We start from the raw sequence: 1,153,433 nt of genomic DNA, 5'->3' as shown, positions 1-1,153,433 counted from the left end.
ACACTGTCTGGTGTCTCTCAGTCCCTGTCTGTCAGGGAGATATCAGTACACTGTGTGGTGTCTCTCAGTCCCTCTCTCTCAGGGAGATATCTGTACACTGACTGGTGTCTCTCAGTCCCTGTCTCTCAGTGAGCTTTATGTACACTGAGTGGTGTCTCTCAGGGAGATATCTGTACTCTGACTGGTGTCTCTCAGTCCCTGTCTCTCAGGGAGATATCAGTACACTGTGTGGTGTCTCACAGCCCCTGTCTCTCAGGGAGATATCTGTACACTGTCTGGTGTCTCTCAGTCCCTGTCTGTCAGGGAGATATCTATACACTGAGTGGTGTCTCTCAGTCCCTCTCTCTCAGGGAGATATCTGTACACTGACTGGTGTCTCTCAGTCCCTGTCTCTCAGGGAGTTATATGGACACTGACTGGTGTCTCTCAGGGAGATATCTGTACACTGACTGGTGTCTCTCAGTCCCTGTCTCTGAGGGAGCTTTATGTACACTGAGTGGTGTCTCACAGTCCCTCTCTCTCAGGGAGATATCTGTACACTGACTGGTGTCTCTCAGTCCCTGTCTCACAGGGAGATATCTGTACACTGAGTGGTGTCTCTCAGTCCCTCTCTCTCAGGGAGATATCTGTACACTGAGTGGTGTCTCTCAGTCCCTCTGTCTCAGGGAGATATCTGTACACTGACTGGTGTCTCTCAGTCCTTGTCTCTCAGGGAGATATCTGTACACTGAGTGGTGTCTTTCAGTCCCTCTCTCTCAGGGAGATATCTGTACACTGAGTGGTGTCTCGCAGTTCCTGTCTCTCAGGGAGATATCTGTACACTGAATGGTGTCTCTCAGTCCCTCTCTCTCAGGGAGATATCTGTACTCTGACTGGTGTCTCTCAGTCCCTGTCTCTCAGGGAGATATCTGTGCACTGAGTGGTGTCTCTCAGTCCCTCTCTCTCAGGGAGATATCTGTACACTGAGTGGTGTCTCTCAGTCCCTCTCTCTCAGGGAGATATCTGTACACTGACTGGTGTCTCTTAGTCCCTCTCTCTCAGGGAGATATCTGTACACTGACTGGTGTCTCTCAGTCCCTGTCTCTCAGGGAGATATCTGTACACTGAGTGGTGTCTCTCAGTCCCTCTCTCTCAGGGAGATATCAGTACACTGACAGGTGTCTCTCAGTCCCTGTCTCTCAGGGAGATATCTGTACACTGAGTGGTGTCTCACAGTCCCTCTCTCTCAGGGAGATATCTGTACACTGACTGGTGTCTCTCAGTCCCTCTCTCTCAGGGAGATATCTGTACACTGAGTGGTGTCTCTCAGTCCCTCTCTCTCAGGGAGATATATGTACACTGACTGGTGTCTCTCAGTCCCTCTCTCTCAGGGAGGTATCTGTACACTGAGTGGTGTCTCTCAGTCCCTGTCTCTCAGGGAGATATATGTACACTGACGGGTGTCTCTCAGTCCCTGTCTCTCAGGGAGATATCTGTACACTGAGTGGTGTCTCTCAGTCCCTCTCTCTCAGGGAGATATCTGTACACTGACTGGTGTCTCTCAGTCCCTCTCTCTCAGGGAGATATCTGTACACTGAGTGGTGTCTCTCAGTCCCTCTCTCTCAGGGAGATATATGTACACTGACTGGTGTCTCTCAGTCCCTCTCTCTCAGGGAGGTATCTGTACACTGAGTGGTGTCTCTCAGTCCCTGTCTCTCAGGGAGATATATGTACACTGACTGGTGTCTCTCAGTCCCTGTCTCTCAGGGAGATATCTGTACACTGAGTGGTGTCTCTCAGTCCCTGTCTCTCAGGGAGATATCTGTACAATGAGTGGTGTCTCTCAGTCCCTGTCTCTCAGGGAGATATCTGTACAGTGAGTGGTGTCTCTCAGTCCCTCTCTCTCAGGGAGATATCTGTACTCTGACTGGTGTCTCTCAGTCCCTGTCTCTCAGGGAGATATCAGTACACTGTGTGGTGTCTCTCAGTCCCTCTCTCTCAGGGAGATATCTGTACACTGACTGGTGTCTCTCAGTCCCTGTCTCTCAGTGAGCTTTATGTACACTGAGTGGTGTCTCTCAGGGAGATATCTGTACTCTGACTGGTGTCTCTCAGTCCCTGTCTCTCAGGGAGATATCAGTACACTGTGTGGTGTCTCACAGCCCCTGTCTCTCAGGGAGATATCTGTACACTGTCTGGTGTCTCTCAGTCCCTGTCTGTCAGGGAGATATCAGTACACTGTGTGGTGTCTCTCAGTCCCTCTCTCTCAGGGAGATATCTGTACACTGACTGGTGTCTCTCAGTCCCTGTCTCTCAGTGAGCTTTATGTACACTGAGTGGTGTCTCTCAGGGAGATATCTGTACTCTGACTGGTGTCTCTCAGTCCCTGTCTCTCAGGGAGATATCAGTACACTGTGTGGTGTCTCACAGCCCCTGTCTCTCAGGGAGATATCTGTACACTGTCTGGTGTCTCTCAGTCCCTGTCTGTCAGGGAGATATCTATACACTGAGTGGTGTCTCTCAGTCCCTCTCTCTCAGGGAGATATCTGTACACTGACTGGTGTCTCACAGTCCCTCTCTCTCAGGGAGATATCTGTACACTGAGTGGTGTCTCTCAGTCCCTCTCTCTCAGGGAGATATATGTACACTGACTGGTGTCTCTCAGTCCCTCTCTCTCAGGGAGATATCTGTACACTGAGTGGTGTCTCACAGCCCCTGTCTCTCAGGGAGATATCTGTACACTGACTGGTGTCTCTCAGTCCCTGTCTCTCAGGGAGAAATCTGTACACTGAGTGGTGTCTCTCAGTCCCTCTCTCTCAGGCAGATATCTGTACACTGACTGGTGTCTCTCAGTCCCTGTCTCTCAGGGAGATATCTGTACACTGAGTGGTGTCTCACAGTCCCTCTCTCTCAGGGAGATATCTGTACACTGACTGGTGTCTCTTAGTCCCTCTCTCTCAGGGAGATATCTGTACACTGACTGGTGTCTCTCAGTCCCTGTCTCTCAGGGAGATATCTGTACACTGAGTGGTGTCTCTCAGTCCCTCTCTCTCAGGGAGATATCAGTACACTGACTGGTGTCTCTCAGTCCCTGTCTCTCAGGGAGATATCTGTACACTGAGTGGTGTCTCACAGTCCCTCTCTCTCAGGGAGATATCTGTACACTGACTGGTGTCTCTCAGTCCCTCTCTCTCAGGGAGATATCTGTACACTGAGTGGTGTCTCTCAGTCCCTCTCTCTCAGGGAGATATATGTACACTGACTGGTGTCTCTCAGTCCCTCTCTCTCAGGGAGGTATCTGTACACTGAGTGGTGTCTCTCAGTCCCTGTCTCTCAGGGAGATATATGTACACTGACGGGTGTCTCTCAGTCCCTGTCTCTCAGGGAGATATCTGTACACTGAGTGGTGTCTCTCAGTCCCTCTCTCTCAGGGAGATATCTGTACAATGAGTGGTGTCTCTCAGTCCCTGTCTCTCAGGGAGATATCTGTACAGTGAGTGGTGTCTCTCAGTCCCTCTCTCTCAGGGAGATATCTGTACTCTGACTGGTGTCTCTCAGTCCCTGTCTCTCAGGGAGATTTATGTACACTGAGTGGTGTCTCTCAGGGAGATATCTGTACACTGAGTGGTGTCTCTCAGCCCCTCTCTCTCAGGGAGATATCTGTGCACTGAGTGGTGTCTCTCAGTCCCTCTCTCTCAGGGAGATATCTGTACACTGAGTGGTGTCTCACAGCCCCTGTCTCTCAGGGAGATATCTGTACACTGTCTGGTGTCTCTCAGTCCCTGACTGTCGGGGAGATATCTATACACTGAGTGGTGTCTCTCAGTCCCTCTCTCTCAGGGAGATGTCTGTACACTGACTGGTGTCTCACAGTCCCTCTCTCTCAGGGAGATATCTGTACACTGACTGGTGTCTCTCAGTCCCTGTCTCTCAGGGAGTTATATGTACACTGACTGGTGTCTCTCAGGGAGATATCTGTACACTGACTGGTGTCTCTCAGTCCCTGTCTCTGAGGGAGCTTTATGTACACTGAGTGGTGTCTCACAGTCCCTCTCTCTCAGGGAGATATCTGTACACTGACTGGTGTCTCTCAGTCCCTGTCTCTCAGTGAGCTTTATGTACACTGAGTGGTGTCTCTCAGGGAGATATCTGTACACTGAGTGGTGTCTCTCAGCCCCTCTCTCTCAGGGAGATATCTGTGCACTGAGTGGTGTCTCTCAGTCCCTCTCTCTCAGGGAGATATCTGTACACTGAGTGGTGTCTCACAGCCCCTGTCTCTCAGGGAGATATCTGTACACTGTCTGGTGTCTCTCAGTCCCTGTCTGTCGGGGAGATATCTATACACTGACTGGTGTCTCTCAGTCCCTCTCTCTCAGGGAGATATCTGTACACTGACTGGTGTCTCACAGTCCCTCTCTCTCAGGGAGATATCTGTACACTGACTGGTGTCTCTCAGTCCCTGTCTCTCAGGGAGTTATCTGTACACTGACTGGTGTCTCTCAGGGAGATATCTGTACACTGACTGGTGTCTCTCAGTCCCTGTCTCTGAGGGAGCTTTATGTACACTGAGTGGTGTCTCACAGTCCCTCTCTCTCAGGGAGATATCTGTACACTGACTGGTGTCTCTCAGTCCCTGTCTCTCAGGGAGATATCTGTACACTGAGTGGTGTCTCACAGTCCCTCTCTCTCAGGGAGATATCTGTACACTGACTGGTGTCTCTTAGTCCCTCTCTCTCAGGGAGATATCTGTACACTGACTGGTGTCTCTCAGTCCCTGTCTCTCAGGGAGATATCTGTACACTGAATGGTGTCTCTCAGTCCCTCTCTCTCAGGGAGATATCTGTACACTGACTGGTGTCTCTCAGTCCCTGTCTCTCAGGGAGATATCTGTACACTGAGTGGTGTCTCACAGTCCCTCTCTCTCAGGGAGATATCTGTACACTGACTGGTGTCTCTCAGTCCCTCTCTCTCAGGGAGATATCTGTACACTGAGTGGTGTCTCTCAGTCCCTGTCTCTCAGGGACATATATGTACACTGAGTGGTGTCTCACAGCCCCTGTCTCTCAGGGAGATATCTGTACACTGACTGGTGTCTCTCAGTCCCTGTCTCTCAGGGAGAAATCTGTACACTGAGTGGTGTCTCTCAGTCCCTCTCTCTCAGGGAGATATCTGTACACTGACTGGTGTCTCTCAGTACCTGTCTCTCAGGGAGATATCTGTACACTGAGTGGTGTCTCACAGTCCCTCTCTCTCAGGGAGATATCTGTACACTGACTGGTGTCTCTTAGTCCCTCTCTCTCAGGGAGATATCTGTACACTGACTGGTGTCTCTCAGTCCCTGTCTCTCAGGGAGATATCTGTACACTGAGTGGTGTCTCTCAGTCCCTCTCTCTCAGGGAGATATCAGTACACTGACTGGTGTCTCTCAGTCCCTGTCTCTCAGGGAGATATCTGTACACTGAGTGGTGTCTCACAGTCCCTCTCTCTCAGGGAGATATCTGTACACTGACTGGTGTCTCTCAGTCCCTCTCTCTCAGGGAGATATCTGTACACTGAGTGGTGTCTCTCAGTCCCTCTCTCTCAGGGAGATATATGTACACTGACTGGTGTCTCTCAGTCCCTCTCTCTCAGGGAGGTATCTGTACACTGAGTGGTGTCTCTCAGTCCCTGTCTCTCAGGGAGATATATGTACACTGACGGGTGTCTCTCAGTCCCTGTCTCTCAGGGAGATATCTGTACACTGAGTGGTGTCTCTCAGTCCCTCTCTCTCAGGGAGATATCTGTAGTCTGACTGGTGTCTCGCAGTCCCTGTCTCTCAGGGAGATATCAGTACACTGTGTGGTGTCTCTCAGTCCCTCTCTCTCAGGGAGATATCTGTACACTGACTGGTGTCTCTCAGTCCCTGTCTCTCAGTGAGCTTTATGTACACTGAGTGGTGTCTCTCAGGGAGATATCTGTACACTGAGTGGTGTCTCTCAGCCCCTCTCTCTCAGGGAGATATCTGTGCACTGAGTGGTGTCTCTCAGTCCCTCTCTCTCAGGGAGATATCTGTACACTGAGTGGTGTCTCACAGCCCCTGTCTCTCAGGGAGATATCTGTACACTGTCTGGTGTCTCTCAGTCCCTGTCTGTCGGGGAGATATCTATACACTGACTGGTGTCTCTCAGTCCCTCTCTCTCAGGGAGATATCTGTACACTGACTGGTGTCTCACAGTCCCTCTCTCTCAGGGAGATATCTGTACACTGACTGGTGTCTCTCAGTCCCTGTCTCTCAGGGAGTTATCTGTACACTGACTGGTGTCTCTCAGGGAGATATCTGTACACTGACTGGTGTCTCTCAGTCCCTGTCTCTGAGGCAGCTTTATGTACACTGAGTGGTGTCTCACAGTCCCTCTCTCTCAGGGAGATATCTGTACACTGACTGGTGTCTCTCAGTCCCTGTCTCTCAGGGAGATATCTGTACACTGAGTGGTGTCTCTCAGTCCCTCTCTCTCAGGGAGATATCTGTACACTGAGTGGTGTCTCTCAGTCCCTCTGTCTCAGGGAGATATCTGTACACTGACTGGTGTCTCTCAGTCCCTGAATCTCAGGGAGATATATGTACACTGACTGGTGTCTCTCAGTCCCTCTCTCAGGGAGGTATCTGTACACTGAGTGGTGTCTCTCAGTCCCTGTCTGTCAGGGAGATATCTATACACTGAGTGGTGTCTCTCAGTCCCTCTCTCTCAGGGAGATATCTGTACACTGACTGGTGTCTCACAGTCCCTCTCTCTCAGGGAGATATCTGTACACTGACTGGTGTCTCTCAGTCCCTGTCTCTCAGGGAGTTATATGTACACTGACTGGTGTCTCTCAGGGAGATATCTGTACACTGACTGGTGTCTCTCAGTCCCTGTCTCTGAGGGAGCTTTATGTACACTGAGTGGTGTCTCACAGTCCCTTTCTCTGAGGGAGCTTTATGTACACTGAGTGGTGTCTCACAGTCCCTCTCTCTCAGGGAGATATATGTACACTGACTGGTGTCTCTCAGTCCCTCTCTCAGGGAGGTATCTGTACACTGACTGGTGTCTCTCAGTCCTTGTCTCTCAGGGAGATATCTGTACACTGAGTGGTGTCTTTCAGTCCCTCTCTCTCAGGGAGATATCTGTACACTGAGTGGTGTCTCTCAGTTCCTGTCTCTCAGGGAGATATCTGTACACTGAATGGTGTCTCTCAGTCCCTCTCTCTCAGGGAGATATCTGTACTCTGACTGGTGTCTCTCAGTCCCTGTCTCTCAGGGAGATATCTGTGCACTGAGTGGTGTCTCTCAGTCCCTCTCTCTCAGGGAGATATCTGTACACTGACTGGTGTCTCTCAGTCCCTCTCTCTCAGGGAGGTATCTGTACACTGACTGGTGTCTCTCAGTCCCTGTCTCTCAGGGACATATATGTACACTGACTGGTGTCTCTCAGTCCCTCTGTCTCAGGGAGATATCTGTACACTGACTGGTGTCTCTCAGTCCCTCTCTCTCAGGGAGATATCTGCACACTGAGTGGTGTCTCACAGCCCCTGTCTCTCAGGGAGATATCTGTACACTGACTGGTGTCTCTCAGTCCCTGTCTCTCAGGGAGAAATCTGTACACTGAGTGGTGTCTCTCAGTCCCTCTCTCTCAGGGAGATATCTGTACACTGACTGGTGTCTCTCAGTCCCTGTCTCTCAGGGAGATATCTGTACACTGAGTGGTGTCTCACAGTCCCTCTCTCTCAGGGAGATATCTGTACACTGACTGGTGTCTCTTAGTCCCTCTCTCTCAGGGAGATATCTGTACACTGACTGGTGTCTCTCAGTCCCTGTCTCTCAGGGAGATATCTTTACACTGAATGGTGTCTCTCAGTCCCTCTCTCTCAGGGAGATATCTGTACACTGACTGGTGTCTCTCAGTCCCTGCCTCTCAGGGAGATATCTGTACACTGAGTGGTGTCTCACAGTCCCTCTCTCTCAGGGAGATATCTGTACACTGACTGGTGTCTCTCAGTCCCTCTCTCTCAGGGAGATATCTGTACACTGAGTGGTGTCTCTCAGTCCCTGTCTCTCAGGGACATATATGTACACTGAGTGGTGTCTCACAGCCCCTGTCTCTCAGGGAGATATCTGTACACTGACTGGTGTCTCTCAGTCCCTGTCTCTCAGGGAGAAATCTGTACACTGAGTGGTGTCTCTCAGTCCCTCTCTCTCAGGGAGATATCTGTACACTGACTGGTGTCTCTCAGTCCCTGTCTCTCAGGGAGATATCTGTACACTGAGTGGTGTCTCACAGTCCCTCTCTCTCAGGGAGATATCTGTACACTGACTGGTGTCTCTTAGTCCCTCTCTCTCAGGGAGATATCTGTACACTGACTGGTGTCTCTCAGTCCCTGTCTCTCAGGGAGATATCTGTACACTGAGTGGTGTCTCTCAGTCCCTCTCTCTCAGGGAGATATCAGTACACTGACTGGTGTCTCTCAGTCCCTGTCTCTCAGGGAGATATCTGTACACTGAGTGGTGTCTCACAGTCCCTCTCTCTCAGGGAGATATCTGTACACTGACTGGTGTCTCTCAGTCCCTCTCTCTCAGGGAGATATCTGTACACTGAGTGGTGTCTCTCAGTCCCTCTCTCTCAGGGAGATATATGTACACTGACTGGTGTCCCTCAGTCCCTCTCTCTCAGGGAGGTATCTGTACACTGAGTGGTGTCTCTCAGTCCCTGTCTCTCAGGGAGATATATGTACACTGACGGGTGTCTCTCAGTCCCTGTCTCTCAGGGAGATATCTGTACACTGAGTGGTGTCTCTCAGTCCCTCTCTCTCAGGGAGATATCTGTAGTCTGACTGGTGTCTCTCAGTCCCTGTCTCTCAGGGAGATATCAGTACACTGTGTGGTGTCTCTCAGTCCCTCTCTCTCAGGGAGATATCTGTACACTGACTGGTGTCTCTCAGTCCCTGTCTCTCAGTGAGCTTTATGTACACTGAGTGGTGTCTCTCAGGGAGATATCTGTACACTGAGTGGTGTCTCTCAGCCCCTCTCTCTCAGGGAGATATCTGTGCACTGAGTGGTGTCTCTCAGTCCCTCTCTCTCAGGGAGATATCTGTACACTGAGTGGTGTCTCACAGCCCCTGTCTCTCAGGGAGATATCTGTACACTGTCTGGTGTCTCTCAGTCCCTGTCTGTCGGGGAGATATCTATACACTGACTGGTGTCTCTCAGTCCCTCTCTCTCAGGGAGATATCTGTACACTGACTGGTGTCTCACAGTCCCTCTCTCTCAGGGAGATATCTGTACACTGACTGGTGTCTCTCAGTCCCTCTGTCTCAGGGAGATATCTGTACACTGACTGGTGTCTCTCAGTCCCTGACTCTCAGGGAGATATATGTACACTGACTGGTGTCTCTCAGTCCCTCTGTCTCAGGGAGATATCTGTACACTGACTGGTGTCTCTCAGTCCCTGACTCTCAGGGAGATATATGTACACTGACTGGTGTCTCTCAGTCCCTCTCTCAGGGAGGTATCTGTACACTGAGTGGTGTCTCTCAGTCCCTGTCTGTCAGGGAGATATCTATACACTGAGTGGTGTCTCTCAGTCCCTCTCTCTCAGGGAGATATCTGTACACTGACTGGTGTCTCACAGTCCCTCTCTCTCAGGGAGATATCTGTACACTGAGTGGTGTCTCTCAGTCCCTGTCTCTCAGGGAGATATATGTGCACTGACTGGTGTCTCTCAGTCCTTGTCTCTCAGGGAGATATCTGTACACTGAGTGGTGTCTTTCAGTCCCTCTCTCTCAGGGAGATATCTGTACACTGAGTGGTGTCTCTCAGTTCCTGTCTCTCAGGGAGATATCTGTACACTGAATGGTGTCTCTCAGTCCCTCTCTCTCAGGGAGATATCTGTACTCTGACTGGTGTCTCTCAGTCCCTGTCTCTCAGGGAGATATCTGTGCACTGAGTGGTGTCTCTCAGTCCCTCTCTCTCAGGGAGATATCTGTACACTGACTGGTGTCTCTCAGTCCCTCTCTCTCAGGGAGGTATCTGTACACTGAGTGGTGTCTCTCAGTCCCTGTCTCTCAGGGACATATATGTACACTGACTGGTGTCTCTCAGTCCCTCTGTCTCAGGGAGATATCTGTACACTGACTGGTGTCTCTCAGTCCCTCTCTCTCAGGGAGATATCTGTACACTGAGTGGTGTCTCACAGCCCCTGTCTCTCAGGGAGATATCTGTACACTGACTGGTGTCTCTCAGTCCCTGTCTCTCAGGGAGAAATCTGTACACTGAGTGGTGTCTCTCAGTCCCTCTCTCTCAGGGAGATATCTGTACACTGACTGGTGTCTCTTAGTCCCTGTCTCTCAGGGAGATATCTGTACACTGAGTGGTGTCTCACAGTCCCTCTCTCTCAGGGAGATATCTGTACACTGACTGGTGTCTCTTAGTCCCTCTCTCTCAGGGAGATATCTGTACACTGACTGGTGTCTCTCAGTCCCTGTCTCTCAGGGAGATATCTGTACACTGAGTGGTGTCTCTCAGTCCCTCTCTCTCAGGGAGATATCTGTACACTGACTGGTGTCTCTCAGTCCCTGTCTCTCAGGGAGATATCTGTACACTGAGTGGTGTCTCACAGTCCCTCTCTCTCAGGGAGATATCTGTACACTGACTGGTGTCTCTCAGTCCCTCTCTCTCAGGGAGATATCTGTACACTGAGTGGTGTCTCTCAGTCCCTCTCTCTCAGGGAGATATATGTACACTGAATGGTGTCTCTCAGTCCCTCTCTCTCAGGGAGGTATCTGTACACTGAGTGGTGTCTCTCAGTCCCTGTCTCTCAGGGAGATATATGTACACTGACTGGTGTCTCTCAGTCCCTGTCTCTCAGGGAGATATCTGTACACTGAGTGGTGTCTCTCAGTCCCTCTCTCTCAGGGAGATATCTGTACAATGAGTGGTGTCTCTCAGTCCCTGTCTCTCAGGGAGATATCTGTACAGTGAGTGGTGTCTCTCAGTCCCTCTCTCTCAGGGAGATATCTGTACTCTGACTGGTGTCTCTCAGTCCCTGTCTCTCAGGGAGATATCAGTACACTGTGTGGTGTCTCTCAGTCCCTCTCTCTCAGGGAGATATCTGTACACTGACCGGTGTCTCTCAGTCCCTGTCTCTCAGTGAGCTTTATGTACACTGAGTGGTGTCTCTCAGGGAGATATCTGTACACTGAGTGGTGTCTCTCAGCCCCTCTCTCTCAGGGAGATATCTGTGCACTGAGTGGTGTCTCTCAGTCCCTCTCTCTCAGGGAGATATCTGTACACTGAGTGGTGTCTCACAGCCCCTGTCTCTCAGGGAGATATCTGTACACTGTCTGGTGTCTCTCAGTCCCTAGTCTGTCAGGGAGATATCTATACACTGAGTGGTGTCTCTCAGTCTCTCTCTCTCAGGGAGATATCTGTACACTGACTGGTGTCTCACAGTCCCTCTCTCTCAGGGAGATATCTGTACACTGACTGGTGTCTCTCAGTCCCTGTCTCTCAGGGAGTTATATGTACACTGACTGGTGTCTCTCAGGGAGATATCTGTACACTGACTGGTGTCTCTCAGTCCCTGTCTCTGAGGGAGCTTTATGTACACTGAGTGGTGTCTCACAGTCCCTTCTCTCAGGGAGATATCTGTACACTGACTGGTGTCTCTCAGTCCCTGTCTCTCAGGGAGATATCTGTACACTGAGTGGTGTCTCTCAGTCCCTCTCTCTCAGGGAGATATCTGTACACTGAGTGGTGTCTCTCAGTCCCTCTGTCTCAGGGAGATATCTGTACACTGACTGGTGTCTCTCAGTCCCTGTCTCTCAGGGAGATATATGTACACTGACTGGTGTCTCTCAGTCCCTCTCTCAGGGAGGTATCTGTACACTGAGTGGTGTCTCTCAGTCCCTGTCTCTCAGGGAGATATATGTGCACTGACTGGTGTCTCTCAGTCCTTGTCTCTCAGGGAGATATCTGTACACTGAGTGGTGTCTTTCAGTCCCTCTCTCTCAGGGAGATATCTGTACACTGAGTGGTGTCTCTCAGTTCCTGTCTCTCAGGGAGATATCTGTGCACTGAATGGTGTCTCTCAGTCCCTCTCTCTCAGGGAGATATCTGTACTCTGACTGGTGTCTCTCAGTCCCTGTCTCTCAGGGAGATATCGGTGCACTGAGTGGTGTCTCTCAGTCCCTCTCTCTCAGGGAGATATCTGTACACTGACTGGTGTCTCTCAGTCCCTCTCTCTCAGGGAGATATCTGTACACTGAGTGGTGTCTCACAGCCCCTGTCTCTCAGGGAGATATCTGTACACTGACTGGTGTCTCTCAGTCCCTGTCTCTCAGGGAGAAATCTGTACACTGAGTGGTGTCTCTCAGTCCCTCTCTCTCAGGGAGATATCTGTACACTGACTGGTGTCTCTCAGTCCCTGTCTCTCAGGGAGATATCTGTACACTGAGTGGTGTCTCACAGTCCCTCTCTCTCAGGGAGATATCTGTACACTGACTGGTGTCTCTTAGTCCCTCTCTCTCAGGGAGATATCTGTACACTGACTGGTGTCTCTCAGTCCCTGTCTCTCAGGGAGATATCTGTACACTGAATGGTGTCTCTCAGTCCCTCTCTCTCAGGGAGATATCTGTACACTGACTGGTGTCTCTCAGTCCCTGTCTCTCAGGGAGATATCTGTACACTGAGTGGTGTCTCACAGTCCCTCTCTCTCAGGGAGATATCTGTACACTGACTGGTGTCTCTCAGTCCCTGTCTCTCAGGGAGATATCTGTACACTGACTGGTGTCTCTCAGTCCCTCTCTCTCAGGGAGATATCTGTACACTGAGTGGTGTCTCTCAGTCCCTGTCTCTCAGGGACATATATGTACACTGAGTGGTGTCTCACAGCCCCTGTCTCTCAGGGAGATACCTGTACACTGACTGGTGTCTCTCAGTCCCTGTCTCTCAGGGAGATATCTGTACACTGAGAGGTGTCTCACAGTCCCTCTCTCTCAGGGAGATATCTGTACACTGACTGGTGTCTCTCAGTCCCTCTCTCTCAGGGAGATATCTGTACACTGAGTGGTGTCTCTCAGTCCCTCTCTCTCAGGGAGATATATGTACACTGACTGGTGTCTCTCAGTCCCTCTCTCTCAGGGAGGTATCTGTACACTGAGTGGTGTCTCTCAGTCCCTGTCTCTCAGGGAGATATATGTACACTGACGGGTGTCTCTCAGTCCCTGTCTCTCAGGGAGATATCTGTACACTGAGTGGTGTCTCTCAGTCCCTCTCTCTCAGGGAGATATCTGTACAATGAGTGGTGTCTCTCAGTCCCTGTCTCTCAGGGAGATATCTGTACAGTGAGTGGTGTCTCTCAGTCCCTGTCTCTCAGGGAGATATCTGTAGTCTGACTGGTGTCTCTCAGTCCCTGTCTCTCAGGGAGATATCAGTACACTGTGTGGTGTCTCTCAGTCCCTCTCTCTCAGGGAGATATCTGTACACGGACTGGTGTCTCTCAGTCCCTGTCTCTCAGTGAGCTTTATGTACACTGAGTGGTGTCTCTCAGGGAGATATCTGTACACTGAGTGGTGTCTCTCAGCCCCTCTCTCTCAGGGAGATATCTGTGCACTGAGTGGTGTCTCTCAGTCCCTCTCTCTCAGGGAGATATCTGTACACTGAGTGGTGTCTCACAGCCCCTGTCTCTCAGGGAGATATCTGTACACTGTCTGGTGTCTCTCAGTCCCTGTCTGTCGGGGAGATATCTATACACTGAGTGGTGTCTCTCAGTCCCTCTCTCTCAGGGAGATATATGTACACTGACTGGTGTCTCTCAGTCCCTGTCTCTGAGGGAGCTTTATGTACACTGAGTGGTGTCTCACAGTCCCTCTCTCTCAGGGAGATATCTGTACACTGAGTGGTGTCTCTCAGTCCCTCTGTCTCAGGGAGATATCTGTACACTGAGTGGTGTCTCTCAGTCCCTCTCTCTCAGGGAGATATATGTACACTGACTGGTGTCTCTCAGTCCCTGTCTCTGAGGGAGCTTTATGTACACTGAGTGGTGTCTCACAGTCCCTCTCTCTCAGGGAGATATCTGTACACTGACTGGTGTCTCTCAGTCCCTGTCTCTCAGGGAGATATCTGTACACTGAGTGCTGTCTCTCAGTCCCTCTCTCTCAGGGAGATATCTGTACACTGAGTGGTGTCTCTCAGTCCCTCTGTCTCAGGGAGATATCTGTACACTGACTGGTGTCTCTCAGTCCCTGTCTCTCAGGGAGATATATGTACACTGACTGGTGTCTCTCAGTCCCTCTCTCAGGGAGGTATCTGTACACTGAGTGGTGTCTCTCAGTCCCTGTCTCTCAGGGAGAAATCTGTACACTGAGTGGTGTCTCACAGTCCCTCTCTCTCAGGGAGATATCTGTACACTGACTGGTGTCTCTTAGTCCCTCTCTCTCAGGGAGATATCTGTACACTGACTGGTGTCTCTCAGTCCCTGTCTCTCAGGGAGATATCTTTACACTGAATGGTGTCTCTCAGTCCCTCTCTCTCAGGGAGATATCTGTACACTGACTGGTGTCTCTCAGTCCCTGCCTCTCAGGGAGATATCTGTACACTGAGTGGTGTCTCACAGTCCCTCTCTCTCAGGGAGATATCTGTACACTGACTGGTGTCTCTCAGTCCCTCTCTCTCAGGGAGATATCTGTACACTGAGTGGTGTCTCTCAGTCCCTGTCTCTCAGGGACATATATGTACACTGAGTGGTGTCTCACAGCCCCTGTCTCTCAGGGAGATATCTGTACACTGACTGGTGTCTCTCAGTCCCTGTCTCTCAGGGAGAAATCTGTACACTGAGTGGTGTCTCTCAGTCCCTCTCTCTCAGGGAGATATCTGTACACTGACTGGTGTCTCTCAGTCCCTGTCTCTCAGGGAGATATCTGTACACTGAGTGGTGTCTCACAGTCCCTCTCTCTCAGGGAGATATCTGTACACTGACTGGTGTCTCTTAGTCCCTCTCTCTCAGGGAGATATCTGTACACTGACTGGTGTCTCTCAGTCCCTGTCTCTCAGGGAGATATCTGTACACTGAGTGGTGTCTCTCAGTCCCTCTCTCTCAGGGAGATATCAGTACACTGACTGGTGTCTCTCAGTCCCTGTCTCTCAGGGAGATATCTGTACACTGAGTGGTGTCTCACAGTCCCTCTCTCTCAGGGAGATATCTGTACACTGACTGGTGTCTCTCAGTCCCTCTCTCTCAGGGAGATATCTGTACACTGAGTGGTGTCTCTCAGTCCCTCTCTCTCAGGGAGATATATGTACACTGACTGGTGTCTCTCAGTCCCTCTCTCTCAGGGAGGTATCTGTACACTGAGTGGTGTCTCTCAGTCCCTGTCTCTCAGGGAGATATATGTACACTGACGGGTGTCTCTCAGTCCCTGTCTCTCAGGGAGATATCTGTACACTGAGTGGTGTCTCTCAGTCCCTCTCTCTCAGGGAGATATCTGTAGTCTGACTGGTGTCTCTCAGTCCCTGTCTCTCAGGGAGATATCAGTACACTGTGTGGTGTCTCTCAGTCCCTCTCTCTCAGGGAGATATCTGTACACTGACTGGTGTCTCTCAGTCCCTGTCTCTCAGTGAGCTTTATGTACACTGAGTGGTGTCTCTCAGGGAGATATCTGTACACTGAGTGGTGTCTCTCAGCCCCTCTCTCTCAGGGAGATATCTGTGCACTGAGTGGTGTCTCTCAGTCCCTCTCTCTCAGGGAGATATCTGTACACTGAGTGGTGTCTCACAGCCCCTGTCTCTCAGGGAGATATCTGTACACTGTCTGGTGTCTCTCAGTCCCTGTCTGTCGGGGAGATATCTATACACTGACTGGTGTCTCTCAGTCCCTCTCTCTCAGGGAGATATCTGTACACTGACTGGTGTCTCACAGTCCCTCTCTCTCAGGGAGATATCTGTACACTGACTGGTGTCTCTCAGTCCCTCTGTCTCAGGGAGATATCTGTACACTGACTGGTGTCTCTCAGTCCCTGACTCTCAGGGAGATATATGTACACTGACTGGTGTCTCTCAGTCCCTCTGTCTCAGGGAGATATCTGTACACTGACTGGTGTCTCTCAGTCCCTGACTCTCAGGGAGATATATGTACACTGACTGGTGTCTCTCAGTCCCTCTCTCAGGGAGGTATCTGTACACTGAGTGGTGTCTCTCAGTCCCTGTCTGTCAGGGAGATATCTATACACTGAGTGGTGTCTCTCAGTCCCTCTCTCTCAGGGAGATATCTGTACACTGACTGGTGTCTCACAGTCCCTCTCTCTCAGGGAGATATCTGTACACTGAGTGGTGTCTCTCAGTCCCTGTCTCTCAGGGAGATATATGTGCACTGACTGGTGTCTCTCAGTCCTTGTCTCTCAGGGAGATATCTGTACACTGAGTGGTGTCTTTCAGTCCCTCTCTCTCAGGGAGATATCTGTACACTGAGTGGTGTCTCTCAGTTCCTGTCTCTCAGGGAGATATCTGTACTCTGACTGGTGTCTCTCAGTCCCTGTCTCTCAGGGAGATATCTGTGCACTGAGTGGTGTCTCTCAGTCCCTCTCTCTCAGGGAGATATCTGTACACTGACTGGTGTCTCTCAGTCCCTCTCTCTCAGGGAGGTATCTGTACACTGAGTGGTGTCTCTCAGTCCCTGTCTCTCAGGGACATATATGTACACTGACTGGTGTCTCTCAGTCCCTCTGTCTCAGGGAGATATCTGTACACTGACTGGTGTCTCTCAGTCCCTCTCTCTCAGGGAGATATCTGTACACTGAGTGGTGTCTCACAGCCCCTGTCTCTCAGGGAGATATCTGTACACTGACTGGTGTCTCTCAGTCCCTGTCTCTCAGGGAGAAATCTGTACACTGAGTGGTGTCTCTCAGTCCCTCTCTCTCAGGGAGATATCTGTACACTGACTGGTGTCTCTTAGTCCCTGTCTCTCAGGGAGATATCTGTACACTGAGTGGTGTCTCACAGTCCCTCTCTCTCAGGGAGATATCTGTACACTGACTGGTGTCTCTTAGTCCCTCTCTCTCAGGGAGATATCTGTACACTGACTGGTGTCTCTCAGTCCCTGTCTCTCAGGGAGATATCTGTACACTGAGTGGTGTCTCTCAGTCCCTCTCTCTCAGGGAGATATCTGTACACTGACTGGTGTCTCTCAGTCCCTGTCTCTCAGGGAGATATCTGTACACTGAGTGGTGTCTCACAGTCCCTCTCTCTCAGGGAGATATCTGTACACTGACTGGTGTCTCTCAGTCCCTCTCTCTCAGGGAGATATCTGTACACTGAGTGGTGTCTCTCAGTCCCTCTCTCTCAGGGAGATATATGTACACTGAATGGTGTCTCTCAGTCCCTCTCTCTCAGGGAGGTATCTGTACACTGAGTGGTGTCTCTCAGTCCCTGTCTCTCAGGGAGATATATGTACACTGACTGGTGTCTCTCAGTCCCTGTCTCTCAGGGAGATATCTGTACACTGAGTGGTGTCTCTCAGTCCCTCTCTCTCAGGGAGATATCTGTACAATGAGTGGTGTCTCTCAGTCCCTGTCTCTCAGGGAGATATCTGTACAGTGAGTGGTGTCTCTCAGTCCCTCTCTCTCAGGGAGATATCTGTACTCTGACTGGTGTCTCTCAGTCCCTGTCTCTCAGGGAGATATCAGTACACTGTGTGGTGTCTCTCAGTCCCTCTCTCTCAGGGAGATATCTGTACACTGACCGGTGTCTCTCAGTCCCTGTCTCTCAGTGAGCTTTATGTACACTGAGTGGTGTCTCTCAGGGAGATATCTGTACACTGAGTGGTGTCTCTCAGCCCCTCTCTCTCAGGGAGATATCTGTGCACTGAGTGGTGTCTCTCAGTCCCTCTCTCTCAGGGAGATATCTGTACACTGAGTGGTGTCTCACAGCCCCTGTCTCTCAGGGAGATATCTGTACACTGTCTGGTGTCTCTCAGTCCCTAGTCTGTCAGGGAGATATCTATACACTGAGTGGTGTCTCTCAGTCTCTCTCTCTCAGGGAGATATCTGTACACTGACTGGTGTCTCACAGTCCCTCTCTCTCAGGGAGATATCTGTACACTGACTGGTGTCTCTCAGTCCCTGTCTCTCAGGGAGTTATATGTACACTGACTGGTGTCTCTCAGGGAGATATCTGTACACTGACTGGTGTCTCTCAGTCCCTGTCTCTGAGGGAGCTTTATGTACACTGAGTGGTGTCTCACAGTCCCTTCTCTCAGGGAGATATCTGTACACTGACTGGTGTCTCTCAGTCCCTGTCTCTCAGGGAGATATCTGTACACTGAGTGGTGTCTCTCAGTCCCTCTCTCTCAGGGAGATATCTGTACACTGAGTGGTGTCTCTCAGTCCCTCTGTCTCAGGGAGATATCTGTACACTGACTGGTATCTCTCAGTCCCTGTCTCTCAGGGAGATATATGTACACTGACTGGTGTCTCTCAGTCCCTCTCTCAGGGAGGTATCTGTACACTGAGTGGTGTCTCTCAGTCCCTGTCTCTCAGGGAGATATATGTGCACTGACTGGTGTCTCTCAGTCCTTGTCTCTCAGGGAGATATCTGTACACTGAGTGGTGTCTTTCAGTCCCTCTCTCTCAGGGAGATATCTGTACACTGAGTGGTGTCTCTCAGTTCCTGTCTCTCAGGGAGATATCTGTGCACTGAATGGTGTCTCTCAGTCCCTCTCTCTCAGGGAGATATCTGTACTCTGACTGGTGTCTCTCAGTCCCTGTCTCTCAGGGAGATATCGGTGCACTGAGTGGTGTCTCTCAGTCCCTCTCTCTCAGGGAGATATCTGTACACTGACTGGTGTCTCTCAGTCCCTCTCTCTCAGGGAGATATCTGTACACTGAGTGGTGTCTCACAGCCCCTGTCTCTCAGGGAGATATCTGTACACTGACTGGTGTCTCTCAGTCCCTGTCTCTCAGGGAGAAATCTGTACACTGAGTGGTGTCTCTCAGTCCCTCTCTCTCAGGGAGATATCTGTACACTGACTGGTGTCTCTCAGTCCCTGTCTCTCAGGGAGATATCTGTACACTGAGTGGTGTCTCACAGTCCCTCTCTCTCAGGGAGATATCTGTACACTGACTGGTGTCTCTTAGTCCCTCTCTCTCAGGGAGATATCTGTACACTGACTGGTGTCTCTCAGTCCCTGTCTCTCAGGGAGATATCTGTACACTGAATGGTGTCTCTCAGTCCCTCTCTCTCAGGGAGATATCTGTACACTGACTGGTGTCTCTCAGTCCCTGTCTCTCAGGGAGATATCTGTACACTGAGTGGTGTCTCACAGTCCCTCTCTCTCAGGGAGATATCTGTACACTGACTGGTGTCTCTCAGTCCCTGTCTCTCAGGGAGATATCTGTACACTGACTGGTGTCTCTCAGTCCCTCTCTCTCAGGGAGATATCTGTACACTGAGTGGTGTCTCTCAGTCCCTGTCTCTCAGGGACATATATGTACACTGAGTGGTGTCTCACAGCCCCTGTCTCTCAGGGAGATACCTGTACACTGACTGGTGTCTCTCAGTCCCTGTCTCTCAGGGAGATATCTGTACACTGAGAGGTGTCTCACAGTCCCTCTCTCTCAGGGAGATATCTGTACACTGACTGGTGTCTCTCAGTCCCTCTCTCTCAGGGAGATATCTGTACACTGAGTGGTGTCTCTCAGTCCCTCTCTCTCAGGGAGATATATGTACACTGACTGGTGTCTCTCAGTCCCTCTCTCTCAGGGAGGTATCTGTACACTGAGTGGTGTCTCTCAGTCCCTGTCTCTCAGGGAGATATATGTACACTGACGGGTGTCTCTCAGTCCCTGTCTCTCAGGGAGATATCTGTACACTGAGTGGTGTCTCTCAGTCCCTCTCTCTCAGGGAGATATCTGTACAATGAGTGGTGTCTCTCAGTCCCTGTCTCTCAGGGAGATATCTGTACAGTGAGTGGTGTCTCTCAGTCCCTGTCTCTCAGGGAGATATCTGTAGTCTGACTGGTGTCTCTCAGTCCCTGTCTCTCAGGGAGATATCAGTACACTGTGTGGTGTCTCTCAGTCCCTCTCTCTCAGGGAGATATCTGTACACTGACTGGTGTCTCTCAGTCCCTGTCTCTCAGTGAGCTTTATGTACACTGAGTGGTGTCTCTCAGGGAGATATCTGTACACTGAGTGGTGTCTCTCAGCCCCTCTCTCTCAGGGAGATATCTGTGCACTGAGTGGTGTCTCTCAGTCCCTCTCTCTCAGGGAGATATCTGTACACTGAGTGGTGTCTCACAGCCCCTGTCTCTCAGGGAGATATCTGTACACTGTCTGGTGTCTCTCAGTCCCTGTCTGTCGGGGAGATATCTATACACTGAGTGGTGTCTCTCAGTCCCTCTCTCTCAGGGAGATATCTGTACACTGACTGGTGTCTCACAGTCCCTCTCTCTCAGGGAGATATCTGTACACTGAGTGGTGTCTCTCAGTCCCTCTCTCTCAGGGAGATATATGTACACTGACTGGTGTCTCTCAGTCCCTGTCTCTGAGGGAGCTTTATGTACACTGAGTGGTGTCTCACAGTCCCTCTCTCTCAGGGAGATATCTGTACACTGACTGGTGTCTCTCAGTCCCTGTCTCTCAGGGAGATATCTGTACACTGAGTGCTGTCTCTCAGTCCCTCTCTCTCAGGGAGATATCTGTACACTGAGTGGTGTCTCTCAGTCCCTCTGTCTCAGGGAGATATCTGAACACTGACTGGTGTCTCTCAGTCCCTGTCTCTCAGGGAGATATATGTACACTGACTGGTGTCTCTCAGTCCCTCTCTCAGGGAGGTATCTGTACACTGAGTGGTGTCTCTCAGTCCCTGTCTGTCAGGGAGATATCTATACACTGAGTGGTGTCTCTCAGTCCCTCTCTCTCAGGGAGATATCTGTACACTGACTGGTGTCTCACAGTCCCTCTCTCTCAGGGAGATATCTGTACACTGACTGGTGTCTCTCAGTCCCTGTCTCTCAGGGAGTAATATGTACACTGACTGGTGTCTCTCAGGGAGATATCTGTACACTGACTGGTGTCTCTCAGTCCCTGTCTCTGAGGGAGCTTTATGTACACTGAGTGGTGTCTCACAGTGCCTCTCTCTCAGGGAGATATCTGTACACTGACTGGTGTCTCTCAGTCCCTGTCTCTCAGGGAGATATCTGTACACTGAGTGGTGTCTCTCAGTCCCTCTCTCTCAGGGAGATATCTGGACACTGAGTGGTGTCTCTCAGTCCCTCTGTCTCAGGGAGATATCTGTACACTGACTGGTGTCTCTCAGTCCCTGTCTCTCAGGGAGGTATCTGTACACTGAGTGGTGTCTCTCAGTCCCTGTCTCTCAGGGAGATATATGTGCACTGACTGGTGTCTCTCAGTCCTTGTCTCTCAGGGAGATATCTGTACACTGAGTGGTGTCTTTCAGTCCCTCTCTCTCAGGGAGATATCTGTACACTGAGTGGTGTCTCTCAGTTCCTGTCTCTCAGGGAGATATCTGTACACTGAATGGTGTCTCTCAGTCCCTCTCTCTCAGGGAGATATCTGTACTCTGACTGGTGTCTCTCAGTCCCTGTCTCTCAGGGAGATATCTGTGCACTGAGTGGTGTCTCTCAGTCCCTCTCTCTCAGGGAGATATCTGTACACTGACTGGTGTCTCTCAGTCCCTCTCTCTCAGGGAGGTATCTGTACACTGAGTGGTGTCTCTCAGTCCCTGTCTCTCAGGGACATATATGTACACTGACTGGTGTCTCTCAGTCCCTCTGTCTCAGGGAGATATCTGTACACTGACTGGTGTCTCTCAGTCCCTCTCTCTCAGGGAGATATCTGTACACTGAGTGGTGTCTCACAGCCCCTGTCTCTCAGGGAGATATCTGTACACTGACTGGTGTCTCTCAGTCCCTGTCTCTCAGGGAGAAATCTGTACACTGAGTGGTGTCTCTCAGTCCCTCTCTCTCAGGGAGATATCTGTACACTGACTGGTGTCTCTTAGTCCCTGTCTCTCAGGGAGATATCTGTACATTGAGTGGTGTCTCACAGTCCCTCTCTCTCAGGGAGATATCTGTACACTGACTGGTGTCTCTTAGTCCCTCTCTCTCAGGGAGATATCTGTACACTGACTGGTGTCTCTCAGTCCCTGTCTCTCAGGGAGATATCTGTACACTGAGTGGTGTCTCTCAGTCCCTCTCTCTCAGGGAGATATCTGTACACTGACTGGTGTCTCTCAGTCCCTGTCTCTCAGGGAGATATCTGTACACTGAGTGGTGTCTCACAGTCCCTCTCTCTCAGGGAGATATCTGTACACTGACTGGTGTCTCTCAGTCCCTCTCTCTCAGGGAGATATCTGTACACTGAGTGGTGTCTCTCAGTCCCTCTCTCTCAGGGAGATATATGTACACTGACTGGTGTCTCTCAGTCCCTCTCTCTCAGGGAGGTATCTGTACACTGAGTGGTGTCTCTCAGTCCCTGTCTCTCAGGGAGATATATGTACACTGACTGGTGTCTCTCAGTCCCTGTCTCTCAGGGAGATATCTGTACACTGAGTGGTGTCTCTCAGTCCCTCTCTCTCAGGGAGATATCTGTACAATGAGTGGTATCTCTCAGTCCCTGTCTCTCAGGGAGATATCTGTACAGTGAGTGGTGTCTCTCAGTCCCTGTCTCTCAGGGAGATATCAGTACACTGTGTGGTGTCTCTCAGTCCCTCTCTCTCAGGGAGATATCTGTGCACTGAGTGGTGTCTCTCAGTCCCTCTCTCTCAGGGAGATATCTGTACACTGAGTGGTGTCTCACAGCCCCTGTCTCTCAGGGAGATATCTGTACACTGTCTGGTGTCTCTCAGTCCCTGTCTGTCAGGGAGATATCTATACACTGAGTGGTGTCTCTCAGTCCCTCTCTCTCAGGGAGATATCTGTATACTGACTGGTGTCTCACAGTCCCTCTCTCTCAGGGAGATATCTGTACACTGACTGGTGTCTCTCTGTCCCTGTCTCTCAGGGAGTTATATGTACACTGACTGGTGTCTCTCAGGGAGATATCTGTACACTGACTGGTGTCTGTCAGTCCCTGTCTCTGAGGGAGCTTTATGTACACTGAGTGGTGTCTCACAGTCCCTCTCTCTCAGGGAGATATCTGTACACTGACTGGTGTCTCTCAGTCCCTGTCTCTCAGGGAGATATCTGTGCACTGAGTGGTGTCTCTCAGTCCCTCTCTCTCAGGGAGATATCTGTACACTGAGTGGTGTCTCTCAGTCCCTGTCTCTCAGGGAGATATCTGTACACTGAGTGGTGTCTCACAGTCCCTCTCTCTCAGGGAGATATCTGTACACTGACTGGTGTCTCTCAGTCCCTCTCTCTCAGGGAGATATCTGTACACTGAGTGGTGTCTCTCAGTCCCTCTCTCTCAGGGAGATATATGTACACTGACTGGTGTCTCTCAGTCCCTCTCTCTCAGGGAGGTATCTGTACACTGAGTGGTGTCTCTCAGTCCCTGTCTCTCAGGGAGATATATGTACACTGACGGGTGTCTCTCAGTCCCTGTCTCTCAGGGAGATATCTGTACACTGAGTGGTGTCTCTCAGTCCCTCTCTCTCAGGGAGATATCTGTACAATGTGTGGTGTCTCTCAGTCCCTGTCTCTCAGGGAGATATCTGTACAGTGAGTGGTGTCTCTCAGTCCCTCTCTCTCAGGGAGATATCTGTAGTCTGACTGGTGTCTCTCAGTCCCTGTCTCTCAGGGAGATATCAGTACACTGTGTGGTGTCTCTCAGTCCCTCTCTCTCAGGGAGATATCTGTACACTGACTGGTGTCTCTCAGTCCCTGTCTCTCAGTGAGCTTTATGTACACTGAGTGGTGTCTCTCAGGGAGATATCTGTACACTGAGTGGTGTCTCTCAGCCCCTCTCTCTCAGGGAGATATCTGTGCACTGAGTGGTGTCTCTCAGTCCCTCTCTCTCAGGGAGATATCTGTACACTGAGTGGTGTCTCACAGCCCCTGTCTCTCAGGGAGATATCTGTACACTGTCTGGTGTCTCTCAGTCCCTGTCTGTCGGGGAGATATCTATACACTGAGTGGTGTCTCTCAGTCCCTCTCTCTCAGGGAGATATCTGTACACTGACTGGTGTCTCACAGACCCTCTCTCTCAGGGAGATATCTGTACACTGACTGGTGTCTCTCAGTCCCTGTCTCTCAGGGAGTTATATGTACACTGACTGGTGTCTCTCAGGGAGATATCTGTACACTGACTGGTGTCTCTCAGTCCCTGTCTCTGAGGGAGCTTTATGTACACTGAGTGGTGTCTCACAGTCCCTCTCTCTCAGGGAGATATCTGTACACTGACTGGTGTCTCTCAGTCCCTGTCTCTCAGGGAGATATCTGTACACTGAGTGGTGTCTCTCAGTCCCTCTCTCTCAGGGAGATATCTGTACACTGAGTGGTGTCTCTCAGTCCCTCTGTCTCAGGGAGATATCTGTACACTGACTGGTGTCTCTCAGTCCCTGTCTCTCAGGGAGATATATGTACACTGACTGGTGTCTCTCAGTCCCTCTCTCAGGGAGGTATCTGTACACTGAGTGGTGTCTCTCAGTCCCTGTCTGTCAGGGAGATATCTATACACCGAGTGGTGTCTCTCAGTCCCTCTCTCTCAGGGAGATATCTGTACACTGACTGGTGTCTCACAGTCCCTCTCTCTCAGGGAGATATCTGTACACTGACTGGTGTCTCTCAGTCCCTGTCTCTCAGGGAGTTATATGTACACTGACTGGTGTCTCTCAGGGAGATATCTGTACACTGACTGGTGTCTCTCAGTCCCTGTCTCTGAGGGAGCTTTATGTACACTGAGTGGTGTCTCACAGTCCCTCTCTCTCAGGGAGATATCTGTACACTGACTGGTGTCTCTCAGTCCCTGTCTCTCAGGGAGATATCTGTACACTGAGTGGTGTCTCTCAGTCCCTCTCTCTCAGGGAGATATCTGGACACTGAGTGGTGTCTCTCAGTCCCTCTGTCTCAGGGAGATATCTGTACACTGACTGGTGTCTCTCAGTCCCTGTCTCTCAGGGAGGTATCTGTACACTGAGTGGTGTCTCTCAGTCCCTGTCTCTCAGGGAGATATATGTGCACTGACTGGTGTCTCTCAGTCCTTGTCTCTCAGGGAGATATCTGTACACTGAGTGGTGTCTTTCAGTCCCTCTCTCTCAGGGAGATATCTGTACACTGAGTGGTGTCTCTCAGTTCCTGTCTCTCAGGGAGATATCTGTACACTGAATGGTGTCTCTCAGTCCCTCTCTCTCAGGGAGATATCTGTACTCTGACTGGTGTCTCTCAGTCCCTGTCTCTCAGTGAGATATCTGTGCACTGAGTGGTGTCTCTCAGTCCCTCTCTCTCAGGGAGATATCTGTACACTGACTGGTGTCTCTCAGTCCCTCTCTCTCAGGGACATATATGTACACTGACTGGTGTCTCTCAGTCCCTCTGTCTCAGGGAGATATCTGTACACTGACTGGTGTCTCTCAGTCCCTCTCTCTCAGGGAGATATCTGTACACTGAGTGGTGTCTCACAGCCCCTGTCTCTCAGGGAGATATCTGTACACTGACTGGTGTCTCTCAGTCCCTGTCTCTCAGGGAGAAATCTGTACACTGAGTGGTGTCTCTCAGTCCCTCTCTCTCAGGGAGATATCAGTACACTGAGTGGTGTCTCTTAGTCCCTGTCTCTCAGGGAGATATCTGTACACTGACCGGTGTCTCTCAGTCCCTGTCTCTCAGGGAGAAATCTGTACACTGAGTGGTGTCTCTCAGTCCCTCTCTCTCAGGGAGATATCTGTACACTGACTGGTGTCTCTTAGTCCCTGTCTCTCAGGGAGATATCTGTACACTGAGTGGTGTCTCACAGTCCCTCTCTCTCAGGGAGATATCTGTACACTGACTGGTGTCTCTTAGTCCCTCTCTCTCAGGGAGATATCTGTACACTGACTGGTGTCTCTCAGTCCCTGTCTCTCAGGGAGATATCTGTACACTGAGTGGTGTCTCTCAGTCCCTCTCTCTCAGGGAGATATCTGTACACTGAGTGGTGTCTCTCAGTCCCTCTCTCTCAGGGAGATATATGTACACTGACTGGTGTCTCTCAGTCCCTCTCACTCAGGGAGGTATCTGTACACTGAGTGGTGTCTCTCAGTCCCTGTCTCTCAGGGAGATATCTGTACACTGAGTGGTGTCTCTCAGTCCCTCTCTCTCAGGGAGATATCTGTACAATGAGTGGTGTCTCTCAGTCCCTGTCTCTCAGGGAGATATATGTACACTGACTGGTGTCTCTCAGTCCCTGTCTCTCAGGGAGATATCTGTACACTGAGTGGTGTCTCTCAGTCCCTCTCTCTCAGGGAGATATCTGTACAATGAGTGGTGTCTCTCAGTCCCTGTCTCTCAGGGAGATATCTGTACAGTGAGTGGTGTCTCTCAGTCCCTCTCTCTCAGGGAGATATCTGTACTCTGACTGGTGTCTCTCAGTCCCTGTCTCTCAGGGAGATATCAGTACACTGTGTGGTGTCTCGCAGTCCCTCTCTCTCAGGGAGATATCTGTACACTGACCGGTGTCTCTCAGTCCCTGTCTCTCAGTGAGCTTTATGTACACTGAGTGGTGTCTCTCAGGGAGATATCTGTACACTGAGTGGTGTCTCTCAGCCCCTCTCTCTCAGGGAGATATCTGTGCACTGAGTGGTGTCTCTCAGTCCCTCTCTCTCAGGGAGATATCTGTACACTGAGTGGTGTCTCACAGCCCCTGTCTCTCAGGGAGATATCTGTACACTGTCTGGTGTCTCTCAGTCCCTGTCTGTCAGGGAGATATCTATACACTGAGTGGTGTCTCTCAGTCTCTCTCTCTCAGGGAGATATCTGTACACTGACTGGTGTCTCACAGTCCCTCTCTCTCAGGGAGATATCTGTACACTGACTGGTGTCTCTCAGTCCCTGTCTCTCAGGGAGTTATATGTACACTGACTGGTGTCTCTCAGGGAGATATCTGTACACTGACTGGTGTCTCTCAGTCCCTGTCTCTGAGGGAGCTTTATGTACACTGAGTGGTGTCTCACAGTCCCTCTCTCTCAGGGAGATATCTGTACACTGACTGGTGTCTCTCAGTCCCTGTCTCTCAGGGAGATATCTGTACACTGAGTGGTGTCTCTCAGTCCCTCTCTCTCAGGGAGATATCTGTACACTGAGTGGTGTCTCTCAGTCCCTCTGTCTCAGGGAGATATCTGTACACTGACTGGTGTCTCTCAGTCCCTGTCTCTCAGGGAGATATATGTACACTGACTGGTGTCTCTCAGTCCCTCTCTCAGGGAGGTATCTGTACACTGAGTGGTGTCTCTCAGTCCCTGTCTCTCAGGGAGATATATGTGCACTGACTGGTGTCTCTCAGTCCTTGTCTCTCAGGGAGATATCTGTACACTGAGTGGTGTCTTTCAGTCCCTCTCTCTCAGGGAGATATCTGTACACTGAGTGGTGTCTCTCAGTTCCTGTCTCTCAGGGAGATATCTGTACACTGACTGGTGTCTCTCAGTCCCTGTCTCTCAGGGAGATATCTGTACACTGAGTGGTGTCTCACAGCCCCTGTCTCTCAGGGAGATATCTGTACACTGTCTGGTGTCTCTCAGTCCCTGTCTGTCAGGGAGATATCTATACACTGAGTGGTGTCTCTCAGTCCCTCTCTCTCAGGGAGATATCTGTACACTGACTGGTGTCTCACAGTCCCTCTCTCTCAGGGAGATATCTGTACACTGACTGGTGTCTCTCAGTCCCTGTCTCTCAGGGAGTTATATGTCCACTGACTGGTGTCTCTCAGGGAGATATCTGTACACTGACTGGTGTCTCTCAGTCCCTGTCTCTGAGGGAGCTTTATGTACACTGAGTGGTGTCTCACAGTCCCTCTCTCTCAGGGAGATATCTGTACACTGACTGGTGTCTCTCAGTCCCTGTCTCTCAGGGAGATATCTGTACACTGAGTGGGGTCTCTCAGTCCCTCTCTCTCAGGGAGATATCTGTACACTGAGTGGTGTCTCTCAGTCCCTCTGTCTCAGGGAGATATCTGTACACTGACTGGTGTCTCTCAGTCCCTCTCTCTCAGGGAGGTATCTGTACACTGAGTGGTGTCTCTCAGTCCCTGTCTCTCAGGGACATATATGTACACTGACTGGTGTCTCTCAGTCCCTCTCTCTCAGGGAGATATCTGTACACTGACTGGTGTCTCTCAGTCCCTCTCTGTCAGGGAGATATCTGTACACTGAGTGGTGTCTCACAGCCCCTGTCTCTCAGGGAGATATCTGTACACTGACTGGTGTCTCTCAGTCCCTGTCTCTCAGGGAGAAATCTGTACACTGAGTGGTGTCTCTCAGTCCCTCTCTCTCAGGGAGATATCTGTACACTGACTGGTGTCTCTCAGTCCCTGTCTCTCAGGGAGATATCTGTACACTGAGTGGTGTCTCACAGTCCCTCTCTCTCAGGGAGATATCTGTACACTGACTGGTGTCTCTCAGTCCCTATCTCTCAGGGAGATATCTGTACACTGAGTGGTGTCTCACAGTCCCTCTCTCTCAGGGAGATATCTGTACACTGACTGGTGTCTCTCAGTCCCTCTCTCTCAGGGAGATATCTGTACACTGAGTGGTGTCTCTCAGTCCCTCTCTCTCAGGGAGATATATGTACACTGACTGGTGTCTCTCAGTCCCTCTCTCTCAGGGAGGTATCTGTACACTGAGTGGTGTCTCTCAGTCCCTGTCTCTCAGGGATATATATGTACACTGACTGGTGTCTCTCAGTCCCTGTCTCTCAGGGAGATATCTGTACACTGAGTGGTGTCTCTCAGTCCCTCTCTCTCAGGGAGATATCTGTACAATGAGTGGTGTCTCTCAGTCCCTGTCTCTCAGGGAGATATCTGTACAGTGAGTGGTGTCTCTCAGTCCCTCTCTCTCAGGGAGATATCAGTACACTGTGTGGTGTCTCTCAGTCCCTCTCTCTCAGGGAGATATCTGTACACTGACCGGTGTCTCTCAGTCCCTGTCTCTCAGTGAGCTTTATGTACACTGAGTGGTGTCTCTCAGGGAGATATCTGTACACTGAGTGGTGTCTCTCAGCCCCTCTCTCTCAGGGAGATATCTGTGCACTGAGTGGTGTCTCTCAGTCCCTCTCTCTCAGGGAGATATCTGTACACTGAGTGGTGTCTCACAGCCCCTGTCTCTCAGGGAGATATCTGTACACTGTCTGGTGTCTCTCAGTCCCTGTCTGTCAGGGAGATATCTATACACTGAGTGGTGTCTCTCAGTCCCTGTCTCTCAGGGAGATAACTGTACACTGACTGGTGTCTCACAGTCCCTCTCTCTCAGGGAGTTATATGTACACTGACTGGTGTCTCTCAGGGAGATATCTGTACACTGACTGGTGTCTCTCAGTCCCTGTCTCTGAGGGAGCTTTATGTGCACTGAGTGGTGTCTCACAGTCCCTCTCTCTCAGGGAGATATCTGTACACTGACTGGTGTCTCTCAGTCCCTGTCTCTCAGGGAGATATCTGTACACTGAGTGGTGTCTCTCAGTCCCTCTCTCTCAGGGAGATATCTGTACACTGAGTGGTGTCTCTCAGTCCCTCTGTCTCAGGGAGATATCTGTACACTGACTGGTGTCTCTCAGTCCCTGTCTCTCAGGGAGATATATGTACACTGACTGGTGTCTCTCAGTCCCTCTCTCAGGGAGGTATCTGTACACTGAGTGGTGTCTCTCAGTCCCTGTCTCTCAGGGAGATACATGTGCACTGACTCGTGTCTCTCAGTCCTTGTCTCTCAGGGAGATATCTGTACACTGAGTGGTGTCTTTCAGTCCCTCTCTCTCAGGGAGATATCTGTACACTGAGTGGTGTCTCTCAGTTCCTGTCTCTCAGGGAGATATCTGTACACTGAATGGTGTCTCTCAGTCCCTCTCTCTCAGGGAGATATCTGTACTCTGACTGGTGTCTCTCAGTCCCTGTCTCTCAGGGAGATATCTGTGCACTGAGTGGTGTCTCTCAGTCCCTCTCTATCAGGGAGATATCTGTACACTGACTGGTGTCTCTCAGTCCCTCTCTCTCAGGGAGGTATCTGTACACTGAGTGGTGTCTCTCAGTCCCTGTCTCTCAGGGACATATATGTACACTGACTGGTGTCTCTCAGTCCCTCTCTCTCAGGGAGATATCTGTACACTGACTGGTGTCTCTCAGTCCCTCTCTGTCAGGGAGATATCTGTACACTGAGTGGTGTCTCACAGCCCCTGTCTCTCAGGGAGATATCTGTACACTGACTGGTGTCTCTCAGTCCCTGTCTCTCAGGGAGAAATCTGTACACTGAGTGGTGTCTCTCAGTCCCTCTCTCTCAGGGAGATATCTGTACACTGACTGGTGTCTCTCAGTCCCTGTCTCTCAGGGAGATATCTGTACACTGAGTGGTGTCTCACAGTCCCTCTCTCTCAAAAAGATATCTGTACACTGACTGGTGTCTCTTAGTCCCTCTCTCTCAGGGAGATATCTGTACACTGACTGGTGTCTCTCAGTCCCTGTCTCTCAGGGAGATATCTGTACACTGAGTGGTGTCTCTCAGTCCCTCTCTCTCAGGGAGATATCTGTACACTGACTGGTGTCTCTCAGTCCCTGTCTCTCAGGGAGATATCTGTACACTGAGTGGTGTCTCACAGTCCCTCTCTCTCAGGGAGATATCTGTACACTGACTGGTGTCTCTCAGTCCCTCTCTCTCAGGGAGGTATCTGTACACTGAGTGGTGTCTCTCAGTCACTGTCTCTCAGGGAGATATATGTACACTGACTGGTGTCTCTCAGTCCCTGTCTCTCAGGGAGATATCTGTACACTGAGTGGTGTCTCTCAGTCCCTCTCTCTCAGGGAGATATCTGTACAATGAGTGGTGTCTCTCAGTCCCTGTCTCTCAGGGAGATATCTGTACAGTGAGTGGTGTCTCTCAGTCCCTCTCTCTCAGGGAGATATCTGTACTCTGACTGGTGTCTCTCAGTCCCTGTCTCTCAGGGAGATATCAGTACACTGTGTGGTGTCTCTCAGTCCCTCTCTCTCAGGGAGATATCTGTACACTGACCGGTGTCTCTCAGTCCCTGTCTCTCAGTGAGCTTTATGTACACTGAGTGGTGTCTCTCAGGGAGATATCTGTACACTGAGTGGTGTCTCTCAGCCCCTCTCTCTCAGGGAGATATCTGTACACTGAGTGGTGTCTCTCAGTCCCTGTCTCTCAGGGAGATATCTGTACACTGAGTGGTGTCTCACAGCCCCTGTCTCTCAGGGAGATATCTGTACACTGTCTGGTGTCTCTCAGTCCCTCTCTCTCAGGGAGATATCTGTACACTGACTGGTGTCTCTCAGTCCCTGTCTCTCAGGGAGTTATATGTACACTGACTGGTGTCTCTCAGGGAGATATCTGTACACTGACTGGTGTCTCTCAGTCCCTGTCTCTGAGGGAGCTTTATGTACACTGAGTGGTGTCTCACAGTCCCTCTCTCTCAGGGAGATATCTGTACACTGACTGGTGTCTCTCAGTCCCTGTCTCTCAGGGAGATATCTGTACACTGAGTGGTGTCTCTCAGTCCCTCTCTCTCAGGGAGATATCTGTACACTGAGTGGTGTCTCTCAGTCCCTCTGTCTCAGGGAGATATCTGTACACTGACTGGTGTCTCTCAGTCCCTGTCTCTCAGGGAGATATATGTACACTGACTGGTGTCTCTCAGTCCCTCTCTCAGGGAGGTATCTGTACACTGAGTGGTGTCTCTCAGTCCCTGTCTCTCAGGGAGATATATGTGCACTGACTCGTGTCTCTCAGTCCTTGTCTCTCAGGGAGATATCTGTACACTGAGTGGTGTCTTTCAGTCCCTCTCTCTCAGGGAGATATCTGTACACTGAGTGGTGTCTCTCAGTTCCTGTCTCTCAGGGAGATATCTGTACACTGAATGGTGTCTCTCAGTCCCTCTCTCTCAGGGAGATATCTGTACTCTGACTGGTGTCTCTCAGTCCCTGTCTCTCAGGGAGATATCTGTGCACTGAGTGGTGTCTCTCAGTCCCTCTCTCTCAGGGAGATATCTGTACACTGACTGGTGTCTCTCAGTCCCTCTCTCTCAGGGAGGTATCTGTACACTGAGTGGTGTCTCTCAGTCCCTGTCTCTCAGGGACATATATGTACACTGGCTGGTGTCTCTCAGTCCCTCTCTCTCAGGGAGATATCTGTACACTGACTGGTGTCTCTCAGTCCCTCTCTGTCAGGGAGATATCTGTACACTGAGTGGTGTCTCACAGCCCCTGTCTCTCAGGGAGATATCTGTACACTGACTGGTGTCTCTCAGTCCCTGTCTCTCAGGGAGAAATCTGTACACTGAGTGGTGTCTCTCAGTCCCTCTCTCTCAGGGAGATATCTGTACACTGACTGGTGTCTCTCAGTCCCTGTCTCTCAGGGAGATATCTGCACACTGAGTGGTGTCACACAGTCCCTCTCTCTCAGGGAGATATCTGTACACTGACTGGTGTCTCTTAGTCCCTCTCTCTCAGGGAGATATCTGTACACTGACTGGTGTCTCTCAGTCCCTGTCTCTCAGGGAGATATCTGTATACTGAGTGGTGTCTCTCAGTCCCTCTCTCTCAGGGAGATATCTGTACACTGACTGGTGTCTCTCAGTCCCTGTCTCTCAGGGAGATATCTGTACACTGAGTGGTGTCTCACAGTCCCTCTCTCTCAGGGAGATATCTGTACACTGACTGGTGTCTCTCAGTCCCTCTCTCTCAGGGAGATATCTGTACACTGAGTGGTGTCTCTCAGTCCCTCTCTCTCAGGGAGATATATGTACACTGACTGGTGTCTCTCAGTCCCTCTCTCTCAGGGAGGTATCTGTACACTGAGTGGTGTCTCTCAGTCCCTGTCTCTCAGGGAGATATATGTACACTGACTGGTGTCTCTCAGTCCCTGTCTCTCAGGGAGATATCTGTACAATGAGTGGTGTCTCTCAGTCCCTGTCTCTCAGGGAGATATCTGTACAGTGAGTGGTGTCTCTCAGTCCCTCTCTCTCAGGGATATATCTGTACTCTGACTGGTGTCTCTCAGTCCCTGTCTCTCAGGGAGATATCAGTACACTGTGTGGTGTCTCTCAGTCCCTCTCTCTCAGGGAGATATCTGTACACTGACTGGTGTCTCTCAGTCCCTCTCTCTCAGGGTGGTATCTGTACACTGAGTGGTGTCTCTCAGGGAGATATCTGTACACTGACTGGTGTCTCTCAGTCCCTGTCTCTCAGGGAGCTTTATGTACACTGAGTGGTGTCTCTCAGGGAGATATCTGTACACTGAGTGTTGTCTCTCAGTCCCTCTCTCTCAGGGAGATATCTGTACACTGACTGGTGTCTCTCAGCCCCTCTCTCTCAGGGAGATATCTGTGCACTGAGTGGTGTCTCACAGTCCCTCTCTCTCAGGGAGATATCTGTACACTGACTGGTGTCTCTCAGTCCCTGTCTCTCAGGGAGATATCTGTACACTGAGTGGTGTCTCTCAGTCCCTCTCTCTCAGGGAGATATCTGTACTCTGACTGGTGTCTCTCAGTCCCTGTCTCTCAGGGAGATATCAGTACACTGTGTGGTGTCTCTCAGTCCCTCTCTCTCAGGGAGATATCTGTACACTGACCGGTGTCTCTCAGTCCCTGTCTCTCAGTGAGCTTTATGTACACTGAGTGGTGTCTCTCAGGGAGATATCTGTACACTGAGTGGTGTCTCTCAGTCCCTCTCTCTCAGGGAGATATCTGTACACTGAGTGGTGTCTCACAGCCCCTGTCTCTCAGGGAGATATCTGTACACTGTCTGGTGTCTCTCAGTCCCTGTCTGTCAGGGAGATATCTATACACTGAGTGGTGTCTCTCAGTCCCTGTCTCTCAGGGAGATATCTGTACACTGACTGGTGTCTCACAGTCCCTCTCTCTCAGGGAGATATCTGTACACTGACTGGTGTCTCTCAGTCCCTGTCTCTCAGGGAGTTATATGTACACTGACTGGTGTCTCTCAGGGAGATATCTGTACACTGACTGGTGTCTCTCAGTCCCTGTCTCTGAGGGAGCTTTATGTACACTGAGTGGTGTCTCACAGTCCCTCTCTCTCAGGGAGATATCTGTACACTGACTGGTGTCTCTCAGTCCCTGTCTCTCAGGGAGATATATGTGCACTGACTGGTGTCTCTCAGTCCTTGTCTCTCAGGGAGATATCTGTACACTGAGTGGTCTCTTTCAGTCCCTCTCTCTCAGGGAGATATCTGTACACTGAGTGGTGTCTCTCAGTTCCTGTCTCTCAGGGAGATATCTGTACACTGAATGGTATCTCTCAGTCCCTCTCTCTCAGGGAGATATCTGTACTCTGACTGGTGTCTCTCAGTCCCTGTCTCTCAGGGAGATATCTGTGCACTGAGTGGTGTCTCTCAGTCCCTCTCTCTCAGGGAGATATCTGTACACTGACTGGTGTCTCTCAGTCCCTCTCTCTCAGGGAGGTATCTGTACACTGACTGGTGTCTCTCAGTCCCTGTCTCTCAGGGACATATATGTACACTGACTGGTGTCTCTCAGTCCCTCTCTCTCAGGGAGATATCTGTACACTGACTGGTGTCTCTCAGTCCCTCTCTCTCAGGGAGATATCTGTACACTGAGTGGTGTCTCACAGCCCCTGTCTCTCAGGGAGATATCTGTACACTGAGTGGTGTCTCTCAGTCCCTCTCTCTCAGGGAGATATCTGTACACTGACTGGTGTCTCTCAGTCCCTGTCTCTCAGGGAGATATCTGTACACTGAGTGGTGTCTCTCAGTCCCTCTCTCTCAGGGAGATATCTGTACAATGAGTGGTGTCTCTCAGTCCCTGTCTCTCAGGGAGATATCTGTACAGTGAGTGGTGTCTCTCAGTCCCTCTCTCTCAGGGAGATATCTGTACTCTGACTGGTGTCTCTCAGTCCCTGTCTCTCAGGGAGATATCAGTACACTGTGTGGTGTCTCTCAGTCCCTCTCTCTCAGGGAGATATCTGTACACTGACTGGTGTCTCTCAGTCCCTCTCTCTCAGGGAGATATCTGTACACTGACTGGTGTCTCTCAGTCCCTGTCTCTCAGGGAGCTTTATGTACACTGAGTGGTGTCTCTCAGGGAGATATCTGTACACTGAGTGTTGTCTCTCAGTCCCTCTCTCTCAGGGAGATATCTGTACACTGACTGGTGTCTCTCAGCCCCTCTCTCTCAGGGAGATATTTGTGCACTGAGTGGTGTCTCACAGTCCCTCTCTCTCAGGGAGATATCTGTACACTGACTGGTGTCTCTCAGTCCCTGTCTCTCAGGGAGATATCTGTACACTGAGTGGTGTCTCTCAGTCCCTCTCTCTCAGGGAGATACCTGTACTCTGACTGGTGTCTCTCAGTCCGTGTCTCTGAGGGAGATATCTGTACACTGAGTGGTGTCTCTCAGTCCCTCTCTCTCAGGGAGATATCTGCACACTGAGTGGTGTCTCTCAGTCCCTGTCTCTCAGGGAGATATATGTACACTGACTGGTGTCTCTCAGTCCCTCTCTCTCAGGGAGATATCTGTACACTGACTGGTGTCTCTCAGTCCCTCTCTCTCAGGGAGATATCTGTACACTGAGTGGTGTCTCACAGCCCCTGTCTCTCAGGGAGATATCTGTACACTGTCTGGTGTCTCTCAGTCCCTGTCTGTCAGGGAGATATCTATACACTGAGTGGTGTCTCTCAGTCCCTGTCTCTCAGGGAGCTTTATGTACACTGAGTGGTGTCTCTCAGGGAGATATCTGTACACTGACTGGTGTCTCTCAGTCCCTGTCTCTCAGGGAGCTTTATGTACACTGAGTGGTGTCTCACAGTCCCTCTCTCTCAGGGAGATATCTGTACACTGACAGGTGTCTCTCAGTCCCTGTCTCTCAGGGAGATATCTACACACTAAGTGGTGTCTCTCAGTCCCTCTCTCTCAGGGAGATATCTGTACACTGAGTGGTGTCTCTCAGTCCCTGTCTCTCAGGGAGATATCTGTACACTGAGTGGTGTCTCACAGTCCCTCTCTCTCAGGGAGATATCTGTACACTGACTGGTGTCTCTCAGTCCCTCTCTCTCAGGGAGATATCTGTACACTGAGTGGTGTCTCTCAGTCCCTCTCTCTCAGGGAGATATATGTACACTGACTGGTGTCTCTCAGTCCCTCTCTCTCAGGGAGGTATCTGTACACTGAGTGGTGTCTCTCAGTCCCTGTCTCTCAGGGAGATATATGTACACTGACTGGTGTCTCTCAGTCCCTGTCTCTCAGGGAGATATCTGTACACTGAGTGGTGTCTCTCAGTCCCTCTCTCTCAGGGAGATATCTGTACAATGAGTGGTGTCTCTCAGTCCCTGTCTCTCAGGGAGATATCTGTACAGTGAGTGGTGTCTCTCAGTCCCTCTCTCTCAGGGAGATATCTGTACTCTGACTGGTGTCTCTCAGTCCCTGTCTCTCAGGGAGATATCAGTACACTGTGTGGTGTCTCTCAGTCCCTCTCTCTCAGGGAGATATCTGTACACTGACTGGTGTCTCTCAGTCCCTCTCTCTCAGGGTGGTATCTGTACACTGAGTGGTGTCTCTCAGTCCCTGTCTCTCAGGGAGCTTTATGTACACTGAGTGGTGTCTCTCAGGGAGCTTTATGTACACTGAGTGTTGTCTCTCAGTCCCTCTCTCTCAGGGAGATATCTGTACACTGACTGGTGTCTCTCAGCCCCTCTCTCTCAGGGAGCTATCTGTGCACTGAGTGGTGTCTCACAGTCCCTCTCTCTCAGGGAGATATCTGTACACTGACTGGTGTCTCTCAGTCCCTGTCTCTCAGGGAGATATCTGTACACTGAGTGGTGTCTCTCAGTCCCTCTCTCTCAGGGAGATATCTGTACACTGAGTGGTGTCTCTCAGTCCCTCTCTCTCAGGGAGATATCTGTGCACTGACTGGTGTCTCACAGTCCCTCTCTCTCAGGGAGATATCTGTACACTGACAGGTGTCTCTCAGTCCCTGTCTCTCAGGGAGTTATATGTACACTGACTGGTGTCTCTCAGGGAGATATCTGTACACTGACTGGTGTCTCTCAGTCCCTGTCTCTGAGGGAGCTTTATGTACACTGAGTGGTGTCTCACAGTCCCTCTCTCTCAGGGAGATATCTGTACACTGACTGGTGTCTCTCAGTCCCTGTCTCTCAGGGAGATATCTGTACACTGAGTGGTGTCTCTCAGTCCCTCTCTCTCAGGGAGATATCTGTACACTGAGTGGTGTCTCTCAGTCCCTCTGTCTCAGGGAGATATCTGTACACTGACTGGTGTCTCTCAGTCCCTGTCTCTCAGGGAGATATATGTACACTGACTGGTGTCTCTCAGTCCCTCTCTCAGGGAGGTATCTGTACACTGAGTGGTGTCTCTCAGTCCCTGTCTCTCAGGGAGATATATGTGCACTGACTGGTGTCTCTCAGTCCTTGTCTCTCAGGGAGATATCTGTACACTGAGTGGTGTCTTTCAGTCCCTCTTTCTCAGGGAGATATCTGTACACTGAGTGGTGTCTCTCAGTTCCTGTCTCTCAGGGAGATATCTGTACACTGAGTGGTGTCTCTCAGTCCCTCTCTCTCAGGGAGATATCTGTACTCTGACTGGTGTCTCTCAGTCCCTGTCTCTCAGGGAGATATCTGTGCACTGAGTGGTGTCTCTCAGTCCCTCTCTCTCAGGGAGATATCTGTACACTGACTGGTGTCTCTCAGTCCCTCTCTCTCAGGGAGGTATCTGTACACTGAGTGGTGTCTCTCAGTCCCTGTCTCTCAGGGACATATATGTACACTGACTGGTGTCTCTCAGTCCCTCTCTCTCAGGGAGATATCTGTACACTGACTGGTGTCTCTCAGTCCCTCTCTCTCAGGGAGATATCTGTACACTGAGTGGTGTCTCACAGCCCCTGTCTCTCAGGGAGATATCTGTACACTGACTGGTGTCTCTCAGTCCCTGTCTCTCAGGGAGAAATCTGTACACTGAGTGGTGTCTCTCAGTCCCTCTCTCTCAGGGAGATATCTGTACACTGACTGGTGTCTCTCAGTCCCTGTCTCTCAGGGAGATATCTGTACACTGAGTGGTGTCTCACAGTCCCTCTCTCTCAGGGAGATATCTGTACACTGACTGGTGTCTCTTAGTCCCTCTCTCTCAGGGAGATATCTGTATACTGACTGGTGTCTCTCACTCCCTGTCTCTCAGGGAGATATCTGTGCACTGACTGGTGTCTCTCAGTCCCTCTCTCTCAGGGAGATATCTGTACACTGAGTGGTGTCTCTCAGTCCCTCTCTCTCAGGGAGATATCTGTACAATGAGTGGTGTCTCTCAGTCCCTGTCTCTCAGGGAGATATCTGTACAGTGAGTGGTGTCTCTCAGTCCCTCTCTCTCAGGGAGATATCTGTACTCTGACTGGTGTCTCTCAGTCCCTGTCTCTCAGGGAGATATCTGTACACTGTGTGGTGTCTCTCAGTCCCTCTCTCTCAGGGAGATATCTGTACACTGACTGGTGTCTCTCAGCCCCTCTCTCTCAGGGAGATATCTGTGCACTGAGTGGTGTCTCACAGTCCCTCTCTCTCAGGGAGATATCTGTACACTGACTGGTGTCTCTCAGTCCCTGTCTCTCAGGGAGATATCTGTACACTGAGTGGTGTCTCTCAGTCCCTCTCTCTCAGGGAGATACCTGTACTCTGACTGGTGTCTCTCAGTCCCTGTCTCTGAGGGAGATATCTGTACACTGAGTGGTGTCTCTCAGTCCCTCTCTCTCAGGGAGATATCAGCACACTGACTGGTGTCTCTCAGTCCCTCTCTCTCAGGGAGATATCTGTACACTGAGTGGTGTCTCTCAGTCCCTCTCTCTCAGGGAGATATCTGTACACTGAGTGGTGTCTCTCAGTCCCTGTCTCTCAGGGAGATATATGTACACTGACTGGTGTCTCTCAGTCCCTCTCTCTCAGGGAGATATCTGTACACTGACTGGTGTCTCTCAGTCCCTCTCTCTCAGGGAGATATCTGTACACTAAGTGGTGTCTCACAGCCCCTGTCTCTCAGGGAGATATCTGTACACTGTCTGGTGTCTCTCAGTCCCTGTCTGTCAGGGAGATATCTACACACTGAGTGGTGTCTCTCTGTCCCTGTCTCTCAGGGAGCTTTATGTACACTGAGTGGTGTCTCTCAGGGAGATATCTGTACACTGACTGGTGTCTCTCAGTCCCTGTCTCTCAGGGAGCTTTATGTACACTGAGTGGTGTCTCACAGTCCCTCTCTCTCAGGGAGATATCTGTACACTGACTGGTGTCTCTCAGTCCCTGTCTCTCAGGGAGATATCTACACACTAAGTGGTGTCTCTCAGTCCCTCTCTCTCAGGGAGATATCTGTACACTGAGTGGTGTCTCTCAGTCCCTGTCTCTCAGGGAGATATCTGTACACTGAGTGGTGTCTCACAGTCCCTCTCTCTCAGGGAGATATCTGTACACTGACTGGTGTCTCTCAGTCCCTCTCTCTCAGGGAGATATCTGTACACTGAGTGGTGTCTCTCAGTCCCTCTCTCTCAGGGAGATATATGTACACTGACGGGTGTCTCTCAGTCCCTCTCTCTCAGGGAGGTATCTGTACACTGAGTGGTGTCTCTCAGTCCCTGTCTCTCAGGGAGATATATGTACACTGACTGGTGTCTCTCAGTCCCTGTCTCTCAGGGAGATATCTGTACACTGAATGGTGTCTCTCAGTCCCTGTCTCTCAGGGAGATATCTGTACACTGAGTGGTGTCTCTCAGTCCCTCTCTCTCAGGGAGATATCTGTACAATGAGTGGTGTCTGTCAGTCCCTGTCTCTCAGGGAGATATCTGTACAGTGAGTGGTGTCTCTCAGTCCCTCTCTCTCAGGGAGATATCTGTACTCTGACTGGTGTCTCTCAGTCCCTGTCTCTCAGGGAGATATCAGTACACTGTGTGGTGTCTCTCAGTCCCTCTCTCTCAGGGAGATATCTGTACACTGACTGGTGTCTCTCAGTCCCTCTCTCTCAGGGTGGTATCTGTACACTGAGTGGTGTCTCTCAGTCCCTGTCTCTCAGGGAGATATCTGTACACTGACTGGTGTCTCTCAGTCCCTGTCTCTCAGGGAGATATCTGTACACTGAGTGGTGTCTCTCAGTCCCTCTCTCTCAGGGAGATACCTGTACTCTGACTGGTGTCTCTCAGTCCCTGTCTCTGAGGGAGATATCTGTACACTGAGTGGTGTCTCTCAGTCCCTCTCTCTCAGGGAGATATCAGCACACTGACTGGTGTCTCTCAGTCCCTCTCTCTCAGGGAGATATCTGTACACTGAGTGGTGTCTCTCAGTCCCTCTCTCTCAGGGAGATATCTGTACACTGAGTGGTGTCTCTCAGTCCCTGTCTCTCAGGGAGATATATGTACACTGACTGGTGTCTCTCAGTCCCTCTCTCTCAGGGAGATATCTGTACACTGACTGGTGTCTCTCAGTCCCTCTCTCTCAGGGAGATATCTGTACACTAAGTGGTGTCTCACAGCCCCTGTCTCTCAGGGAGATATCTGTACACTGTCTGGTGTCTCTCAGTCCCTGTCTGTCAGGGAGATATCTACACACTGAGTGGTGTCTCTCTGTCCCTGTCTCTCAGGGAGCTTTATGTACACTGAGTGGTGTCTCTCAGGGAGATATCTGTACACTGACTGGTGTCTCTCAGTCCCTGTCTCTCAGGGAGCTTTATGTACACTGAGTGGTGTCTCACAGTCCCTCTCTCTCAGGGAGATATCTGTACACTGACTGGTGTCTCTCAGTCCCTGTCTCTCAGGGAGATATCTACACACTAAGTGGTGTCTCTCAGTCCCTCTCTCTCAGGGAGATATCTGTACACTGAGTGGTGTCTCTCAGTCCCTGTCTCTCAGGGAGATATCTGTACACTGAGTGGTGTCTCACAGTCCCTCTCTCTCAGGGAGATATCTGTACACTGACTGGTGTCTCTCAGTCCCTCTCTCTCAGGGAGATATCTGTACACTGAGTGGTGTCTCTCAGTCCCTCTCTCTCAGGGAGATATATGTACACTGACGGGTGTCTCTCAGTCCCTCTCTCTCAGGGAGGTATCTGTACACTGAGTGGTGTCTCTCAGTCCCTGTCTCTCAGGGAGATATATGTACACTGACTGGTGTCTCTCAGTCCCTGTCTCTCAGGGAGATATCTGTACACTGAATGGTGTCTCTCAGTCCCTGTCTCTCAGGGAGATATCTGTACACTGAGTGGTGTCTCTCAGTCCCTCTCTCTCAGGGAGATATCTGTACAATGAGTGGTGTCTGTCAGTCCCTGTCTCTCAGGGAGATATCTGTACAGTGAGTGGTGTCTCTCAGTCCCTCTCTCTCAGGGAGATATCTGTACTCTGACTGGTGTCTCTCAGTCCCTGTCTCTCAGGGAGATATCAGTACACTGTGTGGTGTCTCTCAGTCCCTCTCTCTCAGGGAGATATCTGTACACTGACTGGTGTCTCTCAGTCCCTGTCTCTCAGGGAGATATCTGTACACTGACTGGTGTCTCTCAGTCCCTGTCTCTCAGGGAGCTTTATGTACACTGAGTGGTGTCTCTCAGGGAGCTTTATGTACACTGAGTGTTGTCTCTCAGTCCCTCTCTCTCAGGGAGATATCTGTACACTGACTGGTGTCTCTCAGCCCCTCTCTCTCAGGGAGATATCTGTGCACTGAGTGGTGTCTCACAGTCCCTCTCTCTCAGGGAGATATCTGTACACTGACTGGTGTCTCACAGCCCCTGTCTCTCAGGGAGATATCTGTACACTGACTGGTGTCTCACAGCCCCTGTCTCTCAGGGAGATATCTGTACACTGTCTGGTGTCTCTCAGTCCCTGTCTGTCAGGGAGATATCTATACACTGAGTGGTGTCTCTCAGTCCCTCTCTCTCAGGGAGATATCTGTGCACTGACTGGTGTCTCACAGTCCCTCTCTCTCAGGGAGATATCTGTACACTGACTGGTGTCTCTCAGTCCCTGTCTCTCAGGGAGTTATATGTACACTGACTGGTGTCTCTCAATGAGATATCTGTACACTGACTGGTGTCTCTCAGTCCCTGTCTCTGAGGGAGCTTTATGTACACTGAGTGGTGTCTCACAGTCCCTCTCTCTCAGGGAGATATCTGTACACTGACTGGTGTCTCTCAGTCCCTGTCTCTCAGGGAGATATCTGTACACTGAGTGGTGTCTCTCAGTCCCTCTGTCTCAGGGAGATATCTGTACACTGACTGGTGTCTCTCAGTCCCTGTCTCTCAGGGAGATATATGTACACTGACTGGTGTCTCTCAGTCCCTCTCTCAGGGAGGTATCTGTACACTGAGTGGTGTCTCTCAGTCCCTGTCTCTCAGGGAGATATATGTGCACTGACTGGTGTCTCTCAGTCCTTGTCTCTCAGGGAGATATCTGTACACTGAGTGGTGTCTTTCAGTCCCTCTCTCTCAGGGAGATATCTGTACACTGAGTGGTGTCTCTCAGTTCCTGTCTCTCAGGGAGATATCTGTACACTGAGTGGTGTCTCTCAGTCCCTCTCTCTCAGGGAGATATCTGTACTCTGACTGGTGTCTCTCAGTCCCTGTCTCTCAGGGAGATATCTGTGCACTGAGTGGTGTCTCTCAGTCCCTCTCTCTCAGGGAGATATCTGTACACTGACTGGTGTCTCTCAGTCCCTCTCTCTCAGGGAGGTATCTGTACACTGAGTGGTGTCTCTCAGTCCCTGTCTCTCAGGGACATATATGTACACTGACTGGTGTCTCTCAGTCCCTCTCTCTCAGGGAGATATCTGTACACTGACTGGTGTCTCTCAGTCCCTCTCTCTCAGGGAGATATCTGTACACTGAGTGGTGTCTCACAGCCCCTGTCTCTCAGGGAGATATCTGTACACTGACTGGTGTCTCTCAGTCCCTGTCTCTCAGGGAGAAATCTGTACACTGAGTGGTGTCTCTCAGTCCCTCTCTCTCAGGGAGATATCTGTACACTGACTGGTGTCTCTCAGTCCCTGTCTCTCAGGGAGATATCTGTACACTGAGTGGTGTCTCACAGTCCCTCTCTCTCAGGGAGATATCTGTACACTGACTGGTGTCTCTTAGTCCCTCTCTCTCAGGGAGATATCTGTATACTGACTGGTGTCTCTCAGTCCCTGTCTCTCAGGGAGATATCTGTACACTGAGTGGTGTCTCTCAGTCCCTCTCTCTCAGGGAGATATCTGTGCACTGACTGCTGTCTCTCAGTCCCTGTCTCTCAGGGAGATATCTGTACACTGAGTGTTGTCTCACAGTCCCTCTCTCTCAGGGAGATATCTGTACACTGACTGGTGTCTCTCAGTCCCTCTCTCTCAGGGAGATATCTGTACACTGAGTGGTGTCTCTCAGTCCCTCTCTCTCAGGGAGATATATGTTCACTGACTGGTGTCTCTCAGTCCCTCTCTCTCAGGGAGGTATCTGTACACTGAGTGGTGTCTCTCAGTCCCTGCCTCTCAGGGAGATATATGTACACTGACTGGTGTCTCTCAGTCCCTGTCTCTCAGGGAGATATCTGTACACTGAGTGGTGTCACTCAGTCCCTCTCTCTCAGGGAGATATCTGTACAATGAGTGGTGTCTCTCAGTCCCTGTCTCTCAGGGAGATATCTGTACAGTGAGTGGTGTCTCTCAGTCCCTCTCTCTCAGGGAGATATCTGTACTCTGACTGGTGTCTCTCAGTCCCTGTCTCTCAGGGAGATATCAGTACACTGTGTGGTGTCTCTCAGTCCCTCTCTCTCAGGGAGATATCTGTACACTGACTGGTGTCTCTCAGCCCCTCTCTCTCAGGGAGATATCTGTGCACTGAGTGGTGTCTCACAGTCCCTCTCTCTCAGGGAGATATCTGTACACTGACTGGTGTCTCTCAGTCCCTGTCTCTCAGGGAGATATCTGTACACTGAGTGGTGTCTCTCAGTCCCTCTCTCTCAGGGAGATACCTGTACTCTGACTGGTGTCTCTCAGTCCCTGTCTCTGAGGGAGATATCTGTACACTGAGTGGTGTCTCTCAGTCCCTCTCTCTCAGGGAGATATCTGCACACTGACTGGTGTCTCTCAGTCCCTCTCTCTCAGGGAGATATCTGTACACTGAGTGGTGTCTCTCAGTCCCTCTCTCTCAGGGAGATATCTGTACACTGAGTGGTGTCTCTCAGTCCCTGTCTCTCAGGGAGATATATGTACACTGACTGGTGTCTCTCAGTCCCTCTCTCTCAGGGAGATATCTGTACACTGACTGGTGTCTCTCAGTCCCTCTCTCTCAGGGAGATATCTGTACACTGAGTGGTGTCTCACAGCCCCTGTCTCTCAGGGAGATATCTGTACACTGTCTGGTGTCTCTCAGTCCCTGTCTGTCAGGGAGATATCTACACACTGAGTGGTGTCTCTCAGTCCCTGTCTCTCAGGGAGCTTTATGTACACTGAGTGGTGTCTCTCAGGGAGATATCTGTACACTGACTGGTGTCTCTCAGTCCCTGTCTCTCAGGGAGCTTTATGTACACTGAGTGGTGTCTCACAGTCCCTCTCTCTCAGGGAGATATCTGTACACTGACTGGTGTCTCTCAGTCCCTGTCTCTCAGGGAGATATCTACACACTAAGTGGTGTCTCTCAGTCCCTCTCTCTCAGGGAGATATCTGTACACTGAGTGGTGTCTCTCAGTCCCTGTCTCTCAGGGAGATATCTGTACACTGAGTGGTGTCTCACAGTCCCTCTCTCTCAGGGAGATATCTGTACACTGACTGGTGTCTCTCAGTCCCTCTCTCTCAGGGAGATATCTGTACACTGAGTGGTGTCTCTCAGTCCCTCTCTCTCAGGGAGATATATGTACACTGACTGGTGTCTCTCAGTCCCTGTCTCTCAGGGAGATATCTGTACACTGAGTGGTGTCTCTCAGTCCCTCTCTCTCAGGGAGATATCTGTACAATGAGTGGTGTCTCTCAGTCCCTGTCTCTCAGGGAGATATCTGTACAGTGAGTGGTGTCTCCCAGTCCCTCTCTCTCAGGGAGATATCTGTACTCTGACTGGTGTCTCTCAGTCCCTGTCTCTCAGGGAGATATCAGTACACTGTGTGGTGTCTCTCAGTCCCTCTCTCTCAGGGAGATATCTGTACACTGACTGGTGTCTCTCAGTCCCTCTCTCTCAGGGTGGTATCTGTACACTGAGTGGTGTCTCTCAGTCCCTGTCTCTCAGGGAGATATCTGTACACTGACTGGTGTCTCTCAGTCCCTGTCTCTCAGGGAGCTTTATGTACACTGAGTGGTGTCTCTCAGGGAGCTTTATGTACACTGAGTGTTGTCTCTCAGTCCCTCTCTCTCAGGGAGATATCTGTACACTGACTGGTGTCTCTCAGCCCCTCTCTCTCAGGGAGATATCTGTGCACTGAGCGGTGTCTCACAGTCCCTCTCTCTCAGGGAGATATCTGTACACTGACTGGTGTCTCACAGCCCCTGTCTCTCAGGGAGATATCTGTACACTGTCTGGTGTCTCTCAGTCCCTGTCTGTCAGGGAGATATCTATACACTGAGTGGTGTCTCTCAGTCCCTCTCTCTCAGGGAGATATCTGTGCACTGACTGGTGTCTCACAGTCCCTCTCTCTCAGGGAGATATCTGTACACTGACTGGTGTCTCTCAGTCCCTGTCTCTCAGGGAGTTATATGGACACTGACTGGTGTCTCTCAATGAGATATCTGTACACTGACTGGTGTCTCTCAGTCCCTGTCTCTGAGGGAGCATTATGTACACTGAGTGGTGTCTCACAGTCCCTCTCTCTCAGGGAGATATCTGTACACTGACTGGTGTCTCTCAGTCCCTGTCTCTCAGGGAGATATCTGTACACTGAGTGGTGTCTCACAGTCCCTCTGTCTCAGGGAGATATCTGTACACTGACTGGTGTCTCTCAGTCCCTGTCTCTCAGGGAGATATCTGTACACTGAGTGGTGTCTTTCAGTCCCTCTCTCTCAGGGAGATATCTGTACACTGAGTGGTGTCTCTCAGTTCCTGTCTCTCAGGGAGATATCTGTACACTGAGTGGTGTCTCTCAGACCCTCTCTCTCAGGGAGATATCTGTACTCTGACTGGTGTCTCTCAGTCCCTGTCTCTCAGGGAGATATCTGTGCACTGAGTGGTGTCTCTCAGTCCCTCTCTCTCAGGGAGATATCTGTACACTGACTGGTGTCTCTCAGTCCCTCTCTCTCAGGGAGGTATCTGTACACTGAGTGGTGTCTCTCAGTCCCTGTCTCTCAGGGACATATATGTACACTGACTGGTGTCTCTCAGTCCCTCTCTCTCAGGGAGATATCTGTACACTGACTGGTGTCTCTCAGTCCCTCTCTCTCAGTGAGATATCTGTACACTGAGTGGTGTCTCACAGCCCCTGTCTCTCAGGGAGATATCTGTACACTGACTGGTGTCTCTCAGTCCCTGTCTCTCAGGGAGAAATCTGTACACTGAGTGGTGTCTCTCAGTCCCTCTCTCTCAGGGAGATATCTGTACACTGACTGGTGTCTCTCAGTCCCTGTCTCTCAGGGAGATATCTGTACACTGAGTGGTGTCTCACAGTCCCTCTCTCTCAGGGAGATATCTGTACACTGAGTGGTGTCTCTCAGTCCCTCTCTCTCAGGGAGATATCTGTACAATGAGTGGTGTCTCTCAGTCCCTGTCTCTCAGGGAGATATCTGTACAGTGAGTGGTGTCTCTCAGTCCCTCTCTCTCAGGGAGATATCTGCACTCTGACTGGTGTCTCTCAGTCCCTGTCTCTCAGGGAGATATCAGTACACTGTGTGGTGTCTCTCAGTCCCTCTCTCTCAGGGAGATATCTGTACACTGACTGGTGTCTCTCAGTCCCTCTCTCTCAGGGTGGTATCTGTACACTGAGTGGTGTCTCTCAGTCCCTGTCTCTCAGGGAGATATCTGTACACTGACTGGTGTCTCTCAGTCCCTGTCTCTCAGGGAGCTTTATGTACACTGAGTGGTGTCTCTCAGGGAGCTTTATGTACACTGAGTGTTGTCTCTCAGTCCCTGTCTGTCAGGGAGATATCTATACACTGAGTGGTGTCTCTCAGTCCCTCTCTCTCAGGGAGATATCTGTGCACTGACTGGTGTCTCACAGTCCCTCTCTCTCAGGGAGATATCTGTACACTGACTGGTGTCTCTCAGTCCCTGTCTCTCAGGGAGTTATATGTACACTGACTGGTGTCTCTCAATGAGATATCTGTACACTGACTGGTGTCTCTCAGTCCCTGTCTCTGAGGGAGCTTTATGTACACTGAGTGGTGTCTCACAGTCCCTCTCTCTCAGGGAGATATCTGTACACTGACTGGTGTCTCTCAGTCCCTGTCTCTCAGGGAGATATCTGTACACTGAGTGGTGTCTCTCAGTCCCTCTGTCTCAGGGAGATATCTGTACACTGACTGGTGTCTCTCAGTCCCTGTCTCTCAGGGAGATATATGTACACTGACTGGTGTCTCTCAGTCCCTCTCTCAGGGAGGTATCTGTACACTGAGTGGTGTCTCTCAGTCCCTGTCTCTCAGGGAGATATATGTGCACTGACTGGTGTCTCTCAGTCCTTGTCTCTCAGGGAGATATCTGTACACTGAGTGGTGTCTTTCAGTCCCTCTCTCTCAGGGAGATATCTGTACACTGAGTGGTGTCTCTCAGTTCCTGTCTCTCAGGGAGATATCTGTACACTGAGTGGTGTCTCTCAGTCCCTCTCTCTCAGGGAGATATCTGTACTCTGACTGGTGTCTCTCAGTCCCTGTCTCTCAGGGAGATATCTGTGCACTGAGTGGTGTCTCTCAGTCCCTCTCTCTCAGGGAGATATCTGTACACTGACTGGTGTCTCTCAGTCCCTCTCTCTCAGGGAGGTATCTGTACACTGAGTGGTGTCTCTCAGTCCCTGTCTCTCAGGGACATATATGTACACTGACTGGTGTCTCTCAGTCCCTCTCTCTCAGGGAGATATCTGTACACTGACTGGTGTCTCTCAGTCCCTCTCTCTCAGGGAGATATCTGTACACTGAGTGGTGTCTCACAGCCCCTGTCTCTCAGGGAGATATCTGTACACTGACTGGTGTCTCTCAGTCCCTGTCTCTCAGGGAGAAATCTGTACACTGAGTGGTGTCTCTCAGTCCCTCTCTCTCAGGGAGATATCTGTACACTGACTGGTGTCTCTCAGTCCCTGTCTCTCAGGGAGATATCTGTACACTGAGTGGTGTCTCACAGTCCCTCTCTCTCAGGGAGATATCTGTACACTGACTGGTGTCTCTTAGTCCCTCTCTCTCAGGGAGATATCTGTATACTGACTGGTGTCTCTCAGTCCATGTCTCTCAGGGAGATATCTGTACACTGAGTGGTGTCTCTCAGTCCCTCTCTCTCAGGGAGATATCTGTGCACTGACTGCTGTCTCTCAGTCCCTGTCTCTCAGGGAGATATCTGTACACTGAGTGGTGTCTCACAGTCCCTCTCTCTCAGGGAGATATATGTACACTGACTGGTGTCTCTCAGTCCCTCTCTCTCAGGGAGATATCTGTACACTGAGTGGTGTCTCTCAGTCCCTCTCTCTCAGGGAGATATATGTTCACTGACTGGTGTCTCTCAGTCCCTCTCTCTCAGGGAGGTATCTGTACACTGAGTGGTGTCTCTCAGTCCCTGCCTCTCAGGGAGATATATGTACACTGACTGGTGTCTCTCAGTCCCTGTCTCTCAGGGAGATATCTGTACACTGAGTGGTGTCACTCAGTCCCTCTCTCTCAGGGAGATATCTGTACAATGAGTGGTGTCTCTCAGTCCCTGTCTCTCAGGGAGATATCTGTACAGTGAGTGGTGTCTCTCAGTCCCTCTCTCTCAGGGAGATATCTGTACTCTGACTGGTGTCTCTCAGTCCCTGTCTCTCAGGGAGATATCAGTACACTGTGTGGTGTCTCTCAGTCCCTCTCTCTCAGGGAGATATCTGTACACTGACTGGTGTCTCTCAGTCCCTGTTTCTCAGTGAGCTTTATGTACACTGAGTGGTGTCTCTCAGGGAGATATCTGTACACTGAGTGGTGTCTCTCAGCCCCTGTCTCTCAGGGAGATATCTGTACACTGTCTGGTGTCTCTCAGTCCCTGTCTGTCAGGGAGATATCTAAACACTGAGTGGTGTCTCTCAGTCCCTCTCTCTCAGGGAGATATCTGTACACTGACTGGTGTCTCACAGTCCCTCTCTCTCAGGGAGATATCTGTACACTGACTGGTGTCTCTCAGGGAGATATCTGCACACTGAATGGTGTCTCTCAGTCCCTGTCTCTGAGGGAGCTTTATGTACACTGAGTGGTGTCTCACAGTCCCTCTCTCTCAGGGAGATATCTGTACACTGACTGGTGTCTCTCAGTCCCTGTCTCTCAGGGAGATATCTGTACTCTGACTGGTGTCTCTCAGTCCCTGTCTCTCAGGGAGATATCTGTGCACTGAGTGGTGTCTCTCAGTCCCTCTCTCTCAGGGAGATATCTGTACACTGACTGGTGTCTCTCAGTCCCTGTCTCTCAGGGAGATATATGTACACTGACTGGTGTCTCTCAGTCCCTCTCTCAGGGAGGTATCTGAACACTGAGTGGTGTCTCTCAGTCCCTGTCTCTCAGGGAGATATATGTGCACTGACTGGTGTCTCTCAGTCCTTGTCTCTCAGGGAGAAATCTGTACACTGAGTGGTGTCTCTCAGTCCCTCTCTCTCAGGGAGATATCTGTACACTGACTGGTGTCTCTCAGTCCCTCTCTCTCAGGGAGATATCTATACACTGACTGGTGTCTCTCAGTCCCTGCCTCTCAGGGAGATATATGTACACTGACTGGTGTCTCTCAGTCCCTGTCTCTCAGGGAGATATCTGTACACTGAGTGGTGTCTCTCAGTCCCTCTCTCTCAGGGAGATATCTGTACAATGAGTGGTGTCTCACAGTCCCTCTCTCTCAGGGAGATATCTGTACACTGAGTGGTGTCTCTCAGTCCCTCTCTCTCAGGGAGATATCTGTACACTGAGTGGTGTCTCTCAGTCCCTCTCTCTCAGGGAGGTATCTGTACACTGAGTGGTGTCTCTCAGTCCCTGTCTCTCAGGGAGATATATGTACACTGACTGGTGTCTCTCAGTCCCTGTCTCTCAGGGAGATATCTGTACACTGAGTGGTGTCTCTCAGTCCCTCTCTCTCAGGGAGATATCTGTACAATGAGTGGTGTCTCTCAGTCCCTGTCTCTCAGGGAGATATCTGTACAGTGAGTGGTGTCTCTCAGTCCCTCACTCTCAGGGAGATATCTGTACTCTGACTGGTGTCTCTCAGTCCCTGTCTCTCAGGGAGATATCAGTACACTGTGTGGTGTCTCTCAGTCCCTCTCTCTCAGGGAGATATGTGTACACTGACTGGTGTCTCTCAGTCCCTCTCTCTCAGGGTAGTATCTGTACACTGAGTGGTGTCTCTCAGTCCCTGTCTCTCAGGGAGATATCTGTACACTGACTGGTGTCTCTCAGTCCCTGTCTCTCAGGGAGCTTTATGTACACTGAGTGGTGTCTCTCAGGGAGATATCTGTACACTGAGTGTTGTCTCTCAGTCCCTCTCTCTCAGGGAGATATCTGTACACTGACTGGTGTCTCTCAGCCCCTCTCTCTCAGGGAGATATCTGTACACTGAGTGGTGTCTCTCAGTCCCTCTCTCTCAGGGAGATATCTGTACAATGAGTGGTGTCTCTCAGTCCCTGTCTCTCAGGGAGATATCTGTACAGTGAGTGGTGTCTCTCAGTCCCTCTCTCTCAGGGAGATATCTGTACTCTGACTGGTGTCTCTCAGTCCCTGTCTCTCAGGGAGATATCAGTACACTGTGTGGTGTCTCTCAGTCCCTCTCTCTCAGGGAGATATCTGTACACTGACTGGTGTCTCTCAGTCCCTGTCTCTCAGTGAGCTTTATGTACACTGAGTGGTGTCTCTCAGGGAGATATCTGTACACTGAGTGGTGTCTCTCAGCCCCTCTCTCTCAGGGAGATATCTGTGCACTGAGTGGTGTCTCTCAGTCCCTCTCTCTCAGGGAGATATCTGTACACTGTCTGGTGTCTCTCAGTCCCCGTCTGTCAGGGAGATATCTAAACACTGACTGGTGTCTCTCAGTCCCTCTCTCTCAGGGAGATATCTGTACACTGACTGGTGTCTCACAGTCCCTCTCTCTCAGGGAGATATCTGTACACTGACTGGTGTCTCTGAGTCCCTGTCTCTCAGGGAGTTATATGTACACTGACTGGTGTCTCTCAGGGAGATATCTGTGCACTGAGTGGTGTCTCTCAGTCCCTCTCTCTCAGGGAGATATCTGTGCACTGACTGGTGTCTCTCAGTCCCTCTCTCTCAGGGAGGTATCTGTACACTGAGTGGTGTCTCTCAGTCCCTGTCTCTCAGGGACATATATGGACACTGACTGGTGTCTCTCAGTCCCTCTCTCTCAGGGAGATATCTGTACACTGACTGGTGTCTCTCAGTCCCTCTCTCTCAGGGAGATATCTGTACACTGAGTGGTGTCTCACAGCCCCTGTCTCTCAGGGAGATATCTGTACACTGACTGGTGTCTCCCAGTCCCTGTCTCTCAGGGAGAAATCTGTACACTGAGTGGTGTCTCTCAGTCCCTCTCTCTCAGGGAGATATCTGTACACTGACTGGTGTCTCTCAGTCCCTGTCTCTCAGGGAGATATCTGTACACTGAGTGGTGTCTCACAGTCCCTCTCTCTCAGGGAGATATCTGTACACTGACTGGTGTCTCTTAGTCCCTCTCTCTCAGGGAGATATCTGTACACTGACTGGTGTCTCTCAGTCCCTGTCTCTCAGGGAGATATCTGTACACTGAGTGGTGTCTCTCAGTCCCTCTCTCTCAGGGAGATATCTGTACACTGACTGGTGTCTCTCAGTCCCTGTCTCTCAGGGAGATATCTGTACACTGAGTGGTGTCTCACAGTCCCTCTCTCTCAGGGAGATATCTGTACACTGACTGGTGTCTCTCAGTCCCTCTCTCTCAGGGAGATATCTGTACACTGAGTGGTGTCTCTCAGTCCCTCTCTCTCAGGGAGATATATGTACACTGACTGGTGTCTCTCAGTCCCTCTCTCTCAGGGAGGTATCTGTACACTGAGTGGTGTCTCTCAGTCCCTGTCTCTCAGGGAGATATATGTACACTGACTGGTGTCTCTCAGTCCCTGTCTCTCAGGGAGATATCTGTACACTGAGTGGTGTCTCTCAGTCCCTCTCTCTCAGGGAGATATCTGTACAATGAGTGGTGTCTCTCAGTCCCTGTCTCTCAGGGAGATATCTGTACAGTGAGTGGTGTCTCTCAGTCCCTCACTCTCAGGGAGATATCTGTACTCTGACTGGTGTCTCTCAGTCCCTGTCTCTCAGGGAGATATCAGTACACTGTGTGGTGTCTCTCAGTCCCTCTCTCTCAGGGAGATATATGTACACTGACTGGTGTCTCTCAGTCCCTCTCTCTCAGGGTAGTATCTGTACACTGAGTGGTGTCTCTCAGTCCCTGTCTCTCAGGGAGATATCTGTACACTGACTGGTGTCTCTCAGTCCCTGTCTCTCAGGGAGCTTTATGTACACTGAGTGGTGTCTCTCAGGGAGATATCTGTACACTGAGTGTTGTCTCTCAGTCCCTCTCTCTCAGGGAGATATCTGTACACTGACTGGTGTCTCTCAGCCCCTCTCTCTCAGGGAGAGATCTGTGCACTGAGTGGTGTCTCACAGTCCCTCTCTCTCAGGGAGATATCTGTACACTGACTGGTGTCTCTCAGTCCCTGTCTCTCAGGGAGATATCTGTACACTGAGTGGTGTCTCTCAGTCCCTCTCTCTCAGGGAGATATCTGTACTCTGACTGGTGTCTCTCAGTCCCTGTCTCTGAGGGAGATATCTGTACACTGAGTGGTGTATCTCAGTCCCTCTCTCTCAGGGAGATATCTGTACACTGACTGGTGTCTCTCAGTCCCTCTCTCTCAGGGAGATATCTGTGCACTGAGTGGTGTCTCTCAGTCCCTCTCTCTCAGGGAGATATCTGTACACTGAGTGGTGTCTCTCAGTCCCTGTCTCTCAGGGAGATATATGTACACTGACTGGTGTCTCTCAGTCCCTCTCTCTCTGGGAGATATCTGTACACTGAGTGGTGTCTCTCAGTCCCTCTCTCTCAGGGAGATATCTGTACACTGAGTGGTGTCTCTCAGTCCCTCTGTCTCAGGGAGATATCTGTACACTGACTGGTGTCTCTCAGTCCCTGTCTCTCAGGGAGATATCTGTACACTGAGTGGTGTCTCTCAGTCCCTCTCTCTCAGGGAGATATCTGTACTCTGACTGGTGTCTCTCAGTCCCTGTCTCTGAGGGAGATATCTGTACACTGAGTGGTGTATCTCAGTCCCTCTCTCTCAGGGAGATATATGTACACTGACTGGTGTCTCTCAGTCCCTCTCTCTCAGGGTAGTATCTGTACACTGAGTGGTGTCTCTCAGTCCCTGTCTCTCAGGGAGATATCTGTACACTGACTGGTGTCTCTCAGTCCCTGTCTCTCAGGGAGCTTTATGTACACTGAGTGGTGTCTCTCAGGGAGATATCTGTACACTGAGTGTTGTCTCTCAGTCCCTCTCTCTCAGGGAGATATCTGTACACTGACTGGTGTCTCTCAGCCCCTCTCTCTCAGGGAGAGATCTGTGCACTGAGTGGTGTCTCACAGTCCCTCTCTCTCAGGGAGATATCTGTACACTGACTGGTGTCTCTCAGTCCCTGTCTCTCAGGGAGATATCCGTACACTGAGTGGTGTCTCTCAGTCCCTCTCTCTCAGGGAGATATCTGTACTCTGACTGGTGTCTCTCAGTCCCTGTCTCTGAGGGAGATATCTGTACACTGAGTGGTGTATCTCAGTCCCTCTCTCTCAGGGAGATATCTGTACACTGACTGGTGTCTCTCAGTCCCTCTCTCTCAGGGAGATATCTGTGCACTGAGTGGTGTCTCTCAGTCCCTCTCTCTCAGGGAGATATCTGTACACTGAGTGGTGTCTCTCAGTCCCTGTCTCTCAGGGAGATATATGTACACTGACTGGTGTCTCTCAGTCCCTCTCTCTCTGGGAGATATCTGTACACTGAGTGGTGTCTCTCAGTCCCTCTCTCTCAGGGAGATATCTGTACACTGAGTGGTGTCTCTCAGTCCCTCTGTCTCAGGGAGATATCTGTACACTGACTGGTGTCTCTCAGTCCCTGTCTCTCAGGGAGATATATGTACACTGACTGGTGTCTCTCAGTCCCTCTCTCAGGGAGGTATCTGTACACTGAGTGGTGTCTCTCAGTCCCTGTCTCTCAGGGAGATATATGTGCACTGACTGGTGTCTCTCAGTCCTTGTCTCTCAGGGAGATATCTGTACACTGAGTGGTGTCTCTCAGTCCCTCTCTCTCAGGGAGATATCTGTACACTGAGTGGTGTCTCTCAGTTCCTGTCTCTCAGGGAGATATCTGTACACTGAATGGTGTCTCTCAGTCCCTCTCTCTCAGGGAGATATCTGTACTCTGACTGGTGTCTCTCAGTCCCTGTCTCTCAGGGAGATATCTGTGCACTGAGTGGTGTCTCTCAGTCCCTCTCTCTCAGGGAGATATCTGTACACTGACTGGTGCCTCTCAGTCCCTGTCTCTCAGGGAGATATATGTACACTGACTGGTGTCTCTCAGTCCCTCTCTCAGGGAGGTATCTGTACACTGAGTGGTGTCTCTCAGTCCCTGTCTCTCAGGGAGATATATGTGCACTGACTGGTGTCTCTCAGTCCTTGTCTCTCAGGGAGAAATCTGTACACTGAGTGGTGTCTCTCAGTCCCTCTCTCTCAGGGAGATATCTGTACACTGAGTGGTGTCTCTCAGTTCCTGTCTCTCAGGGAGATATCTGTACACTGAATGGTGTCTCTCAGTCCCTCTGTCTCAGGGAGATATCTGTACTCTGACTGGTGTCTCTCAGTCCCTGTCTCTCAGGGAGATATATGTGCACTGAGTGGTGTCTCTCAGTCCCTCTCTCTCAGGGAGATATCTGTACACTGACTGGTGTCTCTCAGTCCCTCTCTCTCAGGGAAATATCTGTACACTGAGTGGTGTCTCTCAGTCCCTCTCTCTCAGGGAGATATATGTACACTGACTGGTGTCTCTCAGTCCCTCTCTCTCAGGGAGGTATCTGTACACTGACTGGTGTCTCTCAGTCCCTCTCTCAGGGAGGTATCTGTACACTGAGTGGTGTCTCTCAGTCCCTGTCTCTCAGGGAGATATATGTGCACTGACTGGTGTCTCTCAGTCCTTGTCTCTCAGGGAGAAATCTGTACACTGAGTGGTGTCTCTCAGTCCCTCTCTCTCAGGGAGATATCTGTACACTGAGTGGTGTCTCTCAGTTCCTGTCTCTCAGGGAGATATCTGTACACTGAATGGTGTCTCTCAGTCCCTCTGTCTCAGGGAGATATCTGTACTCTGACTGGTGTCTCTCAGTCCCTGTCTCTCAGGGAGATATCTGTGCACTGAGTGGTGTCTCTCAGTCCCTCTCTCTCAGGGAGATATCTGTACACTGACTGGTGTCTCTCAGTCCCTCTCTCTCAGGGAAATATCTGTACACTGAGTGGTGTCTCTCAGTCCCTCTCTCTCAGGGAGATATATGTACACTGACTGGTGTCTCTCAGTCCCTCTCTCTCAGGGAGGTATCTGTACACTGAGTGGTGTCTCTCAGTCCCTGCCTCTCAGGGAGATATATGTACACTGACTGGTGTCTCTCAGTCCCTGTCTCTCAGGGAGATATCTGTACACTGAGTGGTGTCTCTCAGTCCCTCTCTCTCAGGGAGATATCTGTACAATGAGTGGTGTCTCTCAGTCCCTGTCTCTCAGGGAGATATCTGTACAGTGAGTGGTGTCTCTCAGTCCCTCTCTCTCAGGGAGATATCTGTACTCTGACTGGTGTCTCTCAGTCCCTGTCTCTCAGGGAGATATCAGTACACTGTGTGGTGTCTCTCAGTCCCTCTCTCTCAGGGAGATATCTGTACACTGACTGGTGTCTCTCAGTCCCTGTCTCTCAGTGAGCTTTATGTACACTGAGTGGTGTCTCTCAGGGAGATATCTGTACACTGAGTGGTGTCTCTCAGCCCCTCTCTCTCAGGGAGATATCTGTGCACTGAGTGGTGTCTCTCAGTCCCTCTCTCGCAGGGAGATATCTGTACACTGTCTGGTGTCTCTCAGTCCCCGTCTGTCAGGGAGATATCTAAACACTGACTGGTGTCTCTCAGTCCCTCTCTCTCAGGGAGATATCTGTACACTGACTGGTGTCTCACAGTCCCTCTCTCTCAGGGAGATATCTGTACACTGACTGGTGTCTCTGAGTCCCTGTCTCTCAGGGAGTTATATGTACACTGACTGGTGTCTCTCAGGGAGATATCTGTGCACTGAGTGGTGTCTCTCAGTCCCTCTCTCTCAGGGAGATATCTGTGCACTGACTGGTGTCTCTCAGTCCCTCTCTCTCAGGGAGGTATCTGTACACTGAGTGGTGTCTCTCAGTCCCTGTCTCTCAGGGACATATATGTACACTGACTGGTGTCTCTCAGTCCCTCTCTCTCAGGGAGATATCTGTACACTGACTGGTGTCTCTCAGTCCCTCTCTCTGAGGGAGATATCTCTACACTGAGTGGTGTCTCACAGCCCCTGTCTCTCAGGGAGATACCTGTACACTGACTGGTGTCTCTCAGTCCCTGTCTCTCAGGGAGAAATCTGTACACTGAGTGGTGTCTCTCAGTCCCTCTCTCTCAGGGAGATATCTGTACACTGACTGGTGTCTCTCAGTCCCTCTCTCTCAGGGAAATATCTGTACACTGAGTGGTGTCTCTCAGTCCCTCTCTCTCAGGGAGATATATGTACACTGACTGGTGTCTCTCAGTCCCTCTCTCTCAGGGAGGTATCTGTACACTGAGTGGTGTCTCTCAGTCCCTGCCTCTCAGGGAGATATATGTACACTGACTGGTGTCTCTCAGTCCCTGTCTCTCAGGGAGATATCTGTACACTGAGTGGTGTCTCTCAGTCCCTCTCTCTCAGGGAGATATCTGTACAATGAGTGGTGTCTCTCAGTCCCTGTCTCTCAGGGAGATATCTGTACAGTGAGTGGTGTCTCTCAGTCCCTCTCTCTCAGGGAGATATCTGTACTCTGACTGGTGTCTCTCAGTCCCTGTCTCTCAGGGAGATATCAGTACACTGTGTGGTGTCTCTCAGTCCCTCTCTCTCAGGGAGATATCTGTACACTGACTGGTGTCTCTCAGTCCCTGTCTCTCAGTGAGCTTTATGTACACTGAGTGGTGTCTCTCAGGGAGATATCTGTACACTGAGTGGTGTCTCTCAGCCCCTCTCTCTCAGGGAGATATCTGTGCACTGAGTGGTGTCTCTCAGTCCCTCTCTCGCAGGGAGATATCTGTACACTGTCTGGTGTCTCTCAGTCCCCGTCTGTCAGGGAGATATCTAAACACTGACTGGTGTCTCTCAGTCCCTCTCTCTCAGGGAGATATCTGTACACTGACTGGTGTCTCACAGTCCCTCTCTCTCAGGGAGATATCTGTACACTGACTGGTGTCTCTGAGTCCCTGTCTCTCAGGGAGTTATATGTACACTGACTGGTGTCTCTCAGGGAGATATCCGTGCACTGAGTGGTGTCTCTCAGTCCCTCTCTCTCAGGGAGATATCTGTGCACTGACTGGTGTCTCTCAGTCCATCTCTCTCAGGGAGGTATCTGTACACTGAGTGGTGTCTCTCAGTCCCTGTCTCTCAGGGACATATATGTACACTGACTGGTGTCTCTCAGTCCCTCTCTCTCAGGGAGATATCTGTACACTGACTGGTGTCTCTCAGTCCCTCTCTCTCAGGGAGATATCTGTACACTGAGTGGTGTCTCACAGCCCCTGTCTCTCAGGGAGATACCTGTACACTGACTGGTGTCTCTCAGTCCCTGTCTCTCAGGGAGACATCTGTACACTGAGTGGTGTCTCTCAGTCCCTCTCTCTCAGGGAGATATCTGTACACTGACTGGTGTCTCTCAGTCCCTGTCTCTCAGGGAGATATCTGTACACTGAGTGGTGTCTCACAGTCCCTCTCTCTCAGGGAGATATCTGTACACTGACTGGTGTCTCTTAGACCCTCTCTCTCAGGGAGATATCTGTACACTGACTGGTGTCTCTCAGTCCCTGTCTCTCAGGGAGATATCTGTACACTGAGTGGTGTCTCTCAGTCCCTCTCTCTCAGGGAGATATCTGTACACTGACTGGTGTCTCTCAGTCCCTGTCTCTCAGGGAGACATCTGTACACTGAGTGGTGTCTCTCAGTCCCTCTCTCTCAGGGAGATATCTGTACACTGACTGGTGTCTCTCAGACCCTCTCTCTCAGGGAGATATCTGTACAATGAGTGGTGTCTCTCAGTCCCTCTCTCTCAGGGAGATATCTGTACAGTGAGTGGTGTCTCTCAGTCCCTCTCTCTCAGGGAGATATCTGTACTCTGACTGGTGTCTCTCAGTCCCTGTCTCTCAGGGAGATATCAGTACACTGTGTGGTGTCTCTCAGTCCCTCTCTCTCAGGGAGATATATGTACACTGACTGGTGTCTCTCAGTCCCTCTCTCTCAGGGTAGTATCTGTACACTGACTGGTGTCTCTCAGTCCCTGTCTCTCAGGGAGCTTTATGTACACTGAGTGGTGTCTCTCAGGGAGATATCTGTACACTGAGTGTTGTCTCTCAGTCCCTCTCTCTCAGGGAGATATCTGTACACTGACTGGTGTCTCTCAGCCCCTCTCTCTCAGGGAGAGATCTGTGCACTGAGTGGTGTCTCACAGTCCCTCTCTCTCAGGGAGATATCTGTACACTGACTGGTGTCTCTCAGTCCCTGTCTCTCAGGGAGATATCTGTACACTGAGTGGTGTCTCTCAGTCCCTCTCTCTCAGGGAGATATCTGTACTCTGACTGGTGTCTCTCAGTCCCTGTCTCTGAGGGAGATATCTGTACACTGAGTGGTGTCTCTCAGTCCCTCTCTCTCAGGGAGATATCTGTACACTGACTGGTGTCTCTCAGTCCCTCTCTCTCAGGGAGATATCTGTGCACTGAGTGTTGTCTCTCAGTCCCTCTCTCTCAGGGAGATATCTGTACACTGAGTGGTGTCTCTCAGTCCCTGTCTCTCAGGGAGATATATGTACACTGACTGGTGTCTCTCAGTCCCTCTCTCTCTGGGAGATATCTGTACACTGACTGGTGTCTCTCAGTCCCTCTCTCTCAGGGAGATATCTGTACACTGTCTGGTGTCTCTCAGTCCCTGTCTGTCAGGGAGATATCTGCACACTGAGTGGTGTCTCTCAGTCCCTGTCTCTCAGGGAGCTTTATGTACACTGAGTGGTGTCTCTCAGGGAGATATCTGTACACTGACTGGTGTCTCTCAGTCCCTGTCTCTCAGGGAGCTTTATGTACACTGAGTGGTGTCTCACAGTCGCTCTCTCTCAGGGAGATATCTGTACACTGACTGGTGTCTCTCAGTCCCTGTCTCTCAGGGAGATATCTACACACTGAGTGGTGTCTCTCAGTCCCTCTCTCTCAGGGAGATATCTGTACACTGAGTGGTGTCTCTCAGTCCCTCTGTCTCAGGGAGATATCTGTACACTGACTGGTGTCTCTCAGTCCCTCTCTCTCAGGGAGGTATCTGTACACTGAGTGGTGTCTCTCAGTCCCTGTCTCTCAGGGAGATATATGTACACTGACTGGTGTCTATCAGTCCCTGTCTCTCAGGGAGATATCTGTACACTGAGTGGTGTCTCTCAGTCCCTCTCTCTCAGGGAGATATCTGTACAATGAGTGGTGTCCCTCAGTCCCTCTCTCTCAGGGAGATATCTGTACATAGAACATAGAACATAGAACATACAGCACAGAACAGGCCCTTCGGCCCACAATGTTGTGCCGATCCTTTGTCCTCTGTCAAGGACAATTTAATCTATACCCCATCATTCTCCTTTATCCATATACCTATCCAAAAGCCTTTTGAAAGTCCCTAAAGTTTCTGACTCAACAACTTCCCCGGGCAAGGCATTCCATGCCTCGACCACTCTCTGGGTAAAGAACCTTCCCCTGACATCCCCCTTATATCTCCCACCCTTCACCTTAAATTTATGACCCCTTGTAACGCTTTGCTCCACCCGGGGAAAAAGTTTCTGACTGTCTACCCTATCTATTCCCCTGATCATCTTATAAACCTCTATCATGTCACCCCTCATCCTTCTCCGTTCTAATGAGAAGAGGCCTAGAATGTTCAGCCTTTCCTCGTAAGACTTATTCTCCATTCCAGGCAACATCCTGGTAAATCTCCTCTGCACCCTCTCCAAGGCTTCCACATCCTGACTGGTGTCTCTCAGTCCCTCTCTCTCAGGGTGGTATCTGTACACTGAGTGGTGTCTCTCAGTCCCTGTCTCTCAGGGAGATATCTGTACACTGACTGGTGTCTCTCAGTCCCTGTCTCTCAGGGAGCTTTATGTACACTGAGTGGTGTCTCTCAGGGAGATATCTGTACACTGAGTGTTGTCTCTCAGTCCCTCTCTCTCAGGGAGATATCTGTACACTGAGTGGTGTCTCTCAGTCCCTCTGTCTCAGGGAGATATCTGTACACTGACTGGTGTCTCTCAGTCCCTCTCTCTCAGGGAGATATCTGTACAATGAGTGGTGTCTCTCAGTCCCTGTCTCTCAGGGAGATATCAGTACACTGTGTGGTGTCTCTCAGTCCCTCTCTCTCAGGGAGATATCTGTACACTGACTGGTGTCTCTCAGTCCCTCTCTCTCAGGGTGGTATCTGTACACTGAGTGGTGTCTCTCAGTCCCTGTCTCTCAGGGAGATATCTGTACACTGACTGGTGTCTCTCAGTCCCTGTCTCTCAGGGAGCTTTATGTACACTGAGTGGTGTCTCTCAGGGAGATATCTGTACACTGACTGGTGTCTCTCAGTCCCTCTCTCTCAGGGAGATATCTGTACAATGAGTGGTGTCTCTCAGTCCCTGTCTCTCAAGGAGATATCAGTACACTGTGTGGTGTCTCTCAGTCCCTCTCTCTCAGGGAGAGATCTGTGCACTGAGTGGTGTCTCACAGTCCCTCTCTCTCAGGGAGATATCTGTACATTGACTGGTGTCTCTCAGTCCCTGTCTCTCAGGGAGATATCTGTACACTGAGTGGTGTCTCTCAGTCCCTCTCTCTCAGGGAGATATCTGTACTCTGACTGGTGTCTCTCAGTCCCTGTCTCTGAGGGAGATATCTGTACACTGAGTGGTGTCTCTCAGTCCCTCTCTCTCAGGGAGATATCTGTACACTGTCTGGTGTCTCTCAGTCCCTCTCTCTCAGGGAGATATCTGTGCACTGAGTGGTGTCTCTCAGTCCCTCTCTCTCAGGGAGATATCTGTACACTGACTGGTGTCTCTCAGTCCCTCTGTCTCAGGGAGATATCTGTACACTGACTGGTGTCTCTCAGTCCCTGTCTCTCAGGGAGATATATGTACACTGACTGGTGTCTCTCAGTCCCTCTCTCAGGGAGGTATCTGTACACTGAGTGGTGTCTCTCAGTCCCTGTCTCTCAGGGAGATATATGTGCACTGACTGGTGTCTCTCAGTCCCTCTCTCTCAGGGAGATATCTGTACTCTGACTGGTGTCTCTCAGTCCCTGTCTCTCAGGGAGATATCTGTACACTGACTGGTGTCTCTCAGTCCCTCTCTCTCAGGGAGATATCTGTGCACTGACTGGTGTCTCTCAGTCCCTCTCTCTCAGGGAGGTATCTGTACACTGAGTGGTGTCTCTCAGTCCCTGTCTCTCAGGGACATATATGTACACTGACTGGTGTCTCTCAGTCCCTCTCTCTCAGGGAGATATCTGTACACTGACTGGTGTCTCTCAGTCCCTCTCTCTCAGGGAGATATCAGTACACTGAGTGGTGTCTCACAGCCCCTGTCTCTCAGGGAGATATCTGTACACTGACTGGTGTCTCTCAGTCCCTGTCTCTCAGGGTGAAATCTGTACACTGAGTGGTGTCTCTCAGTCCCTCTCTCTCAGGGAGATATCTGTACACTGACTGGTGTCTCTCAGTCCCTGTCTCTCAGGGAGATATCTGTACACTGAGTGGTGTCTCACAGTCCCTCTCTCTCAGGGAGATATCTGTACACTGACTGGTGTCTCTTAGTCCCTCTCTCTCAGGGAGATATCTGTACACTGACTGGTGTCTCTTAGACCCTCTCTCTCAGGGAGATATCTGTACACTGACTGGTGTCTCTCAGTCCCTGTCTCTCAGGGAGATATCTGTACACTGAGTGGTGTCTCTCAGTCCCTCTCTCTCATTGAGATATCTGTACACTGACTGGTGTCTCTCAGTCCCTGTCTCTCAGGGAGATATCTGTACACTGAGTGGTGTCTCACAGTCCCTCTCTCTCAGGGAGATATCTGTACACTGACTGGTGTCTCTCAGTCCCTCTCTCTCAGGGAGATATCTGTACACTGAGTGGTGTCTCTCAGTCCCTCTCTCTCAGGGAGGTATCTGTACACTGAGTGGTGTCTCTCAGTCCCTGTCTCTCAGGGAGATATATGTACACTGACTGGTGTCTCTCAGTCCCTGTCTCTCAGGGAGATATCTGTACACTGAGTGGTGTCTCTCAGACCCTCTCTCTCAGGGAGATATCTGTACAATGAGTGGTGTCTCTCAGTCCCTGTCTCTCAGGGAGATATCTGTACAGTGAGTGGTGTCTCTCAGTCCCTCTCTCTCAGGGAGATATCTGTACTCTGACTGGTGTCTCTCAGTCCCTGTCTCTCAGGGAGATATCAGTACACTGTGTGGTGTCTCTCAGTCCCTCTCTCTCAGGGAGATATATGTACACTGACTGGTGTCTCTCAGTCCCTCTCTCTCAGGGTAGTATCTGTACACTGACTGGTGTCTCTCAGTCCCTGTCTCTCAGGGAGCTTTATGTACACTGAGTGGTGTCTCTCAGGGAGATATCTGTACACTGAGTGTTGTCTCTCAGTCCCTCTCTCTCAGGGAGATATCTGTACACTGACTGGTGTCTCTCAGCCCCTCTCTCTCAGGGAGAGATCTGTGCACTGAGTGGTGTCTCACAGTCCCTCTCTCTCAGGGAGATATCTGTACACTGACTGGTGTCTCTCAGTCCCTGTCTCTCAGGGAGATATCTGTACACTGAGTGGTGTCTCTCAGTCCCTCTCTCTCAGGGAGATATCTGTACTCTGACTGGTGTCTCTCAGTCCCTGTCTCTGAGGGAGATATCTGTACACTGAGTGGTGTCTCTCAGTCCCTCTCTCTCAGGGAGATATCTGTACACTGACTGGTGTCTCTCAGTCCCTCTCTCTCAGGGAGATATCTGTGCACTGAGTGTTGTCTCTCAGTCCCTCTCTCTCAGGGAGATATCTGTACACTGAGTGGTGTCTCTCAGTCCCTGTCTCTCAGGGAGATATATGTACACTGACTGGTGTCTCTCAGTCCCTCTCTCTCTGGGAGATATCTGTACACTGACTGGTGTCTCTCAGTCCCTCTCTCTCAGGGAGATATCTGTACACTGTCTGGTGTCTCTCAGTCCCTGTCTGTCAGGGAGATATCTGCACACTGAGTGGTGTCTCTCAGTCCCTGTCTCTCAGGGAGCTTTATGTACACTGAGTGGTGTCTCTCAGGGAGATATCTGTACACTGACTGGTGTCTCTCAGTCCCTGTCTCTCAGGGAGCTTTATGTACACTGAGTGGTGTCTCACAGTCGCTCTCTCTCAGGGAGATATCTGTACACTGACTGGTGTCTCTCAGTCCCTGTCTCTCAGGGAGATATCTACACACTGAGTGGTGTCTCTCAGTCCCTCTCTCTCAGGGAGATATCTGTACACTGAGTGGTGTCTCTCAGTCCCTCTGTCTCAGGGAGATATCTGTACACTGACTGGTGTCTCTCAGTCCCTCTCTCTCAGGGAGGTATCTGTACACTGAGTGGTGTCTCTCAGTCCCTGTCTCTCAGGGAGATATATGTACACTGACTGGTGTCTCTCAGTCCCTGTCTCTCAGGGAGATATCTGTACACTGAGTGGTGTCTCTCAGTCCCTCTCTCTCAGGGAGATATCTGTACAATGAGTGGTGTCCCTCAGTCCCTCTCTCTCAGGGAGATATCTGTACATAGAACATAGAACATAGAACATACAGCACAGAACAGGCCCTTCGGCCCACAATGTTGTGCCGATCCTTTGTCCTCTGTCAAGGACAATTTAATCTATACCCCATCATTCTCCTTTATCCATATACCTATCCAAAAGCCTTTTGAAAGTCCCTAAAGTTTCTGACTCAACAACTTCCCCGGGCAAGGCATTCCATGCCTCGACCACTCTCTGGGTAAAGAACCTTCCCCTGACATCCCCCTTATATCTCCCACCCTTCACCTTAAATTTATGACCCCTTGTAACGCTTTGCTCCACCCGGGGAAAAAGTTTCTGACTGTCTACCCTATCTATTCCCCTGATCATCTTATAAACCTCTATCATGTCACCCCTCATCCTTCTCCGTTCTAATGAGAAGAGGCCTAGAATGTTCAGCCTTTCCTCGTAAGACTTATTCTCCATTCCAGGCAACATCCTGGTAAATCTCCTCTGCACCCTCTCCAAGGCTTCCACATCCTGACTGGTGTCTCTCAGTCCCTCTCTCTCAGGGTGGTATCTGTACACTGAGTGGTGTCTCTCAGTCCCTGTCTCTCAGGGAGATATCTGTACACTGACTGGTGTCTCTCAGTCCCTGTCTCTCAGGGAGCTTTATGTACACTGAGTGGTGTCTCTCAGGGAGATATCTGTACACTGAGTGTTGTCTCTCAGTCCCTCTCTCTCAGGGAGATATCTGTACACTGAGTGGTGTCTCTCAGTCCCTCTGTCTCAGGGAGATATCTGTACACTGACTGGTGTCTCTCAGTCCCTCTCTCTCAGGGAGATATCTGTACAATGAGTGGTGTCTCTCAGTCCCTGTCTCTCAGGGAGATATCAGTACACTGTGTGGTGTCTCTCAGTCCCTCTCTCTCAGGGAGATATCTGTACACTGACTGGTGTCTCTCAGTCCCTCTCTCTCAGGGTGGTATCTGTACACTGAGTGGTGTCTCTCAGTCCCTGTCTCTCAGGGAGATATCTGTACACTGACTGGTGTCTCTCAGTCCCTGTCTCTCAGGGAGCTTTATGTACACTGAGTGGTGTCTCTCAGGGAGATATCTGTACACTGACTGGTGTCTCTCAGTCCCTCTCTCTCAGGGAGATATCTGTACAATGAGTGGTGTCTCTCAGTCCCTGTCTCTCAAGGAGATATCAGTACACTGTGTGGTGTCTCTCAGTCCCTCTCTCTCAGGGAGAGATCTGTGCACTGAGTGGTGTCTCACAGTCCCTCTCTCTCAGGGAGATATCTGTACATTGACTGGTGTCTCTCAGTCCCTGTCTCTCAGGGAGATATCTGTACACTGAGTGGTGTCTCTCAGTCCCTCTCTCTCAGGGAGATATCTGTACTCTGACTGGTGTCTCTCAGTCCCTGTCTCTGAGGGAGATATCTGTACACTGAGTGGTGTCTCTCAGTCCCTCTCTCTCAGGGAGATATCTGTACACTGTCTGGTGTCTCTCAGTCCCTCTCTCTCAGGGAGATATCTGTGCACTGAGTGGTGTCTCTCAGTCCCTCTCTCTCAGGGAGATATCTGTACACTGACTGGTGTCTCTCAGTCCCTCTGTCTCAGGGAGATATCTGTACACTGACTGGTGTCTCTCAGTCCCTGTCTCTCAGGGAGATATATGTACACTGACTGGTGTCTCTCAGTCCCTCTCTCAGGGAGGTATCTGTACACTGAGTGGTGTCTCTCAGTCCCTGTCTCTCAGGGAGATATATGTGCACTGACTGGTGTCTCTCAGTCCCTCTCTCTCAGGGAGATATCTGTACTCTGACTGGTGTCTCTCAGTCCCTGTCTCTCAGGGAGATATCTGTACACTGACTGGTGTCTCTCAGTCCCTCTCTCTCAGGGAGATATCTGTGCACTGACTGGTGTCTCTCAGTCCCTCTCTCTCAGGGAGGTATCTGTACACTGAGTGGTGTCTCTCAGTCCCTGTCTCTCAGGGACATATATGTACACTGACTGGTGTCTCTCAGTCCCTCTCTCTCAGGGAGATATCTGTACACTGACTGGTGTCTCTCAGTCCCTCTCTCTCAGGGAGATATCAGTACACTGAGTGGTGTCTCACAGCCCCTGTCTCTCAGGGAGATATCTGTACACTGACTGGTGTCTCTCAGTCCCTGTCTCTCAGGGTGAAATCTGTACACTGAGTGGTGTCTCTCAGTCCCTCTCTCTCAGGGAGATATCTGTACACTGACTGGTGTCTCTCAGTCCCTGTCTCTCAGGGAGATATCTGTACACTGAGTGGTGTCTCACAGTCCCTCTCTCTCAGGGAGATATCTGTACACTGACTGGTGTCTCTTAGTCCCTCTCTCTCAGGGAGATATCTGTACACTGACTGGTGTCTCTCAGTCCCTGTCTCTCAGGGAGATATCTGTACACTGAGTGGTGTCTCTCAGTCCCTCTCTCTCAGGGAGATATCTGTACACTGACTGGTGTCTCTCAGTCCCTGTCTCTCAGGGAGATATCTGTACACTGAGTGGTGTCTCACAGTCCCTCTCTCTCAGGCAGATATCTGTACACTGACTGGTGTCTCTCAGTCCCTCTCTCTCAGGGAGATATCTGTACACTGAGTGGTGTCTCTCAGTCCCTCTCTCTCAGGGAGAGATATGTACACTGACTGGTGTCTCTCAGTCCCTCTCTCTCAGGGAGATATCTGTACACTGAGTGTTGTCTCTCAGTCCCTCTCTCTCAGGGAGATATCTGTACACTGACTGGTGTCTCTCAGCCCCTCTCTCTCAGGGAGAGATCTGTGCACTGAGTGGTGTCTCACAGTCCCTCTCTCTCAGGGAGATATCTGTACACTGACTGGTGTCTCTCAGTCCCTGTCTCTCAGGGAGATATCTGTACACTGAGTGGTGTCTCTCAGTCCCTCTCTCTCAGGGAGATATCTGTACTCTGACTGGTGTCTCTCAGTCCCTCTCTCTCAGGGAGATATCTGTACTCTGACTGGTGTCTCTCAGTCCCTCTCTCTCAGGGAGATATCTGTGCACTGAGTGGTGTCTCACAGCCCCTGTCTCTCAGGGAGATATCTGTGCACTGTCTGGTGTCTCTCAGGCCCTCTCTGTCAGGGAGATATCTGCACACTGAGTGGTGTCTCTCAGTCCCTGTCTCTAAGGGAGCTTTATGTACACTGAGTGGTGTCTCACAGACCCTCTCTCTCAGGGAGATATCTGTACACTGACTGGTGTCTCTCAGTCCCTGTCTCTCAGGGAGATATCTACACACTGAGTGGTGTCTCTCAGTCCCTCTCTCTCAGGGAGATATCTGTACACTGACTGGTGTCTCTCAGTCCCTCTCTCTCAGGGAGGTATCTGTACACTGAGTGGTGTCTCTCAGTCCCTGTCTCTCAGGGAGATATATGTACACTGACTGGTGTCTCTCAGTCCCTGTCTCTCAGGGAGATATCTGTACACTGAGTGGTGTCTCTCAGTCCCTCTCTCTCAGGGAGATATCTGTACAATGAGTGGTGTCTCTCAGTCCCTGTCTTTCAGGGAGATATCTGTACAGTGAGTGGTGTCTCTCAGTCCCTCTCTCTCAGGGAGATATCTGTACACTGACTGGTTTCTCTCAGTCCCTCTCTCTCAGGGAGATATCTGTACAATGAGTGGTGTCTCTCATTCCCTGTCTCTCAGGGAGATATCAGTACACTGTGTGGTGTCTCTCAGTCCCTCTCTCTCAGGGAGATATCTGTACACTGACTGGTGTCTCTCAGTCCCTCTCTCTCAGGGTGGTATCTGTACACTGAGTGGTGTCTCTCAGTCCCTGTCTCTCAGGGAGATATCTGTACACTGACTGGTGTCTCTCAGTCCCTGTCTCCCAGGGAGCTTTATGTACACTGAGTGGTGTCTCTCAGGGAGATATCTGTACACTGAGTGTTGTCTCTCAGTCCCTCTCTCTCAGGGAGATATCTGTACACTGAGTGGTGTCTCTCAGTCCCTCTGTCTCAGGGAGATATCTGTACACTGACTGGTGTCTCTCAGTCCCTCTCTCTCAGGGAGATATCTGTACAATGAGTGGTGTCTCTCAGTCCCTGTCTCTCAGGGAGATATCAGTACACTGTGTGGTGTCTCTCAGTCCCTCTCTCTCAGGGAGATATCTGTACACTGACTGGTGTCTCTCAGTCCCTCTCTCTCAGGGTGGTATCTGTACACTGAGTGGTGTCTCACAGCCCCTGTCTCTCAGGGAGATATCTGTACACTGTCTGGTGTCTCTCAGTCCCTGTCTGTCAGGGAGATATCTGCAAACTGAGTGGTGTCTCTCAGTCCCTGTCTCTCAGGGAGCTTTATGTACACTGAGTGGTGTCTCTCAGGGAGATATCTGTACACTGACTGGTGTCTCGCAGTCCCTGTCTCTCAGGGAGATATCTGTACAATGAGTGGTGTCTCTCAGTCCCTGTCTTTCAGGGAGATATCTGTACAGTGAGTGGTGTCTCTCAGTCCCTGTCTCTCAGGGAGATATCTGTACAATGAGTGGTGTCTCTCAGTCCCTGTCTTTCAGGGAGATATCTGTACAGTGAGTGGTGTCTCTCAGTCCCTCTCTCTCAGGGAGATATCTGTACTCTGACTGGTGTCTCTCAGTCCCTGTCTCTCAGGGAGATATCAGTACACTGTGTGGTGTCTCTCAGTCCCTCTCTCTCAGGGAGATATCTGTACACTGACTGGTGTCTCTCAGTCCCTCTCTCTCAGGGTGGTATCTGTACACTGAGTGGTGTCTCTCAGTCCCTGTTTCTCAGGGAGATATCTGTACACTGACTGGTGTCTCTCAGTCCCTGTCTCTCAGGGAGCTTTATGTACGCTGAGTGGTGTCTCTCAGGGAGATATCTGTACACTGAGTGTTGTCTCTCAGTCCCTGTTTCTCAGGGAGATATCTGTACACTGAGTGGTGTCTCTCAGTCCCTGTTTCTCAGGGAGATATCTGTACACTGACTGGTGTCTCTCTGTCCCTGTCTCTCAGGGAGCTTTATGTACGCTGAGTGGTGTCTCTCAGGGAGATATCTGTACACTGAGTGTTGTCTCTCAGTCCCTCTCTCTCAGGGAGATATCTGTACACTGAGTGGTGTCTCTCAGTCCCTCTGTATCAGGGAGATATCTGTACACTGACTGGTGTCTCTCAGTCCCTCTCTCTCAGGGAGATATCTGTACAATGAGTGGTGTCTCTCAGTCCCTGTCTCTCAGGGAGATATCAGTACACTGTGTGGTGTCTCTCAGTCCCTCTCTCTCAGGGAGATATCTGTACACTGACTGGTGTCTCTCAGTCCCTCTCTCTCAGGGTGGTATCTGTACACTGAATGGTGTCTCTCAGTCCCTGTCTCTCAGGGAGATATCTGTACACTGACTGGTGTCTCTCAGTCCCTGTCTCTCAGGGAGCTTTATGTACACTGAGTGGTGTCTCTCAGGGAGATATCTGTACACTGACTGGTGTCTCTCAGTCCCTGTCTCTCAGGGAGATATCTGTACAATGAGTGGTGTCTCTCAGTCCCTGTCTCTCAGGGAGATATCAGTACACTGTGTGGTGTCTCTCAGTCCCTCTCTCTCAGGGAGAGATCTGTGCACTGAGTGGTGTCTCACAGTCCCTCTCTCTCAGGGAGATATCTGTACACTGACTGGTGTCTCTCAGTCCCTGTCTCTCAGGGAGATATCTGTACACTGAGTGGTGTCTCTCAGTCCCTCTCTCTCAGGGAGATATCTGTACTCTGACTGGTGTCTCTCAGTCCCTGTCTCTGAGGGAGATATCTGTACACTGAGTGGTGTCTCTCAGTCCCTCTCTCTCAGGGAGATATCTGTACACTGACTGGTGTCTCTCAGTCCCTCTCTCTCAGGGAGATATCTGTGCACTGAGTGGTGTCTCTCAGTCCCTCTCTCTCAGGGAGATATCTGTACACTGACTGGTGTCTCTCAGTCCCTCTGTCTCAGGGAGATATCTGTACACTGACTGGTGTCTCTCAGTCCCTGTCTCTCAGGGAGATATATGTACACTGACTGGTGTCTCTCAGTCCCTCTCTCAGGGAGGTATCTGTACACTGAGTGGTGTCTCTCAGTCCCTGTCTCTCAGGGAGATATATGTGCACTGACTGGTGTCTCTCAGTCCCTCTCTCTCAGGGAGATATCTGTACTCTGACTGGTGTCTCTCAGTCCCTGTCTCTCAGGGAGATATCTGTACACTGACTGGTGTCTCTCAGTCCCTCTCTCTCAGGGAGATATCTGTGCACTGACTGGTGTCTCTCAGTCCCTCTCTCTCAGGGAGGTATCTGTACACTGAGTGGTGTCTCTCAGTCCCTGTCTCTCAGGGACATATATGTACACTGACTGGTGTCTCTCAGTCCCTCTCTCTCAGGGAGATATCTGTACACTGACTGGTGTCTCTCAGTCCCTCTCTCTCAGGGAGATATCTGTACACTGAGTGGTGTCTCACAGCCCCTGTCTCTCAGGGAGATATCTGTACACTGACTGGTGTCTCTCAGTCCCTGTCTCTCAGGGTGAAATCTGTACACTGAGTGGTGTCTCTCAGTCCCTCTCTCTCAGGGAGATATCTGTACACTGACCGGTGTCTCTCAGTCCCTGTCTCTCAGGGAGATATCTGTACACTGAGTGGTGTCTCACAGTCCCTCTCTCTCAGGGAGATATCTGTACACTGACTGGTGTCTCTCAGTCCCTCTCTCTCAGGGAGATATATGTACACTGACTGGTGTCTCTCAGTCCCTCTCTCTCAGGGAGGTATCTGTACACTGAGTGGTGTCTCTCAGTCCCTGTCTCTCAGGGAGATATATGTACACTGACTGGTGTCTCTCAGTCCCTGTCTCTCAGGGAGATATCTGTACACTGAGTGGTGTCTCTCAGGGAGATATCTGTACACTGAGTGTTGTCTCTCAGTCCCTCTCTCTCAGGGAGATATCTGTACACTGACTGGTGTCTCTCAGCCCCTCTCTCTCAGGGAGAGATCTGTGCACTGAGTGGTGTCTCACAGTCCCTCTCTCTCAGGGAGATATCTGTACACTGACTGGTGTCTCTCAGTCCCTGTCTCTCAGGGAGATATCTGTACACTGAGTGGTGTCTCTCAGTCCCTCTCTCTCAGGGAGATATCTGTACTCTGACTGGTGTCTCTCAGTCCCTGTCTCTGAGGGAGATATCTGTACACTGAGTGGTGTCTCTCAGTCCCTCTCTCTCAGGGAGATATCTGTACACTGACTGGTGTCTCTCAGTCCCTCTCTCTCAGGGAGATATCTGTACACTGAGTGGTGTCTCTCAGTCCCTGTCTCTCAGGGAGATATATGTACACTGACTGGTGTCACTCAGTCCCTCTCTCTCAGGGAGATATCTGTACACTGACTGGTGTCTCTCAGTCCCTCTCTCTCAGGGAGATATCTGTACACTGAGTGGTGTCTCACAGCCCCTGTCTCTCAGGGAGATATCTGTACACTGTCTGGTGTCTCTCAGTCCCTGTCTGTCAGGGAGATATCTGCACACTGAGTGGTGTCTCTCAGTCCCTGTCTCTCAGGGAGCTTTATGTACACTGAGTGGTGTCTCTCAGGGAGATATCTGTACACTGACTGGTGTCTCTCAGTCCCTGTCTCTCAGGGAGCTTTATGTACACTGAGTGGTGTCTCACAGTCCCTCTCTCTCAGGGAGATATCTGTACACTGACTGGTGTCTCTCAGTCCCTGTCTCTCAGGGAGATATCTACACACTGAGTGGTGTCTCTCAGTCCCTCTCTCTCAGGGAGATATCTGTACACTGAGTGGTGTCTCTCAGTCCCTCTCTCTCAGGGAGATATCTGTGCACTGACTGGTGTCTCTCAGTCCCTCTCTCTCAGGGAGGTATCTGTACACTGAGTGGTGTCTCTCAGTCCCTGTCTCTCAGGGAGATATATGTACACTGACTGGTGTCTCTCAGTCCCTGTCTCTCAGGGAGATATCTGTACACTGAGTGGTGTCTCTCAGTCCCTCTCTCTCAGGGAGATATCTGTACAATGAGTGGTGTCTCTCAGTCCCTGTCTTTCAGGGAGATATCTGTACAGTGAGTGGTGTCTCTCAGTCCCTCTCTCTCAGGGAGATATCTGTACACTGACTGGTGTCTCTCAGTCCCTCTCTCTCAGGGAGATATCTGTACAATGAGTGGTGTCTCTCAGTCCCTGTCTCTCAGGGAGATATCAGTACACTGTGTGGTGTCTCTCAGTCCCTCTCTCTCAGGGAGATATCTGTACACTGACTGGTGTCTCTCAGTCCCTCTCTCTCAGGGTGGTATCTGTACACTGAGTGGTGTCTCTCAGTCCCTGTCTGTCAGGGAGATATCTGCACACTGACTGGTGTCTCTCAGTCCCTGTCTCTCAGGGAGCTTTATGTACACTGAGTGGTGTCTCTCAGGGAGATATCTGTACACTGAGTGTTGTCTCTCAGTCCCTCTCTCTCAGGGAGATATCTGTACACTGAGTGGTGTCTCTCAGTCCCTCTGTCTCAGGGAGATATCTGTACACTGACTGGTGTCTCTCAGTCCCTCTCTCTCAGGGAGATATCTGTACAATGAGTGGTGTCTCTCAGTCCCTGTCTCTCAGGGAGATATCAGTACACTGTGTGGTGTCTCTCAGTCCCTCTCTCTCAGGGAGATATCTGTACACTGACTGGTGTCTCTCAGTCCCCCTCTCTCAGGGTGGTATCTGTACACTGAGTGGTGTCTCACAGCCTCTGTCTCTCAGGGAGATATCTGTACACTGTCTGGTGTCTCTCAGTCCCTGTCTGTCAGGGAGATATCTGCACACTGAGTGGTGTCTCTCAGTCCCTGTCTCTCAGGGAGCTTTATGTACACTGAGTGGTGTCTCTCAGGGAGATATCTGTACACTGACTGGTGTCTCTCAGTCCCTCTCTCTCAGGGAGATATCTGTACACTGAGTGGTGTCTCTCAGTCCCTGTCTCTCAGGGAGATATATGTACACTGACTGGTGTCACTCAGTCCCTCTCTCTCAGGGAGATATCTGTACACTGACTGGTGTCTCTCAGTCCCTCTCTCTCAGGGAGATATCTGTACACTGAGTGGTGTCTCACAGCCCCTGTCTCTCAGGGAGATATCTGTACACTGTCTGGTGTCTCTCAGTCCCTGTCTGTCAGGGAGATATCTGCACACTGAGTGGTGTCTCTCAGTCCCTGTCTCTCAGGGAGCTTTATGTACACTGAGTGGTGTCTCACAGTCCCTCTCTCTCAGGGAGACATCTGTACACTGACTGGTGTCTCTCAGTCCCTGTCTCTCAGGGAGATATCTACACACTGAGTGGTGTCTCTCAGTCCCTCTCTCTCAGGGAGATATCTGTACACTGAGTGGTGTCTCTCAGTCCCTCTCTCTCAGGGAGATATCTGTACACTGACTGGTGTCTCTCAGTCCCTGTCTCTCAGGGAGCTTTATGTACACTGAGTGGTGTCTCACAGTCCCTCTCTCTCAGGGAGACATCTGTACACTGACTGGTGTCTCTCAGTCCCTGTCTCTCAGGGAGATATCTACACACTGAGTGGTGTCTCTCAGTCCCTCTCTCTCAGGGAGATATCTGTACACTGAGTGGTGTCTCTCAGTCCCTCTCTCTCAGGGAGATATCTGTACACTGACTGGTGTCTCTCAGTCCCTCTCTCTCAGGGAGGTATCTGTACACTGAGTGGTGTCTCTCAGTCCCTGTCTCTCAGGGAGATATATGTACACTGACTGGTGTCTCTCAGTCCCTGTCTCTCAGGGAGATATCTGTACACTGAGTGGTGTCTCTCAGTCCCTCTCTCTCAGGGAGATATCTGTACAATGAATGGTGTCTCTCAGTCCCTGTCTTTCAGGGAGATATCTGTACAGTGAGTGGTGTCTCTCAGTCCCTCTCTCTCAGGGAGATATCTGTACACTGACTGGTGTCTCTCAGTCCCTCTCTCTCAGGGAGATATCTGTACAATGAGTGGTGTCTCTCAGTCCCTGTCTCTCAGGGAGATATCAGTACACTGTGTGGTGTCTCTCAGTCCCTCTCTCTCAGGGAGATATCTGTACACTGACTGGTGTCTCTCAGTCCCTCTCTCTCAGGGTGGTATCTGTACACTGAGTGGTGTCTCTCAGTCCCTGTCTCTCAGGGAGATATCTGTACACTGACTGGTGTCTCTCAGTCCCTGTCTCTCAGGGAGCTTTATGTACACTGAGTGGTGTCTCTCAGGGAGATATCTGTACACTGAGTGTTGTCTCTCAGTCCCTCTCTCTCAGGGAGATATCTGTACACTGAGTGGTGTCTCTCAGTCCCTCTGTCTCAGGGAGATATCTGTACACTGACTGGTGTCTCTCAGTCCCTCTCTCTCAGGGAGATATCTGTACAATGAGTGGTGTCTCTCAGTCCCTGTCTCTCAGGGAGATATCAGTACACTGTGTGGTGTCTCTCAGTCCCTCTCTCTCAGGGAGATATCTGTACACTGACTGGTGTCTCTCAGTCCCTCTCTCTCAGGGTGGTATCTGTACACTGAGTGGTGTCTCACAGCCCCTGTCTCTCAGGGAGATATCTGTACACTGTCTGGTGTCTCTCAGTCCCTGTCTGTCAGGGAGATATCTGCACACTGAGTGGTGTCTCTCAGTCCCTGTCTCTCAGGAAGCTTTATGTACACTGAGTGGTGTCTCTCAGGGAGATATCTGTACACTGACTGGTGTCTCTCAGTCCCTGTCTCTCAGGGAGATATCTGTACAATGAGTGGTGTCTCTCAGTCCCTGTCTTTCAGGGAGATATCTGTACAGTGAGTGGTGTCTCTCAGTCCCTCTCTCTCAGGGAGATATCTGTACACTGTATGGTGTCTCTCAGTCCCTCTCTCTCAGGGAGATATCTGTACAATGAGTGGTGTCTCTCAGTCCCTGTCTCTCAGGGAGATATCAGTACACTGTGTGGTGTCTCTCAGTCCCTCTCTCTCAGGGAGATATCTGTACACTGACTGGGGACTCTCAGTCCCTCTCTCTCAGGGTGGTATCTGTACACTGAGTGGTGTCTCTCAGTCCCTGTCTCTCAGGGAGATATCTGTACACTGACTGGTGTCTCTCAGTCCCTGTCTGTCAGGGAGATATCTGCACACTGAGTGGTGTCTCTCAGTCCCTGTCTCTCAGGAAGCTTTATGTACACTGAGTGGTGTCTCTCAGGGAGATATCTGTACACTGACTGGTGTCTCTCAGTCCCTGTCTCTCAGGGAGATATCTGTACAATGAGTGGTGTCTCTCAGTCCCTGTCTTTCAGGGAGATATCTGTACAGTGAGTGGTGTCTCTCAGTCCCTCTCTCTCAGGGAGATATCTGTACACTGTATGGTGTCTCTCAGTCCCTCTCTCTCAGGGAGATATCTGTACAATGAGTGGTGTCTCTCAGTCCCTGTCTCTCAGGGAGATATCAGTACACTGTGTGGTGTCTCTCAGTCCCTCTCTCTCAGGGAGATATCTGTACACTGACTGGGGACTCTCAGTCCCTCTCTCTCAGGGTGGTATCTGTACACTGAGTGGTGTCTCTCAGTCCCTGTCTCTCAGGGAGATATCTGTACACTGACTGGTGTCTCTCAGTCCCTGTCTCTCAGGGAGCTTTATGTACGCTGAGTGGTGTCTCTCAGGGAGATATCTGTACACTGAGTGTTGTCTCTCAGTCCCTCTCTCTCAGGGAGATATCTGTACACTGAGTGGTGTCTCTCAGTCCCTCTGTCTCAGGGAGATATCTGTACACTGACTGGTGTCTCTCAGTCCCTCTCTCTCAGGGAGATATCTGTACAATGAGTGGTGTCTCTCAGTCCCTGTCTCTCAGGGAGATATCAGTACACTGTGTGGTGTCTCTCAGTCCCTCTCTCTCAGGGAGATATCTGTACACTGACTGGTGTCTCTCAGTCCCTCTCTCTCAGGGTGGTATCTGTACACTGAGTGGTGTCTCTCAGTCCCTGTCTCTCAGGGAGATATCTGTACACTGACTGGTGTCTCTCAGTCCATGTCTCTCAGGGAGCTTTATGTACACTGAGTGGTGTCTCTCAGGGAGATATCTGTACACTGACTGGTGTCTCTCAGTCCCTCTCTCTCAGGGAGATATCTGTACAATGAGTGGTGTCTCTCAGTCCCTGTCTCTCAGGGAGATATCAGTACACTGTGTGGTGTCTCTCAGTCCCTCTCTCTCAGGGAGAGATCTGTGCACTGAGTGGTGTCTCACAGTCCCTCTCTCTCAGGGAGATATCTGTACACTGACTGGTGTCTCTCAGTCCCTGTCTCTCAGGGAGATATCTGTACACTGAGTGGTGTCTCTCAGTCCCTCTCTCTCAGGGAGATATCTGTACTCTGACTGGTGTCTCTCAGTCCCTGTCTCTGAGGGAGATATCTGTACACTGAGTGGTGTCTCTCAGTCCCTCTCTCTCAGGGAGATATCTACACACTGACTGGTGTCTCTCAGTCCCTCTCTCTCAGGGAGATATCTGTACACTGAGTGGTGTCTCTCAGTCCCTCTCTCTCAGGGAGATATCTGTACACTGACTGGTGTCTCTCAGTCCCTCTCTCTCAGGGAGGTATCTGTACACTGAGTGGTGTCTCTCAGTCCCTGTCTCTCAGGGAGATATATGTACACTGACTGGTGTCTCTCAGTCCCTGTCTCTCAGGGAGATATCTGTACACTGACCGGTGTCTCTCAGTCCCTGTCTCTCAGGGAGATATCTGTACACTGAGTGGTGTCTCACAGTCCCTCTCTCTCAGGGAGATATCTGTACACTGACTGGTGTCTCTTAGTCCCTCTCTCTCAGGGAGATATCTGTACACTGACTGGTGTCTCTCAGTCCCTGTCTCTCAGGGAGATATCTGTACACTGAGTGGTGTCTCTCAGTCCCTCTCTCTCAGGGAGATATCTGTACACTGACTGGTGTCTCTCAGTCCCTGTCTCTCAGGGAGATATCTGTACACTGAGTGGTGTCTCACAGTCCCTCTCTCTCAGGCAGATATCTGTACACTGACTGGTGTCTCTCAGTCCCTCTCTCTCAGGGAGATATCTGTACACTGAGTGGTGTCTCTCAGTCCCTCTCTCTCAGGGAGATATATGTACACTGACTGGTGTCTCTCAGTCCCTCTCTCTCAGGGAGGTATCTGTACACTGAGTGGTGTCTCTCAGTCCCTGTCTCTCAGGGAGATATATGTACACTGACTGGTATCTCTCAGTCCCTGTCTCTCAGGGAGATATCTGTACACTGAGTGGTGTCTCTCAGGGAGATATCTGTACACTGAGTGTTGTCTCTCAGTCCCTCTCTCTCAGGGAGATATCTGTACACTGACTGGTGTCTCTCAGCCCCTCTCTCTCAGGGAGAGATCTGTGCACTGAGTGGTGTCTCACAGTCCCTCTCTCTCAGGGAGATATCTGTACACTGACTGGTGTCTCTCAGTCCCTGTCTCTCAGGGAGATATCTGTACACTGAGTGGTGTCTCTCAGTCCCTCTCTCTCAGGGAGATATCTGTACTCTGACTGGTGTCTCTCAGTCCCTGTCTCTGAGGGAGATATCTGTACACTGAGTGGTGTCTCTCAGTCCCTCTCTCTCAGGGAGATATCTGTACACTGAGTGGTGTCTCTCAGTCCCTGTCTCTCAGGGAGATATATGTACACTGACTGGTGTCACTCAGTCCCTCTCTCTCAGGGAGATATCTGTACACTGACTGGTGTCTCTCAGTCCCTCTCTCTCAGGGAGATATCTGTACACTGAGTGGTGTCTCACAGCCCCTGTCTCTCAGGGAGATATCTGTACACTGTCTGGTGTCTCTCAGTCCCTGTCTGTCAGGGAGCTTTATGTACACTGAGTGGTGTCTCTCAGGGAGATATCTGTACACTGACTGGTGTCTCTCAGTCCCTGTCTCTCAGGGAGCTTTATGTACACTGAGTGGTGTCTCACAGTCCCTCTCTCTCAGGGAGATATCTGTACACTGTCTGGTGTCTCTCAGTCCCTGTCTCTCAGGGAGATATCTACACACTGAGTGGTGTCTCTCAGTCCCTCTCTCTCAGGGAGATATCTGTACACTGAGTGGTGTCTCTCAGTCCCTCTCTCTCAGGGAGATATCTGTGCACTGACTGGTGTCTCTCAGTCCCTCTCTCTCAGGGAGGTATCTGTACACTGAGTGGTGTCTCTCAGTCCCTGTCTCTCAGGGAGATATATGTACACTGACTGGTGTCTCTCAGTCCCTGTCTCTCAGGGAGATATCTGTACACTGAGTGGTGTCTCTCAGTCCCTCTCTCTCAGGGAGATATCTGTACAATGAGTGGTGTCTCTCAGTCCCTGTCTTTCAGGGAGATATCTGTACAGTGAGTGGTGTCTCTCAGTCCCTCTCTCTCAGGGAGATATCTGTACACTGACTGGTGTCTCTCAGTCCCTCTCTCTCAGGGAGATATCTGTACAATGAGTGGTGTCTCTCAGTCCCTGTCTCTCAGGGAGATATCAGTACACTGTGTGGTGTCTCTCAGTCCCTCTCTCTCAGGGAGATATCTGTACACTGACTGGTGTCTCTCAGTCCCTCTCTCTCAGGGTGGTATCTGTACACTGAGTGGTGTCTCTCAGTCCCTGTCTGTCAGGGAGATATCTGCACACTGACTGGTGTCTCTCAGTCCCTGTCTCTCAGGGAGCTTTATGTACACTGAGTGGTGTCTCTCAGGGAGATATCTGTACACTGAGTGTTGTCTCTCAGTCCCTCTCTCTCAGGGAGATATCTGTACACTGAGTGGTGTCTCTCAGTCCCTCTGTCTCAGGGAGATATCTGTACACTGACTGGTGTCTGTCAGTCCCTCTCTCTCAGGGAGATATCTGTACAATGAGTGGTGTCTCTCAGTCCCTGTCTCTCAGGGAGATATCAGTACACTGTGTGGTGTCTCTCAGTCCCTCTCTCTCAGGGAGATATCTGTACACTGACTGGTGTCTCTCAGTCCCTCTCTCTCAGGGTGGTATCTGTACACTGAGTGGTGTCTCACAGCCCCTGTCTCTCAGGGAGATATCTGTACACTGTCTGGTGTCTCTCAGTCCCTGTCTGTCAGGGAGATATCTGCACACTGAGTGGTGTCTCTCAGTCCCTGTCTCTCAGGGAGCTTTATGTACACTGAGTGGTGTCTCTCAGGGAGATATCTGTACACTGACTGGTGTCTCTCAGTCCCTCTCTCTCAGGGAGATATCTGTACACTGAGTGGTGTCTCTCAGTCCCTGTCTCTCAGGGAGATATATGTACACTGACTGGTGTCACTCAGTCCCTCTCTCTCAGGGAGATATCTGTACACTGACTGGTGTCTCTCAGTCCCTCTCTCTCAGGGAGATATCTGTACACTGAGTGGTGTCTCACAGCCCCTGTCTCTCAGGGAGATATCTGTACACTGTCTGGTGTCTCTCAGTCCCTGTCTGTCAGGGAGATATCTGCACACTGAGTGGTGTCTCTCAGTCCCTGTCTCTCAGGGAGCTTTATGTACACTGAGTGGTGTCTCACAGTCCCTCTCTCTCAGGGAGACATCTGTACACTGACTGGTGTCTCTCAGTCCCTGTCTCTCAGGGAGATATCTACACACTGAGTGGTGTCTCTCAGTCCCTCTCTCTCAGGGAGATATCTGTACACTGAGTGGTGTCTCTCAGTCCCTCTCTCTCAGGGAGATATCTGTACACTGACTGGTGTCTCTCAGTCCCTGTCTCTCAGGGAGCTTTATGTACACTGAGTGGTGTCTCACAGTCCCTCTCTCTCAGGGAGACATCTGTACACTGACTGGTGTCTCTCAGTCCCTGTCTCTCAGGGAGATATCTACACACTGAGTGGTGTCTCTCAGTCCCTCTCTCTCAGGGAGATATCTGTACACTGAGTGGTGTCTCTCAGTCCCTCTCTCTCAGGGAGATATCTGTACACTGACTGGTGTCTCTCAGTCCCTCTCTCTCAGGGAGGTATCTGTACACTGAGTGGTGTCTCTCAGTCCCTGTCTCTCAGGGAGATATATGTACACTGACTGGTGTCTCTCAGTCCCTGTCTCTCAGGGAGATATCTGTACACTGAGTGGTGTCTCTCAGTCCCTCTCTCTCAGGGAGATATCTGTACAATGAATGGTGTCTCTCAGTCCCTGTCTTTCAGGGAGATATCTGTACAGTGAGTGGTGTCTCTCAGTCCCTCTCTCTCAGGGAGATATCTGTACACTGACTGGTGTCTCTCAGTCCCTCTCTCTCAGGGAGATATCTGTACAATGAGTGGTGTCTCTCAGTCCCTGTCTCTCAGGGAGATATCAGTACACTGTGTGGTGTCTCTCAGTCCCTCTCTCTCAGGGAGATATCTGTACACTGACTGGTGTCTCTCAGTCCCTCTCTCTCAGGGTGGTATCTGTACACTGAGTGGTGTCTCTCAGTCCCTGTCTCTCAGGGAGATATCTGTACACTGACTGGTGTCTCTCAGTCCCTGTCTCTCAGGGAGCTTTATGTACACTGAGTGGTGTCTCTCAGTCCCTGTCTCTCAGGGAGATATCTGTACAATGAGTGGTGTCTCTCAGTCCCTGTCTTTCAGGGAGATATCTGTACAGTGAGTGGTGTCTCTCAGTCCCTCTCTCTCAGGGAGATATCTGTACACTGACTGGTGTCTCTCAGTCCCTCTCTCTCAGGGAGATATCTGTACAATGAGTGGTGTCTCTCAGTCCCTGTCTCTCAGGGAGATATCTACACACTGAGTGGTGTCTCTCAGTCCCTCTCTCTCAGGGAGATATCTGTACACTGAGTGGTGTCTCTCAGTCCCTCTCTCTCAGGGAGATATCTGTGCACTGACTGGTGTCTCTCAGTCCCTCTCTCTCAGGGAGGTATCTGTACACTGAGTGGTGTCTCTCAGTCCCTGTCTCTCAGGGAGATATATGTACACTGACTGGTGTCTCTCAGTCCCTGTCTCTCAGGGAGATATCTGTACACTGAGTGGTGTCTCTCAGTCCCTCTCTCTCAGGGAGATATCTGTACAATGAGTGGTGTCTCTCAGTCCCTGTCTTTCAGGGAGATATCTGTACAGTGAGTGGTGTCTCTCAGTCCCTCTCTCTCAGGGAGATATCTGTACACTGACTGGTGTCTCTCAGTCCCTCTCTCTCAGGGAGATATCTGTACAATGAGTGGTGTCTCTCAGTCCCTGTCTCTCAGGGAGATATCAGTACACTGTGTGGTGTCTCTCAGTCCCTCTCTCTCAGGGAGATATCTGTACACTGACTGGTGTCTCTCAGTCCCTCTCTCTCAGGGTGGTATCTGTACACTGAGTGGTGTCTCTCAGTCCCTGTCTGTCAGGGAGATATCTGCACACTGACTGGTGTCTCTCAGTCCCTGTCTCTCAGGGAGCTTTATGCACACTGAGTGGTGTCTCTCAGGGAGATATCTGTACACTGAGTGTTGTCTCTCAGTCCCTCTCTCTCAGGGAGATATCTGTACACTGAGTGGTGTCTCTCAGTCCCTCTGTCTCAGGGAGATATCTGTACACTGACTGGTGTCTCTCAGTCCCTCTCTCTCAGGGAGATATCTGTACAATGAGTGGTGTCTCTCAGTCCCTGTCTCTCAGGGAGATATCAGTACACTGTGTGGTGTCTCTCAGTCCCTCTCTCTCAGGGAGATATCTGTACACTGACTGGTGTCTCTCAGTCCCTCTCTCTCAGGGTGGTATCTGTACACTGAGTGGTGTCTCACAGCCCCTGTCTCTCAGGGAGATATCTGTACACTGTCTGGTGTCTCTCAGTCCCTGTCTGTCAGGGAGATATCTGCACAGTGAGTGGTGTCTCTCAGTCCCTGTCTCTCAGGGAGCTTTATGTACACTGAGTGGTGTCTCTCAGGGAGATATCTGTACACTGACTGGTGTCTCTCAGTCCCTCTCTCTCAGGGAGATATCTGTACACTGAGTGGTGTCTCTCAGTCCCTGTCTCTCAGGGAGATATATGTACACTGACTGGTGTCACTCAGTCCCTCTCTCTCAGGGAGATATCTGTACACTGACTGGTGTCTCTCAGTCCCTCTCTCTCAGGGAGATATCTGTACACTGAGTGGTGTCTCTCAGTCCCTCTCTCTCAGGGAGATATCTGTACAATGAATGGTGTCTCTCAGTCCCTGTCTTTCAGGGAGATATCTGTACAGTGAGTGGTGTCTCTCAGTCCCTCTCTCTCAGGGAGATATCTGTACACTGACTGGTGTCTCTCAGTCCCTCTCTCTCAGGGAGATATCTGTACAATGAGTGGTGTCTCTCAGTCCCTGTCTCTCAGGGAGATATCAGTACACTGTGTGGTGTCTCTCAGTCCCTCTCTCTCAGGGAGATATCTGTACACTGACTGGTGTCTCTCAGTCCCTCTCTCTCAGGGTGGTATCTGTACACTGAGTGGTGTCTCTCAGTCCCTGTCTCTCAGGGAGATATCTGTACACTGACTGGTGTCTCTCAGTCCCTGTCTCTCAGGGAGCTTTATGTACACTGAGTGGTGTCTCTCAGTCCCTGTCTCTCAGGGAGATATCTGTACAATGAGTGGTGTCTCTCAGTCACTGTCTTTCAGGGAGATATCTGTACAGTGAGTGGTGTCTCTCAGTCCCTCTCTCTCAGGGAGATATCTGTACACTGACTGGTGTCTCTCAGTCCCTCTCTCTCAGGGAGATATCTGTACAATGAGTGGTGTCTCTCAGTCCCTGTCTCTCAGGGAGATATCTACACACTGAGTGGTGTCTCTCAGTCCCTCTCTCTCAGGGAGATATCTGTACACTGAGTGGTGTCTCTCAGTCCCTCTCTCTCAGGGAGATATCTGTGCACTGACTGGTGTCTCTCAGTCCCTCTCTCTCAGGGAGGTATCTGTACACTGAGTGGTGTCTCTCAGTCCCTGTCTCTCAGGGAGATATATGTACACTGACTGGTGTCTCTCAGTCCCTGTCTCTCAGGGAGATATCTGTACACTGAGTGGTGTCTCTCAGTCCCTCTCTCTCAGGGAGATATCTGTACAATGAGTGGTGTCTCTCAGTCCCTGTCTTTCAGGGAGATATCTGTACAGTGAGTGGTGTCTCTCAGTCCCTCTCTCTCAGGGAGATATCTGTACACTGACTGGTGTCTCTCAGTCCCTCTCTCTCAGGGAGATATCTGTACAATGAGTGGTGTCTCTCAGTCCCTGTCTCTCAGGGAGATATCAGTACACTGTGTGGTGTCTCTCAGTCCCTCTCTCTCAGGGAGATATCTGTACACTGACTGGTGTCTCTCAGTCCCTCTCTCTCAGGGTGGTATCTGTACACTGAGTGGTGTCTCTCAGTCCCTGTCTGTCAGGGAGATATCTGCACACTGACTGGTGTCTCTCAGTCCCTGTCTCTCAGGGAGCTTTATGCACACTGAGTGGTGTCTCTCAGGGAGATATCTGTACACTGAGTGTTGTCTCTCAGTCCCTCTCTCTCAGGGAGATATCTGTACACTGAGTGGTGTCTCTCAGTCCCTCTGTCTCAGGGAGATATCTGTACACTGACTGGTGTCTCTCAGTCCCTCTCTCTCAGGGAGATATCTGTACAATGAGTGGTGTCTCTCAGTCCCTGTCTCTCAGGGAGATATCAGTACACTGTGTGGTGTCTCTCAGTCCCTCTCTCTCAGGGAGATATCTGTACACTGACTGGTGTCTCTCAGTCCCTCTCTCTCAGGGTGGTATCTGTACACTGAGTGGTGTCTCACAGCCCCTGTCTCTCAGGGAGATATCTGTACACTGTCTGGTGTCTCTCAGTCCCTGTCTGTCAGGGAGATATCTGCACACTGAGTGGTGTCTCTCAGTCCCTGTCTCTCAGGGAGCTTTATGTACACTGAGTGGTGTCTCTCAGGGAGATATCTGTACACTGACTGGTGTCTCTCAGTCCCTCTCTCTCAGGGAGATATCTGTACACTGAGTGGTGTCTCTCAGTCCCTGTCTCTCAGGGAGATATATGTACACTGACTGGTGTCACTCAGTCCCTCTCTCTCAGGGAGATATCTGTACACTGACTGGTGTCTCTCAGTCCCTCTCTCTCAGGGAGATATCTGTACACTGAGTGGTGTCTCACAGCCCCTGTCTCTCAGGGAGATATCTGTACACTGTCTGGTGTCTCTCAGTCCCTGTCTGTCAGGGAGATATCTGCACACTGAGTGGTGTCTCTCAGTCCCTGTCTCTCAGGGAGCTTTATGTACACTGAGTGGTGTCTCACAGTCCCTCTCTCTCAGGGAGACATCTGTACACTGACTGGTGTCTCTCAGTCCCTGTCTCTCAGGGAGATATCTACACACTGAGTGGTGTCTCTCAGTCCCTCTCTCTCAGGGAGATATCTGTACACTGAGTGGTGTCTCTCAGTCCCTCTCTCTCAGGGAGATATCTGTACACTGACTGGTGTCTCTCAGTCCCTGTCTCTCAGGGAGCTTTATGTACACTGAGTGGTGTCTCACAGTCCCTCTCTCTCAGGGAGATATCTGTACACTGACTGGTGTCTCTCAGTCCCTCTCTCTCAGGGTGGTATCTGTACACTGAGTGGTGTCTCTCAGTCCCTGTCTCTCAGGGAGATATCTGTACACTGACTGGTGTCTCTCAGTCCCTCTCTCTCAGGGAGATATCTGTACAATGAGTGGTGTCTCTCAGTCCCTGTCTCTCAGGGAGATATCAGTACACTGTGTGGTGTCTCTCAGTCCCTCTCTCTCAGGGAGAGATCTGTGCACTGAGTGGTGTCTCACAGTCCCTCTCTCTCAGGGAGATATCTGTACACTGACTGGTGTCTCTCAGTCCCTGTCTCTCAGGGAGATATCTGTACACTGAGTGGTGTCTCTCAGTCCCTCTCTCTCAGGGAGATATCTGTACTCTGACTGGTGTCTCTCAGTCCCTGTCTCTGAGGGAGATATCTGTACACTGAGTGGTGTCTCTCAGTCCCTCTCTCTCAGGGAGATATCTACACACTGACTGGTGTCTCTCAGTCCCTCTCTCTCAGGGAGATATCTGTACACTGAGTGGTGTCTCTCAGTCCCTCTCTCTCAGGGAGATATCTGTACACTGACTGGTGTCTCTCAGTCCCTCTCTCTCAGGGAGGTATCTGTACACTGAGTGGTGTCTCTCAGTCCCTGTCTCTCAGGGAGATATATGTACACTGACTGGTGTCTCTCAGTCCCTGTCTCTCAGGGAGATATCTGTACACTGAGTGGTGTCTCACAGTCCCTCTCTCTCAGGGAGATATCTGTACTCTGACTGGTGTCTCTCAGTCCCTGTCTCTGAGGGAGATATCTGTACACTGAGTGGTGTCTCTCAGTCCCTGTCTCTCAGGGAGATATCTACACACTGAGTGGTGTCTCTCAGTCCCTCTCTCTCAGGGAGATATCTGTACACTGAGTGGTGTCTCTCAGTCCCTCTGTCTCAGGGAGATATCTGTACACTGACTGGTGTCTCTCAGTCCCTCTCTCTCAGGGAGGTATCTGTACACTGAGTGGTGTCTCTCAGTCCCTGTCTCTCAGGGAGATATATGTACACTGACTGGTGTCTCTCAGTCCCTTTCTCTCAGGGAGATATCTGTACAATGAGTGGTGTCTCTCACTCCCTGTCTCTCAGGGAGATATCTGTACACTGTGTGGTGTCTCTCAGTCCCTCTCTCTCAGGGAGATATCTGTACACTGACTGGTGTCTCTCAGTCCCTCTCTCTCAGGGTGGTATCTGTACACTGACTGGTGTCTCTCAGTCCCTGTCTCTCAGGGAGCTTTATGTACACTGAGTGGTGTCTCTCAGGGAGATATCTGTACACTGACAGGTGTCTCTCAGTCCCTCTCTCTCAGGGAGATATCTGTACAATGAGTGGTGTCTCTCAGTCCCTGTCTCTCAGGGAGATATCAGTACACTGTGTGGTGTCTCTCAGTCCCTCTCTCTCAGGGAGAGATCTGTGCACTGAGTGGTGTCTCACAGTCCCTCTCTCTCAGGGAGATATCTGTACACTGACTGGTGTCTCGCAGTCCCTGTCTCTCAGGGAGATATCTGTACACTGAGTGGTGTCTCTCAGTCCCTCTCTCTCAGGGAGATATCTGTACTCTGACTGGTGTCTCTCAGTCCCTGTCTCTGAGGGAGATATCTGTACACTGACTGGTGTCTCTCAGTCCCTGTCTCTCAGGGAGATATATGTACACTGACTGGTGTCTCTCAGTCCCTCTCTCTCAGGTAGATATCTGTGCACTGAGTGGTGTCTCTCAGTCCCTCTCTCTCAGGGAGATATCTGTACACTGACTGGTGTCTCTCAGTCCCTCTGTCTCAGGGAGATATCTGTACACTGACTGGTGTCTCTCAGTCCCTGTCTCTCAGGGAGATATATGTACACTGACTGGTGTCTCTCAGTCCCTCTCTCAGGGAGGTATCTGTACACTGAGTGGTGTCTCTCAGTCCCTGTCTCTCAGGGAGATATATGTGCACTGACTGGTGTCTCTCAGTCCCTCTCTCTCAGGGAGATATCTGTACTCTGACTGGTGTCTCTCAGTCCCTGTCTCTCAGGGAGATATCTGTACACTGACTGGTGTCTCTCAGTCCCTCTCTCTCAGGGAGATATCTGTGCACTGACTGGTGTCTCTCAGTCCCTCTCTCTCAGGGAGGTATCTGTACACTGAGTGGTGTCTCTCAGTCCCTGTCTCTCAGGGACATATATGTACACTGACTGGTGTCTCTCAGTCCCTCTCTCTCAGGGAGATATCTGTACACTGACTGGTGTCTCTCAGTCCCTCTCTCTCAGGGAGATATCTGTACACTGAGTGGTGTCTCACAGCCCCTGTCTCTCAGGGAGATATCTGTACACTGACTGGTGTCTCTCAGTCCCTGTCTCTCAGGGTGAAATCTGTACACTGAGTGGTGTCTCTCAGTCCCTCTCTCTCAGGGAGATATCTGTACACTGACTGGTGTCTCTCAGTCCCTGTCTCTCAGGGAGATATCTGTACACTGAGTGGTGTCTCACAGTCCCTCTCTCTCAGGGAGATATCTGTACACTGACTGGTGTCTCTTAGTCCCTCTCTTTCAGGGAGATATCTGTACACTGACTGGTGTCTCTCAGTCCCTGTCTCTATGGGAGATATCTGTACACTGAGTGGTGTCTCTCAGTCCCTCTCTCTCAGGGAGATATCTGTACACTGACTGGTGTCTCTCAGTCCCTGTCTCTCAGGGAGATATCTGTACACTGAGTGGTGTCTCACAGTCCCTCTCTCTCAGGGAGATATCTGTACACTGACTGGTGTCTCTCAGTCCCTCTCTCTCAGGGAGATATCTGTACACTGAGTGGTGTCTCTCAGTCCCTCTCTCTCAGGGAGATATATGTACACTGACTGGTGTCTCTCAGTCCCTCTCTCTCAGGGAGGTATCTGTACACTGAGTGGTGTCTCTCAGTCCCTGTCTCTCAGGGAGATATATGTACACTGACTGGTGTCTCTCAGTCCCTGTCTCTCAGGGAGATATCTGTACACTGAGTGGTGTCTCTCAGGGAGATATCTGTACACTGAGTGTTGTCTCTCAGTCCCTCTCTCTCAGGGAGATATCTGTACACTGACTGGTGTCTCTCAGTCCCTCTCTCTCAGGGAGGTATCTGTACACTGAGTGGTGTCTCTCAGTCCCTGTCTCTCAGGGACATATATGTACACTGACTGGTGTCTCTCAGTCCCTCTCTCTCAGGGAGATATCTGTACACTGACTGGTGTCTCTCAGTCCCTCTCTCTCAGGGAGATATCTGTACACTGAGTGGTGTCTCACAGCCCCTGTCTCTCAGGGAGATATCTGTACACTGACTGGTGTCTCTCAGTCCCTGTCTCTCAGGGTGAAATCTGTACACTGAGTGGTGTCTCTCAGTCCCTCTCTCTCAGGGAGATATCTGTACACTGACTGGTGTCTCTCAGTCCCTGTCTCTCAGGGAGATATCTGTACACTGAGTGGTGTCTCACAGTCCCTCTCTCTCAGGGAGATATCTGTACACTGACTGGTGTCTCTTAGTCCCTCTCTTTCAGGGAGATATCTGTACACTGACTGGTGTCTCTCAGTCCCTGTCTCTATGGGAGATATCTGTACACTGAGTGGTGTCTCTCAGTCCCTCTCTCTCAGGGAGATATCTGTACACTGACTGGTGTCTCTCAGTCCCTGTCTCTCAGGGAGATATCTGTACACTGAGTGGTGTCTCACAGTCCCTCTCTCTCAGGGAGATATCTGTACACTGACTGGTGTCTCTCAGTCCCTCTCTCTCAGGGAGATATCTGTACACTGAGTGGTGTCTCTCAGTCCCTCTCTCTCAGGGAGATATATGTACACTGACTGGTGTCTCTCAGTCCCTCTCTCTCAGGGAGGTATCTGTACACTGAGTGGTGTCTCTCAGTCCCTGTCTCTCAGGGAGATATATGTACACTGACTGGTGTCTCTCAGTCCCTGTCTCTCAGGGAGATATCTGTACACTGAGTGGTGTCTCTCAGGGAGATATCTGTACACTGAGTGTTGTCTCTCAGTCCCTCTCTCTCAGGGAGATATCTGTACACTGACTGGTGTCTCTCAGCCCCTCTCTCTCAGGGAGAGATCTGTGCACTGAGTGGTGTCTCACAGTCCCTCTCTCTCAGGGAGATATCTGTACACTGAGTGGTGTCTCTCAGTCCCTCTCTCTCAGGGAGATATCTGTACTCTGACTGGTGTCTCTCAGTCCCTGTCTCTGAGGGAGATATCTGTACACTGAGTGGTGTCTCTCAGTCCCTCTCTCTCAGGGAGATATCTGTACACTGACTGGTGTCTCTCAGTCCCTCTCTCTCAGGGAGATATCTGTGCACTGAGTGGTGTCTCTCAGTCCCTCTCTCTCAGGGAGATATCTGTACACTGAGTGGTGTCTCTCAGTCCCTGTCTCTCAGGGAGATATATGTAGACTGACTGGTGTCACTCAGTCCCTCTCTCTCAGGGAGATATCTGTACACTGACTGGTGTCTCTCAGTCCCTCTCTCTCAGGGAGATATCTGTACACTGAGTGGTGTCTCACAGCCCCTGTCTCTCAGGGAGATATCTGTACACTGTCTGGTGTCTCTCAGTCCCTGTCTGTCAGGGAGATATCTGCACACTGAGTGGTGTCTCTCAGTCTCTGTCTCTCAGGGAGCTTTATGTACACTGAGTGGTGTCTCTCAGGGAGATATCTGTACACTGACTGGTGTCTCTCAGTCCCTGTCTCTCAGGGAGCTTTATGTACACTGAGTGGTGTCTCACAGTCCCTCTCTCTCAGGGAGATATCTGTACACTGACTGGTGTCTCTCAGTCCCTGTCTCTCAGGGAGATATCTACACACTGAGTGGTGTCTCTCAGTCCCTCTCTCTCAGGGAGATATCTGTACACTGAGTGGTGTCTCTCAGTCCCTCTCTCTCAGGGAGATATCTGTACTCTGCCTGGTGTCTCTCAGTCCCTGTCTCTCAGGGAGATATCTGTACACTGACTGGTGTCTCTCAGTCCCTCTCTCTCAGGGAGATATCTGTGCACTGACTGGTGTCTCTCAGTCCCTCTCTCTCAGGGAGGTATCTGTACACTGAGTGGTGTCTCTCAGTCCCTGTCTCTCAGGGACATATATGTACACTGACTGGTGTCTCTCAGTCCCTCTCTCTCAGGGAGATATCTGTACACTGACTGGTGTCTCTCAGTCCCTCTCTCTCAGGGAGATATCTGTACACTGAGTGGTGTCTCACAGCCCCTGTCTCTCAGGGAGATATCTGTACACTGACTGGTGTCTCTCAGTCCCTGTCTCTCAGGGTGAAATCCGTACACTGAGTGGTGTCTCTCAGTCCCTCTCTCTCAGGGAGATATCTGTACACTGACTGGTGTCTCTCAGTCCCTGTCTCTCAGGGAGATATCTGTACACTGAGTGGTGTCTCACAGTCCCTCTCTCTCAGGGAGATATCTGTACACTGACTGGTGTCTCTTAGTCCCTCTCTCTCAGGGAGATATCTGTACACTGACTGGTGTCTCTCAGTCCCTGTCTCTCAGGGAGATATCTGTACACTGAGTGGTGTCTCTCAGTCCCTCTCTCTCAGGGAGATATCTGTACACTGACTGGTGTCTCTCAGTCCCTGTCTCTCAGGGAGATATCTGTACACTGAGTGGTGTCTCACAGTCCCTCTCTCTCAGGGAGATATCTGTACACTGACTGGTGTCTCTCAGTCCCTCTCTCTCAGGGAGATATCTGTACACTGAGTGGTGTCTCTCAGTCCCTCTCTCTCATGGAGATATATGTACACTGACTGGTGTCTCTCAGTCCCTCTCTCTCAGGGAGGTATCTGTACACTGAGTGGTGTCTCTCAGTCCCTGTCTCTCAGGGAGATATATGTACACTGACTGGTGTCTCTCAGTCCCTGTCTCTCAGGGAGATATCTGTACACTGAGTGGTGTCTCTCAGGGAGATATCTGTACACTGAGTGTTGTCTCTCAGTCCCTCTCTCTCAGGGAGATATCTGTACACTGACTGGTGTCTCTCAGCCCCTCTCTCTCAGGGAGAGATCTGTGCACTGAGTGGTGTCTCACAGTCCCTGTCTCTCAGGGAGATATCTGTACACTGAGTGGTGTCTCTCAGTCCCTCTCTCTCAGGGAGATATCTGTACTCTGACTGGTGTCTCTCAGTCCCTGTCTCTGAGGGAGATATCTGTACACTGAGTGGTGTCTCTCAGTCCCTCTCTCTCAGGGAGATATCTGTACACTGACTGGTGTCTCTCAGTCCCTCTCTCTCAGGGAGATATCTGTGCACTGAGTGGTGTCTCTCAGTCCCTCTCTCTCAGGGAGATATCTGTACACTGAGTGGTGTCTCTCAGTCCCTGTCTCTCAGGGAGATATATGTACACTGACTGGTGTCACTCAGTCCCTCTCTCTCAGGGAGATATCTGTACACTGACTGGTGTCTCTCAGTCCCTCTCTCTCAGGGAGATATCTGTACACTGAGTGGTGTCTCACAGCCCCTTTCTCTCAGGGAGATATCTGTACACTGTCTGGTGTCTCACAGTCCCTCTCTCTCAGGGAGATATCTGTACACTGACTGGTGTCTCTCAGTCCCTGTCTCTCAGGGAGATATCTACACACTGAGTGGTGTCTCTCAGTCCCTCTCTCTCAGGGAGATATCTGTACACTGAGTGGTGTCTCTCAGTCCCTCTCTCTCAGGGAGATATCTGTACTCTGACTGGTGTCTCTCAGTCCCTGTCTCTCAGGGAGATATCTGTACACTGACTGGTGTCTCTCAGTCCCTCTCTCTCAGGGAGATATCTGTGCACTGACTGGTGTCTCTCAGTCCCTCTCTCTCAGGGAGGTATCTGTACACTGAGTGGTGTCTCTCAGTCCCTGTCTCTCAGGGACATATATGTACACTGACTGGTGTCTCTCAGTCCCTCGCTCTCAGGGAGATATCTGTACACTGACTGGTGTCTCTCAGTCCCTCTCTCTCAGGGAGATATCTGTACACTGAGTGGTGTCTCACAGCCCCTGTCTCTCAGGGAGATATCTGTACACTGACTGGTGTCTCTCAGTCCCTGTCTCTCAGGGTGAAATCCGTACACTGAGTGGTGTCTCTCAGTCCCTCTCTCTCAGGGAGATATCTGTACACTGACTGGTGTCTCTCAGTCCCTGTCTCTCAGGGAGATATCTGTACACTGAGTGGTGTCTCACAGTCCCTCTCTCTCAGGGAGATATCTGTACACTGACTGGTGTCTCTTAGTCCCTCTCTCTCAGGGAGATATCTGTACACTGACTGGTGTCTCTCAGTCCCTGTCTCTCAGGGAGATATCTGTACACCGAGTGGTGTCTCTCAGTCCCTCTCTCTCAGGGAGATATCTGTACACTGACTGGTGTCTCTCAGTCCCTGTCTCTCAGGGAGATATCTGTACACTGAGTGGTGTCTCACAGTCCCTCTCTCTCAGGGAGATATCTGTACACTGACTGGTGTCTCTCAGTCCCTCTCTCTCAGGGAGATATCTGTACACTGAGTGGTGTCTCTCAGTCCCTCTCTCTCATGGAGATATATGTACACTGACTGGTGTCTCTCAGTCCCTCTCTCTCAGGGAGGTATCTGTACACTGAGTGGTGTCTCTCAGTCCCTGTCTCTCAGGGAGATATATGTACACTGACTGGTGTCTCTCAGTCCCTGTCTCTCAGGGAGATATCTGTACACTGAGTGGTGTCTCTCAGGGAGATATCTGTACACTGAGTGTTGTCTCTCAGTCCCTCTCTCTCAGGGAGATATCTGTACACTGACTGGTGTCTCTCAGCCCCTCTCTCTCAGGGAGAGATCTGTGCACTGAGTGGTGTCTCACAGTCCCTCTCTCTCAGGGAGATATCTGTACACTGACTGGTGTCTCTCAGTCCCTGTCTCTCAGGGAGATATCTGTACACTGAGTGGTGTCTCTCAGTCCCTCTCTCTCAGGGAGATATCTGTACTCTGACTGGTGTCTCTCAGTCCCTGTCTCTGAGGGAGATATCTGTACACTGAGTGGTGTCTCTCAGTCCCTCTCTCTCAGGGAGATATCTGTACACTGACTGGTGTCTCTCAGTCCCTCTCTCTCAGGGAGATATCTGTGCACTGAGTGGTGTCTCTCAGTCCCTCTATCTCAGGGAGATATCTGTACACTGAGTGGTGTCTCTCAGTCCCTGTCTCTCAGGGAGATATATGTACACTGACTGGTGTCACTCAGTCCCTCTCTCTCAGGGAGATATCTGTACACTGACTGGTGTCTCTCAGTCCCTCTCTCTCAGGGAGATATCTGTACACTGAGTGGTGTCTCACAGCCCCTTTCTCTCAGGGAGATATCTGTACACTGTCTGGTGTCTCTCAGTCCCTGTCTGTCAGGGAGATAGCTGCACACTGAGTGGTGTCTCTCAGTCCCTGTCTCTCAGGGAGCTTTATGTACACTGAGTGGTGTCTCTCAGGGAGATATCTGTACACTGACTGGTGTCTCTCAGTCCCTGTCTCTCAGGGAGCTTTATGTACACTGAGTTGTGTCTCACAGTCCCTCTCTCTCAGGGAGATATCTGTACACTGACTGGTGTCTCTCAGTCCCTGTCTCTCACGGAGATATCTACACACTGAGTGGTGTCTCTCAGTCCCTCTCTCTCAGGGAGATATCTGTACACTGAGTGGTGTCTCTCAGTCCCTCTCTCTCAGGGAGATATCTGTACACTGACTGGTGTCTCTCAGTCCCTCTCTCTCAGGGAGGTATCTGTACACTGAGTGGTGTCTCTCAGTCCCTGTCTCTCAGGGAGATATATGTACACTGAGTGGTGTCTCTCAGTCCCTGTCTCTCAGGGAGATATCTGTACACTGAGTGGTGTCTCTCAGTCCCTCTCTCTCAGGGAGATATCTGTACAATGAGTGGTGTCTCTCAGTCCCTGTCTTTCAGGGAGATATCTGTACAGTGAGTGGTGTCTCTCAGTCCCTCTCTCTCAGGGAGATATCTGTACACTGACTGGTGTCTCTCAGTCCCTCTCTCTCAGGGAGATATCTGTACAATGAGTGGTGTCTCTCAGTCCCTGTCTCTCAGGGAGATATCAGTACACTGTGTGGTGTCTCTCAGTCCATCTCTCTCAGGGAGATATCTGTACACTGACTGGTGTCTCTCAGTCCCTCTCTCTCAGGGTGGTATCTGTACACTGAGTGGTGTCTCTCAGTCCCTGTCTCTCAGGGAGATATCTGTACACTGACTGGTGTCTCTCAGTCCCTGTCTCTCAGGGAGCTTTATGTACACTGAGTGGTGTCTCTCAGGGAGATATCTGTACACTGAGTGTTGTCTCTCAGTCCCTCTCTCTCAGGGAGATATCTGTACACTGAGTGGTGTCTCTCAGTCCCTCTGTCTCAGGGAGATATCTGTACACTGACTGGTGTCTCTCAGTCCCTCTCTCTCAGGGAGATATCTGTACAATGAGTGGTGTCTCTCAGTCCCTGTCTCTCAGGGAGATATCAGTACACTGTGTGGTGTCTCTCAGTCCCTCTCTCTCAGGGAGATATCTGTACACTGACTGGTGTCTCTCAGTCCCTCTCTCTCAGGGTGGTATCTGTACACTGAGTGGTGTCTCTCAGTCCCTGTCTCTCAGGGAGATATCTGTACACTGACTGGTGTCTCTCAGTCCCTGTCTCTCAGGGAGCTTTATGTACACTGAGTGGTGTCTCTCAGGGAGATATCTGTACACTGACTGGTGTCTCTCAGTCCCTCTCTCTCAGGGAGATATCTGTACAATGAGTGGTGTCTCTCAGTCCCTGTCTCTCAGGGAGATATCAGTACACTGTGTGGTGTCTCTCAGTCCCTCTCTCTCAGGGAGAGATCTGTGCACTGAGTGGTGTCTCACAGTCCCTCTCTCTCAGGGAGATATCTGTACACTGACTGGTGTCTCTCAGTCCCTGTCTCTCAGGGAGATATCTGTACACTGAGTGGTGTCTCTCAGTCCCTCTCTCTCAGGGAGATATCTGTACTCTGACTGGTGTCTCTCAGTCCCTGTCTCTGAGGGAGATATCTGTACACTGAGTGGTGTCTCTCAGTCCCTCTCTCTCAGGGAGATATCTGTGCACTGAGTGGTGTCTCTCAGTCCCTCTCTCTCAGGGAGATATCTGTACACTGACTGGTGTCTCTCAGTCCCTCTGTCTCAGGGAGATATCTGTACACTGACTGGTGTCTCTCAGTCCCTGTCTCTCAGGGAGATATATGTACACTGACTGGTGTCTCTCAGTCCCTCTCTCAGGGAGGTATCTGTACACTGAGTGGTGTCTCTCAGTCCCTGTCTCTCAGGGAGATATATGTGCACTGACTGGTGTCTCTCAGTCCTTGTCTCTCAGGGAGATATCTGTACACTGAGTGGTGTCTCTCAGTCCCTCTCTCTCAGGGAGATATCTGTTCACTGAGTGGTGTCTCTCAGTTCCTGTCTCTCAGGGAGATATCTGTACACTGAATGGTGTCTCTCAGTCCCTCTCTCTCAGGGAGATATCTGTACTCTGACTGGTGTCTCTCAGTCCCTGTCTCTCAGGGAGATATCTGTGCACTGAGTGGTGTCTCTCAGTCCCTCTCTCTCAGGGAGATATCTGTGCACTGACTGGTGTCTCTCAGTCCCTGTCTCTCAGGGAGATATCTGTACACTGAGTGGTGTCTCTCAGGGAGATATCTGTACACTGAGTGTTGTCTCTCAGTCCCTCTCTCTCAGGGAGATATCTGTACACTGACTGGTGTCTCTCAGCCCCTCTCTCTCAGGGAGAGATCTGTGCACTGAGTGGTGTCTCACAGTCCCTCTCTCTCAGGGAGATATCTGTACACTGACTGGTGTCTCTCAGTCCCTGTCTCTCAGGGAGATATCTGTACACTGAGTGGTGTCTCTCAGTCCCTCTCTCTCAGGGAGATATCTGTACTCTGACTGGTGTCTCTCAGTCCCTGCCTCTGAGGGAGATATCTGTACACTGAGTGGTGTCTCTCAGTCCCTCTCTCTCAGGGAGATATCTGTACACTGACTGGTGTCTCTCAGTCACTCTCTCTCAGGGAGATATCTGTGCACTGAGTGGTGTCTCTCAGTCCCTCTCTCTCAGGGAGATATCTGTACACTGAGTGGTGTCTCTCAGTCCCTGTCTCTCAGGGAGATATATGTACACTGACTGGTGTCACTCAGTCCCTCTCTCTCAGGGAGATATCTGTACACTGACTGGTGTCTCTCAGTCCCTGTCTCTCAGGGAGATATCTGTACACTGAGTGGTGTCTCACAGCCCCTGTCTCTCAGGGAGATATCTGTACACTGTCTGGTGTCTCTCAGTCCCTGTCTGTCAGGGAGATATCTGCACACTGAGTGGTGTCTCTCAGTCCCTGTCTCTCAGGGAGCTTTATGTACACTGACTGGTGTCTCTCAGGGAGATATCTGTACACTGACTGGTGTCTCTCAGTCCCTGTCTCTCAGGGAGCTTTATGTACACTGAGTGGTGTCTCACAGTCCCTCTCTCTCAGGGAGATATCTGTACACTGACTGGTGTCTCTCAGTCCCTGTCTCTCAGGGAGATATCTACACACTGAGTGGTGTCTCTCAGTCCCTCTCTCTCAGGGAGATATATGTACACTGACTGGTGTCTCTCAGTCCCTCTCTCTCAGGGAGGTATCTGTACACTGAGTGGTGTCTCTCAGTCCCTGTCTCTCAGGGAGATATATGTACACTGACTGGTGTCTCTCAGTCCCTGTCTCTCAGGGAGATATCTGTACACTGAGTGGTGTCTCTCAGTCCCTCTCTCTCAGGGAGATATCTGTACAATGAGTGGTGTCTCTCAGTCCCTGTCTTTCAGGGAGATATCTGTACAGTGAGTGGTGTCTCTCAGTCCCTCTCTCTCAGGGAGATATCTGTACACTGACTGGTGTCTCTCAGTCCCTCTCTCTCAGGGAGATATCTGTACAATGAGTGGTGTCTCTCAGTCCCTGTCTCTCAGGGAGATATCAGTACACTGTGTGGTGTCTCTCAGTCCCTCTCTCTCAGGGAGATATCTGTACACTGACTGGTGTCTCTCAGTCCCTCTCTCTCAGGGTGGTATCTGTACACTGAGTGGTGTCTCTCAGTCCCTGTCTCTCAGGGAGATATCTGTACGCTGACTGGTGTCTCTCAGTCCCTGTCTCTCAGGGAGCTTTATGTACACTGAGTGGTGTCTCTCAGGGAGATATCTGTACACTGAGTGTTGTCTCTCAGTCCCTCTCTCTCAGGGAGATATCTGTACACTGAGTGGTGTCTCTCAGTCCCTCTGTCTCAGGGAGATATCTGTACACTGACTGGTGTCTCTCAGTCCCTCTCTCTCAGGGAGATATCTGTACAATGAGTGGTGTCTCTCAGTCCCTGTCTCTCAGGGAGATATCAGTACACTGTGTGGTGTCTCTCAGTCCCTCTCTCTCAGGGAGTGATCTGTGCACTGAGTGGTGTCTCACAGTCCCTCTCTCTCAGGGAGATATCTGTACACTGACTGGTGTCTCTCAGTCCCTGTCTCTCAGGGAGATATCTGTACACTGAGTGGTGTCTCTCAGTCCCTTCTCTCTCAGGGAGATATCTGTACTCTGACTGGTGTCTCTCAGTCCCTGTCTCTGAGGGAGATATCTGTACACTGAGTGGTGTCTCTCAGTCCCTCTCTCTCAGGGAGATATCTGTGCACTGAGTGGTGTCTCTCAGTCCCTCTCTCTCAGGGAGATATCTGTACACTGACTGGTGTCTCTCAGTCCCTCTGTCTCAGGGAGATATCTGTACACTGACTGGTGTCTCTCAGTCCCTGTCTCTCAGGGAGATATATGTACACTGACTGGTGTCTCTCAGTCCCTCTCTCAGGGAGGTATCTGTACACTGAGTGGTGTCTCTCAGTCCCTGTCTCTCAGGGAGATATATGTGCACTGACTGGTGTCTCTCAGTCCCTCTCTCTCAGGGAGATATCTGTACTCTGACTGGTGTCTCTCAGTCCCTGTCTCTCAGGGAGATATCTGTACACTGACTGGTGTCTCTCAGTCCCTCTCTCTCAGGGAGATATCTGTGCACTGACTGGTGTCTCTCAGTCCCTCTCTCTCAGGGAGGTATCTGTACACTGAGTGGTGTCTCTCAGTCCCTGTCTCTCAGGGACATATATGTACACTGACTGGTGTCTCTCAGTCCCTCTCTCTCAGGGAGATATCTGTACACTGACTGGTGTCTCTCAGTCCCTCTCTCTCAGGGAGATATCTGTACACTGAGTGGTGTCTCACAGCCCCTGTCTCTCAGGGAGATATCTGTACACTGACTGGTGTCTCTCAGTCCCTGTCTCTCAGGGTGAAATCTGTACACTGAGTGGTGTCTCTCAGTCCCTCTCTCTCAGGGAGATATCTGTACACTGACTGGTGTCTCTCAGTCCCTGTCTCTCAGGGAGATATCTGTACACTGAGTGGTGTCTCACAGTCCCTCTCTCTCAGGGAGATATCTGTACACTGACTGGTGTCTCTTAGTCCCTCTCTCTCAGGGAGATATCTGTACACTGACTGGTGTCTCTCAGTCCCTGTCTCTCAGGGAGATATCTGTACACTGAGTGGTGTCTCTCAGTCCCTCTCTCTCAGGGAGATATCTGTACACTGACTGGTGTCTCTCAGTCCCACTCTCTCAGGGAGATATCTGTACACTGAGTGGTGTCTCACAGTCCCTCTCTCTCAGGGAGATATCTGTACACTGACTGGTGTCTCTCAGTCCCTCTCTCTCAGGGAGATATCTGTACACTGAGTGGTGTCTCTCAGTCCCTCTCTCTCAGGGAGATATATGTACACTGACTGGTGTCTCTCAGTCCCTCTCTCTCAGGGAGGTATCTGTACACTGAGTGGTGTCTCTCAGTCCCTGTCTCTCAGGGAGATATATGTACACTGACTGGTGTCTCTCAGTCCCTGTCTCTCAGGGAGATATCTGTACACTGAGTGGTGTCTCTCAGGGAGATATCTGTACACTGAGTGTTGTCTCTCAGTCCCTCTCTCTCAGGGAGATATCTGTACACTGACTGGTGTCTCTCAGCCCCTCTCTCTCAGGGAGAGATCTGTGCACTGAGTGGTGTCTCAGAGTCCCTCTCTCTCAGGGAGATATCTGTACACTGACTGGTGTCTCTCAGTCCCTGTCTCTCAGGGAGATATCTGTACACTGAGTGGTGTCTCTCAGTTCCTCTCTCTCACGGAGATATCTGTACTCTGACTGGTGTCTCTCAGTCCCTGTCTCTGAGGGAGATATCTGTACACTGAGTGGTGTCTCTCAGTCCCTCTCTCTCAGGGAGATATCTGTACACTGACTGGTGTCTCTCAGTCCCTCTCTCTCAGGGAGATATCTGTGCACTGAGTGGTGTCTCTCAGTCCCTCTCTCTCAGGGAGATATCTGTACACTGAGTGGTGTCTCTCAGTCCCCGTCTCTCAGGGAGATATATGTACACTGACTGGTGTCACTCAGTCCCTCTCTCTCAGGGAGATATCTGTACACTGACTGGTGTCTCTCAGTCCCTCTCTCTCAGGGAGATATCTGTACACTGAGTGGTGTCTCACAGCCCCTGTCTCTCAGGGAGATATCTGTACACTGTCTGGTGTCTCTCAGTCCCTGTCTGTCAGGGAGATATCTGCACACTGAGTGGTGTCTCTCAGTCCCTGTCTCTCAGGGAGCTTTATGTACACTGAGTGGTGTCTCTCAGGGAGATATCTGTACACTGACTGGTGTCTCTCAGTCCCTGTCTCTCAGGGAGCTTTATGTACACTGAGTGGTGTCTCACAGTCCCTCTCTCTCAGGGAGATATCTGTACACTGACTGGTGTCTCTCAGTCCCTGACTCTCAGGGAGATATCTACACACTGAGTGGTGTCTCTCAGTCCCTCTCTCTCAGGGAGATATCTGTACACTGAGTGGTGTCTCTCAGTCCCTCTCTCTCAGGGAGATATCTGTACACTGACTGGTGTCTCTCAGTCCCTCTCTCTCAGGGAGGTATCTGTACACTGAGTGGTGTCTCTCAGTCCCTGTCTCTCAGGGAGATATATGTACACTGACTGGTGTCTCTCAGTCCCTGTCTCTCAGGGAGATATCTGTACACTGAGTGGTGTCTCTCAGTCCCTCTCTCTCAGGGAGATATCTGTACAATGAGTGGTGTCTCTCAGTCCCTGTCTTTCAGGGAGATATCTGTACAGTGAGTGGTGTCTCTCAGTCCCTCTCTCTCAGGGAGATATCTGTACACTGACTGGTGTCTCTCAGTCCCTCTCTCTCAGGGAAATATCTGTACAATGAGTGGTGTCTCTCAGTCCCTGTCTCTCAGGGAGATATCAGTACACTGTGTGGTGTCTCTCAGTCCCTCTCTCTCAGGGAGATATCTGTACACTGACTGGTGTCTCTCAGTCCCTCTCTCTCAGGGTGGTATCTGTACACTGAGTGGTGTCTCTCAGTCCCTGTCTCTCAGGGAGATATCTGTACACTGACTGGTGTCTCTCAGTCCCTGTCTCTCAGGGAGCTTTATGTACACTGAGTGGTGTCTCTCAGGGAGATATCTGTACACTGAGTGTTGTCTCTCAGTCCCTCTCTCTCAGGGAGATATCTGTACACTGAGTGGTGTCTCTCAGTCCCTCTGTCTCAGGGAGATATCTGTACACTGACTGGTGTCTCTCAGTCCCTCTCTCTCAGGGAGATATCTGTACAATGAGTGGTGTCTCTCAGTCCCTGTCTCTCAGGGAGATATCAGTACACTGTGTGGTGTCTCTCAGTCCCTCTCTCTCAGGGAGATATCTGTACACTGACTGGTGTCTCTCAGTCCCTCTCTCTCAGGGTGGTATCTGTACACTGAGTGGTGTCTCACAGCCCCTGTCTCTCAGGGAGATATCTGTACACTGTCTGGTGTCTCTCAGTCCCTGTCTGTCAGGGAGATATCTGCACACTGAGTGGTGTCTCTCAGTCCCTGTCTCTCAGGGAGCTTTATGTACACTGAGTGGTGTCTCTCAGGGAGATATCTGTACACTGACTGGTGTCTCTCAGTCCCTGTCTCTCAGGGAGATATCTGTACAATGAGTGGTGTCTCTCAGTCCCTGTCTTTCAGGGAGATATCTGTACAGTGAGTGGTGTCTCTCAGTCCCTCTCTCTCAGGGAGATATCTGTACACTGACTGGTGTCTCTCAGTCCCTCTCTCTCAGGGAGATATCTGTACAATGAGTGGTGTCTCTCAGTCCCTGTCTCTCAGGGAGATATCAGTACACTGTGTGGTGTCTCTCAGTCCCTCTCTCTCAGGGAGATATCTGTACACTGACTGGTGTCTCTCAGTCCCTCTCTCTCAGGGAGATATCAGTACACTGTGTGGTGTCTCTCAGTCCCTCTCTCTCAGGGAGATATCTGTACACTGACTGGTGTCTCTCAGTCCCTCTCTCTCAGGGTGGTATCTGTACACTGAGTGGTGTCTCTCAGTCCCTGTCTCTCAAGGAGATATCTGTACACTGACTGGTGTCTCTCAGTCCCTGTCTCTCAGGGAGCTTTATGTACACTGAGTGGTGTCTCTCAGGGAGATATCTGTACATTGACTGGTGTCTCTCAGTCCCTCTCTCTCAGGGAGATATCTGTACAATGAGTGGTGTCTCTCAGTCCCTGTCTCTCAGGGAGAGATCTGTGCACTGAGTGGTGTCTCACAGTCCCTCTCTCTCAGGGAGATATCTGTACACTGACTGGTGTCTCTCAGTCCCTGTCTCTCAGGGAGATATCTGTACACTGAGTGGTGTCTCTCAGTCCGTCTCTCTCAGGGAGATATCTGTACTCTGACTGGTGTCTCTCAGTCCCTGTCTCTGAGGGAGATATCTGTACACTGAGTGGTGTCTCTCAGTCCCTCTCTCTCGGGGAGATATCTGTGCACTGAGTGGTGTCTCTCAGTCCCTCTCTCTCAGGGAGATATCTGTACACTGACTGGTGTCTCTCAGTCCCTCTGTCTCAGGGAGATATCTGTACACTGACTGGTGTCTCTCAGTCCCTGTCTCTCAGGGAGATATATGTACACTGACTGGTGTCTCTCAGTCCCTCTCTCAGGGAGGTATCTGTACACTGAGTGGTGTCTCTCAGTCCCTGTCTCTCAGGGAGATATATGTGCACTGACTGGTGTCTCTCAGTCCTTGTCTCTCAGGGAGATATCTGTACACTGAGTGGTGTCTCTCAGTCCCTCTCTCTCAGGGAGATATCTGTTCACTGAGTGGTGTCTCTCAGTTCCTGTCTCTCAGGGAGATATCTGTACACTGAATGGTGTCTCTCAGTCCCTCTCTCTCAGGGAGATATCTGTACTCTGACTGGTGTCTCTCAGTCCCTGTCTCTCAGGGAGATATCTGTGCACTGAGTGGTGTCTCTCAGTCCCTCTCTCTCAGGGAGATATCTGTGCACTGACTGGTGTCTCTCAGTCCCTGTCTCTCAGGGAGATATCTGTACACTGAGTGGTGTCTCTCAGGGAGATATCTGTACACTGAGTGTTGTCTCTCAGTCCCTCTCTCTCAGGGAGATATCTGTACACTGACTGGTGTCTCTCAGCCCCTCTCTCTCAGGGAGAGATCTGTGCACTGAGTGGTGTCTCACAGTCCCTCTCTCTCAGGGAGATATCTGTACACTGACTGGTGTCTCTCAGTCCCTGTCTCTCAGGGAGATATCTGTACACTGAGTGGTGTCTCTCAGTCCCTCTCTCTCAGGGAGATATCTGTACTCTGACTGGTGTCTCTCAGTCCCTGTCTCTCAGGGTGAAATCTGTACACTGAGTGGTGTCTCTCAGTCCCTCTCTCTCAGGGAGATATCTGTACACTGACTGGTGTCTCTCAGTCCCTGTCTCTCAGGGAGATATCTGTACACTGAGTGGTGTCTCACAGTCCCTCTCTCTCAGGGAGATATCTGTACACTGACTGGTGTCTCTTAGTCCCTCTCTCTCAGGGAGATATCTGTACACTGACTGGTGTCTCTCAGTCCCTGTCTCTCAGGGAGATATCTGTACACTGAGTGGTGTCTCTCAGTCCCTCTCTCTCAGGGAGATATCTGTACACTGAGTGGTGTCTCACAGTCCCTCTCTCTCAGGGAGATATCTGTACACTGACTGGTGTCTCTCAGTCCCTCTCTCTCAGGGAGATATCTGTACACTGAGTGGTGTCTCTCAGTCCCTCTCTCTCAGGGAGATATATGTACACTGACTGGTGTCTCTCAGTCCCTCTCTCTCAGGGAGGTATCTGTACACTGAGTGGTGTCTCTCAGTCCCTGTCTCTCAGGGAGATATATGTACACTGACTGGTGTCTCTCAGTCCCTGTCTCTCAGGGAGATATCTGTACACTGAGTGGTGTCTCTCAGGGAGATATCTGTACACTGAGTGTTGTCTCTCAGTCCCTCTCTCTCAGGGAGATATCTGTACACTGACTGGTGTCTCTCAGCCCCTCTCTCTCAGGGACAGATCTGTACACTGACTGGTGTCTCTCAGTCCCTCTCTCTCAGGGAGATATCTGTGCACTGAGTGGTGTCTCTCAGTCCCTCTCTCTCAGGGAGATATCTGTACACTGAGTGGTGTCTCTCAGTCCCTGTCTCTCAGGGAGATATATGTACACTGACTGGTGTCACTCAGTCCCTCTCTCTCAGGGAGATATCTGTACACTGACTGGTGTCTCTCAGTCCCTCTCTCTCAGGGAGATATCTGTACACTGAGTGGTGTCTCACAGCCCCTGTCTCTCAGGGAGATATCTGTACACTGTCTGGTGTCTCTCAGTCCCTGTCTGTCAGGGAGATATCTGCACACTGAGTGGTGTCTCTCAGTCCCTGTCTCTCAGGGAGCTTTATGTACACTGAGTGGTGTCTCTCAGGGAGATATCTGTACACTGACTGGTGTCTCTCAGTCCCTGTCTCTCAGGGAGCTTTATGTACACTGAGTGGTGTCTCACAGTCCCTCTCTCTCAGGGAGATATCTGTACACTGACTGGTGTCTCTCAGTCCCTGACTCTCAGGGAGATATCTACACACTGAGTGGTGTCTCTCAGTCCCTCTCTCTCAGGGAGATATCTGTACACTGAGTGGTGTCTCTCAGTCCCTCTCTCTCAGGGAGATATCTGTACACTGACTGGTGTCTCTCAGTCCCTCTCTCTCAGGGAGGTATCTGTACACTGAGTGGTGTCTCTCAGTCCCTGTCTCTCAGGGAGATATATGTACACTGACTGGTGTCTCTCAGTCCCTGTCTCTCAGGGAGATATCTGTACACTGAGTGGTGTCTCTCAGTCCCTCTCTCTCAGGGAGATATCTGTACAATGAGTGGTGTCTCTCAGTCCCTGTCTTTCAGGGAGATATCTGTACAGTGAGTGGTGTCTCTCAGTCCCTCTCTCTCAGGGAGATATCTGTACACTGACTGGTGTCTCTCAGTCCCTCTCTCTCAGGGAAATATCTGTACAATGAGTGGTGCCTCTCAGTCCCTGTCTCTCAGGGAGATATCAGTACACTGTGTGGTGTCTCTCAGTCCCTCTCTCTCAGGGAGATATCTGTACACTGACTGGTGTCTCTCAGTCCCTCTCTCTCAGGGTGGTATCTGTACACTGAGTGGTGTCTCTCAGTCCCTGTCTCTCAGGGAGATATCTGTACACTGACTGGTGTCTCTCAGTCCCTGTCTCTCAGGGAGCTTTATGTACACTGAGTGGTGTCTCTCAGGGAGATATCTGTACACTGAGTGTTGTCTCTCAGTCCCTCTCTCTCAGGGAGATATCTGTACACTGAGTGGTGTCTCTCAGTCCCTCTGTCTCAGGGAGATATCTGTACACTGACTGGTGTCTCTCAGTCCCTCTCTCTCAGGGAGATATCTGTACAATGAGTGGTGTCTCTCAGTCCCTGTCTCTCAGGGAGATATCAGTACACTGTGTGGTGTCTCTCAGTCCCTCTCTCTCAGGGAGATATCTGTACACTGACTGGTGTCTCTCAGTCCCTCTCTCTCAGGGTGGTATCTGTACACTGAGTGGTGTCTCACAGCCCCTGTCTCTCAGGGAGATATCTGTACACTGTCTGGTGTCTCTCAGTCCCTGTCTGTCAGGGAGATATCTGCACACTGAGTGGTGTCTCTCAGTCCCTGTCTCTCAGGGAGCTTTATGTACACTGAGTGGTGTCTCTCAGGGAGATATCTGTACACTGACTGGTGTCTCTCAGTCCTTGTCTCTCAGGGAGATATCTGTACAATGAGTGGTGTCTCTCAGTCCCTGTCTTTCAGGGAGATATCTGTACAGTGAGTGGTGTCTCTCAGTCCCTCTCTCTCAGGGAGATATCTGTACACTGACTGGTGTCTCTCAGTCCGTCTCTCTCAGGGAGATATCTGTACAATGAGTGGTGTCTCTCAGTCCCTGTCTCTCAGGGAGATATCAGTACACTGTGTGGTGTCTCTCAGTCCCTCTCTCTCAGGGAGATATCTGTACACTGACTGGTGTCTCTCAGTCCCTCTCTCTCAGGGTGGTATCTGTACACTGAGTGGTGTCTCTCAGTCCCTGTCTCTCAGGGAGATATCTGTACACTGACTGGTGTCTCTCAGTCCCTGTCTCTCAGGGAGCTTTATGTACACTGAGTGGTGTCTCTCAGGGAGATATCTGTACACTGAGTGTTGTCTCTCAGTCCCTCTCTCTCAGGGAGATATCTGTACACTGAGTGGTGTCTCTCAGTCCCTCTGTCTCAGGGAGATATCTGTACACTGACTGGTGTCTCTCAGTCCCTCTCTCTCAGGGAGATATCTGTACAATGAGTGGTGTCTCTCAGTCCCTGTCTCTCAGGGAGATATCAGTACACTGTGTGGTGTCTCTCAGTCCCTCTCTCTCAGGGAGATATCTGTACACTGACTGGTGTCTCTCAGTCCCTCTCTCTCAGGGTGGTATCTGTACACTGAGTGGTGTCTCTCAGTCCCTGTCTCTCAAGGAGATATCTGTACACTGACTGGTGTCTCTCAGTCCCTGTCTCTCAGGGAGCTTTATGTACACTGAGTGGTGTCTCTCAGGGAGATATCTGTACATTGACTGGTGTCTCTCAGTCCCTCTCTCTCAGGGAGATATCTGTACAATGAGTGGTGTCTCTCAGTCCCTGTCTCTCAGGGAGAGATCTGTGCACTGAGTGGTGTCTCACAGTCCCTCTCTCTCAGGGAGATATCTGTACACTGACTGGTGTCTCTCAGTCCCTGTCTCTCAGGGAGATATCTGTACACTGAGTGGTGTCTCTCAGTCCCTCTCTCTCAGGGAGATATCTGTACTCTGACTGGTGTCTCTCAGTCCCTGTCTCTGAGGGAGATATCTGTACACTGAGTGGTGTCTCTCAGTCCCTCTCTCTCAGGGAGATATCTGTGCACTGAGTGGTGTCTCTCAGTCCCTCTCTCTCAGGGAGATATCTGTACACTGACTGGTGTCTCTCAGTCCCTCTGTCTCAGGGAGATATCTGTACACTGACTGGTGTCTCTCAGTCCCTGTCTCTCAGGGAGATATATGTACACTGACTGGTGTCTCTCAGTCCCTCTCTCAGGGAGGTATCTGTACACTGAGTGGTGTCTCTCAGTCCCTGTCTCTCAGGGAGATATATGTGCACTGACTGGTGTCTCTCAGTCCTTGTCTCTCAGGGAGATATCTGTACACTGAGTGGTGTCTCTCAGTCCCTCTCTCTCAGGGAGATATCTGTTCACTGAGTGGTGTCTCTCAGTTCCTGTCTCTCAGGGAGATATCTGTACACTGAATGGTGTCTCTCAGTCCCTCTCTCTCAGGGAGATATCTGTACTCTGAATGGTGTCTCTCAGTCCCTGTCTCTCAGGGAGATATCTGTGCACTGAGTGGTGTCTCTCAGTCCCTCTCTCTCAGGGAGATATCTGTGCACTGACTGGTGTCTCTCAGTCCCTGTCTCTCAGGGAGATATCTGTACACTGAGTGGTGTCTCTCAGGGAGATATCTGTACACTGAGTGTTGTCTCTCAGTCCCTCTCTCTCAGGGAGATATCTGTACACTGACTGGTGTCTCTCAGCCCCTCTCTCTCAGGGAGAGATCTGTGCACTGAGTGGTGTCTCACAGTCCCTCTCTCTCAGGGAGATATCTGTACACTGACTGGTGTCTCTCAGTCCCTGTCTCTCAGGGAGATATCTGTACACTGAGTGGTGTCTCTCAGTCCCTCTCTCTCAGGGAGATATCTGTACTCTGACTGGTGTCTCTCAGTCCCTGTCTCTGAGGGAGATATCTGTACACTGAGTGGTGTCTCTCAGTCCCTCTCTCTCAGGGAGATATCTGTACACTGACTGGTGTCTCTCAGTCCCTCTCTCTCAGGGAGATATCTGTGCACTGAGTGGTGTCTCTCAGTCCCTCTCTCTCAGGGAGATATCTGTACACTGAGTGGTGTCTGTCAGTCCCTGTCTCTCAGGGAGATATATGTACACTGACTGGTGTCACTCAGTCCCTCTCTCTCAGGGAGATATCTGTACACTGACTGGTGTCTCTCAGTCCCTCTCTCTCAGGGAGATATCTGTACACTGAGTGGTGTCTCACAGCCCCTGTCTCTCAGGGAGATATCTGTACACTGTCTGGTGTCTCTCAGTCCCTGTCTGTCAGGGAGATATCTGCACACTGAGTGGTGTCTCTCAGTCCCTGTCTCTCAGGGAGCTTTATGTACACTGAGTGGTGTCTCTCAGGGAGATATCTGTACACTGAGTGGTGTCTCTCAGTCCCTGTCTCTCAGGGAGCTTTATGTACACTGAGTGGTGTCTCACAGTCCCTCTCTCTCAGGGAGATATCTGTACACTGACTGGTGTCTCTCAGTCCCTGTCTCTCAGGGAGATATCTACACACTGAGTGGTGTCTCTCAGTCCCTCTCTCTCAGGGAGATATCTGTACACTGAGTGGTGTCTCTCAGTCCCTCTCTCTCAGGGAGATATCTGTACACTGACTGGTGTCTCTCAGTCCCTCTCTCTCAGGGAGATATCTGTACACTGAGTGGTGTCTCACAGCCCCTGTCTCTCAGGGAGATATCTGTACACTGTCTGGTGTCTCTCAGTCCCTGTCTGTCAGGGAGATATCTGCACACTGAGTGGTGTCTCTCAGTCCCTGTCTCTCAGGGAGCTTTATGTACACTGAGTGGTGTCTCTCAGGGAGATATCTGTACACTGAGTGGTGTCTCTCAGTCCCTGTCTCTCAGGGAGCTTTATGTACACTGAGTGGTGTCTCACAGTCCCTCTCTCTCAGGGAGATATCTGTACACTGACTGGTGTCTCTCAGTCCCTGTCTCTCAGGGAGATATCTACACACTGAGTGGTGTCTCTCAGTCCCTCTCTCTCAGGGAGATATCTGTACACTGAGTGGTGTCTCTCAGTCCCTCTCTCTCAGGGAGATATCTGTACACTGACTGGTGTCTCTCAGTCCCTCTCTCTCAGCGAGGTATCTGTACACTGAGTGGTGTCTCTCAGTCCCTGTCTCTCAGGGAGATATATGTACACTGACTGGTGTCTCTCAGTCCCTCTCTCTCAGGGAGATATCTGTACACTGAGTGGTGTCTCTCAGTCCCTCTCTCTCAGGGAGATATCTGTACAATGAGTGGTGTCTCTCAGTCCCTGTCTTTCAGGGAGATATCTGTACAGTGAGTGGTGTCTCTCAGTCCCTCTCTCTCAGGGAGATATCTGTACACTGACTGGTGTCTCTCAGTCCCTCTCTCTCAGGGAGATATCTGTACAATGAGTGGTGTCTCTCAGTCCCTGTCTCTCAGGGAGATATCAGTACACTGTGTGGTGTCTCTCAGTCCCTCTCTCTCAGGGAGATATCTGTACACTGACTGGTGTCTCTCAGTCCCTCTCTCTCAGGGAGATATCAGTACACTGTGTGGTGTCTCTCAGTCCCTCTCTCTCAGGGAGATATCTGTACACTGACTGGTGTCTCTCAGTCCCTCTCTCTCAGGGTGGTATCTGTACACTGAGTGGTGTCTCACAGCCCCTGTCTCTCAGGGAGATATCTGTACACTGTCTGGTGTCTCTCAGTCCCTGTCTGTCAGGGAGATATCTGCACACTGAGTGGTGTCTCTCAGTCCCTGTCTCTCAGGGAGCTTTATGTACACTGAGTGGTGTCTCTCAGGGAGATATCTGTACACTGACTGGTGTCTCTCAGTCCCTGTCTCTCAGGGAGATATCTGTACAATGAGTGGTGTCTCTCAGTCCCTGTCTTTCAGGGAGATATCTGTACAGTGAGTGGTGTCTCTCAGTCCCTCTCTCTCAGGGAGATATCTGTACACTGACTGGTGTCTCTCAGTCCCTCTCTCTCAGGGAGATATCTGTACAATGAGTGGTGTCTCTCAGTCCCTGTCTCTCAGGGAGATATCAGTACACTGTGTGGTGTCTCTCAGTCCCTCTCTCTCAGGGAGATATCTGTACACTGACTGGTGTCTCTCAGTCCCTCTCTCTCAGGGTGGTATCTGTACACTGAGTGGTGTCTCTCAGTCCCTGTCTCTCAGGGAGATATCTGTACACTGACTGGTGTCTCTCAGTCCCTGTCTCTCAGGGAGCTTTATGTACACTGAGTGGTGTCTCTCAGGGAGATATCTGTACACTGAGTGTTGTCTCTCAGTCCCTCTCTCTCAGGGAGATATCTGTACACTGAGTGGTGTCTCTCAGTCCCTCTGTCTCAGGGAGATATCTGTACACTGACTGGTGTCTCTCAGTCCCTCTCTCTCAGGGAGATATCTGTACAATGAGTGGTGTCTCTCAGTCCCTGTCTCTCAGGGAGATATCAGTACACTGTGTGGTGTCTCTCAGTCCCTCTCTCTCAGGGAAATATCTGTACACTGACAGGTGTCTCTCAGTCCCTCTCTCTCAGGGTGGTATCTGTACACTGAGTGGTGTCTCTCAGTCCCTGTCTCTCAGGGAGATATCTGTACACTGACTGGTGTCTCTCAGTCCCTGTCTCTCAGGGAGCTTTATGTACACTGAGTGGTGTCTCTCAGGGAGATATCTGTACACTGACTGGTGTCTCTCAGTCCCTCTCTCTCAGGGAGATATCTGTACAATGAGTGGTGTCTCTCAGTCCCTGTCTCTCAGGGAGATATCAGTACACTGTGTGGTGTCTCTCAGTCCCTCTCTCTCAGGGAGAGATCTGTGCACTGAGTGGTGTCTCACAGTCCCTCTCTCTCAGGGAGATATCTGTACACTGACTGGTGTCTCTCAGTCCCTGTCTCTCAGGGAGATATCTGTACACTGAGTGGTGTCTCTCAGTCCCACTCTCTCAGGGAGATATCTGTACTCTGACTGGTGTCTCTCAGTCCCTGTCTCTGAGGGAGATATCTGTACACTGAGTGGTGTCTCTCAGTCCCTCTCTCTCAGGGAGATATCTGTGCACTGAGTGGTGTCTCTCAGTCCCTCTCTCTCAGGGAGATATCTGTACACTGACTGGTGTCTCTCAGTCCCTCTGTCTCAGGGAGATATCTGTACACTGACTGGTGTCTCTCAGTCCCTGTCTCTCAGGGAGATATATGTACACTGACTGGTGTCTCTCAGTCCCTCTCTCAGGGAGGTATGTGTACACTGAGTGGTGTCTCTCAGTCCCTGTCTCTCAGGGAGATATATGTGCACTGACTGGTGTCTCTCAGTCCTTGTCTCTCAGGGAGATATCTGTACACTGAGTGGTGTCTCTCAGTCCCTCTCTCTCAGGGAGATATCTGTACACTGAGTGGTGTCTCTCAGTTCCTGTCTCTCAGGGAGATATCTGTACACTGAATGGTGTCTCTCAGTCCCTCTCTCTCAGGGAGATATCTGTACTCTGACTGGTGTCTCTCAATCCCTGTCTCTCAGGGAGATATCTGTGCACTGAGTGGTGTCTCTCAGTCCCTCTCTCTCAGGGAGATATCTGTGCACTGACTGGTGTCTCTCAGTCCCTCTCTCTCAGGGAGGTATCTGTACACTGAGTGGTGTCTCTCAGTCCCTGTCTCTCAGGGACATATATGTACACTGACTGGTGTCTCTCAGTCCCTCTCTCTCAGGGAGATATCTGTACACTGACTGGTGTCTCTCAGTCCCTCTCTCTCAGGGAGATATCTGTACACTGAGTGGTGTCTCACAGCCCCTGTCTCTCAGGGAGATATCTGTACACTGACTGGTGTCTCTCAGTCCCTGTCTCTCAGGGAGAAATCTGTACACTGAGTGGTGTCTCTCAGTCCCTCTCTCTCAGGGAGATATCTGTACACTGACTGGTGTCTCTCAGTCCCTGTCTCTCAGGGAGATATCTGTACACTGAGTGGTGTCTCACAGTCCCTCTCTCTCAGGGAGATATCTGTACACTGACTGGTGTCTCTTAGTCCCTCTCTCTCAGGGAGATATCTGTACACTGACTGGTGTCTCTCAGTCCCTGTCTCTCAGGGAGATATCTGTACACTGAGTGGTGTCTCTCAGTCCCTCTCTCTCAGGGAGATATCTGTACACTGACTGGTGTCTCTCAGTCCCTGTCTCTCAGGGAGATATCTGTACACTGAGTGGTGTCTCACAGTCCCTCTCTCTCAGGGAGATATCTGTACACTGACTGGTGTCTCTCAGTCCCTCTCTCTCAGGGAGATATCTGTACACTGAGTGGTGTCTCTCAGTCCCTCTCTCTCAGGGAGATATATGTACACTGACTGGTGTCTCTCAGTCCCTCTCTCTCAGGGAGGTATCTGTACACTGAGTGGTGTCTCTCAGTCCCTGTCTCTCAGGGAGATATATGTACACTGACTGGTGTCTCTCAGTCCCTGTCTCTCAGGGAGCTATCTGTACACTGAGTGGTGTCTCTCAGTCCCTCTCTCTCAGGGAGATATCTGTACAATGAGTGGTGTCTCTCAGTCCCTGTCTCTCAGGGAGATATCTGTACAGTGAGTGGTGTCTCTCAGTCCCTCTCTCTCAGGGAGATATCTGTACTCTGACTGGTGTCTCTCAGTCCCTGTCTCTCAGGGAGATATCAGTACACTGTGTGGTGTCTCTCAGTCCCTCTCTCTCAGGGAGATATATGTACACTGACTGGTGTCTCTCAGTCCCTCTCTCTCAGGGTGGTATCTGTACACTGAGTGGTGTCTCTCAGTCCCTGTCTCTCAGGGAGATATCTGTACACTGAATGGTGTCTCTCAGTCCCTGTCTCTCAGGGAGCTTTATGTACACTGAGTGGTGTCTCTCAGGGAGATATCTGTACACTGAGTGTTGTCTCTCAGTCCCTCTCTCTCAGGGAGATATCTGTACACTGACTGGTGTCTCTCAGCCCCTCTCTCTCAGGGAGAGATCTGTGCACTGAGTGGTGTCTCACAGTCCCTCTCTCTCAGGGAGATATCTGTACACTGACTGGTGTCTCTCAGTCCCTGTCTCTCAGGGAGATATCTGTACACTGAGTGGTGTCTCTCAGTCCCTCTCTCTCAGGGAGATATCTGTACTCTGACTGGTGTCTCTCAGTCCCTGTCTCTGAGGGAGATATCTGTACACTGAGTGGTGTCTCTCAGTCCCTCTCTCTCAGGGAGATATCTGTAGACTGACTGGTGTCTATCAGTCCCTCTCTCTCAGGGAGATATCTGTGCACTGAGTGGTGTCTCTCAGTCCCTCTCTCTCAGGGAGATATCTGTACACTGAGTGGTGTCTCTCAGTCCCTGTCTCTCAGGGAGATATATGTACACTGACTGGTGTCTCTCAGTCCCTCTCTCTCAGGGAGATATCTGTACACTGACTGGTGTCTCTCAGTCCCTCTCTCTCAGGGAGATATCTGTACACTGAGTGGTGTCTCACAGCCCCTGTCTCTCAGGGAGATATCTGTACACTGTCTGGTGTCTCTCAGTCCCTGTCTGTCAGGGAGATATCTGCACACTGAGTGGTGTCTCTCAGTCCCTGTCTCTCAGGGAGCTTTATGTACACTGAGTGGTGTCTCTCAGGGAGATATCTGTACACTGACTGGTGTCTCTCAGTCCCTGTCTCTCAGGGTTCTTTATGTACACTGAGTGGTGTCTCTCAGTCCCTCTCTCTCAGGGAGATATCTGTACACTGACTGGTGTCTCTCAGTGCCTCTCTCTCAGGGAGATATCTGTACACTGAGTGGTGTCTCACAGTCCCTCTCTCTCAGGGAGATATCTGTACACTGACTGGTGTCTCTCAGTCCCTGTCTCTCAGGGAGATATCTACACACTGAGTGGTGTCTCTCAGTCCCTCTCTCTCAGGGAGATATCTGTACAGTGAGTGGTGTCTCTCAGTCCCTCTCTCTCAGGGAGATATCTGTACACTGACTGGTGTCTCTCAGTCCCTCTCTCTCAGGGAGGTATCTGTACACTGAGTGGTGTCTCTCAGTCCCTGTCTCTCAGGGAGATATATGTACACTGACTGGTGTCTCTCAGTCCCTGTCTCTCAGGGAGATATCTGTACACTGAGTGGTGTCTCTCAGTCCCTCTGTCTCAGGGAGATATCTGTACACTGACTGGTGTCTCTCAGTCCCTCTCTCTCAGGGAGATATCTGTACAATGAGTGGTGTCTCTCAGTCCCTGTCTCTCAGGGAGATATCAGTACACTGTGTGGTGTCTCTCAGTCCCTCTCTCTCAGGGAAATATCTGTACACTGACAGGTGTCTCTCAGTCCCTCTCTCTCAGGGTGGTATCTGTACACTGAGTGGTGTCTCTCAGTCCCTGTCTCTCAGGGAGATATCTGTACACTGACTGGTGTCTCTCAGTCCCTGTCTCTCAGGGAGCTTTATGTACACTGAGTGGTGTCTCTCAGGGAGATATCTGTACACTGACTGGTGTCTCTCAGTCCCTCTCTCTCAGGGAGGTATCTGTACACTGAGTGGTGTCTCTCAGTCCCTGTCTCTCAGGGACATATATGTACACTGACTGGTGTCTCTCAGTCCCTCTCTCTCAGGGAAATATCTGTGCACTGAGTGGTGTCTCACAGTCCCTGTCTCTGAGGGAGATATCTGTACACTGAGTGGTGTCTCTCAGTCCCTGTCTCTGAGGGAGATATCTGTACACTGAGTGGTGTCTCTCAGTCCCTCTCTCTCAGGGAGATATCTGTGCACTGAGTGGTGTCTCTCAGTCCCTCTCTCTCAGGGAGATATCTGTACACTGACTGGTGTCTCTCAGTCCCTCTCTCAGGGAGGTATCTGTACACTGAGTGGTGTCTCTCAGTCCCTGTCTCTCAGGGAGATATATGTGCACTGACTGGTGTCTCTCAGTCCTTGTCTCTCAGGGAGATATCTGTACACTGAGTGGTGTCTCTCAGTCCCTCTCTCTCAGGGAGATATCTGTACACTGAGTGGTGTCTCTCAGTTCCTGTCTCTCAGGGAGATATCTGTACACTGAATGGTGTCTCTCAGTCCCTCTCTCTCAGGGAGATATCTGTACTCTGACTGGTGTCTCTCAATCCCTGTCTCTCAGGGAGATATCTGTGCACTAAGTGGTGTCTCTCAGTCCCTCTCTCTCAGGGAGATATCTGTACACTGACTGGTGTCTCTCAGTCCCTGTCTCTCAGGGAGATATCTGTACACTGACTGGTGTCTCTCAGTCCCTCTCTCTCAGGGAGGTATCTGTACACTGAGTGGTGTCTCTCAGTCCCTGTCTCTCAGGGACATATATGTACACTGACTGGTGTCTCTCAGTCCCTCTCTCTCAGGGAAATATCTGTGCACTGAGTGGTGTCTCACAGTCCCTCTCTCTCAGGGAGATATCTGTACACTGACTGGTGTCTCTCAGTCCCTGTCTCTCAGGGAGATATCTGTACACTGACTGGTGTCTCTCAGTCCCTCTCTCTCAGGGAGGTATCTGTACACTGAGTGGTGTCTCTCAGTCCCTGTCTCTCAGGGACATATATGTACACTGACTGGTGTCTCTCAGTCCCTCTCTCTCAGGGAGATATCTGTACACTGACTGGTGTCTCTCAGTCCCTCTCTCTCAGGGAGATATCTGTACACTGAGTGGTGTCTCACAGCCCCTGTCTCTCAGGGAGATATCTGTACACTGACTGGTGTCTCTCAGTCCCTGTCTCTCAGGGAGAAATCTGTACACTGAGTGGTGTCTCTCAGTCCCTCTCTCTCAGGGAGATATCTGTACACTGACTGGTGTCTCTCAGTCCCTGTCTCTCAGGGAGATATCTGTACACTGAGTGGTGTCTCACAGTCCCTCTCTCTCAGGGAGATATCTGTACACTGACTGGTGTCTCTTAGTCCCTCTCTCTCAGGGAGATATCTGTACACTGACTGATGTCTCTCAGTCCCTGTCTCTCAGGGAGATATCTGTACACTGAGTGGTGTCTCTCAGTCCCTCTCTCTCAGGGAGATATCTGTACACTGACTGGTGTCTCTCAGTCCCTGTCTCTCAGGGAGATATCTGTACACTGAGTGGTGTCTCACAGTCCCTCTCTCTCAGGGAGATATCTGTACACTGACTGGTGTCTCTCAGTCCCTCTCTCTCAGGGAGATATCTGTACACTGAGTGGTGTCTCTCAGTCCCTCTCTCTCAGGGAGATATATGTACACTGACTGGTGTATCTCAGCCCCTCTCTCTCAGGGAGAGATCAGTGCACTGAGTGGTGTCTCACAGTCCCTCTCTCTCAGGGAGATATCTGTACACTGACTGGTGTCTCTCAGTCCCTGTCTCTCAGGGAGATATCTGTACACTGAGTGGTGTCTCTCAGTCCCTCTCTCTCAGGGAGATATCTGTACTCTGACTGGTGTCTCTCAGTCCCTGTCTCTGAGGGAGATATCTGTACACTGAGTGGTGTCTCTCAGTCCCTCTCTCTCAGGGAGATATCTGTAGACTGAGTGGTGTCTCTCAGTCCCTGTCTCTCAGGGAGATATATGTACACTGACTGGTGTCTCTCAGTCCCTCTCTCTCAGGGAGATATCTGTACACTGACTGGTGTCTCTCAGTCCCTCTCTCTCAGGGAGATATCTGTACACTGAGTGGTGTCTCACAGCCCCTGTCTCTCAGGGAGATATCTGTACACTGTCTGGTGTCTCTCAGTCCCTGTCTGTCAGGGAGATATCTGCACACTGAGTGGTGTCTCTCAGTCCCTGTCTCTCAGGGAGCTTTATGTACACTGAGTGGTGTCTCCCAGGGAGATATCTGTACACTGACTGGTGTCTCTCAGTCCCTGTCTCTCAGGGAGCTTTATGTACACTGAGTGGTGTCTCTCAGTCCCTCTCTCTCAGGGAGATATCTGTACACTGACTGGTGTCTCTCAGTCCCTCTCTCTCAGGGAGATATCTGTACACTGAGTGGTGTCTCACAGTCCCTCTCTCTCAGGGAGATATCTGTACACTGACTGGTGTCTCTCAGTCCCTGTCTCTCAGGGAGATATCTACACACTGAGTGGTGTCTCTCAGTCCCTCTCTCTCAGGGAGATATCTGTACAGTGAGTGGTGTCTCTCAGTCCCTCTCTCTCAGGGAGATATCTGTACACTGACTGGTGTCTCTCAGTCCCTCTCTCTCAGGGAGGTATCTGTACACTGAGTGGTGTCTCTCAGTCCCTGTCTCTCAGGGAGATATATGTACACTGACTGGTGTCTCTCAGTCCCTGTCTCTCAGGGAGATATCTGTACACTGAGTGGTGTCTCTCAGTCCCTCTGTCTCAGGGAGATATCTGTACACTGACTGGTGTCTCTCAGTCCCTCTCTCTCAGGCAGATATCTGTACAATGAGTGGTGTCTCTCAGTCCCTGTCTCTCAGGGAGATATCAGTACACTGTGTGGTGTCTCTCAGTCCCTCTCTCTCAGGGAAATATCTGTACACTGACAGGTGTCTCTCAGTCCCTCTCTCTCAGGGTGGTATCTGTACACTGAGTGGTGTCTCTCAGTCCCTGTCTCTCAGGGAGATATCTGTACACTGACTGGTGTCTCTCAGTCCCTGTCTCTCAGGGAGCTTTATGTACACTGAGTGGTGTCTCTCAGGGAGATATCTGTACACTGACTGGTGTCTCTCAGTCCCTCTCTCTCAGGGAGATATCTGTACAATGAGTGGTGTCTCTCAGTCCCTGTCTCTCAGGGAGATATCAGTACACTGTGTGGTGTCTCTCAGTCCCTCTCTCTCAGGGAGAGATCTGTGCACTGAGTGGTGTCTCACAGTCCCTCTCTCTCAGGGAGATATCTGTACACTGACTGGTGTCTCTCAGTCCCTGTCTCTCAGGGAGATATCTGTACACTGAGTGGTGTCTCTCAGTCCCTCTCTCTCAGGGAGATATCTGTACTCTGACTGGTGTCTCTCAGTCCCTGTCTCTGAGGGAGATATCTGTACACTGAGTGGTGTCTCTCAGTCCCTCTCTCTCAGGGAGATATCTGTGCACTGAGTGGTGTCTCTCAGTCCCTCTCTCTCAGGGAGATATCTGTACACTGACTGGTGTCTCTCAGTCCCTCTCTCAGGGAGGTATCTGTACACTGAGTGGTGTCTCTCAGTCCCTGTCTCTCAGGGAGATATATGTGCACTGACTGGTGTCTCTCAGTCCTTGTCTCTCAGGGAGATATCTGTACACTGAGTGGTGTCTCTCAGTCCCTCTCTCTCAGGGAGATATCTGTACACTGAGTGGTGTCTCTCAGTTCCTGTCTCTCAGGGAGATATCTGTACACTGAATGGTGTCTCTCAGTCCCTCTCTCTCAGGGAGATATCTGTACTCTGACTGGTGTCTCTCAATCCCTGTCTCTCAGGGAGATATCTGTGCACTAAGTGGTGTCTCTCAGTCCCTCTCTCTCAGGGAGATATCTGTACACTGACTGGTGTCTCTCAGTCACTGTCTCTCAGGGAGATATCTGTACACTGACTGGTGTCTCTCAGTCCCTCTCTCTCAGGGAGGTATCTGTACACTGAGTGGTGTCTCTCAGTACCTGTCTCTCAGGGACATATATGTACACTGACTGGTGTCTCTCAGTCCCTCTCTCTCAGGGAAATATCTGTGCACTGAGTGGTGTCTCACAGTCCCTGTCTCTGAGGGAGATATCTGTACACTGAGTGGTGTCTCTCAGTCCCTGTCTCTGAGGGAGATATCTGTACACTGAGTGGTGTCTCTCAGTCCCTCTCTCTCAGGGAGATATCTGTGCACTGAGTGGTGTCTCTCAGTCCCTCTCTCTCAGGGAGATATCTGTACACTGACTGGTGTCTCTCAGTCCCTCTCTCTCAGGGAGATATCTGTACACTGAGTGCTTTCTCTCAGTTCCTGTCTCTCAGGGAGATATCTGTACACTGAATGGTGTCTCTCAGTCCCTCTCTCTCAGGGAGATATCTGTACTCTGACTGGTGTCTCTCAATCCCTGTCTCTCAGGGAGATATCTGTGCACTAAGTGGTGTCTCTCAGTCCCTCTCTCTCAGGGAGATATCTGTACACTGACTGGTGTCTCTCAGTCCCTGTCTCTCAGGGAGATATCTGTACACTGACTGGTGTCTCTCAGTCCCTCTCTCTCAGGGAGGTATCTGTACACTGAGTGGTGTCTCTCAGTCCCTGTCTCTCAGGGACATATATGTACACTGACTGGTGTCTCTCAGTCCCTCTCTCTCAGGGAAATATCTGTGCACTGAGTGGTGTCTCACAGTCCCTCTCTCTCAGGGAGATATCTGTACACTGAGTGGTGTCTCTCAGTCCCTGTCTCTCAGGGAGATATCTGTACACTGACTGGTGTCTCTCAGTCCCTCTCTCTCAGGGAGGTATCTGTACACTGAGTGGTGTCTCTCAGTCCCTGTCTCTCAGGGACATATATGTACACTGACTGGTGTCTCTCAGTCCCTCTCTCTCAGGGAGATATCTGTACACTGACTGGTGTCTCTCAGTCCCTCTCTCTCAGGGAGATATCTGTACACTGAGTGGTGTCTCACAGCCCCTGTCTCTCAGGGAGATATCTGTACACTGACTGGTGTCTCTCAGTCCCTGTCTCTCAGGGAGAAATCTGTACACTGAGTGGTGTCTCTCAGTCCCTCTCTCTCAGGGAGATATCTGTACACTGACTGGTGTCTCTCAGTCCCTGTCTCTCAGGGAGATATCTGTACACTGAGTGGTGTCTCACAGTCCCTCTCTCTCAGGGAGATATCTGTACACTGACTGGTGTCTCTTAGTCCCTCTCTCTCAGGGAGATATCTGTACACTGACTGATGTCTCTCAGTCCCTGTCTCTCAGGGAGATATCTGTACACTGAGTGGTGTCTCTCAGTCCCTCTCTCTCAGGGAGATATCTGTACACTGACTGGTGTCTCTCAGTCCCTGTCTCTCAGGGAGATATCTGTACACTGAGTGGTGTCTCACAGTCCCTCTCTCTCAGGGAGATATCTGTACACTGACTGGTGTCTCTCAGTCCCTCTCTCTCAGGGAGATATCTGTACACTGAGTGGTGTCTCTCAGTCCCTCTCTCTCAGGGAGATATATGTACACTGACTGGTGTCTCTCAGCCCCTCTCTCTCAGGGAGAGATCTGTGCACTGAGTGGTGTCTCACAGTCCCTCTCTCTCAGGGAGATATCTGTACACTGACTGGTGTCTCTCAGTCCCTGTCTCTCAGGGAGATATCTGTACACTGAGTGGTGTCTCTCAGTCCCTCTCTCTCAGGGAGATATCTGTACTCTGACTGGTGTCTCTCAGTCCCTGTCTCTGAGGGAGATATCTGTACACTGAGTGGTGTCTCTCAGTCCCTCTCTCTCAGGGAGATATCTGTAGACTGACTGGTGTCTATCAGTCCCTCTCTCTCAGGGAGATATCTGTGCACTGAGTGGTGTCTCTCAGTCCCTCTCTCTCAGGGAGATATCTGTACACTGAGTGGTGTCTCTCAGTCCCTGTCTCTCAGGGAGATATATGTACACTGACTGGTGTCTCTCAGTCCCTCTCTCTCAGGGAGATATCTGTACACTGACTGGTGTCTCTCAGTCCCTCTCTCTCAGGGAGATATCTGTACACTGAGTGGTGTCTCACAGCCCCTGTCTCTCAGGGAGATATCTGTACACTGTCTGGTGTCTCTCAGTCCCTGTCTGTCAGGGAGATATCTGCACACTGAGTGGTGTCTCTCAGTCCCTGTCTCTCAGGGAGCTTTATGTACACTGAGTGGTGTCTCTCAGGGAGATATCTGTACACTGACTGGTGTCTCTCAGTCCCTGTCTCTCAGGGAGATATCTGTGCACTGAGTGGTGTCTCTCAGTCCCTCTCTCTCAGGGAGATATCTGTACACTGAGTGGTGTCTCTCAGTCCCTGTCTCTCAGGGAGATATATGTACACTGACTGGTGTCTCTCAGTCCCTCTCTCTCAGGGAGATATCTGTACACTGACTGGTGTCTCTCAGTCCCTCTCTCTCAGGGAGATATCTGTACACTGAGTGGTGTCTCTCAGTCCCTCTGTCTCAGGGAGATATCTGTACACTGACTGGTGTCTCTCAGTCCCTCTCTCTCAGGCAGATATCTGTACAATGAGTGGTGTCTCTCAGTCCCTGTCTCTCAGGGAGATATCAGTACACTGTGTGGTGTCTCTCAGTCCCTCTCTCTCAGGGAAATATCTGTACACTGACAGGTGTCTCTCAGTCCCTCTCTCTCAGGGTGGTATCTGTACACTGAGTGGTGTCTCTCAGTCCCTGTCTCTCAGGGAGATATCTGTACACTGACTGGTGTCTCTCAGTCCCTGTCTCTCAGGGAGCTTTATGTACACTGAGTGGTGTCTCTCAGGGAGATATCTGTACACTGACTGGTGTCTCTCAGTCCCTCTCTCTCAGGGAGATATCTGTACAATGAGTGGTGTCTCTCAGTCCCTGTCTCTCAGGGAGATATCAGTACACTGTGTGGTGTCTCTCAGTCCCTCTCTCTCAGGGAGAGATCTGTGCACTGAGTGGTGTCTCACAGTCCCTCTCTCTCAGGGAGATATCTGTACACTGACTGGTGTCTCTCAGTCCCTGTCTCTCAGGGAGATATCTGTACACTGAGTGGTGTCTCTCAGTCCCTCTCTCTCAGGGAGATATCTGTACTCTGACTGGTGTCTCTCAGTCCCTGTCTCTGAGGGAGATATCTGAACACTGAGTGGTGTCTCTCAGTCCCTCTCTCTCAGGGAGATATCTGTGCACTGAGTGGTGTCTCTCAGTCCCTCTCTCTCAGGGAGATATCTGTACACTGACTGGTGTCTCTCAGTCCCTCTCTCAGGGAGGTATCTGTACACTGAGTGGTGTCTCTCAGTCCCTGTCTCTCAGGGAGATATATGTGCACTGACTGGTGTCTCTCAGTCCTTGTCTCTCAGGGAGATATCTGTACACTGAGTGGTGTCTCTCAGTCCCTCTCTCTCAGGGAGATATCTGTACACTGAGTGGTGTCTCTCAGTTCCTGTCTCTCAGGGAGATATCTGTACACTGAATGGTGTCTCTCAGTCCCTCTCTCTCAGGGAGATATCTGTACTCTGACTGGTGTCTCTCAATCCCTGTCTCTCAGGGAGATATCTGTGCACTAAGTGGTGTCTCTCAGTCCCTCTCTCTCAGGGAGATATCTGTACACTGACTGGTGTCTCTCAGTCACTGTCTCTCAGGGAGATATCTGTACACTGACTGGTGTCTCTCAGTCCCTCTCTCTCAGGGAGGTATCTGTACACTGAGTGGTGTCTCTCAGTACCTGTCTCTCAGGGACATATATGTACACTGACTGGTGTCTCTCAGTCCCTCTCTCTCAGGGAAATATCTGTGCACTGAGTGGTGTCTCACAGTCCCTGTCTCTGAGGGAGATATCTGTACACTGAGTGGTGTCTCTCAGTCCCTGTCTCTGAGGGAGATATCTGTACACTGAGTGGTGTCTCTCAGTCCCTCTCTCTCAGGGAGATATCTGTGCACTGAGTGGTGTCTCTCAGTCCCTCTCTCTCAGGGAGATATCTGTACACTGACTGGTGTCTCTCAGTCCCTCTCTCAGGGAGGTATCTGTACACTGAGTGGTGTCTCTCAGTCCCTGTCTCTCAGGGAGATATATGTGCACTGACTGGTGTCTCTCAGTCCTTGTCTCTCAGGGAGATATCTGTACACTGAGTGGTGTCTCTCAGTCCCTCTCTCTCAGGGAGATATCTGTACACTGAGTGGTGTCTCTCAGTTCCTGTCTCTCAGGGAGATATCTGTACACTGAATGGTGTCTCTCAGTCCCTCTCTCTCAGGGAGATATCTGTACTCTGACTGGTGTCTCTCAATCCCTGTCTCTCAGGGAGATATCTGTGCACTAAGTGGTGTCTCTCAGTCCCTCTCTCTCAGGGAGATATCTGTACACTGACTGGTGTCTCTCAGTCCCTGTCTCTCAGGGAGATATCTGTACACTGACTGGTGTCTCTCAGTCCCTCTCTCTCAGGGAGGTATCTGTACACTGAGTGGTGTCTCTCAGTCCCTGTCTCTCAGGGACATATCTGTACACTGACTGGTGTCTCTCAGTCCCTGTCTCTCAGGGAGATATCTGTACACTGAGTGGTGTCTCACAGTCCCTCTCTCTCAGGGAGATATCTGTACACTGACTGGTGTCTCTCAGTCCCTCTCTCTCAGGGAGATATCTGTACACTGAGTGGTGTCTCTCAGTCCCTCTCTCTCAGGGAGATATATGTACACTGACTGGTGTCTCTCAGTCCCTCTCTCTCAGTGAGGTATCTGTACACTGAGTGGTGTCTCTCAGTCCCTGTCTCTCAGGGAGATATATGTACACTGACTGGTGTCTCTCAGTCCCTGTCTCTCAGGGAGCTATCTGTACACTGAGTGGTGTCTCTCAGTCCCTCTCTCTCAGGGAGATATCTGTACAATGAGTGGTGTCTCTCAGTCCCTGTCTCTCAGGGAGATATCTGTACAGTGAGTGGTGTCTCTCAGTCCCTCTCTCTCAGGGAGATATCTGTACTCTGACTGGTGTCTCTCAGTCCCTGTCTCTCAGGGAGATATCAGTACACTGTGTGGTGTCTCTCAGTCCCTCTCTCTCAGGGAGATATATGTACACTGACTGGTGTCTCTCAGTCCCTCTCTCTCAGGGTGGTATCTGTACACTGAGTGGTGTCTCACAGCCCCTGTCTCTCAGGGAGATATCTGTACACTGAGTGGTGTCTCTCAGTCCCTGTCTCTCAGGGAGATATCTGTACACTGAGTGGTGTCTCTCAGTCCCTGTCTCTCAGGGAGATATATGTACACTGACTGGTGTCTCTCAGTCCCTGTCTCTCAGGGAGATATCTGTACACTGAGTGGTGTCTCTCAGTCCCTCTCTCTCAGGGAGATATCTGTTCAATGAGTGGTGTCTCTCAGTCCCTGTCTTTCAGGGAGCTTTATGTACACTGAGTGGTGTCTCTCCGGGAGATATCTGTACACTGAGTGTTGTCTCTCAGTCCCTCTCTCTCAGGGAGATATCTGTACACTGACTGGTGTCTCTCAGCCCCTCTCTCTCAGGGAGATATCTGTGCACTGAGTGGTGTCTCACAGTCCCTCTCTCTCAGTGAGATATCTGTACACTGACTGGTGTCTCTCAGTCCCTGTCTCTCAGGGAGATATCTGTACACTGAGTGGTGTCTCTCAGTCCCTCTCTCTGAGGGAGATATCTGTACTCTGACTGGTGTCTCTCAGTCCCTGTCTCTGAGGGAGATATCTGTACACTGAGTGGTGTCTCTCAGTCCCTGTCTCTCAGGGAGATATCTGTACACTGACTGGTGTCTCTCAGTCCCTCTCTCTCAGGGAGATATCTGTACACTGAGTGGTGTCTCTCAGTCCCTCTCTCTCAGAGAGATATCTGTACACTGAGTGGTGTCTCTCAGTCCCTGTCTCTCAGGGAGATATATGTACACTGACTGGTGTCTCTCAGTCCCTCTCTCTCAGGGAGATATCTGTACACTGACTGGTGTCTCTCAGTCCCTCTCTCTCAGGGAGATATCTGTACACTGAGTGGTGTCTCTCAGTCCCTCTCTCTCAGGGAGATATCTGTACACTGACTGGTGTCTCTCAGTCCCTCTCTCTCAGGGAGATATCTGTACACTGACTGGTGTCTCTCAGTCCCTCTCTCTCAGGGAGATATCTGTACACTGAGTGGTGTCTCACAGCCCCTGTCTCTCAGGGAGATATCTGTACACTGACTGGTGTCTCTCAGTCCCTGTCTGTCAGGGAGATATCTTTTCACTGAGTGGTGTCTCTCAGTCCCTCTCTCTCAGGGAGATATCTGTACACTGACTGGTGTCTCTCAGTCCCTCTCTCTCCGGGAGATATATGTACACTGACTGGTGTCTCTCAGTCCCTCTCTCTCAGGGAGGTATCTGTACACTGAGTGGTGTCTCTCAGTCCCTGTCTCTCAGGGAGATATATGTACACTGACTGGTGTCTCTCAGTCCCTGTCTCTCAGGGAGATATCTGTACACTGAGTGGTGTCTCTCAGTCCCTCTCTTTCAGGGAGATATCTGTACAATGAGTGGTGTCTCTCAGTCCCTGTCTCTCAGGGAGATATCTGTACACTGAGTGGTGTCTCTCAGTCCCTCTCTTTCAGGGAGATATCTGTACAGTGAGTGGTGTCTCTCAGTCCCTCTCTCTCAGGGAGATATCTGTACTCTGACTGGTGACTCTCAGTCCCTGTCTCTCAGGGAGATATCTGTACACTGAGTGGTGTCTCTCAGTCCCTCTCTCTCAGGGAGATATCTGTACACTGAATGGTGTCTCTCAGTCCCTCTCTCTCAGGGAGATATCTGTACACTGAGTGGTGTCTCTCAGTCCCGCTCTCTCAGGGAGATATCTGTACACTGAGTGGTGTCTCTCAGTCCCTGTCTCTCAGGGAGATATATGTACACTGACTGGTGTCTCTCAGTCCCTCTCTCTCAGGGAGATATATGTACACTGACTGGTGTCTCTCAGTCCCTCTCTCTCAGGGAGATATCTGTACACTGAGTGGTGTCGCACAGCCCCTGTCTCTCAGGGAGATATCTGTACACTGTCTGGTGTCTCTCAGTCCCTGTCTGTCAGGGAGATATCTATACACTGAGTGGTGTCTCTCAGTCCCTCTCTCTCAGGGAGATATCTGTACACTGACTGGTGTCTCACAGTCCCTCTCTCTCAGGGAGATATCTGGACACTGACTGGTGTCTCTCAGTCCCTGTCTCTCAGGGAGCTTTATGTACACTGAGTGGTGTCTCTCAGGGAGATATCTGTACACTGACTGGTGTCTCTCAGTCCCTGTCTCTCAGGGAGCTTTATGTACACTGAGTGGTGTCTCACAGTCCCTCTCTCTCAGGGAGATATCTGTACACTGACTGGTGTCTCTCAGTCCCTGTCTCTCAGGGAGATATCTGTACACTGAGTGGTGTCTCTCAGTCCCTCTCTCTCAGGGAGATATCTGTACACTGAGTGGTGTCTCTCAGTCCCTCTGTCTCCGGGAGATATCTGTACACTGACTGGTGTCTCTCAGTCCCTGTCTCTCAGGGAGATAAATGTACACTGACTGGTGTCTCTCAGTCCCTCTCTCTCAGGGAGATATCTGTACACTGACTGGTGTCTCTCAGTCCCTCTCTCTCAGGGAGATATCTGTACACTGAGTGGTGTCTCTCAGTCCCTCTCTCTCAGGGAGATATCTGTACACTGACTGCTGTCTCTCAGTCCCTCTCTCTCAGGGAGATATCTGTACACTGAGTGGTGTCTCACAGCCCCTGTCTCTCAGGGAGATATCTGTACACTGTCTGGTGTCTCTCAGTCCCTGTCTGTCAGGGAGATATCTACACACTGAGTGGTGTCTCTCAGTCCCTGTCTCTCAGGGAGCTTTATGTACACTGAGTGGTGTCTCTCAGTCCCTCTCTCTCAGGGAGATATTTGTACACTGACTGGTGTCTCTCAGTCCCTCTCTCTCAGGGAGATATCTGTACACTGACTGGTGTCTCTCAGTCCCTCTCTCTCAGGGAGATATCTGTACACTGACTGGTGTCTCTCAGTCCCTCTCTCTCAGGGAGAAATCTGTACACTGAGTGGTGTCTCTCAGTCCCTGTCTCTCAGGGAGATATCTGTACACTGACTGGTGTCTCTCAGTCCCTGTCTGTCAGGGAGATATCTTTTCACTGAGTGGTGTCTCTCAGTCCCTGTCTCTCAGGGAGCTTTATGTACACTGAGTGGTGTCTCTCAGTCCCTCTCTCTCAGGGAAATATCTGTACACTGACTGGTGTCTCTCAGTCCCTGTCTCTCAGGGAGATATCTGTACACTGACTGGTGTCTCTCAATCCCTCTCTCTCCGGGAGATATAAGTACACTGACTGGTGTCTCTCAGTCCCTCTCTCTCAGGGAGGTATCTGTACACTGAGTGGTGTCTCTCAGTCCCTGTCTCTCAGGGAGATATATGTACACTGACTGGTGTCTCTCAGTCCCTGTCTCTCAGGGAGATATCTGTACACTGAGTGGTGTCTCTCAGTCCCTCTCTTTCAGGGAGATATCTGTACAATGAGTGGTGTCTCTCAGTCCCTGTCTCTCAGGGAGATATCTGTACAGTGAGTGGTGTCTCTCAGTCCCTCTCTCTCAGGGAGATATCTGTACTCTGACTGGTGTCTCTCAGTCCCTGTCTCTCAGGGAGATATCTGTACACTGAGTGGTGTCTCTCAGTCCCTCTCTCTCAAGGAGATATCTGTACACTGACTGGTGTCTCTCAGTCCCTCTCTCTCAGGGAGGTATCTGTACACTGAGTGGTGTCTCTCAGTCCCTGTCACTCAGGGAGATATCTGTACACTGAGTGGCGTCTCTCAGTCCCTGTCTCTCAGTGAGCTTTATGTACACTGAGTGGTGTCTCTCAGGGAGATATCTGTACACTGAGTGGTGTCTCTCAGTCCCTCTCTCTCAGAGAGATATCTGTACACTGACTGGTGTCTCTCAGCCCCTCTCTCTCAGGGAGATATCTGTGCACTGAGTGGTGTCTCACAGTCCCTCTCTCTCAGGGAGATATCTGTACACTGACTGGTGTCTCTCAGTCCCTCTCTCTCAGGGTGGTATCTGTACACTGAGTGGTGTCTCACAGCCCCTGTCTCTCAGGGAGATATCTGTACACTGAGTGGTGTCTCTCAGTCCCTGTCTCTCAGGGAGATATCTGTACACTGAGTGGTGTCTCTCAGTCCCTGTCTCTCAGGGAGATATATGTACACTGACTGGTGTCTCTCAGTCCCTGTCTCTCAGGGAGATATCTGTACACTGAGTGGTGTCTCTCAGTCCCTCTCTCTCAGGGAGATATCTGTTCAATGAGTGGTGTCTCTCAGTCCCTGTCTTTCAGGGAGCTTTATGTACACTGAGTGGTGTCTCTCCGGGAGATATCTGTACACTGAGTGTTGTCTCTCAGTCCCTCTCTCTCAGGGAGATATCTGTACACTGACTGGTGTCTCTCAGCCCCTCTCTCTCAGGGAGATATCTGTGCACTGAGTGGTGTCTCACAGTCCCTCTCTCTCAGTGAGATATCTGTACACTGACTGGTGTCTCTCAGTCCCTGTCTCTCAGGGAGATATCTGTACACTGAGTGGTGTCTCTCAGTCCCTCTCTCTGAGGGAGATATCTGTACTCTGACTGGTGTCTCTCAGTCCCTGTCTCTGAGGGAGATATCTGTACACTGAGTGGTGTCTCTCAGTCCCTGTCTCTCAGGGAGATATCTGTACACTGACTGGTGTCTCTCAGTCCCTCTCTCTCAGGGAGATATCTGTACACTGAGTGGTGTCTCTCAGTCCCTCTCTCTCAGAGAGATATCTGTACACTGAGTGGTGTCTCTCAGTCCCTGTCTCTCAGGGAGATATCTGTACACTGACTGGTGTCTCTCAGTCCCTGTCTGTCAGGGAGATATCTTTTCACAGAGTGGTGTCTCTCAGTCCCTGTCTCTCAGGGAGCTTTATGTACACTGAGTGGTGTCTCTCAGTCCCTGTCTCTCAGGGAGATATCTGTACACTGAGTGGTGTCTCTCAGTCCCTCTCTTTCAGGGAGATATCTGTACAATGAGTGGTGTCTCTCAGTCCCTGTCTCTCAGGGAGATATCTGTACAGTGAGTGGTGTCTCTCAGTCCCTCTCTCTCAGGGAGATATCTGTACTCTGACTGGTGTCTCTCAGTCCCTGTCTCTCAGGGAGATATCTGTACACTGAGTGGTGTCTCTCAGTCCCTCTCTCTCAAGGAGATATCTGTACACTGACTGGTGTCTCTCAGTCCCTCTCTCTCAGGGAGGTATCTGTACACTGAGTGGTGTCTCTCAGTCCCTGTCACTCAGGGAGATATCTGTACACTGAGTGGCGTCTCTCAGTCCCTGTCTCTCAGTGAGCTTTATGTACACTGAGTGGTGTCTCTCAGGGAGATATCTGTACACTGAGTGGTGTCTCTCAGTCCCTCTCTCTCAGAGAGATATCTGTACACTGACTGGTGTCTCTCAGCCCCTCTCTCTCAGGGAGATATCTGTGCACTGAGTGGTGTCTCACAGTCCCTCTCTCTCAGGGAGATATCTGTACACTGACTGGTGTCTCTCAGTCCCTGTCTCTCAGGGAGATATCTGTACACTGAGTGGTGTCTCTCAGTCCCTCTCTCTCAGGGAGATATCTGTACTCTGACTGGTGTCTCTCAGTCCCTGTCTCTGAGGGAGATATCTGTACACTGAGTGGTGTCTCTCAGTCCCAGTCTCTCAGGGAGATATCTGTACACTGACTGGTGTCTCTCAGTCCCTCTCTCTCAGGGAGATATCTGTACACTGAGTGGTGTCTCTCAGTCCCTCTCTCTCAGGGAGATATCTGTACACTGAGTGGTGTCTCTCAGTCCCTGTCTCTCAGGGAGATATATGTACACTGACTGGTGTCTCTCAGTCCCTCTCTCTCAGGGAGATATCTGTACACTGACTGGTGTCTCTCAGTCCCTCTCTCTCAGGGAGATATCTGTACACTGAGTGGTGTCTCACAGCCCCTGTCTCTCAGGGAGATATCTGTACACTGTCTGGTGTCTCTCAGTCCCTGTCTGTCAGGGAGATATCTATACACTGAGTGGTGTCTCTCAGTCCCTCTCTCTCAGGGAGATATCTGTACACTGACTGGTGTCTCACAGTCCCTCTCTCTCAGGGAGATATCTGTACACTGACTGGTGTCTCTCAGTCCCTGTCTCTCAGGGAGATATCTGTACACTGACTGGTGTCTCTCAGTCCCTGTCTGTCAGGGAGATATCTTTTCACTGAGTGGTGTCTCTCAGTCCCTGTCTCTCAGGGAGCTTTATGTACACTGAGTGGTGTCTCTCAGTCCCTCTCTCTCAGGGAAATATCTGTACACTGACTGGTGTCTCTCAGTCCCTGTCTCTCAGGGAGATATCTGTACACTGACTGGTGTCTCTCAATCCCTCTCTCTCCGGGAGATATATGTACACTGACTGGTGTCTCTCAGTCCCTCTCTCTCAGGGAGGTATCTGTACACTGAGTGGTGTCTCTCAGTCCCTGTCTCTCAGGGAGATATATGTACACTGACTGGTGTCTCTCAGTCCCTGTCTCTCAGGGAGATATCTGTACACTGAGTGGTGTCTCTCAGTCCCTCTCTTTCAGGGAGATATCTGTACAATGAGTGGTGTCTCTCAGTCCCTGTCTCTCAGGGAGATATCTGTACAGTGAGTGGTGTCTCTCAGTCCCTCTCTCTCAGGGAGATATCTGTACTCTGACTGGTGTCTCTCAGTCCCTGTCTCTCAGGGAGATATCTGTACACTGAGTGGTGTCTCTCAGTCCCTCTCTCTCAAGGAGATATCTGTACACTGACTGGTGTCTCTCAGTCCCTCTCTCTCAGGGAGGTATCTGTACACTGAGTGGTGTCTCTCAGTCCCTGTCACTCAGGGAGATATCTGTACACTGAGTGGCGTCTCTCAGTCCCTGTCTCTCAGTGAGCTTTATGTACACTGAGTGGTGTCTCTCAGGGAGATATCTGTACACTGAGTGGTGTCTCTCAGTCCCTCTCTCTCAGAGAGATATCTGTACACTGACTGGTGTCTCTCAGCCCCTCTCTCTCAGGGAGATATCTGTGCACTGAGTGGTGTCTCACAGTCCCTCTCTCTCAGGGAGATATCTGTACACTGACTGGTGTCTCTCAGTCCCTGTCTCTCAGGGAGATATCTGTACACTGAGTGGTGTCTCTCAGTCCCTCTCTCTCAGGGAGATATCTGTACTCTGACTGGTGTCTCTCAGTCCCTGTCTCTGAGGGAGATATCTGTACACTGAGTGGTGTCTCTCAGTCCCAGTCTCTCAGGGAGATATCTGTACACTGACTGGTGTCTCTCAGTCCCTCTCTCTCAGGGAGATATCTGTACACTGAGTGGTGTCTCTCAGTCCCTCTCTCTCAGGGAGATATCTGTACACTGAGTGGTGTCTCTCAGTCCCTGTCTCTCAGGGAGATATATGTACACTGACTGGTGTCTCTCAGTCCCTCTCTCTCAGGGAGATATCTGTACACTGACTGGTGTCTCTCAGTCCCTCTCTCTCAGGGAGATATCTGTACACTGAGTGGTGTCTCACAGCCCCTGTCTCTCAGGGAGATATCTGTACACTGTCTGGTGTCTCTCAGTCCCTGTCTGTCAGGGAGATATCTATACACTGAGTGGTGTCTCTCAGTCCCTCTCTCTCAGGGAGATATCTGTACACTGACTGGTGTCTCACAGTCCCTCTCTCTCAGGGAGATATCTGTACACGGACTGGTGTGTCTCAGTCCCTGTCTCTCAGGGAGCTTTATGTACACTGAGTGGTGTCTCTCAGGGAGATATCTGTACACTGACTGGTGTCTCTCAGTCCCTGTCTCTCAGGGAGCTTTATGTACACTGAGTGGTGTCTCACAGTCCCTCTCTCTCAGGGATATATCTGTACACTGACTGGTGTCTCTCAGTCCCTGTCTCTCAGGGAGATATCTGTACACTGACTGGTGTCTCTCAGTCCCTCTCTCTCAGGGAGATATCTGTACACTGACTGGTGTCTCTCAGTCCCTCTCTCTCAGGGAGATATCTGTACACTGAGTGGTGTCTCTCAGTCCCTCTCTCTCAGGGAGATATCTCTACACTGACTGGTGTCTCTCAGTCCCTGTCTCTCAGGGAGCTTTATGTACACTGAGTGGTGTCTCTCAGGGAGATATCTGTACACTGACTGGTGTCTCTCAGTCCTTGTCTCTCAGGGAGCTTTATGTACACTGAGTGGTGTCTCTCAGTCCCTCTGTCTCAGGGAGATATCTGTACACTGACTGGTGTCTCTCAGTCCCTGTCTCTCAGGGAGATATATGTACACTGACTGGTGTCTCTCAGTCCCTCTCTCAGGGAGGTATCTGTACACTGACTGGTGTCTCTCAGTCCCTCTCTCTCAGGGAGATATCTGTACACTGAGTGGTGTCTCTCAGTCCCTCTCTCTCAGGGAGATATCTGTACTCTGACTGGTGTCTCTCAGTCCCTGTCTCTGAGGGAGATATCTGTACACTGACTGGTGTCTCTCAGTCCCTCTCTCTCAGGGAGATATCTGTACACTGACTGGTGTCTCTCAGTCCCTCTCTCTCAGGGAGATATCTGGACACTGAGTGGTGTCTCACAGCCCCTGTCTCTCAGGGAGATATCTGTACACTGTCTGGTGTCTCTCAGTCCCTGTCTCTCAGGGAGCTTTATGTACACTGAATGGTGTCTCTCAGGGAGATATCTGTACACTGACTGGTGTCTCTCAGTCCCTGTTTCTCAGGCAGCTTTATGTACACTGTGTGGTGTCTCTCAGTCCCTCTCTCTCAGGGAGATATTTGTGCACTGACTGGTGTCTCTCAGTCCCTCTCTCTCAGGGAGATATCTGTACACTGACTGGTGTCTCTCAGTCCCTCTCTCTCAGGGAGATATCTGTACACTGACTGGTGTCTCTCAGTCCCTCTCTCTCAGGGAGATATCTGTACACTGAGTGGTGTCTCACAGCCCCTGTCTCTCAGGGAGATATCTGTACACTGACTGGTGTCTCTCAGTCCCTGTCCGTCAGGGAGATATCTTTTCACTGAGTGGTGTCTCTCAGTCCCTGTCTCTCAGGGAGCTTTATGTACACTGAGTGGTGTCTCTCAGTCCCTCTCTCTCAGGGAGATATCTGTACACTGACTGGTGTCTCTCAGTCCCTCTCTCTCAGGGAGATATCTGTACACTGACTGGTGTCTCTCAGTCCCTCTCTCTCCGGGAGATATATGTACACTGACTGGTGTCTCTCAGTCCCTCTCTCTCAGGGAGGTATCTGTACACTGAGTGGTGTCTCTCAGTCCCTGTCTCTCAGGGAGATATATGTACACTGACTGGTGTCTCTCAGTCCCTGTCTCTCAGGGAGATATCTGTACACTGAGTGGTGCCTCTCAGTCTCTCTCTTTCAGGGAGATATCTGTACAATGAGTGGTGTCTCTCAGTCCCTGTCTCTCAGGGAGATATCTGTACAGTGAGTGGTGTCTCTCAGTCCCTCTCTCTCAGGGAGATATCTGTACTCTGACTGGTGTCTCTCAGTCCCTGTCTCTCAGGGAGATATCTGTACACTGAGTGGTGTCTCTCAGTCCCTCTCTCTCAAGGAGATATCTGTACACTGACTGGTGTCTCTCAGTCCCTCTCTCTCAGGGAGGTATCTGTACACTGAGTGGTGTCTCTCAGTCCCTGTCACTCAGGGAGATATCTGTACACTGACTGGTGTCTCTCAGTCCCTGTCTCTCAGTGAGCTTTATGTACACTGAGTGGTGTCTCTCAGGGAGATATCTGTACACTGAGTGGTGTCTCTCAGTCCCTCTCTCTCAGGGAGATATCTGTACACTGACTGGTGTCTCTCAGCCCCTCTCTCTCAGGGAGATATCTGTACACTGACTGGTGTCTCTCAGCCCCTCTCTCTCAGGGAGATATCTGTGCACTGAGTGGTGTCTCACAGTCCCTCTCTCTCAGGGAGATATCTGTACACTGACTGGTGTCTCTCAGTCCCTGTCTCTCAGGGAGATATCTGTACACTGAGTGGTGTCTCTCAGTCCCTCTCTCTCAGGGAGATATCTGTACTCTGACTGGTGTCTCTCAGTCCCTGTCTCTGAGGGAGATATCTGTACACTGAGTGGTGTCTCTCAGTCCCTCTCTCTCAGGGAGATATCTGTACACTGACTGGTGTCTCTCAGTCCCTCTCTCTCAGGGAGATATCTGTACACTGAGTGGTGTCTCTCAGTCCCTCTCTCTCAGGGAGATATCTGTACACTGAGTGGTGTCTCTCAGTCCCTGTCTCTCAGGGAGATATATGTACACTGACTGGTGTCTCTCAGTCCCTCTCTCTCAGGGAGATATCTGTACACTGACTGGTGTCTCTCAGTCCCTCTCTCTCAGGGAGATATCTGTACACTGAGTGGTGTCTCACAGCCCCTGTCTCTCAGGGAGATATCTGTACACTGTCTGGTGTCTCTCAGTCCCTGTCTGTCAGGGAGATATCTATACACTGAGTGGTGTCTCTCAGTCCCTCTCTCTCAGGGAGATATCTGTACACTGACTGGTGTCTCATAGTCCCTCTCTCTCAGGGAGATATCTGTACACTGACTGGTGTCTCTCAGTCCCTGTCTCTCAGGGAGCTTTATGTACACTGAGTGGTGTCTCTCAGGGAGATATCTGTACACTGAGTGGTGTCTCTCAGTCCCTCTCTCTCAGAGAGATATCTGTACACTGACTGGTGTCTCTCAGCCCCTCTCTCTCAGGGAGATATCTGTGCACTGAGTGGTGTCTCACAGTCCCTCTCTCTCAGGGAGATATCTGTACACTGACTGGTGTCTCTCAGTCCCTGTCTCTCAGGGAGATATCTGTACACTGAGTGGTGTCTCTCAGTCCCTCTCTCTCAGGGAGATATCTGTACTCTGACTGGTGTCTCTCAGTCCCTGTCTCTGAGGGAGATATCTGTACACTGAGTGGTGTCTCTCAGTCCCACTCTCTCAGGGAGATATCTGTACACTGACTGGTGTCTCTCAGTCCCTCTCTCTCAGGGAGATATCTGTACACTGAGTGGTGTCTCTCAGTCCCTCTCTCTCAGGGAGATATCTGTACACTGAGTGGTGTCTCTCAGTCCCTGTCTCTCAGGGAGATATATGTACACTGACTGGTGTCTCTCAGTCCCTCTCTCTCAGGGAGATATCTGTACACTGACTGGTGTCTCTCAGTCCCTCTCTCTCAGGGAGATATCTGTACACTGAGAGGTGTCTCACAGCCCCTGTCTCTCAGGGAGATATCTGTACACTGTCTGGTGTCTCTCAGTCCCTGTCTGTCAGGGAGATATCTATACACTGAGTGGTGTCTCTCAGTCCCTCTCTCTCAGGGAGATATCTGTACACTGACTGGTGTCTCACAGTCCCTCTCTCTCAGGGAGATATCTGTACACTGACTGGTGTCTCTCAGTCCCTGTCTCTCAGGGAGCTTTATGTACACTGAGTGGTGTCTCTCAGGGAGATATCTGTACACTGACTGGTGTCTCTCAGTCCCTGTCTCTCAGGGAGCTTTATGTACACTGAGTGGTGTCTCACAGTCCCTCTCTCTCAGGGATATATCTGTACACTGACTGGTGTCTCTCAGTCCCTGTCTCTCAGGGAGATATCTGTACACTGAGTGGTGTCTCTCAGTCCCTCTCTCTCAGGGAGATATCTGTACACTGAGTGGTGTCTCTCAGTCCCTGTCTCTCAGGGAGATATATGTACACTGACTGGTGTCTCTCAGTCCCTCTCTCTCAGGGAGATATCCGTACACTGACTGGTGTCTCTCAGTCCCTCTCTCTCAGGGAGGTATCTGTACACTGAGTGGTGTCTCTCAGTCCCTGTCTCTCAGGGAGATATATGTACACTGACTGGTGTCTCTCAGTCCCTCTCTCTCCGGGAGATATATGTACACTGACTGGTGTCTCTCAGTCCCTCTCTCTCAGGGAGGTATCTGTACACTGAGTGGTGTCTCTCAGTCCCTGTCTCTCAGGGAGATATATGTACACTGACTGGTGTCTCTCAGTCCCTGTCTCTCAGGGAGATATCTGTACACTGAGTGGTGCCTCTCAGTCTCTCTCTTTCAGGGAGATATCTGTACAATGAGTGGTGTCTCTCAGTCCCTGTCTCTCAGGGAGATATCTGTACAGTGAGTGGTGTCTCTCAGTCCCTCTCTCTCAGGGAGATATCTGTACTCTGACTGGTGTCTCTCAGTCCCTGTCTCTCAGGGAGATATCTGTACACTGAGTGGTGTCTCTCAGTCCCTCTCTCTCAAGGAGATATCTGTACACTGACTGGTGTCTCTCAGTCCCTCTCTCTCAGGGAGGTATCTGTACACTGAGTGGTGTCTCTCAGTCCCTGTCACTCAGGGAGATATCTGTACACTGACTGGTGTCTCTCAGTCCCTGTCTCTCAGTGAGCTTTATGTACACTGAGTGGTGTCTCTCAGGGAGATATCTGTACACTGAGTGGTGTCTCTCAGTCCCTCTCTCTCAGGGAGATATCTGTACACTGACTGGTGTCTCTCAGCCCCTCTCTCTCAGGGAGATATCTGTACACTGACTGGTGTCTCTCAGCCCCTCTCTCTCAGGGAGATATCTGTGCACTGAGTGGTGTCTCACAGTCCCTCTCTCTCAGGGAGATATCTGTACACTGACTGGTGTCTCTCAGTCCCTGTCTCTCAGGGAGATATCTGTACACTGAGTGGTGTCTCTCAGTCCCTCTCTCTCAGGGAGATATCTGTACTCTGACTGGTGTCTCTCAGTCCCTGTCTCTGAGGGAGATATCTGTACACTGAGTGGTGTCTCTCAGTCCCTCTCTCTCAGGGAGATATCTGTACACTGACTGGTGTCTCTCAGTCCCTCTCTCTCAGGGAGATATCTGTACACTGAGTGGTGTCTCTCAGTCCCTCTCTCTCAGGGAGATATCTGTACACTGAGTGGTGTCTCTCAGTCCCTGTCTCTCAGGGAGATATATGTACACTGACTGGTGTCTCTCAGTCCCTCTCTCTCAGGGAGATATCTGTACACTGACTGGTGTCTCTCAGTCCCTCTCTCTCAGGGAGATATCTGTACACTGAGTGGTGTCTCACAGCCCCTGTCTCTCAGGGAGATATCTGTACACTGTCTGGTGTCTCTCAGTCCCTGTCTGTCAGGGAGATATCTATACACTGAGTGGTGTCTCTCAGTCCCTCTCTCTCAGGGAGATATCTGTACACTGACTGGTGTCTCATAGTCCCTCTCTCTCAGGGAGATATCTGTACACTGACTGGTGTCTCTCAGTCCCTGTCTCTCAGGGAGCTTTATGTACACTGAGTGGTGTCTCTCAGGGAGATATCTGTACACTGAGTGGTGTCTCTCAGTCCCTCTCTCTCAGAGAGATATCTGTACACTGACTGGTGTCTCTCAGCCCCTCTCTCTCAGGGAGATATCTGTGCACTGAGTGGTGTCTCACAGTCCCTCTCTCTCAGGGAGATATCTGTACACTGACTGGTGTCTCTCAGTCCCTGTCTCTCAGGGAGATATCTGTACACTGAGTGGTGTCTCTCAGTCCCTCTCTCTCAGGGAGATATCTGTACTCTGACTGGTGTCTCTCAGTCCCTGTCTCTGAGGGAGATATCTGTACACTGAGTGGTGTCTCTCAGTCCCACTCTCTCAGGGAGATATCTGTACACTGACTGGTGTCTCTCAGTCCCTCTCTCTCAGGGAGATATCTGTACACTGAGTGGTGTCTCTCAGTCCCTCTCTCTCAGGGAGATATCTGTACACTGAGTGGTGTCTCTCAGTCCCTGTCTCTCAGGGAGATATATGTACACTGACTGGTGTCTCTCAGTCCCTCTCTCTCAGGGAGATATCTGTACACTGACTGGTGTCTCTCAGTCCCTCTCTCTCAGGGAGATATCTGTACACTGAGAGGTGTCTCACAGCCCCTGTCTCTCAGGGAGATATCTGTACACTGTCTGGTGTCTCTCAGTCCCTGTCTGTCAGGGAGATATCTATACACTGAGTGGTGTCTCTCAGTCCCTCTCTCTCAGGGAGATATCTGTACACTGACTGGTGTCTCACAGTCCCTCTCTCTCAGGGAGATATCTGTACACTGACTGGTGTCTCTCAGTCCCTGTCTCTCAGGGAGCTTTATGTACACTGAGTGGTGTCTCTCAGGGAGATATCTGTACACTGACTGGTGTCTCTCAGTCCCTGTCTCTCAGGGAGCTTTATGTACACTGAGTGGTGTCTCACAGTCCCTCTCTCTCAGGGATATATCTGTACACTGACTGGTGTCTCTCAGTCCCTGTCTCTCAGGGAGATATCTGTACACTGAGTGGTGTCTCTCAGTCCCTCTCTCTCAGGGAGATATCTGTACACTGAGTGGTGTCTCTCAGTCCCTGTCTCTCAGGGAGATATATGTACACTGACTGGTGTCTCTCAGTCCCTCTCTCTCAGGGAGATATCCGTACACTGACTGGTGTCTCTCAGTCCCTGTCTCTCAGGGAGATATCTGTACACTGAGTGGTGTCTCTCAGTCCCTCTCTCTCAGGGAGATATCTGTACACTGACTGGTGTCTCTCAGTCCCTGTCTCTCAGGGAGCTTTATGTACACTGAGTGGTGTCTCTCAGGGAGATATCTGTACACTGACTGGTGTCTCTCAGTCCCTGTCTCTCAGGGAGCTTTATGTACACTGAGTGGTGTCTCTCAGTCCCTCTGTCTCAGGGAGATATCTGTACACTGACTGGTGTCTCTCAGTCCCTGTCTCTCAGGGAGATATATGTACACTGACTGGTGTCTCTCAGTCCCTCTCTCAGGGAGGTATCTGTACACTGACTGGTGTCTCTCAGTCCCTGTCTCTCAGGGAGATATCTGTACACTGAGTGGTGTCTCTCAGTCCCTCTCTCTCAGGGAGATATCTGTACTCTGACTGGTGTCTCTCAGTCCCTGTCTCTCAGGGAGCTTTATGTACACTGAATGGTGTCTCTCAGGGAGATATCTGTACACTGACTGGTGTCTCTCAGTCCCTGTTTCTCAGGCAGCTTTATGTACACTGAGTGGTGTCTCTCAGTCCCTCTCTCTCAGGGAGATATTTGTGCGCTGACTGGTGTCTCTCAGTCCCTCTCTCTCAGGGAGATATCTGTACACTGACTGGTGTCTCTCAGTCCCTCTCTCTCAGGGAGATATCTGTACACTGAGTGGTGTCTCTCAGTCCCTGTCTCTCAGGGAGCTTTATGTACACTGACTGGTGTCTCTCAGTCCCTGTCCGTCAGGGAGATATCTTTTCACTGAGTGGTGTCTCTCAGTCCCTGTCTCTCAGGGAGCTTTATGTGCACTGAGTGGTGTCTCTCAGTCCCTCTCTCTCAGGGAGATATCTGTACACTGACTGGTGTCTCTCAGTCCCTCTCTCTCAGGGAGATATCTGTACACTGACTGGTGTCTCTCAGTCCCTCTCTCTCCGGGAGATATATGTACACTGACTGGTGTCTCTCAGTCCCTCTCTCTCAGGGAGGTATCTGTACACTGAGTGGTGTCTCTCAGTCCCTGTCTCTCAGGGAGATATATGTACACTGACTGGTGTCTCTCAGTCCCTGTCTCTCAGGGAGATATCTGTACACTGAGTGGTGCCTCTCAGTCCCTCTCTTTCAGGGAGATATCTGTACAATGAGTGGTGTCTCTCAGTCCCTGTCTCTCAGGGAGATATCTGTACAGTGAGTGGTGTCTCTCAGTCCCTCTCTCTCAGGGAGATATCTGTACTCTGACTGGTGTCTCTCAGTCCCTGTCTCTCAGGGAGATATCTGTACACTGAGTGGTGTCTCTCAGTCCCTCTCTCTCAAAGAGATATCTGTACACTGACTGGTGTCTCTCAGTCCCTCTCTCTCAGGGAGGTATCTGTACACTGAGTGGTGTCTCTCAGTCCCTGTCACTCAGGGAGATATCTGTACACTGACTGGTGTCTCTCAGTCCCTGTCTCTCAGTGAGCTTTATGTACACTGAGTGGTGTCTCTCAGGGAGATATCTGTACACTGAGTGGTGTCTCTCAGTCCCTCTCTCTCAGGGAGATATCTGTACACTGACTGGTGTCTCTCAGTCCCTGTCTCTCAGGGAGCTTTATGTACACTGAGTGGTGTCTCTCAGGGAGATATCTGTACACTGACTGGTGTCTCTCAGTCCCTGTCTCTCAGAGAGCTTTATGTACACTGAGAGGTGTCTCTCAGTCCCTCTGTCTCAGGGAGATATCTGTACACTGACTGGTGTCTCTCAGTCCCTGTCTCTCAGGGAGATATATGTACACTGACTGGTGTCTCTCAGTCCCTCTCTCAGGGAGGTATCTGTTCACTGACTGGTGTCTCTCAGTCCCTGTCTCTCAGGGAGATATCTGTACACTGAGTGGTGTCTCTCAGTCCCTCTCTCTCAGGGAGATATCTGTACTCTGACTGGTGTCTCTCAGTCCCTGTCTCTGAGGGAGATATCTGTACACTGAGTGGTGTCTCTCAGTCCCTCTCTCAGGGAGGTATCTGTACACTGACTGGTGTCTCTCAGTCCCTGTCTCTCAGGGAGATATCTGTACACTGAGTGGTGTCTCTCAGTCCCTCTCTCTCAGGGAGATATCTGTACACTGAGTGGCGTCTCTCAGTCCCTGTCTCTCAGTGAGCTTTATGTACACTGAGTGGTGTCTCTCAGGGAGATATCTGTACACTGAGTGGTGTCTCTCAGTCCCTCTCTCTCAGAGAGATATCTGTACACTGACTGGTGTCTCTCAGCCCCTCTCTCTCAGGGAGATATCTGTGCACTGAGTGGTGTCTCACAGTCCCTCTCTCTCAGGGAGATATCTGTACACTGACTGGTGTCTCTCAGTCCCTGTCTCTCAGGGAGATATCTGTACACTGAGTGGTGTCTCTCAGTCCCTCTCTCTCAGGGAGATATCTGTACTCTGACTGGTGTCTCTCAGTCCCTGTCTCTGAGGGAGATATCTGTACACTGAGTGGTGTCTCTCAGTCCCAGTCTCTCAGGGAGATATCTGTACACTGACTGGTGTCTCTCAGTCCCTCTCTCTCAGGGAGATATCTGTACACTGAGTGGTGTCTCTCAGTCCCTGTCTCTCAGGGAGATATATGTACACTGACTGGTGTCTCTCAGTCCCTCTCTCTCAGGGAGATATCTGTACACTGACTGGTGTCTCTCAGTCCCTCTCTCTCAGGGAGATATCTGTACACTGAGTGGTGTCTCACAGCCCCTGTCTCTCAGGGAGATATCTGTACACTGTCTGGTGTCTCTCAGTCCCTGTCTGTCAGGGAGATATCTATACACTGAGTGGTGTCTCTCAGTCCCTCTCTCTCAGGGAGATATCTGTACACTGACTGGTGTCTCACAGTCCCTCTCTCTCAGGGAGATATCTGTACACTGACTGGTGTCTCTCAGTCCCTGTCTCTCAGGGAGCTTTATGTACACTGAGTGGTGTCTCTCAGGGAGATATCTGTACACTGACTGGTGTCTCTCAGTCCCTGTCTCTCAGGGAGCTTTATGTACACTGAGTGGTGTCTCACAGTCCCTCTCTCTCAGGGATATATCTGTACACTGACTGGTGTCTCTCAGTCCCTCTCTCTCAGGGAGATATCTGTACACTGACTGGTGTCTCTCAGTCCCTCTCTCTCAGGGAGATATCTGTACACTGAGTGGTGTCTCTCAGTCCCTCTCTCTCAGGGAGATATCTCTACACTGACTGGTGTCTCTCAGTCCCTGTCTCTCAGGGAGCTTTATGTACACTGAGTGGTGTCTCTCAGGGAGATATCTGTACACTGACTGGTGTCTCTCAGTCCCTGTCTCGCAGGGAGCTTTATGTACACTGAGTGGTGTCTCTCAGTCCCTCTGTCTCAGGGAGATATCTGTACACTGACTGGTGTCTCTCAGTCCCTGTCTCTCAGGGAGATATATGTACACTGACTGGTGTCTCTCAGTCCCTCTCTCAGGGAGGTATCTGTACACTGACTGGTGTCTCTCAGTCCCTGTCTCTCAGGGAGATATCTGTACACTGAGTGGTGTCTCTCAGTCCCTCTCTCTCAGGGAGATATCTGTACTCTGACTGGTGTCTCTCAGTCCCTGTCTCTGAGGGAGATATCTGTACACTGACTGGTGTCTCTCAGTCCCTCTCTCTCAGGGAGATATCTGTACACTGACTGGTGTCTCTCAGTCCCTCTCTCTCAGGGAGATATCTGGACACTGAGTGGTGTCTCACAGCCCCTGTCTCTCAGGGAGATATCTGTACACTGTCTGGTGTCTCTCAGTCCCTGTCTCTCAGGGAGCTTTATGTACACTGAATGGTGTCTCTCAGGGAGATATCTGTACACTGACTGGTGTCTCTCAGTCCCTGTTTCTCAGGCAGCTTTATGTACACTGTGTGGTGTCTCTCAGTCCCTCTCTCTCAGGGAGATATTTGTGCACTGACTGGTGTCTCTCAGTCCCTCTCTCTCAGGGAGATATCTGTACACTGACTGGTGTCTCTCAGTCCCTCTCTCTCAGGGAGATATCTGTACACTGACTGGTGTCTCTCAGTCCCTCTCTCTCAGGGAGATATCTGTACACTGAGTGGTGTCTCACAGCCCCTGTCTCTCAGGGAGATATCTGTACACTGACTGGTGTCTCTCAGTCCCTGTCTCTCAGGGAGATATCTGTACACTGAGTGGTGTCTCTCAGTCCCTCTCTCTCAGGGAGATATCTGTACACTGACTGGTGTCTCATAGTCCCTCTCTCTCAGGGAGATATCTGTACACTGACTGGTGTCTCTCAGTCCCTGTCTCTCAGGGAGCTTTATGTACACTGAGTGGTGTCTCTCAGGGAGATATCTGTACACTGAGTGGTGTCTCTCAGTCCCTCTCTCTCAGAGAGATATCTGTACACTGACTGGTGTCTCTCAGCCCCTCTCTCTCAGGGAGATATCTGTGCACTGAGTGGTGTCTCACAGTCCCTCTCTCTCAGGGAGATATCTGTACACTGACTGGTGTCTCTCAGTCCCTGTCTCTCAGGGAGATATCTGTACACTGAGTGGTGTCTCTCAGTCCCTCTCTCTCAGGGAGATATCTGTACTCTGACTGGTGTCTCTCAGTCCCTGTCTCTGAGGGAGATATCTGTACACTGAGTGGTGTCTCTCAGTCCCACTCTCTCAGGGAGATATCTGTACACTGACTGGTGTCTCTCAGTCCCTCTCTCTCAGGGAGATATCTGTACACTGAGTGGTGTCTCTCAGTCCCTCTCTCTCAGGGAGATATCTGTACACTGAGTGGTGTCTCTCAGTCCCTGTCTCTCAGGGAGATATATGTACACTGACTGGTGTCTCTCAGTCCCTCTCTCTCAGGGAGATATCTGTACACTGACTGGTGTCTCTCAGTCCCTCTCTCTCAGGGAGATATCTGTACACTGAGAGGTGTCTCACAGCCCCTGTCTCTCAGGGAGATATCTGTACACTGTCTGGTGTCTCTCAGTCCCTGTCTGTCAGGGAGATATCTATACACTGAGTGGTGTCTCTCAGTCCCTCTCTCTCAGGGAGATATCTGTACACTGACTGGTGTCTCACAGTCCCTCTCTCTCAGGGAGATATCTGTACACTGACTGGTGTCTCTCAGTCCCTGTCTCTCAGGGAGCTTTATGTACACTGAGTGGTGTCTCTCAGGGAGATATCTGTACACTGACTGGTGTCTCTCAGTCCCTGTCTCTCAGGGAGCTTTATGTACACTGAGTGGTGTCTCTCAGTCCCTCTCTCTCAGGGATATATCTGTACACTGACTGGTGTCTCTCAGTCCCTGTCTCTCAGGGAGATATCTGTACACTGAGTGGTGTCTCTCAGTCCCTCTCTCTCAGGGAGATATCTGTACACTGAGTGGTGTCTCTCAGTCCCTGTCTCTCAGGGAGATATATGTACACTGACTGGTGTCTCTCAGTCCCTCTCTCTCAGGGAGATATCCGTACACTGACTGGTGTCTCTCAGTCCCTCTCTCTCAGGGAGGTATCTGTACACTGAGTGGTGTCTCTCAGTCCCTGTCTCTCAGGGAGATATATGTACACTGACTGGTGTCTCTCAGTCCCTCTCTCTCCGGGAGATATATGTACACTGACTGGTGTCTCTCAGTCCCTCTCTCTCAGGGAGGTATCTGTACACTGAGTGGTGTCTCTCAGTCCCTGTCTCTCAGGGAGATATATGTACACTGACTGGTGTCTCTCAGTCCCTGTCTCTCAGGGAGATATCTGTACACTGAGTGGTGCCTCTCAGTCTCTCTCTTTCAGGGAGATATCTGTACAATGAGTGGTGTCTCTCAGTCCCTGTCTCTCAGGGAGATATCTGTACAGTGAGTGGTGTCTCTCAGTCCCTCTCTCTCAGGGAGATATCTGTACTCTGACTGGTGTCTCTCAGTCCCTGTCTCTCAGGGAGATATCTGTACACTGAGTGGTGTCTCTCAGTCCCTCTCTCTCAAGGAGATATCTGTACACTGACTGGTGTCTCTCAGTCCCTCTCTCTCAGGGAGGTATCTGTACACTGAGTGGTGTCTCTCAGTCCCTGTCACTCAGGGAGATATCTGTACACTGACTGGTGTCTCTCAGTCCCTGTCTCTCAGGGAGATATCTGTACAGTGAGTGGTGTCTCTCAGTCCCTCTCTCTCAGGGAGATATCTGTACTCTGACTGGTGTCTCTCAGTCCCTGTCTCTCAGGGAGATATCTGTACACTGACTGGTGTCTCTCAGCCCCTCTCTCTCAGGGAGATATCTGTGCACTGAGTGGTGTCTCACAGTCCCTCTCTCTCAGGGAGATATCTGTACACTGACTGGTGTCTCTCAGTCCCTGTCTCTCAGGGAGATATCTGTACACTGAGTGGTGTCTCTCAGTCCCTCTCTCTCAGGGAGATATCTGTACTCTGACTGGTGTCTCTCAGTCCCTGTCTCTGAGGGAGATATCTGTACACTGAGTGGTGTCTCTCAGTCCCACTCTCTCAGGGAGATATCTGTACACTGACTGGTGTCTCTCAGTCCCTCTCTCTCAGGGAGATATCTGTACACTGAGTGGTGTCTCTCAGTCCCTCTCTCTCAGGGAGATATCTGTACACTGAGTGGTGTCTCTCAGTCCCTGTCTCTCAGGGAGATATATGTACACTGACTGGTGTCTCTCAGTCCCTCTCTCTCAGGGAGATATCTGTACACTGACTGGTGTCTCTCAGTCCCTCTCTCTCAGGGAGATATCTGTACACTGAGAGGTGTCTCACAGCCCCTGTCTCTCAGGGAGATATCTGTACACTGTCTGGTGTCTCTCAGTCCCTGTCTGTCAGGGAGATATCTATACACTGAGTGGTGTCTCTCAGTCCCTCTCTCTCAGGGAGATATCTGTACACTGACTGGTGTCTCACAGTCCCTCTCTCTCAGGGAGATATCTGTACACTGACTGGTGTCTCTCAGTCCCTGTCTCTCAGGGAGCTTTATGTACACTGAGTGGTGTCTCTCAGGGAGATATCTGTACACTGACTGGTGTCTCTCAGTCCCTGTCTCTCAGGGAGCTTTATGTACACTGAGTGGTGTCTCTCAGTCCCTCTCTCTCAGGGATATATCTGTACACTGACTGGTGTCTCTCAGTCCCTGTCTCTCAGGGAGATATCTGTACACTGAGTGGTGTCTCTCAGTCCCTCTCTCTCAGGGAGATATCTGTACACTGAGTGGTGTCTCTCAGTCCCTGTCTCTCAGGGAGATATATGTACACTGACTGGTGTCTCTCAGTCCCTCTCTCTCAGGGAGATATCCGTACACTGACTGGTGTCTCTCAGTCCCTCTCTCTCAGGGAGGTATCTGTACACTGAGTGGTGTCTCTCAGTCCCTGTCTCTCAGGGAGATATATGTACACTGACTGGTGTCTCTCAGTCCCTCTCTCTCCGGGAGATATATGTACACTGACTGGTGTCTCTCAGTCCCTCTCTCTCAGGGAGGTATCTGTACACTGAGTGGTGTCTCTCAGTCCCTGTCTCTCAGGGAGATATATGTACACTGACTGGTGTCTCTCAGTCCCTGTCTCTCAGGGAGATATCTGTACACTGAGTGGTGCCTCTCAGTCTCTCTCTTTCAGGGAGATATCTGTACAATGAGTGGTGTCTCTCAGTCCCTGTCTCTCAGGGAGATATCTGTACAGTGAGTGGTGTCTCTCAGTCCCTCTCTCTCAGGGAGATATCTGTACTCTGACTGGTGTCTCTCAGTCCCTGTCTCTCAGGGAGATATCTGTACACTGAGTGGTGTCTCTCAGTCCCTCTCTCTCAAGGAGATATCTGTACACTGACTGGTGTCTCTCAGTCCCTCTCTCTCAGGGAGGTATCTGTACACTGAGTGGTGTCTCTCAGTCCCTGTCACTCAGGGAGATATCTGTACACTGACTGGTGTCTCTCAGTCCCTGTCTCTCAGTGAGCTTTATGTACACTGAGTGGTGTCTCTCAGGGAGATATCTGTACACTGAGTGGTGTCTCTCAGTCCCTCTCTCTCAGGGAGATATCTGTACACTGACTGGTGTCTCTCAGCCCCTCTCTCTCAGGGAGATATCTGTACACTGACTGGTGTCTCTCAGCCCCTCTCTCTCAGGGAGATATCTGTGCACTGAGTGGTGTCTCACAGTCCCTCTCTCTCAGGGAGATATCTGTACACTGACTGGTGTCTCTCAGTCCCTGTCTCTCAGGGAGATATCTGTACACTGAGTGGTGTCTCTCAGTCCCTCTCTCTCAGGGAGATATCTGTACTCTGACTGGTGTCTCTCAGTCCCTGTCTCTGAGGGAGATATCTGTACACTGAGTGGTGTCTCTCAGTCCCTCTCTCTCAGGGAGATATCTGTACACTGACTGGTGTCTCTCAGTCCCTCTCTCTCAGGGAGATATCTGTACACTGAGTGGTGTCTCTCAGTCCCTCTCTCTCAGGGAGATATCTGTACACTGAGTGGTGTCTCTCAGTCCCTGTCTCTCAGGGAGATATATGTACACTGACTGGTGTCTCTCAGTCCCTCTCTCTCAGGGAGATATCTGTACACTGACTGGTGTCTCTCAGTCCCTCTCTCTCAGGGAGATATCTGTACACTGAGTGGTGTCTCACAGCCCCTGTCTCTCAGGGAGATATCTGTACACTGTCTGGAGTCTCTCAGTCCCTGTCTGTCAGGGAGATATCTATACACTGAGTGGTGTCTCTCAGTCCCTCTCTCTCAGGGAGATATCTGTACACTGACTGGTGTCTCATAGTCCCTCTCTCTCAGGGAGATATCTGTACACTGACTGGTGTCTCTCAGTCCCTGTCTCTCAGGGAGCTTTATGTACACTGAGTGGTGTCTCTCAGGGAGATATCTGTACACTGAGTGGTGTCTCTCAGTCCCTCTCTCTCAGAGAGATATCTGTACACTGACTGGTGTCTCTCAGCCCCTCTCTCTCAGGGAGATATCTGTGCACTGAGTGGTGTCTCACAGTCCCTCTATCTCAGGGAGATATCTGTACACTGACTGGTGTCTCTCAGTCCCTGTCTCTCAGGGAGATATCTGTACACTGAGTGGTGTCTCTCAGTCCCTCTCTCTCAGGGAGATATCTGTACTCTGACTGGTGTCTCTCAGTCCCTGTCTCTGAGGGAGATATCTGTACACTGAGTGGTGTCTCTCAGTCCCACTCTCTCAGGGAGATATCTGTACACTGACTGGTGTCTCTCAGTCCCTCTCTCTCAGGGAGATATCTGTACACTGAGTGGTGTCTCTCAGTCCCTCTCTCTCAGGGAGATATCTGTACACTGAGTGGTGTCTCTCAGTCCCTGTCTCTCAGGGAGATATATGTACACTGACTGGTGTCTCTCAGTCCCTCTCTCTCAGGGAGATATCTGTACACTGACTGGTGTCTCTCAGTCCCTCTCTCTCAGGGAGATATCTGTACACTGAGAGGTGTCTCACAGCCCCTGTCTCTCAGGGAGATATCTGTACACTGTCTGGTGTCTCTCAGTCCCTGTCTGTCAGGGAGATATCTATACACTGAGTGGTGTCTCTCAGTCCCTCTCTCTCAGGGAGATATCTGTACACTGACTGGTGTCTCACAGTCCCTCTCTCTCAGGGAGATATCTGTACACTGACTGGTGTCTCTCAGTCCCTGTCTCTCAGGGAGCTTTATGTACACTGAGTGGTGTCTCTCAGGGAGATATCTGTACACTGACTGGTGTCTCTCAGTCCCTGTCTCTCAGGGAGCTTTATGTACACTGAGTGGTGTCTCACAGTCCCTCTCTCTCAGGGATATATCTGTACACTGACTGGTGTCTCTCAGTCCCTGTCTCTCAGGGAGATATCTGTACACTGAGTGGTGTCTCTCAGTCCCTCTCTCTCAGGGAGATATCTGTACACTGAGTGGTGTCTCTCAGTCCCTGTCTCTCAGGGAGATATATGTACACTGACTGGTGTCTCTCAGTCCCTCTCTCTCAGGGAGATATCCGTACACTGACTGGTGTCTCTCAGTCCCTGTCTCTCAGGGAGATATCTGTACACTGAGTGGTGTCTCTCAGTCCCTCTCTCTCAGGGAGATATCTGTACACTGACTGGTGTCTCTCAGTCCCTGTCTCTCAGGGAGCTTTATGTACACTGAGTGGTGTCTCTCAGGGAGATATCTGTACACTGACTGGTGTCTCTCAGTCCCTGTCTCTCAGGGAGCTTTATGTACACTGAGTGGTGTCTCTCAGTCCCTCTGTCTCAGGGAGATATCTGTACACTGACTGGTGTCTCTCAGTCCCTGTCTCTCAGGGAGATATATGTACACTGACTGGTGTCTCTCAGTCCCTCTCTCAGGGAGGTATCTGTACACTGACTGGTGTCTCTCAGTCCCTGTCTCTCAGGGAGATATCTGTACACTGAGTGGTGTCTCTCAGTCCCTCTCTCTCAGGGAGATATCTGTACTCTGACTGGTGTCTCTCAGTCCCTGTCTCTCAGGGAGCTTTATGTACACTGAATGGTGTCTCTCAGGGAGATATCTGTACACTGACTGGTGTCTCTCAGTCCCTGTTTCTCAGGCAGCTTTATGTACACTGAGTGGTGTCTCTCAGTCCCTCTCTCTCAGGGAGATATTTGTGCACTGACTGGTGTCTCTCAGTCCCTCTCTCTCAGGGAGATATCTGTACACTGACTGGTGTCTCTCAGTCCCTCTCTCTCAGGGAGATATCTGTACACTGACTGGTGTCTCTCAGTCCCTCTCTCTCAGGGAGATATCTGTACACTGAGTGGTGTCTCACAGCCCCTGTCTCTCAGGGAGATATCTGTACACTGACTGGTGTCTCTCAGTCCCTGTCCGTCAGGGAGATATCTTTTCACTGAGTGGTGTCTCTCAGTCCCTGTCTCTCAGGGAGCTTTATGTGCACTGAGTGGTGTCTCTCAGTCCCTCTCTCTCAGGGAGATATCTGTACACTGACTGGTGTCTCTCAGTCCCTCTCTCTCAGGGAGATATCTGTACACTGACTGGTGTCTCTCAGTCCCTCTCTCTCCGGGAGATATATGTACACTGACTGGTGTCTCTCAGTCCCTCTCTCTCAGGGAGGTATCTGTACACTGAGTGGTGTCTCTCAGTCCCTGTCTCTCAGGGAGATATATGTACACTGACTGGTGTCTCTCAGTCCCTGTCTCTCAGGGAGATATCTGTACACTGAGTGGTGCCTCTCAGTCCCTCTCTTTCAGGGAGATATCTGTACAATGAGTGGTGTCTCTCAGTCCCTGTCTCTCAGGGAGATATCTGTACAGTGAGTGGTGTCTCTCAGTCCCTCTCTCTCAGGGAGATATCTGTACTCTGACTGGTGTCTCTCAGTCCCTGTCTCTCAGGGAGATATCTGTACACTGAGTGGTGTCTCTCAGTCCCTCTCTCTCAAAGAGATATCTGTACACTGACTGGTGTCTCTCAGTCCCTCTCTCTCAGGGAGGTATCTGTACACTGAGTGGTGTCTCTCAGTCCCTGTCACTCAGGGAGATATCTGTACACTGACTGGTGTCTCTCAGTCCCTGTCTCTCAGTGAGCTTTATGTACACTGAGTGGTGTCTCTCAGGGAGATATCTGTACACTGAGTGGTGTCTCTCAGTCCCTCTCTCTCAGGGAGATATCTGTACACTGACTGGTGTCTCTCAGTCCCTGTCTCTCAGGGAGCTTTATGTACACTGAGTGGTGTCTCTCAGGGAGATATCTGTACACTGACTGGTGTCTCTCAGTCCCTGTCTCTCAGAGAGCTTTATGTACACTGAGAGGTGTCTCTCAGTCCCTCTGTCTCAGGGAGATATCTGTACACTGACTGGTGTCTCTCAGTCCCTGTCTCTCAGGGAGATATATGTACACTGACTGGTGTCTCTCAGTCCCTCTCTCAGGGAGGTATCTGTTCACTGACTGGTGTCTCTCAGTCCCTGTCTCTCAGGGAGATATCTGTACACTGAGTGGTGTCTCTCAGTCCCTCTCTCTCAGGGAGATATCTGTACTCTGACTGGTGTCTCTCAGTCCCTGTCTCTGAGGGAGATATCTGTACACTGAGTGGTGTCTCTCAGTCCCTCTCTCAGGGAGGTATCTGTACACTGACTGGTGTCTCTCAGTCCCTGTCTCTCAGGGAGATATCTGTACACTGAGTGGTGTCTCTCAGTCCCTCTCTCTCAGGGAGATATCTGGACACTGAGTGGCGTCTCTCAGTCCCTGTCTCTCAGTGAGCTTTATGTACACTGAGTGGTGTCTCTCAGGGAGATATCTGTACACTGAGTGGTGTCTCTCAGTCCCTCTCTCTCAGAGAGATATCTGTACACTGACTGGTGTCTCTCAGCCCCTCTCTCTCAGGGAGATATCTGTGCACTGAGTGGTGTCTCACAGTCCCTCTCTCTCAGGGAGATATCTGTACACTGACTGGTGTCTCTCAGTCCCTGTCTCTCAGGGAGATATCTGTACACTGAGTGGTGTCTCTCAGTCCCTCTCTCTCAGGGAGATATCTGTACTCTGACTGGTGTCTCTCAGTCCCTGTCTCTGAGGGAGATATCTGTACACTGAGTGGTGTCTCTCAGTCCCAGTCTCTCAGGGAGATATCTGTACACTGACTGGTGTCTCTCAGTCCCTCTCTCTCAGGGAGATATCTGTACACTGAGTGGTGTCTCTCAGTCCCTGTCTCTCAGGGAGATATATGTACACTGACTGGTGTCTCTCAGTCCCTCTCTCTCAGGGAGATATCTGTACACTGACTGGTGTCTCTCAGTCCCTCTCTCTCAGGGAGATATCTGTACACTGAGTGGTGTCTCACAGCCCCTGTCTCTCAGGGAGATATCTGTACACTGTCTGGTGTCTCTCAGTCCCTGTCTGTCAGGGAGATATCTATACACTGAGTGGTGTCTCTCAGTCCCTCTCTCTCAGGGAGATATCTGTACACTGACTGGTGTCTCACAGTCCCTCTCTCTCAGGGAGATATCTGTACACTGACTGGTGTCTCTCAGTCCCTGTCTCTCAGGGAGCTTTATGTACACTGAGTGGTGTCTCTCAGGGAGATATCTGTACACTGACTGGTGTCTCTCAGTCCCTGTCTCTCAGGGAGCTTTATGTACACTGAGTGGTGTCTCACAGTCCCTCTCTCTCAGGGATATATCTGTACACTGACTGGTGTCTCTCAGTCCCTCTCTCTCAGGGAGATATCTGTACACTGACTGGTGTCTCTCAGTCCCTCTCTCTCAGGGAGATATCTGTACACTGAGTGGTGTCTCTCAGTCCCTCTCTCTCAGGGAGATATCTCTACACTGACTGGTGTCTCTCAGTCCCTGTCTCTCAGGGAGCTTTATGTACACTGAGTGGTGTCTCTCAGGGAGATATCTGTACACTGACTGGTGTCTCTCAGTCCCTGTCTCTCAGGGAGCTTTATGTACACTGAGTGGTGTCTCTCAGTCCCTCTGTCTCAGGGAGATATCTGTACACTGACTGGTGTCTCTCAGTCCCTGTCTCTCAGGGAGATATATGTACACTGACTGGTGTCTCTCAGTCCCTCTCTCAGGGAGGTATCTGTACACTGACTGGTGTCTCTCAGTCCCTGTCTCTCAGGGAGATATCTGTACACTGAGTGGTGTCTCTCAGTCCCTCTCTCTCAGGGAGATATCTGTACTCTGACTGGTGTCTCTCAGTCCCTGTCTCTGAGGGAGATATCTGTACACTGACTGGTGTCTCTCAGTCCCTCTCTCTCAGGGAGATATCTGTACACTGACTGGTGTCTCTCAGTCCCTCTCTCTCAGGGAGATATCTGGACACTGAGTGGTGTCTCACAGCCCCTGTCTCTCAGGGAGATATCTGTACACTGTCTGGTGTCTCTCAGTCCCTGTCTCTCAGGGAGCTTTATGTACACTGAATGGTGTCTCTCAGGGAGATATCTGTACACTGACTGGTGTCTCTCAGTCCCTGTTTCTCAGGCAGCTTTATGTACACTGTGTGGTGTCTCTCAGTCCCTCTCTCTCAGGGAGATATTTGTGCACTGACTGGTGTCTCTCAGTCCCTCTCTCTCAGGGAGATATCTGTACACTGACTGGTGTCTCTCAGTCCCTCTCTCTCAGGGAGATATCTGTACACTGACTGGTGTCTCTCAGTCCCTCTCTCTCAGGGAGATATCTGTACACTGAGTGGTGTCTCACAGCCCCTGTCTCTCAGGGAGATATCTGTACACTGACTGGTGTCTCTCAGTCCCTGTCCGTCAGGGAGATATCTTTTCACTGAGTGGTGTCTCTCAGTCCCTGTCTCTCAGGGAGCTTTATGTACACTGAGTGGTGTCTCTCAGTCCCTCTCTCTCAGGGAGATATCTGTACACTGACTGGTGTCTCTCAGTCCCTCTCTCTCAGGGAGATATCTGTACACTGACTGGTGTCTCTCAGTCCCTCTCTCTCCGGGAGATATATGTACACTGACTGGTGTCTCTCAGTCCCTCTCTCTCAGGGAGGTATCTGTACACTGAGTGGTGTCTCTCAGTCCCTGTCTCTCAGGGAGATATATGTACACTGACTGGTGTCTCTCAGTCCCTGTCTCTCAGGGAGATATCTGTACACTGAGTGGTGCCTCTCAGTCTCTCTCTTTCAGGGAGATATCTGTACAATGAGTGGTGTCTCTCAGTCCCTGTCTCTCAGGGAGATATCTGTACAGTGAGTGGTGTCTCTCAGTCCCTCTCTCTCAGGGAGATATCTGTACTCTGACTGGTGTCTCTCAGTCCCTGTCTCTCAGGGAGATATCTGTACACTGAGTGGTGTCTCTCAGTCCCTCTCTCTCAAGGAGATATCTGTACACTGACTGGTGTCTCTCAGTCCCTCTCTCTCAGGGAGGTATCTGTACACTGAGTGGTGTCTCTCAGTCCCTGTCACTCAGGGAGATATCTGTACACTGACTGGTGTCTCTCAGTCCCTGTCTCTCAGTGAGCTTTATGTACACTGAGTGGTGTCTCTCAGGGAGATATCTGTACACTGAGTGGTGTCTCTCAGTCCCTCTCTCTCAGGGAGATATCTGTACACTGACTGGTGTCTCTCAGCCCCTCTCTCTCAGGGAGATATCTGTACACTGACTGGTGTCTCTCAGCCCCTCTCTCAGGGAGATATCTGTGCACTGAGTGGTGTCTCACAGTCCCTCTCTCTCAGGGAGATATCTGTACACTGACTGGTGTCTCTCAGTCCCTGTCTCTCAGGGAGATATCTGTACACTGAGTGGTGTCTCTCAGTCCCTCTCTCTCAGGGAGATATCTGTACTCTGACTGGTGTCTCTCAGTCCCTGTCTCTGAGGGAGATATCTGTACACTGAGTGGTGTCTCTCAGTCCCTCTCTCTCAGGGAGATATCTGTACACTGACTGGTGTCTCTCAGTCCCTCTCTCTCAGGGAGATATCTGTACACTGAGTGGTGTCTCTCAGTCCCTCTCTCTCAGGGAGATATCTGTACACTGACTGGTGTCTCTCAGTCCCTGTCTCTCAGGGAGCTTTATGTACACTGAGTGGTGTCTCTCAGGGAGATATCTGTACACTGACTGGTGTCTCTCAGTCCCTGTCTCTCAGAGAGCTTTATGTACACTGAGAGGTGTCTCTCAGTCCCTCTGTCTCAGGGAGATATCTGTACACTGACTGGTGTCTCTCAGTCCCTGTCTCTCAGGGAGATATATGTACACTGACTGGTGTCTCTCAGTCCCTCTCTCAGGGAGGTATCTGTTCACTGACTGGTGTCTCTCAGTCCCTGTCTCTCAGGGAGATATCTGTACAGTGAGTGGTGTCTCTCAGTCCCTCTCTCTCAGGGAGATATCTGTACTCTGACTGGTGTCTCTCAGTCCCTGTCTCTGAGGGAGATATCTGTACACTGAGTGGTGTCTCTCAGTCCCTCTCTCAGGGAGGTATCTGTACACTGACTGGTGTCTCTCAGTCCCTGTCTCTCAGGGAGATATCTGTACACTGAGTGGTGTCTCTCAGTCCCTCTCTCTCAGGGAGATATCTGTACACTGAGTGGCGTCTCTCAGTCCCTGTCTCTCAGTGAGCTTTATGTACACTGAGTGGTGTCTCTCAGGGAGATATCTGTACACTGAGTGGTGTCTCTCAGTCCCTCTCTCTCAGAGAGATATCTGTACACTGACTGGTGTCTCTCAGCCCCTCTCTCTCAGGGAGATATCTGTGCACTGAGTGGTGTCTCACAGTCCCTCTCTCTCAGGGAGATATCTGTACACTGACTGGTGTCTCTCAGTCCCTGTCTCTCAGGGAGATATCTGTACACTGAGTGGTGTCTCTCAGTCCCTCTCTCTCAGGGAGATATCTGTACTCTGACTGGTGTCTCTCAGTCCCTGTCTCTGAGGGAGATATCTGTACACTGAGTGGTGTCTCTCAGTCCCAGTCTCTCAGGGAGATATCTGTACACTGACTGGTGTCTCTCAGTCCCTCTCTCTCAGGGAGATATCTGTACACTGAGTGGTGTCTCTCAGTCCCTGTCTCTCAGGGAGATATATGTACACTGACTGGTGTCTCTCAGTCCCTCTCTCTCAGGGAGATATCTGTACACTGACTGGTGTCTCTCAGTCCCTCTCTCTCAGGGAGATATCTGTACACTGAGTGGTGTCTCACAGCCCCTGTCTCTCAGGGAGATATCTGTACACTGTCTGGTGTCTCTCAGTCCCTGTCTGTCAGGGAGATATCTATACACTGAGTGGTGTCTCTCAGTCCCTCTCTCTCAGGGAGATATCTGTACACTGACTGGTGTCTCACAGTCCCTCTCTCTCAGGGAGATATCTGTACACTGACTGGTGTCTCTCAGTCCCTGTCTCTCAGGGAGCTTTATGTACACTGAGTGGTGTCTCTCAGGGAGATATCTGTACACTGACTGGTGTCTCTCAGTCCCTGTCTCTCAGGGAGCTTTATGTACACTGAGTGGTGTCTCACAGTCCCTCTCTCTCAGGGATATATCTGTACACTGACTGGTGTCTCTCAGTCCCTCTCTCTCAGGGAGATATCTGTACACTGACTGGTGTCTCTCAGTCCCTCTCTCTCAGGGAGATATCTGTACACTGAGTGGTGTCTCTCAGTCCCTCTCTCTCAGGGAGATATCTCTACACTGACTGGTGTCTCTCAGTCCCTGTCTCTCAGGGAGCTTTATGTACACTGAGTGGTGTCTCTCAGGGAGATATCTGTACACTGACTGGTGTCTCTCAGTCCCTGTCTCTCAGGGAGCTTTATGTACACTGAGTGGTGTCTCTCAGTCCCTCTGTCTCAGGGAGATATCTGTACACTGACTGGTGTCTCTCAGTCCCTGTCTCTCAGGGAGATATATGTACACTGACTGGTGTCTCTCAGTCCCTCTCTCAGGGAGGTATCTGTACACTGACTGGTGTCTCTCAGTCCCTGTCTCTCAGGGAGATATCTGTACACTGAGTGGTGTCTCTCAGTCCCTCTCTCTCAGGGAGATATCTGTACTCTGACTGGTGTCTCTCAGTCCCTGTCTCTGAGGGAGATATCTGTACACTGACTGGTGTCTCTCAGTCCCTCTCTCTCAGGGAGATATCTGTACACTGACTGGTGTCTCTCAGTCCCTCTCCCTCAGGGAGATATCTGGACACTGAGTGGTGTCTCACAGCCCCTGTCTCTCAGGGAGATATCTGTACACTGTCTGGTGCCTCTCAGTCCCTGTCTCTCAGGGAGCTTTATGTACACTGAATGGTGTCTCTCAGGGAGATATCTGTACACTGACTGGTGTCTCTCAGTCCCTGTTTCTCAGGCAGCTTTATGTACACTGTGTGGTGTCTCTCAGTCCCTCTCTCTCAGGGAGATATTTGTGCACTGACTGGTGTCTCTCAGTCCCTCTCTCTCAGGGAGATATCTGTACACTGACTGGTGTCTCTCAGTCCCTCTCTCTCAGGGAGATATCTGTACACTGACTGGTGTCTCTCAGTCCCTCTCTCTCAGGGAGATATCTGTACACTGAGTGGTGTCTCACAGCCCCTGTTTCTCAGGGAGATATCTGTACACTGACTGGTGTCTCTCAGTCCCTGTCCGTCAGGGAGATATCTTTTCACTGAGTGGTGTCTCTCAGTCCCTGTCTCTCAGGGAGCTTTATGTACACTTAGTGGTGTCTCTCAGTCCCTCTCTCTCAGGGAGATATCTGTACACTGACTGGTGTCTCTCAGTCCCTCTCTCTCAGGGAGATATCTGTACACTGACTGGTGTCTCTCAGTCCCTCTCTCTCCGGGAGATATATGTACACTGACTGGTGTCTCTCAGTCCCTCTCTCTCAGGGAGGTATCTGTACACTGAGTGGTGTCTCTCAGTCCCTGTCTCTCAGGGAGATATATGTACACTGACTGGTGTCTCTCAGTCCCTGTCTCTCAGGGAGATATCTGTACACTGAGTGGTGCCTCTCAGTCTCTCTCTTTCAGGGAGATATCTGTACAATGAGTGGTGTCTCTCAGTCCCTGTCTCTCAGGGAGATATCTGTACAGTGAGTGGTGTCTCTCAGTCCCTCTCTCTCAGGGAGATATCTGTACTCTGACTGGTGTCTCTCAGTCCCTGTCTCTCAGGGAGATATCTGTACACTGAGTGGTGTCTCTCAGTCCCTCTCTCTCAAGGAGATATCTGTACACTGACTGGTGTCTCTCAGTCCCTCTCTCTCAGGGAGGTATCTGTACACTGAGTGGTGTCTCTCAGTCCCTGTCACTCAGGGAGATATCTGTACACTGACTGGTGTCTCTCAGTCCCTGTCTCTCAGTGAGCTTTATGTACACTGAGTGGTGTCTCTCAGGGAGATATCTGTACACTGAGTGGTGTCTCTCAGTCCCTCTCTCTCAGGGAGATATCTGTACTCTGACTGGTGTCTCTCAGTCCCTGTCTCTGAGGGAGATATCTGTACACTGAGTGGTGTCTCTCAGTCCCTCTCTCTCAGGGAGATATCTGTACACTGACTGGTGTCTCTCAGTCCCTCTCTCTCAGGGAGATATCTGTACACTGAGTGGTGTCTCTCAGTCCCTCTCTCTCAGGGAGATATCTGTACACTGAGTGGTGTCTCTCAGTCCCTGTCTCTCAGGGAGATATATGTACACTGACTGGTGTCTCTCAGTCCCTCTCTCTCAGGGAGATATCTGTACACTGACTGGTGTCTCTCAGTCCCTCTCTCTCAGGGAGATATCTGTACACTGAGTGGTGTCTCACAGCCCCTGTCTCTCAGGGAGATATCTGTACACTGTCTGGTGTCTCTCAGTCCCTGTCTGTCAGGGAGATATCTATACACTGAGTGGTGTCTCTCAGTCCCTCTCTCTCAGGGAGATATCTGTACACTGACTGGTGTCTCACAGTCCCTCTCTCTCAGGGAGATATCTGTACACTGACTGGTGTCTCTCAGTCCCTGTCTCTCAGGGAGCTTTATGTACACTGAGTGGTGTCTCTCAGGGAGATATCTGTACACTGAGTGGTGTCTCTCAGTCCCTCTCTCTCAGAGAGATATCTGTACACTGACTGGTGTCTCTCAGCCCCTCTCTCTCAGGGAGATATCTGTGCACTGAGTGGTGTCTCACAGTCCCTCTCTCTGAGGGAGATATCTGTACACTGACTGGTGTCTCTCAGTCCCTGTCTCTCAGGGAGATATCTGTACACTGAGTGGTGTCTCTCAGTCCCTGTCTCTCAGGGAGATATATGTACACTGACTGGTGTCTCTCAGTCCCTCTCTCTCAGGGAGATATCCGTACACTGACTGGTGTCTCTCAGTCCCTGTCTCTCAGGGAGATATCTGTACACTGAGTGGTGTCTCTCATTCCCTCTCTCTCAGGGAGATATCTGTACACTGACTGGTGTCTCTCAGTCCCTGTCTCTCAGGGAGCTTTATGTACACTGAGTGGTGTCTCTCAGGGAGATATCTGTACACTGACTGGTGTCTCTCAGTCCCTGTCTCTCAGGGAGCTTTATGTACACTGAGTGGTGTCTCTCAGTCCCTCTGTCTCAGGGAGATATCTGTACACTGACTGGTGTCTCTCAGTCCCTGTCTCTCAGGGAGATATATGTACACTGACTGGTGTCTCTCAGTCCCTCTCTCAGGGAGGTATCTGTACACTGACTGGTGTCTCTCAGTCCCTGTCTCTCAGGGAGATATCTGTACACTGAGTGGTGTCTCTCAGTCCCTCTCTCTCAGGGAGATATCTGTACTCTGACTGGTGTCTCTCAGTCCCTGTCTCTCAGGGAGCTTTATGTACACTGAATGGTGTCTCTCAGGGAGATATCTGTACACTGACTGGTGTCTCTCAGTCCCTGTTTCTCAGGCAGCTTTATGTACACTGAGTGGTGTCTCTCAGTCCCTCTCTCTCAGGGAGATATTTGTGCACTGACTGGTGTCTCTCAGTCCCTCTCTCTCAGGGAGATATCTGTACACTGACTGGTGTCTCTCAGTCCCTCTCTCTCAGGGAGATATCTGTACACTGACTGGTGTCTCTCAGTCCCTCTCTCTCAGGGAGATATCTGTACACTGAGTGGTGACTCACAGCCCCTGTCTCTCAGGGAGATATCTGTACACTGACTGGTGTCTCTCAGTCCCTGTCCGTCAGGGAGATATCTTTTCACTGAGTGGTGTCTCTCAGTCCCTGTCTCTCAGGGAGATATCTGTACAGTGAGTGGTGTCTCTCAGTCCCTCTCTCTCAGGGAGATATCTGTACTCTGACTGGTGTCTCTCAGTCCCTGTCTCTCAGGGAGGTATCTGTACACTGAGTGGTGTCTCTCAGTCCCTGTCACTCAGGGAGATATCTGTACACTGACTGGTGTCTCTCAGTCCCTGTCTCTCAGTGAGCTTTATGTACACTGACTGGTGTATCTCAGGGAGATATCTGTACACTGAGTGGTGTCTCTCAGTCCCTCTCTCTCAGGGAGATATCTGTACACTGACTGGTGTCTCTCAGCCCCTCTCTCTCAGGGAGATATCTGTGCACTGAGTGGTGTCTCACAGTCCCTCTCTCTCAGGGAGATATCTGTACACTGACTGGTGTCTCTCAGTCCCTGTCTCTCAGGGAGATATCTGTACACTGACTGGTGTCTCTCAGTCCCTCTCTCTCAGGGAGATATCTGTACTCTGACTGGTGTCTCTCAGTCCCTGTCTCTCAGGGAGATATCTGTACACTGAGTGGTGTCTCTCAGTCCCTCTCTCTCAGGGAGATATCTGTACACTGACTGGTGTCTCTCAGTCCCTCTCTCTCAGGGAGATATCTGTACACTGAGTGGTGTCTCTCAGTCCCTCTCTCTCAGGGAGATATCTGTACACTGAGTGGTGTCTCTCAGTCCCTGTCTCTCAGGGAGATATATGTACACTGACTGGTGTCTCTCAGTCCCTCTCTCTCAGGGAGATATCTGTACACTGACTGGTGTCTCTCAGCCCCTCTCTCTCAGGGAGATATCTGTACACTGAGTGTTGTCTCACAGCCCCTGTCTCTCAGGGAGATATCTGTACACTGTCTGGTGTCTCTCAGTCCCTGTCTGTCAGGGAGATATCTATACACTGAGTGGTGTCTCTCAGTCCCTCTCTCTCAGGGAGATATCTGTACACTGACTGGTGTCTCACAGTCCCTCTCTCTCAGGGAGATATCTGTACACTGACTGGTGTCTCTCAGTCCCTGTCTCTCAGGGAGCTTTATGTACACTGAGTGGTGTCTCTCAGGGAGATATCTGTACACTGACTGGTGTCTCTCAGTCCCTGTCTCTCAGAGAGCTTTATGTACACTGAGAGGTGTCTCTCAGTCCCTCTGTCTCAGGGAGATATCTGTACACTGACTGGTGTCTCTCAGTCCCTGTCTCTCAGGGAGATATATGTACACTGACTGGTGTCTCTCAGTCCCACTCTCAGGGAGGTATCTGTTCACTGACTGGTGTCTCTCAGTCCCTGTCTCTCAGGGAGATATCTGTACACTGAGTGGTGTCTCTCAGTCCCTCTCTCTCAGGGAGATATCTGTACTCTGACTGGTGTCTCTCAGTCCCTGTCTCTGAGGGAGATATCTGTACACTGAGTGGTGTCTCTCAGTCCCTCTCTCTCAGGGAGATATCTGTACACTGACTGGTGTCTCTCAGTCCCTCTCTCTCAGGGAGATATCTGTACACTGAGTGGTGTCTCTCAGTCCCTCTCTCTCAGGGAGATATCTGTACACTGAGTGGTGTCTCTCAGTCCCTGTCTCTCAGGGAGATATATGTACACTGACTGGTGTCTCTCAGTCCCTCTCTCTCAGGGAGATATCTGTACACTGACTGGTGTCTCTCAGTCCCTCTCTCTCAGGGAGATATCTGTACACTGAGTGGTGTCTCACAGCCCCTGTCTCTCAGGGAGATATCTGTACACTGTCTGGTGTCTCTCAGTCCCTGTCTGTCAGGGAGATATCTATACACTGAGTGGTGTCTCTCAGTCCCTCTCTCTCAGGGTGATATCTGTACACTGACTGGTGTCTCTCAGTCCCTGTTTCTCAGGCAGCTTTATGTACACTGAGTGGTGTCTCTCAGTCCCTCTCTCTCAGGGAGATATTTGTGCACTGACTGGTGTCTCTCAGTCCCTCTCTCTCAGGGAGATATCTGTACACTGACTGGTGTCTCTCAGTCCCTCTCTCTCAGGGAGATATCTGTACACTGACTGGTGTCTCTCAGTCCCTCTCTCTCAGGGAGATATCTGTACACTGAGTGGTGTCTCACAGCCCCTGTCTCTCAGGGAGATATCTGTACACTGACTGGTGTCTCTCAGTCCCTGTCCGTCAGGGAGATATCTTTTCACTGAGTGGTGTCTCTCAGTCCCTGTCTCTCAGGGAGCTTTATGTACACTGAGTGGTGTCTCTCAGTCCCTCTCTCTCAGGGAGATATCTGTACACTGACTGGTGTCTCTCAGTCCCTCTCTCTCAGGGAGATATCTGTACACTGACTGGTGTCTCTCAGTCCCTCTCTCTCCGGGAGATATATGTACACTGACTGGTGTCTCTCAGTCCCTCTCTCTCAGGGAGGTATCTGTACACTGAGTGGTGTCTCTCAGTCCCTGTCTCTCAGGGAGATATATGTACACTGACTGGTGTCGCTCAGTCCCTGTCTCTCAGGGAGATATCTGTACACTGACTGGTGTCTCTCAGGGAGATATCTGTACACTGAGTGGTGTCTCTCAGTCCCTCTCTCTCAGGGAGATATCTGTACACTGACTGGTGTCTCTCAGCCCCTCTCTCTCAGGGAGATATCTGTGCACTGAGTGGTGTCTCACAGTCCCTCTCTCTCAGCGAGATATCTGTACACTGACTGGTGTCTCTCAGTCCCTGTCTCTCAGGGAGATATCTGTACACTGAGTGGTGTCTCTCAGTCCCTCTCTCTCAGGGAGATATCTGTACTCTGACTGGTGTCTCTCAGTCCCTGTCTCTGAGGGAGATATCTGTACACTGAGTGGTGTCTCTCAGTCCCTCTCTCACAGGGAGATATCTGAACACTGACTGGTGTCTCTCAGCCCCTCTCTCTCAGGGAGATATCTGTACACTGAGTGGTGTCTCTCAGTCCCTCTCTCTCAGGGAGATATCTGTACACTGAGTGGTGTCTCTCAGTCCCTGTCTCTCAGGGAGATATATGTACACTGACTGGTGTCTCTCAGTCCCTCTCTCTCAGGGAGATATCTGTACACTGACTGGTGTCTCTCAGTCCCTGTCCGTCAGGGAGATATCTTTTCACTGAGTGGTGTCTCTCAGTCCCTGTCTCTCAGGGAGCTTTATGTACACTGAGTGGTGTCTCTCAGTCCCTCTCTCTCAGGGAGATATCTGTACACTGACTGGTGTCTCTCAGTCCCTCTCTCTCAGGGAGATATCTGTACACTGACTGGTGTCTCTCAGTCCCTCTCTCTCCGGGAGATATATGTACACTGACTGGTGTCTCTCAGTCCCTCTCTCTCAGGGAGGTATCTGTACACTGAGTGGTGTCTGTCAGTCCCTGTCTCTCAGGGAGATATATGTACACTGACTGGTGTCTCTCAGTCCCTGTCTCTCAGGGAGATATCTGTACACTGAGTGGTGTCTCTCAGTCCCTCTCTTTCAGGGAGATATCTGTACAATGAGTGGTGTCTCTCAGTCCCTCTCTCTCAGGGAGATATCTGTACACTGACTGGTGTCTCTCAGTCCCTCTCTCTCCGGGAGATATATGTACACTGACTGGTGTCTCTCAGTCCCTCTCTCTCAGGGAGGTATCTGTACACTGAGTGGTGTCTGTCAGTCCCTGTCTCTCAGGGAGATATATGTACACTGACTGGTGTCTCTCAGTCCCTGTCTCTCAGGGAGATATCTGTACACTGAGTGGTGTCTCTCAGTCCCTCTCTTTCAGGGAGATATCTGTACAATGAGTGGTGTCTCTCAGTCCCTGTCTCTCAGGGAGATATCTGTACAGTGAGTGGTGTCTCTCAGTCCCTCTCTCTCAGGGAGATATCTGTACTCTGACTGGTGTCTCTCAGTCCCTGTCTCTCAGGGAGATATCTGTACACTGAGTGGTGTCTCTCAGTCCCTCTCTCTCAGGGAGATATCTGTACACTGACTGGTGTCTCTCAGTCCCTCTCTCTCAGGGAGGTATCTGTACACTGAGTGGTGTCTCTCAGTCCCTGTCACTCAGGGAGATATCTGTACACTGACTGGTGTCTCTCAGTCCCTGTCTCTCAGTGAGCTTTATTTACACTGAGTGGTGTCTCTCAGGGAGATATCTGTACACTGAGTGGTGTCTCTCAGTCCCTCTCTCTCAGGGAGATATCTGTACACTGACTGGTGTCTCTCAGCCCCTCTCTCTCAGGGAGATATCTGTGCACTGAGTGGTGTCTCACAGTCCCTCTCTCTCAGGGAGATATCTGTACACTGACTGGTGTCTCTCAGTCCCTGTCTCTCAGGGAGATATCTGTACACTGACTGGTGTCTCTCAGTCCCTCTCTCTCAGGGAGATATCTGTACTCTGACTGGTGTCTCTCAGTCCCTGTCTCTGAGGGAGATATCTGTACACTGAGTGGTGTCTCTCAGTCCCTCTCTCTCAGGGAGATATCTGAACACTGACTGGTGTCTCTCAGTCCCTCTCTCTCAGGGAGATATCTGTACACTGAGTGGTGTCTCTCAGTCCCTCTCTCTCAGGGAGATATCTGTACACTGAGTGGTGTCTCTCAGTCCCTGTCTCTCAGGGAGATATATGTACACTGACTGGTGTCTCTCAGTCCCTCTCTCTCAGGGAGATATCTGTACACTGACTGGTGTCTCTCAGTCCCTCTCTCTCAGGGAGATATCTGTACACTGAGTGGTGTCTCACAGCCCCTGTCTCTCAGGGAGATATCTGTACACTGTCTGGTGTCTCTCAGTCCCTGTCTGTCAGGGAGATATCTGTACACTGAGTGGTGTCTCTCAGTCCCTCACTCTCAGGGAGATATCTGTACACTGACTGGTGTCTCACAGTCCCTCTCTCTCAGGGAAATATCTGTACACTGACTGGTGTCTCTCAGTCCCTGTCTCTCAGGGAGCTTTATGTACACTGAGTGGTGTCTCTCAGGGAGATATCTGTACACTGACTGGTGTCTCTCAGTCCCTGTCTCTCAGGGAGCTTTATGTACACTGAGTGGTGTCTCACAGTCCCTCTCTCTCAGGGAGATATCTGTACACTGACTGGTGTCTCTCAGTCCCTGTCTCTCAGGGAGATATCTGTACACTGAGTGGTGTCTCTCAGTCCCTCTCTCTCAGGGTGATATCTGTACACTGAGTGGTGTCTCTCAGTCCCTCTGTCTCAGGGAGATATCTGTACACTGACTGGTGTCTCTCAGTCCCTGTCTCTCAGGGAGATATCTGTACACTGAGTGGTGTCTCACAGTCCCTCTCTCTCAGGGAGATATCTGTACACTGACTGGTGTCTCTCAGTCCCTCTCTCTCAGGGAGATATCTGTACACTGAGTGGTGTCTCTCAGTCCCTCTCTCTCAGGGAGATATATGTACACTGACTGGTGTCTCTCAGTCCCTCTCTCTCAGGGAGGTATCTGTACACTGAGTGGTGTCTCTCAGTCCCTGTCTCTCATGGAGATATATGTACACTGACTGGTGTCTCTCAGTCCCTGTCTCTCAGGGAGATATCTGTACACTGAGTGGTGTCTCTCAGTCCCTCTCTCTCAGGGAGATATCTGTACAATGAGTGGTGTCTCTCAGTCCCTGTCTCTCAGGGAGATATCTGTACAGTGAGTGGTGTCTCTCAGTCCCTCTCTCTCAGGGAGATATCTGTACTCTGACTGGTGTCTCTCAGTCCCTGTCTCTCAGGGAGATATCAGTACACTGAGTGGTGTCTCTCAATCCCTCTCTTTCAGGGAGATATCTGTACACTGACTGGTGTCTCTCAGTCCCTCTCTCTCAGGGTGGTATCTGTACACTGAGTGGTGTCTCTCAGTCCCTGTCTCTCAGGGAGATATCTGTACACTGACTGGTGTCTCTCAGTCCCTGTCTCTCAGGGAGCTTTATGTACACTGAGTGGTGTCTCTCAGGGAGATATCTGTACACTGAGTGTTGTCTCTCAGTCCCTCTCTCTCAGGGAGATATCTGTACACAGACTGGTGTCTCTCAGCCCCTCTCTCTCAGGGAGATATCTGTGCACTGAGTGGTGTCTCACAGTCCCTCTCTCTCAGGGAGATATCTGTACACTGACTGGTGTCTCTCAGTCCCTGTCTCTCAGGGAGATATCTGTACACTGACTGGTGTCTCTCAGTCCCTCTCTCTCAGGGAGATATCTGTACACTGAGTGGTGTCTCTCAGTCCCTCTCTCTCAGGGAGATATCTGTACACTGAGTGGTGTCTCTCAGTCCCTGTCTCTCAGGGAGATATATGTACACTGACTGGTGTCTCTCAGTCCCTCTCTCTCAGGGAGATATCTGTACACTGACTGGTGTCTCTCAGTCCCTCTCTCTCAGGGAGATATCTGTACACTGAGTGGTGTCTCTCAGTCCCTCTCTCTCAGGGAGATATATGTACACTGACTGGTGTCTCTCAGTCCCTCTCTCTCAGGGAGGTATCTGTACACTGAGTGGTGTCTCTCAGTCCCTGTCTCTCATGGAGATATATGTACACTGACTGGTGTCTCTCAGTCCCTGTCTCTCAGGGAGATATCTGTACACTGAGTGGTGTCTCTCAGTCCCTCTCTCTCAGGGAGATATCTGTACAATGAGTGGTGTCTCTCAGTCCCTGTCTCTCAGGGAGATATCTGTACAGTGAGTGGTGTCTCTCAGTCCCTCTCTCTCAGGGAGATATCTGTACTCTGACTGGTGTCTCTCAGTCCCTGTCTCTCAGGGAGATATCAGTACACTGAGTGGTGTCTCTCAATCCCTCTCTTTCAGGGAGATATCTGTACACTGACTGGTGTCTCTCAGTCCCTCTCTCTCAGGGTGGTATCTGTACACTGAGTGGTGTCTCTCAGTCCCTGTCTCTCAGGGAGATATCTGTACACTGACTGGTGTCTCTCAGTCCCTGTCTCTCAGGGAGCTTTATGTACACTGAGTGGTGTCTCTCAGGGAGATATCTGTACACTGAGTGTTGTCTCTCAGTCCCTCTCTCTCAGGGAGATATCTGTACACAGACTGGTGTCTCTCAGCCCCTCTCTCTCAGGGAGATATCTGTGCACTGAGTGGTGTCTCACAGTCCCTCTCTGTCAGGGAGATATCTGTACACTGACTGGTGTCTCTCAGTCCCTGTCTCTCAGGGAGATATCTGTACACTGACTGGTGTCTCTCAGTCCCTCTCTCTCAGGGAGATATCTGTACACTGAGTGGTGTCTCTCAGTCCCTCTCTCTCAGGGAGATATCTGTACACTGAGTGGTGTCTCTCAGTCCCTGTCTCTCAGGGAGATATATGTACACTGACTGGTGTCTCTCAGTCCCTCTCTCTCAGGGAGATATCTGTACACTGACTGGTGTCTCTCAGTCCCTCTCTCTCATGGAGATATCTGTACACTGAGTGGTGTCTCACAGCCCCTGTCTCTCAGGGAGATATCTGTACACTGTCTGGTGTCTCTCAGTCCCTGTCTGTCAGGGAGATATCTACACACTGAGTGGTGTCTCTCAGTCCCTGTCTCTCAGGGAGCTTTATGTACACTGAGTGGTGTCTCTCAGGGAGATATCTGTACACTGACTGGTGTCTCTCAGTCCCTGTCTCTCAGGGAGCTTTATGTACACTGAGTGGTGTCTCTCAGTCCCTCTCTCTCAGGGAGATATTTGTACACTGACTGGTGTCTCTCAGTCCCTGTCTCTCAGGGAGATATCTGCACACTGACTGGTGTCTCTCAGTCCCTGCCTCTCAGGGAGATATCTGTACACTGAGTGGTGTCTCTCAGTCCCTGTCTCTCAGGGAGATATCTGTACACTGAGTGGTGTCTCTCAGTCCCTGTCTCTCAGGGAGATATCTGTACACTGAGTGGTGTCTCTCAGTACCTCTCTCTCACGGAGATATCTGTACACTGACCGGTGTCTCTCAGTCCCTGTCTCTCAGGGAGATATCTGTACACTGATTGGTGTCTCTCAGTCCCTCTCTCTCAGGGAGATATCTGTACACTGAGTGGTGTCTCTCAGTCCCTCTCTCTCAGGGAGATATCTGTACACTGAGTGGTGTCTCTCAGTCCCTGTCTCTCAGGGAGATATCTGTACACTGAGTGGTGTCTCTTAGTCCCTCTCTCTCAGGGAGATATCTGTACACTGACTGGTGTCTCTCAGTCCCTGTCTCTCAGGGAGATATCTGTACACTGAGTGGTGTCTCTCAGTCCCTCTCTCTCAGGGAGATATCTGTACACTGACTGGTGTCTCTCAGTCCCTGTCTCTCAGGGAGATATCTGTACACTGAGTGGTGTCTCACAGTCCCTCTCTCTCAGGGAGATATCTGTACACTGACTGGTGTCTCTCAGTCCCTCTCTCTCAGGGAGATATCAGTACACTGAGTGGTGTCTCTCAGTCCCTCTCTCTCAGGGAGATATATGTACACTGACTGGTGTCTCTCAGTCCCTCTCTCTCAGGGAGGTATCTGTACACTGAGTGGTGTCTCTCAGTCCCTGTCTCTCATGGAGATATATGTACACTGACCGGTGTCTCTCAGTCCCTGTCTCTCAGGGAGATATCTGTACACTGAGTGGTGTCTCTCAGTCCCTCTCTCTCAGGGAGATATCTGTACAATGAGTGGTGTCTCTCAGTCCCTGTCTCTCAGGGAGATATCTGTACAGTGAGTGGTGTCTCTCAGTCCCTCTCTCTCAGGGAGATATCTGTACTCTGACTGGTGTCTCTCAGTCCCTGTCTCTCAGGGAGATATCAGTACACTGAGTGGTGTCTCTCAGTCCCTCTCTCTCAGGGAGATATCTGTACACTGACTGGTGTCTCTCAGTCCCTCTCTCTCAGGGTGGTATCTGTACACTGAGTGGTGTCTCTCAGTCCCTGTCTCTCAGGGAGATATCTGTACACTGACTGGTGTCTCTCAGTCCCTCTCTCTCAGGGAGATATCTGTACACTGACTGGTGTCTCTCAGTCCCTCTCTCTCAGGGAGATATCTGTACACTGAGTGGTGTCTCTCAGTCCCTCTCTCTCAGGGAGATATCTGTACACTGACTGGTGTCTCTCAGTCCCTGTCTCTCAGGAAGATATCTGTACACTGAGTGTTGTCTCTCAGTCCCTCTCTCTCAGGGAGATATCTGTACACTGACTGGTGTCTCTCAGTCCCTCTCTCTCAGGGAGGTATCTGTACACTGAGTGGTGTCTCTCAGTCCCTGTCACTCAGGGAGATATCTGTACACTGACTGGTGTCTCTCAGTCCCTGTCTCTCAGTGAGCTTTATTTACACTGAGTGGTGTCTCTCAGGGAGATATCTGTACACTGAGTGGTGTCTCTCAGTCCCTCTCTCTCAGGGAGATATCTGTACACTGACTGGTGTCTCTCAGCCCCTCTCTCTCAGGGAGATATCTGTGCACTGAGTGGTGTCTCACAGTCCCTCTCTCTCAGGGAGATATCTGTACACTGACTGGTGTCTCTCAGTCCCTGTCTCTCAGGGAGATATCTGTACACTGACTGGTGTCTCTCAGTCCCTCTCTCTCAGGGAGATATCTGTACTCTGACTGGTGTCTCTCAGTCCCTGTCTCTGAGGGAGATATCTGTACACTGAGTGGTGTCTCTCAGTCCCTCTCTCTCAGGGAGATATCTGAACACTGACTGGTGTCTCTCAGTCCCTCTCTCTCAGGGAGATATCTGTACACTGAGTGGTGTCTCTCAGTCCCTGTCTCTCAGGGAGATATCTGTACACTGAGTGGTGTCTCTCAGTCCCTGTCTCTCAGGGAGATATATGTACACTGACTGGTGTCTCTCAGTCCCTCTCTCTCAGGGAGATATCTGTACACTGACTGGTGTCTCTCAGTCCCTCTCTCTCAGGGAGATATCTGTACACTGAGTGGTGTCTCACAGCCCCTGTCTCTCAGGGAGATATCTGTACACTGTCTGGTGTCTCTCAGTCCCTGTCTGTCAGGGAGATATCTGTACACTGAGTGGTGTCTCTCAGTCCCTCACTCTCAGGGAGATATCTGTACACTGACTGGTGTCTCACAGTCCCTCTCTCAGGGAAATATCTGTACACTGACTGGTGTCTCTCAGTCCCTGTCTCTCAGGGAGCTTTATGTACACTGAGTGGTGTCTCTCAGGGAGATATCTGTACACTGACTGGTGTCTCTCAGTCCCTGTCTCTCAGGGAGCTTTATGTACACTGAGTGGTGTCTCACAGTCCCTCTCTCTCAGGGAGATATCTGTACACTGACTGGTGTCTCTCAGTCCCTGTCTCTCAGGGAGATATCTGTACACTGAGTGGTGTCTCTCAGTCCCTCTCTCTCAGGGAGATATCTGTACACTGAGTGGTGTCTCTCAGTCCCTCTGTCTCAGGGAGATATCTGTACACTGACTGGTGTCTCTCAGTCCCTGTCTCTCAGGGAGATATCTGTACACTGAGTGGTGTCTCACAGTCCCTCTCTCTCAGGGAGATATCTGTACACTGACTGGTGTCTCTCAGTCCCTCTCTCTCAGGGAGATATCTGTACACTGAGTGGTGTCTCTCAGTCCCTCTCTCTCAGGGAGATATATGTACACTGACTGGTGTCTCTCAGTCCCTCTCTCTCAGGGAGGTATCTGTACACTGAGTGGTGTCTCTCAGTCCCTGTCTCTCATGGAGATATATGTACACTGACTGGTGTCTCTCAGTCCCTGTCTCTCAGGGAGATATCTGTACACTGAGTGGTGTCTCTCAGTCCCTCTCTCTCAGGGAGATATCTGTACAATGAGTGGTGTCTCTCAGTCCCTGTCTCTCAGGGAGATATCTGTACAGTGAGTGGTGTCTCTCAGTCCCTCTCTCTCAGGGAGATATCTGTACTCTGACTGGTGTCTCTCAGTCCCTGTCTCTCAGGGAGATATCAGTACACTGAGTGGTGTCTCTCAATCCCTCTCTTTCAGGGAGATATCTGTACACTGACTGGTGTCTCTCAGTCCCTCTCTCTCAGGGTGGTATCTGTACACTGAGTGGTGTCTCTCAGTCCCTGTCTCTCAGGGAGATATCTGTACACTGACTGGTGTCTCTCAGTCCCTGTCTCTCAGGGAGCTTTATGTACACTGAGTGGTGTCTCTCAGGGAGATATCTGTACACTGAGTGTTGTCTCTCAGTCCCTCTCTCTCAGGGAGATATCTGTACACAGACTGGTGTCTCTCAGCCCCTCTCTCTCAGGGAGATATCTGTGCACTGAGTGGTGTCTCACAGTCCCTCTCTCTCAGGGAGATATCTGTACACTGACTGGTGTCTCTCAGTCCCTGTCTCTCAGGGAGATATCTGTACACTGACTGGTGTCTCTCAGTCCCTCTCTCTCAGGGAGATATCTGTACACTGAGTGGTGTCTCTCAGTCCCTCTCTCTCAGGGAGATATCTGTACACTGAGTGGTGTCTCTCAGTCCCTGTCTCTCAGGGAGATATATGTACACTGACTGGTGTCTCTCAGTCCCTCTCTCTCAGGGAGATATCTGTACACTGACTGGTGTCTCTCAGTCCCTCTCTCTCATGGAGATATCTGTACACTGAGTGGTGTCTCACAGCCCCTGTCTCTCAGGGAGATATCTGTACACTGTCTGGTGTCTCTCAGTCCCTGTCTGTCAGGGAGATATCTACACACTGAGTGGTGTCTCTCAGTCCCTGTCTCTCAGGGAGCTTTATGTACACTGAGTGGTGTCTCTCAAGGAGATATCTGTACACTGACTGGTGTCTCTCAGTCCCTGTCTCTCAGGGAGCTTTATGTACACTGAGTGGTGTCTCTCAGTCCCTCTCTCTCAGGGAGATATTTGTACACTGACTGGTGTCTCTCAGTCCCTGTCTCTCAGGGAGATATCTGCACACTGACTGGTGTCTCTCAGTCCCTGCCTCTCAGGGAGATATCTGTACACTGAGTGGTGTCTCTCAGTCCCTGTCTCTCAGGGAGATATCTGTACACTGAGTGGTGTCTCTCAGTCCCTGTCTCTCAGGGAGATATCTGTACACTGAGTGGTGTCTCTCAGTACCTCTCTCTCACGGAGATATCTGTACACTGACCGGTGTCTCTCAGTCCCTGTCTCTCAGGGAGATATCTGTACACTGATTGGTGTCTCTCAGTCCCTCTCTCTCAGGGAGATATCTGTACACTGAGTGGTGTCTCTCAGTCCCTCTCTCTCAGGGAGATATCTGTACACTGAGTGGTGTCTCTCAGTCCCTGTCTCTCAGGGAGATATCTGTACACTGAGTGGTGTCTCTTAGTCCCTCTCTCTCAGGGAGATATCTGTACACTGACTGGTGTCTCTCAGTCCCTGTCTCTCAGGGAGATATCTGTACACTGAGTGGTGTCTCTCAGTCCCTCTCTCTCAGGGAGATATCTGTACACTGACTGGTGTCTCTCAGTCCCTGTCTCTCAGGGAGATATCTGTACACTGAGTGGTGTCTCACAGTCCCTCTCTCTCAGGGAGATATCTGTACACTGACTGGTGTCTCTCAGTCCCTCTCTCTCAGGGAGATATCAGTACACTGAGTGGTGTCTCTCAGTCCCTCTCTCTCAGGGAGATATATGTACACTGACTGGTGTCTCTCAGTCCCTCTCTCTCAGGGAGGTATCTGTACACTGAGTGGTGTCTCTCAGTCCCTGTCTCTCATGGAGATATATGTACACTGACCGGTGTCTCTCAGTCCCTGTCTCTCAGGGAGATATCTGTACACTGAGTGGTGTCTCTCAGTCCCTCTCTCTCAGGGAGATATCAGTACAATGAGTGGTGTCTCTCAGTCCCTGTCTCTCAGGGAGATATCTGTACAGTGAGTGGTGTCTCTCAGTCCCTCTCTCTCAGGGAGATATCTGTACTCTGACTGGTGTCTCTCAGTCCCTGTCTCTCAGGGAGATATCAGTACACTGAGTGGTGTCTCTCAGTCCCTCTCTCTCAGGGAGATATCTGTACACTGACTGGTGTCTCTCAGTCCCTCTCTCTCAGGGTGGTATCTGTACACTGAGTGGTGTCTCTCAGTCCCTGTCTCTCAGGGAGATATCTGTACACTGACTGGTGTCTCTCAGTCCCTCTCTCTCAGGGAGATATCTGTACACTGACTGGTGTCTCTCAGTCCCTCTCTCTCAGGGAGATATCTGTACACTGAGTGGTGTCTCTCAGTCCCTCTCTCTCAGGGAGATATCTGTACACTGACTGGTGTCTCTCAGTCCCTGTCTCTCAGGAAGATATCTGTACACTGAGTGTTGTCTCTCAGTCCCTCTCTCTCAGGGAGATATCTGTACACTGACTGGTGTCTCTCAGTACATCTCTCTCACGGAGATATCTGTACACTGACTGGTGTCTCTCAGTCCCTGTCTCTCAGGGAGATATCTGTACACTGACTGGTGTCTCTCAGTCCCTCTCTCTCAGGGAGCTTTATGTACACTGAGTGGTGTCTCTCAGTCCCTCTCTCTCAGGGAGATATTTGTACACTGAGTGGTGTCTCTCAGTCCCTGTCTCTCAGGGAGATATCTGTACACTGAGTGGTGTCTCTCAGTACCTCTCTCTCACGGAGATATCTGTACACTGACTGGTGTCTCTCAGTCCCTGTCTCTCAGGGAGATATCTGTACACTGATTGGTGTCTCTCAGTCCCTCTCTCTCAGGGAGATATCTGTACACTGAGTGGTGTCTCTCAGTCCCTCTCTCTCAGGGAGATATCTGTACACTGAGTGGTGTCTCTCAGTCCCTGTCTCTCAGGGAGATATCTGTACACTGAGTGGTGTCTCTTAGTCCCTCTCTCTCAGGGAGATATCTGTACACTGACTGGTGTCTCTCAGTCCCTGTCTCTCAGGGAGATATCTGTACACTGAGTGGTGTCTCTCAGTCCCTCTCTCTCAGGGAGATATCTGTACACTGACTGGTGTCTCTCAGTCCCTGTCTCTCAGGGAGATATCTGTACACTGAGTGGTGTCTCACAGTCCCTCTCTCTCAGGGAGATATCTGTACACTGACTGGTGTCTCTCAGTCCCTCTCTCTCAGGGAGATATCTGTACACTGAGTGGTGTCTCTCAGTCCCTCTCTCTCAGGGAGATATATGTACACTGACTGGTGTCTCTCAGTCCCTCTCTCTCAGGGAGGTATCTGTACACTGAGTGGTGTCTCTCAGTCCCTGTCTCTCATGGAGATATATGTACACTGACTGGTGTCTCTCAGTCCCTGTCTCTCAGGGAGATATCTGTACACTGAGTGGTGTCTCTCAGTCCCTCTCTCTCAGGGAGATATCTGTACAATGAGTGGTGTCTCTCAGTCCCTGTCTCTCAGGGAGATATCTGTACAGTGAGTGTTGTCTCTCAGTCCCTCTCTCTCAGGGAGATATCTGTACTCTGACTGGTGTCTCTCAGTCCCTGTCTCTCAGGGAGATATCAGTACACTGAGTGGTGTCTCTCAGTCCCTCTCTCTCAGGGAGATATCTGTACACTGACTGGTGTCTCTCAGTCCCTCTCTCTCAGGGTGGTATCTGTACACTGAGTGGTGTCTCTCAGTCCCTGTCTCTCAGGGAGATATCTGTACACTGACTGGTGTCTCTCAGTCCCTGTCTCTCAGGGAGCTTTATGTACACTGAGTGGTGTCTCTCAGGGAGATATCTGTACACTGACTGGTGTCTCTCAGTCCCTGTCTCTCAGGGAGCTTTATGTACACTGAGTGGTGTCTCTCAGTCCCTGTCTCTCAGGGAGCTTTATGTACACTGAGTGGTGTCTCTCAGGGAGATATCTGTACACTGACTGGTGTCTCTCAGTCCCTGTCTCTCAGGGAGCTTTATGTACACTGAGTGGTGTCTCTCAGTCCCTCTCTCTCAGGGAGATATTTGTACACTGAGTGGTGTCTCTCAGTCCCTGTCTCTCAGGGAGATATCTGTACACTGAGTGGTGTCTCTCAGTACCTCTCTCTCACGGAGATATCTGTACACTGACTGGTGTCTCTCAGTCCCTGTCTCTCAGGGAGATATCTGTACAGTGAGTGGTGTCTCTCAGTCCCTCTCTCTCAGGGAGATATCTGTACTCTGACTGGTGTCTCTCAGTCCCTGTCTCTCAGGGAGATATCTGTACACTGAGTGGTGTCTCACAGTCCCTCTCTCTCAGGGAGATATCTGTACACTGACTGGTGTCTCTCAGTCCCTCTCTCTCAGGGAGATATCTGTACACTGAGTGGTGTCTCTCAGTCCCTCTCTCTCAGGGAGATATATGTACACTGACTGGTGTCTCTCAGTCCCTCTCTCTCAGGGAGGTATCTGTACACTGAGTGGTGTCTCTCAGTCCCTGTCTCTCATGGAGATATATGTACACTGACCGGTGTCTCTCAGTCCCTGTCTCTCAGGGAGATATCTGTACACTGAGGGTAGATATGATGCTGTCAGGCAGGAACTGAGGAGCATAAGTTGGGAGCATATGCTGGCAGGGAAGGGCACGGTCGAAATGTGGAACTTTTTCAAGGAGCAGATAGTAGGGGCCATTGATAAGCATGTCCCTGTCAGACAGGGAAGGGATGGTCATGTGAGGGAACCGTGGTTGACAAGAGAGGTTGAGAGTCTTGTTAGGAAGAAGAAGGATGCGTATATAAAGTTGAGGAAAAAGGGCACAGGCATAGCTCTGGAGGGATACAAGATGGCCAGGAAGGATCTGAAGAAAGGGATTAGGAGAGCTAAGAGAGGGCATGAAAAATGCTTGGCGGGTAGGATAAAAGAAAACCCCAAGGCCTTTTACGCGTATGTCAGAAATATGAGGATGACCAGGGGGACCATAGGTCCGGTCAAGGACAATAGCGGGAGACTGTGTGTTGAGCCGGAAGAGATAAGTGAGGTTTTGAATGAGTACTTCTCTTCGGTATTTACGAATGAGAAGGGGTGTATTACTGAAGAGGACGGTGCGAAACAGACTGGTAAGCTCGAGGAAGTGCTCGTTAGGAGGGAAGATGTGTTGGGGTTTTTGAATAACTTGAAGATAGACAAGTCTCCCGGGCCTGACGGGGTATATCCAAGGATGTTATGGGAAGCAAGGGATGAAATTGCAGAGCCGCTGGCAATGATCTTTTCATCTTCTCTGCTGACGGGGGTGGTACCAGGTGATTGGAGGGTGGCAAATGTTGTGCCCCTGTTCAAGAAAGGGAATAGGAACAACCCTGGGAATTACAGGCCAGTTAGTCTTACTTCGGTGGTAGGCAAGTTGATGGAAAAGGTGCTGAGGGATAGGATTTCTGAGCATCTGGAAAGACACTGCTTGATTCGGGACAGTCAGCACGGTTTTGTGAGGGGTAGGTCTTGCCTCACAAGCCTGATTGAATTCTTTGAGCAGGTGACCAAGCAAGTGGATGAGGGTAAACCAGTGGATGTGGTGTACATGGATTTTAGTAAGGCATTTGATAAGGTCCCCCATGGTAGACTTATGGAGAAAGTCAGGAGGCATGGGATAGTGGGGAATGTGGCCAGTTGGATTAAGAATTGGCTAACTGATAGAAGGCAGAGAGTGGTCTTAGATGGTAAATACTCAGCCTGGAGCCCAGTTACCAGTGGCGTGCCGCAGGGATCAGTTCTGGGTCCTCTCCTGTTTGTGATTTTTATTAACGACTTGGATGAGGAAGTCGAAGGGTGGGTCAGTAAATTTGCAGATGATACAAAGGTTGGTGGAGTTGTGGATACCGAGGAGGGCTATTGTCGTCTGCAAAGGGACTTGGATAGGTTGCAGTGCTGGGCTGAAAAGTGGCAGATGGAGTTTAACCCTGAAAAGTGTGAGGTCGTCCATTTTGGAAGGACAAACATGAATGCAAAATACTGGGTTAACGGTAGGGTTCTTGGGCATGTGGAGGAGCAGAGAGACCTTGGGGTCTATGTGCATAGATCATTGAAAGTTGCAACTCAAGTGGATAGGGCTGTGAAGAAGGCATATGGGGTGTTAGCGTTCATTAGCAGAGGGATTGAATTTAAGAGCCGTGAGGTGATGATGCAGCTGTACAGGACCTTGGTAAGGCCTCATTTGGAGTACTGTGTGCAGTTCTGGTCGCCTCATTTTAGGAAGGATGTGGAAGCCTTGGAGAGGGTGCAGAGGAGATTTACCAGGATGTTGCCTGGAATGGAGAATAAGTCTTACGAGGAAAGGCTGAACATTCTAGGCCTCTTCTCATTAGAAAGGAGAAGGATGAGGGGTGACATGATAGAGGTTTATAAGATGATCAGGGGAATAGATAGGGTAGACAGTCAGAAACTTTTTCCCCGGGTGGAGCAAAGCGTTACAAGGGGTCATAAATTTAAGGTGAAGGGTGGGAGATATAAGGGGGATGTCAGGGGAAGGTTCTTTACCCAGAGAGTGGTCGAGGCATGGAATGCCTTGCCCGGGGAAGTTGTTGAGTCAGAAACTTTAGGGACTTTCAAAAGGCTTTTGGATAGGTATATGGATAAAGGAGAATGATGGGGTATAGATTAAATTGTCCTTGACAGAGGACAAAGGATCGGCACAACATTGTGGGCCGAAGGGCCTGTTCTGTGCTGTATGTTCTATGTTCTATGTTCTATGTACACTGATTGGTGTCTCTCAGTCCCTCTCTCTCAGGGAGATATCTGTACACTGAGTGGTGTCTCTCAGTCCCTCTCTCTCAGGGAGATATCTGTACACTGAGTGGTGTCTCTCAGTCCCTCTCTCTCAGGGAGATATCTGTACACTGACTGGTGTCTCTCAGTCCCTGTCTCTCAGGGAGATATCTGTACACTGTCTGGTGTCTCTCAGTCCCTGTCTGTCAGGGAGCTTTATGTACACTGAGTGGTGTCTCTCAGGGAGATATCTGTACACTGACTGGTGTCTCTCAGTCCCTGTCTCTCAGGGAGCTTTATGTACACTGAGTGGTGTCTCTCAGTACCTCTCTCTCAGGGAGATATCTGTACACTGAGTGGTGTCTCACAGTCCCTCTCTCTCCGGGAGATATCTGTACACTGACTGGTGTCTCTCAGTCCCTGTCTCTCAGGGAGATATCTGTACACTGATTGGTGTCTCTCAGTCCCTCTCTCTCAGGGAGATATCTGTACACTGAGTGGTGTCTCTCAGTCCCTCTCTCTCAGGGAGATATCTGTACACTGAGTGGTGTCTCTCAGTCCCTCTCTCTCAGGGAGATATCTGTACACTGAGTGGTGTCTCTCAGTCCCTCTCTCTCAGGGAGATATCTGTACACTGACTGGTGTCTCTCAGTACCTCTCTCTCACGGAGATATCTGTACACTGACTGGTGTCTCTCAGTCCCTGTCTCTCAGGGAGATATCTGTACACTGACTGGTGTCTCTCAGTCCCTCTCTCTCAGGGAGCTTTATGTACACTGAGTGGTGTCTCTCAGTCCCTCTCTCTCAGGGAGATATTTGTACACTGAGTGGTGTCTCTCAGTCCCTGTCTCTCAGGGAGATATCTGTACACTGAGTGGTGTCTCTCAGTACCTCTCTCTCACGGAGATATCTGTACACTGACTGGTGTCTCTCAGTCCCTGTCTCTCAGGGAGATATCTGTACACTGATTGGTGTCTCTCAGTCCCTCTCTCTCAGGGAGATATCTGTACACTGAGTGGTGTCTCTCAGTCCCTCTCTCTCAGGGAGATATCTGTACACTGAGTGGTGTCTCTCAGTCCCTGTCTCTCAGGGAGATATCTGTACACTGAGTGGTGTCTCTTAGTCCCTCTCTCTCAGGGAGATATCTGTACACTGACTGGTGTCTCTCAGTCCCTGTCTCTCAGGGAGATATCTGTACACTGAGTGGTGTCTCTCAGTCCCTCTCTCTCAGGGAGATATCTGTACACTGACTGGTGTCTCTCAGTCCCTGTCTCTCAGGGAGATATCTGTACACTGAGTGGTGTCTCACAGTCCCTTTCTCTCAGGGAGATATCTGTACACTGACTGGTGTCTCTCAGTCCCTCTCTCTCAGGGAGATATCTGTACACTGAGTGGTGTCTCTCAGTCCCTCTCTCTCAGGGAGATATATGTACACTGACTGGTGTCTCTCAGTCCCTCTCTCTCAGGGAGGTATCTGTACACTGAGTGGTGTCTCTCAGTCCCTGTCTCTCATGGAGATATATGTACACTGACTGGTGTCTCTCAGTCCCTGTCTCTCAGGGAGATATCTGTACACTGAGTGGTGTCTCTCAGTCCCTCTCTCTCAGGGAGATATCTGTACAATGAGTGGTGTCTCTCAGTCCCTGTCTCTCAGGGAGATATCTGTACAGTGAGTGGTGTCTCTCAGTCCCTCTCTCTCAGGGAGATATCTGTACTCTGACTGGTGTCTCTCAGTCCCTGACTCTCAGGGAGATATCAGTACACTGAGTGGTGTCTCTCAGTCCCTCTCTCTCAGGGAGATATCTGTACACTGACTGGTGTCTCTCAGTCCCTCTCTCTCAGGGTGGTATCTGTACACTGAGTGGTGTCTCTCAGTCCCTGTCTCTCAGGGAGATATCTGTACACTGACTGGTGTCTCTCAGTCCCTGTCTCTCAGGGAGCTTTATGTACACTGAGTGGTGTCTCTCAGGGAGATATCTGTACACTGAGTGTTGTCTCTCAGTCCCTCTCTCTCAGGGAGATATCTGTACACTGACTGGTGTCTCTCAGCCCCTCTCTCTCAGGGAGATATCTGTGCACTGAGTGGTGTCTCACATTCCCTCTCTCTCAGGGAGATATCTGTACACTGACTGGTGTCTCTCAGTCCCTCTCTCTCAGGGAGGTATCTGTACACTGACTGGTGTCTCTCAGTCCCTCTCTCTCAGGGAGATATCTGTACACTGAGTGGTGTCTCTCAGTCCCTCTCTCTCAGGGAGATATCTGTACACTGAGTGGTGTCTCTCAGTCCCTGTCTCTCAGGGAGATATATGTACACTGACTGGTGTCTCTCAGTCCCTCTCTCTCAGGGAGATATCTGTACACTGACTGGTGTCTCTCAGTCCCTCTCTCTCAGGGAGATATCTGTACACTGAGTGGTGTCTCACAGCCCCTGTCTCTCAGGGAGATATCTGTACACTGTCTGGTGTCTCTCAGTCCCTGTCTGTCAGGGAGATATCTACACACTGAGTGGTGTAGCTCAGTCCCTGTCTCTCAGGGAGCTTTATGTACACTGAGTGGTGTCTCTCAGGGAGATATCTGTACACTGACTGGTGTCTCTCAGTCCCTGTCTCTCAGGGAGCTTTATGTACACTGAGTGGTGTCTCTCAGTCCCTCTCTCTCAGGGAGATATTTGTACACTGACTGGTGTCTCTCAGTCCCTGTCTCTCAGGGAGATATCTGTACACTGAGTGGTGTCTCTCAGTCCCTGTCTCTCAGGGAGATATCTGTACACTGAGTGGTGTCTCTCAGTCCCTGTCTCTCAGGGAGATATCTGTACACTGACTGGTGTCTCTCAGTCCCTGTCTCTCAGGGAGCTTTATGTACACTGAGTGGTGTCTCTCAGGGAGATATCTGTACACTGAGTGTTGTCTCTCAGTCCCTCTCTCTCAGGGAGATATCTGTACACTGACTGGTGTCTCTCAGCCCCTCTCTCTCAGGGAGATATCTGTGCACTGAGTGGTGTCTCACATTCCCTCTCTCTCAGGGAGATATCTGTACACTGACTGGTGTCTCTCAGTCCCGCTCTCTCAGGGAGGTATCTGTACACTGACTGGTGTCTCTCAGTCCCTCTCTCTCAGGGAGATATCTGTACACTGAGTGGTGTCTCTCAGTCCCTCTCTCTCAGGGAGATATCTGTACACTGAGTGGTGTCTCTCAGTCCCTGTCTCTCAGGGAGATATATGTACACTGACTGGTGTCTCTCAGTCCCTCTCTCTCAGGGAGATATCTGTACACTGACTGGTGTCTCTCAGTCCCTCTCTCTCAGGGAGATATCTGTACACTGAGTGGTGTCTCACAGCCCCTGTCTCTCAGGGAGATATCTGTACACTGTCTGGTGTCTCTCAGTCCCTGTCTGTCAGGGAGATATCTACACACTGAGTGGTGTCTCTCAGTCCCTGTCTCTCAGGGAGCTTTATGTACACTGAGTGGTGTCTCTCAGGGAGATATCTGTACACTGACTGGTGTCTCTCAGTCCCTGTCTCTCAGGGAGCTTTATGTACACTGAGTGGTGTCTCTCAGTCCCTCTCTCTCAGGGAGATATTTGTACACTGACTGGTGTCTCTCAGTCCCTGTCTCTCAGGGAGATATCTGCACACTGACTGGTGTCTCTCAGTCCCTGTCTCTCAGGGAGATATCTGTACACTGAGTGGTGTCTCTCAGTCCCTGTCTCTCAGGGAGATATCTGTACACTGAGTGGTGTCTCTCAGTCCCTGTCTCTCAGGGAGATATCTGTACACTGAGTGGTGTCTCTCAGTCCCTCTCTCTCAGGGTGGTATCTGTACACTGAGTGGTGTCTCTCAGTCCCTGTCTCTCAGGGAGATATCTGTACACTGACTGGTGTCTCTCAGTCCCTGTCTCTCAGGGAGCTTTATGTACACTGAGTGGTGTCTCTCAGGGAGATATCTGTACACTGAGTGTTGTCTCTCAGTCCCTGTCTCTCAGGGAGATATCTGTACACTGACTGGGTCTCTCAGCCCCTCTCTCTCAGGGAGATATCTGTGCACTGAGTGGTGTCTCACATTCCCTCTCTCTCAGGGAGATATCTGTACACTGACTGGTGTCTCTCAGTCCCTCTCTCTCAGGGAGGTATCTGTACACTGACTGGTGTCTCTCAGTCCCTCTCTCTCAGGGAGATATCTGTACACTGAGTGGTGTCTCTCAGTCCCTCTCTCTCAGGGAGATATCTGTACACTGAGTGGTGTCTCTCAGTCCCTGTCTCTCAGGGAGATATATGTACACTGACTGGTGTCTCTCAGTCCCTCTCTCTCAGGGAGATATCTGTACACTGACTGGTGTCTCTCAGTCCCTCTCTCTCAGGGAGATATCTGTACACTGAGTGGTGTCTCACAGCCCCTGTCTCTCAGGGAGATATCTGTACACTCTCTGGTGTCTCTCAGTCCCTGTCTGTCAGGGAGCTTTATGTACACTGAGTGGTGTCTCTCAGGGAGATATCTGTACACTGACTGGTGTCTCTCAGTCCCTGTCTCTCAGGGAGCTTTATGTACACTGAGTGGTGTCTCTCAGTCCCTCTATCTCAGGGAGATATTTGTACACTGAGTGGTGTCTCTCAGTCCCTGTCTCTCAGGGAGATATCTGTGCACTGAGTGGTGTCTCTCAGTACCTCTCTCTCACGGAGATATCTGTACACTGACTGGTGTCTCTCAGTCCCTGTCTCTCAGGGAGATATCTGTACAGTGAGTGGTGTCTCTCAGTCCCTCTCTCTCAGGGAGATATCTGTACTCTGACTGGTGTCTCTCAGTCCCTGTCTCTCAGGGAGATATCTGTACACTGAGTGGTGTCTCACAGTCCCTCTCTCTCAGGGAGATATCTGTACACTGACTGGTGTCTCTCAGTCCCTCTCTCTCAGGGAGATATCTGTACACTGAGTGGTGTCTCTCAGTCCCTCTCTCTCAGGGAGATATATGTACACTGACTGGTGTCTCTCAGTCCCTCTCTCTCAGGGAGGTATCTGTACACTGAGTGGTGTCTCTCAGTCCCTGTCTCTCATGGAGATATATGTACACTGACCGGTGTCTCTCAGTCCCTGTCTCTCAGGGAGATATCTGTACACTGAGGGTAGATATGATGCTGTCAGGCAGGAACTGAGGAGCATAAGTTGGGAGCATATGCTGGCAGGGAAGGGCACGGTCGAAATGTGGAACTTTTTCAAGGAGCAGATAGTAGGGGCCATTGATAAGCATGTCCCTGTCAGACAGGGAAGGGATGGTCATGTGAGGGAACCGTGGTTGACAAGAGAGGTTGAGAGTCTTGTTAGGAAGAAGAAGGATGCGTATATAAAGTTGAGGAAAAAGGGTACAGGCATAGCTCTGGAGGGATACAAGATGGCCAGGAAGGATCTGAAGAAAGGGATTAGGAGAGCTAAGAGAGGGCATGAAAAATGCTTGGCGGGTAGGATAAAAGAAAACCCCAAGGCCTTTTACGCGTATGTCAGAAATATGAGGATGACCAGGGGGACCATAGGTCCGGTCAAGGACAATAGCGGGAGACAGTGTGTTGAGCCGGAAGAGATAAGTGAGGTTTTGAATGAGTACTTCTCTTCGGTATTTACGAATGAGAAGGGGTGTATTACTGAAGAGGACGGTGCGAAACAGACTGGTAAGCTCGAGGAAGTGCTCGTTAGGAGGGAAGATGTGTTGGGGTTTTTGAATAACTTGAAGATAGACAAGTCTCCCGGGCCTGACGGGGTATATCCAAGGATGTTATGGGAAGCAAGGGATGAAATTGCAGAGCCGCTGGCAATGATCTTTTCATCTTCTCTGCTGACGGGGGTGGTACCAGGTGATTGGAGGGTGGCAAATGTTGTGCCCCTGTTCAAGAAAGGGAATAGGAACAACCCTGGGAATTACAGGCCAGTTAGTCTTACTTCGGTGGTAGGCAAGTTGATGGAAAAGGTGCTGAGGGATAGGATTTCTGAGCATCTGGAAAGACACTGCTTGATTCGGGACAGTCAGCACGGTTTTGTGAGGGGTAGGTCTTGCCTCACAAGCCTGATTGAATTCTTTGAGCAGGTGACCAAGCAAGTGGATGAGGGTAAACCAGTGGATGTGGTGTACATGGATTTTAGTAAGGCATTTGATAAGGTCCCCCATGGTAGACTTATGGAGAAAGTCAGGAGGCATGGGATAGTGGGGAATGTGGCCAGTTGGATTAAGAATTGGCTAACTGATAGAAGGCAGAGAGTGGTCTTAGATGGTAAATACTCAGCCTGGAGCACAGTTACCAGTGGCGTGCCGCAGGGATCAGTTCTGGGTCCTCTCCTGTTTGTGATTTTTATTAACGACTTGGATGAGGAAGTCGAAGGGTGGGTCAGTAAATTTGCAGATGATACAAAGGTTGGTGGAGTTGTGGATACCGAGGAGGGCTATTGTCGTCTGCAAAGGGACTTGGATAGGTTGCAGTGCTGGGCTGAAAAGTGGCAGATGGAGTTTAACCCTGAAAAGTGTGAGGTCGTCCATTTTGGAAGGACAAACAGGAATGCAAAATACTGGGTTAACGGTAGGGTTCTTGGGCATGTGGAGGAGCAGAGAGACCTTGGGGTCTATGTGCATAGATCATTGAAAGTTGCAACTCAAGTGGATAGGGCTGTGAAGAAGGCATATGGGGTGTTAGCGTTCATTAGCAGAGGGATTGAATTTAAGAGCCGTGAGGTGATGATGCAGCTGTACAGGACCTTGGTAAGGCCTCATTTGGAGTACTGTGTGCAGTTCTGGTCGCCTCATTTTAGGAAGGATGTGGAAGCCTTGGAGAGGGTGCAGAGGAGATTTACCAGGATGTTGCCTGGAATGGAGAATAAGTCTTACGAGGAAAGGCTGAACATTCTAGGCCTCTTCTCATTAGAAAGGAGAAGGATGAGGGGTGACATGATAGAGGTTTATAAGATGATCAGGGGAATAGATAGGGTAGACAGTCAGAAACTTTTTCCCCGGGTGGAGCAAAGCGTTACAAGGGGTCATAAATTTAAGGTGAAGGGTGGGAGATATAAGGGGGATGTCAGGGGAAGGTTCTTTACCCAGAGAGTGGTCGAGGCATGGAATGCCTTGCCCGGGGAAGTTGTTGAGTCAGAAACTTTAGGGACTTTCAAAAGGCTTTTGGATAGGTATATGGATAAAGGAGAATGATGGGGTATAGATTAAATTGTCCTTGACAGAGGACAAAGGATCGGCACAACATTGTGGGCCGAAGGGCCTGTTCTGTGCTGTATGTTCTATGTTCTATGTTCTATGTACACTGATTGGTGTCTCTCAGTCCCTCTCTCTCAGGGAGATATCTGTACACTGAGTGGTGTCTCTCAGTCCCTCTCTCTCAGGGAGATATCTGTACACTGAGTGGTGTCTCTCAGTCCCTGTCTCTCAGGGAGATATCTGTACACTGAGTGGTGTCTCTTAGTCCCTCTCTCTCAGGGAGATATCTGTACACTGACTGGTGTCTCTCAGTCCCTGTCTCTCAGGGAGATATCTGTACACTGTCTGGTGTCTCTCAGTCCCTGTCTGTCAGGGAGCTTTATGTACACTGAGTGGTGTCTCTCAGGGAGATATCTGTACACTGACTGGTGTCTCTCAGTCCCTGTCTCTCAGGGAGCTTTATGTACACTGAGTGGTGTCTCTCAGTACCTCTCTCTCAGGGAGATATCTGTACACTGAGTGGTGTCTCACAGTCCCTCTCTCTCCGGGAGATATCTGTACACTGACTGGTGTCTCTCAGTCCCTGTCTCTCAGGGAGATATCTGTACACTGATTGGTGTCTCTCAGTCCCTCTCTCTCAGGGAGATATCTGTACACTGAGTGGTGTCTCTCAGTCCCTCTCTCTCAGGGAGATATCTGTACACTGAGTGGTGTCTCTCAGTCCCTCTCTCTCAGGGAGATATCTGTACACTGAGTGGTGTCTCTCAGTCCCTCTCTCTCAGGGAGATATCTGTACACTGACTGGTGTCTCTCAGTACCTCTCTCTCACGGAGATATCTGTACACTGACTGGTGTCTCTCAGTCCCTGTCTCTCAGGGAGATATCTGTACACTGACTGGTGTCTCTCAGTCCCTCTCTCTCAGGGAGCTTTATGTACACTGAGTGGTGTCTCTCAGTCCCTCTCTCTCAGGGAGATATTTGTACACTGAGTGGTGTCTCTCAGTCCCTGTCTCTCAGGGAGATATCTGTACACTGAGTGGTGTCTCTCAGTACCTCTCTCTCACGGAGATATCTGTACACTGACTGGTGTCTCTCAGTCCCTGTCTCTCAGGGAGATATCTGTACACTGATTGGTGTCTCTCAGTCCCTCTCTCTCAGGGAGATATCTGTACACTGAGTGGTGTCTCTCAGTCCCTCTCTCTCAGGGAGATATCTGTACACTGAGTGGTGTCTCTCAGTCCCTGTCTCTCAGGGAGATATCTGTACACTGAGTGGTGTCTCTTAGTCCCTCTCTCTCAGGGAGATATCTGTACACTGACTGGTGTCTCTCAGTCCCTGTCTCTCAGGGAGATATCTGTACACTGAGTGGTGTCTCTCAGTCCCTCTCTCTCAGGGAGATATCTGTACACTGACTGGTGTCTCTCAGTCCCTGTCTCTCAGGGAGATATCTGTACACTGAGTGGTGTCTCACAGTCCCTCTCTCTCAGGGAGATATCTGTACACTGACTGGTGTCTCTCAGTCCCTCTCTCTCAGGGAGATATCTGTACACTGAGTGGTGTCTCTCAGTCCCTCTCTCTCAGGGAGATATATGTACACTGACTGGTGTCTCTCAGTCCCTCTCTCTCAGGGAGGTATCTGTACACTGAGTGGTGTCTCTCAGTCCCTGTCTCTCATGGAGATATATGTACACTGACTGGTGTCTCTCAGTCCCTGTCTCTCAGGGAGATATCTGTACACTGAGTGGTGTCTCTCAGTCCCTCTCTCTCAGGGAGATATCTGTACAATGAGTGGTGTCTCTCAGTCCCTGTCTCTCAGGGAGATATCTGTACAGTGAGTGGTGTCTCTCAGTCCCTCTCTCTCAGGGAGATATCTGTACTCTGACTGGTGTCTCTCAGTCCCTGACTCTCAGGGAGATATCAGTACACTGAGTGGTGTCTCTCAGTCCCTCTCTCTCAGGGAGATATCTGTACACTGACTGGTGTCTCTCAGTCCCTCTCTCTCAGGGTGGTATCTGTACACTGAGTGGTGTCTCTCAGTCCCTGTCTCTCAGGGAGATATCTGTACACTGACTGGTGTCTCTCAGCCCCTCTCTCTCAGGGAGATATCTGTGCACTGAGTGGTGTCTCACATTCCCTCTCTCTCAGGGAGATATCTGTACACTGACTGGTGTCTCTCAGTCCCTGTCTCTCAGGGAGCTTTATGTACACTGAGTGGTGTCTCTCAGGGAGATATCTGTACACTGAGTGTTGTCTCTCAGTCCCTCTCTCTCAGGGAGATATCTGTACACTGACTGGTGTCTCTCAGCCCCTCTCTCTCAGGGAGATATCTGTGCACTGAGTGGTGTCTCTCAGCCCCTCTCTCTCAGGGAGATATCTGTGCACTGAGTGGTGTCTCACATTCCCTCTCTCTCAGGGAGATATCTGTACACTGACTGGTGTCTCTCAGTCCCTGTCTCTCAGGGAGCTTTATGTACACTGAGTGGTGTCTCTCAGGGAGATATCTGTACACTGAGTGTTGTCTCTCAGTCCCACTCTCTCAGGGAGATATCTGTACACTGACTGGTGTCTCTCAGCCCCTCTCTCTCAGGGAGATATCTGTGCACTGAGTGGTGTCTCACATTCCCTCTCTCTCAGGGAGATATCTGTACACTGACTGGTGTCTCTCAGTCCCTCTCTCTCAGGGAGGTATCTGTACACTGACTGGTGTCTCTCAGTCCCTCTCTCTCAGGGAGATATCTGTACACTGAGTGGTGTCTCTCAGTCCCTCTCTCTCAGGGAGATATCTGTACACTGAGTGGTGTCTCTCAGTCCCTGTCTCTCAGGGAGATATATGTACACTGACTGGTGTCTCTCAGTCCCTCTCTCTCAGGGAGATATCTGTACACTGACTGGTGTCTCTCAGTCCCTCTCTCTCAGGGAGATATCTGTACACTGAGTGGTGTCTCACAGCCCCTGTCTCTCAGGGAGATATCTGAACACTGAGTGGTGTCTCTCAGTCCCTGTGTCTCAGGGAGATATCTGTACACTGTCTGGTGTCTCTCAGTCCCTGTCTGTCAGGGAGATATCTACACACTGAGTGGTGTCTCTCAGTCCCTGTCTCTCAGGGAGCTTTATGTACACTGAGTGGTGTCTCTCAGGGAGATATCTGTACACTGACTGGTGTCTCTCAGTCCCTGTCTCTCAGGGAGCTTTATGTACACTGAGTGGTGTCTCTCAGTCCCTCTCTCTCAGGGAGATATTTGTACACTGACTGGTGTCTCTCAGTCCCTGTCTCTCAGGGAGATATCTGCACACTGACTGGTGTCTCTCAGTCCCTGTCTCTCAGGGAGATATCTGTACACTGAGTGGTGTCTCTCAGTCCCTCTCTCTCAGGGAGATATCTGTACACTGAGTGGTGTCTCTCAGTCCCTCTCTCTCAGGGAGATATCTGAACACTGAGTGGTGTCTCTCAGTCCCTGTGTCTCAGGGAGATATCTGTACACTGACTGGTGTCTATCAGTCCCTGTCTCTCAGGGAGATATATGTACACTGACTGGTGTCTCTCAGTCCCTCTCTCTCAGGGAGGTATCTGTACACTGAGTGGTGTCTCTCAGTCCCTGTCTCTCAGGGAGATATATGTACACTGACTGGTGTCTCTCAGTCCCTCTCTCTCAGCGAGGTATCTGTACACTGAGTGGTGTCTCTCAGTCCCTGTCTTCAGGGAGATATATGTACACTGACTGGTGTCTCTCAGTCCCTCTCTCTCAGGGAGATATCTGTACACTGAGTGGTGTCTCTCAGTCCCTCTCTCTCAGGGAGATATCTGTACACTGAGTGGTGTCTCTCAGTCCCTGTCTCTCAGGGAGATATCTGTACACTGAGTGGTGTCTCTCAGTCCCTGTCTCTCAGGGAGATATCTGTACACTGAGTGGTGTTCTCTCAGTACCTCTCTCTCACGGAGATATCTGTACACTGACTGGTGTCTCTCAGTCCCTGTCTCTCAGGGGGATATCTGTACACTGACTGGTGTCTCTCAGTCCCTCTCTCTCAGGGAGATATCTGTACACTGACTGGTGTCTCACAGTCCCTCTCTCTCAGAGAGATATCTGTACACTGACTGGTGTCTCTCAGTCCCTCTCTCTCAGGGAGATATCTGTACACTGAGTGGTGTCTCTCAGTCCCTCTCTCTCAGGGAGATATCTGTACACTGAGTGGTGTCTCTCAGTCCCTGTCTCTCAGGGAGATATATGTACACTGACTGGTGTCTCTCAGTCCCTCTCTCTCAGGGAGGTATCTGTACACTGACTGGTGTCTCTCAGTCCCTGTCTCTCAGGGAGATATCTGTACACTGACTGGTGTCTCTCAGTCCCTCTCTCTCAGGGAGATAACTGTACCCTGAGTGGTGTCTCTCAGTCCCTGTCTCTCAGGGAGATATCAGTACACTGAGTGGTGTCTCTCAGTCCCTCTCTCTCAGGGAGATATCTGTACACTGACTGGTGTCTCTCAGTCCCTCTCTCTCAGGGTGGTATCTGTACACTGAGTGGTGTCTCTCAGTCCCTGTCTCTCAGGGAGATATCTGTACACTGACTGGTGTCTCTCAGTCCCTGTCTCTCAGGGAGCTTTATGTACACTGAGTGGTGTCTCTCAGGGAGATATCTGTACACTGAGTGTTGTCTCTCAGTCCCTCTCTCTCAGGGAGATATCTGTACACTGAGTGGTGTCTCTCAGCCCCTCTCTCTCAGGGAGATATCTGTGCACTGAGTGGTGTCTCACATTCCCTCTCTCTCAGGGAGATATCTGTACACTGACTGGTGTCTCTCAGTCCCTCTCTCTCAGGGAGGTATCTGTACACTGACTGGTGTCTCTCAGTCCCTCTCTCTCAGGGAGATATCTGTACACTGAGTGGTGTCTCTCAGTCCCTCTCTCTCAGGGAGATATCTGTACACTGAGTGGTGTCTCTCAGTCCCTCTCTCTCAGGGAGATATCTGTACACTGACTGGTGTCTCTCAGTCCCTCTCTCTCAGGGAGATATCTGTACACTGAGTGGTGTCTCACAGCCCCTGTCTCTCAGGGAGATATCTACACACTGAGTGGTGTCTCTCAGTCCCTGTCTCTCAGGGAGCTTTATGTACACTGAGTGGTGTCTCTCAGGGAGATATCTGTACACTGACTGGTGTCTCTCAGTCCCTGTCTCTCAGGGAGCTTTATGTACACTGACTGGTGTCTCTCAGTCCCTGTCTCTCAGGGAGATATCTGTACACTGAGTGGTGTCTCTCAGTCCCTGTCTCTCAGGGAGATATCTGTACACTGAGTGGTGTCTCTCAGTCCCTGTCTCTCAGGGAGATATCTGTACACTGAGTGGTGTCTCTCAGTACCTCTCTCTCACGGAGATATCTGTACACTGACTGGTGTCTCTCAGTCCCTGTCTCTCAGGGAGATATCTGTACACTGATTGGTGTCTCTCAGTCCCTCTCTCTCAGGGAGATATCTGTACACTGAGTGGTGTCTCTCAGTTCCTCTCTCTCAGGGAGATATCTGTACACTGAGTGGTGTCTCTCAGTCCCTGTCTCTCAGGGAGATATCTGTACACTGAGTGGTGACTCTCAGTCCCTCTCTCTCAGGGAGATATCTGAACACTGAGTGGTGTCTCTCAGTCCCTGTGTCTCAGGGAGATATCTGTACACTGACTGGTGTCTATCAGTCCCTGTCTCTCAGGGAGATATATGTACACTGACTGGTGTCTCTCAGTCCCTCTCTCTCAGGGAGGTATCTGTACACTGAGTGGTGTCTCTCAGTCCCTGTCTCTCAGGGAGATATATGTACACTGACTGGTGTCTCTCAGTCCCTCTCTCTCAGCGAGGTATCTGTACACTGAGTGGTGTCTCTCAGTCCCTGTCTCTCAGGGAGATATATGTACACTGACTGGTGTCTCTCAGTCCCTCTCTCTCAGGGAGATATCTGTACACTGAGTGGTGTCTCTCAGTCCCTCTCTCTCAGGGAGATATCTGTACACTGAGTGGTGTCTCTCAGTCCCTGTCTCTCAGGGAGATATCTGTACACTGAGTGGTGTCTCTCAGTCCCTGTCTCTCAGGGAGATATCTGTACACTGAGTGGTGTCTCTCAGTACCTCTCTCTCACGGAGATATCTGTACACTGACTGGTGTCTCTCAGTCCCTGTCTCTCAGGGAGATATCTGTACACTGAGTGGTGTCTCTCAGTCCCTCTCTCTCAGGGAGATATCTGTACACTGACTGGTGTCTCACAGTCCCTCTCTCTCAGAGAGATATCTGTACACTGACTGGTGTCTCTCAGTCCCTCTCTCTCAGGGAGATATCTGTACACTGAGTGGTGTCTCTCAGTCCCTCTCTCTCAGGGAGATATCTGTACACTGAGTGGTGTCTCTCAGTCCCTGTCTCTCAGGGAGATATCTGTACACTGACTGGTGTCTCTCAGTCCCTCTCTCTCAGGGAGATATCTGTACACTGACTGGTGTCTCTCAGTCCCTGTCTCTCAGGGAGATATCTGTACACTGAGTGGTGTCTCACAGTCCCTCTCTCTCAGGGAGATATCTGTACACTGACTGGTGTCTCTCAGTCCCTCTCTCTCAGGGAGATATCTGTACACTGAGTGGTGTCTCTCAGTCCCTCTCTCTCAGGGAGATATATGTACACTGACTGGTGTCTCTCAGTCCCTCTCTCTCAGGGAGGTATCTGTACACTGAGTGGTGTCTCTCAGTCCCTGTCTCTCATAGAGATATATGTACACTGACTGGTGTCTCTCAGTCCCTGTCTCTCAGGGAGATATCTGTACACTGAGTGGTGTCTCTCAGTCCCTCTCTCTCAGGGATATATCTGTACAATGAGTGGTGTCTCTCAGTCCCTGTCTCTCAGGGAGATATCTGTACAGTGAGTGGTGTCTCTCAGTCCCTCTCTCTCAGGGAGATATCTGTACTCTGACTGGTGTCTCTCAGTCCCTGTCTCTCAGGGAGATATCAGTACACTGAGTGGTGTCTCTCAGTCCCTCTCTCTCAGGGAGATATCTGTACACTGACTGGTGTCTCTCAGTCCCTCTCTCTCAGGGTGGTATCTGTACACTGAGTGGTGTCTCTCAGTCCCTGTCTCTCAGGGAGATATCTGTACACTGACTGGTGTCTCTCAGTCCCTGTCTCTCAGGGAGCTTTATGTACACTGAGTGGTGTCTCTCAGGGAGATATCTGTACACTGAGTGTTGTCTCTCAGTCCCTCTCTCTCAGGGAGATATCTGTACACTGACTGGTGTCTCTCAGCCCCTCTCTCTCAGGGAGATATCTGTGCACTGAGTGGTGTCTCACATTCCCTCTCTCTCAGGGAGATATCTGTACACTGACTGGTGTCTCTCAGTCCCTCTCTCTCAGGGAGGTATCTGTACACTGACTGGTGTCTCTCAGTCCCTCTCTCTCAGGGAGATATCTGTACACTGAGTGGTGTCTCTCAGTCCCTCTCTCTCAGGGAGATATCTGTACACTGAGTGGTGTCTCTCAGTCCCTGTCTCTCAGGGAGATATATGTACACTGACTGGTGTCTCTCAGTCCCTCTCTCTCAGGGAGATATCTGTACACTGACTGGTGTCTCTCAGTCCCTCTCTCTCAGGGAGATATCTGTACACTGAGTGGTGTCTCACAGCCCCTGTCTCTCAGGGAGATATCTGTACACTGTCTGGTGTCTCTCAGTCCCTGTCTGTCAGGGAGATATCTACACACTGAGTGGTGTCTCTCAGTCCCTGTCTCTCAGGGAGCTTTATGTACACTGAGTGGTGTCTCTCAGGGAGATATCTGTACACTGACTGATGTCTCTCAGTCCCTGTCTCTCAGGGAGCTTTATGTACACTGAGTGGTGTCTCTCAGTCCCTGTCTCTCAGGGAGATATCTGTACACTGAGTGGTGTCTCTCAGTCCCTGTCTCTCAGGGAGATATCTGTACACTGAGTGGTGTCTCTCAGTACCTCTCTCTCACGGAGATATCTGTACACTGACTGGTGTCTCTCAGTCCCTGTCTCTCAGGGAGATATCTGTACACTGATTGGTGTCTCTCAGTCCCTCTCTCTCAGGGAGATATCTGTACACTGAGTGGTGTCTCTCAGTCCCTCTCTCTCAGGGAGATATCTGTACACTGAGTGGTGTCTCTCAATCCCTGTCTCTCAGGGAGATATCTGTACACTGAGTGGTGTCTCTCAGTCCCTCTCACTCAGGGAGATATCTGAACACTGAGTGGTGTCTCTCAGTCCCTGTGTCTTTGGGAGATATCTGTACACTGACTGGTGTCTATCAGTCCCTGTCTCTCAGGGAGATATATGTACACTGACTGGTGTCTCTCAGTCCCTCTCTCTCAGGGAGGTATCTGTACACTGAGTGGTGTCTCTCAGTCCCTGTCTCTCAGGGAGATATATGTACACTGACTGGTGTCTCTCAGTCCCTCTCTCTCAGCGAGGTATCTGTACACTGAGTGGTGTCTCTCAGTCCCTGTCTCTCAGGGAGATATATGTACACTGACTGGTGTCTCTCAGTCCCTCTCTCTCAGGGAGATATCTGTACACTGAGTGGTGTCTCTCAGTCCCTGTCTCTCAGGGAGATATCTGTACACTGAGTGGTGTCTCTCAGTCCCTGTCTCTCAGGGAGATATCTGTACACTGAGTGGTGTCTCTCAGTACCTCTCTCTCACGGAGATATCTGTACACTGACTGGTGTCTCTCAGTCCCTGTCTCTCAGGGAGATATCTGTACACTGACTGGTGTCTCTCAGTCCCTCTCTCTCAGGGAGATATCTGTACACTGACTGGTGTCTCACAGTCCCTCTCTCTCAGAGAGATATCTGTACACTGACTGGTGTCTCTCAGTCCCTCTCTCTCAGGGAGATATCTGTACACTGAGTGGTGTCTCTCAGTCCCTCTCTCTCAGGGAGATATCTGTACACTGAGTGGTGTCTCTCAGTCCCTGTCTCTCAGGGAGATATATGTACACTGACTGGTGTCTCTCAGTCCCTCTCTCTCAGGGAGGTATCTGTACACTGACTGGTGTCTCTCAGTCCCTGTCTCTCAGGGAGATATCTGTACACTGACTGGTGTCTCTCAGTCCCTCTCTCTCAGGGAGATAACTGAACACTGACTGGTGTCTCTCAGTCCCTGTCTCTCAGGGAGATATCTGTACAGTGAGTGGTGTCTCTCAGTCCCTCTCTCTCAGGGAGATATCTGTACTCTGACTGGTGTCTCTCAGTCCCTGTCTCTCAGGGAGATATCAGTACACTGAGTGGTGTCTCTCAGTCCCTCTCTCTCAGGGAGATATCTGTACACTGACTGGTGTCTCTCAGTCCCTCTCTCTCAGGGTGGTATCTGTACACTGAGTGGTGTCTCTCAGTCCCTGTCTCTCAGGGAGATATCTGTACACTGACTGGTGTCTCTCAGTCCCTGTCTCTCAGGGAGCTTTATGTACACTGAGTGGTGTCTCTCAGGGAGATATCTGTACACTGAGTGTTGTCTCTCAGTCCCTGTCTCTCAGGGAGATATCTGTACACTGAGTGGTGTCTCTCAGTCCCTGTCTCTCAGGGAGATATCTGTACACTGAGTGGTGTCTCTCAGTACCTCTCTCTCACGGAGATATCTGTACACTGACTGGTGTCTCTCAGTCCCTGTCTCTCAGGGAGATATCTGTACACTGATTGGTGTCTCTCAGTCCCTCTCTCTCAGGGAGATATCTGTACACTGAGTGGTGTCTCTCAGTCCCTCTCTCTCAGGGAGATATCTGTACACTGAGTGGTGTCTCTCAGTCCCTGTCTCTCAGGGAGATATCTGTACACTGAGTGGTGTCTCTCAGTCCCTCTCTCTCAGGGAGATATCTGAACACTGAGTGGTGTCTCTCAGTCCCTGTGTCTCAGGGAGATATCTGTACACTGACTGGTGTCTATCAGTCCCTGTCTCTCAGGGAGATATATGTACACTGACTGGTGTCTCTCAGTCCCTCTCTCTCAGGGAGGTATCTGTACACTGAGTGGTGTCTCTCAGTCCCTGTCTCTCAGGGAGATATATGTACACTGACTGGTGTCTCTCAGTCCCTCTCTCTCAGTGAGGTACCTGTACACTGAGTGGTGTCTCTCAGTCCCTGTCTCTCAGGGAGATATATGTACACTGACTGGTGTCTCTCAGTCCCTCTCTCTCAGGGAGATATCTGTACACTGAGTGGTGTCTCTCAGTCCCTCTCTCTCAGGGAGATATCTGTACACTGAGTGGTGTCTCTCAGTCCCTGTCTCTCAGGGAGATATCTGTACACTGAGTGGTGTCTCTCAGTCCCTGTCTCTCAGGGAGATATCTGTACACTGAGTGGTGTCTCTCAGTACCTCTCTCTCACGGAGATATCTGTACACTGACTGGTGTCTCTCAGTCCCTGTCTCTCAGGGAGATATCTGTACACTGACTGGTGTCTCTCAGTCCCTCTCTCTCAGGGAGATATCTGTACACTGACTGGTGTCTCTCAGTCCCTCTCTCTCAGGGAGATATCTGTACACTGAGTGGTGTCTCACAGCCCCTGTCTCTCAGGGAGATATCTGTACACTGTCTGGTGTCTCTCAAACCCAGTCTGTCAGGGAGGTATCTACACACTGAGTGGTGTCTCTCAGTCCCTGTCTCTCAGGGAGCTTTATGTACACTGAGTGGTGTCTCTCAGGGAGATATCTGTACACTGACTGGTGTCTCTCAGTCCCTGTCTCTCAGGGAGCTTTATGTACACTGAGTGGTGTCTCTCAGTCCCTCTCTCTCAGGGAGATATTTGTACACTGACTGGTGTCTCTCAGTCCCTGTCTCTCAGGGAGATATCTGCACACTGACTGGTGTCTCTCAGTCCCTGTCTCTCAGGGAGATATCTGTACACTGAGTGGTGTCTCTCAGTCCCTGTCTCTCAGGGAGATATCTGTACACTGAGTGGTGTCTCTCAGTCCCTGTCTCTCAGGGAGATATCTGTACACTGAGTGGTGTCTGTCAGTCCCTCTCTCTCAGGGAGATATCTGTACACTGAGTGGTGTCTCTCAGTCCCTGTCTCTCAGGGAGATATCTGTACACTGAGTGGTGTCTCTCAGTCCCTCTCTCTCAGGGAGATATCTGAACACTGAGTGGTGTCTCTCAGTCCCTGTGACTCAGGGAGATATCTGTACACTGACTGGTGTCTATCAGTCCCTGTCTCTCAGGGAGATATATGTACACTGACTGGTGTCTCTCAGTCCCTCTCTCTCAGGGAGGTATCTGTACACTGAGTGGTGTCTCTCAGTCCCTGTCTCTCAGGGAGATATATGTACACTGACTGGTGTCTCTCAGTCCCTCTCTCTCAGCGAGGTATCTGTACACTGAGTGGTGTCTCACAGCCCCTGTCTCTCAGGGAGATATCTGTACACTGTCTGGTGTCTCTCAGTCCCTGTCTGTCAGGGAGATATCTACACACTGAGTGGTGTCTCTCAGTCCCTGTCTCTCAGGGAGCTTTATGTACACTGAGTGGTGTCTCTCAGGGAGATATCTGTACACTGACTGGTGTCTCTCAGTCCCTGCCTCTCAGGGAGCTTTATGTACACTGAGTGGTGTCTCTCAGTCCCTCTCTCTCAGGGAGATATTTGTACACTGACTGGTGTCTCTCAGTCCCTGTCTCTCAGGGAGATATCTGCACACTGACTTGTGTCTCTCAGTCCCTGTCTCTCAGGGAGATATCTGTACACTGAGTGGTGTCTCTCAGTCCCTGTCTCTCAGGGAGATATCTGTACACTGAGTGGTGTCTCTCAGTCCCTGTCTCTCAGGGAGATATCTGTACACTGAGTGGTGTCTCTCAGTACCTCTCTCTCACGGAGATATCTGTACACTGACTGGTGTCTCTCAGTCCCTGTCTCTCAGGGAGATATCTGTACACTGATTGGTGTCTCTCAGTCCCTCTCTCTCAGGGAGATATCTGTACAGAGTGGTGTCTCTCAGTCCCTCTCTCTCAGGGAGATATCTGTACACTGAGTGGTGTCTCTCACTCCCTGTCTCTCAGGGAGATATCTGTACACTGAGTGGTGTCTCTCAGTCCCTCTCTCTCAGGGAGATATCTGAACACTGAGTGGTGTCTCTCAGTCCCTGTGTCTCAGGGAGATATCTGTACACTGACTGGTGTCTATCAGTCCCTGTCTCTCAGGGAGATATATGTACACTGACTGGTGTCTCTCAGTCCCTCTCTCTCAGGGAGGTATCTGTACACTGAGTGGTGTCTCTCAGTCCCTGTCTCTCAGGGAGATATATGTACACTGACTGGTGTCTCTCAGTCCCTCTCTCTCAGCGAGGTATCTGTACACTGAGTGGTGTCTCTCAGTCCCTGTCTCTCAGGGAGATATATGTACACTGACTGGTGTCTCTCAGTCCCTCTCTCTCAGGGAGATATCTGTACACTGAGTGGTGTCTCTCAGTCCCTCTCTCTCAGGGAGATATCTGTACACTGAGTGGTGTCTCTCAGTCCCTCTCTCTCAGGGAGATATCTGTACACTGAGTGGTGTCTCTCAGTTCCTGTCTCTCAGGGAGATATCTGTACACTGAATGGTGTCTCTCAGTCCCTCTCTCTCAGGGAGATATCTGTACTCTGACTGGTGTCTCTTAGTCCCTGTCTCTCAGGGAGATATCTGTGCACTGAGTGGTGTCTCTCAGTCCCTCTCTCTCAGGGAGATATCTGTACACTGACTGGTGTCTCTCAGTCCCTCTCTCCCAGGGAGGTATCTGTGCACTGAGTGGTGTCTCTCAGTCCCTGTCTCTCAGGGACATATATGTACACTGACTGGTGTCTCTCAGTCCCTCTCTCTCAGGGAGATATCTGTACACTGACTGGTGTCTCTCAGTCCCTCTCTCTCAGGGAGATATCTGTACACTGAGTGGTGTCTCACAGCCCCTGTCTCTCAGGGAGATATCTGTACACTGACTGGTGTCTCTCAGTCCCTGTCTCTCAGGGAGAAATCTGTACACTGAGTGATGTCTCTCAGTCCCTCTCTCTCAGGGAGATATCTGTACACTGACTGGTGTCTCTCAGTCCCTGTCTCTCAGGGAGCTTTATGTACACTGAGTGGTGTCTCACAGTCCCTCTCTCTCAGGGAGATATCTGTACACTGACTGGTGTCTCTCAGTCCCTCTTTCTCAGGGAGATATCTGTACACTGACTGGTGTCTCTCAGTCCCTCTCTCTCAGGGAGGTATCTGTACACTGAGTGGTGTCTCTCAGTCCCTGTCTCTCAGGGAGATATATGTACACTGACTGGTGTCTCTCAGTCCCTGTCTCTCAGGGAGATATATGTACACTGACTGGTGTCTCTCAGTCCCTCTCTCTCAGGGAGGTATCTGTACACTGAGTGGTGTCTCTCAGTCCCTGTCTCTCAGGGAGATATATGTACACTGACTGGTGTCTCTCAGTCCCTGTCTCTCAGGGAGATATCTGTACACTGAGTGGTGTCTCTCAGTCCCTGTCTCTCAGGGAGATATCTGTACACTGACTGGTGTCTCTCAGTCCCTCTCTCTCAGGGAGATATCTGTACACTGAGTGGTGTCTCACAGCCCCTGTCTCTCAGGGAGATATCTGTACACTGTCTGGTGTCTCTCAGTCCCTGTCTGTCAGGGAGATATCTACACACTGAGTGGTGTCTCTCAGTCCCTGTCTCTCAGGGAGCTTTATGTACCCTGAGTGGTGTCTCACAGTCCCTCTCTCTCAGGGAGATATCTGTACACTGACTGGTGTCTCTCAGTCCCCGTCTCTCAGGGAGATATCTGTACACTGAGTGGTGTCTCTCAGTCCCTCTCTCTCAGGGAGATATCTGTACACTGACTGGTGTCTCTCAGTCCCTCTCTCTCAGGGAGGTATCTGTACACTGAGTGGTGTCTCTCAGTCCCTGTCTCTCAGGGAGATATCTGTACACTGACTGGTGTCTCTCAGTCCCTGTCTCTCAGGGAGCTTTATGTACACTGAGTGGTGTCTCTCAGGGAGATATCTGTACACTGAGTGTTGTCTCTCAGTCCCTCTCTCTCAGGGAGATATCTGTACACTGACTGGTGTCTCTCAGTCCCTCTCTCTCAGGGAGGTATCTGTACACTGAGTGGTGTCTCTCAGTCCCTGTCTCTCAGGGAGATATATGTACACTGACTGGTGTCTCTCAGTCCCTGTCTCTCAGGGAGATATCTGTACACTGAGTGGTGTCTCTCAGTCCCTCTCTCTCAGGGAGATATCTGTACAATGAGTGGTGTCTCTCAGTCCCTGTCTCTCAGGGAGATATCTGTACAGTGAGTGGTGTCTCTCAGTCCCTCTCTCTCAGGGAGATATCTGTACTCTGACTGGTGTCTCTCAGTCCCTGTCTCTCAGGGAGATATCAGTACACTGTGTGGTGTCTCTCAGTCCCTCTCTCTCAGGGAGATATATGTACACTGACTGGTGTCTCTCAGTCCCTCTCTCTCAGGGTGGTATCTGTACACTGAGTGGTGTCTCTCAGTCCCTGTCTCTCAGGGAGATATCTGTACACTGACTGGTGTCTCTCAGTCCCTGTCTCTCAGGGAGCTTTATGTACACTGAGTGGTGTCTCTCAGGGAGATATCTGTAGACTGAGTGGTGTCTCTCAGTCCCTCTCTCTCAGGAGATATCTGTACACTGAGTGGTGTCTCTCAGTCCCTCTCTCTCAGGGAGATATCTGTACACTGAGTGGTGTCTCTCAGTCCCTGTCTCTCAGGGAGATATATGTACACTGACTGGTGTCTCTCAGTCCCTCTCTCTCAGGGAGATATCTGTACACTGACTGGTGTCTCCCAGTCCCTCTCTCTCAGGGAGATATCTGTACACTGAGTGGTGTCTCACAGCCCCTGTCTCTCAGGGAGATATCTGTACACTGTCTGGTGTCTCTCAGTCCCTGTCTGTCAGGGAGATATCTGTACACTGAGTGGTGTCTCACAGCCCCTGTCTCTCAGGGAGATATCTGTACACTGAGTGGTGTCTCTCAGTCCCTGTCTCTCAGGGAGCTTTATGTACACTGAGTGGTGTCTCTCAGGGAGATATCTGTACACTGACTGGTGTCTCTCAGTCCCTGTCTCTCAGGGAGCTTTATGTACACTGAGTGGTGTCTCACAGTCCCTCTCTCTCAGGGAGATATCTGTACACTGACTGGTGTCTCTCAGTCCCTCTCTCTCAGGGAGGTATCTGTACACTGAGTGGTGTCTCTCAGTCCCTGTCTCTCAGGGAGATATATGTACACTGACTGGTGTCTCTCAGTCCCTGTCTCTCAGGGAGATATCTGTACACTGACTGGTGTCTCTCAGTCCCTCTCTCTCAGGGAGATATCTGTACACTGACTGGTGTCTCTCAGTCCCTCTCTCTCAGGGAGATATCTGTACACTGAGTGGTGTCTCACAGCCCCTGTCTCTCAGGGAGATATCTGTACACTGTCTGGTGTCTCTCAAACCCAGTCTGTCAGGGAGGTATCTACACACTGAGTGGTGTCTCTCAGTCCCTGTCTCTCAGGGAGCTTTATGTACACTGAGTGGTGTCTCTCAGGGAGATATCTGTACACTGACTGGTGTCTCTCAGTCCCTGTCTCTCAGGGAGCTTTATGTACACTGAGTGGTGTCTCTCAGTCCCTCTCTCTCAGGGAGATATTTGTACACTGACTGGTGTCTCTCAGTCCCTGTCTCTCAGGGAGATATCTGCACACTGACTGGTGTCTCTCAGTCCCTGTCTCTCAGGGAGATATCTGTACACTGAGTGGTGTCTCTCAGTCCCTGTCTCTCAGGGAGATATCTGTACACTGAGTGGTGTCTCTCAGTCCCTGTCTTTCAGGGAGATATCTGTACACTGAGTGGTGTCTCTCAGTACCTCTCTCTCACGGAGATATCTGTACACTGACTGGTGTCTCTCAGTCCCTGTCTCTCAGGGAGATATCTGTACACTGATTGGTGTCTCTCAGTCCCTCTCTCTCAGGGAGATATCTGTACACTGAGTGGTGTCTCTCAGTCCCTCTCTCTCAGGGAGATATCTGTACACTGAGTGGTGTCTCTCAGTCCCTGTCTCTCAGGGAGATATCTGTACACTGAGTGGTGTCTGTCAGTCCCTCTCTCTCAGGGAGATATCTGTACACTGAGTGGTGTCTCTCAGTCCCTGTCTCTCAGGGAGATATCTGTACACTGAGTGGTGTCTCTCAGTCCCTCTCTCTCAGGGAGATATCTGAACACTGAGTGGTGTCTCTCAGTCCCTGTGACTCAGGGAGATATCTGTACACTGACTGGTGTCTATCAGTCCCTGTCTCTCAGGGAGATATATGTACACTGACTGGTGTCTCTCAGTCCCTCTCTCTCAGGGAGGTATCTGTACACTGAGTGGTGTCTCTCAGTCCCTGTCTCTCAGGGAGATATATGTACACTGACTGGTGTCTCTCAGTCCCTCTCTCTCAGCGAGGTATCTGTACACTGAGTGGTGTCTCACAGCCCCTGTCTCTCAGGGAGATATCTGTACACTGTCTGGTGTCTCTCAGTCCCTGTCTGTCAGGGAGATATCTACACACTGAGTGGTGTCTCTCAGTCCCTGTCTCTCAGGGAGCTTTATGTACACTGAGTGGTGTCTCTCAGGGAGATATCTGTACACTGACTGGTGTCTCTCAGTCCCTGCCTCTCAGGGAGCTTTATGTACACTGAGTGGTGTCTCTCAGTCCCTCTCTCTCAGGGAGATATTTGTACACTGACTGGTGTCTCTCAGTCCCTGTCTCTCAGGGAGATATCTGCACACTGACTTGTGTCTCTCAGTCCCTGTCTCTCAGGGAGATATCTGTACACTGAGTGGTGTCTCTCAGTCCCTGTCTCTCAGGGAGATATCTGTACACTGAGTGGTGTCTCTCAGTCCCTGTCTCTCAGGGAGATATCTGTACACTGAGTGGTGTCTCTCAGTCCCTGTCTCTCAGGGAGATATCTGTACACTGAGTGGTGTCTCTCAGTCCCTCTCTCTCAGGGAGATATCTGAACACTGAGTGGAGTCTCTCAGTCCCTGTGTCTCAGGGAGATATCTGTACACTGACTGGTGTCTATCAGTCCCTGTCTCTCAGGGAGATATATGTACACTGACTGGTGTCTCTCAGTCCCTCTCTCTCAGGGAGGTATCTGTACACTGAGTGGTGTCTCTCAGTCCCTGTCTCTCAGGGAGATATATGTACACTGACTGGTGTCTCTCAGTCCCTCTCTCTCAGCGAGGTATCTGTACACTGAGTGGTGTCTCTCAGTCCCTGTCTCTCAGGGAGATATATGTACACTGACTGGTGTCTCTCAGTCCCTCTCTCTCAGGGAGATATCTGTACACTGAGTGGTGTCTCTCAGTCCCTCTCTCTCAGGGAGATATCTGTACACTGAGTGGTGTCTCACAGCCCCTGTCTCTCAGGGAGATATATGTACACTGACTGGTGTCTCTCAGTCCCTGTCTCTCAGGGAGATATATGTACACTGACTGGTGTCTCTCAGTCCCTCTCTCTCAGGGTGGTATCTGTACACTGAGTGGTGTCTCTCAGTCCCTGTCTCTCAGGGAGATATCTGTACACTGACTGGTGTCTCTCAGTCCCTGTCTCTCAGGGAGCTTTCTGTACACTGAGTGGTGTCTCTCAGGGAGATATCTGTAGACTGAGTGGTGTCTCTCAGTCCCTCTCTCTCAGGAGATATCTGTACACTGAGTGGTGTCTCTCAGTCCCTCTCTCTCAGGGAGATATCTGTACACTGAGTGGTGTCTCTCAGTCCCTGTCTCTCAGGGAGATATATGTACACTGACTGGTGTCTCTCAGTCCCTCTCTCTCAGGGAGATATCTGTACACTGACTGGTGTCTCCCAGTCCCTCTCTCTCAGGGAGATATCTGTACACTGAGTGGTGTCTCACAGCCCCTGTCTCTCAGGGAGATATCTGTACACTGTCTGGTGTCTCTCAGTCCCTGTCTGTCAGGGAGATATCTGTACACTGAGTGGTGTCTCACAGCCCCTCTCTCTCAGGGAGGTATCTGTACACTGAGTGGTGTCTCTCAGTCCCTGTCTCTCAGGGAGATATCTGTACACTGACTGGTGTCTCTCAGGGAGATATCTGTACACTGACTGGTGTCTCTCAGTCCCTGTCTCTCAGGGAGCTTTATGTACACTGAGTGGTGTCTCTCAGTCCCTCTCTCTCAGGGAGATATCTGTACACTGAGTGGTGTCTCACAGCCCCTGTCTCTCAGGGAGATATCTGTACACTGTCTGGTGTCTCTCAAACCCAGTCTGTCAGGGAGGTATCTACACACTGAGTGGTGTCTCTCAGTCCCTGTCTCTCAGGGAGCTTTATGTACACTGAGTGGTGTCTCTCAGGGAGATATCTGTACACTGACTGGTGTCTCTCAGTCCCTGTCTCTCAGGGAGCTTTATGTACACTGAGTGGTGTCTCTCAGTCCCTCTCTCTCAGGGAGATATCTGTACACTGACTGGTGTCTCTCAGTCCCTCTCTCTCAGGGAGGTATCTGTACACTGAGTGGTGACTCTCAGTCCCTGTCTCTCAGGGAGATATATGTACACTGACTGGTGTCTCTCAGTCCCTGTCTCTCAGGGAGATATCTGTACACTGAGTGGTGTCTCTCAGTCCCTCTCTCTCAGGGAGAAATCTGTACAATGAGTGGTGTCTCTCAGTCCCTGTCTCTCATGGAGATATCTGTACAGTGAGGGGTGTCTCTCAGTCCCTCTCTCTCAGGGAGATATCTGTACTCTGACTGGTGTCTCTCAGTCCCTGTCTCTCAGGGAGATATCAGTACACTGTGTGGTGTCTCTCAGTCCCTCTCTCTCAGGGAGATATCTGTACACTGACTGGTGTCTCTCAGTCCCTCTCTCTCAGGGTGGTATCTGTACACTGAGTGGTGTCTCTCAGTCCCTGTCTCTCAGGGAGATATCTGTACACTGACTGGTGTCTCTCAGTCCCTGTCTCTCAGGGAGCTTTATGTACACTGAGTGGTGTCTCTCAGGGAGATATCTGTACACTGAGTGTTGTCTCTCAGTCCCTCTCTCTCTGGGAGATATCTGTACACTGACTGGTGTCTCTCAGCCCCTCTCTCTCAGGGAGATATCTGTGCACTGCGTGGTGTCTCACAGTCCCTCTCTCTGAGGGAGATATCTGTACTCTGACTGGTGTCTCTCAGTCCCTGTCTCTGAGGGAGATATCTGTACACTGAGTGGTGTCTCTCAGTCCCTCTCTCTCAGGGAGATATCTGTACACTGACTGGTGTCTCTCAGTCCCTCTCTCTCAGGGAGATATCTGTACACTGAGTGGTGTCTCTCAGTCCCTCTCTCTCAGGGAGATATCTGTACACTGAGTGGTGTCTCTCAGTCCCTGTCTCTCAGGGAGATATATGTACACTGACTGGTGTCTCTCAGTCCCTCTCTCTCAGGGAGATATCTGTACACTGACTGGTGTCTCTCAGTCCCTCTCTCTCAGGGAGATATCTGTACACTGAGTGGTGTCTCACAGCCCCTGTCTCTCAGGGAGATATCTGTACACTGTCTGGTGTCTCTCAGTCCCTGTCTGTCAGGGAGATATCTACACACTGAGTGGTGTCTCTCAGTCCCTGTCTCTCAGGGAGATATCTGTACACTGACTGGTGTCTCTCAGTCCCTCTCTCTCAGGGAGATATCTGTACACTGAGTGGTGTCTCTCAGTCCCTCTCTCTCAGGGAGATATCTGTACACTGAGTGGTGTCTCTCAGTCCCTGTCTCTCAGGGAGATATATGTACACTGACTGGTGTCTCTCAGTCCCTCTCTCTCAGGGAGATATCTGTACACTGACTGGTGTCTCTCAGTCCCTCTCTCTCAGGGAGATATCTGTACACTGAGTGGTGTCTCACAGCCCCTGTCTCTCAGGGAGATATCTGTACACTGTCTGGTGTCTCTCAGTCCCTGTCTGTCAGGGAGATATCTACACACTGAGTGGTGTCTCTCAGTCCCTGTCTCTCAGGGAGCTTTATGTACACTGAGTGGTGTCTCTCAGGGAGATATCTGTACACTGACTGGTGTCTCTCAGTCCCTGTCTCTCAGGGAGCTTTATGTACACTGACTGGTGTCTCTCAGTCCCTCTCTCTCAGGGAGATATTTGTACACTGACTGGTGTCTCTCAGTCCCTCTCTCTCAGGGAGATATCTGTACACTGACTGGTGTCTCTCAGTCCCTCTCTCTCAGGGAGATATCTGTACACTGACTGGTGTCTCTCAGTCCCTCTCTCTCAGGGAGATATCTGTACACTGAGTGGTGTCTCACAGCCCCTGTCTCTCAGGGAGATATCTGTACACTGACTGGTGTCTCTCAGTCCCTGTCTGTCAGGGAGATATCTTTTCACTGAGTGGTGTCTCACAGTACCTCTCTCTCAGGGAGATATCTGTACACTGACTGGTGTCTCTCAGTCCCTCTCTCTCAGGGAGATATCTGTACTCTGACTGGTGTCTCTCAGTCCCTGTCTCTCAGGGAGATATCTGTACACTGAGTGGTGTCTCTCAGTCCCTCTCTCTCAGGGAGATATCTGTACACTGAGTGGTGTCTCTCAGTCCCTCTCTCTCAGGGAGATATCTGTACACTGACTGGTGTCTCTCAGTCCCTCTCTCTCAGGGAGGTATCTGTACACTGAGTGGTGTCTCTCAGTCCCTGTCTCTCAGGGAGATATCTGTACACTGACTGGTGTCTCTCAGTCCCTGTCTCTCAGTGAGCTTGATGTACACTGCGTGGTGTCTCTCAGGGAGATATCTGTACACTGAGTGGTGTCTCTCAGTCCCTCTCTCTCAGTGAGATATCTGTACACTGACTGGTGTCTCTCAGCCCCTCTCTCTCAGGGAGATATCTGTACACTGACTGGTGTCTCTCAGTCCCTCTCTCTCAGGGAGATATCTGTACACTGACTGGTGTCTCACAGTCCCTCTCTCTCAGGGAGATATCTGTACACTGACTGGTGTCTCTCAGTCCCTGTCTCTCAGGGAGATATCTGTACACTGAGTGGTGTCTCTCAATCCCTCTCTCTCAGGGAGATATCTGTACTCTGACTGGTGTCTCTCAGTCCCTGTCTCTGAGGGAGATATCTGTGCACTGAGTGGTGTCTCTCAGTCCCTCTCTCTCAGGGAGATATCTGTACACTGACTGGTGTCTCTCAGTCCCTCTCTCTCAGGGAGGTATCTGTACACTGAGTGGTGTCTCTCAGTCCCTGTCTCTCAGGGACATATATGTACACTGACTGGTGTCACTCAGTTCCTCTCTCTCAGGGAGATATCTGTACACTGACTGGTGTCTCACAGTCCCTCTCTCTCAGGGAGATATCTACACACTGAGTGGTGTCTCTCAGGGAGATATTTGTACACTGAGTGGTGTCTCTCAATCCCTCTCTCTCAGGGAGATATCTGTACACTGACTGGTGTCTCTCAGTCCCTGTCTCTCAGGGAGATATCTGTGCACTGAGTGGTGTCTCTCAGTCCCTCTCTCTCAGGGAGATATCTGTACACTGACTGGTGTCTCTCAGTCCCTCTCTCTCAGGGAGGTATCTGTACACTGAGTGGTGTCTCTCAGTCCCTGTCTCTCAGGGACATATATGTACACTGACTGGTGTCACTCAGTTCCTCTCTCTCAGGGAGATATCTGTACACTGACTGGTGTCTCTCAGTCCCTCTCTCTCAGGGAGATATCTACACACTGAGTGGTGTCTCTCAGTCCCTGTCTCTCAGGGAGATATCTGTACACTGACTGGTGTCTCTCAGTCCCTGTCTCTCAGGGAGCTTTATGTACACTCAGCGGTGTCTCTCAGGGAGATATCTGTACACTGACTGGTGTCTCTCAGTCCCTCTCTCTCAGGGAGGTATCTGTACACTGAGTGGTGTCTCTCAGTCCCTGTCTCTCAGGGAGATATATGTACACTGACTGGTGTCTCTCAGTCCCTGTCTCTCAGGGAGATATATGTACACTGACTGGTGTCTCTCAGTCCCTGTCTCTCAGGGAGATATCTGTACACTGAGTGGTGTCTCTCAGTCCCTCTCTCTCAGGGAGATATCTGTACACTGACTGGTGTCTCTCAGTCCCTCTCTCTCAGGGAGGTATCTGTACACTGAGTGGTGTCTCTCAGTCCCTGTCTCTCAGGGAGATATATGTACACTGACTGGTGTCTCTCAGTCCCTGTCTCTCAGGGAGATATCTGTACACTGAGTGGTGTCTCTCAGTCCCTCTCTCTCAGGGAGATATCTGTACAATGAGTGGTGTCTCTCAGTCCCTGTCTCTCAGGGAGATATCTGTACAGTGAGGGGTGTCTCTCAGTCCCTCTCTCTCAGGGAGATATCTGTACTCTGACTGGTGTCTCTCAGTCCCTGTCTCTCAGGGAGATATCAGTACACTGTGTGGTGTCTCTCAGTACCTCTCTCTCAGGGAGATATCTGTACACTGACTGGTGTCTCTCAGTCCCTCTCTCTCAGGGTGGTATCTGTACACTGAGTGGTGTCTCTCAGTCCCTGTCTCTCAGGGAGATATCTGTACACTGACTGGTGTCTCTCAGTCCCTGTCTCTCAGGGAGCTTTATGTACACTGAGTGGTGTCTCTCAGGGAGATATCTGTACACTGAGTGTTGTCTCTCAGTCCCTCTCTCTCAGAGAGATATCTGTACACTGACTAGTGTCTCTCAGCCCCTCTCTCTCAGGGAGATATCTGTGCACTGCGTGGTGTCTCACAGTCCCTCTCTCTCAGTGAGATATCTGTACACTGACTGGTGTCTCTCAGTCCCTGTCTCTCAGGGAGATATCTGTACACTGAGTGTTGTCTCTCAGTCCCTCTCTCTCAGGGAGATATCTGTACTCTGACTGGTGTCTCTCAGTCCCTGTCTCTGAGGGAGATATCTGTACACTGAGTGGTGTCTCTCAGTCCCTCTCTCTCAGGGAGATATCTGTACACTGACTGGTGTCTCTCAGTCCCTCTCTCTCAGGGAGATATCTGTACACTGAGTGGTGTCTCTCAGTCCCTGTCTCTCAGGGAGATATATGTACACTGACTGGTGTCTCTCAGTCCCTCTCTCTCAGGGAGATATCTGTACACTGACTGGTGTCTCTCAGTCCCTCTCTCTCAGGGAGATATCTGTACACTGAGTGGTGTCTCACAGCCCCTGTCTCTCAGGGAGATATCTGCACACTGTCTGGTGTCTCTCAGTCCCTGTCTGTCAGGGAGATATCTGTACACTGAGTGGTGTCTCACAGCCCCTGTCTCTCAGGGAGATATCTGTACACTGAGTGGTGTCTCTCAGTCCCTGTCTCTCAGGGAGCTTTATGTACACTGAGTGGTGTCTCTCAGGGAGATATCTGTACACTGACTGGTGTCTCTCAGTCCCTGTCTCTCAGGGAGATATCTGTACACTGAGTGGTGTCTCTCAGTCCCTCTCTCTCAGGGAGATATCTGTACACTGACTGGTGTCTCTCAGTCCCTCTCTCTCAGGGAGGTATCTGTACACTGAGTGGTGTCTCTCAGACCCTGTCTCTCAGGGAGATATCTGTACACTGACTGGTGTCTCTCAGTCCCTGTCTCTCAGGGAGCTTTATGTACACTGAGTGGTGTCTCTCAGGGAGATATCTGTACACTGAGTGTTGTCTCTCAGTCCCTCTCTCTCAGGGAGATATCTGTACACTGACTGGTGTCTCTCAGTCCCTCTCTCTCAGGGAGGTATCTGTACACTGAGTGGTGTCTCTCAGTCCCTGTCTCTCAGGGAGATATATGTACACTGACTGGTGTCTCTCAGTCCCTGTCTCTCAGGGAGATATATGTACACTGACTGGTGTCTCTCAGTCCCTCTCTCTCAGGGAGGTATCTGTACACTGAGTGGTGTCTCTCAGTCCCTGTCTCTCAGGGAGATATATGTACACTGACTGGTGTCTCTCAGTCCCTGTCTCTCAGGGAGATATCTGTACACTGAGTGGTGTCTCTCAGTCCCTGTCTCTCAGGGAGATATCTGTACACTGACTGGTGTCTCTCAGTCCCTCTCTCTCAGGGAGATATCTGTACACTGAGTGGTGTCTCACAGCCCCTGTCTCTCAGGGAGATATCTGTACACTGTCTGGTGTCTCTCAGTCCCTGTCTGTCAGGGAGATATCTACACACTGAGTGGTGTCTCTCAGTCCCTGTCTCTCATGGAGATATCTGTACAGTGAGGGGTGTCTCACAGTCCCTCTCTCTCAGGGAGATATCTGTACTCTGACTGGTGTCTCTCAGTCCCTGTCTCTCAGGGAGATATCAGTACACTGTGTGGTGTCTCTCAGTCCCTCTCTCTCAGGGAGATATCTGTACACTGACTGGTGTCTCTCAGTCCCTCTCTCTCAGGGTGGTATCTGTACACTGAGTGGTGTCTCTCAGTCCCTGTCTCTCAGGGAGATATCTGTACACTGACTGGTGTCTCTCAGTCCCTGTCTCTCAGGGAGCTTTATGTACACTGAGTGGTGTCTCTCAGGGAGATATCTGTACACTGAGTGTTGTCTCTCAGTCCCTCTCTCTCAGGGAGATATCTGTACACTGACTGGTGTCTCTCAGCCCCTCTCTCTCAGGGAGATATCTGTGCACTGCGTGGTGTCTCACAGTCCCTCTCTCTGAGGGAGATATCTGTACTCTGACTGGTGTCTCTCAGTCCCTGTCTCTGAGGGAGATATCTGTACACTGAGTGGTGTCTCTCAGTCCCTCTCTCTCAGGGAGATATCTGTACACTGACTGGTGTCTCTCAGTCCCTCTCTCTCAGGGAGATATCTGTACACTGAGTGGTGTCTCTCAGTCCCTGTCTCTCAGGGAGATATATGTACACTGACTGGTGTCTCTCAGTCCCTCTCTCTCAGGGAGATATCTGTACACTGACTGGTGTCTCTCAGTCCCTCTCTCTCAGGGAGATATCTGTACACTGAGTGGTGTCTCACAGCCCCTGTCTCTCAGGGAGATATCTGTACACTGTCTGGTGTCTCTCAGTCCCTGTCTGTCAGGGAGATATCTGTACACTGAGTGGTGTCTCACAGCCCCTGTCTCTCAGGGAGATATCTGTACACTGAGTGGTGTCTCTCAGTCCCTGTCTCTCAGGGAGCTTTATGTACACTGAGTGGTGTCTCTCAGGGAGATATCTGTACACTGACTGGTGTCTCTCAGTCCCTGTCTCTCAGGGAGCTTTATGTACACTGAGTGGTGTCTCACAGTCCCTCTCTCTCAGGGAGATATCTGTACACTGACTGGTGTCTCTCAGTCCCTGTCTCTCAGGGAGATATCTGTACACTGAGTGGTGTCTCTCAGTCCCTCTCTCTCAGGGAGATATCTGTACACTGACTGGTGTCTCTCAGTCCCTCTCTCTCAGGGAGGTATCTGTACACTGAGTGGTGTCTCACAGTCCCTCTCTCTCAGGGAGATATCTGTACACTGACTGGTGTCTCTCAGTCCCTCTCTCTCAGGGAGATATCTGTACTCTGACTGGTGTCTCTCAGTCCCTGTCTCTCAGGGAGATATCTGTACACTGAGTGGTGTCTCTCAGTCCCTCTCTCTCAGGGAGATATCTGTACACTGAGTGGTGTCTCTCAGTCCCTCTCTCTCAGGGAGATATCTGTACACTGACTGGTGTCTCTCAGTCCCTCTCTCTCAGGGAGGTATCTGTACACTGAGTGGTGTCTTTCAGTCCCTGTCTCTCAGGGAGATATCTGTACACTGACTGGTGTCTCTCAGTCCCTGTCTCTCAGTGAGCTTGATGTACACTGCGTGGTGTCTCTCAGGGAGGTATCTGTACACTGAGTGGTGTCTCTCAGTCCCTCTCTCTCAGGGAGATATCTGTACACTGACTGGTGTCTCTCAGCCCCTCTCTCTCAGGGAGATATCTGTACACTGACTGGTGTCTCTCAGTCCCTCTCTCTCAGGGAGATATCTGTACACTGACTGGTGTCTCACAGTCCCTCTCTCTCAGGGAGATATCTGTACACTGACTGGTGTCTCTCAGTCCCTGTCTCTCAGGGAGATATCTGTACACTGAGTGGTGTCTCTCAATCCCTCTCTCTCAGGGAGATATCTGTACTCTGACTGGTGTCTCTCAGTCCCTGTCTCTGAGGGAGATATCGGTACACTGAGTGGTGTCTCTCAGTCCCTCTCTCTCAGGGAGATATCTGTACACTGACTGGTGTCTCTCAGTCCCCCTCTCTCAGGGAGATATCTGTACACTGACTGGTGTCTCTCAGTCCCTCTCTCTCAGGGAGATATCTGTACACTGAGTGGTGTCTCACAGCCCCTGTCTCTCAGGGAGATATCTGTACACTGTCTGGTGTCTCTCAGTCCCTGTCTGTCAGGGAGATATCTGTACACTGTCTGGTGTCTCTCAGTCCCTGTCTGTCAGGGAGATATCTACACACTGAGTGGTGTCTCTCAGTCCCTGTCTCTCATGGAGATATCTGTACAGTGAGGGGTGTCTCACAGTCCCTCTCTCTCAGGGAGATATCTGTACTCTGACTGGTGTCTCTCAGTCCCTGTCTCTCAGGGAGATATCAGTACACTGTGTGGTGTCTCTCAGTCCCTCTCTCTCAGGGAGATATCTGTACACTGACTGGTGTCTCTCAGTCCCTCTCTCTCAGGGTGGTATCTGTACACTGAGTGGTGTCTCTCAGTCCCTGTCTCTCAGGGAGATATCTGTACACTGACTGGTGTCTCTCAGTCCCTGTCTCTCAGGGAGCTTTATGTACACTGAGTGGTGTCTCTCAGGGAGATATCTGTACACTGAGTGTTGTCTCTCAGTCCCTCTCTCTCAGGGAGATATCTGTACACTGACTGGTGTCTCTCAGCCCCTCTCTCTCAGGGAGATATCTGTGCACTGCGTGGTGTCTCACAGTCCCTCTCTCTGAGGGAGATATCTGTACTCTGACTGGTGTCTCTCAGTCCCTGTCTCTGAGGGAGATATCTGTACACTGAGTGGTGTCTCTCAGTCCCTCTCTCTCAGGGAGATATCTGTACACTGACTGGTGTCTCTCAGTCCCTCTCTCTCAGGGAGATATCTGTACACTGAGTGGTGTCTCTCAGTCCCTCTCTCTCAGGGAGATATCTGTACACTGAGTGGTGTCTCTCAGTCCCTGTCTCTCAGGGAGATATATGTACACTGACTGGTGTCTCTCAGTCCCTCTCTCTCAGGGAGATATCTGTACACTGACTGGTGTCTCTCAGTCCCTCTCTCTCAGGGAGATATCTGTACACTGAGTGGTGTCTCACAGCCCCTGTCTCTCAGGGAGATATCTGTACACTGTCTGGTGTCTCTCAGTCCCTGTCTGTCAGGGAGATATCTACACACTGAGTGGTGTCTCTCAGTCCCTGTCTCTCAGGGAGCTTTATGTACACTGAGTGGTGTCTCTCAGGGAGATATCTGTACACTGACTGGTGTCTCTCAGTCCCTGTCTCTCAGGGAGCTTTATGTACACTGACTGGTGTCTCTCAGTCCCTCTCTCTCAGGGAGATATTTGTACACTGACTGGTGTCTCTCAGTCCCTCTCTCTCAGGGAGATATCTGTACACTGACTGGTGTCTCTCAGTCCCTCTCTCTCAGGGAGATATCTGTACACTGACTGGTGTCTCTCAGTCCCTCTCTCTCAGGGAGATATCTGTACACTGAGTGGTGTCTCACAGCCCCTGTCTCTCAGGGAGATATCTGTACACTGACTGGTGTCTCTCAGTCCCTGTCTGTCAGGGAGGTATCTGTACACTGAGTGGTGTCTCTCAGTCCCTGTCTCTCAGGGAGATATCTGTACACTGACTGGTGTCTCTCAGTCCCTGTCTCTGAGTGAGCTTGATGTACACTGCGTGGTGTCTCTCAGGGAGATATCTGTACACTGAGTCGTGTCTCTCAGTCCCTCTCTCTCAGTGAGATATCTGTACACTGACTGGTGTCTCTCAGCCCCTCTCTCTCAGGGAGATATCTGTACACTGACTGGTGTCTCTCAGTCCCTCTCTCTCAGGGAGATATCTGTACACTGACTGGTGTCTCACAGTCCCTCTCTCTCAGGGAGATATCTGTACACTGACTGGTGTCTCTCAGTCCCTGTCTCTCAGGGAGATATCTGTACACTGAGTGGTGTCTCTCAATCCCTCTCTCTCAGGGAGATATCTGTACTCTGACTGGTGTCTCTCAGTCCCTGTCTCTGAGGGAGATATCTGTGCACTGAGTGGTGTCTCTCAGTCCCTCTCTCTCAGGGAGATATCTGTACACTGACTGGTGTCTCTCAGTCCCTCTCTCTCAGGGAGGTATCTGTACACTGAGTGGTGTCTCTCAGTCCCTGTCTCTCAGGGACATATATGTACACTGACTGGTGTCACTCAGTTCCTCTCTCTCAGGGAGATATCTGTACACTGACTGGTGTCTCACAGTCCCTCTCTCTCAGGGAGATATCTACACACTGAGTGGTGTCTCTCAGTCCCTGTCTCTCAGGGAGATATTTGTACACTGAGTGGTGTCTCTCAATCCCTCTCTCTCAGGGAGATATCTGTACACTGACTGGTGTCTCTCAGTCCCTGTCTCTCAGGGAGATATCTGTGCACTGAGTGGTGTCTCTCAGTCCCTCTCTCTCAGGGAGATATCTGTACACTGACTGGTGTCTCTCAGTCCCTCTCTCTCAGGGAGGTATCTGTACACTGAGTGGTGTCTCTCAGTCCCTGTCTCTCAGGGACATATATGTACACTGACTGGTGTCACTCAGTCCCTGTCTCTCAGGGAGCTTTATGTACACTGAGCGGTGTCTCTCAGGGAGATATCGGTACACTGACTGGTGTCTCTCAGTCCCTCTCTCTCAGGGAGGTATCTGTACACTGAGTGGTGTCTCTCAGTCCCTGTCTCTCAGGGAGATATATGTACACTGACTGGTGTCTCTCAGTCCCTGTCTCTCAGGGAGATATATGTACACTGACTGGTGTCTCTCAGTCCCTGTCTCTCAGGGAGATATCTGTACACTGAGTGGTGTCTCTCAGTCCCTCTCTCTCAGGGAGATATCTGTACACTGACTGGTGTCTCTCAGTCCCTCTCTCTCAGGGAGGTATCTGTACACTGAGTGGTGTCTCTCAGTCCCTGTCTCTCAGGGAGATATATGTACACTGACTGGTGTCTCTCAGTCCCTGTCTCTCAGGGAGATATCTGTACACTGAGTGGTGTCTCTCAGTCCCTCTCTCTCAGGGAGATATCTGTACAATGAGTGGTGTCTCTCAGTCCCTGTCTCTCAGGGAGATATCTGTACAGTGAGGGGTGTCTCTCAGTCCCTCTCTCTCAGGGAGATATCTGTACTCTGACTGGTGTCTCTCAGTCCCTGTCTCTCAGGGAGATATCAGTACACTGTGTGGTGTCTCTCAGTACCTCTCTCTCAGGGAGATATCTGTACACTGACTGGTGTCTCTCAGTCCCTCTCTCTCAGGGTGGTATCTGTACACTGAGTGGTGTCTCTCAGTCCCTGTCTCTCAGGGAGATATCTGTACACTGACTGGTGTCTCTCAGTCCCTGTCTCTCAGGGAGCTTTATGTACACTGAGTGGTGTCTCTCAGGGAGATATCTGTACACTGAGTGTTGTCTCTCAGTCCCTCTCTCTCAGGGAGATATCTGTACACTGACTGGTGTCTCTCAGCCCCTCTCTCTCAGGGAGATATCTGTGCACTGCGTGGTGTCTCACAGTCCCTCTCTCTCAGTGAGTTATCTGTACACTGACTGGTGTCTCTCAGTCCCTGTCTCTCAGGGAGATATCTGTACACTGAGTGGTGTCTCTCAGTCCCTCTCTCTGAGGGAGATATCTGTACTCTGACTGGTGTCTCTCAGTCCCTGTCTCTGAGGGAGATATCTGTACACTGAGTGGTGTCTCTCAGTCCCTCTCTCTGAGGGAGATATCTGTACACTGACTGGTGTCTCTCAGTCCCTCTCTCTCAGGGAGATATCTGTACACTGAGTGGTGTCTCTCAGTCCCTCTCTCTCAGGGAGATATCTGTACACTGAGTGGTGTCTCTCAGTCCCTGTCTCTCAGGGAGATATATGTACACTGACTGGTGTCTCTCAGTCCCTCTCTCTCAGGGAGATATCTGTACACTGACTGGTGTCTCTCAGTCCCTCTCTCTCAGGGAGATATCTGTACACTGAGTGGTGTCTCACAGGCCCCGTCTCTCAGGGAGATATCTGTACACTGTCTGGTGTCTCTCAGTCCTTGTCTGTCAGGGAGATATCTACACACTGAGTGGTGTCTCTCAGTCCCTCTCTCTCAGGGAGATATTTGTACACTGACTGGTGTCTCTCAGTCCCTCTCTCTCAGGGAGATATCTGTACACTGACTGGTGTCTCTCAGTCCCTCTCTCTCAGGGAGATATCTGTACACTGAGTGGTGTCTCACAGCCCCTGTCTCTCAGGGAGATATCTGTACACTGACTGGTGTCTCTCAGTCCCTGTCTGTCAGGGAGATATCTTTTCACTGAGTGGTGTCTCACAGTCCCTCTCTCTCAGGGAGATATCTGTACACTGACTGGTGTCTCTCAGTCCCTCTCTCTCAGGGAGATATCTGTACTCTGACTGGTGTCTCTCAGTCCCTGTCTCTCAGGGAGATATCTGTACACTGAGTGGTGTCTCTCAGTCCCTCTCTCTCAGGGAGATATCTGTACACTGAGTGGTGTCTCTCAGTCCCTCTCTCTCAGGGAGATATCTGTACACTGACTGGTGTCTCTCAGTCCCTCTCTCTCAGGGAGGTATCTGTACACTGAGTGGTGTCTTTCAGTCCCTGTCTCTCAGGGAGATATCTGTACACTGACTGGTGTCTCTCAGTCCCTGTCTCTCAGTGAGCTTGATGTACACTGCGTGGTGTCTCTCAGGGAGGTATCTGTACACTGAGTGGTGTCTCTCAGTCCCTCTCTCTCAGGGAGATATCTGTACACTGACTGGTGTCTCTCAGCCCCTCTCTCTCAGGGAGATATCTGTACACTGACTGGTGTCTCTCAGTCCCTCTCTCTCAGGGAGATATCTGTACACTGACTGGTGTCTCACAGTCCCTCTCTCTCAGGGAGATATCTGTACACTGACTGGTGTCTCTCAGTCCCTGTCTCTCAGGGAGATATCTGTACACTGAGTGGTGTCTCTCAATCCCTCTCTCTCAGGGAGATATCTGTACTCTGACTGGTGTCTCTCAGTCCCTGTCTCTGAGGGAGATATCGGTACACTGAGTGGTGTCTCTCAGTCCCTCTCTCTCAAGGAGATATCTGTACACTGACTGGTGTCTCTCAGTCCCCCTCTCTCAGGGAGATATCTGTACACTGACTGGTGTCTCTCAGTCCCTCTCTCTCAGGGAGATATCTGTACACTGAGTGGTGTCTCACAGCCCCTGTCTCTCAGGGAGATATCTGTACACTGTCTGGTGTCTCTCAGTCCCTGTCTGTCAGGGAGATATCTATACACTGACTGGTGTCTCTCAGTCCCTCTCTCTCAGGGAGATATCTGTACACTGACTGGTGTCTCACAGTCCCTCTCTCTCAGGGAGATATCTGTACACTGACTGGTGTCTCTCAGTCCCTGTCTCTCAGGGAGCTTTATGTACACTGAGTGGTGTCTCTCAGGGAGATATCTGTACACTGAGTGGTGTCTTTCAGTCCCTCTCTCTCAGGGAGATATTTGTACACTGAGTGGTGTCTCTCAGTTCCTGTCTCTCAGGGAGATATCTGTACACTGACTGGTGTCTCTCAGTCCCTGTCTCTCAGGGAGATATCTGTGCACTGAGTGGTGTCTCTCAGTCCCTCTCTCTCAGGGAGATATCTGTACACTGACTGGTGTCTCTCAGTCCCTCTCTCTCAGGGAGGTATCTGTACACTGAGTGGTGTCTCTCAGTCCCTGTCTCTCAGGGACATATATGTACACTGACTGGTGTCTCTCAGTTCCTCTCTCTCAGGGAGATATCTGTACACTGACTGGTGTCTCTCAGTCCCTCTCTCTCAGGGAGATATCTGTACACTGAGTGGTGTCTCACAGCCCCTGTCTCTCAGGGAGATATCTGTACACTGACTGGTGTCTCTCAGTCCCTGTCTCTCAGGGAGAAATCTGTACACTGAGTGGTGTCTCTCAGTCCCTCTCTCTCAGGGAGATATCTGTACACTGACTGGTGTCTCTCAGTCCCTGTCTCTCAGGGAGATATCTGTACACTGAGTGGTGTCTCACAGTCCCTCTCTCTCAGGGAGATATCTGTACACTGACTGGTGTCTCTTAGTCCCTCTCTCTCAGGGAGATATCTGTACACTGACTGGTGTCTCTCAGTCCCTGTCTCTCAGGGAGATATCTGTACACTGAGTGGTGTCTCTCAGTCCCTCTCTCTCAGGGAGATATCTGTACACTGACTGGTGTCTCTCAGTCCCTGTCTCTCAGGGAGATATCTGTACACTGAGTGGTGTCTCTCAGTCCCTCTCTCTCAGGGAGATATCTGTACACTGACTGGTGTCTCTCAGTCCCTCTCTCTCAGGGAGATATCTGTACACTGAGTGGTGTCTCTCAGTCCCTCTCTCTCAGGGAGATATCTGTACACTGAGTGGTGTCTCTCAGTCCCTGTCTCTCAGGGAGATATATGTACACTGACTGGTGTCTCTCAGTCCCTCTCTCTCAGGGAGATATCTGTACACTGACTGGTGTCTCTCAGTCCCTCTCTCTCAGGGAGATATCTGTACACTGAGTGGTGTCTCACAGCCCCTGTCTCTCAGGGAGATATCTGTACACTGTCTGGTGTCTCTCAGTCCCTGTCTGTCAGGGAGATATCTACACACTGAGTGGTGTCTCTCAGTCCCTGTCTCTCAGGGAGCTTTATGTACACTGAGTGGTGTCTCTCAGGGAGATATCTGTACACTGACTGGTGTCTCTCAGTCCCTGTCTCTCAGGGAGCTTTATGTACACTGAGTGGTGTCTCTCAGTCCCTCTCTCTCAGGGAGATATTTGTACACTGACTGGTGTCTCTCAGTCCCTCTCTCTCAGGGAGATATCTGTACACTGACTGGTGTCTCTCAGTCCCTCTCTCTCAGGGAGATATCTGTACACTGACTGGTGTCTCTCAGTCCCTCTCTCTCAGGGAGATATCTGTACACTGAGTGGTGTCTCACAGCCCCTGTCTCTCAGGGAGATATCTGTACACTGACTGGTGTCTCTCAGTCCCTGTCTGTCAGGGAGATATCTTTTCACTGAGTGGTGTCTCACAGTCCCTCTCTCTCAGGGAGATATCTGTACACTGACTGGTGTCTCTCAGTCCCTCTCTCTCAGGGAGATATCTGTACTCTGACTGGTGTCTCTCAGTCCCTGTCTCTCAGGGAGATATCTGTACACTGAGTGGTGTCTCTCAGTCCCTCTCTCTCAGGGAGATATCTGTACACTGAGTGGTGTCTCTCAGTCCCTCTCTCTCAGGGAGATATCTGTACACTGACTGGTGTCTCTCAGTCCCTCTCTCTCAGGGAGGTATCTGTACACTGAGTGGTGTCTCTCAGTCCCTGTCTCTCAGGGAGATATCTGTACACTGACTGGTGTCTCTCAGTCCCTGTCTCTCAGGGAGCTTTATGTACACTGAGTGGTGTCTCTCAGGGAGATATCTGTACACTGAGTGTTGTCTCTCAGTCCCTCTCTCTCAGGGAGATATCTGTACACTGACTGGTGTCTCTCAGCCCCTCTCTCTCAGGGAGATATCTGTGCACTGAGTGGTGTCTCACAGTCCCTCTCTCTCAGGGAGATATCTGTACACTGACTGGTGTCTCTCAGTCCCTGTCTCTCAGGGAGATATCTGTACACTGAGTGGTGTCTCTCAGTCCCTCTCTCTCAGGGAGATATCTGTACTCTGACTGGTGTCTCTCAGTCCCTCTCTCTCAGGGAGATATCTGTACACTGACTGGTGTCTCTCAGTCCCTCTCTCTCAGGGAGATATCTGTACACTGAGTGGTGTCTCACAGCCCCTGTCTCTCAGGGAGATATCTGTACACTGTCTGGTGTCTCTCAGTCCCTGTCTGTCAGGGAGATATCTACACACTGAGTGGTGTCTCTCAGTCCCTGTCTCTCAGGGAGCTTTATGTACACTGAGTGGTGTCTCTCAGGGAGATATCTGTACAGTGACTGGTGTCTCTCAGTCCCTGTTTCTCAGGCAGCTTTATGTACACTGAGTGGTGTCTCTCAGTCCCGCTCTCTCAGGGAGATATTTGTACACTGACTGGTGTCTCTCAGTCCCTCTCTCTCAGGGAGATATCTGTACACTGACTGGTGTCTCAGTCCCTCTCTCTCAGGGAGATATCTGTACACTGACTGGTGTCTCTCAGTCCCTCTCTCTCAGGGAGATATCTGTACACTGAGTGGTGTCTCACAGCCCCTGCCTCTCAGGGAGATATCTGTACACTGACTGGTGTCTCTCAGTCCCTGTCTGTCAGGGAGATATCTTTTCACTGAGTGGTGTCTCTCAGTCCCTGTCTCTCAGGGAGCTTTATGTACACTGACTGGTGTCTCTCAGTCCCTCTCTCTCAGGGAGATATCTGTACACTGAGTGGTGTCTCTCAGTCCCTCTCTCTCAGGGAGATATCTGTACACTGACTGGTGTCTCTCAGTCCCTCTCTCTCCGGGAGATATATGTACACTGACTTGTGTCTCTCAGTCCCTCTCTCTCAGGGAGGTATCTGTACACTGAGTGGTGTCTCTCAGTCCCTGTCTCTCAGGGAGATATATGTACACTGACTGGTGTCTCTCAGTCCCTGTCTCTCAGGGAGACATCTGTGCACTGAGTGGTGTCTCTCAGTCCCTCTCTTTCAGGGAGATATCTGTACAATGAGTGGTGTCTCTCAGTCCCTGTCTCTCAGGGAGATATCTGTACAGTGAGTGGTGTCTCTCAGTCCCTCTCTCTCAGGGAGATATCTGTACTCTGACTGGTGTCTCTCAGTCCCTGTCTCTCAGGGAGATAACTGTACACTGAGTGGTGTCTCTCAGTCCCTCTCTCTCAGGGAGATATCTGTACACTGACTGGTGTCTCTCAGTCCCTCTCTCTCAGGGAGGTATCTGTACACTGAGTGGTGTCTCTCAGTCCCTGTCACTCAGGGAGATATCTGTACACTGAGTGGTGTCTCTCAGTCCCTCTCTCTCAGGGAGATATCTGTACACTGACTGGTGTCTCTCAGCCCCTCTCTCTCAGGGAGATATCTGTGCACTGAGTGGTGTCTCACAGTCCCTCTCTCTCAGGGAGATATCTGTACACTGACTGGTGTCTCTCAGTCCCTGTCTCTCAGGGAGATATCTGTACACTGAGTGGTGTCTCTCAGTCCCTCTCTCTCAGGGAGATATCTGTACTCTGACTGGTGTCTCTCAGTCCCTGTCTCTGAGGGAGATATCTGTACACTGAGTGGTGTCTCTCAGTCCCTCTCTCTCAGGGAGATATCTGTACACTGACTGGTGTCTCTCAGTCCCTCTCTCTCAGGGAGATATCTGTACACTGAGTGGTGTCTCTCAGTCCCTCTCTCTCAGGGAGATATCTGTACACTGAGTGGTGTCTCTCAGGGAGATATATGTACACTGAGTGGTGTCTCTCAGTCCCTCTCTCTCAGGGAGATATCTGTACACTGACTGGTGTCTCACAGTCCCTCTCTCTCAGGGAGATATCTGTACACTGTCTGGTGTCTCTCAGTCCCTGTCTGTCAGGGAGATATCAATACACTGAGTGGTGTCTCTCAGTCCCTCTCTCTCAGGGAGATATCTGTACACTGACTGGTGTCTCACAGTCCCTCTCTCTCAGGGAGATATCTGTACACTGACTGGTGTCTCTCAGTCCCTGTCTCTCAGGGAGCTTTATGTACACTGAGTGGTGTCTCTCAGGGAGATATCTGTACACTGACTGGTGTCTCTCAGTCCCTGTCTCTCAGGGAGCTTTATGTACACTGAGTGGTGTCTCACAGTCCCTCTCTCTCAGGGAGATATCTGTACACTGACTGGTGTCTCTCAGTCCCTGTCTCTCAGGGAGATATCTGTACACTGAGTGGTGTCTCTCAGTCCCTCTCTCTCAGGGAGATTTCTGTACACTGAGTGGTGTCTCTCAGTCCCTCTGTCTCAGGGAGATATCTGTACACTGACTGGTGTCTCTCAGTTCCTGTCTCTCAGGGAGATATCTGGACACTGAGTGGTGTCTCACAGCCCCTGTCTCAGGGAGGTATCTGTACACTGTCTGGTGTCTCTCAGTCCCTGTCTGTCAGGGAGATATCTACACACTGAGTGGTGTCTCTCAGTCCCTCTCTCTCAGGGAGCTTTATGTACACTGAATGGTGTCTCTCAGGGAGATATCTGTACACTGACTGGTGTCTCTCAGTCCCTGTTTCTCAGGCAGCTTTATGTACACTGAGTGGTGTCTCTCAGTCCCTCTCTCTCAGGGAGATATCTGTACACTGAGTGTTGTCTCTCAGTCCCTCTCTCTCAGGGAGATATCTGTACACTGACTGGTGTCTCTCAGCCCCTCTCTCTCAGGGAGATATCTGTGCACTGAGTGGTGTCTCTCAGGGAGATATCTGTACACTGAGTGTTGTCTCTCAGTCCCTCTCTCTCAGGGAGATATCTGTACACTGACTGGTGTCTCTCAGCCCCTCTCTCTCAGGGAGATATCTGTGCACTGAGTGGTGTCTCACAGTCCCTCTCTCTCAGGGAGATATCTGTACACTGACTGGTGTCTCTCAGTCCCTGTCTCTCAGGGAGATATCTGTACACTGAGGGGTGTCTCTCAGTCCCTCTCTCTCAGGGAGATATCTGTACTCTGACTGGTGTCTCTCAGTCCCTGTCTCTGAGGGAGATATCTGTACACTGAGAGGTGTCTCTCAGTCCCTCTCTCTCAGGGAGATATCTGTACACTGACTGGTGTCTCTCAGTCCCTCTCTCTCAGGGAGATATCTGTACACTGAGTGGTGTCTCTCAGTCCCTCTCTCTCAGGGAGATATCTGTACACTGAGTGGTGTCTCTCAGTCCCTGTCTCTCAGGGAGATATATGTACACTGACTGGTGTCTCTCAGTCCCTCTCTCTCAGGGAGATATCTGTACACTGACTGGTGTCTCTCAGTCCCTCTCTCTCAGGGAGATATCTGTACACTGAGTGGTGTCTCACAGCCCCTGTCTCTCAGGGAGATATCTGTACACTGTCTGGTGTCTCTCAGTCCCTGTCTGTCAGGGAGATATCTACACACTGAGTGGTGTCTCTCAGTCCCTGTCTCTCAGGGAGCTTTATGTACACTGAGTGGTGTCTCTCAGGGAGATATCTGTACAGTGACTGGTGTCTCTCAGTCCCTCTCTCTCAGGGAGATATCTGTACACTGACTGGTGTCTCTCAGTCCCTCTCTCTCAGGGAGATATCTGTACACTGACTGGTGTCTCTCAGTCCCTCTCTCTCAGGGAGATATCTGTACACTGAGTGGTGTCTCACAGCCCCTGTCTCTCAGGGAGATATCTGTACACTGACTGGTGTCTCTCAGTCCCTGTCTGTCAGGGAGATATCTTTTCACTGAGTGGTGTCTCTCAGTCCCTGTCTCTCAGGGAGCTTTATGTACACTGAGTGGTGTCTCTCAGTCCCTCTCTCTCAGGGAGATATCTGTACACTGACTGGTGTCTCTCAGTCCCTCTCTCTCCGGGAGATATATGTACACTGACTTGTGTCTCTCAGTCCCTCTCTCTCAGGGAGGTATCTGTACACTGAGTGGTGTCTCTCAGTCCCTGTCTCTCAGGGAGATATATGTACACTGACTGGTGTCTCTCAGTCCCTGTCTCTCAGGGAGATATCTGTACACTGAGTGGTGTCTCTCAGTCCCTCTCTTTCAGGGAGATATCTGTTCAATGAGTGGTGTCTCTCAGTCCCTGTCTCTCAGGGAGATATCTGTACAGTGAGTGGTGTCTCTCAGTCCCTCTCTCTCAGGGAGATATCTGTACTCTGACTGGTGTCTCTCAGTCCCTGTCTCTCAGGGAGATAACTGTACACTGAGTGGTGTCTCTCAGTCCCTCTCTCTTAGGGAGATATCTGTACACTGACTGGTGTCTCTCAGTCCCTCTCTCTCAGGGAGGTATCTGTACACTGAGTGGTGTCTCTCAGTCCCTGTCACTCAGGGAGATATCTGTACACTGACTGGTGTCTCTCAGTCCCTGTCTCTCAGTGAGCTTTATGTACACTGAGTGGTGTCTCTCAGGGAGATATCTGTACACTGAGTGGTGTCTCTCAGTCCCTGTCTCTCAGGGAGATATATGTACACTGACTGGTGTCTCTCAGTCCCTCTCTCTCAGGGAGATATCTGTACACTGACTGGTGTCTCTCAGTCCCTCTCTCTCAGGGAGATATCTGGACACTGAGTGGTGTCTCACAGCCCCTGTCTCTCAGGGAGATATCTGTACACTGTCTGGTGTCTCTCAGTCCCTGTCTGTCAGGGAGATATCTACACACTGAGTGGTGTCTCTCAGTCCCTGTCTCTCAGGGAGCTTTATGTACACTGAATGGTGTCTCTCAGGGAGATATCTGTACACTGACTGGTGTCTCTCAGTCCCTGTTTCTCAGGCAGCTTTATGTACACTGAGTGGTGTCTCTCAGTCCCTCTCTCTCAGGGAGATATTTGTACACTGACTGGTGTCTCTCAGTCCCTCTCTCTCAGGGAGATATCTGTACACTGACTGGTGTCTCTCAGTCCCTCTCTCTCAGGGAGATATCTGTACACTGACTGGTGTCTCTCAGTCCCTGTCTCTCAGGGAGATATATGTACACTGAGTGGTGTCTCTCAGTCCCTCTCTCTCAGGGAGATATCTGTACACTGAGTGGTGACTCTCAGTCCCTGTCTCTCAGGGAGATATATGTACACTGACTGGTGTCTCTCAGTCCCTCTCTCTCAGGGAGATATCTGTACACTGACTGGTGTCTCTCAGTCCCTCTCTCTCAGGGAGATATCTGTACACTGAGTGGTGTCTCACAGCCCCTGTCTCTCAGGGAGATATCTGTACACTGTCTGGTGTCTCTCAGTCCCTGTCTGTCAGGGAGATATCTATACACTGAGTGGTGTCTCTCAGTCCCTCTCTCTCAGGGAGATATCTGTACACTGACTGGTGTCTCTCAGTACCTGTCTCTCAGGGAGATATCTGTACACTGACTGGTGTCTCTCAGTCCCTGTCTCTCAGGGAGCTTTATGTACACTGAGTGGTGTCTCTCAGGGAGATATCTGTACACTGACTGGTGTCTCTCAGTCCCTGTCTCTCAGGGAGCTTTATTTACACTGAGTGGTGTCTCACAGTCCCTCTCTCTCAGGGAGATATCTGTACACTGACTGGTGTCTCTCAGTCCCTGTCTCTCAGGGAGATATCTGTACACTGAGTGGTGTCTCTCAGTCCCTCTCTCTCAGGGAGATATCTGTACACTGAGTGGTGTCTCTCAGTCCCTCTGTCTCAGGGAGATATCTATACACTGACTGGTGTCTCTCAGTCCCTGTCTCTCAGGGAGATATATGTACACTGACTGGTGTCTCTCAGTCCCTCTCTCAGGGAGGTATCTGTACACTGAGTGGTGTCTCTCAGTCCCTGTCTCTCAGGGAGATATATGTGCTCTGACTGGTGTCTCTCAGTCCTTGTCTCTCAGGGAGATATCTGTACACTGAGTGGTGTCTTTCAGTCCCTCTCTCTCAGGGAGATATCTGTTCACTGACTGGTGTCTCTCAGTCCCTGTCTCTCAGGGAGATATCTGTACACTGACTGGTGTCTCTCAGTCCCTCTCTCTCAGGGAGGTATCTGTACACTGAGTGGTGTCTCACAGTCCCTCTCTCAAAGGGAGATATATGTACACTGACTGGTGTCTCTCAGTCCCTCTCTCTCAGGGAGGTATCTGTACACTGAGTGGTGTCTCTCAGTCCCTGTCTCTCATGGAGATATATGTACACTGACTGGTGTCTCTCAGTCCCTGTCTCTCAGGGAGATATCTGTACACTGAGTGGTGTCTCTCAGTCCCTCTCTCTCAGGGAGATATCTGTACAATGAGTGGTGTCTCTCAGTCCCTGTCTCTCAGGGAGATATCAGTACACTGAGTGGTGTCTCTCAGTCCCTCTCTCTCAGGGAGATATCTGTACACTGACTGGTGTCTCTCAGTCCCTCTCTCTCAGGGTGGTATCTGTACACTGAGTGGTGTCTCTCAGTCCCTGTCTCTCAGGGAGATATCTGTACACTGACTGGTGTCTCTCAGTCCCTGTCTCTCAGGGAGCTTTAATGTACACTGAGTGGTGTCTCTCAGGGAGATATCTGTACACTGAGTGGTGTCTCTCAGTCCCTCTCTCTCAGGGAGATATCTGTACAATGAGTGGTGTCTCTCAGTCCCTGTCTCTCAGGGAGATATCAGTACACTGAGTGGTGTCTCTCAGTCCCTCTCTCTCAGGGAGATATCTGTACACTGACTGGTGTCTCTCAGTCCCTCTCTCTCAGGGTGGTATCTGTACACTGAGTGGTGTCTCTCAGTCCCTGTCTCTCAGGGAGATATCTGTACACTGAGTGTTGTCTCTCAGTCCCTCTCTCTCAGGGAGATATCTGTACACTGACTGGTGTCTCTCAGCCCCTCTCTCTCAGGGAGATATCTGTGCACTGAGTGGTGTCTCACAGTCCCTCTCTCTCAGGGAGATATCTGTACACTGACTGGTGTCTCTCAGTCCCTGTATCTCAGGGAGATATCTGTACACTGACTGGTGTCTCTCAGTCCCTCTCTCTCAGGGAGATATCTGTACACTGAGTGGTGTCTCTCAGTCCCTCTCTCTCAGGGAGATATCTGTACACTGAGTGGTGTCTCTCAGTCCCTGTCTCTCAGGGAGATATATGTACACTGACTGGTGTCTCTCAGTCCCTCTCTCTCAGGGAGATATCTGTACACTGACTGGTGTCTCTCAGTCCCTCTCTCTCAGGGAGATATCTGTACACTGAGTGGTGTCTCACAGCCCCTGTCTCTCAGGGAGATATCTGTACACTGTCTGGTGTCTCTCAGTCCCTGTCTGTCAGGGAGATATCTACACACTGAGTGGTGTCTCTCAGTCCCTATCTCTCAGGGAGCTTTATGTACACTGAGTGGTGTCTCTCAGGGAGATATCTGTACACTGACTGGTGTCTCTCAGTCCCTGTCTCTCAGGGAGCTTTATGTACACTGACTGGTGTCTCTCAGTCCCTGTCTCTCAGGGAGATATCTGTACACTGACTGGTGTCTCTCAGTCCCTGTCTCTCAGGGAGATATCTGTACACTGAGTGGTGTCTCTCAGTCCCTGTCTCTCAGGGAGATATCTGTACACTGAGTGGTGTCTCTCAGTCCCTGTCTCTCAGGGAGATATCTGTACACTGAGTGGTGTCTCTCAGTACCTCTCTCTCACGGAGATATCTGTACACTGACTGGTGTCTCTCAGTCCCTGTCTCTCAGGGAGATATCTGTACACTGATTGGTGTCTCTCAGTCCCTCTCTCTCAGGGAGATATCTGTACACTGACTGGTGTCTCTCAGTCCCTCTCTCTCAGGGAGATATCTGTACACTGAGTGGTGTCTCTCAGTCCCTGTCTCTCAGGGAGATATCTGTACACTGAGTGGTGTCTCTCAGTCCCTCTCTCTCTGGAAGATATCTGAACACTGAGTGGTGTCTCTCAGTCCCTTTGTCTCAGGGAGATATCTGTACACTGACTGGTGTCTATCAGTCCCTGTCTCTCAGGGAGATATATGTACACTGACTGGTGTCTCTCAGTCCCTCTCTCTCAGGGAGGTATCTGTACACTGAGTGGTGTCTCTCAGTCCCTGTCTCTCAGGGAGATATATGTACACTGACTGGTGTCTCTCAGTCCCTCTCTCTCAGCGAGGTATCTGTACACTGAGTGGTGTCTCTCAGTCCCTGTCTCTCAGGGAGATATATGTACACTGACTGGTGTCTCTCAGTCCCTCTCTCTCAGGGAGATATCTGTACACTGAGTGGTGTCTCTCAGTCCCTCTCTCTCAGGGAGATATCTGTACACTGAGTGGTGTCTCTCAGTCCCTGTCTCTCAGGGAGATATCTGTACACTGAGTGGTGTCTCTCAGTCCCTGTCTCTCAGGGAGATATCTGTACACTGAGTGGTGTCTCTCAGTACCTCTCTCTCAGGGAGATATCTGTACACTGACTGGTGTCTCTCAGTCCCTGTCTCTCAGGGAGATATCTGTACACTGACTGGTGTCTCTCAGTCCCTCTCTCTCAGGGAGATATCTGTACACTGAGTGGTGTCTCTCAGTCCCTCTACCTCAGGGAGATATCTGTACACTGAGTGGTGTCTCTCAGTCCCTGTCTCTCAGGGAGATATATGTACACTGACTGGTGTCTCTCAGTCCCTCTCTCTCAGGGAGGTATCTGTCCACTGACTGGTGTCTCTCAGTCCCTGTCTCTCAGGGAGATATCTGTACACTGACTGGTGTCTCTCAGTGCCTCTCTCTCAGGGAGATAACTGAACACTGACTGGTGTCTCTCAGTCCCTCTCTCTCAGGGAGAAATCTGTACACTGAGTGGTGTCTCACAGCCCCTGTCTCTCAGGGAGATATCTGTACACTGTCAGGTGTCTCTCAGTCCCTGTCTGTCAGGGAGATATCTATACACTGAGTGGTGTCTCTCAGTCCCTCTCTCTCAGGGAGATATCTGTACACTGACTGGTGTCTCACAGTCCCTCTCTCTCAGGGAGATATCTGTACACTGACTGGTGTCTCTCAGTCCCTGTCTCTCAGGGAGCTTTATGTACACTGAGTGGTGTCTCTCAGGGAGATATCTGTACACTGACTGGTGTCTCTCAGTTCCTGTCTCTCAGGGAGATATCTGTACACTGAATGGTGTCTCTCAGTCCCTGTCTCTCAGGGAGATATCTGTACACTGACTGGTGTCTCTCAGACCCTCTCTCTCAGGGAGGTATCTGTACACTGAGTGGTGTCTCTCAGTCCCTGTCTCTCAGGGACATATATGTACACTGACTGGTGTCTCTCAGTCCCTCTCTCTCAGGGAGAAGATATCTGTACACTGACTGGTGTCTCTCAGTCCCTCTCTCTCAGGGAGATATCTGTACACTGAGTGGTGTCTCACAGCCCCTGTCTCTCAGGGAGATATCTGTACACTGACTGGTGTCTCTCAGTCCCTGTCTCTCAGGGAGAAATCTGTACACTGAGTGGTGTCTCTCAGTCCCTCTCTCTCAGGGAGATATCTGTACACTGACTGGTGTCTCTCAGTCCCTGTCTCTCAGGGAGATATCTGTACACTGAGTGGTGTCTCACAGTCCCTCTCTCTCAGGGAGATATCTGTACACTGACTGGTGTCTCTTAGTCCCTCTCTCTCAGGGAGATATCTGTACACTGACAGGTGTCTCTCAGTCCCTGTCTCTCAGGGAGATATCTGTACACTGAGTGGTGTCTCTCAGTCCCTCTCTCTCACGGAGATATCTGTACACTGACTGGTGTCTCTCATTCCCTGTCTCTCAGGGAGATATCTGTACACTGAGTGGTGTCTCACAGTCCCTCTCTCTCAGGGAGATATATGTACACTGACTGGTGTCTCTCAGTCCCTCTCTCTCAGGGAGATATATGTACACTGACTGGTGTCTCTCAGTCCCTCTCTCTCAGGGAGGTATCTGTACACTGAGTGGTGTCTCTCAGTCCCTGTCTCTCATGGAGATATATGTACACTGACTGGTGTCTCTCAGTCCCTGTCTCTCAGGGTGGTATCTGTACACTGAGTGGTGTCTCTCAGTCCCTGTCTCTCAGGGAGATATCTGTACACTGGTGTCTCTCAGTCCCTGTCTCTCAGGGAGCTGTATGTACACTGAGTGGTGTCTCTCAGGGAGATATCTGTACACTGAGTGTTGTCTCTCAGTCCCTCTCTCTCAGGGAGATATCTGTACACTGACTGGTGTCTCTCAGCCCCTCTCTCTCAGGGAGATATCTGTGCACTGAGTGGTGTCTCACAGTCCCTCTCTCTCAGGGAGATATCTGTATACTGACTGGTGTCTCTCAGTCCCTGTCTCTCAGGGAGATATCTGTACACTGAGTGGTGTCTCTCAGTCCCTCTCTCTCAGGGAGATATCTGTACTCTGACTGGTGTCTCTCACTCCCTGTCTCTGAGGGAGATATCTGTACACTGAGGGGTGTCTCTCAGTTGCTCTCTCTCAGGGAGATATCTGGACACTGACTGGTGTCTCTCAGTCCCTCTCTCTCAGGGAGATATCTGTACACTGAGTGGTGTCTCTCAGTCCCTCTCTCTCAGGGAGATATCTGTACACTGAGTGGTGTCTCTCAGTCCCTGTCTCTCAGGGAGATATATGTACACTGACTGGTGTCTCTCAGTCCCTCTCTCTCAGGGAGATATCTGTACACTGAGTGGTGTCTCACAGCCCCTGTCTCTCAGGGAGATATCTGTACACTGACTGGTGTCTCTCAGTCCCTGTCTCTCAGGGAGATATCTATACACTGAGTGGTGTCTCACAGTCCCTCTCTCTCAGGGATTTATCTGTACACTGACTGGTGTCTCTCAGTCCCTGTCTCTCAGGGAGCTTTATGTACACTGAGTGGTGTCTCTCAGGGAGATATCTGTACACTGACTGGTGTCTCTCAGTCCCTGTCTCTCAGGGAGCTTTATGTACACTGAGTGGTGTCTCTCAGTCCCTCTCTCTCAGGGAGATATCTGTACACTGACTGGTGTCTCTCAGTCCCACTCTCTCAGGGAGATATCTGTACGCTGACTAGTGTCTCTCAGTCCCTCTCTCTCAGGGAGATATCTGTACACTGAGTGGTGTCTCTCAGGGAGATATCTGTACACTGACTGGTGTCTCTCATTCCCTGTCTCTCTGGGTGATATATGTACACTGAGTGGTGTCTCTCAGTCCCTCTCTCTCAGGGATGTATCTGTACACTGAGTGGTATCTCTCAGTCCCTGTCTCTCAGGGAGATATCTATACACTGAGTGGTGTCTCTCAGTCCCTGTCTCTCAGGGAGATATCTGTACACTGAGTGGTGTTTCTCAGTCCCTCTCTCTCAGGGAGATATCTGTACACTGACTGGTGTCTCTCAGTCCCTCTCTCTCAGGGAGGTATCTGTACACTGAGTGGTGTCTCTCAGTCCCTGTCTCTCAGGGAGATATCTGTACACTGACTGGTGTCTCTCAGTCCCTGTCTCTCAGGGAGCTTTATGTACACTGAGTGGTGTCTCTCAGGGAGATATCTGTACACTGAGTGGTGTCTCTCAGTCCCTCTCTCTCAGGGAGATATCTGTACACTGACTGGTGTCTCTCAGCCCCTCTCTCTCAGGGAGATATCTGTGCACTGAGTGGTGTCTCACAGTCCCTCTCTCTCAGGGAGATATCTGTATACTGACTGGTGTCTCTCAGTCCCTGTCTCTCAGGGAGATATCTGTACACTGAGTGGTGTCTCTCAGTCCCTCTCTCTCAGGGAGATATCTGTACTCTGACTGGTGTCTCTCACTCCCTGTCTCTGAGGGAGATATCTGTACACTGAGGGGTGTCTCTCAGTTGCTCTCTCTCAGGGAGATATCTGGACACTGACTGGTGTCTCTCAGTCCCTCTCTCTCAGGGAGATATCTGTACACTGAGTGGTGTCTCTCAGTCCCTCTCTCTCAGGGAGATATCTGTACACTGAGTGGTGTCTCTCAGTCCCTGTCTCTCAGGGAGATATATGTACACTGACTGGTGTCTCTCAGTCCCTCTCTCTCAGGGAGATATCTGTACACTGAGTGGTGTCTCACAGCCCCTGTCTCTCAGGGAGATATCTGTACACTGACTGGTGTCTCTCAGTCCCTGTCTCTCAGGGAGATATCTATACACTGAGTGGTGTCTCACAGTCCCTCTCTCTCAGGGAGATATCTGTACACTGACTGGTGTCTCTCAGTCCCTGTCTCTCAGGGAGCTTTATGTACACTGAGTGGTGTCTCTCAGGGAGATATCTGTACACTGACTGGTGTCTCTCAGTCCCTGTCTCTCAGGGAGCTTTATGTACACAGAGTGGTGTCTCTCAGTCCCTCTCTCTCAGGGAGATATCTGTACACTGACTGGTGTCTCAGTCCCTGTCTCTCAGGGAGATATCTGTACACTGAGTGGTGTCTCACAGTCCCTCTCTCTCAGGGAGATATCTGTACACTGACTGGTGTCTCTCAGTCCCTGTCTCTCAGGGAGCTTTATGTACACTGACTGGTGTCTCTCAGTCCCACTCTCTCAGGGAGATATCTGTACGCTGACTAGTGTCTCTCAGTCCCTCTCTCTCAGGGAGATATCTGTACACTGAGTGGTGTCTCTCAGGGAGATATCTGTACACTGACTGGTGTCTCTCAGTCCCTGTCTCTCAGGGTGATATATGTACACTGAGTGGTGTCTCTCAGTCCCTCTCTCTCAGGGATGTATCTGTACACTGAGTGGTATCTCTCAGTCCCTGTCTCTCAGGGAGATATCTGTACACTGAGTGGTGTCTCTCAGTCCCTCTCTCTCAGGGAGATATCTGTACAATGAGTGGTGTCTCTCAGTCCCTGTCTCTCAGGGAGATATCTGTACAGTGAGTGGTGTCTCTCAGTCCCTCTCTCTCAGGGAGATATCTGTACTCTGACTGGTGTCTCTCAGTCCCTGTCTCTCAGGGAGATATCTGTACACTGAGTGATGTTTCTCAGTCCCTCTCTCTCAGGGAGATATCTGTACACTGACTGGTGTCTCTCAGTCCCTCTCTCTCAGGGAGGTATCTGTACACTGAGTGGTGTCTCTCAGTCCCTGTCTCTCAGGGAGATATCTGTACACTGACTGGTGTCTCTCAGTCCCTGTCTCTCAGGGAGCTTTATGTACACTGAGTGGTGTCTCTCAGGGAGATATCTGTACACTGAGTGGTGTCTCTCAGTCCCTCTCTCTCAGGGAGATATCTGTACACTGACTGGTGTCTCTCAGCCCCTCTTTCTCAGGGAGATATCTGTGCACTGAGTGGTGTCTCACAGTCCCTCTCTCTCAGGGAGATATCTGTATACTGACTGGTGTCTCTCAGTCCCTGTCTCTCAGGGAGATATCTGTACACTGAGTGGTGTCTCTCAGTCCCTCTCTCTCAGGGAGATATCTGTACTCTGACTGGTGTCTCTCACTCCCTGTCTCTGAGGGAGATATCTGTACACTGAGGGGTGTCTCTCAGTTGCTCTCCCTCAGGGAGATATCTGGACACTGACTGGTGTCTCTCAGTCCCTCTCTCTCAGGGAGATATCTGTACACTGAGTGGTGTCTCTCAGTCCCTCTCTCTCAGGGAGATATCTGTACACTGAGTGGTGTCTCTCAGTCCCTGTCTCTCAGGGAGATATCTGTACTCTGACTGGTGTCTCTCAGTCCCTCTCTCTCAGGGAGATATCTGTACACTGAGTGGTGTCTCTCAGCCCCTGTCTCTCAGGGAGATATCTGTACACTGACTGGTGTCTCTCAGTCCCTGTCTCTCAGGGAGATATCTATACACTGAGTGGTGTCTCACAGTCCCTCTCTCTCAGGGAGATATCTGTACACTGACTGGTGTCTCTCAGTCCCTGTCTCTCAGGGAGCTTTATGTACACTGAGTGGTGTCTCTCAGGGAGATATCTGTACACTGACTGGTGTCTCTCAGTCCCTGTCTCTCAGGGAGATATCTGTACACTGAGTGGTGTCTCTCAGTCCCTCTCTCTCAAAGAGATATCTGTACACTGACTGGTGTCTCTCAGTCCCTGTCTCTCAGGGAGATATCTGTACACTGAGTGGTGTCTCACAGTCCCTCTCTCTCAGGGAGATATCTGTACACTGACTGGTGTCTCTCAGTCCCTGTCTCTCAGGGAGATATCTGTACACTGAGTGGTGTCTCTCAGGGAGATATCTGTACACTGACTGGTGTCTCTCAGTCCCTGTCTCTCAGGGAGCTTTATGTACACAGAGTGGTGTCTCTCAGTCCCTCTCTCTCAGGGAGATATCTGTACACTGACTGGTGTCTCAGTCCCTGTCTCTCAGGGAGATATCTGTACACTGAGTGGTGTCTCTCAGTCCCTCTCTCTCAGGGAGATATCTGTACACTGACTGGTGTCTCTCAGTCCCTGTCTCTCAGGGAGCTTTATGTACACTGAGTGGTGTCTCTCAGTCCCTCTCTCTCAGGGAGATATCTGTACACTGACTGGTGTCTCAGTCCCTGTCTCTCAGGGAGATATCTGTACACTGAGTGGTGTCTCTCAGTCCCTCTCTCTCAGGGAGATATCTGTACACTGACTGGTGTCTCTCAGTCCCTCTCTCTCAGGGAGATATCTGTACACTGACTGGTGTCTCTCAGTCCCTGTCTCTCAGGGAGATATCTGTACACTGAGTGGTGTCTCACAGTCCCTCTCTCTCAGGGAGATATCTGTACACTGACTGGTGTCTCTCAGTCCCACTCTCTCAGGGAGATATCTGTACGCTGACTAGTGTCTCTCAGTCCCTCTCTCTCAGGGAGATATCTGTACACTGAGTGGTGTCTCTCAGGGAGATATCTGTACACTGATTGGTGTCTCTCAGTCCCTGTCTCTCAGGGTGATATATGTACACTGAGTGGTGTCTCTCAGTCCCTCTCTCTCAGGGATGTATCTGTACACTGAGTGGTATCTCTCAGTCCCTGTCTCTCAGGGAGATATCTGAACACTGAGTGGTGTCTCTCAGTCCCTCTCTCTCAGGGAGATATCTGTACAATGAGTGGTGTCTCTCAGTCCCTGTCTCTCAGGGAGATATCTGTACAGTGAGTGGTGTCTCTCAGTCCCTCTCTCTCAGGGAGATATCTGTACTCTGACTGGTGTCTCTCAGTCCCTGTCTCTCAGGGAGATATCTGTACACTGAGTGATGTTTCTCAGTCCCTCTCGCTCAGGGAGATATCTGTACACTGACTGGTGTCTCTCAGTCCCTCTCTCTCAGGGAGGTATCTGTACACTGAGTGGTGTCTCTCAGTCCCTGTCTCTCAGGGAGATATCTGTACACTGACTGGTGTCTCTCAGTCCCTGTCTCTCAGGGAGCTTTATGTACACTGTGTGGTGTCTCTCAGGGAGATATCTGTACACTGAGTGGTGTCTCTCAGTCCCTCTCTCTCAGGGAGATATCTGTACACTGACTGGTGTCTCTCAGCCCCTCTCTCTCAGGGAGATATCTGTGCACTGAGTGGTGTCTCACAGTCCCTCTCTCTCAGGGAGATATCTGTATACTGACTGGTGTCTCTCAGTCCCTGTCTCTCAGGGAGATATCTGTACACTGAGTGGTGTCTCTCAGTCCCTCTCTCTCAGGGAGATATCTGTACTCTGACTGGTGTCTCTCACTCCCTGTCTCTGAGGGAGATATCTGTACACTGAGGGGTGTCTCTCAGTTGCTCTCCCTCAGGGAGATATCTGGACACTGACTGGTGTCTCTCAGTCCCTCTCTCTCAGGGAGATATCTGTACACTGAGTGGTGTCTCTCAGTCCCTCTCTCTCAGGGAGATATCTGTACACTGAGTGGTGTCTCTCAGTCCCTGTCTCTCAGGGAGATATCTGTACTCTGACTGGTGTCTCTCAGTCCCTCTCTCTCAGGGAGATATCTGTACACTGAGTGGTGTCTCTCAGCCCCTGTCTCTCAGGGAGATATCTGTACACTGACTGGTGTCTCTCAGTCCCTGTCTCTCAGGGAGATATCTATACACTGAGTGGTGTCTCACAGTCCCTCTCTCTCAGGGAGATATCTGTACACTGACTGGTGTCTCTCAGTCCCTGTCTCTCAGGGAGCTTTATGTACACTGAGTGGTGTCTCTCAGGGAGATATCTGTACACTGACTGGTGTCTCTCAGTCCCTGTCTCTCAGGGAGATATCTGTACACTGAGTGGTGTCTCTCAGTCCCTCTCTCTCAAAGAGATATCTGTACACTGACTGGTGTCTCTCAGTCCCTGTCTCTCAGGGAGATATCTGTACACTGAGTGGTGTCTCACAGTCCCTCTCTCTCAGGGAGATATCTGTACACTGACTGGTGTCTCTCAGTCCCTGTCTCTCAGGGAGATATCTGTACACTGAGTGGTGTCTCTCAGTCCCTCTCTCTCAGGGAGATATCTGTACACTGACTGGTGTCTCTCAGTCCCTGTCTCTCAGGGAGATATCTATACACTGAGTGGTGTCTCTCAGTCCCTGTCTCTCAGGGAGATATCTGTACACTGACTGGTGTCTCTCAGTCCCTCTCTCTCAGGGAGATATCTGTACACTGACTGGTGTCTCTCAGTCCCTGTCTCTCAGGGAGATATCTATACACTGAGTGGTGTCTCTCAGTCCCTGTCTCTCAGGGAGATATCTGTACACTGACTGGTGTCTCTCAGTCCCTCTCTCTCAGGGAGATATCTGTACACTGACTGGTGTCTCTCAGTCCCTCTCTCTCAGGGAGATATCTGTACACTGACTGGTGTCTCTCAGTCCCTCTCTCTCAGGGAGATATCTGTACACTGAGTGGTGTCTCTCAGTCCCTGTCTCTCAGGGAGATATCTGTACACTGACTGGTGTCTCTCAGTCCCTCTCTCTCAGGGAGATATCTGTACACTGACTGGTATCTCTCAGTCCCTCTCTCTCAGGGAGATATCTGTGCACTGAGTGGTGTCTCACAGCCCCTGTCTCTCAGGGAGATATCTGTACACTGACTGGTGTCTCTCAGTCCCTGTCTCTCAGGGAGAAATCTGTACACTGAGAGGTGTCTCTCAGTCCCTCTCTCTCAGGGAGATATCTGTGCACTGACTGGTGTCTCTCAGTCCCTGTCTGTCAGGGAGATATCTGTACACTGAGTGGTGTCTCTCATTCCCTCTCTCTCAGGGAGATATCTGTACACTGAGTGGTGTCTCTCAGTCCCTGTCTCTCAGGGAGATATCTGTACACTGAGTGGTGTCTCTCAGTCCCTCTCTCTCAGGAAGATATCTGTACACTGACTGGTGTCTCTCAGTCCCTCTCTCTCAGGGAGATATCTGTACACTGAGTGGTGTCTCTCAGTCCCTGTCTCTCAGGGAGATATATGTACACTGACTGGTGTCTCTCAGTCCCTCTCTCTCAGGGAGGTATCTGTACACTGACTGGTGTCTCTCAGTCCCTGTCTCTCAGGGAGATATCTGTACACTGAGTGGTGTCTCTCAGTCCCTCTCTCTCAGGGAGATATCTGAACACTGAGTGGTGTCTCTCAGTCCCTGTGTCTCAGGGAGATATATGTACACTGACTGGTGTCTCTCAGTCCCTCTCTCTCAGGGAGGCATATGTACACTGAGTGGTGTCTCTCAGTCCCTTTCTCTCAGGGAGATAGAACATAGAACATAGAACATACAGCACAGAACAGGCCCTTCGGCCCACAATGTTGTGCCGATCCTTTGTCCTCTGTCAAGGACAATTTAATCTATACCCCATCATTCTCCTTTATCCATATACCTATCCAAAAGCCTTTTGAAAGTCCCTAAAGTTTCTGACTCAACAACCTCCCCGGGCAAGGCATTCCATGCCTCGACCACTCTCTGGGTAAAGAACCTTCCCCTGACATCCCCCTTATATCTCCCACCCTTCACCTTAAATTTATGACCCCTTGTAACGCTTTGCTCCACCCGGGGAAAAAGTTTCTGACTGTCTACCCTATCTATTCCCCTGATCATCTTATAAACCTCTATCATGTCACCCCTCATCCTTCTCCTTTCTAATGAGAAGAGGCCTAGAATGTTCAGCCTTTCCTCGTAAGACTTATTCTCCATTCCAGGCAACATCCTGGTAAATCTCCTCTGCACCCTCTCCAAGGCTTCCACATCCTTCCTAAAATGAGGCGACCAGAACTGCACACAGTACTCCAAATGAGGCCTTACCAAGGTCCTGTACAGCTGCATCATCACCTCACGGCTCTTAAATTCAATCCCTCTGCTAATGAACGCTAACACCCCATATGCCTTCTTCACAGCCCTATCCACTTGAGTTGCAACTTTCAATGATCTATGCACATAGACCCCAAGGTCTCTCTGCTCCTCCACATGCCCAAGAACCCTACCGTTAACCCAGTATTTTGCATTCATGTTTGTCCTTCCAAAATGGACGACCTCACACTTTTCAGGGTTAAACTCCATCTGCCACTTTTCAGCCCAACACTGCAACCTATCCAAGTCCCTTTGCAGACGACAATAGCCCTCCTCGGTATCCACAACTCCACCAACCTTTGTATCATCTGCAAATTTACTGACCCACCCTTCGACTTCCTCATCCAAGTCGTTAATAAAAATCACAAACAGGAGAGGACCCAGAACTGATCCCTGCGGCACGCCACTGGTAACTGGGCTCCAGGCTGAGTATTTACCATCTAAGACCACTCTCTGCCTTCTATCAGTTAGCCAATTCTTAATCCAACTGGCCACATTCCCCACTATCCCATGCCTCCTGACTTTCTCCATAAGTCTACCATGGGGGACCTTATCAAATGCCTTACTAAAATCCATGTACACCACATCCACTGGTTTACCCTCATCCACTTGCTTGGTCACCTGCTCAAAGAATTCAATCAGGCTTGTGAGGCAAGACCTACCCCTCACAAAACCGTGCTGACTGTCCCGAATCAAGCAGTGTCTTTCCAGATGCTCAGAAATCCTATCCCTCAGCACCTTTTCCATCAACTTGCCTACCACCGAAGTAAGACTAACTGGCCTGTAATTCCCAGGGTTGTTCCTATTCCCTTTCTTGAACAGGGGCACAACATTTGCCACCCTCCAATCACCTGGTACCACCCCCGTCAGCAGAGAAGATGAAAAGATCATTGCCAGCGGCTCTGCAATTTCATCCCTTGCTTCCCATAACATCCTTGGATATACCCCGTCAGGCCCGGGAGACTTGTCTATCTTCAAGTTATTCAAAAACCCCAACACATCTTCCCTCCTAACGAGCACTTCCTCGAGCTTACCAGTCTGCTTCCCACCGTCCTCTTCAGTAATACACCCCTTCTCATTCGTAAATACCGAAGAGAAGTACTCATTCAAAACCTCACTTATCTCTTCCGGCTCAACACACAGTCTCCCGCTATTGTCCTTGACCGGACCTATGGTCCCCCTAGTCATCCTCATATTTCTGACATACGCGTAAAAGGCCTTGGGGTTTTCTTTTATCCTACCCGCCAAGCATTTTTCATGCCCTCTCTTAGCTCTCCTAATCCCTTTCTTCAGATCCTTCCTGGCCATCTTGTATCCCTCCAGAGCTATGCCTGTGCCCTTTTTCCTCAACTTTATATACGCATCCTTCTTCTTCCTAACAAGACTCTCAACCTCTCTTGTCAACCACGGTTCCCTCACATGACCATCCCTTCCCTGTCTGACAGGGACATGCTTATCAATGGCCCCTACTATCTGCTCCTTGAAAAAGTTCCACATTTCGACCGTGCCCTTCCCTGCCAGCATATGCTCCCAACTTATGCTCCTCAGTTCCTGCCTGACAGCATCATATCTACCCTTCCCCCAATTGTAAACCTTGCCCTGTTGCACATACCTATCCCACTCCATTACCACAGTGAATGCTACAGAATTGTGATCACTATCTCCAAAGTGCTCGCCCACCAACAGCTCTATCACTTGCCCTGGTTCATTACCTAGTACCAAATCCAATATTGCCTCCCCTCATTGAGACTAGTGTCTCTCAGTCCCTCTCTCTCAGGGAGCTTTATGTACACTGAGTGGTGTCTCTCAGGGAGATATCTGTACACTGAGTGGTGTCTCTCAGTCCCTCTCTCTCAGGGAGATATCTGTACACTGACTAGTGTCTCTCAGTCCCTCTCTCTCAGGGAGATATATGTACACTGACTGGTGTCTCTCAGTCCCTCTCTCTCAGGGAGATATCTGTACACTGACTGGTGTCTCTCAGTCCCTCTCTCTCAGGGAGATATCTGTACACTGAGTGGTTTCTCACAGCCCCTGTCTCTCAGGGAGATATCTGTACACTGACTGGTGTCTCTCAGTCCCTGTCTGTCAGGGAGATATCTATACACTGAGTGGTGTCTCTCAGTCCCTCTCTCTCAGGGAGATATCTGTACACTGACTGGTGTCTCTCAGTCCCTGTCTCTCAGGGAGATATCTGTACACTGAGTGGTGTCTCACAGTCCCTCTCTCTCAGGGAGATATCTGTACACTGACTGGTGTCTCTCAGTCCCTGTCTCTCAGGGAGATATCTGTACACTGAGTGGTGTCTCTCAGTCCCTCTCTCTCAGGGAGATATCTGTACACTGACTGGTGTCTCTCAGTCCCTGTCTCTCAGGGAGATATCTGTACACTGAGTGGTGTCTCACAGTCCCTCTCTCTCAGGGAGATATCTGTACACTGACTGGTGTCTCTCAGTCCCTCTCTCTCAGGGAGATATCTGTACGCTGACTAGTGTCTCTCAGTCCCTCTCTCTCAGGGAGATATTTGTACACTGAGTGGTGTCTCTCAGTCCCTCTCTCTCAGGGAGATATCTGTACACTTACTGGTGTCTCTCAGTCCCTGTCACTCAGGGAGAAATATGTACACTGAGTGGTGTCTCTCAGTCCCTCTCTCTCAGGGAGGTATCTGTACACTGAGTGGTGTCTCTCAGTCCCTGTCTCTCAGGGAGATATATGTACACTGACTGGTGTCTCTCAGTCCCTGTCTCTCAGGGAGATATCTGTACACTGAGTGGTGTCTCTCAGTCCCTCTCTCTCAGGGAGATATCTGCACAATGAGTGGTGTCTCTCAGTCCCTGTCTCTCAGGGAGATATCTGTACAGTGAGTGGTGTCTCTCAGTCCCTGTCTCTCAGGGAGATATCTGTACACTGACTGGTGTCTCTCAGTCCCTGTCTCTCAGGGAGCTTTATGTACACTGAGTGGTGTCTCTCAGGGAGATATCTGTACACTGAGTGGTGTCTCTCAGTCCCTCTCTCTCAGGGAGATATCTGTACACTGAGTGGTGTCTCTCAGTCCCTCTCTCTCAGGGAGATATATGTACACTGACTGGTGCCTCTCAGTCCCTCTCTCTCAGGGAGGTATCTGTACACTGAGTGGTGTCTCTCAGTCCCTGTCTCTCAGGGAGATATATGTACACTGACTGGTGTCTCTCAGTCCCTCTCTCTCAGGGAGATATCTGTACACTGACTGGTGTCTCTCAGTCCCTGTCTCTCAGGGAGATATCTGTACACTGACTGGTGTCTCTCAGTCCCTGTCTCTCAGGGAGATATCTGTACGCTGACTAGTGTCTCTCAGTCCCTCTCTCTCAGGGAGATATCTGTACACTGAGTGGTGTCTCTCAGTCCATCTCTCTCGGGGAGATATCTGTACACTGACTGGTGTCTCTCAGTCCCTGTCTCTCAGGGAGATATATGTACACAGACTGGTGTCTCTCAGTCCCTCTCTCAGGAAGGTATCTGTACACTGAGTGGTGTCTCTCAGTCCCTGTCTCTCAGGGAGATATATGTACACTGACTGGTGTCTCTCAGTCCTTGTCTCTCAGGGAGATATCTGTACGCTGAGTGGTGTCTCTCAGTCCCTCTCTCTCAGGGAGATATCTGTACACTGACTGGTGTCTCTCAGTTCCTGTCTCTCAGGGAGATATCTGTAGACTGAATGGTGTCTCTCAGTCCCTCTCTCTCAGGGAGATATCTGTACTCTGACTGGTGTCTCTCAGTCCCTGTCTCTCAGGGAGATACCTGTGCACTGAGTGGTGTCTCTCAGTCCCTGTCTCTCAGGGAGATATATGTACACTGACTGGTGTCTCTCAGTCCTTGTCTCTCAGGGAGATATCTGTACACTGAGTGGTGTCTCTCAGTCCCTCTCTCTCGGGGAGATATCTGTACACTGAGTGGTGTCTCTCAGTTCCTGTCTCTCAGGGAGATATCTGGACACTGAATGGTTTCTCACAGTCCCTCTCTCTCAGGGAGATATCTGTACTCTGACTGGTGTCTCTCAGTCCCTGTCTCTCAGGGAGATATCTGTGCACTGAGTGGTGTCTCTCAGTCCCTGTCTCTCAGGGAGATATCTGTACACTGACTGGTGTCTCTCAGTCCCTCTCTCTCAGGGAGGTATCTGTACACTGAGTGGTGTCTCTCAGTCCCTCTCTCTCAGGGAGATATCTGTACACTGAGTGGTGTCTCACAGCCCCTGTCTCTCAGGGAGATATCTGTACACTGTCTGGTGTCTCTCAGTCCCTGTCTGTCAGGGAGATATCTATACACTGAGTGGTGTCTCTCAGTCCCTCTCTCTCAGGGAGATATATGTACACTGACTGGTGTCTCATATTCCCTCTCTCTCAGGGAGATACCTGTACACTGACTGGTGTCTCTCAGTCCCTGTCTCTCAGGGAGCTTTATGTACACTGAGTGGTGTCTCTCAGGGAGATATCTGTACACTGACTGGTGTCTCTCAGTCCCTGTCTCTCAGGGAGCTTTATGTACACTGAGTGGTGTCTCTCAGTCCCGCTCTGTCAGTGAGATATCTATACACTGAGTGGTGTCTCTCAGTCCCTGTCTCTCAGGGAGATATCTGAACACTGAGTGGTGTCTCTCAGTCCCTGTGTCTCAGGGAGATATATGTACACTGACTGGTGTCTCTCAGTCCCTCTCTCTCAGGGAGATATCTGTACACTGACTGGTGTCTCTCAGTCCCTCTCTCTCAGGGAGATATCTGTACACTGAGTGGTGTCTCTCAGTCCCTGTCTCTCAGGGAGATATCTGTACACTGACTGGTGTCTCTCAGTCCCTGTCTCTCAGGGAGATATCTGTACGCTGACTAGTGTCTCTCAGTCCCTCTCTCTCAGGGAGATATCTGTACACTGAGTGGTGTCTCTCAGTCCATCTCTCTCGGGGAGATATCTGTACACTGACTGGTGTCTCTCAGTCCCTGTCTCTCAGGGAGATATATGTACACAGACTGGTGTCTCTCAGTCCCTCTCTCAGGAAGGTATCTGTACACTGAGTGGTGTCTCTCAGTCCCTGTCTCTCAGGGAGATATATGTACACTGACTGGTGTCTCTCAGTCCCTCTCTCTCAGGGAGATATCTGTACACTGACTGGTGTCTCTCAGTCCCTCTCTCTCAGGGAGGTATCTGTACACTGAGTGGTGTCTCTCAGTCCCTGTCTCTCAGGGAGATATATGTACACTGACTGGTGTCTCTCAGTCCCTCTCTCTCAGGGAGATATCTGAACACTGAGTGGTGTCTCTCAGTCCCTGTGTCTCAGGGAGATATATGTACACTGACTGGTGTCTCACAGTCCCTCTCTCTCAGGGAGATATCTGTACACTGACTGGTGTCTCTCAGTCCCTCTCTCTCAGGGAGATATCTGTCCAATGACTGGTGTCTCTCAGTCCCTGTCTCTCAGGGAGATATCTATGCACTGACTGGTGTCTCTCAGTCCCTCTCTCTCAGGGAGATATCTGTACACTGACTGGTGTCTCTCAGTCCCTGTCTCTCAGGGAGATATCTGTACACTGAGTGGTGTCTCACAGTCCCTCTCTCTCAGGGAGATATCTGTACACTGACTGGTGTCTCTCAGTCCCTCTCTCTCAGGGAGATATCTGTACGCTGACTGGTGTCTCTCAGTCCCTCTCTCTCAGGGAGATATCTGTACACTGAGTGGTGTCTCTCAGTCCCTCTCTCTCAGGGAGATATCTGTACACTGACTGGTGTCTCTCAGTCCCTCTCTCTCAGGGAGATATCTGTACACTGACTGGTGTCTCTCAGTCCCTCTCTCTCAGGGAGGTATCTGTACACTGAGTGGTGTCTCTCAGTCCCTGTCTCTCAGGGAGATATATGTACACTGACTGGTGTCTCTCAGTCCCTCTCTCTCAGGGAGATATCTGTACACTGAGTGGTGTCTCTCAGTCCCACTCTCTCAGGGAGATATCTGTACACTGAGTGGTGTCTCACAGTCCCTGTCTCTCAGGGAGTTATATGTACACTGACTGGTGTCTCTCAGTCCCTCTCTCTCAGGGAGGTATCTGTACACTGACTGGTGTCTCTCAGTCCCTGTCTCTCAGGGAGATATCTGTACACTGAGTGGTGTCTCTCAGTCCCTCTCTCTCAGGGAGGTATCTGTACACTGACTGGTGTCTCTCAGTCCCTGTCTCTCAGGGAGATATCTGTACACTGAGTGGTGTCTCAGAGTCCCTCTCTCTCAGGGAGATATCTGAATACTGAGTGGTGTCTCTCAGTCCCTGTCTCTCAGGGAGATATATGTACACTGACTGGTGTATCTCAGTCCCTCTCTCTCAGGGAGGTATCTGTACACTGAGTGCTGTCTCTCAGTCCCTGTCTCTCAGGGAGATATATGTACACTGACTGGTGTCTCTCAGTCCCTCTCTCTCAGGGAGATATCTGTACACTGACTGGTGTCTCTCAGTCCCTGTCTCTCAGGGAGATATCTGGACACTGAGTGGTGTCTCACAGCCCCTGTCTCTCAGGGAGATATCTGTACACTGACTGGTGTCTCTCAGTCCCTGTCTGTCACGGAGATATCTATATACTGAGTGGTGTCTCTCAGTCCCTCTCCCTCAGGGAGATATCTGTACACTGACTGGTGTCTCTCAGTCCCTGTCTCTCAGGGAGATATCTGTACACTGAGTGGTGTCTCACAGTCCCTCTCTCTCAGGGAGATATCTGTACACTGACTGGTGTCTCTCAGTCCCTGTCTCTCAGGGAGATATCTGTACACTGAGTGGTGTCTCTCAGTCCCTCTCTCTCAGGCAGATATCTGTACACTGACTGGTGTCTCTCAGTCCCTGTCTCTCAGGGAGATATCTGTACACTGAGTGGTGTCTCACAGTCCCTCTCTCTCAGGGAGATATCTGTACACTGACTGGTGTCTCTCAGTCCCACTCTCTCAGGGAGATATCTGTACGCTGACTAGTGTCTCTCAGTCCCTCTCTCTCAGGGAGATATCTGTACACTGAGTGGTGTCTCTCAGGGAGATATCTGTACACTGACTGGTGTCTCTCAGTCCCTGTCTCTCAGGGAGATATCTGTACACTGAGTGGTGTCTCTCAGTCCCTCTCTCTCAGGGAGATATCTGTACAATGAGTGGTGTCTCTCAGTCCCTGTCTCTCAGGGAGATATCTGTACAGTGAGTGGTGTCTCTCAGTCCCTCTCTCTCAGGGAGATATCTGTACTCTGACTGGTGTCTCTCAGTCCCTGTCTCTCAGGGAGATATCTGTACACTGAGTGGTGTTTCTCAGTCCCTCTCTCTCAGGGAGATATCTGTACACTGACTGGTGTCTCTCAGTCCCTCTCTCTCAGGGAGGTATCTGTACACTGAGTGGTGTCTCTCAGTCCCTGTCTCTCAGGGAGATATCTGTACACTGACTGGTGTCTCTCAGTCCCTGTCTCTCAGGGAGCTTTATGTACACTGAGTGGTGTCTCTCAGGGAGATATCTGTACACTGAGTGGTGTCTCTCAGTCCCTGTCTCTCAGGGAGATATCTGTACAGTGAGTGGTGTCTCTCAGTCCCTCTCTCTCAGGGAGATATCTGTACACTGAGTGGTTTCTCACAGTCCCTCTCTCTCATGGAGATATCTGTACACTGACTGGTGTCTCTCAGTCCCTCTCTCTCAGGGAGATATCTGTACACTGACTGGTGTCTCTCAGTCCCTGTCTCTCAGGGAGATATCTGTACGCTGACTAGTGTCTCTCAGTCCCTCTCTCACAGGGAGATATCTGTACACTGAGTGGTGTCTCTCAGGGAGATATCTGTACACTGAGTGGTGTCTCACAGTCCCTCTCTCTCAGGGAGATATCTGTATACTGACTGGTGTCTCTCAGTCCCTGTCTCTCAGGGAGATATCTGTACACTGAGTGGTGTCTCTCAGTCCCTCTCTCTCAGGGAGATATCTGTACGCTGACTGGTGTCTCTCAGTCCCTGTCTCTCAGGGAGATATCTGTACACTGACTGGTGTCTCTCAGTCCCTCTCTCTCAGGGAGATATCTGTACACTGACTGGTGTCTCTCAGTCCCTGTCTCTCAGGGAGATATCTGTACACTGAGTGGTTTCTCACAGTCCCTCTCTCTCATGGAGATATCTGTACACTGACTGGTGTCTCTCAGTCCCTCTCTCTCAGGGAGATATCTGTACACTGACTGGTGTCTCTCAGTCCCTGTCTCTCAGGGTGATATCAGTACTCTGAGTGGTGTCTCACAGTTCCTCTCTCTCAGGGAGATATCTGTACACTGACTGGTGTCTCTCAGTCCCTCTCTCTCAGGGAGATATCTGTACAATGACTGGTGCTCTCAGTCCCTGTCTCTCAGGGAGATATCTGTGCACTGACTGGTGTCTCTCAGTCCCTCTCTCTCAGGGAGATATCTGTACACTGACTGGTGTCTCTCAGTCCCTGTCTCTCAGGGAGATATCTGTACACTGAGTGGTGTCTCACAGTCCCTCTCTCTCAGGGAGATATCTGTACACTGACTGGTGTCTCTCAGTCCCTCTCTCTCAGGGAGATATCTGTACGCTGACTGGTGTCTCTCAGTCCCTCTCTCTCAGGGAGATATCTGTACACTGAGTGGTGTCTCTCAGTCCCTCTCTCTCAGGGAGATATCTGTACACTGACTGGTGTCTCTCAGTCCCTGTCTCTCAGGGAGATATATGTACACTGACTGGTGTCTCTCAGTCCCTCTCTCTCAGGGAGGTATCTGTACACTGAGTGGTGTCTCTCAGTCCCTGTCTCTCAGGGAGATATATGTACACTGACTGGTGTCTCTCAGTCCCTCTCTCTCAGGGAGATATCTGTACACTGAGTGGTGTCTCACAGTCCCTCTCTCTCAGGGAGATATCTGTACACTGAGTGGTGTCTCTCAGTCCCTGTCTCTCAGGGAGTTATATGTACACTGACTGGTGTCTCTCAGTCCCTCTCTCTCAGGGAGGTATCTGTACACTGACTGGTGTCTCTCAGTCCCTGTCTCTCAGGGAGATATCTGTACACTGAGTGGTGTCTCTCAGTCCCTCTCTCTCAGGGAGGTATCTGTACACTGACTGGTGTCTCTCAGTCCCTGTCTCTCAGGGAGATATATGTACACTGAGTGGTGTCTCAGAGTCCCTCTCTCTCAGGGAGATATCTGAATACTGAGTGGTGTCTCTCAGTCCCTGTCTCTCAGGGAGATATATGTACACTGACTGGTGTCTCTCAGTCCCTCTCTCTCAGGGAGGTATCTGTACACTGAGTGCTGTCTCTCAGTCCCTGTCTCTCAGGGAGATATATGTACACTGACTGGTGTCTCTCAGTCCCTCTCTCTCAGGGAGATATCTGTACACTGACTGGTGTCTCTCAGTCCCTCTCTCTCAGGGAGATATCTGGACACCGAGTGGTGTCTCACAGCCCCTGTCTCTCAGAGAGATATCTGTACACTGACTGGTGTCTCTCAGTCCCTGTCTGTCAGGGAGATATCTATACACTGAGTGGTGTCTCTCAGTCCCTCTCCCTCAGGGAGATATCTGTACACTGACTGGTGTCTCTCAGTCCCTGTCTCTCAGGGAGATATCTGTACACAAAGTGGTGTCTCACAGTCCCTCTCTCTGGGAGATATCTGTACACTGACTGGTGTCTCTCAGTCCCTGTCTCTCAGGGAGATATCTGTACACTGAGTGGTGTCTCTCAGTCCCTCTCTCTCAGGCAGATATCTGTACACTGACTGGTGTCTCTCAGTCCCTGTCTCTCAGGGAGATATCTGTACACTGAGTGGTTTCTCACAGTCCCTCTCTCTCATGGAGATATCTGTACACTGACTGGTGTCTCTCAGTCCCTCTCTCTCAGGGAGATATCTGTACACTGACTGGTGTCTCTCAGTCCCTGTCTCTCAGGGTGATATCTGTACTCTGAGTGGTGTCTCACAGTTCCTCTCTCTCAGGGAGATATCTGTACACTGACTGGTGTCTCTCAGTCCCTCTCTCTCAGGGAGATATCTGTACAATGACTGGTGCTCTCAGTCCCTGTCTCTCAGGGAGATATCTGAGCACTGACTGGTGTCTCTCAGTCCCTCTCTCTCAGGGAGATATCTGTACACTGACTGGTGTCTCTCAGTCCCTGTCTCTCAGGGAGATATCTGTACACTGAGTGGTGTCTCACAGTCCCTCTCTCTCAGGGAGATATCTGTACACTGACTGGTGTCTCTCAGTCCCTCTCTCTCAGGGAGATATCTGTACGCTGACTGGTGTCTCTCAGTCCCTCTCTCTCAGGGAGATATCTGTACACTGAGTGGTGTCTCTCAGTCCCTCTCTCTCAGGGAGATATCTGTACACTGACTGGTGTCTCTCAGTCCCTGTCTCTCAGGGAGATATATGTACACTGACTGGTGTCTCTCAGTCCCTCTCTCTCAGGGAGGTATCTGTACACTGAGTGGTGTCTCTCAGTCCCTGTCTCTCAGGGAGATATATGTACACTGACTGGTGTCTCTCAGTCCCTCTCTCTCAGGGAGATATCTGTACACTGAGTGGTGTCTCACAGTCCCTCTCTCTCAGGGAGATATCTGTACACTGAGTGGTGTCTCTCAGTCCCTGTCTCTCAGGGAGTTATATGTACACTGACTGGTGTCTCTCAGTCCCTCTCTCTCAGGGAGGTATCTGTACACTGACTGGTGTCTCTCAGTCCCTGTCTCTCAGGGAGATATCTGTACACTGAGTGGTGTCTCTCAGTCCCTCTCTCTCAGGGAGGTATCTGTACACTGACTGGTGTCTCTCAGTCCCTGTCTCTCAGGGAGATATCTGTACACTGAGTGGTGTCTCAGAGTCCCTCTCTCTCAGGGAGATATCTGAATACTGAGTGGTGTCTCTCAGTCCCTGTCTCTCAGGGAGATATATGTACACTGACTGGTGTCTCTCAGTCCCTCTCTCTCAGGGAGGTATCTGTACACTGAGTGCTGTCTCTCAGTCCCTGTCTCTCAGGGAGATATATGTACACTGACTGGTGTCTCTCAGTCCCTCTCTCTCAGGGAGATATCTGTACACTGACTGGTGTCTCTCAGTCCCTCTCTCTCAGGGAGATATCTGGACACCGAGTGGTGTCTCACAGCCCCTGTCTCTCAGAGAGATATCTGTACACTGACTGGTGTCTCTCAGTCCCTGTCTGTCAGGGAGATATCTATACACTGAGTGGTGTCTCTCAGTCCCTCTCCCTCAGGGAGATATCTGTACACTGACTGGTGTCTCTCAGTCCCTGTCTCTCAGGGAGATATCTGTACACAAAGTGGTGTCTCACAGTCCCTCTCTCTGGGAGATATCTGTACACTGACTGGTGTCTCTCAGTCCCTGTCTCTCAGGGAGATATCTGTACACTGAGTGGTGTCTCTCAGTCCCTCTCTCTCAGGCAGATATCTGTACACTGACTGGTGTCTCTCAGTCCCTGTCTCTCAGGGAGATATCTGTACACTGAGTGGTGTCTCACAGTCCCTCTCTCTCAGGGAGATATCTGTACACTGACTGGTGTCTCTCAGTCCCACTCTCTCAGGGAGATATCTGTACGCTGACTAGTGTCTCTCAGTCCCTCTCTCTCAGGGAGATATCTGTACACTGAGTGGTGTCTCTCAGGGAGATATCTGTACACTGAGTGGTGTCTCTCAGTCCCTGTCTCTCAGGGTGATATATGTACACTGAGTGGTGTCTCTCAGTCCCTCTCTCTCAGGGATGTATCTGTACACTGAGTGGTATCTCTCAGTCCCTGTCTCTCAGGGAGATATATGTACACTGACTGGTGTCTCTCAGTCCCTGTCTCTCAGGGAGATATATGTACACTGAGTGGTGTCTCTCAGTCCCTCTCTCTCAGGGAGATATCTGTACAATGAGTGGTGTCTCTCAGTCCCTGTCTCTCAGGGAGATATCTGTACAGTGAGTGGTGTCTCTCAGTCCCTCTCTCTCAGGGAGATATCTGTACTCTGACTGTTGTCTCTCAGTCCCTGTCTCTCAGGGAGATATCTGTACACTGAGTGGTGTTTCTCAGTCCCTCTCTCTCAGGGAGATATCTGTACACTGACTGGTGTCTCTCAGTCCCTCTCTCTCAGGGAGGTATCTGTACACTGAGTGGTGTCTCTCAGTCCCTGTCTCTCAGGGAGATATCTGTACACTGACTGGTGTCTCTCAGTCCCTGTCTCTCAGGGAGATTTATGTACACTGAGTGGTGTCTCTCAGGGAGATATCTGTACACTGAGTGGTGTCTCTCAGTCCCTGTCTCTCAGGGAGATATCTGTACAGTGAGTGGTGTCTCTCAGTCCCTCTCTCTCAGGGAGATATCTGTACAATGAGTGGTTTCTCACAGTCCCTCTCTCTCATGGAGATATCTGTACACTGACTGGTGTCTCTCAGTCCCTCTCTCTCAGGGAGATATCTGTACACTGACTGGTGTCTCACAGTCCCTCTCTCTCAGGGAGATATCTGTACACTGACTGGTGTCTCTCAGTCCCTCTCTCTCAGGGAGATATCTGTACAATGACTGGTGTCTCTCAGTCCCTGTCTCTCAGGGAGATATCTGTGCACTGACTGGTGTCTCTCAGTCCCTCTCTCTCAGGGAGATATCTGTACACTGACTGGTGTCACTCAGTCCCTGTCTCTCAGGGAGATATCTGTACACTGAGTGGTGTCTCACAGTCCCTCTCTCTCAGGGAGATATCTGTACACTGACTGGTGTCTCTCAGTCCCTCTCTCTCAGGGAGATATCTGTACGCTGACTGGTGTCTCTCAGTCCCTCTCTCTCAGGGAGATATCTGTACACTGAGTGGTGTCTCTCAGTCCCTCTCTCTCAGGGAGATATCTGTACACTGACTGGTGTCTCTCAGTCCCTGTCTCTCAGGGAGATATATGTACACTGACTGGTGTCTCTCAGTCCCTCTCTCTCAGGGAGGTATCTGTACACTGAGTGGTGTCTCTCAGTCCCTGTCTCTCAGGGAGATATATGTACACTGACTGGTGTCTCACAGTCCCTCTCTCTCAGGGAGATATCTGTACACTGAGTGGTGTCTCTCAGTCCCTGTCTCTCAGGGAGTTATATGTACACTGACTGGTGTCTCTCAGTCCCTCTCTCTCAGGGAGGTATCTGTACACTGACTGGTGTCTCTCAGTCCCTGTCTCTCAGGGAGATATCTGTACACTGAGTGGTGTCTCTCAGTCCCTCTCTCTCAGGGAGGTATCTGTACACTGACTGGTGTCTCTCAGTCCCTGTCTCTCAGGGAGATATCTGTACACTGAGTGGTGTCTCAGAGTCCCTCTCTCTCAGGGAGATATCTGAATACTGAGTGGTGTCTCTCAGTCCCTGTCTCTCAGGGAGATATATGTACACTGACTGGTGTCTCTCAGTCCCTCTCTCTCAGGGAGGTATCTGTACACTGAGTGCTGTCTCTCAGTCCCTGTCTCTCAGGGAGATATATGTACACTGACTGGTGTCTCTCAGTCCCTCTCTCTCAGGGAGATATCTGTACACTGACTGGTGTCTCTCAGTCCCGCTCTCTCAGGGAGATATCTGGACACTGAGTGGTGTCTCACAGCCCCTGTCTCTCAGGGAGATATCTGTACACTGACTGGTGTCTCTCAGTCCCTGTCTGTCAGGGAGATATCTATACACTGAGTGGTGTCTCTCAGTCCCTCTCCCTCAGGGAGATATCTGTACACTGACTGGTGTCTCTCAGTCCCTGTCTCTCAGGGAGATATCTGTACACTGAGTGGTGTCTCACAGTCCCTCTCTCTGGGAGATATCTGTACACTGACTGGTGTCTCTCAGTCCCTGTCTCTCAGGGAGATATCTGTACACTGAGTGGTGTCTCTCAGTCCCTCTCTCTCAGGCAGATATCTGTACACTGACTGGTGTCTCTCAGTCCCTGTCTCTCAGGGAGATATCTGTACACTGAGTGGTGTCTCACAGTCCCTCTCTCTCAGGGAGATATCTGTACACTGACTGGTGTCTCTCAGTCCCACTCTCTCAGGGAGATATCTGTACGCTGACTAGTGTCTCTCAGTCCCTCTCTCTCAGGGAGATATCTGTACACTGAGTGGTGTCTCTCAGGGAGATATCTGTACACTGACTGGTGTCTCTCAGTCCCTGTCTCTCAGGGTGATATATGTACACTGAGTGGTGTCTCTCAGTCCCTCTCTCTCAGGGAGATATCTGTACAATGAGTGGTTTCTCACAGTCCCTCTCTCTCATGGAGATATCTGTACACTGACTGGTGTCTCTCAGTCCCTCTCTCTCAGGGAGATATCTGTACACTGACTGGTGTCTCACAGTCCCTCTCTCTCAGGGAGATATCTGTACACTGACTGGTGTCTCTCAGTCCCTCTCTCTCAGGGAGATATCTGTACAATGACTGGTGTCTCTCAGTCCCTGTCTCTCAGGGAGATATCTGTGCACTGACTGGTGTCTCTCAGTCCCTCTCTCTCAGGGAGATATCTGTACACTGACTGGTGTCTCTCAGTCCCTGTCTCTCAGGGAGATATCTGTACACTGAGTGGTGTCTCACAGTCCCTCTCTCTCAGGGAGATATCTGTACACTGACTGGTGTCTCTCAGTCCCTCTCTCTCAGGGAGATATCTGTACGCTGACTGGTGTCTCTCAGTCCCTCTCTCTCAGGGAGATATCTGTACACTGAGTGGTGTCTCTCAGTCCCTCTCTCTCAGGGAGATATCTGTACACTGACTGGTGTCTCTCAGTCCCTGTCTCTCAGGGAGATATATGTACACTGACTGGTGTCTCTCAGTCCCTCTCTCTCAGGGAGGTATCTGTACACTGAGTGGTGTCTCTCAGTCCCTGTCTCTCAGGGAGATATATGTACACTGACTGGTGTCTCTCAGTCCCTCTCTCTCAGGGAGATATCTGTACACTGAGTGGTGTCTCTCAGTCCCTCTCTCTCAGGGAGATATCTGTACACTGAGTGGTGTCTCTCAGTCCCTGTTGCTCAGGGAGATATCTGTACACTGACTGGTGTCTCTCAGTCCCTGTCTCTCAGGGAGATATCTGTACACTGAGTGGTGTCTCTCAGTACCTCTCTCTGAGGGAGATATCTGTACACTGACTGGTGTCTCTCAGTCCCTCTCTCTCAGGGAGATATCTGTACACTGACTGGTGTCTCTCAGTCCCTCTCTCTCAGGGAGATATCTGTACACTGACTGGTGTCTCACAGTCCCTCTCTCTCAGAGAGATATCTGTACACTGACTGGTGTCTCTCAGTCCCTCTCTCTCAGGGAGATATCTGTACACTGAGTGGTGTCTCTCAGTCCCTCTCTCTCAGGGAGATATCTGTACACTGAGTGGTGTCTCTCAGTCCCTGTCTCTCAGGGAGTTATATGTCCACTGACTGGTGTCTCTCAGTCCCTCTCTCTCAGGGAGGTATCTGTACACTGACTGGTGTCTCTCAGTCCCTGTCTCTCAGGGAGATATCTGTACACTGAGTGGTGTCTCAGAGTCCCTCTCTCTCAGGGAGATATCTGAATACTGAGTGGTGTCTCTCAGTCCCTGTCTCTCAGGGAGGTATCTATACACTGAGTGGTGTCTCTCAGTCCCTCTCCCTCAGGGAGATATCTGTACACTGACTGGTGTCTCTCAGTCCCTGTCTCTCAGGGAGATATCTGTACACTGAGTGGTGTCTCACAGTCCCTCTCTCTCAGGGAGATATCTGTACACTGACTGGTGTCTCTCAGTCCCTGTCTCTCAGGGAGATATCTGTACACTGAGTGGTGTCTCTCAGTCCCTCTCTCTCAGGCAGATATCTGTACACTGACTGGTGTCTCTCAGTCCCTGTCTCTCAGGGAGATATCTGTACACTGAGTGGTGTCTCACAGTCCCTCTCTCTCAGGGAGATATCTGTACACTGACTGGTGTCTATCAGTCCCACTCTCTCAGGGAGATATCTGTACGCTGACTAGTGTCTCTCAGTCCCTCTCTCTCAGGGAGATATCTGTACACTGAGTGGTGTCTCTCAGGGAGATATCCCTCTCTCTCAGGGAGATATCTGTACACTGACTGGTGTCTCTCAGTCCCTCTCTCTCAGGGAGATATCTGTACACTGAGTGGTGTCTCACAGCCCCTGTCTCTCAGGGAGATATCTGTACACTGACTGGTGTCCCTCAGTCGCTGTCTGTCAGGGAGATATCTATACACTGAGTGGTGTCTCTCAGTCCCTGTCTCTCAGGGAGATATCTGGACACTGAGTGGTGTCTCTCAGTCCCTCTCTCTCAGGGAGATATCTGAACACTGAGTGGTGTCTCTCAGTCCCTGTGTCTCAGGGAGATATATGTACACTGACTGGTGTCTCTCAGTCCCTCTCTCTCAGGGAGATATCTGTACACTGACTGGTGTCTCTCAGTCCCTCTCTCTCAGGGAGATATCTGTACACTGAGTGGTGTCTCTCAGTCCCTGTCTCTCAGGGAGATATCTGTACACTGACTGGTGTCTCTCAGGGAGATATCTGTACGCTGACTAGTGTCTCTCAGTCCCTCTCTCTCAGGGAGATATCTGTACACTGAGTGGTGTCTCTCAGTCCATCTCTCTCGGGGAGATATCTGTACACTGACTGGTGTCTCTCAGTCCCTGTCTCTCAGGGAGATATATGTACACAGACTGGTGTCTCTCAGTCCCTCTCTCAGGAAGGTATCTGTACACTGAGTGGTCTCTCTCAGTCCCTGTCTCTCAGGGAGATATATGTACACTGACTGGTGTCTCTCAGTCCTTGTCTCTCAGGGAGATATCTGTACACTGAGTGGTGTCTCTCAGTTCCTGTCTCTCAGGGAGATATCTGTACACTGAGTGGTGTCTCTCAGTTCCTGTCTCTCAGGGAGATATCTGTACACTGAGTGGTGTCTCTCAGTTCCTGTCTCTCAGGGAGATATCTGTAGACTGAATGGTGTCTCTCAGTCCCTGTCTCTCAGGGAGATACCTGTGCACTGAGTGGTGTCTCTCAGTCCCTGTCTCTCAGGGAGATATATGTACACTGACTGGTGTCTCTCAGTCCTTGTCTCTCAGGGAGATATCTGTACACTGAGTGGTGTCTCTCAGTCCCTCTCTCTCAGGGAGATATCTGTACACTGAGTGGTGTCTCTCAGTTCCTGTCTCTCAGGGAGATATCTGTACACTGAATGGTTTCTCTCAGTCCCTCTCTCTCAGGGAGATATCTGTACTCTGACTGGTGTCTCTCAGTCCCTGTCTCTCAGGGAGATATCTGTGCACTGAGTGGTGTCTCTCAGTCCCTGTCTCTCAGGGAAATATCTGTACACTGACTGGTGTCTCTCAGTCCCTGTCTCTCAGGGAGATATCTGTGCACTGAGTGGTGTCTCTCAGTCCCTGTCTCTCAGGGAAATATCTGTACACTGACTGGTGTCTCTCAGTCCCTGTCCCTCAGGGTGATATATGTACACTGAGTGGTGTCTCTCAGTCCCTCTCTCTCAGGGATGTATCTGTACACTGAGTGGTATCTCTCAGTCCCTGTCTCTCAGGGAGATATATGTACACTGAATGGTGTCTCTCAGTCCCTGTCTCTCAGGGAGATATCTGTACACTGAGTGGTGTCTCTCAGTCCCTCTCTCTCAGGGAGATATCTGTACAATGAGTGGTGTCTCTCAGACCCTGTCTCTCAGGGAGATATCTGTACAGTGAGTGGTGTCTCTCAGTCCCTCTCTCTCAGGGAGATATCTGTACTCTGACTGGTGTCTCTCAGTCCCTGTCTCTCAGGGAGATATCTGTACACTGAGTGGTGTTTCTCAGTCCCTCTCTCTCAGGGAGATATCTGTACACTGACTGGTGTCTCTCAGTCCCTCTCTCTCAGGGAGGTATCTGTACACTGAGTGGTGTCTCTCAGTCCCTGTCTCTCAGGGAGATATCTGTACACTGACTGGTGTCTCTCAGTCCCTGTCTCTCAGGGAGCTTTATGTACACTGAGTGGTGTCTCTCAGGGAGATATCTGTACACTGAGTGGTGTCTCTCAGTCCCTCTCTCTCAGGGAGATATCTGTACACTGACTGGTGTCTCTCAGCCCCTCTCTCTCAGGGAGATATCTGTGCACTGAGTGGTGTCTCACAGTCCCTCTCTCTCAGGGAGATATCTGTATACTGACTGGTGTCTCTCAGTCCCTGTCTCTCAGGGAGATATCTGTACACTGAGTGGTGTCTCTCAGTCCCTCTCTCTCAGGGAGATATCTGTACGCTGACTGGTGTCTCTCAGTCCCTGTCTCTCAGGGAGATATCTGTACACTGACTGGTGTCTCTCAGTCCCTCTCTCTCAGGGAGATATCTGTACACTGACTGGTGTCTCTCAGTCCCTGTCTCTCAGGGAGATATCTGTACACTGAGTGGTTTCTCACAGTCCCTCTCTCTCATGGAGATATCTGTACACTGACTGGTGTCTCTCAGTCCCTCTCTCTCAGGGAGATATCTGTACACTGACTGGTGTCTCTCAGTCCCTGTCTCTCAGGGAGATATCTGTACACTGAGTGGTGCCTCACAGTCCCTCTCTCTCAGGGAGATATCTGTACACTGACTGGTGTCTCTCAGTCCCTCTCTCTCAGGGAGATATCTGTACAATGACTGGTGCTCTCAGTCCCTGTCTCTCAGGGAGATATCTGTGCACTGACTGGTGTCTCTCAGTCCCTCTCTCTCAGGGAGATATCTGTACACTGACTGGTGTCTCTCAGTCCCTGTCTCTCAGGGAGATATCTGTACACTGAGTGGTGTCTCACAGTCCCTCTCTCTCAGGGAGATATCTGTACACTGACTGGTGTCTCTCAGTCCCTCTCTCTCAGGGAGATATCTGTACGCTGACTGGTGTCTCTCAGTCCCTCTCTCTCAGGGAGATATCTGTACACTGAGTGGTGTCTCTCAGTCCCTCTCTCTCAGGGAGATATCTGTACACTGACTGGTGTCTCTCAGTCCCTGTCTCTCAGGGAGATATATGTACACTGACTGGTGTCTCTCAGTCCCTCTCTCTCAGGGAGGTATCTGTACACTGAGTGGTGTCTCTCAGTCCCTGTCTCTCAGGGAGATATATGTACACTGACTGGTGTCTCTCAGTCCCTCTCTCTCAGGGAGATATCTGTACACTGAGTGGTGTCTCACAGTCCCTCTCTCTCAGGGAGATATCTGTACACTGAGTGGTGTCTCTCAGTCCCTGTCTCTCAGGGAGTTATATGTACACTGACTGGTGTCTCTCAGTCCCTCTCTCTCAGGGAGGTATCTGTACACTGACTGGTGTCTCTCAGTCCCTGTCTCTCAGGGAGATATCTGTACACTGAGTGGTGTCTCTCAGTCCCTCTCTCTCAGGGAGGTATCTGTACACTGACTGGTGTCTCTCAGTCCCTGTCTCTCAGGGAGATATCTGTACACTGAGTGGTGTCTCAGAGTCCCTCTCTCTCAGGGAGATATCTGAATACTGAGTGGTGTCTCTCAGTCCCTGTCTCTCAGGGAGATATATGTACACTGACTGGTGTCTCTCAGTCCCTCTCTCTCAGGGAGGTATCTGTACACTGAGTGCTGTCTCTCAGTCCCTGTCTCTCAGGGAGATATATGTACACTGACTGGTGTCTCTCAGTCCCTCTCTCTCAGGGAGAAATCTGTACACTGACTGGTGTCTCTCAGTCCCTCTCTCTCAGGGAGATATCTGGACACTGAGTGGTGTCTCACAGCCCCTGTCTCTCAGGGAGATATCTGTACACTGACTGGTGTCTCTCAGTCCCTGTCTGTCAGGGAGATATCTATACACTGAGTGGTGTCTCTCAGTCCCTCTCCCTCAGGGAGATATCTGTACACTGACTGGTGTCTCTCAGTCCCTGTCTCTCAGGGAGATATCTGTACACAAAGTGGTGTCTCACAGTCCCTCTCTCTGGGAGATATCAGTACACTGACTGGTGTCTCTCAGTCCCTGTCTCTCAGGGAGATATCTGTACACTGAGTGGTGTCTCTCAGTCCCTCTCTCTCAGGCAGATATCTGTACACTGACTGGTGTCTCTCAGTCCCTGTCTCTCAGGGAGATATCTGTACACTGAGTGGTGTCTCACAGTCCCTCTCTCTCAGGGAGATATCTGTACACTGACTGGTGTCTCTCAGTCCCACTCTCTCAGGGAGATATCTGTACGCTGACTAGTGTCTCTCAGTCCCTCTCTCTCAGGGAGATATCTGTACACTGAGTGGTGTCTCTCAGGGAGATATCTGTACACTGAGTGGTGTCTCTCAGTCCCTGTCTCTCAGGGTGATATATGTACACTGAGTGGTGTCTCTCAGTCCCTCTCTCTCAGGGATGTATCTGTACACTGAGTGGTATCTCTCAGTCCCTGTCTCTCAGGGAGATATATGTACACTGACTGGTGTCTCTCAGTCCCTGTCTCTCAGGGAGATATATGTACACTGAGTGGTGTCTCTCAGTCCCTCTCTCTCAGGGAGATATCTGTACAATGAGTGGTGTCTCTCAGTCCCTGTCTCTCAGGGAGATATCTGTACAGTGAGTGGTGTCTCTCAGTCCCTCTCTCTCAGGGAGATATCTGTACTCTGACTGTTGTCTCTCAGTCCCTGTCTCTCAGGGAGATATCTGTACACTGAGTGGTGTTTCTCAGTCCCTCTCTCTCAGGGAGATATCTGTACACTGACTGGTGTCTCTCAGTCCCTGTCTCTAAGGGAGATATCTGTACACTGACTGGTGTCTCTCAGTCCCTGTCTCTCAGGGAGCTTTATGTACACTGAGTGGTGTCTCTCAGGGAGATATCTGTACACTGAGTGGTGTCTCTCAGTCCCTGTCTCTCAGGGAGATATCTGTACAGTGAGTGGTGTCTCTCAGTCCCTCTCTCTCAGGGAGATATCTGTACAATGAGTGGTTTCTCACAGTCCCTCTCTCTCATGGAGATATCTGTACACTGACTGGTGTCTCTCAGTCCCTCTCTCTCAGGGAGATATCTGTACACTGACTGGTGTCTCACAGTCCCTCTCTCTCAGGGAGATATCTGTACACTGACTGGTGTCTCTCAGTCCCTCTCTCTCAGGGAGATATCTGTACAATGACTGGTGTCTCTCAGTCCCTGTCTCTCAGGGAGATATCTGTGCACTGACTGGTGTCTCTCAGTCCCTCTCTCTCAGGGAGATATCTGTACACTGACTGGTGTCTCTCAGTCCCTGTCTCTCAGGGAGATATCTGTACACTGAGTGGTGTCTCACAGTCCCTCTCTCTCAGGGAGATATCTGTACACTGACTGGTGTCTCTCAGTCCCTCTCTCTCAGGGAGATATCTGTACGCTGACTGGTGTCTCTCAGTCCCTCTCTCTCAGGGAGATATCTGTACACTGAGTGGTGTCTCTCAGTCCCTCTCTCTCAGGGAGATATCTGTACACTGACTGGTGTCTCTCAGTCCCTGTCTCTCAGGGAGATATATGTACACTGACTGGTGTCTCTCAGTCCCTCTCTCTCAGGGAGGTATCTGTACACTGAGTGGTGTCTCTCAGTCCCTGTCTCTCAGGGAGATATATGTACACTGACTGGTGTCTCACAGTCCCTCTCTCTCAGGGAGATATCTGTACACTGACTGGTGTCTCTCAGTCCCTGTCTCTCAGGGAGTTATATGTACACTGACTGGTGTCTCTCAGTCCCTCTCTCTCAGGGAGGTATCTGTACACTGACTGGTGTCTCTCAGTCCCTGTCTCTCAGGGAGATATCTGTACACTGAGTGGTGTCTCTCAGTCCCTCTCTCTCAGGGAGGTATCTGTACACTGACTGGTGTCTCTCAGTCCCTGTCTCTCAGGGAGATATCTGTACACTGAGTGGTGTCTCAGAGTCCCTCTCTCTCAGGGAGATATCTGAATACTGAGTGGTGTCTCTCAGTCCCTGTCTCTCAGGGAGATATATGTACACTGACTGGTGTCTCTCAGTCCCTCTCTCTCAGGGAGGTATCTGTACACTGAGTGCTGTCTCTCAGTCCCTGTCTCTCAGGGAGATATATGTACACTGACTGGTGTCTCTCAGTCCCTCTCTCTCAGGGAGATATCTGTACACTGACTGGTGTCTCTCAGTCCCTCTCTCTCAGGGAGATATCTGTACACTGAGTGGTGTCTCTCAGTCCCTGTTGCTCAGGGAGATATCTGTACACTGACTGGTGTCTCTCAGTCCCTGTCTCTCAGGGAGATATCTGTACACTGAGTGGTGTCTCTCAGTACCTCTCTCTGAGGGATATATCTGTACACTGACTGGTGTCTCTCAGTCCCTCTCTCTCAGGGAGATATCTGTACACTGACTGGTGTCTCTCAGTCCCTCTCTCTCAGGGAGATATCTGTACACTGACTGGTGTCTCACAGTCCCTCTCTCTCAGAGAGATATCTGTACACTGACTGGTGTCTCTCAGTCCCTCTCTCTCAGGGAGATATCTGTACACTGAGTGGTGTCTCTCAGTCCCTCTCTCTCAGGGAGATATCTGTACACTGAGTGGTGTCTCTCAGTCCCTGTCTCTCAGGGAGTTATATGTCCACTGACTGGTGTCTCTCAGTCCCTCTCTCTCAGGGAGGTATCTGTACAGTGACTGGTGTCTCTCAGTCCCTGTCTCTCAGGGAGATATCTGTACACTGAGTGGTGTCTCAGAGTCCCTCTCTCTCAGGGAGATATCTGAATACTGAGTGGTGTCTCTCAGTCCCTGTCTCTCAGGGAGGTATCTATACACTGAGTGGTGTCTCTCAGTCCCTCTCCCTCAGGGAGATATCTGTACAATGACTGGTGTCTCTCAGTCCCTGTCTCTCAGGGAGATATCTGTACACTGAGTGGTGTCTCACAGTCCCTCTCTCTCAGGGAGATATCTGTACACTGACTGGTGTCTCTCAGTCCCTGTCTCTCAGGGAGATATCTGTACACTGAGTGGTGTCTCTCAGTCCCTCTCTCTCAGGCAGATATCTGTACACTGACTGGTGTCTCTCAGTCCCTGTCTCTCAGGGAGATATCTGTACACTGAGTGGTGTCTCACAGTCCCTCTCTCTCAGGGAGATATCTGTACACTGACTGGTGTCTATCAGTCCCACTCTCTCAGGGAGATATCTGTACGCTGACTAGTGTCTCTCAGTCCCTCTCTCTCAGGGAGATATCTGTACACTGAGTGGTGTCTCTCAGGGAGATATCTGTACACTGAGTGGTGTCTCTCAGTCCCTGTCTCTCAGGGTGATATATGTACACTGAGTGGTGTCTCTCAGTCCCTCTCTCTCAGGGATGTATCTGTACACTGAGTGGTATCTCTCAGTCCCTGTCTCTCAGGGAGATATATGTACACTGACTGGTGTCTCTCAGTCCCTCTCTCTCAGGGAGGTATCTGTACACTGAGTGCTGTCTCTCAGTCCCTGTCTCTCAGGGAGATATATGTACACTGACTGGTGTCTCTCAGTCCCTCTCTCTCAGGGAGATATCTGTACACTGACTGGTGTCTCTCAGTCCCTGTCTCTCAGGGAGATATCTGTACAGTGAGTGGTGTCTCTCAGTCCCTCTCTCTCAGGGAGATATCTGTACAATGAGTGGTTTCTCACAGTCCCTCTCTCTCATGGAGATATCTGTACACTGACTGGTGTCTCTCAGTCCCTCTCTCTCAGGGAGATATCTGTACACTGACTGGTGTCTCACAGTCCCTCTCTCTCAGGGAGATATCTGTACACTGACTGGTGTCTCTCAGTCCCTCTCTCTCAGGGAGATATCTGTACAATGACTGGTGTCTCTCAGTCCCTGTCTCTCAGGGAGATATCTGTGCACTGACTGGTGTCTCTCAGTCCCTCTCTCTCAGGGAGATATCTGTACACTGACTGGTGTCTCTCAGTCCCTGTCTCTCAGGGAGATATCTGTACACTGAGTGGTGTCTCACAGTCCCTCTCTCTCAGGGAGATATCTGTACACTGACTGGTGTCTCTCAGTCCCTCTCTCTCAGGGAGATATCTGTACGCTGACTGGTGTCTCTCAGTCCCTCTCTCTCAGGGAGATATCTGTACACTGAGTGGTGTCTCTCAGTCCCTCTCTCTCAGGGAGATATCTGTACACTGACTGGTGTCTCTCAGTCCCTGTCTCTCAGGGAGATATATGTACACTGACTGGTGTCTCTCAGTCCCTCTCTCTCAGGGAGGTATCTGTACACTGAGTGGTGTCTCTCAGTCCCTGTCTCTCAGGGAGATATATGTACACTGACTGGTGTCTCACAGTCCCTCTCTCTCAGGGAGATATCTGTACACTGACTGGTGTCTCTCAGTCCCTGTCTCTCAGGGAGTTATATGTACACTGACTGGTGTCTCTCAGTCCCTCTCTCTCAGGGAGGTATCTGTACACTGACTGGTGTCTCTCAGTCCCTGTCTCTCAGGGAGATATCTGTACACTGAGTGGTGTCTCTCAGTCCCTCTCTCTCAGGGAGGTATCTGTACACTGACTGGTGTCTCTCAGTCCCTGTCTCTCAGGGAGATATCTGTACACTGAGTGGTGTCTCAGAGTCCCTCTCTCTCAGGGAGATATCTGAATACTGAGTGGTGTCTCTCAGTCCCTGTCTCTCAGGGAGATATATGTACACTGACTGGTGTCTCTCAGTCCCTCTCTCTCAGGGAGGTATCTGTACACTGAGTGCTGTCTCTCAGTCCCTGTCTCTCAGGGAGATATATGTACACTGACTGGTGTCTCTCAGTCCCTCTCTCTCAGGGAGATATCTGTACACTGACTGGTGTCTCTCAGTCCCTCTCTCTCAGGGAGATATCTGTACACTGAGTGGTGTCTCTCAGTCCCTGTTGCTCAGGGAGATATCTGTACACTGACTGGTGTCTCTCAGTCCCTGTCTCTCAGGGAGATATCTGTACACTGAGTGGTGTCTCTCAGTACCTCTCTCTGAGGGATATATCTGTACACTGACTGGTGTCTCTCAGTCCCTCTCTCTCAGGGAGATATCTGTACACTGACTGGTGTCTCTCAGTCCCTCTCTCTCAGGGAGATATCTGTACACTGACTGGTGTCTCACAGTCCCTCTCTCTCAGAGAGATATCTGTACACTGACTGGTGTCTCTCAGTCCCTCTCTCTCAGGGAGATATCTGTACACTGAGTGGTGTCTCTCAGTCCCTCTCTCTCAGGGAGATATCTGTACACTGAGTGGTGTCTCTCAGTCCCTGTCTCTCAGGGAGTTATATGTCCACTGACTGGTGTCTCTCAGTCCCTCTCTCTCAGGGAGGTATCTGTACAGTGACTGGTGTCTCTCAGTCCCTGTCTCTCAGGGAGATATCTGTACACTGAGTGGTGTCTCAGAGTCCCTCTCTCTCAGGGAGATATCTGAATACTGAGTGGTGTCTCTCAGTCCCTGTCTCTCAGGGAGGTATCTATACACTGAGTGGTGTCTCTCAGTCCCTCTCCCTCAGGGAGATATCTGTACAATGACTGGTGTCTCTCAGTCCCTGTCTCTCAGGGAGATATCTGTACACTGAGTGGTGTCTCACAGTCCCTCTCTCTCAGGGAGATATCTGTACACTGACTGGTGTCTCTCAGTCCCTGTCTCTCAGGGAGATATCTGTACACTGAGTGGTGTCTCTCAGTCCCTCTCTCTCAGGCAGATATCTGTACACTGACTGGTGTCTCTCAGTCCCTGTCTCTCAGGGAGATATCTGTACACTGAGTGGTGTCTCACAGTCCCTCTCTCTCAGGGAGATATCTGTACACTGACTGGTGTCTATCAGTCCCACTCTCTCAGGGAGATATCTGTACGCTGACTAGTGTCTCTCAGTCCCTCTCTCTCAGGGAGATATCTGTACACTGAGTGGTGTCTCTCAGGGAGATATCTGTACACTGAGTGGTGTCTCTCAGTCCCTGTCTCTCAGGGTGATATATGTACACTGAGTGGTGTCTCTCAGTCCCTCTCTCTCAGGGATGTATCTGTACACTGAGTGGTATCTCTCAGTCCCTGTCTCTCAGGGAGATATATGTACACTGACTGGTGTCTCTCAGTCCCTCTCTCTCAGGGAGGTATCTGTACACTGAGTGGTGTCTCTCAGTCCCTGTCTCTCAGGGAGATATATGTACACTGACTGGTGTCTCACAGTCCCTCTCTCTCAGGGAGATATCTGTACACTGAGTGGTGTCTCTCAGTCCCTGTCTCTCAGGGAGTTATATGTACACTGACTGGTGTCTCTCAGTCCCTCTCTCTCAGGGAGGTATCTGTACACTGACTGGTGTCTCTCAGTCCCTGTCTCTCAGGGAGATATCTGTACACTGAGTGGTGTCTCTCAGTCCCTCTCTCTCAGGGAGGTATCTGCACACTGACTGATGTCTCTCAGTCCCTGTCTCTCAGGGAGATATCTGTACACTGAGTGGTGTCTCAGAGTCCCTCTCTCTCAGGGAGATATCTGAATACTGAGTGGTGTCTCTCAGTCCCTGTCTCTCAGGGAGATATATGTACACTGACTGGTGTCTCTCAGTCCCTCTCTCTCAGGGAGGTATCTGTACACTGAGTGCTGTCTCTCAGTCCCTGTCTCTCAGGGAGATATATGTACACTGACTGGTGTCTCTCAGTCCCTCTCTCTCAGGGAGATATCTGTACACTGACTGGTGTCTCTCAGTCCCTCTCTCTCAGGGAGATATCTGGACACTGAGTGGTGTCTCACAGCCCCTGTCTCTCAGGGAGATATCTGTACACTGACTGGTGTCTCTCAGTCCCTGTCTGTCAGGGAGATATCTATACACTGAGTGGTGTCTCTCAGTCCCTCTCCCTCAGGGAGATATCTGTACACTGACTGGTGTCTCTCAGTCCCTGTCTCTCAGGGAAATATCTGTACACTGAGTGGTGTCTCACAGTCCCTCTCTCTGGGAGATATCTGTACACTGACTGGTGTCTCTCAGTCCCTGTCTCTCAGGGAGATATCTGTACACTGAGTGGTGTCTCTCAGTCCCTCTCTCTCAGGCAGATATCTGTACACTGACTGGTGTCTCTCAGTCCCTGTCTCTCAGGGAGATATCTGTACACTGAGTGGTGTCTCACAGTCCCTCTCTCTCAGGGACATATCTGTACACTGACTGGTGTCTCTCAGTCCCACTCTCTCAGGGAGATATCTGTACGCTGACTAATGTCTCTCAGTCCCTCTCTCTCAGGGAGATATCTGTACACTGAGTGGTGTCTCTCAGGGAGATATCTGTACACTGCCTGGTGTCTCTCAGTCCCTGTCTCTCAGGGTGATATATGTACACTGAGTGGTGTCTCTCAGTCCCTCTCTCTCAGGGATGTATCTGTACACTGAGTGGTATCTCTCAGTCCCTGTCTCTCAGGGAGATATATGTACACTGACTGGTGTCTCTCAGTCCCTGTCTCTCAGGGAGATATCTGTACACTGAGTGGTGTCTCTCAGTCCCTCTCTCTCAGGGAGATATCTGTACAATGAGTGGTGTCTCTCAGTCCCTGTCTCTCAGGGAGATATCTGTACAGTGAGTGGTGTCTCTCAGTCCCTCTCTCTCAGGGAGATATCTGTACTCTGACTGTTGTCTCTCAGTCCCTGTCTCTCAGGGAGATATCTGTACACTGAGTGGTGTTTCTCAGTCCCTCTCTCTCAGGGAGATATCTGTACACTGACTGGTGTCTCTCAGGGTGATATATGTACAATGAGTGGTTTCTCACAGTCCCTCTCTCTCATGGAGATATCTGTACACTGACTGGTGTCTCTCAGTCCCTCTCTCTCAGGGAGATATCTGTACACTGACTGGTGTCTCACAGTCCCTCTCTCTCAGGGAGATATCTGTACACTGACTGGCGTCTCTCAGTCCCTCTCTCTCAGGGAGATATCTGTACAATGACTGGTGTCTCTCAGTCCCTGTCTCTCAGGGAGATATCTGTGCACTGACTGGTGTCTCTCAGTCCCTCTCTCTCAGGGAGATATCTGTACACTGACTGGTGTCTCTCAGTCCCTGTCTCTCAGGGAGATATCTGTACACTGAGTGGTGTCTCACAGTCCCTCTCTCTCAGGGAGATATCTGTACACTGACTGGTGTCTCTCAGTCCCTCTCTCTCAGGGAGATATCTGTACACTGAGTGGTGTCTCTCAGTCCCTCTCTCTCAGGCAGATATCTGTACACTGACTGGTGTCTCTCAGTCCCTGTCTCTCAGGGAGATATCTGTACACTGAGTGGTGTCTCACAGTCCCTCTCTCTCAGGGAGATATCTGTACACTGACTGGTGTCTATCAGTCCCACTCTCTCAGGGAGATATCTGTACGCTGACTAGTGTCTCTCAGTCCCTCTCTCTCAGGGAGATATCTGTACACTGAGTGGTGTCTCTCAGGGAGATATCTGTACACTGAGTGGTGTCTCTCAGTCCCTGTCTCTCAGGGTGATATATGTACACTGAGTGGTGTCTCTCAGTCCCTCTCTCTCAGGGATGTATCTGTACACTGAGTGGTATCTCTCAGTCCCTGTCTCTCAGGGCGATATATGTACACTGACTGGTGTCTCTCAGTCCCTCTCTCTCAGGGAGGTATCTGTACACTGAGTGGTGTCTCTCAGTCCCTGTCTCTCAGGGAGATATATGTACACTGACTGGTGTCTCACAGTCCCTCTCTCTCAGGGAGATATCTGTACACTGAGTGGTGTCTCTCAGTCCCTGTCTCTCAGGGAGTTATATGTACACTGACTGGTGTCTCTCAGTCCTTCTCTCTCAGGGAGGTATCTGTACACTGACTGGTGTCTCTCAGTCCCTGTCTCTCAGGGAGATATCAGTACACTGAGTGGTGTCTCTCAGTCCCTCTCTCTCAGGGAGGTATCTGTACACTGACTGGTGTCTCTCAGTCCCTGTCTCTCAGGGAGATATCTGTACACTGAGTGGTGTCTCAGAGTCCCTCTCTCTCAGGGAGATATCTGAATACTGAGTGGTGTCTCTCAGTCCCTGTCTCTCAGGGAGATATATGTACACTGACTGGTGTCTCTCAGTCCCTCTCTCTCAGGGAGGTATCTGTACACTGACTGGTGTCTCTCAGTCCCTCTCTCTCAGGGAGATATCTGTACACTGACTGGTGTCTCTCAGTCCCTCTCTCTCAGGGAGATATCTGGACACTGAGTGGTGTCTCACAGCCCCTGTCTCTCAGGGAGATATCTGTACACTGACTGGTGTCTCTCAGTCCCTGTCTGTCAGGGAGATATCTATACACTGAGTGGTGTCTCTCAGTCCCTCTCCCTCAGGGAGATATCTGTACACTGACTGGTGTCTCTCAGTCCCTGTCTCTCAGGGAGATATCTGTACACTGAGTGGTGTCTCACAGTCCCTCTCTCTGGGAGATATCTGTACACTGACTGGTGTCTCTCAGTCCCTGTCTCTCAGGGAGATATCTGTACACTGAGTGGTGTCTCTCAGTCCATCTCTCTCAGGCAGATATCTGTACACTGACTGGTGTCTCTCAGTCCCTGTCTCTCAGGGAGATATCTGTACGCTGACTAATGTCTCTCAGTCCCTCTCTCTCAGGGAGATATCTGTACACTGAGTGGTGTCTCTCAGGGAGATATCTGTACACTGCCTGGTGTCTCTCAGTCCCTGTCTCTCAGGGTGATATATGTACACTGAGTGGTGTCTCTCAGTCCCTCTCTCTCAGGGATGTATCTGTACACTGAGTGGTATCTCTCAGTCCCTGTCTCTCAGGGAGATATATGTACACTGACTGGTGTCTCTCAGTCCCTGTCTCTCAGGGAGATATCTGTACACTGAGTGGTGTCTCTCAGTCCCTCTCTCTCAGGGAGATATCTGTACAATGAGTGGTGTCTCTCAGTCCCTGTCTCTCAGGGAGATATCTGTACAGTGAGTGGTGTCTCTCAGTCCCTCTCTCTCAGGGAGATATCTGTACTCTGACTGTTGTCTCTCAGTCCCTGTCTCTCAGGGAGATATCTGTACACTGAGTGGTGTTTCTCAGTCCCTCTCTCTCAGGGAGATATCTGTACACTGACTGGTGTCTCTCAGTCCCTCTCTCTCAGGGAGGTATCTGTACACTGAGTGGTGTCTCTCAGTCCCTGTCTCTCAGGGAGATATCTGTACACTGACTGGTGTCTCTCAGTCCCTGTCTCTCAGGTAGCTTTATGTACACTGAGTGGTGTCTCTCAGGGAGATATCTGTACACTGAGTGGTGTCTCTCAGTCCCTGTCTCTCAGGGAGATATCTGTACAGTGAGTGGTGTCTCTCAGTCCCTCTCTCTCAGGGAGATATCTGTACAATGAGTGGTTTCTCACAGTCCCTCTCTCTCATGGAGATATCTGTACACTGACTGGTGTCTCTCAGTCCCTCTCTCTCAGGGAGATATCTGTACACTGACTGGTGTCTCACAGTCCCTCTCTCTCAGGGAGATATCTGTACAATGACTGGTGTCTCTCAGTCCCTGTCTCTCAGGGAGATATCTGTGCACTGACTGGTGTCTCTCAGTCCCTCTCTCTCAGGGAGATATCTGTACACTGACTGGTGTCTCTCAGTCCCTGTCTCTCAGGGAGATATCTGTACACTGAGTGGTGTCTCACAGTCCCTCTCTCTCAGGGAGATATCTGTACACTGACTGGTGTCTCTCAGTCCCTCTCTCTCAGGGAGATATCTGTACACTGAGTGGTGTCTCTCAGTCCCTCTCTCTCAGGGAGATATCTGTACACTGACTGGTGTCTCTCAGTCCCTGTCTCTCAGGGAGATATATGTACACTGACTGGTGTCTCTCAGTCCCTCTCTCTCAGGGAGGTATCTGTACACTGAGTGGTGTCTCTCAGTCCCTGTCTCTCAGGGAGATATATGTACACTGACTGGTGTCTCTCAGTCCCTCTCTCTCAGGGAGATATCTGTACACTGAGTGGTGTCTCTCAGTCCCTCTCTCTCAGGGAGATATCTGTACACTGAGTGGTGTCTCTCAGTCCCTGTTGCTCAGGGAGATATCTGTACACTGACTGGTGTCTCTCAGTCCCTGTCTCTCAGGGAGATATCTGTACACTGAGTGGTGTCTCTCAGTACCTCTCTCTGAGGGAGATATCTGTACACTGACTGGTGTCTCTCAGTCCCTCTCTCTCAGGGAGATATCTGTACACTGACTGGTGTCTCTCAGTCCCTCTCTCTCAGGGAGATATCTGTACACTGACTGGTGTCTCACAGTCCCTCTCTCTCAGAGAGATATCTGTACACTGACTGGTGTCTCTCAGTCCCTCTCTCTCAGGGAGATATCTGTACACTGAGTGGTGTCTCTCAGTCCCTCTCTCTCAGGGAGATATCTGTACACTGAGTGGTGTCTCTCAGTCCCTGTCTCTCAGGGAGTTATATGTCCACTGACTGGTGTCTCTCAGTCCCTCTCTCTCAGGGAGGTATCTGTACACTGACTGGTGTCTCTCAGTCCCTGTCTCTCAGGGAGATATCTGTACACTGAGTGGTGTCTCAGAGTCCCTCTCTCTCAGGGAGATATCTGAATACTGAGTGGTGTCTCTCAGTCCCTGTCTCTCAGGGAGATATATGTACACTGACTGGTGTCTCTCAGTCCCTCTCTCTCAGGGAGGTATCTATACACTGAGTGGTGTCTCTCAGTCCCTCTCCCTCAGGGAGATATCTGTACACTGACTGGTGTCTCTCAGTCCCTGTCTCTCAGGGAGATATCTGTACACTGAGTGGTGTCTCACAGTCCCTCTCTCTCAGGGAGATATCTGTACACTGAGTGGTGTCTCTCAGTCCCACTCTCTCAGGGAGATATCTGTACGCTGACTAGTGTCTCTCAGTCCCTCTCTCTCAGGGAGATATCTGTACACTGAGTGGTGTCTCTCAGGGAGATATCTGTACACTGACTGGTGTCTCTCAGTCCCTGTCTCTCAGGGTGATATATGTACACTGAGTGGTGTCTCTCAGTCCCTCTCTCTCAGGGATGTATCTGTACACTGAGTGGTATCTCTCAGTCCCTCTCTCTCAGGGAGATATCTGTACTCTGACTGTTGTCTCTCAGTCCCTGTCTCTCAGGGAGATATCTGTACACTGAGTGGTGTTTCTCAGTCCCTCTCTCTCAGGGAGATATCTGTACACTGACTGGTGTCTCTCAGGGTGATATATGTACAATGAGTGGTTTCTCACAGTCCCTCTCTCTCATGGAGATATCTGTACACTGACTGGTGTCTCTCAGTCCCTCTCTCTCAGGGAGATATCTGTACACTGACTGGTGTCTCACAGTCCCTCTCTCTCAGGGAGATATCTGTACACTGACTGGCGTCTCTCAGTCCCTCTCTCTCAGGGAGATATCTGTACAATGACTGGTGTCTCTCAGTCCCTGTCTCTCAGGGAGATATCTGTGCACTGACTGGTGTCTCTCAGTCCCTCTCTCTCAGGGAGATATCTGTACACTGACTGGTGTCTCTCAGTCCCTGTCTCTCAGGGAGATATCTGTACACTGAGTGGTGTCTCACAGTCCCTCTCTCTCAGGGAGATATCTGTACACTGACTGGTGTCTCTCAGTCCCTCTCTCTCAGGGAGATATCTGTACACTGAGTGGTGTCTCTCAGTCCCTCTCTCTCAGGCAGATATCTGTACACTGACTGGTGTCTCTCAGTCCCTGTCTCTCAGGGAGATATCTGTACACTGAGTGGTGTCTCACAGTCCCTCTCTCTCAGGGAGATATCTGTACACTGACTGGTGTCTATCAGTCCCACTCTCTCAGGGAGATATCTGTACGCTGACTAGTGTCTCTCAGTCCCTCTCTCTCAGGGAGATATCTGTACACTGAGTGGTGTCTCTCAGGGAGATATCTGTACACTGAGTGGTGTCTCTCAGTCCCTGTCTCTCAGGGTGATATATGTACACTGAGTGGTGTCTCTCAGTCCCTCTCTCTCAGGGATGTATCTGTACACTGAGTGGTATCTCTCAGTCCCTGTCTCTCAGGGCGATATATGTACACTGACTGGTGTCTCTCAGTCCCTCTCTCTCAGGGAGGTATCTGTACACTGAGTGGTGTCTCTCAGTCCCTGTCTCTCAGGGAGATATATGTACACTGACTGGTGTCTCACAGTCCCTCTCTCTCAGGGAGATATCTGTACACTGAGTGGTGTCTCTCAGTCCCTGTCTCTCAGGGAGTTATATGTACACTGACTGGTGTCTCTCAGTCCCTCTCTCTCAGGGAGGTATCTGTACACTGACTGGTGTCTCTCAGTCCCTGTCTCTCAGGGAGATATCAGTACACTGAGTGGTGTCTCTCAGTCCCTCTCTCTCAGGGAGGTATCTGTACACTGACTGGTGTCTCTCAGTCCCTGTCTCTCAGGGAGATATCTGTACACTGAGTGGTGTCTCAGAGTCCCTCTCTCTCAGGGAGATATCTGAATACTGAGTGGTGTCTCTCAGTCCCTGTCTCTCAGGGAGATATATGTACACTGACTGGTGTCTCTCAGTCCCTCTCTCTCAGGGAGGTATCTGTACACTGACTGGTGTCTCTCAGTCCCTCTCTCTCAGGGAAATATCTGTACACTGACTGGTGTCTCTCAGTCCCTCTCTCTCAGGGAGATATCTGGACACTGAGTGGTGTCTCACAGCCCCTGTCTCTCAGGGAGATATCTGTACACTGACTGGTTTCTCTCAGTCCCTGTCTGTCAGGGAGATATCTATACACTGAGTGGTGTCTCTCAGTCCCTCTCCCTCAGGGAGATATCTGTACACTGACTGGTGTCTCTCAGTCCCTGTCTCTCAGGGAGATATCTGTACACTGAGTGGTGTCTCACAGTCCCTCTCTCTGGGAGATATCTGTACACTGACTGGTGTCTCTCAGTCCCTGTCTCTCAGGGAGATATCTGTACACTGAGTGGTGTCTCTCAGTCCATCTCTCTCAGGCAGATATCTGTACACTGACTGGTGTCTCTCAGTCCCTGTCTCTCAGGGAGATATCTGTACGCTGACTAATGTCTCTCAGTCCCTCTCTCTCAGGGAGATATCTGTACACTGAGTGGTGTCTCTCAGGGAGATATCTGTACACTGCCTGGTGTCTCTCAGTCCCTGTCTCTCAGGGTGATATATGTACACTGAGTGGTGTCTCTCAGTCCCTCTCTCTCAGGGATGTATCTGTACACTGAGTGGTATCTCTCAGTCCCTGTCTCTCAGGGAGATATATGTACACTGACTGGTGTCTCTCAGTCCCTGTCTCTCAGGGAGATATCTGTACACTGAGTGGTGTCTCTCAGTCCCTCTCTCTCAGGGAGATATCTGTACAATGAGTGGTGTCTCTCAGTCCCTGTCTCTCAGGGAGATATCTGTACAGTGAGTGGTGTCTCTCAGTCCCTCTCTCTCAGGGAGATATCTGTACTCTGACTGTTGTCTCTCAGTCCCTGTCTCTCAGGGAGATATCTGTACACTGAGTGGTGTTTCTCAGTCCCTCTCTCTCAGGGAGATATCTGTACACTGACTGGTGTCTCTCAGTCCCTCTCTCTCAGGGAGGTATCTGTACACTGAGTGGTGTCTCTCAGTCCCTGTCTCTCAGGGAGATATCTGTACACTGACTGGTGTCTCTCAGTCCCTGTCTCTCAGGTAGCTTTATGTACACTGAGTGGTGTCTCTCAGGGAGATATCTGTACACTGAGTGGTGTCTCTCAGTCCCTGTCTCTCAGGGAGATATCTGTACAGTGAGTGGTGTCTCTCAGTCCCTCTCTCTCAGGGAGATATCTGTACAATGAGTGGTTTCTCACAGTCCCTCTCTCTCATGGAGATATCTGTACACTGACTGGTGTCTCTCAGTCCCTCTCTCTCAGGGAGATATCTGTACACTGACTGGTGTCTCACAGTCCCTCTCTCTCAGGGAGATATCTGTACAATGACTGGTGTCTCTCAGTCCCTGTCTCTCAGGGAGATATCTGTGCACTGACTGGTGTCTCTCAGTCCCTCTCTCTCAGGGAGATATCTGTACACTGACTGGTGTCTCTCAGTCCCTGTCTCTCAGGGAGATATCTGTACACTGAGTGGTGTCTCACAGTCCCTCTCTCTCAGGGAGATATCTGTACACTGACTGGTGTCTCTCAGTCCCTCTCTCTCAGGGAGATATCTGTACACTGAGTGGTGTCTCTCAGTCCCTCTCTCTCAGGGAGATATCTGTACACTGACTGGTGTCTCTCAGTCCCTGTCTCTCAGGGAGATATATGTACACTGACTGGTGTCTCTCAGTCCCTCTCTCTCAGGGAGGTATCTGTACACTGAGTGGTGTCTCTCAGTCCCTGTCTCTCAGGGAGATATATGTACACTGACTGGTGTCTCTCAGTCCCTCTCTCTCAGGGAGATATCTGTACACTGAGTGGTGTCTCTCAGTCCCTCTCTCTCAGGGAGATATCTGTACACTGAGTGGTGTCTCTCAGTCCCTGTTGCTCAGGGAGATATCTGTACACTGACTGGTGTCTCTCAGTCCCTGTCTCTCAGGGAGATATCTGTACACTGAGTGGTGTCTCTCAGTACCTCTCTCTGAGGGAGATATCTGTACACTGACTGGTGTCTCTCAGTCCCTCTCTCTCAGGGAGATATCTGTACACTGACTGGTGTCTCTCAGTCCCTCTCTCTCAGGGAGATATCTGTACACTGACTGGTGTCTCACAGTCCCTCTCTCTCAGAGAGATATCTGTACACTGACTGGTGTCTCTCAGTCCCTCTCTCTCAGGGAGATATCTGTACACTGAGTGGTGTCTCTCAGTCCCTCTCTCTCAGGGAGATATCTGTACACTGAGTGGTGTCTCTCAGTCCCTGTCTCTCAGGGAGTTATATGTCCACTGACTGGTGTCTCTCAGTCCCTCTCTCTCAGGGAGGTATCTGTACACTGACTGGTGTCTCTCAGTCCCTGTCTCTCAGGGAGATATCTGTACACTGAGTGGTGTCTCAGAGTCCCTCTCTCTCAGGGAGATATCTGAATACTGAGTGGTGTCTCTCAGTCCCTGTCTCTCAGGGAGATATATGTACACTGACTGGTGTCTCTCAGTCCCTCTCTCTCAGGGAGGTATCTATACACTGAGTGGTGTCTCTCAGTCCCTCTCCCTCAGGGAGATATCTGTACACTGACTGGTGTCTCTCAGTCCCTGTCTCTCAGGGAGATATCTGTACACTGAGTGGTGTCTCACAGTCCCTCTCTCTCAGGGAGATATCTGTACACTGAGTGGTGTCTCTCAGTCCCACTCTCTCAGGGAGATATCTGTACGCTGACTAGTGTCTCTCAGTCCCTCTCTCTCAGGGAGATATCTGTACACTGAGTGGTGTCTCTCAGGGAGATATCTGTACACTGACTGGTGTCTCTCAGTCCCTGTCTCTCAGGGTGATATATGTACACTGAGTGGTGTCTCTCAGTCCCTCTCTCTCAGGGATGTATCTGTACACTGAGTGGTATCTCTCAGTCCCTGTCTCTCAGGGAGATATATGTACACTGATTGGTGTCTCTCAGTCCCTGTCTCTCAGGGAGATATCTGTACACTGAGTGGTGTCTCTCAGTCCCTCACTCTCAGGGAGATATCTGTACAATGAGTGGTGTCTCTCAGTCCCTGTCTCTCAGGGAGATATCTGTACAGTGAGTGGTGTCTCTCAGTCCCTCTCTCTCAGGGAGATATCTGTACTCTGACTGCTGTCTCTCAGTCCCTGTCTCTCAGGGAGATATCTGTACACTGAGTGGTGTTTCTCAGTCCCTCTCTCTCAGGGAGATATCTGTACACTGACTGGTGTCTCTCAGTCCCTCTCTCTCAGGGAGGTATCTGTACACTGAGTGGTGTCTCTCAGTCCCTGTCTCTCAGGGAGATATCTGTACACTGACTGGTGTCTCTCAGTCCCTGTCTCTCAGGGTGATATATGTACACTGAGTGGTGTCTCTCAGTCCCTCTCTCTCAGGGATGTATCTGTACACTGAGTGGTATCTCTCAGTCCCTGTCTCTCAGGGCGATATATGTACACTGACTGGTGTCTCTCAGTCCCTCTCTCTCAGGGAGGTATCTGTACACTGAGTGGTGTCTCTCAGTCCCTGTCTCTCAGGGAGATATATGTACACTGACTGGTGTCTCACAGTCCCTCTCTCTCAGGGAGATATCTGTACACTGAGTGGTGTCTCTCAGTCCCTGTCTCTCAGGGAGTTATATGTACACTGACTGGTGTCTCTCAGTCCCTCTCTCTCAGGGAGGTATCTGTACACTGACTGGTGTCTCTCAGTCCCTGTCTCTCAGGGAGATATCAGTACACTGAGTGGTGTCTCTCAGTCCCTCTCTCTCAGGGAGGTATCTGTACACTGACTGGTGTCTCTCAGTCCCTGTCTCTCAGGGAGATATCTGTACACTGAGTGGTGTCTCAGAGTCCCTCTCTCTCAGGGAGATATCTGAATACTGAGTGGTGTCTCTCAGTCCCTGTCTCTCAGGGAGATATATGTACACTGACTGGTGTCTCTCAGTCCCTCTCTCTCAGGGAGGTATCTGTACACTGACTGGTGTCTCTCAGTCCCTCTCTCTCAGGGAAATATCTGTACACTGACTGGTGTCTCTCAGTCCCTCTCTCTCAGGGAGATATCTGGACACTGAGTGGTGTCTCACAGCCCCTGTCTCTCAGGGAGATATCTGTACACTGACTGGTGTCTCTCAGTCCCTGTCTGTCAGGGAGATATCTATACACTGAGTGGTGTCTCTCAGTCCCTCTCCCTCAGGGAGATATCTGTACACTGACTGGTGTCTCTCAGTCCCTGTCTCTCAGGGAGATATCTGTACACTGAGTGGTGTCTCACAGTCCCTCTCTCTGGGAGATATCTGTACACTGACTGGTGTCTCTCAGTCCCTGTCTCTCAGGGAGATATCTGTACACTGAGTGGTGTCTCTCAGTCCATCTCTCTCAGGCAGATATCTGTACACTGACTGGTGTCTCTCAGTCCCTGTCTCTCAGGGAGATATCTGTACGCTGACTAATGTCTCTCAGTCCCTCTCTCTCAGGGAGATATCTGTACACTGAGTGGTGTCTCTCAGGGAGATATCTGTACACTGCCTGGTGTCTCTCAGTCCCTGTCTCTCAGGGTGATATATGTACACTGAGTGGTGTCTCTCAGTCCCTCTCTCTCAGGGATGTATCTGTACACTGAGTGGTATCTCTCAGTCCCTGTCTCTCAGGGAGATATATGTACACTGACTGGTGTCTCTCAGTCCCTGTCTCTCAGGGAGATATCTGTACACTGAGTGGTGTCTCTCAGTCCCTCTCTCTCAGGGAGATATCTGTACAATGAGTGGTGTCTCTCAGTCCCTGTCTCTCAGGGAGATATCTGTACAGTGAGTGGTGTCTCTCAGTCCCTCTCTCTCAGGGAGATATCTGTACTCTGACTGTTGTCTCTCAGTCCCTGTCTCTCAGGGAGATATCTGTACACTGAGTGGTGTTTCTCAGTCCCTCTCTCTCAGGGAGATATCTGTACACTGACTGGTGTCTCTCAGTCCCTCTCTCTCAGGGAGGTATCTGTACACTGAGTGGTGTCTCTCAGTCCCTGTCTCTCAGGGAGATATCTGTACACTGACTGGTGTCTCTCAGTCCCTGTCTCTCAGGTAGCTTTATGTACACTGAGTGGTGTCTCTCAGGGAGATATCTGTACACTGAGTGGTGTCTCTCAGTCCCTGTCTCTCAGGGAGATATCTGTACAGTGAGTGGTGTCTCTCAGTCCCTCTCTCTCAGGGAGATATCTGTACAATGAGTGGTTTCTCACAGTCCCTCTCTCTCATGGAGATATCTGTACACTGACTGGTGTCTCTCAGTCCCTCTCTCTCAGGGAGATATCTGTACACTGACTGGTGTCTCACAGTCCCTCTCTCTCAGGGAGATATCTGTACAATGACTGGTGTCTCTCAGTCCCTGTCTCTCAGGGAGATATCTGTGCACTGACTGGTGTCTCTCAGTCCCTCTCTCTCAGGGAGATATCTGTACACTGACTGGTGTCTCTCAGTCCCTGTCTCTCAGGGAGATATCTGTACACTGAGTGGTGTCTCACAGTCCCTCTCTCTCAGGGAGATATCTGTACACTGACTGGTGTCTCTCAGTCCCTCTCTCTCAGGGAGATATCTGTACACTGAGTGGTGTCTCTCAGTCCCTCTCTCTCAGGGAGATATCTGTACACTGACTGGTGTCTCTCAGTCCCTGTCTCTCAGGGAGATATATGTACACTGACTGGTGTCTCTCAGTCCCTCTCTCTCAGGGAGGTATCTGTACACTGAGTGGTGTCTCTCAGTCCCTGTCTCTCAGGGAGATATATGTACACTGACTGGTGTCTCTCAGTCCCTCTCTCTCAGGGAGATATCTGTACACTGAGTGGTGTCTCTCAGTCCCTCTCTCTCAGGGAGATATCTGTACACTGAGTGGTGTCTCTCAGTCCCTGTTGCTCAGGGAGATATCTGTACACTGACTGGTGTCTCTCAGTCCCTGTCTCTCAGGGAGATATCTGTACACTGAGTGGTGTCTCTCAGTACCTCTCTCTGAGGGAGATATCTGTACACTGACTGGTGTCTCTCAGTCCCTCTCTCTCAGGGAGATATCTGTACACTGACTGGTGTCTCTCAGTCCCTCTCTCTCAGGGAGATATCTGTACACTGACTGGTGTCTCACAGTCCCTCTCTCTCAGAGAGATATCTGTACACTGACTGGTGTCTCTCAGTCCCTCTCTCTCAGGGAGATATCTGTACACTGAGTGGTGTCTCTCAGTCCCTCTCTCTCAGGGAGATATCTGTACACTGAGTGGTGTCTCTCAGTCCCTGTCTCTCAGGGAGTTATATGTCCACTGACTGGTGTCTCTCAGTCCCTCTCTCTCAGGGAGGTATCTGTACACTGACTGGTGTCTCTCAGTCCCTGTCTCTCAGGGAGATATCTGTACACTGAGTGGTGTCTCAGAGTCCCTCTCTCTCAGGGAGATATCTGAATACTGAGTGGTGTCTCTCAGTCCCTGTCTCTCAGGGAGATATATGTACACTGACTGGTGTCTCTCAGTCCCTCTCTCTCAGGGAGGTATCTATACACTGAGTGGTGTCTCTCAGTCCCTCTCCCTCAGGGAGATATCTGTACACTGACTGGTGTCTCTCAGTCCCTGTCTCTCAGGGAGATATCTGTACACTGAGTGGTGTCTCACAGTCCCTCTCTCTCAGGGAGATATCTGTACACTGAGTGGTGTCTCTCAGTCCCACTCTCTCAGGGAGATATCTGTACGCTGACTAGTGTCTCTCAGTCCCTCTCTCTCAGGGAGATATCTGTACACTGAGTGGTGTCTCTCAGGGAGATATCTGTACACTGACTGGTGTCTCTCAGTCCCTGTCTCTCAGGGTGATATATGTACACTGAGTGGTGTCTCTCAGTCCCTCTCTCTCAGGGATGTATCTGTACACTGAGTGGTATCTCTCAGTCCCTGTCTCTCAGGGAGATATATGTACACTGATTGGTGTCTCTCAGTCCCTGTCTCTCAGGGAGATATCTGTACACTGAGTGGTGTCTCTCAGTCCCTCACTCTCAGGGAGATATCTGTACAATGAGTGGTGTCTCTCAGTCCCTGTCTCTCAGGGAGATATCTGTACAGTGAGTGGTGTCTCTCAGTCCCTCTCTCTCAGGGAGATATCTGTACTCTGACTGCTGTCTCTCAGTCCCTGTCTCTCAGGGAGATATCTGTACACTGAGTGGTGTTTCTCAGTCCCTCTCTCTCAGGGAGATATCTGTACACTGACTGGTGTCTCTCAGTCCCTCTCTCTCAGGGAGGTATCTGTACACTGAGTGGTGTCTCTCAGTCCCTGTCTCTCAGGGAGATATCTGTACACTGACTGGTGTCTCTCAGTCCCTGTCTCTCAGGGAGCTTTATGTACACTGAGTGGTGTCTCTCAGGGAGATATCTGTACACTGAGTGGTGTCTCTCAGTCCCTCTCTCTCAGGGAGATATCTGTACACTGACTGGTGTCTCTCAGCCCCTCTCTCTCAGGGAGATATCTGTGCACTGAGTAGTGTCTCACAGTCCCTCTCTCTCAGGGAGATATCTGTATACTGACTGGTGTCTCTCAGTCCCTGTCTCTCAGAGAGATATCTGTACACTGAGTGGTGTCTCTCAGTCCCTCTCTCTCAGTGAGATATCTGTACACTGAGTGGTGTCTCTCAGTCCCTCTCTCTCAGGGAGATATCTGTACACTGAGTGGTGTCTCTCAGTCCCTGTCTCTCAGGGAGATATATGTACTCTGACTGGTGTCTCTCAGTCCCTCTCTCTCAGGGAGATATCTGTACACTGAGTGGTGTCTCACAGCCCCTGTCTCTCAGGGAGATATCTGTACACTGACTGGTGTCTCTCAGTCCCTGTCTCTCAGGGAGATATCTATACACTGAGTGGTGTCTCACAGTCCCTCTCTCTCAGGGAGATATCTGTACACTGACTGGTGTCTCTCAGTCCCTGTCTCTCAGGGAGCTTTATGTACACTGAGTGGTGTCTCTCAGGGAGATATCTGTACACTGACTGGTGTCTCTCAGTCCCTGTCTCTCAGGGAGCTTTATGTACACTGAGTGGTGTCTCTCAGTCCCTCTCTCTCAGGGAGATATCTGTACACTGACTGGTGTCTCAGTCCCTGTCTCTCAGGGAGATATCTGTACACTGAGTGGTGTCTCTCAGTCCCTGTCTGTCAGGGAGATATCTGTACACTGAGTGGTGTCTCTCAGTCCCTCTCTCTCAGGGAGATATCTGTACACTGACTGGTGTCTCTCAGTCCCTGTCTCTCAGGGAGATATCTATACACTGAGTGGTGTCTCTCAGTCCCTGTCTCTCAGGGAGATATTTGTACACTGACTGGTGTCTCTCAGTCCCTCTCTCTCAGGGAGATATCTGTACACTGACTGGTGTCTCTCAGTCCCTGTCTCTCAGGGAGATATCTATACACTGAGTGGTGTCTCTCAGTCCCTGTCTCTCAGGGAGATATCTGTACACTGACTGGTGTCTCTCAATCTCTCTCTCTCAGGGAGATATCTGTACACTGACTGGTGTCTCTCAGTCCCTCTCTCTCAGGGAGATATCTGTACACTGAGTGGTGTCTCACAGCCCCTGTCTCTCAGGGAGATATCTGTACACTGACTGGTGTCTCTCAGTCCCTGTCTCTCAGGGAGAAATCTGTACACTGAGTGGTGTCTCTCAGTCCCTCTCTCTCAGGGAGATATCTGTACACTGACTGGTGTCTCTCAGTCCCTGTCTGTCAGGGAGATATCTGTACACTGAGTGGTGTCTCTCATTCCCTCTCTCTCAGGGAGATATCTGTACACTGAGTGGTGTCTCTCAGTCCCTGTCTCTCAGGGAGATATCTGTACACTGAGTGGTGTCTCTCAGTCCCTCTCTCTCAGGGAGATATCTGTGCACTGACTGGTGTCTCTCAGTCGCTCTCTCTCAGGGAGATATCTGTACACTGAGTGGTGTCTCTCAGTCCCTGTCTCTCAGGGAGATATATGTACACTGACTGGTGTCTCTCAGTCCCTCTCTCTCAGGGAGGTATCTGTACACTGAGTGGTGTCTCTCAGTCCCTGTCTCTCAGGGAGATATCTGTACACTGACTGGTGTCTCTCAGTCCCTGTCTCTCAGGGAGCTTTATGTACACTGAGTGGTGTCTCTCAGGGAGATATCTGTACACTGAGTGGTGTCTCTCAGTCCCTCTCTCTCAGGGAGATATCTGTACACTGACTGGTGTCTCTCAGCCCCTCTCTCTCAGGGAGATATCTGTGCACTGAGTGGTGTCTCACAGTCCCTCTCTCTCAGGGAGATATCTGTATACTGACTGGTGTCTCTCAGTCCCTGTCTCTCAGGGAGATATCTGTACACTGAGTGGTGTCTCTCAGTCCCTCTCTCTCAGGGAGATATCTGTACGCTGACTGGTGTCTCTCACTCCCTGTCTCTGAGGGAGATATCTATACACTGAGTGGTGTCTCTCAGTTGCTCTCTCTCAGGGAGATATCTGGACACTGACTGGTGTCTCTCAGTCCCTCTCTCTCAGGGAGATATCTGTACACTGAGTGGTGTCTCTCAGTCCCTCTCTCTCAGGGAGATATCTGTACACTGAGTGGTGTCTCTCAGTCCCTGTCTCTCAGGGAGATATATGTACTCTGACTGGTGTCTCTCAGTCCCTCTCTCTCAGGGAGATATCTGTACACTGAGTGGTGTCTCACAGCCCCTGTCTCTCAGGGAGATATCTGTACACTGACTGGTGTCTCTCAGTCCCTGTCTCTCAGGGAGATATCTATACACTGAGTGGTGTCTCACAGTCCCTCTCTATCAGGGAGATATCTGTACACTGACTGGTGTCTCTCAGTCCCTGTCTCTCAGGGAGCTTTATGTACACTGAGTGGTGTCTCTCAGGGAGATATCTGTACACTGACTGGTGTCTCAGTCGCTGTCTCTCAGGGAGATATCTGTACACTGAGTGGTGTCTCTCAGTCCCTGTCTGTCAGGGAGATATCTGTACACTGAGTGGTGTCTCTCAGTCCCTCTCTCTCAGGGAGATATCTGTACACTGACTGGTGTCTCTCAGTCCCTGTCTCTCAGGGAGATATCTATACACTGAGTGGTGTCTCTCAGTCCCTGTCTCTCAGGGAGATATTTGTACACTGACTGGTGTCTCTCAGTCCCTCTCTCTCAGGGAGATATCTGTACACTGACTGGTGTCTCTCAGTCCCTGTCTCTCAGGGAGATATCTATACACTGAGTGGTGTCTCTCAGTCCCTGTCTCTCAGGGAGATATCTGTACACTGACTGGTGTCTCTCAGTCCCTCTCTCTCAGGGAGATATCTGTACACTGACTGGTGTCTCTCAGTCCCTCTCTCTCAGGGAGATATCTGTGCACTGAGTGGTGTCTCACAGCCCCTGTCTCTCAGGGAGATATCTGTACACTGACTGGTGTCTCTCAGTCCCTGTCTCTCAGGGAGAAATCTGTACACTGAGTGGTGTCTCTCAGTCCCTCTCTCTCAGGGAGATATCTGTACACTGACTGGTGTCTCTCAGTCCCTGTCTGTCAGGGAGATATCTGTACACTGAGTGGTGTCTCTCATTCCCTCTCTCTCAGGGAGATATCTGTACACTGAGTGGTGTCTCTCAGTCCCTGTCTCTCAGGGAGATATCTGTACACTGAGTGGTGTCTCTCAGTCCCTCTCTCTCAGGGAGATATCTGTGCACTGACTGGTGTCTCTCAGTCGCTCTCTCTCAGGGAGATATCTGTACACTGAGTGGTGTCTCTCAGTCCCTGTCTGTCAGGGAGATATATGTACACTGACTGGTGTCTCTCAGTCCCTCTCTCTCAGGGAGGTATCTGTACACTGACTGGTGTCTCTCAGTCCCTGTCTCTCAGGGAGATATCTGTACACTGAGTGGTGTCTCTCAGTCCCTCTCTCTCAGGGAGATATCTGAACACTGAGTGGTGTCTCTCAGTCCCTGTGTCTCAGGGAGATATATGTACACTGACTGGTGTCTCTCAGTCCCTCTCTCTCAGTGAGGCATATGTACACTGAGTGGTGTCTCTCAGTCCCTTTCTCTCATGGAGATGTATGTACACTGACTGGTGTCTCTCAGTCCCTCTCTCTCAGGGAGATATCTGTACACTGACTGGTGTCTCTCAGTCCCTCTCTCTCAGGGAGATATCTGTACACTGAGTGGTTTCTCACAGCCCCTGTCTCTCAGGGAGATATCTGTACACTGACTGGTGTCTCTCAGTCCCTCTCTGTCAGGGAGATATCTATACACAAAGTGGTGTCTCTCAGTCCCTCTCTCTCAGGGAGATATCTGTACACTGACTGGTGTCTCTCAGTCCCTGTCTCTCAGGGAGATATCTGTACACTGAGTGGTGTCTCACAGTCCCTCTCTCTCAGGGAGATATCTGTACACTGACTGGTGTCTCTCAGTCCCTGTCTCTCAGGGAGATATCTGTACACTGAGTGGTGTCTCTCAGTCCCTCTCTCTCTGGGAGATATCTGTACACTGACTGGTGTCTCTCAGTCCCTGTCTCTCAGGGAGATATCTGTACACTGAGTGGTGTCTCACAGTCCCTCTCTCTCAGGGAGATATCTGTACACTGACTGGTGTCTCTCAGTCCCTCTCTCTCAGGGAGATATCTGTACGCTGACTAGTGTCTCTCAGTCCCTCTCTCTCAGGGAGATATCTGTACACTGAGTGGTGTCTCTCAGTCCCTCTCTCTCAGGGAGATATCTGTACACTGACTGGTGTCTCTCAGTCCCTGTCACTCAGGGAGATATATGTACACTGAGTGGTGTCTCTCAGTCCCTCTCTCTCAGGGAGGTATCTGTACACTGACTGGTGTCTCTCAGTCCCTGTCTCTCAGGGAGATATATGTACACTGACTGGTGTCTCTCAGTCCCTGTCTCTCAGGGAGATATCTGTACACTGAGTGGTGTCTCTCAGTCCCTCTCTCTCAGGGAGATATCTGCACAATGAGTGGTGTCTCTCAGTCCCTGTCTCTCAGGGAGATATCTGTACAGTGAGTGGTGTCTCTCAGTCCCTGTCTCTCAGGGAGATATCTGTACACTGACTGGTGTCTCTCAGTCCCTGTCTCTCAGGGAGCTTTATGTACACTGAGTGGTGTCTCTCAGGGAGATATCTGTACACTGAGTGGTGTCTCTCAGTCCCTCTCTCTCAGGGAGATATCTGTACACTGAGTGGTGTCTCTCAGTCCCTCTCTCTCAGGGAGATATATGTACACTGACTGGTGCCTCTCAGTCCTTCTCTCTCAGGGAGGTATCTGTACACTGAGTGGTGTCTCTCAGTCCCTGTCTCTCAGGGAGATATATGTACACTGACTGGTGTCTCTCAGTCCCTCTCTCTCAGGGAGATATCTGTACACTGACTGGTGTCTCTCAGTCCCTCTCTCTCAGGGAGATATCTGTACACTGAGTGGTGTCTCACAGCCCCTGTCTCTCAGGGAGATATCTGTACACTGACTGGTGTCCCTCATTCGCTGTCTGTCAGGGAGATATCTATACACTGAGTGGTGTCTCTCAGTCCCTGTCTCTCAGGGAGATATCTGTACACTGAGTGGTGTCTCTCAGTCCCTCTCTCTCAGGGAGATATCTGAATACTGAGTGGTGTCTCTCAGTCCCTGTGTCTCAGGGAGATATATGTACACTGACTGGTGTCTCTCAGTCCCTCTCTCTCAGGGAGATATCTGTACACTGACTGGTGTCTCTCAGTCCCTCTCTCTCAGGGAGATATCTGTACACTGAGTGGTGTCTCTCAGTCCCTGTCTCTCAGGGAGATATCTGTACACTGACTGGTGTCTCTCAGGGAGATATCTGTACGCTGACTAGTGTCTCTCAGTCCCTCTCTCTCAGGGAGATATCTGTACACTGAGTGGTGTCTCTCAGTCCATCTCTCTCGGGGAGATATCTGTACACTGACTGGTGTCTCTCAGTCCCTGTCTCTCAGGGAGATATATGTACACAGACTGGTGTCTCTCAGTCCCTCTCTCAGGAAGGTATCTGTACACTGAGTGGTCTCTCTCAGTCCCTGTCTCTCAGGGAGATATATGTACACTGACTGGTGTCTCTCAGTCCTTGTCTCTCAGGGAGATATCTGTACACTGAGTGGTGTCTCTCAGTTCCTGTCTCTCAGGGAGATATCTGTACACTGAGTGGTGTCTCTCAGTTCCTGTCTCTCAGGGAGATATCTGTACACTGAGTGGTGTCTCTCAGTTCCTGTCTCTCAGGGAGATATCTGTAGACTGAATGGTGTCTCTCAGTCCCTGTCTCTCAGGGAGATACCTGTGCACTGAGTGGTGTCTCTCAGTCCCTGTCTCTCAGGGAGATATATGTACACTGACTGGTGTCTCTCAGTCCTTGTCTCTCAGGGAGATATCTGTACACTGAGTGGTGTCTCTCAGTCCCTCTCTCTCAGGGAGATATCTGTACACTGAGTGGTGTCTCTCAGTTCCTGTCTCTCAGGGAGATATCTGTACACTGAATGGTGTCTCTCAGTCCCTGTCTCTCAGGGAGATATCTGTGCACTGAGTGGTGTCTCTCAGTCCCTGTCTCTCAGGGAAATATCTGTACACTGACTGGTGTCTCTCAGTCCCTCTCTCTCAGGGAGGTATCTGTACACTGAGTGGTGTCTCTCAGTCCCTCTCTCTCAGGGAGATATCTGTACACTGAGTGGTGTCTCACAGCCCCTGTCTCTCAGGGAGATATCTGTACACTGTCTGGTGTCTCTCAGCCCCTCTCTCTCAGGGAGATATCTGTACACTGAGTGGTGTCTCACAGCCCCTGTCTCTCAGGGAGATATCTGTACACTGTCTGGTGTCTCTCAGTCTCTCTCTCTCAGGGAGATATATGTACACTGACTGGTGTCTCACATTCCCTCTCTCTCAGGGAGATATCTGTACACTGAGTGGTGTCTCTCAGTTCCTGTCTCTCAGGGAGATATCTGTAGACTGAATGGTGTCTCTCAGTCCCTCTCTCTCAGGGAGATATCTGTACTCTGACTGGTGTCTCTCAGTCCCTGTCTCTCAGGGAGATACCTGTGCACTGAGTGGTGTCTCTCAGTCCCTGTCTCTCAGGGAGATATCTGTACACTGACTGGTGTCTCTCAGTCGCTCTCTCTCAGGGAGATATCTGTACACTGAGTGGTGTCTCTCAGTCCCTCTCTCTCAGGGAGATATCTGTACACTGAGTGGTGTCTCACAGCCCCTGTCTCTCAGGGAGATATCTGTACACTGAGTGGTGTCTCTCAGTCCCTCTCTCTCAGGGAGATATCTGTACACTGAGTGGTGTCTCTCAGTCCCTCTCTCTCAGGGAGATATCTGTACACTGAGTGGTGTCTCACAGCCCCTGTCTCTCAGGGAGATATCTGTACACTGTCTGGTGTCTCTCAGTCTCTCTCTCTCAGGGAGATATATGTACACTGACTGGTGTCTCACATTCCCTCTCTCTCAGGGAGATATCTGTACACTGAGTGATGTCTCTCAGTTCCTGTCTCTCAGGGAGATATCTGTAGACTGAATGGTGTCTCTCAGTCCCTCTCTCTCAGGGAGATATCTGTACTCTGACTGGTGTCTCTCAGTCCCTGTCTCTCAGGGAGATACCTGTGCACTGAGTGGTGTCTCTCAGTCCCTGTCTCTCAGGGAGATATATGTACACTGACTGGTGTCTCTCAGTCCTTGTCTCTCAGGGAGATATCTGTACACTGAGTGGTGTCTCTCAGTCCCTCTCTCTCAGGGAGATATCTGTACACTGACTGGTGTCTCTCAGTCGCTCTCTCTCAGGGAGATATCTGTACACTGAGTGGTGTCTCTCAGTCCCTGTCTCTCAGGGAGATATATGTACACTGACTGGTGTCTCTCAGTCCCTCTCTCTCAGGGAGGTATCTGTACACTGACTGGTGTCTCTCAGTCCCTGTCTCTCAGGGAGATATCTGTACACTGAGTGGTGTCTCTCAGTCCCTCTCTCTCAGGGAGATATCTGAACACTGAGTGGTGTCTCTCAGTCCCTGTGTCTCAGGGAGATAGATGTACACTGACTGGTGTCTCTCAGTCCCTCTCTCTCAGGGAGGCATATGTACACTGAGTGGTGTCTCTCAGTCCCTTTCTCTCAGGGAGATATATGTACACTGACTGGTGTCTCTCAGTCCCTCTCTCTCAGGGAGATATCTGTACACTGACTGGTGTCTCTCAGTCCCTCTCTCTCAGGGAGATATCTGTACACTGAGTGGTTTCTCACAGCCCCTGTCTCTCAGGGAGATATCTGTACACTGACTGGTGTCTCTCAGTCCCTGTCTGTCAGGGAGATATCTATACACAAAGTGGTGTCTCTCAGTCCCTCTCTCTCAGGGAGATATCTGTACACTGACTGGTGTCTCTCAGTCCCTGTCTCTCAGGGAGATATCTGTACACTGAGTGGTGTCTCACAGTCCCTCTCTCTCAGGGAGATATCTGTACACTGACTGGTGTCTCTCAGTCCCTGTCTCTCAGGGAGATATCTGTACACTGAGTGGTGTCTCTCAGTCCCTCTCTCTCAGGGAGATATCTGTACACTGACTGGTGTCTCTCAGTCCCTGTCTCTCAGGGAGATATCTGTACACTGACTGGTGTCTCACAGTCCCTCTCTCTCAGGGAGATATCTGTACACTGACTGGTGTCTCTCAGTCCCTCTCTCTCAGGGAGATATCTGTACGCTGACTAGTGTCTCTCAATCCCTCTCTCTCAGGGAGATATCTGTACACTGAGTGGTGTCTCTCAGTCCCTCTCTCTCAGGGAGATATCTGTACACTGACTGGTGTCTCTCAGTCCCTGTCACTCAGGGAGATATATGTACACTGAGTGGTGTCTCTCAGTCCCTCTCTCTCAGGGAGGTATCTGTACACTGAGTGGTGTCTCTCAGTCCCTGTCTCTCAGGGAGATATATGTACACTGACTGGTGTCTCTCAGTCCCTGTCTCTCAGGGAGATATCTGTACACTGAGTGGTGTCTCTCAGTCCCTCTCTCTCAGGGAGATATCTGCACAATGAGTGGTGTCTCTCAGTCCCTGTCTCTCAGGGAGATATCTGTACAGTGAGTGGTGTCTCTCAGTCCCTGTCTCTCAGGGAGATATCTGTACACTGACTGGTGTCTCTCAGTCCCTGTCTCTCAGGGAGCTTTATGTACACTGAGTGGTGTCTCTCAGGGAGATATCTGTACACTGAGTGGTGTCTCTCAGTCCCTCTCTCTCAGGGAGATATATGTACACTGACTGGTGCCTCTCAGTCCTTCTCTCTCAGGGAGGAATCTGTACACTGAGTGGTGTCTCTCAGTCCCTGTCTCTCAGGGAGATATATGTACACTGACTGGTGTCTCTCAGTCCCTCTCTCTCAGGGAGATATCTGTACACTGACTGGTGTCTCTCAGTCCCTCTCTCTCAGGGAGATATCTGTACACTGAGTGGTCTCTCACAGCCCCTGTCTCTCAGGGAGATATCTGTACACTGACTGGTGTCCCTCAGTCGCTGTCTGTCAGGGAGATATCTATACACTGAGTGGTGTCTCTCAGTCCCTGTCTCTCAGGGAGATATCTGTACACTGAGTGGTGTCTCTCAGTCCCTCTCTCTCAGGGAGATATCTGAACACTGAGTGGTGTCTCTCAGTTCCTGTCTCTCAGGGAGATATCTGTACACTGAATGGTGTCTCTCAGTCCCTGTCTCTCAGGGAGATATATGTACACAGACTGGTGTCTCTCAGTCCCTCTCTCAGGAAGGTATCTGTACACTGAGTGGTGTCTCTCAGTCCTTGTCTCTCAGGGAGATATCTGTACGCTGAGTGGTGTCTCTCAGTCCCTCTCTCTCAGGGAGATATCTGTACACTGAGTGGTGTCTCTCAGTTCCTGTCTCTCAGGGAGATATCTGTAGACTGAATGGTGTCTCTCAGTCCCTGTCTCTCAGGGAGATACCTGTGCACTGAGTGGTGTCTCTCAGTCCCTGTCTCTCAGGGAGATATATGTACACTGACTGGTGTCTCTCAGTCCTTGTCTCTCAGGGAGATGTCTGTACACTGAGTGGTGTCTCTCAGTCCCTCTCTCTCAGGGAGATATCTGTACACTGAGTGGTGTCTCTCAGTTCCTGTCTCTCAGGGAGATATCTGTACACTGAATGGTTTCTCTCAGTCCCTCTCTCTCAGGGAGATATCTGTACTCTGACTGGTGTCTCTCAGTCCCTGTCTCTCAGGGAGATATCTGTGCACTGAGTGGTGTCTCTCAGTCCCTGTCTCTCAGGGAGATATCTGTACACTGACTGGTGTCTCTCAGTCCCTGTCTCTCAGGGAGATATCTGTACACTGAGTGGTGTCTCTCAGTACCTCTCTCTCAGGGAGATATCTGTACACTGACTGGTGTCTCTCAGTCCCTGTCTCTCAGGGAGATATCTGTACACTGACTGGTGTCTCTCAGTCCCTCTCTCTCAGGGAGATATCTGTACACTGACTGGTGTCTCACAGTCCCTCTCTCTCAGAGAGATATCTGTACACTGACTGGTGTCTCTCAGTCCCTCTCTCTCAGGGAGATATCTGTACACTGAGTGGTGTCTCTCAGTCCCTCTCTCTCAAGGAGATATCTGTACACTGAGTGGTGTCTCTCAGTCCCTGTCTCTCAGGGAGATATATGTACACTGACTGGTGTCTCTCAGTCCCTCTCTCTCAGGGAGGTATCTGTACACTGACTGGTGTCTCTCAGTCCCTGTCTCTCAGGGAGATATCTGTACACTGAGTGGTGTCTCTCAGTCCCTCTCTCTCAGGGAGATATCTGAACACTGAGTGGTGTCTCTCAGTCCCTCTCTATCAGGGAGATATATGTACACTGACTGGTGTCTCTCAGTCCCTCTCTCTCAGGGAGATATCTGTACACTGAGTGGTGTCTCACAGCCCGTCTCTCAGGGAGATATCTGTACACTGTCTGGTGTCTCTCAGTCCCTGTCTGTCAGGGAGATATCTATACACTGAGTGGTGTCTCTCAGTCCCTCTCTCTCAGGGAGATATCTGTACACTGACTGGTGTCTCACAGACCCTCTGTCTCAGGGAGATACCTGTACACTGACTGGTGTCTCTCAGTCCCTGTCTCTCAGGGAGCTTTATGTACACTGAGTGGTGTCTCTCAGGGAGATATCTGTACACTGACTGGTGTCTCTCAGTCCTTGTCTCTCAGGGAGATATCTGTAAACTGAGTGGTGTCTCTCAGTTCCTGTCTCTCAGGGAGATATCTGTACACTGAGTGGTGTCTCTCAGTTCCTGTCTCTCAGGGAGATATCTGTACACTGAGTGGTGTCTCTCAGTCCCTCTCTCTCAGGAAGGTATCTGTACACTGAGTGGTCTCTCTCAGTCCCTGTCTCTCAGGGAGCTTTATGTACACTGACTGGTGTCTCACAGTCCCTCTCTCTCAGGGAGATATCTGTACACTGACTGGTGTCTCTCAGTCCCTGTCTCTCAGGGAGATATCTGTACACTGAGTGGTGTCTCTCAGTCCCTCTCTCTCAGGAAGGTATCTGTACACTGAGTGGTCTCTCTCAGTCCCTGTCTCTCAGGGAGATATATGTACACTGACTGGTGTCTCTCAGTCCTTGTCTCTCAGGGAGATATCTGTACACTGAGTGGTGTCTCTCAGTTCCTGTCTCTCAGGGAGATATCTGTACACTGAGTGGTGTCTCTCAGTTCCTGTCTCTCAGGGAGATATCTGTAGACTGAATGGTGTCTCTCAGTCCCTGTCTCTCAGGGAGATACCTGTGCACTGAGTGGTGTCTCTCAGTCCCTGTCTCTCAGGGAGATATATGTACACTGACTGGTGTCTCTCAGTCCTTGTCTCTCAGGGAGATATCTGTACACTGAGTGGTGTCTCTCAGTCCCTCTCTCTCAGGGAGATATCTGTACACTGAGTGGTGTCTCTCAGTTCCTGTCTCTCAGGGAGATATCTGTACACTGAATGGTTTCTCTCAGTCCCTCTCTCTCAGGGAGATATCTGTACTCTGACTGGTGTCTCTCAGTCCCTGTCTCTCAGGGAGATATCTGTGCACTGAGTGGTGTCTCTCAGTCCCTGTCTCTCAGGGAAATATCTGTACACTGACTGGTGTCTCACATTCCCTCTCTCTCAGGGAGATATCTGTACACTGAGTGGTGTCTCTCAGTTCCTGTCTCTCAGGGAGATATCTGTAGACTGAATGGTGTCTCTCAGTCCCTCTCTCTCAGGGAGATATCTGTACTCTGACTGGTGTCTCTCAGTCCCTGTCTCTCAGGGAGATACCTGTGCACTGAGTGGTGTCTCTCAGTCCCTGTCTCTCAGGGAGATATATGTGCACTGACTGGTGTCTCTCAGTCCTTGTCTCTCAGGGAGATATCTGTACACTGAGTGGTGTCTCTCAGTCCCTCTCTCTCAGGGAGATATCTGTACACTGACTGGTGTCTCTCAGTCGCTCTCTCTCAGGGAGATATCTGTACACTGAGTGGTGTCTCTCAGTCCCTGTCTCTCAGGGAGATATATGTACACTGACTGGTGTCTCTCAGTCCCTCTCTCTCAGGGAGGTATCTGTACACTGACTGGTGTCTCTCAGTCCCTGTCTCTCAGGGAGATATCTGTACACTGAGTGGTGTCTCTCAGTCCCTCTCTCTCAGGGAGATATCTGAACACTGAGTGGGGTCTCTCAGTCCCTGTGTCTCAGGGAGATAGATGTACACTGACTGGTGTCTCTCAGTCCCTCTCTCTCAGGGAGGCATATGTACACTGAGTGGTGTCTCTCAGTCCCTTTCTCTCAGGGAGATATATGTACACTGACTGGTGTCTCTCAGTCCCTCTCTCTCAGGGAGATATCTGTACACTGACTGGTGTCTCTCAGTCCCTCTCTCTCAGCGAGATATCTGTACACTGAGTGGTTTCTCACAGCCCCTGTCTCTCAGGGAGATATCTGTACACTGACTGGTGTCTCTCAGTCCCTGTCTGTCAGGGAGATATCTATACACAAAGTGGTGTCTCTCAGTCCCTCTCTCTCAGGGAGATATCTGTACACTGACTGGTGTCTCTCAGTCCCTGTCTCTCAGGGAGATATCTGTACACTGAGTGGTGTCTCACAGTCCCTCTCTCTCAGGGAGATATCTGTACACTGACTGGTGTCTCTCAGTCCCTGTCACTCAGGGAGATATATGTACACTGAGTGGTGTCTCTCAGTCCCTCTCTCTCAGGGAGGTATCTGTATACTGAGTGGTGTCTCTCAGTCCCTGTCTCTCAGGGAGATATATGTACACTGACTGGTGTCTCTCAGTCCCTGTCTCTCAGGGAGATATCTGTACACTGAGTGGTGTCTCTCAGTCCCTCTCTCTCAGGGAGATATCTGCACAATGAGTGGTGTCTCTCAGTCCCTGTCTCTCAGGGAGATATCTGTACAGTGAGTGGTGTCTCTCAGTCCCTGTCTCTCAGGGAGATATCTGTACACTGACTGGTGTCTCTCAGTCCCTGTCTCTCAGGGAGCTTTATGTACACTGAATGGTGTCTCTCAGGGAGATATCTGTACACTGAGTGGTGTCTCTCAGTCCCTCTCTCTCAGGGAGATATCTGTACACTGAGTGGTGTCTCTCAGTCCCTCTCTCTCAGGGAGATATATGTACACTGACTGGTGCCTCTCAGTCCTTCTCTCTCAGGGAGGTATCTGTACACTGAGTGGTGTCTCTCAGTCCCTGTCTCTCAGGGAGATATATGTACACTGACTGGTGTCTCTCAGTCCCTCTCTCTCAGGGAGATATCTGTACACTGACTGGTGTCTCTCAGTCCCTCTCTCTCAGGGAGATATCTGTACACTGAGTGGTGTCTCACAGCCCCTGTCTCTCAGGGAGATATCTGTACACTGACTGGTGTCCCTCAGTCGCTGTCTGTCAGGGAGATATCTATACACTGAGTGGTGTCTCTCAGTCCCTGTCTCTCAGGGAGATATATGTACGCTGACTGGTGTCTCTCAGTCCCTCTCTCTCAGGGAGGTATCTGTACACTGACTGGTGTCTCTCAGTCCCTGTCTCTCAGGGAGATATCTGTACACTGAGTGGTGTCTCTCAGTCCCTCTCTCTCAGGGAGATATCTGAACACTGAGTGGTGTCTCTCAGTCCCTCTCTATCAGGGAGATATATGTACACTGACTGGTGTCTCTCAGTCCCTCTCTCTCAGGGAGATATCTGTACACTGAGTGGTGTCTCACAGCCCGTCTCTCAGGGAGATATCTGTACACTGTCTGGTGTCTCTCAGTCCCTGTCTGTCAGGGAGATATCTATACACTGAGTGGTGTCTCTCAGTCCCTCTCTCTCAGGGAGATATCTGTACACTGACTGGTGTCTCACAGACCCTCTGTCTCAGGGAGATACCTGTACACTGACTGGTGTCTCTCAGTCCCTGTCTCTCAGGGAGCTTTATGTACACTGAGTGGTGTCTCTCAGGGAGATATCTGTACACTGACTGGTGTCTCTCAGTGCCTGTCTCTCAGGGAGCTTTATGTACACTGACTGGTGTCTCACAGTCCCTCTCTCTCAGGGAGATATCTGTACACTGACTGGTGTCTCTCAGTCCCTGTCTCTCAGGGAGATATCTGTACACTGAGTGGTGTCTCTCAGTCCCTCTCTCTCAGGAAGGTATCTGTACACTGAGTGGTCTCTCTCAGTCCCTGTCTCTCAGGGAGATATATGTACACTGACTGGTGTCTCTCAGTCCTTGTCTCTCAGGGAGATATCTGTACACTGAGTGGTGTCTCTCAGTTCCTGTCTCTCAGGGAGATATCTGTACACTGAGTGGTGTCTCTCAGTTCCTGTCTCTCAGGGAGATATCTGTACACTGAGTGGTGTCTCTCAGTTCCTGTCTCTCAGGGAGATATCTGTAGACTGAATGGTGTCTCTCAGTCCCTGTCTCTCAGGGAGATACCTGTGCACTGAGTGGTGTCTCTCAGTCCCTGTCTCTCAGGGAGATATATGTACACTGACTGGTGTCTCTCAGTCCTTGTCTCTCAGGGAGATATCTGTACACTGAGTGGTGTCTCTCAGTCCCTCTCTCTCAGGGAGATATCTGTACACTGAGTGGTGTCTCTCAGTTCCTGTCTCTCAGGGAGATATCTGTACACTGAATGGTTTCTCTCAGTCCCTCTCTCTCAGGGAGATATCTGTACTCTGACTGGTGTCTCTCAGTCCCTGTCTCTCAGGGAGATATCTGTGCACTGAGTGGTGTCTCTCAGTCCCTGTCTCTCAGGGAAATATCTGTACACTGACTGGTGTCTCTCAGTCCCTCTCTCTCAGGGAGGTATCTGTACACTGAGTGGTGTCTCTCAGTCCCTCTCTCTCAGGGAGATATCTGTACACTGAGTGGTGTCTCACAGCCCCTGTCTCTCAGGGAGATATCTGTACACTGTCTGGTGTCTCACATTCCCTCTCTCTCAGGGAGATATCTGTACACTGAGTGGTGTCTCTCAGTCCCTCTCTCTCAGGGAGATATCTGTACACTGAGTGGTGTCTCTCAGTCCCTCTCTCTCAGGGAGATATATGTACACTGACTGGTGCCTCTCAGTCCTTCTCTCTCAGGGAGGTATCTGTACACTGAGTGGTGTCTCTCAGTCCCTGTCTCTCAGGGAGATATATGTACACTGACTGGTGTCTCTCAGTCCCTCTCTCTCAGGGAGATATCTGTACACTGACTGGTGTCTCTCAGTCCCTCTCTCTCAGGGAGATATCTGTACACTGAGTGGTGTCTCACAGCCCCTGTCTCTCAGGGAGATATCTGTACACTGACTGGTGTCCCTCAGTCGCTGTCTGTCAGGGAGATATCTATACACTGAGTGGTGTCTCTCAGTCCCTGTCTCTCAGGGAGATATCTGTACACTGAGTGGTGTCTCTCAGTCCCTCTCTCTCAGGGAGATATCTGAACACTGAGTGGTGTCTCTCAGTCCCTGTGTCTCAGGGAGATATATGTACACTGACTGGTGTCTCTCAGTCCCTCTCTCTCAGGGAGATATCTGTACACTGACTGGTGTCTCTCAGTCCCTCTCTCTCAGGGAGATATCTGTACACTGAGTGGTGTCTCTCAGTCCCTGTCTCTCAGGGAGATATCTGTACACTGACTGGTGTCTCTCAGTCCCAGTCTCTCAGGGAGATATCTGTACGCTGACTAGTGTCTCTCAGTCCCTCTCTCTCAGGGAGATATCTGTACACTGAGTGGTGTCTCTCAGTCCATCTCTCTCGGGGAGATATCTGTACACTGACTGGTGTCTCTCAGTCCCTGTCTCTCAGGGAGATATATGTACACAGACTGGTGTCTCTCAGTCCCTCTCTCAGGAAGGTATCTGTACACTGAGTGGTGTCTCTCAGTCCTTGTCTCTCAGGGAGATATCTGTACGCTGAGTGGTGTCTCTCAGTCCCTCTCTCTCAGGGAGATATCTGTACACTGAGTGGTGTCTCTCAGTTCCTGTCTCTCAGGGAGATATCTGTAGACTGAATGGTGTCTCTCAGTCCCTGTCTCTCAGGGAGATACCTGTGCACTGAGTGGTGTCTCTCAGTCCCTGTCTCTCAGGGAGATATATGTACACTGACTGGTGTCTCTCAGTCCTTGTCTCTCAGGGAGGTATCTGTACACTGAGTGGTGTCTCTCAGTCCCTCTCTCTCAGGGAGATATCTGTACACTGAGTGGTGTCTCACAGCCCCTGTCTCTCAGGGAGATATCTGTACACTGTCTGGTGTCTCTCAGTCCCTCTCTCTCAGGGAGATATCTGTACACTGAGTGGTGTCTCACAGCCCCTGTCTCTCAGGGAGATATCTGTACACTGTCTGGTGTCTCTCAGTCTCTCTCTCTCAGGGAGATATATGTACACTGACTGGTGTCTCACATTCCCTCTCTCTCAGGGAGATATCTGTACACTGAGTGGTGTCTCTCAGTTCCTGTCTCTCAGGGAGATATCTGTAGACTGAATGGTGTCTCTCAGTCCCTCTCTCTCAGGGAGATATCTGTACTCTGACTGGTGTCTCTCAGTCCCTGTCTCTCAGGGAGATACCTGTGCACTGAGTGGTGTCTCTCAGTCCCTGTCTCTCAGGGAGATATATGTGCACTGACTGGTGTCTCTCAGTCCTTGTCTCTCAGGGAGATATCTGTACACTGAGTGGTGTCTCTCAGTCCCTCTCTCTCAGGGAGATATCTGTACACTGACTGGTGTCTCTCAGTCGCTCTCTCTCAGGGAGATATCTGTACACTGAGTGGTGTCTCTCAGTCCCTGTCTCTCAGGGAGATATATGTACACTGACTGGTGTCTCTCAGTCCCTCTCTCTCAGGGAGGTATCTGTACACTGACTGGTGTCTCTCAGTCCCTGTCTCTCAGGGAGATATCTGTACACTGAGTGGTGTCTCTCAGTCCCTCTCTCTCAGGGAGATATCTGAACACTGAGTGGTGTCTCTCAGTCCCTGTGTCTCAGGGAGATAGATGTACACTGACTGGTGTCTCTCAGTCCCTCTCTCTCAGGGAGGCATATGTACACTGAGTGGTGTCTCTCAGTCCCTTTCTCTCAGGGAGATATATGTACACTGACTGGTGTCTCTCAGTCCCTCTCTCTCAGGGAGATATCTGTACACTGACTGGTGTCTCTCAGTCCCTCTCTCTCAGGGAGATATCTGTACACTGAGTGGTTTCTCACAGCCCCTGTCTCTCAGGGAGATATCTGTACACTGACTGGTGTCTCTCAGTCCCTGTCTGTCAGGGAGATATCTATACACAAAGTGGTGTCTCTCAGTCCCTCTCTCTCAGGGAGATATCTGGACACTGACTGGTGTCTCTCAGTCCCTGTCTCTCAGGGAGATATCTGTACACTGAGTGGTGTCTCACAGTCCCTCTCTCTCAGGGAGATATCTGTACACTGACTGGTGTCTCTCAGTCCCTGTCTCTCAGGGAGATATCTGTACACTGAATGGTGTCTCTCAGTCCCTCTCTCAGGGAGATATCTGTACACTGACTGGTGTCTCTCAGTCCCTGTCTCTCAGGGAGATATCTGTACACTGAGTGGTGTCTCTCAGTTCCTGTCTCTCAGGGAGATATCTGTAGACTGAATGGTGTCTCTCAGTCCCTGTCTCTCAGGGAGATACCTGTGCACTGAGTGGTGTCTCTCAGTCCCTGTCTCTCAGGGAGATATATGTACACTGACTGGTGTCTCTCAGTCCTTGTCTCTCAGGGAGATATCTGTACACTGAGTGGTGTCTCTCAGTCCCTCTCTCTCAGGGAGATATCTGTACACTGAGTGGTGTCTCTCAGTTCCTGTCTCTCAGGGAGATATCTGTACACTGAATGGTTTCTCTCAGTCCCTCTCTCTCAGGGAGATATCTGTACTCTGACTGGTGTCTCTCAGTCCCTGTCTCTCAGGGAGATATCTGTGCACTGAGTGGTGTCTCTCAGTCCCTGTCTCTCAGGGAAATATCTGTACACTGACTGGTGTCTCTCAGTCCCTCTCTCTCAGGGAGGTATCTGTACACTGAGTGGTGTCTCTCAGTCCCTCTCTCTCAGGGAGATATCTGTACACTGAGTGGTGTCTCACAGCCCCTGTCTCTCAGGGAGATATCTGTACACTGTCTGGTGTCTCACATTCCCTCTCTCTCAGGGAGATATCTGTACACTGAGTGGTGTCTCTCAGTCCCTCTCTCTCAGGGAGATATCTGTACACTGAGTGGTGTCTCTCAGTCCCTCTCTCTCAGGGAGATATATGTACACTGACTGGTGCCTCTCAGTCCTTCTCTCTCAGGGAGGTATCTGTACACTGAGTGGTGTCTCTCAGTCCCTGTCTCTCAGGGAGATATATGTACACTGACTGGTGTCTCTCAGTCCCTCTCTCTCAGGGAGATATCTGTACACTGACTGGTGTCTCTCAGTCCCTCTCTCTCAGGGAGATATCTGTACACTGAGTGGTGTCTCACAGCCCCTGTCTCTCAGGGAGATATCTGTACACTGACTGGTGTCCCTCAGTCGCTGTCTGTCAGGGAGATATCTATACACTGAGTGGTGTCTCTCAGTCCCTGTCTCTCAGGGAGATATCTGTACACTGAGTGGTGTCTCTCAGTCCCTCTCTCTCAGGGAGATATCTGAACACTGAGTGGTGTCTCTCAGTCCCTGTGTCTCAGGGAGATATATGTACACTGACTGGTGTCTCTCAGTCCCTCTCTCTCAGGGAGATATCTGTACACTGACTGGTGTCTCTCAGTCCCTCTCTCTCAGGGAGATATCTGTACACTGAGTGGTGTCTCTCAGTCCCTGTCTCTCAGGGAGATATCTGTACACTGACTGGTGTCTCTCAGTCCCAGTCTCTCAGGGAGATATCTGTACGCTGACTAGTGTCTCTCAGTCCCTCTCTCTCAGGGAGATATCTGTACACTGAGTGGTGTCTCTCAGTCCATCTCTCTCGGGGAGATATCTGTACACTGACTGGTGTCTCTCAGTCCCTGTCTCTCAGGGAGATATATGTACACAGACTGGTGTCTCTCAGTCCCTCTCTCAGGAAGGTATCTGTACACTGAGTGGTGTCTCTCAGTCCTTGTCTCTCAGGGAGATATCTGTACGCTGAGTGGTGTCTCTCAGTCCCTCTCTCTCAGGGAGATATCTGTACACTGAGTGGTGTCTCTCAGTTCCTGTCTCTCAGGGAGATATCTGTAGACTGAATGGTGTCTCTCAGTCCCTGTCTCTCAGGGAGATACCTGTGCACTGAGTGGTGTCTCTCAGTCCCTGTCTCTCAGGGAGATATATGTACACTGACTGGTGTCTCTCAGTCCTTGTCTCTCAGGGAGGTATCTGTACACTGAGTGGTGTCTCTCAGTCCCTCTCTCTCAGGGAGATATCTGTACACTGAGTGGTGTCTCACAGCCCCTGTCTCTCAGGGAGATATCTGTACACTGTCTGGTGTCTCTCAGTCCCTCTCTCTCAGGGAGATATCTGTACACTGAGTGGTGTCTCACAGCCCCTGTCTCTCAGGGAGATATCTGTACACTGTCTGGTGTCTCTCAGTCTCTCTCTCTCAGGGAGATATATGTACACTGACTGGTGTCTCACATTCCCTCTCTCTCAGGGAGATATCTGTACACTGAGTGGTGTCTCTCAGTTCCTGTCTCTCAGGGAGATATCTGTAGACTGAATGGTGTCTCTCAGTCCCTCTCTCTCAGGGAGATATCTGTACTCTGACTGGTGTCTCTCAGTCCCTGTCTCTCAGGGAGATACCTGTGCACTGAGTGGTGTCTCTCAGTCCCTGTCTCTCAGGGAGATATATGTGCACTGACTGGTGTCTCTCAGTCCTTGTCTCTCAGGGAGATATCTGTACACTGAGTGGTGTCTCTCAGTCCCTCTCTCTCAGGGAGATATCTGTACACTGACTGGTGTCTCTCAGTCGCTCTCTCTCAGGGAGATATCTGTACACTGAGTGGTGTCTCTCAGTCCCTGTCTCTCAGGGAGATATATGTACACTGACTGGTGTCTCTCAGTCCCTCTCTCTCAGGGAGGTATCTGTACACTGACTGGTGTCTCTCAGTCCCTGTCTCTCAGGGAGATATCTGTACACTGAGTGGTGTCTCTCAGTCCCTCTCTCTCAGGGAGATATCTGAACACTGAGTGGTGTCTCTCAGTCCCTGTGTCTCAGGGAGATAGATGTACACTGACTGGTGTCTCTCAGTCCCTCTCTCTCAGGGAGGCATATGTACACTGAGTGGTGTCTCTCAGTCCCTTTCTCTCAGGGAGATATATGTACACTGACTGGTGTCTCTCAGTCCCTCTCTCTCAGGGAGATATCTGTACACTGACTGGTGTCTCTCAGTCCCTCTCTCTCAGGGAGATATCTGTACACTGAGTGGTTTCTCACAGCCCCTGTCTCTCAGGGAGATATCTGTACACTGACTGGTGTCTCTCAGTCCCTGTCTGTCAGGGAGATATCTATACACAAAGTGGTGTCTCTCAGTCCCTCTCTCTCAGGGAGATATCTGGACACTGACTGGTGTCTCTCAGTCCCTGTCTCTCAGGGAGATATCTGTACACTGAGTGGTGTCTCACAGTCCCTCTCTCTCAGGGAGATATCTGTACACTGACTGGTGTCTCTCAGTCCCTGTCTCTCAGGGAGATATCTGTACACTGAGTGGTGTCTCTCAGTCCCTCTCTCAGGGAGATATCTGTACACTGACTGGTGTCTCTCAGTCCCTGTCTCTCAGGGAGATATCTGTACACTGAGTGGTGTCTCACAGTCCCTCTCTCTCAGGGAGATATCTGTACACTAACTGGTGTCTCTCAGTCCCTCTCTCTCAGGGAGATATCTGTACGCTGACTAGTGTCTCTCAATCCCTCTCTCTCAGGGAGATATCTGTACACTGAGTGGTGTCTCTCAGTCCCTCTCTCTCAGGGAGATATCTGTACACTGACTGGTGTCTCTCAGTCCCTGTCACTCAGGGAGATATATGTACACTGAGTGGTGTCTCTCAGTCCCTCTCTCTCAGGGAGGTATCTGTACACTGAGTGGTGTCTCTCAGTCCCTGTCTCTCAGGGAGATATATGTACACTGACTGGTGTCTCTCAGTCCCTGTCTCTCAGGGAGATATCTGTACACTGAGTGGTGTCTCTCAGTCCCTCTCTCTCAGGGAGATATCTGCACAATGAGTGGTGTCTCTCAGTCCCTGTCTCTCAGGGAGATATCTGTACAGTGAGTGGTGTCTCTCAGTCCCTGTCTCTCAGGGAGATATCTGTACACTGACTGGTGTCTCTCAGTCCCTGTCTCTCAGGGAGCTTTATGTACACTGAGTGGTGTCTCTCAGGGAGATATCTGTACACTGAGTGGTGTCTCTCAGTCCCTCTCTCTCAGGGAGATATCTGTACACTGAGTGGTGTCTCTCAGTCCCTCTCTCTCAGGGAGATATATGTACACTGACTGGTGCCTCTCAGTCCTTCTCTCTCAGGGAGGTATCTGTACACTGAGTGGTGTCTCTCAGTCCCTGTCTCTCAGGGAGATATATGTACACTGACTGGTGTCTCTCAGTCCCTCTCTCTCAGGGAGATATCTGTACACTGACTGGTGTCTCTCAGTCCCTCTCTCTCAGGGAGATATCTGTACACTGAGTGGTGTCTCACAGCCCCTGTCTCTCAGGGAGATATCTGTACACTGACTGGTGTCCCTCAGTCGCTGTCTGTCAGGGAGATATCTATACACTGAGTGGTGTCTCTCAGTCCCTGTCTCTCAGGGAGATATCTGTACACTGAGTGGTGTCTCTCAGTCCCTCTCTCTCAGGGAGATATCTGAACACTGAGTGGTGTCTCTCAGTCCCTGTGTCTCAGGGAGATATATGTACACTGACTGGTGTCTCTCAGTCCCTCTCTCTCAGGGAGATATCTGTACACTGACTGGTGTCTCTCAGTCCCTCTCTCTCAGGGAGATATCTGTACACTGAGTGGTGTCTCTCAGTCCCTGTCTCTCAGGGAGATATCTGTACACTGACTGGTGTCTCTCAGTCCCTGTCTCTCAGGGAGATATCTGTACGCTGACTAGTGTCTCTCAGTCCCTCTCTCTCAGGGAGATATCTGTACACTGAGTGGTGTCTCTCAGTCCATCTCTCTCGGGGAGATATCTGTACACTGACTGGTGTCTCTCAGTCCCTGTCTCTCAGGGAGATATATGTACACAGACTGGTGTCTCTCAGTCCCTCTCTCAGGAAGGTATCTGTACACTGAGTGGTGTCTCTCAGTCCTTGTCTCTCAGGGAGATATCTGTACGCTGAGTGGTGTCTCTCAGTCCCTCTCTCTCAGGGAGATATCTGTACACTGAGTGGTGTCTCTCAGTTCCTGTCTCTCAGGGAGATATCTGTAGACTGAATGGTGTCTCTCAGTCCCTGTCTCTCAGGGAGATACCTGTGCACTGAGTGGTGTCTCTCAGTCCCTGTCTCTCAGGGAGATATATGTACACTGACTGGTGTCTCTCAGTCCTTGTCTCTCAGGGAGATGTCTGTACACTGAGTGGTGTCTCTCAGTCCCTCTCTCTCAGGGAGATATCTGTACACTGAGTGGTGTCTCTCAGTTCCTGTCTCTCAGGGAGATATCTGTACACTGAATGGTTTCTCTCAGTCCCTCTCTCTCAGGGAGATATCTGTACTCTGACTGGTGTCTCTCAGTCCCTGTCTCTCAGGGAGATATCAGTGCACTGAGTGGTGTCTCTCAGTCCCTGTCTCTCAGGGAGATATCTGTACACTGACTGGTGTCTCTCAGTCCCTGTCTCTCAGGGAGATATCTGTACACTGAGTGGTGTCTCTCAGTACCTCTCTCTCAGGGAGATATCTGTACACTGACTGGTGTCTCTCAGTCCCTGTCTCTCAGGGAGATATCTGTACACTGACTGGTGTCTCTCAGTCCCTCTCTCTCAGGGAGATATCTGTACACTGACTGGTGTCTCACAGTCCCTCTCTCTCAGAGAAATATCTGTACACTGACTGGTGTCTCTCAGTCCCTCTCTCTCAGGGAGATATCTGTACACTGAGTGGTGTCTCTCAGTCCCTCTCTCTCAAGGAGATATCTGTACACTGAGTGGTGTCTCTCAGTCCCTGTCTCTCAGGGAGATATATGTACACTGACTGGTGTCTCTCAGTCCCTCTCTCTCAGGGAGGTATCTGTACACTGACTGGTGTCTCTCAGTCCCTGTCTCTCAGGGAGATATCTGTACACTGACTGGTGTCTCTCAGTCCCTCTCTCTCAGGGAGATATCTGAACACTGAGTGGTGTCTCTCAGTCCCTCTCTATCAGGGAGATATATGTACACTGACTGGTGTCTCTCAGTCCCTCTCTCTCAGGGAGATATCTGTACACTGAGTGGTGTCTCACAGCCCGTCTCTCAGGGAGATATCTGTACACTGTCTGGTGTCTCTCAGTCCCTGTCTGTCAGGGAGATATCTATACACTGAGTGGTGTCTCTCAGTCCCTCTCTCTCAGGGAGATATCTGTACACTGACTGGTGTCTCACAGACCCTCTGTCTCAGGGAGATACCTGTACACTGACTGGTGTCTCTCAGTCCCTGTCTCTCAGGGAGCTTTATGTACACTGAGTGGTGTCTCTCAGGGAGATATCTGTACACTGACTGGTGTCTCTCAGTCCCTGTCTCTCAGGGAGCTTTATGTACACTGACTGGTGTCTCACAGTCCCTCTCTCTCAGGGAGATATCTGTACACTGACTGGTGTCTCTCAGTCCCTGTCTCTCAGGGAGATATCTGTACACTGAGTGGTGTCTCTCAGTCCCTCTCTCTCAGGGAGATATCTATACACTGAGTGGTGTCTCTCAGTCCCTGTCTCTCAGGGAGATATCTGTACACTGACTGGTGTCTCTCAGTCCCTCTCTCTCAGGGAGATATCTGTACGCTGACTCGTGTCTCTCAGTCCCTCTCTCTCAGGGAGATATCTGTACACTGAGTGGTGTCTCTCAGTCCCTCTCTCTCAGGGAGATATCTGTACACTGACTGGTGTCTCTCAGTCCCTGTCTCTCAGGGAGATAAATGTACACTGACTGGTGTCTCTCAGTCCCTCTCACAGGGAGGTATCTGTGCACTGAGTGGTGTCTCTCAGTCCCTGTCTCTCAGGGAGATATATGTACACTGACTGGTGTCTCTCAGTCCCTCTCTCTCCGGGAGATATCTGTACACTGAGTGGTGTCTCACAGCCCCTGTCTCTCAGGGAGATATCTGTACACTGTCTGGTGTCTCTCAGTCCCTGTCTGTCAGGGAGATATCTATACACTGAGTGGTGTCTCTCAGTCCCTCTCTCTCAGGGAGATATATGTACACTGACTGGTGTCTCACATTCCCTCTCTCTCAGGGAGATACCTGTACACTGACTGGTGTCTCTCAGTCCCTGTCTCTCAGGGAGCTTTATGTACACTGAGTGGTGTCTCTCAGGGAGATATCTGTACACTGACTGGTGTCTCTCAGTCCCTGTCTCTCAGGGAGCTTTATGTACACTGAGTGGTGTCTCTCAGTCCCTGTCTGTCAGGGAGATATCTATACACTGAGTGGTGTCTCTCAGTCCCTCTCTCTCAGGGAGATATCTGTACACTGACTGGTGTCTCTCAGTCCCTGTCTCTCAGGGAGATATCTTTGCACTGAGTGGTGTCTCTCAGTCCCTCTCTCTCAGGGAGATATCTGTACACTGACTGGTGTCTCTCAGTCCCTCTCTCTCAGCGAGATATCTGTACACTGAGTGGTGTCTCTCAGTCCCTCTCTCTCAGGGAGATATCTGTACACTGACTGGTGTCTCTCAGTCCCTGTCTCTCAGGGAGATATCTGTACACTGAGTGGTGTCTCTCAGTCCCTCTCTCTCAGGGAGATATCTGTACACTGACTGGTGTCTCTCAGTCCCTGTCTCTCAGGGAGATATATGTACACTGACTGGTGTCTCTCAGTCCCTCTCACAGGGAGGTATCTGTGCACTGAGTGGTGTCTCTCAGTCCCTGTCTCTCAGGGAGATATATGTACACTGACTGGTGTCTCTCAGTCCCTCTCTCTCAGGGAGATATCTGTACACTGAGTGGTGTCTCACAGCCCCTGTCTCTCAGGGAGATATCTGTTCACTGTCTGGTGTCTCTCAGTCCCTGTCTGTCAGGGAGATATCTATACACTGAGTGGTGTCTCTCAGTCCCTCTCTCTCAGGGAGATATATGTACACTGACTGGTGTCTCACATTCCCTCTCTCTCAGGGAGATACCTGTACACTGACTGGTGTCTCTCAGTCCCTGTCTCTCAGGGAGCTTTATGTACACTGAGTGGTGTCTCTCAGGGAGATATCTGTACACTGACTGGTGTCTCTCAGTCCCTGTCTCTCAGGGAGCTTTATGTACACTGAGTGGTGTCTCTCAGTCCCTGTCTGTCAGGGAGATATATGTACACTGACTGGTGTCTCTCAGTCCCTCTCTCTCAGGGAGATATCTGTACACTGACTGTTGTCTCTCAGTCCCTGTCTCTCAGGGAGATATCTGTACACTGAGTGGTGTCTCTCAGTCCCTGTCTCTCAGGGAGATATCTGTACAATGAGTGGTGTCTCTCAGTACCTCTCTCTCAGGGAGATATCTGTACACTGACTGGTGTCTCTCAGTTCCTGTCTCTCAGGGAGATATCTGTACACTGACTGGTGTCTCTCAGTCCCTCTCTCTCAGGGAGATATCTGTACACTGAGTGGTGTCTCTCAGTCCCTCTCTCTCAAGGAGATATCTGTACACTGAGTGGTGTCTCTCAGTCCCTGTCTCTCAGGGAGATATATGTACACTTACTGGTGTCTCTCAGTCCCTCTCTCTCAGGGAGGTATCTGTACACTGACTGGTGTCTCTCAGTCCCTGTCTCTCAGGGAGATATCTGTACACTGAGTGGTGTCTCTCAGTCCCTCTCTCTCAGGGAGATATCTGAACACTGAGTGGTGTCTCTCAGTCCCTCTCTCTCAGGGAGATATATGTACACTGACTGGTGTCTCAGAGTCCCTCTCTCTCAGGGAGATATCTGAATACTGAGTGGTGTCTCTCAGTCCCTGTCTCTCAGGGAGATATATGTACACTGACTGGTGTCTCTCAGTCCCTCTCTCTCAGGGAGGTATCTGTACACTGTGTGCTGTCTCTCAGTCCCTGTCTCTCAGGGAGATATCTGTACACTGACTGGTGTCTCTCAGTCCCTCTCTCTCAGGGAGATATCTGGACACTGAGTGGTGTCTCACAGCCCCTGTCTCTCAGGGAGATATCTGTACACTGACTGGTGTCTCTCAGTCCCTGTCTGTCAGGGAGATATCTATACACTGAGTGGTGTCTCTCAGTCCCTCTCCCTCAGGGAGATATCTGGACACTGAGTGGTGTCTCACAGCCCCTGTCTCTCAGGGAGATATCTGTACACTGACTGGTGTCTCTCAGTCCCTGTCTGTCAGGGAGATATCTATACACTGAGTGGTGTCTCTCAGTCCCTCTCCCTCAGGGAGATATCTGTACACTGACTGGTGTCTCTCAGTCCCTGTCTCTCAGGGAGATATCTGTACACTGAGTGGTGTCTCACAGTCCCTCTCTCTCAGGGAGATATCTGTACACTGACTGGTGTCTCTCAGTCCCTGTCTCTCAGGGAGATATCTGTACACTGAGTGGTGTCTCTCAGTCCCTCTCTCTCAGGCAGATATCTGTACACTGACTGGTGTCTCTCAGTCCCTGTCTCTCAGGGAGATATCTGTACACTGAGTGGTGTCTCACAGTCCCTCTCTCTCAGGGAGATATCTGTACACTGACTGGTGTCTCTCAGTCCCACTCTCTCAGGGAGATATCTGTCCGCTGACTAGTGTCTCTCAGTCCCTCTCTCTCAGGGAGATATCTGTACACTGAGTGGTGTCTCTCAGGGAGATATCTGTACACTGACTGGTGTCTCTCAGTCCCTGTCTCTCAGGGAGATATCTGTACACTGACTGGTGTCTCTCAGTCCCTCTCTCTCAGGGAGGTATCTGTACACTGAGTGGTGTCTCTCAGTCCCTGTCTCTCAGGGAGATATCTGTACACTGACTGGTGTCTCTCAGTCCCTGTCTCTCAGGGAGCTTTATGTACACTGAGTGGTGTCTCTCAGGGAGATATCTGTACACTGAGTGGTGTCTCTCAGTCCCTCTCTCTCAGGGAGATATCTGTACACTGACTGGTGTCTCTCAGCCCCTCTCTCTCAGGGAGATATCTGTGCACTGAGTGGTGTCTCACAGTCCCTCTCTCTCAGGGAGATATCTGTATACTGACTGGTGTCTCTCAGTCCCTGTCTCTCAGGGAGATATCTGTACACTGAGTGGTGTCTCTCAGTCCCTCTCTCTCAGGGAGATATCTGTACTCTGACTGGTGTCTCTCACTCCCTGTCTCTGAGGGAGATATCTGAACACTGAGGGGTGTCTCTCAGTTGCTCTCTCTCAGGGAGATATCTGGACACTGACTGGTGTCTCTCAGTCCCTCTCTCTCAGGGAGATATCTGTACACTGACTCGTGTCTCTCAGTCCCTCTCTCTCAGGGAGATATCTGTACACTGAGTGGTGTCTCTCAGTCCCTCTCTCTCAGGGAGATATCTGTACACTGACTGGTGTCTCTCAGTCCCTGTCTCTCAGGGAGATAAATGTACACTGACTGGTGTCTCTCAGTCCCTCTCACAGGGAGGTATCTGTGCACTGAGTGGTGTCTCTCAGTCCCTGTCTCTCAGGGAGATATATGTACACTGACTGGTGTCTCTCAGTCCCTCTCTCTCAGGGAGATATCTGTACACTGAGTGGTGTCTCACAGCCCCTGTCTCTCAGGGAGATATCTGTACACTGTCTGGTGTCTCTCAGTCCCTGTCTGTCAGGGAGATATCTATACACTGAATGGTGTCTTTCAGTCCCTCTCTCTCAGGGAGATATATGTACACTGACTGGTGTCTCACATTCCCTCTCTCTCAGGGAGATACCTGTACACTGACTGGTGTCTCTCAGTCCCTGTCTCTCAGGGAGCTTTATGTACACTGAGTGGTGTCTCTCAGGGAGATATCTGTACACTGACTGGTGTCTCTCAGTCCCTGTCTCTCAGGGAGCTTTATGTACACTGAGTGGTGTCTCTCAGTCCCTGTCTGTCAGGGAGATATCTATACACTGAGTGGTGTCTCTCAGTCCCTCTCTCTCAGGGAGATATCTGTACACTGACTGGTGTCTCTCAGTCCCTGTCTCTCAGGGAGATATCTTTGCACTGAGTGGTGTCTCTCAGTCCCTCTCTCTCAGGGAGATATCTGTACACTGACTGGTGTCTCTCAGTCCCTCTCTCTCAGCGAGATATCTGTACACTGAGTGGTGTCTCTCAGTCCCTCTCTCTCAGGGAGATATCTGTACACTGACTGGTGTCTCTCAGTCCCTGTCTCTCAGGGAGATATCTGTACACTGAGTGGTGTCTCTCAGTCCCTCTCTCTCAGGGAGATATCTGTACACTGACTGGTGTCTCTCAGTCCCTGTCTCTCAGGGAGATATATGTACACTGACTGGTGTCTCTCAGACCCTCTCACAGGGAGGTATCTGTGCACTGAGTGGTGTCTCTCAGTCCCTGTCTCTCAGGGAGATATATGTACACTGACTGGTGTCTCTCAGTCCCTCTCTCTCAGGGAGATATCTGTACACTGAGTGGTGTCTCACAGCCCCTGTCTCTGAGGGAGATATCTGTACACTGTCTGGTGTCTCTCAGTCCCTGTCTGTCAGGGAGATATCTATACACTGAGTGGTGTCTCTCAGTCCCTCTCTCTCAGGGAGATATATGTACACTGACTGGTGTCTCACATTCCCTCTCTCTCAGGGAGATACCTGTACACTGACTGGTGTCTCTCAGTCCCTGTCTCTCAGGGAGCTTTATGTACACTGAGTGGTGTCTCTCAGGGAGATATCTGTACACTGACTGGTGTCTCTCAGTCCCTGTCTCTCAGGGAGCTTTATGTACACTGAGTGGTGTCTCTCAGTCCCTGTCTGTCAGGGAGATATCTATACACTGAGTGGTGTCTCTCAGTCCCTCTCTCTCAGGGAGATATCTGTACACTGACTGGTGTCTCTCAGTCCCTGTCTCTCAGGGAGATATCTTTGCACTGAGTGGTGTCTCTCAGTCCCTCTCTCTCAGGGAGATATCTGTACACTGACTGGTGTCTCTCAGTCCCTCTCTCTCAGCGAGATATCTGTACAATGAGTGGTGTCTCTCAGTCCCTCTCTCTCAGGGAGATATCTGTACACTGACTGGTGTCTCTCAGTCCCTGTCTCTCAGGGAGATATATGTACACTGACTGGTGTCTCTCAGTCCCTGTCTCTCAGGGAGATATCTGTACACTGACTGTTGTCTCTCAGTCCCTGTCTCTCAGGGAGATATCTGTACACTGAGTGGTGTCTCTCAGTCCCTGTCTCTCAGGGAGATATCTGTACAATGAGTGGTGTCTCTCAGTACCTCTCTCTCAGGGAGATATCTGTACACTGACTGGTGTCTCTCAGTTCCTGTCTCTCAGGGAGATATCTGTACACTGAATGGTGTCTCTCAGTCCCTCTCTCTCAGGGAGATATCTGTACACTGACTGGTGTCTCACAGTCCCTCTCTCTCAGAGAGATATCTGTACACTGACTGGTGTCTCTCAGTCCCTCTCTCTCAGGGAGATATCTGTACACTGAGTGGTGTCTCTCAGTCCCTCTCTCTCAAGGAGATATCTGTACACTGAGTGGTGTCTCTCAGTCCCTGTCTCTCAGGGAGATATATGTACACTGACTGGTGTCTCTCAGTCCCTCTCTCTCAGGGAGGTATCTGTACACTGACTGGTGTCTCTCAGTCCCTGTCTCTCAGGGAGATATCTGTACACTGAGTGGTGTCTCTCAGTCCCTCTCTCTCAGGGAGATATCTGAACACTGAGTGGTGTCTCTCAGTCCCTCTCTCTCAGGGAGATATATGTACACTGACTGGTGTCTCAGAGTCCCTCTCTCTCAGGGAGATATCTGAATACTGAGTGGTGTCTCTCAGTCCCTGTCTCTCAGGGAGATATATGTACACTGACTGGTGTCTCTCAGTCCCTCTCTCTCAGGGAGGTATCTGTACACTGAGTGCTGTCTCTCAGTCCCTGTCTCTCAGGGAGATATCTGTACACTGAGTGGTGTCTCACAGTCCCTGTCTCTCAGGAAGATATCTGTACACTGAGTGGTGTCTCTCAGTCCCTCTCTCTCAGGCAGATATCTGTACACTGACTGGTGTCTCTCAGTCCCTGTCTCTCAGGGAGATATCTGTACACTGAGTGGTGTCTCACAGTCCCTCTCTCTCAGGGAGATATCTGTACACTGACTGGTGTCTCTCAGTCCCACTCTCTCAGGGAGATATCTGTACGCTGACTAGTGTCTCTCAGTCCCTCTCTCTCAGGGAGATATCTGTACACTGAGTGGTGTCTCTCAGGGAGATATCTGTACACTGACTGGTGTCTCTCAGTCCCTGTCTCTCAGGGTGATATATGTACACTGAGTGGTGTCTCTCAGTCCCTCTCTCTCAGGGATGTATCTGTACACTGAGTGGTATCTCTCAGTCCCTGTCTCTCAGGGAGATATATGTACACTGACTGGTGTCTCTCAGTCCCTGTCTCTCAGGGAGATATCTGTACACTGAGTGGTGTCTCTCAGTCCCTGTCTCTCAGGGAGATATCTGTACAATGAGTGGTGTCTCTCAGTCCCTGTCTCTCAGGGAGATATCTGTACAGTGAGTGGTGTCTCTCAGTCCCTCTCTCTCAGGGAGATATCTGTACTCTGACTGGTGTCTCTCAGTCCCTGTCTCTCAGGGAGCTTTATGTACACTGAGTGGTGTCTCTCAGGGAGATATCTGTACACTGAGTGGTGTCTCTCAGTCCCTCTCTCTCAGGGAGATATCTGTACACTGACTGGTGTCTCTCAGCCCCTCTCTCTCAGGGAGATATCTGTGCACTGAGTGGTGTCTCACAGTCCCTCTCTCTCAGGGAGATATCTGTATACTGACTGGTGTCTCTCAGTCCCTGTCTCTCAGGGAGATATCTGTACACTGAGTGGTGTCTCTCAGTCCCTCTCTCTCAGGGAGATATCTGTACTCTGACTGGTGTCTCTCACTCCCTGTCTCTGAGGGAGATATCTGTACACTGAGGGGTGTCTCTCAGTTGCTCTCTCTCAGGGAGATATCTGGACACTGACTGGTGTCTCTCAGTCCCTCTCTCTCAGGGAGATATCTGTACACTGAGTGGTCTCTCTCAGTCCCTGTCTCTCAGGGAGATATATGTACTCTGACTGGTGTCTCTCAGTCCCTCTCTCTCAGGGAGATATCTGTACACTGAGTGGTGTCTCACAGCCCCTGTCTCTCAGGGAGATATCTGTACACTGACTGGTGTCTCTCAGTCCCTGTCTCTCAGGGAGATATCTATACACTGAGTGGTGTCTCACAGTCCCTCTCTCTCAGGGAGATATCTGTACACTGACTGGTGTCTCTCAGTCCCTGTCTCTCAGGGAGCTTTATGTACACTGAGTGGTGTCTCTCAGGGAGATATCTGTACACTGACTGGTGTCTCTCAGTCCCTGTCTCTCAGGGAGATATCTATACACTGAGTGGTGTCTCTCATTCCCTCTCTCTCAGGGAGTTATCTGTACACTGACTGGTGTCTCTCAGTCCCTCTCTCTCAGGGAGCTTTATGTACACTGACTGGTGTCTCTCAGGGAGATATCAGTACACTGACTGGTGTCTCTCAGTCCCTGTCTCTCAGGGAGATATCTATACACTGAGTGGTGTCTCTCAGTCCCTCTCTCTCAGGGAGTAATCTGTACACTGACTGGTGTCTCTCAGTCCCTCTCTCTCAGGGAGCTTTATGTACACTGACTGGTGTCTCTCAGTCCCTGTCTCTCAGGGAGATATCTGTACACTGAGTGGTGTCTCACAGTCCCTCTCTCTCAGGGAGATATCTGTACACTGACTGGTGTCTCTCAGTCCCTGTCTCTCAGGGAGATATCTATACACTGAGTGGTGTCTCTCAGTCCCTCTCTCTCAGGGAGTTATCTGTACACTGACTGGTGTCTCTCAGTCCCTCTCTCTCAGGGAGCTTTATGTACACTGACTGGTGTCTCTCAGTCCCTCTCTCTCAGGGAGATATCTGTACACTGACTGGTGTCTCAGTCCCTGTCTCTCAGGGAGATATCTGTACACTGAGTGGTGTCTCTCAGTCCCTGTCTCTCAGGGAGATATCTATACACTGAGTGGTGTCTCTCAGTCCCTGTCTCTCAGGGAGATATCTGTACACTGACTGGTGTCTCTCAGTCCCTCTCTCTCAGGGAGATATCTGTACACTGACTGGTGTCTCTCAGTCCCTGTCTCTCAGGGAGATATCTATACACTGAGTGGTGTCTCTCAGTCCCTCTCTCTCAGGGAGTTATCTGTACACTGACTGGTGTCTCTCAGTCCCTCTCTCTCAGGGAGATATCTGTACACTGACTGGTGTCTCTCAGTCCCTCTCTCTCAGGGAGATATCTGTGCACTGAGTGGTGTCTCACAGCCCCTCTCTCTCAGGGAGAAATCTGTACACTGAGAGGTGTCTCTCAGTCCCTCTCTCTCAGGGAGATATCTGTACACTGACTGGTGTCTCTCAGTCCCTGTCTGTCAGGGAGATATCTGTACACTGAGTGGTGTCTCTCAGTCCCTGTCTCTCAGGGAGATATCTGTACACTGAGTGGTGTCTCTCAGTCCCTCTCTCTCAGGGAGATATCTGTACACTGACTGGTGTCTCTCACTCCCTCTCTCTCAGGGAGATATCTGTACACTGAGTGGTGTCTCTCAGTCCCTGTCTCTCAGGGAGATATATGTACACTGACTGGTGTCTCTCAGTCCCTCTCTCTCAGGGAGGTATCTGTACACTGACTGGTGTCTCTCAGTCCCTGTCTCTCAGGGAGATATCTGTACACTGAGTGGTGTCTCTCAGTCCCTCTCTCTCAGGGAGATATCTGAACACTGAGTGGTGTCTCTCAGTCCCTGTGTCTCAGGGAGATATATGTACACTGACTGGTGTCTCTCAGTCCCTCTCTCTCAGGGAGGCATATGTACACTGACTGGTGTCTCTCAGTCCCTCTCTCTCAGGGAGATATCTGTACACTGACTGGTGTCTCTCAGTCCCTCTCTCTCAGGGAGATATCTGTACACTGAGTGGTTTCTCACAGCCCCTGTCTCTCAGGGAGATATCTGTACACTGACTGGTGTCTCTCAGTCCCTGTCTGTCAGGGAGATATCTATACACTGAGTGGTGTCTCTCAGTCCCTCTCTCTCAGGGAGATATCTGTACACTGACTGGTGTCTCTCAGTCCCTGTCTCTCAGGGAGATATCTGTACACTGAGTGGTGTCTCACAGTCCCTCTCTCTCAGGGAGATATCTGTACACTGACTGGTGTCTCTCAGTCCCTCTCTCTCAGGGAGATATCTGTACGCTGACTAGTGTCTCTCAGTCCCTCTCTCTCAGGGAGATATCTGTACACTGAGTGGTGTCTCTCAGTCCCTCTCTCTCAGGGAGCTTTATGTACACTGAGTGGTGTCTCTCAGGGAGATATCTGTACACTGAGTGGTGTCTCTCAGTCCCTCTCTCTCAGGGAGATATCTGTACACTGACTGGTGTCTCTCAGCCCCTCTCTCTCAGGGAGATATCTGTGCACTGAGTGGTGTCTCACAGTCCCTCTCTCTCAGGGAGATATCTGTATACTGACTGGTGTCTCTCAGTCCCTGTCTCTCAGGGAGATATCTGTACACTGAGTGGTGTCTCTCAGTCCCTCTCTCTCAGGGAGATATCTGTACTCTGACTGGTGTCTCTCACTCCCTGTCTCTGAGGGAGATATCTGTACACTGAGGGGTGTCTCTCAGTTGCTGTCTCTCAGGGAGATATCTGGACACTGACTGGTGTCTCTCAGTCCCTGTCTCTCAGGGAGCTTTATGTACACTGAGTGGTGTCTCTCAGGGAGATATCTGTACACTGACTGGTGTCTCTCAGTCCCTGTCTCTCAGGGAGCTTTATGTACACTGACTGGTGTCTCTCAGTCCCTCTCTCTCAGGGAGATATCTGTACACTGACTGGTGTCTCAGTCCCTGTCTCTCAGGGAGATATCTGTACACTGAGTGGTGTCTCTCAGTCCCTCTCTCTCAGGGAGATATCTGTACACTGACTGGTGTCTCTCAGTCCCTGTCTCTCAGGGAGATATCTGTACACTGAGTGGTGTCTCACAGTCCCTCTCTCTCAGGGAGATATCTGTACACTGACTGGTGTCTCTCAGTCCCTGTCTCTCAGGGAGATATCTATACACTGAGTGGTGTCTCTCAGTCCCTCTCTCTCAGGGAGTTATCTGTACACTGACTGGTGTCTCTCAGTCCCTCTCTCTCAGGGAGCTTTATGTACACTGACTGGTGTCTCTCAGTCCCTCTCTCTCAGGGAGATATCTGTACACTGACTGGTGTCTCTCAGTCCCTGTCTCTCAGGGAGATATCTATACACTGAGTGGTGTCTCTCAGTCCCTGTCTCTCAGGGAGATATATGTACACTGACTGGTGTCTCTCAGTCCCTCTCTCTCAGGGAGGTATCTGTACACTGACTGGTGTCTCTCAGTCCCTGTCTCTCAGGGAGATATCTGTACACTGAGTGGTGTCTCTCAGTCCCTCTCTCTCAGGGAGATATCTGAACACTGAGTGGTGTCTCTCAGTCCCTGTGTCTCAGGGAGATATATGTACACTGACTGGTGTCTCTCAGTCCCTCTCTCTCAGGGAGGCATATGTACACTGAGTGGTGTCTCTCAGTCCCTTTCTCTCAGGGAGATATATGTACACTGACTGGTGTCTCTCAGTCCCTCTCTCTCAGGGAGATATCTGTACACTGACTGGTGTCTCTCAGTCCCTCTCTCTCAGGGAGATATCTGTACACTGAGTGGTTTCTCACAGCCCCTGTCTCTCAGGGAGATATCTGTACACTGACTGGTGTCTCTCAGTCCCTGTCTGTCAGGGAGATATCTATACACTGAGTGGTGTCTCTCAGTCCCTCTCTCTCAGGGAGATATCTGTACACTGACTGGTGTCTCTCAGTCCCTGTCTCTCAGGGAGATATCTGTACACTGAGTGGTGTCTCACAGTCCCTCTCTCTCAGGGAGATATCTGTACACTGACTGGTGTCTCTCAGTCCCTGTCTCTCAGGGAGATATCTGTACACTGAGTGGTGTCTCTCAGTCCCTCTCTCTCAGGGAGGTATCTGTACACTGAGTGGTGTCTCTCAGTCCCTGTCTCTCAGGGAGATATATGTACACTGACTGGTGTCTCTCAGTCCCTCTCTCTCAGGGAGATATCTGTACACTGAGTGGTGTCTCTCAGTCCCTCTCTCTCAGAGAGATATCTGTACACTGAGTGGTGTCTCTCAGTCCCTGTTGCTCAGGGAGATATCTGTACACTGACTGGTGTCTCTCAGTCCCTGTCTCTCAGGGAGATATCTGTACACTGAGTGGTGTCTCTCAGTACCTCTCTCTCAGGGAGATATCTGTACACTGACTGGTGTCTCTCAGTCCCTCTCTCTCAGGGAGATATCTGTACACTGACTGGTGTCTCTCAGTCCCTCTCTCTCAGGGAGATATCTGTACACTGACTGGTGTCTCACAGTCCCTCTCTCTCAGAGAGATATCTGTACACTGACTGGTGTCTCTCAGTCCCTGTGTCTCAGGGAGATATATGTACACTGACTGGTGTCTCTCAGTCCCTCTCTCTCAGGGAGATATCTGTACACTGACTGGTGTCTCTCAGTCCCTCTCTCTCAGGGAGATATCTGTACACTGAGTGGTGTCTCTCAGTCCCTGTCTCTCAGGGAGATATCTGTACACTGACTGGTGTCTCTCAGTCCCTGTCTCTCAGGGAGATATCTGTACGCTGACTAGTGTCTCTCAGTCCCTCTCTCTCAGGGAGATATCTGTACACTGAGTGGTGTCTCTCAGTCCATCTCTCTCGGGGAGATATCTGGACACTGACTGGTGTCTCTCAGTCCCTGTCTCTCAGGGAGATATATGTACACAGACTGGTGTCTCTCAGTCCCTCTCTCAGGAAGGTATCTGTACACTGAGTGGTGTCTCTCAGTCCCTGTCTCTCATGGAGATATATGTACACTGACTGGTGTCTCTCAGTCCTTGTCTCTCAGGGAGATATCTGTACGCTGAGTGGTGTCTCTCAGTCCCTCTCTCTCAGGGAGATATCTGCACACTGAGTGGTGTCTCTCAGTTCCTGTCTCTCAGGGAGATATCTGTAGACTGAATGGTGTCTCTCAGTCCCTCTCTCTCAGGGAGATATCTGTACTCTGACTGGTGTCTCTCAGTCCCTGCCTCTCAGGGAGATACCTGTGCACTGAGTGGTGTCTCTCAGTCCCTGTCTCTCAGGGAGATATATGTACACTGACTGGTGTCTCTCAGTCCTTGTCTCTCAGGGAGATATCTATACACTGAGTGGTGTCTCTCAGTCCCTCTCTCTCAGGGAGATATCTGTACACTGAGTGGTGTCTCTCAGTTCCTGTCTCTCAGGGAGATATCTGTACACTGAATGGTTTCTCTCAGTCCCTCTCTCTCAGGGAGATATCTGTACTCTGACTGGTGTCTCTCAGTCCCTGTCTCTCAGGGAGATATCTGTGCACTGAGTGGTGTCTCTCAGTCCCTGTCTCTCAGGGAGATATCTGTACACTGACTGGTGTCTCTCAGTCCCTCTCTCTCAGGGAGGTATCTGGACACTGAGTGGTGTCTCTCAGTCCCTCTCTCTCAGGGAGATATCTGTACACTGAGTGGTGTCTCACAGCCCCTGTCTCTCAGGGAGATATCTGTACACTGTCTGGTGTCTCTCAGTCCCTGTCTGTCAGGGAGATATCTATACACTGAGTGGTGTCTCTCAGTCCCTCTCTCTCAGGGAGATATATGTACACTGACTGGTGTCTCACATTCCCTCTCTCTCAGGGAGATACCTGTACACTGACTGGTGTCTCTCAGTCCCTGTCTCTCAGGGAGCTTTATGTACACTGAGTGGTGTCTCTCAGGGAGATATCTGTACACTGACTGGTGTCTCTCAGTCCCTGTCTCTCAGGGAGCTTTATGTACACTGACTGGTGTCTCTCAGTCCCTGTCTCTCAGGGAGATATCTGTACACTGAGTGGTGTCTCTCAGTCCCTCTCTCTCAGGGAGATATCTGAACACTGAGTGGTGTCTCTCAGTCCCTGTGTCTCAGGGAGATATATGTACACTGACTGGTGTCTCTCAGTCCCTCTCTCTCAGGGAGATATCTGTACACTGACTGGTGTCTCTCAGTCCCTCTCTCTCAGGGAGATATCTGTACACTGAGTGGTGTCTCTCAGTCCCTGTCTCTCAGGGAGATATCTGTACACTGACTGGTGTCTCTCAGTCCCTGTCTCTCAGGGAGATATCTGTACGCTGACTAGTGTCTCTCAGTCCCTCTCTCTCAGGGAGATATCTGTACACTGAGTGGTGTCTCTCAGTCCATCTCTCTCGGGGAGATATCTGTACACTGACTGGTGTCTCTCAGTCCCTGTCTCTCAGGGAGATATATGCACACAGACTGGTGTCTCTCAGTCCCTCTCTCAGGAAGGTATCTGTACACTGAGTTGTGTCTCTCAGTCCCTGTCTCTCAGGGAGATATATGTACACTGACTGGTGTCTCTCAGTCCTTGTCTCTCAGGGAGATATCTGTATGCTGAGTGGTGTCTCTCAGTCCCTCTCTCTCAGGGAGATATCTGTACACTGAGTGGTGTCTCTCAGTTCCTGTCTCTCAGGGAGATATCTGTAGACTGAATGGTGTCTCTCAGTCCCTCTCTCTCACGGAGATATCTGTACTCTGACTGGTGTCTCTCAGTCCCTGTCTCTCAGGGAGATACCTGTGCACTGAGTGGTGTCTCTCAGTCCCTCTCTCTCAGGGAGATATCTGTACACTGAGTGGTGTCTCACAGCCCCTGTCTCTCAGGGAGATATCTGTACACTGAGTGGTGTCTCACAGTCCTTCTCTCTCAGGGAGATATCTGTACACTGACTGGTGTCTCTCAGTCCCTCTCTCTCAGGGAGATATCTGTAGAATGACTGGTGTCTCTCAGTCCCTGTCTCTCAGGGAGATATCTGTACACTGACTGGTGTCTCTCAGTCCCTCTCTCTCAGAGAGATATCTGTACACTGACTGGTGTCTCTCAGTCCCTGTCTCTCAGGGAGATATCTGTACACTGAGTGGTTTCTCACAGTCCCTCTCTCTCATGGAGATATCTGTACACTGACTGGTGTCTCTCAGTCCCTCTCTCTCAGGGAGATATCTGTACACTGACTGGTGTCTCTCAGTCCCTGTCTCTCAGGGAGATATCTGTACACTGAGCGGTGTCTCACACTCCCTCTCTCTCAGGGAGATATCTGTACACTGACTGGTGTCTCTCAGTCCCTCTCTCTCAGGGAGATATCTGTACAATGACTGGTGTCTCTCAGTCCCTGTCTCTCAGGGAGATATCTGTGCACTGACTGGTGTCTCTCAGTCCCTCTCTCTCAGGGAGATATCTGTACACTGACTGGTGTCTCTCAGTCCCTGTCTCTCAGGGAGATATCTGTACACTGAGTGGTGTCTCACAGTCCCTCTCTCTCAGGGAGATATCTGTACACTGACTGGTGTCTCTCAGTCCCTCTCTCTCAGGGAGATATCTGTACGCTGACTGGTGTCTCTCAGTCCCTCTCTCTCAGGGAGATATCTGTACACTGAGTGGTGTCTCTCAGTCCCTCTCTCTCAGGGAGATATCTGTACACTGAGTGGTGTCTCTCAGTTCCTGTCTCTCAGGGAGATATCTGTACACTGAATGGTTTCTCTCAGTCCCTCTCTCTCAGGGAGATATCTGTACTCTGACTGGTGTCTCTCAGTCCCTGTCTCTCAGGGAGATATCTGTGCACTGAGTGGTGTCTCTCAGTCCCTGTCTCTCAGGGAGATATCTGTACACTGACTGGTGTCTCTCAGTCCCTCTCTCTCAGGGAGGTATCTGGACACTGAGTGGTGTCTCTCAGTCCCTCTCTCTCAGGGAGATATCTGTACACTGAGTGGTGTCTCACAGCCCCTGTCTCTCAGGGAGATATCTGTACACTGTCTGGTGTCTCTCAGTCCCTGTCTGTCAGGGAGATATCTATACACTGAGTGGTGTCTCTCAGTCCCTCTCTCTCAGGGAGATATATGTACACTGACTGGTGTCTCACATTCCCTCTCTCTCAGGGAGATACCTGTACACTGACTGGTGTCTCTCAGTCCCTGTCTCTCAGGGAGCTTTATGTACACTGAGTGGTGTCTCTCAGGGAGATATCTGTACACTGACTGGTGTCTCTCAGTCCCTGTCTCTCAGGGAGCTTTATGTACACTGACTGGTGTCTCTCAGTCCCTGTCTCTCAGGGAGATATCTGTACACTGAGTGGTGTCTCTCAGTCCCTCTCTCTCAGGGAGATATCTGAACACTGAGTGGTGTCTCTCAGTCCCCGTGTCTCAGGGAGATATATGTACACTGACTGGTGTCTCTCAGTCCCTCTCTCTCAGGGAGATATCTGTACACTGACTGGTGTCTCTCAGTCCCTCTCTCTCAGGGAGATATCTGTACACTGAGTGGTGTCTCTCAGTCCCTGTCTCTCAGGGAGATATCTGTACACTGACTGGTGTCTCTCAGTCCCTGTCTCTCAGGGAGATACCTGTACGCTGACTAGTGTCTCTCAGTCCCTCTCTCTCAGGGAGATATCTGTACACTGAGTGGTGTCTCTCAGTCCATCTCTCTCGGGGAGATATCTGTACACTGACTGGTGTCTCTCAGTCCCTGTCTCTCAGGGAGATATATGCACACAGACTGGTGTCTCTCAGTCCCTCTCTCAGGAAGGTATCTGTACACTGAGTTGTGTCTCTCAGTCCCTGTCTCTCAGGGAGATATATGTACACTGACTGGTGTCTCTCAGTCCTTGTCTCTCAGGGAGATATCTGTATGCTGAGTGGTGTCTCTCAGTCCCTCTCTCTCAGGGAGATATCTGTACACTGAGTGGTGTCTCTCAGTTCCTGTCTCTCAGGGAGATATCTGTAGACTGAATGGTGTCTCTCAGTCCCTCTCTCTCAGGGAGATATCTGTACTCTGACTGGTGTCTCTCAGTCCCTGTCTCTCAGGGAGATACCTGTGCACTGAGTGGTGTCTCTCAGTCCCTCTCTCTCAGGGAGATATCTGTACACTGAGTGGTGTCTCACAGCCCCTGTCTCTCAGGGAGATATCTGTACACTGAGTGGTGTCTCACAGTCCTTCTCTCTCAGGGAGATATCTGTACACTGACTGGTGTCTCTCAGTCCCTCTCTCTCAGGGAGATATCTGTAGAATGACTGGTGTCTCTCAGTCCCTGTCTCTCAGGGAGATATCTGTACACTGACTGGTGTCTCTCAGTCCCTCTCTCTCAGAGAGATATCTGTACACTGACTGGTGTCTCTCAGTCCCTGTCTCTCAGGGAGATATCTGTACACTGAGTGGTTTCTCACAGTCCCTCTCTCTCATGGAGATATCTGTACACTGACTGGTGTCTCTCAGTCCCTCTCTCTCAGGGAGATATCTGTACACTGACTGGTGTCTCTCAGTCCCTGTCTCTCAGGGAGATATCTGTACACTGAGCGGTGTCTCACACTCCCTCTCTCTCAGGGAGATATCTGTACACTGACTGGTGTCTCTCAGTCCCTCTCTCTCAGGGAGATATCTGTACAATGACTGGTGTCTCTCAGTCCCTGTCTCTCAGGGAGATATCTGTGCACTGACTGGTGTCTCTCAGTCCCTCTCTCTCAGGGAGATATCTGTACACTGACTGGTGTCTCTCAGTCCCTGTCTCTCAGGGAGATATCTGTACACTGAGTGGTGTCTCACAGTCCCTCTCTCTCAGGGAGATATCTGTACACTGACTGGTGTCTCTCAGTCCCTCTCTCTCAGGGAGATATCTGTACGCTGACTGGTGTCTCTCAGTCCCTCTCTCTCAGGGAGATATCTGTACACTGAGTGGTGTCTCTCAGTCCCTCTCTCTCAGGGAGATATCTGTACACTGAGTGGTGTCTCTCAGTCCCTGTTGCTCAGGGAGATATCTGTACACTGACTGGTGTCTCTCAGTCCCTGTCTCTCAGGGAGATATCTGTACACTGAGTGGTGTCTCTCAGTACCTCTCTCTCAGGGAGATATCTGTACACTGACTGGTGTCTCTCAGTCCCTCTCTCTCAGGGAGATATCTGTACACTGACTGGTGTCTCTCAGTCCCTCTCTCTCAGGGAGATATCTGTACACTGACTGGTGTCTCACAGTCCCTCTCTCTCAGAGAGATATCTGTACACTGACTGGTGTCTCTCAGTCCCTCTCTCTCAGGGAGATATCTGTACACTGAGTGGTGTCTCTCAGTCCCTGTCTCTCAGGGAGATATCTGTACACTGAGTGGTGTCTCTCAGTCCCTGTCTCTCAGGGAGTTATATGTACACTGACTGGTGTCTCTCAGTCCCTCTCTCTCAGGGAGGTATCTGTACACTGACTGGTGTCTCTCAGTCCCTGTCTCTCAGGGAGATATCTGTACACTGAGTGGTGTCTCAGAGTCCCTCTCTCTCAGGGAGATATCTGAATACTGAGTGGTGTCTCTCAGTCCCTGTCTCTCAGGGAGATATATGTACACTGACTGGTGTCTCTCAGTCCCTCTCTCTCAGGGAGGTATCTGTACACTGAGTGGTGTCTCACAGTCCCTCTCTCTCAGGGAGATATCTGTACACTGACTGGTGTCTCTCAGTCCCTGTCTGTCAGGGAGATATCTATACACTGAGTGGTGTCTCTCAGTCCCTCTCCCTCAGGGAGATATCTGTACACTGACTGGTGTCTCTCAGTCCCTGTCTCTCAGGGAGATATCTGTACACTGAGTGGTGTCTCTCAGTCCCTCTCTCTCAGGCAGATATCTGTACACTGACTGGTGTCTCTCAGGGAGATATCTGTACACTGAGTGGTGTCTCACAGTCCCTCTCTCTCAGGGAGATATCTGTATACTGACTGGTGTCTCTCAGTCCCACTCTCTCAGGGAGATATCTGTACGCTGACTAGTGTCTCTCAGTCCCTCTCTCTCAGGGAGATATCTGTACACTGAGTGGTGTCTCTCAGGGAGATATCTGTACACTGACTGGTGTCTCTCAGTCCCTGTCTCTCAGGGTGATATATGTACACTGAGTGGTGTCTCTCAGTCCCTCTCTCTCAGGGATGTATCTGTACACTGAGTGGTATCTCTCAGTCCCTGTCTCTCAGGGAGATATATGTACACTGACTGGTGTCTCTCAGTCCCTGTCTCTCAGGGAGATATCTGTACACTGAGTGGTGTCTCTCAGTCCCTCTCTCTCAGGGAGATATCTGTACAATGAGTGGTGTCTCTCAGTCCCTGTCTCTCAGGGAGATATCTGTACAGTGAGTGGTGTCTCTCAGTCCCTCTCTCTCAGGGAGATATCTGTACTCTGACTGGTGTCTCTCAGTCCCTGTCTCTCAGGGAGATATCTGTACACTGACTGGTGTCTCTCAGTCCCTCTCTCTCAGGGAGATATCTGTACACTGACTGGTGTCTCTCAGTCCCTCTCTCTCAGGGAGGTATCTGTACACTGAGTGGTGTCTCTCAGTCCCTGTCTCTCAGGGAGATATCTGTACACTGACTGGTGTCTCTCAGTCCCTGTCTCTCAGGGAGCTTTATGTACACTGAGTGGTGTCTCTCAGGGAGATATCTGTACACTGAGTGGTGTCTCTCAGTCCCTCTCTCTCCGGGAGATATCTGTACACTGACTGGTGTCTCTCAGCCCCTCTCTCTCAGGGAGATATCTGTGCACTGAGTGGTGTCTCACAGTCCCTCTCTCTCTCGGAGATATCTGTATACTGACTGGTGTCTCTCAGTCCCTGTCTCTCAGGGAGATATCTGTACCCTGACTGGTGTCTCTCACTCCCTGTCTCTGAGGGAGATATCTGTACACTGAGTGGTGTCTCTCAGTTGCTCTCTCTCAGGGAGATATCTGGACACTGACTGGTGTCTCTCAGTCCCTCTCTCTCAGGGAGATATCTGTACACTGAGTGGTGTCTCTCAGTCCCTCTCTCTCAGGGAGATATCTGTACACTGAGTGGTGTCTCTCAGTCCCTGTCTCTCAGGGAGATATATGTACTCTGACTGGTGTCTCTCAGTCCCTCTCTCTCAGGGAGATACCTGTACAATGAGTGGTGTCTCACAGCCCCTGTCTCTCAGGGAGATATCAGTACACTGACTGGTGTCTCTCAGTCCCTGTCTCTCAGGGAGATATCTATACACTGAGTGGTGTCTCACAGTCCCTCTCTCTCAGGGAGATATCTGTACACTGACTGGTGTCTCTCAGTCCCTGTCTCTCAGGGAGCTTTATGTACACTGAGTGGTGTCTCTCAGTCCCTCTCTCTCAGGGAGATATCTGTACACTGACTGGTGTCTCAGTCCCTGTCTCTCAGGGAGATATCTGTACACTGAGTGGTGTCTCTCAGTCCCTGTCTCTCAGGGAGATATCTGTACACTGAGTGGTGTCTCTCAGTCCCTCTCTCTCAGGGAGATATCTGTACACTGACTGGTGTCTCTCAGTCCCTGTCTCTCAGGGAGATATCTATACACTGAGTGGTGTCTCTCAGTCCCTGTCTCTCAGGGAGATATTAGTACACTGACTGGTGTCTCTCAGTCCCTCTCTCTCAGGGATATATCTGTACACTGACTGGTGTCTCTCAGTCCCTGTCTCTCAGGGAGATATCTATACACTGAGTGGTGTCTCTCAGTCCCTGTCTCTCAGGGAGATATCTGTACACTGACTGGTGTCTCTCAGTCCCTCTCTCTCAGGGAGATATCTGTACACTGACTGGTGTCTCTCAGTCCCTCTCTCTCAGGGAGATATCTGTGCACTGAGTGGTGTCTCACAGCCCCTGTCTCTCAGGGAGATATCTGTACACTGACTGGTGTCTCTCAGTCCCTGTCTCTCAGGGAGAAATCTGTACACTGAGTGGTGTCTCTCAGTCCCTCTCTCTCAGGGAGATATCTGTACACTGACTGGTGTCTCTCAGTCCCTATCTGTCAGGGAGATATCTGTACACTGAGTGGTGTCTCTCATTCCCTCTCTCTCAGGGAGATATCTGTACACTGAGTGGTGTCTCTCAGTCCCTGTCTCTCAGGGAGATATCTGTACACTGAGTGGTGTCTCTCAGTCCCTCTCTCTCAGGGAGATATCTGTACACTGACTGGTGTCTCTCAGGGAGATATCTGTACACTGAGTGGTGTCTCACAGTCCCTCTCTCTCAGGGAGATATCTGTACACTGACTGGTGTCTCTCAGTCCCACTCTCTCAGGGAGATATCTGTACGCTGACTAGTGTCTCTCAGTCCCTCTCTCTCAGGGAGATATCTGTACACTGAGTGGTGTCTCTCAGGGAGATATCTGTACACTGACTGGTGTCTCTCAGTCCCTGTCTCTCAGGGTGATATATGTACACTGAGTGGTGTCTCTCAGTCCCTCTGTCTCAGGGATGTATCTGTACACTGAGTGGTATCTCTCAGTCCCTGTCTCTCAGGGAGATATATGTACACTGACTGGTGTCTCTCAGTCCCTGTCTCTCAGGGAGATATCTGTACACTGAGTGGTGTCTCTCAGTCCCTCTCTCTCAGGGAGATATCTGTACAATGAGTGGTGTCTCTCAGTCCCTGTCTCTCAGGGAGATATCTGTACAGTGAGTGCTGTCTCTCAGTCCCTCTCTCTCAGGGAGATATCTGTACACTGACTGGTGTCTCTCAGTCCCTGTCTCTCAGGGAGATATCTGTACACTGAGTGGTGTCTCACAGTCCCTCTCTCTCAGGGAGATATCTGTACACTGACTGGTGTCTCTCAATCCCTCTCTCTCAGGGAGATATCTGTACGCTGACTAGTGTCTCTCAGTCCCTCTCTCTCAGGGAGATATCTGTACACTGAGTGGTGTCTCTCAGTCCCTCTCTCTCAGGGAGATATCTGTACACTGACTGGTGTCTCTCAGTCCCTGTCACTCAGGGAGATATATGTACACTGAGTGGTGTCTCTCAGTCCCTGTCTCTCAGGGAGTTATATGTACACTGACTGGTGTCTCTCAGTCCCTCTCTCTCAGGGAGGTATCTGTACACTGACTGGTGTCTCTCAGTCCCTGTCTCTCAGGGAGATATCTGTACACTGAGTGGTGTCTCAGAGTCCCTCTCTCTCAGGGAGATATCTGAATACTGAGTGGTGTCTCTCAGTCCCTGTCTCTCAGGGAGATATATGTACACTGACTGGTGTCTCTCAGTCCCTCTCTCTCAGGGAGGTATCTGTACACTGAGTGGTGTCTCACAGTCCCTCTCTCTCAGGGAGATATCTGTACACTGACTGGTGTCTCTCAGTCCCTGTCTGTCAGGGAGATATCTATACACTGAGTGGTGTCTCTAAGTCCCTCTCCCTCAGGGAGATATCTGTACACTGACTGGTGTCTCTCAGTCCCTGTCTCTCAGGGAGATATCTGTACACTGAGTGGTGTCTCACAGTCCCTCTCTCTCAGGGAGATATCTGTACACTGACTGGTGTCTCTCAGTCCCTGTCTCTCAGGGAGATATCTGTACACTGAGTGGTGTCTCTCAGTCCCTCTCTCTCAGGCAGATATCTGTACACTGACTGGTGTCTCTCAGGGAGATATCTGTACACTGAGTGGTGTCTCACAGTCCCTCTCTCTCAGGGAGATATCTGTACACTGACTGGTGTCTCTCAGTCCCACTCTCTCAGGGAGATATCTGTACGCTGACTAGTGTCTCTCAGTCCCTCTCTCTCAGGGAGATATCTGTACACTGAGTGGTGTCTCTCAGGGAGATATCTGTACACTGACTGGTGTCTCTCAGTCCCTGTCTCTCAGGGTGATATATGTACACTGAGTGGTGTCTCTCAGTCCCTCTCTCTCAGGGATGTATCTGTACACTGAGTGGTATCTCTCAGTCCCTGTCTCTCAGGGAGATATATGTACACTGACTGGTGTCTCTCAGTCCCTGTCTCTCAGGGAGATATCTGTACACTGAGTGGTGTCTCTCAGTCCCTCTCTCTCAGGGAGATATCTGTACAATGAGTGGTGTCTCTCAGTCCCTGTCTCTCAGGGAGATATCTGTACAGTGAGTGGTGTCTCTCAGTCCCTCTCTCTCAGGGAGATATCTGTACTCTGACTGGTGTCTCTCAGTCCCTGTCTCTCAGGGAGATATCTGTACACTGACTGGTGTCTCTCAGTCCCTCTCTCTCAGGGAGATATCTGTACACTGACTGGTGTCTCTCAGTCCCTCTCTCTCAGGGAGGTATCTGTACACTGAGTGGTGTCTCTCAGTCCCTGTCTCTCAGGGAGATATCTGTACACTGACTGGTGTCTCTCAGTCCCTCTCTCTCAGGGAGATATCTGTACACTGACTGGTGTCTCACAGTCCCTCTCTCTCAGAGAGATATCTGTACACTGACTGGTGTCTCTCAGTCCCTCTCTCTCAGGGAGATATCTGTACACTGAGTGGTGTCTCTCAGTCCCTCTCTCTCAGGGAGATATCTGTACACTGAGTGGTGTCTCTCAGTCCCTGTCTCTCAGGGAGTTATATGTACACTGACTGGTGTCTCTCAGTCCCTCTCTCTCAGGGAGGTATCTGTACACTGACTGGTGTCTCTCAGTCCCTGTCTCTCAGGGAGATATCTGTACACTGAGTGGTGTCTCAGAGTCCCTCTCTCTCAGGGAGATATCTGAATACTGAGTGGTGTCTCTCAGTCCCTGTCTCTCAGGGAGATATATGTACACTGACTGGTGTCTCTCAGTCCCTCTCTCTCAGGGAGGTATCTGTACACTGAGTGGTGTCTCACAGTCCCTCTCTCTCAGGGAGATATCTGTACACTGACTGGTGTCTCTCAGTCCCTGTCTGTCAGGGAGATATCTATACACTGAGTGGTGTCTCTCAGTCCCTCTCCCTCAGGGAGATATCTGTACACTGACTGGTGTCTCTCAGTCCCTGTCTCTCAGGGAGATATCTGTACACTGAGTGGTGTCTCACAGTCCCTCTCTCTCAGGGAGATATCTGTACACTGACTGGTGTCTCTCAGTCCCTGTCTCTCAGGGAGATATCTGTACACTGAGTGGTGTCTCTCAGTCCCTCTCTCTCAGGCAGATATCTGTACACTGACTGGTGTCTCTCAGGGAGATATCTGTACACTGAGTGGTGTCTCACAGTCCCTCTCTCTCAGGGAGATATCTGTACACTGACTGGTGTCTCTCAGTCCCACTCTCTCAGGGAGATATCTGTACGCTGACTAGTGTCTCTCAGTCCCTCTCTCTCAGGGAGATATCTGTACACTGAGTGGTGTCTCTCAGGGAGATATCTGTACACTGACTGGTGTCTCTCAGTCCCTGTCTCTCAGGGTGATATATGTACACTGAGTGGTGTCTCTCAGTCCCTCTCTCTCAGGGATGTATCTGTACACTGAGTGGTATCTCTCAGTCCCTGTCTCTCAGGGAGATATATGTACACTGACTGGTGTCTCTCAGACCCTGTCTCTCAGGGAGATATCTGTACACTGAGTGGTGTCTCTCAGTCCCTCTCTCTCAGGGAGATATCTGTACAATGAGTGGTGTCTCTCAGTCCCTGTCTCTCAGGGAGATATCTGTACAGTGAGTGGTGTCTCTCAGTCCCTCTCTCTCAGGGAGATATCTGTACTCTGACTGGTGTCTCTCAGTCCCTGTCTCTCAGGGAGATATCTGTACACTGACTGGTGTCTCTCAGTCCCTCTCTCTCAGGGAGATATCTGTACACTGACTGGTGTCTCTCAGTTCCTCTCTCTCAGGGAGGTATCTGTACACTGAGTGGTGTCTCTCAGTCCCTGTCTCTCAGGGAGATATCTGTACACTGACTGGTGTCTCTCAGTCCCTGTCTCTCAGGGAGCTTTATGTACACTGAGTGGTGTCTCTCAGGGAGATATCTGCACACTGAGTGGTGTCTCTCAGTCCCTCTCTCTCCGGGAGATATCTGTACACTGACTGGTGTCTCTCAGCCCCTCTCTCTCAGGGAGATATCTGTGCACTGAGTGGTGTCTCACAGTCCCTCTCTCTCACGGAGATATCTGTATACTGACTGGTGTCTCTCAGTCCCTGTCTCTCAGGGAGATATCTGTACCCTGACTGGTGTCTCTCGCTCCCTGTCTCTGAGGGAGATATCTGTACACTGAGTGGTGTCTCTCAGTTGCTCTCTCTCAGGGAGATATCTGGACACTGACTGGTGTCTCTCAGTCCCTCTCTCTCAGGGAGATATCTGTACACTGAGTGGTGTCTCTCAGTCCCTCTCTCTCAGGGAGATATCTGTACACTGAGTGGTGTCTCTCAGTCCCTGTCTCTCAGGGAGATATATGTACTCTGACTGGTGTCTCTCAGTCCCTCTCTCTCAGGGAGATATCTGTACAATGAGTGGTGTCTCACAGCCCCTGTCTCTCAGGGAGATATCAGTACACTGACTGGTGTCTCTCAGTCCCTGTCTCTCAGGGAGATATCTATACACTGAGTGGTGTCTCACAGTCCCTCTCTCTCAGGGAGATATCTGTACACTGACTGGTGTCTCTCAGTCCCTGTCTCTCAGGGAGCTTTATGTACACTGAGTGGTGTCTCTCAGTCCCTCTCTCTCAGGGAGATATCTGTACACTGACTGGTGTCTCAGTCCCTGTCTCTCAGGGAGATATCTGTACACTGAGTGGTGTCTCTCAGTCCCTGTCTCTCAGGGAGATATCTGTACACTGAGTGGTGTCTCTCAGTCCCACTCTCTCAGGGAGATATCTGTACACTGACTGGTGTCTCTCAGTCCCTGTCTCTCAGGGAGATATCTATACACTGAGTGGTGTCTCTCAGTCCCTGTCTCTCAGGGAGATATTTGTACACTGACTGGTGTCTCTCAGTCCCTCTCTCTCAGGGATATATCTGTACACTGACTGGTGTCTCTCAGTCCCTGTCTCTCAGGGAGATATCTATACACTGAGTGGTGTCTCTCAGTCCCTGTCTCTCAGGGAGATATCTGTACACTGACTGGTGTCTCTCAGTCCCACTCTCTCAGGGAGATATCTGTACACTGACTGGTGTCTCTCAGTCCCTCTCTCTCAGGGAGATATCTGTGCACTGAGTGGTGTCTCACAGCCCCTGTCTCTCAGGGAGATATCTGTACACTGACTGGTGTCTCTCAGTCCCTGTCTCTCAGGGAGAAATCTGTACACTGAGTGGTGTCTCTCAGTCCCTCTCTCTCAGGGAGATATCTGTACACTGACTGGTGTCTCTCAGTCCCTATCTGTCAGGGAGATATCTGTACACTGAGTGGTGTCTCTCATTCCCTCTCTCTCAGGGAGATATCTGTACACTGAGTGGTGTCTCTCAGTCCCTGTCTCTCAGGGAGATATCTGTACACTGAGTGGTGTCTCTCAGTCCCTCTCTCTCAGGGAGATATCTGTACACTGACTGGTGTCTCTCAGTCGCTCTCTCTCAGGGAGATATCTGTACACTGAGTGGTGTCTCTCAGTCCCTGTCTCTCAGGGAGATATATGTACACTGACTGGTGTCTCTCAGTCCCTCTCTCTCAGGGAGGTATCTGTACACTGACTGGTGTCTCTCAGTCCCTGTCTCTCAGGGAGATATCTGTACACTGAGTGGTGTCTCTCAGTCCCTCTCTCTCAGGGAGATATCTGAACACTGAGTGGTGTCTCTCAGTCCCTGTGTCTCAGGGAGATATATGTACACTGACTGGTGTCTCTCAGTCCCTCTCTCTCAGGGAGGCATATGTACACTGAGTGGTGTCTCTCAGTCCCTTTCTCTCAGGGAGATATATGTACACTGACTGGTGTCTCTCAGGCCCTCTCTCTCAGGGAGATATCTGTACACTGACTGGTGTCTCTCAGTCCCTCTCTCTCAGGGAGATATCTGTACACTGAGTGGTTTCTCACAGCCCCTGTCTCTCAGGGAGATATCTGTACACTGACTGGTGTCTCTCAGTCCCTGTCTGTCAGGGAGATATCTATACACTGAGTGGTGTCTCTCAGTCCCTCTCTCTCAGGGAGATATCTGTACACTGACTGGTGTCTCTCAGTCCCTGTCTCTCAGGGAGATATCTGTACACTGAGTGGTGTCTCACAGTCCCTCTCTCTCAGGGAGATATCTGTACACTGACTGGTGTCTCTCAGTCCCTGTCTCTCAGGGAGATATCTGTACACTGAGTGGTGTCTCTCAGTCCCTCTCTCTCAGGGAGATATCTGTACACTGACTGGTGTCTCTCAGTCCCTGTCTCTCAGGGAGATATCTGTACACTGAGTGGTGTCTCACAGTCCCTCTCTCTCAGGGAGATATCTGTACACTGACTGGTGTCTCTCAATCCCTCTCTCTCAGGGAGATATCTGTACGCTGACTAGTGTCTCTCAGTCCCTCTCTCTCAGGGAGATATCTGTACACTGAGTGGTGTCTCTCAGTCCCTCTCTCTCAGGGAGATATCTGTACACTGACTGGTGTCTCTCAGTCCCTGTCACTCAGGGAGATATATGTACACTGAGTGGTGTCTCTCAGTCCCTCTCTCTCAGGGAGGTATCTGTACACTGAGTGGTGTCTCTCAGTCCCTGTCTCTCAGGGAGATATATGTACACTGACTGGTGTCTCTCAGTCCCTGTCTCTCAGGGAGATATCTGTACACTGAGTGGTGTCTCTCAGTCCCTCTCTCTCAGGGAGATATCTGCACAATGAGTGGTGTCTCTCAGTCCCTGTCTCTCAGGGAGATATCTGTACACTGAGTGGTGTCTCTCAGTCCCTGACTCTCAGGGAGATATATGTACACTGACTGGTGTCTCTCAGTCCCTCTCTCTCAGGGAGGTATCTGTACACTGAGTGCTGTCTCTCAGTCCCTGTCTCTCAGGGAGATATATGTACACTGAGTGGTGTCTCTCAGTTGCTCTCTCTCAGGGAGATATCTGGACACTGACTGGTGTCTCTCAGTCCCTCTCTCTCAGGGAGATATCTGTACACTGAGTGGTGTCTCTCAGTCCCTCTCTCTCAGGGAGATATCTGTACACTGAGTGGTGTCTCTCAGTCCCTGTCTCTCAGGGAGATATATGTACTCTGACTGGTGTCTCTCAGTCCCTCTCTCTCAGGGAGATATCTGTACAATGAGTGGTGTCTCACAGCCCCTGTCTCTCAGGGAGATATCAGTACACTGACTGGTGTCTCTCAGTCCCTGTCTCTCAGGGAGATATCTATACACTGAGTGGTGTCTCACAGTCCCTCTCTCTCAGGGAGATATCTGTACACTGACTGGTGTCTCTCAGTCCCTGTCTCTCAGGGAGCTTTATGTACACAGAGTGGTGTCTCTCAGTCCCTCTCTCTCAGGGAGATATCTGTACACTGACTGGTGTCTCAGTCCCTGTCTCTCAGGGAGATATCTGTACACTGAGTGGTGTCTCTCAGTCCCTGTCTCTCAGGGAGATATCTGTACACTGAGTGGTGTCTCTCAGTCCCTCTCTCTCAGGGAGATATCTGTACACTGACTGGTGTCTCTCAGTCCCTGTCTCTCAGGGAGATATCTATACACTGAGTGGTGTCTCTCAGTCCCTGTCTCTCAGGGAGATATTAGTACACTGACTGGTGTCTCTCAGTCCCTCTCTCTCAGGGATATATCTGTACACTGACTGGTGTCTCTCAGTCCCTGTCTCTCAGGGAGATATCTATACACTGAGTGGTGTCTCTCAGTCCCTGTCTCTCAGGGAGATATCTGTACACTGACTGGTGTCTCTCAGTCCCTCTCTCTCAGGGAGATATCTGTACACTGACTGGTGTCTCTCAGTCCCTCTCTCTCAGGGAGATATCTGTGCACTGAGTGGTGTCTCACAGCCCCTGTCTCTCAGGGAGATATCTGTACACTGACTGGTGTCTCTCAGTCCCTGTCTCTCAGGGAGAAATCTGTACACTGAGTGGTGTCTCTCAGTCCCTCTCTCTCAGGGAGATATCTGTACACTGACTGGTGTCTCTCAGTCCCTATCTGTCAGGGAGATATCTGTACACTGAGTGGTGTCTCTCATTCCCTCTCTCTCAGGGAGATATCTGTACACTGAGTGGTGTCTCTCAGTCCCTGTCTCTCAGGGAGATATCTGTACACTGAGTGGTGTCTCTCAGTCCCTCTCTCTCAGGGAGATATCTGTACACTGACTGGTGTCTCTCAGGGAGATATCTGTACACTGAGTGGTGTCTCACAGTCCCTCTCTCTCAGGGAGATATCTGTACACTGACTGGTGTCTCTCAGTCCCACTCTCTCAGGGAGATATCTGTACGCTGACTAGTGTCTCTCAGTCCCTCTCTCTCAGGGAGATATCTGTACACTGAGTGGTGTCTCTCAGGGAGATATCTGTACACTGACTGGTGTCTCTCAGTCCCTGTCTCTCAGGGTGATATATGTACACTGAGTGGTGTCTCTCAGTCCCTCTGTCTCAGGGATGTATCTGTACACTGAGTGGTATCTCTCAGTCCCTGTCTCTCAGGGAGATATATGTACACTGACTGGTGTCTCTCAGTCCCTGTCTCTCAGGGAGATATCTGTACACTGAGTGGTGTCTCTCAGTCCCTCTCTCTCAGGGAGATATCTGTACAATGAGTGGTGTCTCTCAGTCCCTGTCTCTCAGGGAGATATCTGTACAGTGAGTGCTGTCTCTCAGTCCCTCTCTCTCAGGGAGATATCTGTACACTGACTGGTGTCTCTCAGTCCCTGTCTCTCAGGGAGATATCTGTACACTGAGTGGTGTCTCACAGTCCCTCTCTCTCAGGGAGATATCTGTACACTGACTGGTGTCTCTCAATCCCTCTCTCTCAGGGAGATATCTGTACGCTGACTAGTGTCTCTCAGTCCCTCTCTCTCAGGGAGATATCTGTACACTGAGTGGTGTCTCTCAGTCCCTCTCTCTCAGGGAGATATCTGTACACTGACTGGTGTCTCTCAGTCCCTGTCACTCAGGGAGATATATGTACACTGAGTGGTGTCTCTCAGTCCCTGTCTCTCAGGGAGTTATATGTACACTGACTGGTGTCTCTCAGTCCCTCTCTCTCAGGGAGGTATCTGTACACTGACTGGTGTCTCTCAGTCCCTGTCTCTCAGGGAGATATCTGTACACTGAGTGGTGTCTCAGAGTCCCTCTCTCTCAGGGAGATATCTGAATACTGAGTGGTGTCTCTCAGTCCCTGTCTCTCAGGGAGATATATGTACACTGACTGGTGTCTCTCAGTCCCTCTCTCTCAGGGAGGTATCTGTACACTGAGTGGTGTCTCACAGTCCCTCTCTCTCAGGGAGATATCTGTACACTGACTGGTGTCTCTCAGTCCCTGTCTGTCAGGGAGATATCTATACACTGAGTGGTGTCTCTAAGTCCCTCTCCCTCAGGGAGATATCTGTACACTGACTGGTGTCTCTCAGTCCCTGTCTCTCAGGGAGATATCTGTACACTGAGTGGTGTCTCACAGTCCCTCTCTCTCAGGGAGATATCTGTACACTGACTGGTGTCTCTCAGTCCCTGTCTCTCAGGGAGATATCTGTACACTGAGTGGTGTCTCTCAGTCCCTCTCTCTCAGGCAGATATCTGTACACTGACTGGTGTCTCTCAGGGAGATATCTGTACACTGAGTGGTGTCTCACAGTCCCTCTCTCTCAGGGAGATATCTGTACACTGACTGGTGTCTCTCAGTCCCACTCTCTCAGGGAGATATCTGTACGCTGACTAGTGTCTCTCAGTCCCTCTCTCTCAGGGAGATATCTGTACACTGAGTGGTGTCTCTCAGGGAGATATCTGTACACTGACTGGTGTCTCTCAGTCCCTGTCTCTCAGGGTGATATATGTACACTGAGTGGTGTCTCTCAGTCCCTCTCTCTCAGGGATGTATCTGTACACTGAGTGGTATCTCTCAGTCCCTGTCTCTCAGGGAGATATATGTACACTGACTGGTGTCTCTCAGTCCCTGTCTCTCAGGGAGATATCTGTACACTGAGTGGTGTCTCTCAGTCCCTCTCTCTCAGGGAGATATCTGTACAATGAGTGGTGTCTCTCAGTCCCTGTCTCTCAGGGAGATATCTGTACAGTGAGTGGTGTCTCTCAGTCCCTCTCTCTCAGGGAGATATCTGTACTCTGACTGGTGTCTCTCAGTCCCTGTCTCTCAGGGAGATATCTGTACACTGACTGGTGTCTCTCAGTCCCTCTCTCTCAGGGAGATATCTGTACACTGACTGGTGTCTCTCAGTCCCTCTCTCTCAGGGAGGTATCTGTACACTGAGTGGTGTCTCTCAGTCCCTGTCTCTCAGGGAGATATCTGTACACTGACTGGTGTCTCTCAGTCCCTCTCTCTCAGGGAGATATCTGTACACTGACTGGTGTCTCACAGTCCCTCTCTCTCAGAGAGATATCTGTACACTGACTGGTGTCTCTCAGTCCCTCTCTCTCAGGGAGATATCTGTACACTGAGTGGTGTCTCTCAGTCCCTCTCTCTCAGGGAGATATCTGTACACTGAGTGGTGTCTCTCAGTCCCTGTCTCTCAGGGAGTTATATGTACACTGACTGGTGTCTCTCAGTCCCTCTCTCTCAGGGAGGTATCTGTACACTGACTGGTGTCTCTCAGTCCCTGTCTCTCAGGGAGATATCTGTACACTGAGTGGTGTCTCAGAGTCCCTCTCTCTCAGGGAGATATCTGAATACTGAGTGGTGTCTCTCAGTCCCTGTCTCTCAGGGAGATATATGTACACTGACTGGTGTCTCTCAGTCCCTCTCTCTCAGGGAGGTATCTGTACACTGAGTGGTGTCTCACAGTCCCTCTCTCTCAGGGAGATATCTGTACACTGACTGGTGTCTCTCAGTCCCTGTCTGTCAGGGAGATATCTATACACTGAGTGGTGTCTCTCAGTCCCTCTCCCTCAGGGAGATATCTGTACACTGACTGGTGTCTCTCAGTCCCTGTCTCTCAGGGAGATATCTGTACACTGAGTGGTGTCTCACAGTCCCTCTCTCTCAGGGAGATATCTGTACACTGACTGGTGTCTCTCAGTCCCTGTCTCTCAGGGAGATATCTGTACACTGAGTGGTGTCTCTCAGTCCCTCTCTCTCAGGCAGATATCTGTACACTGACTGGTGTCTCTCAGGGAGATATCTGTACACTGAGTGGTGTCTCACAGTCCCTCTCTCTCAGGGAGATATCTGTACACTGACTGGTGTCTCTCAGTCCCACTCTCTCAGGGAGATATCTGTACGCTGACTAGTGTCTCTCAGTCCCTCTCTCTCAGGGAGATATCTGTACACTGAGTGGTGTCTCTCAGGGAGATATCTGTACACTGACTGGTGTCTCTCAGTCCCTGTCTCTCAGGGTGATATATGTACACTGAGTGGTGTCTCTCAGTCCCTCTCTCTCAGGGATGTATCTGTACACTGAGTGGTATCTCTCAGTCCCTGTCTCTCAGGGAGATATATGTACACTGACTGGTGTCTCTCAGACCCTGTCTCTCAGGGAGATATCTGTACACTGAGTGGTGTCTCTCAGTCCCTCTCTCTCAGGGAGATATCTGTACAATGAGTGGTGTCTCTCAGTCCCTGTCTCTCAGGGAGATATCTGTACAGTGAGTGGTGTCTCTCAGTCCCTCTCTCTCAGGGAGATATCTGTACTCTGACTGGTGTCTCTCAGTCCCTGTCTCTCAGGGAGATATCTGTACACTGACTGGTGTCTCTCAGTCCCTCTCTCTCAGGGAGATATCTGTACACTGACTGGTGTCTCTCAGTTCCTCTCTCTCAGGGAGGTATCTGTACACTGAGTGGTGTCTCTCAGTCCCTGTCTCTCAGGGAGATATCTGTACACTGACTGGTGTCTCTCAGTCCCTGTCTCTCAGGGAGCTTTATGTACACTGAGTGGTGTCTCTCAGGGAGATATCTGCACACTGAGTGGTGTCTCTCAGTCCCTCTCTCTCCGGGAGATATCTGTACACTGACTGGTGTCTCTCAGCCCCTCTCTCTCAGGGAGATATCTGTGCACTGAGTGGTGTCTCACAGTCCCTCTCTCTCACGGAGATATCTGTATACTGACTGGTGTCTCTCAGTCCCTGTCTCTCAGGGAGATATCTGTACCCTGACTGGTGTCTCTCGCTCCCTGTCTCTGAGGGAGATATCTGTACACTGAGTGGTGTCTCTCAGTTGCTCTCTCTCAGGGAGATATCTGGACACTGACTGGTGTCTCTCAGTCCCTCTCTCTCAGGGAGATATCTGTACACTGAGTGGTGTCTCTCAGTCCCTCTCTCTCAGGGAGATATCTGTACACTGAGTGGTGTCTCTCAGTCCCTGTCTCTCAGGGAGATATATGTACTCTGACTGGTGTCTCTCAGTCCCTCTCTCTCAGGGAGATATCTGTACAATGAGTGGTGTCTCACAGCCCCTGTCTCTCAGGGAGATATCAGTACACTGACTGGTGTCTCTCAGTCCCTGTCTCTCAGGGAGATATCTATACACTGAGTGGTGTCTCACAGTCCCTCTCTCTCAGGGAGATATCTGTACACTGACTGGTGTCTCTCAGTCCCTGTCTCTCAGGGAGCTTTATGTACACTGAGTGGTGTCTCTCAGTCCCTCTCTCTCAGGGAGATATCTGTACACTGACTGGTGTCTCAGTCCCTGTCTCTCAGGGAGATATCTGTACACTGAGTGGTGTCTCTCAGTCCCTGTCTCTCAGGGAGATATCTGTACACTGAGTGGTGTCTCTCAGTCCCTCTCTCTCAGGGAGATATCTGTACACTGACTGGTGTCTCTCAGTCCCTGTCTCTCAGGGAGATATCTATACACTGAGTGGTGTCTCTCAGTCCCTGTCTCTCAGGGAGATATTTGTACACTGACTGGTGTCTCTCAGTCCCTCTCTCTCAGGGATATATCTGTACACTGACTGGTGTCTCTCAGTCCCTGTCTCTCAGGGAGATATCTATACACTGAGTGGTGTCTCTCAGTCCCTGTCTCTCAGGGAGATATCTGTACACTGACTGGTGTCTCTCAGTCCCACTCTCTCAGGGAGATATCTGTACACTGACTGGTGTCTCTCAGTCCCTCTCTCTCAGGGAGATATCTGTGCACTGAGTGGTGTCTCACAGCCCCTGTCTCTCAGGGAGATATCTGTACACTGACTGGTGTCTCTCAGTCCCTGTCTCTCAGGGAGAAATCTGTACACTGAGTGGTGTCTCTCAGTCCCTCTCTCTCAGGGAGATATCTGTACACTGACTGGTGTCTCTCAGTCCCTATCTGTCAGGGAGATATCTGTACACTGAGTGGTGTCTCTCATTCCCTCTCTCTCAGGGAGATATCTGTACACTGAGTGGTGTCTCTCAGTCCCTGTCTCTCAGGGAGATATCTGTACACTGAGTGGTGTCTCTCAGTCCCTCTCTCTCAGGGAGATATCTGTACACTGACTGGTGTCTCTCAGTCGCTCTCTCTCAGGGAGATATCTGTACACTGAGTGGTGTCTCTCAGTCCCTGTCTCTCAGGGAGATATATGTACACTGACTGGTGTCTCTCAGTCCCTCTCTCTCAGGGAGGTATCTGTACACTGACTGGTGTCTCTCAGTCCCTGTCTCTCAGGGAGATATCTGTACACTGAGTGGTGTCTCTCAGTCCCTCTCTCTCAGGGAGATATCTGAACACTGAGTGGTGTCTCTCAGTCCCTGTGTCTCAGGGAGATATATGTACACTGACTGGTGTCTCTCAGTCCCTCTCTCTCAGGGAGGCATATGTACACTGAGTGGTGTCTCTCAGTCCCTTTCTCTCAGGGAGATATATGTACACTGACTGGTGTCTCTCAGGCCCTCTCTCTCAGGGAGATATCTGTACACTGACTGGTGTCTCTCAGTCCCTCTCTCTCAGGGAGATATCTGTACACTGAGTGGTTTCTCACAGCCCCTGTCTCTCAGGGAGATATCTGTACACTGACTGGTGTCTCTCAGTCCCTGTCTGTCAGGGAGATATCTATACACTGAGTGGTGTCTCTCAGTCCCTCTCTCTCAGGGAGATATCTGTACACTGACTGGTGTCTCTCAGTCCCTGTCTCTCAGGGAGATATCTGTACACTGAGTGGTGTCTCACAGTCCCTCTCTCTCAGGGAGATATCTGTACACTGACTGGTGTCTCTCAGTCCCTGTCTCTCAGGGAGATATCTGTACACTGAGTGGTGTCTCTCAGTCCCTCTCTCTCAGGGAGATATCTGTACACTGACTGGTGTCTCTCAGTCCCTGTCTCTCAGGGAGATATCTGTACACTGAGTGGTGTCTCACAGTCCCTCTCTCTCAGGGAGATATCTGTACACTGACTGGTGTCTCTCAATCCCTCTCTCTCAGGGAGATATCTGTACGCTGACTAGTGTCTCTCAGTCCCTCTCTCTCAGGGAGATATCTGTACACTGAGTGGTGTCTCTCAGTCCCTCTCTCTCAGGGAGATATCTGTACACTGACTGGTGTCTCTCAGTCCCTGTCACTCAGGGAGATATATGTACACTGAGTGGTGTCTCTCAGTCCCTCTCTCTCAGGGAGGTATCTGTACACTGAGTGGTGTCTCTCAGTCCCTGTCTCTCAGGGAGATATATGTACACTGACTGGTGTCTCTCAGTCCCTGTCTCTCAGGGAGATATCTGTACACTGAGTGGTGTCTCTCAGTCCCTCTCTCTCAGGGAGATATCTGCACAATGAGTGGTGTCTCTCAGTCCCTGTCTCTCAGGGAGATATCTGTACACTGAGTGGTGTCTCTCAGTCCCTGACTCTCAGGGAGATATATGTACACTGACTGGTGTCTCTCAGTCCCTCTCTCTCAGGGAGGTATCTGTACACTGAGTGCTGTCTCTCAGTCCCTGTCTCTCAGGGAGATATATGTACACTGACTGGTGTCTCTCAGTCCCTCTCTCTCAGGGAGATATCTGTACACTGACTGGTGTCTCTCAGTCCCTCTCTCTCAGGGAGATATCTGGACACTGAGTGGTGTCTCACAGCCCCTGTCTCTCAGGGAGATATCTGTACACTGACTGGTGTCTCTCAGTCCCTGTCTGTCAGGGAGATATCTATACACTGAGTGGTGTCTCTCAGTCCCTCTCCCTCAGGGAGATATCTGTACACTGACTGGTGTCTCTCAGTCCCTGTCTCTCAGGGAGATATCTGTACACTGAGTGGTGTCTCAGTCCCTGTCTCTCAGGGAGATATCTGTACACTGAGTGGTGTCTCTCAGTCCCTGTCTCTCAGGGAGATATCTGTACACTGAGTGGTGTCTCTCAGTCCCTCTCTCTCAGGGAGATATCTGTACACTGACTGGTGTCTCTCAGTCCCTGTCTCTCAGGGAGATATCTATACACTGAGTGGTGTCTCTCAGTCCCTGTCTCTCAGGGAGATATTTGTACACTGACCGGTGTCTCTCAGTCCCTCTCTCTCAGGGATATATCTGTACACTGACTGGTGTCTCTCAGTCCCTGTCTCTCAGGGAGATATCTATACACTGAGTGGTGTCTCTCAGTCCCTGTCTCGCAGGGAGATATCTGTACACTGACTGGTGTCTCTCAGTCCCTCTCTCTCAGGGAGATATCTGTACACTGACTGGTGTCTCTCAGTCCCTCTCTCTCAGGGAGATATCTGTGCACTGAGTGGTGTCTCACAGCCCCTGTCTCTCAGGGAGATATCTGTACACTGACTGGTGTCTCTCAGTCCCTGTCTGTCAGTGAGATATCTATACACTGAGTGGTGTCTCTCAGTCCCTCTCTCTCAGGGAGATATCTGTACACTGACTGGTGTCTCTCAGTCCCTGTCTCTCAGGGAGATATCTGTACACTGAGTGGTGTCTCACAGTCCCTCTCTCTCAGGGAGATATCTGTACACTGACTGGTGTCTCTCAGTCCCTGTCTCTCAGGGAGATATCTGTACACTGAGTGGTGTCTCTCAGTCCCTCTCTCTCAGGGAGATATCTGTACACTGACTGGTGTCTCTCAGTCCCTGTCTCTCAGGGAGATATCTGTACACTGAGTGGTGTCTCACAGTCCCTCTCTCTCAGGGAGATATCTGTACACTGACTGGTGTCTCTCAATCCCTCTCTCTCAGGGAGATATCTGTACGCTGACTAGTGTCTCTCAGTCCCTCTCTCTCAGGGAGATATCTGTACACTGAGTGGTGTCTCTCAGTCCCTCTCTCTCAGGGAGATATCTGTACACTGACTGGTGTCTCTCAGTCCCTGTCACTCAGGGAGATATATGTACACTGAGTGGTGTCTCTCAGTCCCTCTCTCTCAGGGAGGTATCTGTACACTGAGTGGTGTCTCTCAGTCCCTGTCTCTCAGGGAGATATATGTACACTGACTGGTGTCTCTCAGTCCCTGTCTCTCAGGGAGATATCTGTACACTGAGTGGTGTCTCTCAGTCCCTCTCTCTCAGGGAGATATCTGCACAATGAGTGGTGTCTCTCAGTCCCTGTCTCTCAGGGAGATATCTGTACAGTGAGTGGTGTCTCTCAGTCCCTGACTCTCAGGGAGATATATGTACACTGACTGGTGTCTCTCAGTCCCTCTCTCTCAGGGAGGTATCTGTACACTGAGTGCTGTCTCTCAGTCCCTGTCTCTCAGGGAGATATATGTACACTGACTGGTGTCTCTCAGTCCCTCTCTCTCAGGGAGATATCTGTACACTGACTGGTGTCTCTCAGTCCCTCTCTCTCAGGGAGATATCTGGACACTGAGTGGTGTCTCACAGCCCCTGTCTCTCAGGGAGATATCTGTACACTGACTGGTGTCTCTCAGTCCCTGTCTGTCAGGGAGATATCTATACACTGAGTGGTGTCTCTCAGTCCCTCTCCCTCAGGGAGATATCTGTACACTGACTGGTGTCTCTCAGTCCCTGTCTCTCAGGGAGATATCTGTACACTGAGTGGTGTCTCAGTCCCTGTCTCTCAGGGAGATATCTGTACACTGAGTGGTGTCTCTCAGTCCCTGTCTCTCAGGGAGATATCTGTACACTGAGTGGTGTCTCTCAGTCCCTCTCTCTCAGGGAGATATCTGTACACTGACTGGTGTCTCTCAGTCCCTGTCTCTCAGGGAGATATCTATACACTGAGTGGTGTCTCTCAGTCCCTGTCTCTCAGGGAGAAATTTGTACACTGACCGGTGTCTCTCAGTCCCTCTCTCTCAGGGATATATCTGTACACTGACTGGTGTCTCTCAGTCCCTGTCTCTCAGGGAGATATCTATACACTGAGTGGTGTCTCTCAGTCCCTGTCTCTCAGGGAGATATCTGTACACTGACTGGTGTCTCTCAGTCCCTCTCTCTCAGGGAGATATCTGTACACTGACTGGTGTCTCTCAGTCCCTCTCTCTCAGGGAGATATCTGTGCACTGAGTGGTGTCTCACAGCCCCTGTCTCTCAGGGAGATATCTGTACACTGACTGGTGTCTCTCAGTCCCTGTCTCTCAGGGAGAAATCTGTACACTGAGTGGTGTCTCTCAGTCCCTCTCTCTCAGGGAGATATCTGTACACTGACTGGTGTCTCTCAGTCCCTATCTGTCAGGGAGATATCTGTACACTGAGTGGTGTCTCTCATTCCCTCTCTCTCAGGGAGATATCTGTACACTGAGTGGTGTCTCTCAGTCCCTGTCTCTCAGGGAGATATCTGTACACTGAGTGGTGTCTCTCAGTCCCTCTCTCTCAGGGAGATATCTGTACACTGACTGGTGTCTCTCAGTCGCTCTCTCTCAGGGAGATATCTGTACACTGAGTGGTGTCTCTCAGTCCCTGTCTCTCAGGGAGATATATGTACACTGACTGGTGTCTCTCAGTCCCTCTCTCTCAGGGAGGTATCTGTACACTGACTGGTGTCTCTCAGTCCCTGTCTCTCAGGGAGATATCTGTACACTGAGTGGTGTCTCTCAGTCCCTCTCTCTCAGGGAGATATCTGAACACTGAGTGGTGTCTCTCAGTCCCTGTGTCTCAGGGAGATATATGTACACTGACTGGTGTCTCTCAGTCCCTCTCTCTCAGGGAGGCATATGTACACTGAGTGGTGTCTCTCAGTCCCTTTCTCTCAGGGAGATATATGTACACTGACTGGTGTCTCTCAGTCCCTCTCTCTCAGGGAGATATCTGTACACTGACTGGTGTCTCTCAGTCCCTCTCTCTCAGGGAGATATCTGTACACTGAGTGGTTTCTCACAGCCCCTGTCTCTCAGGGAGATATCTGTACACTGACTGGTGTCTCTCAGTCCCTGTCTGTCAGGGAGATATCTATACACTGAGTGGTGTCTCTCAGTCCCTCTCTCTCAGGGAGATATCTGTACACTGACTGGTGTCTCTCAGTCCCTGTCTCTCAGGGAGATATCTGTACACTGAATGGTGTCTCACAGTCCCTCTCTCTCAGGGAGATATCTGTACACTGACTGGTGTCTCTCAGTCCCTGTCTCTCAGGGAGATATCTGTACACTGAGTGGTGTCTCTCAGTCCCTCTCTCTCAGGGAGATATCTGTACACTGACTGGTGTCTCTCAGTCCCTGTCTCTCAGGGAGATATCTGTACACTGAGTGGTGTCTCACAGTCCCTCTCTCTCAGGGAGATATCTGTACACTGACTGGTGTCTCTCAGTCCCTCTCTCTCAGGGAGATATCTGTACGCTGACTAGTGTCTCTCAGTCCCTCTCTCTCAGGGAGATATCTGTACACTGAGTGGTGTCTCTCAGTATTTCTCTCTCAGGGAGATATCTGTACACTGACTGGTGTCTCTCAGTCCCTGTCACTCAGGGAGATATATGTACACTGAGTGGTGTCTCTCAGTCCCTCTCTCTCAGGGAGGTATCTGTACACTGAGTGGTGTCTCTCAGTCCCTGTCTCTCAGGGAGATATATGTACACTGACTGGTGTCTCTCAGTCCCTGTCTCTCAGGGAGATATCTGTACACTTAGTGGTGTCTCTCAGTCCCTCTCTCTCAGGGAGATATCTGCACAATGAGTGGTGTCTCTCAGTCCCTGTCTCTCAGGGAGATATCTATACAGTGAGTGGTGTCTCTCAGTCCCTGTCTCTCAGGGAGATATCTGTACACTGACTGGTGTCTCTCAGTCCCTGTCTCTCAGGGAGCTTTATGTACACTGAGTGGTGTCTCTCAGGGAGATATCTGTACACTGAGTGGTGTCTCTCAGTCCCTCTCTCTCAGGGAGATATCTGTACACTGAGTGGTGTCTCTCAGTCCCTCTCTCTCAGGGAGATATATGTACACTGACTGGTGCCTCTCAGTCCTTCTCTCTCAGGGAGGTATCTGTACACTGAGTGGTGTCTCTCAGTCCCTGTCTCTCAGGGAGATATATGTACACTGACTGGTGTCGCTCAGTCCCTCTCTCTCAGGGAGATATCTGTACACTGACTGGTGTCTCTCAGTCCCTCTCTCTCAGGGAGATATCTGTACACTGAGTGGTGTCTCACAGCCCCTGTCTCTCAGGGAGATATCTGTACACTGACTGGTGTCCCTCAGTCGCTGTCTGTCAGGGAGATATCTATACACTGAGTGGTGTCTCTCAGTCCCTGTCTCTCAGGGAGATATCTGTACACTGAGTGGTGTCTCTCAGTCCCTGTGTCTCAGGGAGATATATGTACACTGACTGGTGTCTCTCAGTCCCTCTCTCTCAGGGAGATATCTGTACACTGACTGGTGTCTCTCAGTCCCTCTCTCTCAGGGAGATATCTGTACACTGAGTGGTGTCTCTCAGTCCCTGTCTCTCAGGGAGATATCTGTACACTGACTGGTGTCTCTCAGTCCCTGTCTCTCAGGGAGATATCTGTACGCTGACTAGTGTCTCTCAGTCCCTCTCTCTCAGGGAGATATCTGTACACTGAGTGGTGTCTCTCAGTCCATCTCTCTCGGGGAGATATCTGTACACTGACTGGTGTCTCTCAGTGCCTGTCTCTCAGGGAGATATATGTACACAGACTGGTGTCTCTCAGTCCCTCTCTCAGGAAGGTATCTGTACACTGAGTGGTGTCTCTCAGTCCCTGTCTCTCAGGGAGATATATGTACACTGACTGGTGTCTCTCAGTCCTTGTCTCTCAGGGAGATATCTGTACGCTGAGTGGTGTCTCTCAGTCCCTCTCTCTCAGGGAGATATCTGTACACTGAGTGGTGTCTCTCAGTTCCTGTCTCTCAGGGAGATATCTGTAGACTGAATGGTGTCTCTCAGTCCCTGTCTCTCAGGGAGATACCTGTGCACTGAGTGGTGTCTCTCAGTCCCTCTCTCTCAGGGAGATATCTGTACACTGACTGGTGTCTCTCAGTCCTTGTCTCTCAGGGAGATATCTGTACACTGAGTGGTGTCTCTCAGTCCCTCTCTCTCAGGGAGATATCTGTACACTGACTGATGTCTCTCAGTCCCTCTCTCTCAGGGAGATATCTGTATTCTGACTGGTGTCTCTCAGTCCCTGTCTCTCAGGGAGATATCTGTGCACTGAGTGGTGTCTCTCAGTCCCTGTCTCTCAGGGAGATATCTGTACACTGACTGATGTCTCTCAGTCCCTCTCTCTCAGGGAGGTATCTGTACACTGAGTGGTGTCTCTCAGTCCCTCTCTCTCAGGGAGATATCTGTACACTGAGTGGTGTCTCACAGCCCCTGTCTCTCAGGGAGATATCTGTACACTGTCTGGTGTCTCTCAGTCCCTGTCTGTCAGGGAGATATCTATACACTGAGTGGTGTCTCTCAGTCTCTCTCTCTCAGGGAGATATATGTACACTGACTGGTGTCTCACATTCCCTCTCTCTCAGGGAGATATCTGTACACTGAGTGGTGTCTCTCAGTTCCTGTCTCTCAGGGAGATATCTGTACACTGAATGGTTTCTCTCAGTCCCTCTCTCTCAGGGAGATATCTGTATTCTGACTGGTGTCTCTCAGTCCCTGTCTCTCAGGGAGATATCTGTGCACTGAGTGGTGTCTCTCAGTCCCTGTCTCTCAGGGAGATATCTGTACACTGACTGATGTCTCTCAGTCCCTCTCTCTCAGGGAGGTATCTGTACACTGAGTGGTGTCTCTCAGTCCCTCTCTCTCAGGGAGATATCTGTACACTGAGTGGTGTCTCACAGCCCCTGTCTCTCAGGGAGATATCTGTACACTGTCTGGTGTCTCTCAGTCCCTGACTGTCAGGGAGATATCTATACACTGAGTGGTGTCTCTCAGTCTCTCTCTCTCAGGGAGATATATGTACACTGACTGGTGTCTCACATTCCCTCTCTCTCAGGGAGATATCTGTACACTGAGTGGTGTCTCTCAGTTCCTGTCTCTCAGGGAGATATCTGTAGACTGAATGGTGTCTCTCAGTCCCTCTCTCTCAGGGAGATATCTGTACTCTGACTGGTGTCTCTCAGTCCCTGTCTCTCAGGGAGATACCTGTGCACTGAGTGGTGTCTCTCAGTCCCTGTCCCTCAGGGAGATATATGTACACTGACTGGTGTCTCTCAGTCCTTGTCTCTCAGGGAGATATCTGTACACTGAGTGGTGTCTCTCAGTCCCTCTCTCTCAGGGAGGTATCTGTACACTGAGTGGTGTCTCTCAGTCCCTCTCTCTCAGGGAGATATCTGTACACTGAGTGGTGTCTCACAGCCCATGTCTCTCAGGGAGATATCTGTACACTGTCTGGTGTCTCTCAGTCCCTGTCTGTCAGGGAGATATCTATACACTGAGTGGTGTCTCTCAGTCCCTCTCTCTCAGGGAGATATATGTACACTGACTGGTGTCTCACATTCCCTCTCTCTCAGGGAGATACCTGTACACTGATTGGTGTCTCTCAGTCCCTGTCTCTCAGGGAGCTTTATGTACACTGAGTGGTGTCTCTCAGGGAGATATCTGTACACTGACTGGTGTCTCACATTCCCTCTCTCTCAGGGAGATACCTGTACACTGACTGGTGTCTCTCAGTCCCTGTCTCTCAGGGAGCTTTATGTACACTGAGTGGTGTCTCTCAGTCCCTGTCTGTCAGGGAGATATCTATACGCTGACTAGTGTCTCTCAGTCCCTCTCTCTCAGCGAGATATCTGTACACTGAGTGGTGTCTCTCAGTCCCTCTCTCTCAGGGAGATATCTGTACACTGACTGGTGTCTCTCAGTCCCTGTCTCTCAGGGAGATATATGTACACTGACTGGTGTCTCTCAGTCCCTCTCACAGGGAGGTATCTGTGCACTGAGTGGTGTCTCTCAGTCCCTGTCTCTCAGGGAGATATATGTACACTGACTGGTGACTCTCAGTCCTTGTCTCTCAGGGAGATATCAGTACACTGAGTGGTGTCTCTCAGTCCATCTCTCTCAGGGAGATATCTGTACACTGAGTGGTGTCTCTCAGTTCCTGTCTCTCAGGGAGATATCTGTACACTGAATGGTGTCTCTCAGTCCCTCTCCCTCAGGGAGATATCTGTACACTGAGTGGTGTCTCACGGCCCCTGTCTCTCAGGGAGATATCTGTACACTGACTGGTGTCTCTCAGTCCCTGTCTCTCAGGGAGATATCTATACACTGAGTGGTGTCTCTCAGTCCCTCTCTCTCAGGGAGATATCTGTACACTGACTGTTGTCTCTCAGTCCCTGTCTCTCAGGGAGATATCTGTACACTGAGTGGTGTCTCTCAGTCCCTGTCTCTCAGGGAGATATCTGTACACTGCGTGGTGTCTCTCAGTACCTCTCTCTCAGGGAGATATCTGTACACTGACTGGTGTCTCTCAGTCCCTGTCTCTCAGGGAGATATCTGTACACTGACTGGTGTCTCTCAGTCCCTCTCTCTCAGGGAGATATCTGTACACTGACTGGTGTCTCACAGTCCCTCTCTCTCAGAGAGATATCTGTACACTGACTGGTGTCTCTCAGTCCCTCTCTCTCAGGGAGATATCTGTACACTGAGTGGTGTCTCTCAGTCCCTCTCTCTCAAGGAGATATCTGTACACTGAGTGGTGTCTCTCAGTCCCTGTCTCTCAGGGAGATATATGTACACTGACTGGTGTCTCTCAGTCCCTCTCTCTCAGGGAGGTATCTGTACACTGACTGGTGTCTCTCAGTCCCTGTCTCTCAGGGAGATATCTGTACACTGAGTGGTGTCTCTCAGTCCCTCTCTCTCAGGGAGATATCTGAACACTGAGTGGTGTCTCTCAGTCCCTCTCTCTCAGGGAGATATATGTACACTGACTGGTGTCTCTCAGTCCCTCTCTCTCAGGGAGATATCTGTACACTGAGTGGTGTCTCACAGCCCGTCTCTCAGGGAGATATCTGTACACTGTCTGGTGTCTCTCAGTCCCTGTCTGTCAGGGAGATATCTATACACTGAGTGGTGTCTCTCAGTCCCTCTCTCTCAGGGAGATATCTGTACACTGACTGGTTTCTCACAGACCCTCTGTCTCAGGGAGATAACTGTACACTGACTGGTGTCTCTCAGTCCCTGTCTCTCAGGGAGCTTTATGTACACTGAGTGGTGTCTCTCAGGGAGATATCTGTACACTGACTGGTGTCTCTCAGTCCCTGTCTCTCAGGGAGCTTTATGTACACTGACTGGTGTCTCACAGTCCCTCTCTCTCAGGGAGATATCTGTACACTGACTGGTGTCTCTCAGTCCCTGTCTCTCAGGGAGATATCTGTACACTGAGTGGTGTCTCTCAGTCCCTCTCTCTCAGGGAGATATCTGTACACTGACTGGTGTCTTTCAGTCCCTGTCTCTCAGGGAGATATCTATGCACTGAGTGGTGTCTCTCAGTCCCTGTCTCTCAGGGAGATATCTGTACACTGACTGGTGTCTCTCAGTCCCTCTCTCTCAGGGAGATATCTGTACACTGAGTGGTGTCTCTCAGTCCCTCTCTCTCAGGGAGATATCTGAACACTGAGTGGTGTCTCTCAGTCCCTGTGTCTCAGGGAGATATATGTACACTGACTGGTGTCTCTCAGTCCCTCTCTCTCAGGGAGGCATATGTACACTGAGTGGTGTCTCTCAGTCCCTTTCTCTCAGGGAGATATATGTACACTGACTGGTGTCTCTCAGTCCCTCTCTCTCAGGGAGATATCTGTACACTGACTGGTGTCTCTCAGTCCCTCTCTCTCAGGGAGATATCTGTACACTGAGTGGTTTCTCACAGCCCCTGTCTCTCAAGGAGATATCTGTACACTGACTGGTGTCTCTCAGTCCCTGTCTGTCAGGGAGATATCTATACACTGAGTGGTGTCTCTCAGTCCCTCTCTCTCAGGGAGATATCTGTACACTGACTGGTGTCTCTCAGTCCCTGTCTCTCAGGGAGATATCTGTACACTGAGTGGTGTCTCACAGTCCCTCTCTCTCAGGGAGATATCTGTACACTGACTGGTGTCTCTCAGTCCCTGTCTCTCAGGGAGATATCTGTACACTGAGTGGTGTCTCTCAGTCCCTCTCTCTCAGGGAGATATCTGTACACTGACTGGTGTCTCTCAGTCCCTGTCTCTCAGGGAGATATCTGTACACTGAGTGGTGTCTCACAGTCCCTCTCTCTCAGGGAGATATCTGTACACTGACTGGTGTCTCTCAGTCCCTCTCTCTCAGGGAGATATCTGTACGCTGACTAGTGTCTCTCAGTCCCTCTCTCTCAGGGAGATATCTGTACACTGAGTGGTGTCTCTCAGTCCCTCTCTCTCAGGGAGATATCTGTACACTGACTGGTGTCTCTCAGTCCCTGTCACTCAGGGAGATATATGTACACTGACTGGTGTCTCTCAGTCCCTCTCTCTCAGGGAGGTATCTGTACACTGAGTGGTGTCTCTCAGTCCCTGTCTCTCAGGGAGATATATGTACACTGACTGGTGTCTCTCAGTCCCTGTCTCTCAGGGAGATATCTGTACACTGAGTGGTGTCTCTCAGTCCCTCTCTCTCAGGGAGATATCTGCACAATGAGTGGTGTCTCTCAGTCCCTGTCTCTCAGGGAGATATCTGTACAGTGAGTGGTGTCTCTCAGTCCCTGACTCTCAGGGAGATATATGTACACTGACTGGTGTCTCTCAGTCCCTCTCTCTCAGGGAGGTATCTGTACACTGAGTGCTGTCTCTCAGTCCCTGTCTCTCAGGGAGATATATGTACACTGACTGGTGTCTCTCAGTCCCTCTCTCTCAGGGAGATATCTGCACACTGACTGGTGTCTCTCAGTCCCTCTCTCTCAGGGAGATATCTGGACACTGAGTGGTGTCTCACAGCCCCTGTCTCTCAGGGAGATATCTGTACACTGACTGGTGTCTCTCAGTCCCTGTCTGTCAGGGAGATATCTATACACTGAGTGGTGTCTCTCAGTCCCTCTCCCTCAGGGAGATATCTGTACACTGACTGGTGTCTCTCAGTCCCTGTCTCTCAGGGAGATATCTGTACACTGAGTGGTGTCTCAGTCCCTGTCTCTCAGGGAGATATCTGTACACTGAGTGGTGTCTCTCAGTCCCTGTCTCTCAGGGAGATATCTGTACACTGAGTGGTGTCTCTCAGTCCCTCTCTCTCAGGGAGATATCTGTACACTGACTGGTGTCTCTCAGGCCGTGTCTCTCAGGGAGATATCTATACACTGAGTGGTGTCTCTCAGTCCCTGTCTCTCAGGGAGATATTTGTACACTGACTGGTGTCTCTCAGTCCCTCTCTCTCAGGGATATATCTGTACACTGACTGGTGTCTCTCAGTCCCTGTCTCTCAGGGAGATATCTATACACTGAGTGGTGTCTCTCAGTCCCTGTCTCTCAGGGAGATATCTGTACACTGACTGGTGTCTCTCAGTCCCTCTCTCTCAGGGAGATATCTGTACACTGACTGGTGTCTCTCAGTCCCTCTCTCTCAGGGAGATATCTGTGCACTGAGTGGTGTCTCACAGCCCCTGTCTCTCACGGAGATATCTGTACACTGACTGGTGTCTCTCAGTCCCTGTCTCTCAGGGAGAAATCTGTACACTGAGTGGTGTCTCTCAGTCCCTCTCTCTCAGGGAGATATCTGTACACTGACTGGTGTCTCTCAGTCCCTATCTGTCAGGGAGATATCTGTACACTGAGTGGTGTCTCTCATTCCCTCTCTCTCAGGGAGATATCTGTACACTGAGTGGTGTCTCTCAGTCCCTGTCTCTCAGGGAGATATCTGTACACTGAGTGGTGTCTCTCAGTCCCTCTCTCTCAGGGAGATATCTGTACACTGACTGGTGTCTCTCAGTCGCTCTCTCTCAGGGAGATATCTGTACACTGAGTGGTGTCTCTCAGTCCCTGTCTCTCAGGGAGATATATGTACACTGACTGGTGTCTCTCAGTCCCTCTCTCTCAGGGAGGTATCTGTACACTGACTGGTGTCTCTCAGTCCCTGTCTCTCAGGGAGATATCTGTACACTGAGTGGTGTCTCTCAGTCCCTCTCTCTCAGGGAGATATCTGAACACTGAGTGGTGTCTCTCAGTCCCTGTGTCTCAGGGAGATATATGTACACTGACTGGTGTCTCTCAGTCCCTCTCTCTCAGGGAGGCATATGTACACTGAGTGGTGTCTCTCAGTCCCTTTCTCTCAGGGAGATATATGTACACTGACTGGTGTCTCTCAGTCCCTCTCTCTCAGGGAGATATCTGTACACTGACTGGTGTCTCTCAGTCCCTCTCTCTCAGGGAGATATCTGTACACTGAGTGGTTTCTCACAGCCCCTGTCTCTCAGGGAGATATCTGTACACTGACTGGTGTCTCTCAGTCCCTGTCTGTCAGGGAGATATCTATACACTGAGTGGTGTCTCTCAGTCCCTCTCTCTCAGGGAGATATCTGTACACTGACTGGTGTCTCTCAGTCCCTGTCTCTCAGGGAGATATCTGTACACTGAGTGGTGTCTCACAGTCCCTCTCTCTCAGGGAGATATCTGTACACTGACTGGTGTCTCTCAGTCCCTGTCTCTCAGGGAGATATCTGTACACTGAGTGGTGTCTCTCAGTCCCTCTCTCTCAGGGAGATATCTGTACACTGAGTGGTGTCTCTCAGTCCCTGTCTCTCAGGGAGATATCTGTACACTGAGTGGTGTCTCACAGTCCCTCTCTCTCAGGGAGATATCTGTACACTGACTGGTGTCTCTCAGTCCCTCTCTCTCAGGGAGATATCTGTACGCTGACTAGTGTCTCTCAGTCCCTCTCTCTCAGGGAGATATCTGTACACTGAGTGGTGTCTCTCAGTCCCTCTCTCTCAGGGAGATATCTGTACACTGACTGGTGTCTCTCAGTCCCTGTCACTCAGGGAGATATATGTACACTGAGTGGTGTCTCTCAGTCCCTCTCTCTCAGGGAGGTATCTGTACACTGAGTGGTGTCTCTCAGTCCCTGTCTCTCAGGGAGATATATGTACACTGACTGGTGTCTCTCAGTCCCTGTCTCTCAGGGAGATATCTGTACACTTAGTGGTGTCTCTCAGTCCCTCTCTCTCAGGGAGATATCTGCAGAATGAGTGGTGTCTCTCAGTCCCTGTCTCTCAGGGAGATATCTGTACAGTGAGTGGTGTCTCTCAGTCCCTGTCTCTCAGGGAGATATCTGTACACTGACTGGTGTCTCTCAGTCCCTGTCTCTCAGGGAGCTTTATGTACACTGAGTGGTGTCTCTCAGGGAGATATCTGTACACTGAGTGGTGTCTCTCAGTCCCTCTCTCTCAGGGAGATATCTGTACACTGAGTGGTGTCTCTCAGTCCCTCTCTCTCAGGGAGATATATGTACACTGACTGGTGCCTCTCAGTCCTTCTCTCTCAGGGAGGTATCTGTACACTGAGTGGTGTCTCTCAGTCCCTGTCTCTCAGGGAGATATATGTACACTGACTGGTGTCGCTCAGTCCCTCTCTCTCAGGGAGATATCTGTACACTGACTGGTGTCTCTCAGTCCCTCTCTCTCAGGGAGATATCTGTACACTGAGTGGTGTCTCTCAGTCCCTGTGTCTCAGGGAGATATATGTACACTGACTGGTGTCTCTCAGTCCCTCTCTCTCAGGGAGATATCTGTACACTGACTGGTGTCTCTCAGTCCCTCTCTCTCAGGGAGATATCTGTACACTGAGTGGTGTCTCTCAGTCCCTGTCTCTCAGGGAGATATCTGTACACTGACTGGTGTCTCTCAGTCCCTGTCTCTCAGGGAGATATCTGTACGCTGACTAGTGTCTCTCAGTCCCTCTCTCTCAGGGAGATATCTGTACACTGAGTGGTGTCTCTCAGTCCATCTCTCTCGGGGAGATATCTGTACACTGACTGGTGTCTCTCAGTGCCTGTCTCTCAGGGAGATATATGTACACAGACTGGTGTCTCTCAGTCCCTCTCTCAGGAAGGTATCTGTACACAGAGTGGTGTCTCTCAGTCCCTGTCTCTCAGGGAGATATATGTACACTGACTGGTGTCTCTCAGTCCTTGTCTCTCAGGGAGATATCTGTACGCTGAGTGGTGTCTCTCAGTCCCTCTCTCTCAGGGAGATATCTGTACACTGAGTGGTGTCTCTCAGTTCCTGTCTCTCAGGGAGATATCTGTAGACTGAATGGTGTCTCTCAGTCCCTGTCTCTCAGGGAGATACCTGTGCACTGAGTGGTGTCTCTCAGTCCCTGTCTCTCAGGGAGATATATGTACACTGACTGGTGTCTCTCAGTCCCTCTCTCTCAGGGAGATATCTGCACACTGACTGGTGTCTCTCAGTCCCTCTCTCTCAGGGAGATATCTGGACACTGAGTGGTGTCTCACAGCCCCTGTCTCTCAGGGAGATATCTGTACACTGACTGGTGTCTCTCAGTCCCTGTCTGTCAGGGAGATATCTATACACTGAGTGGTGTCTCTCAGTCCCTCTCCCTCAGGGAGATATCTGTACACTGACTGGTGTCTCTCAGTCCCTGTCTCTCAGGGAGATATCTGTACACTGAGTGGTGTCTCAGTCCCTGTCTCTCAGGGAGATATCTGTACACTGACTGGTGTCTCTCAGTCCCTGTCTCTCAGGGAGATATCTGTACACTGAGTGGTGTCTCTCAGTCCCTCTCTCTCAGGGAGATATCTGTACACTGACTGGTGTCTCTCAGTCCCTGTCTCTCAGGGAGATATCTATACACTGAGTGGTGTCTCTCAGTCCCTGTCTCTCAGGGAGATATTTGTACACTGACTGGTGTCTCTCAGTCCCTCTCTCTCAGGGATATATCTGTACACTGACTGGTGTCTCTCAGTCCCTGTCTCTCAGGGAGATATCTATACACTGAGTGGTGTCTCTCAGTCCCTGTCTCTCAGGGAGATATCTGTACACTGACTGGTGTCTCTCAGTCCCTCTCTCTCAGGGAGATATCTGTACACTGACTGGTGTCTCTCAGTCCCTCTCTCTCAGGGAGATATCTGTGCACTGAGTGGTGTCTCACAGCCCCTGTCTCTCAGGGAGATATCTGTACACTGACTGGTGTCTCTCAGTCCCTGTCTCTCAGGGAGAAATCTGTACACTGAGTGGTGTCTCTCAGTCCCTCTCTCTCAGGGAGATATCTGTACACTGACTGGTGTCTCTCAGTCCCTATCTGTCAGGGAGATATCTGTACACTGAGTGGTGTCTCTCATTCCCTCTCTCTCAGGGAGATATCTGTACACTGAGTGGTGTCTCTCAGTCCCTGTCTCTCAGGGAGATATCTGTACACTGAGTGGTGTCTCTCAGTCCCTCTCTCTCAGGGAGATATCTGTACACTGACTGGTGTCTCTCAGTCGCTCTCTCTCAGGGAGATATCTGTACACTGAGTGGTGTCTCTCAGTCCCTGTCTCTCAGGGAGATATATGTACACTGACTGGTGTCTCTCAGTCCCTCTCTCTCAGGGAGGTATCTGTACACTGACTGGTGTCTCTCAGTCCCTGTCTCTCAGGGAGATATCTGTACACTGAGTGGTGTCTCTCAGTCCCTCTCTCTCAGGGAGATATCTGAACACTGAGTGGTGTCTCTCAGTCCCTGTCTCTCAGGGAGATATATGTACACTGAGTGGTGTCTCTCAGTCCCTCTCTCTCAGGGAGGTATCTGTACACTGAGTGGTGTCTCTCAGTCCCTGTCTCTCAGGGAGATATATGTACACTGACTGGTGTCTCTCAGTCCCTGTCTCTCAGGGAGATATCTGTACACTTAGTGGTGTCTCTCAGTCCCTCTCTCTCAGGGAGATATCTGCAGAATGAGTGGTGTCTCTCAGTCCCTGTCTCTCAGGGAGATATCTGTACAGTGAGTGGTGTCTCTCAGTCCCTGTCTCTCAGGGAGATATCTGTACACTGACTGGTGTCTCTCAGTCCCTGTCTCTCAGGGAGCTTTATGTACACTGAGTGGTGTCTCTCAGGGAGATATCTGTACACTGAGTGGTGTCTCTCAGTCCCTCTCTCTCAGGGAGATATCTGTACACTGAGTGGTGTCTCTCAGTCCCTCTCTCTCAGGGAGATATATGTACACTGACTGGTGCCTCTCAGTCCTTCTCTCTCAGGGAGGTATCTGTACACTGAGTGGTGTCTCTCAGTCCCTGTCTCTCAGGGAGATATATGTACACTGACTGGTGTCGCTCAGTCCCTCTCTCTCAGGGAGATATCTGTACACTGACTGGTGTCTCTCAGTCCCTCTCTCTCAGGGAGATATCTGTACACTGAGTGGTGTCTCTCAGTCCCTGTGTCTCAGGGAGATATATGTACACTGACTGGTGTCTCTCAGTCCCTCTCTCTCAGGGAGATATCTGTACACTGACTGGTGTCTCTCAGTCCCTCTCTCTCAGGGAGATATCTGTACACTGAGTGGTGTCTCTCAGTCCCTGTCTCTCAGGGAGATATCTGTACACTGACTGGTGTCTCTCAGTCCCTGTCTCTCAGGGAGATATCTGTACGCTGACTAGTGTCTCTCAGTCCCTCTCTCTCAGGGAGATATCTGTACACTGAGTGGTGTCTCTCAGTCCATCTCTCTCGGGGAGATATCTGTACACTGACTGGTGTCTCTCAGTGCCTGTCTCTCAGGGAGATATATGTACACAGACTGGTGTCTCTCAGTCCCTCTCTCAGGAAGGTATCTGTACACTGAGTGGTGTCTCTCAGTCCCTGTCTCTCAGGGAGATATATGTACACTGACTGGTGTCTCTCAGTCCTTGTCTCTCAGGGAGATATCTGTACGCTGAGTGGTGTCTCTCAGTCCCTCTCTCTCAGGGAGATATCTGTACACTGAGTGGTGTCTCTCAGTTCCTGTCTCTCAGGGAGATATCTGTAGACTGAATGGTGTCTCTCAGTCCCTGTCTCTCAGGGAGATACCTGTGCACTGAGTGGTGTCTCTCAGTCCCTGTCTCTCAGGGAGATATATGTACACTGACTGGTGTCTCTCAGTCCTTGTCTCTCAGGGAGATATCTGTACACTGAGTGGTGTCTCTCAGTCCCTCTCTCTCAGGGAGATATCTGTACACTGAGTGGTGTCTCTCAGTTCCTGTCTCTCAGGGAGATATCTGTACACTGAATGGTTTCTCTCAGTCCCTCTCTCTCAGGGAGATATCTGTATTCTGACTGGTGTCTCTCAGTCCCTGTCTCTCAGGGAGATATCTGTGCACTGAGTGGTGTCTCTCAGTCCCTGTCTCTCAGGGAGATATCTGTACACTGACTGGTGTCTCTCAGTCCCTCTCTCTCAGGGAGGTATCTGTACACTGAGTGGTGTCTCTCAGTCCCTCTCTCTCAGGGAGATATCTGTACACTGAGTGGTGTCTCACAGCCCCTGTCTCTCAGGGAGATATCTGTACACTGTCTGGTGTCTCTCAGTCCCTGTCTGTCAGGGAGATATCTATACACTGAGTGGTGTCTCTCAGTCTCTCTCTCTCAGGGAGATATATGTACACTGACTGGTGTCTCACATTCCCTCTCTCTCAGGGAGATATCTGTACACTGAGTGGTGTCTCTCAGTTCCTGTCTCTCAGGGAGATATCTGTAGACTGAATGGTGTCTCTCAGTCCCTCTCTCTCAGGGAGATATCTGTACTCTGACTGGTGTCTCTCAGTCCCTGTCTCTCAGGGAGATACCTGTGCACTGAGTGGTGTCTCTCAGTCCCTGTCTCTCAGGGAGATATATGTACACTGACTGGTGTCTCTCAGTCCTTGTCTCTCAGGGAGATATCTGTACACTGAGTGGTGTCTCTCAGTCCCTCTCTCTCAGGGAGGTATCTGTACACTGAGTGGTGTCTCTCAGTCCCTCTCTCTCAGGGAGATATCTGTACACTGAGTGGTGTCTCACAGCCCATGTCTCTCAGGGAGATATCTGTACACTGTCTGGTGTCTCTCAGTCCCTGTCTGTCAGGGAGATATCTGTACACTGAGTGGTGTCTCTCAGTCCCTCTCTCTCAGGGAGATATATGTACACTGACTGGTGTCTCACATTCCCTCTCTCTCAGGGAGATACCTGTACACTGACTGGTGTCTCTCAGTCCCTGTCTCTCAGGGAGCTTTATGTACACTGAGTGGTGTCTCTCAGGGAGATATCTGTACACTGACTGGTGTCTCACATTCCCTCTCTCTCAGGGAGATACCTGTACACTGACTGGTGTCTCTCAGTCCCTGTCTCTCAGGGAGCTTTATGTACACTGAGTGGTGTCTCTCAGTCCCTGTCTGTCAGGGAGATATCTATACGCTGACTAGTGTCTCTCAGTCCCTCTCTCTCAGCGAGATATCTGTACACTGAGTGGTGTCTCTCAGTCCCTCTCTCTCAGGGAGATATCTGTACACTGACTGGTGTCTCTCAGTCCCTGTCTCTCAGGGAGATATATGTACACTGACTGGTGTCTCTCAGTCCCTCTCACAGGGAGGTATTTGTGCACTGAGTGGTGTCTCTCAGTCCCTGTCTCTCAGGGAGATATATGTACACTGACTGGTGACTCTCAGTCCTTGTCTCTCAGGGAGATATCTGTACACTGAGTGGTGTCTCTCAGTCCATCTCTCTCAGGGAGATATCTGTACACTGAGTGGTGTCTCTCAGTTCCTGTCTCTCAGGGAGATATCTGTACACTGAATGGTGTCTCTCAGTCCCTCTCCCTCAGGGAGATATCTGTACACTGAGTGGTGTCTCACGGCCCCTGTCTCTCAGGGAGATATCTGTACACTGACTGGTGTCTCTCAGTCCCTGTCTCTCAGGGAGATATCTATACACTGAGTGGTGTCTCTCAGTCCCTCTCTCTCAGGGAGATATCTGTACACTGACTGTTGTCTCTCAGTCCCTGTCTCTCAGGGAGATATCTGTACACTGAGTGGTGTCTCTCAGTCCCTGTCTCTCAGGGAGATATCTGTACACTGCGTGGTGTCTCTCAGTACCTCTCTCTCAGGGAGATATCTGTACACTGACTGGTGTCTCTCAGTCCCTGTCTCTCAGGGAGATATCTGTACACTGAGTGGTGTCTCTCAGTCCCTCTCTCTCAGGGAGATATCTGTACAATGACTGGTGTCTCACAGTCCCTCTCTCTCAAGGAGATATCTGTACACTGAGTGGTGTCTCTCAGTCCCTCTCTCTCAGGGAGGTATCTGTACACTGACTGGTGTCTCTCAGTCCCTGTCTCTCAGGGAGATATCTGTACACTGAGTGGTGTCTCTCAGTCCCTCTCTCTCAGGGAGATATCTGAACACTGAGTGGTGTCTCTCAGTCCCTCTCTCTCAGGGAGATATATGTACACTAACTGGTGTCTCTCAGTCCCTCTCTCTCAGGGAGATATCTGTACACTGAGTGGTGTCTCACAGCCCGTCTCTCAGGGAGATATCTGTACACTGTCTGGTGTCTCTCAGTCCCTGTCTGTCAGGGAGATATCTATACACTGAGTGGTGTCTCTCAGTCCCTCTCTCTCAGGGAGATATCTGTACACTGACTGGTGTCTCACAGACCCTCTGTCTCAGGGAGATAACTGTACACTGACTGGTGTCTCTCAGTCCCTGTCTCTCAGGGAGCTTTATGTACACTGAGTGGTGTCTCTCAGGGAGATATCTGTACACTGACTGGTGTCTCTCAGTCCCTGTCTCTCAGGGAGCTTTATGTACACTGACTGGTGTCTCACAGTCCCTCTCTCTCAGGGAGATATCTGTACACTGACTGGTGTCTCTCAGTCCCTGTCTCTCAGGGAGATATCTGTACACTGAGTGGTGTCTCTCAGTCCCTCTCTCTCAGGGAGATATCTGTACACTGACTGGTGTCTTTCAGTCCCTGTCTCTCAGGGAGATATCTATGCACTGAGTGGTGTCTCTCAGTCCCTGTCTCTCAGGGAGATATCTGTACACTGACTGGTGTCTCTCAGTCCCTCTCTCTCAGGGAGATATCTGTACGCTGACTCGTGTCTCTCAGTCCCTCTCTCTCAGCGAGATATCTGTACACTGAGTGGTGTCTCTCAGTCCCTCTCTCTCAGGGAGATATCTGTACACTGACTGGTGTCTCTCAGTCCCTGTCTCTCAGGGAGATATATGTACACTGACTGGTGTCTCTCAGACCCTCTCACAGGGAGGTATCTGTGCACTGACTGGTGTCTCTCAGTCCCTGTCTCTCAGGGAGATATCTTTGCACTGAGTGGTGTCTCTCAGTCCCTGTCTCTCAGGGAGCTTTATGTACACTGAGTGGTGTCTCTCAGTCCCTGTCTGTCAGGGAGATATCTATACACTGAGTGGTGTCTCTCAGTCCCTCTCACAGGGAGGTATCTGTGCACTGACTGGTGTCTCTCAGTCCCTGTCTCTCAGGGAGCTTTATGTACACTGAGTGGTGTCTCTCAGTCCCTGTCTGTCAGGGAGATATCTATACACTGAGTGGTGTCTCTCAGTCCCTCTCTCTCAGGGAGATATCTGTACACTGACTGGTGTCTCTCAGTCCCTGTCTCTCAGGGAGATATATGTACACTGACTGGTGTCTCTCAGTCCCTCTCACAGGGAGGTATCTGTGCACTGAGTGGTGTCTCTCAGTCCCTGTCTCTCAGGGAGATATATGTACACTGACTGGTGACTCTCAGTCCTTGTCTCTCAGGGAGATATCTGTACACTGAGTGGTGTCTCTCAGTCCATCTCTCTCAGGGAGATATCTGTACACTGAGTGGTGTCTCTCAGTTCCTGTCTCTCAGGGAGATATCTGTACACTGAATGGTGTCTCTCAGTCCCTCTCTCTCAGGGAGATATCTGTACTCTGACTGGTGTCTCTCAGTCCCTGTCTCTCAGGGAGATATCTTTGCACTGAGTGGTGTCTCTCAGTCCCTCTCTCTCAGGGAGATATCTGTACACTGACTGGTGTCTCTCAGTCCCTCTCTCTCAGGGAGGTATTTGTACACTGAGTGGTGTCTCTCAGTCCCTGTCTCTCAGGGACATATATGTACACTGACTGGTGTCTCTCAGTCCCTGTCTCTCAGGGAGATATCTGGACACTGAGTGGTGTCTCTCAGTCCCTCTCTCTCAGGGAGATATCTGAACACTGAGTGGTGTCTCTCAGTCCCTCTCTCTCAGGGAGATATATGTAGACTGACTGGTGCCTCTCAGTCCCTCTCTCTCAGGGAGGTATCTGTACACTGAGTGGTGTCTCTCAGTCCCTGTCTCTCAGGGAGATATATGTACACTGACTGGTGTCTCTCAGTCCCTCTCTCTCAGGGAGATATCTGTACACTGACTGGTGTCTCTCAGTCCCTATCGCTCAGGGAGATATCTGTACACTGAGTGGTGTCTCACAGCCCCTGTCTCTCAGGGAGATATCTGTACACTGACTGGTGTCCCTCAGTCCCTGTCTGTCAGGGAGATATCTATACACTGAGTGGTGTCTCTCAGTCCGTCTCTCTCAGGGAGATATCTGTATACTGAGTGGTGTCTCACAGTCCCTCTCTCTCAGGGAGATATCTGTACACTGACTGGTGTCTCTCAGTCCCTGTCTCTCAGGGAGATATCTGTACGCTGACTGGTGTCTCTCAGTCCCTCTCTCTCAGGGAGATATCTGTACACTGAATGGTGTCTCTCAGTCCCTGTCTCTCAGGGAGATATCTGTACGCTGACTGGTATCTCTCAGTCCCTCTCTCTCAGGGAGGTATCTGTACACTGAGTGGTGTCTCACAGTCCCTCTCTCTCAGGGAGATATCTGTACACTGAGTGGTGTCTCTCAGTCCCTCTCACTCAGGGAGATATATGTACACTGACTGGTATCTCTCAGTCCCTCTCTCTCAGGGAGGTATCTGTACACTGAGTGGTGTCTCTCATTCCCTCTCTCTCAGGGAGGTATCTGTACACTGAGTGGTGTCTCACAGTCCCTCTCTCTCAGGGAGATATCTGTACACTGAGTGGTGTCTCTCAGTCCCTCTCACTCAGGGAGATATATGTACACTGACTGGTGTCTCTCAGTCCCTGTCTCTCAGGGAGATATCTGTATACTGAGTGGTGTCTCACAGTCCCTCTCTCTCAGGGAGATATCTGTACACAGACTGGTGTCTCTCAGTCCTTGTCTCTCAGGGAGATATCTGTGCGCTGACTGGTGTCTCTCAGTCCCTCTCTCTCAGGGAGATATCTGTACACTGAGTGGTGTCTCTCAGTCTCTGTCTCTCAGGGAGATATCTGTACACTGAGTGGTGTCTCACAGTCCCTCTCTCTCAGGGAGATATCTGTACACTGACTGGTGTCTCTCAGTCCCTCTCTCTCAGGGAGATATCTGTACACTGACGGGTGTCTCTCAGTCCCTCTCTCTCAGGGAGATATATGTACACTGACTGGTGTCTCTCAGTCCCTCTCTCTCAGGGAGGTATCTGTACACTGAGTGGTGTCTCTCAGTCCCTGTCTCTCAGGGAGATATATGTACACTGACTGGTGTCTCTCAGACCCTGTCTCTCAGGGAGATATCTGTACACTGAGTGGTGTCTCTCAGTCCCTCTCTCTCAGGGAGATATATGTACACTGACTGGTATCTCTCAGTCCCTCTCTCTCAGGGAGGTATCTGTACACTGAGTGGTGTCTCTCATTCCCTGTCTCTCAGGGAGATATATGTACACTGACTGGTGTCTCTCAGTCCCTGTCTCTCAGGGAGATATCTGTACACTGAGTGGTGTCTCTCAGTCCCTCTCTCTCAGGGAGATATCTGTACACTGACTGGTGTCTCACAGTCCCTCTCTCTCAGAGAGATATCTGTACACTGAGTGGTGTCTCTCAGTCCCTCTCTCTCAGGGAGATATCTGTACACTGAGTGGTGTCTCTCAGTCCCTGTCTCTCAGGGAGATATATGTACACTGACTGGTGTCTCTCAGTCCCTCTCTCTCAGGGAGGTATCTGTACACTGACTGGTGTATCTCAGTCCCTGTCTCTCAGGGAGATATCTGTACACTGAGTGGTGTATCTCAGTCCCTCTCTCTCAGGGAGATATCTGAACACTGAGTGGTGTCTCTCAGTCCCTCTCTCTCAGGGAGATATATGCACACTGACTGGTGCCTCTCAGTCCCTCTCTCTCAGGGAGGTATCTGTACACTGAGTGGTGTCTCTCAGTCCCTGTCTCTCAGGGAGATATTTGTACACTGACTGGTGTTTCTCAGTCCCTCTATCTCAGGGAGATATCTGTACACTGACTGGTGTCTCTCAGTCCCTCTCTCTCAGGGAGATATCTGTACACTGAGTGGTGTCTCACAGCCCCTGTCTCTCAGGGAGATATCTGTACACTGACTGGTGTCTCTCAGTCCCTGTCTGTCAGGGAGATATCTATACACTGAGTGGTGTCTCTCAGTCCCTCTCTCTCAGGGAGATATCTGTACACTGACTGGTGTCTCTCAGTCCCACTCTCTCAGGGAGATATATGTACACTGACTGGTGTCTCTCAGTCCCTCTCTCTCAGGGAGGTATCTGTGCACTGAGTGGTGTCTCTCAGTCCCTGTCTCTCAGGGAGATATATGTACACTGACTGGTGTCTCTCAGTCCCTGTCTCTCAGGGAGATATCTGTACACTGAGTGGTGTCTCTCAGTCCCTCTGTCTCAGGGAGATATCTGTACTCTGACTGGTGTCTCTCAGTCCCTGTCTCTGAGGGAGATATATGTACACTGACTGGTGTCTCTCAGTCCCTGTCTCTCAGGGAGATATCTGTACACTGAGTGGTGTCTCTCAGTCCCTCTCTCTCAGGGAGATATCTGTACTCTGTCTGGTGTCTCTCAGTCCCTGTCTGTCAGGGAAATATCTATACACTGAGTGGTGTCACTCAGTCCCTCTCTCTCAGGGAGATATCTGTACACTGACTGGTGTCTCACAGTCCCTCTCTCTCAGGGAGATATCTGTACACTGACTGGTGTCTCTCAGTCCCTGTCTCTCAGGGAGCTTTATGTACACTGAGTGGTGTCTCTCAGGGAGATATCTGTACACTGACTGGTGTCTCTCAGTCCCTGTCTCTCAGGGAGCTTTATGTACACTGAGTGGTGTCTCTCAGTCCCTCTCTCTCAGGGAGATATCTGTACAATGACTGGTGTCTCACAGTCCCTCTCTCTCAAGGAGATATCTGTACACTGAGTGGTGTCTCTCAGTCCCTCTCTCTCAGGGAGGTATCTGTACACTGACTGGTGTCTCTCAGTCCCTGTCTCTCAGGGAGATATCTGTACACTGAGTGGTGTCTCTCAGTCCCTCTCTCTCAGGGAGATATCTGAACACTGAGTGGTGTCTCTCAGTCCCTCTCTCTCAGGGAGATATATGTACACTAACTGGTGTCTCTCAGTCCCTCTCTCTCAGGGAGATATCTGTACACTGAGTGGTGTCTCACAGCCCGTCTCTCAGGGAGATATCTGTACACTGTCTGGTGTCTCTCAGTCCCTGTCTGTCAGGGAGATATCTATACACTGAGTGGTGTCTCTCAGTCCCTCTCTCTCAGGGAGATATCTGTACACTGACTGGTGTCTCACAGACCCTCTGTCTCAGGGAGATAACTGTACACTGACTGGTGTCTCTCAGTCCCTGTCTCTCAGGGAGCTTTATGTACACTGAGTGGTGTCTCTCAGGGAGATATCTGTACACTGACTGGTGTCTCTCAGTCCCTGTCTCTCAGGGAGCTTTATGTACACTGACTGGTGTCTCACAGTCCCTCTCTCTCAGGGAGATATCTGTACACTGACTGGTGTCTCTCAGTCCCTGTCTCTCAGGGAGATATCTGTACACTGAGTGGTGTCTCTCAGTCCCTCTCTCTCAGGGAGATATCTGTACACTGACTGGTGTCTTTCAGTCCCTGTCTCTCAGGGAGATATCTATGCACTGAGTGGTGTCTCTCAGTCCCTGTCTCTCAGGGAGATATCTGTACACTGACTGGTGTCTCTCAGTCCCTCTCTCTCAGGGAGATATCTGTACGCTGACTCGTGTCTCTCAGTCCCTCTCTCTCAGCGAGATATCTGTACACTGAGTGGTGTCTCTCAGTCCCTCTCTCTCAGGGAGATATCTGTACACTGACTGGTGTCTCTCAGTCCCTGTCTCTCAGGGAGATATATGTACACTGACTGGTGTCTCTCAGTCCCTCTCACAGGGAGGTATCTGTGCACTGACTGGTGTCTCTCAGACCCTCTCACAGGGAGGTATCTGTGCACTGACTGGTGTCTCTCAGTCCCTGTCTCTCAGGGAGATATCTTTGCACTGAGTGGTGTCTCTCAGTCCCTGTCTCTCAGGGAGCTTTATGTACACTGAGTGGTGTCTCTCAGTCCCTGTCTGTCAGGGAGATATCTATACACTGAGTGGTGTCTCTCAGTCCCTCTCACAGGGAGGTATCTGTGCACTGACTGGTGTCTCTCAGTCCCTGTCTCTCAGGGAGCTTTATGTACACTGAGTGGTGTCTCTCAGTCCCTGTCTGTCAGGGAGATATCTATACACTGAGTGGTGTCTCTCAGTCCCTCTCTCTCAGGGAGATATCTGTACACTGACTGGTGTCTCTCAGTCCCTGTCTCTCAGGGAGATATATGTACACTGACTGGTGTCTCTCAGTCCCTCTCACAGGGAGGTATCTGTGCACTGAGTGGTGTCTCTCAGTCCCTGTCTCTCAGGGAGATATATGTACACTGACTGGTGACTCTCAGTCCTTGTCTCTCAGGGAGATATCTGTACACTGAGTGGTGTCTCTCAGTCCATCTCTCTCAGGGAGATATCTGTACACTGAGTGGTGTCTCTCAGTTCCTGTCTCTCAGGGAGATATCTGTACACTGAATGGTGTCTCTCAGTCCCTCTCTCTCAGGGAGATATCTGTACTCTGACTGGTGTCTCTCAGTCCCTGTCTCTCAGGGAGATATCTTTGCACTGAGTGGTGTCTCTCAGTCCCTCTCTCTCAGGGAGATATCTGTACACTGACTGGTGTCTCTCAGTCCCTCTCTCTCAGGGAGGTATTTGTACACTGAGTGGTGTCTCTCAGTCCCTGTCTCTCAGGGACATATATGTACACTGACTGGTGTCTCTCAGTCCCTGTCTCTCAGGGAGATATCTGGACACTGAGTGGTGTCTCTCAGTCCCTCTCTCTCAGGGAGATATCTGAACACTGAGTGGTGTCTCTCAGTCCCTCTCTCTCAGGGAGATATATGTAGACTGACTGGTGCCTCTCAGTCCCTCTCTCTCAGGGAGGTATCTGTACACTGAGTGGTGTCTCTCAGTCCCTGTCTCTCAGGGAGATATATGTACACTGACTGGTGTCTCTCAGTCCCTCTCTCTCAGGGAGATATCTGTACACTGACTGGTGTCTCTCAGTCCCTATCGCTCAGGGAGATATCTGTACACTGAGTGGTGTCTCACAGCCCCTGTCTCTCAGGGAGATATCTGTACACTGACTGGTGTCCCTCAGTCCCTGTCTGTCAGGGAGATATCTATACACTGAGTGGTGTCTCTCAGTCCGTCTCTCTCAGGGAGATATCTGTATACTGAGTGGTGTCTCACAGTCCCTCTCTCTCAGGGAGATATCTGTACACTGACTGGTGTCTCTCAGTCCCTGTCTCTCAGGGAGATATCTGTACGCTGACTGGTGTCTCTCAGTCCCTCTCTCTCAGGGAGATATCTGTACACTGAATGGTGTCTCTCAGTCCCTGTCTCTCAGGGAGATATCTGTACGCTGACTGGTATCTCTCAGTCCCTCTCTCTCAGGGAGGTATCTGTACACTGAGTGGTGTCTCACAGTCCCTCTCTCTCAGGGAGATATCTGTACACTGAGTGGTGTCTCTCAGTCCCTCTCACTCAGGGAGATATATGTACACTGACTGGTATCTCTCAGTCCCTCTCTCTCAGGGAGGTATCTGTACACTGAGTGGTGTCTCTCATTCCCTCTCTCTCAGGGAGGTATCTGTACACTGAGTGGTGTCTCACAGTCCCTCTCTCTCAGGGAGATATCTGTACACTGAGTGGTGTCTCTCAGTCCCTCTCACTCAGGGAGATATATGTACACTGACTGGTGTCTCTCAGTCCCTGTCTCTCAGGGAGATATCTGTATACTGAGTGGTGTCTCACAGTCCCTCTCTCTCAGGGAGATATCTGTACACAGACTGGTGTCTCTCAGTCCTTGTCTCTCAGGGAGATATCTGTGCGCTGACTGGTGTCTCTCAGTCCCTCTCTCTCAGGGAGATATCTGTACACTGAGTGGTGTCTCTCAGTCTCTGTCTCTCAGGGAGATATCTGTACACTGAGTGGTGTCTCACAGTCCCTCTCTCTCAGGGAGATATCTGTACACTGACTGGTGTCTCTCAGTCCCTCTCTCTCAGGGAGATATCTGTACACTGACGGGTGTCTCTCAGTCCCTCTCTCTCAGGGAGATATATGTACACTGACTGGTGTCTCTCAGTCCCTCTCTCTCAGGGAGGTATCTGTACACTGAGTGGTGTCTCTCAGTCCCTGTCTCTCAGGGAGATATATGTACACTGACTGGTGTCTCTCAGACCCTGTCTCTCAGGGAGATATCTGTACACTGAGTGGTGTCTCTCAGTCCCTCTCTCTCAGGGAGATATATGTACACTGACTGGTATCTCTCAGTCCCTCTCTCTCAGGGAGGTATCTGTACACTGAGTGGTGTCTCTCATTCCCTGTCTCTCAGGGAGATATATGTACACTGACTGGTGTCTCTCAGTCCCTGTCTCTCAGGGAGATATCTGTACACTGAGTGGTGTCTCTCAGTCCCTCTCTCTCAGGGAGATATCTGTACACTGACTGGTGTCTCACAGTCCCTCTCTCTCAGAGAGATATCTGTACACTGAGTGGTGTCTCTCAGTCCCTCTCTCTCAGGGAGATATCTGTACACTGAGTGGTGTCTCTCAGTCCCTGTCTCTCAGGGAGATATATGTACACTGACTGGTGTCTCTCAGTCCCTCTCTCTCAGGGAGGTATCTGTACACTGACTGGTGTATCTCAGTCCCTGTCTCTCAGGGAGATATCTGTACACTGAGTGGTGTATCTCAGTCCCTCTCTCTCAGGGAGATATCTGAACACTGAGTGGTGTCTCTCAGTCCCTCTCTCTCAGGGAGATATATGCACACTGACTGGTGCCTCTCAGTCCCTCTCTCTCAGGGAGGTATCTGTACACTGAGTGGTGTCTCTCAGTCCCTGTCTCTCAGGGAGATATTTGTACACTGACTGGTGTTTCTCAGTCCCTCTATCTCAGGGAGATATCTGTACACTGACTGGTGTCTCTCAGTCCCTCTCTCTCAGGGAGATATCTGTACACTGAGTGGTGTCTCACAGCCCCTGTCTCTCAGGGAGATATCTGTACACTGACTGGTGTCTCTCAGTCCCTGTCTGTCAGGGAGATATCTATACACTGAGTGGTGTCTCTCAGTCCCTCTCTCTCAGGGAGATATCTGTACACTGACTGGTGTCTCTCAGTCCCACTCTCTCAGGGAGATATATGTACACTGACTGGTGTCTCTCAGTCCCTCTCTCTCAGGGAGGTATCTGTGCACTGAGTGGTGTCTCTCAGTCCCTGTCTCTCAGGGAGATATATGTACACTGACTGGTGTCTCTCAGTCCCTGTCTCTCAGGGAGATATCTGTACACTGAGTGGTGTCTCTCAGTCCCTCTGTCTCAGGGAGATATCTGTACTCTGACTGGTGTCTCTCAGTCCCTGTCTCTGAGGGAGATATATGTACACTGACTGGTGTCTCTCAGTCCCTGTCTCTCAGGGAGATATCTGTACACTGAGTGGTGTCTCTCAGTCCCTCTCTCTCAGGGAGATATCTGTACTCTGTCTGGTGTCTCTCAGTCCCTGTCTGTCAGGGAAATATCTATACACTGAGTGGTGTCACTCAGTCCCTCTCTCTCAGGGAGATATCTGTACACTGACTGGTGTCTCACAGTCCCTCTCTCTCAGGGAGATATCTGTACACTGACTGGTGTCTCTCAGTCCCTGTCTCTCAGGGAGCTTTATGTACACTGAGTGGTGTCTCTCAGGGAGATATCTGTACACTGACTGGTGTCTCTCAGTCCCTGTCTCTCAGGGAGCTTTATGTACACTGAGTGGTGTCTCTCAGTCCCTCTCTCTCAGGGAGATATCTGTACAATGACTGGTGTCTCACAGTCCCTCTCTCTCAAGGAGATATCTGTACACTGAGTGGTGTCTCTCAGTCCCTCTCTCTCAGGGAGGTATCTGTACACTGACTGGTGTCTCTCAGTCCCTGTCTCTCAGGGAGATATCTGTACACTGAGTGGTGTCTCTCAGTCCCTCTCTCTCAGGGAGATATCTGAACACTGAGTGGTGTCTCTCAGTCCCTCTCTCTCAGGGAGATATATGTACACTAACTGGTGTCTCTCAGTCCCTCTCTCTCAGGGAGATATCTGTACACTGAGTGGTGTCTCACAGCCCGTCTCTCAGGGAGATATCTGTACACTGTCTGGTGTCTCTCAGTCCCTGTCTGTCAGGGAGATATCTATACACTGAGTGGTGTCTCTCAGTCCCTCTCTCTCAGGGAGATATCTGTACACTGACTGGTGTCTCACAGACCCTCTGTCTCAGGGAGATAACTGTACACTGACTGGTGTCTCTCAGTCCCTGTCTCTCAGGGAGCTTTATGTACACTGAGTGGTGTCTCTCAGGGAGATATCTGTACACTGACTGGTGTCTCTCAGTCCCTGTCTCTCAGGGAGCTTTATGTACACTGACTGGTGTCTCACAGTCCCTCTCTCTCAGGGAGATATCTGTACACTGACTGGTGTCTCTCAGTCCCTGTCTCTCAGGGAGATATCTGTACACTGAGTGGTGTCTCTCAGTCCCTCTCTCTCAGGGAGATATCTGTACACTGACTGGTGTCTTTCAGTCCCTGTCTCTCAGGGAGATATCTATGCACTGAGTGGTGTCTCTCAGTCCCTGTCTCTCAGGGAGATATCTGTACACTGACTGGTGTCTCTCAGTCCCTCTCTCTCAGGGAGATATCTGTACGCTGACTCGTGTCTCTCAGTCCCTCTCTCTCAGCGAGATATCTGTACACTGAGTGGTGTCTCTCAGTCCCTCTCTCTCAGGGAGATATCTGTACACTGACTGGTGTCTCTCAGTCCCTGTCTCTCAGGGAGATATATGTACACTGACTGGTGTCTCTCAGACCCTCTCACAGGGAGGTATCTGTGCACTGACTGGTGTCTCTCAGTCCCTGTCTCTCAGGGAGATATCTTTGCACTGAGTGGTGTCTCTCAGTCCCTGTCTCTCAGGGAGCTTTATGTACACTGAGTGGTGTCTCTCAGTCCCTGTCTGTCAGGGAGATATCTATACACTGAGTGGTGTCTCTCAGTCCCTCTCACAGGGAGGTATCTGTGCACTGACTGGTGTCTCTCAGTCCCTGTCTCTCAGGGAGCTTTATGTACACTGAGTGGTGTCTCTCAGTCCCTGTCTGTCAGGGAGATATCTATACACTGAGTGGTGTCTCTCAGTCCCTCTCTCTCAGGGAGATATCTGTACACTGACTGGTGTCTCTCAGTCCCTGTCTCTCAGGGAGATATATGTACACTGACTGGTGTCTCTCAGTCCCTCTCACAGGGAGGTATCTGTGCACTGAGTGGTGTCTCTCAGTCCCTGTCTCTCAGGGAGATATATGTACACTGACTGGTGACTCTCAGTCCTTGTCTCTCAGGGAGATATCTGTACACTGAGTGGTGTCTCTCAGTCCATCTCTCTCAGGGAGATATCTGTACACTGAGTGGTGTCTCTCAGTTCCTGTCTCTCAGGGAGATATCTGTACACTGAATGGTGTCTCTCAGTCCCTCTCTCTCAGGGAGATATCTGTACTCTGACTGGTGTCTCTCAGTCCCTGTCTCTCAGGGAGATATCTTTGCACTGAGTGGTGCCTCTCAGTCCCTCTCTCTCAGGGAGATATCTGTACACTGACTGGTGTCTCTCAGTCCCTCTCTCTCAGGGAGGTATTTGTACACTGAGTGGTGTCTCTCAGTCCCTGTCTCTCAGGGACATATATGTACACTGACTGGTGTCTCTCAGTCCCTGTCTCTCAGGGAGATATCTGGACACTGAGTGGTGTCTCTCAGTCCCTCTCTCTCAGGGAGATATCTGAACACTGAGTGGTGTCTCTCAGTCCCTCTCTCTCAGGGAGATATATGTAGACTGACTGGTGCCTCTCAGTCCCTCTCTCTCAGGGAGGTATCTGTACACTGAGTGGTGTCTCTCAGTCCCTGTCTCTCAGGGAGATATATGTACACTGACTGGTGTCTCTCAGTCCCTCTCTCTCAGGGAGATATCTGTACACTGACTGGTGTCTCTCAGTCCCTATCGCTCAGGGAGATATCTGTACACTGAGTGGTGTCTCACAGCCCCTGTCTCTCAGGGAGATATCTGTACACTGACTGGTGTCCCTCAGTCCCTGTCTGTCAGGGAGATATCTATACACTGAGTGGTGTCTCTCAGTCCGTCTCTCTCAGGGAGATATCTGTATACTGAGTGGTGTCTCACAGTCCCTCTCTCTCAGGGAGATATCTGTACACTGACTGGTGTCTCTCAGTCCCTGTCTCTCAGGGAGATATCTGTACGCTGACTGGTGTCTCTCAGTCCCTCTCTCTCAGGGAGATATCTGTACACTGAATGGTGTCTCTCAGTCCCTGTCTCTCAGGGAGATATCTGTACGCTGACTGGTATCTCTCAGTCCCTCTCTCTCAGGGAGGTATCTGTACACTGAGTGGTGTCTCACAGTCCCTCTCTCTCAGGGAGATATCTGTACACTGAGTGGTGTCTCTCAGTCCCTCTCACTCAGGGAGATATATGTACACTGACTGGTATCTCTCAGTCCCTCTCTCTCAGGGAGGTATCTGTACACTGAGTGGTGTCTCTCATTCCCTCTCTCTCAGGGAGGTATCTGTACACTGAGTGGTGTCTCACAGTCCCTCTCTCTCAGGGAGATATCTGTACACTGAGTGGTGTCTCTCAGTCCCTCTCACTCAGGGAGATATATGTACACTGACTGGTGTCTCTCAGTCCCTGTCTCTCAGGGAGATATCTGTATACTGAGTGGTGTCTCACAGTCCCTCTCTCTCAGGGAGATATCTGTACACAGACTGGTGTCTCTCAGTCCTTGTCTCTCAGGGAGATATCTGTGCGCTGACTGGTGTCTCTCAGTCCCTCTCTCTCAGGGAGATATCTGTACACTGAGTGGTGTCTCTCAGTCTCTGTCTCTCAGGGAGATATCTGTACACTGAGTGGTGTCTCACAGTCCCTCTCTCTCAGGGAGATATCTGTACACTGACTGGTGTCTCTCAGTCCCTCTCTCTCAGGGAGATATCTGTACACTGACGGGTGTCTCTCAGTCCCTCTCTCTCAGGGAGATATATGTACACTGACTGGTGTCTCTCAGTCCCTCTCTCTCAGGGAGGTATCTGTACACTGAGTGGTGTCTCTCAGTCCCTGTCTCTCAGGGAGATATATGTACACTGACTGGTGTCTCTCAGACCCTGTCTCTCAGGGAGATATCTGTACACTGAGTGGTGTCTCTCAGTCCCTCTCTCTCAGGGAGATATATGTACACTGACTGGTATCTCTCAGTCCCTCTCTCTCAGGGAGGTATCTGTACACTGAGTGGTGTCTCTCATTCCCTGTCTCTCAGGGAGATATATGTACACTGACTGGTGTCTCTCAGTCCCTGTCTCTCAGGGAGATATCTGTACACTGAGTGGTGTCTCTCAGTCCCTCTCTCTCAGGGAGATATCTGTACACTGACTGGTGTCTCACAGTCCCTCTCTCTCAGAGAGATATCTGTACACTGAGTGGTGTCTCTCAGTCCCTCTCTCTCAGGGAGATATCTGTACACTGAGTGGTGTCTCTCAGTCCCTGTCTCTCAGGGAGATATATGTACACTGACTGGTGTCTCTCAGTCCCTCTCTCTCAGGGAGGTATCTGTACACTGACTGGTGTATCTCAGTCCCTGTCTCTCAGGGAGATATCTGTACACTGAGTGGTGTATCTCAGTCCCTCTCTCTCAGGGAGATATCTGAACACTGAGTGGTGTCTCTCAGTCCCTCTCTCTCAGGGAGATATATGCACACTGACTGGTGCCTCTCAGTCCCTCTCTCTCAGGGAGGTATCTGTACACTGAGTGGTGTCTCTCAGTCCCTGTCTCTCAGGGAGATATTTGTACACTGACTGGTGTTTCTCAGTCCCTCTATCTCAGGGAGATATCTGTACACTGACTGGTGTCTCTCAGTCCCTCTCTCTCAGGGAGATATCTGTACACTGAGTGGTGTCTCACAGCCCCTGTCTCTCAGGGAGATATCTGTACACTGACTGGTGTCTCTCAGTCCCTGTCTGTCAGGGAGATATCTATACACTGAGTGGTGTCTCTCAGTCCCTCTCTCTCAGGGAGATATCTGTACACTGACTGGTGTCTCTCAGTCCCACTCTCTCAGGGAGATATATGTACACTGACTGGTGTCTCTCAGTCCCTCTCTCTCAGGGAGGTATCTGTGCACTGAGTGGTGTCTCTCAGTCCCTGTCTCTCAGGGAGATATATGTACACTGACTGGTGTCTCTCAGTCCCTGTCTCTCAGGGAGATATCTGTACACTGAGTGGTGTCTCTCAGTCCCTCTGTCTCAGGGAGATATCTGTACTCTGACTGGTGTCTCTCAGTCCCTGTCTCTGAGGGAGATATATGTACACTGACTGGTGTCTCTCAGTCCCTGTCTCTCAGGGAGATATCTGTACACTGAGTGGTGTCTCTCAGTCCCTCTCTCTCAGGGAGATATCTGTACTCTGTCTGGTGTCTCTCAGTCCCTGTCTGTCAGGGAAATATCTATACACTGAGTGGTGTCACTCAGTCCCTCTCTCTCAGGGAGATATCTGTACACTGACTGGTGTCTCACAGTCCCTCTCTCTCAGGGAGATATCTGTACACTGACTGGTGTCTCTCAGTCCCTGTCTCTCAGGGAGCTTTATGTACACTGAGTGGTGTCTCTCAGGGAGATATCTGTACACTGACTGGTGTCTCTCAGTCCCTGTCTCTCAGGGAGCTTTATGTACACTGAGTGGTGTCTCTCAGTCCCTCTCTCTCAGGGAGATATCTGTACACTGACTGGTGTCTCTCAGTCCCTGTCTCTCAGGGAGATATCTGTACACTGAGTGGTGTCTCTCAGTCCCTCTCTCTCAGGGAGATATCTGTACACTGACTGGTGTCTCTCAGTCCCTGTCTCTCAGGGAGATATCTGTACACTGAGTGGTGTCTCTCAGTCCCTCTCTCTCAAGGAGATATCTGTACACTGAGTGGTGTCTCTCAGTCCCTGTCTCTCAGGGAGATATATGTACACTGACTGGTGTCTCTCAGTCGTTCTCTCTCAGGGAGGTATCTGTACACTGACTGGTGTCTCTCAGTCCCTGTCTGTCAGGGAGATATCTATACACTGAGTGGTGTCTCTCAGTCCGTCTCTCTCAGGGAGATATCTGTACACTGACTGGTGTCTCTCAGTCCCTGTCTCTCAGGGAGATATCTGTACACTGACTGGTGTCTCACAGCCCCTGTCTCTCAGGGAGATATCTGTACACTGACTGGTGTCTCTCAGTCCCTGTCTGTCAGGGAGATATCTATACACTGAGTGGTGTCTCTCAGTCCCTCTCTCTCAGGGAGATATCCGTACACTGACTGGTGTCTCTCAGTCCCTCTCTCTCAGGGAGATATATGTACACTGACTGGTGTCTCTCAGTCCCTCTCTCTCAGGGAGGTATCTGTACACTGAGTGGTGTCTCTCAGTCCCTGTCTCTCAGGGAGATATATGCGCACTGACTGGTGTCTCTCAGTCCCTGTCTCTCAGGGAGATATCTGTGCGCTGACTGGTGTCTCTCAGTCCCTCTCTCTCAGGGAGATATCTGTACACTGAGTGGTGTCTCTCAGTCTCTGTCTCTCAGGGAGATATCTGTACACTGAGTGGTGTCTCACAGTCCCTCTCTCTCAGGGAGATATCTGTACACTGACTGGTGTCTCTCAGTCCCTCTCTCTCAGGGAGATATCTGTACACTGACGGGTGTCTCTCAGTCCCTCTCTCTCAGGGAGATATATGTACACTGACTGGTGTCTCTCAGTCCCTCTCTCTCAGGGAGGTATCTGTACACTGAGTGGTGTCTCTCAGTCCCTGTCTCTCAGGGAGATATATGTACACTGACTGGTGTCTCTCAGACCCTGTCTCTCAGGGAGATATCTGTACACTGAGTGGTGTCTCTCAGTCCCTCTCTCTCAGGGAGATATATGTACACTGACTGGTATCTCTCAGTCCCTCTCTCTCAGGGAGGTATCTGTACACTGAGTGGTGTCTCTCATTCCCTGTCTCTCAGGGAGATATATGTACACTGACTGGTGTCTCTCAGTCCCTGTCTCTCAGGGAGATATCTGTACACTGAGTGGTGTCTCTCAGTCCCTCTCTCTCAGGGAGATATCTGTACACTGACTGGTGTCTCACAGTCCCTCTCTCTCAGAGAGATATCTGTACACTGAGTGGTGTCTCTCAGTCCCTCTCTCTCAGGGAGATATCTGTACACTGAGTGGTGTCTCTCAGTCCCTGTCTCTCAGGGAGATATATGTACACTGACTGGTGTCTCTCAGTCCCTCTCTCTCAGGGAGGTATCTGTACACTGACTGGTGTATCTCAGTCCCTGTCTCTCAGGGAGATATCTGTACACTGAGTGGTGTCTCTCAGTCCCTCTCTCTCAGGGAGATATCTGAACACTGAGTGGTGTCTCTCAGTCCCTCTCTCTCAGGGAGATATATGCACACTGACTGGTGCCTCTCAGTCCCTCTCTCTCAGGGAGGTATCTGTACACTGAGTGGTGTCTCTCAGTCCCTGTCTCTCAGGGAGATATTTGTACACTGACTGGTGTTTCTCAGTCCCTCTATCTCAGGGAGATATCTGTACACTGACTGGTGTCTCTCAGTCCCTCTCTCTCAGGGAGATATCTGTACACTGAGTGGTGTCTCACAGCCCCTGTCTCTCAGGGAGATATCTGTACACTGACTGGTGTCTCTCAGTCCCTGTCTGTCAGGGAGATATCTATACACTGAGTGGTGTCTCTCAGTCCCTCTCTCTCAGGGAGATATCTGTACACTGACTGGTGTCTCTCAGTCCCACTCTCTCAGGGAGATATATGTACACTGACTGGTGTCTCTCAGTCCCTCTCTCTCAGGGAGGTATCTGTGCACTGAGTGGTGTCTCTCAGTCCCTGTCTCTCAGGGAGATATATGTACACTGACTGGTGTCTCTCAGTCCCTGTCTCTCAGGGAGATATCTGTACACTGAGTGGTGTCTCTCAGTCCCTCTGTCTCAGGGAGATATCTGTACTCTGACTGGTGTCTCTCAGTCCCTGTCTCTGAGGGAGATATATGTACACTGACTGGTGTCTCTCAGTCCCTGTCTCTCAGGGAGATATCTGTACACTGAGTGGTGTCTCTCAGTCCCTCTCTCTCAGGGAGATATCTGTACTCTGTCTGGTGTCTCTCAGTCCCTGTCTGTCAGGGAAATATCTATACACTGAGTGGTGTCACTCAGTCCCTCTCTCTCAGGGAGATATCTGTACACTGACTGGTGTCTCACAGTCCCTCTCTCTCAGGGAGATATCTGTACACTGACTGGTGTCTCTCAGTCCCTGTCTCTCAGGGAGCTTTATGTACACTGAGTGGTGTCTCTCAGGGAGATATCTGTACACTGACTGGTGTCTCTCAGTCCCTGTCTCTCAGGGAGCTTTATGTACACTGAGTGGTGTCTCTCAGTCCCTCTCTCTCAGGGAGATATCTGTACACTGACTGGTGTCTCTCAGTCCCTGTCTCTCAGGGAGATATCTGTACACTGAGTGGTGTCTCTCAGTCCCTCTCTCTCAGGGAGATATCTGTACACTGACTGGTGTCTCTCAGTCCCTGTCTCTCAGGGAGATATCTGTACACTGAGTGGTGTCTCTCAGTCCCTCTCTCTCAAGGAGATATCTGTACACTGAGTGGTGTCTCTCAGTCCCTGTCTCTCAGGGAGATATATGTACACTGACTGGTGTCTCTCAGTCGTTCTCTCTCAGGGAGGTATCTGTACACTGACTGGTGTCTCTCAGTCCCTGTCTGTCAGGGAGATATCTATACACTGAGTGGTGTCTCTCAGTCCGTCTCTCTCAGGGAGATATCTGTACACTGACTGGTGTCTCTCAGTCCCTGTCTCTCAGGGAGATATCTGTACACTGACTGGTGTCTCACAGCCCCTGTCTCTCAGGGAGATATCTGTACACTGACTGGTGTCTCTCAGTCCCTGTCTGTCAGGGAGATATCTATACACTGAGTGGTGTCTCTCAGTCCCTCTCTCTCAGGGAGATATCCGTACACTGACTGGTGTCTCTCAGTCCCTCTCTCTCAGGGAGATATATGTACACTGACTGGTGTCTCTCAGTCCCTCTCTCTCAGGGAGGTATCTGTACACTGAGTGGTGTCTCTCAGTCCCTGTCTCTCAGGGAGATATATGCGCACTGACTGGTGTCTCTCAGTCCCTGTCTCTCAGGGAGATATCTGTGCGCTGACTGGTGTCTCTCAGTCCCTCTCTCTCAGGGAGATATCTGTACACTGAGTGGTGTCTCTCAGTCTCTGTCTCTCAGGGAGATATCTGTACACTGAGTGGTGTCTCACAGTCCCTCTCTCTCAGGGAGATATCTGTACACTGACTGGTGTCTCTCAGTCCCTCTCTCTCAGGGAGATATCTGTACACTGACGGGTGTCTCTCAGTCCCTCTCTCTCAGGGAGATATATGTACACTGACTGGTGTCTCTCAGTCCCTCTCTCTCAGGGAGGTATCTGTACACTGAGTGGTGTCTCTCAGTCCTTGTCTCTCAGGGAGATATATGTACACTGACTGGTGTCTCTCAGACCCTGTCTCTCAGGGAGATATCTGTACACTGAGTGGTGTCTCTCAGTCCCTCTCTCTCAGGGAGATATATGTACACTGACTGGTATCTCTCAGTCCCTCTCTCTCAGGGAGGTATCTGTACACTGAGTGGTGTCTCTCATTCCCTGTCTCTCAGGGAGATATATGTACACTGACTGGTGTCTCTCAGTCCCTGTCTCTCAGGGAGATATCTGTACACTGAGTGGTGTCTCTCAGTCCCTCTCTCTCAGGGAGATATCTGTACACTGACTGGTGTCTCACAGTCCCTCTCTCTCAGAGAGATATCTGTACACTGAGTGGTGTCTCTCAGTCCCTCTCTCTCAGGGAGATATCTGTACACTGAGTGGTGTCTCTCAGTCCCTGTCTCTCAGGGAGATATATGTACACTGACTGGTGTCTCTCAGTCCCTCTCTCTCAGGGAGGTATCTGTACACTGACTGGTGTATCTCAGTCCCTGTCTCTCAGGGAGATATCTGTACACTGAGTGGTGTCTCTCAGTCCCTCTCTCTCAGGGAGATATCTGAACACTGAGTGGTGTCTCTCAGTCCCTCTCTCTCAGGGAGATATATGCACACTGACTGGTGCCTCTCAGTCCCTCTCTCTCAGGGAGGTATCTGTACACTGAGTGGTGTCTCTCAGTCCCTGTCTCTCAGGGAGATATTTGTACACTGACTGGTGTTTCTCAGTCCCTCTATCTCAGGGAGATATCTGTACACTGACTGGTGTCTCTCAGTCCCTCTCTCTCAGGGAGATATCTGTACACTGAGTGGTGTCTCACAGCCCCTGTCTCTCAGGGAGATATCTGTACACTGACTGGTGTCTCTCAGTCCCTGTCTGTCAGGGAGATATCTATACACTGAGTGGTGTCTCTCAGTCCCTCTCTCTCAGGGAGATATCTGTACACTGACTGGTGTCTCTCAGTCCCACTCTCTCAGGGAGATATATGTACACTGACTGGTGTCTCTCAGTCCCTCTCTCTCAGGGAGGTATCTGTGCACTGAGTGGTGTCTCTCAGTCCCTGTCTCTCAGGGAGATATATGTACACTGACTGGTGTCTCTCAGTCCCTGTCTCTCAGGGAGATATCTGTACACTGAGTGGTGTCTCTCAGTCCCTCTCTCTCAGGGAGATATCTGTACTCTGACTGGTGTCTCTCAGTCCCTGTCTCTGAGGGAGATATATGTACACTGACTGGTGTCTCTCAGTCCCTGTCTCTCAGGGAGATATCTGTACACTGAGTGGTGTCTCTCAGTCCCTCTCTCTCAGGGAGATATCTGTACTCTGTCTGGTGTCTCTCAGTCCCTGTCTGTCAGGGAAATATCTATACACTGAGTGGTGTCACTCAGTCCCTCTCTCTCAGGGAGATATCTGTACACTGACTGGTGTCTCACAGTCCCTCTCTCTCAGGGAGATATCTGTACACTGACTGGTGTCTCTCAGTCCCTGTCTCTCAGGGAGCTTTATGTACACTGAGTGGTGTCTCTCAGGGAGATATCTGTACACTGACTGGTGTCTCTCAGTCCCTGTCTCTCAGGGAGCTTTATGTACACTGAGTGGTGTCTCTCAGTCCCTCTCTCTCAGGGAGATATCTGTACACTGACTGGTGTCTCTCAGTCCCTGTCTCTCAGGGAGATATCTGTACACTGAGTGGTGTCTCTCAGTCCCTCTCTCTCAGGGAGATATCTGTACACTGACTGGTGTCTCTCAGTCCCTGTCTCTCAGGGAGATATCTGTACACTGAGTGGTGTCTCTCAGTCCCTCTCTCTCAAGGAGATATCTGTACACTGAGTGGTGTCTCTCAGTCCCTGTCTCTCAGGGAGATATATGTACACTGACTGGTGTCTCTCAGTCGTTCTCTCTCAGGGAGGTATCTGTACACTGACTGGTGTCTCTCAGTCCCTGTCTGTCAGGGAGATATCTATACACTGAGTGGTGTCTCTCAGTCCGTCTCTCTCAGGGAGATATCTGTACACTGACTGGTGTCTCTCAGTCCCTGTCTCTCAGGGAGATATCTGTACACTGACTGGTGTCTCACAGCCCCTGTCTCTCAGGGAGATATCTGTACACTGACTGGTGTCTCTCAGTCCCTGTCTGTCAGGGAGATATCTATACACTGAGTGGTGTCTCTCAGTCCCTCTCTCTCAGGGAGATATCCGTACACTGACTGGTGTCTCTCAGTCCCTCTCTCTCAGGGAGATATATGTACACTGACTGGTGTCTCTCAGTCCCTCTCTCTCAGGGAGGTATCTGTACACTGAGTGGTGTCTCTCAGTCCCTGTCTCTCAGGGAGATATATGCGCACTGACTGGTGTCTCTCAGTCCCTGTCTCTCAGGGAGATATCTGTACAGTGATTGGTGTCTCTCAGTCCCTCTCTCTCAGGGAGATATCTGTACTCTGACTGGTGTCTCTCAGTCCCTGTCTCTCAGGGAGATATCTGTACACTGAGTGGTGTCTCTCAGTCCCTCTCTCTCAGGGAGATATCTGTACACTGACTGGTGTCTCTCAGTCCCTCTCTCTAAGGGAGGTATCTGTACACTGAGTGGTGTCTCTCAGTCCCTGTCTCTCAGGGAGATATCTGTACACTGACTGGTGTCTCTCAGTCCCTGTCTCTCAGTGAGCTTTATGTACACTGAGTGGTGTCTCTCAGGGAGATATCTGTACACTGAGTGGTGTCTCTCAGTCCCTCTCTCTCAGGGAGATATCTGTACACTGACTGGTGTCTCTCAGCCCCTCTCTCTCAGGGAGATATCTGTGCACTGAGTGGTGTCTCACAGTCCCTCTCTCTCAGGGAGATATCTGTACACTGAGTGGTGTCTCTCAGTCCCTCTCTCTCAGGGAGATATCTGTACACTGACTGGTGTCTCTCAGTCCCTCTCTCTCAGGGAGGTATCTGTACACTGAGTGGTGTCTCTCAGTCCCTGTCTCTCAGGGAGATATTTGTACACTGACTGGTGTCTCTCAGTCCCTCTCTCTCAGGGAGATATCTGTACACTGACTGGTGTCTCTCAGTCCCTCACTCTCAGGGAGATATCTGTACACTGACTGGTGTCTCACAGCCCCTGTCTCTCAGGGAGATATCTGTACACTGACTGTTGTCTCTCAGTCCCTGTCTGTCAGGGAGATATCTATACACTGAGTGGTGTCTCTCAGTCCCTCTCTCTCAGGGAGATATCTTTACACTGACTGGTGTCTCTCAGTCCCTCTCTCTCAGGGAGATATATGTACACTGACTGGTGTCTCTCAGTCCCTCTCTCTCAGGGAGATATCTGTACACTGACTGGTGTCTCTCAGTCCCACTCTCTCAGGGAGATATATGTACTCTGACTGGTGTCTCTCAGTCCCTGTCTCTGAGGGAGATATCTGTACACTGACTGGTGTCTCTCAGTCCCACTCTCTCAGGGAGATATATGTACACTGACTGGTGTCTCTCAGTCCCTCTCTCTCAGGGAGGTATCTGTACACTGAGTGCTGTCTCTCAGTCCCTGTCTCTCAGGGAGATATATGTACACTGACTGGTGTCTCTCAGTCCCTGTCTCTCAGGGAGATATCTGTACACTCAGTGGTGTCTCTCAGTCCCTCTCTCTCAGGGAGATATCTGTACTCTGACTGGTGTCTCTCAGTCCCACTCTCTCAGGGAGATATATGTACACTGACTGGTGTCTCTCAGTCCCTCTCTCTCAGGGAGATATCTGTACACTGACTGGTGTCTCTCAGTCCCTCGCTCTCAGGGAGATATCTGTACACTGACTGGTGTCTCACAGCCCCTGTCTCTCAGGGAGATATCTGTACACTGACTGTTGTCTCTCAGTCCCTGTCTGTCAGGGAGATATCTATACACTGAGTGGTGTCTCTCAGTCCCTCTCTCTCAGGGAGATATCTTTACACTGACTGGTGTCTCTCAGTCCCTCTCTCTCAGGGAGATATATGTACACTGACTGGTGTCTCTCAGTCCCTCTCTCTCAGGGAGATATCTGTACACTGACTGGTGTCTCTCAGTCCCACTCTCTCAGGGAGATATATGTACACTGACTGGTGTCTCTCAGTCCCTCTCTCTCAGGGAGGTATCTGTACACTGAGTGCTGTCTCTCAGTCCCTGTCTCTCAGGGAGATATATGTACACTGACTGGTGTCTCTCAGTCCCTGTCTCTCAGGGAGATATCTGTACACTCAGTGGTGTCTCTCAGTCCCTCTCTCTCAGGGAGATATCTGTACTCTGACTGGTGTCTCTCAGTCCCTGTCTCTGAGGGAGATATCTGTACACTGACTGGTGTCTCTCAGTCCCACTCTCTCAGGGAGATATATGTACACTGACTGGTGTCTCTCAGTCCCTCTCTCTCAGGGAGGTATCTGTACACTGAGTGCTGTCTCTCAGTCCCTGTCTCTCAGGGAGATATATGTACACTGACTGGTGTCTCTCAGTCCCTGTCTCTCAGGGAGATATCTGTACACTCAGTGGTGTCTCTCAGTCCCTCTCTCTCAGGGAGATATCTGTACTCTGACTGGTGTCTCTCAGTCCCTGTCTCTGAGGGAGATATCTGTACACTGAGTGGTGTCTCTCAGTCCCTCTCTCTCAGGGAGATATCTGTACACTGACTGGTGTCTCTCAGTCCCTCTCTCTCAGGGAGATATCTGTACACTGAGTGGTGTCTCTCAGTCGCTCTCTCTCAGGGAGATATCTGTACTCTGTCTGGTGTCTCTCAGTCCCTGTCTGTCAGGGAAATATCTATACACTGAGTGGTGTCACTCAGTCCCTCTCTCTCAGGGAGATATCTGTACACTGACTGGTGTCTCACAGTCCCTCTCTCTCAGGGAGATATCTGTACACTGACTGGTGTCTCTCAGTCCCTGTCTCTCAGGGAGCTTTATGAACACTGAGTGGTGTCTCTCAGGGAGATATCTGTACACTGACTGGTGTCTCTCAGTCCCTGTCTCTCAGGGAGCTTTATGTACACTGAGTGGTGTCTCTCAGTCCCTCTCTCTCAGGGAGATATCTGTACACTGACTGGTGTCTCTCAGTCCCTGTCTCTCAGGGAGATATCTGTACACTGACTGGTGTCTCTCAGTCCCTGTCTCTCAGGGAGATATCTGTACACTGACTGGTGTCTCACAGCCCCTGTCTCTCAGGGAGATATCTGTACACTGACTGGTGTCTCTCAGTCCCTGTCTGTCAGGGAGATATCTATACACTGAGTGGTGTCTCTCAGTCCCTCTCTCTCAGGGAGATATCCGTACACTGACTGGTGTCTCTCAGTCCCTCTCTCTCAGGGAGATATATGTACACTGACTGGTGTCTCTCAGTCCCTCTCTCTCAGGGAGGTATCTGTACACTGAGTGGTGTCTCTCAGTCCCTGTCTCTCAGGGAGATATATGCGCACTGACTGGTGTCTCTCAGTCCCTGTCTCTCAGGGAGATATCTGTACAGTGATTGGTGTCTCTCAGTCCCTCTCTCTCAGGGAGATATCTGTACTCTGACTGGTGTCTCTCAGTCCCTGTCTCTCAGGGAGATATCTGTACACTGAGTGGTGTCTCTCAGTCCCTCTCTCTCAGGGAGATATCTGTACACTGACTGGTGTCTCTCAGTCCCTCTCTCTAAGGGAGGTATCTGTACACTGAGTGGTGTCTCTCAGTCCCTGTCTCTCAGGGAGATATCTGTACACTGACTGGTGTCTCTCAGTCCCTGTCTCTCAGTGAGCTTTATGTACACTGAGTGGTGTCTCTCAGGGAGATATCTGTACACTGAGTGGTGTCTCTCAGTCCCTCTCTCTCAGGGAGATATCTGTACACTGACTGGTGTCTCTCAGCCCCTCTCTCTCAGGGAGATATCTGTGCACTGAGTTCTCAGGGAGATATCTGTACACTGAGTGGTGTCTCTCAGTCCCTGTCTCTCAGGGAGATATTTGTACACTGACTGGTGTCTCTCAGTCCCTCTCTCTCAGGGAGATATCTGTACACTGACTGGTGTCTCTCAGTCCCTCGCTCTCAGGGAGATATCTGTACACTGACTGGTGTCTCACAGCCCCTGTCTCTCAGGGAGATATCTGTACACTGACTGGTGTCTCTCAGTCCCTGTCTGTCAGGGAGATATCTATACACTGAGTGGTGTCTCTCAGTCCCTCTCTCTCAGGGAGATATCTGTACACTGACGGGTGTCTCTCAGTCCCTCTCTCTCAGGGAGATATCTGTACACTGACTGGTGTCTCTCAGTCCCTCTCTCTCCGGGAGATATCTGTACTCTGAGTGGTGTCTCTCAGTCCCTGTCTCTCAGGGAGATATATGTACACTGACTGGTGTCTCTCAGTCCCTCTCTCTCAGGGAGGTATCTGTACACTGACTGGTGTCTCTCAGTCCCTGTCTCTCAGGGAGATATCTGTACACTGAGTGGTGTCTCTCAGTCCCTCTCTCTCAGGGAGATATCTGAACACTGAGTGGTGTCTCTCAGTCCCTCTCTCTCAGGGAGATATATGTACACTGACTGGTGCCTCTCAGTCCCTCTCTCTCAGGGAGGTATCTGTGCACTGAGTGGTGTCTCTCAGTCCCTGTCTCTCAGGGAGATATATGTACACTGACTGGTGTCTCTCAGTCCCTGTCTCTCAGGGAGATATCTGTACACTGAGTGGTGTCTCTCAGTCCCTCTCTCTCAGGGAGATATCTGTACTCTGACTGGTGTCTCTCAGTCCCTGTCTCTGAGGGAGATATATGTACACTGACTGGTGTCTCTCAGTCCCTGTCTGTCAGGGAGATATCTGTACACTGAGTGGTGTCTCTCAGTCCCTCTCTCTCAGGGAGATATCTGTACTCTGTCTGGTGTCTCTCAGTCCCTGTCTGTCAGGGAAATATCTATACACTGAGTGGTGTCACTCAGTCCCTCTCTCTCAGGGAGATATCTGTACACTGACTGGTGTCTCACAGTCCCTCTCTCTCAGGGAGATATCTGTACACTGACTGGTGTCTCTCAGTCCCTGTCTCTCAGGGAGCTTTATGTACACTGAGTGGTGTCTCTCAGGGAGATATCTGTACACTGACTGGTGTCTCTCAGTCCCTGTCTCTCAGGGAGCTTTATGTACACTGAGTGGTGTCTCTCAGTCCCTCTCTCTCAGGGAGATATCTGTACACTGACTGGTGTCTCTCAGTCCCTGTCTCTCAGGGAGATATCTGTACACTGAGTGGTGTCTCTCAGTCCCTCTCTCTCAGGGAGATATCTGTACACTGACTGGTGTCTCTCAGTCCCTGTCTCTCAGGGAGATATCTGTACACTGAGTGGTGTCTCTCAGTCCCTCTCTCTCAAGGAGATATCTGTACACTGAGTGGTGTCTCTCAGTCCCTGTCTCTCAGGGAGATATATGTACACTGACTGGTGTCTCTCAGTCGTTCTCTCTCAGGGAGGTATCTGTACACTGACTGGTGTCTCTCAGTCCCTGTCTGTCAGGGAGATATCTATACACTGAGTGGTGTCTCTCAGTCCGTCTCTCTCAGGGAGATATCTGTACACTGACTGGTGTCTCTCAGTCCCTATCTCTCAGGGAGATATCTGTACACTGACTGGTGTCTCACAGCCCCTGTCTCTCAGGGAGATATCTGTACACTGACTGGTGTCTCTCAGTCCCTGTCTGTCAGGGAGATATCTATACACTGAGTGGTGTCTCTCAGTCCCTCTCTCTCAGGGAGATATCCGTACACTGACTGGTGTCTCTCAGTCCCTCTCTCTCAGGGAGATATATGTACACTGACTGGTGTCTCTCAGTCCCTCTCTCTCAGGGAGGTATCTGTACACTGAGTGGTGTCTCTCAGTCCCTGTCTCTCAGGGAGATATATGCGCACTGACTGGTGTCTCTCAGTCCCTGTCTCTCAGGGAGATATCTGTACAGTGATTGGTGTCTCTCAGTCCCTCTCTCTCAGGGAGATATCTGTACTCTGACTGGTGTCTCTCAGTCCCTGTCTCTCAGGGAGATATCTGTACACTGAGTGGTGTCTCTCAGTCCCTCTCTCTCAGGGAGATATCTGTACACTGACTGGTGTCTCTCAGTCCCTCTCTCTAAGGGAGGTATCTGTACACTGAGTGGTGTCTCTCAGTCCCTGTCTCTCAGGGAGATATCTGTACACTGACTGGTGTCTCTCAGTCCCTGTCTCTCAGTGAGCTTTATGTACACTGAGTGGTGTCTCTCAGGGAGATATCTGTACACTGAGTGGTGTCTCTCAGTCCCTCTCTCTCAGGGAGATATCTGTACACTGACTGGTGTCTCTCAGCCCCTCTCTCTCAGGGAGATATCTGTGCACTGAGTGGTGTCTCACAGTCCCTCTCTCTCAGGGAGATATCTGTACACTGAGTGGTGTCTCTCAGTCCCTCTCTCTCAGGGAGATATCTGTACACTGACTGGTGTCTCTCAGTCCCTCTCTCTCAGGGAGGTATCTGTACACTGAGTGGTGTCTCTCAGTCCCTGTCTCTCAGGGAGATATTTGTACACTGACTGGTGTCTCTCAGTCCCTCTCTCTCAGGGAGATATCTGTACACTGACTGGTGTCTCTCAGTCCCTCACTCTCAGGGAGATATCTGTACACTGACTGGTGTCTCACAGCCCCTGTCTCTCAGGGAGATATCTGTACACTGACTGTTGTCTCTCAGTCCCTGTCTGTCAGGGAGATATCTATACACTGAGTGGTGTCTCTCAGTCCCTCTCTCTCAGGGAGATATCTTTACACTGACTGGTGTCTCTCAGTCCCTCTCTCTCAGGGAGATATATGTACACTGACTGGTGTCTCTCAGTCCCTCTCTCTCAGGGAGATATCTGTACACTGACTGGTGTCTCTCAGTCCCACTCTCTCAGGGAGATATATGTACACTGACTGGTGTCTCTCAGTCCCTCTCTCTCAGGGAGGTATCTGTACACTGAGTGCTGTCTCTCAGTCCCTGTCTCTCAGGGAGATATATGTACACTGACTGGTGTCTCTCAGTCCCTGTCTCTCAGGGAGATATCTGTACACTCAGTGGTGTCTCTCAGTCCCTCTCTCTCAGGGAGATATCTGTACTCTGACTGGTGTCTCTCAGTCCCTGTCTCTGAGGGAGATATCTGTACACTGACTGGTGTCTCTCAGTCCCACTCTCTCAGGGAGATATATGTACACTGACTGGTGTCTCTCAGTCCCTCTCTCTCAGGGAGGTATCTGTACACTGAGTGCTGTCTCTCAGTCCCTGTCTCTCAGGGAGATATATGTACACTGACTGGTGTCTCTCAGTCCCTGTCTCTCAGGGAGATATCTGTACACTCAGTGGTGTCTCTCAGTCCCTCTCTCTCAGGGAGATATCTGTACTCTGACTGGTGTCTCTCAGTCCCACTCTCTCAGGGAGATATATGTACACTGACTGGTGTCTCTCAGTCCCTCTCTCTCAGGGAGATATCTGTACACTGACTGGTGTCTCTCAGTCCCTCGCTCTCAGGGAGATATCTGTACACTGACTGGTGTCTCACAGCCCCTGTCTCTCAGGGAGATATCTGTACACTGACTGTTGTCTCTCAGTCCCTGTCTGTCAGGGAGATATCTATACACTGAGTGGTGTCTCTCAGTCCCTCTCTCTCAGGGAGATATCTTTACACTGACTGGTGTCTCTCAGTCCCTCTCTCTCAGGGAGATATATGTACACTGACTGGTGTCTCTCAGTCCCTCTCTCTCAGGGAGATATCTGTTCACTGACTGGTGTCTCTCAGTCCCACTCTCTCAGGGAGATATATGTACACTGACTGGTGTCTCTCAGTCCCTCTCTCTCAGGGAGGTATCTGTACACTGAGTGCTGTCTCTCAGTCCCTGTCTCTCAGGGAGATATATGTACACTGACTGGTGTCTCTCAGTCCCTGTCTCTCAGGGAGATATCTGTACACTCAGTGGTGTCTCTCAGTCCCTCTCTCTCAGGGAGATATCTGTACTCTGACTGGTGTCTCTCAGTCCCTGTCTCTGAGGGAGATATCTGTACACTGACTGGTGTCTCTCAGTCCCACTCTCTCAGGGAGATATATGTACACTGACTGGTGTCTCTCAGTCCCTCTCTCTCAGGGAGGTATCTGTACACTGAGTGCTGTCTCTCAGTCCCTGTCTCTCAGGGAGATATATGTACACTGACTGGTGTCTCTCAGTCCCTGTCTCTCAGGGAGATATCTGTACACTCAGTGGTGTCTCTCAGTCCCTCTCTCTCAGGGAGATATCTGTACTCTGACTGGTGTCTCTCAGTCCCTGTCTCTGAGGGAGATATCTGTACACTGAGTGGTGTCTCTCAGTCCCTCTCTCTCAGGGAGATATCTGTACACTGACTGGTGTCTCTCAGTCCCTCTCTCTCAGGGAGATATATGCACACTGACTGGTGCCTCTCAGTCCCTCTCTCTCAGGGAGGTATCTGTACTCTGACTGGTGTCTCTCAGTCCCTGTCTCTGAGGGAGATATCTGAACACTGAGTGGTGTCTCTCAGTCCCTCTCTCTCAGGGAGATATATGCACACTGACTGGTGCCTCTCAGTCCCTCTCTCTCAGGGAGGTATCTGTACACTGAGTGGTGTCTCTCAGTCCCTGTCTCTCAGGGAGATATTTGTACACTGACTGGTGTTTCTCAGTCCCTCTATCTCAGGGAGATATCAGTACACTGACTGGTGTCTCTCAGTCCCTCTCTCTCAGGGAGATATCTGTACACTGAGTGGTGTCTCACAGCCCCTGTCTCTCAGGGAGATATCTGTACACTGACTGGTGTCTCTCAGTCCCTGTCTGTCAGGGAGATATCTATACACTGAGTGGTGTCTCTCAGTCCCTCTCTCTCAGGGAGATATCTGTACACTGACTGGTGTCTCTCAGTCCCACTCTCTCAGGGAGATATATGTACACTGACTGGTGTCTCTCAGTCCCTCTCTCTCAGGGAGGTATCTGTGCACTGAGTGGTGTCTCTCAGTCCCTGTCTCTCAGGGAGATATATGTACACTGACTGGTGTCTCTCAGTCCCTGTCTCTCAGGGAGATATCTGTACACTGAGTGGTGTCTCTCAGTCCCTCTCTCTCAGGGAGATATCTGTACTCTGACTGGTGTCTCTCAGTCCCTGTCTCTGAGGGAGATATATGTACACTGACTGGTGTCTCTCAGTCCCTGTCTCTCAGGGAGATATCTGTACACTGAGTGGTGTCTCTCAGTCCCTCTCTCTCAGGGAGATATCTGTACTCTGTCTGGTGTCTCTCAGTCCCTGTCTGTCAGGGAAATATCTATACACTGAGTGGTGTCACTCAGTCCCTATCTCTCAGGGAGATATCTGTACACTGACTGGTGTCTCTCAGTCCCTGTCTCTCAGGGAGCTTTATGTACACTGAGTGGTGTCTCTCAGGGAGATATCTGTACACTGACTGGTGTCTCTCAGTCCCTGTCTCTCAGGGAGCTTTATGTACACTGAGTGGTGTCTCTCAGTCCCTCTCTCTCAGGGAGATATCTGTACACTGACTGGTGTCTCTCAGTCCCTGTCTCTCAGGGAGATATCTGTACACTGAGTGGTGTCTCTCAGTCCCTCTCTCTCAGGGAGATATCTGTACACTGACTGGTGTCTCTCAGTCCCTGTCTCTCAGGGAGATATCTGTACACTGAGTGGTGTCTCTCAGTCCCTCTCTCTCAAGGAGATATCTGTACACTGAGTGCTGTCTCTCAGTCCCTGTCTCTCAGGGAGATATATGTACACTGACTGGTGTCTCTCAGTCGTTCTCTCTCAGGGAGGTATCTGTACACTGACTGGTGTCTCTCAGTCCCTGTCTGTCAGGGAGATATCTATACACTGAGTGGTGTCTCTCAGTCCGTCTCTCTCAGGGAGATATCTGTACACTGACTGGTGTCTCTCAGTCCCTGTCTCTCAGGGAGATATCTGTACACTGACTGGTGTCTCTCAGTCCCTTTCTCTGAGGGAGATATCTGTACACTGAGTGGTGTCTCTCAGTCCCTCTCTCTCAGGGAGATATCTGTACTCTGACTGGTGTCTCTCAGTCCCTTTCTCTGAGGGAGATATCTGTACACTGAGTGGTGTCTCTCAGTCCCTCTCTCTCAGGGAGATATCTGTACACTGACTGGTGTCTCTCAGTCCCTCTCTCTCAGGGAGATATCTGTACACTGAGTGGTGTCTCTCAGTCGCTCTCTCTCAGGGAGATATCTGTACTCTGTCTGGTCTCTCTCAGTCCCTGTCTGTCAGGGAAATATCTATACACTGAGTGGTGTCACTCAGTCCCTCTCTCTCAGGGAGATATCTGTACACTGACTGGTGTCTCACAGTCCCTCTCTCTCAGGGAGATATCTGTACACTGACTGGTGTCTCTCAGTCCCTGTCTCTCAGGGAGCTTTATGAACACTGAGTGGTGTCTCTCAGGGAGATATCTGTACACTGACTGGTGTCTCTCAGTCCCTGTCTCTCAGGGAGCTTTATGTACACTGAGTGGTGTCTCTCAGTCCCTCTCTCTCAGGGAGATATCTGTACACTGACTGGTGTCTCTCAGTCCCTGTCTCTCAGGGAGATATCTGTACACTGACTGGTGTCTCTCAGTCCCTGTCTCTCAGGGAGATATCTGTACACTGACTGGTGTCTCACAGCCCCTGTCTCTCAGGGAGATATCTGTACACTGACTGGTGTCTCTCAGTCCCTGTCTGTCAGGGAGATATCTATACACTGAGTGGTGTCTCTCAGTCCCTCTCTCTCAGGGAGATATCCGTACACTGACTGGTGTCTCTCAGTCCCTCTCTCTCAGGGAAATATATGTACACTGACTGGTGTCTCTCAGTCCCTCTCTCTCAGGGAGGTATCTGTACACTGAGTGGTGTCTCTCAGTCCCTGTCTCTCAGGGAGATATATGCGCACTGACTGGTGTCTCTCAGTCCCTGTCTCTCAGGGAGATATCTGTACAGTGATTGGTGTCTCTCAGTCCCTCTCTCTCAGGGAGATATCTGTACTCTGACTGGTGTCTCTCAGTCCCTGTCTCTCAGGGAGATATCTGTACACTGAGTGGTGTCTCTCAGTCCCTCTCTCTCAGGGAGATATCTGTACACTGACTGGTGTCTCTCAGTCCCTCTCTCTAAGGGAGGTATCTGTACACTGAGTGGTGTCTCTCAGTCCCTGTCTCTCAGGGAGATATCTGTACACTGACTGGTGTCTCTCAGTCCCTGTCTCTCAGTGAGCTTTATGTACACTGAGTGGTGTCTCTCAGGGAGATATCTGTACACTGAGTGGTGTCTCTCAGTCCCTCTCTCTCAGGGAGATATCTGTACACTGACTGGTGTCTCTCAGCCCCTCTCTCTCAGGGAGATATCTGTGCACTGAGTTCTCAGGGAGATATCTGTACACTGAGTGGTGTCTCTCAGTCCCTGTCTCTCAGGGAGATATTTGTACACTGACTGGTGTCTCTCAGTCCCTCTCTCTCAGGGAGATATCTGTACACTGACTGGTGTCTCTCAGTCCCTCGCTCTCAGGGAGATATCTGTACACTGACTGGTGTCTCACAGCCCCTGTCTCTCAGGGAGATATCTGTACACTGACTGGTGTCTCTCAGTCCCTGTCTGTCAGGGAGATATCTATACACTGAGTGGTGTCTCTCAGTCCCTCTCTCTCAGGGAGATATCTGTACACTGACTGGTGTCTCTCAGTCCCTCTCTCTCAGGGAGATATCTGTACACTGACTGGTGTCTCTCAGTCCCTCTCTCTCCGGGAGATATCTGTACTCTGAGTGGTGTCTCTCAGTCCCTGTCTCTCGGAGATATATGTACACTGACTGGTGTCTCTCAGTCCCTCTCTCTCAGGGAGGTATCTGTACACTGACTGGTGTCTCTCAGTCCCTGTCTCTCAGGGAGATATCTGTACACTGAGTGGTGTCTCTCAGTCCCTCTCTCTCAGGGAGATATCTGAACACTGAGTGGTGTCTCTCAGTCCCTCTCTCTCAGGGAGATATATGTACACTGACTGGTGCCTCTCAGTCCCTCTCTCTCAGGGAGGTATCTGTACACTGAGTGGTGTCTCTCAGTCCCTGTCTCTCAGGGAGATATTTGTACACTGACTGGTGTTTCTCAGTCCCTCTATCTCAGGGAGATATCTGTACACTGACTGGTGTCTCTCAGTCCCTCTCTCTCAGGGAGATATCTGTACACTGAGTGGTGTCTCACAGCCCCTGTCTCTCAGGGAGATATCTGTACACTGACTGGTGTCTCTCAGTCCCTGTCTGTCAGGGAGATATCTATACACTGAGTGGTGTCTCTCAGTCCCTCTCTCTCAGGGAGATATCTGTACACTGACTGGTGTCTCTCAGTCCCACTCTCTCAGGGAGATATATGTACACTGACTGGTGTCTCTCAGTCCCTCTCTCTCAGGGAGGTATCTGTGCACTGAGTGGTGTCGCTCAGTCCCTGTCTCTCAGGGAGATACATGTACACTGACTGGTGTCTCTCAGTCCCTGTCTCTCAGGGAGATATCTGTACACTGAGTGGTGTCTCTCAGTCCCTCTCTCTCAGGGAGATATCTGTACTCTGACTGGTGTCTCTCAGTCCCTGTCTCTGAGGGAGATATATGTACACTGACTGGTGTCTCTCAGTCCCTGTCTCTCAGGGAGATATCTGTACTCTGTCTGGTGTCTCTCAGTCCCTGTCTGTCAGGGAAATATCTATACACTGAGAGGTGTCACTCAGTCCCTCTCTCTCAGGGAGATATCTGTACACTGACTGGTGTCTCACAGTCCCTCTCTCTCAGGGAGATATCTGTACACTGACTGGTGTCTCTCAGTCCCTGTCTCTCAGGGAGCTTTATGTACACTGAGTGGTGTCTCTCAGGGAGATATCTGTACACTGACTGGTGTCTCTCAGTCCCTGTCTCTCAGGGAGCTTTATGTACACTGAGTGGTGTCTCTCAGTCCCTCTCTCTCAGGGAGATATCTGTACACTGACTGGTGTCTCTCAGTCCCTGTCTCTCAGGGAGATATCTGTACACTGAGTGGTGTCTCTCAGTCCCTCTCTCTCAGGGAGATATCTGTACACTGACTGGTGTCTCTCAGTCCCTGTCTCTCAGGGAGATATCTGTACACTGAGTGGTGTCTCTCAGTCCCTCTCTCTCAAGGAGATATCTGTACACTGAGTGGTGTCTCTCAGTCCCTGTCTCTCAGGGAGATATATGTACACTGACTGGTGTCTCTCAGTAGTTCTCTCTCAGGGAGGTATCTGTACACTGACTGGTGTCTCTCAGTCCCTGTCTGTCAGGGAGATATCTATACACTGAGTGGTGTCTCTCAGTCCGTCTCTCTCAGGGAGATATCTGTACACTGACTGGTGTCTCTCAGTCCCTGTCTCTCAGGGAGATATCTGTACACTGACTGGTGTCTCACAGCCCCTGTCTCTCAGGGAGATATCTGTACACTGACTGGTGTCTCTCAGTCCCTGTCTGTCAGGGAGATATCTATACACTGAGTGGTGTCTCTCAGTCCCTCTCTCTCAGGGAGATATCCGTACACTGACTGGTGTCTCTCAGTCCCTCTCTCTCAGGGAGATATATGTACACTGACTGGTGACTCTCAGTCCCTCTCTCTCAGGGAGGTATCTGTACACTGAGTGGTGTCTCTCAGTCCCTGTCTCTCAGGGAGATATATGCGCACTGACTGGTGTCTCTCAGTCCCTGTCTCTCAGGGAGATATCTGTACAGTGATTGGTGTCTCTCAGTCCCTCTCTCTCAGGGAGATATCTGTACTCTGACTGGTGTCTCTCAGTCCCTGTCTCTCAGGGAGATATCTGTACACTGAGTGGTGTCTCTCAGTCCCTCTCTCTCAGGGAGATATCTGTACACTGACTGGTGTCTCTCAGTCCCTCTCTCTAAGGGAGGTATCTGTACACTGAGTGGTGTCTCTCAGTCCCTGTCTCTCAGGGAGATATCTGTACACTGACTGGTGTCTCTCAGTCCCTGTCTCTCAGTGAGCTTTATGTACACTGAGTGGTGTCTCTCAGGGAGATATCTGTACACTGAGTGGTGTCTCTCAGTCCCTCTCTCTCAGGGAGATATCTGTACACTGACTGGTGTCTCTCAGCCCCTCTCTCTCAGGGAGATATCTGTGCACTGAGTGGTGTCTCACAGTCCCTCTCTCTCAGGGAGATATCTGTACACTGAGTGGTGTCTCTCAGTCCCTCTCTCTCAGGGAGATATCTGTACTCTGACTGGTGTCTCTCAGTCCCTGTCTCTGAGGGAGATATCTGTACACTGAGTGGTGTCTCTCAGTCCCTCTCTCTCAGGGAGATATCTGTACACTGACTGGTGTCTCTCAGTCCCTCTCTCTCAGGGAGGTATCTGTACACTGAGTGGTGTCTCTCAGTCCCTGTCTCTCAGGGAGATATTTGTACACTGACTGGTGTCTCTCAGTCCCTCTCTCTCAGGGAGATATCTGTACACTGACTGGTGTCTCTCAGTCCCTCGCTCTCAGGGAGATATCTGTACACTGACTGGTGTCTCACAGCCCCTGTCTCTCAGGGAGATATCTGTACACTGACTGTTGTCTCTCAGTCCCTGTCTGTCAGGGAGATATCTATACACTGAGTGGTGTCTCTCAGTCCCTCTCTCTCAGGGAGATATCTTTACACTGACTGGTGTCTCTCAGTCCCTCTCTCTCAGGGAGATATATGTACACTGACTGGTGTCTCTCAGTCCCTCTCTCTCAGGGAGATATCTGTACACTGACTGGTGTCTCTCAGTCCCACTCTCTCAGGGAGATATATGTACACTGACTGGTGTCTCTCAGTCCCTCTCTCTCAGGGAGGTATCTGTGCACTGAGTGCTGTCTCTCAGTCCCTGTCTCTCAGGGAGATATATGTACACTGAATGGTGTCTCTCAGTCCCTGTCTCTCAGGGAGATATCTGTACACTCAGTGGTGTCTCTCAGTCCCTCTCTCTCAGGGAGATATCTGTACTCTGACTGGTGTCTCTCAGTCCCTGTCTCTGAGGGAGATATCTGTACACTGAGTGGTGTCTCTCAGTCCCTCTCTCTCAGGGAGATATCTGTACACTGACTGGTGTCTCTCAGTCCCTCTCTCTCAGGGAGATATCTGTACACTGAGTGGTGTCTCTCAGTCCCTCTCTCTCAGGGAGATATCTGTACTCTGTCTGGTGTCTCTCAGTCCCTGTCTGTCAGGGAAATATCTATACACTGAGTGGTGTCACTCAGTCCCTCTCTCTCAGGGAGATATCTGTACACTGACTGGTGTCTCACAGTCCCTCTCTCTCAGGGAGATATCTGTACACTGACTGGTGTCTCTCAGTCCCTGTCTCTCAGGGAGCTTTATGTACACTGAGTGGTGTCTCTCAGGGAGATATCTGTACACTGACTGGTGTCTCTCAGTCCCTGTCTCTCAGGGAGCTTCATGTACACTGAGTGGTGTCTCTCAGTCCCTCTCCCTCAGGGAGATATCTGTACACTGACTGGTGTCTCTCAGTCCCTGTCTCTCAGGGAGATATCTGTACACTGAGTGGTGTCTCTCAGTCCCTCTCTCTCAGGGAGATATCTGTACACTGACTGGTGTCTCTCAGTCCCTCTCTCTCAGGGAGATATCTGTACACTGAGTGGTGTCTCTCAGTCCCTCTCTCTCAAGGAGATATCTGTACACTGAGTGGTGTCTCTCAGTCCCTGTCTCTCAGGGAGATATATGTACACTGAGTGGTGTCTCTCAGTCCCTCTCTCTCAGGGAGATATCTGTACACTGACTGGTGTCTCTCAGTCCCACTCTCTCAGGGAGATATATGTACACTGACTGGTGTCTCTCAGTCCCTCTCTCTCAGGGAGGTATCTGTGCACTGAGTGGTGTCGCTCAGTCCCTGTCTCTCAGGGAGATATATGTACACTGACTGGTGTCTCTCAGTCCCTGTCTCTCAGGGAGATATCTGTACACTGAGTGGTGTCTCTCAGTCCCTCTCTCTCAGGGAGATATCTGTACTCTGACTGGTGTCTCTCAGTCCCTGTCTCTGAGGGAGATATATGTACACTGACTGGTGTCTCTCAGTCCCTGTCTCTCAGGGAGATATCTGTACTCTGTCTGGTGTCTCTCAGTCCCTGTCTGTCAGGGAAATATCTATACACTGAGTGGTGTCACTCAGTCCCTCTCTCTCAGGGAGATATCTGTACACTGACTGGTGTCTCACAGTCCCTCTCTCTCAGGGAGATATCTGTACACTGACTGGTGTCTCTCAGTCCCTGTCTCTCAGGGAGCTTTATGTACACTGAGTGGTGTCTCTCAGGGAGATATCTGTACACTGACTGGTGTCTCTCAGTCCCTGTCTCTCAGGGAGCTTTATGTACACTGAGTGGTGTCTCTCAGTCCCTCTCTCTCAGGGAGATATCTGTACACTGACTGGTGTCTCTCAGTCCCTGTCTCTCAGGGAGATATCTGTACACTGAGTGGTGTCTCTCAGTCCCTCTCTCTCAGGGAGATATCTGTACACTGACTGGTGTCTCTCAGTCCCTGTCTCTCAGGGAGATATCTGTACACTGAGTGGTGTCTCTCAGTCCCTCTCTCTCAAGGAGATATCTGTACACTGAGTGGTGTCTCTCAGTCCCTGTCTCTCAGGGAGATATATGTACACTGACTGGTGTCTCTCAGTCGTTCTCTCTCAGGGAGGTATCTGTACACTGACTGGTGTCTCTCAGTCCCTGTCTGTCAGGGAGATATCTATACACTGAGTGGTGTCTCTCAGTCCGTCTCTCTCAGGGAGATATCTGTACACTGACTGGTGTCTCTCAGTCCCTGTCTCTCAGGGAGATATCTGTACACTGACTGGTGTCTCACAGCCCCTGTCTCTCAGGGAGATATCTGTACACTGACTGGTGTCTCTCAGTCCCTGTCTGTCAGGGAGATATCTATACACTGAGTGGTGTCTCTCAGTCCCTCTCTCTCAGGGAGATATCCGTACACTGACTGGTGTCTCTCAGTCCCTCTCTCTCAGGGAGATATATGTACACTGACTGGTGTCTCTCAGTCCCTCTCTCTCAGGGAGGTATCTGTACACTGAGTGGTGTCTCTCAGTCCCTGTCTCTCAGGGAGATATATGCGCACTGACTGGTGTCTCTCAGTCCCTGTCTCTCAGGGAGATATCTGTACAGTGATTGGTGTCTCTCAGTCCCTCTCTCTCAGGGAGATATCTGTACTCTGACTGGTGTCTCTCAGTCCCTGTCTCTCAGGGAGATATCTGTACACTGAGTGGTGTCTCTCAGTCCCTCTCTCTCAGGGAGATATCTGTACACTGACTGGTGTCTCTCAGTCCCTCTCTCTAAGGGAGGTATCTGTACACTGAGTGGTGTCTCTCAGTCCCTGTCTCTCAGGGAGATATCTGTACACTGACTGGTGTCTCTCAGTCCCTGTCTCTCAGTGAGCTTTATGTACACTGAGTGGTGTCTCTCAGGGAGATATCTGTACACTGAGTGGTGTCTCTCAGTCCCTCTCTCTCAGGGAGATATCTGTACACTGACTGGTGTCTCTCAGCCCCTCTCTCTCAGGGAGATATCTGTGCACTGAGTGGTGTCTCACAGTCCCTCTCTCTCAGGGAGATATCTGTACACTGAGTGGTGTCTCTCAGTCCCTCTCTCTCAGGGAGATATCTGTACTCTGACTGGTGTCTCTCAGTCCCTGTCTCTGAGGGAGATATCTGTACACTGAGTGGTGTCTCTCAGTCCCTCTCTCTCAGGGAGATATCTGTACACTGACTGGTGTCTCTCAGTCCCTCTCTCTCAGGGAGGTATCTGTACACTGAGTGGTGTCTCTCAGTCCCTGTCTCTCAGGGAGATATTTGTACACTGACTGGTGTCTCTCAGTCCCTCTCTCTCAGGGAGATATCTGTACACTGACTGGTTTCTCTCAGTCCCTCGCTCTCAGGGAGATATCTGTACACTGACTGGTGTCTCACAGCCCCTGTCTCTCAGGGAGATATCTGTACACTGACTGTTGTCTCTCAGTCCCTGTCTGTCAGGGAGATATCTATACACTGAGTGGTGTCTCTCAGTCCCTCTCTCTCAGGGAGATATCTTTACACTGACTGGTGTCTCTCAGTCCCTCTCTCCAGGGAGATATATGTACACTGACTGGTGTCTCTCAGTCCCTCTCTCTCAGGGAGATATCTGTACACTGACTGGTGTCTCTCAGTCCCACTCTCTCAGGGAGATATATGTACACTGACTGGTGTCTCTCAGTCCCTCTCTCTCAGGGAGGTATCTGTACACTGAGTGCTGTCTCTCAGTCCCTGTCTCTCAGGGAGATATATGTACACTGACTGGTGTCTCTCAGTCCCTGTCTCTCAGGGAGATATCTGTACACTGACTGGTGTCTCTCAGTCCCTGTCTCTCAGGGAGCTTTATGAACACTGAGTGGTGTCTCTCAGGGAGATATCTGTACACTGACTGGTGTCTCTCAGTCCCTGTCTCTCAGGGAGCTTTATGTACACTGAGTGGTGTCTCTCAGTCCCTCTCTCTCAGGGAGATATCTGTACACTGACTGGTGTCACTCAGTCCCTGTCTCTCAGGGAGATATCTGTACACTGACTGGTGTCTCTCAGTCCCTGTCTCTCAGGGAGATATCTGTACACTGACTGGTGTCTAACAGCCCCTGTCTCTCAGGGAGATATCTGTACACTGACTGGTGTCTCTCAGTCCCTGTCTGTCAGGGAGATATCTATACACTGAGTGGTGTCTCTCAGTCCCTCTCTCTCAGGGAGATATCCGTACACTGACTGGTGTCTCTCAGTCCCTCTCTCTCAGGGAGATATATGTACACTGACTGGTGTCTCTCAGTCCCTCTCTCTCAGGGAGGTATCTGTACACTGAGTGGTGTCTCTCAGTCCCTGTCTCTCAGGGAGATATATGCGCACTGACTGGTGTCTCTCAGTCCCTGTCTCTCAGGGAGATATCTGTACACTGAGTGGTGTCTCTCAGTCCCTGTCTCTCAGGGAGATATTTGTACACTGACTGGTGTCTCTCAGTCCCTCTCTCTGAGGGAGATATATGTACACTGACTGGTATCTCTCAGTCCCTGTCTCTCAGGGAGATATCTGGACACTGAGTGGTGTCTCTCAGTCCCTCTCTCTCAGGGAGATATCTGTACACTGACTGGTGTCTCTCAGTCCCTGTCTCTCAGGGAGCTTCATGTACACTGAGTGGTGTCTCTCAGTCCCTCTCCCTCAGGGAGATATCTGTACACTGACTGGTGTCTCTCAGTCCCTGTCTCTCAGGGAGATATCTGTACACTGAGTGGTGTCTCTCAGTCCCTCTCTCTCAGGGAGATATCTGTACACTGACTGGTGTCTCTCAGTCCCTGTCTCTCAGGGAGATATCTGTACACTGAGTGGTGTCTCTCAGTCCCTCTCTCTCAAGGAGATATCTGTACACTGAGTGGTGTCTCTCAGTCCCTGTCTCTCAGGGAGATATATGTACACTGAGTGGTGTCTCTCAGTCCCTCTCTCTCAGGGAGGTATCTGTACACTGAGTGGTGTCTCTCAGTCCCTGTCTCTCAGGGAGATATTTGTACACTGACTGGTGTCTCTCAGTCCCTCTCTCTCAGGGAGATATCTGTACACTGACTGGTGTCTCTCAGTCCCTCGCTCTCAGGGAGATATCTGTACACTGACTGGTGTCTCACAGCCCCTGTCTCTCAGGGAGATATCTGTACACTGACTGGTGTCTCTCAGTCCCTGTCTGTCAGGGAGATATCTGTACACTGAGTGGTGTCTCTCAGTCCCTCTCTCTCAGGGAGATATCTGTACACTGACTGGTGTCTCTCAGTCCCTCTCTCTCAGGGAGATATATGTACACTGACTGGTGTCTCTCAGTCCCTCTCTCTCAGGGAGATATCTGTACACTGACTGGTGTCTCTCAGTCCCACTCTCTCACGGAGATATATGTACACTGACTGGTGTCTCTCAGTCCCTCTCTCTCAGGGAGGTATCTGTACACTGAGTGCTGTCTCTCAGTCCCTGTCTCTCAGGGAGATATATGTACACTGACTGGTGTCTCTCAGTCCCTGTCTCTCAGGGAGATATCTGTACACTCAGTGGTGTCTCTCAGTCCCTCTCTCTCAGGGAGATATCTGTACTCTGACTGGTGTCTCTCAGTCCCTGTCTCTGAGGGAGATATCTGTACACTGAGTGGTGTCTCTCAGTCCCTCTCTCTCAGGGAGATATCTGTACACTGACTGGTGTCTCTCAGTCCCTCTCTCTCAGGGAGATATCTGTACACTGAGTGGTGTCTCTCAGTCGCTCTCTCTCAGGGAGATATCTGTACTCTGTCTGGTGTCTCTCAGTCCCTGTCTGTCAGGGAAATATCTATACACTGAGTGGTGTCACTCAGTCCCTCTCTCTCAGGGAGATATCTGTACACTGACTGGTGTCTCACAGTCCCTCTCTCTCAGGGAGATATCTGTACACTGACTGGTGTCTCTCAGTCCCTGTCTCTCAGGGAGCTTTATGAACACTGAGTGGTGTCTCTCAGGGAGATATCTGTACACTGACTGGTGTCTCTCAGTCCCTGTCTCTCAGGGAGCTTTATGTATACTGAGTGGTGTCTCTCAGTCCCTCTCTCTCAGGGAGATATCTGTACACTGACTGGTGTCACTCAGTCCCTGTCTCTCAGGGAGATATCTGTACACTGACTGGTGTCTCTCAGTCCCTGTCTCTCAGGGAGATATCTGTACACTGACTGGTGTCTAACAGCCCCTGTCTCTCAGGGAGATATCTGTACACTGACTGGTGTCTCTCAGTCCCTGTCTGTCAGGGAGATATCTATACACTGAGTGGTGTCTCTCAGTCCCTCTCTCTCAGGGAGATATCCGTACACTGACTGGTGTCTCTCAGTCCCTCTCTCTCAGGGAGATATATGTACACTGACTGGTGTCTCTCAGTCCCTCTCTCTCAGGGAGGTATCTGTACACTGAGTGGTGTCTCTCAGTCCCTGTCTCTCAGGGAGATATATGCGCACTGACTGGTGTCTCTCAGTCCCTGTCTCTCAGGGAGATATCTGTACAGTGATTGGTGTCTCTCAGTCCCTCTCTCTCAGGGAGATATCTGTACTCTGACTGGTGTCTCTCAGTCCCTGTCTCTCAGGGAGATATCTGTACACTGAGTGGTGTCTCTCAGTCCCTCTCTCTCAGGGAGATATCTGTACACTGACTGGTGTCTCTCAGTCCCTCTCTCTAAGGGAGGTATCTGTACACTGAGTGGTGTCTCTCAGTCCCTGTCTCTCAGGGAGATATCTGTACACTGACTGGTGTCTCTCAGTCCCTGTCTCTCAGTGAGCTTTATGTACACTGAGTGGTGTCTCTCAGGGAGATATCTGTACACTGAGTGGTGTCTCTCAGTCCCTCTCTCTCAGGGAGATATCTGTACACTGACTGGTGTCTCTCAGCCCCTCTCTCTCAGGGAGATATCTGTGCACTGAGTTCTCAGGGAGATATCTGTACACTGAGTGGTGTCTCTCAGTCCCTGTCTCTCAGGGAGATATTTGTACACTGACTGGTGTCTCTCAGTCCCTCTCTCTCAGGGAGATATCTGTACACTGACTGGTGTCTCTCAGTCCCTCGCTCTCAGGGAGATATCTGTACACTGACTGGTGTCTCACAGCCCCTGTCTCTCAGGGAGATATCTGTACACTGACTGGTGTCTCTCAGTCCCTGTCTGTCAGGGAGATATCTATACACTGAGTGGTGTCTCTCAGTCCCTCTCTCTCAGGGAGATATCTGTACACTGACTGGTGTCTCTCAGTCCCTCTCTCTCAGGGAGATATCTGTACACTGACTGGTGTCTCTCAGTCCCTCTCTCTCCGGGAGGTATCTGTACTCTGAGTGGTGTCTCTCAGTCCCTGTCTCTCAGGGAGATATATGTACACTGACTGGTGTCTCTCAGTCCCTCTCTCTCAGGGAGGTATCTGTACACTGACTGGTGTCTCTCAGTCCCTGTCTCTCAGGGAGATATCTGTACACTGAATGTTGTCTCTCAGTCCCTCTCTCTCAGGGAGATATCTGAACACTGAGTGGTGTCTCTCAGTCCCTCTCTCTCAGGGAGATATATGTACACTGACTGGTGCCTCTCAGTCCCTCTCTCTCAGGGAGGTATCTGTACCCTGAGTGGTGTCTCTCAGTCCCTGTCTCTCAGGGAGATATATGTACACTGACTGGTGTCTCTCAGTCCCTCTCTCTCAGGGAGATATCTGTCCACTGACTGGTGTCTCTCAGTCCCTCTCACTCAGGGAGATATATGGACACTGACTGGTATCTCTCAGTCCCTCTCTCTCAGGGAGGTATCTGTACACTGAGTGGTGTCTCTCATTCCCTGTCTCTCAGGGAGATATATGTACACTGACTGGTGTCTCTCAGCCCCTCTCTCTAAGGGAGGTATCTGTACACTGAGTGGTGTCTCTCAGTCCCTGTCTCTCAGGGAGATATCTGTACACTGACTGGTGTCTCTCAGTCCCTGTCTCTCAGTGAGCTTTATGTACACTGAGTGGTGTCTCTCAGGGAGATATCTGTACACTGAGTGGTGTCTCTCAGTCCCTCTCTCTCAGGGAGATATATGTACACTGACTGGTGTCTCTCAGTCCCTGTCTCTCAGGGAGATATCTGTACACTCAGTGGTGTCTCTCAGTCCCTCTCTCTCAGGGAGATATCTGTACTCTGACTGGTGTCTCTCAGTCCCTGTCTCTGAGGGAGATATCTGTACACTGAGTGGTGTCTCTCAGTCCCTCTCTCTCAGGGAGATATCTGTACACTGACTGGTGTCTCTCAGTCCCTCTCTCTCAGGGAGATATCTGTACACTGAGTGGTGTCTCTCAGTCGCTCTCTCTCAGGGAGATATCTGTACTCTGTCTGGTGTCTCTCAGTCCCTGTCTGTCAGGGAAATATCTATACACTGAGTGGTGTCACTCAGTCCCTCTCTCTCAGGGAGATATCTGTACACTGACTGGTGTCTCACAGTCCCTCTCTCTCAGGGAGATATCTGTACACTGACTGGTGTCTCTCAGTCCCTGTCTCTCAGGGAGCTTTATGAACACTGAGTGGTGTCTCTCAGGGAGATATCTGTACACTGACTGGTGTCTCTCAGTCCCTGTCTCTCAGGGAGCTTTATGTACACTGAGTGGTGTCTCTCAGTCCCTCTCTCTCAGGGAGATATCTGTACACTGACTGGTGTCACTCAGTCCCTGTCTCTCAGGGAGATATCTGTACACTGACTGGTGTCTCTCAGTCCCTGTCTCTCAGGGAGATATCTGTACACTGACTGGTGTCTAACAGCCCCTGTCTCTCAGGGAGATATCTGTACACTGACTGGTGTCTCTCAGTCCCTGTCTGTCAGGGAGATATCTATACACTGAGTGGTGTCTCTCAGTCCCTCTCTCTCAGGGAGATATCCGTACACTGACTGGTGTCTCTCAGTCCCTCTCTCTCAGGGAGATATATGTACACTGACTGGTGTCTCTCAGTCCCTCTCTCTCAGGGAGGTATCTGTACACTGAGTGGTGTCTCTCAGTCCCTGTCTCTCAGGGAGATATATGCGCACTGACTGGTGTCTCTCAGTCCCTGTCTCTCAGGGAGATATCTGTACACTGAGTGGTGTCTCTCAGTCCCTGTCTCTCAGGGAGATATTTGTACACTGACTGGTGTCTCTCAGTCCCTCTCTCTGAGGGAGATATATGTACACTGACTGGTATCTCTCAGTCCCTGTCTCTCAGGGAGATATCTGGACACTGAGTGGTGTCTCTCAGTCCCTCTCTCTCAGGGAGATATCTGTACACTGACTGGTGTCTCTCAGTCCCTGTCTCTCAGGGAGCTTCATGTACACTGAGTGGTGTCTCTCAGTCCCTCTCCCTCAGGGAGATATCTGTACACTGACTGGTGTCTCTCAGTCCCTGTCTCTCAGGGAGATATCTGTACACTGAGTGGTGTCTCTCAGTCCCTCTCTCTCAGGGAGATATCTGTACACTGACTGGTGTCTCTCAGTCCCTGTCTCTCAGGGAGATATCTGTACACTGAGTGGTGTCTCTCAGTCCCTCTCTCTCAAGGAGATATCTGTACACTGAGTGGTGTCTCTCAGTCCCTGTCTCTCAGGGAGATATATGTACACTGAGTGGTGTCTCTCAGTCCCTCTCTCTCAGGGAGGTATCTGTACACTGAGTGGTGTCTCTCAGTCCCTGTCTCTCAGGGAGATATTTGTACACTGACTGGTGTCTCTCAGTCCCTCTCTCTCAGGGAGATATCTGTACACTGACTGGTGTCTCTCAGTCCCTCGCTCTCAGGGAGATATCTGTACACTGACTGGTGTCTCACAGCCCCTGTCTCTCAGGGAGATATCTGTACACTGACTGGTGTCTCTCAGTCCCTGTCTGTCAGGGAGATATCTGTACACTGAGTGGTGTCTCTCAGTCCCTCTCTCTCAGGGAGATATCTGTACACTGACTGGTGTCTCTCAGTCCCTCTCTCTCAGGGAGATATATGTACACTGACTGGTGTCTCTCAGTCCCTCTCTCTCAGGGAGATATCTGTACACTGACTGGTGTCTCTCAGTCCCACTCTCTCACGGAGATATATGTACACTGACTGGTGTCTCTCAGTCCCTCTCTCTCAGGGAGGTATCTGTACACTGAGTGCTGTCTCTCAGTCCCTGTCTCTCAGGGAGATATATGTACACTGACTGGTGTCTCTCAGTCCCTGTCTCTCAGGGAGATATCTGTACACTCAGTGGTGTCTCTCTGTCCCTCTCTCTCAGGGAGATATCTGTACTCTGACTGGTGTCTCTCAGTCCCTGTCTCTGAGGGAGATATCTGTACACTGAGTGGTGTCTCTCAGTCCCTCTCTCTCAGGGAGATATCTGTACACTGACTGGTGTCTCTCAGTCCCTCTCTCTCAGGGAGATATCTGTACACTGAGTGGTGTCTCTCAGTCGCTCTCTCTCAGGGAGATATCTGTACTCTGTCTGGTGTCTCTCAGTCCCTGTCTGTCAGGGAAATATCTATACACTGAGTGGTGTCACTCAGTCCCTCTCTCTCAGGGAGATATCTGTACACTGTCTGGTGTCTCACAGTCCCTCTCTCTCAGGGAGATATCTGTACACTGACTGGTGTCTCTCAGTCCCTGTCTCTCAGGGAGCTTTATGAACACTGAGTGGTGTCTCTCAGGGAGATATCTGTACACTGACTGGTGTCTCTCAGTCCCTGTCTCTCAGGGAGCTTTATGTACACTGAGTGGTGTCTCTCAGTCCCTCTCTCTCAGGGAGATATCTGTACACTGACTGGTGTCACTCAGTCCCTGTCTCTCAGGGAGATATCTGTACACTGACTGGTGTCTCTCAGTCCCTGTCTCTCAGGGAGATATCTGTACACTGACTGGTGTCTAACAGCCCCTGTCTCTCAGGGAGATATCTGTACACTGACTGGTGTCTCTCAGTCCCTGTCTGTCAGGGAGATATCTATACACTGAGTGGTGTCTCTCAGTCCCTCTCTCTCAGGGAGATATCCGTACACTGACTGGTGTCTCTCAGTCCCTCTCTCTCAGGGAGATATATGTACACTGACTGGTGTCTCTCAGTCCCTCTCTCTCAGGGAGGTATCTGTACACTGAGTGGTGTCTCTCAGTCCCTGTCTCTCAGGGAGATATATGCGCACTGACTGGTGTCTCTCAGTCCCTGTCTCTCAGGGAGATATCTGTACAGTGATTGGTGTCTCTCAGTCCCTCTCTCTCAGGGAGATATCTGTACTCTGACTGGTGTCTCTCAGTCCCTGTCTCTCAGGGAGATATCTGTACACTGAGTGGTGTCTCTCAGTCCCTCTCTCTCAGGGAGATATCTGTACACTGACTGGTGTCTCTCAGTCCCTCTCTCTAAGGGAGGTATCTGTACACTGAGTGGTGTCTCTCAGTCCCTGTCTCTCAGGGAGATATCTGTACACTGACTGGTGTCTCTCAGTCCCTGTCTCTCAGTGAGCTTTATGTACACTGAGTGGTGTCTCTCAGGGAGATATCTGTACACTGAGTGGTGTCTCTCAGTCCCTCTCTCTCAGGGAGATATCTGTACACTGACTGGTGTCTCTCAGCCCCTCTCTCTCAGGGAGATATCTGTGCACTGAGTTCTCAGGGAGATATCTGTACACTGAGTGGTGTCTCTCAGTCCCTGTCTCTCAGGGAGATATTTGTACACTGACTGGTGTCTCTCAGTCCCTCTCTCTCAGGGAGATATCTGTACACTGACTGGTGTCTCTCAGTCCCTCGCTCTCAGGGAGATATCTGTACACTGACTGGTGTCTCACAGCCCCTGTCTCTCAGGGAGATATCTGTACACTGACTGGTGTCTCTCAGTCCCTGTCTGTCAGGGAGATATCTATACACTGAGTGGTGTCTCTCAGTCCCTCTCTCTCAGGGAGATATCTGTACACTGACTGGTGTCTCTCAGTCCCTCTCTCTCAGGGAGATATCTGTACACTGACTGGTGTCTCTCAGTCCCTCTCTCTCCGGGAGGTATCTGTACTCTGAGTGGTGTCTCTCAGTCCCTGTCTCTCAGGGAGATATATGTACACTGACTGGTGTCTCTCAGTCCCTCTCTCTCAGGGAGGTATCTGTACACTGACTGGTGTCTCTCAGTCCCTGTCTCTCAGGGAGATATCTGTACACTGAATGGTGTCTCTCAGTCCCTCTCTCTCAGGGAGATATCTGAACACTGAGTGGTGTCTCTCAGTCCCTCTCTCTCAGGGAGATATATGTACACTGACTGGTGCCTCTCAGTCCCTCTCTCTCAGGGAGGTATCTGTACCCTGAGTGGTGTCTCTCAGTCCCTGTCTCTCAGGGAGATATATGTACACTGACTGGTGTCTCTCAGTCCCTCTCTCTCAGGGAGATATCTGTCCACTGACTGGTGTCTCTCAGTCCCTCTCACTCAGGGAGATATATGGACACTGACTGGTATCTCTCAGTCCCTCTCTCTCAGGGAGGTATCTGTACACTGAGTGGTGTCTCTCATTCCCTGTCTCTCAGGGAGATATATGTACACTGACTGGTGTCTCTCAGCCCCTCTCTCTAAGGGAGGTATCTGTACACTGAGTGGTGTCTCTCAGTCCCTGTCTCTCAGGGAGATATCTGTACACTGACTGGTGTCTCTCAGTCCCTGTCTCTCAGTGAGCTTTATGTACACTGAGTGGTGTCTCTCAGGGAGATATCTGTACACTGAGTGGTGTCTCTCAGTCCCTCTCTCTCAGGGAGATATCTGTACACTGACTGGTGTCTCTCAGCCCCTCTCTCTCAGGGAGATATCTGTGCACTGAGTTCTCAGGGAGATATCTGTACACTGAGTGGTGTCTCTCAGTCCCTGTCTCTCAGGGAGATATTTGTACACTGACTGGTGTCTCTCAGTCCCTCTCTCTCAGGGAGATATCTGTACACTGACTGGTGTCTCTCAGTCCCTCGCTCTCAGGGAGATATCTGTACACTGACTGGTGTCTCACAGCCCCTGTCTCTCAGGGAGATATCTGTACACTGACTGGTGTCTCTCAGTCCCTGTCTGTCAGGGAGATATCTATACACTGAGTGGTGTCTCTCAGTCCCTCTCTCTCAGGGAGATATCTGTACACTGACTGGTGTCTCTCAGTCCCTCTCTCTCAGGGAGATATCTGTACACTGACTGGTGTCTCTCAGTCCCTCTCTCTCCGGGAGGTATCTGTACTCTAAGTGGTGTCTCTCAGTCCCTGTCTCTCAGGGAGATATATGTACACTGACTGGTGTCTCTCAGTCCCTCTCTCTCAGGGATGTATCTGTACACTGACTGGTGTCTCTCAGTCCCTGTCTCTCAGGGAGATATCTGTACACTGAATGGTGTCTCTCAGTCCCTCTCTCTCAGGGAGATATCTGAACACTGAGTGGTGTCTCTCAGTCCCTCTCTCTCAGGGAGATATATGTACACTGACTGGGGCCTCTCAGTCCCTCTCTCTCAGGGAGGTATCTGTACACTGAGTGGTGTCTCTCAGTCCCTGTCTCTCAGGGAGATATATGTACACTGACTGGTGTCTCTCAGTCCCTCTCTCTCAGGGAGATATCTGTACACTGACTGGTGTCTCTCAGTCCCTCTCACTCAGGGAGATATATGGACACTGACTGGTATCTCTCAGTCCCTCTCTCTCAGGGAGGTATCTGTACACTGAGTGGTGTCTCTCATTCCCTGTCTCTCAGGGAGATATATGTACACTGACTGGTGTCTCTCAGTCCCTCTCTCTCAGGGAGATATCTGTACACTGAGTGGTGTCTCACAGCCCCTGTCTCTCAGGGAGATATCTGTACACTGACTGGTGTCTCTCAGTCCCTGTCTGTCAGGGAGATATCTATACACTGAGTGGTGTCTCTCAGTCCGTCTCTCTCAGGGAGATATCTGTATACTGAGTGGTGTCTCTCAGTCCCTCTCTCTCAGGGAGATATCTGTACACTGAGTGGTGTCTCACAGCCCCTGTCTCTCAGGGAGATATCTGTACACTGACTGGTGTCTCTCAGTCCCTGTCTGTCAGGGAGATATCTATACACTGAGTGGTGTCTCTCAGTCCGTCTCTCTCAGGGAGATATCCGTACACTGACTGGTGTCTCTCAGTCCCTCTCTCTCAGGGAGATATATGTACACTGACTGGTGTCTCTCAGTCCCTCTCTCTCAGGGAGGTATCTGTACACTGAGTGGTGTCTCTCAGTCCCTGTCTCTCAGGGAGATATATGCGCACTGACTGGTGTCTCTCAGTCCCTGTCTCTCAGGGAGATATCTGTACAGTGATTGGTGTCTCTCAGTCCCTCTCTCTCAGGGAGATATCTGTACTCTGACTGGTGTCTCTCAGTCCCTGTCTCTCAGGGAGATATCTGTACACTGAGTGGTGTCTCTCAGTCCCTCTCTCTCAGGGAGATATCTGTACACTGACTGGTGTCTCTCAGTCCCTCTCTCTAAGGGAGGTATCTGTACACTGAGTGGTGTCTCTCAGTCCCTGTCTCTCAGGGAGATATCTGTACACTGACTGGTGTCTCTCAGTCCCTGTCTCTCAGTGAGCTTTATGTACACTGAGTGGTGTCTCTCAGGGAGATATCTGTACACTGAGTGGTGTCTCTCAGTCCCTCTCTCTCAGGGAGATATCTGTACACTGACTGGTGTCTCTCAGCCCCTCTCTCTCAGGGAGATATCTGTGCACTGAGTGGTGTCTCACAGTCCCTCTCTCTCAGGGAGATATCTGTACACTGAGTGGTGTCTCTCAGTCCCTCTCTCTCAGGGAGATATCTGTACTCTGACTGGTGTCTCTCAGTCCCTGTCTCTGAGGGAGATATCTGTACACTGAGTGGTGTCTCTCAGTCCCTCTCTCTCAGGGAGATATCTGTACACTGACTGGTGTCTCTCAGTCCCTCTCTCTCAGGGAGGTATCTGTACACTGAGTGGTGTCTCTCAGTCCCTGTCTCTCAGGGAGATATTTGTACACTGACTGGTGTCTCTCAGTCCCTCTCTCTCAGGGAGATATCTGTACACTGACTGGTTTCTCTCAGTCCCTCGCTCTCAGGGAGATATCTGTACACTGACTGGTGTCTCACAGCCCCTGTCTCTCAGGGAGATATCTGTACACTGACTGTTGTCTCTCAGTCCCTGTCTGTCAGGGAGATATCTATACACTGAGTGGTGTCTCTCAGTCCCTCTCTCTCAGGGAGATATCTTTACACTGACTGGTGTCTCTCAGTCCCTCTCTCCAGGGAGATATATGTACACTGACTGGTGTCTCTCAGTCCCTCTCTCTCAGGGAGATATCTGTACACTGACTGGTGTCTCTCAGTCCCACTCTCTCAGGGAGATATATGTACACTGACTGGTGTCTCTCAGTCCCTCTCTCTCAGGGAGGTATCTGTACACTGAGTGCTGTCTCTCAGTCCCTGTCTCTCAGGGAGATATATGTACACTGACTGGTGTCTCTCAGTCCCTGTCTCTCAGGGAGATATCTGTACACTCAGTGGTGTCTCTCAGTCCCTCACTCTCAGGGAGATATCTGTACTCTGACTGGTGTCTCTCAGTCCCTGTCTCTGAGGGAGATAACTGTACACTGAGTGGTGTCTCTCAGTCCCTCTCTCTCAGGGAGATATCTGTACACTGACTGGTGTCTCTCAGTCCCTCTCTCTCAGGGAGATATCTGTACACTGAGTGGTGTCTCTCAGTCCCTCTCTCTCAGGGAGATATCTGTACTCTGTCTGGTGTCTCTCAGTCCCTGTCTGTCAGGGAAATATCTATACACTGAGTGGTGTCACTCAGTCCCTCTCTCTCAGGGAGATATCTGTACACTGACTGGTGTCTCACAGTCCCTCTCTCTCAGGGAGATATCTGTACACTGACTGGTGTCTCTCAGTCCCTGTCTCTCAGGGAGCTTTATGTACACTGAGTGGTGTCTCTCAGGGAGATATCTGTACACTGACTGGTGTCTCTCAGTCCCTGTCTCTCAGGGAGCTTCATGTACACTGAGTGGTGTCTCTCAGTCCCTCTCCCTCAGGGAGATATCTGTACACTGACTGGTGTCTCTCAGTCCCTGTCTCTCAGGGAGATATCTGTACACTGAGTGGTGTCTCTCAGTCCCTCTCTCTCAGGGAGATATCTGTACACTGACTGGTGTCTCTCAGTCCCTGTCTCTCAGGGAGATATCTGTACACTGAGTGGTGTCTCTCAGTCCCTCTCTCTCAAGGAGATATCTGTACACTGAGTGGTGTCTCTCAGTCCCTGTCTCTCAGGGAGATATATGTACACTGAGTGGTGTCTCTCAGTCCCTCTCTCTCAGGGAGGTATCTGTACACTGAGTGGTGTCTCTCAGTCCCTGTCTCTCAGGGAGATATTTGTACACTGACTGGTGTCTCTCAGTCCCTCTCTCTCAGGGAGATATCTGTACACTGACTGGTGTCTCTCAGTCCCTCGCTCTCAGGGAGATATCTGTACACTGACTGGTGTCTCACAGCCCCTGTCTCTCAGGGAGATATCTGTACACTGACTGGTGTCTCTCAGTCCCTGTCTGTCAGGGAGATATCTGTACACTGAGTGGTGTCTCTCAGTCCCTCTCTCTCAGGGAGATATCTGTACACTGACTGGTGTCTCTCAGTCCCTCTCTCTCAGGGAGATATATGTACACTGACTGGTGTCTCTCAGTCCCTCTCTCTCAGGGAGATATCTGTACACTGACTGGTGTCTCTCAGTCCCACTCTCTCACGGAGATATATGTACACTGACTGGTGTCTCTCAGTCCCTCTCTCTCAGGGAGGTATCTGTACACTGAGTGCTGTCTCTCAGTCCCTGTCTCTCAGGGAGATATATGTACACTGACTGGTGTCTCTCAGTCCCTGTCTCTCAGGGAGATATCTGTACACTCAGTGGTGTCTCTCAGTCCCTCTCTCTCAGGGAGATATCTGTACTCTGACTGGTGTCTCTCAGTCCCTGTCTCTGAGGGAGATATCTGTACACTGAGTGGTGTCTCTCAGTCCCTCTCTCTCAGGGAGATATCTGTACACTGACTGGTGTCTCTCAGTCCCTCTCTCTCAGGGAGATATCTGTACACTGAGTGGTGTCTCTCAGTCGCTCTCTCTCAGGGAGATATCTGTACTCTGTCTGGTGTCTCTCAGTCCCTGTCTGTCAGGGAAATATCTATACACTGAGTGGTGTCACTCAGTCCCTCTCTCTCAGGGAGATATCTGTACACTGACTGGTGTCTCACAGTCCCTCTCTCTCAGGGAGATATCTGTACACTGACTGGTGTCTCTCAGTCCCTGTCTCTCAGGGAGCTTTATGAACACTGAGTGGTGTCTCTCAGGGAGATATCTGTACACTGACTGGTGTCTCTCAGTCCCTGTCTCTCAGGGAGCTTTATGTACACTGAGTGGTGTCTCTCAGTCCCTCTCTCTCAGGGAGATATCTGTACACTGACTGGTGTCACTCAGTCCCTGTCTCTCAGGGAGATATCTGTACACTGACTGGTGTCTCTCAGTCCCTGTCTCTCAGGGAGATATCTGTACACTGACTGGTGTCTAACAGCCCCTGTCTCTCAGGGAGATATCTGTACACTGACTGGTGTCTCTCAGTCCCTGTCTGTCAGGGAGATATCTATACACTGAGTGGTGTCTCTCAGTCCCTCTCTCTCAGGGAGATATCCGTACACTGACTGGTGTCTCTCAGTCCCTCTCTCTCAGGGAGATATATGTACACTGACTGGTGTCTCTCAGTCCCTCTCTCTCAGGGAGGTATCTGTACACTGAGTGGTGTCTCTCAGTCCCTGTCTCTCAGGGAGATATATGCGCACTGACTGGTGTCTCTCAGTCCCTGTCTCTCAGGGAGATATCTGTACACTGAGTGGTGTCTCTCAGTCCCTGTCTCTCAGGGAGATATTTGTACACTGACTGGTGTCTCTCAGTCCCTCTCTCTGAGGGAGATATATGTACACTGACTGGTATCTCTCAGTCCCTGTCTCTCAGGGAGATATCTGGACACTGAGTGGTGTCTCTCAGTCCCTCTCTCTCAGGGAGATATCTGTACACTGACTGGTGTCTCTCAGTCCCTGTCTCTCAGGGAGCTTCATGTACACTGAGTGGTGTCTCTCAGTCCCTCTCCCTCAGGGAGATATCTGTACACTGACTGGTGTCTCTCAGTCCTTGTCTCTCAGGGAGATATCTGTACACTGAGTGGTGTCTCTCAGTCCCTCTCTCTCAGGGAGATATCTGTACACTGACTGGTGTCTCTCAGTCCCTGTCTCTCAGGGAGATATCTGTACACTGAGTGGTGTCTCTCAGTCCCTCTCTCTCAAGGAGATATCTGTACACTGAGTGGTGTCTCTCAGTCCCTGTCTCTCAGGGAGATATATGTACACTGAGTGGTGTCTCTCAGTCCCTCTCTCTCAGGGAGGTATCTGTACACTGAGTGGTGTCTCTCAGTCCCTGTCTCTCAGGGAGATATTTGTACACTGACTGGTGTCTCTCAGTCCCTCTCTCTCAGGGAGATATCTGTACACTGACTGGTGTCTCTCAGTCCCTCGCTCTCAGGGAGATATCTGTACACTGACTGGTGTCTCACAGCCCCTGTCTCTCAGGGAGATATCTGTACACTGACTGGTGTCTCTCAGTCCCTGTCTGTCAGGGAGATATCTGTACACTGAGTGGTGTCTCTCAGTCCCTCTCTCTCAGGGAGATATCTGTACACTGACTGGTGTCTCTCAGTCCCTCTCTCTCAGGGAGATATATGTACACTGACTGGTGTCTCTCAGTCCCTCTCTCTCAGGGAGATATCTGTACACTGACTGGTGTCTCTCAGTCCCACTCTCTCACGGAGATATATGTACACTGACTGGTGTCTCTCAGTCCCTCTCTCTCAGGGAGGTATCTGTACACTGAGTGCTGTCTCTCAGTCCCTGTCTCTCAGGGAGATATATGTACACTGACTGGTGTCTCTCAGTCCCTGTCTCTCAGGGAGATATCTGTACACTCAGTGGTGTCTCTCAGTCCCTCTCTCTCAGGGAGATATCTGTACTCTGACTGGTGTCTCTCAGTCCCTGTCTCTGAGGGAGATATCTGTACACTGAGTGGTGTCTCTCAGTCCCTCTCTCTCAGGGAGATATCTGTACACTGACTGGTGTCTCTCAGTCCCTCTCTCTCAGGGAGATATCTGTACACTGAGTGGTGTCTCTCAGTCGCTCTCTCTCAGGGAGATATCTGTACTCTGTCTGGTGTCTCTCAGTCCCTGTCTGTCAGGGAAATATCTATACACTGAGTGGTGTCACTCAGTCCCTCTCTCTCAGGGAGATATCTGTACACTGACTGGTGTCTCACAGTCCCTCTCTCTCAGGGAGATATCTGTACACTGACTGGTGTCTCTCAGTCCCTGTCTCTCAGGGAGCTTTATGAACACTGAGTGGTGTCTCTCAGGGAGATATCTGTACACTGACTGGTGTCTCTCAGTCCCTGTCTCTCAGGGAGCTTTATGTATACTGAGTGGTGTCTCTCAGTCCCTCTCTCTCAGGGAGATATCTGTACACTGACTGGTGTCACTCAGTCCCTGTCTCTCAGGGAGATATCTGTACACTGACTGGTGTCTCTCAGTCCCTGTCTCTCAGGGAGATATCTGTACACTGACTGGTGTCTAACAGCCCCTGTCTCTCAGGGAGATATCTGTACACTGACTGGTGTCTCTCAGTCCCTGTCTGTCAGGGAGATATCTATACACTGAGTGGTGTCTCTCAGTCCCTCTCTCTCAGGGAGATATCCGTACACTGACTGGTGTCTCTCAGTCCCTCTCTCTCAGGGAGATATATGTACACTGACTGGTGTCTCTCAGTCCCTCTCTCTCAGGGAGGTATCTGTACACTGAGTGGTGTCTCTCAGTCCCTGTCTCTCAGGGAGATATATGCGCACTGACTGGTGTCTCTCAGTCCCTGTCTCTCAGGGAGATATCTGTACAGTGATTGGTGTCTCTCAGTCCCTCTCTCTCAGGGAGATATCTGTACTCTGACTGGTGTCTCTCAGTCCCTGTCTCTCAGGGAGATATCTGTACACTGAGTGGTGTCTCTCAGTCCCTCTCTCTCAGGGAGATATCTGTACACTGACTGGTGTCTCTCAGTCCCTCTCTCTAAGGGAGGTATCTGTACACTGAGTGGTGTCTCTCAGTCCCTGTCTCTCAGGGAGATATCTGTACACTGACTGGTGTCTCTCAGTCCCTGTCTCTCAGTGAGCTTTATGTACACTGAGTGGTGTCTCTCAGGGAGATATCTGTACACTGAGTGGTGTCTCTCAGTCCCTCTCTCTCAGGGAGATATCTGTACACTGACTGGTGTCTCTCAGCCCCTCTCTCTCAGGGAGATATCTGTGCACTGAGTTCTCAGGGAGATATCTGTACACTGAGTGGTGTCTCTCAGTCCCTGTCTCTCAGGGAGATATTTGTACACTGACTGGTGTCTCTCAGTCCCTCTCTCTCAGGGAGATATCTGTACACTGACTGGTGTCTCTCAGTCCCTCGCTCTCAGGGAGATATCTGTACACTGACTGGTGTCTCACAGCCCCTGTCTCTCAGGGAGATATCTGTACACTGACTGGTGTCTCTCAGTCCCTGTCTGTCAGGGAGATATCTATACACTGAGTGGTGTCTCTCAGTCCCTCTCTCTCAGGGAGATATCTGTACACTGACTGGTGTCTCTCAGTCCCTCTCTCTCAGGGAGATATCTGTACACTGACTGGTGTCTCTCAGTCCCTCTCTCTCCGGGAGGTATCTGTACTCTGAGTGGTGTCTCTCAGTCCCTGTCTCTCAGGGAGATATATGTACACTGACTGGTGTCTCTCAGTCCCTCTCTCTCAGGGAGGTATCTGTACACTGAGTGGTGTCTCTCAGTCCCTGTCTCTCAGGGAGATATCTGTACACTGAATGGTGTCTCTCAGTCCCTCTCTCTCAGGGAGATATCTGAACACTGAGTGGTGTCTCTCAGTCCCTCTCTCTCAGGGAGATATATGTACACTGACTGGTGCCTCTCAGTCCCTCTCTCTCAGGGAGGTATCTGTACCCTGAGTGGTGTCTCTCAGTCCCTGTCTCTCAGGGAGATATATGTACACTGACTGGTGTCTCTCAGTCCCTCTCTCTCAGGGAGATATCTGTCCACTGACTGGTGTCTCTCAGTCCCTCTCACTCAGGGAGATATATGGACACTGACTGGTATCTCTCAGTCCCTCTCTCTCAGGGAGGTATCTGTACACTGAGTGGTGTCTCTCATTCCCTGTCTCTCAGGGAGATATATGTACACTGACTGGTGTCTCTCAGCCCCTCTCTCTAAGGGAGGTATCTGTACACTGAGTGGTGTCTCTCAGTCCCTGTCTCTCAGGGAGATATCTGTACACTGACTGGTGTCTCTCAGTCCCTGTCTCTCAGTGAGCTTTATGTACACTGAGTGGTGTCTCTCAGGGAGATATCTGTACACTGAGTGGTGTCTCTCAGTCCCTCTCTCTCAGGGAGATATATGTACACTGACTGGTGTCTCTCAGTCCCTGTCTCTCAGGGAGATATCTGTACACTCAGTGGTGTCTCTCAGTCCCTCTCTCTCAGGGAGATATCTGTACTCTGACTGGTGTCTCTCAGTCCCTGTCTCTGAGGGAGATATCTGTACACTGAGTGTTGTCTCTCAGTCCCTCTCTCTCAGGGAGATATCTGTACACTGACTGGTGTCTCTCAGTCCCTCTCTCTCAGGGAGATATCTGTACACTGAGTGGTGTCTCTCAGTCGCTCTCTCTCAGGGAGATATCTGTACTCTGTCTGGTGTCTCTCAGTCCCTGTCTGTCAGGGAAGTATCTATACACTGAGTGGTGTCACTCAGTCCCTCTCTCTCAGGGAGATATCTGTACACTGACTGGTGTCTCACAGTCCCTCTCTCTCAGGGAGATATCTGTACACTGACTGGTGTCTCTCAGTCCCTGTCTCTCAGGGAGCTTTATGAACACTGAGTGGTGTCTCTCAGGGAGATATCTGTACACTGACTGGTGTCTCTCAGTCCCTGTCTCTCAGGGAGCTTTATGTACACTGAGTGGTGTCTCTCAGTCCCTCTCTCTCAGGGAGATATCTGTACACTGACTGGTGTCACTCAGTCCCTGTCTCTCAGGGAGATATCTGTACACTGACTGGTGTCTCTCAGTCCCTGTCTCTCAGGGAGATATCTGTACACTGACTGGTGTCTAACAGCCCCTGTCTCTCAGGGAGATATCTGTACACTGACTGGTGTCTCTCAGTCCCTGTCTGTCAGGGAGATATCTATACACTGAGTGGTGTCTCTCAGTCCCTCTCTCTCAGGGAGATATCCGTACACTGACTGGTGTCTCTCAGTCCCTCTCTCTCAGGGAGATATATGTACACTGACTGGTGTCTCTCAGTCCCTCTCTCTCAGGGAGGTATCTGTACACTGAGTGGTGTCTCTCAGTCCCTGTCTCTCAGGGAGATATATGCGCACTGACTGGTGTCTCTCAGTCCCTGTCTCTCAGGGAGATATCTGTACACTGAGTGGTGTCTCTCAGTCCCTGTCTCTCAGGGAGATATTTGTACACTGACTGGTGTCTCTCAGTCCCTCTCTCTGAGGGAGATATATGTACACTGACTGGTATCTCTCAGTCCCTGTCTCTCAGGGAGATATCTGGACACTGAGTGGTGTCTCTCAGTCCCTCTCTCTCAGGGAGATATCTGTACACTGACTGGTGTCTCTCAGTCCCTGTCTCTCAGGGAGCTTCATGTACACTGAGTGGTGTCTCTCAGTCCCTCTCCCTCAGGGAGATATCTGTACACTGACTGGTGTCTCTCAGTCCCTGTCTCTCAGGGAGATATCTGTACACTGAGTGGTGTCTCTCAGTCCCTCTCTCTCAGGGAGATATCTGTACACTGACTGGTGTCTCTCAGTCCCTGTCTCTCAGGGAGATATCTGTACACTGAGTGGTGTCTCTCAGTCCCTCTCTCTCAAGGAGATATCTGTACACTGAGTGGTGTCTCTCAGTCCCTGTCTCTCAGGGAGATATATGTACACTGAGTGGTGTCTCTCAGTCCCTCTCTCTCAGGGAGGTATCTGTACACTGAGTGGTGTCTCTCAGTCCCTGTCTCTCAGGGAGATATTTGTACACTGACTGGTGTCTCTCAGTCCCTCTCTCTCAGGGAGATATCTGTACACTGACTGGTGTCTCTCAGTCCCTCGCTCTCAGGGAGATATCTGTACACTGACTGGTGTCTCACAGCCCCTGTCTCTCAGGGAGATATCTGTACACTGACTGGTGTCTCTCAGTCCCTGTCTGTCAGGGAGATATCTGTACACTGAGTGGTGTCTCTCAGTCCCTCTCTCTCAGGGAGATATCTGTACACTGACTGGTGTCTCTCAGTCCCTCTCTCTCAGGGAGATATATGTACACTGACTGGTGTCTCTCAGTCCCTCTCTCTCAGGGAGATATCTGTACACTGACTGGTGTCTCTCAGTCCCACTCTCTCACGGAGATATATGTACACTGACTGGTGTCTCTCAGTCCCTCTCTCTCAGGGAGGTATCTGTACACTGAGTGCTGTCTCTCAGTCCCTGTCTCTCAGGGAGATATATGTACACTGACTGGTGTCTCTCAGTCCCTGTCTCTCAGGGAGATATCTGTACACTCAGTGGTGTCTCTCAGTCCCTCTCTCTCAGGGAGATATCTGTACTCTGACTGGTGTCTCTCAGTCCCTCTCTCTCAGGGAGATATCTGTACACTGAGTGGTGTCTCTCAGTCGCTCTCTCTCAGGGAGATATCTGTACTCTGTCTGGTGTCTCTCAGTCCCTGTCTGTCAGGGAAATATCTATACACTGAGTGGTGTCACTCAGTCCCTCTCTCTCAGGGAGATATCTGTACACTGTCTGGTGTCTCACAGTCCCTCTCTCTCAGGGAGATATCTGTACACTGACTGGTGTCTCTCAGTCCCTGTCTCTCAGGGAGCTTTATGAACACTGAGTGGTGTCTCTCAGGGAGATATCTGTACACTGACTGGTGTCTCTCAGTCCCTGTCTCTCAGGGAGCTTTATGTACACTGAGTGGTGTCTCTCAGTCCCTCTCTCTCAGGGAGATATCTGTACACTGACTGGTGTCACTCAGTCCCTGTCTCTCAGGGAGATATCTGTACACTGACTGGTGTCTCTCAGTCCCTGTCTCTCAGGGAGATATCTGTACACTGACTGGTGTCTAACAGCCCCTGTCTCTCAGGGAGATATCTGTACACTGACTGGTGTCTCTCAGTCCCTGTCTGTCAGGGAGATATCTATACACTGAGTGGTGTCTCTCAGTCCCTCTCTCTCAGGGAGATATCCGTACACTGACTGGTGTCTCTCAGTCCCTCTCTCTCAGGGAGATATATGTACACTGACTGGTGTCTCTCAGTCCCTCTCTCTCAGGGAGGTATCTGTACACTGAGTGGTGTCTCTCAGTCCCTGTCTCTCAGGGAGATATATGCGCACTGACTGGTGTCTCTCAGTCCCTGTCTCTCAGGGAGATATCTGTACAGTGATTGGTGTCTCTCAGTCCCTCTCTCTCAGGGAGATATCTGTACTCTGACTGGTGTCTCTCAGTCCCTGTCTCTCAGGGAGATATCTGTACACTGAGTGGTGTCTCTCAGTCCCTCTCTCTCAGGGAGATATCTGTACACTGACTGGTGTCTCTCAGTCCCTCTCTCTAAGGGAGGTATCTGTACACTGAGTGGTGTCTCTCAGTCCCTGTCTCTCAGGGAGATATCTGTACACTGACTGGTGTCTCTCAGTCCCTGTCTCTCAGTGAGCTTTATGTACACTGAGTGGTGTCTCTCAGGGAGATATCTGTACACTGAGTGGTGTCTCTCAGTCCCTCTCTCTCAGGGAGATATCTGTACACTGACTGGTGTCTCTCAGCCCCTCTCTCTCAGGGAGATATCTGTGCACTGAGTTCTCAGGGAGATATCTGTACACTGAGTGGTGTCTCTCAGTCCCTGTCTCTCAGGGAGATATTTGTACACTGACTGGTGTCTCTCAGTCCCTCTCTCTCAGGGAGATATCTGTACACTGACTGGTGTCTCTCAGTCCCTCGCTCTCAGGGAGATATCTGTACACTGACTGGTGTCTCACAGCCCCTGTCTCTCAGGGAGATATCTGTACACTGACTGGTGTCTCTCAGTCCCTGTCTGTCAGGGAGATATCTATACACTGAGTGGTGTCTCTCAGTCCCTCTCTCTCAGGGAGATATCTGTACACTGACTGGTGTCTCTCAGTCCCTCTCTCTCAGGGAGATATCTGTACACTGACTGGTGTCTCTCAGTCCCTCTCTCTCCGGGAGGTATCTGTACTCTGAGTGGTGTCTCTCAGTCCCTGTCTCTCAGGGAGATATATGTACACTGACTGGTGTCTCTCAGTCCCTCTCTCTCAGGGAGGTATCTGTACACTGACTGGTGTCTCTCAGTCCCTGTCTCTCAGGGAGATATCTGTACACTGAATGGTGTCTCTCAGTCCCTCTCTCTCAGGGAGATATCTGAACACTGAGTGGTGTCTCTCAGTCCCTCTCTCTCAGGGAGATATATGTACACTGACTGGTGCCTCTCAGTCCCTCTCTCTCAGGGAGGTATCTGTACCCTGAGTGGTGTCTCTCAGTCCCTGTCTCTCAGGGAGATATATGTACACTGACTGGTGTCTCTCAGTCCCTCTCTCTCAGGGAGATATCTGTCCACTGACTGGTGTCTCTCAGTCCCTCTCACTCAGGGAGATATATGGACACTGACTGGTATCTCTCAGTCCCTCTCTCTCAGGGAGGTATCTGTACACTGAGTGGTGTCTCTCATTCCCTGTCTCTCAGGGAGATATATGTACACTGACTGGTGTCTCTCAGCCCCTCTCTCTAAGGGAGGTATCTGTACACTGAGTGGTGTCTCTCAGTCCCTGTCTCTCAGGGAGATATCTGTACACTGACTGGTGTCTCTCAGTCCCTGTCTCTCAGTGAGCTTTATGTACACTGAGTGGTGTCTCTCAGGGAGATATCTGTACACTGAGTGGTGTCTCTCAGTCCCTCTCTCTCAGGGAGATATCTGTACACTGACTGGTGTCTCTCAGCCCCTCTCTCTCAGGGAGATATCTGTGCACTGAGTTCTCAGGGAGATATCTGTACACTGAGTGGTGTCTCTCAGTCCCTGTCTCTCAGGGAGATATTTGTACACTGACTGGTGTCTCTCAGTCCCTCTCTCTCAGGGAGATATCTGTACACTGACTGGTGTCTCTCAGTCCCTCGCTCTCAGGGAGATATCTGTACACTGACTGGTGTCTCACAGCCCCTGTCTCTCAGGGAGATATCTGTACACTGACTGGTGTCTCTCAGTCCCTGTCTGTCAGGGAGATATCTATACACTGAGTGGTGTCTCTCAGTCCCTCTCTCTCAGGGAGATATCTGTACACTGACTGGTGTCTCTCAGTCCCTCTCTCTCAGGGAGATATCTGTACACTGACTGGTGTCTCTCAGTCCCTCTCTCTCCGGGAGGTATCTGTACTCTGAGTGGTGTCTCTCAGTCCCTGTCTCTCAGGGAGATATATGTACACTGACTGGTGTCTCTCAGTCCCTCTCTCTCAGGGATGTATCTGTACACTGACTGGTGTCTCTCAGTCCCTGTCTCTCAGGGAGATATCTGTACACTGAATGGTGTCTCTCAGTCCCTCTCTCTCAGGGAGATATCTGAACACTGAGTGGTGTCTCTCAGTCCCTCTCTCTCAGGGAGATATATGTACACTGACTGGGGCCTCTCAGTCCCTCTCTCTCAGGGAGGTATCTGTACACTGAGTGGTGTCTCTCAGTCCCTGTCTCTCAGGGAGATATATGTACACTGACTGGTGTCTCTCAGTCCCTCTCTCTCAGGGAGATATCTGTACACTGACTGGTGTCTCTCAGTCCCTCTCACTCAGGGAGATATATGGACACTGACTGGTATCTCTCAGTCCCTCTCTCTCAGGGAGGTATCTGTACACTGAGTGGTGTCTCTCATTCCCTGTCTCTCAGGGAGATATATGTACACTGACTGGTGTCTCTCAGTCCCTCTCTCTCAGGGAGATATCTGTACACTGAGTGGTGTCTCACAGCCCCTGTCTCTCAGGGAGATATCTGTACACTGACTGGTGTCTCTCAGTCCCTGTCTGTCAGGGAGATATCTATACACTGAGTGGTGTCTCTCAGTCCGTCTCTCTCAGGGAGATATCTGTATACTGAGTGGTGTCTCACAGTCCCTCTCTCTCAGGGAGATATCTGTACACTGACTGGTGTCTCTCAGTCCCTGTCTCTCAGGGAGATATCTGTACGCTGACTGGTGTCTCTCAGTCCCTCTCTCTCAGGGAGATATCTGTACACTGAGTGGTGTCTCTCAGTCCCTGTCTCTCAGGGAGATATCTGTACACTGAGTGGTGTCTCACAGTCCCTCTCTCTCAGGGAGATATCTGTACACTGAGTGGTGTCTCTCAGTCCCTCTCTCTCAGGGAGATATATGTACACTGACTGGTATCTCTCAGTCCCTCTCTCTCAGGGAGGTATCTGTACACTGCGTGGTGTCTCTCATTCCCTGTCTCTCAGGGAGATATATGTACACTGACTGGTGTCTCTCAGTCCCTGTCTCTCAGGGAGATATCTGTACACTGAGTGGTGTCTCTCAGTCCCTCTCTCTCAGGGAGATATCTGTACACTGACTGGTGTCTCTCAGTCCCTGTCTCTCAGGGAGATATCTGTACACTGAGTGGTGTCTCTCAGTCCGTCTCTCTCAGGGAGATATCTGTACACTGACTGGTGTCTCTCAGTCCCTGTCTCTCAGGGAGATATCTGTATACTGAGTGGTGTCTCACAGTCCCTCTCTCTCAGGGAGATATCTGTACACAGACTGGTGTCTCTCAGTCCCTCTCTCTCAGAGAGATATCTGTACACTGAGTGGTGTCTCTCAGTCCCTCTCTCTCAGGGAGATATCTGTACACTGAGTGGTGTCTCTCAGTCCCTGTCTCTCAGGGAGATATCTGTACACTGACTGGTGTCTCTCAGTCCCTGTCTGTCAGGGAGATATCTATACACTGAGTGGTGTCTCTCAGTCCGTCTCTCTCAGGGAGATATCTGTATACTGAGTGGTGTCTCACAGTCCCTCTCTCTCAGGGAGATATCTGTACACTGACTGGTGTCTCTCAGTCCCTCTCTCTCAGGGAGATATCTGTACACTGAGTGGTGTCTCTCAGTCCCTGTCTCTCAGGGAGATATCTGTACACTGAGTGGTGTCTCACAGTCCCTCTCTCTCAGGGAGATATCTGTACACTGAGTGGTGTCTCTCAGTCCCTCTCTCTCAGGGAGATATATGTACACTGACTGGTATCTCTCAGTCCCTCTCTCTCAGGGAGGTATCTGTACACTGAGTGGTGTCTCTCATTCCCTGTCTCTCAGGGAGATATATGTACACTGACTGGTGTCTCTCAGTCCCTGTCTCTCAGGGAGATATCTGTACACTGAGTGGTGTCTCTCAGTCCCTCTCTCTCAGGGAGATATCTGTACACTGACTGGTGTCTCTCAGTCCCTGTCTCTCAGGGAGATATCTGTACACTGAGTGGTGTCTCTCAGTCCGTCTCTCTCAGGGAGATATCTGTACACTGACTGGTGTCTCTCAGTCCCTGTCTCTCAGGGAGATATCTGTATACTAAGTGGTGTCTCACAGTCCCTCTCTCTCAGGGAGATATCTGTACACAGACTGGTGTCTCTCAGTCCCTGTCTCTCAGGGAGATATCTGTGTGCTGACTGGTATCTCTCAGTCCCTCTCTCTCAGGGAGGTATCTGTACACTGAGTGGTGTCTCTCATTCCCTGTCTCTAAGGGAGATATATGTACACTGACTGGTGTCTCTCAGTCCCTGTCTCTCAGGGAGATATATGTACACTGACTGGTGTCTCTCAGTCCCTGTCTCTCAGGGAGATATCTGTACACTGAGTGGTGTCTCTCAGTCCCTCTCTCTCAGGGAGATATCTGTACACTGAGTGGTGTCTCTCAGTCTCTGTCTCTCAGGGAGGTATCTGTACACTGAGTGGTGTCTCTCAGTCCCTGTCTCTCAGGGAGATATCTGTACACTGACTGGTGTCTCTCAGTCCCTGTCTCTCAGGGAGATATCTGTACACTGAGTGGTGTCTCTCAGTCCCACTCTCTCAGGGAGATATATGTACACTGACTGGTATCTCTCAGTCCCTCTCTCTCAGGGAGGTATCTGTACACTGAGTGGTGTCTCTCATTCCCTGTCTCTCAGGGAGATATATGTACACTGACTGGTGTCTCTCAGTCCCTGTCTCTCAGGGAGATATCTGTACACTGAGTGGTGTCTCTCAGGGAGATATCTGTACACTGAGTGGTGTCTCTCAGTCCCTCTCTCTCAGGGAGATATCTGTACACTGACTGGTGTCTCACAGTCCCTCTCTCTCAGAGAGATATCTGTACACTGAGTGGTGTCTCTCAGTCCCTCTCTCTCAGGGAGATATCTGTACACTGAGTGGTGTCTCTCAGTCCCTGTCTCTCAGGGAGATATATGTACACTGACTGGTGTCTCTCAGTCCCTCTCTCTCAGGGAGGTATCTGTACACTGACTGGTGTATCTCAGTCCCTGTCTCTCAGGGAGATATCTGTACACTGAGTGGTGTCTCTCAGTCCCTCTCTCTCAGGGAGATATCTGAACACTGAGTGGTGTCTCTCAGTCCCTCTCTCTCAGGGAGATATATGCACACTGACTGGTGCCTCTCAGTCCCTCTCTCTCAGGGAGGTATCTGTACACTGAGTGGTGTCTCTCAGTCCCTGTCTCTCAGGGAGATATTTGTACACTGACTGGTGTTTCTCAGTCCCTCTCTCTCAGGGAGATATCTGTACACTGACTGGTGTCTCTCAGTCCCTCTCTCTCAGGGAGATATATGTACACTGACTGGTGTCTCTCAGTCCCTGTCTGTCAGGGTGATATCTATACACTGAGTGGTGTCTCTCAGTCCCTCTCTCTCAGGGAGATATCTGTACACTGACTGGTGTCTCTGAGTCCCACTCTCTCAGGGAGATATATGTACACTGACTGGTGTCTCTCAGTCCCTCTCTCTCAGGGAGGTATCTGTACACTGAGTGGTGTCTCTCAGTCCCTGTCTCTCAGGGAGATATATGTACACTGACTGGTGTCTCTCAGGGAGATATCTGTACACTGAGTGGTGTCTCTCAGTCCCTCTCTCTCAGGGAGATATCTGTACTCTGACTGGTGTCTCTCAGTCCCTGTCTCTGAGGGAGATATCTGTACACTGAGTGGTGTCTCTCAGTCCCTCTCTCTCAGGGAGATATCTGTACACTGACTGGTGTCTCTCAGTCCCTCTCTCTCAGGGAGATATCTGTACACTGAGTGGTGTCTCTCAGTCCCTCTCTCTCAGGGAGATGTCTGTACTCTGTCTGGTGTCTCTCAGTCCCTGTCTGTCAGGGAAATATCTGTACACTGACTGGTGTCTCTCAGTCCCTGTCTCTCAGCAAGCTTTATGTACACTGAGTGGTGTCTCTCAGGGAGATATCTGTACACTGACTGGTGTCTCTCAGTCCCTGTCTCTCAGTGAGCTTTATGTACACTGAGTGGTGTCTCTCAGTCCCTCTCTCTCAGGGAGATATCCGTACACTGACTGGTGTCTCTCAGTCCCTCTCTCTCAGGGAGATATATGTACACTGACTGGTGTCTCTCAGTCCCTCTCTCTCAGGGAGGTATCTGTACACTGAGTGGTGTCTCTCAGCCCCTCTCTCTCGGAGATATCTGTACACTGACTGGTGTCTCTCAGCCCCTCTCTCTCAGGGAGATATCTGTGCACTGAGTGGTGTCTCTCAGTCCCTCTCTCTCAGGGAGATATCTGTACTCTGACTGGTGTCTCTCAGTCCCTGTCTCTGAGGGAGATATCTGTACACTGAGTGGTGTCTCTCAGTCCCTCTCTCTCAGGGAGATGTCTGTACACTGACTGGTGTCTCTCAGTCCCTCTCTCTCAGGGAGATATCTGTACACTCAGTGGTGTCTCTCAGTCCCTCTCTCTCAGGGAGATATCTGTACTCTGACTGGTGTCTCTCAGTCCCTGTCTCTGAGGGAGATATCTGTACACTGAGTGGTGTCTCTCAGTCCCTCTCTCTCAGGGAGATGTCTGTACACTGACTGGTGTCTCTCAGTCCCTCTCTCTCAGGGAGATATCTGTACACTGAGTGGTGTCTCTCAGTCCCTCTCTCTCAGGGAGGTATCTGTACACTGAGTGGTGTCTCTCAGTCCCTGTCTCTCAGGGAGATATCTGTACACTGACTGGTGTCTCTCAGTCCCTCTCTCTCAGGGAGATATCTGTACACTGACTGGTGTCTCACAGCCCCTGTCTCTCAGGGAGATATCTGTACACTGACTGGTGTCTCTCAGTCCCTGTCTGTCAGGGAGATATCTATACACTGAGTGGTGTCTCTCAGTCCCTCTCTCTCAGGGAGATATCTGTACACTGACTGGTGTCTCTCAGTCCCTCTCTCTCAGGGAGATATATGTACACTGACTGGTGTCTCTCAGTCCCTCTCTCTCAGGGAGATATCTGTACACTGACTGGTGTCTCTCAGTCCCACTCTCTCAGGGAGATATATGTACACTGACTGGTGTCTCTCAGTCCCTCTCTCTCAGGGAGGTATCTGTACACTGAGTGCTGTCTCTCAGTCCCTGTCTCTCAGGGAGATATATGTACACTGACTGGTGTCTCTCAGTCCCTGTCTCTCAGGGAGATATCTGTACACTCAGTGGTGTCTCTCAGTCGCTCTCTCTCAGGGAGATATCTGTACTCTGACTGGTGTCTCTCAGTCCCTGTCTCTGAGGGAGATATCTGTACACTGAGTGGTGTCTCTCAGTCCCTCACTCTCAGGGAGATATCTGTACACTGACTGGTGTCTCTCAGTCCCTCTCTCTCAGGGAGATATCTGTACACTGAGTGGTGTCTCTCAGTCCCTCTCTCTCAGGGAGATATCTGTACTCTGTCTGGTGTCTCTCAGTCCCTGTCTGTCAGGGAAATATCTATACACTGAGTGGTATCACTCAGTCCCTCTCTCTCAGGGAGATATCTGTACACAGACTGGTGTCTCACAGTCCCTCTCTCTCAGGGAGATATCTGTACACTGACTGGTGTCTCTCAGTCCCTGTCTCTAAGGGAGCTTTATGTACACTGAGCGGTGTCTCTCAGGTAGATATCTGTACACTGACTGGTGTCTCTCAGTCCCTGTCTCTCAGGGAGCTTTATGTACACTGAGTGGTGTCTCCCAGTCCCTCTCTCTCAGGGAGATATCTGTACACTGACTGGTGTCTCTCAGTCCCTGTCTCTCAGGGAGATATCTGTACACTGAGTGGTGTCTCTCAGTCCCTCTCTCTCAGGGAGATATCTGTACACTGACTGGTGTCTCTCAGTCCCTGTCTCTCAGGGAGATATCTGTACACTGAGTGGTGTCTCTCAGTCCCTCTCTCTCAGGGAGATATCTGTACACTGACTGGTGTCTCTCAGTCCCTGTCTCTCAGGGAGATATATGTACACTGAGTGGTGTCTCTCAGTCCCTCTCTCTCAGGGAGGTATCTGTACACTGAGTGGTGTCTCTCAGTCCCTGTCTCTCAGGGAGATATTTGTACACTGACTGGTGTCTCTCAGTCCCTCTCTCTCAGGGAGATATCTGTACACTGACTGGTGTCTCTCAGTCCCTCGCTCTCAGGGAGATATCTGTACACTGACTGGTGTCTCACAGCCCCTGTCTCTCAGGGAGATATCTGTACACTGACTGGTGTCTCTCAGTCCCTGTCTGTCAGGGAGATATCTATACACTGAGTGGTGTCTCTCAGTCCCTCTCTCTCAGGGAGATATCTGTACACTGACTGGTGTCTCTCAGTCCCTCTCTCTCAGGGAGATATATGTACACTGACTGGTGTCTCTCAGTCCCTCTCTCTCAGGGAGATATCTGTACACTGACTGGTGTCTCTCAGTCCCACTCTCTCAGGGAGATATATGTACACTGACTGGTGTCTCTCAGTCCCTCTCTCTCAGGGAGGTATCTGTACACTGAGTGCTGTCTCTCAGTCCCTGTCTCTCAGGGAGATATATGTACACTGACTGGTGTCTCTCAGTCCCACTCTCTCAGGGAGATATATGTACACTGACTGGTGTCTCTCAGTCCCTCTCTCTCAGGGAGGTATCTGTACACTGAGTGCTGTCTCTCAGTCCCTGTCTCTAAGGGAGATATCTGTACACTCAGTGGTGTCTCTCAGTCCCTCTCTCACAGGGAGATATCTGTACTCTGACTGGTGTCTCTCAGTCCCTGTCTCTGAGGGAGATATCTGTACACTGAGTGGTGTCTCTCAGTCCCTCTCTCTCAGGGAGATATCTGTACACTGACTGGTGTCTCTCAGTCCCTCTCTCTCAGGGAGATATCTGTACACTGAGTGGTGTCTCTCAGTCCCTCTCTCTCAGGGAGATATCTGTACTCTGTCTGGTGTCTCTCAGTCCCTGTCTGTCAGGGAAATATCTATACACTGAGTGGTATCACTCAGTCCCTCTCTCTCAGGGAGATATCTGTACACTGACTGGTGTCTCACAGTCCCTCTGTCTCAGGGAGATATCTGTACACTGACTGGTGTCTCTCAGTCCCTGTCTCTCAGGGAGCTTTATGCACACTGAGTGGTGTCTCTCAGGGAGATATCTGTACACTGACTGGTGTCTCTCAGTCCCTGTCTCTCAGGGAGCTTTATGTACACTGAGTGGTGTCTCCCAGTCCCTCTCTCTCAGGGAGATATCTGTACACTGACTGGTGTCTCTCAGTCCCTGTCTCTCAGGGAGATATCTGTACACTGAGTGGTGTCTCTCAGTCCCTCTCTCTCAGGGAGATATCTGTACACTGAGTGGTGTCTCTCAGTCCCTCTCTCTCAGGGAGATATCTGTACACTGACTGGTGTCTCTCAGTCCCTCTCTCTCAGGGAGATATCTGTACACTGAGTGGTGTCTCTCAGTCCCTCTCTCTCAGGGAGATATCTCTACTCTGTCTGGTGTCTCTCAGTCCCTGTCTGTCAGGGAAATATCTATACACTGAGTGGTGTCACTCAGTCCCTCTCTCTCAGGGAGATATCTGTACACTGACTGGTGTCTCACAGTCCCTCTCTCTCAGGGAGATATCTGTACACTGAGTGGTGTCTCTCAGTCCCTGTCTCTCAGGGAGCTTTATGTACACTGAGTGGTGTCTCTCAGGGAGATATCTGTACACTGACTGGTGTCTCTCAGTCCCTGTCTCTCAGGGAGCTTTATGTACACTGAGTGGTGTCTCTCAGTCCCCCTCTCTCAGGGAGATATCTGTACACTGACTGGTGTCTCTCAGCCCCTGTCTCTCAGGGAGATATCTGTACACTGAGTGGTGTCTCTCAGTCCCTCTCTCTCAGGGAGATATCTGTACACTGACTGGTGTCTCTCAGTCCCTGTCTCTCAGGGAGATATCTGTACACTGAGTGGTGTCTCTCAGTCCCTCTCTCTCAAGGAGATATCTGTACACTGAGTGGTGTCTCTCAGTCCCTGTCTCTCAGGGAGATATATGTACACTGACTGGTGTCTCTCAGTCGTTCTCTCTCAGGGAGGTATCTGTACACTGACTGGTGTCTCTCAGTCCCTGTCTGTCAGGGAGATATCTATACACTGAGTGGTGTCTCTCAGTCCGTCTCTCTCAGGGAGATATCTGTACACTGACTGGTGTCTCTCAGTCCCTGTCTCTCAGGGAGATATCTGTACACTGACTGGTGTCTCACAGCCCCTGTCTCTCAGGGAGATATCTGTACACTGACTGGTGTCTCTCAGTCCCTGTCTGTCAGGGAGATATCTATACACTGAGTGGTGTCTCTCAGTCCCTCTCTCTCAGGGAGATATCCGTACACTGACTGGTGTCTCTCAGTCCCTCTCTCTCAGGGAGATATATGTACACTGACTGGTGTCTCTCAGTCCCTCTCTCTCAGGGAGGTATCTGTACACTGAGTGGTGTCTCTCAGTCCCTGTCTCTCAGGGAGATATATGCGCACTGACTGGTGTCTCTCAGTCCCTGTCTCTCAGGGAGATATCTGTACAGTGATTGGTGTCTCTCAGTCCCTCTCTCTCAGGGAGATATCTGTACTCTGACTGGTGTCTCTCAGTCCCTGTCTCTCAGGGAGATATCTGTAAACTGAGTGGTGTCTCTCAGTCCCTCTCTCTCAGGGAGATATCTGTACACTGACTGGTGTCTCTCAGTCCCTCTCTCTAAGGGAGGTATCTGTACACTGAGTGGTGTCTCTCAGTCCCTGTCTCTCAGGGAGATATCTGTACACTGACTGGTGTCTCTCAGTCCCTGTCTCTCAGTGAGCTTTATGTACACTGAGTGGTGTCTCTCAGGGAGATATCTGTACACTGAGTGGTGTCTCTCAGTCCCTCTCTCTCAGGGAGATATCTGTACACTGACTGGTGTCTCTCAGCCCCTCTCTCTCAGGGAGATATCTGTGCACTGAGTTCTCAGGGAGATATCTGTACACTGAGTGGTGTCTCTCAGTCCCTCTCTCTCAGGGAGATATCTGTACTCTGACTGGTGTCTCTCAGTCCCTGTCTCTGAGGGAGATATCTGTACACTGAGTGGTGTCTCTCAGTCCCTCTCTCTCAGGGAGATATCTGTACACTGACTGGTGTCTCTAAGTCCCTCTCTCTCAGGGAGATATCTGTACACTGAGTGGTGTCTCTCAGTCCCTCTCTCTCAGGGAGGTATCTGTACACTGAGTGGTGTCTCTCAGTCCCTGTCTCTCAGGGAGATATCTGTACACTGACTGGTGTCTCTCAGTCCCTCGCTCTCAGGGAGATATCTGTACACTGACTGGTGTCTCACAGCCCCTGTCTCTCAGGGAGATATCTGTACACTGACTGGTGTCTCTCAGTCCCTGTCTGTCAGGGAGATATCTATACACTGAGTGGTGTCTCTCAGTCCCTCTCTCTCAGGGAGATATCTGTACACTGACTGGTGTCTCTCAGTCCCTCTCTCTCAGGGTGATATATGTACACTGACTGGTGTCTCTCAGTCCCTCTCTCTCAGGGAGGTATCTGTACACTGAGTGGTGTCTCTCAGTCCCTGTCTCTCAGGGAGATATATGCGCACTGACTGGTGTCTCTCAGTCCCTGTCTCTCAGGGAGATATCTGTACAGTGATTGGTGTCTCTCAGTCCCTCTCTCTCAGGGAGATATCTGTACTCTGACTGGTGTCTCACAGCCCCTGTCTCTCAGGGAGATATCTGTACACTGACTGGTGTCTCTCAGTCCCTGTCTGTCAGGGAGATATCTATACACTGAGTGGTGTCTCTCAGTCCCTCTCTCTCAGGGAGGTATCTGTACACTGAGTGGTGTCTCTCAGTCCCTGTCTCTCAGGGAGATATATGTACACTGACTGGTGTCTCTCAGTCCCTCTCTCTCAGGGAGATATCTGTACACTGACTGGTGTCTCTCAGTCCCTCTCTCTCAGGGAGATATCTGTACACTGAGTGGTGTCTCTCAGTCCCTCTCTCTCAGGGAGATATCTGTACTCTGTCTGGTGTCTCTCAGTCCCTGTCTGTCAGGGAAATATCTATACACTGAGTGGTGTCACTCAGTCCCTCTCTCTCAGGGAGATATCTGTACACTGACTGGTGTCTCACAGTCCCTCTCTCTCAGGGAGATATCTGTACACTGACTGGTGTCTCTCAGTCCCTGTCTCTCAGGGAGCTTTATGTACACTGAGTGGTGTCTCTCAGGGAGATATCTGTACACTGACTGGTGTCTCTCAGTCCCTCTCTCTCAAGGAGATATCTGTACACTGAGTGGTGTCTCTCAGTCCCTGTCTCTCAGGGAGATATATGTACACTGACTGGTGTCTCTCAGTCGTTCTCTCTCAGGGAGGTATCTGTACACTGACTGGTGTCTCTCAGTCCCTGTCTGTCAGGGAGATATCTATACACTGAGTGGTGTCTCTCAGTCCGTCTCTCTCAGGGAGATATCTGTACACTGACTGGTGTCTCTCAGTCCCTGTCTCTCAGGGATATATCTGTACACTGACTGGTGTCTCACAGCCCCTGTCTCTCAGGGAGATATCTGTACACTGACTGGTGTCTCTCAGTCCCTGTCTGTCAGGGAGATATCTATACACTGAGTGGTGTCTCTCAGTCCCTCTCTCTCAGGGAGATATCCGTACACTGACTGGTGTCTCTCAGTCCCTCTCTCTCAGGGAGATATATGTACACTGACTGGTGTCTCTCAGTCCCTCTCTCTCAGGGAGGTATCTGTACACTGAGTGGTGTCTCTCAGTCCCTGTCTCTCAGGGAGATATATGCGCACTGACTGGTGTCTCTCAGTCCCTGTCTCTCAGGGAGATATCTGTACAGTGATTGGTGTCTCTCAGTCCCTCTCTCTCAGGGAGATATCTGTACTCTGACTGGTGTCTCTCAGTCCCTGTCTCTCAGGGAGATATCTGTACACTGAGTGGTGTCTCTCAGTCCCTCTCTCTCAGGGAGATATCTGTACACTGAGTGGTGTCTCTCAGTCCCTGTCTCTCAGGGAGATATCTGTACACTGACTGGTGTCTCTCAGTCCCTGTCTCTCAGTGAGCTTTATGTACACTGAGTGGTGTCTCTCAGGGAGATATCTGTACACTGAGTGGTGTCTCTCAGTCCCTCTCTCTCAGGGAGATATCTGTACACTGACTGGTGTCTCTCAGCCCCTCTCTCTCAGGGAGATATCTGTGCACTGAGTGGTGTCTCACAGTCCCTCTCTCTCAGGGAGATATCTGTACACTGAGTGGTGTCTCTCAGTCCCTCTCTCTCAGGGAGATATCTGTACTCTGACTGGTGTCTCTCAGTCCCTGTCTCTGAGGGAGATATCTGTACACTGAGTGGTGTCTCTCAGTCCCTCTCTCTCAGGGAGATATCTGTACACTGACTGGTGTCTCTCAGTCCCTCTCTCTCAGGGAGATATCTGTACACTGAGTGGTGTCTCTCAGTCCCTCTCTCTCAGGGAGGTATCTGTACACTGAGTGGTGTCTCTCAGTCCCTGTCTCTCAGGGAGATATTTGTACACTGACTGGTGTCTCTCAGTCCCTCTCTCTCAGGGAGATATCTGTACACTGACTGGTGTCTCTCAGTCCCTCGCTCTCAGGGCGATATCTGTACACTGACTGGTGTCTCACAGCCCCTGTCTCTCAGGGAGATATCTGTACACTGACTGGTGTCTCTCAGTCCCTGTCTGTCAGGGAGATATCTATACACTGAGTGGTGTCTCTCAGTCCCTCTCTCTCAGGGAGATATCTGTACACTGACTGGTGTCTCTCAGTCCCTCTCTCTCAGGGAGATATATGTACACTGACTGGTGTCTCTCAGTCCCTCTCTCTCAGGGAGATATCTGTACACTGACTGGTGTCTCACAGTCCCACTCTCTCAGGGAGATATATGTACACTGACTGGTGTCTCTCAGTCCCTCTCTCTCAGGGAGGTATCTGTACACTGAGTGGTGTCTCTCAGTCCCTGTCTGTCAGGGAAATATCTATACACTGAGTGGTGTCTCACAGTCCCTCTCTCTCAGGGAGATATCTGTACACTGACTGGTGTCTCTCAGTCCCTGTCTCTCAGGGAGCTTTATGTACACTGAGTGGTGTCTCTCAGGGAGATATCTGTACACTGACTGGTGTCTCTCAGTCCCTGTCTCTCAGGGAGCTTTATGTACACTGAGTGGTGTCTCTCAGTCCCTCTCTCTCAGGGAGATATCTGTACACTGACTGGTGTCTCTCAGTCCCTGTCTCTCAGGGAGATATCTGTACACTGAGTGGTGTCTCTCAGTCCCTCTCTCTCAGGGAGATATCTGTACACTGACTGGTGTCTCTCAGTCCCTGTCTCTCAGGGAGATATCTGTACACTGACTGGTGTCTCTCAGTCCCTCTCTCTCAAGGAGATATCTGTACACTGAGTGGTGTCTCTCAGTCCCTGTCTCTCAGGGAGATATATGTACACTGACTGGTGTCTCTCAGTCGTTCTCTCTCAGGGAGGTATGTGTACACTGACTGGTGTCTCTCAGTCCCTGTCTGTCAGGGAGATATCTATACACTGAGTGGTGTCTCTCAGTCCGTCTCTCTCAGGGAGATATCTGTACACTGACTGGTGTCTCACAGCCCCTGTCTCTCAGGGAGATATCTGTACACTGACTGGTGTCTCTCAGTCCCTGTCTGTCAGGGAGATATCTATACACTGAGTGGTGTCTCTCAGTCCCTCTCTCTCAGGGAGATATCTGTACACTGACTGGTGTCTCTCAGTCCCTGTCTCTCAGGGAGATATATGCGCACTGACTGGTGTCTCTCAGTCCCTGTCTCTCAGGGAGATATCTGTACAGTGATTGGTGTCTCTCAGTCCCTCTCTCTCAGGGAGATATCTGTACTCTGACTGGTGTCTCTCAGTCCCTGTCTCTCAGGGAGATATCTGTACACTGAGTGGTGTCTCTCAGTCCCTCACTCTCAGGGAGATATCTGTACACTGACTGGTGTCCCTCAGTCCCTCTCTCTAAGGGAGGTATCTGTACACTGAGTGGTGTCTCTCAGTCCCTGTCTCTCAGGGAGATATCTGTACACTGACTGGTGTCTCTCAGTCCCTGTCTCTCAGTGAGCTTTATGTACACTGAGTGGTGTCTCTCAGGGAGATATCTGTACACTGAGTGGTGTCTCTCAGTCCCTCTCTCTCAGGGAGATATCTGTACACTGACTGGTGTCTCTCAGCCCCTCTCTCTCAGGGAGATATCTGTGCACTGAGTGGTGTCTCACAGTCCCTCTCTCTCAGGGAGATATCTGTACACTGAGTGGTGTCTCTCAGTCCCTCTCTCTCAGGGAGATATCTGTACTCTGACTGGTGTCTCTCAGTCCCTCTCTCTCTGGGAGATATCTGTACACTGAGTGGTGTCTCTCAGTCCCTCTCTCTCAGGGAGATATCTGTACACTGACTGGTGTCTCTCAGTCCCTCTCTCTCAGGGAGATATCTGTACACTGAGTGGTGTCTCTCAGTCCCTCTCTCTCAGGGAGGTATCTGTACACTGAGTGGTGTCTCTCAGTCCCTGTCTCTCAGGGAGATATTTGTACACTGACTGGTGTCTCTCAGTCCCTCTCTCTCAGGGAGATATCTGTACACTGACTGGTGTCTCTCAGTCCCTGTCTCTGAGGGAGATATCTGTACACTGAGTGGTGTCTCTCAGTCCCTCTCTCTCAGGGAGATATCTGTACACTGACTGGTGTCTCTCAGTCCCTCTCTCTCAGGGAGATATCTGTACACTGAGTGGTGTCTCTCAGTCCCTCTCTCTCAGGGAGATATCTGTACTCTGTCTGGTGTCTCTCAGTCCCTGTCTGTCAGGGAAATATCTATACACTGAGTGGTGTCTCTCAGTCCCTCTCTCTCAGGGAGATATCTGTACACTGACTGGTGTCTCACAGTCCCTCTCTCTCAGGGAGATATCTGTACACTGACTGGTGTCTCTCAGTCCCTGTCTGTCAGGGAGATATCTATACACTGAGTGGTGTCTCTCAGTCCCTCTCTCTCAGGGAGATATCTGTACACTGACTGGTGTCTCTCAGTCCCTCTCTCTCAGGGAGATATATGTACACTGACTGGTGTCTCTCAGTCCCTCTCTCTCAGGGAGATATCTGTACACTGACTGGTGTCTCTCAGTCCCACTCTCTCAGGGAGATATATGTACACTGACTGGTGTCTCTCAGTCCCTCTCTCTCAGGGAGGTATCTGTACACTGACTGGTGTCTCTCAGTCCCTGTCTCTCAGGGAGACATATGTACACTGACTGGTGTCTCTCAGTCCCTGTCTCTGAGGGAGATATCTGTACACTGAGTGGTGTCTCTCAGTCCCTCTCTCTCAGGGAGATATCTGTACACTGACTGGTGTCTCTCAGTCCCTCTCTCTCAGGGAGATATCTGTACACTGACTGGTGTCTCTCAGTCCCTCTCTCTCAGGGAGATATCTGTACACTGAGTGGTGTCTCTCAGTCCCTCTCTCTCAGGGAGATATCTGTACTCTGTCTGGTGTCTCTCAGTCCCTGTCTGTCAGGGAAATATCTATACACTGAGTGGTGTCACTCTGTCCCTCTCTCTCAGGGAGATATCTGTACACTGACTGGTGTCTCACAGTCCCTCTCTCTCAGGGAGATATCTGTACACTGAGTGGTGTCTCTCAGTCCCTCTCTCTCAGGGAGATATCTGTACTCTGACTGGTGTCTCTCAGTCCCTGTCTCTGAGGGAGATATCTGTACACTGAGTGGTGTCACTCTGTCCCTCTCTCTCAGGGAGATATCTGTACACTGACTGGTGTCTCACAGTCCCTCTCTCTCAGGGAGATATCTGTACATTGACTGGTGTCTCTCAGTCCCTGTCTCTCAGGGAGCTTTATGTACACTGAGTGGTGTCGCTCAGGGAGATATCTGTACACTGACTGGTGTCTCTCAGTCCCTGTCTCTCAGGGAGCTTTATGTACACTGAGTGGTGTCTCTCAGTCCCTCTCTCTCAGGGAGATATCTGTACACTGACTGGTGTCTCTCAGTCCCTGTCTCTCAGGGAGATATCTGTACACTGAGTGGTGTCTCTCAGTCCCTCTCTCTCAGGGAGATATCTGTACACTGACTGGTGTCTCTCAGTCCCTGTCTCTCAGGGAGATATCTGTACACTGAGTGGTGTCTCTCAGTCCCTCTCTCTCAAGGAGATATCTGTACACTGAGTGGTGTCTCTCAGTCCCTGTCTCTCAGGGAGATATATGTACACTGACTGGTGTCTCTCAGTCGTTCTCTCTCAGGGAGGTATCTGTACACTGACTGGTGTCTCTCAGTCCCTGTCTGTCAGGGAGATATCTATACACTGAGTGGTGTCTCTCAGTCCGTCTCTCTCAGGGAGATATCTGTACACTGACTGGTGTCTCTCAGTCCCTGTCTCTCAGGGAGATATCTGTACACTGACTGGTGTCTCACAGCCCCTGTCTCTCAGGGAGATATCTGTACACTGACTGGTGTCTCTCAGTCCCTGTCTGTCAGGGAGATATCTATACACTGAGTGGTGTCTCTCAGTCCCTCTCTCTCAGGGAGATATCTGTACACTGACTGGTGTCTCACAGTCCCTCTCTCTCAGGGAGATATCTGTACATTGACTGGTGTCTCTCAGTCCCTGTCTCTCAGGGAGCTTTATGTACACTGAGTGGTGTCTCTCAGGGAGATATCTGTACACTGACTGGTGTCTCTCAGTCCCTGTCTCTCAGGGAGCTTTATGTACACTGAGTGGTGTCTCTCAGTCCCTCTCTCTCAGGGAGATATCTGTACACTGACTGGTGTCTCTCAGTCCCTGTCTCTCAGGGAGATATCTGTACACTGAGTGGTGTCTCTCAGTCCCTCTCTCTCAGGGAGATATCTGTACACTGACTGGTGTCTCTCAGTCCCTGTCTCTCAGGGAGATATCTGTACACTGAGTGGTGTCTCTCAGTCCCTCTCTCTCAAGGAGATATCTGTACACTGAGTGGTGTCTCTCAGTCCCTGTCTCTCAGGGAGATATATGTACACTGACTGGTGTCTCTCAGTCGTTCTCTCTCAGGGAGGTATCTGTACACTGACTGGTGTCTCTCAGTCCCTGTCTGTCAGGGAGATATCTATACACTGAGTGGTGTCTCTCAGTCCGTCTCTCTCAGGGAGATATCTGTACACTGACTGGTGTCTCTCAGTCCCTGTCTCTCAGGGAGATATCTGTACACTGACTGGTGTCTCACAGCCCCTGTCTCTCAGGGAGATATCTGTACACTGACTGGTGTCTCTCAGTCCCTGTCTGTCAGGGAGATATCTATACACTGAGTGGTGTCTCTCAGTCCCTGTCTCTCAGGGAGATATCTGTACACTGACTGGTGTCTCACAGTCCCTCTCTCTCAGGGAGATATCTGTACACTGACTGGTGTCTCTCAGTCCCTGTCTGTCAGGGAGATATCTATACACTGACTGGTGTCTCTCAGTCCCTCTCTCTCAGGGAGATATCTGTACACTGACTGGTGTCTCTCAGTCCCTCTCTCTCAGGGAGATATATGTACACTGACTGGTGTCTCTCAGTCCCTCTCTCTCAGGGAGATATCTGTACACTGACTGTTGTCTCTCAGTCCCACTCTCTCAGGGAGATATATGTACACTGACTGGTGTCTCTCAGTCCCTCTCTCTCAGGGAGGTATCTGTACACTGACTGGTGTCTCTCAGTCCCTGTCTCTCAGGGAGACATATGTACACTGACTGGTGTCTCTCAGTCCCTGTCTCTCAGGGAGATATCTGTACACTGAGTGGTGTCTCTCAGTCCCTCTCTCTCAGGGAGATATCTGTACTCTGACTGGTGTCTCTCAGTCCCTGTCTCTGAGGGAGATATCTGTACACTGAGTGGTGTCTCTCAGTCCCTCTCTCTCAGGGAGATATCTGTACACTGACTGGTGTCTCTCAGTCCCTCTCTCTCAGGGAGATATCTGTACACTGAGTGGTGTCTCTCAGTCCCTCTCTCTCAGGGAGATATCTGTACTCTGTCTGGTGTCTCTCAGTCCCTGTCTGTCAGGGAAATATCTATACACTGAGTGGTGTCACTCTGTCCCTCTCTCTCAGGGAGATATCTGTACACTGACTGGTGTCTCACAGTCCCTCTCTCTCAGGGAGATATCTGTACATTGACTGGTGTCTCTCAGTCCCTGTCTCTCAGGGAGCTTTATGTACACTGAGTGGTGTCTCTCAGGGAGATATCTGTACACTGACTGGTGTCTCTCAGTCCCTGTCTCTCAGGGAGCTTTATGTACACTGAGTGGTGTCTCTCAGTCCCTCTCTCTCAGGGAGATATCTGTACACTGACTGGTGTCTCTCAGTCCCTGTCTCTCAGGGAGATATCTGTACACTGAGTGGTGTCTCTCAGTCCCTCTCTCTCAGGGAGATATCTGTACACTGACTGGTGTCTCTCAGTCCCTGTCTCTCAGGGAGATATCTGTACACTGAGTGGTGTCTCTCAGTCCCTCTCTCTCAAGGAGATATCTGTACACTGAGTGGTGTCTCTCAGTCCCTGTCTCTCAGGGAGATATATGTACACTGACTGGTGTCTCTCAGTCGTTCTCTCTCAGGGAGGTATCTGTACACTGACTGGTGTCTCTCAGTCCCTGTCTGTCAGGGAGATATCTATACACTGAGTGGTGTCTCTCAGTCCGTCTCTCTCAGGGAGATATCTGTACACTGACTGGTGTCTCTCAGTCCCTGTCTCTCAGGGAGATATCTGTACACTGACTGGTGTCTCACAGCCCCTGTCTCTCAGGGAGATATCTGTACACTGACTGGGGTCTCTCAGTCCCTGTCTGTCAGGGAGATATCTATACACTGAGTGGTGTCTCTCAGTCCCTCTCTCTCAGGGAGATATCCGTACACTGACTGGTGTCTCTCAGTCCCTCTCTCTCAGGGAGATATATGTACACTGACTGGTGTCTCTCAGTCCCTCTCTCTCAGGGAGGTATCTGTACACTGAGTGGTGTCTCTCAGTCCCTGTCTCTCAGGGAGATGTATGCGCACTGACTGGTGTCTCTCAGTCCCTGTCTCTCAGGGAGATATCTGTACAGTGATTGGTGTCTCTCAGTCCCTCTCTCTCAGGGAGATATCTGTACTCTGACTGGTGTCTCTCAGTCCCTGTCTCTCAGGGAGATATCTGTACACTGAGTGGTGTCTCTCAGTCCCTCTCTCTCAGGGAGATATCTGTACACTGACTGGTGTCTCTCAGTCCCTCTCTCTAAGGGAGGTATCTGTACACTGAGTGGTGTCTCTCAGTCCCTGTCTCTCAGGGAGATATCTGTACACTGACTGGTGTCTCTCAGTCCCTGTCTCTCAGTGAGCTTTATGTACACTGAGTGGTGTCTCTCAGGGAGATATCTGTACACTGAGTGGTGTCTCTCAGTCCCTCTCTCTCAGGGAGATATCTGTACACTGACTGGTGTCTCTCAGCCCCTCTCTCTCAGGGAGATATCTGTGCACTGAGTGGTGTCTCACAGTCCCTCTCTCTCAGGGAGATATCTGTACACTGAGTGGTGTCTCTCAGTCCCTCTCTCTCAGGGAGATATCTGTACACTGACTGGTGTCTCTCAGTCCCTCTCTCTCAGGGAGATATCTGTACACTGAGTGGTGTCTCTCAGTCCCTCTCTCTCAGGGAGGTATCTGTACACTGAGTGGTGTCTCAGTCCCTGTCTCTCAGGGAGATATTTGTACACTGACTGGTGTCTCTCAGCCCCTCTCTCTCAGGGAGATATCTGTGCACTGAGTGGTGTCTCACAGTCCCTCTCTCTCAGGGAGATATCTGTACACTGAGTGGTGTCTCTCAGTCCCTCTCTCTCAGGGAGATATCTGTACTCTGACTGGTGTCTCTCAGTCCCTGTCTCTGAGGGAGATATCTGTACACTGAGTGGTGTCTCTCAGTCCCTCTCTCTCAGGGAGATATCTGTACACTGACTGGTGTCACTCAGTCCCTCTCTCTCAGGGAGATATCTGCACACTGAGTGGTGTCTCTCAGTCCCTCTCTCTCAGGGAAGTATCTGTACACTGAGTGGTGTCTCTCAGTCCCTGTCTCTCAGGGAGATATTTGTACACTGACTGGTGTCTCTCAGTCCCTCTCTCTCAGGGAGATATCTGTACACTGACTGGTGTCTCTCAGTCCCTCGCTCTCAGGGAGATATCTGCACACTGACTGGTGTCTCACAGCCCCTGTCTCTCAGGGAGATATCTGTACACTGACTGGTGTCTCTCAGTCCCTGTCTGTCAGGGAGATATCTATACACTGAGTGGTGTCTCTCAGTCCCTCTCTCTCAGGGAGATATCTGTACACTGACTGGTGTCTCTCAGTCCCTCTCTCTCAGGGAGATATATGTACACTGACTGGTGTCTCTCAATCCCTCTCTCTCAGGGAGGTATCTGTACACTGAGTGGTGTCTCTCAGTCCCTGTCTCTCAGGGAGATATATGCGCACTGACTGGTGTCTCTCAGTCCCTGTCTCTCAGGGAGATATCTGTACAGTGATTGGTGTCTCTCAGTCCCTCTCTCTCAGGGAGATATCTGTACTCTGACTGGTGTCTCACAGCCCCTGTCTCTCAGGGAGATATCTGTACACTGACTGGTGTCTCTCAGTCCCTGTCTGTCAGGGAGATATCTATACACTGAGTGGTGTCTCTCAGTCCCTCTCTCTCAGGGAGATATCTGTACACTGACTGGTGTCTCTCAGTCCCACTCTCTCAGGGAGATATATGTACACTGACTGGTGTCTCTCAGTCCCTCTCTCTCAGGGAGGTATCTGTACACTGAGTGGTGTCTCTCAGTCCCTGTCTCTCAGGGAGATATATGTACACTGACTGGTGTCTCTCAGTCCCTGTCTCTCAGGGAGATATCTGTACACTGAGTGGTGTCTCTCAGTCCCTGTCTCTCAGGGAGATATCTGTACTCTGACTGGTGTCTCTCAGTACCTGTCTCTGAGGGAGATATCTGTACACTGAGTGGTGTCTCTCAGTCCCTCTCTCTCAGGGAGATATCTGTACACTGACTGGTGTCTCTCAGTCCCTCTCTCTCAGGGAGATATCTGTACACTGAGTGGTGTCTCTCAGTCCCTCTCTCTCAGGGAGATATCTGTACTCTGTCTGGTGTCTCTCAGTCCCTGTCTGTCAGGGAAATATCTATACACTGAGTGGTGTCACTCAGTCCCTCTCTCTCAGGGAGATATCTGTACACTGACTGGTGTCTCACAGTCCCTCTCTCTCAGGGAGATATCTGTACACTGACTGGTGTCTGTCAGTCCCTGTCTCTCAGGGAGCTTTATGTACACTGAGTGGTGTCTCTCAGGGAGATATCTGTACACTGACTGGTGTCTCTCAGTCCCTGTCTCTCAGGGAGCTTTATGTACACTGAGTGGTGTCTCTCAGTCCCTCTCTCTCAGGGAGATATCTGTACACTGACTGGTGTCTCTCAGTCCCTGTCTCTCAGGGAGATATCTGTACACTGAGTGGTGTCTCTCAGTCCCTCTCTCTCAGGGAGATATCTGTACACTGACTGGTGTCTCTCAGTCCCTGTCTCTCAGGGAGATATCTGTACACTGAGTGGTGTCTCTCAGTCCCTCTCTCTCAAGGAGATAGCTGTACACTGAGTGGTGTCTCTCAGTCCCTGTCTCTCAGGGAGATATATGTACACTGACTGGTGTCTCTCAGTCGTTCTCTCTCAGGGAGGTATCTGTACACTGACTGGTGTCTCTCAGTCCCTGTCTGTCAGGGAGATATCTATACACTGAGTGGTGTCTCTCAGTCCGTCTCTCTCAGGGAGATATCTGTACACTGACTGGTGTCTCTCAGTCCCTGTCTCTCAGGGAGATATCTGTACACTGACTGGTGTCTCACAGCCCCTGTCTCTCAGGGAGATATCTGTACACTGACTGGTGTCTCTCAGTCCCTGTCTGTCAGGGAGATATCTATACACTGAGTGGTGTCTCTCAGTCCCTCTCTCTCAGGGAGATATCCGTACACTGACTGGTGTCTCTCAGTCCCTCTCTCTCAGGGAGATATATGTACACTGACTGGTGTCTCTCAGTCCCTCTCTCTCAGGGAGGTATCTGTACACTGAGTGGTGTCTCTCAGTCCCAGTCTCTCAGGGAGATATATGCGCACTGACTGGTGTCTCTCAGTCCCTGTCTCTCAGGGAGATATCTGTACAGTGATTGGTGTCTCTCAGTCCCTCTCTCTCAGGGAGATATCTGTACTCTGACTGGTGTCTCTCAGTCCCTGTCTCTCAGGGAGATATCTGTACACTGAGTGGTGTCTCTCAGTCCCTCTCTCTCAGGGAGATATCTGTACACTGACTGGTGTCTCTCAGTCCCTCTCTCTAAGGGAGGTATCTGTACACTGAGTGGTGTCTCTCAGTCCCTGTCTCTCAGGGAGATATCTGTACACTGACTGGTGTCCCTCAGTCCCTGTCTCTCAGTGAGCTTTATGTACACTGAGTGGTGTCTCTCAGGGAGATATCTGTACACTGAGTGGTGTCTCTCAGTCCCTCTCAGGGAGATATCTGTACACTGACTGGTGTCTCTCAGCCCCTCTCTCTCAGGGAGATATCTGTGCACTGAGTGGTGTCTCACAGTCCCTCTCTCTCAGGGAGATATCTGTACACTGAGTGGTGTCTCTCAGTCCCTCTCTCTCAGGGAGATATCTGTACTCTGACTGGTGTCTCTCAGTCCCTGTCTCTGAGGGAGATATCTGTACACTGAGTGGTGTCTCTCAGTCCCTCTCTCTCAGGGAGATATCTGTACACTGACTGGTGTCTCTCAGTCCCTCTCTCTCAGGGAGATATCTGTACACTGAGTGGTGTCTCTCAGTCCCTCTCTCTCAGGGAGGTATCTGTACACTGAGTGGTGTCTCTCAGTCCCTGTCTCTCAGGGAGATATTTGTACACTGACTGGTGTCTCTCAGTCCCTCTCTCTCAGGGAGATATCTGTACACTGACTGGTGTCTCTCAGTCCCTCTCTCTCAGGGAGATATCTGTACACTGAGTGGTGTCTCTCAGTCCCTCTCTCTCAGGGAGATATCTGTACTCTGTCTGGTGTCTCTCAGTCCCTGTCTGTCAGGGAAATATCTATACACTGAGTGGTGTCACTCAGTCCCTCTCTCTCAGGGAGATATCTGTACACTGACTGGTGTCTCACAGTCCCTCTCTCTCAGGGAGATATCTGTACACTGACTGGAGTCTCTAAGACCCTGTCTCTCAGGGAGCTTTATGTACACTGAGTGGTGTCTCTCAGGGAGATATCTGTACACTGACTGGTGTCTCTCAGTCCCTGTCTCTCAGGGAGCTTTATGTACACTGAGTGGTGTCTCTCAGTCCCTCTCTCTCAGGGAGATATCTGTACACTGACTGGTGTCTCTCAGTCCCTGTCTCTCAGGGAGATATCTGTACACTGACTGGTGTCTCTCAGTCCCTCTCTCTCAGGGAGATATCTGTACACTGACTGGTGTCTCTCAGTCCCTGTCTCTCAGGGAGATATCTGTACACTGAGTGGTGTCTCTCAGTCCCTCTCTCTCAAGGAGATATCTGTACACTGAGTGGTGTCTCTCAGTCCCTGTCTCTCAGGGAGATATATGTACACTGACTGGTGTCCCTCAGTCGTTCTCTCTCAGGGAGGTATCTGTACACTGACTGGTGTCTCCCAGTCCCTGTCTGTCAGGGAGATATCTATACACTGAGTGGTGTCTCTCAGTCCGTCTCTCTCAGGGAGATATCTGTACACTGACTGGTGTCTCACAGCCCCTGTCTCTCAGGGAGATATCTGTACACTGACTGGTGTCTCTCAGTCCCTGTCTGTCAGGGAGATATCTATACACTGAGTGGTGTCTCTCAGTCCCTGTCTCTCAGGGAGATATCTGTACACTGACTGGTGTCTCTCAGTCCCTCTCTCTCAGGGAGATATCTGTACGCTGACTAGTGTCTCTCAGTCCCTCTCTCTCAGGGAGATATCTGTACACTGAGTGGTGTCTCTCAGTCCCTCTCTCTCAGGGAGATATCTGTACACTGACTGGTGTCTCTCAGTCCCTGTCTCTCAGGGAGATATATGTACACTGACTGGTGTCTCTCAGTCCCTCTCTCTCAGGGAGGTATCTGTACACTGACTGGTGTCTCTCAGTCCCTGTCTCTCAGTGAGATATCTGCACACTGAGTGGTGTCTCTCAGTCCCTCTCTCTCAGGGAGATATCTGTGCAATGAGTGGCGTCTCTCAGTCCCTGTCTCTCAGGGAGATATCTGTACAGTGAGTGGTGTCTCTCAGTCCCTCTCTCTCAGGGAGATATCTGTACTCTGACTGGTGTCTCTCAGTCCCTGTCTCTCAGGGAGATATCTGTGCACTGAGTGGTGTCTCTCAGTCCCTCTCTCTCAGTGAGATATCTGTACACTGACTGGTGTCTCTCAGTCCCTGTCTCTCAGGGAGATATCTATACACTGAGTGGTGTCTCTCAGTCCCTGTCTCTCAGGGAGATAGCTGTACACTGACTGGTGTCTCTCAGTCCCACTCTCTCAGGGAGATATCTGTACACTGACTGGTGTCTCTCAGTCCCTCTCTCTCAGGGAGATATCTGTACACTGAGTGGTGTCTCTCAGTCCCTCTCTCTCAGGGAGATATCTGTACTTTGTCTGGTGTCTCTCAGTCCCTGTCTGTCAGGGAAATATCTATACACTGAGTGGTGTCACTCAGTCCCTCTCTCTCAGGGAGATATCTGTACACTGACTGGTGTCTCACAGTCCCTCTCTCTCAGGGAGATATCTGTACACTGACTGGAGTCTCTCAGACCCTGTCTCTCAGGGAGCTTTATGTACACTGAGTGGTGTCTCTCAGGGAGATATCTGTACACTGACTGGTGTCTCTCAGTCCCTGTCTCTCAGGGAGCTTTATGTACACTGAGTGGTGTCTCTCAGTCCCTCTCTCTCAGGGAGATATCTGTACACTGACTGGTGTCTCTCAGTCCCTGTCTCTCAGGGAGATATCTGTACACTGAGTGGTGTCTCTCAGTCCCTCTCTCAGGGAGATATCTGTACACTGACTGGTGTCTCTCAGTCCCTGTCTCTCAGGGAGATATCTGTACACTGAGTGGTGTCTCTCAGTCCCTCTCTCTCAAGGAGATATCTGTACACTGAGTGGTGTCTCTCAGTCCCTGTCTCTCAGGGAGATATATGTACACTGACTGGTGTCCCTCAGTCCGTCTCTCTCAGGGAGATATCTGTACACTGACTGGTGTCTCTCAGTTCCTGTCTCTCAGGGAGATATATGTACACTGACTGGTGTCTCTCAGTCCCTGTCTCTCAGGGAGATATCTGTACACTGACTGGTGTCTCTCAGTCCCACTCTCTCAGGGAGATATATGTACACTGACTGGTGTCTCTCAGTCCCTCTCTCTCAGGGAGGTATCTGTACACTGAGTGGTGTCTCTCAGTCCCTGTCTCTCAGGGAGATATATGTACACTGACTGGTGTCTCTCAGTCCCTGTCTCTCAGGGAGATATCTGTACACTGAGTGGTGTCTCTCAGTCCCTGTCTCTCAGGGAGATATCTGTACTCTGACTGGTGTCTCTCAGTACCTGTCTCTGAGGGAGATATCTGTACACTGAGTGGTGTCTCTCAGTCCCTCTCTCTCAGGGAGATATCTGTACACTGACTGGTGTCTCTCAGTCCCTCTCTCTCAGGGAGATATCTGTACACTGAGTGGTGTCTCTCAGTCCCTCTCTCTCAGGGAGATATCTGTACTCTGTCTGGTGTCTCTCAGTCCCTGTCTGTCAGGGAAATATCTATACACTGAGTGGTGTCACTCAGTCCCTCTCTCTCAGGGAGATATCTGTACACTGACTGGTGTCTCACAGTCCCTCTCTCTCAGGGAGATATCTGTACACTGACTGGTGTCTCTCAGTCCCTGTCTCTCAGGGAGCTTTATGTACACTGAGTGGTGTCTCTCAGGGAGATATCTGTACACTGACTGGTGTCTCTCAGTCCCTGTCTCTCAGGGAGCTTTATGTACACTGAGTGGTGTCTCTCAGTCCCTCTCTCTCAGGGAGATATCTGTACACTGACTGGTGTCTCTCAGTCCCTGTCTCTCAGGGAGATATCTGTACACTGAGTGGTGTCTCTCAGTCCCTCTCTCTCAGGGAGATATCTGTACACTGACTGGTGTCTCTCAGTCCCTGTCTCTCAGGGAGATATCTGTACACTGAGTGGTGTCTCTCAGTCCCTCTCTCTCAAGGAGATATCTGTACACTGAGTGGTGTCTCTCAGTCCCTGTCTCTCAGGGAGATATATGTACACTGACTGGTGTCTCTCAGTCGTTCTCTCTCAGGGAGGTATCTGTACACTGACTGGTGTCTCTCAGTCCCTGTCTGTCAGGGAGATATCTATACACTGAGTGGTGTCTCTCAGTCCGTCTCTCTCAGGGAGATATCTGTACACTGACTGGTGTCTCTCAGTCCCTGTCTCTCAGGGAGATATCTGTACACTGACTGGTGTCTCACAGCCCCTGTCTCTCAGGGAGATATCTGTACACTGACTGGTGTCTCTCAGTCCCTGTCTCTCAGGGAGATATCTGTACACTGAGTGGTGTCTCTCAGTCCCTCTCTCTCAGGGAGATATCTGTACACTGACTGGTGTCTCTCAGTCCCTCTCTCTAAGGGAGGTATCTGTACACTGAGTGGTGTCTCTCAGTCCCTGTCTCTCAGGGAGATATCTGTACACTGACTGGTGTCCCTCAGTCCCTGTCTCTCAGTGAGCTTTATGTACACTGAGTGGTGTCTCTCAGGGAGATATCTGTACACTGAGTGGTGTCTCTCAGTCCCTCTCTCTCAGGGAGATATCTGTACACTGACTGGTGTCTCTCAGCCCCTCTCTCTCAGGGAGATATCTGTGCACTGAGTGGTGTCTCACAGTCCCTCTCTCTCAGGGAGATATCTGTACACTGAGTGGTGTCTCTCAGTCCCTCTCTCTCAGGGAGATATCTGTACTCTGACTGGTGTCTCTCAGTCCCTGTCTCTGAGGGAGATATCTGTACACTGAGTGGTGTCTCTCAGTCCCTCTCTCTCAGGGAGATATCTGTACACTGACTGGTGTCTCTCAGTCCCTCTCTCTCAGGGAGATATCTGTACACTGAGTGGTGTCTCTCAGTCCCTCTCTCTCAGGGAGGTATCTGTACACTGAGTGGTGTCTCTCAGTCCCTGTCTCTCAGGGAGATATTTGTACACTGACTGGTGTCTCTCAGTCCCTCTCTCTCAGGGAGATATCTGTACACTGAGTGGTGTCTCTCAGTCCCTCTCTCTCAGGGAGATATCTGTACACTGACTGGTGTCTCTCAGTCCCTCTCTCTCAGGGAGATATCTGTACACTGAGTGGTGTCTCTCAGTCCCTCTCTCTCAGGGAGATATCTGTACTCTGTCTGGTGTCTCTCAGTCCCTGTCTGTCAGGGAAATATCTATACACTGAGTGGTGTCACTCAGTCCCTCTCTCTCAGGGAGATATCTGTACACTGACTGGTGTCTCACAGTCCCTCTCTCTCAGGGAGATATCTGTACACTGACTGGTGTCTCTCAGTCCCTGTCTCTCAGGGAGCTTTATGTACACTGAGTGGTGTCTCTCAGGGAGATATCTGTACACTGACTGGTGTCTCTCAGTCCCTGTCTCTCAGGGAGCTTTATGTACACTGAGTGGTGTCTCTCAGTCCCTCTCTCTCAGGGAGATATCTGTACACTGACTGGTGTCTCTCAGTCCCTGTCTCTCAGGGAGATATCTGTACACTGAGTGGTGTCTCTCAGTCCCTCTCTCTCAGGGAGATATCTGTACACTGACTGGTGTCTCTCAGTCCCTGTCTCTCAGGGAGATATCTGTACACTGAGTGGTGTCTCTCAGTCCCTCTCTCTCAAGGAGATATCTGTACACTGAGTGGTGTCTCTCAGTCCCTGTCTCTCAGGGAGATATATGTACACTGACTGGTGTCTCTCAGTCGTTCTCTCTCAGGGAGGTATCTGTACACTGACTGGTGTCTCTCAGTCCCTGTCTGTCAGGGAGATATCTATACACTGAGTGGTGTCTCTCAGTCCGTCTCTCTCAGGGAGATATCTGTACACTGACTGGTGTCTCTCAGTCCCTGTCTCTCAGGGAGATATCTGTACACTGACTGGTGTCTCACAGCCCCTGTCTCTCAGGGAGATATCTGTACACTGACTGGTGTCTCTCAGTCCCTGTCTCTCAGGGAGATATCTGTACACTGAGTGGTGTCTCTCAGTCCCTCTCTCTCAGGGAGATATCTGTACACTGACTGGTGTCTCTCAGTCCCTCTCTCTAAGGGAGGTATCTGTACACTGAGTGGTGTCTCTCAGTCCCTGTCTCTCAGGGAGATATCTGTACACTGACTGGTGTCCCTCAGTCCCTGTCTCTCAGTGAGCTTTATGTACACTGAGTGGTGTCTCTCAGGGAGATATCTGTACACTGAGTGGTGTCTCTCAGTCCCTCTCTCTCAGGGAGATATCTGTACACTGACTGGTGTCTCTCAGCCCCTCTCTCTCAGGGAGATATCTGTGCACTGAGTGGTGTCTCACAGTCCCTCTCTCTCAGGGAGATATCTGTACACTGAGTGGTGTCTCTCAGTCCCTCTCTCTCAGGGAGATATCTGTACTCTGACTGGTGTCTCTCAGTCCCTGTCTCTGAGGGAGATATCTGTACACTGAGTGGTGTCTCTCAGTCCCTCTCTCTCAGGGAGATATCTGTACACTGACTGGTGTCTCTCAGTCCCTCTCTCTCAGGGAGATATCTGTACACTGAGTGGTGTCTCTCAGTCCCTCTCTCTCAGGGAGGTATCTGTACACTGAGTGGTGTCTCTCAGTCCCTGTCTCTCAGGGAGATATTTGTACACTGACTGGTGTCTCTCAGTCCCTCTCTCTCAGGGAGATATCTGTACACTGAGTGGTGTCTCTCAGTCCCTCTCTCTCAGGGAGACATCTGTACACTGACTGGTGTCTCTCAGTCCCTCTCTCTCAGGGAGATATCTGTACACTGAGTGGTGTCTCTCAGTCCCTCTCTCTCAGGGAGATATCTGTACTCTGTCTGGTGTCTCTCAGTCCCTGTCTGTCAGGGAAATATCTATACACTGAGTGGTGTCACTCAGTCCCTCTCTCTCAGGGAGATATCTGTACACTGACTGGTGTCTCACAGTCCCTCTCTCTCAGGGAGATATCTGTACACTGACTGGAGTCTCTCAGACCCTGTCTCTCAGGGAGCTTTATGTACACTGAGTGGTGTCTCTCAGGGAGATATCTGTACACTGACTGGTGTCTCTCAGTCCCTGTCTCTCAGGGAGCTTTATGTACACTGAGTGGTGCCTCTCAGTCCCTCTCTCTCAGGGAGATATCTGTACACTGACTGGTGTCTCTCAGTCCCTGTCTCTCAGGGAGATATCTGTACACTGACTGGTGTCTCTCAGTCCCTCTCTCTCAGGGAGATATCTGTACACTGACTGGTGTCTCTCAGTCCCTGTCTCTCAGGGAGATATCTGTACACTGAGTGGTGTCTCTCAGTCCCTCTCTCTCAAGGAGATATCTGTACACTGAGTGGTGTCTCTCAGTCCCTGTCTCTCAGGGAGATATATGTACACTGACTGGTGTCCCTCAGTCGTTCTCTCTCAGGGAGGTATCTGTACACTGACTGGTGTCTCTCAGTCCCTGTCTGTCAGGGAGATATCTATACACTGAGTGGTGTCTCTCAGTCCGTCTCTCTCAGGGAGATATCTGTACACTGACTGGTGTCTCACAGCCCCTGTCTCTCAGGGAGATATCTGTACACCGACTGGTGTCTCTCAGTCCCTGTCTGTCAGGGAGATATCTATACACTGAGTGGTGTCTCTCAGTCCCTGTCTCTCAGGGAGATATCTGTACACTGACTGGTGTCTCTCAGTCCCTCTCTCTCAGGGAGATATCTGTACGCTGACTAGTGTCTCTCAGTCCCTCTCTCTCAGGGAGATATCTGTACACTGAGTGGTGTCTCTCAGTCCCTCTCTCTCAGGGAGATATCTGTACACTGACTGGTGTCTCTCAGTCCCTGTCTCTCAGGGAGATATATGTACACTGACTGGTGTCTCTCAGTCCCTCTCTCTCAGGGAGGTATCTGTACACTGACTGGTGTCTCTCAGTCCCTGTCTCTCAGGGAGATATCTGCACACTGAGTGGTGTCTCTCAGTCCCTCTCTCTCAGGGAGATATCTGTGCAATGAGTGGCGTCTCTCAGTCCCTGTCTCTCAGGGAGATATCTGTACAGTGAGTGGTGTCTCTCAGTCCCTCTCTCTCAGGGAGATATCTGTACTCTGACTGGTGTCTCTCAGTCCCTGTCTCTCAGGGAGATATCTGTGCACTGAGTGGTGTCTCTCAGTCCCTCTCTCTCAGTGAGATATCTGTACACTGACTGGTGTCTCTCAGTCCCTGTCTCTCAGGGAGATATCTATACACTGAGTGGTGTCTCTCAGTCCCTGTCTCTCAGGGAGATATCTGTACACTGACTGGTGTCTCTCAGTCCCACTCTCTCAGGGAGATATCTGTACACTGACTGGTGTCTCTCAGTCCCTCTCTCTCAGGGAGATATCTGTACACTGAGTGGTGTCTCTCAGTCCCTCTCTCTCAGGGAGATATCTGTACTTTGTCTGGTGTCTCTCAGTCCCTGTCTGTCAGGGAAATATCTATACACTGAGTGGTGTCACTCAGTCCCTCTCTCTCAGGGAGATATCTGTACACTGACTGGTGTCTCACAGTCCCTCTCTCTCAGGGAGATATCTGTACACTGACTGGAGTCTCTCAGACCCTGTCTCTCAGGGAGCTTTATGTACACTGAGTGGTGTCTCTCAGGGAGATATCTGTACACTGACTGGTGTCTCTCAGTCCCTGTCTCTCAGGGAGCTTTATGTACACTGAGTGGTGTCTCTCAGTCCCTCTCTCTCAGGGAGATATCTGTACACTGACTGGTGTCTCTCAGTCCCTGTCTCTCAGGGAGATATCTGTACACTGAGTGGTGTCTCTCAGTCCCTCTCTCAGGGAGATATCTGTACACTGACTGGTGTCTCTCAGTCCCTGTCTCTCAGGGAGATATCTGTACACTGAGTGGTGTCTCTCAGTCCCTCTCTCTCAAGGAGATATCTGTACACTGAGTGGTGTCTCTCAGTCCCTGTCTCTCAGGGAGATATATGTACACTGACTGGTGTCCCTCAGTCCGTCTCTCTCAGGGAGATATCTGTACACTGACTGGTGTCTCTCAGTCCCTGTCTCTCAGGGAGATATCTTTACACTGACTGGTGTCTCACAGCCCCTGTCTCTCAGGGAGATATCTGTACACTGACTGGTGTCTCTCAGTCCCTGTCTGTCAGGGAGATATCTATACACTGAGTGGTGTCTCTCAGTCCCTCTCTCTCAGGGAGATATCCGTACACTGACTGGTGTCTCTCAGTCCCTCTCTCTAAGGGAGGTATCTGTACACTGAGTGGTGTCTCTCAGTCCCTGTCTCTCAGGGAGATATCTGTACACTGACTGGTGTCTCTCAGTCCCTGTCTCTCAGTGAGCTTTATGTACACTGAGTGGTGTCTCTCAGGGAGATATCTGTACACTGAGTGGTGTCTCTCAGTCCCTCTCTCTCAGGGAGATATCTGTACACTGACTGGTGTCTCTCAGCCCCTCTCTCTCAGGGAGATATCTGTGCACTGAGTGGTGTCTCACAGTCCCTCTCTCTCAGGGAGATATCTGTACTCTGACTGGTGTCTCTCAGTCCCTGTCTCTGAGGGAGATATCTGTACACTGAGTGGTGTCTCTCAGTCCCTCTCTCTCAGGGAGATATCTGTACACTGACTGGTGTCTCTCAGTCCCTCTCTCTCAGGGAGATATCTGTACAATGACTGGTGTCTCTCAGTCCCTCTCTCTCAGGGAGGTATCTGTACACTGAGTGGTGTCTCTCAGTCCCTGTCTCTCAGGGAGATATTTGTACACTGACTGGTGTCTCTCAGTCCCTCTCTCTCAGGGAGATATCTGTACACTGACTGGTGTCTCACAGCCCCTGTCTCTCAGGGAGATATCTGTACACTGACTGGTGTCTCTCAGTCCCTGTCTGTCAGGGAGATATCTAGACACTGAGTGGTGTCTCTCAGTCCCTCTCTCTCAGGGAGATATCTGTACACTGACTGGTGTCTCTCAGTCCCTCTCTCTCAGGGAGATATATGTACACTGACTGGTGTCTCTCAGTCCCTCTCTCTCAGGGAGATATCTGTACACTGACTGGTGTCTCTCAGTCCCACTCTCTCAGGGAGATATATGTACACTGACTGCTGTCTCTCAGTCCCTCTCTCTCAGGGAGGTATCTGTACACTGAGTGGTGTCTCTCAGTCCCTGTCTCTCAGGGAGATATATGTACACTGACTGGTGTCTCTCAGTCCCTGTCTCTCAGGGAGATATCTGTACACTGAGTGGTGTCTCTCAGTCCCTCTCTCTCAGGGAGATATCTGTACTCTGACTGGTGTCTCTCAGTCCCTGTCTCTGAGGGAGATATCTGTACACTGAGTGGTGTCTCTCAGTCCCTCTCTCTCAGGGAGATATCTGTACACTGACTGGTGTCTCTCAGTCCCTCTCTCTCAGGGAGATATCTGTACACTGAGTGGTGTCTCTCAGTCCCTCTCTCTCAGGGAGATATCTGTACTCTGTCTGGTGTCTCTCAGTCCCTGTCTGTCAGGGAAATATCTATACACTGAGTGGTGTCACTCAGTCCCTCTCTCTCAGGGAGATATCTGTACACTGACTGGTGTCTCACAGTCCCTCTCTCTCAGGGAGATATCTGTACACTGACTGGTGTCTCTCAGTCCCTGTCTCTCAGGGAGCTTTATGTACACTGAGTGGTGTCTCTCAGGGAGATATCTGTACACTGACTGGTGTCTCTCAGTCCCTGTCTCTCAGGGAGCTTTATGTACACTGAGTGGTGTCTCTCAGTCCCTCTCTCTCAGGGAGATATCTGTACACTGACTGGTATCTCTCAGTCCCTGTCTCTCAGGGAGATATCTGTACACTGAGTGGTGTCTCTCAGTCCCTCTCTCTCAGGGAGATATCTGTACACTGACTGGTGTCTCTCAGTCCCTGTCTCTCAGGGAGATATCTGTACACTGAGTGGTGTCTCTCAGTCCCCCTCTCTCAAGGAGATATCTGTACACTGAGTGGTGTCTCTCAGTCCCTGTCTCTCAGGGAGATATATGTACACTGACTGGTGTCCCTCAGTCGTTCTCTCTCAGGGAGGTATCTGTACACTGACTGGTGTCTCTCAGTCCCTGTCTCTCAGGGAGATATATGTACACTGACTGGTGTCCCTCAGTCGTTCTCTCTCAGGGAGGTATCTGTACACTGACTGGTGTCTCTCAGTCCCTGTCTGTCAGGGAGATATCTATACACTGAGTGGTGTCTCTCAGTCCGTCTCTCTCAGGGAGATATCTGTACACTGACTGGTGTCTCTCAGTCCCTGTCTCTCAGGGAGATATCTGTACACTGACTGGTGTCTCACAGCCCCTGTCTCTCAGGGAGATATCTGTACACTGACTGGTGTCTCTCAGTCCCTGTCTGTCAGGGAGATATCTAAACACTGAGTGGTGTCTCTCAGTCCCTCTCTCTCTCAGGGAGATATATGTACACTGACTGGTGTCTCTCAGTCCCTCTCTCTCAGGGAGGTATCTGTACACTGAGTGGTGTCTCTCAGTCCCTGTCTCTCAGGGAGATATATGCGCACTGACTGGTGTCTCTCAGTCCCTGTCTCTCAGGGAGATATCTGTACAGTGATTGGTGTCTCTCAGTCCCTCTCTCTCAGGGAGATATCTGTACTCTGACTGGTGTATCTCAGTACCTGTCTCTCAGGGAGATATCTGTACACTGAGTGGTGTCTCTCAGTCCCTCTCTCTCAGGGAGATATCTGTACACTGACTGGTGTCTCTCAGTCCCTCTCTCTAAGGGAGGTATCTGTACACTGAGTGGTGTCTCTCAGTCCCTGTCTCTCAGGGAGATATCTGTACACTGACTGGTGTCTCTCAGTCCCTGTCTCTCAGTGAGCTTTATGTACACTGAGTGGTGTCTCTCAGGGAGATATCTGTACACTGAGTGGTGTCTCTCAGTCCCTCTCTCTCAGGGAGATATCTGTACACTGACTGGTGTCTCTCAGCCCCTCTCTCTCAGGGAGATATCTGTGCACTGAGTGGTGTCTCACAGTCCCTCTCTCTCAGGGAGATATCTGTACACTGAGTGGTGTCTCTCAGTCCCTCTCTCTCAGGGAGATATCTGTACTCTGACTGGTGTCTCTCAGTCCCTGTCTCTGAGGGAGGTATCTGTACACTGAGTGGTGTCTCTCAGTCCCTCTCTCTCAGTGAGATATCTGTACACTGACTGGTGTCTCTCATTCCCTCTCTCTCAGGGAGATATCTGTACACTGAGTGGTGTCTCTCAGTCCCTCTCTCTCAGGGAGGTAGCTGTACACTGAGTGGTGTCTCTCAGTCCCTGTCTCTCAGGGAGATATTTGTACACTGACTGGTGTCTCTCAGTCCCTCTCTCTCAGGGAGATATCTGTACACTGACTGGTGTCTCTCAGTCCCTCGCTCTCAGGGAGATATCTGTACACTGACTGGTGTCTCACAGCCCCTGTCTCTCAGGGAGATATCTGTACACTGACTGGTGTCTCTCAGTCCCTGTCTGTCAGGGAGATATCTATACACTGAGTGGTGTCTCTCAGTCCCTCTCTCTCAGGGAGATATCTGTACACTGACTGGTGTCTCTCAGCCCCTCTCTCTCAGGGAGATATCTGTGCACTGAGTGGTGTCTCACAGTCCCTCTCTCTCAGGGAGATATCTGTACACTGAGTAGTGTCTCTCAGTCCCTCTCTCTCAGGGAGATATCTGTACTCTGACTGGTGTCTCTCAGTCCCTGTCTCTGAGGGAGATATCTGTACTCTGACTGGTGTCTCTCAGTCCCTCTCTCTCAGGGAGATATCTGTACACTGACTGGTGTCTCTCAGTCCCTCTCTCTCAGGGAGATATCTGTACACTGAGTGGTTTCTCTCAGTCCCTCTCTCTCAGGGAGATATCTGTACACTGAGTGGTGTCTCTCAGTCCCTGTCTCTCAGGGAGATATATGTACACTGACTGGTGTCTCTCAGTCCCTCTCTCTCAGGGAGATATCTGGACACTGACTGGTGTCTCTCAGTCCCTCTCTCTCAGGGAGATATCTGTACACTGAGTGGTGTCTCACAGCCCCTGTCTCTCAGGGAGATATCTGTACACTGTCTGGTGTCTCTCAGTCCCTCTCTCTCAGGGAGATATCTATACACTGAGTGGTGTCTCTCAGTCCCTCTCTCTCAGGGAGATATCTGTACACTGACTGGTGTCTCACAGTCCCTCTCTCTCAGGGAGATACCTGTACACTGACTGGTGTCTCTCAGTCCCTGTCTCTCAGGGAGCTTTATGTACACTGAGTGGTGTCTCTCAGGGAGATATCTGTACACTGACTGGTGTCTCTCAGTCCCTGTCTCTCAGGGAGCTTTATGTACACTGAGTGGTGTCTCACAGTCCCTCTCTCTCAGGGAGATATCTGTACACTGACTGGTGTCTCTCAGTCCCTCTCTCTCAGGGAGATATCTATACACTGAGTGGTGTCTCTCAGTCCCTGTCTCTCAGGGAGATATCTGTACACTGACTGGTGTCTCTCAGTCCCTCTCTCTCAGGGAGATATCTGTACGCTGACTAGTGTCTCTCAGTCCCTCTCTCTCAGGGAGATATCTGTGCACAGAGTGGTGTCTCTCAGTCCCTCTCTCTCAGGGAGATATCTGTACACTGAGTGGTGTCTCTCAGTCCCTGTCTCTCAGGGAGATATATGTACACTGACTGGTGTCTCTCAGTCCCTCTCACAGGGAGGTATCTGTGCACTGAGTGGTGTCTCTCAGTCCCTGTCTCTCAGGGAGATATATGTACACTGACTGGTGTCTCTCAGTCCTTGTCTCTCAGGGAGATATCTGTACACTGAGTGGTGTCTCTCAGTCCCTCTCTCTCAGGGAGATATCTGTACACTGAGTGGTGTCTCTCAGTTCCTGTCTCTCAGGGAGATATCTGTACACTGAATGGTGTCTCTCAGTCCCTCTCTCTCAGGGAGATATCTGTACTCTGACTGGTGTCTCTCAGTCCCTGTCTCTCAGGGAGATATCTGTGCACTGAGTGGTGTCTCTCAGTCCCTCTCTCTCAGGGAGATATCTGTACACTGACTGGTGTCTCTCAGTCCCTCTCTCTCAGGGAGGTATCGGTACACTGAGTGGTGTCTCTCAGTCCCTCTCTTTCAGGGAGATATCTGTACACTGAGTGGTGTCTCACAGCCCCTGTCTCTCAGGGAGATATCTGTACACTGTCTGGTGTCTCTCAGTCCCTGTCTGTCAGGGAGATATCTATACATTGAGTGGTGTCTCTCAGTCCCTCTCTCTCAGGGAGATATATGTACACTGACTGGTGTCTCACAGTCCCTCTCTCTCAGGGAGATACCTGTGCACTGAGTGGTGTCTCTCAGTCCCTGTCTCTCAGGGAGCTTTATGTACACTGAGTGGTGTCTCTCAGGGAGATATCTGTACACTGACTGGTGTCTCTCAGTCCCTGTCTCTCAGGGAGCTTTATGTACACTGAGTGGTGTCTCACAGTCCCTCTCTCTCAGGGAGATATCTGTACACTGACTGGTGTCGCTCAGTCCCTGTCTCTCAGGGAGATATCTGTACACTGAGTGGTGTCTCTCAGTCCCTGTCTCTCAGGGAGATATCTGTACACTGACTGGTGTCTCTCAGTCCCTGTCTCTCAGGGAGATATCTGTACACTGACTGGTGTCTCTCAGTCCCTGTCTCTCAGGGAGATATCTGTACACTGACTGGTGTCTCTCAGTCCCTGTCTCTCAGGGAGATATCTGTACACTGACTGGTGTCTCTCAGTCCCTGTCTCTCAGTGAGCTTTATGTACACTGAGTGGTGTCTCTCAGGGAGATATCTGTACACTGAGTGGTGTCTCTCAGTCCCTCTCTCTCAGGGAGATATCTGTACACTGACTGGTGTCTCTCAGCCCCTCTCTCTCAGGGAGATATCTGTGCACTGAGTGGTGTCTCACAGTCCCTCTCTCTCAGGGAGATATCTGTACACTGAGTGGTGTCTCTCAGTCCCTCTCTCTCAGGGAGGTATCTGTACACTGAGTGGTGTCTCTCAGTCCCTGTCTCTCAGGGAGATATTTGTACACTGACTGGTGTCTCTCAGTCCCTCTCTCTCAGGGAGATATCTGTACACTGACTGGTGTCTCTCAGTCCCTCGCTCTCAGGGAGATATCTGTACACTGACTGGTGTCTCAAAGCCCCTGTCTCTCAGGGAGATATCTGTACACTGACTGGTGTCTCTCAGTCCATGTCTGTCAGGGAGATATCTATACACTGAGTGGTGTCTCTCAGTCCCTCTCTCTCAGGGAGATATCTGTACACTGACTGGTGTCTCTCAGCCCCTCTCTCTCAGGGAGATATCTGTGCACTGAGTGGTGTCTCACAGTCCCTCTCTCTCAGGGAGATATCTGTACACTGAGTGGTGTCTCTCAGTCCCTCTCTCTCAGGGAGATATCTGTACTCTGACTGGTGTCTCTCAGTCCCTGTCTCTGAGGGAGATATCTGTACACTGAGTGGTGTCTCTCAGTCCCTCTCTCTCAGGGAGATATCTGTACACTGACTGGTGTCTCTCAGTCCCTCTCTCTCAGGGAGATATCTGTACACTGAGTGGTGTCTCTCAGTCCCTCTCTCTCAGGGAGATATCTGTACACTGAGTGGTGTCTCTCAGTCCCTGTCTCTCAGGGAGATATATGTACACTGACTGGTGTCTCTCAGTCCCTCTCTCTCAGGGGGATATCTGGACACTGACTGGTGTCTCTCAGTCCCTCTCTCTCAGGGAGATATCTGTACACTGAGTGGTGTCTCACAGCCCCTGTCTCTCAGGGAGATATCTGTACACTGTCTGGTGTCTCTCAGTCCCTCTCTCTCAGGAAGATATCTATACACTGAGTGGTGTCTCTCAGTCCCTCTCTCTCAGGGAGATATCTGTACACTGACTGGTGTCTCACAGTCCCTCTCTCTCAGGGAGATACCTGTACACTGACTGGTGTCTCTCAGTCCCTGTCTCTCAGGGAGCGTTATGTACACTGAGTGGTGTCTCTCAGGGAGATATCTGTACACTGACTGGTGTCTCTCAGTCCCTGTCTCTCAGGGAGCTTTATGTACACTGAGTGGTGTCTCACAGTCCCTCTATCTCAGGGAGATATCTGTACACTGACTGGTGTCTCTCAGTCCCTGTCTCTCAGGGAGATATCTGTACACTGAGTGGTGTCTCTCAGTCCCTCTCTCTCAGGGAGATATCTGTACACTGACTGGTGTCTCTCAGTCCCTGTCTCTCAGGGAGATATCTATACACTGAGTGGTGTCTCTCAGTCCCTGTCTCTCAGGGAGATATCTGTACACTGACTGGTGTCTCACAGCCCCTGTCTCTCAGGGAGATATCTGTACACTGACTGGTGTCTCTCAGTCCCTGTCTGTCAGGGAGATATCTATACACTGAGTGGTGTCTCTCAGTCCCTCTCTCTCAGGGAGATATCTGTACTCTGACTGGTGTCTCTCAGTCCCTGTCTCTGAGGGAGATATCTGTACACTGAGTGGTGTCTCTCAGTCCCTCTCTCTCAGGGAGATATCTGTACACTGACTGGTGTCTCTCAGTCCCTCTCTCTCAGGGAGATATCTGTACACTGACTGGTGTCTCTCAGTCCCTCTCTCTCAGGGAGATATCTGTACACTGACTGGTGTCTCTCAGTCCCTGTCTCTCAGGGAGATATATGTACACTGACTGGTGTCTCTCAGTCCCTCTCTCTCAGGGAGATATCTGGACACTGACTGGTGTCTCTCAGTCCCTCTCTCTCAGGGAGATATCTGTACACTGAGTGGTGTCTCACAGCCCCTGTCTCTCAGGGAGATATCTGTACACTGTCTGGTGTCTCTCAGTCCCTCTCTCTCAGGGAGATATCTATACACTGAGTGGTGTCTCTCAGTCCCTCTCTCTCAGGGAGATATCTGTACACTGACTGGTGTCTCACAGTCCCTCTCTCTCAGGGAGATACCTGTACACTGACTGGTGTCTCTCAGTCCCTGTCTCTCAGGGAGCTTTATGTACACTGAGTGGTGTCTCTCAGGGAGATATCTGTACACTGACTGGTGTCTCTCAGTCCCTGTCTCTCAGGGAGCTTTATGTACACTGAGTGGTGTCTCACAGTCCCTCTCTCTCAGGGAGATATCTGTACACTGAGTGGTGTCTCTCAGTCCCTGTCTCTCAGGGAGATATCTATACACTGAGTGGTGTCTCTCAGTCCCTGTCTCTCAGGGAGATATCTGTACACTGACTGGTGTCTCTCAGTCCCTCTCTCTCAGGGAGATATCTGTACGCTGACTAGTGTCTCTCAGTCCCTCTCTCTCAGGGAGATATCTGTACACTGAGTGGTGTCTCTCAGTCCCTGTCTCTCAGGGAGATATATGTACACTGACTGGTGTCTCTCAGTCCCTCTCACAGGGAGGTATCTGTGCACTGAGTGGTGTCTCTCAGTCCCTGTCTCTCAGGGAGATATATGTACACTGAGTGGTGTCTCTCAGTCCCTCTCTCTCAGGGAGATATCTGTACACTGAGTGGTGTCTCTCAGTTCCTGTCTCTCAGGGAGATATCTGTACACTGAATTGTGTCTCTCAGTCCCTCTCTCTCAGGGAGATATCTGTACTCTGACTGGTGTCTCTCAGTCCCTCTCTCTCAGGGAGATATCTGTGCACTGAGTGGTGTCTCTCAGTCCCTCTCTCTCAGGGAGGTATCTGTACACTGAGTGGTGTCTCTCAGTCCCTCTCTCTCAGGGAGATATCTGTACACTGAGTGGTGTCTCACAGCCCCTGTCTCTCAGGGAGATATCTGTACACTGTCTGGTGTCTTTCAGTCCCTGTCTGTCAGGGAGATATCTATACATTGAGTGGTGTCTCTCAGTCCCTCTCTCTCAGGGAGATATATGTACACTGACTGGTGTCTCACAGTCCCTCTCTCTCAGGGAGATACCTGTGCACTGACTTGTGTCTCTCAGTCCCTGTCTCTCAGGGAGCTTTATGTACACTGAGTGGTGTCTCTCAGGGAGATATCTGTACACTGACTGGTGTCTCTCAGTCCCTGTCTCTCAGGGAGCTTTATGTACACTGAGTGGTGTCTCACAGTCCCTCTCTCTCAGGGAGATATCTGTACACTGACTGGTGTCTCTCAGTCCCTGTCTCTCAGGGAGATATCTGTACACTGAGTGGTGTCTCTCAGTCCCTGTCTCTCAGGGAGATATCTGTACACTGACTGGTGTCTCTCAGTCCCTGTCTCTCAGGGAGATATCTGTACACTGACTGGTGTCTCTCAGTCCCTGTCTCTCAGGGAGATATCTGTACACTGACTGGTGTCTCTCAGTCCCTGTCTCTCAGGGAGATATCTGTACACTGACTGGTGTCTCTCAGTCCATGTCTCTCAGTGAGCTTTATGTACACTGAGTGGTGTCTCTCAGGGAGATATCTGTACACTGAGTGGTGTCTCTCAGTCCCTCTCTCTCAGGGAGATATCTGTACACTGACTGGTGTCTCTCAGCCCCTCTCTCTCAGGGAGATATCTGTGCACTGAGTGGTGTCTCACAGTCCCTGTCTCTCAGGGAGATATCTGTACACTGAGTGGTGTCTCTCAGTCCCTGTCTCTCAGGGAGATATCTGTACACTGAGTGGTGTCTCACAGTCCTCTCTCTCAGGGAGATATCTGTACACTGACTGGTGTCTCTCAGTCCCTCTCTCTCAGGGAGATATCTGTACACTGACTGGTGTCTCTCAGTCCCTCTCTCTCAGGGAGATATCTGTACACTGAGTGGTGTCTCTCAGTCCCTCTCTCTCAGGGAGATATCTGTACACTGAGTGGTGTCTCTCAGTCCCTGTCTCTCAGGGAGATATATGTACACTGACTGGTGTCTCTCAGTCCCTCTCTCTCAGGGAGATATAAGGACACTGACTGGTGTCTCTCAGTCCCTCTCTCTCAGGGAGATATCTGTACACTGAGTGGTGTCTCACAGCCCCTGTCTCTCAGGGAGATATCTGTACACTGTCTGGTGTCTCTCAGTCCCTCTCTCTCAGGAAGATATCTATACACTGAGTGGTGTCTCTCAGTCCCTCTCTCTCAGGGAGATATCTGTACACTGACTGGTGTCTCACAGTCCCTCTCTCTCAGGGAGATACCTGTACACTGACTGGTGTCTCTCAGTCCCTGTCTCTCAGGGAGCGTTATGTACACTGAGTGGTGTCTCTCAGGGAGATACCTGTACACTGACTGGTGTCTCTCAGTCCCTGTCTCTCAGGGAGCTTTATGTACACTGAGTGGTGTCTCACAGTCCCTCTCTCTCAGGGAGATATCTGTACACTGACTGGTGTCTCTCAGTCCCTGTCTCTCAGGGAGATATCTGTACACTGAGTGGTGTCTCTCAGTCCCTCTCTCTCAGGGAGATATCTGTACACTGACTGGTGTCTCTCAGTCCCTGTCTCTCAGGGAGATATCTATACACTGAGTGGTGTCTCTCAGTCCCTGTCTCTCAGGGAGATATCTGTACACTGACTGGTGTCTCACAGCCCCTGTCTCTCAGGGAGATATCTGTACACTGACTGGTGTCTCTCAGTCCCTGTCTGTCAGGGAGATATCTATACACTGAGTGGTGTCTCTCAGTCCCTCTCTCTCAGGGAGATATCTGTACTCTGACTGGTGTCTCTCAGTCCCTGTCTCTGAGGGAGATATCTGTACACTGAGTGGTGTCTCTCAGTCCCTCTCTCTCAGGGAGATATCTGTACACTGACTGGTGTCTCTCAGTCCCTCTCTCTCAGGGAGATATCTGTACACTGAGTGGTGTCTCTCAGTCCCTCTCTCTCAGGGAGATATCTGTACACTGACTGGTGTCTCTCAGTCCCTGTCTCTCAGGGAGATATATGTACACTGACTGGTGTCTCTCAGTCCCTCTCTCTCAGGGAGATATCTGGACACTGACTGGTGTCTCTCAGTCCCTCTCTCTCAGGGAGATATCTGTACACTGAGTGGTGTCTCACAGCCCCTGTCTCTCAGGGAGATATCTGTACACTGTCTGGTGTCTCTCAGTCCCTCTCTCTCAGGGAGATATCTATACACTGAGTGGTGTCTCTCAGTCCCTCTCTCTCAGGGAGATATCTGTACACTGACTGGTGTCTCACAGTCCCTCTCTCTCAGGGAGATACCTGTACACTGACTGGTGTCTCTCAGTCCCTGTCTCTCAGGGAGCTTTATGTACACTGAGTGGTGTCTCTCAGGGAGATATCTGTACACTGACTGGTGTCTCTCAGTCCCTGTCTCTCAGGGAGCTTTATGTACACTGAGTGGTGTCTCACAGTCCCTCTCTCTCAGGGAGATATCTGTACACTGAGTGGTGTCTCTCAGTCCCTGTCTCTCAGGGAGATATCTATACACTGAGTGGTGTCTCTCAGTCCCTGTCTCTCAGGGAGATATCTGTACACTGACTGGTGTCTCTCAGTCCCTCTCTCTCAGGGAGATATCTGTACGCTGACTAGTGTCTCTCAGTCCCTCTCTCTCAGGGAGATATCTGTACACTGAGTGGTGTCTCTCAGTCCCTGTCTCTCAGGGAGATATATGTACACTGACTGGTGTCTCTCAGTCCCTCTCACAGGGAGGTATCTGTGCACTGAGTGGTGTCTCTCAGTCCCTGTCTCTCAGGGAGATATATGTACACTGACTGGTGTCTCTCAGTCCTTGTCTCTCAGGGAGATATCTGTACACTGAGTGGTGTCTCTCAGTCCCTCTCTCTCAGGGAGATATCTGTACACTGAGTGGTGTCTCTCAGTTCCTGTCTCTCAGGGAGATATCTGTACACTGAATTGTGTCTCTCAGTCCCTCTCTCTCAGGGAGATATCTGTACTCTGACTGGTGTCTCTCAGTCCCTGTCTCTCAGGGAGATATCTGTGCACTGAGTGGTGTCTCTCAGTCCCTCTCTCTCAGGGAGGTATCTGTACACTGAGTGGTGTCTCTCAGTCCCTCTCTCTCAGGGAGATATCTGTACACTGAGTGGTGTCTCACAGCCCCTGTCTCTCAGGGAGATATCTGTACACTGTCTGGTGTCTCTCAGTCCCTGTCTGTCAGGGAGATATCTATACATTGAGTGGTGTCTCTCAGTCCCTCTCTCTCAGGGAGATATATGTACACTGACTGGTGTCTCACAGTCCCTCTCTCTCAGGGAGATACCTGTGCACTGACTGGTGTCTCTCAGTCCCTGTCTCTCAGGGAGCTTTATGTACACTGAGTGGTGTCTCTCAGGGAGATATCTGCACACTGACTGGTGTCTCTCAGTCCCTGTCTCTCAGGGAGCTTTATGTACACTGAGTGGTGTCTCACAGTCCCTCTCTCTCAGGGAGATATCTGTACACTGACTGGTGTCTCTCAGTCCCTGTCTCTCAGGGAGATATCTGTACACTGAGTGGTGTCTCTCAGTCCCTGTCTCTCAGGGAGATATCTGTACACTGACTGGTGTCTCTCAGTCCCTGTCTCTCAGGGAGATATCTGTACACTGACTGGTGTCTCTCAGTCCCTGTCTCTCAGGGAGATATCTGTACACTGACTGGTGTCTCTCAGTCCCTGTCTCTCAGGGAGATATCTGTACACTGACTGGTGTCTCTCAGTCCATGTCTCTCAGTGAGCTTTATGTACACTGAGTGGTGTCTCTCAGGGAGATATCTGTACACTGAGTGGTGTCTCTCAGTCCCTCTCTCTCAGGGAGATATCTGTACACTGACTGGTGTCTCTCAGCCCCTCTCTCTCAGGGAGATATCTGTGCACTGAGTGGTGTCTCACAGTCCCTCTCTCTCAGGGAGATATCTGTACACTGAGTGGTGTCTCTCAGTCCCTCTCTCTCAGGGAGATATCTGTACTCTGACTGGTGTCTCTCAGTCCCTGTCTCTGAGGGAGATATCTGTACACTGAGTGGTGTCTCTCAGTCCCTCTCTCTCAGGGAGATATCTGTACACTGACTGGTGTCTCTCAGTCCCTCTCTCTCAGGGAGATATCTGTACACTGAGTGGTGTCTCTCAGTCCCTCTCTCTCAGGGAGATATCTGTACACTGAGTGGTGTCTCTCAGTCCCTGTCTCTCAGGGAGATATATGTACACTGACTGGTGTCTCTCAGTCCCTCTCTCTCAGGGAGATATCTGGACACTGACTGGTGTCTCTCAGTCCCTCGCTCTCAGGGAGATATCTGTACACTGAGTGGTGTCTCACAGCCCCTGTCTCTCAGGGAGATATCTGTACACTGTCTGGTGTCTCTCAGACCCCTCTCTCTCAGGAAGAAATCTATACACTGAGTGGTGTCTCTCAGTCCCTCTCTCTCAGGGAGATATCTGTACACTGACTGGTGTCTCACAGTCCCTCTCTCTCAGGGAGATACCTGTACACTGACTGGTGTCTCTCAGTCCCTGTCTCTCAGGGAGCTTTATGTACACTGAGTGGTGTCTCTCAGGGAGATATCTGTACACTGACTGGTGTCTCTCAGTCCCTGTCTCTCAGGGAGCTTTATGTACACTGAGTGGTGTCTCACAGTCCCTCTCTCTCAGGGAGATATCTGTACACTGACTGGTGTCTCTCATTCCCTGTCTCTCAGGGAGATATCTGTACACTGAGTGGTGTCTCTCAGTCCCTCTCTCTCAGGGAGATATCTGTACACTGACTGGTGTCTCTCAGTCCCTGTCTCTCAGGGAGATATCTATACACTGAGTGGTGTCTCTCAGTCCCTGTCTCTCAGGGTGACATCTGTACACTGACTGGTGTCTCTCAGTCCCTCTCTCTCAGGGAGATATCTGTACGCTGACTAGTGTCTCTCAGTCCCTCTCTCTCAGGGAGATATCTGTACACTGAGTGGTGTCTCTCAGTCCCTCTCTCTCAGGGAGATATCTGTACACTGACTGGTGTCTCTCAGTCCCTGTCTCTCAGGGAGATATATGTACACTGACTGGTGTCTCTCAATCCCTCTCACAGGGAGGTATCTGTGCACTGAGTGGTGTCTCTCAGTCCCTGTCTCTCAGGGAGATATATGTACACTGACTGGTGTCTCTCAGTCCTTGTCTCTCAGGGAGATATCTGTACACTGAGTGGTGTCTCTCAGTCCCTCTCTCTCAGGGAGATATCTGTACACTGAGTGGTGTCTCTCAGTTCCTGTCTCTCAGGGAGATATCTGTACACTGAATGGTGTCTCTCAGTCCCTCTCTCTCAGGGAGATATCTGTACTCTGACTGGTGTCTCTCAGTCCCTGTCTCTCAGGGAGATATCTGTGCACTGAGTGGTGTCTCTCAGTCCCTCTCTCTCAGGGAGATATCTGTACACTGACTGGTGTCTCTCAGTCCCTCTCTCTCAGGGAGGTATCTGTACACTGAGTGGTGTCTCTCAGTCCCTCTCTCTCAGGGAGATATCTGTACACTGAGTGGTGTCTCAGAGCCCCTGTCTCTCAGGGAGATATCTGTACACTGTCTGGTGTCTCTCAGTCCCTGTCTGTCAGGGAGATATCTATACATTGAGTGGTGTCTCTCAGTCCCTCTCTCTCAGGGAGATATATGTACACTGACTGGTGTCTCACAGTCCCTCTCTCTCAGGGAGATACCTGTGCACTGACTGGTGTCTCTCAGTCCCTGTCTCTCAGGGAGCTTTATGTACACTGAGTGGTGTCTCTCAGGGAGATATCTGTACACTGACTGGTGTCTCTCAGTCCCTGTCTCTCAGGGAGATATCTGTACACTGAGTGGTGTCTCTCAGTCCCTGTCTCTCAGGGAGATATCTGTACACTGACTGGTGTCTCTCAGTCCCTGTCTCTCAGGGAGATATCTATACACTGAGTGGTGTCTCTCAGTCCCTCTCTCTCAGGGAGATATCTGTACACTGACTGGTGTCTCTCAGTCCCTCTCTCTCAGGGAGATATCTGTACACTGACTAGTGTCTCTCAGTCCCTCTCTCTCAGGGAGATATCTGTACACCGAGTGGTGTCTCTCAGTCCCTCTCTCTCAGGGAGATATCTGTACACTGACTGGTGTCTCTCAGTCCCTGTCTCTCAGGGAGATATATGTACACTGAATGGTGTCTCTCAGTCCCTCTCACAGGGAGGTATCTGTGCACTGAGTGGTGTCTCTCAGTCCCTGTCTCTCAGGGAGATATATGTACACTGACTGGTGTCTCTCAGTCCTTGTCTCTCAGGGAGATATCTGTACTCTGAATGGTGTCTCTCAGTCCCTGTCTCTCAGGGAGATATCTTTGCACTGAGTGGTGTCTCTCAGTCCCTCTCTCTCAGGGAGATATCTGTACATTGACTGGTGTCTCACAGTCCCTCTCTCTCAGGGAGATATCTGTACACTGACTGGTGTCTCTCAGTCCCTCTCTCTCAGGGAGATATCTGTACACTGACTGGTGTCTCTCAGTCCCTGTCTCTCAGGGAGATATCTGTACACTGAGTGGTGTCTCTCAGTCCATCTCTCAGGGAGATATCTGTACACTGAGTGGTGTCTCTCAGTCCCTCTCTCTCAGGGAGATATCTGTAAACTGACTAGTGTCTCTCAGTCCCTCTCACAGGGAGGTATCTGTGCACTGAGTGGTGTCTCTCAGTCCCTGTCTCTCAGGGAGATATCTGTACTCTGAATGGTGTCTCTCAGTCCCTGTCTCTCAGGGAGATATCTTTGCACTGAGTGGTGTCTCTCAGTCCCTCTCTCTCAGGGAGATATCTGTACACTGACTGGTGTCTCACAGTCCCTCTCTCTCAGGGAGATATCTGTACACTGAGTGGTGTCTCTCAGTCCCTCTCTCTCAGGGAGATATCTGTACACTGACTGGTGTCTCTCAGTCCCTGTCTCTCAGGGAGATATCTGTACACTGAGTGGTGTCTCTCAGTCCCTGTCTCTCAGGGAGATATCTGTACACTGAGTGGTGTCTCACAGTCCTCTCTCTCAGGGAGATATCTGTACACTGACTGGTGTCTCTCAGTCCCTCTCTCTCAGGGAGATATCAGTACACTGAGTGGTGTCTCTCAGTCCCTCTCTCTCAGGGAGATATATGTACACTGACTGGTGTCTCTCAGTTCCTGTCTCTCAGGGAGATATCTGTACACTGAATGGTGTCTCTCAGTCCCTCTCTCTCAGGGAGATATCTGTACTCTGACTGGTGTCTCTCAGTCCCTGTCTCTCAGGGAGATATCTGTGCACTGAGTGGTGTCTCTCAGTCCCTCTCTCTCAGGGAGATATCTGTACACTGACTGGTGTCTCTCAGTCCCTGTCTCTCAGGGAGATATCTGTACACTGATTGGTGACTCACAGTCCCTCTCTCTCAGGGAGATATCTGTACACTGACTGGTGTCTCTCAGTCCCTCTCTCTCAGGGAGATATCTGTACACTGACTGGTGTCTCTCAGTCCCTGTCTCTCAGGGAGATATCTGTACACTGAGTGGTGTCTCTCAGTCCCTCTCTCAGGGAGATATCTGTACACTGAGTGGTGTCTCTCAGGGAGATATCTGTACACTGAGTGGTGTCTCACAGTCCTTCTCTCTCAGGGAGATATCTGTACACTGACTGGTGTCTCTCAGTCCCTCTCTCTCAGGGAGATATCTGTACACTGAGTGGTGTCTCTCAGTCCCTCTCTCTCAGGGAGATATATGTACACTGACTGGTGTCTCTCAGTCCCTCTCTCTCAGGGAGGTATCTGTACACTGAGTGGTGTCTCTCAGTCCCTGTCTCTCAGGGAGATATATGTACACTGACTGGTGTCTCTCAGTCCCTGTCTCTCAGGGAGATATCTGTACACTGAGTGGTGTCTCTCAGTCCCTCTCTCTCAGGGAGATATCTGTACAATGAGTGGTGTCTCTCAGTCCCTGTCTCTCAGGGAGATATCTGTACACTGACTGGTGTCTCTCAGTCACTCTCTCTCAGGGAGATATCTGTACAATGACTGGTGTCTCACAGTCCCTCTCTCTCAGGGAGGTATCTGTGCACTGACTGGTGTCTCTCAGACCCTGTCTCTCAGGGAGATATCTGTACACTGACTGGTGTCTCTCAGTCCCTCTCTCTCAGGGAGATATCTGAACACTGAGTGGTGTCTCTCAGTCCCTGTCTCTCAGGGAGATATATGTACACTGATTGGTGTCTCTCAGTCCCTCTCTCTCAGGGAGATATCTGTACACTGACTGATGTCTCTCTGTCCCTCTCTCTCAGGGAGATATCTGTACACTGAGTGGTGTCTCTCAGTCCCTGTCTCTCAGGGAGATATCTGTACACTGAGTGGTGTCTCTCAGTCCCTCTCTCTCAGGGAGATATCTGAACACTGAGTGGTGTCTCTCAGTCCCTGTGTCTCAGGGAGATATCTGTACACTGACTGGTGTCTCTCAGTCCCTCTCTCTCAGGGAGATATCTGTACACTGAGTGGTGTCTCTCAGTCCCTGACTCTCAGGGAGATATCTGTACACTGACTGGTGTCCCTCAGTCCCTCTCTCTCAGGGAGATATCTGTACGCTGAGTGGTGTCTCTCAGTCCCTCTCTCTCAGGGAGATATCTGTACAGTGACTGGTGTCTCTCAGTCCCTGTCTCTCAGGGAGATATCTGTACACTGAGTGGTGTCTCACAGTCCCTCTCTCTCAGGGAGATATCTGTACGCTGACTGGTGTCTCTCAGTCCCTCTCTCTCAGGGAGATATCTGTACGCTGACTGGTGTCGCTCAGTCCCTCTCTCTCAGGGAGATATCTGTACACTGAGTGGTGTCTCTCAGTCCCTCTCTCTCAGGGAGATATATGTACACTGACTGGTGTCTCTCAGTCCCTCTCTCTCAGGGAGATATCTGTACACTGAGTGGTGTCTCTCAGTCCCTGTCTCTCAGGGAGATATATGTACACTGACTGGTGTCTCTCAGTCCCTCTCTCTCAGGGAGGTATCTGTACACTGAGTGGTGTCTCTCAGTCCCTGTCTCTCGGGGAGATATATGTACACTGACTGGTGTCTCTCAGTCCCTCTGTCTCAGGGAGATATCTGTACACTGAGTGGTGTCTCTCAGTCCCTCTCTCTCAGGGAGATATCTGTACACTGAGTGGTGTCTCTCAGTCCCTGTCTCTCAGGGAGATATCTGTATACTGAGTGGTGTCTCTCAGTCCCTGTCTCTCAGGGAGATATCTGTACACTGAGTGGTGTCTCTCAGTACCTCTCTCTCAGGGAGATATATGTACACTGATTGGTGTCTCTCAGTCCCTCTCTCAGGAAGGTATCTGTACACTGAGTGGTGTCTCTCAGTCCCTGTCTCTCAGGGAGATATATGTACACTGACTGGTGTCTCTCAGTCCTTGTCTCTCAGGGAGATATATGTACACTGACTGGTGTCTCTCAGTCCCTCTCTCTCAGGGAGGTATCTGTACACTGAGTGGTGTCTCTCAGTCCCTGTCTCTCAGGGAGATATATGTACACTGACTGGTGTCTCTCAGTCCCTCTCTCTCAGGGAGATATCTGTACACTGACTGGTGTCTCTCAGTCCCTCTCTCTCAGGGAGATATCTGTACACTGAGTGGTGTCTCTCAGTCCCTCTCTCTCAGGGAGATATCTGTACAGTGACTGGTGTCTCTCAGTCCCTGTCTCTCAGGGAGATATCTGTACACTGAGTGGTGTCTCACAGTCCCTCTCTCTCAGGGAGATATCTGTACACTGACTGGTGTCTCTCAGTCCCTCTCTCTCAGGGAGATATCTGTACGCTGACTGGTGTCTCTCAGTCCCTCTCTCTCAGGGAGATATCTGTACGCTGACTGGTGTCTCTCAGTCCCTCTCTCTCAGGGAGATATCTGTACACTGAGTGGTGTCTCTCAGTCCCTCTCTCTCAGGGAGATATATGGACACTGACTGGTGTCTCTCAGTCCCTCTCTCTCAGGGAGATATCTGTACACTGAGTGGTGTCTCTCAGTCCCTGTCTCTCAGGGAGATATATGTACACTGACTGGTGTCTCTCAGTCCCTCTCTCTCAGGGAGGTATCTGGACACTGAGTGGTGTCTCTCAGTCCCTCTCTCTCGGGGAAATATATGTACACTGACTGGTGTCTCTCAGTCCCTCTCTCTCAGGGAGATATCTGTACACTGAGTGGTGTCTCTCAGTCCCTCTCTCTCAGGGAGATATCTGTACACTGAGTGGTGTCTCTCAGTCCCTGTCTCTCAGGGAGATATCTATACACTGAGTGGTGTCTCTCAGTCCCTGTCTCTCAGGGAGATATCTGTACACTGAGTGGTGTCTCTCAGTCCCTCTCTCTCAGGGAGATATCTGTACACTGACTGGTGTCTCTCAGTCCCTCTCTCTCAGGGAGATATCTGTACACTGGGTGGTGTCTCACAGTCCTTCTCTCTCAGGGAGATATCTGTACACTGACTGGTGTCTCTCAGTCCCTGTCTCTCAGGGAGATATCAGTACACTGAGTGGTGTCTCACAGTCCCTCTCTCTCAGGGAGATATCTGTACACTGACTGGTGTCTCTCAGTCCCTCTCTCTCAGGGAGATATCTGTACGCTGACTAGTGTCTCTCAGTCCCTCTCTCTCAGGGAGATATCTGTACACTGAGTGGTGTCTCTCAGGGAGATATCTGTACACTGACTGGTGTCTCTCAGGGAGATATCTGTACACTGACTGGTGTCTCTCAGTCCCTGTCTCTCAGGGAGATATATGTACACTGAGTGGTGTCTCTCAGTCCCTCTCTCTCAGGGATGTATCTGTACACTGAGTGGTGTCTCTCAGTCCCTGTCTCTCAGGGAGATATATGTACACTGACTGGTGTCTCTCAGTCCCTGTCTCTCAGGGAGATATCTGTACACTGAGTGGTGTCTCTCAGTCCCTCTCTCTCAGGGAGATATCTGTACAATGAGTGGTGTCTCTCAGTCCCTGTCTCTCAGGGAGATATCTGTACAGTGAGTGGTGTCTCTCCGTCCCTCTCTCTCAGGGAGATATCTGTACTCTGACTGGTGTCTCTCAGTCCCTGTCTCTCAGGGAGATATCTGTACACTGACTGGTGTCTCTCAGTCCCTCTCTCTCAGGGAGGTATCTGTACACTGAGTGGTGTCTCTCAGTCTCTGTCTCTCAGGGAGATATCTGTACACTGACTGGTGTCTCTCAGTCCCTGTCTCTCAGGGAGCTTTATGTACACTGAGTGGTGTCTCTCAGGGAGATATCTGTACACTGAGTGGTGTCTCTCAGTCCCTCTCTCTCAGGGAGATATTTGTACACTGACTGGTGTCTCTCAGCCCCTCTCTCTCAGGGAGATATCTGTGCACTGAGTGGTGTCTCACAGTCCCTCTCTCTCAGGGAGATATATGTACACTGACTGGTGTCTCTCAGTCCCTGTCTCTCAGGGAGATATCTGTACACTGACTGGTGTCTCTCAGTCCATGTCTCTCAGTGAGCTTTATGTACACTGAGTGGTGTCTCTCAGGGAGATATCTGTACACTGAGTGGTGTCTCACAGTCCCTCTCTCTCAGGGAGATATCTGTACACTGAGTGGTGTCTCACAGTCCCTCTCTCTCAGGGAGATATCTGTACACTGAGTGGTGTCTCTCAGTCCCTCTCTCTCAGGGAGATATCTGTACTCTGACTGGTGTCTCTCAGTCCCTGTCTCTGAGGGAGATATCTGTACACTGAGTGGTGTCTCTCAGTCCCTCTCTCTCAGGGAGATATCTGTACACTGACTGGTGTCTCTCAGTCCCTCTCTCTCAGGGAGATATCTGTACACTGAGTGGTGTCTCTCAGTCCCTCTCTCTCAGGGAGGTATCTGTACACTGAGTGGTGTCTCTCAGTCCCTGTCTCTCAGGGAGATATTTGTACACTGACTGGTGTCTCTCAGTCCCTCTCTCTCAGGGAGATATCTGTACACTGACTGGTGTCTCGCAGTCCCTCGCTCTCAGGGAGATATCTGTACACTGACTGGTGTCTCACAGCCCCTGTCTCTCAGGGAGATATCTGTACACTGACTGGTGTCTCTCAGTCCCTGTCTGTCAGGGAGATATCTATACACTGAGTGGTGTCTCTCAGTCCCTCTCTCTCAGGGAGATATCTGTACACTGACTGGTGTCTCTCAGCCCCTCTCTCTCAGGGAGATAACTGTGCACTGAGTGGTGTCTCACAGTCCCTCTCTCTCAGGGAGATATCTGTACACTGAGTGGTGTCTCTCAGTCCCTCTCTCTCAGGGAGATATCTGTACTCTGACTGGTGTCTCTCAGTCCCTGTCTCTGAGGGAGATATCTGTACACTGAGTGGTGTCTCTCAGTCCCTCTCTCTCAGGGAGATATCTGTACACTGACTGGTGTCTCTCAGTCCCTCTCTCTCAGGGAGATATCTGTACACTGAGTGGTGTCTCTCAGTCCCTCTCTCTCAGTGAGATATCTGTACACTGAGTGGTGTCTCTCAGTCCCTGTCTCTCAGGGAGATATATGTACACTGACTGGTGTCTCTCAGTCCCTCTCTCTCAGGGAGATATCTGGACACTGACTGGTGTCTCTCAGTCCCTCTCTCTCAGGGAGATATCTGTACACTGAGTGGTGTCTCACAGCCCCTGTCTCTCAGGGAGATATCTGTACACTGTCTGGTGTCTCTCAGTCCCTCTCTCTCAGGAAGAAATCTATACACTGAGTGGTGTCTCTCAGTCCCTCTCTCTCAGGGAGATATCTGTACACTGACTGGTGTCTCACAGTCCCTCTCTCTCAGGGAGATACCTGTACACTGACTGGTGTCTCTCAGTCCCTGTCTCTCAGGGAGCTTTATGTACACTGAGTGGTGTCTCTCAGGGAGATATCTGTACACTGACTGGTGTCTCTCAGTCCCTGTCTCTCAGGGAGCTTTATGTACACTGAGTGGTGTCTCACAGTCCCTCTCTCTCAGGGAGATATCTGTACACTGACTGGTGTCTCTCAGTCCCTGTCTCTCAGGGAGATATCTGTACACTGAGTGGTGTCTCTCAGTCCCTCTCTCTCAGGGAGATATCTGTACACTGACTGGTGTCTCTCAGTCCCTGTCTCTCAGGGAGATATCTATACACTGAGTGGTGTCTCTCAGTCCCTGTCTCTCAGGGTGACATCTGTACACTGACTGGTGTCTCTCAGTCCCTCTCTCTCAGGGAGATATCTGTACGCTGACTAGTGTCTCTCAGTCCCTCTCTCTCAGGGAGATATCTGTACACTGAGTGGTGTCTCTCAGTCCCTCTCTCTCAGGGAGATATCTGTACACTGACTGGTGTCTCTCAGTCCCTGTCTCTCAGGGAGATATATGTACACTGACTGGTGTCTCTCAGTCCCTCTCACAGGGAGGTATCTGTGCACTGAGTGGTGTCTCTCAGTCCCTGTCTCTCAGGGAGATATATGTACACTGACTGGTGTCTCTCAGTCCTTGTCTCTCAGGGAGATATCTGTACACTGAGTGGTGTCTCTCAGTCCCTCTCTCTCAGGGAGATATCTGTACACTGAGTGGTGTCTCTCAGTTCCTGTCTCTCAGGGAGATATCTGTACACTGAATGGTGTCTCTCAGTCCCTCTCTCTCAGGGAGATATCTGTACTCTGACTGGTGTCTCTCAGTCCCTGTCTCTCAGGGAGATATCTGTGCACTGAGTGGTGTCTCTCAGTCCCTCTCTCTCAGGGAGATATCTGTACACTGACTGGTGTCTCTCAGTCCCTCTCTCTCAGGGAGGTATCTGTACACTGAGTGGTGTCTCTCAGTCCCTCTCTCTCAGGGAGATATCTGTACACTGAGTGGTGTCTCAGAGCCCCTGTCTCTCAGGGAGATATCTGTACACTGTCTGGTGTCTCTCAGTCCCTGTCTGTCAGGGAGATATCTATACATTGAGTGGTGTCTCTCAGTCCCTCTCTCTCAGGGAGATATATGTACACTGACTGGTGTCTCACAGTCCCTCTCTCTCAGGGAGATACCTGTGCACTGACTGGTGTCTCTCAGTCCCTGTCTCTCAGGGAGCTTTATGTACACTGAGTGGTGTCTCTCAGGGAGATATCTGTACACTGACTGGTGTCTCTCAGTCCCTGTCTCTCAGGGAGATATCTGTACACTGAGTGGTGTCTCTCAGTCCCTGTCTCTCAGGGAGATATCTGTACACTGACTGGTGTCTCTCAGTCCCTGTCTCTCAGGGAGATATCTATACACTGAGTGGTGTCTCTCAGTCCCTCTCTCTCAGGGAGATATCTGTACACTGACTGGTGTCTCTCAGTCCCTCTCTCTCAGGGAGATATCTGTACACTGACTAGTGTCTCTCAGTCCCTCTCTCTCAGGGAGATATCTGTACACCGAGTGGTGTCTCTCAGTCCCTCTCTCTCAGGGAGATATCTGTACACTGACTGGTGTCTCTCAGTCCCTGTCTCTCAGGGAGATATATGTACACTGAATGGTGTCTCTCAGTCCCTCTCACAGGGAGGTATCTGTGCACTGAGTGGTGTCTCTCAGTCCCTGTCTCTCAGGGAGATATATGTACACTGACTGGTGTCTCTCAGTCCTTGTCTCTCAGGGAGATATCTGTACTCTGAATGGTGTCTCTCAGTCCCTGTCTCTCAGGGAGATATCTTTGCACTGAGTGGTGTCTCTCAGTCCCTCTCTCTCAGGGAGATATCTGTACATTGACTGGTGTCTCACAGTCCCTCTCTCTCAGGGAGATATCTGTACACTGACTGGTGTCTCTCAGTCCCTCTCTCTCAGGGAGATATCTGTACACTGACTGGTGTCTCTCAGTCCCTGTCTCTCAGGGAGATATCTGTACACTGAGTGGTGTCTCTCAGTCCATCTCTCAGGGAGATATCTGTACACTGAGTGGTGTCTCTCAGTCCCTCTCTCTCAGGGAGATATCTGTAAACTGACTAGTGTCTCTCAGTCCCTCTCACAGGGAGGTATCTGTGCACTGAGTGGTGTCTCTCAGTCCCTGTCTCTCAGGGAGATATCTGTACTCTGAATGGTGTCTCTCAGTCCCTGTCTCTCAGGGAGATATCTTTGCACTGAGTGGTGTCTCTCAGTCCCTCTCTCTCAGGGAGATATCTGTACACTGACTGGTGTCTCACAGTCCCTCTCTCTCAGGGAGATATCTGTACACTGACTGGTGTCTCTCAGTCCCTCTCTCTCAGGGAGATATCTGTACACTGACTGGTGTCTCTCAGTCCCTGTCTCTCAGGGAGATATCTGTACACTGAGTGGTGTCTCTCAGTCCCTGTCTCTCAGGGAGATATCTGTACACTGAGTGGTGTCTCACAGTCCTCTCTCTCAGGGAGATATCTGTACTCTGACTGGTGTCTCTCAGTCCCTGTCTCTGAGGGAGATATCTGTACACTGAGTGGTGTCTCTCAGTCCCTCTCTCTCAGGGAGATATCTGTACACTGACTGGTGTCTCTCAGTCCCTCTCTCTCAGGGAGATATCTGTACACTGAGTGGTGTCTCTCAGTCCCTCTCTCTCAGTGAGATATCTGTACACTGAGTGGTGTCTCTCAGTCCCTGTCTCTCAGGGAGATATATGTACACTGACTGGTGTCTCTCAGTCCCTCTCTCTCAGGGAGATATCTGGACACTGACTGGTGTCTCTCAGTCCCTCTCTCTCAGGGAGATATCTGTACACTGAGTGGTGTCTCACAGCCCCTGTCTCTCAGGGAGATATCTGTACACTGTCTGGTGTCTCTCAGTCCCTCTCTCTCAGGAAGAAATCTATACACTGAGTGGTGTCTCTCAGTCCCTCTCTCTCAGGGAGATATCTGTACACTGACTGGTGTCTCACAGTCCCTCTCTCTCAGGGAGATACCTGTACACTGACTGGTGTCTCTCAGTCCCTGTCGCTCAGGGAGCTTTATGTACACTGAGTGGTGTCTCTCAGGGAGATATCTGTACACTGACTGGTGTCTCTCAGTCCCTGTCTCTCAGGGAGCTTTATGTACACTGAGTGGTGTCTCACAGTCCCTCTCTCTCAGGGAGATATCTGTACACTGACTGGTGTCTCTCAGTCCCTGTCTCTCAGGGAGATATCTGTACACTGAGTGGTGTCTCTCAGTCCCTCTCTCTCAGGGAGATATCTGTACACTGACTGGTGTCTCTCAGTCCCTGTCTCTCAGGGAGATATCTATACACTGAGTGGTGTCTCTCAGTCCCTGTCTCTCAGGGTGACATCTGTACACTGACTGGTGTCTCTCAGTCCCTCTCTCTCAGGGAGATATCTGTACGCTGACTAGTGTCTCTCAGTCCCTCTCTCTCAGGGAGATATCTGTACACTGAGTGGTGTCTCTCAGTCCCTCTCTCTCAGGGAGATATCTGTACACTGACTGGTGTCTCTCAGTCCCTGTCTCTCAGGGAGATATATGTACACTGACTGGTGTCTCTCAGTCCCTCTCACAGGGAGGTATCTGTGCACTGAGTGGTGTCTCTCAGTCCCTGTCTCTCAGGGAGATATATGTACACTGACTGGTGTCTCTCAGTCCTTGTCTCTCAGGGAGATATCTGTACACTGAGTGGTGTCTCTCAGTCCCTCTCTCTCAGGGAGATATCTGTACACTGAGTGGTGTCTCTCAGTTCCTGTCTCTCAGGGAGATATCTGTACACTGAATGGTGTCTCTCAGTCCCTCTCTCTCAGGGAGATATCTGTACTCTGACTGGTGTCTCTCAGTCCCTGTCTCTCAGGGAGATATCTGTGCACTGAGTGGTGTCTCTCAGTCCCTCTCTCTCAGGGAGATATCTGTACACTGACTGGTGTCTCTCAGTCCCTCTCTCTCAGGGAGGTATCTGTACACTGAGTGGTGTCTCTCAGTCCCTCTCTCTCAGGGAGATATCTGTACACTGAGTGGTGTCTCAGAGCCCCTGTCTCTCAGGGAGATATCTGTACACTGTCTGGTGTCTCTCAGTCCCTGTCTGTCAGGGAGATATCTATACATTGAGTGGTGTCTCTCAGTCCCTCTCTCTCAGGGAGATATATGTACACTGACTGGTGTCTCACAGTCCCTCTCTCTCAGGGAGATACCTGTGCACTGACTGGTGTCTCTCAGTCCCTGTCTCTCAGGGAGCTTTATGTACACTGAGTGGTGTCTCTCAGGGAGATATCTGTACACTGACTGGTGTCTCTCAGTCCCTGTCTCTCAGGGAGATATCTGTACACTGAGTGGTGTCTCTCAGTCCCTGTCTCTCAGGGAGATATCTGTACACTGACTGGTGTCTCTCAGTCCCTGTCTCTCAGGGAGATATCTATACACTGAGTGGTGTCTCTCAGTCCCTCTCTCTCAGGGAGATATCTGTACACTGACTGGTGTCTCTCAGTCCCTCTCTCTCAGGGAGATATCTGTACACTGACTAGTGTCTCTCAGTCCCTCTCTCTCAGGGAGATATCTGTACACCGAGTGGTGTCTCTCAGTCCCTCTCTCTCAGGGAGATATCTGTACACTGACTGGTGTCTCTCAGTCCCTGTCTCTCAGGGAGATATATGTACACTGAATGGTGTCTCTCAGTCCCTCTCACAGGGAGGTATCTGTGCACTGAGTGGTGTCTCTCAGTCCCTGTCTCTCAGGGAGATATATGTACACTGACTGGTGTCTCTCAGTCCTTGTCTCTCAGGGAGATATCTGTACTCTGAATGGTGTCTCTCAGTCCCTGTCTCTCAGGGAGATATCTTTGCACTGAGTGGTGTCTCTCAGTCCCTCTCTCTCAGGGAGATATCTGTACATTGACTGGTGTCTCACAGTCCCTCTCTCTCAGGGAGATATCTGTACACTGACTGGTGTCTCTCAGTCCCTCTCTCTCAGGGAGATATCTGTACACTGACTGGTGTCTCTCAGTCCCTGTCTCTCAGGGAGATATCTGTACACTGAGTGGTGTCTCTCAGTCCATCTCTCAGGGAGATATCTGTACACTGAGTGGTGTCTCTCAGTCCCTCTCTCTCAGGGAGATATCTGTAAACTGACTAGTGTCTCTCAGTCCCTCTCACAGGGAGGTATCTGTGCACTGAGTGGTGTCTCTCAGTCCCTGTCTCTCAGGGAGATATCTGTACTCTGAATGGTGTCTCTCAGTCCCTGTCTCTCAGGGAGATATCTTTGCACTGAGTGGTGTCTCTCAGTCCCTCTCTCTCAGGGAGATATCTGTACACTGACTGGTGTCTCACAGTCCCTCTCTCTCAGGGAGATATCTGTACACTGACTGGTGTCTCTCAGTCCCTCTCTCTCAGGGAGATATCTGTACACTGACTGGTGTCTCTCAGTCCCTGTCTCTCAGGGAGATATCTGTACACTGAGTGGTGTCTCTCAGTCCCTGTCTCTCAGGGAGATATCTGTACACTGAGTGGTGTCTCACAGTCCTCTCTCTCAGGGAGATATCTGTACACTGACTGGTGTCTCTCAGTCCCTCTCTCTCAGGGAGATATCAGTACACTGAGTGGTGTCTCTCAGTCCCTGTCTCTCAGGGAGATATCTGTACACTGAGTGGTGTCTCTCAGTCCCTCTCTCAGGGAGATATCTGTACACTGAGTGGTGTCTCTCAGGGAGATATCTGTACACTGAGTGGTGTCTCACAGTCCCTCTCTCTCAGGGAGATATCTGTACACTGACTGGTGTCTCTCAGTCCCTCTCTCTCAGGGAGATATCTGTACACTGAGTGGTGTCTCTCAGTCCCTCTCTCTCAGGGAGATATATGTACACTGACTGGTGTCTCTCAGTCCCTCTCTCTCAGGGAGGTATCTGTACACCGAGTGGTGTCTCTCAGTCCCTGTCTCTCAGGGAGATATATGTACACTGACTGGTGTCTCTCAGTCCCTGTCTCTCAGGGAGATATCTGTACACTGACTGGTGTCTCTCAGTCACTCTCTCTCAGGGAGATATCTGTACAATGACTGGTGTCTCACAGTCCCTCTCTCTCAGGGAGGTATCTGTGCACTGACTGGTGTCTCTCAGACCCTGTCTCTCAGGGAGATATCTGTACACTGACTGGTGTCTCTCAGTCCCTCTCTCTCAGGGAGATATCTGAACACTGAGTGGTGTCTCTCAGTCCCTGTGTCTCAGGGAGATATATGTACACTGATTGGTGTCTCTCAGTCCCTCTCTCTCAGGGAGATATCTGTACACTGACTGATGTCTCTCAGTCCCTCTCTCTCAGGGAGATATCTGTACACTGAGTGGTGTCTCTCAGTCCCTGTCTCTCAGGGAGATATCTGTACACTGAGTGGTGTCTCTCAGTCCCTCTCTCTCAGGGAGATATCTGAACACTGAGTGATGTCTCTCAGTCCCTGTGTCTCAGGGAGATATCTGTACACTGACTGGTGTCTCTCAGTCCCTCTCTCTCAGGGAGATATCTGTACACTGAGTGGTGTCTCTCAGTCCCTGACTCTCAGGGAGATATCTGTACACTGACTGGTGTCCCTCAGTCCCTCTCTCTCAGGGAGATATCTGTACGCTGAGTGGTGTCTCTCAGTCCCTCTCTCTCAGGGAGATATCTGTACAGTGACTGGTGTCTCTCAGTCCCTGTCTCTCAGGGAGATATCTGTACACTGAGTGGTGTCTCACAGTCCCTCTCTCTCAGGGAGATATCTGTACGCTGACTGGTGTCTCTCAGTCCCTCTCTCTCAGGGAGATATCTGTACACTGAGTGGTGTCTCTCAGTCCCTCTCTCTCAGGGAGATATATGTACACTGACTGGTGTCTCTCAGTCCCTCTCTCTCAGGGAGATATCTGTACACTGAGTGGTGTCTCTCAGTCCCTGTCTCTCAGGGAGATATATGTACACTGACTGGTGTCTCTCAGTCCCTCTCTCTCAGGGAGGTATCTGTACACTGAGTGGTGTCTCTCAGTCCCTGTCTCTCGGGGAGATATCAGTACACTGAGTGGTGTCTCTCAGTCCCTGTCTCTCAGGGAGATATCTGTACACTGAGTGGTGTCTCTCAGTCCCTCTCTCAGGGAGATATCTGTACACTGAGTGGTGTCTCTCAGGGAGATATCTGTACACTGAGTGGTGTCTCACAGTCCCTCTCTCTCAGGGAGATATCTGTACACTGACTGGTGTCTCTCAGCCCCTCTCTCTCAGGGAGATATCTGTGCACTGACTGGTGTCTCTCAGTCCCTCTGTCTCAGGGAGATATCTGTACACTGAGTGGTGTCTCTCAGTCCCTCTCTCTCAGGGAGATATCTGTACACTGAGTGGTGTCTCTCAGTCCCTGTCTCTCAGGGAGATATCTGTACACTGAGTGGTGTCTCTCAGTACCTCTCTCTCAGGGAGATATATGTACACTGACTGGTGTCTCTCAGTCCCTCTCTCAGGAAGGTATCTGTACACTGAGTGGTGTCTCTCAGTCCCTGTCTCTCAGGGAGATATATGTACACTGACTGGTGTCTCTCAGTCCTTGTCTCTCAGGGAGATATATGTACACTGACTGGTGTCTCTCAGTCCCTCTCTCTCAGGGAGGTATCTGTACACTGAGTGGTGTCTCTCAGTCCCTGTCTCTCAGGGAGATATATGTACACTGACTGGTGTCTCTCAGTCCCTCTCTCTCAGGGAGATATCTGTACACTGACTGGTGTCTCTCAGTCCCTCTCTCTCAGGGAGATATCTGTACACTGAGTGGTGTCTCTCAGTCCCTCTCTCTCAGGGAGATATCTGTACAGTGACTGGTGTCTCTCAGTCCCTGTCTCTCAGGGAGATATCTGTACACTGAGTGGTGTCTCACAGTCCCTCTCTCTCAGGGAGATATCTGTACACTGACTGGTGTCTCTCAGTCCCTCTCTCTCAGGGAGATATCTGTACGCTGACTGGTGTCTCTCAGTCCCTCTCTCTCAGGGAGATATCTGTACGCTGACTGGTGTCTCTCAGTCCCTCTCTCTCAGGGAGATATCTGTACACTGAGTGGTGTCTCTCAGTCCCTCTCTCTCAGGGAGATATATGGACACTGACTGGTGTCTCTCAGTCCCTCTCTCTCAGGGAGATATCTGTACACTGAGTGGTGTCTCTCAGTCCCTGTCTCTCAGGGAGATATATGTACACTGACTGGTGTCTCTCAGTCCCTCTCTCTCAGGGAGGTATCTGGACACTGAGTGGTGTCTCTCAGTCCCTCTCTCTCGGGGAAATATATGTACACTGACTGGTGTCTCTCAGTCCCTCTCTCTCAGGGAGATATCTGTACACTGAGTGGTGTCTCTCAGTCCCTCTCTCTCAGGGAGATATCTGTACACTGAGTGGTGTCTCTCAGTCCCTCTCTCTCAGGGAGATATCTGTACACTGAGTGGTGTCTCTCAGTCCCTCTCTCTCAGGGAGATATCTGTACACTGAGTGGTGTCTCTCAGTCCCTGTCTCTCAGGGAGATATATGTACACTGACTGGTGTGTCTCAGTCCCTCACTCTCAGGGAGGTATCTGTACACTGAGTGCTGTCTCTCAGTCCCTGTCTCTCAGGGAGATATCTGTACACTGAGTGGTGTCTCTCAGTCCCTCTCTCTCAGGGAGATATCTGTACACTGACTGGTGTCTCTCAGTCCCTCTCTCTCAGGGAGATATCTGGACACTGAGTGGTGTCTCACAGCCCCTGTCTCTCAGGGAGATATCTGAACACTGAGTGGTGTCTCTCAGTCCCTCTCTCTCAGGGAGATATCTGTACACTGACTGGTGTCTCTCAGTCCCAGTCTCTCAGGGAGATATCTGTACACTGGGTGGTGTCTCACAGTCCCTCTCTCTCAGGGAGATATCTGTACACTGACTGGTGTCTCTCAGTCCCTGTCTCTCAGGGAGATATCTGTACACTGAGTGGTGTCTCACAGTCCCTCTCTCTCAGGGAGATATCTGTACACTGACTGGTGTCTCTCAGTCCCTCTCTCTCAGGGAGATATCTGTACGCTGACTAGTGTCTCTCAGTCCCTCTCTCTCAGGGAGATATCTGTACACTGAGTGGTGTCTCTCAGGGAGATATCTGTACACTGACTGGTGTCTCTCAGGGAGATATCTGTACACTGACTGGTGTCTCTCAGTCCCTGTCTCTCAGGGAGATATATGTACACTGAGTGGTGTCTCTCAGTCCCTCTCTCTCAGGGATGTATCTGTACACTGAGTGGTGTCTCTCAGTCCCTGTCTCTCAGGGAGATATATGTACACTGACTGGTGTCTCTCAGTCCCTGTCTCTCAGGGAGATATCTGTACACTGAGTGGTGTCTCACAGTCCCTCTCTCTCAGGGAGATATCTGTACACTGACTGGTGTCTCTCAGTCCCTCTCTCTCAGGGAGATATCTGTACGCTGACTAGTGTCTCTCAGTCCCTCTCTCTCAGGGAGATATCTGTACACTGAGTGGTGTCTCTCAGGGAGATATCTGTACACTGACTGGTGTCTCTCAGGGAGATATCTGTACACTGACTGGTGTCTCTCAGTCCCTGTCTCTCAGGGAGATATATGTACACTGAGTGGTGTCTCTCAGTCCCTCTCTCTCAGGGATGTATCTGTACACTGAGTGGTGTCTCTCAGTCCCTGTCTCTCAGGGAGATATATGTACACTGACTGGTGTCTCTCAGTCCCTGTCTCTCAGGGAGATATCTGTACACTGAGTGGTGTCTCTCAGTCCCTCTCTCTCAGGGAGATATCTGTACAATGAGTGGTGTCTCTCAGTCCCTGTCTCTCAGGGAGATATCTGTACAGTGAGTGGTGTCTCTCCGTCCCTCTCTCTCAGGGAGATATCTGTACTCTGACTGGTGTCTCTCAGTCCCTGTCTCTCAGGGAGATATCTGTACACTGACTGGTGTCTCTCAGTCCCTCTCTCTCAGGGAGGTATCTGTACACTGAGTGGTGTCTCTCAGTCTCTGTCTCTCAGGGAGATATCTGTACACTGACTGGTGTCTCTCAGTCCCTGTCTCTCAGGGAGCTTTATGTACACTGAGTGGTGTCTCTCAGGGAGATATCTGTACACTGAGTGGTGTCTCTCAGTCCCTCTCTCTCAGGGAGATATTTGTACACTGACTGGTGTCTCTCAGCCCCTCTCTCTCAGGGAGATATCTGTGCACTGAGTGGTGTCTCACAGTCCCTCTCTCTCAGGGAGATATATGTACACTGACTGGTGTCTCTCAGTCCCTGTCTCTCAGGGAGATATCTGTACACTGACTGGTGTCTCTCAGTCCATGTCTCTCAGTGAGCTTTATGTACACTGAGTGGTGTCTCTCAGGGAGATATCTGTACACTGAGTGGTGTCTCACAGTCCCTCTCTCTCAGGGAGATATCTGTACACTGAGTGGTGTCTCACAGTCCCTCTCTCTCAGGGAGATATCTGTACACTGAGTGGTGTCTCTCAGTCCCTCTCTCTCAGGGAGATATCTGTACTCTGACTGGTGTCTCTCAGTCCCTGTCTCTGAGGGAGATATCTGTACACTGAGTGGTGTCTCTCAGTCCCTCTCTCTCAGGGAGATATCTGTACACTGACTGGTGTCTCTCAGTCCCTCTCTCTCAGGGAGATATCTGTACACTGAGTGGTGTCTCTCAGTCCCTCTCTCTCAGGGAGGTATCTGTACACTGAGTGGTGTCTCTCAGTCCCTGTCTCTCAGGGAGATATTTGTACACTGACTGGTGTCTCTCAGTCCCTCTCTCTCAGGGAGATATCTGTACACTGACTGGTGTCTCTCAGTCCCTCGCTCTCAGGGAGATATCTGTACACTGACTGGTGTCTCACAGCCCCTGTCTCTCAGGGAGATATCTGTACACTGACTGGTGTCTCTCAGTCCCTGTCTGTCAGGGAGATATCTATACACTGAGTGGTGTCTCTCAGTCCCTCTCTCTCAGGGAGATATCTGTACACTGACTGGTGTCTCTCAGCCCCTCTCTCTCAGGGAGATAACTGTGCACTGAGTTGTGTCTCACAGTCCCTCTCTCTCAGGGAGATATCTGTACACTGAGTGGTGTCTCTCAGTCCCTCTCTCTCAGGGAGATATCTGTACTCTGACTGGTGTCTCTCAGTCCCTGTCTCTGAGGGAGATATCTGTACACTGAGTGGTGTCTCTCAGTCCCTCTCTCTCAGGGAGGTATCTGTACACTGACTGGTGTCTCTCAGTCCCTCTCTCTCAGGGAGATATCTGTACACTGAGTGGTGTCTCTCAGTCCCTCTCTCTCAGGGAGATATCTGTACACTGAGTGGTGTCTCTCAGTCCCTGTCTCTCAGGGAGATATATGTACACTGACTGGTGTCTCTCAGTCCCTCTCTCTCAGGGAGATATCTGGACACTGACTGGTGTCTCTCAGTCCCTCTCTCTCAGGGAGATATCTGTACACTGAGTGGTGTCTCACAGCCCCTGTCTCTCAGGGAGATATCTGTACACTGTCTGGTGTCTCTCAGTCCCTCTCTCTCAGGAAGAAATCTATACACTGAGTGGTGTCTCTCAGTCCCTCTCTCTCAGGGAGATATCTGTACACTGACTGGTGTCTCACAGTCCCTCTCTCTCAGGGAGATACCTGTACACTGACTGGTGTCTCTCAGTCCCTGTCTCTCAGGGAGCTTTATGTACACTGAGTGGTGTCTCTCAGGGAGATATCTGTACACTGACTGGTGTCTCTCAGTCCCTGTCTCTCAGGGAGCTTTATGTACACTGAGTGGTGTCTCACAGTCCCTCTCTCTCAGGGAGATATCTGTACACTGACTGGTGTCTCTCAGTCCCTGTCTCTCAGGGAGATATCTGTACACTGAGTGGTGTCTCTCAGTCCCTCTCTCTCAGGGAGATATCTGTACACTGACTGGTGTCTCTCAGTCCCTGTCTCTCAGGGAGATATCTGTACACTGACTGGTGTCTCTCAGTCCCTGTCTCTCAGGGTGACATCTGTACACTGACTGGTGTCTCTCAGTCCCTCTCTCTCAGGGAGATATCTGTACGCTGACTAGTGTCTCTCAGTCCCTCTCTCTCAGGGAGATATCTGTACACTGAGTGGTGTCTCTCAGTCCCTCTCTCTCAGGGAGATATCTGTACACTGACTGGTGTCTCTCAGTCCCTGTCTCTCAGGGAGATATATGTACACTGACTGGTGTCTCTCAGTCCCTCTCACAGGGAGGTATCTGTGCACTGAGTGGTGTCTCTCAGTCCCTGTCTCTCAGGGAGATATATGTACACTGACTGGTGTCTCTCAGTCCTTGTCTCTCAGGGAGATATCTGTACACTGAGTGGTGTCTCTCAGTCCCTCTCTCTCAGGGAGATATCTGTACACTGAGTGGTGTCTCTCAGTTCCTGTCTCTCAGGGAGATATCTGTACACTGAATGGTGTCTCTCAGTCCCTCTCTCTCAGGGAGATATCTGTACTCTGACTGGTGTCTCTCAGTCCCTGTCTCTCAGGGAGATATCTGTGCACTGAGTGGTGTCTCTCAGTCCCTCTCTCTCAGGGAGATATCTGTACACTGACTGGTGTCTCTCAGTCCCTCTCTCTCAGGGAGGTATCTGTACACTGAGTGGTGTCTCTCAGTCCCTCTCTCTCAGGGAGATATCTGTACACTGAGTGGTGTCTCAGAGCCCCTGTCTCTCAGGGAGATATCTGTACACTGTCTGGTGTCTCTCAGTCCCTGTCTGTCAGGGAGATATCTATACATTGAGTGGTGTCTCTCAGTCCCTCTCTCTCAGGGAGATATATGTACACTGACTGGTGTCTCACAGTCCCTCTCTCTCAGGGAGATACCTGTGCACTGACTGGTGTCTCTCAGTCCCTGTCTCTCAGGGAGCTTTATGTACACTGAGTGGTGTCTCTCAGGGAGATATCTGTACACTGACTGGTGTCTCTCAGTCCCTGTCTCTCAGGGAGATATCTGTACACTGAGTGGTGTCTCTCAGTCCCTGTCTCTCAGGGAGATATCTGTACACTGACTGGTGTCTCTCAGTCCCTGTCTCTCAGGGAGATATCTATACACTGAGTGGTGTCTCTCAGTCCCTCTCTCTCAGGGAGATATCTGTACACTGACTGGTGTCTCTCAGTCCCTCTCTCTCAGGGAGATATCTGTACACTGACTAGTGTCTCTCAGTCCCTCTCTCTCAGGGAGATATCTGTACACCGAGTGGTGTCTCTCAGTCCCTCTCTCTCAGGGAGATATCTGTACACTGACTGGTGTCTCTCAGTCCCTGTCTCTCAGGGAGATATATGTACACTGAATGGTGTCTCTCAGTCCCTCTCACAGGGAGGTATCTGTGCACTGAGTGGTGTCTCTCAGTCCCTGTCTCTCAGGGAGATATATGTACACTGACTGGTGTCTCTCAGTCCTTGTCTCTCAGGGAGATATCTGTACTCTGAATGGTGTCTCTCAGTCCCTGTCTCTCAGGGAGATATCTTTGCACTGAGTGGTGTCTCTCAGTCCCTCTCTCTCAGGGAGATATCTGTACATTGACTGGTGTCTCACAGTCCCTCTCTCTCAGGGAGATATCTGTACACTGACTGGTGTCTCTCAGTCCCTCTCTCTCAGGGAGATATCTGTACACTGACTGGTGTCTCTCAGTCCCTGTCTCTCAGGGAGATATCTGTACACTGAGTGGTGTCTCTCAGTCCATCTCTCAGGGAGATATCTGTACACTGAGTGGTGTCTCTCAGTCCCTCTCTCTCAGGGAGATATCTGTAAACTGACTAGTGTCTCTCAGTCCCTCTCACAGGGAGGTATCTGTGCACTGAGTGGTGTCTCTCAGTCCCTGTCTCTCAGGGAGATATCTGTACTCTGAATGGTGTCTCTCAGTCCCTGTCTCTCAGGGAGATATCTTTGCACTGAGTGGTGTCTCTCAGTCCCTCTCTCTCAGGGAGATATCTGTACACTGACTGGTGTCTCACAGTCCCTCTCTCTCAGGGAGATATCTGTACACTGACTGGTGTCTCTCAGTCCCTCTCTCTCAGGGAGATATCTGTACACTGACTGGTGTCTCTCAGTCCCTGTCTCTCAGGGAGATATCTGTACACTGAGTGGTGTCTCTCAGTCCCTGTCTCTCAGGGAGATATCTGTACACTGAGTGGTGTCTCACAGTCCTCTCTCTCAGGGAGATATCTGTACACTGACTGGTGTCTCTCAGTCCCTCTCTCTCAGGGAGATATCAGTACACTGAGTGGTGTCTCTCAGTCCCTGTCTCTCAGGGAGATATCTGTACACTGAGTGGTGTCTCTCAGTCCCTCTCTCAGGGAGATATCTGTACACTGAGTGGTGTCTCTCAGGGAGATATCTGTACACTGAGTGGTGTCTCACAGTCCCTCTCTCTCAGGGAGATATCTGTACACTGACTGGTGTCTCTCAGTCCCTCTCTCTCAGGGAGATATCTGTACACTGAGTGGTGTCTCTCAGTCCCTCTCTCTCAGGGAGATATATGTACACTGACTGGTGTCTCTCAGTCCCTCTCTCTCAGGGAGGTATCTGTACACCGAGTGGTGTCTCTCAGTCCCTGTCTCTCAGGGAGATATATGTACACTGACTGGTGTCTCTCAGTCCCTGTCTCTCAGGGAGATATCTGTACACTGACTGGTGTCTCTCAGTCACTCTCTCTCAGGGAGATATCTGTACAATGACTGGTGTCTCACAGTCCCTCTCTCTCAGGGAGGTATCTGTGCACTGACTGGTGTCTCTCAGACCCTGTCTCTCAGGGAGATATCTGTACACTGACTGGTGTCTCTCAGTCCCTCTCTCTCAGGGAGATATCTGAACACTGAGTGGTGTCTCTCAGTCCCTGTCTCTCAGGGAGATATATGTACACTGATTGGTGTCTCTCAGTCCCTCTCTCTCAGGGAGATATCTGTACACTGACTGATGTCTCTCAGTCCCTCTCTCTCAGGGAGATATCTGTACACTGAGTGGTGTCTCTCAGTCCCTGTCTCTCAGGGAGATATCTGTACACTGAGTGGTGTCTCTCAGTCCCTCTCTCTCAGGGAGATATCTGAACACTGAGTGATGTCTCTCAGTCCCTGTGTCTCAGGGAGATATCTGTACACTGACTGGTGTCTCTCAGTCCCTCTCTCTCAGGGAGATATCTGTACACTGAGTGGTGTCTCTCAGTCCCTGACTCTCAGGGAGATATCTGTACACTGACTGGTGTCCCTCAGTCCCTCTCTCTCAGGGAGATATCTGTACGCTGAGTGGTGTCTCTCAGTCCCTCTCTCTCAGGGAGATATCTGTACAGTGACTGGTGTCTCTCAGTCCCTGTCTCTCAGGGAGATATCTGTACACTGAGTGGTGTCTCACAGTCCCTCTCTCTCAGGGAGATATCTGTACGCTGACTGGTGTCTCTCAGTCCCTCTCTCTCAGGGAGATATCTGTACACTGAGTGGTGTCTCTCAGTCCCTCTCTCTCAGGGAGATATATGTACACTGACTGGTGTCTCTCAGTCCCTCTCTCTCAGGGAGATATCTGTACACTGAGTGGTGTCTCTCAGTCCCTGTCTCTCAGGGAGATATATGTACACTGACTGGTGTCTCTCAGTCCCTCTCTCTCAGGGAGGTATCTGTACACTGAGTGGTGTCTCTCAGTCCCTGTCTCTCGGGGAGATATCAGTACACTGAGTGGTGTCTCTCAGTCCCTGTCTCTCAGGGAGATATCTGTACACTGAGTGGTGTCTCTCAGTCCCTCTCTCAGGGAGATATCTGTACACTGAGTGGTGTCTCTCAGGGAGATATCTGTACACTGAGTGGTGTCTCACAGTCCCTCTCTCTCAGGGAGATATCTGTACACTGACTGGTGTCTCTCAGCCCCTCTCTCTCAGGGAGATATCTGTGCACTGACTGGTGTCTCTCAGTCCCTCTGTCTCAGGGAGATATCTGTACACTGAGTGGTGTCTCTCAGTCCCTCTCTCTCAGGGAGATATCTGTACACTGAGTGGTGTCTCTCAGTCCCTGTCTCTCAGGGAGATATCTGTACACTGAGTGGTGTCTCTCAGTCCCTGTCTCTCAGGGAGATATCTGTACACTGAGTGGTGTCTCTCAGTACCTCTCTCTCAGGGAGATATATGTACACTGACTGGTGTCTCTCAGTCCCTCTCTCAGGAAGGTATCTGTACACTGAGTGGTGTCTCTCAGTCCCTGTCTCTCAGGGAGATATATGTACACTGACTGGTGTCTCTCAGTCCTTGTCTCTCAGGGAGATATATGTACACTGACTGGTGTCTCTCAGTCCCTCTCTCTCAGGGAGGTATCTGTACACTGAGTGGTGTCTCTCAGTCCCTGTCTCTCAGGGAGATATATGTACACTGACTGGTGTCTCTCAGTCCCTCTCTCTCAGGGAGATATCTGTACACTGACTGGTGTCTCTCAGTCCCTCTCTCTCAGGGAGATATCTGTACACTGAGTGGTGTCTCTCAGTCCCTCTCTCTCAGGGAGATATCTGTACAGTGACTGGTGTCTCTCAGTCCCTGTCTCTCAGGGAGATATCTGTACACTGAGTGGTGTCTCACAGTCCCTCTCTCTCAGGGAGATATCTGTACACTGACTGGTGTCTCTCAGTCCCTCTCTCTCAGGGAGATATCTGTACGCTGACTGGTGTCTCTCAGTCCCTCTCTCTCAGGGAGATATCTGTACGCTGACTGGTGTCTCTCAGTCCCTCTCTCTCAGGGAGATATCTGTACACTGAGTGGTGTCTCTCAGTCCCTCTCTCTCAGGGAGATATATGGACACTGACTGGTGTCTCTCAGTCCCTCTCTCTCAGGGAGATATCTGTACACTGAGTGGTGTCTCTCAGTCCCTGTCTCTCAGGGAGATATATGTACACTGACTGGTGTCTCTCAGTCCCTCTCTCTCAGGGAGGTATCTGGACACTGAGTGGTGTCTCTCAGTCCCTCTCTCTCGGGGAAATATATGTACACTGACTGGTGTCTCTCAGTCCCTCTCTCTCAGGGAGATATCTGTACACTGAGTGGTGTCTCTCAGTCCCTCTCTCTCAGGGAGATATCTGTACACTGAGTGGTGTCTCTCAGTCCCTCTCTCTCAGGGAGATATCTGTACACTGAGTGGTGTCTCTCAGTCCCTCTCTCTCAGGGAGATATCTGTACACTGAGTGGTGTCTCTCAGTCCCTGTCTCTCAGGGAGATATATGTACACTGACTGGTGTGTCTCAGTCCCTCACTCTCAGGGAGGTATCTGTACACTGAGTGCTGTCTCTCAGTCCCTGTCTCTCAGGGAGATATCTGTACACTGAGTGGTGTCTCTCAGTCCCTCTCTCTCAGGGAGATATCTGTACACTGACTGGTGTCTCTCAGTCCCTCTCTCTCAGGGAGATATCTGGACACTGAGTGGTGTCTCACAGCCCCTGTCTCTCAGGGAGATATCTGTACACTGACTGGTGTCTCTCAGTCCCTCTCTCTCAGGGAGATATCTGTACACTGACTGGTGTCTCTCAGTCCCAGTCTCTCAGGGAGATATCTGTACACTGGGTGGTGTCTCACAGTCCCTCTCTCTCAGGGAGATATCTGTACACTGACTGGTGTCTCTCAGTCCCTGTCTCTCAGGGAGATATCTGTACACTGAGTGGTGTCTCACAGTCCCTCTCTCTCAGGGAGATATCTGTACACTGACTGGTGTCTCTCAGTCCCTCTCTCTCAGGGAGATATCTGTACGCTGACTAGTGTCTCTCAGTCCCTCTCTCTCAGGGAGATATCTGTACACTGAGTGGTGTCTCTCAGGGAGATATCTGTACACTGACTGGTGTCTCTCAGGGAGATATCTGTACACTGACTGGTGTCTCTCAGTCCCTGTCTCTCAGGGAGATATATGTACACTGAGTGGTGTCTCTCAGTCCCTCTCTCTCAGGGATGTATCTGTACACTGAGTGGTGTCTCTCAGTCCCTGTCTCTCAGGGAGATATATGTACACTGACTGGTGTCTCTCAGTCCCTGTCTCTCAGGGAGATATCTGTACACTGAGTGGTGTCTCTCAGTCCCTCTCTCTCAGGGAGATATCTGTACAATGAGTGGTGTCTCTCAGTCCCTGTCTCTCAGGGAGATATCTGTACAGTGAGTGGTGTCTCTCCGTCCCTCTCTCTCAGGGAGATATCTGTACTCTGACTGGTGTCTCTCAGTCCCTGTCTCTCAGGGAGATATCTGTACACTGACTGGTGTCTCTCAGTCCCTCTCTCTCAGGGAGGTATCTGTACACTGAGTGGTGTCTCTCAGTCTCTGTCTCTCAGGGAGATATCTGTACACTGACTGGTGTCTCTCAGTCCCTGTCTCTCAGGGAGCTTTATGTACACTGAGTGGTGTCTCTCAGGGAGATATCTGTACACTGAGTGGTGTCTCTCAGTCCCTCTCTCTCAGGGAGATATCTGTACACTGACTGGTGTCTCTCAGCCCCTCTCTCTCAGGGAGATATCTGTGCACTGAGTGGTGTCTCACAGTCCCTCTCTCTCAGGGAGATATATGTACACTGACTGGTGTCTCTCAGTCCCTGTCTCTCAGGGAGATATCTGTACACTGAGTGGTGTCTCTCAGTCCCTCTCTCTCAGGGAGATATCTGTACTCTGACTGGTGTCTCTCACTCCCTGTCTCTGAGGGAGATATCTGTACACTGAGTGGTGTCTTTCAGTTGCTCTCTCTCAGGGAGATATCTGGACACTGACTGGTGTCTCTCAGTCCCTCTCTCTCAGGGAGATATCTGTACACTGAGTGGTGTCTCTCAGTCCCTCTCTCTCAGGGAGAAATCTGTACACTGAGTGGTGTCTCTCAGTCCCTCTCTCTCAGGGAGATATCTGTACAGTGACTGGTGTCTCTCAGTCCCTGTCTCTCAGGGAGATATCTGTACACTGAGTGGTGTCTCACAGTCCCTCTCTCTCAGGGAGATATCTGTACACTGACTGGTGTCTCTCAGTCCCTCTCTCTCAGGGAGATATCTGTACAATGACTGGTGTCTCTCAGTCCCTGTCTCTCAGGGAGATATCTGTACACTGACTGGTGTCTCTCAGTCCCTGTCTCTCAGGGAGCTTTATGTACACTGAGTGGTGTCTCTCAGGGAGATATCTGTACACTGAGTGGTGTCTCTCATTCCCTCTCTCTCAGGGAGATATCTGTACACTGTCTGGTGTCTCTCAGTCCCTGTCTGTCAGGGAGATATCTATACATTGAGTGGTGTCTCTCAGTCCCTCTCTCTCAGGGAGATATATGTACACTGACTGGTGTCTCTCAGTCCCTGTCTCTCAGGGAGCTTTATGTGCACTGAGTGGTGTCTCTCAGGGAGATATCTGGACACTGACTGGTGTCTCTCAGTCCCTCTCTCTCAGGGAGATATCTGTACACTGACTGCTGTCTCTCTGTCCCTGTCTCTCAGGGAGCTTTATGTACACTGAGTGGTGTCTCTCAGGGAGATATCTGTCCACTGACTGGTGTCTCTCAGTCCCTGTCTCTCAGGGAGCTTTATGTACACTGAGTGGTGTCTCTCAGTCCCTCTCTCTCAGGGAGATATCTGTACACTGACTGGTGTCTCAGTCCCTGTCTCTCAGGGAGATATCTGTCCACTGACTGGTGTCTCTCAGTCCCTCTCTCTCAGGGAGATATCTGTACACTGACTGGTGTCTCTCAGTCCCTGTCTCACAGGGAGATATCTGTACACTGAGTGGTGTCTCACAGTCCCTCTCTCTCAGGGAGATATCTGTACACTGACTGGTGTCTCTCAGTCCCTGTCTCTCAGGGAGATATCTGTACACTGAGTGGTGTCTCTCAGTCCCTCTCTCTCAGGGAGATATCTGTACACTGACTGGTGTCTCACAGTCCCTCTCTCTCAGAGAGATATCTGTACACTGACTGGTGTCTCTCAGTCCCTCTCTCTCAGGGAGATATCTGTACACTGAGTGGTGTCTCTCAGTCCCTCTCTCTCAGGGAGATATCTGTACACTGAGTGGTGTCTCTCAGTCCCTGTCTCTCAGGGAGATATATGTACACTGACTGGTGTCTCTCAGTCCCTCTCTCTCAGGGAGGTATCTGTACACTGACTGGTGTCTCTCAGTCCCTGTCTCTCAGGGAGATATCTGTACACTGAGTGGTGTCTCAGAGTCCCTCTCTCTCAGGGAGATATCTGAACACTGAGTGGTGTCTCTCAGTCCCTGTGTCTCAGGGAGATATATGTACACTGAATGGTGTCTCTCAGTCCCTCTCTCTCAGGGAGATATCTATACACTGAGTGGTGTCTCACAGTCCCTCTCTCTCAGGGAGATATCTGTACACTGACCGGTGTCTCTCAGTCCCTCTCTCTCAGGAAGGTATCTGTACACTGAGTGGTGTCTCTCAGTCCCTGTCTCTCAGGGAGATATATGTACACTGACTGGTGTCTCTCAGTCCTTGTCTCTCAGGGAGATATATGTACACTGACTGGTGTCTCTCAGTCCCTCTCTCTCAGGGAGGTATCTGTACACTGAGTGGTGTCTCTCAGTCCCTGTCTCTCAGGGAGATATATGTACACTGAGTGGTGTCTCTCAGTCCCTCTCTCTCAGGGAGATATCTGTACACTGACTGGTGTCTCTCAGTCCCTCTCTCTCAGGGAGATATCTGTACACTGAGTGGTGTCTCTCAGTCCCTCTCTCTCAGGGAGATATCTGTACAGTGACTGGTGTCTCTCAGTCCCTGTCTCTCAGGGAGATATCTGTACACTGAGTGGTGTCTCACAGTCCCTCTCTCTCAGGGAGATATCTGTACACTGACTGGTGTCTCTCAGTCCCTCTCTCTCAGGGAGATATCTGTACGCTGACTGGTGTCTCTCAGTCCCTCTCTCTCAGGGAGATATCTGTACGCTGACTGGTGTCTCTCAGTCCCTCTCTCTCAGGGAGATATCTGTACACTGAGTGGTGTCTCTCAGTCCCTCTCTCTCAGGGAGATATATGGACACTGACTGGTGTCTCTCAGTCCCTCTCTCTCAGGGAGATATCTGTACACTGAGTGGTGTCTCTCAGTCCCTGTCTCTCAGGGAGATATATGTACACTGACTGGTGTCTCTCAGTCCCTCTCTCTCAGGGAGGTATCTGGACACTGAGTGGTGTCTCTCAGTCCCTCTCTCTCGGGGAAATATATGTACACTGACTGGTGTCTCTCAGTCCCTCTCTCTCAGGGAGATATCTGTACACTGAGTGGTGTCTCTCAGTCCCTCTCTCTCAGGGAGATATCTGTACACTGAGTGGTGTCTCTCAGTCCCTCTCTCTCAGGGAGATATCTGTACACTGAGTGGTGTCTCTCAGTCCCTCTCTCTCAGGGAGATATCTGTACACTGAGTGGTGTCTCTCAGTCCCTGTCTCTCAGGGAGATATATGTACACTGACTGGTGTGTCTCAGTCCCTCACTCTCAGGGAGGTATCTGTACACTGAGTGCTGTCTCTCAGTCCCTGTCTCTCAGGGAGATATCTGTACACTGAGTGGTGTCTCTCAGTCCCTCTCTCTCAGGGAGATATCTGTACACTGACTGGTGTCTCTCAGTCCCTCTCTCTCAGGGAGATATCTGGACACTGAGTGGTGTCTCACAGCCCCTGTCTCTCAGGGAGATATCTGTACACTGACTGGTGTCTCTCAGTCCCTCTCTCTCAGGGAGATATCTGTACACTGACTGGTGTCTCTCAGTCCCAGTCTCTCAGGGAGATATCTGTACACTGGGTGGTGTCTCACAGTCCCTCTCTCTCAGGGAGATATCTGTACACTGACTGGTGTCTCTCAGTCCCTGTCTCTCAGGGAGATATCTGTACACTGAGTGGTGTCTCACAGTCCCTCTCTCTCAGGGAGATATCTGTACACTGACTGGTGTCTCTCAGTCCCTCTCTCTCAGGGAGATATCTGTACGCTGACTAGTGTCTCTCAGTCCCTCTCTCTCAGGGAGATATCTGTACACTGAGTGGTGTCTCTCAGGGAGATATCTGTACACTGACTGGTGTCTCTCAGGGAGATATCTGTACACTGACTGGTGTCTCTCAGTCCCTGTCTCTCAGGGAGATATATGTACACTGAGTGGTGTCTCTCAGTCCCTCTCTCTCAGGGATGTATCTGTACACTGAGTGGTGTCTCTCAGTCCCTGTCTCTCAGGGAGATATATGTACACTGACTGGTGTCTCTCAGTCCCTGTCTCTCAGGGAGATATCTGTACACTGAGTGGTGTCTCTCAGTCCCTCTCTCTCAGGGAGATATCTGTACAATGAGTGGTGTCTCTCAGTCCCTGTCTCTCAGGGAGATATCTGTACAGTGAGTGGTGTCTCTCCGTCCCTCTCTCTCAGGGAGATATCTGTACTCTGACTGGTGTCTCTCAGTCCCTGTCTCTCAGGGAGATATCTGTACACTGACTGGTGTCTCTCAGTCCCTCTCTCTCAGGGAGGTATCTGTACACTGAGTGGTGTCTCTCAGTCTCTGTCTCTCAGGGAGATATCTGTACACTGACTGGTGTCTCTCAGTCCCTGTCTCTCAGGGAGCTTTATGTACACTGAGTGGTGTCTCTCAGGGAGATATCTGTACACTGAGTGGTGTCTCTCAGTCCCTCTCTCTCAGGGAGATATCTGTACACTGACTGGTGTCTCTCAGCCCCTCTCTCTCAGGGAGATATCAGTGCACTGAGTGGTGTCTCACAGTCCCTCTCTCTCAGGGAGATATATGTACACTGACTGGTGTCTCTCAGTCCCTGTCTCTCAGGGAGATATCTGTACACTGAGTGGTGTCTCTCAGTCCCTCTCTCTCAGGGAGATATCTGTACTCTGACTGGTGTCTCTCACTCCCTGTCTCTGAGGGAGATATCTGTACACTGAGTGGTGTCTCTCAGTTGCTCTCTCTCAGGGAGATATCTGGACACTGACTGGTGTCTCTCAGTCCCTCTCTCTCAGGGAGATATCTGTACACTGAGTGGTGTCTCTCAGTCCCTCTCTCTCAGGGAGAAATCTGTACACTGAGTGGTGTCTCTCAGTCCCTCTCTCTCAGGGAGATATCTGTACACTGACTGGTGTCTCTCAGTCCCTGTCTCTCAAGGAGATATCTGTACACTGAGTGGTGTCTCACAGTCCCTCTCTCTCAGGGAGATATCTGTACACTGACTGGTGTCTCTCAGTCCCTCTCTCTCAGGGAGATATCTGTACAATGACTGGTGTCTCTCAGTCCCTGTCTCTCAGGGAGATATCTGTACACTGACTGGTGTCTCTCAGTCCCTGTCTCTCAGGGAGCTTTATGTACACTGAGTGGTGTCTCTCAGGGAGATATCTGTACACTGAGTGGTGTCTCTCATTCCCTCTCTCTCAGGGAGATATCTGTACACTGTCTGGTGTCTCTCAGTCCCTGTCTGTCAGGGAGATATCTATACATTGAGTGGTGTCTCTCAGTCCCTCTCTCTCAGGGAGATATATGTACACTGACTGGTGTCTCTCAGTCCCTGTCTCTCAGGGAGCTTTATGTGCACTGAGTGGTGTCTCTCAGGGAGATATCTGGACACTGACTGGTGTCTCTCAGTCCCTCTCTCTCAGGGAGATATCTGTACACTGACTGCTGTCTCTCTGTCCCTGTCTCTCAGGGAGCTTTATGTACACTGAGTGGTGTCTCTCAGGGAGATATCTGTCCACTGACTGGTGTCTCTCAGTCCCTGTCTCTCAGGGAGCTTTATGTACACTGAGTGGTGTCTCTCAGTCCCTCTCTCTCAGGGAGATATCTGTACACTGACTGGTGTCTCAGTCCCTGTCTCTCAGGGAGATATCTGTCCACTGACTGGTGTCTCTCAGTCCCTCTCTCTCAGGGAGATATCTGTACACTGACTGGTGTCTCTCAGTCCCTGTCTCACAGGGAGATATCTGTACACTGAGTGGTGTCTCACAGTCCCTCTCTCTCAGGGAGATATCTGTACACTGACTGGTGTCTCTCAGTCCCTGTCTCTCAGGGAGATATCTGTACACTGAGTGGTGTCTCTCAGTCCCTCTCTCTCAGGGAGATATCTGTACACTGACTGGTGTCTCACAGTCCCTCTCTCTCAGAGAGATATCTGTACACTGACTGGTGTCTCTCAGTCCCTCTCTCTCAGGGAGATATCTGTACACTGAGTGGTGTCTCTCAGTCCCTCTCTCTCAGGGAGATATCTGTACACTGAGTGGTGTCTCTCAGTCCCTGTCTCTCAGGGAGATATATGTACACTGACTGGTGTCTCTCAGTCCCTCTCTCTCAGGGAGGTATCTGTACACTGACTGGTGTCTCTCAGTCCCTGTCTCTCAGGGAGATATCTGTACACTGAGTGGTGTCTCAGAGTCCCTCTCTCTCAGGGAGATATCTGAACACTGAGTGGTGTCTCTCAGTCCCTGTGTCTCAGGGAGATATATGTACACTGAATGGTGTCTCTCAGTCCCTCTCTCTCAGGGAGATATCTGTACACTGAGTGGTGTCTCACAGCCCCTGTCTCTCAGGGAGATATCTGTACACTGACTGGTGTCTCTCAGTCCCTGTCTGTCAGGGAGATATCTATACACTGAGTGGTGTCTCTCAGTCCCTCTCTCTCAGGGAGATATCTGTACACTGACCGGTGTCTCTCAGTCCCTCTCTCTCAGGGAGATATCTGTACACTGACTGGTGTCTCTCAGTCCCTCTCTCTCAGGGAGATATCTGTACACTGAGTGGTGTCTCTCAGTACCTCTCTCTCAGGGAGATATCTGTACACTGACTGGTGTCTCTCAGTCCCTGTCTCTCAGGGAGATATCTGTACACTGACTAGTGTCTCTCAGTCCCTCTCTCTCAGGGAGATATCTGTACACTGACTGGTGTCTCACAGTCCATCTCTCTCAGAGAGATATCTGTACACTGACTGGTGTCTCTCAGTCCCTCTCTCTCAGGGAGATATCTGTACGCTGACTAGTGTCTCTCAGTCCCTCTCTCTCAGGGAGATATCTGTACACTGACTGGTGTCTCTCAGGGAGAGATCCGTACACTGACTGGTGTCTCTCAGGGAGATATCTGTACACTGACTGGTGTCTCTCAGGGAGATATCTGTACACTGACTGGTGTCTCTCAGGGAGATATCTGTACACTGACTGGTGTCTCTCAGTCCCTGTCTCTCAGGGAGATATATGTACACTGAGTGGTGTCTCTCAGTCCCTCTCTCTCAGGGATGTATCTGTACACTGAGTGGTGTCTCTCAGTCCCTGTCTCTCAGGGAGATATATGTACACTGACTGGTGTCTCTCAGTCCCTGTCTCTCAGGGAGATATCTGTACACTGAGTGGTGTCTCTCAGTCCCTCTCTCTCAGGGAGATATCTGTACAATGAGTGGTGTCTCTCAGTCCCTGTCTCTCAGGGAGATATCTGTACAGTGAGTGGTGTCTCTCCGTCCCTCTCTCTCAGGGAGATATCTGTACTCTGACTGGTGTCTCTCAGTCCCTGTCTCTCAGGGAGATATCTGTACACTGAGTGGTGTCTCTCAGTCCCTCTCTCTCAGGGAGATATCTGTACACTGACTGGTGTCTCTCAGTCCCTCTCTCTCAGGGAGATATCTGTACACTGACTGGTGTCTCTCAGTCCCTGTCTCTCAGGGAGATATCTGTACACTGAGTGGTGTCTCTCAGTCCCTGTCTCTCAGGGAGATATCTGTACACTGACTGGTGTCTCTCAGTCCCTGTCTCTCAGGGAGCTTTATGTACACTGAGTGGTGTCTCTCAGGGAGATATCTGTACACTGAGTGGTGTCTCTCAGTCCCTCTCTCTCAGGGAGATATCTGTACACTGAGTGGTGTCTCTCAGTTGCTCTCTCTCAGGGAGATATCTGGACACTGACTGGTGTCTCTCAGTCCCTATCTCTCAGGGAGATATCTGTACACTGACTGGTGTCTCTCAGTCCCTGTCTCTCAGGGAGATATCTGTACACTGAGTGGTGTCTCTCAGTCCCTCTCTCTCAGGGAGATATCTGTACACTGAGTGGTGTCTCTCAGTCCCTCTCTCTCAGGGAGATATCTGTACACTGAGTGGTGTCTCTCAGTTGCTCTCTCTCAGGGAGATATCTGGACACTGACTGGTGTCTCTCAGTCCCTCTCTCTCAGGGAGATATCTGTGCACTGAGTGGTGTCTCTCAGTCCCTCTCTCTCAGGGAGATATCTGTACACTGAGTGGTGTCTCAGTCCCTCTCTCTCAGGGAGATATCTGTACACTGACTGGTGTCTCAGTCCCTGTCTCTCAGGGAGATATCTGTACACTGAGTGGTGTCTCACAGCCCCTGTCTCTCAGGGAGATATCTGTACACTGACTGGTGTCTCTCAGTCCCTGTCTCACAGGGAGATATCTGTACACTGAGTGGTGTCTCACAGTCCCTCTCTCTCAGGGAGATATCTGTACACTGACTGGTGTCTCTCAGTCCCTGTCTCTCAGAGAGATATCTGTACACTGAGTGGTGTCTCTCAGTCCCTCTCTCTCAGGGAGATATCTGTACACTGACTGGTGTCTCACAGTCCCTCTCTCTCAGAGAGATATCTGTACACTGACTGGTGTCTCTCAGTCCCTCTCTCTCAGGGAGATATCTGTACACTGAGTGGTGTCTCTCAGTCCCTCTCTCTCAGGGAGATATCTGTACACTGAGTGGTGTCTCTCAGTTCCTGTCTCTCAGGGAGATATATGTACACTGACTGGTGTCTCTCAGTCCCTCTCTCTCAGGGAGGTATCTGTACACTGACTGGTGTCTCTCAGTCCCTGTCTCTCAGGGAGATATCTGTACACTGAGTGGTGTCTCAGAGTCCCTCTCTCTCAGGGAGATATCTGAACACTGAGTGGTGTCTCTCAGTCCCTGTGTCTCAGGGAGATATATGTACACTGACTGGTGTCTCTCAGTCCCTCTCTCAGGGAGGTATCTGTACACTGAGTGCTGTCTCTCAGTCCCTGTCTCTCAGGGAGATATATGTACACTGACTGGTGTCTCTCAGTCCCTCTCTCTCAGGGAGATATCTGTCCACTGACTGGTGTCTCTCAGTCCCTGTCTCACAGGGAGATATCTGTACACTGAGTGGTGTCTCACAGTCCCTCTCTCTCAGGGAGAAATCTGTACACTGACTGGTGTCTCTCAGTCCCTGTCTCTCAGGGAGATATCTGTACAGTGAGTGGTGTCTCTCAGTCCCTCTCTCTCAGGGAGATATATGTACACTGAGTGGTGTCTCTCAGTCCCTCTCTCTCAGGGATGTATCTGTACACTGAGTGGTGTCACTCAGTCCCTGTCTCTCAGGGAGATATATGTACACTGACTGGTGTCTCTCAGTCCCTCTCTCTCAGGGAGATATCTGTACACTGAGTGGTGTCTCTCAGTCCCTCTCTCTCAGGGAGATATCTGTACAATGAGTGGTGTCTCTCAGTCCCTGTCTCTCAGGGAGATATCTGTACAGTGAGTGGTGTCTCTCCGTCCCTCTCTCTCAGGGAGATATCTGTACACTGACTGGTGTCTCTCAGTCCCTCTCTCTCAGGGAGATATCTGTACACTGAGTGGTGTCTCTCAGTCCCTCTCTCTCAGGGAGATATCTGTACACTGAGTGGTGTCTCTCAGTCCCTCTCTCTCAGGGAGATATCTGTACACTGACTGGTGTCTCTCAGTCCCTCTCTCTCAGGGAGGTATCTGTACACTGACTGGTGTCTCTCAGTCCCTGTCTCTCAGGGAGATATCTGTACACTGAGTGGTGTCTCAGAGTCCCTCTCTCTCAGGGAGATATCTGAACACTGATTGGTGTCTCTCAGTCCCTGTGTCTCAGGGAGATATATGTACACTGACTGGTGTCTCTCAGTCCCTCTCTCTCAGGGAGATATCTGTACACTGAGTGGTGTCTCACAGCCCCTGTCTCTCAGGGAGATATCTGTACACTGACTGGTGTCTCTCAGTCCCTGTCTGTCAGGGAGATATCTATACACTGAGTGGTGTCTCTCAGTCCCTCTCTCTCAGGGAGATATCTGTACACTGACCGGTGTCTCTCAGTCCCTCTCTCTCAGGGAGATATCTGTACACTGACTGGTGTCTCTCAGTCCCTGTCTCTCAGGGAGATATCTGTACACTGAGTGGTGTCTCTCAGTACCTCTCTCTCAGGGAGATATCTGTACACTGACTGGTGTCTCTCAGTCCCTCTCTCTCAGGGAGATATCTGTACACTGACTGGTGTCTCACAGTCCATCTCTCTCAGAGAGATATCTGTACACTGACTGGTGTCTCTCAGTCCCTCTCTCTCAGGGAGATATCAGTACGCTGACTAGTGTCTCTCAGTCCCTCTCTCTCAGGGAGATATCTGTACACTGACTGGTGTCTCTCAGGGAGATATCTGTACACTGACTGGTGTCTCTCAGGGAGATATCTGTACACTGACTGGTGTCTCTCAGGGAGATATCTGTACACTGACTGGTGTCTCTCAGGGAGATATCTGTACACTGACTGGTGTCTCTCAGTCCCTGTCTCTCAGGGAGATATATGTACACTGAGTGGTGTCTCTCAGTCCCTCTCTCTCAGGGATGTATCTGTACACTGAGTGGTATCACTCAGTCCCTGTCTCTCAGGGAGATATATGTACACTGACTGGTGTCTCTCAGTCCCTCTCTCTCAGGGAGATATCTGTACACTGAGTGGTGTCTCTCAGTCCCTCTCTCTCAGGGAGATATCTGTACAATGAGTGGTGTCTCTCAGTCCCTGTCTCTCAGGGAGATATCTGTACAGTGAGTGGTGTCTCTCCGTCCCTCTCTCTCAGGGAGATATCTGTACTCTGACTGGTGTCTCTCAGTCCCTGTCTCTCAGGGAGATATCTGTACACTGAGTGGTGTCTCTCAGTCCCTCTCTCTCAGGGAGATATCTGTACACTGACTGGTGTCTCTCAGTCCCTCTCTCTCAGGGAGATATCTGTACACTGACTGGTGTCTCTCAGTCCCTGTCTCTCAGGGAGATATCTGTACACTGAGTGGTGTCTCTCAGTCCCTCTCTCTGAGGGAGATATCTGTACACTGAGTGGTGTCTCTCAGTTGCTCTCTCTCAGGGAGATATCTGGACACTGACTGGTGTCTCTCAGTCCCTGTCTCTCAGGGAGATATATGTACACTGAGTGGTGTCTCTCAGTCCCTCTCTCTCAGGGAGATATCTGTACACTGACTGGTGTCTCACAGTCCCTCTCTCTCAGAGAGATATCTGTACACTGACTGGTGTCTCTCAGTCCCTCTCTCTCAGGGAGATATCTGTACACTGAGTGGTGTCTCTCAGTCCCTCTCTCTCAGGGAGATATCTGTACACTGAGTGGTGTCTCTCAGTCCCTGTCTCTCAGGGAGATATATGTACACTGACTGGTGTCTCTCAGTCCCTCTCTCTCAGGGAGGTATCTGTACACTGACTGGTGTCTCTCAGTCCCTGTCTCTCAGGGAGATATCTGTACACTGAGTGGTGTCTCAGAGTCCCTCTCTCTCAGGGAGATATCTGAACACTGAGTGGTGTCTCTCAGTCCCTGTGTCTCAGGGAGATATATGTACACTGACTGGTGTCTCTCAGTCCCTCTCTCTCAGGGAGATATCTGTACACTGAGTGGTGTCTCACAGCCCCTGTCTCTCAGGGAGATATCTGTACACTGACTGGTGTCTCTCAGTCCCTGTCTGTCAGGGAGATATCTATACACTGAGTGGTGTCTCTCAGTCCCTCTCTCTCAGGGAGATATCTGTACTCTGACTGGTGTCTCTCAGTCCCTCTCTCTCAGGGAGATATCTGTACACTGACTGGTGTCTCTCAGTCCCTGTCTCTCAGGGAGATATCTGTACACTGAGTGGTGTCTCTCAGTACCTCTCTCTCAGGGAGATATCTGTACACTGACTGGTGTCTCTCAGTCCCTGTCTCTCAGGGAGATATCTGTACACTGACTGGTGTCTCTCAGTCCCTCTCTCTCAGGGAGATATCTGTACACTGACTGGTGTCTCACAGTCCATCTCTCTCAGAGAGATATCTGTACACTGACTGGTGTCTCTCAGTCCCTCTCTCTCAGGGAGATATCTGTACGCTGACTAGTGTCTCTCAGTCCCTCTCTCTCAGGGAGATATCTGTACACTGACTGGTGTCTCTCAGGGAGATATCTGTACACTGACTGGTGTCTCTCAGGGAGATATCTGTACACTGACTGGTGTCTCTCAGGGAGATATCTGTACACTGACTGGTGTCTCTCAGGGAGATATCTGTACACTGACTGGTGTCTCTCAGTCCCTGTCTCTCAGGGAGATATATGTACACTGAGTGGTGTCTCTCAGTCCCTCTCTCTCAGGGATGTATCTGTACACTGAGTGGTGTCTCTCAGTCCCTGTCTCTCAGGGAGATATATGTACACTGACTGGTGTCTCTCAGTCCCTGTCTCTCAGGGAGATATCTGTACACTGAGTGGTGTCTCTCAGTCCCTCTCTCTCAGGGAGATATCTGTACAATGAGTGGTGTCTCTCAGTCCCTGTCTCTCAGGGAGATATCTGTACAGTGAGTGGTGTCTCTCCGTCCCTCTCTCTCAGGGAGATATCTGTACTCTGACTGGTGTCTCTCAGTCCCTGTCTCTCAGGGAGATATCTGTACACTGAGTGGTGTCTCTCAGTCCCTCTCTCTCAGGGAGATATCTGTACACTGACTGGTGTCTCACAGTCCCTCTCTCTCAGGGAGATATCTGTACACTGACTGGTGTCTCTCAGTCCCTGTCTCTCAGGGAGATATCTGTACACTGAGTGGTGTCTCTCAGTCCCTGTCTCTCAGGGAGATATCTGTACACTGACTGGTGTCTCTCAGTCCCTGTCTCTCAGGGAGCTTTATGTACACTGAGTGGTGTCTCTCAGGGAGATATCTGTACACTGAGTGGTGTCTCTCAGTCCCTCTCTCTCAGGGAGATATCTGTACACTGAGTGGTGTCTCTCAGTTGCTCTCTCTCAGGGAGATATCTGGACACTGACTGGTGTCTCTCAGTCCCTCTCTCTCAGGGAGATATCTGTGCACTGAGTGGTGTCTCTCAGTCCCTCTCTCTCAGGGAGATATCTGTACACTGAGTGGTGTCTCTCAGTCCCTGTCTCTCAGGGAGATATCTGTACACTGACTGGTGTCTCTCAGTCCCTCTCTCTCAGGGAGATATCTGTACACTGAGTGGTGTCTCACAGCCCCTGTCTCTCAGGGAGATATCTGTACACTGACTGGTGTCTCTCAGTCCCTGTCTGTCAGGGAGATATCTATACACTGAGTGGTGTCTAACAGTCCCACTCTCTCAGGGAGATATCTGTACACTGACTGGTGTCTCTCTGTCCCTGTCTCTCAGGGAGCTTTATGTACACTGAGTGGTGTCTCTCAGGGAGATATCTGTCCACTGACTGGTGTCTCTCAGTCCCTGTCTCTCAGGGAGCTTTATGTACACTGAGTGGTGTCTCAGTCCCTCTCTCTCAGGGAGATATCTGTACACTGACTGGTGTCTCAGTCCCTGTCTCTCAGGGAGATATCTGTACACTGAGTGGTGTCTCTCAGTCCCTCTCTCTCAGGGAGATATCTGTACACTGACTGGTGTCTCTCAGTCCCTGTCTCACAGGGAGATATCTGTACACTGAGTGGTGTCTCACAGTCCCTCTCTCTCAGGGAGATATCTGTACACTGACTGGTGTCTCTCAGTCCCTGTCTCTCAGAGAGATATCTGTACACTGAGTGGTGTCTCTCAGTCCCTCTCTCTCAGGGAGATATCTGTACACTGACTGGTGTCTCACAGTCCCTCTCTCTCAGAGAGATATCTGTACACTGACTGGTGTCTCTCAGTCCCTCTCTCTCAGGGAGATATCTGTACACTGAGTGGTGTCTCTCAGTCCCTCTCTCTCAGGGAGATATCTGTACACTGAGTGGTGTCTCTCAGTCCCTGTCTCTCAGGGAGATATATGTACACTGACTGGTGTCTCTCAGTCCCTCTCTCTCAGGGAGGTATCTGTACACTGACTGGTGTCTCTCAGTCCCTGTCTCTCAGGGAGATATCTGTACACTGAGTGGTGTCTCAGAGTCCCTCTCTCTCAGGGAGATATCTGAACACTGAGTGGTGTCTCTCAGTCCCTGTGTCTCAGGGAGATATATGTACACTGACTGGTGTCTCTCAGTCCCTCTCTCAGGGAGGTATCTGTACACTGAGTGCTGTCTCTCAGTCCCTGTCTCTCAGGGAGATATATGTACACTGACTGGTGTCTCTCAGTCCCTCTCTCTCAGGGAGATATCTGTCCACTGACTGGTGTCTCTCAGTCCCTCTCTCTCAGGGAGATATCTGTACACTGAGTGGTGTCTCACAGCCCCTGTCTCTCAGGGAGATATCTGTACACTGACTGGTGTCTCTCAGTCCCTGTCTGTCAGGGAGATATCTATACACTGAGTGGTGTCTCTCAGTCCCTCTCTCTCAGGGAGATATCTGTACACTGACTGGTGTCTCTCAGTCCCTCTCTCTCAGGGAGATATCTGTACACTGACTGGTGTCTCTCAGTCCCTGTCTCTCAGGGAGATATCTGTACACTGAGTGGTGTCTCTCAGTACCTCTCTCTCAGGGAGATATCTGTACACTGACTGGTGTCTCTCAGTCCCTGTCTCTCAGGGAGATATCTGTACACTGACTGGTGTCTCTCAGTCCCTCTCTCTCAGGGAGATATCTGTACACTGACTGGTGTCTCACAGTCCATCTCTCTCAGAGAGATATCTGTACACTGACTGGTGTCTCTCAGTCCCTCTCTCTCAGGGAGATATCTGTACACTGAGTGGTGTCTCTCAGTCCCTCTCTCTCAAGGAGATATCTGTACACTGAGTGGTGTCTCTCAGTCCCTGTCTCTCAGGGAGATATATGTACACTGACTGGTGTCTCTCAGTCCCTCTCTCTCAGGGAGGTATCTGTACACTGACTGGTGTCTCTCAGTCCCTGTCTCTCAGGGAGATATCTGTACACTGAGTGGTGTCTCTCAGTCCCTCTCTCTCAGGGAGATATCTGAACACTGAGTGGTGTCTCTCAGTCCCTCTCTCTCAGGGAGATATATGTACACTGACTGGTGCCTCTCAGTCCCTCTCTCTCAGGGAGGTATCTGTACACTGAGTGGTGTCTCTCAGTCCCTCTCTCTCAGGGAGATATATGTACACTGACTGGTGTCTCTCAGTCCCTCTCTCTCAGGGAGATATCTGTACACTGACTGGTGTCTCTCAGTCCCTCTCTCTCAGGGAGATATCTGTACACTGAGTGGTGTCTCACAGCCCCTGTCTCTCAGGGAGATATCTGTACACTGACTGGTGTCTCTCAGTCCCTCTCTCTCAGGGAGGTATCTGTACACTGAGTGGTGTCTCTCAGTCCCTGTCTCTCGGCGAGATATCTGTACACTGACTGGTGTCTCTCAGTCCCTCTCTCTCAGGGAGATATCTGTACACTGACTGGTGTCTCACAGTCCATCTCTCTCAGAGAGATATCTGTACACTGACTGGTGTCTCTCAGTCCCTCTCTCTCAGGGAGATATCAGTACGCTGACTAGTGTCTCTCAGTCCCTCTCTCTCAGGGAGATATCTGTACACTGACTGGTGTCTCTCAGGGAGATATCTGTACACTGACTGGTGTCTCTCAGGGAGATATCTGTACACTGACTGGTGTCTCTCAGGGAGATATCTGTACACTGACTGGTGTCTCTCAGGGAGATATCTGTACACTGACTGGTGTCTCTCAGTCCCTGTCTCTCAGGGAGATATATGTACACTGAGTGGTGTCTCTCAGTCCCTCTCTCTCAGGGATGTATCTGTACACTGAGTGGTGTCACTCAGTCCCTGTCTCTCAGGGAGATATATGTACACTGACTGGTGTCTCTCAGTCCCTCTCTCTCAGGGAGATATCTGTACACTGAGTGGTGTCTCTCAGTCCCTCTCTCTCAGGGAGATATCTGTACAATGAGTGGTGTCTCTCAGTCCCTGTCTCTCAGGGAGATATCTGTACAGTGAGTGGTGTCTCTCCGTCCCTCTCTCTCAGGGAGATATCTGTACTCTGACTGGTGTCTCTCAGTCCCTGTCTCTCAAGGAGATATCTGTACACTGAGTGGTGTCTCTCAGTCCCTCTCTCTCAGGGAGATATCTGTACACTGACTGGTGTCTCTCAGTCCCTCTCTCTCAGGGAGATATCTGTACACTGACTGGTGTCTCTCAGTCCCTGTCTCTCAGGGAGATATCTGTACACTGAGTGGTGTCTCTCAGTCCCTGTCTCTCAGGGAGATATCTGTACACTGACTGGTGTCTCTCAGTCCCTGTCTCTCAGGGAGCTTTATGTACACTGAGTGGTGTCTCTCAGGGAGATATCTGTACACTGAGTGGTGTCTCTCAGTCCCTCTCTCTGAGGGAGATATCTGTACACTGAGTGGTGTCTCTCAGTTGCTCTCTCTCAGGGAGATATCTGGACACTGACTGGTGTCTCTCAGTCCCTGTCTCTCAGGGAGATATATGTACACTGAGTGGTGTCTCTCAGTCCCTCTCTCTCAGGGAGATATCTGTACACTGACTGGTGTCTCACAGTCCCTCTCTCTCAGAGAGATATCTGTACACTGACTGGTGTCTCTCAGTCCCTCTCTCTCAGGGAGATATCTGTACACTGAGTGGTGTCTCTCAGTCCCTCTCTCTCAGGGAGATATCTGTACACTGAGTGGTGTCTCTCAGTCCCTGTCTCTCAGGGAGATATATGTACACTGACTGGTGTCTCTCAGTCCCTCTCTCTCAGGGAGGTATCTGTACACTGACTGGTGTCTCTCAGTCCCTGTCTCTCAGGGAGATATCTGTACACTGAGTGGTGTCTCAGAGTCCCTCTCTCTCAGGGAGATATCTGAACACTGAGTGGTGTCTCTCAGTCCCTGTGTCTCAGGGAGATATATGTACACTGACTGGTGTCTCTCAGTCCCTCTCTCTCAGGGAGATATCTGTACACTGAGTGGTGTCTCACAGCCCCTGTCTCTCAGGGAGATATCTGTACACTGACTGGTGTCTCTCAGTCCCTGTCTGTCAGGGAGATATCTATACACTGAGTGGTGTCTCTCAGTCCCTCTCTCTCAGGGAGATATCTGTACTCTGACTGGTGTCTCTCAGTCCCTCTCTCTCAGGGAGATATCTGTACACTGACTGGTGTCTCTCAGTCCCTGTCTCTCAGGGAGATATCTGTACACTGAGTGGTGTCTCTCAGTACCTCTCTCTCAGGGAGATATCTGTACACTGACTGGTGTCTCTCAGTCCCTGTCTCTCAGGGAGATATCTGTACACTGACTGGTGTCTCTCAGTCCCTCTCTCTCAGGGAGATATCTGTACACTGACTGGTGTCTCACAGTCCATCTCTCTCAGAGAGATATCTGTACACTGACTGGTGTCTCTCAGTCCCTCTCTCTCAGGGAGATATCTGTACGCTGACTAGTGTCTCTCAGTCCCTCTCTCTCAGGGAGATATCTGTACACTGACTGGTGTCTCTCAGGGAGATATCTGTACACTGACTGGTGTCTCTCAGGGAGATATCTGTACACTGACTGGTGTCTCTCAGGGAGATATCTGTACACTGACTGGTGTCTCTCAGGGAGATATCTGTACACTGACTGGTGTCTCTCAGTCCCTGTCTCTCAGGGAGATATATGTACACTGAGTGGTGTCTCTCAGTCCCTCTCTCTCAGGGATGTATCTGTACACTGAGTGGTGTCTCTCAGTCCCTGTCTCTCAGGGAGATATATGTACACTGACTGGTGTCTCTCAGTCCCTGTCTCTCAGGGAGATATCTGTACACTGAGTGGTGTCTCTCAGTCCCTCTCTCTCAGGGAGATATCTGTACAATGAGTGGTGTCTCTCAGTCCCTGTCTCTCAGGGAGATATCTGTACAGTGAGTGGTGTCTCTCCGTCCCTCTCTCTCAGGGAGATATCTGTACTCTGACTGGTGTCTCTCAGTCCCTGTCTCTCAGGGAGATATCTGTACACTGAGTGGTGTCTCTCAGTCCCTCTCTCTCAGGGAGATATCTGTACACTGACTGGTGTCTCACAGTCCCTCTCTCTCAGGGAGATATCTGTACACTGACTGGTGTCTCTCAGTCCCTGTCTCTCAGGGAGATATCTGTACACTGAGTGGTGTCTCTCAGTCCCTGTCTCTCAGGGAGATATCTGTACACTGACTGGTGTCTCTCAGTCCCTGTCTCTCAGGGAGCTTTATGTACACTGAGTGGTGTCTCTCAGGGAGATATCTGTACACTGAGTGGTGTCTCTCAGTCCCTCTCTCTCAGGGAGATATCTGTACACTGAGTGGTGTCTCTCAGTTGCTCTCTCTCAGGGAGATATCTGGACACTGACTGGTGTCTCTCAGTCCCTCTCTCTCAGGGAGATATCTGTGCACTGAGTGGTGTCTCTCAGTCCCTCTCTCTCAGGGAGATATCTGTACACTGAGTGGTGTCTCTCAGTCCCTGTCTCTCAGGGAGATATCTGTACACTGACTGGTGTCTCTCAGTCCCTCTCTCTCAGGGAGATATCTGTACACTGAGTGGTGTCTCACAGCCCCTGTCTCTCAGGGAGATATCTGTACACTGACTGGTGTCTCTCAGTCCCTGTCTGTCAGGGAGATATCTATACACTGAGTGGTGTCTAACAGTCCCACTCTCTCAGGGAGATATCTGTACACTGACTGGTGTCTCTCTGTCCCTGTCTCTCAGGGAGCTTTATGTACACTGAGTGGTGTCTCTCAGGGAGATATCTGTCCACTGACTGGTGTCTCTCAGTCCCTGTCTCTCAGGGAGCTTTATGTACACTGAGTGGTGTCTCAGTCCCTCTCTCTCAGGGAGATATCTGTACACTGACTGGTGTCTCAGTCCCTGTCTCTCAGGGAGATATCTGTACACTGAGTGGTGTCTCTCAGTCCCTCTCTCTCAGGGAGATATCTGTACACTGACTGGTGTCTCTCAGTCCCTGTCTCACAGGGAGATATCTGTACACTGAGTGGTGTCTCACAGTCCCTCTCTCTCAGGGAGATATCTGTACACTGACTGGTGTCTCTCAGTCCCTGTCTCTCAGAGAGATATCTGTACACTGAGTGGTGTCTCTCAGTCCCTCTCTCTCAGGGAGATATCTGTACACTGACTGGTGTCTCACAGTCCCTCTCTCTCAGAGAGATATCTGTACACTGACTGGTGTCTCTCAGTCCCTCTCTCTCAGGGAGATATCTGTACACTGAGTGGTGTCTCTCAGTCCCTCTCTCTCAGGGAGATATCTGTACACTGAGTGGTGTCTCTCAGTCCCTGTCTCTCAGGGAGATATATGTACACTGACTGGTGTCTCTCAGTCCCTCTCTCTCAGGGAGGTATCTGTACACTGACTGGTGTCTCTCAGTCCCTGTCTCTCAGGGAGATATCTGTACACTGAGTGGTGTCTCAGAGTCCCTCTCTCTCAGGGAGATATCTGAACACTGAGTGGTGTCTCTCAGTCCCTGTGTCTCAGGGAGATATATGTACACTGACTGGTGTCTCTCAGTCCCTCTCTCAGGGAGGTATCTGTACACTGAGTGCTGTCTCTCAGTCCCTGTCTCTCAGGGAGATATATGTACACTGACTGGTGTCTCTCAGTCCCTCTCTCTCAGGGAGATATCTGTCCACTGACTGGTGTCTCTCAGTCCCTCTCTCTCAGGGAGATATCTGTACACTGAGTGGTGTCTCACAGCCCCTGTCTCTCAGGGAGATATCTGTACACTGACTGGTGTCTCTCAGTCCCTGTCTGTCAGGGAGATATCTATACACTGAGTGGTGTCTCTCAGTCCCTCTCTCTCAGGGAGATATCTGTACACTGACTGGTGTCTCTCAGTCCCTCTCTCTCAGGGAGATATCTGTACACTGACTGGTGTCTCTCAGTCCCTGTCTCTCAGGGAGATATCTGTACACTGAGTGGTGTCTCTCAGTACCTCTCTCTCAGGGAGATATCTGTACACTGACTGGTGTCTCTCAGTCCCTGTCTCTCAGGGAGATATCTGTACACTGACTGGTGTCTCTCAGTCCCTCTCTCTCAGGGAGATATCTGTACACTGACTGGTGTCTCACAGTCCATCTCTCTCAGAGAGATATCTGTACACTGACTGGTGTCTCTCAGTCCCTCTCTCTCAGGGAGATATCTGTACACTGAGTGGTGTCTCTCAGTCCCTCTCTCTCAAGGAGATATCTGTACACTGAGTGGTGTCTCTCAGTCCCTGTCTCTCAGGGAGATATATGTACACTGACTGGTGTCTCTCAGTCCCTCTCTCTCAGGGAGGTATCTGTACACTGACTGGTGTCTCTCAGTCCCTGTCTCTCAGGGAGATATCTGTACACTGAGTGGTGTCTCTCAGTCCCTCTCTCTCAGGGAGATATCTGAACACTGAGTGGTGTCTCTCAGTCCCTCTCTCTCAGGGAGATATATGTACACTGACTGGTGCCTCTCAGTCCCTCTCTCTCAGGGAGGTATCTGTACACTGAGTGGTGTCTCTCAGTCCCTGTCTCTCAGGGAGATATATGTACACTGACTGGTGTCTCTCAGTCCCTCTCTCTCAGGGAGATATCTGTACACTGACTGGTGTCTCTCAGTCCCTCTCTCTCAGGGAGATATCTGTACACTGAGTGGTGTCTCACAGCCCCTGTCTCTCAGGGAGATATCTGTACACTGACTGGTGTCTCTCAGTCCCTCTCTCTCAGGGAGGTATCTGTACACTGAGTGGTGTCTCTCAGTCCCTGTCTCTCGGCGAGATATCTGTACACTGACTGGTGTCTCTCAGTCCCTCTCTCTCAGGGAGATATCTGTACACTGAGTGGTGTCTCTCAGTCCCTCTCTCTCAGGGAGATATCTGTACACTGAGTGGTGTCTCTCAGTCCCTCTCTCTCAGGGAGATATATGTACACTGACTGGTGTCTCTCAATCCCTCTCTCTCAGGGAGGTATCTGTACACTGACTGGTGTCTCTCAGTCCCTGTCTCTCAGGGGGATATCTGTACACTGAGTGGTGTCTCAGAGTCCCTCTCTCTCAGGGAGATATCTGAACACTGAGTGGTGTCTCTCAGTCCCTGTGTCTCAGGGAGATATATGTACACTGACTGGTGTCTCTCAGTCCCTCTCTCTCAGGGAGATATCTGTACACTGAGTGGTGTCTCACAGCCCCTGTCTCTCAGGGAGATATCTGTACACTGACTGGTGTCTCTCAGTCCCTGTCTGTCAGGGAGATATCTATACACTGAGTGGTGTCTCTCAGTCCCTCTCTCTCAGGGAGATATCTGTACACTGACTGGTGTCTCTCAGTCCCTCTCTCTCAGGGAGATATCTGTACACTGACTGGTGTCTCTCAGTCCCTGTCTCTCAGGGAGATATCTGTACACTGAGTGGTGTCTCTCAGTACCTCTCTCTCAGGGAGATATCTGTACACTGACTGGTGTCTCTCAGTCCCTGTCTCTCAGGGAGATATCTGTACACTGACTGGTGTCTCTCAGTCCCTCTCTCTCAGGGAGATATCTGTACACTGACTGGTGTCTCACAGTCCATCTCTCTCAGAGAGATATCTGTACACTGACTGGTGTCTCTCAGTCCCTCTCTCTCAGGGAGATATCTGTACGCTGACTAGTGTCTCTCAGTCCCTCTCTCTCAGGGAGATATCTGTACACTGACTGGTGTCTCTCAGGGAGATATCTGTACACTGACTGGTGTCTCTCAGGGAGATATCTGTACACTGACTGGTGTCTCTCAGGGAGATATCTGTACACTGACTGGTGTCTCTCAGTCCCTGTCACTCAGGGAGATATATGTACACTGAGTGGTGTCTCTCAGTCCCTCTCTCTCAGGGATGTATCTGTACACTGAGTGGTGTCTCTCAGTCCCTGTCTCTCAGGGAGATATATGTACACTGACTGGTGTCTCTCAGTCCCTGTCTCTCAGGGAGATATCTGTACACTGAGTGGTGTCTCTCAGTCCCTCTCTCTCAGGGAGATATCTGTACAATGAGTGGTGTCTCTCAGTCCCTGTCTCTCAGGGAGATATCTGTACAGTGAGTGGTGTCTCTCAGTCCCTCTCTCTCAGGGAGATATCTGTACACTGACTGGTGTCTCACAGTCCCTCTCTCTCAGGGAGATATCTGTACACTGACTGGTGTCTCTCAGTCCCTGTCTCTCAGGGAGATATCTGTACACTGAGTGGTGTCTCTCAGTCCCTGTCTCTCAGGGAGATATCTGTACACTGACTGGTGTCTCTCAGTCCCTGTCTCTCAGGGAGCTTTATGTACACTGAGTGGTGTCTCTCAGGGAGATATCTGTACACTGAGTGGTGTCTCTCAGTCCCTCTCTCTCAGGGAGATATCTGTACACTGAGTGGTGTCTCTCAGACCCTCTCTCTCAGGGAGATATCTGGACACTGACTGGTGTCTCTCAGTCCCTCTCTCTCAGGGAGATATCTGTGCACTGAGTGGTGTCTCTCAGTCCCTCTCTCTCAGGGAGATATATGTACTCTGACTGGTGTCTCTCAGTCCCTCTCTCTCAGGGAGATATCTGTACACTGACTGGTGTCTCTCAGTCCCTCTCTCTCAGGGAGATATCTGTACACTGAGTGGTGTCTCACAGCCCCTGTCTCTCAGGGAGATATCTGTACACTGACTGGTGTCTCTCAGTCCCTGTCTGTCAGGGAGATATCTATACACTGAGTGGTGTCTAACAGTCCCACTCTCTCAGGGAGATATCTGTACACTGACTGGTGTCGCTCTGTCCCTGTCTCTCAGGGAGCTTTATGTACACTGAGTGGTCTCTCTCAGGGAGATATCTGTCCACTGACTGGTGTCTCTCAGTCCCTGTCTCTCAGGGAGCTTTATGTAAACTGAGTGGTGTCTCAGTCCCTCTCTCTCAGGGAGATATATGTACACTGACTGGTGTCTCTCAGTCCCTCTCTCTCAGGGAGGTATCTGTACACTGACTGGTGTCTCTCAGTCCCTGTCTCTCAGGGAGATATCTGTACACTGAGTGGTGTCTCAGAGTCTCTCTCTCTCAGGGAGATATCTGAACACTGACTGGTGTCTCTCAGTCCCTCTCTCAGAGAGGTATCTGTACACTGAGTGGTGTCTCTCAGTCCCTGTCTCTCAGGGAGATATATGTACACTGACTGGTGTCTCTCAGTCCCTCTCTCTCAGGGAGATATCTGTACACTGACTGGTGTCTCTCAGTCCCTCTCTCTCAGGGAGATATCTGTACACTGAGTGGTGTCTCACAGCCCCTGTCTCTCAGGGAGATATCTGTACACTGACTGGTGTCTCTCAGTCCCTGTCTGTCAGGGAGATATCTATACACTGAGTGGTGTCTCTCAGTCCGTCTCTCTCAGGGAGATATCTGTTCACTGACTGGTGTCTCTCAGTCCCTGTCTCTCAGGGAGATATCTGTATACTGAGTGGTGTCTCACAGTCCCTCTCTCTCAGGGAGATATCTGTACACTGACTGGTGTCTCTCAGTCCCTGTCTCTCAGGGAGATATCTGTACACTGAGTGGTGTCTCTCAGTCCCTGTCTCTCAGGGAGATATCTGTACACTGACTGGTGTCTCTCAGTCCCTGACTCTCAGGGAGCTTTATGTACACTGAGTGGTGTCTCTCAGGGAGATATCTGTACACTGAGTGATGTCTCTCAGTCCCTCTCTCTCAGGGAGATATCTGTACACTGAGTGGTGTCTCTCAGTCCCTCTCTCTCAGGGAGATATCTGGACACTGACTGGTGTCTCTCAGTCCCTCTCTCTCAGGGAGATATCTGTGCACTGAGTGGTGTCTCTCAGTCCCTCTCTCTCAGGGAGATATCTGTACACTGAGTGGTGTCTCTCAGTCCCTGTCTCTCAGGGAGATATATGTACTCTGACTGGTGTCTCTCAGTCCCTCTCTCTCAGGGAGATATCTGTACACTGACTGGTGTCTCTCAGTCCCTCTCTCTCAGGGAGATATCTGTACACTGAGTGGTGTCTCACAGCCCCTGTCTCTCAGGGAGATATCTGTACACTGACTGGTGTCTCTCAGTCCCTGTCTGTCAGGGAGATATCTATACACTGAGTGGTGTCTAACAGTCCCACTCTCTCAGGGAGATATCTGTACACTGACTGGTGTCTCTCTGTCCCTGTCTCTCAGGGAGCTTTATGTACACTGAGTGGTGTCTCTCAGGGAGATATCTGTCCACTGACTGGTGTCTCTCAGTCCGTCTCTCAGGGAGCTTTATGTAAACTGAGTGGTGTCTCAGTCCCTCTCTCTCAGGGAGATATATGTACACTGACTGGTGTCTCTCAGTCCCTCTCTCTCAGGGAGGTATCTGTACACTGACTGGTGTCTCTCAGTCCCTCTCTCTCAGGGAGATATCTGTACACTGAGTGGTGTCTCAGAGTCCCTCTCTCTCAGGGAGATATCTGAACACTGAGTGGTGTCTCTCAGTCCCTGTGTCTCAGGGAGATATATGTACACTGACTGGTGTCTCTCAGTCCCTCTCTCAGGGAGGTATCTGTACACTGAGTGGTGTCTCTCAGTCCCTGTCTCTCAGGGAGATATATGTACACTGACTGGTGTCTCTCAGTCCCTCTCTCTCAGGGAGATATCTGTACACTGACTGGTGTCTCTCAGTCCCTCTCTCTCAGGGAGATATCTGTACACTGAGTGGTGTCTCACAGCCCCTGTCTCTCAGGGAGATATCTGTACACTGACTGGTGTCTCTCAGTCCCTGTCTGTCAGGGAGATATCTATACACTGAGTGGTGTCTCTCAGTCCGTCTCTCTCAGGGAGATATCTGTTCACTGACTGGTGTCTCTCAGTCCCTGTCTCTCAGGGAGATATCTGTATACTGAGTGGTGTCTCACAGTCCCTCTCTCTCAGGGAGATATATGTACACTGACTGGTGTCTCTCAGTCCCTGTCTCTCAGGGAGATATCTGTACGCTGACTGGTGTCTCTCAGTCCCTCTCTCTCAGGGAGATATCTGTACACTGACTGGTGTCTCTCAGTCCCTCTCTCTCAGGGAGATATCTGTACACTGACTGGTCTCTCTCAGTGCCTCTCTCTCAGGGAGATATATGTACACTGACTGGTGTCTCTCAGTCCCTCTCTCTCAGGGAGGTATCTGTACACTGAGTGGTGTCTCTCAGTCCCTGTCTCTCAGGGAGATATATGTACACTGACTGGTGTCTCTCAGTCCCTGTCTCTCAGGGAGATATCTGTACACTGAGTGGTGTCTCTCAGTCCCTTTCTCTCAGGGAGATATATGTACACTGACTGGTATCTCTCAGTCCCTCTCTCTCAGGGAGGTATCTGTACACTGAGTGGTGTCTCTCATTCCCTGTTTCTCAGGGAGATATATGTACACTGACTGGTGTCTCTCAGTCCCTGTCTCTCAGGGAGATATCTGTACACTGAGTGGTGTCTCTCAGTCCCTCTCTCTCAGGGAGATATCTGTACACTGACTGGTGTCTCACAGTCCCTCTCTCTCAGAGAGATATCTGTACACTGACTGGTGTCTCTCAGTCCCTGTCTGTCAGGGAGATATCTATACACTGAGTGGTGTCTCTCAGTCCGTCTCTCTCAGGGAGATATCTGTATACTGAGTGGTGTCTCACAGTCCCTCTCTCTCAGGGAGATATCTGTACACTGACTGGTGTCTCTCAGTCCCTCTCTCTCAGGGAGATATCTGTACACTGAGTGGTGTCTCTCAGTCCCTGTCTCTCAGGGAGATATCTGTACACTGAGTGGTGTCTCACAGTCCCTCTCTCTCAGGGAGATATCTGTACACTGAGTGGTGTCTCTCAGTCCCTCTCTCTCAGGGAGATATATGTACACTGACTGGTATCTCTCAGTCCCTCTCTCCCAGGGAGGTATCTGTACACTGAGTGGTGTCTCTCATTCCCTGTCTCTCAGGGAGATATATGTACACTGACTGGTGTCTCTCAGTCCCTGTCTCTCAGGGAGATATCTGTAGACTGAGTGGTGTCTCTCAGTCCCTCTCTCTCAGGGAGATATCTGTACACTGACTGGTGTCTCTCAGTCCCTGTCTCTCAGGGAGATATCTGTACACTGAGTGGTGTCTCTCAGTCCGTCTCTCTCAGGGAGATATCTGTACACTGACTGGTGTCTCTCAGTCCCTGTCTCTCAGGGAGATATCTGTATACTAAGTGGTGTCTCACAGTCCCTCTCTCTCAGGGAGATATCTGTACACAGACTGGTGTCTCTCAGTCCCTGTCTCTCAGGGAGATATCTGTGCGCTGACTGGTATCTCTCAGTCCCTCTCTCTCAGGGAGGTATCTGTACACTGAGTGGTGTCTCTCATTCCCTGTCTCTAAGGGAGATATATGTACACTGACTGGTGTCTCTCAGTCCCTGTCTCTCAGGGAGATATATGTACACTGACTGGTGTCTCTCAGTCCCTGTCTCTCAGGGAGATATCTGTACACTGAGTGGTGTCTCTCAGTCCCTCTCTCTCAGGGAGATATCTGTACACTGAGTGGTGTCTCTCAGTCTCTGTCTCTCAGGGAGGTATCTGTACACTGAGTGGTGTCTCTCAGTCCCTGTCTCTCAGGGAGATATCTGTACACTGACTGGTGTCTCTCAGTCCCTGTCTCTCAGGGAGATATCTGTACACTGAGTGGTGTCTCTCAGTCCCTCTCTCTCAGGGAGATATATGTACACTGACTGGTATCTCTCAGTCCCTCTCTCTCAGGGAGGTATCTGTACACTGAGTGGTGTCTCTCATTCCCTGTCTCTCAGGGAGATATATGTACACTGACTGGTGTCTCTCAGTCCCTGTCTCTCAGGGAGATATCTGTACACTGAGTGGTGTCTCTCAGGGAGATATCTGTACACTGAGTGGTGTCTCTCAGGGAGATATCTGTACACTGAGTGGTGTCTCTCAGTCCCTCTCTCTCAGGGAGATATCTGTACACTGACTGGTGTCTCACAGTCCCTCTCTCTCAGAGAGATATCTGTACACTGAGTGGTGTCTCTCAGTCCCTCTCTCTCAGGGAGATATCTGTACACTGAGTGGTGTCTCTCAGTCCCTGTCTCTCAGGGAGATATATGTACACTGACTGGTGTCTCTCAGTCCCTCTCTCTCAGGGAGGTATCTGTACACTGACTGGTGTATCTCAGTCCCTGTCTCTCAGGGAGATATCTGTACACTGAGTGGTGTCTCTCAGTCCCTCTCTCTCAGGGAGATATCTGAACACTGAGTGGTGTCTCTCAGTCCCTCTCTCTCAGGGAGATATATGCACACTGACTGGTGCCTCTCAGTCCCTCTCTCTCAGGGAGGTATCTGTACACTGAGTGGTGTCTCTCAGTCCCTGTCTCTCAGGGAGATATTTGTACACTGACTGGTGTTTCTCAGTCCCTCTCTCTCAGGGAGATATCTGTACACTGACTGGTGTCTCTCAGTCCCTCTCTCTCAGGGAGATATCTGTACACTGACTGGTGTCTCTCAGTCCCTGTCTGTCAGGGTGATATCTATACACTGAGTGGTGTCTCTCAGTCCCTCTCTCTCAGGGAGATATCTGTACACTGACTGGTGTCTCTGAGTCCCACTCTCTCAGGGAGATATATGTACACTGACTGGTGTCTCTCAGTCCCTCTCTCTCAGGGAGGTATCTGTACACTGAGTGGTGTCTCTCAGTCCCTGTCTCTCAGGGAGATATCTGTACGCTGACTGGTGTCTCTCAGTCCCTCTCTCTCAGGGAGATATCTGTACACTGAGTGGTGTCTCTCAGTCCCTGTCTCTCAGGGAGATATCTGTACACTGAGTGGTGTCTCACAGTCCCTCTCTCTCAGGGAGATATCTGTACACTGAGTGGTGTCTCTCAGTCCCTCTCTCTCAGGGAGATATATGTACACTGACTGGTATCTCTCAGTCCCTCTCTCTCAGGGAGGTATCTGTACACTGCGTGGTGTCTCTCATTCCCTGTCTCTCAGGGAGATATATGTACACTGACTGGTGTCTCTCAGTCCCTGTCTCTCAGGGAGATATCTGTACACTGAGTGGTGTCTCTCAGTCCCTCTCTCTCAGGGAGATATCTGTACACTGACTGGTGTCTCTCAGTCCCTGTCTCTCAGGGAGATATCTGTACACTGAGTGGTGTCTCTCAGTCCGTCTCTCTCAGGGAGATATCTGTACACTGACTGGTGTCTCTCAGTCCCTGTCTCTCAGGGAGATATCTGTATACTGAGTGGTGTCTCACAGTCCCTCTCTCTCAGGGAGATATCTGTACACAGACTGGTGTCTCTCAGTCCCTGTCTCTCAGGGAGATATCTGTGCGCTGACTGGTGTCTCTCAGTCCCTCTCTCTCAGGGAGATATCTGTACACTGAGTGGTGTCTCTCAGTCTCTGTCTCTCAGGGAGATATCTGTACACTGAGTGGTGTCTCACAGTCCCTCTCTCTCAGGGAGATATCTGTACACTGACTGGTGTCTCTCAGTCCCTCTCTCTCAGGGAGATATCTGTACACTGACTGGTGTCTCTCAGTCCCTCTCTCTCAGGGAGATATATGTACACTGACTGGTGTCTCTCAGTCCCTCTCTCTCAGGGAGGTATCTGTACACTGAGTGGTGTCTCTCAGTCCCTGTCTCTCAGGGAGATATATGTACACTGACTGGTGTCTCTCAGTCCCTGTCTCTCAGGGAGATATCTGTACACTGAGTGGTGTCTCTCAGTCCCTCTCTCTCAGGGAGATATATGTACACTGAGTGGTGTCTCTCAGTCCCTCTCTCTCAGGGAGATATATGTACACTGACTGGTATCTCTCAGTCCCTCTCTCTCAGGGAGGTATCTGTACACTGAGTGGTGTCTCTCATTCCCTGTCTCTCAGGGAGATATATGTACACTGACTGGTGTCTCTCAGTCCCTGTCTCTCAGGGAGATATCTGTACACTGAGTGGTGTCTCTCAGTCCCTCTCTCTCAGGGAGATATCTGTACACTGACTGGTGTCTCACAGTCCCTCTCTCTCAGAGAGATATCTGTACACTGAGTGGTGTCTCTCAGTCCCTCTCTCTCAGGGAGATATCTGTACACTGAGTGGTGTCTCTCAGTCCCTGTCTCTCAGGGAGATATATGTACACTGACTGGTGTCTCTCAGTCCCTCTCTCTCAGGGAGGTATCTGTACACTGACTGGTGTATCTCAGTCCCTGTCTCTCAGGGAGATATCTGTACACTGAGTGGTGTCTCTCAGTCCCTCTCTCTCAGGGAGATATCTGAACACTGAGTGGTGTCTCTCAGTCCCTCTCTCTCAGGGAGATATATGCACACTGACTGGTGCCTCTCAGTCCCTCTCTCTCAGGGAGGTATCTGTACACTGAGTGGTGTCTCTCAGTCCCTGTCTCTCAGGGAGATATTTGTACACTGACTGGTGTTTCTCAGTCCCTCTCTCTCAGGGAGATATCTGTACACTGACTGGTGTCTCTCAGTCCCTCTCTCTCAGGGAGATATCTGTACACTGAGTGGTGTCTCACAGCCCCTGTCTCTCAGGGAGATATCTGTACACTGACTGGTGTCTCTCAGTCCCTGTCTGTCAGGGAGATATCTATACACTGAGTGGTGTCTCTCAGTCCGTCTCTCTCAGGGAGATATCTGTATACTGAGTGGTGTCTCACAGTCCCTCTCTCTCAGGGAGATATCTGTACACTGACTGGTGTCTCTCAGTCCCTGTCTCTCAGGGAGATATCTGTACGCTGACTGGTGTCTCTCAGTCCCTCTCTCTCAGGGAGATATCTGTACACTGAGTGGTGTCTCTCAGTCCCTGTCTCTCAGGGAGATATCTGTACACTGAGTGGTGTCTCACAGTCCCTCTCTCTCAGGGAGATATCTGTACACTGAGTGGTGTCTCTCAGTCCCTCTCTCTCAGGGAGATATATGTACACTGACTGGTATCTCTCAGTCCCTCTCTCTCAGGGAGGTATCTGTACACTGAGTTGTGTCTCTCATTCCCTGTCTCTCAGGGAGATATATGTACACTGACTGGTGTCTCTCAGTCCCTGTCTCTCAGGGAGATATCTGTACACTGACTGGTGTCTCTCAGTCCCTCTCTCTCAGGGAGATATCTGTACACTGAGTGGTGTCTCTCAGTCCCTCTCTCTCAGGGAGATATATGTACACTGACTGGTATCTCTCAGTCCCTCTCTCTCAGGGAGGTATCTGTACACTGAGTGGTGTCTCTCATTCCCTGTCTCTCAGGGAGATATATGTACACTGACTGGTGTCTCTCAGTCCCTGTCTCTCAGGGAGATATCTGTACACTGAGTGGTGTCTCTCAGTCCCTCTCTCTCAGGGAGATATCTGTACACTGACTGGTGTCTCACAGTCCCTCTCTCTCAGAGAGATATCTGTACACTGAGTGGTGTCTCTCAGTCCCTCTCTCTCAGGGAGATATCTGTACACTGAGTGGTGTCTCTCAGTCCCTGTCTCTCAGGGAGATATATGTACACTGACTGGTGTCTCTCAGTCCCTCTCTCTCAGGGAGGTATCTGTACACTGACTGGTGTATCTCAGTCCCTGTCTCTCAGGGAGATATCTTTACACTGAGTGGTGTCTCTCAGTCCCTCTCTCTCAGGGAGATATCTGAACACTGAGTGGTGTCTCTCAGACCCTCTCTCTCAGGGAGATATATGCACACTGACTGGTGCCTCTCAGTCCCTCTCTCTCAGGGAGGTATCTGTACACTGAGTGGTGTCTCTCAGTCCCTGTCTCTCAGGGAGATATTTGTACACTGACTGGTGTTTCTCAGTCCCTCTCTCTCAGGGAGATATCTGTACACTGACTGGTGTCTCTCAGTCCCTCTCTCTCAGGGAGATATCTGTACACTGAGTGGTGTCTCACAGCCCCTGTCTCTCAGGGAGATATCTGTACACTGACTGGTGTCTCTCAGTCCCTGTCTGTCAGGGAGATATCTATACACTGAGTGGTGTCTCTCAGTCCGTCTCTCTCAGGGAGATATCTGTATACTGAGTGGTGTCTCACAGTCCCTCTCTCTCAGGGAGATATCTGTACACTGACTGGTGTCTCTCAGTCCCTCTCTCTCAGGGAGATATCTGTACACTGAGTGGTGTCTCTCAGTCCCTGTCTCTCAGGGAGATATCTGTACACTGAGTGGTGTCTCACAGTCCCTCTCTCTCAGGGAGATATCTGTACACTGAGTGGTGTCTCTCAGTCCCTCTCTCTCAGGGAGATATATGTACACTGACTGGTATCTCTCAGTCCCTCTCTCTCAGGGAGGTATCTGTACACTGAGTGGTGTCTCTCATTCCCTGTCTCTCAGGGAGATATATGTACACTGACTGGTGTCTCTCAGTCCCTGTCTCTCAGGGAGATATCTGTACACTGAGTGGTGTCTCTCAGTCCCTCTCTCTCAGGGAGATATCTGTACACTGACTGGTGTCTCTCAGTCCCTGTCTCTCAGGGAGATATCTGTACACTGAGTGGTGTCTCTCAGTCCGTCTCTCTCAGGGAGATATCTGTACACTGACTGGTGTCTCTCAGTCCCTGTCTCTCAGGGAGATATCTGTATACTAAGTGGTGTCTCACAGTCCCTCTCTCTCAGGGAGATATCTGTACACAGACTGGTGTCTCTCAGTCCCTGTCTCTCAGGGAGATATCTGTGCGCTGACTGGTATCTCTCAGTCCCTCTCTCTCAGGGAGGTATCTGTACACTGAGTGGTGTCTCTCATTCCCTGTCTCTAAGGGAGATATATGTACACTGACTGGTGTCTCTCAGTCCCTGTCTCTCAGGGAGATATATGTACACTGACTGGTGTCTCTCAGTCCCTGTCTCTCAGGGAGATATCTGTACACTGAGTGGTGTCTCTCAGTCCCTCTCTCTCAGGGAGATATCTGTACACTGAGTGGTGTCTCTCAGTCTCTGTCTCTCAGGGAGGTATCTGTACACTGAGTGGTGTCTCTCAGTCCCTGTCTCTCAGGGAGATATCTGTACACTGACTGGTGTCTCTCAGTCCCTGTCTCTCAGGGAGATATCTGTACACTGAGTGGTGTCTCTCAGTCCCTCTCTCTCAGGGAGATATATGTACACTGACTGGTATCTCTCAGTCCCTCTCTCTCAGGGAGGTATCTGTACACTGAGTGGTGTCTCTCATTCCCTGTCTCTCAGGGAGATATATGTACACTGACTGGTGTCTCTCAGTCCCTGTCTCTCAGGGAGATATCTGTACACTGAGTGGTGTCTCTCAGGGAGATATCTGTACACTGAGTGGTGTCTCTCAGTCCCTCTCTCTCAGGGAGATATCTGTACACTGACTGGTGTCTCACAGTCCCTCTCTCTCAGAGAGATATCTGTACACTGAGTGGTGTCTCTCAGTCCCTCTCTCTCAGGGAGATATCTGTACACTGAGTGGTGTCTCTCAGTCCCTGTCTCTCAGGGAGATATATGTACACTGACTGGTGTCTCTCAGTCCCTCTCTCTCAGGGAGGTATCTGTACACTGACTGGTGTATCTCAGTCCCTGTCTCTCAGGGAGATATCTGTACACTGAGTGGTGTCTCTCAGTCCCTCTCTCTCAGGGAGATATCTGAACACTGAGTGGTGTCTCTCAGTCCCTCTCTCTCAGGGAGATATATGCACACTGACTGGTGCCTCTCAGTCCCTCTCTCTCAGGGAGGTATCTGTACACTGAGTGGTGTCTCTCAGTCCCTGTCTCTCAGGGAGATATTTGTACACTGACTGGTGTTTCTCAGTCCCTCTCTCTCAGGGAGATATCTGTACACTGACTGGTGTCTCTCAGTCCCTCTCTCTCAGGGAGATATCTGTACACTGACTGGTGTCTCTCAGTCCCTGTCTGTCAGGGTGATATCTATACACTGAGTGGTGTCTCTCAGTCCCTCTCTCTCAGGGAGATATCTGTACACTGACTGGTGTCTCTGAGTCCCACTCTCTCAGGGAGATATATGTACACTGACTGGTGTCTCTCAGTCCCTCTCTCTCAGGGAGGTATCTGTACACTGAGTGGTGTCTCTCAGTCCCTGTCTCTCAGGGAGATATATGTACACTGACTGGTGTCTCTCAGGGAGATATCTGTACACTGAGTGGTGTCTCTCAGTCCCTCTCTCTCAGGGAGATATCTGTACTCTGACTGGTGTCTCTCAGTCCCTCTCTCTGAGGGAGATATCTGTACACTGAGTGGTGTCTCTCAGTCCCTCTCTCTCAGGGAGATATCTGTACACTGACTGGTGTCTCTCAGTCCCTCTCTCTCAGGGAGATATCTGTACACTGAGTGGTGTCTCTCAGTCCCTCTCTCTCAGGGAGATGTCTGTACTCTGTCTGGTGTCTCTCAGTCCCTGTCTGTCAGGGAAATATCTGTACACTGACTGGTGTCTCTCAGTCCCTGTCTCTCAGCAAGCTTTATGTACACTGAGTGGTGTCTCTCAGGGAGATATCTGTACACTGACTGGTGTCTCTCAGTCCCTGTCTCTCAGTGAGCTTTATGTACACTGAGTGGTGTCTCTCAGTCCCTCTCTCTCAGGGAGATATCTGTACACTGACTGGTGTCTCTCAGTCCCTGTCTGTCAGGGAGATATCTATACACTGAGTGGTGTCTCTCAGTCCCTCTCTCTCAGGGAGATATCCGTACACTGACTGGTGTCTCTCAGTCCCTCTCTCTCAGGGAGATATATGTACACTGACTGGTGTCTCTCAGTCCCTCTCTCTCAGGGAGGTATCTGTACACTGAGTGGTGTCTCTCAGCCCCTCTCTCTCGGAGATATCTGTACACTGACTGGTGTCTCTCAGCCCCTCTCTCTCAGGGAGATATCTGTGCACTGAGTGGTGTCTCTCAGTCCCTCTCTCTCAGGGAGATATCTGTACTCTGACTGGTGTCTCTCAGTCCCTGTCTCTGAGGGAGATATCTGTACACTGAGTGGTGTCTCTCAGTCCCTCTCTCTCAGGGAGATGTCTGTACACTGACTGGTGTCTCTCAGTCCCTCTCTCTCAGGGAGATATCTGTACACTGAGTGGTGTCTCTCAGTCCCTCTCTCTCAGGGAGATATCTGTACTCTGACTGGTGTCTCTCAGTCCCTGTCTCTGAGGGAGATATCTGTACACTGAGTGGTGTCTCTCAGTCCCTCTCTCTCAGGGAGATGTCTGTACACTGACTGGTGTCTCTCAGTCCCTCTCTCTCAGGGAGATATCTGTACACTGAGTGGTGTCTCTCAGTCCCTCTCTCTCAGGGAGGTATCTGTACAATGAGTGGTGTCTCTCAGTCCCTGTCTCTCAGGGAGATATCTGTACACTGACTGGTGTCTCTCAGTCCCTCTCTCTCAGGGAGATATCTGTACACTGACTGGTGTCTCACAGCCCCTGTCTCTCAGGGAGATATCTGTACACTGACTGGTGTCTCTCAGTCCCTGTCTGTCAGGGAGATATCTATACACTGAGTGGTGTCTCTCAGTCCCTCTCTCTCAGGGAGATATCTGTACACTGACTGGTGTCTCTCAGTCCCTCTCTCTCAGGGAGATATATGTACACTGACTGGTGTCTCTCAGTCCCTCTCTCTCAGGGAGATATCTGTACACTGACTGGTGTCTCTCAGTCCCACTCTCTCAGGGAGATATATGTACACTGACTGGTGTCTCTCAGTCCCTCTCTCTCAGGGAGGTATCTGTACACTGAGTGCTGTCTCTCAGTCCCTGTCTCTCAGGGAGATATATGTACACTGACTGGTGTCTCTCAGTCCCTGTCTCTCAGGGAGATATCTGTACACTCAGTGGTGTCTCTCAGTCGCTCTCTCTCAGGGAGATATCTGTACACTGACTGGTGTCTCTCAGTCCCTCTCTCTCAGGGAGATATCTGTACACTGAGTGGTGTCTCTCAGTCCCTCTCTCTCAGGGAGATATCTGTACTCTGACTGGTGTCTCTCAGTCCCTGTCTCTGAGGGAGATATCTGTACACTGAGTGGTGTCTCTCAGTCCCTCTCTCTCAGGGAGATGTCTGTACACTGACTGGTGTCTCTCAGTCCCTCTCTCTCAGGGAGATATCTGTACACTGAGTGGTGTCTCTCAGTCCCTCTCTCTCAGGGAGGTATCTGTACACTGAGTGGTGTCTCTCAGTCCCTGTCTCTCAGGGAGATATCTGTACACTGACTGGTGTCTCTCAGTCCCTCTCTCTCAGGGAGATATCTGTACACTGACTGGTGTCTCACAGCCCCTGTCTCTCAGGGAGATATCTGTACACTGACTGGTGTCTCTCAGTCCCTGTCTGTCAGGGAGATATCTATACACTGAGTGGTGTCTCTCAGTCCCTCTCTCTCAGGGAGATATCTGTACACTGACTGGTGTCTCTCAGTCCCTCTCTCTCAGGGAGATATATGTACACTGACTGGTGTCTCTCAGTCCCTCTCTCTCAGGGAGATATCTGTACACTGACTGGTGTCTCTCAGTCCCACTCTCTCAGGGAGATATATGTACACTGACTGGTGTCTCTCAGTCCCTCTCTCTCAGGGAGGTATCTGTACACTGAGTGCTGTCTCTCAGTCCCTGTCTCTCAGGGAGATATATGTACACTGACTGGTGTCTCTCAGTCCCTGTCTCTCAGGGAGATATCTGTACACTCAGTGGTGTCTCTCAGTCGCTCTCTCTCAGGGAGATATCTGTACTCTGACTGGTGTCTCTCAGTCCCTGTCTCTGAGGGAGATATCTGTACACTGAGTGGTGTCTCTCAGTCCCTCTCTCTCAGGGAGATATCTGTACACTGACTGGTGTCTCTCAGTCCCTCTCTCTCAGGGAGATATCTGTACACTGAGTGGTGTCTCTCAGTCCCTCTCTCTCAGGGAGATATCTGTACTCTGTCTGGTGTCTCTCAGTCCCTGTCTGTCAGGGAAATATCTATACACTGAGTGGTATCACTCAGTCCCTCTCTCTCAGGGAGATATCTGTACACTGACTGGTGTCTCACAGTCCCTCTCTCTCAGGGAGATATCTGTACACTGACTGGTGTCTCTCAGTCCCTGTCTCTAAGGGAGCTTTATGTACACTGAGCGGTGTCTCTCAGGGAGATATCTGTACACTGACTGGTGTCTCTCAGTCCCTGTCTCTCAGGGAGCTTTATGTACACTGAGTGGTGTCTCCCAGTCCCTCTCTCTCAGGGAGATATCTGTACACTGACTGGTGTCTCTCAGTCCCTGTCTCTCAGGGAGATATCTGTACACTGAGTGGTGTCTCTCAGTCCCTCTCTCTCAGGGAGATATCTGTACACTGACTGGTGTCTCTCAGTCCCTGTCTCTCAGGGAGATATCTGTACACTGAGTGGTGTCTCTCAGTCCCTCTCTCTCAGGGAGATATCTGTACACTGACTGGTGTCTCTCAGTCCCTGTCTCTCAGGGAGATATATGTACACTGAGTGGTGTCTCTCAGTCCCTCTCTCTCAGGGAGGTATCTGTACACTGAGTGGTGTCTCTCAGTCCCTGTCTCTCAGGGAGATATTTGTACACTGACAGGTGTCTCTCAGTCCCTCTCTCTCAGGGAGATATCTGTACACTGACTGGTGTCTCTCAGTCCCTCGCTCTCAGGGAGATATCTGTACACTGACTGGTGTCTCACAGCCCCTGTCTCTCAGGGAGATATCTGTACACTGACTGGTGTCTCTCAGTCCCTGTCTGTCAGGGAGATATCTATACACTGAGTGGTGTCTCTCAGTCCCTCTCTCTCAGGGAGATATCTGTACACTGACTGGTGTCTCTCAGTCCCTCTCTCTCAGGGAGATATATGTACACTGACTGGTGTCTCTCAGTCCCTCTCTCTCAGGGAGATATCTGTACACTGACTGGTGTCTCTCAGTCCCACTCTCTCAGGGAGATATATGTACACTGACTGGTGTCTCTCAGTCCCTCTCTCTCAGGGAGGTATCTGTACACTGAGTGCTGTCTCTCAGTCCCTGTCTCTCAGGGAGATATATGTACACTGACTGGTGTCTCTCAGTCCCACTCTCTCAGGGAGATATATGTACACTGACTGGTGTCTCTCAGTCCCTCTCTCTCAGGGAGGTATCTGTACACTGAGTGCTGTCTCTCAGTCCCTGTCTCTAAGGGAGATATCTGTACACTCAGTGGTGTCTCTCAGTCCCTCTCTCACAGGGAGATATCTGTACTCTGACTGGTGTCTCTCAGTCCCTCTCTCTCAGGGAGATATCTGTACACTGACTGGTGTCTCTCAGTCCCTCTCTCTCAGGGAGATATCTGTACACTGAGTGGTGTCTCTCAGTCCCTCTCTCTCAGGGAGATATCTGTACTCTGTCTGGTGTCTCTCAGTCCCTGTCTGTCAGGGAAATATCTATACACTGAGTGGTATCACTCAGTCCCTCTCTCTCAGGGAGATATCTGTACACTGACTGGTGTCTCACAGTCCCTCTCTCTCAGGGAGATATCTGTACACTGACTGGTGTCTCTCAGTCCCTGTCTCTCAGGGAGCTTTATGTACACTGAGTGGTGTCTCTCAGGGAGATATCTGTACACTGACTGGTGTCTCTCAGTCCCTGTCTCTCAGGGAGCTTTATGTACACTGAGTGGTGTCTCCCAGTCCCTCTCTCTCAGGGAGATATCTGTACACTGACTGGTGTCTCTCAGTCCCTGTCTCTCAGGGAGATATCTGTACACTGAGTGGTGTCTCTCAGTCCCTCTCTCTCAGGGAGATATCTGTACACTGAGTGGTGTCTCTCAGTCCCTCTCTCTCAGGGAGATATCTGTACACTGACTGGTGTCTCTCAGTCCCTCTCTCTCAGGGAGATATCTGTACACTGAGTGGTGTCTCTCAGTCCCTCTCTCTCAGGGAGATATCTGTACTCTGTCTGGTGTCTCTCAGTCCCTGTCTGTCAGGGAAATATCTATACACTGAGTGGTGTCACTCAGTCCCTCTCTCTCAGGGAGATATCTGTACACTGACTGGTGTCTCACAGTCCCTCTCTCTCAGGGAGATATCTGTACACTGACTGGTGTCTCTCAGTCCCTGTCTCTCAGGGAGCTTTATGTACACTGAGTGGTGTCTCTCAGGGAGATATCTGTACACTGACTGGTGTCTCTCAGTCCCTGTCTCTCAGGGAGCTTTATGTACACTGAGTGGTGTCTCTCAGTCCCCCTCTCTCAGGGAGATATCTGTACACTGACTGGTGTCTCTCAGCCCCTGTCTCTCAGGGAGATATCTGTACACTGAGTGGTGTCTCTCAGTCCCTCTCTCTCAGGGAGATATCTGTACACTGACTGGTGTCTCTCAGTCCCTGTCTCTCAGGGAGATATCTGTACACTGAGTGGTGTCTCTCAGTCCCTCTCTCTCAAGGAGATATCTGTACACTGAGTGGTGTCTCTCAGTCCCTGTCTCTCAGGGAGATATATGTACACTGACTGGTGTCTCTCAGTCGTTCTCTCTCAGGGAGGTATCTGTACACTGACTGGTGTCTCTCAGTCCCTGTCTGTCAGGGAGATATCTATACACTGAGTGGTGTCTCTCAGTCCGTCTCTCTCAGGGAGATATCTGTACACTGACTGGTGTCTCTCAGTCCCTGTCTCTCAGGGAGATATCTGTACACTGACTGGTGTCTCACAGCCCCTGTCTCTCAGGGAGATATCTGTACACTGACTGGTGTCTCTCAGTCCCTGTCTGTCAGGGAGATATCTATACACTGAGTGGTGTCTCTCAGTCCCTCTCTCTCAGGGAGATATCCGTACACTGACTGGTGTCTCTCAGTCCCTCTCTCTCAGGGAGATATATGTACACTGACTGGTGTCTCTCAGTCCCTCTCTCTCAGGGAGGTATCTGTACACTGAGTGGTGTCTCTCAGTCCCTGTCTCTCAGGGAGATATATGCGCACTGACTGGTGTCTCTCAGTCCCTGTCTCTCAGGGAGATATCTGTACAGTGATTGGTGTCTCTCAGTCCCTCTCTCTCAGGGAGATATCTGTACTCTGACTGGTGTCTCTCAGTCCCTGTCTCTCAGGGAGATATCTGTACACTGAGTGGTGTCTCTCAGTCCCTCTCTCTCAGGGAGATATCTGTACACTGACTGGTGTCTCTCAGTCCCTCTCTCTAAGGGAGGTATCTGTACACTGAGTGGTGTCTCTCAGTCCCTGTCTCTCAGGGAGATATCTGTACACTGACTGGTGTCTCTCAGTCCCTGTCTCTCAGTGAGCTTTATGTACACTGAGTGGTGTCTCTCAGGGAGATATCTGTACACTGAGTGGTGTCTCTCAGTCCCTCTCTCTCAGGGAGATATCTGTACACTGACTGGTGTCTCTCAGCCCCTCTCTCTCAGGGAGATATCTGTGCACTGAGTTCTCAGGGAGATATCTGTACACTGAGTGGTGTCTCTCAGTCCCTCTCTCTCAGGGAGATATCTGTACTCTGACTGGTGTCTCTCAGTCCCTGTCTCTGAGGGAGATATCTGTACACTGAGTGGTGTCTCTCAGTCCCTCTCTCTCAGGGAGATATCTGTACACTGACTGGTGTCTCTAAGTCCCTCTCTCTCAGGGAGATATCTGTACACTGAGTGGTGTCTCTCAGTCCCTCTCTCTCAGGGAGGTATCTGTACACTGAGTGGTGTCTCTCAGTCCCTGTCTCTCAGGGAGATATCTGTACACTGACTGGTGTCTCTCAGTCCCTCGCTCTCAGGGAGATATCTGTACACTGACTGGTGTCTCACAGCCCCTGTCTCTCAGGGAGATATCTGTACACTGACTGGTGTCTCTCAGTCCCTGTCTGTCAGGGAGATATCTATACACTGAGTGGTGTCTCTCAGTCCCTCTCTCTCAGGGAGATATCTGTACACTGACTGGTGTCTCTCAGTCCCTCTCTCTCAGGGTGATATATGTACACTGACTGGTGTCTCTCAGTCCCTCTCTCTCAGGGAGGTATCTGTACACTGAGTGGTGTCTCTCAGTCCCTGTCTCTCAGGGAGATATATGCGCACTGACTGGTGTCTCTCAGTCCCTGTCTCTCAGGGAGATATCTGTACAGTGATTGGTGTCTCTCAGTCCCTCTCTCTCAGGGAGATATCTGTACTCTGACTGGTGTCTCACAGCCCCTGTCTCTCAGGGAGATATCTGTACACTGACTGGTGTCTCTCAGTCCCTGTCTGTCAGGGAGATATCTATACACTGAGTGGTGTCTCTCAGTCCCTCTCTCTCAGGGAGATATCTGTACACTGACTGGTGTCTCTCAGTCCCACTCTCTCAGGGAGATATATGTACACTGACTGGTGTCTCTCAGTCCCTCTCTCTCAGGGAGGTATCTGTACACTGAGTGGTGTCTCTCAGTCCCTGTCTCTCAGGGAGATATATGTACACTGACTGGTGTCTCTCAGTCCCTGTCTCTCAGGGAGATATCTGTACACTGAGTGGTGTCTCTCAGTCCCTCTCTCTCAGGGAGATATCTGCACTCTGACTGGTGTCTCTCAGTCCCTGTCTCTGAGGGAGATATCTGTACACTGAGTGGTGTCTCTCAGTCCCTCTCTCTCAGGGAGATATCTGTACACTGACTGGTGTCTCTCAGTCCCTCTCTCTCAGGGAGATATCTGTACACTGAGTGGTGTCTCTCAGTCCCTCTCTCTCAGGGAGATATCTGTACTCTGTCTGGTGTCTCTCAGTCCCTGTCTGTCAGGGAAATATCTATACACTGAGTGGTGTCACTCAGTCCCTGTCTCTCAGGGAGATATCTGTACACTGAGTGGTGTCTCTCAGTCCCTCTCTCTCAGGGAGATATCTGTACACTGAGTGGTGTCTCTCAGTCCCTCTCTCTCAGGGAGATATCTGTACACTGACTGGTGTCTCTCAGTCCCTCTCTCTCAGGGAGATATCTGTACACTGAGTGGTGTCTCTCAGTCCCTCTCTCTCAGGGAGATATCTGTACTCTGTCTGGTGTCTCTCAGTCCCTGTCTGTCAGGGAAATATCTATACACTGAGTGGTGTCACTCAGTCCCTCTCTCTCAGGGAGATATCTGTACACTGACTGGTGTCTCACAGTCCCTCTCTCTCAGGGAGATATCTGTACACTGACTGGTGTCTCTCAGTCCCTGTCTCTCAGGGAGCTTTATGTACACTGAGTGGTGTCTCTCAGGGAGATATCTGTACACTGACTGGTGTCTCTCAGTCCCTGTCTCTCAGGGAGCTTTATGTACACTGAGTGGTGTCTCTCAGTCCCCCTCTCTCAGGGAGATATCTGTACACTGACTGGTGTCTCTCAGCCCCTGTCTCTCAGGGAGATATCTGTACACTGAGTGGTGTCTCTCAGTCCCTCTCTCTCAGGGAGATATCTGTACACTGACTGGTGTCTCTCAGTCCCTGTCTCTCAGGGAGATATCTGTACACTGAGTGGTGTCTCTCAGTCCCTCTCTCTCAAGGAGATATCTGTACACTGAGTGGTGTCTCTCAGTCCCTGTCTCTCAGGGAGATATATGTACACTGACTGGTGTCTCTCAGTCGTTCTCTCTCAGGGAGGTATCTGTACACTGACTGGTGTCTCTCAGTCCCTGTCTGTCAGGGAGATATCTATACACTGAGTGGTGTCTCTCAGTCCGTCTCTCTCAGGGAGATATCTGTACACTGACTGGTGTCTCTCAGTCCCTGTCTCTCAGGGAGATATCTGTACACTGACTGGTGTCTCACAGCCCCTGTCTCTCAGGGAGATATCTGTACACTGACTGGTGTCTCTCAGTCCCTGTCTGTCAGGGAGATATCTATACACTGAGTGGTGTCTCTCAGTCCCTCTCTCTCAGGGAGATATCCGTACACTGACTGGTGTCTCTCAGTCCCTCTCTCTCAGGGAGATATATGTACACTGACTGGTGTCTCTCAGTCCCTCTCTCTCAGGGAGGTATCTGTACACTGAGTGGTGTCTCTCAGTCCCTGTCTCTCAGGGAGATATATGCGCACTGACTGGTGTCTCTCAGTCCCTGTCTCTCAGGGAGATATCTGTACAGTGATTGGTGTCTCTCAGTCCCTCTCTCTCAGGGAGATATCTGTACTCTGACTGGTGTCTCTCAGTCCCTGTCTCTCAGGGAGATATCTGTACACTGAGTGGTGTCTCTCAGTCCCTCTCTCTCAGGGAGATATCTGTACACTGACTGGTGTCTCTCAGTCCCTCTCTCTAAGGGAGGTATCTGTACACTGAGTGGTGTCTCTCAGTCCCTGTCTCTCAGGGAGATATCTGTACACTGACTGGTGTCTCTCAGTCCCTGTCTCTCAGTGAGCTTTATGTACACTGAGTGGTGTCTCTCAGGGAGATATCTGTACACTGAGTGGTGTCTCTCAGTCCCTCTCTCTCAGGGAGATATCTGTACACTGACTGGTGTCTCTCAGCCCCTCTCTCTCAGGGAGATATCTGTGCACTGAGTTCTCAGGGAGATATCTGTACACTGAGTGGTGTCTCTCAGTCCCTCTCTCTCAGGGAGATATCTGTACTCTGACTGGTGTCTCTCAGTCCCTGTCTCTGAGGGAGATATCTGTACACTGAGTGGTGTCTCTCAGTCCCTCTCTCTCAGGGAGATATCTGTACACTGACTGGTGTCTCTAAGTCCCTCTCTCTCAGCTGGATATCTGTACACTGAGTGGTGTCTCTCAGTCCCTCTCTCTCAGGGAGGTATCTGTACACTGAGTGGTGTCTCTCAGTCCCTGTCTCTCAGGGAGATATCTGTACACTGACTGGTGTCTCTCAGTCCCTCGCTCTCAGGGAGATATCTGTACACTGACTGGTGTCTCACAGCCCCTGTCTCTCAGGGAGATATCTGTACACTGACTGGTGTCTCTCAGTCCCTGTCTGTCAGGGAGATATCTATACACTGAGTGGTGTCTCTCAGTCCCTCTCTCTCAGGGAGATATCTGTACACTGACTGGTGTCTCTCAGTCCCTCTCTCTCAGGGTGATATATGTACACTGACTGGTGTCTCTCAGTCCCTCTCTCTCAGGGAGGTATCTGTACACTGAGTGGTGTCTCTCAGTCCCTGTCTCTCAGGGAGATATATGCGCACTGACTGGTGTCTCTCAGTCCCTGTCTCTCAGGGAGATATCTGTACAGTGATTGGTGTCTCTCAGTCCCTCTCTCTCAGGGAGATATCTGTACTCTGACTGGTGTCTCACAGCCCCTGTCTCTCAGGGAGATATCTGTACACTGACTGGTGTCTCTCAGTCCCTGTCTGTCAGGGAGATATCTATACACTGAGTGGTGTCTCTCAGTCCCTCTCTCTCAGGGAGATATCTGTACACTGACTGGTGTCTCTCAGTCCCACTCTCTCAGGGAGATATATGTACACTGACTGGTGTCTCTCAGTCCCTCTCTCTCAGGGAGGTATCTGTACACTGAGTGGTGTCTCTCAGTCCCTGTCTCTCAGGGAGATATATGTACACTGACTGGTGTCTCTCAGTCCCTGTCTCTCAGGGAGATATCTGTACACTGAGTGGTGTCTCTCAGTCCCTCTCTCTCAGGGAGATATCTGCACTCTGACTGGTGTCTCTCAGTCCCTGTCTCTGAGGGAGATATCTGTACACTGAGTGGTGTCTCTCAGTCCCTCTCTCTCAGGGAGATATCTGTACACTGACTGGTGTCTCTCAGTCCCTCTCTCTCAGGGAGATATCTGTACACTGAGTGGTGTCTCTCAGTCCCTCTCTCTCAGGGAGATATCTGTACTCTGTCTGGTGTCTCTCAGTCCCTGTCTGTCAGGGAAATATCTATACACTGAGTGGTGTCACTCAGTCCCTCTCTCTCAGGGAGATATCTGTACACTGACTGGTGTCTCACAGTCCCTCTCTCTCAGGGAGATATCTGTACACTGACTGGTGTCTCTCAGTCCCTGTCTCTCAGGGAGCTTTATGTACACTGAGTGGTGTCTCTCAGGGAGATATCTGTACACTGACTGGTGTCTCTCAGTCCCTGTCTCTCAGGGAGCTTTATGTACACTGAGTGGTGTCTCTCAGTCCCTCTCTCTCAGGGAGATATCTGTACACTGACTGGTGTCTCTCAGGCCCTGTCTCTCAGGGAGATATCTGTACACTGAGTGGTGTCTCTCAGTCCCTCTCTCTCAGGGAGATATCTGTACACTGACTGGTGTCTCTCAGTCCCTGTCTCTCAGGGAGATATCTGTACACTGAGTGGTGTCTCTCAGTCCCTCTCTCTCAAGGAGATATCTGTACACTGAGTGGTGTCTCTCAGTCCCTGTCTCTCAGGGAGATATATGTACACTGACTGGTGTCTCTCAGTCGTTCTCTCTCAGGGAGGTATCTGTACACTGACTGGTGTCTCTCAGTCCCTGTCTGTCAGGGAGATATCTATACACTGAGTGGTGTCTCTCAGTCCGTCTCTCTCAGGGAGATATCTGTACACTGACTGGTGTCTCTCAGTCCCTGTCTCTCAGGGATATATCTGTACACTGACTGGTGTCTCACAGCCCCTGTCTCTCAGGGAGATATCTGTACACTGACTGGTGTCTCTCAGTCCCTGTCTGTCAGGGAGATATCTATACACTGAGTGGTGTCTCTCAGTCCCTCTCTCTCAGGGAGATATCCGTACACTGACTGGTGTCTCTCAGTCCCTCTCTCTCAGGGAGATATACGTACACTGACTGGTGTCTCTCAGTCCCTCTCTCTCAGGGAGGTATCTGTACACTGAGTGGTGTCTCTCAGTCCCTGTCTCTCAGGGAGATATATGCGCACTGACTGGTGTCTCTCAGTCCCTGTCTCTCAGGGAGATATCTGTACAGTGATTGGTGTCTCTCAGTCCCTCTCTCTCAGGGAGATATCTGTACTCTGACTGGTGTCTCTCAGTCCCTGTCTCTCAGGGAGATATCTGTACACTGAGTGGTGTCTCTCAGTCCCTCTCTCTCAGGGAGATATCTGTACACTGAGTGGTGTCTCTCAGTCCCTGTCTCTCAGGGAGATATCTGTACACTGACTGGTGTCTCTCAGTCCCTGTCTCTCAGTGAGCTTTATGTACACTGAGTGGTGTCTCTCAGGGAGATATCTGTACACTGAGTGGTGTCTCTCAGTCCCTCTCTCTCAGGGAGATATCTGTACACTGACTGGTGTCTCTCAGCCCCTCTCTCTCAGGGAGATATCTGTGCACTGAGTGGTGTCTCACAGTCCCTCTCTCTCAGGGAGATATCTGTACACTGAGTGGTGTCTCTCAGTCCCTCTCTCTCAGGGAGATATCTGTACTCTGACTGGTGTCTCTCAGTCCCTGTCTCTGAGGGAGATATCTGTACACTGAGTGGTGTCTCTCAGTCCCTCTCTCTCAGGGAGATATCTGTACACTGACTGGTGTCTCTCAGTCCCTCTCTCTCAGGGAGATATCTGTACACTGAGTGGTGTCTCTCAGTCCCTCTCTCTCAGGGAGGTATCTGTACACTGAGTGGTGTCTCTCAGTCCCTGTCTCTCAGGGAGATATTTGTACACTGACTGGTGTCTCTCAGTCCCTCTCTCTCAGGGAGATATCTGTACACTGACTGGTGTCTCTCAGTCCCTCGCTCTCAGGGCGATATCTGTACACTGACTGGTGTCTCACAGCCCCTGTCTCTCAGGGAGATATCTGTACACTGACTGGTGTCTCTCAGTCCCTGTCTGTCAGGGAGATATCTATACACTGAGTGGTGTCTCTCAGTCCCTCTCTCTCAGGGAGATATCTGTACACTGACTGGTGTCTCTCAGTCCCTCTCTCTCAGGGAGATATATGTACACTGACTGGTGTCTCTCAGTCCCTCTCTCTCAGGGAGATATCTGTACACTGACTGGTGTCTCACAGTCCCACTCTCTCAGGGAGATATATGTACACTGACTGGTGTCTCTCAGTCCCTCTCTCTCAGGGAGGTATCTGTACACTGAGTGGTGTCTCTCAGTCCCTGTCTGTCAGGGAAATATCTATACACTGAGTGGTGTCTCACAGTCCCTCTCTCTCAGGGAGATATCTGTACACTGACTGGTGTCTCTCAGTCCCTGTCTCTCAGGGAGCTTTATGTACACTGAGTGGTGTCTCTCAGGGAGATATCTGTACACTGACTGGTGTCTCTCAGTCCCTGTCTCTCAGGGAGCTTTATGTACACTGAGTGGTGTCTCTCAGTCCCTCTCTCTCAGGGAGATATCTGTACACTGACTGGTGTCTCTCAGTCCCTGTCTCTCAGGGAGATATCTGTACACTGAGTGGTGTCTCTCAGTCCCTCTCTCTCAGGGAGATATCTGTACACTGACTGGTGTCTCTCAGTCCCTGTCTCTCAGGGAGATATCTGTACACTGACTGGTGTCTCTCAGTCCCTCTCTCTCAAGGAGATATCTGTACACTGAGTGGTGTCTCTCAGTCCCTGTCTCTCAGGGAGATATATGTACACTGACTGGTGTCTCTCAGTCGTTCTCTCTCAGGGAGGTATGTGTACACTGACTGGTGTCTCTCAGTCCCTGTCTGTCAGGGAGATATCTATACACTGAGTGGTGTCTCTCAGTCCGTCTCTCTCAGGGAGATATCTGTACACTGACTGGTGTCTCACAGCCCCTGTCTCTCAGGGAGATATCTGTACACTGACTGGTGTCTCTCAGTCCCTGTCTGTCAGGGAGATATCTATACACTGAGTGGTGTCTCTCAGTCCCTCTCTCTCAGGGAGATATCTGTACACTGACTGGTGTCTCTCAGTCCCTGTCTCTCAGGGAGATATATGCGCACTGACTGGTGTCTCTCAGTCCCTGTCTCTCAGGGAGATATCTGTACAGTGATTGGTGTCTCTCAGTCCCTCTCTCTCAGGGAGATATCTGTACTCTGACTGGTGTCTCTCAGTCCCTGTCTCTCAGGGAGATATCTGTACACTGAGTGGTGTCTCTCAGTCCCTCACTCTCAGGGAGATATCTGTACACTGACTGGTGTCCCTCAGTCCCTCTCTCTAAGGGAGGTATCTGTACACTGAGTGGTGTCTCTCAGTCCCTGTCTCTCAGGGAGATATCTGTACACTGACTGGTGTCTCTCAGTCCCTGTCTCTCAGTGAGCTTTATGTACACTGAGTGGTGTCTCTCAGGGAGATATCTGTACACTGAGTGGTGTCTCTCAGTCCCTCTCTCTCAGGGAGATATCTGTACACTGACTGGTGTCTCTCAGCCCCTCTCTCTCAGGGAGATATCTGTGCACTGAGTGGTGTCTCACAGTCCCTCTCTCTCAGGGAGATATCTGTACACTGAGTGGTGTCTCTCAGTCCCTCTCTCTCAGGGAGATATCTGTACTCTGACTGGTGTCTCTCAGTCCCTCTCTCTCTGGGAGATATCTGTACACTGAGTGGTGTCTCTCAGTCCCTCTCTCTCAGGGAGATATCTGTACACTGACTGGTGTCTCTCAGTCCCTCTCTCTCAGGGAGATATCTGTACACTGAGTGGTGTCTCTCAGTCCCTCTCTCTCAGGGAGGTATCTGTACACTGAGTGGTGTCTCTCAGTCCCTGTCTCTCAGGGAGATATTTGTACACTGACTGGTGTCTCTCAGTCCCTCTCTCTCAGGGAGATATCTGTACACTGACTGGTGTCTCTCAGTCCCTGTCTCTGAGGGAGATATCTGTACACTGAGTGGTGTCTCTCAGTCCCTCTCTCTCAGGGAGATATCTGTACACTGACTGGTGTCTCTCAGTCCCTCTCTCTCAGGGAGATATCTGTACACTGAGTGGTGTCTCTCAGTCCCTCTCTCTCAGGGAGATATCTGTACTCTGTCTGGTGTCTCTCAGTCCCTGTCTGTCAGGGAAATATCTATACACTGAGTGGTGTCTCTCAGTCCCTCTCTCTCAGGGAGATATCTGTACACTGACTGGTGTCTCACAGTCCCTCTCTCTCAGGGAGATATCTGTACACTGACTGGTGTCTCTCAGTCCCTGTCTGTCAGGGAGATATCTATACACTGAGTGGTGTCTCTCAGTCCCTCTCTCTCAGGGAGATATCTGTACACTGACTGGTGTCTCTCAGTCCCTCTCTCTCAGGGAGATATATGTACACTGACTGGTGTCTCTCAGTCCCTCTCTCTCAGGGAGATATCTGTACACTGACTGGTGTCTCTCAGTCCCACTCTCTCAGGGAGATATATGTACACTGACTGGTGTCTCTCAGTCCCTCTCTCTCAGGGAGGTATCTGTACACTGACTGGTGTCTCTCAGTCCCTGTCTCTCAGGGAGACATATGTACACTGACTGGTGTCTCTCAGTCCCTGTCTCTGAGGGAGATATCTGTACACTGAGTGGTGTCTCTCAGTCCCTCTCTCTCAGGGAGATATCTGTACACTGACTGGTGTCTCTCAGTCCCTCTCTCTCAGGGAGATATCTGTACACTGACTGGTGTCTCTCAGTCCCTCTCTCTCAGGGAGATATCTGTACACTGAGTGGTGTCTCTCAGTCCCTCTCTCTCAGGGAGATATCTGTACTCTGTCTGGTGTCTCTCAGTCCCTGTCTGTCAGGGAAATATCTATACACTGAGTGGTGTCACTCTGTCCCTCTCTCTCAGGGAGATATCTGTACACTGACTGGTGTCTCACAGTCCCTCTCTCTCAGGGAGATATCTGTACATTGACTGGTGTCTCTCAGTCCCTGTCTCTCAGGGAGCTTTATGTACACTGAGTGGTGTCTCTCAGGGAGATATCTGTACACTGACTGGTGTCTCTCAGTCCCTGTCTCTCAGGGAGCTTTATGTACACTGAGTGGTGTCTCTCAGTCCCTCTCTCTCAGGGAGATATCTGTACACTGACTGGTGTCTCTCAGTCCCTGTCTCTCAGGGAGATATCTGTACACTGAGTGGTGTCTCTCAGTCCCTCTCTCTCAGGGAGATATCTGTACACTGACTGGTGTCTCTCAGTCCCTGTCTCTCAGGGAGATATCTGTACACTGAGTGGTGTCTCTCAGTCCCTCTCTCTCAAGGAGATATCTGTACACTGAGTGGTGTCTCTCAGTCCCTGTCTCTCAGGGAGATATATGTACACTGACTGGTGTCTCTCAGTCGTTCTCTCTCAGGGAGGTATCTGTACACTGACTGGTGTCTCTCAGTCCCTGTCTGTCAGGGAGATATCTATACACTGAGTGGTGTCTCTCAGTCCGTCTCTCTCAGGGAGATATCTGTACACTGACTGGTGTCTCTCAGTCCCTGTCTCTCAGGGAGATATCTGTACACTGACTGGTGTCTCACAGTCCCTGTCTCTCAGGGAGACATATGTACACTGACTGGTGTCTCTCAGTCCCTGTCTCTCAGGGAGATATCTGTACACTGAGTGGTGTCTCTCAGTCCCTCTCTCTCAGGGAGATATCTGTACTCTGACTGGTGTCTCTCAGTCCCTGTCTCTGAGGGAGATATCTGTACACTGAGTGGTGTCTCTCAGTCCCTCTCTCTCAGGGAGATATCTGTACACTGACTGGTGTCTCTCAGTCCCTCTCTCTCAGGGAGATATCTGTACACTGAGTGGTGTCTCTCAGTCCCTCTCTCTCAGGGAGATATCTGTACTCTGTCTGGTGTCTCTCAGTCCCTGTCTGTCAGGGAAATATCTATACACTGAGTGGTGTCACTCTGTCCCTCTCTCTCAGGGAGATATCTGTACACTGACTGGTGTCTCACAGTCCCTCTCTCTCAGGGAGATATCTGTACATTGACTGGTGTCTCTCAGTCCCTGTCTCTCAGGGAGCTTTATGTACACTGAGTGGTGTCTCTCAGGGAGATATCTGTACACTGACTGGTGTCTCTCAGTCCCTGTCTCTCAGGGAGCTTTATGTACACTGAGTGGTGTCTCTCAGTCCCTCTCTCTCAGGGAGATATCTGTACACTGACTGGTGTCTCTCAGTCCCTGTCTCTCAGGGAGATATCTGTACACTGAGTGGTGTCTCTCAGTCCCTCTCTCTCAGGGAGATATCTGTACACTGACTGGTGTCTCTCAGTCCCTGTCTCTCAGGGAGATATCTGTACACTGAGTGGTGTCTCTCAGTCCCTCTCTCTCAAGGAGATATCTGTACACTGAGTGGTGTCTCTCAGTCCCTGTCTCTCAGGGAGATATATGTACACTGACTGGTGTCTCTCAGTCGTTCTCTCTCAGGGAGGTATCTGTACACTGACTGGTGTCTCTCAGTCCCTGTCTGTCAGGGAGATATCTATACACTGAGTGGTGTCTCTCAGTCCGTCTCTCTCAGGGAGATATCTGTACACTGACTGGTGTCTCTCAGTCCCTGTCTCTCAGGGAGATATCTGTACACTGACTGGTGTCTCACAGCCCCTGTCTCTCAGGGAGATATCTGTACACTGACTGGGGTCTCTCAGTCCCTGTCTGTCAGGGAGATATCTATACACTGAGTGGTGTCTCTCAGTCCCTCTCTCTCAGGGAGATATCCGTACACTGACTGGTGTCTCTCAGTCCCTCTCTCTCAGGGAGATATATGTACACTGACTGGTGTCTCTCAGTCCCTCTCTCTCAGGGAGGTATCTGTACACTGAGTGGTGTCTCTCAGTCCCTGTCTCTCAGGGAGATGTATGCGCACTGACTGGTGTCTCTCAGTCCCTGTCTCTCAGGGAGATATCTGTACAGTGATTGGTGTCTCTCAGTCCCTCTCTCTCAGGGAGATATCTGTACTCTGACTGGTGTCTCTCAGTCCCTGTCTCTCAGGGAGATATCTGTACACTGAGTGGTGTCTCTCAGTCCCTCTCTCTCAGGGAGATATCTGTACACTGACTGGTGTCTCTCAGTCCCTCTCTCTAAGGGAGGTATCTGTACACTGAGTGGTGTCTCTCAGTCCCTGTCTCTCAGGGAGATATCTGTACACTGACTGGTGTCTCTCAGTCCCTGTCTCTCAGTGAGCTTTATGTACACTGAGTGGTGTCTCTCAGGGAGATATCTGTACACTGAGTGGTGTCTCTCAGTCCCTCTCTCTCAGGGAGATATCTGTACACTGACTGGTGTCTCTCAGCCCCTCTCTCTCAGGGAGATATCTGTGCACTGAGTGGTGTCTCACAGTCCCTCTCTCTCAGGGAGATATCTGTACACTGAGTGGTGTCTCTCAGTCCCTCTCTCTCAGGGAGATATCTGTACACTGACTGGTGTCTCTCAGTCCCTCTCTCTCAGGGAGATATCTGTACACTGAGTGGTGTCTCTCAGTCCCTCTCTCTCAGGGAGGTATCTGTACACTGAGTGGTGTCTCAGTCCCTGTCTCTCAGGGAGATATTTGTACACTGACTGGTGTCTCTCAGCCCCTCTCTCTCAGGGAGATATCTGTGCACTGAGTGGTGTCTCACAGTCCCTCTCTCTCAGGGAGATATCCGTACACTGAGTGGTGTCTCTCAGTCCCTCTCTCTCAGGGAGATATCTGTACACTGACTGGTGTCTCTCAGTCCCTGTCTCTGAGGGAGATATCTGTACACTGAGTGGTGTCTCTCAGTCCCTCTCTCTCAGGGAGATATCTGTACACTGACTGGTGTCTCTCAGTCCCTCTCTCTCAGGGAGATATCTGTACACTGAGTGGTGTCTCTCAGTCCCTCTCTCTCAGGGAGATATCTGTACTCTGTCTGGTGTCTCTCAGTCCCTGTCTGTCAGGGAAATATCTATACACTGAGTGGTGTCTCTCAGTCCCTCTCTCTCAGGGAGATATCTGTACACTGACTGGTGTCTCACAGTCCCTCTCTCTCAGGGAGATATCTGTACACTGACTGGTGTCTCTCAGTCCCTGTCTGTCAGGGAGATATCTATACACTGAGTGGTGTCTCTCAGTCCCTCTCTCTCAGGGAGATATCTGTACACTGACTGGTGTCTCTCAGTCCCTCTCTCTCAGGGAGATATATGTACACTGACTGGTGTCTCTCAGTCCCTCTCTCTCAGGGAGATATCTGTACACTGACTGGTGTCTCTCAGTCCCACTCTCTCAGGGAGATATATGTACACTGACTGGTGTCTCTCAGTCCCTCTCTCTCAGGGAGGTATCTGTACACTGACTGGTGTCTCTCAGTCCCTGTCTCTCAGGGAGACATATGTACACTGACTGGTGTCTCTCAGTCCCTGTCTCTGAGGGAGATATCTGTACACTGAGTGGTGTCTCTCAGTCCCTCTCTCTCAGGGAGATATCTGTACACTGACTGGTGTCTCTCAGTCCCTCTCTCTCAGGGAGATATCTGTACACTGACTGGTGTCTCTCAGTCCCTCTCTCTCAGGGAGATATCTGTACACTGAGTGGTGTCTCTCAGTCCCTCTCTCTCAGGGAGATATCTGTACTCTGTCTGGTGTCTCTCAGTCCCTGTCTGTCAGGGAAATATCTATACACTGAGTGGTGTCACTCTGTCCCTCTCTCTCAGGGAGATATCTGTACACTGACTGGTGTCTCACAGTCCGTCTCTCTCAGGGAGATATCTGTACATTGACTGGTGTCTCTCAGTCCCTGTCTCTCAGGGAGCTTTATGTACACTGAGTGGTGTCTCTCAGGGAGATATCTGTACACTGACTGGTGTCTCTCAGTCCCTGTCTCTCAGGGAGCTTTATGTACACTGAGTGGTGTCTCTCAGTCCCTCTCTCTCAGGGAGATATCTGTACACTGACTGGTGTCTCTCAGTCCCTGTCTCTCAGGGAGATATCTGTACACTGAGTGGTGTCTCTCAGTCCCTCTCTCTCAGGGAGATATCTGTACACTGACTGGTGTCTCTCAGTCCCTGTCTCTCAGGGAGATATCTGTACACTGAGTGGTGTCTCTCAGTCCCTCTCTCTCAAGGAGATATCTGTACACTGAGTGGTGTCTCTCAGTCCCTGTCTCTCAGGGAGATATATGTACACTGACTGGTGTCTCTCAGTCGTTCTCTCTCAGGGAGGTATCTGTACACTGACTGGTGTCTCTCAGTCCCTGTCTGTCAGGGAGATATCTATACACTGAGTGGTGTCTCTCAGTCCGTCTCTCTCAGGGAGATATCTGTACACTGACTGGTGTCTCTCAGTCCCTGTCTCTCAGGGAGATATCTGTACACTGACTGGTGTCTCACAGCCCCTGTCTCTCAGGGAGATATCTGTACACTGACTGGTGTCTCTCAGTCCCTGTCTGTCAGGGAGATATCTATACACTGAGTGGTGTCTCTCAGTCCCTGTCTCTCAGGGAGATATCTGTACACTGACTGGTGTCTCACAGTCCCTCTCTCTCAGGGAGATATCTGTACACTGACTGGTGTCTCTCAGTCCCTGTCTGTCAGGGAGATATCTATACACTGACTGGTGTCTCTCAGTCCCTCTCTCTCAGGGAGATATCTGTACACTGACTGGTGTCTCTCAGTCCCTCTCTCTCAGGGAGATATATGTACACTGACTGGTGTCTCTCAGTCCCTCTCTCTCAGGGAGATATCTGTACACTGACTGGTGTCTCTCAGTCCCACTCTCTCAGGGAGATATATGTACACTGACTGGTGTCTCTCAGTCCCTCTCTCTCAGGGAGGTATCTGTACACTGACTGGTGTCTCTCAGTCCCTGTCTCTCAGGGAGACATATGTACACTGACTGGTGTCTCTCAGTCCCTGTCTCTCAGGGAGATATCTGTACACTGAGTGGTGTCTCTCAGTCCCTCTCTCTCAGGGAGATATCTGTACTCTGACTGGTGTCTCTCAGTCCCTGTCTCTGAGGGAGATATCTGTACACTGAGTGGTGTCTCTCAGTCCCTCTCTCTCAGGGAGATATCTGTACACTGACTGGTGTCTCTCAGTCCCTCTCTCTCAGGGAGATATCTGTACACTGAGTGGTGTCTCTCAGTCCCTCTCTCTCAGGGAGATATCTGTACTCTGTCTGGTGTCTCTCAGTCCCTGTCTGTCAGGGAAATATCTATACACTGAGTGGTGTCACTCTGTCCCTCTCTCTCAGGGAGATATCTGTACACTGACTGGTGTCTCACAGTCCCTCTCTCTCAGGGAGATATCTGTACATTGACTGGTGTCTCTCAGTCCCTGTCTCTCAGGGAGCTTTATGTACACTGAGTGGTGTCTCTCAGGGAGATATCTGTACACTGACTGGTGTCTCTCAGTCCCTGTCTCTCAGGGAGCTTTATGTACACTGAGTGGTGTCTCTCAGTCCCTCTCTCTCAGGGAGATATCTGTACACTGACTGGTGTCTCTCAGTCCCTGTCTCTCAGGTAGATATCTGTACACTGAGTGGTGTCTCTCAGTCCCTCTCTCTCAGGGAGATATCTGTACACTGACTGGTGTCTCTCAGTCCCTGTCTCTCAGGGAGATATCTGTACACTGAGTGGTGTCTCTCAGTCCCTCTCTCTCAAGGAGATATCTGTACACTGAGTGGTGTCTCTCAGTCCCTGTCTCTCAGGGAGATATATGTACACTGACTGGTGTCTCTCAGTCGTTCTCTCTCAGGGAGGTATCTGTACACTGACTGGTGTCTCTCAGTCCCTGTCTGTCAGGGAGATATCTATACACTGAGTGGTGTCTCTCAGTCCGTCTCTCTCAGGGAGATATCTGTACACTGACTGGTGTCTCTCAGTCCCTGTCTCTCAGGGAGATATCTGTACACTGACTGGTGTCTCACAGCCCCTGTCTCTCAGGGAGATATCTGTACACTGACTGGTGTCTCTCAGTCCCTGTCTGTCAGGGAGATATCTATACACTGAGTGGTGTCTCTCAGTCCCTCTCTCTCAGGGAGATATCTGTACACTGACTGGTGTCTCACAGTCCCTCTCTCTCAGGGAGATATCTGTACATTGACTGGTGTCTCTCAGTCCCTGTCTCTCAGGGAGCTTTATGTACACTGAGTGGTGTCTCTCAGGGAGATATCTGTACACTGACTGGTGTCTCTCAGTCCCTGTCTCTCAGGGAGCTTTATGTACACTGAGTGGTGTCTCTCAGTCCCTCTCTCTCAGGGAGATATCTGTACACTGACTGGTGTCTCTCAGTCCCTGTCTCTCAGGGAGATATCTGTACACTGAGTGGTGTCTCTCAGTCCCTCTCTCTCAGGGAGATATCTGTACACTGACTGGTGTCTCTCAGTCCCTGTCTCTCAGGGAGATATCTGTACACTGAGTGGTGTCTCTCAGTCCCTCTCTCTCAAGGAGATATCTGTACACTGAGTGGTGTCTCTCAGTCCCTGTCTCTCAGGGAGATATATGTACACTGACTGGTGTCTCTCAGTCGTTCTCTCTCAGGGAGGTATCTGTACACTGACTGGTGTCTCTCAGTCCCTGTCTGTCAGGGAGATATCTATACACTGAGTGGTGTCTCTCAGTCCGTCTCTCTCAGGGAGATATCTGTACACTGACTGGTGTCTCTCAGTCCCTGTCTCTCAGGGAGATATCTGTACACTGACTGGTGTCTCACAGCCCCTGTCTCTCAGGGAGATATCTGTACACTGACTGGTGTCTCTCAGTCCCTGTCTGTCAGGGAGATATCTATACACTGAGTGGTGTCTCTCAGTCCCTGTCTCTCAGGGAGATATCTGTACACTGACTGGTGTCTCACAGTCCCTCTCTCTCAGGGAGATATCTGTACACTGACTGGTGTCTCTCAGTCCCTGTCTGTCAGGGAGATATCTATACACTGACTGGTGTCTCTCAGTCCCTCTCTCTCAGGGAGATATCTGTACACTGACTGGTGTCTCTCAGTCCCTCTCTCTCAGGGAGATATATGTACACTGACTGGTGTCTCTCAGTCCCTCTCTCTCAGGGAGATATCTGTACACTGACTGGTGTCTCTCAGTCCCACTCTCTCAGGGAGATATATGTACACTGACTGGTGTCTCTCAGTCCCTCTCTCTCAGGGAGGTATCTGTACACTGACTGGTGTCTCTCAGTCCCTGTCTCTCAGGGAGACATATGTACACTGACTGGTGTCTCTCAGTCCCTGTCTCTCAGGGAGATATCTGTACACTGAGTGGTGTCTCTCAGTCCCTCTCTCTCAGGGAGATATCTGTACTCTGACTGGTGTCTCTCAGTCCCTGTCTCTGAGGGAGATATCTGTACACTGAGTGGTGTCTCTCAGTCCCTCTCTCTCAGGGAGATATCTGTACACTGACTGGTGTCTCTCAGTCCCTCTCTCTCAGGGAGATATCTGTACACTGAGTGGTGTCTCTCAGTCCCTCTCTCTCAGGGAGATATCTGTACTCTGTCTGGTGTCTCTCAGTCCCTGTCTGTCAGGGAAATATCTATACACTGAGTGGTTTCACTCTGTCCCTCTCTCTCAGGGAGATATCTGTACACTGACTGGTGTCTCACAGTCCCTCTCTCTCAGGGAGATATCTGTACATTGACTGGTGTCTCTCAGTCCCTGTCTCTCAGGGAGCTTTATGTACACTGAGTGGTGTCTCTCAGGGAGATATCTGTACACTGACTGGTGTCTCTCAGTCCCTGTCTCTCAGGGAGCTTTATGTACACTGAGTGGTGTCTCTCAGTCCCTCTCTCTCAGGGAGATATCTGTACACTGACTGGTGTCTCTCAGTCCCTGTCTCTCAGGGAGATATCTGTACACTGAGTGGTGTCTCTCAGTCCCTCTCTCTCAGGGAGATATCTGTACACTGACTGGTGTCTCTCAGTCCCTGTCTCTCAGGGAGATATCTGTACACTGAGTGGTGTCTCTCAGTCCCTCTCTCTCAAGGAGATATCTGTACACTGAGTGGTGTCTCTCAGTCCCTGTCTCTCAGGGAGATATATGTACACTGACTGGTGTCTCTCAGTCGTTCTCTCTCAGGGAGGTATCTGTACACTGACTGGTGTCTCTCAGTCCCTGTCTGTCAGGGAGATATCTATACACTGAGTGGTGTCTCTCAGTCCGTCTCTCTCAGGGAGATATCTGTACACTGACTGGTGTCTCTCAGTCCCTGTCTCTCAGGGAGATATCTGTACACTGACTGGTGTCTCACAGCCCCTGTCTCTCAGGGAGATATCTGTACACTGACTGGGGTCTCTCAGTCCCTGTCTGTCAGGGAGATATCTATACACTGAGTGGTGTCTCTCAGTCCCTCTCTCTCAGGGAGATATCCGTACACTGACTGGTGTCTCTCAGTCCCTCTCTCTCAGGGAGATATATGTACACTGACTGGTGTCTCTCAGTCCCTCTCTCTCAGGGAGGTATCTGTACACTGAGTGGTGTCTCTCAGTCCCTGTCTCTCAGGGAGATGTATGCGCACTGACTGGTGTCTCTCAGTCCCTGTCTCTCAGGGAGATATCTGTACAGTGATTGGTGTCTCTCAGTCCCTCTCTCTCAGGGAGATATCTGTACTCTGACTGGTGTCTCTCAGTCCCTGTCTCTCAGGGAGATATCTGTACACTGAGTGGTGTCTCTCAGTCCCTCTCTCTCAGGGAGATATCTGTACACTGACTGGTGTCTCTCAGTCCCTCTCTCTAAGGGAGGTATCTGTACACTGAGTGGTGTCTCTCAGTCCCTGTCTCTCAGGGAGATATCTGTACACTGACTGGTGTCTCTCAGTCCCTGTCTCTCAGTGAGCTTTATGTACACTGAGTGGTGTCTCTCAGGGAGATATCTGTACACTGAGTGGTGTCTCTCAGTCCCTCTCTCTCAGGGAGATATCTGTACACTGACTGGTGTCTCTCAGCCCCTCTCTCTCAGGGAGATATCTGTGCACTGAGTGGTGTCTCACAGTCCCTCTCTCTCAGGGAGATATCTGTACACTGAGTGGTGTCTCTCAGTCCCTCTCTCTCAGGGAGATATCTGTACACTGACTGGTGTCTCTCAGTCCCTCTCTCTCAGGGAGATATCTGTACACTGAGTGGTGTCTCTCAGTCCCTCTCTCTCAGGGAGGTATCTGTACACTGAGTGGTGTCTCAGTCCCTGTCTCTCAGGGAGATATTTGTACACTGACTGGTGTCTCTCAGCCCCTCTCTCTCAGGGAGATATCTGTGCACTGAGTGGTGTCTCACAGTCCCTCTCTCTCAGGGAGATATCTGTACACTGAGTGGTGTCTCTCAGTCCCTCTCTCTCAGGGAGATATCTGTACTCTGACTGGTGTCTCTCAGTCCCTGTCTCTGAGGGAGATATCTGTACACTGAGTGGTGTCTCTCAGTCCCTCTCTCTCAGGGAGATATCTGTACACTGACTGGTGTCTCTCAGTCCCTCTCTCTCAGGGAGATATCTGCACACTGAGTGGTGTCTCTCAGTCCCTCTCTCTCAGGGAAGTATCTGTACACTGAGTGGTGTCTCTCAGTCCCTGTCTCTCAGGGAGATATTTGTACACTGACTGGTGTCTCTCAGTCCCTCTCTCTCAGGGAGATATCTGTACACTGACTGGTGTCTCTCAGTCCCTCGCTCTCAGGGAGATATCTGCACACTGACTGGTGTCTCACAGCCCCTGTCTCTCAGGGAGATATCTGTACACTGACTGGTGTCTCTCAGTCCCTGTCTGTCAGGGAGATATCTATACACTGAGTGGTGTCTCTCAGTCCCTCTCTCTCAGGGAGATATCTGTACACTGACTGGTGTCTCTCAGTCCCTCTCTCTCAGGGAGATATATGTACACTGACTGGTGTCTCTCAATCCCTCTCTCTCAGGGAGGTATCTGTACACTGAGTGGTGTCTCTCAGTCCCTGTCTCTCAGGGAGATATATGCGCACTGACTGGTGTCTCTCAGTCCCTGTCTCTCAGGGAGATATCTGTACAGTGATTGGTGTCTCTCAGTCCCTCTCTCTCAGGGAGATATCTGTACTCTGACTGGTGTCTCACAGCCCCTGTCTCTCAGGGAGATATCTGTACACTGACTGGTGTCTCTCAGTCCCTGTCTGTCAGGGAGATATCTATACACTCAGTGGTGTCTCTCAGTCCCTCTCTCTCAGGGAGATATCTGTACACTGACTGGTGTCTCTCAGTCCCACTCTCTCAGGGAGATATATGTACACTGACTGGTGTCTCTCAGTCCCTCTCTCTCAGGGAGGTATCTGTACACTGAGTGGTGTCTCTCAGTCCCTGTCTCTCAGGGAGATATATGTACACTGACTGGTGTCTCTCAGTCCCTGTCTCTCAGGGAGATATCTGTACACTGAGTGGTGTCTCTCAGTCCCTGTCTCTCAGGGAGATATCTGTACTCTGACTGGTGTCTCTCAGTACCTGTCTCTGAGGGAGATATCTGTACACTGAGTGGTGTCTCTCAGTCCCTCTCTCTCAGGGAGATATCTGTACACTGACTGGTGTCTCTCAGTCCCTCTCTCTCAGGGAGATATCTGTACACTGAGTGGTGTCTCTCAGTCCCTCTCTCTCAGGGAGATATCTGTACTCTGTCTGGTGTCTCTCAGTCCCTGTCTGTCAGGGAAATATCTATACACTGAGTGGTGTCACTCAGTCCCTCTCTCTCAGGGAGATATCTGTACACTGACTGGTGTCTCACAGTCCCTCTCTCTCAGGGAGATATCTGTACACTGACTGGTGTCTGTCAGTCCCTGTCTCTCAGGGAGCTTTATGTACACTGAGTGGTGTCTCTCAGGGAGATATCTGTACACTGACTGGTGTCTCTCAGTCCCTGTCTCTCAGGGAGCTTTATGTACACTGAGTGGTGTCTCTCAGTCCCTCTCTCTCAGGGAGATATCTGTACACTGACTGGTGTCTCTCAGTCCCTGTCTCTCAGGGAGATATCTGTACACTGAGTGGTGTCTCTCAGTCCCTCTCTCTCAGGGAGATATCTGTACACTGACTGGTGTCTCTCAGTCCCTGTCTCTCAGGCAGATATCTGTACACTGAGTGGTGTCTCTCAGTCCCTCTTTCTCAAGGAGATAGCTGTACACTGAGTGGTGTCTCTCAGTCCCTGTCTCTCAGGGAGATATATGTACACTGACTGGTGTCTCTCAGTCGTTCTCTCTCAGGGAGGTATCTGTACACTGACTGGTGTCTCTCAGTCCCTGTCTGTCAGGGAGATATCTATACACTGAGTGGTGTCTCTCAGTCCGTCTCTCTCAGGGAGATATCTGTACACTGACTGGTGTCTCTCAGTCCCTGTCTCTCAGGGAGATATCTGTACACTGACTGGTGTCTCACAGCCCCTGTCTCTCAGGGAGATATCTGTACACTGACTGGTGTCTCTCAGTCCCTGTCTGTCAGGGAGATATCTATACACTGAGTGGTGTCTCTCAGTCCCTCTCTCTCAGGGAGATATCCGTACACTGACTGGTGTCTCTCAGTCCCTCTCTCTCAGGGAGATATATGTACACTGACTGGTGTCTCTCAGTCCCTCTCTCTCAGGGAGGTATCTGTACACTGAGTGGTGTCTCTCAGTCCCTGTCTCTCAGGGAGATATATGCGCACTGACTGGTGTCTCTCAGTCCCTGTCTCTCAGGGAGATATCTGTACAGTGATTGGTGTCTCTCAGTCCCTCTCTCTCAGGGAGATATCTGTACTCTGACTGGTGTCTCTCAGTCCCTGTCTCTCAGGGAGATATCTGTACACTGAGTGGTGTCTCTCAGTCCCTCTCTCTCAGGGAGATATCTGTACACTGACTGGTGTCTCTCAGTCCCTCTCTCTAAGGGAGGTATCTGTACACTGAGTGGTGTCTCTCAGTCCCTGTCTCTCAGGGAGATATCTGTACACTGACTGGTGTCCCTCAGTCCCTGTCTCTCAGTGAGCTTTATGTACACTGAGTGGTGTCTCTCAGGGAGATATCTGTACACTGAGTGGTGTCTCTCAGTCCCTCTCAGGGAGATATCTGTACACTGACTGGTGTCTCTCAGCCCCTCTCTCTCAGGGAGATATCTGTGCACTGAGTGGTGTCTCACAGTCCCTCTCTCTCAGGGAGATATCTGTACACTGAGTGGTGTCTCTCAGTCCCTCTCTCTCAGGGAGATATCTGTACTCTGACTGGTGTCTCTCAGTCCCTGTCTCTGAGGGAGATATCTGTACACTGAGTGGTGTCTCTCAGTCCCTCTCTCTCAGGGAGATATCTGTACACTGACTGGTGTCTCTCAGTCCCTCTCTCTCAGGGAGATATCTGTACACTGAGTGGTGTCTCTCAGTCCCTCTCTCTCAGGGAGGTATCTGTACACTGAGTGGTGTCTCTCAGTCCCTGTCTCTCAGGGAGATATTTGTACACTGACTGGTGTCTCTCAGTCCCTCTCTCTCAGGGAGATATCTGTACACTGAGTGGTGTCTCTCAGTCCCTCTCTCTCAGGGAGACATCTGTACACTGACTGGTGTCTCTCAGTCCCTCTCTCTCAGGGAGATATCTGTACACTGAGTGGTGTCTCTCAGTCCCTCTCTCTCAGGGAGATATCTGTACTCTGTCTGGTGTCTCTCAGTCCCTGTCTGTCAGGGAAATATCTATACACTGAGTGGTGTCACTCAGTCCCTCTCTCTCAGGGAGATATCTGTACACTGACTGGTGTCTCACAGTCCCTCTCTCTCAGCGAGATATCTGTACACTGACTGGAGTCTCTAAGACCCTGTCTCTCAGGGAGCTTTATGTACACTGAGTGGTGTCTCTCAGGGAGATATCTGTACACTGACTGGTGTCTCTCAGTCCCTGTCTCTCAGGGAGCTTTATGTACACTGAGTGGTGTCTCTCAGTCCCTCTCTCTCAGGGAGATATCTGTACACTGACTGGTGTCTCTCAGTCCCTGTCTCTCAGGGAGATATCTGTACACTGACTGGTGTCTCTCAGTCCCTCTCTCTCAGGGAGATATCTGTACACTGACTGGTGTCTCTCAGTCCCTGTCTCTCAGGGAGATATCTGTACACTGAGTGGTGTCTCTCAGTCCCTCTCTCTCAAGGAGATATCTGTACACTGAGTGGTGTCTCTCAGTCCCTGTCTCTCAGGGAGATATATGTACACTGACTGGTGTCCCTCAGTCGTTCTCTCTCAGGGAGGTATCTGTACACTGACTGGTGTCTCCCAGTCCCTGTCTGTCAGGGAGATATCTATACACTGAGTGGTGTCTCTCAGTCCGTCTCTCTCAGGGAGATATCTGTACACTGACTGGTGTCTCACAGCCCCTGTCTCTCAGGGAGATATCTGTACACTGACTGGTGTCTCTCAGTCCCTGTCTGTCAGGGAGATATCTATACACTGAGTGGTGTCTCTCAGTCCCTGTCTCTCAGGGAGATATCTGTACAGTGACTGGTGTCTCTCAGTCCCTCTCTCTCAGGGAGATATCTGTACGCTGACTAGTGTCTCTCAGTCCCTCTCTCTCAGGGAGATATCTGTACACTGAGTGGTGTCTCTCAGTCCCTCTCTCTCAGGGAGATATCTGTACACTGACTGGTGTCTCTCAGTCCCTGTCTCTCAGGGAGATATATGTACACTGACTGGTGTCTCTCAGTCCCTCTCTCTCAGGGAGGTATCTGTACACTGACTGGTGTCTCTCAGTCCCTGTCTCTCAGGGAGATATCTGCACACTGAGTGGTGTCTCTCAGTCCCTCTCTCTCAGGGAGATATCTGTGCAATGAGTGGCGTCTCTCAGTCCCTGTCTCTCAGGGAGATATCTGTACAGTGAGTGGTGTCTCTCAGTCCCTCTCTCTCAGGGAGATTTTCTGTACTCTGACTGGTGTCTCTCAGTCCCTGTCTCTCAGGGAGATATCTGTGCACTGAGTGGTGTCTCTCAGTCCCTCTCTCTCAGTGAGATATCTGTACACTGACTGGTGTCTCTCAGTCCCTGTCTCTCAGGGAGATATCTATACACTGAGTGGTGTCTCTCAGTCCCTGTCTCTCAGGGAGATAGCTGTACACTGACTGGTGTCTCTCAGTCCCACTCTCTCAGGGAGATATCTGTACACTGACTGGTGTCTCTCAGTCCCTCTCTCTCAGGGAGATATCTGTACACTGAGTGGTGTCTCTCAGTCCCTCTCTCTCAGGGAGATATCTGTACTTTGTCTGGTGTCTCTCAGTCCCTGTCTGTCAGGGAAATATCTATACACTGAGTGGTGTCACTCAGTCCCTCTCTCTCAGGGAGATATCTGTACACTGACTGGTGTCTCACAGTCCCTCTCTCTCAGGGAGATATCTGTACACTGACTGGAGTCTCTCAGACCCTGTCTCTCAGGGAGCTTTATGTACACTGAGTGGTGTCTCTCAGGGAGATATCTGTACACTGACTGGTGTCTCTCAGTCCCTGTCTCTCAGGGAGCTTTATGTACACTGAGTGGTGTCTCTCAGTCCCTCTCTCTCAGGGAGATATCTGTACACTGACTGGTGTCTCTCAGTCCCTGTCTCTCAGGGAGATATCTGTACACTGAGTGGTGTCTCTCAGTCCCTCTCTCAGGGAGATATCTGTACACTGACTGGTGTCTCTCAGTCCCTGTCTCTCAGGGAGATATCTGTACACTGAGTGGTGTCTCTCAGTCCCTCTCTCTCAAGGAGATATCTGTACACTGAGTGGTGTCTCTCAGTCCCTGTCTCTCAGGGAGATATATGTACACTGACTGGTGTCCCTCAGTCCGTCTCTCTCAGGGAGATATCTGTACACTGACTGGTGTCTCTCAGTCCCTGTCTCTCAGGGAGATATATGTACACTGACTGGTGTCTCTCAGTCCCTGTCTCTCAGGGAGATATCTGTACACTGACTGGTGTCTCTCAGTCCCACTCTCTCAGGGAGATATATGTACACTGACTGGTGTCTCTCAGTCCCTCTCTCTCAGGGAGGTATCTGTACACTGAGTGGTGTCTCTCAGTCCCTGTCTCTCAGGGAGATATCTGTACACTGACTGGTGTCTCTCAGTCCCTGTCTCTCAGGGAGATATCTGTACACTGAGTGGTGTCTCTCAGTCCCTGTCTCTGAGGGAGATATCTGTACACTGAGTGGTGTCTCTCAGTCCCTCTCTCTCAGGGAGATATCTGTACACTGACTGGTGTCTCTCAGTCCCTCTCTCTCAGGGAGATATCTGTACACTGAGTGGTGTCTCTCAGTCCCTCTCTCTCAGGGAGATATCTGTACTCTGTCTGGTGTCTCTCAGTCCCTGTCTGTCAGGGAAATATCTATACACTGAGTGGTGTCACTCAGTCCCTCTCTCTCAGGGAGATATCTGTACACTGACTGGTGTCTCACAGTCCCTCTCTCTCAGGGAGATATCTGTACACTGACTGGTGTCTCTCAGTCCCTGTCTCTCAGGGAGCTTTATGTACACTGAGTGGTGTCTCTCAGTCCCTCTCTCTCAGGGAGATATCTGTACACTGACTGGTGTCTCTCAGTCCCTGTCTCTCAGGGAGATATCTGTACACTGACTGGTGTCTCTCAGTCGTTCTCTCTCAGGGAGGTATCTGTACACTGACTGGTGTCTCTCAGTCCCTGTCTGTCAGGGAGATATCTATACACTGAGTGGTGTCTCTCAGTCCGTCTCTCTCAGGGAGATATCTGTACACTGACTGGTGTCTCTCAGTCCCTGTCTCTCAGGGAGATATCTGTACACTGACTGGTGTCTCACAGCCCCTGTCTCTCAGGGAGATATCTGTACACTGACTGGTGTCTCTCAGTCCCTGTCTCTCAGGGAGATATCTGTACACTGAGTGGTGTCTCTCAGTCCCTCTCTCTCAGGGAGATATCTGTACACTGACTGGTGTCTCTCAGTCCCTCTCTCTAAGGGAGGTATCTGTACACTGAGTGGTGTCTCTCAGTCCCTGTCTCTCAGGGAGATATCTGTACACTGACTGGTGTCCCTCAGTCCCTGTCTCTCAGTGAGCTTTATGTACACTGAGTGGTGTCTCTCAGGGAGATATCTGTACACTGAGTGGTGTCTCTCAGTCCCTCTCTCTCAGGGAGATATCTGTACACTGACTGGTGTCTCTCAGCCCCTCTCTCTCAGGGAGATATCTGTGCACTGAGTGGTGTCTCACAGTCCCTCTCTCTCAGGGAGATATCTGTACACTGAGTGGTGTCTCTCAGTCCCTCTCTCTCAGGGAGATATCTGTACTCTGACTGGTGTCTCTCAGTCCCTGTCTCTGAGGGAGATATCTGTACACTGAGTGGTGTCTCTCAGTCCCTCTCTCTCAGGGAGATATCTGTACACTGACTGGTGTCTCTCAGTCCCTCTCTCTCAGGGAGATATCTGTACACTGAGTGGTGTCTCTCAGTCCCTCTCTCTCAGGGAGGTATCTGTACACTGAGTGGTGTCTCTCAGTCCCTGTCTCTCAGGGAGATATTTGTACACTGACTGGTGTCTCTCAGTCCCTCTCTCTCAGGGAGATATCTGTACACTGAGTGGTGTCTCTCAGTCCCTCTCTCTCAGGGAGACATCTGTACACTGACTGGTGTCTCTCAGTCCCTCTCTCTCAGGGAGATATCTGTACACTGAGTGGTGTCTCTCAGTCCCTCTCTCTCAGGGAGATATCTGTACTCTGTCTGGTGTCTCTCAGTCCCTGTCTGTCAGGGAAATATCTATACACTGAGTGGTGTCACTCAGTCCCTCTCTCTCAGGGAGATATCTGTACACTGACTGGTGTCTCACAGTCCCTCTCTCTCAGGGAGATATCTGTACACTGACTGGAGTCTCTCAGACCCTGTCTCTCAGGGAGCTTTATGTACACTGAGTGGTGTCTCTCAGGGAGATATCTGTACACTGACTGGTGTCTCTCAGTCCCTGTCTCTCAGGGAGCTTTATGTACACTGAGTGGTGTCTCTCAGTCCCTCTCTCTCAGGGAGATATCTGTACACTGACTGGTGTCTCTCAGTCCCTGTCTCTCAGGGAGATATCTGTACACTGACTGGTGTCTCTCAGTCCCTCTCTCTCAGGGAGATATCTGTACACTGACTGGTGTCTCTCAGTCCCTGTCTCTCAGGGAGATATCTGTACACTGAGTGGTGTCTCTCAGTCCCTCTCTCTCAAGGAGATATCTGTACACTGAGTGGTGTCTCTCAGTCCCTGTCTCTCAGGGAGATATATGTACACTGACTGGTGTCCCTCAGTCGTTCTCTCTCAGGGAGGTATCTGTACACTGACTGGTGTCTCTCAGTCCCTGTCTGTCAGGGAGATATCTATACACTGAGTGGTGTCTCTCAGTCCGTCTCTCTCAGGGAGATATCTGTACACTGACTGGTGTCTCACAGCCCCTGTCTCTCAGGGAGATATCTGTACACTGACTGGTGTCTCTCAGTCCCTGTCTGTCAGGGAGATATCTATACACTGAGTGGTGTCTCTCAGTCCCTGTCTCTCAGGGAGATATCTGTACACTGACTGGTGTCTCTCAGTCCCTCTCTCTCAGGGAGATATCTGTACGCTGACTAGTGTCTCTCAGTCCCTCTCTCTCAGGGAGATATCTGTACACTGAGTGGTGTCTCTCAGTCCCTCTCTCTCAGGGAGATATCTGTACACTGACTGGTGTCTCTCAGTCCCTGTCTCTCAGGGAGATATATGTACACTGACTGGTGTCTCTCAGTCCCTCTCTCTCAGGGAGGTATCTGTACACTGACTGGTGTCTCTCAGTCCCTGTCTCTCAGGGAGATATCTGCACACTGAGTGGTGTCTCTCAGTCCCTCTCTCTCAGGGAGATATCTGTGCAATGAGTGGCGTCTCTCAGTCCCTGTCTCTCAGGGAGATATCTGTACAGTGAGTGGTGTCTCTCAGTCCCTCTCTCTCAGGGAGATATCTGTACTCTGACTGGTGTCTCTCAGTCCCTGTCTCTCAGGGAGATATCTGTGCACTGAGTGGTGTCTCTCAGTCCCTCTCTCTCAGTGAGATATCTGTACACTGACTGGTGTCTCTCAGTCCCTGTCTCTCAGGGAGATATCTATACACTGAGTGGTGTCTCTCAGTCCCTGTCTCTCAGGGAGATATCTGTACACTGACTGGTGTCTCTCAGTCCCACTCTCTCAGGGAGATATCTGTACACTGACTGGTGTCTCTCAGTCCCTCTCTCTCAGGGAGATATCTGTACACTGAGTGGTGTCTCTCAGTCCCTCTCTCTCAGGGAGATATCTGTACTTTGTCTGGTGTCTCTCAGTCCCTGTCTGTCAGGGAAATATCTATACACTGAGTGGTGTCACTCAGTCCCTCTCTCTCAGGGAGATATCTGTACACTGACTGGTGTCTCACAGTCCCTCTCTCTCAGGGAGATATCTGTACACTGACTGGAGTCTCTCAGACCCTGTCTCTCAGGGAGCTTTATGTACACTGAGTGGTGTCTCTCAGGGAGATATCTGTACACTGACTGGTGTCTCTCAGTCCCTGTCTCTCAGGGAGCTTTATGTACACTGAGTGGTGTCTCTCAGTCCCTCTCTCTCAGGGAGATATCTGTACACTGACTGGTGTCTCTCAGTCCCTGTCTCTCAGGGAGATATCTGTACACTGAGTGGTGTCTCTCAGTCCCTCTCTCAGGGAGATATCTGTACACTGACTGGTGTCTCTCAGTCCCTGTCTCTCAGGGAGATATCTGTACACTGAGTGGTGTCTCTCAGTCCCTCTCTCTCAAGGAGATATCTGTACACTGAGTGGTGTCTCTCAGTCCCTGTCTCTCAGGGAGATATATGTACACTGACTGGTGTCCCTCAGTCCGTCTCTCTCAGGGAGATATCTGTACACTGACTGGTGTCTCTCAGTCCCTGTCTCTCAGGGAGATATCTTTACACTGACTGGTGTCTCACAGCCCCTGTCTCTCAGGGAGATATCTGTACACTGACTGGTGTCTCTCAGTCCCTGTCTGTCAGGGAGATATCTATACACTGAGTGGTGTCTCTCAGTCCCTCTCTCTCAGGGAGATATCCGTACACTGACTGGTGTCTCTCAGTCCCTCTCTCTAAGGGAGGTATCTGTACACTGAGTGGTGTCTCTCAGTCCCTGTCTCTCAGGGAGAAATCTGTACACTGACTGGTGTCTCTCAGTCCCTGTCTCTCAGTGAGCTTTATGTACACTGAGTGGTGTCTCTCAGGGAGATATCTGTACACTGAGTGGTGTCTCTCAGTCCCTCTCTCTCAGGGAGATATCTGTACACTGACTGGTGTCTCTCAGCCCCTCTCTCTCAGGGAGATATCTGTGCACTGAGTGGTGTCTCACAGTCCCTCTCTCTCAGGGAGATATCTGTACTCTGACTGGTGTCTCTCAGTCCCTGTCTCTGAGGGAGATATCTGTACACTGAGTGGTGTCTCTCAGTCCCTCTCTCTCAGGGAGATATCTGTACACTGACTGGTGTCTCTCAGTCCCTCTCTCTCAGGGAGATATCTGTACACTGAGTGGTGTCTCTCAGTCCCTCTCTCTCAGGGAGGTATCTGTACACTGAGTGGTGTCTCTCAGTCCCTGTCTCTCAGGGAGATATTTGTACACTGACTGGTGTCTCTCAGTCCCTCTCTCTCAGGGAGATATCTGTACACTGACTGGTGTCTCACAGCCCCTGTCTCTCAGGGAGATATCTGTACACTGACTGGTGTCTCTCAGTCCCTGTCTGTCAGGGAGATATCTAGACACTGAGTGGTGTCTCTCAGTCCCTCTCTCTCAGGGAGATATCTGTACACTGACTGGTGTCTCTCAGTCCCTCTCTCTCAGGGAGATATATGTACACTGACTGGTGTCTCTCAGTCCCTCTCTCTCAGGGAGATATCTGTACACTGACTGGTGTCTCTCAGTCCCACTCTCTCAGGGAGATATATGTACACTGACTGCTGTCTCTCAGTCCCTCTCTCTCAGGGAGGTATCTGTACACTGAGTGGTGTCTCTCAGTCCCTGTCTCTCAGGGAGATATATGTACACTGACTGGTGTCTCTCAGTCCCTGTCTCTCAGGGAGATATCTGTACACTGAGTGGTGTCTCTCAGTCCCTCTCTCTCAGGGAGATATCTGTACTCTGACTGGTGTCTCTCAGTCCCTGTCTCTGAGGGAGATATCTGTACACTGAGTGGTGTCTCTCAGTCCCTCTCTCTCAGGGAGATATCTGTACACTGACTGGTGTCTCTCAGTCCCTCTCTCTCAGGGAGATATCTGTACACTGAGTGGTGTCTCTCAGTCCCTCTCTCTCAGGGAGATATCTGTACTCTGTCTGGTGTCTCTCAGTCCCTGTCTGTCAGGGAAATATCTATACACTGAGTGGTGTCACTCAGTCCCTCTCTCTCAGGGAGATATCTGTACACTGACTGGTGTCTCACAGTCCCTCTCTCTCAGGGAGATATCTGTACACTGACTGGTGTCTCTCAGTCCCTGTCTCTCAGGGAGCTTTATGTACACTGAGTGGTGTCTCTCAGGGAGATATCTGTACACTGACTGGTGTCTCTCAGTCCCTGTCTCTCAGGGAGCTTTATGTACACTGAGTGGTGTCTCTCAGTCCCTCTCTCTCAGGGAGATATCTGTACACTGACTGGTATCTCTCAGTCCCTGTCTCTCAGGGAGATATCTGTACACTGAGTGGTGTCTCTCAGTCCCTCTCTCTCAGGGAGATATCTGTACACTGACTGGTGTCTCTCAGTCCCTGTCTCTCAGGGAGATATCTGTACACTGAGTGGTGTCTCTCAGTCCCCCTCTCTCAAGGAGATATCTGTACACTGAGTGGTGTCTCTCAGTCCCTGTCTCTCAGGGAGATATATGTACACTGACTGGTGTCCCTCAGTCGTTCTCTCTCAGGGAGGTATCTGTACACTGACTGGTGTCTCTCAGTCCCTGTCTCTCAGGGAGATATATGTACACTGACTGGTGTCCCTCAGTCGTTCTCTCTCAGGGAGGTATCTGTACACTGACTGGTGTCTCTCAGTCCCTGTCTGTCAGGGAGATATCTATACACTGAGTGGTGTCTCTCAGTCCGTCTCTCTCAGGGAGATATCTGTACACTGACTGGTGTCTCTCAGTCCCTGTCTCTCAGGGAGATATCTGTACACTGACTGGTGTCTCATAGCCCCTGTCTCTCAGGGAGATATCTGTACACTGACTGGTGTCTCTCAGTCCCTGTCTGTCAGGGAGATATCTAAACACTGAGTGGTGTCTCTCAGTCCCTCTCTCTCTCAGGGAGATATATGTACACTGACTGGTGTCTCTCAGTCCCTCTCTCTCAGGGAGGTATCTGTACACTGAGTGGTGTCTCTCAGTCCCTGTCTCTCAGGGAGATATATGCGCACTGACTGGTGTCTCTCAGTCCCTGTCTCTCAGGGAGATATCTGTACAGTGATTGGTGTCTCTCAGTCCCTCTCTCTCAGGGAGATATCTGTACTCTGACTGGTGTATCTCAGTACCTGTCTCTCAGGGAGATATCTGTACACTGAGTGGTGTCTCTCAGTCCCTCTCTCTCAGGGAGATATCTGTACACTGACTGGTGTCTCTCAGTCCCTCTCTCTAAGGGAGGTATCTGTACACTGAGTGGTGTCTCTCAGTCCCTGTCTCTCAGGGAGATATCTGTACACTGACTGGTGTCTCTCAGTCCCTGTCTCTCAGTGAGCTTTATGTACACTGAGTGGTGTCTCTCAGGGAGATATCTGTACACTGAGTGGTGTCTCTCAGTCCCTCTCTCTCAGGGAGATATCTGTACACTGACTGGTGTCTCTCAGCCCCTCTCTCTCAGGGAGATATCTGTGCACTGAGTGGTGTCTCACAGTCCCTCTCTCTCAGGGAGATATCTGTACACTGAGTGGTGTCTCTCAGTCCCTCTCTCTCAGGGAGATATCTGTACTCTGACTGGTGTCTCTCAGTCCCTGTCTCTGAGGGAGGTATCTGTACACTGAGTGGTGTCTCTCAGTCCCTCTCTCTCAGTGAGATATCTGTACACTGACTGGTGTCTCTCATTCCCTCTCTCTCAGGGAGATATCTGTACACTGAGTGGTGTCTCTCAGTCCCTCTCTCTCAGGGAGGTATCTGTACACTGAGTGGTGTCTCTCAGTCCCTGTCTCTCAGGGAGATATTTGTACACTGACTGGTGTCTCTCAGTCCCTCTCTCTCAGGGAGATATCTGTACACTGACTGGTGTCTCTCAGTCCCTCGCTCTCAGGGAGATATCTGTACACTGACTGGTGTCTCACAGCCCCTGTCTCTCAGGGAGATATCTGTACACTGACTGGTGTCTCTCAGTCCCTGTCTGTCAGGGAGATATCTATACACTGAGTGGTGTCTCTCAGTCCCTCTCTCTCAGGGAGATATCTGTACACTGACTGGTGTCTCTCAGCCCCTCTCTCTCAGGGAGATATCTGTGCACTGAGTGGTGTCTCACAGTCCCTCTCTCTCAGGGAGATATCTGTACACTGAGTAGTGTCTCTCAGTCCCTCTCTCTCAGGGAGATATCTGTACTCTGACTGGTGTCTCTCAGTCCCTGTCTCTGAGGGAGATATCTGTACTCTGACTGGTGTCTCTCAGTCCCTCTCTCTCAGGGAGATATCTGTACACTGACTGGTGTCTCTCAGTCCCTCTCTCTCAGGGAGATATCTGTACACTGAGTGGTTTCTCTCAGTCCCTCTCTCTCAGGGAGATATCTGTACACTGAGTGGTGTCTCTCAGTCCCTGTCTCTCAGGGAGATATATGTACACTGACTGGTGTCTCTCAGTCCCTCTCTCTCAGGGAGATATCTGGACACTGACTGGTTTCTCTCAGTCCCTCTCTCTCAGGGAGATATCTGTACACTGAGTGGTGTCTCACAGCCCCTGTCTCTCAGGGAGATATCTGTACACTGTCTGGTGTCTCTCAGTCCCTCTCTCTCAGGGAGATATCTATACACTGAGTGGTGTCTCTCAGTCCCTCTCTCTCAGGGAGATATCTGTACACTGACTGGTGTCTCACAGTCCCTCTCTCTCAGGGAGATACCTGTACACTGACTGGTGTCTCTCAGTCCCTGTCTCTCAGGGAGCTTTATGTACACTGAGTGGTGTCTCTCAGGGAGATATCTGTACACTGACTGGTGTCTCTCAGTCCCTGTCTCTCAGGGAGCTTTATGTACACTGAGTGGTGTCTCACAGTCCCTCTCTCTCAGGGAGATATCTGTACACTGACTGGTGTCTCTCAGTCCCTCTCTCTCAGGGAGATATCTATACACTGAGTGGTGTCTCTCAGTCCCTGTCTCTCAGGGAGATATCTGTACACTGACTGGTGTCTCTCAGTCCCTCTCTCTCAGGGAGATATCTGTACGCTGACTAGTGTCTCTCAGTCCCTCTCTCTCAGGGAGATATCTGTGCACAGAGTGGTGTCTCTCAGTCCCTCTCTCTCAGGGAGATATCTGTACACTGAGTGGTGTCTCTCAGTCCCTGTCTCTCAGGGAGATATATGTACACTGACTGGTGTCTCTCAGTCCCTCTCACAGGGAGGTATCTGTGCACTGAGTGGTGTCTCTCAGTCCCTGTCTCTCAGGGAGATATATGTACACTGACTGGTGTCTCTCAGTCCTTGTCTCTCAGGGAGATATCTGTACACTGAGTGGTGTCTCTCAGTCCCTCTCTCTCAGGGAGATATCTGTACACTGAGTGGTGTCTCTCAGGGAGATATCTGTACACTGACTGGTGTCTCACAGTCCCTCTCTCTCAGGGAGATACCTGTACACTGACTGGTGTCTCTCAGTCCCTGTCTCTCAGGGAGCTTTATGTACACTGAGTGGTGTCTCTCAGGGAGATATCTGTACACTGACTGGTGTCTCTCAGTCCCTGTCTCTCAGGGAGCTTTATGTACACTGAGTGGTGTCTCACAGTCCCTCTCTCTCAGGGAGATATCTGTACACTGACTGGTGTCTCTCAGTCCCTCTCTCTCAGGGAGATATCTATACACTGAGTGGTGTCTCTCAGTCCCTGTCTCTCAGGGAGATATCTGTACACTGACTGGTGTCTCTCAGTCCCTCTCTCTCAGGGAGATATCTGTACGCTGACTAGTGTCTCTCAGTCCCTCTCTCTCAGGGAGATATCTGTGCACAGAGTGGTGTCTCTCAGTCCCTCTCTCTCAGGGAGATATCTGTACACTGAGTGGTGTCTCTCAGTCCCTGTCTCTCAGGGAGATATATGTACACTGACTGGTGTCTCTCAGTCCCTCTCACAGGGAGGTATCTGTGCACTGAGTGGTGTCTCTCAGTCCCTGTCTCTCAGGGAGATATATGTACACTGACTGGTGTCTCTCAGTCCTTGTCTCTCAGGGAGATATCTGTACACTGAGTGGTGTCTCTCAGTCCCTCTCTCTCAGGGAGATATCTGTACACTGAGTGGTGTCTCTCAGTTCCTGTCTCTCAGGGAGATATCTGTACACTGAATGGTGTCTCTCAGTCCCTCTCTCTCAGGGAGATATCTGTACTCTGACTGGTGTCTCTCAGTCCCTGTCTCTCAGGGAGATATCTGTACACTGTCTGGTGTCTCTCAGTCCCTGTCTGTCAGGGAGATATCTATACATTGAGTGGTGTCTCTCAGTCCCTCTCTCTCAGGGAGGTATCTGTACACTGAGTGGTGTCTCTCAGTCCCTCTCTTTCAGGGAGATATCTGTACACTGAGTGGTGTCTCACAGCCCCTGTCTCTCAGGGAGATATCTGTACACTGTCTGGTGTCTCTCAGTCCCTGTCTGTCAGGGAGATATCTATACATTGAGTGGTGTCTCTCAGTCCCTCTCTCTCAGGGAGATATATGTACACTGACTGGTGTCTCACAGTCCCTCTCTCTCAGGGAGATACCTGTGCACTGAGTGGTGTCTCTCAGTCCCTGTCTCTCAGGGAGCTTTATGTACACTGAGTGGTGTCTCTCAGGGAGATATCTGTACACTGACTGGTGTCTCTCAGTCCCTGTCTCTCAGGGAGCTTTATGTACACTGAGTGGTGTCTCACAGTCCCTCTCTCTCAGGGAGATATCTGTACACTGACTGGTGTCGCTCAGTCCCTGTCTCTCAGGGAGATATCTGTACACTGAGTGGTGTCTCTCAGTCCCTGTCTCTCAGGGAGATATCTGTACACTGACTGGTGTCTCTCAGTCCCTGTCTCTCAGGGAGATATCTGTACACTGACTGGTGTCTCTCAGTCCCTGTCTCTCAGGGAGATATCTGTACACTGACTGGTGTCTCTCAGTCCCTGTCTCTCAGGGAGATATCTGTACACTGACTGGTGTCTCTCAGTCCCTGTCTCTCAGTGAGCTTTATGTACACTGAGTGGTGTCTCTCAGGGAGATATCTGTACACTGAGTGGTGTCTCTCAGTCCCTCTCTCTCAGGGAGATATCTGTACACTGACTGGTGTCTCTCAGCCCCTCTCTCTCAGGGAGATATCTGTGCACTGAGTGGTGTCTCACAGTCCCTCTCTCTCAGGGAGATATCTGTACACTGAGTGGTGTCTCTCAGTCCCTCTCTCTCAGGGAGGTATCTGTACACTGAGTGGTGTCTCTCAGTCCCTGTCTCTCAGGGAGATATTTGTACACTGACTGGTGTCTCTCAGTCCCTCTCTCTCAGGGAGATATCTGTACACTGACTGGTGTCTCTCAGTCCCTCGCTCTCAGGGAGATATCTGTACACTGACTGGTGTCTCAAAGCCCCTGTCTCTCAGGGAGATATCTGTACACTGACTGGTGTCTCTCAGTCCCTGTCTGTCAGGGAGATATCTATACACTGAGTGGTGTCTCTCAGTCCCTCTCTCTCAGGGAGATATCTGTACACTGACTGGTGTCTCTCAGCCCCTCTCTCTCAGGGAGATATCTGTGCACTGAGTGGTGTCTCACAGTCCCTCTCTCTCAGGGAGATATCTGTACACTGAGTGGTGTCTCTCAGTCCCTCTCTCTCAGGGAGATATCTGTACTCTGACTGGTGACTCTCAGTCCCTGTCTCTGAGGGAGATATCTGTACACTGAGTGGTGTCTCTCAGTCCCTCTCTCTCAGGGAGATATCTGTACACTGACTGGTGTCTCTCAGTCCCTCTCTCTCAGGGAGATATCTGTACACTGAGTGGTGTCTCTCAGTCCCTCTCTCTCAGGGAGATATCTGTACACTGAGTGGTGTCTCTCAGTCCCTGTCTCTCAGGGAGATATATGTACACTGACTGGTGTCTCTCAGTCCCTCTCTCTCAGGGAGATATCTGGACACTGACTGGTGTCTCTCAGACCCTCTCTCTCAGGGAGATATCTGTACACTGAGTGGTGTCTCACAGCCCCTGTCTCTCAGGGAGATATCTGTACACTGTCTGGTGTCTCTCAGTCCCTCTCTCTCAGGAAGATATCTATACACTGAGTGGTGTCTCTCAGTCCCTCTCTTTCAGGGAGATATCTGTACACTGACTGGTGTCTCACAGTCCCTCTCTCTCAGGGAGATACCTGTACACTGACTGGTGTCTCTCAGTCCCTGTCTCTCAGGGAGCGTTATGTACACTGAGTGGTGTCTCTCAGGGAGATATCTGTACACTGACTGGTGTCTCTCAGTCCCTGTCTCTCAGGGAGCTTTATGTACACTGAGTGGTGTCTCACAGTCCCTCTCTCTCAGGGAGATATCTGTACACTGACTGGTGTCTCTCAGTCCCTGTCTCTCAGGGAGATATCTGTACACTGAGTGGTGTCTCTCAGTCCCTCTCTCTCAGGGAGATATCTGTACACTGACTGGTGTCTCTCAGTCCCTGTCTCTCAGGGAGATATCTATACACTGAGTGGTGTCTCTCAGTCCCTGTCTCTCAGGGAGATATCTGTACACTGACTGGTGTCTCACAGCCCCTGTCTCTCAGGGAGATATCTGTACACTGACTGGTGTCTCTCAGTCCCTGTCTGTCAGGGAGATATCTATACACTGAGTGGTGTCTCTCAGTCCCTCTCTCTCAGGGAGATATCTGTACTCTGACTGGTGTCTCTCAGTCCCTGTCTCTGAGGGAGATATCTGTACACTGAGTGGTGTCTCTCAGTCCCTCTCTCTCAGGGAGATATCTGTACACTGACTGGTGTCTCTCAGTCCCTCTCTCTCAGGGAGATATCTGTACACTGACTGGTGTCTCTCAGTCCCTCTCTCTCAGGGAGATATCTGTACACTGACTGGTGTCTCTCAGTCCCTGTCTCTCAGGGAGATATATGTACACTGACTGGTGTCTCTCAGTCCCTCTCTCTCAGGGAGATATCTGGACACTGACTGGTGTCTCTCAGTCCCTCTCTCTCAGGGAGATATCTGTACACTGAGTGGTGTCTCACAGCCCCTGTCTCTCAGGGAGATATCTGTACACTGTCTGGTGTCTCTCAGTCCCTCTCTCTCAGGGAGATATCTATACACTGAGTGGTGTCTCTCAGTCCCTCTCTCTCAGGGAGATATCTGTACACTGACTGGTGTCTCACAGTCCCTCTCTCTCAGGGAGATACCTGTACACTGACTGGTGTCTCTCAGTCCCTGTCTCTCAGGGAGCTTTATGTACACTGAGTGGTGTCTCTCAGGGAGATATCTGTACACTGACTGGTGTCTCTCAGTCCCTGTCTCTCAGGGAGCTTTATGTACACTGAGTGGTGTCTCACAGTCCCTCTCTCTCAGGGAGATATCTGTACACTGAGTGGTGTCTCTCAGTCCCTGTCTCTCAGGGAGATATCTATACACTGAGTGGTGTCTCTCAGTCCCTGTCTCTCAGGGAGATATCTGTACACTGACTGGTGTCTCTCAGTCCCTCTCTCTCAGGGAGATATCTGAACGCTGACTAGTGTCTCTCAGTCCCTCTCTCTCAGGGAGATATCTGTACACTGAGTGGTGTCTCTCAGTCCCTGTCTCTCAGGGAGATATATGTACACTGACTGGTGTCTCTCAGTCCCTCTCACAGGGAGGTATCTGTGCACTGAGTGGTGTCTCTCAGTCCCTGTCTCTCAGGGAGATATATGTACACTGAGTGGTGTCTCTCAGTCCCTCTCTCTCAGGGAGATATCTGTACACTGAGTGGTGTCTCTCAGTTCCTGTCTCTCAGGGAGATATCTGTACACTGAATTGTGTCTCTCAGTCCCTCTCTCTCAGGGAGATATCTGTACTCTGACTGGTGTCTCTCAGTCCCTCTCTCTCAGGGAGATATCTGTGCACTGAGTGGTGTCTCTCAGTCCCTCTCTCTCAGGGAGGTATCTGTACACTGAGTGGTGTCTCTCAGTCCCTCTCTCTCAGGGAGATATCTGTACACTGAGTGGTGTCTCACAGCCCCTGTCTCTCAGGGAGATATCTGTACACTGTCTGGTGTCTTTCAGTCCCTGTCTGTCAGGGAGATATCTATACATTGAGTGGTGTCTCTCAGTCCCTCTCTCTCAGGGAGATATATGTACACTGACTGGTGTCTCACAGTCCCTCTCTCTCAGGGAGATACCTGTGCACTGACTTGTGTCTCTCAGTCCCTGTCTCTCAGGGAGCTTTATGTACACTGAGTGGTGTCTCTCAGGGAGATATCTGTACACTGACTGGTGTCTCTCAGTCCCTGTCTCTCAGGGAGCTTTATGTACACTGAGTGGTGTCTCACAGTCCCTCTCTCTCAGGGAGATATCTGTACACTGACTGGTGTCTCTCAGTCCCTGTCTCTCAGGGAGATATCTGTACACTGACTGGTGTCTCTCAGTCCCTGTCTCTCAGGGAGATATCTGTACACTGAGTGGTGTCTCTCAGTCCCTGTCTCTCAGGGAGATATCTGTACACTGACTGGTGTCTCTCAGTCCCTGTCTCTCAGGGAGATATCTGTACACTGAGTGGTGTCTCTCAGTCCCTGTCTCTCAGGGAGATATCTGTACACTGACTGGTGTCTCTCAGTCCCTGTCTCTCAGGGAGATATCTGTACACTGACTGGTGTCTCTCAGTCCATGTCTCTCAGTGAGCTTTATGTACACTGAGTGGTGTCTCTCAGGGAGATATCTGTACACTGAGTGGTGTCTCTCAGTCCCTCTCTCTCAGGGAGATATCTGTACACTGACTGGTGTCTCTCAGCCCCTCTCTCTCAGGGAGATATCTGTGCACTGAGTGGTGTCTCACAGTCCCTGTCTCTCAGGGAGATATCTGTACACTGAGTGGTGTCTCTCAGTCCCTGTCTCTCAGGGAGATATCTGTACACTGAGTGGTGTCTCACAGTCCTCTCTCTCAGGGAGATATCTGTACACTGACTGGTGTCTCTCAGTCCCTCTCTCTCAGGGAGATATCTGTACACTGACTGGTGTCTCTCAGTCCCTCTCTCTCAGGGAGATATCTGTACACTGAGTGGTGTCTCTCAGTCCCTCTCTCTCAGGGAGATATCTGTACACTGAGTGGTGTCTCTCAGTCCCTGTCTCTCAGGGAGATATATGTACACTGACTGGTGTCTCTCAGTCCCTCTCTCTCAGGGAGATATCTGGACACTGACTGGTGTCTCTCAGTCCCTCTCTCTCAGGGAGATATCTGTACACTGAGTGGTGTCTCTCAGTCCCTGTCTCTCAGGGAGATATCTGTACACTGAGTGGTGTCTCTCAGTCCCTGTCTCTGAGGGAGATATCTGTACACTGACTGGTGTCTCTCAGTCCCTCTCTCTCAGGGAGATATCTGTACACTGACTGGTGTCTCTCAGTCCCTCTCTCTCAGGGAGATATCTGTACACTGACTGGTGTCTCTCAGTCCCTCTCTCTCAGGGAGATATCTGTACACTGACTGGTGTCTCTCAGTCCCTGTCTCTCAGGGAGATATATGTACACTGACTGGTGTCTCTCAGTCCCTCTCTCTCAGGGAGATATCTGGACACTGACTGGTGTCTCTCAGTCCCTCTCTCTCAGGGAGATATCTGTACACTGAGTGGTGTCTCACAGCCCCTGTCTCTCAGGGAGATATCTGTACACTGTCTGGTGTCTCTCAGTCCCTCTCTCTCAGGGAGATATCTATACACTGAGTGGTGTCTCTCAGTCCCTCTCTCTCAGGGAGATATCTGTACACTGACTGGTGTCTCACAGTCCCTCTCTCTCAGGGAGATACCTGTACACTGACTGGTGTCTCTCAGTCCCTGTCTCTCAGGGAGCTTTATGTACACTGAGTGGTGTCTCTCAGGGAGATATCTGTACACTGACTGGTGTCTCTCAGTCCCTGTCTCTCAGGGAGCTTTATGTACACTGAGTGGTGTCTCACAGTCCCTCTCTCTCAGGGAGATATCTGTACACTGAGTGGTGTCTCTCAGTCCCTGTCTCTCAGGGAGATATCTATACACTGAGTGGTGTCTCTCAGTCCCTGTCTCTCAGGGAGATATCTGTACACTGACTGGTGTCTCTCAGTCCCTCTCTCTCAGGGAGATATCTGTACGCTGACTAGTGTCTCTCAGTCCCTCTCTCTCAGGGAGATATCTGTACACTGAGTGGTGTCTCTCAGTCCCTGTCTCTCAGGGAGATATATGTACACTGACTGGTGTCTCTCAGTCCCTCTCACAGGGAGGTATCTGTGCACTGAGTGGTGTCTCTCAGTCCCTGTCTCTCAGGGAGATATATGTACACTGAGTGGTGTCTCTCAGTCCCTCTCTCTCAGGGAGATATCTGTACACTGAGTGGTGTCTCTCAGTTCCTGTCTCTCAGGGAGATATCTGTACACTGAATTGTGTCTCTCAGTCCCTCTCTCTCAGGGAGATATCTGTACTCTGACTGGTGTCTCTCAGTCCCTCTCTCTCAGGGAGATATCTGTGCACTGAGTGGTGTCTCTCAGTCCCTCTCTCTCAGGGAGGTATCTGTACACTGAGTGGTGTCTCTCAGTCCCTCTCTCTCAGGGAGATATCTGTACACTGAGTGGTGTCTCACAGCCCCTGTCTCTCAGGGAGATATCTGTACACTGTCTGGTGTCTTTCAGTCCCTGTCTGTCAGGGAGATATCTATACATTGAGTGGTGTCTCTCAGTCCCTCTCTCTCAGGGAGATATATGTACACTGACTGGTGTCTCACAGTCCCTCTCTCTCAGGGAGATACCTGTGCACTGACTTGTGTCTCTCAGTCCCTGTCTCTCAGGGAGCTTTATGTACACTGAGTGGTGTCTCTCAGGGAGATATCTGTACACTGACTGGTGTCTCTCAGTCCCTGTCTCTCAGGGAGCTTTATGTACACTGAGTGGTGTCTCACAGTCCCTCTCTCTCAGGGAGATATCTGTACACTGACTGGTGTCTCTCAGTCCCTGTCTCTCAGGGAGATATCTGTACACTGAGTGGTGTCTCTCAGTCCCTGTCTCTCAGGGAGATATCTGTACACTGACTGGTGTCTCTCAGTCCCTGTCTCTCAGGGAGATATCTGTACACTGACTGGTGTCTCTCAGTCCCTGTCTCTCAGGGAGATATCTGTACACTGACTGGTGTCTCTCAGTCCCTGTCTCTCAGGGAGATATCTGTACACTGACTGGTGTCTCTCAGTCCATGTCTCTCAGTGAGCTTTATGTACACTGAGTGGTGTCTCTCAGGGAGATATCTGTACACTGAGTGGTGTCTCTCAGTCCCTCTCTCTCAGGGAGATATCTGTACACTGACTGGTGTCTCTCAGCCCCTCTCTCTCAGGGAGATATCTGTGCACTGAGTGGTGTCTCACAGTCCCTGTCTCTCAGGGAGATATCTGTACACTGAGTGGTGTCTCTCAGTCCCTGTCTCTCAGGGAGATATCTGTACACTGAGTGGTGTCTCACAGTCCTCTCTCTCAGGGAGATATCTGTACACTGACTGGTGTCTCTCAGTCCCTCTCTCTCAGGGAGATATCTGTACACTGACTGGTGTCTCTCAGTCCCTCTCTCTCAGGGAGATATCTGTACACTGAGTGGTGTCTCTCAGTCCCTCTCTCTCAGGGAGATATCTGAACACTGAGTGGTGTCTCTCAGTCCCTGTCTCTCAGGGAGATATATGTACACTGACTGGTGTCTCTCAGTCCCTCTCTCTCAGGGAGATATCTGGACACTGACTGGTGTCTCTCAGTCCCTCTCTCTCAGGGAGATAGCTGTACACTGAGTGGTGTCTCACAGCCCCTGTCTCTCAGGGAGATATCTGTACACTGTCTGGTGTCTCTCAGTCCCTCTCTCTCAGGAAGATATCTATACACTGAGTGGTGTCTCTCAGTCCCTCTCTCTCAGGGAGATATCTGTACACTGACTGGTGTCTCACAGTCCCTCTCTCTCAGGGAGATACCTGTACACTGACTGGTGTCTCTCAGTCCCTGTCTCTCAGGGAGCGTTATGTACACTGAGTGGTGTCTCTCAGGGAGATACCTGTACACTGACTGGTGTCTCTCAGTCCCTGTCTCTCAGGGAGCTTTATGTACACTGAGTGGTGTCTCACAGTCCCTCTCTCTCAGGGAGATATCTGTACACTGACTGGTGTCTCTCAGTCCCTGTCTCTCAGGGAGATATCTGTACACTGAGTGGTGTCTCTCAGTCCCTCTCTCTCAGGGAGATATCTGTACACTGACTGGTGTCTCTCAGTCCCTGTCTCTCAGGGAGATATCTATACACTGAGTGGTGTCTCTCAGTCCCTGTCTCTCAGGGAGATATCTGTACACTGACTGGTGTCTCACAGCCCCTGTCTCTCAGGGAGATATCTGTACACTGACTGGTGTCTCTCAGTCCCTGTCTGTCAGGGAGATATCTATACACTGAGTGGTGTCTCTCAGTCCCTCTCTCTCAGGGAGATATCTGTACTCTGACTGGTGTCTCTCAGTCCCTGTCTCTGAGGGAGATATCTGTACACTGAGTGGTGTCTCTCAGTCCCTCTCTCTCAGGGAGATATCTGTACACTGACTGGTGTCTCTCAGTCCCTCTCTCTCAGGGAGATATCTGTACACTGAGTGGTGTCTCTCAGTCCCTCTCTCTCAGGGAGATATCTGTACACTGACTGGTGTCTCTCAGTCCCTGTCTCTCAGGGAGATATATGTACACTGACTGGTGTCTCTCAGTCCCTCTCTCTCAGGGAGATATCTGGACACTGACTGGTGTCTCTCAGTCCCTCTCTCTCAGGGAGATATCTGTACACTGAGTGGTGTCTCACAGCCCCTGTCTCTCAGGGAGATATCTGTACACTGTCTGGTGTCTCTCAGTCCCTCTCTCTCAGGGAGATATCTATACACTGAGTGGTGTCTCTCAGTCCCTCTCTCTCAGGGAGATATCTGTACACTGACTGGTGTCTCACAGTCCCTCTCTCTCAGGGAGATACCTGTACACTGACTGGTGTCTCTCAGTCCCTGTCTCTCAGGGAGCTTTATGTACACTGAGTGGTGTCTCTCAGGGAGATATCTGTACACTGACTGGTGTCTCTCAGTCCCTGTCTCTCAGGGAGCTTTATGTACACTGAGTGGTGTCTCACAGTCCCTCTCTCTCAGGGAGATATCTGTACACTGAGTGGTGTCTCTCAGTCCCTGTCTCTCAGGGAGATATCTATACACTGAGTGGTGTCTCTCAGTCCCTGTCTCTCAGGGAGATATCTGTACACTGACTGGTGTCTCTCAGTCCCTCTCTCTCAGGGAGATATCTGTACGCTGACTAGTGTCTCTCAGTCCCTCTCTCTCAGGGAGATATCTGTACACTGAGTGGTGTCTCTCAGTCCCTGTCTCTCAGGGAGATATATGTACACTGACTGGTGTCTCTCAGTCCCTCTCACAGGGAGGTATCTGTGCACTGAGTGGTGTCTCTCAGTCCCTGTCTCTCAGGGAGATATATGTACACTGACTGGTGTCTCTCAGTCCTTGTCTCTCAGGGAGATATCTGTACACTGAGTGGTGTCTCTCAGTCCCTCTCTCTCAGGGAGATATCTGTACACTGAGTGGTGTCTCTCAGTTCCTGTCTCTCAGGGAGATATCTGTACACTGAATTGTGTCTCTCAGTCCCTCTCTCTCAGGGAGATATCTGTACTCTGACTGGTGTCTCTCAGTCCCTGTCTCTCAGGGAGATATCTGTGCACTGAGTGGTGTCTCTCAGTCCCTCTCTCTCAGGGAGGTATCTGTACACTGAGTGGTGTCTCTCAGTCCCTCTCTCTCAGGGAGATATCTGTACACTGAGTGGTGTCTCACAGCCCCTGTCTCTCAGGGAGATATCTGTACACTGTCTGGTGTCTCTCAGTCCCTGTCTGTCAGGGAGATATCTATACATTGAGTGGTGTCTCTCAGTCCCTCTCTCTCAGGGAGATATATGTACACTGACTGGTGTCTCACAGTCCCTCTCTCTCAGGGAGATACCTGTGCACTGACTGGTGTCTCTCATTCCCTGTCTCTCAGGGAGCTTTATGTACACTGAGTGGTGTCTCTCAGGGAGATATCTGTACACTGACTGGTGTCTCTCAGTCCCTGTCTCTCAGGGAGCTTTATGTACACTGAGTGGTGTCTCACAGTCCCTCTCTCTCAGGGAGATATCTGTACACTGACTGGTGTCTCTCAGTCCCTGTCTCTCAGGGAGATATCTGTACACTGAGTGGTGTCTCTCAGTCCCTGACTCTCAGGGAGATATCTGTACACTGACTGGTGTCTCTCAGTCCCTGTCTCTCAGGGAGATATCTGTACACTGACTGGTGTCTCTCAGTCCCTGTCTCTCAGGGAGATATCTGTACACTGACTGGTGTCTCTCAGTCCCTGTCTCTCAGGGAGATATCTGTACACTGACTGGTGTCTCTCAGTCCATGTCTCTCAGTGAGCTTTATGTACACTGAGTGGTGTCTCTCAGGGAGATATCTGTACACTGAGTGGTGTCTCTCAGTCCCTCTCTCTCAGGGAGATATCTGTACACTGACTGGTGTCTCTCAGCCCCTCTCTCTCAGGGAGATATCTGTGCACTGAGTGGTGTCTCACAGTCCCTCTCTCTCAGGGAGATATCTGTACACTGAGTGGTGTCTCTCAGTCCCTCTCTCTCAGGGAGATATCTGTACTCTGACTGGTGTCTCTCAGTCCCTGTCTCTGAGGGAGATATCTGTACACTGAGTGGTGTCTCTCAGTCCCTCTCTCTCAGGGAGATATCTGTACACTGACTGGTGTCTCTCAGTCCCTCTCTCTCAGGGAGATATCTGTACACTGAGTGGTGTCTCTCAGTCCCTCTCTCTCAGGGAGATATCTGTACACTGAGTGGTGTCTCTCAGTCCCTGTCTCTCAGGGAGATATATGTACACTGACTGGTGTCTCTCAGTCCCTCTCTCTCAGGGAGATATCTGTACACTGACTGGTGTCTCTCAGTCCATGTCTCTCAGTGAGCTTTATGTACACTGAGTGGTGTCTCTCAGGGAGATATCTGTACACTGAGTGGTGTCTCTCAGTCCCTCTCTCTCAGGGAGATATCTGTACACTGACTGGTGTCTCTCAGCCCCTCTCTCTCAGGGAGATATCTGTGCACTGAGTGGTGTCTCACAGTCCCTCTCTCTCAGGGAGATATCTGTACACTGAGTGGTGTCTCTCAGTCCCTCTCTCTCAGGGAGATATCTGTACTCTGACTGGTGTCTCTCAGTCCCTGTCTCTGAGGGAGATATCTGTACACTGAGTGGTGTCTCTCAGTCCCTCTCTCTCAGGGAGATATCTGTACACTGACTGGTGTCTCTCAGTCCCTCTCTCTCAGGGAGATATCTGTACACTGAGTGGTGTCTCTCAGTCCCTCTCTCTCAGGGAGATATCTGTACACTGAGTGGTGTCTCTCAGTCCCTGTCTCTCAGGGAGATATATGTACACTGACTGGTGTCTCTCAGTCCCTCTCTCTCAGGGAGATATCTGGACACTGACTGGTGTCTCTCAGTCCCTCGCTCTCAGGGAGATATCTGTACACTGAGTGGTGTCTCACAGCCCCTGTCTCTCAGGGAGATATCTGTACACTGTCTGGTGTCTCTCAGTCCCTCTCTCTCAGGAAGAAATCTATACACTGAGTGGTGTCTCTCAGTCCCTCTCTCTCAGGGAGATATCTGTACACTGACTGGTGTCTCACAGTCCCTCTCTCTCAGGGAGATACCTGTACACTGACTGGTGTCTCTCAGTCCCTGTCTCTCAGGGAGCTTTATGTACACTGAGTGGTGTCTCTCAGGGAGATATCTGTACACTGACTGGTGTCTCTCAGTCCCTGTCTCTCAGGGAGCTTTATGTACACTGAGTGGTGTCTCACAGTCCCTCTCTCTCAGGGAGATATCTGTACACTGACTGGTGTCTCTCAGTCCCTGTCTCTCAGGGAGATATCTGTACACTGAGTGGTGTCTCTCAGTCCCTCTCTCTCAGGGAGATATCTGTACACTGACTGGTGTCTCTCAGTCCCTGTCTCTCAGGGAGATATCTATACACTGAGTGGTGTCTCTCAGTCCCTGTCTCTCAGGGTGACATCTGTACACTGACTGGTGTCTCTCAGTCCCTCTCTCTCAGGGAGATATCTGTACGCTGACTAGTGTCTCTCAGTCCCTCTCTCTCAGGGAGATATCTGTACACTGAGTGGTGTCTCTCAGTCCCTCTCTCTCAGGGAGATATCTGTACACTGACTGGTGTCTCTCAGTCCCTGTCTCTCAGGGAGATATATGTACACTGACTGGTGTCTCTCAATCCCTCTCACAGGGAGGTATCTGTGCACTGAGTGGTGTCTCTCAGTCCCTGTCTCTCAGGGAGATATATGTACACTGACTGGTGTCTCTCAGTCCTTGTCTCTCAGGGAGATATCTGTACACTGAGTGGTGTCTCTCAGTCCCTCTCTCTCAGGGAGATATCTGTACACTGAGTGGTGTCTCTCAGTTCCTGTCTCTCAGGGAGATATCTGTACACTGAATGGTGTCTCTCAGTCCCTCTCTCTCAGGGAGATATCTGTACTCTGACTGGTGTCTCTCAGTCCCTGTCTCTCAGGGAGATATCTGTGCACTGAGTGGTGTCTCTCAGTCCCTCTCTCTCAGGGAGATATCTGTACACTGACTGGTGTCTCTCAGTCCCTCTCTCTCAGGGAGGTATCTGTACACTGAGTGGTGTCTCTCAGTCCCTCTCTCTCAGGGAGATATCTGTACACTGAGTGGTGTCTCAGAGCCCCTGTCTCTCAGGGAGATATCTGTACACTGTCTGGTGTCTCTCAGTCCCTGTCTGTCAGGGAGATATCTATACATTGAGTGGTGTCTCTCAGTCCCTCTCTCTCAGGGAGATATATGTACACTGACTGGTGTCTCACAGTCCCTCTCTCTCAGGGAGATACCTGTGCACTGACTGGTGTCTCTCAGTCCCTGTCTCTCAGGGAGCTTTATGTACACTGAGTGGTGTCTCTCAGGGAGATATCTGTACACTGACTGGTGTCTCTCAGTCCCTGTCTCTCAGGGAGATATCTGTACACTGAGTGGTGTCTCTCAGTCCCTGTCTCTCAGGGAGATATCTGTACACTGACTGGTGTCTCTCAGTCCCTGTCTCTCAGGGAGATATCTATACACTGAGTGGTGTCTCTCAGTCCCTCTCTCTCAGGGAGATATCTGTACACTGACTGGTGTCTCTCAGTCCCTCTCTCTCAGGGAGATATCTGTACACTGACTAGTGTCTCTCAGTCCCTCTCTCTCAGGGAGATATCTGTACACCGAGTGGTGTCTCTCAGTCCCTCTCTCTCAGGGAGATATCTGTACACTGACTGGTGTCTCTCAGTCCCTGTCTCTCAGGGAGATATATGTACACTGAATGGTGTCTCTCAGTCCCTCTCACAGGGAGGTATCTGTGCACTGAGTGGTGTCTCTCAGTCCCTGTCTCTCAGGGAGATATATGTACACTGACTGGTGTCTCTCAGTCCTTGTCTCTCAGGGAGATATCTGTACTCTGAATGGTGTCTCTCAGTCCCTGTCTCTCACGGAGATATCTTTGCACTGAGTGGTGTCTCTCAGTCCCTCTCTCTCAGGGAGATATCTGTACATTGACTGGTGTCTCACAGTCCCTCTCTCTCAGGGAGATATCTGTACACTGACTGGTGTCTCTCAGTCCCTCTCTCTCAGGGAGATATCTGTACACTGACTGGTGTCTCTCAGTCCCTGTCTCTCAGGGAGATATCTGTACACTGAGTGGTGTCTCTCAGTCCATCTCTCAGGGAGATATCTGTACACTGAGTGGTGTCTCTCAGTCCCTCTCTCTCAGGGAGATATCTGTAAACTGACTAGTGTCTCTCAGTCCCTCTCACAGGGAGGTATCTGTGCACTGAGTGGTGTCTCTCAGTCCCTGTCTCTCAGGGAGATATCTGTACTCTGAATGGTGTCTCTCAGTCCCTGTCTCTCAGGGAGATATCTTTGCACTGAGTGGTGTCTCTCAGTCCCTCTCTCTCAGGGAGATATCTGTACACTGACTGGTGTCTCACAGTCCCTCTCTCTCAGGGAGATATCTGTACACTGAGTGGTGTCTCTCAGTCCCTCTCTCTCAGGGAGATATCTGTACACTGACTGGTGTCTCTCAGTCCCTGTCTCTCAGGGAGATATCTGTACACTGAGTGGTGTCTCTCAGTCCCTGTCTCTCAGGGAGATATCTGTACACTGAGTGGTGTCTCACAGTCCTCTCTCTCAGGGAGATATCTGTACACTGACTGGTGTCTCTCAGTCCCTCTCTCTCAGGGAGATATCAGTACACTGAGTGGTGTCTCTCAGTCCCTCTCTCTCAGGGAGATATATGTACACTGACTGGTGTCTCTCAGTTCCTGTCTCTCAGGGAGATATCTGTACACTGAATGGTGTCTCTCAGTCCCTCTCTCTCAGGGAGATATCTGTACTCTGACTGGTGTCTCTCAGTCCCTGTCTCTCAGGGAGATATCTGTGCACTGAGTGGTGTCTCTCAGTCCCTCTCTCTCAGGGAGATATCTGTACACTGACTGGTGTCTCTCAGTCCCTGTCTCTCAGGGAGATATCTGTACACTGATTGGTGACTCACAGTCCCTCTCTCTCAGGGAGATATCTGTACACTGACTGGTGTCTCTCAGTCCCTCTCTCTCAGGGAGATATCTGTACACTGACTGGTGTCTCTCAGTCCCTGTCTCTCAGGGAGATATCTGTACACTGAGTGGTGTCTCTCAGTCCCTCTCTCAGGGAGATATCTGTACACTGAGTGGTGTCTCTCAGGGAGATATCTGTACACTGAGTGGTGTCTCACAGTCCTTCTCTCTCAGGGAGATATCTGTACACTGACTGGTGTCTCTCAGTCCCTCTCTCTCAGGGAGATATCTGTACACTGAGTGGTGTCTCTCAGTCCCTCTCTCTCAGGGAGATATATGTACACTGACTGGTGTCTCTCAGTCCCTCTCTCTCAGGGAGGTATCTGTACACTGAGTGGTGTCTCTCAGTCCCTGTCTCTCAGGGAGATATATGTACACTGACTGGTGTCTCTCAGTCCCTGTCTCTCAGGGAGATATCTGTACACTGAGTGGTGTCTCTCAGTCCCTCTCTCTCAGGGAGATATCTGTACAATGAGTGGTGTCTCTCAGTCCCTGTCTCTCAGGGAGATATCTGTACACTGACTGGTGTCTCTCAGTCACTCTCTCTCAGGGAGATATCTGTACAATGACTGGTGTCTCACAGTCCCTCTCTCTCAGGGAGGTATCTGTGCACTGACTGGTGTCTCTCAGACCCTGTCTCTCAGGGAGATATCTGTACACTGACTGGTGTCTCTCAGTCCCTCTCTCTCAGGGAGATATCTGAACACTGAGTGGTGTCTCTCAGTCCCTGTCTCTCAGGGAGATATATGTACACTGATTGGTGTCTCTCAGTCCCTCTCTCTCAGGGAGATATCTGTACACTGACTGATGTCTCTCAGTCCCTCTCTCTCAGGGAGATATCTGTACACTGAGTGGTGTCTCTCAGTCCCTGTCTCTCAGGGAGATATCTGTACACTGAGTGGTGTCTCTCAGTCCCTCTCTCTCAGGGAGATATCTGAACACTGAGTGGTGTCTCTCAGTCCCTGTGTCTCAGGGAGATATCTGTACACTGACTGGTGTCTCTCAGTCCCTCTCTCTCAGGGAGATATCTGTACACTGAGTGGTGTCTCTCAGTCCCTGACTCTCAGGGAGATATCTGTACACTGACTGGTGTCCCTCAGTCCCTCTCTCTCAGGGAGATATCTGTACGCTGAGTGGTGTCTCTCAGTCCCTCTCTCTCAGGGAGATATCTGTACAGTGACTGGTGTCTCTCAGTCCCTGTCTCTCAGGGAGATATCTGTACACTGAGTGGTGTCTCACAGTCCCTCTCTCTCAGGGAGATATCTGTACGCTGACTGGTGTCTCTCAGTCCCTCTCTCTCAGGGAGATATCTGTACGCTGACTGGTGTCTCTCAGTCCCTCTCTCTCAGGGAGATATCTGTACACTGAGTGGTGTCTCTCAGTCCCTCTCTCTCAGGGAGATATATGTACACTGACTGGTGTCTCTCAGTCCCTCTCTCTCAGGGAGATATCTGTACACTGAGTGGTGTCTCTCAGTCCCTGTCTCTCAGGGAGATATATGTACACTGACTGGTGTCTCTCAGTCCCTCTCTCTCAGGGAGGTATCTGTACACTGAGTGGTGTCTCTCAGTCCCTGTCTCTCGGGGAGATATATGTACACTGACTGGTGTCTCTCAGTCCCTCTGTCTCAGGGAGATATCTGTACACTGAGTGGTGTCTCTCAGTCCCTCTCTCTCAGGGAGATATCTGTACACTGAGTGGTGACTCTCAGTCCCTGTCTCTCAGGGAGATATCTGTACACTGAGTGGTGTCTCTCAGTCCCTGTCTCTCAGGGAGATATCTGTACACTGAGTGGTGTCTCTCAGTACCTCTCTCTCAGGGAGATATATGTACACTGATTGGTGTCTCTCAGTCCCTCTCTCAGGAAGGTATCTGTACACTGAGTGGTGTCTCTCAGTCCCTGTCTCTCAGGGAGATATATGTACACTGACTGGTGTCTCTCAGTCCTTGTCTCTCAGGGAGATATATGTACACTGACTGGTGTCTCTCAGTCCCTCTCTCTCAGGGAGGTATCTGTACACTGAGTGGTGTCTCTCAGTCCCTGTCTCTCAGGGAGATATATGTACACTGACTGGTGTCTCTCAGTCCCTCTCTCTCAGGGAGATATCTGTACACTGACTGGTGTCTCTCAGTCCCTCTCTCTCAGGGAGATATCTGTACACTGACTGGTGTCTCTCAGTCCCTCTCTCTCAGGGAGATATCTGTACAGTGACTGGTGTCTCTCAGTCCCTGTCTCTCAGGGAGATATCTGTACACTGAGTGGTGTCTCACAGTCCCTCTCTCTCAGGGAGATATCTGTACACTGACTGGTGTCTCTCAGTCCCTCTCTCTCAGGGAGATATCTGTACGCTGACTGGTGTCTCTCAGTCCCTCTCTCTCAGGGAGATATCTGTACGCTGACTGGTGTCTCTCAGTCCCTCTCTCTCAGGGAGATATCTGTACACTGAGTGGTGTCTCTCAGTCCCTCTCTCTCAGGGAGATATATGGACACTGACTGGTGTCTCTCAGTCCCTCTCTCTCAGGGAGATATCTGTACACTGAGTGGTGTCTCTCAGTCCCTGTCTCTCAGGGAGATATATGTACACTGACTGGTGTCTCTCAGTCCCTCTCTCTCAGGGAGGTATCTGGACACTGAGTGGTGTCTCTCAGTCCCTCTCTCTCGGGGAAATATATGTACACTGACTGGTGTCTCTCAGTCCCTCTCTCTCAGGGAGATATCTGTACACTGAGTGGTGTCTCTCAGTCCCTCTCTCTCAGGGAGATATCTGTACACTGAGTGGTGTCTCTCAGTCCCTCTCTCTCAGGGAGATATCTGTACACTGAGTGGTGTCTCTCAGTCCCTGTCTCTCAGGGAGATATCTATACACTGAGTGGTGTCTCTCAGTCCCTGTCTCTAAGGGAGATATCTGTACACTGAGTGGTGTCTCTCAGTCCCTCTCTCTCAGGGAGATATCTGTACACTGACTGGTGTCTCTCAGTCCCTCTCTCTCAGGGAGATATCTGGACACTGAGTGGTGTCTCACAGCCCCTGTCTCTCAGGGAGATATCTGTACACTGACTGGTGTCTCTCAGTCCCTCTCTCTCAGGGAGATATCTGTACACTGACTGGTGTCTCTCAGTCCCAGTCTCTCAGGGAGATATCTGTACACTGGGTGGTGTCTCACAGTCCCTCTCTCTCAGGGAGATATCTGTACACTGACTGGTGTCTCTCAGTCCCTGTCTCTCAGGGAGATATCTGTACACTGAGTGGTGTCTCACAGTCCCTCTCTCTCAGGGAGATATCTGTACACTGACTGGTGTCTCTCAGTCCCTCTCTCTCAGGGAGATATCTGTACGCTGACTAGTGTCTCTCAGTCCCTCTCTCTCAGGGAGATATCTGTACACTGAGTGGTGTCTCTCAGGGAGATATCTGTACACTGACTGGTGTCTCTCAGGGAGATATCTGTACACTGACTGGTGTCTCTCAGTCCCTGTCTCTCAGGGAGATATATGTACACTGAGTGGTGTCTCTCAGTCCCTCTCTCTCAGGGATGTATCTGTACACTGAGTGGTGTCTCTCAGTCCCTGTCTCTCAGGGAGATATATGTACACTGACTGGTGTCTCTCAGTCCCTGTCTCTCAGGGAGATATCTGTACACTGAGTGGTGTCTCTCAGTCCCTCTCTCTCAGGGAGATATCTGTACAATGAGTGGTGTCTCTCAGTCCCTGTCTCTCAGGGAGATATCTGTACAGTGAGTGGTGTCTCTCCGTCCCTCTCTCTCAGGGAGATATCTGTACTCTGACTGGTGTCTCTCAGTCCCTGTCTCTCAGGGAGATATCTGTACACTGACTGGTGTCTCTCAGTCCCTCTCTCTCAGGGAGGTATCTGTACACTGAGTGGTGTCTCTCAGTCTCTGTCTCTCAGGGAGATATCTGTACACTGACTGGTGTCTCTCAGTCCCTGTCTCTCAGGGAGCTTTATGTACACTGAGTGGTGTCTCTCAGGGAGATATCTGTACACTGAGTGGTGTCTCTCAGTCCCTCTCTCTCAGGGAGATATTTGTACACTGACTGGTGTCTCTCAGCCCCTCTCTCTCAGGGAGATATCTGTGCACTGAGTGGTGTCTCACAGTCCCTCTCTCTCAGGGAGATATATGTACACTGACTGGTGTCTCTCAGTCCCTGTCTCTCAGGGAGATATCTGTACACTGACTGGTGTCTCTCAGTCCATGTCTCTCAGTGAGCTTTATGTACACTGAGTGGTGTCTCTCAGGGAGATATCTGTACACTGAGTGGTGTCTCACAGTCCCTCTCTCTCAGGGAGATATCTGTACACTGAGTGGTGTCTCACAGTCCCTCTCTCTCAGGGAGATATCTGTACACTGAGTGGTGTCTCTCAGTCCCTCTCTCTCAGGGAGATATCTGTACTCTGACTGGTGTCTCTCAGTCCCTGTCTCTGAGGGAGATATCTGTACACTGAGTGGTGTCTCTCAGTCCCTCTCTCTCAGGGAGATATCTGTACACTGACTGGTGTCTCTCAGTCCCTCTCTCTCAGGGAGATATCTGTACACTGAGTGGTGTCTCTCAGTCCCTCTCTCTCAGGGAGGTATCTGTACACTGAGTGGTGTCTCTCAGTCCCTGTCTCTCAGGGAGATATTTGTACACTGACTGGTGTCTCTCAGTCCCTCTCTCTCAGGGAGATATCTGTACACTGACTGGTGTCTCTCAGTCCCTCGCTCTCAGGGAGATATCTGTACACTGACTGGTGTCTCACAGCCCCTGTCTCTCAGGGAGATATCTGTACACTGACTGGTGTCTCTCAGTCCCTGTCTGTCAGGGAGATATCTATACACTGAGTGGTGTCTCTCAGTCCCTCTCTCTCAGGGAGATATCTGTACACTGACTGGTGTCTCTCAGCCCCTCTCTCTCAGGGAGATAACTGTGCACTGAGTGGTGTCTCACAGTCCCTCTCTCTCAGGGAGATATCTGTACACTGAGTGGTGTCTCTCAGTCCCTCTCTCTCAGGGAGATATCTGTACTCTGACTGGTGTCTCTCAGTCCCTGTCTCTGAGGGAGATATCTGTACACTGAGTGGTGTCTCTCAGTCCCTCTCTCTCAGGGAGATATCTGTACACTGACTGGTGTCTCTCAGTCCCTCTCTCTCAGGGAGATATCTGTACACTGAGTGGTGTCTCTCAGTCCCTCTCTCTCAGGGAGATATCTGTACACTGAGTGGTGTCTCTCAGTCCCTGTCTCTCAGGGAGATATATGTACACTGACTGGTGTCTCTCAGTCCCTCTCTCTCAGGGAGATATCTGGACACTGACTGGTGTCTCTCAGTCCCTCTCTCTCAGGGAGATATCTGTACACTGAGTGGTGTCTCACAGCCCCTGTCTCTCAGGGAGATATCTGTACACTGTCTGGTGTCTCTCAGTCCCTCTCTCTCAGGAAGAAATCTATACACTGAGTGGTGTCTCTCAGTCCCTCTCTCTCAGGGAGATATCTGTACACTGACTGGTGTCTCACAGTCCCTCTCTCTCAGGGAGATACCTGTACACTGACTGGTGTCTCTCAGTCCCTGTCTCTCAGGGAGCTTTATGTACACTGAGTGGTGTCTCTCAGGGAGATATCTGTACACTGACTGGTGTCTCTCAGTCCCTGTCTCTCAGGGAGCTTTATGTACACTGAGTGGTGTCTCACAGTCCCTCTCTCTCAGGGAGATATCTGTACACTGACTGGTGTCTCTCAGTCCCTGTCGCTCAGGGAGATATCTGTACACTGAGTGGTGTCTCTCAGTCCCTCTCTCTCAGGGAGATATCTGTACACTGACTGGTGTCTCTCAGTCCCTGTCTCTCAGGGAGATATCTATACACTGAGTGGTGTCTCTCAGTCCCTGTCTCTCAGGGTGACATCTGTACACTGACTGGTGTCTCTCAGTCCCTCTCTCTCAGGGAGATATCTGTACGCTGACTAGTGTCTCTCAGTCCCTCTCTCTCAGGGAGATATCTGTACACTGAGTGGTGTCTCTCAGTCCCTCTCTCTCAGGGAGATATCTGTACACTGACTGGTGTCTCTCAGTCCCTGTCTCTCAGGGAGATATATGTACACTGACTGGTGTCTCTCAGTCCCTCTCACAGGGAGGTATCTGTGCACTGAGTGGTGTCTCTCAGTCCCTGTCTCTCAGGGAGATATATGTACACTGACTGGTGTCTCTCAGTCCTTGTCTCTCAGGGAGATATCTGTACACTGAGTGGTGTCTCTCAGTCCCTCTCTCTCAGGTAGATATCTGTACACTGAGTGGTGTCTCTCAGTTCCTGTCTCTCAGGGAGATATCTGTACACTGAATGGTGTCTCTCAGTCCCTCTCTCTCAGGGAGATATCTGTACTCTGACTGGTGTCTCTCAGTCCCTGTCTCTCAGGGAGATATCTGTGCACTGAGTGGTGTCTCTCAGTCCCTCTCTCTCAGGGAGATATCTGTACACTGACTGGTGTCTCTCAGTCCCTCTCTCTCAGGGAGGTATCTGTACACTGAGTGGTGTCTCTCAGTCCCTCTCTCTCAGGGAGATATCTGTACACTGAGTGGTGTCTCAGAGCCCCTGTCTCTCAGGGAGATATCTGTACACTGTCTGGTGTCTCTCAGTCCCTGTCTGTCAGGGAGATATCTATACATTGAGTGGTGTCTCTCAGTCCCTCTCTCTCAGGGAGATATATGTACACTGACTGGTGTCTCACAGTCCCTCTCTCTCAGGGAGATACCTGTGCACTGACTGGTGTCTCTCAGTCCCTGTCTCTCAGGGAGCTTTATGTACACTGAGTGGTGTCTCTCAGGGAGATATCTGTACACTGACTGGTGTCTCTCAGTCCCTGTCTCTCAGGGAGATATCTGTACACTGAGTGGTGTCTCTCAGTCCCTGTCTCTCAGGGAGATATCTGTACACTGACTGGTGTCTCTCAGTCCCTGTCTCTCAGGGAGATATCTATACACTGAGTGGTGTCTCTCAGTCCCTCTCTCTCAGGGAGATATCTGTACACTGACTGGTGTCTCTCAGTCCCTCTCTCTCAGGGAGATATCTGTACACTGACTAGTGTCTCTCAGTCCCTCTCTCTCAGGGAGATATCTGTACACCGAGTGGTGTCTCTCAGTCCCTCTCTCTCAGGGAGATATCTGTACACTGACTGGTGTCTCTCAGTCCCTGTCTCTCAGGGAGATATATGTACACTGAATGGTGTCTCTCAGTCCCTCTCACAGGGAGGTATCTGTGCACTGAGTGGTGTCTCTCAGTCCCTGTCTCTCAGGGAGATATATGTACACTGACTGGTGTCTCTCAGTCCTTGTCTCTCAGGGAGATATCTGTACTCTGAATGGTGTCTCTCAGTCCCTGTCTCTCAGGGAGATATCTTTGCACTGAGTGGTGTCTCTCAGTCCCTCTCTCTCAGGGAGATATCTGTACATTGACTGGTGTCTCACAGTCCCTCTCTCTCAGGGAGATATCTGTACACTGACTGGTGTCTCTCAGTCCCTCTCTCTCAGGGAGATATCTGTACACTGACTGGTGTCTCTCAGTCCCTGTCTCTCAGGGAGATATCTGTACACTGAGTGGTGTCTCTCAGTCCATCTCTCAGGGAGATATCTGTACACTGAGTGGTGTCTCTCAGTCCCTCTCTCTCAGGGAGATATCTGTAAACTGACTAGTGTCTCTCAGTCCCTCTCACAGGGAGGTATCTGTGCACTGAGTGGTGTCTCTCAGTCCCTGTCTCTCAGGGAGATATCTGTACTCTGAATGGTGTCTCTCAGTCCCTGTCTCTCAGGGAGATATCTTTGCACTGAGTGGTGTCTCTCAGTCCCTCTCTCTCAGGGAGATATCTGTACACTGACTGGTGTCTCACAGTCCCTCTCTCTCAGGGAGATATCTGTACACTGACTGGTGTCTCTCAGTCCCTCTCTCTCAGGGAGATATCTGTACACTGACTGGTGTCTCTCAGTCCCTGTCTCTCAGGGAGATATCTGTACACTGAGTGGTGTCTCTCAGTCCCTGTCTCTCAGGGAGATATCTGTACACTGAGTGGTGTCTCACAGTCCTCTCTCTCAGGGAGATATCTGTACACTGACTGGTGTCTCTCAGTCCCTCTCTCTCAGGGAGATATCAGTACACTGAGTGGTGTCTCTCAGTCCCTGTCTCTCAGGGAGATATCTGTACACTGAGTGGTGTCTCTCAGTCCCTCTCTCAGGGAGATATCTGTACACTGAGTGGTGTCTCTCAGGGAGATATCTGTACACTGAGTGGTGTCTCACAGTCCCTCTCTCTCAGGGAGATATCTGTACACTGACTGGTGTCTCTCAGTCCCTCTCTCTCAGGGAGATATCTGTACACTGAGTGGTGTCTCTCAGTCCCTCTCTCTCAGGGAGATATATGTACACTGACTGGTGTCTCTCAGTCCCTCTCTCTCAGGGAGGTATCTGTACACCGAGTGGTGTCTCTCAGTCCCTGTCTCTCAGGGAGATATATGTACACTGACTGGTGTCTCTCAGTCCCTGTCTCTCAGGGAGATATCTGTACACTGACTGGTGTCTCTCAGTCACTCTCTCTCAGGGAGATATCTGTACAATGACTGGTGTCTCACAGTCCCTCTCTCTCAGGGAGGTATCTGTGCACTGACTGGTGTCTCTCAGACCCTGTCTCTCAGGGAGATATCTGTACACTGACTGGTGTCTCTCAGTCCCTCTCTCTCAGGGAGATATCTGAACACTGAGTGGTGTCTCTCAGTCCCTGTCTCTCAGGGAGATATATGTACACTGATTGGTGTCTCTCAGTCCCTCTCTCTCAGGGAGATATCTGTACACTGACTGATGTCTCTCAGTCCCTCTCTCTCAGGGAGATATCTGTACACTGAGTGGTGTCTCTCAGTCCCTGTCTCTCAGGGAGATATCTGTACACTGAGTGGTGTCTCTCAGTCCCTCTCTCTCAGGGAGATATCTGAACACTGAGTGATGTCTCTCAGTCCCTGTGTCTCAGGGAGATATCTGTACACTGACTGGTGTCTCTCAGTCCCTCTCTCTCAGGGAGATATCTGTACACTGAGTGGTGTCTCTCAGTCCCTGACTCTCAGGGAGATATCTGTACACTGACTGGTGTCCCTCAGTCCCTCTCTCTCAGGGAGATATCTGTACGCTGAGTGGTGTCTCTCAGTCCCTCTCTCTCAGGGAGATATCTGTACAGTGACTGGTGTCTCTCAGTCCCTGTCTCTCAGGGAGATATCTGTACACTGAGTGGTGTCTCACAGTCCCTCTCTCTCAGGGAGATATCTGTACGCTGACTGGTGTCTCTCAGTCCCTCTCTCTCAGGGAGATATCTGTACGCTGACTGGTGTCTCTCAGTCCCTCTCTCTCAGGGAGATATCTGTACACTGAGTGGTGTCTCTCAGTCCCTCTCTCTCAGGGAGATATATGTACACTGACTGGTGTCTCTCAGTCCCTCTCTCTCAGGGAGATATCTGTACACTGAGTGGTGTCTCTCAGTCCCTGTCTCTCAGGGAGATATATGTACACTGACTGGTGTCTCTCAGTCCCTCTCTCTCAGGGAGGTATCTGTACACTGAGTGGTGTCTCTCAGTCCCTGTCTCTCGGGGAGATATATGTACACTGACTGGTGTCTCTCAGTCCCTCTGTCTCAGGGAGATATCTGTACACTGAGTGGTGTCTCTCAGTCCCTCTCTCTCAGGGAGATATCTGTACACTGAGTGGTGTCTCTCAGTCCCTGTCTCTCAGGGAGATATCTGTACACTGAGTGGTGTCTCTCAGTCCCTGTCTCTCAGGGAGATATCTGTACACTGAGTGGTGTCTCTCAGTACCTCTCTCTCAGGGAGATATATGTACACTGACTGGTGTCTCTCAGTCCCTCTCTCAGGAAGGTATCTGTACACTGAGTGGTGTCTCTCAGTCCCTGTCTCTCAGGGAGATATATGTACACTGACTGGTGTCTCTCAGTCCTTGTCTCTCAGGGAGATATATGTACACTGACTGGTGTCTCTCAGTCCCTCTCTCTCAGGGAGGTATCTGTACACTGAGTGGTGTCTCTCAGTCCCTGTCTCTCAGGGAGATATATGTACACTGACTGGTGTCTCTCAGTCCCTCTCTCTCAGGGAGATATCTGTACACTGACTGGTGTCTCTCAGTCCCTCTCTCTCAGGGAGATATCTGTACACTGAGTGGTGTCTCTCAGTCCCTCTCTCTCAGGGAGATATCTGTACAGTGACTGGTGTCTCTCAGTCCCTGTCTCTCAGGGAGATATCTGTACACTGAGTGGTGTCTCACAGTCCCTCTCTCTCAGGGAGATATCTGTACACTGACTGGTGTCTCTCAGTCCCTCTCTCTCAGGGAGATATCTGTACGCTGACTGGTGTCTCTCAGTCCCTCTCTCTCAGGGAGATATCTGTACGCTGACTGGTGTCTCTCAGTCCCTCTCTCTCAGGGAGATATCTGTACACTGAGTGGTGTCTCTCAGTCCCTCTCTCTCAGGGAGATATATGGACACTGACTGGTGTCTCTCAGTCCCTCTCTCTCAGGGAGATATCTGTACACTGAGTGGTGTCTCTCAGTCCCTGTCTCTCAGGGAGATATATGTACACTGACTGGTGTCTCTCAGTCCCTCTCTCTCAGGGAGGTATCTGGACACTGAGTGGTGTCTCTCAGTCCCTCTCTCTCGGGGAAATATATGTACACTGACTGGTGTCTCTCAGTCCCTCTCTCTCAGGGAGATATCTGTACACTGAGTGGTGTCTCTCAGTCCCTCTCTCTCAGGGAGATATCTGTACACTGAGTGGTGTCTCTCAGTCCCTCTCTCTCAGGGAGATATCTGTACACTGAGTGGTGTCTCTCAGTCCCTCTCTCTCAGGGAGATATCTGTACACTGAGTGGTGTCTCTCAGTCCCTGTCTCTCAGGGAGATATATGTACACTGACTGGTGTGTCTCAGTCCCTCACTCTCAGGGAGGTATCTGTACACTGAGTGCTGTCTCTCAGTCCCTGTCTCTCAGGGAGATATCTGTACACTGAGTGGTGTCTCTCAGTCCCTCTCTCTCAGGGAGATATCTGTACACTGACTGGTGTCTCTCAGTCCCTCTCTCTCAGGGAGATATCTGGACACTGAGTGGTGTCTCACAGCCCCTGTCTCTCAGGGAGATATCTGTACACTGACTGGTGTCTCTCAGTCCCTCTCTCTCAGGGAGATATCTGTACACTGACTGGTGTCTCTCAGTCCCAGTCTCTCAGGGAGATATCTGTACACTGGGTGGTGTCTCACAGTCCCTCTCTCTCAGGGAGATATCTGTACACTGACTGGTGTCTCTCAGTCCCTGTCTCTCAGGGAGATATCTGTACACTGAGTGGTGTCTCACAGTCCCTCTCTCTCAGGGAGATATCTGTACACTGACTGGTGTCTCTCAGTCCCTCTCTCTCAGGGAGATATCTGTACGCTGACTAGTGTCTCTCAGTCCCTCTCTCTCAGGGAGATATCTGTACACTGAGTGGTGTCTCTCAGGGAGATATCTGTACACTGACTGGTGTCTCTCAGGGAGATATCTGTACACTGACTGGTGTCTCTCAGTCCCTGTCTCTCAGGGAGATATATGTACACTGAGTGGTGTCTCTCAGTCCCTCTCTCTCAGGGATGTATCTGTACACTGAGTGGTGTCTCTCAGTCCCTGTCTCTCAGGGAGATATATGTACACTGACTGGTGTCTCTCAGTCCCTGTCTCTCAGGGAGATATCTGTACACTGAGTGGTGTCTCTCAGTCCCTCTCTCTCAGGGAGATATCTGTACAATGAGTGGTGTCTCTCAGTCCCTGTCTCTCAGGAAGATATCTGTACAGTGAGTGGTGTCTCTCCGTCCCTCTCTCTCAGGGAGATATCTGTACTCTGACTGGTGTCTCTCAGTCCCTGTCTCTCAGGGAGATATCTGTACACTGACTGGTGTCTCTCAGTCCCTCTCTCTCAGGGAGGTATCTGTACACTGAGTGGTGTCTCTCAGTCTCTGTCTCTCAGGGAGATATCTGTACACTGACTGGTGTCTCTCAGTCCCTGTCTCTCAGGGAGCTTTATGTACACTGAGTGGTGTCTCTCAGGGAGATATCTGTACACTGAGTGGTGTCTCTCAGTCCCTCTCTCTCAGGGAGATATCTGTACACTGACTGGTGTCTCTCAGCCCCTCTCTCTCAGGGAGATATCTGTGCACTGAGTGGTGTCTCACAGTCCCTCTCTCTCAGGGAGATATATGTACACTGACTGGTGTCTCTCAGTCCCTGTCTCTCAGGGAGATATCTGTACACTGAGTGGTGTCTCTCAGTCCCTCTCTCTCAGGGAGATATCTGTACTCTGACTGGTGTCTCTCACTCCCTGTCTCTGAGGGAGATATCTGTACACTGAGTGGTGTCTCTCAGTTGCTCTCTCTCAGGGAGATATCTGGACACTGACTGGTGTCTCTCAGTCCCTCTCTCTCAGGGAGATATCTGTACACTGAGTGGTGTCTCTCAGTCCCTCTCTCTCAGGGAGAAATCTGTACACTGAGTGGTGTCTCTCAGTCCCTCTCTCTCAGGGAGATATCTGTACAGTGACTGGTGTCTCTCAGTCCCTGTCTCTCAGGGAGATATCTGTACACTGAGTGGTGTCTCACAGTCCCTCTCTCTCAGGGAGATATCTGTACACTGACTGGTGTCTCTCAGTCCCTCTCTCTCAGGGAGATATCTGTACAATGACTGGTGTCTCTCAGTCCCTGTCTCTCAGGGAGATATCTGTACAGTGACTGGTGTCTCTCAGTCCCTGTCTCTCAGGGAGCTTTATGTACACTGAGTGGTGTCTCTCAGGGAGATATCTGTACACTGAGTGGTGTCTCTCATTCCCTCTCTCTCAGGGAGATATCTGTACACTGTCTGGTGTCTCTCAGTCCCTGTCTGTCAGGGAGATATCTATACATTGAGTGGTGTCTCTCAGTCCCTCTCTCTCAGGGAGATATATGTACACTGACTGGTGTCTCTCAGTCCCTGTCTCTCAGGGAGCTTTATGTGCACTGAGTGGTGTCTCTCAGGGAGATATCTGGACACTGACTGGTGTCTCTCAGTCCCTCTCTCTCAGGGAGATATCTGTACACTGACTGCTGTCTCTCTGTCCCTGTCTCTCAGGGAGCTTTATGTACACTGAGTGGTGTCTCTCAGGGAGATATCTGTCCACTGACTGGTGTCTCTCAGTCCCTGTCTCTCAGGGAGCTTTATGTACACTGAGTGGTGTCTCTCAGTCCCTCTCTCTCAGGGAGATATCTGTACACTGACTGGTGTCTCAGTCCCTGTCTCTCAGGGAGATATCTGTCCACTGACTGGTGTCTCTCAGTCCCTCTCTCTCAGGGAGATATCTGTACACTGACTGGTGTCTCTCAGTCCCTGTCTCACAGGGAGATATCTGTACACTGAGTGGTGTCTCACAGTCCCTCTCTCTCAGGGAGATATCTGTACACTGACTGGTGTCTCTCAGTCCCTGTCTCTCAGGGAGATATCTGTACACTGAGTGGTGTCTCTCAGTCCCTGTCTCTCAGGGAGATATCTGTACACTGACTGGTGTCTCACAGTCCCTCTCTCTCAGAGAGATATCTGTACACTGACTGGTGTCTCTCAGTCCCTCTCTCTCAGGGAGATATCTGTACACTGAGTGGTGTCTCTCAGTCCCTCTCTCTCAGGGAGATATCTGTACACTGAGTGGTGTCTCTCAGTCCCTGTCTCTCAGGGAGATATATGTACACTGACTGGTGTCTCTCAGTCCCTCTCTCTCAGGGAGGTATCTGTACACTGACTGGTGTCTCTCAGTCCCTGTCTCTCAGGGAGATATCTGTACACTGAGTGGTGTCTCAGAGTCCCTCTCTCTCAGGGAGATATCTGAACACTGAGTGGTGTCTCTCAGTCCCTGTGTCTCAGGGAGATATATGTACACTGAATGGTGTCTCTCAGTCCCTCTCTCTCAGGGAGATATCTGTACACTGAGTGGTGTCTCACAGCCCCTGTCTCTCAGGGAGATATCTGTACACTGACTGGTGTCTCTCAGTCCCTGTCTGTCAGGGAGATATCTATACACTGAGTGGTGTCTCTCAGTCCCTCTCTCTCAGGGAGATATCTGTACACTGACCGGTGTCTCTCAGTCCCTCTCTCTCAGGGAGATATCTGTACACTGACTGGTGTCTCTCAGTCCCTCTCTCTCAGGGAGATATCTGTACACTGAGTGGTGTCTCTCAGTACCTCTCTCTCAGGGAGATATCTGTACACTGACTGGTGTCTCTCAGTCCCTGTCTCTCAGGGAGATATCTGTACACTGACTAGTGTCTCTCAGTCCCTCTCTCTCAGGGAGATATCTGTACACTGACTGGTGTCTCACAGTCCATCTCTCTCAGAGAGATATCTGTACACTGACTGGTGTCTCTCAGTCCCTCTCTCTCAGGGAGATATCTGTACGCTGACTAGTGTCTCTCAGTCCCTCTCTCTCAGGGAGATATCTGTACACTGACTGGTGTCTCTCAGGGAGAGATCCGTACACTGACTGGTGTCTCTCAGGGAGATATCTGTACACTGACTGGTGTCTCTCAGGGAGATATCTGTACACTGACTGGTGTCTCTCAGGGAGATATCTGTACACTGACTGGTGTCTCTCAGTCCCTGTCTCTCAGGGAGATATATGTACACTGAGTGGTGTCTCTCAGTCCCTCTCTCTCAGGGATGTATCTGTACACTGAGTGGTGTCTCTCAGTCCCTGTCTCTCAGGGAGATATATGTACACTGACTGGTGTCTCTCAGTCCCTGTCTCTCAGGGAGATATCTGTACACTGAGTGGTGTCTCTCAGTCCCTCTCTCTCAGGGAGATATCTGTACAATGAGTGGTGTCTCTCAGTCCCTGTCTCTCAGGGAGATATCTGTACAGTGAGTGGTGTCTCTCCGTCCCTCTCTCTCAGGGAGATATCTGTACTCTGACTGGTGTCTCTCAGTCCCTGTCTCTCAGGGAGATATCTGTACACTGAGTGGTGTCTCTCAGTCCCTCTCTCTCAGGGAGATATCTGTACACTGACTGGTGTCTCTCAGTCCCTCTCTCTCAGGGAGATATCTGTACACTGACTGGTGTCTCTCAGTCCCTGTCTCTCAGGGAGATATCTGTACACTGAGTGGTGTCTCTCAGTCCCTGTCTCTCAGGGAGATATCTGTACACTGACTGGTGTCTCTCAGTCCCTGTCTCTCAGGGAGCTTTATGTACACTGAGTGGTGTCTCTCAGGGAGATATCTGTACACTGAGTGGTGTCTCTCAGTCCCTCTCTCTCAGGGAGATATCTGTACACTGAGTGGTGTCTCTCAGTTGCTCTCTCTCAGGGAGATATCTGGACACTGACTGGTGTCTCTCAGTCCCTATCTCTCAGGGAGATATCTGTACACTGACTGGTGTCTCTCAGTCCCTGTCTCTCAGGGAGATATCTGTACACTGAGTGGTGTCTCTCAGTCCCTCTCTCTCAGGGAGATATCTGTACACTGAGTGGTGTCTCTCAGTCCCTCTCTCTCAGGGAGATATCTGTACACTGAGTGGTGTCTCTCAGTTGCTCTCTCTCAGGGAGATATCTGGACACTGACTGGTGTCTCTCAGTCCCTCTCTCTCAGGGAGATATCTGTGCACTGAGTGGTGTCTCTCAGTCCCTCTCTCTCAGGGAGATATCTGTACACTGAGTGGTGTCTCTCAGTCCCTGTCTCTCAGGGAGATATCTGTACACTGACTGGTGTCTCTCAGTCCCTCTCTCTCAGGGAGATATCTGTACACTGAGTGGTGTCTCACAGCCCCTGTCTCTCAGGGAGATATCTGTACACTGAGTGGTGTCTCTCAGGGAGATATCTGTCCACTGACTGGTGTCTCTCAGTCCCTGTCTCTCAGGGAGCTTTATGTACACTGAGTGGTGTCTCAGTCCCTCTCTCTCAGGGAGATATCTGTACACTGACTGGTGTCTCAGTCCCTGTCTCTCAGGGAGATATCTGTACACTGAGTGGTGTCTCTCAGTCCCTCTCTCTCAGGGAGATATCTGTACACTGACTGGTGTCTCTCAGTCCCTGTCTCACAGGGAGATATCTGTACACTGAGTGGTGTCTCACAGTCCCTCTCTCTCAGGGAGATATCTGTACACTGACTGGTGTCTCTCAGTCCCTGTCTCTCAGAGAGATATCTGTACACTGAGTGGTGTCTCTCAGTCCCTCTCTCTCAGGGAGATATCTGTACACTGACTGGTGTCTCACAGTCCCTCTCTCTCAGAGAGATATCTGTACACTGACTGGTGTCTCTCAGTCCCTCTCTCTCAGGGAGATATCTGTACACTGAGTGGTGTCTCTCAGTCCCTGTCTCTCAGGGAGATATCTGTACACTGAGTGGTGTCTCAGAGTCCCTCTCTCTCAGGGAGATATCTGAACACTGATTGGTGTCTCTCAGTCCCTGTGTCTCAGGGAGATATATGTACACTGACTGGTGTCTCTCAGTCCCTCTCTCTCAGGGAGATATCTGTACACTGAGTGGTGTCTCACAGCCCCTGTCTCTCAGGGAGATATCTGTACACTGACTGGTGTCTCTCAGTCCCTGTCTGTCAGGGAGATATCTATACACTGAGTGGTGTCTCTCAGTCCCTCTCTCTCAGGGAGATATCTGTACACTGACCGGTGTCTCTCAGTCCCTCTCTCTCAGGGAGATATCTGTACACTGACTGGTGTCTCTCAGTCCCTGTCTCTCAGGGAGATATCTGTACACTGAGTGGTGTCTCTCAGTACCTCTCTCTCAGGGAGATATCTGTACACTGACTGGTGTCTCTCAGTCCCTCTCTCTCAGGGAGATATCTGTACACTGACTGGTGTCTCACAGTCCATCTCTCTCAGAGAGATATCTGTACACTGACTGGTGTCTCTCAGTCCCTCTCTCTCAGGGAGATATCAGTACGCTGACTAGTGTCTCTCAGTCCCTCTCTCTCAGGGAGATATCTGTACACTGACTGGTGTCTCTCAGGGAGATATCTGTACACTGACTGGTGTCTCTCAGGGAGATATCTGTACACTGACTGGTGTCTCTCAGGGAGATATCTGTACACTGACTGGTGTCTCTCAGGGAGATATCTGTACACTGACTGGTGTCTCTCAGTCCCTGTCTCTCAGGGAGATATATGTACACTGAGTGGTGTCTCTCAGTCCCTCTCTCTCAGGGATGTATCTGTACACTGAGTGGTGTCACTCAGTCCCTGTCTCTCAGGGAGATATATGTACACTGACTGGTGTCTCTCAGTCCCTCTCTCTCAGGGAGATATCTGTACACTGAGTGGTGTCTCTCAGTCCCTCTCTCTCAGGGAGATATCTGTACAATGAGTGGTGTCTCTCAGTCCCTGTCTCTCAGGGAGATATCTGTACAGTGAGTGGTGTCTCTCCGTCCCTCTCTCTCAGGGAGATATCTGTACTCTGACTGGTGTCTCTCAGTCCCTGTCTCTCAGGGAGATATCTGTACACTGAGTGGTGTCTCTCAGTCCCTCTCTCTCAGGGAGATATCTGTACACTGACTGGTGTCTCTCAGTCCCTCTCTCTCAGGGAGATATCTGTACACTGACTGGTGTCTCTCAGTCCCTGTCTCTCAGGGAGATATCTGTACACTGAGTGGTGTCTCTCAGTCCCTGTCTCTCAGGGAGATATCTGTACACTGACTGGTGTCTCTCAGTCCCTGTCTCTCAGGGAGCTTTATGTACACTGAGTGGTGTCTCTCAGGGAGATATCTGTACACTGAGTGGTGTCTCTCAGTCCCTCTCTCTGAGGGAGATATCTGTACACTGAGTGGTGTCTCTCAGTTGCTCTCTCTCAGGGAGATATCTGGACACTGACTGGTGTCTCTCAGTCCCTGTCTCTCAGGGAGATATATGTACACTGAGTGGTGTCTCTCAGTCCCTCTCTCTCAGGGAGATATCTGTACACTGACTGGTGTCTCACAGTCCCTCTCTCTCAGAGAGATATCTGTACACTGACTGGTGTCTCTCAGTCCCTCTCTCTCAGGGAGATATCTGTACACTGAGTGGTGTCTCTCAGTCCCTCTCTCTCAGGGAGATATCTGTACACTGAGTGGTGTCTCTCAGTCCCTGTCTCTCAGGGAGATATATGTACACTGACTGGTGTCTCTCAGTCCCTCTCTCTCAGGGAGGTATCTGTACACTGACTGGTGTCTCTCAGTCCCTGTCTCTCAGGGAGATATCTGTACACTGAGTGGTGTCTCAGAGTCCCTCTCTCTCAGGGAGATATCTGAACACTGAGTGGTGTCTCTCAGTCCCTGTGTCTCAGGGAGATATATGTACACTGACTGGTGTCTCTCAGTCCCTCTCTCTCAGGGAGATATCTGTACACTGAGTGGTGTCTCACAGCCCCTGTCTCTCAGGGAGATATCTGTACACTGACTGGTGTCTCTCAGTCCCTGTCTGTCAGGGAGATATCTATACACTGAGTGGTGTCTCTCAGTCCCTCTCTCTCAGGGAGATATCTGTACTCTGACTGGTGTCTCTCAGTCCCTCTCTCTCAGGGAGATATCTGTACACTGACTGGTGTCTCTCAGTCCCTGTCTCTCAGGGAGATATCTGTACACTGAGTGGTGTCTCTCAGTACCTCTCTCTCAGGGAGATATCTGTACACTGACTGGTGTCTCTCAGTCCCTGTCTCTCAGGGAGATATCTGTACACTGACTGGTGTCTCTCAGTCCCTCTCTCTCAGGGAGATATCTGTACACTGACTGGTGTCTCACAGTCCATCTCTCTCAGAGAGATATCTGTACACTGACTGGTGTCTCTCAGTCCCTCTCTCTCAGGGAGATATCTGTACGCTGACTAGTGTCTCTCAGTCCCTCTCTCTCAGGGAGATATCTGTACACTGACTGGTGTCTCTCAGGGAGATATCTGTACACTGACTGGTGTCTCTCAGGGAGATATCTGTACACTGACTGGTGTCTCTCAGGGAGATATCTGTACACTGACTGGTGTCTCTCAGGGAGATATCTGTACACTGACTGGTGTCTCTCAGGGAGATATCTGTACACTGACTGGTGTCTCTCAGTCCCTGTCTCTCAGGGAGATATATGTACACTGAGTGGTGTCTCTCAGTCCCTCTCTCTCAGGGATGTATCTGTACACTGAGTGGTGTCTCTCAGTCCCTGTCTCTCAGGGAGATATATGTACACTGACTGGTGTCTCTCAGTCCCTGTCTCTCAGGGAGATATCTGTACACTGAGTGGTGTCTCTCAGTCCCTCTCTCTCAGGGAGATATCTGTACAATGAGTGGTGTCTCTCAGTCCCCGTCTCTCAGGGAGATATCTGTACAGTGAGTGGTGTCTCTCCGTCCCTCTCTCTCAGGGAGATATCTGTACTCTGACTGGTGTCTCTCAGTCCCTGTCTCTCAGGGAGATATCTGTACACTGAGTGGTGTCTCTCAGTCCCTCTCTCTCAGGGAGATATCTGTACACTGACTGGTGTCTCACAGTCCCTCTCTCTCAGGGAGATATCTGTACACTGACTGGTGTCTCTCAGTCCCTGTCTCTCAGGGAGATATCTGTACACTGAGTGGTGTCTCTCAGTCCCTGTCTCTCAGGGAGATATCTGTACACTGACTGGTGTCTCTCAGTCCCTGTCTCTCAGGGAGCTTTATGTACACTGAGTGGTGTCTCTCAGGGAGATATCTGTACACTGAGTGGTGTCTCTCAGTCCCTCTCTCTCAGGGAGATATCTGTACACTGAGTGGTGTCTCTCAGTTGCTCTCTCTCAGGGAGATATCTGGACACTGACTGGTGTCTCTCAGTCCCTCTCTCTCAGGGAGATATCTGTGCACTGAGTGGTGTCTCTCAGTCCCTCTCTCTCAGGGAGATATCTGTACACTGAGTGGTGTCTCTCAGTCCCTGTCTCTCAGGGAGATATCTGTACACTGACTGGTGTCTCTCAGTCCCTCTCTCTCAGGGAGATATCTGTACACTGAGTGGTGTCTCACAGCCCCTGTCTCTCAGGGAGATATCTGTACACTGACTGGTGTCTCTCAGTCCCTGTCTGTCAGGGAGATATCTATACACTGAGTGGTGTCTAACAGTCCCACTCTCTCAGGGAGATATCTGTACACTGACTGGTGTCTCTCTGTCCCTGTCTCTCAGGGAGCTTTATGTACACTGAGTGGTGTCTCTCAGGGAGATATCTGTCCACTGACTGGTGTCTCTCAGTCCCTGTCTCTCAGGGAGCTTTATGTACACTGAGTGGTGTCTCAGTCCCTCTCTCTCAGGGAGATATCTGTACACTGACTGGTGTCTCAGTCCCTGTCTCTCAGGGAGATATCTGTACACTGAGTGGTGTCTCTCAGTCCCTCTCTCTCAGGGAGATATCTGTACACTGACTGGTGTCTCTCAGTCCCTGTCTCACAGGGAGATATCTGTACACTGAGTGGTGTCTCACAGTCCCTCTCTCTCAGGGAGATATCTGTACACTGACTGGTGTCTCTCAGTCCCTGTCTCTCAGAGAGATATCTGTACACTGAGTGGTGTCTCTCAGTCCCTCTCTCTCAGGGAGATATCTGTACACTGACTGGTGTCTCACAGTCCCTCTCTCTCAGAGAGATATCTGTACACTGACTGGTGTCTCTCAGTCCCTCTCTCTCAGGGAGATATCTGTACACTGAGTGGTGTCTCTCAGTCCCTCTCTCTCAGGGAGATATCTGTACACTGAGTGGTGTCTCTCAGTCCCTGTCTCTCAGGGAGATATATGTACACTGACTGGTGTCTCTCAGTCCCTCTCTCTCAGGGAGGTATCTGTACACTGACTGGTGTCTCTCAGTCCCTGTCTCTCAGGGAGATATCTGTACACTGAGTGGTGTCTCAGAGTCCCTCTCTCTCAGGGAGATATCTGAACACTGAGTGGTGTCTCTCAGTCCCTGTGTCTCAGGGAGATATATGTACACTGACTGGTGTCTCTCAGTCCCTCTCTCAGGGAGGTATCTGTACACTGAGTGCTGTCTCTCAGTCCCTGTCTCTCAGGGAGATATATGTACACTGACTGGTGTCTCTCAGTCCCTCTCTCTCAGGGAGATATCTGTCCACTGACTGGTGTCTCTCAGTCCCTCTCTCTCAGGGAGATATCTGTACACTGAGTGGTGTCTCACAGCCCCTGTCTCTCAGGGAGATATCTGTACACTGACTGGTGTCTCTCAGTCCCTGTCTGTCAGGGAGATATCTATACACTGAGTGGTGTCTCTCAGTCCCTCTCTCTCAGGGAGATATCTGTACACTGACTGGTGTCTCTCAGTCCCTCTCTCTCAGGGAGATATCTGTACACTGACTGGTGTCTCTCAGTCCCTGTCTCTCAGGGAGATATCTGTACACTGAGTGGTGTCTCTCAGTACCTCTCTCTCAGGGAGATATCTGTACACTGACTGGTGTCTCTCAGTCCCTGTCTCTCAGGGAGATATCTGTACACTGACTGGTGTCTCTCAGTCCCTCTCTCTCAGGGAGATATCTGTACACTGACTGGTGTCTCACAGTCCATCTCTCTCAGAGAGATATCTGTACACTGACTGGTGTCTCTCAGTCCCTCTCTCTCAGGGAGATATCTGTACACTGAGTGGGGTCTCTCAGTCCCTCTCTCTCAAGGAGATATCTGTACACTGAGTGGTGTCTCTCAGTCCCTGTCTCTCAGGGAGATATATGTACACTGACTGGTGTCTCTCAGTCCCTCTCTCTCAGGGAGGTATCTGTACACTGACTGGTGTCTCTCAGTCCCTGTCTCTCAGGGAGATATCTGTACACTGAGTGGTGTCTCTCAGTCCCTCTCTCTCAGGGAGATATCTGAACACTGAGTGGTGTCTCTCAGTCCCTCTCTCTCAGGGAGATATATGTACACTGACTGGTGCCTCTCAGTCCCTCTCTCTCAGGGAGGTATCTGTACACTGAGTGGTGTCTCTCAGTCCCTGTCTCTCAGGGAGATATATGTACACTGACTGGTGTCTCTCAGTCCCTCTCTCTCAGGGAGATATCTGTACACTGACTGGTGTCTCTCAGTCCCTCTCTCTCAGGGAGATATCTGTACACTGAGTGGTGTCTCACAGCCCCTGTCTCTCAGGGAGATATCTGTACACTGACTGGTGTCTCTCAGTCCCTCTCTCTCAGGGAGGTATCTGTACACTGAGTGGTGTCTCTCAGTCCCTGTCTCTCAGGGAGATATATGTACACTGACTGGTGTCTCTCAGTCCCTCTCTCTCAGGGAGATATCTGTACACTGAGTGGTGTCTCACAGCCCCTGTCTCTCAGGGAGATATCTGTACACTGACTGGTGTCTCTCAGTCCCTGTCTGTCAGGGAGATATCTATACACTGAGTGGTGTCTCTCAGTCCCTCTCTCTCAGGGAGATATCTGTACACTGACCGGTGTCTCTCAGTCCCTCTCTCTCAGGGAGATATCTGTACACTGACTGGTGTCTCTCAGTCCCTGTCTCTCAGGGAGATATCTGTACACTGAGTGGTGTCTCTCAGTACCTCTCTCTCAGGGAGATATCTGTACACTGACTGGTGTCTCTCAGTCCCTCTCTCTCAGGGAGATATCTGTACACTGACTGGTGTCTCACAGTCCATCTCTCTCAGAGAGATATCTGTACACTGACTGGTGTCTCTCAGTCCCTCTCTCTCAGGGAGATATCAGTACGCTGACTAGTGTCTCTCAGTCCCTCTCTCTCAGGGAGATATCTGTACACTGACTGGTGTCTCTCAGGGAGATATCTGTACACTGACTGGTGTCTCTCAGGGAGATATCTGTACACTGACTGGTGTCTCTCAGGGAGATATCTGTACACTGACTGGTGTCTCTCAGTCCCTGTCTCTCAGGGAGATATATGTACACTGAGTGGTGTCTCTCAGTCCCTCTCTCTCAGGGATGTATCTGTACACTGAGTGGTGTCACTCAGTCCCTGTCTCTCAGGGAGATATATGTACACTGACTGGTGTCTCTCAGTCCCTCTCTCTCAGGGAGATATCTGTACACTGAGTGGTGTCTCTCAGTCCCTCTCTCTCAGGGAGATATCTGTACAATGAGTGGTGTCTCTCAGTCCCTGTCTCTCAGGGAGATATCTGTACAGTGAGTGGTGTCTCTCCGTCCCTCTCTCTCAGGGAGATATCTGTACTCTGACTGGTGTCTCTCAGTCCCTGTCTCTCAGGGAGATATCTGTACACTGAGTGGTGTCTCTCAGTCCCTCTCTCTCAGGGAGATATCTGTACACTGACTGGTGTCTCTCAGTCCCTCTCTCTCAGGGAGATATCTGTACACTGACTGGTGTCTCACAGTCCCTCTCTCTCAGAGAGATATCTGTACACTGACTGGTGTCTCTCAGTCCCTCTCTCTCAGGGAGATATCTGTACACTGAGTGGTGTCTCTCAGTCCCTCTCTCTCAGGGAGATATCTGTACACTGAGTGGTGTCTCTCAGTCCCTGTCTCTCAGGGAGATATATGTACACTGACTGGTGTCTCTCAGTCCCTCTCTCTCAGGGAGGTATCTGTACACTGACTGGTGTCTCTCAGTCCCTGTCTCTCAGGGAGATATCTGTACACTGAGTGGTGTCTCAGAGTCCCTCTCTCTCAGGGAGATATCTGAACACTGAGTGGTGTCTCTCAGTCCCTGTGTCTCAGGGAGATATATGTACACTGACTGGTGTCTCTCAGTCCCTCTCTCAGGGAGGTATCTGTACACTGAGTGCTGTCTCTCAGTCCCTGTCTCTCAGGGAGATATATGTACACTGACTGGTGTCTCTCAGTCCCTCTCTCTCAGGGAGATATCTGTCCACTGACTGGTGTCTCTCAGTCCCTCTCTCTCAGGGAGATATCTGTACACTGAGTGGTGTCTCACAGCCCCTGTCTCTCAGGGAGATATCTGTACACTGACTGGTGTCTCTCAGTCCCTGTCTGTCAGGGAGATATCTATACACTGAGTGGTGTCTCTCAGTCCCTCTCTCTCAGGGAGATATCTGTACACTGACTGGTGTCTCTCAGTCCCTCTCTCTCAGGGAGATATCTGTACACTGACTGGTGTCTCTCAGTCCCTGTCTCTCAGGGAGATATCTGTACACTGAGTGGTGTCTCTCAGTACCTCTCTCTCAGGGAGATATCTGTACACTGACTGGTGTCTCTCAGTCCCTGTCTCTCAGGGAGATATCTGTACACTGACTGGTGTCTCTCAGTCCCTCTCTCTCAGGGAGATATCTGTACACTGACTGGTGTCTCACAGTCCATCTCTCTCAGAGAGATATCTGTACACTGACTGGTGTCTCTCAGTCCCTCTCTCTCAGGGAGATATCTGTACACTGAGTGGGGTCTCTCAGTCCCTCTCTCTCAAGGAGATATCTGTACACTGAGTGGTGTCTCTCAGTCCCTGTCTCTCAGGGAGATATATGTACACTGACTGGTGTCTCTCAGTCCCTCTCTCTCAGGGAGGTATCTGTACACTGACTGGTGTCTCTCAGTCCCTGTCTCTCAGGGAGATATCTGTACACTGAGTGGTGTCTCTCAGTCCCTCTCTCTCAGGGAGATATCTGAACACTGAGTGGTGTCTCTCAGTCCCTCTCTCTCAGGGAGATATATGTACACTGACTGGTGCCTCTCAGTCCCTCTCTCTCAGGGAGGTATCTGTACACTGAGTGGTGTCTCTCAGTCCCTGTCTCTCAGGGAGATATATGTACACTGACTGGTGTCTCTCAGTCCCTCTCTCTCAGGGAGATATCTGTACACTGACTGGTGTCTCTCAGTCCCTCTCTCTCAGGGAGATATCTGTACACTGAGTGGTGTCTCACAGCCCCTGTCTCTCAGGGAGATATCTGTACACTGACTGGTGTCTCTCAGTCCCTCTCTCTCAGGGAGGTATCTGTACACTGAGTGGTGTCTCTCAGTCCCTGTCTCTCAGGGAGATATATGTACACTGACTGGTGTCTCTCAGTCCCTCTCTCTCAGGGAGATATCTGTACACTGAGTGGTGTCTCACAGCCCCTGTCTCTCAGGGAGATATCTGTACACTGACTGGTGTCTCTCAGTCCCTGTCTGTCAGGGAGATATCTATACACTGAGTGGTGTCTCTCAGTCCCTCTCTCTCAGGGAGATATCTGTACACTGACCGGTGTCTCTCAGTCCCTCTCTCTCAGGGAGATATCTGTACACTGACTGGTGTCTCTCAGTCCCTGTCTCTCAGGGAGATATCTGTACACTGAGTGGTGTCTCTCAGTACCTCTCTCTCAGGGAGATATCTGTACACTGACTGGTGTCTCTCAGTCCCTCTCTCTCAGGGAGATATCTGTACACTGACTGGTGTCTCACAGTCCATCTCTCTCAGAGAGATATCTGTACACTGACTGGTGTCTCTCAGTCCCTCTCTCTCAGGGAGATATCAGTACGCTGACTAGTGTCTCTCAGTCCCTCTCTCTCAGGGAGATATCTGTACACTGACTGGTGTCTCTCAGGGAGATATCTGTACACTGACTGGTGTCTCTCAGGGAGATATCTGTACACTGACTGGTGTCTCTCAGGGAGATATCTGTACACTGACTGGTGTCTCTCAGGGAGATATCTGTACACTGACTGGTGTCTCTCAGTCCCTGTCTCTCAGGGAGATATATGTACACTGAGTGGTGTCTCTCAGTCCCTCTCTCTCAGGGATGTATCTGTACACTGAGTGGTGTCACTCAGTCCCTGTCTCTCAGGGAGATATATGTACACTGACTGGTGTCTCTCAGTCCCTCTCTCTCAGGGAGATATCTGTACACTGAGTGGTGTCTCTCAGTCCCTCTCTCTCAGGGAGATATCTGTACAATGAGTGGTGTCTCTCAGTCCCTGTCTCTCAGGGAGATATCTGTACAGTGAGTGGTGTCTCTCCGTCCCTCTCTCTCAGGGAGATATCTGTACTCTGACTGGTGTCTCTCAGTCCCTGTCTCTCAGGGAGATATCTGTACACTGAGTGGTGTCTCTCAGTCCCTCTCTCTCAGGGAGATATCTGTACACTGACTGGTGTCTCTCAGTCCCTCTCTCTCAGGGAGATATCTGTACACTGACTGGTGTCTCTCAGTCCCTGTCTCTCAGGGAGATATCTGTACACTGAGTGGTGTCTCTCAGTCCCTGTCTCTCAGGGAGATATCTGTACACTGACTGGTGTCTCTCAGTCCCTGTCTCTCAGGGAGCTTTATGTACACTGAGTGGTGTCTCTCAGGGAGATATCTGTACACTGAGTGGTGTCTCTCAGTCCCTCTCTCTGAGGGAGATATCTGTACACTGAGTGGTGTCTCTCAGTTGCTCTCTCTCAGGGAGATATCTGGACACTGACTGGTGTCTCTCAGTCCCTGTCTCTCAGGGAGCTATATGTACACTGAGTGGTGTCTCTCAGTCCCTCTCTCTCAGGGAGATATCTGTACACTGACTGGTGTCTCACAGTCCCTCTCTCTCAGAGAGATATCTGTACACTGACTGGTGTCTCTCAGTCCCTCTCTCTCAGGGAGATATCTGTACACTGAGTGGTGTCTCTCAGTCCCTCTCTCTCAGGGAGATATCTGTACACTGAGTGGTGTCTCTCAGTCCCTGTCTCTCAGGGAGATATATGTACACTGACTGGTGTCTCTCAGTCCCTCTCTCTCAGGGAGGTATCTGTACACTGACTGGTGTCTCTCAGTCCCTGTCTCTCAGGGAGATATCTGTACACTGAGTGGTGTCTCAGAGTCCCTCTCTCTCAGGGAGATATCTGAACACTGAGTGGTGTCTCTCAGTCCCTGTGTCTCAGGGAGATATATGTACACTGACTGGTGTCTCTCAGTCCCTCTCTCTCAGGGAGATATCTGTACACTGAGTGGTGTCTCACAGCCCCTGTCTCTCAGGGAGATATCTGTACACTGACTGGTGTCTCTCAGTCCCTGTCTGTCAGGGAGATATCTATACACTGAGTGGTGTCTCTCAGTCCCTCTCTCTCAGGGAGATATCTGTACTCTGACTGGTGTCTCTCAGTCCCTCTCTCTCAGGGAGATATCTGTACACTGACTGGTGTCTCTCAGTCCCTGTCTCTCAGGGAGATATCTGTACACTGAGTGGTGTCTCTCAGTACCTCTCTCTCAGGGAGATATCTGTACACTGACTGGTGTCTCTCAGTCCCTGTCTGTCAGGGAGATATCTATACACTGAGTGGTGTCTCTCAGTCCCTCTCTCTCAGGGAGATATCTGTACACTGACCGGTGTCTCTCAGTCCCTCTCTCTCAGGGAGATATCTGTACACTGACTGGTGTCTCTCAGTCCCTGTCTCTCAGGGAGATATCTGTACACTGAGTGGTGTCTCTCAGTACCTCTCTCTCAGGGAGATATCTGTACACTGACTGGTGTCTCTCAGTCCCTCTCTCTCAGGGAGATATCTGTACACTGACTGGTGTCTCACAGTCCATCTCTCTCAGAGAGATATCTGTACACTGACTGGTGTCTCTCAGTCCCTCTCTCTCAGGGAGATATCAGTACGCTGACTAGTGTCTCTCAGTCCCTCTCTCTCAGGGAGATATCTGTACACTGACTGGTGTCTCTCAGGGAGATATCTGTACACTGACTGGTGTCTCTCAGGGAGATATCTGTACACTGACTGGTGTCTCTCAGGGAGATATCTGTACACTGACTGGTGTCTCTCAGGGAGATATCTGTACACTGACTGGTGTCTCTCAGTCCCTGTCTCTCAGGGAGATATATGTACACTGAGTGGTGTCTCTCAGTCCCTCTCTCTCAGGGATGTATCTGTACACTGAGTGGTGTCACTCAGTCCCTGTCTCTCAGGGAGATATATGTACACTGACTGGTGTCTCTCAGTCCCTCTCTCTCAGGGAGATATCTGTACACTGAGTGGTGTCTCTCAGTCCCTCTCTCTCAGGGAGATATCTGTACAATGAGTGGTGTCTCTCAGTCCCTGTCTCTCAGGGAGATATCTGTACAGTGAGTGGTGTCTCTCCGTCCCTCTCTCTCAGGGAGATATCTGTACTCTGACTGGTGTCTCTCAGTCCCTGTCTCTCAGGGAGATATCTGTACACTGAGTGGTGTCTCTCAGTCCCTCTCTCTCAGGGAGATATCTGTACACTGACTGGTGTCTCTCAGTCCCTCTCTCTCAGGGAGATATCTGTACACTGACTGGTGTCTCTCAGTCCCTGTCTCTCAGGGAGATATCTGTACACTGAGTGGTGTCTCTCAGTCCCTGTCTCTCAGGGAGATATCTGTACACTGACTGGTGTCTCTCAGTCCCTGTCTCTCAGGGAGCTTTATGTACACTGAGTGGTGTCTCTCAGGGAGATATCTGTACACTGAGTGGTGTCTCTCAGTCCCTCTCTCTGAGGGAGATATCTGTACACTGAGTGGTGTCTCTCAGTTGCTCTCTCTCAGGGAGATATCTGGACACTGACTGGTGTCTCTCAGTCCCTGTCTCTCAGGGAGATATATGTACACTGAGTGGTGTCTCTCAGTCCCTCTCTCTCAGGGAGATATCTGTACACTGACTGGTGTCTCACAGTCCCTCTCTCTCAGAGAGATATCTGTACACTGACTGGTGTCTCTCAGTCCCTCTCTCTCAGGGAGATATCTGTACACTGAGTGGTGTCTCTCAGTCCCTCTCTCTCAGGGAGATATCTGTACACTGAGTGGTGTCTCTCAGTCCCTGTCTCTCAGGGAGATATATGTACACTGACTGGTGTCTCTCAGTCCCTCTCTCTCAGGGAGGTATCTGTACACTGACTGGTGTCTCTCAGTCCCTGTCTCTCAGGGAGATATCTGTACACTGAGTGGTGTCTCAGAGTCCCTCTCTCTCAGGGAGATATCTGAACACTGAGTGGTGTCTCTCAGTCCCTGTGTCTCAGGGAGATATATGTACACTGACTGGTGTCTCTCAGTCCCTCTCTCTCAGGGAGATATCTGTACACTGAGTGGTGTCTCACAGCCCCTGTCTCTCAGGGAGATATCTGTACACTGACTGGTGTCTCTCAGTCCCTGTCTGTCAGGGAGATATCTATACACTGAGTGGTGTCTCTCAGTCCCTCTCTCTCAGGGAGATATCTGTACTCTGACTGGTGTCTCTCAGTCCCTCTCTCTCAGGGAGATATCTGTACACTGACTGGTGTCTCTCAGTCCCTGTCTCTCAGGGAGATATCTGTACACTGAGTGGTGTCTCTCAGTACCTCTCTCTCAGGGAGATATCTGTACACTGACTGGTGTCTCTCAGTCCCTGTCTCTCAGGGAGATATCTGTACACTGACTGGTGTCTCTCAGTCCCTCTCTCTCAGGGAGATATCTGTACACTGACTGGTGTCTCACAGTCCATCTCTCTCAGAGAGATATCTGTACACTGACTGGTGTCTCTCAGTCCCTCTCTCTCAGGGAGATATCTGTACGCTGACTAGTGTCTCTCAGTCCCTCTCTCTCAGGGAGATATCTGTACACTGACTGGTGTCTCTCAGGGAGATATCTGTACACTGACTGGTGTCTCTCAGGGAGATATCTGTACACTGACTGGTGTCTCTCAGGGAGATATCTGTACACTGACTGGTGTCTCTCAGGGAGATATCTGTACACTGACTGGTGTCTCTCAGTCCCTGTCTCTCAGGGAGATATATGTACACTGAGTGGTGTCTCTCAGTCCCTCTCTCTCAGGGATGTATCTGTACACTGAGTGGTGTCTCTCAGTCCCTGTCTCTCAGGGAGATATATGTACACTGACTGGTGTCTCTCAGTCCCTGTCTCTCAGGGAGATATCTGTACACTGAGTGGTGTCTCTCAGTCCCTCTCTCTCAGGGAGATATCTGTACAATGAGTGGTGTCTCTCAGTCCCTGTCTCTCAGGGAGATATCTGTACAGTGAGTGGTGTCTCTCCGTCCCTCTCTCTCAGGGAGATATCTGTACTCTGACTGGTGTCTCTCAGTCCCTGTCTCTCAGGGAGATATCTGTACACTGAGTGGTGTCTCTCAGTCCCTCTCTCTCAGGGAGATATCTGTACACTGACTGGTGTCTCACAGTCCCTCTCTCTCAGGGAGATATCTGTACACTGACTGGTGTCTCTCAGTCCCTGTCTCTCAGGGAGATATCTGTACACTGAGTGGTGTCTCTCAGTCCCTGTCTCTCAGGGAGATATCTGTACACTGACTGGTGTCTCTCAGTCCCTGTCTCTCAGGGAGCTTTATGTACACTGAGTGGTGTCTCTCAGGGAGATATCTGTACACTGAGTGGTGTCTCTCAGTCCCTCTCTCTCAGGGAGATATCTGTACACTGAGTGGTGTCTCTCAGTTGCTCTCTCTCAGGGAGATATCTGGACACTGACTGGTGTCTCTCAGTCCCTCTCTCTCAGGGAGATATCTGTGCACTGAGTGGTGTCTCTCAGTCCCTCTCTCTCAGGGAGATATCTGTACACTGAGTGGTGTCTCTCAGTCCCTGTCTCTCAGGGAGATATCTGTACACTGACTGGTGTCTCTCAGTCCCTCTCTCTCAGGGAGATATCTGTACACTGAGTGGTGTCTCACAGCCCCTGTCTCTCAGGGAGATATCTGTACACTGACTGGTGTCTCTCAGTCCCTGTCTGTCAGGGAGATATCTATACACTGAGTGGTGTCTAACAGTCCCACTCTCTCAGGGAGATATCTGTACACTGACTGGTGTCTCTCTGTCCCTGTCTCTCAGGGAGCTTTATGTACACTGAGTGGTGTCTCTCAGGGAGATATCTGTCCACTGACTGGTGTCTCTCAGTCCCTGTCTCTCAGGGAGCTTTATGTACACTGAGTGGTGTCTCAGTCCCTCTCTCTCAGGGAGATATCTGTACACTGACTGGTGTCTCAGTCCCTGTCTCTCAGGGAGATATCTGTACACTGAGTGGTGTCTCTCAGTCCCTCTCTCTCAGGGAGATATCTGTACACTGACTGGTGTCTCTCAGTCCCTGTCTCACAGGGAGATATCTGTACACTGAGTGGTGTCTCACAGTCCCTCTCTCTCAGGGAGATATCTGTACACTGACTGGTGTCTCTCAGTCCCTGTCTCTCAGAGAGATATCTGTACACTGAGTGGTGTCTCTCAGTCCCTCTCTCTCAGGGAGATATCTGTACACTGACTGGTGTCTCACAGTCCCTCTCTCTCAGAGAGATATCTGTACACTGACTGGTGTCTCTCAGTCCCTCTCTCTCAGGGAGATATCTGTACACTGAGTGGTGTCTCTCAGTCCCTCTCTCTCAGGGAGATATCTGTACACTGAGTGGTGTCTCTCAGTCCCTGTCTCTCAGGGAGATATATGTACACTGACTGGTGTCTCTCAGTCCCTCTCTCTCAGGGAGGTATCTGTACACTGACTGGTGTCTCTCAGTCCCTGTCTCTCAGGGAGATATCTGTACACTGAGTGGTGTCTCAGAGTCCCTCTCTCTCAGGGAGATATCTGAACACTGAGTGGTGTCTCTCAGTCCCTGTGTCTCAGGGAGATATATGTACACTGACTGGTGTCTCTCAGTCCCTCTCTCAGGGAGGTATCTGTACACTGAGTGCTGTCTCTCAGTCCCTGTCTCTCAGGGAGATATATGTACACTGACTGGTGTCTCTCAGTCCCTCTCTCTCAGGGAGATATCTGTCCACTGACTGGTGTCTCTCAGTCCCTCTCTCTCAGGGAGATATCTGTACACTGAGTGGTGTCTCACAGCCCCTGTCTCTCAGGGAGATATCTGTACACTGACTGGTGTCTCTCAGTCCCTGTCTGTCAGGGAGATATCTATACACTGAGTGGTGTCTCTCAGTCCCTCTCTCTCAGGGAGATATCTGTACACTGACTGGTGTCTCTCAGTCCCTCTCTCTCAGGGAGATATCTGTACACTGACTGGTGTCTCTCAGTCCCTGTCTCTCAGGGAGATATCTGTACACTGAGTGGTGTCTCTCAGTACCTCTCTCTCAGGGAGATATCTGTACACTGACTGGTGTCTCTCAGTCCCTGTCTCTCAGGGAGATATCTGTACACTGACTGGTGTCTCTCAGTCCCTCTCTCTCAGGGAGATATCTGTACACTGACTGGTGTCTCACAGTCCATCTCTCTCAGAGAGATATCTGTACACTGACTGGTGTCTCTCAGTCCCTCTCTCTCAGGGAGATATCTGTACACTGAGTGGTGTCTCTCAGTCCCTCTCTCTCAAGGAGATATCTGTACACTGAGTGGTGTCTCTCAGTCCCTGTCTCTCAGGGAGATATATGTACACTGACTGGTGTCTCTCAGTCCCTCTCTCTCAGGGAGGTATCTGTACACTGACTGGTGTCTCTCAGTCCCTGTCTCTCAGGGAGATATCTGTACACTGAGTGGTGTCTCTCAGTCCCTCTCTCTCAGGGAGATATCTGAACACTGAGTGGTGTCTCTCAGTCCCTCTCTCTCAGGGAGATATATGTACACTGACTGGTGCCTCTCAGTCCCTCTCTCTCAGGGAGGTATCTGTACACTGAGTGGTGTCTCTCAGTCCCTGTCTCTCAGGGAGATATATGTACACTGACTGGTGTCTCTCAGTCCCTCTCTCTCAGGGAGATATCTGTACACTGACTGGTGTCTCTCAGTCCCTCTCTCTCAGGGAGATATCTGTACACTGAGTGGTGTCTCACAGCCCCTGTCTCTCAGGGAGATATCTGTACACTGACTGGTGTCTCTCAGTCCCTCTCTCTCAGGGAGGTATCTGTACACTGAGTGGTGTCTCTCAGTCCCTGTCTCTCGGCGAGATATCTGTACACTGACTGGTGTCTCTCAGTCCCTCTCTCTCAGGGAGATATCTGTACACTGAGTGGTGTCTCTCAGTCCCTCTCTCTCAGGGAGATATCTGTACACTGAGTGGTGTCTCTCAGTCCCTCTCTCTCAGGGAGACATATGTACACTGACTGGTGTCTCTCAATCCCTCTCTCTCAGGGAGGTATCTGTACACTGACTGGTGTCTCTCAGTCCCTGTCTCTCAGGGGGATATCTGTACACTGAGTGGTGTCTCAGAGTCCCTCTCTCTCAGGGAGATATCTGAACACTGAGTGGTGTCTCTCAGTCCCTGTGTCTCAGGGAGATATATGTACACTGACTGGTGTCTCTCAGTCCCTCTCTCTCAGGGAGATATCTGTACACTGAGTGGTGTCTCACAGCCCCTGTCTGTCAGGGAGATATCTATACACTGAGTGGTGTCTCTCAGTCCCTCTCTCTCAGGGAGATATCTGTACACTGACTGGTGTCTCTCAGTCCCTCTCTCTCAGGGAGATATCTGTACACTGACTGGTGTCTCTCAGTCCCTGTCTCTCAGGGAGATATCTGTACACTGAGTGGTGTCTCTCAGTACCTCTCTCTCAGGGAGATATCTGTACACTGACTGGTGTCTCTCAGTCCCTGTCTCTCAGGGAGATATCTGTACACTGACTGGTGTCTCTCAGTCCCTCTCTCTCAGGGAGATATCTGTACACTGACTGGTGTCTCACAGTCCATCTCTCTCAGAGAGATATCTGTACACTGACTGGTGTCTCTCAGTCCCTCTCTCTCAGGGAGATATCTGTACGCTGACTAGTGTCTCTCAGTCCCTCTCTCTCAGGGAGATATCTGTACACTGACTGGTGTCTCTCAGGGAGATATCTGTACACTGACTGGTGTCTCTCAGGGAGATATCTGTACACTGACTGGTGTCTCTCAGGGAGATATCTGTACACTGACTGGTGTCTCTCAGTCCCTGTCACTCAGGGAGATATATGTACACTGAGTGGTGTCTCTCAGTCCCTCTCTCTCAGGGATGTATCTGTACACTGAGTGGTGTCTCTCAGTCCCTGTCTCTCAGGGAGATATATGTACACTGACTGGTGTCTCTCAGTCCCTGTCTCTCAGGGAGATATCTGTACACTGAGTGGTGTCTCTCAGTCCCTCTCTCTCAGGGAGATATCTGTACAATGAGTGGTGTCTCTCAGTCCCTGTCTCTCAGGGAGATATCTGTACAGTGAGTGGTGTCTCTCAGTCCCTCTCTCTCAGGGAGATATCTGTACACTGACTGGTGTCTCACAGTCCCTCTCTCTCAGGGAGATATCTGTACACTGACTGGTGTCTCTCAGTCCCTGTCTCTCAGGGAGATATCTGTACACTGAGTGGTGTCTCTCAGTCCCTGTCTCTCAGGGAGATATCTGTACACTGACTGGTGTCTCTCAGTCCCTGTCTCTCAGGGAGCTTTATGTACACTGAGTGGTGTCTCTCAGGGAGATATCTGTACACTGAGTGGTGTCTCTCAGTCCCTCTCTCTCAGGGAGATATCTGTACACTGAGTGGTGTCTCTCAGACCCTCTCTCTCAGGGAGATATCTGGACACTGACTGGTGTCTCTCAGTCCCTCTCTCTCAGGGAGATATCTGTGCACTGAGTGGTGTCTCTCAGTCCCTCTCTCTCAGGGAGATATCTGTACACTGAGTGGTGTCTCTCAGTCCCTGTCTCTCAGGGAGATATATGTACTCTGACTGGTGTCTCTCAGTCCCTCTCTCTCAGGGAGATATCTGTACACTGACTGGTGTCTCTCAGTCCCTCTCTCTCAGGGAGATATCTGTACACTGAGTGGTGTCTCACAGCCCCTGTCTCTCAGGGAGATATCTGTACACTGACTGGTGTCTCTCAGTCCCTGTCTGTCAGGGAGATATCTATACACTGAGTGGTGTCTAACAGTCCCACTCTCTCAGGGAGATATCTGTACACTGACTGGTGTCTCTCTGTCCCTGTCTCTCAGGGAGCTTTATGTACACTGAGTGGTGTCTCTCAGGGAGATATCTGTCCACTGACTGGTGTCTCTCAGTCCCTGTCTCTCAGGGAGCTTTATGTAAACTGAGTGGTGTCTCAGTCCCTCTCTCTCAGGGAGATATATGTACACTGACTGGTGTCTCTCAGTCCCTCTCTCTCAGGGAGGTATCTGTACACTGACTGGTGTCTCTCAGTCCCTGTCTCTCAGGGAGATATCTGTACACTGAGTGGTGTCTCAGAGTCCCTCTCTCTCAGGGAGATATCTGAACACTGACTGGTGTCTCTCAGTCCCTCTCTCAGGGAGGTATCTGTACACTGAGTGGTGTCTCTCAGTCCCTGTCTCTCAGGGAGATATATGTACACTGACTGGTGTCTCTCAGTCCCTCTCTCTCAGGGAGATATCTGTACACTGACTGGTGTCTCTCAGTCCCTCTCTCTCAGGGAGATATCTGTACACTGAGTGGTGTCTCACAGCCCCTGTCTCTCAGGGAGATATCTGTACACTGACTGGTGTCTCTCAGTCCCTGTCTGTCAGGGAGATATCTATACACTGAGTGGTGTCTCTCAGTCCGTCTCTCTCAGGGAGATATCTGTTCACTGACTGGTGTCTCTCAGTCCCTGTCTCTCAGGGAGATATCTGTATACTGAGTGGTGTCTCACAGTCCCTCTCTCTCAGGGAGATATCTGTACACTGACTGGTGTCTCTCAGTCCCTGTCTCTCAGGGAGATATCTGTACACTGAGTGGTGTCTCTCAGTCCCTGTCTCTCAGGGAGATATCTGTACACTGACTGGTGTCTCTCAGTCCCTGACTCTCAGGGAGCTTTATGTACACTGAGTGGTGTCTCTCAGGGAGATATCTGTACACTGAGTGATGTCTCTCAGTCCCTCTCTCTCAGGGAGATATCTGTACACTGAGTGGTGTCTCTCAGTCCCTCTCTCTCAGGGAGATATCTGGACACTGACTGGTGTCTCTCAGTCCCTCTCTCTCAGGGAGATATCTGTGCACTGAGTGGTGTCTCTCAGTCCCTCTCTCTCAGGGAGATATCTGTACACTGAGTGGTGTCTCTCAGTCCCTGTCTCTCAGGGAGATATATGTACTCTGACTGGTGTCTCTCAGTCCCTCTCTCTCAGGGAGATATCTGTACACTGACTGGTGTCTCTCAGTCCCTCTCTCTCAGGGAGATATCTGTACACTGAGTGGTGTCTCACAGCCCCTGTCTCTCAGGGAGATATCTGTACACTGACTGGTGTCTCTCAGTCCCTGTCTGTCAGGGAGATATCTATACACTGAGTGGTGTCTAACAGTCCCACTCTCTCAGGGAGATATCTGTACACTGACTGGTGTCTCTCTGTCCCTGTCTCTCAGGGAGCTTTATGTACACTGAGTGGTGTCTCTCAGGGAGATATCTGTCCACTGACTGGTGTCTCTCAGTCCGTCTCTCAGGGAGCTTTATGTAAACTGAGTGGTGTCTCAGTCCCTCTCTCTCAGGGAGATATATGTACACTGACTGGTGTCTCTCAGTCCCTCTCTCTCAGGGAGGTATCTGTACACTGACTGGTGTCTCTCAGTCCCTCTCTCTCAGGGAGATATCTGTACACTGAGTGGTGTCTCAGAGTCCCTCTCTCTCAGGGAGATATCTGAACACTGAGTGGTGTCTCTCAGTCCCTGTGTCTCAGGGAGATATATGTACACTGACTGGTGTCTCTCAGTCCCTCTCTCAGGGAGGTATCTGTACACTGAGTGGTGTCTCTCAGTCCCTGTCTCTCAGGGAGATATATGTACACTGACTGGTGTCTCTCAGTCCCTCTCTCTCAGGGAGATATCTGTACACTGACTGGTGTCTCTCAGTCCCTCTCTCTCAGGGAGATATCTGTACACTGAGTGGTGTCTCACAGCCCCTGTCTCTCAGGGAGATATCTGTACACTGACTGGTGTCTCTCAGTCCCTGTCTGTCAGGGAGATATCTATACACTGAGTGGTGTCTCTCAGTCCGTCTCTCTCAGGGAGATATCTGTTCACTGACTGGTGTCTCTCAGTCCCTGTCTCTCAGGGAGATATCTGTATACTGAGTGGTGTCTCACAGTCCCTCTCTCTCAGGGAGATATCTGTACACTGACTGGTGTCTCTCAGTCCCTGTCTCTCAGGGAGATATCTGTACGCTGACTGGTGTCTCTCAGTCCCTCTCTCTCAGGGAGATATCTGTACACTGACTGGTGTCTCTCAGTCCCTCTCTCTCAGGGAGATATCTGTACACTGACTGGTCTCTCTCAGTGCCTCTCTCTCAGGGAGATATATGTACACTGACTGGTGTCTCTCAGTCCCTCTCTCTCAGGGAGGTATCTGTACACTGAGTGGTGTCTCTCAGTCCCTGTCTCTCAGGGAGATATATGTACACTGACTGGTGTCTCTCAGTCCCTGTCTCTCAGGGAGATATCTGTACACTGAGTGGTGTCTCTCAGTCCCTTTCTCTCAGGGAGATATATGTACACTGACTGGTATCTCTCAGTCCCTCTCTCTCAGGGAGGTATCTGTACACTGAGTGGTGTCTCTCATTCCCTGTTTCTCAGGGAGATATATGTACACTGACTGGTGTCTCTCAGTCCCTGTCTCTCAGGGAGATATCTGTACACTGAGTGGTGTCTCTCAGTCCCTCTCTCTCAGGGAGATATCTGTACACTGAGTGGTGTCTCTCAGTCCCTCTCTCTCAGGGAGATATCTGTACACTGACTGGTGTCTCACAGTCCCTCTCTCTCAGGGAGATATCTGTACACTGACTGGTGTCTCTCAGTCCCTGTCTCTCAGGGAGCTTTATGTACACTGAGTGGTGTCTCTCAGGGAGATATCTGTACACTGACTGGTGTCTCTCAGTCCCTGTCTCTCAGGGAGCTTTATGTACACTGAGTGGTGTCTCTCAGTCCCTCTCTCTCAGGGAGATATCTGTACACTGACTGGTGTCTCTCAGTCCCTGTCTCTCAGGGAGATATCTGTACACTGAGTGGCCGGGTTCATTACCCAGTACCAAATCCAATGTGGCATCGCCCCTGGTTGGCCTGTCCACATACTGTGTCAGAAAACCCTCCTGCACACACTGGACAAAAACAGACCTATCTAAAGTACTCGAACTATAGTATTTCCAGTCAATATTTGGAAAGTTAAAGTCCCCCATAACCACTACCCTGTTACTCTCGCTCCTGTCGAGAATCATCTTCGCTATCCTTTCCTCTACATCTCTGGAACTATTCGGAGGTCTATAGAAAACTCCCAACAGGGTGACCTCTCCTCTCCTGTTTCTAACCTCGGCCCATACTACCTCAGTAGACGAGTCCTCAAACGTCCTTTCTGCCGCTGTAATACTTTCCTTGATTAACAATGCCACACCCCCCCCCCTCTTTTACCCTCTTCTCTGTTCTTACTGAAACATCTAAATCCCGGAACCTGCAACATCCATTCCTGCCCCTGCTCTACCCATGTCTCTGAAATGGCCACAACATCAGGATCCCAGGTACCAACCCATGCTGCAAGCTCACCCACCTTATTCCGGATGCTCCTGGCGTTGAAATAGACACACTTTAAACCAAGTTCTTGCTTGCCAGTGCCCTCTTGCGTCCCTGTAACCTTATCCCCTACCTCACTACTCTCAACAGCCTGTACACTGGAACTACAATTTAGGTTCCCATTCCCCTGCTGATTTAGTTTAAACCCCCCCCGAAGAGCACTAACAAATATTGCTCCCTTGGCTGCAAGTAAGACCCAACTGATGCATTTTGGCTGATTTTATTGCTGCAGGGAAACGGGGCTAAAACAAAGAGGTTATATTATTGATAAGGTGCAGCTGTTTCCTCATCTGTGCAGGAGCTGTCACATCAAAATGTGCGGACTTGGAAGGAAGGGGGGGGGGGAATATTTGGTGGGGACTGGGGGTGGGGGGGCGGTCCCTAAGCTTCAGTCCTTGCTATCCCATGTCCACATCCTCCGGTTTTAGCTGAATGAGATCCTTGTCTATTCTCAGAGAGATGGCGCACTCCATGCCAGGCAAAAAGCAATTTTTCAGTGGTTTGGTTTGGGGAACGCATATACCCACCCATGGGTTTCGATGCATTTCAGATACTTGAACAGCCAGGGCAAGTAAAAGGCAGCAACCTTCCAGTCCCACAACCCTTCGAGATCTCTGCACTCCTCCAGTCCTGGCCTTTTGCACGTCCCCTATTTTATTCCCTCCTCCATTGGTGTCCGTGCCTTCAACTGCCAAGACCCGAGCTCTGAGATTCCCTCCCTAAACCTCTCGGCATCTCTAACACTAAGTCCTCCTTTAAGATGCTCCTTAAAATCTAAAATAAAAGCAAAATACTGTGGATGCTGGAAATCTGAAATAAAAACATAAAGTGCTGGAAATACTCAGCAGGTCTGGTAGCTGGGTTAACAGAGTTAAGGTTTCAGGTCTGTGACCAGCTCTGATGAAAGGTCACAGACCTGAAACGTTAACACGGTTTCTCTCACAGATGCTGCCAGACCTGCTGAGTAGTTCCAGCACTTTCTGTTTTTACTCCTTAAAAGCTACCTCTTTGACCAAGCTTTTGGTCAAATGTTTTCTTGATAACCCCTCCTGTGAAGTGCCATGGGGTGTTTTACTCAGTTAAAGGCCACTCAGCTCCTGACCTCATTACAGCCTTGGTTCAAACACGGACAAAAGAGCTGAACTCAAGAGGTGAGGTGAGAGTGACTGCCCTTGACATCAAGGCAGCATTTGACCGAGTATGGCATCAAGGAGCCCTAGCAAAACTGGAGTCAATGGGAATCAGGGGGAAAACTCTCTGCTGGTTGGAGTCATACCTAGCGCAAAGGAAGATGGCTGTGGTTGTTGGAGGTCAATCATCTGAGCTCCAGGACATCACTGCAGGAGTTCCTCAGGATAGTGTCCTCGGCCCAACCATCTTCAGCTGCTTCATCAATGACCTTCCTTCAATCATAAGGTCAGAAGTGGGGATGTTTGCGGATGATTGCACAATGTTCAGCTCCATTCGTTACTCCTCAAATACTGAAGCGGTCCGTGTAGAAATGCAGCAAGACCTGGACAATATCCAGGCTTGGGCTGTTAAGTGGCAAGTAACATTTGCGCCACACAAGTGCCAGGCAATGACCATCTCCAACAAGAGAGAATCTAACCATCTCCCCTTGACATTCAATGGCATTACCATCGCTGAATCCCCCACTATCAACATCCTAGGGGTTACCATTGACCAGAAACTGAACTGGAGTAGCCATATAAATACCATGGCTACAAGAGCAGGTCAGAGGCTAGGAATCCTGAGGCGAGTAACTCACCTCCTGACTCCCCAAAGCCTGTCCATCATCTACAAGGCACAAGTCAGGAATGTGATGAACACTCTCCAATTGCCTGGATGGGTGCAGCTCCAACAACACTCAAGAAGCTCGACACCATCCAGAACAAAGCAGCCCGCTTGATTGGCACACCTTGCACAAACATTCACTCCCTCCACCACCGACGCACAGTGACAGCAGTGTGTACCATCTACAAGATGCACTGCAGCAATGCACCAAGGCTCCTTAGACAGAACATTCTAAACCCGCGACCTCTACCACCTCGAAGGACAAGAGCAGCAGATGCATGGGAACATCACCACCTGCAAGTTCCCGTCCAAGTCACACACCATCCTGACTTGGAACTATATCGCCGTTCCTTCACTGTCGCTGGGTCAAAATCCTGGAACTCCCTTCCTAACAGCACTGTGGGTGTACCTACCTCACATGGACTCAGCGGTTCAAGAAGGCAGCTCACCACCACCTTCTCAAGGGCAATTAGGGATGGGCAATAAATGCTGACCTAGTCAATGACACCTACATCCCAAGAATGAATTAAAAAAAGGCACTTTATAAATGCAAATTGTTGTTGTTGTTGTTGAGTAGGAAGATGGCTAGGAAAGTGACAGATTCATGATTTATGTTTAAACGAGCAGTGAATATATGTTTCCAATAAATGGCGAAGAATAAGTAAAGCTTTTGATCACGAGGGAGGTCAGACCAAGGAGGCCTTTACTGCCCAGACAGTAATCTGATGGAGTGGACCACTTGCCGGTTCGAGGATTCAATAGATTTTCATCCCATTGATTCTAGTCTGGAACCTTCAGGTGCAGTGGGGTTGAAAGGAAGGGATAGTTGGACAAGGACATGCAGATATATTTCATTTTATATATATCTACATAGACTACACAGCACAGAAACAGGCCATTTGGCCCAACTAGTCTGTGCTGTGTTTATAGTCCCATTTTTTTTTAGAACATTACAGCGCAGTACAGGCCCTTCGGCCCTCGATGTTGCGCCGTCCTGTGAAACCATCTGACCTACACTATTCCATTTTCATCCATATGTCTATCCAATGATCACTTAAATGCCCTTAAAGTTGGCGAGTCTACTACTGTTGCAGGCAGGGCGTTCCACGCCCCTACTACTCTCTGTGTAAAGAAACTACCTCTGACATCTGTCCTATATCTATCACCCCTCAATTTAAAGCTATGTCCCCTCGTGTTTGCCATCACCATCCGAGGAAAAAGACTCTCACTATCCACCCTATCCAACCCTCTGATTATCTTAGTGGTGTCCTGATCAATATTCCTTCTCCAACCAATTTGTTTGTTGATTTTATCTGCCTCATCTCAGCCTTTCAGCATATCTTTCTATTCCCTTTTCTCTCATGTATTTGTCTCGTTTCCTTTTCAAAGCAACTAAACTATTTGCTTCAACCATTTCCAGTGGTAGCGAGTTCCACATCCTAACCACTCTCTGTAACTCAGTGCTAACGGTATCAGGTCATGGATGAAAGATGAAAAGTCACGACCTGAAACGTTAACTCTGCTTCTCTCTCCACAGACGCTGCCTGAATGCTGAGTATTCCCAGCATTTTGTGTTTTTGTATCGGGTCACTGTGCTGTGTAAATCTGATCTTACACCTGGTTGGAAAAGCCTCTTGAAGCAGCCCTAACTTTTTGTTGATCCATAATTAGACTCTTTCTTTGGTACCTGAATAGTGATGGGTTACATTGTGGATAAGCTCCACAATGAGGTGATCCAATAAATTCACAATCAAGTACAAATCACAGAAAACCATTTGCATTATTGATGCAACTCAATCCTTTCAGAATTCGCCTTTGCCAGTTCGTATCATTTAAACAAAATGGGGTCTAGGTGGGATGACATTCCTTGACTTATGCTCAAAGGATCTGGATCTTTGTCTACTGCTAGTTTAAGTTTTCAATACTGATCAGGAAATAAACTGATATTCAAAAATGTAACTTGTGGCATGTTTCTTGCTGATCAACATATACCTGGCTTATGACTGCAAGTGGGAGAACTCCATTAATATTTAACACTTTTTCTTATTCATTTGAGGGATTGAGTGTTTCTGGCTAGGCTGGCATTTCTTACCCTTGAATGGAGTGCCTTGCTAGACCATTTTGGAGGGTATTTTAAGAGTCAACAACATTGCTGTGGGTCTGGAATCACAGGTAGGTCAAAACAGGTGAGAGTGGCAGATTTCCTTCCCTAAAGGACATTAGTGAACCACGTGGGCTGATATAACAATGGTCTCATGGTCATCATTAGACTAGCCTTTTTATTTTCAGATTTATTAATTGACTTCATATTTCACCATCTATGGTGGGATTTGAACCCATGTTCCCAGAGCATTAGCAAATACTCTGGATTATGAGCCCAGTGACATTACCACTATGCCATCACCTTCCCCCCAGAACACTTAGCATTCCTCAATATGAAGAGTGTGTGGCATGCCTGCCCTCCTTCTCAATATAAATGATGGATTGGATGTTCATCAAATGTCAGGGCATCAGTGCTTGGGGTCAGCCAGAGTCTTAGACAATCAGGTTGTGAGACTTCACAGCAACAAATGCCAGAGAAAATTTGCGATGGGCTGTAAATTCCAGCAGGTTGTGGAGAGATGAAGGAGCAGTGGTTGTCAACTTGGGTCTCACCAGCTCTGTACAATATACACAAGAATAATCTGACAATAATATTGCCATAAAACATCCTACTTACTGCACCCATTTGAAGTTTGGATCAGCTTTTGTTTTCATCCAGTGATGTTTTGCTTTTAAATTTGCTCAGACAACTTCATTTTCAAACTCACAGCAAGAGCAAGACCGAATTAAAATCTGTCTGGAATTCTTTCTCCACTGGTTGTTAAGGCCCTGTCTGTTTCTTCCTATTATTATTCAACATCTCACAGACCTATTCAAAGATGAGAAGGGAGTCCTCACCAGTGGTGTCCTGATCAATATTCCTTCTCCAACCAATTTGTTTGTTGATTTAGGAACATAAGAACAGGAAGCGGACACTCAGCCCCTTAAGTCTGTTCCACTATTCAATTAAATCATGGCTGATCTGTATCTTAATTCCATTTAGCTGCCTTGGTGCCATATCCTTTCATCCCCTCATGTAAGAAAAAAACTATCTAGCTCAGTTTTGAAATGTTCATTTGACCCTCAGCCTCGGAGAGAGATTCGGATTCCCAATACCCTCTGTGTGAATAACTGGTTCCTGAAATCAGCCCTGAACAGCCTAACTCTAAAATTTTAAGCTAACACCCCCCTGTTCTGGACTCCCTCCCCTGCCACCAGAGAAAATCTTACTTCCAGTGACCCTATCAGAAGCTTGCGGAATCCTGTTGTGATGGAGGATGACTACCATGTTTGTCGACATAACACTGCACCTCAGTATAACTCAGTGGAGGTGAAATGATTTGAACCATTTGAGAGACCTGACAAGTGATATATAAATGCGAGACTTGTTTTTTTTGCATTTTGCAAACATTAATCAGAATTTTCTGAAACTATATGCCTTGGCTTGAAATTACCGATAATGAGGAATATTCTGAGTTTTCTACCTCCACATTGCATCTTGAGATGAGGTGAAACTTTTATTGGAGCTCTGCTCCTGGATGAACGTGTTTACGATCGGTACACAAAATAATGATAGCACATTCAGCCTCAAGTAAAACTTCAATATCAGACTGATTTCTTTCACTGTTCAACCACAAATTGAATTTTGTGCAGCCTGAGCCTCGGCATATTAATTTACAATTAGGGAAATTAAGTTCTTCCCTGCATTTAGATAATTGCAAAGTCTGGAGTCTGAGTTTCACTTGTTCCTTTGCCATTTCATAGGAAGCCAGACAAGTTCAACTCTGGAGGAACATAAGAACAATCACGGACAGGAAAAGACCCTCCAGCCCATCCAGCTTACCCCACTCAATGGGGATACCTTGTACATTACTATATAGACACTCTCCACCCCTCCAAAAGCTTGTGATTTCCTGGGAGAGACAGAAGAAACAGATAGAAACCCAGGCCAATTTAGGTGGGGGTGGGGGAGAGGGTGGGTGGGGTGAAATATGGGAAGTCCCTCTCTGACAGGCAATTGGAACAAGTCCAGGAGACCTTTCTGGCCCTGGAAGAGTGGGAGAATTTGGGAGAAACATGAAATTCAGGAGACCCAGTAGGATGGTAGGATGCATTGATGTGTCTGCAGGTGTGTCATCTGTGGAAGGTGCTACAGTTTTTTTTTTAGTTTTAGTTTTTAGTTTTAGAGATACAGCACTGAAACAGGCCCTTCGGCCCACCGAGTCTGTGCCGACCATCAACCACCCATTTATACTAATCCTACACTAATTCCATATTCCTACCGCATCCCCACCTGTTCCTATATTTCCCTACCACCTACCTATACTAGGGGCAATTTTATAATGGCCAATTAACCTATCAACCAGCAAGTCTTTGGCATGTGGGAGGAAACCGGAGCACCCGGAGGAAACCCACGCAGACACAGGGAGAACTTGCAAACTCCACACAGGCAGTACCGAGAATTGAACCCGGGTCGCTGGAGCTGTGAGGCTGCGGTGCTAACCACTGCGCCACATTTCCCCATGAAAGGGGTGGGGGAGGAGGAGCATGGGGTAGAAACTATTGGGCAAGTCCTTTTTAGGTTAGGCAGCCTTTTTATGACATCTGAACTAATTATTTCCTCAAATGTTTAACCAATCTGATAACATAAATGGGTACAATATCCGAGATGTGATCTGCTGTTTCCGTACACAATAGGCGCTTAATCGGAAAATTGCAAACAGCGCATCAGAAATTTCCCTCACTGTGCCCGTCCTCCCCCCATCCCGCCTCCACTTCCCACAATAAGCTGCCTGCTGTGTGCAAGTTCCAAGAGGGCCTTGGAAAATTTAACCCCAGTGACCCCTGGATGCTCCCAAAAAACACTTTTCTCCCCTCCTCTTCTGAAGTTGTTTACTTGATTGGCATCCCAGCCCCATCATCTTCAACATTCATTCCTTCCCCCACCATTGGCATATCTTGGCTGCAGATTGTACCATCTACAGGAGTGTCTGCAGCAACTCGCCAAGGCTTCTTGCTTGACAGCACCTCGCAAACCTGCAACTTCTACCACCTAGAAAGCCAAGGGCACCAGGTCCATGGGAACACCACCACCTCTAAGTTCCCCTCTGGGTCACATACCATCCTGACTTGGACATACATCATTATTCCTTCGTCGGCATTGGACCATAAATCCTGGAATTCCCGACCTAAAAGCACTGTGGCAATTCTAACAGGACTAGACAGGCCAGATGCAGGGAGGATGTTCCCGATGGCTGGGGAGTCCAGAACCAGGGGTCACAGTTTCAGGATATGGGGTATGCCATTTAGAATCGACATGAGGAGAAATTTCTTCACTCAGAGGGTGGTGAACCTGTGGAATTCTCTACCACAGAAGGTTGTGGAGGCCAAGTCATTAAATATATTCAAGAAGGAGATAGATGTATTTCTTAATGCCAAAGGGGTCAAGGGATATGGGGAGAAAACGGGAACAGGGTACTGAATTAGACGATCAGCCATGATCTTTTTTGAATGGTGGAGCAGGCCCGATGGGCCAAATGGCCTACTCCTGCTCCTATTTTCTATGTTTACCTTCACCACACAAGCCCCTGAGAGGGGAGGAGCATGGCATCACAGCCATGTCTATTCCTGTCCACAAATAGACACCTCCATCCAGAGGGATCAAACATCGAAAAGCTTGTATTTTCAGTGTGGTGGATCAATGTCATACCACAATAATTAACGTAATGTGACAAACCTAGAAGTCCATTGTGGAGCAATCTGCCCTAGAAGATGCAATGTGAAGCGAGGTGTCTGTGGCTCAGTTGGTAGCACTCTCGCCTCTGTGTCAAAAGTTTGTGGGCAGAAGTCAGACTTAAGGACTTAAGAGCAGAACAATCTATGCTGACACTACAGTGCAGCACTGAAGGATGTTAAAGATCCCATAGCAGTATTTCAAAGAAGAGCAGAGGAGTTATCCCTGGTGTCCTGGCCAATATTTATCCCTCAATCAATATTACAGAAGAACAGATTATCTGGTCATTATCACATTGCTGTTTGTAGGAGTTTGCTGTGTGCAAATTGGCTGCCATGTTTCCTACATTACAACAGTGACTACACTTTTTAAATACTTCATTGGCTGTAAAGTGCTTTGGGATGTCCGGTGGTCATTTTATGCACTATATAAATGCATAGACTCATTTACAGCACAGAAGGAGACCATTCAGCCCATCGAGTCCATGCCAGCTCGCCATGGAGCTATCCAGTCAGTCCCACTCCCCTGCTCAATTTTGTTTAAAAGGGAAATAGATACTTACTTGGGACATCAGGTGCATTATAAGATAGGTTTTCAACAATAATGTGGCTCCAGGGGAGGGAACTGCACTTGCAGAATTGGGCCTAGTGTTGTAGCACCCTTTTAGATTGAAGCTCCCTGAGAGTCCAACTTCCCACTGGGAACACCAAAGTATCCTTTGGAGGAAGTATTAAAAAGGATGGAGCTGTCATGGTTAACCAAAACAGTACAGCATGCCCATGAACCACTGGCATACTCCTGTTCAAAGTATTTTCATGAGCTCTCTATATCCGTTGAGCTATCTACATAGGTAAGACTAAAACATGAAAGACCATTTTTAAAAAATTATATATTTCAAGTTTAATTTTAATTTCATATAATAAAACCAACCCAGTGCTCACTATTCATGTTGAAATGCAGTAAGCTAGGGGTCAAATGTTCCAATAAATTGAAGCCGGTTTCCTCTCGTTCCCCCACATCCTATTTCCTGACCACAGCTTCATTTCCCAGTTTTTAATTCCTTTTCTGGTCAATTTTTTAATACATTTTCATGGAATTAGCATTTATTTTCAGCTTGTTAGTTTCTCATTCTCCGACTGCTTCTTGCACAGTGCACAGCTATTTTCCGACTGCATTTTTAATCCAAATTCATTCTCGGGATTTATTGCCCTTTCCTAGTTTCCCAGCTTTGATACAACTGCATGGCTTGCTAGGCCACTTTAAAAGGAAGCTCAGAGCCAGGCACAGTGTGGGACTGGAGTCACATCAATTAGGGGTGGGCAATAAATGCTGGCCTTGCCAGCGACACCCACACCCCGTGAATGAATAAAAAAGTGTTGTCAAGCATTGAATTCCCAGTGATTTTCTTAGCCAATATCCAAATGCTATTACTTTCTAGCAGGATTTACCAGTTGTATGTTGGTCTCAACACCCCTGAGCTAGGGAGGGTGGGAGGAGGAAAGAACAGTTAGCTGTGGTTCCGACTGCTGATCACCATCTTAGCACCTCTGTTGCAAACAGCCAGTGGGTGGATGTTGACTGAAGACAGGATCAGGTTTGACTGTAGTGGTCTAATAGCCTTACAGTCCAGGCTTGCAGATGAAGAATGATTACATGCATGATGTACCCCATAGCATGTGTAAGTATCTTTGGGATGAAATTGGGAGGGGCAAAATAAAGTAGAAAATACCTGATTGAAAGACAGCAGCAGCCTGTACATCAAAATAACTCCAATAACCAATGGCAACTCCTGACAGCAGCCCTCGAGAACACTGGAACTTTGACCCCAATAGGCTAACCTGTATGCACATGCACACATAACCAAGCTGCGTAATTAACATAAATGAATTATTCATACTTATGTAACTACTCTTCATTAAGCCTGAAAACTGGGTTGATGATTTGCATATTGTTGTCTGCTCTATAAAATATTCATCTAATTATAATATTGTTACCCAATTTGAGTCCAAAGAAAAGAATCATGCACCAACCAGAGAGTTATGTAGCTAATGAGCCAATTATACGACCTTCTTCTTCTTCTTCTTTGGCCTCCTTGTCTCGAGAGACAATGGGTAAGCGCCTGGAGGTGGTCAGTGGTTTGTGAAGCAGCGCCTGGAGTGGCTATAAAGGCCAATTCTAGAGTGACAGACTCTTCCACAGGTGCTGCAGATAAAATTGGTTGCCGGGCTGTTACACAGTTGGCACTTTCCTTGCGCTTCTGTCTTTTTTCCTGCCAACTGCTAAGTCTCTTCGAGTCGCCACGCTTTAGCCCCGCCTTTATGGTTGCCCGCCAGCTCTGGCGATCGCTGGCAACTGACTCCCACGACTTGTGATCAATGTCACAGGACTTCATGTCGCGTTTGCAGACGTCTTTAAAGCGGAGACATGGACGGCCGGTGGGTCTGGTACCAGTGATGAGCTTGCTGTACAATGTGTCCTTGGGGATCCTGCCATCTTCCATGCGGCTCAAATGGCCAAGCCATCTCAGGTGCCGCTGGCTTAGTGGGGTGTATATGCTGAGGATGTTGGCCGCCTCGAGGACTTCTGTGTTGGAGATACGGTCCTGCCACCTGATGCCAAGGATTCTCCGGAGGCAGCGAAGATGGAATGAATTGAGACGTCGCTCTTGACTGATGTACGTTGTCCAGGCCTCGCTGCCGTAGAGCAAGGTAGTGAGGACACAGGCCTGATACACTCGGACTTTTGTGTTCCGTGTCAGTGCGGCATTTTCCCACACTCTCTTGGCCAGTCTGGACATAGCAGTGGAAGCCTTTCCCATGCGCTTGTTTAATTCTGCATCGAGAGACAGGTTACTGGTGATAGTTGAGCCTAGGTAGGTGAACTCTTGAACCACTTCCAGAGTGTAGTCGCCAATATTGATGGATGGGGCATTTCTGACGTCCTGACCCATGATGTTCGTTTTCTTGAGGCTGATGGTTAGGCCAAATTCATTGCAGGCAGCCGCAAACCTGTCGATGAGTCTCTGCAGACACTGTTCAGTGTGAGGTGTTAATGCAGCATCGTCAGCAAAGAGGAGTTCGCTGATGAGGATGAGCTGGACGTACAGCCAACAAAATCGGAACTCAGTGATGCCATTGATTCTCTAGCCAGCGGAAAAGCCCCTGGGAAGGATGGCATTACCCCTGAAATCATCAAGAGTGCCAAGCCTGCTATACTTCCAGCACTGCACGAATTATACTACCAGTCTCATGTTAATGCAATGCAATTTTGGATCCACCTCGAGGCAAAACTAGAGTGTAACTCAGGAGTAAAGTTGGCGATCTGACTAAAGGCTAGTGAAGTGGCATTCCCATCCGGAGGTTTCCTCGCTCTGCTTAGGTTTTACAGTGGCTGCAGTATAACTGCAGTCCAGTGCAAATCCACCTTTAAAGCCTCATTGAAACTTGGGGCCTTGAAATTCCAGAGATACTTCCAGTCTCCTGGATGACCAGGAACAGAGCCATTTGTGACCATTTCTGCTGTTTCGTTGGGAGGTTGGCTAGAGTTACAGCAGGGGAGCAGTGGAAAAGCCCGTAGAATTTCAGGCGTCTGATTCTTTGTAGTGTCAACAAAGGCCTGGTTTTGCCAGTGCACTCCACTAGTCTAAAATCTAATCAACACATGGAAGCATTGAGTTGATCACTGCTGGATAAAGTGCAAGGCAGACCCGGAAGCCTAACTCCAGCCTAATGGCTTGCCATCACCCTCTACAGGGCCAAAGAGAGGTGAGTAGGCATCTCACAGGGATATCCCTCGTCCCCTAGGATCCATCCACACACTTTGGGGGTTGGATTGAAAATCTGAGGCAGACTGGACTGGTGGAGGATGAAGGAGTCATGGCACCTGCCAGATAAACGAGTGTATACGTGGATGAAGCTCTTGTTTTGGTCGCAGTCCAGCTGGATGTTGAGGGAGTGGAAGACCTTCCTGTTGATGGATCTCACTGGCAGTTCACTGAGTGCCTTGATACCCACATAGGTACAACTGATGATGCCCTGCACCTAGGGAAATCCAGCAATGGAAGCAAAACCCAATATCCTCTGTCCCTGTGAGGTCATGTCATCATTAAATGAATGTGCTGTCCAGCGCTGGCAAAGAGGGCATCAGTGACCAGCGAGATGCAGTGGTGTGCAGTCGTTTGCGAGACGCCACAAAGGTCCGCAGCTGATCCTTGAAAGGAGACAGAAGTGAAGAAGTTCAAGGCCACAGTAACTTTGACAGCGATTGGCAGGGCATGGTGACCAGTGCTGCGAGGTGCAAGGTCTTCGGCGACGAGGACACAGATGTCTGTGACTATCTACCTGTAGAGTTGCAATCTCCTGCAGCACTGGTTCTCAGTCATCTCCAGGTAGCTGTGTCTTTGGCGATAATTCCTGTGTTGCGGGTTTGGCCTCCATTTCCTCCCGACCTTCTTTCCTCTTCTGTGCCCTCCTGATACACAGGGTTCTGCCCTTTCTCCGGACGGTGTTGTCCCTCATCACCACTGGACACAATATCTTCCCTATCGTTAACTGGAGCCTTCCTTCTGGGCAGGTGGCCACCCAACTGTCCTTGGTAGCCTTGCCCCCTATACTTCTGCCCTCTCAATGACAGAAGGGGAGGGGGGTGGGTGCCAATGCTATTCAAACCCCAGGCGCTGAGTGCCCACTCTCCCTGCCACCTGCACAGCACCAAGGGCTCCCCCTTAACAAGTTCCCAGTCCTCCTTTGCCCCGCTGACCCTCTTATGGGATGGGGTGATGTCCTGGGGCAGCCATCTCCCACTCTCTACCCACTTCCTTTCACATGATCAATTTCTGAGGGCATAAGTAACTTGTCCTGCCCTTTAAATATTTGTATCTCAAACCTTCACAAACTCTTAACGAGCTTTTAAATAGCTTCAATTAGCCTCAAGTGGGAGAAGATCAGGAATCATGTCCCACCCTCCCCCACCCTGGTAATTGTTGCTGGCACCGGGATCGGCATCTTGAAATTGGCAGACTGCCCCGCGCTGGTATTTTTGGGGTTCCCCCCACCCCCATCTCTGTTCCCGCCAGGAGAGCATTGGAATAGTCAAGTCTAGAGGTAACAAAGACATAGATGAGGGTTTCAGCAGCAGGTTAGCGAAGGCAAGGGTGCAGTTAGGTGATGCTTGCTGATGGCACAGATATGTGGTCAGAGGCTCATCTCAATCTGGTTCAGCGTCAGACAGTTGCCAAGGATGGAGTCGGTGGCGAGGGAACGGAGTTTGTGGCGGGATCCGAAGACAATGGTTTCGGTCTTCCCAATATTTAGTTGGAGGAAATTTCTCTTCATCCAGTGCTGGATGTCAGGCAAGCAGTCTGATAATTTAGAGATAGTGGCGGGATCGAGAGAAGTGGTGATGAGGTAGAGCTGAGCGTCAGCAGTGTTACTTCACCTCTTGGTTAGAGGTTGCGGATCAAGTTCCAACTCAAGACTTTAAGTAATCTAGGCCAATACTCCAGTGCAGTATTGAGGGAGTACTGCATTGTCAGAAGTGGTGTCTTTTGCATGGGATGTAAAACCCAGAACCTAGTTATCCATTCCAATGGCTCAGATGTTTGCAAACAGCCCTATCTGGAAATGAGCAGGGAGTTTTCCAGGTGTCTTGTTGGACAATTCTCACTGAATAAATATCAGCTAAATACAGATTAACTGGTCATTAAATTCCGCCCAGTCAAAGGAAAATAATTTATAGAGAAGTGCGTTACAGTAGGCCTGAGCAGATGAAAAGAAATAATGATTGGTGATTGCAGCTACAAATGGGATTGAACAATTTAATTAAGTTGGGGGACCAAATTCAAACTTTCCCAAGATGATTCTGAAAGGCAGATGAACACAATTAAGATTGGATCATTTAGGTAATTTAGAATAGGTTTAGCAGATTCAGAAAAGTGCTTTGGATATAATTAAATCTGCTCTATATTCAGCACAATTAATGGTCCCTCTCGGCACTGGTCTTCATGCAGGAAAATAAGTTGAGTTCAGTTGAAAGTGCTGTCAGGAAATCTGAGCATGGAATTGATTAAACGTTGACATCTATTGGTTATTAAAATGGAATTTGAATAATGAATCACGACGAAAATGGCAAATGGTGGGAAGGTGCAGAAGTTTGATCAGGGCCAAAAATCATAACATTGGGGATAATTCTAACCTATCCCGCCCGTCAGTGAACCTACGGTTTCAGGGCTAATGCAGATTTTATATCCTGCCTGATTTTACTCTCCACTGAAGCCATCAGAGAGCAATGTCAGCATGTTAGGTTAATATTACCCCTATGTTTGAAATGGGATTCGAACTTTGTTTTAAATTGCCAGACTTGCCATTTTTTTCTCTTTGTAACCTTGAACTGCTTACTTACAGATAGCTCCATCATTCCAGTCTGGAACTGAGATGGCTATATTTAACCTAAACCATCCACTGGAAAACGGATGGGATTGGATCAACATCCATTTTATACCCCACCTGATTTTTGTCAAATTTTGTTTGATAACGATCCTCCTATGTGTCACTGGGTTGAAAGTATACGAGTAATCTGAGGAGAAACAGGTGACTTTGGACCTATAGTCTCCAAAGCTCTCTACCGTTAGTGATTTTCCACACATTGTGTCTGGATCTGTTGTAGATTAATTGCTAGAGATTGATCGCTATGATTAGTCAATAATTCCATTATCATTGTATCATGAGACTACCAGACTGATAGAAGACAAGTGACACGGACTGGTCTTTTCTCATTTAACAATTGCTATGTTCCTGAAGTTCAGGTTGTAACAATGGTTGGTCTAGTGATCCACTCATGCTTTGCCTGTACCTCTCACGCAGCCTCACTCAATGACTCTAGAGATAGTCCGGAGATAGCAGAAGGTATATCTAAATAAGCGATCAATAATCAAGAACCTTTAGAAACCAATTAGAACAGGTTGGGCTAAGAGTTGCTTGCGTAATGCATCTGAACTGTTCTGAGGTACATTTTTCACTGAGTCTTTATTTACCAGAGTGGAGCTGGAGAAGACTTGGTCAATGGGCCAAGTTTTCCTTTGAGGCCTGTGACAATTCCACACCATTGTGCATGCGAATTTGAAGAAGAAGCTTCAGCTTGTCAAAGTCCCTGACCTTGGCCTGCAGGAAGCTGCCATCCAATTGGTGAAAAGAGGTTGATTTCTGATTGGACAATCAGGAATGGGCCTTAACCAATCCTCCAGGCCCAGGAACCTAATGATATTTCAGCTTCCAAGTTTTCAAGCTATGATAGGGAAAAGGCACAGGGGGGGACCAGTCGAAAGATGGTGTGGGGAAACAGTGCAAGGAAGGAGGATGAGGCAAAACATGGGAACTGCTTGAATTTACTGAGTATAAGTACTTGAAATTCTTCTGTATGGGTTGGTTCACCTTTTTCTTTGCCAAACAGCTTGCATTGCAGCATAATCATTTACGGCTCACTTGATGATTTTGAAACGCGTATCTGGCTCCCAGCTCCAACGGGCTGCAGATCCCAACACTTGAGCAACATCCAATTTTTTTTGACCATGTTTTGCTTCATTACATCGTGGGGAAAAACTTTTTTCTGCAACGAGGATTTGGAATGCAATGCCTGATAGAGTGGTGGTACAGATTCAAAACTAGCCTTACAAAAGTTAATCAGACAGCTGAAGGAGAAAAGATTGCAGCAATACGGGGAAAGAGCAGAAGAAGTGGGACTCACCCTTCAAAAGATAGGCCGAATGGTCTGTTACTGTGCTACACTATTCTATAAATCTTGGGTTCAGGTGTTTAATTTGGGTGAAAATCACACAACAAGAACATAAGTCTGGACCAAAGGAAGAGGAGAATAATTATCACCTTGTCCCTACTCTCTAACATAAACTCGCTCCCTAAACTCCAACTCCTTGCCAGGTCTTTCCTCACTTTTAAAACTCTCTTCAAAATCTACCTTTTCATTCTGTGATTTTAGATATCTCTCCTAACCCTCTGGGTTTTTTTTTTGTTCTTCAGAGAATTCCTTTGGGATGTTTTGGGGAGTGGATCATTCCTTACAGCTCACATAACTCAAGGGCAAAGTTTAAAAAAAAGGCTTGCATTTATATAGCACTTTGCACAACCACCAGACAATGAAGTACTTTTTAAAAATGCTGTCACTGTTGCAACACAGAACAAAGAACAAAGAACAGTACAGCACAGGAACAGGCCATTCGATCCTCCAAGCCTTCGCCGATCTTGATGCCTATCTAAACTAAAACCTTCTGCACTTCCGGGGACCATACCCCTCAATTCCCTTCCTATTCATGTATTTGTCAAGATGCCTCTTAAACGTCGCTATCGTACCTGCTTCCACCACCTCCCCCGGCAGCACGTTCCTGGCACTCACCATGTGCCTTGCACATCCTCTCCAAACTTTGCCCCTCACACCTTAAACCTATGACCCCTAGTAACTGACTCTTCCACCCTGGGTTAAAGCTTCTAACTATCCACTCTGTCCATGCCATTCATAACTTTGTAAACCTCTATCAAGTCGCCCCTCCACCTCTGTAGTTCCAGTGAAAACAATCCGAGTTTATCCAACCTCTCCTCATAGCTAATGCCCTCCAGACCAGGCAACACCCTGGTAAACCTCTTCTGTACCCTCTCCAAAGCCTCCACGTCCTTCTGGTAGTGTGGCGACCAGAGTTGCACGCAATATTCTAAGTGTGGCCTAATTAAAGTTCTGTACAGCTGCAGCATGACTTGCCAATTTTTATACTCTGTGTCCCGACCGATGAAAGCAAGCATGCCATATGCCTTCTTGACTACCTTATCCACCTGCGTTGCCACTTTCGGTGACCTGTGGACCTGTACGCCCAGATCTCTCTGCCTGGCAATACTCCAAAGGTTCTGCCATTTACTGTATATTTTCCACCTGTATTAGATCTTCCAAAATGCATAACCTCACATTTGTCCGGATTAAACTCCATCTGCCATTTCTCTGCTCAAGTCTCCAACCGATCTATATCCTGCTGTACAATCCTCATCACTATCCGCAACTCCACCAACATTTGTGTCGTCCGCAAACTTACTAATCAGACCAGCTACATTTTCCTCCAAATCATTTATATATACTACAAACAGCAAAGGTCCCAGCACTGATCCCGGCAGAACACCACTAGTCACAGCCCTCCATTCAGAAAAGCACCCTTCCACTGCTACCCTCTGTCTTCTATGACCAAGCCAGTTCTGTATCCATCTTGCCAGCTCACCTCTGATCCCGTGTGACTTCACTTTTTGTACCAGTCTGCCATGAGGGACCTTGTCAAAGGCTTTACTGATGTCCATGTAGACAACATCCACTGCCCTTCCTTCATCAATCATCTTCGTCACTTCCTCAAAAAACTCAATCAAGTTAGTGAGACGTGACCTCCCCTTCACAAAACCATTCTGCCTCTCGCTAATAAGTTCATTTGTTTCCAAATGGGAGTAAATCCTGTCCCGAAGAATCCTCTCTAATAATTTCCCTACCACTGACGTAAGGCTCACTGGCCTATAATTTCCTGGATTATCCTTGCTACCTTTTTTAAACAAAGGAACAACATTGGCTATTCTCCAGTCCTCTGGGACCTCACCTGTAGCCAATGAGGATACAAAGATTTCTATCAAGGCCCCAGCAATTTCTTCCCTTGCCTCCCTCAGTATTCTGGGGTAGATCCCATCAGGCCCTGGGGACTTAGCTACCTTAATGCTTTGCAAGACGCCCAACACCTCCTCCTTTTTGATAACGACATAACCCAGACTATCTACACTCCCTTCCCTAGACTCGTCATCCACCAAGTCCTTCTCTTTGGTGAATACTGATGTAAAGTACTCAGTTAGTACCTCGCCCATTTCCTGTGGCTCGACACATAGATTCCCTCCTCTGTCCTTGAGTGGGCCAACCCTTTCCCTGGTTACCTCTTGCTCTTTATATACATATAAAAGCCTTGGGATTCTCCTTAATCCTGTTTGCCAATGACTTTTCATGACCCCTTTTAGCCCTCCTGACTCCTTGCTTAAGTTCCTCCCTACTGTTTTTATATTCCTCGAGGGCTTCGTCTGTTCCCAGCCTTCCAGCCCTTACGAATGCTTCCTTTTTCTTTTTGACTAGGCTCACAATATCCCTCATTATCCAAGGTTCCCGAAACTTGCCAAACTTAATGTCGGAAATGCTGCAGCTGCTTTGCACACAGCAAGATCCCACAAACAGCAATGTGAAAATGACCAAATAATCTGTTTTTGTGATGTTGATTAAGGGGAAAATATTGGGCAGGAGGGATAACTACACTGTTCTTCTTCAAAATAGTGCCATGGGATACTTTACATCCAGCTGAACATCTCATCTGAAAATCATCACTTCCAATAGTGCAGCAGTCCCACAGTACTGCACTGGAGTATCAGCCTTGATTTTTATGCCTAAGTCTCTGGAATGTCTACTGTCACAATTGTGGCTTGCAAATATTTTATTAAAACCATTTCTGACAGAGGATCTGCATTTATTATAAGCATTGCGTGCTTACAATACTGACAGGACTTTTCCTGGCACTTCAGTAAGAGCTGAACCCCTCAGACTAACGGACTGGTGATTGAGCAGTAGCTACAAGCTAGGTCCCACTTGTGTTTGCCTGGCTTTGTTGCGGACAGGTCTATCAGCTGAAATTGTCCCAAATGGACCACAGTATTTAAAGCTCGTGACTGCAGCACTATTTTGCAGCCCAATACTCTGCATAATGAATCTCAACTGAAAGAGTATCCATTACCGGTTCCTCCTCAGGGCAATTTCAAATCTACCAGTTGATTTCCTTTGACGTTGCTCACAGTTATTTGAAAATTGTATTTTTCTTCTTATAACTGTATTTGCTTGTCTCACTCTCTATCATTATTTCTGTTTGCCCCTCACTTTTTGTTGGCCTTTCACTATTAAAGAAAAAAAGACTTGCATTTATATAGCACCTTTTAATGACCTCAGCACGTCTCGAAGCGTTTTACAGCCAATGAAGTACTTTCAAAGTGTAGTCGCTGTTGTAATGTAGGAAACACAGCAGCTGATTTGTGCACAGCAAGCCCCCACAAACAGCAATGTGATAATGACATGATAATCTGTTTTTGTGATGCTGATTGAGGGATAAATATTGGGCAGGAAACTGGGGAGAACTCCCTTGCTTTTTCTTCAGACGAGTGCCATGGGATCTTTTACATCCACTCTGAGAGAGCAGACGGGGCCACAGTTTACCATCTGAAAGTCAGCACCACTGACAGTGTAGCACTCCCTCAGTAATGGCACTGGAGTGTCAGCCTTGATTTTTGTGCTCAAGTCTCAGGGTAGGGACTTAAATCCACAACCTTGTGACTCAGAGATGAGAATGCTACCAACTGAGCCACAACTGGCATAAACCTTTGTTTCTCACAGTCTGTATGACCCTTACGCACTTTAGCCTGTTATTTTTGCATATCTCCATTTGTTTACAACTTAGAAACATCCCACCCCATGCACCCACTTCCCCCCACCACCCCCCAAAACTTTTTTTTAGGTTCTTCTTGGTTTGCCTTACAAAATTGTATATGAGTGACTGTTATTCCCTGGAGCTATGTACAGTCATACCATCAATACTCACATGTTCCCAACTGCTTACTTTTTAGATGTTAAGGTTAAAAGTAAGTGTGATGTAAAATAGACATCTTTGCTTTCTATTTTGCAGAAGTAGTGAAAACTTGATATCATCTTGAACAAAACAGATGTTCTAAATTGGTGCGTTTTGGCTCAGTTGGTAGCTGTCACATTGAGATATTTTCTTAAAACTCCAAAAGCCTGCACACAGTCTGTGATGTAGTTTCAGGAAAGTTAGCTGGCATGCCGACCTTCTCAGAGTTCTGTTCCTCGCATACCAGATCACTTTGGAATAATGGGGAATGTCTAACCGCTCCAGAGATATTTGCACTTCTAATGTTACAATGATGTCCACTCACTTGGCTGAGTAGGGGGATCTTAGCTCAACAGGCAATGTAGTTTTAGTGGCTCATGAATCATGACGCTGTTGGTCACGCATTGTCTCTTTCATGGGCTGATTTGTTCGCACTCCCCACCTCTTCCTCCCGGCACAGCTGGGCTTTCCATCTTATTTGGCAGAGCTCCTTCCCAGTTGCACCTGAGCAGCCCGCTGAAGTCTATTATGTTGTGCGTTCTTCAGCGGAGCCAGTGGTAGAATTTTGGAGCAAACCCATTTTTGCATGCACAGCCACTTCCACTGCCCCACACATCTTCTTATGTTTACTGTTCTGTCTAGTTGGTAGGAACGTAGGAATGGGAGGAGGCCATTTCGCCCCTTGAGCTTCTTCCACCACTAAATGAGCCCATTGCTGATATTCAACCTAACTTCATATACCTGCCTTTGCCCCATATTTCTTAATACCTTTGGTTAACAAAAATCTATCAATCCCAGATTTAAAATTAACAATTGATCTAGCATTGCCATTTGCAGAAGAGAATTCTGTACCTCTACCACCCTTTGTGTGCAGAAGTGTTTCCTAATTTCACTCCCGAAAGATCCGACTCTAGTTTTTAAGGCTGTGCCCCTTAGTCCCAGACTCCTCAAGCAGCAGAAATAGTTTCTCTCTATCTACCCTAATTGTTCCCCTTAATATCTTGAAAACTTCAATCAAATCACCCCTGAACCTTCTAAATTCCAGTGAATGCAACCCTCATAATTTAACACTTGGAGTCCAGGTCATAGAGTCATTTATTTAGAGATACAGCACTGAAACAGGCCCTTCGGCCCACCGAGTCTGTGCCGACCAACAACCACCCATTTATACTAACCCTACAGTAATCCCATATTCCCTAACACCTACCTACACTAGGGGCAATTTACAAATGGCCAATTTACCTATCACCTACAAGTCTTTGGCTGTGGGAGGAAACCGGAGCACCTGGCGAAAACCCATGCGGTCACAGGGAGAACTTGCAAACTCCGCACAGGCAGTACCCAGAATCGAACCCGGGTCTCTGGAGCTGTGATGCTAACCACTGCGCCACTGTGCCGCATAGCACAGAAGAAAGCTATTCAGCCCACCAAGACCATGCCGGCCCTCCACTGAGCTATCCAGTCAGTCCCATTCCCTGGATCGATCCCCGTACCCCTGCAAGTTTATTTCCTTCAAGTGGCCATCCAATTTCCTTTTCAAATCCTTGATTGTCTTCTCTTTCACCTGCCTTGTGGGCAGCAAGTTCCAGGTCACTAACATCCACTGCGTAAAACAGTTCCTCCTTATATTCCCCCTGCATCTCTTGCTCAAAACCTTCAATCTGTGTCCCCTAGTCTTTGTACCATTAGTTAATGGGAACAGTTTTTCCTTGTCTAACTTATCTAAGCCTGTCAGAATCTTGTATGTTAAATCTCCTCTCAATATCCTTTGTTCTAAGGAGAACAACACCAACTTTTACAACCTAACCTTGTAACTAAAATCCCCCATCCCTGGAACTATTCTGGTAAATCTCCTCTACACCCTCTCAAGGACCCTCACATCTTTCCTAAAGTGTGTTGACCAGAACTGGATGCAATACTCCAACCGGGGCCTAACCAAAGCTTTATAAAGCTTTAGCGTAACTTCCCTGCTTTTGTACTCAATGTCTCTATTTTGTGAAGCCCAAGATCCCATATGCTTATCTAACCACCCACTCAATATGTCCTGTCACCTTCAAAAATCGATACACATGCACCCCCAGGTCCCTCTGCTCCTGCACACTCTTTAGAACTGTGCCATTAAGTATATATTGCCTCTCCCTATTCCTTCTGCCAAAATGTATCAGCTCACATTTGTCAGTATTATTTCCATCTCCCAACTGTCTGCCCATTCTGCTAGCCTATCTCTGTCCTCTTGCAGGCAGATCTTATCATCCTCACTGTTTGCCACACATGCAAGTTCGTTGTCATCATCAAATTTTGAAATTTTACTCTGTAATCCAAGATCCAAATCCTTTATATACAGCAAGAAAAGCTGTGCTCCTAGCAATGACCCTTGGGGAACACCACTGTCTACCATCCTCCAGTCTGAAAAACAACCATTTACCATGACTCGCTGTTTTCTGTCCTTAAACCAATTTTTAAAAATCCAATTGGATAATGACCCTCCTATTCCATGAGCCTCAATTTTGCTAGCCAGACTTTTATGTGGTACTTTATCAAATGCTTTCTTAAAATCCATATAGACAACATCCACCACATTCCCTTCACCAACCTTCTCTGTGACTTCATCAAAAAATTCAATTAGATTAGTCAAGCATGATCTCCCTTTTACAAATCTGTGCTGGCGATCCTGAATTAACTCAAATCTCTCCAAGTGGAGTCTGTTGATTTTTTCCCCTGATTATTGTTTCTAAAATCTTACCCAGCACTGTGTTAAACTAACTGGCCTGCAGTTGCCAGGACTGTCCTTATACCCTTTCTTGAATAAGGGTGTCATATTTGCCACTCTGCAACTCTGGCACCTCCCCTGTATCCAGGGAAGATTGGAAGATTATGGCAAACCCTTCTGCCATCTCCATCCCCACTTCCTTTAGCAACCTCGGATGCAAGCCATCCAGACCAGGTGACTTACCTACCCTAAGCAAAACCAGCCCTTTCAGTACCTCCCCCTCTCAATTTTTACCCTATCCATTGCCTCTACTCTCTCCCCTGCTACTGATATTTTGTTAAATTCCTCTTTCTTAGTAAACACTGATACAAAATACTCATTAAGTATTTTAGCCTTTCCCTGCACCTGTACGCATATATTACCCTTTGTCCCTAATAGGTCCCACTCTACTTCTTACTACACGCTTACTATTTACATGCCAGTGGAAGATTTTTGGATTCCTTTTTATGTTGATGGCGCCCGTCTGTCTCGGGAGACGATGGACAGCGCCCGGGTTGTATGCTGGAGTGTCCTCTCCAGTGTGTAGGCCTGGGCAAATAGTATGGAGACCCTGGGTTGCCCAAGCATCAGGACCTCCCCTCTCAGCATTGCTAGTATTGTCCAAAGGAAAGGAAAAAAAAACAGCACTGTTTGGCACCAGCTCTGTTGCAGGAGTTGCCGGAAAGCTGCCTGATAAATGAAGGACTCCACTTTGGACTTCCTGTTGGGATTTGCTCTCTTAGCTTTCTTCTCCCCCGAGACACCCACAAGGCAGTGAGGCTATTTGCCCATAGCTTGGGGTCTGAGTCATGGGTACCAAGGTGGAGCCACACACTGGTGTGCCTGCATGCCATGCGTCTGAATGCTCAGCCTCCTCCGAGTCCTCAGTAGTTTAGCCTGGGACAGGGTGGGGGGGTGGTTACCCAGTTTGTGTATGTCGTCACAGGGAGGCACTTACTGATGGAGAGGCTACGTACTGGCGGGGAGAGGCTTTCACATGCGACCTTATGTTCGTAATACTTGTACTGCTAGCCAATGGTGAGAGCTGAAAATGAGAGGTGACAAGCAGACCAACCATTCCACGCCACCCACTACACTAACATACGTGATGCACCATATCAACCGCAAATTGCCATTCTATTCTCACATTCTCTCTTTGCCAGTCTTATTTTCATCTTCACCTCTCGTCTCAACTTATTGTATATAGCCTGGTTCTCGCTTGAAGAATTCACCTGACATGCATCATACACCCTCATTTCTTGTTTAATCATAATCTCTATCTCCCTCATCATCCAAGGAGTCCTGTTTTTGGTTCCTCTACCTTTTGCGTTATTGGAATGTACCTACCCTGTACCTGAAGCATCTCTTCCTTAAAGATAACACATTGTTCCGATACAGCTTTTCCTGTCAGGTATCATTCTGGTAAATCCATGCTGCTTTCCCTCCAGGGTCAATATATCCTTACTAAGGTGTGATCCCCGGAACGGCTCACAGTACTCCAGGTGTGGTCTAACCAGGGCTTTGTATAACTGCCCCCTTGTATTCTCGTCCTCCAGATATAAAGCCAGCATTCCATTAAACTTTTTAATTATTTTCTGCACCTGTTCATGGCATTTTGATGGTCTAGATACCCGGACCCCCAAGTCTGTTTGGACCTCTACTGTTTCTCGCTTTTACCCTTTAGAAAGTACTCTGTTCTAACCTTTCAGGTTCAAAGTGGATGACCTCACATTTGCCTACATTAAGATCCATCTGCCTCATTCACAATCTTTCGATATCTCTTTGAAGGATTTTGTAGACTTTTCAAGACCAGTTTTAAAGAAGCTGACGGGTTGACTGGAACCCTGGATTATTTACCAGCAAAGGAAGCTGAGTTTGGTTAAAAGAACCAACTGTTCAAAATGGCATGCTGTGAAGATTGGCTGGATTTGTAAAATTGTGGTGCAGGCCATGTGGAAGGCTACAAACGAAGAGGCCTTAGGGGACTGTGAGAATGCTTTAAAACACCAGCGGGAAGAAATTCACTCATGTATCATCGAAGAGCGCCACACGGGTCCGCAGGAAGCAGCCCGCAGCCCCTGGGCAACTGAGGTAAGTCTGCATAGCGCTGCTTCGCGAACCGATTTCTCCTGCCCAGGTGTTGTTTTTGTAACACCAGTCAGTGCAAACATGGGAGGGAGAGGGTGGAAATTTACTGAACATGGAATGTTCAGCAAGAATGGTACAAGAACGGCCATCCCTAAGTGAAAGGCAGGCACGGTGCACGAAACAGAGCAGAAGAACACGACGCAGGATGTCAATGGATTATTAACTTTTCCATGTTCACAAAGGAGAGGAATTGACCATCTTGAGTTTCAGTGATACCACTGAGGTTGTATGCACCTCTATGTGCAAGCCTATTGTGTCTTAATGTTTGTAAAACCATTATTTGGATAAGTTTAAAGTCTTGGTCGATCTCACCTCTGGTTATCTTACAAAGAGAATTAAAACAACTACCCTGCTGCCTGTAGTCGTGACACTTTAAGTGTCACATGGACACAACTGTAAATTTCGATAAAAGAAAGCCAGTCTGACCTCTAGTTGAACTAAGAATCTACTGACTGCTATCAGTCTCTAATTGACTTCAGAAAGGCATTCAAGCTTTCTTTTATTTGACTTCAAAGACTCACACAAGGAAAGAAAGCTACTCTGGCCTCTAACTGCGTTGATCATTTAATTGTGAGCAATCAGCATGTAATTGAATTCAAAGCTGCAGAGAAATTACACCTTGTAGCTTTAAAGCCACAGACACCTGAACTTCAGTCGCTGAATATTACATTCTATGTTATGTGGTTTAATACTTATTGTCTTTTAAAACTGAGTATCCTGCAGCCCACCATAAACTGTGTCAATGGGACATCTAGTGCATCTGGAGATGCATTCAGCACATATGTAAACTGTAGGAAGGGGTTAGAATCCGTTCCTTCCTTTCTGCTTACTTTATACACAATGATGTGTGACAGACACGGAAGGGTTCGAGATGTAAGATTTTAAATCATGTATGTTTATATAAGAATGCAAGAATTTTTAGTTGCAGGATTAAGGTTATTTGGCCCAATACCTTTACCTGCTTTCCTGATCACCATATTCTTCAATTGCTTCTCTCCTAACACATCTGGCTACTTCTTAATGCATTTGTCCCGTTTGCTACAATGGCATTCTCTCATGGCTGTTTCCACAAGTCAATGATTCTTTCTTTGAAAAATCTCTGCTAATTTCCCCTTGTTCTATCTTCTTTTTAACCTGCGTGCCATAGAGTCATAGTAAAGGCCTGCTTGGGTATACAATTGAAACCCGACTCGAGCCCGACCAGACCACATCTAATCTGAACCCGACCCGGGCCCAAGTCCTGTGGTTTTTTCCCGTGCCCAACCCGACCCGACTCAACTACCAGAAATTAATGATGCTTACTCTTACTTCCCTTTCCCTCCCTGACCAAAAGGCAGCACTGCCACTGTGTCCGACCCGGCCCAACCCGAGCTGAGCCCGAGTGCCGGACCCAGAAGAACAACCCGACTTGACCCGAACCTGACACGTAAGGCGGCACAGTGGCGCAGTGGTTAGCACCGCAGCCTCACAGCTCCAGGGGCCGGGTTCGATTCCAGGTACTGCCTGTGTGGAGTTTGCAAGTTCTCCCTGTGTCTGCGTGGGTTTTCTCCGGGTGCTCCGGTTTCCTCCCACAAGTCAAAAGACTTGCAGGTTGATAGGTAAATTGGCCATTATAAATTGTCACTAGTATAGGTAGGTGGTAGGGAAATATAGGGACAGGTGGGGATGTTTGGTAGGAATATGGGATTAGTGTAGGATTAGTATAAATGGGTGGTTGATGGTCGGCACAGACTCGGTGGGCCGAAGGGCCTGTTTCAGTGCTGTATCTCTAATCTAATCTAATGTTGCGGGTCCCATCTGGTTCGGGTCGGGTAGCCATGCTCTAAGTCATAGAGTCATTTACGGCACAGAAAGAGACCATTCAGCCCACCGAGTCCATGCTGGCTCTCCACAGAGCAATCCAGGCATTCCCACTCCCCTGCTCAATACCCGTAGCCCTGCAAGTTTATTTCCTTCAAGTGGCCATCCAATTTGTTTTTAAAGTCATTGTTTGTCTCCGCTTCCATCACCCTTGTGGGCAGCGAGTTCCAGAACATTACCACCCACTGTGTAAAAAAGTTCTTTGTCGTATTCCCCCTGCATCTCTTGCCCATAAACCTTCAATCTGTGTCCCCTAGTCCCTGTACCATTAGTTAATAGGAACAGTTTTTCCTTGTCTAACTTGTCTACGCCTGTCATAATCTTGTACACCTCTATTAAATCTCCCCTCAATCTCCTTTGTTCTAAGGAGAACATAGAAACATAGAAAATAGAAGCAGGAGTAGGCCATTTGGCCCTTCAAGCCTGCACCGCCATTCAATACGATCATGGCTGATCGTCCAAACTCAGTACCCAGTTCTAGCTTTCTCCCCATATCCCTTGATTCCTTTAGCACTAAGAACTATATCTAACTCTTTCTTGAATATATTTAATGATTTGGCCTCAACCCTAGCTTTTCCAACCTAACCTTGTAACTAAAATCCCCCATCCCTGGAACCATTCTGGTAAATCTCCTCTGCACCCTCTCAAAGACCCTCACATCCTTCCTAAAGTGTGGTGACCACAACAGGGTGCAATTCTCCAGTTGGGGCCAAACCAGAGCTTTATAAAGGTTCAGCATAACATCCCTGCTTTTGTACTCAATGTCTCTATTTATGAAGCCCAAGATCCCATATGCTTATGAACCACTCTCTCAATATGTCTGCCACCTTCAAAGATCGATGGACAGGTAGCCCTAGGTGCCCCTGCTCCTGCACACTCGTTAGAACTGTGCCATTAAGTGTATATTGGCTCTTTTATTCCTTCTGACCGGATGTATCTCCTGATGTTTCAACCCTTTGTCATTGTGAACATCTGCCTGGATGAGCTTTCTCAATTCTTTGCATAATCTTGAAAATTTCAATTCGAATTTCGTAAAGTCTCTTTTCCAAGAAGAATGAGTGCAAAGTTCACAACCTTTCCTCAGAATAAATTCCCTGATACCTGGGATCATAGCATTGCTCACCTCTGCATCTCCTTATCGAGTAGAGTGGCATAGCACAGAAGGAGGCCATTTGGTCCATTAAGAACAAAGAACAAAGATAATTACAGCACAGGAACAGGCCCTTCGGCCCTCCAAGCCTGCGCCGATCCAGATCCTCTCTCTAAACATGTCGCCTATTTTCTAAGGTTCTGTATCTCTTTTCTTCCTGCCCATTCATGTATCTGTCTAGATACATCTTAAAAGACTCCATCGTGCCCGCGTCTACCACCTCCGCTGGCAACGCGTTCCAGGTGCCCACCACCCTCTGCGTAAAGAACTTTCCACGCATATCCCCACTAAACATTTCCCCTTTCACTTTGAACTTATGTCCTCTAGTAATTGAAACCCCCACTCTGGGAAAAAGCCTCTTACTGTCCACCCTGTCTATACCTCTCATGATTTTGTACACCTCAATCAGGTCCCCCCTCAACCTCCGTCTTTCTAATGAAAATAATCCTAATCTACTCAACCTCTCTTCATAGCTAGCGCCCTCCATACCAGGCAACATCCTGGTGAACCTCCTCTGCGCCCTCTCCAAAGCATCCACATCCTTTTGATAATGTGGCGACCAGAACTGTACGCAGTATTCCAAATGTGGCCGAACCAAAGTCCTATACAACTGTAACATGACCTGCCAACTCTTGTACTCAATGCCCCGTCCGATGAAGGAAAGCATGCCGTATGCCTTCTTGACCACTCTATTTACCTGCGTTGCCACCTTCAGGGAACAGTGGACCTGAACACCCAAATCTCTCTGGACATCAATTTTCCCCAGGACTTTTCCATTTACTGTATAGTTCACTCTTGAATTGGATCTTCCAAAATGCATCACCTCGCATTTGCCCTGATTGAACTCCATCTGCCATTTCTCTGCCCAACTCTCCAATCTATCTACATTCTGCTGTATTCTCTGACAGTCCCCTTCACTATCTGCTACTCCACCAATCTTAGTGTCGTCTGCAAACTTGCTAATCAGTCCACCTATACTTTCCTCCAAATCATTAATGTATATCACAAACAACAGTGGTCCCAGCACGGATCCCTGTGGAACACCACTGGTCACACGTCTCCATTTTGAGAAACTCCCTTCTACTGCTACTCTCTGTCTCCTGTTGCCCAGCCAGTTCTTTATCCATCTAGCTAGTACACCTTGGACCCCAAGCGCCTTCACTTTCTCCATCAGCCTGCCATGGGGAACCTTATCAAACGCCTTACTGAAGTCCATGTATATGACATCGACAGCCCTTCCCTCATCAATCAACTTTGTCACTTCCTCAAAGAATTCTATTAAGTTGGTAAGACATGACCTTCCCTGCACAAAACCATGTTGCCTATCACTGATGAGCCCATTTTCTTCCAAATGGGAATAGATCCTATCCCTCAGTATCTTCTCCAGCAGCTTCCCTACCACTGACGTCAGGCTCACCGGTCTATAATTACCTGGATTATCCCTGCTACCCTTCTTAAACAAGGGGACAACATTAGCAATTCTCCAGTCCTCCGGGACCTCACCCGTGTTTAAGGATGCTGCAAAGATATCTGTTAAGGCCCCAGCTATTTCCTCTCTCGCTTCCCTCAGTAACCTGGGATAGATCCCATCCGGACCTGGGGACCTGTCCACCTTAATGCCCTTTAGAATACCCAACACTTCCTCCCTCCTTATGCCGACTTGACCTGGAGTAATCAAACATCTGTTCCTAACCTCAACATCCGTCATGTCCCTCTCCTCGGTGAATACCGATGCAAAGTACTCGTTTAGAATCTCACCCATTTTCTCTGAGTCCAAGCATAACATTCCTCCTGTCATTGTAAGGGCTTTATTAATATCCCTGCCAATGCATTGATGGTTTTCTGTTTCACAAAAATGACCAGGTTGGGGTTCTCTCTAAACCCTCCCGCCAGCCTTGGAACGACTCACGGATTCATGTCTAAGGGAACTGGTCAATTGTTCTGGTAGAATTTCCCACTTTGCTGATGGGTTAATAAAGCAGATGGGATCCTGAGCTTTAGAAACAGGTCTAGAGTATAAAAGTCAGGAAGTGATGCTAAACCTTTATAAAATAATAGTTTGTCCTCGGCTGCAGTATTGTGTCCAATTCTGGTTAACAAAACTGAGGCTCATGGGATAGGAGGGCCTGTGTCAGCTTGGATCAAAAATTGGTGAAAGGACAGAAGGCAGCGAGTTGTGGTAAATGGTTGTTTTTCAGACTGGAAGATGGTAGACAGCAGTGTTCCCCAAAAGTCAGTGCTTTTTGTCAAATTTTAATATTTGCCGATGATAACAAACTTGGAGGAGATGCAAACAGTGAGGATGACTCCAATCGACTACAACAGGACATAGATAGTTGAGCAGAATGGGCAGACAAGTGTCAGAAGGAATTTAATACAGGGAAATGTGAGGTGATGTATTTTGGCAGAAGGGATAGGGAGAGGCAATATAGACTTAATGGCCCAGTTCTAGAGAGTGTGCAGGGACAGAGGGACCTGGGGATACATGGACATACATCTTTGAAGGTGGCAGGACATATTGAGAAAGTAGTCAGCAAAGCATATGGGATCTTGGGCTTCATAAATAGAGATTTTGAATACAAAAGCATGAAAGTTATGCTGAATGTTTATAAGCCTCTGGTTAGGCCACGACCAGAATACTGCATCCAATTCTGGTGACCACACTTTAGGAAGGATGTGAGGGTCCATTGGAGGGAGCAGAGGGGATGGTGGTTCCAGAGATGGGGGATTTTAGCAAAGTGGACTGGAAACAGCTACTTGAAGGTCAATCAGTGTCAGAGCAGTGAGAGTTACTGAGGGTCGAGAACAAATATGTTCACACAAAGACAAACAGGGTGGGACTCCCAAATCTAGAGCCCCTTGGATGTCAAGGATCAAACCGGGTAGGATAAGGCACAAGAGGGAAGCTTATGTCAGATACCGAGAGCTCAATACCACAGAAAGTGTCGAAAGTTCAGGGGTGAAATTAAAAAGCAAATTAGGAGAGCAAAGAAATGGCCGGAAAATAATATTACCAAGTAAAAGCAAAGAAATCACAAAGATGTTTTATAAATACATTAAGAGCACGAGGATAACTAAGGATAGAGTATTAGGGACCAAAAAGGGAATGTGTGTGTGGAGGTGGGAGATGTGGGCATGGTTCATAATGAATACTTTGTGTCCGTCTTTATAAAAGAGGGGGAACGATGCAGATATTGTAGTTAAAGAGGAGGAGTGTGAAATATTGGATGGGATAAACAGAGTGAGAGGGAAATATTAAGGGGTTTGGCATCTTTGAAAGTGGATAAATGGTCAGGCCTGGATGCATTGGAATCAGTTCAGAGAAGGTTCACTCGGCTGATTCCTGGGATGAAGGGGTTGTCTTATGAGGGATGGTTGAACAGGTTGGGACTATACTCATTGGAGTTGAGAAGAATGAGAGGTGATCTTATTGAAACAGACAAGATTCTGAGGGGACTTTACAGGGCGGATGTTGGGAGGATGTTCCCCTTGTGGAGGAGTCTTGAACTAGGGGGCACAGTTTAAAAATAAAGGTTCTGCCATTTAAGACTGAGCTAGCGGTTGGTTAGGCTTTGGAATTCTCTTCCCCAGAAAGCAGTGGAGGTTGGGTCAATGACTATATACAAGGGAGTCAAGGGTTACGGGGGGCAGGCAGGAAAGTGGAGTTAAAGTCACTATCAGATCAATCATGATCGTATTGACTGGCAGAACAGGCTCGATGGGCTGAATGGCCTACTCCTGCTCCTATTTCTTTGGATCTACTGTATAAATTGGAGGGTTTTCTCTCCACTTTTTAAACCATTTTTATAGCAGAGACAGGGCCATGTGTAATATAAACACAGACAGGGTCCAGTGCAGACCTAACTAGTGCATTGATAACTGAGACTAGTGTAAAAGGTATCAAGGATACAGAATTGTAAATATACATTCAGGGGAAATTTTTTTAGGCCAGTATCTAGCAAGGTCAACAAGAGATGGGTCAGTTTTACACTTAGTTTTAGGGAATGAAGCTGAGCCGGTGGAAGGTGATTTAGAAAAAGTGGACTGGAAAAAGCTACTTGAAGGTAAATCAGTGTCAGAGCAGTGAGAGGGAATCATTTCATCTTGGAGGATTTATTATTTCAGAGTTATTTTTTATTTTCAGAGAAATTCAAATTCACAAGAGCCCAATGTGGGATTTGAACTCCTGCTTTTTCAGTCATTAGCTCAGGTTTTCAGATTACAAACTGTAAAAGACATTCACCTTCCTCCTGTTGCTGCCTGACTGTCTCAGCTTTTGTATATTGTCCCCAATCTTGTTCTTTCATGTGTCGAAAGACTTTGATGTTATTCAGACATTGGTAAACCACTTCATTCTCTCAGGACATCGGCTGAAAGACATTCAGGGACACAATCCACAATCTAATTCACACCCTATTCAAGCAACCAAAATCTTCAACTCCATTCAAACACCCCGATATCCTGTCCCTGCACAGATAACTGACAGTTCCACAATGCAGGAATGTCTGAATGAGAAACCACATTTACCTGACACAATCCAAGCTCCAAATTGAATCATTAAGATATCGAAAATACCACAGAAATGTGACTTGTTCCTGGTAACAGTGAGACTGAAACATTTCAGGCTACTATTCAACCAGGAAGGATTCTGAGAAAAGTCAGGATCAGGATTGAAAGAGAAAGAGAGAGGGTGAAATGGAGAGAGAGAGAAAGAGACTGTCAGCTCCTGTATGTGTTAGGGTTCTCTGTTCCTTCACCTATTTTAACATTGTACCATTTAATTTCGATTGCCTCTCCCAGTCTTCCTTCCAAAATCCATCACTTCACATTTCTCAGCATTGAAGTTAACCTGCCATGTGTCTGTCCAATTTACCAGACTGCCAACAGCCTCCTGAAGTCTGCTACTATTCTCTTCTCTCTCTGCTACATTTCCAAAGATTTGTGTCATCTACAAACTTTAAAGTTCTGCCCCGTAAACCCAAGTCAAGTCATTAATATACAGAGTAAAGCTCCCTCTACACTGATCCATCAAACACTCCCAGGGCAGGAAGATCATGGGGTGGATACAAGAGTGAATCTCGCTCCACACTGTCCGAAACAGACAGAGAGAGAGAGAGACAGAATGAGAGAAACAGAGAGACACAGACCGACAGGGTGACTGAGAGAGAAAGAAGGATATTTAACATCGGACATAGGAAGAGGAGGCAATTTAACCCCTCAACCCTGTTCCAGCATTCAATGAGACCAGGGCTGATCTGTGATCTAACGAACACCATATATCCCACCTTTGCCCCTTATCTCTTAATACCTTTGGCGAACAAGAATCTATCAATCACAGATTTAAAAATTAACCAATAAGCCAGCATGACATTTCCACAACCAATATCATGAGGATGTGATGGCTCCCACAGTGGAATAGCTTGCCTGCTATTTAAAATGGAGGCTATTCCTTCTGGATCATCAAAAGTGTCCACCTGGGCCCCAACTTCATCTACATTTCTCCCTCTCCCGATGCTTTTTTTTTCTCCATACCTATCTCTTATATGACACAGCAGTGAAGGATGACATCAAATTAATATATCTTACATTCTCCCTTTCAATCCACTCCAACAAACTCTCTCTCAAACCTTGCCCCTCTCTACAGCCCTCTCTCTGCCTTTATATATAACCCTCTTTCCCTCTGTCTCTCTCCGAGTGTCAGAGATAGCAGGAGGGAGAGACAGAGAGAGGAAGACAGAGAGAGAATGTTGAAGGAACTGTACTCTGTTCCTGAGCTGTGCTGAACCTGCTCTGGGAGTGTTTGATGGGCGACATTAGAACAAAGATAATTAAAACACAGGAACAGGCCCTTCGGCCCTCCAAGCCTGCGCCGATCCAGATCCTCTCTCTAAACATGTCGCCTATTTTCTAAGGTTCTGTATCTCTTTTCTTCCTGCCCATTCATGTATCTGTCTAGATACATCTTAAAAGAATCCATCGTGCCCGCATCTACCACCTCCACTGGCAATGCGTTCCAGGTGCCCACCACCCTCTGCGTAAAGAACTTTCCACGCATATCCCCCCTAAACTTTTCCCCTTTCACTTTGAACTCGTGCCCTCTCGTAATTGAAACCCCCACTCTGGGAAAAAGCCTCTTGCTATCCACCCTGTCTATACCTCTCATGATTTTGTACACCTCAATCAGGTCCCCCCTCAACCTCCGTCTTTCTAATGAAAATAATCCTAATCTGCTCAACCTCTCTTCATAGCTAGCGCCCTCCATACCAGGCAACATCCCGGTGAACCTCCTCTGCACCCTCTCCAAAGCATCCACATCCTTTTGATAATGTGGCGACCAGAACTGTACGCAGTATTCCAAATGTGGCCGAACCAAAGTCTTATACAACTGTAACATGACCTGCCAACTCTTGTAGTCAATGCCCCGTCCGATGAAGGAAAGCATGCCGTATGCCTTCTTGACCACTCTATTTACCTGCGTTGCCACCTTCAGGGAACAGTGGACCTGAACACCCAAATCTCTCTGGACATGAATTTTCCCCAGGACTTTTCCATTTACTGTATAGTTCACTCTTGAATTGGATCTTCCAAAATGCATCACCTCGCATTTGCCCTGATTGAACTCCATCTGCCATTTCTCTGCCCAACTCTCCAATCTATCTATATTCTGCTGTATTCTCTGACAGTCCCCTTCACTATCTGCTACTCCACCAATCTTAGTGTCGTCTGCAAATTTGCTAATCAGTCCACCTATACTTTCCTCCAAATCATTAATGTATATCACAAACAACAGTGGTCCCAGCACGGATCCCTGTGGAACACCACTGGTCACACGTCTCCATTTTGAGAAACTCCCTTCTACTGCTACTCTCTGTCTCCTGTTGCCCAGCCAGTTCTTTATCCATCTTGCTAGTACACCTTGGACCCCAAGCGCCTTCACTTTCTCCATCAGCCTGCCATGGGGAACCTTATCAAACGCCTTACTGAAGTCCATGTATATGACATCGACAGCCCTTCCCTCATCAATCAACTTTGTCACTTCCTCAAAGAATTCTATTAAGTTGGTAAGACATGACCTTCCCTGCACAAAACCATGTTGCCTATCACTGATGAGCCCATTTTCTTCCAAATGGGAATAGATCATATCCCTCAGTATCTTCTCCAGCAGCTTCCCTACCACTGACGTCAGGCTCACCGGTCTATAATTACCTGGATTATCCCTGCTACCCTTCTTAAACAAGGGGACAACATTAGCAATTCTCCAGTCCTCCGGGACCTCACCCGTGTTTAAGGATGCTGCAAAGATATCTGTTAAGGCCCCAGCTATTTCCTCTCTCGCTTCCCTCAGTAACCTGGGATAGATCCCATCCGGACCTGGGGACTTGTCCACCTTAATGCCCTTTAGAATACCCAACACTTCCTCCCTCCTTATGCCGACTTGACCTAGAGTAATCAAACATCTGTTCCTAACCTCAACATCCGTCATGTCCCTCTCCTCGGTGAATACCGATGCAAAGTACTCGTTTAGAATCTCACCCATTTTCTCTGAGTCCAAGCATAACATTCCTCCTTTGTCCTTTAGTGGGCCAATCCTTTCTCTGGTTACCCTCTTTCTCCTTATATATGAATAAAAGGCTTTGGGATTTTCCTTAACCCTGTTTGCTAAAGATATTTCATGACCCCTTTTAGCCCTCTTAATTCCTCGTTTCAGATTGGTCCTACATTCCCGATATTCTTCCAAAGCTTCGTCTTTCATCAGCCGCCTAGACCTTATGTATGCTTCCTTTTTCCTCTTAGCTAGTCTCACAATTTCACCTGTCATCCATGGTTCCCTAATCTTGCCATTTCTATCCCTCATTTTCACAGGAACATGTCTCTCCTGCACGCTAATCAACCTCTCTTTAAAAGCCTCCCACATATCACATGTGGATTTACCTTCAAACAGCTGCTCCCAATCTACATTTCCCAGCTCCTGCCGAATTTTGGTATAGTTGGCCTTCCCCCAATTTAGCACTCTTCCTTTAGGACCACTCTCGTCTTTGTCCATGAGTATTTTAAAGCTTACGGAATTGTGATCACTATTCCCAAAGTAGTCCCCTACTGAAACTTCAACAACCTGGCCGGGCTCATTCCCCAACACCAGGTCCAGTATGGCCCCTTCCCGAGTTGGACTATTTACATACTGCTCTAGAAAACCCTCCTGGATGCTCCTTACAAATTCTGCTCCATCTGGACCTCTAACACTAAGCGAATCCCAGTCAATGTTGGGAAAATTAAAATCTCCTATCACCACCACCCTGTTGCTCCTACATCTTTCCATAATCTGTTTACATATTTGTACCTCTATCTCACGCTCGCTGTTGGGAGGCCTGTAGTACAGCCCCAACATTGTTACCGCACCCTTCCTATTTCTGAGTTCTGTCCATATTGCCTCACTGCTCGAGTCCTCCATAGTGCCCTCCTTCAGCACAGCTGTGATATCCTCTTTGACCAGTAATGCAACTCCTCCACCCCTTTTACCTCCCTCTCTATCCCGCCTGAAGCATCGATATCCTGGGATATTTAGTTGCCAATCATGCCCTTCCCTCAACCAAGTCTCAGTAATAGCAATAACATCATACTCCCAGGTACCAATCCAAGCCCTAAGTTCATCTGCCTTACCAACTACACTTCTTGCATTAAAACAAATGCACCTCAGACCACCAGTCCCTTTATATTCATCATCTGCTCCCTGCCTGCTCTTCCCCTTAGTCACACTGACTTCATTATCTAGTTCCTTACAGGCTTTTGTTACTACCTCCTTACTGTCAACTGACCTCAATTGGTTCCCATCCCCCTGCCACATTAGTTTAAACCCTCCCCAACAGCGTTAATCGGCCGTGTACAGTCCTATATCAGGCTGTGAAGAAGCAGAACATGTTCAGTACACAACGGGTCAAAGGGAATGATTCACTCCTGTCTGCTACTGGGAAGAGAGACTGACCTTAACATCAAGGCAGCGTTTGACCGAGTGTGGCATCAAGGGGCCCGAGTAAAACTCAGTGGGAATCAGGGGAAACCTCACCACTGGTTGGAGCACAAAGGAAGATGGTTGTGGTTGTTGGAGGTCAATCATCTCAGTCTCAGGACATCACTGCAGGAAAATAGAGACAAGATAAATGAAAACTTTCAGTCTGTCATAAAAAGTGAAATGGTCGAACAATGTTGTTATGGGAAAGCCCAGGCCTCCATCTGATTCCATTCAGACAGACAGACAGATATCAATATAAATGAAGACATATATTTGTCTGGGTTAGAGATGGAAGACTGAACATTCCCTTCGGTCTTGTTACTAGCTATCAGCAGCTGTGTACAATTTCTAATTGCTCTGGTTTGATGTGGGTAATATTTATCTTTGAAAGGATGGGGTGACTCTTATAACAATCTCCCAGAGATAAAGTAGGATTGAGGGACTGGAGTAAAGGTCAGTAATAGTGCAATGCACTTCACACGACTGAGTAACAAACTCTGTTGTGTTAAAGTTTAATAAATCACACTTGTGTTGCACTGTGACAATTGTCGGCAGTTTTTTTTTTAACAATAGGGATTGATTTTCTTGCAGGATTTTCGATTGTACTTTCCTTTATTGGCCGATATATAGAAGATAAGAGCAGGGAGGTTATGCTCGAACCAGAGAAAACACTAGTTAGACCACAGCTAGAGTACTGCACAGAGTTCTGGTCAGCACATTACAGGCAGGATGTGATTAGAGGAGAGAGAGAGAGAGTACAGAGGAGATTTACAGAGGATGCTGTCAGGAATGGAGAATTTTAGCTACCAGGAAAGATTAGACAGGCTGGAGTTGTTTTCTTTGGAACGGAGGAGGCTGATGGGAGATTTAATCGAGGTGTATAAAGTTATGAAGAGTCCAGATAGAGTGGATAGGAAGGACCAATAGAGAACAACCCACGGTGGCCAATCTAGCCAGATATCTGAAGGAACTGAAATAAAGACAGAGAGAGGGAGAGAAAGAGGGACAGAGAGAGAGAAAGAGAGGGGGGAGGGAGAAAGAGAGAGACTTAACGAAAGGGACAGAGGGCGAGAGAGAGATAGAGAGAGGGATGGGGGAGAGAGAGAGAGAGGGATAGAGAGAGAGAGAGAGAGAGAGAGAGAAAGATACAGAGATGGGGTGAGGGGGAGAGAGACGGATGGGGTGAGGGGGAGAGAGACGGATGGGGTGAGGGGGAGAGAGACGGATGGGGTGAGGGGGAGAGAGACGGATGGGGTGAGGGGGAGAGAGACGGATGGGGTGAGGGGGAGAAAGACGGATGGGGTGAGGGGGAGAAAGACGGATGGGCTGAGGGGGAGAGAGACGGATGGGCTGAGGGGGAGAGAGACGGATGGGCTGAGGGGGAGAGAGCGAGAGAGAGAGAAAGATACAGAGATGGGCTGAGGGAGAGATAGAGAGAGAGAGAGATGGGGTGAGGGGGAGAGAGGAAGAGAGAGAGAGATAGAGATAGAGAGAGAGATGGGCTGAGGGAGAGAGAGGGAGAGAAAGAGAGATAGAGAGAGAGAGAGAGATGGGGTGAGGGGGAGTGAGACGGATAATCAAATGTGCACCTATGCAATACTTGCTTTGAAATTAAGTGCCATAGATTCATTTCAAGCAGGCGGTCTGTGACCCCCTGAGTTTGTAGCAGTTTTAGTAGTCTGGATGTTTTTGGGAACACAGAAAAGAATTGGAATTATTTTCCCTCTCTGCTTTCTGAAAGTGCCAATCTGTGCTGAGATACACTTGCCGTTGCCTCTTTTCAGTGACAAATGACCATTCGCAGCAGGCCGGTTGTCAGGGCTAAGTGCAGCACCGTGACTTTGGTCGTGCATTCACCCTGATCCTGTCAAAAAGAATAAAACAGGACGGTACCGAGATGAAAATTAGCCCCTTTGACCCTTGCTGTGATGATGTTCCCCTAATCTCATATCCAAGCATCCATTCTTCAGGTGTAAGCCTCAACAGTGAATGACTATGAAAGTCTTTGCTGTCAGGTCCAACTCTATTTTCAACCTGACATCCATTTACCAGCATGAGTCATTAGACAGTGATCAAGAATGAGAACGTTGGTCCATTTTCCACTGCCAGTGACACGAAAGGTAAGACTTGCATTTATATAGCACCTTTCATGACCTCAGGACATCCTAAAGCACATTAGAGCCAATGAAGTACACTTGAAGTGTAGTCATTGTTGTAATGTAGGAAACGTGGCAACCAATTTGTGCAAGTGTCATTACAGCAGCCCAGCTGCTGCTGGCTGGGATTAGCCAACTGTTACAAACCCAAATTGGAAATCTAGCGCTGACACAGCCTGGTTCCAGCCTTGAAAATGCGCCACATGTCATTTGGAATCATGAAGGGAGCTGAGCATTGCCCAGTTTAATTTGGCGAGGGGCATGGGGGTTGAATGGGTTAAAGAGAAAACTGAGGCTGGATTTTGGTGAGCTTCAAAAATGGTGCTGCGCACATGCGACATTTAATGCGGGGGCTCATTTACTGCCCACCCCAATAACGTAGAGGGTGCCGGCGCCATTTGTAAAGGGCTTCAAGCCCTTACAAGTAATCTTAATTTTTAAAGTGAAATGCATGCTACTGTTAAATTAAAAAAATTTAATAATATCGAAGCCCCTCTGCCACTCCCCCAGTGACCAAACAATTTGCTTATTGCCCTCTCCCCCATAAAAAAAACTTTCATCTGATCTCAAACTTTCCCCCTGAACTTTATTAACTCTGACTTTAAACCCCTTCCCACCATCCCCTCAACCAACAGCAAGAGTTTTCCCTGCTCCCCCACCCCCTCTTCACCCTGAAAACTTCACTCCCCCCCCACCCCCATCCCAACCAAGGTTCCGCCGCGGATCTCCAAAAAGAGATCCGAAGGAGCAGGAGTTCCGGCAGCCGGCTGGAATATTGGAGTGGCTGGCCGTCGTGAAAGGAAGTCTTTATTCATCTAAATTAAATTAATTAACATATTTTAATTCGGTCCCTGTCGCCGAGTGGCAAGGGACCACCATGAGGCCCGTGGCGGGCCTCTCCCGGAGTTAGTTTCCAGGCCCCCCTGCCACGACCCCCGACGTCGGCGGGGCTGGTAAAATCCAGCCGCTGGTTAACAAAATTGGGAATATTGTGACAGAGATCTGCTGACTGTAATCAGAGAGACTAGGGACTAAAGAAAAATCATTTTTTGAAATACTGCTCATTACATTTCTTTATAGGTCCGTGATGACATTATGTTGAAGCCTGTAATGGGTCTTCTGCAGTGGCTGGAACATTCTAGAAGGCACTTTATGAACATTTTATTTTTTTCAATACAATCTAACGAGGTGGACAGGGGGAAAATAACTGGGTCGAATGACCCCAGCGCTCACTGCAACACACAAGCCACAAGGGTAGTAAAAACCATTCTGCTAAAGCCATAACTCTGAATTCATTAATATCAGAGGATTATTAATTTTCTCTATTATTCAGATTTTCCAGACAATATTGGGAAAACTTTATGTATTGCAGTCTCAGCACTACCCTCAGCCAATTAAACTTTCTCTTTATGAATATCAGAATCTTGAAAAGAATTAGAACATTAGAACATTACAGCGCAGTACAGGCCCTTCGGCCCTCGATGTTGCGCCGACCATCTGACCGACACTATTCCATTTTCATCCATATGTCTATCCAATGACCACTTAAATGCCCTTAAAGTTGGCGAGTCTACTACTGTTGCAGGCAGGGCGTTCCACGCCCCTACTACTCTCTGCGTAAAGAAACTACCTTTGACATCTGTCCTATATCTTTCACCCCTCAACTTAAAGCTATGTCCCCTCGTGTTTGCCATCATCATCCGAGGAAAAAGACTCTCACTATCCACCCTATCTAACCCTCTGATTATCTTGTATGTCTCTATTAAGTCACCTCTCCTCCTCCTTCTCTCTAACGAAAACAACCCCAAGTCCCTCAGCCTTTCCTCGCAAGACCTTCCTTCCATACCAGGCAACATCCTAGTAAATCTCCTCTGCACCCTTTCCAAAGCTTCCACATCCTTCCTATAATGCGGTGACCAGAACTGCACGCAATACTCAAGGTGCGGCCTCACCAGAGTTTTGTACAGCTGCATCATGACCTCGTGGCTCCGAAACTCGATCCCCCTACTAATAAAAGCTAACACACCATATGCCTTCTTAACAGCCCTATTAACCTGGGTAGCAACTTTCAGGGATTTATGTACCTGGACACCAAGATCTCTCTGCTCATCTACACTACCAAGAATCTTCCCATTAGCCCAGTACTCTGCATTGCTGTTACTCCTTCCAAAGTGAATCACCTCACACTTCTCCGCATTAAACTCCATTTGCCATCTCACAGCCCAGCTCTGCAGCCTATCTATGTCCCTCTGTACCCTACAACACCCTTCGACACTATCCACAACTCCACCGACCTTCGTGTCATCCGCAAATTTACTAACCCACCCTTCTACACCCTCATCCAGGTCATTTATAAAAATGACAAACAGCAGTGGCCCCAAAACAGAACCTTGCGGTACACCACTAGTAACTAAACTCCAGGATGAACATTTGCCATCAACCACCACCCTCTGTCTTCTTTCAGCTAGCCAATTTCTGATCCAAAGCTCTAAATCACCTTCAACCCCATACTTCCCTATTTTCTGCAATAGCCTACCGTGGGGAACCTTATCAAACGCCTTACTGAAATCCATATACACCACATCCACGGCTTTACCCTCATCCACCTGTTTGGTCACCTTCTCGAAAAACTCAATAAGGTTTGTGAGGCACGACCTACCTTTCACAAAACCGTGCTGACTATCGCAAATGAACTTATTCTTTTCAAGATGATTATAAATCCTATCTCTTATAACCCTTTCCAACATTTTACCCACAACCGAAGTAAGGCTCACAGGTCTATAATTACCAGGGCTGTCTCTACTCCCCTTCTTGAACAAGGGGACAACATTTGCTATCCTCCAGTCCTCCGGCACTACTCCTGTCGACAATGACGACATAAAGATCAACAACAACGGCTCTGCAATCTCCTCCCTGGCTTCCCAGAGAATCCTAGGATAAATCCCATCTGGCCCAGGGGACTTATCTATTTTCACTCTTTCCAAAATTGATAACACCTCCTCCTTGTGAATCTCAATCCCATCTAGCCTAGTAGGCTGTATCTCAGTAATCTCCTCGGCAACATTTTCTTTCTCTACTGTAAATACTGACGAAAAATATTCATTTAACGCTTCCCCTATCTCCTCTGATTCCGCACACAACTTCCCACTACTATCCTTGATTGGCCCTGTTCTAACTCTTATCATTCTTTTATTCCTGATATACCTATAGAAAGCCTTAGGGTTTTCTTTGATCCTATCCGCCAATGACTTCTCGTGTCCTCTCCTTGCTCTTCTTAGCCCTCCCTTTAGATCCTTCCTGGCTAGCTTGTAACTCTCAAGCGCCCTAACTGAGCCTTCACGTCTCATCCTAACATAAGCCGCCCTCTTCCTCTTGACAAGCGCTTCAACTTCTTGAGTAAACCACGGCTCCCTCGCTCGACAACTTCCTCCCTGCCTGACAGGTACATACTTATCAAGGACTCGCATTAGCTGCTCCTTGAATAAGCTCCACATTTCGTTTGTGCCCATCCCCTGCAGTTTCCTTCCCCATCCTACACATCCTAAATCTTGCCTAATCGCGTCATAATTTCCTTTCCCCCAGCTATAATTCTTGCCCTGCGGTATATACCTGTCCCTGCCCATCGCTAAGGTAAACCTAACCGAATTGTGATCACTATCGCCAAAGTGCTCACCTACATCTAAATCGAACACCTGGCCGGGTTCATTACCCAGTACCAAATCCAATGTGGCATCGCCCCTGGTTGGCCTGTCCACATACTGTGTCAGAAAACCCTCCTGCACACACTGGACAAAAACAGACCCATCTAAAGTACTCGAACTATAGTATTTCCAGTCAATATTTGGAAAGTTAAAGTCCCCCATAACCACTACCCTGTTACTCTCGCTCCTGTCGAGAATCATCTTCGCTATCCTTTCCTCTACATCTCTGGAACTATTCGGAGGTCTATAGAAAACTCCCAACAGGGTGACCTCTCCTCTCCTGTTTCTAACCTCGGCCCATACTACCTCAGTAGACGAGTCCTCAAACGTCCTTTCTGCCGCTGTAATACTTTCCTTGATTAACAATGCCACACCCCCCCCTCTTTTAACCTCTTCTCTGTTCTTACTGAAACATCTAAATCCCGGAACCTGCAACATCCATTCCTGCCCCTGCTCTACCCATGTCTCTGAAATGGCCACAACATCAGGATCCCAGGTACCAACCCATGCTGCAAGCTCACCCACCTTATTCCGGATGCTCCTGGCGTTGAAATAGACACACTTTAAACCAAGTTCTTGCTTGCCAGTGCCCTCTTGCGTCCCTGTAACCTTATCCCCTACCTCACTACTCTCAACAGCCTGTACACTGGAACTACAATTTAGGTTCCCATTCCCCTGCTGATTTAGTTTAAACCCCCCCCCCCCCGGAAGAGCACTAACAAATATTGCTCCCTTGACTGCAAGTAAGACCCAACTGATGCATTTTGGCTGATTTTATTGCTGCAGGGAAACGAGGCTAAAACAAAGAGGTTATATTATTGATAAGGTGCAGCTGTTTCCTCATCTGTGCAGGAGCTGTCACATCAAAATGTGCGGACTTGGAAGGAAGGGGGGGGGGGGAATATTTGGTGGGGACTGGGGGTGGGGGGGCGGTCCCTAAGCTTCAGTCCTTGCTATCCCATGTCCACATCCTCCGGTTTTAGCTGAATGAGATCCTTGTCTATTCTCAGAGAGATGGCGCACTCCATGCCAGGCAAAAAGCAATTTTTCAGTGGTTTGGTTTGGGGAACGCATATACCCACCCATGGGTTTCGATGCATTTCAGATACTTGAACAGCCAGGGCAAGTAAAAGGCAGCAACGGTAAATTGCCTAGTGACAAAAGATGTGGAGGATAGCATTTCACCTTGAGTCCTATCAATACAGATGGTTCTGTGCCAGCAATGCCTATGAATACATTAAGAGGGTGCCCCTCCAAGAGTGCAGAAGATAAAAATGTAATCCTTGATGAAGATAGGACAATGAGCAAAAATAAATAACAGCATTCAATCAGATTAGGGGGAAGGGTCATGACCCCTGCACCATGCCCCATTATAGTACCCTCTACACCAGCTAATGGGCAACGTGTAATGAAAATAGAAAATGCTGAACACTCTCAGCAGTTCAAGCAACATCTGTGGAGAGAGAAACAGAGTTAACGGGTGGATTTGAAAGCCCCTCCCTCTGGCAGGGGAGCAATGAAGATTGCCATGGAGGAGATCCGCCACCGACCCCGACGGCAGCAGGCCCCGTACTGACATCGGTGGCAGTGGCGAGGCCTCGTGGCGACCGCCCCACTGCTCGGCGACGAGACCCGCATTAAAATATATAAATGCCTACTTACCATGCAGGTCGCAGTGATTCAGCCATCACGTTGTAATCTTTATTCTGGCGGCCGGCAATCCCACGCCTTTGAATCCCCATTCGGGGAAATGAGGCGCAACGCCTGTGGGGAGTGGGGGAGTGGGGGGGGGAGGAGGTGATTTTCTCTGTGTGGGAGGCGGGGAGCGAGTTTGCAACGCTTCGGATTTGTCGGGGGAGGGTGTAGGGAAGGGGTAAAAGACAAAGGTTCTGAACTTTAGGGGTCATGCAAATGTCAAATTTTCAAGGTTAGGTATTCCGAGGGGGAAAAGGGCAGAATGTTCTGATATACCATTGGGGGTGGGAGAGTGCATGGAAAGGTTATTTTATTCATTTTGACGAAACTTTACAGTAACTGGCCCTTTAAATTTCAAATGCTCATTGAGGGCCGCAAGCCCTTTAAAAATGGCGCCAGCGCATTGGCGCCAGATGCCATTGGCCGTGGGGGCTCGCCCGCCCCCTCCACGTGATCGGGGGTGGGGGGTGGGGGGTGGGGCAGCCACCCTGGACATGGTAATGAGCTGCCGCATTTGGAATCGCGGCCAGTCCGTGTAGTGGTCACCGTGCGGGTCGAATTGTTTTACGCATGCCGCCTATTCCGGCAGCGGAGGCTTAAAATGCGACCCAACGTTTCAGATCGATGACATTTCATTGGATATGGAAGAAGTTAGAGATGGAACAGTTCCTTAAGCAAGTACAGAAGCAGTTAAAGGGAGGCGGGAGAGGGGGATGGTGGTGGGGGGAGAACAAAAAGGAAAGTACTGTGATAGGGTGGAAGACAGGAGAGATTAAATGAGAAAAGGGATGATGGTGCAAGGCAATAGAGGATGGTAATGGGACAAGAAAGGAAACAAAATATGTGTCTAGAGTGGTGTTTCCCAAACCTCTTCGTCCACGGACCACTTAGCTGAGGCACAAGACCCTGCGGATCAACTACCGGTCCTACCCCACCCATTTTTATTTGCCACTGTAAAAAAACTCATCAGAATTAATGGGGTGCTGCTTTTGATGAGACATCAATGAGGTGATGTCTGGTTCCAAGCTGGAGAGCTTCCGTCTCACGTCGGGCTCCACATTCAACCAGTTCTTCTTCTTTGTTTTCAGCCCCACAAGTGTTGGAAATCTGATCTCGCAGTTGTATGTTGTAACAGACACATAAATCTTGCTTATAAAACTACATTGTTGTTGTTTGCACTTAAGACGACTCATGCCGTGCGTGCAGGAGAAGGTCTGGCTATGTGGACGTCATGCGAGTAGTGGGGATGAGGGTTCTGGTCTGTGCTCTCGTATGTCCTCGGCTGTGGCGTTGCACAATAGTGACTTGCATTTTGAACAAGCCCGTGGAACACCTGGAGGACCCTCGTGGAGACCACCCTTTGAGAACCGTTGATCTACAGAAAATGTAAACGGCAACGGCAGAACGATTACCAGCACCTGCTCTCCGACAAAATGGAAGCATTGGTTGTGATCTGAAATTTTTGAACTCAGTGTTGAGTCTGGAAAGTTGTTAATGGGCAATGTGTTCTGTTTATCTATTGCTAACTTTCCATGTCCAATTTCCATATATTATAAGATCACTTCACGCACAGTTAAAAATTATAAAATGTCATGTTTTTTTCATAACTCTTGATAGAGGGGCAGAGGAAGATTTACAAGATCATGAGATAGGTTTTGAAGCAGAGGGCCTTTGACCCATTGCATTTCATCCTTCCAGAACCTTCCTATTTTATCTGTGATGTTCGACACTCGTTTAAACACTTTCTTCAGCTTAATGATACCTTCCAATAATTTTAGGGGGCTTATTTCTGCCATGTCGGGTCACCATCTTAAAATCAGATGTACATCACTTTGCCACTCCAGATGTATAGAGCACAACACCAATACCAATTTATACAGCACTCCTGATCTACACAGAACACCATCATTCCTGATCTATCCAGTGCACCTTCACTCCTGATATATATAGCACACTTTCACACCTGAAGTATACACTGCAGCTCCATTCCAAATTGGGCTGTACAATCCATCCATTCAGAATATTTGGTCTTCTAAGTATGGTATATTGGTGAGGAATATTGGAATTGGCAAGCCTCTTCTTCTTCTTCTTTGGCCTCCTTATCTCGAGAGACAATGGGTAAGTGCCTGGAGGTGGTCAGTGGTTTGTGAAGCAGCGCCTGGAGTGGCTAGAAAGGCCAATTCTAGAGTGACAGACTCTTCCACAGGTGCTGCAGATAAAATTGGTTGCCGGGCTGTTACACAGTTGGCTCTCTCCTTGCGCTTCTGTCTTTTTTCCTGCCAACTACTAAGTCTCTTCGACTCGCCACACTTTAGCCCCGCCTTTATGGCTGCCCGCCAGCTCTGGTGATCACTGGCAACTGACTCCCACGACTTGTGATCAATGTCACAGGACTTCATGTCGCGTTTGCAGTCGTCTTTAAAGTGGAGACATGGACGGCCGGTGGTTCTGATAGCAGTGGCGAGCTCGCTGTACAATGTGTCCTTGGGGATCCTGCCATCTTCCATGCGGCTCACATGGCCAAGCCATCTCAAGCGCCACGGACTCAGTAGGGTTTATATGCTGGGGATGTTGGCCGCCTCGAGAACTTCTGTGTTGGAGATACGGTACTGCCACCTGATGCCAAGGATTCTCCGGAGGCAGCGAAGATGGAATGAATTGAGATGTCGCTCTTGGCTGACATACGTTGTCCAGGCCTCGCTGCCATTGAGCAAGGTACTGAGGACACAGGCTTGATACACTCGGACTTTTGTGTTCCGTGTCAGTGCGCCATTTTCCCACACTCTCTTGGCCAGTATGGACATAGCAGTGGAAGCCTTTCCCATGCGCTTGTTGATTTCTGCATCGAGAGACAGGTTACTGGTGATAGTTGAGCTTAGGTAGGTCTTATTTCTGCCATGTCGGGTCACCATCTTAAAATCAGATGTACATCGCTTTGCCGCTCCAGATGTATAGAGCACAACACCAATACCAATTTATACAGCACTCCTGATCTACACAGCACACCATCATTCCTGATCTATCCAGTGCACCTTCACTCCTGATATATATAGCACACTTTCACACCTGAAGTATACACTGCAGCTCCATTCCAAATTGGGCTGTACAATCCATCCATTCAGAATATTTGGTCTTCTAAGTATGGTATTTTGGTGAGGAATATTGGAATTAGCAAGCCTATGAAGTCAGTAACTTACTTAACTGGATGAGTTTGTAAGATTTATATACCATGATGTACAAAAGGATATATGTACATTTTAAGACTCTTTATTGGCTTTTCCCTTGTGCACCAAAACAAGTTGGCTACACTACCATTTTGTCAGAATACTAAAATCTTGAAAAATACATTTTTATAAAGCAACCGGGCCATTATAAATAAGGAGACAGAGCTACAGATGTTACCTAAAGTAAGAATCTCTTACAGTCCTATCACATTGCACACGAGATAATCCCCTGTCGCCACATACACTCCACAGATCTTGTTCACAGTTTTGACTGTAAAACTGTATTAAGTTTGAACATGAACTGTTTTATATATTACACAGTCTGCCTTGGATGGTAACATAATCACTTAACATCCACCATTACCAATAAAGGGAACAGTGAAATATCTGTTGAAAGAGAGTTTCTTGGTGAATTATAGATGATGAATGACATTTCTGTCTCAGCCCTGTCTTCAGTGATGTGTAGAATTCCTTCCAGGGCGTTCCAAATCATTGCCTCAACTAGTCCTTACCTTCTGACTAGGTTTCAATAAATGTCACATTTAGATCACCATTTGAAGGTCTCTCACCATGCTTCAATATGCTTGAGTGACAAGGTGTTGAAACCTAATGGGTACCTTTGACGTGCAAATTCACTGTATATGTGTTGCAGGTTCTTGTCCTGGGTTAGACGATGTGCATGCTTGAAGTTCTGTTTGGATTGATGGTTTTGGTTCGTAATTCTGCATTTGATACTGAGATAGACATTAATTGCTCTTTAGTATAGAATCTCTTCAGATTAAGCTCAACTTTTGTCATCACACTCGCCATTGAAAAAGCTGCGAGTCTTTCAGAATTTAGATCCATAGCTGCCTATTTTTTCTGATTTGATATTATACTCTATATAATTTGTGTCCTGTTACAATTTTTTATATGAGTATTTTGGGCTTTGAGCAATAGTGCAAAATGGACAATATGGTCTCAACCGCTTGTTACACATCTTTCCTAATTTCCATTTCCAATGTGGAAATAAAAATCAGGAAAAGAATGAAAGACTTGCATTTATATAGCACCTTTCATGACCACAGGATGTTCCAAAGTGCTTTACAGCCAATTAAGTACTTTTTGAAGTGTTGTACTGTAGGAAATATGGCAACCACTTTGCACACAACAGGCTCCCACAAACAACAAAGTGATAATGACCAGATTTTTTTGGTCATGTTGATTTATGGATAAATATAGGCCAGGACAGTGGGGATAACTTCTCTGTTCCTCCTCAAAATACTCCCAGGGGATCTTTTACATCCATCTGAGAGGGCAGACAATGCCTCAGTTGAACATTTCATTTAAAAGATAGCACCTTGAATAGTGCAGCACTCTCTCAGTACTGCAATGGAAAATTTTTATTAACCAAGTGTCTCAAGGGATATGGAGCAAAGGAAGGTATATGGAGTTAGTTCAAAGATCAGCCATGACCTCATTGAATGGCAGAACAGATTCGAGGGACTAAATGACCGACTCCTTCCGATGTTCCTACGAATTCTTTTTCTTTTCTGGTCCTGTAAGTGCAGAACATGTCTTTTTATTCTGAAACATTGTGAAAGAGTAGAAACTCAATTTGTACAGCATCTATAATATCCATCTTTTGAAAGAATAATTAAGACTTACTCTCTGATAGGATTCTAAAATCCCAGGTCAGTAGAAAGCAGGATTTTAAATTTGTCATTTTTGATTCCTGACCCCATCTGTCACTTCCGAGAAGCCTCTCGCAGATGTGTCAGTAGAGTATCCCCATGGATCTGATGGATCAGTGCTCTGAGATAATATTATTGAGTCTCTAGCCACTCTTTGAGGACGTCTTTCCTATTTCTATGCTGGTACAAGCAATTTCGAAACGGCAATGAGGGACGAAAAAACTCATCTGTCTTCATAATCCAACAAGTGCATAACTGGGCAAAAGGCCCAGGAACAACACCAGAAGGAACGACATCACCTGCTAACACATTAAGGGTACACAGAATATTTTGCCAGAATGGGGAAGTCTTAGGATACTGAGACAAAATTTGATGCAATATTTTCTGAGTGCAGAGTTATAAATAATAAGAGGTTTGTTTTGATAATTCACATAGGAACACCCATTCCTAATGCACTATACCATACATCATCGGGCTCTGTCAAAATTGCTTCTAAGCCAGCTATTAGGAGGTGCATAAAGGAGCCTTTGATTGACTTCAGTTGTCTAACTTTTCCTCCCTTCCTTTATATTGATAAATGTCTCATCTCCACTTGAAGTCTTGGAGCAATCATACTTGGAGCAAAACTTTTATCAAAATGCTATATTGTGAGAACAAAAAGGATTTCCACTAATGCCTACTACAAGAATATCGCCCCCCCGCCTCCCCCCCCGCGCCCCCACCAACTCCATCCTCCGATTCCCACAGCTACCTCAATCATAGTTCCTCACCTCAGCTTCCTGTGAGGGCTTTATTCCATTCTCTCAGTTTCTCTACCTCTGGTAAAACCTGGCTACCCGACCAAACCCAACTACATGTGTTGGGTTCGGGTCGGGTCTGTATTCTATGTCCAGCATTCAGGCTCGGGTCCAGTTGGACTGGACTGTACTGTTTTGTTTCATATTGTTTTCATTTTAATCTACAATTTTTTGCTGTTTCAATAATACGTTTTTTATTTTCAGGTCGGGTCAGGCATCTAAAAAAATTAAAGGACTCGGGCTTGGGTGGGCTTCAGATTGGCTGTTGTCGGGTTGGGCCCAGGTCAGGTTTTAATTTTACACCCCAGCCAAGCTTTAATCTCTAGTCTAAGCTGAAAAGTTACAACTTTTCTTCTCAAGATAATCTTAATCATATTCCTGGTCCATTTCTAAGTTACTTTTAATTCTACACTGGGTCAAAGCCAGATCAATGCTGGTTATATTTGCAAAAACCTGTTCTTTTGAGTTACTTCTCTAAGTCTGTGGTTTTGGGTTGTAAATCCCTGTATTACAACAGTTCTTATCTGCACTATAGACACTAATCCACTCATAATCTAATATACACTGAAGACTAGCAAAAAAAAAACAAGCTGTTTCAAAGGTTCTGTCTCTATTTTCTGAGGGCTTTTATGGAACTGATTTCTGTTATAGAGTAAAGCACATCTATTTCATTTAATTATATCAAGTAATGTTTTAGTTCAAAATTTTTTACATTTTTTTTCTCCAGCAATTGATTTTAAGGCTTCATTCCCATTAGTGGCTTGAGATTCCTGACTGGTTTGCTTATCAAGCTGACCTGAAGGTCAGTGGCTACTTTGTTTTTTTCCCTAAGGTCTGATTCCTTAAAGAAGTTTCTGCCAAAATCTCCAAGTCGCACGTATTCCGTTTTAATTTTAATTTTCTCACTTAATTGCAAAGACAAAAATAAAACTTTGAGTTTGAGTTGACTTGTATGAACCAATCAAGTTTGGATTTTGGATTAGAAGCAGGATTTGGTGGAAGTCAACATAAGATCATAAGAAATAGGAGTGGGAGTCGGCCCTTTGGCCCCTCTAGCTTGCTCTGCCAAGCAACAAGATCATGGCTGACCTTCTAACTCAACTACCTTCACATAACCCATATCTCCCGTATCCCTTAATTCCCAAAATTCTATTGACCTCTGTCCGAAATATACTCAATGACTGAGCATCCACAGCTCTCTGGGGTAGAAAATTCCAAAGAGTCACAGCCCTTTGAGTGAAGAAATTTCTCCTCATCTCAGTCCTAAACGGCCGACCACTTATACTGAGACTGTGACCCTGTGTTCTAGATCTCCAGGCAGGGAAACATGCTCCCAGCATCTACCCTGTCAAGCCCCTTAAGAATTTTATATTTTTCACTTGGAAGAGCTCTCGTTCTTCTAAACTCCAGGGAATATAGGCCTAGTCTAATCAATCTCTCCTCATACAATAATCTCCTCATCCCAGGAACCAGTCGAGTTCTGAAGGTCATCGACCTGAAACATTAACTCTGTTTGTCTCACCACAGATGCTGCCAGAACTGGAGTATTTCTAGTATTTTCTGTTTTCATTTCAAATCTCCAGCATCCACAGTATTTTGCTTTTGTACCAGTCTAGTGAACCTTCATTGTACTCCCTCTCGGGCAAGTATGTTTTTCCTTAAGTATCAAGACCAAACCTTCACACAGTACTCCAGGTGTGGCCTCGCCAATCCCCTGTATAATTGTAGTAAGACTTCTTAACTCTTATACACCAATCCCTTTGTAACAAAAGCTAACATACCATTTGTCTTTCTAATTGCTTGCTGTACCTGCATGTTAACTTTCTGTGATTCCTGTACAAGGACACCCAGGTCCTTCTGAATGCAAACATTTCCTGGTCTCTCACTATTCAAAAGATATTCTGCCTCTCTTTCCCTACCAAAGTAGATCACTTCACACTTTGTCACATTGTATTCCATCTGTCATGTTCTTGCCCAGTCATCCAATCTGGATCTATCGCTCTGCAGCTCTTTGCATCCTTCTCACTGCTTACTTTCCTACTTAAGTACAGTGTCAGGCAACCCCCCCCACCATCTGCCTAGACTGAGGCACACATGATTTTACCACATGAACATTAAAACTTAAAATTGCAAGCCCCTGACTGGAAGGACATTTGCATAGAACTAGCAGTGTTGGAACAAAAGGGACTCAGTAGTTACTTCCCCAATAATACAGAAGTGGTCAGACCAGTTTTAATCACATGACGAACTGGCTGTTGCAGAGAATTTGAACTTGTAATAAAGGATTTTGAAGAGACTGTTCCATATAAGGAGCTAGTCACACGACTAACCTGCTGGGCAACCTGGGAGTTTTTTTGACTTTGAACTCCCAACAAAGGAATTGGAACAGAGAATGCTGTGTGCTCATGGACTGAGAACATCTCCTCTCCTGTCTGCCTGCCTCCATCTCTTTCCACGGAACTGAATCTTGTGAAAACACGTGAAACTCAAAGAGAGAAAGGTTTCCTACATAAACAAGGTTTTAAGAAGACTACTGGGCCCCAACAAAATGCAAGACCATATCTTCAATCAAGGACTACAGCGAGCTCAAGAAACAGTAACAAGATATTGCCTCAAACTGTTATACTTAATCTTTTCCTCTGCTCTTTTCTGTCCCTATCTGCATGTTTATATCACGTGTGCATACTAGCATGGTCACGTCGTATATCTGTAGGTGTGAACCGTATTAGAGTTTAAGTTTAACGTTTAATTAATTTCATCTTTCTTCTTCAAACCACAGAAAGCCTATTTGTGCTCATTTCTTTGCCTTATAATTGGAAAGTTGTGAACAAGGATTCACAAAAAGGGGAGCTCAAAACACTGTGTGAAAAATTAAACCCTGTTACAATAAAACCAGGTGTAGATAGTAACAGACCCCCTAGACAACTTTCGCACCTGGTCGTAACAACAGTCATGGTGGAATTCCTCCAACCTAAGAGAGTGTAATTGTGGAATATGTTGCCAGGGGAAACAGTCAAGTAGACAGTGGCTTAGGGGCACAACAAGATGTGTTTCTACAGAGAGGAGGCATTGAGGAATAGAAGGCGAGTAAAAAAGTAAGAAAGACTTGAATTTATGGTTCGCCTTTTATGGTTAAAGGACCTCCCAAAGGACTTTACAGCCAATAAGGTACTTTTAAAGTGTAGTCACTGCTGTAATGTAGGAAACGTGGCAGCCAATTTGCACACAGCAAGCTCCCACAATCTGATAATGACCAGAGCATCACAGCCTCACAGCTCCAGCGACCCGGGTTCGGTTCTGGGTATTGCCTGTGCGGAGTTTGCAAGTTCTCCCTGTGATCACGTGGGTTTCCTCCGGGTGCTCCAGTTTCCTCCCACATACCAAAGACTTGCGGGTTGACAAGTAAATTGGCCATTGTAAATTGCCCCTAGTGTAGGTAGGAGAATTGAGGGAAGGTGGGGATGTGAGAGGGAAATGGGATTAATGTAGGGTTAGTATAAATGGGTGGTTGATGGTTAGCACAGACTCGGTTGGCCGAAGGGCCTGTTTCAGTGCTGTATCTCTCTATGACTCCATGACTCTATAATCTGCTTTCGTGATGATGATCAAGGGATAAACATTGCCAGGACACCTGAAACAGAACATAAATTTCTCCCTTAATGAGTGTCTGCCTGAGAAAGCACTTTAGAAGTTAGATATAAATGCTAGTCTTTCTTAATTTTTCTTTTTACATAACATTTTAGCACACACAGATAAGCTGACTGTTAGCTGCACTTTGCTATATTTCTTTAAAACTGACTGCTCGCTACAAAAATATTTTTTATATGCGTTGGCGAAGGACGAGAAAGCTGACCTGTGTATTAAAAAAGTCTTCCAATGACATCTATTGTCAAGATCACTAGGTTGTCACAGCAGAGATCAAATTTAGGAGTACACTCTCAGTTCTGACCTCTGACCTGACTCTGTACTCCAGCAGTGTGATTGGCAGTGACCAGGAGGGAGGTGAATGCAGAGGTCAGCAGCATGAGCACTACACAAAGTATGTGTTTACTGAAACGAGTTCTCTTTGCTAAAAGTCATGAATAGCTGCATACCAGATGGTGCTAATGCAGTGTTGTTAACAGGTAGGTTGACTTTATTGTAACCCATGCAACAGGGGAATAACAATCATGCTAGTTGGATGGTTACTGCAGTCTCAGAAAGTTAAAATGGTGCCACACAATGCAAGTTTTGCCTGTTCCAATTTTGGGAAAATTTGCATTTTGCACGGAATGTTCATGTTAAAATAAAGACTTCCATTTATTTGTTACAACCTCAGGATGTCCCAAAACGCTTTACAGCCAATGAAGTATTTTTGAACTGTAGTCCCTCTTGCAATGCAGGAAACATGGCAGCCAATTTGCACACAGCAAGATCCCACAAACAGCAATGTGATAATGACGAGATCATCTGGTTTTTAGTGATGTTCGTTGAGGGCTGAATAACGTCTAGGACTCTGGGGGAGATCTCCCCTGCTGTTTTTTTTTAAATAGTCCAGTGGGATCTTTTACATCAACCTGAGAGGGTAGATGAGGCCTCAGTTCAATGCTTCAACTAAAAGGCTGTGCCTAGTGCCTTTGTGCTCAAGGTTCAGGTATGGGGATTAAATCCACAACCTGCTGATTCAAAGGCTATCACTGAGCTACAGCTGATACAATGGTTAGTGGTAGCAAGCAGTGGCATCAGTAGGGCATGTGATTCAGTGAAGCACAAAGCTTCACCACATATAGATAGTCACTGAGATATCCAATAAGGAATTCCAGAGAAACTTCTTTACTCGGAGAGTATTGAGAATGTAGAACCTGCCACCACATGGACTGGTTGAGGTGATTAGCAGAGATTCATTTAAGGGCAAGCTATACGAGAAAAGAGAGAAAGGAACAGAAGGATATGGTGATAGGGTGAGGTGAATTTCAATGAGGAGTGCAGGAGAGCATACCAGGAGCAGTACCAGGCATACCTCACTTACCTTGGGTCTGGGCTCCAATGCTGGACCTTGCCCCAGGCCTGGTGTAGTACCAGCAGTGGCCACTGCTCCCAGTAGTGCTGTCAATACTACTGAGCTGCCAGTCCTCTGATTGGCAGACAGCTCTTGGAGGTGGGGTACCTGTCCTTAAAGGGGCAGGGATCCCAGCGCCAGGTAGTTAATTGCTTGAGCACCATTGAATTGCATCGGGGTGGGGGGGGGGGGGGGTGCTCTGAGATCCCAAGGTGGGGTTCCCCTCACCTTTTCAGCCCAGCACTGGGATCCCATCCGCCTCGACTAAATTCAGCCCTATATCGCCATTCCTTTACTGTCGCTGGGTCAAAATCCTGGAACTCTCCCTAACAGCACTGTGGGTGTACCTACACCACACTGGCTGCAGCAGTTCAAAATAGCAGCTCATCACTAACTTCTCAAGGACAATTAGGGATGGGCGATAAATGCTGACCTTGCCAGCGATGCCCACATCCCAAGAATGAATTTAAAAAAGTAAGGTGGGAGGAGGCTTGTGTGGAGCACAAACATTGGCGTGGAACTGTTGGGCCTATTTTTGCACTGCAAATTCTATTAAATTCCTCATGTTCAGCATTACTAAACATTTTCAAGAATGGACAGTGAATCCATCACAATTTGATTACACCTAGCTGGTTTTGCAGGTGTAAAATGAGGACCAAAGCATCCAATATGTGCCATATTGTTAAAGGCAGAAACAGAAGTGTCCAGGACCTTGAAACAAGTTCTAGCCCCTTTGCATATGTGAACAAGGGGCCTAATGGCTGATGAGGCCCTTTCCCAATATTGAGCCCTGAATGCAGCCAGTGCTATCCAAGAGGTACGTTTGTTGAAAAATACTTTGCTGAAAGTGGAACCAGGAGGGCAAGAATGTTCCTTCCAGATCTACTGCAATGGCAAAAATCTCTCAGCCCTTCCCTGATCGCTTCCAGCCCCACACCCCCAACATCTCTCAATCACTGCCCTCCCCATTGCCTACTCCCTCTGGATCACATGCCCCCACACATCCATTTGACAACAGTTAAATGGTACATTCTCAAAAAATAAAGACTCCAATATAAGAACATCTTATCTCAAAGGTTGCAAGGTTGCTTTCATTAGGCATGTGCAGAATAACCCAATTACATTTTCAGAAAATAATGTCAGCAGCACCAAAACCTCCCTGCTCCTCTCCTCATTCCATCTTTCATTGGCTTGAAAAAACAAAATCCGAATTTCTTAGTTGGAAAAAAATGAGAGCTGGGTACGACCAAATCTGTTTTATTCTCAATGCCGCCGAATGTCACTTCTCAAAATATTGTTATTGGATTTCCTTTCCCGCTAACTTTGAAAAATTCAATCTTGAAAATATTCCGAAGCAAACAGATTTTTTTTGGCAGTGAATTGGTCAGGTATTTTCCAAGTGCTCCTGTTTTGTGACATCACTGATGTCATCAAGATGCAGAGTCCAGGATTTATATGCGGTCAGGATAACTGTGCGTGCAAAGTATATTTGGATAGATTCTGCTCAAGTATTGGAGTTACAGTTTATACTATAAACTGGATAATGGATTTACCATGCCTTTAATAAAAACTACTGGTGCTTTTGCAATGATGGTTGATGAAAGCTTGATGTGGCGAACATCAATTAAATATGCAGTTGATTCTCGTTGACTTCAATTGTTTTACTGAAGGAATCAGATTTCTGTAGAGGCTAATTAAATAATTTGGTTTGATTCCTTGTGCCAGAAAGCCCCCAAAAATTGATCCATAGCACATGTTGGAACAAAAGCTCAGTCTACTGCCAAGATTGCAAAAGAATGTTGGTATGTATATATTTATGTGGGCAAGTATGATGCTTTTTGTTCGGAGACAGGGGCTGCAGAATTCGGCTTCTTAGAGCCCTGTTTCTTGACATCATGAGCGCCATTTGGTGTCTGCAGCATACTGGCAACTTCTAATGCGAGCCTTGCCAGGTGCCACTTTGGTAAGGGCATTAGCGCGCATGCAGGGAGCAACCGCCAGAAATATGCAGCGTAGGCAGATCATGATGTCAATCAGCATGGAACGCTGATTTGATGCCACATTTACCTGGCAGGGAAGAAACCATGATCAGTGGCCTTTGATCCTGTTCCAGGTAGGTTTTGAGTGAAATGGCTGCAACCAATTCTAGAGCTTCAGGCCAGGGAGATCATAACACCTTTTGGGTGGCGGTGAAGGATAAGGAAGGAGGTGCAGCGGTTGACCGTACCTTCTTCATTAAGAAAATCCTTATTGATTGCTGTGGATTCCAAGCTGTGGACATCTTCTCCCTGCAGGACTTCCCCAGCAGTGGATATTTCCATGTGACTTTCAAGAAGGTGGCGGGATGCATCAAGTTCCTGAGGGTGTTCAAGGAGAAGGGAAACCAGGTGCCGCTGTCGATCCTCACAGTGGAGCCACTCTTCACACTGCTATCGCAACGTGACCGGGTGGTGACAATTCACCTCTATAACCCCCATGTTCCTGTGGTGGATGTACTCACCTTCCTCACCAGGTACATTGAGGTGGTCGGCAGCAGCACTGATGTCAAGGACCCATTTGGGATTTGGACCAGCAAGCGGCAGGTCAAGGTGACCTCGAAGGTCGATGCCAATTAAGCCATCATCCACCCTCCCTCCAGCTTCACTATTGGGGGAAGTCGAGGCTTCCTGGTCTACGCGGGGCAGCCCAGAGTTTGGCACACCTGTGGAAAATCTGGACATGTGGCAGCTAAGTGCAGCACAGTCATCTGCAAGAAGGAAGGCCATCAGACCAAGGACTGTAAACAGAGTAAGTGCTGCAACCTGTGTGGTGAGGCAGGACACCTCGACAAAACCTGCCCCAAACGCTACCTCAGTTATGCTCAGGCGACAAGATCCAAGGAAAGGCTGGGAGAAGGAACATTGAACGCATCTGGTGCTGGGAAGGAGACAAGCAACCCTCTCCGCAGCGAGGAAAGTCTAGCTGAGAAGGAGAAGAAAGGGGAGGCAGCTGCAACCAGTGACCCAACACCTACCCCGTTGCAGGAAACCCTTCCTCTCCAGACAGAATCAATGGAGCAGGAGGCAGCAGATGAACAAACAGGTCAGTGGCAAGTGGTACAAAGGAAAACCACAAAGAAAAAACCTCCAAAAAAGGAACAGGCCACCACCCAAACCATTGGCAAGAGGAGGCTACCATCTGAGACAGACTACGGCAGCTCCTCCTCACTGGACGAGGAAGGGACGGAACGACGGCACCTGCAAAAGAAGCGACAGAGCTCAAAGGATCTGGAAGATAAAGCCCCCCAGCTCCGGGGCACTGGAAGCTGTGATGGGCCCAGCGTGACCTGAACCCAAAGCGATGAACCCAGCAACATGCCTAGCGCATCCCAGCTCCGGGACACCGAAAGCAAAGAGGTGTTGGGTGCACTCCAGCTCCGGAAATCCGGGAGCAGTGATGTCTTCAAGGAGGAACAGAGGAGAAAGATACCAACAGCAGAGGACAGCCCAAGCCTTGCTGCCTACAAGACACCCCCGATGTCACCCCAGTGAAACAAACCCTGCATGAGAAACCAGGAGGGGTTTCTGAGCCCAACGAATGTGAAACAGCTTGCGCACACTATGGGTATGCAGGAACATCCCAAAGGACTGGGACTAACAAGGACAAATAGTATGGGAAGCAACAACTAACTTTTAAAAAAAATGGGTACTAGGATTGCTTCAATTAATGTGCATAGCATTAAATCCACTACGCGATGTGTTTCAATCTTGGATTACCTCGCCAAGGTCAAAGCCGACCTACTGTTTCTGCAGGAGTGTGGAATACCACACCTTAGCACCTGCAGGAAATGGTCGCGATGGTGGTCCCACGGGCCATCGATCTGGTCAGGGGGCAAAGATTCCCGTTCCTCCGGCCTGGGTATTCTGCTGCGGGGAGGTAACTTCACCATCTCCGAAGTTAAGGAGGTGGTGGGCGGTCGCCTCCTTGTAGCAGATGTAATGTACAACAATGCTCTGCTCTGGTTGATCAACATGTACGCCCCGGTTCAATGCAGCGAGCGGCTGACTGTCTTAGCAGCTCCCATTGCTACTGGTGACATCCAGGCCAATCATTCGAGGTGGTGATTTCAACTGCATCATCGATGCAGCTGGACGATCCGGCAGTGACGACAGCAAACTGGACGCTACGTCCAGATTCCTAATGGAAACAGTAAAAGATGCCAAACTGCACGATGTCTTCAGCAAACCTGCAGATGGAGCGCAGCGTAGATACACCTGGTCAAGATCAGACCGGTCTGCCTGTTCCAGGATTGACTTCCTGTTTGTGTCCCGTGCTGTCACGGTCAGATCCACCGATGTTCAGCCGGTGTTCTTCTCCAGCCATTGCCTCTTACTGGCTGACTGTCACTTACAGGACGACCAGCGGGTTGGCAGGGGGACATGGAAGCTCAATGCTACCCTGCTAACCCCAGAGAACTTTGAGGAACTCAAAGGGATTACAAAGGTTGCAGCACCGTGAAACCCCTCTGAGTCTCCAGTTCACTGGTGGGAGGCGATCAAGGAGAAGATCAAGAGGTTTTTTATCTTCAAAGGTGTTCAGAAGGCGAGAGAGAGACAGAGGGAAATGTCCCGACTCCAGAAAAGAATGCAAAATCTGCTCCGGCTGTAGTCGATGGGGGTCGAGGTCAAGGAGGATCTCCAAGAGGTGAAGAGCCAGCAGGCCTTGCTCTTCACGGAGGCCTCCAAGATCATCTTCTGGTCCAGAGTCCGCATTGAACAGGATGGGACGTGCTTGCGTTACTTCTTCCAAAAGGTACCACAGAGAGAGCTCTGTGATCAGCAGCCTGAAGGAAGAGGATGGTTTGGTAAAGTCTTTGTAGTCCGACATACTAAGGATCAGTATACTGAGGATCAGTAGCACCGTCAGGTCAGACTACCTGAAGGTGCTGGGGATATGGTTTGGAAGGGATGGGGCGTGCGCCAAAACCTGGAAGGAGCGAGTAGCCAGGGTACACCATAAACTGAGCATGTGGGATCAGCGATCTCTCTCCATTGTGGGTAAGAACCTGGTCATCAGGTGCGAGGCGCTCCCGTTGTTGCTGTATGTGGTGCAAGTCTGGCCCATATCCCACTCCTGCGCCGTGGCAGTCACCCAAGACATTTTCCTCTTTATCTGGAGATGCAAAATGGATCGGGTCCGAAGGGACACGATGTTCGAACCTCTGGATAAGGGCGGGAAAAATATACCCAACATCGCCCTCATCCTGATGACCACTTTCGTTTGGGGTTGCATCAAGCTGTGCGTACAGCCCCAGTACGCAAACACCAAGTATCACAACGTGTTTTGAGGTTCTATCTGTCCCCGGCGTTGCGAAGGATTGGTCTGATCACATTGCAGCGGAACACTCCAGCCAGTTGGACCGTGCTGTATCACCTACCCTTAGTGGGAAAGTTTCTGCAGGAAAACACTTTTGACCACCAATCCATCAGGCAGTGGGCTGCATGGAATGTCCTCAAGACCCTATGGGAAAAGGAGATGGTGGATCCGGTCGGATGGTTCCCCGAGAAGACTGCCAAAGTCTGCTTTGGAATGCCTCATCACCAGAACTTTCAAACAAGCACCAAGACGTAGCTTGGCTGGTGGTGAGAAGGGCCCTCCCCGTCAGATCCTTCCTGCATGCCCGGAGTCTCGCCACCACGCCCCCCCCACCTTCCACACACTGCCCTCGAGGTGGCTGCGGTGAGGAAGAGACAGTTGCCCACCTCCTTCTGGAATGTGTCTTTGCAAAGCAGGTGTGGAAAGAGATGCAGTGATTTTTGTCGAGGTTCATCCCAAGCAGCTCTGTAACACAGGAGTCTCTGCTCTGTGGGCTGTTCCCAGGAACACACACCGAGATAAACATCAACTGCTGCTGGACGACCATCAATTTGGTGAAAGACGCTCTTTGGTCTGCCCGAAACTTGCTGGTCTTCCAGCACAAAGAGTTGTCCACGACCGAGTGTTGCAGACTGGCACATTCCAAGGTCCAGGACAACGTGCTGAGGGACGCACTAAAGCTTGGGGCAGCCACTGCAAAGGCTCAATGGGGAAAGACCACTGTGTAAGGTCCTCCCACCAAAGTGAACTGAGGGGCTGGACCCATGGGAAACCCCTCGGGCTATATACACCAGATATGAGTTTGCTGTAAAATGTACATGGCATGTAAAATGGAATGGAAGGGTTGTGAGGCAACTCACTCCTGTATTGAAGAAAATTGATTTCCTTTGCACTCTTTGGAATGTCAACTTGGTACTGTTTTGAACTGGTTTATAATGCATATTTTACAGATTTTTATGAATAAAATATATTTTTGGGGAAAAAAAGAGATTTGTTGCCAAGCTGCCATTTTGGAGCTCAATGCTCCAACTAATTCTGTCTCTTAAATACACACAGGTGAACACACCTTCAGGACCCCTCCCCGCCACCAGTGCTATTCAAAGGGATCATCAGCTGCTTCCAGGTTGGTTGCTGATTGATTTCTACTGGCTCTTACTGTGATTGTAGAAATGTTTGGAGATTTCTAGTATTCCTAAAGTTGATGAAGTCTACAGTAAAAGCTGGCTCAGGTCTGCAAATGAGATCCGACCTGAGCCCGAGGGAACCCCATCCGGCCCCGAGCCCGACCCGGATCGAGTCCTTCCATTTTTTCCCGCGCTCGACCCTGCCCGACCATCAGTAAACCTACCTTCCGTTTTTCACTTTGTTGCTTGCCTGCACAAGCTTAAAATAACTGTAAAAAAACCACCTTTGGAGTCCAAAAAGTAAATTAACATTAGAGTCACTTACCTGAGGTGGTGATAGAGCGTGTCTGATCCGGCCCGAATGCCGGACCTGGAAGTGCGACCCGTCCTGATCCGAACCAAACACATGCCGTCGGGTCCTGTCGGGTTCGGGTCGGGTAGCAGGTCTTTCGTCTACAGGGAGTGGTGTGGCAGCTGCTGCAGGACTTTGTCCTGACTGCAAGGATTCTGCACAAATCACTTGGTCCCAGGCACGAGTGCGGTACTTTGCGTTTGCCTTGGACTACAGCATCGATAGGGAGAATGAGCAGAGGTGACACAGAGCAGGTCGAGCTGCTGGAAGGGGAGAACGGCTCAAGGACCTGCAGGGGAGGGAAAGTCTGCAGTTTGTAAATCAGAAGAGATTATCGGATGAGGGGGAAGTTGGATGTGAGGAGGAGGATTAGGTGTCGGAGCCACAGGGTTAGTTAGAATTAGAATTAGAATTAGAATATTACAGCGCAGTACAGGCCCTTCGGCCCTCGATGTTGCGCCGATCATCTGACCTACACTATTCCATTTACATCCATATGTCTATCCAATGACCACTTAAATGCCCTTAAAGTTGGCGAGTCTACTACTGTTGCAGGCAGGGCGTTCCACACCCCTACTGCTCTCTGCGTAAAGAAACTACCTCTGACATCTTCTGTGGAAAGAGAAGTAGAGTTAACGTTTCGGGTCAGTGACCCTTCTTCGGAACTTCCGAAGTTCCGAAGAAGGGTCACTGACCCGAAACGTTAACTCTGCTTCTCTTTCCACAGATGCTGCCAGACCTGCTGAGTGAATCCAGCATTTCTTGTTTTTGTTTCAGATTTCCAGCATCCGCAGTATTTTGCTTTTATTTACCTCTGACATCTGTCCTATATCTTTCACCCCTCAACTTAAAGCTATGTCCCCTCGTGTTTGCCATCCTCATCCGAGGAAAAAGACTCTCACTATCCACCCTATCTAACCCTCTGATTATCTTGTATGTCTCTATTAAGTCACCTCTCCTCCTCCTTCTCTCCAATGAAAACAACCTCAAGTCCCTCAGCCTTTCCTCGTAAGACCTTCCTTCCATACCAGGCAACATCCTAGTAAATCCCCTCTGCACCCTTTCCAAAGCTTCCACATCCTTCCTATAATGCGGTGACCAGAACTGCACGCAATACTCAAGGTGCGGCCTCACCAGAGTTTTGTACAGCTGCATCATGACCTCGTGGCTCCGAAACTCGATCCCCCTACTAATAAAGGCTAACACACCATATGCCTTCTTAACAGCCCTATTAACCTGGGTAGCAACTTTCAGGGATTTATGTACCTGGATACCAAGATCTCTCTGCTCATCTACACTACCAAGAATCTTCCCATTAGCCCAGTACTCTGCATTGCTGTTACTCCTTCCAAAGTGAATCACCTCACACTTCTCCGCATTAAACTCCATTTGCCATCTCTCAGCCCAGCTCTGCAGCCTATCTATGTCCCTCTGTACCCTACAACACCCTTCGACACTATCCACAACTCCACCGACCTTCGTGTCATCCGCAAATTTACTAACCCACCCTTCTACACCCTCATCCAGGTCGTTTATAAAAATGACAAACAGCAGTGGCCCCAAAACAGAACCTTGCGGTACACCACTAGTAACTAAACTCCAGGATGAACATTTGCAATCAACCACCACCCTCTGTCTTCTTTCAGCTAGCCAATTTCTGATCCAAAGCTCTAAATCACCTTCAACCCCATACTTCCCTATTTTCTGCAATAGCCTACCGTGGGGAACCTTATCAAACGCCTTACTGAAATCCATATACACCACATCCACGGCTTTACCCTCATCCACCTGTTTGGTCACCTTCTCGAAAAACTCAATAAGGTTTGTGAGGCACGACCTACCTTTCACAAAACCGTGCTGACTATCGCAAATGAACTTATTCTTTTCAAGATGATTATAAATCCTGTCTCTTATAACTTTTTCCAACATTTTACCCACAACCGAAGTAAGGCTCACAGGTCTATAATTACCAGGGCTGTCTCTACTCCCCTTCTTGAACAAGGGGACAACATTTGCTATCCTCCAGTCCTCCGGCACTACTCCTGTCGACAATGACGACATAAAGATCAACAACAACTGCTCTGCAATCTCCTCCCTGGCTTCCCAGAGAACCCTAGGATAAATCCCATCTTGCCCAGAGGACTTATCTATTTTCACTCTTTCCAAAATTGCTAACACCTCCTCCTTGTGAATCTCAATCCCATCTAGCCTAGTAGGCTGTATCTCAGTAATCTCCTCGGCAACATTTTCTTTCTCTACTGTAAATACTGACGAAAAATATTCATTTAACGCTTCCCCTATCTCCTCTGATTCCGCACACAACTTCCCACTACTATCCTTGATTGGCCCTGTTCTAACTCTTATCATTCGTTTATTCCTGATATACCTATAGAAAGCCTTAGGGTTTTCTTTGATCCTATCCGCCAATGACTTCTCGTGTCCTCTCCTTGCTCTTCTTAGCCCTCCCTTTAGATCCTTCCTGGCTAGCTTGTAACTCTCAAGTGCCCTAACTGAGCCTTCACGTCTCATCCTAACATAAGCCGCCCTCTTCCTCTTGACAAGCGCTTCAACTTCTTGAGTAAACCACGGCTCCCTCGCTCGACAACTTCCTCCCTGCCTGACAGGTACATACTTATCAAGGACACGCATTAGCTGCTCCTTGAATAAGCTCCACATTTCGTTTGTGCCCATCCCCTGCAGTTTCCTTCCCCATCCTACGCATCCTAAATCTTGCCTAATCGCGTCATAATTTCCTTTCCCCCAGCTATAATTCTTGCCCTGCGGTATATACCTGTCCCTGCCCATCGCTAAGGTAAACCTAACCGAATTGTGATCACTATCGCCAAAGTGCTCACCTACATCTAAATCGAACACCTGGCCGGGTTCATTACCCAGTACCAAATCCAATGTGGCATCGCCCCTGGTTGGCCTGTCCACATACTGTGTCAGAAAACCCTCCTGCACACACTGGACAAAAACAGACCCATCTAAAGTACTCGAACTATAGTATTTCCAGTCAATATTTGGAAAGTTAAAGTCCCCCATAACCACTACCCTGTTACTCTCGCTCCTGTCGAGAATCATCTTCGCTATCCTTTCCTCTACATCTCTGGAACTATTCGGAGGTCTATAGAAAACTCCCAACAGGGTGACCTCTCCTCTCCTGTTTCTAACCTCGGCCCATACTACCTCAGTAGACGAGTCCTCAAACGTCCTTTCTGCCGCTGTAATACTTTCCTTGATTAACAATGCCACACCCACCCCCCTTCATTTACCATCTTCTCTGTTCTTACTGAAACATCTAAAGTAGACCACCCCATGTCTCTGCATCACAGACTCGGGGGATGAGTAGACCGCACACAGTCTCTGTATCACAGACTCGGGGGATGAGTAGACCGCACACAGTCTCTGTATCACTGATTCAGGGGATGAGTAGACCGCCTTCTGCCCGTGTATCACAGACTCGGGGGATGAGTAGACCGCACACAGTCTCTGTATCACTGACTCGGGGGATGAGTAGACCGCCGCCTGTCTCTGTATAACAGACTCATGGGATGAGTAGAACGCCCCCTGTCTCTGTATCACAGACTCAGGAGATGAGTAGACCGCCCCCTGTCTCTGTATCACAGACTCAGGGGATGAGTCGACCGCCCCCGTCTCTGTATCACACACTCGGGGGATGAGTAGACCGCCCCCTGTCTCTGTATCACAGAGCCCGGGGATGAGTAGAGCGCCCCCTGTCTCTGTATCACAGACTCAGGGGATGAGTCGACCGCCCCCTGTCTCTGTGTCACAGACTCAGGGGATGAGTCGACCGCCCCCTGTCTCTTTATTACTGACCCAGGGGATGAGCAAACTGCCCCTTGTCTCTGTATCTCAGATTCAGGGGATGAGTAGACCGTCCCCTGTCTCAGTATCAGAGACTCAGAAGATGAGTAGACCGCCCCTTGTCTCTGTATCACAGACTCAGGGGATGAGTGCACCGCCCCCTGTTTCTTTGTCATTGATTCAGGGGATGAATAGACCGCCCCCTGTCTCGGTATCACAGACTCAGTGGATGAGTAGACCGCCCCATGTCTCTGCATCATAGACTCAGGGGAGGAGTAGAGCGCCCCCTGTCTCTGTATCACACACTCGGGGGATGAGTAGACCGCCTCCTGTCTCTGCATCACTGACTCAGGGGATGAGTACACCGCCCCTGTTTCTGTATCATTGATTCAGGGGATGAGCAAACTGCCCCTTGTCTCTGCATCTCAGATTGAGGGGATGAGTAGCCAACCGCCTGTCTCTGTATCACAGACTCAGCGGATGAGTAGACCGCCCCCTGTCCCTGCATCACACACTCGGGGGATGAGTAGACCGCCCCCTGTCTCTGTATCAGAGACTCAGGGGATGAGTAAACCGCCCCCTGTTTCTGTACCATTGATTCAGCGGATGAGTAGACCGCCCCCTGTCTCTGTGTCACAGACTCAGGGGATGAGTAGACCGCCCCCTGTCTCTGTATCACAGACACAGGGGATGAGCAAACCGCCCCCTGTCTCTGTATCTCAGATTCAGGGGATGAGTAGACCGCCCCCTGTCTCTATATAACAGACTCAGGGGATGAATAGACCGCCCCCTGTCTCTGTATCACAGACTCAGGGGATGAGTCGACCGCGCCGTTTGTCTGCATCACAGACTCAGGGGATGAGTAGACCGCCCCTGTCTCTGTATCATCCACTCGGGGGATGAGTAGACCGCCCCCTGTCTCTGTATCACAGACTCAGGGGATGAGTACACCGCCCAATGTTTCTGTATCATTGATTCTGGGGATGAGTAGACTGCCCCCTGTCTCTTTATTACTGACCCAGGGGATGAGCAAACTGCCCCTTGTCACTGTATCTCAGATTCAGGGGATGAGTAGACGGCCCCCTGTCTCTGTATCACAGACCCAGGGGATGAGCAAACTGCCCCTTGTCTCTGTATCTTAGACTCAGGGGATGAGTACACCGCCCCCTGTCTCTGTATCACACACTCGGGGGATGAGTACACCGCCCCCTGTCTCTGTATCACACACTCGGGGATGATTAATCTGCCCCCTGTCGCTGTATCATAGACTCAGGTGATGTGCAGACCTCCCCCTATCTCTGTATCTTAGACTCAGGGGAGGTGTAGACCTCCCCCTGTCTCTGTGTCACAGACTCAGGGGATGAGTAGACCGCCCCCTGTCTCTGTGTCACAGACTCAGGCGATGAGTAAACTGCCACTTGTCTCTGTTTCACAGACTCAGGGAATGAGTAGACCACCCCTGTCTCTGTATAACAGACTCAGGGGATGAGTAGACCGCCCCCTGTCTCTGTGTCACAGAGTCAGTTAATGAGTGGACCATCCCCTGTCTCTGTATCACAGACTCAGTGGATGAAAAGACCCCCCACTGTCTCTGTATCAAAGACTCAGGGGATGAGTATACCGCCCCCTGTCTCTGTATCTCAGATTCAGGGGATGACTAGACCGCCCCCTGTCTTTGGATCACACAATCAGTGGATGGGTAGATCAGCCCCTGTCTCTGTATCAAAGACTCAGGGGCTGAGTAGACCACCCACTGTCTGCGTATCACAAACTGAGGGGATAAGTAGACCGCCCCCTGTCTCTGTATCACAAATTGAGGGGATGAGTAGACCGCCCCCTGTCTCTGTATCACAGACTCAGTGGATGAGTAGACCGTCCCCTGTCTTTGGATCACACAATCAGTGGATGGGTAGATCAGCCCCTGTCTCTGTATCAAAGACTCAGGGGCTGAGTAGACCACCCCCTGTCTGCGTATCACAAACTGAGGGGATAAGTAGACCGCCCCCTGTCTCTGTATCACAAATTGAGGGGATGAGTAGACCGCCCCCTGTCTCTGTATCACACACTCGCGGGATGAGTAGACTGCCCCCTGTCTCTGTTTCATTGATATAGGGGATGAGTATACCGCCCCCTGTCTCTGTGTCACAGACTCAGGGGATGAGTAGACCGCCCCCTGTCCCTGTATCACAGACTCAGGGGATGAGTAGACCGCCCCCTGTCCTTGTATCACAGACTCAGGGGATGAGTACACCGCTCCCTGTTTCTGTATCATTGATTCTGGGGATGAGTAGACCGCTCACTGTCTCTCTGTCACAGACTCAAGGGATGAGTGGACCGCCCCCTGTCTCTGTGTCACAGACTCAGGGGATGAGTAGACCGCCCCCTGTCTCTTTATCACTGACCCAGGGGATGAGCAAACTGCCCCTTGTCACTGTATCTCAGATTCAGTGGATGAGTAGACCGCCCCCGTCTCTGTATCACAGAGCCCGGGGATGAGTAGAGCGCCCCCTGTCTCTGTATCACAGACTCAGGGGATGAATACACCGCCCCCTCTCTCTTTATCACTGACCCAGGGGATGAGCAAACTGCCCCTTGTCTCTGTATCTCAGATTGAGGGGATGGGTAGCCAACCGCCTGTCTCTGTATCACAGACTCAGGGGATGAGTAGACCGCCCCGTTTGTCTGCATCACAGACTCAGGGGATGAGTTGACCGCCCCCTGTCTCTGTGTCACAGACTCAGGGGATGTGTAGACCGACCCCTGTCTCTGTATCACCGACCCAGGGGATGAGCAAACTGCCCCTTGTCTCTGTATCTCAGATTCAGGGGATGAGTAGACCGTCCCCTGTCTCAGTATCAGAGACTCAGAAGATGAGTAGACCGCCCCCTGTCTCTGTATCACAGACTCAGGGGATGTGTAGACCGCCCCCTGTCTCTGTATCACAGACCCAGGGGATGAGCAAACTGCCCCTTGTCTCTGTATCTCAGATTCAGGGGATGAGTAGACCGTCCCCTGTCTCAGTATCAGAGACTCAGAAGATGAGTAGACCGCCCCCTGTTTCTGTATCATTGATTCTGGGGATGAGTAGACCGCCCCCTTTCTCTCTTTCACTGACCCAGGGGATGAGCAAACTGCCCCTTGTCACTGTACCTCAGATTCAGGGGATGAGTAGACCACTGCCTTTCTCGGTATCACAGACTCAGGGGATGAGTAGACCGCCCCGTTTGTCTGCATCACAGTCTCAGGGGATGAGTAGAGCGCCCCCTGTCCCTGTATCACAGACTCAGGGGATGAGTACACCGCCTTCTATCTCTGTTTCTTAGATTCAAGGGATGAGTCGACCGCCCCCTGTTTCTGTATCTCAGACTCAAGGGATGATTAGACAGCCCCCTTTCTCTGTATCACACACTCGGGGGAAGAGTAGACCGCCCCCTATCTCTGTATCACAGACTCAGGGGATGAGTAGACCGCCCCCTATCTCTGTATCACAGACTCAGGGGATGAGTAGACCGCCCCCTGTCTCTGCATCACAGACTCATGGGATGAGTAGACCGCCCCCTGTCTCTGTATCATTGATTCAGGGGATGAGTAGACCGTCCCCTGTCTCTGTGTCACAGACTCAGGCGATGAGTAAACTGCCACTTGTCTCTGTATCACAGACTCAGGGAATGAGAAGACCGCCCCCTGTCTCTGCATAACAGACTCAGGGGATGAGTAGACCGCCCCCTGTCTCTGTGTCACAGAGTCAGTTAATGAGTGGACCGTCCCCTGTCTCTGTATCACAGACTCAGTGGATGAGAAGACCGCCCCCTGTCTCTGTCTCACAAATTTAGGGGATGAGTAGACCGTCCCCTGTCTTTGTATCACACACTCAGTGGTTGAGCAGACTGCCCCCTGTCTCTGTATCACAGGCTCAGGGGATGAGTAGACCGCCCCCTGTCTCTGTATCACAGACTCAGGGGATGAGTAGACCGCCCCCTTCCTCTCGATCACAGACCCAGGGGATGAGTAAACTGCCCCTTGTCTCTGTGTCACAGACTCAGTGGATGAGTAGACCGCCCCCTGTCTCTGTATCACAGACTCAGGGAATGAGTAGAGCGCTCCCTGTCTCTGTATCTCACACTTAGGGAAAGAGTTAACTGCCCCCTATCTCTGTATCACACTCAGGGGATGAGTAGACCGCCCCCTTCCTCTCGATCACAGACCCAGGGGATGAGTAAACTGCCACTTGTCTCTGTATCTCAGATTCAGGGGATGAGTAAACTGCCCCCTGTCTCTGTATCATAGACTCAGGGAATGAGTAGACCGCCCCCTGTCTCTGTGTCACAGACTCAGGGGATGAGTAGACCGCCCCCTGTCTCTTTATCACTGACCCAGGCGATGAGCAAACTGCCCCTTGTCTCTGTATCTCAGATTCAGGGGATGAGTAGATCACTGCCTGTCTGTATCACAGACTCAGGGGATGAGTAGACCGCCCCGTTTGTCTGCATCACAGACTCAGGGGATGAGTACACCGCCCCCTGTTTCTGTATCATTGATTCAGGGGACGAGTAGACCGCCCACTGTCTCTGTATCACAGAATCAGGGGATGAGTAGACCGCCCCATGTCTCTGTATCATAGACTCAGGGGATGAGTAGACTGCCCCCTGTCTCTGTGTCACAGATTTCGGGGATGAGTAGACCGCACCTTGTCTCTGTATCACAGACTCAGGGGATGAGTAGACCGCCCCCTGTCTCTGTATCACAGACTCAGGGGATGAGTACACCGCCCCCTGTTTCTGTATCATTGATTCTGCAGATGAGTAGACCGCCCCCTGTCTCTCTGTCACACACTCAGGGGATGAGTAGACTGCCCCCTGTCTCTTTCTGAATTACCCAGGGGATGAGCAAACTGCCCCTTGTCACTGTATCTCAGATTCAGGGAATGAGTAGACCACTGCCTGTCTCTGTATCACAGACTCAGGGGATGGGTAGACCGCCCCCTTCCTCTCTATCACAGACCCAGTGGATGAGTAAACTGCCCCCTGTCTCTGTCTTCTAGACTCAGGGAATGAGTAGAGCGCCCCCTGTCTCTGTATCTCACACTCAGGGAAAGAGTTAAACGCCCCCTATCTCTGTATCACAGACTCAGGAGATGAGTAGACCGGACCCTTCCTCTCCATCACAGACCCAGGGCATGAGTAAACCGCCCCATGTCTCTGTATCACAGAGCCCGGGGATGAGTGGAGCGTCCCCTGTCTCTATCTCACACACTCGGGGGATGAGTAGACCGCCCCGTTTGTCTGCATCACAGTCTCAGCGTATGAGAACACCGCCCCCTGTTTCTGTTTCATTGATTCAGGGGATGTGTAGACCGTCCCCTGTCTCAGTATCAGAGACTCAGAAGATGAGTAGACCGTCCCCTGTCTCAGTATCAGAGACTCAGAAGATGAGTAGACCGCCCCCTGTCTCTGTGTCACAGACTCAGGGGATGAGTAGACCGCCCCCTGTCTCTGTATCACAGACCCAGGGGATGAGCAAACTGCTCCTTGTCTCTGTATCTCGGACTCAGGGGATGAGTACACCGCCCCCTGTTTCTGTATCATTGATTCTGGGGATGAGTAGACCGCTCCCTGTCTCTCTGTTACAGACTCAGGGGATGAGTAGACCGCCCCCTTTCTCTTTATCACTGACCCAGGGGACGAGCAAACTGCCCCTTGTCACTGTACCTCAGATTCAGGGGATGAGTAGACCACTGCCTTTCTCGGTATCACAGTCTCAGGGGATGAGTAGACCGCCCCATGTCTCTGTATCACAGACTCAGGGGATGATTAATCTGCCCCCTGTCGCTGCATCATAGACTCAGGTGATGTGCAGACCTCCCCCTGTCACTGTCTCACAGACTCAGGGTATGAGTAGACCGCCCCCTGTCTCTGGATCACACACTCGGGGGAAGAGTAGACCGCCCCCTATCTCTGTATCTTAGACTCAGGGGAGGTGTAGACCTCCCCCTTTCTCTGTATCACAGACTCAGGGGATGAGTTGACCGCCTCCTGTCTCTGTATCACAGACTCAGGGGATGAGTAGACCGCCCCCTTTCTCTGTATCACAGACTCAGGGTATGAGTTGACCGCCCCCTGTCTCTGTATCACAGACTCAGGGGATGAGTTGACTGCCTCCTGTCTCTGTATCACAGACTCAGGGGATGAGTTGACCGCCCCCTTTCTCTGTATCACACACTCGGGGGATGAGTAGACCGCCCCCTGTCTCTGTATCATTGATTCAGCGGATGAGTAGACCGCCCCCTGTCTCTGTGTCACAGACTCAGGGGATGAGTCGACCGCCCCCTGTCTCTGTGTCACAGACTCAGGGGATGAGTCGACCGCCCCCTGTCTCTTTATTACTGACCCAGGGGATGAGCAAACTCCCCCTTGTCTCTGTATCTCAGATTCAGGGGTTGAGTAGCCAACCGCCTGTCTCTGTATCACAGACTCAGGGGATGAGTAGACCGCCCAATGTTTCTGTATCATTGATTCAGCGGATGAGTAGACTGCCCCCTGTCTCTGTGTCACAGACTCAGGGGATGTGTAGACCGCCCCCTGTCTCTGTATCACAGACCCAGGGGATGAGCAAACTGCCCCTTGTCTCTGTATCTCAGATTCAGGGGATGAGTAGACCGTCCCCTGTCTCAGTATCAGAGACTCAGAAGATGAGTAGACCGCCCCTTGTCTCTGTATCACAGACTCAGGGGATGAGTGCACCGCCCCCTGTTTCTTTGTCATTGATTCAGGGGATGAATAGACCGCCCCCTGTCTCGGTATCACAGACTCAATGGATGAGTAGACCGCCCCATGTCTCTGCATCATAGACTCAGGGGAGGAGTAGAGCGCCCCCTGTCTCTGTATCACACACTCGGGGGATGAGTACACCGCCGCTGTTTCTGTATCATTGATTCAGGGGATGAGTAGACCGCCACCTGTCTCTTTATCACTGACCCAGCTGATGAGCAAACTGCCCCTTGTCTCTGCATCTCAGATTGAGGGGATGAGTAGCCAACTGCCTGTCTCTGTATCACAGACTCAGGGGATGAGTAGAGCGCCCCCTGTCCCTGCATCACACACTCGGGGGATGAGTAGACCGCCCCCTGTCTCTGTATCAGAGACTCAGGGGATGAGTAAACCGCCCCCTGTTTCTGTACCATTGATTCAGCGGATGAGTAGACCGCCCCCTGTCTCTGTGTCACAGACTCAGGGGATGAGTAGACCGCCCCCTGTCTCTGTATCACAGACACAGGGGATGAGCAAACCGCCCCCTGTCTCTGTATCTCAGATTCAGGGGATGAGTAGACCGTCCCCTGTCTCAGTATCAGAGACTCAGGGGATGAGTAGACCGCCCCCTGTCTCTATATAACAGACTCAGGGGATGAATAGACCGCCCCCTGTCTCTGTATCACAGACTCAGGGGATGAGTCGACCGCGCCGTTTGTCTGCATCACAGACTCAGGGGATGAGTAGACCGCCCCTGTCTCTGTATCATCCACTCGGGGGATGAGTAGACCGCCCCCTGTCTCTGTATCACAGACTCAGGGGATGAGTACACCGCCCAATGTTTCTGTATCATTGATTCTGGGGATGAGTAGACCGCCCCCTGTCTCTTTATTACTGACCCAGGGGATGAGCAAACTGCCCCTTGTCACTGTATCTCAGATTCAGGGGATGAGTAGACGGCCCCCTGTCTCTGTATCACAGACCCAGGGGATGAGCAAACTGCCCCTTGTCTCTGTATCTTAGACTCAGGGGATGAGTACACCGCCCCCTGTCTCTGTATCACACACTCGCGGGGTGAGTACACCGCCCCCTGTCTCTGTATCACACACTCGGGGATGATTAATCTGCCCCCTGTCGCTGCATCATAGACTCAGGAATTGTGCAGACCTCCCCCTATCTCTGTATCTTAGACTCAGGGGAGGTGTAGACCTCCCCCTGTCTCTGTGTCACAGACTCAGGGGATGAGTAGACCGCCCCCTGTCTCTGTGTCACAGACTCAGGCGATGAGTAAACTGCCACTTGTCTCTGTTTCACAGACTCAGGGAATGAGTAGACCACCCCTGTCTCTGTATAACAGACTCAGGGGATGAGTAGACCGCCCCCTGTCTCTGTGTCACAGAGTCAGTTAATGAGTGGACCATCCCCTGTCTCTGTAGATTAGATTAGATTAGAGATACAGCACTGAAACAGGCCCTTCGGCCCACCGAGTCTGTGCCGAACATCAACCACCCATTTATACTAATCCTACACTAATCCCATATTCCTACCAAACATCCCCACCTGTCCCTATATTTCCCTACCACCTACCTACACTAGTGACAATTTATAATGGCCAATTTACCTATCAACCTGCAAGTCTTTTGGCTTGTGGGAGGAAACCAGAGCACCCGGAGAAAACCCACGCAGACACAGGGAGAACTTGCAAACTCCACACAGGCAGTACCTGGAATCGAACCCGGGTCCCTGGAGCTGTGAGGCTGCGGTGCTAACCACTGCGCCACTGTGCCACAGACTCAGTGGATGAAAAGACCCCCCCCCTGTCTCTGTATCAAAGACTCAGGGGATGAGTATACCGCCCCCTGTCTCTGTATCTCAGATTCAGGGGATGACTAGACCGCCCCCTGTCTTTGGATCACACAATCAGTGGATGGGTAGATCAGCCCCTGTCTCTGTATCAAAGACTCAGGGGCTGAGTAGACCACCCACTGTCTGCGTATCACAAACTGAGGGGATAGGTAGACCGCCCCCTGTCTCTGTATCACAAATTGAGGGGATGAGTAGACCGCCCCCTGTCTCTGTATCACAGACTCAGTGGATGAGTAGACCGTCCCCTGTCTTTGGATCACACAATCAGTGGATGGGTAGATCAGCCCCTGTCTCTGTATCAAAGACTCAGGGGCTGAGTAGACCACCCCCTGTCTGCGTATCACAAACTGAGGGGATAAGTAGACCGCCCCCTGTCTCTGTATCACAAATTGAGGGGATGAGTAGACCGCCCCCTGTCTCTGTATCACACACTCGCGGGATGAGTAGACTGCCCCCTGTCTCTGTTTCATTGATATAGGGGATGAGTATACCGCCCCCTGTCTCTGTGTCACAGACTCAGGGGATGAGTAGACCGCCCCCTGTCCCTGTATCACAGACTCAGGGGATGAGTAGACCGCCCCCTGTCCTTGTATCACAGACTCAGGGGATGAGTACACCGCTCCCTGTTTCTGTATCATTGATTCTGGGGATGAGTAGACCGCTCACTGTCTCTCTGTCACAGACTCAGGGGATGAGTGGACCGCCCCCTGTCTCTGTGTCACAGACTCAGGGGATGAGTAGACCGCCCCCTGTCTCTTTATCACTGACCCAGGGGATGAGCAAACTGCCCCTTGTCACTGTATCTCAGATTCAGTGGATGAGTAGACCGCCCCCGTCTCTGTATCACAGAGCCCGGGGATGAGTAGAGCGCCCCCTGTCTCTGTATCACAGACTCAGGGGATGAATACGCCGCCCCCTCTCTCTTTATCACTGACCCAGGGGATGAGCAAACTGCCCCTTGTCTCTGTATCTCAGATTGAGGGGATGAGTAGCCAACCGCCTGTCTCTGTATCACAGACTCAGGGGATGAGTAGACCGCCCCGTTTGTCTGCATCACAGACTCAGGGGATGAGTTGACCGCCCCCTGTCTCTGTGTCACAGACTCAGGGGATGTGTAGACCGACCCCTGTCTCTGTATCACCGACCCAGGGGATGAGCAAACTGCCCCTTGTCTCTGTATCTCAGATTCAGGGGATGAGTAGACCGTCCCCTGTCTCAGTATCAGAGACTCAGAAGATGAGTAGACCGCCCCCTGTTTCTGTATCACAGACTCAGGGGATGAGTAGACCGCCCCATGTTTCTGTATCATTGATTCAGCGGATGAGTAGACCGCCCCCTGTCTCTGTGTCACAGACTCAGGGGATGTGTAGACCGCCCCCTGTCTCTGTATCACAGACCCAGGGGATGAGCAAACTGCCCCTTGTCTCTGTATCTCAGATTCAGGGGATGAGTAGACCGTCCCCTGTCTCAGTATCAGAGACTCAGAAGATGAGTAGACCGCCCCCTGTTTCTGTATCATTGATTCTGGGGATGAGTAGACCGCCCCCTTTCTCTCTTTCACTGACCCAGGGGATGAGCAAACTGCCCCTTGTCACTGTACCTCAGATTCAGGGGATGAGTAGACCACTGCCTTTCTCGGTATCACAGTCTCAGGGGATGAGTAGAGCGCCCCCTGTCCCTGTATCACAGACTCAGGGGATGAGTACACCGCCTTCTATCTCTGTTTCATAGATTCAAGGGATGAGTCGACCTCCCCCTGTTTCTGCATCACAGACTCATGGGATGAGTAGACCGCCCCCTGTCTCTGTATCATTGATTCAGGGGATGAGTAGACCGCCCCCTGTCTCTGTATCATTGATTCAGGGGATGAGTAGACCGCCCCCTGTCTCTGCATAACAGACTCAGGGGATGAGTAGACCGCCCCCTGTCTCTGTGTCACAGAGTCAGTTAATGAGTGGACCGTCCCCTGTCTCTGTATAACAGACTCAGTGGATGAGAAGACCGCCCCCTGTCTCTGTCTCACAAATTTAGGGGATGAGTAGACCGTCCCCTGTCTTTGTATCACACACTCAGTGGCTGAGCAGACTGCCCCCTGTCTCTGTATCACAGACTCAGGGGATGAGTAGACCGCCCCCTTCCTCTCGATCACAGACCCAGGGGATGAGTAAACTGCCCCTTGTCTCTGTGTCACAGATTCAGTGGATGAGTCGACCGCCCCCTGTCTCTGTATCACAGACTCAGGGAATGAGTAGAGCGCTCCCTGTCTCTGTATCTCACACTTAGGGAAAGAGTTAACTGCCCCCTATCTCTGTATCACACTCAGGGGATGAGTAGACCGCCCCCTTCCTCTCGATCACAGACCCAGGGGATGAGTAAACTGCCACTTGTCTCTGTATCTCAGATTCAGGGGATGAGTAAACTGCCCCCTGTCTCTGTATCATAGACTCAGGGAATGAGTAGACCGCCCCCTGTCTCTGTGTCACAGACTCAGGGGATGAGTAGACCGCCCCCTGTCTCTTTATCACTGACCCAGGGGATGAGCAAACTGCCCCTTGTCTCTGTATCTCAGATTCAGGGGATGAGTAGATCACTGCCTGTCTGTATCACAGACTCAGGGGATGAGTAGACCGCCCCGTTTGTCTGCATCACAGACTCAGGGGATGAGTACACCGCCCCCTGTTTCTGTATCATTGATTCAGGGGACGAGTCGACCGCCCACTGTCTCTGTATCACAGAATCAGGGGATGAGAAGACCGCCCCATGTCTCTGTATCACAAATTTAGGGGATGAGTAGACCGCCCCCTGTCTCTGTATCACAAATTTAGGGGATGAGTAGACCGTCCCCTGTCTTTGTATCACACACTCGGTGGTTGAGCAGACTGCCCCCTGTCTCTGGATCACAGACTCAGGAGATGAGCCCCCTGTCTCTGTATCACAAAATGAGGGGATGAGTAGACCGCCCCCTGTCTCTGTATCACAGACTCAGTGGATGAGTAGACCGCCCCATGTTTCTGTATCATTGATTCAGCGGATGAGTAGACCGCCCCCTGTCTCTGTGTCACGGTTTCAGGGGATGAGTAGACCGCCCCCTGTCTCTGTATCACAGACCCAGGGAATGAGCAAACTGCCCCTTGTCTCAGTATCTCAGACTCAGGGGATGAGTAGACCACTGCCTTTCTCGGTATCACAGACTCAGGGGATGAGTAGACCGCCCCGTTTGTCTGCATCACCGTCTCAGGGGATGAGTAGACCGCCCCATGTCTCTGTATCACAGAGCCCGGGGATGAGTAGCCCGCCCCCTGTCTCTGTGTCACAGACTCAGGGGATGAGCAGAGCGCCCCCTGTCTCTGTATCACACACACGGGGATGAGTAGAGCGCCCCCTGTCCCTGTATCACAGACTCAGGGGATGAGAAGACCGCCCTCTATCTCTGTTACATAGATTCAAGGGATGAGTCGACCGCCCCCTGTTTCTATATCTCAGACTCAGGGGATGATTAATCTGCCCCCTGTCGCTGCATCATAGACTCAGGTGATGTGCAGACCTCCCCCTGTCACTGTCTCACACACTCAGGGTATGAGTAGACCGCCCCCTGTCTCTGGATCACACACTCGGGGGAAGAGTAGACCGCCCCCGATCTCTGTATCTTAGACTCAGGAGAGGTGTAGACCTCCCCCTATCTCTGTCTCACAGACTCAGGGCATGAGTAGACCGCCCCCTGTCTCTGTATAACAGACTCAGGGGATGAGTAGACCGCCCCCTGTCTCTGTGTCACAGTCAGTTAATGAGTGGACCGTCCGCTGTCTCTGTATCACAGACTTAGTGGATGAGAAGACCGCCCCCTGTCTCTGTATCAAAGACTCAGGGGATGAGTAGACCGCCCCCTGTCTCTGTATCACAAATTTAGGGGATGAGCAGACAGCCCCCTGTCTCTGTATCACAGACTCAGTGGATGAGTAGACCGTCCCCTGTCTTTGTATCACTCACTCAGTGGTTGAGCAGACTGCCCCCTGTCTCTGTATCACAGGCTCAGGGGATGAGTAGACCGCCCCCTGTCTCTGTATCACAAACTGAGGGGATGAGTAGACCGCCCCCTGTCTCTGTTTCATTGATATAGGGGATGAGTATACCGCCCCCTGTCTCTGTATCACAGACTCAGGGGATGAGTAGACCGCCCCCTGTCTCTGTATCACAGACTCAGGGGATGAGTAGACCGCCCCCTGTCTCTGTATCACAGACTCAGGGGATGAGTAGACCGCCCCCTTCCTCTGTATCACACACTCAGGATCGAATAGATCTCCCCCAGTCTCTGTCTCCTAGACCCGGGGGATGGGTAGACTGGCCCCTGTCTGTATTTAGGGACTTTGGGGCGGAGTAGACTGCCCCCTTTCTCGGTTTCACAAATTTTGGGGATGAGTAGACCGGTTCCTGTCTCGGTATCACAAATTTAGGGGATGAGTAGACCGCCCCCTGTCTTTGTATCACACACTCATTGGATGAGCAGACTGCCCCCTGTCTCTGTATCACAGACTCAGGGGATGAGTAGACTGCCCCTTGTCTCTGTATCACAGACTGAGGGGATGAGTAGAACGCCCCCTGTCTCTGTATCACAGACTGAGGGGATGAGTAAACTGCCCCTTGTCTCTGTATCACAGACTCAGTGGATGAGTAAACTGCCCCCTGTCTCTGTATCACAGACTGAGGGGATGAGTAGAACGCCCCCTGTCTCTGTATCACAGACTCAGGGGATGAGTAAACCGCCCCCTGTCTCTCTATCACGGACTCAGAGAATGAGTCGCGCGCCCCCTGTCTCTGTATCTCACACTCAGGGAAAGAGTTAAACGCCCCCTATCTCTGTATAACAGACTCATGGGATGAGTAGACTGCCCCCTGTCTCTGCATCACAGACTCAGGAGATGAGTAGACCGCACCCTTCCTCTCTATCACAGACCCAGTGGATGAGTAAACTGCCCCCTGTCTCTGTCTTCTAGACTCAGGGAATGAGTAGAGCGCCCCCTGTCTCTGTATCTCACACTCAGGGAAAGAGTTAAACGCCCCCTATCTCTGTATAACAGACTCATGGGATGAGTAGACTGCCCCCTGTCTCTGCATCACAGACTCAGGAGATGAGTAGACCGCACCCTTCCTCTCTATCACAGACCCAGGGCATGAGTAAACCGCCCCATGTCTCTGCATCACAGAGATCGGGGATGAGTGGAGCGCCCCCTGTCTCTGTCTCACACACTCGGGGGATGAGTAGACCGCCCCGTTTGTCTGCATCACAGTCTCAGGGGATGAGAACACCGCCCCCTGTTTCTGTTTCATTGATTCAGGGGATGAGTAGACCGCCCCCTGTATCTGTTTCACACACTCGGGGGATGAGTAGACCGCCCCCTGTGTCTGTATCACAGACTCAGGGTAAGAGTAGACCGCCCCCTGTCTCTGTACACAGACTAAGGGGATGAGTCGACCACCCCCTGTCTCCGTATCACACATTCAGGGGATGAGTAGACCGCCCCCCTTTCTCTGATTCACACACTCAGGGGATGAGTCGACTGCCCCCTGTCTCCGTATCACACACTCAGGGGATGAGTCGACTGCCCCCTGTCTCTGTATCTGATACTCAGGTGATGATTAGACCACCCCCTGTCTCTGCATCACACACTCAGGGGTTGAGTCGACTGCCCCTTGTCTCTGTATCTCAGACTCAGGAGATGAATTGACCGCCCCCTGTCTCTGTATCACAGACTCAGGGGATGTGTAGACCGCCTCCTGTCTCTGTGTCAGAGAATCAGGGTATGAGTAGACCGGCCCCTGTCTCTGTATCACAGACTCAGGGAATGAGTAAACTGGCCCTTGTCTTTGTATCTCGGAGTCAGGGGAAGAGTAGACCGCCCCCTATCTCTGTATCATAGACTCAGGGGATGAGTAGAGCGCCCCCTGTCTCTATATCACAAACGCGGGGGATGATTAGACTTCCCCCTGTCACTGATCAGGGACTCATGGAATGAGTAGAACGCCCCCTGTCTCTGTGTCACAGATTCAGGGGATGTGTAGACCGCCCCCTGTCTCTGTATCACAGACAAAGGGGATGAGTAGACCGCCCCCTGTCTCTGTATCACACACTCGGGCGAAGAGTAGACCGCCCCCTATCTCTGTATCTTAGACTCAGGGGATTTGTAGACCTCCCCCTGTCTCTGTCTCACAGACTCAGGAGATGAGTAAACTGCCCCTTGTCTCTGTATCTCAGAATCTGTGGATCAGTACACCGCCCCCTTTCTCTGTATCATAGAATCAGGGGATGTGTAGACCGCCCCCTGTCACAACATCACAGACTCAGGGGATGAGTAGACCGCCCCCTGTCTCTGTCTCACAGACTCAGTGGATGAGTAGGGCCCCCCCTGTCTCTGTATCTCAGACTCAAGGAATGAGTGGACCGCCCACTGTCTCTGCATCACACACTCATGGGATGAGTAAACCGCCCCCTGTCTCTGTATCTCCGGCGGAGGGGATGAGTAAAACGCCCCCTGTCTCTGTATCACAGACTCAGGGAGTAAGTAGACCGCCACCTGTATCTGTATCACAGACTCGGGGGATGAGTAGACCGCCCCCTGTCTCTGTTTCACACACTTGGGGGATGAGTAGACCACCCCCTGTCTCTGTATCTCAGATTTAGGGGATGAGTAGACCGCCCCCTGTCTCTGTATAACAGACTCTGGTGATGATTAGACCGCCCCCTGTCTCTGTATCTCAGACTCAGGGGATGAGTAGACCGGCCCCTGTCTGTGTATCACAGATTCAGGGGATGAGTAGACCGCCCCCTGTCTCTGTATCACAGACACAGCGGATGAGTAGACCGCCCCCTGTCTCTGTATCTCAGACTCAGGGGATGAGTAGACCGCCCCCTGTCTCTGTATCACAGACTCAGGGGATGAGTAGACCGCCCCCTTTCTCTGTCTCACAGAGCCCGGGGATGAGTAGAGCGCCCCCTGTCTCTGTATCACACACTTGGGGGATGAGTAGACCGCCCCCTTTCTCTGTATCACAGACTCAGGGGATGAGTACACCGCCCCCTGTTTCTGTATCATTGATTCAGGGGATGAGTAGACCGCCCCCTCTCTCTGTGTCAAAGACTCATGGGATGAGCAGAGCGCCCCCTGTCTCTGTATCACAGACTCAGGGGATGAGGACACCGCCCCCTGTTTCTGTATCATTGATTCAGGGGATGAGTAGACCGCCCCCTTTCTCTGTATCACAGACTCAGGGGATGAGTAGACCACCCCCTTTCACTGTATCACAGACTCAGGGGATGAGTAGAGCGCCCCCTGTCTCTGTATCACACACTCGGGGGATGAGTAGAGCGCCCCCTGTCTCTGTATCACACACTCGGGGGATGAGTAGACCGTCCCCTGTCTATGTGTCACAGACTCAGGGGATGAGTAGACTGCTTCCTTCCACTGTTTCACAGACCCAGGGAATGAGTTAACTGCCCCTTGTCTCTGCATCTCAGAATCATCGGATGAGTAGACCACCCCATTTCTCTGGATCACAGACTCAGGGGATTAGTAGACCGCCCCCTTTCTCTGCATCACAGACTCAGGGGATGAGTTGACCGCCCCCTGTCTCTGTTTCACAGACTCAGGGGATGAGTAGAGCGCCCCCTGTCTATGTATCACAGACTCAGGGGATGAGTAGACCGCCCCCTTTCTCTGCATCACAGACTCAGTGGATGAGTTGACCGCCCCCTGTCTCTGTTTCACAGACTCAGGGGATTATTAGACCGTCCCCTATCTCTGTATCACAGACTCAGGGGATGAGTAGACCGCCCCCTGTCTCTGTTTCACAGACTCAGGGGATGAGTAGAGCGCCCCCTGTCTCTGTATCTCAGACTCAGGGGATGAGTAGAGCGCCCCCTGTCTCTGTTTCACAGACTCAGGGGATGAGTAGAGCGCCCCCTGTCTCTGTATCTCAGACTCAGGGGATGAGTAGACCGCCGCCTGTCTCTGTATCTCAGACTCAGTGGATGAGTAGACCGCCGCCTGTCTCTGTATCTCAGACTCAGGGGATGAGTAGACCGCCCCCTGTCTCTGTTTCACAGACTCAGGGGATGAGTACACCGCCGCCTGTCTCTGTATCTCAGACTCAGGGAATGAGTAGATCGCACCCTGTCTCTGTATCTCAGACACAGTGGATGAGTAGACCGCACCCTGTCTCTGTATCTCAGACTCAGGGGATGAGTAGACCGCACCCTGTCTCTGTATCTCAGACACAGTGGATGAGTAGACCGCACCCTTTCTCTGTATCTCAGACTCAGGGGATGAGTAGACCGCACCCTGTCTCTGTATCTCAGACTCAGGGGATGAGTAGACCGCCCCCTGTCTCTGTATCTCAGACTCAGGGGATGAGTAGATCGCACCCTGTCTCTGTATCTCAGACACAGTGGATGAGTAGACCGCACCCTGTCTCTGTATCTCAGACTCAGGGGATGAGTAGACCGCCGCCTGTCTCTGTATCTCAGACTCAGTGGATGAGTAGACCGCACCCTGTCATTGTATCACACATTCAGTGGATGAGTAGACCGGCCCCTGTCTGTGTATCACAGATTCAGGGGATGAGTAGACCGCCCCCTGTCTCTGCATCTCAGACTCAGGGGATGAGTAGACCGCCCGCTGTCTCTGTATTTCATACTCAGGGGATGAGTAGACCGCCCCCTGTCTATGTATCTCAGTCTCAGGGGATGAGTAGACCGCCCGCTGTCTCTGTATCACAGACTCAGGGGATGAGTAGACCGCCCCCTTTCTCTGCATCACAGACTCAGGGGATGAGTTGACCGCCCCCTGTCTCTGTTTCACAGACTCAGGGGATTAGTAGACCGTCCCCTATCTCTGTATCACAGACTCAGGGGATGAGTAGAGCGCCCCCTGTCTCTGTATCTCAGACTCAGGGGATGAGTAGAGCGCCCCCTGTCTCTGTTTCACAGACTCAGGGGATGAGTAGACCGCCGCCTTTCTCTGTATCTCAGACTCAGGGGATGAGTAGACCGCCCCCTGTCTCTGTTTCACAGACTCAGGGGATGAGTAGACCGCCGCCTGTCTCTGTATCTCAGACTCAGGGGATGAGTAGACCGCACCCTGTCTCTGTATCTCAGACACAGTGGATGAGTAGACCGCACCCTTTCTCTGTATCTCAGACTCAGGGGATGAGTAGACCGCACCCTGTCTCTGTATCTCAGACTCAGGGGATGAGTAGATCGCACCCTGTCTCTGTATCTCAGACACAGTGGATGAGTAGACCGCACCCTGTCTCTGTATCTCAGACTCAGGGGATGAGTAGACCGCCGCCTGTCTCTGTATCTCAGACTCAGTGGATGAGTAGACCGCACCCTGTCATTGTATCACACATTCAGTGGATGAGTAGACCGGCCCCTGTCTGTGTATCACAGATTCAGGGGATGAGTAGACCGCCCCCTGTCTCTGCATCTCAGACTCAGGGGATGAGTAGACCGCCCGCTGTCTCTGTATTTCATACTCAGGGGATGAGTAGACCGCCCCCTGTCTATGTATCTCAGTCTCAGGGGATGAGTAGACCGCCCGCTGTCTCTGTATCTCAGACTCAGGGGATGAGTAGACCGCCCGCTGTCTCTGTATCTCAGACTCAGGGGATGAGTAGACCGCCGCCTGTCACTGTATCTCAGACTCAGGGGATGAGTAGACCGCCGCCTGTCACTGTATCTCAGACTCAGGGGATGAGTAGACCGCCCGCTGTCTCTGTATCTCAGACTCAGGGGATGAGTAGACCGCCGCCTGTCACTGTATCTCAGACTCAGGGGATGAGTAGATCGCACCCTGTCTCTGTATCTCAGACTCAGGGGATGAGTAGACCGCCGCCTGTCTCTGTATCTCAGACTCAGGGGATGAGTAGATCGCACCCTGTCTCTGTATCTCAGACACAGTGGATGAGTAGACCGCACCCTTTCTCTGTATCTCAGACTCAGGGGATGAGTAGACCGCCGCCTGTCTCTGTATCTCAGACTCAGGGGATGAGTAGACCGCACCCTGTCTGTGTATCACAGATTCAGGTGATGAGTAGACCGCCCCCTGTCTCTGTATCTCATACTCAGGGGATGAGTAGACCGCCCCCTGTCTATGTATCTCAGACTCAGGGGATGAGTAGACCGCCCGCTGTCTCTGTATCTCAGACTCAGGGGATGAGTAGAGCGCCCCCTGTCTCTGGATCACACACTTGGGGGATGAGTAGACTGTCCCCTGTCTCTGCATCACAGACTCAGGGGATGAGTAGACCGCCCCCTTTCTCTGTATCACATACTCGCGGGATGAGTAGACCGCCTGCTGTCTCTGAATCATTGATTCAGGGGATGAGCTGACGGCCCCCTGTCTCTGGATCACACACTTGGGGGATGAGTAGACTGTCCCCTGTCTCTGCATCACAGACTCAGGGGATGAGTAGACCGCCCCCTGTCTCTGTATCTCATACACAGTGGGTGAGTAGACCGCACCCTGTCTCTGTTTCTCGGACTCAGGGGATGAGTAGACCGCCGCCTGTCTCTGTATCTCAGACTCAGGGGATGAGTAGACCGCCGCCTGTCTCTGTATCTCAGACTCAGGGGATGAGTAGATCGCACCCTGTCTCTGTATCTCAGACACAGTGGATGAGTAGACCGCACCCTTTCTCTGTATCTCAGACTCAGGGGATGAGTAGACCGCCGCCTGTCTCTGTATCTCAGACTCAGGGGATGAGTGGACCGCACCCTGTCTCTGTATCTCAGACTCAGGGGATGAGTAGACCGCCCCCTGTCTCTGTATCTCAGACTCAGGGGATGAGTAGACTGCCCCAGTCTCAGTATCCCATACTCAGGGGATGAGTAGACCGCCCCCTGTGTCTGTACCACAGACTCAGGGTAAGAGTAGACCGCCCCCTGTCTCTGTACACAGACTAAGGGGATGAGTCGACCACCCCCTGTCTCCGTATCACACATTCAGGGGATGAGTAGACCGCCCCCCTTTCTCTGATTCACACACTCAGGGGATGAGTCGACTGCCCCCTGTCTCCGTATCACACACTCAGGGGATGAGTCGACTGCCCCCTGTCTCTGTATCTGATACTCAGGTGATGATTAGACCACCCCCTGTCTCTGCATCACACACTCAGGGGTTGAGTCGACTGCCCCTTGTCTCTGTATCTCAGACTCAGGAGATGAATTGACCGCCTCCTGTCTCTGTGTCAGAGAATCAGGGTATGAGTAGACCGGCCCCTGTCTCTGTATAACAGACTCATGGGATGCGTAGACCGCCCCCTGTCTCTGTATCACTGACTCAGGAGATGAGCAGATCGCCGCCTGTCTCTGTATCTCATACTCAGTGGTTGAGTAGACCGCCCCCTGTCTCTGTATCACAGACTCAGGGGATGAGTAGATCACCGCCTGTCTCTGTATCTCATACTCAGTGGGTGAGTAGACCGCACCCTGTCTCTGTATCTCAGACCCAGGGGATGAGTAGACCGCCCCCTGTCTCTGTATCTCATACTCAGTGGGTGAGTGGACCGCACCCTGTCTCTGTATCACACACTTGGGGGATGAGTAGACCGCCCCCTGTCTCTGTATCACAGACACAGGGGATGAGTCGACCGCCCCCTGTCTCTGTATCTCAGACTCAGGGGATGAGTAGACCGCCCCCTGTCTCTGTATCTCATACTCAGTGGGTGAGTGGACCGCACCCTGTCTCTGTATCACACACTCGCGGGATGAGTAGACTGCCCCCTGTCTCTGTGTCACAGATTTAGGGGATGAGTAGACCGCCACCTGTCTCTGTATAACAGACTCATGGGATGCGTAGACCGCACCCTGTCTCTGTATCACAGACTCAGGAGATGAGCAGATCGACGCCTGTCTCTGTATCTCATACTCAGTGGGTGATTAGACCGCCCCCTGTCTCTGTATCTCAGACTCAGGGGATGAGTAGATCACCGCCTGTCTCTGTATCTCATACTCAGTGGGTGAGTAGACCGCACCCTGTCTCTGTATCTCAGACCCAGGGGATGAGTAGACCGCCGCCTGTCTCTGGATCTCAGACACAGTGGATGAGTAGACCGCACCCTGTCTCTGGATCTCAGACTCAGTGGATGAGTAGACCGCCCCCTGTCTTTGCATCACACATTCAGTGGATGAGTAGACCGGCCCCTGTCTCTGTATCACAGATTCAGGGGATGAGTAGACCGCCCCCTGTCTCTGTATCTCAGACTCAGGGGATGAGTAGACCGCCCCCTGTCTCTGTATCTCAGACTCAGGGGATGAGTAGACCGCCCCCTGTCTCTGTATCTCATACTCAGGGGATGAGTAGACCGCCCCCTGTCTCTGTATCACAGACTCAGGGGATGAGTAGAGCGCCCCCTGTCTCTGTATCACAGACTCAGGGGATGAGTAGAGCGCCCCCTGTCTCTGTATCACACACTCGCGGGATGAGCAGACCGCCGCCTGTCTCTGCAATAACAGACTCATGGGATGAGTAGACCGGCCCCTGTCTCTGCATCACAGACTCAGGGGATGAGTAGACCGCCCCCTGTCTCTGTATCTCATACACAGTGGGTGAGTAGACCGCACCCTGTCTCTGTATCTCAGACTCAGGGGATGAGTAGACCGCACCCTGTCTCTGTAACTCAGACACAGTGGATGAGTAGAACGCCCCCTGTCTCTGTATCACAGACTCAGGGGATGAGTAGACCGCTTCCTTCCACTGTATCACAGACCCAGGGAATGAGTAGACCGCCCCTTTCTCTGGATCACAGACTCAGGGGATGAGTAGACCGCCTTCTTTCTCTGTATCACAGACTCAGGGGATGAGTAGACCGCCTCCTGTCTCTGAATCATTAATTCAGGGGATGAGCAGACCGCCCCCTGTCTCTGTGTCACAGATTTAGGGGAAGAGTAGAACGCCCCCTGTCTCTGTATCACAGATTCAGGAGATGAGTCGACCACTGCCTGTCTCTGCATCACAGAGCCCGGGGATGAGTAGAGCGCCCCCTGTCTCTGTATCACACATTTAGTGGATCAGTAGACCGGCCCCTGTCTGTGTCTCACAGATTCAGGGGATGAGTAGACCGCCCCCTGTCTCTGTATCTCGGACTCAGGGCATGAGTAGACCGCCCCCTGTCTCTGTTTCTCAGACTCAGGGGATGAGTAGACCGCCCCCTGTCTCTGTATCTCATACTCAGTGGGAGAGTAGACCGCACCCTGTCTCTGTATCTCAGACTCAGGGGATGAGTAGACCGCCGCCTGTCTCTGTATCTCAGACTCAGGGGATGAGTAGACCGCACCCTGTCTCTGTATCTCAGACACAGTGGATGAGTAGACCGCACCCTGTCTCTGTATCACAGACTCAAGGGATGAGCAGACCGGCCCCTGTCTGTTTATGACAGACTGAGGGGATGAGTAGACCGCCCCCTTCCTCTGTATCACAGACCCAGGGAATGAGTTAACAGCCCCTTGTCTCTGCATCTCAGAATCAGCGGATGAGTAGACCGCCCCCTTTCTCTGTATCACAGACTCAGGGGATGAGTAGACCGCCCCCTGTCTCTGTATCACAGAGTCAGGGAATGAGTAGAGCGCTCCCTGTCTCTGTATCTCACACTCAGGGAAAGAGTTAACTGCCCCCTATCTCTGTATCACAGACTCAGGGGATGAGTAGACCGCCCCCTGTCTCTGTATCACAGACTCATGGGATGAGTAAACTGCCCCCTGTCTCTGTCTTCTAGACTCAGGGAATGAGTAGAGCGCCCCCTGTCTCTGTATCTCACACTCAGGGAAAGAGTTAAACGCCCCCTATCTCTGTATAACAGACTCATGGGATGAGTAGACTGCCCCCTGTCTCTGCATCACAGACCCAGGGCATGAGTAAACCGCCCCATGTCTCTGTATCACAGAGATCGGGGATGAGTGGAGCGCCCCCTGTCTCTGTCTCACACACTCGGGGGATGAGTAGACCGCCCCGTTTGTCTGCATCACAGTCTCAGGGGATGAGAACACCGCCCCCTGTTTCTGTTTCATTGATTCAGGGGATGAGTAGACCGCCCCCTGTCTCTGTATCACACACTCGGGGATGAGTAGACCGCCCCCTGTCCCTGTATCACAGACTCAGGGGATGAGTACACCGCCCCCTGTTTCTGTATCCTTGATTCAGGGGATGAGTAGACCGCCCCCTGTATCTGTTTCACACACTCGGGGGATGGGTAGACCGCCCCTGTCTCTGTATCACACACTCGGGGATGAGAAGACCGCCCTCTATCTCTGTTTCATAGATTCAAGGGATGAGTCGACCGTCCCCTGTTTCTGTATCTCAGACTCAGGGGATGATTAAACTGCCCCCTGTCGCTGCATCATAGACTCAGGTGATGTGCAGACCTCCCCCTGTCACTGCATCACAGACTCAGGGGATGAGTTGACCGCCCCCTGTCTAGGCATCACAGACTCAATGGATGGGTAGACCGGCCCCTGTCTCTGTATCAAAGACTCAGGGGATGATTAGACCACCCCCTGTCTCTCTATCACAGACTCAGGGGATGAGTAGACCGCCCCCTGTCTCTGTATCACAGACTCAGGGGATGAGTAGACCGCCCCCTGTCTCTGTATCATAGACTCAGGGGAAGAGTACACCGCCCCCTGTCTCTGTATCATAGACTCAGGGGATGTGTAGACTGCCCCCTGTCTCTGTGTCACAGACTCAGGTGAAGAGTAGACTGCCCCAGTCTCAGTATCCCATACTCAGGGGATGAGTAGACCGCCCCCTGTGTCTGTATCACAGACTCAGGGTAAGAGTAGACCGCCCCCTGTCTCTGTACACAGACTAAGGGGATGAGTCGACCACCCCCTGTCTCCGTATCACACATTCAGGGGATGAGTAGACCGCCCCCCTTTCTCTGATTCACACACTCAGGGGAAGAGTCGACTGCCCCCTGTCTCCGTATCACACACTCAGGGGATGAGTCGACTGCCCCCTGTCTCTGTATCTGATACTCAGGTGATGATTAGACCACCCCCTGTCTCTGCATCACACACTCAGGGGTTGAGTCGACTGCCCCTTGTCTCTGTATCTCAGACTCAGGAGATGAATTGACCGCCCCCTGTCTCTGTATCACAGACTCAGGGGATGTGTAGACCGCCTCCTGTCTCTGTGTCAGAGAATCAGGGTATGAGTAGACCGGCCCCTGTCTCTGTATCACAGACTCAGGGAATGAGTAAACTGGCCCTTGTCTTTGTATCTCGGAGTCAGGGGAAGAGTAGACCGCCCCCTATCTCTGTATCATAGACTCAGGGGATGAGTCGAGCGCCCCCTGTCTCTGTATCACAAACTCGGGGGATGATTAGACTTCCCCCTGTCACTGATCAGGGACTCATGGAATGAGTAGAATGCCCCCTGTCTCTGTGTCACAGATTCAGGGGATGTGTAGACCGCCCCCTGTCTCTGTATCACAGACAAAGGGGATGAGTAGACCGCCCCCTGTCTCTGTATCACACACTCGGGCGAAGAGTAGACCGCCCCCTATCTCTGTATCTTAGACTCAGGGGATTTGTAGACCTCCCCCTGTCTCTGTCTCACAGACTCAGGAGATGAGTAAACTGCCCCTTGTCTCTGTATCTCAGAATCTGTGGATCAGTACACCGCCCCCTTTCTCTGTATCATAGAATCAGGGGATGTGTAGACCGCCCCCTGTCACAACATCACAGACTCAGGGGATGAGTCGACCGCCCCCTGTCTCTGTCTCACAGACTCAGTGGATGAGTAGGGCCCCCCCTGTCTCTGTATCTCAGACTCAAGGAATGAGTGGACCGCCCCATATCTCTGTATCACAGACTCAGGGAATGAGCAGACAGCCCACAATCTCTGCATCACAGACTCAGGAATGAGTGGACCGCCCCTTGTCTCTTTATCACAGACTCAGGGGATGAGCAGATGGCCCACTGTCTCTGCATCACACACGCATGGGATGAGTAAAACGCCCCCTGTCTCTGTATCACAGACTCAGGGAGTAAGTAGACCGCCACCTGTATCTGTATCACAGACTCGGGGGATGAGTAGACCGCCCCCTGTCTCTGTTTCACACACTTGGGGGATGAGTAGACCGCCCCCTGTCTCTGTATAACAGACTCTGGTGATGATTAGACCGCACCCTGTCTCTGTATCTCAGCATCAGTGGATGAGTAGACTGCACCTTGTCTCTGTATCACACATTCAGTGGATGAGTAGACCGGCCCCTGTCTGTGTATCACAGATTCAGGGGATGAGTAGACCGCCCCCTGTCTCTGTATCACAGATTCAGGGGATGAGTAGACCGCCCCCTGTCTCTGTATCACAGACACAGCGGATGAGTAGACCGCCCCCTGTCTCTGTATCTCAGACTCAGGGGATGAGTAGACCGCCCCCTGTCTCTGTATCACAGACTCAGGGGATGAGTAGACCGCCCCCTGTCTCTGTATCTCAGACTCAGGGGATGAGTAGACCGCCCCCTTTCTCTGTCTCACAGAGCCCGGGGATGAGTAGAGCGCCCCCTGTCTCTGTATCACACACTTGGGGGATGAGTAGACCGCCCCCTGTCTCTGTCTCACAGACTCAGGGGATGAGTAGACCGCCCCCTTTCTCTGTATCACAGACTCAGGGGATGAGTACACCGCCCCCTGTTTCTGTATCATTGATTCAGGGGATGAGTAGACCGCCCCCTCTCTCTGTGTCAAAGACTCATGGGATCAGCAGAGCGCACCCTGTCTCTGTCTCACAGACTCAGGGGATGAGTTGACCGCCCCCTGTCTCTGTTTCACAGACTCAGGGGATGAGTAGAGCGCCCCCTGTCTCTGTATCTCAGACTCAGGGGATGAGTAGACCGCACCCTGTCTCTGTATCTCAGACACAGTGGATGAGTAGACCGCACCCTTTCTCTGTATCTCAGACTCAGTGGATGAGTAGACCGCCGCCTGTCTCTGTATCTCAGACTCAGGGGATGAGTCGACCGCACCCTGTCTCTGTATCTCAGACTCAGGGGATGAGTAGACCGCACCCTGTCTCTGTATCTCAGACACAGTGGATGAGTAGACCGCACCCTTTCTCTGTATCTCAGACTCAGGGGATGAGTAGACCGCACCCTGTCTCTGTATCTCAGACTCAGGGGATGAGTAGACCGCCGCCTGTCTCTGTATCTCAGACTCAGGGGATGAGTAGATCGCACCCTGTCTCTGTATCTCAGACACAGTGGATGAGTAGACCGCACCCTGTCTCTGTATCTCAGACTCAGGGGATGAGTAGACCGCCGCCTGTCTCTGTATCTCAGACTCAGTGGATGAGTAGACCGCACCCTGTCATTGTATCACACATTCAGTAGATGAGTAGACCGGCCCCTGTCTCTGTATCTCAGACTCAGGGGATGAGTAGACCGCCCGCTGTCTCTGTATTTCATACTCAGGGGATGAGTAGACCGCCCCCTGTCCATGTATCTCAGTCTCAGGGGATGAGTAGACCGCCCGCTGTCTCTGTATCTCAGACTCAGGAGATGAGTAGACCGCCGCCTGTCTCTGTATCTCAGACTCAGGAGATGAGTAGACCGCCCCCTGTCTCTGTATCACAGGCTCATGGGATGAGTAGACCGCCCCCTGTCTCTGTATCACAGGCTCATGGGATGAGTAGACCACCCCCTTCCTCTCTATCACAGACCCAGTGGATGAGTAAACTGCCCCCTGTCTCTGTCTTCTAGACTCAGGGAATGAGTAGAGCGCCCCCTGTCTCTGTATCTCACACTCAGGGAAAGAGTTAACTGCCCCCTATCTCTGTATAACAGACTCAGGGGATGAGTAGACCACCCCCTGTCTCTGTATCACAGAGTCAGGGAATGAGTAGAGCGCTCCCTGTCTCTGTATCTCACACTCAGGGAAAGAGTTAACTGCCCCCTATCTCTGTATCACAGACTCAGGGGATGAGTAGACCGCCCCCTGTCTCTGTATCACAGACTCATGGGATGAGTAGACCGCCCCCTTCCTCTCTATCACAGACCCAGTGGATGAGTAAACTGCCCCCTGTCTCTGTCTTTTAGACTCAGGGAATGAGTAGAGCGACCCCTGTCTCTGTATCTCACACTCAGGGAAAGAGTTAACTGCCCCCTATCTCTGTATAACAGACTCAGGGGATGAGTAGACCGCCCCCTGTCTCTGTATCACAGAGTCAGGGAATGAGTAGAGCGCTCCCTGTCTCTGTATCTCACACTCAGGGAAAGAGTTAACTGCCCCCTATCTCTGTATCACAGACTCAGGGGATGAGTAGACCGCCCCCTGTCTCTGTATCACAGACTCATGGGATGAGTAGACCGCCCCCTTCCTCTCTATCACAGACCCAGTGGATGAGTAAACTGCCCCCTGTCTCTGTCTTCTAGACTCAGGGAATGAGTAGAGCGCCCCCTGTCTCTGTATCTCACACTCAGGGAACGAGTTAAACGCCCCCTATCTCTGTATAACAGACTCATGGGATGAGTAGACTGCCCCCTGTCTCTGCATCACAGACCCAGGGCATGAGTAAACCGCCCCATGTCTCTGTATCACAGAGATCGGGGATGAGTGGAGCGCCCCCTGTCTCTGTCTCACACACTCGGGGGATGAGTAGACCGCCCCGTTTGTCTGCATCACAGTCTCAGGGGATGAGAACACCGCCCCCTGTTTCTGTTTCATCGATTCAGGGGATGAGTAGACCGCCCCCTGTCTCTGTATCACACACTCGGGGATGAGTAGGCCGCCCCCTGTCCCTGTATCACAGACTCAGGGGATGAGTACACCGCCCCCTGTTTCTGTATCCTTGATTCAGGGGATGAGTAGACCGCCCCCTGTATCTGTTTCACACACTCGGGGGATGGGTAGACCGCCCCTGTCTCTGTATCACACACTCGGGGATGAGAAGACCGCCCTCTATCTCTGTTTCATAGATTCAAGGGATGAGTCGACCGTCCCCTGTTTCTGTATCTCAGACTCAGGGGATGATTAAACTGCCCCCTGTCGCTGCATCATAGACTCAGGTGATGTGCAGACCTCCGCCTGTCACTGCATCACAGACTCAGGGGATGAGTTGACCGCCCCCTGTCTAGGCATCACAGACTCAATGGATGGGTAGACCGGCCCCTGTCTCTGTATCAAAGACTCAGGGGATGATTAGACCACCCCCTGTCTCTCTATCACAGACTCAGGGGATGAGTAGACCGCCCCCTGTCTCTGTATCACAGACTCAGGGGATGAGTAGACCGCCCCCTGTCTCTGTATCATAGACTCAGGGGAAGAGTAGACCGCCCCCTGTCTCTGTATCATAGACTCAGGGGATGTGTAGACTGCCCCCTGTCTCTGTGTCACAGACTCAGGTGAAGAGTAGACTGCCCCAGTCTCAGTATCCCATACTCAGGGGATGAGTAGACCGCCCCCTGTGTCTGTATCACAGACTCAGGGTAAGAGTAGACCGCCCCCTGTCTCTGTACACAGACTAAGGGGATGAGTCGACCACCCCCTGTCTCCGTATCACACATTCAGGGGATGAGTAGACCGCACCCTGTCTCTGTATCTCAGACTCAGGGGATGAGTAGACCGCACCCTGTCTCTGTATCTGAGACACAGTGGATGAGTAGACCGCACCCTTTCTCTGTATCTCAGACTCAGGGGATGAGTAGACCGCACCCTGTCTCTGTATCTCAGACTCAGGGGATGAGTAGACCGCCGCCTGTCTCTGTATCTCAGACTGAGGGGATGAGTAGATCGCACCCTGTCTCTGTATCTCAGACACAGTGGATGAGAAGACCGCACCCTGTCTCTGTATCTCAGACTCAGGGGATGAGTAGACCGCCGCCTGTCTCTGTATCTCAGACTCAGTGGATGAGTAGACCGCACCCTGTCATTGTATCACACATTCAGTGGATGAGTAGACCGGCCCCTGTCTCTGTATCTCAGACTCAGGGGATGAGTAGACCGCCCCCTGTCTCTGTATCTCAGACTCAGGGGATGAGTAGACCGCCCGCTGTCTATGTATTTCATACTCAGGGGATGAGTAGACCGCCCCCTGTCTATGTATCTCAGTCTCAGGGGATGAGTAGACCGCCCGCTGTCTCTGTATCTCAGACTCAGGAGATGAGTAGACCGCCGCCTGTCTCTGTATCTCAGACTCAGGGGATGAGTAGATCGCACCCTGTCTCTGTATCTCAGACACAGTGGATGAGTAGACCGCACCCTGTCTCTGTATCTCAGACTCAGGGGATGAGTAGACCGCCGCCTGTCTCTGTATCTCAGACTCAGGGGATGAGTAGACCGCCGCCTGTCTCTGTATCTCAGACTCAGGGGATGAGTAGATCGCACCCTGTCTCTGTATCTCAGACACAGTGGATGAGTAGACCGCACCCTTTCTCTGTATCTCAGACTCAGGGGATGAGTAGACCGCCGCCTGTCTCTGTATCTCAGACTCAGGGGATGAGTGGACCGCACCCTGTCTCTGTATCTCAGACTCAGGGGATGAGTAGACCGCCCCCTGTCTCTGTATCTCAGACTCAGGGGATGAGTAGACCGCCCCCTGTCTCTGTATCTCATACTCAGGGGATGAGTAGACCGCCCCCTGTCTATGTATCTCAGACTCAGGGGATGAGTAGACCGCCCGCTGTCTCTGTATCTCAGACTCAGGGGATGAGTAGACCGCCGCCTGTCTCTGTATCTCAGACTCAGGGGATGAGTAGACCACACCCTGTCTCTGTATCTCAGACACAGTGGATGAGTAGACCGCACCCTGTCTCTGTATCTCAGAGGCAGGGGATTATTAGACCGTCCCCTGTCTTTGTATCAAACATTCAATGGATGAGGAGACCGCCCCCTGTCTCTGTATCACAGATTTAGGGGATGACTAGACCGCACCCTGTCTCTGCATCACAGACTCAAGGGATGAGCAGACCGGCCCCTGTCTGTGTATCACAGACTCAGGGGATGAGTAGACCGCCCCCTTCCTCTGGATCACAGACCCAGGGAATGAGTTAACTGCCCCTTGTCTCTGCATCTCAGAATCAGCGGATGAGTAGACCGCCCCCTTTCTCTGTGTCAGAGACTCAGGGGATGAGTAGACCGCCCCCTTTCTCTGTGTCACAGACTCAGGGGATGAGTAGACCGCCCCCTTTCTCTGTGTCACAGACTCAGGGGATGAGTAGATCGCCCCCTTTCTCTGTATCACATACTCGCGGGATGAGTAGACCGCCTGCTGTCTCTGAATCATTGATTCAGGGGATGAGCTGACGGCCCCCTGTCTCTGGATCACACACTTGGGGGATGAGTAGACTGTCCCCTGTCTCTGCATCACAGACTCAGGGGATGAGTAGACCGCCCCCTGTCTCTGTATCTCATACACAGTGGGTGAGTAGACCGCACCCTGTCTCTGTTTCTCGGACTCAGGGGATGAGTAGACTGCCGCCTGTCTCTGTATCTCAGACTCAGGGGATGAGTAGACCGCACCCTGTCTCTGTATCTATGACTCAGGGGATGAGTAGACCGCACCCTGTCTCTGTATCTATGACTCAGGGGATGAGTAGACCGCACCCTGTCTCTGTATCACAGACTCAAGGGATGAGCAGACCGGCCCCTGTCTGTTTATGACAGACTGAGGGGATGAGTAGACCGCCCCCTGTCTCTGTATCACACACTCGGGGATGAGTACACCGCCCCCTGTTTCTGTATCCTTGATTCAGGGGATGAGTAGACCGCCCCCTGTATCTGTTTCACACACTCGGGGGATGAGAAGACCGCCCTCTATCTCTGTTTCATAGATTCAAGGGATGAGTCGACCGTCCCCTGTTTCTGTATCTCAGACTCAGGGGATGATTAAACTGCCCCCTGTCGCTGCATCATAGACTCAGGTGATGTGCAGACCTCCCCCTGTCACTGCATCACAGACTCAGGGGATGAGTTGACCGCCCCCTGTCTAGGCATCACAGACTCAATGGATGGGTAGACCGGCCCCTGTCTCTGTATCAAAGACTCAGGGGATGATTAGACCACCCCCTGTCTCTCTATCACAGACTCAGGGGATGAGTAGACCGCCCCCTGTCTCTGTATCACACACTCAGTGGATGAGTAGACCGCCCCCTGTCTAGGCATCACAGACTCAATGGATGGGTAGACCGGCCCCTGTCTCTGTATCAAAGACTCAGGGGATGATTAGACCACCCCCTGTCTCTGTATCACAGACTCAGGGGATGAGTAGACCGCCCCCTGTCTCTGTATCATAGACTCAGGGGAAGAGTAGACCGCCCCCTGTCTCTGTATCATAGACTCAGGGGATGTGTAGACTGCCCCCTGTCTCTGTGTCACAGACTCAGGTGAAGAGTAGACTGCCCCAGTCTCAGTATCCCATACTCAGGGGATGAGTCGACCGCCCCCTGTGTCTGTATCACAGACTCAGGGTAAGAGTAGACCGCCCCCTGTCTCTGTACACAGACTAAGGGGATGAGTCGACCACCCCCTGTCTCCGTATCACACATTCAGGGGATGAGTAGACCGCCCCCCTTTCTCTGATTCACACACTCAGGGGATGAGTCGACTGCCCCCTGTCTCCGTATCACACACTCAGGGGATGAGTAGATCGCACCCTGTCTCTGTATCTCAGACACAGTGGATGAGTAGACCGCACCCTGTCTCTGTATCTCAGACTCAGGGGATGAGTAGACCGCCGCCTGTCTCTGTATCTCAGACTCAGGGGATGAGTAGACCGCCGCCTGTCTCTGTATCTCAGACTCAGGGGATGAGTAGATCGCACCCTGTCTCTGTATCTCAGACACAGTGGATGAGAAGACCGCACCCTGTCTCTGTATCTCAGACTCAGGGGATGAGTAGACCGCCGCCTGTCTCTGTATCTCAGACTCAGTGGATGAGTAGACCGCACCCTGTCATTGTATCACACATTCAGTGGATGAGTAGACCGGCCCCTGTCTCTGTATCTCGGACTCAGGGGATGAGTAGACCGCCCCCTGTCTCTGTATCTCAGACTCAGGGGATGAGTAGACCGCCCGCTGTCTATGTATTTCATACTCAGGGGATGAGTAGACCGCCCCCTGTCTATGTATCTCAGTCTCAGGGGATGAGTAGACCGCCCGCTGTCTCTGTATCTCAGACTCAGGAGATGAGTAGACCGCCGCCTGTCTCTGTATCTCAGACTCAGGGGATGAGTAGATCGCACCCTGTCTCTGTATCTCAGACACAGTGGATGAGTAGACCGCACCCTGTCTCTGTATCTCAGACTCAGGGGATGAGTAGACCGCCGCCTGTCTCTGTATCTCAGACTCAGGGGATGAGTAGACCGCCGCCTGTCTCTGTATCTCAGACTCAGGGGATGAGTAGATCGCACCCTGTCTCTGTATCTCAGACACAGTGGATGAGTAGACCGCACCCTTTCTCTGTATCTCAGACTCAGGGGATGAGTAGACCGCCGCCTGTCTCTGTATCTCAGACTCAGGGGATGAGTGGACCGCACCCTGTCTCTGTATCTCAGACTCAGGGGATGAGTAGACCGCCCCCTGTCTCTGTATCTCAGACTCAGGGGATGAGTAGACCGCCCCCTGTCTCTGTATCTCATACTCAGGGGATGAGTAGACCGCCCCCTGTCTATGTATCTCAGACTCAGGGGATGAGTAGACCGCCCGCTGTCTCTGTATCTCAGACTCAGGGGATGAGTAGACCGCCGCCTGTCTCTGTATCTCAGACTCAGGGGATGAGTAGACCACACCCTGTCTCTGTATCTCAGACACAGTGGATGAGTAGACCGCACCCTGTCTCTGTATCTCAGAGGCAGGGGATTATTAGACCGTCCCCTGTCTTTGTATCAAACATTCAATGGATGAGGAGACCGCCCCCTGTCTCTGTATCACAGATTTAGGGGATGACTAGACCGCACCCTGTCTCTGCATCACAGACTCAAGGGATGAGCAGACCGGCCCCTGTCTGTGTATCACAGACTCAGGGGATGAGTAGACCGCCCCCTTCCTCTGGATCACAGACCCAGGGAATGAGTTAACTGCCCCTTGTCTCTGCATCTCAGAATCAGCGGATGAGTAGACCGCCCCCTTTCTCTGTGTCAGAGACTCAGGGGATGAGTAGACCGCCCCCTTTCTCTGTGTCACAGACTCAGGGGATGAGTAGACCGCCCCCTTTCTCTGTGTCACAGACTCAGGGGATGAGTAGATCGCCCCCTTTCTCTGTATCACATACTCGCGGGATGAGTAGACCGCCTGCTGTCTCTGAATCATTGATTCAGGGGATGAGCTGACGGCCCCCTGTCTCTGGATCACACACTTGGGGGATGAGTAGACTGTCCCCTGTCTCTGCATCACAGACTCAGGGGATGAGTAGACCGCCCCCTGTCTCTGTATCTCATACACAGTGGGTGAGTAGACCGCACCCTGTCTCTGTTTCTCGGACTCAGGGGATGAGTAGACTGCCGCCTGTCTCTGTATCTCAGACTCAGGGGATGAGTAGACCGCACCCTGTCTCTGTATCTATGACTCAGGGGATGAGTAGACCGCACCCTGTCTCTGTATCTATGACTCAGGGGATGAGTAGACCGCACCCTGTCTCTGTATCACAGACTCAAGGGATGAGCAGACCGGCCCCTGTCTGTTTATGACAGACTGAGGGGATGAGTAGACCGCCCCCTGTCTCTGTATCACACACTCGGGGATGAGTACACCGCCCCCTGTTTCTGTATCCTTGATTCAGGGGATGAGTAGACCGCCCCCTGTATCTGTTTCACACACTCGGGGGATGAGAAGACCGCCCTCTATCTCTGTTTCATAGATTCAAGGGATGAGTCGACCGTCCCCTGTTTCTGTATCTCAGACTCAGGGGATGATTAAACTGCCCCCTGTCGCTGCATCATAGACTCAGGTGATGTGCAGACCTCCCCCTGTCACTGCATCACAGACTCAGGGGATGAGTTGACCGCCCCCTGTCTAGGCATCACAGACTCAATGGATGGGTAGACCGGCCCCTGTCTCTGTATCAAAGACTCAGGGGATGATTAGACCACCCCCTGTCTCTCTATCACAGACTCAGGGGATGAGTAGACCGCCCCCTGTCTCTGTATCACACACTCAGTGGATGAGTAGACCGCCCCCTGTCTAGGCATCACAGACTCAATGGATGGGTAGACCGGCCCCTGTCTCTGTATCAAAGACTCAGGGGATGATTAGACCACCCCCTGTCTCTGTATCACAGACTCAGGGGATGAGTAGACCGCCCCCTGTCTCTGTATCATAGACTCAGGGGAAGAGTAGACCGCCCCCTGTCTCTGTATCATAGACTCAGGGGATGTGTAGACTGCCCCCTGTCTCTGTGTCACAGACTCAGGTGAAGAGTAGACTGCCCCAGTCTCAGTATCCCATACTCAGGGGATGAGTCGACCGCCCCCTGTGTCTGTATCACAGACTCAGGGTAAGAGTAGACCGCCCCCTGTCTCTGTACACAGACTAAGGGGATGAGTCGACCACCCCCTGTCTCCGTATCACACATTCAGGGGATGAGTAGACCGCCCCCCTTTCTCTGATTCACACACTCAGGGGATGAGTCGACTGCCCCCTGTCTCCGTATCACACACTCAGGGGATGAGTCGACTGCCCCTGTCTCTGTATCTGATACTCAGGTGATGATTAGACCACCCCCTGTCTCTGCATCACACACTCAGGGGTTGAGTCGACTGCCCCTTGTCTCTGTATCTCAGACTCAGGAGATGAATTGACCGCCCCCTGTCTCTGTATCACAGACTCAGGGGATGTGTAGACCGCCTCCTGTCTCTGTGTCAGAGAATCAGGGTATGAGTAGACCGGCCCCTGTCTCTGTATAACAGACTCATGGGATGCGTAGACCGCCCCCTGTCTCTGTATCACAGACTCAGGAGATGAGTAGATCGCCGCCTGTCTCTGTATCTCATACTCAGTGGGTGAGTAGACCGCCCCCTGTCTCTGTATCTCAGACTCAGGGGATGAGTAGATCACCGCCTGTCTCTGTATCTCATACTCAGTGGGTGAGTAGACCGCACCCTGTCTCTGTATCTCAGACCCAGGGGATGAGTAGACCGCCCCCTGTCTCTGTATCTCATACTCAGTGGGTGAGTAGACCGCACCCTGTCTCTGTATCACACACTTGGGGGATGAGTAGACCGCCCCCTGTCTCTGTATCACAGACACAGGGGATGAGTCGACCGCCCCCTGTCTCTGTATCTCAGACTCAGGGGATGAGTAGACCGCCCCCTGTCTCTGTATCTCATACTCAGTGGGTGAGTGGACCGCACCCTGTCTCTGTATCACACACTCGCGGGATGAGTAGACTGCCCCCTGTCTCTGTGTCACAGATTTAGGGGATGAGTAGACCGCCACCTGTCTCTGTATAACAGACTCATGGGATGCGTAGACCGCCCCCTGTCTCTGTATCACAGACTCAGGAGATGAGTAGATCGCCGCCTGTCTCTGTATCTCATACTCAGTGGGTGAGTAGACCGCCCCCTGTCTCTGTATCTCAGACTCAGGGGATGAGTAGATCGCACCCTGTCTCTGTATCTCAGACACAGTGGATGAGTAGACCGCACCCTGTCTCTGTATCTCAGACTCAGGGGATGAGTAGACCGCCGCCTGTCTCTGTATCTCAGACTCAGGGGATGAGTAGACCGCCGCCTGTCTCTGTATCTCAGACTCAGGGGATGAGTAGATCGCACCCTGTCTCTGTATCTCAGACACAGTGGATGAGTAGACCGCACCCTTTCTCTGTATCTCAGACTCAGGGGATGAGTAGACCACCGCCTGTCTCTGTATCTCAGACTCAGGGGATGAGTGGACCGCACCCTGTCTCTGTATCTCAGACTCAGGGGATGAGTAGACCGCCCCCTGTCTCTGTATCTCAGACTCAGGGGATGAGTAGACCGCCCGCTGTCTCTGTATCTCAGACTCAGGGGATGAGTAGACCGCCGCCTGTCTCTGTATCTCAGACTCAGGGGATGAGTAGACCACACCCTGTCTCTGTATCTCAGACACAGTGGATGAGTAGACCGCACCCTGTCTCTGTATCTCAGAGGCAGGGGATTATTAGACCGTCCCCTGTCTTTGTATCAAACATTCAATGGATGAGGAGACCGCCCCCTGTCTCTGTATCACAGATTTAGGGGATGACTAGACCGCACCCTGTCTCTGCATCACAGACTCAAGGGATGAGCAGACCGGCCCCTGTCTGTGTATCACAGACCCAGGGAATGAGTTAACTGCCCCTTGTCTCTGCATCTCAGAATCAGCGGATGAGTAGACCGCCCCCTTTCTCTGTGTCAGAGACTCAGGGGATGAGTAGACCGCCCCCTTTCTCTGTGTCACAGACTCAGGGGATGAGTAGACCGCCCCCTTTCTCTGTGTCACAGACTCAGGGGATGAGTAGATCGCCCCCTTTCTCTGTATCACATACTCGCGGGATGAGTAGACCGCCTGCTGTCTCTGAATCATTGATTCAGGGGATGAGCTGACGGCCCCCTGTCTCTGGATCACACACTTGGGGGATGAGTAGACTGTCCCCTGTCTCTGCATCACAGACTCAGGGGATGAGTAGACCGCCCCCTGTCTCTGTATCTCATACACAGTGGGTGAGTAGATCGCACCCTGTCTCTGTATCTCAGACTCAGGGGATGAGTAGACTGCCGCCTGTCTCTGTATCTCAGACTCAGGGGATGAGTAGACCGCACCCTGTCTCTGTATCTATGACTCAGGGGATGAGTAGACCGCACCCTGTCTCTGTATCTATGACTCAGGGGATGAGTAGACCGCACCCTGTCTCTGTATCACAGACTCAAGGGATGAGCAGACCGGCCCCTGTCTGTTTATGACAGACTGAGGGGATGAGTAGACCGCCCCCTTCCTCTGTATCACAGACCCAGAGAATGAGTTAACAGCCCCTTGTCTCTGCATCTCAGAATCAGCAGATGAGTAGACCGCCCCCTTTCTCTGTATCACAGACTCAGGGAATGAGTAGACCGCCCCCTTTCTCTGTCTCACACACTCGGGGGATGAGTAGACCGCCCTTTTTGTCTGCATCACAGTCTCAGGGGATGAGAACACCGCCCCCTGTTTCTGTTTCATTGATTCAGGGGATGAGTAGACCGCCCCCTGTCTCTGTATCACACACTCGGGGATGAGTAGACCGCCCCCTGTCCCTGTATCACAGACTCAGGGGATGAGTACACCGCCCCCTGTTTCTGTATCCTTGATTCAGGGGATGAGTAGACCGCCCCCTGTATCTGTTTCACACACTCGGGGGATGAGAAGACCGCCCTCTATCTCTGTTTCATAGATTCAAGGGATGAGTCGACCGTCCCCTGTTTCTGTATCTCAGACTCAGGGGATGATTAAACTGCCCCCTGTCGCTGCATCATAGACTCAGGTGATGTGCAGACCTCCCCCTGTCACTGCATCACAGACTCAGGGGATGAGTTGACCGCCCCCTGTCTAGGCATCACAGACTCAATGGATGGGTAGACCGGCCCCTGTCTCTGTATCAAAGACTCAGGGGATGATTAGACCACCCCCTGTCTCTCTATCACAGACTCAGGGGATGAGTAGACCGCCCCCTGTCTCTGTATCACACACTCAGTGGATGAGTAGACCGCCCCCTGTCTAGGCATCACAGACTCAATGGATGGGTAGACCGGCCCCTGTCTCTGTATCAAAGACTCAGGGGATGATTAGACCACCCCCTGTCTCTGTATCACAGACTCAGGGGATGAGTAGACCGCCCCCTGTCTCTGTATCATAGACTCAGGGGAAGAATAGACCGCCCCCTGTCTCTGTATCATAGACTCAGGGGATGTGTAGACTGCCCCCTGTCTCTGTGTCACAGACTCAGGTGAAGAGTAGACTGCCCCAGTCTCAGTATCCCATACTCAGGGGATGAGTAGACCGCCCCCTGTGTCTGTATCACAGACTCAGGGTAAGAGTAGACCGCCCCCTGTCTCTGTACACAGACTAAGGGGATGAGTCGACCACCCCCTGTCTCCGTATCACACATTCAGGGGATGAGTAGACCGCCCCCCTTTCTCTGATTCACACACTCAGGGGATGAGTCGACTGCCCCTTGTCTCCGTATCACACACTCAGGGGATGAGTCGACTGCCCCTGTCTCTGTATCTGATACTCAGGTGATGATTAGACCACCCCCTGTCTCTGCATCACACACTCAGGGGTTGAGTCGACTGCCCCTTGTCTCTGTATCTCAGACTCAGGAGATGAATTGACCGCCCCCTGTCTCTGTATCACAGACTCAGGGGATGTGTAGACCGCCTCCTGTCTCTGTGTCAGAGAATCAGGGTATGAGTAGACCGGCCCCTGTCTCTGTATAACAGACTCATGGGATGCGTAGACCGCCCCCTGTCTCTGTATCACAGACTCAGGAGATGAGTAGATCGCCGCCTGTCTCTGTATCTCATACTCAGTGGGTGAGTAGACCGCCCCCTGTCTCTGTATCTCAGACTCAGGGGATGAGTAGATCACCGCCTGTCTCTGTATCTCATACTCAGTGGGTGAGTAGACCGCACCCTGTCTCTGTATCTCAGACCCAGGGGATGAGTAGACCGCCCCCTGTCTCTGTATCTCATACTCAGTGGGTGAGTGGACCGCACCCTGTCTCTGTATCACACACTTGGGGGATGAGTAGACTGCCCCCTGTCTCTGTGTCACAGATTTAGGGGATGAGTAGACCGCCACCTGTCTCTGTATAACAGACTCATGGGATGCGTAGACCGCCCCCTGTCTCTGTATCACAGACTCAGGAGATGAGCAGATCGACGCCTGTCTCTGTATCTCATACTCAGTGGGTGAGTAGACCGCCCCCTGTCTCTGTATCTCAGACTCAGGGGATGAGTAGATCACCGCCTGTCTCTGTATCTCATACTCAGTGGGTGAGTAGACCGCACCCTGTCTCTGTATCTCAGACCCAGGGGATGAGTAGACCGCCGCCTGTCTCTGGATCTCAGACACAGTGGATGAGTAGACCGCACCCAGTCTCTGTATCTCAGACTCAGTGGATGAGTAGACCGCCCCCTGTCTCTGTATCACAGAATCAGTGGATGAGTAGACCGCACCCAGTCTCTGTATCTCAGACTCAGTGGATGAGTAGAGCGCCCCCTGTCTCTGTATCACACACTCGCGGGATGAGCAGACCGCCGCCTGTCTCTGCAATAACAGACTCAGGGGATGTGTAGACTGCCCCAGTCTCAGTATCCCATACTCAGGGGATGAGTAGACCGCCCCCTGTGTCTGTATCACAGACTCAGGGTAAGAGTCGACCGCCCCCTGTCTCTGTACACAGACTAAGGGGATGAGTCGACCACCCCCTGTCTCCGTATCACACATTCAGGGGATGAGTAGACCGCCCCCCTTTCTCTGATTCACACACTCAGGGGATGAGTCGACTGCCCCCTGTCTCCGTATCACACACTCAGGGGATGAGTCGACTGCCCCCTGTCTCTGTATCTGATACTCAGGTGATGATTAGACCACCCCCTGTCTCTGCATCACACACTCAGGGGTTGAGTCGACTGCCCCTTGTCTCTGTATCTCAGACTCAGGAGATGAATTGACCGCCCCCTGTCTCTGTATCACAGACTCAGGGGATGTGTAGACCGCCTCCTGTCTCTGTGTCAGAGAATCAGGGTATGAGTAGACCGGCCCCTGTCTCTGTATAACAGACTCATGGGATGCGTAGACCGCCCCCTGTCTCTGTATCACAGACTCAGGAGATGAGTAGATCGCCGCCTGTCTCTGTATCTCATACTCAGTGGGTGAGTAGACCGCCCCCTGTCTCTGTATCTCAGACTCAGGGGATGAGTAGATCACCGCCTGTCTCTGTATCTCATACTCAGTGGGTGAGTAGACCGCACCCAGTCTCTGTATCTCAGACCCAGGGGATGAGTAGACCGCCCCCTGTCTCTGTATCTCATACTCAGTGGGTGAGTGGACCGCACCCTGTCTCTGTATCTCAGAGCCAGGGGATGAGTAGACCGCCCCCTGTCTCTGTATCTCATACTCAGTGGGTGAGTAGACCGCACCCTGTCTCTGTATCTCAGACCCAGGGGATGAGTAGACCGCCCCCTGTCTCTGTATCTCATACTCAGTGGGTGAGTGGACCGCACCCTGTCTCTGTATCACACACTTGGGGGATGAGTAGACCGCCCCCTGTCTCTGTATCACAGACACAGGGGATGAGTAGACCGCCCCCTGTCTCTGTATCTCAGACTCAGGGGATGAGTAGACCGCCCCCTGTCTCTGTATCTCATACTCAGTGGGTGAGTAGACCGCACTCTGTCTCTGTATCACACACTCGCGGGATGAGTAGACTGCCCCCTGTCTCTGTGTCACAGATTTAGGGGATGAGTAGACCGCCACCTGTGTCTGTATAACAGACTCATGGGATGCGTAGACCGCCCCCTGTCTCTGTATCACAGACTCAGGAGATGAGTAGATCGCCGCCTGTCTCTGTATCTCATACTCAGTGGGTGAGTAGACTGCCCTCTGTCTCTGTATCTCAGACTCAGGGGATGAGTAGATCACCCCCTGTCTCTGTATCTCATACTCAGTGGGTGAGTAGACCGCACCCTGTCTCTGTATCTCAGACCCAGGGGATGAGTAGACCGCCGCCTGTGTCTGGATCTCAGACACAGTGGATGAGTAGACCGCACCCAGTCTCTGTATCTCAGACTCAGTGGATGAGTAGACCGCCCCCTGTCTCTGTATCTCAGACTCAGGGGATGAGTAGATCACCGCCTGTCTCTGTATCTCATACTCAGTGGGTGAGTAGACCGCACCCTGTCTCTGTATCACAGACTCAGGAGATGAGTAGATCACCGCCTGTCTCTGTATCTCATACTCAGTGGGTGAGTAGACCACACCCTGTCTCTGTATCTCAGACCCAGGGGATGAGTAGATCGCACCCTGTCTCTGTATCTCAGACTCAGGGGATGAGTAGATCACCGCCTGTCTCTGTATCTCATACTCAGTGGGTGAGTAGACCGCACCCTGTCTCTGTATCTCAGACCCAGGGGATGAGTAGACCGCCGCCTGTCTCTGGATCTCAGACACAGTGGATGAGTAGACCGCACCCAATCTCTGTATCTCAGACACAGTGGATGAGTAGACCGCACCCTGTCTCTGGATCTCAGACTCAGTGGATGAGTAGACCGCCCCCTGTCTTTGCATCACACATTCAGTGGATGAGTAGACCGGCCCCTGTCTGTGTATCACAGATTCAGGGGATGAGTAGACCGCCCCCTGTCTCTGTATCTCAGACTCAGGGGATGAGTAGACCGCCCCCTGTCTCTGTATCTCAGACTCAGGGGATGAGTAGACCGCCCCCTGTCTCTGTATCTCAGACTCAGGGGATGAGTAGACCGCCCCCTGTCTCTGTATCTCATACTCAGGGGATGAGTAGAGCGCCCCCTGTCTCTGTATCACAGACTCAGGGGATGAGTAGAGCGCCCCCTGTCTCTGTATCACAGACTCAGGGGATGAGTAGAGCGCCCCCTGTCTCTGTATCACACACTCGCGGGATGAGCAGACCGCCGCCTGTCTCTGCAATAACAGACTCATGGGATGAGTAGACCGGCCCCTGTCTCTGCATCACAGACTCAGGGGATGAGTAGACCGCCCCCTGTCTCTGTATCTCATACACAGTGGGTGAGCAGACCGCACCCTGTCTCTGTATCTCAGACTCAGGGGATGAGTAGACCGCACCCTGTCTCTGTAACTCAGACACAGTGGATGAGTAGAACGCCCCCTGTCTCTGTATCACAGACTCAGGGGATGAGTAGACCGCTTCCTTCCACTGTATCACAGACCCAGGGAATGAGTAGACCGCCCCTTTCTCTGGATCACAGACTCAGGGGATGAGTAGACCGCCCTCTTTCTCTGTATCACAGACTCAGGGGATGAGTAGACCGCCTCCTGTCTCTGAATCATTAATTCAGGGGATGAGCAGACCGCCCCCTGTCTCTGTGTCACAGATTTAGGGGAAGAGTAGAACGCCCCCTGTCTCTGTATCACAGATTCAGGAGATGAGTCGACCACTGCCTGTCTCTGTATCACAGAGCCCGGGGATGAGTAGAGCGCCCCCTGTCTCTGTATCACACATTCAGTGGATCAGTAGACCGGCCCCTGTCTGTGTATCACAGATTCAGGGGATGAGTAGACCGCCCCCTGTCTCTGTATCTCAGACTCAGGGGATGAGTAGACCGCCCCCTGTCTCTGTATCTCATACTCAGTGGGAGAGTAGACCGCACCCTGTCTCTGTATCTCAGACTCAGGGGATGAGTAGACCGCACCCTGTCTCTGTATCTCAGACACAGTGGATGAGTAGACCGCACCCTGTCTCTGTATCACAGACTCAAGGGATGAGCAGACCGGCCCCTGTCTGTTTATGACAGACTGAGGGTATGAGTAGACCGCCCCTTTCCTCTGTATCACAGACCCAGGGAATGAGTTAACAGCCCCTTGTCTCTGTATCTCAGACTCAGGGGATGAGTAGACCGCCCCCTTTCTCTGTATCACAGAATCAGGGGATGAGTAGACCGCCCCCTTTCTCTGTATCACAGAATCAGGGGATGATTAGACCGTCCCCAGTCACAGTATCACAGACTCAGGGGATGAGCAAACTGCCCCTTGTCTCTCTATCTCAGATTCAGGGGATGAGTAGACCGTCCCCTGTCTCTGTGTCACAGAGTCAGGGGATGAGTAGACCGCCCCCTGTCTCTGTCTCACAGACTCAGGGGATGAGTAGAGCGCCCCCTGTCTCTGTGTCACAGACTCAGGTGATGAGCAGAGGGACCCCTGTCTCTGTTTCACAGACTCAGGTGATGAGTAGACCGCCCCCTGTCTCTGCATCAACCACTCGGGGGATGAGTAGACCGTCCCCTGTCTCTGTGTCACAGACTCAGGGGATGAGTAGACCGCCCCCTGTCTCTGAATCACAGAGTCAGTGGATGAGTAGACCGCCCCCTGTCTCTGTGTCACAGACTCAGGGGATGAGTAGACCGCCCCCTGACTCTTTATCACTGACCCAGGGGATGAGCAAACTGCGCCTTGTCTCTGTATCTCAGATTCAGGGGATGAGCAGAACATTGCCTGTCTCTGTATCACAGACTCAGGGGATGAGTAGACCGCCCCGTTTGTCTGTATCACAGACTCAGGGGATGAGTAGACCGCCCCATGTCCCTGGATCACAGAGCTCGGGGATGAGTAGAGCGTACCCTGTCTCTGGATCATACACTCGGGGGATGTGTAGACTGCCCGCTGTCTCTGTATCACAGACTCAGGGGATGAGTAAACCGCCCCCTGTTTCTGTATCATTGATTCAGTGGATGAGTAGAACGCCCCCTGTCTCTGTGTCACAGACTCAGGGGATGAGTAGACAGCCCCCTGTCTCTGTATCACAGACTCAGGGAATGAGTAGACCGCCCACTGTCTCTGTATCACAGACTCAGGGGATGAGTAAACCGCCCCCTGTTTCTGTATCATTGATTCAGGGGATGAGTAGAACACCCCTGTCTCTGTGTCACAGACTCAGGGAATGAGTAGACCGCCCCCTGTCTCTGTATCATAGACTCAGGGGATGAGTAGACTGCCCCCTGTCTCTGTGTCAGAGATTTAGGGGATGACTAGACCGCCGCCTGTCTCTGTATAACAGACTCATTGGATGAGTAGACCGCCCCCTGTCTCTGTATCACAGACTCAGGAGATGAGTAGACCACTGCCTGTCTCTGGATCACAGACTCAGGGGATGAGTAGACCGCCCCACTGTCTCTGTATCACAGAGCCCGGGGTTGAGTAGAGCGCCCCCTGTCTCTGTATCATACACTCGGGGGATGAGTAGACCGCCCCCTGTCTCTGGATCACAGACTCAGGGGATGAGTACACTGCCCCCTGTTTCTGGATCATTGATTCAGGGGATGAGTAGACCGCCCCCTGTCTCTCCGTCACAGATCCAGGGGATGAGTAGACCGCCCCCTGTCTCTGTGTCACAGACTCAGGGGATGAGTAGACCGCCCCCTGTCTCTTTATCACTGACCCAGGGGATGAGCAAACTGCCCCCTGTCTCTGTATCGTTGATTCAGGGGATGAGTAGACCGCCCCCTGTCTCTGTGTCACAGACTCAGGGGATGAGTAGACCGCCCCCTGTCTCTTTATCACTGACCCAGGGGATGAGCAAACTGCCCCCTGTCTCTGTATCTCAGATTCAGGGGATGAGTAGAACACTGCCTGTCTCTGTATCACAGACTCAGGGGATGAGTAGACCGCCCCCTGTCTCTTTATCACTGACCCAGGGGATGAGCAAACTGCCCCTTGTCTCTGTATCTCAGATTCAGGGGATGACTAGAACACTGCCTGTCTCTGGATCACAGACTCAGGGGATGAGTAGACCGCCCCGTTTGTCTGCATCACAGACTCAGGGGATGAGGAGACCGCCCCATGTCTCAGTATCACACACTCGGGGGATGAGTAGACCGCCCCCGGTCTCTGTGTCACAGACTCAGGGGATGAGTAGAGCGCCCCCTTCCTCTGTATCACAGACCCAGAGAATGAGTTAACAGCCCCTTGTCTCTGCATCTCAGAATCAGCGGATGAGTAGACCGCCCCCTTTCTCTGTATCACAGACTCAGGGAATGAGTAGACCGCCCCCTTTCTCTGTCTCACACACTCGGGGGATGAGTAGACCGCCCCGTTTGTCTGCATCACAGTCTCAGGGGATGAGAACACCGCCCCCTGTTTCTGTTTCATTGATTCAGGGGATGAGTAGACCGCCCCCTGTCTCTGTATCACACACTCGGGGATGAGTAGACCGCCCCCTGTCCCTGTATCACAGACTCAGGGGATGAGTACACCGCCCCCTGTTTCTGTATCCTTGATTCAGGGGATGAGTAGACCGCCCCCTGTATCTGTTTCACACACTCGGGGGATGGGCAGACCGCCCCTGTCTCTGTATCACACACTCGGGGATGAGAAGACCGCCCTCTATCTCTGTTTCATAGATTCAAGGGATGAGTCGACCGTCCCCTGTTTCTGTATCTCAGACTCAGGGGATGATTAAACTGCCCCCTGTCGCTGCATCATAGACTCAGGTGATGTGCAGACCTCCCCCTGTCACTGTATCACAGACTCAGGGGATGAGTTGACCGCCCCCTGTCTAGGCATCACAGACTCAATGGATGGGTAGACCGGCCCCTGTCTCTGTATCAAAGACTCAGGGGATGATTAGACCGCCCCCTGTCTCTGTATCATAGACTCAGGGGAAGAGTAGACCGCCCCCTGTCTCTGTATCATAGACTCAGGGGATGTGTAGACTGCCCCCTGTCTCTGTATCACAGACTGAGGGGATGAGTAGAACGCCCCCTGTCTCTGTATCACAGACTGAGGGGATGAGTAAACTGCCCCTTGTCTCTGTATCACAGACTCAGTGGATGAGTAAACTGCCCCCTGTCTCTGTATCACAGACTGAGGGGATGAGTAGAACGCCCCCTGTCTCTGTATCACAGATTCAGGGGATGAGTAAACCGCCCCCTGTCTCTCTATCACGGACTCAGAGAATGAGTCGCGCGCCCCCTGTCTCTGTATCTCACACTCAGGGAAAGAGTTAAACGCCCCCTATCTCTGTATAACAGACTCATGGGATGAGTAGACTGCCCCCTGTCTCTGCATCACAGACTCAGGAGATGAGTAGACCGCACCCTTCCTCTCTATCACAGACCCAGTGGATGAGTAAACTGCCCCCTGTCTCTGTCTTCTAGACTCAGGGAATGAGTAGAGCGCCCCCTGTCTCTGTATCTCACACTCAGGGAAAGAGTTAAACGCCCCCTATCTCTGTATAACAGACTCATGGGATGAGTAGACTGCCCCCTGTCTCTGCATCACAGACTCAGGAGATGAGTAGACCGCACCCTTCCTCTCTATCACAGACCCAGGGCATGAGTAAACCGCCCCATGTCTCTGCATCACAGAGATCGGGGATGAGTGGAGCGCCCCCTGTCTCTGTCTCACACACTCGGGGGATGAGTAGACCGCCCCGTTTGTCTGCATCACAGTCTCAGGGGATGAGAACACCGCCCCCTGTTTCTGTTTCATTGATTCAGGGGATGAGTAGACCGCCCCCTGTATCTGTTTCACACACTCGGGGGATGAGTAGACCGCCCCCTGTGTCTGTATCACAGACTCAGGGTAAGAGTAGACCGCCCCCTGTCTCTGTACACAGACTAAGGGGATGAGTCGACCACCCCCTGTCTCCGTATCACACATTCAGGGGATGAGTAGACCGCCCCCCTTTCTCTGATTCACACACTCAGGGGATGAGTCGACTGCCCCCTGTCTCCGTATCACACACTCAGGGGATGAGTCGACTGCCCCCTGTCTCTGTATCTGATACTCAGGTGATGATTAGACCACCCCCTGTCTCTGCATCACACACTCAGGGGTTGAGTCGACTGCCCCTTGTCTCTGTATCTCAGACTCAGGAGATGAATTGACCGCCCCCTGTCTCTGTATCACAGACTCAGGGGATGTGTAGACCGCCTCCTGTCTCTGTGTCAGAGAATCAGGGTATGAGTAGACCGGCCCCTGTCTCTGTATCACAGACTCAGGGAATGAGTAAACTGGCCCTTGTCTTTGTATCTCGGAGTCAGGGGAAGAGTAGACCGCCCCCTATCTCTGTATCATAGACTCAGGGGATGAGTAGAGCGCCCCCTGTCTCTATATCACAAACGCGGGGGATGATTAGACTTCCCCCTGTCACTGATCAGGGACTCATGGAATGAGTAGAACGCCCCCTGTCTCTGTGTCACAGATTCAGGGGATGTGTAGACCGCCCCCTGTCTCTGTATCACAGACAAAGGGGATGAGTAGACCGCCCCCTGTCTCTGTATCACACACTCGGGCGAAGAGTAGACCGCCCCCTATCTCTGTATCTTAGACTCAGGGGATTTGTAGACCTCCCCCTGTCTCTGTCTCACAGACTCAGGAGATGAGTAAACTGCCCCTTGTCTCTGTATCTCAGAATCTGTGGATCAGTACACCGCCCCCTTTCTCTGTATCATAGAATCAGGGGATGTGTAGACCGCCCCCTGTCACAACATCACAGACTCAGGGGATGAGTAGACCGCCCCCTGTCTCTGTCTCACAGACTCAGTGGATGAGTAGGGCCCCCCCTGTCTCTGTATCTCAGACTCAAGGAATGAGTGGACCGCCCACTGTCTCTGTATCACAGACTCGGGGGATGAGTAGACAGCCACCTGTATCTGTATCACAGACTCAGGGAGTAAGTAGACCGCCACCTGTATCTGTATCACAGACTCGGGGGATGAGTAGACCGCCCCCTGTCTCTGTTTCACACACTTGGGGGATGAGTAGACCACCCCCTGTCTCTGTATCTCAGATTTAGGGGATGAGTAGACCGCCCCCTGTCTCTGTATAACAGACTCTGGTGATGATTAGACCGCACCCTGTCTCTGTATCACACATTCAGTGGATGAGTAGACCGGCCCCTGTCTGTGTATCACAGATTCAGGGGATGAGTAGACCGCCCCCTGTCTCTGTATCACAGACACAGCGGATGAGTAGACCGCCCCCTGTCTCTGTATCTCAGACTCAGGGGATGAGTAGACCGCCCCCTGTCTCTGTATCACAGACTCAGGGGATGAGTAGACCGCCCCCTTTCTCTGTCTCACAGAGCCCGGGGATGAGTAGAGCGCCCCCTGTCTCTGTATCACACACTTGGGGGATGAGTAGACCGCCCCCTGTCTCTGTCTCACAGACTCAGGGGATGAGTACACCGCCCCCTGTTTCTGTATCATTGATTCAGGGGATGAGTAGACCGCCCCCTTTCTCTGTATCACAGACTCAGGGGATGAGTACACCGCCCCCTGTTTCTGTATCATTGATTCAGGGGATGAGTAGACCGCCCCCTCTCTCTGTGTCAAAGACTCATGGGATGAGCAGAGCGCCCCCTGTCTCTGTATCACAGACTCAGGGGATGAGGACACCGCCCCCTGTTTCTGTATCATTGATTCAGGGGATGAGTAGACCGCCCCCTTTCTCTGTATCACAGACTCAGGGGATTAGTAGACCACCCCCTTTCTCTGTATCACAGACTCAGGGGATGAGTAGAGCGCCCCCTGTCTCTGTATCACACACTCGGGGGATGAGTAGAGCGCCCCCTGTCTCTGTATCACACACTCGGGGGATGAGTAGACCGTCCCCTGTCTATGTGTCACAGACTCAGGGGATGAGTAGACTGCTTCCTTCCACTGTTTCACAGACCCAGGGAATGAGTTAACTGCCCCTTGTCTCTGCATCTCAGAATCATCGGATGAGTAGACCACCCCATTTCTCTGGATCACAGACTCAGGGGATTAGTAGACCGCCCCCTTTCTCTGCATCACAGACTCAGGGGATGAGTTGACCGCCCCCTGTCTCTGTTTCACAGACTCAGGGGATGAGTAGAGCGCCCCCTGTCTATGTATCACAGACTCAGGGGATGAGTAGACCGCCCCCTTTCTCTGCATCACAGACTCAGTGGATGAGTTGACCGCCCCCTGTCTCTGTTTCACAGACTCAGGGGATTATTAGACCGTCCCCTATCTCTGTATCACAGACTCAGGGGATGAGTAGACCGCCCCCTGTCTCTGTTTCACAGACTCAGGGAATGAGTAGATCGCACCCTGTCTCTGTATCTCAGACACAGTGGATGAGTAGACCGCACCCTGTCTCTGTATCTCAGACTCAGGGGATGAGTAGACCGCACCCTGTCTCTGTATCTCAGACACAGTGGATGAGTAGACCGCACCCTTTCTCTGTATCTCAGACTCAGGGGATGAGTAGACCGCACCCTGTCTCTGTATCTCAGACTCAGGGGATGAGTAGACCGCCCCCTGTCTCTGTATCTCAGACTCAGGGGATGAGTAGATCGCACCCTGTCTCTGTATCTCAGACACAGTGGATGAGTAGACCGCACCCTGTCTCTGTATCTCAGACTCAGTGGATGAGTAGACCGCACCCTGTCATTGTATCACACATTCAGTGGATGAGTAGACCGGCCCCTGTCTGTGTATCACAGATTCAGGGGATGAGTAGACCGCCCCCTGTCTCTGCATCTCAGACTCAGGGGATGAGTAGACCGCCCGCTGTCTCTGTATTTCATACTCAGGGGATGAGTAGACCGCCCCCTGTCTATGTATCTCAGTCTCAGGGGATGAGTAGACCGCCCCCTTTCTCTGCATCACAGACTCAGGGGATGAGTTGACCGCCCCCTTTCTCTGCATCACAGACTCAGGGGATGAGTTGACCGCCCCCTGTCTCTGTATCACAGACTCAGGGGATGAGTAGACCGCCCCCTTTCTCTGCATCACAGACTCAGGGGATGAGTTGACCGCCCCCTGTCTCTGTTTCACAGACTCAGGGGATTAGTAGACCGCCCCCTGTCTCTGTTTCACAGACTCAGGGGATGAGTAGAGCGCCCCCTGTCTCTGTATCTCAGACTCAGGGGATGAGTAGAGCGCCCCCTGTCTCTGTTTCACAGACTCAGGGGATGAGTAGACCGCCGCCTTTCTCTGTATCTCAGACTCAGGGGATGAGTAGACCGCCCCCTGTCTCTGTTTCACAGACTCAGGGGATGAGTAGACCGCCGCCTGTCTCTGTATCTCAGACTCAGGGGATGAGTAGACCGCACCCTGTCTCTGTATCTCAGACTCAGGGGATGAGTAGACCGCACCCTGTCTCTGTATCTCAGACACAGTGGATGAGTAGACCGCACCCTTTCTCTGTATCTCAGACTCAGGGGATGAGTAGACCGCACCCTGTCTCTGTATCTCAGACTCAGGGGATGAGTAGACCGCCGCCTGTCTCTGTATCTCAGACTCAGGGGATGAGTAGATCGCACCCTGTCTCTGTATCTCAGACACAGTGGATGAGTAGACCGCACCCTGTCTCTGTATCTCAGACTCAGGGGATGAGTAGACCGCCGCCTGTCTCTGTATCTCAGACTCAGTGGATGAGTAGACCGCACCCTGTCATTGTATCACACATTCAGTGGATGAGTAGACCGGCCCCTGTCTGTGTATCACAGATTCAGGGGATGAGTAGACCGCCCCCTGTCTCTGCATCTCAGACTCAGGGGATGAGTAGACCGCCCGCTGTCTCTGTATTTCATACTCAGGGGATGAGTAGACCGCCCCCTGTCTATGTATCTCAGTCTCAGGGGATGAGTAGACCGCCCGCTGTCTCTGTATCTCAGACTCAGGGGATGAGTAGACCGCCGCCTGTCACTGTATCTCAGACTCAGGGGATGAGTAGATCGCACCCTGTCTCTGTATCTCAGACACAGTGGATGAGTAGACCGCACCCTGTCTCTGTATCTCAGACTCAGGGGATGAGTAGATCGCACCCTGTCTCTGTATCTCAGACACAGTGGATGAGTAGACCGCACCCTGTCTCTGTATCTCAGACACAGTGGATGAGTAGACCGCACCCTGTCTCTGTATCTCAGACTCAGGGGATGAGTAGACCGCCGCCTGTCTCTGTATCTCAGACTCAGGGGATGAGTAGATCGCACCCTGTCTCTGTATCTCAGACACAGTGGATGAGTAGACCGCACCCTTTCTCTGTATCTCAGACTCAGGGGATGAGTAGACCGCCGCCTGTCTCTGTATCTCAGACTCAGGGGATGAGTAGACCGCACCCTGTCTGTGTATCACAGATTCAGGTGATGAGTAGACCGCCCCCTGTCTCTGTATCTCATACTCAGGGGATGAGTAGACCGCCCCCTGTCTATGTATCTCAGACTCAGGGGATGAGTAGACTGCCCGCTGTCTCTGTATCTCAGACTCAGGGGATGAGTAGAGCGCCCCCTGTCTCTGGATCACACACTTGGGGGATGAGTAGACTGTCCCCTGTCTCTGCATCACAGACTCAGGGGATGAGTAGACCGCCCCCTTTCTCTGTATCACATACTCGCGGGATGAGTAGACCGCCTGCTGTCTCTGAATCATTGATTCAGGGGATGAGCTGACGGCCCCCTGTCTCTGGATCACACACTTGGGGGATGAGTAGACTGTCCCCTGTCTCTGCATCACAGACTCAGGGGATGAGTAGACCGCCCCCTGTCTCTGTATCTCATACACAGTGGGTGAGTAGACCGCACCCTGTCTCTGTTTCTCGGACTCAGGGGATGAGTAGACCGCCGCCTGTCTCTGTATCTCAGACTCAGGGGATGAGTAGATCGCACCCTGTCTCTGTATCTCAGACACAGTGGATGAGTAGACCGCACCCTTTCTCTGTATCTCAGACTCAGGGGATGAGTAGACCGCCGCCTGTCTCTGTATCTCAGACTCAGGGGATGAGTGGACCGCACCCTGTCTCTGTATCTCAGACTCAGGGGATGAGTAGACCGCCCCAGTCTCAGTATCCCATACTCAGGGGATGAGTAGACCGCCCCCTGTGTCTGTATCACAGACTCAGGGTAAGAGTAGACCGCCCCCTGTCTCTGTACACAGACTAAGGGGATGAGTCGACCACCCCCTGTCTCCGTATCACACATTCAGGGGATGAGTAGACCGCCCCCCTTTCTCTGATTCACACACTCAGGGGATGAGTCGACTGCCCCCTGTCTCCGTATCACACACTCAGGGGATGAGTCGACTGCCCCCTGTCTCTGTATCTGATACTCAGGTGATGATTAGACCACCCCCTGTCTCTGCATCACACACTCAGGGGTTGAGTCGACTGCCCCTTGTCTCTGTATCTCAGACTCAGGAGATGAATTGACCGCCCCCTGTCTCTGTATCACAGACTCAGGGGATGTGCAGACCGCCTCCTGTCTCTGTGTCAGAGAATCAGGGTATGAGTAGACCGGCCCCTGTCTCTGTATCTCAGACTCAGGAGATGAATTGACCGCCCCCTGTCTCTGTATCACAGACTCATGGGATGCGTAGACCGCCCCCTGTCTCTGTATCACAGACTCAGGAGATGAGTAGATCGCCGCCTGTCTCTGTATCTCATACTCAGTGGGTGAGTAGACCGCCCCCTGTCTCTGTATCACAGACTCAGGGGATGAGTAGATCACCGCCTGTCTCTGTATCTCATACTCAGTGGGTGAGTAGACCGCACCCTGTCTCTGTATCTCAGACCCAGGGGATGAGTAGACCGCCCCCTGTCTCTGTATCTCATACTCAGTGGGTGAGTGGACCGCACCCTGTCTCTGTATCACACACTTGGGGGATGAGTAGACCGCCCCCTGTCTCTGTATCACAGACACAGGGGATGAGTCGACCGCCCCCTGTCTCTGTATCTCAGACTCAGGGGATGAGTAGACCGCCCCCTGTCTCTGTATCTCATACTCAGTGGGTGAGTGGACCGCACCCTGTCTCTGTATCACACACTCGCGGGATGAGTAGACTGCCCCCTGTCTCTGTGTCACAGATTTAGGGGATGAGTAGACCGCCACCTGTCTCTGTATAACAGACTCATGGGATGCGTAGACCGCACCCTGTCTCTGTATCACAGACTCAGGAGATGAGCAGATCGACGCCTGTCTCTGTATCTCATACTCAGTGGGTGAGTAGACCGCCCCCTGTCTCTGTATCTCAGACTCAGGGGATGAGTAGATCACCGCCTGTCTCTGTATCTCATACTCAGTGGGTGAGTAGACCGCACCCTGTCTCTGTATCTCAGACCCAGGGGATGAGTAGACCGCCGCCTGTCTCTGGATCTCAGACACAGTGGATGAGTAGACCGCACCCTGTCTCTGGATCTCAGACTCAGTGGATGAGTAGACCGCCCCCTGTCTTTGCATCACACATTCAGTGGATGAGTAGACCGGCCCCTGTCTCTGTATCACAGATTCAGGGGATGAGTAGACCGCCCCCTGTCTCTGTATCTCAGACTCAGGGGATGAGTAGACCGCCCCCTGTCTCTGTATCTCAGACTCAGGGGATGAGTAGACCGCCCCCTGTCTCTGTATCTCATACTCAGGGGATGAGTAGACCGCCCCCTGTCTCTGTATCACAGACTCAGGGGATGAGTAGAGCGCCCCCTGTCTCTGTATCACAGACTCAGGGGATGAGTAGAGCGCCCCCTGTCTCTGTATCACACACTCGCGGGATGAGTAGACCGCCTCCTGTCTCTGAATCATTAATTCAGGGGATGAGCAGACCGCCGCCTGTCTCTGCAATAACAGACTCATGGGATGAGTAGACCGGCCCCTGTCTCTGCATCACAGACTCAGGGGATGAGTAGACCGCCCCCTGTCTCTGTATCTCATACACAGTGGGTGAGTAGACCGCACCCTGTCTCTGTATCTCAGACTCAGGGGATGAGTAGACCGCACCCTGTCTCTGTAACTCAGACACAGTGGATGAGTAGAACGCCCCCTGTCTCTGTATCACAGACTCAGGGGATGAGTAGACCGCTTCCTTCCACTGTATCACAGACCCAGGGAATGAGTAGACCGCCCCTTTCTCTGGATCACAGACTCAGGGGATGAGTAGACCGCCCTCTTTCTCTGTATCACAGACTCAGGGGATGAGTAGACCGCCTCCTGTCTCTGAATCATTAATTCAGGGGATGAGCAGACCGCCCCCTGTCTCTGTGTCACAGATTTAGGGGAAGAGTAGAACGCCCCCTGTCTCTGTATCACAGATTCAGGAGATGAGTCGACCACTGCCTGTCTCTGCATCACAGAGCCCGGGGATGAGTAGAGCGCCCCCTGTCTCTGTATCACACATTTAGTGGATCAGTAGACCGGCCCCTGTCTGTGTCTCACAGATTCAGGGGATGAGTAGACCGCCCCCTGTCTCTGTATCTCGGACTCAGGGCATGAGTAGACCGCCCCCTGTCTCTGTTTCTCAGACTCAGGGGATGAGTAGACCGCCCCCTGTCTCTGTATCTCATACTCAGTGGGAGAGTAGACCGCACCCTGTCTCTGTATCTCAGACTCAGGGGATGAGTAGACCGCCGCCTGTCTCTGTATCTCAGACTCAGGGGATGAGTAGACCGCACCCTGTCTCTGTATCTCAGACACAGTGGATGAGTAGACCGCACCCTGTCTCTGTATCACAGACTCAAGGGATGAGCAGACCGGCCCCTGTCTGTTTATGACAGACTGAGGGGATGAGTAGACCGCCCCCTTCCTCTGTATCACAGACCCAGGGAATGAGTTAACAGCCCCTTGTCTCTGCATCTCAGAATCAGCGGATGAGTAGACCGCCCCCTTTCTCTGTATCACAGACTCAGGGGATGAGTAGACCGCCCCCTGTCTCTGTATCACAGAGTCAGGGAATGAGTAGAGCGCTCCCTGTCTCTGTATCTCACACTCAGGGAAAGAGTTAACTGCCCCCTATCTCTGTATCACAGACTCAGGGGATGAGTAGACCGCCCCCTGTCTCTGTATCACAGACTCATGGGATGAGTAAACTGCCCCCTGTCTCTGTCTTCTAGACTCAGGGAATGAGTAGAGCGCCCCCTGTCTCTGTATCTCACACTCAGGGAAAGAGTTAAACGCCCCCTATCTCTGTATAACAGACTCAGGGGATGAGTAGACCGCCCCCTTCCTCTCTATCACAGACCCAGTGGATGAGTAAACTGCCCCCTGTCTCTGTCTTCTAGACTCAGGGAATGAGTAGAGCGCCCCCTGTCTCTGTATCTCACACTCAGGGAAAGAGTTAAACGCCCCCTATCTCTGTATAACAGACTCATGGGATGAGTAGACTGCCCCCTGTCTCTGCATCACAGACCCAGGGCATGAGTAAACCGCCCCATGTCTCTGTATCACAGAGATCGGGGATGAGTGGAGCGCCCCCTGTCTCTGTCTCACACACTCGGGGGATGAGTAGACCGCCCCGTTTGTCTGCATCACAGTCTCAGGGGATGAGAACACCGCCCCCTGTTTCTGTTTCATTGATTCAGGGGATGAGTAGACCGCCCCCTGTCTCTGTATCACACACTCGGGGATGAGTAGACCGCCCCCTGTCTCTGTATCACAGACTCATGGGATGAGTAAACTGCCCCCTGTCTCTGTCTTCTAGACTCAGGGAATGAGTAGAGCGCCCCCTGTCTCTGTATCTCACACTCAGGGAAAGAGTTAAACGCCCCCTATCTCTGTATAACAGACTCATGGGATGAGTAGACTGCCCCCTGTCTCTGCATCACAGACTCAAGAGATGAGTAGACCGCACCCTTCCTCTCTATCACAGACCCAGTGGATGAGTAAACTGCCCCCTGTCTCTGTCTTCTAGACTCAGGGAATGAGTAGAGCGCCCCCTGTCTCTGTATCTCACACTCAGGGAAAGAGTTAAACGCCCCCTATCTCTGGATAACAGACTCATGGGATGAGTAGACTGCCCCCTGTCTCTGCATCACAGACCCAGGGCATGAGTAAACCGCCCCATGTCTCTGTATCACAGAGAACGGGGATGAGTGGAGCGCCCCCTGTCTCTGTCTCACACACTCGGGGGATGAGTAGACCGCCCCGTTTGTCTGCATCACAGTCTCAGGGGATGAGAACACCGCCCCCTGTTTCTGTTTCATTGATTCAGGGGATGAGTAGACCGCCCCCTGTCTCTGTATCACACACTCGGGGATGAGTAGACCGCCCCCTGTCCCTGTATCACAGACTCAGGGGATGAGTACACCGCCCCCTGTTTCTGTATCCTTGATTCAGGGGATGAGTAGACCGCCCCCTGTATCTGTTTCACACACTCGGGGGATGGGTAGACCGCCCCTGTCTCTGTATCACACACTCGGGGATGAGAAGACCGCCCTCTATCTCTGTTTCATAGATTCAAGGGATGAGTCGACCGTCCCCTGTTTCTGTATCTCAGACTCAGGGGATGATTAAACTGCCCCCTGTCGCTGCATCATAGACTCAGGTGATGTGCAGACCTCCCCCTGTCACTGCATCACAGACCCAGGGGATGAGTTGACCGCCCCCTGTCTAGGCATCACAGACTCAATGGATGGGTAGACCGGCCCCTGTCTCTGTATCAAAGACTCAGGGGATGATTAGACCACCCCCTGTCTCTCTATCACAGACTCAGGGGATGAGTAGACCGCCCCCTGTCTCTGTATCACAGACTCAGGGGATGAGTAGACCGCCCCCTGTCTCTGTATCATAGACTCAGGGGAAGAGTACACCGCCCCCTGTCTCTGTATCATAGACTCAGGGGATGTGTAGACTGCCCCCTGTCTCTGTGTCACAGACTCAGGTGAAGAGTAGACTGCCCCAGTCTCAGTATCCCATACTCAGGGGATGAGTAGACCGCCCCCTGTGTCTGTATCACAGACTCAGGGTAAGAGTAGACCGCCCCCTGTCTCTGTACACAGACTAAGGGGATGAGTCGACCACCCCCTGTCTCCGTATCACACATTCAGGGGATGAGTAGACCGCCCCCCTTTCTCTGATTCACACACTCAGGGGAAGAGTCGACTGCCCCCTGTCTCCGTATCACACACTCAGGGGATGAGTCGACTGCCCCCTGTCTCTGTATCTGATACTCAGGTGATGATTAGACCACCCCCTGTCTCTGCATCACACACTCAGGGGTTGAGTCGACTGCCCCTTGTCTCTGTATCTCAGACTCAGGAGATGAATTGACCGCCCCCTGTCTCTGTATCACAGACTCAGGGGATGTGTAGACCGCCTCCTGTCTCTGTGTCAGAGAATCAGGGTATGAGTAGACCGGCCCCTGTCTCTGTATCACAGACTCAGGGAATGAGTAAACTGGCCCTTGTCTTTGTATCTCGGAGTCAGGGGAAGAGTAGACCGCCCCCTATCTCTGTATCATAGACTCAGGGGATGAGTCGAGCGCCCCCTGTCTCTGTATCACAAACTCGGGGGATGATTAGACTTCCCCCTGTCACTGATCAGGGACTCATGGAATGAGTAGAATGCCCCCTGTCTCTGTGTCACAGATTCAGGGGATGTGTAGACCGCCCCCTGTCTCTGTATCACAGACAAAGGGGATGAGTAGACCGCCCCCTGTCTCTGTATCACACACTCGGGCGAAGAGTAGACCGCCCCCTATCTCTGTATCTTAGACTCAGGGGATTTGTAGACCTCCCCCTGTCTCTGTCTCACAGACTCAGGAGATGAGTAAACTGCCCCTTGTCTCTGTATCTCAGAATCTGTGGATCAGTACACCGCCCCCTTTCTCTGTATCATAGAATCAGGGGATGTGTAGACCGCCCCCTGTCACAACATCACAGACTCAGGGGATGAGTCGACCGCCCCCTGTCTCTGTCTCACAGACTCAGTGGATGAGTAGGGCCCCCCCTGTCTCTGTATCTCAGACTCAAGGAATGAGTGGACCGCCCCATATCTCTGTATTACAGACTCAGGGAATGAGCAGACAGCCCACAATCTCTGCATCACAGACTCAGGAATGAGTGGACCGCCCCTTGTCTCTTTATCACAGACTCAGGGGATGAGCAGATGGCCCACTGTCTCTGCATCACACACTCATGGGATGAGTAAAACGCCCCCTGTCTCTGTATCACAGACTCAGGGAGTAAGTAGACCGCCACCTGTATCTGTATCACAGACTCGGGGGATGAGTAGACCGCCCCCTGTCTCTGTTTCACACACTTGGGGGATGAGTAGACCGCCCCCTGTCTCTGTATAACAGACTCTGGTGATGATTAGACCGCACCCTGTCTCTGTATCTCAGCATCAGTGGATGAGTAGACTGCACCTTGTCTCTGTATCACACATTCAGTGGATGAGTAGACCGGCCCCTGTCTGTGTATCACAGATTCAGGGGATGAGTAGACCGCCCCCTGTCTCTGTATCACAGATTCAGGGGATGAGTAACCGCCCCCTGTCTCTGTATCACAGACTCAGTGGATGAGAAGACCGCCCCCTGTCTGTGTATCACAGATTCAGGGGATGAGTAGACCGCCCCCTGTCTCTGTATCACAGACACAGCGGATGAGTAGACCGCCCCCTGTCTCTGTATCTCAGACTCAGGGGATGAGTAGACCGCCCCCTGTCTCTGTATCACAGACTCAGGGGATGAGTAGACCGCCCCCTGTCTCTGTATCTCAGACTCAGGGGATGAGTAGACCGCCCCCTTTCTCTGTCTCACAGAGCCCGGGGATGAGTAGAGCGCCCCCTGTCTCTGTATCACACACTTGGGGGATGAGTAGAACGCCCCCTGTCTCTGTCTCACAGACTCAGGGGATGAGTAGACCGCCCCCTTTCTCTGTATCACAGACTCAGGGGATGAGTACACCGCCCCCTGTTTCTGTATCATTGATTCAGGGGATGAGTAGACCGCCCCCTCTCTCTGTGTCAAAGACTCATGGGATCAGCAGAGCGCACCCTGTCTCTGTATCACATACTCGGGGGATTAGTAGACTGCTTCCTTCCACTGTTTCACAGACCCAGGGAATGAGTTAACTGCCCCTTGTCTCTGCATCTCAGAATCAGCGGATGAGTAGACCACCCCCTTTCTCTGGATCACAGACTCAGGGGATTAGTGGACCGTCCCCTATCTCTGTATCACAGACTCAGGGGATGAGTTGACCGCCCCCTGTCTCTGTTTCACAGACTCAGGGGATGAGTAGAGCGCCCCCTGTCTATGTATCACAGACTCAGGGGATTAGTAGACCGTCCCCTATCTCTGTATCACAGACTCAGGGGATGAGTAGACCGCCCCCTTTCTCTGCATCACAGACTCAGGGGATGAGTAGACCGCCCCCTGTCTCTGTTTCACAGACTCAGGGGATGAGTAGAGCGCCCCCTGTCTCTGTATCTCAGACTCAGGGGATGAGTAGACCGCACCCTGTCTCTGTATCTCAGACACAGTGGATGAGTAGACCGCACCCTTTCTCTGTATCTCAGACTCAGTGGATGAGTAGACCGCCGCCTGTCTCTGTATCTCAGACTCAGGGGATGAGTAGACCGCACCCTGTCTCTGTATCTCAGACTCAGGGGATGAGTAGACCGCACCCTGTCTCTGTATCTCAGACACAGTGGATGAGTAGACCGCACCCTTTCTCTGTATCTCAGACTCAGGGGATGAGTAGACCGCACCCTGTCTCTGTATCTCAGACTCAGGGGATGAGTAGACCGCCGCCTGTCTCTGTATCTCAGACTCAGGGGATGAGTAGATCGCACCCTGTCTCTGTATCTCAGACACAGTGGATGAGTAGACCGCACCCTGTCTCTGTATCTCAGACTCAGGGGATGAGTAGACCGCCGCCTGTCTCTGTATCTCAGACTCAGTGGATGAGTAGACCGCACCCTGTCATTGTATCACACATTCAGTGGATGAGTAGACCGGCCCCTGTCTCTGTATCTCAGACTCAGGGGATGAGTAGACCGCCCCCTGTCTCTGTTTCTCAGACTCAGGGGATGAGTAGACCGCCCGCTGTCTCTGTATTTCATACTCAGGGGATGAGTAGACCGCCCCCTGTCCATGTATCTCAGTCTCAGGGGATGAGTAGACCGCCCGCTGTCTCTGTATCTCAGACTCAGGAGATGAGTAGACCGCCGCCTGTCTCTGTATCTCAGACTCAGGAGATGAGTAGACCGCCCCCTGTCTCTGTATCACAGGCTCATGGGATGAGTAGACCGCCCCCTTCCTCTCTATCACAGACCCAGTGGATGAGTAAACTGCCCCCTGTCTCTGTCTTCTAGACTCAGGGAATGAGTAGAGCGCCCCCTGTCTCTGTATCTCACACTCAGGGAAAGAGTTAACTGCCCCCTATCTCTGTATAACAGACTCAGGGGATGAGTAGAGCGCTCCCTGTCTCTGTATCTCACACTCAGGGAAAGAGTTAACTGCCCCCTATCTCTGTATCACAGACTCAGGGGATGAGTAGACCGCCCCCTGTCTCTGTATCACAGACTCATGGGATGAGTAGACCGCCCCCTTCCTCTCTATCACAGACCCAGTGGATGAGTAAACTGCCCCCTGTCTCTGTCTTTCAGACTCAGGGAATGAGTAGAGCGCCCCCTGTCTCTGTATCTCACACTCAGGGAAAGAGTTAACTGCCCCCTATCTCTGTATAACAGACTCAGGGGATGAGTAGACCGCCCCCTGTCTCTGTATCTCAGACCCAGGGGATGAGTAGACCGCCCCCTGTCTCTGTATCACAGACACAGGGGATGAGTAGACCGCCCCCTGTCTCTGTATCTCATACTCAGTGGGTGAGTGGACCGCACCCTGTCTCTGTATCACACACTCGCGGGATGAGTAGACTGCCCCCTGTCTCTGTGTCACAGATTTAGGGGATGAGTAGACCGCCACCTGTCTCTGTATAACAGACTCATGGGATGCGTAGACCGCCCCCTGTCTCTGTATCACAGACTCAGGAGATGAGCAGATCGACGCCTGTCTCTGTATCTCATACTCAGTGGGTGAGTAGACCGCCCCCTGTCTCTGTATCTCAGACTCAGGGGATGAGTAGATCACCGCCTGTCTCTGTATCTCATACTCAGTGGGTGAGTAGACCGCACCCTGTCTCTGTATCTCAGACCCAGGGGATGAGTAGACCGCCGCCTGTCTCTGGATCTCAGACACAGTGGATGAGTAGACCGCACCCTGTCTCTGGATCTCAGACTCAGTGGATGAGTAGACCGCCCCCTGTCTTTGCATCACACATTCAGTGGATGAGTAGACCGGCCCCTGTCTCTGTATCACAGATTCAGGGGATGAGTAGACCGCCCCCTGTCTCTGTATCTCAGACTCAGGGGATGAGTAGACCGCCCCCTGTCTCTGTATCTCAGACTCAGGGGATGAGTAGACCGCCCCCTGTCTCTGTATCTCATACTCAGGGGATGAGTAGACCGCCCCCTGTCTCTGTATCACAGACTCAGGGGATGAGTAGAGCGCCCCCTGTCTCTGTATCACAGACTCAGGGGATGAGTAGAGCGCCCCCTGTCTCTGTATCACACACTCGCGGGATGAGTAGACCGCCTCCTGTCTCTGAATCATTAATTCAGGGGATGAGCAGACCGCCGCCTGTCTCTGCAATAACAGACTCATGGGATGAGTAGACCGGCCCCTGTCTCTGCATCACAGACTCAGGGGATGAGTAGACCGCCCCCTGTCTCTGTATCTCATACACAGTGGGTGAGTAGACCGCACCCTGTCTCTGTATCTCAGACTCAGGGGATGAGTAGACCGCACCCTGTCTCTGTAACTCAGACACAGTGGATGAGTAGAACGCCCCCTGTCTCTGTATCACAGACTCAGGGGATGAGTAGACCGCTTCCTTCCACTGTATCACAGACCCAGGGAATGAGTAGACCGCCCCTTTCTCTGGATCACAGACTCAGGGGATGAGTAGACCGCCCTCTTTCTCTGTATCACAGACTCAGGGGATGAGTAGACCGCCTCCTGTCTCTGAATCATTAATTCAGGGGATGAGCAGACCGCCCCCTGTCTCTGTGTCACAGATTTAGGGGAAGAGTAGAACGCCCCCTGTCTCTGTATCACAGATTCAGGAGATGAGTCGACCACTGCCTGTCTCTGCATCACAGAGCCCGGGGATGAGTAGAGCGCCCCCTGTCTCTGTATCACACATTTAGTGGATCAGTAGACCGGCCCCTGTCTGTGTCTCACAGATTCAGGGGATGAGTAGACCGCCCCCTGTCTCTGTATCTCGGACTCAGGGCATGAGTAGACCGCCCCCTGTCTCTGTTTCTCAGACTCAGGGGATGAGTAGACCGCCCCCTGTCTCTGTATCTCATACTCAGTGGGAGAGTAGACCGCACCCTGTCTCTGTATCTCAGACTCAGGGGATGAGTAGACCGCCGCCTGTCTCTGTATCTCAGACTCAGGGGATGAGTAGACCGCACCCTGTCTCTGTATCTCAGACACAGTGGATGAGTAGACCGCACCCTGTCTCTGTATCACAGACTCAAGGGATGAGCAGACCGGCCCCTGTCTGTTTATGACAGACTGAGGGGATGAGTAGACCGCCCCCTTCCTCTGTATCACAGACCCAGGGAATGAGTTAACAGCCCCTTGTCTCTGCATCTCAGAATCAGCGGATGAGTAGACCGCCCCCTTTCTCTGTATCACAGACTCAGGGGATGAGTAGACCGCCCCCTGTCTCTGTATCACAGAGTCAGGGAATGAGTAGAGCGCTCCCTGTCTCTGTATCTCACACTCAGGGAAAGAGTTAACTGCCCCCTATCTCTGTATCACAGACTCAGGGGATGAGTAGACCGCCCCCTGTCTCTGTATCACAGACTCATGGGATGAGTAAACTGCCCCCTGTCTCTGTCTTCTAGACTCAGGGAATGAGTAGAGCGCCCCCTGTCTCTGTATCTCACACTCAGGGAAAGAGTTAAACGCCCCCTATCTCTGTATAACAGACTCAGGGGATGAGTAGACCGCCCCCTTCCTCTCTATCACAGACCCAGTGGATGAGTAAACTGCCCCCTGTCTCTGTCTTCTAGACTCAGGGAATGAGTAGAGCGCCCCCTGTCTCTGTATCTCACACTCAGGGAAAGAGTTAAACGCCCCCTATCTCTGTATAACAGACTCATGGGATGAGTAGACTGCCCCCTGTCTCTGCATCACAGACCCAGGGCATGAGTAAACCGCCCCATGTCTCTGTATCACAGAGATCGGGGATGAGTGGAGCGCCCCCTGTCTCTGTCTCACACACTCGGGGGATGAGTAGACCGCCCCGTTTGTCTGCATCACAGTCTCAGGGGATGAGAACACCGCCCCCTGTTTCTGTTTCATTGATTCAGGGGATGAGTAGACCGCCCCCTGTCTCTGTATCACACACTCGGGGATGAGTAGACCGCCCCCTGTCCCTGTATCACAGACTCAGGGGATGAGTACACCGCCCCCTGTTTCTGTATCCTTGATTCAGGGGATGAGTAGACCGCCCCCTGTCTCTGTTTCACACACTTGGGGGATGAGTAGACCGCCCCCTGTCTCTGTATAACAGACTCTGGTGATGATTAGACCGCACCCTGTCTCTGTATCTCAGCATCAGTGGATGAGTAGACTGCACCTTGTCTCTGTATCACACATTCAGTGGATGAGTAGACCGGCCCCTGTCTGTGTATCACAGATTCAGGGGATGAGTAGACCGCCCCCTGTCTCTGTATCACAGATTCAGGGGATGAGTAGACCGCCCCCTGTCTCTGTATCACAGACTCAGTGGATGAGTAGACTGCACCTTGTCTCTGTATCACACATTCAGTGGATGAGTAGACCGCCCCCTGTCTGTGTATCACAGATTCAGGGGATGAGTAGACCGCCCCCTGTCTCTGTATCACAGACACAGCGGATGAGTAGACCGCCCCCTGTCTCTGTATCTCAGACTCAGGGGATGAGTAGACCGCCCCCTTTCTCTGTCTCACAGAGCCCGGGGATGAGTAGAGCGCCCCCTGTCTCTGTATCACACACTTGGGGGATGAGTAGACCGCCCCCTGTCTCTGTCTCACAGACTCAGGGGATGAGTAGACCGCCCCCTTTCTCTGTCTCACAGACTCAGGGGATGAGTACACCGCCCCCTGTTTCTGTATCATTGATTCAGGGGATGAGTAGACCGCCCCCTCTCTCTGTGTCAAAGACTCATGGGATCAGCAGAGCGCACCCTGTCTCTGTATCACATACTCGGGGGATTAGTAGACTGCTTCCTTCCACTGTTTCACAGACCCAGGGAATGAGTTAACTGCCCCTTGTCTCTGCATCTCAGAATCAGCGGATGAGTAGACCACCCCCTTTCTCTGGATCACAGACTCAGGGGATTAGTGGACCGTCCCCTATCTCTGTATCACAGACTCAGGGGATGAGTAGACCGCCCCCTTTCTCTGCATCACAGACTCAGGGGATGAGTTGACCGCCCCCTGTCTCTGTTTCACAGACTCAGGGGATGAGTAGAGCGCCCCCTGTCTCTGTATCTCAGACTCAGGGGATGAGTAGACCGCACCCTGTCTCTGTATCTCAGACACAGTGGATGAGTAGACCGCACCCTTTCTCTGTATCTCAGACTCAGTGGATGAGTAGACCGCCGCCTGTCTCTGTATCTCAGACTCAGGGGATGAGTCGACCGCACCCTGTCTCTGTATCTCAGACTCAGGGGATGAGTAGACCGCACCCTGTCTCTGTATCTCAGACACAGTGGATGAGTAGACCGCACCCTTTCTCTGTATCTCAGACTCAGGGGATGAGTAGACCGCACCCTGTCTCTGTATCTCAGACTCAGGGGATGAGTAGACCGCCGCCTGTCTCTGTATCTCAGACTCAGGGGATGAGTAGATCGCACCCTGTCTCTGTATCTCAGACACAGTGGATGAGTAGACCGCACCCTGTCTCTGTATCTCAGACTCAGGGGATGAGTAGACCGCCGCCTGTCTCTGTATCTCAGACTCAGTGGATGAGTAGACCGCACCCTGTCATTGTATCACACATTCAGTGGATGAGTAGACCGGCCCCTGTCTCTGTATCTCAGACTCAGGGGATGAGTAGACCGCCCCCTGTCTCTGTTTCTCAGACTCAGGGGATGAGTAGACCGCCCGCTGTCTCTGTATTTCATACTCAGGGGATGAGTAGACCGCCCCCTGTCCATGTATCTCAGTCTCAGGGGATGAGTAGACCGCCCGCTGTCTCTGTATCTCAGACTCAGGAGATGAGTAGACCGCCGCCTGTCTCTGTATCTCAGACTCAGGAGATGAGTAGACCGCCCCCTGTCTCTGTATCACAGAGTCAGGGAATGAGTAGAGCGCTCCCTGTCTCTGTATCTCACACTCAGGGAAAGAGTTAACTGCCCCCTATCTCTGTATCACAGACTCAGGGGATGAGTAGACCGCCCCCTGTCTCTGTATCACAGACTCATGGGATGAGTAGACCGCCCCCTTCCTCTCTATCACAGACCCAGTGGATGAGTAAACTGCCCCCTGTCTCTGTCTTCTAGACTCAGGGAATGAGTAGAGCGCCCCCTGTCTCTGTATCTCACACTCAGGGAAAGAGTTAAACGCCCCCTATCTCTGTATAACAGACTCATGGGATGAGTAGACTGCCCCCTGTCTCTGCATCACAGACCCAGGGCATGAGTAAACCGCCCCATGTCTCTGTATCACAGAGATCGGGGATGAGTGGAGCGCCCCCTGTCTCTGTCTCACACACTCGGGGGATGAGTAGACCGCCCCGTTTGTCTGCATCACAGTCTCAGGGGATGAGAACACCGCCCCCTGTTTCTGTTTCATTGATTCAGGGGATGAGTAGACCGCCCCCTGTCTCTGTATCACACACTCGGGGATGAGTAGGCCGCCCCCTGTCCCTGTATCACAGACTCAGGGGATGAGTACACCGCCCCCTGTTTCTGTATCCTTGATTCAGGGGATGAGTAGACCGCCCCCTGTATCTGTTTCACACACTCGGGGGATGGGTAGACCGCCCCTGTCTCTGTATCACACACTCGGGGATGAGAAGACCGCCCTCTATCTCTGTTTCATAGATTCAAGGGATGAGTCGACCGTCCCCTGTTTCTGTATCTCAGACTCAGGGGATGATTAAACTGCCCCCTGTCGCTGCATCATAGACTCAGGTGATGTGCAGACCTCCCCCTGTCACTGCATCACAGACTCAGGGGATGAGTTGACCGCCCCCTGTCTAGGCATCACAGACTCAATGGATGGGTAGACCGGCCCCTGTCTCTGTATCAAAGACTCAGGGGATGATTAGACCACCCCCTGTCTCTGTATCACAGACTCAGGGGATGAGTAGACCGCCCCCTGTCTCTGTATCACAGACTCAGGGGATGAGTAGACCGCCCCCTGTCTCTGTATCATAGACTCAGGGGAAGAGTAGACCGCCCCCTGTCTCTGTATCATAGACTCAGGGGATGTGTAGACTGCCCCCTGTCTCTGTGTCACAGACTCAGGTGAAGAGTAGACTGCCCCAGTCTCAGTATCCCATACTCAGGGGATGAGTAGACCGCCCCCTGTGTCTGTATCACAGACTCAGGGTAAAAGTAGACCGCCCCCTGTCTCTGTACACAGACTAAGGGGATGAGTCGACCACCCCCTGTCTCCGTATCACACATTCAGGGGATGAGTAGACCGCACCCTGTCTCTGTATCTCAGACTCAGGGGATGAGTAGACCGCACCCTGTCTCTGTATCTGAGACACAGTGGATGAGTAGACCGCACCCTTTCTCTGTATCTCAGACTCAGGGGATGAGTAGACCGCACCCTGTCTCTGTATCTCAGACTCAGGGGATGAGTAGACCGCCGCCTGTCTCTGTATCTCAGACTGAGGGGATGAGTAGATCGCACCCTGTCTCTGTATCTCAGACACAGTGGATGAGAAGACCGCACCCTGTCTCTGTATCTCAGACTCAGGGGATGAGTAGACCGCCGCCTGTCTCTGTATCTCAGACTCAGTGGATGAGTAGACCGCACCCTGTCATTGTATCACACATTCAGTGGATGAGTAGACCGGCCCCTGTCTCTGTATCTCAGACTCAGGGGATGAGTAGACCGCCCCCTGTCTCTGTATCTCAGACTCAGGGGATGAGTAGACCGCCCGCTGTCTATGTATTTCATACTCAGGGGATGAGTAGACCGCCCCCTGTCTATGTATCTCAGTCTCAGGGGATGAGTAGACCGCCCGCTGTCTCTGTATCTCAGACTCAGGAGATGAGTAGACCGCCGCCTGTCTCTGTATCTCAGACTCAGGGGATGAGTAGATCGCACCCTGTCTCTGTATCTCAGACACAGTGGATGAGTAGACCGCACCCTGTCTCTGTATCTCAGACTCAGGGGATGAGTAGACCGCCGCCTGTCTCTGTATCTCAGACTCAGGGGATGAGTAGACCGCCGCCTGTCTCTGTATCTCAGACTCAGGGGATGAGTAGATCGCACCCTGTCTCTGTATCTCAGACACAGTGGATGAGTAGACCGCACCCTTTCTCTGTATCTCAGACTCAGGGGATGAGTAGACCGCCGCCTGTCTCTGTATCTCAGACTCAGGGGATGAGTGGACCGCACCCTGTCTCTGTATCTCAGACTCAGGGGATGAGTAGACCGCCCCCTGTCTCTGTATCTCAGACTCAGGGGATGAGTAGACCGCCCCCTGTCTCTGTATCTCATACTCAGGGGATGAGTAGACCGCCCCCTGTCTATGTATCTCAGACTCAGGGGATGAGTAGACCGCCCGCTGTCTCTGTATCTCAGACTCAGGGGATGAGTAGACCGCCGCCTGTCTCTGTATCTCAGACTCAGGGGATGAGTAGACCACACCCTGTCTCTGTATCTCAGACACAGTGGATGAGTAGACCGCACCCTGTCTCTGTATCTCAGAGGCAGGGGATTATTAGACCGTCCCCTGTCTTTGTATCAAACATTCAATGGATGAGGAGACCGCCCCCTGTCTCTGTATCACAGATTTAGGGGATGACTAGACCGCACCCTGTCTCTGCATCACAGACTCAAGGGATGAGCAGACCGGCCCCTGTCTGTGTATCACAGACTCAGGGGATGAGTAGACCGCCCCCTTCCTCTGGATCACAGACCCAGGGAATGAGTTAACTGCCCCTTGTCTCTGCATCTCAGAATCAGCGGATGAGTAGACCGCCCCCTTTCTCTGTGTCAGAGACTCAGGGGATGAGTAGACCGCCCCCTTTCTCTGTGTCACAGACTCAGGGGATGAGTAGACCGCCCCCTTTCTCTGTGTCACAGACTCAGGGGATGAGTAGATCGCCCCCTTTCTCTGTATCACATACTCGCGGGATGAGTAGACCGCCTGCTGTCTCTGAATCATTGATTCAGGGGATGAGCTGACGGCCCCCTGTCTCTGGATCACACAGTTGGGGGATGAGTAGACTGTCCCCTGTCTCTGCATCACAGACTCAGGGGATGAGTAGACCGCCCCCTGTCTCTGTATCTCATACACAGTGGGTGAGTAGACCGCACCCTGTCTCTGTTTCTCGGACTCAGGGGATGAGTAGACCGCCGCCTGTCTCTGTATCTCAGACTCAGGGGATGAGTAGACCGCACCCTGTCTCTGTATCTATGACTCAGGGGATGAGTAGACCGCACCCTGTCTCTGTATCTATGACTCAGGGGATGAGTAGACCGCACCCTGTCTCTGTATCACAGACTCAAGGGATGAGCAGACCGGCCCCTGTCTGTTTATGACAGACTGAGGGGATGAGTAGACCGCCCCCTTCCTCTGTATCACAGACCCAGAGAATGAGTTAACAGCCCCTTGTCTCTGCATCTCAGAATCAGCAGATGAGTAGACCGCCCCCTTTCTCTGTATCACAGACTCAGGGAATGAGTAGACCGCCCCCTTTCTCTGTCTCACACACTCGGGGGATGAGTAGACCGCCCTTTTTGTCTGCATCACAGTCTCAGGGGATGAGAACACCGCCCCCTGTTTCTGTTTCATTGATTCAGGGGATGAGTAGACCGCCCCCTGTCTCTGTATCACACACTCGGGGATGAGTAGACCGCCCCCTGTCCCTGTATCACAGACTCAGGGGATGAGTACACCGCCCCCTGTTTCTGTATCCTTGATTCAGGGGATGAGTAGACCGCCCCCTGTATCTGTTTCACACACTCGGGGGATGAGAAGACCGCCCTCTATCTCTGTTTCATAGATTCAAGGGATGAGTCGACCGTCCCCTGTTTCTGTATCTCAGACTCAGGGGATGATTAAACTGCCCCCTGTCGCTGCATCATAGACTCAGGGGATGATTAGACCACCCCCTGTCTCTCTATCACAGACTCAGGGGATGAGTAGACCGCCCCCTGTCTCTGTATCACACACTCAGTGGATGAGTAGACCGCCCCCTGTCTAGGCATCACAGACTCAATGGATGGGTAGACCGGCCCCTGTCTCTGTATCAAAGACTCAGGGGATGATTAGACCACCCCCTGTCTCTGTATCACAGACTCTGGGGATGAGTAGACCGCCCCCTGTCTCTGTATCATAGACTCAGGGGAAGAGTAGACCGCCCCCTGTCTCTGTATCATAGACTCAGGGGATGTGTAGACTGCCCCCTGTCTCTGTGTCACAGACTCAGGTGAAGAGTAGACTGCCCCAGTCTCAGTATCCCATACTCAGGGGATGAGTAGACCGCCCCCTGTGTCTGTATCACAGACTCAGGGTAAGAGTAGACCGCCCCCTGTCTCTGTACACAGACTAAGGGGATGAGTCGACCACCCCCTGTCTCCGTATCACACATTCAGGGGATGAGTAGACCGCCCCCCTTTCTCTGATTCACACACTCAGGGGATGAGTCGACTGCCCCCTGTCTCCGTATCACACACTCAGGGGATGAGTCGACTGCCCCTGTCTCTGTATCTGATACTCAGGTGATGATTAGACCACCCCCTGTCTCTGCATCACACACTCAGGGGTTGAGTCGACTGCCCCTTGTCTCTGTATCTCAGACTCAGGAGATGAATTGACCGCCCCCTGTCTCTGTATCACAGACTCAGGGGATGTGTAGACCGCCTCCTGTCTCTGTGTCAGAGAATCAGGGTATGAGTAGACCGTCCCCTGTCTCTGTATAACAGACTCATGGGATGCGTAGACCGCCCCCTGTCTCTGTATCACAGACTCAGGAGATGAGTAGATCGCCGCCTGTCTCTGTATCTCATACTCAGTGGGTGAGTAGACCGCCCCCTGTCTCTGTATCTCAGACTCAGGGGATGAGTAGATCACCGCCTGTCTCTGTATCTCATACTCAGTGGGTGAGTAGACCGCACCCTGTCTCTGTATCTCAGACCCAGGGGATGAGTAGACCGCCCCCTGTCTCTGTATCTCATACTCAGTGGGTGAGTGGACTGCACCCTGTCTCTGTATCACACACTTGGGGGATGAGTAGACCGCCCCCTGTCTCTGTATCACAGACACAGGGGATGAGTCGACCGCCCCCTGTCTCTGTATCTCAGACTCAGGGGATGAGTAGACCGCCCCCTGTCTCTGTATCTCATACTCAGTGGGTGAGTGGACCGCACCCTGTCTCTGTATCACACACTCGCGGGATGAGTAGACTGCCCCCTGTCTCTGTGTCACAGATTTAGGGGATGAGTAGACCGCCACCTGTCTCTGTATAACAGACTCATGGGATGCGTAGACCGCCCCCTGTCTCTGTATCACAGACTCAGGAGATGAGTAGATCGCCGCCTGTCTCTGTATCTCATACTCAGTGGGTGAGTAGACCGCCCCCTGTCTCTGTATCTCAGACTCAGGGGATGAGTAGATCGCACCCTGTCTCTGTATCTCAGACACAGTGGATGAGTAGACCGCACCCTGTCTCTGTATCTCAGACTCAGGGGATGAGTAGACCGCCGCCTGTCTCTGTATCTCAGACTCAGGGGATGAGTAGACCGCCGCCTGTCTCTGTATCTCAGACTCAGGGGATGAGTAGATCGCACCCTGTCTCTGTATCTCAGACACAGTGGATGAGTAGACCGCACCCTTTCTCTGTATCTCAGACTCAGGGGATGAGTAGACCGCCGCCTGTCTCTGTATCTCAGACTCAGGGGATGAGTGGACCGCACCCTGTCTCTGTATCTCAGACTCAGGGGATGAGTAGACCGCCCCCTGTCTCTGTATCTCAGACTCAGGGGATGAGTAGACCGCCCCCTGTCTCTGTATCTCATACTCAGGGGATGAGTAGACCGCCCCCTGTCTATGTATCTCAGACTCAGGGGATGAGTAGACCGCCCGCTGTCTCTGTATCTCAGACTCAGGGGATGAGTAGACCGCCGCCTGTCTCTGTATCTCAGACTCAGGGGATGAGTAGACCACACCCTGTCTCTGTATCTCAGACACAGTGGATGAGTAGACCGCACCCTGTCTCTGTATCTCAGAGGCAGGGGATTATTAGACCGTCCCCTGTCTTTGTATCAAACATTCAATGGATGAGGAGACCGCCCCCTGTCTCTGTATCACAGATTTAGGGGATGACTAGACCGCACCCTGTCTCTGCATCACAGACTCAAGGGATGAGCAGACCGGCCCCTGTCTGTGTATCACAGACTCAGGGGATGAGTAGACCGCCCCCTTCCTCTGGATCACAGACCCAGGGAATGAGTTAACTGCCCCTTGTCTCTGCATCTCAGAATCAGCGGATGAGTAGACCGCCCCCTTTCTCTGTGTCAGAGACTCAGGGGATGAGTAGACCGCCCCCTTTCTCTGTGTCACAGACTCAGGGGATGAGTAGACCGCCCCCTTTCTCTGTGTGACAGACTCAGGGGATGAGTAGATCGCCCCCTTTCTCTGTATCACATACTCGCGGGATGAGTAGACCGCCTGCTGTCTCTGAATCATTGATTCAGGGGATGAGCTGACGGCCCCCTGTCTCTGGATCACACACTTGGGGGATGAGTAGACTGTCCCCTGTCTCTGCATCACAGACTCAGGGGATGAGTAGACCGCCCCCTGTCTCTGTATCTCATACACAGTGGGTGAGTAGACCGCACCCTGTCTCTGTTTCTCGGACTCAGGGGATGAGTAGACTGCCGCCTGTCTCTGTATCTCAGACTCAGGGGATGAGTAGACCGCACCCTGTCTCTGTATCTATGACTCAGGGGATGAGTAGACCGCACCCTGTCTCTGTATCTATGACTCAGGGGATGAGTAGACCGCACCCTGTCTCTGTATCACAGACTCAAGGGATGAGCAGACCGGCCCCTGTCTGTTTATGACAGACTGAGGGGATGAGTAGACCGCCCCCTTCCTCTGTATCACAGACCCAGAGAATGAGTTAACAGCCCCTTGTCTCTGCATCTCAGAATCAGCAGATGAGTAGACCGCCCCCTTTCTCTGTATCACAGACTCAGGGAATGAGTAGACCGCCCCCTTTCTCTGTCTCACACACTCGGGGGATGAGTAGACCGCCCTTTTTGTCTGCATCACAGTCTCAGGGGATGAGAACACCGCCCCCTGTTTCTGTTTCATTGATTCAGGGGATGAGTAGACCGCCCCCTGTCTCTGTATCACACACTCGGGGATGAGTAGACCGCCCCCTGTCCCTGTATCACAGACTCAGGGGATGAGTACACCGCCCCCTGTTTCTGTATCCTTGATTCAGGGGATGAGTAGACCGCCCCCTGTATCTGTTTCACACACTCGGGGGATGAGAAGACCGCCCTCTATCTCTGTTTCATAGATTCAAGGGATGAGTCGACCGTCCCCTGTTTCTGTATCTCAGACTCAGGGGATGATTAAACTGCCCCCTGTCGCTGCATCATAGACTCAGGTGATGTGCAGACCTCCCCCTGTCACTGCATCACAGACTCAGGGGATGAGTTGACCGCCCCCTGTCTAGGCATCACAGACTCAATGGATGGGTAGACCGGCCCCTGTCTCTGTATCAAAGACTCAGGGGATGATTAGACCACCCCCTGTCTCTCTATCACAGACTCAGGGGATGAGTAGACCGCCCCCTGTCTCTGTATCACACACTCAGTGGATGAGTAGACCGCCCCCTGTCTAGGCATCACAGACTCAATGGATGATTAGACCACCCCCTGTCTCTGTATCACAGACTCAGGGGATGAGTAGACCGCCCCCTGTCTCTGTATCATAGACTCAGGGGAAGAGTAGACCGCCCCCTGTCTCTGTATCATAGACTCAGGGGATGTGTAGACTGCCCCCTGTCTCTGTGTCACAGACTCAGGTGAAGAGTAGACTGCCCCAGTCTCAGTATCCCATACTCAGGGGATGAGTAGACCGCCCCCTGTGTCTGTATCACAGACTCAGGGTAAGAGTAGACCGCCCCCTGTCTCTGTACACAGACTAAGGGGATGAGTCGACCACCCCCTGTCTCCGTATCACACATTCAGGGGATGAGTAGACCGCCCCCCTTTCTCTGATTCACACACTCAGGGGATGAGTCGACTGCCCCCTGTCTCCGTATCACACACTCAGGGGATGAGTCGACTGCCCCTGTCTCTGTATCTGATACTCAGGTGATGATTAGACCACCCCCTGTCTCTGCATCACACACTCAGGGGTTGAGTCGACTGCCCCTTGTCTCTGTATCTCAGACTCAGGAGATGAATTGACCGCCCCCTGTCTCTGTATCACAGACTCAGGGGATGTGTAGACCGCCTCCTGTCTCTGTGTCAGAGAATCAGGGTATGAGTAGACCGGCCCCTGTCTCTGTATAACAGACTCATGGGATGCGTAGACCGCCCCCTGTCTCTGTATCACAGACTCAGGAGATGAGTAGATCGCCGCCTGTCTCTGTATCTCATACTCAGTGGGTGAGTAGACCGCCCCCTGTCTCTGTATCTCAGACTCAGGGGATGAGTAGATCACCGCCTGTCTCTGTATCTCATACTCAGTGGGTGAGTAGACCGCACCCTGTCTCTGTATCTCAGACCCAGGGGATGAGTAGACCGCCCCCTGTCTCTGTATCTCATACTCAGTGGGTGAGTGGACCGCACCCTGTCTCTGTATCACACACTTGGGGGATGAGTAGACCGCCCCCTGTCTCTGTATCACAGACACAGGGGATGAGTCGACCGCCCCCTGTCTCTGTATCTCAGACTCAGGGGATGAGTAGACCGCCCCCTGTCTCTGTATCTCATACTCAGTGGGTGAGTGGACCGCACCCTGTCTCTGTATCACACACTCGCGGGATGAGTAGACTGCCCCCTGTCTCGGTGTCACAGATTTAGGGGATGAGTAGACCGCCACCTGTCTCTGTATAACAGACTCATGGGATGCGTAGACCGCCCCCTGTCTCTGTATCACAGACTCAGGAGATGAGTAGATCGCCGCCTGTCTCTGTATCTCATACTCAGTGGGTGAGTAGACCGCCCCCTGTCTCTGTATCTCAGACTCAGGGGATGAGTAGATCACCGCCTGTCTCTGTATCTCATACTCAGTGGGTGAGTAGACCGCACCCTGTCTCTGTATCTCAGACCCAGGGGATGAGTAGACCGCCGCCTGTCTCTGGATCTCAGACACAGTGGATGAGTAGACCGCACCCAGTCTCTGTATCTCAGACTCAGTGGATGAGTAGACCGCCCCCTGTCTCTGTATCACAGAATCAGTGGATGAGTAGACCGCACCCAGTCTCTGTATCTCAGACTCAGGGGATGAGTAGATCGCACCCTGTCTCTGTATCTCAGACACAGTGGATGAGTAGACCGCACCCTTTCTCTGTATCTCAGACTCAGGGGATGAGTAGACCGCCGCCTGTCTCTGTATCTCAGACTCAGGGGATGAGTGGACCGCACCCTGTCTCTGTATCTCAGACTCAGGGGATGAGTAGACCGCCCCCTGTCTCTGTATCTCAGACTCAGGGGATGAGTAGACCGCCCCCTGTCTCTGTATCTCATACTCAGGGGATGAGTAGACCGCCCCCTGTCTATGTATCTCAGACTCAGGGGATGAGTAGACCGCCCGCTGTCTCTGTATCTCAGACTCAGGGGATGAGTAGACCGCCGCCTGTCTCTGTATCTCAGACTCAGGGGATGAGTAGACCACACCCTGTCTCTGTATCTCAGACACAGTGGATGAGTAGACCGCACCCTGTCTCTGTATCTCAGAGGCAGGGGATTATTAGACCGTCCCCTGTCTTTGTATCAAACATTCAATGGATGAGGAGACCGCCCCCTGTCTCTGTATCACAGATTTAGGGGATGACTAGACCGCACCCTGTCTCTGCATCACAGACTCAAGGGATGAGCAGACCGGCCCCTGTCTGTGTATCACAGACTCAGGGGATGAGTAGACCGCCCCCTTCCTCTGGATCACAGACCCAGGGAATGAGTTAACTGCCCCTTGTCTCTGCATCTCAGAATCAGCGGATGAGTAGACCGCCCCCTTTCTCTGTGTCAGAGACTCAGGGGATGAGTAGACCGCCCCCTTTCTCTGTGTCACAGACTCAGGGGATGAGTAGACCGCCCCCTTTCTCTGTGTGACAGACTCAGGGGATGAGTAGATCGCCCCCTTTCTCTGTATCACATACTCGCGGGATGAGTAGACCGCCTGCTGTCTCTGAATCATTGATTCAGGGGATGAGCTGACGGCCCCCTGTCTCTGGATCACACACTTGGGGGATGAGTAGACTGTCCCCTGTCTCTGCATCACAGACTCAGGGGATGAGTAGACCGCCCCCTGTCTCTGTATCTCATACACAGTGGGTGAGTAGACCGCACCCTGTCTCTGTTTCTCGGACTCAGGGGATGAGTAGACTGCCGCCTGTCTCTGTATCTCAGACTCAGGGGATGAGTAGACCGCACCCTGTCTCTGTATCTATGACTCAGGGGATGAGTAGACCGCACCCTGTCTCTGTATCTATGACTCAGGGGATGAGTAGACCGCACCCTGTCTCTGTATCACAGACTCAAGGGATGAGCAGACCGGCCCCTGTCTGTTTATGACAGACTGAGGGGATGAGTAGACCGCCCCCTTCCTCTGTATCACAGACCCAGAGAATGAGTTAACAGCCCCTTGTCTCTGCATCTCAGAATCAGCAGATGAGTAGACCGCCCCCTTTCTCTGTATCACAGACTCAGGGAATGAGTAGACCGCCCCCTTTCTCTGTCTCACACACTCGGGGGATGAGTAGACCGCCCTTTTTGTCTGCATCACAGTCTCAGGGGATGAGAACACCGCCCCCTGTTTCTGTTTCATTGATTCAGGGGATGAGTAGACCGCCCCCTGTCTCTGTATCACACACTCGGGGATGAGTAGACCGCCCCCTGTCCCTGTATCACAGACTCAGGGGATGAGTACACCGCCCCCTGTTTCTGTATCCTTGATTCAGGGGATGAGTAGACCGCCCCCTGTATCTGTTTCACACACTCGGGGGATGAGAAGACCGCCCTCTATCTCTGTTTCATAGATTCAAGGGATGAGTCGACCGTCCCCTGTTTCTGTATCTCAGACTCAGGGGATGATTAAACTGCCCCCTGTCGCTGCATCATAGACTCAGGTGATGTGCAGACCTCCCCCTGTCACTGCATCACAGACTCAGGGGATGAGTTGACCGCCCCCTGTCTAGGCATCACAGACTCAATGGATGGGTAGACCGGCCCCTGTCTCTGTATCAAAGACTCAGGGGATGATTAGACCACCCCCTGTCTCTCTATCACAGACTCAGGGGATGAGTAGACCGCCCCCTGTCTCTGTATCACACACTCAGTGGATGAGTAGACCGCCCCCTGTCTAGGCATCACAGACTCAATGGATGATTAGACCACCCCCTGTCTCTGTATCACAGACTCAGGGGATGAGTAGACCGCCCCCTGTCTCTGTATCATAGACTCAGGGGAAGAGTAGACCGCCCCCTGTCTCTGTATCATAGACTCAGGGGATGTGTAGACTGCCCCCTGTCTCTGTGTCACAGACTCAGGTGAAGAGTAGACTGCCCCAGTCTCAGTATCCCATACTCAGGGGATGAGTAGACCGCCCCCTGTGTCTGTATCACAGACTCAGGGTAAGAGTAGACCGCCCCCTGTCTCTGTACACAGACTAAGGGGATGAGTCGACCACCCCCTGTCTCCGTATCACACATTCAGGGGATGAGTAGACCGCCCCCCTTTCTCTGATTCACACACTCAGGGGATGAGTCGACTGCCCCCTGTCTCCGTATCACACACTCAGGGGATGAGTCGACTGCCCCTGTCTCTGTATCTGATACTCAGGTGATGATTAGACCACCCCCTGTCTCTGCATCACACACTCAGGGGTTGAGTCGACTGCCCCTTGTCTCTGTATCTCAGACTCAGGAGATGAATTGACCGCCCCCTGTCTCTGTATCACAGACTCAGGGGATGTGTAGACCGCCTCCTGTCTCTGTGTCAGAGAATCAGGGTATGAGTAGACCGGCCCCTGTCTCTGTATAACAGACTCATGGGATGCGTAGACCGCCCCCTGTCTCTGTATCACAGACTCAGGAGATGAGTAGATCGCCGCCTGTCTCTGTATCTCATACTCAGTGGGTGAGTAGACCGCCCCCTGTCTCTGTATCTCAGACTCAGGGGATGAGTAGATCACCGCCTGTCTCTGTATCTCATACTCAGTGGGTGAGTAGACCGCACCCTGTCTCTGTATCTCAGACCCAGGGGATGAGTAGACCGCCCCCTGTCTCTGTATCTCATACTCAGTGGGTGAGTGGACCGCACCCTGTCTCTGTATCACACACTTGGGGGATGAGTAGACCGCCCCCTGTCTCTGTATCACAGACACAGGGGATGAGTCGACCGCCCCCTGTCTCTGTATCTCAGACTCAGGGGATGAGTAGACCGCCCCCTGTCTCTGTATCTCATACTCAGTGGGTGAGTGGACCGCACCCTGTCTCTGTATCACACACTCGCGGGATGAGTAGACTGCCCCCTGTCTCGGTGTCACAGATTTAGGGGATGAGTAGACCGCCACCTGTCTCTGTATAACAGACTCATGGGATGCGTAGACCGCCCCCTGTCTCTGTATCACAGACTCAGGAGATGAGTAGATCGCCGCCTGTCTCTGTATCTCATACTCAGTGGGTGAGTAGACCGCCCCCTGTCTCTGTATCTCAGACTCAGGGGATGAGTAGATCACCGCCTGTCTCTGTATCTCATACTCAGTGGGTGAGTAGACCGCACCCTGTCTCTGTATCTCAGACCCAGGGGATGAGTAGACCGCCGCCTGTCTCTGGATCTCAGACACAGTGGATGAGTAGACCGCACCCAGTCTCTGTATCTCAGACTCAGTGGATGAGTAGACCGCCCCCTGTCTCTGTATCACAGAATCAGTGGATGAGTAGACCGCACCCAGTCTCTGTATCTCAGACTCAGGGGATGAGTAGATCGCACCCTGTCTCTGTATCTCAGACACAGTGGATGAGTAGACCGCACCCTTTCTCTGTATCTCAGACTCAGGGGATGAGTAGACCGCCGCCTGTCTCTGTATCTCAGACTCAGGGGATGAGTGGACCGCACCCTGTCTCTGTATCTCAGACTCAGGGGATGAGTAGACCGCCCCCTGTCTCTGTATCTCAGACTCAGGGGATGAGTAGACCGCCCCCTGTCTCTGTATCTCATACTCAGGGGATGAGTAGACCGCCCCCTGTCTATGTATCTCAGACTCAGGGGATGAGTAGACCGCCCGCTGTCTCTGTATCTCAGACTCAGGGGATGAGTAGACCGCCGCCTGTCTCTGTATCTCAGACTCAGGGGATGAGTAGACCACACCCTGTCTCTGTATCTCAGACACAGTGGATGAGTAGACCGCACCCTGTCTCTGTATCTCAGAGGCAGGGGATTATTAGACCGTCCCCTGTCTTTGTATCAAACATTCAATGGATGAGGAGACCGCCCCCTGTCTCTGTATCACAGATTTAGGGGATGACTAGACCGCACCCTGTCTCTGCATCACAGACTCAAGGGATGAGCAGACCGGCCCCTGTCTGTGTATCACAGACTCAGGGGATGAGTAGACCGCCCCCTTCCTCTGGATCACAGACCCAGGGAATGAGTTAACTGCCCCTTGTCTCTGCATCTCAGAATCAGCGGATGAGTAGACCGCCCCCTTTCTCTGTGTCAGAGACTCAGGGGATGAGTAGACCGCCCCCTTTCTCTGTGTCACAGACTCAGGGGATGAGTAGACCGCCCCCTTTCTCTGTGTGACAGACTCAGGGGATGAGTAGATCGCCCCCTTTCTCTGTATCACATACTCGCGGGATGAGTAGACCGCCTGCTGTCTCTGAATCATTGATTCAGGGGATGAGCTGACGGCCCCCTGTCTCTGGATCACACACTTGGGGGATGAGTAGACTGTCCCCTGTCTCTGCATCACAGACTCAGGGGATGAGTAGACCGCCCCCTGTCTCTGTATCTCATACACAGTGGGTGAGTAGACCGCACCCTGTCTCTGTTTCTCGGACTCAGGGGATGAGTAGACTGCCGCCTGTCTCTGTATCTCAGACTCAGGGGATGAGTAGACCGCACCCTGTCTCTGTATCTATGACTCAGGGGATGAGTAGACCGCACCCTGTCTCTGTATCTATGACTCAGGGGATGAGTAGACCGCACCCTGTCTCTGTATCACAGACTCAAGGGATGAGCAGACCGGCCCCTGTCTGTTTATGACAGACTGAGGGGATGAGTAGACCGCCCCCTTCCTCTGTATCACAGACCCAGAGAATGAGTTAACAGCCCCTTGTCTCTGCATCTCAGAATCAGCAGATGAGTAGACCGCCCCCTTTCTCTGTATCACAGACTCAGGGAATGAGTAGACCGCCCCCTTTCTCTGTCTCACACACTCGGGGGATGAGTAGACCGCCCTTTTTGTCTGCATCACAGTCTCAGGGGATGAGAACACCGCCCCCTGTTTCTGTTTCATTGATTCAGGGGATGAGTAGACCGCCCCCTGTCTCTGTATCACACACTCGGGGATGAGTAGACCGCCCCCTGTCCCTGTATCACAGACTCAGGGGATGAGTACACCGCCCCCTGTTTCTGTATCCTTGATTCAGGGGATGAGTAGACCGCCCCCTGTATCTGTTTCACACACTCGGGGGATGAGAAGACCGCCCTCTATCTCTGTTTCATAGATTCAAGGGATGAGTCGACCGTCCCCTGTTTCTGTATCTCAGACTCAGGGGATGATTAAACTGCCCCCTGTCGCTGCATCATAGACTCAGGTGATGTGCAGACCTCCCCCTGTCACTGCATCACAGACTCAGGGGATGAGTTGACCGCCCCCTGTCTAGGCATCACAGACTCAATGGATGGGTAGACCGGCCCCTGTCTCTGTATCAAAGACTCAGGGGATGATTAGACCACCCCCTGTCTCTCTATCACAGACTCAGAGGATGAGTAGACCGCCCCCTGTCTCTGTATCACACACTCAGTGGATGAGTAGACCGCCCCCTGTCTAGGCATCACAGACTCAATGGATGATTAGACCACCCCCTGTCTCTGTATCACAGACTCAGGGGATGAGTAGACCGCCCCCTGTCTCTGTATCATAGACTCAGGGGAAGAGTAGACCGCCCCCTGTCTCTGTATCATAGACTCAGGGGATGTGTAGACTGCCCCCTGTCTCTGTGTCACAGACTCAGGTGAAGAGTAGACTGCCCCAGTCTCAGTATCCCATACTCAGGGGATGAGTAGACCGCCCCCTGTGTCTGTATCACAGACTCAGGGTAAGAGTAGACCGCCCCCTGTCTCTGTACACAGACTAAGGGGATGAGTCGACCACCCCCTGTCTCCGTATCACACATTCAGGGGATGAGTAGACCGCCCCCCTTTCTCTGATTCACACACTCAGGGGATGAGTCGACTGCCCCCTGTCTCCGTATCACACACTCAGGGGATGAGTCGACTGCCCCTGTCTCTGTATCTGATACTCAGGTGATGATTAGACCACCCCCTGTCTCTGCATCACACACTCAGGGGTTGAGTCGACTGCCCCTTGTCTCTGTATCTCAGACTCAGGAGATGAATTGACCGCCCCCTGTCTCTGTATCACAGACTCAGGGGATGTGTAGACCGCCTCCTGTCTCTGTGTCAGAGAATCAGGGTATGAGTAGACCGGCCCCTGTCTCTGTATAACAGACTCATGGGATGCGTAGACCGCCCCCTGTCTCTGTATCACAGACTCAGGAGATGAGTAGATCGCCGCCTGTCTCTGTATCTCATACTCAGTGGGTGAGTAGACCGCCCCCTGTCTCTGTATCTCAGACTCAGGGGATGAGTAGATCACCGCCTGTCTCTGTATCTCATACTCAGTGGGTGAGTAGACCGCACCCTGTCTCTGTATCTCAGACCCAGGGGATGAGTAGACCGCCCCCTGTCTCTGTATCTCATACTCAGTGGGTGAGTGGACCGCACCCTGTCTCTGTATCACACACTTGGGGGATGAGTAGACCGCCCCCTGTCTCTGTATCACAGACACAGGGGATGAGTCGACCGCCCCCTGTCTCTGTATCTCAGACTCAGGGGATGAGTAGACCGCCCCCTGTCTCTGTATCTCATACTCAGTGGGTGAGTGGACCGCACCCTGTCTCTGTATCACACACTCGCGGGATGAGTAGACTGCCCCCTGTCTCGGTGTCACAGATTTAGGGGATGAGTAGACCGCCACCTGTCTCTGTATAACAGACTCATGGGATGCGTAGACCGCCCCCTGTCTCTGTATCACAGACTCAGGAGATGAGTAGATCGCCGCCTGTCTCTGTATCTCATACTCAGTGGGTGAGTAGACCGCCCCCTGTCTCTGTATCTCAGACTCAGGGGATGAGTAGATCACCGCCTGTCTCTGTATCTCATACTCAGTGGGTGAGTAGACCGCACCCTGTCTCTGTATCTCAGACCCAGGGGATGAGTAGACCGCCGCCTGTCTCTGGATCTCAGACACAGTGGATGAGTAGACCGCACCCAGTCTCTGTATCTCAGACTCAGTGGATGAGTAGACCGCCCCCTGTCTCTGTATCACAGAATCAGTGGATGAGTAGACCGCACCCAGTCTCTGTATCTCAGACTCAGTGGATGAGTAGACCGCCCCCTGTCTCTGTATCTCAGACACAGTGGATGAGTAGACCGCACCCTGTCTCTGGATCTCAGACTCAGTGGATGAGTAGACCGCCCCCTGTCTTTGCATCACACATTCAGTGGATGAGTAGACCGGCCCCTGTCTGTGCATCACAGATTCAGGGGATGAGTAGACCGCCCCCTGTCTCTGTATCTCAGACTCAGGGGATGAGTAGACCGCCCCCTGTCTCTGTATCTCATACTCAGGGGATGAGTAGACCGCCCCCTGTCTCTGTATCACAGACTCAGGGGATGAGTAGAGCGCCCCCTGTCTCTGTATCACAGACTCAGGGGATGAGTAGAGCGCCCCCTGTCTCTGTATCACACACTCGCGGGATGAGTAGACCGCCTCCTGTCTCTGAATCATTGATTCAGTGGATGAGCAGACCGCCGCCTGTCTCTGCAATAACAGACTCAGGGGATGTGTAGACTGCCCCAGTCTCAGTATCCCATACTCAGGGGATGAGTAGACCGCCCCCTGTGTCTGTATCACAGACTCAGGGTAAGAGTCGACCGCCCCCTGTCTCTGTACACAGACTAAGGGGATGAGTCGACCACCCCCTGTCTCCGTATCACACATTCAGGGGATGAGTAGACCGCCCCCCTTTCTCTGATTCACACACTCAGGGGATGAGTCGACTGCCCCCTGTCTCCGTATCACACACTCAGGGGATGAGTCGACTGCCCCCTGTCTCTGTATCTGATACTCAGGTGATGATTAGACCACCCCCTGTCTCTGCATCACACACTCAGGGGTTGAGTCGACTGCCCCCTGTCTCTGTATCACAGACTCAGGGGATGTGTAGACCGCCTCCTGTCTCTGTGTCAGAGAATCAGGGTATGAGTAGACCGGCCCCTGTCTCTGTATAACAGACTCATGGGATGCGTAGACCGCCCCCTGTCTCTGTATCACAGACTCAGGAGATGAGTAGATCGCCGCCTGTCTCTGTATCTCATACTCAGTGGGTGAGTAGACCGCCCCCTGTCTCTGTATCTCAGACTCAGGGGATGAGTAGATCACCGCCTGTCTCTGTATCTCATACTCAGTGGGTGAGTAGACCGCACCCTGTCTCTGTATCTCAGACCCAGGGGATGAGTAGACCGCCCCCTGTCTCTGTATCTCATACTCAGTGGGTGAGTGGACCGCACCCTGTCTCTGTATCTCAGAGCCAGGGGATGAGTAGACCGCCCCCTGTCTCTGTATCTCATACTCAGTGGGTGAGTAGACCGCACCCTGTCTCTGTATCTCAGACCCAGGGGATGAGTAGACCGCCCCCTGTCTCTGTATCTCATACTCAGTGGGTGAGTGGACCGCACCCTGTCTCTGTATCACACACTTGGGGGATGAGTAGACCGCCCCCTGTCTCTGTATCACAGACACAGGGGATGAGTAGACCGCCCCCTGTCTCTGTATCTCATACTCAGTGGGTGAGTGGACCGCACTCTGTCTCTGTATCACACACTCGCGGGATGAGTAGACTGCCCCCTGTCTCTGTGTCACAGATTTAGGAGATGAGTAGACCGCCACCTGTCTCTGTATAACAGACTCATGGGATGCGTAGACCGCCCCCTGTCTCTGTATCACAGACTCAGGAGATGAGTAGATCGCCGCCTGTCTCTGTATCTCATACTCAGTGGGTGAGTAGACTGCCCTCTGTCTCTGTATCTCAGACTCAGGGGATGAGTAGATCACCCCCTGTCTCTGTATCTCATACTCAGTGGGTGAGTAGACCGCACCCTGTCTCTGTATCTCAGACCCAGGGGATGAGTAGACCGCCGCCTGTCTCTGGATCTCAGACACAGTGGATGCGTAGACCGCACCCAGTCTCTGTATCTCAGACTCAGTGGATGAGTAGACCGCCCCCTGTCTCTGTATCTCAGACTCAGGGGATGAGTAGATCACCGCCTGTCTCTGTATCTCATACTCAGTGGGTGAGTAGACCGCACCCTGTCTCTGTATCACAGACTCAGGAGATGAGTAGATCACCGCCTGTCTCTGTATCTCATACTCAGTGGGTGAGTAGACCGCACCCTGTCTCTGTATGTCAGACCCAGGGGATGAGTAGATCGCACCCTGTCTCTGTATCTCAGACTCAGGGGATGAGTAGATCACCGCCTGTCTCTGTATCTCATACTCAGTGGGTGAGTAGACCGCACCCGGTCTCTGTATCTCAGACCCAGGGGATGAGTAGACCGCCGCCTGTCTCTGGATCTCAGACACAGTGGATGAGTAGACCGCACCCAGTCTCTGTATCTCAGACACAGTGGATGAGTAGACCGCACCCTGTCTCTGGATCTCAGACTCAGTGGATGAGTAGACCGCCCCCTGTCTTTGCATCACACATTCAGTGGATGAGTAGACCGGCCCCTGTCTGTGTATCACAGATTCAGGGGATGAGTAGACCGCCCCCTGTCTCTGTATCTCAGACTCAGGGGATGAGTAGACCGCCCCCTGTCTCTGTATCTCAGACTCAGGGGATGAGTAGACAGCCCCCTGTCTCTGTATCTCATACTCAGGGGATGAGTAGAGCGCCCCCTGTCTCTGTATCACAGACTCAGGGGATGAGTAGAGCGCCCCCTGTCTCTGTATCACAGACTCAGGGGATGAGTAGAGCGCCCCCTGTCTCTGTATCACACACTCGCGGGATGAGTAGACCGCCTCCTGTCTCTGAATCATTGATTCAGGGGATGAGCAGACCGCCGCCTGTCTCTGCAATAACAGACTCATGGGATGAGTAGACCGCCCCCTGTCTCTGTATCACAGACTCAGGGGATGAGTAGACCGCCCCCTGTCTCTGTATCTCATACACAGTGGGTGAGTAGACCGCACCCTGTCTCTGTATCTCAGACTCATGGGATGAGTAGACCGGCCCCTGTCTCTGCATCACAGACTCAGGGGATGAGTAGACCGCCCCCTGTCTCTGTATCTCATACACAGTGGGTGAGTAGACCGCACCCTGTCTCTGTATCTCAGACTCAGGGGATGAGTAGACCGCACCCTGTCTCTGTAACTCAGACACAGTGGATGAGTAGAACGCCCCCTGTCTCTGTATCACAGACTCAGGGGATGAGTAGACCGCTTCCTTCCACTGTATCACAGACCCAGGGAATGAGTAGACCGCCCCTTTCTCTGGATCACAGACTCAGGGGATGAGTAGACCGCCCTCTTTCTCTGTATCACAGACTCAGGGGATGAGTAGACCGCCTCCTGTCTCTGAATCATTAATTCAGGGGATGAGCAGACCGCCCCCTGTCTCTGTGTCACAGATTTAGGGGAAGAGTAGAACGCCCCCTGTCTCTGTATCACAGATTCAGGAGATGAGTCGACCACTGCCTGTCTCTGTATCACAGAGCCCGGGGATGAGTAGAGCGCCCCCTGTCTCTGTATCACACATTCAGTGGATCAGTAGACCGGCCCCAGTCTGTGTATCACAGATTCAGGGGATGAGTAGACCGCCCCCTGTCTCTGTATCTCAGACTCAGGGGATGAGTAGACCGCCCCCTGTCTCTGTATCTCATACTCAGTGGGAGAGTAGACCGCACCCTGTCTCTGTATCTCAGACTCAGGGGATGAGTAGACCGCACCCTGTCTCTGTATCTCAGACACAGTGGATGAGTAGACCGCACCCTGTCTCTGTATCACAGACTCAAGGGATGAGCAGACCGGCCCCTGTCTGTTTATGACAGACTGAGGGTATGAGTAGACCGCCCCTTTCCTCTGTATCACAGACCCAGGGAATGAGTTAACAGCCCCTTGTCTCTGTATCTCAGACTCAGGGGATGAGTAGACCGCCCCCTTTCTCTGTATCACAGAATCAGGGGATGAGTAGACCGCCCCCTTTCTCTGTATCACAGAATCAGGGGATGATTAGACCGTCCCCAGTCACAGTATCACAGACTCAGGGGATGAGCAAACTGCCCCTTGTCTCTCTATCTCAGATTCAGGGGATGAGTAGACCGTCCCCTGTCTCAGTATCACAGACTCAGGGGATGAGTAGACCACACCCTGTCTCTGTGTCAGAGACTCAGGGGATGAGTACACTGCCCCCTGTCTCAGTATCAGAGACTCAGGGGATGAGTAGAGCGCCCCCTGTCTCTGTATCATGCACTCAGGGGATGAGTACACCGCCCCCTGTTTCTGTATCATTGATTCAGCGGATGAGTAGACCGCCCCCTGTCTCTCTGTCACAGACTCAGGGGATGAGTAGAGCACTGCCTGTCTCTGGATCACATACTCAGGGGATGAGTAGAGCGCCCCCTGTCTCTGTATCATACACTCGGGGGATGAGTAGACCGCCCCCTGTCTATCTGTCACAGACTCAGGGGATGAGTAGACCGCCCCGTTTGTCTGCATCACAGACTCAGGGGATGAGTAGACCGCCCCATGTCTCAGTATCATAGACTCAGGGGATGAGTAGACTGCCCCCTGTCTCTGTGTCAGAGATTTAGGGGATGACTAGACCGCCGCCTGTCTCTGTATAACAGACTCATTGGATGAGTAGACCGCCCCCTGTCTCTGTATCACAGACTCAGGAGATGAGTAGACCACTGCCTGTCTCTGGATCACAGACTCAGGGGATGAGTAGACCGCCCCCTGTCTCTGTATCACAGAGCCCGGGGATGAGCAGAGCGCCCCCTGTCTCTGTATCATCCACTCGGGGGATGAGTACACCGCCCCCTGTTTCTGTGTCATTGATTCAGGGGATGAGTAGACCGCCCCCTGCCTCTCCGTCACAGACTCAGGGGATGAGTCGACCGCCCCCTGTCTCTGTATCACAGACCCAGGGGATGAGCAAATTGCCCCTTGTCTCTGTATCTCAGTTTCAGCGGATGAGTAGAACGCCCCCTGTCCCTGTATCACAGACTCAGGGGATGAGTACACCGCCCCCTGTTTCTGTATCATTGATTCAGGGGATGAGTAGACTGCCCCCTTTCTCTATGTCACAGAGTCAGGGGATGAGTAGACCGCCCCCTGTCTCTGTGTCACAGAGTCAGGGGATGAGTAGACCGCCCCCTGTCTCTGTCTCACAGACTCAGGGGATGAGTAGAGCGCCCCCTGTCTCTGTGTCACAGACTCAGGTGATGAGCAGAGGGACCCCTGTCTCTGTTTCACAGACTCAGGTGATGAGTAGACCGCCCCCTGTCTCTGCATCAACCACTCGGGGGATGAGTAGACCGCCCCCTGTCTCTGTGTCACAGACTCAGGGGATGAGTAGACCGCCCCCTGTCTCTGAATCACAGAGTCAGTGGATGAGTAGACCGCCCCCTGTCTCTGTGTCACAGACTCAGGGGATGAGTAGACCGCCCCCTGACTCTTTATCACTGACCCAGGGGATGAGCAAACTGCGCCTTGTCTCTGTATCTCAGATTCAGGGGATGAGCAGAACATTGCCTGTCTCTGTATCACAGACTCAGGGGATGAGTAGACCGCCCCGTTTGTCTGTATCACAGACTCAGGGGATGAGTAGACCGCCCCATGTCCCTGGATCACAGAGCTCGGGGATGAGTAGAGCGCACCCTGTCTCTGGATCATACACTCGGGGGATGTGTAGACTGCCCGCTGTCTCTGTATCACAGACTCAGGGGATGAGTAAACCGCCCCCTGTTTCTGTATCATTGATTCAGTGGATGAGTAGAACGCCCCCTGTCTCTGTGTCACAGACTCAGGGGATGAGTAGACAGCCCCCTGTCTCTGTATCACAGACTCAGGGAATGAGTAGACCGCCCACTGTCTCTGTATCACAGACTCAGGGGATGAGTAAACCGCCCCCTGTTTCTGTATCATTGATTCAGGGGATGAGTAGAACACCCCTGTCTCTGTGTCACAGACTCAGGGAATGAGTAGACCGCCCCCTGTCTCTGTATCATAGACTCAGGGGATGAGTAGACTGCCCCCTGTCTCTGTGTCAGAGATTTAGGGGATGACTAGACCGCCGCCTGTCTCTGTATAACAGACTCATTGGATGAGTAGACCGCCCCCTGTCTCTGTATCACAGACTCAGGAGATGAGTAGACCACTGCCTGTCTCTGGATCACAGACTCAGGGGATGAGTAGACCGCCCCACTGTCTCTGTATCACAGAGCCCGGGGTTGAGTAGAGCGCCCCCTGTCTCTGTATCATACACTCGGGGGATGAGTAGACCGCCCCCTGTCTCTGGATCACAGACTCAGGGGATGAGTACACTGCCCCCTGTTTCTGGATCATTGATTCAGGGGATGAGTAGACCGCCCCCTGTCTCTCCGTCACAGATCCAGGGGATGAGTAGACCGCCCCCTGTCTCTGTGTCACAGACTCAGGGGATGAGTAGACCGCCCCCTGTCTCTTTATCACTGACCCAGGGGATGAGCAAACTGCCCCCTGTCTCTGTATCGTTGATTCAGGGGATGAGTAGACCGCCCCCTGTCTCTGTGTCACAGACTCAGGGGATGAGTAGACCGCCCCCTGTCTCTTTATCACTGACCCAGGGGATGAGCAAACTGCCCCCTGTCTCTGTATCTCAGATTCAGGGGATGAGTAGAACACTGCCTGTCTCTGTATCACAGACTCAGGGGATGAGTAGACCGCCCCCTGTCTCTTTATCACTGACCCAGGGGATGAGCAAACTGCCCCTTGTCTCTGTATCTCAGATTCAGGGGATGACTAGAACACTGCCTGTCTCTGGATCACAGACTCAGGGGATGAGTAGACCGCCCCGTTTGTCTGCATCACAGACTCAGGGGATGAGGAGACCGCCCCATGTCTCAGTATCACACACTCGGGGGATGAGTAGACCGCCCCCGGTCTCTGTGTCACAGACTCAGGGGATGAGTCGACCGCCCCCTGTCTCTGTATCACAGACCCAGGGGATGAGCAAACTGCCCCTTGTCTCTGTATCTCAGTTTCAGGGGATGAGTAGACCTTCCCCTGACTCAGTATCAGAGGCTCAGGGGATGAGTGGAGCGCTCCCTGTCTCTGTATCAACCACTCGGGGGATGAGTAGACCGCCCCCTGTATCTGTATCACAGAGTCAGTGGATGAGTAGACCGCCCCCTGTCTCTGTGTCACAGACTCAGGGGATGAGTAGACCGCCCCCTGTCTCTGAATCACAGAGTCAGTGGATGAGTAGACAGGCCCCTGTCTCTCCATCATCGACTCAGGGGATGAGATGACCGCCCCCTGTCTCTCTATCATAGTGCCAGGGGATGATTAGAGCACCCCCTGTCTCTCTTTCACAGACTCAGGGGATGAGTAGAGCGCCCCCTGTCTCTCTTTCACAGACTCAGGGGATGAGTAGACCGCTCCCTGTCTCTGTACCACAAACTCAGGGGATGAGTAGACCGCCCCCTGTCTCTGTATCACAGACTCAGGAGATGAGTAGACCCCCCCTGTCTTTGTATCACAGACTCAGGAGATGAGTTTACCAACCCCTGTCTTTGTATCACACACTCAGTGGATGAGAAGACTGGCCCCTGCCTCTGCATCACAGACTCAGGGGATGAGTAGACCGCCCCCTGTCTCTGTATCACAGACTCAGGGGATGAGTAGACCGCCCCCTTCCTCTGTATCACAGACCCAGGGGATGGGGAAACAGCCCCTTGTCTCTGCATCTCAGACTCAGGGGATGAGTAGACTGTCCCCTTGCTCAGTATCACAGACTCAGTGAATGAGTAGACCACCCCCTGTCTCTGTCCAACAGACTCAGGGGATGAGTAGACCGCACACTGTCTTTGTATCACAAACTCAGGGGATGAGTAGACCAACCCCTGTCTTTGTATCATAGACTCAGGGGATGAGTAGACCGTCCCCTGTCTCTATATCACAGACTCAGGAGATGAGTAGACCAACCCCTGTCTCAGTATCACAGACTCAGGGGATGAGTAGACCGCCCCCTTCCTCTGGATCACAGACCCAGGGAATGAGTTAACTGCCCCTTGTCTCTGCATCTCAGAATCAGCGGATGAGTAGACCGCCCCCTTTCTCGGTGTCACAGACTCAGGGGATGAGTAGACCGCCCCCTTTCTCTGTGTCACAGACTCAGGGTATGAGTGGACCGCCCCCTTTCTCTGGATCACAGACTCAGGGGATGAGTAGATCGCCCCCTTTCTCTGTATCACATACTCGCGGGATGAGTAGACCGCCTGCTGTCTCTGAATCATTGATTCAGGGGATGAGCTGACGGCCCCCTGTCTCTGGATCACACACTTGGGGGATGAGTAGACTGTCCCCTGTCTCTGCATCACAGACTCAGGGGATGAGTAGACCGCCCCCTGTCTCTGTATCTCATACACAGTGGGTGAGTAGACCGCACCCTGTCTCTGTTTCTCGGACTCAGGGGATGAGTAGACCGCCGCCTGTCTCTGTATCTCAGACTCAGGGGATGAGTAGACCGCACCCTGTCTCTGTATCTATGACTCAGGGGATGAGTAGACCGCACCCTGTCTCTGTATCTATGACTCAGGGGATGAGTAGACCGCACCCTGTCTCTGTATCACAGACTCAAGGGATGAGCAGACCGGCCCCTGTCTGTTTATGACAGACTGAGGGGATGAGTAGACCGCCCCCTTCCTCTGTATCACAGACCCAGAGAATGAGTTAACAGCCCCTTGTCTCTGCATCTCAGAATCAGCGGATGAGTAGACCGCCCCCTTTCTCTGTATCACAGACTCAGGGAATGAGTAGACCGCCCCCTTTCTCTGTCTCACACACTCGGGGGATGAGTAGACCGCCCCGTTTGTCTGCATCACAGTCTCAGGGGATGAGAACACCGCCCCCTGTTTCTGTTTCATTGATTCAGGGGATGAGTAGACCGCCCCCTGTCTCTGTATCACACACTCGGGGATGAGTAGACCGCCCCCTGTCCCTGTATCACAGACTCAGGGGATGAGTACACCGCCCCCTGTTTCTGTATCCTTGATTCAGGGGATGAGTAGACCGCCCCCTGTATCTGTTTCACACACTCGGGGGATGGGCAGACCGCCCCTGTCCCTTTATCACACACTCGGGGATGAGAAGACCGCCCTCTATCTCTGTTTCATAGATTCAAGGGATGAGTCGACCGTCCCCTGTTTCTGTATCTCAGACTCAGGGGATGATTAAACTGCCCCCTGTCGCTGCATCATAGACTCAGGTGATGTGCAGACCTCCCCCTGTCACTGTATCACAGACTCAGGGGATGAGTTGACCGCCCCCTGTCTAGGCATCACAGACTCAATGGATGGGTAGACCGGCCCCTGTCTCTGTATCAAAGACTCAGGGGATGATTAGACCGCCCCCTGTCTCTGTATCATAGACTCAGGGGAAGAGTAGACCGCCCCCTGTCTCTGTATCATAGACTCAGGGGATGTGTAGACTGCCCCCTGTCTCTGTGTCACAGACTCAGGTGAAGAGTAGACTGCCCCAGTCTCAGTATCCCATACTCAGGGGATGAGTAGACCGCCCCCTGTGTCTGTATCACAGACTCAGGGTAAGAGTAGACCGCCCCCTGTCTCTGTGCACAGACTAAGGGGATGAGTCGACCACCCCCTGTCTCCGTATCACACATTCAGGGGATGAGTAGACCGCCCCCCTTTCTCTGATTCACACACTCAGGGGATGAGTCGACTGCCCCCTGTCTCCGTATCACACACTCAGGGGATGAGTCGACTACCCCCTGTCTCTGTATCTGATACTCAGGTGATGATTAGACCACCCCCTGTCTCTGCATCACACACTCAGGGGTTGAGTCGACCGCCCCTTGTCTCTGTATCTCAGACTCAGGAGATGAATTGACCGCCCCCTGTCTCTGTATAACAGACTCAAGGGATGCGTAGACCGCCCCCTGTCTCTGTATCACAGACTCAGGAGATGAGTAGATCGCCGCCTGTCTCTGTATCTCATACTCAGTGGGTGAGTAGACCGCACCCTGTCTCTGTATCTCAGACCCAGGGGATGAGTAGACCGCCCCCTGTCTCTGTATCTCAGACTCAGGGGATGAGTAGATCACCGCCTGTCTCTGTATCTCATACTCAGTGGGTGAGTAAACCGCACCCTGTCTCTGTATCTCAGACCCAGGGGATGAGTAGACCGCCCCCTGTCGCTGTATCTCATACTCAGTGGGTGAGTGGACCGCACCCTGTCTCTGTATCACACACTCGCGGGATGAGCAGACTGCCCCCTGTCTCTGTGTCACAGATTTGGGGGATGAGTAGACCGCCACCTGTCTCTGTATAACAGACTCATGGGATGCGTGGACCGCCCCCTGTCTCTGTATCACAGACTCAGGAGATGAGTAGATCGCCGCCTGTCTCTGTATCTCATACTCAGTGGGTGAGTAGACCGCCCCCTGTCTCTGTATCTCAGACTCAGGTGATGAGCAGAGGGACCCCTGTCTCTGTTTCACAGACTCAGGTGATGAGTAGACCGCCCCCTGTCTCTGCATCAACCACTCGGGGGATGAGTAGACCGCCCCCTGTCTCTGTGTCACAGACTCAGGGGATGAGTAGACCGCCCCCTGTCTCTGAATCACAGAGTCAGTGGATGAGTAGACCGCCCCCTGTCTCTGTGTCACAGACTCAGGGGATGAGTAGACCGCCCCCTGACTCTTTATCACTGACCCAGGGGATGAGCAAACTGCGCCTTGTCTCTGTATCTCAGATTCAGGGGATGAGCAGAACATTGCCTGTCTCTGTATCACAGACTCAGGGGATGAGTAGACCGCCCCGTTTGTCTGTATCACAGACTCAGGGGATGAGTAGACCGCCCCATGTCCCTGGATCACAGAGCTCGGGGATGAGTAGAGCGCACCCTGTCTCTGGATCATACACTCGGGGGATGTGTAGACTGCCCCCTGTCTCTGTATCACAGACTCAGGGGATGAGTAAACCGCCCCCTGTTTCTGTATCATTGATTCAGTGGATGAGTAGAACGCCCCCTGTCTCTGTGTCACAGACTCAGGGGATGAGTAGACAGCCCCCTGTCTCTGTATCACAGACTCAGGGAATGAGTAGACCGCCCACTGTCTCTGTATCACAGACTCAGGGGATGAGTAAACCGCCCCCTGTTTCTGTATCATTGATTCAGGGGATGAGTAGAACACCCCTGTCTCTGTGTCACAGACTCAGGGAATGAGTAGACCGCCCCCTGTCTCTGTATCATAGACTCAGGGGATGAGTAGACTGCCCCCTGTCTCTGTGTCAGAGATTTAGGGGATGACTAGACCGCCGCCTGTCTCTGTATAACAGACTCATTGGATGAGTAGACCGCCCCCTGTCTCTGTATCACAGACTCAGGAGATGAGTAGACCACTGCCTGTCTCTGGATCACAGACTCAGGGGATGAGTAGACCGCCCCACTGTCTCTGTATCACAGAGCCCGGGGTTGAGTAGAGCGCCCCCTGTCTCTGTATCATACACTCGGGGGATGAGTAGACCGCCCCCTGTCTCTGGATCACAGACTCAGGGGATGAGTACACTGCCCCCTGTTTCTGGATCATTGATTCAGGGGATGAGTAGACCGCCCCCTGTCTCTCCGTCACAGATCCAGGGGATGAGTAGTCCGCCCCCTGTCTCTGTGTCACAGACTCAGGGGATGAGTAGACCGCCCCCTGTCTCTTTATCACTGACCCAGGGGATGAGCAAACTGCCCCCTGTCTCTGTATCGTTGATTCAGGGGATGAGTAGACCGCCCCCTGTCTCTGTGTCACAGACTCAGGGGATGAGTAGACCGCCCCCTGTCTCTTTATCACTGACCCAGGGGATGAGCAAACTGCCCCCTGTCTCTGTATCTCAGATTCAGGGGATGAGTAGAACACTGCCTGTCTCTGTATCACAGACTCAGGGGATGAGTAGACCGCCCCCTGTCTCTTTATCACTGACCCAGGGGATGAGCAAACTGCCCCTTGTCTCTGTATCTCAGATTCAGGGGATGACTAGAACACTGCCTGTCTCTGGATCACAGACTCAGGGGATGAGTAGACCGCCCCGTTTGTCTGCATCACAGACTCAGGGGATGAGGAGACCGCCCCATGTCTCAGTATCACACACTCGGGGGATGAGTAGACCGCCCCCGGTCTCTGTGTCACAGACTCAGGGGATGAGTAGAGCGCCCCCTGTCTCTGTATCACACACTCGGGGATGAGCAGACCGCCCGCTGTCTCTGTATCACAGACTCAGGGGATGAGTACACCGCCCCCTGTTTCTGTATCATTGATTCAGGGGATGAGTAGACTGCCCCCTTTCTCTATGTCACAGAGTCAGGGGATGAGTAGACCGCCCCCTGTCTCTGTGTCACCGACTCAGGGGATGAGTCGACCGCCCCCTGTCTCTGTATCACAGACCCAGGGGATGAGCAAACTGCCCCTTGTCTCTGTATCTCAGTTTCAGGGGATGAGTAGACCTTCCCCTGACTCAGTATCAGAGGCTCAGGGGATGAGTGGAGCGCTCTCTGTCTCTGTATCAACCACTCGGGGGATGAGTAGACCGCCCCCTGTATCTGTATCACAGAGTCAGTGGATGAGTAGACCGCCCCCTGTCTCTGTGTCACAGACTCAGGGGATGAGTAGACCGCCCCCTGTCTCTGAATCACAGAGTCAGTGGATGAGTAGACAGGCCCCTGTCTCTCCATCATCGACTCAGGGGATGAGATGACCGCCCCCTGTCTCTCTATCATAGTGCCAGGGGATGATTAGAGCACCCCCTGTCTCTTTATCATAGACTCAGGGGATGAGTAGAGCGCCCCCTGTCTCTCTTTCACAGACTCAGGGGATGAGTAGACCGCTCCCTGTCTCTGTACCACAAACTCAGGGGATGAGTAGACCGCCCCCTGTCTCTGTATCACAGACTCAGGAGATGAGTAGACCCCCCCTGTCTTTGTATCACAGACTCAGGAGATGAGTTTACCAACCCCTGTCTTTGTATCACACACTCAGTGGATGAGAAGACTGGCCCCTGCCTCTGCATCACAGACTCAGGGGATGAGTAGACCGCCCCCTGTCTCTGTATCACAGACTCAGGGGATGAGTAGACCGCCCCCTTCCTCTGTATCACAGACCCAGGGGATGGGGAAACAGCCCCTTGTCTCTGCATCTCAGACTCAGGGGATGAGTAGACTGTCCCCTTGCTCAGTATCACAGACTCAGTGAATGAGTAGACCGCCCCCTGTCTCTGTCCAACAGACTCAGGGGATGAGTAGACCGCACACTGTCTTTGTATCACAAACTCAGGGGATGAGTAGACCAACCCCTGTCTTTGTATCATAGACTCAGGGGATGAGTAGACCGTCCCCTGTCTCTATATCACAGACTCAGGAGATGAGTAGACCAACCCCTGTCTCAGTATCACAGACTCAGGGGATGAGTAGACCGCCCCCTTCCTCTGGATCACAGACCCAGGGAATGAGTTAACTGCCCCTTGTCTCTGCATCTCAGAATCAGCGGATGAGTAGACCGCCCCCTTTCTCGGTGTCACAGACTCAGGGGATGAGCAGACCGCCCCCTTTCTCTGTGTCACAGACTCAGGGGATGAGTAGACCGCCCCCTTTCTCTGTGTCACAGACTCAGGGGATGAGTGGACCGCCCCCTTTCTCTGGATCACAGACTCAGGGGATGAGTAGATCGCCCCCTTTCTCTGTATCACATACTCGCGGGATGAGTAGACCGCCTGCTGTCTCTGAATCATTGATTCAGGGGATGAGCTGACGGCCCCCTGTCTCTGGATCACACACTTGGGGGATGAGTAGACTGTCCCCTGTCTCTGCATCACAGACTCAAGGGATGAGTAGACCGCCCCCTGTCTCTGTATCTCATACACAGTGGGTGAGTAGACCGCACCCTGTCTCTGTTTCTCGGACTCAGGGGATGAGTAGACCGCCGCCTGTCTCTGTATCTCAGACTCAGGGGATGAGTAGACCGCACCCTGTCTCTGTATCTATGACTCAGGGGATGAGTAGACCGCACCCTGTCTCTGTATCTATGACTCAGGGGATGAGTAGACCGCACCCTGTCTCTGTATCACAGACTCAAGGGATGAGCAGACCGGCCCCTGTCTGTTTATGACAGACTGAGGGGATGAGTAGACCGCCCCCTTCCTCTGTATCACAGACCCAGAGAATGAGTTAACAGCCCCTTGTCTCTGCATCTCAGAATCAGCGGATGAGTAGACCGCCCCCTTTCTCTGTATCACAGACTCAGGGAATGAGTAGACCGCCCCCTTTCTCTGTCTCACACACTCGGGGGATGAGTAGACCGCCCCGTTTGTCTGCATCACAGTCTCAGGGGATGAGAACACCGCCCCCTGTTTCTGTTTCATTGATTCAGGGGATGAGTAGACCGCCCCCTGTCTCTGTATCACACACTCGGGGATGAGTAGACCGCCCCCTGTCCCTGTATCACAGACTCAGGGGATGAGTACACCGCCCCCTGTTTCTGTATCCTTGATTCAGGGGATGAGTAGACCGCCCCCTGTATCTGTTTCACACACTCGGGGGATGGGCAGACCGCCCCTGTCTCTGTATCACACACTCGGGGATGAGAAGACCGCCCTCTATCTCTGTTTCATAGATTCAAGGGATGAGTCGACCGTCCCCTGTTTCTGTATCTCAGACTCAGGGGATGATTAAACTGCCCCCTGTCGCTGCATCATAGACTCAGGTGATGTGCAGACCTCCCCCTGTCACTGTATCACAGACTCAGGGGATGAGTTGACCGCCCCCTGTCTAGGCATCACAGACTCAATGGATGGGTAGACCGGCCCCTGTCTCTGTATCAAAGACTCAGGGGATGATTAGACCGCCCCCTGTCTCTGTATCATAGACTCAGGGGAAGAGTAGACCGCCCCCTGTCTCTGTATCATAGACTCAGGGGATGTGTAGACTGCCCCCTGTCTCTGTGTCACAGACTCAGGTGAAGAGTAGACTGCCCCAGTCTCAGTATCCCATACTCAGGGGATGAGTAGACCGCCCCCTGTGTCTGTATCACAGACTCAGGGTAAGAGTAGACCGCCCCCTGTCTCTGTGCACAGACTAAGGGGATGAGTCGACCACCCCCTGTCTCCGTATCACACATTCAGGGGATGAGTAGACCGCCCCCCTTTCTCTGATTCACACACTCAGGGGATGAGTCGACTGCCCCCTGTCTCCGTATCACACACTCAGGGGATGAGTCGACTGCCCCCTGTCTCCGTATCACACACTCAGGGGATGAGTCGACTACCCCCTGTCTCTGTATCTGATACTCAGGTGATGATTAGACCACCCCCTGTCTCTGCATCACACACTCAGGAGATGAATTGACCGCCCCCTGTCTCTGTATAACAGACTCAAGGGATGCGGAGACCGCCCCCTGTCTCTGTATCACAGACTCAGGAGATGAGTAGATCGCCGCCTGTCTCTGTATCTCATACTCAGTGGGTGAGTAGACCGCCCCTTGTCTCTGTATCTCAGACCCAGGGGATGAGTAGACCGCACCCTGTCTCTGTATCTCAGACCCAGGGGATGAGTAGACCGCCCCCTGTCTCTGTATCTCAGACTCAGGGGATGAGTAGATCACCGCCTGTCTCTGTATCTCATACTCAGTGGGTGAGTAGACCGCACCCTGTCTCTGTATCTCAGACCCAGGGGATGAGTAGACCGCCCCCTGTCGCTGTATCTCATACTCAGTGGGTGAGTGGACCGCACCCTGTCTCTGTATCACACACTCGCGGGATGAGCAGACTGCCCCCTGTCTCTGTGTCACAGATTTAGGGGATGAGTAGACCGCCCCCTGTCTCTGTATCACAGACTCAGGAGATGAGTAGATCGCCGCCTGTCTCTGTATCTCATACTCAGTGGGTGAGTAGACCGCCCCCTGTCTCTGTATCTCAGACTCAGGGGATGAGTAGATCACCGCCTGTCTCTGTATCTCATACTCAGTGGGTGAGTAGACCGCACCCTGTCTCTGTATCTCAGACCCAGGGGATGAGTAGACCGCCCCCTGTCTCTGGATCTCAGACACAGTGGATGAGTAGACCGCACCCTGTCTCTGTATCTCAGACCCAGGGGATGAGTAGACCGCCGCCTGTCTCTGTATCACAGACTCAGGGTAAGAGTAGACCGCCCCCTGTCTCTGTGCACAGACTAAGGGGATGAGTCGACCACCCCCTGTCTCCGTATCACACATTCAGGGGATGAGTAGACCGCCCCCCTTTCTCTGATTCACACACTCAGGGGATGAGTCGACTGCCCCCTGTCTCCGTATCACACACTCAGGGGATGAGTCGACTGCCCCCTGTCTCTGTATCTGATACTCAGGTGATGATTAGACCACCCCCTGTCTCTGCATCACACACTCAGGGGTTGAGTCGACCGCCCCTTGTCTCTGTATCTCAGACTCAGGAGATGAATTGACCGCCCCCTGTCTCTGTATAACAGACTCATGGGATGCGTAGACCGCCCCCTGTCTCTGTATCACAGACTCAGGAGATGAGTAGATCGCCGCCTGTCTCTGTATCTCATACTCAGTGGGTGAGTAGACCGCACCCTGTCTCTGTATCTCAGACCCAGGGGATGAGTAGACCGCCCCCTGTCTCTGTATCTCAGACTCAGGGGATGAGTAGATCACCGCCTGTCTCTGTATCTCATACTCAGTGGGTGAGTAGACCGCACCCTGTCTCTGTATCTCAGACCCAGGGGATGAGTAGACCGCCCCCTGTCTCTGTATCTCATACTCAGTGGGTGAGTGGACCGCACCCTGTCTCTGTATCACACACTCGCGGGATGAGTAGACTGCCCCCTGTCTCTGTGTCACAGATTTAGGGGATGAGTAGACCGCCCCCTGTCTCTGTATCTCAGACTCAGGGGATGAGTAGACCGCCCCCTGTCGCTGTATCTCATACTCAGTGGGTGAGTGGACCGCACCCTGTCTCTGTATCACACACTCGCGGGATGAGCAGACTGCCCCCTGTCTCTGTGTCACAGATTTGGGGGATGAGTAGACCGCCACCTGTCTCTGTATAACAGACTCATGGGATGCGTGGACCGCCCCCTGTCTCTGTATCACAGACTCAGGAGATGAGTAGATCGCCGCCTGTCTCTGTATCTCATACTCAGTGGGTGAGTAGACCGCCCCCTGTCTCTGTATCTCAGACTCAGGGGATGAGTAGATCACCGCCTGTCTCTGTATCTCATACTCAGTGGGTGAGTAGACCGCACCCTGTCTCTGTATCTCAGACCCAGGGGATGAGTAGACCGCCCCCTGTCTCTGGATCTCAGACACAGTGGATGAGTAGACCGCACCCTGTCTCTGTATCTCAGACCCAGGGGATGAGTAGACCGCCGCCTGTCTCTGGATCTCAGACTCAGTGGATGAGTAGAGCGCCCCCTGTCTCTGTATCTCATACTCAGTGGGTGAGTAGACCGCCGCCTGTCTCTGCAATAACAGACTCAGGGGATGAGTAGACCGCCCCCTGTCTTTGCATCACACATTCAGTGGATGAGTGGACCGGCCCCTGTCTGTGTATCACAGATTCAGGGGATGAGTAGACCGCCCCCTGTCTCTGTATCTCAGACTCAGGGGATGAGTAGACCGCCCCCTGTCTCTGTATCTCAGACTCAGGGGATGAGTAGACCACCCCCTGTCTCTGTATCTCATACTCAGGGGATGAGTAGACCGCCCCCTGTCTCTGTATCACAGACTCAGGGGATGAGTAGAGCGCCCCCTGTCTCTGTATCACAGACTCAGGGGATGAGTAGAGCGCCCCCTGTCTCTGTATCACAGACTCAGGGGATGAGTAGAGCGCCCCCTGTCTCTGTATCACACACTCGCGGGATGAGTAGACCGCCTCCTGTCTCTGAATCATTGATTCAGTGGATGAGCAGACCGCCGCCTGTCTCTGCAATAACAGACTCAGGGGATGTGTAGACTGCCCCCCGTCTCTGTGTCACAGACTCAGGTGAAGAGTAGACTGCCCCAGTCTCAGTATCCCATACTCAGGGGATGAGTAGACCGCCCCCTGTGTCTGTATCACAGACTCAGGGTAAGAGTAGACCGCCCCCTGTCTCTGTACACAGACTAAGGGGATGAGTCGACCACCCCCTGTCTCCGTATCACACATTCAGGGGATGAGTGGACCGCCCCCCTTTCTCTGATTCACACACTCAGGGGATGAGTCGACTGCCCCCTGTCTCCGTATCACACACTCAGGGGATGAGTCGACTGCCCCCTGTCTCTGTATCTGATACTCAGGTGATGATTAGACCACCCCCTGTCTCTGCATCACACACTCAGGGGTTGAGTCGACTGCCCCTTGTCTCTGTATCTCAGACTCAGGAGATGAATTGACCGCCCCCTGTCTCTGTATCACAGACTCAGGGGATGTGTAGACCGCCTCCTGTCTCTGTGTCAGAGAATCAGGGTATGAGTAGACCGTCCCCTGTCTCTGTATAACAGACTCATGGGATGCGTAGACCGCCCCCTGTCTCTGTATCACAGACTCAGGAGATGAGTAGATCGCCGCCTGTCTCTGTATCTCATACTCAGTGGGTGAGTAGACCGCCCCCTGTCTCTGTATCTCAGACTCAGGGGATGAGTAGATCACCGCCTGTCTCTGTATCTCATACTCAGTGGGTGAGTAGACCGCACCCTGTCTCTGTATCTCAGACCCAGGGGATGAGTAGACCGCCCCCTGTCTCTGTATCTCATACTCAGTGGGTGAGTGGACCGCACCCTGTCTCTGTATCACACACTTGGGGGATGAGTAGACCGCCCCCTGTCTCTGTATCTCAGACTCAGGGGATGAGTAGACCGCCCCCTGTCTCTGTATCTCATACTCAGTGGGTGAGTGGACCGCACCCTGTCTCTGTATCACACACTCGCGGGATGAGTAGACTGCCCCCTGTCTCTGTGTCACAGATTTAGGGGATGAGTAGACCGCCACCTGTCTCTGTATAACAGACTCATGGGATGCGTAGACCGCCCCCTGTCTCTGTATCTCATACTCCGTGGGTGAGTAGACCGCCCCCTGTCTCTGTATCTCAGACTCAGGGGATGAGTAGATCACCGCCTGTCTCTGTATCTCATACTCCGTGGGTGAGTAGACCGCCCCCTGTCTCTGTATCTCAGACTCAGGGGATGAGTAGATCACCGCCTGTCTCTGTATCTCATACTCAGTGGGTGAGTAGACCGCACCCTGTCTCTGTATCTCAGACCCAGGGGATGAGTAGACCGCACCCAGTCTCTGTATCTCAGACTCAGTGGATGAGTAGACCGCACCCAGTCTCTGTATCTCAGACTCAGTGGATGAGTAGACCGCCCCCTGTCTCTGTATCTCATACTCAGTGGATGAGGAGACCGCCCCCTGTCTCTGTATCACAGAATCAGGGGATGAGTAGATCGCACCCTGTCTCTGTATCTCAGACTCAGTGGATGAGTAGACCGCCCCCTGTCTCTGTATCTCATACTCAGTGGATGAGTAGACCGCCCCCTGTCTCTGTATCTCAGACACAGTGGATGAGTAGACCGCACCCTGTCTCTGGATCTCAGACTCAGTGGATGAGTAGACCGCCCCCTGTCTTTGCATCACACATTCAGTGGATGAGTAGACCGGCCCCTGTCTGTGTATCACAGATTCAGGGGATGAGTAGACCGCCCCCTGTCTCTGTATCTCAGACTCAGGGGATGAGTAGACCGCCCCCTGTCTCTGTATCTCAGACTCAGGAGATGAGTAGACCGCCCCCTGTCTCTGTATCTCATACTCAGGGGATGAGTAGACCGCCCCCTGTCTCTGTATCACAGACTCAGGGGATGAGTAGAGCGCCCCCTGTCTCTGTATCACACACTCGCGGGATGAGTAGACCGCCTCCTGTCTCTGAATCATTGATTCAGGGGATGAGCAGACCGCCGCCTGTCTCTGCAATAACAGACTCATGGGATGAGTAGACCGGCCCCTGTCTCTGCATCACAGACTCAGGGGATGAGTAGACCGCCCCCTGTCTCTGTATCTCATACACAGTGGGTGAGTAGACCGCACCCTGTCTCTGTATCTCAGACTCAGGGGATGAGTAGACCGCACCCTGTCTCTGTGACTCAGACACAGTGGATGAGTAGAACGCCCCCTGTCTCTGTATCAAAGACTCAGGGGATGAATAGACCGCCCCCTGTCTCTGTATCATAGACTCAGGGGATGAGCAGACCGCCCCCTGTCTCTGTATCAAAGAAACAGGGGATGAGTAGACTGCCCCCTATCTCTGTATCACAGACTCAGTGGATGAGTAGACCGCACCCTGTCTCTGTAACTCAGACACAGTGGATGAGTAGAACGCCCCCTGTCTCTGTATCAAAGACTCAGGGGATGAATAGACCGCCCCCTGTCTCTGTATCATAGACTCAGGGGATGAGCAGACCGCCCCCTGTCTCTGTCTCACAGACTCAGTGGATGAGAAGACCGCCCCCTGTCCCTGTATCACAGACACAGTGGATGAGAAGACCGCCCCCTGTCCCTGTATCACAGACACAGTGGATGAGTAGACCGCCCCCTGTCTCTGTATCACAGACTCAGGGGATGAGTAGAGCGCCCCCTGTCTCTGTATCACAGACACAGTGGATGAGTAGACCGCCCCCTGTCTCTGGATCACATACTCAAGGGATGAGTAGACCACCCCCTGTTTCTGTATCACAGACTCAGGGAATGAGTAGACCGCCCCCTGCAACTGTATCACAGACTCAGTGGATGAGTAGACCGCCCCCTGTCTCTGGATCACAGACTCAGTGGATGAGCAGACCGCCCCCCTGTCTCTGTATCACAGACACAGTGGATGAGTAGACCGCCCCCTGCCTCTGTATCACATACTCAAGGGATGAGTAGACCACCCCCTGTTTCTGTATCACAGACTCAGGGAATGAGTAGACCGCCCCCTGTCTCTGTATCACAGACTCAGTGGATGAGTAGACCGCCCCCCTGTCTCTGTATCACAGACTCAGTGGATGAGAAGACCGCCCCCTGTCTCTGGATCACAGACTCAGTGGATGAGTAAACCGCCCCCCTGTCTCTGTATCACAGACTCAGTGGATGAGCAGACCGCCCCCCTGTCTCTGTTTCATAGACTCAGGGGATGAGTAGACCGCCCCTGTCTCTGTATCAAAGACTCAGGGGATGAATAGACCGCCCCCTGTCTCTGTATCATAGACTCAGGGGATGAGTAGACCGCCCCCTGTCTCTGTATCACATACTCAGGGGATGAGTAGAGCGCCCCCAGTCTCTGTATCACAGACTCAGGGGATGAGTAGACCGCCCCCTGTTTCTGTATCACATACTCAGGGGTTGAGTAGAGCGCCCCCAGTCTCTGTATCACAGACACAGTGGATGAGAAGACCGCCCCCTGTCTCTGGATCACAGATTCAGTGGATGAGTAAACCGCCCCTTGTTTCTGTTTCGCAGACTCAGTGAATGAGTAGACCGCCCCCTGTCTCTGTATCACAGACTCAGTGGATGAGTAGACCGCCCCTTGTTTCTGTTTCGCAGACTCAGTGAATGAGCAGACCGCCCCCTGTCTCTGTATCAAAGAAACAGGGGATGAGTAGACTGCCCCCTATCTCTGTATCACAGACTCAGTGGATGAGTAGACCGTCCCCTTTCTCTGCATCACAGACTCAGTGGATGAGAAGACCGGCTCCTATCTCTGTATCAAAGACTCAGGGGATGAGTGGACCGCCCCCTGTCTCTGTTTCGCAGACTCAAGGGATGAGTATACCCCACCCTGTCTCTGTATCACATACTCAAGGGATGAGTAGACCACCCCCTGTTTCTGGATCACAGACTCAGGGAATGAGTAGACCGCCCCCTGTCTCTGTATCACAGACTCAGTGGATGAGTAGACCGCACCCTGTCTCTGTATCACAGACTCAGTGGATCAGAAGACGGGCCCCGTGCCTCTGTATCAAAGACTCAGGGGATGAATAGACCGCCCCCTGTCTCTTTATCACATACTCGGGGGATGAGTAGACCGCCCCCTGTCTCTGCATCACAGACTCAGGTGATGATTTGACCGCACACTTTCTCTCTGTGACAGACTCAGGGGATGAGTAGACCGCCCCCTGTCTCTGTTTCGCAGACTCAGGGGGTGAGTAGAGCGCCCCCTGTCTCTCTATCATGGACACAGGGGATGAGTAGAGCGCCCCCTGTCTCTCTATCATGGACACATGGGATGAGTAGAGTGCCCTCTGTCTCTGTATCATCGACTCAGGGGATGAGTAGACTGCCTCCTGTCTCTGTATCACAGAATCAATGGATGAGTAGACCCCCCCCTGTCTCTGTATCACATACTCAAGGGATGAGTAGACCACCCCCTGTTTCTTGATCACAGACTCAGGGAATGAGTAGACCGCCCCCTGTCTCTGTATCACAGACTCAGTGGATCAGAAGACGGGCCCCTGTCTCTGTATCACATACTCAAGGGATGAGTAGACCACCCCCTGTTTCTTGATCACAGACTCAGGGAATGAGTAGACCGCCCCCTGTCTCTGTATCACAGACTCAGTGGATCAGAAGACGGGCCCCTGTCTCTGTATCAAAGACTCAGGGGATGAATAGACCGCCCCCTGTCTCTGTATCATAGACTCAGGGGATGAGTAGACCGCCTCCTGTCTCTGTATCACAGAGTCAAGGGATGAGTAGACCGCCTCCTGTCTCTGCATCACAGATCAGTGAATGATTAGACGGCCCCCTGTCTCTGTCTCACATACTCAGGGGATGAGTAGACCGCCCCCTGTCTCTGCATCACAGATCGGTGAATGATTAGACCGCCCCCTGTCCCTGTATCACAGACACAGTGGATGAGTAGAGCGCCCCCTCTCTCTGTCTCACAGACTCAGTGGATGAGAAGACCGCCCCCTGTCCCTGTATCACAGACACAGTGGATGAGTAGACCGCCCCCTGTCTCTGGATCACAGAGTCAGTGGATGAGTAGACTGCCCCTTGTTTCTGTATCACAGACTCAGGGGATGAGAAGACCGCCCCCTGTCCCTGTATCACAGACACAGTGTATGAGTAGACCGCCCCCTGTCTCTGGATCACAGAGTCAGTGGATGAGTCGACCGCCCCCTGCAACTGTATCACAGACTCAGTGGATGAGTAGAGCGCCCCCTGTCGCTGTATCACAGAGTCAGTGGATGAGTAGACCGCCCCCTGCAACTGTATCACAGACTCAGTGGATGAGTAGAGCGCCCCCTGTCTCTGTATCACATACTCAAGGGATGAGTAGACCACCCCCTGTCTCTGCATCACAGACTCAGTGGATGAGAAGACCGCCCCCTGTCTCTGGATCACAGACTCAGTGGATGAGCAGACCGCCCCCCTGTCTCTGTATCACAGACACAGTGGATGAGTAGACCGCCCCCTGTCTCTGTATCACATACTCAAGGGATGAGTAGACCACCCCCTGTTTCTGTATCACAGACTCAGGGAATGAGTAGACCGCCCCCTGTCTCTGTATCACAGACTCAGTGGATGAGTAGACCGCCCCCTGTCTCTGTATCATAGACTCAGGGGATGAGTGGAGCGCCCCCAGTCTCTGTATCACAGACACAGTGGATGAGAAGACCGCCCCCTGTCTCTGTTTCGCAGACTCAGTGAATGAGTAGACCGCCCCCTGTCTCTGTATCACAGACTCAGTCGATGAGTAGACCGTCCCCTTTCTCTGCATCACAGACTCAGTGGATGAGTAGACTGCCCCCTGTCTCTGTATCACAGACTCAGTGGATGAGTAGACCGTCCCCTTTCTCTGCATCACAGACTCAGTGGATGAGAAGACCGGCCCCTATCTCTGTATCAAAGACTCAGGGGATGAGTAGACCGCCCCCTGTCTCTGTTTCGCAGACTCAAGGGATGAGTAGACCCCACCCTGTCTCTGTATCACAGACTCAGGGAATGAGTAGACCCCACCCTGTCTCTGTATCACATACTCAAGGGATGAGTAGACCACCCCCTGTTTCTGGATCACAGACTCAGGGAATGAGTAGACTGCCCCCTGTCTCTGTATCACAGACTCAGTGGATTAGTAGACCGCACCCTGTCTCTGTATCACAGACTCAGTGGATCAGAAGACGGGCCCCGTGCCTCTGTATCAAAGACTCAGGGGATGAATAGACCGCCCCCTGTCTCTTTATCACATACTCGGGGGATGAGTAGACCGCCCCCTGTCTCTGCATCACAGACTCAGGTGATGATTTGACCGCACACTTTCTCTCTGTGACAGACTCAGGGGATGAGTAGACCGCCCCCTGTCTCTGTTTCGCAGACTCAATGGGTGAGTAGAGCGCCCCCTGTCTCTCTATCATGGACACAGGGGATGAGTAGAGCGCCCCCTGTCTCTCTATCATGGACACAGGGGATGAGTAGAGTGCCCTCTGTCTCTGTATCATCGACTCAGGGGATGAGTAGACTGCCTCCTGTCTCTGTATCACAGAATCAATGGATGAGTAGACCCCCCCACTGTCTCTGTATCACATACTCAAGGGATGAGTAGACCGCCCCCTGTTTCTTGATCACAGACTCAGGGAATGAGTAGACCGCCCCCTGTCTCTGTATCACAGACTCAGTGGATCAGAAGACGAGCCCCTGTCTCTGTATCAAAGACTCAGGGGATGAATAGACCGCCCCCTGTCTCTGTATCATAGACTCAGGGAATGAGTAGACCGCCCCCTGTCTCTGTATCATAGACTCAGGGGATGAGTAGACCGCCTCCTGTCTCTGTATCACAGACTCAGTGGATCAGAAGACGAGCCCCTGTCTCTGTATCAAAGACTCAGGGGATGAATAGACCGCCCCCTGTCTCTGTATCATAGACTCAGGGAATGAGTAGACCGCCCCCTGTCTCTGTATCACAGACTCAGTGGATCAGAAGACGAGCCCCTGTCTCTGTATCAAAGACTCAGGGGATGAATAGACCGCCCCCTGTCTCTGTATCATAGACTCAGGGGATGAGTAGACCGCCTCCTGTCTCTGTATCACAGAGTCAAGGGATGAGTAGACCGCCTCCTGTCTCTGCATCACAGATCAGTGAATGATTGGACCGCCCCCTGTCTCTGTCTCACATACTCAGGGGATGAGTAGACCGCCCCCTGTCTCTGGATCACAGAGTCAGTGGATGAGTAGACCGCCCCCTGTCTCTGTCTCACAGACTCAGTGGATGAGAAGACCGCCTCCTGTCCCTGTATCACAGACACAGTGGATGAGTAGACCGCCCCCTGCCTCTGGATCACAGAGTCAGTGGGTGAGTAGACCGCCCCCTTTTTCTGTATCACAGACTCAGGGGATGAGTAGAGCGCCCCCTGTCTCTGTATCACAGACACAGTGGATGAGTAGACCGTCCCCTGTCTCTGGATCACAGAGTCAGTGGGTGAGTAGACCGCCCCTTTTTCTGTATCACAGACTCAATGAATGAGTAGACCGCCCCCTGTCTCTGTATCACAGACTCAGGTGATGAGTAGACCCCCCCTGTCTCTGTATCACAGACTCAGGGGATGAGTAGACCGCCCCCTGTCTCTGTGTCACAGAGTCAGGGGATGAGTAGACCGTCCCCTTCCTCTGTATCACAGACCCAGGGTATGAGTAAACTGCCCCTTGTCTCTTTATCTCAGACTCAGGGGATGAGTAGACTGCCCCCTTTCTCTGGATCACAGACTCAGGGAATGAGTAGACCGCCCCCTGTCTCTGTGTCACAGAGTCAGGGGATGAGTAGACCGTCCCCTTCCTCTGTATCACAGACCCAGGGTATGAGTAAACTGCCCCTTGTCTCTTTATCTCAGACTCAGGGGATGAGTAGACTGCCCCCTTTCTCTGGATCACAGACTCAGGGAATGAGTAGACTGCCCCCTGTCTCTGTATCACAGACTCAGGTGATGTGTAGACCGCACACATTCTCTGTTTGACAGACTCAGGGGATGAGTAGACCGCCCCCTGTCTCTGTATCACAGATTCAGTGGATGAGTAGACCGCCCCCTGTTCTTTATCACTGACTCAGTGGATGAGTAGACCGGCCCATGTCTCTGTATCTCAGAGTCAGTGGATGAGAAGACCGCCCCCTGTCTCCGCATCACAGACTCAGGGGATGAGTAGACCGCCCCCTGCCTCTGTATCTCAGAGTCAGGGGATGAGTAGACCATCCCATGTCTCTGTATCACAGACTCAGTGGAAGAGAAGACCGCCCCCTGTCTCTGTATCTCAGAGTCAGTGGATGAGAAGACCGCCCCCTGTCTCTGTATCTCAGAGTCAGTGGTTGAGTAGATCGTCCCCTGTCTCTGTATCACAGACTCAGTGGATGACTAGACAGCCCCCTGTCTCTGTATAACAAACTCGGGATGTGTAAACCGCCCCCTGTCTCTGTATCACAGACTCAGTGGATCAGAAGACGGGCCCCTGTCTATGTATCAAAGACTCAGGGGATGAAGAGACCGCCCCCTGTCTCTGTATCACAGAGTCAAGGGATGAGTAGACCGCCTCCTGTCTCTGCATCACAGATCAGTGAATGATTAGAACTCCCCCTGTCACTGTATCACAGACACAGTGGATGAGTAGACCGCCTCCTGTCTCTGTATCACAGAGTCAAGGGATGAGTAGACCGCCTCCTGTCTCTGCATCACAGATCAGTGAATGATTAGACCGCCCCCTGTCCCTGTATCACAGACACAGTGGATGAGTAGAGCGCCCCCTCTCTCTGTCTCACAGACTCAGTGGATGAGTAGACCGCCCCCTGTCTCTGGATCACAGAGTCAGTGGATGAGTAGACTGCCCCCTGTTTCTGGATCACAGACTCAGGGAATGAGTAGACCGCCCCCTGTCTCTGTATCACAGAATCAGTGGATGAGTAGAGTGCCCCCTGTCTCTGTATCACAGACTCAGGGAATGAGTAGACCGCCCCCTGTCTCTGTATCACAGACTCAGTGGATGAATAGACCGCCCCCTGTCTCTGTATCATAGACGCAGGGGATGTGTAGACCGCCTCCTGTCTCTGGATCACAGAGTCAAGGGATGAGTAGACCGCCCCCTGTCTCTGCTTCACAGATCAGTGAATGAGTAGACCGCCCCCTGTCTCTGTATCACAGACTCAGGTGATGAGTAGACCCCCCCTGTCTTTGTATCACATACTCAGGGGATGAGTAGAGCGCCCCCTGTCTCTGTATCACAGACACAGTGGATGAGTAGACCGCCCCCTGTCTCTGGATCACAGATTCAGTGGATGAGTAGACCGCCCCTTGTTTCTGTTTCGCAGACTCAGTGAATGAGTAGACCGCCCCCTGTCTCTGTATCACATACTCAAGGGATGAGTAGACCACCCCCTGTTTCTGTTTCGCAGACTCAGGGAATGAGTAGACCGCCCCCTGTCTCTGTATCACAGACTCGGTGGATGAGAAGACCGCCCCCTGTCTCTGGATCACAGACTCAGTGGATGAGTAGACCGTCCCCTGTCTCTGTATCACAGACTCAGTGGATGAGAAGACCGCCCCCTGTCTCTGGATCACAGACTCAGTGGATGAGTAGACCGCCCCCCTGTCTCTGTATCACAGACTCAGTGGATGAGAAGACCGCCCCCTGTCTCTGGATCACAGACTCAGTGGATGAGTAGACCGTCCCCTGTCTCTGTATCACAGACTCAGTGGATGAGAAGACCGCCCCCTGTCTCTGTATCATGGACTCAGGGGATGAGTAGACCGCCCCTGTCTCTCTATCATGGACACAGGGGATGAGTAGAGTGCCCTCTGTCTCTGTATCATCGACTCAGGGGATGAGTAGACTGCCTCCTGTCTCTGTATCACAGAATCAATGGATGAGTAGACCCCCCCCTGTCTCTGTATCACATACTCAAGGGATGAGTAGACCTACCCCTGTTTCTTGATCACAGACTCAGGGAATGAGTAGACCGCCCCCTGTCTCTGTATCACAGACTCAGTGGATCAGAAGACGGGCCCCTGTCTCTGTATCAAAGACTCAGGGGATGAATAGACCGCCCCCTGTCTCTGTATCATAGACTCAGGGGATGAGTAGACCGCCTCCTGTCTCTGCATCACAGATCAGTGAATGAGTAGACCGCCCCCTGTCTCTGTATCACAGACTCAGTGGATCAGAAGACGGGCCCCTGTCTCTGTATCAAAGACTCAGGGGATGAATAGACCGCCCCCTGTCTCTGTATCAAAGACTCAGGGGATGAATAGACCGCCCCCTGTCTCTGTATCATAGACTCAGGGGATGAATAGACCGCCCCCTGTCTCTGTCTCACATACTCAGGGGATGAGTAGAGCGCCCCCTGTCTCTGTCTCACAGACTCAGTGGATGAGAAGACCGCCCCCTGTCCCTGTATCACAGACACAGTGGATGAGAAGACCGCCCCCTGTCCCTGTATCACAGACACAGTGGATGAGTAGACCGCCCCCTGTCTCTGTATCACAGACACAGTGGATGAGCAGACCGCCCCCTGTCTCTGTATCACATACTCAAGGGATGAGTAGACCACCCCCTGTTTCTGTATCACAGACTCAGGGAATGAGTAGACCGCCCCCTGCAACTGTATCACAGACTCAGTGGATGAGTAGACCGCCCCCTGTCTCTGGATCACAGACTCAGTGGATGAGCAGACCGCCCCCCTGTCTCTGTATCACAGACACAGTGGATGAGTAGACCGCCCCCTGCCTCTGTATCACTTACTCAAGGGATGAGTAGACCACCCCCTGTTTCTGTATCACAGACTCAGGGAATGAGTAGACCGCCCCCTGTCTCTGTATCACAGACTCAGTGGATGAGAAGACCGCCCCCTGTCTCTGGATCACAGACTCAGTGGATGAGTAGACCGCCCCCCTGTCTCTGTATCACAGACTCAGTGGATGAGAAGACCGACCCCTGTCTCTGTTTAATAGACTCAGGGGATGAGTAGACCGCCCCTGTCTCTGTATCAAAGACTCAGGGGATGAATAGACCGCCCCCTGTCTCTGTATCATAGACTCAGGGGATGAGTAGACCGCCCCCTGTCTCTGTATCACATACTCAGGGGATGAGTAGAGCGCCCCCAGTCTCTGTATCACAGACTCAGGGGATGAGTAGACCGCCCCCTGTTTCTGTATCACATACTCAGGGGTTGAGTAGAGCGCCCCCAGTCTCTGTATCACAGACACAGTGGATGAGAAGACCGCCCCCTGTCTCTGTATCACAGACTCAGTGGATGAGTAGACCGCCCCTTGTTTCTGTTTCGCCGACTCAGTGAATGAGTAGACCGCCCCCTGTCTCTGTATCACAGACTCAGTGGATGAGTAGACAGCCCCTTGTTTCTGTTTCGCAGACTCAGTGAATGAGCAGACCGCCCCCTGTCTCTGTATCAAAGAAACAGGGGATGAGTAGACCGTCCCCTTTCTCTGCATCACAGACTCAGTGGATGAGAAGACCGGCTCCTATCTCTGTATCAAAGACTCAGGGGATGAGTGGACCGCCCCCTGTCTCTGTTTCGCAGACTCAAGGGATGAGTAGACCCCACCCTGTCTCTGCATCACATACTCAAGGGATGAGTAGACCACCCCCTGTTTCTGGATCACAGATTCAGGGAATGAGTAGACCGCCCCCTGTCTCTGTATCACAGACTCAGTGGATGAGTAGACCGCCCCCTGTCTCTGTATCACAGACTCAGTGGATCAGAAGACGGGCCCCTGTCTCTGTATCAAAGACTCAGGGGATGAATAGACCGCCCCCTGTCTCTGTATCATAGACTCAGGGGATGAGTAGACCGCCTCCTGTCTCTGTATCACAGAGTCAAGGGATGAGTAGACCGCCTCCTGTCTCTGCATCACAGATCAGTGAATGATTAGACCGCCCCCTGTCTCTGTCTCACATACTCAGGGGATGAGTAGAGCGCCCCCTCTCTCTGTATCACAGACACAGTGGATGAGAAGACCGTCCCCTGTCTCTGGATCACAGAGTTAGTGGATGAGTAGACCGCCCCCTGTCCCTGTATCACAGACTCAGTGGATGAGAAGACCGCCCCCCGTCTCTGGATCACAGACTCAGTGGATGAGCAGACCGCCCCCCTGTCTCTGCATCACAGACTCAGTGGATGAGAAGACCGCCCCCCGTCTCTGGATCACAGACTCAGTGGATGAGCAGACCGCCCCCCTGTCTCTGTATCACAGACACAGTGGATGAGTAGACCGCCCCCTGTCTCTGTATCACATACTCAAGGGATGAGTAGACCACCCCCTGTTTCTGTATCACAGACTCAGGGAATGAGTAGACCGCCCCCTGTCTCTGTATCACAGACTCAGTGGATGAGTAGACCGCCCCCCTGTCTCTGTATCACAGACTCAGTGGATGAGAAGACCGCCCCCTGTCTCTGTATCACAGACACAGTGGATGAGAAGACCGCCCCCTGTCTCTGGATCACAGATTCAGTGGATGAGTAGACCGCCCCTTGTTTCTGTTTCGCAGACTCAGTGAATGAGTAGACCGCCCCCTGTCTCTGTATCACAGACTCAGTGGATGAGTAGACCGCCCCTTGTTTCTGTTTCGCAGACTCAGTGAATGAGCAGACTGCCCCCTGTCTCTGTATCAAAGAAACAGGGGATGAGTAGACTGCCCCCTGTCTCTGTATCACAGACTCAGTGGATGAGTAGACCGTCCCCTTTCTCTGCATCACAGACTCAGTGGATGAGAAGACCGGCTCCTATCTCTGTATCAAAGACTCAGAGGATGAGTGGACCGCCCCCTGTCTCTGTTTCGCAGACTCAAGGGATGAGTAGACCCCACCCTGTCTCTGTATCACATACTCAAGGGATGAGTAGACCACCCCCTGTTTCTGGATCACAGACTCAGGGAATGAGTAGACCGCCCCCTGTCTCTGTATCACAGACTCAGTGGATGAGTAGACCGCCCCCTGTCTCTGTATCACAGACTCAGTGGATGAGTAGACCGCCCCCTGTCTCTGTATCACAGACTCAGTGGATGAGTAGACCGCACCCTGTCTCTGTATCACAGACTCAGTGGATGAGTAGACCGCACCCTGTCTCTGTATCACAGACTCAGTGGATCAGAAGACGGGCCCCGTGCCTCTGTATCAAAGACTCAGGGGATGAATAGACCGCCCCCTGTCTCTTTATCACATACTCGGGGGATGAGTAGAGCACCCCCAGTCTCTGTATCACAGACACAGTGGATGAGAAGACCGCCCCCTGTCTCTGTATCACAGACTCAGTGGATGAGTAGACCGCCCCTTGTTTCTGTTTCGCCGACTCAGTGAATGAGTAGACCGCCCCCTGTCTCTGTATCACAGACTCAGTGGATGAGTAGACCGCCCCTTGTTTCTGTTTCGCAGACTCAGTGAATGAGCAGACCGCCCCCTGTCTCTGTATCAAAGAAACAGGGGATGAGTAGACCGTCCCCTTTCTCTGCATCACAGACTCAGTGGATGAGAAGACCGGCTCCTATCTCTGTATCAAAGACTCAGGGGATGAGTGGACCGCCCCCTGTCTCTGTTTCGCAGACTCAAGGGATGAGTAGACCCCACCCTGTCTCTGCATCACATACTCAAGGGATGAGTAGACCACCCCCTGTTTCTGGATCACAGATTCAGGGAATGAGTAGACCGCCCCCTGTCTCTGTATCACAGACTCAGTGGATGAGTAGACCGCCCCCTGTCTCTGTATCACAGACTCAGTGGATCAGAAGACGGGCCCCTGTCTCTGTATCAAAGACTCAGGGGATGAATAGACCGCCCCCTGTCTCTGTATCATAGACTCAGGGGATGAGTAGACCGCCTCCTGTCTCTGTATCACAGAGTCAAGGGATGAGTAGACCGCCTCCTGTCTCTGCATCACAGATCAGTGAATGATTAGACCGCCCCCTGTCTCTGTCTCACATACTCAGGGGATGAGTAGAGCGCCCCCTCTCTCTGTATCACAGACACAGTGGATGAGAAGACCGTCCCCTGTCTCTGGATCACAGAGTTAGTGGATGAGTAGACCGCCCCCTGTCCCTGTATCACAGACTCAGTGGATGAGAAGACCGCCCCCCGTCTCTGGATCACAGACTCAGTGGATGAGCAGACCGCCCCCCTGTCTCTGCATCACAGACTCAGTGGATGAGAAGACCGCCCCCCGTCTCTGGATCACAGACTCAGTGGATGAGCAGACCGCCCCCCTGTCTCTGTATCACAGACACAGTGGATGAGTAGACCGCCCCCTGTCTCTGTATCACATACTCAAGGGATGAGTAGACCACCCCCTGTTTCTGTATCACAGACTCAGGGAATGAGTAGACCGCCCCCTGTCTCTGTATCACAGACTCAGTGGATGAGTAGACCGCCCCCCTGTCTCTGTATCACAGACTCAGTGGATGAGAAGACCGCCCCCTGTCTCTGTATCACAGACACAGTGGATGAGAAGACCGCCCCCTGTCTCTGGATCACAGATTCAGTGGATGAGTAGACCGCCCCTTGTTTCTGTTTCGCAGACTCAGTGAATGAGTAGACCGCCCCCTGTCTCTGTATCACAGACTCAGTGGATGAGTAGACCGCCCCTTGTTTCTGTTTCGCAGACTCAGTGAATGAGCAGACCGCCCCCTGTCTCTGTATCAAAGAAACAGGGGATGAGTAGACTGCCCCCTGTCTCTGTATCACAGACTCAGTGGATGAGTAGACCGTCCCCTTTCTCTGCATCACAGACTCAGTGGATGAGAAGACCGGCTCCTATCTCTGTATCAAAGACTCAGAGGATGAGTGGACCGCCCCCTGTCTCTGTTTCGCAGACTCAAGGGATGAGTAGACCCCACCCTGTCTCTGTATCACATACTCAAGGGATGAGTAGACCACCCCCTGTTTCTGGATCACAGACTCAGGGAATGAGTAGACCGCCCCCTGTCTCTGTATCACAGACTCAGTGGATGAGTAGACCGCCCCCTGTCTCTGTATCACAGACTCAGTGGATGAGTAGACCGCCCCCTGTCTCTGTATCACAGACTCAGTGGATGAGTAGACCGCACCCTGTCTCTGTATCACAGACTCAGTGGATGAGTAGACCGCACCCTGTCTCTGTATCACAGACTCAGTGGATCAGAAGACGGGCCCCGTGCCTCTGTATCAAAGACTCAGGGGATGAATAGACCGCCCCCTGTCTCTTTATCACATACTCGGGGGATGAGTAGAGCGCCCCCAGTCTCTGTATCACAGACTCAGTGGATGAGTAGACCGCCCCTTGTTTCTGTTTCGCCGACTCAGTGAATGAGTAGACCGCCCCCTGTCTCTGTATCACAGACTCAGTGGATGAGTAGACCGCCCCTTGTTTCTGTTTCGCAGACTCAGTGAATGAGCAGACCGCCCCCTGTCTCTGTATCAAAGAAACAGGGGATGAGTAGACCGTCCCCTTTCTCTGCATCACAGACTCAGTGGATGAGAAGACCGGCTCCTATCTCTGTATCAAAGACTCAGGGGATGAGTGGACCGCCCCCTGTCTCTGTTTCGCAGACTCAAGGGATGAGTAGACCCCACCCTGTCTCTGCATCACATACTCAAGGGATGAGTAGACCACCCCCTGTTTCTGGATCACAGATTCAGGGAATGAGTAGACCGCCCCCTGTCTCTGTATCACAGACTCAGTGGATGAGTAGACCGCCCCCTGTCTCTGTATCACAGACTCAGTGGATCAGAAGACGGGCCCCTGTCTCTGTATCAAAGACTCAGGGGATGAATAGACCGCCCCCTGTCTCTGTATCATAGACTCAGGGGATGAGTAGACCGCCTCCTGTCTCTGTATCACAGAGTCAAGGGATGAGTAGACCGCCTCCTGTCTCTGCATCACAGATCAGTGAATGATTAGACCGCCCCCTGTCTCTGTCTCACATACTCAGGGGATGAGTAGAGCGCCCCCTCTCTCTGTATCACAGACACAGTGGATGAGAAGACCGTCCCCTGTCTCTGGATCACAGAGTTAGTGGATGAGTAGACCGCCCCCTGTCCCTGTATCACAGACTCAGTGGATGAGAAGACCGCCCCCCGTCTCTGGATCACAGACTCAGTGGATGAGCAGACCGCCCCCCTGTCTCTGCATCACAGACTCAGTGGATGAGAAGACCGCCCCCCGTCTCTGGATCACAGACTCAGTGGATGAGCAGACCGCCCCCCTGTCTCTGTATCACAGACACAGTGGATGAGTAGACCGCCCCCTGTCTCTGTATCACATACTCAAGGGATGAGTAGACCACCCCCTGTTTCTGTATCACAGACTCAGGGAATGAGTAGACCGCCCCCTGTCTCTGTATCACAGACTCAGTGGATGAGTAGACCGCCCCCCTGTCTCTGTATCACAGACTCAGTGGATGAGAAGACCGCCCCCTGTCTCTGTATCACAGACACAGTGGATGAGAAGACCGCCCCCTGTCTCTGGATCACAGATTCAGTGGATGAGTAGACCGCCCCTTGTTTCTGTTTCGCAGACTCAGTGAATGAGTAGACCGCCCCCTGTCTCTGTATCACAGACTCAGTGGATGAGTAGACCGCCCCTTGTTTCTGTTTCGCAGACTCAGTGAATGAGCAGACCGCCCCCTGTCTCTGTATCAAAGAAACAGGGGATGAGTAGACTGCCCCCTGTCTCTGTATCACAGACTCAGTGGATGAGTAGACCGTCCCCTTTCTCTGCATCACAGACTCAGTGGATGAGAAGACCGGCTCCTATCTCTGTATCAAAGACTCAGAGGATGAGTGGACCGCCCCCTGTCTCTGTTTCGCAGACTCAAGGGATGAGTAGACCCCACCCTGTCTCTGTATCACATACTCAAGGGATGAGTAGACCACCCCCTGTTTCTGGATCACAGACTCAGGGAATGAGTAGACCGCCCCCTGTCTCTGTATCACAGACTCAGTGGATGAGTAGACCGCCCCCTGTCTCTGTATCACAGACTCAGTGGATGAGTAGACCGCCCCCTGTCTCTGTATCACAGACTCAGTGGATGAGTAGACCGCACCCTGTCTCTGTATCACAGACTCAGTGGATGAGTAGACCGCACCCTGTCTCTGTATCACAGACTCAGTGGATCAGAAGACGGGCCCCGTGCCTCTGTATCAAAGACTCAGGGGATGAATAGACCGCCCCCTGTCTCTTTATCACATACTCGGGGGATGAGTAGACCGCCCCCTGTCTCTGCATCACAGACTCAGGTGATGATTTGACCGCACACTTTCTCTCTGTGACAGACTCAGGGGATGAGTAGACCGCCCCCTGTCTCTGTTTCGCAGACTCAGGGGGTGAGTAGAGCGCCCCCTGTCTCTCTATCATGGACACAGGGGATGAGTAGAGCGCCCCCTGTCTCTCTATCATGGACACATGGGATGAGTAGAGTGCCCTCTGTCTCTGTATCATCGACTCAGGGGATGAGTAGACTGCCTCCTGTCTCTGTATCACAGAATCAATGGATGAGTAGACCCCCCCCTGTCTCTGTATCACATACTCAAGGGATGAGTAGACCACCCCCTGTTTCTTGATCACAGACTCAGGGAATGAGTAGACCGCCCCCTGTCTCTGTATCACAGACTCAGTGGATCAGAAGACGGGCCCCTGTCTCTGTATCAAAGACTCAGGGGATGAATAGACCGCCCCCTGTCTCTGTATCATAGACTCAGGGGATGAGTAGACCGCCTCCTGTCTCTGTATCACAGAGTCAAGGGATGAGTAGACCGCCTCCTGTCTCTGCATCACAGATCAGTGAATGATTAGACCGCCCCCTGTCTCTGTCTCACATACTCAGGGGATGAGTAGACCGCCTCCTGTCTCTGCATCACAGATCAGTGAATGATTAGACCGCCCCCTGTCCCTGTATCACAGACACAGTGGATGAGTAGAGCGCCCCCTCTCTCTGTCTCACAGACTCAGTGGATGAGAAGACCGCCCCCTGTCCCTGTATCACAGACACAGTGGATGAGTAGACCGCCCCCTGTCTCTGGATCACAGAGTCAGTGGATGAGTAGACTGCCCCTTGTTTCTGTATCACAGACTCAGGGGATGAGAAGACCGCCCCCTGTCCCTGTATCACAGACACAGTGTATGAGTAGACCGCCCCCTGTCTCTGGATCACAGAGTCAGTGGATGAGTAGACCGCCCCCTGCAACTGTATCACAGACTCAGTGGATGAGTAGAGCGCCCCCTGTCACTGTATCACAGAGTCAGTGGATGAGTAGACCGCCCCATGTCTCTGTATCACAGAGTCAGTGGATGAGTAGACCGCCCCCTGCAACTGTATCACAGACTCAGTGGATGAGTAGAGCGCCCCCTGTCTCTGTATCACATACTCAAGGGATGAGTAGACCACCCCCTGTCTCTGCATCACAGACTCAGTGGATGAGAAGACCGCCCCCTGTCTCTGGATCACAGACTCAGTGGATGAGCAGACCGCCCCCCTGTCTCTGTATCACAGACACAGTGGATGAGTAGACCGCCCCCTGTCTCTGTATCACAAACTCAAGGGATGAGTAGACCACCCCCTGTTTCTGTATCACAGACTCAGGGAATGAGTAGACCGCCCCCTGTCTCTGTATCACAGACTCAGTGGATGAGTAGACCGCCCCCCTGTCTCTGTATCACAGACTCAGTGGATGAGAAGACCGCCCCCTGTCTCTGGATCACAGACTCAGTGGATGAGTAGACCGCCCCCCTGTCTCTGTATCACAGACTCAGTGGATGAGAAGACCGCCCCCTGTCTCTGTATCATAGACTCAGGGGATGAGTAGACCGCCCCTGTCTCTGTATCAAAGACTCAGGGGATGAATAGACCGCCCCCTGTCTCTGTATCATAGACTCAGGGGATGAGTAGAGCGCCCCCAGTCTCTGTATCACAGACACAGTGGATGAGAAGACCGCCCCCTGTCTCTGTTTTGCAGACTCAGTGAATGAGTAGTCCGCCCCCTGTCTCTGTATCAAAGAAACAGGGGATGAGTAGACTGCCCCCTGTCTCTGTATCACAGACTCAGTGGATGAGTAGACTGCCCCCTGTCTCTGTATCACAGACTCAGTGGATGAGTAGACCGTCCCCTTTCTCTGCATCACAGACTCAGTGGATGAGAAGACCGGCCCCTATCTCTGTATCAAAGACTCAGGGGATGAGTAGACCGCCCCCTGTCTCTGTTTCGCAGACTCAAGGGATGAGTAGACCCCACCCTGTCTCTGTATCACATACTCAAGGGATGAGTAGACCACCCCCTGTTTCTGGATCACAGACTCAGGGAATGAGTAGACCGCCCCCTGTCTCTGTATCACAGACTCAGTGGATCAGAAGACGGGCCCCGTGCCTCTGTATCAAAGACTCAGGGGATGAGTAGACCGCCCCCTGTCTCTTTATCACATACTCGGGGGATGAGTAGACCGCCCCCTGTCTCTGCATCACAGACTCAGGTGATGATTTGACCGCACACTTTCTCTCTGTGACAGACTCAGGGGATGAGTAGACCGCCCCCTGTCTCTGTTTCGCAGACTCAGGGGGTGAGTAGAGCGCCCCCTGTCTCTCTATCATGGACACAGGGGATGAGTAGAGCGCCCCCTGTCTCTCTATCATGGACACAGGGGATGAGTAGAGTGCCCTCTGTCTCTGTATCATCGACTCAGGGGATGAGTAGACTGCCTCCTGTCTCTGTATCACAGAATCAATGGATGAGTAGACCCCCCCTCTGTCTCTGTATCACATACTCAAGGGATGAGTAGACCACCCCCTGTTTCTTGATCACAGACTCAGGGAATGAGTAGACCGCCCCCTGTCTCTGTATCATAGACTCAGGGGATGAGTAGACCGCCTCCTGTCTCTGTATCACAGACTCAGTGGATGAGAAGACCGCCTCCTGTCCCTGTATCACAGACACAGTGGATGAGTAGACCGCCCCCTGTCTCTGGATCACAGAGTCAGTGGATGAGTAGACTGCCCCTTGTTTCTGTATCACAGAGTCAGTGGATGAGTAGACCGCCCCCTGTCTCTGTCTCACAGACTCAGTGGATGAGAAGACCGCCTCCTGTCCCTGTATCACAGACACAGTGGATGAGTAGACCGCCCCCTGTCTCTGGATCACAGAGTCAGTGGATGAGTAGACCGCCCCCTGTCTCTGTATCACAGACTCAGGGGATGAGTAGAGCGCCCCCTGTCTCTGTATCACAGACACAGTGGATGAGTAGACCCTCCCCTGTCTCTGGATCACAGAGTCAGTGGGTGAGTAGACCGCCCCCTTTTTCTGTATCACAGACTCAATGAATGAGTAGACCGCCCCCTGTCTCTGTATCACATACTCAGGTGATGAGTAGACCCCCCCTGTCTCTGTATCACAGACTCAGGGGATGAGTAGACCGCCCCCTGTCTCTGTGTCACAGAGTTAGGGGATGAGTAGACCATCCCCTTCCTCTGTATCACAGACCCAGGGTATGAGTAAACTGCCCCTTGTCTCTTTATCTCAGACTCAGGGGATGAGTAGACTGCCCCCTTTCTCTGGATCACAGACTCAGGGAATGAGTAGACCGCCCCCTGTCTCTTTATCACACACTCGTTGGATGAGTAGACCCCCCCTGTCTCTGTATCACAGACTCAGGGGATGAGTAGACTGCCCCCTGTCTCTGTATCACAGACTCAGGTGATGTGTAGACCGCACACATTCTCTGTTTGACAGACTCAGGGGATGAGTAGACCGCCCCCTGTCTCTGTATCACAGATTCAGTGGATGAGTAGACCGCCCCCTGTTCTTTATCACTGACTCAGTGGATGAGTAGACCGGCCCATGTCTCTGTATCTCAGAGTCAGTGGATGAGTAGACCGCCCCCTGTCTCCGCATCACAGACTCAGGGGATGAGTAGACCGCCCCCTGCCTCTGTATCTCAGAGTCAGGGGATGAGTAGACCATCCCATGTCTCTGTATCACAGACTCAGTGGAAGAGAAGACCGCCCCCTGTCTCTGTATCTCAGAGTCAGTGGATGAGAAGACCGCCCCCTGTCTCTGTATCTCAGAGTCAGTGGTTGAGTAGATCGTCCCCTGTCTCTGTATCACAGACTCAGTGGATGACTAGACAGCCCCCTGTCTCTGTATAACAAACTCGGGATGTGTAAACCGCCCCCTGTCTCTGTATCACAGACTCAGTGGATCAGAAGACGGGCCCCTGTCTCTGTATCAAAGACTCAGGGGATGAAGAGACCGCCCCCTGTCTCTGTATCACAGAGTCAAGGGATGAGTAGACCGCCTCCTGTCTCTGCATCACAGATCAGTGAATGATTAGAACTCCCCCTGTCTCTGTATCACAGACACTGTGGATGAGTAGACCGCCTCCTGTCTCTGTATCACAGAGTCAAGGGATGAGTAGACCGCCTCCTGTCTCTGCATCACAGATCAGTGAATGATTAGACCGCCCCCTGTCCCTGTATCACAGACACAGTGGATGAGTAGAGCGCCCCCTCTCTCTGTCTCACAGACTCAGTGGATGAGAAGACCGCCCCCTGTCCCTGTATCACAGACACAGTGGATGAGTAGACCGCCCCCTGTCTCTGGATCACAGAGTCAGTGGATGAGTAGACTGCCCCTTGTTTCTGTATCACAGACTCAGGGGATGAGTAGAGCGCCCCCTGTCCCTGTATCACAGACACAGTGGATGAGTAGACCGCCCCCTGTCTCTGTATCACATACTCAAGGGATGAGTAGACCACCCCCTGTTTCTGTATCACAGACTCAGGGAATGAGTAGACCGCCCCCCTGTCTCTGCATCACAGACTCAGTGGATGAGAAGACCGCCCCCTGTCTCTGGATCACAGACTCAGTGGATGAGCAGACGCCCCCTGTCTCTGTATCACATACTCAAGGGATGAGTAGACCACCCCCTGTTTCTGTATCACAGACTCATTGGATGAGTAGACCGCCCCCCTGTCTCTGTATCACAGACTCAGTGGATGAGAAGACCGCCCCCTGTCTCTGGATCACAGACTCAGTGGATGAGCAGACGCCCCCTGTCTCTGTATCACATACTCAAGGGATGAGTAGACCACCCCCTGTCTCTGTATCACAGACTCATTGGATGAGTAGACCACCCCCTGTTTCTGGATCACAGACTCAGGGAATGAGTAGACCGCCCCCTGTCTCTGTATCACAGACTCAGTGGATGAGTAGACCCCCCCCTGTCTCTGTATCACATACTCAAGGGATGAGTAGACCACCCCCTGTTTCTGGATAACAGACTCAGGGAATGAGTAGACCGCCCCCTGTCTCTGCATCACAGACTTAGTGGATGAGAAGACGGGCCCCTGTCTCTGTATCAAAGACTCAGGGGATGAATAGACCGCCCCCTGTCTCTGTATCATAGACGCAGGGGATGTGTAGACCGCCTCCTGTCTCTGTATCACAGAGTCAAGGGATGAGTAGACCGCCCCCTGTCTCTGCATCACAGACACAGTGGATGAGTAGAGCGCCCCCTGTCTCTGTATCACAGACACAGTGGATGAGTGGACCGCCCCCTGTCTCTGTCTCACAGACTCAGTGGATGAGAAGACCGTCCCCTGTCTCTGTATCACAGACACAGTGGATGAGTAAACCGCCCCCTGTCTCTGGATCACAGAGTCAGTGGATGAGTAGACCGCCCCTTGTTTCTGTATCACAGACTCAGTAAATGAGTAGACCGCCCCCTGTCTCTGTGTCACAGACACAGTGGATGAGTAGACCGACCCCTGTCTCTGTATCACAGACTCAGGTGATGTGTAGACCGCCCCCTGTCTTTGCATCACAGACTCAGTGTATGAGTAGACCACCCCCTGTCTCTGCATCACAGACTCAGGGGATGAGTAGACCGCCCCCTGTCTCTGCATCACAGACTCAGGGGATGAGTAGACCCCCCCCTGTCTCTGTATCACAGACTCAGGGGATGACTAGACCCCGCCCCTGTCTCTGTATCACAGACTCAGGGCATGAGTAGACCGCACCCTGTCTCTTGATCACAGACTCAGGGGATGAATAGACCGCCCCCTGTCTCTGCATCACATACTCAAGGGATGAGTAGAGCGCCTCCTGTCTCTGTATCACAGACTCAGGGGATGAGTAGATAGCCCTCTGTCTCTGTATCACAGACACAGTAGATGAGTAGACCGCCCCCTGTCTCTGGATCACAGAGTCAGTGGATGAGTAGACCGCCCCCTGTTTCTGGATCACAGACTCAGTGGATGAGTAGACCGTCCCCTGTCTCTGTGTCACAGACTCAGTGGATGACTAGAACGGGCCCTGTCTTTGCATCACAGACTCAGTGTATGAGTAGACCCCCCCCTGTCTCTGCATCACAGACTCAGGGGATGAGTAGACCCCCCCCTGTCTCTGCATCACAGACTCAGGGGATGAGTCGACCGCCCCCTGTCTCTGCATCACAGACTCAGGGGATGAGTAGACCCCCCCCTGTCTCTTTATCACATACTCGGGGGATGAGTAGACCGCCTCCTGTCTCTTTATCACATACTCGGGGGATGAGTAGACCGCACCCTGTCTCTGTATCACAGACTCAGGTGATGAGTAGAACCCACACTTTCTCTGTATGACAGACTCAGGGGATGAGTATACCGCCCCCTGTCTCTGTATAACAAACTCGGGATGAGTCGACCGCCTCCTGTCTCTGAATCACACACTCGGCGGATGAGTAGACCACACCCTGTCTCTCTATCACAAACTCAGGATTGAATAGATCACCCCCAGTCTCTGTCTCATAGACCCGGGTGATGAGTAGACTGGCCCCTGTCTGTATTTCAGGGACTTTAGGGCTGAGTAGACTTCCCCCTGTCTCTGTATCACAAATTTAGGGAATGAGTAGACCGCTCCATGTCTCTGCATCACAAACTCAGGGAATGAGCAGACCGCCCCCTGTCTCTGTATCACAGACTCAGGGGATGAGTAAACTGCCCCTTGTCTCTTTATCACAGACTCAGGTGATGAGCAGACCGCCCCCTGTCGTTTTATCACACACTCGGGGGATGAGTAGACCGCCCCCTGTCTCTGTGTCACAGAGTTAGGGGATGAGTAGACCATCCCCTTCCTCTGTATCACAGACCCAGGGTATGAGTAAACAGCCCCTTGTCTCTTTATCTCAGACTCAGGGGATGAGTAGACTGCCCCCTTTCTCTGGATCACAGACTCAGGGAATGAGTAGACCGCCCCCTGTCTCTTTATCACACACTCGTTGGATGAGTAGACCCCCCCTGTCTCTGTATCACAGACTCAGGGGATGAGTAGACTGCCCCCTGTCTCTGTATCACAGACTCAGGTGATGTGTAGACCGCACACATTCTCTGTTTGACAGACTCAGGGGATGAGTAGACCGCCCCCTGTCTCTGTATCACAGATTCAGTGGATGAGTAGACCGCCCCCTGTTCTTTATCACTGACTCAGTGGATGAGTAGACCGGCCCATGTCTCTGTATCTCAGAGTCAGTGGATGAGTAGACCGCCCCCTGTCTCCGCATCACAGACTCAGGGGATGAGTAGACCGCCCCCTGCCTCTGTATCTCAGAGTCAGGGGATGAGTAGACCATCCCATGTCTCTGTATCACAGACTCAGTGGAAGAGAAGACCGCCCCCTGTCTCTGTATCTCAGAGTCAGTGGATGAGAAGACCGCCCCCTGTCTCTGTATCTCAGAGTCAGTGGTTGAGTAGATCGTCCCCTGTCTCTGTATCACAGACTCAGTGGATGACTAGACAGCCCCCTGTCTCTGTATAACAAACTCGGGATGTGTAAACCGCCCCCTGTCTCTGTATCACAGACTCAGTGGATCAGAAGACGGGCCCCTGTCTCTGTATCAAAGACTCAGGGGATGAAGAGACCGCCCCCTGTCTCTGTATCACAGAGTCAAGGGATGAGTAGACCGCCTCCTGTCTCTGCATCACAGATCAGTGAATGATTAGAACTCCCCCTGTCTCTGTATCACAGACACTGTGGATGAGTAGACCGCCTCCTGTCTCTGTATCACAGAGTCAAGGGATGAGTAGACCGCCTCCTGTCTCTGCATCACAGATCAGTGAATGATTAGACCGCCCCCTGTCCCTGTATCACAGACACAGTGGATGAGTAGAGCGCCCCCTCTCTCTGTCTCACAGACTCAGTGGATGAGAAGACCGCCCCCTGTCCCTGTATCACAGACACAGTGGATGAGTAGACCGCCCCCTGTCTCTGGATCACAGAGTCAGTGGATGAGTAGACTGCCCCTTGTTTCTGTATCACAGACTCAGGGGATGAGTAGAGCGCCCCCTGTCCCTGTATCACAGACACAGTGGATGAGTAGACCGCCCCCTGTCTCTGTATCACATACTCAAGGGATGAGTAGACCACCCCCTGTTTCTGTATCACAGACTCAGGGAATGAGTAGACCGCCCCCCTGTCTCTGCATCACAGACTCAGTGGATGAGAAGACCGCCCCCTGTCTCTGGATCACAGACTCAGTGGATGAGCAGACGCCCCCTGTCTCTGTATCACATACTCAAGGGATGAGTAGACCACCCCCTGTTTCTGTATCACAGACTCATTGGATGAGTAGACCGCCCCCCTGTCTCTGTATCACAGACTCAGTGGATGAGAAGACCGCCCCCTGTCTCTGGATCACAGACTCAGTGGATGAGCAGACGCCCCCTGTCTCTGTATCACATACTCAAGGGATGAGTAGACCACCCCCTGTCTCTGTATCACAGACTCATTGGATGAGTAGACCACCCCCTGTTTCTGGATCACAGACTCAGGGAATGAGTAGACCGCCCCCTGTCTCTGTATCACAGACTCAGTGGATGAGTAGACCCCCCCCTGTCTCTGTATCACATACTCAAGGGATGAGTAGACCACCCCCTGTTTCTGGATAACAGACTCAGGGAATGAGTAGACCGCCCCCTGTCTCTGCATCACAGACTTAGTGGATGAGAAGACGGGCCCCTGTCTCTGTATCAAAGACTCAGGGGATGAATAGACCGCCCCCTGTCTCTGTATCATAGACGCAGGGGATGTGTAGACCGCCTCCTGTCTCTGTATCACAGAGTCAAGGGATGAGTAGACCGCCCCCTGTCTCTGCATCACAGACACAGTGGATGAGTAGAGCGCCCCCTGTCTCTGTATCACAGACACAGTGGATGAGTGGACCGCCCCCTGTCTCTGTCTCACAGACTCAGTGGATGAGAAGACCGTCCCCTGTCTCTGTATCACAGACACAGTGGATGAGTAAACCGCCCCCTGTCTCTGGATCACAGAGTCAGTGGATGAGTAGACCGCCCCTTGTTTCTGTATCACAGACTCAGTAAATGAGTAGACCGCCCCCTGTCTCTGTGTCACAGACACAGTGGATGAGTAGACCGACCCCTGTCTCTGTATCACAGACTCAGGTGATGTGTAGACCGCCCCCTGTCTTTGCATCACAGACTCAGTGTATGAGTAGACCACCCCCTGTCTCTGCATCACAGACTCAGGGGATGAGTAGACCGCCCCCTGTCTCTGCATCACAGACTCAGGGGATGAGTAGACCCCCCCCTGTCTCTGTATCACAGACTCAGGGGATGACTAGACCCCCCCCCTGTCTCTGTATCACAGACTCAGGGCATGAGTAGACCGCACCCTGTCTCTTGATCACAGACTCAGGGGATGAATAGACCGCCCCCTGTCTCTGCATCACATACTCAAGGGATGAGTAGAGCGCCTCCTGTCTCTGTATCACAGACTCAGGGGATGAGTAGATAGCCCTCTGTCTCTGTATCACAGACACAGTAGATGAGTAGACCGCCCCCTGTCTCTGGATCACAGAGTCAGTGGATGAGTAGACCGCCCCCTGTTTCTGGATCACAGACTCAGTGGATGAGTAGACCGTCCCCTGTCTCTGTGTCACAGACTCAGTGGATGACTAGAACGGGCCCTGTCTTTGCATCACAGACTCAGTGTATGAGTAGACCCCCCCCTGTCTCTGCATCACAGACTCAGGGGATGAGTAGACCCCCCCCTGTCTCTGCATCACAGACTCAGGGGCTGAGTCGACCGCCCCCTGTCTCTGCATCACAGACTCAGGGGATGAGTAGACCCCCCCCTGTCTCTTTATCACATACTCGGGGGATGAGTAGACCGCCTCCTGTCTCTTTATCACATACTCGGGGGATGAGTAGACCGCACCCTGTCTCTGTATCACAGACTCAGGTGATGAGTAGAACCCACACTTTCTCTGTATGACAGACTCAGGGGATGAGTATACCGCCCCCTGTCTCTGTATAACAAACTCGGGATGAGTCGACCGCCTCCTGTCTCTGAATCACACACTCGGCGGATGAGTAGACCACACCCTGTCTCTCTATCACAAACTCAGGATTGAATAGATCACCCCCAGTCTCTGTCTCATAGACCCGGGTGATGAGTAGACTGGCCCCTGTCTGTATTTCAGGGACTTTAGGGCTGAGTAGACTTCCCCCTGTCTCTGTATCACAAATTTAGGGAATGAGTAGACCGCTCCATGTCTCTGCATCACAAACTCAGGGAATGAGCAGACCGCCCCCTGTCTCTGTATCACAGACTCAGGGGATGAGTAAACTGCCCCTTGTCTCTTTATCACAGACTCAGGTGATGAGCAGACCGCCCCCTGTCGTTTTATCACACACTCGGGGGATGAGTAGACCGCCCCCTGTCTCTGTGTCACAGAGTTAGGGGATGAGTAGACCGCCCCCTGTCTCTGCATCACAAATTTAGGGAATGTGTAGACCGCCCCCTGTCTCTGTCTCACAAACTGAGGGGATGAGTCGACCGCCCCCTGTCTCTGTCTCACAAATTTAGGGGATGTGTAGACCGCCCCCTGTCTCTGTCTCACAAACTGATGGGATGAGTCGACCGCCCCCTGTCTCTGTCTCACAAATTTAGGGGATGAGTCGACCGCTCCCTGTCTCTGGATCACAAATTTAGTGGATAAGTAAACCGTTCCCTGTCTCTGTATCACAGACTCAGGGGATGAGTAGACCCCACCCCCTGTCTCTTTATCACACACTTGGGGAATGAGTAGACCGCCCCCTTTCTCTATACAACAGACTCGGGATGATTAGACCGCCTCCTGTCTCAGTATCACAGACTCAGTGGATGTGTGGACGGCCCCCTGTCTCCCTGTCACACACTCAGGATTGAATAGATCTCCCCCAGTCTCTGTCTCATAGACCCGGGGGATGAGTAGACTGGCCCCTGTCTGTATTTCAGGGACTTTGGGGCTGAGTAGACTGCCCGTTGTCTCGGTATCACAAATATAGGTGATGAGTAAACCGCCCGATGTCTTTGTATCACTGACTCAGGGGCTGAGTAGACCACCCCCTGTCTCTGTATCACAAATTTAGGGAATGAGTAGACCGCTCCCTGTCTCTATATCACAAACTTGGGGGATGAGTAGACCGCCCCCTGTCTCTGTATCACAGACTCAGGGGATGAGTTAACCGCCCCCTGTCTCTGTATCACAGACTCAAGGGGTGAGTGGACCGCCCCCTGCCTCTGTTTCACAGACTCAGGGGGTGAGTAGACCGCCCCCTGACTCTGTATCAAAGACGCAGGGGATGAGTAGACCGCCCCCTGTCTTTGTATCACTGACTCAGGGGATGAGTAGACCGCCCCCTGTCTCTGCTTCACAGACTCAGGGGATGATTAGACCGCCCCCTGTCCCCGTCTCACTCACTCGGGGGATGGTTACACCGCCCCCTGTCTCTGTATCACACAATCACGGGATGAGTAGACCGCCCCCTGTCTCTGTATCACAGACTCAGGGGATGAGTAGACCGCCCCCTGTCTGTATCACAGACTCAGGGGATGAGTAGACTGCCCCATTTCTCTGTATCACATACTCAGGGGATGAGTAGACGGCCCCCTGTCTCTGTATCACAGACTCATGGGATGAGTAGACCACCCCCTGTCTCTGTATCACACACTCAGTGGATGAGTAGACCACCCCCTGTCTCTGTATCACAGACTCATGGGATGAGTAGTCCGCCCCCTGTCTTCGCATCACAGATTCAGGGGATGAGTCGACCGTACCCTGTCTTTGTATCACACACTCAGTGGATGAGTAGATTGCCCCCTGTCTCTGTATCACACACTCAGTGGATGAGTAGACCGCCCCCTGTCTCTGTATCACACACTCAGTGGATGAGTAGATTGCCCCCTGTCTCTGTATCACACACTCAGTGGATGAGTAGATTGCCCCCTGTCTCTGTATCACACACTCAGTGGATGAGTAGATTGCCCCCTGTCTCTGTATCACACACTCAGTGGATGAGTAGATTGCCCCCTGTCTCTGTATCACACACTCAGTGGATGAGTAGATTGCCCCCTGTCTCTGTATCACACACTCAGTGGATGAGTAGATTGCCCCCTGTCTCTGTATCACACACTCAGTGGATGAGTAGATTGCCCCCTGTCTCTGTATCACACACTCAGTGGATGAGTAGATTGCCCCCTGTCTCTGGATCACACACTCAGTGGATGAGTAGACCATTCCCTTTCTCTGTCTCTCAGAATTAGGTGATGAGTAGACAGCCTCCTGTCTCTGCATCACAGAATAAGGGGATGATTAGAGAGCCTCCTGTCTCTATATCACAGACTCGAGGGTTGAGTAGACCACCCCCTGTCCCTGTCTCAAACACTCGGGGGATGGTTACACCGCCCCCTGTCTCTGTATCACAGAGTCATGGGATGAGTAGGCCGCCCCCTGTCTCTGTATCACAGACTCAGGGGTTGAATAGACCGTCCCCTGTCTCTGCATCACAGACTCAGGAGATGAGTAGACCGTCCCCTGTCTCTGCATCACAGACTCAGGAGATGAGTAGTCCGCCCCCTGTCTCTGTATCACAGACTCAGGGGATGAGTAGACCGTCCCCTGTCTCTGCATCACAGTCTCAGGAGATGAGTAGATCGTCCCCTGTCTCTGTATCACAGACTCAGGGGATGAGTAGACCGCCCCCTGTCTCTCCATCATGGACTCAGGGGATGAGTAGAGCGCCCCCTGTCTCTGTATCACAGACTCAAGGGATGAGTAGACCGCCCCCTGTCTCTGTATCACCGACTCAGGGGATGAGTAGAGCGCCCCCTGTCTCTGTATCACAGACTCAAGGGATGAGTAGACCGCCCCCTGTCTCTCGATCATAGACTCAGATGATGAGTAGAGCGCCCCCTGTCTCTCTATCATGGACTCAGCAGATGAGTAGAGCGCCCCCTGTCTCTGTATCACAGACTCAAGGGATGAGCAGATCGCCCCCTGTTTCTGTATCACAGACTCAGGAGATGAGTAGACCGCCCCCTGTCTCTCTATCACACACTCAGGATTGAATAGATCGTACCCAGTCTCTGTCTCATAGACCCGGGGGATGAGTAGACTGGCCCCTTTCTGTATTTCAGGGACTTTTGGGCTGAGTAGATCGTCCCCTGTCTCTGTATCACAGACTCCGTGGATGAGTAGACCGCCCCCTGTCTCTGTATCACAGAGTCAGTGGATGAGTAGACCGGCCCCTGTCTCTGTGTCAAAGACGTATGGGATGAGTAGACCGCCCCCTGTCTCTGCATCCCAGACTCAGGGGATGAGTAGAGCGCTCCCTGTCTCTGCATCACAGACTCAGGGGATGAGTAGAGCGCCCCCTGTCTCTGTATCCCAGACTCAGGGGATGATTAGACAGCCTCCTGTCTCTGTATCACTGACTCAAGGGATGAGTTGACCGCCTCCTGTCTCTGTATCACAGACTCAGGAGATGATTAGACAGCCCCCTGTCTTTGTGTCACAGACTCAGGGGATGAGTAGACCGCCCCCTGTCTCTCGATCATAGACTCAGGGGATGAGATGACCGCCCCCTGTCTCACTATCATAGTGCCAGGGGATGAGTAGAGCTCCCCCTGTCTCTTTATCATAGACTCAGGGGATGAGTAGACCCCCCCTGTCTCTCCATCATGGACTCAGGGGATGAGTAGAGCTCCCCCTGTCTCTGCATCACCGACTCAGGGGATGAGTAGAGCGCCCCCTGTCTCTGTATCACAGACTCAAGAGATGAGTAGACCGCCCCCTGTCTCTCGATCATAGACTCAGATGATGAGTAGAGCGCCCCTGTCGCTCTGTCATGGACTCAGCAGATGAGTGGAGCGCCCCCTGTCTCTGTATCAAAGACTCAAGGGATGAGTAGATCGCCCCCTGTTTCTGTATCACAGACTCAGGGGATGAGTAGACCGCCCCCTGTCTCTGTATCACAGTGTCATGGGATGAGTAGTCCGCCCCCTGTCTCTGTATCACCGACTCAGGGGATGAGTAGACCGCACACTGTCTTTCTGTCACAGACTCAGGGGATGAGTGGACCGTCCCCTGTCTTTGCATCACACAATCACTGGATGAGTAGACCGCCCCCTGTCTCTGTGTCACAGACTCAAGGGATGAGTAGAGCTCCCTCTGTCTCTGTATCACAGACTCAGGGGATGAGGAGTCCGCCCCCTGTCTCTGCATCACAGACTCAGGGGATGAGTAGAGCGCCCTCTGTCTCTGTATCACAGACTCAGGAGATGAGCAGACCGCCCCCTGTCTTTGTATCACGGACACAGGGGATGATTAGAAAGCCCCCTGTCTTTGTATCACAGACTCAGGGGATGAGTAGACCGCCCCCTGTCTCTCTATCATAGTGCGAGGGGATGAGTAGAGCGCCCCCTGTCTCTCCATCATCGACTCAGGGGATGAGATGACCGCCCCCTGTCTCTCTATCATCGTGCGAGGGGATGAGTAGAGCGCCCCCTGTCTCTCTATCATCGTGCGAGGGGATGAGTAGAGCGCCCCCTGTCTCTCTGTCATCGACTCAGGAGATGAGTAGAGCGCCCCCTGTCTCTGTATCACAGAGTCATGGGATGAGTAGACCGTCCCCTGTCTCTGCATCACAGACTCAGGAGATGAGTAGACCGTCCCCTGTCTCTGCATCACAGACTCAGGAGATGAGTAGTCCGCCCCCTGTCTCTGTATCACAGACTCAGGGGATGAGTAGACCGTCCCCTGTCTCTGCATCACAGACTCAGGAGATGAGTAGATCGTCCCCTGTCTTTGTATCACAGACTCAGGGGATGAGTAGACCGCCCCCTGTCACTCCATCATGGACTCAGGGGATGAGTAGAGCGCCCCCTGTCTCTCTATCATAGACTCAGATGATGAGTAGAGCGCCCCCTGTCTCTGAATCACAGACTCAGGAGATGAGTAGAGCGCCCTCTGTCTCTGTGTCACAGACTCAGGAGATGAGTTGACCGGCCCCTGTCCCTGAATCAAAGACTCAGGGGATGAGTCGAGCGCCCCCTGTCTTTGTATCTCAGACTCAGGGGATGAGTAGAGTGCCCCCTGTCTCTGCATCACAGACTCAGTGGATGATTAGACAGCCTCCTGTCTCTGTGTCACAGACTCAAGGGATGAGTTGACCGCCTCCTGTCTCTGCATCACGGACTCAGGGGATGATTAGAAAGCCCCCTGTCTTTGTATCACAGACTCAGGGGATGAGTAGACCGCCCCCTGTCTCTCTGTCATAGTGCCCGGGGATGAGGAGAGCGCCCCCTGTCTCTCTATCATCGACTCAGGGGATGAGATGACCGCCCCCTGTCTCTCTATCATAGTGCCAGGGGATGAGTAGAGCGCCCCCTGTCTCTGTATCACCGACTCAGGAGATGAGTAGAGCGCCCCCTGTCTCTGTATCACAGACTCAGGGGATGAGTAGACCGCCTCCTGTCTCTCTCTCATGGACTCAGGGGATGAGTAGAGCGCCCCCTGGCTCTGTATCAAAGACTCAGTGGATGAGTAGACTGCCCCCTGTCTCTGTATCTCAGAGTCAGTGGATGAGTAGACCGTCCCCTGTCTCTGCATTACATACTCAGGGGATGAGCAGAGCGCCCCCTGTCTCTGTATCACAGACTCAGTGGATGAGTAGACCGCCACCTGTCTCTGTATCACAGAGTCAGTGGATGAGCAGACCGCCCCCTGTCCCCGTCTCGCACACTCGGGGGATGGTTACACCGCCCCCTGTCTCTGTGTCACACACTCACGAGATGAGTAGACCGCCCCCTGTCTCTGTATCATTGATTCAGGGGATGAGTAGACGGTCCCCTGTCTCTGTATCACAGACTCAGGGGATGAGTAGACCGCCCCCTGTCTCTGTATCATTGATTCAGGGGATGAGTAGACGGCCCCCTGTCGCTGTATCACAGACTCAGGGGATGAGTAGACCGCCCCCTGTTTCGGTATCACAGACTCAGCGGATGAGTAGACTGCCCCCTTCGTCTGTATCACAGACCCAGGGGATGAGTAGACTGCCCCATTTCTCTGTATCACTCACTCGGGGGATGAGTAGACCGCTCCCTGTCTCTGTATCACAAACTCAGGGGTTGAGTAGACCGCCCCTTGTCTCTGTATCTCAGACTCAGGGGATGAGTAGACTGCCCCCTTTCTCTGCATCACACACATCAGGGGATGAGCAGACCGCTCCCTGTCACAGTTTCACAGACACAGGGAATGAGTGGACCGCCCCCTGTCTCTGTATAACAGACTCAGGATGAGTCGACAGCCTCCTGTCTCTGCATCACAGAATAAGGGGATGATTAGAGAGCCTCCTGTCTCTATATCACAGACACAAGGGTTGAGTAGACCGCACACTGTCTTTGTATCACAGACTCAGGTTATGAGTAGACCGCCCCCTGTCCCTGTCTCAAACACTTGGGGGATGGTTACACCGCCCCCTGTCTCTGTATCACAGAGTCATGGGATGAGTAGACCGTCCCCTGTCTCTGTGTCACAGACTCCGTGGATGAGTAGACCGCCCCCTGTCTTTGTACCACAGACTCAGGGGATGAGTAGACCGCCCCCTGTCTCTCCATCATGGACTCAGGGGATGAGTAGAGCGCCCCCTGTCTCTGTATCACCGACTCAGGGGATGAGTAGAGCGCCCCCTGTCTCTGTATCACAGACTCAAGGAATGAGTAGACCGCCCCCTGTCTCTCGATCATAGACTCAGATGATGAGTAGAGCGCCCCCTGTCTCTCTATCATGGACTCAGCAGATGAGTAGAGCGCCCCCTGTCTCTGTATCACAGACTGGGGATGATTAGACCGCCTCCCGTCTCAGTATCACAGACTCAGGAGATGAGTAGACCACCCCCTGTCTCTCTATCACACACTCAGGATTGAATAGATCTTACCCAGTCTCTGTCTCATAGACCCGGGGGATGAGTAGACTGGCCCCTTTCTGTATTTCAGGGACTTTTGGGCTGAGCAGACTGCCCCCTGTCTCGGTTTCACATATTTAGGGGATGAGTAGACCGTCCCCTGTCTCTGCATCACAGACTCAGGAGGTGAGTAGATCGTCCCCTGTCTCTGTATCACAGACTCCGTGGATGAGTAGACCGCCCCCTGTCTCTGTATCACAGAGTCAGTGGATGAGTAGACCGGCCCCTGTCTCTGTATCAAAGACGCAGGGGATGAGTAGACCGCCCCCTGTCTCTGCATCCCAGACTCAGGGGATGAGTAGAGCGCCCCCTGTCTCTGCATCACAGACTCAGGGGATGGGTAGAGCGCCCCCTGTCTCTGGATCCCAGACTCAGGGGATGATTAGACAGCCTCCTGTCTCTGTATCACTGACTCAAGGGATGAGTTGACCGCCTCCTGTCTCTGTATCACAGACTCAGGAGATGATTAGACAGCCCCCTGTCTTTGTGTCACAGACTCAGGGGATGAGTAGGCCGCCCCCTGTCTCTCGATCATAGACTCAGGGGATGAGATGACCGCCCCCTGTCTCACTATCATAGTGCCAGGGGATGAGTAGAGCTCCCCCTGTCTCTTTATCATAGACTCAGGGGATGAGTAGACCCCCCCTGTCTCTCCATCATGGACTCAGGGGATGAGTAGAGCTCCCCCTGTCTCTGCATCACCGACTCAGGGGATGAGTAGAGCGCCCCCTGTCTCTGTATCACAGACTCAAGAGATGAGTAGACCGCCCCCTGTCTCTCGATCATAGACTCAGATGATGAGTAGAGCGCCCCTGTCTCTCTGTCATGGACTCAGCAGATGAGTGGAGCGCCCCCTGTCTCTGTATCAAAGACTCAAGGGATGAGTAGATCGCCCCCTGTTTCTGTATCACAGACTCAGGGGATGAGTAGACCGCCCCCTGTCTCTGTATCACAGTGTCATGGGATGAGTAGTCCGCCCCCTGTCTCTGTATCACCGACTCAGGGGATGAGTAGACCGCACACTGTCTTTCTGTCACAGACTCAGGGGATGAGTGGACCGTCCCCTGTCTTTGCATCACACAATCACTGGATGAGTAGACCGCCCCCTGTCTCTGTGTCACAGACTCAAGGGATGAGTAGAGCTCCCTCTGTCTCTGTATCACAGACTCAGGGGATGAGGAGTCCGCCCCCTGTCTCTGCATCACAGACTCAGGGGATGAGTAGAGCGCCCTCTGTCTCTGTATCACAGACTCAGGAGATGAGCAGACCGCCCCCTGTCTTTGTATCACGGACTCAGGGGATGATTAGAAAGCCCCCTGTCTTTGTATCACAGACTCAGGGGATGAGTAGACCGCCCCCTGTCTCTATATCATAGTGCGAGGGGATGAGTAGAGCGCCCCCTGTCTCTCTATCATCGACTCAGGGGATGAGATGACCGCCCCCTGTCTCTCTATCATCGTGCGAGGGGATGAGTAGAGCGCCCCCTGTCGCTCTATCATCGTGCGAGGGGATGAGTAGAGCGCCCCCTGTCTCTCTGTCATCGACTCAGGAGATGAGTAGAGCGCCCCCTGTCTCTGTATCACAGAGTCATGGGATGAGTAGGCCGCCCCCTGTCTCTGCATCACAGACTCAGGAGATGAGTAGACCGTCCCCTGTCTCTGCATCACAGACTCAGGAGATGAGTAGTCCGCCCCCTGTCTCTGTATCACAGACTCAGGGGATGAGTAGACCGCCCCCTGTCTCTGCATCACAGACTCAGGAGATGAGTAGACCGTCCCCTGTCTCTGCATCACAGACTCAGGAGATGAGTAGTCCGCCCCCTGTCTCTGTATCACAGACTCAGGGGATGAGTAGACCGTCCCCTGTCTCTGCATCACAGACTCAGGAGATGAGTAGATCGTCCCCTGTCTCTGTATCACAGACTCAGGGGATGAGTAGACCGCCCCCTGTCTCTCCATCATGGACTCAGGGGATGAGTAGAGCGCCCCCTGTCTCTCTATCATAGACTCAGATGATGAGTAGAGCGCCCCCTGTCTCTGAATCACAGACTCAGGAGATGAGTAGAGCGCCCTCTGTCTCTGTGTCACAGACTCAGGAGATGAGTTGACCGGCCCCTGTCACTGAATCAAAGACTCAGGGGATGAGTCGAGCGCCCCCTGTCTTTGTATCTCAGACTCAGGGGATGAGTAGAGTGCCCCCTGTCTCTGCATCACAGACTCAGTGGATGATTAGACAGCCTCCTGTCTCTGTGTCACAGACTCAAGGGATGAGTTGACCGCCTCCTGTCTCTGCATCACGGACTCAGGGGATGATTAGAAAGCCCCCTGTCTTTGTATCACAGACTCAGGGGATGAGTAGACCGCCCCCTGTCTCTCTGTCATAGTGCCAGGGGATGAGGAGAGCGCCCCCTGTCTCTCTATCATCGACTCAGGGGATGAGATGACCGCCCCCTGTCTCTCTATCATAGTGCCAGGGGATGAGTAGAGCGCCCCCTGTCTCTGTATCACCGACTCAGGAGATGAGTAGAGCGCCCCCTGTCTCTGTATCACAGACTCAGGGGATGAGTAGACCGCCTCCTGTCTCTCTCTCATGGACTCAGGGGATGAGTAGAGCGCCCCCTGGCTCTGTATCAAAGACTCAGTGGATGAGTAGACTGCCCCCTGTCTCTGTATCTCAGAGTCAGTGGATGAGTAGACCGTCCCCTGTCTCTGCATTACATACTCAGGGGATGAGCAGAGCGCCCCCTGTCTCTGTATCACAGACTCAGTGGATGAGTAGACCGCCACCTGTCTCTGTATCACAGAGTCAGTGGATGAGCAGACCGCCCCCTGTCCCCGTCTCGCACACTCGGGGGCTGGTTACACCGCCCCCTGTCTCTGTGTCACACACTCACGGGATGAGTAGACCGCCCCCTGTCTCTGTATCATTGATTCAGGGGATGAGTAGACGGTCCCCTGTCTCTGTATCACAGACTCAGGGGATGAGTAGACCGCCCCCTGTCTCTGTATCATTGATTCAGGGGATGAGTAGACGGCCCCCTGTCGCTGTATCACAGACTCAGGGGATGAGTAGACCGCCCCCTGTTTCGGTATCACAGACTCAGCGGATGAGTAGACTGCCCCCTTCGTCTGTATCACAGACCCAGGGGATGAGTAGACTGCCCCATTTCTCTGTATCACTCACTCGGGGGATGAGTAGACCGCTCCCTGTCTCTGTATCACAAACTCAGGGGTTGAGTAGACCGCCCCTTGTCTCTGTATCTCAGACTCAGGGGATGAGTAGACTGCCCCCTTTCTCTGTATCACACACATCAGGGGATGAGTAGACCGCTCCCTGTCACAGTTTCACAGACACAGGGAATGAGTGGACCGCCCCCTGTCTCTGTATAACAGACTCAGGATGAGTAGACAGCCTCCTGTCTCTGCATCACAGAATAAGGGGATGATTAGAGAGCCTCCTGTCTCTATATCACAGACACAAGGGTTGAGTAGACCGCACACTGTCTTTGTATCACAGACTCAGGTTATGAGTAGACCGCCCCCTGTCCCTGTCTCAAACACTTGGGGGATGGTTACACCGCCCCCTGTCTCTGTATCACAGAGTCATGGGATGAGTAGACCGTCCCCTGTCTCTGTGTCACAGACTCCGTGGATGAGTAGACCGCCCCCTGTCTTTGTACCACAGACTCAGGGGATGAGTAGACCGCCCCCTGTCTCTCCATCATGGACTCAGGGGATGAGTAGAGCGCCCCCTGTCTCTGTATCACCGACTCAGGGGATGAGTAGAGCGCCCCCTGTCTCTGTATCACAGACTCAAGGAATGAGTAGACCGCCCCCTGTCTCTCGATCACAGACTCAGATGATGAGTAGAGCGCCCCCTGTCTCTCTATCATGGACTCAGCAGATGAGTAGAGCGCCCCCTGTCTCTGTATCACAGACTGGGGATGATTAGACCGCCTCCCGTCTCAGTATCACAGACTCAGGAGATGAGTAGACCACCCCCTGTCTCTCTATCACACACTCAGGATTGAATAGATCTTACCCAGTCTCTGTCTCATAGACCCGGGGGATGAGTAGACTGGCCCCTTTCTGTATTTCAGGGACTTTTGGGCTGAGCAGACTGCCCCCTGTCTCGGTTTCACATATTTAGGGGATGAGTAGACCGTCCCCTGTCTCTGCATCACAGACTCAGGAGGTGAGTAGATCGTCCCCTGTCTCTGTATCACAGACTCCGTGGATGAGTAGACCGCCCCCTGTCTCTGTATCACAGAGTCAGTGGATGAGTAGACCGGCCCCTGTCTCTGTATCAAAGACGCAGGGGATGAGTGGACCGCCCCCTGTCTCTGCATCCCATACTCAGGGGATGAGTAGAGCGCCCCCTGTCTCTGCATCACAGACTCAGGGGATGGGTAGAGCGCCCCCTGTCTCTGTATCCCAGACTCAGGGGATGATTAGACAGCCTCCTGTCTCTGTATCACTGACTCAAGGGATGAGTTGACCGCCTCCTGTCTCTGTATCACAGACTCAGGAGATGATTAGACAGCCCCCTGTCTTTGTGTCACAGACTCAGGGGATGAGTAGACCGCCCCCTGTCTCTCGATCATAGACTCAGGGGATGAGATGACCGCCCCCTGTCTCACTATCATAGTGCCAGGGGATGAGTAGAGCTCCCCCTGTCTCTTTATCATAGACTCAGGGGATGAGTAGACCCCCCCTGTCTCTCCATCATGGACTCAGGGGATGAGTAGAGCTCCCCCTGTCTCTGCATCACCGACTCAGGGGATGAGTAGAGCGCCCCCTGTCTCTGCATCACAGACTCAAGAGATGAGTAGACCGCCCCCTGTCTCTCGATCATAGACTCAGATGATGAGTAGAGCGCCCCTGTCTCTCTATCATGGACTCAGCAGATGAGTAGAGTGCCCCCTGTCTCTGCATCAAAGACTCAAGGGATGAGCAGATCGCCCCCTGTTTCTGTATCACAGACTCAGGGGATGAGTCGACCGCCCCCTGTCTCTGTATCACAGTGTCATGGGATGAGTAGTCCGCCCCCTGTCTCTGTATCACCGACTCAGGGGAAGAGTAGAACGCACACTGTCTTTCTGTCACAGACTCAGGGGATGAGTGGACCGTCCCCTGTCTTTGCATCACAAAATCACTGGATGAGTCGACCGCCCCCTGTCTCTGTGTCACAGACTCAAGGGATGAGTAGAGCTCCCTCTGTCTCTGTATCACAGACTCAGGGGATGAGGAGACCGCCCCCTGTCTCTGCATCACAGACTCAGGGGATGAGTAGAGCGCCCCCTGTCTCTGTATCACGGACTCAGGGGATGATTAGAAAGCCCCCTGTCTTTGTATCACAGACTCAGGGGATGAGTAGACCGCCCCCTGTCTCTCTATCATCGTGCGAGGGGATGAGTAGAGCGCCCCCTGTCTCTCTATCATCGACTCAGGGGATGAGATGACCGCCCGCTGTCTTTGTATCACAGACTCAGGGGATGAGTAGACCGCCCCCTGTCTCTGTATCATAGTGCGAGGGGATGAGTAGAGCGCCCCCTGTCTCTCTATCCTCGTGCGAGGGGATGAGTAGAGCGCCCCCTGTCTCTCTATCATCGACTCAGGGGATGAGATGACCGCCCCCTGTCTCTCTATCATCGTGCGAGGGGATGAGTAGAGCGCCCCCTGTCTCTCTATCATCGTGCGAGGGGATGAGTAGAGCGCCCCCTGTCTCTCTGTCATCGACTCAGGAGATGAGTAGAGCGCCCCCTGTCTCTGTATCACAGACTCAGGGGATGAGTAGACCGCCTCCTGTCTCTCTCTCATGGACTCAGGGGATGAGTAGAGCGCCCCCTGGCTCTGTATCAAAGACTCAGTGGATGAGTAGACCGTCCGCTGTCTCTGCATCACATACTCAGGGGATGAGTAGAGCGTCCCCTGTCTCTGTATCACAGACTCAGTGGATGAGTAGACCGCCACCTGTCTCTGTATCACAGAGTCATGGGATGAGTAGTCCGCCCCCTGTCTCTGTATCACAGACTCAGGGGATGAGTAGACCGCACAGTGTCTTTGTATCACAGACTCAGGGGTTGAATAGACCACCCCCTGTCTCTGTTTCACAGACTCCGTGGATGAGTAGATCGCCCCCTGTCTCTGTATCACAGAGTCAGTGGATGAGTAGACCGGCCCCTGTCCCTTTATCAAAGACGCAGGGGATGAGTAGACCGCCCCCTGTCTCTGTATCAAAGACGCAGGGGATGAGTAGACCGCCCCTGTCTCTGTATCAAAGACGCAGGGGATGAGTAGACCGCCCCCTGTCTTTGTATCACAGACTCAGGGGATGAGTTGACCGCCCCCTGTCTCTCTGTCATGGACTCAGATGATGAGTAGAGCGCCCCCTGTCTCTCTATCATGGACTCAGCAGATGCGTAGAGCGCCCCCTGTCTCTGTATCACAGACTGGGGATGATTCGACCGCCTCCCGTCTCAGTACCACAGACTCAGGAGATGATTGACCACCCCCTGTCTCTCTATCACACACTCAGGATTGAATAGATCTTCCACAGTCTCTGTCTCATAGACCCGGGGGATGAGTAGACTGGCCCCTGTCTGTATTTCAGGGACTTTTGGGCTGAGTTGACTGCCCCCTGTCTCGGTTTCACATATTTAAGGGATGAGTAGAGCGCCCCCTGTCGCTGCATCACAGACTCAGGGGATGATTCGACAGCCTCCTTTCTCTGTATCACTGACTCAAGGGATGAGTTGACCGCCTCCTGTCTCTGTATCACAGACTCAGTAGATGATTAGACAGTCCCCTGTCTTTGTATCACAGACTCAGGGGATGAGTAGACCGCCCCCTGTCTCTCGATCATAGACTCAGGGGATGAGATGACCGCCCCCTGTCTCACTATCATAGTGCCAGGGGATGAGTAGAGCGCCCCCTGTCGCTTTATCATAGACTCAGGGGATGAGTAGACCGCCCCCTGTCTCTCCATCATGGACTCAGGGGATGAGTAGAGCGCCCCCTGTCTCTGTATCACCGACTCAGGGGATGAGTAGAGCGCCCCCTGTCTCTGTATCACAGACTCAAGCGATGAGTAGAACGCCCCCTGTCTCTCGATCAAAGACTCAGCTGATGAGTGGAGCGCCCCCTGTCTCTCTATCATGGACTCAGCAGATGAGTAGAGCGCCCCCTGTCTCTGTATCACAGACTCAAGGGATGAGTAGATTGCCCCCTGTTTCTGTATCACAGACTCAGGGGATGAGTAGACCGCCTCCTGTCTCTCTCTCATGGACTCAGGGGATGAGTAGAGCGCCCCCTGTCTCTGTATCACAGACTCAGTGGATGAGTAGACCGCCACCTGTCTCTGTATCACAGAGTCAGTGGATGAGCAGACCGACCCCTGTCCCCGTCTCGCACACTCGGGGGATGGTTAGACCGCCCCCTGTCTCTGTGTCACACACTCATGGGATGAGTAGACCGCCCCCTGTCTCTGTATCATTGATTCAGGGGATGAGTAGACGGCCCCCTGTCTCTGCATCACAGACTCAGGGGATGAGTAGACCGTCCCCTGTCTCTGTATCATTGATTCAGGGGATGAGTAGACGGCCCCCTGTCTCTGTATCACAGACTCAGCGGATGAGTAGACCGCCCCCTTCGTCTGTATCACAGACCCAGGGGATGAGTAGACTGCCCCATTTCTCTGTACCTCAGACTCAGGGGATGAGTAGACCGCTCCCTGTCTCTGTATCACAGACTCAGGGGATGAGTAGACCGCCCCTTGTCTCTGTATCTCAGACTCAGGGGATGAGTAGACAGCCCCCTTTCTCTGCATCACACACTCGGGGGATGAGTCGACCGCCCCCTGTCTCTGTATAACAGACTCAGGATGAGTAGACAGCGTCCTGTCTCTGCATCACAGACTCAGGGGATGAGTAGACTGCACAGTGTCTTTGTATCACAGACTCAGGGGATGAGTAGTCCGCCCCCTGTCTCTGTATCACAGACTCGGGATGAGTAGACCGCACAGTGTCTTTGTATCACAGACTCAGGGGTTGAGTAGACCGCCCCCTGTCTCTGTGTCACAGACTCCGTGGATGAGTAGATCGCCCCCTGTCTCTGTATCACAGAGTCAGTGGATGAGTAGACCGGCCCCTGTCTCTGTATCAAAGACGCAGGGGATGAGTAGACCGCCCCCTGTCTTTGTATCACAGACTCAGGGGATGAGTAGACCGGCCCCTGTCTCTGTATCAAAGACGCAGGGGATGAGTAGACCGCCCCCTGTCTCTGTATCACAGAGTCAGTGGATGAGTAGACCGGCCCCTGTCTCAGTATCAAAGACGCAGGGGATGAGTAGACCGCCCCCTGTCTCTCTGTCATGGACTCAGATGATGAGTAGAGCGCCCCCTGTCTCTCTATCATGGACTCAGCAGATGCGTAGAGCGCCCCCTGTCTCTGTATCACAGACTGGGGATGATTCGACCGCCTCCCGTCTCAGTATCACAGACTCAGGAGATGATTGACCACCCCCTGTCTCTCTATCACACACTCAGGATTGAATAGATCTTCCACAGTCTCTGTCTCATAGACCCGGGGGATGAGTAGACTGGCCCCTGTCTGTATTTCAGGGACTTTTGGGCTGAGTTGACTGCCCCCTGTCTCGGTTTCACATATTTAGGGGATGAGTAGAGCGCCCCCTGTCGCTGCATCACAGACTCAGGGGATGATTCGACAGCCTCCTTTCTCTGTGTCACTGACTCAAGGGATGAGTTGACCGCCTCCTGTCTCTGTATCACAGACTCAGTAGATGATTAGACAGTCCCCTGTCTTTGTATCACAGACTCAGGGGATGAGTAGACCGCCCCCTGTCTCTCGATCATAGACTCAGGGGATGAGATGACCGCCCCCTGTCTCACTATCATAGTGCCAGGGGATGAGTAGAGCACCCCCTGTCTCTTTATCATAGACTCAGGGGATGAGTAGAGCTCCCCCTGTCTCTTTATCATAGACTCAGGGGATGAGTAGACCGCCCCCTGTCTCTCGATCAAAGACTCAGCTGATGAGTGGAGCGCCCCCTGTCGCTCTATCATGGACTCAGCAGATGAGTAGAGCGCCCCCTGTCTCTGTATCACAGACTCAGGGGATGAGTAGAGCGCCCCCTGTCTCTGCATCACAGAGTCGTGGGATGAGTAGACCGGCCCCTGTCTCTGTATCAAAGACGCAGGGGATGAGTAGACCGCCCCCTGTCTATGTATCACAGACTCAGGGGATGAGTAGACCGGCCCCTGTCTCTGTATCAAAGACGCAGGGGATGAGTAGACCGCCCCCTGTCTCTGTATCACAGAGTCAGTGGATGAGTAGACCGGCCCCTGTCTCTGTATCAAAGACGCAGGGGATGAGTAGACCGCCCCCTGTCTCTCTGTCATGGACTCAGATGATGAGTAGAGCGCCCCCTGTCTCTCTATCCTGGACTCAGCAGATGCGTAGAGCGCCCCCTGTCTCTGTATCACAGACTGGGGATGATTCGACCGCCTCCCGTCTCAGTATCACAGACTCAGGAGATGATTGACCACCCCCTGTCTCTCTATCACACACTCAGGATTGAATAGATCTTCCACAGTCTCTGTCTCATAGACCCGGGGGATGAGTAGACTGGCCCCTGTCTGTATTTCAGGGACTTTTGGGCTGAGTTGACTGCCCCCTGTCTCGGTTTCACATATTTAGGGGATGAGTAGAGCGCCCCCTGTCGCTGCATCACAGACTCAGGGGATGATTCGACAGCCTCCTTTCTCTGTGTCACTGACTCAAGGGATGAGTTGACCGCCTCCTGTCTCTGTATCACAGACTCAGTAGATGATTAGACAGTCCCCTGTCTTTGTATCACAGACTCAGGGGATGAGTAGACCGCCCCCTGTCTCTCGATCATAGACTCAGGGGATGAGATGACCGCCCCCTGTATCACTATCATAGTGCCAGGGGATGAGTAGAGCGCCCCCTGTCTCTTTATCATAGACTCAGGGGATGAGTAGAGCTCCCCCTGTCTCTTTATCATAGACTCAGGGGATGAGTAGACCGCCCCCTGTCTCTCGATCAAAGACTCAGCTGATGAGTGGAGCGCCCCCTGTCGCTCTATCATGGACTCAGCAGATGAGTAGAGCGCCCCCTGTCTCTGTATCACAGACTGGGGATTATTGGACCGCCTCCCGTCTCAGTGTCACAGACTCAGGAGATGATTGACCACCCCCTGTCTCTCTATCACACACGCAGGATTGAATAGATCTTCCCCAGTCTCTGTCTCATAGACCCGGGGGATGAGTAGACTGGCCCCTGTCTGTATTTCAGGGACTTTTGGGCTGAGTAGACTGCCCCCTGTCTCGGTTTCACATATTTAGGGGATGAGTAGACCGCCCCTTGTCTCGGTATCACAGATTTAGGGGATGCGCAGAACGCCCCCTGTCTTTGTATCACCGACTCAGGGGATGAGTAGACCGCCCCCTGTCTCTTTATCACACACTCGGGGAATGAGTAGACCGCCCCCTGTCTCTGGATAACAGACTCGGGATGATTAGAGCGCCCCCTGTCTCAGTAGCACAGACTCAGGATTGAATAGATCTCCCCCAGTCTCTGTCTCATAGACCCGGGGGATGAGTAGACTGGCCCTGTCTGTATTTCAGGGACTTTGGCGCTGAGTAGACTGCCCCCTGTCTCAGTTTCACAAATTTAGGGGATGAGTAGACCGCCACTTGTCACGGTATCACAAACTTAGGGTATGAGTAGACCGCCCCCTGTCTCTGTATCACAGACTCAGGAGATGAGTAGACAGCCCCCTTCCTCTGTATCACAGGCCCAGAGGATGAGTAAACTGCCCCTTGTCTCTGTATCTCAGACTCAGGGGATGAGTAGACTGTCCCCTTTCCCTGCATCACGCACTCGGGGGATGAGTAGACCACCCCCTGTCTCTGTATCACAGACTCAGGGGATGAGTAGACAGCCCCCTGTCTCTTTATCACAGACTCAGTGAATGAGTAGACCGCCCCCTGTCTCTGTATAACACACTCAGGGGATGAGTAGACCGCACACTGTCTTTGTATCAGAGACTCAGGGGATGAGTAGACCGTCCCCTGTCTTTGTATCACACGCTCAGTGGATGAGTTAACCGCCCCCTGTCTCTGTATCACAGACTCAGGGGATGAGTACAGCGCCCCCTGTCTCTGTATCACAGACTCAGTGGATGAGTAGACCGCCCCCTGTCTCTGTATCACAGACTCAGTGGATGAGTAGACCGCCCCCTGTCTCTGTATCACAGAGTCTGTGGATGAGTAGACCGTCCCCTGTCTCTGTATCACAGACTCAGTGGATGAGTAGACCGCCCCCTGTCTCTGTATCACAGACTCAGTGGATGAGTAGACCGCCCCCTGTCTCTGTATCACAGACTCAGTGGATGAGTAGACCGCCCCCTGTCTCTGTATCACAGACTCAGTGGATGAGTATACCGCCCCCTGTCTTTGTATCACAGACTCAGTGGATGAGTAGACCGCCCCCTGTCTCTGTATCACAGACTCAGTGGATGAGTAGACCGCCCCCTGTCTCTGTATCACAGACTCAGTGGATGAGTATACCGCCCCCTGTCTTTGTATCACAGACTCAGTGGATGAGTAGACTGCCCCCTGTCTCTGGATCACAGACTCAGAGGATGAGTATACCGCCCCCTGTCTTTGTATCACAGACTCAGTGGATGAGTAGACCGCCCCCTGTCTTTGTATCACAGACTCAGTGGATGAGTAGACTGCCCCCTGTCTCTGGATCACAGACTCAGAGGATGAGTAGACCGCCGCCTGTCTCTGTATCTCAGACTCAGGGAATGAGTAGACCGCCCCCTGTCTCTGTATCACAGACTCAGTGGATGAGTAGACCGCCCCCTGTCTCTGTATCACAGACTCAGTGGATGAGTAGACCGCCCCCTGTCTTTGCATCACAGACTCAGGGGATGAGTAGACCGCCCCCTGTCTCTGTATCACAGACTCAGTGGATGAGTAGACCGCTCCCTGTCTCTATATCAAAGACTCAGGGGATGAGTAGACCGCCCCCTGTCTCTGCATCACAGACTCAGGGGATGAGTAAACTGCCTCTTGTCTCTTAATTACAGACTTAAGGGATGAGTAAACTGCCTCCTGTCTTTGCATCACAGACTCAGGGGATGAGTAAACTGCCCGTTCTCTCTGTACCACAGACCCATTTGATGATTAGACAGCCCCCTGTCTCTGTATCATAGCCTCAAGGGATGAGTAGACCGCCCTCTGTCTTTGTATCACAGGCTCAGGGGATGAGTAGATCGCCCCCTGTCTCTGTATCTCAGACTCAGGGAATGAGTTATCCGCCCCCTGTCTCTGTATCACAGACTCAGGGGATGAGTAAAGCACCCACTGTCTTTGTCTCACAGACTCAGGGGATGAGTAGACCGCCCCCTGTCTCTGCATCACAGACTCAAAGGATGAGTTGACTGCCTCCTGTCACTGTGTCACAGACTCAGGGGATGATTAGATAGCCCCCTATCTTTGTATCACCGACTCAGGGGATGAGATGACCGCCCCCTGTCACTCTATCATAGTGCCAGGGGATGAGTAGAGCGCCCCCTGTTTCTTTATCTTAGGCTCAGGTGATGAGTAGACCGCCCCCTGTCTCTGTGTCACAGACTCAGTGGATGAGTAGAGCGCCCCCTGTCTCTGTATCACAGATTCAGTGGATGAGTTGACCGCCCCCTGTCTCTGCATCACAGACTCAGTGGATGAGTAGAGCGCCCCCTGTCTCTGTATCACAGACTCAGGGGATCAGTAGAGCGCCCCCTGTCTTTGTATCACAGACTCAGGGGATGAGTAGAGTGCCCCCTGTCTCTGCATCACAGACTCAGGGGAAGATTAGACAGCCTCCTGTCTCTGTCTCACAGACTCAAGGGATGAGTTGACCATCCCCTGTCTCTCTATCACAGACTCAGGGGATGAGTAGACCGCCCCCTGCCTCTGTCTCACAGAGTCTGTGGATGAGTAGACCGTCCCCTGTCTCTGTATCACAGACTCAGTGGATGAGTAGACCGCCCCCTGTCTCTGTATCACAGACTCAGTGGATGAGTATACCGCCCCCTGTCTTTGTATCACAGACTCAGGGGATGAGTAGACCGCCCCCTGTCTCTGTATCACAGACTCAGTGGATGAGTATACCGCCCCCTGTCTTTGTATCACAGACTCAGTGGATGAGTAGACCGTCCACTGTCTCTGCATCACAGACTCAGTGGATGAGTAGACCGCTCCCTGTCTCTGTATCAAAGACTCAGGGGATGAGTAGACTGCCCCCTGTCTTTGCATCACAGAATCAGGGGATGAGTAGACCGCCCCCTGTCTCTGGATCACAGACTCAGAGGATGAGTAGACCGCCGCCTGTCTCTGTATCACAGACTCAGGGGATGAGTAGAGCGCCCCCTGTCTTTGCATCACAGACTCAGGGGATGAGTAGACCGCCCCCTGTCTCTGTATCACAGACTCAGTGGATGAGTCGACCGCTCCCTGTCTCTATATCAAAGACTCAGGGGATGAGTAGACCGCCCCCTGTCTTTGCATCACCGACTCAGGGGATGAGTAGACCGCCCCCTGTCTTTGCATCACAGACTCAGGGGATGAGTAGACCGCCCCCTGTCTCTGCATCACAGACTCAGGGGATGAGTAAACTGCCCGTTCTCTCTGTACCACAGACCCATTTGATGATTAGACCGCCTCCTGTCTCTGTATCACAGACTTAGGGGATGATTAGACAGCCCCCTGTCTCTGTATCATAGCCTCAAGGGATGAGTAGACCGCCCTCTGTCTTTGTATCACAGGCTCAGGGGATGAGTAGAGCACCCCCTGTCTTTGTCTCACAGACTCAGGGGATGAGTAGACCGCCCCCTGTCTCTGTATCACAGACTCAGGGGATGATTAGGCAGCCTCCTGTCTCTGTATCACAGACTCAAAGGATGAGTTGACTGCCTCCTGTCACTGTGTCACAGACTCAGGGGATGATTAGATAGCCCCCTATCTTTGTATCACCGACTCAGGGGATGAGTAGACCGCCCCCTGTCTCTCTATCATGGACTCAGGGGATGAGATGACCGCCCCCTGTCACTCTATCATAGTGCCAGGGGATGAGTAGAGCGCCCCCTGTTTCTTTATCTTAGGCTCAGGTGATGAGTAGACCGCCCCCTGTCTCTGTGTCACAGACTCAGTGGATGAGTAGAGCGCCCCCTGTCTCTGTATCACAGATTCAGTGGATGAGTTGACCGCCCCCTGTCTCTGCATCACAGACTCAGTGGATGAGTAGAGCGCCCCCTGTCTCTGTATCACAGACTCAGGGGATCAGTAGAGCGCCCCCTGTCTTTGTATCACAGACTCAGGGGATGAGTAGGATGCCCCCTGTCTCTGTCTCACAGACTCAGGGGATGATTAGACAGCCTCCTGTCTCTGTCTCACAGACTCAAGGGATGAGTTGACCATCCCCTGTCTCTCTATCATGGACTCAGGGGAGGGGTAGAGCGCCCACTGTCTCTGTATCATCGACTCAGGGGATGAGTAGACCGCCTCCTGTCTCTGTATCACAGACACAAGAAATGAGTAGACCACCCACTTGTCTCTGTATCACAGACTCAGTGGCTGAGTAGACCGCCCCGTCTTTTTGCATCACATACTCAGGGGATGAGTACAGCGCCCTTTGTCTCTGTATCACAGACTCAGTGGATGAGTCGACCGCCCCCTGTCTCTGTATCACAGACTCAGTGGATGAGCAGACCGCCCCCTGTCTCTGTCTCAGAGTCAGTGGATGAGTAGACCGCCCCCTGTCTCTGTATCACAGACTCAGGGGATGAGTATACCGCCCCCTGTCTTTGTATCACAGACTCAGGGGATGAGTAGACCGCCCCCTGTCTCTGCATCACAGACTCTGGGGATGAGTAAACTGCCCCTTGTCTCTTAATTACAGACTTAGGGGATGAGTAAACTGCCTCCTGTCTTTGCATCACAGACTCAGGGGATGAGTAGACCGCCCCCTGTCTCTGTATCTCAGACTCAGGGAATGAGTTAACCGCCCCCTGTCTCTGTATCACAGACTCATGGGATGAGTGGAGCGCCCCCTGTCTTTGTCTCACAGACTCAGGGGATGAGTAGACCGCTCCCTGTCTCTGTATCACAGACTCAAAGGATGAGGTGACCGCCTCCTGTCTCTGTATCACAGACTCAGGGGATGATTAGATAGCCCCCTATTTTTGTATCACCGACTCAGGGGATGAGTAGACCGCCCCCTGTCTCTCTATCATAGACTCAGGGGATGAGATGACCGCCACCTGTCACTCTATCATAGTGCCAGGGGATGAGTAGAGCGCCACCTGTCTCTTTATCATAGACTCAGGGGATGAGTTGACCGCCCCCTGTCTCTCTATCATCGTGCCAGGGGATGTGTAGACCGCCCCCTGTCTCTGTATCTCAGACTCAGGGAATGAGTTAATCGCCCCTTGTCTCTGTATCACAGAGTCATGGGATGACTAGACCGCACACTGTCTTTGTATCACAGACCCAGGAGATGAGTAGACCGCCCCCTGTCTCGGTTTCACAAATTTAGGGCATGAGTAGACCGTCCCCTGTCTCGGTATCACAGACTCAGTGAATGAGTAGACCGCCCCCTGTCTCTGGATCACAGACTCAGGGGATGACTAGACCGCCCCCTGTCTTTGTATCACAGACTCAGTGGATGAGTAGACCGCCCCCTGTCTTTGTATCACAGACTCAGTGGATGAGTAGACTGCCCCCTGTCTCTGGATCACAGACTCAGAGGATGAGTAGACCGCCGCCTGTCTCTGTATCTCAGACTCAGGGAATGAGTAGACCGCCCCCTGTCTCTGTATCACAGACTCAGTGGATGAGTAGACCGCCCCCTGTCTCTGTATCACAGACTCAGTGGATGAGTAGACCGCCCCCTGTCTTTGCATCACAGACTCAGGGGATGAGTAGACCGCCCCCTGTCTCTGTATCACAGACTCAGTGGATGAGTAGACCGCTCCCTGTCTCTATATCAAAGACTCAGGGGATGAGTAGACCGCCCCCTGTCTCTGCATCACAGACTCAGGGGATGAGTAAACTGCCTCTTGTCTCTTAATTACAGACTTAAGGGATGAGTAAACTGCCTCCTGTCTTTGCATCACAGACTCAGGGGATGAGTAAACTGCCCGTTCTCTCTGTACCACAGACCCATTTGATGATTAGACAGCCCCCTGTCTCTGTATCATAGCCTCAAGGGATGAGTAGACCGCCCTCTGTCTTTGTATCACAGGCTCAGGGGATGAGTAGATCGCCCCCTGTCTCTGTATCTCAGACTCAGGGAATGAGTTATCCGCCCCCTGTCTCTGTATCACAGACTCAGGGGATGAGTAAAGCACCCACTGTCTTTGTCTCACAGACTCAGGGGATGAGTAGACCGCCCCCTGTCTCTGCATCACAGACTCAAAGGATGAGTTGACTGCCTCCTGTCACTGTGTCACAGACTCAGGGGATGATTAGATAGCCCCCTATCTTTGTATCACCGACTCAGGGGATGAGTAGACCGCCCCCTGTCTCTCTATCAAAAACTCAGGGGATGAGATGACCGCCCCCTGTCACTCTATCATAGTGCCAGGGGATGAGTAGAGCGCCCCCTGTTTCTTTATCTTAGGCTCAGGTGATGAGTAGACCGCCCCCTGTCTCTGTGTCACAGACTCAGTGGATGAGTAGAGCGCCCCCTGTCTCTGTATCACAGATTCAGTGGATGAGTTGACCGCCCCCTGTCTCTGCATCACAGACTCAGTGGATGAGTAGAGCGCCCCCTGTCTCTGTATCACAGACTCAGGGGATCAGTAGAGCGCCCCCTGTCTTTGTATCACAGACTCAGGGGATGAGTAGAGTGCCCCCTGTCTCTGCATCACAGACTCAGGGGAAGATTAGACAGCCTCCTGTCTCTGTCTCACAGACTCAAGGGATGAGTTGACCATCCCCTGTCTCTCTATCACAGACTCAGGGGATGAGTAGACCGCCCCCTGCCTCTGTCTCACAGAGTCTGTGGATGAGTAGACCGTCCCCTGTCTCTGTATCACAGACTCAGTGGATGAGTAGACCGCCCCCTGTCTCTGTATCACAGACTCAGTGGATGAGTATACCGCCCCCTGTCTTTGTATCACAGACTCAGGGGATGAGTAGACCGCCCCCTGTCTCTGTATCACAGACTCAGTGGATGAGTATACCGCCCCCTGTCTTTGTATCACAGACTCAGTGGATGAGTAGACCGTCCACTGTCTCTGCATCACAGACTCAGTGGATGAGTAGACCGCTCCCTGTCTCTGTATCAAAGACTCAGGGGATGAGTAGACTGCCCCCTGTCTTTGCATCACAGAATCAGGGGATGAGTAGACCGCCCCCTGTCTCTGGATCACAGACTCAGAGGATGAGTAGACCGCCGCCTGTCTCTGTATCACAGACTCAGGGGATGAGTAGAGCGCCCCCTGTCTTTGCATCACAGACTCAGGGGATGAGTAGACCGCCCCCTGTCTCTGTATCACAGACTCAGTGGATGAGTCGACCGCTCCCTGTCTCTATATCAAAGACTCAGGGGATGAGTAGACCGCCCCCTGTCTTTGCATCACCGACTCAGGGGATGAGTAGACCGCCCCCTGTCTTTGCATCACAGACTCAGGGGATGAGTAGACCGCCCCCTGTCTCTGCATCACAGACTCAGGGGATGAGTAAACTGCCCGTTCTCTCTGTACCACAGACCCATTTGATGATTAGACCGCCTCCTGTCTCTGTATCACAGACTTAGGGGATGATTAGACAGCCCCCTGTCTCTGTATCATAGCCTCAAGGGATGAGTAGACCGCCCTCTGTCTTTGTATCACAGGCTCAGGGGATGAGTAGAGCACCCCCTGTCTTTGTCTCACAGACTCAGGGGATGAGTAGACCGCCCCCTGTCTCTGTATCACAGACTCAGGGGATGATTAGGCAGCCTCCTGTCTCTGTATCACAGACTCAAAGGATGAGTTGACTGCCTCCTGTCACTGTGTCACAGACTCAGGGGATGATTAGATAGCCCCCTATCTTTGTATCACCGACTCAGGGGATGAGTAGACCGCCCCCTGTCTCTCTATCATGGACTCAGGGGATGAGATGACCGCCCCCTGTCACTCTATCATAGTGCCAGGGGATGAGTAGAGCGCCCCCTGTTTCTTTATCTTAGGCTCAGGTGATGAGTAGACCGCCCCCTGTCTCTGTGTCACAGACTCAGTGGATGAGTAGAGCGCCCCCTGTCTCTGTATCACAGATTCAGTGGATGAGTTGACCGCCCCCTGTCTCTGCATCACAGACTCAGTGGATGAGTAGAGCGCCCCCTGTCTCTGTATCACAGACTCAGGGGATCAGTAGAGCGCCCCCTGTCTTTGTATCACAGACTCAGGGGATGAGTAGGATGCCCCCTGTCTCTGTCTCACAGACTCAGGGGATGATTAGACAGCCTCCTGTCTCTGTCTCACAGACTCAAGGGATGAGTTGACCATCCCCTGTCTCTCTATCATGGACTCAGGGGAGGGGTAGAGCGCCCACTGTCTCTGTATCATCGACTCAGGGGATGAGTAGACCGCCTCCTGTCTCTGTATCACAGACACAAGAAATGAGTAGACCACCCACTTGTCTCTGTATCACAGACTCAGTGGCTGAGTAGACCGCCCCGTCTTTTTGCATCACATACTCAGGGGATGAGTACAGCGCCCTTTGTCTCTGTATCACAGACTCAGTGGATGAGTCGACCGCCCCCTGTCTCTGTATCACAGACTCAGTGGATGAGCAGACCGCCCCCTGTCTCTGTCTCAGAGTCAGTGGATGAGTAGACCGCCCCCTGTCTCTGTATCACAGACTCAGGGGATGAGTATACCGCCCCCTGTCTTTGTATCACAGACTCAGGGGATGAGTAGACCGCCCCCTGTCTCTGCATCACAGACTCTGGGGATGAGTAAACTGCCCCTTGTCTCTTAATTACAGACTTAGGGGATGAGTAAACTGCCTCCTGTCTTTGCATCACAGACTCAGGGGATGAGTAGACCGCCCCCTGTCTCTGTATCTCAGACTCAGGGAATGAGTTAACCGCCCCCTGTCTCTGTATCACAGACTCATGGGATGAGTGGAGCGCCCCCTGTCTTTGTCTCACAGACTCAGGGGATGAGTAGACCGCTCCCTGTCTCTGTATCACAGACTCAAAGGATGAGGTGACCGCCTCCTGTCTCTGTATCACAGACTCAGGGGATGATTAGATAGCCCCCTATTTTTGTATCACCGACTCAGGGGATGAGTAGACCGCCCCCTGTCTCTCTATCATAGACTCAGGGGATGAGATGACCGCCACCTGTCACTCTATCATAGTGCCAGGGGATGAGTAGAGCGCCACCTGTCTCTTTATCATAGACTCAGGGGATGAGTTGACCGCCCCCTGTCTCTCTATCATCGTGCCAGGGGATGTGTAGACCGCCCCCTGTCTCTGTATCTCAGACTCAGGGAATGAGTTAATCGCCCCTTGTCTCTGTATCACAGAGTCATGGGATGACTAGACCGCACACTGTCTTTGTATCACAGACCCAGGAGATGAGTAGACCGCCCCCTGTCTCGGTTTCACAAATTTAGGGCATGAGTAGACCGTCCCCTGTCTCGGTATCACAGACTCAGTGAATGAGTAGACCGCCCCCTGTCTCTGGATAACAGACTCAGGGGATGACTAGACCGCACACTGTCTTTGTATCACAGACCCAGGAGATGAGTAGACCGCCCCCTGTCTCTGTATCACAGACTCAGTGGATGAGTAGACAGCCCCCTTTCTCTGTATCACAGCCTCAAGGGATGAGTAGACCGCACCCTGTCTCTGTATCAAAGACTCAGGAGATGAGTAGACCGCCCCCTGTCTCTGTATCTCAGAGTCAGTGGATGAGTAGACCGTCCCCTGTTTCTGCATCACAGACTCAGTGGATGAGTACACCGCCCCCTGTCTCCGTATCACAGAGTCAGTGGATGAGTAAACCGCCCCGTGTCTTTGCATCACCGACTCAGGGGATGAGTAGACCGCTCCCTGTCTCTGTATCACAAACTCTGGGGATGAGTAGACCGCCCCCTGTCTGTGTATCACAAATTTAGGGAAAGAGTAGACTGCCCCCTGTCTCGGTTTCACAAATTTAGGGCATGAGTAGACCGTCCCCTGTCTCGGTATCACAGACTCAGTGAATGAGTAGACCGCCCCCTGTCTCTGTATAACAGACTCAGGGGATGACTAGACCGCACACTGTCTTTGTATCACAGACCCAGGAGATGAGTAGACCGCCCCCTGTATCTGTATCACAGACTCAGTGGATGAGTAGACCGCCCCCTGTCTCTGTATCACAGACTCAGTGGATGAGTAGACCGCCCCCTGTCTCTGTATCACAGACTCAGTGGATGAGTAGACTGGCCCCTGTCTCTGTATCACACACTCAGAGGATGAGGAGACCGCCCACTGTCTCTGTAACTCAGAATTTGGGGATGAGTAGACAGCCCCCTGTCTCTGCATCACAGACTCAGGGGATGAGTAAACTGCCCCTTGTCTCTTAATTACAGACTCAGGGGATGAGTAAACTGCCTCCTGTCTTTGCATCACAGACTCAGGGGATGAGTAGACCGCCCCCTGTCTTTGTATCACCGACTCAGGGGATGAGTAGACCGCTCCCTGTCTCTGTATCACAAACTCTGGGGATGAGTAGACCGCCCCCTGTCTCTGTATCACAGACTCAGTGGATGAGTAGACCGCCCCCTGTCTCTGTATCACAGACTCAGTGGATGAGTAGACCGCCCCCTGTCTTTGCATCACAGACTCAGGGGATGAGTAGACCGCCCCCTGTCTCTGTATCACAGACTCAGTGGATGAGTAGACCGCTCCCTGTCTCTATATCAAAGACTCAGGGGATGAGTAGACCGCCCCCTGTCTCTGCATCACAGACTCAGGGGATGAGTAAACTGCCTCTTGTCTCTTAATTACAGACTTAAGGGATGAGTAAACTGCCTCCTGTCTTTGCATCACAGACTCAGGGGATGAGTAAACTGCCCGTTCTCTCTGTACCACAGACCCATTTGATGATTAGACAGCCCCCTGTCTCTGTATCATAGCCTCAAGGGATGAGTAGACCGCCCTCTGTCTTTGTATCACAGGCTCAGGGGATGAGTAGATCGCCCCCTGTCTCTGTATCTCAGACTCAGGGAATGAGTTATCCGCCCCCTGTCTCTGTATCACAGACTCAGGGGATGAGTAAAGCACCCACTGTCTTTGTCTCACAGACTCAGGGGATGAGTAGACCGCCCCCTGTCTCTGCATCACAGACTCAAAGGATGAGTTGACTGCCTCCTGTCACTGTGTCACAGACTCAGGGGATGATTAGATAGCCCCCTATCTTTGTATCACCGACTCAGGGGATGAGTAGACCGCCCCCTGTCTCTCTATCAAAAACTCAGGGGATGAGATGACCGCCCCCTGTCACTCTATCATAGTGCCAGGGGATGAGTAGAGCGCCCCCTGTTTCTTTATCTTAGGCTCAGGTGATGAGTAGACCGCCCCCTGTCTCTGTGTCACAGACTCAGTGGATGAGTAGAGCGCCCCCTGTCTCTGTATCACAGATTCAGTGGATGAGTTGACCGCCCCCTGTCTCTGCATCACAGACTCAGTGGATGAGTAGAGCGCCCCCTGTCTCTGTATCACAGACTCAGGGGATCAGTAGAGCGCCCCCTGTCTTTGTATCACAGACTCAGGGGATGAGTAGAGTGCCCCCTGTCTCTGCATCACAGACTCAGGGGAAGATTAGACAGCCTCCTGTCTCTGTCTCACAGACTCAAGGGATGAGTTGACCATCCCCTGTCTCTCTATCACAGACTCAGGGGATGAGTAGACCGCCCCCTGCCTCTGTCTCACAGAGTCTGTGGATGAGTAGACCGTCCCCTGTCTCTGTATCACAGACTCAGTGGATGAGTAGACCGCCCCCTGTCTCTGTATCACAGACTCAGTGGATGAGTATACCGCCCCCTGTCTTTGTATCACAGACTCAGGGGATGAGTAGACCGCCCCCTGTCTCTGTATCACAGACTCAGTGGATGAGTATACCGCCCCCTGTCTTTGTATCACAGACTCAGTGGATGAGTAGACCGTCCACTGTCTCTGCATCACAGACTCAGTGGATGAGTAGACCGCTCCCTGTCTCTGTATCAAAGACTCAGGGGATGAGTAGACTGCCCCCTGTCTTTGCATCACAGAATCAGGGGATGAGTAGACCGCCCCCTGTCTCTGGATCACAGACTCAGAGGATGAGTAGACCGCCGCCTGTCTCTGTATCACAGACTCAGGGGATGAGTAGAGCGCCCCCTGTCTTTGCATCACAGACTCAGGGGATGAGTAGACCGCCCCCTGTCTCTGTATCACAGACTCAGTGGATGAGTCGACCGCTCCCTGTCTCTATATCAAAGACTCAGGGGATGAGTAGACCGCCCCCTGTCTTTGCATCACCGACTCAGGGGATGAGTAGACCGCCCCCTGTCTTTGCATCACAGACTCAGGGGATGAGTAGACCGCCCCCTGTCTCTGCATCACAGACTCAGGGGATGAGTAAACTGCCCGTTCTCTCTGTACCACAGACCCATTTGATGATTAGACCGCCTCCTGTCTCTGTATCACAGACTTAGGGGATGATTAGACAGCCCCCTGTCTCTGTATCATAGCCTCAAGGGATGAGTAGACCGCCCTCTGTCTTTGTATCACAGGCTCAGGGGATGAGTAGAGCACCCCCTGTCTTTGTCTCACAGACTCAGGGGATGAGTAGACCGCCCCCTGTCTCTGTATCACAGACTCAGGGGATGATTAGGCAGCCTCCTGTCTCTGTATCACAGACTCAAAGGATGAGTTGACTGCCTCCTGTCACTGTGTCACAGACTCAGGGGATGATTAGATAGCCCCCTATCTTTGTATCACCGACTCAGGGGATGAGTAGACCGCCCCCTGTCTCTCTATCATGGACTCAGGGGATGAGATGACCGCCCCCTGTCACTCTATCATAGTGCCAGGGGATGAGTAGAGCGCCCCCTGTTTCTTTATCTTAGGCTCAGGTGATGAGTAGACCGCCCCCTGTCTCTGTGTCACAGACTCAGTGGATGAGTAGAGCGCCCCCTGTCTCTGTATCACAGATTCAGTGGATGAGTTGACCGCCCCCTGTCTCTGCATCACAGACTCAGTGGATGAGTAGAGCGCCCCCTGTCTCTGTATCACAGACTCAGGGGATCAGTAGAGCGCCCCCTGTCTTTGTATCACAGACTCAGGGGATGAGTAGGATGCCCCCTGTCTCTGTCTCACAGACTCAGGGGATGATTAGACAGCCTCCTGTCTCTGTCTCACAGACTCAAGGGATGAGTTGACCATCCCCTGTCTCTCTATCATGGACTCAGGGGAGGGGTAGAGCGCCCACTGTCTCTGTATCATCGACTCAGGGGATGAGTAGACCGCCTCCTGTCTCTGTATCACAGACACAAGAAATGAGTAGACCACCCACTTGTCTCTGTATCACAGACTCAGTGGCTGAGTAGACCGCCCCGTCTTTTTGCATCACATACTCAGGGGATGAGTACAGCGCCCTTTGTCTCTGTATCACAGACTCAGTGGATGAGTCGACCGCCCCCTGTCTCTGTATCACAGACTCAGTGGATGAGCAGACCGCCCCCTGTCTCTGTCTCAGAGTCAGTGGATGAGTAGACCGCCCCCTGTCTCTGTATCACAGACTCAGGGGATGAGTATACCGCCCCCTGTCTTTGTATCACAGACTCAGGGGATGAGTAGACCGCCCCCTGTCTCTGCATCACAGACTCTGGGGATGAGTAAACTGCCCCTTGTCTCTTAATTACAGACTTAGGGGATGAGTAAACTGCCTCCTGTCTTTGCATCACAGACTCAGGGGATGAGTAGACCGCCCCCTGTCTCTGTATCTCAGACTCAGGGAATGAGTTAACCGCCCCCTGTCTCTGTATCACAGACTCATGGGATGAGTGGAGCGCCCCCTGTCTTTGTCTCACAGACTCAGGGGATGAGTAGACCGCTCCCTGTCTCTGTATCACAGACTCAAAGGATGAGGTGACCGCCTCCTGTCTCTGTATCACAGACTCAGGGGATGATTAGATAGCCCCCTATTTTTGTATCACCGACTCAGGGGATGAGTAGACCGCCCCCTGTCTCTCTATCATAGACTCAGGGGATGAGATGACCGCCACCTGTCACTCTATCATAGTGCCAGGGGATGAGTAGAGCGCCACCTGTCTCTTTATCATAGACTCAGGGGATGAGTTGACCGCCCCCTGTCTCTCTATCATCGTGCCAGGGGATGTGTAGACCGCCCCCTGTCTCTGTATCTCAGACTCAGGGAATGAGTTAATCGCCCCTTGTCTCTGTATCACAGAGTCATGGGATGACTAGACCGCACACTGTCTTTGTATCACAGACCCAGGAGATGAGTAGACCGCCCCCTGTCTCGGTTTCACAAATTTAGGGCATGAGTAGACCGTCCCCTGTCTCGGTATCACAGACTCAGTGAATGAGTAGACCGCCCCCTGTCTCTGGATAACAGACTCAGGGGATGACTAGACCGCACACTGTCTTTGTATCACAGACCCAGGAGATGAGTAGACCGCCCCCTGTCTCTGTATCACAGACTCAGTGGATGAGTAGACAGCCCCCTTTCTCTGTATCACAGCCTCAAGGGATGAGTAGACCGCACCCTGTCTCTGTATCAAAGACTCAGGAGATGAGTAGACCGCCCCCTGTCTCTGTATCTCAGAGTCAGTGGATGAGTAGACCGTCCCCTGTTTCTGCATCACAGACTCAGTGGATGAGTACACCGCCCCCTGTCTCCGTATCACAGAGTCAGTGGATGAGTAAACCGCCCCGTGTCTTTGCATCACCGACTCAGGGGATGAGTAGACCGCTCCCTGTCTCTGTATCACAAACTCTGGGGATGAGTAGACCGCCCCCTGTCTGTGTATCACAAATTTAGGGAAAGAGTAGACTGCCCCCTGTCTCGGTTTCACAAATTTAGGGCATGAGTAGACCGTCCCCTGTCTCGGTATCACAGACTCAGTGAATGAGTAGACCGCCCCCTGTCTCTGTATAACAGACTCAGGGGATGACTAGACCGCACACTGTCTTTGTATCACAGACCCAGGAGATGAGTAGACCGCCCCCTGTATCTGTATCACAGACTCAGTGGATGAGTAGACCGCCCCCTGTCTCTGTATCACAGACTCAGTGGATGAGTAGACCGCCCCCTGTCTCTGTATCACAGACTCAGTGGATGAGTAGACTGGCCCCTGTCTCTGTATCACACACTCAGAGGATGAGGAGACCGCCCACTGTCTCTGTAACTCAGAATTTGGGGATGAGTAGACAGCCCCCTGTCTCTGCATCACAGACTCAGGGGATGAGTAAACTGCCCCTTGTCTCTTAATTACAGACTCAGGGGATGAGTAAACTGCCTCCTGTCTTTGCATCACAGACTCAGGGGATGAGTAGACCGCCCCCTGTCTTTGTATCACCGACTCAGGGGATGAGTAGACCGCTCCCTGTCTCTGTATCACAAACTCTGGGGATGAGTAGACCGCCCCCTGTCTCTGTATCACGAATTTAGGGAAAGAGTAGACTGCCCCCTGTCTCGGTTTCACAAATTTAGGGCATGAGTAGACCGTGGCCTGTCTCGGCATCACAGACTCAGTGGATGAGTAGACCGCCCCCTGTCTCTGTATAACAGGCTCAGGGGATGACTAGACCGCACACTGTCTTTGCATCACAGACCCAGGAGATGAGTAGAGCGCCCCCTGTCTTTGTATCACAGAATCAGAGGATGAGTAGACCGCCCCCTGTCTCTGTATCACAGACTCAGTGGATGAGTGGACCGCCCCCTGTCTCTGTATCACAGACTCAGTGGATGAGTTGACTGGCCCCTGTCTGTATCACACACTCAGAGGATGAGGAGACCGTCCCCTGTCTCTGTATCACAGACTCAGTGGATGAGTAGACCGCCCCCTGTCTCTGCATCACAGACTCAGGGGATGAGTAAACCGCCCCCTGTCTTTGCATCACCGACTCAGGGGATGAGTAGACCGCCCCCTGTCTCTGTATCACAAATTTAGGGAAAGAGTAGACTGCCCCCTGTCTCGGTTTCACAAATTTAGGGCATGAGTAGACCGTCCCCTGTCTCTGTATCACAGACTCAGTGGATGAGTAGACCGCCCCCTGTCTCTGTATCACAGACTCAGTGGATGAGTAGACTGGCCCCTGTCTCTGTATCACACACTCAGAGGATGAGGAGACCGCCCCCTGTCTCTGCATCACAGACTCAGGGGATGAGTAAACTGCCCCTTGTCTCTTAATTACAGACTCAGGGGATGAGTAAACTGCCTCCTGTCTTTGCATACCAGACTCAGGGGATGAGTAAACCGCCCCCTGTCTTTGTATCACCGACTCAGGGGATGAGTAGACCGCTCCCTGTCTCTGTATCACAAACTCTGGGGATGAGTAGACCGCCCCCTGTCTCTGTATCACGAATTTAGGGAAAGAGTAGACTGCCACCTGTCTCGGTTTCACAAATTTAGGGCATGAGTAGACCGTCCCCTGTCTCGGTATCACAGACTCAGTGAATGAGTAGACCGCCCCCTGTCTCTGTAGAACAGACTCAGGGGATGAGTAGACCGCACACTGTCTTTGTTTCACAGACCCAGGAGATGAGTAGACCGCCCCCTGTATCTGTATCTCAGAGTCAGTGGATGAGTTGACCGCCCCCTGTCTCTGTCTCACAGAGTCAGTGGATGAGTAGACCGTCCCCTGTCTCTGTCTCACAGACTCAGTAGATGTGTAGACCGCCCCCTGTCTATGGATCACAGACTCAGTGGATGAGTAGACCGCCCCCTGTCTCTGTATCACAGACTCAGGGGATGAGTAGAACGTCCCCTGTCTCTGTATCACAGACTTAGGGGATGTGTAGATCGCACCCTGTCTCTGTATCACAAATTTAGGGAAAGAGTAGACCAATCCCTGTCTCTGCATCACAGAGTCATGGGATGAGTAGAGCGCCCCCTGTCTCTGCATCACAGACTCAGGAGTTGAGTAGACCAACCCCTGTCTATGTATCACAGACTCAGGGGATGAGTAGACCGCCCCCTGTCTCTCTATCTCAGACTCAGGGAATGAGTTAACCGCCCCCTGTCTCTGTATCACAGACTCAGGGGATGAGTAGAGCGCCCCCTGTCTTAGTATCACAGAATCAGGGGATGAGTAGACCGCCCCCTGTCTCTGTATCACAGACTCAGTGGATGAATAGACCGCCCCCTGTCTCTGTATCACAGACTCAGTGGATGAGTTGACTGGCCCCTGTCTCTGTATCACAAACTCAGAGGATGAGGAGACCGTCCCCTGTCTCTGTATCACAGACTCAGTGGATGAGTAGACCGCCCCCTGTCTCTGCATCACAGACTCAGGGGATGAGTAAACTGCCCCTTGTCTCTTAATTACAGACTCAGGGGATGAGTAAACTGCCCCCTGTCTTTGCATCACAGACTCAGGGGATGAGTAAACCGCCCCCTGTCTTTGTATCACCGACTCAGGGGATGAGTCGACCGCTCCCTGTCTCTGTATCACAAACTCTGGGGATGAGTAGACCGCCCCCTGTCTCTGTATCACAAATTTAGGGAAAGAGGAGACTGCCCCCTGTCTCGGTTTCACAAATTTAGGGCATGAGTAGACCGCCCCCTGTCTCTGTTTCACAGACTCAGTGGATGAGCAGACCGCCCCCTGTCTCTGTGTCACAGACTCAGTGGATGAGCAGACCGTCCCCTGTCTCTGTATCACAGACTCAGTGGATGAGTAGACCGCCCCCTGTCTCTGTCTCACAGACTCAGGGGATGAGTAGAACGTCCCCTGTCTCTGTATCACAGACTTAGGGGATGTGTAGACCGCCCCCTGTCTCTGTATCACAGACTCAGGGGATGAGTAGAACGTCCCCTGTCTCTGTATCACAAATTTAGGGAAAGAGTAGACTGCCCCCTGTCTCGGTTTCACAACTTTAGGGCATGAGTAGACCGTCCCCTGTCTCGGTATCACAGACTCAGTGAATGAGTAGACCGCCCCCTGTCTCTGTATAACAGATTCAGGGGATGACTAGACCACACAATGTCTTTGTATCACAGACCCAGGGGATGAGTAGACCGCCCCCTGTATCTGTATCTCAGAGTCAGTGGATGAGTAGACCGCCCCCTGTCTCTGTCTCACAGAGTCAGTGGATGAGTAGACCGTCCCCTGTCTCTGTCTCACAGACTCAGTGGATGAGTAGAACGCCCCCTGTCTCTGTTTCACAGACTTAGGGGATGTGTAGACCGCAACCTGTCTCTGTATCACAAACTTAGGGAAAGAGTAGACCAATCCCTGTCTCTGTATCACAAACTCAGGGGATGAGTAGACCGCCCCCTGTCTCTGTATCATAGACTCAGGGGATGAGTAGAGCGCCCCTGTCTCTCTATCACAGACTCAGGGTATGAGTAGAGCGCCCCCTGTCTCTGTATCACAGACTCAGGGAATGAGTAGAGCGCCCCTGTCTCTGTCTCACAGACTCAGTGGATGAGTAGAACGCCCCCTGTCTCTGTTTCACAGACTTAGGAGATGTGTAGACCGCAACCTGTCTCTGTATCACAAATTTAGGGAAAGAGTAGACCAATCCCTGTCTCTGTATCACGCACTCAGTGGATGAGCAGACTACCCCCTGTATCTGCATCACAGACTCAGGGGATGAGTAGACCGTCCCCTGTCTCTGCATCACAGACTCAGGGGATGAGTAGACCGCCCCCTTCCTCTGTATCACAGACCCAGGGGATGAGGAGACCGCCCCCTGTCTCTGTATCACAAATTTAGTCAAAGAGTAGACCGTCCCCTGTCTCGGTTACACAAATTTAGGGCATGAGTAGACCGCCCCTTGTCTCGGTATCACAAATTTAGGGGATGAGTAAACCGACCCCTGTCTTTGCATCACCGACTCAGGGGATGAGTAGACCGCCCCCTGTCCCTGGATCACAGACCCAGGGGATGAGTAGACCGCCCCCTGTCCCTGTATCACAGACTCAGGGGATGAGTAGAGCGCCCCCTGTCTTTGTATCACAGACTCAAGGGATGAGTAGAGTGCCCCCTGTCTCTGAATCACAGACTCAGGGGATGATTAGACAGCCTCCTGTCTCTGTATCACAGACTCAAGGGATGAGTTGACCGCCTCCTGTCTCTGCATCACAGACTCAGGGGATGAGTAGACCGCCCCCTGTCTCTCTATCATGGACTCAGGGGAGGAGTAGAGCGCCAACTGTCTCTGTATCATAGACTCAGGGGATGAGTAGACCGCCTCCTGTCTCTGTATCACAGACTCAAGGAATGAGTGGACCACCCCCTTGTCTCTGTATCACAGACTCAGTGGATGAATAGACCGCCCCCTGTCTCTGTATCACAGACTCAGTGGATGAGTAGACCGTCCCCTGTCTCTGTATCACAGACTCAGTGGATGAGATGACCGCCCCCTCTTTCTGTATCACATATTGAGGGGATGAGTAGACCGCCCCATGTCTCTGTATCACAGACTCAGTGGATGAGTAGACCGCCCCCTGTTTCTGTATCACAGACTCGGTGGATGAGTAGGCCTTCCCCTGTCTCTGTATCACAGACTCAGTGGATGAGTAGGCCTTCCCCTGTCTCTGTATCACAGACTCAGTGGATGAGTAGACTGGCCCCTGTCTCGGTATCACACACTCAGAGGATGAGGAGACCGCCCCCTGTCTCTGTAACTCAGATTTTGGGGATGAGTAGACAGCCCCCTGTCTCTGCATCACAGACTCAGTGGATGAGTAAACTGCCCGTTCTCTCTGCACCACAGACTCAGGTGATGATTAGACCGCCTCCTGTCTCTGTATCACAGACTTAGGGGATGATTAGACAGCCCCTGTCTCTGGATCACAGCCTCAAGGGATGAGTAGACCGCCCCCTGTCTCTGTATCAAAGACTCTGGGGATGAGTAGACCACCCCCTGTCTTTGTATCATAGACTCAGGGGATGAGTAGAGCGCCCCTGTCTCACTATCACAGACTCAGGGGATGAGTAGAGCGCCCCCTGTCTCTGTATCACAGACTCAGGGGATGAGCAGAGTGCCCCCTGTCTCTGCATCACAGACTCAGGGGATGATCAGACAGCCTCCTGTCTCTGTATCACAGACTCAAGGGATGAGTTGACCGCCTCCTGTCTCTGCATCACAGACTCAGGGGATGAGTAGACCGCCCCCTGTCTCTCTATCATGGACTCAGGGGAGGAGTAGAGCGCCAACAGTCTCTGTATCACAGACCTCAGTGGATGAGTAGACCGGCCCCTGTCTCTGTATCAAAGACTCAGGGGATGAGTAGACCGCCCCTTGTCCCTGTATCACAGACTCAGGGGATGAGTAGACCGCCCCCTGTCTCTGTATCTAAGACTCAGGGAATGAGTTAACCGCCCCCTGTCTCTGCATCACAGACTCAGGGGATGATTAGACAGCCTCCTGTCTCTGTATCACAGACTCAAGGGATGAGTTGACCGCCTCCTGTCTTTGCATCACAGACTCAGGGGATGAGTAAACCGCCCCCTGTCTTTGTATCACCGACTCAGGGGATGAGGAGACCGCTCCCTGTCTCTGTATCACAAACTCTGGGGATGAGTAGACCGCCCCCTGTCTCTGTATCACAAATTTAGGGAAAGAGTAGACCGCCCCTTGTCTCGGTTTCACAAATTTAGGGCATGAGTAGACCGTTCCCTGTCTCTGTTTCACAGACTCAGTGGATGAGCAGACCGCCCCCTGTCTCTGTATCACAGATTCAGTGGATGAGTAGACCGCCCCCTGTCTCTGTATCACAGACTCAGGGGATGAGTAGAACGTCCCCTGTCTCTGTATCACAGAATTAGGGGATGTGTAGACCGCCCCCTGTCTCTGTATCACAGACTCAGGTGATGAGTAGAACGTCCCCTGTCTCTGTATCACAAATTTAGGGAAAGAGTAGACTGCCCCCTGTCTCGGTTTCACAAATTTAGGGCATGAGTAGACCGTCCCCTGTCTCGGTATCACAGACTCAGTGAATGAGTAGACCGCCCCCTGTCTCTGGATAACAGACTCAGGGGATGAGTAGACCGCACACTGTCTTTGTATCACAGACTCAGGGGATGAGTAGACCGCACACTGTCTTTGTATCACAGACCCAGGGGATGAGTAGACCGCCCCCTGTATCTGTATCTCAGAGTCAGTGGATGAGTAGACCGCCCCCTGTCTCTGTCTCACAGAGTCAGTGGATGAGTAGACCGTCCCCTGTCTCTGTCTCACAGACTCAGTGGATGAGTAGAACGCCCCCTGTCTCTGTTTCACAGACTTAGGGGATGTGTAGACCGCACCCTGTCTCTGTATCACAAATTTAGGGAAAGAGTAGACCAATCCCTGTCTCTGTATCACAAACTCAGGGGATGAGTAGACCGCCCCCTGTCTCTGTATCATAGACTCAGGGGATGAGTAGAGCGCCCCTGTCTCTCTATCATAGACTCAGGGGATGAGTAGAGGGCCCCCTGTCTCTCTATCATGGTCTCAGGGGATGAGTAGACCGCCTCCTGTCTCTGTATCACAGAGTCATGGGATGAGTAGTCCGCCCCCTGTCTTTGTATCACAGACTCAGGGGATGAGTAGACTGGCCCCTGTCTCTGTATCACACACTCAGAGGATGAGGAGACCGCCCCCTGTCTCTGTAACTCAGAATTTGGGGATGAGTAGACAGCCCCCTGTCTCTGCATCACAGACTCAGGGGATGAGTAAACTGCCCGTTCTCTCTGTACCACAGACTCAGGTGATGATTAGACCGCCTCCTGTCTCTGTATCACAGACTTAGGGGATGATGAGACAGCCCCCTGTCTCTGGATCACAGCCTCAAGGAATGAGTAGACCGCCCCCTGTCTCTGTATCAAAGACTCTGGGGATGAGTAGACTGCCCCCTGTCATTGTATCATAGACTCAGGGGATGAGTAAAGCGCCCCTGTCTCTCTATCACAGACTCAGGGGATGAGTAGAGCGCCCCCTGTCTCTGTATCACAGACCCAGGGGATGAGTAGAGTGCCCCCTGTCTCTGCATCACAGACTCAGGGGATGATCAGACAGCCTCCTGTCTCTGTATCACAGACCTCAGTGGATGAGTAGACCGGCCCCTGTCTCTGTATCAAAGACTCAGGGGATGAGTAGATCGCCCCCTGTCCCTGTATCACAGACTCAATGGATGAGTAGACCGCCCCCTGTCTCTGTATCTAAGACTCAGGGAATGAGTTAACCGCCCCCTGTCTCTGCATCACAGACTCAGGGGATGATTAGACAGCCTCCTGTCTCTGTATCACAGACTCAAGGGATGAGTTGACCGCCTCCTGTCTCTGCATCACAGACTCAGGGGATGAGTAGACCGCCCCCTGTCTCTCTATCATGGACTCAGGGGAGGAGTAGAGCGCCAACTGTCTCTGTATCATAGACTCAGGGGATGAGTAGACCGCCTCCTGTCTCTGTATCACAGACTCAAGGAATGAGTAGACCACCCCCTTGTCTCTGTATCACAGACTCAGTGGATGAATAGACCGCCCCACGTCTCTGTATCTCAGAGTCAGTGGATGAGTAGACCGCCCCCTGTCTCTGTATCACAGACTCAGTGGATGAGTAGACCGCCCCCTGTCTCTGTATTACAGACTCAGTGGATGAGCAGACCGCCCCCTGTCTCTGTATCACAGACTCAGGGGATGAGTAGACCGCCCCCTGTCTCTGTATCACAGACTCAGTGGATGAGTAGACCGCCCCCTGTCTCTGTATCACAGGCTCAGTGGATGAGTAGACCGCCCCCTGTCTCTGTGTCACAGACTCAGGGGATGAGTAGAACGTCCCCTGTCTCCTTATCACAGACTTAGGGGATGTGTAGACCGCACCCTGTCTCTGTATCACAAATTTAGGGAAAGAGTAGACTGCCCCCTGTCTCGGTTTCACAAATTTAGGGCATGAGTAGACCGTCCCCTGTCTCGGTATCACAGACTCAGTGAATGAGTACACCGCCCCCTGTCTCTGTATAACAGACTCAGGGGATGACTAGACCACACACTGTCTTTGTATCACAGACCCAGGGGATGAGTAGAACGCACCCTCTTTCTGTATCTCAGAGTCAGTGGATGAGTAGACCGCCCCCTGTCTCTGTCTCACAGAGTCAGTGGATGAGTAGACCGTCCCCTGTCTCTGTCTCACAGACTCAGTGGATGAGTAGAACGCCCCCTGTCGCTGTATCACAGACTCAGGGGATGAGTAGAACGTCCCCTGTCTCTGTATCACAGACTTAGGGGATGTGTCGACCGCACCCTGTCTCTGCATCACAAATGTAGGGAAAGAGTAGACCAATCCCTGTCTCTGTATCACAAACTCAGGGGATGAGTAGACCGCCCCCTGTCTCTGTATGAAAGACTCAGGGGATGAGTTGACCGCCCCCTGTCTCTGTATCATAGACTCAGGGGATGAGTAGAGCGCCCCTGTCTCTCTATCACAGACTCAGGGTATGAGTAGAGCGCCCCCTGTCTCTGTATCACAGACTCAGGGAATGAGTAGAGCGCCCCTGTCTCTCTATCATAGACTCAGGGGATGAGTAGAGGGCCCCCTGTCACTCTATCATGGTCTCAGGGGATGAGTAGACCGCCTCCTGTCTCTGTATCACAGAGTCATGGGATGAGTAGTCCGCCCCCTGTCTTTGTATCACACACTCAGTGGATGAGAAGACTGCCCCCTGTCTCTGCATCACAGACTCAGAGGATGAGTGGACCGCCCCCTGTCTCTGCATCACAGACTCAGGGGATGAGTCGACCGCTCCCTTCCTCTGTATCACAGACCCAGGGGATGAGTAGACCGCCCCCTGTCTCTGTATCACAAATTTAGTCAAAGAGTAGACCGTCCCCTGTCTCGGTTACACAAATTTAGGGGATGAGTAGACCGCCCCTTGTCTCGGTATCACAAATTTAGGGGATGAGTAAACCGACCCCTGGCTTTGCATCACCGACTCAGGGGATGAGTAGACCGCCCCCTGTCCCTGTATCACAGACTCAGGGGATGAGTAGACCGCCCCCTGTCTCTGTATCTCAGACTCAGGGAATGAGTTAACCGCCCCCTGTCTTTGTATCAGAGACTCAGGGGATGAGTAGAGTGCCCCCTGTCTCTGAATCACAGACTCAGGGGATGATTAGACAGCCCCCTGTCTCTGTAACTCAGAATTTGGGGATGAGTAGACAGCCCCCTGTCTCTGCATCACAGACTCAGGGGATGAGTAAACAGCCCGTTCTCTCTGTACCACAGACTCAGGTGATGATTAGACCTCCTCCTGTCTCTGTATCACAGACTTAGGGGATGATTAGACAGCCCCCTGTCTCTGGATCACAGCCTCAAGGGATGAGTAGACCGCCCCCTGTCTCTGTCTCTCAGAGTCAGTGGATGAGTAGACCGTCCCCTGTCTCTGTCTCACAGACTCAGTGGATGAGTAGACCGCCCCCTGTCTCTGTATCACAGACTCAGGGGATGAGTCGAACATCCCCTGTCTCGGTTTCAGAAATTTAGGGCATGAGTAGACCGTCCCCTGTCTCGGTATCACAGACTCAGTGAATGAGTAGACCGCCCCCTGTCTTTGTATCACAGACTCAGGGGATGAGTAGAACGTCCCCTGTCTCTGTATCACAGACTTAGGGGATGTGTGGACCGCACCCTGTCTCTGTATCACAAATTTAGGGAAAGAGTAGACCAATCCCTGTCTCTGTATCACAAACTCAGGGGATGAGTAGACCGCCCCCTCTCTCTGTATGACAGACTCAGGGGATGAGTAGAGCGCCCCTGTCTCTCTATCATAGACTCAGGGGATGAGTAGCGGGCCCCCTGTCTCTCCATCATGGTCTCAGGGGATGACTAGACCGCCTCCTGTCTCTGTATCACAGAGTCATGGGATGAGTAGACCGCCCCCTGTCTTTGTATCAGACACTCAGTGGATGAGCAGACTGCCCCCTGTCTCTGCATCACAGAGTCAGGGGATGAGTAGACCGCCCCCTGTCTCTGCATCACAGACTCAGGGGATGAGTAGACCGCCCCCTTCCTCTGTATCACAGATCCAGGGGATGAGTAGACCGCCCCCTGTCTCTGTATCACAAATTTAGTCAAAGAGTAGACCATCCCCTGTCTCGGTTACACAAATTTAGGGGATGAGTAAACCGACCCCTGGCTTTGCATCACCGACTCAGGGGATGAGTAGACCGCCCCCTGTCCCTGTATCACAGACTCAGGGGATGAGTAGACCGCCCCCTGTCTCTGTATCTCAGACTCAGGGAATGAGTTAACCGCCCCCTGTCTCTGTTTCACAGACTCAGGGGATGAGTAGAGTGCCCCCTATCTCTGCATCACAGACTCAGGGGATGATTAGACAGCCTCCTGTCTCTGTATCACAGACTCAAGGGATGAGTTGACTGCCTCCTGTCTCTGCATCACAGACTCAGGGGATGAGTAGACCGCCCCCTGTCTCTCTATCATGGACTCAGGGGAGGAGTAGAGCGCCAACTGTGTCTGGATCACAGACTCAGTGGATGAGTGGACCGGCCCCTGTCTCTGTATCAAAGACTCAGGGGATGAGTAGACCGCCCCCTGTCTCTGAATCACAGACTCAGGGGATGATTAGACAGCCCCCTGTCTCTGTATCTCAGACTCAGGGAATGAGTTAACCGCCCCCTGTCTCTGTATCACAGACTCAGGGGATGAGTAGAGCGCCCCCTGTCTTTGTATCACAGACTCAGGGGATGAGTAGAGTGCCCCCTGTCTCTGAATCACAGACTCAAGGGATGTGTTGACCGCCTCCTGTCTCTGTATCACAGACTCAGTGGATGAGTAGACCGTCCCCTGTCTCTGTATCACAGACTCAGTGGATGAATAGACCGCCCCATGTCTCTGTATCGCAGAGTCAGTGGATGAGTAGACCGCCCCCTGTCTCTGTCTCACAGACTCAGTGGATGAGTAGACCGTCCCCTGTCTCTGTATCACAGACTCAGTGGATGAGTAGACCGCCCCCTGTTTCTGTTTCACAGACTCAGTGGATGAGTAGACCGCCCCCTCTTTCTGTATCACATAGTGAGGGGATGAGTAGACCGCCCCCTGTCTCTGTATCACAGACTCAGTGGTTGAGTAGACTGGCCCCTGTCTCTGTATCACACACTCAGAGGATGAGGAGACCGCCCCCTGTCTCTGTAACTCAGAATTTGGGGATGAGTAGACAGCCCCCTGTCTCTGCATCACAGACTCAGGGGATGAGTAAACTGCCCGTTCTCTCTGTACCACAGACTCAGGTGATGATTAGACCGCCTCCTGTCTCTGTATCACATACTTAGGGGATGATTAGACAGCCCCCTGTCTCTGGATCACAGCCTCAAGGGATGAGTAGACCGCCCCCTGTCTCTGTATCAAAGACTCAGGGGATGAGTAGACCGCCCCCTATCTTTGTATCAAAGGCTCAGGGGATGAGTTGACCGCCCCCTGTCTCTGGATCATAGACTCAGGGGATGAGTAGAGCGCCCCTGTCTCTCTATCAAAGACTCAGGGGATGAGTAGAGCGCCCCCTGTCTCTGTATCACAGACTCAGGGGATGAGTAGAGCGCCCCCTGTCTTTGTATCAAAGGCTCAGGGGATGAGTTGACCGCCCCCTGACTCTCTATCATAGACTCAGGGGATGAGTAGAGGGCCCCCTGTCTCTCTATCATGGTCTCAGGGGATGAGGAGACCGCCTCCTGTCTCTGTATCACAGACTCAGTGGATGAGTAGACCGTCCCCTGTCTCTGTATCACAGAGTCAGTGGATGAGTAGACCTCCCCCTGTCTCTGTATCACAGACTCAGTGGATGAGTAGACTGGCCCCTGTCTCTCTATCATAGACTCAGGGGATGAGTAGCGGGCCCCCTGTCTCTCCATCATGGTCTCAGGGGATGACTAGACCGCCTCCTGTCTCTGTATCACAGAGTCATGGGATGAGTAGACCGCCCCCTGTCTTTGTATCAGACACTCGGTGGATGAGCAGACTGCCCCCTGTCTCTGCATCACAGAGTCAGGGGATGAGTAGACCGCCCCCTGTCTCTGCATCACAGACCCAGGGGATGAGTAGACCGCCCCCTGTCTCTGTATCACAAATTTAGTCAAAGAGTAGACCATCCCCTGTCTCGGTTACACAAATTTAGGGGATGAGTAAACCGACCCCTGGCTTTGCATCACCGACACAGGGGATGAGTAGACCGCCCCCTGTCCCTGTATCACAGACTCAGGGGATGAGTAGACCGCCCCCTGTCTCTGTATCTCAGACTCAGGGAATGAGTTAACCGCCCCCTGTCTCTGTTTCACAGACTCAGGGGATGAGTAGAGCGCCCCCTGTCTTTGTATCAAAGACTCAGGGGATGAGTAGAGTGCCCCCTATCTCTGCATCACAGACTCAGGGGATGATTAGACAGCCTCCTGTCTCTGTATCACAGACTCAGGGGATGAGTTGACCGCCTCCTGTCTCTGCATCACAGACTCAGGGGATGAGTAGACCGCCCCCTGTCTCTCTATCATGGACTCAGGGGAGGAGTAGAGCGCCAACTGTGTCTGTATCACAGACTCAGTGGATGAGTGGACCGGCCCCTGGCTCTGTATCAAAGACTCAGGGGATGAGTAGACCGCCCCCTGTCTCTGTATCTCAGACTCAGGGAATGAGTTAACCGCCCCCTGTCTCTGTTTCACAGACTCAGGGGATGAGTAGAGCGCCCCCTGTCTTTGTATCACAGACTCAGGGGATGAGTAGAGTGCCCCCTATCTCTGCATCACAGACTCAGGGGATGATTAGACAGCCTCCTGTCTCTGTATCACAGACTCAGGGGATGAGTTGACCGCCTCCTGTCTCTGCATCACAGACTCAGGGGATGAGTAGACCGCCCCCTGTCTCTCTATCATGGACTCAGGGGAGGAGTAGAGCGCCAACTGTGTCTGTATCACAGACTCAGTGGATGAGTGGACCGGCCCCTGGCTCTGTATCAAAGACTCAGGGGATGAGTAGACCGCCCTCTGTCTTTGTATCACAGACTCAGGGGATGAGTAGAGCGCCCCCTGTCTCTGAATCACAGACTCAGGGGATGATTCGACAGCCCCCTGTCTCTGTATCTCAGACTCAGGGAATGAGTTAACCGCCCCCTGTCTCTGTATCACAGACTCAGGGGATGAGTAGAGTGCCCCCTGTCTCTGAATCACAGACTCAAGGGATGTGTTGACCGCCTCCTGTCTCTGCATCACAGACTCAGGGGATGAGTAGACCGCCCCATGTCTCTGTATCTCAGAGTCAGTGGATGAGTAGACCGTCCCCTGTCTCTGTATCACAGACTCAGTGGATGAGTAGACCGTCCCCTGTCTCTGTATCACAGACTCAGTGGATGAGTAGACCGCCCCCTGTTTCTGTTTCACAGACTCAGTGGATGAGTAGACCGCCCCCTCTTTCTGTCTCACATATTGAGGGGATGAGTAGACCGCCCCCTGTCTCTGTATCACAGACTCAGTGGTTGAGTAGACTGGCCCCTGTCTCTGTATCACACACTCAGAGGATGAGGAGACCGCCCCCTGTCTCTGTAACTCAGAATTTGGGGATGAGTAGACAGCCCCCTGTCTCTGCATCACAGACTCAGGGGATGAGTAAACTGCCCGTTCTCTCTGTACCACAGACTCAGGTGATGATTAGACCGCCTCCTGTCTCTGTATCACAGACTTAGGGGATGATTAGACAGCCCCCTGTCTCTGGATCACAGCCTCAAGGGATGAATAGACCGCCCCCTGTCTCTGTATCAAAGACTCAGGGGATGAGTAGACCGCCCCCTATCTTTGTATCAAAGGCTCAGGGGATGAGTTGACCGCCTCCTGTCTCTGCATCACAGACTCAGGGGATGAGTAGACCGCCCCCTGTCTCTCTATCATGGACTCAGGGGAGGAGTAGAGCGCCAACTGTGTCTGTATCACAGACTCAGTGGATGAGTGGACCGGCCCCTGGCTCTGTATCAAAGACTCAGGGGATGAGTAGACCGCCCCCTGTCTCTGTATCTCAGACTCAGGGAATGAGTTAACCGCCCCCTGTCTCTGTTTCACAGACTCAGGGGATGAGTAGAGCGCCCCCTGTCTTTGTATCACAGACTCAGGGGATGAGTAGAGTGCCCCCTATCTCTGCATCACAGACTCAGGGGATGATTAGACAGCCTCCTGTCTCTGTATCACAGACTCAGGGGATGAGTTGACCGCCTCCTGTCTCTGCATCACAGACTCAGGGGATGAGTAGACCGCCCCCTGTCTCTCTATCATGGACTCAGGGGAGGAGTAGAGCGCCAACTGTGTCTGTATCACAGACTCAGTGGATGAGTGGACCGGCCCCTGGCTCTGTATCAAAGACTCAGGGGATGAGTAGACCGCCCTCTGTCCCTGTATCACAGACTCAGGGGATGAGTAGAGCGCCCCCTGTCTCTGAATCACAGACTCAGGGGATGATTCGACAGCCCCCTGTCTCTGTATCTCAGACTCAGGGAATGAGTTAACCGCCCCCTGTCTCTGTATCACAGACTCAGGGGATGAGTAGAGTGCCCCCTGTCTCTGAATCACAGACTCAAGGGATGTGTTGACCGCCTCCTGTCTCTGCATCACAGACTCAGGGGATGAGTAGACCGCCCCATGTCTCTGTATCTCAGAGTCAGTGGATGAGTAGACCGTCCCCTGTCTCTGTATCACAGACTCAGTGGATGAGTAGACCGTCCCCTGTCTCTGTACCACAGACTCAGTGGATGAGTAGACCGCCCCCTGTTTCTGTTTCACAGACTCAGTGGATGAGTAGACCGCCCCCTCTTTCTGTCTCACATATTGAGGGGATGAGTAGACCGCCCCCTGTCTCTGTATCACAGACTCAGTGGTTGAGTAGACTGGCCCCTGTCTCTGTATCACACACTCAGAGGATGAGGAGACCGCCCCCTGTCTCTGTAACTCAGAATTTGGGGATGAGTAGACAGCCCCCTGTCTCTGCATCACAGACTCAGGGGATGAGTAAACTGCCCGTTCTCTCTGTACCACAGACTCAGGTGATGATTAGACCGCCTCCTGTCTCTGTATCACAGACTTAGGGGATGATTAGACAGCCCCCTGTCTCTGGATCACAGCCTCAAGGGATGAATAGACCGCCCCCTGTCTCTGTATCAAAGACTCAGGGGATGAGTAGACCGCCCCCTATCTTTGTATCAAAGGCTCAGGGGATGAGTTGACCGCCCCCTGTCTCTGTATCATAGACTCAGGGGATGAGTAGAGCGCCCCTGTCTCTCTATCACAGACTCAGGGGATGAGTAGACCGCCCCCTGTCATTGTATCAAAGGCTCAGGGGATGAGTTGACCGCCCCCTGTCTCTCTATCATAGACTCAGGGGATGAGTAGAGGGCCCCCTGTCTCTCTATCATGGTCTCAGGGGATGAGGAGACCGCCTCCTGTCTCTGTATCACAGACTCAGTGGATGAGTAGACCGTCCCCTGTCTCTGTATCACAGAGTCAGTGGATGAGTAGACCTCCCCCTGTCTCTGTATCACAGACTCAGTGGATGAGTAGACTGGCCCCTGTCTCTGTATCACAGACTCAGGGGATGAGTAGACCGCCCCCTGTCTCTGCATCACAGACTCAGGGGATGAGTAGACCGCCCCCTTCCTCTGTATCACAGACCCAGGGGATGAGTAGACCGCCCCCTGTCTCTGTATCACAAATTTAGTCAAAGAGTAGACCGTCCCCTGTCTCGGTTACACAAATTTAGGGGATGAGTAAACCGACCCCTGGCTTTGCATCACCGACTCAGGGGATGAGTAGACCGCCCCCTGTCCCTGTATCACAGACTCAGGGGATGAGTAGACCGCCCCCTGTCTCTGTATCTCAGACTCAGGGAATGAGTTAACCGCCCCCTGTCTCTGTTTCACAGACTCAGGGGATGAGTAGAGCGCCCCCTGTCTCTGCATCACAGACTCAGGGGATGATTAGACAGCCTCCTGTCTCTGTATCACAGACTCAAGGGATGAGTTGACCGCCTCCTGTCTCTGCATCACAGACTCAGGGGATGAGTAGACCGCCCCCTGGCTCTGTATCAAAGACTCAGGGGATGAGTAGACCGCCCTCTGTCCCTGTATCACAGACTCAGGGGATGAGTAGAGCGCCCCCTGTCTTTGTATCAGAGACTCAGGGGATGAGTAGAGTGCCCCCTGTCTCTGAATCACAGACTCAGGGGATGATTCGACAGCCCCCTGTCTCTGTATCTCAGACTCAGGGAATGAGTTAACCGCCCCCTGTCTCTGTATCACAGACTCAGGGGATGAGTAGACCGTCCCCTGTCTCTGGATCACAGACTCAGTGGATGAGTAGACCGGCCCCTGTCTCTGTTTCAAAGACTCAGGGGATGAGTAGACAGCCAACTGTCTCTGTATCATAGACTCAGGGGATGAGTTGACCGCCTCCTGTCTCTGTATCACAGACTCAAGGAATGAGTAGACCACCCGCTTGTCTCTGTATCACAGACTCAGTGGATGAGTAGACCGCCCCCTGTCTCTGTATCACAGACTCAGGGGATGATTAGACTGCCTCCTGTCTCTGTATCACAGACTCAAGGGATGAGTTGACCGCCTCCTGTCTCTGTGTCACAGACTCAGGGCATGAGTAGACCGCCCCATGTCTCTCTATCATGGACTCAGGGGCGGAGTAGAGCGCCCACTGTCTCTGTATCACAGACTCAGGGGATGAGTAGAGCGCCCCTGTCTCTCTATCATGTTCTCAGGGGATGAGTAGACCCCCTCCTGTCTCAGTATCACAGAGTCATGGGATGAGTTGACCACCCCCTGTCTCTGTATCACAGACTCAGGGGATTAGTAGAGGCCCCTGTCTCTCTATCAGAGACTCAGGGGATGAGTAGAGCGCCCCCTGTCTCTGTATCACAGACTCAGGGGATGAGTAGAGGGCCCCCTGTCTCTTTTTCATAGACTCAGGGGATGAGTTGACCAGCCCCTGTCTCTCTATCATCGTGCCAGGGGATGAGTTGACCGCCCCCTGTCTCTGTATCACAGACTCAGTGGATGAGTAGACCGCCCCCTGTCTCTGTACCACAGACTCAGGGGATGAGTAGAGCGCCCCCTGTCTTTGTATCACAGACTCAGGGGATGAGTAGAGTGCCCCCTGTCTCTGCATCACAGACTCAGGGGATGATTAGACTGCCTCCTGTCTCTGTATCACAGACTCAAGGGATGAGTTGACCGCCTCCTGTCTCTGTGTCACAGACTCAGGGCATGAGTAGACCGCCCCATGTCTCTCTATCATGGACTCAGGGGCGGAGTAGAGCGCCCACTGTCTCTGTATCACAGACTCAGTAGATGAGTAGACTGCCCCCTGTCTCTGTATCACAGACTCAGTGGATGAGTAGACCGCCCCCTGTTTCTGTATCACAGACTCAGTGGATGAGTAGACCGGCCCCTGTCTCTGGATCAAAGACTCAGGGGATGAGTAGACCGGCCCCTGTCTCTGTATCAAAGACTCAGGGGATGAGCAGACTGTCCCCTGTCTCTGTATAACAGACTCAGGGGATGAGTAGACCGCACACTGTCTTTGTATCACCGACTCAGGGGATGCGTAGATCGTCCCCTGTCTTTGTATCACACGCTCAGTGGAGGAGTTAACCGCCTCCTGTCTCTGTATCACAGACTCAGGGGATGAGTAGACCGCCCCCTGTCTCTGTATCACAGACTCAGTGGATGAGTAGACCGGCCCCTGTCTCTGTATCAAAGACTCAGGGGATGAGTAGACCGGCCCCTGTCTCTGTATCAAAGACTCAGGGGATGAGTAGACCGGCCCCTGTCTCTGTATCAAAGAATCAGGGGATGAGTAGACCGCCCCCTGTCTCTGCATTTCAGAGTCAGTGGATGAGTAGACCGCCCCCTGTCTCTGTATCACAGACTCAGGAGATGAGTAGACCGTCCCCTGTCTTTGTATCACACGCCCAGTGGAGGAGTTAACCGCCTCCTGTCTCTGTATCACAGACTCAGGGGATGAGTAGACCGCCCCATGTCTCTGTGTCACAGACTCAGTGGATGAGTAGATCGCCCCCTGTCTCTGGATCACAGACTCAGTGGATGAGTAGACCGGCCCCTGTCTCTGTATCAAAGACTCAGGGGATGAGTAGAGCGCCCCCTGTCTTTGTATCATGGACTCAGGGGAGGAGCAGAGCGCCAACTGTCTCTGTATCATAGACTCAGGGGATGAGTAGACCGCCTCCTGTCTCTGTATCACAGACTCAAGGAATGAGTAGACCACCCCCTTGTCTCTGTATCACAGACTCAGTGGATGAGTAGACCGCCCCCTGTCTCTGTATCTCAGTGTCAGTGGATGAGTAGACCGCCCCCTCTTTCTGGATCGCATATTCAGGGGATGAGTCGAGCGCCCCCTGTCTCTGCATCACAGACTCAGTGGATGAGTAGACCGCCCCCTGTCTCTGTCTCACAGAGTCAGTGGATGAGTGGACCGTCCCCTGTCTCTGTATCACAGACTCAGTGGATGAGTAGACCGCCCCCTGTCTCTGTATCACAGACTCAGTGGATGAGTCGACCGCCCCCTCTTTCTGTATCACATATTCAGGGGATGAGTAGACCGCCCCCTGTCTCTGTCTCACAGAGTCAGTGGATGAGTGGACCGTCCCCTGTCTCTGTATCACAGACTCAGTGGATGAGTAGACCGCCCCCTGTCTCTGTATCACAGACTCAGTGGATGAGTAGACCGCCCCCTGTCTCTGTATCACAGACTCATTGGATGAGTAGACCGTCCCCTGTCTCTGTATCACAGACTCAGGGAATGAGTAGACTGCCCCTTGTCTCTTAATTACAGACTCAGGGGATGAGTAAACTGCCCGTTCTCTCTGTACCACAGACTCAGGTGATGATTAGACCGCCCCCTGTCTCTGGATCAAAGCCTCAATGGATGAGTAGACCGCCCCTGTCTCTGTATCATAGACTCAGGTGATGAGTAGAGCGCCCCCTGTCTCTGTGTCACAGACTCAGGGGATGAGTAGAGCGCCCCAGTCCCTCTATCATAGACTCAGGGGATGAGTAGAGGGCCCCCTGTCTCTCGATCATGGTCTCAGGGGATGAGTAGACCCCCTCCTGTCACAGTATCACAGAGTCATGGGATGAGTTGACCACCCCCTGTCTCTGTATCACAGACTCAGGGGATGAGTAGAGGCCCCTGTCTCTCTATCAGAGACTCAGGGGATGAGTAGAGCGCCCCCTGTCTCTGTATCACAGAATCAGGGGATGAGTAGAGGCCCCTGTCTCTCTATCATAGACTCAGGGGATGAGTAGAGGGCCCCCTGTCTCTTTTTCATAGACTCAGGGGATGAGTTGACCAGCCTCTGTCTCTCTATCATCGTGCCAGGGGATGAGTTGACCGCCCCCTGTCTCTGTATCACAGACTCAGTGGATGAGTAGACCGCCCCCTGTCTCTGCATCACAGACTCAGGGGATGAGTAGAGCGCCCCCTGTCTCTGTATCACAGACTCAGGGGATGAGTAGAGGCCCCTGTCTCTCTATCAGAGACTCAGGGGATGAGTAGAGCGCCCCCTGTCTCTGTATCACAGAATCAGGGGATGAGTAGAGGCCCCTGTCTCTCTATCATAGACTCAGGGGATGAGTAGAGGGCCCCCTGTCTCTTTTTCATAGACTCAGGGGATGAGTTGACCAGCCTCTGTCTCTCTATCATCGTGCCAGGGGATGAGTTGACCGCCCCCTGTCTCTGTATCACAGACTCAGTGGATGAGTAGACCGCCCCCTGTCTCTGCATCACAGACTCAGGGGATGAGTAGAGCGCCCCCTGTCTTTGTATCACAGACTCAGGGGATGAGTAGAGTGCCCCCTGTCTCTGCATCACAGACTCAGGGGATGATTAGACTGCCTCCTGTCTCTGTATCACAGACTCAAGGGATGAGTTGACCTCCTCCTGTATCTGTGTCACAGACTCAGGGCATGAGTAGACCGCCCCCTGTCTCTCCATCATGGACTCAGGGGAGGAGTAGAGCGCCCACTGTCTCTGTATCACAGACTCAGTGGATGAGCAGACCGGCCCCTGTCTCTGTATCAAAGACTCAGGGGATGAGTAGACCGCCCCCTGTCCCTGTCCCACAGACTCAGGGGATGAGTAGACCGCCCCCTGTCTCTGTATCACAGACTCAGGGGATGAGTAGAGCGCCCCCTGTCTTTGTATCACAGACTCAGGGGATGAGAAGAGTGCCCCCTGTCTCTGCATTTCAGAGTCAGTGGATGAGTAGACCGCCCCCTGTCTCTGTATCACAGACTCAGGAGATGAGTAGACCGTCCCCTGTCTTTGTATCACACGCCCAGTGGAGGAGTTAACCGCCTCCTGTCTCTGTATCACAGACTCAGGGGATGAGTAGACCGCCCCATGTCTCTGTGTCACAGACTCAGTGGATGAGTAGATCGCCCCCTGTCTCTGGATCACAGACTCAGTGGATGAGTAGACCGGCCCCTGTCTCTGTATCAAAGACTCAGGGGATGAGTAGAGCGCCCCCTGTCTTTGTATCATGGACTCAGGGGAGGAGCAGAGCGCCAACTGTCTCTGTATCATAGACTCAGGGGATGAGTAGACCGCCTCCTGTCTCTGTATCACAGACTCAAGGAATGAGTAGACCACCCCCTTGTCTCTGTATCACAGACTCAGTGGATGAGTAGACCGCCCCCTGTCTCTGTATCTCAGTGTCAGTGGATGAGTAGACCGCCCCCTCTTTCTGGATCGCATATTCAGGGGATGAGTCGAGCGCCCCCTGTCTCTGCATCACAGACTCAGTGGATGAGTAGACCGCCCCCTGTCTCTGTCTCACAGAGTCAGTGGATGAGTGGACCGTCCCCTGTCTCTGTATCACAGACTCAGTGGATGAGTAGACCGCCCCCTGTCTCTGTATCACAGACTCAGTGGATGAGTCGACCGCCCCCTCTTTCTGTATCACATATTCAGGGGATGAGTAGAGCGCCCTCTGTCTCTGTATCACAGACTCAGTGGATGAGTAGACCGCCCCCTGTCTCTGTCTCACAGAGTCAGTGGATGAGTGGACCGTCCCCTGTCTCTGTATCACAGACTCAGTGGATGAGTAGACCGCCCCCTGTCTCTGTATCACAGACTCAGTGGATGAGTAGACCGCCCCCTGTCTCTGTATCACAGACTCATTGGATGAGTAGACCGTCCCCTGTCTCTGTATCACAGACTCAGGGAATGAGTAGACTGCCCCTTGTCTCTTAATTACAGACTCAGGGGATGAGTAAACTGCCCGTTCTCTCTGTACCACAGACTCAGGTGATGATTAGACCGCCCCCTGTCTCTGGATCAAAGCCTCAATGGATGAGTAGACCGCCCCTGTCTCTGTATCATAGACTCAGGTGATGAGTAGAGCGCCCCCTGTCTCTGTGTCACAGACTCAGGGGATGAGTAGAGCGCCCCAGTCCCTCTATCAGAGACTCAGGGGATGAGTAGAGCGCCCCCTGTCTCTGTATCACAGAATCAGGGGATGAGTAGAGGCCCCTGTCTCTCTATCATAGACTCAGGGGATGAGTAGAGGGCCCCCTGTCTCTTTTTCATAGACTCAGGGGATGAGTTGACCAGCCTCTGTCTCTCTATCATCGTGCCAGGGGATGAGTTGACCGCCCCCTGTCTCTGTATCACAGACTCAGTGGATGAGTAGACCGCCCCCTGTCTCTGCATCACAGACTCAGGGGATGAGTAGAGCGCCCCCTGTCTTTGTATCACAGACTCAGGGGATGAGTAGAGTGCCCCCTGTCTCTGCATCACAGACTCAGGGGATGATTAGACTGCCTCCTGTCTCTGTATCACAGACTCAAGGGATGAGTTGACCTCCTCCTGTATCTGTGTCACAGACTCAGGGCATGAGTAGACCGCCCCCTGTCTCTCCATCATGGACTCAGGGGAGGAGTAGAGCGCCCACTGTCTCTGTATCACAGACTCAGTGGATGAGCAGACCGGCCCCTGTCTCTGTATCAAAGACTCAGGGGATGAGTAGACCGCCCCCTGTCCCTGTCCCACAGACTCAGGGGATGAGTAGACCGCCCCCTGTCTCTGTATCACAGACTCAGGGGATGAGTAGAGCGCCCCCTGTCTTTGTATCACAGACTCAGGGGATGAGAAGAGTGCCCCCTGTCTCTGCATCACAGACTCAGGGGATGATTAGACAGTCTCCTGTCTCTGTATCACAAACTCAGGGGATGAGTAGAGCGCCCCCTGTCTCTGTATAACAGACTCAGGGGATGAGTAGACCGCACACTGTCTTTGTATCACCGACTTAGGGGATGCGTAGATCGTCCCCTGTCTTTGTATCACACGCTCAGTGGAGGAGTTAACCGCCTCCTGTCTCTGTATCACAGACTCAGGGGATGAGTAGACTGCCCCCTGTCTCTGTATCACAGACTCAGTGGATGAGTAGATCGCCCCCTGTCTCTGTATCACAGACTCAGAGGATGAGTAGACCGTCCCCTGTCTCTGTATCACAGACTCAGTGGATGAGTAGACCGGCCCCTGTCTCTGTATCAAAGACTCAGGGGATGAGTAGACCGGCCCCTGTCTCTGTATCAAAGACTCAGGGGATGAGTAGAGCGCCCCCTGTCTCTGTACCTCACACTCAGGGAATGAGTTGATCGTCCCCTGTCTCTGCATCTCAGAGTCAGTGGATGAGTAGACCGCCCCCTGTCTCTGTATCACAGACTCAGGAAATGAGTAGACCGTCCCCTGTCTTTGTATCACACGCCCAGTGGAGGAGTTAACCGCCTCCTGTCTCTGTATCACAGACTCAGGGGATGAGTAGACCGCCCCATGTCTCTGTGTCACAAACTCAGTGGATGAGTAGATCGCCCCCTGTCTCTGTATCACAGACTCAGAGGATGAGTAGACCGTCCCCTGTCTCTGGATCACAGACTCAGTGGATGAGTAGACCGGCCCCTGTCTCTGTTTCAAAGACTCAGGGGATGAGTAGACAGCCAACTGTCTCTGTATCATAGACTCAGGGGATGAGTTGACCGCCTCCTGTCTCTGTATCACAGACTCAAGGAATGAGTAGACCACCCGCTTGTCTCTGTATCACAGACTCAGTGGATGAGTAGACCGCCCCCTGTCTCTGTATCACAGACTCAGGGGATGATTAGACTGCCTCCTGTCTCTGTATCACAGACTCAAGGGATGAGTTGACCGCCTCCTGTCTCTGTGTCACAGACTCAGGGCATGAGTAGACCGCCCCATGTCTCTCTATCATGGACTCAGGGGCGGAGTAGAGCGCCCACTGTCTCTGTATCACAGACTCAGGGGATGAGTAGAGCGCCCCTGTCTCTCTATCATGTTCTCAGGGGATGAGTAGACCCCCTCCTGTCTCAGTATCACAGAGTCATGGGATGAGTTGACCACCCCCTGTCTCTGTATCACAGACTCAGGGGATTAGTAGAGGCCCCTGTCTCTCTATCAGAGACTCAGGGGATGAGTAGAGCGCCAACTGTGTCTGTATCACAGACTCAGTGGATGAGTGGACCGCCCCCTATCCCTGTATCACTGACTCAGGGAATGAGTTAACCGCCCCCTGTCTCTGTATCACAGACTCATTGGATGAGTAGACCGCCCCCTGTCTCTGTATCACAGACTCAGGGAATGAGTAGACTGCCCCTTGTCTCTGCATCACAGACTCAGGGGATGATTAGACAGCCTCCTGTCTCTGTATCACAGACTCAAGGGATGAGTTGACCGCCTCCTGTCTCTGCATCACAGACTCAGGGGATGAGTAGACCGCCCCCTGTCTCTCTATCATGGACTCAGGGGAGGAGTAGAGCGCCAACTGTGTCTGTATCACAGACTCAGTGGATGAGTGGACCGCCCCCTATCCCTGTATCACTGACTCAGGGAATGAGTTAACCGCCCCCTGTCTCTGTATCAAAGACTCAGGGGATGAGTAGACCGCCCCCTATCCCTGTATCACTGACTCAGGGGATGAGTAGAGCGCCCCCTGTCTTTGTATCAGAGACTCAGGGGATGAGTAGTGTGCCCCCTGTCTTTGTATCAGAGACTCAGGGGATGAGTAGAGTGCTCCCTGTCTCTGAATCACAGACTCAGGGGATGATTAGACCGCCCCCTGTCTCTGTATCACAGACTCAGGGGATGAGTAGAGCGCCCCCTGTCTTTGTATCAGAGACTCAGGGGATGAGTAGAGTGCTCCCTGTCTCTGAATCACAGACTCAGGGGATGATTAGACAGCCTCCTGTCTCTGTATCACAGACTCAGGGGATGAGTAGACCGCCCCCTGTCTCTCTATCATGGACTCAGGGGAGGAGTAGAGCGCCAACTGTGTCTGTATCACAGACTCAGTGGATGAGTGGACCGGCCCCTGGCTCTGTATCAAAGACTCAGGGGATGAGTAGACCGCCCTCTGTCCCTGTATCACAGACTCAGGGGATGAGTAGAGCGCCCCCTGTCTTTGTATCAGAGACTCAGGGGATGAGTAGAGTGCCCCCTGTCTCTGAATCACAGACTCAGGGGATGATTCGACAGCCCCCTGTCTCTGTATCTCAGACTCAGGGAATGAGTTAACCGCCCCCTGTCTCTGTATCACAGACTCAGGGGATGAGTAGAGTGCCCCCTGTCTCTGAATCACAGACTCAAGGGATGTGTTGACCGCCTCCTGTCTCTGCATCACAGACTCAGGGGATGAGTAGACCGCCCCATGTCTCTGTATCTCAGAGTCAGTGGATGAGTAGACCGTCCCCTGTCTCTGTATCACAGACTCAGTGGATGAGTAGACCGTCCCCTGTCTCTGTATCACAGACTCAGTGGATGAGTAGACCGCCCCCTGTTTCTGTTTCACAGACTCAGTGGATGAGTAGACCGCCCCCTCTTTCTGTCTCACATATTGAGGGGATGAGTAGACCGCCCCCTGTCTCTGTATCACAGACTCAGTGGTTGAGTAGACTGGCCCCTGTCTCTGTATCACACACTCGGAGGATGAGGAGACCGCCCCCTGTCTCTGTAACTCAGAATTTGGGGATGAGTAGACAGCCCCCTGTCTCTGCATCACAGACTCAGGGGATGAGTAAACTGCCCGTTCTCTCTGTACCACAGACTCAGGTGATGATTAGACCGCCTCCTGTCTCTGTATCACAGACTTAGGGGATGATTAGACAGTCCCCTGTCTCTGGATCACAGCCTCAAGGGATGAGTAGACCGCCCCCTGTCTCTGTATCAAAGACTCAGGGGATGAGTAGACCGCCCCCTATCTTTGTATCAAAGGCTCAGGGGATGAGTTGACCGCCCCCTGTCTCTGTATCATAGACTCAGGGGATGAGTAGAGCGCCCCTGTCTCTCTATCACAGACTCAGGGGATGAGTAGAGCGCCCCCTGTCTCTGTATCACAGACTCAGGGGATGAGTAGAGCGCCCCCTGTCATTGTATCAAAGGCTCAGGGGATGAGTTGACCGCCCCCTGTCTCTCTATCATAGACTCAGGGGATGAGTAGAGGGCCCCCTGTCTCTCTATCATGGTCTCAGGGGATGAGGAGACCGCCTCCTGTCTCTGTATCACAGACTCAGTGGATGAGTAGACCGTCCCCTGTCTCTGTATCACAGAGTCAGTGGATGAGTAGACCTCCCCTGTCTCTGTATCACAGACTCAGTGGATGAGTAGACTGGCCCCTGTCTCTGTATCACAGACTCAGGGGATGAGTAGACCGCCCCCTGTCTCTGCATCACAGACTCAGGGGATGAGTAGACCGCCCCCTTCCTCTGTATCACAGACCCAGGGGATGAGTAGACCGCCCCCTGTCTCTGTATCACAAATTTAGTCAAAGAGTAGACCGTCCCCTGTCTCGGTTACACAAATTTAGGGGATGAGTAAACCGACCCCTGGCTTTGCATCACCGACTCAGGGGATGAGTAGACCGCCCCCTGTCTCTGTATCTCAGACTCAGGGAATGAGTTAACCGCCCCCTGTCTCTGTTTCACAGACTCAGGGGATGAGTAGAGCGCCCCCTGTCTCTGTTTCACAGACTCAGGGGATGAGTAGAGCGCCCCCTGTCTCTGCATCACAGACTCAGGGGATGATTAGACAGCCTCCTGTCTCTGTATCACAGACTCAAGGGATGAGTTGACCGCCTCCTGTCTCTGCATCACAGACTCAGGGGATGAGTAGACCGCCCCCTGTCTCTCTATCATGGACTCAGGGGAGGAGTAGAGCGCCAACTGTGTCTGTATCACAGACTCAGTGGATGAGTGGACCGCCCCCTATCCCTGTATCACTGACTCAGGGAATGAGTTAACCGCCCCCTGTCTCTGTATCAAAGACTCAGGGGATGAGTAGACCGCCCCCTATCCCTGTATCACTGACTCAGGGGATGAGTAGAGCGCCCCCTGTCTTTGTATCAGAGACTCAGGGGATGAGTAGAGTGCCCCCTGTCTTTGTATCAGAGACTCAGGGGATGAGTAGAGTGCTCCCTGTCTCTGAATCACAGACTCAGGGGATGATTAGACCGCCCCCTGTCTCTGTATCACAGACTCAGGGGATGAGTAGAGCGCCCCCTGTCTTTGTATCAGAGACTCAGGGGATGAGTAGAGTGGCCCCTGTCTTTGTATCAGAGACTCAGGGGATGAGTAGAGTGCTCCCTGTCTCTGAATCACAGACTCAGGGGATGATTAGACAGCCTCCTGTCTCTGTATCACAGACTCAGGGGATGAGTAGACCGCCCCCTGTCTCTCTATCATGGACTCAGGGGAGGAGTAGAGCGCCAACTGTGTCTGTATCACAGACTCAGTGGATGAGTGGACCGGCCCCTGGCTCTGTATCAAAGACTCAGGGGATGAGTAGACCGCCCTCTGTCCCTGTATCACAGACTCAGGGGATGAGTAGAGCGCCCCCTGTCTTTGTATCAGAGACTCAGGGGATGAGTAGAGTGCCCCCTGTCTCTGAATCACAGACTCAGGGGATGATTCGACAGCCCCCTGTCTCTGTATCTCAGACTCAGGGAATGAGTTAACCGCCCCCTGTCTCTGTATCACAGACTCAGGGGATGAGTAGAGTGCCCCCTGTCTCTGAATCACAGACTCAAGGGATGTGTTGACCGCCTCCTGTCTCTGCATCACAGACTCAGGGGATGAGTAGACCGCCCCATGTCTCTGTATCTCAGAGTCAGTGGATGAGTAGACCGTCCCCTGTCTCTGTATCACAGACTCAGTGGATGAGTAGACCGTCCCCTGTCTCTGTATCACAGACTCAGTGGATGAGTAGACCGCCCCCTGTTTCTGTTTCACAGACTCAGTGGATGAGTAGACCGCCCCCTCTTTCTGTATCACATATTGAGGGGATGAGTAGACCGCCCCCTGTCTCTGTATCACAGACTCAGTGGTTGAGTAGACTGGCCCCTGTCTCTGTATCACACACTCAGAGGATGAGGAGACCGCCCCCTGTCTCTGTAACTCAGAATTTGGGGATGAGTAGACAGCCCCCTGTCTCTGCATCACAGACTCAGGGGATGAGTAAACTGCCCGTTCTCTCTGTACCACAGACTCAGGTGATGATTAGACCGCCTCCTGTCTCTGTATCACAGACTTAGGGGATGATTAGACAGCCCCCTGTCTCTGGATCACAGCCTCAAGGGATGAGTAGACCGCCCCCTGTCTCTGTATCAAAGACTCAGGGGATGAGTAGACCGCCCCCTATCTTTGTATCAAAGGCTCAGGGGATGAGTTGACCGCCCCCTGTCTCTGTATCATAGACTCAGGGGATGAGTAGAGCGCCCCTGTCTCTCTATCACAGACTCAGGGGATGAGTAGAGCGCCCCCTGTCTCTGTATCACAGACTCAGGGGATGAGTAGAGCGCCCCCTGTCATTGTATCAAAGGCTCAGGGGATGAGTTGACCGCCCCCTGTCTCTCTATCATAGACTCAGGGGATGAGTAGAGGGCCCCCTGTCTCTCTATCATGGTCTCAGGGGATGAGGAGACCGCCTCCTGTCTCTGTATCACAGACTCAGTGGATGAGTAGACCGTCCCCTGTCTCTGTATCACAGAGTCAGTGGATGAGTAGACCTCCCCTGTCTCTGTATCACAGACTCAGTGGATGAGTAGACTGGCCCCTGTCTCTGTATCACAGACTCAGGGGATGAGTAGACCGCCCCCTGTCTCTGCATCACAGACTCAGGGGATGAGTAGACCGCCCCCTTCCTCTGTATCACAGACCCAGGGGATGAGTAGACCGCCCCCTGTCTCTGTATCACAAATTTAGTCAAAGAGTAGACCGTCCCCTGTCTCGGTTACACAAATTTAGGGGATGAGTAAACCGACCCCTGGCTTTGCATCACCGACTCAGGGGATGAGTAGACCGCCCCCTGTCTCTGTATCTCAGACTCAGGGAATGAGTTAACCGCCCCCTGTCTCTGTTTCACAGACTCATTGGATGAGTAGACCGCCCCCTGTCTCTGTATCACAGACTCAGGGAATGAGTAGACTGCCCCTTGTCTCTGCATCACAGACTCAGGGGATGATTAGACAGCCTCCTGTCTCTGTATCACAGACTCAAGGGATGAGTTGACCGCCTCCTGTCTCTGCATCACAGACTCAGGGGATGAGTAGACCGCCCCCTGTCTCTCTATCATGGACTCAGGGGAGGAGTAGAGCGCCAACTGTGTCTGTATCACAGACTCAGTGGATGAGTGGACCGCCCCCTATCCCTGTATCACTGACTCAGGGAATGAGTTAACCGCCCCCTGTCTCTGTATCAAAGACTCAGGGGATGAGTAGACCGCCCCCTATCCCTGTATCACTGACTCAGGGGATGAGTAGAGCGCCCCCTGTCTTTGTATCAGAGACTCAGGGGATGAGTAGTGTGCCCCCTGTCTTTGTATCAGAGACTCAGGGGATGAGTAGAGTGCTCCCTGTCTCTGAATCACAGACTCAGGGGATGATTAGACCGCCCCCTGTCTCTGTATCACAGACTCAGGGGATGAGTAGAGCGCCCCCTGTCTTTGTATCAGAGACTCAGGGGATGAGTAGAGTGCTCCCTGTCTCTGAATCACAGACTCAGGGGATGATTAGACAGCCTCCTGTCTCTGTATCACAGACTCAGGGGATGAGTAGACCGCCCCCTGTCTCTCTATCATGGACTCAGGGGAGGAGTAGAGCGCCAACTGTGTCTGTATCACAGACTCAGTGGATGAGTGGACCGGCCCCTGGCTCTGTATCAAAGACTCAGGGGATGAGTAGACCGCCCTCTGTCCCTGTATCACAGACTCAGGGGATGAGTAGAGCGCCCCCTGTCTTTGTATCAGAGACTCAGGGGATGAGTAGAGTGCCCCCTGTCTCTGAATCACAGACTCAGGGGATGATTCGACAGCCCCCTGTCTCTGTATCTCAGACTCAGGGAATGAGTTAACCGCCCCCTGTCTCTGTATCACAGACTCAGGGGATGAGTAGAGTGCCCCCTGTCTCTGAATCACAGACTCAAGGGATGTGTTGACCGCCTCCTGTCTCTGCATCACAGACTCAGGGGATGAGTAGACCGCCCCATGTCTCTGTATCTCAGAGTCAGTGGATGAGTAGACCGTCCCCTGTCTCTGTATCACAGACTCAGTGGATGAGTAGACCGTCCCCTGTCTCTGTATCACAGACTCAGTGGATGAGTAGACCGCCCCCTGTTTCTGTTTCACAGACTCAGTGGATGAGTAGACCGCCCCCTCTTTCTGTCTCACATATTGAGGGGATGAGTAGACCGCCCCCTGTCTCTGTATCACAGACTCAGTGGTTGAGTAGACTGGCCCCTGTCTCTGTATCACACACTCGGAGGATGAGGAGACCGCCCCCTGTCTCTGTAACTCAGAATTTGGGGATGAGTAGACAGCCCCCTGTCTCTGCATCACAGACTCAGGGGATGAGTAAACTGCCCGTTCTCTCTGTACCACAGACTCAGGTGATGATTAGACCGCCTCCTGTCTCTGTATCACAGACTTAGGGGATGATTAGACAGTCCCCTGTCTCTGGATCACAGCCTCAAGGGATGAGTAGACCGCCCCCTGTCTCTGTATCAAAGACTCAGGGGATGAGTAGACCGCCCCCTATCTTTGTATCAAAGGCTCAGGGGATGAGTTGACCGCCCCCTGTCTCTGTATCATAGACTCAGGGGATGAGTAGAGCGCCCCTGTCTCTCTATCACAGACTCAGGGGATGAGTAGAGCGCCCCCTGTCTCTGTATCACAGACTCAGGGGATGAGTAGAGCGCCCCCTGTCATTGTATCAAAGGCTCAGGGGATGAGTTGACCGCCCCCTGTCTCTCTATCATAGACTCAGGGGATGAGTAGAGGGCCCCCTGTCTCTCTATCATGGTCTCAGGGGATGAGGAGACCGCCTCCTGTCTCTGTATCACAGACTCAGTGGATGAGTAGACCGTCCCCTGTCTCTGTATCACAGAGTCAGTGGATGAGTAGACCTCCCCTGTCTCTGTATCACAGACTCAGTGGATGAGTAGACTGGCCCCTGTCTCTGTATCACAGACTCAGGGGATGAGTAGACCGCCCCCTGTCTCTGCATCACAGACTCAGGGGATGAGTAGACCGCCCCCTTCCTCTGTATCACAGACCCAGGGGATGAGTAGACCGCCCCCTGTCTCTGTATCACAAATTTAGTCAAAGAGTAGACCGTCCCCTGTCTCGGTTACACAAATTTAGGGGATGAGTATACCGACCCCTGGCTTTGCATCACCGACTCAGGGGATGAGTAGACCGCCCCCTGTCTCTGTATCTCAGACTCAGGGAATGAGTTAACCGCCCCCTGTCTCTGTTTCACAGACTCAGGGGATGAGTAGAGCGCCCCCTGTCTCTGTTTCACAGACTCAGGGGATGAGTAGAGCGCCCCCTGTCTCTGCATCACAGACTCAGGGGATGATTAGACAGCCTCCTGTCTCTGTATCACAGACTCAAGGGATGAGTTGACCGCCTCCTGTCTCTGCATCACAGACTCAGGGGATGAGTAGACCGCCCCCTGTCTCTCTATCATGGACTCAGGGGAGGAGTAGAGCGCCAACTGTGTCTGTATCACAGACTCAGTGGATGAGTGGACCGCCCCCTATCCCTGTATCACTGACTCAGGGAATGAGTTAACCGCCCCCTGTCTCTGTATCAAAGACTCAGGGGATGAGTAGACCGCCCCCTATCCCTGTATCACTGACTCAGGGGATGAGTAGAGCGCCCCCTGTCTTTGTATCAGAGACTCAGGGGATGAGTAGAGTGCCCCCTGTCTTTGTATCAGAGACTCAGGGGATGAGTAGAGTGCTCCCTGTCTCTGAATCACAGACTCAGGGGATGATTAGACCGCCCCCTGTCTCTGTATCACAGACTCAGGGGATGAGTAGAGCGCCCCCTGTCTTTGTATCAGAGACTCAGGGGATGAGTAGAGTGGCCCCTGTCTTTGTATCAGAGACTCAGGGGATGAGTAGAGTGCTCCCTGTCTCTGAATCACAGACTCAGGGGATGATTAGACAGCCTCCTGTCTCTGTATCACAGACTCAGGGGATGAGTAGACCGCCCCCTGTCTCTCTATCATGGACTCAGGGGAGGAGTAGAGCGCCAACTGTGTCTGTATCACAGACTCAGTGGATGAGTGGACCGGCCCCTGGCTCTGTATCAAAGACTCAGGGGATGAGTAGACCGCCCTCTGTCCCTGTATCACAGACTCAGGGGATGAGTAGAGCGCCCCCTGTCTTTGTATCAGAGACTCAGGGGATGAGTAGAGTGCCCCCTGTCTCTGAATCACAGACTCAGGGGATGATTCGACAGCCCCCTGTCTCTGTATCTCAGACTCAGGGAATGAGTTAACCGCCCCCTGTCTCTGTATCACAGACTCAGGGGATGAGTAGAGTGCCCCCTGTCTCTGAATCACAGACTCAAGGGATGTGTTGACCGCCTCCTGTCTCTGCATCACAGACTCAGGGGATGAGTAGACCGCCCCATGTCTCTGTATCTCAGAGTCAGTGGATGAGTAGACCGTCCCCTGTCTCTGTATCACAGACTCAGTGGATGAGTAGACCGTCCCCTGTCTCTGTATCACAGACTCAGTGGATGAGTAGACCGCCCCCTGTTTCTGTTTCACAGACTCAGTGGATGAGTAGACCGCCCCCTCTTTCTGTATCACATATTGAGGGGATGAGTAGACCGCCCCCTGTCTCTGTATCACAGACTCAGTGGTTGAGTAGACTGGCCCCTGTCTCTGTATCACACACTCAGAGGATGAGGAGACCGCCCCCTGTCTCTGTAACTCAGAATTTGGGGATGAGTAGACAGCCCCCTGTCTCTGCATCACAGACTCAGGGGATGAGTAAACTGCCCGTTCTCTCTGTACCACAGACTCAGGTGATGATTAGACCGCCTCCTGTCTCTGTATCACAGACTTAGGGGATGATTAGACAGCCCCCTGTCTCTGGATCACAGCCTCAAGGGATGAGTAGACCGCCCCCTGTCTCTGTATCAAAGACTCAGGGGATGAGTAGACCGCCCCCTATCTTTGTATCAAAGGCTCAGGGGATGAGTTGACCGCCCCCTGTCTCTGTATCATAGACTCAGGGGATGAGTAGAGCGCCCCTGTCTCTCTATCACAGACTCAGGGGATGAGTAGAGCGCCCCCTGTCTCTGTATCACAGACTCAGGGGATGAGTAGAGCGCCCCCTGTCATTGTATCAAAGGCTCAGGGGATGAGTTGACCGCCCCCTGTCTCTCTATCATAGACTCAGGGGATGAGTAGAGGGCCCCCTGTCTCTCTATCATGGTCTCAGGGGATGAGGAGACCGCCTCCTGTCTCTGTATCACAGACTCAGTGGATGAGTAGACCGTCCCCTGTCTCTGTATCACAGAGTCAGTGGATGAGTAGACCTCCCCTGTCTCTGTATCACAGACTCAGTGGATGAGTAGACTGGCCCCTGTCTCTGTATCACAGACTCAGGGGATGAGTAGACCGCCCCCTGTCTCTGCATCACAGACTCAGGGGATGAGTAGACCGCCCCCTTCCTCTGTATCACAGACCCAGGGGATGAGTAGACCGCCCCCTGTCTCTGTATCACAAATTTAGTCAAAGAGTAGACCGTCCCCTGTCTCGGTTACACAAATTTAGGGGATGAGTAAACCGACCCCTGGCTTTGCATCACCGACTCAGGGGATGAGTAGACCGCCCCCTGTCTCTGTATCTCAGACTCAGGGAATGAGTTAACCGCCCCCTGTCTCTGTTTCACAGACTCAGGGGATGAGTAGAGCGCCCCCTGTCTCTGCATCACAGACTCAGGGGATGATTAGACAGCCTCCTGTCTCTGTATCACAGACTCAAGGGATGAGTTGACCGCCTCCTGTCTCTGCATCACAGACTCAGGGGATGAGTAGACCGCCCCCTGTCTCTCTATCATGGACTCAGGGGAGGAGTAGAGCGCCAACTGTGTCTGTATCACAGACTCAGTGGATGAGTGGACCGCCCCCTATCCCTGTATCACTGACTCAGGGAATGAGTTAACCGCCCCCTGTCTCTGTATCAAAGACTCAGGGGATGAGTAGACCGCCCCCTATCCCTGTATCACTGACTCAGGGAATGAGTTAACCGCCCCCTGTCTCTGTATCACAGACTCAGGGGATGAGTAGAGCGCCCCCTGTCTTTGTATCAGAGACTCAGGGGATGAGTAGAGTGCCCCCTGTCTTTGTATCAGAGACTCAGGGGATGAGTAGAGTGCTCCCTGTCTCTGAATCACAGACTCAGGGGATGATTAGACAGCCTCCTGTCTCTGTATCACAGACTCAGGGGATGAGTAGACCGCCCCCTGTCTCTCTATCATGGACTCAGGGGAGGAGGAGAGCGCCAACTGTCTCTGCATCATAGACTCAGGGGATGCGTAGACCGCCTCCTGTCTCTGTATCTCAGACTCAGTGGATGAGTAGACCGCCCCATGTCTCTGTATCACAGACTCAGTGGATGAGTAGACCGCCCGCTATTTCTGTTTCACAGACTCAGTGGATGAGTAGACCGCCCCCTCTTTCTGTATCACATATTGAGGGGATGAGTAGACCGCCCCCTGTCTCTGTATCACAGACTCAGTGGATGAGTAGACTGGCCCCTGTCTCTGTATCACACACTCAGAGGATGAGGAGACCGCCCCCTGTCTCTGTAACTCAGAATTTGGGGATGAGTAGACAGCCCCCTGTCTCTGCATCACAGACTCAGGGGATGAGTAAACTGCCCGTTCTCTCTGTACCACAGACTCAGGTGATGATTAGACCGCCTCCTGTCTCTGGATCACAGACTTAGGGGATGATTAGACAGCCCCCTGTCTCTGGATCACAGCCTCAAGGGATGAGTAGACCGCCCCCTGTCTCTGTATCAAAGACTCAGGGGATGAGTAGACCGCCCCCTATCTTTGTATCAAAGGCTCAGGGGATGAGTTGACCGCCCCCTGTCTCTGTTTCATAGACTCAGGGGATGAGTAGAGCGCCCCCTGTCTCTGTATCACAGACTCAGGGGATGAGTAGAGCGCCCCCTGTCTCTGTATCACAGACTCAGGGGATGAGTAGAGCGCCCCCTGTCTTTGTATCAAAGGCTCAGGGGATGAGTTGACCGCCCCCTGTCTTTGTATCAAAGGCTCAGGGGATGAGTAGACCGCCCCCTGTCTCTCTATCATAGACTCAGGGGATGAGTAGAGCGCCCCCTGTCTTTGTATCAAAGGCTCAGGGGATGAGTTGACCGCCCCCTGTCTCTCTATCATAGACTCAGGGGATGAGTAGAGGGCCCCCTGTCTCTCTATCATGGTCTCAGGGGATGAGTAGAACGCCTCCTGTCTCTGTATCACAGACTCAGTGGATGAGTAGACCGTCCCCTGTCTCTGTATCACAGAGTCAGTGGATGAGTAGACCTCCCCCTGTCTCTGTATCACAGACTCAGTGGATGAGTAGACTGGCCCCTGTCTCTGTATCACACACTCAGAGGATGAGGAGACCGCCCCCTGTCTCTGTAACTCAGAATTTGGGGATGAGTAGACAGCCCCCTGTCTCTGCATCACAGACTCAGGGGATGAGTAAACTGCCCCTTGTCTCTTTATTACAGACTCAGGGGATGAGTAAACTGCCTCCTGTCTTTGCATCACAGACTCAGGGGATGAGTAAACCGCCCCCTGTCTTTGTATCACCGACTCAGGGGATGAGTAGACCGCTCCCTGTCTCTGTATCACAAACTCTGGGAATGAGTAGACCGCCCCCTGTCTCTGTATCACAAATTTAGGGAAAGAGTAGACTGCCCCCTGTCTCGGTTTCACAAATTTAGGGCATGAGTAGACCGTCCCCTGTCTCGGTATCACAGACTCTGTGAATGAGTAGACCGCCGCCTGTCTCTGTATAACAGACTCAGGGGATGACTAGACCGCACACTGTCTTTGTCTCACAGACTCAGGGGATGAGTAGACCGCCCCCTGTATCTGTATCTCAGAGTCAGTGGATGAGAAGACCGCCCCCTGTCTCTGTATCACAGACTCAGTGGATGAGTAGACCGCCCCCTCTTTCTGTATCACATATTGAGGGGATGGGTAGAGCGCCCCCTGTCTCTGTATCAAAGACTTAGTGGATGAGTAGACCGCCCCCTGTCTCTGTCTCACAGACTCAGGGGATGACTAGACCACACACTGTCTTTGTATCACAGACCCAGGGGATGAGTAGACCGCTCCCTGTCTCTGTATCACAAACTCTGGGGATGAGTAGACCGTCCTCTGTCTTTGTATCACAAATTTAGGGAAAGAGGAGACTGCCCCCTGTCTAGGTTTCACAAATTTAGGGCATGAGTAGACCGTCCCCTGTCTCTGTATCACAAATTTAGGGAAAGAGTAGACTGCCCCCTGTCTCGGTTTCACAAATTTAGGGCATGAGTAGACCGTCCCCTGTCTCTGTCTCTCAGAGTCAGTGGATGAGTAGACCGTCCCCTGTCTCTGTCTCACAGACTCAGTGGATGAGTAGACCGCCCCCTGTCTCTGTATCACAGACTCAGGGGATGAGTAGAACGTCCCCTGTCTCGGTTTCACAAATTTAGGGCATGAGTAGACAGTCCCCTGTCTCGGTATCACAGACTCAGTGAATGAGCAGACCGCCCCCTGTCTCTGTATAATAGACTCAGGGGATGACTAGACCACACACTGTCTTTGTATCACAGACCCAGGGGATGAGTGGACCGCCCCCTGTATCTGTATCTCAGAGTCAGTGGATGATTAGACCGCCCCCTGTCTCTGTCTCACAGAGTCAGTGGATGAGTAGACCGCCCCCTGTCTCTGTCTCACAGAGTCAGTGGATGAGTAGACCGTCCCCTGTCTCTGTATCACAGACTCAGGGGATGAGTAGAACGTCCCCTGTCTCTGTATCACAAACTCTGTTTGTGATTTTTATTAACGACTTGGATGAGGAAGTCGAAGGGTGGGTCAGTAAATTTGCAGATGATACAAAGGTTGGTGGAGTTGTGGATACCGAGGAGGGCTATTGTCGTCTGCAAAGGGACTTGGATAGGTTGCAGTGCTGGGCTGAAAAGTGGCAGATGGAGTTTAACCCTGAAAAGTGTGAGGTCGTCCATTTTGGAAGGACAAACATGAATGCAAAATACTGGGTTAACGGTAGGGTTCTTGGGCATGTGGAGGAGCAGAGAGACCTTGGGGTCTATGTGCATAGATCATTGAAAGTTGCAACTCAAGTGGATAGGGCTGTGAAGAAGGCATATGGGGTGTTAGCGTTCATTAGCAGAGGGATTGAATTTAAGAGCCGTGAGGTGATGATGCAGCTGTACAGGACCTTGGTAAGGCCTCATTTGGAGTACTGTGTGCAGTTCTGGTCGCCTCATTTTAGGAAGGATGTGGAAGCCTTGGAGAGGGTGCAGAGGAGATTTACCAGGATCTTGCCTGGAATGGAGAATAAGTCTTACGAGGAAAGGCTGAACATTCTAGGCCTCTTCTCATTAGAACGGAGAAGGATGAGGGGTGACATGATAGAGGTTTATAAGATGATCAGGGGAATAGATAGGGTAGACAGTCAGAAACTTTTTCCCCGGGTGGAGCAAAGCGTTACAAGGGGTCATAAATTTAAGGTGAAGGGTGGGAGATATAAGGGGGATGTCAGGGGAAGGTTCTTTACCCAGAGAGTGGTCGAGGCATGGAATGCCTTGCCCGGGGAAGTTGTTGAGTCAGAAACTTTAGGGACTTTCAAAAGGCTTTTGGATAGGTATATGGATAAAGGAGAATGATGGGGTATAGATTAAATTGTCCTTGACAGAGGACAAAGGATCGGCACAACATTGTGGGCCGAAGGGCCTGTTCTGTGCTGTATGTTCTATGTTCTATGTTCTATCACAGACTTAGGGGATGTGTGGACCGCACCCTGTCTCTGTATCACTAATTTAGGGAAAGAGTAGACCAATCCCTGTCTCTGTATCACAAACTCAGGGGATGAGTAGACCGCCCCCTGTCTCTCTATCACAGACTCAGGGGATGAGTTGACCGCCCCCTGTCTCTGTATCATAGACTCAGGGGATGAGTAGAGCGCCCCTGTCTCTCTATCACAGACTCAGGGGATGAGTAGAGCGCCCCCTGTGTCTGTATCACAGACTCAGGGAATGAGTAGAGCGCCCCTGTCTCTCTATCATAGACTCAGGGGATGAGTAGAGGGCCCCCTGTCTCTCCATCATGGTCTCAGGGGATGAGTAGACCGCCTCCTGTCTCTGTATCACAGAGTCATGGGATGAGTAGTCCGCCCCCTGTCTTTGTATCAGACACTCAGTGGATGAGCAGACTGCCCCCTGTCTCTGCATCACAGAGTCAGGGGATGAGTAGACCGCCCCCTGTCTCTGCATCACAGACTCAGGGGATGAGTAGACAGCCCCCTTCCTCTGTATCACAGACCAAGGGGATGAGTAGACCGCCCCCTGTCTCTGTATCACAGACTTAGGGGATGTGTAGACCGCACCCTGTCTCTGTATCACAAATTTAGGGAAAGAGTAGACCAATCCCTGTCTCTGTATCACAAACTCAGGGGATGAGTAGACCGCCCCCTGTCTCTGTATGACAGACTCAGGGGATGAGTTGACCGCCCCCTGTCTCTGTATCATAGACTCAGGGGATGAGTAGAGCGCCCCTGTCTCTGTATCACAGACTCAGGGAATGAGTAGAGCGCCCCTGTCTCTCTATCATAGACTCAGGGGATGAGTAGAGGGCCCCCTGTCTCTCTATCATGGTCTCAGGGGATGGGTAGACCGCCTCCTGTCTCTGTATCACAGAGTCATGGGATGAGTAGTCCGCCCCCTGACTTTGTATCACACACTCAGTGGATGAGCAGACTGCCCCCTGTCTCTGCATCACAGACTCAGGGGATGAGTAGACCGCCCCCTGTCTCTGCATCACAGACTCAGTGAATGAGTAGACCGCCCCCTGTCTCTGTATAATAGACTCAGGGGATGACTAGACCACACACTGTCTTTGTATCACAGACCCAGGGGATGAGTGGACCGCCCCCTGTATCTGTATCTCAGAGTCTTTGGATGAGTAGACCGCCCCCTGTCTCTGTCTCACAGAGTCAGTGGATGAGTAGACCGCCCCCTGTCTCTGTCTCACAGAGTCAGTGGATGAGTAGACCGTCCCCTGTCTCTGTATCACAGACTCAGGGGATGAGTAGAACGTCCCCTGTCTCTGGATCACAGACTTAGGGGATGTGTGGACCGCACCCTGTCCCTGTATCACTAATTTAGGGAAAGAGTAGACCAATCCCTGTCTCTGTATCACAAACTCAGGGGATGAGTAGACCGCCCCCTGTCTCTGTATGACAGACTCAGGGGATGAGTTGACCGCCCCCTGTCTCTGTATCATAGACTCAGGGGATGAGTAGAGCGCCCCTGTCTCTCTATCACAGACTCAGGGGATGAGTAGAGCGCCCCCTGTGTCTGTATCACAGACTCAGGGAATGAGTAGAGCGCCCCTGTCTCTCTATCATAGACTCAGGGGATGAGTAGAGGGCCCCCTGTCTCTCCGTCATGGTCTCAGGGGATGAGTAGACCGCCTCCTGTCTCTGTATCACAGAGTCATGGGATGAGTAGACCGCCCCCTGTCTTTGTATCAGACACTCAGTGGATGAGCAGACTGCCCCCTGTCTCTGCATCACAGAGTCAGGGGATGAGTAGACCGCCCCCTGTGTCTGCATCACAGACTCAGGGGATGAGTAGACCGCCCCCTTCCTCTGTATCACAGACCAAGGGGATGAGTAGACCGCCCCCTGTCTCTGTATCACAGACTTAGGGGATGTGTAGACCGCACCCTGTCTCTGTATCACAAATTTAGGGAAAGAGTAGACCAATCCCTGTCTCTGTATCACAAACTCAGGGGATGAGTAGACCGCCCCCTGTCTCTGTATGACAGACTCAGGGGATGAGTTGACCGCCCCCTGTCTCTGTATCATAGACTCAGGGGATGAGTAGAGCGCCCCTGTCTCTCTGTCACAGACTCAGGGGATGAGTAGAGCGCCCCCTGTCTCTGTATCACAGACTCAGGGAATGAGTAGAGCGCCCCTGTCTCTCTATCGTAGACTCAGGGGATGAGTAGAGGGCCCCCTGTCTCTCTATCATGGTCTCACGGGATGGGTAGACCGCCTCCTGTCTCTGTATCACAGAGTCATGGGATGAGTAGTCCGCCCCCTGTCTTTGTATCACACACTCAGTGGATGAGCAGACTGCCCCCTGTCTCTGCATCACAGACTCAGGGGATGAGCAGACCGCCCCCTTCCTCTGCATCACAGACCCAGGGGATGAGTAGACCGCCCCCTGTCTCTGTCTCACAAATTTAGTCAAAGGGTAGACCGTCCCCTGTCTCGGTTACACAAATTTAGGGCATGAGTAGACCGCCCCTTGTCTCGGTATCACAAATTTAGGGGATGAGTAAACCGACCCCTGTCTTTGCATCACCGACTCAGGGGATGAGTAGACCACTCCCTGTCTCTGTATCACAAACTCAGTGGATGAGTAGACTGCCCCCTGTCTCTGTATCAAAGAATCAGGGGATGAGTGGACCACCCCCTGTCTCTGTATCATAGACTCAGGGGATGAGTAGAGCGCCCCCTGTCTCTGTATCACAGACTCAGGGGATGAGTAGAGCGCCCCTGTCTCTGTATCATAGACTCAGGGGATGAGTAGAGCGCCCCTGTCTCTCCATCACAGACTCAGGGGATGAGTAGAGCGCCCCCTGTCTTTGTATCACAGACTCAGGGGATGATTAGACAGCCTCCTGTCTCTGTATCACAGACTCAAGGGATGAGTTGACCGCCTCCTGTCTCTGTATCACAGACTGAGGGGATGAGTAGACCGCCCCCTGTCTCTCTATCATGGACTCAGGGGAGGAGTAGAGCGCCAACTGTGTCTGTATCACAGACTCAGTGGATGAGTAGACCGCCCCCTGTCTCTCTATCATGGTCTCAGGGGAGGAGTAGACCGCCTCCTGTCGATGTATCACAGACTCAAGGAATGAGTAGACCACCCCCTTGTCTCTGTATCTCAGAGTCAGTGGATGAGTCGACCGCCCCCTGTCTCTGTATCACAGACTCAGTGGATGAGTAGACCGCCCCCTTTCTCTGTATCACAGACTCAGTGGATGAGTAGACCGTCCCCTGTCTGTGTATCACAGACTCAGTGGATGAGTAGACCGCCCCCTGTCTCTGTATCACAGACTCAGTGGATGAGTAGACCGCCCCCTGTCTCTGTATCACAGACTCAGTGGATGAGTAGACTGGCCCCTGTCTCTGTATCACACACTCAGAGGATGAGGAGACTGCCCCCTGTCTCTGTAACTCAGAATTTGGGGATGAGTAGACAGCCCCCTTTCTCTGCATCACAGACTCAGGGGATGAGTAAACCACCCCCTGTCTTTGTACCACCGATCAGGGGATGAGTAGACCGCCCCCTGTCTCTGTATCACAAATTTAGGGAAAGAGTAGACTGGCCCCAATCTCGGTTTCACAAATTTAGGGCATGAGTAGACCGTCCCCTGTCTCAGTATCACAGACTCAGTGAATGAGTAGACCGCCCCCTTTCTCTGTATAACAGACTCAGGGGATGACTAGACCGCACACTGTCTTTGTATCACAGACCCAGGAGATGAGTACACCGCCCCCTGTATCTGTATCTCAGAGTCAGTGGATGAGTTGACCGCCCCCTGTCTCTGTCTCACAGACTCAGTAGATGTGTAGACCGCCCCCTGTCTATGTATCACAGACTCAGTGGATGAGTAGACCGCCCCCTGTCTCTGTATCACAGACTCAGGGGATGAGTAGACCCCCCCCTGTCTCTGTATCACAGACTCAGGGGATGAGTTGACCGCCCCCTGTCTCTGTATCACAGACTCAGGGGATGAGTAGACCGCCCCCTTCCTCTGTATCACAGACCCAGGGGATGAGTAGACCGGCCCCTGTCTCTGTATCAAAGACTCAGGGGATGAGTAGACCGGCCCCTGTCTCTGTATCGAAGACTCAGGGGATGAGTAGACCGGCCCCTGTCTCTGTATCAAAGAATCAGGGGATGAGTAGACCGCCCCCTGTCTCTGCATCTCAGAGTCAGTGGATGAGTAGACCGCCCCCTGTCTCTGTCTCACAGACTCAGTGGATGAGTAGACCGCCCCCTGTCTATGTATCACAGACTCAGTAGATGAGTAGACTGCCCCCTGTCTCTGTATCACAGACTCAGTGGATGAGTAGACCGCCCCCTGTTTCTGTATCACAGACTCAGTGGATGAGTAGACCGGCCCCTGTCTCTGTATCAAAGACTCAGGGGATGAGTAGACCGGCCCCTGTCTCTGTATCAAAGACTCAGGGGATGAGCAGACTGTCCCCTGTCTCTGTATAACAGACTCAGGGGATGAGTAGACCGCACACTGTCTTTGTATCACCGACTCAGGGGATGCGTAGATCGTCCCCTGTCTTTGTATCACACGCTCAGTGGAGGAGTTAACCGCCTCCTGTCTCTGTATCACAGACTCAGGGGATGAGTAGACCGCCCCCTGTCTCTGTATCACAGACTCAGTGGATGAGTAGACCGGCCCCTGTCTCTGTATCAAAGACTCAGGGGATGAGTAGACCGGCCCCTGTCTCTGTATCAAAGAATCAGGGGATGAGTAGACCGCCCCCTGTCTCTGCATTTCAGAGTCAGTGGATGAGTAGACCGCCCCCTGTCTCTGTATCACAGACTCAGGAGATGAGTAGACCGTCCCCTGTCTTTGTATCACACGCCCAGTGGAGGAGTTAACCGCCTCCTGTCTCTGTATCACAGACTCAGGGGATGAGTAGACCGCCCCATGTCTCTGTGTCACAGACTCAGTGGATGAGTAGATCGCCCCCTGTCTCTGGATCACAGACTCAGTGGATGAGTAGACCGGCCCCTGTCTCTGTATCAAAGACTCAGGGGATGAGTAGAGCGCCCCCTGTCTTTGTATCATGGACTCAGGGGAGGAGCAGAGCGCCAACTGTCTCTGTATCATAGACTCAGGGGATGAGTAGACCGCCTCCTGTCTCTGTATCACAGACTCAAGGAATGAGTAGACCACCCCCTTGTCTCTGTATCACAGACTCAGTGGATGAGTAGACCGCCCCCTGTCTCTGTATCTCAGTGTCAGTGGATGAGTAGACCGCCCCCTCTTTCTGGATCGCATATTCAGGGGATGAGTCGAGCGCCCCCTGTCTCTGCATCACAGACTCAGTGGATGAGTAGACCGCCCCCTGTCTCTGTCTCACAGAGTCAGTGGATGAGTGGACCGTCCCCTGTCTCTGTATCACAGACTCAGTGGATGAGTAGACCGCCCCCTGTCTCTGTATCACAGACTCAGTGGATGAGTCGACCGCCCCCTCTTTCTGTATCACATATTCAGGGGATGAGTAGAGCGCCCTCTGTCTCTGTATCACAGACTCAGTGGATGAGTAGACCGCCCCCTGTCTCTGTCTCACAGAGTCAGTGGATGAGTGGACCGTCCCCTGTCTCTGTATCACAGACTCAGTGGATGAGTAGACCGCCCCCTGTCTCTGTATCACAGACTCATTGGATGAGTAGACCGTCCCCTGTCTCTGTATCACAGACTCAGGGAATGAGTAGACTGCCCCTTGTCTCTTAATTACAGACTCAGGGGATGAGTAAACTGCCCGTTCTCTCTGTACCACAGACTCAGGTGATGATTAGACCGCCCCCTGTCTCTGGATCAAAGCCTCAATGGATGAGTAGACCGCCCCTGTCTCTGTATCATAGACTCAGGTGATGAGTAGAGCGCCCCCTGTCTCTGTGTCACAGACTCAGGGGATGAGTAGAGCGCCCCAGTCCCTCTATCATAGACTCAGGGGATGAGTAGAGGGCCCCCTGTCTCTCGATCATGGTCTCAGGGGATGAGTAGACCCCCTCCTGTCTCAGTATCACAGAGTCATGGGATGAGTTGACCACCCCCTGTCTCTGTATCACAGACTCAGGGGATGAGTAGAGGCCCCTGTCTCTCTATCAGAGACTCAGGGGATGAGTAGAGCGCCCCCTGTCTCTGTATCACAGAATCAGGGGATGAGTAGAGGCCCCTGTCTCTCTATCATAGACTCAGGGGATGAGTAGAGGGCCCCCTGTCTCTTTTTCATAGACTCAGGGGATGAGTTGACCAGCCTCTGTCTCTCTATCATCGTGCCAGGGGATGAGTTGACCGCCCCCTGTCTCTGTATCACAGACTCAGTGGATGAGTAGACCGCCCCCTGTCTCTGCATCACAGACTCAGGGGATGAGTAGAGCGCCCCCTGTCTTTGTATCACAGACTCAGGGGATGAGTAGAGTGCCCCCTGTCTCTGCATCACAGACTCAGGGGATGATTAGACTGCCTCCTGTCTCTGTATCACAGACTCAAGGGATGAGTTGACCTCCTCCTGTATCTGTGTCACAGACTCAGGGCATGAGTAGACCGCCCCCTGTCTCTCCATCATGGACTCAGGGGAGGAGTAGAGCGCCCACTGTCTCTGTATCACAGACTCAGTGGATGAGCAGACCGGCCCCTGTCTCTGTATCAAAGACTCAGGGGATGAGTAGACCGCCCCCTGTCCCTGTCCCACAGACTCAGGGGATGAGTAGACCGCCCCCTGTCTCTGTATCACAGACTCAGGGGATGAGTAGAGCGCCCCCTGTCTTTGTATCACAGACTCAGGGGATGAGAAGAGTGCCCCCTGTCTCTGCATCACAGACTCAGGGGATGATTAGACAGTCTCCTGTCTCTGTATCACAGACTCAGGGGATGAGGAGACCGCCCCCTGTCTCTGTATCACAGACTCAGTGGATGAGTAGATCGCCCCCTGTCTCTGTATCACAGACTCAGAGGATGAGTAGACCGTCCCCTGTCTCTGTATCACAGACTCAGTGGATGAGTAGACCGGCCCCTGTCTCTGTATCAAAGACTCAGGGGATGAGTAGACCGGCCCCTGTCTCTGTATCAAAGACTCAGGGGATGAGTAGAGCGCCCCCTGTCTCTGTACCTCACACTCAGGGAATGAGTTGATCGTCCCCTGTCTCTGCATCTCAGAGTCAGTGGATGAGTAGACCGCCCCCTGTCTCTGTATCACAGACTCAGGAAATGAGTAGACCGTCCCCTGTCTTTGTATCACACGCCCAGTGGAGGAGTTAACCGCCTCCTGTCTCTGTATCACAGACTCAGGGGATGAGTAGACCGCCCCATGTCTCTGTGTCACAAACTCAGTGGATGAGTAGATCGCCCCCTGTCTCTGTATCACAGACTCAGAGGATGAGTAGACCGTCCCCTGTCTCTGGATCACAGACTCAGTGGATGAGTAGACCGGCCCCTGTCTCTGTATCAAAGACTCAGGGGATGAGTAGACAGCCAACTGTCTCTGTATCATAGACTCAGGGGATGAGTTGACCGCCTCCTGTCTCTGTATCACAGACTCAAGGAATGAGTAGACCACCCGCTTGTCTCTGTTTCACAGACTCAGTGGATGAGTAGACCGCCCCCTGTCTCTGTATCACAGACTCAGTGGATGAGTAGACCGCCCCCTCTTTCTGTATCGCATATTCAGGGAATGAGTAGAGCGCCCCCTGTCTCTGTATCACAGACTCAGTGGATGAGTAGACCGCCCCCTGTCTCTGTCTCACAGAGTCAGTGGATGAGTGGACCGTCCCCTGTCTCTGTATCACAGACTCAGTGGATGAGTAGACCGCCCCCTGTCTCTGTATCACAGACTCAGTGGATGAGTAGACCGCCCCCTGTCTCTGTATCACAGACTCATTGGATGAGTAGACCGCCCCCTGTCTCTGTATCACAGACTCAGGGAATGAGTAGACTGCCCCTTGTCTCTTAATTACAGACTCAGGGGATGAGTAAACTGCCCGTTCTCTCTGTGCCACAGACTCAGGTGATGATTAGACCGCCCCCTGTCTCTGGGTCAAAGCCTCAATGGATGAGTAGACCGCCCCTGTCTCTGTATCATAGACTCAGGTGATGAGTAGAGCGCCCCCTGTCTCTGTGTCACAGACTCAGGGGATGAGTAGAGCGCCCCTGTCTCTCTATCATGTTCTCAGGGGATGAGTAGACCCCCTCCTGTCTCAGTATCACAGAGTCATGGGATGAGTTGACCACCCCCTGTCTCTGTATCACAGACTCAGGGGATTAGTAGAGGCCCCTGTCTCTCTATCAGAGACTCAGGGGATGAGTAGAGCGCCCCCTGTCTCTGTATCACAGACTCAGGGGATGAGTAGAGGGCCCCCTGTCTCTTTTTCATAGACTCAGGGGATGAGTTGACCAGCCCCTGTCTCTCTATCATCGTGCCAGGGGATGAGTTGACCGCCCCCTGTCTCTGTATCACAGACTCAGTGGATGAGTAGACCGCCCCCTGTCTCTGTACCACAGACTCAGGGGATGAGTAGAGCGCCCCCTGTCTTTGTATCACAGACTCAGGGGATGAGTAGAGTGCCCCCTGTCTCTGCATCACAGACTCAGGGGATGATTAGACTGCCTCCTGTCTCTGTATCACAGACTCAAGGGATGAGTTGACCGCCTCCTGTCTCTGTGTCACAGACTCAGGGCATGAGTAGACCGCCCCATGTCTCTCTATCATGGACTCAGGGGCGGAGTAGAGCGCCCACTGTCTCTGTATCACAGACTCAGGGGATGAGTAGAGCGCCCCTGTCTCTCTATCATGTTCTCAGGGGATGAGTAGACCCCCTCCTGTCTCAGTATCACAGAGTCATGGGATGAGTTGACCACCCCCTGTCTCTGTATCACAGACTCAGGGGATTAGTAGAGGCCCCTGTCTCTCTATCAGAGACTCAGGGGATGAGTAGAGCGCCCCCTGTCTCTGTATCACAGACTCAGGGGATGAGTAGAGGGCCCCCTGTCTCTTTTTCATAGACTCAGGGGATGAGTTGACCAGCCCCTGTCTCTCTATCATCGTGCCAGGGGATGAGTTGACCGCCCCCTGTCTCTGTATCACAGACTCAGTGGATGAGTAGACCGCCCCCTGTCTCTGTACCACAGACTCAGGGGATGAGTAGAGCGCCCCCTGTCTTTGTATCACAGACTCAGGGGATGAGTAGAGTGCCCCCTGTCTCTGCATCACAGACTCAGGGGATGATTAGACTGCCTCCTGTCTCTGTATCACAGACTCAAGGGATGAGTTGACCGCCTCCTGTCTCTGTGTCACAGACTCAGGGCATGAGTAGACCGCCCCATGTCTCTCTATCATGGACTCAGGGGCGGAGTAGAGCGCCCACTGTCTCTGTATCACAGACTCAGTAGATGAGTAGACTGCCCCCTGTCTCTGTATCACAGACTCAGTGGATGAGTAGACCGCCCCCTGTTTCTGTATCACAGACTCAGTGGATGAGTAGACCGGCCCCTGTCTCTGTATCAAAGACTCAGGGGATGAGTAGACCGGCCCCTGTCTCTGTATCAAAGACTCAGGGGATGAGCAGACTGTCCCCTGTCTCTGTATAACAGACTCAGGGGATGAGTAGACCGCACACTGTCTTTGTATCACCGACTCAGGGGATGCGTAGATCGTCCCCTGTCTTTGTATCACACGCTCAGTGGAGGAGTTAACCGCCTCCTGTCTCTGTATCACAGACTCAGGGGATGAGTAGACCGCCCCCTGTCTCTGTATCACAGACTCAGTGGATGAGTAGACCGCCCCTGTCTCTGTATCAAAGACTCAGGGGATGAGTAGACCGGCCCCTGTCTCTGTATCAAAGACTCAGGGGATGAGTAGACCGGCCCCTGTCTCTGTATCAAAGAATCAGGGGATGAGTAGACCGCCCCCTGTCTCTGCATTTCAGAGTCAGTGGATGAGTAGACCGCCCCCTGTCTCTGTATCACAGACTCAGGAGATGAGTAGACCGTCCCCTGTCTTTGTATCACACGCCCAGTGGAGGAGTTAACCGCCTCCTGTCTCTGTATCACAGACTCAGGGGATGAGTAGACCGCCCCATGTCTCTGTGTCACAGACTCAGTGGATGAGTAGATCGCCCCCTGTCTCTGGATCACAGACTCAGTGGATGAGTAGACCGGCCCCTGTCTCTGTATCAAAGACTCAGGGGATGAGTAGAGCGCCCCCTGTCTTTGTATCATGGACTCAGGGGAGGAGCAGAGCGCCAACTGTCTCTGTATCATAGACTCAGGGGATGAGTAGACCGCCTCCTGTCTCTGTATCACAGACTCAAGGAATGAGTAGACCACCCCCTTGTCTCTGTATCACAGACTCAGTGGATGAGTAGACCGCCCCCTGTCTCTGTATCTCAGTGTCAGTGGATGAGTAGACCGCCCCCTCTTTCTGGATCGCATATTCAGGGGATGAGTCGAGCGCCCCCTGTCTCTGCATCACAGACTCAGTGGATGAGTAGACCGCCCCCTGTCTCTGTCTCACAGAGTCAGTGGATGAGTGGACCGTCCCCTGTCTCTGTATCACAGACTCAGTGGATGAGTAGACCGCCCCCTGTCTCTGTATCACAGACTCAGTGGATGAGTCGACCGCCCCCTCTTTCTGTATCACATATTCAGGGGATGAGTAGAGCGCCCTCTGTCTCTGTATCACAGACTCAGTGGATGAGTAGACCGCCCCCTGTCTCTGTCTCACAGAGTCAGTGGATGAGTGGACCGTCCCCTGTCTCTGTATCACAGACTCAGTGGATGAGTAGACCGCCCCCTGTCTCTGTATCACAGACTCAGTGGATGAGTAGACTGCCCCTTGTCTCTTAATTACAGACTCAGGGGATGAGTAAACTGCCCGTTCTCTCTGTACCACAGACTCAGGTGATGATTAGACCGCCCCCTGTCTCTGGATCAAAGCCTCAATGGATGAGTAGACCGCCCCTGTCTCTGTATCATAGACTCAGGTGATGAGTAGAGCGCCCCCTGTCTCTGTGTCACAGACTCAGGGGATGAGTAGAGCGCCCCAGTCCCTCTATCATAGACTCAGGGGATGAGTAGAGGGCCCCCTGTCTCTCGATCATGGTCTCAGGGGATGAGTAGACCCCCTCCTGTCTCAGTATCACAGAGTCATGGGATGAGTTGACCACCCCCTGTCTCTGTATCACAGACTCAGGGGATGAGTAGAGGCCCCTGTCTCTCTATCAGAGACTCAGGGGATGAGTAGAGCGCCCCCTGTCTCTGTATCACAGAATCAGGGGATGAGTAGAGGCCCCTGTCTCTCTATCATAGACTCAGGGGATGAGTAGAGGGCCCCCTGTCTCTTTTTCATAGACTCAGGGGATGAGTTGACCAGCCTCTGTCTCTCTATCATCGTGCCAGGGGATGAGTTGACCGCCCCCTGTCTCTGTATCACAGACTCAGTGGATGAGTAGACCGCCCCCTGTCTCTGCATCACAGACTCAGGGGATGAGTAGAGCGCCCCCTGTCTTTGTATCACAGACTCAGGGGATGAGTAGAGTGCCCCCTGTCTCTGCATCACAGACTCAGGGGATGATTAGACTGCCTCCTGTCTCTGTATCACAGACTCAAGGGATGAGTTGACCTCCTCCTGTATCTGTGTCACAGACTCAGGGCATGAGTAGACCGCCCCCTGTCTCTCCATCATGGACTCAGGGGAGGAGTAGAGCGCCCACTGTCTCTGTATCACAGACTCAGTGGATGAGCAGACCGGCCCCTGTCTCTGTATCAAAGACTCAGGGGATGAGTAGACCGCCCCCTGTCCCTGTCCCACAGACTCAGGGGATGAGTAGACCGCCCCCTGTCTCTGTATCACAGACTCAGGGGATGAGTAGAGCGCCCCCTGTCTTTGTATCACAGACTCAGGGGATGAGAAGAGTGCCCCCTGTCTCTGCATCACAGACTCAGGGGATGATTAGACAGTCTCCTGTCTCTGTATCACAAACTCAGGGGATGAGTAGAGCGCCCCCTGTCTCTGTATAACAGACTCAGGGGATGAGTAGACCGCACACTGTCTTTGTATCACCGACTTAGGGGATGCGTAGATCGTCCCCTGTCTTTGTATCACACGCTCAGTGGAGGAGTTAACCGCCTCCTGTCTCTGTATCACAGACTCAGGGGATGAGTAGACTGCCCCCTGTCTCTGTATCACAGACTCAGTGGATGAGTAGATCGCCCCCTGTCTCTGTATCACAGACTCAGAGGATGAGTAGACCGTCCCCTGTCTCTGTATCACAGACTCAGTGGATGAGTAGACCGGCCCCTGTCTCTGTATCAAAGACTCAGGGGATGAGTAGACCGGCCCCTGTCTCTGTATCAAAGACTCAGGGGATGAGTAGAGCGCCCCCTGTCTCTGTACCTCACACTCAGGGAATGAGTTGATCGTCCCCTGTCTCTGCATCTCAGAGTCAGTGGATGAGTAGACCGCCCCCTGTCTCTGTATCACAGACTCAGGAAATGAGTAGACCGTCCCCTGTCTTTGTATCACACGCCCAGTGGAGGAGTTAACCGCCTCCTGTCTCTGTATCACAGACTCAGGGGATGAGTAGACCGCCCCATGTCTCTGTGTCACAAACTCAGTGGATGAGTAGATCGCCCCCTGTCTCTGTATCACAGACTCAGAGGATGAGTAGACCGTCCCCTGTCTCTGGATCACAGACTCAGTGGATGAGTAGACCGGCCCCTGTCTCTGTTTCAAAGACTCAGGGGATGAGTAGACAGCCAACTGTCTCTGTATCATAGACTCAGGGGATGAGTTGACCGCCTCCTGTCTCTGTATCACAGACTCAAGGAATGAGTAGACCACCCGCTTGTCTCTGTATCACAGACTCAGTGGATGAGTAGACCGCCCCCTGTCTCTGTATCACAGACTCAGGGGATGATTAGACTGCCTCCTGTCTCTGTATCACAGACTCAAGGGATGAGTTGACCGCCTCCTGTCTCTGTGTCACAGACTCAGGGCATGAGTAGACCGCCCCATGTCTCTCTATCATGGACTCAGGGGCGGAGTAGAGCGCCCACTGTCTCTGTATCACAGACTCAGGGGATGAGTAGAGCGCCCCTGTCTCTCTATCATGTTCTCAGGGGATGAGTAGACCCCCTCCTGTCTCAGTATCACAGAGTCATGGGATGAGTTGACCACCCCCTGTCTCTGTATCACAGACTCAGGGGATTAGTAGAGGCCCCTGTCTCTCTATCAGAGACTCAGGGGATGAGTAGAGCGCCCCCTGTCTCTGTATCACAGACTCAGGGGATGAGTAGAGGGCCCCCTGTCTCTTTTTCATAGACTCAGGGGATGAGTTGACCAGCCCCTGTCTCTCTATCATCGTGCCAGGGGATGAGTTGACCGCCCCCTGTCTCTGTATCACAGACTCAGTGGATGAGTAGACCGCCCCCTGTCTCTGTACCACAGACTCAGGGGATGAGTAGAGCGCCCCCTGTCTTTGTATCACAGACTCAGGGGATGAGTAGAGTGCCCCCTGTCTCTGCATCACAGACTCAGGGGATGATTAGACTGCCTCCTGTCTCTGTATCACAGACTCAAGGGATGAGTTGACCGCCTCCTGTCTCTGTGTCACAGACTCAGGGCATGAGTAGACCGCCCCATGTCTCTCTATCATGGACTCAGGGGCGGAGTAGAGCGCCCACTGTCTCTGTATCACAGACTCAGTAGATGAGTAGACTGCCCCCTGTCTCTGTATCACAGACTCAGTGGATGAGTAGACCGCCCCCTGTTTCTGTATCACAGACTCAGTGGATGAGTAGACCGGCCCCTGTCTCTGGATCAAAGACTCAGGGGATGAGTAGACCGGCCCCTGTCTCTGTATCAAAGACTCAGGGGATGAGCAGACTGTCCCCTGTCTCTGTATAACAGACTCAGGGGATGAGTAGACCGCACACTGTCTTTGTATCACCGACTCAGGGGATGCGTAGATCGTCCCCTGTCTTTGTATCACACGCTCAGTGGAGGAGTTAACCGCCTCCTGTCTCTGTATCACAGACTCAGGGGATGAGTAGACCGCCCCCTGTCTCTGTATCACAGACTCAGTGGATGAGTAGACCGGCCCCTGTCTCTGTATCAAAGACTCAGGGGATGAGTAGACCGGCCCCTGTCTCTGTATCAAAGACTCAGGGGATGAGTAGACCGGCCCCTGTCTCTGTATCAAAGAATCAGGGGATGAGTAGACCGCCCCCTGTCTCTGCATTTCAGAGTCAGTGGATGAGTAGACCGCCCCCTGTCTCTGTATCACAGACTCAGGAGATGAGTAGACCGTCCCCTGTCTTTGTATCACACGCCCAGTGGAGGAGTTAACCGCCTCCTGTCTCTGTATCACAGACTCAGGGGATGAGTAGACCGCCCCATGTCTCTGTGTCACAGACTCAGTGGATGAGTAGATCGCCCCCTGTCTCTGGATCACAGACTCAGTGGATGAGTAGACCGGCCCCTGTCTCTGTATCAAAGACTCAGGGGATGAGTAGAGCGCCCCCTGTCTTTGTATCATGGACTCAGGGGAGGAGCAGAGCGCCAACTGTCTCTGTATCATAGACTCAGGGGATGAGTAGACCGCCTCCTGTCTCTGTATCACAGACTCAAGGAATGAGTAGACCACCCCCTTGTCTCTGTATCACAGACTCAGTGGATGAGTAGACCGCCCCCTGTCTCTGTATCTCAGTGTCAGTGGATGAGTAGACCGCCCCCTCTTTCTGGATCGCATATTCAGGGGATGAGTCGAGCGCCCCCTGTCTCTGCATCACAGACTCAGTGGATGAGTAGACCGCCCCCTGTCTCTGTCTCACAGAGTCAGTGGATGAGTGGACCGTCCCCTGTCTCTGTATCACAGACTCAGTGGATGAGTAGACCGCCCCCTGTCTCTGTATCACAGACTCAGTGGATGAGTCGACCGCCCCCTCTTTCTGTATCACATATTCAGGGGATGAGTAGACCGCCCCCTGTCTCTGTCTCACAGAGTCAGTGGATGAGTGGACCGTCCCCTGTCTCTGTATCACAGACTCAGTGGATGAGTAGACCGCCCCCTGTCTCTGTATCACAGACTCAGTGGATGAGTAGACCGCCCCCTGTCTCTGTATCACAGACTCATTGGATGAGTAGACCGTCCCCTGTCTCTGTATCACAGACTCAGGGAATGAGTAGACTGCCCCTTGTCTCTTAATTACAGACTCAGGGGATGAGTAAACTGCCCGTTCTCTCTGTACCACAGACTCAGGTGATGATTAGACCGCCCCCTGTCTCTGGATCAAAGCCTCAATGGATGAGTAGACCGCCCCTGTCTCTGTATCATAGACTCAGGTGATGAGTAGAGCGCCCCCTGTCTCTGTGTCACAGACTCAGGGGATGAGTAGAGCGCCCCAGTCCCTCTATCATAGACTCAGGGGATGAGTAGAGGGCCCCCTGTCTCTCGATCATGGTCTCAGGGGATGAGTAGACCCCCTCCTGTCACAGTATCACAGAGTCATGGGATGAGTTGACCACCCCCTGTCTCTGTATCACAGACTCAGGGGATGAGTAGAGGCCCCTGTCTCTCTATCAGAGACTCAGGGGATGAGTAGAGCGCCCCCTGTCTCTGTATCACAGAATCAGGGGATGAGTAGAGGCCCCTGTCTCTCTATCATAGACTCAGGGGATGAGTAGAGGGCCCCCTGTCTCTTTTTCATAGACTCAGGGGATGAGTTGACCAGCCTCTGTCTCTCTATCATCGTGCCAGGGGATGAGTTGACCGCCCCCTGTCTCTGTATCACAGACTCAGTGGATGAGTAGACCGCCCCCTGTCTCTGCATCACAGACTCAGGGGATGAGTAGAGCGCCCCCTGTCTCTGTATCACAGACTCAGGGGATGAGTAGAGGCCCCTGTCTCTCTATCAGAGACTCAGGGGATGAGTAGAGCGCCCCCTGTCTCTGTATCACAGAATCAGGGGATGAGTAGAGGCCCCTGTCTCTCTATCATAGACTCAGGGGATGAGTAGAGGGCCCCCTGTCTCTTTTTCATAGACTCAGGGGATGAGTTGACCAGCCTCTGTCTCTCTATCATCGTGCCAGGGGATGAGTTGACCGCCCCCTGTCTCTGTATCACAGACTCAGTGGATGAGTAGACCGCCCCCTGTCTCTGCATCACAGACTCAGGGGATGAGTAGAGCGCCCCCTGTCTTTGTATCACAGACTCAGGGGATGAGTAGAGTGCCCCCTGTCTCTGCATCACAGACTCAGGGGATGATTAGACTGCCTCCTGTCTCTGTATCACAGACTCAAGGGATGAGTTGACCTCCTCCTGTATCTGTGTCACAGACTCAGGGCATGAGTAGACCGCCCCCTGTCTCTCCATCATGGACTCAGGGGAGGAGTAGAGCGCCCACTGTCTCTGTATCACAGACTCAGTGGATGAGCAGACCGGCCCCTGTCTCTGTATCAAAGACTCAGGGGATGAGTAGACCGCCCCCTGTCCCTGTCCCACAGACTCAGGGGATGAGTAGACCGCCCCCTGTCTCTGTATCACAGACTCAGGGGATGAGTAGAGCGCCCCCTGTCTTTGTATCACAGACTCAGGGGATGAGAAGAGTGCCCCCTGTCTCTGCATTTCAGAGTCAGTGGATGAGTAGACCGCCCCCTGTCTCTGTATCACAGACTCAGGAGATGAGTAGACCGTCCCCTGTCTTTGTATCACACGCCCAGTGGAGGAGTTAACCGCCTCCTGTCTCTGTATCACAGACTCAGGGGATGAGTAGACCGCCCCATGTCTCTGTGTCACAGACTCAGTGGATGAGTAGATCGCCCCCTGTCTCTGGATCACAGACTCAGTGGATGAGTAGACCGGCCCCTGTCTCTGTATCAAAGACTCAGGGGATGAGTAGAGCGCCCCCTGTCTTTGTATCATGGACTCAGGGGAGGAGCAGAGCGCCAACTGTCTCTGTATCATAGACTCAGGGGATGAGTAGACCGCCTCCTGTCTCTGTATCACAGACTCAAGGAATGAGTAGACCACCCCCTTGTCTCTGTATCACAGACTCAGTGGATGAGTAGACCGCCCCCTGTCTCTGTATCTCAGTGTCAGTGGATGAGTAGACCGCCCCCTCTTTCTGGATCGCATATTCAGGGGATGAGTCGAGCGCCCCCTGTCTCTGCATCACAGACTCAGTGGATGAGTAGACCGCCCCCTGTCTCTGTCTCACAGAGTCAGTGGATGAGTGGACCGTCCCCTGTCTCTGTATCACAGACTCAGTGGATGAGTAGACCGCCCCCTGTCTCTGTATCACAGACTCAGTGGATGAGTCGACCGCCCCCTCTTTCTGTATCACATATTCAGGGGATGAGTAGAGCGCCCTCTGTCTCTGTATCACAGACTCAGTGGATGAGTAGACCGCCCCCTGTCTCTGTCTCACAGAGTCAGTGGATGAGTGGACCGTCCCCTGTCTCTGTATCACAGACTCAGTGGATGAGTAGACCGCCCCCTGTCTCTGTATCACAGACTCAGTGGATGAGTAGACCGCCCCCTGTCTCTGTATCACAGACTCATTGGATGAGTAGACCGTCCCCTGTCTCTGTATCACAGACTCAGGGAATGAGTAGACTGCCCCTTGTCTCTTAATTACAGACTCAGGGGATGAGTAAACTGCCCGTTCTCTCTGTACCACAGACTCAGGTGATGATTAGACCGCCCCCTGTCTCTGGATCAAAGCCTCAATGGATGAGTAGACCGCCCCTGTCTCTGTATCATAGACTCAGGTGATGAGTAGAGCGCCCCCTGTCTCTGTGTCACAGACTCAGGGGATGAGTAGAGCGCCCCAGTCCCTCTATCAGAGACTCAGGGGATGAGTAGAGCGCCCCCTGTCTCTGTATCACAGAATCAGGGGATGAGTAGAGGCCCCTGTCTCTCTATCATAGACTCAGGGGATGAGTAGAGGGCCCCCTGTCTCTTTTTCATAGACTCAGGGGATGAGTTGACCAGCCTCTGTCTCTCTATCATCGTGCCAGGGGATGAGTTGACCGCCCCCTGTCTCTGTATCACAGACTCAGTGGATGAGTAGACCGCCCCCTGTCTCTGCATCACAGACTCAGGGGATGAGTAGAGCGCCCCCTGTCTTTGTATCACAGACTCAGGGGATGAGTAGAGTGCCCCCTGTCTCTGCATCACAGACTCAGGGGATGATTAGACTGCCTCCTGTCTCTGTATCACAGACTCAAGGGATGAGTTGACCTCCTCCTGTATCTGTGTCACAGACTCAGGGCATGAGTAGACCGCCCCCTGTCTCTCCATCATGGACTCAGGGGAGGAGTAGAGCGCCCACTGTCTCTGTATCACAGACTCAGTGGATGAGCAGACCGGCCCCTGTCTCTGTATCAAAGACTCAGGGGATGAGTAGACCGCCCCCTGTCCCTGTCCCACAGACTCAGGGGATGAGTAGACCGCCCCCTGTCTCTGTATCACAGACTCAGGGGATGAGTAGAGCGCCCCCTGTCTTTGTATCACAGACTCAGGGGATGAGAAGAGTGCCCCCTGTCTCTGCATCACAGACTCAGGGGATGATTAGACAGTCTCCTGTCTCTGTATCACAAACTCAGGGGATGAGTAGAGCGCCCCCTGTCTCTGTATAACAGACTCAGGGGATGAGTAGACCGCACACTGTCTTTGTATCACCGACTTAGGGGATGCGTAGATCGTCCCCTGTCTTTGTATCACACGCTCAGTGGAGGAGTTAACCGCCTCCTGTCTCTGTATCACAGACTCAGGGGATGAGTAGACTGCCCCCTGTCTCTGTATCACAGACTCAGTGGATGAGTAGATCGCCCCCTGTCTCTGTATCACAGACTCAGAGGATGAGTAGACCGTCCCCTGTCTCTGTATCACAGACTCAGTGGATGAGTAGACCGGCCCCTGTCTCTGTATCAAAGACTCAGGGGATGAGTAGACCGGCCCCTGTCTCTGTATCAAAGACTCAGGGGATGAGTAGAGCGCCCCCTGTCTCTGTACCTCACACTCAGGGAATGAGTTGATCGTCCCCTGTCTCTGCATCTCAGAGTCAGTGGATGAGTAGACCGCCCCCTGTCTCTGTATCACAGACTCAGGAAATGAGTAGACCGTCCCCTGTCTTTGTATCACACGCCCAGTGGAGGAGTTAACCGCCTCCTGTCTCTGTATCACAGACTCAGGGGATGAGTAGACCGCCCCATGTCTCTGTGTCACAAACTCAGTGGATGAGTAGATCGCCCCCTGTCTCTGTATCACAGACTCAGAGGATGAGTAGACCGTCCCCTGTCTCTGGATCACAGACTCAGTGGATGAGTAGACCGGCCCCTGTCTCTGTTTCAAAGACTCAGGGGATGAGTAGACAGCCAACTGTCTCTGTATCATAGACTCAGGGGATGAGTTGACCGCCTCCTGTCTCTGTATCACAGACTCAAGGAATGAGTAGACCACCCGCTTGTCTCTGTATCACAGACTCAGTGGATGAGTAGACCGCCCCCTGTCTCTGTATCACAGACTCAGGGGATGATTAGACTGCCTCCTGTCTCTGTATCACAGACTCAAGGGATGAGTTGACCGCCTCCTGTCTCTGTGTCACAGACTCAGGGCATGAGTAGACCGCCCCATGTCTCTCTATCATGGACTCAGGGGCGGAGTAGAGCGCCCACTGTCTCTGTATCACAGACTCAGGGGATGAGTAGAGCGCCCCTGTCTCTCTATCATGTTCTCAGGGGATGAGTAGACCCCCTCCTGTCTCAGTATCACAGAGTCATGGGATGAGTTGACCACCCCCTGTCTCTGTATCACAGACTCAGGGGATTAGTAGAGGCCCCTGTCTCTCTATCAGAGACTCAGGGGATGAGTAGAGCGCCCCCTGTCTCTGTATCACAGACTCAGGGGATGAGTAGAGGGCCCCCTGTCTCTTTTTCATAGACTCAGGGGATGAGTTGACCAGCCCCTGTCTCTCTATCATCGTGCCAGGGGATGAGTTGACCGCCCCCTGTCTCTGTATCACAGACTCAGTGGATGAGTAGACCGCCCCCTGTCTCTGTACCACAGACTCAGGGGATGAGTAGAGCGCCCCCTGTCTTTGTATCACAGACTCAGGGGATGAGTAGAGTGCCCCCTGTCTCTGCATCACAGACTCAGGGGATGATTAGACTGCCTCCTGTCTCTGTATCACAGACTCAAGGGATGAGTTGACCGCCTCCTGTCTCTGTGTCACAGACTCAGGGCATGAGTAGACCGCCCCATGTCTCTCTATCATGGACTCAGGGGTGGAGTAGAGCGCCCACTGTCTCTGTATCACAGACTCAGTAGATGAGTAGACTGCCCCCTGTCTCTGTATCACAGACTCAGTGGATGAGTAGACCGCCCCCTGTTTCTGTATCACAGACTCAGTGGATGAGTAGACCGGCCCCTGTCTCTGGATCAAAGACTCAGGGGATGAGTAGACCGGCCCCTGTCTCTGTATCAAAGACTCAGGGGATGAGCAGACTGTCCCCTGTCTCTGTATAACAGACTCAGGGGATGAGTAGACCGCACACTGTCTTTGTATCACCGACTCAGGGGATGCGTAGATCGTCCCCTGTCTTTGTATCACACGCTCAGTGGAGGAGTTAACCGCCTCCTGTCTCTGTATCACAGACTCAGGGGATGAGTAGACCGCCCCCTGTCTCTGTATCACAGACTCAGTGGATGAGTAGACCGGCCCCTGTCTCTGTATCAAAGACTCAGGGGATGAGTAGACCGGCCCCTGTCTCTGTATCAAAGACTCAGGGGATGAGTAGACCGGCCCCTGTCTCTGTATCAAAGAATCAGGGGATGAGTAGACCGCCCCCTGTCTCTGCATTTCAGAGTCAGTGGATGAGTAGACCGCCCCCTGTCTCTGTATCACAGACTCAGGAGATGAGTAGACCGTCCCCTGTCTTTGTATCACACGCCCAGTGGAGGAGTTAACCGCCTCCTGTCTCTGTATCACAGACTCAGGGGATGAGTAGACCGCCCCATGTCTCTGTGTCACAGACTCAGTGGATGAGTAGATCGCCCCCTGTCTCTGGATCACAGACTCAGTGGATGAGTAGACCGGCCCCTGTCTCTGTATCAAAGACTCAGGGGATGAGTAGAGCGCCCCCTGTCTTTGTATCATGGACTCAGGGGAGGAGCAGAGCGCCAACTGTCTCTGTATCATAGACTCAGGGGATGAGTAGACCGCCTCCTGTCTCTGTATCACAGACTCAAGGAATGAGTAGACCACCCCCTTGTCTCTGTATCACAGACTCAGTGGATGAGTAGACCGCCCCCTGTCTCTGTATCTCAGTGTCAGTGGATGAGTAGACCGCCCCCTCTTTCTGGATCGCATATTCAGGGGATGAGTCGAGCGCCCCCTGTCTCTGCATCACAGACTCAGTGGATGAGTAGACCGCCCCCTGTCTCTGTCTCACAGAGTCAGTGGATGAGTGGACCGTCCCCTGTCTCTGTATCACAGACTCAGTGGATGAGTAGACCGCCCCCTGTCTCTGTATCACAGACTCAGTGGATGAGTCGACCGCCCCCTCTTTCTGTATCACATATTCAGGGGATGAGTAGACCGCCCCCTGTCTCTGTCTCACAGAGTCAGTGGATGAGTGGACCGTCCCCTGTCTCTGTATCACAGACTCAGTGGATGAGTAGACCGCCCCCTGTCTCTGTATCACAGACTCAGTGGATGAGTAGACCGCCCCCTGTCTCTGTATCACAGACTCATTGGATGAGTAGACCGTCCCCTGTCTCTGTATCACAGACTCAGGGAATGAGTAGACTGCCCCTTGTCTCTTAATTACAGACTCAGGGGATGAGTAAACTGCCCGTTCTCTCTGTACCACAGACTCAGGTGATGATTAGACCGCCCCCTGTCTCTGGATCAAAGCCTCAATGGATGAGTAGACCGCCCCTGTCTCTGTATCATAGACTCAGGTGATGAGTAGAGCGCCCCCTGTCTCTGTGTCACAGACTCAGGGGATGAGTAGAGCGCCCCAGTCCCTCTATCATAGACTCAGGGGATGAGTAGAGGGCCCCCTGTCTCTCGATCATGGTCTCAGGGGATGAGTAGACCCCCTCCTGTCACAGTATCACAGAGTCATGGGATGAGTTGACCACCCCCTGTCTCTGTATCACAGACTCAGGGGATGAGTAGAGGCCCCTGTCTCTCTATCAGAGACTCAGGGGATGAGTAGAGCGCCCCCTGTCTCTGTATCACAGAATCAGGGGATGAGTAGAGGCCCCTGTCTCTCTATCATAGACTCAGGGGATGAGTAGAGGGCCCCCTGTCTCTTTTTCATAGACTCAGGGGATGAGTTGACCAGCCTCTGTCTCTCTATCATCGTGCCAGGGGATGAGTTGACCGCCCCCTGTCTCTGTATCACAGACTCAGTGGATGAGTAGACCGCCCCCTGTCTCTGCATCACAGACTCAGGGGATGAGTAGAGCGCCCCCTGTCTCTGTATCACAGACTCAGGGGATGAGTAGAGGCCCCTGTCTCTCTATCAGAGACTCAGGGGATGAGTAGAGCGCCCCCTGTCTCTGTATCACAGAATCAGGGGATGAGTAGAGGCCCCTGTCTCTCTATCATAGACTCAGGGGATGAGTAGAGGGCCCCCTGTCTCTTTTTCATAGACTCAGGGGATGAGTTGACCAGCCTCTGTCTCTCTATCATCGTGCCAGGGGATGAGTTGACCGCCCCCTGTCTCTGTATCACAGACTCAGTGGATGAGTAGACCGCCCCCTGTCTCTGCATCACAGACTCAGGGGATGAGTAGAGCGCCCCCTGTCTTTGTATCACAGACTCAGGGGATGAGTAGAGTGCCCCCTGTCTCTGCATCACAGACTCAGGGGATGATTAGACTGCCTCCTGTCTCTGTATCACAGACTCAAGGGATGAGTTGACCTCCTCCTGTATCTGTGTCACAGACTCAGGGCATGAGTAGACCGCCCCCTGTCTCTCCATCATGGACTCAGGGGAGGAGTAGAGCGCCCACTGTCTCTGTATCACAGACTCAGTGGATGAGCAGACCGGCCCCTGTCTCTGTATCAAAGACTCAGGGGATGAGTAGACCGCCCCCTGTCCCTGTCCCACAGACTCAGGGGATGAGTAGACCGCCCCCTGTCTCTGTATCACAGACTCAGGGGATGAGTAGAGCGCCCCCTGTCTTTGTATCACAGACTCAGGGGATGAGAAGAGTGCCCCCTGTCTCTGCATCACAGACTCAGGGGATGATTAGACAGTCTCCTGTCTCTGTATCACAAACTCAGGGGATGAGTAGAGCGCCCCCTGTCTCTGTATAACAGACTCAGGGGATGAGTAGACCGCACACTGTCTTTGTATCACCGACTTAGGGGATGCGTAGATCGTCCCCTGTCTTTGTATCACACGCTCAGTGGAGGAGTTAACCGCCTCCTGTCTCTGTATCACAGACTCAGGGGATGAGTAGACCGCCCCCTGTCTCTGTATCACAGACTCAGTGGATGAGTAGATCGCCCCCTGTCTCTGTATCACAGACTCAGAGGATGAGTAGACCGTCCCCTGTCTCTGTATCACAGACTCAGTGGATGAGTAGACCGGCCCCTGTCTCTGTATCAAAGACTCAGGGGATGAGTAGACCGGCCCCTGTCTCTGTATCAAAGACTCAGGGGATGAGTAGAGCGCCCCCTGTCTCTGTACCTCACACTCAGGGAATGAGTTGATCGTCCCCTGTCTCTGCATCTCAGAGTCAGTGGATGAGTAGACCGCCCCCTGTCTCTGTATCACAGACTCAGGAAATGAGTAGACCGTCCCCTGTCTTTGTATCACACGCCCAGTGGAGGAGTTAACCGCCTCCTGTCTCTGTATCACAGACTCAGGGGATGAGTAGACCGCCCCATGTCTCTGTGTCACAAACTCAGTGGATGAGTAGATCGCCCCCTGTCTCTGTATCACAGACTCAGAGGATGAGTAGACCGTCCCCTGTCTCTGGATCACAGACTCAGTGGATGAGTAGACCGGCCCCTGTCTCTGTATCAAAGACTCAGGGGATGAGTAGACAGCCAACTGTCTCTGTATCATAGACTCAGGGGATGAGTTGACCGCCTCCTGTCTCTGTATCACAGACTCAAGGAATGAGTAGACCACCCGCTTGTCTCTGTATCACAGACTCAGTGGATGAGTAGACCGCCCCCTGTCTCTGTATCACAGACTCAGGGGATGATTAGACTGCCTCCTGTCTCTGTATCACAGACTCAAGGGATGAGTTGACCGCCTCCTGTCTCTGTGTCACAGACTCAGGGCATGAGTAGACCGCCCCATGTCTCTCTATCATGGACTCAGGGGCGGAGTAGAGCGCCCACTGTCTCTGTATCACAGACTCAGGGGATGAGTAGAGCGCCCCTGTCTCTCTATCATGTTCTCAGGGGATGAGTAGACCCCCTCCTGTCTCAGTATCACAGAGTCATGGGATGAGTTGACCACCCCCTGTCTCTGTATCACAGACTCAGGGGATTAGTAGAGGCCCCTGTCTCTCTATCAGAGACTCAGGGGATGAGTAGAGCGCCCCCTGTCTCTGTATCACAGACTCAGGGGATGAGTAGAGGGCCCCCTGTCTCTTTTTCATAGACTCAGGGGATGAGTTGACCAGCCCCTGTCTCTCTATCATCGTGCCAGGGGATGAGTTGACCGCCCCCTGTCTCTGTATCACAGACTCAGTGGATGAGTAGACCGCCCCCTGTCTCTGTACCACAGACTCAGGGGATGAGTAGAGCGCCCCCTGTCTTTGTATCACAGACTCAGGGGATGAGTAGAGTGCCCCCTGTCTCTGCATCACAGACTCAGGGGATGATTAGACTGCCTCCTGTCTCTGTATCACAGACTCAAGGGATGAGTTGACCGCCTCCTGTCTCTGTGTCACAGACTCAGGGCATGAGTAGACCGCCCCATGTCTCTCTATCATGGACTCAGGGGCGGAGTAGAGCGCCCACTGTCTCTGTATCACAGACTCAGTAGATGAGTAGACTGCCCCCTGTCTCTGTATCACAGACTCAGTGGATGAGTAGACCGCCCCCTGTTTCTGTATCACAGACTCAGTGGATGAGTAGACCGGCCCCTGTCTCTGTATCAAAGACTCAGGGGATGAGTAGACCGGCCCCTGTCTCTGTATCAAAGACTCAGGGGATGAGCAGACTGTCCCCTGTCTCTGTATAACAGACTCAGGGGATGAGTAGACCGCACACTGTCTTTGTATCACCGACTCAGGGGATGCGTAGATCGTCCCCTGTCTTTGTATCACACGCTCAGTGGAGGAGTTAACCGCCTCCTGTCTCTGTATCACAGACTCAGGGGATGAGTAGACCGCCCCCTGTCTCTGTATCACAGACTCAGTGGATGAGTAGACCGGCCCCTGTCTCTGTATCAAAGACTCAGGGGATGAGTAGACCGGCCCCTGTCTCTGTATCAAAGACTCAGGGGATGAGTAGACCGGCCCCTGTCTCTGTATCAAAGAATCAGGGGATGAGTAGACCGCCCCCTGTCTCTGCATTTCAGAGTCAGTGGATGAGTAGACCGCCCCCTGTCTCTGTATCACAGACTCAGGAGATGAGTAGACCGTCCCCTGTCTTTGTATCACACGCCCAGTGGAGGAGTTAACCGCCTCCTGTCTCTGTATCACAGACTCAGGGGATGAGTAGACCGCCCCATGTCTCTGTGTCACAGACTCAGTGGATGAGTAGATCGCCCCCTGTCTCTGGATCACAGACTCAGTGGATGAGTAGACCGGCCCCTGTCTCTGTATCAAAGACTCAGGGGATGAGTAGAGCGCCCCCTGTCTTTGTATCATGGACTCAGGGGAGGAGCAGAGCGCCAACTGTCTCTGTATCATAGACTCAGGGGATGAGTAGACCGCCTCCTGTCTCTGTATCACAGACTCAAGGAATGAGTAGACCACCCCCTTGTCTCTGTATCACAGAGTCAGTGGATGAGTAGACCGCCCCCTGTCTCTGTATCTCAGTGTCAGTGGATGAGTAGACCGCCCCCTCTTTCTGGATCGCATATTCAGGGGATGAGTCGAGCGCCCCCTGTCTCTGCATCACAGACTCAGTGGATGAGTAGACCGCCCCCTGTCTCTGTCTCACAGAGTCAGTGGATGAGTGGACCGTCCCCTGTCTCTGTATCACAGACTCAGTGGATGAGTAGACCGCCCCCTGTCTCTGTATCACAGACTCAGTGGATGAGTCGACCGCCCCCTCTTTCTGTATCACATATTCAGGGGATGAGTAGAGCGCCCTCTGTCTCTGTATCACAGACTCAGTGGATGAGTAGACCGCCCCCTGTCTCTGTCTCACAGAGTCAGTGGATGAGTGGACCGTCCCCTGTCTCTGTATCACAGACTCAGTGGATGAGTAGACCGCCCCCTGTCTCTGTATCACAGACTCAGTGGATGAGTAGACCGCCCCCTGTCTCTGTATCACAGACTCATTGGATGAGTAGACCGTCCCCTGTCTCTGTATCACAGACTCAGGGAATGAGTAGACTGCCCCTTGTCTCTTAATTACAGACTCAGGGGATGAGTAAACTGCCCGTTCTCTCTGTACCACAGACTCAGGTGATGATTAGACCGCCCCCTGTCTCTGGATCAAAGCCTCAATGGATGAGTAGACCGCCCCTGTCTCTGTATCATAGACTCAGGTGATGAGTAGAGCGCCCCCTGTCTCTGTGTCACAGACTCAGGGGATGAGTAGAGCGCCCCAGTCCCTCTATCATAGACTCAGGGGATGAGTAGAGGGCCCCCTGTCTCTCGATCATGGTCTCAGGGGATGAGTAGACCCCCTCCTGTCTCAGTATCACAGAGTCATGGGATGAGTTGACCACCCCCTGTCTCTGTATCACAGACTCAGGGGATGAGTAGAGGCCCCTGTCTCTCTATCAGAGACTCAGGGGATGAGTAGAGCGCCCCCTGTCTCTGTATCACAGAATCAGGGGATGAGTAGAGGCCCCTGTCTCTCTATCATAGACTCAGGGGATGAGTAGAGGGCCCCCTGTCTCTTTTTCATAGACTCAGGGGATGAGTTGACCAGCCTCTGTCTCTCTATCATCGTGCCAGGGGATGAGTTGACCGCCCCCTGTCTCTGGATCACAGACTCAGTGGATGAGTAGACCGGCCCCTGTCTCTGTATCAAAGACTCAGGGGATGAGTAGAGCGCCCCCTGTCTTTGTATCATGGACTCAGGGGAGGAGCAGAGCGCCAACTGTCTCTGTATCATAGACTCAGGGGATGAGTAGACCGCCTCCTGTCTCTGTATCACAGACTCAAGGAATGAGTAGACCACCCCCTTGTCTCTGTATCACAGAGTCAGTGGATGAGTAGACCGCCCCCTGTCTCTGTATCTCAGTGTCAGTGGATGAGTAGACCGCCCCCTCTTTCTGGATCGCATATTCAGGGGATGAGTCGAGCGCCCCCTGTCTCTGCATCACAGACTCAGTGGATGAGTAGACCGCCCCCTGTCTCTGTCTCACAGAGTCAGTGGATGAGTGGACCGTCCCCTGTCTCTGTATCACAGACTCAGTGGATGAGTAGACCGCCCCCTGTCTCTGTATCACAGACTCAGTGGATGAGTCGACCGCCCCCTCTTTCTGTATCACATATTCAGGGGATGAGTAGAGCGCCCTCTGTCTCTGTATCACAGACTCAGTGGATGAGTAGACCGCCCCCTGTCTCTGTCTCACAGAGTCAGTGGATGAGTGGACCGTCCCCTGTCTCTGTATCACAGACTCAGTGGATGAGTAGACCGCCCCCTGTCTCTGTATCACAGACTCAGTGGATGAGTAGACCGCCCCCTGTCTCTGTATCACAGACTCATTGGATGAGTAGACCGTCCCCTGTCTCTGTATCACAGACTCAGGGAATGAGTAGACTGCCCCTTGTCTCTTAATTACAGACTCAGGGGATGAGTAAACTGCCCGTTCTCTCTGTACCACAGACTCAGGTGATGATTAGACCGCCCCCTGTCTCTGGATCAAAGCCTCAATGGATGAGTAGACCGCCCCTGTCTCTGTATCATAGACTCAGGTGATGAGTAGAGCGCCCCCTGTCTCTGTGTCACAGACTCAGGGGATGAGTAGAGCGCCCCAGTCCCTCTATCATAGACTCAGGGGATGAGTAGAGGGCCCCCTGTCTCTCGATCATGGTCTCAGGGGATGAGTAGACCCCCTCCTGTCTCTGTATCACAGACTCAGTGGATGAGTAGAGGCCCCTGTCTCTCTATCAGAGACTCAGGGGATGAGTAGAGCGCCCCCTGTCTCTGTATCACAGAATCAGGGGATGAGTAGAGGCCCCTGTCTCTCTATCATAGACTCAGGGGATGAGTAGAGGGCCCCCTGTCTCTTTTTCATAGACTCAGGGGATGAGTTGACCAGCCTCTGTCTCTCTATCATCGTGCCAGGGGATGAGTTGACCGCCCCCTGTCTCTGTATCACAGACTCAGTGGATGAGTAGACCGCCCCCTGTCTCTGCATCACAGACTCAGGGGATGAGTAGAGCGCCCCCTGTCTTTGTATCACAGACTCAGGGGATGAGTAGAGTGCCCCCTGTCTCTGCATCACAGACTCAGGGGATGATTAGACTGCCTCCTGTCTCTGTATCACAGACTCAAGGGATGAGTTGACCTCCTCCTGTATCTGTGTCACAGACTCAGGGCATGAGTAGACCGCCCCCTGTCTCTCCATCATGGACTCAGGGGAGGAGTAGAGCGCCCACTGTCTCTGTATCACAGACTCAGTGGATGAGCAGACCGGCCCCTGTCTCTGTATCAAAGACTCAGGGGATGAGTAGACCGCCCCCTGTCCCTGTCCCACAGACTCAGGGGATGAGTAGACCGCCCCCTGTCTCTGTATCACAGACTCAGGGGATGAGTAGAGCGCCCCCTGTCTTTGTATCACAGACTCAGGGGATGAGAAGAGTGCCCCCTGTCTCTGCATCACAGACTCAGGGGATGATTAGACAGTCTCCTGTCTCTGTATCACAAACTCAGGGGATGAGTAGAGCGCCCCCTGTCTCTGTATAACAGACTCAGGGGATGAGTAGACCGCACACTGTCTTTGTATCACCGACTTAGGGGATGCGTAGATCGTCCCCTGTCTTTGTATCACACGCTCAGTGGAGGAGTTAACCGCCTCCTGTCTCTGTATCACAGACTCAGGGGATGAGTAGACCGCCCCCTGTCTCTGTATCACAGACTCAGTGGATGAGTAGATCGCCCCCTGTCTCTGTATCACAGACTCAGAGGATGAGTAGACCGTCCCCTGTCTCTGTATCACAGACTCAGTGGATGAGTAGACCGGCCCCTGTCTCTGTATCAAAGACTCAGGGGATGAGTAGACCGGCCCCTGTCTCTGTATCAAAGACTCAGGGGATGAGTAGAGCGCCCCCTGTCTCTGTACCTCACACTCAGGGAATGAGTTGATCGTCCCCTGTCTCTGCATCTCAGAGTCAGTGGATGAGTAGACCGCCCCCTGTCTCTGTATCACAGACTCAGGAAATGAGTAGACCGTCCCCTGTCTTTGTATCACACGCCCAGTGGAGGAGTTAACCGCCTCCTGTCTCTGTATCACAGACTCAGGGGATGAGTAGACCGCCCCATGTCTCTGTGTCACAAACTCAGTGGATGAGTAGATCGCCCCCTGTCTCTGTATCACAGACTCAGAGGATGAGTAGACCGTCCCCTGTCTCTGGATCACAGACTCAGTGGATGAGTAGACCGGCCCCTGTCTCTGTATCAAAGACTCAGGGGATGAGTAGACAGCCAACTGTCTCTGTATCATAGACTCAGGGGATGAGTTGACCGCCTCCTGTCTCTGTATCACAGACTCAAGGAATGAGTAGACCACCCGCTTGTCTCTGTATCACAGACTCAGTGGATGAGTAGACCGCCCCCTGTCTCTGTATCACAGACTCAGTGGATGAGTAGACCGCCCCCTGTCTCTGTCTCACAGAGTCAGTGGATGAGTGGACCGTCCCCTGTCTCTGTATCACAGACTCAGTGGATGAGTAGACCGCCCCCTGTCTCTGTCTCACAGAGTCAGTGGATGAGTAGACCGCCCCCTCTTTCTGTATCGCATATTCAGGGAATGAGTAGAGCGCCCCCTGTCTCTGTATCACAGACTCAGTGGATGAGTAGACCGCCCCCTGTCTCTGTCTCACAGAGTCAGTGGATGAGTGGACCGTCCCCTGTCTCTGTATCACAGACTCAGTGGATGAGTAGACCGCCCCCTGTCTCTGTATCACAGACTCAGTGGATGAGTAGACCGCCCCCTGTCTCTGTATCACAGACTCATTGGATGAGTAGACCGCCCCCTGTCTCTGTATCACAGACTCAGGGAATGAGTCGACTGCCCCTTGTCTCTTAATTACAGACTCAGGGGATGAGTAAACTGCCCGTTCTCTCTGTGCCACAGACTCAGGTGATGATTAGACCGCCCCCTGTCTCTGGGTCAAAGCCTCAATGGATGAGTAGACCGCCCCTGTCTCTGTATCATAGACTCAGGTGATGAGTAGAGCGCCCCCTGTCTCTGTGTCACAGACTCAGGGGATGAGTAGAGCGCCCCTGTCTCTCTATCATGTTCTCAGGGGATGAGTAGACCCCCTCCTGTCTCAGTATCACAGAGTCATGGGATGAGTTGACCACCCCCTGTCTCTGTATCACAGACTCAGGGGATTAGTAGAGGCCCCTGTCTCTCTATCAGAGACTCAGGGGATGAGTAGAGCGCCCCCTGTCTCTGTATCACAGACTCAGGGGATGAGTAGAGGGCCCCCTGTCTCTTTTTCATAGACTCAGGGGATGAGTTGACCAGCCCCTGTCTCTCTATCATCGTGCCAGGGGATGAGTTGACCGCCCCCTGTCTCTGTATCACAGACTCAGTGGATGAGTAGACCGCCCCCTGTCTCTGTACCACAGACTCAGGGGATGAGTAGAGCGCCCCCTGTCTTTGTATCACAGACTCAGGGGATGAGTAGAGTGCCCCCTGTCTCTGCATCACAGACTCAGGGGATGATTAGACTGCCTCCTGTCTCTGTATCACAGACTCAAGGGATGAGTTGACCGCCTCCTGTCTCTGTGTCACAGACTCAGGGCATGAGTAGACCGCCCCATGTCTCTCTATCATGGACTCAGGGGCGGAGTAGAGCGCCCACTGTCTCTGTATCACAGACTCAGGGGATGAGTAGAGCGCCCCTGTCTCTCTATCATGTTCTCAGGGGATGAGTAGACCCCCTCCTGTCTCAGTATCACAGAGTCATGGGATGAGTTGACCACCCCCTGTCTCTGTATCACAGACTCAGGGGATTAGTAGAGGCCCCTGTCTCTCTATCAGAGACTCAGGGGATGAGTAGAGCGCCCCCTGTCTCTGTATCACAGACTCAGGGGATGAGTAGAGGGCCCCCTGTCTCTTTTTCATAGACTCAGGGGATGAGTTGACCAGCCCCTGTCTCTCTATCATCGTGCCAGGGGATGAGTTGACCGCCCCCTGTCTCTGTATCACAGACTCAGTGGATGAGTAGACCGCCCCCTGTCTCTGTACCACAGACTCAGGGGATGAGTAGAGCGCCCCCTGTCTTTGTATCACAGACTCAGGGGATGAGTAGAGTGCCCCCTGTCTCTGCATCACAGACTCAGGGGATGATTAGACTGCCTCCTGTCTCTGTATCACAGACTCAAGGGATGAGTTGACCGCCTCCTGTCTCTGTGTCACAGACTCAGGGCATGAGTAGACCGCCCCATGTCTCTCTATCATGGACTCAGGGGCGGAGTAGAGCGCCCACTGTCTCTGTATCACAGACTCAGTAGATGAGTAGACTGCCCCCTGTCTCTGTATCACAGACTCAGTGGATGAGTAGACCGCCCCCTGTTTCTGTATCACAGACTCAGTGGATGAGTAGACCGGCCCCTGTCTCTGTATCAAAGACTCAGGGGATGAGTAGACCGGCCTCTGTCTCTGTATCAAAGACTCAGGGGATGAGCAGACTGTCCCCTGTCTCTGTATAACAGACTCAGGGGATGAGTAGACCGCACACTGTCTTTGTATCACCGACTCAGGGGATGCGTAGATCGTCCCCTGTCTTTGTATCACACGCTCAGTGGAGGAGTTAACCGCCTCCTGTCTCTGTATCACAGACTCAGGGGATGAGTAGACCGCCCCCTGTCTCTGTATCACAGACTCAGTGGATGAGTAGACCGGCCCCTGTCTCTGTATCAAAGACTCAGGGGATGAGTAGACCGGCCCCTGTCTCTGTATCAAAGACTCAGGGGATGAGTAGACCGGCCCCTGTCTCTGTATCAAAGAATCAGGGGATGAGTAGACCGCCCCCTGTCTCTGCATTTCAGAGTCAGTGGATGAGTAGACCGCCCCCTGTCTCTGTATCACAGACTCAGGAGATGAGTAGACCGTCCCCTGTCTTTGTATCACACGCCCAGTGGAGGAGTTAACCGCCTCCTGTCTCTGTATCACAGACTCAGGGGATGAGTAGACCGCCCCATGTCTCTGTGTCACAGACTCAGTGGATGAGTAGATCGCCCCCTGTCTCTGGATCACAGACTCAGTGGATGAGTAGACCGGCCCCTGTCTCTGTATCAAAGACTCAGGGGATGAGTAGAGCGCCCCCTGTCTTTGTATCATGGACTCAGGGGAGGAGCAGAGCGCCAACTGTCTCTGTATCATAGACTCAGGGGATGAGTAGACCGCCTCCTGTCTCTGTATCACAGACTCAAGGAATGAGTAGACCACCCCCTTGTCTCTGTATCACAGACTCAGTGGATGAGTAGACCGCCCCCTGTCTCTGTATCTCAGTGTCAGTGGATGAGTAGACCGCCCCCTCTTTCTGGATCGCATATTCAGGGGATGAGTCGAGCGCCCCCTGTCTCTGCATCACAGACTCAGTGGATGAGTAGACCGCCCCCTGTCTCTGTCTCACAGAGTCAGTGGATGAGTGGACCGTCCCCTGTCTCTGTATCACAGACTCAGTGGATGAGTAGACCGCCCCCTGTCTCTGTATCACAGACTCAGTGGATGAGTCGACCGCCCCCTCTTTCTGTATCACATATTCAGGGGATGAGTAGAGCGCCCTCTGTCTCTGTATCACAGACTCAGTGGATGAGTAGACCGCCCCCTGTCTCTGTCTCACAGAGTCAGTGGATGAGTGGACCGTCCCCTGTCTCTGTATCACAGACTCAGTGGATGAGTAGACCGCCCCCTGTCTCTGTATCACAGACTCAGTGGATGAGTAGACCGCCCCCTGTCTCTGTATCACAGACTCATTGGATGAGTAGACCGTCCCCTGTCTCTGTATCACAGACTCAGGGAATGAGTAGACTGCCCCTTGTCTCTTAATTACAGACTCAGGGGATGAGTAAACTGCCCGTTCTCTCTGTACCACAGACTCAGGTGATGATTAGACCGCCCCCTGTCTCTGGATCAAAGCCTCAATGGATGAGTAGACCGCCCCTGTCTCTGTATCATAGACTCAGGTGATGAGTAGAGCGCCCCCTGTCTCTGTGTCACAGACTCAGGGGATGAGTAGAGCGCCCCAGTCCCTCTATCATAGACTCAGGGGATGAGTAGAGGGCCCCCTGTCTCTCGATCATGGTCTCAGGGGATGAGTAGACCCCCTCCTGTCTCAGTATCACAGAGTCATGGGATGAGTTGACCACCCCCTGTCTCTGTATCACAGACTCAGGGGATGAGTAGAGGCCCCTGTCTCTCTATCAGAGACTCAGGGGATGAGTAGAGCGCCCCCTGTCTCTGTATCACAGAATCAGGGGATGAGTAGAGGCCCCTGTCTCTCTATCATAGACTCAGGGGATGAGTAGAGGGCCCCCTGTCTCTTTTTCATAGACTCAGGGGATGAGTTGACCAGCCTCTGTCTCTCTATCATCGTGCCAGGGGATGAGTTGACCGCCCCCTGTCTCTGTATCACAGACTCAGTGGATGAGTAGACCGCCCCCTGTCTCTGCATCACAGACTCAGGGGATGAGTAGAGCGCCCCCTGTCTTTGTATCACAGACTCAGGGGATGAGTAGAGTGCCCCCTGTCTCTGCATCACAGACTCAGGGGATGATTAGACTGCCTCCTGTCTCTGTATCACAGACTCAAGGGATGAGTTGACCTCCTCCTGTATCTGTGTCACAGACTCAGGGCATGAGTAGACCGCCCCCTGTCTCTCCATCATGGACTCAGGGGAGGAGTAGAGCGCCCACTGTCTCTGTATCACAGACTCAGTGGATGAGCAGACCGGCCCCTGTCTCTGTATCAAAGACTCAGGGGATGAGTAGACCGCCCCCTGTCCCTGTCCCACAGACTCAGGGGATGAGTAGACCGCCCCCTGTCTCTGTATCACAGACTCAGGGGATGAGTAGAGCGCCCCCTGTCTTTGTATCACAGACTCAGGGGATGAGAAGAGTGCCCCCTGTCTCTGCATCACAGACTCAGGGGATGATTAGACAGTCTCCTGTCTCTGTATCACAAACTCAGGGGATGAGTAGAGCGCCCCCTGTCTCTGTATAACAGACTCAGGGGATGAGTAGACCGCACACTGTCTTTGTATCACCGACTTAGGGGATGCGTAGATCGTCCCCTGTCTTTGTATCACACGCTCAGTGGAGGAGTTAACCGCCTCCTGTCTCTGTATCACAGACTCAGGGGATGAGTAGACCGCCCCCTGTCTCTGTATCACAGACTCAGTGGATGAGTAGATCGCCCCCTGTCTCTGTATCACAGACTCAGAGGATGAGTAGACCGTCCCCTGTCTCTGTATCACAGACTCAGTGGATGAGTAGACCGGCCCCTGTCTCTGTATCAAAGACTCAGGGGATGAGTAGACCGGCCCCTGTCTCTGTATCAAAGACTCAGGGGATGAGTAGAGCGCCCCCTGTCTCTGTACCTCACACTCAGGGAATGAGTTGATCGTCCCCTGTCTCTGCATCTCAGAGTCAGTGGATGAGTAGACCGCCCCCTGTCTCTGTATCACAGACTCAGGAAATGAGTAGACCGTCCCCTGTCTTTGTATCACACGCCCAGTGGAGGAGTTAACCGCCTCCTGTCTCTGTATCACAGACTCAGGGGATGAGTAGACCGCCCCATGTCTCTGTGTCACAAACTCAGTGGATGAGTAGATCGCCCCCTGTCTCTGTATCACAGACTCAGAGGATGAGTAGACCGTCCCCTGTCTCTGGATCACAGACTCAGTGGATGAGTAGACCGGCCCCTGTCTCTGTATCAAAGACTCAGGGGATGAGTAGACAGCCAACTGTCTCTGTATCATAGACTCAGGGGATGAGTTGACCGCCTCCTGTCTCTGTATCACAGACTCAAGGAATGAGTAGACCACCCGCTTGTCTCTGTATCACAGACTCAGTGGATGAGTAGACCGCCCCCTGTCTCTGTATCACAGACTCAGTGGATGAGTAGACCGCCCCCTGTCTCTGTCTCACAGAGTCAGTGGATGAGTGGACCGTCCCCTGTCTCTGTATCACAGACTCAGTGGATGAGTAGACCGCCCCCTGTCTCTGTCTCACAGAGTCAGTGGATGAGTAGACCGCCCCCTCTTTCTGTATCGCATATTCAGGGAATGAGTAGAGCGCCCCCTGTCTCTGTATCACAGACTCAGTGGATGAGTAGACCGCCCCCTGTCTCTGTCTCACAGAGTCAGTGGATGAGTGGACCGTCCCCTGTCTCTGTATCACAGACTCAGTGGATGAGTAGACCGCCCCCTGTCTCTGTATCACAGACTCAGTGGATGAGTAGACCGCCCCCTGTCTCTGTATCACAGACTCATTGGATGAGTAGACCGCCCCCTGTCTCTGTATCACAGACTCAGGGAATGAGTCGACTGCCCCTTGTCTCTTAATTACAGACTCAGGGGATGAGTAAACTGCCCGTTCTCTCTGTGCCACAGACTCAGGTGATGATTAGACCGCCCCCTGTCTCTGGGTCAAAGCCTCAATGGATGAGTAGACCGCCCCTGTCTCTGTATCATAGACTCAGGTGATGAGTAGAGCGCCCCCTGTCTCTGTGTCACAGACTCAGGGGATGAGTAGAGCGCCCCTGTCTCTCTATCATGTTCTCAGGGGATGAGTAGACCCCCTCCTGTCTCAGTATCACAGAGTCATGGGATGAGTTGACCACCCCCTGTCTCTGTATCACAGACTCAGGGGATTAGTAGAGGCCCCTGTCTCTCTATCAGAGACTCAGGGGATGAGTAGAGCGCCCCCTGTCTCTGTATCACAGACTCAGGGGATGAGTAGAGGGCCCCCTGTCTCTTTTTCATAGACTCAGGGGATGAGTTGACCAGCCCCTGTCTCTCTATCATCGTGCCAGGGGATGAGTTGACCGCCCCCTGTCTCTGTATCACAGACTCAGTGGATGAGTAGACCGCCCCCTGTCTCTGTACCACAGACTCAGGGGATGAGTAGAGCGCCCCCTGTCTTTGTATCACAGACTCAGGGGATGAGTAGAGTGCCCCCTGTCTCTGCATCACAGACTCAGGGGATGATTAGACTGCCTCCTGTCTCTGTATCACAGACTCAAGGGATGAGTTGACCGCCTCCTGTCTCTGTGTCACAGACTCAGGGCATGAGTAGACCGCCCCATGTCTCTCTATCATGGACTCAGGGGCGGAGTAGAGCGCCCACTGTCTCTGTATCACAGACTCAGGGGATGAGTAGAGCGCCCCTGTCTCTCTATCATGTTCTCAGGGGATGAGTAGACCCCCTCCTGTCTCAGTATCACAGAGTCATGGGATGAGTTGACCACCCCCTGTCTCTGTATCACAGACTCAGGGGATTAGTAGAGGCCCCTGTCTCTCTATCAGAGACTCAGGGGATGAGTAGAGCGCCCCCTGTCTCTGTATCACAGACTCAGGGGATGAGTAGAGGGCCCCCTGTCTCTTTTTCATAGACTCAGGGGATGAGTTGACCAGCCCCTGTCTCTCTATCATCGTGCCAGGGGATGAGTTGACCGCCCCCTGTCTCTGTATCACAGACTCAGTGGATGAGTAGACCGCCCCCTGTCTCTGTACCACAGACTCAGGGGATGAGTAGAGCGCCCCCTGTCTTTGTATCACAGACTCAGGGGATGAGTAGAGTGCCCCCTGTCTCTGCATCACAGACTCAGGGGATGATTAGACTGCCTCCTGTCTCTGTATCACAGACTCAAGGGATGAGTTGACCGCCTCCTGTCTCTGTGTCACAGACTCAGGGCATGAGTAGACCGCCCCATGTCTCTCTATCATGGACTCAGGGGCGGAGTAGAGCGCCCACTGTCTCTGTATCACAGACTCAGGGGATGAGTAGAGCGCCCCTGTCTCTCTATCATGTTCTCAGGGGATGAGTAGACCCCCTCCTGTCTCAGTATCACAGAGTCATGGGATGAGTTGACCACCCCCTGTCTCTGTATCACAGACTCAGGGGATTAGTAGAGGCCCCTGTCTCTCTATCAGAGACTCAGGGGATGAGTAGAGCGCCCCCTGTCTCTGTATCACAGACTCAGGGGATGAGTAGAGGGCCCCCTGTCTCTTTTTCATAGACTCAGGGGATGAGTTGACCAGCCCCTGTCTCTCTATCATCGTGCCAGGGGATGAGTTGACCGCCCCCTGTCTCTGTATCACAGACTCAGTGGATGAGTAGACCGCCCCCTGTCTCTGTACCACAGACTCAGGGGATGAGTAGAGCGCCCCCTGTCTTTGTATCACAGACTCAGGGGATGAGTAGAGTGCCCCCTGTCTCTGCATCACAGACTCAGGGGATGATTAGACTGCCTCCTGTCTCTGTATCACAGACTCAAGGGATGAGTTGACCGCCTCCTGTCTCTGTGTCACAGACTCAGGGCATGAGTAGACCGCCCCATGTCTCTCTATCATGGACTCAGGGGCGGAGTAGAGCGCCCACTGTCTCTGTATCACAGACTCAGGGGATGAGTAGAGCGCCCCTGTCTCTCTATCATGTTCTCAGGGGATGAGTAGACCCCCTCCTGTCTCAGTATCACAGAGTCATGGGATGAGTTGACCACCCCCTGTCTCTGTATCACAGACTCAGGGGATTAGTAGAGGCCCCTGTCTCTCTATCAGAGACTCAGGGGATGAGTAGAGCGCCCCCTGTCTCTGTATCACAGACTCAGGGGATGAGTAGAGGGCCCCCTGTCTCTTTTTCATAGACTCAGGGGATGAGTTGACCAGCCCCTGTCTCTCTATCATCGTGCCAGGGGATGAGTTGACCGCCCCCTGTCTCTGTATCACAGACTCAGTGGATGAGTAGACCGCCCCCTGTCTCTGTACCACAGACTCAGGGGATGAGTAGAGCGCCCCCTGTCTTTGTATCACAGACTCAGGGGATGAGTAGAGTGCCCCCTGTCTCTGCATCACAGACTCAGGGGATGATTAGACTGCCTCCTGTCTCTGTATCACAGACTCAAGGGATGAGTTGACCGCCTCCTGTCTCTGTGTCACAGACTCAGGGCATGAGTAGACCGCCCCATGTCTCTCTATCATGGACTCAGGGGCGGAGTAGAGCGCCCACTGTCTCTGTATCACAGACTCAGTGGATGAGCAGACCGGCCCCTGTCTCTGTATCAAAGACTCAGGGGATGAGTAGACCGCCCCCTGTCCCTGTCCCACAGACTCAGGGGATGAGTAGACCGCCCCCTGTCTCTGTATCTCAGACTCAGGGAATGAGTTAACTGCCCCCTGTCTCTGTATCACAGACTCAGGGGATGAGTAGAGCGCCCCCTGTCTTTGTATCACAGACTCAGGGGATGAGAAGAGTGCCCCCTGTCTCTGCATCACAGACTCAGGGGATGATTAGACAGCCTCCTGTCTCTGTATCACAGACTCAAGGGATGAGTAGAGCGCCAACTGTCTCTGTATCACAGACTCAGTGGATGAGTAGACCGGCCCCTGTCTCTGCATCACAGACTCAGAGGATGAGGAGACCGCCCCCTGTCTCTGTAACTCAGAATTTGGGGATGAGTAGACAGCCCCCTGTCTCTGCATCACAGACTCAGGGGATGAGTAAACTGCCCCTTGTCTCTTAATTTCAGACTCAGGGGATGAGTAAACCGCCCCCTGTCTTTGTATCACCGACTCAGGGGATGAGTAGACCGCTCCCTGTCTCTGTATCACAAACTCTGGGGATGAGTAGACCGCCCCCTGTCTCTGTATCACAAATTTAGGGAAAGAGTAGAATTCCCCCTGTCTCGGTTTCACAAATTTAGGGCATGAGTAGACCGTCCCATGTCTCGGTACCACAGACTCAGTGAATGAGTAGACCGCCCCCTGTCTCTGTATAACAGACTCAGGGGATGACTAAACCGCACACTGTCTTTGTATCACAGACTCAGGGGATCAGTAGACCGTCCCCTGTCTTTGTTTCACAGACCCAGGGGATGAGTAGACCGCCCCTTGTATCTGTATCTCAGAGTCAGTGGATGAGTAGACCGCCCCCTGTCTCTGTCTCACAGACTCAGTGGATGAGTAGACCGCCCCCTGTCTATGTATCACAGACTCAGTAGATGAGTAGACTGCCCCCTGTCTCTGTATCACAGACTCAGTGGATGAGTAGACCGCCCCCTGTTTCTGTATCACATATTGAGGGGATGAGTAGACCGCCCCCTGTCTCTGTATCACAGACTCAGTGGATGAGTAGACCGCCCCCTGTCTCTGTATCACAGACTCAGTGGATGAGTAGACCGCCCCCTGTCTCTGTCTCACAGACTCAGTGGATGAGTAGACCGCCCCCTGTCTCTGTATCACAGACTCAGTGGATGAGTAGACTGGCCCCTGTCTCTCTATCACAGACTCAGGGGATGAGTAAACTGCCCCTTGTCTCTTAATTACAGACTCAGGGGATGAGTAAACTGCCCGTTCGCTCTGTACCACAGACTCAGGTGATGATTAGACCGCCTCCTGTCTCTGTATCACAGACTTAGGGGATGATTCGACAGCCCCCTGTCTCTGTATCACAGCCTCAAGGGATGAGTAGACCGCCCCCAGTCTCTGTATCAAAGACTCAGGGGATGAGTAGACCCCCCCCTTCCTCTGTATTACAGAGTCATGGGATGAGTAGTCCGCCCCCTGTATCTGTATCACAAATTTAGGGAAAGAGTAGACCGATCCCTGTCTCTGTATCACAAACTCAGGGGATGAGTAGACCGCCCCCTGTCTCTGTGTCACAGACTCAGGGGATGATTAGACCGCCCCCTGTCTCTGTATCACAGTGTCATGGGATGAGTAGTCCGCCCCCTGTCTCTGTATCACAGACTCAGGAGATGAGTAGACCAACCCCTGTCTTTGTATCACAGACTCAGGGGATGAGTTAACCGCCCCCTGTCTCTGTATCACAGACTCAGGGGATGAGTAGAGCGCCCCCTGTCTCTGTATCACAGACTCAGGGGATGAGTAGGCCGCCCCCTTCCTCTGTATCACAGACCCAGGGGATGAGGAAACTGCCCCTTGTCTTTGTATCTCAGACTCAGGGGATGAGTAGACTGCCCCCTTTCTCTGTGTCACGCACTCGGGGGATGAGTAGACCAACCCCTGTCTCTGTGTCACAGACTCAGGGGATGATTAGACCGCCCCCTGTCTCTGTATCACAGAGTCATGGGATGAGAAGTCCGCCCCCTTTCTCTGCATCACAGACTCAGGAGATGAGTAGACCAACCCCTGTCTTTGATTCACAGACTCAGGGGATGAGTAGACCGTCCCCTGTCTCTGTATCACAGACTCAGGAGATGAGTAGACCGTCCCCTGTCTCTTTATCACAGACTCAGGGGATGAGTGGACTGCCCCTTCCCTCTGTATCACAGACCCAGGGGATGAGTAGACCGCCCCCTGTCTCTGTATCACAACTTTAGGGAAAGAGTAGACGGCCCCCTGTCTCAGTTTCACAAATTTAGGGCATGAGTAGACCACCCCTTGTCTGGGTATCACAAACTTCGGGGATGAGTAAACCGCCCCCTGTCTTTGTATCACCGACTCAGGGGATGAGTAGACCGCTCCCTGTCACTGTATCACAAACTCAGGGGATGAGTAGACTGCCCCCTGTCTCTGCATCACAGAGTCATTGGATGAGGTAGTCCGCCCCCTGTCTCTGTATCACAGACTCAGGAGATGAGTAGACCAACCCCTGTCTTTGTATCACAGACTCAGGGGATGAGTAGACCGTCCCCTGTCTCTGTATCACAGACTCAGGAGATGAGTAGACCGCCACCTTCCTCTGTATCACAGACCCAGGGGATGGGTAAACTGCCCCCTTTCTCTGCATCACAGACTCAGGGGATGATTAGACAGCCTCCCTTCTCTGCATCACAGACTCAAGAGATGAGTTGACCGCCTCCTGTCTCTGTATCACAGACTCAGGGGATGAGTAGACCGCCACCTGTCTCTGTATCACAGACTCATTGGATGAGTAGACCGCCCCCTGTCTCTGTATCACAGACTCAGGGAATGAGTAGACTGCCCCTTGTCTCTTAATTACAGACTCAGGGGATGAGTAAACTGCCCCCTGTCTCTGGATCAAAGCCTCAATGGATGAGTAGACTGCCCCTGTCTCTGTATTCTAGACTCAGGTGATGAGTAGAGCGCCCCCTGTCCCTCTATCATAGACTCAGGGGATGAGTAGAGGGCCCCCTGTCTCAGTATCACAGAGTCATGGGATGAGTCGACCACCCCCTGTCTCTGTATCACAGACTCAGGGGATGAGTAGAGGCCCCTGTCTCTCTATCAGAGACTCAGGGGATGAGTAGAGCGCCCCCTGTCTCTGTATCACAGACTCAGGGGATGAGTAGAGGCCCCTGTCTCTCTATCATAGACTCAGGAGATGAGTAGAGGGCCCCCTGTCTCTTTTTCATAGACTCAGGGGATGAGTTGACCGCCCCTTGTCTCTGTATCACAGACTCACTGGATGAGTAGACCGCCCCCTGTCTCTGTATCACAGACTCAGGGGATGAGTAGAGCGCCCCCTGTCTTTGTATCACAGACTCAGGGGATGAGTAGAGTGCCCCCTGTCTCTGCATCACAGACTCAGGGGATGATTAGACTGCCTCCTGTCTCTGTATCACAAACTCAGGGGATGAGTAGACCGCCCCCTGTCTCTGTGTCACAGACTCAGGGGATGATTAGACCGCCCCCAGTCTCTGTATCACAGAGTCATGGGATGAGTAGTCCGCCCCCTGTCTCTGTATCACAGACTCAGGAGATGAGTAGACCAACCCCTGTCTTTGTATCACAGACTCAGAGGATGAGTAGACCGCCCCCTGTCTCTGTATCTCAGACTCAGGGAATGAGTTAACCGCCCCCTGTCTCTGGATCACAGACTCAGGGGATGAGTAGAGCGCCCCCTGTCTTTGTATCACAGAATCAGGGGATGAGTAGACCACCCCCTGTCTCTGTATCACAGACTCAGGGGATGAGTAGGCCGCCCCCTTCCTCTGTATCACAGACCCAGGGAATGAGGAAACTGCCCCTTGTCTTTGTATCTCAGACTCAGGGGATGAGTAGACTGCCCCCTTTCTCTGTGTCACGCACTCAGGGGATGAGTAGACCAACCGCTGTCTCTGTGTCACAGACTCAGGGGATGATTAGACCGCCCCCTGTCTCTGTATCACAGAGTCATGGGATGAGAAGTCCGCCCCCTTTCTCTGCATCACAGACTCAGGAGATGAGTAGACCAACCCCTGTCTTTGATTCACAGACTCAGGGGATGAGTAGACCGTCCCCTGTCTCTGTATCACAGACTCAGGAGATGAGTAGACCGTCCCCTGTCTCTTTATCACAGACTCAGGGGATGAGTGGACCGCCCCTTCCCTCTGTATCACAGACCCAGGGGATGAGTAGACCGCCCCCTGTCTCTGTATCACAAATTTAGGGAAAGAGTAGACCGCCCCTTGTCTCTGTATCACAACTTTAGGGAAAGAGTAGACGGCCCCCTGTCTCAGTTTCACAAATTTAGGGCATGAGTAGACCACCCCTTGTCTGGGTGTCACAAACTTCGGGGATGAGTAAACCGCCCCCTGTCTTTGTATCACCGACTCAGGGGATGAGTAGACCGCTCCCTGTCACTGTTTCACAAACTCAGGGGATGAGTAGACTGCCCCCTGTCTCTGTATCACAGAGTCATGGGATGAGTAGTCCGCCCCCTGTCTCTGTATCACAGACTCAGGGGATGAGTAGAGCGCCCCCTGTCTCTGCATCACAGACTCAGGGGATGATTAGACTGCCTCCTGTCTCTGTATCACAGACTCAAGGGATTTGACCGCCTCCTGTCTCTGTGTCACAGACTCAGGGCATGAGTAGACCGCCCCCTGTCTCTCTATCATGGACTCAGGGGAGGAGTAGACCGCCCCCTCTCCCTGTCCCACAGACTCAGGGGATGAGTAGACCGCCCCCTGTCTCTGTATCTCAGACTCAGGGAATGAGTTAACTGCCCCCTGTCTCTGTATCACAGACTCAGGGGATGAGTTGACCGCCCCCTGTCTCTGCATCACAGACTCAGGGGATGATTAGAAAGCCTCCTGTCTCTGTATCACAGACTCAAGGGATGAGTAGAGCGCCAACTGTCTCTGTATCACAGACTCAGTGGATGAGTAGACCGGCCCCTGTCTCTGTATCAAAGACTCAGTGGATGAGTAGACCGTCCCCTGTCTCCGTATCACAGACTCAGTGGATGAGTAGATCGCCCCCTGTCACTGTATCACAGACTCAGAGGATGAGGAGACCGCCCCCTGTCTCTGTAACTCAGAATTTGGGGATGAGTAGACAGCCCCCTGTCTCTGCATCACAGACTCAGGGGATGAGTAAACTGCCCCTTGTCTCTTAATTACAGACTCAGGGGATGAGTAAACTGCCTCCTGTCTTTGTATCACAAACTCTGGGGATGAGTAGACCGCCCCCTGTCTCTGTATCACAAATTTAGGGAAAGAGTAGAATTCCCCCTGTCTCGGTTTCACAAATTTAGGGCATGAGTAGACCGTCCCATGTCTCGGTATCACAGACTCAGTGAATGAGTAGACCACCCCCTGTCTCTGTATAACAGACTCAGGGGATGACTAAACCGCACACTGTCTTTGTATCACAGACTCAGGGGATCAGTAGACCGTCCCCTGTCTTTGTTTCACAGACCCAGGGGATGAGTAGACCGCCCCCTGTATCTGTATCTCAGAGTCAGTGGATGAGTAGACAGCCCCCTGTCTCTGCATCACAGACTCAGGGGATGAGTAAACTGCCCCTTGTCTCTTAATTACAGACTCCTTGGATGAGTAAACTGCCTCCTGTCTTTGCATCACGGACTCAGGGGATGAGTAAACTGCCCGTTCGCTCTGTACCACAGACTCAGGTGATGATTAGACCGCCTCCTGTCTCTGTATCACAGACTTAGGGGATGATTAGACAGCCCCCTGTCTCTGTATCACAGCCTCAAGGGATGAGTAGACCGCCCCCAGTCTCTGTATCAAAGACTCAGGGGATGAGTAGACCCCCCCCTTCCTCTGTATCACAGAGTCATGGGATGAGTAGTCCGCCCACTGTCTCTGGATCACAGACTCAGGAGATGAGTAGACCAACCCCTGTCTTTGTATCTCAGACTCAGGGAATGAGTTAACCACCCCCTGTATCTGTATCACAAATTTAGGGAAAGAGTAGACCGATCCCTGTCTCTGTATCACAAACTCAGGGGATGAGTAGACCGCCCCCTGTCTCTGTGTCACAGACTCAGGGGATGATTAGACCGCCCCCTGTCTCTGTATCACAGAGTCATGGGATGAGAAGTCCGCCCCCTTTCTCTGCATCACAGACTCAGGAGATGAGTAGACCAACCCCTGTCTTTGATTCACAGACTCAGGGGATGAGTAGACCGTCCCCTGTCTCTGTATCACAGACTCAGGAGATGAGTAGACCGTCCCCTGTCTCTTTATCACAGACTCAGGGGATGAGTGGACCGCCCCTTCCCTCTGTATCACAGACCCAGGGGATGAGTAGACCGCCCCCTGTCTCTGTATCACAAATTTAGGGAAAGAGTAGACCGCCCCTTGTCTCTGTATCACAACTTTAGGGAAAGAGTAGACGGCCCCCTGTCTCAGTTTCACAAATTTAGGGCATGAGTAGACCACCCCTTGTCTGGGTGTCACAAACTTCGGGGATGAGTAAACCGCCCCCTGTCTTTGTATCACCGACTCAGGGGATGAGTAGACCGCTCCCTGTCACTGTTTCACAAACTCAGGGGATGAGTAGACTGCCCCCTGTCTCTGTATCACAGACTCAGGGGATGAGTAGAGCGCCCCCTGTCTCTGCATCACAGACTCAGGGGATGATTAGACTGCCTCCTGTCTCTGTATCACAGACTCAAGGGATGAGTTGACCGCCTCCTGTCTCTGTGTCACAGACTCAGGGCATGAGTAGACCGCCCCCTGTCTCTCTATCATGGACTCAGGGGAGGAGTAGACCGCCCCCTCTCCCTGTCCCACAGACTCAGGGGATGAGTAGACCGCCCCCTGTCTCTGTATCTCAGACTCAGGGAATGAGTTAACTGCCCCCTGTCTCTGTATCACAGACTCAGGGGATGAGTTGACCGCCCCCTGTCTCTGCATCACAGACTCAGGGGATGATTAGAAAGCCTCCTGTCTCTGTATCACAGACTCAAGGGATGAGTAGAGCGCCAACTGTCTCTGTATCACAGACTCAGTGGATGAGTAGACCGGCCCCTGTCTCTGTATCAAAGACTCAGTGGATGAGTAGACCGTCCCCTGTCTCCGTATCACAGACTCAGTGGATGAGTAGATCGCCCCCTGTCACTGTATCACAGACTCAGAGGATGAGGAGACCGCCCCCTGTCTCTGTAACTCAGAATTTGGGGATGAGTAGACAGCCCCCTGTCTCTGCATCACAGACTCAGGGGATGAGTAAACTGCCTCCTGTCTTTGTATCACAAACTCTGGGGATGAGTAGACCGCCCCCTGTCTCTGTATCACAAATTTAGGGAAAGAGTAGAATTCCCCCTGTCTCGGTTTCACAAATTTAGGGCATGAGTAGACCGTCCCATGTCTCGGTATCACAGACTCAGTGAATGAGTAGACCACCCCCTGTCTCTGTATAACAGACTCAGGGGATGACTAAACCGCACACTGTCTTTGTATCACAGACTCAGGGGATCAGTAGACCGTCCCCTGTCTTTGTTTCACAGACCCAGGGGATGAGTAGACCGCCCCCTGTATCTGTATCTCAGAGTCAGTGGATGAGTAGACAGCCCCCTGTCTCTGCATCACAGACTCAGGGGATGAGTAAACTGCCCCTTGTCTCTTAATTACAGACTCCTTGGATGAGTAAACTGCCTCCTGTCTTTGCATCACGGACTCAGGGGATGAGTAAACTGCCCGTTCGCTCTGTACCACAGACTCAGGTGATGATTAGACCGCCTCCTGTCTCTGTATCACAGACTTAGGGGATGATTAGACAGCCCCCTGTCTCTGTATCACAGCCTCAAGGGATGAGTAGACCGCCCCCAGTCTCTGTATCAAAGACTCAGGGGATGAGTAGACCCCCCCCTTCCTCTGTATCACAGAGTCATGGGATGAGTAGTCCGCCCACTGTCTCTGGATCACAGACTCAGGAGATGAGTAGACCAACCCCTGTCTCTGTATCACAGAGTCATGGGATGAGTAGTCCGCCCCCTGTCTCTGTATCACAGACTCAGGAGATGAGTAGACCAACCCCTGTCTTTGTATCTCAGACTCAGGGAATGAGTTAACCGCCCCCTGTATCTGTATCACAAATTTAGGGAAAGAGTAGACCGATCCCTGTCTCTGTATCACAAACTCAGGGGATGAGTAGACCGCCCCCTGTCTCTGTGTCACAGACTCAGGGGATGATTAGACCGCCCCCTGTCTCTGTATCACAGAGTCATGGGATGAGTAGTCCGCCCCCTGTCTCTGTATCACAGACTCAGGAGATGAGTAGACCAACCCCTGTCTTTGTATCACAGACTCAGGGGATGAGTAGACCGCCCCCTGTCTCTGTATCTCAGACTCAGGGAATGAGTTAACCGCCCCCTGTCTCTGTATCACAGACTCAGGGGATGAGTAGACCGCCCCCTGTCTCTGTATCACAGACTCAGGGGATGAGTAGGCCGCCCCCTTCCTCTGTATCACAGACCCAGGGGATGAGGAAACTGCCCCTTGTCTTTGTATCTCAGACTCAGGGGATGAGTAGACTGCCCCCTTTCTCTGTGTCACGCACTCGGGGGATGAGTAGACCAACCCCTGTCTCTGTGTCACAGACTCAGGGGATGATTAGACCAACCCCTGTCTTTGATTCACAGACTCAGGGGATGAGTAGACCGTCCCCTGTCTCTGTATCACAGACTCAGGAGATGAGTAGACCGTCCCCTGTCTCTTTATCACAGACTCAGGGGATGAGTGGACCGCCCCTTCCCTCTGTATCACAGACCCAGGGGATGAGTAGACCGCCCCCTGTCTCTGTATCACAAATTTAGGGAAAGAGTAGACCGCCACTTGTCTCTGTATCACAACTTTAGGGAAAGAGTAGACGGCCCCCTGTCTCAGTTTCACAAATTTAGGGCATGAGTAGACCACCCCTTGTCTGGGTATCACAAACTTCGGGGATGAGTAAACCGCCCCCTGTCTTTGTATCACCGACTCAGGTGATGAGTAGACCGCTCCCTGTCACTGTATCACAAACTCAGGGGATGAGTAGACTGCCCCCTGTCTCTGTATCACAGAGTCATGGGATGAGTAGTCCGCCCCCTGTCTCAGTATCACAGACTCAGGAGATGAGTAGACCAACCCCTGTCTTTGTATCACAGACTCAGGGGATGAGTAGACCGTCCCCTGTCTCTGTATCACAGACTCAGGAGATGAGTAGACCAACCCCTGTCTTTGTATCACACACTCAGTGGATGAGCAGACTGCCCCATGTCTCTGCATCACAGACTCAGGGGATGAGTAGACCGCCCCCTGTCTCTGTATCACAGACTCAGGGGATGATTAGACTGCCACCTTCCTCTGTATCACAGACCCAGGGGATGGGTAAACTGCCCCCTTTCTCTGCATCACAGACTCAGGGGATGATTAGACAGCCTCCTTTCTCTGTATCACAGACTCAAGAGATGAGTTGACCGCCTCCTGTCTCTGTATCACAGACTCAGGGGATGAGTAGACCGCCCCCTGTCTCTGTATCACAGACTCATTGGATGAGTAGACCGTCCCCTGTCTCTGTATCACAGACTCAGGGAATGAGTAGACTGCCCCTTGTCTCTTAATTACAGACTCAGGGGATGAGTAAACTGCCCGTTCTCTCTGTTCCACAGACTCAGGTGATGATTAGACCGCCCCCTGTCTCTGGATCAAAGCCTCAATGGATGAGTAGACCGCCCCTGTCTCTGTATCATAGACTCAGGTGATGAGTAGAGCGCCCCCTGTCTCTGTGTCACAGACTCAGGGGATGAGCAGAGCGCCCCTGTCCCTCTATCATAGACTCAGGGGATGAGTAGAGGGCCCCCTGTCTCTCTATCATGGTCTCAGGGGATGAGTCGACCCCCTCCTGTCTCAGTATCACAGAGTCATGGGATGAGTAGACCACCCCCTGTCTCTGTATCACAGACTCAGGGGATGAGTAGAGGCCCCTGTCTCTCTGTCAGAGACTCAGGGGATGAGTAGAGCGCCCCCTGTCTCTGTATCACAGACTCAGGGGATGAGTAGAGGCCCCTGTCTCTCTATCATAGACTCAGGGGATGAGTAGAGGGCCCCCTGCCTCTTTTTCATAGACTCAGGGGATGAGTTGACCAGCCCCTGTCTCTCTATCATCGTGCCAGGGGATGAGTTGACCGCCCCCTGTCTCTGTATCACAGACTCAGTGGATGAGTAGACCGCCCCCTGTCTCTGTATCACAGACTCAGGGGATGAGTAGAGCGCCCCCTGTCTTTGTTTCACAGACTCAGGGGATGAGTAGAGTGCCCCCTGTCTCTGCATCACAGACTCAGGGGATGAGTAGACCGCCCACTGTCCCTGTCCCAGAGACTCAGGGGATGAGTAGACCGCCCCCTGTCTCTGTATCACAGACTCAGGGCATGAGTCGAGCGCCCCCTGTCTTTGTATCACAGACTCAGGGGATGAGAAGAGTGCCCCCTGTCTCTGCATCACAGACACAGGGGATGATTAGACAGCCTCCTGTCTCTGCATCACAGACTCAGGGGAAGAGTAGACCGCCCCCTGTCTCTCTATCATGGACTCAGGGGAGGAGTAGAGCGCCAACTGTCTCTGTATCACAGACTCAGTGGATGAGTAACCGGCCCCTGTCTCTGTATCAAAGACTCAGTGGATGAGTAGACCGTCCCCTGTCTCTGTATCACAGACTCAGTGGATGAGTAGATTGCCCCCTGTCTCTGTATCACAGACTCAGAGGATGAGGAGACCGCCCCCTGTCTCTGTATCACACACTCAGAGGATGAGGAGACCGCCCCCTGTCTCTGTAACTCAGAATTTGTGGATGAGTAGACAGCCCCCTGTCTCTGCATCACAGACTCAGGGGATGAGTAAACTGCCCCTTGTCTCTTAATAACAGACTCAGGGGATGAGTAAACCGCCCCCTGTCTTTGTATCACCGACTCAGGGGATGAATAGACCGCTCCCTGTCTCTGTATCACAAAATCTGGGGATGAGTAGACCGCCCCCTGTCTCTGTATCACAAATTTAGGGAAAGAGTAGAATTCCCCCTGTCTCGGTTTCACAAATTTAGGGCATGAGTAGACCGTCCCATGTCTCGGTATCACAGACTCAGTGAATGAGTAGACCGCCCCCTGTCTCTGTATAACAGACTCAGGGGATGACTAAACCGCACACTGTCTTTGTATCACAGACTCAGGGGATCAGTAGACCGTCCCCTGTCTTTGTTTCACAGACCCAGGGGATGAGTAGACCGCCCCCTGTATCTGTATCTCAGAGTCAGTGGATGAGTAGACCGCCCCCTGTATCTGTATCTCAGAGTCAGTGGATGAGTAGACCGCCCCCTGTCTCTGTCTCACAGACTCAGTGGATGAGTAGACCACACCCTGTCTCTGTCACTCAGAATTTGTGGATGAGTAGACAGCCCCCTGTCTATGTATCACAGACTCAGTAGATGAGTAGACTGCCCCCTGTCTCTGTCACTCAGAATTTGTGGATGAGTAGACAGCCCCCTGTCTCTGCATCACAGACTCAGGAGATGAGTAGACCAACCCCTGTCTTTGATTCACAGACTCAGGGGATGAGTAGACCGTCCCCTGTCTCTGTATCACAGACTCAGGAGATGAGTAGACCGTCCCCTGTCTCTTTATCACAGACCCAGGGGATGAGTAGACCGCCCCCTGTCTCTGTATCACAAATTTAGGGAAAGAGTAGACCGCCCCTTGTCTCTGTATCACAACTTTAGGGAAAGAGTAGACGGCCCCCTGTCTCAGTTTCACAAATTTAGGGCATGAGTAGACCACCCCTTGTCTGGGTATCACAAACTTCGGGGATGAGTAAACCGCCCCCTGTCTTTGTATCACCGACTCAGGGGATGAGTAGACCGCTCCCTGTCACTGTTTCACAAACTCAGGGGATGAGTAGACTGCCCCCTGTCGCTGTATCACAGAGTCATGGGATGAGTAGTCCGCCCCCTGTCTCTGTATCACAGACTCAGGGGAGGAGTAGAGCGCCCCCTGTCTTTGTATCACAGACTCAGGGGATGAGTAGACTGCCTCCTGTCTCTGTATCACAGACTCAAGGGATGAGTTGACCGCCTCCTGTCTCTGTGTCACAGACTCAGGGCATGAGTAGACCGCCCCCTGTCTCTCTATCATGGACTCAGGGGAGGAGTAGACCGCCCCCTGTCCCTGTCCCACAGACTCAGGGGATGAGTAGACTGCCCCCTGTCTCTGTATCACAGACTCAGGGGATGAGTAGAGCGCCCCCTGTCTCTGCATCACAGACTCAGGGGATGATTAGACAGCCTCCTGTCTCTGTATCACAGACTCAAGGGATGAGTAGAGCGCCAACTGTCTCTGTATCACAGACTCAGTGGATGAGTAGACCGGTCCCTGTCTCTGTCTCAAAGACTCAGTGGATGAGTAGACCGTCCCCTGTCTCTGTATCACAGACTCAGTGGATGAGTAGATCGCCCCCTGTCTCTGTATCACAGACTCAGAGGATGAGGAGACCGCCCCCTGTCTCTGGAACTCAGAATTTGGGGATGAGTAGACAGCCCCCTGTCGCTGCATCACAGACTCAGGGGATGAGTAAACTGCCCCTTGTCTCTTAATTACAGACTCAGGGGATGAGTAAACCGCCCCCTGTCTCTGTATCACAAACTCTGGGGATGAGTAGACCGCCCCCTGTCTCTGTATCACAAATTTAGGGAAAGAGTAGAATTCCCCCTGTCTCGGTTTCACAAATTTAGGGCATGAGTAGACCGCCCCCTGTATCTGTATCTCAGAGTCAGTGGATGAGTAGACCGCCCCCTGGATCTGTATCTCAGAGTCAGTGGATGAGTAGACCGCCCCCTGTCTCTGTCTCACAGACTCAGTGGATGAGTAGACCGCCCCCTGTCTCTGTCACTCAGAATTTGTGGATGAGTAGACAGCCCCCTGTCTCTGCATCACAGACTCAGGGGATGAGTAAACTGCCCGTTCGCTCTGTACCACAGACTCAGGTGATGATTAGACCGCCTCCTGTCTCTGTATCACAGACTTAGGGGATGATTAGACAGCCCCCTGTCTCTGTATCACAGCCTCAAGGGATGAGTAGACCGCCCCCAGTCTCTGTATCAAAGACTCAGGGGATGAGTAGACCCCCCACTTCCTCTGTATCACAGAGTCATGGGATGAGTAGTCCGCCCACTGTATCTGTATCACAAATTTAGGGAAAGAGTAGACCGATCCCTGTCTCTGTATCACAGAGTCATGGGATGAGTAGTCCGCCCCCTGTATCTGTATCACAAATTTAGGGAAAGAGTAGACCGATCCCTGTCTCTGTATCACAAACTCAGGGGATGAGTAGACCGCCCCCTGTCTCTGTGTCACAGACTCAGGGGATGATTAGACCACCCCCTGTCTCTGTATCACAGAGTCATGGGATGAGTAGTCCACCCCCTGTCTCTGTATCACAGACTCATGAGATGAGTAGACCAACCCCTGTCTTTGTATCACAGACTCAGGGGATGAGTAGACCGCCCCCTGTCTCTGTATCTCAGACTCAGGGAATGAGTTAACCGCCCCCTGTCTCTGTATCACAGACTCAGGGGATGAGCAGACCGCCCCCTGTCTCTGTATCTCAGACTCAGGGAATGAGTTAACCGCCCCCTGTCTTTGTATCACGGAATCAGGGGATGAGTAGACCGCCCCCTGTCTCTGTATCACAGACTCAGGGGATGAGTAGGCCACCACCTTCCTCTGTATCACAGACCCAGGGGATGAGGAAACTGCCCCTTGTCTTTGCATCTCAGACTCAGGGGATGAGTAGACTGCCCTCTTTCTCTGTGTCACGCACTCGGGGGATGAGTAGACCGCCCCCTGTCTCTGTATCACAGAGTCATGGGATGAGAAGTCCGCCCCCTTTCTCTGCATCACAGACTCAGGAGATGAGTAGACCAACCCCTGTCTTTGATTCACAGACTCAGGGGATGAGTAGACCGTCCCCTGTCTCTGTATCACAGACTCAGGTCGATGAGTAGACCGTCCCCTGTCTCTTTATCACAGACTCAGGGGATGAGTGGACCGCCCCTTCCCTCTGTATCACAGACCCAGGGGATGAGTAGACCGCCCCCTGTCTCTGTATCACAAATTTAGGGAAAGAGTAGACCGCCCCTTGTCTCTGTATCACAACTTTAGGGAAAGAGGAGACGGCCCCCTGTCTCAGTTTCACAAATTTAGGGCATGAGTAGACCACCCCTTGTCTGGGTATCACAAACTTCGGGGATGAGTAAACCGCCCCCTGTCTTTGTATCACCGACTCAGGGGATGAGTAGACCGCTCCCTGTCACTGTATCACAAACTCAGGGGATGAGTAGACTGCCCCCTGTCTCTGTATCACAGAGTCATGGGATGAGTAGTCCGCCCCCTGTCTCTGTATCACAGACTCAGGAGATGAGTAGACCGTCCCCTGTCTCTGTATCACAGACTCAGATAATGAAGTCAGTGTGACTAAGGGAGCAGATGATGAATATAAAGGGACTGGTGGTCTGAGGTGCATTTGTTTTAATGCAAGAAGTGTAGTAGGTAAGGCAGATGAACTTAGGGCTTGGATTAGTACCTGGGAGTATGATGTTATTGCTCTTACTGAGACTTGGTTGAGGGAAGGGCATGATTGGCAACTAAATATCCCAGGATATCCATGCTTCAGGCGGGATAGAGAGGGAGGTAAAAGGGGTGGAGGAGTTGCATTACTGGTCAAAGAGGATATCACAGCTGTGCTGAAGGAGGGCACTATGGAGGACTCGAGCAGTGAGGCAATATGGACAGAACTCAGAAATAGGAAGGGTGCGGTAACAATGTTGGGGCTGTACTACAGGCCTCCCAACAGCGAGCGTGAGATAGAGGTACAAATATGTAAACAGATTATGGAAAGATGTAGGAGCAACAGGGTGGTGGTGATAGGAGATTTTAATTTTCCCAACATTGACTGGGATTCGCTTAGTGTTAGAGGTCCAGATGGAGCAGAATTTGTAAGGAGCATCCAGGAGGGTTTTCTAGAGCAGTATGTAAATAGTCCAACTCGGGAAGGGGCCATACTGGACCTGGTGTTGGGGAATGAGCCCGGCCAGGTTGTTGAAGTTTCAGTAGGGGACTACTTTGGGAATAGTGATCACAATTCCGTAAGCTTTAAAATACTCATGGACAAAGACGAGAGTGGTCCAAAAGGGAGAGTGCTAAATTGGGGGAAGGCCAACTACACCAAAATTCGGCAGGAGCTGGGAAATGTAGATTGGGAGCAGCTGTTTGAAGGTAAATCCACATGTGATATGTGGGAGGCTTTTAAAGAGAGGTTGATTAGCGTTCAGGAGAGACATGTTCCTATGAAAATGAGGGATAGAAATGGCAAGATTAGGGAACCATGGATGACAGGTGAAATTGTGAGACTAGCTAAGAGGAAAAAGGAAGCATACATAAGGTCTAGGCGGCTGATGAAAGACGAAGCTTTGGAAGAATATCGGGAATGTAGGACCAATCTGAAACGAGGAATTAAGAGGGCTAAAAGGGGTCATGAAATATCTTTAGCAAACAGGGTTAAGGAAAATCCCAAAGCCTTTTATTCATATATAAGGAGAAAGAGGGTAACTAGAGAAAGGATTGGCCCACTAAAGGACAAAGGAGGAATGTTATGCTTGGACTCAGAGAAAATGGGTGAGATTCTAAACGAGTACTTTGCATCGGTATTCACCGAGGAGAGGGACATGACGGATGTTGAGGTTAGGAACAGATGTTTGATTACTCTAGGTCAAGTCGGCATAAGGAGGGAGGAAGTGTTGGGTATTCTAAAGGGCATTAAGGTGGACAAGTCCCCAGGTCCGGATGGGATCTATCCCAGGTTACTGAGGGAAGCGAGAGAGGAAATAGCTGGGGCCTTAACAGATATCTTTGCAGCATCCTTAAACACGGGTGAGGTCCCGGAGGACTGGAGAATTGCTAATGTTGTCCCCTTGTTTAAGAAGGGTAGCAGGGATAATCCAGGTAATTATAGACCGGTGAGCCTGACGTCAGTGGTAGGGAAGCTGCTGGAGAAGATACTGAGGGATAGGATCTATTCCCATTTGGAAGAAAATGGGCTCATCAGTGATAGGCAACATGGTTTTGTGCAGGGAAGGTCATGTCTTACCAACTTAATAGAATTCTTTGAGGAAGTGACAAAGTTGATTGATGAGGGAAGGGCTGTCGATGTCATATACATGGACTTCAGTAAGGCGTTTGATAAGGTTCCCCATGGCAGGCTGATGGAGAAAGTGAAGGCGCTTGGGGTCCAAGGTGTACTAGCTAGATGGATAAAGAACTGGCTGGGCAACAGGAGACAGAGAGTAGCAGTAGAAGGGAGTTTCTCAAAATGGAGACGTGTGACCAGTGGTGTTCCACAGGGATCCGTGCTGGGACCACTGTTGTTTGTGATATACATTAATGATTTGGAGGAAAGTATAGGTGGACTGATTAGCAAATTTGCAGACGACACTAAGATTGGTGGAGTAGCAGATAGTGAAGGGGACTGTCAGAGAATACAGCAGAATATAGATAGATTGGAGAGTTGGGCAGAGAAATGGCAGATGGAGTTCAATCAGGGCAAATGCGAGGTGATGCATTTTGGAAGATCCAATTCAAGAGTGAACTATACAGTAAATGGAAAAGTCCTGGGGAAAATTGATGTCCAGAGAGATTTGGGTGTTCAGGTCCACTGTTCCCTGAAGGTGGCAACGCAGGTAAATAGAGTGGTCAAGAAGGCATACGGCATGCTTTCCTTCATCGGACGGGGCATTGAGTACAAGAGTTGGCAGGTCATGTTACAGTTGTATAGGACTTTGGTTCGGCCACATTTGGAATACTGCGTACAGTTCTGGTCGCCACATTATCAAAAGGATGTGGATGCTTTGGAGAGGGTGCAGAGGAGGTTCACCAGGATGTTGCCTGGTATGGAGGGCGCTAGCTATGAAGAGAGGTTGAGCAGATTAGGATTATTTTCATTAGAAAGACGGAGGTTGAGGGGGGACCTGATTGAGGTGTACAAAATCATGAGAGGTATAGACAGGGTGGATAGCAAGAGGCTTTTTCCCAGAGTGGGGGTTTCAATTACTAGAGGACACGAGTTCAAAGTGAAAGGGGAAAAGTTTAGGGGGGATATGCGTGGAAAGTTCTTTACGCAGAGGGTGGTGGGCACCTGGAACGCATTGCCAGCGGAGGTGGTAGATGCGGGCACGATGGAGTCTTTTAAGATGTATCTAGACAGATACATGAATGGGCAGGAAGAAAAGAGATACAGAACCTTAGAAAATAGGCGACATGTTTAGAGAGAGGATCTGGATCGGCGCAGGCTTGGAGGGCCGAAGGGCCTGTTCCTGTGCTGTAATTATCTTTGTTCTTTGTTCTTTGTTCTTTGTTCAGGGGATGAGTAGTCCGCCCCCTGTCTTTGTATCACACACTCAGTGGATGAGCAGACTGCCCCATGTCTCTGGATCACAGACTCAGGGGATGATTAGACCGCCCCCTTTCTCTGTATCACAGACTCAAGAGATGAGTTGACCGCCTCCTGTCTCTGTATCACAGACTCAGGGGATGAGTAGACCGCCCCCTGTCTCTCTATCATGGACTCAGGGGAGGAGTAGAGCGCCCACTGTCTCTGTGTCACTGACTCAGTGGATGAGTAGACTGCCCCCTGTCTCTGTCTCACAGAGTCAGTGGATGAGTAGACCTTCCCCTGTCTCTGTATCACAGACTTAGTGGATGAGTAGACCGCCCCCTGTCTCTGTATCACAGACTCAGTGGATGAGTAGACTGCCCCCTGTCTCTGTCTCACAGAGTCAGTGGATGAGGAGAACGCCCCCTCTTTCTGAATCACAGACTCAGTGGATGAGTAGACCGCCCCCTGTCTCTGTATCACAGACTCAGTGGATGAGTAGACTGCCCCCTGTCTCTGTCTCACAGAGTCAGTGGATGAGTAGACCTTCCCCTGTCTCTGTATCACAGACTCAGTGGATGAATAGACCGCCCGCTGTCTCTGTATCACAGACTTAGTGGATGAGTAGACCGCCCCCTGTCTCTGTATCACAGACTCAGTGGATGAGTAGACCGCCCCCTGTCTCTGTATCACAGACTCAGTGGATGAGTAGACTGGCCCCTGTCTCTGTATCACACACTCAGAGGATGAGTAGACAGCCCCTGTCTTTGCATCACAGACTCAGGGGATGAGTAAACTGCCTGGTCTCTCTGTGCCACAGACTCAGGTGATGATTAGACCGCCTCCTGTCTCTGTATCACAGACTTAGGGGATGATTAGACAGCCCCCTGTCTCTGGATCACAGCGTCAAGGGATGAGTAGACCGCCACCTGTCTCTGTATCAAAGACTCAGGGGATGAGTAGACCGCCTCCTGTCTCTGTATCACAGACTCAAGGGATGAGTTGACCGCCCCCTGTCTGTGTATCTCAGAGTCAGTGGATGAGTAGACCGTCCCCTGTCTCTGCATCACAGACTCAGTGGATGAGTAGACCGCCCGCTGTCTCTGCATCACAGACTCAGTGGATGAGTAGACCGCCCCCTGTCTCTGTATCACAGACTCAGTTGATGAGTAGACTGGCCCCTGTCTCTGTTTCACACACTCAGAGGATGAGTAGACCGCCCCCTGTCTCTGTAACTCAGAATTTGGGGATGAGTGGACAGCCCCCTGTCTCTGCATCACAGACTCAGGGGATGAGTCAACTGCCCCTTGTCTCTTAATTACAGACTCAGGGGCTGAGTAAAGTGCCTCCTGTCTTTGCATCACAGACTCAGGGGATGATTAAACTGCCCGTTCTCTCTGTACCACAGACTCAGGTGATGATTCAACCGCCTCCTGTGTCTGTATCACAGACTTAGGGGATGATTAGACAACCCCCTGTCTCTGGATCACAGCCTCAAGGGATGAGGAGACCGCCCCCTGTCTCTGGATCAAAGACTCAGGGGATGAGTAGACCGCCCCCTGTCTTTGTATCAAAGGCTCAGGGGATGAGCAGAGCGCCCCTGTCTCTCTATCACAGACTCAGGGGATGAGTAGACCGCCCCCTGTCTCTCTATCATAGACTCAGGGGATGAGTAGAGGGCCCCCTGTCTCTCTATCATGGTCTCAGGGGATGAGTAGACCGCCTCCTGTCTCTGTATCACAGACTGAGTGGATGAGTGGACCGGCCCCTGTCTCGATATCAAAGACACAGGGGATGAGTATACCGCCCCCTGTCTTTGTCTCACAGACTCAGGGGATGAGTAGAGGGCCCCCTGTCTCTCTATCATGGTCTCAGGGGATGAGTAGACCGCCTCCTGTCTCTGTATCACAGACTGAGTGGATGAGTGGACCGGCCCCTGTCTCGATATCAAAGACTCAGGGGATGAGTAGACCGCCCCCTGTCTCTGTATCTCAGACTCAGGGAATGAGTTAACCGCCCCTTGTCTCTGTATCACAGAGTCATGGGATGAGTAGTCCGCCCCCTGTCTCTGTATCACAGACTCAGGAGATGAGGAGACCGCCTCCTGTCTCTGTATCAAAGACTCAGGGGATGAGTAGACGGCATCCTGTCTCTGTATCACAGACTCAAGGGATGAGTTGACCGCCCCCTGTCTGTGTATCTCAGAGTCAGTGGATGTGTGGACCGTCCCCTGTCTCTGCATCACAGACTCAGTGGATGAGTAGACCGCCCGCTGTCTCTGCATCACAGACTCAGTGGATGAGTAGACCGCCCCCTGTCTCTGTATCACGGACTCAGTTGATGAGTAGACTGGCCCCTGTCTCTGTTTCACACACTCAGAGGATGAGTAGACCGCCCCCTGTCTCTGTAACTCAGAATTTGGGGATGAGTGGACAGCCCCCTGTCTCTGCATCACAGACTCAGGGGATGAGTCAACTGCCCCTTGTCTCTTAATTACAGACTCAGGGGCTGAGTAAAGTGCCTCCTGTCTTTGCATCACAGACTCAGGGGATGATTAAACTGCCCGTTCTCTCTGTACCACAGAGTCATGGGATGAGTAGTCCGCCCCCTGTCTCTGTATCACAGACTCAGGAGATGAGGAGACCAATCCCTGTCTTTGTATCACAGACTCAGGGGATGAGTAGACCGTCCCCTGTCTCTGTATCGCAGACTCAGGAGATGAGTAGACAAACCCCTGTCTTTGTATCACACACTCAGTGGATGAGCAGACTGCCCCCTGTCTCTGCATCACAGACTCAAGGGATGAGTAGACCGCCCCCTTCCTCTGTATCACAGACCCAGGGGATGAGTAGACCGCCCCCTGTCTCTGTATCACAAATTTAGTCAAAGAGTAGACCGTCCCCTGTCTCAAATACACAAATTTAGGGGATGAGTAAACCGCCCCCCGTCTTTGCATCACCGACTGAGGGGATGAGTAGACCGCTCCCTGTCTCTGTGTCACAAACTCAGGGGATGAGTAGACCGCCCCCTGTCTCTGCATCAAAGAATCAGGGGATGAGTGGACCACCCCCTGTCTCTGTATCACAGTCTCAGGGGATGAGTAAACCGCCCCCTGTCTTTGTATCACCGACTCAAGGGATGAGTAGACCGCTCCCTGCCACTGTATCACAGAGTCAGTGGATGAGTAGACCGCCCCCTGTCTCTGTATCACAGACTCAGTGGATGAGTAGACCGCCCCCTGTCTCTGTATCACAGACTAAGTGGATGAGTAGACCGCCCCCTGTCTCTGTATCACAGACTAAGTGGATGAGTAGACCGCCCCCTGTCTCTCTATCACAGAATCAGGGGATGTGTAGACCGCCCCCTGTCTCTGTATCATGGATTCAGGGGATCAGTAGACAGCCTCCTGTCTCTGCATCACAGACTCAAGGGATGAGCAGACCGCCCCCTTGTCTCTGTTTCACAGACTCAGTGGATGAGTAGACCGCCCCCTGTCTCTCGATCACAGACTCAGTGGATGAGTAGACAGCCCCCTGTCTCTGCATCACAGACTCAGTGGATGAGTAGACCGCCCCCTGTCTCTGTATCACACACTCAGTGGATGAGTAGACCGCTCCCTGTCTCTCGATCACAGACTCAGTGGATGAGTAGACCGCCCCCTGTCTCTGCATCACAGACTCAGGGGATGAGTAAACTGCCCCTTGTCTCTTAATTACAGACTCAGGGGAAGAGTAAACTGCCTCCTGTCTTTGCATCACAGACTCAGGGGATGAGTAAACCGCCCCCTGTCTCTGTATCACAGACTCAAGGAATGAGTAGACCGCCTCTAGTCTCTGTATCACAGACTCAAGGAATGAGTAGACCGCCCACTGTCTCTCTATCACAGACTCAGTGGATGAGTAGACTGCCCCCTGTCTCTGTCTCACAAAGTCAGTGGATGAGTAGACCGTCCCCTGGCTCTGTATCACAGACTCAGTGGATGAGTAGACCGCCCCCTGTCTCTGTGTCACAGACTCAGTGTATGAGCAGACTGCCCACTGTCTCTGTCTCACAGAGTCAGTGGATGAGTAGACCGTCCCCTGTCTCTTTATCACAGACTATGTGGATGAGTAGACCGCCCCCTGTCTCTGTATCACAGACTCAGTGGATGAGTCGACCGCCTCCTGTCTCTGTATCGCAGACTCAGTGGATGAGTAGACCGCCCCCTGTCTCTGTATCACAGACTCAGTGGATGAGTCGACCGCCCCCCTGTCTCTGTGTCACAGACTCAGTGTATGAGCAGACTGCCCCCTGTCTCTGCATCACAGACTCAAGGGATGAGTTGACCGCCTCCTGTCTCTGTATCACAGACTCAGTGGATGAGTCGACCGCCCCCTGTCTCTGCATCACAGACTCAAGGGATGAGTAGACCGCCCCCTGTCTCTGTGTCACAGACTCAGTGTATGAGCAGACTGCCCCCTGTCTCTGTATCACAGACTCAGTGGATGAGTCGACCGTCCCCTGTCTCTGTATCACAGACTCAGTGGATGAGTTGACCGCCCCCTGTCTCTGTATCACAGACTCAGTGGATGAGTCGACCGTCCCCTGTCTCTGTATCACAGACTCAGTGGATGAGTCGACCGCCCCCTGTCTCTGCATCACAGACTCAAGGGATGAGTTGACCGCCCCCTGTCTCTGTATCACAGACTCAGGGGATGAGTAGACCGCCCCCTGTCTCTCTATCATAGACTCAGGGGATGAGATGACCGCCCCCTGTCTCTGTATCACACACTCAGAGGATGAGTAGACCGCCCCCTGTCTCTGTATCACAGACTCAGTGTATGAGCAGACCGCCCCCTGTCTCTGTATCACAGACTCAGTGGATGGGTAGACCGTCCCCTGTCTCTGTATCACAGACTCAGTGGATGATTAGACCGCCCCCTGTCTCTCTATCACAGACTCAGTGGATGAGTAGACCGCCCTCTGTCTCTGTATCACAGACTCAGTGTGTGAGCAGACTGCCCCCTGTCTCTGTCTCACAGAGTCAGTGGATGAGTAGACCGTCCCCTGTCTCTTTATCACAGACTATGTGGATGAGTAGAACGCCCCCTGTCTCTGTATCACAGACTCAAGGGATGAGTAGAGCGCCCCCTGTCTTTGTATCACAGACTCAGGGGATGATTGGACAGCCTCCTGTCTCTGAGTCACAGACTCAAGGGATGAGTTGACCGCCTCCTGTCTCTGTATCACAGACTCAGGGGTTGATTAGATAGCCCCCTGTCTTTGTATCATAGACTCAGGGGATGAGTAGACCGCCCCCTGTCTCTGTTTCACAGACTCAGGGGATGAGTAGACCGCCCCCTGTCTCTGTATCATAGCGCCAGGGGATGAGTAGAGCGCCCCCTGTCTCTTTATCATCGACTCAGGGGATGAGTTGACCGCCCCCTGTCTCTGTATCATAGCGCCAGGGGATGAGTAGAGCGCCCCCTGTCTCTCTATCATGGACTCAGGGGATGAGATGACCGCCCCCTGTCACTCTATCATAGCGCCAGGGGATGAGTAGAGCGCCCCCTGTCTCTTTATCATCGACTCAGGGGATGAGTTGACCGCCCCCTGTCTCTCTATCATAGACTCAGGGGATGAGTAGAGCGCCCCCTGTCTCTCTATCACAGATTCAGGGGATGTGTAGAGCGCCCCCTGTCTCTGTATCACAGACTCAGTGGATGAGTAGACAGCCCCCTGTCTCTGTATCACAGAGTCAGTGGATGAGTCGACCGGCCCCTGTCTCTCTATCATGGACTCAGGGGATGAGATGACCGCCCCCTGTCTCTCTATCATAGACTCAGGGGATGAGTAGAGCGCCCCCTGTCTCTCTATCACAGACTCAGGGGATGAGTAGAGCGCCCCCTGTCTCTGTATCACAGACTCAGGGGATGAGTAGACCGCCCCCTGTCTCTCCATCATAGACGCCAGGGATGAGTAGAGCGCCCCCTGTCTCTGTGTCATGGATTCAGGGGATCAGTAGACCGCCTTCTGTCTCTGTATCACAGACTCAGTGGATGAGTCGACCGCCCCCTGTTCCTGTATCACATACTCAGGGGATGAGTAGAGCGCCCCCTGTCTCTGTATCACAGACTCAAGGGATGAGTAGACTGTCCCCTGTATCTGTCTCACAGAGTCAGTGGATGAGTTGACCGCCCCCTGTCTCTGCAGCACAGAGTCAGTGGATGAGTCGACTGGCCCCTGTCTCTCTATCATGGACTCAGTGGATGAGATGACCGCCCCCTGTCTCTCTATCATGTTGGCAGGGGATGTTTAGAGCGCCCCCTGTCTCTTTATCAGAGTCTCAGGGGATGAGTTGACCGACCCCTGTCTCTCTGTCATAGACTCAGGGGATGAGTAGAGCGCCCCCTTTCTCTGTATCACAGACTCAGAGGATGAGTAGACCGCCCCCTGTCTCTCTATCATTGACTCAGGGAATGAGTAGAGGTCCCCCTGTCTCTCTATCATGGACTCAGGGGATGAGTAGACCGCCTCCTGTCTCTGTCTCTTCGACTCAAGGGATGAGTAGAGCGCCCCCTGTCTCTGTTTCACAGACTCAGTGGATGAGTAGACTGTCCCCTGTCTCAGTCTCACAGAGTCAGTGGATGAGTAGACCTCCCCCTGTCTCTGTATCACAGAGTCAGTGGATGAGTAGACAGCCCCCTGTCTCTGCATCACAGACTCAGTGGATGAGTAGACCGCACCCTTGTCTCTGTATCACATACTCAGTGGATGAGTAGACCGCACCCTTGTCTCTGTATCACATACTCAGTGGATGAGTAGACCGCACCCTTGTCTCTGTATCACATACTCAGTGGATGAGTAGACCGCCCCCTGTCTCTGTATCCCAGAGTCTGTGGATGAGTGGAACGCCCCCTGTTTCTGTATCACATACTCAGGGGATGAGTAGACCACCCCCTGTCTCTGCATCATAGAGTCAGTGAATGAGTAGACCGCCCCCTGTCTCTGTATCACAGACTCAGGGGATGAGTGGACCGCCCCCTTTCTCTCTATCATAGTGCAGGGGATGAGTGGAGCCCCCCCCTGTCTCTTTATCATAGACTCAGGGGGTGAGTTGACCGCCCCCTTGTCTCTGTATCATAGACTCAGTGGATGAGTAGACCACCCCCTGTCTCTCTATCATAGACTCAGGGGATGAGTAGAGGACCCCCTGTCTCTCTATCATGGACTCAGGGGAGGAGTAGAGCGCCCACTGTCTCTGTATCATAGACTCAGGGGATGATTAGACCGCCTCCTGTCTCTGTATCACAAACTCAAGGAATGAGTAGACCGCCCCCTTGTCTCTGTATCACAGACTCAGTGGATGAGTAGACCGCCCCATGTCTCTGTATCTCAGAGTCAGTGGATGAGTAGACCGCCCCCTGTTTCTGTATCACATACTCAGGGGATGAGTAGAGCGCCCCCTGTCTCTGTAGAACAGACTCAGTGGATGAGTAGACCGCCCACTGTCTCTCTATCACAGACTCAGTGGATGAGTAGACATCCCCCTGTCTCTGCATCACAGACTCAGTGGATGAGTAGACTGGCCCCTGTCTCTGTATCATGGATTCAGGGGATCAGGAGACCGCCTCCTGTCTCTGCATCACAGACTCAATAGATGAGTAGACCGCCCCCTGTCTCTCTATCATAGACTCAGGGGATGAGTAGAGCGCCCCCTGTCTCTCTATCACAGACTCAGGGGATGATTAGAGCGCCCCCTGTCTCTGTATCACAGACTCAGGAGATGAGTAGACCGCCCCCTGTCTCTCTTTCATAGACGCAAGGGATGAGTAGAGCGCCCCCTGTCTCTGTATCATGGATTCAGGGGATCAGGAGACCGCCTCCTTTATCTGCATCACAGACTCAAGGGATGAGTAGACCGCCCCCTTGTCTCTGTATCACAGACTCAGTGGATGAGTAGACCGCCCCCTGTCTCTGCATCACAGACTCAGGGGATGAGATGACCGCCCCCTGTCTCTCTTTCATGGTGCCAGGGGATGATTAGAGCGCCCCCTGTCTCTTTATCACAGACTCAGGGGATGAGTTGACCGACCCCTGTCTCTGTATCACAGACTCAGGGGATGAGTTGACCGCCTCCTGTCTCTGTATCACAGACTCAGGGGTTGATTAGATAGCCCCCTGTCTTTGTATCACAGACTCAGGGGATGAGGAGACCGCCCCCTGTCTCTGTTTCACAGACTCAGGGGATGAGTGGACCGCCCCCTGTCTTTGTATCACAGACTCAGGGGATGAGTAGACCGCCCCCTGTCTCTGCATCACAGACTCAGGGGATGATTAGATAGCCCCCTGTCTTTGCATCACAGACTCAGGGGATGAGTAGACCGCCCCCTGTCTCTCTATCATAGACTCAGGGGATGAGATGACCGCCCCCTGTCACTCTATCATCGTGCCAGGGGATGAGTAGAGTGCCCACTGTCTCTTTATCATCGACTCAGGGGATGAGTTGACCGCCCCCTGTCTCTCTATCACAGATTCAGGGGATCAGTAGACCGCCTCCTGTCTCTGTATCATAGACTCAAGGGATGAGTAGACCGCCCCCTTGTCTCTGGATCACAGACTCAGTGGATGAGTAGACCGCCCCCTGTCTCTGTATCACAGACTCAGTGGATGAGTAGACCGTCCCCTGTCTCTGTATCAAAGACTCAGTGGATGAGTAGACCTCCCCCAGTCTCTCTATCACAGACTCAGTGGATGAGTAGACAGCCCCCTGTCTCTGCATCACAGACTCAGGGGATGAGTAAATTGCCCCTTGTCTCTTAATTACAGACTCAGGGGATGAGTAAACTGCCTCCTGTCTTTGCATCACAGACACAGGGGATGAGTAAACTGCCCGTTCTCTCTGTACCACAGACTCAGGTGATGATTAGACCGCCTTCTGTCTCTGTATCACAGACTTAGGGGATGATTAGACATCCCCCAGTCTCTGTATCAAAGACTCAGGGGATGAGTAGACCGCCCCCTGTCTCTGTCTCAGACTCAGGGAATGAGCAGAGTGCCCCCTGTCTCTGCATCACAGACTCAGAGGATGATTGGACAGCCTCCTGTCTCTGTATCACAGACTCAAGGGATGAGTTGACCGCCTCCTGTCTCTGCATCACAGACTCAGGGGTTGATTAAATAGCCCCCTGTCTTTGTATCACAGACTCAGGGGATGAGTAGAGGGCCCCCTGTCTCTCTATCATGGACTCAGGGGATGAGTAGACCGCCTCCTGTCTCTGCATCACAGACTCAAGGGATGATTCCAGCGCCCCCTGTCTCTGCATCAAAGACTCATGGGATGAGTAGACCGCCTCCTGTCTTTGTATCACAGACTCAGGGGATGAGTGGAGTGCCCCCTGTCTCTGCATCACAGACTCAGGGGATGATTAGACAGCCTCCTGTCTCTGTATCACAGACTCAGTGGATGAGTAGACCGCCCCCTGTCTCTGTATCTCAGAGTCAGTGGATGAGTAGACCGTCCCCTGTCTCTGTATCACAGACTCAAGGGATGAGTAGACTGGCCCCTGTCTCTGAGTCACAGAGTCAGGGGATGAGTGGAGTGCCCCCTGTCTTTGTATCACAGACTCAGGGGATGATTGGACAGCCTCCTGTCTCTGAGTCACAGACTCAAGGGATGAGTTGACCGCCTCCTGTCTCTGTATCACAGACTCAGGGGTTGATTAGATAGCCCCCTGTCTTTGTATCACAGACTCAGGGGATGAGTAGACCGCCCCCTGTCTCTCTATCATAGACTGAGGGGATGAGATGACCGCCCCCTGTCACTCTGTCATAGTGCCAGGGGATGAGTAGAGCGCCCCCTGTCGCATTATCATCGACTCAGGGGATGAGTAGAGCGCCCCCTGTCTCTCTATCACAGACTCAGGGAAGAGTAGAGGTCCCCCTGTCTCTCTATCATGGACTCAGGGGATGAGTAGACCGCCTCCTGTCTCTGTATCTTAGACTCAAGGGATGAGTAGAGCGCCCCCTGTCTCTGTATCATGGACTCAGGGGATGAGTAGACCGCACCCTGTCTCTGTTTCACAGACTCAAGGGATGAGTAGACCGCCCCCTTGTCTCTGTATCACAGACTCAGTGGATGCGTAGACCGCCCCCTGTCTCTGTATCTCAGAGTCAGTGGATGAGTAGACCGCCACCTGTCTCTGTATCACAGCGTCAGTGGATGAGTAGACCGCCACCTGTCTCTGTATCACAGAGTCAGTGGATGAGTAGACCGCCCCCTGTCTCTGTATCACAGACTCAGGGGATGAGTAGACCGTCCCCAGTCTCTGTATCACAGAGTCAGTGGATGAGTAGACCGCCCCCTGTCTCTGTATCATAGACTCAGGGGATGACTAGACCCGCCCCTGTCTCTCCATCATTGACTCAGTGGATGAGATGACCGCCCCCTGTCTCTCTATCATAGTGCCAGGGGATGATTAGAGCGCCCCCTGTCTCTTTATCATAGACTCAGGGGATGAGTTGACCGCCCCCTGTCTCTCTATCACAGACTCAGGGGATGAGTAGAGGGCCCCCTGTCTCTGCATCACAGACTCAGGGGATGATTAGACCGCCTCCTGTCTCTGTATCACAGACTCAGGGGATGAGTAGAGGGCCCCCTGTCTCTGCATCACAGACTCAGGGGATGATTAGACCGCCTCCTGTCTCTGTATCACAGACTCAGGGGATGAGTAGAGGGCCCCCTTTCTCTGTATCACAGACTCAGAGGATGAGTAGACCGCCCCCTGTCTCTGCATCACAGACTCAGGGGATGAGTTGACCGCCTCCTCTCTCTGCATCACAGACTCAGGGGATGAGTAGAGCGCCCTCTTTCTCTCTATAATAGTTCAGGGGATGAGTAGAGCCCCCACTGTCTCTCTATCATAGACTCAGGGGATGAGTAGAGCGCCACTTGTCTTTGTATCACAGACTCAGGGGATGAGTGGACAGCCTCCTGTCTCTGAGTCACAGACTCAAGGGATGAGTTGACCGCCTCCTGTCTCTGTATCACAGACTCAGGGGTTGATTAGATAGCCCCCTGTCTTTGTATCATAGACAAAGGGGATGAGTAGACCGCCCCCTGTCTCTGTTTCACAGACTCAGGGGATGAGTAGAGCGCCCCCTGTCTTTGTATCACAGACTGAGGGGATGAGTAGACCGCCCCCTGTCTCTCTATCATGGACTCAGGGGATGAGATGACCGCCCCCTGTCACTCTATCATAGCGCCAGGGGATGAGTAGAGCTCTCCCTGTCTCTTTATCATCGACTCAGGGGATGAGTTGACCGCCCCCTGTCTCTCTATCATAGACTCAGGGGATGAGTAGAGCGCCCCCTGTCTCTCTATCACAGATTCAGGGGATGTGTAGAGCGCCCCCTGTCTCTGTATCACAGACTCAGTGGATGAGTAGACAGCCCCCTGTCTCTGCATCACAGACTCAGGGGATGAGTAGACCGCCCCCTGTCTCTGTAGCACAGAGTCAGTGGATGAGTCGACCGGCCCCTGTCTCTCTATCATGGACTCAGGGGATGAGATGACCGCCCCCTGTCTCTCTATCATAGACTCAGGGGATGAGTAGAGCGCCCCCTGTCTCTCGATCACAGACTCAGGGGATGAGTAGAGCGCCCCCTGTCTCTGTATCACAGACTCAGGGGATGAGTAGACTGTCCCCTGGATCTGTCTCACAGACTCGGTGGATGAGTAGACCGCCCCCTTGTCTCTGTATCACAGACTCAGTGGATGAGTAGACCGCCCCCTGTTCCTGTATCACTATCTCAGGGGATGAGTAGAACGCCCCCTGTCTCTGTATCACAGACTCAAGGGATGAGTAGACTGTCCCCTGGATCTGTCTCACAGAGTCAGTGGATGAGTAGACCGCCCCCTGTCTCTCTATCATGGACTCAGTGGATGAGATGACCGCCCCCTGTCTCTCTATCATGTTGGCAGGGGATGTTTAGAGCGCCCCCTGTCTCTTTATCAGAGTCTCAGGGGATGAGTTGACCGACCCCTGTCTCTCTGTCATAGACTCAGGGGATGAGTAGAGCGCCCCCTTTCTCTGTATCACAGACTCAGAGGATGAGTAGACCGCCCCCTGTCTCTCTATCATTGACTCAGGGAATGAGTAGAGGTCCCCCTGTCTCTCTATCATGGACTCAGGGGATGAGTAGACCGCCTCCTGTCTCTGTCTCTTCGACTCAAGGGATGAGTAGAGCGCCCCCTGTCTCTGTTTCACAGACTCAGTGGATGAGTAGACTGTCCCCTGTCTCAGTCTCACAGAGTCAGTGGATGAGTAGACCTCCCCCTGTCTCTGTATCACAGAGTCAGTGGATGAGTAGACAGCCCCCTGTCTCTGCATCACAGACTCAGTGGATGAGTAGACCGCACCCTTGTCTCTGTATCACATACTCAGTGGATGAGTAGACCGCACCCTTGTCTCTGGATCACAGACTCAGTGGATGAGTAGACCGCCCCCTGTCTCTGTATCACAGACTCAGTGGATGAGTAGACCGTCCCCTGTCTCTGTATCAAAGACTCAGTGGATGAGTAGACCTCCCCCAGTCTCTCTATCACAGACTCAGTGGATGAGTAGACAGCCCCCTGTCTCTGCATCACAGACTCAGGGGATGAGTAAATTGCCCCTTGTCTCTTAATTACAGACTCAGGGGATGAGTAAACTGCCTCCTGTCTTTGCATCACAGACACAGGGGATGAGTAAACTGCCCGTTCTCTCTGTACCACAGACTCAGGTGATGATTAGACCGCCTTCTGTCTCTGTATCACAGACTTAGGGGATGATTAGACATCCCCCAGTCTCTGTATCACAGCCTCAAGGGATGATTAGACCGCTCTCTGTCTCTGTTTCAATGACTCTGGGGATGAGTAGACCGCCCCCTGTCTTTGTATCACAGCCTCAAGGGATGATTAGACCGCCCCCTGTCTCTGTATCAAAGACTCAGGGGATGAGTAGACCGCCCCCTGTCTCTGTCTCAGACTCAGGGAATGAGCAGAGTGCCCCCTGTCTCTGCATCACAGACTCAGAGGATGATTGGACAGCCTCCTGTCTCTGTATCACAGACTCAAGGGATGAGTTGACCGCCTCCTGTCTCTGCATCACAGACTCAGGGGTTGATTAAATAGCCCCCTGTCTTTGTATCACAGACTCAGGGGATGAGTAGACCGCCCCCTGTATCTCGATCATAGACTCAGGGGATGAGATGACCGCCCCCTGTCACTGCATCATAGTGCCAGGGGTTGGGTAGAGCGCCCCCTGTCTCTTTATCATCGACTCAGGGCATGAGTTGACCGCCCCTGTCTCTCTGTCATAGACTCAGGGGATGAGTAGAGCGCCCCCTGTCTCTCTATCACAGACTCAGGGGATGAGTAGAGCGCCCCCTGTCTCTTTATCACAGACTCAGGGGATGAGTAGACCGCCCCCTGTCTCTGTCTCAAAGACTCAGGGGATGAGTAGACCGCCCCCTGTCGCTGTATCTCAGACTCAGGGAATCAGTTAACCGCCCCCTGTCTCGGTTTCACAGACTCAGGGGATGAGCAGAGCACCCCCTGTCTCTGTATCACAGACTCAGGGGATGAGTAGACCGCCCCCTGTCTCTCGATCATGGACTCAGGGGATGAGAGAGCGCCCCCTGTCTCTCTATCGCAGACTCAGGGGATGAGTAGAGCGCCCCCTGTCTCTGTATCACAGACTCAAGGGATGAGTCTAGCGCCCCCTGTCTCTGTATCAAAGACTCAGGGGATGAGTAGACCGCCCCCTGTCGCTGGATCTCAGACTCAGGGAATGAGTTAACCGCCCCCTGTCTCGGTTTCACAGACTCAGGGGATGAGTAGAGCGCCCCCTGTCTCTGTAGCACAGACTCAGGGTATGAGTAGACGCCCGCTGTCTCTCTATCATCGATTCAGGGGATGAGTAGAGGGCCCCCTGTCTCTCTATCATGGACTCAGGGGATGAGTAGACCGCCTCCTGTCTCTGCATCACAGACTCAAGGGATGATTCCAGCGCCCCCTGTCTCTGCATCAAAGACTCATGGGATGAGTAGACCGCCTCCTGTCTTTGTATCACAGACTCAGGGGATGAGTGGAGTGCCCCCTGTCTCTGCATCACAGACTCAGGGGATGATTAGACAGCCTCCTGTCTCTGTATCACAGACTCAGTGGATGAGTAGACCGCCCCCTGTCTCTGTATCTCAGAGTCAGTGGATGAGTAGACCGTCCCCTGTCTCTGTATCACAGACTCAAGGGATGAGTAGACTGGCCCCTGTCTCTGAGTCACAGAGTCAGGGGATGAGTGGAGTGCCCCCTGTCTTTGTATCACAGACTCAGGGGATGATTGGACAGCCTCCTGTCTCTGAGTCACAGACTCAAGGGATGAGTTGACCGCCTCCTGTCTCTGTATCACAGACTCAGGGGTTGATTAGATAGCCCCCTGTCTTTGTATCACAGACTCAGGGGATGAGTAGACCGCCCCCTGTCTCTCTATCATAGACTGAGGGGATGAGATGACCGCCCCCTGTCACTCTGTCATAGTGCCAGGGGATGAGTAGAGCGCCCCCTGTCGCATTATCATCGACTCAGGGGATGAGTAGAGCGCCCCCTGTCTCTCTATCACAGACTCAGGGAAGAGTAGAGGTCCCCCTGTCTCTCTATCATGGACTCAGGGGATGAGTAGACCGCCTCCTGTCTCTGTATCTTAGACTCAAGGGATGAGTAGAGCGCCCCCTGTCTCTGTATCATGGACTCAGGGGATGAGTAGACCGCACCCTGTCTCTGTTTCACAGACTCAAGGGATGAGTAGACCGCCCCCTTGTCTCTGTATCACAGACTCAGTGGATGCGTAGACCGCCCCCTGTCTCTGTATCTCAGAGTCAGTGGATGAGTAGACCGCCACCTGTCTCTGTATCACAGCGTCAGTGGATGAGTAGACCGCCACCTGTCTCTGTATCACAGAGTCAGTGGATGAGTAGACCGCCCCCTGTCTCTGTATCACAGACTCAGGGGATGAGTAGACCGTCCCCAGTCTCTGTATCACAGAGTCAGTGGATGAGTAGACCGCCCCCTGTCTCTGTATCATAGACTCAGGGGATGACTAGACCCGCCCCTGTCTCTCCATCATTGACTCAGGGGATGAGTAGAGCGCCACTTGTCTTTGTATCTCAGAGTCAGTGGATGATTAGACCGCCTCCTGTCTCTGTATCACAGACTCAGGGGATGAGTAGAGGGCCCCCTTTCTCTGTATCACAGACTCAGAGGATGAGTAGACCGCCCCCTGTCTCTGCATCACAGACTCAGGGGATGAGTTGACCGCCTCCTCTCTCTGCATCACAGACTCAGGGGATGAGTAGAGCGCCCTCTTTCTCTCTATAATAGTTCAGGGGATGAGTAGAGCCCCCACTGTCTCTCTATCATAGACTCAGGGGATGAGTAGAGCGCCACTTGTCTTTGTATCACAGACTCAAGGGATGAGTTGACCGCCTCCTGTCTCTGTATCACAGACTCAGGGGTTGATTAGATAGCCCCCTGTCTTTGTATCATAGACAAAGGGGATGAGTAGACTGCCCCCTGTCTCTGTTTCACAGACTCAGGGGATGAGTAGAGCGCCCCCTGTCTTTGTATCACAGACTGAGGGGATGAGTAGACCGCCCCCTGTCTCTCTATCATGGACTCAGGGGATGAGATGACCGCCCCCTGTCACTCTATCATAGCGCCAGGGGATGAGTAGAGCTCTCCCTGTCTCTTTATCATCGACTCAGGGGATGAGTTGACCGCCCCCTGTCTCTCTATCATAGACTCAGGGGATGAGTAGAGCGCCCCCTGTCTCTCTATCACAGATTCAGGGGATGTGTAGAGCGCCCCCTGTCTCTGTATCACAGACTCAGTGGATGAGTAGACAGCCCCCTGTCTCTGCATCACAGACTCAGGGGATGAGTAGACCGCCCCCTGTCTCTGTAGCACAGAGTCAGTGGATGAGTCGACCGGCCCCTGTCTCTCTATCATGGACTCAGGGGATGAGATGACCGCCCCCTGTCTCTCTATCATAGACTCAGGGGATGAGTAGAGCGCCCCCTGTCTCTCGATCACAGACTCATGGGATGAGTAGAGCGCCCCCTGTCTCTGTATCACAGACTCAGGGGATGAGTAGACTGTCCCCTGGATCTGTCTCACAGACTCAGGGGATGAGTAGACCGCCCCCTTGTCTCTGTATCACAGACTCAGTGGATGAGTAGACCGCCCCCTGTTCCTGTATCACTATCTCAGGGGATGAGTAGAACGCCCCCTGTCTCTGTATCACAGACTCAAGGGATGAGTAGACTGTCCCCTGGATCTGTCTCACAGAGTCAGTGGATGAGTAGACCGCCCCCTGTCTCTCTATCATGTTGGCAGGGGATGTTTAGAGCGCCCCCTGTCTCTTTATCAGAGTCTCAGGGGATGAGTTGACCGACCCCTGTCTCTCTATCATTGACTCAGGGAATGAGTAGAGGTCTCCCTGTCTCTCTCTCATGGACTCAGGGGATGAGTAGACCGCCTCCTGTCTCTGTATCTTAGACTCAAGGGATGAGTAGAGCGCCCCCTGTCTCTTTTTCACAGACTCAGTGGATGAGTAGACAGCCCCCTGTCTCTGCATCACATTCTCAGTGGATGAGTAGACCGCCCCCTGTCTCTGTATCTCAGAGTCAGTGGATGAGTAGACCGCCCCCTGTCTCTGTATCACAGACTCAGTGGATGAGTAGACCGCCCCCTGTCTCTGTATCACAGAGTCAGTGAATGAGTAGACCGCCCCCTGTCTCTGTATCACAGAGTCAGTGGATGAGTAGACCGCCCCCTGTCTCTGTATCACAGACTCAGGGGATGAGTGGACCGCCCCCTTTCTCTCTATCATAGTGCAGGGGATGAGTGGAGCCCCCCCCTGTCTCTTGATCATAGACTCAGGGGGTGAGTTGACCGCCCCTTTGTCTCTGTATCATAGACTCAGTGGATGAGTAGACCACCCCCTGTCTCTCTATCATAGACTCAGGGGATGAGTAGAGGACCCCCTGTCTCTCTATCCTGGACTCAGGGGAGGAGTAGAGCGCCCACTGTCTCTGTATCATAGACTCAGGGGATGATTGGACCGCCTCCTGTCTCTGTATCACAGACTCAAGGAATGAGTAGACCGCCCCCTTGTCTCTGTATCACAGACTCAGTGGATGAGTAGACCGCCCCCTGTTTCTGTATCACATACTCAGGGGATGAGTAGAGCGCCCCCCGTCTCTGTATAACAGACTCAGTGGATGAGTAGACCGCCCACTGTCTCTCTATCACAGACTCAGTGGATGAGTCGACTGCCCCCTGTCTCTGTCTCACAGACTCAGTGGATGAGTAGACATCCCCCTGTCTCTGTATCACAGACTCAGTGGATGAGTGGACCGCCCCCTGTCTCTGTATCACAGACTCAGTGGATGAGTAGACTGGCCCCTGTCTCTGTATCACACACTCAGGTGATGAGTAGACTGCCCCCTGCCTCTGTATCACAGACTCAGTGGATGAGCAGACTGCCCCCTGTCTCTGTATCACAGACTCAGTGGATGAGTAGAGCGTCCCCTGTCTCTGTATCACAGACTCAGTGGATGAGTAGACCGCCCCCTGTCTCTGTATCACGGACTCAGTGGATGAGTAGACCGTCCCTTGTCTCTGTATCACAGACTCAGTGGATGAGCAGACCGCCCCCTGTCTCTGTATCACAGACTCAGTGGATGAGTAGAGCGCCCCCTGTCTCTTTCGCACAGAGTCAGTGGATGAGTCGACCAGCCCCTGTCCCTCTTTCATGGACTCAGGGGATGAGATGACCGCCCCCTGTCTCTCTTTCATAGTGCCAGGGGATGATTCGAGCGCCCCCTGTCTCTTTATCATAGACTCAGGGGATGAGTTGACCGACCCCTGTCTCTGTATCACAGACTCAGGGGATGAGTAGACCGCCCCCTGTTTCTCTATCATAGACTCAGGGGATGAGTAGACCGCCCCCTGTCTCTGTTTCACAGACTCAGGGGATGAGTAGACCGTCCCCTGTCTTTGTCTCACAGAATCAGGGGATGAGTGGAGTGCCCCCTGTCTCTGCATCACAGACTCAAGGGATGAGTTGACCGCCTCCTGTCTCTGTATCACAGACTCAGGGGTTGATTAAATAGCCCCCTGCCTTTGTCTCACAGACTCAGGGGATGAGTAGACCGCCCCCTGTTTCTCTATCATAGACTCAGGGGATGAGTAGAGCGCCCCCTGTCTCTGCATCACAGACTCAGGGGATGATTGGACAGCCTCCTGTCTCTGTATCACAGACTCAGGGGATGAGTGTAGTGCCCCCTGTCTCTGCATCACAGACTCAGGGGATGATTGGACAGCCTCCTGTCTCTGTATCACAGACTCAGGGGATGAGTGTAGTGCCCCCTGTCTCTGTATCACAGACTCAAGGGATGAGTTGACCGACTCCTGTCTCTGTATCACAGACTCAGGGGTTGAGTAGACCGCCCCATTTCTCTCTATCATAGTGCCAGGGGATGAGTAGAGCGCCCCCTGTCTCTTTATCATCGACTCAGGGGATGAGTAGACCGCCCCATTTCTCTCTATCATAGTGCCAGGGGATGAGTTGACCGCCCCCTGTCTCTCTATCATAGACTCAGGGGATGAGTAGAGCGCCCCCTGTCTCTGTATCATGGATTCTGGGGATCAGTAGACAGCCTCCTGTCTCTGTATCACAGACTCAAGGGATGAGTAGACCGCCCCCTTGTCTCTGTATCACAGACTCAGTGGATGAGTAGACCGCCCCCTGTCTCTGTATCACATACTCAGTGGATGAGTTGACTGCCCCCTGTCTCTTAATTACAGACACAGGGGATGAGTAAACTGCCTCCTGTCTTTGCATCACAGCCTCAAGGGATGATTAGACCGCCTCCTGTCTCTGTATCACAGACTCAAGGAATGAGTAGACCGCCCCCTTGTCTCTGTATCACAGACTCAGTGGATGAGTAGACCGCCCACTGTCTCTGTATCACAGACTCAGGGGATGAGTAGACCGCCCCCTGTCTCTGTACCACATACTCAGTGGATGAGTGGACCGCCACCTGTCTCTGTATCACAGACTCAGTGGATGAGTAGACTGGCCCCTGTCTCTGAATCACACACTCAGTGGATGAGTAGACCGCCCCCTGTCTCTGTATCACAGACTCAGTGTATGAGCAGACCGTCCCCTGTCTCTTTATCACAGACTATGTGGATGAGTAGAAAGCCCCCAAACTCTGTATCACAGACTCAGTGGATGAGTAGACCGTCCCCTGTCTCTGTATCACAGACTCATTGGATGAGTAGACCGTCCCCTGTCTCTGTATCACAGACTCAGTGGATGATTAGACCGCCCCCTGTCTCTCTATCATAGACTCAGTGGATGAGTAGACCGCCCCCTGTCTCTGTATCACAGACTCAGTGTGTGAGCAGACTGCCCCCTGTCTCTGTCTCACAGAGTCAGTGGATGAGTAGACCGTCCCCTGTCTCTGTTTCACAGACTCAGTGGATGAGTAGACCGTCCCCTGTCTCTGTTTCACAGACTCAGTGGTGAGTAGACCGCCCCCTGTCTCTCTATCACAGACTCAGTGGATGAGTAGACCGCCCCCTGTCTCTGTCTCCCAGAGTCAGTGGATGAGTAGACCGCCCCCTGTCTCTGTATCATAGACTCAGTAGATGAGTAGACCGACCCCTGTCTCTCTATCACAGACTCAGTGGATGAGTAGACAGCCCCCTGTCTCTGCATCACAGACTCAGGGGATGAGTAAACTGCCCCTTGTCTCTTAATTACAGACTCAGTGGATGAGTAAACTGCCTCCTGTCTTTGCATCACAGACTCAGGGGATGAGTAAACTGCCCGTTCTCTCTGTACCACAGACTCAGGTGATGATTAGACCGCCTCCTGTCTCTGTATCACAGACTTAGGGGATGATTAGACGTCCCCCTGTCTCTGTATCACAGCCTCAAGGGATGAGTAGACCGCCCCCTGTCTTTGTATCACAGGCTCAGGGGATGAGTAGAGCGCCCCCTGTCTTTGTATCACAGACTCAGGGGATGAGTTGACCGCCCCCTGTCTCTGCATCACAGACTCAAGGAATGAGTTGACCGCCTCCTGTCTCTGCATCACAGACTCAGGGGTTGATTAAATAGCCCCCTGCCTTTGTATCACAGACTCAGGGGATGAGTAGACCGCCCCCTGTCTCTGTCTCACAGACTCAGTGTATGAGCAGACTGCCCCCTGTCTCTGTATCACAGACTCAGTGGATGAGTAGACTGGCCCCTGTCTCTGTATCACACACTCAGAGGATGAGTAGACCGTCCCCTGTCTCTTTATCACAGACTATGTGGATGAGTAGACCGCCCCCTGTCTCTGTATCAAAGACTCATGGGATGAGTAGACCGCCCCCTGTCTTCGTATCACAGACTCAGGGGATGAGTCTAGTGCCCCCTGTCTCTGCATCACAGACTCAGGGGATGATTGGACCGCCTCCTGTCTCTGTATCACAGACTCAGGGGTTGATTAGATAGCCCCCTGTCTTTGTATCACAGACTCAGGGGATGAGTAGACCGCCCCCTGTCTCTCTATCATGGACTCAGGGGATGAGATGACCGCGCCCCCTGTCTCTGTATCATGGATTCAGGGGATCAGGAGACAGCCTCCTGTCTCTGTATCTCAGACTCAAGGGATGAGTAGACCGCCCCCTTGTCTCTGTATCACAGAGTCAGTGGATGAGCAGACCGCCCCCTGTTTCTGTATCACATACTCAGGGGATGAGTAGACCGTCCCCTGTCTCTGTATCACAGACTCAGTGGATGAGAAGACCGCCCCCTGTCTCTGTAGCACAGAGTCAGTGGATGAGTCGACCGTCCCCTGTCTCTGTAGCACAGAGTCAGTGGATGAGTCGACCGGCCCCTGTCTCTCTGTCATGGACTCAGGGGATGAGTAGACCGACCCCTGTCTCTCTATCATAGACTCAGGGGATGAGATGACCGCCCCCTGTCTCACTATCATAGTGCCAGGGGATGAGTAGAGCGCCCCCTGTCTCTGTATCACAGACTCAGGGGATGAGTAGACAGCCCCCTGTCTCTCTATCATAGACTCAGGGGATGAGATGACCGCCCCCTGTCTCACTATCATAGTGCCAGGGGATGAGTAGAGCGCCCCCTGTCTCTGTATCACAGACTCAGGGGATGAGTAGACAGCCCCCTGTCTCTGTATCACAGACTCAAGGGATGAGTAGACCACCCCCTTGTCTCTGAATCACAGACTCAGTGGATGAGTAGACCGTCCCCTGTCTCTGTTTCACAGACTCAGTGGTGAGTAGACCGCCCCCTGTCTCTCTATCACAGACTCAGTGGATGAGTAGACCGCCCCCTGTCTCTGTCTCCCAGAGTCAGTGGATGAGTAGACCGCCCCCTGTCTCTGTATCATAGACTCAGTAGATGAGTAGACCGACCCCTGTCTCTCTATCACAGACTCAGTGGATGAGTAGACAGCCCCCTGTCTCTGCATCACAGACTCAGGGGATGAGTAAACTGCCCCTTGTCTCTTAATTACAGACTCAGTGGATGAGTAAACTGCCTCCTGTCTTTGCATCACAGACTCAGGGGATGAGTAAACTGCCCGTTCTCTCTGTACCACAGACTCAGGTGATGATTAGACCGCCTCCTGTCTCTGTATCACAGACTTAGGGGATGATTAGACGTCCCCCTGTCTCTGTATCACAGCCTCAAGGGATGAGTAGACCGCCCCCTGTCTTTGTATCACAGGCTCAGGGGATGAGTAGAGCGCCCCCTGTCTTTGTATCACAGACTCAGGGGATGAGTTGACCGCCCCCTGTCTCTGCATCACAGACTCAAGGAATGAGTTGACCGCCTCCTGTCTCTGCATCACAGACTCAGGGGTTGATTAAATAGCCCCCTGCCTTTGTATCACAGACTCAGGGGATGAGTAGACCGCCCCCTGTCTCTCTATCATAGACTCAGGGGATGAGATGACCGCCCCCTGTCTCTGTATCACACACTCAGAGGATGAGTAGACCGCCCCCTGTCTCTGTCTCACAGACTCAGTGTATGAGCAGACTGCCCCCTGTCTCTGTATCACAGACTCAGTGGATGAGTAGACTGGCCCCTGTCTCTCTATCACACACTCAGAGGATGAGTAGACCGTCCCCTGTCTCTTTATCACAGACTATGTGGATGAGTAGACCGCCCCCTGTCTCTGTATCAAAGACTCATGGGATGAGTAGACCGCCCCCTGTCTTCGTATCACAGACTCAGGGGATGAGTCTAGTGCCCCCTGTCTCTGCATCACAGACTCAGGGGATGATTGGACCGCCTCCTGTCTCTGTATCACAGACTCAGGGGTTGATTAGATAGCCCCCTGTCTTTGTATCACAGACTCAGGGGATGAGTAGACCGCCCCCTGTCTCTCTATCATGGACTCAGGGGATGAGATGACCGCGCCCCCTGTCTCTGTATCATGGATTCAGGGGATCAGGAGACAGCCTCCTGTCTCTGGATCACAGACTCAAGGGATGAGTAGACCGCCCCCTTGTCTCTGTATCACAGACTCAGTGGATGAGTAGACCGCCCCCTGTCTCTGTATCTCAGAGTCAGTGGATGAGCAGACCGCCCCCTGTTTCTGTATCACATACTCAGGGGATGAGTAGACCGTCCCCTGTCTCTGTATCACAGACTCAGTGGATGAGAAGACCGCCCCCTGTCTCTGTAGCACAGAGTCAGTGGATGAGTCGACCGTCCCCTGTCTCTGTAGCACAGAGTCAGTGGATGAGTCGACCGGCCCCTGTCTCTCTGTCATGGACTCAGGGGATGAGTAGACCGACCCCTGTCTCTGTATCACAGACTCAGGGGATGAGTAGACCGACCCCTGTCTCTGTATCACAGACTCAGGGGATGAGTAGACAGCCCCCTGTCTCTGTATCACAGACTCAGGGGATGATTGGACAGCCTCCTGTATCGGTATCACAGACTCAAGGGATGAGTTGACCGACTCCTGTCTCTGTCTCACAGACTTAGGGGTTGATTAGATAGACCCCTGTCTTTGCATCACAGACTCAGGGGATGAGTAGACCGCCCCCTGTCTCTCTATCATAGACTCAGGGGATGAGATGACCGCCCCCTGTCTCACTATCATAGTGCCAGGGGATGAGTAGAGCGCCCCCTGTCTCTGTATCACAGACTCAGGGGATGAGTAGACAGCCCCCTGTCTCTGTATCACAGACTCAAGGGATGAGTAGACCACCCCCTTGTCTCTGTATCACAGACTCAGTGGATGAGTAGACCGCCCCCTGTCTCTGAATCACAGACTCAGTGGATCAGTAGACCGTCCCCTGTCTCTGTTTCACAGACTCAGTGGTGAGTAGACCGCCCCCTGTCTCTCTATCACAGACTCAGTGGATGAGTAGACCGTCCCCTGTCTCTGTTTCACAGACTCAGTGGTGAGTAGACCGCCCCCTGTCTCTCTATCACAGACTCAGGGGATGAGTAGACCGCCCCCTGTCTCTGTACCACATACTCAGTGGATGAGTGGACCGCCACCTGTCTCTGTATCACAGACTCAGTGGATGAGTAGACTGGCCCCTGTCTCTGAATCACACACTCAGTGGATGAGTAGACCGCCCCCTGTCTCTGTATCACAGACTCAGTGTATGAGCAGACCGTCCCCTGTCTCTTTATCACAGACTATGTGGATGAGTAGAAAGCCCCCAAACTCTGTATCACAGACTCAGTGGATGAGTAGACCGTCCCCTGTCTCTGTATCACAGACTCATTGGATGAGTAGACCGTCCCCTGTCTCTGTATCACAGACTCAGTGGATGATTAGACCGCCCCCTGTCTCTCTATCATAGACTCAGTGGATGAGTAGACCGCCCCCTGTCTCTGTACCACAGACTCAGTGTGTGAGCAGACTGCCCCCTGTCTCTGTCTCACAGAGTCAGTGGATGAGTAGACCGTCCCCTGTCTCTGTTTCACAGACTCAGTGGATGAGTAGACCGTCCCCTGTCTCTAAATCACAGACTCAGTGGATGAGTAGACCGTCCCCTGTCTCTTTATCACAGACTATGTGGATGAGTAGAACGCCCCCTGTCTCTGTATCACAGACTCAGTGGATGAGTAGACCGCCCCCTGTCTCTGAATCACAGACTCAGTGGATGAGTAGACCGTCCCCTGTCTCTGTTTCACAGACTCAGTGGTGAGTAGACCGCCCCCTGTCTCTCTATCACAGACTCAGTGGATGAGTAGACCGCCCCCTGTCTCTGTCTCCCAGAGTCAGTGGATGAGTAGACCGCCCCCTGTCTCTGTATCATAGACTCAGTAGATGAGTAGACCGACCCCTGTCTCTCTATCACAGACTCAGTGGATGAGTAGACAGCCCCCTGTCTCTGCATCACAGACTCAGGGGATGAGTAAACTGCCCCTTGTCTCTTAATTACAGACTCAGTGGATGAGTAAACTGCCTCCTGTCTTTGCATCACAGACTCAGGGGATGAGTAAACTGCCCGTTCTCTCTGTACCACAGACTCAGGTGATGATTAGACCGCCTCCTGTCTCTGTATCACAGCCTCAAGGGATGAGTAGACCGCCCCCTGTCTTTGTATCACAGGCTCAGGGGATGAGTAGAGCGCCCCCTGTCTTTGTATCACAGACTCAGGGGATGAGATGACCGCCCCCTGTCTCTGTATCACACACTCAGAGGATGAGTAGACCGCCCCCTGTCTCTGTCTCACAGACTCAGTGTATGAGCAGACTGCCCCCTGTCTCTGTATCACAGACTCAGTGGATGAGTAGACTGGCCCCTGTCTCTGTATCACACACTCAGAGGATGAGTAGACCGTCCCCTGTCTCTTTATCACAGACTATGTGGATGAGTAGACCGCCCCCTGTCTCTGTATCAAAGACTCATGGGATGAGTAGACCGCCCCCTGTCTTCGTATCACAGACTCAGGGGATGAGTCTAGTGCCCCCTGTCTCTGCATCACAGACTCAGGGGATGATTGGACCGCCTCCTGTCTCTGTATCACAGACTCAGGGGTTGATTAGATAGCCCCCTGTCTTTGTATCACAGACTCAGGGGATGAGTAGACCGCCCCCTGTCTCTCTATCATGGACTCAGGGGATGAGATGACCGCGCCCCCTGTCTCTGTATCATGGATTCAGGGGATCAGGAGACAGCCTCCTGTCTCTGTATCTCAGACTCAAGGGATGAGTAGACCGCCCCCTTGTCTCTGTATCACAGACTCAGTGGATGAGTAGACCGCCCCCTGTCTCTGTATCTCAGAGTCAGTGGATGAGCAGACCGCCCCCTGTTTCTGTATCACATACTCAGGGGATGAGTAGACCGTCCCCTGTCTCTGTATCACAGACTCAGTGGATGAGAAGACCGCCCCCTGTCTCTGTAGCACAGAGTCAGTGGATGAGTCGACCGTCCCCTGTCTCTGTAGCACAGAGTCAGTGGATGAGTCGACCGGCCCCTGTCTCTCTGTCATGGACTCAGGGGATGAGTAGACCGACCCCTGTCTCTGTATCACAGACTCAGGGGATGAGTAGACCGACCCCTGTCTCTGTATCACAGACTCAGGGGATGAGTAGACAGCCCCCTGTCTCTGTATCACAGACTCAGGGGATGATTGGACAGCCTCCTGTATCGGTATCACAGACTCAAGGGATGAGTTGACCGACTCCTGTCTCTGTCTCACAGACTTAGGGGTTGATTAGATAGCCCCCTGTCTTTGCATCACAGACTCAGGGGATGAGTAGACCGCCCCCTGTCTCTCTATCATAGACTCAGGGGATGAGATGACCGCCCCCTGTCTCACTATCATAGTGCCAGGGGATGAGTAGAGCGCCCCCTGTCTCTGTATCACAGACTCAGGGGATGAGTAGACAGCCCCCTGTCTCTGTATCACAGACTCAAGGGATGAGTAGACCACCCCCTTGTCTCTGTATCACAGACTCAGTGGATGAGTAGACCGCCCCCTGTCTCTGAATCACAGACTCAGTGGATGAGTAGACCGTCCCCTGTCTCTGTTTCACAGACTCAGTGGTGAGTAGACCGCCCCCTGTCTCTCTATCACAGACTCAGTGGATGAGTAGACCGCCCCCTGTCTCTGTCTCCCAGAGTCAGTGGATGAGTAGACCGCCCCCTGTCTCTGTATCATAGACTCAGTAGATGAGTAGACCGACCCCTGTCTCTCTATCACAGACTCAGTGGATGAGTAGACAGCCCCCTGTCTCTGCATCACAGACTCAGGGGATGAGTAAACTGCCCCTTGTCTCTTAATTACAGACTCAGTGGATGAGTAAACTGCCTCCTGTCTTTGCATCACAGACTCAGGGGATGAGTAAACTGCCCGTTCTCTCTGTACCACAGACTCAGGTGATAATTAGACCGCCTCCTGTCTCTGTATCACAGACTTAGGGGATGATTAGACGTCCCCCTGTCTCTGTATCACAGCCTCAAGGGATGAGTAGACCGCCCCCTGTCTTTGTATCACAGGCTCAGGGGATGAGTAGAGCGCCCCCTGTCTTTGTATCACAGACTCAGGGGATGAGTTGACCGCCCCCTGTCTCTGCATCACAGACTCAAGGAATGAGTTGACCGCCTCCTGTCTCTGCATCACAGACTCAGGGGTTGATTAAATAGCCCCCTGCCTTTGTATCACAGACTCAGGGGATGAGTAGACCGCCCCCTGTCTCTCTATCATAGACTCAGGGGATGAGATGACCGCCCCCTGTCTCTGTATCACACACTCAGAGGATGAGTAGACCGCCCCCTGTCTCTGTCTCACAGACTCAGTGTATGAGCAGACTGCCCCCTGTCTCTGTATCACAGACTCAGTGGATGAGTAGACTGGCCCCTGTCTCTGTATCACACACTCAGAGGATGAGTAGACCGTCCCCTGTCTCTTTATCACAGACTATGTGGATGAGTAGACCGCCCCCTGTCTCTGTATCAAAGACTCATGGGATGAGTAGACCGCCCCCTGTCTTCGTATCACAGACTCAGGGGATGAGTCTAGTGCCCCCTGTCTCTGCATCACAGACTCAGGGGATGATTGGACCGCCTCCTGTCTCTGTATCACAGACTCAGGGGTTGATTAGATAGCCCCCTGTCTTTGTATCACAGACTCAGGGGATGAGTAGACCGCCCCCTGTCTCTCTATCATGGACTCAGGGGATGAGATGACCGCGCCCCCTGTCTCTGTATCATGGATTCAGGGGATCAGGAGACAGCCTCCTGTCTCTGGATCACAGACTCAAGGGATGAGTAGACCGCCCCCTTGTCTCTGTATCACAGACTCAGTGGATGAGTAGACCGCCCCCTGTCTCTGTATCACAGACTCAGTGGATGAGTAGACCGCCCCCTGTCTCTGTATCTCAGAGTCAGTGGATGAGCAGACCGCCCCCTGTTTCTGTATCACATACTCAGGGGATGAGTAGACCGTCCCCTGTCTCTGTATCACAGACTCAGTGGATGAGAAGACCGCCCCCTGTCTCTGTAGCACAGAGTCAGTGGATGAGTCGACCGTCCCCTGTCTCTGTAGCACAGAGTCAGTGGATGAGTCGACCGGCCCCTGTCTCTCTGTCATGGACTCAGGGGATGAGTAGACCGACCCCTGTCTCTGTATCACAGACTCAGGGGATGAGTAGACCGACCCCTGTCTCTGTATCACAGACTCAGGGGATGAGTAGACAGCCCCCTGTCTCTGTATCACAGACTCAGGGGATGATTGGACAGCCTCCTGTATCGGTATCACAGACTCAAGGGATGAGTTGACCGACTCCTGTCTCTGTCTCACAGACTTAGGGGTTGATTAGATAGACCCCTGTCTTTGCATCACAGACTCAGGGGATGAGTAGACCGCCCCCTGTCTCTCTATCATAGACTCAGGGGATGAGATGACCGCCCCCTGTCTCACTATCATAGTGCCAGGGGATGAGTAGAGCGCCCCCTGTCTCTGTAACACAGACTCAGGGGATGAGTAGACAGCCCCCTGTCTCTGTATCACAGACTCAAGGGATGAGTAGACCACCCCCTTGTCTCTGTATCACAGACTCAGTGGATGAGTAGACCGCCCCCTGTCTCTGAATCACAGACTCAGTGGATCAGTAGACCGTCCCCTGTCTCTGTTTCACAGACTCAGTGGTGAGTAGACCGCCCCCTGTCTCTCTATCACAGACTCAGTGGATGAGTAGACCGTCCCCTGTCTCTGTTTCACAGACTCAGTGGTGAGTAGACCGCCCCCTGTCTCTCTATCACAGACTCAGGGGATGAGTAGACCGCCCCCTGTCTCTGTACCACATACTCAGTGGATGAGTGGACCGCCACCTGTCTCTGTATCACAGACTCAGTGGATGAGTAGACTGGCCCCTGTCTCTGAATCACACACTCAGTGGATGAGTAGACCGCCCCCTGTCTCTGTATCACAGACTCAGTGTATGAGCAGACCGTCCCCTGTCTCTTTATCACAGACTATGTGGATGAGTAGAAAGCCCCCAAACTCTGTATCACAGACTCAGTGGATGAGTAGACCGTCCCCTGTCTCTGTATCACAGACTCATTGGATGAGTAGACCGTCCCCTGTCTCTGTATCACAGACTCAGTGGATGATTAGACCGCCCCCTGTCTCTCTATCATAGACTCAGTGGATGAGTAGACCGCCCCCTGTCTCTGTATCACAGACTCAGTGTGTGAGCAGACTGCCCCCTGTCTCTGTCTCACAGAGTCAGTGGATGAGTAGACCGTCCCCTGTCTCTGTTTCACAGACTCAGTGGATGAGTAGACCGTCCCCTGTCTCTAAATCACAGACTCAGTGGATGAGTAGACCGCCCCCTGTCTCTTTATCACAGACTATGTGGATGAGTAGAACGCCCCCTGTCTCTGTATCACAGACTCAGTGGATGAGTAGACCGCCCCCTGTCTCTGAATCACAGACTCAGTGGATGAGTAGACCGTCCCCTGTCTCTGTTTCACAGACTCAGTGGTGAGTAGACCGCCCCCTGTCTCTCTATCACAGACTCAGTGGATGAGTAGACCGCCCCCTGTCTCTGTCTCCCAGAGTCAGTGGATGAGTAGATCGCCCCCTGTCTCTGTATCATAGACTCAGTAGATGAGTAGACCGACCCCTGTCTCTCTATCACAGACTCAGTGGATGAGTAGACAGCCCCCTGTCTCTGCATCACAGACTCAGTGGATGAGTAAACTGCCCCTTGTCTCTTAATTACAGACTCAGTGGATGAGGAAACTGCCTCCTGTCTTTGCATCACAGACTCAGGGGATGAGTAAACTGCCCGTTCTCTCTGTACCACAGACTCAGGTGATGATTAGACCGCCTCCTGTCTCTGTATCACAGACTTAGGGGATGATTAGACGTCCCCCTGTCTCTGTATCACAGCCTCAAGGGATGAGTAGACCGCCCCCTGTCTTTGTATCACAGGCTCAGGGGATGAGTAGAGCGCCCCCTGTCTTTGTATCACAGACTCAGGGGATGAGATGACCGCCCCCTGTCTCTGTATCACACACTCAGAGGATGAGTAGACCGCCCCCTGTCTCTGTCTCACAGACTCAGTGTATGAGCAGACTGCCCCCTGTCTCTGTATCACAGACTCAGTGGATGAGTAGACTGGCCCCTGTCTCTGTATCACACACTCAGAGGATGAGTAGACCGTCCCCTGTCTCTTTATCACAGACTATGTGGATGAGTAGACCGCCCCCTGTCTCTGTATCAAAGACTCATGGGATGAGTAGACCGCCCCCTGTCTTCGTATCACAGACTCAGGGGATGAGTCTAGTGCCCCCTGTCTCTGCATCACAGACTCAGGGGATGATTGGACCGCCTCCTGTCTCTGTATCACAGACTCAGGGGTTGATTAGATAGCCCCCTGTCTTTGTATCACAGACTCAGGGGATGAGTAGACCGCCCCCTGTCTCTCTATCATGGACTCAGGGGATGAGATGACCGCGCCCCCTGTCTCTGTATCATGGATTCAGGGGATCAGGAGACAGCCTCCTGTCTCTGGATCACAGACTCAAGGGATGAGTAGACCGCCCCCTTGTCTCTGTATCACAGACTCAGTGGATGAGTAGACCGCCCCCTGTCTCTGTATCTCAGAGTCAGTGGATGAGCAGACCGCCCCCTGTTTCTGTATCACATACTCAGGGGATGAGTAGACCGTCCCCTGTCTCTGTATCACAGACTCAGTGGATGAGAAGACCGCCCCCTGTCTCTGTAGCACAGAGTCAGTGGATGAGTCGACCGTCCCCTGTCTCTGTAGCACAGAGTCAGTGGATGAGTCGACCGGCCCCTGTCTCTCTGTCATGGACTCAGGGGATGAGTAGACCGACCCCTGTCTCTGTATCACAGACTCAGGGGATGAGTAGACCGACCCCTGTCTCTGTATCACAGACTCAGGGGATGAGTAGACAGCCCCCTGTCTCTGTATCACAGACTCAGGGGATGATTGGACAGCCTCCTGTATCGGTATCAAAGACTCAAGGGATGAGTTGACCGACTCCTGTCTCTGTCTCACAGACTTAGGGGTTGATTAGATAGCCCCCTGTCTTTGCATCACAGACTCAGGGGATGAGTAGACCGCCCCCTGTCTCTCTATCATAGACTCAGGGGATGAGATGACCGCCCCCTGTCTCACTATCATAGTGCCAGGGGATGAGTAGAGCGCCCCCTGTCTCTGTATCACAGACTCAGGGGATGAGTAGACAGCCCCCTGTCTCTGTATCACAGACTCAAGGGATGAGTAGACCACCCCCTTGTCTCTGTATCACAGACTCAGTGGATGAGTAGACCGCCCCCTGTCTCTGAATCACAGACTCAGTGGATGAGTAGACCGTCCCCTGTCTCTGTTTCACAGACTCAGTGGTGAGTAGACCGCCCCCTGTCTCTCTATCACAGACTCAGTGGATGAGTAGACCGTCCCCTGTCTCTGTTTCACAGACTCAGTGGTGAGTAGACCGCCCCCTGTCTCTCTATCACAGACTCAGGGGATGAGTAGACCGCCCCCTGTCTCTGTACCACATACTCAGTGGATGAGTGGACCGCCACCTGTCTCTGTATCACAGACTCAGTGGATGAGTAGACTGGCCCCTGTCTCTGAATCACACACTCAGTGGATGAGTAGACCGCCCCCTGTCTCTGTATCACAGACTCAGTGTATGAGCAGACCGTCCCCTGTCTCTTTATCACAGACTATGTGGATGAGTAGAAAGCCCCCAAACTCTGTATCACAGACTCAGTGGATGAGTAGACCGTCCCCTGTCTCTGTATCACAGACTCATTGGATGAGTAGACCGTCCCCTGTCTCTGTATCACAGACTCAGTGGATGATTAGACCGCCCCCTGTCTCTCTATCATAGACTCAGTGGATGAGTAGACCGCCCCCTGTCTCTGTATCACAGACTCAGTGTGTGAGCAGACTGCCCCCTGTCTCTGTCTCACAGAGTCAGTGGATGAGTAGACCGTCCCCTGTCTCTGTTTCACAGACTCAGTGGATGAGTAGACCGTCCCCTGTCTCTAAATCACAGACTCAGTGGATGAGTAGACCGTCCCCTGTCTCTTTATCACAGACTATGTGGATGAGTAGAACGCCCCCTGTCTCTGTATCACAGACTCAGTGGATGAGTAGACCGCCCCCTGTCTCTGAATCACAGACTCAGTGGATGAGTAGACCGTCCCCTGTCTCTGTTTCACAGACTCAGTGGTGAGTAGACCGCTCCCTGTCTCTGTCTCCCAGAGTCAGTGGATGAGTAGACCGCCCCCTGTCTCTGTATCATAGACTCAGTAGATGAGTAGACCGACCCCTGTCTCTCTATCACAGACTCAGTGGATGAGTAGACAGCCCCCTGTCTCTGCATCACAGACTCAGGGGATGAGTAAACTGCCCCTTGTCTCTTAATTACAGACTCAGTGGATGAGTAAACTGCCTCCTGTCTTTGCATCACAGACTCAGGGGATGAGTAAACTGCCCGTTCTCTCTGTACCACAGACTCAGGTGATAATTAGACCGCCTCCTGTCTCTGTATCACAGACTTAGGGTATGATTAGACGTCCCCCTGTCTCTGTATCACAGCCTCAAGGGATGAGTAGACCGCCCCCTGTCTTTGTATCACAGGCTCAGGGGATGAGTAGAGCGCCCCCTGTCTTTGTATCACAGACTCAGGGGATGAGTTGACCGCCCCCTGTCTCTGCATCACAGACTCAAGGAATGAGTTGACCGCCTCCTGTCTCTGCATCACAGACTCAGGGGTTGATTAAATAGCCCCCTGCCTTTGTATCACAGACTCAGGGGATGAGTAGACCGCCCCCTGTCTCTCTATCATAGACTCAGGGGATGAGATGACCGCCCCCTGTCTCTGTATCACACACTCAGAGGATGAGTAGACCGCCCCCTGTCTCTGTCTCACAGACTCAGTGTATGAGCAGACTGCCCCCTGTCTCTGTATCACAGACTCAGTGGATGAGTAGACTGGCCCCTGTCTCTGTATCACACACTCAGAGGATGAGTAGACCGTCCCCTGTCTCTTTATCACAGACTATGTGGATGAGTAGACCGCCCCCTGTCTCTGTATCAAAGACTCATGGGATGAGTAGACCGCCCCCTGTCTTCGTATCACAGACTCAGGGGATGAGTCTAGTGCCCCCTGTCTCTGCATCACAGACTCAGGGGATGATTGGACCGCCTCCTGTCTCTGTATCACAGACTCAGGGGTTGATTAGATAGCCCCCTGTCTTTGTATCACAGACTCAGGGGATGAGTAGACCGCCCCCTGTCTCTCTATCATGGACTCAGGGGATGAGATGACCGCGCCCCCTGTCTCTGTATCATGGATTCAGGGGATCAGGAGACAGCCTCCTGTCTCTGGATCACAGACTCAAGGGATGAGTAGACCGCCCCCTTGTCTCTGTATCACAGACTCAGTGGATGAGTAGACCGCCCCCTGTCTCTGTATCTCAGAGTCAGTGGATGAGCAGACCGCCCCCTGTTTCTGTATCACATACTCAGGGGATGAGTAGACCGTCCCCTGTCTCTGTATCACAGACTCAGTGGATGAGAAGACCGCCCCCTGTCTCTGTAGCACAGAGTCAGTGGATGAGTCGACCGTCCCCTGTCTCTGTAGCACAGAGTCAGTGGATGAGTCGACCGGCCCCTGTCTCTCTGTCATGGACTCAGGGGATGAGTAGACCGACCCCTGTCTCTGTATCACAGACTCAGGGGATGAGTAGACCGACCCCTGTCTCTGTATCACAGACTCAGGGGATGAGTAGACAGCCCCCTGTCTCTGTATCACAGACTCAGGGGATGATTGGACAGCCTCCTGTATCGGTATCACAGACTCAAGGGATGAGTTGACCGACTCCTGTCTCTGTCTCACAGACTTAGGGGTTGATTAGATAGCCCCCTGTCTTTGCATCACAGACTCAGGGGATGAGTAGACCGCCCCCTGTCTCTCTATCATAGACTCAGGGGATGAGATGACCGCCCCCTGTCTCACTATCATAGTGCCAGGGGATGAGTAGAGCGCCCCCTGTCTCTGTATCACAGACTCAGGGGATGAGTAGACAGCCCCCTGTCTCTGTATCACAGACTCAAGGGATGAGTAGACCACCCCCTTGTCTCTGTATCACAGACTCAGTGGATGAGTAGACCGCCCCCTGTCTCTGAATCACAGACTCAGTGGATGAGTAGACCGTCCCCTGTCTCTGTTTCACAGACTCAGTGGTGAGTAGACCGCCCCCTGTCTCTCTATCACAGACTCAGTGGATGAGTAGACCGCCCCCTGTCTCTGTCTCCCAGAGTCAGTGGATGAGTAGACCGCCCCCTGTCTCTGTATCATAGACTCAGTAGATGAGTAGACCGACCCCTGTCTCTCTATCACAGACTCAGTGGATGAGTAGACAGCCCCCTGTCTCTGCATCACAGACTCAGGGGATGAGTAAACTGCCCCTTGTCTCTTAATTACAGACTCAGTGGATGAGTAAACTGCCTCCTGTCTTTGCATCACAGACTCAGGGGATGAGTAAACTGCCCGTTCTCTCTGTACCACAGACTCAGGTGATGATTAGACCGCCTCCTGTCTCTGTATCACAGACTTAGGGGATGATTAGACGTCCCCCTGTCTCTGTATCACAGCCTCAAGGGATGAGTAGACCGCCCCCTGTCTTTGTATCACAGGCTCAGGGGATGAGTAGAGCGCCCCCTGTCTTTGTATCACAGACTCAGGGGATGAGTTGACCGCCCCCTGTCTCTGCATCACAGACTCAAGGAATGAGTTGACCGCCTCCTGTCTCTGCATCACAGACTCAGGGGTTGATTAAATAGCCCCCTGCCTTTGTATCACAGACTCAGGGGATGAGTAGACCGCCCCCTGTCTCTCTATCATAGACTCAGGGGATGAGATGACCGCCCCCTGTCTCTGTATCACACACTCAGAGGATGAGTAGACCGCCCCCTGTCTCTGTCTCACAGACTCAGTGTATGAGCAGACTGCCCCCTGTCTCTGTATCACAGACTCAGTGGATGAGTAGACTGGCCCCTGTCTCTGTATCACACACTCAGAGGATGAGTAGACCGTCCCCTGTCTCTTTATCACAGACTATGTGGATGAGTAGACCGCCCCCTGTCTCTGTATCAAAGACTCATGGGATGAGTAGACCGCCCCCTGTCTTCGTATCACAGACTCAGGGGATGAGTCTAGTGCCCCCTGTCTCTGCATCACAGACTCAGGGGATGATTGGACCGCCTCCTGTCTCTGTATCACAGACTCAGGGGTTGATTAGATAGCCCCCTGTCTTTGTATCACAGACTCAGGGGATGAGTAGACCGCCCCCTGTCTCTCTATCATGGACTCAGGGGATGAGATGACCGCGCCCCCTGTCTCTGTATCATGGATTCAGGGGATCAGGAGACAGCCTCCTGTCTCTGGATCACAGACTCAAGGGATGAGTAGACCGCCCCCTTGTCTCTGTATCACAGACTCAGTGGATGAGTAGACCGCCCCCTGTCTCTGTATCTCAGAGTCAGTGGATGAGCAGACCGCCCCCTGTTTCTGTATCACATACTCAGGGGATGAGTAGACCGTCCCCTGTCTCTGTATCACAGACTCAGTGGATGAGAAGACCGCCCCCTGTCTCTGTAGCACAGAGTCAGTGGATGAGTCGACCGTCCCCTGTCTCTGTAGCACAGAGTCAGTGGATGAGTCGACCGGCCCCTGTCTCTCTGTCATGGACTCAGGGGATGAGTAGACCGACCCCTGTCTCTGTATCACAGACTCAGGGGATGAGTAGACCGACCCCTGTCTCTGTATCACAGACTCAGGGGATGAGTAGACAGCCCCCTGTCTCTGTATCACAGACTCAGGGGATGATTGGACAGCCTCCTGTATCGGTATCACAGACTCAAGGGATGAGTTGACCGACTCCTGTCTCTGTCTCACAGACTTAGGGGTTGATTAGATAGCCCCCTGTCTTTGCATCACAGACTCAGGGGATGAGTAGACCGCCCCCTGTCTCTCTGTCATAGACTCAGGGGATGAGATGACCGCCCCCTGTCTCACTATCATAGTGCCAGGGGATGAGTAGAGCGCCCCCTGTCTCTGTATCACAGACTCAGGGGATGAGTAGACAGCCCCCTGTCTCTGTATCACAGACTCAAGGGATGAGTAGACCACCCCCTTGTCTCTGTATCACAGACTCAGTGAATGAGTAGACCGTCCCCTGTTTCTGTATCACAGACTCAGTGGATGAGTAGACCGTCCCCTGTCTCTGTATCACAGACTCAGTGGATGAGTAGACCGCCCCCTGTCTCTCTATCACAGACTCAGTGGATGAGTAGACCGTCCCCTGTCTCTGTATCACAGACTCAGTGGATGAGTAGACCGCCCCCTGTCTCTCTATCACATACTCAGTGGATGAGTAGACCGTCCCCTGTCTCTGTATCACAGACTCAGTGGATGAGTAGACAGCCCCCTGTCTCTGCATCACAGACTCAGGGGATGAGTAAACTGCCCCTTGTCTCTTAATTACAGACTCAGGGGATGAGTAAACTGCCTCTTGTCTTTGCATCACAGAATCAGGGGATGAGTAAACTGCCCGTTCTCTGTGTACCACAGACTCAGGTGATGATTAGACCGCCTCCTGTCTCTGTATCACAGACTCAAGGAATGAGTAGACCGCCCCCTGTCTCTGTATCTCAGAGTCCGTGGATGAGTAGAGCGCCCCCCATCTCTGCATCACAGACTCAGTGGATGAGTAGACCGCCTCCTGTCTCTCTATCACAGACTCAGTGGATGAGTAGACCGTCCCCTGGCTCTGTATCACAGACTCAGTGGATGAGTAGACCGCCCCCTGTCTCTGCATCACAGACTCAGTGTATGAGCAGACTGCCCCCTGTCTCTGTCTCACAGAGTCAGTAGATGAGTAGACCGTCCCCTGTCTCTTTATAACAGACTATGTGGATGAGTAGACCGCCCCCTGTCTCTGTATCACAGACTCAGTGGATGAGTAGACCGCCCCCTGTCTCTGCATCACAGACTCAGTGGATGAGTAGACCGCCCCCTGTCTCTGTATCACAGACTCAGTGGATGAGTAGACCGCCCCCTGTCTCTGTATCACAGACTCAGTGGATGAGTAGACCGCCCCCTGTCTCTGTATCACAGACTCAGTGGATGAGTAGACCGCCCCCTGTCTCTCTATCACAGACTCAGTGGATGAGTAGACAGCCCCCTGTCTCTGTCTCCCAGAGTCAGTGGATGAGTAGACCGTCCCCTGTCTCTCTATCACAGACTCAGTGGATGAGTAGACCGCCCCCTGTCTCTCTATCACAGACTCAGGGGATGAGTAAACTGCCCGTTCTCTCTGCACCACAGACTCAGGTGATGATTAGACCGCCCCCTGTCTTTGTATCACAGGCTCAGGGGATGAGTAGACCGCCCCCTGACGCTGTATCTCAGACTCAGGGAATGAGTAGAGCGCCCCCTGTCTTTGTATCACAGACTCAGGGGATGAGTGGAGTGCCCCCTGTCACTGCATCACAGACTCAAGGGATGAGTTGACCGCCTCCTGTCTCTGCATCACAGACTCAGGGGTTGATTAAATAGCCCCCTGCCTTTGTATCACAGACTCAGGGGATGAGTAGACTGGCCCCTGTCTCTGTATCACACACTCAGAGGATGAGTAGACCGCCCCCTGTCTCTCTATCATAGACTCAGGGGATGAGATGACCGCCCCCTGTCTCTGTATCACAGACTCAGTGGATGAGTAGACTGGCCCCTGTCTCTGTATCACACACTCAGAGGATGAGTAGACCGCCCCCTGTCTCTGTCTCACAGAGTCAGTGGATGAGTAGACCGTCCCCTGTCTCTTTATCACAGACTCAGGGGATGAGTAGACTGGCCCCTGTCTCTGTATCACACACTCAGAGGATGAGTAGACCGCCCCCTGTCTCTCTATCATAGACTCAGGGGATGAGATGACCGCCCCCTGTCTCTGTATCACAGACTCAGTGGATGAGTAGACCGCCCCCTGTCTTTGCATCACAGACTCAGTGTCTGAGCAGACTGCCCCCTGTCTCTGTCTCACAGAGTCAGTGGATGAGTAGACCGTCCCCTGTCTCTTTATCACAGACTATGTGGATGAGTAGACCGCCCCCTGTCTCTGTATCACAGACTCAGTGGATGAGTGGACCGCCCCCTGTCTCTGTATCACAGACTCAGTGGATGAGTAGACCGCCCCCTGTCTCTGTATCACAGACTCAGGTGATGATTAGACCGCCTCCTGTCTCTGTATCACAGACTTAGGGGATGATTAGACCGCCTCCTGTCTCTGTATCACAGACTCAAGGAATGAGTAGACCGCCCCCTTGTCTCTGTATCACAGACTCAGTGGATGAGTAGAGCGTCCCCCATCTCTGCATCACAGACTCAGTGGATGAGTAGACCGTCCCCTGGCTCTGTATCACAGACTCAGTGGATGAGTAGACCGCCCCCTGTCTCTGCATCACAGACTCAGTGTATGAGCAGACTGCCCCCTGTCTCTGTCTCACAGAGTCAGTAGATGAGTAGACCGTCCCCTGTCTCTTTATAACAGACTATGTGGATGAGTAGACCGCCCCCTGTCTCTGTATCACAGACTCAGTGGATGAGTAGACCGCCCCCTGTCTCTCTATCACAGACTCAGTGGATGAGTAGACAGCCCCCTGTCTCTGTCTCCCAGAGTCAGTGGATGAGTAGACCGTCCCCTGTCTCTCTATCTCAGACTCAGTGGATGAGTAGACCGCCCCCTGTCTCTCTATCACAGACTCAGGGGATGAGTAAACTGCCCGTTCTCTCTGCACCACAGACTCAGGTGATGATTAGACCGCCTCCTGTCTCTGTATCACAGACTTAGGGGATGATTAGACATCCCCATGTCTCTGGATCACAGCCTCAAGGGATGAGTAGACCGCCCCCTGTCTTTGTATCACAGGCTCAGGGGATGAGTGGAGTGCCCCCTGTCACTGCATCACAGACTCAAGGGATGAGTTGACCGCCTCCTGTCTCTGCATCACAGACTCAGGGGTTGATTAAATAGCCCCCTGCCTTTGTATCACAGACTCAGGGGATGAGTAGAGCGCCCCCTGTCTCTCTATCATAGACTCAGGGGATGAGATGACCGCCCCCTGTCTCTGTATCACAGACTCAGTGGATGAGTAGACTGGCCCCTGTCTCTGTATCACACACTCAGAGGATGAGTAGACCGCCCCCTGTCTCTCTATCATAGACTCAGGGGATGAGATGACCGCCCCCTGTCTCTGTATCACAGACTCAGTGGATGAGTAGACCGCCCCCTGTCTCTGCATCACAGACTCAGTGTCTGAGCAGACTGCCCCCTGTCTCTGTCTCACAGAGTCAGTGGATGAGTAGACCGTCCCCTGTCTCTCTATCTCAGACTCAGTGGATGAGTAGACCGCCCCCTGTCTCTCTATCACAGACTCAGGGGATGAGTAAACTGCCCGTTCTCTCTGCACCACAGACTCAGGTGATGATTAGACCGCCTCCTGTCTCTGTATCACAGACTTAGGGGATGATTAGACATCCCCATGTCTCTGGATCACAGCCTCAAGGGATGAGTAGACCGCCCCCTGTCTTTGTATCACAGGCTCAGGGGATGAGTGGAGTGCCCCCTGTCACTGCATCACAGACTCAAGGGATGAGTTGACCGCCTCCTGTCTCTGCATCACAGACTCAGGGGTTGATTAAATAGCCCCCTGCCTTTGTATCACAGACTCAGGGGATGAGTAGAGCGCCCCCTGTCTCTCTATCATAGACTCAGGGGATGAGATGACCGCCCCCTGTCTCTGTATCACAGACTCAGTGGATGAGTAGACTGGCCCCTGTCTCTGTATCACACACTCAGAGGATGAGTAGACCGCCCCCTGTCTCTCTATCATAGACTCAGGGGATGAGATGACCGCCCCCTGTCTCTGTATCACAGACTCAGTGGATGAGTAGACCGCCCCCTGTCTCTGCATCACAGACTCAGTGTCTGAGCAGACTGCCCCCTGTCTCTGTCTCACAGAGTCAGTGGATGAGTAGACCGTCCCCTGTCTCTTTATCACAGACTATGTGGAGGAGTAGACCGCCCCCTGTCTCTGTATCACAGACTCAGTGGATGAGTGGACCGCCCCCTGTCTCTGTATCACAGACTCAGTGGATGAGTAGACCGCCCCCTGTCTCTGTATCACAGACTCAGTGGATGAGTAGACCGTTCCCTGTCTCTGTATCACAGACTCAGTGGATGAGTAGACTGCCCCCTGTCTCTGTCTCACAGAGTCAGTGGATGTGTAGACCGTCGCCTGGCTCTGTATCACAGACACAGTGGATGAGTGGACCGCCCCCTCTCTCTGTATCACAGACTCAGTGGATGAGTAGACTGGCCATTGTCTCTGTATCACACACTCAGAGGATGAGTAGACCGCCCCACGTCTCTGTATCACAGACTCAGTGTATGAGCAGACTGCCCCCTGTCTCTGTCTCCCAGAGTCAGTGGATGAGTAGACCGTCCCCTGTCTCTGTATCACAGACTCAGTGGATGAGTTGACCGCCTCCTGTCTCTGCATCACAGACTCAGGGGTTGATTAAATAGCCCCCTGCCTTTCTACACAGACTCAGGGGATGAGTAGACCGCCCCCTGTCTCTCTATCACAGACTCAGTGGATGAGATGACCGCCCCCTGTCTCTGCATCACAGACTCAGGGGATGAGTAAACTGCCCCTTGTCTCTTAATTACAGACTCAGGGGATGAGTAAACTGCCCGTTCTATCTGGACCACAGACTCAGGTGATGATTAGACCGCCTCCTGTCTCTGTATCACAGACTTAGGGGATGATTAGACATCCCCCTGTCTCTGTATCACAGCCTCAAGGGATGAGTAGACCGGCCCTGTCTCTGCATCAAAGACTCAGGGGATGAGTAGACCGCCCCCTGTCTTTGTTTCACAGGCTCAGGGGATGAGTAGACCGCCCCCTGTCACTGTATCTCAGACTCAAGGGATGAGTTGACCGCCTCCTGTCTCTGCATCACAGACTCAGGGGTTGATTAAATAGCCCCCTGTCATTGTATCACAGACTCAGGGGATGAGCAGACCGCCCCCTGTCTCTCTATCATAGACTCAGGGGATGAGATGACCGCCCCCTGTCAATGGATCATAGTGCCAGGGGATGAGTAGAGCGCCCCCTGTCTCTTTATCATCGACTCAAGGGATGTGTTGACCGCCCCCTGTCTCTCTATCATAGACTCAGGGGATGAGTAGAGCGCCCCCTGTCTCTGTATCACAGACTCAGGGGATGAGTAGACCGCCCCCTGTCTCTCTATCATTGACTCAGGGGATGAGTGGAGGGCCCCCTGTCTCTCTATCATGGACTCAGGGGATGAGTAGACCGCCTCCTGTCTCTGCATCACAGACTCAAGGGATGAGTCGAGCGCCCTCTGTCTCAGTATCAAAGACTCAGGGGATGAGTAGACCGCCCCCTGTCTTTGTATCACAGGCTCAGGGGATGAGTAGACCGCCCCCTGTCTTTGTATCAAAGACTCAGGGGATGAGTAGGCCGCCCCCTGTCTTTGTATCACAGGCTCAGGGGATGAGTAGACCGTCCCCTGTCGATGTATCACAGACTCAGGGGATGAGTAGAGCGCCCCCTGTCTCTGTATCATAGACTCAGGGGATGAGATGACCGCCCCCTGTCAGTCTGTCATAGTGCCAGGGGATGAGTAGAGCGCCCCCTGTCTCTTTATCATCGACTCAGGGGATGAGTTGACCGCCCCCTGTCTCTCTGTCAGAGACTCAGGGGATGAGTAGAGCGCCCCCTGTCTCTCTATCACAGACTCAGGGGATGAGTAGAGCGCCCCCTGTCTCTGCATCACAGACTCAGTGGATGAGTAGACCGCCCCCTTGTCTCTGTATCACAGACTCAGTGGATGAGTAGACCGCCCCCTGTTTCTGTATCACATACTCAGGGGATGAGTAGAGCGCCCCCTGTCTCTGTATCACAGACTCAGTGGATGAGTAGACAGCCGCCTGTCTCTGCATCACAGACTCAGGGGATGAGTAGATAGCTCCCTGTCTCTGTTGCACAGAGTCAGTGGATGAGTCGACCGCCCCCTGTCTCTCTATCATAGACGCAAGGGATGAGTAGAGCGCCTCCTGTCCCTGTATCATGGATTCAGGGGATCAGGAGACCGCCTCCTGTCTCTGCATCACAGACTCAAGGGATGAGTAGACCGCCCCCTTGTCTCTGTATCACAGACTCAGTGGATGAGTAGACCGTCCCCTGTCTCTGCATCACAGACTCAGGGGATGAGATGACCGCCCCCTGTCTCTCTTTCATGGTGCCAGGGGATGATTAGAGCGCCCCCTGTCTCTTTATCATAGACTCAGGGGATGAGTTGACCGACCCCTGTCTCTGTATCACAGACTCAGGGGATGAGTTGACCGCCTCCTGTCTCTGTATCACAGACTCAGGGGTTGATTAGATAGCCCCCTGTCTTTGTATCACAGACTCAGGGGATGAGTAGACCGCCCCCTGTCTCTGTTTCACAGACTCAGGGGATGAGTGGACCGCCCCCTGTCTTTGTATCACAGACTCAGGGGATGAGTAGACCGCCCCCTGTCTCTGCATCACAGACTCAGGGGATGATTGGACAGCCTCCTGTCTCTGTATCACAGTCTCAGGGGTTGATTAGATAGCCCCCTGTCTTTGCATCACAGACTCAGGGGATGAGATGACCGCCCCCTGTCTCTCTATCATAGACTCAGGGGATGAGTTGACCGCCCCCTGTCTCTCTTTCATAGACTCAGGGGATGAGTTGACCGCCCCCTGTCTCTCTTTCATAGACTCAGGGGATGAGTTGACCGCCCCCTGTTTCTGTATCACATACTCAGGGGATGAGTAGAGCGCCCCCCGTCTCTGTATAACAGACTCAGTGGATGAGTAGACCGCCCACTGTCTCTCTATCACAGACTCAGTGGATGAGTAGACTGCCCCCTGTCTCTGTCTCACAGACTCAGTGGATGAGTAGACATCCCCCTGTCTCTGTATCACAGACTCAGTGGATGAGTGGACCGCCCCCTGTCTCTGTATCACAGACTCAGTGGATGAGTAGACTGGCCCCTGTCTCTGTATCACACACTCAGGTGATGAGTAGACTGCCCCCTGCCTCTGTATCACAGACTCAGTGGATGAGCAGACTGCCCCCTGTCTCTGTATCACAGACTCAGTGGATGAGTAGAGCGTCCCCTGTCTCTGTATCACAGACTCAGTGGATGAGTAGACCGCCCCCTGTCTCTGTATCACAGACTCAGTGGATGAGTAGACCGTCCCTTGTCTCTGTATCACAGACTCAGTGGATGAGCAGACCGCCCCCTGTCTCTGTATCACAGACTCAGTGGATGAGTAGAGCGCCCCCTGTCTCTGTGTCACAGACTCAGGGGATGAGTAGACCGCCCCCTGTCTCTTTTGCACAGAGTCAGTGGATAAGTCGACCAGCCCCTGTCCCTCTTTCATGGACTCAGGGGATGAGATGACCGCCCCCTGTCTCTCTTTCATAGTGCCAGGGGATGATTCGAGCGCCCCCTGTCTCTTTATCATAGACTCAGGGGATGAGTTGACCGACCCCTGTCTCTGTATCACAGACTCAGGGGATGAGTAGACCGCCCCCTGTTTCTCTATCATAGACTCAGGGGATGAGTAGACCGCCCCCTGTCTCTGTTTCACAGACTCAGGGGATGAGTAGACCGTCCCCTGTCTTTGTCTCACAGAATCAGGGGATGAGTGGAGTGCCCCCTGTCTCTGCATCACAGACTCAAGGGATGAGTTGACCGCCTCCTGTCTCTGTATCACAGACTCAGGGGTTGATTAAATAGCCCCCTGCCTTTGTCTCACAGACTCAGGGGATGAGTAGACCGCCCCCTGTTTCTCTATCATAGACTCAGGGGATGAGATGACCGCGCCCCCTGTCTCTGCATCACAGACTCAGGGGATGATTGGACAGCCTCCTGTCTCTGTATCACAGACTCAGGGGATGAGTGTAGTGCCCCCTGTCTCTGCATCACAGACTCAGGGGATGATTGGACAGCCTCCTGTCTCTGTATCACAGACTCAGGGGATGAGTGTAGTGCCCCCTGTCTCTGTATCACAGACTCAAGGGATGAGTTGACCGACTCCTGTCTCTGTATCACAGACTCAGGGGTTGAGTAGACCGCCCCATTTCTCTCTATCATAGTGCCAGGGGATGAGTAGAGCGCCCCCTGTCTCTTTATCATCGACTCAGGGGATGAGTAGACCGCCCCATTTCTCTGTATCATGGATTCTGGGGATCAGTAGACAGCCTCCTGTCTCTGTATCACAGACTCAAGGGATGAGTAGACCGCCCCCTTGTCTCTGTATCACAGACTCAGTGGATGAGTAGACCGCCCCCTGTCTCTGTATCACATACTCAGTGGATGAGTTGACTGCCCCCTGTCTCTGTATCACAGACTCAGTGGATGAGTAGACCGTCCCCTGTCTCTGCATCACATACTCAGGGGATGAGTAAACTGCCCCTTGTCTCTTAATTACAGACACAGGGGATGAGTAAACTGCCTCCTGTCTTTGCATCACAGACTCAGGGGATGATTAGACCGCCTCCTGTCTCTGGATCACAGACTTAGGGGATGATTAGACATCCCCCTGTCTCTGTATCACAGCCTCAAGGGATGATTAGACCGCCTCCTGTCTCTGTATCACAGACTCAAGGAATGAGTAGACCGCCCCCTTGTCTCTGTATCACAGACTCAGTGGATGAGTAGACCGCCCACTGTCTCTGTATCACAGACTCAGGGGATGAGTAGACCGCCCCCTGTCTCTGTACCACATACTCAGTGGATGAGTGGACCGCCACCTGTCTCTGTATCACAGACTCAGTGGATGAGTAGACTGGCCCCTGTCTCTGAATCACACACTCAGTGGATGAGTAGACCGCCCCCTGTCTCTGTATCACAGACTCAGTGTATGAGCAGACCGTCCCCTGTCTCTTTATCACAGACTATGTGGATGAGTAGAAAGCCCCCAAACTCTGTATCACAGACTCAGTGGATGAGTAGACCGTCCCCTGTCTCTGTATCACAGACTCATTGGATGAGTAGACCGTCCCCTGTCTCTGTATCACAGACTCAGTGGATGATTAGACCGCCCCCTGTCTCTCTATCATTGACTCAGTGGATGAGTAGACCGCCCCCTGTCTCTGTATCACAGACTCAGTGTGTGAGCAGACTGCCCCCTGTCTCTGTCTCACAGAGTCAGTGGATGAGTAGACCGTCCCCTGTCTCTGTTTCACAGACTCAGTGGATGAGTAGACCGTCCCCTGTCTCTAAATCACAGACTCAGTGGATGAGTAGACCGTCCCCTGTCTCTTTATCACAGACTATGTGGATGAGTAGAACGCCCCCTGTCTCTGTATCACAGACTCAGTGGATGAGTAGACCGCCCCCTGTCTCTGAATCACAGACTCAGTGGATGAGTAGACCGTCCCCTGTCTCTGTTTCACAGACTCAGTGGTGAGTAGACCGCCCCCTGTCTCTCTATCACAGACTCAGTGGATGAGTAGACCGCCCCCTGTCTCTGTCTCCCAGAGTCAGTGGATGAGTAGACCGCCCCCTGTCTCTGTATCATAGACTCAGTAGATGAGTAGACCGACCCCTGTCTCTCTATCACAGACTCAGTGGATGAGTAGACAGCCCCCTGTCTCTGCATCACAGACTCAGGGGATGAGTAAACTGCCCGTTCTCTCTGTACCACAGACTCAGGTGATGATTAGACCGCCTCCTGTCTCTGTATCACAGACTTAGGGGATGATTAGACGTCCCCCTGTCTCTGTATCACAGCCTCAAGGGATGAGTAGACCGCCCCCTGTCTTTGTATCACAGGCTCAGGGGATGAGTAGAGCGCCCCCTGTCTTTGTATCACAGACTCAGGGGATGAGTTGACCGCCCCCTGTCTCTGCATCACAGACTCAAGGAATGAGTTGACCGCCTCCTGTCTCTGCATCACAGACTCAGGGGTTGATTAAATAGCCCCCTGCCTTTGTATCACAGACTCAGGGGATGAGTAGACCGCCCCCTGTCTCTCTATCATAGACTCAGGGGATGAGATGACCGCCCCCTGTCTCTGTATCACACACTCAGAGGATGAGTAGACCGCCCCCTGTCTCTGTCTCACAGACTCAGTGTATGAGCAGACTGCCCCCTGTCTCTGTATCACAGACTCAGTGGATGAGTAGACTGGCCCCTGTCTCTGTATCACACACTCAGAGGATGAGTAGACCGTCCCCTGTCTCTTTATCACAGACTATGTGGATGAGTAGACCGCCCCCTGTCTCTGTATCAAAGACTCATGGGATGAGTAGACCGCCCCCTGTCTTCGTATCACAGACTCAGGGGATGAGTCTAGTGCCCCCTGTCTCTGCATCACAGACTCAGGGGATGATTGGACCGCCTCCTGTCTCTGTATCACAGACTCAGGGGTTGATTAGATAGCCCCCTGTCTTTGTATCACAGACTCAGGGGATGAGTAGACCGCCCCCTGTCTCTCTATCATAGACTCAGGGGATGAGTAGAGCGCCCCCTGTCTCTGTATCATGGATTCTGGGGATCAGTAGACAGCCTCCTGTCTCTGTATCACAGACTCAAGGGATGAGTAAACTGCCCCTTGTCTCTTAATTACAGACACAGGGGATGAGTAAACTGCCTCCTGTCTTTGCATCACAGACTCAGGGGATGATTAGACCGCCTCCTGTCTCTGGATCACAGACTTAGGGGATGATTAGACATCCCCCTGTCTCTGTATCACAGCCTCAAGGGATGATTAGACCGTCCCCTGTCTCTGTATCACAGACTCAAGGAATGAGTAGACCGCCCCCTTGTCTCTGTATCACAGACTCAGTGGATGAGTAGACCGCCCACTGTCTCTGTATCACAGACTCAGGGGATGAGTAGACCGCCCCCTGTCTCTGTACCACATACTCAGTGGATGAGTGGACCGCCACCTGTCTCTGTATCACAGACTCAGTGGATGAGTAGACTGGCCCCTGTCTCTGAATCACACACTCAGTGGATGAGTAGACCGCCCCCTGTATCTGTATCACAGACTCAGTGTATGAGCAGACCGTCCCCTGTCTCTTTATCACAGACTATGTGGATGAGTAGAAAGCCCCCAAACTCTGTATCACAGACTCAGTGGATGAGTAGACCGTCCCCTGTCTCTGTATCACAGACTCATTGGATGAGTAGACCGTCCCCTGTCTCTGTATCACAGACTCAGTGGATGATTAGACCGCCCCCTGTCTCTCTATCATTGACTCAGTGGATGAGTAGACCGCCCCCTGTCTCTGTATCACAGACTCAGTGTGTGAGCAGACTGCCCCCTGTCTCTGTCTCACAGAGTCAGTGGATGAGTAGACCGTCCCCTGTCTCTGTTTCACAGACTCAGTGGATGAGTAGACCGTCCCCTGTCTCTAAATCACAGACTCAGTGGATGAGTAGACCGTCCCCTGTCTCTTTATCACAGACTATGTGGATGAGTAGAACGCCCCCTGTCTCTGTATCACAGACTCAGTGGATGAGTAGACCGCCCCCTGTCTCTGAATCACAGACTCAGTGGATGAGTAGACCGTCCCCTGTCTCTGTTTCACAGACTCAGTGGTGAGTAGACCGCCCCCTGTCTCTCTATCACAGACTCAGTGGATGAGTAGACCGCCCCCTGTCTCTGTCTCCCAGAGTCAGTGGATGAGTAGACCGCCCCCTGTCTCTGTATCATAGACTCAGTAGATGAGTAGACCGACCCCTGTCTCTCTATCACAGACTCAGTGGATGAGTAGACAGCCCCCTGTCTCTGCATCACAGACTCAGGGGATGAGTAAACTGCCCGTTCTCTCTGTACCACAGACTCAGGTGATGATTAGACCGCCTCCTGTCTCTGTATCACAGACTTGGGGGATGATTAGACGTCCCCCTGTCTCTGTATCACAGCCTCAAGGGATGAGTAGACCGCCCCCTGTCTTTGTATCACAGGCTCAGGGGATGAGTAGAGCGCCCCCTGTCTTTGTATCACAGACTCAGGGGATGAGTTGACCGCCCCCTGTCTCTGCATCACAGACTCAAGGAATGAGTTGACCGCCTCCTGTCTCTGCATCACAGACTCAGGGGTTGATTAAATAGCCCCCTGCCTTTGTATCACAGACTCAGGGGATGAGTAGACCGCCCCCTGTCTCTCTATCATAGACTCAGGGGATGAGATGACCGCCCCCTGTCTCTGTATCACACACTCAGAGGATGAGTAGACCGCCCCCTGTCTCTGTCTCACAGACTCAGTGTATGAGCAGACTGCCCCCTGTCTCTGTATCACAGACTCAGTGGATGAGTAGACTGGCCCCTGTCTCTGTATCACACACTCAGAGGATGAGTAGACCGTCCCCTGTCTCTTTATCACAGACTATGTGGATGAGTAGACCGCCCCCTGTCTCTGTATCAAAGACTCATGGGATGAGTAGACCGCCCCCTGTCTTCGTATCACAGACTCAGGGGATGAGTCTAGTGCCCCCTGTCTCTGCATCACAGACTCAGGGGATGATTGGACCGCCTCCTGTCTCTGTATCACAGACTCAGGGGTTGATTAGATAGCCCCCTGTCTTTGTATCACAGACTCAGGGGATGAGTAGACCGCCCCCTGTCTCTCTATCATGGACTCAGGGGATGAGATGACCGCGCCCCCTGTCTCTGTATCATGGATTCAGGGGATCAGGAGACAGCCTCCTGTCTCTGGATCACAGACTCAAGGGATGAGTAGACCGCCCCCTTGTCTCTGTATCACAGACTCAGTGGATGAGTAGACCGCCCCCTGTCTCTGTATCTCAGAGTCAGTGGATGAGCAGACCGCCCCCTGTTTCTGTATCACATACTCAGGGGATGAGTAGACCGTCCCCTGTCTCTGTATCACAGACTCAGTGGATGAGAAGACCGCCCCCTGTCTCTGTAGCACAGAGTCAGTGGATGAGTCGACCGTCCCCTGTCTCTGTAGCACAGAGTCAGTGGATGAGTCGACCGGCCCCTGTCTCTCTGTCATGGACTCAGGGGATGAGTAGACCGACCCCTGTCTCTGTATCACAGACTCAGGGGATGAGTAGACCGACCCCTGTCTCTGTATCACAGACTCAGGGGATGAGTAGACAGCCCCCTGTCTCTGTATCACAGACTCAGGGGATGATTGGACAGCCTCCTGTATCGGTATCACAGACTCAAGGGATGAGTTGACCGACTCCTGTCTCTGTCTCACAGACTTAGGGGTTGATTAGATAGCCCCCTGTCTTTGCATCACAGACTCAGGGGATGAGTAGACCGCCCCCTGTCTCTCTATCATAGACTCAGGGGATGAGATGACCGCCCCCTGTCTCACTATCATAGTGCCAGGGGATGAGTAGAGCGCCCCCTGTCTCTGTATCACAGACTCAGGGGATGAGTAGACAGCCCCCTGTCTCTGTATCACAGACTCAAGGGATGAGTAGACCACCCCCTTGTCTCTGTATCACAGACTCAGTGAATGAGTAGACCGTCCCCTGCTTCTGTATCACAGACTCAGTGGATGAGTAGACCGTCCCCTGTCTCTGTATCACAGACTCAGTGGATGAGTAGACCGCCCCCTGTCTCTCTATCACATACTCAGTGGATGAGTAGACCGTCCCCTGTCTCTGTATCACAGACTCAGTGGATGAGTAGACAGCCCCCTGTCTCTGCATCACAGACTCAGTGGATGAGTAAACTGCCCCTTGTCTCTTAATTACAGACTCAGGGGATGAGTAAACTGCCTCTTGTCTTTGCATCACAGAATCAGGGGATGAGTAAACTGCCCGTTCTCTGTGTACCACAGACTCAGGTGATGATTAGACCGCCTCCTGTCTCTGTATCACAGACTCAAGGAATGAGTAGACCGCCCCCTGTCTCTGTATCTCAGAGTCCGTGGATGAGTAGAGCGCCCCCCATCTCTGCTTCACAGACTCAGTGGATGAGTAGACCGTCCCCTGGCTCTGTATCACAGACTCAGTGGATGAGTAGACCGCCCCCTGTCTCTGCATCACAGACTCAGTGTATGAGCAGACTGCCCCCTGTCTCTGTCTCACAGAGTCAGTAGATGAGTAGACCGTCCCCTGTCTCTTTATAACAGACTATGTGGATGAGTAGACCGCCCCCTGTCTCTGTATCACAGACTCAGTGGATGAGTAGACCGCCCCCTGTCTCTGTATCACAGACTCAGTGGATGAGTAGACCGCCCCCTGTCTCTGCATCACAGACTCAGTGGATGAGTAGACCGCCCCCTGTCTCTGTATCACAGACTCAGTGGATGAGTAGACCGCCCCCTGTCTCTGTATCACAGACTCAGTGGATGAGTAGACCGCCCCCTGTCTCTGTATCACAGACTCAGTGGATGAGTAGACCGCCCCCTGTCTCTCTATCACAGACTCAGTGGATGAGTAGACAGCCCCCTGTCTCTGTCTCCCAGAGTCAGTGGATGAGTAGACCGTCCCCTGTCTCTCTATCACAGACTCAGTGGATGAGTAGACCGCCCCCTGTCTCTCTATCACAGACTCAGGGGATGAGTAAACTGCCCGTTCTCTCTGCACCACAGACTCAGGTGATGATTAGACCGCCCCCTGTCTTTGTATCACAGGCTCAGGGGATGAGTAGACCGCCCCCTGACGCTGTATCTCAGACTCAGGGAATGAGTAGAGCGCCCCCTGTCTTTGTATCACAGACTCAGGGGATGAGTGGAGTGCCCCCTGTCACTGCATCACAGACTCAAGGGATGAGTTGACCGCCTCCTGTCTCTGCATCACAGACTCAGGGGTTGATTAAATAGCCCCCTGCCTTTGTATCACAGACTCAGGGGATGAGTAGACTGGCCCCTGTCTCTGTATCACACACTCAGAGGATGAGTAGACCGCCCCCTGTCTCTCTATCATAGACTCAGGGGATGAGATGACCGCCCCCTGTCTCTGTATCACAGACTCAGTGGATGAGTAGACTGGCCCCTGTCTCTGTATCACACACTCAGAGGATGAGTAGACCGCCCCCTGTCTCTCTATCATAGACTCAGGGGATGAGATGACCGCCCCCTGTCTCTGTATCACAGACTCAGTGGATGAGTAGACCGCCCCCTGTCTCTGCATCACAGACTCAGTGTCTGAGCAGACTGCCCCCTGTCTCTGTCTCACAGAGTCAGTGGATGAGTAGACCGTCCCCTGTCTCTTTATCACAGACTATGTGGATGAGTAGACCGCCCCCTGTCTCTGTATCACAGACTCAGTGGATGAGTGGACCGCCCCCTGTCTCTGTATCACAGACTCAGTGGATGAGTAGACCGCCCCCTGTCTCTGTATCACAGACTCAGGTGATGATTAGACCGCCTCCTGTCTCTGTATCACAGACTTAGGGGATGATTAGACCGCCTCCTGTCTCTGTATCACAGACTCAAGGAATGAGTAGACCGCCCCCTTGTCTCTGTATCACAGACTCAGTGGATGAGTAGAGCGCCCCCCATCTCTGCATCACAGACTCAGTGGATGAGTAGACCGTCCCCTGGCTCTGTATCACAGACTCAGTGGATGAGTAGACCGCCCCCTGTCTCTGCATCACAGACTCAGTGTATGAGCAGACTGCCCCCTGTCTCTGTCTCACAGAGTCAGTAGATGAGTAGACCGTCCCCTGTCTCTTTATAACAGACTATGTGGATGAGTAGACCGCCCCCTGTCTCTCTATCACAGACTCAGTGGATGAGTAGACAGCCCCCTGTCTCTGTCTCCCAGAGTCAGTGGATGAGTAGACCGTCCCCTGTCTCTCTATCACAGACTCAGTGGATGAGTAGACCGCCCCCTGTCTCTCTATCACAGACTCAGGGGATGAGTAAACTGCCCGTTCTCTCTGCACCACAGACTCAGGTGATGATTAGACCGCCTCCTGTCTCTGTATCACAGACTTAGGGGATGATTAGACATCCCCATGTCTCTGGATCACAGCCTCAAGGGATGAGTAGACCGCCCCCTGTCTTTGTATCACAGGCTCAGGGGATGAGTGGAGTGCCCCCTGTCACTGCATCACAGACTCAAGGGATGAGTTGACCGCCTCCTGTCTCTGCATCACAGACTCAGGGGTTGATTAAATAGCCCCCTGCCTTTGTATCACAGACTCAGGGGATGAGTAGACTGGCCCCTGTCTCTGCATCACACACTCAGAGGATGAGTAGAGCGCCCCCTGTCTCTCTATCATAGAGTCAGGGGATGAGATGACCGCCCCCTGTCTCTGTATCACAGACTCAGTGGATGAGTAGACTGGCCCCTGTCTCTGTATCACACACTCAGAGGATGAGTAGACCGCCCCCTGTCTCTCTATCATAGACTCAGGGGATGAGATGACCGCCCCCTGTCTCTGTATCACAGACTCAGTGGATGAGTAGACCGCCCCCTGTCTCTGCATCACAGACTCAGTGTCTGAGCAGACTGCCCCCTGTCTCTTTCTCACAGAGTCAGTGGATGAGTAGACCGTCCCCTGTCTCTTTATCACAGACTATGTGGAGGAGTAGACCGCCCCCTGTCTCTGTATCACAGACTCAGTGGATGAGTGGACCGCCCCCTGTCTCTGTATCACAGACTCAGTGGATGAGTAGACCGCCCCCTGTCTCTGTATCACAGACTCAGTGGATGAGTAGACCGTTCCCTGTCTCTGTATCACAGACTCAGTGGATGAGTAGACTGCCCCCTGTCTCTGTCTCACAGAGTCAGTGGATGTGTAGACCGTCGCCTGGCTCTGTATCACAGACACAGTGGATGAGTGGACCGCCCCCTCTCTCTGTATCACAGACTCAGTGGATGAGTAGACTGGCCATTGTCACTGTATCACACACTCAGAGGATGAGTAGACCGCCCCCTGTCTCTGTATCACAGACTCAGTGTATGAGCAGACTGCCCCCTGTCTCTGTCTCCCAGAGTCAGTGGATGAGTAGACCGCCCCCTGTCTCTCTATCACAGACTCAGTGGATGAGATGATCGCCCCCTGTCTCTGCATCACAGACTCAGGGGATGAGTAAACTGCCCGTTCTATCTGGACCACAGACTCAGGTGATGATTAGACCGCCTCCTGTCTCTGTATCACAGACTTAGGGGATGATTAGACATCCCCCTGTCTCTGTATCACAGCCTCATGGGATGAGTAGACCGGCCCTGTCTCTGCATCAAAGACTCAGGGGATGAGTAGACCGCCCCCTGTCTTTGTTTCACAGGCTCAGGGGATGAGTAGACCGCCCCCTGTCACTGTATCTCAGACTCAAGGGATGAGTTGACCGCCTCCTGTCTCTGCATCACAGACTCAGGGGTTGATTAAATAGCCCCCTGTCTTTGTATCACAGACTCAGGGGATGAGCAGACCGCCCCCTGTCTCTCTATCATAGACTCAGGGGATGAGATGACCGCCCCCTGTCAATGGATCATAGTGCCAGGGGATGAGTAGTGCGCCCCCTGTCTCTTTATCATCGACTCAGGGGATGAGTTGACCGCCCCCTGTCTCTCTATCATAGACTCAGGGGATGAGTAGAGCGCCCCCTGTCTCTGTATCACAGACTCAGGGGATGAGTAGACCGCCCCCTGTCTCTCTATCATTGACTCAGGGGATGAGTAGAGGGCCCCCTGTCTCTCTATCATGGACTCAGGGGATGAGTAGACCGCCTCCTGTCTCTGCATCACAGACTCAAGGGATGAGTCGAGCGCCCTCTGTCTCTGTATCAAAGACTCAGGGGATGAGTAGACCGCCCCCTGTCTTTGTATCACAGGCTCAGGGGATGAGTAGACCGCCCCCTGTCTTTGTATCAAAGACTCAGGGGATGAGTAGGCCGCCCCCTGTCTTTGTATCACAGGCTCAGGGGATGAGTAGACCGTCCCCTGTCGATGTATCACAGACTCAGGGGATGAGTAGAGCGCCCCCTGTCTCTGTATCATAGACTCAGGGGATGAGATGACCGCCCCCTGTCAGTCTGTCATAGTGCCAGGGGATGAGTAGAGCGCCCCCTGTCTCTTTATCATCGACTCAGGGGATGAGTTGACCGCCCCCTGTCTCTCTGTCAGAGACTCAGGGGATGAGTAGAGCGCCCCCTGTCTCTCTATCACAGACTCAGGGGATGAGTAGAGCGCCCCCTGTCTCTGCATCACAGACTCAGTGGATGAGTAGACCGCCCCCTTGTCTCTGTATCACAGACTCAGTGGATGAGTAGACCGCCCCCTGTTTCTGTATCACATACTCAGGGGATGAGTAGAGCGCCCCCTGTCTCTGTATCACAGACTCAGTGGATGAGTAGACAGCCGCCTGTCTCTGCATCACAGACTCAGGGGATGAGTAGATAGCTCCCTGTCTCTGTTGCACAGAGTCAGTGGATGAGTCGACCGCCCCCTGTCTCTCTATCATAGACTCAGGGGATGAGTAGACCGCCCCCTGTCTCTCTATCATAGACGCAAGGGATGAGTAGAGCGCCCCCTGTCTCTGTATCATGGATTCAGGGGATCAGGAGACCGCCTCCTGTCTCTGCATCACAGACTCAAGGGATGAGTAGACCGCCCCCTTGTCTCTGTATCACAGACTCAGTGGATGAGTAGACCGTCCCCTGTCTCTGCATCACAGACTCAGGGGATGAGATGACCGCCCCCTGTCTCTCTTTCATGGTGCCAGGGGATGATTAGAGCGCCCCCTGTCTCTTTATCATAGACTCAGGGGATGAGTTGACCGACCCCTGTCTCTGTATCACAGACTCAGGGGATGAGTTGACCGCCTCCTGTCTCTGTATCACAGACTCAGGGGTTGATTAGATAGCCCCCTGTCTTTGTATCACAGACTCAGGGGATGAGTAGACCGCCCCCTGTCTCTGTTTCACAGACTCAGGGGATGAGTGGACCGCCCCCTGTCTTTGTATCACAGACTCAGGGGATGAGTAGACCGCCCCCTGTCTCTGCATCACAGACTCAGGGGATGATTGGACAGCCTCCTGTCTCTGTATCACAGTCTCAGGGGTTGATTAGATAGCCCCCTGTCTTTGCATCACAGACTCAGGGGATGAGAGGACCGCCCCCTGTCTCTCTATCATAGACTCAGGGGATGAGTTGACCGCCCCCTGTCTCTCTTTCATAGACTCAGGGGATGAGTTGACCGCCCCCTGTCTCTCTTTCATAGACTCAGGGGATGAGTTGACCGCCCCCTGTCTCTCTTTCATAGACTCAAGGGATGAGTGGACCGCCCCTTGTCTCTGGATCACAGACTCAGTGGATGAGTAGACCGCCCCCGTCTCTGTATCACAGACTCAGTGGATGAGTAGACCGTCCCCTGTCTCTGTATCAAAGACTCAGTGGATGAGTAGACCTCCCCCAGTCTCTCTATCACAGACTCAGTGGATGAGTAGACAGCCCCCTGTCTCTGCATCACAGACTCAGGGGATGAGTAAATAGCCCCTTGTCACTTAATTACAGACTCAGTGGATGAGTAGACCTCCCCCAGTCTCTCTATCACAGACTCAGTGGGTGAGTAAACTGCCTCCTGTCTTTGCATCACAGACACAGGGGATGAGTAAACTGCCCGTTCTCTCTGTACCACAGGCTCAGGTGATGATTAGACCGCCTTCTGTCTCTGTATCACAGACTTAGGGGATGATTCGACATCCCCCAGTCTCTGTATCACAGCCTCAAGGGATGATTAGACCGCTCCCTGTCTCTGTTTCAAAGACTCAGGGGATGAGTAGACCGCCCCCTGTCTTTGTATCACAGCCTCAAGGGATGATTAGACCGCTCCCTGTCTCTGTATCAAAGACTCAGGGGATGAGTAGACCGCCCCCTGTCTCTGTCTCAGACTCAGGGAATGAGTAGACCGCCCCCTGTCTCTGCATCACAGACTCAGAGGATGATTAGACAGCCTGCTGTCTCTGTATCACAGACTCAAGGGATGAGTTGACCGCCTCCTGTCTCTGCATCACAGACTCAGGGGTTGATTAAATAGCCCCCTGTCTTTGTATCACAGACTCAGGGGATGAGTAGACCGCCCCCTGTATCTCGATCATAGACTCAGGGGATGAGATGACCGCCCCCTGTCACTGCATCATAGTGCCAGGGGTTGGGTAGAGCGCCCCCTGTCGCTTTATCATCGACTCAGGGGATGAGTTGACCGTCCCTGTCTCTCTCTCATCGACTCAGGGGATGAGTAGAGCGCCCCCTGTCTCTCTATCACAGACTCAGGGGATGAGTAGAGCGCCCCCTGTCGCTTTATCACAGACTCAGGGGATGAGTAGACCGCCCCCTGTCTCTGTCTCAAAGACTCAGTGGATGAGTAGACCGCCCCCTGTCGCTGTATCTCAGACTCAGGGAATGAGTTAACCGCCCCCTGTCTCGGTTTCACAGACTCAGGGGATGAGCAGAGCACCCCCTGTCTCTGTATCACAGACTCAGGGGATGAGTAGACCGCCCCCTGTCTCTCGATCTTAGACTCAGGGGATGAGAGAGCGCCCCCTGTCTCTCTATCGCAGACTCAGGGGATGAGTAGAGCGCCCCCTGTCTCTGTATCACAGACTCAAGGGATGAGTCTAGCGCCCCCTGTCTCTGTATCAAAGACTCAGGGGATGAGTAGAGCGCCCCCTGTCTCTGTATCACAGACTCAGGGGATGAGTAGAGGGCCCCCTTTCTCTGTATCACAGACTCAGAGGATGAGTAGACCGCCCCCTGTCTCTGCATCACAGACTCAGGGGATGAGTTGACCGCCTCCTCTCTCTGCATCACAGACTCAGGGGATGAGTAGAGCGCCCTCTTTCTCTCTATAATAGTTCAGGGGATGAGTAGAGCCCCCACTGTCTCTCTATCATAGACTCAGGGGATGAGTAGAGCGCCACTTGTCTTTGTATCACAGACTCAGGGGATGAGTGGACAGCCTCCTGTCTCTGAGTCACAGACTCAAGGGATGAGTTGACCGCCTCCTGTCTCTGCATCACAGACTCAGGGGTTGATTAGATAGCCCCTTGTCTTTGTATCATAGACTCAGGGGATGAGTAGACCGCCCCCTGTCTCTGTTTCACAGACTCAGGGGATGAGTAGAGCGCCCCCTGTCTTTGTATCACTGACTGAGGGGATGAGTAGACCGCCCCCTGTCTCTCTTTCATGGACTCAGGGGATGAGATGACCGCCCCCTGTCACTCTATCATAGCGCCAGGGGATGAGTAGAGCGCCCCCTGTCTCTTTATCATCGACTCAGGGGATGAGTTGACCGCCCCCTGTCTCTCTATCATAGACTCAGGGGATGAGTAGAGTGCCCCCTGTCTCTCTATCACAGATTCAGGGGATGTGTAGAGCGCCCCCTGTCTCTGTATCACAGACTCAGTGGATGAGTAGACAGCCCCCTGTCTCTGCATCACAGACTCAGGGGATGAGTAGACCGCCCCCTGTCTCTGTAGCACAGAGTCAGTGGATGAGTCGACCGGCCCCTGTCTCTCTATCATGGACTCAGGGGATGAGATGACCACCCCCTGTCTCTCTATCATAGACTCAGGGGATGAGTAGAGCGCCCCCTGTCTCTGTATCACAGACTCAGGGGATGAGTAGACCGCCCCCTGTCTCTCCATCATAGACGCAAGGGATGAGTAGAGCGCCCCCTGTCTCTGTATCATGGATTCAGGGGATCAGTAGACCGCCTTCTGTCTCTGTTTCACAGACTCAAGGGATGAGTAGACTTCCCCCTTGTCTCTGTATCACAGACTCAGTGGATGAGTAGACCGCCCCCTGTTCCTGTATCACATACTCAGGGGATGAGTAGAGCGCCCCCTGTCTCTGTCTCGCATACTCAGGGGATGAGTAGAGCGCCCCCTGTCTCTGTATCACAGACTCAAGGGATGAGTAGACCGCCCCCTGTCTCTGTAGCACAGAGTCAGTGGATGAGTAGACCGCCCCCTGTCTCTGTCTCACAGAGTCAGTGGATGAGTAGACCTCCCCCTGTCTCTGTATCACAGAGTCAGTGGATGAGTAGACCGCCCCCTGTCTCTGTAGCACAGAGTCAGTGGATGAGTCGACTGGCCCCTGTCTCTCTATCATGGACTCAGGGGATGAGATGACCGCCCCCTGTCTCTCGATCATAGACTCAGGGGATGAGTAGAGCGCCCCCTTTCTCTGTATCACAGACTCAGAGGATGAGTTGCACGCCCCCTTTCTCTGTATCACAGACTCAGAGGATGAGTAGACCGCCCCCTGTCTCTCTATCATTGACTCAGGGAATGAGTAGAGGTCCCCCTGTCTCTCTCTCATGGACTCAGGGGACGAGTAGACCGCCTCCTGTCTCTGTATCATGGACTCAGGGGATGAGTAGACCGCACCCTGTCTCTGTTTCACAGACTCAGTGGATGAGTAGACCTCCCCCTGTCTCTGTATCACAGAGTCAGTGGATGAGTAGACCGCCCCCTGTCTCTGTATCTCAGAGTCAGTGGATGAGTGGAACGCCCCCTGTTTCTGTATCACATACTCAGGGGATGAGTAGACCGCCCCCTGTCTCTGTATCACAGAGTCAGTGAATGAGTAGACCGCCCCCTGTCTCTGTGTCACAGACTCAGGGGATGAGTGGACCGCCCCCTTTCTCTCTATCATAGTGCAGGGGATGAGTGGAGCCCCCCCACTGTCTCTTTATCATAGACTCAGGGGGTGAGTTGACCGCCCCCTTGTCTCTGTATCATAGACTCAGTGGATGAGTAGACCACCCCCTGTCTCTCTATCATAGACTCAGGGGATGAGTAGAGGACCCCCTGTCTCTCTATCATGGACTCAGGGGAGGAGTAGAGCGCCCACTGTCTCTGTATCACAGACTCAAGGAATGAATAGACCGCCCCCTTGTCTCTGTATCACAGACTCAGTGGATGAGTAGACCGCCCCCTGTCTCTGTATCTCAGAGTCAGTGGATGAGTAGACCGCCCCCTGTCTCTGTATCACAGACTCAGTGGATGAGTAGATCGTCCCCTGTCTCTGTATCACAGACTCTGTGGATGAGTAGACCGTCCCCTGTCTCTGGATCTCAGAGTCAGTGGATGAGTAGACCGCCCCCTGTCTCTGTATCACAGACTCAGTGGATGAGTAGATCGTCCCCTGTCTCTGTATCACAGACTCTGTGGATGAGTAGACCGCCCCCTGTTTCTGTATCACATACTCAGGGGATGAGTAGAGCGCCCCCTGTCTCTGTCTCACAGACTCAGTGGATGAGTAGACCGCCCCCTGTCTCTGTATCACAGACTCAGTGGATGAGTAGATCGTCCCCTGTCTCTGTATCACAGACTCTGTGATGAGTAGACCGTCCCCTGTCTCTGGATCTCAGAGTCAGTGGATGAGTAGACCGCCCCCTGTTTCTGTATCACATACTCAGGGGATGAGTAGAGCGCCCCCCGTCTCTGTCTCACAGACTCAGTGGATGAGTAGTCCGCCCACTGTCTCTCTATCACAGACTCAGTGGATGAGTAGACTGCCCCCTGTCTCTGTATCACAGACTCAGTGGATGAGTAGACATCCCCCTGTCTCTGTATCACAGACTCAGTGGATGAGTGGACCGCCCCCTGTCTCTGTATCACAGACTCAGTGGATGAGTAGACTGGCCCCTGTCTCTGTATCACACACTCAGTGGATGAGCAGACTGCCCCCTGTCTCTGTCTCACAGAGTCAGTGGATGAGTAGAGCGTCCCCTGTCTCTGTATCACAGACTCAGTGGATGAGTAGACCGTCCCCTGTCTCTGTATCACAGACTCAGTGGATGAGTAGACCGTCCCCTGTCTCTGTATCAGAGACTCAGTGGATGAGTCGACCGCCCCCTGTCTCTCTATCACAGACTCAGTGGATGAGGAGACAGGCCCCTGTCTCTGTATCACAGACTCAGTGGATGAGTAGACCGTCCCCTGTCTCTGTATCAGAGACTCAGTGGATGAGTCGACCGCCCCCTGTCTCTGCATCACAGACTCAGGGGATGAGTAAACTGCCTCCTGTCTCTGTATCACAGACTTAGGGGATGATTAGACATCCCCCTGTCTCTGTATCACAGCCTCAAGGGGTGAGTAGACTGCCCCCTGTCTCTGTATCAAAGACTCAGGGGATGAGTTGACCGCCCCCTGTCTTTGTATCACAGACTCAGGGGATGAGTGGAGTGCCCCCTGTCTCTGCATCACAGACTCAGAGGATGATTAGACAGCCTGCTGTCTCTGTATCACAGACTCAAGGGATGAGTTGACCGCCTCCTGTCTTTGTATCACAGACTCAGGGGATGAGTGGAGTGCCCCCTGTCTCTGCATCACAGACTCAGAGGATGATTAGACAGCCTCCTGTCTCTGCATCACAGACTCAGGGGTTGATTAAATAGCCCCCTGTCTTTGTATCACAGACTCAGAGGATGAGTAGACCGCCCCCTGTCTCTCTATCATAGACTCAGGGGATGAGATGTCCGCCCCCTGTCTCTCTATCATAGACTCAGGGGATGAGTAGAGCGCCCCCTGTCTCTTTATCATCGACTCAGGGGATGAGTAGAGCGCCCCCTGTCTCTCTACAACAGACTCAGGGGATGAGTGGAGCGCCCCCTGTCTCTGTATCACAGACTCAGGGGATGAGTAGACCGCCCCCTGTCTCTCTATCATAGACTCAGGGGATGAGTAGATGGCCCCCTGTCTCTCTATCATGGACTCAGGGGATGAGTAGACCGCCTCCTGTCTCTGTATCACAGACTCAAGGGATGAGTCGAGCGCCCCCTGTCTCTGTTTCAAAGACTCAGGGGATGAGTAGACCGCCCCCTGTCGCTGTATCTCAGACTCAGGGAATGAGTTAAGCGCCCCCTGTCTCGGTTTCACAGACTCAGGGGATGAGTAGAGCGCCCCCTGTCTCTGTATCACAGACTCAGGGGATGAGTAGACCGCCTCCTGTCTCTGTATCAAAGACTCAGGGGATGAGCCGAGCGACCCCTGTCTCTGTATCAAAGACTCAGTGGATGAGTAGACCGCCCCCTGTCGCTGTATCTCAGACTCAGGGAATGAGTTAACCGCCCCCTGTCTCTGTTTCACAGACTCAGGGGATGAGTAGAGCGCCCCCTGTCTTTGTATCACAGACTCCTGGGATGATTGTAGTGCCCCCTGTCTCTGCATCACAGACTCAGGGGATGATTGGACAGCCTCCTGTCTCTGTATCACGGACTCAGGGGTTGATTAGATAGCCCCCTGTCTTTGTATCACAGACTCAGGGGATGAGTAGACCGCCCCTTGTATCTCTATCATCGACTCAGGGGATGAGTTGACCGCCCCCTGTCTCTCTGTCATAGACTCAGGGGATGAGTAGAGCGCCCCCTGTCTCTCTATCACAGACTCAGGGGATGAGTAGAGCGCCCACTGTCTCTGTATCACAGACTCAGGGGATGAGTTGACCGCCCCCTGTCTCTCCATGATAGACGCAAGGGATGAGTAGAGCGCCCCATGTATCTGTATCATGGATTCAGGGGTTCAGTAGACCGCCTCCTGTCTCTGTATCACAGACTCAAGGGATGAGTAGACCACCCCCTTGTCTCTGTATCACAGACTCAGTGGATGAGTAGACCGCCCCCTGTTTCTGTTTCACATACTCAGTGGATGAGTAGACCGCCCCCTGTCTCTTTATCACAGACTCAGTGGATGAGTAGACCGCCCCCTGTTTCTGTTTCACATACTCAGTGGATGAGTAGACCGCCCCCTGTCTCTTTATCACAGACTCAGGGGATGAGTAGACCACCCCCTGTCTCTGTAGCACAGATTCAGTGGATGAGATGACCGCCCCCTGTCTCTCGATAATAGACTCAGGGGATGAGTAGAGCGCCCCCTGTCTCTCTATCACAGACTCAGGGGATTAGTAGAGCGCCCCCTGTCTCTCTATCATAGACGCAAGGGATGATTAGAGCGCCCCCTGTCTCTGTATCATGGATTCAGGGGATCAGTAGACCGCCTCCTGTCTCTGTTTCACAGACTCAAGGGATGAGTAGACCGCCCCCTTGTCTCTGTATCACAGACTCAGTGGATGAGTAGACCGCCCCCTGTCTCTGTATCTCAGAGTCAGTGGATGAGTAGACCGCCCCCTGTTTCTGTCTCACATACGCTGGGGATGAGTAGAGCGCTCCCTGTCTCTGTATCACAGACTCAGTGGATGAGTAGACCGTCCCCTGTCTCTGTATCACAGAGTCAGTGGATGAGTAGACCTCCCCCTGTCTCTTTATCATAGACTCAGGGGATGAGTTGACCGACCCCTGTCTGTCTATCATAGACTCAGGGGATGAGTAGAGCGTCCCCTTTCTCTGTCTCACAGACTCAGAGGATGAGTAGAGCGCCCCCTGTCTCTCTATCATCGACTCAGGGAATGAGTAGAGGACCCCCTGTCTCTGTATCACAGACTCAGGGGATGAGCAGACCGCCTCCTGTCTCTGTATCTTAGACTCAAGGGATGAGTAGACCGCGCCCTGTCTCTGTATCACAGACTCAGTGGATGAGTGGACCGCCCCCTGTCTCTGTTTCACAGACTCAGTGGATGAGTGGACCGCCCCCTGTCTCTGTATCACAGACTCAGGGGATGAGTGGACCGCCCCCTGTCTCTGTTTCACAGACTCAGTGGATGAGTGGACCGCCCCCTGTCTCTGTATCACAGAGTCAGTGGATGAGCAGACCGCCCCCTGTCTCTGTATCATAGACTCAGGGGATGAGTAGACCGTCCCCTTTCTCTGCATCACAGAGTCAGTGGATGAGGAGACCGCCCCCTGTTTCTATATCACAGACTCAGGGGATGAGTAGAGCGCCACTTGTCTCTCTATCACAAACTCAGGGGATGAGTAGACCGCCCCCTGTCTCTGTATCACAGACTCAGTGGATGCGTAGACCACCCCCTGTCTCTGTATCTCAGTCAGTGGATGAGTAGATCGCCCGCTGTTTCTGTATCACATACTCAGGGGATGAGTAGACCGCCCCCTGTCTCTGTATCACAGACTCAGTGGATGAGTAGACCGTCCCCTGTCTCTGTATCACAGAGTCAGTGGATGAGTAGACCGCACCCTGTCTCTGTATCACAGAGTCAGTGGATGAGTAGACCGCCCCCTGTCTCTGTATCTTAGACTCAAGGGATGAGTAGACCGCGCCTCTCAGTCCCTCTCTCTCAGGGAGATATCTATACACTGAGTGGTGTCTCTCAGTCCCTCTCTCTCAGGGAGATATATGTACACTGACTGGTGTCTCACATTCCCTCTCTCTCAGGGAGATACCTGTACACTGACTGGTGTCTCTCAGTCCCTGTCTCTCAGGGAGCTTTATGTACACTGAGTGGTGTCTCTCAGGGAGATATCTGTACACTGAGTGGTGTCTCTCAGTCCTTGTCTCTCAGGGAGATATCTGTACACTGAGTGGTGTCTCTCAGTCCCTCTCTCTCAGGGAGATATCTGTACACTGAGTGGTGTCTCTCAGTTCCTGTCTCTCAGGGAGATATCTGTACACTGAATGGTTTCTCTCAGTCCCTCTCTCTCAGGGAGATATCTGTACTCTGACTGGTGTCTCTCAGTCCCTGTCTCTCAGGGAGATATCTGTGCACTGAGTGGTGTCTCTCAGTCCCTGTCTCTCAGGGAAATATCTGTACACTGACTGGTGTCTCTCAGTCCCTGTCTCTCAGGGAGATATCTGTGCACTGAGTGGTGTCTCTCAGTCCCTGTCTCTCAGGGAAATATCTGTACACTGACTGGTGTCTCTCAGTCCCTCTCTCTCAGGGAGGTATCTGTACACTGAGTGGTGTCTCTCAGTCCCTCTCTCTCAGGGAGATATCTGTACACTGAGTGGTGTCTCACAGCCCCTGTCTCTCAGGGAGATATCTGTACACTGTCTGGTGTCTCTCAGACCCTCTCTCTCAGGGAGATATCTGTACACTGAGTGGTGTCTCACAGCCCCTGTCTCTCAGGGAGATATCTGTACACTGTCTGGTGTCTCTCAGTCTCTCTCTCTCAGGGAGATATATGTACACTGACTGGTGTCTCACATTCCCTCTCTCTCAGGGAGATATCTGTACACTGAGTGGTGTCTCTCAGTTCCTGTCTCTCAGGGAGATATCTGTAGACTGAATGGTGTCTCTCAGTCCCTCTCTCTCAGGGAGATATCTGTACTCTGACTGGTGTCTCTCAGTCCCTGTCTCTCAGGGAGATATCTGTACACTGAGTGGTGTCTCTCAGTCCCTCTCTCTCAGGGAGATATATGTACACTGACTGGTGTCTCTCAGTCCTTGTCTCTCAGGGAGATATCTGTACACTGAGTGGTGTCTCTCAGTCCCTCTCTCTCAGGGAGATATCTGTACACTGACTGGTGTCTCTCAGTCGCTCTCTCTCAGGGAGATATCTGTACACTGAGTGGTGTCTCTCAGTCCCTGTCTCTCAGGGAGATAGATGTACACTGACTGGTGTCTCTCAGTCCCTCTCTCTCAGGGAGGCATATGTACACTGAGTGGTGTCTCTCAGTCCCTTTCTCTCAGGGAGATATATGTACACTGACTGGTGTCTCTCAGTCCCTCTCTCTCAGGGAGATATCTGTACACTGACTGGTGTCTCTCAGTCCCTCTCTCTCAGGGAGATATCTGTACACTGAGTTGTTTCTCACAGCCCCTGTCTCTCAGGGAGATATCTGTACACTGACTGGTGTCTCTCAGTCCCTGTCTGTCAGGGAGATATCTATACACAAAGTGGTGTCTCTCAGTCCCTCTCTCTCAGGGAGATATCTGTACACTGACTGGTGTCTCTCAGTCCCTGTCTCTCAGGGAGATATCTGTACACTGAGTGGTGTCTCACAGTCCCTCTCTCTCAGGGAGATATCTGTACACTGACTGGTGTCTCTCAGTCCCTGTCTCTCAGGGGATATCTGTACACTGAGTGGAATCTCTCAGTCCCTCTCTCTCAGGGAGATATCTGTACACTGACTGGTGTCTCTCAGTCCCTGTCTCTCAGGGAGATATCTGTACACTGAGTGGTGTCTCACAGTCCCTCTCTCTCAGGGAGATATCTGTACACTGACTGGTGTCTCTCAGTCCCTCTCTCTCAGGGAGATATCTGTACGCTGACTAGTGTCTCTCAATCCCTCTCTCTCAGGGAGATATCTGTACACTGAGTGGTGTCTCTCAGTCCCTCTCTCTCAGGGAGATATCTGTACACTGACTGGTGTCTCTCAGTCCCTGTCACTCAGGGAGATATATGTACACTGAGTGGTGTCTCTCAGTCCCTCTCTCTCAGGGAGGTATCTGTACACTGAGTGGTGTCTCTCAGTCCCTGTCTCTCAGGGAGATATATGTACACTGACTGGTGTCTCTCAGTCCCTGTCTCTCAGGGAGATATCTGTACACTGAGTGGTGTCTCTCAGTCCCTCTCTCTCAGGGAGATATCTGCACAATGAGTGGTGTCTCTCAGTCCCTGTCTCTCAGGGAGATATCTGTACAGTGAGTGGTGTCTCTCAGTCCCTGTCTCTCAGGGAGATATCTGTACACTGACTGGTGTCTCTCAGTCCCTGTCTCTCAGGGAGCTTTATGTACACTGAGTGGTGTCTCTCAGGGAGATATCTGTACACTGAGTGGTATCTCTCAGTCCCTCTCTCTCAGGGAGATATCTGTACACTGAGTGGTGTCTCTCAGTCCCTCTCTCTCAGGGAGATATATGTACACTGACTGGTGCCTCTCAGTCCTTCTCTCTCAGGGAGGTATCTGTACACTGAGTGGTGTCTCTCAGTCCCTGTCTCTCAGGGAGATATATGTACACTGACTGGTGTCTCTCAGTCCCTCTCACTCAGGGAGATATCTGTACACTGACTGGTGTCTCTCAGTCCCTCTCTCTCAGGGAGATATCTGTACACTGAGTGGTGTCTCACAGCCCCTGTCTCTCAGGGAGATATCTGTACACTGACTGGTGTCCCTCAGTCGCTGTCTGTCAGGGAGATATCTATACACTGAGTGGTGTCTCTCAGTCCCTGTCTCTCAGGGAGATATCTGTACACTGAGTGGTGTCTCTCAGTCCCTCTCTCTCAGGGAGATATCTGAACACTGAGTGGTGTCTCTCAGTCCCTGTGTCTCAGGGAGATATATGTACACTGACTGGTGTCTCTCAGTCCCTCTCTCTCAGGGAGATATCTGTACACTGACTGGTGTCTCTCAGTCCCTCTCTCTCAGGGAGATATCTGTACACTGAGTGGTGTCTCTCAGTCCCTGTCTCTCAGGGAGATATCTGTACACTGACTGGTGTCTCTCAGTCCCTGTCTCTCAGGGAGATATCTGTACGCTGACTAGTGTCTCTCAGTCCCTCTCTCTCAGGGAGATATCTGTACACTGAGTGGTGTCTCTCAGTCCATCTCTCTCGGGGAGATATCTGTACACTGACTGGTGTCTCTCAGTCCCTGTCTCTCAGGGAGATACCTGTGCACTGAGTGGTGTCTCTCAGTCCCTGTCTCTCAGGGAGATATATGTACACTGACTGGTGTCTCTCAGTCCTTGTCTCTCAGGGAGATGTCTGTACACTGAGTGGTGTCTCTCAGTCCCTCTCTCTCAGGGAGATATCTGTACACTGAGTGGTGTCTCTCAGTTCCTGTCTCTCAGGGAGATATCTGTACACTGAATGGTTTCTCTCAGTCCCTCTCTCTCAGGGAGATATCTGTACTCTGACTGGTGTCTCTCAGTCCCTGTCTCTCAGGGAGATATCTGTGCACTGAGTGGTGTCTCTCAGTCCCTGTCTCTCAGGGAGATATCTGTACACTGACTGGTGTCTCTCAGTCCCTGTCTCTCAGGGAGATATCTGTACACTGAGTGGTGTCTCTCAGTACCTCTCTCTCAGGGAGATATCTGTACACTGACTGGTGTCTCTCAGTCCCTGTCTCTCAGGGAGATATCTGTACACTGACTGGTGTCTCTCAGTCCCTCTCTCTCAGGGAGATATCTGTACACTGACTGGTGTCTCACAGTCCCTCTCTCTCAGAGAGATATCTGTACACTGACTGGTGTCTCTCAGTCCCTCTCTCTCAGGGAGATATCTGTACACTGAGTGGTGTCTCTCAGTCCCTCTCTCTCAAGGAGATATCTGTACACTGAGTGGTGTCTCTCAGTCCCTGTCTCTCAGGGAGATATATGTACACTGACTGGTGTCTCTCAGTCCCTCTCTCTCAGGGAGGTATCTGTACACTGACTGGTGTCTCTCAGTCCCTGTCTCTCAGGGAGATATCTGTACACTGAGTGGTGTCTCTCAGTCCCTCCATCTCAGGGAGATATCTGAACACTGAGTGGTGTCTCTCAGTCCCTCTCTATCAGGGAGATATATGTACACTGACTGGTGTCTCTCAGTCCCTCTCTCTCAGGGAGATATCTGTACACTGAGTGGTGTCTCACAGCCCGTCTCTCAGGGAGATATCTGTACACTGTCTGGTGTCTCTCAGTCCCTGTCTGTCAGGGAGATATCTATACACTGAGTGGTGTCTCTCAGTCCCTCTCTCTCAGGGAGATATCTGTACACTGACTGGTGTCTCACAGACCCTCTGTCTCAGGGAGATACCTGTACACTGACTGGTGTCTCTCAGTCCCTGTCTCTCAGGGAGCTTTATGTACACTGAGTGGTGTCTCTCAGGGAGATATCTGTACACTGACTGGTGTCTCTCAGTCCCTGTCTCTCAGGGAGCTTTATGTACACTGACTGGTGTCTCACAGTCCCTCTCTCTCAGGGAGATATCTGTACACTGACTGGTGTCTCTCAGTCCCTGTCTCTCAGGGAGATATCTGTACACTGAGTGGTGTCTCTCAGTCCCTCTCTCTCAGGGAGATATCTGTACACTGACTGGTGTCTCTCAGTCCCTGTCTCTCAGGGAGATATCTATACACTGAGTGGTGTCTCTCAGTCCCTGTCTCTCAGGGAGATATCTGTACACTGACTGGTGTCTCTCAGTCCCTCTCTCTCAGGGAGATATCTGTACGCTGACTCGTGTCTCTCAGTCCCTCTCTCTCAGGGAGATATCTGTACACTGAGTGGTGTCTCTCAGTCCCTCTCTCTCAGGGAGATATCTGTACACTGACTGGTGTCTCTCAGTCCCTGTCTCTCAGGGAGATAAATGTACACTGACTGGTGTCTCTCAGTCCCTCTCACAGGGAGGTATCTGTGCACTGAGTGGTGTCTCTCAGTCCCTGTCTCTCAGGGAGATATATGTACACTGACTGGTGTCTCTCAGTCCCTCTCTCTCAGGGAGATATCTATACACTGAGTGGTGTCTCTCAGTCCCTCTCTCTCAGGGAGATATATGTACACTGACTGGTGTCTCACATTCCCTCTCTCTCAGGGAGATACCTGTACACTGACTGGTGTCTCTCAGTCCCTGTCTCTCAGGGAGCTTTATGTACACTGAGTGGTGTCTCTCAGGGAGATATCTGTACACTGACTGGTGTCTCTCAGTCCCTGTCTCTCAGGGAGCTTTATGTACACTGAGTGGTGTCTCTCAGTCCCTGTCTGTCAGGGAGATATCTATACACTGAGTGGTGTCTCTCAGTCCCTCTCTCTCAGGGAGATATCTGTACACTGACTGGTGTCTCTCAGTCCCTCTCTCTCAGGGAGGCATATGTACACTGAGTGGTGTCTCTCAGTCCCTTTCTCTCAGGGAGATAGAACATAGAACATAGAACATACAGCACAGAACAGGCCCTTCGGCCCACAATGTTGTGCCGATCCTTTGTCCTCTGTCAAGGACAATTTAATCTATACCCCATCATTCTCCTTTATCCATATACCTATCCAAAAGCCTTTTGAAAGTCCCTAAAGTTTCTGACTCAACAACTTCCCCGGGCAAGGCATTCCATGCCTCGACCACTCTCTGGGTAAAGAACCTTCCCCTGACATCCCCCTTATATCTCCCACCCTTCACCTTAAATTTATGACCCCTTGTAACGCTTTGCTCCACCCGGGGAAAAAGTTTCTGACTGTCTACCCTATCTATTCCCCTGATCATCTTATAAACCTCTATCATGTCACCCCTCATCCTTCTCCTTTCTAATGAGAAGAGGCCTAGAATGTTCAGCCTTTCCTCGTAAGACTTATTCTCCATTCCAGGCAACATCCTGGTAAATCTCCTCTGCACCCTCTCCAAGGCTTCCACATCCTTCCTAAAATGAGGCGACCAGAACTGCACACAGTACTCCAAATGAGGCCTTACCAAGGTCCTGTACAGCTGCATCATCACCTCACGGCTCTTAAATTCAATCCCTCTGCTAATGAACGCTAACACCCCATATGCCTTCTTCACAGCCCTATCCACTTGAGTTGCAACTTTCAATGATCTATGCACATAGACCCCAAGGTCTCTCTGCTCCTCCACATGCCCAAGAACCCTACCGTTAACCCAGTATTTTGCATTCATGTTTGTCCTTCCAAAATGGACGACCTCACACTTTTCAGGGTTAAACTCCATCTGCCACTTTTCAGCCCAGCACTGCAACCTATCCAAGTCCCTTTGCAGACGACAATAGCCCTCCTCGGTATCCACAACTCCACCAACCTTTGTATCATCTGCAAATTTACTGACCCACCCTTCGACTTCCTCATCCAAGTCGTTAATAAAAATCACAAACAGGAGAGGACCCAGAACTGATCCCTGCGGCACGCCACTGGTAACTGGGCTCCAGGCTGAGTATTTACCATCTAAGACCACTCTCTGCCTTCTATCAGTTAGCCAATTCTTAATCCAACTGGCCACATTCCCCACTATCCCATGCCTCCTGACTTTCTCCATAAGTCTACCATGGGGGACCTTATCAAATGCCTTACTAAAATCCATGTACACCACATCCACTGGTTTACCCTCATCCACTTGCTTGGTCACCTGCTCAAAGAATTCAATCAGGCTTGTGAGGCAAGACCTACCCCTCACAAAACCGTGCTGACTGTCCCGAATCAAGCAGTGTCTTTCCAGATGCTCAGAAATCCTATCCCTCAGCACCTTTTCCATCAACTTGCCTACCACCGAAGTAAGACTAACTGGCCTGTAATTCCCAGGGTTGTTCCTATTCCCTTTCTTGAACAGGGGCACAACATTTGCCACCCTCCAATCACCTGGTACCACCCCCGTCAGCAGAGAAGATGAAAAGATCATTGCCAGCGGCTCTGCAATTTCATCCCTTGCTTCCCATAACATCCTTGGATATACCCCGTCAGGCCCGGGAGACTTGTCTATCTTCAAGTTATTCAAAAACCCCAACACATCTTCCCTCCTAACGAGCACTTCCTCGAGCTTACCAGTCTGCTTCCCACCGTCCTCTTCAGTAATACACCCCTTCTCATTCGTAAATACCGAAGAGAAGTACTCATTCAAAACCTCACTTACCTCTTCCGGCTCAACACACAGTCTCCCGCTATTGTCCTTGACCGGACCTATGGTCCCCCTAGTCATCCTCATATTTCTGACATACGCGTAAAAGGCCTTGGGGTTTTCTTTTATCCTACCCGCCAAGCATTTTTCATGCCCTCTCTTAGCTCTCCTAATCCCTTTCTTCAGATCCTTCCTGGCCATCTTGTATCCCTCCAGAGCTATGCCTGTGCCCTTTTTCCTCAACTTTATATACGCATCCTTCTTCTTCCTAACAAGACTCTCAACCTCTCTTGTCAACCACGGTTCCCTCACATGACCATCCCTTCCCTGTCTGACAGGGACATGCTTATCAATGGCCCCTACTATCTGCTCCTTGAAAAAGTTCCACATTTCGACCGTGCCCTTCCCTGCCAGCATATGCTCCCAACTTATGCTCCTCAGTTCCTGCCTGACAGCATCATATCTACCCTTCCCCCAATTGTAAACCTTGCCCTGTTGCACATACCTATCCCACTCCATTACCACAGTGAATGCTACAGAATTGTGATCACTATCTCCAAAGTGCTCGCCCACCAACAGCTCTATCACTTGCCCTGGTTCATTACCTAGTACCAAATCCAATATTGCCTCCCCTCATTGAGACTAGTGTCTCTCAGTCCCTCTCTCTCAGGGAGCTTTATGTACACTGAGTGGTGTCTCTCAGGGAGATATCTGTACACTGAGTGGTGTCTCACAGTCCCTCTCTCTCAGGGAGATATCTGTACACTGACTAGTGTCTCTCAGTCCCTCTCTCTCAGGGAGATATATGTACACTGACTGGTGTCTCTCAGTCCCTCTCTCTCAGGGAGATATCTGTACACTGACTGGTGTCTCTCAGTCCCTCTCTCTCAGGGAGATATCTGTACACTGAGTGGTTTCTCACAGCCCCTGTCTCTCAGGGAGATATCTGTACACTGACTGGTGTCTCTCAGTCCCTGTCTGTCAGGGAGATATCTATACACTGAGTGGTGTCTCTCAGTCCCTCTCTCTCAGGGAGATATCTGTACACTGACTGGTGTCTCTCAGTCCCTGTCTCTCAGGGAGATATCTGTACACTGAGTGGTGTCTCACAGTCCCTCTCTCTCAGGGAGATATCTGTACACTGACTGGTGTCTCTCAGTCCCTGTCTCTCAGGGAGATATCTGTACACTGAGTGGTGTCTCTCAGTCCCTCTCTCTCAGGGAGATATCTGTACACTGACTGGTGTCTCTCAGTCCCTGTCTCTCAGGGAGATATCTGTACACTGAGTGGTGTCTCACAGTCCCTCTCTCTCAGGGAGATATCTGTACACTGACTGGTGTCTCTCAGTCCCTCTCTCTCAGGGAGATATCTGTACGCTGACTAGTGTCTCTCAGTCCCTCTCTCTCAGGGAGATATTTGTACACTGAGTGGTGTCTCTCAGTCCCTCTCTCTCAGGGAGATATCTGTACACTTACTGGTGTCTCTCAGTCCCTGTCACTCAGGGAGATATATGTACACTGAGTGGTGTCTCTCAGTCCCTCTCTCTCAGGGAGGTATCTGTACACTGAGTGGTGTCTCTCAGTCCCTGTCTCTCAGGGAGATATATGTACACTGACTGGTGTCTCTCAGTCCCTGTCTCTCAGGGAGATATCTGTACACTGAGTGGTGTCTCTCAGTCCCTCTCTCTCAGGGAGATATCTGCACAATGAGTGGTGTCTCTCAGTCCCTGTCTCTCGGGGAGATATCTGTACAGTGAGTGGTGTCTCTCAGTCCCTGTCTCTCAGGGAGATATCTGTACACTGACTGGTGTCTCTCAGTCCCTCTCTCTCAGGGAGATATCTGTACTCTGACTGGTGTCTCTCAGTCCCTGTCTCTCAGGGAGATATCTGTACACTGACTGGTGTCTCTCAGTCCCTGTCTCTCAGGGAGATATCTGTACACTGAGTGGTGTCTCAGAGTCCCTCTCTCTCAGGGAGATATCTGAATACTGAGTGGTGTCTCTCAGTCCCTGTCTCTCAGGGAGATATATGTACACTGACTGGTGTATCTCAGTCCCTCTCTCTCAGGGAGGTATCTGTACACTGACTGGTGTCTCTCAGTCCCTCTCTCTCAGGGAGATATCTGTACGCTGACTAGTGTCTCTCAGTCCCTCTCTCTCAGGGAGATATTTGTACACTGAGTGGTGTCTCTCAGTCCCTCTCTCTCAGGGAGATATCTGTACACTTACTGGTGTCTCTCAGTCCCTGTCACTCAGGGAGATATATGTACACTGAGTGGTGTCTCTCAGTCCCTCTCTCTCAGGGAGGTATTTGTACACTGAGTGGTGTCTCTCAGTCCCTCTCTCTCAGGGAGATATCTGTACTCTGACTGGTGTCTCTCAGTCCCTGTCTCTCAGGGAGATATCTGTACACTGAGTGGTGTCTCAGAGTCCCTCTCTCTCAGGGAGATATCTGAATACTGAGTGGTGTCTCTCAGTCCCTGTCTCTCAGGGAGATATATGTACACTGACTGGTGTATCTCAGTCCCTCTCTCTCAGGGAGGTATCTGTACACTGAGTGCTGTCTCTCAGTCCCTGTCTCTCAGGGAGATATCTGTACACTGACTGGTGTCTCTCAGTCCCTCTCTCTCAGGGAGATATCTGTACTCTGACTGGTGTCTCTCAGTCCCTGTCTCTCAGGGAGATATCTGTACACTGACTGGTGTCTCTCAGTCCCTGTCTCTCAGGGAGATATCTGTACACTGAGTGGTGTCTCAGAGTCCCTCTCTCTCAGGGAGATATCTGAATACTGAGTGGTGTCTCTCAGTCCCTGTCTCTCAGGGAGATATATGTACACTGACTGCTGTATCTCAGTCCCTCTCTCTCAGGGAGGTATCTGTACACTGAGTGCTGTCTCTCAGTCCCTGTCTCTCAGGGAGATATATGTACACTGACTGGTGTCTCTCAGTCCCTCTCTCTCAGGGAGATATCTGTACACTGACTGGTGTCTCTCAGTCCCTCTCTCTCAGGGAGATATCTGGACACTGAGTGGTGTCTCTCAGTCCCTCTCTCTCAGGGAGATATCTGGACACTGACTGGTGTCTCTCAGTCCCTGTCTCTCAGGGAGATATCTGTACACTGAGTGGTGTCTCTCAGTCCCTCTCTCTCAGGCAGATATCTGTACACTGACTGGTGTCTCTCAGTCCCTGTCTCTCAGGGAGATATCTGTACACTGAGTGGTGTCTCACAGTCCCTCTCTCTCAGGGAGATATCTGTACACTGACTGGTGTCTCTCAGTCCCACTCTCTCAGGGAGATATCTGTACGCTGACTAGTGTCTCTCAGTCCCTCTCTCTCAGGGAGATATCTGTACACTGAGTGGTGTCTCTCAGGGAGATATCTGTACACTGACTGGTGTCTCTCAGTCCCTGTCTCTCAGGGAGATATCTGTACACTGAGTAGTGTCTCTCAGTCCCTCTCTCTCAGGGAGATATCTGTACAATGAGTGGTGTCTCTCAGTCCCTGTCTCTCAGGGAGATATCTGTACAGTGAGTGGTGTCTCTCAGTCCCTCTCTCTCAGGGAGATATCTGTACTCTGACTGGTGTCTCTCAGTCCCTGTCTCTCAGGGAGATATCTGTACACTGAGTGGTGTTTCTCAGTCCCTCTCTCTCAGGGAGATATCTGTACACTGACTGGTGTCTCTCAGTCCCTCTCTCTCAGGGAGGTATCTGTACACTGAGTGGTGTCTCTCAGTCCCTGTCTCTCAGGGAGATATCTGTACAATGACTGGTGTCTCTCAGTCCCTGTCTCTCAGGGAGCTTTATGTACACTGAGTGGTGTCTCTCAGGGAGATATCTGTACACTGAGTGGTGTCTCTCAGTCCCTGTCTCTCAGGGAGATATCTGTACAGTGAGTGGTGTCTCTCAGTCCCTCTCTCTCAGGGAGATATCTGTACACTGAGTGGTTTCTCACAGTCCCTCTCTCTCATGGAGATATCTGTACACTGACTGGTGTCTCTCAGTCCCTCTCTCTCAGGGAGATATCTGTACACTGACTGGTGTCTCTCAGTCCCTGTCTCTCAGGGAGATATCTGTACACTGAGTGGTGTCTCACAGTCCCTCTCTCTCAGGGAGATATCTGTACACTGACTGGTGTCTCACAGTCCCTCTCTCTCAGGGAGATATCTGTACAATGACTGGTGTCTCTCAGTCCCTGTCTCTCAGGGAGATATCTGTGCACTGACTGGTGTCTCTCAGTCCCTCTCTCTCAGGGAGATATCTGTACACTGACTGGTTTCTCTCAGTCCCTGTCTCTCAGGGAGATATCTGTACACTGAGTGGTGTCTCACAGTCCCTCTCTCTCAGGGAGATATCTGTACACTGACTGGTGTCTCTCAGTCCCTCTCTCTCAGGGAGATATCTGTACGCTGACTGGTGTCTCTCAGTCCCTCTCTCTCAGGGAGATATCTGTACACTGAGTGGTGTCTCTCAGTCCCTCTCTCTCAGGGAGATATCTGTACACTGACTGGTGTCTCTCAGTCCCTGTCTCTCAGGGAGATATATGTACACTGACTGGTGTCTCTCAGTCCCTCTCTCTCAGGGAGGTAGCTGTACACTGAGTGGTGTCTCTCAGTCCCTGTCTCTCAGGGAGATATATGTACACTGACTGGTGTCTCTCAGTCCCTCTCTCTCAGGGAGATATCTGTACACTGACTGGTGTCTCTCAGTCCCTCTCTCTCAGGGAGATATCTGTACACTGACTGGTGTCTCACAGTCCCTCTCTCTCAGAGAGATATCTGTACACTGACTGGTGTCTCTCAGTCCCTCTCTCTCAGGGAGATATCTGTACACTGAGTGGTGTCTCTCAGTCCCTCTCTCTCAGGGAGATATCTGTACACTGAGTGGTGTCTCTCAGTCCCTGTCTCTCAGGGAGTTATATGTCCACTGACTGGTGTCTCTCAGTCCCTCTCTCTCAGGGAGGTATCTGTACACTGACTGGTGTCTCTCAGTCCCTGTCTCTCAGGGAGATATCTGTACACTGAGTGGTGTCTCAGAGTCCCTCTCTCTCAGGGAGATATCTGAATACTGAGTGGTGTCTCTCAGTCCCTGTCTCTCAGGGAGATATATGTACACTGACTGGTGTCTCTCAGTCCCTCTCTCTCAGGGAGGTATCTGTACACTGAGTGCTGTCTCTCAGTCCCTGTCTCTCAGGGAGATATATGTACACTGACTGGTGTCTCTCAGTCCCTCTCTCTCAGGGAGATATCTGTACACTGACTGGTGTCTCTCAGTCCCTCTCTCTCAGGGAGATATCTGGACACTGAGTGGTGTCTCACAGCCCCTGTCTCTCAGGGAGATATCTGTACACTGACTGGTGTCTCTCAGTCCCTGTCTGTCAGGGAGATATCTATACACTGAGTGGTGTCTCTCAGTCCCTCTCCCTCAGGGAGATATCTGTACACTGACTGGTGTCTCTCAGTCCCTGTCTCTCAGGGAGATATCTGTACACTGAGTGGTGTCTCACAGTCCCTCTCTCTCAGGGAGATATCTGTACACTGACTGGTGTCTCTCAGTCCCTGTCTCTCAGGGAGATATCTGTACACTGAGTGGTGTCTCTCAGTCCCTCTCTCTCAGGCAGATATCTGTACACTGACTGGTGTCTCTCAGTCCCTGTCTCTCAGGGAGATATCTGTACACTGAGTGGTGTCTCACAGTCCCTCTATCTCAGGGAGATATCTGTACACTGACTGGTGTCTCTCAGTCCCACTCTCTCAGGGAGATATCTGTACGCTGACTAGTGTCTCTCAGTCCCTCTCTCACAGGGAGATATCTGTACACTGAGTGGTGTCTCTCAGGGAGATATCTGTACACTGACTGGTGTCTCTCAGTCCCTGTCTCTCAGGGTGATATATGTACACTGAGTGGTGTCTCTCAGTCCCTCTCTCTCAGGGATGTATCTGTACACTGAGTGGTATCTCTCAGTCCCTGTCTCTCAGGGAGATATATGTACACTGAATGGTGTCTCTCAGTCCCTGTCTCTCAGGGAGATATCTGTACACTGAGTGGTGTCTCTCAGTCCCTCTCTCTCAGGGAGATATCTGTACAATGAGTGGTGTCTCTCAGACCCTGTCTCTCAGGGAGATATCTGTACAGTGAGTGGTGTCTCTCAGTCCCTCTCTCTCAGGGAGATATCTGTACTCTGACTGGTGTCTCTCAGTCCCTGTCTCTCAGGGAGATATCTGTACACTGAGTGGTGTTTCTCAGTCCCTCTCTCTCAGGGAGATATCTGTACACTGACTGGTGTCTCTCAGTCCCTCTCTCTCAGGGAGGTATCTGTACACTGAGTGGTGTCTCTCAGTCCCTGTCTCTCAGGGAGATATCTGTACACTGACTGGTGTCTCTCAGTCCCTGTCTCTCAGGGAGCTTTATGTACACTGAGTGGTGTCTCTCAGGGAGATATCTGTACACTGAGTGGTGTCTCTCAGTCCCTCTCTCTCAGGGAGATATCTGTACACTGACTGGTGTCTCTCAGCCCCTCTCTCTCAGGGAGATATCTGTGCACTGAGTGGTGTCTCACAGTCCCTCTCTCTCAGGGAGATATCTGTATACTGACTGGTGTCTCTCAGTCCCTGTCTCTCAGGGAGATATCTGTACACTGAGTGGTGTCTCTCAGTCCCTCTCTCTCAGGGAGATATCTGTACGCTGACTGGTGTCTCTCAGTCCCTGTCTCTCAGGGAGATATCTGTACACTGACTGGTGTCTCTCAGTCCCTCTCTCTCAGGGAGATATCTGTACACTGACTGGTGTCTCTCAGTCCCTGTCTCTCAGGGAGATATCTGTACACTGAGTGGTTTCTCACAGTCCCTCTCTCTCATGGAGATATCTGTACACTGACTGGTGTCTCTCAGTCCCTCTCTCTCAGGGAGATATCTGTACGCTGACTGGTGTCTCTCAGTCCCTCTCTCTCAGGGAGATATCTGTACACTGAGTGGTGTCTCTCAGTCCCTCTCTCTCAGGGAGATATCTGTACACTGACTGGTGTCTCTCAGTCCCTGTCTCTCAGGGAGATATATGTACACTGACTGGTGTCTCTCAGTCCCTCTCTCTCAGGGAGGTATCTGTACACTGAGTGGTGTCTCTCAGTCCCTGTCTCTCAGGGAGATATATGTACACTGACTGGTGTCTCTCAGTCCCTCTCTCTCAGGGAGATATCTGTACACTGACTGGTGTCTCTCAGTCCCTCTCTCTCAGGGAGATATCTGTACACTGACTGGTGTCTCACAGTCCCTCTCTCTCAGAGAGATATCTGTACACTGACTGGTGTCTCTCAGTCCCTCTCTCTCAGGGAGATATCTGTACACTGAGTGGTGTCTCTCAGTCCCTCTCTCTCAGGGAGATATCTGTACACTGAGTGGTGTCTCTCAGTCCCTGTCTCTCAGGGAGTTATATGTCCACTGACTGGTGTCTCTCAGTCCCTCTCTCTCAGGGAGGTATCTGTACACTGACTGGTGTCTCTCAGTCCCTGTCTCTCAGGGAGATATCTGTACACTGAGTGGTGTCTCAGAGTCCCTCTCTCTCAGGGAGATATCTGAATACTGAGTGGTGTCTCTCAGTCCCTGTCTCTCAGGGAGATATATGTACACTGACTGGTGTCTCTCAGTACCTCTCTCTCAGGGAGGTATCTGTACACTGAGTGCTGTCTCTCAGTCCCTGTCTCTCAGGGAGATATATGTACACTGACTGGTGTCTCTCAGTCCCTCTCTCTCAGGGAGATATCTGTACACTGACTGGTGTCTCTCAGTCCCTCTCTCTCAGGGAGATATCTGGACACTGAGTGGTGTCTCACAGCCCCTGTCTCTCAGGGAGATATCTGTACACTGACTGGTGTCTCTCAGTCCCTGTCTGTCAGGGAGATATCTATACACTGAGTGGTGTCTCTCAGTCCCTCTCCCTCAGGGAGATATCTGTACACTGACTGGTGTCTCTCAGTCCCTGTCTCTCAGGGAGATATCTGTACACTGAGTGGTGTCTCACAGTCCCTCTCTCTCAGGGAGATATCTGTACACTGACTGGTGTCTCTCAGTCCCTGTCTCTCAGGGAGATATCTGTACACTGAGTGGTGTCTCTCAGTCCCTCTCTCTCAGGCAGATATCTGTACACTGACTGGTGTCTCTCAGTCCCTGTCTCTCAGGGAGATATCTGTACACTGAGTGGTGTCTCACAGTCCCTCTATCTCAGGGAGATATCTGTACACTGACAGGTGTCTCTCAGTCCCACTCTCTCAGGGAGATATCTGTACGCTGACTAGTGTCTCTCAGTCCCTCTCTCACAGGGAGATATCTGTACACTGAGTGGTGTCTCTCAGGGAGATATCTGTACACTGACTGGTGTCTCTCAGTCCCTGTCTCTCAGGGTGATATATGTACACTGAGTGGTGTCTCTCAGTCCCTCTCTCTCAGGGATGTATCTGTACACTGAGTGGTATCTCTCAGTCCCTGTCTCTCAGGGAGATATATGTACACTGAATGGTGTCTCTCAGTCCCTGTCTCTCAGGGAGATATCTGTACACTGAGTGGTGTCTCTCAGTCCCTCTCTCTCAGGGAGATATCTGTACAATGAGTGGTGTCTCTCAGACCCTGTCTCTCAGGGAGATATCTGTACAGTGAGTGGTGTCTCTCAGTCCCTCTCTCTCAGGGAGATATCTGTACTCTGACTGGTGTCTCTCAGTCCCTGTCTCTCAGGGAGATATCTGTACACTGAGTGGTGTTTCTCAGTCCCTCTCTCTCAGGGAGATATCTGTACACTGACTGGTGTCTCTCAGTCCCTCTCTCTCAGGGAGGTATCTGTACACTGAGTGGTGTCTCTCAGTCCCTGTCTCTCAGGGAGATATCTGTACACTGACTGGTGTCTCTCAGTCCCTGTCTCTCAGGGAGCTTTATGTACACTGAGTGGTGTCTCTCAGGGAGATATCTGTACACTGAGTGGTGTCTCTCAGTCCCTCTCTCTCAGGGAGATATCTGTACACTGACTGGTGTCTCTCAGCCCCTCTCTCTCAGGGAGATATCTGTGCACTGAGTGGTGTCTCACAGTCCCTCTCTCTCAGAGAGATATCTGTATACTGACTGGTGTCTCTCAGTCCCTGTCTCTCAGGGAGATATCTGTACACTGAGTGGTGTCTCTCAGTCCCTCTCTCTCAGGGAGATATCTGTACGCTGACTGGTGTCTCTCAGTCCCTGTCTCTCAGGGAGATATCTGTACACTGAGTGGTGTCTCACAGTCCCTCTCTCTCAGGGAGATATCTGTACACTGACTGGTGTCTCTCAGTCCCTCTCTCTCAGGGAGATATCTGTACAATGACTGGTGCTCTCAGTCCCTGTCTCTCAGGGAGATATCTGTGCACTGACTGGTGTCTCTCAGTCCCTCTCTCTCAGGGAGATATCTGTACACTGACTGGTGTCTCTCAGTCCCTGTCTCTCAGGGAGATATCTGTACACTGAGTGGTGTCTCACAGTCCCTCTCTCTCAGGGAGATATCTGTACACTGACTGGTGTCTCTCAGTCCCTCTCTCTCAGGGAGATATCTGTACGCTGACTGGTGTCTCTCAGTCCCTCTCTCTCAGGGAGATATCTGTACACTGAGTGGTGTCTCTCAGTCCCTCTCTCTCAGGGAGATATCTGTACACTGACTGGTGTCTCTCAGTCCCTGTCTCTCAGGGAGATATATGTACACTGACTGGTGTCTCTCAGTCCCTCTCTCTCAGGGAGGTATCTGTACACTGAGTGGTGTCTCTCAGTCCCTGTCTCTCAGGGAGATATATGTACACTGACTGGTGTCTCTCAGTCCCTCTCTCTCAGGGAGATATCTGTACACTGAGTGGTGTCTCACAGTCCCTCTCTCTCAGGGAGATATCTGTACACTGAGTGGTGTCTCTCAGTCCCTGTCTCTCAGGGAGTTATATGTACACTGACTGGTGTCTCTCAGTCCCTCTCTCTCAGGGAGGTATCTGTACACTGACTGGTGTCTCTCAGTCCCTGTCTCTCAGGGAGATATCTGTACACTGAGTGGTGTCTCTCAGTCCCTCTCTCTCAGGGAGGTATCTGTACACTGACTGGTGTCTCTCAGTCCCTGTCTCTCAGGGAGATATCTGTACACTGAGTGGTGTCTCAGAGTCCCTCTCTCTCAGGGAGATATCTGAATACTGAGTGGTGTCTCTCAGTCCCTGTCTCTCAGGGAGATATATGTACACTGACTGGTGTCTCTCAGTCCCTCTCTCTCAGGGAGGTATCTGTACACTGAGTGCTGTCTCTCAGTCCCTGTCTCTCAGGGAGATATATGTACACTGACTGGTGTCTCTCAGTCCCTCTCTCTCAGGGAGAAATCTGTACACTGACTGGTGTCTCTCAGTCCCTCTCTCTCAGGGAGATATCTGGACACTGAGTGGTGTCTCACAGCCCCTGTCTCTCAGGGAGATATCTGTACACTGACTGGTGTCTCTCAGTCCCTGTCTGTCAGGGAGATATCTATACACTGAGTGGTGTCTCTCAGTCCCTCTCCCTCAGGGAGATATCTGTACACTGACTGGTGTCTCTCAGTCCCTGTCTCTCAGGGAGATATCTGTACACAAAGTGGTGTCTCACAGTCCCTCTCTCTGGGAGATATCAGTACACTGACTGGTGTCTCTCAGTCCCTGTCTCTCAGGGAGATATCTGTACACTGAGTGGTGTCTCTCAGTCCCTCTCTCTCAGGCAGATATCTGTACACTGACTGGTGTCTCTCAGTCCCTGTCTCTCAGGGAGATATCTGTACACTGAGTGGTGTCTCACAGTCCCTCTCTCTCAGGGAGATATCTGTACACTGACTGGTGTCTCTCAGTCCCACTCTCTCAGGGAGATATCTGTACGCTGACTAGTGTCTCTCAGTCCCTCTCTCTCAGGGAGATATCTGTACACTGAGTGGTGTCTCTCAGGGAGATATCTGTACACTGAGTGGTGTCTCTCAGTCCCTGTCTCTCAGGGTGATATATGTACACTGAGTGGTGTCTCTCAGTCCCTCTCTCTCAGGGATGTATCTGTACACTGAGTGGTATCTCTCAGTCCCTGTCTCTCAGGGAGATATATGTACACTGACTGGTGTCTCTCAGTCCCTGTCTCTCAGGGAGATATATGTACACTGAGTGGTGTCTCTCAGTCCCTCTCTCTCAGGGAGATATCTGTACAATGAGTGGTGTCTCTCAGTCCCTGTCTCTCAGGGAGATATCTGTACAGTGAGTGGTGTCTCTCAGTCCCTCTCTCTCAGGGAGATATCTGTACTCTGACTGTTGTCTCTCAGTCCCTGTCTCTCAGGGAGATATCTGTACACTGAGTGGTGTTTCTCAGTCCCTCTCTCTCAGGGAGATATCTGTACACTGACTGGTGTCTCTCAGTCCCTCTCTCTCAGGGAGGTATCTGTACACTGAGTGGTGTCTCTCAGTCCCTGTCTCTCAGGGAGATATCTGTACACTGACTGGTGTCTCTCAGTCCCTGTCTCTCAGGGAGCTTTATGTACACTGAGTGGTGTCTCTCAGGGAGATATCTGTACACTGAGTGGTGTCTCTCAGTCCCTGTCTCTCAGGGAGATATCTGTACAGTGAGTGGTGTCTCTCAGTCCCTCTCTCTCAGGGAGATATCTGTACAATGAGTGGTTTCTCACAGTCCCTCTCTCTCATGGAGATATCTGTACACTGACTGGTGTCTCTCAGTCCCTCTCTCTCAGGGAGATATCTGTACACTGACTGGTGTCTCACAGTCCCTCTCTCTCAGGGAGATATCTGTACACTGACTGGTGTCTCTCAGTCCCTCTCTCTCAGGGAGATATCTGTACAATGACTGGTGTCTCTCAGTCCCTGTCTCTCAGGGAGATATCTGTGCACTGACTGGTGTCTCTCAGTCCCTCTCTCTCAGGGAGATATCTGTACACTGACTGGTGTCTCTCAGTCCCTGTCTCTCAGGGAGATATCTGTACACTGAGTGGTGTCTCACAGTCCCTCTCTCTCAGGGAGATATCGGTACACTGACTGGTGTCTCTCAGTCCCTCTCTCTCAGGGAGATATCTGTACACTGAGTGGTGTCTCTCAGTCCCTCTCTCTCAGGGAGATATCTGTACACTGACTGGTGTCTCTCAGTCCCTGTCTCTCAGGGAGATATATGTACACTGACTGGTGTCTCTCAGTCCCTCTCTCTCAGGGAGGTATCTGTACACTGAGTGGTGTCTCTCAGTCCCTGTCTCTCAGGGAGATATATGTACACTGACTGGTGTCTCACAGTCCCTCTCTCTCAGGGAGATATCTGTACACTGACTGGTGTCTCTCAGTCCCTGTCTCTCAGGGAGTTATATGTACACTGACTGGTGTCTCTCAGTCACTCTCTCTCAGGGAGGTATCTGTACACTGACTGGTGTCTCTCAGTCCCTGTCTCTCAGGGAGATATCTGTACACTGAGTGGTGTCTCTCAGTCCCTGTCTCTCAGGGAGATATCTGTACACTGAGTGGTGTCTCAGAGTCCCTCTCTCTCAGGGAGATATCTGAATACTGAGTGGTGTCTCTCAGTCCCTGTCTCTCAGGGAGATATATGTACACTGACTGGTGTCTCTCAGTCCCTCTCTCTCAGGGAGGTATCTGTACACTGAGTGCTGTCTCTCAGTCCCTGTCTCTCAGGGAGATATATGTACACTGACTGGTGTCTCTCAGTCCCTCTCTCTCAGGGAGAAATCTGTACACTGACTGGTGTCTCTCAGTCCCTCTCTCTCAGGGAGATATCTGGACACTGAGTGGTGTCTCACAGCCCCTGTCTCTCAGGGAGATATCTGTACACTGACTGGTGTCTCTCAGTCCCTGTCTGTCAGGGAGATATCTATACACTGAGTGGTGTCTCTCAGTCCCTCTCCCTCAGGGAGATATCTGTACACTGACTGGTGTCTCTCAGTCCCTGTCTCTCAGGGAGATATCTGTACACAAAGTGGTGTCTCACAGTCCCTCTCTCTGGGAGATATCAGTACACTGACTGGTGTCTCTCAGTCCCTGTCTCTCAGGGAGATATCTGTACACTGAGTGGTGTCTCTCAGTCCCTCTCTCTCAGGCAGATATCTGTACACTGACTGGTGTCTCTCAGTCCCTGTCTCTCAGGGAGATATCTGTACACTGAGTGGTGTCTCACAGTCCCTCTCTCTCAGGGAGATATCTGTACACTGACTGGTGTCTCTCAGTCCCACTCTCTCAGGGAGATATCTGTACGCTGACTAGTGTCTCTCAGTCCCTCTCTCTCAGGGAGATATCTGTACACTGAGTGGTGTCTCTCAGGGAGATATCTGTACACTGAGTGGTGTCTCTCAGTCCCTGTCTCTCAGGGTGATATATGTACACTGAGTGGTGTCTCTCAGTCCCTCTCTCTCAGGGATGTATCTGTACACTGAGTGGTATCTCTCAGTCCCTGTCTCTCAGGGAGATATATGTACACTGACTGGTGTCTCTCAGTCCCTGTCTCTCAGGGAGATATATGTACACTGAGTGGTGTCTCTCAGTCCCTCTCTCTCAGGGAGATATCTGTACAATGAGTGGTGTCTCTCAGTCCCTGTCTCTCAGGGAGATATCTGTACAGTGAGTGGTGTCTCTCAGTCCCTCTCTCTCAGGGAGATATCTGTACTCTGACTGTTGTCTCTCAGTCCCTGTCTCTCAGGGAGATATCTGTACACTGAGTGGTGTTTCTCAGTCCCTCTCTCTCAGGGAGATATCTGTACACTGACTGGTGTCTCTCAGTCCCTCTCTCTCAGGGAGGTATCTGTACACTGAGTGGTGTCTCTCAGTCCCTGTCTCTCAGGGAGATATCTGTACACTGACTGGTGTCTCTCAGTCCCTGTCTCTCAGGGAGCTTTATGTACACTGAGTGGTGTCTCTCAGGGAGATATCTGTACACTGAGTGGTGTCTCTCAGTCCCTGTCTCTCAGGGAGATATCTGTACAGTGAGTGGTGTCTCTCAGTCCCTCTCTCTCAGGGAGATATCTGTACAATGAGTGGTTTCTCACAGTCCCTCTCTCTCATGGAGATATCTGTACACTGACTGGTGTCTCTCAGTCCCTCTCTCTCAGGGAGATATCTGTACACTGACTGGTGTCTCACAGTCCCTCTCTCTCAGGGAGATATCTGTACACTGACTGGTGTCTCTCAGTCCCTCTCTCTCAGGGAGATATCTGTACAATGACTGGTGTCTCTCAGTCCCTGTCTCTCAGGGAGATATCTGTGCACTGACTGGTGTCTCTCAGTCCCTCTCTCTCAGGGAGATATCTGTACACTGACTGGTGTCTCTCAGTCCCTGTCTCTCAGGGAGATATCTGTACACTGAGTGGTGTCTCACAGTCCCTCTCTCTCAGGGAGATATCTGTACACTGACTGGTGTCTCTCAGTCCCTCTCTCTCAGGGAGATATCTGTACACTGAGTGGTGTCTCTCAGTCCCTCTCTCTCAGGGAGATATCTGTACACTGACTGGTGTCTCTCAGTCCCTGTCTCTCAGGGAGATATATGTACACTGACTGGTGTCTCTCAGTCCCTCTCTCTCAGGGAGGTATCTGTACACTGAGTGGTGTCTCTCAGTCCCTGTCTCTCAGGGAGATATATGTACACTGACTGGTGTCTCACAGTCCCTCTCTCTCAGGGAGATATCTGTACACTGACTGGTGTCTCTCAGTCCCTGTCTCTCAGGGAGTTATATGTACACTGACTGGTGTCTCTCAGTCACTCTCTCTCAGGGAGGTATCTGTACACTGACTGGTGTCTCTCAGTCCCTGTCTCTCAGGGAGATATCTGTACACTGAGTGGTGTCTCTCAGTCCCTCTCTCTCAGGGAGGTATCTGTACACTGACTGGTGTCTCTCAGTCCCTGTCTCTCAGGGAGATATCTGTACACTGAGTGGTGTCTCAGAGTCCCTCTCTCTCAGGGAGATATCTGAATACTGAGTGGTGTCTCTCAGTCCCTGTCTCTCAGGGAGATATATGTACACTGACTGGTGTCTCTCAGTCCCTCTCTCTCAGGGAGGTATCTGTACACTGAGTGCTGTCTCTCAGTCCCTGTCTCTCAGGGAGATATATGTACACTGACTGGTGTCTCTCAGTCCCTCTCTCTCAGGGAGATATCTGTACACTGACTGGTGTCTCTCAGTCCCTCTCTCTCAGGGAGGTATCTGTACACTGAGTGGTGTCTCTCAGTCCCTCTCTCTCAGGGAGATATCTGTACACTGAGTGGTGTCTCTCAGTCCCTGTTGCTCAGGGAGATATCTGTACACTGACTGGTGTCTCTCAGTCCCTGTCTCTCAGGGAGATATCTGTACACTGAGTGGTGTCTCTCAGTACCTCTCTCTGAGGGATATATCTGTACACTGACTGGTGTCTCTCAGTCCCTCTCTCTCAGGGAGATATCTGTACACTGACTGGTGTCTCTCAGTCCCTCTCTCTCAGGGAGATATCTGTACACTGACTGGTGTCTCACAGTCCCTCTCTCTCAGAGAGATATCTGTACACTGACTGGTGTCTCTCAGTCCCTCTCTCTCAGGGAGATATCTGTACACTGAGTGGTGTCTCTCAGTCCCTCTCTCTCAGGGAGATATCTGTACACTGACTGGTGTCTCTCAGTCCCTGTCTCTCAGGGAGATATATGTACACTGACTGGTGTCTCTCAGTCCCTCTCTCTCAGGGAGGTATCTGTACACTGAGTGGTGTCTCTCAGTCCCTGTCTCTCAGGGAGATATATGTACACTGACTGGTGTCTCACAGTCCCTCTCTCTCAGGGAGATATCTGTACACTGACTGGTGTCTCTCAGTCCCTGTCTCTCAGGGAGTTATATGTACACTGACTGGTGTCTCTCAGTCACTCTCTCTCAGGGAGGTATCTGTACACTGACTGGTGTCTCTCAGTCCCTGTCTCTCAGGGAGATATCTGTACACTGAGTGGTGTCTCTCAGTCCCTCTCTCTCAGGGAGGTATCTGTACACTGACTGGTGTCTCTCAGTCCCTGTCTCTCAGGGAGATATCTGTACACTGAGTGGTGTCTCAGAGTCCCTCTCTCTCAGGGAGATATCTGAATACTGAGTGGTGTCTCTCAGTCCCTGTCTCTCAGGGAGATATATGTACACTGACTGGTGTCTCTCAGTCCCTCTCTCTCAGGGAGGTATCTGTACACTGAGTGCTGTCTCTCAGTCCCTGTCTCTCAGGGAGATATATGTACACTGACTGGTGTCTCTCAGTCCCTCTCTCTCAGGGAGATATCTGTACACTGACTGGTGTCTCTCAGTCCCTCTCTCTCAGGGAGGTATCTGTACACTGAGTGGTGTCTCTCAGTCCCTCTCTCTCAGGGAGATATCTGTACACTGAGTGGTGTCTCTCAGTCCCTGTTGCTCAGGGAGATATCTGTACACTGACTGGTGTCTCTCAGTCCCTGTCTCTCAGGGAGATATCTGTACACTGAGTGGTGTCTCTCAGTACCTCTCTCTGAGGGATATATCTGTACACTGACTGGTGTCTCTCAGTCCCTCTCTCTCAGGGAGATATCTGTACACTGACTGGTGTCTCTCAGTCCCTCTCTCTCAGGGAGATATCTGTACACTGACTGGTGTCTCACAGTCCCTCTCTCTCAGAGAGATATCTGTACACTGACTGGTGTCTCTCAGTCCCTCTCTCTCAGGGAGATATCTGTACACTGAGTGGTGTCTCTCAGTCCCTCTCTCTCAGGGAGATATCTGTACACTGAGTGGTGTCTCTCAGTCCCTGTCTCTCAGGGAGTTATATGTCCACTGACTGGTGTCTCTCAGTCCCTCTCTCTCAGGGAGGTATCTGTACACTGACTGGTGTCTCTCAGTCCCTGTCTCTCAGGGAAATATCTGTACACTGAGTGGTGTCTCAGAGTCCCTCTCTCTCAGGGAGATATCTGAATACTGAGTGGTGTCTCTCAGTCCCTGTCTCTCAGGGAGGTATCTATACACTGAGTGGTGTCTCTCAGTCCCTCTCCCTCAGGGAGATATCTGTACAATGACTGGTGTCTCTCAGTCCCTGTCTCTCAGGGAGATATCTGTACACTGAGTGGTGTCTCACAGTCCCTCTCTCTCAGGGAGATATCTGTACACTGACTGGTGTCTCTCAGTCCCTGTCTCTCAGGGAGATATCTGTACACTGAGTGGTGTCTCTCAGTCCCTCTCTCTCAGGCAGATATCTGTACACTGACTGGTGTCTCTCAGTCCCTGTCTCTCAGGGAGATATCTGTACACTGAGTGGTGTCTCACAGTCCCTCTCTCTCAGGGAGATATCTGTACACTGACTGGTGTCTATCAGTCCCACTCTCTCAGGGAGATATCTGTACGCTGACTAGTGTCTCTCAGTCCCTCTCTCTCAGGGAGATATCTGTACACTGAGTGGTGTCTCTCAGTAGATATCTGTACACTGAGTGGTGTCTCTCAGTCCCTGTCTCTCAGGGTGATATATGTACACTGAGTGGTGTCTCTCAGTCCCTCTCTCTCAGGGATGTATCTGTACACTGAGTGGTATCTCTCAGTCCCTGTCTCTCAGGGAGATATATGTACACTGACTGGTGTCTCTCAGTCCCTCTCTCTCAGGGAGGTATCTGTACACTGAGTGGTGTCTCTCAGTCCCTGTCTCTCAGGGAGATATATGTACACTGACTGGTGTCTCACAGTCCCTCTCTCTCAGGGAGATATCTGTACACTGAGTGGTGTCTCTCAGTCCCTGTCTCTCAGGGAGTTATATGTACACTGACTGGTGTCTCTCAGTCCCTCTCTCTCAGGGAGGTATCTGTACACTGACTGGTGTCTCTCAGTCCCTGTCTCTCAGGGAGATATCTGTACACTGAGTGGTGTCTCTCAGTCCCTCTCTCTCAGGGAGGTATCTGTACACTGACTGGTGTCTCTCAGTCCCTGTCTCTCAGGGAGATATCTGTACACTGAGTGGTGTCTCAGAGTCCCTCTCTCTCAGGGAGATATCTGAATACTGAGTGGTGTCTCTCAGTCCCTGTCTCTCAGGGAGATATATGTACACTGACTGGTGTCTCTCAGTCCCTCTCTCTCAGGGAGGTATCTGTACACTGAGTGGTGTCTCACAGTCCCTCTCTCTCAGGGACATATCTGTACACTGACTGGTGTCTCTCAGTCCCACTCTCTCAGGGAGATATCTGTACGCTGACTAATGTCTCTCAGTCCCTCTCTCTCAGGGAGATATCTGTACACTGAGTGGTGTCTCTCAGGGAGATATCTGTACACTGCCTGGTGTCTCTCAGTCCCTGTCTCTCAGGGTGATATATGTACACTGAGTGGTGTCTCTCAGTCCCTCTCTCTCAGGGATGTATCTGTACACTGAGTGGTATCTCTCAGTCCCTGTCTCTCAGGGAGATATATGTACACTGACTGGTGTCTCTCAGTCCCTGTCTCTCAGGGAGATATCTGTACACTGAGTGGTGTCTCTCAGTCCCTCTCTCTCAGGGAGATATCTGTACAATGAGTGGTGTCTCTCAGTCCCTGTCTCTCAGGGAGATATCTGTACAGTGAGTGGTGTCTCTCAGTCCCTCTCTCTCAGGGAGATATCTGTACTCTGACTGTTGTCTCTCAGTCCCTGTCTCTCAGGGAGATATCTGTACACTGAGTGGTGTTTCTCAGTCCCTCTCTCTCAGGGAGATATCTGTACACTGACTGGTGTCTCTCAGGGTGATATATGTACACTGAGTGGTGTCTCTCAGTCCCTCTCTCTCAGGGAGATATCTGTACAATGAGTGGTTTCTCACAGTCCCTCTCTCTCATGGAGATATCTGTACACTGACTGGTGTCTCTCAGTCCCTCTCTCTCAGGGAGATATCTGTACACTGACTGGTGTCTCACAGTCCCTCTCTCTCAGGGAGATATCTGTACACTGACTGGCGTCTCTCAGTCCCTCTCTCTCAGGGAGATATCTGTACAATGACTGGTGTCTCTCAGTCCCTGTCTCTCAGGGAGATATCTGTGCACTGACTGGTGTCTCTCAGTCCCTCTCTCTCAGGGAGATATCTGTACACTGACTGGTGTCTCTCAGTCCCTGTCTCTCAGGGAGATATCTGTACACTGAGTGGTGTCTCACAGTCCCTCTCTCTCAGGGAGATATCTGTACACTGACTGGTGTCTCTCAGTCCCTCTCTCTCAGGGAGATATCTGTACGCTGACTGGTGTCTCTCAGTCCCTCTCTCTCAGGGAGATATCTGTACACTGAGTGGTGTCTCTCAGTCCCTCTCTCTCAGGGAGATATCTGTACACTGACTGGTGTCTCTCAGTCCCTGTCTCTCAGGGAGATATATGTACACTGACTGGTGTCTCTCAGTCCCTCTCTCTCAGGGAGGTATCTGTACACTGAGTGGTGTCTCTCAGTCCCTGTCTCTCAGGGAGATATATGTACACTGACTGGTGTCTCTCAGTCCCTCTCTCTCAGGGAGATATCTGTACACTGAGTGGTGTCTCTCAGTCCCTCTCTCTCAGGGAGATATCTGTACACTGAGTGGTGTCTCTCAGTCCCTGTTGCTCAGGGAGATATCTGTACACTGACTGGTGTCTCTCAGTCCCTGTCTCTCAGGGAGATATCTGTACACTGAGTGGTGTCTCTCAGTACCTCTCTCTGAGGGAGATATCTGTACACTGACTGGTGTCTCTCAGTCCCTCTCTCTCAGGGAGATATCTGTACACTGACTGGTGTCTCTCAGTCCCTCTCTCTCAGGGAGATATCTGTACACTGACTGGTGTCTCACAGTCCCTCTCTCTCAGAGAGATATCTGTACACTGACTGGTGTCTCTCAGTCCCTCTCTCTCAGGGAGATATCTGTACACTGAGTGGTGTCTCTCAGTCCCTCTCTCTCAGGGAGATATCTGCACACTGAGTGGTGTCTCTCAGTCCCTGTCTCTCAGGGAGTTATATGTCCACTGACTGGTGTCTCTCAGTCCCTCTCTCTCAGGGAGGTATCTGTACACTGACTGGTGTCTCTCAGTCCCTGTCTCTCAGGGAGATATCTGTACACTGAGTGGTGTCTCAGAGTCCCTCTCTCTCAGGGAGATATCTGAATACTGAGTGGTGTCTCTCAGTCCCTGTCTCTCAGGGAGGTATCTATACACTGAGTGGTGTCTCTCAGTCCCTCTCCCTCAGGGAGATATCTGTACACTGACTGGTGTCTCTCAGTCCCTGTCTCTCAGGGAGATATCTGTACACTGAGTGGTGTCTCACAGTCCCTCTCTCTCAGGGAGATATCTGTACACTGACTGGTGTCTCTCAGTCCCTGTCTCTCAGGGAGATATCTGTACACTGAGTGGTGTCTCTCAGTCCCTCTCTCTCAGGCAGATATCTGTACACTGACTGGTGTCTCTCAGTCCCTGTCTCTCAGGGAGATATCTGTACACTGAGTGGTGTCTCACAGTCCCTCTCTCTCAGGGAGATATCTGTACACTGACTGGTGTCTATCAGTCCCACTCTCTCAGGGAGATATCTGTACGCTGACTAGTGTCTCTCAGTCCCTCTCTCTCAGGGAGATATCTGTACACTGAGTGGTGTCTCTCAGGGAGATATCTGTACACTGAGTGGTGTCTCTCAGTCCCTGTCTCTCAGGGTGATATATGTACACTGAGTGGTGTCTCTCAGTCCCTCTCTCTCAGGGATGTATCTGTACACTGAGTGGTATCTCTCAGTCCCTGTCTCTCAGGGAGATATATGTACACTGACTGGTGTCTCTCAGTCCCTCTCTCTCAGGGAGGTATCTGTACACTGAGTGGTGTCTCTCAGTCCCTGTCTCTCAGGGAGATATATGTACACTGACTGGTGTCTCACAGTCCCTCTCTCTCAGGGAGATATCTGTACACTGAGTGGTGTCTCTCAGTCCCTGTCTCTCAGGGAGTTATATGTACACTGACTGGTGTCTCTCAGTCCCTCTCTCTCAGGGAGGTATCTGTACACTGACTGGTGTCTCTCAGTCCCTGTCTCTCAGGGAGATATCAGTACACTGAGTGGTGTCTCTCAGTCCCTCTCTCTCAGGGAGGTATCTGTACACTGACTGGTGTCTCTCAGTCCCTGTCTCTCGGGGAGATATCTGTACACTGAGTGGTGTCTCAGAGTCCCTCTCTCTCAGGGAGATATCTGAATACTGAGTGGTGTCTCTCAGTCCCTGTCTCTCAGGGAGATATATGTACACTGACTGGTGTCTCTCAGTCCCTCTCTCTCAGGGAGGTATCTGTACACTGAGTGCTGTCTCTCAGTCCCTGTCTCTCAGGGAGATATATGTACACTGACTGGTGTCTCTCAGTCCCTCTCTCTCAGGGAGATATCTGTACACTGACTGGTGTCTCTCAGTCCCTCTCTCTCAGGGAGATATCTGGACACTGAGTGGTGTCTCACAGCCCCTGTCTCTCAGGGAGATATCTGTACACTGACTGGTGTCTCTCAGTCCCTGTCTGTCAGGGAGATATCTATACACTGAGTGGTGTCTCTCAGTCCCTCTCCCTCAGGGAGATATCTGTACACTGACTGGTGTCTCTCAGTCCCTGTCTCTCAGGGAGATATCTGTACACTGAGTGGTGTCTCACAGTCCCTCTCTCTGGGAGATATCTGTACACTGACTGGTGTCTCTCAGTCCCTGTCTCTCAGGGAGATATCTGTACACTGAGTGGTGTCTCTCAGTCCCTCTCTCTCAGGCAGATATCTGTACACTGACTGGTGTCTCTCAGTCCCTGTCTCTCAGGGAGATATCTGTACACTGAGTGGTGTCTCACAGTCCCTCTCTCTCAGGGAGATATCTGTACACTGACTGGTGTCTCTCAGTCCCACTCTCTCAGGGAGATATCTGTACGCTGACTAATGTCTCTCAGTCCCTCTCTCTCAGGGAGATATCTGTACACTGAGTGGTGTCTCTCAGGGAGATATCTGTACACTGCCTGGTGTCTCTCAGTCCCTGTCTCTCAGGGTGATATATGTACACTGAGTGGTGTCTCTCAGTCCCTCTCTCTCAGGGATGTATCTGTACACTGAGTGGTATCTCTCAGTCCCTGTCTCTCAGGGAGATATATGTACACTGACTGGTGTCTCTCAGTCCCTGTCTCTCAGGGAGATATCTGTACACTGAGTGGTGTCTCTCAGTCCCTCTCTCTCAGGGAGATATCTGTACAATGAGTGGTGTCTCTCAGTCCCTGTCTCTCAGGGAGATATCTGTACAGTGAGTGGTGTCTCTCAGTCCCTCTCTCTCAGGGAGATATCTGTACTCTGACTGTTGTCTCTCAGTCCCTGTCTCTCAGGGAGATATCTGTACACTGAGTGGTGTTTCTCAGTCCCTCTCTCTCAGGGAGATATCTGTACACTGACTGGTGTCTCTCAGTCCCTCTCTCTCAGGGAGGTATCTGTACACTGAGTGGTGTCTCTCAGTCCCTGTCTCTCAGGGAGATATCTGTACACTGACTGGTGTCTCTCAGTCCCTGTCTCTCAGGGAGCTTTATGTACACTGAGTGGTGTCTCTCAGGGAGATATCTGTACACTGAGTGGTGTCTCTCAGTCCCTGTCTCTCAGGGAGATATCTGTACAGTGAGTGGTGTCTCTCAGTCCCTCTCTCTCAGGGAGATATCTGTACAATGAGTGGTTTCTCACAGTCCCTCTCTCTCATGGAGATATCTGTACACTGACTGGTGTCTCTCAGTCCCTCTCTCTCAGGGAGATATCTGTACACTGACTGGTGTCTCACAGTCCCTCTCTCTCAGGGAGATATCTGTACAATGACTGGTGTCTCTCAGTCCCTGTCTCTCAGGGAGATATCTGTGCACTGACTGGTGTCTCTCAGTCCCTCTCTCTCAGGGAGATATCTGTACACTGACTGGTGTCTCTCAGTCCCTGTCTCTCAGGGAGATATCTGTACACTGAGTGGTGTCTCACAGTCCCTCTCTCTCAGGGAGATATCTGTACACTGACTGGTGTCTCTCAGTCCCTCTCTCTCAGGGAGATATCTGTACACTGAGTGGTGTCTCTCAGTCCCTCTCTCTCAGGGAGATATCTGTACACTGACTGGTGTCTCTCAGTCCCTGTCTCTCAGGGAGATATATGTACACTGACTGGTGTCTCTCAGTCCCTCTCTCTCAGGGAGGTATCTGTACACTGAGTGGTGTCTCTCAGTCCCTGTCTCTCAGGGAGATATATGTACACTGACTGGTGTCTCTCAGTCCCTCTCTCTCAGGGAGATATCTGTACACTGAGTGGTGTCTCTCAGTCCCTCTCTCTCAGGGAGATATCTGTACACTGAGTGGTGTCTCTCAGTCCCTGTTGCTCAGGGAGATATCTGTACACTGACTGGTGTCTCTCAGTCCCTGTCTCTCAGGGAGATATCTGTACACTGAGTGGTGTCTCTCAGTACCTCTCTCTGAGGGAGATATCTGTACACTGACTGGTGTCTCTCAGTCCCTCTCTCTCAGGGAGATATCTGTACACTGACTGGTGTCTCTCAGTCCCTCTCTCTCAGGGAGATATCTGTACACTGACTGGTGTCTCACAGTCCCTCTCTCTCAGAGAGATATCTGTACACTGACTGGTGTCTCTCAGTCCCTCTCTCTCAGGGAGATATCAGTACACTGAGTGGTGTCTCTCAGTCCCTCTCTCTCAGGGAGATATCTGTACACTGAGTGGTGTCTCTCAGTCCCTGTCTCTCAGGGAGTTATATGTCCACTGACTGGTGTCTCTCAGTCCCTCTCTCTCAGGGAGGTATCTGTACACTGACTGGTGTCTCTCAGTCCCTGTCTCTCAGGGAGATATCTGTACACTGAGTGGTGTCTCAGAGTCCCTCTCTCTCAGGGAGATATCTGAATACTGAGTGGTGTCTCTCAGTCCCTGTCTCTCAGGGAGATATATGTACACTGACTGGTGTCTCTCAGTCCCTCTCTCTCAGGGAGGTATCTATACACTGAGTGGTGTCTCTCAGTCCCTCTCCCTCAGGGAGATATCTGTACACTGACTGGTGTCTCTCAGTCCCTGTCTCTCAGGGAGATATCTGTACACTGAGTGGTGTCTCACAGTCCCTCTCTCTCAGGGAGATATCTGTACACTGACTGGTGTCTCTCAGTCCCTGTCTCTCAGGGAGATATCTGTACACTGAGTGGTGTCTCTCAGTCCCACTCTCTCAGGGAGATATCTGTACGCTGACTAGTGTCTCTCAGTCCCTCTCTCTCAGGGAGATATCTGTACACTGAGTGGTGTCTCTCAGGGAGATATCTGTACACTGACTTGTGTCTCTCAGTCCCTGTCTCTCAGGGTGATATATGTACACTGAGTGGTGTCTCTCAGTCCCTCTCTCTCAGGGATGTATCTGTACACTGAGTGGTATCTCTCAGTCCCTGTCTCTCAGGGAGATATATGTACACTGATTGGTGTCTCTCAGTCCCTGTCTCTCAGGGAGATATCTGTACACTGAGTGGTGTCTCTCAGTCCCTCTCTCTCAGGGAGATATCTGTACAATGAGTGGTGTCTCTCAGTCCCTGTCTCTCAGGGAGATATCTGTACAGTGAGTGGTGTCTCTCAGTCCCTCTCTCTCAGGGAGATATCTGTACTCTGACTGGTGTCTCTCAGTCCCTGTCTCTCAGGGAAATATCTGTACACTGAGTGGTGTTTCTCAGTCCCTCTCTCTCAGGGAGATATCTGTACACTGACTGGTGTCTCTCAGTCCCTCTCTCTCAGGGAGGTATCTGTACACTGAGTGGTGTCTCTCAGTCCCTGTCTCTCAGGGAGATATCTGTACACTGACTGGTGTCTCTCAGTCCCTGTCTCTCAGGGAGCTTTATGTACACTGAGTGGTGTCTCTCAGGGAGATATCTGTACACTGAGTGGTGTCTCTCAGTCCCTCTCTCTCAGGGAGATATCTGTACACTGACTGGTGTCTCTCAGCCCCTCTCTCTCAGGGAGATATCTGTGCACTGAGTGGTGTCTCACAGTCCCTCTCTCTCAGGGAGATATCTGTATACTGACTGGTGTCTCTCAGTCCCTGTCTCTCAGAGAGATATCTGTACACTGAGTGGTGTCTCTCAGTCCCTCTCTCTCAGGGAGATATCTGTACGCTGACTGGTGTCTCTCACTCCCTGTCTCTGAGGGAGATATCTGTACACTGAGTGGTGTCTCTCAGTTGCTCTCTCTCAGGGAGATATCTGGACACTGACTGGTGTCTCTCAGTCCCTCTCTCTCAGGGAGATATCTGTACACTGAGTGGTGTCTCTCAGTCCCTCTCTCTCAGGGAGATATCTGTACACTGAGTGGTGTCTCTCAGTCCCTGTCTCTCAGGGAGATATATGTACTCTGACTGGTGTCTCTCAGTCCCTCTCTCTCAGGGAGATATCTGTACACTGAGTGGTGTCTCACAGCCCCTGTCTCTCAGGGAGATATCTGTACACTGACTGGTGTCTCTCAGTCCCTGTCTCTCAGGGAGATATCTATACACTGAGTGGTGTCTCACAGTCCCTCTCTCTCAGGGAGATATCTGTACACTGACTGGTGTCTCTCAGTCCCTGTCTCTCAGGGAGCTTTATGTACACTGAGTGGTGTCTCTCAGGGAGATATCTGTACACTGACTGGTGTCTCTCAGTCCCTGTCTCTCAGGGAGCTTTATGTACACTGAGTGGTGTCTCTCAGTCCCTCTCTCTCAGGGAGATATCTGTACACTGACTGGTGTCTCAGTCCCTGTCTCTCAGGGAGATATCTGTACACTGAGTGGTGTCTCTCAGTCCCTGTCTGTCAGGGAGATATCTGTACACTGAGTGGTGTCTCTCAGTCCCTCTCTCTCAGGGAGATATCTGTACACTGACTGGTGTCTCTCAGTCCCTGTCTCTCAGGGAGATATCTATACACTGAGTGGTGTCTCTCAGTCCCTGTCTCTCAGGGAGATATTTGTACACTGACTGGTGTCTCTCAGTCCCTGTCTCTCAGGGAGATATCTGTACACTGAGTGGTGTCTCTCAGTCCCTGTCTCTCAGGGAGATATCTGTACACTGACTGGTGTCTCTCAATCTCTCTCTCTCAGGGAGATATCTGTACACTGACTGGTGTCTCTCAGTCCCTCTCTCTCAGGGAGATATCTGTACACTGAGTGGTGTCTCACAGCCCCTGTCTCTCAGGGAGATATCTGTACACTGACTGGTGTCTCTCAGTCCCTGTCTCTCAGGGAGAAATCTGTACACTGAGTGGTGTCTCTCAGTCCCTCTCTCTCAGGGAGATATCTGTACACTGACTGGTGTCTCTCAGTCCCTGTCTGTCAGGGAGATATCTGTACACTGAGTGGTGTCTCTCATTCCCTCTCTCTCAGGGAGATATCTGTACACTGAGTGGTGTCTCTCAGTCCCTGTCTCTCAGGGAGATATCTGTACACTGAGTGGTGTCTCTCAGTCCCTCTCTCTCAGGGAGATATCTGTGCACTGACTGGTGTCTCTCAGTCGCTCTCTCTCAGGGAGATATCTGTACACTGAGTGGTGTCTCTCAGTCCCTGTCTCTCAGGGAGATATATGTACACTGACTGGTGTCTCTCAGTCCCTCTCTCTCAGGGAGGTATCTGTACACTGAGTGGTGTCTCTCAGTCCCTGTCTCTCAGGGAGATATCTGTACACTGACTGGTGTCTCTCAGTCCCTGTCTCTCAGGGAGCTTTATGTACACTGAGTGGTGTCTCTCAGGGAGATATCTGTACACTGAGTGGTGTCTCTCAGTCCCTCTCTCTCAGGGAGATATCTGTACACTGACTGGTGTCTCTCAGCCCCTCTCTCTCAGGGAGATATCTGTGCACTGAGTGGTGTCTCACAGTCCCTCTCTCTCAGGGAGATATCTGTATACTGACTGGTGTCTCTCAGTCCCTGTCTCTCAGGGAGATATCTGTACACTGAGTGGTGTCTCTCAGTCCCTCTCTCTCAGGGAGATATCTGTACGCTGACTGGTGTCTCTCACTCCCTGTCTCTGAGGGAGATATCTGTACACTGAGTGGTGTCTCTCAGTTGCTCTCTCTCAGGGAGATATCTGGACACTGACTGGTGTCTCTCAGTCCCTCTCTCTCAGGGAGATATCTGTACACTGAGTGGTGTCTCTCAGTCCCTCTCTCTCAGGGAGATATCTGTACACTGAGTGGTGTCTCTCAGTCCCTGTCTCTCAGGGAGATATATGTACTCTGACTGGTGTCTCTCAGTCCCTCTCTCTCAGGGAGATATCTGTACACTGAGTGGTGTCTCACAGCCCCTGTCTCTCAGGGAGATATCTGTACACTGACTGGTGTCTCTCAGTCCCTGTCTCTCAGGGAGATATCTATACACTGAGTGGTGTCTCACAGTCCCTCTCTATCAGGGAGATATCTGTACACTGACTGGTGTCTCTCAGTCCCTGTCTCTCAGGGAGCTTTATGTACACTGAGTGGTGTCTCTCAGGGAGATATCTGTACACTGACTGGTGTCTCAGTCGCTGTCTCTCAGGGAGATATCTGTACACTGAGTGGTGTCTCTCAGTCCCTGTCTGTCAGGGAGATATCTGTACACTGAGTGGTGTCTCTCAGTCCCTCTCTCTCAGGGAGATATCTGTACACTGACTGGTGTCTCTCAGTCCCTGTCTCTCAGGGAGATATCTATACACTGAGTGGTGTCTCTCAGTCCCTGTCTCTCAGGGAGATATTTGTACACTGACTGGTGTCTCTCAGTCCCTCTCTCTCAGGGAGATATCTGTACACTGACTGGTGTCTCTCAGTCCCTGTCTCTCAGGGAGATATCTATACACTGAGTGGTGTCTCTCAGTCCCTGTCTCTCAGGGAGATATCTGTACACTGACTGGTGTCTCTCAGTCCCTCTCTCTCAGGGAGATATCTGTACACTGACTGGTGTCTCTCAGTCCCTCTCTCTCAGGGAGATATCTGTGCACTGAGTGGTGTCTCACAGCCCCTGTCTCTCAGGGAGATATCTGTACACTGACTGGTGTCTCTCAGTCCCTGTCTCTCAGGGAGATATCTGTACACTGAGTGGTGTCTCTCAGTCCCTCTCTCTCAGGGAGATATCTGTACACTGACTGGTGTCTCTCAGTCCCTGTCTGTCAGGGAGATATCTGTACACTGAGTGGTGTCTCTCATTCCCTCTCTCTCAGGGAGATATCTGTACACTGAGTGGTGTCTCTCAGTCCCTGTCTCTCAGGGAGATATCTGTACACTGAGTGGTGTCTCTCAGTCCCTCTCTCTCAGGGAGATATCTGTGCACTGACTGGTGTCTCTCAGTCGCTCTCTCTCAGGGAGATATCTGTACACTGAGTGGTGTCTCTCAGTCCCTGTCTCTCAGGGAGATATATGTACACTGACTGGTGTCTCTCAGTCCCTCTCTCTCAGGGAGGTATCTGTACACTGACTGGTGTCTCTCAGTCCCTGTCTCTCAGGGAGATATCTGTACACTGAGTGGTGTCTCTCAGTCCCTCTCTCTCAGGGAGATATCTGAACACTGAGTGGTGTCTCTCAGTCCCTGTGTCTCAGGGAGATATATGTACACTGACTGGTGTCTCTCAGTCCCTCTCTCTCAGTGAGGCATATGTACACTGAGTGGTGTCTCTCAGTCCCTTTCTCTCATGGAGATGTATGTACACTGACTGGTGTCTCTCAGTCCCTCTCTCTCAGGGAGATATCTGTACACTGACTGGTGTCTCTCAGTCCCTCTCTCTCAGGGAGATATCTGTACACTGAGTGGTTTCTCACAGCCCCTGTCTCTCAGGGAGATATCTGTACACTGACTGGTGTCTCTCAGTCCCTGTCTGTCAGGGAGATATCTATACACAAAGTGGTGTCTCTCAGTCCCTCTCTCTCAGGGAGATATCTGTACACTGACTGGTGTCTCTCAGTCCCTGTCTCTCAGGGAGATATCTGTACACTGAGTGGTGTCTCACAGTCCCTCTCTCTCAGGGAGATATCTGTACACTGACTGGTGTCTCTCAGTCCCTGTCTCTCAGGGAGATATCTGTACACTGAGTGGTGTCTCTCAGTCCCTCTCTCTCTGGGAGATATCTGTTCACTGACTGGTGTCTCTCAGTCCCTGTCTCTCAGGGAGATATCTGTACACTGAGTGGTGTCTCACAGTCCCTCTCTCTCAGGGAGATATCTGTACACTGACTGGTGTCTCTCAGTCCCTCTCTCTCAGGGAGATATCTGTACGCTGACTAGTGTCTCTCAGTCCCTCTCTCTCAGGGAGATATCTGTACACTGAGTGGTGTCTCTCAGTCCCTCTCTCTCAGGGAGATATCTGTACACTGACTGGTGTCTCTCAGTCCCTGTCACTCAGGGAGATATATGTACACTGAGTGGTGTCTCTCAGTCCCTCTCTCTCAGGGAGGTATCTGTACACTGACTGGTGTCTCTCAGTCCCTGTCTCTCAGGGGGATATATGTACACTGACTGGTGTCTCTCAGTCCCTGTCTCTCAGGGAGATATCTGTACACTGAGTGGTGTCTCTCAGTCCCTCTCTCTCAGGGAGATATCTGCACAATGAGTGGTGTCTCTCAGTCCCTGTCTCTCAGGGAGATATCTGTACAGTGAGTGGTGTCTCTCAGTCCCTGTCTCTCAGGGAGATATCTGTACACTGACTGGTGTCTCTCAGTCCCTGTCTCTCAGGGAGCTTTATGTACACTGAGTGGTGTCTCTCAGGGAGATATCTGTACACTGAGTGGTGTCTCTCAGTCCCTCTCTCTCAGGGAGATATCTGTACACTGAGTGGTGTCTCTCAGTCCCTCTCTCTCAGGGAGATATATGTACACTGACTGGTGCCTCTCAGTCCTTCTCTCTCAGGGAGGTATCTGTACACTGAGTGGTGTCTCTCAGTCCCTGTCTCTCAGGGAGATATATGTACACTGACTGGTGTCTCTCAGTCCCTCTCTCTCAGGGAGATATCCGTACACTGACTGGTGTCTCTCAGTCCCTCTCTCTCAGGGAGATATCTGTACACTGAGTGGTGTCTCACAGCCCCTGTCTCTCAGGGAGATATCTGTACACTGACTGGTGTCCCTCATTCGCTGTCTGTCAGGGAGATATCTATACACTGAGTGGTGTCTCTCAGTCCCTGTCTCTCAGGGAGATATCTGTACACTGAGTGGTGTCTCTCAGTCCCTCTCTCTCAGGGAGATATCTGAATACTGAGTGGTGTCTCTCAGTCCCTGTGTCTCAGGGAGATATATGTACACTGACTGGTGTCTCTCAGTCCCTCTCTCTCAGGGAGATATCTGTACACTGAGTGGTGTCTCTCAGTCCCTCTCTCTCAGGGAGATATCTGTACACTGACTGGTGTCTCTCAGTCCCTGTCACTCAGGGAGATATATGTACACTGAGTGGTGTCTCTCAGTCCCTCTCTCTCAGGGAGATATCTGTACACTGAGTGGTGTCTCTCAGTCCCTGTCTCTCAGGGAGATATCTGTACACTGACTGGTGTCTCTCAGGGAGATATCTGTACGCTGACTAGTGTCTCTCAGTCCCTCTCTCTCAGGGAGATATCTGTACACTGAGTGGTGTCTCTCAGTCCATCTCTCTCGGGGAGATATCTGTACACTGACTGGTGTCTCTCAGTCCCTGTCTCTCAGGGAGATATATGTACACTGACTGGTGTCTCTCAGTCCTTGTCTCTCAGGGAGATATCTGTACACTGAGTGGTGTCTCTCAGTTCCTGTCTCTCAGGGAGATATCTGTACACTGAGTGGTGTCTCTCAGTTCCTGTCTCTCAGGGAGATATCTGTACACTGAGTGGTGTCTCTCAGTTCCTGTCTCTCAGGGAGATATCTGTAGACTGAATGGTGTCTCTCAGTCCCTGTCTCTCAGGGAGATACCTGTGCACTGAGTGGTGTCTCTCAGTCCCTGTCTCTCAGGGAGATATATGTACACTGACTGGTGTCTCTCAGTCCTTGTCTCTCAGGGAGATATCTGTACACTGAGTGGTATCTCTCAGTCCCTCTCTCTCAGGGAGATATCTGTACACTGAGTGGTGTCTCTCAGTTCCTGTCTCTCAGGGAGATATCTGTACACTGAATGGTGTCTCTCAGTCCCTGTCTCTCAGGGAGATATCTGTGCACTGAGTGGTGTCTCTCAGTCCCTGTCTCTCAGGGAAATATCTGTACACTGACTGGTGTCTCTCAGTCCCTCTCTCTCAGGGAGGTATCTGTACACTGAGTGGTGTCTCTCAGTCCCTCTCTCTCAGGGAGATATCTGTACACTGAGTGGTGTCTCACAGCCCCTGTCTCTCAGGGAGATATCTGTACACTGTCTGGTGTCTCTCAGCCCCTCTCTCTCAGGGAGATATCTGTACACTGAGTGGTGTCTCACAGCCCCTGTCTCTCAGGGAGATATCTGTACACTGTCTGGTGTCTCTCAGTCTCTCTCTCTCAGGGAGATATATGTACACTGACTGGTGTCTCACATTCCCTCTCTCTCAGGGAGATATCTGTACACTGAGTGGTGTCTCTCAGTTCCTGTCTCTCAGGGAGATATCTGTAGACTGAATGGTGTCTCTCAGTCCCTCTCTCTCAGGGAGATATCTGTACTCTGACTGGTGTCTCTCAGTCCCTGTCTCTCAGGGAGATACCTGTGCACTGAGTGGTGTCTCTCAGTCCCTGTCTCTCAGGGAGATATATGTACACTGACTGGTGTCTCTCAGTCCTTGTCTCTCAGGGAGATATCTGTACACTGACTGGTGTCTCTCAGTCGCTCTCTCTCAGGGAGATATCTGTACACTGAGTGGTGTCTCTCAGTCCCTCTCTCTCAGGGAGATATCTGTACACTGAGTGGTGTCTCACAGCCCCTGTCTCTCAGGGAGATATCTGTACACTGAGTGGTGTCTCTCAGTCCCTCTCTCTCAGGGAGATATCTGTACACTGAGTGGTGTCTCTCAGTCCCTCTCTCTCAGGGAGATATCTGTACACTGAGTGGTGTCTCACAGCCCCTGTCTCTCAGGGAGATATCTGTACACTGTCTGGTGTCTCTCAGTCTCTCTCTCTCAGGGAGATATATGTACACTGACTGGTGTCTCACATTCCCTCTCTCTCAGGGAGATATCTGTACACTGAGTGGTGTCTCTCAGTTCCTGTCTCTCAGGGAGATATCTGTAGACTGAATGGTGTCTCTCAGTCCCTCTCTCTCAGGGAGATATCTGTACTCTGACTGGTGTCTCTCAGTCCCTGTCTCTCAGGGAGATACCTGTGCACTGAGTGGTGTCTCTCAGTCCCTGTCTCTCAGGGAGATATATGTACACTGACTGGTGTCTCTCAGTCCTTGTCTCTCAGGGAGATATCTGTACACTGAGTGGTGTCTCTCAGTCCCTCTCTCTCAGGGAGATATCTGTACACTGACTGGTGTCTCTCAGTCGCTCTCTCTCAGGGAGATATCTGTACACTGAGTGGTGTCTCTCAGTCCCTGTCTCTCAGGGAGATATATGTACACTGACTGGTGTCTCTCAGTCCCTCTCTCTCAGGGAGGTATCTGTACACTGACTGGTGTCTCTCAGTCCCTGTCTCTCAGGGAGATATCTGTACACTGAGTGGTGTCTCTCAGTCCCTCTCTCTCAGGGAGATATCTGAACACTGAGTGGTGTCTCTCAGTCCCTGTGTCTCAGGGAGATAGATGTACACTGACTGGTGTCTCTCAGTCCCTCTCTCTCAGGGAGGCATATGTACACTGAGTGGTGTCTCTCAGTCCCTTTCTCTCAGGGAGATATATGTACACTGACTGGTGTCTCTCAGTCCCTCTGTCTCAGGGAGATATCTGTACACTGACTGGTGTCTCTCAGTCCCTCTCTCTCAGGGAGATATCTGTACACTGAGTGGTTTCTCACAGCCCCTGTCTCTCAGGGAGATATCTGTACACTGACTGGTGTCTCTCAGTCCCTCTCTCTCAGGGAGATATCTATACACAAAGTGGTGTCTCTCAGTCCCTCTCTCTCAGGGAGATATCTGTACACTGACTGGTGTCTCTCAGTCCCTGTCTCTCAGGGAGATATCTGTACACTGAGTGGTGTCTCACAGTCCCTCTCTCTCAGGGAGATATCTGTACACTGACTGGTGTCTCTCAGTCCCTGTCTCTCAGGGAGATATCTGTACACTGAGTGGTGTCTCTCAGTCCCTCTCTCTCAGGGAGATATCTGTACACTGACTGGTGTCTCTCAGTCCCTGTCACTCAGGGAGATATATGTACACTGAGTGGTGTCTCTCAGTCCCTCTCTCTCAGGGAGATATCTGTACACTGAGTGGTGTCTCTCAGTCCCTGTCTCTCAGGGAGATATCTGTACACTGACTGGTGTCTCTCAGGGAGATATCTGTACGCTGACTAGTGTCTCTCAGTCCCTCTCTCTCAGGGAGATATCTGTACACTGAGTGGTGTCTCTCAGTCCATCTCTCTCGGGGAGATATCTGTACACTGACTGGTGTCTCTCAGTCCCTGTCTCTCAGGGAGATATATGTACACTGACTGGTGTCTCTCAGTCCTTGTCTCTCAGGGAGATATCTGTACACTGAGTGGTGTCTCTCAGTTCCTGTCTCTCAGGGAGATATCTGTACACTGAGTGGTGTCTCTCAGTTCCTGTCTCTCAGGGAGATATCTGTACACTGAGTGGTGTCTCTCAGTTCCTGTCTCTCAGGGAGATATCTGTAGACTGAATGGTGTCTCTCAGTCCCTGTCTCTCAGGGAGATACCTGTGCACTGAGTGGTGTCTCTCAGTCCCTGTCTCTCAGGGAGATATATGTACACTGACTGGTGTCTCTCAGTCCTTGTCTCTCAGGGAGATATCTGTACACTGAGTGGTATCTCTCAGTCCCTCTCTCTCAGGGAGATATCTGTACACTGAGTGGTGTCTCTCAGTTCCTGTCTCTCAGGGAGATATCTGTACACTGAATGGTGTCTCTCAGTCCCTGTCTCTCAGGGAGATATCTGTGCACTGAGTGGTGTCTCTCAGTCCCTGTCTCTCAGGGAAATATCTGTACACTGACTGGTGTCTCTCAGTCCCTCTCTCTCAGGGAGGTATCTGTACACTGAGTGGTGTCTCTCAGTCCCTCTCTCTCAGGGAGATATCTGTACACTGAGTGGTGTCTCACAGCCCCTGTCTCTCAGGGAGATATCTGTACACTGTCTGGTGTCTCTCAGCCCCTCTCTCTCAGGGAGATATCTGTACACTGAGTGGTGTCTCACAGCCCCTGTCTCTCAGGGAGATATCTGTACACTGTCTGGTGTCTCTCAGTCTCTCTCTCTCAGGGAGATATATGTACACTGACTGGTGTCTCACATTCCCTCTCTCTCAGGGAGATATCTGTACACTGAGTGGTGTCTCTCAGTTCCTGTCTCTCAGGGAGATATCTGTAGACTGAATGGTGTCTCTCAGTCCCTCTCTCTCAGGGAGATATCTGTACTCTGACTGGTGTCTCTCAGTCCCTGTCTCTCAGGGAGATACCTGTGCACTGAGTGGTGTCTCTCAGTCCCTGTCTCTCAGGGAGATATATGTACACTGACTGGTGTCTCTCAGTCCTTGTCTCTCAGGGAGATATCTGTACACTGACTGGTGTCTCTCAGTCGCTCTCTCTCAGGGAGATATCTGTACACTGAGTGGTGTCTCTCAGTCCCTCTCTCTCAGGGAGATATCTGTACACTGAGTGGTGTCTCACAGCCCCTGTCTCTCAGGGAGATATCTGTACACTGAGTGGTGTCTCTCAGTCCCTCTCTCTCAGGGAGATATCTGTACACTGAGTGGTGTCTCTCAGTCCCTCTCTCTCAGGGAGATATCTGTACACTGAGTGGTGTCTCACAGCCCCTGTCTCTCAGGGAGATATCTGTACACTGTCTGGTGTCTCTCAGTCTCTCTCTCTCAGGGAGATATATGTACACTGACTGGTGTCTCACATTCCCTCTCTCTCAGGGAGATATCTGTACACTGAGTGGTGTCTCTCAGTTCCTGTCTCTCAGGGAGATATCTGTAGACTGAATGGTGTCTCTCAGTCCCTCTCTCTCAGGGAGATATCTGTACTCTGACTGGTGTCTCTCAGTCCCTGTCTCTCAGGGAGATACCTGTGCACTGAGTGGTGTCTCTCAGTCCCTGTCTCTCAGGGAGATATATGTACACTGACTGGTGTCTCTCAGTCCTTGTCTCTCAGGGAGATATCTGTACACTGAGTGGTGTCTCTCAGTCCCTCTCTCTCAGGGAGATATCTGTACACTGACTGGTGTCTCTCAGTCGCTCTCTCTCAGGGAGATATCTGTACACTGAGTGGTGTCTCTCAGTCCCTGTCTCTCAGGGAGATATATGTACACTGACTGGTGTCTCTCAGTCCCTCTCTCTCAGGGAGGTATCTGTACACTGACTGGTGTCTCTCAGTCCCTGTCTCTCAGGGAGATATCTGTACACTGAGTGGTGTCTCTCAGTCCCTCTCTCTCAGGGAGATATCTGAACACTGAGTGGTGTCTCTCAGTCCCTGTGTCTCAGGGAGATAGATGTACACTGACTGGTGTCTCTCAGTCCCTCTCTCTCAGGGAGGCATATGTACACTGAGTGGTGTCTCTCAGTCCCTTTCTCTCAGGGAGATATATGTACACTGACTGGTGTCTCTCAGTCCCTCTCTCTCAGGGAGATATCTGTACACTGACTGGTGTCTCTCAGTCCCTCTCTCTCAGGGAGATATCTGTACACTGAGTGGTTTCTCACAGCCCCTGTCTCTCAGGGAGATATCTGTACACTGACTGGTGTCTCTCAGTCCCTCTCTCTCAGGGAGATATCTATACACAAAGTGGTGTCTCTCAGTCCCTCTCTCTCAGGGAGATATCTGTACACTGACTGGTGTCTCTCAGTCCCTGTCTCTCAGGGAGATATCTGTACACTGAGTGGTGTCTCACAGTCCCTCTCTCTCAGGGAGATATCTGTACACTGACTGGTGTCTCTCAGTCCCTGTCTCTCAGGGAGATATCTGTACACTGAGTGGTGTCTCTCAGTCCCTCTCTCTCAGGGAGATATCTGTACACTGACTGGTGTCTCTCAGTCCCTGTCTCTCAGGGAGATATCTGTACACTGACTGGTGTCTCACAGTCCCTCTCTCTCAGGGAGATATCTGTACACTGACTGGTGTCTCTCAGTCCCTCTCTCTCAGGGAGATATCTGTACGCTGACTAGTGTCTCTCAATCCCTCTCTCTCAGGGAGATATCTGTACACTGAGTGGTGTCTCTCAGTCCCTCTCTCTCAGGGAGATATCTGTACACTGACTGGTGTCTCTCAGTCCCTGTCACTCAGGGAGATATATGTACACTGAGTGGTGTCTCTCAGTCCCTCTCTCTCAGGGAGGTATCTGTACACTGAGTGGTGTCTCTCAGTCCCTGTCTCTCAGGGAGATATATGTACACTGACTGGTGTCTCTCAGTCCCTGTCTCTCAGGGAGATATCTGTACACTGAGTGGTGTCTCTCAGTCCCTCTCTCTCAGGGAGATATCTGCACAATGAGTGGTGTCTCTCAGTCCCTGTCTCTCAGGGAGATATCTGTACAGTGAGTGGTGTCTCTCAGTCCCTGTCTCTCAGGGAGATATCTGTACACTGACTGGTGTCTCTCAGTCCCTGTCTCTCAGGGAGCTTTATGTACACTGAGTGGTGTCTCTCAGGGAGATATCTGTACACTGAGTGGTGTCTCTCAGTCCCTCTCTCTCAGGGAGATATCTGTACACTGAGTGGTGTCTCTCAGTCCCTCTCTCTCAGGGAGATATATGTACACTGACTGGTGCCTCTCAGTCCTTCTCTCTCAGGGAGGTATCTGTACACTGAGTGGTGTCTCTCAGTCCCTGTCTCTCAGGGAGATATATGTACACTGACTGGTGTCTCTCAGTCCCTCTCTCTCAGGGAGATATCTGTACACTGACTGGTGTCTCTCAGTCCCTCTCTCTCAGGGAGATACCTGTACACTGAGTGGTCTCTCACAGCCCCTGTCTCTCAGGGAGATATCTGTACACTGACTGGTGTCCCTCAGTCGCTGTCTGTCAGGGAGATATCTATACACTGAGTGGTGTCTCTCAGTCCCTGTCTCTCAGGGAGATATCTGTACACTGAGTGGTGTCTCTCAGTCCCTCTCTCTCAGGGAGATATCTGAACACTGAGTGGTGTCTCTCAGTCCCTGTGTCTCAGGGAGATATATGTACACTGACTGGTGTCTCTCAGTCCCTCTCTCTCAGGGAGATATCTGTACACTGACTGGTGTCTCTCAGTCCCTCTCTCTCAGGGAGATATCTGTACACTGAGTGGTGTCTCTCAGTCCCTGTCTCTCAGGGAGATATCTGTACACTGACTGGTGTCTCTCAGTCCCTGTCTCTCAGGGAGATATCTGTACGCTGACTAGTGTCTCTCAGTCCCTCTCTCTCAGGGAGATATCTGTACACTGAGTGGTGTCTCTCAGTCCATCTCTCTCGGGGAGATATCTGTACACTGACTGGTGTCTCTCAGTCCCTGTCTCTCAGGGAGATATATGTCCACAGACTGGTGTCTCTCAGTCCCTCTCTCAGGAAGGTATCTGTACACTGAGTGGTGTCTCTCAGTCCTTGTCTCTCAGGGAGATATCTGTACGCTGAGTGGTGTCTCTCAGTCCCTCTCTCTCAGGGAGATATCTGTACACTGAGTGGTGTCTCTCAGTTCCTGTCTCTCAGGGAGATATCTGTAGACTGAATGGTGTCTCTCAGTCCCTGTCTCTCAGGGAGATACCTGTGCACTGAGTGGTGTCTCTCAGTCCCTGTCTCTCAGGGAGATATATGTACACTGACTGGTGTCTCTCAGTCCTTGTCTCTCAGGGAGATGTCTGTACACTGAGTGGTGTCTCTCAGTCCCTCTCTCTCAGGGAGATATCTGTACACTGAGTGGTGTCTCTCAGTTCCTGTCTCTCAGGGAGATATCTGTACACTGAATGGTTTCTCTCAGTCCCTCTCTCTCAGGGAGATATCTGTACTCTGACTGGTGTCTCTCAGTCCCTGTCTCTCAGGGAGATATCTGTGCACTGAGTGGTGTCTCTCAGTCCCTGTCTCTCAGGGAGATATCTGTACACTGACTGGTGTCTCTCAGTCCCTGTCTCTCAGGGAGATATCTGTACACTGAGTGGTGTCTCTCAGTACCTCTCTCTCAGGGAGATATCTGTACACTGACTGGTGTCTCTCAGTCCCTGTCTCTCAGGGAGATATCTGTACACTGACTGGTGTCTCTCAGTCCCTCTCTCTCAGGGAGATATCTGTACACTGACTGGTGTCTCACAGTCCCTCTCTCTCAGAGAGATATCTGTACACTGACTGGTGTCTCTCAGTCCCTCTCTCTCAGGGAGATATCTGTACACTGAGTGGTGTCTCTCAGTCCCTCTCTCTCAAGGAGATATCTGTACACTGAGTGGTGTCTCTCAGTCCCTGTCTCTCAGGGAGATATATGTACACTGACTGGTGTCTCTCAGTCCCTCTCTCTCAGGGAGGTATCTGTACACTGACTGGTGTCTCTCAGTCCCTGTCTCTCAGGGAGATATCTGTACACTGAGTGGTGTCTCTCAGTCCCTTTTTCTCAGGGAGATATCTGAACACTGACTGGTGTCTCTCAGTCCCTGTGTCTCAGGGAGATAGATGTACACTGACTGGTGTCTCTCAGTCCCTCTCTCTCAGGGAGATATCTGAACACTGACTGGTGTCTCTCAGTCCCTGTGTCTCAGGGAGATATCTGTACACTGAGTGGTGTCTCTCAGTCCCTCTCTCTCAGGGAGATATATGTACACTGACTGGTGTCTCTCAGTCCCTGTCTCTCAGGGAGATATCTGTACACTGAGTGGTGTCTCTCAGTCCCTCTCTCTCAGGGAGATATCTGCACAATGAGTGGTGTCTCTCAGTCCCTGTCTCTCAGGGAGATATCTGTACAGTGAGTGGTGTCTCTCAGTCCCTGTCTCTCAGGGAGATATCTGTACACTGACTGGTGTCTCTCAGTCCCTGTCTCTCAGGGAGCTTTATGTACACTGAGTGGTGTCTCTCAGGGAGATATCTGTACACTGAGTGGTGTCTCTCAGTCCCTCTCTCTCAGGGAGATATCTGTACACTGAGTGGTGTCTCTCAGTCCCTCTCTCTCAGGGAGATATATGTACACTGACTGGTGCCTCTCAGTCCTTCTCTCTCAGGGAGGTATCTGTACACTGAGTGGTGTCTCTCAGTCCCTGTCTCTCAGGGAGATATATGTACACTGACTGGTGTCTCTCAGTCCCTCTCTCAGGGAGATATCTGTACACTGACTGGTGTCTCTCAGTCCCTCTCTCTCAGGGAGATATCTGTACACTGAGTGGTGTCTCACAGCCCCTGTCTCTCAGGGAGGTATCTGTACACTGACTGGTGTCCCTCAGTCGCTGTCTGTCAGGGAGATATCTATACACTGAGTGGTGTCTCTCAGTCCCTGTCTCTCAGGGAGATATCTGTACACTGAGTGGTGTCTCTCAGTCCCTCTCTCTCAGGGAGATATCTGAACACTGAGTGGTGTCTCTCAGTTCCTGTCTCTCAGGGAGATATCTGTACACTGAATGGTGTCTCTCAGTCCCTGTCTCTCAGGGAGATATCTGTACACTGAGTGGTGTCTCACAGCCCGTCTCTCAGGGAGATATCTGTACACTGTCTGGTGTCTCTCAGTCCCTGTCTGTCAGGGAGATATCTATACACTGAGTGGTGTCTCTCAGTCCCTCTCTCTCAGGGAGATATCTGTACACTGACTGGTGTCTCACAGACCCTCTGTCTCAGGGAGATACCTGTACACTGACTGGTGTCTCTCAGTCCCTGTCTCTCAGGGAGCTTTATGTACACTGAGTGGTGTCTCTCAGGGAGATATCTGTACACTGACTGGTGTCTCTCAGTCCTTGTCTCTCAGGGAGATATCTGTACACTGAGTGGTGTCTCTCAGTTCCTGTCTCTCAGGGAGATATCTGTACACTGAGTGGTGTCTCTCAGTTCCTGTCTCTCAGGGAGATATCTGTACACTGAGTGGTGTCTCTCAGTCCCTCTCTCTCAGGAAGGTATCTGTACACTGAGTGGTCTCTCTCAGTCCCTGTCTCTCAGGGAGCTTTATGTACACTGACTGGTGTCTCACAGTCCCTCTCTCTCAGGGAGATATCTGTACACTGACTGGTGTCTCTCAGTCCCTGTCTCTCAGGGAGATATCTGTACACTGAGTGGTGTCTCTCAGTCCCTCTCTCTCAGGAAGGTATCTGTACACTGAGTGGTCTCTCTCAGTCCCTGTCTCTCAGGGAGATATATGTACACTGACTGGTGTCTCTCAGTCCTTGTCTCTCAGGGAGATATCTGTACACTGAGTGGTGTCTCTCAGTTCCTGTCTCTCCGGGAGATATCTGTACACTGAGTGGTGTCTCTCAGTTCCTGTCTCTCAGGGAGATATCTGTACACTGAGTGGTGTCTCTCAGTTCCTGTCTCTCAGGGAGATATCTGTAGACTGAATGGTGTCTCTCAGTCCCTGTCTCTCAGGGAGATACCTGTGCACTGAGTGGTGTCTCTCAGTCCCTGTCTCTCAGGGAGATATATGTACACTGACTGGTGTCTCTCAGTCCTTGTCTCTCAGGGAGATATCTGTACACTGAGTGGTGTCTCTCAGTCCCTCTCTCTCAGGGAGATATCTGTACACTGAGTGGTGTCTCTCAGTTCCTGTCTCTCAGGGAGATATCTGTACACTGAATGGTTTCTCTCAGTCCCTCTCTCTCAGGGAGATATCTGTACTCTGACTGGTGTCTCTCAGTCCCTGTCTCTCAGGGAGATATCTGTGCACTGAGTGGTGTCTCTCAGTCCCTGTCTCTCGGGGAAATATCTGTACACTGACTGGTGTCTCACATTCCCTCTCTCTCAGGGAGATATCTGTACACTGAGTGGTGTCTCTCAGTTCCTGTCTCTCAGGGAGATATCTGTAGACTGAATGGTGTCTCTCAGTCCCTCTCTCTCAGGGAGATATCTGTACTCTGACTGGTGTCTCTCAGTCCCTGTCTCTCAGGGAGATACCTGTGCACTGAGTGGTGTCTCTCAGTCCCTGTCTCTCAGGGAGATATATGTGCACTGACTGGTGTCTCTCAGTCCTTGTCTCTCAGGGAGATATCTGTACACTGAGTGGTGTCTCTCAGTCCCTCTCTCTCAGGGAGATATCTGTACACTGACTGGTGTCTCTCAGTCGCTCTCTCTCAGGGAGATATCTGTACACTGAGTGGTGTCTCTCAGTCCCTGTCTCTCAGGGAGATATATGTACACTGACTGGTGTCTCTCAGTCCCTCTCTCTCAGGGAGGTATCTGTACACTGACTGGTGTCTCTCAGTCCCTGTCTCTCAGGGAGATATCTGTACACTGAGTGGTGTCTCTCAGTCCCTCTCTCTCAGGGAGATATCTGAACACTGAGTGGTGTCTCTCAGTCCCTGTGTCTCAGGGAGATAGATGTACACTGACTGGTGTCTCTCAGTCCCTCTCTCTCAGGGAGGCATATGTACACTGAGTGGTGTCTCTCAGTCCCTTTCTCTCAGGGAGATATATGTACACTGACTGGTGTCTCTCAGTCCCTCTCTCTCAGGGAGATATCTGTACACTGACTGGTGTCTCTCAGTCCCTCTCTCTCAGGGAGATATCTGTACACTGAGTGGTTTCTCACAGCCCCTGTCTCTCAGGGAGATATCTGTACACTGACTGGTGTCTCTCAGTCCCTGTCTGTCAGGGAGATATCTATACACAAAGTGGTGTCTCTCAGTCCCTCTCTCTCAGGGAGATATCTGTACACTGACTGGTGTCTCTCAGTCCCTGTCTCTCAGGGAGATATCTGTACACTGAGTGGTGTCTCACAGTCCCTCTCTCTCAGGGAGATATCTGTACACTGACTGGTGTCTCTCAGTCCCTGTCTCTCAGGGAGATATCTGTACACTGAGTGGTGTCTCTCAGTCCCTCTCTCTCAGGGAGATATCTGTACACTGACTGGTGTCTCTCAGTCCCTGTCTCTCAGGGAGATATCTGTACACTGAGTGGTGTCTCACAGTCCCTCTCTCTCAGGGAGATATCTGTACACTGACTGGTGTCTCTCAGTCCCTCTCTCTCAGGGAGATATCTGTACGCTGACTAGTGTCTCTCAATCCCTCTCTCTCAGGGAGATATCTGTACACTGAGTGGTGTCTCTCAGTCCCTCTCTCTCAGGGAGATATCTGTACACTGACTGGTGTCTCTCAGTCCCTGTCACTCAGGGAGATATATGTACACTGAGTGGTGTCTCTCAGTCCCTCTCTCTCAGGGAGGTATCTGTACACTGAGTGGTGTCTCTCAGTCCCTGTCTCTCAGGGAGATATATGTACACTGACTGGTGTCTCTCAGTCCCTGTCTCTCAGGGAGATATCTGTACACTGAGTGGTGTCTCTCAGTCCCTCTCTCTCAGGGAGATATCTGCACAATGAGTGGTGTCTCTCAGTCCCTGTCTCTCAGGGAGATATCTGTACAGTGAGTGGTGTCTCTCAGTCCCTGTCTCTCAGGGAGATATCTGTACACTGACTGGTGTCTCTCAGTCCCTGTCTCTCAGGGAGCTTTATGTACACTGAGTGGTGTCTCTCAGGGAGATATCTGTACACTGAGTGGTGTCTCTCAGTCCCTCTCTCTCAGGGAGATATCTGTACACTGAGTGGTGTCTCTCAGTCCCTCTCTCTCAGGGAGATATATGTACACTGACTGGTGCCTCTCAGTCCTTCTCTCTCAGGGAGGTATCTGTACACTGAGTGGTGTCTCTCAGTCCCTGTCTCTCAGGGAGATATATGTACACTGACTGGTGTCTCTCAGTCCCTCTCTCTCAGGGAGATATCTGTACACTGACTGGTGTCTCTCAGTCCCTCTCTCTCAGGGAGATATCTGTACACTGAGTGGTGTCTCACAGCCCCTGTCTCTCAGGGAGATATCTGTACACTGACTGGTGTCCCTCAGTCGCTGTCTGTCAGGGAGATATCTATACACTGAGTGGTGTCTCTCAGTCCCTGTCTCTCAGGGAGATATATGTACACTGACTGGTGTCTCTCAGTCCCTCTCTCTCAGGGAGGTATCTGTACACTGACTGGTGTCTCTCAGTCCCTGTCTCTCAGGGAGATATCTGTACACTGAGTGGTGTCTCTCAGTCCCTCTCTCTCAGGGAGATATCTGAACACTGAGTGGTGTCTCTCAGTCCCTCTCTATCAGGGAGATATATGTACACTGACTGGTGTCTCTCAGTCCCTCTCTCTCAGGGAGATATCTGTACACTGAGTGGTGTCTCACAGCCCGTCTCTCAGGGAGATATCTGTACACTGTCTGGTGTCTCTCAGTCCCTGTCTGTCAGGGAGATATCTATACACTGAGTGGTGTCTCTCAGTCCCTCTCTCTCAGGGAGATATCTGTACACTGACTGGTGTCTCACAGACCCTCTGTCTCAGGGAGATACCTGTACACTGACTGGTGTCTCTCAGTCCCTGTCTCTCAGGGAGCTTTATGTACACTGAGTGGTGTCTCTCAGGGAGATATCTGTACACTGACTGGTGTCTCTCAGTGCCTGTCTCTCAGGGAGCTTTATGTACACTGACTGGTGTCTCACAGTCCCTCTCTCTCAGGGAGATATCTGTACACTGACTGGTGTCTCTCAGTCCCTGTCTCTCAGGGAGATATCTGTACACTGAGTGGTGTCTCTCAGTCCCTCTCTCTCAGGAAGGTATCTGTACACTGAGTGGTCTCTCTCAGTCCCTGTCTCTCAGGGAGATATATGTACACTGACTGGTGTCTCTCAGTCCTTGTCTCTCAGGGAGATATCTGTACACTGAGTGGTGTCTCTCAGTTCCTGTCTCTCAGGGAGATATCTGTACACTGAGTGGTGTCTCTCAGTTCCTGTCTCTCAGGGAGATATCTGTACACTGAGTGGTGTCTCTCAGTCCTTCTCTCTCAGGGAGGTATCTGTACACTGAGTGGTGTCTCTCAGTCCCTGTCTCTCAGGGAGATATATGTACACTGACTGGTGTCTCTCAGTCCCTCTCTCTCAGGGAGATATCTGTACACTGACTGGTGTCTCTCAGTCCCTCTCTCTCAGGGAGATATCTGTACACTGAGTGGTGTCTCACAGCCCCTGTCTCTCAGGGAGATATCTGTACACTGACTGGTGTCCCTCAGTCGCTGTCTGTCAGGGAGATATCTATACACTGAGTGGTGTCTCTCAGTCCCTGTCTCTCAGGGAGATATATGTACACTGACTGGTGTCTCTCAGTCCCTCTCTCTCAGGGAGGTATCTGTACACTGACTGGTGTCTCTCAGTCCCTGTCTCTCAGGGAGATATCTGTACACTGAGTGGTGTCTCTCAGTCCCTCTCTCTCAGGGAGATATCTGAACACTGAGTGGTGTCTCTCAGTCCCTCTCTATCAGGGAGATATATGTACACTGACTGGTGTCTCTCAGTCCCTCTCTCTCAGGGAGATATCTGTACACTGAGTGGTGTCTCACAGCCCGTCTCTCAGGGAGATATCTGTACACTGTCTGGTGTCTCTCAGTCCCTGTCTGTCAGGGAGATATCTATACACTGAGTGGTGTCTCTCAGTCCCTCTCTCTCAGGGAGATATCTGTACACTGACTGGTGTCTCACAGACCCTCTGTCTCAGGGAGATACCTGTACACTGACTGGTGTCTCTCAGTCCCTGTCTCTCAGGGAGCTTTATGTACACTGAGTGGTGTCTCTCAGGGAGATATCTGTACACTGACTGGTGTCTCTCAGTGCCTGTCTCTCAGGGAGCTTTATGTACACTGACTGGTGTCTCACAGTCCCTCTCTCTCAGGGAGATATCTGTACACTGACTGGTGTCTCTCAGTCCCTGTCTCTCAGGGAGATATCTGTACACTGAGTGGTGTCTCTCAGTCCCTCTCTCTCAGGAAGGTATCTGTACACTGAGTGGTCTCTCTCAGTCCCTGTCTCTCAGGGAGATATATGTACACTGACTGGTGTCTCTCAGTCCTTGTCTCTCAGGGAGATATCTGTACACTGAGTGGTGTCTCTCAGTTCCTGTCTCTCAGGGAGATATCTGTACACTGAGTGGTGTCTCTCAGTTCCTGTCTCTCAGGGAGATATCTGTACACTGAGTGGTGTCTCTCAGTTCCTGTCTCTCAGGGAGATATCTGTAGACTGAATGGTGTCTCTCAGTCCCTGTCTCTCAGGGAGATACCTGTGCACTGAGTGGTGTCTCTCAGTCCCTGTCTCTCAGGGAGATATATGTACACTGACTGGTGTCTCTCAGTCCTTGTCTCTCAGGGAGATATCTGTACACTGAGTGGTGTCTCTCAGTCCCTCTCTCTCAGGGAGATATCTGTACACTGAGTGGTGTCTCTCAGTTCCTGTCTCTCAGGGAGATATCTGTACACTGAATGGTTTCTCTCAGTCCCTCTCTCTCAGGGAGATATCTGTACTCTGACTGGTGTCTCTCAGTCCCTGTCTCTCAGGGAGATATCTGTGCACTGAGTGGTGTCTCTCAGTCCCTGTCTCTCAGGGAAATATCTGTACACTGACTGGTGTCTCTCAGTCCCTCTCTCTCAGGGAGGTATCTGTACACTGAGTGGTGTCTCTCAGTCCCTCTCTCTCAGGGAGATATCTGTACACTGAGTGGTGTCTCACAGCCCCTGTCTCTCAGGGAGATATCTGTACACTGTCTGGTGTCTCTCAGTCCCTCTCTCTCAGGGAGATATCTGTACACTGAGTGGTGTCTCACAGCCCCTGTCTCTCAGGGAGATATCTGTACACTGTCTGGTGTCTCTCAGTCTCTCTCTCTCAGGGAGATATATGTACACTGACTGGTGTCTCACATTCCCTCTCTCTCAGGGAGATATCTGTACACTGAGTGGTGTCTCTCAGTTCCTGTCTCTCAGGGAGATATCTGTAGACTGAATGGTGTCTCTCAGTCCCTCTCTCTCAGGGAGATATCTGTACTCTGACTGGTGTCTCTCAGTCCCTGTCTCTCAGGGAGATACCTGTGCACTGAGTGGTGTCTCTCAGTCCCTGTCTCTCAGGGAGATATATGTGCACTGACTGGTGTCTCTCAGTCCTTGTCTCTCAGGGAGATATCTGTACACTGAGTGGTGTCTCTCAGTCCCTCTCTCTCAGGGAGATATCTGTACACTGACTGGTGTCTCTCAGTCGCTCTCTCTCAGGGAGATATCTGTACACTGAGTGGTGTCTCTCAGTCCCTGTCTCTCAGGGAGATATATGTACACTGACTGGTGTCTCTCAGTCCCTCTCTCTCAGGGAGGTATCTGTACACTGACTGGTGTCTCTCAGTCCCTGTCTCTCAGGGAGATATCTGTACACTGAGTGGTGTCTCTCAGTCCCTCTCTCTCAGGGAGATATCTGAACACTGAGTGGTGTCTCTCAGTCCCTGTGTCTCAGGGAGATAGATGTACACTGACTGGTGTCTCTCAGTCCCTCTCTCTCAGGGAGGCATATGTACACTGAGTGGTGTCTCTCAGTCCCTTTCTCTCAGGGAGATATATGTACACTGACTGGTGTCTCTCAGTCCCTCTCTCTCAGGGAGATATCTGTACACTGACTGGTGTCTCTCAGTCCCTCTCTCTCAGGGAGATATCTGTACACTGAGTGGTTTCTCACAGCCCCTGTCTCTCAGGGAGATATCTGTACACTGACTGGTGTCTCTCAGTCCCTGTCTGTCAGGGAGATATCTATACACAAAGTGGTGTCTCTCAGTCCCTCTCTCTCAGGGAGATATCTGGACACTGACTGGTGTCTCTCAGTCCCTGTCTCTCAGGGAGATATCTGTACACTGAGTGGTGTCTCACAGTCCCTCTCTCTCAGGGAGATATCTGTACACTGACTGGTGTCTCTCAGTCCCTGTCTCTCAGGGAGATATCTGTACACTGAGTGGTGTCTCTCAGTCCCTCTCTCTCAGGGAGATATCTGTACACTGACTGGTGTCTCTCAGTCCCTGTCTCTCAGGGAGATATCTGTACACTGAGTGGTGTCTCACAGTCCCTCTCTCTCAGGGAGATATCTGTACACTAACTGGTGTCTCTCAGTCCCTCTCTCTCAGGGAGATATCTGTACGCTGACTAGTGTCTCTCAATCCCTCTCTCTCAGGGAGATATCTGTACACTGAGTGGTGTCTCTCAGTCCCTCTCTCTCAGGGAGATATCTGTACACTGACTGGTGTCTCTCAGTCCCTGTCACTCAGGGAGATATATGTACACTGAGTGGTGTCTCTCAGTCCCTCTCTCTCAGGGAGGTATCTGTACACTGAGTGGTGTCTCTCAGTCCCTGTCTCTCAGGGAGATATATGTACACTGACTGGTGTCTCTCAGTCCCTGTCTCTCAGGGAGATATCTGTACACTGAGTGGTGTCTCTCAGTCCCTCTCTCTCAGGGAGATATCTGCACAATGAGTGGTGTCTCTCAGTCCCTGTCTCTCAGGGAGATATCTGTACAGTGAGTGGTGTCTCTCAGTCCCTGTCTCTCAGGGAGATATCTGTACACTGACTGGTGTCTCTCAGTCCCTGTCTCTCAGGGAGCTTTATGTACACTGAGTGGTGTCTCTCAGGGAGATATCTGTACACTGAGTGGTGTCTCTCAGTCCCTCTCTCTCAGGGAGATATCTGTACACTGAGTGGTGTCTCTCAGTCCCTCTCTCTCAGGGAGATATATGTACACTGACTGGTGCCTCTCAGTCCTTCTCTCTCAGGGAGGTATCTGTACACTGAGTGGTGTCTCTCAGTCCCTGTCTCTCAGGGAGATATATGTACACTGACTGGTGTCTCTCAGTCCCTCTCTCTCAGGGAGATATCTGTACACTGACTGGTGTCTCTCAGTCCCTCTCTCTCAGGGAGATATCTGTACACTGAGTGGTGTCTCACAGCCCCTGTCTCTCAGGGAGATATCTGTACACTGACTGGTGTCCCTCAGTCGCTGTCTGTCAGGGAGATATCTATACACTGAGTGGTGTCTCTCAGTCCCTGTCTCTCAGGGAGATATCTGTACACTGAGTGGTGTCTCTCAGTCCCTCTCTCTCAGGGAGATATCTGAACACTGAGTGGTGTCTCTCAGTCCCTGTGTCTCAGGGAGATATATGTACACTGACTGGTGTCTCTCAGTCCCTCTCTCTCAGGGAGATATCTGTACACTGACTGGTGTCTCTCAGTCCCTCTCTCTCAGGGAGATATCTGTACACTGAGTGGTGTCTCTCAGTCCCTGTCTCTCAGGGAGATATCTGTACACTGACTGGTGTCTCTCAGTCCCTGTCTCTCAGGGAGATATCTGTACGCTGACTAGTGTCTCTCAGTCCCTCTCTCTCAGGGAGATATCTGTACACTGAGTGGTGTCTCTCAGTCCATCTCTCTCGGGGAGATATCTGTACACTGACTGGTGTCTCTCAGTCCCTGTCTCTCAGGGAGATATATGTACACAGACTGGTGTCTCTCAGTCCCTCTCTCAGGAAGGTATCTGTACACTGAGTGGTGTCTCTCAGTCCTTGTCTCTCAGGGAGATATCTGTACGCTGAGTGGTGTCTCTCAGTCCCTCTCTCTCAGGGAGATATCTGTACACTGAGTGGTGTCTCTCAGTTCCTGTCTCTCAGGGAGATATCTGTAGACTGAATGGTGTCTCGCAGTCCCTGTCTCTCAGGGAGATACCTGTGCACTGAGTGGTGTCTCTCAGTCCCTGTCTCTCAGGGAGATATATGTACACTGACTGGTGTCTCTCAGTCCCTCTCTCTCAGGGAGATATCTGTACACTGAGTGGTGTCTCACAGGCCCTGTCTCTCAGGGAGATATCTGTACACTGTCTGGTGTCTCTCAGTCCCTCTCTCTCAGGGAGATATCTGTACACTGAGTGGTGTCTCACAGCCCCTGTCTCTCAGGGAGATATCTGTACACTGTCTGGTGTCTCTCAGTCTCTCTCTCTCAGGGAGATATATGTACACTGACTGGTGTCTCACATTCCCTCTCTCTCAGGGAGATATCTGTACACTGAGTGGTGTCTCTCAGTTCCTGTCTCTCAGGGAGATATCTGTAGACTGAATGGTGTCTCTCAGTCCCTCTCTCTCAGGGAGATATCTGTACTCTGACTGGTGTCTCTCAGTCCCTGTCTCTCAGGGAGATACCTGTGCACTGAGTGGTGTCTCTCAGTCCCTGTCTCTCAGGGAGATATATGTGCACTGACTGGTGTCTCTCAGTCCTTGTCTCTCAGGGAGATATCTGTACACTGAGTGGTGTCTCTCAGTCCCTGTCTCTCAGGGAGATATATGTACACTGACTGGTGTCTCTCAGTCCCTCTCTCTCAGGGAGATATCTGAACACTGAGTGGTGTCTCTCAGTCCCTGTGTCTCAGGGAGATAGATGTACACTGACTGGTGTCTCTCAGTCCCTCTCTCTCAGGGAGGCATATGTACACTGAGTGGTGTCTCTCAGTCCCTTTCTCTCAGGGAGATATATGTACACTGACTGGTGTCTCTCAGTCCCTCTCTCTCAGGGAGATATCTGTACACTGACTGGTGTCTCTCAGTCCCTCTCTCTCAGGGAGATATCTGTACACTGAGTGGTTTCTCACAGCCCCTGTCTCTCAGGGAGATATCTGTACACTGACTGGTGTCTCTCAGTCCCTGTCTGTCAGGGAGATATCTATACACAAAGTGGTGTCTCTCAGTCCCTCTCTCTCAGGGAGATATCTGGACACTGACTGGTGTCTCTCAGTCCCTGTCTCTCAGGGAGATATCTGTACACTGAGTGGTGTCTCACAGTCCCTCTCTCTCAGGGAGATATCTGTACACTGACTGGTGTCTCTCAGTCCCTGTCTCTCAGGGAGATATCTGTACACTGAGTGGTGTCTCTCAGTCCCTCTCTCTCAGGGAGATATCTGTACACTGACTGGTGTCTCTCAGTCCCTGTCTCTCAGGGAGATATCTGTACACTGAGTGGTGTCTCACAGTCCCTCTCTCTCAGGGAGATATCTGTACACTAACTGGTGTCTCTCAGTCCCTCTCTCTCAGGGAGATATCTGTACGCTGACTAGTGTCTCTCAATCCCTCTCTCTCAGGGAGATATCTGTACACTGAGTGGTGTCTCTCAGTCCCTCTCTCTCAGGGAGATATCTGTACACTGACTGGTGTCTCTCAGTCCCTGTCACTCAGGGAGATATATGTACACTGAGTGGTGTCTCTCAGTCCCTCTCTCTCAGGGAGGTATCTGTACACTGAGTGGTGTCTCTCAGTCCCTGTCTCTCAGGGAGATATATGTACACTGACTGGTGTCTCTCAGTCCCTGTCTCTCAGGGAGATATCTGTACACTGAGTGGTGTCTCTCAGTCCCTCTCTCTCAGGGAGATATCTGCACAATGAGTGGTGTCTCTCAGTCCCTGTCTCTCAGGGAGATATCTGTACAGTGAGTGGTGTCTCTCAGTCCCTGTCTCTCAGGGAGATATCTGTACACTGACTGGTGTCTCTCAGTCCCTGTCTCTCAGGGAGCTTTATGTACACTGAGTGGTGTCTCTCAGGGAGATATCTGTACACTGAGTGGTGTCTCTCAGTCCCTCTCTCTCAGGGAGATATCTGTACACTGAGTGGTGTCTCTCAGTCCCTCTCTCTCAGGGAGATATATGTACACTGACTGGTGCCTCTCAGTCCTTCTCTCTCAGGGAGGTATCTGTACACTGAGTGGTGTCTCTCAGTCCCTGTCTCTCAGGGAGATATATGTACACTGACTGGTGTCTCTCAGTCCCTCTCTCTCAGGGAGATATCTGTACACTGACTGGTGTCTCTCAGTCCCTCTCTCTCAGGGAGATATCTGTACACTGAGTGGTGTCTCACAGCCCCTGTCTCTCAGGGAGATATCTGTACACTGACTGGTGTCCCTCAGTCGCTGTCTGTCAGGGAGATATCTATACACTGAGTGGTGTCTCTCAGTCCCTGTCTCTCAGGGAGATATCTGTACACTGAGTGGTGTCTCTCAGTCCCTGTGTCTCAGGGAGATATCTATACACTGAGTGGTGTCTCTCAGTCCCTGTCTCTCAGGGAGATACCTGTGCACTGACTGGTGTCTCTCAGTCCCTCTCTCTCAGGGAGATATCTGTACACTGAGTGGTGTCTCTCAGTCCCTGTCTCTCAGGGAGATATCTGTACACTGACTGGTGTCTCTCAGTCCCTGTCTCTCAGGGAGATATCTGTACGCTGACTAGTGTCTCTCAGTCCCTCTCTCTCAGGGAGATATCTGTACACTGAGTGGTGTCTCTCAGTCCATCTCTCTCGGGGAGATATCTGTACACTGACTGGTGTCTCTCAGTCCCTGTCTCTCAGGGAGATATATGTACACAGACTGGTGTCTCTCAGTCCCTCTCTCAGGAAGGTATCTGTACACTGAGTGGTGTCTCTCAGTCCTTGTCTCTCAGGGAGATATCTGTACGCTGAGTGGTGTCTCTCAGTCCCTCTCTCTCAGGGAGATATCTGTACACTGAGTGGTGTCTCTCAGTTCCTGTCTCTCAGGGAGATATCTGTAGACTGAATGGTGTCTCTCAGTCCCTGTCTCTCAGGGAGATACCTGTGCACTGAGTGGTGTCTCTCAGTCCCTGTCTCTCAGGGAGATATATGTACACTGACTGGTGTCTCTCAGTCCTTGTCTCTCAGGGAGATGTCTGTACACTGAGTGGTGTCTCTCAGTCCCTCTCTCTCAGGGAGATATCTGTACACTGAGTGGTGTCTCTCAGTTCCTGTCTCTCAGGGAGATATCTGTACACTGAATGGTTTCTCTCAGTCCCTCTCTCTCAGGGAGATATCTGTACTCTGACTGGTGTCTCTCAGTCCCTGTCTCTCAGGGAGATATCTGTGCACTGAGTGGTGTCTCTCAGTCCCTGTCTCTCAGGGAGATATCTGTACACTGACTGGTGTCTCTCAGTCCCTGTCTCTCAGGGAGATATCTGTACACTGAGTGGTGTCTCTCAGTACCTCTCTCTCAGGGAGATATCTGTACACTGACTGGTGTCTCTCAGTCCCTGTCTCTCAGGGAGATATCTGTACACTGACTGGTGTCTCTCAGTCCCTCTCTCTCAGGGAGATATCTGTACACTGACTGGTGTCTCACAGTCCCTCTCTCTCAGAGAGATATCTGTACACTGACTGGTGTCTCTCAGTCCCTCTCTCTCAGGGAGATATCTGTACACTGAGTGGTGTCTCTCAGTCCCTCTCTCTCAAGGAGATATCTGTACACTGAGTGGTGTCTCTCAGTCCCTGTCTCTCAGGGAGATATATGTACACTGACTGGTGTCTCTCAGTCCCTCTCTCTCAGGGAGGTATCTGTACACTGACTGGTGTCTCTCAGTCCCTGTCTCTCAGGGAGATATCTGTACACTGAGTGGTGTCTCTCAGTCCCTCTCTCTCAGGGAGATATCTGTACACTGACTGGTGTCTCACAGCCCGTCTCTCAGGGAGATATCTGTACACTGTCTGGTGTCTCTCAGTCCCTGTCTGTCAGGGAGATATCTATACACTGAGTGGTGTCTCTCAGTCCCTCTCTCTCAGGGAGATATCTGTACACTGACTGGTGTCTCACAGACCCTCTGTCTCAGGGAGATACCTGTACACTGACTGGTGTCTCACAGCCCGTCTCTCAGGGAGATATCTGTACACTGTCTGGTGTCTCTCAGTCCCTGTCTGTCAGGGAGATATCTATACACTGAGTGGTGTCTCTCAGTCCCTCTCTCTCAGGGAGATATCTGTACACTGACTGGTGTCTCACAGACCCTCTGTCTCAGGGAGATACCTGTACACTGACTGGTGTCTCTCAGTCCCTGTCTCTCAGGGAGCTTTATGTACACTGAGTGGTGTCTCTCAGGGAGATATCTGTACACTGACTGGTGTCTCTCAGTCCCTGTCTCTCAGGGAGCTTTATGTACACTGACTGGTGTCTCACAGTCCCTCTCTCTCAGGGAGATATCTGTACACTGACTGGTGTCTCTCAGTCCCTGTCTCTCAGGGAGATATCTGTACACTGAGTGGTGTCTCTCAGTCCCTCTCTCTCAGGGAGATATCTATACACTGAGTGGTGTCTCTCAGTCCCTGTCTCTCAGGGAGATATCTGTACACTGACTGGTGTCTCTCAGTCCCTCTCTCTCAGGGAGATATCTGTACGCTGACTCGTGTCTCTCAGTCCCTCTCTCTCAGGGAGATATCTGTACACTGAGTGGTGTCTCTCAGTCCCTCTCTCTCAGGGAGATATCTGTACACTGACTGGTGTCTCTCAGTCCCTGTCTCTCAGGGAGATAAATGTACACTGACTGGTGTCTCTCAGTCCCTCTCACAGGGAGGTATCTGTGCACTGAGTGGTGTCTCTCAGTCCCTGTCTCTCAGGGAGATATATGTACACTGACTGGTGTCTCTCAGTCCCTCTCTCTCAGGGAGATATCTGTACACTGAGTGGTGTCTCACAGCCCCTGTCTCTCAGGGAGATATCTGTACACTGTCTGGTGTCTCTCAGTCCCTGTCTGTCAGGGAGATATCTATACACTGAGTGGTGTCTCTCAGTCCCTCTCTCTCAGGGAGATATATGTACACTGACTGGTGTCTCACATTCCCTCTCTCTCAGGGAGATACCTGTACACTGACTGGTGTCTCTCAGTCCCTGTCTCTCAGGGAGCTTTATGTACACTGAGTGGTGTCTCTCAGGGAGATATCTGTACACTGACTGGTGTCTCTCAGTCCCTGTCTCTCAGGGAGCTTTATGTACACTGAGTGGTGTCTCTCAGTCCCTGTCTGTCAGGGAGATATCTATACACTGAGTGGTGTCTCTCAGTCCCTCTCTCTCAGGGAGATATCTGTACACTGAGTGGTGTCTCTCAGTTCCTGTCTCTCAGGGAGATATCTGTAGACTGAATGGTGTCTCTCAGTCCCTGTCTCTCAGGGAGATACCTGTGCACTGAGTGGTGTCTCTCAGTCCCTGTCTCTCAGGGAGATATATGTACACTGACTGGTGTCTCTCAGTCCTTGTCTCTCAGGGAGATGTCTGTACACTGAGTGGTGTCTCTCAGTCCCTCTCTCTCAGGGAGATATCTGTACACTGAGTGGTGTCTCTCAGTTCCTGTCTCTCAGGGAGATATCTGTACACTGAATGGTTTCTCTCAGTCCCTCTCTCTCAGGGAGATATCTGTACTCTGACTGGTGTCTCTCAGTCCCTGTCTCTCAGGGAGATATCTGTGCACTGAGTGGTGTCTCTCAGTCCCTGTCTCTCAGGGAGATATCTGTACACTGACTGGTGTCTCTCAGTCCCTGTCTCTCAGGGAGATATCTGTACACTGAGTGGTGTCTCTCAGTACCTCTCTCTCAGGGAGATATCTGTACACTGACTGGTGTCTCTCAGTCCCTGTCTCTCAGGGAGATATCTGTACACTGACTGGTGTCTCTCAGTCCCTCTCTCTCAGGGAGATATCTGTACACTGACTGGTGTCTCACAGTCCCTCTCTCTCAGAGAGATATCTGTACACTGACTGGTGTCTCTCAGTCCCTCTCTCTCAGGGAGATATCTGTACACTGAGTGGTGTCTCTCAGTCCCTCTCTCTCAAGGAGATATCTGTACACTGAGTGGTGTCTCTCAGTCCCTGTCTCTCAGGGAGATATATGTACACTGACTGGTGTCTCTCAGTCCCTCTCTCTCAGGGAGGTATCTGTACACTGACTGGTGTCTCTCAGTCCCTGTCTCTCAGGGAGATATCTGTACACTGAGTGGTGTCTCTCAGTCCCTCTCTCTCAGGGAGATATCTGAACACTGACTGGTGTCTCTCAGTCCCTCTCTCTCAGGGAGATATCTGTACACTGAGTGGTGTCTCACAGCCCGTCTCTCAGGGAGATATCTGTACACTGTCTGGTGTCTCTCAGTCCCTGTCTGTCAGGGAGATATCTATACACTGAGTGGTGTCTCTCAGTCCCTCTCTCTCAGGGAGATATCTGTACACTGACTGGTGTCTCACAGACCCTCTGTCTCAGGGAGATACCTGTACACTGACTGGTGTCTCTCAGTCCCTGTCTCTCAGGGAGCTTTATGTACACTGAGTGGTGTCTCTCAGGGAGATATCTGTACACTGACTGGTGTCTCTCAGTCCCTGTCTCTCAGGGAGCTTTATGTACACTGACTGGTGTCTCACAGTCCCTCTCTCTCAGGGAGATATCTGTACACTGACTGGTGTCTCTCAGTCCCTGTCTCTCAGGGAGATATCTGTACACTGAGTGGTGTCTCTCAGTCCCTCTCTCTCAGGGAGATATCTATACACTGAGTGGTGTCTCTCAGTCCCTGTCTCTCAGGGAGATATCTGTACACTGACTGGTGTCTCTCAGTCCCTCTCTCTCAGGGAGATATCTGTACGCTGACTCGTGTCTCTCAGTCCCTCTCTCTCAGGGAGATATCTGTACACTGAGTGGTGTCTCTCAGTCCCTCTCTCTCAGGGAGATATCTGTACACTGACTGGTGTCTCTCAGTCCCTGTCTCTCAGGGAGATAAATGTACACTGACTGGTGTCTCTCAGTCCCTCTCACAGGGAGGTATCTGTGCACTGAGTGGTGTCTCTCAGTCCCTGTCTCTCAGGGAGATATATGTACACTGACTGGTGTCTCTCAGTCCCTCTCTCTCAGGGAGATATCTGTACACTGAGTGGTGTCTCACAGCCCCTGTCTCTCAGGGAGATATCTGTACACTGTCTGGTGTCTCTCAGTCCCTGTCTGTCAGGGAGATATCTATACACTGAGTGGTGTCTCTCAGTCCCTCTCTCTCAGGGAGATATATGTACACTGACTGGTGTCTCACATTCCCTCTCTCTCAGGGAGATACCTGTACACTGACTGGTGTCTCTCAGTCCCTGTCTCTCAGGGAGCTTTATGTACACTGAGTGGTGTCTCTCAGGGAGATATCTGTACACTGACTGGTGTCTCTCAGTCCCTGTCTCTCAGGGAGCTTTATGTACACTGAGTGGTGTCTCTCAGTCCCTGTCTGTCAGGGAGATATCTATACACTGAGTGGTGTCTCTCAGTCCCTCTCTCTCAGGGAGATATCTGTACACTGACTGGTGTCTCTCAGTCCCTGTCTCTCAGGGAGATATCTTTGCACTGAGTGGTGTCTCTCAGTCCCTCTCTCTCAGGGAGATATCTGTACACTGACTGGTGTCTCTCAGTCCCTCTCTCTCAGCGAGATATCTGTACACTGAGTGGTGTCTCTCAGTCCCTCTCTCTCAGGGAGATATCTGTACACTGACTGGTGTCTCTCAGTCCCTGTCTCTCAGGGAGATATCTGTACACTGAGTGGTGTCTCTCAGTCCCTCTCTCTCAGGGAGATATCTGTACACTGACTGGTGTCTCTCAGTCCCTGTCTCTCAGGGAGATATATGTACACTGACTGGTGTCTCTCAGTCCCTCTCACAGGGAGGTATCTGTGCACTGAGTGGTGTCTCTCAGTCCCTGTCTCTCAGGGAGATATATGTACACTGACTGGTGTCTCTCAGTCCCTCTCTCTCAGGGAGATATCTGTACACTGAGTGGTGTCTCACAGCCCCTGTCTCTCAGGGAGATATCTGTTCACTGTCTGGTGTCTCTCAGTCCCTGTCTGTCAGGGAGATATCTATACACTGAGTGGTGTCTCTCAGTCCCTCTCTCTCAGGGAGATATATGTACACTGACTGGTGTCTCACATTCCCTCTCTCTCAGGGAGATACCTGTACACTGACCGGTGTCTCTCAGTCCCTGTCTCTCAGGGAGCTTTATGTACACTGAGTGGTGTCTCTCAGGGAGATATCTGTACACTGACTGGTGTCTCTCAGTCCCTGTCTCTCAGGGAGCTTTATGTACACTGAGTGGTGTCTCTCAGTCCCTGTCTGTCAGGGAGATATATGTACACTGACTGGTGTCTCTCAGTCCCTCTCTCTCAGGGAGATATCTGTACACTGACTGTTGTCTCTCAGTCCCTGTCTCTCAGGGAGATATCTGTACACTGAGTGGTGTCTCTCAGTCCCTGTCTCTCAGGGAGATATCTGTACAATGAGTGGTGTCTCTCAGTACCTCTCTCTCAGGGAGATATCTGTACACTGACTGGTGTCTCTCAGTTCCTGTCTCTCAGGGAGATATCTGTACACTGACTGGTGTCTCTCAGTCCCTCTCTCTCAGGGAGATATCTGTACACTGAGTGGTGTCTCTCAGTCCCTCTCTCTCAAGGAGATATCTGTACACTGAGTGGTGTCTCTCAGTCCCTGTCTCTCAGGGAGATATATGTACACTTACTGGTGTCTCTCAGTCCCTCTCTCTCAGGGAGGTATCTGTACACTGACTGGTGTCTCTCAGTCCCTGTCTCTCAGGGAGATATCTGTACACTGAGTGGTGTCTCTCAGTCCCTCTCTCTCAGAGAGATATCTGAACACTGAGTGGTGTCTCTCAGTCCCTCTCTCTCAGGGAGATATATGTACACTGACTGGTGTCTCAGAGTCCCTCTCTCTCAGGGAGATATCTGAATACTGAGTGGTGTCTCTCAGTCCCTGTCTCTCAGGGAGATATATGTACACTGACTGGTGTCTCTCAGTCCCTCTCTCTCAGGGAGGTATCTGTACACTGTGTGCTGTCTCTCAGTCCCTGTCTCTCAGGGAGATATCTGTACACTGACTGGTGTCTCTCAGTCCCTCTCTCTCAGGGAGATATATGGACACTGAGTGGTGTCTCACAGCCCCTGTCTCTCAGGGAGATATCTGTACACTGACTGGTGTCTCTCAGTCCCTGTCTGTCAGGGAGATATCTATACACTGAGTGGTGTCTCTCAGTCCCTCTCCCTCAGGGAGATATCTGGACACTGAGTGGTGTCTCACAGCCCCTGTCTCTCAGGGAGATATCTGTACACTGACTGGTGTCTCTCAGTCCCTGTCTGTCAGGGAGATATCTATACACTGAGTGGTGTCTCTCAGTCCCTCTCCCTCAGGGAGATATCTGTACACTGACTGGTGTCTCTCAGTCCCTGTCTCTCAGGGAGATATCTGTACACTGAGTGGTGTCTCACAGTCCCTCTCTCTCAGGGAGATATCTGTACACTGACTGGTGTCTCTCAGTCCCTGTCTCTCAGGGAGATATCTGTACACTGAGTGGTGTCTCTCAGTCCCTCTCTCTCAGGCAGATATCTGTACACTGACTGGTGTCTCTCAGTCCCTGTCTCTCAGGGAGATATCTGTACACTGAGTGGTGTCTCACAGTCCCTCTCTCTCAGGGAGATATCTGTACACTGACTGGTGTCTCTCAGTCCCACTCTCTCAGGGAGATATCTGTCCGCTGACTAGTGTCTCTCAGTCCCTCTCTCTCAGGGAGATATCTGTACACTGAGTGGTGTCTCTCAGGGAGATATCTGTACACTGACTGGTGTCTCTCAGTCCCTGTCTCTCAGGGAGATATCTGTACACTGACTGGTGTCTCTCAGTCCCTCTCTCTCAGGGAGGTATCTGTACACTGAGTGGTGTCTCTCAGTCCCTGTCTCTCAGGGAGATATCTGTACACTGACTGGTGTCTCTCAGTCCCTGTCTCTCAGGGAGCTTTATGTACACTGAGTGGTGTCTCTCAGGGAGATATCTGTACACTGAGTGGTGTCTCTCAGTCCCTCTCTCTCAGGGAGATATCTGTACACTGACTGGTGTCTCTCAGCCCCTCTCTCTCAGGGAGATATCTGTGCACTGAGTGGTGTCTCACAGTCCCTCTCTCTCAGGGAGATATCTGTATACTGACTGGTGTCTCTCAGTCCCTGTCTCTCAGGGAGATATCTGTACACTGAGTGGTGTCTCTCAGTCCCTCTCTCTCAGGGAGATATCTGTACTCTGACTGGTGTCTCTCACTCCCTGTCTCTGAGGGAGATATCTGAACACTGAGGGGTGTCTCTCAGTTGCTCTCTCTCAGGGAGATATCTGGACACTGACTGGTGTCTCTCAGTCCCTCTCTCTCAGGGAGATATCTGTACACTGACTCGTGTCTCTCAGTCCCTCTCTCTCAGGGAGATATCTGTACACTGAGTGGTGTCTCTCAGTCCCTCTCTCTCAGGGAGATATCTGTACACTGACTGGTGTCTCTCAGTCCCTGTCTCTCAGGGAGATAAATGTACACTGACTGGTGTCTCTCAGTCCCTCTCACAGGGAGGTATCTGTGCACTGAGTGGTGTCTCTCAGTCCCTGTCTCTCAGGGAGATATATGTACACTGACTGGTGTCTCTCAGTCCCTCTCTCTCAGGGAGATATCTGTACACTGAGTGGTGTCTCACAGCCCCTGTCTCTCAGGGAGATATCTGTACACTGTCTGGTGTCTCTCAGTCCCTGTCTGTCAGGGAGATATCTATACACTGAGTGGTGTCTTTCAGTCCCTCTCTCTCAGGGAGATATATGTACACTGACTGGTGTCTCACATTCCCTCTCTCTCAGGGAGATACCTGTACACTGACTGGTGTCTCTCAGTCCCTGTCTCTCAGGGAGCTTTATGTACACTGAGTGGTGTCTCTCAGGGAGATATCTGTACACTGACTGGTGTCTCTCAGTCCCTGTCTCTCAGGGAGCTTTATGTACACTGAGTGGTGTCTCTCAGTCCCTGTCTGTCAGGGAGATATCTATACACTGAGTGGTGTCTCTCAGTCCCTCTCTCTCAGGGAGATATCTGTACACTGACTGGTGTCTCTCAGTCCCTGTCTCTCAGGGAGATATCTTTGCACTGAGTGGTGTCTCTCAGTCCCTCTCTCTCAGGGAGATATCTGTACACTGACTGGTGTCTCTCAGTCCCTCTCTCTCAGCGAGATATCTGTACACTGAGTGGTGTCTCTCAGTCCCTCTCTCTCAGGGAGATATCTGTACACTGACTGGTGTCTCTCAGTCCCTGTCTCTCAGGGAGATATCTGTACACTGAGTGGTGTCTCTCAGTCCCTCTCTCTCAGGGAAATATCTGTACACTGACTGGTGTCTCTCAGTCCCTGTCTCTCAGGGAGATATATGTACACTGACTGGTGTCTCTCAGACCCTCTCACAGGGAGGTATCTGTGCACTGAGTGGTGTCTCTCAGTCCCTGTCTCTCAGGGAGATATATGTACACTGACTGGTGTCTCTCAGTCCCTCTCTCTCAGGGAGATATCTGTACACTGAGTGGTGTCTCACAGCCCCTGTCTCTGAGGGAGATATCTGTACACTGTCTGGTGTCTCTCAGTCCCTGTCTGTCAGGGAGATATCTATACACTGAGTGGTGTCTCTCAGTCCCTCTCTCTCAGGGAGATATATGTACACTGACTGGTGTCTCACATTCCCTCTCTCTCAGGGAGATACCTGTACACTGACTGGTGTCTCTCAGTCCCTGTCTCTCAGGGAGCTTTATGTACACTGAGTGGTGTCTCTCAGGGAGATATCTGTACACTGACTGGTGTCTCTCAGTCCCTGTCTCTCAGGGAGCTTTATGTACACTGAGTGGTGTCTCTCAGTCCCTGTCTGTCAGGGAGATATCTATACACTGAGTGGTGTCTCTCAGTCCCTCTCTCTCAGGGAGATATCTGTACACTGACTGGTGTCTCTCAGTCCCTGTCTCTCAGGGAGATATCTTTGCACTGAGTGGTGTCTCTCAGTCCCTCTCTCTCAGGGAGATATCTGTACACTGACTGGTGTCTCTCAGTCCCTCTCTCTCAGCGAGATATCTGTACACTGAGTGGTGTCTCTCAGTCCCTCTCTCTCAGGGAGATATCTGTACACTGACTGGTGTCTCTCAGTCCCTGTCTCTCAGGGAGATATATGTACACTGACTGGTGTCTCTCAGTCCCTGTCTCTCAGGGAGATATCTGTACACTGACTGTTGTCTCTCAGTCCCTGTCTCTCAGGGAGATATCTGTACACTGAGTGGTGTCTCTCAGTCCCTGTCTCTCAGGGAGATATCTGTACAATGAGTGGTGTCTCTCAGTACCTCTCTCTCAGGGAGATATCTGTACACTGACTGGTGTCTCTCAGTTCCTGTCTCTCAGGGAGATATCTGTACACTGAATGGTGTCTCTCAGTCCCTCTCTCTCAGGGAGATATCTGTACACTGACTGGTGTCTCACAGTCCCTCTCTCTCAGAGAGATATCTGTACACTGACTGGTGTCTCTCAGTCCCTCTCTCTCAGGGAGATATCTGTACACTGAGTGGTGTCTCTCAGTCCCTCTCTCTCAAGGAGATATCTGTACACTGAGTGGTGTCTCTCAGTCCCTGTCTCTCAGGGAGATATATGTACACTGACTGGTGTCTCTCAGTCCCTCTCTCTCAGGGAGGTATCTGTACACTGACTGGTGTCTCTCAGTCCCTGTCTCTCAGGGAGATATCTGTACACTGAGTGGTGTCTCTCAGTCCCTCTCTCTCAGGGAGATATCTGAACACTGAGTGGTGTCTCTCAGTCCCTCTCTCTCAGGGAGATATATGTACACTGACTGGTGTCTCAGAGTCCCTCTCTCTCAGGGAGATATCTGAATACTGAGTGGTGTCTCTCAGTCCCTGTCTCTCAGGGAGATATATGTACACTGACTGGTGTCTCTCAGTCCCTCTCTCTCAGGGAGGTATCTGTACACTGAGTGCTGTCTCTCAGTCCCTGTCTCTCAGGGAGATATCTGTACACTGAGTGGTGTCTCACAGTCCCTGTCTCTCAGGAAGATATCTGTACACTGAGTGGTGTCTCTCAGTCCCTCTCTCTCAGGCAGATATCTGTACACTGACTGGTGTCTCTCAGTCCCTGTCTCTCAGGGAGATATCTGTACACTGAGTGGTGTCTCACAGTCCCTCTCTCTCAGGGAGATATCTGTACACTGACTGGTGTCTCTCAGTCCCACTCTCTCAGGGAGATATCTGTACGCTGACTAGTGTCTCTCAGTCCCTCTCTCTCAGGGAGATATCTGTACACTGAGTTGTGTCTCTCAGGGAGATATCTGTACACTGACTGGTGTCCGTCAGTCCCTGTCTCTCAGGGTGATATATGTACACTGAGTGGTGTCTCTCAGTCCCTCTCTCTCAGGGATGTATCTGTACACTGAGTGGTATCTCTCAGTCCCTGTCTCTCAGGGAGATATATGTACACTGACTGGTGTCTCTCAGTCCCTGTCTCTCAGGGAGATATCTGTACACTGAGTGGTGTCTCTCAGTCCCTCTCTCTCAGGGAGATATCTGTACAATGAGTGGTGTCTCTCAGTCCCTGTCTCTCAGGGAGATATCTGTACAGTGAGTGGTGTCTCTCAGTCCCTCTCTCTCAGGGAGATATCTGTACTCTGACTGGTGTCTCTCAGTCCCTGTCTCTCAGGGAGCTTTATGTACACTGAGTGGTGTCTCTCAGTCCCTGTCTCTCAGGGAGATATCTGTACACTGACTGGTGTCTATCAGTCCCTGTCTCTCAGGGAGCTTTATGTACACTGAGTGGTGTCTCTCAGGGAGATATCTGTACACTGAGTGGTGTCTCTCAGTCCCTCTCTCTCAGGGAGATATCTGTACACTGACTGGTGTCTCTCAGCCCCTCTCTCTCAGGGAGATATCTGTGCACTGAGTGGTGTCTCACAGTCCCTCTCTCTCAGGGAGATATCTGTATACTGACTGGTGTCTCTCAGTCCCTGTCTCTCAGGGAGATATCTGTACACTGAGTGGTGTCTCTCAGTCCCTCTCTCTCAGGGAGATATCTGTACTCTGACTGGTGTCTCTCACTCCCTGTCTCTGAGGGAGATATCTGTACACTGAGGGGTGTCTCTCAGTTGCTCTCTCTCAGGGAGATATCTGGACACTGACTGGTGTCTCTCAGTCCCTCTCTCTCAGGGAGATATCTGTACACTGAGTGGTGTCTCTCACTCCCTGTCTCTCAGGGAGATATATGTACTCTGACTGGTGTCTCTCAGTCCCTCTCTCTCAGGGAGATATCTGTACACTGAGTGGTGTCTCACAGCCCCTGTCTCTCAGGGAGATATCTGTACACTGACTGGTGTCTCTCAGTCCCTGTCTCTCAGGGAGATATCTATACACTGAGTGGTGTCTCACAGTCCCTCTCTCTCAGGGAGATATCTGTACACTGACTGGTGTCTCTCAGTCCCTGTCTCTCAGGGAGCTTTATGTACACTGAGTGGTGTCTCTCAGGGAGATATCTGTACACTGACTGGTGTCTCTCAGTCCCTGTCTCTCAGGGAGATATCTATACACTGAGTGGTGTCTCTCAGTCCCTCTCTCTCAGGGAGTTATCTGTACACTGACTGGTGTCTCTCAGTCCCTCTCTCTCAGGGAGCTTTATGTACACTGACTGGTGTCTCTCAGGGAGATATCAGTACACTGACTGGTGTCTCTCAGTCCCTGTCTCTCAGGGAGATATCTATACACTGAGTGGTGTCTCTCAGTCCCTCTCTCTCAGGGAGTTATCTGTACACTGACTGGTGTCTCTCAGTCCCTCTCTCTCAGGGAGCTTTATGTACACTGACTGGTGTCTCTCAGTCCCTGTCTCTCAGGGAGATATCTGTACACTGAGTGGTGTCTCACAGTCCCTCTCTCTCAGGGAGATATCTGTACACTGACTGGTGTCTCTCAGTCCCTGTCTCTCAGGGAGATATCTATACACTGAGTGGTGTCTCTCAGTCCCTCTCTCTCAGGGAGTTATCTGTACACTGACTGGTGTCTCTCAGTCCCTCTCTCTCAGGGAGCTTTATGTACACTGACTGGTGTCTCTCAGTCCCTCTCTCTCAGGGAGATATCTGTACACTGACTGGTGTCTCAGTCCCTGTCTCTCAGGGAGATATCTGTACACTGAGTGGTGTCTCTCAGTCCCTGTCTCTCAGGGAGATATCTATACACTGAGTGGTGTCTCTCAGTCCCTGTCTCTCAGGGAGATATCTGTACACTGACTGGTGTCTCTCAGTCCCTCTCTCTCAGGGAGATATCTGTACACTGACTGGTGTCTCTCAGTCCCTGTCTCTCAGGGAGATATCTATACACTGAGTGGTGTCTCTCAGTCCCTCTCTCTCAGGGAGTTATCTGTACACTGACTGGTGTCTCTCAGTCCCTCTCTCTCAGGGAGATATCTGTACACTGACTGGTGTCTCTCAGTCCCTCTCTCTCAGGGAGATATCTGTGCACTGAGTGGTGTCTCACAGCCCCTCTCTCTCAGGGAGAAATCTGTACACTGAGAGGTGTCTCTCAGTCCCTCTCTCTCAGGGAGATATCTGTACACTGACTGGTGTCTCTCAGTCCCTGTCTGTCAGGGAGATATCTGTACACTGAGTGGTGTCTCTCAGTCCCTGTCTCTCAGGGAGATATCTGTACACTGAGTGGTGTCTCTCAGTCCCTCTCTCTCAGGGAGATATCTGTACACTGACTGGTGTCTCTCACTCCCTCTCTCTCAGGGAGATATCTGTACACTGAGTGGTGTCTCTCAGTCCCTGTCTCTCAGGGAGATATATGTACACTGACTGGTGTCTCTCAGTCCCTCTCTCTCAGGGAGGTATCTGTACACTGACTGGTGTCTCTCAGTCCCTGTCTCTCAGGGAGATATCTGTACACTGAGTGGTGTCTCTCAGTCCCTCTCTCTCAGGGAGATATCTGAACACTGAGTGGTGTCTCTCAGTCCCTGTGTCTCAGGGAGATATATGTACACTGACTGGTGTCTCTCAGTCCCTCTCTCTCAGGGAGGCATATGTACACTGAGTGGTGTCTCTCAGTCCCTTTCTCTCAGGGAGATATATGTACACTGACTGGTGTCTCTCAGTCCCTCTCTCTCAGGGAGATATCTGTACACTGACTGGTGTCTCTCAGTCCCTCTCTCTCAGGGAGATATCTGTACACTGAGTGGTTTCTCACAGCCCCTGTCTCTCAGGGAGATATCTGTACACTGACTGGTGTCTCTCAGTCCCTGTCTGTCAGGGAGATATCTATACACTGAGTGGTGTCTCTCAGTCCCTCTCTCTCAGGGAGATATCTGTACACTGACTGGTGTCTCTCAGTCCCTGTCTCTCAGGGAGATATCTGTACACTGAGTGGTGTCTCACAGTCCCTCTCTCTCAGGGAGATATCTGTACACTGACTGGTGTCTCTCAGTCCCTCTCTCTCAGGGAGATATCTGTACGCTGACTAGTGTCTCTCAGTCCCTCTCTCTCAGGGAGATATCTGTACACTGAGTGGTGTCTCTCAGTCCCTCTCTCTCAGGGAGCTTTATGTACACTGAGTGGTGTCTCTCAGGGAGATATCTGTACACTGAGTGGTGTCTCTCAGTCCCTCTCTCTCAGGGAGATATCTGTACACTGACTGGTGTCTCTCAGCCCCTCTCTCTCAGGGAGATATCTGTGCACTGAGTGGTGTCTCACAGTCCCTCTCTCTCAGGGAGATATCTGTATACTGACTGGTGTCTCTCAGTCCCTGTCTCTCAGGGAGATATCTGTACACTGAGTGGTGTCTCTCAGTCCCTCTCTCTCAGGGAGATATCTGTACTCTGACTGGTGTCTCTCACTCCCTGTCTCTGAGGGAGATATCTGTACACTGAGGGGTGTCTCTCAGTTGCTCTCTCTCAGGGAGATATCTGGACACTGACTGGTGTCTCTCAGTCCCTGTCTCTCAGGGAGCTTTATGTACACTGAGTGGTGTCTCTCAGGGAGATATCTGTACACTGACTGGTGTCTCTCAGTCCCTGTCTCTCAGGGAGCTTTATGTACACTGACTGGTGTCTCTCAGTCCCTCTCTCTCAGGGAGATATCTGTATACTGACTGGTGTCTCAGTCCCTGTCTCTCAGGGAGATATCTGTACACTGAGTGGTGTCTCTCAGTCCCTCTCTCTCAGGGAGATATCTGTACACTGACTGGTGTCTCTCAGTCCCTGTCTCTCAGGGAGATATCTGTACACTGAGTGGTGTCTCACAGTCCCTCTCTCTCAGGGAGATATCTGTACACTGACTGGTGTCTCTCAGTCCCTGTCTCTCAGGGAGATATCTATACACTGAGTGGTGTCTCTCAGTCCCTCTCTCTCAGGGAGTTATCTGTACACTGACTGGTGTCTCTCAGTCCCTCTCTCTCAGGGAGCTTTATGTACACTGACTGGTGTCTCTCAGTCCCTCTCTCTCAGGGAGATATCTGTACACTGACTGGTGTCTCTCAGTCCCTGTCTCTCAGGGAGATATCTATACACTGAGTGGTGTCTCTCAGTCCCTGTCTCTCAGGGAGATATATGTACACTGACTGGTGTCTCTCAGTCCCTCTCTCTCAGGGAGGTATCTGTACACTGACTGGTGTCTCTCAGTCCCTGTCTCTCAGGGAGATATCTGTACACTGAGTGGTGTCTCTCAGTCCCTCTCTCTCAGGGAGATATCTGAACACTGAGTGGTGTCTCTCAGTCCCTGTGTCTCAGGGAGATATATGTACACTGACTGGTGTCTCTCAGTCCCTCTCTCTCAGGGAGGCATATGTACACTGAGTGGTGTCTCTCAGTCCCTTTCTCTCAGGGAGATATATGTACACTGACTGGTGTCTCTCAGTCCCTCTCTCTCAGGGAGATATCTGTACACTGACTGGTGTCTCTCAGTCCCTCTCTCTCAGGGAGATATCTGTACACTGAGTGGTTTCTCACAGCCCCTGTCTCTCAGGGAGATATCTGTACACTGACTGGTGTCTCTCAGTCCCTGTCGGTCAGGGAGATATCTATACACTGAGTGGTGTCTCTCAGTCCCTCTCTCTCAGGGAGATATCTGTACACTGACTGGTGTCTCTCAGTCCCTGTCTCTCAGGGAGATATCTGTACACTGAGTGGTGTCTCACAGTCCCTCTCTCTCAGGGAGATATCTGTACACTGACTGGTGTCTCTCAGTCCCTGTCTCTCAGGGAGATATCTGTACACTGAGTGGTGTCTCTCAGTCCCTCTCTCTCAGGGAGATATCTGTACACTGACTGGTGTCTCTCAGTCCCTGTCTCTCAGGGAGATAACTGTACACTGAGTGGTGTCTCACAGTCCCTCTCTCTCAGGGAGATATCTGTACACTGACTGGTGTCTCTCAGTCCCTCTCTCTCAGGGAGATATCTGTACGCTTTCTAGTGTCTCTCAGTCCCTCTCTCTCAGGGAGATATCTGTACACTGAGTGGTGTCTCTCAGTCCCTCTCTCTCAGGGAGATATCTGTACACTGACTGGTGTCTCTCAGTCCCTGTCACTCAGGGAGATATATGTACACTGAGTGGTGTCTCTCAGTCCCTCTCTCTCAGGGAGGTATCTGTACACTGAGTGGTGTCTCTCAGTCCCTGTCTCTCAGGGAGATATATGTACACTGACTGGTGTCTCTCAGTCCCTGTCTCTCAGGGAGATATCTGTACACTGAGTGGTGTCTCTCAGTCCCTCTCTCTCAGGGAGATATCTGCACAATGAGTGGTGTCTCTCAGTCCCTGTCTCTCAGGGAGATATCTGTACAGTGAGTGGTGTCTCTCAGTCCCTGTCTCTCAGGGAGATATCTGTACACTGACTGGTGTCTCTCAGTCCCTGTCTCTCAGGGAGCTTTATGTACACTGAGTGGTGTCTCTCAGGGAGATATCTGTACACTGAGTGGTGTCTCTCAGTCCCTGTCTCTCAGGGAGATATATGTACACTGACTGGTGTCTCTCAGTCCCTCTCTCTCAGGGAGATATCTGTACAGTGACTGGTGTCTCTCAGTCCCTCTCTCTCAGGGAGATATCTGTAGAATGACTGGTGTCTCTCAGTCCCTCTCTCTCAGGGAGATATCTGTAGAATGACTGGTGTCTCACAGTCCCTCTCTCTCAGGGAGATATCTGTACACTGACTGGTGTCTCTCAGTCCCTCTCTCTCAGGGAGATATCTGTACAATGACTGGTGTCTCTCAGTCCCTGTCTCTCAGGGAGATATCTGTGCACTGACTGGTGTCTCTCAGTCCCTCTCTCTCAGGGAGATATCTGTACACTGACTGGTGTCTCTCAGTCCCTGACTCTCAGGGAGATATCTGTACACTGAGTGGTGTCTCACAGTCCCTCTCTCTCAGGGAGATATCTGTACACTGACTGGTGTCTCTCAGTCCCTCTCTCTCAGGGAGATATCTGTACGCTGACTGGTGTCTCTCAGTCCCTCTCTCTCAGGGAGATATCTGTACACTGAGTGGTGTCTCTCAGTCCCTCTCTCTCAGGGAGATATCTGTACACTGACTGGTGTCTCTCAATCCCTGTCTCTCAGGGAGATATATGTACACTGACTGGTGTCTCTCAGTCCCTCTCTCTCAGGGAGGTATCTGTACACTGAGTGGTGTCTCTCAGTCCCTGTCTCTCAGGGAGATATATGTACACTGACTGGTGTCTCTCAGTCCCTCTCTCTCAGGGAGATATCTGTACACTGAGTGGTGTCTCTCAGTCCCTCTCTCTCAGAGAGATATCTGTACACTGAGTGGTGTCTCTCAGTCCCTGTTGCTCAGGGAGATATCTGTACACTGACTGGTGTCTCTCAGTCCCTGTCTCTCAGGGAGATATCTGTACACTGAGTGGTGTCTCTCAGTACCTCTCTCTCAGGGAGATATCTGTACACTGACTGGTGTCTCTCAGTCCCTCTCTCTCAGGGAGATATCTGTACACTGACTGGTGTCTCTCAGTCCCTCTCTCTCAGGGAGATATCTGTACACTGACTGGTGTCTCACAGTCCCTCTCTCTCAGAGAGATATCTGTACACTGACTGGTGTCTCTCAGTCCCTGTGTCTCAGGGAGATATATGTACACTGACTGGTGTCTCTCAGTCCCTCTCTCTCAGGGAGATATCTGTACACTGACTGGTGTCTCTCAGTCCCTCTCTCTCAGGGAGATATCTGTACACTGAGTGGTGTCTCTCAGTCCCTGTCTCTCAGGGAGATATCTGTACACTGACTGGTGTCTCTCAGTCCCTGTCTCTCAGGGAGATATCTGTACGCTGACTAGTGTCTCTCAGTCCCTCTCTCTCAGGGAGATATCTGTACACTGAGTGGTGTCTCTCAGTCCATCTCTCTCGGGGAGATATCTGGACACTGACTGGTGTCTCTCAGTCCCTGTCTCTCAGGGAGATATATGTACACAGACTGGTGTCTCTCAGTCCCTCTCTCAGGAAGGTATCTGTACACTGAGTGGTGTCTCTCAGTCCCTGTCTCTCATGGAGATATATGTACACTGACTGGTGTCTCTCAGTCCTTGTCTCTCAGGGAGATATCTGTACACTGAGTGGTGTCTCACAGTCCCTCTCTCTCAGGGAGATATCTGTACACTGACTGGTGTCTCTCAGTCCCTGTCTCTCAGGGAGATATCTGTACACTGAGTGGTGTCTCTCAGTCCCTCTCTCTCAGGGAGATATCTGTACACTGACTGGTGTCTCTCAGTCCCTGTCTCTCAGGGAGATAACTGTACACTGAGTGGTGTCTCACAGTCCCTCTCTCTCAGGGAGATATCTGTACACTGACTGGTGTCTCTCAGTCCCTCTCTCTCAGGGAGATATCTGTACGCTTTCTAGTGTCTCTCAGTCCCTCTCTCTCAGGGAGATATCTGTACACTGAGTGGTGTCTCTCAGTCCCTCTCTCTCAGGGAGATATCTGTACACTGACTGGTGTCTCTCAGTCCCTGTCACTCAGGGAGATATATGTACACTGAGTGGTGTCTCTCAGTCCCTCTCTCTCAGGGAGGTATCTGTACACTGAGTGGTGTCTCTCAGTCCCTGTCTCTCAGGGAGATATATGTACACTGACTGGTGTCTCTCAGTCCCTGTCTCTCAGGGAGATATCTGTACACTGAGTGGTGTCTCTCAGTCCCTCTCTCTCAGGGAGATATCTGCACAATGAGTGGTGTCTCTCAGTCCCTGTCTCTCAGGGAGATATCTGTACAGTGAGTGGTGTCTCTCAGTCCCTGTCTCTCAGGGAGATATCTGTACACTGACTGGTGTCTCTCAGTCCCTGTCTCTCAGGGAGCTTTATGTACACTGAGTGGTGTCTCTCAGGGAGATATCTGTACACTGAGTGGTGTCTCTCAGTCCCTGTCTCTCAGGGAGATATATGTACACTGACTGGTGTCTCTCAGTCCCTCTCTCTCAGGGAGATATCTGTACAGTGACTGGTGTCTCTCAGTCCCTCTCTCTCAGGGAGATATCTGTAGAATGACTGGTGTCTCTCAGTCCCTCTCTCTCAGGGAGATATCTGTAGAATGACTGGTGTCTCACAGTCCCTCTCTCTCAGGGAGATATCTGTACACTGACTGGTGTCTCTCAGTCCCTCTCTCTCAGGGAGATATCTGTACGCTGACTGGTGTCTCTCAGTCCCTCTCTCTCAGGGAGATATCTGTACACTGAGTGGTGTCTCTCAGTCCCTCTCTCTCAGGGAGATATCTGTACACTGACTGGTGTCTCTCAGTCCCTGTCTCTCAGGGAGATATATGTACACTGACTGGTGTCTCTCAGTCCCTCTCTCTCAGGGAGGTATCTGTACACTGAGTGGTGTCTCTCAGTCCCTGTCTCTCAGGGAGATATATGTACACTGACTGGTGTCTCTCAGTCCCTCTCTCTCAGGGAGATATCTGTACACTGAGTGGTGTCTCTCAGTCCCTCTCTCTCAGAGAGATATCTGTACACTGAGTGGTGTCTCTCAGTCCCTGTTGCTCAGGGAGATATCTGTACACTGACTGGTGTCTCTCAGTCCCTGTCTCTCAGGGAGATATCTGTACACTGAGTGGTGTCTCTCAGTACCTCTCTCTCAGGGAGATATCTGTACACTGACTGGTGTCTCTCAGTCCCTCTCTCTCAGGGAGATATCTGTACACTGACTGGTGTCTCTCAGTCCCTCTCTCTCAGGGAGATATCTGTACACTGACTGGTGTCTCACAGTCCCTCTCTCTCAGAGAGATATCTGTACACTGACTGGTGTCTCTCAGTCCCTGTGTCTCAGGGAGATATATGTACACTGACTGGTGTCTCTCAGTCCCTCTCTCTCAGGGAGATATCTGTACACTGACTGGTGTCTCTCAGTCCCTCTCTCTCAGGGAGATATCTGTACACTGAGTGGTGTCTCTCAGTCCCTGTCTCTCAGGGAGATATCTGTACACTGACTGGTGTCTCTCAGTCCCTGTCTCTCAGGGAGATATCTGTACGCTGACTAGTGTCTCTCAGTCCCTCTCTCTCAGGGAGATATCTGTACACTGAGTGGTGTCTCTCAGTCCATCTCTCTCGGGGAGATATCTGGACACTGACTGGTGTCTCTCAGTCCCTGTCTCTCAGGGAGATATATGTACACAGACTGGTGTCTCTCAGTCCCTCTCTCAGGAAGGTATCTGTACACTGAGTGGTGTCTCTCAGTCCCTGTCTCTCATGGAGATATATGTACACTGACTGGTGTCTCTCAGTCCTTGTCTCTCAGGGAGATATCTGTACGCTGAGTGGTGTCTCTCAGTCCCTCTCTCTCAGGGAGATATCTGTACACTGAGTGGTGTCTCTCAGTTCCTGTCTCTCAGGGAGATATCTGTAGACTGAATGGTGTCTCTCAGTCCCTCTCTCTCAGGGAGATATCTGTACTCTGACTGGTGTCTCTCAGTCCCTGCCTCTCAGGGAGATACCTGTGCACTGAGTGGTGTCTCTCAGTCCCTGTCTCTCAGGGAGATATATGTACACTGACTGGTGTCTCTCAGTCCTTGTCTCTCAGGGAGATATCTATACACTGAGTGGTGTCTCTCAGTCCCTCTCTCTCAGGGAGATATCTGTACACTGAGTGGTGTCTCTCAGTCCCTCTCTCTCAGGGAGATATCTGTACACTGAGTGGTGTCTCTCAGTTCCTGTCTCTCAGGGAGATATCTGTACACTGAATGGTTTCTCTCAGTCCCTCTCTCTCAGGGAGATATCTGTACTCTGACTGGTGTCTCTCAGTCCCTGTCTCTCAGGGAGATATCTGTGCACTGAGTGGTGTCTCTCAGTCCCTGTCTCTCAGGGAGATATCTGTACACTGACTGGTGTCTCTCAGTCCCTCTCTCTCAGGGAGGTATCTGGACACTGAGTGGTGTCTCTCAGTCCCTCTCTCTCAGGGAGATATCTGTACACTGAGTGGTGTCTCACAGCCCCTGTCTCTCAGGGAGATATCTGTACACTGTCTGGTGTCTCTCAGTCCCTGTCTGTCAGGGAGATATCTATACACTGAGTGGTGTCTCTCAGTCCCTCTCTCTCAGGGAGATATATGTACACTGACTGGTGTCTCACATTCCCTCTCTCTCAGGGAGATACCTGTACACTGACTGGTGTCTCTCAGTCCCTGTCTCTCAGGGAGCTTTATGTACACTGAGTGGTGTCTCTCAGGGAGATATCTGTACACTGACTGGTGTCTCTCAGTCCCTGTCTCTCAGGGAGCTTTATGTACACTGACTGGTGTCTCTCAGTCCCTGTCTCTCAGGGAGATATCTGTACACTGAGTGGTGTCTCTCAGTCCCTCTCTCTCAGGGAGATATCTGAACACTGAGTGGTGTCTCTCAGTCCCTGTGTCTCAGGGAGATATATGTACACTGACTGGTGTCTCTCAGTCCCTCTCTCTCAGGGAGATATCTGTACACTGACTGGTGTCTCTCAGTCCCTCTCTCTCAGGGAGATATCTGTACACTGAGTGGTGTCTCTCAGTCCCTGTCTCTCAGGGAGATATCTGTACACTGACTGGTGTCTCTCAGTCCCTGTCTCTCAGGGAGATATCTGTACGCTGACTAGTGTCTCTCAGTCCCTCTCTCTCAGGGAGATATCTGTACACTGAGTGGTGTCTCTCAGTCCATCTCTCTCGGGGAGATATCTGTACACTGACTGGTGTCTCTCAGTCCCTGTCTCTCAGGGAGATATATGCACACAGACTGGTGTCTCTCAGTCCCTCTCTCAGGAAGGTATCTGTACACTGAGTTGTGTCTCTCAGTCCCTGTCTCTCAGGGAGATATATGTACACTGACTGGTGTCTCTCAGTCCTTGTCTCTCAGGGAGATATCTGTATGCTGAGTGGTGTCTCTCAGTCCCTCTCTCTCAGGGAGATATCTGTACACTGAGTGGTGTCTCTCAGTTCCTGTCTCTCAGGGAGATATCTGTAGACTGAATGGTGTCTCTCAGTCCCTCTCTCTCAGGGAGATATCTGTACTCTGACTGGTGTCTCTCAGTCCCTGTCTCTCAGGGAGATACCTGTGCACTGAGTGGTGTCTCTCAGTCCCTCTCTCTCAGGGAGATATCTGTACACTGAGTGGTGTCTCACAGCCCCTGTCTCTCAGGGAGATATCTGTACACTGAGTGGTGTCTCACAGTCCTTCTCTCTCAGGGAGATATCTGTACACTGACTGGTGTCTCTCAGTCCCTCTCTCTCAGGGAGATATCTGTAGAATGACTGGTGTCTCTCAGTCCCTGTCTCTCAGGGAGATATCTGTACACTGACTGGTGTCTCTCAGTCCCTCTCTCTCAGAGAGATATCTGTACACTGACTGGTGTCTCTCAGTCCCTGTCTCTCAGGGAGATATCTGTACACTGAGTGGTTTCTCACAGTCCCTCTCTCTCATGGAGATATCTGTACACTGACTGGTGTCTCTCAGTCCCTCTCTCTCAGGGAGATATCTGTACACTGACTGGTGTCTCTCAGTCCCTGTCTCTCAGGGAGATATCTGTACACTGAGCGGTGTCTCACACTCCCTCTCTCTCAGGGAGATATCTGTACACTGACTGGTGTCTCTCAGTCCCTCTCTCTCAGGGAGATATCTGTACAATGACTGGTGTCTCTCAGTCCCTGTCTCTCAGGGAGATATCTGTGCACTGACTGGTGTCTCTCAGTCCCTCTCTCTCAGGGAGATATCTGTACACTGACTGGTGTCTCTCAGTCCCTGTCTCTCAGGGAGATATCTGTACACTGAGTGGTGTCTCACAGTCCCTCTCTCTCAGGGAGATATCTGTACACTGACTGGTGTCTCTCAGTCCCTCTCTCTCAGGGAGATATCTGTACGCTGACTGGTGTCTCTCAGTCCCTCTCTCTCAGGGAGATATCTGTACACTGAGTGGTGTCTCTCAGTCCCTCTCTCTCAGGGAGATATCTGTACACTGACTGGTGTCTCTCAGTCCCTGTCTCTCAGGGAGATATATGTACACTGACTGGTGTCTCTCAGTCCCTCTCTCTCAGGGAGGTATCTGTACACTGAGTGGTGTCTCTCAGTCCCTGTCTCTCAGGGAGATATATGTACACTGACTGGTGTCTCTCAGTCCCTCTCTCTCAGGGAGATATCTGTACACTGAGTGGTGTCTCTCAGTCCCTCTCTCTCAGAGAGATATCTGTACACTGAGTGGTGTCTCTCAGTCCCTGTTGCTCAGGGAGATATCTGTACACTGACTGGTGTCTCTCAGTCCCTGTCTCTCAGGGAGATATCTGTACACTGAGTGGTGTCTCTCAGTACCTCTCTCTCAGGGAGATATCTGTACACTGACTGGTGTCTCTCAGTCCCTCTCTCTCAGGGAGATATCTGTACACTGACTGGTGTCTCTCAGTCCCTCTCTCTCAGGGAGATATCTGTACACTGACTGGTGTCTCACAGTCCCTCTCTCTCAGAGAGATATCTGTACACTGACTGGTGTCTCTCAGTCCCTCTCTCTCAGGGAGATATCTGTACACTGAGTGGTGTCTCTCAGTCCCTCTCTCTCAGGGAGATATCTGTACACTGAGTGGTGTCTCTCAGTCCCTGTCTCTCAGGGAGTTATATGTACACTGACTGGTGTCTCTCAGTCCCTCTCTCTCAGGGAGGTATCTGTACACTGACTGGTGTCTCTCAGTCCCTGTCTCTCAGGGAGATATCTGTACACTGAGTGGTGTCTCAGAGTCCCTCTCTCTCAGGGAGATATCTGAATACTGAGTGGTGTCTCTCAGTCCCTGTCTCTCAGGGAGATATATGTACACTGACTGGTGTCTCTCAGTCCTTGTCTCTCAGGGAGATATCTGTATGCTGAGTGGTGTCTCTCAGTCCCTCTCTCTCAGGGAGATATCTGTACACTGAGTGGTGTCTCACAGTCCCTCTCTCTCAGGGAGATATCTGTACACTGACTGGTGTCTCTCAGTCCCTGTCTGTCAGGGAGGTATCTGTACACTGAGTGGTGTCTCACAGTCCCTCTCTCTCAGGGAGATATCTGTACACTGACTGGTGTCTCTCAGTCCCTGTCTGTCAGGGAGATATCTATACACTGAGTGGTGTCTCTCAGTCCCTCTCCCTCAGGGAGATATCTGTACACTGACTGGTGTCTCTCAGTCCCTGTCTCTCAGGGAGATATCTGTACACTGAGTGGTGTCTCTCAGTCCCTCTCTCTCAGGCAGATATCTGTACACTGACTGGTGTCTCTCAGGGAGATATCTGTACACTGAGTGGTGTCTCACAGTCCCTCTCTCTCAGGGAGATATCTGTACACTGACTGGTGTCTCTCAGTCCCACTCTCTCAGGGAGATATCTGTACGCTGACTAGTGTCTCTCAGTCCCTCTCTCTCAGGGAGATATCTGTACACTGAGTGGTGTCTCTCAGGGAGATATCTGTACACTGACTGGTGTCTCTCAGTCCCTGTCTCTCAGGGTCATATATGTACACTGACTGGTGTCTCTCAGTCCCTCTCTCTCAGGGATGTATCTGTACACTGAGTGGTATCTCTCAGTCCCTGTCTCTCAGGGAGATATATGTACACTGACTGGTGTCTCTCAGTCCCTGTCTCTCAGGGAGATATCTGTACACTGAGTGGTGTCTCTCAGTCCCTCTCTCTCAGGGAGATATCTGTACAATGAGTGGTGTCTCTCAGTCCCTGTCTCTCAGGGAGATATCTGTACAGTGAGTGGTGTCTCTCAGTCCCTCTCTCTCAGGGAGATATCTGTACTCTGACTGGTGTCTCTCAGTCCCTGTCTCTCAGGGAGATATCTGTACACTGACTGGTGTCTCTCAGTCCCTCTCTCTCAGGGAGATATCTGTACACTGACTGGTGTCTCTCAGTCCCTCTCTCTCAGGGAGGTATCTGTACACTGAGTGGTGTCTCTCAGTCCCTGTCTCTCAGGGAGATATCTGTACACTGACTGGTGTCTCTCAGTCCCTGTCTCTCAGGGAGCTTTATGTACACTGAGTGGTGTCTCTCAGGGAGATATCTGTACACTGAGTGGTGTCTCTCAGTCCCTCTCTCTCCGGGAGATATCTGTACACTGACTGGTGTCTCTCAGCCCCTCTCTCTCAGGGAGATATCTGTGCACTGAGTGGTGTCTCACAGTCCCTCTCTCTCACGGAGATATCTGTATACTGACTGGTGTCTCTCAGTCCCTGTCTCTCAGGGAGATATCTGTACCCTGACTGGTGTCTCTCACTCCCTGTCTCTGAGGGAGATATCTGTACACTGAGTGGTGTCTCTCAGTTGCTCTCTCTCAGGGAGATATCTGGACACTGACTGGTGTCTCTCAGTCCCTCTCTCTCAGGGAGATATCTGTACACTGAGTGGTGTCTCTCAGTCCCTCTCTCTCAGGGAGATATCTGTACACTGAGTGGTGTCTCTCAGTCCCTGTCTCTCAGGGAGATATATGTACTCTGACTGGTGTCTCTCAGTCCCTCTCTCTCAGGGAGATATCTGTACAATGAGTGGTGTCTCACAGCCCCTGTCTCTCAGGGAGATATCAGTACACTGACTGGTGTCTCTCAGTCCCTGTCTCTCAGGGAGATATCTATACACTGAGTGGTGTCTCACAGTCCCTCTCTCTCAGGGAGATATCTGTACACTGACTGGTGTCTCTCAGTCCCTGTCTCTCAGGGAGCTTTATGTACACTGAGTGGTGTCTCTCAGTCCCTCTCTCTCAGGGAGATATCTGTACACTGACTGGTGTCTCAGTCCCTGTTTCTCAGGGAGATATCTGTACACTGAGTGGTGTCTCTCAGTCCCTGTCTCTCAGGGAGATATCTGTACACTGAGTGGTGTCTCTCAGTCCCTCTCTCTCAGGGAGATATCTGTACACTGACTGGTGTCTCTCAGTCCCTGTCTCTCAGGGAGATATCTATACACTGAGTGGTGTCTCTCAGTCCCTGTCTCTCAGGGAGATATTTGTACACTGACTGGTGTCTCTCAGTCCCTCTCTCTCAGGGATATATCGGTACACTGACTGGTGTCTCTCAGTCCCTGTCTCTCAGGGAGATATCTATACACTGAGTGGTGTCTCTCAGTCCCTGTCTCTCAGGGAGATATCTGTACACTGACTGGTGTCTCTCAGTCCCTCTCTCTCAGGGAGATATCTGTACACTGACTGGTGTCTCTCAGTCCCTCTCTCTCAGGGAGATATCTGTGCACTGAGTGGTGTCTCACAGCCCCTGTCTCTCAGGGAGATATCTGTACACTGACTGGTGTCTCTCAGTCCCTGTCTCTCAGGGAGAAATCTGTACACTGAGTGGTGTCTCTCAGTCCCTCTCTCTCAGGGAGATATCTGTACACTGACTGGTGTCTCTCAGTCCCTATCTGTCAGGGAGATATCTGTACACTGAGTGGTGTCTCTCATTCCCTCTCTCTCAGGGAGATATCTGTACACTGAGTGGTGTCTCTCAGTCCCTGTCTCTCAGGGAGATATCTGTACACTGAGTGGTGTCTCTCAGTCCCTCTCTCTCAGGGAGATATCTGTACACTGACTGGTGTCTCTCAGTCGCTCTCTCTCAGGGAGATATCTGTACACTGAGTGGTGTCTCTCAGTCCCTGTCTCTCAGGGAGATATATGTACACTGACTGGTGTCTCTCAGTCCCTCTCTCTCAGGGAGGTATCTGTACACTGACTGGTGTCTCTCAGTCCCTGTCTCTCAGGGAGATATCTGTACACTGAGTGGTGTCTCTCAGTCCCTCTCTCTCAGGGAGATATCTGAACACTGAGTGGTGTCTCTCAGTCCCTGTGTCTCAGGGAGATATATGTACACTGACTGGTGTCTCTCAGTCCCTCTCTCTCAGGGAGGCATATGTACACTGAGTGGTGTCTCTCAGTCCCTTTCTCTCAGGGAGATATATGTACACTGACTGGTGTCTCTCAGTCCCTCTCTCTCAGGGAGATATCTGTACACTGACTGGTGTCTCTCAGTCCCTCTCTCTCAGGGAGATATCTGTACACTGAGTGGTTTCTCACAGCCCCTGTCTCTCAGGGAGATATCTGTACACTGACTGGTGTCTCTCAGTCCCTGTCTGTCAGGGAGATATCTATACACTGAGTGGTGTCTCTCAGTCCCTCTCTCTCAGGGAGATATCTGTACACTGACTGGTGTCTCTCAGTCCCTGTCTCTCAGGGAGATATCTGTACACTGAGTGGTGTCTCACAGTCCCTCTCTCTCAGGGAGATATCTGTACACTGACTGGTGTCTCTCAGTCCCTGTCTCTCAGGGAGATATCTGTACACTGAGTGGTGTCTCTCAGTCCCTCTCTCTCAGGGAGATATCTGTACACTGACTGGTGTCTCTCAGTCCCTGTCTCTCAGGGAGATATCTGTACACTGAGTGGTGTCTCACAGTCCCTCTCTCTCAGGGAGATATCTGTACACTGACTGGTGTCTCTCAATCCCTCTCTCTCAGGGAGATATCTGTACGCTGACTAGTGTCTCTCAGTCCCTCTCTCTCAGGGAGATATCTGTACACTGAGTGGTGTCTCTCAGTCCCTCTCTCTCAGGGAGATATCTGTACACTGACTGGTGTCTCTCAGTCCCTGTCACTCAGGGAGATATATGTACACTGAGTGGTGTCTCTCAGTCCCTCTCTCTCAGGGAGGTATCTGTACACTGAGTGGTGTCTCTCAGTCCCTGTCTCTCAGGGAGATATATGTACACTGACTGGTGTCTCTCAGTCCCTGTCTCTCAGGGAGATATCTGTACACTGAGTGGTGTCTCTCAGTCCCTCTCTCTCAGGGAGATATCTGCACAATGAGTGGTGTCTCTCAGTCCCTGTCTCTCAGGGAGATATCTGTACAGTGAGTGGTGTCTCTCAGTCCCTGACTCTCAGGGAGATATATGTACACTGACTGGTGTCTCTCAGTCCCTCTCTCTCAGGGAGGTATCTGTACACTGAGTGCTGTCTCTCAGTCCCTGTCTCTCAGGGAGATATATGTACACTGACTGGTGTCTCTCAGTCCCTCTCTCTCAGGGAGATATCTGTACACTGACTGGTGTCTCTCAGTCCCTCTCTCTCAGGGAGATATCTGGACACTGAGTGGTGTCTCACAGCCCCTGTCTCTCAGGGAGATATCTGTACACTGACTGGTGTCTCTCAGTCCCTGTCTGTCAGGGAGATATCTATACACTGAGTGGTGTCTCTCAGTCCCTCTCCCTCAGGGAGATATCTGTACACTGACTGGTGTCTCTCAGTCCCTGTCTCTCAGGGAGATATCTGTACACTGAGTGGTGTCTCAGTCCCTGTCTCTCAGGGAGATATCTGTACACTGAGTGGTGTCTCTCAGTCCCTGTCTCTCAGGGAGATATCTGTACACTGAGTGGTGTCTCTCAGTCCCTCTCTCTCAGGGAGATATCTGTACACTGACTGGTGTCTCTCAGTCCCTGTCTCTCAGGGAGATATCTATACACTGAGTGGTGTCTCTCAGTCCCTGTCTCTCAGGGAGATATTTGTACACTGACCGGTGTCTCTCAGTCCCTCTCTCTCAGGGATATATCTGTACACTGACTGGTGTCTCTCAGTCCCTGTCTCTCAGGGAGATATCTATACACTGAGTGGTGTCTCTCAGTCCCTGTCTCTCAGGGAGATATCTGTACACTGACTGGTGTCTCTCAGTCCCTCTCTCTCAGGGAGATATCTGTACACTGACTGGTGTCTCTCAGTCCCTCTCTCTCAGGGAGATATCTGTGCACTGAGTGGTGTCTCACAGCCCCTGTCTCTCAGGGAGATATCTGTACACTGACTGGTGTCTCTCAGTCCCTGTCTGTCAGGGAGATATCTATACACTGAGTGGTGTCTCTCAGTCCCTCTCTCTCAGGGAGATATCTGTACACTGACTGGTGTCTCTCAGTCCCTGTCTCTCAGGGAGATATCTGTACACTGAGTGGTGTCTCACAGTCCCTCTCTCTCAGGGAGATATCTGTACACTGACTGGTGTCTCTCAGTCCCTGTCTCTCAGGGAGATATCTGTACACTGAGTGGTGTCTCTCAGTCCCTCTCTCTCAGGGAGATATCTGTACACTGACTGGTGTCTCTCAGTCCCTGTCTCTCAGGGAGATATCTGTACACTGAGTGGTGTCTCACAGTCCCTCTCTCTCAGGGAGATATCTGTATGCTGAGTGGTGTCTCTCAGTCCCTCTCTCTCAGGGAGATATCTGTACACTGAGTGGTGTCTCTCAGTTCCTGTCTCTCAGGGAGATATCTGTAGACTGAATGGTGTCTCTCAGTCCCTCTCTCTCAGGGAGATATCTGTACTCTGACTGGTGTCTCTCAGTCCCTGTCTCTCAGGGAGATACCTGTGCACTGAGTGGTGTCTCTCAGTCCCTCTCTCTCAGGGAGATATCTGTACACTGAGTGGTGTCTCACAGCCCCTGTCTCTCAGGGAGATATCTGTACACTGAGTGGTGTCTCACAGTCCTTCTCTCTCAGGGAGATATCTGTACACTGACTGGTGTCTCTCAGTCCCTCTCTCTCAGGGAGATATCTGTAGAATGACTGGTGTCTCTCAGTCCCTGTCTCTCAGGGAGATATCTGTACACTGACTGGTGTCTCTCAGTCCCTCTCTCTCAGGGAGATATCTGCACAATGAGTGGTGTCTCTCAGTCCCTGTCTCTCAGGGAGATATCTGTACAGTGAGTGGTGTCTCTCAGTCCCTGACTCTCAGGGAGATATATGTACACTGACTGGTGTCTCTCAGTCCCTCTCTCTCAGGGAGGTATCTGTACACTGAGTGCTGTCTCTCAGTCCCTGTCTCTCAGGGAGATATATGTACACTGACTGGTGTCTCTCAGTCCCTCTCTCTCAGGGAGATATCTGTACACTGACTGGTGTCTCTCAGTCCCTCTCTCTCAGGGAGATATCTGGACACTGAGTGGTGTCTCACAGCCCCTGTCTCTCAGGGAGATATCTGTACACTGACTGGTGTCTCTCAGGGAGATATCTATACACTGAGTGGTGTCTCTCAGTCCCTCTCCCTCAGGGAGATATCTGTACACTGACTGGTGTCTCTCAGTCCCTGTCTCTCAGGGAGATATCTGTACACTGAGTGGTGTCTCAGTCCCTGTCTCTCAGGGAGATATCTGTACACTGAGTGGTGTCTCTCAGTCCCTGTCTCTCAGGGAGATATCTGTACACTGAGTGGTGTCTCTCAGTCCCTCTCTCTCAGGGAGATATCTGTACACTGACTGGTGTCTCTCAGTCCCTGTCTCTCAGGGAGATATCTATACACTGAGTGGTGTCTCTCAGTCCCTGTCTCTCAGGGAGATATTTGTACACTGACCGGTGTCTCTCAGTCCCTCTCTCTCAGGGATATATCTGTACACTGACTGGTGTCTCTCAGTCCCTGTCTCTCAGGGAGATATCTATACACTGAGTGGTGTCTCTCAGTCCCTGTCTCTCAGGGAGATATCTGTACACTGACTGGTGTCTCTCAGTCCCTCTCTCTCAGGGAGATATCTGTACACTGACTGGTGTCTCTCAGTCCCTCTCTCTCAGGGAGATATCTGTGCACTGAGTGGTGTCTCACAGCCCCTGTCTCTCAGGGAGATATCTGTACACTGACTGGTGTCTCTCAGTCCCTGTCTGTCAGGGAGATATCTATACACTGAGTGGTGTCTCTCAGTCCCTCTCTCTCAGGGAGATATCTGTACACTGACTGGTGTCTCTCAGTCCCTGTCTCTCAGGGAGATATCTGTACACTGAGTGGTGTCTCACAGTCCCTCTCTCTCAGGGAGATATCTGTACACTGACTGGTGTCTCTCAGTCCCTGTCTCTCAGGGAGATATCTGTACACTGACTGGTGTCTCTCAGTCCCTGTCTCTCAGGGAGATATCTGTACACTGAGTGGTGTCTCACAGTCCCTCTCTCTCAGGGAGATATCTGTACACTGAGTGGTGTCTCTCAGTCCCTCTCTCTCAGGGAGATATCTGTACGCTGAGTGGTGTCTCTCAGTCCCTCTCTCTCAGGGAGATATCTGTACACTGAGTGGTGTCTCTCAGTTCCTGTCTCTCAGGGAGATATCTGTAGACTGAATGGTGTCTCTCAGTCCCTCTCTCTCAGGGAGATATCTGTACTCTGACTGGTGTCTCTCAGTCCCTGCCTCTCAGGGAGATACCTGTGCACTGAGTGGTGTCTCTCAGTCCCTGTCTCTCAGGGAGATATATGTACACTGACTGGTGTCTCTCAGTCCTTGTCTCTCAGGGAGATATCTATACACTGAGTGGTGTCTCTCAGTCCCTCTCTCTCAGGGAGATATCTGTACACTGAGTGGTGTCTCTCAGTTCCTGTCTCTCAGGGAGATATCTGTACACTGAATGGTTTCTCTCAGTCCCTCTCTCTCAGGGAGATATCTGTACTCTGACTGGTGTCTCTCAGTCCCTGTCTCTCAGGGAGATATCTGTGCACTGAGTGGTGTCTCTCAGTCCCTGTCTCTCAGGGAGATATCTGTACACTGACTGGTGTCTCTCAGTCCCTCTCTCTCAGGGAGGTATCTGGACACTGAGTGGTGTCTCTCAGTCCCTCTCTCTCAGGGAGATATCTGTACACTGAGTGGTGTCTCACAGCCCCTGTCTCTCAGGGAGATATCTGTACACTGTCTGGTGTCTCTCAGTCCCTGTCTGTCAGGGAGATATCTATACACTGAGTGGTGTCTCTCAGTCCCTCTCTCTCAGGGAGATATATGTACACTGACTGGTGTCTCACATTCCCTCTCTCTCAGGGAGATACCTGTACACTGACTGGTGTCTCTCAGTCCCTGTCTCTCAGGGAGCTTTATGTACACTGAGTGGTGTCTCTCAGGGAGATATCTGTACACTGACTGGTGTCTCTCAGTCCCTGTCTCTCAGGGAGCTTTATGTACACTGACTGGTGTCTCTCAGTCCCTGTCTCTCAGGGAGATATCTGTACACTGAGTGGTGTCTCTCAGTCCCTCTCTCTCAGGGAGATATCTGAACACTGAGTGGTGTCTCTCAGTCCCTGTGTCTCAGGGAGATATATGTACACTGACTGGTGTCTCTCAGTCCCTCTCTCTCAGGGAGATATCTGTACACTGACTGGTGTCTCTCAGTCCCTCTCTCTCAGGGAGATATCTGTACAATGAGTGGTGTCTCTCAGTCCCTGTCTCTCAGGGAGATATCTGTACACTGACTGGTGTCTCTCAGTCCCTGTCTCTCAGGGAGATATCTGTACGCTGACTAGTGTCTCTCAGTCCCTCTCTCTCAGGGAGATATCTGTACACTGAGTGGTGTCTCTCAGTCCATCTCTCTCGGGGAGATATCTGTACACTGACTGGTGTCTCTCAGTCCCTGTCTCTCAGGGAGATATATGCACACAGACTGGTGTCTCTCAGTCCCTCTCTCAGGAAGGTATCTGTACACTGAGTTGTGTCTCTCAGTCCCTGTCTCTCAGGGAGATATATGTACACTGACTGGTGTCTCTCAGTCCTTGTCTCTCAGGGAGATATCTGTATGCTGAGTGGTGTCTCTCAGTCCCTCTCTCTCAGGGAGATATCTGTACACTGAGTGGTGTCTCTCAGTTCCTGTCTCTCAGGGAGATATCTGTAGACTGAATGGTGTCTCTCAGTCCCTCTCTCTCAGGGAGATATCTGTACTCTGACTGGTGTCTCTCAGTCCCTGTCTCTCAGGGAGATACCTGTGCACTGAGTGGTGTCTCTCAGTCCCTCTCTCTCAGGGAGATATCTGTACACTGAGTGGTGTCTCACAGCCCCTGTCTCTCAGGGAGATATCTGTACACTGAGTGGTGTCTCACAGTCCTTCTCTCTCAGGGAGATATCTGTACACTGACTGGTGTCTCTCAGTCCCTCTCTCTCAGGGAGATATCTGTAGAATGACTGGTGTCTCTCAGTCCCTGTCTCTCAGGGAGATATCTGTACACTGACTGGTGTCTCTCAGTCCCTCTCTCTCAGAGAGATATCTGTACACTGACTGGTGTCTCTCAGTCCCTGTCTCTCAGGGAGATATCTGTACACTGAGTGGTTTCTCACAGTCCCTCTCTCTCATGGAGATATCTGTACACTGACTGGTGTCTCTCAGTCCCTCTCTCTCAGGGAGATATCTGTACACTGACTGGTGTCTCTCAGTCCCTGTCTCTCAGGGAGATATCTGTACACTGAGCGGTGTCTCACACTCCCTCTCTCTCAGGGAGATATCTGTACACTGACTGGTGTCTCTCAGTCCCTCTCTCTCAGGGAGATATCTGTACAATGACTGGTGTCTCTCAGTCCCTGTCTCTCAGGGAGATATCTGTGCACTGACTGGTGTCTCTCAGTCCCTCTCTCTCAGGGAGATATCTGTACACTGACTGGTGTCTCTCAGTCCCTGTCTCTCAGGGAGATATCTGTACACTGAGTGGTGTCTCACAGTCCCTCTCTCTCAGGGAGATATCTGTACACTGACTGGTGTCTCTCAGTCCCTCTCTCTCAGGGAGATATCTGTACGCTGACTGGTGTCTCTCAGTCCCTCTCTCTCAGGGAGATATCTGTACACTGAGTGGTGTCTCTCAGTCCCTCTCTCTCAGGGAGATATCTGTACACTGACTGGTGTCTCTCAGTCCCTGTCTCTCAGGGAGATATATGTACACTGACTGGTGTCTCTCAGTCCCTCTCTCTCAGGGAGGTATCTGTACACTGAGTGGTGTCTCTCAGTCCCTGTCTCTCAGGGAGATATATGTACACTGACTGGTGTCTCTCAGTCCCTCTCTCTCAGGGAGATATCTGTACACTGAGTGGTGTCTCTCAGTCCCTCTCTCTCAGAGAGATATCTGTACACTGAGTGGTGTCTCTCAGTCCCTGTTGCTCAGGGAGATATCTGTACACTGACTGGTGTCTCTCAGTCCCTGTCTCTCAGGGAGATATCTGTACACTGAGTGGTGTCTCTCAGTACCTCTCTCTCAGGGAGATATCTGTACACTGACTGGTGTCTCTCAGTCCCTCTCTCTCAGGGAGATATCTGTACACTGACTGGTGTCTCTCAGTCCCTCTCTCTCAGGGAGATATCTGTACACTGACTGGTGTCTCACAGTCCCTCTCTCTCAGAGAGATATCTGTACACTGACTGGTGTCTCTCAGTCCCTCTCTCTCAGGGAGATATCTGTACACTGAGTGGTGTCTCTCAGTCCCTCTCTCTCAGGGAGATATCTGTACACTGAGTGGTGTCTCTCAGTCCCTGTCTCTCAGGGAGTTATATGTACACTGACTGGTGTCTCTCAGTCCCTCTCTCTCAGGGAGGTATCTGTACACTGACTGGTGTCTCTCAGTCCCTGTCTCTCAGGGAGATATCTGTACACTGAGTGGTGTCTCAGAGTCCCTCTCTCTCAGGGAGATATCTGAATACTGAGTGGTGTCTCTCAGTCCCTGTCTCTCAGGGAGATATATGTACACTGACTGGTGTCTCTCAGTCCCTCTCTCTCAGGGAGGTATCTGTACACTGAGTGGTGTCTCACAGTCCCTCTCTCTCAGGGAGATATCTGTACACTGACTGGTGTCTCTCAGTCCCTGTCTGTCAGGGAGATATCTATACACTGAGTGGTGTCTCTCAGTCCCTCTCCCTCAGGGAGATATCTGTACACTGACTGGTGTCTCTCAGTCCCTGTCTCTCAGGGAGATATCTGTACACTGAGTGGTGTCTCACAGTCCCTCTCTCTCAGGGAGATATCTGTACACTGACTGGTGTCTCTCAGTCCCTGTCTCTCAGGGAGATATCTGTACACTGAGTGGTGTCTCTCAGTCCCTCTCTCTCAGGCAGATATCTGTACACTGACTGGTGTCTCTCAGGGAGATATCTGTACACTGAGTGGTGTCTCACAGTCCCTCTCTCTCAGGGAGATATCTGTACACTGACTGGTGTCTCTCAGTCCCACTCTCTCAGGGAGATATCTGTACGCTGACTAGTGTCTCTCAGTCCCTCTCTCTCAGGGAGATATCTGTACACTGAGTGGTGTCTCTCAGGGAGATATCTGTACACTGACTGGTGTCTCTCAGTCCCTGTCTCTCAGGGTGATATATGTACACTGAGTGGTGTCTCTCAGTCCCTCTCTCTCAGGGATGTATCTGTACACTGAGTGGTATCTCTCAGTCCCTGTCTCTCAGGGAGATATATGTACACTGACTGGTGTCTCTCAGTCCCTGTCTCTCAGGGAGATATCTGTACACTGAGTGGTGTCTCTCAGTCCCTCTCTCTCAGGGAGATATCTGTACAATGAGTGGTGTCTCTCAGTCCCTGTCTCTCAGGGAGATATCTGTACAGTGAGTGGTGTCTCTCAGTCCCTCTCTCTCAGGGAGATATCTGTACTCTGACTGGTGTCTCTCAGTCCCTGTCTCTCAGGGAGATATCTGTACACTGACTGGTGTCTCTCAGTCCCTCTCTCTCAGGGAGATATCTGTACACTGACTGGTGTCTCTCAGTCCCTCTCTCTCAGGGAGGTATCTGTACACTGAGTGGTGTCTCTCAGTCCCTGTCTCTCAGGGAGATATCTGTACACTGACTGGTGTCTCTCAGTCCCTCTCTCTCAGGGAGATATCTGTACACTGACTGGTGTCTCACAGTCCCTCTCTCTCAGAGAGATATCTGTACACTGACTGGTGTCTCTCAGTCCCTCTCTCTCAGGGAGATATCTGTACACTGAGTGGTGTCTCTCAGTCCCTCTCTCTCAGGGAGATATCTGTACACTGAGTGGTGTCTCTCAGTCCCTGTCTCTCAGGGAGTTATATGTACACTGACTGGTGTCTCTCAGTCCCTCTCTCTCAGGGAGGTATCTGTACACTGACTGGTGTCTCTCAGTCCCTGTCTCTCAGGGAGATATCTGTACACTGAGTGGTGTCTCAGAGTCCCTCTCTCTCAGGGAGATATCTGAATACTGAGTGGTGTCTCTCAGTCCCTGTCTCTCAGGGAGATATATGTACACTGACTGGTGTCTCTCAGTCCCTCTCTCTCAGGGAGGTATCTGTACACTGAGTGGTGTCTCACAGTCCCTCTCTCTCAGGGAGATATCTGTACACTGACTGGTGTCTCTCAGTCCCTGTCTGTCAGGGAGATATCTATACACTGAGTGGTGTCTCTCAGTCCCTCTCCCTCAGGGAGATATCTGTACACTGACTGGTGTCTCTCAGTCCCTGTCTCTCAGGGAGATATCTGTACACTGAGTGGTGTCTCACAGTCCCTCTCTCTCAGGGAGATATCTGTACACTGACTGGTGTCTCTCAGTCCCTGTCTCTCAGGGAGATATCTGTACACTGAGTGGTGTCTCTCAGTCCCTCTCTCTCAGGCAGATATCTGTACACTGACTGGTGTCTCTCAGGGAGATATCTGTACACTGAGTGGTGTCTCACAGTCCCTCTCTCTCAGGGAGATATCTGTACACTGACTGGTGTCTCTCAGTCCCACTCTCTCAGGGAGATATCTGTACGCTGACTAGTGTCTCTCAGTCCCTCTCTCTCAGGGAGATATCTGTACACTGAGTGGTGTCTCTCAGGGAGATATCTGTACACTGACTGGTGTCTCTCAGTCCCTGTCTCTCAGGGTGATATATGTACACTGAGTGGTGTCTCTCAGTCCCTCTCTCTCAGGGATGTATCTGTACACTGAGTGGTATCTCTCAGTCCCTGTCTCTCAGGGAGATATATGTACACTGACTGGTGTCTCTCAGACCCTGTCTCTCAGGGAGATATCTGTACACTGAGTGGTGTCTCTCAGTCCCTCTCTCTCAGGGAGATATCTGTACAATGAGTGGTGTCTCTCAGTCCCTGTCTCTCAGGGAGATATCTGTACAGTGAGTGGTGTCTCTCAGTCCCTCTCTCTCAGGGAGATATCTGTACTCTGACTGGTGTCTCTCAGTCCCTGTCTCTCAGGGAGATATCTGTACACTGACTGGTGTCTCTCAGTCCCTCTCTCTCAGGGAGATATCTGTACACTGACTGGTGTCTCTCAGTTCCTCTCTCTCAGGGAGGTATCTGTACACTGAGTGGTGTCTCTCAGTCCCTGTCTCTCAGGGAGATATCTGTACACTGACTGGTGTCTCTCAGTCCCTGTCTCTCAGGGAGCTTTATGTACACTGAGTGGTGTCTCTCAGGGAGATATCTGTACACTGAGTGGTGTCTCTCAGTCCCTCTCTCTCCGGGAGATATCTGTACACTGACTGGTGTCTCTCAGCCCCTCTCTCTCAGGGAGATATCTGTGCACTGAGTGATGTCTCACAGTCCCTCTCTCTCACGGAGATATCTGTATACTGACTGGTGTCTCTCAGTCCCTGTCTCTCAGGGAGATATCTGTACCCTGACTGGTGTCTCTCACTCCCTGTCTCTGAGGGAGATATCTGTACACTGAGTGGTGTCTCTCAGTTGCTCTCTCTCAGGGAGATATCTGGACACTGACTGGTGTCTCTCAGTCCCTCTCTCTCAGGGAGATATCTGTACACTGAGTGGTGTCTCTCAGTCCCTCTCTCTCAGGGAGATATCTGTACACTGAGTGGTGTCTCTCAGTCCCTGTCTCTCAGGGAGATATATGTACTCTGACTGGTGTCTCTCAGTCCCTCTCTCTCAGGGAGATATCTGTACAATGAGTGGTGTCTCACAGCCCCTGTCTCTCAGGGAGATATCAGTACACTGACTGGTGTCTCTCAGTCCCTGTCTCTCAGGGAGATATCTATACACTGAGTGGTGTCTCACAGTCCCTCTCTCTCAGGGAGATATCTGTACACTGACTGGTGTCTCTCAGTCCCTGTCTCTCAGGGAGCTTTATGTACACTGAGTGGTGTCTCTCAGTCCCTCTCTCTCAGGGAGATATCTGTACACTGACTGGTGTCTCAGTCCCTGTCTCTCAGGGAGATATCTGTACACTGAGTGGTGTCTCTCAGTCCCTGTCTCTCAGGGAGATATCTGTACACTGAGTGGTGTCTCTCAGTCCCTGTCTCTCAGGGAGATATCTGTACACTGACTGGTGTCTCTCAGTCCCTGTCTCTCAGGGAGATATCTATACACTGAGTGGTGTCTCTCAGTCCCTGTCTCTCAGGGAGATATTTGTACAATGACTGGTGTCTCTCAGTCCCTCTCTCTCAGGGATATATCTGTACACTGACTGGTGTCTCTCAGTCCCTGTCTCTCAGGGAGATATCTATACACTGAGTGGTGTCTCTCAGTCCCTGTCTCTCAGGGAGATATCTGTACACTGACTGGTGTCTCAGTCCCTCTCTCTCAGGTAGATATCTGTACACTGACTGGTGTCTCTCAGTCCCTCTCTCTCAGGGAGATATCTGTGCACTGAGTGGTGTCTCACAGCCCCTGTCTCTCAGGGAGATATCTGTACACTGACTGGTGTCTCTCAGTCCCTGTCTCTCAGGGAGAAATCTGTACACTGAGTGGTGTCTCTCAGTCCCTCTCTCTCAGGGAGATATCTGTACACTGACTGGTGTCTCTCAGTCCCTATCTGTCAGGGAGATATCTGTACACTGAGTGGTGTCTCTCATTCCCTCTCTCTCAGGGAGATATCTGTACACTGAGTGGTGTCTCTCAGTCCCTGTCTCTCAGGGAGATATCTGTACACTGAGTGGTGTCTCTCAGTCCCTCTCTCTCAGGGAGATATCTGTACACTGACTGGTGTCTCTCAGTCGCTCTCTCTCAGGGAGATATCTGTACACTGAGTGGTGTCTCTCAGTCCCTGTCTCTCAGGGAGATATATGTACACTGACTGGTGTCTCTCAGTCCCTCTCTCTCAGGGAGGTATCTGTACACTGACTGGTGTCTCTCAGTCCCTGTCTCTCAGGGAGATATCTGTACACTGAGTGGTGTCTCTCAGTCCCTCTCTCTCAGGGAGATATCTGAACACTGAGTGGTGTCTCTCAGTCCCTGTGTCTCAGGGAGATATATGTACACTGACTGGTGTCTCTCAGTCCCTCTCTCTCAGGGAGGCATATGTACACTGACTGGTGTCTCTCAGTCCCTTTCTCTCAGGGAGATATATGTACACTGACTGGTGTCTCTCAGTCCCTCTCTCTCAGGGAGATATCTGTACACTGACTGGTGTCTCTCAGTCCCTCTCTCTCAGGGAGATATCTGTACACTGAGTGGTTTCTCACAGCCCCTGTCTCTCAGGGAGATATCTGTACACTGACTGGTGTCTCTCAGTCCCTGTCTGTCAGGGAGATATCTATACACTGAGTGGTGTCTCTCAGTCCCTCTCTCTCAGGGAGATATCTGTACACTGACTGGTGTCTCTCAGTCCCTGTCTCTCAGGGAGATATCTGTACACTGAGTGGTGTCTCACAGTCCCTCTCTCTCAGGGAGATATCTGTACACTGACTGGTGTCTCTCAGTCCCTGTCTCTCAGGGAGATATCTGTACACTGAGTGGTGTCTCTCAGTCCCTCTCTCTCAGGGAGATATCTGTACACTGACTGGTGTCTCTCAGTCCCTGTCTCTCAGGGAGATATCTGTACACTGAGTGGTGTCTCACAGTCCCTCTCTCTCAGGGAGATATCTGTACACTGACTGGTGTCTCTCAATCCCTCTCTCTCAGGGAGATATCTGTACGCTGACTAGTGTCTCTCAGTCCCTCTCTCTCAGGGAGATATCTGTACACTGAGTGGTGTCTCTCAGTCCCTCTCTCTCAGGGAGATATCTGTACACTGACTGGTGTCTCTCAGTCCCTGTCACTCAGGGAGATATATGTACACTGAGTGGTGTCTCTCAGTCCCTCTCTCTCAGGGAGGTATCTGTACACTGAGTGGTGTCTCTCAGTCCCTGTCTCTCAGGGAGATATATGTACACTGACTGGTGTCTCTCAGTCCCTGTCTCTCAGGGAGATATCTGTACACTGAGTGGTGTCTCTCAGTCCCTCTCTCTCAGGGAGATATCTGCACAATGAGTGGTGTCTCTCAGTCCCTGTCTCTCAGGGAGATATCTGTACAGTGAGTGGTGTCTCTCAGTCCCTGACTCTCAGGGAGATATATGTACACTGACTGGTGTCTCTCAGTCCCTCTCTCTCAGGGAGGTATCTGTACACTGAGTGCTGTCTCTCAGTCCCTGTCTCTCAGGGAGATATATGTACACTGACTGGTGTCTCTCAGTCCCTCTCTCTCAGGGAGATATCTGTACACTGACTGGTGTCTCTCAGTCCCTCTCTCTCAGGGAGATATCTGGACACTGAGTGGTGTCTCACAGCCCCTGTCTCTCAGGGAGATATCTGTACACTGACTGGTGTCTCTCAGTCCCTGTCTGTCAGGGAGATATCTATACACTGAGTGGTGTCTCTCAGTCCCTCTCCCTCAGGGAGATATCTGTACACTGACTGGTGTCTCTCAGTCCCTGTCTCTCAGGGAGATATCTGTACACTGAGTGGTGTCTCAGTCCCTGTCTCTCAGGGAGATATCTGTACACTGAGTGGTGTCTCTCAGTCCCTGTCTCTCAGGGAGATATCTGTACACTGAGTGGTGTCTCTCAGTCCCTCTCTCTCAGGGAGATATCTGTACACTGACTGGTGTCTCTCAGTCCCTGTCTCTCAGGGAGATATCTATACACTGAGTGGTGTCTCTCAGTCCCTGTCTCTCAGGGAGATATTTGTACACTGACCGGTGTCTCTCAGTCCCTCTCTCTCAGGGATATATCTGTACACTGACTGGTGTCTCTCAGTCCCTGTCTCTCAGGGAGATATCTATACACTGAGTGGTGTCTCTCAGTCCCTGTCTCTCAGGGAGATATCTGTACACTGACTGGTGTCTCTCAGTCCCTCTCTCTCAGGGAGATATCTGTACACTGACTGGTGTCTCTCAGTCCCTCTCTCTCAGGGAGATATCTGTGCACTGAGTGGTGTCTCACAGCCCCTGTCTCTCAGGGAGATATCTGTACACTGACTGGTGTCTCTCAGTCCCTGTCTCTCAGGGAGAAATCTGTACACTGAGTGGTGTCTCTCAGTCCCTCTCTCTCAGGGAGATATCTGTACACTGACTGGTGTCTCTCAGTCCCTATCTGTCAGGGAGATATCTGTACACTGAGTGGTGTCTCTCATTCCCTCTCTCTCAGGGAGATATCTGTACACTGAGTGGTGTCTCTCAGTCCCTGTCTCTCAGGGAGATATCTGTACACTGAGTGGTGTCTCTCAGTCCCTCTCTCTCAGGGAGATATCTGTACACTGACTGGTGTCTCTCAGTCGCTCTCTCTCAGGGAGATATCTGTACAGAGTGGTGTCTCTCAGTCCCTGTCTCTCAGGGAGATATATGTACACTGACTGGTGTCTCTCAGTCCCTCTCTCTCAGGGAGGTATCTGTACACTGACTGGTGTCTCTCAGTCCCTGTCTCTCAGGGAGATATCTGTACACTGAGTGGTGTCTCTCAGTCCCTCTCTCTCAGGGAGATATCTGAACACTGAGTGGTGTCTCTCAGTCCCTGTGTCTCAGGGAGATATATGTACACTGACTGGTGTCTCTCAGTCCCTCTCTCTCAGGGAGGCATATGTACACTGAGTGGTGTCTCTCAGTCCCTTTCTCTCAGGGAGATATATGTACACTGACTGGTGTCTCTCTGTCCCTCTCTCTCAGGGAGATATCTGTACACTGACTGGTGTCTCTCAGTCCCTCTCTCTCAGGGAGATATCTGTACACTGAGTGGTTTCTCACAGCCCCTGTCTCTCAGGGAGATATCTGTACACTGACTGGTGTCTCTCAGTCCCTGTCTGTCAGGGAGATATCTATACACTGAGTGGTGTCTCTCAGTCCCTCTCTCTCAGGGAGATATCTGTACACTGACTGGTGTCTCTCAGTCCCTGTCTCTCAGGGAGATATCTGTACACTGAATGGTGTCTCACAGTCCCTCTCTCTCAGGGAGATATCTGTACACTGACTGGTGTCTCTCAGTCCCTGTCTCTCAGGGAGATATCTGTACACTGAGTGGTGTCTCTCAGTCCCTCTCTCTCAGGGAGATATCTGTACACTGACTGGTGTCTCTCAGTCCCTGTCTCTCAGGGAGATATCTGTACACTGAGTGGTGTCTCACAGTCCCTCTCTCTCAGGGAGATATCTGTACACTGACTGGTGTCTCTCAGTCCCTCTCTCTCAGGGAGATATCTGTACGCTGACTAGTGTCTCTCAGTTCCTCTCTCTCAGGGAGATATCTGTACACTGAGTGGTGTCTCTCAGTATTTCTCTCTCAGGGAGATATCTGTACACTGACTGGTGTCTCTCAGTCCCTGTCACTCAGGGAGATATATGTACACTGAGTGGTGTCTCTCAGTCCCTCTCTCTCAGGGAGGTATCTGTACACTGAGTGGTGTCTCTCAGTCCCTGTCTCTCAGGGAGATATATGTACACTGACTGGTGTCTCTCAGTCCCTGTCTCTCAGGGAGATATCTGTACACTTAGTGGTGTCTCTCAGTCCCTCTCTCTCAGGGAGATATCTGCACAATGAGTGGTGTCTCTCAGTCCCTGTCTCTCAGGGAGATATCTATACAGTGAGTGGTGTCTCTCAGTCCCTGTCTCTCAGGGAGATATCTGTACACTGACTGGTGTCTCTCAGTCCCTGTCTCTCAGGGAGCTTTATGTACACTGAGTGGTGTCTCTCAGGGAGATATCTGTACATTGAGTGGTGTCTCTCAGTCCCTCTCTCTCAGGGAGATATCTGTACACTGAGTGGTGTCTCTCAGTCCCTCTCTCTCAGGGAGATATATGTACACTGACTGGTGCCTCTCAGTCCTTCTCTCTCAGGGAGGTATCTGTACACTGAGTGGTGTCTCTCAGTCCCTGTCTCTCAGGGAGATATATGTACACTGACTGGTGTCGCTCAGTCCCTCTCTCTCAGGGAGATATCTGTACACTGACTGGTGTCTCTCAGTCCCTCTCTCTCAGGGAGATATCTGTACACTGAGTGGTGTCTCACAGCCCCTGTCTCTCAGGGAGATATCTGTACACTGACTGGTGTCCCTCAGTCGCTGTCTGTCAGGGAGATATCTATACACTGAGTGGTGTCTCTCAGTCCCTGTCTCTCAGGGAGATATCTGTACACTGAGTGGTGTCTCTCAGTCCCTGTGTCTCAGGGAGATATATGTACACTGACTGGTGTCTCTCAGTCCCTCTCTCTCAGGGAGATATCTGTACACTGACTGGTGTCTCTCAGTCCCTCTCTCTCAGGGAGATATCTGTACACTGAGTGGTGTCTCTCAGTCCCTGTCTCTCAGGGAGATATCTGTACACTGACTGGTGTCTCTCAGTCCCTGTCTCTCAGGGAGATATCTGTACGCTGACTAGTGTCTCTCAGTCCCTCTCTCTCAGGGAGATATCTGTACACTGAGTGGTGTCTCTCAGTCCATCTCTCTCGGGGAGATATCTGTACACTGACTGGTGTCTCTCAGTGCCTGTCTCTCAGGGAGATATATGTACACAGACTGGTGTCTCTCAGTCCCTCTCTCAGGAAGGTATCTGTACACTGAGTGGTGTCTCTCAGTCCCTGTCTCTCAGGGAGATATATGTACACTGACTGGTGTCTCTCAGTCCTTGTCTCTCAGGGAGATATCTGTACGCTGAGTGGTGTCTCTCAGTCCCTCTCTCTCAGGGAGATATCTGTACACTGAGTGGTGTCTCTCAGTTCCTGTCTCTCAGGGAGATATCTGTAGACTGAATGGTGTCTCTCAGTCCCTGTCTCTCAGGGAGATACCTGTGCACTGAGTGGTGTCTCTCAGTCCCTCTCTCTCAGGGAGATATCTGTACACTGACTGGTGTCTCTCAGTCCTTGTCTCTCAGGGAGATATCTGTACACTGAGTGGTGTCTCTCAGTCCCTCTCTCTCAGGGAGATATCTGTACACTGACTGATGTCTCTCAGTCCCTCTCTCTCAGGGAGATATCTGTATTCTGACTGGTGTCTCTCAGTCCCTGTCTCTCAGGGAGATATCTGTGCACTGAGTGGTGTCTCTCAGTCCCTGTCTCTCAGGGAGATATCTGTACACTGACTGATGTCTCTCAGTCCCTCTCTCTCAGGGAGGTATCTGTACACTGAGTGGTGTCTCTCAGTCCCTCTCTCTCAGGGAGATATCTGTACACTGAGTGGTGTCTCACAGCCCCTGTCTCTCAGGGAGATATCTGTACACTGTCTGGTGTCTCTCAGTCCCTGTCTGTCAGGGAGATATCTATACACTGAGTGGTGTCTCTCAGTCTCTCTCTCTCAGGGAGATATATGTACACTGACTGGTGTCTCACATTCCCTCTCTCTCAGGGAGATATCTGTACACTGAGTGGTGTCTCTCAGTTCCTGTCTCTCAGGGAGATATCTGTACACTGAATGGTTTCTCTCAGTCCCTCTCTCTCAGGGAGATATCTGTATTCTGACTGGTGTCTCTCAGTCCCTGTCTCTCAGGGAGATATCTGTGCACTGAGTGGTGTCTCTCAGTCCCTGTCTCTCAGGGAGATATCTGTACACTGACTGATGTCTCTCAGTCCCTCTCTCTCAGGGAGGTATCTGTACACTGAGTGGTGTCTCTCAGTCCCTCTCTCTCAGGGAGATATCTGTACACTGAGTGGTGTCTCACAGCCCCTGTCTCTCAGGGAGATATCTGTACACTGTCTGGTGTCTCTCAGTCCCTGTCTGTCAGGGAGATATCTATACACTGAGTGGTGTCTCTCAGTCTCTCTCTCTCAGGGAGATATATGTACACTGACTGGTGTCTCACATTCCCTCTCTCTCAGGGAGATATCTGTACACTGAGTGGTGTCTCTCAGTCCCTCTCTCTCAGGGAGATATCTGCACAATGAGTGGTGTCTCTCAGTCCCTGTCTCTCAGGGAGATATCTGTACAGTGAGTGGTGTCTCTCAGTCCCTGACTCTCAGGGAGATATATGTACACTGACTGGTGTCTCTCAGTCCCTCTCTCTCAGGGAGGTATCTGTACACTGAGTGCTGTCTCTCAGTCCCTGTCTCTCAGGGAGATATATGTACACTGACTGGTGTCTCTCAGTCCCTCTCTCTCAGGGAGATATCTGTACACTGACTGGTGTCTCTCAGTCCCTCTCTCTCAGGGAGATATCTGGACACTGAGTGGTGTCTCACAGCCCCTGTCTCTCAGGGAGATATCTGTACACTGACTGGTGTCTCTCAGTCCCTGTCTGTCAGGGAGATATCTATACACTGAGTGGTGTCTCTCAGTCCCTCTCCCTCAGGGAGATATCTGTACACTGACTGGTGTCTCTCAGTCCCTGTCTCTCAGGGAGATATCTGTACACTGAGTGGTGTCTCAGTCCCTGTCTCTCAGGGAGATATCTGTACACTGAGTGGTGTCTCTCAGTCCCTGTCTCTCAGGGAGATATCTGTACACTGAGTGGTGTCTCTCAGTCCCTCTCTCTCAGGGAGATATCTGTACACTGACTGGTGTCTCTCAGTCCCTGTCTCTCAGGGAGATATCTATACACTGAGTGGTGTCTCTCAGTCCCTGTCTCTCAGGGAGATATTTGTACACTGACCGGTGTCTCTCAGTCCCTCTCTCTCAGGGATATATCTGTACACTGACTGGTGTCTCTCAGTCCCTGTCTCTCAGGGAGATATCTATACACTGAGTGGTGTCTCTCAGTCCCTGTCTCTCAGGGAGATATCTGTACACTGACTGGTGTCTCTCAGTCCCTCTCTCTCAGGGAGATATCTGTACACTGACTGGTGTCTCTCAGTCCCTCTCTCTCAGGGAGATATCTGTGCACTGAGTGGTGTCTCACAGCCCCTGTCTCTCAGGGAGATATCTGTACACTGACTGGTGTCTCTCAGTCCCTGTCTGTCAGGGAGAAATCTGTACACTGAGTGGTGTCTCTCAGTCCCTCTCTCTCAGGGAGATATCTGTACACTGACTGGTGTCTCTCAGTCCCTATCTGTCAGGGAGATATCTGTACACTGAGTGGTGTCTCTCATTCCCTCTCTCTCAGGGAGATATCTGTACACTGAGTGGTGTCTCTCAGTCCCTGTCTCTCAGGGAGATATCTGTACACTGAGTGGTGTCTCTCAGTCCCTCTCTCTCAGGGAGATATCTGTACACTGACTGGTGTCTCTCAGTCGCTCTCTCTCAGGGAGATATCTGTACACTGAGTGGTGTCTCTCAGTCCCTGTCTCTCAGGGAGATATATGTACACTGACTGGTGTCTCTCAGTCCCTCTCTCTCAGGGAGGTATCTGTACACTGACTGGTGTCTCTCAGTCCCTGTCTCTCAGGGAGATATCTGTACACTGAGTGGTGTCTCTCAGTCCCTCTCTCTCAGGGAGATATCTGAACACTGAGTGGTGTCTCTCAGTCCCTGTGTCTCAGGGAGATATATGTACACTGACTGGTGTCTCTCAGTCCCTCTCTCTCAGGGAGGCATATGTACACTGAGTGGTGTCTCTCAGTCCCTTTCTCTCAGGGAGATATATGTACACTGACTGGTGTCTCTCAGTCCCTCTCTCTCAGGGAGATATCTGTACACTGACTGGTGTCTCTCAGTCCCTCTCTCTCAGGGAGATATCTGTACACTGAGTGGTTTCTCACAGCCCCTGTCTCTCAGGGAGATATCTGTACACTGACTGGTGTCTCTCAGTCCCTGTCTGTCAGGGAGATATCTATACACTGAGTGGTGTCTCTCAGTCCCTCTCTCTCAGGGAGATATCTGTACACTGACTGGTGTCTCTCAGTCCCTGTCTCTTAGGGAGATATCTGTACACTGAATGGTGTCTCACAGTCCCTCTCTCTCAGGGAGATATCTGTCCACTGACTGGTGTCTCTCAGTCCCTGTCTCTCAGGGAGATATCTGTACACTGAGTGGTGTCTCTCAGTCCCTCTCTCTCAGGGAGATATCTGTACACTGACTGGTGTCTCTCAGTCCCTGTCTCTCAGGGAGATATCTGTACACTGAGTGGTGTCTCACAGTCCCTCTCTCTCAGGGAGATATCTGTACACTGACTGGTGTCTCTCAGTCCCTCTCTCTCAGGGAGATATCTGTACGCTGACTAGTGTCTCTCAGTCCCTCTCTCTCAGGGAGATATCTGTACACTGAGTGGTGTCTCTCAGTATTTCTCTCTCAGGGAGATATCTGTACACTGACTGGTGTCTCTCAGTCCCTGTCACTCAGGGAGATATATGTACACTGAGTGGTGTCTCTCAGTCCCTCTCTCTCAGGGAGGTATCTGTACACTGAGTGGTGTCTCTCAGTCCCTGTCTCTCAGGGAGATATATGTACACTGAGTGGTGTCTCTCAGTCCCTCTCTCTCAGGGAGATATCTGTACACTGACTGGTGTCTCTCAGTCCCTGTCTCTCAGGGAGATATCTATACACTGAGTGGTGTCTTTCAGTCCCTGTCTCTCAGGGAGATATTTGTACACTGACCGGTGTCTCTCAGTCCCTCTCTCTCAGGGATATATCTGTACACTGACTGGTGTCTCTCAGTCCCTGTCTCTCAGGGAGATATCTATACACTGAGTGGTGTCTCTCAGTCCCTGTCTCTCAGGGAGATATCTGTACACTGACTGGTGTCTCTCAGTCCCTCTCTCTCAGGGAGATATCTGTACACTGACTGGTGTCTCTCAGTCCCTCTCTCTCAGGGAGATATCTGTGCACTGAGTGGTGTCTCACAGCCCCTGTCTCTCAGGGAGATATCTGTACACTGACTGGTGTCTCTCAGTCCCTGTCTCTCAGGGAGAAATCTGTACACTGAGTGGTGTCTCTCAGTCCCTCTCTCTCAGGGAGATATCTGTACACTGACTGGTGTCTCTCAGTCCCTATCTGTCAGGGAGATATCTGTACACTGAGTGGTGTCTCTCATTCCCTCTCTCTCAGGGAGATATCTGTACACTGAGTGGTGTCTCTCAGTCCCTGTCTCTCAGGGAGATATCTGTACACTGAGTGGTGTCTCTCAGTCCCTCTCTCTCAGGGAGATATCTGTACACTGACTGGTGTCTCTCAGTCGCTCTCTCTCAGGGAGATATCTGTACACTGAGTGGTGTCTCTCAGTCCCTGTCTCTCAGGGAGATATATGTACACTGACTGGTGTCTCTCAGTCCCTCTCTCTCAGGGAGGTATCTGTACACTGACTGGTGTCTCTCAGTCCCTGTCTCTCAGGGAGATATCTGTACACTGAGTGGTGTCTCTCAGTCCCTCTCTCTCAGGGAGATATCTGAACACTGAGTGGTGTCTCTCAGTCCCTGTGTCTCAGGGAGATATATGTACACTGACTGGTGTCTCTCAGTCCCTCTCTCTCAGGGAGGCATATGTACACTGAGTGGTGTCTCTCAGTCCCTTTCTCTCAGGGAGATATATGTACACTGACTGGTGTCTCTCAGTCCCTCTCTCTCAGGGAGATATCTGTACACTGACTGGTGTCTCTCAGTCCCTCTCTCTCAGGGAGATATCTGTACACTGAGTGGTTTCTCACAGCCCCTGTCTCTCAGGGAGATATCTGTACACTGACTGGTGTCTCTCAGTCCCTGTCTGTCAGGGAGATATCTATACACTGAGTGGTGTCTCTCAGTCCCTCTCTCTCAGGGAGATATCTGTACACTGACTGGTGTCTCTCAGTCCCTGTCTCTTAGGGAGATATCTGTACACTGAATGGTGTCTCACAGTCCCTCTCTCTCAGGGAGATATCTGTCCACTGACTGGTGTCTCTCAGTCCCTGTCTCTCAGGGAGATATCTGTACACTGAGTGGTGTCTCTCAGTCCCTCTCTCTCAGGGAGATATCTGTACACTGACTGGTGTCTCTCAGTCCCTGTCTCTCAGGGAGATATCTGTACACTGAGTGGTGTCTCACAGTCCCTCTCTCTCAGGGAGATATCTGTACACTGACTGGTGTCTCTCAGTCCCTCTCTCTCAGGGAGATATCTGTACGCTGACTAGTGTCTCTCAGTCCCTCTCTCTCAGGGAGATATCTGTACACTGAGTGGTGTCTCTCAGTATTTCTCTCTCAGGGAGATATCTGTACACTGACTGGTGTCTCTCAGTCCCTGTCACTCAGGGAGATATATGTACACTGAGTGGTGTCTCTCAGTCCCTCTCTCTCAGGGAGGTATCTGTACACTGAGTGGTGTCTCTCAGTCCCTGTCTCTCAGGGAGATATATGTACACTGACTGGTGTCTCTCAGTCCCTGTCTCTCAGGGAGATATCTGTACACTTAGTGGTGTCTCTCAGTCCCTCTCTCTCAGGGAGATATCTGCACAATGAGTGGTGTCTCTCAGTCCCTGTCTCTCAGGGAGATATCTATACAGTGAGTGGTGTCTCTCAGTCCCTGTCTCTCAGGGAGATATCTGTACACTGACTGATGTCTCTCAGTCCCTCTCTCTCAGGGAGGTATCTGTACACTGAGTGGTGTCTCTCAGTCCCTCTCTCTCAGGGAGATATCTGTACACTGAGTGGTGTCTCACAGCCCCTGTCTCTCAGGGAGATATCTGTACACAATCTGGTGTCTCTCAGTCCCTGTCTGTCAGGGAGATATCTATACACTGAGTGGTGTCTCTCAGTCTCTCTCTCTCAGGGAGATATATGTACACTGACTGGTGTCTCACATTCCCTCTCTCTCAGGGAGATATCTGTACACTGAGTGGTGTCTCTCAGTTCCTGTCTCTCAGGGAGATATCTGTACACTGAATGGTTTCTCTCAGTCCCTCTCTCTCAGGGAGATATCTGTATTCTGACTGGTGTCTCTCAGTCCCTGTCTCTCAGGGAGATATCTGTGCACTGAGTGGTGTCTCTCAGTCCCTGTCTCTCAGGGAGATATCTGTACACTGACTGATGTCTCTCAGTCCCTCTCTCTCAGGGAGGTATCTGTACACTGAGTGGTGTCTCTCAGTCCCTCTCTCTCAGGGAGATATCTGTACACTGAGTGGTGTCTCACAGCCCCTGTCTCTCAGGGAGATATCTGTACACTGTCTGGTGTCTCTCAGTCCCTGTCTGTCAGGGAGATATCTATACACTGAGTGGTGTCTCTCAGTCTCTCTCTCTCAGGGAGATATATGTACACTGACTGGTGTCTCACATTCCCTCTCTCTCAGGGAGATATCTGTACACTGAGTGGTGTCTCTCAGTTCCTGTCTCTCAGGGAGATATCTGTACAGTGAGTGGTGTCTCTCAGTCCCTGACTCTCAGGGAGATATATGTACACTGACTGGTGTCTCTCAGTCCCTCTCTCTCAGGGAGGTATCTGTACACTGAGTGCTGTCTCTCAGTCCCTGTCTCTCAGGGAGATATATGTACACTGACTGGTGTCTCTCAGTCCCTCTCTCTCAGGGAGATATCTGTACACTGACTGGTGTCTCTCAGTCCCTCTCTCTCAGGGAGATATCTGGACACTGAGTGGTGTCTCACAGCCCCTGTCTCTCAGGGAGATATCTGTACACTGACTGGTGTCTCTCAGTCCCTGTCTGTCAGGGAGATATCTATACACTGAGTGGTGTCTCTCAGTCCCTCTCCCTCAGGGAGATATCTGTACACTGACTGGTGTCTCTCAGTCCCTGTCTCTCAGGGAGATATCTGTACACTGAGTGGTGTCTCAGTCCCTGTCTCTCAGGGAGATATCTGTACACTGAGTGGTGTCTCTCAGTCCCTGTCTCTCAGGGAGATATCTGTACACTGAGTGGTGTCTCTCAGTCCCTCTCTCTCAGGGAGATATCTGTACACTGACTGGTGTCTCTCAGTCCCTGTCTCTCAGGGAGATATCTATACACTGAGTGGTGTCTCTCAGTCCCTGTCTCTCAGGGAGATATTTGTACACTGACCGGTGTCTCTCAGTCCCTCTCTCTCAGGGATATATCTGTACACTGACTGGTGTCTCTCAGTCCCTGTCTCTCAGGGAGATATCTATACACTGAGTGGTGTCTCTCAGTCCCTGTCTCTCAGGGAGATATCTGTACACTGACTGGTGTCTCTCAGTCCCTCTCTCTCAGGGAGATATCTGTACACTGACTGGTGTCTCTCAGTCCCTCTCTCTCAGGGAGATATCTGTGCACTGAGTGGTGTCTCACAGCCCCTGTCTCTCAGGGAGATATCTGTACACTGACTGGTGTCTCTCAGTCCCTGTCTCTCAGGGAGAAATCTGTACACTGAGTGGTGTCTCTCAGTCCCTCTCTCTCAGGGAGATATCTGTACACTGACTGGTGTCTCTCAGTCCCTATCTGTCAGGGAGATATCTGTACACTGAGTGGTGTCTCTCATTCCCTCTCTCTCAGGGAGATATCTGTACACTGAGTGGTGTCTCTCAGTCCCTGTCTCTCAGGGAGATATCTGTACACTGAGTGGTGTCTCTCAGTCCCTCTCTCTCAGGGAGATATCTGTACACTGACTGGTGTCTCTCAGTCGCTCTCTCTCAGGGAGATATCTGTACAGAGTGGTGTCTCTCAGTCCCTGTCTCTCAGGGAGATATATGTACACTGACTGGTGTCTCTCAGTCCCTCTCTCTCAGGGAGGTATCTGTACACTGACTGGTGTCTCTCAGTCCCTGTCTCTCAGGGAGATATCTGTACACTGAGTGGTGTCTCTCAGTCCCTCTCTCTCAGGGAGATATCTGAACACTGAGTGGTGTCTCTCAGTCCCTGTGTCTCAGGGAGATATATGTACACTGACTGGTGTCTCTCAGTCCCTCTCTCTCAGGGAGGCATATGTACACTGAGTGGTGTCTCTCAGTCCCTTTCTCTCAGGGAGATATATGTACACTGACTGGTGTCTCTCTGTCCCTCTCTCTCAGGGAGATATCTGTACACTGACTGGTGTCTCTCAGTCCCTCTCTCTCAGGGAGATATCTGTACACTGAGTGGTTTCTCACAGCCCCTGTCTCTCAGGGAGATATCTGTACACTGACTGGTGTCTCTCAGTCCCTGTCTGTCAGGGAGATATCTATACACTGAGTGGTGTCTCTCAGTCCCTCTCTCTCAGGGAGATATCTGTACACTGACTGGTGTCTCTCAGTCCCTGTCTCTCAGGGAGATATCTGTACACTGAATGGTGTCTCACAGTCCCTCTCTCTCAGGGAGATATCTGTACACTGACTGGTGTCTCTCAGTCCCTGTCTCTCAGGGAGATATCTGTACACTGAGTGGTGTCTCTCAGTCCCTCTCTCTCAGGGAGATATCTGTACACTGACTGGTGTCTCTCAGTCCCTGTCTCTCAGGGAGATATCTGTACACTGAGTGGTGTCTCACAGTCCCTCTCTCTCAGGGAGATATCTGTACACTGACTGGTGTCTCTCAGTCCCTCTCTCTCAGGGAGATATCTGTACGCTGACTAGTGTCTCTCAGTTCCTCTCTCTCAGGGAGATATCTGTACACTGAGTGGTGTCTCTCAGTATTTCTCTCTCAGGGAGATATCTGTACACTGACTGGTGTCTCTCAGTCCCTGTCACTCAGGGAGATATATGTACACTGAGTGGTGTCTCTCAGTCCCTCTCTCTCAGGGAGGTATCTGTACACTGAGTGGTGTCTCTCAGTCCCTGTCTCTCAGGGAGATATATGTACACTGACTGGTGTCTCTCAGTCCCTGTCTCTCAGGGAGATATCTGTACACTTAGTGGTGTCTCTCAGTCCCTCTCTCTCAGGGAGATATCTGCACAATGAGTGGTGTCTCTCAGTCCCTGTCTCTCAGGGAGATATCTATACAGTGAGTGGTGTCTCTCAGTCCCTGTCTCTCAGGGAGATATCTGTACACTGACTGGTGTCTCTCAGTCCCTGTCTCTCAGGGAGCTTTATGTACACTGAGTGGTGTCTCTCAGGGAGATATCTGTACACTGAGTGGTGTCTCTCAGTCCCTCTCTCTCAGGGAGATATCTGTACACTGAGTGGTGTCTCTCAGTCCCTCTCTCTCAGGGAGATATATGTACACTGACTGGTGCCTCTCAGTCCTTCTCTCTCAGGGAGGTATCTGTACACTGAGTGGTGTCTCTCAGTCCCTGTCTCTCAGGGAGATATATGTACACTGACTGGTGTCGCTCAGTCCCTCTCTCTCAGGGAGATATCTGTACACTGACTGGTGTCTCTCAGTCCCTCTCTCTCAGGGAGATATCTGTACACTGAGTGGTGTCTCACAGCCCCTGTCTCTCAGGGAGATATCTGTACACTGACTGGTGTCCCTCAGTCGCTGTCTGTCAGGGAGATATCTATACACTGAGTGGTGTCTCTCAGTCCCTGTCTCTCAGGGAGATATCTGTACACTGAGTGGTGTCTCTCAGTCCCTGTGTCTCAGGGAGATATATGTACACTGACTGGTGTCTCTCAGTCCCTCTCTCTCAGGGAGATATCTGTACACTGACTGGTGTCTCTCAGTCCCTCTCTCTCAGGGAGATATCTGTACACTGAGTGGTGTCTCTCAGTCCCTGTCTCTCAGGGAGATATCTGTACACTGACTGGTGTCTCTCAGTCCCTGTCTCTCAGGGAGATATCTGTACGCTGACTAGTGTCTCTCAGTCCCTCTCTCTCAGGGAGATATCTGTACACTGAGTGGTGTCTCTCAGTCCATCTCTCTCGGGGAGATATCTGTACACTGACTGGTGTCTCTCAGTGCCTGTCTCTCAGGGAGATATATGTACACAGACTGGTGTCTCTCAGTCCCTCTCTCAGGAAGGTATCTGTACACTGAGTGGTGTCTCTCAGTCCCTGTCTCTCAGGGAGATATATGTACACTGACTGGTGTCTCTCAGTCCTTGTCTCTCAGGGAGATATCTGTACGCTGAGTGGTGTCTCTCAGTCCCTCTCTCTCAGGGAGATATCTGTACACTGAGTGGTGTCTCTCAGTTCCTGTCTCTCAGGGAGATATCTGTAGACTGAATGGTGTCTCTCAGTCCCTGTCTCTCAGGGAGATACCTGTGCACTGAGTGGTGTCTCTCAGTCCCTCTCTCTCAGGGAGATATCTGTACACTGACTGGTGTCTCTCAGTCCTTGTCTCTCAGGGAGATATCTGTACACTGAGTGGTGTCTCTCAGTCCCTCTCTCTCAGGGAGATATCTGTACACTGACTGATGTCTCTCAGTCCCTCTCTCTCAGGGAGATATCTGTATTCTGACTGGTGTCTCTCAGTCCCTGTCTCTCAGGGAGATATCTGTGCACTGAGTGGTGTCTCTCAGTCCCTGTCTCTCAGGGAGATATCTGTACACTGACTGATGTCTCTCAGTCCCTCTCTCTCAGGGAGGTATCTGTACACTGAGTGGTGTCTCTCAGTCCCTCTCTCTCAGGGAGATATCTGTACACTGAGTGGTGTCTCACAGCCCCTGTCTCTCAGGGAGATATCTGTACACTGTCTGGTGTCTCTCAGTCCCTGTCTGTCAGGGAGATATCTATACACTGAGTGGTGTCTCTCAGTCTCTCTCTCTCAGGGAGATATATGTACACTGACTGGTGTCTCACATTCCCTCTCTCTCAGGGAGATATCTGTACACTGAGTGGTGTCTCTCAGTTCCTGTCTCTCAGGGAGATATCTGTACACTGAATGGTTTCTCTCAGTCCCTCTCTCTCAGGGAGATATCTGTATTCTGACTGGTGTCTCTCAGTCCCTGTCTCTCAGGGAGATATCTGTGCACTGAGTGGTGTCTCTCAGTCCCTGTCTCTCAGGGAGATATCTGTACACTGACTGATGTCTCTCAGTCCCTCTCTCTCAGGGAGGTATCTGTACACTGAGTGGTGTCTCTCAGTCCCTCTCTCTCAGGGAGATATCTGTACACTGAGTGGTGTCTCACAGCCCCTGTCTCTCAGGGAGATATCTGTACACTGTCTGGTGTCTCTCAGTCCCTGTCTGTCAGGGAGATATCTATACACTGAGTGGTGTCTCTCAGTCTCTCTCTCTCAGGGAGATATATGTACACTGACTGGTGTCTCACATTCCCTCTCTCTCAGGGAGATATCTGTACACTGAGTGGTGTCTCTCAGTCCCTCTCTCTCAGGGAGATATCTGCACAATGAGTGGTGTCTCTCAGTCCCTGTCTCTCAGGGAGATATCTGTACAGTGAGTGGTGTCTCTCAGTCCCTGACTCTCAGGGAGATATATGTACACTGACTGGTGTCTCTCAGTCCCTCTCTCTCAGGGAGGTATCTGTACACTGAGTGCTGTCTCTCAGTCCCTGTCTCTCAGGGAGATATATGTACACTGACTGGTGTCTCTCAGTCCCTCTCTCTCAGGGAGATATCTGTACACTGACTGGTGTCTCTCAGTCCCTCTCTCTCAGGGAGATATCTGGACACTGAGTGGTGTCTCACAGCCCCTGTCTCTCAGGGAGATATCTGTACACTGACTGGTGTCTCTCAGTCCCTGTCTGTCAGGGAGATATCTATACACTGAGTGGTGTCTCTCAGTCCCTCTCCCTCAGGGAGATATCTGTACACTGACTGGTGTCTCTCAGTCCCTGTCTCTCAGGGAGATATCTGTACACTGAGTGGTGTCTCAGTCCCTGTCTCTCAGGGAGATATCTGTACACTGAGTGGTGTCTCTCAGTCCCTGTCTCTCAGGGAGATATCTGTACACTGAGTGGTGTCTCTCAGTCCCTCTCTCTCAGGGAGATATCTGTACACTGACTGGTGTCTCTCAGTCCCTGTCTCTCAGGGAGATATCTATACACTGAGTGGTGTCTCTCAGTCCCTGTCTCTCAGGGAGATATTTGTACACTGACCGGTGTCTCTCAGTCCCTCTCTCTCAGGGATATATCTGTACACTGACTGGTGTCTCTCAGTCCCTGTCTCTCAGGGAGATATCTATACACTGAGTGGTGTCTCTCAGTCCCTGTCTCTCAGGGAGATATCTGTACACTGACTGGTGTCTCTCAGTCCCTCTCTCTCAGGGAGATATCTGTACACTGACTGGTGTCTCTCAGTCCCTCTCTCTCAGGGAGATATCTGTGCACTGAGTGGTGTCTCACAGCCCCTGTCTCTCAGGGAGATATCTGTACACTGACTGGTGTCTCTCAGTCCCTGTCTGTCAGGGAGAAATCTGTACACTGAGTGGTGTCTCTCAGTCCCTCTCTCTCAGGGAGATATCTGTACACTGACTGGTGTCTCTCAGTCCCTATCTGTCAGGGAGATATCTGTACACTGAGTGGTGTCTCTCATTCCCTCTCTCTCAGGGAGATATCTGTACACTGAGTGGTGTCTCTCAGTCCCTGTCTCTCAGGGAGATATCTGTACACTGAGTGGTGTCTCTCAGTCCCTCTCTCTCAGGGAGATATCTGTACACTGACTGGTGTCTCTCAGTCGCTCTCTCTCAGGGAGATATCTGTACACTGAGTGGTGTCTCTCAGTCCCTGTCTCTCAGGGAGATATATGTACACTGACTGGTGTCTCTCAGTCCCTCTCTCTCAGGGAGGTATCTGTACACTGACTGGTGTCTCTCAGTCCCTGTCTCTCAGGGAGATATCTGTACACTGAGTGGTGTCTCTCAGTCCCTCTCTCTCAGGGAGATATCTGAACACTGAGTGGTGTCTCTCAGTCCCTGTGTCTCAGGGAGATATATGTACACTGACTGGTGTCTCTCAGTCCCTCTCTCTCAGGGAGGCATATGTACACTGAGTGGTGTCTCTCAGTCCCTTTCTCTCAGGGAGATATATGTACACTGACTGGTGTCTCTCAGTCCCTCTCTCTCAGGGAGATATCTGTACACTGACTGGTGTCTCTCAGTCCCTCTCTCTCAGGGAGATATCTGTACACTGAGTGGTTTCTCACAGCCCCTGTCTCTCAGGGAGATATCTGTACACTGACTGGTGTCTCTCAGTCCCTGTCTGTCAGGGAGATATCTATACACTGAGTGGTGTCTCTCAGTCCCTCTCTCTCAGGGAGATATCTGTACACTGACTGGTGTCTCTCAGTCCCTGTCTCTTAGGGAGATATCTGTACACTGAATGGTGTCTCACAGTCCCTCTCTCTCAGGGAGATATCTGTCCACTGACTGGTGTCTCTCAGTCCCTGTCTCTCAGGGAGATATCTGTACACTGAGTGGTGTCTCTCAGTCCCTCTCTCTCAGGGAGATATCTGTACACTGACTGGTGTCTCTCAGTCCCTGTCTCTCAGGGAGATATCTGTACACTGAGTGGTGTCTCACAGTCCCTCTCTCTCAGGGAGATATCTGTACACTGACTGGTGTCTCTCAGTCCCTCTCTCTCAGGGAGATATCTGTACGCTGACTAGTGTCTCTCAGTCCCTCTCTCTCAGGGAGATATCTGTACACTGAGTGGTGTCTCTCAGTATTTCTCTCTCAGGGAGATATCTGTACACTGACTGGTGTCTCTCAGTCCCTGTCACTCAGGGAGATATATGTACACTGAGTGGTGTCTCTCAGTCCCTCTCTCTCAGGGAGGTATCTGTACACTGAGTGGTGTCTCTCAGTCCCTGTCTCTCAGGGAGATATATGTACACTGAGTGGTGTCTCTCAGTCCCTCTCTCTCAGGGAGATATCTGTACACTGACTGGTGTCTCTCAGTCCCTGTCTCTCAGGGAGATATCTATACACTGAGTGGTGTCTTTCAGTCCCTGTCTCTCAGGGAGATATTTGTACACTGACCGGTGTCTCTCAGTCCCTCTCTCTCAGGGATATATCTGTACACTGACTGGTGTCTCTCAGTCCCTGTCTCTCAGGGAGATATCTATACACTGAGTGGTGTCTCTCAGTCCCTGTCTCTCAGGGAGATATCTGTACACTGACTGGTGTCTCTCAGTCCCTCTCTCTCAGGGAGATATCTGTACACTGACTGGTGTCTCTCAGTCCCTCTCTCTCAGGGAGATATCTGTGCACTGAGTGGTGTCTCACAGCCCCTGTCTCTCAGGGAGATATCTGTACACTGACTGGTGTCTCTCAGTCCCTGTCTCTCAGGGAGAAATCTGTACACTGAGTGGTGTCTCTCAGTCCCTCTCTCTCAGGGAGATATCTGTACACTGACTGGTGTCTCTCAGTCCCTATCTGTCAGGGAGATATCTGTACACTGAGTGGTGTCTCTCATTCCCTCTCTCTCAGGGAGATATCTGTACACTGAGTGGTGTCTCTCAGTCCCTGTCTCTCAGGGAGATATCTGTACACTGAGTGGTGTCTCTCAGTCCCTCTCTCTCAGGGAGATATCTGTACACTGACTGGTGTCTCTCAGTCGCTCTCTCTCAGGGAGATATCTGTACACTGAGTGGTGTCTCTCAGTCCCTGTCTCTCAGGGAGATATATGTACACTGACTGGTGTCTCTCAGTCCCTCTCTCTCAGGGAGGTATCTGTACACTGACTGGTGTCTCTCAGTCCCTGTCTCTCAGGGAGATATCTGTACACTGAGTGGTGTCTCTCAGTCCCTCTCTCTCAGGGAGATATCTGAACACTGAGTGGTGTCTCTCAGTCCCTGTGTCTCAGGGAGATATATGTACACTGACTGGTGTCTCTCAGTCCCTCTCTCTCAGGGAGGCATATGTACACTGAGTGGTGTCTCTCAGTCCCTTTCTCTCAGGGAGATATATGTACACTGACTGGTGTCTCTCAGTCCCTCTCTCTCAGGGAGATATCTGTACACTGACTGGTGTCTCTCAGTCCCTCTCTCTCAGGGAGATATCTGTACACTGAGTGGTTTCTCACAGCCCCTGTCTCTCAGGGAGATATCTGTACACTGACTGGTGTCTCTCAGTCCCTGTCTGTCAGGGAGATATCTATACACTGAGTGGTGTCTCTCAGTCCCTCTCTCTCAGGGAGATATCTGTACACTGACTGGTGTCTCTCAGTCCCTGTCTCTTAGGGAGATATCTGTACACTGAATGGTGTCTCACAGTCCCTCTCTCTCAGGGAGATATCTGTCCACTGACTGGTGTCTCTCAGTCCCTGTCTCTCAGGGAGATATCTGTACACTGAGTGGTGTCTCTCAGTCCCTCTCTCTCAGGGAGATATCTGTACACTGACTGGTGTCTCTCAGTCCCTGTCTCTCAGGGAGATATCTGTACACTGAGTGGTGTCTCACAGTCCCTCTCTCTCAGGGAGATATCTGTACACTGACTGGTGTCTCTCAGTCCCTCTCTCTCAGGGAGATATCTGTACGCTGACTAGTGTCTCTCAGTCCCTCTCTCTCAGGGAGATATCTGTACACTGAGTGGTGTCTCTCAGTATTTCTCTCTCAGGGAGATATCTGTACACTGACTGGTGTCTCTCAGTCCCTGTCTCTCAGGGAGATATCTATACAGTGAGTGGTGTCTCTCAGTCCCTGTCTCTCAGGGAGATATCTGTACACTGACTGATGTCTCTCAGTCCCTCTCTCTCAGGGAGGTATCTGTACACTGAGTGGTGTCTCTCAGTCCCTCTCTCTCAGGGAGATATCTGTACACTGAGTGGTGTCTCACAGCCCCTGTCTCTCAGGGAGATATCTGTACACAATCTGGTGTCTCTCAGTCCCTGTCTGTCAGGGAGATATCTATACACTGAGTGGTGTCTCTCAGTCTCTCTCTCTCAGGGAGATATATGTACACTGACTGGTGTCTCACATTCCCTCTCTCTCAGGGAGATATCTGTACACTGAGTGGTGTCTCTCAGTTCCTGTCTCTCAGGGAGATATCTGTACACTGAATGGTTTCTCTCAGTCCCTCTCTCTCAGGGAGATATCTGTATTCTGACTGGTGTCTCTCAGTCCCTGTCTCTCAGGGAGATATCTGTGCACTGAGTGGTGTCTCTCAGTCCCTGTCTCTCAGGGAGATATCTGTACACTGACTGATGTCTCTCAGTCCCTCTCTCTCAGGGAGGTATCTGTACACTGAGTGGTGTCTCTCAGTCCCTCTCTCTCAGGGAGATATCTGTACACTGAGTGGTGTCTCACAGCCCCTGTCTCTCAGGGAGATATCTGTACACTGTCTGGTGTCTCTCAGTCCCTGTCTGTCAGGGAGATATCTATACACTGAGTGGTGTCTCTCAGTCTCTCTCTCTCAGGGAGATATATGTACACTGACTGGTGTCTCACATTCCCTCTCTCTCAGGGAGATATCTGTACACTGAGTGGTGTCTCTCAGTTCCTGTCTCTCAGGGAGATATCTGTAGACTGAATGGTGTCTCTCAGTCCCTCTCTCTCAGGGAGATATCTGTACTCTGACTGGTGTCTCTCAGTCCCTGTCTCTCAGGGAGATACCTGTGCACTGAGTGGTGTCTCTCAGTCCCTGTCTCTCAGGGAGATATATGTACACTGACTGGTGTCTCTCAGTCCTTGTCTCTCAGGGAGATATCTGTACACTGAGTGGTGTCTCTCAGTCCCTCTCTCTCAGGGAGGTATCTGTACACTGAGTGGTGTCTCTCAGTCCCTCTCTCTCAGGGAGATATCTGTACACTGAGTGGTGTCTCACAGCCCATGTCTCTCAGGGAGATATCTGTACACTGTCTGGTGTCTCTCAGTCCCTGTCTGTCAGGGAGATATCTATACACTGAGTGGTGTCTCTCAGTCCCTCTCTCTCAGGGAGATATATGTACACTGACTGGTGTCTCACATTCCCTCTCTCTCAGGGAGATACCTGTACACTGACTGGTGTCTCTCAGTCCCTGTCTCTCAGGGAGCTTTATGTACACTGAGTGGTGTCTCTCAGGGAGATATCTGTACACTGACTGGTGTCTCACATTCCCTCTCTCTCAGGGAGATACCTGTACACTGACTGGTGTCTCTCAGTCCCTGTCTCTCAGGGAGCTTTATGTACACTGAGTGGTGTCTCTCAGTCCCTGTCTGTCAGGGAGATATCTATACGCTGACTAGTGTCTCTCAGTCCCTCTCTCTCAGCGAGATATCTGTACACTGAGTGGTGTCTCTCAGTCCCTCTCTCTCAGGGAGATATCTGTACACTGACTGGTGTCTCTCAGTCCCTGTCTCTCAGGGAGATATATGTACACTGACTGGTGTCTCTCAGTCCCTCTCACAGGGAGGTATCTGTGCACTGAGTGGTGTCTCTCAGTCCCTGTCTCTCAGGGAGATATATGTACACTGACTGGTGACTCTCAGTCCTTGTCTCTCAGGGAGATATCTGTACACTGAGTGGTGTCTCTCAGTCCATCTCTCTCAGGGAGATATCTGTACACTGAGTGGTGTCTCTCAGTTCCTGTCTCTCAGGGAGATATCTGTACACTGAATGGTGTCTCTCAGTCCCTCTCCCTCAGGGAGATATCTGTACACTGAGTGGTGTCTCACGGCCCCTGTCTCTCAGGGAGATATCTGTACACTGACTGGTGTCTCTCAGTCCCTGTCTCTCAGGGAGATATCTATACACTGAGTGGTGTCTCTCAGTCCCTCTCTCTCAGGGAGATATCTGTACACTGACTGTTGTCTCTCAGTCCCTGTCTCTCAGGGAGATATCTGTACACTGAGTGGTGTCTCTCAGTCCCTGTCTCTCAGGGAGATATCTGTACACTGCGTGGTGTCTCTCAGTACCTCTCTCTCAGGGAGATATCTGTACACTGACTGGTGTCTCTCAGTCCCTGTCTCTCAGGGAGATATCTGTACACTGACTGGTGTCTCTCAGTCCCTCTCTCTCAGGGAGATATCTGTACACTGACTGGTGTCTCACAGTCCCTCTCTCTCAGAGAGATATCTGTACACTGACTGGTGTCTCTCAGTCCCTCTCTCTCAGGGAGATATCTGTACACTGAGTGGTGTCTCTCAGTCCCTCTCTCTCAAGGAGATATCTGTACACTGAGTGGTGTCTCTCAGTCCCTGTCTCTCAGGGAGATATATGTACACTGACTGGTGTCTCTCAGTCCCTCTCTCTCAGGGAGGTATCTGTACACTGACTGGTGTCTCTCAGTCCCTGTCTCTCAGGGAGATATCTGTACACTGAGTGGTGTCTCTCAGTCCCTCTCTCTCAGGGAGATATCTGAACACTGAGTGGTGTCTCTCAGTCCCTCTCTCTCAGGGAGATATATGTACACTGACTGGTGTCTCTCAGTCCCTCTCTCTCAGGGAGATATCTGTACACTGAGTGGTGTCTCACAGCCCGTCTCTCAGGGAGATATCTGTACACTGTCTGGTGTCTCTCAGTCCCTGTCTGTCAGGGAGATATCTATACACTGAGTGGTGTCTCTCAGTCCCTCTCTCTCAGGGAGATATCTGTACACTGACTGGTTTCTCACAGACCCTCTGTCTCAGGGAGATAACTGTACACTGACTGGTGTCTCTCAGTCCCTGTCTCTCAGGGAGCTTTATGTACACTGAGTGGTGTCTCTCAGGGAGATATCTGTACACTGACTGGTGTCTCTCAGTCCCTGTCTCTCAGGGAGCTTTATGTACACTGACTGGTGTCTCACAGTCCCTCTCTCTCAGGGAGATATCTGTACACTGACTGGTGTCTCTCAGTCCCTGTCTCTCAGGGAGATATCTGTACACTGAGTGGTGTCTCTCAGTCCCTCTCTCTCAGGGAGATATCTGTACACTGACTGGTGTCTTTCAGTCCCTGTCTCTCAGGGAGATATCTATGCACTGAGTGGTGTCTCTCAGTCCCTGTCTCTCAGGGAGATATCTGTACACTGACTGGTGTCTCTCAGTCCCTCTCTCTCAGGGAGATATCTGTACACTGAGTGGTGTCTCTCAGTCCCTCTCTCTCAGGGAGATATCTGAACACTGAGTGGTGTCTCTCAGTCCCTGTGTCTCAGGGAGATATATGTACACTGACTGGTGTCTCTCAGTCCCTCTCTCTCAGGGAGGCATATGTACACTGAGTGGTGTCTCTCAGTCCCTTTCTCTCAGGGAGATATATGTACACTGACTGGTGTCTCTCAGTCCCTCTCTCTCAGGGAGATATCTGTACACTGACTGGTGTCTCTCAGTCCCTCTCTCTCAGGGAGATATCTGTACACTGAGTGGTTTCTCACAGCCCCTGTCTCTCAAGGAGATATCTGTACACTGACTGGTGTCTCTCAGTCCCTGTCTGTCAGGGAGATATCTATACACTGAGTGGTGTCTCTCAGTCCCTCTCTCTCAGGGAGATATCTGTACACTGACTGGTGTCTCTCAGTCCCTGTCTCTCAGGGAGATATCTGTACACTGAGTGGTGTCTCACAGTCCCTCTCTCTCAGGGAGATATCTGTACACTGACTGGTGTCTCTCAGTCCCTGTCTCTCAGGGAGATATCTGTACACTGAGTGGTGTCTCTCAGTCCCTCTCTCTCAGGGAGATATCTGTACACTGACTGGTGTCTCTCAGTCCCTGTCTCTCAGGGAGATATCTGTACACTGAGTGGTGTCTCACAGTCCCTCTCTCTCAGGGAGATATCTGTACACTGACTGGTGTCTCTCAGTCCCTCTCTCTCAGGGAGATATCTGTACGCTGACTAGTGTCTCTCAGTCCCTCTCTCTCAGGGAGATATCTGTACACTGAGTGGTGTCTCTCAGTCCCTCTCTCTCAGGGAGATATCTGTACACTGACTGGTGTCTCTCAGTCCCTGTCACTCAGGGAGATATATGTACACTGAGTGGTGTCTCTCAGTCCCTCTCTCTCAGGGAGGTATCTGTACACTGAGTGGTGTCTCTCAGTCCCTGTCTCTCAGGGAGATATATGTACACTGACTGGTGTCTCTCAGTCCCTGTCTCTCAGGGAGATATCTGTACACTGAGTGGTGTCTCTCAGTCCCTCTCTCTCAGGGAGATATCTGCACAATGAGTGGTGTCTCTCAGTCCCTGTCTCTCAGGGAGATATCTGTACAGTGAGTGGTGTCTCTCAGTCCCTGACTCTCAGGGAGATATATGTACACTGACTGGTGTCTCTCAGTCCCTCTCTCTCAGGGAGGTATCTGTACACTGAGTGCTGTCTCTCAGTCCCTGTCTCTCAGGGAGATATATGTACACTGACTGGTGTCTCTCAGTCCCTCTCTCTCAGGGAGATATCTGCACACTGACTGGTGTCTCTCAGTCCCTCTCTCTCAGGGAGATATCTGGACACTGAGTGGTGTCTCACAGCCCCTGTCTCTCAGGGAGATATCTGTACACTGACTGGTGTCTCTCAGTCCCTGTCTGTCAGGGAGATATCTATACACTGAGTGGTGTCTCTCAGTCCCTCTCCCTCAGGGAGATATCTGTACACTGACTGGTGTCTCTCAGTCCCTGTCTCTCAGGGAGATATCTGTACACTGAGTGGTGTCTCAGTCCCTGTCTCTCAGGGAGATATCTGTACACTGAGTGGTGTCTCTCAGTCCCTGTCTCTCAGGGAGATATCTGTACACTGAGTGGTGTCTCTCAGTCCCTCTCTCTCAGGGAGATATCTGTACACTGACTGGTGTCTCTCAGTCCCTGTCTCTCAGGGAGATATCTATACACTGAGTGGTGTCTCTCAGTCCCTGTCTCTCAGGGAGATATTTGTACACTGACTGGTGTCTCTCAGTCCCTCTCTCTCAGGGATATATCTGTACACTGACTGGTGTCTCTCAGTCCCTGTCTCTCAGGGAGATATCTATACACTGAGTGGTGTCTCTCAGTCCCTGTCTCTCAGGGAGATATCTGTACACTGACTGGTGTCTCTCAGTCCCTCTCTCTCAGGGAGATATCTGTACACTGACTGGTGTCTCTCAGTCCCTCTCTCTCAGGGAGATATCTGTGCACTGAGTGGTGTCTCACAGCCCCTGTCTCTCAGGGAGATATCTGTACACTGACTGGTGTCTCTCAGTCCCTGTCTCTCAGGGAGAAATCTGTACACTGAGTGGTGTCTCTCAGTCCCTCTCTCTCAGGGAGATATCTGTACACTGACTGGTGTCTCTCAGTCCCTATCTGTCAGGGAGATATCTGTACACTGAGTGGTGTCTCTCATTCCCTCTCTCTCAGGGAGATATCTGTACACTGAGTGGTGTCTCTCAGTCCCTGTCTCTCAGGGAGATATCTGTACACTGAGTGGTGTCTCTCAGTCCCTCTCTCTCAGGGAGATATCTGTACACTGACTGGTGTCTCTCAGTCGCTCTCTCTCAGGGAGATATCTGTACACTGAGTGGTGTCTCTCAGTCCCTGTCTCTCAGGGAGATATATGTACACTGACTGGTGTCTCTCAGTCCCTCTCTCTCAGGGAGGTATCTGTACACTGACTGGTGTCTCTCAGTCCCTGTCTCTCAGGGAGATATCTGTACACTGAGTGGTGTCTCTCAGTCCCTCTCTCTCAGGGAGATATCTGAACACTGAGTGGTGTCTCTCAGTCCCTGTGTCTCAGGGAGATATATGTACACTGACTGGTGTCTCTCAGTCCCTCTCTCTCAGGGAGGCATATGTACACTGAGTGGTGTCTCTCAGTCCCTTTCTCTCAGGGAGATATATGTACACTGACTGGTGTCTCTCAGTCCCTCTCTCTCAGGGAGATATCTGTACACTGACTGGTGTCTCTCAGTCCCTCTCTCTCAGGGAGATATCTGTACACTGAGTGGTTTCTCACAGCCCCTGTCTCTCAGGGAGATATCTGTACACTGACTGGTGTCTCTCAGTCCCTGTCTGTCAGGGAGATATCTATACACTGAGTGGTGTCTCTCAGTCCCTCTCTCTCAGGGAGATATCTGTACACTGACTGGTGTCTCTCAGTCCCTGTCTCTCAGGGAGATATCTGTACACTGAGTGGTGTCTCACAGTCCCTCTCTCTCAGGGAGATATCTGTACACTGACTGGTGTCTCTCAGTCCCTGTCTCTCAGGGAGATATCTGTACACTGAGTGGTGTCTCTCAGTCCCTCTCTCTCAGGGAGATATCTGTACACTGACTGGTGTCTCTCAGTCCCTGTCTCTCAGGGAGATATCTGTACACTGAGTGGTGTCTCACAGTCCCTCTCTCTCAGGGAGATATCTGTACACTGACTGGTGTCTCTCAGTCCCTCTCTCTCAGGGAGATATCTGTACGCTGACTAGTGTCTCTCAGTCCCTCTCTCTCAGGGAGATATCTGTACACTGAGTGGTGTCTCTCAGTCCCTCTCTCTCAGGGAGATATCTGTACACTGACTGGTGTCTCTCAGTCCCTGTCACTCAGGGAGATATATGTACACTGAGTGGTGTCTCTCAGTCCCTCTCTCTCAGGGAGGTATCTGTACACTGAGTGGTGTCTCTCAGTCCCTGTCTCTCAGGGAGATATATGTACACTGACTGGTGTCTCTCAGTCCCTGTCTCTCAGGGAGATATCTGTACACTTAGTGGTGTCTCTCAGTCCCTCTCTCTCAGGGAGATATCTGCAGAATGAGTGGTGTCTCTCAGTCCCTGTCTCTCAGGGAGATATCTGTACAGTGAGTGGTGTCTCTCAGTCCCTGTCTCTCAGGGAGATATCTGTACACTGACTGGTGTCTCTCAGTCCCTGTCTCTCAGGGAGCTTTATGTACACTGAGTGGTGTCTCTCAGGGAGATATCTGTACACTGAGTGGTGTCTCTCAGTCCCTCTCTCTCAGGGAGATATCTGTACACTGAGTGGTGTCTCTCAGTCCCTCTCTCTCAGGGAGATATATGTACACTGACTGGTGCCTCTCAGTCCTTCTCTCTCAGGGAGGTATCTGTACACTGAGTGGTGTCTCTCAGTCCCTGTCTCTCAGGGAGATATATGTACACTGACTGGTGTCGCTCAGTCCCTCTCTCTCAGGGAGATATCTGTACACTGACTGGTGTCTCTCAGTCCCTCTCTCTCAGGGAGATATCTGTACACTGAGTGGTGTCTCTCAGTCCCTGTGTCTCAGGGAGATATATGTACACTGACTGGTGTCTCTCAGTCCCTCTCTCTCAGGGAGATATCTGTACACTGACTGGTGTCTCTCAGTCCCTCTCTCTCAGGGAGATATCTGTACACTGAGTGGTGTCTCTCAGTCCCTGTCTCTCAGGGAGATATCTGTACACTGACTGGTGTCTCTCAGTCCCTGTCTCTCAGGGAGATATCTGTACGCTGACTAGTGTCTCTCAGTCCCTCTCTCTCAGGGAGATATCTGTACACTGAGTGGTGTCTCTCAGTCCATCTCTCTCGGGGAGATATCTGTACACTGACTGGTGTCTCTCAGTGCCTGTCTCTCAGGGAGATATATGTACACAGACTGGTGTCTCTCAGTCCCTCTCTCAGGAAGGTATCTGTACACTGAGTGGTGTCTCTCAGTCCCTGTCTCTCAGGGAGATATATGTACACTGACTGGTGTCTCTCAGTCCTTGTCTCTCAGGGAGATATCTGTACGCTGAGTGGTGTCTCTCAGTCCCTCTCTCTCAGGGAGATATCTGTACACTGAGTGGTGTCTCTCAGTTCCTGTCTCTCAGGGAGATATCTGTAGACTGAATGGTGTCTCTCAGTCCCTGTCTCTCAGGGAGATACCTGTGCACTGAGTGGTGTCTCTCAGTCCCTGTCTCTCAGGGAGATATATGTACACTGACTGGTGTCTCTCAGTCCCTCTCTCTCAGGGAGATATCTGCACACTGACTGGTGTCTCTCAGTCCCTCTCTCTCAGGGAGATATCTGGACACTGAGTGGTGTCTCACAGCCCCTGTCTCTCAGGGAGATATCTGTACACTGACTGGTGTCTCTCAGTCCCTGTCTGTCAGGGAGATATCTATACACTGAGTGGTGTCTCTCAGTCCCTCTCCCTCAGGGAGATATCTGTACACTGACTGGTGTCTCTCAGTCCCTGTCTCTCAGGGAGATATCTGTACACTGAGTGGTGTCTCAGTCCCTGTCTCTCAGGGAGATATCTGTACACTGAGTGGTGTCTCTCAGTCCCTGTCTCTCAGGGAGATATCTGTACACTGAGTGGTGTCTCTCAGTCCCTCTCTCTCAGGGAGATATCTGTACACTGACTGGTGTCTCTCAGTCCCTGTCTCTCAGGGAGATATCTATACACTGAGTGGTGTCTCTCAGTCCCTGTCTCTCAGGGAGATATTTGTACACTGACTGGTGTCTCTCAGTCCCTCTCTCTCAGGGATATATCTGTACACTGACTGGTGTCTCTCAGTCCCTGTCTCTCAGGGAGATATCTATACACTGAGTGGTGTCTCTCAGTCCCTGTCTCTCAGGGAGATATCTGTACACTGACTGGTGTCTCTCAGTCCCTCTCTCTCAGGGAGATATCTGTACACTGACTGGTGTCTCTCAGTCCCTCTCTCTCAGGGAGATATCTGTGCACTGAGTGGTGTCTCACAGCCCCTGTCTCTCAGGGAGATATCTGTACACTGACTGGTGTCTCTCAGTCCCTGTCTCTCAGGGAGAAATCTGTACACTGAGTGGTGTCTCTCAGTCCCTCTCTCTCAGGGAGATATCTGTACACTGACTGGTGTCTCTCAGTCCCTATCTGTCAGGGAGATATCTGTACACTGAGTGGTGTCTCTCATTCCCTCTCTCTCAGGGAGATATCTGTACACTGAGTGGTGTCTCTCAGTCCCTGTCTCTCAGGGAGATATCTGTACACTGAGTGGTGTCTCTCAGTCCCTCTCTCTCAGGGAGATATCTGTACACTGACTGGTGTCTCTCAGTCGCTCTCTCTCAGGGAGATATCTGTACACTGAGTGGTGTCTCTCAGTCCCTGTCTCTCAGGGAGATATATGTACACTGACTGGTGTCTCTCAGTCCCTCTCTCTCAGGGAGGTATCTGTACACTGACTGGTGTCTCTCAGTCCCTGTCTCTCAGGGAGATATCTGTACACTGAGTGGTGTCTCTCAGTCCCTCTCTCTCAGGGAGATATCTGAACACTGAGTGGTGTCTCTCAGTCCCTGTGTCTCAGGGAGATATATGTACACTGACTGGTGTCTCTCAGTCCCTCTCTCTCAGGGAGGCATATGTACACTGAGTGGTGTCTCTCAGTCCCTTTCTCTCAGGGAGATATATGTACACTGACTGGTGTCTCTCAGTCCCTCTCTCTCAGGGAGATATCTGTACACTGACTGGTGTCTCTCAGTCCCTCTCTCTCAGGGAGATATCTGTACACTGAGTGGTTTCTCACAGCCCCTGTCTCTCAGGGAGATATCTGTACACTGACTGGTGTCTCTCAGTCCCTGTCTGTCAGGGAGATATCTATACACTGAGTGGTGTCTCTCAGTCCCTCTCTCTCAGGGAGATATCTGTACACTGACTGGTGTCTCTCAGTCCCTGTCTCTCAGGGAGATATCTGTACACTGAGTGGTGTCTCACAGTCCCTCTCTCTCAGGGAGATATCTGTACACTGACTGGTGTCTCTCAGTCCCTGTCTCTCAGGGAGATATCTGTACACTGAGTGGTGTCTCTCAGTCCCTCTCTCTCAGGGAGATATCTGTACACTGACTGGTGTCTCTCAGTCCCTGTCTCTCAGGGAGATATCTGTACACTGAGTGGTGTCTCACAGTCCCTCTCTCTCAGGGAGATATCTGTACACTGACTGGTGTCTCTCAGTCCCTCTCTCTCAGGGAGATATCTGTACGCTGACTAGTGTCTCTCAGTCCCTCTCTCTCAGGGAGATATCTGTACACTGAGTGGTGTCTCTCAGTCCCTCTCTCTCAGGGAGATATCTGTACACTGACTGGTGTCTCTCAGTCCCTGTCACTCAGGGAGATATATGTACACTGAGTGGTGTCTCTCAGTCCCTCTCTCTCAGGGAGGTATCTGTACACTGAGTGGTGTCTCTCAGTCCCTGTCTCTCAGGGAGATATATGTACACTGACTGGTGTCTCTCAGTCCCTGTCTCTCAGGGAGATATCTGTACACTTAGTGGTGTCTCTCAGTCCCTCTCTCTCAGGGAGATATCTGCAGAATGAGTGGTGTCTCTCAGTCCCTGTCTCTCAGGGAGATATCTGTACAGTGAGTGGTGTCTCTCAGTCCCTGTCTCTCAGGGAGATATCTGTACACTGACTGGTGTCTCTCAGTCCCTGTCTCTCAGGGAGCTTTATGTACACTGAGTGGTGTCTCTCAGGGAGATATCTGTACACTGAGTGGTGTCTCTCAGTCCCTCTCTCTCAGGGAGATATCTGTACACTGAGTGGTGTCTCTCAGTCCCTCTCTCTCAGGGAGATATATGTACACTGACTGGTGCCTCTCAGTCCTTCTCTCTCAGGGAGGTATCTGTACACTGAGTGGTGTCTCTCAGTCCCTGTCTCTCAGGGAGATATATGTACACTGACTGGTGTCGCTCAGTCCCTCTCTCTCAGGGAGATATCTGTACACTGACTGGTGTCTCTCAGTCCCTCTCTCTCAGGGAGATATCTGTACACTGAGTGGTGTCTCTCAGTCCCTGTGTCTCAGGGAGATATATGTACACTGACTGGTGTCTCTCAGTCCCTCTCTCTCAGGGAGATATCTGTACACTGACTGGTGTCTCTCAGTCCCTCTCTCTCAGGGAGATATCTGTACACTGAGTGGTGTCTCTCAGTCCCTGTCTCTCAGGGAGATATCTGTACACTGACTGGTGTCTCTCAGTCCCTGTCTCTCAGGGAGATATCTGTACGCTGACTAGTGTCTCTCAGTCCCTCTCTCTCAGGGAGATATCTGTACACTGAGTGGTGTCTCTCAGTCCATCTCTCTCGGGGAGATATCTGTACACTGACTGGTGTCTCTCAGTGCCTGTCTCTCAGGGAGATATATGTACACAGACTGGTGTCTCTCAGTCCCTCTCTCAGGAAGGTATCTGTACACTGAGTGGTGTCTCTCAGTCCCTGTCTCTCAGGGAGATATATGTACACTGACTGGTGTCTCTCAGTCCTTGTCTCTCAGGGAGATATCTGTACGCTGAGTGGTGTCTCTCAGTCCCTCTCTCTCAGGGAGATATCTGTACACTGAGTGGTGTCTCTCAGTTCCTGTCTCTCAGGGAGATATCTGTAGACTGAATGGTGTCTCTCAGTCCCTGTCTCTCAGGGAGATACCTGTGCACTGAGTGGTGTCTCTCAGTCCCTGTCTCTCAGGGAGATATATGTACACTGACTGGTGTCTCTCAGTCCCTCTCTCTCAGGGAGATATCTGCACACTGACTGGTGTCTCTCAGTCCCTCTCTCTCAGGGAGATATCTGGACACTGAGTGGTGTCTCACAGCCCCTGTCTCTCAGGGAGATATCTGTACACTGACTGGTGTCTCTCAGTCCCTGTCTGTCAGGGAGATATCTATACACTGAGTGGTGTCTCTCAGTCCCTCTCCCTCAGGGAGATATCTGTACACTGACTGGTGTCTCTCAGTCCCTGTCTCTCAGGGAGATATCTGTACACTGAGTGGTGTCTCAGTCCCTGTCTCTCAGGGAGATATCTGTACACTGAGTGGTGTCTCTCAGTCCCTGTCTCTCAGGGAGATATCTGTACACTGAGTGGTGTCTCTCAGTCCCTCTCTCTCAGGGAGATATCTGTACACTGACTGGTGTCTCTCAGTCCCTGTCTCTCAGGGAGATATCTATACACTGAGTGGTGTCTCTCAGTCCCTGTCTCTCAGGGAGATATTTGTACACTGACTGGTGTCTCTCAGTCCCTCTCTCTCAGGGATATATCTGTACACTGACTGGTGTCTCTCAGTCCCTGTCTCTCAGGGAGATATCTATACACTGAGTGGTGTCTCTCAGTCCCTGTCTCTCAGGGAGATATCTGTACACTGACTGGTGTCTCTCAGTCCCTCTCTCTCAGGGAGATATCTGTACACTGACTGGTGTCTCTCAGTCCCTCTCTCTCAGGGAGATATCTGTGCACTGAGTGGTGTCTCACAGCCCCTGTCTCTCAGGGAGATATCTGTACACTGACTGGTGTCTCTCAGTCCCTGTCTCTCAGGGAGAAATCTGTACACTGAGTGGTGTCTCTCAGTCCCTCTCTCTCAGGGAGATATCTGTACACTGACTGGTGTCTCTCAGTCCCTATCTGTCAGGGAGATATCTGTACACTGAGTGGTGTCTCTCATTCCCTCTCTCTCAGGGAGATATCTGTACACTGAGTGGTGTCTCTCAGTCCCTGTCTCTCAGGGAGATATCTGTACACTGAGTGGTGTCTCTCAGTCCCTCTCTCTCAGGGAGATATCTGTACACTGACTGGTGTCTCTCAGTCGCTCTCTCTCAGGGAGATATCTGTACACTGAGTGGTGTCTCTCAGTCCCTGTCTCTCAGGGAGATATATGTACACTGACTGGTGTCTCTCAGTCCCTCTCTCTCAGGGAGGTATCTGTACACTGACTGGTGTCTCTCAGTCCCTGTCTCTCAGGGAGATATCTGTACACTGAGTGGTGTCTCTCAGTCCCTCTCTCTCAGGGAGATATCTGAACACTGAGTGGTGTCTCTCAGTCCCTGTGTCTCAGGGAGATATATGTACACTGACTGGTGTCTCTCAGTCCCTCTCTCTCAGGGAGGCATATGTACACTGAGTGGTGTCTCTCAGTCCCTTTCTCTCAGGGAGATATATGTACACTGACTGGTGTCTCTCAGTCCCTCTCTCTCAGGGAGATATCTGTACACTGACTGGTGTCTCTCAGTCCCTCTCTCTCAGGGAGATATCTGTACACTGAGTGGTTTCTCACAGCCCCTGTCTCTCAGGGAGATATCTGTACACTGACTGGTGTCTCTCAGTCCCTGTCTGTCAGGGAGATATCTATACACTGAGTGGTGTCTCTCAGTCCCTCTCTCTCAGGGAGATATCTGTACACTGACTGGTGTCTCTCAGTCCCTGTCTCTCAGGGAGATATCTGTACACTGAGTGGTGTCTCACAGTCCCTCTCTCTCAGGGAGATATCTGTACACTGACTGGTGTCTCTCAGTCCCTGTCTCTCAGGGAGATATCTGTACACTGAGTGGTGTCTCTCAGTCCCTCTCTCTCAGGGAGATATCTGTACACTGACTGGTGTCTCTCAGTCCCTGTCTCTCAGGGAGATATCTGTACACTGAGTGGTGTCTCACAGTACCTCTCTCTCAGGGAGATATCTGTACACTGACTGGTGTCTCTCAGTCCCTCTCTCTCAGGGAGATATCTGTACGCTGACTAGTGTCTCTCAGTCCCTCTCTCTCAGGGAGATATCTGTACACTGAGTGGTGTCTCTCAGTCCCTCTCTCTCAGGGAGATATCTGTACACTGACTGGTGTCTCTCAGTCCCTGTCACTCAGGGAGATATATGTACACTGAGTGGTGTCTCTCAGTCCCTCTCTCTCAGGGAGGTATCTGTACACTGAGTGGTGTCTCTCAGTCCCTGTCTCTCAGGGAGATATATGTACACTGACTGGTGTCTCTCAGTCCCTGTCTCTCAGGGAGATATCTGTACACTTAGTGGTGTCTCTCAGTCCCTCTCTCTCAGGGAGATATCTGCAGAATGAGTGGTGTCTCTCAGTCCCTGTCTCTCAGGGAGATATCTGTACAGTGAGTGGTGTCTCTCAGTCCCTGTCTCTCAGGGAGATATCTGTACACTGACTGGTGTCTCTCAGTCCCTGTCTCTCAGGGAGCTTTATGTACACTGAGTGGTGTCTCTCAGGGAGATATCTGTACACTGAGTGGTGTCTCTCAGTCCCTCTCTCTCAGGGAGATATCTGTACACTGAGTGGTGTCTCTCAGTCCCTCTCTCTCAGGGAGATATATGTACACTGACTGGTGCCTCTCAGTCCTTCTCTCTCAGGGAGGTATCTGTACACTGAGTGGTGTCTCTCAGTCCCTGTCTCTCAGGGAGATATATGTACACTGACTGGTGTCGCTCAGTCCCTCTCTCTCAGGGAGATATCTGTACACTGACTGGTGTCTCTCAGTCCCTCTCTCTCAGGGAGATATCTGTACACTGAGTGGTGTCTCTCAGTCCCTGTGTCTCAGGGAGATATATGTACACTGACTGGTGTCTCTCAGTCCCTCTCTCTCAGGGAGATATCTGTACACTGACTGGTGTCTCTCAGTCCCTCTCTCTCAGGGAGATATCTGTACACTGAGTGGTGTCTCTCAGTCCCTGTCTCTCAGGGAGATATCTGTACACTGACTGGTGTCTCTCAGTCCCTGTCTCTCAGGGAGATATCTGTACGCTGACTAGTGTCTCTCAGTCCCTCTCTCTCAGGGAGATATCTGTACACTGAGTGGTGTCTCTCAGTCCATCTCTCTCGGGGAGATATCTGTACACTGACTGGTGTCTCTCAGTGCCTGTCTCTCAGGGAGATATATGTACACAGACTGGTGTCTCTCAGTCCCTCTCTCAGGAAGGTATCTGTACACTGAGTGGTGTCTCTCAGTCCCTGTCTCTCAGGGAGATATATGTACACTGACTGGTGTCTCTCAGTCCTTGTCTCTCAGGGAGATATCTGTACGCTGAGTGGTGTCTCTCAGTCCCTCTCTCTCAGGGAGATATCTGTACACTGAGTGGTGTCTCTCAGTTCCTGTCTCTCAGGGAGATATCTGTAGACTGAATGGTGTCTCTCAGTCCCTGTCTCTCAGGGAGATACCTGTGCACTGAGTGGTGTCTCTCAGTCCCTGTCTCTCAGGGAGATATATGTACACTGACTGGTGTCTCTCAGTCCTTGTCTCTCAGGGAGATATCTGTACACTGAGTGGTGTCTCTCAGTCCCTCTCTCTCAGGGAGATATCTGTACACTGAGTGGTGTCTCTCAGTTCCTGTCTCTCAGGGAGATATCTGTACACTGAATGGTTTCTCTCAGTCCCTCTCTCTCAGGGAGATATCTGTATTCTGACTGGTGTCTCTCAGTCCCTGTCTCTCAGGGAGATATCTGTGCACTGAGTGGTGTCTCTCAGTCCCTGTCTCTCAGGGAGATATCTGTACACTGACTGGTGTCTCTCAGTCCCTCTCTCTCAGGGAGGTATCTGTACACTGAGTGGTGTCTCTCAGTCCCTCTCTCTCAGGGAGATATCTGTACACTGAGTGGTGTCTCACAGCCCCTGTCTCTCAGGGAGATATCTGTACACTGTCTGGTGTCTCTCAGTCCCTGTCTGTCAGGGAGATATCTATACACTGAGTGGTGTCTCTCAGTCTCTCTCTCTCAGGGAGATATATGTACACTGACTGGTGTCTCACATTCCCTCTCTCTCAGGGAGATATCTGTACACTGAGTGGTGTCTCTCAGTTCCTGTCTCTCAGGGAGATATCTGTAGACTGAATGGTGTCTCTCAGTCCCTCTCTCTCAGGGAGATATCTGTACTCTGACTGGTGTCTCTCAGTCCCTGTCTCTCAGGGAGATACCTGTGCACTGAGTGGTGTCTCTCAGTCCCTGTCTCTCAGGGAGATATATGTACACTGACTGGTGTCTCTCAGTCCTTGTCTCTCAGGGAGATATCTGTACACTGAGTGGTGTCTCTCAGTCCCTCTCTCTCAGGGAGGTATCTGTACACTGAGTGGTGTCTCTCAGTCCCTCTCTCTCAGGGAGATATCTGTACACTGAGTGGTGTCTCACAGCCCATGTCTCTCAGGGAGATATCTGTACACTGTCTGGTGTCTCTCAGTCCCTGTCTGTCAGGGAGATATCTGTACACTGAGTGGTGTCTCTCAGTCCCTCTCTCTCAGGGAGATATATGTACACTGACTGGTGTCTCACATTCCCTCTCTCTCAGGGAGATACCTGTACACTGACTGGTGTCTCTCAGTCCCTGTCTCTCAGGGAGCTTTATGTACACTGAGTGGTGTCTCTCAGGGAGATATCTGTACACTGACTGGTGTCTCACATTCCCTCTCTCTCAGGGAGATACCTGTACACTGACTGGTGTCTCTCAGTCCCTGTCTCTCAGGGAGCTTTATGTACACTGAGTGGTGTCTCTCAGTCCCTGTCTGTCAGGGAGATATCTATACGCTGACTAGTGTCTCTCAGTCCCTCTCTCTCAGCGAGATATCTGTACACTGAGTGGTGTCTCTCAGTCCCTCTCTCTCAGGGAGATATCTGTACACTGACTGGTGTCTCTCAGTCCCTGTCTCTCAGGGAGATATATGTACACTGACTGGTGTCTCTCAGTCCCTCTCACAGGGAGGTATCTGTGCACTGAGTGGTGTCTCTCAGTCCCTGTCTCTCAGGGAGATATATGTACACTGACTGGTGACTCTCAGTCCTTGTCTCTCAGGGAGATATCTGTACACTGAGTGGTGTCTCTCAGTCCATCTCTCTCAGGGAGATATCTGTACACTGAGTGGTGTCTCTCAGTTCCTGTCTCTCAGGGAGATATCTGTACACTGAATGGTGTCTCTCAGTCCCTCTCCCTCAGGGAGATATCTGTACACTGAGTGGTGTCTCACGGCCCCTGTCTCTCAGGGAGATATCTGTACACTGACTGGTGTCTCTCAGTCCCTGTCTCTCAGGGAGATATCTATACACTGAGTGGTGTCTCTCAGTCCCTCTCTCTCAGGGAGATATCTGTACACTGACTGTTGTCTCTCAGTCCCTGTCTCTCAGGGAGATATCTGTACACTGAGTGGTGTCTCTCAGTCCCTGTCTCTCAGGGAGATATCTGTACACTGCGTGGTGTCTCTCAGTACCTCTCTCTCAGGGAGATATCTGTACACTGACTGGTGTCTCTCAGTCCCTGTCTCTCAGGGAGATATCTGTACACTGAGTGGTGTCTCTCAGTCCCTCTCTCTCAGGGAGATATCTGTACACTGACTGGTGTCTCACAGTCCCTCTCTCTCAAGGAGATATCTGTACACTGAGTGGTGTCTCTCAGTCCCTCTCTCTCAGGGAGGTATCTGTACACTGACTGGTGTCTCTCAGTCCCTGTCTCTCAGGGAGATATCTGTACACTGAGTGGTGTCTCTCAGTCCCTCTCTCTCAGGGAGATATCTGAACACTGAGTGGTGTCTCTCAGTCCCTCTCTCTCAGGGAGATATATGTACACTGACTGGTGTCTCTCAGTCCCTCTCTCTCAGGGAGATATCTGTACACTGAGTGGTGTCTCACAGCCCGTCTCTCAGGGAGATATCTGTACACTGTCTGGTGTCTCTCAGTCCCTGTCTGTCAGGGAGATATCTATACACTGAGTGGTGTCTCTCAGTCCCTCTCTCTCAGGGAGATATCTGTACACTGACTGGTGTCTCACAGACCCTCTGTCTCAGGGAGATAACTGTACACTGACTGGTGTCTCTCAGTCCCTGTCTCTCAGGGAGCTTTATGTACACTGAGTGGTGTCTCTCAGGGAGATATCTGTACACTGACTGGTGTCTCTCAGTCCCTGTCTCTCAGGGAGCTTTATGTACACTGACTGGTGTCTCACAGTCCCTCTCTCTCAGGGAGATATCTGTACACTGACTGGTGTCTCTCAGTCCCTGTCTCTCAGGGAGATATCTGTACACTGAGTGGTGTCTCTCAGTCCCTCTCTCTCAGGGAGATATCTGTACACTGACTGGTGTCTTTCAGTCCCTGTCTCTCAGGGAGATATCTATGCACTGAGTGGTGTCTCTCAGTCCCTGTCTCTCAGGGAGATATCTGTACACTGACTGGTGTCTCTCAGTCCCTCTCTCTCAGGGAGATATCTGTACGCTGACTCGTGTCTCTCAGTCCCTCTCTCTCAGCGAGATATCTGTACACTGAGTGGTGTCTCTCAGTCCCTCTCTCTCAGGGAGATATCTGTACACTGACTGGTGTCTCTCAGTCCCTGTCTCTCAGGGAGATATATGTACACTGACTGGTGTCTCTCAGACCCTCTCACAGGGAGGTATCTGTGCACTGACTGGTGTCTCTCAGTCCCTGTCTCTCAGGGAGCTTTATGTACACTGAGTGGTGTCTCTCAGTCCCTGTCTGTCAGGGAGATATCTATACACTGAGTGGTGTCTCTCAGTCCCTGTCTCTCAGGGAGATATCTTTGCACTGAGTGGTGTCTCTCAGTCCCTGTCTCTCAGGGAGCTTTATGTACACTGAGTGGTGTCTCTCAGTCCCTGTCTGTCAGGGAGATATCTATACACTGAGTGGTGTCTCTCAGTCCCTCTCACAGGGAGGTATCTGTGCACTGACTGGTGTCTCTCAGTCCCTGTCTCTCAGGGAGCTTTATGTACACTGAGTGGTGTCTCTCAGTCCCTGTCTGTCAGGGAGATATCTATACACTGAGTGGTGTCTCTCAGTCCCTCTCTCTCAGGGAGATATCTGTACACTGACTGGTGTCTCTCAGTCCCTGTCTCTCAGGGAGATATATGTACACTGACTGGTGTCTCTCAGTCCCTCTCACAGGGAGGTATCTGTGCACTGAGTGGTGTCTCTCAGTCCCTGTCTCTCAGGGAGATATATGTACACTGACTGGTGACTCTCAGTCCTTGTCTCTCAGGGAGATATCTGTACACTGAGTGGTGTCTCTCAGTCCATCTCTCTCAGGGAGATATCTGTACACTGAGTGGTGTCTCTCAGTTCCTGTCTCTCAGGGAGATATCTGTACACTGAATGGTGTCTCTCAGTCCCTCTCTCTCAGGGAGATATCTGTACTCTGACTGGTGTCTCTCAGTCCCTGTCTCTCAGGGAGATATCTTTGCACTGAGTGGTGTCTCTCAGTCCCTCTCTCTCAGGGAGATATCTGTACACTGACTGGTGTCTCTCAGTCCCTCTCTCTCAGGGAGGTATCTGTACACTGAGTGGTGTCTCTCAGTCCCTGTCTCTCAGGGACATATATGTACACTGACTGGTGTCTCTCAGTCCCTGTCTCTCAGGGAGATATCTGGACACTGAGTGGTGTCTCTCAGTCCCTCTCTCTCAGGGAGATATCTGAACACTGAGTGGTGTCTCTCAGTCCCTCTCTCTCAGGGAGATATATGTAGACTGACTGGTGCCTCTCAGTCCCTCTCTCTCAGGGAGGTATCTGTACACTGAGTGGTGTCTCTCAGTCCCTGTCTCTCAGGGAGATATATGTACACTGACTGGTGTCTCTCAGTCCCTCTCTCTCAGGGAGATATCTGTACACTGACTGGTGTCTCTCAGTCCCTATCGCTCAGGGAGATATCTGTACACTGAGTGGTGTCTCACAGCCCCTGTCTCTCAGGGAGATATCTGTACACTGACTGGTGTCTCTCAGTCCCTGTCTGTCAGGGAGATATCTATACACTGAGTGGTGTCTCTCAGTCCGTCTCTCTCAGGGAGATATCTGTATACTGAGTGGTGTCTCACAGTCCCTCTCTCTCAGGGAGATATCTGTACACTGACTGGTGTCTCTCAGTCCCTGTCTCTCAGGGAGATATCTGTACGCTGACTGGTGTCTCTCAGTCCCTCTCTCTCAGGGAGATATCTGTACACTGAATGGTGTCTCTCAGTCCCTGTCTCTCAGGGAGATATCTGTACGCTGACTGGTATCTCTCAGTCCCTCTCTCTCAGGGAGGTATCTGTACACTGAGTGGTGTCTCACAGTCCCTCTCTCTCAGGGAGATATCTGTACACTGAGTGGTGTCTCTCAGTCCCTCTCACTCAGGGAGATATATGTACACTGACTGGTATCTCTCAGTCCCTCTCTCTCAGGGAGGTATCTGTACACTGAGTGGTGTCTCTCATTCCCTCTCTCTCAGGGAGGTATCTGTACACTGAGTGGTGTCTCACAGTCCCTCTCTCTCAGGGAGATATCTGTACACTGAGTGGTGTCTCTCAGTCCCTCTCACTCAGGGAGATATATGTACACTGACTGGTGTCTCTCAGTCCCTGTCTCTCAGGGAGATATCTGTATACTGAGTGGTGTCTCACAGTCCCTCTCTCTCAGGGAGATATCTGTACACAGACTGGTGTCTCTCAGTCCTTGTCTCTCAGGGAGATATCTGTGCGCTGACTGGTGTCTCTCAGTCCCTCTCTCTCAGGGAGATATCTGTACACTGAGTGGTGTCTCTCAGTCTCTGTCTCTCAGGGAGATATCTGTACACTGAGTGGTGTCTCACAGTCCCTCTCTCTCAGGGAGATATCTGTACACTGACTGGTGTCTCTCAGTCCCTCTCTCTCAGGGAGATATCTGTACACTGACGGGTGTCTCTCAGTCCCTCTCTCTCAGGGAGATATATGTACACTGACTGGTGTCTCTCAGTCCCTCTCTCTCAGGGAGGTATCTGTACACTGAGTGGTGTCTCTCAGTCCCTGTCTCTCAGGGAGATATATGTACACTGACTGGTGTCTCTCAGACCCTGTCTCTCAGGGAGATATCTGTACACTGAGTGGTGTCTCTCAGTCCCTCTCTCTCAGGGAGATATATGTACACTGACTGGTATCTCTCAGTCCCTCTCTCTCAGGGAGGTATCTGTACACTGAATGGTGTCTCTCATTCCCTGTCTCTCAGGGAGATATATGTACACTGACTGGTGTCTCTCAGTCCCTGTCTCTCAGGGAGATATCTGTACACTGAGTGGTGTCTCTCAGTCCCTCTCTCTCAGGGAGATATCTGTACACTGACTGGTGTCTCACAGTCCCTCTCTCTCAGAGAGATATCTGTACACTGAGTGGTGTCTCTCAGTCCCTCTCTCTCAGGGAGATATCTGTACACTGAGTGGTGTCTCTCAGTCCCTGTCTCTCAGGGAGATATATGTACACTGACTGGTGTCTCTCAGTCCCTCTCTCTCAGGGAGGTATCTGTACACTGACTGGTGTATCTCAGTCCCTGTCTCTCAGGGAGATATCTGTACACTGAGTGGTGTATCTCAGTCCCTCTCTCTCAGGGAGATATCTGAACACTGAGTGGTGTCTCTCAGTCCCTCTCTCTCAGGGAGATATATGCACACTGACTGGTGCCTCTCAGTCCCTCTCTCTCAGGGAGGTATCTGTACACTGAGTGGTGTCTCTCAGTCCCTGTCTCTCAGGGAGATATTTGTACACTGACTGGTGTTTCTCAGTCCCTCTATCTCAGGGAGATATCTGTACACTGACTGGTGTCTCTCAGTCCCTCTCTCTCAGGGAGATATCTGTACACTGAGTGGTGTCTCACAGCCCCTGTCTCTCAGGGAGATATCTGTACACTGACTGGTGTCTCTCAGTCCCTGTCTGTCAGGGAGATATCTATACACTGAGTGGTGTCTCTCAGTCCCTCTCTCTCAGGGAGATATCTGTACACTGACTGGTGTCTCTCAGTCCCACTCTCTCAGGGAGATATATGTACACTGACTGGTGTCTCTCAGTCCCTCTCTCTCAGGGAGGTATCTGTGCACTGAGTGGTGTCTCTCAGTCCCTGTCTCTCAGGGAGCTTTATGTACACTGAGTGGTGTCTCTCAGTCCCTCTCTCTCAGGGAGATATCTGTACACTGACTGGTGTCTCTCAGTCCCTGTCTCTCAGGGAGATATCTGTACACTGAGTGGTGTCTCTCAGTCCCTCTCTCTCAGGGAGATATCTGTACACTGACTGGTGTCTCTCAGTCCCTGTCTCTCAGGGAGATATCTGTACACTGAGTGGTGTCTCTCAGTCCCTCTCTCTCAAGGAGATATCTGTACACTGAGTGGTGTCTCTCAGTCCCTGTCTCTCAGGGAGATATATGTACACTGACTGGTGTCTCTCAGTCGTTCTCTCTCAGGGAGGTATCTGTACACTGACTGGTGTCTCTCAGTCCCTGTCTGTCAGGGAGATATCTATACACTGAGTGGTGTCTCTCAGTCCGTCTCTCTCAGGGAGATATCTGTACACTGACTGGTGTCTCTCAGTCCCTGTCTCTCAGGGAGATATCTGTACACTGACTGGTGTCTCACAGCCCCTGTCTCTCAGGGAGATATCTGTACACTGACTGGTGTCTCTCAGTCCCTGTCTGTCAGGGAGATATCTATACACTGAGTGGTGTCTCTCAGTCCCTCTCTCTCAGGGAGATATCCGTACACTGACTGGTGTCTCTCAGTCCCTCTCTCTCAGGGAGATATATGTACACTGACTGGTGTCTCTCAGTCCCTCTCTCTCAGGGAGGTATCTGTACACTGAGTGGTGTCTCTCAGTCCCTGTCTCTCAGGGAGATATATGCGCACTGACTGGTGTCTCTCAGTCCCTGTCTCTCAGGGAGATATCTGTGCGCTGACTGGTGTCTCTCAGTCCCTCTCTCTCAGGGAGATATCTGTACACTGAGTGGTGTCTCTCAGTCTCTGTCTCTCAGGGAGATATCTGTACACTGAGTGGTGTCTCACAGTCCCTCTCTCTCAGGGAGATATCTGTACACTGACTGGTGTCTCTCAGTCCCTCTCTCTCAGGGAGATATCTGTACACTGACGGGTGTCTCTCACTCCCTCTCTCTCAGGGAGATATATGTACACTGACTGGTGTCTCTCAGTCCCTCTCTCTCAGGGAGGTATCTGTACACTGAGTGGTGTCTCTCAGTCCCTGTCTCTCAGGGAGATATATGTACACTGACTGGTGTCTCTCAGACCCTGTCTCTCAGGGAGATATCTGTACACTGAGTGGTGTCTCTCAGTCCCTCTCTCTCAGGGAGATATATGTACACTGACTGGTATCTCTCAGTCCCTCTCTCTCAGGGAGGTATCTGTACACTGAGTGGTGTCTCTCATTCCCTGTCTCTCAGGGAGATATATGTACACTGACTGGTGTCTCTCAGTCCCTGTCTCTCAGGGAGATATCTGTACACTGAGTGGTGTCTCTCAGTCCCTCTCTCTCAGGGAGATATATGTACACTGACTGGTATCTCTCAGTCCCTCTCTCTCAGGGAGGTATCTGTACACTGAGTGGTGTCTCTCATTCCCTGTCTCTCAGGGAGATATATGTACACTGACTGGTGTCTCTCAGTCCCTCTCTCTCAGGGAGATATCTGTACACTGACTGGTGTCTCACAGTCCCTCTCTCTCAGAGAGATATCTGTACACTGAGTGGTGTCTCTCAGTCCCTCTCTCTTAGGGAGATATCTGTACACTGAGTGGTGTCTCTCAGTCCCTGTCTCTCAGGGAGATATATGTACACTGACTGGTGTCTCTCAGTCCCTCTCTCTCAGGGAGGTATCTGTACACTGACTGGTGTATCTCAGTCCCTGTCTCTCAGGGAGATATCTGTACACTGAGTGGTGTCTCTCAGTCCCTCTCTCTCAGGGAGATATCTGAACACTGAGTGGTGTCTCTCAGTCCCTCTCTCTCAGGGAGATATATGCACACTGACTGGTGCCTCTCAGTCCCTCTCTCTCAGGGAGGTATCTGTACACTGAGTGGTGTCTCTCAGTCCCTGTCTCTCAGGGAGATATTTGTACACTGACTGGTGTTTCTCAGTCCCTCTATCTCAGGGAGATATCTGTACACTGACTGGTGTCTCTCAGTCCCTCTCTCTCAGGGAGATATCTGTACACTGAGTGGTGTCTCACAGCCCCTGTCTCTCAGGGAGATATCTGTACACTGACTGGTGTCTCTCAGTCCCTGTCTGTCAGGGAGATATCTATACACTGAGTGGTGTCTCTCAGTCCCTCTCTCTCAGGGAGATATCTGTACACTGACTGGTGTCTCTCAGTCCCACTCTCTCAGGGAGATATATGTACACTGACTGGTGTCTCTCAGTCCCTCTCTCTCAGGGAGGTATCTGTGCACTGAGTGGTGTCTCTCAGTCCCTGTCTCTCAGGGAGATATATGTACACTGACTGGTGTCTCTCAGTCCCTGTCTCTCAGGGAGATATCTGTACACTGAGTGGTGTCTCTCAGTCCCTCTCTCTCAGGGAGATATCTGTACTCTGACTGGTGTCTCTCAGTCCCTGTCTCTGAGGGAGATATATGTACACTGACTGGTGTCTCTCAGTCCCTGTCTCTCAGGGAGATATCTGTACACTGAGTGGTGTCTCTCAGTCCCTCTCTCTCAGGGAGATATCTGTACTCTGTCTGGTGTCTCTCAGTCCCTGTCTGTCAGGGAAATATCTATACACTGAGTGGTGTCACTCAGTCCCTCTCTCTCAGGGAGATATCTGTACACTGACTGGTGTCTCACAGTCCCTCTCTCTCAGGGAGATATCTGTACACTGACTGGTGTCTCTCAGTCCCTGTCTCTCAGGGAGCTTTATGTACACTGAGTGGTGTCTCTCAGGGAGATATCTGTACACTGACTGGTGTCTCTCAGTCCCTGTCTCTCAGGGAGCTTTATGTACACTGAGTGGTGTCTCTCAGTCCCTCTCTCTCAGGGAGATATCTGTACACTGACTGGTGTCTCTCAGTCCCTGTCTCTCAGGGAGATATCTGTACACTGAGTGGTGTCTCTCAGTCCCTCTCTCTCAGGGAGATATCTGTACACTGACTGGTGTCTCTCAGTCCCTGTCTCTCAGGGAGATATCTGTACACTGAGTGGTGTCTCTCAGTCCCTCTCTCTCAAGGAGATATCTGTACACTGAGTGGTGTCTCTCAGTCCCTGTCTCTCAGGGAGATATATGTACACTGACTGGTGTCTCTCAGTCGTTCTCTCTCAGGGAGGTATCTGTACACTGACTGGTGTCTCTCAGTCCCTGTCTGTCAGGGAGATATCTATACACTGAGTGGTGTCTCTCAGTCCGTCTCTCTCAGGGAGATATCTGTACACTGACTGGTGTCTCTCAGTCCCTGTCTCTCAGGGAGATATCTGTACACTGACTGGTGTCTCACAGCCCCTGTCTCTCAGGGAGATATCTGTACACTGACTGGTGTCTCTCAGTCCCTGTCTGTCAGGGAGATATCTATACACTGAGTGGTGTCTCTCAGTCCCTCTCTCTCAGGGAGATATCCGTACACTGACTGGTGTCTCTCAGTCCCTCTCTCTCAGGGAGATATATGTACACTGACTGGTGTCTCTCAGTCCCTCTCTCTCAGGGAGGTATCTGTACACTGAGTGGTGTCTCTCAGTCCCTGTCTCTCAGGGAGATATATGCGCACTGACTGGTGTCTCTCAGTCCCTGTCTCTCAGGGAGATATCTGTACAGTGATTGGTGTCTCTCAGTCCCTCTCTCTCAGGGAGATATCTGTACTCTGACTGGTGTCTCTCAGTCCCTGTCTCTCAGGGAGATATCTGTACACTGAGTGGTGTCTCTCAGTCCCTCTCTCTCAGGGAGATATCTGTACACTGACTGGTGTCTCTCAGTCCCTCTCTCTAAGGGAGGTATCTGTACACTGAGTGGTGTCTCTCAGTCCCTGTCTCTCAGGGAGATATCTGTACACTGACTGGTGTCTCTCAGTCCCTGTCTCTCAGTGAGCTTTATGTACACTGAGTGGTGTCTCTCAGGGAGATATCTGTACACTGAGTGGTGTCTCTCAGTCCCTCTCTCTCAGGGAGATATCTGTACACTGACTGGTGTCTCTCAGCCCCTCTCTCTCAGGGAGATATCTGTGCACTGAGTGGTGTCTCACAGTCCCTCTCTCTCAGGGAGATATCTGTACACTGAGTGGTGTCTCTCAGTCCCTCTCTCTCAGGGAGATATCTGTACACTGACTGGTGTCTCTCAGTCCCTCTCTCTCAGGGAGGTATCTGTACACTGAGTGGTGTCTCTCAGTCCCTGTCTCTCAGGGAGATATTTGTACACTGACTGGTGTCTCTCAGTCCCTCTCTCTCAGGGAGATATCTGTACACTGACTGGTGTCTCTCAGTCCCTCACTCTCAGGGAGATATCTGTACACTGACTGGTGTCTCACAGCCCCTGTCTCTCAGGGAGATATCTGTACACTGACTGTTGTCTCTCAGTCCCTGTCTGTCAGGGAGATATCTATACACTGAGTGGTGTCTCTCAGTCCCTCTCTCTCAGGGAGATATCTTTACACTGACTGGTGTCTCTCAGTCCCTCTCTCTCAGGGAGATATATGTACACTGACTGGTGTCTCTCAGTCCCTCTCTCTCAGGGAGATATCTGTACACTGACTGGTGTCTCTCAGTCCCACTCTCTCAGGGAGATATATGTACACTGACTGGTGTCTCTCAGTCCCTCTCTCTCAGGGAGGTATCTGTACACTGAGTGCTGTCTCTCAGTCCCTGTCTCTCAGGGAGATATATGTACACTGACTGGTGTCTCTCAGTCCCTGTCTCTCAGGGAGATATCTGTACACTCAGTGGTGTCTCTCAGTCCCTCTCTCTCAGGGAGATATCTGTACTCTGACTGGTGTCTCTCAGTCCCTGTCTCTGAGGGAGATATCTGTACACTGACTGGTGTCTCTCAGTCCCACTCTCTCAGGGAGATATATGTACACTGACTGGTGTCTCTCAGTCCCTCTCTCTCAGGGAGGTATCTGTACACTGAGTGCTGTCTCTCAGTCCCTGTCTCTCAGGGAGATATATGTACACTGACTGGTGTCTCTCAGTCCCTGTCTCTCAGGGAGATATCTGTACACTCAGTGGTGTCTCTCAGTCCCTCTCTCTCAGGGAGATATCTGTACTCTGACTGGTGTCTCTCAGTCCCACTCTCTCAGGGAGATATATGTACACTGACTGGTGTCTCTCAGTCCCTCTCTCTCAGGGAGATATCTGTACACTGACTGGTGTCTCTCAGTCCCTCGCTCTCAGGGAGATATCTGTACACTGACTGGTGTCTCACAGCCCCTGTCTCTCAGGGAGATATCTGTACACTGACTGTTGTCTCTCAGTCCCTGTCTGTCAGGGAGATATCTATACACTGAGTGGTGTCTCTCAGTCCCTCTCTCTCAGGGAGATATCTTTACACTGACTGGTGTCTCTCAGTCCCTCTCTCTCCGGGAGATATATGTACACTGACTGGTGTCTCTCAGTCCCTCTCTCTCAGGGAGATATCTGTACACTGACTGGTGTCTCTCAGTCCCACTCTCTCAGGGAGATATATGTACACTGACTGGTGTCTCTCAGTCCCTCTCTCTCAGGGAGGTATCTGTACACTGAGTGCTGTCTCTCAGTCCCTGTCTCTCAGGGAGATATATGTACACTGACTGGTGTCTCTCAGTCCCTGTCTCTCAGGGAGATATCTGTACACTCAGTGGTGTCTCTCAGTCCCTCTCTCTCAGGGAGATATCTGTACTCTGACTGGTGTCTCTCAGTCCCTGTCTCTGAGGGAGATATCTGTACACTGACTGGTGTCTCTCAGTCCCACTCTCTCAGGGAGATATATGTACACTGACTGGTGTCTCTCAGTCCCTCTCTCTCAGGGAGGTATCTGTACACTGAGTGCTGTCTCTCAGTCCCTGTCTCTCAGGGAGATATATGTACACTGACTGGTGTCTCTCAGTCCCTGTCTCTCAGGGAGATATCTGTACACTCAGTGGTGTCTCTCAGTCCCTCTCTCTCAGGGAGATATCTGTACTCTGACTGGTGTCTCTCAGTCCCTGTCTCTGAGGGAGATATCTGTACACTGAGTGGTGTCTCTCAGTCCCTCTCTCTCAGGGAGATATCTGTACACTGACTGGTGTCTCTCAGTCCCTCTCTCTCAGGGAGATATCTGTACACTGAGTGGTGTCTCTCAGTCGCTCTCTCTCAGGGAGATATCTGTACTCTGTCTGGTGTCTCTCAGTCCCTGTCTGTCAGGGAAATATCTATACACTGAGTGGTGTCACTCAGTCCCTCTCTCTCAGGGAGATATCTGTACACTGACTGGTGTCTCACAGTCCCTCTCTCTCAGGGAGATATCTGTACACTGACTGGTGTCTCTCAGTCCCTGTCTCTCAGGGAGCTTTATGAACACTGAGTGGTGTCTCTCAGGGAGATATCTGTACACTGACTGGTGTCTCTCAGTCCCTGTCTCTCAGGGAGCTTTATGTACACTGAGTGGTGTCTCTCAGTCCCTCTCTCTCAGGGAGATATCTGTACACTGACTGGTGTCTCTCAGTCCCTGTCTCTCAGGGAGATATCTGTACACTGACTGGTGTCTCTCAGTCCCTGTCTCTCAGGGAGATATCTGTACACTGACTGGTGTCTCACAGCCCCTGTCTCTCAGGGAGATATCTGTACACTGACTGGTGTCTCTCAGTCCCTGTCTGTCAGGGAGATATCTATACACTGAGTGGTGTCTCTCAGTCCCTCTCTCTCAGGGAGATATCCGTACACTGACTGGTGTCTCTCAGTCCCTCTCTCTCAGGGAGATATATGTACACTGACTGGTGTCTCTCAGTCCCTCTCTCTCAGGGAGGTATCTGTACACTGAGTGGTGTCTCTCAGTCCCTGTCTCTCAGGGAGATATATGCGCACTGACTGGTGTCTCTCAGTCCCTGTCTCTCAGGGAGATATCTGTACAGTGATTGGTGTCTCTCAGTCCCTCTCTCTCAGGGAGATATCTGTACTCTGACTGGTGTCTCTCAGTCCCTGTCTCTCAGGGAGATATCTGTACACTGAGTGGTGTCTCTCAGTCCCTCTCTCTCAGGGAGATATCTGTACACTGACTGGTGTCTCTCAGTCCCTCTCTCTAAGGGAGGTATCTGTACACTGAGTGGTGTCTCTCAGTCCCTGTCTCTCAGGGAGATATCTGTACACTGACTGGTGTCTCTCAGTCCCTGTCTCTCAGTGAGCTTTATGTACACTGAGTGGTGTCTCTCAGGGAGATATCTGTACACTGAGTGGTGTCTCTCAGTCCCTCTCTCTCAGGGAGATATCTGTACACTGACTGGTGTCTCTCAGCCCCTCTCTCTCAGGGAGATATCTGTACACTGAGTGGTGTCTCTCAGTCCCTGTCTCTCAGGGAGATATTTGTACACTGACTGGTGTCTCTCAGTCCCTCTCTCTCAGGGAGATATCTGTACACTGACTGGTGTCTCTCAGTCCCTCGCTCTCAGGGAGATATCTGTACACTGACTGGTGTCTCACAGCCCCTGTCTCTCAGGGAGATATCTGTACACTGACTGGTGTCTCTCAGTCCCTGTCTGTCAGGGAGATATCTATACACTGAGTGGTGTCTCTCAGTCCCTCTCTCTCAGGGAGATATCTGTACACTGACTGGTGTCTCTCAGTCCCTCTCTCTCAGGGAGATATCTGTACACTGACTGGTGTCTCTCAGTCCCTCTCTCTCCGGGAGATATCTGTACTCTGAGTGGTGTCTCTCAGTCCCTGTCTCTCAGGGAGATATATGTACACTGACTGGTGTCTCTCAGTCCCTCTCTCTCAGGGAGGTATCTGTACACTGACTGGTGTCTCTCAGTCCCTGTCTCTCAGGGAGATATCTGTACACTGAGTGGTGTCTCTCAGTCCCTCTCTCTCAGGGAGATATCTGAACACTGAGTGGTGTCTCTCAGTCCCTCTCTCTCAGGGAGATATATGTACACTGACTGGTGCCTCTCAGTCCCTCTCTCTCAGGGAGGTATCTGTGCACTGAGTGGTGTCTCTCAGTCCCTGTCTCTCAGGGAGATATATGTACACTGACTGGTGTCTCTCAGTCCCTGTCTCTCAGGGAGATATCTGTACACTGAGTGGTGTCTCTCAGTCCCTCTCTCTCAGGGAGATATCTGTACTCTGACTGGTGTCTCTCAGTCCCTGTCTCTGAGGGAGATATATGTACACTGACTGGTGTCTCTCAGTCCCTGTCTCTCAGGGAGATATCTGTACACTGAGTGGTGTCTCTCAGTCCCTCTCTCTCAGGGAGATATCTGTACTCTGTCTGGTGTCTCTCAGTCCCTGTCTGTCAGGGAAATATCTATACACTGAGTGGTGTCACTCAGTCCCTCTCTCTCAGGGAGATATCTGTACACTGACTGGTGTCTCACAGTCCCTCTCTCTCAGGGAGATATCTGTACACTGACTGGTGTCTCTCAGTCCCTGTCTCTCAGGGAGCTTTATGTACACTGAGTGGTGTCTCTCAGGGAGATATCTGTACACTGACTGGTGTCTCTCAGTCCCTGTCTCTCAGGGAGCTTTATGTACACTGAGTGGTGTCTCTCAGTCCCTCTCTCTCAGGGAGATATCTGTACACTGACTGGTGTCTCTCAGTCCCTGTCTCTCAGGGAGATATCTGTACACTGAGTGGTGTCTCTCAGTCCCTCTCTCTCAGGGAGATATCTGTACACTGACTGGTGTCTCTCAGTCCCTGTCTCTCAGGGAGATATCTGTACACTGAGTGGTGTCTCTCAGTCCCTCTCTCTCAAGGAGATATCTGTACACTGACTGGTGTCTCTCAGTCCCTGTCTCTCAGGGAGATATCTGTACAGTGATTGGTGTCTCTCAGTCCCTCTCTCTCAGGGAGATATCTGTACTCTGACTGGTGTCTCTCAGTCCCTGTCTCTCAGGGAGATATCTATACTCTGAGTGGTGTCTCTCAGTCCCTGTCTGTCAGGGAGATATCTATACACTGAGTGGTGTCTCTCAGTCCCTCTCTCTCAGGGAGATATCCGTACACTGACTGGTGTCTCTCAGTCCCTCTCTCTCAGGGAGATATATGTACACTGACTGGTGTCTCTCAGTCCCTCTCTCTCAGGGAGGTATCTGTACACTGAGTGGTGTCTCTCAGTCCCTGTCTCTCAGGGAGATATATGCGCACTGACTGGTGTCTCTCAGTCCCTGTCTCTCAGGGAGATATCTGTACAGTGATTGGTTTCTCTCAGTCCCTCTCTCTCAGGGAGATATCTGTACTCTGACTGGTGTCTCTCAGTCCCTGTCTCTCAGGGAGATATCTGTACACTGAGTGGTGTCTCTCAGTCCCTCTCTCTCAGGGAGATATCTGTACACTGACTGGTGTCTCTCAGTCCCTCTCTCTAAGGGAGGTATCTGTACACTGAGTGGTGTCTCTCAGTCCCTGTCTCTCAGGGAGATATCTGTACACTGACTGGTGTCTCTCAGTCCCTGTCTCTCAGTGAGCTTTATGTACACTGAGTGGTGTCTCTCAGGGAGATATCTGTACACTGAGTGGTGTCTCTCAGTCCCTCTCTCTCAGGGAGATATCTGTACACTGACTGGTGTCTCTCAGCCCCTCTCTCTCAGGGAGATATCTGTACACTGAGTGGTGTCTCACAGTCCCTCTCTCTCAGGGAGATATCTGTACACTGAGTGGTGTCTCTCAGTCCCTCTCTCTCAGGGAGATATCTGTACACTGACTGGTGTCTCTCAGTCCCTCTCTCTCAGGGAGGTATCTGTACACTGAGTGGTGTCTCTCAGTCCCTGTCTCTCAGGGAGATATTTGTACACTGACTGGTGTCTCTCAGTCCCTCTCTCTCAGGGAGATATCTGTACACTGACTGGTGTCTCTCAGTCCCTCACTCTCAGGGAGATATCTGTACACTGACTGGTGTCTCACAGCCCCTGTCTCTCAGGGAGATATCTGTACACTGACTGTTGTCTCTCAGTCCCTGTCTGTCAGGGAGATATCTATACACTGAGTGGTGTCTCTCAGTCCCTCTCTCTCAGGGAGATATCTTTACACTGACTGGTGTCTCTCAGTCCCTCTCTCTCAGGGAGATATATGTACACTGACTGGTGTCTCTCAGTCCCTCTCTCTCAGGGAGATATCTGTACACTGACTGGTGTCTCTCAGTCCCACTCTCTCAGGGAGATATATGTACACTGACTGGTGTCTCTCAGTCCCTCTCTCTCAGGGAGGTATCTGTACACTGAGTGCTGTCTCTCAGTCCCTGTCTCTCAGGGAGATATATGTACACTGACTGGTGTCTCTCAGTCCCTGTCTCTCAGGGAGATATCTGTACACTCAGTGGTGTCTCTCAGTCCCTCTCTCTCAGGGAGATATCTGTACTCTGACTGGTGTCTCTCAGTCCCTGTCTCTGAGGGAGATATCTGTACACTGACTGGTGTCTCTCAGTCCCACTCTCTCAGGGAGATATATGTACACTGACTGGTGTCTCTCAGTCCCTCGCTCTCAGGGAGGTATCTGTACACTGAGTGCTGTCTCTCAGTCCCTGTCTCTCAGGGAGATATATGTACACTGACTGGTGTCTCTCAGTCCCTGTCTCTCAGGGAGATATCTGTACACTCAGTGGTGTCTCTCAGTCCCTCTCTCTCAGGGAGATATCTGTACTCTGACTGGTGTCTCTCAGTCCCACTCTCTCAGGGAGATATATGTACACTGACTGGTGTCTCTCAGTCCCTCTCTCTCAGGGAGATATCTGTACACTGACTGGTGTCTCTCAGTCCCTCGCTCTCAGGGAGATATCTGTACACTGACTGGTGTCTCACAGCCCCTGTCTCTCAGGGAGATATCTGTACACTGACTGTTGTCTCTCAGTCCCTGTCTGTCAGGGAGATATCTATACACTGAGTGGTGTCTCTCAGTCCCTCTCTCTCAGGGAGATATCTTTACACTGACTGGTGTCTCTCAGTACCTCTCTCTCAGGGAGATATATGTACACTGACTGGTGTCTCTCAGTCCCTCTCTCTCAGGGAGATATCTGTACACTGACTGGTGTCTCTCAGTCCCACTCTCTCAGGGAGATATATGTACACTGACTGGTGTCTCTCAGTCCCTCTCTCTCAGGGAGGTATCTGTACACTGAGTGCTGTCTCTCAGTCCCTGTCTCTCAGGGAGATATATGTACACTGACTGGTGTCTCTCAGTCCCTGTCTCTCAGGGAGATATCTGTACACTCAGTGGTGTCTCTCAGTCCCTCTCTCTCAGGGAGATATCTGTACTCTGACTGGTGTCTCTCAGTCCCTGTCTCTGAGGGAGATATCTGTACACTGACTGGTGTCTCTCAGTCCCACTCTCTCAGGGAGATATATGTACACTGACTGGTGTCTCTCAGTCCCTCTCTCTCAGGGAGGTATCTGTACACTGAGTGCTGTCTCTCAGTCCCTGTCTCTCAGGGAGATATATGTACACTGACTGGTGTCTCTCAGTCCCTGTCTCTCAGGGAGATATCTGTACACTCAGTGGTGTCTCTCAGTCCCTCTCTCTCAGGGAGATATCTGTACTCTGACTGGTGTCTCTCAGTCCCTGTCTCTGAGGGAGATATCTGTACACTGAGTGGTGTCTCTCAGTCCCTCTCTCTCAGGGAGATATCTGTACACTGACTGGTGTCTCTCAGTCCCTCTCTCTCAGGGAGATATCTGTACACTGAGTGGTGTCTCTCAGTCGCTCTCTCTCAGGGAGATATCTGTACTCTGTCTGGTGTCTCTCAGTCCCTGTCTGTCAGGGAAATATCTATACACTGAGTGGTGTCACTCAGTCCCTCTCTCTCAGGGAGATATCTGTACACTGACTGGTGTCTCACAGTCCCTCTCTCTCAGGGAGATATCTGTACACTGACTGGTGTCTCTCAGTCCCTGTCTCTCAGGGAGCTTTATGAACACTGAGTGGTGTCTCTCAGGGAGATATCTGTACACTGACTGGTGTCTCTCAGTCCCTGTCTCTCAGGGAGCTTTATGTACACTGAGTGGTGTCTCTCAGTCCCTCTCTCTCAGGGAGATATCTGTACACTGACTGGTGTCTCTCAGTCCCTGTCTCTCAGGGAGATATCTGTACACTGAGTGGTGTCTCTCAGTCCCTGTCTCTCAGGGAGATATCTGTACACTGACTGGTGTCTCACAGCCCCTGTCTCTCAGGGAGATATCTGTACACTGACTGGTGTCTCTCAGTCCCTGTCTGTCAGGGAGATATCTATACACTGAGTGGTGTCTCTCAGTCCCTCTCTCTCAGGGAGATATCCGTACACTGACTGGTGTCTCTCAGTCCCTCTCTCTCAGGGAGATATATGTACACTGACTGGTGTCTCTCAGTCCCTCTCTCTCAGGGAGGTATCTGTACACTGAGTGGTGTCTCTCAGTCCCTGTCTCTCAGGGAGATATATGCGCACTGACTGGTGTCTCTCAGTCCCTGTCTCTCAGGGAGATATCTGTACAGTGATTGGTGTCTCTCAGTCCCTCTCTCTCAGGGAGATATCTGTACTCTGACTGGTGTCTCTCAGTCCCTGTCTCTCAGGGAGATATCTGTACACTGAGTGGTGTCTCTCAGTCCCTCTCTCTCAGGGAGATATCTGTACACTGACTGGTGTCTCTCAGTCCCTCTCTCTAAGGGAGGTATCTGTACACTGAGTGGTGTCTCTCAGTCCCTGTCTCTCAGGGAGATATCTGTACACTGACTGGTGTCTCTCAGTCCCTGTCTCTCAGTGAGCTTTATGTACACTGAGTGGTGTCTCTCAGGGAGATATCTGTACACTGAGTGGTGTCTCTCAGTCCCTCTCTCTCAGGGAGATATCTGTACACTGACTGGTGTCTCTCAGCCCCTCTCTCTCAGGGAGATATCTGTGCACTGAGTTCTCAGGGAGATATCTGTACACTGAGTGGTGTCTCTCAGTCCCTGTCTCTCAGGGAGATATTTGTACACTGACTGGTGTCTCTCAGTCCCTCTCTCTCAGGGAGATATCTGTACACTGACTGGTGTCTCTCAGTCCCTCGCTCTCAGGGAGATATCTGTACACTGACTGGTGTCTCACAGCCCCTGTCTCTCAGGGAGATATCTGTACACTGACTGGTGTCTCTCAGTCCCTGTCTGTCAGGGAGATATCTATACACTGAGTGGTGTCTCTCAGTCCCTCTCTCTCAGGGAGATATCTGTACACTGACTGGTGTCTCTCAGTCCCTCTCTCTCAGGGAGATATCTGTACACTGACTGGTGTCTCTCAGTCCCTCTCTCTCCGGGAGATATCTGTACTCTGAGTGGTGTCTCTCAGTCCCTGTCTCTCAGGGAGATATATGTACACTGACTGGTGTCTCTCAGTCCCTCTCTCTCAGGGAGGTATCTGTACACTGACTGGTGTCTCTCAGTCCCTGTCTCTCAGGGAGATATCTGTACACTGAGTGGTGTCTCTCAGTCCCTCTCTCTCAGGGAGATATCTGAACACTGAGTGGTGTCTCTCAGTCCCTCTCTCTCAGGGAGATATATGTACACTGACTGGTGCCTCTCAGTCCCTCTCTCTCAGGGAGGTATCTGTGCACTGAGTGGTGTCTCTCAGTCCCTGTCTCTCAGGGAGATATATGTACACTGACTGGTGTCTCTCAGTCCCTGTCTCTCAGGGAGATATCTGTACACTGAGTGGTGTCTCTCAGTCCCTCTCTCTCAGGGAGATATCTGTACTCTGACTGGTGTCTCTCAGTCCCTGTCTCTGAGGGAGATATATGTACACTGACTGGTGTCTCTCAGTCCCTGTCTCTCAGGGAGATATCTGTACACTGAGTGGTGTCTCTCAGTCCCTCTCTCTCAGGGAGATATCTGTACTCTGTCTGGTGTCTCTCAGTCCCTGTCTGTCAGGGAAATATCTATACACTGAGTGGTGTCACTCAGTCCCTCTCTCTCAGGGAGATATCTGTACACTGACTGGTGTCTCACAGTCCCTCTCTCTCAGGGAGATATCTGTACACTGACTGGTGTCTCTCAGTCCCTGTCTCTCAGGGAGCTTTATGTACACTGAGTGGTGTCTCTCAGGGAGATATCTGTACACTGACTGGTGTCTCTCAGTCCCTGTCTCTCAGGGAGCTTTATGTACACTGAGTGGTGTCTCTCAGTCCCTCTCTCTCAGGGAGATATCTGTACACTGACTGGTGTCTCTCAGTCCCTGTCTCTCAGGGAGATATCTGTACACTGAGTGGTGTCTCTCAGTCCCTCTCTCTCAGGGAGATATCTGTACACTGACTGGTGTCTCTCAGTCCCTGTCTCTCAGGGAGATATCTGTACACTGAGTGGTGTCTCTCAGTCCCTCTCTCTCAAGGAGATATCTGTACACTGAGTGGTGTCTCTCAGTCCCTGTCTCTCAGGGAGATATATGTACACTGACTGGTGTCTCTCAGTCGTTCTCTCTCAGGGAGGTATCTGTACACTGACTGGTGTCTCTCAGTCCCTGTCTGTCAGGGAGATATCTATACACTGAGTGGTGTCTCTCAGTCCGTCTCTCTCAGGGAGATATCTGTACACTGACTGGTGTCTCTCAGTCCCTGTCTCTCAGGGAGATATCTGTACACTGACTGGTGTCTCACAGCCCCTGTCTCTCAGGGAGATATCTGTACACTGACTGGTGTCTCTCAGTCCCTGTCTGTCAGGGAGATATCTATACACTGAGTGGTGTCTCTCAGTCCCTCTCTCTCAGGGAGATATCCGTACACTGACTGGTGTCTCTCAGTCCCTCTCTCTCAGGGAGATATATGTACACTGACTGGTGTCTCTCAGTCCCTCTCTCTCAGGGAGGTATCTGTACACTGAGTGGTGTCTCTCAGTCCCTGTCTCTCAGGGAGATATATGCGCACTGACTGGTGTCTCTCAGTCCCTGTCTCTCAGGGAGATATCTGTACAGTGATTGGTGTCTCTCAGTCCCTCTCTCTCAGGGAGATATCTGTACTCTGACTGGTGTCTCTCAGTCCCTGTCTCTCAGGGAGATATCTGTACACTGAGTGGTGTCTCTCAGTCCCTCTCTCTCAGGGAGATATCTGTACACTGACTGGTGTCTCTCAGTCCCTCTCTCTAAGGGAGGTATCTGTACACTGAGTGGTGTCTCTCAGTCCCTGTCTCTCAGGGAGATATCTGTACACTGACTGGTGTCTCTCAGTCCCTGTCTCTCAGTGAGCTTTATGTACACTGAGTGGTGTCTCTCAGGGAGATATCTGTACACTGAGTGGTGTCTCTCAGTCCCTCTCTCTCAGGGAGATATCTGTACACTGACTGGTGTCTCTCAGCCCCTCTCTCTCAGGGAGATATCTGTGCACTGAGTGGTGTCTCACAGTCCCTCTCTCTCAGGGAGATATCTGTACACTGAGTGGTGTCTCTCAGTCCCTCTCTCTCAGGGAGATATCTGTACACTGACTGGTGTCTCTCAGTCCCTCTCTCTCAGGGAGGTATCTGTACACTGAGTGGTGTCTCTCAGTCCCTGTCTCTCAGGGAGATATTTGTACACTGACTGGTGTCTCTCAGTCCCTCTCTCTCAGGGAGATATCTGTACACTGACTGGTGTCTCTCAGTCCCTCACTCTCAGGGAGATATCTGTACACTGACTGGTGTCTCACAGCCCCTGTCTCTCAGGGAGATATCTGTGCACTGAGTGGTGTCTCTCAGTCCCTCTCTCTCAGGGAGATATCTTTACACTGACTGGTGTCTCTCAGTCCCTCTCTCTCAGGGAGATATATGTACACTGACTGGTGTCTCTCAGTCCCTCTCTCTCAGGGAGATATCTGTACACTGACTGGTGCCTCTCAGTCCCACTCTCTCAGGGAGATATATGTACACTGACTGGTGTCTCTCAGTCCCTCTCTCTCAGGGAGGTATCTGTACACTGAGTGCTGTCTCTCAGTCCCTGTCTCTCAGGGAGATATATGTACACTGACTGGTGTCTCTCAGTCCCTGTCTCTCAGGGAGATATCTGTACACTCAGTGGTGTCTCTCAGTCCCTCTCTCTCAGGGAGATATCTGTACTCTGACTGGTGTCTCTCAGTCCCTGTCTCTGAGGGAGATATCTGTACACTGACTGGTGTCTCTCAGTCCCACTCTCTCAGGGAGATATATGTACACTGACTGGTGTCTCTCAGTCCCTCTCTCTCAGGGAGGTATCTGTACACTGAGTGCTGTCTCTCAGTCCCTGTCTCTCAGGGAGATATATGTACACTGACTGGTGTCTCTCAGTCCCTGTCTCTCAGGGAGATATCTGTACACTCAGTGGTGTCTCTCAGTCCCTCTCTCTCAGGGAGATATCTGTACTCTGACTGGTGTCTCTCAGTCCCACTCTCTCAGGGAGATATATGTACACTGACTGGTGTCTCTCAGTCCCTCTCTCTCAGGGAGATATCTGTACACTGACTGGTGTCTCTCAGTCCCTCGCTCTCAGGGAGATATCTGTACACTGACTGGTGTCTCACAGCCCCTGTCTCTCAGGGAGATATCTGTACACTGACTGTTGTCTCTCAGTCCCTGTCTGTCAGGGAGATATCTATACACTGAGTGGTGTCTCTCAGTCCCTCTCTCTCAGGGAGATATCTTTACACTGACTGGTGTCTCTCAGTCCCTCTCTCTCAGGGAGATATATGTACACTGACTGGTGTCTCTCAGTCCCTCTCTCTCAGGGAGATATCTGTACACTGACTGGTGTCTCTCAGTCCCACTCTCTCAGGGAGATATATGTACACTGACTGGTGTCTCTCAGTCCCTCTCTCTCAGGGAGGTATCTGTACACTGAGTGCTGTCTCTCAGTCCCTGTCTCTCAGGGAGATATATGTACACTGACTGGTGTCTCTCAGTCCCTGTCTCTCAGGGAGATATCTGTACACTCAGTGGTGTCTCTCAGTCCCTCTCTCTCAGGGAGATATCTGTACTCTGACTGGTGTCTCTCAGTCCCTGTCTCTGAGGGAGATATCTGTACACTGACTGGTGTCTCTCAGTCCCACTCTCTCAGGGAGATATATGTACACTGACTGGTGTCTCTCAGTCCCTCTCTCTCAGGGAGGTATCTGTACACTGAGTGCTGTCTCTCAGTCCCTGTCTCTCAGGGAGATATATGTACACTGACTGGTGTCTCTCAGTCCCTGTCTCTCAGGGAGATATCTGTACACTCAGTGGTGTCTCTCAGTCCCTCTCTCTCAGGGAGATATCTGTACTCTGACTGGTGTCTCTCAGTCCCTGTCTCTGAGGGAGATATCTGTACACTGAGTGGTGTCTCTCAGTCCCTCTCTCTCAGGGAGATATCTGTACACTGACTGGTGTCTCTCAGTCCCTCTCTCTCAGGGAGATATCTGTACACTGAGTGGTGTCTCTCAGTCGCTCTCTCTCAGGGAGATATCTGTACTCTGTCTGGTGTCTCTCAGTCCCTGTCTGTCAGGGAAATATCTATACACTGAGTGGTGTCACTCAGTCCCTCTCTCTCAGGGAGATATCTGTACACTGACTGGTGTCTCACAGTCCCTCTCTCTCAGGGAGATATCTGTACACTGACTGGTGTCTCTCAGTCCCTGTCTCTCAGGGAGCTTTATGAACACTGAGTGGTGTCTCTCAGGGAGATATCTGTACACTGACTGGTGTCTCTCAGTCCCTGTCTCTCAGGGAGCTTTATGTACACTGAGTGGTGTCTCTCAGTCCCTCTCTCTCAGGGAGATATCTGTACACTGACTGGTGTCTCTCAGTCCCTGTCTCTCAGGGAGATATCTGTACACTGACTGGTGTCTCTCAGTCCCTGTCTCTCAGGGAGATATCTGTACACTGACTGGTGTCTCACAGCCCCTGTCTCTCAGGGAGATATCTGTACACTGACTGGTGTCTCTCAGTCCCTGTCTGTCAGGGAGATATCTATACACTGAGTGGTGTCTCTCAGTCCCTCTCTCTCAGGGAGATATCCGTACACTGACTGGTGTCTCTCAGTCCCTCTCTCTCAGGGAGATATATGTACACTGAGTGGGGTCTCTCAGTCCCTCTCTCTCAGGGAGGTATCTGTACACTGAGTGGTGTCTCTCAGTCCCTGTCTCTCAGGGAGATATATGCGCACTGACTGGTGTCTCTCAGTCCCTGTCTCTCAGGGAGATATCTGTACAGTGATTGGTGTCTCTCAGTCCCTCTCTCTCAGGGAGATATCTGTACTCTGACTGGTGTCTCTCAGTCCCTGTCTCTCAGGGAGATATCTGTACACTGAGTGGTGTCTCTCAGTCCGTCTCTCTCAGGGAGATATCTGTACACTGACTGGTGTCTCTCAGTCCCTCTCTCTAAGGGAGGTATCTGTACACTGAGTGGTGTCTCTCAGTCCCTGTCTCTCAGGGAGATATCTGTACACTGACTGGTGTCTCTCAGTCCCTGTCTCTCAGTGAGCTTTATGTACACTGAGTGGTGTCTCTCAGGGAGATATCTGTACACTGAGTGGTGTCTCTCAGTCCCTCTCTCTCAGGGAGATATCTGTACACTGACTGGTGTCTCTCAGCCCCTCTCTCTCAGGGAGATATCTGTGCACTGAGTTCTCAGGGAGATATCTGTACACTGAGTGGTGTCTCTCAGTCCCTGTCTCTCAGGGAGATATTTGTACACTGACTGGTGTCTCTCAGTCCCTCTCTCTCAGGGAGATATCTGTACACTGACTGGTGTCTCTCAGTCCCTCGCTCTCAGGGAGATATCTGTACACTGACTGGTGTCTCACAGCCCCTGTCTCTCAGGGAGATATCTGTACACTGACTGGTGTCTCTCAGTCCCTGTCTGTCAGGGAGATATCTATACACTGAGTGGTGTCTCTCAGTCCCTCTCTCTCAGGGAGATATCTGTACACTGACTGGTGTCTCTCAGTCCCTCTCTCTCAGGGAGATATCTGTACACTGACTGGTGTCTCTCAGTCCCTCTCTCTCCGGGAGATATCTGTACTCTGAGTGGTGTCTCTCAGTCCCTGTCTCTCAGGGAGATATATGTACACTGACTGGTGTCTCTCAGTCCCTCTCTCTCAGGGAGGTATCTGTACACTGACTGGTGTCTCTCAGTCCCTGTCTCTCAGGGAGATATCTGTACACTGAGTGGTGTCTCTCAGTCCCTCTCTCTCAGGGAGATATCTGAACACTGAGTGGTGTCTCTCAGTCCCTCTCTCTCAGGGAGATATATGTACACTGACTGGTGCCTCTCAGTCCCTCTCTCTCAGGGAGGTATCTGTACACTGAGTGGTGTCTCTCAGTCCCTGTCTCTCAGGGAGATATTTGTACACTGACTGGTGTTTCTCAGTCCCTCTATCTCAGGGAGATATCTGTACACTGACTGGTGTCTCTCAGTCCCTCTCTCTCAGGGAGATATCTGTACACTGAGTGGTGTCTCACAGCCCCTGTCTCTCAGGGAGATATCTGTACACTGACTGGTGTCTCTCAGTCCCTGTCTGTCAGGGAGATATCTATACACTGAGTGGTGTCTCTCAGTCCCTCTCTCTCAGGGAGATATCTGTACACTGACTGGTGTCTCTCAGTCCCACTCTCTCAGGGAGATATATGTACACTGACTGGTGTCTCTCAGTCCCTCTCTCTCAGGGAGGTATCTGTGCACTGAGTGGTGTCGCTCAGTCCCTGTCTCTCAGGGAGATATATGTACACTGACTGGTGTCTCTCAGTCCCTGTCTCTCAGGGAGATATCTGTACACTGAGTGGTGTCTCTCAGTCCCTCTCTCTCAGGGAGATATCTGTACTCTGACTGGTGTCTCTCAGTCCCTGTCTCTGAGGGAGATATATGTACACTGACTGGTGTCTCTCAGTCCCTGTCTCTCAGGGAGATATCTGTACTCTGTCTGGTGTCTCTCAGTCCCTGTCTGTCAGGGAAATATCTATACACTGAGAGGTGTCACTCAGTCCCTCTCTCTCAGGGAGATATTTGTACACTGACTGGTGTCTCACAGTCCCTCTCTCTCAGGGAGATATCTGTACACTGACTGGTGTCTCTCAGTCCCTGTCTCTCAGGGAGCTTTATGTACACTGAGTGGTGTCTCTCAGGGAGATATCTGTACACTGACTGGTGTCTCTCAGTCCCTGTCTCTCAGGGAGCTTTATGTACACTGAGTGGTGTCTCTCAGTCCCTCTCTCTCAGGGAGATATCTGTACACTGACTGGTGTCTCTCAGTCCCTGTCTCTCAGGGAGATATCTGTACACTGAGTGGTGTCTCTCAGTCCCTCTCTCTCAGGGAGATATCTGTACACTGACTGGTGTCTCTCAGTCCCTGTCTCTCAGGGAGATATCTGTACACTGAGTGGTGTCTCTCAGTCCCTCTCTCTCAAGGAGATATCTGTACACTGAGTGGTGTCTCTCAGTCCCTGTCTCTCAGGGAGATATATGTACACTGACTGGTGTCTCTCAGTCGTTCTCTCTCAGGGAGGTATCTGTACACTGACTGGTGTCTCTCAGTCCCTGTCTGTCAGGGAGATATCTATACACTGAGTGGTGTCTCTCAGTCCGTCTCTCTCAGGGAGATATCTGTACACTGACTGGTGTCTCTCAGTCCCTGTCTCTCAGGGAGATATCTGTACACTGACTGGTGTCTCACAGCCCCTGTCTCTCAGGGAGATATCTGTACACTGACTGGTGTCTCTCAGTCCCTGTCTGTCAGGGAGATATCTATACACTGAGTGGTGTCTCTCAGTCCCTCTCTCTCAGGGAGATATCCGTACACTGACTGGTGTCTCTCAGTCCCTCTCTCTCAGGGAGATATATGTACACTGACTGGTGTCTCTCAGTCCCTCTCTCTCAGGGAGGTATCTGTACACTGAGTGGTGTCTCTCAGTCCCTGTCTCTCAGGGAGATATATGCGCACTGACTGGTGTCTCTCAGTCCCTGTCTCTCAGGGAGATATCTGTACAGTGATTGGTGTCTCTCAGTCCCTCTCTCTCAGGGAGATATCTGTACTCTGACTGGTGTCTCTCAGTCCCTGTCTCTCAGGGAGATATCTGTACACTGAGTGGTGTCTCTCAGTCCCTCTCTCTCAGGGAGATATCTGTACACTGACTGGTGTCTCTCAGTCCCTCTCTCTAAGGGAGGTATCTGTACACTGAGTGGTGTCTCTCAGTCCCTGTCTCTCAGGGAGATATCTGTACACTGACTGGTGTCTCTCAGTCCCTGTCTCTCAGTGAGCTTTATGTACACTGAGTGGTGTCTCTCAGGGAGATATCTGTACACTGAGTGGTGTCTCTCAGTCCCTCTCTCTCAGGGAGATATCTGTACACTGACTGGTGTCTCTCAGCCCCTCTCTCTCAGGGAGATATCTGTGCACTGAGTGGTGTCTCACAGTCCCTCTCTCTCAGGGAGATATCTGTACACTGAGTGGTGTCTCTCAGTCCCTCTCTCTCAGGGAGATATCTGTACTCTGACTGGTGTCTCTCAGTCCCTGTCTCTGAGGGAGATATCTGTACACTGAGTGGTGTCTCTCAGTCCCTCTCTCTCAGGGAGATATCTGTACACTGACTGGTGTCTCTCAGTCCCTCTCTCTCAGGGAGGTATCTGTACACTGAGTGGTGTCTCTCAGTCCCTGTCTCTCAGGGAGATATTTGTACACTGACTGGTGTCTCTCAGTCCCTCTCTCTCAGGGAGATATCTGTACACTGACTGGTGTCTCTCAGTCCCCCGCTCTCAGGGAGATATCTGTACACTGACTGGTGTCTCACAGCCCCTGTCTCTCAGGGAGATATCTGTACACTGACTGTTGTCTCTCAGTCCCTGTCTGTCAGGGAGATATCTATACACTGAGTGGTGTCTCTCAGTCCCTCTCTCTCAGGGAGATATCTTTACACTGACTGGTGTCTCTCAGTCCCTCTCTCTCAGGGAGATATATGTACACTGACTGGTGTCTCTCAGTCCCTCTCTCTCAGGGAGATATCTGTACACTGACTGGTGTCTCTCAGTCCCACTCTCTCAGGGAGATATATGTACACTGACTGGTGTCTCTCAGTCCCTCTCTCTCAGGGAGATATCTGTGCACTGAGTGCTGTCTCTCAGTCCCTGTCTCTCAGGGAGATATATGTACACTGAATGGTGTCTCTCAGTCCCTGTCTCTCAGGGAGATATCTGTACACTCAGTGGTGTCTCTCAGTCCCTCTCTCTCAGGGAGATATCTGTACTCTGACTGGTGTCTCTCAGTCCCTGTCTCTGAGGGAGATATCTGTACACTGACTGGTGTCTCTCAGTCCCTCTCTCTCAGGGAGATATCTGTACACTGAGTGGTGTCTCTCAGTCCCTCTCTCTCAGGGAGATATCTGTACTCTGTCTGGTGTCTCTCAGTCCCTGTCTGTCAGGGAAATATCTATACACTGAGTGGTGTCACTCAGTCCCTCTCTCTCAGGGAGATATCTGTACACTGACTGGTGTCTCACAGTCCCTCTCTCTCAGGGAGATATCTGTACACTGACTGGTGTCTCTCAGTCCCTGTCTCTCAGGGAGCTTTATGTACACTGAGTGGTGTCTCTCAGGGAGATATCTGTACACTGACTGGTGTCTCTCAGTCCCTGTCTCTCAGGGAGCTTCATGTACACTGAGTGGTGTCTCTCAGTCCCTCTCCCTCAGGGAGATATCTGTACACTGACTGGTGTCTCTCAGTCCCTGTCTCTCAGGGAGATATCTGTACACTGAGTGGTGTCTCTCAGTCCCTCTCTCTCAGGGAGATATCTGTACACTGACTGGTGTCTCTCAGTCCCTGTCTCTCAGGGAGATATCTGTACACTGAGTGGTGTCTCTCAGTCCCTCTCTCTCAAGGAGATATCTGTACACTGAGTGGTGTCTCTCAGTCCCTGTCTCTCAGGGAGATATATGTACACTGAGTGGTGTCTCTCAGTCCCTCTCTCTCAGGGAGATATCTGTACACTGACTGGTGTCTCTCAGTCCCACTCTCTCAGGGAGATATATGTACACTGAGTGGTGTCTCTCAGTCCCTCTCTCTCAGGGAGGTATCTGTGCACTGAGTGGTGTCGCTCAGTCCCTGTCTCTCAGGGAGATATATGTACACTGACTGGTGTCTCTCAGTCCCTGTCTCTCAGGGAGGTATCTGTACACTGACTGGTGTCTCTCAGTCCCTGTCTGTCAGGGAGATATCTATACACTGAGTGGTGTCTCTCAGTCCGTCTCTCTCAGGGAGATATCTGTACACTGACTGGTGTCTCTCAGTCCCTGTCTCTCAGGGAGATATCTGTACACTGACTGGTGTCTCACAGCCCCTGTCTCTCAGGGAGATATCTGTACACTGACTGGTGTCTCTCAGTCCCTGTCTGTCAGGGAGATATCTATACACTGAGTGGTGTCTCTCAGTCCCTCTCTCTCAGGGAGATATCCGTACACTGACTGGTGTCTCTCAGTCCCTCTCTCTCAGGGAGATATATGTACACTGACTGGTGTCTCTCAGTCCCTCTCTCTCAGGGAGGTATCTGTACACTGAGTGGTGTCTCTCAGTCCCTGTCTCTCAGGGAGATATATGCGCACTGACTGGTGTCTCTCAGTCCCTGTCTCTCAGGGAGATATCTGTACAGTGATTGGTGTCTCTCAGTCCCTCTCTCTCAGGGAGATATCTGTACTCTGACTGGTGTCTCTCAGTCCCTGTCTCTCAGGGAGATATCTGTACACTGAGTGGTGTCTCTCAGTCCCTCTCTCTCAGGGAGATATCTGTACACTGACTGGTG

This window comes from Heterodontus francisci, chromosome 4 (genome assembly GCF_036365525.1).
Source record: "Heterodontus francisci isolate sHetFra1 chromosome 4, sHetFra1.hap1, whole genome shotgun sequence".
NCBI classification, from domain to species: Eukaryota; Metazoa; Chordata; class Chondrichthyes; order Heterodontiformes; family Heterodontidae; genus Heterodontus; species Heterodontus francisci.
This window is presented reverse-complemented; position numbering follows the sequence as displayed.